We start from the raw sequence: 1074126 nt of genomic DNA on the forward strand, positions 1-1074126 counted from the left end.
CAAATTCCCTAATCACTAACTAAGTGTACATTTTCCCCTCTACCTATACAAGCCAGCAATAATAGCATAAGATTGTGCAATCCCCAGCAAACTTAACAATTGGCCAACCGGTTTTGAATTTCTTAAATCTTATTTGTCTATCTGTATGGTGCATATCTTTCACAACCAGGGGATCATAACAAATTTCAAAAAGACCATTCTGAGAGAAGGTAAGCTGGAGACGTATGATTAGCTAAGGAACGTTTTTGGGTTTGCTTCAACCCAGATAACATGTATTCACTACTAGTTCCACTTTTGCTTTCTTAAAGACATCTCGAACAAATACATGAATAAAAAGACATAGCGCTTAGCAGCTTGGCACTTAGAAATATACAACGGCAATTGGTGTTCTCAAGAACATTTCGTAAAGCGCTTGAAAGCCTTGGTGCTAGATCCACATTGCTCATCACAGTCTGCAGTTGCTTTGGCCTTCATTGTATCAATACTTCAACCACCAAGGTGGCACTTCATTTCAAGGTTCCCAACCAAGGATTCTTCAGAGATGTCCTTTACTTCAATCTGCACTCTCAATTTAAGGCTTGAACACCAGAGACCATGCCTATGTTCGGAGGCCAGGGGATTGTGATTTCACATGGCTTAACACCGGGGACACACTCAAGCCCTTCCAACTAGCCAGCAACAGCAAGCCTTGACATGCAAGGACTAATTTGACATTAGGAAAGGTACTGTTCAAAGACGAGATACTGATGGGAGAGTTGTTGAAATAAGTGTCACTCAATCAAGATCCTTCAGGAGTAGTGGGCAGGGAACTAGAATAGAACCTACCATTCCATTCACCGTACAAATGCAAACTGATTGGATTTGCACTGCACATTCTGACATAGTCCAACTGTACCAGTTTTAATAAGTAATTGAAGAACCTAGTTGCAGTAATTAGTTAGTTTACCAATTGAATTTCATATTCTTGTTCTTTGATTTAATGTATGGTATTTTGTTATGTGCTGATGAAAATGTATCCTATCGTGTAAAATAACACCACCGGACAATGGATTATTGGGTTCTGAAATATGTTGCATTGAGTTTGGATTATCCACTTCACACACCCTATCTGAGTAAGCCTTGGACTGCTAGTCTTCGCCACCATGAGTGCCAAGCACTATAGGGGTGTATTTGGTTCTTAGTTCAGAGTTCCTTAGTAACGTAAAGCCACAGGCCTGTTGCAGGGATTCTGCACATATACAGAACTACGCGCAAGAAACCAGGACCTCGGTGTGTAGTGGTGTGCCAACAGCCCACCTTAGTGTCCGGAACCCCAATCCGACTAGCTATAGTGTCTCATTCGTTCTCCGTACTACTGTGAAGCTACCAATGATTAGACATCCTAGAACATGTAACTCCGACTCTCTCAGTATTCGTGGGAGCCAGAACACTCTTTCGCCAACTCACTCATACTTGTCCACAACGTAAGTAATCAGAGACACAGTATATTTTAAAATGTTTATTTTAACTAACGTGCGCTATAATGCAGTACAAGAACCAATTCTAGCAGTATTATGCATAAACACAATATAGTGAGCATAGTTACAATTCCATAAAATATGAACAGGGATACCATTTTATAAAGCTAGTTGAAAAAAGGCCTACTGTGCCTTGTCACCCTCCCCGTGCTAGGAACTAGTTTATAATAATTATAGAAGACCTCTGGGCTTTGTCAGGGGGACCCCATCCCTCCAGATTTAGATGCAAAAATGTACATCTCTGGAGAAACAGAGCTCTTCCTTTCTGAAAGGTTTTCTTCGAGTGTCTAACATGCCTCCCAAGCCATATTAAAAAGCACTTGATTTTCAGTAGTACAGTTGTAGTGGTATTATGTCTAACATTCATGGGACTGACCAAAGCATATTAACAGAACACATAGTTTTTTGACCTTGAACACTCTGGGCAGACGAAGACCAAAGTGTACAGTATGAAACGTGACGGTTCCCATGTGAGCAAGCAGTAGCAGAGGTTTGGTTAAAACAAAGTCATGTAGAAAGGTGTGCAAAAGCGGCATCATTGCAGCCAAACTTCTACTAACTTAAGCTAACTTAGCAATGTACCCAATGATTCCCATATCCTCACTATACCCTCCCCTGTTAAGTCCATTGCATGTAGTTATAGGACGAACACAGAGTTCATGTAGTATGAACAGAGTTTAAAAGCATCTATGCATTATTTTATGCGGAGGGAGGGAATAAGAAAAAAAGCTGGAAAAAATAGAATGAATAAAGGCCGGTATCACACTAAACACTCTGGGCAGACCAAGACCAAAGTGTACAATATGAAACATGAAAGGCAGACGGTACCCATGTGAGCAAGCAGAAGCAGAGGTTTCATTAAAACAAAGTCATGTAGAAACGTGTGCAAAAGCGGCATCATTGCAGCCAAGCTTATACTAACTTAAGCTAACTTAGCAATGTACCCGATGATTCCCATATCCTCACTATACCCTCCCCTGTTAAGTCCATTGCATGTAGTCATAGGACAAACACAGAGTTCATGTAGTATGAACAGAGTTTAAAAGCCTCTATGCGTTATTTTATGGGGAGCGAGGGAATAAGAAAAAAAGCTGGAAAAAATAGAATGAATAAAGGCCGGTATCACACTAAATATAGTCTGAAAAGAAGTCCCAAGCCCAGAACCAAGTAATTTAATAAAATTAACCAGGCCATGTGTATCAGACACATTGAAGATACGGTGAATTAATTCATTGAAATGGAGTGGGAGATTGGTATTTAAAAGGGCCTGAAGTTCAGAATTAGTGCTCGCTATCTGCAGTCTCACATGCAGCAGTGAGCGGGACTTTCTGCTGAAAAAATTGCGATTTTATTCTGCTCAACTTATTGAAGTCTGCTTTCAAAGTTGGGATGCAAGGCCAAATCGAGGCTTTGAGCCTCCCCTGCGGAGGTGAGAAAAACACTTTTTTACAGCAAACTATGTGTTCTGAAACTGTTACAATATATGGTATGCCAGCCAGCAAACCACAACATTCTTCATTATTCAACAGGAGATAGCTACCATTAGCAAGCAGTGTGAAAGTGCAGGGGCGTGATTTGCGGCGATCCAGCATGGCCGCCTGTTAGAGCTTCTCCGTGACTCCCTCCCTACGCCACCAATCCTTCACACTAATCCGACCCTCCGGTGACAGATTCATAAACCGGAGGAGTAGTGGTGCTCAATACAGTTTGCCCGGGATTAAACGGACGTCTGGGGCCGAAGTTGTGGTGACCAGCGCTTGAGGCCTCCTGATCGCGCAAGCCGGGGCCTTGCGTAGTGCTTATACTGCCGCAGGCGAGACTCCCCTCCGAAACCACGGGGACCGAAAATCACTGGAATTAAATTTGCTGGTACCGCGCACAAACCCTGGATCTTAAAGCCCTGCACAACTGCGCTCCTTCCTGAAACGCAGACCCTGCGCACCGGTACTGACTTGATAGGGCCCAAACGCTGTGCGCGGGATGGAATTCTCAGACGCGCCATCACCAAATGCAGCGAGATGACCCAGGAAGGCCTGAGGCCGTGAGTTGAGAACAATTGCTCTAGGACTGCCGCAATCTTTTTATTCCCGAAGCTGGGGGCTCCATCTCTCCCACCCCTCTTCCCTCCTGCTCATTCACCTGCGCTGCTGCTGCTGGCCCTTCGCTGTATGCGGCTCCACCAGCTCTTGTGGCCCCACACTCTCAAACACTTCTAATGGGCATCTATCACACCGCAGAGTCGGCCCTGGGGTGAGGGGGCCCCTAGCATCCACAGATAGCGCTTGAAACAGCACAGGGGCCGGAAAAAGTGGCAATCATGCTGTCTCCAACCCAGACGCCCCTCCACAGGCTGCTCCTAATCGTGTAAAACGCTCACGCTCCGGCAAAGTAGGCCTGAACCCAGCGGACCTAACATTCTGTGCACCGTTGGACTGGGGTGTTGACACGATCCTCATCACGTCTGGTGCAAAGGGTGTGAAGTCAACCCAGCAGAGCAGGCTGGACCGCTACACCTGTCCAAAAGCGGATTTGCCCGAGCGGAGGGTAGCTGGTGACAAGCAACAGGGAGGAGTGGAACAAGACCCTGCAGGTCCCATGGTGAAGGACTTAATGGAAGCAATTAATGGAGTGCGCACCTCCATGGAACAACGAATGGACACTCGCTCCTCAGAAATGACACTGATCAAGCTGACCTTACCAAATAGAAGGAAAAAGTCAAGAAGCCAGAACTCAGCGCCACCAGCCTTGTGGAAGATACCTCGCATCTACAAACAGAAATTCTGGAGCTCCAGACATTCCGTAAGTTTGCAGAAGACAAGCTGGATGATTATGAGGGATGCACAAGGCGCAACAACATCCGCATTCTAGGTGTGAATGTAAAACGTAAATGTAAATGTATTTGAGCTTGTAAAGCACACTGCTACCCGTCCGTAGGTCTCCTGGCGCTGTATAACTCTGGGGAACCCGTCCTGGCTTTCCCTGTGGGATGGTCCCTGCTGGGAGTCCCCAAGGTGGAGACAGGCATCCCCGGAGTTGATGGGGCTGATGTGGAGATTAGGTAAGCTAATGCCCAAAGTTGCCGAGTGGAACCCTTGATTAGAGTAAGCACCGAAGCGAGAATTATCGAGTCCGCTGACCCAAGTCCACGACCTTGCCGCGTCGGGAATTGAACCCTGGTCCCAAGCCGACTTCTGCTCCCGGGTCTGCCGCCTCTAACCAGTGAGCCACACTACTCCACCAGAGAAATCGGAAGGTCCCGCCACTGATCTATTCATTGGAAACCTGATCACGATGAGACTGCAACCGAAGGGCCTGTCCAATCTGTTTGTAATTGAAAGAGCTCACATGGTACCCGGGGGGGTCGTCCGAGGCTGGGAGCCCCCCTCCCGATACTGGCCCGATTGTTAAATTATAGGGACAGAGACACAATCCTACAAGCCGCCAGGGTCGCTCCTCCAATCAAACTAGATAACTCAGAAATTGCCTTCTTTCCCGACTTTACCCAATCCATGCAGATGCGTCGACGCTCATTCCTGGATGTCAAACGGAGACTGCAAGAAAAGGGTCTTAAATACGCCATGCTCTTCCCAGCTCGTTTACGAGTCGAGACCAATGGAAAGACTCGCTTCTTCGACCTACCCAGAGGCGGCATCTGATTGGTTGGACGCATGGAAGATGTAAACAGAGAGGGGCTCCAGCGATCATTAAGGCGGACAGTCATACTCCACCGGTTAGACACTTAAGATCTCCTAGCTGACTGTGCATCCCGTAATCTGACTATCACTCACGGACTGTTGGAGACTGGGACGTCGACATGTAAGCTTGTGCACTGTAGTAATTGATAGATTTTACTTTGACTAAGTACGGCAAGAAGCACCTGTAGTTTGTAACAGTAGGGAAGGGGTTCGACTGGGCGCTTAGGCCACCCCCGGTATCTTCTTTTAATAAGTTGTTGGGCGACAGGCACTCTGCATTTGATATTAATGGGCAGTTCTGAGCCCAGAGTGCAGGGGAGCAGGGTGGGGGCTTGTTGGGAGGGGTTGCTTTTATTTGTTTGTTATTCTTTGTTTTGTCTCGACAGTACAGTCCCTATGTATGGTAACATTTATTACACTCCACTTAGTTATCAATGGGTGTAGAGTGGAACAAAGAAGTCAAAATCTTAAGCTGGAATGTTAACGGGCTGGGGACAAGATTAAGAAATGTGTGGTATTGCAATATATTAGGAGATTGGCGCCAGACATTGTATTGCTTCAGGAAACCCACTTGGTCGGTAACACATGCAAGGCTATGCATAGATGGGGCTACTCAATGGTCGCACACGCGGGTTTTAGATGTAACTGAAGGGGTGTAGGCGTCATGCAATAGAGATAATTTCTTCTGTCACTCACATCCACCTGGACGGATGACCGAGGCAGACATGTCGGGGTCACAGGCACTTGGGAGGGTCAAACCATTAACTTCATGTCAGTGTACGCGCCACCAGGCTTACAAGCCACAACATTTACTGACCTCAGCAATATACTGCTAGCACTACCTGATGGGCACCTAGTGCTGGGCAGAGACTTTAACTCTGTATTATCTGGCTCACTAGACAGACACCCCCCCCACATTACCTCACACTCTTTTTCCAGTTTCTTAGAGGCAATGGGTTTAGTGGATGGTTTGAGAACATACAACCCGACCAAAGTTCAACACACCTTTCACTCCGGAGCACATAATAGCCTTTCCCGTCTGGACTACATATTTGTCCCAGCTCCGCAGGTCACAAATATCCATGTGATCCGACATCTAGCTAGGGGTATTTCTGACCATTCTCCACTATGGGTCCACAGAGTCCTAGACCACACACAAGTAAGACGAATTGCCCCTATCAATCCGTGGTACCTCAAAAATTCAAAAATACGCAAAGACCTGATCAAGTCCATAGACAACTACTTCTTGGAGAACGAACACACCGTTGACTCTCCACAGACTCTATGGGAAGCCTTTAAAACAGTAGTCCCCCTCTCCCTAATAGCGGGATCCAAAAAAGACAAAACAAAAGACATCTCTGACCTCCACACGCCATCTACGTCAGGATGAATACCGAACGCTGGTCATTGACCATGCCAAAATAATGGGACAAGACAGACTGGGTCGGATCGACGACTGGGGAGACAAGGCTTAAAAACTAATTGTCTGACTAGATAAAAAGGAACACGCTAGTAGGCTCGTCCCGGAGCTTAGGGGCACAGATATGTCTCCCATGACAGACCCCCTAGACATAGTTAACCAGTTTGCAGAACACTTTCGCAATGTTTACACCTTTGTGGCACCGTACACTGAAGATGACTCCTCGGATCTCCTGAAAGACATTTCCCTTCCTACACTCTCTGATACTGACCGAGTATTTATGGACAGTGACCTCACCTCTGACAAAATAGCGCTTGCGATACGAGCACTACACCCAGGCAAGGCCCTTGGCCCAAACAGTATCCCAATCGAACTTTACAAGCTTCGACCACACAAATTAGCCCCATACCTAAAAGCTATGTACGAGGACAGCCTTGAACAGGGATCATTGCCCCTAGATCAGAGAATTGCAACCATTGTCACAATCTACAAGGAAGGGAAAACCAAAACGTACTGCGCCTCCTACTGCCCTATTTCACTGTTGAACGCAGAACCTAAAATCCTAGCTAAAGTACTCGCTAATCGGTTGATCAAAGTAATGGAGGACCTAATACATCCTGATCAATCAGGATTTATGGCAAAAAGGAACACTGCTTTAAATCTACGCAGAGTGCATGGGGTCCTGGCTAGGGCACAACCATACGGGAGGTGTCAGTCATAGTCTCTCTGGATGCCACTAAGGCATTTGATAAGATAGAGTGGCCTTATCTATTTGCCCTGCTCACTAAACTGGGATTTGGGCCAGGATTTATCCGCTGGGTGCTTCTTCTATATAGTGAACCTATGGCTCAAGTGGTCATCTAAAAAAAAACAATTTGAGGCTTTTGCACTCAGCCGAGGGACCTGTCAGGGCTGTCCCCTCTCCCTTACTATTCGCTCTAGCCCTTGAGCCCCTTGTAGCTTGGATCCATAGAGACCCAGTAATTCGTGGAATGCGATGGTCTCTTGACTGGGAAGACTGTATTTCTTTATACGCTGGCGATATCCTTTTGTACCTCACATCCCCCAAGAGATCCCTCATCCCTGTTTTCGATATTCTGGCCATTTTTGGCAGATATTCCGGGTTTCCTATCAATTGGCAATTATGTCCTTTATGGAGGTCCTCCTCCACTACCCCAAAACTACCCGATACCGATAGTCACAGAGGGCTTCATGTACCTGGGTATATTCATTTCCCTCGATCACTCCCTTCCCTTCAATATGCCCGAAATCTTGTTCCCCCACTGCAAAGGCTAGGACGGGACATCGCAAATTGGAAGTCACTCCCGCTCTCCCTATTGGGCAAGGCGGCCCTTTTTAAAATGATGTCACTACCCCACTTCCTATATGCATTGCAAAACTCAGCCGACCCTGTCCCAAACTCATATTGCAAAGAAATAGAAGGGCTCCAGCGGGATCTCCTATGGGGCGGGAAACCACGTATTGCTTTACAAAAACGTACGCTCGATTGGTATGACGGAGGGATAGGATTGCCCAACATTAAAAAATATTACTGGGCTGCACACCTTGCAGCTATAAACTATGGTACATACATCCCCCCCTGACGACCCAGGGTTCAACATGGATCGATGGCTTCTCCCAAATGGGACTTATAATCGAGCATTATACACCAAACCGGACCAGTATCCACTTACTGGTCATACCAACCACAAAGTTAAAATCTGGCATTCTGCGACCAAGTCACTCGGCTGGACCCATAGATTAACACTCACTACACCCCTGTGGGATTCACAAGACCTAGGAGACCTGGGGAACTCAAAGGGCTTTGACAAATGGGAATTAATAGGCATTTCACAAATTAAAGACCTCTGGGACACAGGGGGCGTGAAACCCTTTGACGCCCTCCAGCATCAATACCAATTGGCAGACTCAGAGCGTTTCCGATACCTGCAAATCCAACAAGCACTTCAATCAGTGTTGCCCCAACACTCCTCCCCTCCAGATGCATCCCCACTGGAAAACAGATGGCCATTTACCTGAAAAGGCCATTAATAAAATGGAAGATCCTCCATTAATAAAATGGAAGATCCTCTGCATTCACCACGAGAAAAGTGGGCCAGAGATGGTATTGAATTAGACGACGAAGACTGACAAATAGCAATCTCTTCCCCCAAAACTGTTGCAATCCCGGCGCTACTCCGCTTAGTGCAACTAAAGATCCTACACAGAATTTACATTACAGGTCCCCAATTGATACACACTGGTGGGCCAACGGATGGGTCTTGCATGTGGGGATGCACCCAAATGGGCACATTCATGCACATAATATGGCACTGTGAACCAATCCAGGAATATTGGCGGAAGATACACCAAGTAATGAGTGAAACGTTGGAGGTTGAGATTAAGCCAGAAGCGTGCAGATGCCTCCCTAACATCTGGGAGCCCACGGACCCCACCACTTACACTACACAGTAGGTCACACTCGGCTACATGGTTGCCAAGAGGAACATTGCTCAGCTCTGGGGGGCCTCACATGCACCCACGATCACAGACTGGAAGAAAGACCTTGATTGATGTATGCTGAGGGAAAAGACGGTATACATGGCCCGAGGCTGCCCCCGAAAATAGTCCAAGATATGGAACCCCTGGAATGAATACTGTGGCAATATTTGTGTCCCACCCCGTAATTTCGACTGTGATGATGCACCCTCTCCGTGATTTCCAATTAATTTTACTACTGTATCCGTATGAGTAATTGGCTCCACTGTAATTCCTTCTATTGTTTTCACGGAACTGTACTTTTATGTTGAATTTGTTAATAGAAAGAATTTGTTTTTTAAAAGCACTGTGAAAGTGGGTTTTATAGCCGGTACCCGAATACCTTTCAAAACACATGCAAGATTCGGGGCAGTAACACTACAAGCCCTGTGTAGCTGTATGTTTTTGCATTAAGTGAACGACCTATTGTAGAATCACAATATTCCCCCGTAAGGTATACCTCCTTGTCATCTCGCAGACATCTGTATGTGAAAGGCAAGAACCACACCTCATGCAAGAAAGCGCTGCCCAGAGGTTCATAGGAGCCTATTGGGTAATGCTTCATGCAGGAGCTAAATCTAAATAAGGAAAATGGTAAAGAAATAACCCAGTGGATGAGCCAGACAGCAGAGTCCATTTCCGCCATGGAGAAGGGCAAACCCTGCTGGACCGCAGTGTAGCGCTACAAAAGGGGGTGGTGATGGACGGAGCATCTGAATCAATCAAACACTCACACCCAGTCAAAAGATCTGGGTTTAATCCATCACCGTTCTTTAGCCCACTCCGCCACCCCAGTTCAAACATGGCTATATGCAAATCAGTCTGACCCTGTGCCTCATGGGAACAGTCCAGCCCGAACTGCCAAGCCATATCTTCCCTGGACCAGAATCAAGCTTCCGAGGACCGGTTTCTGGCATTCCAGCCGTCTTCGATCCGGCTTGCTTGAATCCAGTGGCAAAGTGAGCAAGGGACTCACGTGTGAGCATACCCTGCCACACTTATGGCAGCCAAAAGCGGTACAAAAGGGGGTGGTGATGGACGGAGCATCTGAATCAATCAAACACTCACACCCAGTCAAAATATCTGGGTTTAATCCATCACCGTTCTTTAGCCCACTCCCCCACCCCAGTTCAGACATGGCTATATGCAAATCAGTCTGACCCTGTGCCTCATGGGAACAGTCCAGCCCGAACTGCCAAGCCATGTCTTCCCTGGACCGGAATCAAGCTTCCGAGGACCGGTTTCTGGCATTCCAGCCGTCTTCAGCCCGGCTTGCTTGAATCCAGTGGCAAAGTGAGCAAGGGACTCACGTCTGAGCATAGCCTGCCACACTTATGGCAGCCAAAAGCGGTACAAAAGGGGGTGGTGATGGACGGAGCATCTGAATCAATCAAACACTCACACCCAGTCAAAAGATCTGGGTTTAATCCATCACCGTTCTTTAGCCCACTCCGCCACCCCAGTTCAGACATGGCTATATGCAAATCAGTCTGACCCTGTGCCTCATGGGAACAGTCCAGCCCGAACTGCCAAGCCATGTCTTTCCTGGACCGGAATCAAGCTTCCGAGGACCGGTTTCTGGCATTCCAGCCGTCTTCAGCCCGGCTTGCTTGAATCCAGTGGCAAAGTGAGCAAGGGACTCACGTCTGAGCATACCCTGCCACACTTATGGCAGCCAAAAGCGGTACAAAAGGGGGTGGTGATGGATGGAGCATCTGAATCAATCAAACACTCACACCCAGTCAAAAGATCTGGGTTGCATATGGCCATGTCTGACCTGGGGTGGTGTGGAGTGCAAAAAAACGATGGATTTAGGCCCAGATCTCTGTACTGGGGTTAATGTATGACAATGTTCTGCGTTCTGTCCATCACCTTTTGTTTTTGCCTTTGTCGCCCCAAGTGGGATGGGTATGCTCAGACGTGAGTCCCATGCTCTCCACACCACTGGAGTCAAGCTATCCAGGCTGATGACGGCTGATTACCAGCCAGAATAAAACGCATCTACTTTGAATATCCAAACTTTTTTTTAAAAAACGCACTCACTGCACCACTCATGATCTACACGCACATGGGCCACCCACCCCCCCTTCATCATATGGCAAAAGAACAAAAGATCTCCGATAAAGAGCCCCTTCGCGGGTGCCCGTTGAACAATGCAGCGCCGGCTCAACGAGGAGCAGGTCCATATGATGAAGCATGACACCTAGCTTGCTGGGTGTGTGAGGAACCTAGTTCCGCAAAAGCGGGATCCCCTATCCCACTACCTCCTTTATCCGTTTCCCATCTCACCACCACTAATCAGCTGGTAGGTGACATCCAGCCTAGAGGAACAGCTTCGACTTCTTTTGTAGAGCATGACTCAAGTGAGCATGGAGCCTGGACCTCTTTAAAAAGCCCCCCCCCCCCTCTGATCCCTCTTCTTTTTGTTAAAAGGATGGTGTGGAGGGTGCCATGTCCGCGGGCCCCGGGCTTGTAGCAGTATGTGGTGGAACAGCCTGTCTACACGCCAGTGTTGGAAGGTGAGCAGTGAGGCCTGGGTGTGCAGGGGCGGGCGTGCTTCGATGTGCTGCGGGACGGGTTGCGGGGCCTCTGCCTGGGTGTGCATGGGCGGGCAGGTAATGTTGTCTTGTGCAAGTGTGTGTGCTGTGCCAGTCATGTATCTGGACTCTGTTTCAGATGACCGCTCTGACTCAGATGTGTGACCTGGTGTACTGCTATACATACCGGCAAGTGTTTGGAGACACACCGGTGGCAGCAGTTGAGCAGTGTGGCCTGGGTGCGCAGGAGCGTCACTCTTTCTCTCTCTCTCTCTCCATCTCTTCTTCTTCTTTCTCTGTCTCTCCCTCTCTTCTCTCTGTCTCTCCCTCTCTTCTTCTCTCTCTTTCTCTCTCTCGCCCTCTCTTCTGCTCTCTTTCTCTCTCTCTCTCTCATCCTCTCTCTCCTTTGCTCTCTCTCTGTCCTTTGATGTACGCAGGGCACACCTTCTCATCATGTTTTTTGTCTTGCAGACTGTGACCTATGGATTGCCCCGAGGGGAGCCGCCATGTGTCTTCGTTTAATTTCAGTGTTCATTTTAATAAAATGTCATGTGTTGCTTCGAAAGTGAGTGTGTGATGCTCATTTCTGTGACGACACATGCATGTCACCAGTTGTGACTCTGCGACATCAAGTAGATTATTTTGTACATGTTTAGGTGTAGCTGATGTTTTTGTTCGGGGAAGTGCCAGGAAGGGATGTCGTGGGGGTTAAGCGGTGGGTGTTGTGGCCTTCTTGGGTGTTCGGACGCATGATGGGTGGCTCCATGGCATCTGTTACCCTTCTGATGTAGCCCTGGGCTGTGCTTCCTTTTGTGGGCAGGCTGACGTCTGACTTTACACAAGGTCAGAGCAGGTGTTATTTTTCTGCTGCTAACGACGCCTTATCGCCGGTTTTGTGTTCTTATCGCAGTTCTGGCTGGTCGTTGTGAATGTTGCGAAGTGATGTTGCCGCTGCTTTTTGCTCGGGAATGCCTACTCTGCATCTCATTAGCGATAGTTGCTGGGGTCATCTGTGGCAATGTTTGTTGCGGATGCTAACGCAGGAAATGTGGTGAGGTGGGCTGTTTGCATTGGCTTGTGAATGGGGGTACATTTATCACATCTTTGGCACGCTAAAGTGCAGTTAATTCGTCGATAGCTCCTTGTAAATATGAATGTTAGTCTTTTAGCATTTAAATCAATGTTGTCATCTATTCTGAAGGTGATTTCTGTAGCATCAGAAAACTTTAACTCTAATACAGGGATGGACAGGGACAGAAACTAGTCCTAAGCATAAAAAAAGTCAGGTGCAGGAGGGAATGTGTGTCCACAAAGCTTAATAATCGATTAAAAACAGCTTGTTACAACAGTTTTGATAGATATGGTAATTGAGAGACTGGCTGGTAATTTTCCAAAAGATCAGGGTCCAAAGTCCCTTTCCAGGAATCACTCTAGTATTCTTCAAATCGTTTGGTCCTTAGGGACCACCTCTGTCTCTAAGAAGCATTAAACATATATCATTAATACTTACAAGAGGATAATAACCGTTCTATGTGATTTCACAGAAAAAAGATTTCATGGCATATCATTACTGAGAAACCAGTTAATCTAAATGGTTTAATGGAAATCTTCAGAATTAATGACATTTACCATTTCATAGAAACCAATTTATAGAATGTTTTTTTTTCAAAACTGGTTTCTGCATACATATTTTTCATGGTGTAAATGAAATCGTTGCAGGTCTTTCGGAATGTTCTTTTGCCAAAGGTATTTATTTTAATCCTTTTCGTCAGGGGACATTATTTTGGATGTATATCTTTTACATTGTCAAACAATTCTTTTGGATGCTTTTAATTCACTGAACCCTCACCCTCACTCAAGAACACCCAACTCTTCCCCTTAAAAATGCCTCCCCACACATGAACTACTCTATCCCAGCCCCTAAACTCAACTTATCCCTGAACCCTAAAAGCCCTTTGTGACCCTAACCTTCACCTATCCCTAAGCGCTAATACCCCTCACCACACCTAAGCGCCACCATCTGACCCATACATTCCATGCTTTCTTGAAATATAAAAATCAGTTTTAACGCCTAAACCCCACCCATCTTTGAGCCTTTAAAATCAATCACCGCCATATAAAACACTCATCCCTGAATCCTGCATTCGAGATGGACCGGTGGTTGTTACCCGGGGGAGATTACTACAGGGCTCTCTACTCTCGGGGCGCTAGGAAGAATTTGACGGGACCCACTGAAGTGGCTGTGCGGGTGTGGGGCAGCGCGACCGCGGCTACTGGATGGGTAGATAAGCTGACTGTTTGCTGCGGAGAGGCTTGGTGAATTGTGGACGTCAAAGGGTTTCAATAGGTGGGACTTCATCGGAATCAGCAAGGTAGGTGACCTCTGGGTTAAGAATAGAGTCAAGACCTTTGCTGAATTGAAACAGGAATACAGTTTGAATGACTCGGAATATTTTTGATACCTCCAGGTTCGTCATGCCATTGGGTCGGTTTTTCCGGCCGGTTCTGACATTCCGGAGAGCTCCCCCCTGGAAGACAGGGTGCTGGACGGCCATATTCCAGACAGACTTGCTTGTTCAGCTTCGTGGTACCTGGACTGACGATGGGCTGGAACTGGATGATGAGGATTAGCAGGCTGCGATATCCTCTCCCAAAGAGGTCGCGATTCCGGCGCGTTTGCGACTCGTTCAGCTGAAGATTCTGCACCGCGTCTATGTCACGGGTCCGCGACTGATGCGTATGGGTTTTTCTGAGGATGGACTGTGTCGACGTGGCTGTGGTATGCTTGCTACCTTCCTCCACATCGTATGGGAATGTCCGGAAGTTGTGTCTTACTGGACTAGAGTGCATGCGGTGATGAGTGGGGTGACGAATGTTGAGTTGCTACCTGAAGCGAGGCGCTGTTTATTGAATATATGGGAACCGAATGATTGCACTTTTGCTCAGACTCGGTGGGTCACGCTGGGAAACATGGTTGCAAAAAGGGACATTGCACAGTTGTGGGGATCTCCGAGGGCACCATCAGTCTCCAAATGGGAAGAAAATATGGACTGGTGCATGTTTAGAGAGAAGATTGTTTATGTCTCCCGTGGCAGGCCCAAAACATGGGGTAGGATATGGGACCAATGGAATTCATACCGAGGGGAGATATGTGATCCCCCCTTTATTGATCCCCGACACTCCTTGTTCCCCTTGACTGTACGTTTCGGCTCCCTCCTGTATCACATTATTGATATGTTTCTGGCTCTGGATCCCCCTCTCCCCACCCCCTCCTTTATCTCCTGGAGGTTCTCCTGCTTTTCCATATTGCCTCTGATTGCCTCTCCCCGTATCGTATGGAACAGACACAACAATTTAGGACACAGCCTAGTTTTCCTCTTTTTCTTAGATGTTTTTGTTTGCTTGTTTTAAAAAATGAAACCTTTCCGTATCTTATCGTTATAGATTTGACCAATATAGTGTACCATTGCTGCCGGACCCTTGGTTGTCGGCTGATGAGCTGTGTAATGCTATACTGCTTTTCTGATATGTCACTGGCTGGCCCAGGGGGTTGTAGGCCTGTAATTGTATTTTCTTTATTGCTAAATAAAGGTTTAAAAAAAAAAAAAACACTCATCCCTGAAGCCAAAAAAAACCTCTTGAGCCCTGAAAATCACACTTTCGACCACATCTGATCATCACTAGACCCAAAAAAAGCTTTTCTACACACAAGCTTCACCTAGCCCTGAACCCTTAAAGTTCCACACCACCCTAAACTCCATTGATTCATTCAAATTCTTTATTTGGTTATTAAAACACAATAACCTTAAAAGTTCATATAAAATCACATTCAATTCATAAATTCATTATGAGCACCATTGTCGAATTATCATAAATACATAAGCATTTTGTCATAATACCAAAGAAATTTCTACATAGTTCCAGAGACAGTTCAGCATAATTTCATAGACAGTATATTATAATTCAGAATACCATTGTTTTTCGTAGTTTAAAAGAATTTTTTAAAAACGAGGAAATACATTCGACAGTCAACCCCTTCGCTGCTAGGCCTTTTCCCCTCCTGTGCTAAGCCTTTTTTTGGCGATTTGGGGTAGTGCGCACTTAGGCCCCTGTAACTTTTTGACCACATAAGGTATCCACGCCAAATTTGCGTCCTTTTCTTCCAACATCATGTGGATTCTAAAGATGCCCAGGTTTTGTGGATTCCCTTGGGGGTCCCAGAAATTAAGCAAAGTACAGTGTCATTTTAGTTTTTTTCAGAAAAATTGGAAAAACGGGCTGCAAATGAAAGCCTCTGGGTTTTTCCCTGCAAATGTTATCAAAAAAGGGTTTGTGGGGCTGAAATCTCCATTTTCTGAGCTTTTAGGGAATGGCAGTCTTTTGTCAGAGAACCAACGTTTTTCACACAGTTTTGACATTTTTCTGGACATAGCCTATTTTTGCTATTTTTAGAGCTTTCAACCTCCTTCCAGTTAATGGTAGAAATGAGTTTGAAAGCAATAATGGATCCTGGAAAGCTATAAATTTTCGAAAAGTAGACAACATTCTGAATTCAGAAAGGGGTCATTTGTCTAAATCCATGAAGGTTTCTTTATAGAAACTAGCAGTTAAATATTGGAATAATTGAAAATTAGTTGAAAAAAACAGCCTTTTGTCTCAACATTTTCACCTTTCATCCGTTTGACCTTCCTGGTTGTGGGGATATATAGGACTTGTAGTTTCACCAAGAACCCGACGAACCCAGAGCCAAAAACTGAGCAGCAACTTTCAATGGTATTTTATTATTTACTGGGTATAGAGCACTTATTTTTGGAAAATGTATACATGGAAAAATCGGTAGGAAAGACACCTATGTATTTCTGAATTGGGTACAAATTATAGAGTTTAGAAACAGTATATATTTGTACATTTTCAAAATTGGGAATACTCATACTAGCATGAGAATTATTGGTCATTTTTCAAAAAGATTTTTTTTTTTTTACACAAAGTCTTTCATTGGGAAGGGAGAAATGCATGACAACTCAATAGGTAATAACAAATCTGAATTACCCTAAGTTTCCCGATAAAAACGGTACCTCACTTGTGTGGGTCGGACTTGTGCCTGTGACAGGAAACGGCACAAAATGCAACGTGGTCACACCTCAATTTTGCAGTTAAAAATTGACCCTTTTATGGCAAAGTGCCTAGCTGTAGTTTTTGCACCCTAGCTCTGCCGACACCTAGGGAAACCTAGCAAACCTATACATTTTTAAAAACTAGACACCCAGGGGAATTCAGGATGGGGTGACTCAACTGCCTCCCACCAGGTTCTGTTACCCAGAATCCCTTGCAAACCTAAATAATTTGGGAAAAAATGCATTTTCCTCACATTTCTGTGGTGGAAAGTTCTGGAATCTGCGGGAATCTTTAGATTTCCACCCACCCCGTGTTCCTCAAAGTGTTATGAGAAAAATGATACCTCACTTGTCTGGGTCTGCCTAGTGCCTTTGACAGTAAATGGCACAAAATGCAACGTGGACGCACCTCAATTTCGTAGTCAATCCTGGCCCTTTTTTGGCTAAATGCCTACCTGTAGTTTTTTAACCCTAGCTCTGCCGGCACCTAGGGAAACCTAGCAAACCTATACATTTTTGAAACGTAGACACCCAGAGGAATTCAGGATGGGGTGACTCGACTGCCTCCCACCAGGTTCTGTTACCCAGAATCCCTTGCAAAGCTAAGAAATTGTAAAAAAAAACGCATTTTCCTCACATTTCTGTGGTGGAAAGTTCTGGAATCTGCGTGGATCAATAAATTTCCACCCACCCTATGTTCCCCCAGGTCTCCCAAAAACAATGGTACCTCACTTGCCTGGGTCTGCCTAGTGCCTGCGACAGGAAACAATGCAAAATGCAACGTGTTCGCACCGCAATTTCGCAGTGAAAACGGGCCTTTTTTGGCAAAGTGCCTACCTTTTGTTTTTGAACCCTAGCTCTGCCGGCACCAGGGAAACCTAGCAAACCTATACATTTCTGAAAACTAGACACTCAGGGGAATTCAGGATGGGGTGACTCAACTGCCTCCCACCAGGTTCTGTTACCCAGAATCCCTTGCAAATCTAAAACCCCCCCTTGCAAAAGCTTGTGGTTTTCTTATAGGCAAATTGCCTATGTCAAAACCATCCAGCTTTTGCAAGGGGTGTGACCTGGGTTTTTGGCCCCGTCCTAGACGGCCATGTAGGTAAACCTACCAAACACACACATTTCTGAAAATTAGACACCCGAGGGCTTCCAAGGAGGTATGGCTTGTGTGGATCCCTCATCGTCCCTTTACCCAGAATCCCTTGCAAACCTCAATTTAAGCTGAAAAAATCAGTTTATTCACACATTTTTGTGTGGGAAAGCGTGGCATCACTGGGCTCACACATATTTCCTCCCACACAGCGTTTCCCCAGGTCTCCCGAAAAAAATGGTACCTCCCATGTGTAGGTAGGCATAGTGGCTGCAAGAGGAAAAGTCCCAAATTGTACGGTGGAGACTTAAAAATTACATTTAGCAAAACTACCTTATGTTTTGGGGGGGGCACCTGAGTTTTTGGCCCGGGGCTCGGCGGCAAACTTGGGAAACCACCAAACCCAAACCGTGCTGAAAACTAGACACCCAGGGGAGTCCAGGGAGGTATGGCATGACTAGGTCCCCCAACGTTTTCCTACCCAGAATTCCCAGCAAACCTTAAATGTAGGTTAAAAAAACATTTTTCCATACATTTTTGCGTGGGATCTCTGTGCCGGCACAAATGTCCTACCACCCCGCGTTCCCCTTGTTCTCCCGAGTGACTGTGATGACCCCAAAACAGTAGAATCCTCTGTGCTTAATTTAAAGTGTGAAGAGGAGTGGGGCCAGCACGCAACCTTTAAATACAAAAGGTGGTTCTGTTGGGTAACGCCAATCTCTTTGAAAGTAGGCAAGGTGCGCTCTGTACACATTAGAAACAAACTCTCTGAAACAAGAACATATGGAGAGGAATCGGATATTTCAAAAAGTACTTTATATTCGTAGTGAAGTAAACATATTACATCTGAATTACTTCATCCCATGATGTGGTTATAAGACCGTCAAAAGGTGTGAGAAATAGTTACTGTAGGTGAAGAGTGATCAGTGCATCAAACACAGTGACACATATGTACAAAATTATTATATACAAGGGTTTTAGGGTGGCCAGAGTTTTGATTCTTCTCCAAGGAGACAAGGAGTTCCTGTACATGCTCCTGGAGTATCTGGACCAGTGGTAAAGCGTTGATGTTTCGACCCTGTAGCGCCCCAGTTGGTGGTCGCGGCGGGTCTTTATCAAGACTGGGTGGGACGGGGAGGGGGACAGTCTGAAAGGGAAAGCAATGTTTCAGAGAGGGAGTTGACTTAAGGTAGCGTCACTAATGACATGTGTGAGCTGTTATACTCACACGTAAGGCAGGAAGAATTCTCAGCCGAGTGGGTAGCCAATGGTCAAACCTGAAGGGGGGAGTGAGAAGGGACGGATCAAAAAAGTGACCTGGTTGTCTATGGCTAATGTGATCAAAATTGGCGTGACTGTGATGACCTAATTCATGCCATAAGCAGTACTGTGTTGCTCGTGTGAGTGGTGGTGTTATATTTGAGTGACTAAGTGACAACAAGCCTATGTGAAAACCAAACAAACCTAAGCTGCTGGTGCCAGTTACTGACCAAGCCAGATGCGAGGTGAAAGCCGTGCTTTATCTCCAGGTGAACGGTTAAATAATGGCAGCAATAATAAGGACAACGTGCGGTGAAAGGGCTCCGTTCATGCTAGACAGCTGCTCATCGGAGGTGCTATTAAAAGATTGATTATGTGCCCATCGGCAGTATTCCCAGGCAATTAACATCTCTACATGCTGTGACAATTGAGAACAACCTGCTAACGAGTGTGCCAGCACAAGCTTGTGAAGGAAACGCTCTGACTAAAACTCCAACAAGAACGTTGTACATAGGAGGGTTAATTTATGTATGAGAACTCAGCTGGGTGCTCGGTAGAGACGCAGCATTAACCATTCATGAAGGTTATAGTGCTACAGGACGCTTGCAATAATGGACAGAAACCAAGGTTCTTGAAGGCGCTCTGTCTGTGTGCCATTAAGTGCTGGTCGGCAGTATTCACAAGTAATTAACATCTCTATATGCCATGTCCAATATGAGTAAGCTGCTAACCCTAATGCCGGCTCAAGGTTATAAAACGCTCTGACTACAAATCCAACCACAACGCTGTACGTAAATAATATGCATGAAAACTCAACCGGGCGCTCGGTCGAAATGCAGCATGGACCATTCATCAAAATTAAAACACTACAGACAGCTTGAGAGTGAATGAGGCATAACGGACAATAAATGCACCATGAAACAAGGGCCCAGACCGAAAGGCACCCAATGCGGGAGAGGCAAAAAGCCCCGCCGTGCGTCTAAGTTAAAGTGAGGGTGAGGCTAAACCATGCACGCATTTTAAAAAGACTAGAGGCATCCTCTTACCCTGTATGAATCAAGGGAACGGTCCGGGGAAGACGGGAGTGAGAATCCGCCCGTGTTCATGAGAACGTGAGGGAGTGTGTGGATTCTCTGCTATATTTCAAGGGAAGCCCTCGTGTACGTTACGTTTGTTCGTTGCCTAGCAACCATGTCTAGGGCCATACTGTATAACATAGGCCACACAATGACGGGGGCGAGTAGGGCAGTTGCTGAGCAACGCTCAGCGGCCTCCAACATCTCATGCAAAAGGCGCGGTACGGGGGACCGATCTGAAAAGGAAAAGGTTTTACCAACCGGAGGGGCACGGCAAAATCTCCACTCGTAAGCAGACCTACAGATGGTAATCGAATACACTGACAGAAACACCACACCCGTGGAAGTCACTAAACGGATGGCATTGAGTTAGGAACAAGAGAAGACACGAACCTTCCAGGATTGAAGGAAGCAATGGATGTCGCCCTCATCGACCCACCTTTGCTAGACTCTGCCATTGAGTCAGCTGTCCCACCCGTGGAGGTCACCAGGATAACAACGGATGGCAATGAGTTAGGAGCCAGAGCAGATTTTGACACTCCAGTATTGGAAGAAGCAGCTGGTGTCGGCCTCATGGATCTACTTTTGTTGGACTCTGACAATGAGTCAGCTGCTCCAGTTGATGTGACCCTTTCACTGACTGATCCCATCATCAATCTTTCCAATCACGAGATATCTCAAGCTGAAACAAATATTCTCAGCAAAGGACTACCATTCGTCCCTACAAGCAGACCAGATGCAGTCACGACCAAATTGGAGTTGCAGAAATTCTTCCGCAAAATAAGACTTAAGTACTACTTTGGTAGAAACTAATACACTCCTAAGATGGCAGCAACACTGTTCAAATCTCCATCCTCATTCACCCCCGGGGCATACTGCATGAGCCAAAGTATACTAGCATTTGAACAGATAGTCATGCAAGAGGTCATGATGGGCTTGGAGGAAAAAAGCTACATCAAATACAACGCCTCTAAAGAGGAAAATGTGGCACTGAAAGAACTCAGCATGAACAGCTCGATCATTGTGAAAGCAGCAGACAAAGGTGGCGCAGTGGTGTTGCAAAACACAGAAGACTATGTCGCCGAAATCAAGAACCAACTGGGAGTGAGGGAAAGTTACCAACCCACTCCAAAGGATCCCACACTAGGAATCAAGGCACTGATCGAGGCCCTGACAGATGATGGCGTCAACATGGGGTTCCTTAGTCCCCCAGAAAGAGAATTCCTGATAAAGAATGAACCACGTATCCCAACGATCTACACTTTGCCAAAAGTGCAGAAGAGGCTAGTCAACCCTCCCGGGAGACCAATCATATCAGGTTGTGGCTCTGTGTTGGAACCGGTGATCCAGTTCATTGACCACTTTCTACAACCCATGGTAGCAGAGACCAAGTCATATGTAAGAGACTCAATGCACATTATCCAACTGCTGGAAGGACAACCATATGATGAAACCACGCAATTCATGGTTACACTGGATGTTGCCTCGCTTTATACCTCGATACCCCAGGATAAAGCCATCAATGTCATCCAAACTAGGTTGGATAGACGCCCTGCACCGCATTGGATACCCACCAACTTTCTCATCAATCTCCTGGAAATCGCTATGAAGCAAAATCACTTCATTTTTCAACAGCAAGTTTATTTTCAGTGCAAAGGAGTGGCCATGGGGGTGACCTATGCACCGAGCCTAGCAAATCTATACATGGATGACTATGAGGAACAGCACTTGGAACAGAAGCTGATTTGAAAGACTTCTTTGAATGGCTAAACACCAGAAGCAATGACATACAGTTCACTATAAACTATGACCGGAAAAACATCGCATTCTTGGATCTCAGGTTCCAAGTGGAGAACGGACTGATCTTCTGCGATCTATACAGAAAGCCCTCAGAAAGAAATACATTACTCGAGTACGACTCCCATCACCCGTGCAATCTACGTGATAACCTGCCATTCGGACAGTATTTACGCATGAGACGCAATTGTACCAGAAGGGCAGACTACTTCAAAGAAAGTGAGATTCTTACCAAACGCCTACGGGACCGTGGGTATCCCCTTGGTCTACTCAAATGAGCTAAGAAGAGGGCTTGGTACTGCCCAAGGGAGGAGCTGCTCATTCCCAAAGAGAAGAAACCAGCCATGAACAACTTGGTATGCGTAACCACCTTCCATTCAAAGAGCAATATGAGGAAGAGAATCGTCAAGAAATATTGGAATTTGGTTGCTCCTGAATTAGAGATGGAGGAAAGCCCACTCTTCGCATTTAAAAGAGGACGCAATGTCAAGGACAATGTTGTGAAAGCATTTCTGGACCATCCAAAACCACCAACCCTTCGAGACCATCTAGGCCTGCCACCTGTCACTGGACATTATAAATGCAGCACATGCAAGGCATGCCCCCTGAGCATTGAAGGACCAGGATTGGTGCACAACAAGAGGACACACACCTTGCCCTCGCTGACTAACTGCAACACTACCAACGTAATCTACGTGATCATCTGTCCGTGCAGGAAGCCATACGTGGGACAAACTACGCAGAAGGTCGAGACCAGAATACTTCAACACATGAGAAAAATCCGCTGCAAAGTGCAGGGAGCTCCCATGGTGGACCAGTTCATAAACCAAAATTACTGGAAAAGATCCATGCCAACCCTAGAGGTGGATCCATGACATCTGCACTCAACAGAAAAGAGTGCAAATGGATACATATCCTTAACTCTGTATCAGATGGCCTAAATGAGCATGAGGAAATATCCAAAGAGATGGGACTATTATAATCCGCTCACTTTCTTGGCTCTCCACATCATGTTTTGAACTATGTATATCCACGTCCTAACTGCTTGGCATACACTAAGCGCCCTGCGCTATTTGGATTGGTGCCTCAGTCAACCATGTGCTAAACACTATGCGGTTTGCGATAACTGAATAACTGTAATACATTGGTTCTGCATGCATAGAATATGGACAGTGGCCTAATTGCGTTAACTGAATGTAATACAATGGTTCTGCATGCTTATAAGATGGACAGTCACCGAAATGTAATTTAATGCCGAGTCATGATTAGGATCGTAATTCAATGTTGATTCATGTGCAGGATCACAGTCACTCAAATGTAATTAAAAATCTTACATAACACGTTATGGTCATGTCCCCAACATCACTCACTGACTGACATTTCCTTTTCAGATCGGTCCTCCGGACCGCGCCTTTTGCGTGAGATATTGGAGGCCGCTGAGCGTTGCTCAGCAACTGCCCTACTCGCCCCCGTCATCATGTGGCCCACGTTATACAGTATGGCCCTAGACATGGTTGCTAGGCAACGAACGAACGTAACGTACACAAGGGCTTCCCTTGAAATATAGCAGAGAATCCACACACTCCCTCACGTTCTCATGAACACGGGCGGATTCTCACTCCCGTCTTCCCCGGACCGTTCCCTTTATTCATACAGGGTAAGAGGATGCCTCTAGCCTTTTTAAAATGCGTGCATGGTTTAGCCTCACCCTCACTTTAACTTAGACGCACGGCGGGGTTTTTTGCCTTACCCGCATTTGGTGTTAGCTATCTTTTTTTCTAAAATGGCAAGCTCTACGAATAATGTGTGGCTCTTTTACTTTATTATTGAGACAGTATGCAAGACATTGGCTCCCTAAAGCTGGCATCTTGAACAGTTGCCTGAATGGAACCGATACCTTTTAGATCATATTTACTAAGATTTCAAGCAAAGCAGCACAGCAAGGGAAGTTGCTGCTCTGCTTAGCATGAAATGGAGAGAGCTGAACAGCGCCATATATACAAAGATATGAAACAGTTTACCTCTCTCCTAGTGCTGGCGCACTTGTGGCTGTATAGTGCCAAGGTAGGCACCCTTTGCCCTGTGGCACAAGAGTGCCTGTATCACAAGCAGGATTGTTTTTGTGCAGGAAGGAATACCTTACTGCACAAAAATAATACTTAGAGGTGTATCCCTTATTCCTTGTGTGCTGCAGAATGCAGCTTACAAGGAAAGAGGAGCTAAGAATGAGAATGGAGGTATTTCTCCTTGTTATGCTTCTCTTGGGTAGGCGCATCATTTTGGCACAAACATTGGTTTATTGTCTTAAATAGATCTAGCTTTGCATCAGAATGTAAGGGCTGATGCATGGAAAAACCCATGCTCCACACACGGTACGGCACTCTGACGCAAAGTGAATGTGTTACATTTTTTGTTTTTACTACTCAAAACCACAAAAATAGGGCATTCATGGCTTGGTACATTCTGAAATACATTTTGGGTCAGGCTCATCAAGGTATATAGAATTGTGGAGTCTTAGGGGCATATTATCAAGGGGGTTTATATCCGCTTTTTTGGCTTTAAAACCCAAGAAAGCAGAGATAAAACGATCTCCCTATTACCTAGCTGTCGCTAACACCAGTTAGCGACAGCTAGTAGGAGATAGCGACCATTTTGGGCCCCACTTTGCATGTCAGAGAAATGTATCACTAATGACATGCAAAGTGGGCGTGCGAAGATGTTAGCGACTGGAAACAGTTGCTACCATCGCTATCTCCTATGACCAACTTTTGGAGATATTCGCGCTAAGCGAACCTTTCGAGTGCATGCTCCATCAGCATCACGCTCATAGAGGCCCTTTTTTCCGGGTCATATCACTGTATTCAGATGAAATTACCCTCTTCAAACCTGACAGCTATTGGGGTGATTACATGTATTGACTCTGTATTTGAAGTGACGATCAATGGGTATAAATGTGCTGTGTCTTCTATAACAACTACACAGCCATGCCAATTGGACTCTCCACTAAACTTGTCCAGTTTCCCAGGGAATCTAGGCATACATATACTTTCAGACATCGCTGAAGTGCTAAAAGCGCTCGCCAGATTAACCGGCCAGTTGGATAGGTGGATCAATCTACACAGATAATAACTGGTAGGATCGCCTTAATAAAGATAGTGGTAATGCCCAGACTCAACTACCTTTTGAATAAATTCCCATACATCCATCTAGACATTTTTTCCATTCCCTTCAGATTAAACCGATTAAACTGATCTGGGCAGTCACACAGCCCCGTTTAAAATGGGACACGTTGACCCTTCCATATCATGTTGACGAGCTCGAACTACCATCTCTATATTATACTTGGGCACAGGCACAATTTGCTTAGTACTGTACTGCTTGACACTACCTCTGCAGCACATGGCTGGAGAACCTGATGCGACAGATTCAATGCCACTACCTGTCATAATTTGCCAGAGACTACCCCGCTCAACATAGGAAAAAAAACTGGTGCTCGCCACCGTCTGCGCATGGCACTATCTCGCTAAATCTTCTGGCTTTCCTTTATTCTACCCTCTATGTATACCACTCATAAACAACTCATAGAGAACCATTACATCTCTTACTGCTGAGCCCAAAGCCAAGTAACAATTCCTTGAAGCTCTTTTATAACACTGGAGGAGTCCTTGGGGTTGGAAAGAGGAACACCACTGGATGTATTAAGATGCTATAGATTAGAAGCAACACTTAAAACAAATATTACCCGACTTACCGTAGGACCAGCCTGGCCTTACTCCAATCTCATACCTAATATTGGCCCCTTGGACATAACAAAGAGCATCAATAGTAACAAATAGTATCAAAACAACACTCAAAGTTAAAATGAGATGGGAAGAAAGTCTTGCTAACGCGCTGACAAATGAGCACTGGAGATAAGTTGATATGTGCTCACGTGGATGGGAGAGATGGGCAATGAAATACAGCAAGCAATGTAAGAAGAAGAGAAAACAGTGGAAGAATGCTACTTCAAGACAAAGAAAACAGTAATGAAGGGAGAGATATATCCAGATAAGAGGGATAAGGAGATGGCGGAACTGAGGAAATGATAGCAGCAGAGTCCCATGCACTCTGCCAAGGAGTCTACTCCCACACTCAGAACTAGCCTTCGTGAAAATTAATCTAACAAAATGTTGTTTTATTTTTTCAATGAAAAGTGGACCTAGAGCTGCAGCTCATTGGTTTTCCATACCACCTCATCTCAAAACAGCAGACCTAATTGAGGGGCTCCCTATGTAATGAGGATATTCCCCCCACACCTGCACTGCGCGGACTCTGGGGTCTTCTGTTACACTCCTAGCAGCATGTTTAGGACCCTGTCCAATTCACACCCATGGATTGTATCATTCAGGAAGAGCACTGTCGTACATGCTGTAAAATTTGTCGAAATGTAATAAGGAATGTGTCATAATTTAAGGAACTGTCCAGGTCACTATGAAAACCAGGATGAATCTATGCAGAGTGACCCATTTTTTGAGTATGAATCTATCAGTTCTACCTTCCCAGTTAGCTGATGATCTTCCTCGGTTGACACCATGTCCATTGATGTCCATTTCAGGTATTTCTGAAACCTCTACAATGATTGGCAGTTCTGGAGCAAGAACCACAATATGCCCAAAAGAATTAAGTATTTGTTGGTAGATGTAGAGACTTAAAATGTGCATGTGTTTAAAAAACCCAAGGCTTTATCTCAAAAGCTTCAGCAAAGGGGTGTGCAGAAATGTCACCAAGGAAAGGATTAAGTGGCTCATTGGCCCACTTGTCAATTCTGTTCAATTGCAGACAAAAAGGATACAAGAATAACAGACAAACTCTAAGATCAGACTCAGCATCAGAACATGTTTTGTGCTGTGAACGCGGGGCTGTTATCTAAATGAAAGGTGTGCAGAGCTGTCATCCCTCCTAGGCAGTGCAAGTCATTTATGGCTGCACAAGCAGTCGTTTGGAGCCATACCCACATGAAACTATGACAAAAATCGAAAGAAACCAGTATGAATTTGTGCTGATTGATTAGGTTGAAGGCCTGATATGGTCAAGAAAACAATATCAAATGGTCAATCTGATACCATATGAGGCAAAGGAATGGGATTCACAGTGATAGAGAGTTTGATTTCTTGATAAATGGCATCCAGCTGCAAATAATTGTCTTTGGCACATATGGCCACCAATTTCATTGAAACACCACTGATGTTGTTGCACTAAAACCACATTTGTATATGGCATTCCCCGATAAATTGTTTTGATGCTGTCTAGTCTGACTGCCTCATTAAGCACTAGCCTATTGCCTATCCCTGGGATATAATAAATGACTGGGGCAATATCTTGAGTAAGCGTGTAGAAAATGTAACAAGGAATCTTTCAGAGGGTGTCTTCCTTTTTAATTTTGCCCTCATAGCCACCATAATATCTGCATCGATCCTAGACTGAGATTGAGTCACATCAGCAACATTACAGGTCTAAACTGTAGCCCTTTCAGCTACACTGGCCACTCTGTTTTCTTTAACATGAATCCCTTCACATTTATGAGTGATCATATGAATGAATGAATGAATGAATGGCATTTTTATACCGCACAAACTTAGCCCCAAGGGCATCAAGGCGCAATATAAACAAACATAAAAGTCCAAACTACCAGATAACTAGACCAAGAGGCCACTGGGAGAGCAAACCCTAATATACTTGAGAGAAAAGCCAGGTTTTCAGAAGTTTTTTTAAAGGTTGCTAAGGAAGATTGACTGGTGAGCTCCAGGGGGAGGGAGTGCCAAAGTTTGGGAGCCAAGGTGGAAAAGGCTCTACCTCCCCATCTTACCTTTGCAAACCTAGGAACCACAAGCCTATTCTTCGATGATGATCGAAGAGTTCTAATGGGGGTGTATGCACACAAAAGAGATCTAATACCTTCTGATCCTGAGCCATGAATAGCACCATGGGCTAGACAAAGAATCTTGAAGGAGATCCTAGATGGAATTGGAAGCCAGTGAAGGTCCCTTCTGGCCATTGTTGCAGAAGCTCGCCTAGGAAGGCTTAAGACCAACCTGGCTGTCGCATTCTGTACCATTTGGAGGCGGTAGATGGAGCCTTTATTAATGCCGCCATGAAGGGCATTACAGTAATCTAGCCTCAATAGTACTACGCCAGCTGTTGCTTGTTTCTGGGCTGCCAAGGACAGGTAGGGGGCAATTTTCTTTAAGATTCTAATAATGCCACAACAGGTTGACACTGTCCTATTTATCTGAGAATCGAAAGATAAGGCAGGGTCAATTTGTACGCAAAGGTTCTTAGCAATAGAAGTGGGGGTCGGACAGTCTCCCAGGGACGGTGGCCACCAGTCCTTCGACCAAAGATCTTGGCTCCCTCCAAAGACCATAATTTCGGTCTTTTCGCCATTTAGTTTTAAGAAATTACACGCCATCCATTGGGAGACTGCCTCCATACAAGCTCTAAACTTGGAGGCAGTCTCACAGGCTGGCTGGGTGATGGATACCAAAATCTGAGTGTCATTGGCATATGATAGCACATCCAGGCCAAAGGATCTTACCACCTTTGCAAGTGGGGTAACATAGATGTTAAATAATAGAGGGCTCAATGAGGAGCCCTGAGGAACCCCACATTGCACCTTTTGGGGGTCGGAGAGGAAGTTGCCCATTTTAACTCTCTGCTCCCTGTGATGGAGAAAGGAGGAGAGTAAACTAAGGGCAGAGCCTCCTAATCCGATGTCCTTGAGCCTGGAGATCAATATTGATGGGGACAAGGTGTCAAATGCTGCTGTGAGAGCTAATAACACAAGCAGCGAGGGGTGTCCCCTGTCAACCTCAGATCGGATTTTGTTAGTCACAACAGTGAGAGCAGACTCAGTGCTGTGAGCTGATCGAAAGCCGTGCTGGGAGCTATCTAGCATGTTGGAGTTTTCAATGAAAGCAGACAGATTTTGGTTTATATAAGATTCCAGAATCTTGGCTGGGGCCGGGAGCAAGGAGATGGGACGGTAATTCTTCAGGATTCCTGGATCTAGGGAGGGTTTTTTAAGCAAAGGCCTAACAATGGCAGTTTTCCAGGGGGAGGGAAAGATACCTGCTCAGATTGCCAGGTTCATGACCTCCAATAGAGGGGGAAGCACAGACCCTCTGCAAGTTTTCAAGATTTTTAATGAGCATGGGTCCAGAGGTGAGCAGGACTTGCTAGCATCAAGTAAAAGATTGAGATCTTCTAGAGACAACAGGGGGAAGCATGTGAGCGACGGTTTAAACAGAGCATCGGTCTTTTCATTAATAGCAGGAGTTGAAAAGGAAAGTCCTACTGCCTTAGCATTTAGCTCTTGATTGCTGATTTCAAGAGCACTGTAGATATCAGCAATCTTATTGTGGAAGAAGCTCGCTATGTTGTCACAAAGTTCCTGGGTTTCGATGGTAGGGTCGGCAGGTCTAGGTGCCGAAAGAGAATCGATAATGTTGAAAAGGTCTCTAGGAGATTTTAAAGAGGTCATCAGATTAGTAAAATTGTGCCTTTTTTTCTTCCATTATCGCCTTCTTATAGTCTCTAAGAAGAGATTTATGCAGAGCTTTCCCCCGTGAGTCAGGATGAGCAGTCCAGGACCTTTCTTGTTTCCAGCATTTCTGACGCATAGCTTTTAAGCGGTCTGAAAACCAGGGTTGAGAAGGGCTCTTTCGGGCTGAGTAATATCGTTTAAACGGAGCAAGAGAATCTATAGCACTGGCTAAGGCATTTGAGAGGTCAGAGGCAGCCCCATTTGGGTCCCCCGAGGAAGGGCACCTAAGAGCATACATAAAAGGTGACAGGGTGTTATCATTTATTGCTTTGTAGTTCCTTCTGGTGGACCATACGCTACTCTTCGGTTTATTACCTAGATTGAAATTTACTTTAAAGTAAAAGGGAACTGCCAGATGGTCGGACCAAGAGAGGGGAATAGGGGTGCCAGTCATAAGTCTAGCGTCATTTGAAAAAATGCCATCCAACGTATGGGAGGCCAGATGTGTCGGGCCGTTGACCAATTGGTCTAGTCCACATGCAGCTAGGCCATCTACAAGTGCTAGCATATCCTTAGTATTTGTGGCCTCTAAATGAAAATTAAAATCGCCCAGAATAGTAAATTGGGGCCTGTCAACATAGGGCACAATAAGTTTAAGAATTTCATAAGGAAAGGACGTTTTAGGGCCTGGGGGTCTATAACAGAGGATACCAGAAAAAGAATCAGAGGGAAGAAAGTTAATAGAAAAATACAGTGCCTCAAATGTATCTGAGGGCAGAGAGAGAGGCTTGGTACAACAAGTGAAGGTATCTCTAAACAAGATTCCCAGCCCACCACCCCTGCGCCCTGTCCTATCCAATCTGGACAGGGAATAGCCCTCAGGAACTGCCTCCACAAGATCTGGGCCAGAGGTTTCAGAGCCCCAAGTTTCAGTAATAAAGACCCAAGGGGGTTTATTTTGGGAGACGAAATCATTAAATGCAACATTGTTTCGTACCAGGGACCTAGCATTTAAAAGCAGGCCCGCCTCACTAAAAAAATTAAAAACGGGCGACTGGTTTCCAAGTAGGACAGGGTTTTTGTGATGAGGGTAACAAGGGCGTCTAGATTTTAGAGCCCCCTTACAGCAGTGGATATTAACCAGATCGTCAGGAAGTGAACTAAAATGACACAGTTTGGGCACAGGTCTGAGTGCCCGAAGAGTGAAGTAGGAGTACAACTGTTAATGTTAATGTTAATGTTAATGTTAAGCTGCATTTATAAAGCGCACTGACACCGGAGGTTTCCTGGCGCTGAGATTGAAATTGAGGCAGGAGGAAGAGCTAATGAGAGTTTGAGAAGAGCCAGGTCTTTAAGCCCTTTCTGAAGCTCAACAAGGTGTCAGAGGTTTTAATGTATAGGGGGAAGGAGTTCCACAGCTTGGGTGCCAGGAAGCTGAATCTCCGGCCGCCTAATTTTTTTAACTTGATCACTGGGGAGGTGAGAAGATGAAGGTGGGCCGAGCGGAGGTTACGTGTCGGACGGTGTGGGTTGATGAGGGATTTCAGGAAGGTCGGGCATTTGGTATGCTGAGCTTTGTAGATTAGGCATCCAATTTTGAAGGCAGCCCTTTGTTCGATGGGCAGCCAGTGCAGCTTGGCCAGGAGAGGTCTAGCAGATTGCCATTTGGGGACTTTACAGATAAGTCTTGCTGCCTGGTTCTGCACCATCTGGAGGCGGTGGAGCAGGGACCTGGAAAGGCCCCAGTAAAGGGAGTTGGAGAAGTCGAGACGGGAGAGAACGAGGGAAATGACAATTTGCACCAAGGCCTCGTGAGAGAGCAGGTGAGTAATTTTCCGAATTTTGCATACTAGCAGAGATAATGGCTCCGACGTGGGTTTTCAAGGAGAGGTCTTTATCAATGGTGACGCCCAGACTTTTTACTGAACTCGAGGGAGTGGGGGCAATGCCCAGTTCAGCTGGCCAGAATTGGGGTCCCCAGTGAGTAGAACTAGAGCAAGGCAGGAGGAGTTCAGTTTTTTCCGGATTCAGTTTAAGCCGATTAGATATCATCCATTGTTGGATGTGCAGCATTACAGCCTGGAAATTGGATATCGCATCCGGAATGTCTAAGGGAAAGATAATCTGCATATCATCTGCATAGTTGAGGACAGTGCAGTTCCAGTTGCTAAGTGACTGAATTAGTGGGCGAAGATACAGATTAAAAAGTAGAGGTGAAAGGGAGGATCCCTGAGGGACTCCGCAGGTGGTGGGTACCTGGGTTGCAGTGAAGGGGCCTAGGTGGACTGTCTGCACTCTGCCCGAAAGGAAGGACTTAATCCAATCCTGTGCAGGGCCCTGGATGCCTGCTTGTCCGACACGGTGGAGGAGGATGTCATGGTCCACCGTGTCGAACGCGGCCGAGAGGTCCAAAAGGATTAGTGCCTGGGAGGACCCTCTATCGGCATTCTCCCGAAGAGTATCGAAGACTTTGAGAATGACTGCCTCGGTAGAGTGGGCTGGCCTGAACCCTGCCTGGTTAGGTTCCAAAAAGCCTGAGATCTCAATGAACGCGGACAGACAGGTTGTAACATGGGCCTCCAGTAGTTTGGAAGAATAGGGTAAAAGAGAGATAGGCCTATAATTGGCTGGGTTGGCATGGGTCAGCTCCAGCTTTTTTTAGAAGAGGAACCAATATGGCCTGTTTGAACGCAGAGGGAACCGTGCCAGTGCTTAGGGAAGTGTTTAAGAGAGGGAGGATACTGTCTGGTAGAGCAGAGAAGACTGCCCTGAGGACCGAGGGGGGACAGCAGTCCTCGGGAGAACCGGATTTAATGCGGGTTGTGAGCTCAGTGAGAGTGCTGGGAGTAATAGCTGGGAACTGGGTGAAGGTGGAAGGGTTGAGGGAGGAAGAGTCAGAGGAACTAGGGGGGATGGACGAGGAAATGGCGTTCTTGATGTCAGCGATTTTCTGAACAAAATAGGTGTTGAGCGCATTACAAGTATCTTGGGTTGGAACCTGGGTGGGAAGAATTCTTTGGTCAGAGGAGAAGTCGTTCATGATTTTAAAGATTTCTTTAGATTTGTTAGAGGCTGAGTTGATTCTTTCGGAGATATGGGAGGCCTTAGCTTTTATGATAGCACTTTTGTATTCATTACGGGCTTTCACATACTCCGCGTGGTTCTCCGAGGAGTAACCCCGTCTCCATTTGCGTTCGAGGAGGTGCAGCTTCGATTTATGGGTTTTGAGTTCCTCAGAGAACCAGCGGTGGGAGTTGCCACACCTCGTGTGAGCGAAGCTGGTGAGAGGGGCGAATTTATCGCTGGCCGCTAACAGCCAGGTGGAGATTACGCCTTCCATAGAGTCGGTCCGGATGTAGGATAGATGGTAGGGCAGGTGTTGGCTGCAAAGTCGAGGAATCCCTGGGCGTCATAGGAATTCCATTTGCGGCATTGTCCACCAGGAAGGGTAGGGGCCTTTAGGCTCCCTTTAATTGTGATGGTGACCTCTATCAGATAATGATCTGACCAGAGACAGGGGGAAATGTTGGGGCGGGACAGGGCAAGGTTATGGGTCCAGACGTGATCTAGAATATGGCCTTTGGACTGTGTCGGTGAGGTAATGTGCTGGGTAAGGTTCAGGCTGGTCAAGGTTTCAAAAAGCTCCATAGCGTGAGGCCCCGCAAGATCGCTGTCGTACCAATAGTTAAAGTCCCCAAATATGGCGATTCTGGAGTTATGCGTGAGCAGGTCAGCTACCTGTTCACTCAAAGATAGAGGAAAAGATGGCATCGACAGAGGGGGCGATAGAGTAGTACTAGTGCGAGTGCACCACCAGCGGTTTCCAGTGTGATGACTATGTTATCAGTCCCAGGTAGGGTAAGTGAGGCAGAGGTGAGAAATCTGAACTCTTTACGGATAATGGCCGCTACTCCACCTCCAGGGCGGTTCAGAGGGCGGTTGACGTTAAGAATATAGTAGTCTGGAGGGAGGGCAGCTAAGATGTCAGGATGGGAGTCTGAGGTGAGCCATGTTTCGGTGAGTAGCAATACATCAGGGCTGTCCGTGGTGAGCAGGAGGAATAAGTCGAGCTGATGTTTCACCATAGAGCGAGTATTTAGATAAAGTACTCGGAGGTGGGTGTCAGAGCTTAATACCCGTGGGGGCACTGTAGGATGGGGGTGACTGGTACTATGGTCAGGTCGGGTATGAGGACGCGAGGGATGTTTAGAGATATCGAGGAGCGCTGTGCGTTCAGTCGCATCTGGTGGGGCCGGAGGGGTGGGAAACTGCAGTTCCCTGAGTGCAGTTGCGGAGTAGGTGATAAAATGGTCAGGGGTCCTGGCCCCTGGGCCCGGGCGGGCGCGGACGGGCGCAGACGGGCTTAACTTAGGCGCAACTTCGGCGCACATTCGCTGGGCGCGTCCGCTGGGCGCGGAGAAAGTTGTCCCTCTTAAGTATGGCTGCTTCACGAGCCTGGCGTCCCACCTGACCAGGATTCGACCAATGAGCTCGGGGAGCAGCTGTTCGCCTACGCGCCCTCCACACAAGCGGGAACACCCGTGGTGGACCGGGGCAAACGGCAAATAGAGTAACAGATGGCTAGGTAAGAAGCCTAATGTGCATAGAGTGCCGAAACACGATATTTTAAAATGCGGCGAAAAAGTATTAAATTAAATTTCTAAAATTACACAAAATCATGGGCAGTCATAAGCACGATTAGCACTACACATGCAATCCCAAGCGCGTATTAATCATGCACTGGGAGTAAGCGCCATCAGAACTATTCCAATTGCCCCTCTTAAGTATGGCCGCTTCACGAGCCTGGCGTCCCACCTGACCAGGATTCGACCAATGAGCTCCGGGAGCAGCTGTTCACCTACGCGCCCTCCACACAAGTGGGAACACCCGTGGTGGACCGGGGCACACGGCAAATAAAGTAACAGATGGCTAGGTAAGAAGCCTAATGTGCAATCATATGTCGTACATGGACCAATGGTAGATTATCCTATAGCATGGCCACCATTCCAAAGGCTGCTAAACCTTTTTTTTTGTTATTTATCCTTTGAATCTCTGAATCTGTTTAAGCACCAGTGAGTCAGGTCTATTTTGCAATTCTGCACTCAGAAATCAAAATCCAACACCATTAGTGTGGGAACGAACAAATCAGCTTTCTGAAATGCTAGAAGGTGGGCTTTGAGTCAGCTATTTAGTAGTAAAATCATGTACATTGTTAGTGTTAGTCTACATAGTCTACAATTCTCCAAATCGAGATGCTCCCTGAACTTTACCACACAAAGCGGGGCTTTTCTATTTAATACCCACTGCAGGCTGCGCAAGGCCGTCCATATAGATTACATTCTTTTACTAACGTGAGGATACTGTTTGAGGGGTTTTCAGTACTGTATGTTGATATTGGGAAAAAAATCTTGATTTCATAGTGTAGGGTTATGCTCAAATTGTACGTTTGTTAATGTTAGCATTAAGAAAAACTGTACACAGCACATGTGCAGGGCATAATCCTTAGGAATACTTGTTATTGTAATTGTTTCCAATTATGATATTGAGGAAACCACTACTATTTTTTCCTTAGTGAGAGAAGTTTTCTCTTCAGGATGGAAGTCAGTACTGCAGCGAGAATTTTTCTCAGTCAAAGTGGATTGCCCCTCAACAACAAATTATTGATTTTGGGGGTTATTTGTCTTTCATTGTATAATGCATACATGTAGCCTGAAGTGCTATAGACTACCTTAATTACTAGGTTTCTTTTTTTGCACTTTTTCCATACAAAATTCATACTATGCCTGGTACTGTCAGCATTTTCCACCATGTGTTCGAGTTCAAAGTTCTATAATCCAATAGTACATGGTATGATTTGTTGGATGGAACTACAGGAAACAGAGAGATATTCTTGGGTCCCGTGAAATAGTAGTATCACTCACTGATATTGTAGTGCATTTATATCACCCATAGTTGCTGGCTTTAATAGATAGTGTACTTGTGACTCACTCCTTTGAGGAACCACGTGTGGTATTCAGTCCTTATCACCCCCCATTAGACTGTTATACAATGTAGGGTCCTGTTTTAAAGTCTGTTCTTCTGCATGTTTTCCCTGAGATTCTCGGGTACTATGAGAATGAATGCTACCAGTATTACTTTCTACCCACATGGCCTATTCCTTACAAGGGGTGGAGATCAATCATTCTCGGATAGAATGATGTCATAGTCCTTTGATAAATATGACCAGAAAACCTCCTCTTTAGTGCTTAATATATCATCCTTTATTTGTATTCAACTTTGTATACTTGGTCCGGAGTATTTATGCTTCTTTCTGGTTTCTCTATCAGATTGCATTAATGAGTCACAATTGTGACCAGATGCACCTATCATTTTCTCGGCCACTCTCTTGAGAAGCTTTGGTGCCCATCACTTCCTACATAAAATGACCCTCTATTTCTGGCACCTGATGTTTCATTTTAGTGGACATTCCTATCACTTTCCTCTTTTTGAAGTGAGCCTTTGATTCCAAACCTTACTATTACTGAGCTGTGTCTCAATGCCAGGGCTGCTCTTTGCCAACTTTCTGAGTAGTGTTCCTGTCCCTCCTCCAATACTCTTTTTAGCCATGCCTTCCTTCTTCATAAAGCCCCTCTGAGCATCTGCTATTTCCAGAGTCCTGAGAATAATGTGGAATACGGTCATCAGTACACTTGTATTTGATAGGGCTTTTTTAATGTTTTTTACGTTCCCTCAATTTATAACCCTTCCAGACTTCTATCGCAGTGAAGATCCAGTCTGGAATTTCTATTTGCCTTTTTGAATATTTTTTATATTCAGAGCATTAGTTCTTGGTGTTACCTCTACCTCTGTTTTCAGCATCGAGTTGAGGTTTTGATCGGCAAGGACATGAAGTATTCCAACCTACGCTGGTATATTTCTCTGAAATAATTTTAGACAGCTCGTGCTATGGCTGGTTGGTTGGCATGGTGCCAGTATGGGCATTAACACTTCTTCACTCTGAATGTTACTAAAACACTTCAATTTAAATTTTGCATGTATTTGATATCCAAATCAATCACTGTAGTGGCACCATTCATTTTCTATATTCGTTCCAGAATCTTCAGTAATATCTCTTTGAAGGGAGTTCTGGGTGTAGTGATACAAACATTAGGAAATATATTATTACCCCATGTAGTACCCTCCCCCACCAGTGGTACACTCCCTTGCTAAGACAGGCAGTCAATGTTCTATGTGTTTTTTTGTGGTGTCGTCTGAGGGTTCTACAACTTAAGCTGGTTGGTTTTGCGTGTGATCTCTGAAGGGAGGTTTTTCTTATTACTGCATTTATATTCTGTAGGTTTATTGTAGGTGCAGCGAGTCCATGTGAAGCAACTGCTTTCACATTCAGTCCCATTGTTTCTAATAAAGTGTCAAAGGTACCAATATACCGTCACTAATTCTATTAGCAATTTTCTTAACCGATCGGCATTTAAAGGGTTTATGTTTGGGATACAGTGTGTTTCCAGCTAATACTGGCCATGTAGGCCCTGGAAGAAATTACCGTCCCATCCCAACTGACTCTTCTACATGTAGCTATTCGATTGAACCACTACAAGTGTTCCTAAAAGTGTACAGGAATCTCCTAATTCTCAAAAGGTGCACACTTAACAGGAAGTCCTATGATTTAAATTGGTATGTAGCGCGCTATTGCAGATTGGCGTATTAGCAATTTAGCACTAGAGCTGCCTTGGATGAACTATAACCCCTACCTAAACATTTTAATTTGAAAACATCCAGGTTTTTATCACTTTCATGAAATGCATATGATTGGTTCGACATTTAATATGAAAAGGAAGACTATTCCACAATTTTCCAGTGATAATAGTAAAACCTCTACCTCCCCACAGAATGCCTGTCTCACTTTGGGTATCAACAAACTGCTTGCAAATGAGGAACACACCACTGGAATCTATATTTAATCTATTCTGGTTTGCATTTGTATAGTGCCTTAAAACAACACAAAGATCCTTAAAAAGAATGCCTTGTTTACAGGAAGCCAGTGCAACTATGCCCTCCTCTCTGTAGGAAGGAGTGGTTCCTTTTTGCCCATTCCTAGTGAAAGTAGAGTCCATGGTTTTACCTTTTAAATTACTATAATTATGCAAAATGTATAAAATCAACTGGAAGCTCTATCCATTTGGACCCGCCCCTTTCTGCCTTAGTAGTATGCAAAGGTATTCCTGCCTTTTTCCAGGATGGTGGACCGTTTAACAAAATGAACCACAGTGCATTTCCCCATTGATTTGGGTGACACGTTCTTGATGCTGAGGTATATGTGGACACCTCCACCAAAAAAAAGAAGCACTTACTTCATGTAGTTAAGGGAAAGTACCCTTGTTTAGTGGAGTTTTACCTCTTTGTAGTCTTGTTGTCTTCTCTATAGGATGATTTGTGTTATCACAGATTTTTGGATGAAGATGCAGAAGTAAGAATCACATTGCGGAAAGCACACAGGGTCACTGGAGACATTTCCTTGTGGTTCGTTACACAGATGTAGTGTAGAATATGCGCTGGACTTTTACCCAACGAGGAAGCATTTAGTAATTAACCAGAAGAAAGTGCTCCAGTTGGGGAGATATTTTAAGTAAAACTGTGGGCTCTTGTTGGATAAAGGGGAAGGTGAGGTTCCATTCTGGCCCAGTCACTCACCGATACTGACACATCCACACACACACAACACCCACTCACACACCCATTCAGACACTTTCACATGCACTCACAGACCCACACAGCCACCAACACACCCACAAAACCACTAACATACCCACTCACAGACCCATACAGCCACACCCACACCCAGTCACATACCCACATAAACACTCACACCCACCCACTCATAGACCCATAAAACCATTCACACACTCACTTACAGATCCATACAGCCACTCACAAAACCAGTCACACACTCACACAGCAACTCATGTACACAGTCACAGAACCATACAGCCACTCACACACTCAGTCACTGACCCATACAACTACTCACACACCCACTCACAGACCCGTACAGACACTCACAAACTCACTAGCAGGCCCATACAGCCACTCATACATGCACTCACATACCTACAAAACACTCACACACTCCCTCACAGAGCCATACAACCACTCACTCACCCACTCACCGACCTAAACAGCCACTCACACACCCACTCTCCAAGGTTACAGGTTACAGTTAGGAAATAAAATTAGAAAACACTTTGAAATTCATTAAAAAAGCAAAGGTTACAGCAGCGTTATAGTTATGAAATAACTTTAAAAACTAAAAAAAAAAAAGGTTACAGGGACGTTATAGTTAGGAAATAGAATTTAGAAACCTTCGAAAATTACTGAAAAAAACCCAAATGTTACAGGGACATTATAGTTAGGAAACTGAATTAAAAAACCTTAGAAATTCACTGAAAGAACCAAGGGTTACAAGGATATTATAGTTAAGCTCAGTTGTAATTTATATCAAACCATTGAATTTCAGCAGGTATAGGTACCTGAGCTAACTGAGGGCCCGATTCACACAATTAACTTAAGACAAAATCCTAAACTTACTATTTTTGGTATTCGCAGAATGCACTTACTACTTTTGGTATTCACAGAATGGATTTACGACTACTAACTTTACGTCCACACTCCGGCCGGAGATTCCATCCCGGAGGCGGAGATTCTGGCCCGTACGTGGGACTTCAGGCCCAGAGGTCGAGATTTCGGCCATGGCTAAATCTCCGCTTTCAGCCGGAATGCCCACCTTTGGGCCGGAAGTCCCACCTATGGGCCGGAAGTCCCACCTACGGGCCGGAATCTCCGCCACCGGGATGGAATCTCCGGCCCGAGTCCGGATGTAAAGTTAGTAGTCATAAATCCATTCTGTGAATACCAAAAGTAGTAAGTCCATTCTGTGAATACCAAAAGTAGTAAGTGCATTCTGTGAATACCAAAAGTAGTAAGTTTAGTATTTTGTCATAAGTTAGTTCTGTGAATCGGGCCCTATAACTTTTGCCCCCGCAATGCACTGCTTATGACCCCACATATTATATCACTCATGATAAGATCAGTGATGACCATGGGGTTCGCATGGACACGGCCATCTTGTTTTCTACAATGGTGCTGGGCCTAATTTTCAGTTCCTCTGTAATTTTTGCAATCCTCCTCCCTCCTAATTAACTTATCTCTAATTTTTATTTATTGCATTAGTGCATGTTTTAATGCCTGTGTATTTATTTTGTGTTTTTCATAGTTTTTTGTATTTTTTTTTATTTTCCCCTTATTTCCATATTTTTTAATTTTCCTTCCTTTCCCTGTTTCTTTTCTACTCTTTACTCCACCCAGCACCATGGCAAAGCAGGATCGCCTACCTTGCAGATGGCGCTGCCACCCAGGTGTGCAGCCCAGTGTGATCTTTCACAAGGATGAGGTGGCAGCAATAGTTTTTTTATACAGAGCCATCTCCCCTCCAGCAGGCGGCATGCCTTGCTGTGAATAGCCCCTGCGGATGCATCCGCTGCACTGGGGAGGTTGGTGGTGGGTGCAGCGTACCAGCCAGGTGTGGCACATTGTTCAGCAGCAGAGACACCTTTGGAAGGATATTCTTGAACGGGAGTAGGATCTGCTCAATCTGCTCGGTGTCGAGATTCCGGGGCTTGTGAACATTATTTATTATTTTTTGTGCTTGTGTTCTACAATGCTAGAAACAAATCAGACTAGAAGCTTACACTCAGAGGTAAATTTACTTTATGTTAAGAATGTTATTATTATGTGATCCAGTTTCTGCTAGGCTGGTGCTCACCTTATCATACTCATCATTGGCCCTTGCTTTGGCTGATTAATTAAAAAGCCATTGAAGACTCTTGGGACTTTCTGGCACCATAGTGAATCAGTGATATCAGTGAGTTAGTCTTCTTTGTGACTTTGTTTATGTAGGTCGTACAGTTTCAAGCTATTTCACAGCTCTGTGTAGTATGGATCTATGCACTGCAAAAAAGGGAGACTGAGTTAGTCCATCGAGGGGGTTGAGAAATGAGAATAGAACCAAATATCATTCTCTACAATGCATTAATTCAAAATGTAATTTTTGTTAAGGAAATTTGGAATAGGGATTTTTGGGTTAGTATGGGCAATTCAATGATAGTCGATAGACCCCAACTAGTACTATAGGCGATCTGTTTTAGAGAAGTACAATGTGACTGTGTTTCTCTGTCATAATAATAATTTTCTGGAGATTAACTGAATCAATAATCTATTTTTTTAAATCTTTTTCATTTCCTTCATCAGCAACTAAGGGCAAAAAGAGGTACATTGCGGAGACGGGTTCAGGAGTAACTGATCAGCAGCGTGCACAGATCACCAACACCACTGCGAAGGGCTCTGCTAACCCCAGTATGTCTTAATATTTATTATTATCATTTCTGTAATGTTGGGTTTTTTGATTGTTGTGGGCTAAGGTTAGAATCTTGGAGTTTTAGAATGTTGGTGCTGGGTTCCAGGACGGGAGTTGCTGCTTGGAGGCTGGTGTTGCTGGCAAGAAATAAAGCTTCTCTAACACCCTTACGTTCCACCTTCCTTTCCCTCTCTCCTATATATGTTGTGGTACTGAAAGAATGAGAACATATTTTTGTTGCTCTACTGTCTACTGTGAAGATTGCAGGCCTAAGTAAGCTGGCATTATAAATAATATTCACCATGTATGTTTGTTGAAAAGGCTGTTTTCTTTTCTTCTCCTGCAGTTGAGTTAACGAGAGAATGGTCACGGTCATGGACCACCCACCTCCCCCAATGTTGTATGCTCTGTATATTAGTATAAAAGGGAGTGGTTGGTTCAGATGCTCCGTCCATCACCACCCCCTTTTGTACCGCTTTTGGCCGCCATAAGTGTGGCAGGGTATGCTCAGACGTGAGTCCCTTGCTCACTTTGCCTCTGGATTCAAGCAAGCCAGGCTGAAGACGGCTGGAATGCCAGAAACCGGTCCTCGGAAGCTTGTTTCCGGTCCAGGGAAGGCATGGCTTGGCAGTTCGGGCTGGACTGTTCACATGAGGCGCAGGGTCAGACTGATTTGCATATAGCCATGTCTGAACTGGGGTGGCAGAGTGGGCTAAAGAACGGTGATGGATCAAACCCAGATCTTTTGACTGGGTGTGAGTGTTTGATTGGTTCAGATGCTCCGTCCATCACCACCCCCTTTTGTACCGCTTTTGGCCACCATAAGTGTGGCAGGGTATGCTCAGACGTGAGTCCCTTGCTCACTTTGCCACTGGATTCAAGCAAGCCGGGCTGAAGACGGCTGGAATGCCAGAAACCGGTCCTCGGAAGCTTGTTTCCGGTCCAGGGAAGGCATGGCTTGGCAGTTCGGGCTGGACTGTTCCCATGAGGCGCAGGGTCAGACTGATTTGCATATAGCCATGTCTGAACTGGGGTGGCAGAGTGGGCTAAAGAACGGTGATGGATCAAACCCAGATCTTTTGACTGGCTGTGAGTGTTTGATTGGTTCAGATGCTCCGTCCATCACCACCCCCTTTTGTACCGCTTTTGGCCGCCATAAGTGTGGCAGGGTATGCTCATACGTGAGTCCCTTGCTCACTTTGCCACTGGATTCAAGCAAGCCGGGCTGAAGACGGCTGGAATGCCAGAAAACGGTCCTCGGAAGCTCGTTTCCGGTCCGGGGAAGGCATGGCTTGGCAGTTCGGGCTGGACTGTTCCCATGAGGCGCAGGGTCAGACTGATTTGCATATAGCCATGTCTGAACTGGGGTGGCAGAGTGGGCTAAAGAACGGTGATGGATCAAACCCAGATCTTTTGACTGGGTGTGAGTGTTCGATTGGTTCAGATGCTCCGTCCATCACCACCCCCTTTTGTACCGCTTTTGGCCGCCATAAGTGTGGCAGGGTATGCTCAGACGTGAGTCCCTTGCTCACTTTGCCACTGGATTCAAGCAAGCCGGGCTGAAGACGGCTGGAATGCCAGAAACCGGTCCTCGGAAGCTTGTTTCCAGTCCAGGGAAGGCATGGCTTGGCATTTCGGGCTGGACTGTTCCCATGCGGCGCAGGGTCAGACTGATTTGCATATAGCCATGTGTGAACTGGGGTGGCAGAGTGGGCTAAAGAACGGTGATGGATCAAACCCAGATCTTTTGACTGGGTGTGAGTGTTTGATTGGTTCAGATGCTCCGTCCATCACCACCCCCTTTTGTACCGCTGTATATTAGTATACCAGCAGTTTCCATGATAGGGCACCATGGCTGGAAAGAATGAGATCCTACTGCATTTGCCAACCAACACCGTATGCCTTTCCTTCACCATTATTTCACCCCTTCATTGTGATTCAATGATTGAGTCATTATGATGATCATAGGTTATAGCTCTGCCCGTTTTATTACAAAACGTTTTTGGCTGTCTTCAATACCTGGCTTGTCTAACATTGAGAACCAACCAAATTGCACAGAGTAATATTTTTGTTAGAAGATATTGCAATGCTCTCCGAACTGGAGTGATGCATTGTGGTTGTATTTTTTTGATTTAAAAAATAAAAGGGAGTCATATCTGGCATCTAAAAAATGTATGTTTTATTCTAGCCACACAGACCACTAGTGACGCCGGCTCAATTGCCGCTGCAGGAGGAGAGTAACGTGGAGGGGGAAAAGCAGCAGAAGGGATGGGTCCTGCATCTAGTCTGAGTCGACAATAATATTTTGTCCTTTGTCGACTATGGATACAAATTCAATTTTGTAAATCCCACTTTGCCTATTTGGCGGTACTCTTTTTGGGCTATGCGCTCAATAATAAAGGAAGGGGGCTCGCACCCCACTTCTTGGAGAAATATGCACGATTCCAACCCCCTTCTACACAGAAGAAACTTCAGGCCTTGCTGGGATTTTGAAATTTCAGGAGGTCATACATTTCCGATTAGGACCACTGTATCAAACTGCTTTTTGCATTGATACAACCTACATTTTCTTCTGCCAGCTGGCTTCCGGAACATCCCTCCATTCTACATTTTTTTAATTCTGTTTGCAATAAACTATTTGTTGACACGTGATAACACCACAAACCTGGTAATACGTATAGTTTCAGGGACAGTGGGTTTCACTTACTTGATGTTCAATGAGAGAGACACAATATCTATTGCATACAAATCACATTTATACACTGCAGCGGAAATGAGTTTTTCCACTGTTGACAGCGGTGCAGATGGCGATTCTGAAGGAACGCTCATGGGCACAAGGTAAACACATTATTATGTTCACACCCTTCCCTGCTTTGGAAGCCGTGACTAAGACGAGTGTACCTAAATCTAAAGCACTACACCCCCGTTGGATACAATGGGCTACTCCATTGACATCGGCTGATGTCAGGTTTATCTTTGATGCTGCACTTCAGACTCATGAGTTCTTACAGTATGAACACGTTCATCCTCCTCCCTTGTCTCTGCTTCCTCTACATGAGTTCGGCTGAATCCTTTATACCGATTGCTTGACCCAACCAGCCACGGATTCCAAACATGCTTATTCTGCAGCTTGCCCAATTGTTGCTGGCTCAATTGTTAGTGGAGACTTTAAGTCTTCGATTGTGAACACTCAGGCACTTGGAGACTGTACGTCACAATTGGCAGAGCTGCGAGCTCTTGTTCTTACTCTCGAGTTTGCCGATCCAAAACTTTTATTATGTGCGATTCCAATTACTGTGTCCAGTCTTTTAACGAAAACTTACTTTTTTGGTCTCGGAATGACTATCGAGACTCTAAAGGCAGTGCAATTAAGCATAAAATACTTTGGGCTGTAGTGGCAGATTTTAAACAATGTCTTCCCCTCACACATGTAATACATGCTCCTGGCCATCAGCGTGTAGGAGCACATGCTCTTGGTAAATCTTTGGCAGGTGAAGCTACCATGTCTGCAGTAGCCACGTGTTCCATAGCAGCAGTTACAAGATCTATGAGAAAAATAGATAATGATATCTTGGCAGTAGTAGCTGCAACGAGGGAGGGAACTGTTTATACTCAGGGTTTGCCTTCGAAATACGCTTATCATATAACTCCCAAACAGGTTCCTTATGCTATGATTCGTTCAATTGGGGATTGGATGATTCCCAACTTGGCCCGCAGACCTGCTTTCATCAAAGCCTCACACGAAGGCATGGCGTCTGCACATGCTGTTGTGTCTACGACAGTCTCCATTTCACAGCAACGTTACTGGTGGTGTGGTTTATACAAACACACCCGTAATTATGTACTTTCTTGTAACATTTATCAGCAAATCAAGCAGTCTATGGTCACACGCCCACTGCAAACACAACTGTGTATTTCTAATCAACCTTTTGGCTGCATCTATCTTGATCACTGTGGTCCTCTTCTCCTGATACTGCGTATAAATATATATCTGTTGCAGTTGATTTGTGCACTAGATTTCTTTGGGTTTGGCCACAATATAGTGCTGACGCTCGAAATGTCACCAGGGATTTCCGTGTCTTTTTCGGGATGTTTGTCTGTGGCACCTTCCATTCTTACCAAGGTCCAGCATTCGCCTCTAAGGAGTACAAGGATGGGATAAAGTCAGTGGGGGTGCTGGTGCAATTTTCTTCTCCATACGGCCTGAAGGCAATACAATTGTGGAGCGAATTAACCGTGACTTAAAGCAATGGTTGACAGCTAGAGTCTTAGGTATTAAAATGTTTGTGCCAGACCTTTATGGTCTAGACGTTGTGGCGGCTGCCGCAACCTTTGATGTATATAATCATTCTACTGTGTTACAGGATCGACAAAAGACACGTGACAGCTTTGCTACTGAACATTTACCTTCTTCCACCAATGTAGCACTGCTGAATCCAGTTACCAGTTGACTTCCAAATGTCAAGAGATCTGGTACGAGAAAAGCTGGAGAACAAAAAAGAATTTGGTACCTCTTATTTTGCACCAGTTCCAGTGCTTGGACTGAAGGGTACTCATACAGACATTTTGTCACAAAGACAACAGATATATTTCAATGGACAATGTCAAGTTAAACTATGTGGCCGATTCTGAATAGTGTCATGCCTGCAGTTTCGTGCAACGCAATTTCATTGGATCCACTGACTTCATCATCTTCTCTTGGCCTGCGTGTGACTAGGAAAATGATGGACACAGTAATTGATCTTTCACCAGTCTGACCTCTCTCTTCCACTATGAATGTCTAGTATACATAACATGCTGATGAGTCCATGAGTGAGGTGTCGAACCGTCCTCGAGAACATCAGGCGAACCTGGCGCTTCCACCTCTGATTTCTCAAGCTATGAGTGGCTACTATGGAGATCATGCCAGCCACTGTTCCAGCTCGTCCTCTTTGACATCCAGTTTGGCAGACCCACCGACTAAATTAAGTATTTTCTTCTTTTGGTTCAAAAAGTCTTAGCTGCTCCCTCCATGGACCTACATTTGGTTGGTCCTTATATTAATTTACCTCTTCATGTCAATTGGATTTGTAACAGTGTTCTTTTTGCTCATCAATGGTCATTACTTGCCAGAACTCTCTGCTGTGAATTTGGTAAATGGAATTCTGGCCCACACACATCGACCCATTTCATGAAACGCGACCAGACACTTGTAAACATTCGATCATTCCCAGTTGCAGATGGCATCATATGGGACAAGGTAGTCTTCGAAGTACGCGGTCTGACCAAGGTACTTAGAGTACCATACATCTTTTGCGTATCATTAGGAGATGTGGTTACATGGGGCATACAGTCTGACGATTGGTATGTACCGGCTGTGTATGCATTATTTTTAGATTTAAAATATTATGCTGCTTTTGATGTTGAAGATTTGTATTTACATTCTGCCAAATATGGGGATCTATTGTGTTACCACAATTATAGCATAATTGTTTACACAAACCAAACAGGGTAAGACCTGTTTTTAATTATACATAATGGGAACATTGCCCTACTCCTGTAGAGGGGAGTTCTAAAACTCTGAGATAAATTCACATATTTTACAGATTATGACATATCTAATCTAGCATCTTATTTTTTTAAACTTCAATCGTCCTCCCAATCCAAATTTATATTAACACACACTAAATTGATATACGCCAACATGTTAAGAACTAAATTGGCTACAGAGGGTTATGATCACTGGAAAGAGATCGTTGATTTAAAATCAATCTGGGGCGCAAAGCCTTGGCAGGTTCAGGGAACTGACACCTTACATTGTGCCTGTCTGATCCCAGCTAAAATTTTATTTTTAAATAATACAGTATACCAAACAACTTGTTTTGGCCTGGCAACTGTAAAAATAAAGTTGAACACTCCATCCACTCCGTCTTTAACGGAATACGACGATTGGTGCTCTCATACAAATTATACTATTGAGGCATTGCAAGCTTTGCTTCGAAATGACACTTTCAATGTCTCTGAAATTGATTCTTCCGGGTGGTTGGTGTGGCAAACAAATAAAAATGCATGCCAATTACGTTTTTATAATGTTACACCAGGTTATATTCAGACTAGACCTGATCCTCATTATCCCTTTTCACATTCGGTCACCACATACTCGGTGGGCAAATTATGCCAACAATGGTTGGAACATTCCACGTTGGCATCAGTGAAGCAACACCATTCACTCTTGTAGAGTGATATCAACCTGGCTGATTTCATCTTAATACCTAGGAATCCTAGATCTAAGACGTTTATCTATGCCGCTTATAATGACATTTGGAAACTTTCGCAGATTGAAGCTGCTCATCACCTACGCCAATTTGATCATGCCAATTTAGAGAAAGCCCTTGCAGTAGTAGACAATAGCATTAACACCGTTTCCTCTCGCATTTATACATTGGATAATATTGTTTAATCTGTTATTGATATTGTTCAAAGTGATGTATCTGTTTTATATCATGGTCAAAATCAGTTAAGATCGGTTATGCAATTTGCTTGGACAATGCAAACTCTTAAAATGGGAAAAGTGCCCTGGGATTATTTGAATGCCACTGCTTTGTTTCTGCTTTTTAATCTAACTGATAAACAGAGATTGATGTCCATGAAAGATGGTGCATTTACACTTTTGCATATTTAACAATAGCCCTTGCTGTTCTCTGTAGCGTAAACGGACTCTGCTGTTTGGTTAATTCATGGGGTTATGTCTCTTTCTTTTTCACTGTTTCAATTGAAATCATGCATGCAACATTTTCCGATTGGCCATTTTGAACCACTAGGTAGTGCATTTATATATGAATTGTGGTCCCTGACTTTCACTTACAGATTTCAGAGGGAGGGTAAGGAAGTTTTTCTTACAGGGGAGAACTGTGATTCCACAGTAGGACATTCCCTTGTTTGCAAACACGTTTAGTTGCTCGGCGCCTGTAATGTGTCGGCAGCCAATCTGGCTTGTTTTTTAAAAGGGACCCCAGTACAGTCAATAATTACCGCTTCTACGTTGCTTACAAATGGCAGCTATCTTATTTTGAACAACCAAGAGTGTGGTTTATGGGCAGGAGTCCCATATTTAGTATGGGTTTCCCAGCGCGTAACTTATTGTAGCCATGGGCTTTTTCCACCCTCGCATGGGAGTCTAGATAGTTCAATTTGGCCTTCCATTCTGACTTTGAAAACAGACTTCAACAAGTTGAGCAGGCTCAAAGCGCTACTATTCCGAAAAGAGGTGGCTCTCACTTCGGCCCGCAAGACCTTCGAGTTACAGGTGGCTAGGACTTCTAGTGAGATACAGTCCCTTCTGAACACAAACCTCCCACAGCATTTTGGGGAGCTTATTGTAGTAATCCATGTAATGCTTGTTCTGCATTCTCTGTTAGAATTGTTATCTTACATTTCCACTGTAACATTCTATGCACTGATGAGCCATTCTCTACTGGGCTCCTACTAAAGGTGGTTGTTCAAGCTGTCTGTCCCAATAAAGCTACAGACTTCTACTTGGCTTCTTGGCTCTATTTACTACATAAATTTGGCGACGACTGGGATCTTCAACCCTACATCAGAACTCATCAAAAAAAAAAAAAAAAAAGAAAGAAAATTCGCCATCAAAAAATTTTTTTACTTCAAGAAAAGAACCCAATCCTCAAGAGCCTTTCCAGTGAAGTTATGAGACATTGACAGCGTTCACCTGTACAGCTTTAAAGATATTAAGGTATTTCTCTTGTTTATATGTGTAAAGATTGCACCAGCGGCTGTGTTAGCTTTCTGTGCCTTGATTGCACCAGCGGCAGTTTGTGTTCATTCCCCTTACGTTTACCTCACTCTTTCTAGCGACATCTACATGTACAAAATCTGCCTAATGATTGACTACCGACTTAACGCGACTTTTGTGTCCCAAAACGCCACTTTTCTAGAGTTTTTCTCCTCTTATTGACTGTTGCCATATTTGTATTTTTTCAAACTCACTTAACGAGCGCTCCTGTCCCCTCGAGCGCTTCTGTCTACACGAGCGCTTCCATTCACACGAGCCTGCTTCCACACGAGCGCTCCTATCTACGCGAGCCTCCTTCTTCTATTCCAGCGCTCCTGTTCCTGTTTCGTCATCTCCACCTCGTCATCACACACGCATCACGTTCTCACGTATGCGTATGCGTTCCAGCAACCATTTTGTTTCGCGTCTCCATGGCAACCACCACGATCGTTTACAAACTATAAGTACGATCGTCTCTTCAATACTTCTCTGATTTAACGCGCTTCTAAACCACGTTTGTAGATAAAAACGGACTACTTTCCACAGCGATTCCTTTTCATTTTTCTCTACTTCATGAAAAAGAGAGACATTTGGAAGAAAAACTTTTAAACAACAAAATTCAGAATCGACTGGTACTAACATCTTCAGACAACGGTGACTACTTTTATTATTTTTATAATTAGTCATTTTACTTATTTGGACTGTTTTTCGTTTTTTTTGTGAAACTAGCTTTGAATTATTTACAATGTCTAACAACATTTCTACTCCTGCACATTTCTTACCTACAGCAGGTGATCCTAAAGTAGAATGGGATCTTTGGTTCCCTACATTTTTGGCTTACGTTGACGTTGTTGAAGAGGATGGTTGTTCTCCCAAAAGGAAGCTAGCATTGTTAAAAAATTGTCTGGGTGGTGCTGGTCTAAAAGAACTACAAAGCTTACCACCCATAGATAGTACTGGTGCTGGAGATTCAAACGTTTTTGATATTGTTATTAAACAACTAAGCACTAGGTTTGGCAGAAAAATTAACGTTGTATTGGAAAGATTTAAATTTTATTCAAGAATACAAAAAGAGGACGAGACAATTGAAAATTATGTAGCCGCTTTACGTACCCTGGCTGGGTCTTGTGCGTTTGAAACCATCAATTTTGAACAGGTTTTGAGGGACCAAATTATGATGCGTACTAAAAGTAAGAAAATCCAAGAACGCCTTTGGATGGGTACTGATTCCTCTCTTAGTGCTGTACTAAACATTGCCAAAGGCATTGAACAGTCTGAACTTTTTGTGAACGAGATTAGAGGCCAAGACACCAAACCTAAAGTTGTCATCCCTGAGGTTTCTTTAGTCAAAAATTTTAATAATTTTAAAAAGAGTTCTTTTCCTCCCAAAAAGGATTTCTCTGGTAGAGAAAATAAGTTTCCTGTTAAAAAATCCCAGATCATTTGCTATAGGTGTGGTGCCAATGATCACGTTGGCAATTACAGAGGTTGTCCAGCTTGGAACAAGGTTTGCATAAAGTGCAAAAAGTCTGGCCACTTTAGCAAAATGTGCAAATCCCCTCAAAAAGTAAATTTTTTGTCTTATGAAGAATGTGATGATACTGAACAACCTTCTGAAATTAACACTCTGTTATGTGTAGGTGATTCTGAATGCAAAGGTTTTCCCACTGATATCATCACCATTGATGGTAAGGAAATTTCAATGTTAATTGACTCCTGTGCCTGGTATACCATCATTGGGAAAGATATTTTTAATCGACATTGGAATTCAACCAAGTTGTTACCACCAGACATAAATCCTGGTGGGTACACTGGTAAGAGAATTAACATTGAGGGCTACATGTGGGCTGAGATCAAATTCAAGGATAGATCCATTAAAGGGAAGGTTTATGTATCTTCCAAAGGAGCTTCCATTTTATGTTGGCCCCATCAGTACGACCTAGGTATAAAACTTGACCCCAATGCTTCCCCTCCGGTATACGTAGTCTCCCCTGAAAACAATTTCATTACACACCAAATATTTGATGCATCTGACATCAAAGGCCTTTCACATTTTTTTAAACGTGTGTGCTCTGGCCTTTTGACTTCTTTTCAGACGATATTCGGAACAATACAGGCTTTTATTCATTCTATTTTTTCCAGCGTCTTCAAAAGGTTCCCCTCAGTTTTGGCATTAGGTGCTGGAATCCTGCTTCTCCTGTTCCTGCTGCGCAATTGCTGCTTATCTTGTTGTAATGCACTGACCAGGCCAGTTGCAGCTGTACTGTGATCATGTGCCAAGTTTTTTGATGCTTGCCATTAGCCACACTTGGCATTAGTTATGAACTAACTTTTCGCTTTGCCTACTTTACTTGCGTGCAACCAGTGTTTGACTGTTGGCGATGCCCCTTCTATCAGGCAATGGATATATGCCTCTCCAATACATCCCGTCCACTCCCGGATTTCAACCAGTAGATGGGTCCCTTAGAGACTCATGATCAGGCTTGTTCTGGGGGATGGCCGTATGGCGCGTGCGGCTGCGCTTGGTGTGTTGGCTGAATGAGATGTCTGTGAGTCTAAGAATGTCCTGCATCAGAGTTTCATTGAATATCATGCAAGTTGCCCACTTCTGCTTTTAGAGGCGTCTGATTATGAGGAGCACGTTGTTCCTTCAACCTACTTAATCAGGGATAATCTTTTGGAGGGAATTGCATTCCTCGGTTCACACACGTTGATGGATTGAACACTTCTGTCATTATAACATCTTCCTAATAAATGTGTTATCCTGGAGGCAGCTCTCATTCAATAAGCCCTATTGACAATATTGAATACATTTTTTTTGGGGGGTTGGGGAATTTCAAATTTTTTTCTGGTTTTCTTTTTTCAAACGCTTTGAACTCTGCTTTGTCCTTTGTCTATGTCCAATGACCTTGCCAATGGGAGGGTGTTATATGGCCATTAGGGACATTGTCGACATTGCTTAGTTAGCATGAGCTTCACTACCATGATGCTGCTTTTTGCGCACGCTACTACATGACTTTGTTTTTGAAAGAGTCTCTTTGTGCCTTTCACGAGAGAACTGGCTGCTTTTTGTGTTCTCTGCTTTTCCTGGAGTTTAGTCCGAACACAATGTGCAAGTTAGATAAACAATGCCATTTGTTATTCTGTTCTTGTCAGTGCCTAGCACCTAGACATAACATGCTACAAACAGCTGCAGTACTGAAGACTTGTGCTTTGATTTTACGTTGTTGCATGTTGTTTTAACACACTTGGAGAAAGCCGTTACATGGAGAAGAGCTCCGCTGTTCCTATGATGTAAACCTTACATTCAGGCTTTAAGGTATGAAGTCTGCTGTCAAAGCCCAGAGATCTTCCTTTATATAAAATAAACTTCTTCTAGTCAAGGGAAGGGTGGTTGGGCCTAATTATCCTTTTTCCGAGTCTTTATATAATGACTTCTCCCTTTGTATTCTCTGGACTTGTAACAATGCTAACTGTGCTGTGTTTATGCATTTTGCTGCTGGTAGTTGCTCGTATACTGTATTGTAGAGCACGATAGTTAAAATAAAACATTTGAACTATTTTCAGTGACTCTGCTAATTCCTATTGTGGACAAGTGTAAGTGAGTAAGCAATTCCTGAGAGAGTCGGGAGCATTGTGTTCTGTGTTGTCTAATCATTTGTAGCTTTGTGATATTTGGAGGAGAACAAATGAGACTCCATAGCTAGTCGGTATTAGGATTTTGAGCACTAATGTAGTAGGTTGGTACACCACTATACACTGAGGTCCTGTTTTCCTGTGCACAGTTCTGTGTATGTGTAGATCCCCGCAACAGTGCTTACATTCTAGAACCCAGTCCATAGCCCGGCTGCATCATAACATGGTAACAGTATCCCAGGGCAATACAGTACCAACTCATAACATTTAGCAATGCAATATTAGAATATAACATATCTCCCTTCTTTTAACAAACTGAAATTTGAAATAATACATGAACAATTACAAGCAATGCTAAAGATAACAAAAAATAAATTAGCATATGAACAAACACATATAATGCTGTATACATATAAATAAGATCTGCATGCACACCCAAAGAATTCACGAACGTAAGAAGAAATCCTTGTGCCACACAGGTTTTTGCCTTGCTCTTACACTCAACCTTTTCTCACCCTCCTTTCTATCTGCATTCCAAACTTCTTTCCTTCACTCCCCACTGTGCATTTCCACATCAGAACATTCCACCACACTTCTGGTATTTCACCATTTGCCATCCAACAATACCAACTGATTTCCTTGAACCTCCACCACCCTTCTTGGCTCTGACGATTTGGAAGTACACTTCAACACCAAATTATTTGCACAAACTCTCACCCACATATCCATCATAAATCTTTTCCTCTAATTATTATGTCATTATGTCTCTGCATGTATTGCTGTTGGCAATTTCTCATTTTATTATGTAGCACATCCGCTTGGAAGTTTTTTCTTCCATACATCATCATCCACAGAGGAACAGCCACCGTACATGCTACACTTCAATTCAATAAACTAATCAGAGTCTCTCCCTTAGCAGAATTTGAAGTAGTCCTGTATTTCCACATATCCTTAGCCTGTTTCTCCCAACAAATATTGTTAGAAATGGCTCATTGCACACTTTCGCCCAGTACACAGTTAAATCACTTGATAAGACTGTTCCTCCTGAATGATACACAGGAGTCCTAGTGTGTTTAATGCCCCAAAATTGTAAGACTTTTTTGGAATTCAACTGACACAAACTGGGGAACATTGTTTGTTACCATTTCAGCAGGACACCCTTCGATGCAAAAAAAATCTTCGCAAAATGGCATCAGGTTTGTAGATTTCACCTTGCTAATGAATGCCACTTCAGGCTATTTTGAGAGGTAATCCATCATTGCTACAGCATATTTGTCATTAATCCCTAAGCACCTAAACGGTCAACACATATCTATGGCAATCTTCTCCCAGGCCTTCTGGGGGCATTCGACTAAATTAATATTCGTCTCTTGCACAACATGTGGTTTATCGCTGCACATGCATAAAATAAAATCTCCTACATACCCTTCGATTTGTCTGTCAATTGCCGGACACCAGGAATCCATCCTTATTTTTCTTTTCATGGCAGACATACCTCCATGCCCTTTATGCATTATGCCAATCAGTCTACCACGTAGCCCCTCCGTTACCACTAACTTGTCACCTCTTCCATTCATTTCAGATAGTTCCTCCCATATGTTCTTATATATACCCAAGTGTTCATCTAGTTTCCAACCATAAAATACAGGTAGTTTACTTGTTACTTTCACCAACACAGGGTTTCTTTTAATCACTTCCCTCCATTAATTCTCACCAATTGCCCAGCACACCTCTGAAATGTCAGCCACCCTTCAATCATCCTCACCAACACCAACATCCAAGGGCAATATGGACATGCAATCGGCAATACTGTTATCTATACCTGGGACATATTGCACCACAAAATCATATTCTTGTAAAAATTGTAACATTTTAGTAACACGTGGTGTGGCCTTCGCTGCTCTGGCAGTAGAGAACAAATCTATCAAAGGTTTGTAAACTGTACATAATTCACACCTAGTGCCCCAGATGTAAATCTGAAAAGATTGCACCCCCAACATGCCAGTGCTTCTGTTTCAATGATTCAAAGATTTCTCTGCACCCTTTAGAGACCTAGAGGCAAAGACTACTACCCTTTCCTTCCCCTAATGTTTTTGCATTAGAATTGCTCCCAGACCATAGATAACTATCATCTGTAACAATAGTGGTTAGGTCAGCCGGGTCAAAAGGTTTTAGTGTCACTGTCATAGCAATTTCTTTCTTTATTGTGTAAAATGCTTTTTGACATTCTTGTGTCTATAAGTAAGTAACCCCTTTTTTCATGAGTAGCATGTGTACTTTGTCTGCAAAACGGTGCACAAATTTGGCATAATATTAAGCCAGACCCAAAAATGACCTAATCTACTGTTTGTCTTGAGGGTCAGGAGCACTCTCCATAGCCTCCACAAACGTATGTTTAGGCTTGACTCCACTGAATGGCAAGGTATGCCCCGAATATTCAAATTCCATCTGACCAAATTTACATTTTCCAACCCTATTGTTACGCCTGCTTTCTCTAACCAAGTTAGCACCTCTCTGAGAATATGATTGTGTTGAGTTATGTCTTTCCCCCTTACTAAGACATTGTCTTCAAATACTGCACATTCGTCATGTTACGCACAATACTCTGTATCACTATCTGAAATAACGAGGATGAAGACGCCAGACCAAATGGCTTGTGGACAACACTAAAAGCTCCTTCTGGAGTTATAAATGATGTTAGATGTTTTGACTTTTCATGGAGCTTTACCTTATGGAAGGCATTGGATAAATCCAAAGTGGTAAAGTATCTACCCCCAGAGATGCTCAACAGCATTACATTAATTCGGGGAAGGGGATGATGATCTACCCCTATGCACTTATTTAGATCTTCTAAGTCCACACACATGTGGATATTGCCATTGGGTTTCATCACGATCACTATGGGACTAAGCTACTCCGACGCTTTGATAGGCTCAACAACCCCATGATCACATAACCTTTGTAATTCCTTTCTTAAAACATACCTCATTGTCAATGGTAAATTTTGTACTTTATGTACAATTGGTTTCGCACTACTTTTAAGTACAATCTTGTGCTCAAATTTTTTTAGGCAGCCCAATTTGCCACTAAACAATGCCGGAAACTGGGTAACCCATTCACCTTTATCTTGAATCAATAAGACTTGTTGTGGATGATTTGGGTTTAAAATCATACTCAGTGCACATTGTTCTCTCCAACCTAATAACGATTTCCCTTTCTCAACTACGTACTCTTTGCTCCTTGCATGATTACCATCAAACATCAAATCTGCCATAAATATCCCATCACATGTAGCTTGTCCCCACAATAACCTTCTGGTTTTACATCTTTGGGGACTAATACCCAACTATTCAGATTGAACATGAATACGTCCAAAACTGTGTTAGAATGCCATTCACTATGACTTCACATTTTGGGGACAGTAATTCTCCGCAGAGACAAAAGACATGGTACATGTACAATGATTTTTGCCCTCATTAACACTTCAATCTCTTCATCCTCTCTCTGAATCATCAGATTTCCCAATGTGAATATTACCATCCATATTTTTGATAAAATTCACAGATTTGTTTCCACTTCCATATTCCCTCATTTTGCACATTCTAGCAAAATGCCCCACTTTGTTACATATAAAGCATTTGCACGCTGCTGCTGGACAGTATACATTTCACACACTTTTTCTACATCTAAATTGTTTTTGGATGCACCACCCCCCAGTTCTTTCACATAACTAGACTTATTTTCCATACATTTAGACACCTCTATTGTTTTATCCAATGTTGGGTCCTTTAAAGCAAGCAATTTTTCTTGGATTTTGAGATTGGTCAATCTGTTGATCATCTGATCTCCTATGATCTCTTCTCTAAGAACCTTAAATTTACATGTCACTGCTAATCATCTCAATATAGCTACATATTGCGCATGTGTCTCTCCTAGTTCTTGTGAGCTTGAAAAGTATTTGTCTCTCCACTACAATGCTGAGCGTTCTGCCATATTCTCTTCCAGAGCTGACAAAGCTTCCTCATATACATCAGCTTCGTCATCTCAACCATCAGCATCTCCATTTACAGGTTTGGGTAAACTTTAGAACTTTTCTGCCCTCAACACCTGAACAATTTTTTAATATGGGCAAATTTCTTTTTGCAATATACAAATCGCCCCAATAGCTTCAATATATGTAGTGAATAATTATTTCCAATCATCCCAATCCATACGCGGTGATCCAGGTTCCTCTAAGAAACAAGGAGGTGGAGGAATGTTTTGTAATGCTATTTCTCTCTTTCTGCACTTTTTTTCTTTTATATATATATGGCTTATAAGGCCTCTGGCAACAAGAAACTTTGCTTAATTAACTTCCTTGTACTCTCACATGTAGGGTAGGTTAGTCCGGTAACCCAGCAATGCCCTGTCCTGTCACCATGAGCAAATTTCCCAAACTTACTTCCAGGCAGTTTCTTGGAAGCCAACTCTGCAATCAAAACAATCAGCATAACTATGCTGGTACTTACAAAGAGCAAGTATGCTGGCTATTTCATTGAAGACAGCTGTGCAGTCTTCTCCCTCAACAAGAATACAGCCGATAGACCGCACTTCCTCAAAAATGGTGGCACGTCAGGGGACATTGACGGAATGATGCATGTTCTGACAAAGCTCTGTACTTGCCTTGTTACGTCAGGATTGGCTCTGACACTCACTACCGCACAATGGTTGAAGGAACAGTATCCTCAATTGAATCAAACATGTTACCATGAATGCCCCAACAGCACACCTGACTCCTTCAACACAACATCGTTCCACGCTGTGAGACTAATTTAAAAGAAAATGTTGCCAGCATTTCTACTTTTGTTCTTTATATTCTTGTCTCCCACCTTTACATATGGAGCCACTTTACCTTCAAATCGGGTACGCTGCACTTGCCGGTACCTAAAGCAGTATTCCAGTGGCTATAGTTTCCAAACAGATATTCTTATATATTCTGCAGTTAATTGTGAAGTCCCATCACCTGGTTGAGTCTTCTTGGATAGCATCCCACCTTCGTCACCATTTTTAAGATGGAGGGACACCTTCTAAAGTAGTAAATTCCTATATTTAAGATATCTGGGACAGCCCCTGGGAGCTCAGATGGTTCAGCTGCCAACCACGCTCTGGGCTTCTCTCTCTCTCTTCAGGTCCTTACATTCTAGAACCCAGTCCAGAGCCTGGCTGCATCATAACACGGTAACAGTATCCCAGGGAAATACAATTCCTGCACATAACACATAGAAATGCAATACTAGACTATAACAGTGAAGTTAGCATCAACCACTACTCCCAAAACGTAAGCACACCCAGAGCCCCGGGTTCATTGGTCATACCCTTACGCTGGACTGGCATGCTCAAGGCCGGCCCACTTTGCTTACGCTCACAGGGTGGGATGACAACGATGGTATGTAACGTTTACAACGAAACTTTTACAACGCACTACCATTACAACGCAGGCATTACCACGCATACCATCACAACGCATTGCGCTGGGGGGCGCTCTAGGATAGGGAATAAGTTTAATTTTCTATCCAACACCTTCCCTAGTGTCCACGGGGACTGGAGTTGGAATAGAAAATTATACTTACCACTATCCAGCACCTCTAAGCGCTATGCGTTGTAATGGTATGCGTGGTAAAAACCGCGTTGTAAAGGTATGCGTGGTAAAAGTATGCGATGCAACGTCATACATCCGACAACGATACATGTAGGGATCTGCTGATCACAGGTCTAGTTGTCAGCATACCACAGCCTCTCCCTTATGGCTGGTTCACACCCACACCACACCCATTCGGCACCAGTGTCACAGGACAGTGACCCTGCCAATAAAAATCACCTGGGGCACGTGCTGGATGCCATTTCCACTCTGTCACTGGGTTTCTTTGTGTGGGTATCCTTTCTGCCTGAGGGCCTGGGGCCCTGCCACAGCACATTGCACACTGCCGGCGGTGACATGATGGCATATGCAGCACGGGACTCAATCATAAAGGGTCAATGGCTTGCAGTGCACAGACTTGGTGGCACCGGATACACTGCGGCAGGCACAGGCACTCCGCCATGGGATGGTTGTCTTTTGGTGCACTGAGGTAGGGGCACTGTAAGTGCTGAGCGGGTGTACAGCCTGCGATGATGCGCCGTCCAGGCAGTCCGGAATAGTGGCATTGGTGTGAGCCCTGCTGGACTGCAGTGTAGGCCTGAGCTAGCGGGCAGTGTGGGGCAACTGCCATGTGGTGCTGCCTCGCAGTTCACAGAGTTAGTGGCACCTCTAGTGCTGAGCGGGTGTGCAACCTGTAATGAGGCCAGGTGCACTGATATGTTCTCTGCCATGGGGAAACCAAGACCCAGAATCAAGTGTGTGACCTGGAGGCTCGCGGTGTGGGGCTGCATGATGTGGAGGGTGCCATGGTCGCTGGCCCCAGGCGTTGTGCTCCCAGCGTCACATGGTGGCCCCTCTTGGAGACACGCTGGTGTCAGAAGGTGAGCATGGAGGCCTGGTTGCGCAGGGGTGGGTAATAACTGCTGGGCGGCAGGAGGGGCTGGGGAGCAGCAGCCTGTGTGCGCAGGGGTGGGCAAGCGAGGATGACGTGTGCTTTAGATGAGGGACCTGGGTGACTGCAGTGTGTACAGGTATGTGGTTGAAGACACACCGGTGGCTGCAGGTGAGCAGTGAGGCTTGGGTCTGCAGTGTCGGAACTCTCCCTCCCTCTCTTTCTCTCCGTCTCTTTCTCTGTCCCCCTCTACCTCCCTCTCTCTACCGCTTTCTCTCTTCCCATCTCCCTCCCTCTCTCTACTTTTCTCTCTCCCTCTCTCCCTTCCTCTATTTCTCCCCCTCTCTCTCTCCCTCTCTCTGCCTCTGTCTCTCTCCCCCTCCCTCTTTTGCTCTCTCTCTCTGTACTTTGATGGGCGCATGACACACCTTCTTATCTGTCTGTCTTCCAGGGTGTGACTTACAGAATGCCCAGAGAAGACCTGCCGTGCCTCTATGAGATTGTTGCTCTTTCTTTGTTCTGCAATAAAGTTTTTATTTGTATTATATGATTTGGATGTATAATTTCCATTAACATGTAATGCCTCTAGTTGGATTCTCCTTATTTCATGTGTTGAATACTCAATGATAACACACGATTGAATTGTATTGTAATTGGCTAGTTTAGTCCTCAAAAATGCCTTTTATTTTTAAAGTTTCTTCCTTTTGGTGGAAGCAGCACCCCCCTCACATCCCCCTCCTCAAGGGGCCTGGGATAGCCTTTGTGGGCTTTCATCAAGCCAGCATGACAAACGGAAACAGGAGAGCGGCAACAGCGGGGGCAGAGCAGAGGAATACCAAAGACAGCAGTAGGAAAAGGGTGAGTGTGACAATAAAGGGGGTGAGGGTAGCAACAGAGAGATGGTGAAAATGTAGCTAGTGCCATCAGCAGTAGAAAGCTGATTGTTTTAAATGAGCAAATCTTCCAGGGGGAATAAAGTATTCTGGGAAACATCTTCAGGTAAATGTTTGCAAATAAGAATGTGTGTGTGTGAGTGCATGTATGTTTGTGTGTGTGTCTGAGGGGTGAAAATCCAGGGCATGGTGGATGTGGAGGAAGGAGGGGCAGAGGCAACTTACTCACAAGTTCTGTGAAGAACCTACACACATGATTGGGAGTTTATACAACCCTGAGGGTTGGCATGTTTATATTCCCACCACTTCTGTTCAACAAACAAGTACAGTTATGACCAGAAGATTACAGGCTTGATTGTCTAAAGATGTATGTCCCAAAATGAACTGCTTCAATGTATCCTAAATGACAGAATTACCAACCTCATATTGTCCTCCATCAGTTCGTTACTATATGTGGGCCCAACGCTGCAAAGTCACAGATAATACACATTTGCTGCAGTTTGTACCTAATTTCTGGCATGTGTGAGGCCATCCATAGTTTCTTTTACTCTTTTCGTTACATCACTATTATGTTTCTTGCCTTTTTTACAGTACTAAGATACAGGTCTTAACCTTGAGGCAACTTAAGTACCGAGCAGTGTGAAACTCCATCATATTCTACATATGGTATCTTTTATGGTCCACGGGTCATGCACATGAATAGGAATCCTTTTATTGCGATTTTCACATTGTCTTGAACATTTAGACAACATTCCTAGGTGTTGTGCCAAGTGCTATCACACCAAACTGTGATCCTTAAACGGTTACAATTCAAATAAGCCCACATGAAGCTGTGATAGTAGTCGGTGAGCCTGATCACAAACTCCCTCCTTCGTGGGCTGGTGTTCTGGTTTTTTCACATTTTTTCCTCAAAAGTATTGCAAATATTTGCAGCTATTGTCTCCTGTTTGACAAATATGCTTGTCGTAGTCTATACCTTATTGCGTTTCTTGCACTGCAACTTTAACGTTCACTGTTGCCATGTTTTATTGCACTCTTTAATTGATATTCAGAATTAGTGGTCATCAGCTTTGGTGCCTTACTCACTTGATACATGAATGTCTATGAATAAAGCAAGCAGTAATCTTCAAACAGTTTTCTGGGTATTTACGGACTAATAATGGCCAGGTAAGATGTGTGGAGTGTTACTGCATATGTTTAAAAAATTTGACTAGCAGAGGACAATAATTTTGTTTTTATCTCCCATAATGGACCAATTTGAGTGTTGATGTATGTTTGCATGAAGCAAATTATATTGCCTGCTCAGGTCTATCCGCGTTAAAAGGAAGAGCATTGCTTACATGCCAAAGGAAGAGTGATCATGCAGTCTAAGAGCCTTTCACATCACAGTATCAAAATAATATTTTGGTCTCGGGAAAGCTTCTAAAAAAACACTGATGCAAGATGTTGTGTGCTCTAATAAAGAACGTAACTGGTAAAAGACTGTTCATAATGCAGCCAGAATCTATGTGATAATAAGGAAAATCAAAATATGAGTGCAGTGGAGGTATATTCTGAGGCACAGGAGGCTCCATCCGCATGTTAACTTTCTCATCAGTGTGTCTTCCATCCACCTTTTGGCTAACAGTACTTGAACAAAACATTAGGCAAGATTTTAATTTAAAAACTTAAAATGCCTTCGCCATGATATACATTTAAGCCAATAAATATGAAGCAAATTATATTGCCTGCTCCGGTTTATCCGCGTTCAAAGGAAGAGCATTGCTTACATGCCAAAGGAAGAGTGATCATTCAGTCTGAGAGCCTTTCACATCACAGTATCAAAATAATATTTTGGTCTCTGGAAAGCTTTTAAAAAACCACTGATGCAAGATGCGGTGTGCTCTAATTAGGAACATAACTAGTAAAAGATTGTTCATAATGCAGCCAGAATCTATGGTGATAATAAAGAAGATCAAAATATGAGTGCAGTGGAGGTATATTCTGAGGCACAGGAGGCTCCATCCACATGTTAACTTTCTCATCAGTGTGTCTTCCATCTACATACATACCTGTTGCAGGGATTCTGCACATCTACAGAACTATGCCCAAGAAAACTGGACCTCAGTGAATAGGGGTGTACCAACCTACCACATTAGAACCCAAAAACCCAAACAGACTAGCAATAGTGTCTCATTCGTCCTCCGACTAACAGCGAAGCTGCCAATGATTAGACCACGCAGAACATGACACTCCCGACTCTCTCAGGAATCACGGGAGCCAGACAACTCTTTCGCTCACTAACTCATACCTGTCCACAATAAGAGTAATCAGAGTTGCGGTATAGTTTAAAATGTTTATTTTAACTAACACGCTCTATTGTACAGTACACATGCCATTACTAGCAGCTAGCAGCAAAATGCATTGTCACAATTCCATAGAATATAAACGGGATATTAGTTTATAAAGACAGTGGAAAAGGCTAAAATACCTAACCACCCACCACGTGGTAAGAAATAATTTATTATAAAAAAGAAGACCTCTGGGCTTTGTCAGCAGACCCCAAACCTCAAGGCCTAGATGAAAGGTTTACATCTCAGGACAAGCACAGCTCTTCTCTCTGGAAAGATGTCTCTCCAAGTGTCTCAACCACATGCTTCGCTTGCAATATTAAAGCATACGATTTCCAGTAGTGCAGCTGTGTGTAGCATGTTATGGTCTAGGTGCGAGGGACTGACCAGAACAGAATAATAAGGGGCATTTTTGATCCACCTTGTACATCGCGTGCAGACTAAACCTCAGAGCACGGCAGAGAATGCAACACACATCAACAACCCCTGCAAGCCAGCCAACATCCAGGATGACCAGGATGAGAGCATTGATGCCTTGATGGACCTGCACCTGGAGCCTGAATGCCTTGCTGGACCTGCGCCTGGAGCCTAGATGCCTCGCTGGACCTGCACCTGGATGCCTCGCTTGACCTGCGCCTCGAGCTGGATGCCTCGCTGGACCTGGATCTGGAGCCTGGATGCCTCACTGGACCTGCACCTGGAGCCTGGAGTGGGATGCGGAGGAGCTGAGGAGTCCATAAGTTGTGGCGGTAGACATTGAGGCGCAACAATCGCCCGTACCTGGTGGTGAAGTCTGGCAGGTCGCATGGAGGCACGTTGCTGACCTGTGTGAGAAGATCACCTTGCGCTTCTTGGAACTGTTAATAGTAGAGGCGCTCCTGCGCCCCAACAAAGGGAGGTTTGCATCGCATACCACTGTCCACCACTTCGCCAGAGTACACAGAGGGGATTACCAACGGTGGGGCCGCCTCTCTGCATCACAGGCCATTTGATGTTGGGCTGGCCGGACGCTGTGGAGGGTGAGGCATGTGTGCTGCATCAAACTGTGTGGCAAGAGTGCTGCTACTACATGCCTGAAGGGGCCCTGCTGCATCAACTGCATTGGGAGGTTCACCAGCAGACCTGGCGGTGACTGCTGTACCCAGGTTTATGAAATCCCTTCTGGCTGAGGCTCCTGCTGGCTGAGTCACAGATTTGGAGAGAGTGCAGCGGATTGCGCCACGGTGTCAATGTTCAGGTAAGTAGAAAGTGGGATGCGTAGCGTAGGACGCCTGGGTGTCAAGTCCCCCAGGCCTAGCACACGTAGATGACGCACCCCCAGTGGCGGCTCATCCGCTATGGCGGAAGAGCGTCGCCCCACTGCTTTCAAGCAGTGCAGAAGAGGATCAATCATCACATGATGATAACTTACTGATGTAACCGTGCTATGTTTCCCTTACTAGGACTTCTCCAAGCACAGGGCAAGGCATGGGCGGATTGGAATGCCGACTCAAGTGTGCAATGACTGTTTGGTCGGACACTCAGGTCGGCCACGCTGGCTGCCCAAGGCAGTCATGTGCACTTCCCTGTTCGTAATGCATACTGCATTACAGCCTGCATGGAGAACATGCCCACCCCTCCAGCCCCTGACTGCATGCCTTGTCCAGTTGCCAATTACCAATCACCCTGCCGCATCGCAGCATTGTGATTGGCTCAGGGGAGGAAGCCTTCCTGTTGATGGAAGCAGATGCAGGAGCAATGAACTCAAGTTCCACCTGGACAACCCCTGTAACCAGGACACCACCCCCTCCTGGGGAAGGTCCCCTACATCAGACAAAAGCATTAAGTCACCTCAACAAGCCACATAGCAGGACACACGGTTGAGTACGTCACCTCTGCCAGCAGGGACTTCAACTACAGCACCCAACACCGGACTCTCCTTGACCGACCATCATTGGTAACATCACGTCTTCACCTTGCCCACCTGTCACCATCACCATCATCGCACCCCCTCGCAGCTGGATCAAGGCCACCGAAGTACGTCTTCACACTCTACCAATGCTTCCAAACGATGACACCGCAGCGCGCAACCACCACGGATTGATCTCCAACAGTGCCAACATTTGGGCAACCCTCATGAACGGCACTGCGTCAGTATCTTCCTCCTGCCTGATGGGAGGCGTGAGGGTGATGCAGTGCCTCAGGAATAGGCTGGCCCCATGCATTGCTGGAGTTGCATCATGACTGTGACATGACTGTAGCAATGAGTGACTTTAGCCCAGACAGATACATCAGGATTCCTGAAGTATGTCATCTATTGCGTCTTGGAGTGCTGTCCAGTGAATACAAGGCATCCATGCTGTTGCAAGTAGGGCGTAGTGAGAAGTGTTGGAAAGCTGTCTTGTCGCAGCGCTGCAACACTATTCATTACTGGGGCCCAGGAATGAGCACTATCTTATTTATGGTGCGCATTTCTGCACTGTAGTTTTGACGCTGGGCAGCTCTGCAACATTGCTTGCAGCCCTGTCCAGCACCCAAAACCTGCTGAGATGCGGCCCCAAGTGTTATCCCCGTTTTTAAGACCAGCTATATTCTGGTCTCAAGTAACTGGCTCTAGCTGCAGTTAGATCAGTTATTTTAGTCTTCAGAAGTTCAAGGATCCCTTTGTGTTTAATGATATACACAAGCAACCTCAACGCTTCTATTAACAGTATAACAGACATATTATCCGACTTTGGGAGCATATCTGGGTACCAAATAAATCATCAGAACACTGAGGTGTTACACTGGAAACCTATGTCACCAGTATTATTAGCAAACAGCAAAATTAAATACCTGGGTATAGAAATTTTAGAAGACATTGACGAAATAGCCCAAGCTGATCTGGTGACTAAAGCTAAGGAGATGAGGAAGTTATTAAAGGCATGGAACTGCTTATCTCTCACGTTTATAGGGAGAGCTAACATTATCAAAATGGCTGTTTTACCAAAATTTACATTTCTTTTTAATGCCATCCCCTTGGAATTTAAATTACAGACATTAAGAAAGATCCCGCAAGGTTCTACCCTAAGCCCCCTCCTTTTTAATGTATACCTCATTCCCCTCCTTAATCTGATAGAATCATTCGGCATACCTGTCACTTCGTATGCCGATGATACACAACTCATTGTGCCACTTGACAAACTATCTACCAAAGCTGAACTCAACCTTAAACACTGCCTGACCGAAGTATTCCGATGGATGGACAACAACCACTTGAAATGCAACTCAAGTAAAACAGAGATCCTCCCGATTGGCACAAATATCTCCTTCTGTCCAGCACTATGGTGGCCAGATAATTCTGTTGCCCCCCCCCCAGACGGTGTCGTCAGCCAGGAACCTCGGCGTAATCTTCGACTCTGAACTCTCCTTTGACCAGCATGCCAGAACCATCGCAGGCAAATGCTTCGGAACGATCAGATCCCTCAGAAAGTTCTTCGACTTTCTCCCCATCAATGCCAGAAAGACGGTGACAGTCGCACTCATAATCTCGCGACTGGACTACTGCAACGGCATGCTTGCAGGAGTTAAAAAGAGCACCCTCCTTAAATTGCAGAGTGTACTTCACACAGCTGCCCGTCTCGTTCTGGGCTTACCCCGCAGATCCTCCATCTCTGCAGTGCTTCATTCACTTCACTGGCTCCCCCTTCACAAAAGGATTCTCTTTAAAATCCTGATTATAGCCTTCCGCGCCTATAACAAGACAGGCCCCAAATACCTCACCAGGCGTTTTCCCCACTACGCGCCCAGCCGTCACCTTCGTTCAACCGATGACAACCTCATCTTTCTCCCGAAATACAATCTGAAAACGAAGGGTGAGAAAACCCTCAGCTTCCTTGCATCTAAAACCTGGAACAAACTGCCTAAAACTCTCAGACAACAAACCCAGGAAAAACCCTTTAGAAAGCTTCTAAAAACATGGATTTTTAATCTTCCGGACGAGTACTCCAAAGCTTCCATCTAACCCCCTGGACTGGTTCATTTAGGTTTCTTAGCGCCAAGATGCTCCCTCCGGAGCGAACGTTGCGCTCTACAAATACCCCTCAAATATCAAATATCAAATAAACACCTTTATCTGGGCTTCCAAAGGAGTCACGATAGCATGGAAAAAGTTATGCCAAAAGAAAAACCGAGGGGGGATTGCCAGGCCGGACCTTATGACATATTATAAAGCCTTTAACTTTAAAAATATTAGAATACTTTTTAAACCACGGACCGCCTACACTGCCTAATGGAAAGCTATAACCAATACTGATTTTTGTCTTTATAAGTTTAAACATCCCAAATTCTCTAAAAAAATTAAATTAAAAGTTCTTAAGTCAGCATACAATGTATGGTATGAAATAAGGAAATCTTGGAAACTTCCATACTACAGCAAGCAAGCTCCACTTTGGAACTCCCCGGGGACCCCAGAATGCATGAAAGACTACCTCACAGACCCCTTAAACAAAGCTGGGATACTGAGATGGGGGGAGCTAATGGAACATGGTAACTTAATAAGCTGAGCAACTTTATTGGAGAGGTCTAACCCAACCATTTCAAGGTTTAAATACTACCAGTTGACAAGTTGGTGTAAAGGACAAGAGAAAATCCCAGTCAACATGGAAGTAATAGATGAAGAAATACTAAAAGACCCAGCTCCAAAAGAAGTCTCCAAAAGGTATTGGTATCTGATTGAAAGGAACGAAGTTGACTTTAGTACGCCAGTCGATAATTGGAAGAAGATCTTCCCGGCTCAAGACTTGCAACAACAATGGCAAGTATCTTGCACTTTTTTATGGTTTGTTACTCTCTCTGCACAACTCAGGAGAAATCATCTTTTTACCCTACAAAGATCTTATTGGACGCCAGAGAGGCTATCTAAAATAAATAATCAGGTGACAAGAAAATTCCTCAAGTGCGGTGAAATAAAGGCAAATGATATTCACGTTTCATCAATGCCCACACCTTGACATTGAAGGAGATTGGTAAGATAACTAATAAAGCATTTAACGTAAATATGAAGGTAAGCTCTTTTAACATAATCTTTGGTATCTTAGAGGGTAATGATCACGATGTTGTTCTAAATAAAAATCAGAAATGTCTGCTATTCACCCTGATGTTACTAGCTAGACATGAAATATGTAGAAACTGGATCCTCCCATCTCCTCCTAAAATAGATCATTGGCTTATACAAGTCAATAGGTTTAGGAGCCTAGACACACTTTGAGTGGTAATCAAATGAACGGGATAGTGGGATTTATGGGACAAGAATATGGCATAGGATAGGAAGGGCTGTCCAATGATTTTACAAACTGCGATTAAGTGAGTCCAGAAGGATCCATCAGAGTGGCCTCGAGATGTCGGATCCAAACGAATTTGCTGGCAGTTTTAGACATGGTCTTGCCTCTTTCACCTTGGGCGGTTCACCTCACCAGAGGAGATCTGGCTTGCTAAAAACTGCAAGATCGCACAAATGAGGACAAAAAAAAAAGATCCCTTTGTGAATATGGAGTAGTGGTGTTTGTGTGCATTTTTGCACAGGAATGCCTCTCCTGCATATAATTATCGCTAACAGAAGTGGCGATCTTTACAACAGACGCTTTTGCCTAAAAACTGTTGCTAACGGCTGTTAGCGTCAGCTTGGTAATAGAGTGATAAAATTAGCGCTGCATTAACGACAGAAAAGTGCAGCTAACACCTTGAGAATATGCCCCACAGTATTTCTATCTCTGACATAAAACCCCAAATTTTCACTTGTACAAGCTATGCAGGATGTATCTCCATCAAAAGACAAGGACACTCTGAGATCATTATTTGGAATGAGTGAGTATTTTTTCAGGTTCACTGTGGTATGCTTTGTTTGTGCAACCACTTTGTAAGATTTTGCAGAAACGTTTACAGTTAATTTGAGATGATGCAGCTAACCAATCATTTTCTAAAATCACATCGCTGGCCATTAACGCACCAGCTTTGTCCTCTTTAAGGCCTAAAAGCAAATTCGGGCTTACTATTGATGCAAGCCAGGTGGAAGCAGGGGCTGTTCCCTCGCAATTTTATGACAACAGAGAACACACTGTGGCCTTTGCCTCCCACTAGTTGAAGACTTCTGAGTCACACTACAGCACATTTGAGAGGGAGGTGTTAGCCTGCCCATGGTCCATTGAAAAATGTAAATTTTTTCTTTGGGGAATCACAATCCTCTGATACATTTGTTTAATGATAATGGTTCAGGAAAAGCTTCAGCGTTGCTTGTCAGACTTATTTCTTTCTTGCAGGAATACAATTTTAAAATCGGCTACATTCCTGGGGGAAGAGCTCTAGAGCTGATTTATGGTCTAGAATGCCACTCCAGTGTGTTGAACAAAAGGAAGCTCATGGCGAGGCTGAGTCTGTGGTGGTCACGCACGATGAGATTTTGAGCTCTCCTGGTTTGGTCTCTTGTAAAGAATGACTGTCTGCTCTCAAAGATGAAAATGTGTTATCTGCTGTAATGGACTGTGTCAAGAAAGGCTGGCCCAAGGAAAGATTGTTACCTGCTCCACTCAGAGCTTTCTCACAGGTGAAAAGTGAACTTTCCATTGAAGACGTATCCTCTTATGTAATGAAGTCACTGTTCTTCCCTGTGCTGTTAGGACCAAACTCAGTGAGGCAGCTCACCAAGGCTATTTAGGGGTGGGAGCCACATGTAAAATCTTAAAACAATTCATTTGGTGGCCTTTGTTAGATTCATAAGTTACAAAGTGGATATCTGATTGCAGTACTTGTTTACTATCGGAAAAACACTGGATTACACACCAAACTTCCTGAAGAAGTTTGGTCTAAAGTTGCATTCGACTTTGCAGGACATTTAAAGTCTTTCCGGCAGACAAACAAATTCCATTGGTCTAGGTTCATTATTTATCCAAATGTTTATTATTTTCTGAATTTGTTCCCACTACTAGTACAGCTACTGTCATAAAATATATAAGCAAAATCTTTGAAACTGAGGGGACACTGATAACGGGTCACATTTTGTTTCTCCACAATTTGTGGAATTTATTCAAAACCATCACATCAGATATTTGAGGGTGGCTTTATACTTGCCTACCTCAAATGGTCTGGTGGAAAGGATGAGCATATTTCTGAAGGAAGGAACACAATCTGCTCTGGTGAGCAGGGTTCCAGTGGAAGATTAACTCAGGAAAAAGGTTATGGCATACCATCTGACTCCACACACTACCACTGGTGTTTCCTCCCTTTGTTTATTGAGAAAAAGAAAACCTAGATCTCAGGTTTTACCTGATTGGGTTTTTCTCCTCTAATGCAATCCCAGGTTTACAAACCTTTGTAAATCTTGGATTGCATGAAATGAAGGGGTGGATGCATGGGAATGCCCATGTTCCACCCATGGAATGCCTCCCAGAATGAAATGTAGTTCAATGCAGCGCAATTTGCTGCATTCCGTTACATTTAAAGTAGAGCAAAACGCCTCTTGCATTGTTTTGTAAATATCTATTAGCATCTTGCTACAAAGGTAGAGCAACCATGACACTGAATGTTAGTTAATATGGCCCTTAGTCTTGTGTTTTGTATGAGGGACATTCTGAGATATTAGCATTTACAGAAATACATAAATACAAAAAAAAGTATAGCTTTCGCCCTGAAACGGTTTATCTATAAATCGATAAAAACAAACACTATTATACTAATGTTTAGCAATAATTTACTTTCAAGGGCCACCTTCCATTTTCTTTGATTGCACCCACAGTCCACAATATCAACAATGCAGCATGAAGGAGGAGAGTTACCATTGTCAGAAGCAGGAATGCAGACTGTGAATTCCCTTTAACATACTTCCTAGTGAGATGAAATTCCTATCCATGGGCAAATCATAACATAGAAACAGTATAATATGAGAAAGCGAAGATTGTGTAAATATATATGACAACGAGAGTTCACATACAACTGACATGCTAAAACATGAAGAGCACATTTCACTGTCCCTGATTATTGTTTTCCTCCAAAATAGCACTGAGGGAAGCACAGAGATTCATAGCCATTCATTGATCTAGTAATCATTACTTCACTTTTTTGCAGAGGATCATCAATATTCTACTGCAAAGAAAGCAAACTGTTAATGAGATCGAGGCAGTATCAGTGGGTTCCTTGGGTCACCTACTACCATCACCAGGTCCTTCATGTCATCCAGCAAACTGCGTAGAGATGAATACCCATACTTGGCAAGTCTTAACTTGTAACCATGTGTCTGGCGGAAAACACCTGCAAACTCTCCAAATGTAATACCCTGCGGCCGAAGCAATAACATACCAAGGATCTCTTCCTTTAGAATAGGGTCCCGACATACGTCAGAGGTTTGCCTACAAGTTGAAATTGATGGAAATGGATCATATGAAGAATGATTTGTGCCTACAGGCTTTGGCAGTTTAACCAGAGAAGTAGTAGGAAGCACTTGATGCTGTCGTGGAAGAGAGCTGTTACAGTGTTCAGCAGAACGTTCACTTTCCATCTGATGAAGGTGGTTGGTAGTTTTAGATGCAGTTTCCCTTGAAAGTTGTTGTCCTCGACGATTAATGTTACCTGCGTAAGGAAATAATATTATTAAGATGCTCATTCACCTCATGTTAACATACATGAACCACACCTAGGCACATATTTACTAGAGAAGTGGCAGGCATGGCATTAGTGTTCTTGGCTTACCACCACGCTCTACCACTTCTGAAACGCTGGGCTGCACCATATTTACAACAATACGGTGCAGCCCTGCATTTACCACTGCGCTGGTGCTAAATTTTACAGTCTAGCGCCAAAGCAGGCACCCTTGCACAATAGTGTACGGGTGTATGCATTGAGGGGAAGATTCTTTATGTGCAGGAAGGTGTTCCTTCCTGCACATAAACAATCTTTAAATGGCGTTTTGAAACTTCTATGTGTGCTGCTTAATGCAGTACACATAGAAGTTGCCAATCGTCATTTTTTTTATTGATTGGTTAGGTTTAGGAAAGGACACTTCCCTGCACATGAATATTGAAAGACCTTTTACTGTTTCTATGTGTGTTGCACAACTCAGCACACATGGAAGCAGCAAAAAACGAGGAGACATTAAACATTTCTCCTCCTTGCCCCTGTTTAAGGCCAGGTTTTCCCTGATCTTAATTTTGGCGCTGCCCCACATTTACGTTGTCCTTTTAAATATGGGGCAGCGTAAAAATCAATTGGTGTTGTGGTGGAACGCCCACCGTAACACCCATTGACCACCCCTTTCACACCAAGTAAAGAGTGAAAGGGGGCCTTATTTACAAGGCAGCGTTAAGTGGCTTAATGCTGCCTTGTAAATAAGGCAAAGCTCATATCGCCAAAGGTCCTGTGGCGATAGGGGCTTGTAAATATGCCCTTAGAGTCAGACTCTTGTCATATTCTCACCCAGATTGCCAATTGTTGACAGTAGCAATTGGCCCAGTCTGAGCTACTCATGAGTACATAACATTTTATTAGAAAAGCAATGCCATATTTCAAGCATAAGGGTTGAAATTTTTAGCCTGGTGAGTTCTGATCCTGAGTTTAATGTTAAATCATGCTCACATTATTCTTCACTCTCTGCTGCTCATCTGAAAGAGGCCTTCTCTGGAAACTGGTATATGTGTTCTTCTCCTTGTGCCTGTTTAAGGCCAGGTTTTCCCTGATCTTAATTTTGGCGCCGCCCCACCTTTACGTTGTCCTTGTAAATATGGGGCAGCGTAAAAACCAATAGATGTTGTGGTGGGACGCCCACCGTAACACCCATTGCCCACCCCTTTCACACCAAGTAAACAGTGAAAGGGAGCCTTATTTACAAGCCAGCGTTAAGTGGCTTAAAGCTGACTTGTAAATAAGGCGAAGCTCATATTGCCAAAGGTCCTGTTGTGATAGGGGCTGGTAAATATGCGGTTAGAGTCAGACTCTTGTCATCTTCTCAACCGGATTGCCAATTGTTGACACTATCAATTGGCCCAGGCTGAGCTACTCATGAGTACATAACATATAGTGGAAAAATAATGCCTTATTTCAAGCATAAGGGGTGAAATGTTTAGCCTGGTGAGTTCTGATCCTGAGTTTGATGTTAAATCATCCTCACATTTCTCTTCACCCTCTGCTGCTTCATCTGGAAACTGGTATATGTTTATATGGAATGAAAGTGTAAATTACAAAAGAATATTCAAACTACTCTTCGGAAACTGTCACTGTCCCAGCAACTATCCTGGAATCCTCTGAGTACTAACTAAGGTTTTGATTACGATGTTGTTAGGAAAGGCTGAGAACGGCATTCCATTAGTCTGAATCCGAACTTGGAAACCGCCTTTCTGACTGACTCGGACACGTTTCCCATTGAGCAATTACGATGGCTGGTGTGGAATTTTAGTTTATGAGCGGAACATCATCTGCGCCATCTTGTCCATTCCTCAGACTCACGTATGAGCATACACGACAACCATTTTAGGTACCATGGTCTCCCTGTTCACGATCGGTCACCAGCACACTTCCATGACCCTGCAAGCCTCCCCCATGCACCCTGGCTGCTTCCGCTCTCACATGTACAAGTCATGACCTCTCCTTCCACATGACTCTGTCTCTGAGAATCACACCCCGCGCCTGACCAACACCTCCTTTCCTTCCATGAATGCCCCTCAGTCGATAAATCCTCCCTCAACGCGTGATTATCCACACTGACCCTTTCTTTCATAAATACCTCTCCTTTGATGACCCCTTCCTCTGAGCCCGATTGTCTGTACGGACCGCTGGTCATCCCTTGGCCTGAGGATACAGTTTATTGCCCACTACTGTATGCACTCGACCCTTTTCAAAGAAGCTACTATTGATCATGGCCTCCCCACCCCTTGGGATTCGATCAGGCGCACACATTCCAAAGGAATCGGCGGAACACTCAGCTGCGTGATAGCCTCCTCTTATTGTATGGGGGGTGAGAACCTCTACTGTAGCCACGTGTTGGAATAAGCCGGAACTGGGGGTGGGGGGGGTACCGGGGATGTCATCTTTCACTACTTCACAATGTCTTTATTGTAATAAAGAACGGTCTCATTCATAAACCAGTGTATAAAAGATCAGGCCTCAGAGAGGCTTACAGAGAGCACCTCGAGACGATACCTTGTTGTCCGATCTGATGTGTTCTGCTCCATCGGAATAAAACGTGTTTCCTGTCTTCCTGTCTCCAGCGCCTGCCTCTTTATTTTGATAAATCTTCATAAGGTATTAGAGGCGTTTAACGCCGGGCAAAATTACTTAAGAAACATCGACTAAATCGCCTGACCATTTTTGCTGACCTTCAACAATTGGCATCCCAACGTGTGGGGCCCATCAGCGACACGTGGATCCGGTGGGAGAGGTCCCAACGACAGAGTGAACGACTGCAACGATCGGAAGAGCTCCTGTCCGATAGACCCTCGTCTGACAGCCGATCATCTGAACTTCACTGGTTCCGAGCAGACCTCTCCCCGAGTGATCTTCGGTCCTGACTGGGAACCATCAGGAGTGCCACGGTAGTAACAGAGAGTGGAGGACGATCGGGCGCTGGAAGCGGAAGACGAGAAACTGTCCATACGGTCCGGGTAAGGTCGTGTAACACGACAAACTAATAAATATTTTGATTGATTGATTGAAAATACTAGTATTACTCTCCGAATTGTTGGTTCTCTTGGAGATTCTCTGTCTGCAAACTGAGAGGGATAAAAATATTCTCTCTTCCTTTGCATGCAGCGAGGGGTAGGTAACGCAGGCTTTTGCCCCCATTGTAATCCGTCGTGCCTATCTTTTCTCCCCCATTGATTGATTGTTTGCCCGAACATTGATTGTTCGAGGATTGTTTTCTCGAGAATTCTCTGTCTACAAACGGGGAAGGGTAAAAAAAAGTATTCTGTCCCCCTTTGCAGATAGTGAAGAATAGGTAACGCAGGCTTTTGCCCCCATTGTAACCCGTCGTGTCTATTTCTTTCTCGCCATTGATTGTTTGATTGAACGAACATTAATTGTTCGATATTGGTTCTCTCTTTGGGTATTCCCTATTTGCGAATACTGCAGAATAAAAATATTCTGTCTAGTCTTCGCGAAGTAGTGAAGGATAGGTAGTGCAGACCTTTGTCCCCGTTGTAACCCGTCATGCCTATCTTCTCCCCATTGGTCAGTAGTTGGATCAACCCGGACCGCTTATTAGAGATGAACCATCCAGCTCCATTGGAAGGCACCCCTAATAAGGACATGTTCACTAAACAAGGACTAGTCGCTATAGCTTATAGTAAGCTATGGCATAAATATACGAAAAGGGACCCCAAAAGTCAGTGGCCACTGATAGGTTCTTTTGATGATCATAAAATAAAAGCGCTAGAAGCAGCTGTTAGAATAAATAAGGCAACACCCACTATGCTCGATAGTATCGGCATGTGGCACAAAGAAGCAGAACAACGAAGAAAAAGAGAAGAAACAAAAATAGGGAAAGAATTACGAAAGGCAGCCCACCTGGCCGCGAAGGAACTAGATGAAGAGATAAAAAGGAGAGAGGAAGTTAGACAAACGCAAGAATCAGGGTCAACAGTCCAATGCCCTGTTAGGACCCCCTCTACGCTTTACCCAGAGATGCCCTCCAAACAACGGGCAAACGACGAGTTACTGCTAGGTCCTCCGATCATCTACATGCCCCCTCCTTATGCCCCCTGCCAGCCACTGGCACAGCACCTACCAGTCCTGAGTGCGGGCGAGGGTGACCCTAGCGCTAGTGCCCCGGCTCTTACGGCCTTTGCACCAGCCACATCGGGGACATCAGATGAACTCGAGACTAGCAAGCAGTTAACGGCAAGACCGAATACGTTGAGCAAAGATGAGCGGGATGGGATTGATAAGATAGCAAAGACACTGGTAGAACGGAAAGAGAGCGAAGAATATGCGATGGATAAGTACAATTCACATGCCGGTAGCCACAAACGGCATTTCATTTTACGGTTCAGCTTCCACACTCTGAACGCATATGAGGATAGGTATCAAACTAAGGGTCCTGCTAAGCTGACGACTCTATATAGAAAGATCGATGTTGGAGATGGGACTGAGCATGATGTGACGGACCTCTTCATGCAAACGCTTGAGGTCTTCCGCCACCTCACTGAACAGAAACCAGAGGTTAGGATCACAGTCTCTGAAACGGCTGAGCCCCCATCAGAAGTAACCAACACTATGATGCCTATCAGAGAAGCCGCCCCCTACTGGGTTCCCCCAAGAGGTCAGGGAACAAACGACAATATTAACCACGCAGATGCAAAAGGGAGGGTTGTGTACAACTGGGTTTATCAACCATGGGATCGACAAGATATTTTAACCTTTAGGCAAACCCTGCCCGATTTAAGAAAGAACCCGACAGCATTTTATACTGAACTAAATACAGCCTTGGGCTCAACCATAATGACTCTAGCGGACATTGATTTGTTTTTTGGGTTATGTCTGCCGGCTGACGTGTGGAAGCAAATCCGGAAGGCCAACCACACAGATCTGTTCGGACATACTTGGAATCAACTCAGTGAACTAGATAGGCAGCGAGAGCCCGGTAGGAAACCTGTAAAAGACATACTGGAACTCCCGGACAAAATAGTGCAGAAGCTAAAGACATTGATCCCAGAGAAAAAGGTAGACTGGTCAATAGTCACGGCTTGCCGCCAGAAACCCCAGGAAGACGTATCAGAATATTTCTCCCGATTTGAGACAGTGTTCTCCGACTACAGTGGCCAAGACATGACCACCGCAACCGGACAACACCTATTCGTGCAAAACTACGTAAAGGGGCTATTACAAGAGGTCTCCCAGAAGCTACAGACAAGCGAGAGTAGTTGGGGGGCCTCCAAACCTGCAGCTATCCTTCAGATGGCTCAGTATTACGAACACCAAAAGAACGAGAACGAGAGGGCGACTGAGAGAAAGAAAAAGGACTTAAAAGAACGAGTGATGATTGCTCAACTGCAGGGAGTGACTAGAGGAAGGGAACAGTATAGGGGAAACTACCAGTCGAATGCCCCTAGAAATTCACGCCCTAGAGACCGCACACCCACACCCGGTGCTCCACGAATAGACCTCGATGAGAACCAGTGTGCGTTTTGCAAAGGATTTGGCCACTGGAAGTCTCAATGCCCAGCCCTCCGAGAAATGCTTAAGAATAACGAGACAAGGGACATGACAAATGGCCCCAGGACTAGAGGGCAGGAACGAGGGCACACCCACGACACCAGCAATGACAGGCCTGGCAGACCGAACACATTTGACCGCCCCCGACAGAATCAGTGCCAACAGTCTGATTGCAACAATGCCCACGACTCTGCATAGGACTGCCAGGGGCAAGGGAGGGATCCAGTCGAGCTCTGTGTTGACCAGCAAGGTCCTTACGTCACCGCTAAGGTCCTGGGTACAAAGTCTCCATTCTTGGTAGACACTGGAGCGACACGTAGTGTATTATCAAAGCGACTGATTCCAAGGGCACCCTTGTCTGGCTCACACATTACATCGATAGGTTTCGATGGAACGCCCTCCACTAATCCCCTGTCTGTACCTATCTCCTTTGACCTAGGAAACAATCCCACGGACACAACATTTCTGCTTTCCTCCAACTCCCCTGACGCCTTTATGGGTATTGACTTGCTAAAACATTTCCGAGCTACTATTAGATGTTCCCCAGATGGAGTCCGAGTCATCCTGTACGACAACCCGAGCATGTCCAGATCCTGCCCCGCACGACATATGTACTCTATCACTGATGCTGACCTAACCTTGCTCGACACCCTACCCCCGTATCTATGGGCCAGAAACGATTCGGATGTAGGACGAATGATGATCGACCATGTGCACATAACTGTTCGACCAGACGCAATGCTCCCGAAACTCCCACAATACCGGATATCGCCCGAAGGCGAGAAGGCATTGGTAGCGATTATTCAGTCCTGGGTAGATGCAGGAGTGGTAGAGGAAGTGGTTAGTAATGTTTGCAACAGCCCTATCCTACCCATTGTTAAGAAGCAAGGTGAGGGAGATGAGAAAGCGTACCGCTTTATCATCGACCTGCGAGAAGTCAACAAAGTGGTGGTACCACAGTACCCCATAGTCTCAGACATCACCACCATTCTGACCCTCATCCCGTCCACTGCCACCACCTTCACCGTTATTGATCTCAAAAATGCCTTTTTCTCTATCCCCATCCATCCAGACAGCCGTTATCTCTTCGGCTTCACCTTAAAAAACCGTTCGTACCGATTTTGTAGAGCTCCTCAGGGCTACACAGAAAGTCCCAGCATTTACAGCCAGGCCCTCAAAAGACAGCTAGACGCCGTCCAGCTACCAGATGGAGTGGTGTTGATCCAATATGTCGATGATATCCTTTTGGCGGCCGACACCACTCCTCTTGCAATCGCAGCCACTATCCAACTATTGCACTTTCTTGCGGAGAATGGCCACAAAGTCTCCAAAAAGAAACTGCAGTTCTGCCAACCTCAAGTAACCTACCTAGGCCATCTCCTGTCCAAAGAAGGGAGGAAACTTACACCCGACCGAATCCAGACCATCCTAGACACCCCCATCCCAAAAACACAGAAGCAAGTCCGTTCATTGGTGGGCCTTACCTCTTTTTGCCGACAATGGTTACCAAATTTCAGTCTCATCATAAAACCCCTACTTTCCCTGTTGGCCAAAGATGTTCCTTTCCCACTCCCTTGGACCCCCGAATGCCAAGCGTCCTTTAAGGAGTTGCGAGATGCCCTTTGCTCGGCACCCGTCCTAGGAACACCAGATTACTCCAAGCCCTTCTCTCTCTTCACTCACGAAAGGGAGGGATGCGCGTTGTCTGTTCTAACTCAGCCCATTGGCTCCAAACAACGCCCTTGTGCCTACTTCTCTGCCACTCTTGACCCAGTCGCCAGAGCTTTACCTGCCTGCCTTCGAGCAGTAGCCGCCGCTGCTGTCTCTATCCGTCAGAGTGAGGGAATTGTACTTTCGAACTCTCTCACGGTGTTAGTACCCCACGCAGTTGACACCCTCTTGAACCAGACCAAGACCCAACACCTGACTAGTGCACGACTGATGGGATACGAATTGACTCTACTTGCACCCCACATCACTCTTAAGAAATGCACTACTTTGAATCCTGCTACACTGTTGCCCTTGCCTGAAAATGACCCCGATGTGCCCCCATACACGACTGTGTGACCCTCACGGACGAACAGACCAGAAGTAGAATTGACCTTAGAGACACTGCTTTTACAGACCCTGATGGAGAACTATGGGTAGACGGTTCTTGTATCAAACTCCCAGACGGCACCAGCTCAGCTGCCTATGCGGTGACGACAGCCCGAACAGTAGTTGAAACAGCCCGCATCACACAACGATCCGCACAGGCGGCAGAGCTAATCGCCCTCACACGAGCATGTATCATAGCGGCAGGAACCACAGCGAACATTTACATGGACAGCCAGTATGCCTTCGGGGTGGTTCATCATTTTGGGCTCTTGTGGAGGGAAAGGGGATTCCTGACGTCCCATGGCACACCCATTCTCCATGGAGATCTAGTCTCCGCCCTGATTGAAGCAGTTCTCCTCCCCAAGCGATTAGCAGTGATCAAATGTCAGGCACACAAGAAGGTGACAGACTTAGTTGGACAAGGAAATGCACTGGCCGACATCACTGCCCGAACCACAGCTGAGAATAGGACAACGACACGCGTGTATGTGACCAAGTCACAAGCAGAAAAATGGACTGACGCTAGGGAAACGATTAGGGACATCCAGTCGGCCAGCACACCTCACGAACTGACTGAGTGGGCACGGGTGGGTTTAAAGGACGACGAAGGCTGCTGGCGGACAAAAGACACAAACAAGTGGTTGCTGCCTGACTCATACTTGATCCCCATACTGACAATGGCACACTCCCCTGCACACATAGGTTCTGCCCCCATGATTGAACTCATTTCCAAAGTCTGGCACAACAACTAAATCCCCGACTCAGCCAAACGCCTGGTCCAGCAGGGCCTTATCTGCCTACAACACAACCCCGGGAAAGGAACTGTGGTACCCCGGGGAGGGTTTGGGACCCCCGATCGCCCCTTCGAAGTCCTTCAGATGGATTACATCCAGCTGGAGAGATGCCAAGGCTTGAAGTATGTACTAGTCATTGTATGTGCCTTCAGCAAATGGGTGGAAGCCTATCCAACCCGTGATAACACTGCCATGACTACTGCCAAAGTACTACTGAAAGAGTTTTTCCCTCGCTACGGCCTTTGTCGAATTTTATGGAGCGACAATGGCCCCCACTTCATAGCTGAAGTTATCCAACTAATCCTGAAGGGGCTGGGGGTAAAACAAAGGTTTCATGCGGTCTTCCACCCACAATCCGCTGGCCTGGTTGAGCGACACAATGCTACACTGAAATTGAAACTGTCAAAAATAGTGGCCACTACAGGACTTAAGTGGCCAGATGCCCTCCCACTGGCATTGCTATTGATGCGCTCCACTCCCACTAAGCACCACTTGACCCCCTACGAGGTGGTGTTTGGACGACCAATGAACCTCTGGACTGCCCCCAAACCAACCTCCATTCACGACGTCCCCGACGTCCTGTTGTCAGATTATTTGTGCAAATTAACTAAAACGTTGACTGTCATTCATCAACAGGTGCAGCAGGCTATCCCCGATGCTTCCAGGGGCCCCGGTCACGATATCCAACCGGGAGATTACGTCCTAGTCCGGAACTTTCAACGAGCGAAGAGTCTGGAACCCCGGTGGACGGGCCCCTGGCAAGTACTGATCACCACTCGGACTGCTCTTCGAGTGGAGGGAAAGAAGCACTGGCTGCACGCCCATCATTGCAAGAAAGTCTCCTCGACCCTGGCCACGACAGAAAACGTCGACACCCAAGAAGAGCTCCTGAACAAAGACCGACCATCACTGAACTGCTATCCTGATACAGAGGCACTTGAACTTGCAAAATTCTCTGATCCCACTGTGCCATCCCGGGAAGGGTATTTCCTGCGTCGAAAGGGGGGAGCTTCGGCTAAGTAGGCCACTGACTAAGTTAAAAATCTCAGAACGGTGACCCAAAACCAACCAAGGGTTACCCGGAGAGAAGCTAAACGAAGTCTGTGGTTCTGCCCACTACCGAGCACCTTGAAGATGAAGATGATGGAAGCGCCAGATCAGAAGATGATGGAAGCGCCAGATAAGAAGATAATGAAAGCAACAGGAAATACCCACTACAGGAACCCAAAGACAATCGCCTTCTTCATTGTCTTCCTCTTTTGCCTCCTCCTCATGACTTCCTTCTGGATCTTGGAAGACAGCACACCCGCTCACCAGACATTGCTGGCCACTGTACAGCCAACCACCATGAAAGAGCATCACTTGATTTCCCTTTCGCCTCAGCTCCGAGAAAGGCGTAGGGAGTTCTGGAACAATTCCTTCGTGCAAATGCTGCACCAGCACAACCTTGCTACAAATGCCACGAACTGCTGGATCTGCGGGTTGCTCCCGCATGCCACTGAAAACTCCATACCTTTCATTCCTTCTCCTTTCTCAGTTCATGGCTCCTGCCTCGCCTGGTTGATCCTCTTGCAGGAGAGCCACAAGGACAACGCCGCTTCTGGTCAGACAGTGTCACACTTCTACTATGGGTTCTGGCTGAACAAAACAGGAAAAACGTCTGCCCCCATTTGTCCTGCGGCCTCAGGTTCCGCCTTCCTTATGAACATCCCTGCCAAAGAAAGAGTCGAAAGGCAAGTGCTCCACAATCCAGCCAGACCCACCTTCTCCCACCTGCGGAAGCAAACGGCTGCCACCCTGACCGTGGCCCTGTCTGTCATCAATGTTACAGGACTCGTATGCCTCGAAGGCCAAGGAACGCAGCTGGTGGGTCACAGTTCCTGCCGCATCACCAGAACATTGGTCTCAGTTGATCCTCCTTCCTTTGTTGCTTCTCCGAATATGTACTTTGTTTGTGGCACCAAAGCTTACACCTGGCTCCCAAAAGGTTGGAGGGGCACTTGCTACATCGCCTTCATTCTTCCTCCCACGTATGTGGCCTCAGCCTACCATCACCGGCAAAAGCGCGCCGGAGACATTGAACAAGCCGACTCCACGGGAGCACAGTTCCTGGATGCAGCAAAGGGACTTGTTCCTCTGTGGGGACCAATGGCAAACAGCCGCGCTATCCGACACCTAACTCAGGCAGTAGAAACAACCATCAACATCACGGCTGGCATCCTCGCTAACAACACGGCTGAGCTTCAGGCAGTCCGCCTGGTGGCTCTCCAAAACCGCCTTGTCCTAGATGTGATTCAGGCCGACCGTGGAGGAGCATGCCGCATCATCGGCTCCAGCTGTTGCACCTACGTGCCAGATAACTCGCCTTCAGTCTACAAAGCAATTGAACACCTCCACAGACTATCCTCAGAGGTTCACCAAGAGCAAGAAGGCTGGTCGCTTGGAGGCTGGTTTTGGGACACTTTGAAGGACTGGGGATGGAGATTGTTTACGTTTATATTGATACCAATCATGATATTGTGTGGGTGTTGCTTAGGTATTCAATGTCTGCCACCTTTGTGTTCACTCATTTCTAACTGTCTGTGCCCTAAGACTTTGGACTTCAGACCTGAGCACATGAGTCCCCTCTATGAGGTAGAAATACGTGGTCTTATGGGGATAGACCCGAATTGACAAACTGGCGAGACATGTTAAAAGGGAGGACTGTGGAATTTTAGTTTATGAGCTGAACATCATCTGCGCCATCTTGTCCATTCCTCAGACTCACGTATGAGCATACACGACAACCATTTTAGGTACCATGGTCTCCCTGTTCACGATCGGTCACCAGCACACTTCCCTGACCCTGCAAGCCTCCCCCATGCACCCTGGCTGCCTCCGCTCTCACATGTACAAGTCATGACCTCTCCTTCCACATGACTCTGTCTCTGAGAATCACACCCCGCGCCTGACCAACACCTCCTTTCCTTCCATGAATGCCCCTCAGTCGATAAATCCTCCCTCAACGCGTGATTATCCACACTGACCCTTTCTTTCATAAATACCTCTCCTTTGATGACCCCTTCCTCTGAGCCCGATTGTCTGTACGGACCGCTGGTCATCCCTTGGCCTGAGGATACAGTTTATTGCCCACTACTGTATGCACTCGACCCTTTTCAAAGAAGCTACTATTGATCATGGCCTCCCCACCCCTTGGGATTCGATCAGGCGCACACATTCCAAAGGAATCGGCGGAACACTCAGCTGCGTGATAGCCTCCTCTTATTGTATGGGGGGTGAGAACCTCTACTGTAGCCACGTGTTGGAATAAGCCGGAACTGGGGGGGAGGGGGTACCGGGGATGTCATCTTTCACTACTTCACAATGTCTTTATTGTAATAAAGAACGGTCTCATTCATAAACCAGTGTATAAAAGATCAGGCCTCAGAGAGGCTTACAGAGAGCACCTCGAGACGATACCTTGTTGTCCGATCTGATGTGTTCTGCTCCGTCGGAATAAAACGTGTTTCCTGTCTTCCTGTCTCCAGCGCCTGCCTCTTTATTTTGATAAATCTTCATAAGGTATTAGAGGCGTTTAACGCGGGCAAAATTACTTAAGAAACATCGACTAAATCGCCTGACCATTTTTGCTGACCTTCAACACTGGGAAACGTTTGAACGGTCCGACTCGGTTCAGAAAGGCATTGGGAGTAACTGAGTCAGTCAGATCCGAATCGTAGCAGTCTACGAAGCGCGTTTCCAGCTGAGCAACTAGAATGTCAGATTCGGACAGCCTTTCCGAATCAGTTGTTCCAAAACGAATCGGCGGTTGGAATCTGACTTTGGGGGCCCATAGCAGGCCCCCCTTCAGCTGGAGCCATCTGAATCGGGCCCGTGGAAGTACCCATGGGACCCACCTTTTGAACTGTGCACAGTGTGGCAGGCAACATGTGGAACACAGGCTCCCATCTAAGTAAATGGGAGTCTGAACGAATTGTATCCAGAAGTATCCGTATGCATCCAAATCGCTCGGTCAGACTCCCCTAATCCGAGTCCTTTGGAAAGCATTCCGAAACCAAATCGGTCAGAATGCTTTCCTAACAACATTGTACTCGACCACAAAGAAGAAATGTACTCCAGTTGTTAGCTTGAACTTGTAGAGAACAAGGCCAAAAATTTCTTCGGAACTAGCTGTTAATCCCACGGCCTATTAAATTTGAGACAGAAACTGCCTTTGCAAGTGAGGACTTCCTACCACAACAAATTAGGCACAAGTGCAGACAATCTGCATAAAAAGCAAGTAAACTAAAGAAGACACCCAAAGCATAATATTAGAAAAACACGTTTACTTGCTTGAGTTTGTACAATACATATATTTCCCTTTTTAAGGTCCACAAATCTGATATTTGGAATGGCGTCCAAAAACCCAAGCTCATTCTTGTAACTGTGTGCCTCATATACTAATGTTCCGAATGAGAAATTGTAAATAATGAATAATAAGAATTTGCAATTTGCTAATTCTTATATGGAATGTACTAAAATGCGCTCAGTAGAAGCTGTTGCAAGTTGCACTCCGACTACTAATAAATACATTATTTTGTTAACTACCTTTATGGCAATAGATTGGTTCACAAAATAGTGAATCGCGGTGGGTCGCAATTCATCATACCAAATTTATATGCATGAGTTAGGGCGACAATTGCAACCCACGACAACTGGCTGGGATCAGCAGACCACCGTGTCTGGTATTGCTTCCAAATAAAGCAATTATTTTTTAATGCTACAAAATGGGATGCTTTTAAAAAATAATGATAACCATTTTATAGGACTTAAAAAAAATTGAAAGATTCAGAGAACCAAACCTTTTAATTATAATTAAACCATTTAACTATAATGAATTGTTCTGTCAATTATCAATACAGAGAACAGCCGACAACGAACTTCCGCCGATATCCGACAAAGAACTTCCATCGATAACTAAAAAGCATATATGTGGACGTAATATTTTCAATTATATGATGGAAACTGGTACTTACGGGCCATCAGCTGCATCTTGACAGGTTCAGATAACAACCACTCTCTTCTCAGAGCTAGAGAAATCCACCACATGAAGACTGTCTGTACAAAAGAACTACAGGTCTACTTAAACTAAGATTTAAATAAATATGTAACCACCTCTGGAATCTCTTGTGATAGAGCATGGGCAACGTATGCCGAGATCATGGCCACAGTGAATCTATTGAGTTGTTACATCGTCATGCACACAAAAGTCGGTGACTCCATGGATTGGTTGACTTATCCCGCAAGCTTCAATCTGCATTCAACAACAGAACATGCACTTTATCTTCAAGCAAACATGATCATTTCGATGTTGTTATCAATGTTGAACTTTGAACATTTACACTAGAGCATACATTATAGAGTGTTCGATATGTGCTTTTATTTCAATATGTTAACACTACTGAAATGTATGGTACTAATCTTTGTAGAAGTTTATTATTATTCTGATAAAGTTTTTCTGGGTGAAGCAATCAAATTTTACGTGTTTACAGTTTTAAATAAAATGTTGAAAAATATAGTAATTCATGTGTATATTGCTCAACACTTGATATCATGGGGGTATATTTTGGCCTAAAGGGTATGGTTTGGCCTAGGCCATAATATACCCCAGCGTATAATCTAGCGTAGGCCGTTTTAACCCCGGGTATACTCCGGCCTGGGGGTATACTACACCAGCATTTACTAAAAACCTACATTGTGATTCAGTAACATGTGCTACTAAATCGCTATTTAGGCTTTGTATATTGACATTTTGTGGTTGCAAATGCTCTGATTTAACCTTTGCGACCATAAAATTGCTCTGTGCATAGCGCTCTCCAACTCTATCTTCCATTATAGGTTAATGCTAAAATCTTTTCTTAAACATCCTCATAGGAAATGCACTACCTGTGCAAAGTGCAGAATTGCAAGCAGTATAAGGTAAAGTTATTTAGCAACATGCACATTATGATCAACTGGTGTAAATGATAGAGGAGTGGAGGGTGGCATTCTGGACTTCTATCCTAAAATTCTACCATATTGGCAAAATGGCCCTTAATCCAGACTTTCATCTCTATTTCAAACTGAATTGTACATTTCTAGATTTAATTTGTGGACTTTTCTGAAGATTATTAGAATTTCCTAGAAACTTGCCAGGCGTTTTAGCAAAGCGGAAAACGTACTTTCAGCAAATAACACACATTAGCTCCTTTAGGTTTCATGGCATAGTTGCATCTTAGTGTTTCTTATTCCAGATTTACACCACATGCTTGAAATCCATGCCCTGCTGAAGTAGTTAAAATATCCTTTGGAAACATGTATTAGGTATGCCCCATGCAGCTGTTATTGCTACCAGAGTTCAAAACAATTGATCCGCAGATAAACCATTAACCTCTTTAAAATTAAAAATAACAGAATAAAGTGTATGGACTATCCTTAAAGGATGCGTCGAAGCTGGAGAGTAAACAGTCAGTTGATGGTTTTGTATTAATAACAAAGGCCTTCCTCTAAATAGAATCAAGATTTACAGATGTACTGTATAGTGAGTCGTCAAAAAATTAACAAGTTTGATGCCATTTCTGCTCATAGCTTATGTGTGACACTGTTTAGGTCCCCTCTTTTTTTTAAATGTCTGGTAGAGAAGAAGAATTTCTAGAGGTGGGGTGCTTAGACAGGAGAGGGGACACCACAGGACCATAAGGCTTCACCAGTTCCAGCTGGACCAGGGCAAGTTTGCTGTACAAATCCATATAACATAACATAATAACAATATCTGCAGCATGGTAAGTTGTAAAAAACATGGTTTAGATGTTTCTGAATTCAGGACGCTATCTTCATGTAACAGCACATCCCTTATTGGGACACGTATGAAGGTGCAAGTACTCAGAGTGGCTCAGGCACTATAAAGTGACAACTACAGACACCCTCAGACTAATGGGTGTGCATCGGGACTGTGAAAGTTCGCAAGGGGTGGGGCACAAAAGTGCACTGCAGCTGAACCACATAGGTGGTGCGTTCTTTGTGTAGGGCAGCTTGGTGGCAGCCATCTTGTGAGAACAGGGAAAGTCTGTGTCTTCCACAGAGAATATTAACCGGGACATCTGAATGACTTCCAGGCACCCAAGGTTCAGCTTCTCTTCTCAGAGGACTGTGCTGTCCTTCACCATTCAAAAGAGTGACAAGAAATCTTTTCTATTATTCGAACGTATCCCAATCCTAAGAGAAGGCTGCCACAAGCATTGCTTGTTTCCTTAGTAATCAGTCTGCATTTAACTAATGTGTACGGTCTCCTCCACATAAAGTTGATGTTAAAGTTACTAGTTTGAGTTATTAGTTTGAGGAAGCCAGAGTTTAAACAGCTTTAAAGGCACAAGAAGAATGCCTAAGCTATCCAAGTTCTAGTTGCAATGTTCAAGATTTTTCTCAGTCACAGATAGGTGCAGCATGTCACTTTGTTCTGGATTCTTGTGAGCTTCAGGTATGACTGGTCATAGGTCAGGCCAGCTGAAACCTGTCAAAGTGTGGCTGTAGAATTTTTCCACACTGAGAGTTGAGTAAAGGAAAAAGCTACATTGTTAGGCGACAACAAGCAGGTGAAACATTTTTGTCCAGGAAGGTGTCTCTTCCTACACACACTTCCTACCCGGTCCGGTGGAGAGCGGGCGCCATATTGGGAGGAGCCTGAAGGACACTGGGACCAGAGTCAGCGGTCCAGTTGCCCGAGGCTCCCTCCCATAAAACACAATGTGTCTCAGGGAGCGCAGCGGACGAGCGCAGCGGGCGCGACGATGGCGCGCCGAAGGGGCGCCTAAGGTAAGCCCGTCTGCGCCCGTCCGCGAGCGTCCGGGACCCGGGGCCACAGACTCTGAACAAATTCTTACCTACTCTATTTCGGACCTTGTTGCACTCAGACCTGTTGGTAAGCTATGTCCGCCATTACCCCCGCATACACTAAAACGTACTTCCAACTAGGTATATCCAAAGTTACCGCGGCTATAGATCCCATATTTACGAATACATCATGTGCAAACCAGGGTACACTTAATAAACAGACTTCGGGGTTCCGTTGTATCTACCTTAACACCAGGTCGTTGATTAAACATCAGGTAGACATTTTTCTTTTATTGACCAATGAAAAGCCAGATATGCTTTTTCTGACTGAAACTTGGTGTACCCTTGACTCATTACCAGATATACTTGCATTGCTTCCCTCCGACTACTATATTCTCTCTGTCAAACGCCCACCAGGAAAAACAGGGGGGGGAGTCGCTGCCATTATCCGTAAAACCCATCAATTTAGAGAACTCTCACCTCTATCCCTTCCAGACTCGGAAAATATTGTTATTAAGCTAAATGCTGACAGTGGGGCGCTAATACTGGTTTTAGTATACCGCCCTCCGCAGTATATGGCCACTTTTCCTTCTCTTCTAGTAGAACAACTGGCTTCTTGCTCCTGTGCGGTATCGTTTCATTGAGCTGCATTGTTTTCTGATCTGCATTGTTTTCTGATTTGCCTACTACTCTGCTTAGCGCTGCAGTGCGAGTGCTACTACACTTAATTGGGACATTTTAAAAGCTTCTGGGGGACTGCTGACAAGGCGCTCATAGATCTATACATAAGAACGCTTTGAGAGCATTATATTTACGGCGCTTTATCTTGTTACGCTGATTTAAATAGCGCGATTCTGCTGCAAACGTAGTCAGTTACCTGAGCCCCAGCCTACCTCCAGTTTCGTTTTTCCCTACGCTGCCGCCATCTTACGTTTGTTGTTGTTGGTGGTGCCTCAGAGCCCGGCCCCCACAGCCCGCCCCGCCTCCCTGCTGACCCTCCCTCGCCCCTCCCCCTCCTCCATCCATATATGACAGATGCATTCTCGCGCAGCGTTCACGCGCAGCGGTCGCGCCCCAGTTGCGCCGAAGGTGCGCCAAAGGTAAGCCCGTCTACGCCTGTCCGCGCCTGGACCGCGCCCAGCGCCAGACCCCCTGGCCCCCGTACCACCCACCCCACCCGCATTACATACGACCCCTTCACCCTCGTAGCCCTAAACCCAGGTCGACTCCCCAACTGCGCCCAAGCCGCCCCAGGACACACCCATGGACCATTTACATGCAACTCCTGCAAGTATGACGGCACCAAGACCAACTCCCCATCCACTAACACCAAACAGAGATCTGACACCAACCACCTAAAATGCATCCTGCTCAACACCCGCTCGGTCCACAGACACGCCATCGACCTTTGGAATCTACTAGACACCATCTCTCCGGACGTCGCCTTCCTAACAGAAACATGGATGAACGCCTCCTCAGCCCCAGACATCACCATCGCCATCCCGGAAGGCTACAAGATCATCCGAAAAGACCGCACCAACCAAACAGGAGGAGGCATCGCTATCGTCCATAAGAATTCCATCCGCATCTCAACCAGCTCAGACGTCAACCTCGCTAGCGCCGAACACCTTCACTTCCAGATCCACACCAACCCCAAGACCACACTCAGAGGCACCCTCCTCTACAGGCCACCAGGACCCCGTGCACAATTCAGTGAAGACATCACCGACTTTATCACCCCACACGCCCTCCCCTCCGAGGACTACATTCTATTGGGAGACCTCAATTTTCACCTGGAGAAAAGCAACGACAACACCACCACCACCCTTCTGGACAATCTCGCCAACCTCGGACTCAAACAACTTGTTAATACCCCCACTCACTACGCAGGTCACACACTCGACCCTATCTTCACCTCCAGCAAACATATCTCCTTCAGTCACACCACAGCTCTCCATTGGACGGACCACAGCTGCGTTCACTTTATCTACAAAAAGACCACAACCCACAACCACCCTCAACCCACTCTGCGAAGAAACTGGAACAAAATCACCATCGACCAAATCTCCTCATCGCTTCTTCAAAACCCCCCTGTCCACTCTTCAAACCCCAACCAAGCAGCCATTAACCTCACTCAATGGCTAACCAACAGCGCCGACAACCTAGCACCCCTGAAAAAACGTCAAATCAAACTAGGCAGCAAAAACGCCCCCTGGTTCAACGATGATCTTAAGAAATCCAAGAAACTCTGCCGCTCCCTTGAGAAGGCCTGGAAAAAAGACCCAAACACCAGCACCAGAGACGCCTTCAAAAACGCCACCCGCAGACACCACCAACTGATCCGGACTGCCAAGAAAGCCGCTTTCAAAGACCGACTTGACAACAACGCCCACAACAGCAAGGAATTATTCAACATCGTCAAAGAGTTTACCAACCCCACTGCCAACTCCAACGATATCACTCCCTCTCAAGCCCTTTGCGACTCCCTAGCCTAGTTCTTCCACGACAAAATCGCAGACATCCACAACAGCTTTGACAACCAACCCGGAGACCAACCCACCCAACCTTCTGCAGTACCTTCACCCCCCTTGAACATCCTTAAGGACTGGAACCCAATCTCCACTGAGGACACCATCCGCCTGATGAACTCCATCCACTCAGGATCCCCCACAGACCCATGCCCTCACCACATCTTCAACAAAGCAGATTCCATCATAGCACCACACCTCCGAGACGTCATCAACTGCTCCCTCAACTCCACCACATTCCCGGAAAGCTGGAAACACGCCGAACTCAGCGCCCTTCTGAAAAAACCCACAGCTGACCCCACCGAACTCAAAAACTACCGCCCCATCTCGCTCCTTCCATTCCCGGCCAAAGTCATCGAGAAAGCTGTCAACAACCAGCTCGCCGCCTTCCTCGAAACCAACAAGTCCCTCGACTCCTCACAGTCCGGCTTCCGGGCCAAACACAGCACTGAGACCGCACTCATCGCAGCTACAGACGACATTCGAACTCTACTGGACAATGGTGACACAGTCGCCCTCATCCTCCTCGACCTCTCCGCAGCCTTCGACACAGTCTGTCATAGCACCCTGTTACAACGCCTCAGAAACATCGGAATCCAAGGAAAAGCACTGGAATGGATCACCTCGTACCTTGCCGGAAGAACTCAGAGAGTCCGCCTCCCACCATTCAAGTCAGAGGCCACTGAAGTCATTTGCGGCGTACCACAAGGATCTTCACTCATCCCCACCCTCTTCAACGTATACATGAGCCCACTAGCGGCCATCGCACGCCAACACAACCTCAACATCATCTCCTACGCTAATGACACTCAACTGATCCTCTCACTCACCAAAGACCCTAACACCGCCAAAACCAACCTACATGAAGGAATGAAAGAAGTAGCCGAGTGGATGAAGCACAGCCGTCTGAAGCTGAATTCAGACAAAACAGAAGTCCTTATCTTAGGTACCTTCCCCTCCGCCTGGGACGACTCTTGGTGGCCAGAGGCCCTTGGAAAAGCACCCATCCCGACGGACGACGCACGGAACCTGGGTGTCATCCTGGACTCCTCACTCTCGATGACCAGACAAGTCAACGCCGTTTCATCATCTTGCTTCAACATTCTTCGCATGCTCAAAAAAACATTTCGCTGGATCCCCACCGAAACTAGAAAAACGATCACCCATGCACTGGTTACAAGCCGCCTGGACTACGGAAACACCCTATACACCGGTACCACCGCAAAACTTCAGAAAAAACTCCAACGCATCCAGAACGCATCAGCCAGACTCATACTAGACATCCCGTGTAAAGACCACATTTCTGGCCACCTGAAAAACCTCCATTGGCTCCCCGTCAATAAGAGGATAACATTCCGCCTCCTAACCCATGCACACAAAGCACTTTACGAACTTGGACCCGAATGCCTCAACACACGACTTTCCTTCTACACCCCCTCCCGCCAGCTACGCTCCTCCAACCAAGCCCTTGCTGCTGTACCTCGCATCAACAAAACCACCATGGGAGGAAGATCCTTCTCCTACCTGGCGGCTAAAACCTGGAACTCACTTCCCACTCACCTTCGCCTCACTCAGAACCACCTAGCATTCAGAAAGCAACTTAAAACCTGGATATTCGACAAGTAATCCCCCACCCTTCTTCAAGGTCCTTGAGACCCTCTGGGTATGTAGCGCGCTATATAAATTAATTGAATTGAATTGAATCGAATTCTTGTGTTGTCAATTATTCTAAAGTTCTCCTAATTGGGGACCTGAATTATTGGTTTGACAACGTAACATCAGATCCCCAAGCAGCAGAACTTAAAGATCTACTATCGGATCTTAATCTGATGCAGCACATCCACTCTCTCACTCATCAGAAAGGCCATAGTCTGGATCAAATCTGGTCATACAATCTGTCTCTACCTCCGCCCTCTATACATCCTTGTAGTTGGTCAGACCATTTTTTTATTCATTTTTCTTTTTCTATAGAAGGGACTATCAAACCTAGGCCACAAGCGGGCAGACAAATTCGGAAATGGTGGTCTGCAGACTTACCTGCATTCCTCAAAACTCTGGCTACCACCCTTCCCCCTCAGGACAAGGACATAGAATCCAACGAAAAGGCACTCTCACAATGGCTATGCCAAGCGGCAAATCTTTATGCACCTCTGGTAAGCTTTCCCAAATCACGAGGGAAGGAGGCCCATAAATGGTTTACTCCAGAACTGAAGAAATTAAAACTTAGCATTAGACAGAAAGAAAGGAAATGGAGAGCAAATTACCTACCACAGGACAAGGAGACCTATTGCTTAGCTAGGAAACAGTATCAAAAAACGCTTTTAAAACACAAGACTGATTACTTTTCTGCAAAAATCATGAACTCCTCGAATAAATCAAAGGAGATATTTGAAATTGTAAATGATCTCTGCAATGATGACAGGACAGCCCCCCCTACAATCCCTACCCAAAAATTATGACTCCTTGAATGATTTTTTTAGGGATAAAATGACTAACATTAAACAGAACATAATCAGATCTCCCATTTCAACCCCATTAAATGACATATTTTGTAATCCTCATACACTGGATACCATCTCTCCTATTGAGCCTAAAACCTTTTTGGAACTCTTGGTACGTGTGAAATCGGGATCTCCTGATGATATTTGCCCCCCCACATTTTTAAAGAAATAGGACTTGCTATCCCTCAGAGTATTCTTTCTTTATTAAATGAATCAATTGCACAGGGTAAGGTACCCAGTAGTTTCAAGCACGCCCTGCTGATCCCTCTAACAAAAAAATCAGGCATTGATCCACATGACCTTACTAACTACAGGCCGATCTCCCTTTTACCCTACCTATCAAAAATTCTGGAGGCTCATGTTTCTAACTGCCTCTCGAATTTTATTGAACTAACCGAATATTTGGAACCGAATCAGGCAGGCTTTCGCCCATGCCATTCTACCGAGACAGTAATACTCGCGGTCCAGAATACCCTTAGATCCAACGCAGACAGAGACGCTCATCAGGCATTGGTGCTCCTTGATTTGTCGGCTGCGTTCGACACGGTTGACCATTCTATTCTTGTCAACCGTGTCGAGCAGGCCGGCCTCAGGGGCCCTGTCTTGAGCTGGCTGGAATCCTTCATCTCTGAACGTACTCAGTCAGTTAGACTGGGGTCATTCACAGCACCAAAAACTGTCTCTACCTGTGGTGTCCCCCAGGGATCATCCCTTTCCCCATTGCTTTTTAATTTATATTTACGTCCATTATTGTATTCTCTGAAAACTCATAGAGTTACAATCTTTAACTATGCAGATGACTTGCAATTGGTTTTCTCGCTGGACTCCCCTGATGCTGTGGTGGATTTTCAGGAAACTATGTCTCATATCCAGAGATGGATGAATTTGAATCACCTCAAACTTAAGACAGACAGAACTTATTGTGCCCGGGAAAAGTAAAATTAGTTGGGGTCCCCACTTCTGGCCGTCAGACATGGGAATCCCACCCATTAAATCCCACACAGTTAAGAGCTTAGGGGTGACTCTCAGTGAGGATCTTTTGCTAAAAAGTCATATAGGGATGGTAGTCTCATCCAGTTTCTTTCAACTGAGAAAGATGAAGAAAATATCCCATCTCTTAACTCATTCTGCCTTGATTCAGGCAATTACTGCGTTAATACTAGCGCGGCTTGATTTTTCAAGTAGCCTGTACCTTGGTCTCCCAGTAGGTCAGTTAAAGAGACTACAATATGTTCAAAACCAGGCAGCCAGGCTTATCTGTAAGCAACCTAAATGGCAATCCATTAGATCAGGATTAGAAAAACTTCACTGACTGCCAGTAGCTCAGAGAGTCACTTTCAAAGCTGGTTGTATCATTTTTAAAGCTTTGCAGGGTAAGGGCCCGAAATTCATTAGGAATTTGGTTGGCAAATATTTCCCTTCACGAAATCTTCGCTCGGCCCACCAAGAATTGCTAATGATTCCCTTATACAGGAAAAAGCGGCAGGGCGGTAGTAGTTTCCATTTTCTTGCCTCCTCTTTATGGAACTCCTTACCATTATCGCTGAGACTGAGTGACGATCTTCTTTCCTTCAGACAGGCTTTTAAAACCTTGCTTTTTAGACAAGCTTATTTTAGTATAAAGTGATGTGCAAACCACCTTTGCTCAAAGTACCTAGATGCTATGTTGTGTTCCAAAAAATTTCAATAGCGCCATGAAGCCTACGGGCGTACGAGCGCTGTATAAATAAAAATTTAACATAACATAACATAACATAACATAACAAAACAAAATAATCCTGCCTGTAATCAAGGCACCCTTGCACTACTGTGGGGTATATTCTCAAGAACGTGTGATAACTACTGCAAGAGTAGCTTAATGCAACTCTTAACATGGCAGCCTATCGCGGGAAAATTACTCCGTGTTAAGCAAGCATTCTCAACACTGCAGCAGCAGGCGATATTCCCCAGATAACGCATCAACTGACCACGTTAAAATCAACGCCACACGGCAAAAATGCAAACCGCGAACACATACAAAGCTGCAATGAGGCAAATTGCGATACAAAAATCGGCAAAAACCAGCTACAGGCCTGCAATTCACACGCGTCAGGTGGGAAAAATCACCATAAAAGTAGAAAAAAAACAGAAAAACAAATGCCAAACAACAGCCAAGCACAATGGATGTTGCCGGAGCAAGTACAGAGGAGAACAAGAACCCCACAAGCCCCGTAGAGGACCTGCCTGGGACCTCGGGGTCAGGGAAGGCCAAGGACAAGAAGAGAAGGAAGAAGCGCTTTAGTCAGCAGGAAAACAGGGTCCTGATAACTGAGGTGGTCAAACACCATGAACAACTGTTCGTCACATCCACTGTGTCATTGGCAACAAAAATGGACTATGGCTGTCCATCGTGGACAAGGTACATGCAGTTGGAGTGCTGAAGAGAACAATGGACGAGGTCAAGAGGTACTGGAATGATGTCAAGCGCAAAACCAAGCTGAAACTCGCCAACAACCGGAAGGCAGCAATGCAGACTGGAGGTAGGAGTCCTGCGCCACAGGAGGAGCTGGACGACATGGAGGAAATGGTGTCCACAGTTATCAGTGGTGAGACGGTGGCAGGAGTCGGGGGACCGGACACTGCTCAACAGGACCAGACACCACAGCACCAGGGTGAGTAATGACCAGGGACAGGGGGGACAGGGGTAGAGGGGCTCAATGGCACCCATGCACAAGTAAGCATACCACATCTGCGGACAAACCATGCCCCAGACCCCAACTCCCACCAGGAGAACAATGTACCCAAGTATGCTATATGTCAACACTGCACAAGCACAGAAGTTAAAGGCACACTGCATGAAAGGGACAAGGGGCAGCAAAACAGAGCAGCAGGGCCACCCCCCCAATGCAGCATACACACATAACATGCAGAGCACATAAACACAGACAAAAAAGTGGCACAAACCTCAACACATCCACAACAGAAAACAGGCCACAACTTGCGCCTACTGGGTGTAGACACTGGCTGATCACAAGTGGCATTGCAGGGAAATGTGAGTAGACAATGTACAAGTTGAAACACACATCCGTGATATTGTCGAAATGTCCACTGTCCCAGAGCAAATAGGCATCCGCTCAAAAACAGCCTCGATGTACACAGTCATGCAGTCTGTATGTGAACATGTACAAGCCGACAACACACATGTGTACACATTGTCAATCTGCATCTCCCCTTCACATTGCAGAGAGACAGTGAACAGCTCCTCTCTTCTCTGGTGACGAAGAGGACCACCACAGCTTCTACTCCGGCGCCCTCCGAGAGTTCCTTGACCGTCTCCCCAGCACACCTACAGTAGCAGGGCAGCCCAGCTGCAACAGGGACACCCGACCACCTGCACAGACCACTCAGCAGGCAGCACCCACCACCACAGCTGCCCCCAGGACCCACACGAAGAACACATGGCCTTCCAACGCTGTGTGTTGGGATGACAGAAGCAGCTGGCTGAACAGGGGTGGGTGGGCTTCAGCCGCATAGCAGAGAAACTAGATGCCATACGTGGGTGTCTAAGTCCCATCAGGGACCACTCACAGTCCCTAAGGGCACCATGCCCTCCAACAAACCATGGCTGACATCGTCAGAGTCCTGACTGTGCAACAAGAAGGACTGTCTAGTCAGGGTAGCTTCAGCGAGCTCGCCTGGGAGTTGGAACTCATGCAGAGGCTCATATAGACCATGGAGGGGACCAATGCGGAAAGAGCGGCTGCCATGGCTGCACACCAGCGAGAGGTAGCTGGGTTCCACAATGACCTCAAACCATCCTCATGGCATTGCTGCCACATGGTCCAGGGCAGATGCATGCTGCTGCTGCTACCGCTACATCCACATCTTCGCCCCTGAAGTGTCAATGCCACACAGTGCTGGAGAAAGGCCAGCACCACCCACACATGAGGTATATGAGACAGTAGGGAATGAAGATGCGGATGACACCACCTTACTGCTACGGAGAAAACTGTAGCATTAATCTCCCCCATATGGCCGGTTTCAGCTTGGTTCTGCCCTAAGCCATATCGCCTTCCACTGTCCCCCGATACACTCTGCAACACTCACCTTGGGCCATATTCTGTTTGATCGCCAATTACACAGCTAACAGGCTACGGACTGAACTGTTCCACTTCCTTTGGACTTGTCATTCCCTGAATGACTCTGGCTGGCCCTCCACGGGCCAACATTTGAAAGTGAGGTTTGCATGGCCCTGTACTGCTCCAGATGCAACACTCCATTGAATGTGCATTAAACATTATGAATCACACAGATGTGTCGTCTCCATGGTCTTTCAAGTGTGGTAGTATGGACGAATGTAGGGTCAGTGAGTTCCTCTTACATCCATGTGGCACATGTTGTTAGCCTTGGGTCACAGGGTGACAAGTTGCCGATTGTTGTCCAGGTGGCTCTGATGCAACAACAGCGACACACGCATTTGTTACTTCCTTGTCCAGGCCCATATGGAACCACCACCAGAGACCCAGGATCATTGTTCAAAGCCTTACGCTGGACTGGCATACGCCAGGCCAGCCTACTACGCTTACGCTCCAGGGGGGACAACAACGCCACATGAGCCAAGACTGCGCTGTAGTGATATGTTGCTCACAGGTCTAGTTGGCCACTCCCTCATGGCTGGTTTACACCCACACCACACCCATCCAGCACACGTGTCACAGCACATGTGACCCTGCCAATAAAACTGGCCGGTCGCACGTGCACAACGCCATTTCCAACCTCTCTCAGGGTGTATCCGTGTGGTGTGCATGTAGACATGGGGGCCCAGTGGCCTGCAATATCACATTCTGCAGGCCAGGAAGTGACAGGATGGCGTCCGCACCATGATACCCAATCATAGAGGGTCCATTACTTGCGGGGCACAGACTTGGTGGCACCGGATACACTGCGGCTGGCACTGGCACACCGCCATGGGACAATGACTTTCGGTGCACTGAGGTAGGGGCGCCTTAAGTGCTGAGTGGATGTGCAGCCTGCAATGATGCCCCGTCCCGGCGGTCCGGACGTCTCAGGTTTTGTGTGCCCTGCTAGAGTGCAGTGTAGGTCTGAACCAGCGGGCAGCGCAGGCCTACCGCCACAAGGTGTTGCCTCCTGGATCACAGAGTTAGTGGCACCTATGAGGCTGAGTGGGTGTGCAGTCTGTGTTGATGCCGGGTGCACTGGTATGTCCTCTGTCATGGAGTAATCTAAACCCAGCACCAAATGTGAGACCTGGTGGCCTGCGGAGCGGGGCTGCATGATGTCGAGGGTGCCATGTTCGCGGGTCCTGGACTTGTGGCTTGTAGCGGCACATGCTGTGTTCTCTTTTCTACACGCTGGTGGCGGAAGGTGAGCAGTGAGGCCTGTTTGTGCAGGGGCGGGCATGCTCCGCTGGTGCGGCGGTAGGGGCTGGTGTGCAGCTGCCTGGGTGCGCAAGGGTGGACAGATGATGATGTCGCTTGCAATTGAATGTACTTTGCCATTCAGGACTCTGTTTCAGATAACGGGTCTTACTCAGATATGTGAACTGGTGAACTGCACTACATACCGGCACGTGATTGGAGACACACCAGTGGCAGCAGGTGAGCAGTGTGGCCTGGGTGCGCTGTGCCGGCACTCTCTCTCCCTGTCCCTCTCTTCTTTTCTCTATCTCTCTCTCGCCCTCTCTGTCCGTCTGTCTCTCTCTCTATCCATCTATCTATATCTCTTTCCCCCTCTCTGTTCGTCTATCTCTCCCTCCCCCACTCTGTCCGTCTGTCTCTCTCTCCCCCTCTCTGTCCGTCTATCTCTCTCTCTGTCCATCTATCTCTCCCTCTCTTTTTCTCCCTCTCCTTTGCTCTCCCTCAGTCCCTTAATGTGCGCAGGACACACCTTCGCATCATGATATTTGTCTTGCAGGCTGTGATCTACGGATTGTCCAGAGGGGAGCCGCCATGTGTCTTCATTTCTGTCCTGTGTTTATTTTAATAAATTATCATTTGTTGCTTCGAAGGTGAATGTGTGATGCTAATTTTTTGTGACAACACATGCATGTCACCAGATGTGATAGTGCGACATCATTGCCAGTTATTTAGTACATGATTCATTGTAGTTATTCTGGGATGTCTTTGGCCGTTGTGTCATGTTCAAGGCTTGTTTAAAAGACAGGTGAACATGTTTTGCAACCTTGTTATTAGGCAACTTCTTCAGGGCCCGAAGACAAGATAGCTAAGTCTCCTCCTTGAAACAACCGCTACCAAAAGACATCTGAGCTGCGCTCACCCAGATGGAGAGTTCAGCGTTGGGACATTGCCATACTGTACTACTCTGTACCAAACTGTGATGTCACTCCTCAAGCAGGTACAGGTTGTTCCAAGGAGGACATTTGAAATAGGTCTTGAGAATGGCACATATTTGGTGAGCCAGCTCTACACAAAATGATTTTGGACTGACTCACGCACAGTTTCCCCTACCCTCATATCAGTATACATCTTTTTGACACTCCGCGTAAACATACAACAGTCACAAATGCACAAAATTACCTCAAAGGTTTATAATTGCCATTAAAAGATTAGTCTTCTTAACAGGGCAATGGGAATAGTTCACCCCAGTCGAACAAAATAAATGGCAAAATATTTCTGTATGCATATCCATACACATCACAATATATAAAGATCCACAATAGAAAGGGAACATCTTATTCTTCCTTGTAACTAGTACGTGCCTTTATAAATGAATCAGAACAAATTCATTCAGCACATATGGCCTTGAAGATGTTATCCTAACTAGGCAGATCACTCTGATGTGATTTCTGACACTTGTTCTTCTGTCTAGATCCACCATGCATGTAATTATGGTTATCATGGACACCAAAAAATGAAAACTGTCATCTAGGCACAACGTATTTGGAAAATAAAATGAAGCACCAACTCTTTTCACAATAGGTGCATGTTGCTGACCAAGCTGTTGACGTATGGCCCTCATTAGTGCTTGGAGGATTTGCCGAAAAATGTCTGGAGTAGCAGCAGCAAAGCCTCCTTGAGCCAAGTTGCAGCTGGCTTATAATATTCATAGATCTCCGACCATTTATCAAAATAAGTGTGACAGCTGGGCTTTTCATTATTTTCTTAAGATAAGAGGTGGAGGACATTACCTACCATCCACCAAATTTAGAGATGACAGCTGGCCCAGTGGTCATCTCTGTACATTGAAAGGAACCATTGTCACGGCGGCTCATTTTAAGGTACCAAAGGTTTGGTGAATGGATGCCTACGATTTTGATGGCTGCCCATAAAAATGTGAACACTTTTTGTTAAAAATTAAAAAACCTTCTGAAGTGGGTTTTTATTTGGAAAATCAGAAAATGACTGAATCCTACACTCTGGGAGAAAACGCTCAGGTTGTGGTGGTCTTTCTTTTTCTATCCTTCACCCCCAGGTTTTTTCTGGTCATTATCAACAGAAACGTACGACATCACACCATCCACTCTTAATAGGTCAAGTGATCTAATGCCCTTCGTCCAAAAGGCCCTACTCTGTCAGGACATCAAAGGAAGTTTTCCTTCGATGAAGTCAACAGAAGGTCCACTGTCTGAATTCCTTTGGTTCACCTGTCTCTGAATGAGGTGAACAGACTGAGAGTTTGGTGGACAGGGTATTCTGTTGCATTTTTGATGCAGTGCCCTGTCTGCCAAACTCTGAATCAGCCCCTTAGAAGGGCTTTAAGTGGAATTGTGTATGGGTTGGGGTGCCTGCTGACAACTTTAACCTTGTTATCATGTTAATGTGGCTGACAGGAGCCATTTCAAATCAGAGCAGGGGTAATACTTTAACTACATTATTAGGCATGGAGGTGGCCTGAAAATTCAAGGGAACCACTGGCACTCCCTACCCAACCATTCTCCTACATGAAGGTTCTGATCATGAATTGGGACAGCTGGGCAGGAATGTTAAGGTTGGTAACTGCTTTAAGAATCAGGCGCCTTTCAGTTTGTTTTCACAGCATGGATGTATGACATTACAACGCATGCTTTTACCACGCATGCCTTTACAACGCTGTTTTTACAACGCATGCCTTTACAACGCATAGTGCTTTGGGGCGCTGGATAGTGAATAGTTTAATTTACTATTGCAACTCCAGTCCCCGTGGATAGTAGGGAAGGTGTTGGATAGTAAATTAAACCTATTCCTTATCCTAGAGCGCCCCCCAGCGCAATGCGTTGTAATGGTTTGCGTTGTAAAAGTTGCGTCGTAAAGGCACTGCGTGGTAAAAGTTGCGTAGTAAAGGATGTTTCACGAAAAATTTGTCAGGCCCCCTACAAACATTTTGATATCTCTTTAATTAAGTTTAATAACTTGGGAGTAGCATGTAAACAAGACCCTTACAAAGATCAGCAATTGCCCCAACCTAGCCAATCAGGTTTTCGGGCCCATCATATTATGGAGTTGGTGATGCGCTCTGTACAGGACAAACTTTGATTGATGGCAGATAAGAACAAGTCCTCCGTGTTCATCTTGCTGAACCTAAGAGCAGCATTTGATACGGTGGACCATCAAGTGCTCATGTACCGGATAATAACGAGTGGGATCACAGGGTCACCACGTTAGTGTTTTGTTTCATTCTTCAATGGCCGGTCACAGAGTGTGCAAATAGGTGGTCATGTCTCCAGAGAAAGGGTGCTTTCCAGCGTGGTCCCTCAGGGAGGTGAGATGTCCCCATTGCTATTCAACATCTAATTATATCATTTGTTTGTAGCTCCAAATCTTTTTTCCACAACTATGCGAAGAGTGGTGGCTGCATTGATCATGTCACAGTTGGATTATTGCAATGCCATGTACATCGGCCTCCCCATTAAGTTGTTAGGTAAGCTCCAGGTGGTTATGAATGATGCAGTGAGACTACTGTTCAAGCTACCAAGATGTACGCATGCTACGCCACTGCTTCAACAATTGCTTTGGCTGCCACTCAAACAGAGGGCCATCAAAGGGTGTGCATTATGCACAAAACTGTAAAAGCCTATATTGAGGAACGGCTGAGGCACTACGTGCCTGCACGCAGTCTACACTCCTCTGTGGTGATCTTGCTGACCTGCAACCACTTTAATAAAACAACTTTGGGGGGGTGTGCATTTTCAGTTCTGATACCACAGAGATCCTTTCGGAAGAGATTGAAAATGTTCTGATTTGAACAACTTTTCAGAAGAAATTAACTTGCTCATTTTAATAATATTAGTTGCAACATACTATCATATCCCATAAGTAAGCTCCAAGAGACCTGTGGTATTTGTGTGCTATACAAGTGCTATACAAGTGTTATTAACATAACTTTCATATTGGGTTTATCTCGCCCTGGCCAGGCTAGGATCTTTGTGACCTCACAACTTTCGGTGATGTCACTCTAGATTCTGGTGTGGTCAGGGTCCAATGGTCAGATGGTGATCGTTGGCTGTGTCTGGATGGGGATGTTTGGATGCTGCCGGGTGATATCGACAGATGGTGATCGTTGTTGACATGCCTGACATGTCATATCGACATGTCAGGCATGTCGTGCTAAGGCGTGCACACTCCGGGGGATATTCTCAAGAACGTGTGCTAATCATCACAAATTTAGCTTAAACTAACTCTTCACATCATAGTCTATCGCGGAAAAATAGCACTGTGGTAACGTGGTATTCTCAACCCAGCGGTACCATGCGATAGGCTCACGATAACGCGTCAAATGTTGGCGATAACGTCAATGTGATGCCGCAAAAATGCGGAACACGAATGCAAAAAAAGCTGTGATGAGGCCAATAGCGATACAAAAACCTGAGAAAACCAGCGACAGGCCTGAAATTCCCATGCGCCATGCGTGAAAAGCACTATAAAAGCAACCAAAAAAAAAAGGGAGAAAAAAAGAAACTGCGTAGTACCATGGATGCACCTGGACTGATTGCAGAGGCCAACACTAACCCCACAAGCCTCACAGACCACCAGCAAGGAACCTCGTGGTTGTGGAAGGCCAAGTAGAAAAGGAAGAGGGAGACGGGGTGCAGTCCGCAGGAAAATCAGCTCTACATCACAGAGGTGATGAAACACTAACAACCACTGAATGTCAATATGACAAATGTGAATGCAGTTGAAGTGTCAAGGAGGTCAATGGAGGAGGACAAGAAGCGCTGGCATGATGTCAAAAGCCAAACCAAGCACCAACCCGCAGACAACAGCAAGGCAGCAATGGCAACTGGAGGTGGGAGTTCTGCGCCACAAGAGGAGCTGCAGGAAACTGAGGCCACAGTCATCAGGGCGGAGATGGCACAAGGATTTGGGTGTTCGGACACAGTTCGATAGGACCAGACGGATGTATGACATTACAAAGCATGCTTTTACATCGCATGCTTTTACAACGCGTTTTTTACAACGCATACCATTACAACGCATAGTGCTTTTAGGCGCTGGATAGTGAATTGTTTAATTTACTATTCCAACTCCAGTCCCCGTGGATAGTAGGGAAGGTGTTGGATAGTACATTAAGCATATTCCCTATCCTAGAGCGCCCCCCAGCGCAATGCGTTGTAATGGTTTGCGTTGTAAAAGTTGCGTTGTACAGGCACTGCGTGGTAAAAGTTGTGTTGTAAAGGTTGTTTACCGGACCAGACACAACATCAACAGAGTAAGTGACGACCAGGGACTGGGGGGATGGAGGAAGATGGGCACAATGGCACACATGCACAACGATGCGTAGAACACCGCACACCCACCATTACCCTGGATCATGTCCCTGATCCCCATGTCACACTGCAGCACACACACATAGTAATAACAGCACATCCAACGACAATGTGGAACAAAGTGCAACACCACTGCAGAACAGAGGACACAACTGGGTCTGCTCATGCGCAGAAACAGGCCAATCACATCTAACATAGCAGGAAACTGTGAGAGGGAAATGCATGTGTACAACCACACATCTGTCATGTAGTCCAAATGTCCACTGCCCCGCATCAAATATACAGCTCCTACCAAACAGTCACAATGTACACTGTCATACAGTCTGCATGCAACACAATGTCAACATGCATCTGCCCTTCATATTGCAGAGGGACAAACAACACCTCCAGCAGAGCAGACCAGACCACTCATCAATGATGCTGGAGAGGACCACCACACCTACAACACCGACGCCCTACATCAGGCCATGGACATCTCAGGCAACCCACCCCCAGCAAACAGGGGAGCCAAGCCACATAGAGGAGACCCCAGCCCCTGCACCGATCACACAGCAGGAAGCATCCGCCACCATGGCTGACTCCCAACACTTCACCTAGGCACACATTGCATTCCAATGCCATGTGTCAGAATGCCAAAAGGAGACACCTGAACAGGTGCGGCTGGGCTCAGAGCACATGGAAGCTGAAGTAGACCACATATCTGCTATGGTGTGGCTGATGTACCATGCCGTTGGGGGCTCCTGTACACGGCTAGCTTGCGTTGCCACAGTAGGTTGTGCTGTTGTGTCTGGTGGGTGGGCATGTTTTATGTGAGTTTGTAACGTGTGCATTCCTAGTGTTGTGAGTTGCATGGTTGTGGAGTAGAGGTGTGTGGTGTGTTCATTTGGTACTTACCGACGAGCAGTGCATTTCCATGGCTGCCATCCGGGTAGCGCTGGTTGATGATCGTCTGTCGATGGAAGTGGTATCATACACACAGCCTGGGTAGTTGGTGACGACGTTGGTGGAGATCTACCAGTGGTCAACTGTTGCCTGCACATTGATGTGATGCATGTGCCTTCTGGTGCGGAAATTGCCTTTTGTTTCACCATGGGGCACAAGTAGGACATGTGTGCTGTCAATTGCCACCTGACACATGCAGGAAGCCAGCTATGGCGTAGATGCCTTGCCTGGTCTCCAGCTGCTCCTGCGCAGTGTGGGGGGGGAGTATGGGTACTGGGGAACCAAGCTGATGATGGCATCCAAGACAGTTGTGATGAACTTTGATAGGGCTGGCTGTGAGACACCTCTGACTCTGGCAGTTGTTGGTTGGAGGGTCCCTGAGGCCCACATGTGCAGCACAGCCAGCAGCTTTGTCTGCAGAGGGATGTTGGTTGTCCCCTGTGTTGGTACCGTAAGACTGTGGGCAATGGTGGTCAGGATGCGTAGGATGGTTGTCCTTTTGTGCCTGTAGTGGGCAATGACATTCTCTGGTGTTGGGTCTGTGAGGTTGATGCATTTTTGGAAGGACTGCTGTCTTGGTCTGCACTGCCTCTGGGGTGGTCCGGGGGGGAGGGTGCGGGTATACGGGTGGTGGCGACCCTGGGTGTGGTGGCGAGGGGGTGTGTGTCCCTGTTGGGGCTCCAAGCTGCATGATCAGTGGCTCCATGGCATCTGTTGTTCTTCAGGTGTGGATGTGGTCCCTGGCTCCCTTTTCTGTTGCCGGTTGTCGGCTGGCTTTGCCCCAGGTCAGAGCAGGTGTTAATTTCCTGCTGCTGACGCGCCTTATCGCATGTTTTATGATCTTATTGCCGATCGGGCTGGTCGTCGAGAATGTTGAGGTGTGGTGTTGTCACGGCTTTTTGTTTGGGAACGCCTACTCTGCAAATCATTAGCGTTAGTTGCCGGGGTCATCTGTGGTGATGTTTTTGGAGGATGCTAACGCGGGAAAACTGGTGCTATCGGCTGTTAGCACCAGCTTGTGAATGGTGTGATGAATTTAACACCACTTTGGCTGCGATAAAGTGGCGGTAACTCAGCGATGAATCCCTGAGAATATGCCCCTCCTTGTAGTACAGTTGGACCCTTGACCCTGCTCCAGGGCAGGTCGCTCCACACACTGCGCGGATCCCCGTGTGTGTGCCCAAGGTCCACCGCTACTGCCACGAGTTCGCCGCTGCCCCGCAGCTGAGGATTCTGGGTCTGTAGTCCGTGTCTGTTTCTGCCCGTGATTCGCCGCTGCTCCTGCAGCTAAGGAGTCCTCGCTTTGTTTATTGTGTTTTGTGCCTGTATTTACTTTATCTACTTTTTCTGCTGCATGTGACTGTTTATTTATCATTGTTTTATTGCTGCCTCCTCGCCTCCGTTTTTCCCGCTCTTCGACCCCCGGTCCCCGCCGCTGCTCTCCTGCGGCCCGCCCCTTTCTTTTCTGTGACCCCTCCCCATTTGCCGCTCCGCTCCCGCCTCCCAGCTGCTCCTCCCTCCCACTTGGCCATTTATGGCGGACTCCACGCAGTGGTGAGCTGTGACCCTTGACCCTGCTCCAGGGCCGGTTGCTCCACACACTGCGCGGATCCCCGTGAGTGTGCCCAAGGTCCCCCGCTACTGCCGCGAGTTCGCCGCTGCCCCGCAGTTGAGGATTCTGGGTCTGGTAGTCCGTGTCTGTTCCTTCCCGTGATTCGCCGCTGCTCCTGCAGCTGAGGATTCCTCGCTTTGTTTATTGTGTTTTGTGCCTGTATTTACTTTATCTACTTTTTCTGCTACCTGTGACTGTTTATTTATCGTTGTTTTATTGCTGCCCCCTCGCCTCCGTTTTTCCCGCTCTTCCCGCTCTTCCCCCCCACTCCCTGCTCCCCGCCGCTGCTCCCCTGCGGCCCCGCACCTTTCTTTTCTGTGCCGCCTCCCCATTCACCCCCCCGCTCCCGCCTCTCAGCTGCTCCTCCCTCCCACTTCACCATTTATGGCGGAGTCCACGCGTACGCGCAGCGATTACGCGCAGCGGGCGTGCCGATTGCACACCGAAGGCGAGCCAAAGGCAAACCCGTCTATGCCCGTCCGTGCCTGGACCACGCCCAGCGCCAGGACCCCTGGCCCCCGACGTTGCCAGCCCACACGACGGACTTATGACACATCCACCCTCCACACACTCAACGCCGGCCGAAACCCCGCCTGCTACCAAGCCAACCCGAAAGGCACCCACGGACCCTTCACCTGCCAAGCCTCCAAATTCACCTGCCTCCAGACCTGCAACGCACCCGCCAGGCCAGGCACCAGAAACTATCACCTCATGTGCATCCTGCTCAACACCCGCTCCGTCCACAGGCACGCCGTCGAACTCTGGAACCTCCTCGACACAACAGCACCGGACGTCACCTTCCTCACGGAAACCTGGGTGAACACCTCCTCAGCCCCCAACATCGCCATAGCCATCCCATATGGCTACAAGATCACCCGGAAGGGCCGCGTCAACCAGACCGGAGGAGGCATCGCCATCGTCCACAAAAACGACACCCTCACCGCCGCCGAGCACCTTCACTTCCAGATACACACCGACCCCAAGACCACCCTCAGAGGCACTCTTATCTCCAGACCACTGGGACCGCGCACACAATTCAGCTAAGCCATCGCAGACTTCGTCAGCCAGCACGCCCTAACCTCCTCAGACTACATCCTCCTAGGGGACCTCAACTTCCACCTGGAGAACAACAATGACTGCAACACCACCACCCTGCTGGACAACCTCACCAATCTCGGACTCAAGCAACTGGTGGACACCCCCACCCACTACGCCGGCCACACACTAGACCCCATCTTCTCCTCCAGCAAGCACATCTCCTTCAGCCACTCCAGATCACAGCTGTGTCTACTTCAACTTCAGGAGAACCACGACCCACCACCACCCGCAACAGGCTCCCCGCAGAAGCTGGACCAAGATCACCACCGACCAACTCACCACCTCCCTCAGCCAGCACCCTCCCACCAACACGAGGGACCCCAATGAAGCAGCCCGCAACCTCACTCAGTGGCTCACCAACTGCGCCGATGAACTCGCACCATTGAAGAACCCTCCCAGCAGACTTGGCAGCAAGAAAACCTTGTGGTTCACCAACGACCTCAAAAACTCCAAGAAGACCTGTCGCACCCTCGAGAAAGCCTGGCGCCACGACCAGACAAGAGAAAATATGACAGTTCTCAAGAACGCCATCCACAAACACCACCAGCTGATCCGCACCACTTAGAGGACAACATTCAAAGAACGACTGAACAACAACACTCACAACAGCAAGGAACTCTTCTGCATTGTTAAAAGCTCTCCAACTCCAGCACCTGCAACAATGACATCGCACCCTCGCAAGATCTCTGTGACACACTCGCCTCGTTGTTTCACCGCAAGATCGCCGACATACACAACAGCTTCGGCGCACAGACCACGCACCCAACCACCGAACAAGCGCCCCCCACCAAGACCCTCTGCACCTGGACCCCGGTCAGCACCGAAGACACCACCCGCACGATGAACACCATCCACTCCGGCTCCCCTACCGACCCCTGTCCACACCACATCTTCAACAAAGCTGACTCCATCATCGCACCCCAACTCCGGGACATCATTAACATCTCCTTCGCATCCGCCACCTTCCCGGAGAGCTGGAAACATGCCGAGCTCAGCGCCCTCTTGAAGAAACCCACCGCGGACCCCACGGACCTCAAGAACTTCCGCCCCATCTTGCTCCTCCCTTTTCCTGCCAAAGTCATTGAGAAGACCGTCAACAAACAACTCGCCGCCTTACTCGAGACAAACAGATCCCTCGACCCCTCACAGTCCGGTTTCCGAGCAAACCACAGCTCCGAGACCGCCCTCATCGCAGCCACCGACGACATCAGGTCCCTGCTCGACAACGGGGAAACAGCTGCCCTCATCCTCCTGGACCTCTCAGCAGCCTTCGATACCGTATGCCACCGCACCCTAATACAGCGCCTCAGCAACACCGGAATCCAAGGAACGGCCCTGGAGTGGATTATCTCGTTCCTCACCGGAAGAACCCAGAGAGTCCGCCTCCCCCCGTTCCGATCCGCTGCCACCGTAGTCATCTGCGGCGTTCCGCAAGGTTCCTTGCTCAGCCCCACCCTCTTCAACGTCTACATGAGCCCCCTCACAGCCATCGCACGCCAACACAACCTAAACATCATCTCCTATGCTGACGACACCCAGCTGATCCTGTCCCTCACTAACGACCCCACCAACGCCCCCCACCAAGAACCTCTGCACCTGGACCCCGGTCAGCACCGAAGACACCACCCGCACGATGAACACCATCCACTCCGGCTCCCCTACCGACCCCTGTCCACACCACATCTTCAACAAAGCCGACTACATCATCGCACCCCAACTCCGGGACATCATTAACATCTCCTTCGCATCTGCCACCTTCCCGGAGAGCTGGAAACATGCCGAGCTCAGCGCCCACTTGAAGAAACTCACCGCGGACCCCACGGACCTCAAGAACTTCCGCCCCATCTTGCTCCTCCCTTTTCCTGCCAAAGTCATTGAGAAGACCGTCAACAAACAACTCGCCGCCTTCCTCGAGACAAACGGATCCCTCGACCCCTCACAGTCCGGTTTCCGAGCAAACCACAGCTCCGAGACCGCCCTCATCGCAGCCACCGACGACATCAGGTCCCTGCTCGACAACGGGGAAACAGCTGCCCTCATCCTCCTGGACCTCTCAGCAGCCTTCGATACCGTATGCCACCGCACCCTAATACAGCGCCTCAGCAACACCGGAATCCAAGGAACGGCCCTTGAGTGGATTATCTCGTTCCTCACCGGAAGAACCCAGAGAGTCCGCCTCCCCCCGTTCCGATCCGCTGCCACCGTAGTCATCTGCGGCGTTCCGCAAGGTTCCTTGCTCAGCCCCACCCTCTTCAACAGCCATCGCACGCCAACACAACCTAAACATCATCTCCTATGCTGACGACACCCAGCTGATCCTCTCCCTCACTAACGACCCCACCAACGCCATAGCCAGCCTCCAGGAAGGAATGAAAGACGTCTCGGAATGGATGAAGCTCAGCCGTCTGAAACTGAACTCAGACAAGACGGAAGTCCTCATCCTGGGACCATCCCCCTCGGCCTGGGACGACTCCTGGTGGCCCCCTGCCCTGGGCACCGCCCCCAAGCCAACAGACCATGCACACAACCTGGGCTTCATCCTGGACTCCTCCCTCATAATGACCAAGCAAGTCAACGCCGTCTTGTCATCCTGTTTCAACACCCTGGGCATGCTCCGAAAGATCTTCCGGTGGATCCCCACCGAAACCAGGAAGACGGTCACCCAGGCCCTCGTCACCAGCCGACTGGACTACGGGAACACCCTCTACACTGGCACCACAGCCAAACTCCCGAAAAGACTTCAATGGATACAGAACGCTTCTGCACGACTCATCCTGGACATCCCCCGTCACAGCCACATCTCTGCCCATCTGAGAGACCTGCACTGGCTCCCCGTCAGCAAGAGGATCACGTTCAGACTCCTCACCCACGCACACAAGGCTCTCCACGACATGGGCCCCAAATATCTCAACAGCCGCCTGACATTCTACACACCCACCCGCCAGCTCGGTTCCGCCAGCCTCGCCCTCGCCACCGTCCCATGAATTCGTAGAACAACCGCCGGAGGAAGATCCTTCTCCTACCTGGCGGCAAAGACATGGAACTCCCTCCCCACCCACCTACGGCGAACCCAGGGCCATCTCTCCTTCAGGAAACAACTCAAGACCTGGCTGTTCGAGCAGTAGCAACTCCCCCTCCCCCCAGCGCCTTGAGACCCTAGCGGGTGAGTAGCGCGCTATACAAATTCGCTGATTGATTGATTGACTTACTGTTTGACTGTAGCGGCCACGGCATCTCTCAGGTAATATGGTCTTGGTGCGGATGTGAGGGAAATTATGCAAGTTGAATTTGAGCAGTCCTGCCAAGTATCACGCATCACGTGTGACACTCACGCATTTCAGTGTGGAGTTCCGCAACACCACACTGAAATGCATTGTGACGCATTTTGCCACTCGCCATCGTGTGCCACTGGCGGCGCCTGTGCACGCACCTGTGAGCCGGCTCTGCTGTTCTGAGAGAGGTGTTGCCAGCCAGCAACTGCTTGCTGGGCTCCGAGTCAGAGTTCACAAATAGTTAAAGAAGATCCATTGTCTGCTCTACAATGTATCTGCCCAGGCAGCCTGTGCAGACTCGTACCTGGCTCAAGGCAGGCTGCATTGTAATTATATCCTGCGGCGCCGTGCGGTTAAATTGACACACACTGCACTGCCAATTACCGGGGGTGGGGCCTGCCCTCAGCAGTTGTTGCTCCTGGCTGTCACTCACACTGTTGCACTGTGGGGGGCCGGGATAATTATCCGGATGTGACCGCCGTAGTCCCAGTGGTTGCTCCTGCTGTGGCACCGCGTGGGGTGGAATATCCGGATGTGACATGCTCTCTGCCTCGGTTCCCTCATGTCCTGGGACACAGGAGGAAGAAAGTGAAGTTGGTCAGAAGTGGCGGGGGACTCGAATCTGAGTTGAGTGAATCCTGCAGTGTCAGCGCATATTTGTTTGCATTGGTAGGTGACTGTAGAGCCTAAGGAGGAATATACAGTTTTTTTTGGTCGGTGGCTGTATTACGTTCAAATAAGGTTGACTTGTTCTGACAGCTTGTAAGTGAACGCAGTGCACGGTCTCATACGTTTTTTGCAAACTACATTAGGACCAAGCATGGCAGTTATCGTGTGTTTTTTGCAGGTGTAGAAAGTATTGTTGCTTTTTATATTTGTATGGTACGGTGTTGTGATCGGTTGCACGTTGTTGGTAGTGTCTCACAGAGAGCAGTTAAAAAAAAGCTCTGCTGTATTTACCAAATAGACTTTGACCGTATTTAATCGCACTTACACGTCTATCAGTTAGCCTCACAGATCCCCGTTTTTCGTTGCATTCTTCCACTTCTCGAAACTAATGAGCATCACCGGGCTCTCTAGATGGGAGAGGGAGCAGGTGTGGCTCATTTGCTGCCCCATTCAACAGCGGTAGTTGTTGACCTATAGAATATAAACACACTGCACCCAAATACCTTAACTGTAAAGTAGTGTTTAGGATGTTTAAATCTGTGACGCACACTTGCTCTAATATGTATGAATACGAATTTAGCTTTAAGAGTTTAACCACACGGTGTATGTATGATTGTGTGTATATCTATCTCCTACAGGTGGTCGCAAATAAGTTAACTGTGTAACTTCGGTCCGCCGGACCATTACACTGTGGCTGCTCACTTCACTGGTGTGACATTCTAAAGTAATACAGCCTGCCTGGCTGTGATCACTGTGTGTGTCTCACAGCCTCTCCTGAGGCTTGCCCAGAAATCATGCCTCCTTGTCACTACTGACTGTGGCGGCCAGAGTCCAAAAGTCAGCTGACTAATTAATTTATGGTATAGGCCCAACGCAGCGGAGCACTGTGTTAGGGCCTCTCACATCCTGCTGTATAGTCCTGTGATTCTGCCGGCTAATTACAAGTCCTTGCTTGTTTTTACTGGTAATTCTTAGCACAGCCATGTGAGTCCTGCTTTCTAGATGTCCGCTTTTTATTGTTTTCTCGTGGTGATGTCTGAGGCTGGTATTAGTAGTTACTTCACAAGCCTTACATTAATCCGGCTTACAGCATTTGTTTATGTATAAGGTTGCCCTGGCAGCCTTACTAACTCTGTTATTCACCTCACTCCAAGTGACCTCGTCATGTACAACAATCAACACACGGTAAAAGTGATTTGTTTTATTCTCCTTGTTTCACCATGCTCCTTAACTTTTATTTTGCCATTTTTTCCGCCTTTTTATCCTTATTCGCCAATACATTGTGTCATCCAAAATTCACAAGTTTATTATATGATCAGCATTGTACAAGAGAAGCAATTAAATAGCAATAGAATACAACACATACTTCGTATCACGTTTATGAAATATGTAAGTCAAGAAGACTTGGTGTCAAGAACAGGAGAATGGGCACAGTCTTCAATGCTATGTCATGTGAAGTGATGCCCGCCCTCTTTCATAGCAGCCAAGCTTATGTGTGACATTTTGATAATTTCATTATAATTATGAGTCACCCACGCAGGCGTTTGCAGCAGTTTTAAGATCTTCTTAGAGTTACTCATAATAATATAATAATAATAATATAAATAGGTCTAATACAAATAGGTCTAATTTCTGATATTTATACGTTTCCCTCGTCTTCATTGCTTGATTTTTTTGCTCGCCAGAAAGTGCTACTCATAGTAGTTGAAATGTCACTCATAATTATCCTGAAATTATGAAAATGTCACACATAGAAATCTGAAACCTTGGAAGCTATGTTTGAGGCAGTTCTGAAAGCAGATGAATTACCTCCGGGTGGTTCTTCCAGCAATATTAATTCCTTGATTAAGGGCACTGTCTATTAAATGTCAGTTTGGGCAAATGATTGACGAGATGGTGAGATTCCAACTGATAGTTCAAAGCAACAGCAAATCAAAAGTGCTTGAGGAATCAGAGAGACATGTGAAAGAAATGGAAATCATTTAGCATGAAAAAGAAACAGAACTGGTACTCATGCAAGACGATACAATGCTGGTAAATATTGTGAAGGAAAAAACACAGTCAGGTCGACCAACCTTTATTTAAGACAAAAACACTAGAGGGATGGTCAACATCTCTGGAAGAGTTGAGGCATGTATATCACAGGTGTGGTAGCAAATTCAATTTGTCAGACTCAAAAGATTGTTTTGCACAGAGCAAAGAGTGTCACAAATTTGTGAGGAAAGGGCATTATGCAGCATTTGTGCAAAGCCAGTGAGAAAAAAATCTAGCTTGTGTAGAGGAGGAAGAGACTGAACATAGCGTATTGACCGTCAAAGAAGAGGTTCATTAGGAGGAAATAGAAAGGAAAAGAAACAACCCAATGTTTACTTTGACATTGATGAAAAGATAGTGTCCTTGATGTTTGACACTGGTTCTCTCCATACTATATTATTAAACTGGCTATATGTTGTGACGTGGCACGGGGGGGGGGACTAATACCATCTGATGTTGTGTTGAAAGGTTACCAAGGGTTGGATATTGGAGTGTTGGGGTACATCTGGACAGACATTAAGTTTGCAGGGAGGTGAATGAAAGAGGAGGTGAGCTAATGAGCAGCCTAAATACAAGCTGGCCGACTCGGCGGCGTCCGAATACTTGGACTCAGTCACACTCCCCTCTCTAGCACCTTCCCAATCGGAATATCTTGAAAGGGATATCTGCGGTGAAGAAGTGATTTCCGCCATTGCTAAACTTAAGCTGGGGAAAGTTCCGGGCCGGATGGCTTTACAGCCATCTGTTATAAAAATGTTTTGCGCTATGCTGCCACCGATTCTCACCCGCCTATTCAACACCTTTTCTGAACCCGGTGCCATCCCGCCTGACCTCCTACGTGCGTCCGTTACAGTCATTTCCAAGCCGGGGAAAGACAGGACTAAATGCGGCTCCTTCAGGCCGATATCGTTACTAAACATGGACCTTAAATTATACACGGGAATCCTGGCGGCCCGGTTGGCCCCCCTTACCAGGCCTTATAGACCCAGACCAAGCGGGCTTCATCCCAGAACGTCAGACGGTGGATAACACCTCATAGAAAAAGCCTCCCGAATTCCAGGGGAAAAAATGATGCTAGCGGTGGACGCCGAAAAGGCATTCAACTGGGTTTACTGGCCGTACATAGAGCGAGTCATGGCGAAGGTCGGAATTGGGGAAAAGTTCCGCACTCTCATTTTTAATTGTTACAAATTCCCCACGGCAGTAGTGCGAGTGAATGGTTATAGCTCAGAGAGTTTTGATATCGAGAGGGGCACGAGGCACGGGTGCCCGCTATCACCCCTATTATTTGCCCTGTATATGGAGCCATTCGCTTAGAGAATTCGCCAAAACCGAGAAGCAACAGGGATAGTGTTTGACAGCTTCACGCACACCATCAGTCTCTATGCAGACGATGTCCTGATCTCACTAGACAATCCGCGTGCGGCCCTGCCGGCCTGCATAGCGAAGTTAGATAACTTTGCTGGGGTGGCCGGGTTCAAAATGAATGCGGACAAGTCAATAGCTCTAGACTTGTCTTTGTCCCCCTCCACAAAAGCATAGCTACAGAATCTCTTCCCCATCCGATGGACATCCGGCACAGTGCCGTATCTGGGGATCCAGCTGGCCCCCACATTCACAACCATGACGGCGGCCAACTATACAGCACTTCAAGGGAGGATTCGTGAGGAGTTAGGCCGCTGGAAACATTTCCCCCTTTCTTGGCTGGGCAGGATCGCAGCGGTCAAAATGACCATATTGCCCCAAATCCTCTACCTCTTCAGGGCATTACTGCTGCAGCCGCCTGCAGGATGGATCCGGCAAGCACAAGCGGACCTCGCCCACTTTATTTGGCAAGGCCGGAAGCCGAGAATAAAAAAGGCACTGGCCATGTTGGCCCCAGAATCGGGGGCTTGGGGATACCGGATTTGCGCAAATACTACCAGGCGGCGCAATTGCGCTACTTGGTGGAATGGAGTAGGTGGGAGTCGGAGAAGCACTGGCTCTTTCAGGACCAGGCAGTAGCAGGGCGCCCGCTACAGGAAATCCCCTTTCTTCGAAAGGCCCACCGGCCCGCTAACCTTTATGCCTCGTTTGTCACACGGGTCCCCCTGAAGGTCTGGGATGCCACCAACGTTATTCACGAACTTACCACTTTCCCCTCTCCGCTGACGCCTCTGGTCGATAATCCCGACTTCACACCGGGCTCAGATAAAGGAGCCTTCACACACTGGCAGCCAACGGGGTGCCGTTTCCTATTCCACATCTACGGCCCCGACGGAGTACTTCCCTTCACACTCTTTAAACAAGAATATAATTTTCCTGAGACGGAACGGATGCACTACATGCAGGTACGCCACTGGGCACTCCAGCCACAAGTAAGGGAGACGGCGGATAGGAAATTCCAGCCGTATGAAAGGTGGCTCTATCCCGCACCTCTGACACCAAATTAATATCCGATCTCTACAAATTATTACAACCCCCACCAACACATCTATCTAACCCAGGCAGGGAACGCTGGGAACGTGAACTAGGCAGGGTCTTCAGCCATAAGGAATGGGACCAGATATCTTATAGAGCGCGCCACTCTGCGTACCACACTGGGTGTACGGAGACACTAACTAAAATATCCACATATTGGTATTACACCCCTGAACGGATACATGAGATGGATCGCAGTAAAGAAAAAAATTGTTGGCGGGGTTGTGGTCACACGGGCACCTTGCTACACCTCTTATGGGCCTGTCCTCTTCTCCATTCATACTGGACGCAGATAATAGACGAAATAGACACTCATTTTCAAACAGAACTACCCCGATTCCCTGCCTATATCTTGCTGGGGCTCCCTAATCCATTGACATACCCCTTACGCTCGCGCAGGGGGCGCTAGATGGCCATTGCCCTAGGTTCCCCAGTACAGAACATACTCACACACTGGTGCACCACTACGGTTCCCTCCACTACAGGCTGGTTACATAGGATGTGGTATGTACTAGGGATGGAAAAGCTGTCACTTACTTTAGCCTGTGATGTAGATCAATATGACGACCTCTGGCAGCCATTTCGCTCATTGTTGGTCACTGAATTTAGGAAACTCACCTGTCCGAGATACCTCCGGCTGTTGCAGCACACGGGGCCCAAAGATGCGGACTCCTAAGGAGGTTGCGAATGGAGAGTCCCTTACGGGCTAGAGGGGGGGGCAATGGAGGGTGGATTTGAGCTCTGGACGGGGGTTGAGGGGTGGGAGGGAAACAGAGGTTTGGGGGGCAGAGGACGGGGTTTCCTTTTGGAGGGTTTTTTGCAGCACTTCCTGTATATTTCTGCCTTCTTTGGCCGGGTTGGTTCTTGAATGCTATGCCGCCCTTTTTTGGGCTTTATTTGCCTCTCGAACGTCCCATACCAATGTCGGTTCGCATAGCATATGTAATGTATGTTTGTTTTCTATGTGCTGCTTCCAATAAAAAGATTTTTTTTTTTTTTTTTAATTATTTTTATTGTTGCATCAGGCGGAACATGGGTGCAGGAGACAAAAACAATTCGGGGGAGCGTCAACATTCCGCTCTTCCCGATATTCTGCAACTTTTCAATGTCAGGTACATAGCTTTCATCGTGACGAACTTGTTTTCATTTTCACCCCAAACTCCCTCCCCCCCCTTAACTCCTGATAAAGTCAGCAACTGAGAAGCCTCTATCAAAAGCCCCTCTTCCCGCCCTCCCACTCCCCTCCCTTTTCTGCAGCATACCCCCCTTTTCCGCCACCCCCCTCGACCCCCGAGTCTCTCGCATCCTCTAAGTCTTGACACAGTATATAGGTAATTCAACGACCCAAACCCTCCAGAAACAACTATGTTGGATTCAGTGACAAACGTGCCTCCCCGGCTGTCTCCCCTGCCACCCGCTCATTCTCCCCGGACAGTCCTACTCCAGTCCATGGTAGCGCCTCCACTTAGTCCATATTTTTCGAAATTTCCGAGGGCACCCTCTAGCTTTGTAGGTCACTCTTTCCGCCGCCATATACATATCTAAGCCTCTCCTCCATTCATCCAGGTTGGGTTTCCCAGGCGCCCCCCACATTCGTGCTATGTCTCTCTTTGCTACTACCAAAGCCAGCAGCAGGAAAATGAGCAGGTATCGTGTGATGTCTACTTCCGTCGACATGCCCAAAAGCGCCAGTTTGGGATCCCTAGGAATCTCCACCTCCAATATCATACTCAGTTCCCTGAATACCTCACCCCAATATTCCTGTATCACTACGCAGCCCCAGATGATGTGGAAGAAATCGCCTGTCTGACGCTGGCATCGTATGCAAGAGGTGTCGGTCACCCTCCCCATCCGGGCAAGCCTCACTCTATCGAAGTAGGCCCTGTGAAGGATCTTAAACTGTATGAGGCGAAGCCTCGATTTTATGGCCACTTCCCTCGGGTGCATGAGTGCTAGTTCCCAATCCAGGTCCTCCATCGTGCCCACATCTGCCTCCCACCTCTCCCTGAGTGCCCGCAAGTCTCCCAACATATTATTTGTCAGTGTTTTGTATGTCATAGATATTGCCCCCCTCTGTATCTGCTCCTGTAATAATCGGCCCTCAAGTGGTGCAAACTGGGGTATGTCTGTGAGCGATATGTGCTGAGCTCCCCAGGCATGTCTCAACTGCAAGTATTTATAGTATTGGGTGTTCTGGAGGCCAAAGTCCTGCTGTAGCGCCCGGAAAGTTTTAAGTTCCCCCTTTGCTATGACATCTCCCACCGTGGAGATGCCAATGTCATCCCACCTGTGGAATCCCTTCAGTTTATGTAGCTCTGTCAGCCATCTACACGACCATAGGGGTGTCTGTCGGGTGAGCCTTTCATGCCAGCCCATTCTGATTGTCGCTCTGCGCCACGCCGTCAGGGTGATCTTCGTCGCTGGTAGGAGCTGGTGGCCCCCTTTCCCACCATACAAGAAGTGTAATACCGTCTTGTTGCCCCATTTGGATCTCTCTAAAGCATAAGTGGGATGGTCCGCCGGGGCGTGTAACCAGGCATTGATCGGGGCAAGGTGTTCTGCCCAGTAATAGGCCTCCAGATTAGGCAGCGAGATACCCCCATTGTATTGGTGGCGCTGCAGGGTCGTGAGTGCCACCCGGGACTGCTTCCCCAGCCACAAGAAAGAGCGAAGGTCAGCATGGATTGTCCGCAGTGTCGCTTCTGGTAAGGGATAGTACTCATTTTGCAGGGCATATGAAAACTTTGGTAACAGGATCATTTTATACAGGGCGGCCCTGCCTAACATGGTGAGCGGTAGCGGTCTCCATCTATCCATCTCCGCCTTCGCTGCCACCACTACCCTATTTACGTTGTCGGCGTATGAGCGCCGCCTATCCCTGGTGATAAACACCCCCAAATACCGGAAGCCTTCCGTAGTGTGAATGAGCAACTCAGGCAGGCACTCCCCCCGCGGCTCACCTTGCGGGTCGTAGAGAATCGACTTATGCCAATTTATAGTGTGTCCGGCCACTGCCCCAAATTCGCCCAGTTCCTTGAAGAGGGCCGGGATCGTCCTAGCCGGGTCCGTCACATATAGCAGCACGTCATCGGCGTACAGGGAGATCTTCTCCTGGTCTGTTGCCGAGGCCCCCCAGTGAAAGCCAGTCACCTCCTGATTGAGCCGGATACGGATCGCCAGGATCTCAATCGTAAGGGTAAAGAGGAGTGGGGACAGCGGGCACCCCTGACGTGTCCCCCGCTCTATCGCGAATTCTCTCGACATTCGCCCATTAATCCGCACTCTCGCCCTCGGGTTCGAGTAAAGAAGACTCACCCACTGTCGGAACTTGGGTCCAAACCCAAAACGCTCAAGCGTTCCCATCAGAAAGGGCCAGTGGACCGCATCGAATGCCTTCTCCGCGTCCAATGAGAGAAACCAGTGTGGCTCCCTTTTGTCACAGACTTCCTGGAGCCAGTTATGGGTGCGCCGCAGGTTAAGTTTAGTGGCCCTGTCCGGCAGGAACCCGGACTGGTCCGGGTGCACTAGGTCCGCTATGACCTGTCGGAGTCGTCGTGCCAAGATGGTGGCGAGGATTTTATTCTCACTGTTCAGAAGGGAAATAGGGCGATATGAAGAACAGTCCTCCCTGGGCTTGCCCTCCTTATGGATCGGGATTATGGTGGCCAGGGCCAGGTCCGGCGGGAGACCTCCGGAGTCAAACGCCCCCACATAAAGTGATTTCAAATGACGTGCCAGGAGGTCCCCCGTCCGTTTGAAGAACTCCGCCGGGAAGCCGTTAGGTCCCGGGGTTTTCCCAGGTTTCAGGACTGCCACTGCCTCCGTAATTTCTTCCAGGGATAGGTCGGCGTCCAGAGCCTCGCTATTTTCGGGGGTCAACTGCGGCACTTCCATACTACCCAGGAACGACCTTACCACCTCGCAATCTCCGAGGTCCCTAGCCTTGTAGAATTCTTCAAAATAGTTCGCAAAGGCCTCCGCTATCGCGACATCTGTTGATGCTCGTGCCGAACCCGGGAGCCCAATCCAATCAACCCATCTGGCCGCTTGCTCCCGCCTGCTCAGCCATGCCATGAGTTTCCCGGATTTGTCGCCTACATCATACAGGCGATGAAGGGTGGCCAGCGCCTGCGTGCGCGCTTCGTCCGTGAGCAGTTCCCTGTATAGCCGTTGAGTGTCTAGCAGAATCCTTAGATGTCCCTCCCCCTTCGTCCTGTGGTATTCAGCTTCTTGAGTCAAGATGTTGGCCTCCTCCTGCGCTATTTCCTCAGTGCGTTTCCTTCTGGCCTCCCCCACCCTGGAGCTGAAGCGGTCTCTCAACACGGTTTTCATGGCTTCCCATAGCGTAACTCCCGATTGCACCGACCCCTCGTTTTCCGCCACAAAGACTTTGATATCCGCTCTAATTCCCCCTAGAATTCCAGGAGTCTGGAGATCCCACGGCGACATACGCCACTGTGCCTTTCCACTCCCCCTACCACGTCCTATATGTACAAACAGCGGGGAATGGTCCGAGACACCCCTCGCCCTATATTCTGCCAAGTCCCCCGTCGAGAGTTCCTGCCTCGTAGTGAATATATAGTCCAATCTAGAAAAAACCTTGTGGGCCCCTGAGTAAAAGGAGTAGGCTGCCTGCACAGGATGGAGCCACCGCCACACATCAGTGAGACCAATCGCGTCCATTCTACGGGCCAAAGCGGTCACTGCCGTCACTGCGTGAGAGTCCCCCGATCTATCACTGGTCGTGCACATCACATCGTTGAAGTCCCCTCCCATAATCTGTGTCGTGTCAGCAGTGGCTAGCAGTATGTTCGTGATCTCCTGCATCGTCCGGTTTTGTAATTTGGGTGGAGCATATACTGACAGCAGCGTGTACCTGCGCCTCCTCCATGTCCCCTGTACCCCTGCGAACGTGCCCTGCTGGTCCAGCCAAGTGTGTGTCACCGTGAATGGCGTCGTTTTCCTTATGAGTATTGCTGTGCCCCGTGAGCCCGTCGTGTATCCCGCGTGTGCTAAGACTGTGTACTGCCCACGTGCTAGAAAAGCACAATGGTTCCCCCTCAAATGTGTTTCCTGGAGGAATATGATGTCTGGTGCTATGCGTTTAATATAGGCATTGACCAAGCCCCTCTTAATTTTGGAACCCAGGCCGTTTACATTCCAGGTTAGCGCCTTTACCCCAGCGCCCTCCCGGCTAGGTTCAGCTAGTGTACCTGCCATTGCACTTCACACTGACCACCGAGTGACCGATCCCGGGTCCAGGGCAGTAGCAAGGGTAAGCTCTGCTGCTTCACTGACACCACCCCCCTCCCCCCCCCAACTCCCCAACTCCCCAACGTGAGGAAACAACAGTACCAACATGCCCCCCCCTCCCCCACCCCACCACCCTCCCCTTCTAGCTGCGCCCCAACATGGGACCAAACCATCCATGGGAGTAGGTCATTCGCCCTCCCGCACATCCCTCCCCAGATTAAACTGTGTTCAGTTCAGACACCCAAAAAAGAAACTGTAGGGGGTGTGTCAACTTGCGTGCTCCTTGACGCCGAGCTGCTATCACATCCGAGCTGCATGTTCCTGCCTTCAAGAATGAGAGTCCTGAGTATCTACGATCGGGTCTTGACCCGAGGAGCCTTGTTCTAACTGTCGGATCTCCTTAGCCAAGGGGTGTAGCGATTCGCCCAAGAGGTCCATATCCTCCTCGCCGGATGAGGGGCCTTCCGATCCCTCCACGTCATCCCCCTCGGAGCGTACCCCTCGCCTCAGACTGCTGAACCTTGATCCCGCCACTGGGTCTTTGCCTGGGGATTCCGATCTGCCTCCCCTGTTGTTGGCCGATCCTCGGGTCCTATATGGCGTCGCCGCGCTCGTGTGTTGGGTCCTCCGTAACCTCCGTCGTTGCGGCTTCGGCCGCTCCCAGCTCGATCTGTCCCTCACCTCTCTGTCCATTGCGTCCCGACTGGCCGCCTCCCTACTGTTCAAGATAGGGCGCTCCTCCAACCACTGCCAAGCGTCTTCCGGGTGGGCAAAAAAGATAGACTTGTCCTTATATATCACTTTCAGCTTGGCGGGGAAGAGGAGCATGTATTTAAGATTCAGGGACCTCAGTTTCGCCTTCACCGCGTCAAAGGAGCGGCGTTGTTTCGAAACCTCCTGGCTGTAGTCCGGGAAGATCATTATTGTAGTGTTCTCAAGGCGGATCTCTCCCAGGGCCCTGGCCTCCCTCAGAATAAGGTCCCGGTCGGCAAAGTTCAAGAAGCGCGCTATAACTGGCCTGGGTCTCGCGCCCTCAGGAGGCTTGGCCAGAAGCGCCCTATGTGCTCTTTCAATAATAAAGCATGTAGAAAATGGCGCCTCGGGGAAAGTAGCTTTCAGCCAGGTCAGGAGGAAGGCGGCCATGTCCTTTTTCTCAATCCCCTCCCTAAAACCTACAAAGCGGAGGTTATTGCGCCTGGACCTGTTCTCAGCATCGTCCACCTTCCATTGGAGGTGACGGTGCGCAACCTGTAGCTCTGCCATGTCTTTCTTGAGCGTAGTGATCGCCTCCCCGTCTTCCTTCACTTTGTCTTCCACTGCCGTTACTCTTTCGGTCAGGTTCCGGAAGTCCTGGCGCAGGAGCGTCACCTCGGCTCCAACCTCGCCAATCTTGGTCTCTAGGGCAGATCGCGATGCCTGGATGTCCGTTCTGGACGCTTGGATGGCCTCCAGTAGCATGGCCGTGTCGGTGTGGGGGCCTGGATGGTCTGCCATGGACCGTGGCGCTGCGAAATTGTCCATAGGTCCCTGGCGCGGGGGTTTGGGTGCCGGGTTATTCTTCCCCATCTCCTCACCGCACAGCCGCCCAGGAGAAGATGCCGGGATCCCCGCTTCCGTATGAGAGCGGCGCCCGTGGAAATGGGATGGTGCTCCGGCGAGGGTCGTCCCCCTCACTCCCTCCGCTCACCGTAGGTGTCTGGTCCACCGCCCTCAGTGGTGCGTCGCCGCAGGAGCCGGGTGTCTTCTCCCGTCGCTCTATCTCCCGCCGCCGGCCATCTTGGTGCAGGTCACCGATCACCGCACGTATATCTCCACCTGCCCACCGCAGGCTCTCGGTCTCCTCTGAATGTGTGTAGGTCTCCGGATTCACCTGGCGGAGGGCGTCGGCTGTGGACCCGCCGGTCGCGGCTCTAGTCAACCCGCGGTCCCTCTTCCCTCGCGGCCGCCATCATGGCCGCCGTCCCCTCGCCGTCAACTTCCTCAGACGCGATCCACCGGCTCCGGAGGGCCGAGACCTCTCAGGCAACTCGCTCCCGTTCTCAGAGTATGAGAGGTATGCTCTGGCAGCGCTGCAAGGTCGGTTTTGACGGATTACAGGTGAAATACGGGGCAGCTTGGCCGGAGTTCCGGTGTGGCACGTCTAGTCAGCCATACTGCCCGCCTGAATGTCACGTGGTTTGTGAGGGTCCCGTGGCCCCGCCGGTCTCCCTTACAGTGGCTGGAGTGTCATCACAGGCGAAACGGCGCCTGCCGTGCCTCTGCACGTACCTTGCTGCTCCACAGGGGTCAAAACCACGGTGCGACTCGACTGGTCCCCACCGTCATGCAGGTCGTGTCTCAACGTAGTGGGCGGGGCCAGTCCTCCGTTCCCCGGGTGTTCCCGCCGTCGGTGGAAGGGTGGCTCACAACGCGGCCCCCAGACTGCTGCAGCGCCCCACTGGGTCCACCACCGGAGTCAATCTCCTTATGCCAGGAGGTCGGGGGACCGAATCGTGGCTTTCAGCGCCACCGGCGATCCCTCACCACTCCGGGCGCCATCTTGGTGTAGGTCTCTCCGTGGTGGCTGCTCTCCGCCGGGGATGGGAGGCAGATGCAAGCGCCGGTCCGGGGTGTGCAGGCTCACAGCATTTCCACCCACCTTCCGCAGGTCCGAGCAGTGGGGCCAAGATCCAGCCTGTACTTCGCTCGGCTCGCTCAGTCGCCGGCGGCCGCCATATTGGTGTAGTCGGGCGCACGAGCGGATGATTTCGGAGTGATTTTTCCGTCCTGAGCGCCAATATATTGCTCGTTTCTCGCCCTCCGCTGGTGCAGGACACCATCAGGTTCCCAGCCGTCGTTTCGGTGATGATACAGTTTCGGGATTTTGTCGGATTTTGAGGCAGCTCGGCAGGAGCTCCGCTGTGGCACGTCCTAACCGCCCATGCTATTGGCCACGCCCCCCAACGTATCTCCAATAAAAAGATTTAAACCTAAAATGACCATACAACATATTGAAATTAATTGTCCAACTGCAAAGGAAATGTATCTACACCACAGGTATATCATATGATTAATGCTAATTAGTTCGAAGTTCCAAAATAATTTGTTGTTAACAAACAAATTACAGAAATTATTGCAAAATAAAAAGTCATATATATTAAAATAAATGTTTAAAAAGTAATATAACCAAACATATGAAAATGTATACCTTAGCAAAAATAAATCAATTTAATAACAAACAATGTATATTACAAAATATTACAAATATTTCAGGTACATAAGAAGAAATACACACAAATGCTAGCACTTTATGGATATTGCATTTACCATTGCCACTCAAAACGTAGCCACAGTGGCGTATGTGTTGTACTTTTGGAAAGGTCTGATTTACTATTTCCAATCCAAAATTAACCTCATTAGGGAAAGTGTTGGTGTTTGGGGGAGACAGATTTACCATTTCCACTTGAAACAAACAATTTGAGTAAAGTGTTGGACTTTGAGTGGATCAGATTTCATATTATTTATTCCAAACATAACCACATTGGGGAAAGTGTTGGACTTCTGGGGCCTAGATTTACTATTCCCAGTCAAAACATGAACGATTTGAGTAAATGTTGGACTTTCAGGGGATCATATTTCATATTTCTTTCTCAAAAATTAACGACATTGAGGAAAGTTTCTGATTTTAAAGGGGCAAGATTTACGCCTCCCATTCCAAATATAACCACATTAGAGAAAATATTGGACTTTGGTTTGGGGCGAAGGTAACATTTATTATTACCACTTCAAATTCAACTACATTGGGGAAAGTGTTGGAGTTTAGGGATACCATATTTACCAGTCCCACTATATGGTTAACCTCGCTGGGGAAAGTGTTGGCCTTTGTAGAAGATGTGAAATATACCATTACCGCTCCAAACTTCACCACATTAGGACGTTTTGGACTTGGATTTGGGAGTGGGTGGTTTATTTTTCTCACTCCAAAATTAACCACATTGGGCAAAGTGTGGGTTATCTTGGGATGGGCTGGAGTTCAGATTTACTATTCCCACTCCAAACTGAAACACATTGGAGAAAGTGTTTATCTTTGGAGGTTAGATTAATTATTCCCACTCCAGATTTACCCACAGTGGGGAAAGTATTGGACTTTTGAGGGGATGAAATTACTATTTCCAATTCAAACTCAACCAAATTGGGAAAGTTATTTTTAGTGCTGCTAAATATACTGTTCCAACTTCAAACTTAAGCACAATAGGGAAGGTGTTTGATTTTGAGGGGGACAGGTTTACCATTCTCCCTTCAAACGTGATTACGTTTTGTAAAGTGTTGGGCTTTGAGGGTTCCTAATTAAATTCTTCTACGAACTACAAATACACATTGTACTAAAAATAATACTTATATAAAAAAATAGAACAGTATAACAATAACACCATATTTTTAAACCAAATCTTATCTATAAATCTATTAAATAAATATAATTATTAGTACAATGTAATTACATTTATTTTTACTAATCCCACTCTAAATGGAACCATATTAGGGAAAGTGTTGGACTTTGAGGGGTTCAAATTAACTGTTCTCTTTCCAAACTTATTCACATTTGGGAAAGTATTGGACTTTCAGGATTCATAATTAACTACTTCTGCTGAAGAACCGGGTTATTTAGGACCCAGCGGCACCAGGGGCACGCCCAAAGTCTTCGGGTTCCACCTGTCTTAGAATACAGAGACACGGAACCTTCTTGGTGGCATCAAAGATCAAATTTATTGACTGCAGCCAGTAACAGAAGTCCTAGAAATCATCACGGTATGAGCTCTCAGGAGACTGCTCAATTTTACACAGCAAGTCATCCCTTTTTATGCCAAACATTATGCTTCAGGCAAACATTCCTTGTTTACAGTTTAACCAATCACATGTTTCCACAACAAAAGTATTGCATGACGGTAAAACCCACTTTTCAGTTGCCCAGCCCATGATCAATCATCGGTCAAACCCAACATTCTTCTTTAGACAGGCCGAACGAACCCATAATAAAAAAGGCCACAACCCAATCATAAATAGACCATAAAGGAAGGAGCAGAAACAGGTGAGAGTAGGATAAGGCATATTTGTGTGCAATAAAACTTTACGATGTCCTGTGCTCTGATCCTTAATCTTGATCAGCTAAAGGACAGGAACTGGTTTAACAAGGTCAGCTTCAGGCAACAGGGTCAGTTCACTCAGGTCAAACAGGAGTCAGCACAAACTGGAGCTAAGGTGTACATGTCCTTAAAAAGACTAGTTCAGCCACAGTCATCGGCCTATGTGAGGGCAACCACAAAATGGCTGCCATACACAAAATGGAACCCAAGGGTTCAGAACGAAATCCCTAAATACGTAGTGAATCCATCGGTCTAACGTGATGAAAACACTCATACTTGCCGCACTAACTAGTTACGGTTCGCTAATATCAAATTCTTAACGAAACCATGACCTTTATGAAACGGGTTCAGAATTCACGGAACCTCAGACCCTCCTTTTGCCCTTACATAGGCAATAACCTAAACTCACGTTAATCTGAGTCCAGGTCTATATTCATCAGATCATCAAGATGTTGCTGGAGCATAATCCTATTACTTAGTACCTCTCTTGGGACAGGTCTCCTTGCACACGTAGTAGCACTAAGGCCACATATAGATGGAGCGCACTGTACACAAAGACAGAACAGGAAAAGAATCGCTAAAGCCATCCCAATGATCATCAGAATCTTCCATCCCCAGGTCGATAACAGTTCCCAAAACCATCCAATCAACGACCAATCTCCTTTATCCACATTTATAGACTCAGAGATCTTATGTAACTTAGAAATGGCCTGGTATACTGTAGGAGCATTGTCTGGTATAAAAACGCAGCAACTCGATTGGATCACTTTACATACCCCTCCTCAATCTGCAAGTATGATGTCTACAACCATTCGATTCTGTAATGTCATAAGGCGATCCGCTTGAAGCTCAGCGGTCAGATTACTAAGGGCACCGGCAGTTTCATTTATGGTGGATTCAACCACTCTAGTCAATTGTCGTAGGTTTCTACTGTTTGCCATAGGTCCCCAAAACGGTAGGAAACCCTTGAAAAAGTCTCCCACTTCTTGTCCCGTGGTATCTTCCTCACTGAAGACACCCCTAACAACTCTCGTTCTGTGGTAATCTACAGCAGTAGTATACGTAGGAGTCAACAAATATGCAACATAACATGTTCCCGAAAAATCAGGGGGCAACCATGTATATGCTCTATCATGGCAGACAAAATACGTGCCCTTAGCTGCTAAAAACGGAGGGGAAGTTTGAGACGCAAAGACATACGTCTGAGTACAAACACTCTACCCTAACTGAGCTCTCAGATTCTTGCCCTTCCCTTGCAGACAAAAATGACCACGATGGGGTACAATCCAAATCGGAGGTGACCTTTTTCGTCTCTGCTTCTCACCCAGACTAATACTATATCCGGTTGCATTCCAACCAACATATGCCAATTAACTCATCTCTGGGAATAGTTCTATAAGTATCGATCTCTCTACTCATGTTTAAAACTCCTTTCACCAAAGCTTGGTTACTCGTGTTCTCTCTTCCAAAACGCGGAGGATAAACCTCAAGGGCATAAATGAACATAGTCTGAAAAGCCCACAAAGACCTGTTCTGACTAAACGGTAAAATCAAATAGGGAACACCTCTATCCGTAGTATGCGGCATAAGACCACACACCCAGCAATTAGTGATGTTCACCACCAACTGATGTTGATACAATAACTGTATGAATGAGTTATTTACAAATTCTGACCTTCTAATCTGTTCGTGTTCAGGTAAAGTATGAAAAGAATGCAAAGAAGTAGTAGCAGGTAAAGTCGTAGGTTGGAAAATGGGTGCAGAAATCAGTTGAAGAGAAAATACAAACCAACCCACCAAAGCTAACGTCATGCTAAAAAACATCAAAAGGCATGTGATCAGAAAACATTTGCTATGCATAATTTTACACAGTTTCTTCTTAAAGTTCATTTTCTCAACGGCTCTCTCAATCTCAAAAAACTCCATCCTCTAACCAATGCTGTTCACGGCGGTTGGTTTTCTTCTGCTAAGGAATGCTTCTGTCAGCCCAGGGTACTCCCTTAGACCAACCAGAACCGTCGACCTTGCGTCTTCGGCTTGCACTCTCTTGTCTTTACACCGTGACCCTACAGCTGAACCTGGATGGTGGTTCACAAAAATATACCAAAAAAGTTTCTTGGCTGAGAGAGTTCAATTCCTGTGAGAGTTCAGTTCCAAAAAAAAAAAAAAAAGGAATTCATTTATTTTATTAGACAATTGTTTCTAGGACGCAGATTATAACGCTCTTTTCCAGGCCTCGTTTGAGGCTGAAACAACAGTTCAGGTTCAGTAGTGTCTAATCTTTGAGACACAGGCACAGCTTCTTGAAGGACATCGTCATCTTCTTTCTCGGAGCCTCTCCACACCAACTCAGCGTCGCTGAACGGTGCAAACTTCGGCACCCTTTCAGTCTCTGAATCTGCAATACCTTCACGGACCCACCGGTCGTACGGCAGAGGCAACGGCGCCCTCTTACAATGTACGCTGTGGATCCAGTTTTTCTTCCCGAAAATCTTTACTGAAGTCCTCGTAGATAGCAGGACTTGGTACAGTCCATTCCAGCGGGGCTGATCATTCTTAGTCCGCTGAAAATTTTTCACCAGGACCCAGTCACCGGGATTGAGGATGTTACCTGGGTCCGCAGAAGCTGGCGGCAATTTATCATGAACCTGTTGATGTAAGACACGCAATTTAGTCATCAAGTCATACAAGTAGTCCACTAGCATAGGGTATTCGATGTCACTAAACTTTGTTGGCCTCAGCACTCCCCAAACATTTGCCAGACGGCCAAAGACAATCTCATACGGACTAAGGCCTATTCGGGAATGTACTGTAGTTCTAGTCGACAAAAGTGCCAACGGTAAAGCATCAGGCCATTGAAGACCAGTGCTCGCTTGAATCTTAGCCAGCTTTAACTTTAACGTGCCATTATAGCACTCAACTAAACCAGCTGATTGGGGATGATTCGCAGCGTGGAATTTCTGGTGAATTCCCAACCCTTCACACACTCTCTTCATCACCTTCCCCATGAATTCACTTCCGTTATCACTCCATACCATCCTTGGCAACCCAACCCTCGAGAAATATTCTTTGACCAGGACTTTAGCAGTGGACGAGGCAGTATTATCCTTTAGGGGGTATGCTTCTACCCATCTAGAAAAGGCGCAAACAACTACAAGGACATACTTTAAATTATTGCACCTTTCCATGTGGATGAAATCCAATTGCAAAACCTCGAACGGATACGTCGGAGGAGCAAACTGACCAGCTGGAGTTGGGGTTCCCTTGCCAGGATTATACATTAAACACACCATGCAATTCTTGACCACATTCTCCGCACACATGGGATTTCCAGCATTCAGCCATACTGGAGCCAACAACTTACAAATTCCTTTCACACTGATGTGAGACAAACCATGTGTCATAGTAACCACTGCAAGCACGTACGCATCTGGCAACATCCATCTTTAGTGTTCTGACAATTCAACCCAACAACCAGTTGAATCCAATCTACCCGTAGTTTCTCTCCAAACATTCATTTACTTTTCTGTAGCTTCAGCCTGAATCGTCTTCACACTTTCTATAGTGTCTTCACACATTCCACCAGCCATAACCCATCTTGCTGGTCCTTCAACATACATACGGCTCATCATATCCTTCGCTGTTTCCTTCGCAACTTCATCCGCAAATGCATTCCCTCGACCAACATCGTCCACAACACTCTTATGCGCACTACATTTCACAATTGCAATCTGCTTTGGGAGAGTGAGAGATTCCAAAAGTTCATTCACTAACTGCCCATGCTGGAATTTCGTTCCATGGGAAGTAAGGAACCCACGCTCTCTCCACAAATGCCCAAAACTGTGAGCAACACCAAACGCATACTGACTATCGGTATAAACATTCACTCGTATTCCTTCCGACAACACACACGCTCTAGTCAATGCAATCAACTCTGCTGCTTGCGCAGAATTCTGTGGTATGCGTGTTGTCTCAAAAACTGTATGTAAAGTTGTGATAGCATATGCTGCAGTCGTCTCACCATTCGAAGCTTAAAACACGAACCATCAACCCACTGCGTACCATCCACATTCTCAAAAGGAGTGTCTTTTAAATCAACTCTCGCTTTTGTTTCTTCCTCTGTGCGAAGAAAACATTCATGCTGTTCTTGGACATCCGTCTCTGTAGAGATCGGCAATAACGTAGCTCGATTCAATACGTTACATCTCTTGATGTGAACATGGCTAGCCAACAGTGTCAACTCATAGCCTGAAAGACGTGCACTAGTAAGGTGCTGTGTCTTAGTCCTGTTTAATAAGGTATCCACTGCATTTGGAACCATCACAATCAGCGTATTATCCAACACCAAACCAGCAGACTGTCGAATAGAAATGGCAGCTGCGGCTGTAGCTCTCAAACAACTCGGCAATGCTTTAGCAACTGGTTTTAACGTTGATGAGAAATACGCGCAAGGACGCTGCTTGTCCCCAAAAGATTGTGTCAACACTGACAACACACATCCTTCTCTCTCGTGCACATACAACGTAAAAGCTTGTTATAGTCTGGAGTACCCAACACAGGAGCCGAACACAATGCATCACATAATTCCAAAAAACGTTTCTGACATTCATCAGACCAAGGAAGAGGATACGGAGTATCTTTCACAGTCAATGCTAACAGAGGCTTCGCCAACAATGAAAAATGAGGGATCCATTGTCTACAATACGATGTAACACCCAAAAAAGCACGAACTTCTCTCTGTGTCGATGGCACACTCATTTGCGCAATCGCTTGAATTCTTTCTGGGGTCAATTTCCTTCCCTCCTTCGACAAGAGATGACCTAAGTAGGTTACCTCTTGGCGGCAACATTGCAGCTTTGAAGGCGATACTTTATAATGCAAGTCCGACAGTTGTCGCAACAAAGAAATAGTAGCTTCTTTACAACTTTTCTCATCATCAGCAGCCACTAACAGATCATACACATACTGAATAAGAGCAGCACCAGCAGGCAACACAAGAGCATCAAGTTGAGTTTTCAAAGCCTGACTATAGATAGAAGGACTTTCACAATAGCCTTGGGGAGCACTCTTAAACTGGAAGCTTCGGCCTCCTAAAGAGAAGCCAAAAATATCTCTACTCTCCTCAGCAATTGGAATACTGAAGAAAGCATTTTTCAAGTCTATGACTGAAAACCAGGCAGCTGAAGCAGGTATCATAATCAGCAAAGCAGTAATGTCCGGAACAACAGGAAACTGTGGCACGACAATCTTGTTAACCTCTCTAAGATCGATCACAAACCTATAAACAGGTGGCTGAGAAGAGTCAGTGCGCTTCAGGACAGGCAAAACAGGACTGTTACACACATTACCTCTTGTTTCTTCAATCACATCTTTCTCAATCAAATCATAGATGATCGCTAAAAGCGCTCTTTCACCATCGCTAGAAATCCGATATTGGGGAATACGCGGCATTTTAACATTCGCTTTGAGCATAACAACATAAGGTGGAATCTCCAAAAGACCCACATCATTAGGACCAGTAGCCCAAAGAGTATCAGGGAGAGAACGCAATTCCGGTGGAAGCCGATCTTTAGACAAATACATCGGAGAGATCACTTTCTTACCCAATGTAAGCTGTACTCCCGCAGGAGAACAACGTAATGTTGCATGCAACCTTTTCAACAAATCCAAACCGAACTAATTCTCACCACAACCTGTCGTTAAAATGAGAGGTGCTTCCAATTCACAAGGCCCTATAGAAAGAGACAAGGGACTAGAAACTGGGTTACGAACTGGGGCGCCAGAGAATCCTACTGAAACATTAGTTAAGCCAGACAAAGGTGCGCCAGGGAGTTTAGAGTGCATGATAGAACTCTTCGCTGCACCAGTATCCAAAAGAAAAGGCTCTACCACACCCGATGTGGCTACTGCAACATAAGGCCCACTCTGATCTACTGGAACCAACACTACTCCCTCTCTTTGTCCATGGCTGTCCTAGCAATCATTATAATCAGCATTCTCACTCTCAACATAATAGTCATCAGCATAGTACTGAGTCGACTGACCAGATGCAATTTTCTGTTGATCAAAACAATTCATAGAATTCTGTGGGGGAAAGGAACGTTCGTTCTGAGGAAACGCACCACGTCCTCTACCCCTAGACACTTGCTGAAAACCACCACGGCCTCTCGGCGCCGTCATACCACTCGCGCGCTGTCGCAACACAGGGCACTCATTTTTATAATGGCCTTCCTCCCTACAATACGCACACTGATTTAAACCCAAGGGTGGTCTTGGAGGAAAATACCCAGCGTTCTGTGGCGGTCTCTGAAATGGGGGAGGTTGCTGAAACTGTGGGTATTGCTGTGACTCTTGCTGATTCAAGCGAGGCGGATACGCCTGCTGCAAAAGAACCTTTGTCTTTAAGTCTTTAGTCTTTTTCTCTACTCTTTCTTTCTCGTCCTTGTCCCTATTCTCGTAGTACTGTGCAGTCGCTAATATCTGGGCCGACGAGGAAACAGCCCAAGAACTCTCAGAATCTTTCAACCTATTACACAGTTCAGGAAGTAAGTTAAAGACAAACTTATCTACGAACAATCTTTGCCCACCTTCCGTACTCATATCCTGACCGCTTTGATCTATAAATGTTTCTTCAAATCTAGTGAAGAAATCAGATACACTTTCGTCCTTCTTCTGCTTACATGCTGCTAACTTGTCCCAATTTACTCGTAACGCTGGCATCATCGTCTTCATTAAATTAATAATTCTACCTGGCAGTTCTGTCACCAAAGGTTCAGGTTTAGCACCTCCCTGTTGTCTACCATCCGCAGCAATAATATTTGCTCAAGTATCTCCTAATTCTACCGCATGATTCTCATGACGAATCTTTGCCCATAGAGGTTGAGGTACTACATTACCCAACAGCATATCTATGTCTGCCAAATTCATGATGCATGCGTCAACTGTCTGGGACAGTTCTTTGTAATAGCCAGCAGGATTCTTACGGGGATCAGTTAAGGTCTGCTTCAGAGCCAAGACCTCTGCTCTCTTCCATGGCACATGTACCCATACTCGCTGAAAATGAGCCGGTGCGGCAACAATACCCTGATTTACATTAGCCTGAACAGCTTCCTTCCATACAGGAGGAACTTCTCTCATGGGATACTGTCTCGCTTTTCTTCTAACAGAGTAATCAGGTTCGTACAATGTCTGAGGCGGAAGGCTAGATCTAAAAGGTAGTATAGTCTCTACGGCATGTGTAATATCAGATTCCACTATCATCCCTTTAGCAAATTCCGACTGAACATCAAGTAGTTCCTGCGGGATCAAACCCAAATCATTATCTTCCCATTTCTGACACAGAAACATAAACATTACATTAAAAACATACTTTTGCTTGGGCGGTTCCCACTGAAAGAAAACATCCATAACCGCTGGCAAACTATACCTTGAGGCATTTATAATCCATTTACGGGCCAACAAATCCAACACAGCCCGTTCCTCGGAACCAGGAAGCTGACTACGACTCTGCTTACGTTCCGAAACAGGGGTCATATTCAGTGACCCAAACAATGGAGACAATAAACTAGAAACAGTTTCTGTCATTCGTTTTCGAACAGAAGGAGAAGAAGCAGTCATAAGAACAGGAGAATAAGTGTTTTGAGGCAAAGAAGGTGTAGGAATAAGAACAGTAGGAGTCTCAGATGCAGAAGCGGAAGGCAAAAGAGTTTGAGGCAAAGCTGATAGCAAAGCTGGCAACCCTAGAGTGGGTTGCACAGGAGGAGGTAAAACCATCTGTGGAGTACCAGGTGGCTGAACAACAGCAGGAGGTTGAACAACAAAATGTGGAACAACCGGTGGTAATGGAGGCGCAGTAGCACCCTGCACATAAGGAGGTGGTAATCTCAGTAAATGAGACATCAAAGGATCTTTCTCAAGATCTTCAATCGCTTTCGGAGGAGTAGACGGCAAGGCCGGATAACATTTATCTATGGCCATGCAACGTTGCCTATCTGACACCTCAATTGCTTTATCTTCTTCGTTTTCTTTAAACTGCCTAGCAGCTTGCATTATTGATACATCCTTTTCTCTTTTATCTCTTTTAGCTTGTTTAATTTCTCGTTGACTGGCTTCTTTACGCCAAAGGCGAAAGGAGTCAAACATTGCCGGCTGGGCTTTCTTCCTGAATAATTTAGTTTCTATATTGTCTAAAATCTCTGTATTAAAGCTACCATGTTGGGGCCATTGTAAGACACCATGTTTTCTAGTTACTCATACTTCATTGAACGGAATGGGGCCCACGCCGTGTTTAGAATAGAGCTCATAAGTCAGAGTACCAACCGGAGGTATCGGACACGAATCCTCCAATCGGGAATCCCTGTTGCAACCACAACCAAACCAAGTACCAAATTTGCTACGATTAGGCATCTTCGCTCACTAATCGAGCTTCAAACTTCAAGGGATTATCTCTACCGATACACTCGTAAATATACAAGACCCTCGGCTTTGGAAATTGCAATTTTCAAATCAAAACTAAGGACCACAGAAACTAAGAACCAAAGAACCAAAAACTAAGGACTGGGAGCGACCCACTTATACTTAACTGAGGTATCAGTCACGCCACCAGAAGACCCGTCTATCGTCTCGCCGTACAAAGCATCACAAATGGGTCCAAGACAGGGCGACAGTCAGGGCAGCAGTCCTTCGTAGCCGTCAGGAAAGCGGGAAGCCTCGCAGAAAAGACCTTCAGTCCACATTCGACATGCCGGGGTCGATGAAGTGGTGGCCGTCCTCCAGAATTTCCTCACGAAGCTCCTCACGAACCTCAGGCTTGGACCAGCACCGCTGAAGTCGCCTCACGTTGGAAGCGCCAACTGAAGAACCGGGTTATTTAGGACCCAGCTACGCCAGGGGCACGCCCAAAGTCTTCGGGTTCCACCTGTCTTAGAATACAGAGACACGGAACCTTCTTGGTGACGTCAAAGATCAAATTTATTGACTGCAGCCAGTAACAGAAGTCCTAGAAATCATCACGGTATGAGTTCTCAGGAGACTGCTCAATTTTACACAGTAGGTCATCCCTTTTTATGTCAAACATTATGCTTCAGGCAAACATTCCTTGTTTACAGATTAACCAATCACATGTTTCCACAACAAAAGTATTGCATGACGGTAAAACCCACTTTTCAGTTGCCCAGCCCATGATCAATCATCGGTCAAACCCAACATTCTTCTTTAGACAGTTCGAACGAACCCATAATAAAAAAGGGCCACAGCCCAATCATAAATAGACCATAAAGAAAGGAGCAGAAACAGGTGAGAGTAGGATAAGGCATATTTGTGTGCAATAAAACTTTACGATGTCCTGTGCTCTGATCCTTAATTTTGATCAGCTAAAGGGCAGGAACTGGTTTAACAGGGTCAGCTTCAGGCAACAGGGTCAGTTCACTCATGTCAAACAGGAGTCCGCACAAACTGGAGCTAAGGTGTACATGTCCTTAAAAAGACTAGTTCAGCCACAGTCATCGGCCTATGTGAGGGCAACCACAAAATGGCTGCCATACACAAAATGGAACCCAAGGGTTCAGAACGGAATCCCTAAATACGTAGTGAATCCATCGGTCTAACGTGATGAAAACACTCATACTTGCCGCACTAACTAGTTACGGTTCGCTAATATCAAATTCGTAACGAAACCATGACCTTTATGAAACAGGTTCAGAATTCACGGAACCTCACTGCAAAATGTTAATCTTAACATTAACCTATGAATCCAATCTCCTTCTGCCTCTGATGTCTGTGGGGAAAAGTCAGGCATCCTCATCTGATACATTACAGTACTCCAGTAATCACTGAATTTTGTTGCTAGGTTGTGGAAGACTGGAGTAGGATGTCTCTCTTTTTTTGAAACAAAGTCCAGGGCACACATCCGGGTAATTGTACAGTATAATTGTATCAACATAGTTCGAGTAGATCATTGAACAAAAGTCAATTGTCCTGGTGAATGGAGAATATCTTTGTCTTTATTCCATTTCTTAATTGGGCACAATACGAGAAACCAGCCAACACGTGTTTCGTCGCATATGAAAATAATTCTGCAACTTCCTCAGGGCTGGGAAGGATACAAAGGGTATTATCAATAGTAGGTGTTGTTTAACAATTTATATGTGGGGGAAAATGCACTTCCATGTAATACATTGGTGACCTCACATCTTAAGAGTGGAAACCCTAATAAGCCATACATTATATACGAGTCCAACCGGTAATTGTGAGCACAGTGAATGTTGTGAAACAAAAAACTATCTAAGTAAATGCTAGGTGTACCGCACCCATCATTACACCAAATTACATCAGGTATAATTAGTATCGCCCCCACAGAAAATAAATTTACAAGGCAATAGTAGGCGTGGCTAAGCCGCAAAGTGCAATGGCCGCAGCCTAGCAATCTCCGCCGATTCCTCTCCTCCCTCACCTATCCGTTACACCTATCCATGACCCAATCTTTCAATCATCGCTGGAGAAAGTGACCGCTACACGCTGGTAGGGAAACGAGCATTGAAAAGTCATCAGCAGTGACGGATTGGCCGTGTGCCTGTGCAGCCTGATAGTCACGTGGAAACTGGCACCTCGCGTGGTGGCTGCAGCGGGAAGCGAGGCTTGTCCCAGAGATACCCCCGGCTGGGGGTTTGGCGCCGGAATAAGCCAGAGGCGGGTCCCTTCTTGTGGCTGGGGCGGAATACTTCTGTGAGTCCTGAAACAGATTTAGAGGCACCCGGGGTCTGGATGAAGCCCCAGCGCCGGGGCCTCGATTATCGCAGTGACTGATATAGGGCCGAGATACTCTCGGGACCCTGGGATCCTGCCGTATAGCCTGGTTGGAGTCTGCTAACAGCTGATTGGAATCCGCACGGCGCATAACCCTCCCTACCCCTCCTGTATCTTAGACGCTGTGACTGGAGCGGGTGATCTGGGCACTGCGGCGACAATTGGGAGACTGTGGAGAACCAGGTCCAGAGCGATGTCCTAGAGGGAGGCCACACTGTGCTCGCATTGACTGTCACCTGCTGAAGCAGAGCTACCACCTCATGGACAGCAGGCCCCTATCAATGTAGCCCTCACTTATGGCCCAGATATTCCGTTTGTGCAGGCCTTTTTCCCACAGGCTGAGACACTCGCAGAGCCCACCAACAACCGCAACTGCTAGAATATCGATTTGGCTGCCGCGGCACCTTCCGTCCATGTATAGTGGCATTCCCATGGAGTAATAGCTTCCTAACCGCCCTTATAGCTGTCTGGCGCGGTCCGCCCTGCGTTTGTCATGACTGGTGTTGTTCTGGACCCAGGCCCCCACCTGGAAGGGCCAGATACTGTACATTGTCATCTGATAGGCACAGCAGGCCTTTTATGAGTGTGGGTTGTAGCTGCCGAGCTGTGGTGGACATATACTCAGGCGGACAACGGGAGAGAATACAGGTGAGACATTGCCACTACTGGGACCTCCCTACCCAGTCGCTGCTCCATAGACCAGAACCCACGTGAATATCGGATGGGTTGGGTGAGGTGACGGACTGATCCACCATCTTGGGAAGCTATCACCCCACTGTTGTCGCACAGATGACAACCTAATGGTATCATGTCTACATCAAGAGGCAGTAAACCAGTGCAATAGTACCGGTTGGATAGATACACCCTCCCCAAGACCTCAATGCCTGACTCCTCCCCGGGTGGCAAGGGAAGCGCAGCAATAAGAGAAACAATGCCTGAGCCCACACTGAAGGAAGTCCTGGCAGCGATTGGAGATATCAAAACCTCCCTAGAGCACAAGATGGACACTGTCACAGTTGAAGTTAACTTACTCAGGGCTGATATGAATAAAAGCAATGAACGGGTGAAGCAAGAGGATACCTCCGAACTGCAGATAGAGAAGTTAAAGACCAACAATTATTCCAGAAATTTCGCAGAATCCAAGCTGGATGATTATGAAGGACGCCTGCGTTGCAACAACGTGCGAATTCTTGGTGTCCCGGAGAAATCAGAGGGGCAATCTACAGACCTCTATGTGGAAGATCGTATCCTGAAACACCAGCAACCCAAGGGGCCTGGGAAATATTTCGGGATTGAAAGAGCCCATAGAGTTCCCGGAGGTCGACTTAAGCCCGGGGTCCCTCCTCGTCCGATCCTTGCCAGGGTGCTCAACTTCCGCGACCGAGATGTCATACTCCAACGCGCCAGGGCTGAAACGTCCCTTAAGTATGAAAATGCAGATATTGCGTTCTTACCAGACTTCACCCAGCTAGTCCAGAGACAGAGACGATCCTTTCTGGGAGTCAAAAAGGCGTTGAGGGACAAAGGCTACAAATATGCCATGCTGTTCCCAGCCAGGCTTCTCGTTGAGGCTGATGGTTAGAGCCCGGTTTTTCAAACATCCTAAATCAGCGGCGGAGTGGCTGGAAAATCGTTAACCGGTGGAGCATTGGACACGGTGGTGAGACCGGGGAGTGGGGGGGTGTCTGGTGGGTGGGGAAAGTCCTGAAGTTGGCATCCATGTCGACTTACGTGAGTCGTGACTGGGTTCTGAAAGGATCAAATTTATTGACTGCAGCCAGTAACAGAAGTCCTAGAAATCATCACGGTATGAGTTCTCAGGAGACTGCTCAATTTTACACAGTAGGTCATCCCTTTTTATGTCAAACATTATGCTTCAGGCAAACATTCCTTGTTTACAGATTAACCAATCACATGTTTCCACAACAAAAGTATTGCATGACGGTAAAACCCACTTTTCAGTTGCCCAGCCCATGATCAATCATCGGTCAAACCCAACATTCTTCTTTAGACAGGTCGAACGAACCCATAATAAAAAAGGGCCACAGCCCAATCATAAATAGACCATAAAGAAAGGAGCAGAAACAGGTGAGAGTAGGATAAGGCATATTTGTGTGCAATAAAACTTTACGATGTCCTGTGCTCTGATCCTTAATTTTGATCAGCTAAAGGGCAGGAACTGGTTTAACAGGGTCAGCTTCAGGCAACAGGGTCAGTTCACTCATGTCAAACAGGAGTCCGCACAAACTGGAGCTAAGGTGTACATGTCCTTAAAAAGACTAGTTCAGCCACAGTCATCGGCCTATGTGAGGGCAACCACAAAATGGCTGCCATACACAAAATGGAACCCAAGGGTTCAGAACGGAATCCCTAAATACGTAGTGAATCCATCGGTCTAACGTGATGAAAACACTCATACTTGCCGCACTAACTAGTTACGGTTCGCTAATATCAAATTCGTAACGAAACCATGACCTTTATGAAACAGGTTCAGAATTCACGGAACCTCACTGCAAAATGTTAATCTTAACATTAACCTATGAATCCAATCTCCTTCTGCCTCTGATGTCTGTGGGGAAAAGTCAGGCATCCTCATCTGATACATTACAGTACTCCAGTAATCACTGAATTTTGTTGCTAGGTTGTGGAAGACTGGAGTAGGATGTCTCTCTTTTTTTGAAACAAAGTCCAGGGCACACATCCGGGTAATTGTACAGTATAATTGTATCAACATAGTTCGAGTAGATCATTGAACAAAAGTCAATTGTCCTGGTGAATGGAGAATATCTTTGTCTTTATTCCATTTCTTAATTGGGCACAATACGAGAAACCAGCCAACACGTGTTTCGTCGCATATGAAAATAATTCTGCAACTTCCTCAGGGCTGGGAAGGATACAAAGGGTATTATCAATAGTAGGTGTTGTTTAACAATTTATATGTGGGGGAAAATGCACTTCCATGTAATACATTGGTGACCTCACATCTTAAGAGTGGAAACCCTAATAAGCCATACATTATATACGAGTCCAACCGGTAATTGTGAGCACAGTGAATGTTGTGAAACAAAAAACTATCTAAGTAAATGCTAGGTGTACCGCACCCATCATTACACCAAATTACATCAGGTATAATTAGTATCGCCCCCACAGAAAATAAATTTACAAGGCAATAGTAGGCGTGGCTAAGCCGCAAAGTGCAATGGCCGCAGCCTAGCAATCTCCGCCGATTCCTCTCCTTCCTCACCTATCCGTTACACCTATCCATGACCCAATCTTTCAATCATCGCTGGAGAAAGTGACCGCTACACGCTGGTAGGGAAACGAGCATTGAAAAGTCATCAGCAGTGACGGATTGGCCGTGTGCCTGTGCAGCCTGATAGTCACGTGGAAACTGGCACCTCGCGTGGTGGCTGCAGCGGGAAGCGAGGCTTGTCCCAGAGATACCCCCGGCTGGGGGTTTGGCGCCGGAATAAGCCAGAGGCGGGTCCCTTCTTGTGGCTGGGGCGGAATACTTCTGTGAGTCCTGAAACAGATTTAGAGGCACCCGGGGTCTGGATGAAGCCCCAGCGCCGGGGCCTCGATTATCGCAGTGACTGATATAGGGCCGAGATACTCTCGGGACCCTGGGATCCTGCCGTATAGCCTGGTTGGAGTCTGCTGGTTGGAGTCTGCTAACAGCTGATTGGAATCCGCACGGCGCATAACCCTCCCTACCCCTCCTGTATCTTAGACGCTGTGACTGGAGCGGGTGATCTGGGCACTGCGGCGACAATTGGGAGACTGTGGAGAACCAGGTCCAGAGCGATGTCCTAGAGGGAGGCCACACTGTGCTCGCATTGACTGTCACCTGCTGAAGCAGAGCTACCACCTCATGGACAGCAGGCCCCTATCAATGTAGCCCTCACTTATGGCCCAGATATTCCGTTTGTGCAGGCCTTTTTCCCACAGGCTGAGACACTCGCAGAGCCCACCAACAACCGCAACTGCTAGAATATCGATTTGGCTGCCGCGGCACCTTCCGTCCATGTATAGTGGCATTCCCATGGAGTAATACCTTCCTAACCGCCCTTATAGCTGTCTGGCGCGGTCCGCCCTGCGTTTGTCATGACTGGTGTTGTTCTGGACCCAGGCCCCCACCTGGAAGGGCCAGATACTGTACATTGTCATCTGATAGGCACAGCAGGCCTTTTATGAGTGTGGGTTGTAGCTGCCGAGCTGTGGTGGACATATACTCAGGCGGACAACGGGAGAGAATACAGGTGAGACATTGCCACTACTGGGACCTCCCTACCCAGTCGCTGCTCCATAGACCAGAACCCACGTGAATATCGGATGGGTTGGGTGAGGTGACGGACTGATCCACCATCTTGGGAAGCTATCACCCCACTGTTGTCGCACAGATGACAACCTAATGGTATCATGTCTACATCAAGAGGCAGTAAACCAGTGCAATAGTACCGGTTGGATAGATACACCCTCCCCAAGACCTCAATGCCTGACTCCTCCCCGGGTGGCAAGGGAAGCGCAGCAATAAGAGAAACAATGCCTGAGCCCACACTGAAGGAAGTCCTGGCAGCGATTGGAGATATCAAAACCTCCCTAGAGCACAAGATGGACACTGTCACAGTTGAAGTTAACTTACTCCGGGCTGATATGAATAAAAGCAATGAACGGGTGAAGCAAGAGGATACCTCCGAACTGCAGATAGAGAAGTTAAAGACCAACAATTATTCCAGAAATTTCGCAGAATCCAAGCTGGATGATTATAAAGGACGCCTGCGTTGCAACAACGTGCGAATTCTTGGTGTCCCGGAGAAATCAGAGGGGCAATCTACAGACCTCTATGTGGAAGATCGTATCCTGAAACACCAGCAACCCAAGGGGCCTGGGAAATATTTCGGGATTGAAAGAGCCCATAGAGTTCCCGGAGGTCGACTTAAGCCCGGGGTCCCTCCTCGTCCGATCCTTGCCAGGGTGCTCAACTTCCGCGACCGAGATGTCATACTCCAACGCGCCAGGGCTGAAACGTCCCTTAAGTATGAAAATGCAGATATTGCGTTCTTACCAGACTTCACCCAGCTAGTCCAGAGACAGAGACGATCCTTTCTGGGAGTCAAAAAGGCGTTGAGGGACAAAGGCTACAAATATGCCATGCTGTTCCCAGCCAGGCTTCTCGTTGAGGCTGATGGTTAGAGCCCGGTTTTTCAAACATCCTAAATCAGCGGCGGAGTGGCTGGAAAATCGTTAACCGGTGGAGCATTGGACACGGTGGTGAGACCGGGGAGTGGGGGGGTGTCTGGTGGGTGGGGAAAGTCCTGAAGTTGGCATCCATGTCGACTTACGTGAGTCGAGACTGGGTTCTGAAAGGAAGACATGCCAACCAGTGACTTTGCTTCAAAAATTGGGATTGATGCACAGCTCCTGTTTTCGAGTTGATTTTATTTTTTATAATTCTTAGTTTAAGGTGCTGCTGGGTGACGCTCTCCACCCGTGGCGCCCTTAAAGAATCACTGAACGTGTAGCCAATGGGTCAGTGGTTACATCCCCTGCAGGCACTCTTATTTTGGTTCCTCTTAAAATGAAGACTCCGACTGTGTTAATCGATTTTATGCTTTTATTAGTTGTGCTTCAGCTTTTTAGTGATTATTCTCATCGCAATTCCTCTTGTTTCCATTTGATTTTTTTCAAATGTTTGTTGAAACATGATTCATTCATTCATACATTTTGCTTTGTGAGCTCCAATGCATTTCGGGCACTGTATGCCCTTCCTCAGGGAGCAAAATCTGTTGAGAACATAAATATAACCATAATCACAATTCACGATCATTGTTTACATGTGTCACACAATTTCATCATATGATGGGGTACATATCATGCATGGAACCTGTTAATGTGCTCGTGTTAATAGGAGTGAATACATCACGATGTGCAATGTGTTTAAACCGTGTTTAAACCGTGATTATACCCGTGTCGATTACGATAATAGTTCAACGGCGACGCACTTACGTCTACCCCGCTGATCGTACAAACTTCGAACGCTGTGCAAAGAAAAGAAAATATCTGTCAGTGTAATGTTCATACTGACTTCTAACACAAATCATTTCTCCCGATGCTCAGTTGGTGTTACTAACCTGGGACTCTGTTTGAATGTTCATTCGCACCGGGTAATCTTCGGTCGGTTAGCGGATCAAGCCGCCTTTGGCGTTTAGACGTTTAGACCCTGGTGTTGCCGGCAACAAAGAAATTACTTCCGTGTCGCTTGGACGCGGGCAATGGAGAATGAAAAAATACTTGTTCGGCTCGGGAGTTAAAAGAAAGACTAGCACGTCCGAACCGTGTTTACATCGAACCTGTCATATTGATTAGCGAATGTGTTATAACAATTTACAACTCCAAGAGATGAATATTTACCTATGCACATGTAAAAAAAATAATAATAATGAAACGAAAAATAATGGATAAAGCTATCGAATATCGAAAAAATGCTGATACCTGGATTTCACGAGTGATGGCTAGATAGTAATTGCATGATGGTAGATGTGAGGAAATTATGGTACCCCAGAGTTTACTGTGTGTTGTCTGTGTGGTCCTCAATAGATCTGAACATTATTTAGCACAATCATACACCATATCAAACCAAGGTGTGGGTGTTGTCACCCACGGGTCAGGATCAGTCCTAGAAAAATGCTATGTGCATATTTACAAGTAACAAGAGAGTTCAATGCGCTCATTGAGTCCGTTCGGTTTCAAGGACCCCAATTTATAGATCCAATGGTTCTCCCTTTGTAACAGGAACTGGTTGTTATCTCTTCCTTCTTTTTTTCTATGGTTTCAAGCACAAGAAATTTCAATTGCGAGATGTTATGATGGGCTTCCATAAAGTGACATGCAACCACAGACTTGCTATTTTTTTTTCGAATGTTAGACTTGTGTTCTACAATGCGTGTCTTAAGTTTTCTTTTGGTTTTGCCAATGTACACTTTTCCGCAGGGACATTTCAACAGATAAATTACATTGGAGGTGTCACAAGTGGCTGTGACCCTCAGTTTATTGTTGTGTCCCCTCATGGGATGTGTTATGACTTTGCCTGTAATAACGTTATTGCAATTGCTGCAATTGTGACAAGGCCGTGTTCCTTTATGCTGGATTGTGTCCGATCTTTTTTGTTTGAGAATTTCACCAAAGTTCTTTCCTCTTGTGTATGCGAATAATGGGATTGATTCAAAGATGTTGTTAAAATCAGGTTCCAAGTTCAACATTGGCCAATGTTTGACGATGATTCTCTTAAAATGCGTGCTGGAAGTGGAGAATTTGGATACTGCTACAATTCTTTGCTTGTCTGCTTTGTCTCTTGGGGTGAGCAGCTCTCCTCTTGTTTTTGTTAGTATGTATTTCTCGGCTTTCTTTATTGTGGATACTGGATATCCTCTGTGCTTGAAACGTTCCCCCATCTCTTTTATTCTAAGTGTCGCTGTTTGAGGGTCCGAGGTAATTCGCTTCACTCTAGCCATTTGAGAAAACGGCAGTTGGTCTTTCAAGGATGCTTGGTGAAAGCTTGAATGATGTAGCATATTGTTCCGATCAGTTGGTTTTCGGTATATGTCTGTCACAAAACCATTTGGTGTTGACTTAACCTCCACATCTAGAAACGTTACTCTTTGTTTGGAGATTTCCCATGTCAGTTGGATACGTTCATCCTCTGTGTTCAGTATGGATAGAGCTCCATTTAGTTGTTGTTCTGTCCCTCTCCATATGATGAAAATGTCATCTATGAAGCGTACTAGCATTTTGATGTTTTCTTGCCAAATTCTGTTTGAAAAGATGTGACGTTCTTCTTGTTAAACGGCGCCACGTACGGAGAGCGTCACCCAGCAGCAGCACCTTAAACTAAGAATTATAAAAAATAAAATCAACTCGAAAACAGGAGCTGTGCATCAATCCCAATTTTTGAAGTAACGTTCTACAGAGCCGCCTAAAGGGACCGATAGCACGCCATACAGTTTGCAGGAACATAATTCAAAATGTCGTATGAAGACATAGCAAAAAGCACGGATGCAAGAGCTGATACATTCGCCTTCAAGGAGGACAAGGCATCTAATATATACGCCCTAATTTGAGAGGAATTCAAACAATCAACCACCAATAGAACCAAGGAACAATACTTAAAGCAACTGATTTACTTATCAAAAAGGGAAGTCAACCAAAAACTGCATGCCAGCACGTTAATACGGTACCACAAATCACAGCGAATTCCACGCGGTCTCCGCATAGCCTTAAAACTATCACTATGCAAGAACTCAAAAAGCTTTGAAGATAAGTGGTTCGCTATCTTGAACAAATGTTCTCTAGATTTGATTTTATTAATCATCGAGGAACTCTCTGGTATCTTGGAAGAACTAACGAAAGAGATAGCAGAGGTATCAACTGAGTTGATGACAACAGAAGAGTGGTCGAAAACATTGGAGGAAATCAATGATCAAATAGCTAAACACTTCAGAGAAATAAATGAAAGAAAGATCAGAAAGAAGAGGGACACCTTAGACTATAAACTTGGGGAGGTGTACACCTGGGCAGAGGTGTACACCCAAAGGAGGAGGAGCCGTCCGTACACACAGTACACAGACACTTCATCATCAGGGAGTGACAGTTCCAATAGACCCCAACAAGGAAGATCGCAAAGACCAGGTACATCCCGGGTAATCCCCAGATCTGAGGAAGGACTAGTGACTACAGCAACAACAAGCACTTTTTTAGAGGAAGGACCACTTCAAACTGAAGATTCAGGAGGGGAAAAAACAAAAGAAAGAGAGCATCCCAATACCAGGAGCACGACGGTGCCCAAGAAGGACATGAAGAAGAAGACAGACGCCAAGAACAACTAGTGATTAACATATCAGATCACAATTTAACCACAGCAGAAAGGAAATTACTACAAAAAGGAACATCGTTTGTGCCTACCACCGACACAGACACACTAGAACTCGAAGCAAGCTTTTTTAAATTGATGAGAAAAATGAGGCTTAGACACTTTTTCGATAACATTCTACCTGACAAAACAAATGACCAGCCCGATCAACTGATGGGATTAAAACCGCATAGTACCTTTCAGGCACCTATCAGCCATAAGACTTTGGACCTCTTTGAAAAAATGGTTAAACAAGACCTGAGCAAAATAAAACACAATTAGAAACACAATAAAAACATAACACAAAAAGACATGGGCATCTTGAAGAGACTGGCCAACAACGAGAATATCACATGTGTCAAAGCAGACAAAGGTGGTGCATTGATTATTATGAACACCTCTATGTATGAAAGGAAGATAATGGAACAGATAAGGATACATACATGGTATTGGAGGTCAACCCCACCAATGAATTCATGAGTGAATTAAGGATCATCGTGGAGAGAGCAGCAGACAATGGTATAATTAACGACAGAACAAAAAGCTTCTTGATTAAACACAATCCTAAGAGCCCGAGCTTACACATGATTCCAAAAATACATAAGAACTTAATGGACCCTCCGATGAGACCGATAGTGTCTACTTGCAACAGCCTACATGAACCTATAGGTCAGTTCCTGGCCAAACACCTGCAACCCATGGTCATGAAGATGCGAACACACATCAAGGACACAACTGATTTTTTAAACAAACTTCAAACCATAAGTAAGGACGACAATGAAGAATTAATTCTGTGCACAGCAGATGTAAAGGCACTGTATACTTCTATCCCTCACGCCTCAGGAATAGATGCCATTGAACATGCATTGCTAAACTCAGAATTGAATCAACCTTTACAGTCCTTCCTCATGGAGCTTACTTTGTTTACCTTATATAGGAGTTACTTTAAATATGGTGACAGATGGTACCAACAACTTGTTCGCACTTCAATGGGCAACTGTGCCGCGCCGGCATATGCAAATATTTTCATGGAACAATATGAAGAACGTCACATCTTTTCAAACAGAATTTGGCAAGAAAACATCAAAATGCTAGTACGTTTCATAGATGACATTTTCATCATATGGAGAGGGACAGAACAACAACTAAATGGAGCTTAATCCATACTGAACACAGAGGATGAACGTATACAACTGACATGGGAAATCTCCAAACAAAGAGTAACGTTTCTAGATGTGGAGGTTAAGTCAACACCAAATGGTTTTGTGATAGACATATACCGAAAACAAACTGATCGGAACAATATGCTACATCATTCAAGCTTTCACCAAGCATCCTTGAAAGACCACCTGTCGTTTTCTCAAATGGCTAGAGTGAAGCGAATTACCTCGGACCCTCAAACAGCGACACTTAGAATAAAAGAGATGGGGGAATGTTTCAAGCACAGAGGATATCCAGTATCCACAATAAAGAAAGCCGAGAAACACATACTAACAAAAACAAGAGGAGAGCTGCTCACCCCAAGAGACAAAGCAGACAAGCAAAGAATTGTAGCAGTATCCAAATTCTCCACTTCCAGCATGCAGTTTAAGAGAATCATCGTCAAACATTGGCCAATGTTGAACTTGGAACCTGATTTTAACAACATCTTTGAATCAATCCCGTTATTCGCATACACAAGAGGAAAGAACTTTGGTGAAATTCTCAAACAAAAAAGATCGGACACAATCCAGCATAAAGGAACACGGCCTTGTCACAATTGCAGCAATTGCAATAACGCTATTACAGGCAAAGTCATAACACATCCCATGAGGGGACACAACATTAAACTGAGGGTCACAGCCACTTGTGACACCTCCAATGTAATTTATCTGTTGAAATGTCCCTGTGGAAAAGTGTACATTGGCAAAACCGAAAGAAAACTTAAGACACGCATCGTAGAACACAAGTCTAACATTCGAACAAAAAATAGCAAGTCTGTGGTTGCATGTCACTTCATGGAAGCCCATCATAACATCTCGCAATTGAAATTTCTTGTGCTTGAAACCATAGAAAAAAAAGAAGGAAGAGATAACAACCAGTTCCTGTTACAAAGGGAGAACCATTGGATCTATAAATTGGGGTCCTTGAAACCGAACTGACTCAATGAGCGCATTGAACTCTCTTGTTATTTGTAAATATGCACATAGCATTTTTCTAGGACTGATCCTGACCCGTGGGTGACAACACCCACACCTTGGTTTGATATGGTGTATGATTGTGCTAAATAATGTTCAGATCTATTGAGGACCACACAGACAGCACACAGTAAACTCTGGGGTACCATAATTTCCGCACATCTACCATCATGCAATTACTATTTAGCCATCACTCGTGAAATCCAGGTACCAGCATTTTTTCGATATTCGATAGCTTTATCCATTACTTTTCGTTTCATTATTATTATTTTTTTACATGTGCATAGGTAAATATACATCTCTTGAAGTTGTAAATTGTTACAACACATTCGTTATTCAATATGACAGGTTCGATGTAAATACGGTCGGACGTGCTAGTCCTTCTTTTAACTCCCGAGCCGAACAAGTATTTTTTCATTCTCCATTGCCCGCGTCCAAGCGACACAGAAGTAATTGTTTTGTTGCCGGCAACACCAGGGTCTAAACGTCTAAACGCCAAAGGCGGCTTGATACGCTAACCGACCGAAGATTACCCGGTGCGAATGAACATTCAAACAGAATCCCAGGTTAGTAACACCAACTGAGCATCGGGAGAAATGATTTGTGTTAGAAGTCAGTATGAACATTACACTGACAGATATTGTATTCTCTTTTGCACAGCGTTCGAAGTTTGTACGATCAGCGGGGTAGACGTAAGTGCGTCGCTGTTGAACTATTATCGTAATCGACACGGGTATAATCACGGTTTAAACACGGTTTAAGCACATTGCGCATCGTGATGTATTCACTCCTAGTAACACGAGCACATTAACAGGTTCCATGCATGATATGTACCCCATCATATGATGAAATTGTGTGACACATGTAAACAATGATCGTGAATTGTGATTATGGTTATATTTATGTTCTCAACAGATTTTGCTCCCTGAGGAAGGGCACACAATGCCCGAAATGCATTGGAGCTCACAAAGCAAAATGTATCAATGAATGAATCATGTTTAAACAAACATTTGAAAAAAAACATATGGAAACAAGAGGAATTGCGATGAGAATAATCGCTAAAAAGCTGAAGCACAACTAATAAAAGCATAAAATCGATTAACACAGTCGGAGTCTTCATTTTAAGAGGAATCAAAATAAGAGTGCCTGCAGGGGATGTAACCAATGACCCATTGGCTACACGTTCAACCAGTGACTTTGGACATTTTAGGCCCTCTTAGCGTAGTATATTGTGCAGTGATTTGTTTTATCAATATTATATTGTGAGATTGGGGATTATGGAGAGGGATGGTGGGGAGGGCACCAGGTACCCCACGTTTCTTCTTTTAGTTATTTGACGTGGCGACAGGCACTCTGCCAGTTTAATTATGGGCAGTTCATAGCCCAGAGTGCAGGGGAGCAGGGAGGGGGGTAGTTGGGAGGGAATTTTCATGTTGTTTGTGATTGTTTTTCTTGAATGTATGATTCACTCGATTACACAGGACTATGACATAGAGCGGGAGTGGGATGCACAAACAATCTCAGATGGGTACTCAGTGGGATGTAGGGGTTAGAGTCCTTAGCTGAAGCATCAATGGGCTGGGGGCTTAAAGAAAGCGTAGTATGGGAGATCAGAATCTCAAAAGGCAAGTCACAGATATTATCGTGTTACAAGAAACACATTTGATCGGCAATACATGGCAGGCTATGAATAGAGGGGGGTACAAATTATCAGAACACATCGGCTTTACCACAGGTTCCAGAGGGGTGGGTATATTGATCAGGAAATTGTTTCCCTTCATGGCACAGTCCACATAGTCCGATAACAGAGATAGATATGTGGGAATATCAGGGCAGTGGGAGGGTCGGACTATCACGTGCGTCTCAGTGTATGTTCCACCCGGCCTTCAGAGTGAGCCATTTAAAGACTTGGGGGCAGTACTGATGATGTTTTATTTTTATTCATTAATTAAATTTATATTGCGCACAGCTACCCTAACAGGGTTTCCCGGGGCAGGTAGATGCAGTACTGTAACTGAGTAACCAGACGACTCATTATTGAGAAAAGAGCCAGGTCTTAAGTTCTTGCCGGAACCTGAGATAACACTGTTCCTGCTTCATAGAACAAGGAAGAGAATTCCATAGTCTGGGTCCCAGGAACGCAAAAGAACGACCACCCATTCTAGATAGTCTACAACTAGATGTTCCCAAGTTGCCCTGAGTAGCTGAGCGTAAAGGACGGGAAGGGACATAGGGATGGACAATCTCCTTAAGATAAAGAGGGGCAGACCCTTGGATGATTTTAAAAATAAGACACGGTGTCTTAAATTTAATCCAACTCTTAATGCGGAGCCAGTGTAAATCCCGCAATACCGGAGAGATGGATGATCTCCTAGGGGTATGACATACCAGCCGAGCTGCGGAATTCTGGACTACCTGGAGTTTCTTCAGCACCTCCTGATTTCCTCCAAGGTACAATACGTTCCCATAGTCCAGGCGTGAGGTAATTAACGCCTGGACCACCATTCTTTTTGTGAAGTCACGGAGCATCCAGATAATCTTTTGTAGCCGTCTTATAATAGTAAAACATGTGGAAGCAACACTAACCACCTGTTGCCGCATTGAGAGGGTGTTATCAAGGATAAATCCCAGGTTACGGACTTTTTCAACCGGTTGAGGAAGGGCGCCCATTTCTGTTGGCCAATGTTGGGGCCCCCAAAGATGCTTATGTTTACCTAAGAAGCCCACCTCAGTTTTCTCTCTATTCAACTTCAACAAATTAGCACTCATCCATTCCGACACCCGCCGTAAACCATCTTGAAGGGGAGAAAAAGACCCTTCCTTGGTAGAGGACAGGGAAAAGATGATTTGCGTGTCATCGGCGTATGAAAAAAGGGACAAGCCTGCCTCCTCTACAATTGATGCCAGGGGTCTCACGTAGATGTTAAAGAGCACAGGGCTCAGCGTGGACCCCTGAGGCACTCCGTACGCGGATGACCTGAGGGTAGATGAAGATTTAGAAGAGAAAACTTGGAATGTACGGTCACGGAGAAAAGAGGACAGCCAGACTAATGCAGGCCCTACAACTCCTGCTGACTGGAGAGATTTTAACAGAATGGAATGTGACACCGTGTCAAATGCGGCGCTCAGATCAAGTAGAATGAGCGCCGTTGTCTCCCCTCTAAGGAGGCATGCAACTTCTCTGTGGCCCCCAACAGAGTAGTTTTGGTGGAAAAATGAGCCCTAAACCCCGACTGTGAAGGGTGCAAAAAGCCTGAACGTTCCACGTGGGCTGAAAGTTGGCAATTCACGTGCTTTTCCAGGATCTTAGAAAGGACTGGCAGCAGTGAAATAGGACGGAAAGTTTGACATGAGTGTGGGATCCGCTCCCAACAGGGGGACCACCATTGCACGTTTCCACTCAAGAGGAACACAAGATTCTCGTAAGGAAGCATTTAAAAGTGCTTTAAGAATGTCATGTGCTTCCTGGGAAAGTTGGTGCAAGATGTTTGCGGGAAGAGGATCTAAAGGAGAGCCAGATTTTACCCTGGTTAGACAGTCTAAGAAAGATTCATCATCGAGAGGCAACCACGTAGAAATCGTCGTCGCCGAAGGACGATGACTCCCACTTGCCACCTCAGTCAGGGAACTCATAGTATTCACAGGATTAGAATTTTTTAATGAGCAATATATTGTTTCCACCTTAGAGGTAAAATAATTTGCAATATCTTTGCATTGGAGATCATCTAAGGTTGGAAGCAGAGGAATCGTTTTGGATCCTGCCAGCGTCTTGACCATGGCAAATAAGGTCCGTGGCCGGTTTACTGAAGTGGAGATGGCGTTCGACCCAAAAGATGTTTTCGCCGACTTACATGCCAGATGATATTAATTTAAGGAGGCCTTGTATTCCAATTTGCTAGTCTAGGAATAAGTCTTACGCCATCTTCTTTCTAGATGTTTACATTTTGATTTCATATCCTTTAACTCATTATTGAACCATGGGGCAGGAGGATGATGAGTTCAATCACGTTTTACTGCAAAAGGCAAACATGTATCAATAGACTTAACTAGCCAATCAGATACTGCAGTATTCAAAGAGCAACAGGGTAGATTAGTGTCTGGGAGATTCGCCCTCAATAAATTGTTAAGGTAATCCAAGTCAAGATTTTTCCAGGGCCGCTTCTTACCTAAGTCATCGCTGCTAGTCCACCGAATATCCCCTAGAATTACTAGTTTGAATGAGATAGCATAATGATCGGACCAACTCAGGGGGAGTGCCGGTACGCCACAATCCCACGGCAGGTTAGAGATGAAAGGATCCAGCAAATTACCCGCCTGATGAGTGGGACCCTGATTATGTAGCAGCAGGTTGAGGGCTTCAAGATCAGCCAACAAAGTTGAACTCCCCATATCCAGGGGTTCCTCTAGATGAAAGTTGAGGTCCCCCAAGATAGTAAAATTTGCAGCCTTCATTACCAGTGGGGCGACTAAATCGGAGAATGTAGATAGCCAATTTCTAAAATTCCCTGGCGGACGATAGATAAGCAAGCCCGATAAAGTAATTTGGGGAGAGATGGCCAGTTTGAACAGAGCAGCTTCGCAATCTGGGAAATGTTGCGGCTCAAGTTTACAAGAGTAGATATCCTTAAAAATTACAGCGATCCCACCACCTTTCTTAGTTACTCGATCGCTTCTAGAGATGACATACCCTGGAGGCAGAGCACTAGCAACATCTGGACCTGACCTGGCATGAAGCCAGGTTTCCGTCAGGAACAGAGCATGTGGGCCTCCCACTTATGGGAGGAGACTTTCTAATTTCTTGAGGCAGTGGGACTTTCTAAGCCTGTCCCGCATAGATTACATCTTAGTTCCAGCGGCGCAGGCCGGGGATATCCGGTAGGTTCGCCATATAGGACGGGGCATATCAGATCACTCTCCGGTCTTGATGTGACTGGTTCTGGGTCTAGTTAACATAGGGAGAATTGCCCCCATTAACCGGTGGTATGTACGTGACCCTAACATTCATAAGAAATTGATCCAGACCACAGATCATTATTTCCTGGAAAATGAGGGATCGGTACATTCTGCCCAGTCACTGTGGGAAGCCTACAAATCTGTGGTCCATGGGGAAGCATTATCCCTCATCACGGGTAAGAAAAAAGACAAGCAAAAAGAGTTGAAGATGGTAGAAGAAGCAGTGCTCCAACTGGAAGAGGAAATTGAACATATGGTGACCCCTTAAAAGGTGTCATTTAGGCTTAAAGCAAGACAAATTTAGAATGATAGCAACAAATAGGGCCAGGGCACAGGGGAGAGAATTGCAGAGTAGAATCTATGAACAAGAGGACAAGGCGGGGAAATTGATATTATGGCTAGATAGGAAGGAATGGGCGTGGCGATTGGTACCTGAACTAACTGGTGAAGATTATGTACCCACAGACCCACAGCGCATAGCTGACCGGTTTGCTAATCATTATCAAGAAGTGTACAGAACAGAAGGGAGGTACACGGAGGGAGATAACGCTTCCCTACCCCGGGATATTGTGCTCCCCACCCTTGCTGACGAGAGTCGCGAATATTTGGAGTCCGCTTTTTCTATAGATGAGGTTGCTCAGGCTAAACGAATGATTAAATCCGGTAAAGCTTCAGGGCCCAATGGTATCCCAATCGAGTTGTACAAATTGAGACCAGACAGGATGGCTCCCTACCTGCTTTCAATGTTTCTGGACAGTAGAGACGCAGGGGCACTTCCTATAGACTAGAGAATTACCAATGTTGTCGTAATTTATAAAGAAGGCAAACTGATAACTCTTTGCACATCCTATAGACCGATATCACTTCCCAATGCTGAGCCTAAGAGTCTAGCTAAAATGCTGGCAACACTCCTTGTGAAGGTAATTGCTACCCTGGTGCACCCCGACCACTCCGGCTTCATGCCACAACGCAACATCGCTCTAAATCTACGTCGGCTCCATGGAGTGTTGGGTAGAGCGACAACTATCTTAGAACCTGCAGTCCTAGTGTAGCTAGACGCCACCATGGCATTTGACAAGGTGGAGTGACCATATCTATTTGCGGTTCTGGAGAAGATGGGAATCGGACCCCAATTTGTGACATGGATCCGGTTACTCTACTCTAAACCCATGGCTCAAGTGGTAGTGAATAAGCATAAATCAGGGTTTTTTGAGCTTGGTCGTGTGATGCGTCAGGGGTGTCCACTGTCACCACTCCTTTTTCTACGCTGGGCCCCAGATTTGGAAGACAGGATCTCGTTATATGAAGACGATGTACTGCTGTACTTGACCTCCCCGAGGGTTTCTTTGATACGCCTGCTTGATATCCTCACAATTTTTAGCAGATATTCTGGGTTCACTGTCAAATGGGCTAAGTCTGTGATTTTGTCTTGCACGGGGAACTGCTAACTCTTCAGAAAGGCTGCATGATACAGATTACAGTGGATGGCTTTCGATACCTCGGTATCTCTATTGCATTAAATGCTACGCTCCGATTCCCTCGGAATCTCCTGCCGCCTATGCAGAGTTTGAAGATTGACATTAGTCACTGGAAGTCCCTGCCCCTCTCCCTATTAGGTAAGGCCGTCCTTTTTAAAATGTTGGCTCTACCCGGTTTTCAATACGCGCTCCAGAATGCAATGGACCCAGTCTCCAAATCATATTTTAAAGAAATAGAAACTCTACAACGATCTCTTTTATGGGATGGGACACCGCGGATCGCATTAGAGAAACTGACCTTCAACTGGTATGACAGTGGCATCAGTCTTCCTGACATTCAGAAATATTATTGGGCTGCACATCTGGCCGCAATCAATCAGGGGATGTATGGTCATCCTGACGACTCAGGATATGCCATGGACAGATGGATCCTCCCAGGCGGGGACTACAATAGAGCACTTTACTCCAGACCCCGTAGATACCCCCTAATGGGTCCGACTGCTCACTCAGTTCAAGTTTGGCACGAAGGGACTAAACACCTGGGATGGGACACAGGCTCAAGCTGGTTACTCCCCTCTGGAGTTTTGAAAATTTGGGGTGCCTCTGGCAAACTAAGGGGTTTGAGTAGTGATATCTCATTAGTATCTCCCAGATTAAAGACCTCTGGGTCAAGGGTGCGGTCCTTTTGTTTGCTTCTCTCCAACAGCAATATGAACTGGCCAATACCGAGTACTTTAGATTTTTGCAGGTTCGACGCACTCCAGACTCATATTACTAGTGGTTGCCCCCTTCCTGAAGCATCCCCCCTTGAGGATAGGATACTAGACGGCCATCTTCCCGAGAGGTCTATCTCGTTGATTTACAAAAAATTCATAAACAACATGGAAAACCGTCTCCCGTCCCTCAAAGACAAATGGGTTAAGGATGGCATCGAACTAGATGATGAAGTCTGGCAAACTGCGGTCTCCTCCCCGAGGGAAGTGGCGGTCCAATCAAGGCTGCGGTTGGTGCAGCTAAAGATACTGCACAGAATATACATCACTGGGCCAGATTTGGTACGAATGCAGACGTAGATGTAAGGAGGTAGGTACATTCATCCACATACTATGGGAATGTGCGAATATACGACTGTACTGGCACGCCATACATCACACTCTCCGAGATGTGCTCACAGTTGACCTGCAACCAGAAGCCCCCAGGTGCCTCCTGAATATCTGGGAACCAACAGACCTCATTCTCCATACTAAACAATGGGTGATCCTGGCTCTTATGGTGGCTAAAATGAACATAACACAAAATTGGGGGGCCCACCAACCGCCAATGTTAGATAAATGGAAGGAGGATTTGGACTGGTGCATGTTCTGGGAGAAGTCAGTGTATGTGGCCAGAGGGTGTCCCAGGAAGTGGGGCAAAATATGTGTACCCTGGAACCTGTATAGAGGTAATATATGTATCCCACCAGTGTCTCCGACCAACGATGTGACTCTTGAAACCCCCTAACTGCTATTATTTGTATATTGATATTTGATTCACTGTAACTCAGATCAGAGAAATGGAGGATGTATAATCTCTTGCTCATGTAGTGCAATGGTGTGTAATGTCGAGTTGTTCATAATAAAAAGAATTGATACACATTTTTTTTACAAGGCAATGAAGAACCGGGCAGTGAAAGACGGATAACAATCTACTACTGTGAATCTACCTGTACGTTGACGAAATAAACTCTTGGTAGTCTGTAAAAGTAAACAAGAAAAGAGGAAAACCAAGGGGTAGTAAGTAAAATACAGGGTGTGTCACGGAGAAGGAAATGGAGAGTCAAATGTGTCAATAGTGGGAAAGATGGAGCGCTTACCGCTCCACCGGTGATCATTCAAAACCGGCTGGTCTAGGTAAAATCCAATAATAATGGACTGTTCAGTAAAAGATGCACCTATATCAGGTAAGGAATATGCTACTTACCAGTATGCATCTGTTCTTGGCATAGAGGGCTGCAGAGTGGTACATTTATGAATAGATCGCCATCTGGTGTTGGGCTCGGATGATTGCATTTGTTTTTCTCTTGGAGAAGTCTTTTGTCGTCACGAGACCGATGACTCCTCCTTTGGGTGCTAGTGCGCATGGGCATCGGCTCCATCCTTAGATTGTTTTGCCATAGTAGGGTTAGATGGAGTAGTGTAATAGAATACAAAAAGAGATGCCCATGTAAATGTATCTAAATAAGATAGTGTTGGAACAGACACAGGTTTCCGGGGAGGCAGGGAGGGCATGTACCACTCTGCAGCCCTCTATGCCAAGAACAGATGCATACTGGTAAGTAGCATATTCCGTTCGAATAATATGGGCTGCAGATGGTACATTTATGAATAGATTATACAGCAGTTACCTCCCTAGCGGTGGTCACCCGTGTCTGTTGCAACCGTTTGAAATAAAGTTTTTAATACAGCTTGGCCCACTCTGGCTTGTTGTGTTGCCTGCACATCAACACAGTAGTGTTTTGTGAAGGTATGTGGTGTAGACCAAGTTGCTGCTTTGCATATGTCATCTAGGGGAATGTTTCCTAAGAATGCCATAGATGCCGCTAGTTTATGTGTAGAATGAGCTCTAGGAGGAACAGTTAATGTTCTCTTTGCTTTTATGTGACATAGTTGTATACATTTTACAATCCATCTGGCAATTCCTGCTTTAGAGATTGGATTGCCCTTATGTGTTGGGGAAAACGCTACAAATAGTTGTTTAGTTTTCCTGAAATTTGGTGTTCTTTCTATGTAGTACAATATTGCCCTTTTGACATCTAATGTATGTAGGGCCCTTTCTGCTACCGTCTGTGGTTTTGGGAAAAAGACTGGTAGTTCCACTGGTTGATTGATGTGAAATGCTGAAATTACTTTAGGCAAGAACTTTTGGTTTGTTCTAAATGTGGAAAAGTAAATTTTGCCATGTTCTGTGTCCCTACGTGTCCTCCATCTTATGTTATGTGTGCATGATTAAATATGCATATGTATCCCCCATGTTTGATTAAAGACGCAATTACAGTTGTGTCCATCACTAGTATGCCAGTTTCCAGTTCTCGTGAAAGCTACGAGTATCAGGCCTATGTAAAGTTACGTTGCCACGTTTCTCAGTGTGCACGTTATTTTATTGTAAAGTCCCCGTTTCTAGGCCTCAAAAGGGCCCGGACACCAGATTCAGCTCCTGTCTCCTGAGCCTCGCTGAGGAGCGATACAGCCCCCACCTGTATCCTCGACCCTTCACTTACTTCCTGCCTCACAGTGCCCGGCTCAGCCTGGCTCTGCCTACGAGTCTGCCAAGAGTATGTTATGATTCTAGTTATCAGTCCAGCCCTCCTTCTCTGCATTCCTAAGCTACTGAATCGCATCAATAGTTTCCGTCATTGTCTAGCCTTTACGTCTCCATGTAAGAGAAATACTGCATTTAATGGTCATTTAATATTCTTCATCACGCACTACATGTAGAATAATGCATGCACCATTCTTAGAGTCTGTTAGCCTTTACCCCGATAACTTTTGGATTCTATCAACATGTTCTCTAAACATCAGATACTAGATACTGTTTAGGTACATGTCGCCCTGACTCTCCAGACTTCAGTCTCTGCTCCTAGCACAGAGTTCATAGCCCCCAGCTTCTCCTAGTAACACGTCATTGTCAGTTTTCGCGCACCATTAGGTTAGAGGTCCCGGCTCCTTAGGTAGCCCCCTCCATGTTTCCGCCCCATTTATGACATATTCTGTTACGTTTACATCACATGTCTATGTATACGCCCCTGTTACACCCATTTTCACCCTTATCTTTCGCGACTGCTATTGACCACACCCACTGCTCCGCCTACTGTAATTCATTGTAATGTAACTGTTTTAGTATATATATTTGTGCACTGTTATTAAAGATTATGCCGATTCTGATCCTGCCCCCGGCAGCGCTGCCATCCTGTTCCCGTGCAGGTTGTCCTGTTCCTGTCCTTTATGCTGTATTAAACCCGCAAACTCCTACTATCTCGAATCTTGACTCTTATTTATTGAGCTATCTGTTATTCATTTATCCATTCAAAAATAGAGGTATTATTTATTTATTTACCACATAATGGCGCCCGAACAGGGACTTGCCCTTTCCCCACGCGCCGGTGAAGCCACGCCGGCCCCCTGACCCTCTGCAGCCGTGACGGAACCATACCGTGCACGTGCAGATATTTCTGCTTCAAGTATCCCTCAGGCCCACGGAGGAGACGGAGGTGGCGGTCCAGCATCCAGACGAGGCGGTGGAGGAACGCGGCGAGTCCCGACCAGAGCCCAAGCCGAGAGTCCAAGGTCCGAGGTATCCGGACGCCCACCCGTAACAGAAGTCCGAAGTTCGTCCGTCCGGCGTCGAAGCAGTCCAGTCCAGTTCAAGGCCTTCCGTTCTTGCTGCCCGGTGAGTACCATTGCTGGGGTAGTATCTAGACAGGGTCAATCTAATTGACTCTGGTCCGTGGGTTGGTGGTACACAGACCCAAAACGAAGTGTCCACTTCGGTGGATGCGGGTCCTGACGTGTCTCTTTTTGAGACCGGTAAGTTTCGTACTGTTTCAGCAGTGCATCTAGTTTCTGTTCTAGTCAGTTCTGTTCTCGAGAAAATTCATGTATTCTGTTTTCAGTATTCCAGGTAGTATTCTGTTCGAACTGTTATTTTAAATATTCTTCATGTATTTTAATGTCGTGGTATGAATGTGAAGTAATTATCGTGTTCATTGTGTATTGTATTGTGTCTAGATTACAGTTCAGTCATGCCCTTATTCTCGAAATTACGTCAGTTAAAAACTAGAAAAGGTCTGCTAGAAGCAGCAGTTCCTGTCCCGCCTAGGGACAGTCCAGGTCATTTTATGTATCAGAAGCATGGCATAAGTGCCATATTATATCTAGATTTATGGGTAGAGTATACCAAAGAGTTAGAGGAAAAGTATAGATGGCCCGTATCAGGTACGTGGGATGCCGAGTGCATCATGAGAGTAGAAGAAGCATTATGGAAAAAGAAAGCCAGACAGTCACAGAAAGATGCCATCGAGTTATGGCGCAAAGAATCTCATAAAAGAACCGAAAAAGAAATCAGAAAGTCAGAACTAAGTAGAGAATCCTTGGAACGAGCCCAAGAAAGGGAACTAATCGAGATAGGTGAACGAGTTAAAACAGAACAGTCAGACAGACAGAGGAATGCCCTTATTAAGGGTATGTATCCTCTTCTTGCCGAGGGCTTGCCAAAAGCGACCCCGGAGGCATCCAGTAATTTTCCGCCACCACTAGTTCCGACCAAGCTACGTCACAAACCGACCGCAGCTGATATTTTCATCTCGTCCTATTTGGACGACACAGTCCCGGAATATGCAAATCCTGTTCCGCCAGTCCCTGTAAATCAGGCAATTCCTGCTCCCCCAGACACCGGGGCACCTCTTGCAGTACCTGCTACGGTACCCCCGGTCCAGCCTACATTACAATTTCCCGCCGCACTGGTACGAAGAGTATCAGTCGACGATTCCAGTTTAGGGGCCGCAGGAGGAGGTCCTCCTGGTACCCCGCCACCGCACCAACGTAGAACGTTGGCCGAGTTACATGAATGTGCGTTACAGCGTACGCCCAAATTTAAGTCCGTTGCAGAAATCCGACGAGCTCTCACTGAATGCCGCTATGATCCAGTTGCAGGTGATGATAGTACAGTAATATATTCCATCCGTGTAAGACGGGTGACCGGGTATTTAGACACCCTACCAGATATGAAAGGAGATCTAGACAGAATATATCGTTTCATCCGTACAGGGGATGATCCAGAAAGTATTGGCGAAGCCATGTCTCAAAGGAAAGCTTAGATCCAGCTCATGATATTAAAGTTTCTGATTAATTGTCTAATAAGAGAACAAGATTCCCCGACTAAAGATCAGGCCGAAATGAAAATCCTGACAAGGTGGAGTGATAATATAGCCGAGGGTAAACACAAGACTATCAGTAGTATAGAGAGTATGTACAAGAAAATTCGTAAGGAAATACTAAAGTTACACGAACAACGTAAAGCAGCACAAGTAAGCGAGAAAGAAAATGACTCTACTGAAGAGGTAGAGGACGAGAATCCCACTAGAATAGCGTATGTAGGAAAATCTAGATTTCCAGATCGCCATGTGCGCCTAGAACACAAGTCAGTTTTACATCATCCAGCACCAGAACAAGGTTCTCTGGAACAAGTATTTCAAGCTACCGATCACATTCTGAAATCACGAATCGGTTACAGTGAATTAAGTACTATGCATGAACAAGAACTAGCCCGATCAGCAGTCCGATGGATTACTGATTCTACCACTTTTCCAGACGAAATAGTGGCACAAATGTTCCTGAAATTGCCCCCAGCCGAGCAGCGACTGGTGGGTATGTATATGATCCAGCACCTCATCACATTGTATGAGGGTCAACATTCTGATCCAGGTCCGTTACACGATGTCCTGAACGAGTTACTCCAGTATAAATGGAAAGGTTTAGGTACCGATTTAATTAGTGTCATTCTAGAACAGCGCCACAAATATAGTATGTTTTTGAACCCGCATTTTGTTCATGTCTCACCTCCAGAAAGTAAACCGTTTTACATAGACAGACAGAATCCGTTACGAGAAGTACACCCAGTCAGGACAACAGATGGTGAAATGCAACGAGTGTTTGTTTACACTCCGATTACAAAGATGGAACTCTTAGAGATGAAAAAATTAATTCCCTGTCATGACAAAGATCCAGCAGGGTTCCACCGAGAATTAAAGGACATGCTCCGTATGGGAGAATACACGTATCCAGATATTATTAAAATGTTAAAAGTCCTGTTGCCCGCAGGGGTATACGAGAAACTCAAGGAAAAAGAATGGGAGGTGGGAGAGAAAAAGATCGATTGGGCAGTTCTCGAAGCTGAAGATAAGATACGAGTACCAGGTACCGGTCTAGGAGAGAAATGTAAAGAATTACCAGAACTGTTAATACAAGTTTTGCCAAGATTATTAGCCACTAAAAAGGAAGACTGGGATGCAATCTCAGCCTGTAAACAGAAACAAGACGAAGACACTAGTGATTTTTATTCTAGATTCGAGAAATGTTTTAGTATAAACAGTGGCCTCAAGACAAGTAGCGAGTCATACCCTCATCTTTTTGTTACTAAATTAGTCGAGAATTCAAGTCCACAAGTTAAGAATCGAGTTTTGAAAGTCGAAAGTACCTGGCAAGCTAATACCCCGTCCCAGATGTTACAGATGCTCCAATACCACCAGAATAGAATCAGAGAAGAGCAAGATCATGAAAGAAAACGTATGAAAGACACGAAAATGAAAGTACTAGTTGCACAATCTATTCCTCAAGACAGTCAGAAGAGGGGTCCGAGTCAAGCCAGTCATCCTACAGCTCCCGTTAAAGGGACATGCAATTATTGTAAACAGCCAGGTCATTTCATAAACGAGTGTGCAGTTCTGAAACACAACATAGCTACTGGTAAAACTAAAGAAAGACCACGTCCGCCTAGACAAGAGCAAGTTTCACAGACTTCTCAGCCACAGAATGCACAACAGACAGTTCCGGCACCGCAGCCTATTGCTGCAACACAGCATGTTACACAGCAGATGTACCAGTATGCACAGTCCGAGTATCCAGAGTATCAGCCATATTCATGAAACAGCCTAGAGAGGGAGGTAGGCTTGCCTCTCATCGAGATACCTGTAGATCAAGAGGGTCCCTATGTTCATAGTCAAGTATTAGGGAAAGACAGAAAGTTTTTGATTGATACAGGGGCAAGTAGGACCACCATTAGTCACGCCGAAGTTCCAGGGGCTCCGCTCTCAGGCTCAAGAAATGTTTCCCTTGGATTTTCAGGAAAGCCTATTGTAAATGAGATATCTCAGCCAGTTACTCTAGAAGTAGGTCCATTGTCCCGCACTACTGATCTGTTACTTACGAGGTCATGTCCAGAAAATCTGTTAGGCATTAAGACACTGAAAGAATTAGGTGCAGTTATTTGCTGCTCCCCCGAGGGAATACGATTGTTCCTACGTGACTTCAAGGGTCACTATGTATTACGAGATTTTGATCCGAGATTGTCCAATGTTCCGCAGCATCTATGGGCACAAGGTCCAACTGATGTTGGCTATATGCAAATCACACCCCATCGTGTGACTCTCAAGCCAGGTGTAGTGTTACCACGAATCAGGCAGTACAAATTGCCACCTGAGGCTGTAGCAGCCTTATCCAAAATTATTGACGAGCTCATCGCTCAAGGAGTAGTTGTAGAAACTGACTCCAATGTATGTAATTCTCCGATCATTCCAGTCATGAAACGTACTGATCCAAATGCACCCCCAGTATATCGATTAGTGATTGATCTCCGAGAGCTTAATAAATGTATTATTCCCCAGTACCCAGTTGTCCCAGATATCTCTTCCCTATTGACAGCCATTGATTCTGAAGCCTCATTTTTTTCAGTCATAGACCTCAAGAATGCGTTCTTCAGTGTCCCCATTCATCCAGACAGCCAGTTTCTTTTCGGATTTTGTTTAAATGGAAGGAGCTATATGTTCACACGCGCTCCTCAAGGTTTCACAGAAAGTCCAAGTATTTACAGTCAAGCACTTAAGAGACAACTAGACAATATTCACATGCCAACTGACACCGCCCTGCTCCAGCATGTCGATGATCTACTGATCACAGCCCGTTCTGAACGTGCTTGCGAGCGAGCATCCCTTACAGTCTTGTATTTCCTTGCCGAGATGGGGCACAAGGTGTCCCCTTCTAAGCTTCAATTCTGTGTCCAGCAAGTGATCTATTTAGGCCACTTACTGTCCAAGAGGGGTAGGCAATTGACACCTGACCGTATCCAGTTAATAGCGAGTCTTCCTCAGCCCAAGACCCAGAAGGAGGTACGTGCTTTTATTGGCCTCACTTCTTACTGCAGACAATGGATTCCTCAGTATGCATTTCTAGCTAAACCACTGATACAGTTAACGACACAGGAGGCAGCCGTATCGACTGTCCTCCCTTGGACATCTGAACATACACTTAGTGTTAATGAGTTAAAGAAGGCTCTATGCCAAGCTCCAGTTCTAGCAACACCGAACTACAGTAAGCCTTTTACACTTTTTGTCACTGAACGCGAAGGTACAGCATTATCTGTTCTCACACAAGATCAAGCAGGACAATACAAGCCCTGTGCTTATTTTTCGAGCACATTAGATCCTGTAGCCCAGGCTCTGCCTGCGTGCCTCAAGTCAGTTGCAGCCACAGCACTAGCTATCAGACAAAGTGATTCCATAGTATTAGGACATTCCTTGACAGTACAAGTCCCACACTCCGTGGAAGTTCTTTTAAACCGAACACAGACTCAGCACTTGACAATTGCACGTTTAACAGGTTATGAATTGACACTGTTCCAGCCACACATAGAAATCAGACGCTGCAACGTTTTAAATCCTGCTACACTGTTACCGTCAGTTACTTCAAATCCTGCCACACATGACTGTGTGGAAGTAGTTAACATTATGACTAAGCCAAGACAAGATCTGACAGATATTCCATTACCAGATCCCGACCTGACACTTTATGTGGATGGTTCATGTATGAGAACAAGTACAGGAGAACTAGTAGCCGCATATGCAGTGACTACTGACACTGAAGTTATTGAAACACACCGTATTGACACCCTGTCTGCTCAAGCAGCAGAGCTAGTTGCTCTGACTCAAGCCTGCATACACGCCAAGAACCTGAAAGTTAATGTTTACACAGATTCACGTTACGCATTTGGAGTCGTACACGACTTCGGAGTGCTCTGGCAGGAGAGAGGTTTCATGACTTCTCATGGAACCAAGATTCAGCATGGTCTCCTTATTCAAGCTCTGTTAGATGCCATACACTTACCGACATCCATTGCTATCATGAAATGCAAAGCACATACGAAAGTTACTGACACTATTTCTCAAGGTAATGATCTAGCAGATCGCACAGCCAAGCTTACAGCACAGACACCAGACATTCCAGTTAATAAGACACCGACATACACTCCAGATCTGACTACCTGTATGACAGTTAAGGACCCCACTCAAGATGTCATAGATATCCAGTTACATGCTACTCCCGATGAAATCAAGAAATGGTCCGAACAAGGAGGGGTCCAGACAGATCAGGGATGGGTAACGAAGGGTAAAGCCACATGGTTTCTCCCCGATTCTATGGTTCAAGTCATTATCAATACCGCACATAGTCCAGCACATTTAGGAGAAAAAGCTATGTTAGATAGTATCCAGAACATTTGGTTCAACAAGCATTTACGAGCTGCAGCCAAGCAGAAGGTCCGTACTTGTATGATATGTTGCCAGTTTAATCCAGGTAAAAGTGTCCCGGTGGAACAAGGTGGATTCCAGCCCCCTGACCACCCTTTTGAAGTCCTCCAGATTGATTATATTCAGATGGAGCGATGTCGAGGTTTCAAGTATGTTCTCGTAGTTGTATGCGCTTTGTCCAGGTGGACAGAAGCATATCCAGTATCAGATTACACAGCCGCGACCACTGCCAAGCAGTTGGTTCGTGAATTCTTCCCCCGCTACGGACTCCCTAGAGTCGTATATTCTGATAACGGCCAGCCATTCTCATCTGAGCTCATGAAACATATTTCCCTGTTGTTAGGGTACCAGTGGAAGTTCCATTGTGTACGCCATCCAGAAGCAGCCGGTCTCGTAGAGAGACATAATCAGACCCTGAAAATCCGAATCGCAAAAGTATGTAAAGAGAAAGGTGTGGACTGGCTAGTAGCTCTGCCAGTTGCCTTATTTTATATGCGCATGGTCGCACATTCCAGATCAGGTCTGTCCCCTTATGAGGTCGTATTCGGCCGCCCCCCTAATATGTGGGGTACACCTAGACCTCGAAGTATTACCGATGTTTCAAGTAATATGCTGACAGATTACCTAGCTTCCTTGATGTCTGCCCTCAACTCTTGTCGTTCACAGGTTGCTGCCGCATTTCCAGACAATACCGAGGTGGCACCGCATGAAATCGTTCCCGGATCCATGGTTCTGGTCAGGAATTTTGATCGTTCAAGTCCGCTGGAGCCTCGCTGGAAGGAACCCCGACAGGTCCTCCTGGCCACCCGTACTGCCGTCAAGCTGGAAGGCAGGAAGGGCTGGGTCCATTTGTCACATGTGAAAAGATTTTTTGGATTGAAACCTGTTTCAAAGAACATTTCCGAGGATCTTAAAGACTTCCAAAGTACTATTCTTAAGGACTGTCCCGCAAAAGACATTGCTACGAACCCTTCCCTGTTAGAGAAAACTCCGCAACAGGAGTATAAGCTTAAACTAAGGTCTAGTAAAATAAGTCAGCCAGTTTGATTGTCTAAGTCCTCCCCTAGGTGAAACGGTTAGACCGGTTTCTGACATGTATATAATAGACCCCCACAGAGAGAGAGTTAGTGAGAACTCTAGAAGTTGCACTATTATTTTATGTTTTCTGCTATATTTCAGCATTATAATTTCCTGCACCAGTTATGCATTTTATTTGTATTTTTCAGTTTCTCATGTAAATAAGTCTGCTAATGTTACAGTAGAGCACACGTTTAGTGATCTGCCTCCTCATGAACTCTCATATCGTCTTGCTATGCGTAATAACTCCTTTATCCGCATGTTACATTATTCACACCAGACCAGCAATGCCACAAATTGTTGGGTGCGTGGTCGACTCCCCCCTTTCCAGACACCGAAGGGAGTTCTGCCACTCTTTCCTTATCCATTTTCACATAATGGTTCGTGTGGAGCATGGTCCACGTTAACGTCATCCTCAACAGATATGTCCTTTCTGAACAGTACATGTTTCCCAGACAAGCAAGGTCTTCCCCACAGAACAGGGTTAGATCTAGAGAATGAAGTTTATAATCTAGGTAATTATTCTTCGAATTTCATGGTCCTGAATGTTCAGTCTGATTCTACTCCAGACTTACCGGCTATTTCAGTACTACCAGTCAAAGGTGAATTATGTGTCCGAAATATTGGTTCCGTACATGTAGGCCATAGTGATTGTACTACTATTGTCAAGTATAGTGACAGTGGGAAATCTATTTTCAAAGCTTCACGTCATTCTTATTTTGTTTGTGGTCAGACCGCATATGTTCGTCTGCCCCTCGATTGGGAGGGAACATGTTACATTGCCTTCCTACTGCCACCAGTTTTCCTAGCCCCACCTGACTATCATAGGAATTCCCACCTAGTACATACTAGACACAAGAGAAATTTCCCGATTGTCGATTATACTGAAACTGCTCTAGAACAATACATAGATATCAATAAAGGTGTCTTTCCCTACTTAGGTACTGTCGTGAATAGTAAACTGATACGTAGATTAACCAGAACACTTGAAGCAGTAGTGATTGAGACTACTTCTGCTCTAGGTAACTTAACCGAAGAACAATCCTTTATGAGAATTGTCGTGCTCCAGAATCGTCTCGTCCTTGACGTCATACTGGCCGATAGGGGCGGGGCTTGTAGAGTCATCGGATCTAGTTGCTGCATTTTCATTCCTAATAACGCACCGTCTGTTTATTCAGCTATTACCAGACTCCATAAAATTGCCCATATGTTACACCAAGATCCAGGCACCTGGACATGGTCCGGTTGGTTCTGGAATATAATTTCCGCCTGGGGATGGAAAGTATTGTCATTTCTGGGTATTGCAGTAGCGATCATATTCAGTTGCTGCCTCTGTTTACAATGTGGCCCTGCGATTTGCGGCATTTGTGCTACATCTTGTATTCCTAGTCCCAAGTCCCGTCCTAAATCCAGTTCCAAGAAAACTCGAGACGAGCAAATGATACTGTATGAAATGATAGATGGTATCATGAATATTGATGTTTCCTGATGGAAACGTAGTGACAAGGAGGGAATGTGGAAAAGTAAATTTTGCCATGTTCTGTGTCCCTACGTGTCCTCCATCTTATGTTATGTGTGCATGATTAAATATGCATATGTATCCCCCATGTTTGATTAAAGACGCAATTACAGTTGTGTCCATCACTAGTATGCCAGTTTCCAGTTCTCGTGAAAGCTACGAGTATCAGGCCTATGTAAAGTTACGTTGCCACGTTTCTCAGTGTGCACGTTATTTTATTGTAAAGTCCCCGTTTCTAGGCCTCAAAAGGGCCCGGACACCAGATTCAGCTCCTGTCTCCTGAGCCTCGCTGAGGAGCGATACAGCCCCCACCTGTATCCTCGACCCTTCACTTACTTCCTGCCTCACAGTGCCCGGCTCAGCCTGGCTCTGCCTACGAGTCTGCCAAGAGTATGTTATGATTCTAGTTATCAGTCCAGCCCTCCTTCTCTGCATTCTTAAGCTACTGAATCGCATCAATAGTTTCCATCATTGTCTAGCCTTTACGTCTCCATGTAAGAGAAATACTGCATTTAATGGTCATTTAATATTCTTCATCACGCACTACATGTAGAATAATGCATGCACCATTCTTAGAGTCTGTTAGCCTTTACCCCGATAACTTTTGGATTCTATCAACATGTTCTCTAAACATCAGATACTAGATACTGTTTAGGTACATGTCGCCCTGACTCTCCAGACTTCAGTCTCTGCTCCTAGCACAGAGTTCATAGCCCCCAGCTTCTCCTAGTAACACGTCATTGTCAGTTTGCGCGCACCATTAGGTTAGAGGTCCCGGCTCCTTAGGTAGCCCCCTCCATGTTTCCGCCCCATTTATGACATATTCTGTTACGTTTACATCACATGTCTATGTATACGCCCCTGTTACACCCATTTTCACCCTTATCTTTCGCGACTGCTATTGACCACACCCACTGCTCCGCCTACTGTAATTCATTGTAATGTAACTGTTTTAGTATATATATTTGTGCACTGTTATTAAAGATTATGCCGATTCTGATCCTGCCCCCGGCAGCGCTGCCATCCTGTTCCTGTGCAGGTTGTCCTGTTCCTGTCCTTTATGCTGTATTAAACCTGCAAACTCCTACTACCTCGAATCTTGACTCTTATTTATTGAGCTATCTGTTATTCATTTATCCATTCAAAAATAGAGGTATTATTTATTTATTTACCACATAAGAACCACTTTATTCTGGTGTAACTGTAGGAATAGTTCTTGTATTGTCAATGCCTGTAATTCACTCACTCTCCTGAGGGAGGTAATGGCTATAAGGCCACCTTCCATGTAAGGAATTGTATTTCACACCTATGCATAGATTCGAAAGGTGGTCCCATTAGTCTGGTGAGTACTATGTTAAGATTCCAGACCGGGGTAGGTGGCAATCTTGGTGGAATGACTCTTTTGAGGCCTTCCATGAAGGCTTTGATTGCTGGCACTCTAAACAGGGATAGATGTTGCCTGTTTTGTAGGTACGCTGCTATAGCTGCCAGATGTACTCTGATAGATGTGTAAGCAAGGTTACATTGCTGCAAGTGTAGTAAGTAGCAAATAATATTTTTTGTTGATGCGTCTAGAGGGTTGATGTTGTTACTGGTACAGTATACAGCAAACCTTTTCCACTTTGCTGCATAGCATGCTCTGGTGGTAGGACGTCTTGCTTGCTTAATGATCTCCATACAGTTTGGAGGTAGATCTAAGTATCCAAATTCTAAGATCTCAGGAGCCAGATCGCTAGGTTCAGTTTTTTGGGATCTGGGTGCATTATTTCTCCATGGTTCTGTGTAAGGTGCATGGGTGAAATTCTTAGTTTTTGGTGTGGCACTTGTGAGAGTTGCAGGAGCGTGGTGAACCACGGCTGCCGTGCCCACGTGGGTGCTACTAGTATCATGGTCATTGAGTGTTGTTGCAGTTTTCGAACCACTAATGGAATTAGTGGGAGAGGGGGAAAAGCGTATGCAAATTTGTTGGACCAATTTATCCATAACGCATTGCCCTGCGACAGGTGGTGTGGGTACCTGGATGCGAAGCTTTGGCGTTTGCGTTCTGATGCGTGGCAAAGAGATCTATCTCTGGTTGTCCCCATCATTGGAAGAATGGCTGCAGTATTTGGCCGTGCAGTTCCCATTCGTGTATTTGTTCTGACTGTCTGCTTAAGATGTCTGCTATCTGATTTTGAACTCCTGGTAGATGTTCGGCTAATAGATAGATGTTTTGAGGAATGGCCCATCTCCAAATTTCCTGCGCTAGTCTGGATAGTTGGAGAGAGTGCGTCCCCCCCTGTTTTTGAATATAATACATTGCTGTCATGTTGTCCGTTTTGATCAGGACTGCTTTGTTGAGAATGTGCATTTGAAAGGCTTTTAATGCTAGGAACACTGCTAGTAGTTCTAGATGGTTGATGTGCAGTCTTTTTTCCTGTACACTCCATCTTCCCTGTACTGTATATTTCGCCATATGCGCTCCCCATCCGGTGAGCGATGCATCCGCTGTTAGTATCACTTGTGGAATGGTTCTAGGAACGACCGCCCTTTGGAAATGTTTGTTGTGTTCCACCACTTCAGAGAGCGGTGTGTGCGGTCGTCTACCAACACCAGATCTGTAATCTGTCCTTGAGCCTGATTCCACTGTGTCGCTAAGCATTCGTGCAGCGGACGCATTTGTAGTCTGGCATATGGTATTAGCAGTATGCAGGATGACATCATCCCTAATAGCTGCATGAACACTCGCGCTGTTAGTGAGTGTTGTGGTTGAAATCTTTGAATCAATGTAAGCATTGTTTGAATCCTGACTGGATTGGGGTATACTTTGGCTTTCTCTGTGTCTATAGTAGCCCCTAGATATTGTTGAGCTTTGTTTGGTTGCAGGTGGGATTTTGTGTAGTTCACCGTAAACCCTAGCTGGTGCAGCAACTGAATTGTCTTTTGTGTGTTTTGATGACATTCTTCTTGTGACTTGGCCTTTATTAGCCAGTCGTCCAAGTAAGGGAAGACATGTATTTGTTGTCTTCTTAGGTGAGCTGCAACCACTGCTAGGCATTTTGTGAACACTCTTGGCGCTGTTGTAACCTCAAATGGAAGGACTTTGAATTGATAATTTTGTCCTTCTACAACAAATCTGAGGTATTTCCTGTGGGCTTTGTGAATTGGGATATGAAAGTAAGCGTCTTTTAGATCCAGTGTAGAAAGAAAGTCCCCTTTCTTTAGTAAAGGAAGTACTTGTTGGAGCGTGACCATGTGGAAATGTTCTGAATTTATGTATGCATTGAGAGGTCTGAGATCTAGTATTGGCCTTAGAGACCCGTCTTTCTTGGGAATTAGGAAGTATAGAGAGTATACTCCTGTTCCCTGTTGGTGTTTTGGAACCTTCTCTATGGCATGCTTTTGTAGTAGTGATAGTACTTCCTGTTTTAACAGTGTTAGGTGATCTTGACTCATTGGATGCTGTTTGGGGGGGATGTTTGGTGGAGTAGCTGTGAGTTCCAGGCAATAACCATGTTGGATAATTTGTCGCACCCACCTGTCTGATGTGATGTTTTCCCAGACGGGTAGGAACTGTGATAGGCGTCCCCCGACCGGTGTTATATGGTCTGGGGGGAGCTGTATGAAGTCACTGTTTTGGGGTTGGAGAGTTGCGGTTGTTGTTGTTTCTGCGACCTCTACCCTTGTTGTTGTTACCTCTGTAACTGCCTCTAGAATTACCTCTGGGTGATGTTGGTGTAAAAGAGGTTGATTGCTGGCTTGTACCTGTATTCTTGGATCCGCCTCTATAGGTGGACCTACGAAAGGAACCTCTTTGAGTTGGCTGCTGCAATGCTCCCATTGATTTAGTGGTGCCGCTCGTGTGGAGTATTTGCCCTGCTGACCTGCTCGCCATTGTCCTGGCTGGGAGCCAACGCCTGTTTGCCTGGGGAGACACCGCCTGAGAGTCCGGCCGCAGTGGAGGTGAGAGGCGCAGGCGAGCGGGACTGCGAGGACCAGCATTCCATTGGTCATCGTCAGCTGGTTCCTCTTCCCGCCGCGCCGCGCCCCCTCCCAGTGCCGCGCCCCCCCGCCTGAGCCCTTACTTAACTCCTCGCGGCCCCCGCTCCGCGGGTGCCGCTCGTGTGGAGTATTTGCCCTGCTGACCTGCTCGCCATTGTCCTGGCTGGGAGCCAACGCCTGTTTGCCTGGGGAGACACCGCCTGAGAGTCCGGCCGCAGTGGAGGTGAGAGGCGCAGGCGAGCGGGACTGCGAGGACCAGCATTCCATTGGTCATCGTCAGCTGGTTCCTCTTCCCGCCGCGCCGCGCCCCCTCCCAGTGCCACGCCCCCCTGTCATACTTAGGTGAACTCGCCCACGCGCATCGCGGGACGCGTGCGGGGCGGTCACCGGGGCGAAGACCGGGCAAAGAGCGGGCCGTTCTAGGCCGTTAGAGGCCGGCAGAGACCGGACCGGGCCACCCCTCTGACGCCCCGGGTTTACTTTGGCTTCCCTTACATACTCTATCATGGCGACCAGAACCTTACGAAGCAAGTCTGCCCAACAAGGTACAAGCACTCTGGATAAATTTTTCCCAAAGACTAGTAACCTAGCTAGTAAATGCTCGTCAATCCCTGAGGCCCACCTCGAGATGGGCCCGGAAAGTGTGTTTCTGGATGAGGGGGATACCTTTTCTACAGACACGAGTACACCGATCACACTGGATGCCACCCACATGTCACTACTGGACAGCATTGACCAGACGATTGAGTCGGTCCTTCAGCAGTTAAGAACTCCTTTGACGCAGAGGGACAGGAACTCATCCCGGCTATCTGGGATTTCTGACCATACTACCATTCCGGAAAGCAGGGGAACAGTCCTGCAAGATGCAGGTCAGGCTGACTCGCCCATAGATGATGTAGACAGCATAGTAGAACACCCCCCCAAAAGGAAAAGGTCCAGGAAAGCAAAGAAGGCTAAAAGGGCTAAAGTGGTCACAGTAGAGCTAAACCAGACTGACAGCATAGACATTTCTGCCTCTCCTGACCTCAACCTATCACGGTCCAGGCCAATTCGCACGGGCTCGCCAGCTCCTGCTTCCCTACCCTTGCACACAGGCCCTTTTATTTTTGGTGGGGCAACTTCCACTGCTACTAGCACTGATTCATTAGTTAACACACTCACTGATATTATGAGGAACTTGTTAACCCCCATTGCAGCTAAACTGGACGCCATAGAGTCCAGATTGAAGGCCCTGGAAAGCAGTCATCTAAGGAAAAGCCCTGGGTCAGACAGAAGTGTGACTAACCCCCCTCCAGTCCCCCGGGCCTCCCTGGTGAATAGCCTGCGGTCTGCTATACCGTCACAGGGCGCTAATGCGGTGCTGCCAGGGACGGACGGTGCGCCTGTTTCTCAGGCGCCCCCTTCGTTGCCCTCGGCTTCCAGGCCCCCTGTTCCGGCCCCAAGGAGATCAAAGCAACTTCCAGCGCCACAGACTGGGGGAACTGTGATCCCTACAAATGGCCCTACTGATGGTCCCGCTCCCCAAAGTGATAGGCGTAGGGTGGTCAACCTGCCCCCAGAAGCGGTCCCTTACACGGTAATCATGGTGGGAGTACCTGAGTTAACTGGTGATATGAGGGAGTCCCAAGACTCGCTACGCAACAAGGTGATAAGCTGGCTTAGCATCAACAGGCCGCTGCCTCCTAACCTGAAAGGTGAGGTCCTGATGGCTAGGAGGATCCCCTGGATCGGTCACACCCCAAAGAATAGAGCGGGGGATTGTATCATCATAAGTTTTAAAAGCCCCCACGTAGCTAACTACATTTCTAATTGGCTTGCTAGGCCAGACAAGTCCAATATAGAATTAGTCCCCCTCTCGTACTTCTACCCAAATGCAAGTAGCAAAGAGGCAAGGGGGGAGAAGGGGTGGACTAGAGTGGGCTTTGCTGTGGATGGTTCACGCTACAGACCAAGGCACCACATTCCACATGCCCAGGCAAACTTCATTCATCACAACAGATTCTCCTGCCTAGACCAGGTCGACTGACTACAAATCAGTGGCACCTCGTCTGGCTCGGGAAAGATGGTAGATGAGGTTCGCAGGGGGGTGGGAGAGAGCAGAGCCCCTGTAGCTGAACCTGGTTTCCAGGTGAATGCTAAAGTTAAAGCGCAAAGTCGGGTGGGAATGACTGTAGCCCCCGTAATAGATTTTGCCCCGCAGGTCAATGTTAGTGACCGACCACCGAACAGCGGTGGCAGTCTGGGCTTACAGGGGACTTCTCACAACACCGGGACTGGCCATATCCTGCAACCTGGGGGGGACGAGCGGGCTGGTCCACCTACCATCGTGCCAGGAATTCATCTACCCACCGTCCCTATGCAATCCCCCACTGTGGGTCAAGGCGCTCTTCCCACAGATCAGGGCCTGAGAATTGTTTCGTGGAATGTAGCGGGTATTGCAAACAAGGAAGGCACACCGGAGTGGGACCATTTATTGGCCAGTAGCGACATCCTCCTCCTTCAAGAAACGTGGGCGCGGGACACTGTAATCAGGAATGGGTTTGATGTATTTGAGATTCCTGCCAAATGGGGGGGGAGGGGGAGGCCGTCGGGCGGGCTGGCGATCTGGATTGCGAGTCACACTGGATGTCAGGCGGAACAGGTACTTACGTCCTCGCAGGACATCCAGTGTGTTCGGCTCACATGGCCTGGCAAACCATCATGGGCCATTGTGAATGTCTACTCTCGACCGGTTGCCACGCCTGACGAATCCCCCACCCTAAACGACCTTTCCTCCTTCTTGGGGCAGCTGCCGGGAGACCTCAAGGTGGTGCTTGGAGGAGACTTCAACTGCCACTTTGAACCCCTTGAGGGCATGTCGGAGGGTGCCCTTACGGCTGAAGATGACTACTGGGGAGTCCCACCCTCGTCCTCCCCACATCCTAAAGCCTGGTCCCCCCTTGTAATACAACTTATGTCCCTTACCCTGAACTACGCACTGAGGGCTTGTAATGGGCGCACCATCTCCGATACTCCCTCAGTGTGCACTTTTAATAGGAGGGGTCATGAGTCGAGGCTAGATTATATCATGGTGGATATCTCACTCTGGCCTAAAGTCCACGATTTCAGGGTAATAATCAGGTCAGATAGCGATCATAATGCCCTGTGTTTAAATATCCAGCGGCCTCCCCATGTAGCGGGAAAAGTGGTAGAAAACTCAGGGGGAGAGGAGGGGGATTTGGTTCTTACAACGAGTAGGCGACGGGTTAAGTGGGGAAAACTTGTGAGCTCAGAAGAGGCCATTAGCAAACTATACGGGTTGGCAATCCCAAGGTTTATGGAGGTGGATGCACTGCTAAACGCACCAAGAACCCCGGAATACTATGAGAAACTGGGTGATATCCACCAGGGTCTTGTAAGAGATTTGGCTGAGGTATTCCACCCGTTGGTGCCAAATAGAAAGAAAAAGACCCATGTTCCCACCTGGTATACCTCCTCTTGTAGGGCAGCAAAGTCTGAGCTCATTGCTGCAATAAAAGAGGGGTCAAACAAGGCCAAGGTGCGTGCCCATAGGAAACACTATAAAACAGTGATGGCGTCTGCCAGGACCGAGTGGGACTGGGTCCATTGGCATGATCTTTGTGATGCCCTAAAAGTTAGGGACTCCCGCAAATTTTGGGCCCTTGTTAATAATGGCACAGGGGAACTCAAAAATGCAGTAGAACCTAATATTGCCCCCGAGGTTTGGGAGGCCCATTTCGGGGAACTTTATCAAGATACCAATCCTTGTCCTGTCACAGCTCTGGATGCACCTTGTGGCACACAGGACCGTGAATTGGAACTATCCCTGGGGGAAGTGGAGGCAGCCCTGAAGCAACTACCAGCGGGGAAGGCGCCGGGTCTAGATAGGCTACCTGGGGATTTGTTTAGGCACCATCTGGACATCTGGGGTCCTTACCTCCTTATTCTTTTTAATGCCATCTTAGGAGGTATGTCAATCCCCGGGTCGTGGCTGGGGGCAGAGATTGTTCCGATCCACAAGAAGGGATCTACTCTGCTCCCCGCCAACTATAGGCCCATTAGCCTAATAGATGTCCCCCAAAAGCTCTTTGCGCGCCTCATCCTTAATCACCTCCTGGACTGGGTGGAGGAAAATGACATCTTGACCCCCCTCCAGGCTGGCTTCAGAAAGAACACGTCGACCATGGATCAGATCTTCCGCCTTCTTCTCCTATATTGGAAGACTGTCACCATAGAGGGTGGAAGACTGTACATGGTCTTCGTGGATCTGAGGTCAGCCTTTGACCTAGTCCCTAGAGGGAAACTTTGGGAGGTTTTGCAGAAGCTAGGAGTGCCCCCACACCTTCTCAGCACTATCATCAGGCTCCACGAGAACAACTATGCCCAAGTAAGGTGTGGGAGGGATGGTAAGCTCTCAGGCAAATTCCCTGTCCTTAGAGGAGTCAGACAGGGCTGTGTCCTGGCACCAACCCTCTTCTGCCTCTTCATTAACAGTGTCATTCAACACCTTGACACTGTCGAGGACAATGACGCCCCGGTTTTGGCAGGCAGGAGGGTTCCGGCAATCATGTTTGCTGATGATACCCTCCTGCTTTCCAAATCCCCCATGGGGATCCAGAGGATTGTAAATGGTTTTGGCCTTTTCTGTCGGCAACATGGGTTGGAGGTCAACACAGGAAAAACTAAGTTTATGATCTTCAATCCCCCTGCCAGAACCAGACCCAACCCAAAACTGGGGGAAGTTAGTCTTGAGAGGGTCTCGACCTTTGTCTATCTGGGGGTAACATTACAAGAAAACTTGGCCTGGGACTGCCAGATAGCGAGATCAAGGCTGAAGTTATCCCAGCTAGCGGGCGCGCTCCTGAAGGTGGCAAATAAATCCACCTTTAAGCCTGTAAGCCCGGCCCTTGAAACCTATAGAACTCAAGCGAAGGCAGCAGCCATGTATGGCAGCGAGCTGTGGGGTTACAAAGCAGGGAAGGCATTGTTAGCGGTGGAAAATACATTCTTGAGACGCCTACTTGCTCTCCCGCAGGGAACGCCACTCCTCCCCTTAAGATTGGATCTGGGCCTACACTCCATCGCTGAAGATCTTTTATCTAAACCCGTGAAGTTCTGGCATCGGATATGGTCCACTGAGGATCTACATCACTATAGACAGGACCTTATCCATGTACTGAGGTTGAATGGCAGCAACAAAATCCCCTGGCTAGCTTTTATTAAATCAGAATTGTCCAGTTTGAACTTGCCAGACCTCTGGGATGATCCAGTTCAGGGTTGTCAAAGGATCACACGCAAAACTCTTGCCCAGCTGTACAAAAACAAAAATTTGGCTAACATGGACAATGCTCATAGCACCGGTACCCTGACGAGTCGTTTTATGGAGTCCAAAAATTCTTACCTCTTTGAATCTTTTATGGATTTTATTTTTCCTCTTTTGGCGAGGAAATTGTTTCTGCAATGGAGGTTTGGCACACTCCCCACCAAAGTATTTACTCACAAATGGCTCACTGGGGGTGACAAACTCTGTCCTTGTTGTAAAACCAAGAACGAAGATGATCTGCACATAATGTTTGTTTGCCACGCATACCAGAATCCCAGGAAGCGCTGGATTGCACCGCTGTGCCGAAACCTGGGTTTTCGGGAATACCTACAAGCATACAGGGTTATGAAAACCAATACCCTAGGACACATTGTTTTTGCGGTATCAAAATTCCTAATAGCAGCTTGGTTAATAAGGAAGAAAATGTCCCCCTGAATTGGTGCCACTGTGTTTCCTTACCTCATGCAGACCCTCTAGTCTTTTTATATGTAATTTTCTGTAATATATGCATTCCATTTTACTGTGTATTTATGTACCGTATTTTACTGCATCTTTTATGGCCCAGGCGGCCGAAATAAAGAATTTTTGGAATTGGAATTGGAATTGGATTTAGCCGTTTCTGTGTGTTTTTTTTTTCATCTTTTCTAAGGCCTCATCTGTCCCTGAGCCGAAAAGTGTTTTCTCATCAAAAAGCTGGTTCAATAAGGATGTTTGTACCTCTTGTTTGAACCCTGAGATTCTGAGCCATGCATGTCTTCTTAGCATGATGCTTGTGTTTATGGATCTTGCTGCAGTGTCTGCTGCGTCTAGGGCGCACTTAATGGAAGTGTTAGTTATTATCTTCCCTTCTTGTATGAGCTGATTTTCCTTCTTTTGATGTTCTTTAGGGAGATGCGTAATGAGTTTTTCTTACTCATCGTAATGAGCTCTGTCATAACGTGCAAGTAGCGCTTGTGTATTAGCTATGCGCCAGCTGTTTGCCGCTTGGGATGCTACTCTTTTGCCAGAGGCATCTATTAACTTAGACTCCTTGTCAGGAGGAGGAGCTTCTCCTGTGGTTAATGAGTTTGCTCTCTTACGAGCGTTTGTGACCACTAGCGAGTCTAGAGGTATTTGTCCCTTGATAAATATTGGGTCCTTTGGGGCTGCCTTATATTTTTTTATTAATTCTTAGGTTTAATACCCTAGCCCTCACCGGGTCTTTGAATATTTCTGATGTGTGATTGAGGAGACCCTTAAGAATTGGTAGTGTTCCTGATGTTCTTTGTGCAGCAAGTAGTGTTTATAAAAGGAAATCCTCTATTTGAGGTTCTGCATGTAATTCTACCTTGTGGTATTTAGCTGCCCTATTAATTAACTGTGCAAAACCTGTATTATCATCAGGTGGTGAAGGTTTTGAGGGATACAGTTCAGGGTCATTATCATTATCTGACACTACATTATAATCTTCCCATGGGTCTGCATCCTCTGGGACAGTGTCTTCATCGTCCCTAGGATGTTCCCCCTCTCCTATGTCACTTTCTACATTCGTTAGAGGTGTAGATGGGCATGGTGTAACAGGAATAGTTGACAGAGTGTGAGGAAGAGGAGAAGAGGGTGTGTCTCTAGGTTGTGGAGAAAGGGGAGGAGTTGTATTCGTCCCCATTGTTCTCTTCTTAGGAGGAGGAGTCTTGTCGTCCAACTGTTCATTCTTCCTCTTTTTAGGTAGTTTTGTCACTACCTTGGCAGTTTTTTGGATCAATAAACAAAGTCTTTTGTTTGGGATCTGTTTGATGCTCCTGTGTCGGTACCGAAGTTTTTGGTTCCGAAAGGTGCTTTTGCTTCTGACTGTCAACTTGTGTTTTCGGCACCGAAAGTTTATTCGAATCCGATATTTTTGGTGTCGAGGAAGTCTTCGACGTCGAAGCATGTTTCGGTTTCGACATGGAATGTTTCGACTTCGAGCAATCCTTTGTATGGAGCTTCGTTGTCGATGTCGAGGTAGGCCGTTTCTCGGATCCAACATGGTGGGAAGCTGAGTGTTTCGGTTTCGGTTTCGTTGCCGAGCCTGAAGGCGGGGCGTCGGAAACTTTTTTCGGTTGTCTGACCGGGCTCGAAGGCGGGTTCGACACCGAGCGGGGTCGGTTTTTTGGTAAAGGGACGTCATCACTCACGGTTTGATGAACGTCGATTTCTTCGACATCAGACTCGTCCGCTTCCGACCCCGACTCGTCCTCATCTTCTTCTTCCTCTTCGGGGTGCTGGGCCTCGAACAGCTCCTGGATTGGCTCTGACTGCATTCTCGACGCCTCGTGTCTTCGGGCTCGACGGTTTCTAATCGTCGACTTGGAGGAGAATGCTGCGCAGGCTTCACAGTCCCTGGATTCGTGTTCAGGGGATAAGCAGAGGTTACACACCTCGTGGAGGTCCTTGTGTGGAAACTTAGCACCACACGTTGGACATTTTTTGAATGGAGTCCTTTCCATGGACTCCGGGCTGGACTACGTCGAGATGGGCCTCCCGGTCTCGTCGACGTAGAAGTTGGAAATCTTGTTGTTGCCGCCGAAGCGCAGCGAAATGGAAATGTACTCGCGCTCGATAACAATACCGTCGAATTGGAAAGGGAATACGCGCCGAAATATAACTTTTTTGTCGAAGTCGATCCAGAGCGCTTCGATCCTCATCCGAACCCGATGGAGGAAAAAAACAATCTAAGGATGGAGCCGATGCCCATGCGCACTAGCACCCAAAGGAGGAGTCATCGGTCTCGTGACGACAAAAGACTTCTCCAAGAGAAAAACAAGTGCAATCATCCGAGCCCAACACCAGATGGCGATCTATTCATAAATGTACCATCTGCAGCCCATATGCCTCGAACACATTCTTTACAACGCGGTGTTTACACCGAGCGTCCTTTACTACGCAGCCATTACAACGCAAGTCGTTACTACGACTTGCGCTGGTGGGCGCTCTTGTTAAAGGAATAGTTTGATTTTCTATTCCAACAAGTTCCCTACTGTTACGTGGGCTGGAGTTGGAATAGAAAATTAAACTAATCCACAATCCAGCACCCTCCAACGCAAGTCGTTGTAATGACTTGCGTTGTAATGGCTGCGTCGTAAAGTACCGCGATCATTTTGATCGCGTTGTACTGACGTACATCCCCTATATCAAAATGGGAGAATTCACGGGAATGAATATCTACTCTGACAAACCACTGTGTCAGACAGAATATTAAATAGCTAAAATAAATCACGGAAGAACGGGGTGTTAATAATAATAATAATAATAATAAACAATATTTATAAAGCGCTGGTCAGCTACATAGTAGAGGGTCGACATGAAATCCTGAGAGTTCCCTACTACCCCTCACAGAGAGGCATATCATATCCTGGGGAATAGCCAGGTCTTAATTTTCTTACGGAACATCATCAGGCCTTGCGTTCTCCTTATTTCTAAGGGGAGGCTGTTCCAGAGGCGCGCTGCTGCGACGCTGAAGGCTCTTCCTCCCAGGGTCACCCTTCTCACTTTAGGCACTCTCACGCAGTTTGTATTCGCAGACCGGAGATTCCGGGTGGGTTTGTACCATTGCAATCTAGCAATCAGATACAGCAAAGATTCCAGGAGTAGAGCATTGCAGTAGTCCAAGTGACTAAGGATCGTACTTCTAATCACCGTTGCTCTCACCTGGGTAGGCAGCAGTGGTAGCACTTTACGAAGCCCACAGATTATGGAGAAGCAAGTTCCCACCAATTTATTGACATGGGTTCCTGGGTTGAGATTCTCATTAAACCTGACCCCCAGATTGCGTACCATATCTACTCGGGTCATTGTACCATCTGAAGACAGGGGCCAAAAATCTATTGGCAGGCTATGGGAATCCCCCCCGTCCTACATTGTAGGATCTCAGTTTTCCCACTGTTAAACTGGAGAGAGTTTGTCTTCAGCCACTTTGTCATTTCATGCATACAATCATGAAAGCCCTCCAATGATACCATAATGGTGATCCTGTTATCAGGGCTGCCATAAGTCTGCAGAGTCGATGACAGGTTTTTGTCTCCAGTTACAATCTGAAATACAGATCTCTCGTTAAGTGACTGGGACTCGGTGTATTTTAGTTGCAAAAGGGAGGTGACAGCTTAAAGGCCAGTATACGCTTGTTGGGGTACAGCTCTTACCTAAGGCGTGTGCGCTTGGTCTTTTCACAGCAGTACTGGTGTTCCGAGTGTGGTCAAGCGAAAAGGAAACCGGAAGTGGTATTTATACTTCCGGGCTGTGGTTAAAGACTAGAGCGAGAACCTACCCTTATACTGAGGTGGAAACTTTATTGTTCATAGCCATGAAACGTTTGTGACACTGAACCCCTGTGTAACGAAGAAAAAAGGGTTTAGCAAGGAGGGCAGCAAGGACGGCATAATATTCAGATATTACTAAAGTAAAAATTTAAACGTGACCCGTACTAACTATTTGGAGCCTGGGTTACAAAAGATAATACATGTGACCCATCTGCGAGCCACCCTAAACACGTCCCACGGAATGCAAGGGCATGAGGTAAATTGGTGCCCTATGTGCTGGAGATGTGATGATCTTCCTTCAGCCCTCTGCCTCTTTATTAATTGTTCTCCTGCTTCACCAAGGACTTGCGCAGGTCTCTGCTTCTGCATATCCTGTCTTGGTACTAGGCCGGAAGAAGTGGGATAGGCTGGCAATGGACCTGAGCTCAGCTCTGAAAGATGACAATAATGCTCACATTGGATGCTGGACATCCCAACACTCAACAGCCAGGCAGTGGCGTTCATGGGAATCACTGGCATTTCTGTGCTGGCACACTCAATTGTGCTCACTTTAGAAGCACTGTTTTTTTCAGGTGCCTGTGTAGCCAACTTTAGTGAACCCAGAGGACAGGAAGGACTTATCTAATCAGACATGCATGACTTGAACCTCGTCTGAACAATTTCCTCAAGTGATGCTAGTATCTTAGCTAGCCTGTTTTCAGATGGACCGTCAGAAGGTTAGTGGCAAAAGGAATTCAACAATCTCACATCTCTTGTTGCCTCAGTGCTGCCAGCGTCTTTAGGACTATGGTGAGGGTGAGTAATCATTGTAATGATATCCCCTATGGTCAAATACTGCATCATAGGCCTGTATATATGAATTTATATTTTATGTGAAGCCTACATGAAGGAGGCATCACTACACTGCATGTTAAAACAGAAAACAAGCTACCTTATGGACCAAAGAAATCTGAAACCAATGGGACATTGTTGATCTAGTATTTACATGATGGTAGCCCTCACCGACCTATCTGCTGGCATGCTTCATAATAGGACTTCTCCTCATGCAAAGTTGCATGGGCTATGACCCTGCCAAAGGAGGGGAGATCTTGGATGTTTTTAGGAGACTTAAGGTGAGTGTTTGTTGAAAAATCTATCTAGCAGAGGGTGAGGTTACACTTGTATTGTGCATCTAGAGATAAGACCTGCCACAATATATCATGGTGGACTGACAACATCTTTATTATTGTCCCCATGTGGGTATATTTAAATATAAAAGGTGAATAATCCAACCCTTCGATTCATCAACATGTGTCAGCATGTAAGTAAGCATCCAATAAAGAAGTGTGTGGGACTTCTTCAGTACCATGTAAAAGTGCTTTCTTTATATATTAAGCCTCAGTGGGTGTAATGGTATGAAAATGTTGCCTAATACTTGACTCAAAGATCCTGCGGCACTACTCTCACCAAATGTAATAATGAGCAATCTGTAAACAAAGATAATTAGAGAGATATATGATTTTTCAAATATTTCTCAATAATAATTACTTTTGATTCGCATGTCACAGGTGAGACTGATCACAGCAATGTGTACATGATAGGAAAACCATAGAAAAATTACATGTATATTCTATAATGTGCTCATGCATCATTGAGCAAGGTGTTTTCATAAAAAATGAATGTCTTACCACGACCAAGTCCACGTTGGGCTTGCGCTCTAAGGATTAGTACTAGTCATTCACATTTAGCAAGAACTATCATCTACTGTGGAAAGCCGCTTCGAATACATCCTGGGATTCCTGCCTCCTTTTCACATGCCTATGTTTCTTAGGGCCAAATGTATGAAAGTTAGGAATAGCAATTTCCTAATTGTAATTTTTGTGAGTCGCAATTAGAAAATTGCTAACACTAATGTATGAAACTCTTTTAAGTTTCATTAGCGAGACTTAGTGGGTTGCAAATAGACCCACCTCATGAATATCAATTAGGTAGGTTGTAATTTGGGACCCACTTTGATTCGCTTCCATCACAGGGATGGTGGACTGTTAGGGTCAGCAGATCACCATGTCTGTGATTGCTTTTAAATAAACCAATTTTTTTTTTTTAATGGATCTTTAAATCCTTCCTTTTCTTAAAGAAGAACGGGTTATTTTACAACAAAAAAACATGAAACTTGGAAGATTCATTTTTAAGAGTAGGCAGTGGTCGCTTAGACCACTGCCTGCTATTAAAAAACATATTTTTCCCACCATTCTCAAAGGGGCCACCAATTGGCAGTAAATTGTGAGTGTTCTGCGACCACATTTCGGTTGCAAAACATTTGTACATAGCATTCCAATACGCTATTAGGAAGATATGCCCTCAACACGATCCTTTCTAATGCTGTAGGCCTTAATGTCAGTCTTTAAGTTCTCCCTAGACATTGTTTATCCATGTACCATGTATGCAAATGTCAAAAAATGTTTTTCTCAGCTTCTTTGTAAAGTGCCCTAATGTCCATTAAACTATATTGGAAAATATTATATAAACAAACGACTGCACTAATACAAATCGCACTACTAAAACCTAATACAAACACATGCAGCACATTATACAACAAGCATACACACATATACCTCATGGACCTGGAAGACACAACTGCTTGGAAGTATGTCCTTGGCTGTTCTTGTTACCATATTTTTTAGGGCTAGCAAGTTCGCAGTTTACTCTTGTTCTATTCAGAAGAACCCATATAAAAGACACTTTAGTGGTCGAGATATGTACAAACATGTATTTGTTCATGATTTTACATTTTTACTAGAAGAGATCACTTTCTTTCTTAGACACGCCATGGCCATCTTAGAATGAAATATGACTACCAGATGTTTACCTTATTGCGCTTGTTCCTAAGTGAAAGTCAGGTAGATTACTTTCCCGGTCCCCTGAGGTAGTTTGAGCTAATAACCAGGAACTACATCTTGTCTACATTTACATTTAGATGATTTGAGTCCACACATTCTTGTATTAGCCCAAATACCTATTCCATAATAATTTCCTTGGATGTCCTCAGCACACTGGTGAAATTTCATTTTCGAGCCTAGTGGCAAGCCATGTGAAGCTTTTAACAGAAATGTTAAATACTCTTGGTGATAGGAGCAAATCAGTGGCACTCCGACAGTAACCTTTTCAGGGAGAGGGAAGTCCTCGCTTGCCTACCACTCAGAAAAGACTGTAACCATTTCTTGGCTACGTCTAATACATGCCAACTCCACACTCTTTCAATCAGAATATTCTATGTGAGGGGGATCAAAAACAGCCAATGGGTCTAATATAAATAAGCATTCTGGTTTTCAATTTCAACTGATAACAATTGAGAAAACAACACTGACTGCACTAATTGTATTTGGTTGTAACCTAAAACACTGGCATGCTCTTGTGCCTAAATAGTATGAGTGCCCCCTGGAATGAAGACAGTTGTAAAGCAATTTCCAGCTCACGTTGAGTCCTAATTAGCTGCTGTCTAGATTCTGCAGTCACAAATGTCAGTTGTGGCTGCCTACAGGACATCTCTGCGACAAGTCTTGAATCTCTGTTGGCACTTGATCTGTGGAAAATGTGTTTGTGGGTCTCTGAGATGTTACCAGTGGCAGGGAGTTAATGGACACTGCGAACTGACAGACTAGGTCTAGGAGCTAGTCGAGTGTGTCTGTGGAATCAGCTATGGGAAGACGGCTGAGGCTCTGAGAAGAAACTGGAAGAAAGGCCATGCCAATGGGGGCTCCCAGGTGAGGTATGGGAGCGAGAGAGGCTTTGAAAGAGGTATTGTTTTCGATTTTAGATTCCGAATGAATTTCCCAATTTATGCCCTTATATAGGTATAATTCAACATTGCCCTTATATAGGCATAGAAATCCAGTCCTTATTTAGGCATAGCCCATGCTACCCAAATACAGGCATGGCTACTTCCATCCATTCATCTACATCTTGAAAAACCGGACTCTTAAGCAGAAGGGACTTCCCCTAGCATGGATATTGATTTCTCCAAGAAACTCATTATTATGCATGAACAACTATACCTTATGGTTTCATCCATGACGTTCATATGCCCGACTTTTACCAATACAAGCATTCCTAAACACCTTCAAGGTATAAATATGCCTTAACTTGCTATAACAAAGCACGGTGTGGTTCGGCGCAGTTCTACTACCTACTTGCAGGATGCAGCTCACTACAGCAAGTGCCGAAGGAAGTGAACTCTCTGACGCCCTGACCAGAAGCTGTCATCTTCCTGTCGAGAATCCACCTCCAGTGTTTCTGACTCCCTTAGCGGGGTGTATGGAAATCGCGTCCCGTGAAAGAGATTCCAACCTCTCTCATTCTAAGGTAAGGACCTGATTAGAACCTAGAGAAACCTTTGGCAATTCTTGGCAGAACTAAACTATAGCTATACAGCAGCTACTTCCTCCCTGGTACTAGACCTAGGTTAGGTACATTGGGGTATTTAAGAAGCACCAATTGAGTATTTTAGCCTGTGTTATTTATGTATGTATTTTTACATGTCATAGCAACAGACAATGCTATTACAATATTATTTTATATTACTGTTTACGCTGTATGCATTATACTTTGCATTCTGTCTAACGATTGTAGCAGTTCACCTCTCTTGCATGAGAAATAAGACTGTTAAATATACCCCTTTTATTGAAACGCCTGTCTCTCTATTTCTGTGCAACTCTGTATAAACGAAGCATGCACGATTGACTAGGAAAATTAGTTATCTATTGTTTCCACGACTCTGAAGATATATTTTGGTTTTAGGAGAAACAAAGTTGTCATGTTTATGCGGTTGTCAGAAACAAATCCCTTCTTGGTTATTCGAGAAAGTTTCTAGTGACCTTCGAGTTAGCTGGCACTCACAATTAAGTTTAGTATACTCGATAGAGACATACTGACCTCTGTCCTATGTCAAATCTATAGTGTATATTATTCCAATGCGCGGAGCCTATTGGGAATATAGGAACTACACTACAGAGGCACTGCAATAAAGACAACATTAGTTGTAAAATGAAAATGATATTTGTAAATGCATTTTGTAACCACGGGATAAACACAGTCACTGGCCAATTTTGTATGCACAAAAATGTACTAAACACTGGTAATCAAGAATTTGTGAAAACATTCACAGTAATGCTCAAAATATGAACTATGAAAATGGGAAATCACAAGCGTAAGGGAGCTGTATCTCCCCCATCCTGAATATTCACAATGGATGCTTGCACCTCCAGGAACAATTGTTCCATCCCTCTTTGGGGCTGAAAACCTGACTACCATCCTCTGCAACAATTCTTTACCTCAATGAAAGTTTGGAGCAAAGCTGTCCATATTCCCAGCTTGTGGAAGAAGGGAAAGTTTATCAGGCGGAAGGGTCCTTGTCTAACAAACATGCAGCATACTGATGTGACTATTGGGTAAAGTTCAAAGAAGTTCCACCCATTAACAGGATCCCAATCCGATGCCTTATCATCCCTGACTCACAGGACAGGATGTCGTCATAAAGTAAGGACGTTGATAGCCTCTGTGAATCCTACTGCTCGTGCCTCAAATTGAGCACGGCAGGCAGTCCAGACTTTGTATTCCTGGGGTCTGGTATTCCTTTCAGGGTAAGCTCCATCCCAGTAGACACTCGTCCTAAAGGTAGATCATTGCATGCCACATCCACCCCAATACCAGTGTGGAAGTGTTAAAATCTAGATTGCGGCATCAACATTATCGGCGCCACCTTGTCCCTTTTTCCGACTCATACGTGCGCGTAAGCAGCAGCCATTTTGTATGCCATGGCCTCTCTGCCCACTGCCGATAGCCAGCGCGTCTCTCCACCTCACTCCCCGGCCTCGCAAGCATCCCCCCCGCGCCCTGACAGCCCCCGGCCTCTCCTGCTTGGGCCATAAACGCACCTCCAGCGTGACCCTTCCTCCGAGCCACATTCCGTGCTGAACCCCCACACTCTTTCATCTCATTCATAGAAAAAGCTCCTTTGATAACCTCTTCCTCCCTGTTCGATTGTCCGACCTGTTTCCAGGCCACCACCTAGCCCAGCAGATACAGTTTACTGCCCCTACAGTAGGACCCCGCCTCACATCAAAGGAGCGGGGATTAATCAATGCCTTCACACCCCCAGATCCGACCGATCGTCCGCATTCCTGTTCCCAGCGGAATGTCCAGCTGCGTGATAGCCATCATGCTGAGAATTGGGGTGGGGACTCCTACTGTAGATATGTGTGGGAACGGGCCTGAACAGAGGATTCCAAAGATGCCATTTCCATGCTACAAAGCAATGCCACGGATGTCATAAATGTAAATAAAGCAATAAACCTGTGTATAAGAGGCCAGGCCTCAAGGATGCGTTTAGAGCACCTCGAGAAGATACCCTGTTGTCTGATTTGACGTGTTCTGCTCCGTCTGAATAAACTCCTGTTTCCTGCCTTCTGTCTCCAGCGCCTGCCTCTTTGTTTGGTAATCTCGAATGGTATGAGAGGCGGCTAACGCCGGGCAAATACTGAAGGGTTCTTGGTCGAATTCGGCCCTACCTTTCGACAAATTGGCGTCCCAAACGTGGGGCCCATCAGCGACACGTGGATCCAGTGGGAGAGGTCCCGACGACAGAGTGAACGACTGCAACGATCGGGAAGAGCTCCTGCCCGATAGACCCTTGTCTAGCAGCCGATCATCCGAACTTCACCGATTCCGAGCAGACCTCTCTCGAGTGATCTACGGTCCTGACTGGGAACCATCAGGAGTGCCACAGCAATTACAGAGAACGGAAAACGATCAGGCGCTGGAAGCGGAAGACGAGAAACTGTCCATGCGGTCCGGGTAAGGTCGTGTAACACGACGAATTGCGAATTGATTGTTTGATTGTTTGAAAATACTAGTATTACTCATTTGATTGTTTTTGAGAGATTCTCTATTTGCAAACAAGCACGGAGTCGCCATACTCTGTTTAGTCTTTGCAGATAGTGAAGGGTAGGTAACGCAGGCCTTTGCCCCCGTTGTAACCCGTCGTGCCTACTTCCCTCTCCATTTGATTGATTGTTATCCAAGCATTTACTGTTTTGGAATTGGTTCTTTTTGGATCATTCTCTATTTACAAAAAAGCACAGAGTCGCAATACTCTGTTTAGTCCTTGTGAATAGTGAAGGATAGGTAACGCAGGCTTTTGCCCCCGTTGTAATCCGTCGTACCTATTTTTATCCCTCATTTGATTGATTGTTTATCCGAACATTGATCGTTCGGAATTGGTTCTCTTTGGGTTATTCTCTATTCACAAATAAGCACAGGGTCGCAATACTCTGTTTAGTCTTTGCGGATAGTGAAGGATAGGTAGTGCAGACTTTTGTCCCCTTTGTAACCCGTCATGCCTGTCTTCGCCCCGTTTGTTGGTAGTTGGTTCAGCCCGGACCGCTTATTAGAGGTGAACCATCCAGCTCCACTGGAGGGCACCCCTAATAAGGATATGTTTACTAAATATGGACTAGTCGCCGTGGCTTACAGTAAGCTGTGGCATAAATACACGAGAAAGGATTGGGAAAATCAGTGGCCACTGATAGGATCCTTTGATAACGATAAAATAAACGCACTGGTAACAGCCCTTTATAACAATAAGACAACACCCACTATGCTCGATAGCTTCGGCGTGTGGCGCAAAAAAACAGAACAGCGGAAAAAGAGAAATGAGGTCAGATTAGAAAAGGAATTACGCAAAGCAGCTCACCTAGCCGCTAACAAATTGAAGGAAGAAATAAAAGAAAGAGAGGAAACCAAGCTAAAACAAGATTCCGAATCATCGGGCCAGTGTCCCGTCAGGACACCCTCTCCACTTTACCCCGAGCTACCTTCGAAACAGCGAACGAACGATGATTTACTACTAGGTCCCCCTATCATCTACATGCCCCCTCCATATGCCCCTTCCCAACCCTTAGCACAGCACCCGCTACCCCCAACGACAGGTGAGAGTAGTGCCGGAACCTCGGTCCTCACGGCCTCTGCGCTGACCGAACCAGTTGCACTCAGCGCAGCACAAGCAGCAACTTCAGGTGATCCCGAAGCGGGGAGGAAAGACCCAGCGAGATCGAATAGATTAAGTAAGGACGAACGAGCCGGGATCGATAAGATTGTAAAGACACTGGTGGTGCAAAAGGAAAGTGAGGATTATGTAACGGATATGTACAATACATATGCCAAAAGCCACAGACGACACTTTGTCGTACGCCTTTTTTACCACACCCTTAATGCCTACGAGGACCGATACCAAGGAAAAGGTCCTGAAAGTCTAACGACTCTGTATAGGAAAATTGATGTAGGAGACGGAGACGAGTGTGATGTGGCGAACCTCTTCGCGCGTACGCTTGAAGTTTTCCGCCACCTCACGGAACTGAAACCAGAGACTAACACCGCGACTCCTGCAACGACTGAAGCCAGAGTAGAAAAAATGGACACTATGATGCCCATAAAGGAGGCCGCTCCCTATTGGGTCCCCCCACGAGGACAGGGAACACACGACGATATTAACCACCAAGATGCGAGAGGGAGGGTAGTTTACAACTGGGTTTACCAACCATGGGATCGGCAAGACATCCTGACCTTCCGAAAGTCCTTGCCTGATCTGCGAAAGAACCCCACAGCCTTCTATACAGAATTAGCCACCGCTCTGGGTTCAACGATTATGACCCTAGCGGATATCGATTTGTTTTTCGGGTTATGTCTGCCAGCTGATGTGTGGAAGCAAATCCGGAAAGTCGACCACCTTGAGCTGTTCGGACATACCTGGGTACAACTCGTGATGTAGATAAACAGCGAGAGCCAGGACAGAAACCTATGAAAGCCATTCTAGACCTACCAGATAAGATCGTGCAGAAACTAAAAACCTTAGTCCCAGAAAGGAAAGTGGACTGGTCAGTAGTAACGGCCTGTCGCCAAAAGCCCCAGGAAGACGTATCAGAATACTTCTCCCAGTTTGAAACGGTGTTCTCCGATTACAGCGGCCAGGACATGACCACTGCAACCGGACATCACTTGTTTGTCCAGAACTATGTGAAAGGCCTGACACCAGAAGTCTCGCAGAAACTACAGACTAGTGAGAGTAGTTGGGCGGCCTCCAAGCCCGCAGCTATCCTTCAGATGGCTCAATACTATGAGCGACAAAAGAACGAGAACGATGAAGCGACTGAGAAAAAGAAAAAGGACTTGAAAGAGAGGGTAATGATTGCTCAGTTGCAAGGGGTGACTATAGGAAGGGAACAGTATAGAGGGAACTACCAGTCGAATGCTCCTAGAAATCCACCCCCTAGAGACCGCACACCCGCACTCGGCGCTCCACGAACAGACCTCGATGAGAATCAGTGTGCGTTTTGCAAAGGATATGGCCATTGGAAATCTCAATGTCCAGTTCTGCTAGAAGCACTCAGAAATAAAGACACGAGAGACGTAGCCGGCGGGCTGAGAAATAGAGGACAGGGACGAGGGCACCCAAACGACACCAACAATGACAGGCCTGGTAGACCGAACACATTTGACCGCCCCCGACAGAATCAGTGCCAACAGTCTGACTGCGACAATGCCCATGACTTTGCATAGGACTGCCAAGGGCAAGGAAGGGATCCAGTCGAGCTCTATGTTGACCAGCAAGGCCCTTATGTCACCGCTAAGGTCCTAGGTACGAAGTCTCCATTTCTGGTAGATACTGGTGCAACACGTAGTGCGTTGTCTAAGCGATTGATTCCCAGGGCACCCTTGTCTGGCTCACATGTGACATCAATAGGTTTTGATGGAACGCCCTCCACTAATCCCTTATCCACACCCATCTCTTTTAATTTGGACAATAACACCACTGACACAACGTTTTTGCTCTCCTCCAACACCCCAGACGCCATTATGGGACTTGACTTATTAAAACACTTTCGAGCTACTATTAGGTGTTCACAAGACGGAGTTCGAGTCATTCTGTACGACAACCCAACACTGCTCAGATCTTGCCGCACACAACGCATGTTCTCTATCACTGACACTGATTTGTCCTTGCTCGACACCCTACCTCTGTACCTATGGGCAAAGACTGACTCGGACGTAGGACGCATGATGATAGACCCTGTACACATAACTGTTCGACAGGACGCAGTACTCCCCAAACTCCCGCAGTATCGGATATCGCCCGAAGGCGAGAAGGCGTTGGTAAAAATCATCCAGTCCCTGGTAGATGCAGGAGTGGTAGAAGACGTAGTTAGCAATGTTTGCAACAGTCCTATCCTACCCATTGTGAAGAAGCAGGGTGAGGGAGATGAAAAAGCGTACCGCTTCATCATCGACCTACGAGAAGTCAACAAAGTGGTTGTACCCCAGTACCCTGTAGTCTCAGACATCACCACCATTCTGACCCTGATTCCTTCCACTGCCACCACCTTCACGGTAATCGACCTCAAGAACGCATTCTTCTCCATCCCCATTCACGCGGACAGCCGCTACCTTTTCGGCTTCACTTTAAAATCCCGCTCATACAGATTTTGCAGAGCACCCCAGGGCTACACCGAAAGTCCCAGCATCTACAGCCAGGCCCTCAAGAGACAGCTGGACGCAGTCCAATTGCCGGATGGAGTGGTGTTGATACAGTACGTCGATGATATCCTTTTGGCGGCCGACACCACTCCACTCGCAGTCACAGCCACCATCCAACTCCTGCACTTCCTCGCGGAAAATGGCCACAAGGTCTCCAAGAAGAAGTTGCAATTCTGCCAACCTCAAGTCACTTACCTAGGCCACCTCTTGTCCAAAGACGGGAGAAAGCTCACACCCGATCGAATACAGGCTATTCTAGAGACCCCTATCCCTAAAACCCCGAAGCAAGTCCGCTCTTTGGTGGGCCTCACCTCCTTCTGCCGACAATGGTTGCCAAATTTCAGCCTCATTGTGAAACCACTACTTTCCCTACTGGCTAAAGATGTCCCCATTCCGCTCCCGTGGACCCCTGAATGTCAATCCTCCTTCAAGGAACTGCGAGACACCCTTTGTTCAGCGCCCGTCCTAGGAACCCCTGATTATACAAAGCCCTTCTCTCTCTACACTCACGAAAGGGAGGGATGTGCTTTGTCTGTCCTGACTCAGTCCATTGGCCCCAAACAACGACCATGTGCCTATTTCTCTGCCACTCTTGACCCTGTAGCAAGAGCTTTGCCTGCCTGCCTTCGAGCAGTAGCCGCTGCTGCTGTCTCTATCCGACAAAGTGAGGGAATCGTACTCTCGAATTCCCTCACGGTACTAGTGCCTCATGCAGTTGACACCCTCCTAAACCAGACAAAGACACAACACCTGACCAGCGCGCGACTGACTGGGTACGAACTGACACTGCTCGCACCTCACATCACGCTGAAACGATGCACCACGCTGAACCCAGCCACCTTGTTGCCTCTGCCGGAAAATGACCCGAATGTCCCCCCATACATGACTGTGTGACCCTCACGGACAAACAGACTAGGAGTAGAGTTGACCTCCGAGACACTGCCTTCCCAAACCCTGACGGAGAGCTATGGGTAGACGGCTCTTGCATTAAACTCCCTGACGGCACCACCTCAGCTGCCTATGCAGTTACCACAGCCCGAACTGTAGTTGAAACCGCCCGCATCATGCAACGATCCGCCCAGGCGGCAGAACTGATTGCCCTCACACGAGCATGTATCCTAGCACAGGGGACGACAGCAAACATTTACACGGACAGCCAGTATGCCTTCGGGGTGGTTCATCATTTTGGGCTCTTATGGAAGGAGAGGGGATTTCTGACATCTCATGGTACACCCATCCTGCACGGAGATCTAGTCTCCGCTCTGACTGAAGCGGTTCTCATCCCCAAACAGCTTGCCGTAATCAAATGCCAAGCACACAGAAAAGTGACAGACATCATTGGGCAGGGAAATGCATTGGCCGACATCACTGCCCGAACCACAGCTGAGAACAGGACGACGACTTGCATGTACGTGACTAGGTCACAAACAGAAAAATGGACGGACGCTAGGGAAACTATTATGTGTGTGTGTGTGTGTGTGTGTAAATGTAAATGTGTTTCGATTTATATAGCGCACTAATCACCCAGGGTCTCAAGGCGCTTGCTTAGGGAACCCGTCCTGGTATTCCCCTGTGAGATACCCCGGCAGGGTATTCACAAGGTGAAAGCCAGGCATCCCGCCGCGAGGGGCCGTAGTGGAGATTAAGCAAGCTATTGCCCAGAGTCGCAGAGTGTGACCCCGTGAGTCGAGTAGGCACCGGAGCGAAAATTGTCGAGTCCGTGGAATTTTTGAGCCCGAGACCCGCCGAGGCGGGGAATCGAACCCTGGTCCACGGCTGATCTCAGCTTCCGGGTCTGCCGCCTCTAACCACTGAGCCACGCTTCTCCCCCACTGAGCCACGCTTCTCCACCACTGAGCCACGCTTCTCCAAATGGCCAGCTCACCGCAAGAATTGACTGAATGGGCACGGTTGGGATTAAAAGATGATGAAGGCTGCTGGCGGACAAAAGACACGAACAAATGGTCGCTACCCAACTCGTACCTAATCCCCATACTGATGATGGCCCATTCCCCTGCACACATAGGATCTGCCCCTATGGCCGAACTTGTCTCCCGAGTTTGGCATAACGACAGAATTACAGACTCGGCCAAACGATTAGTCCAACAATGTCTAGTCTGCCTGCAACACAACCCTGGGAAAGGAACTGTCGTACCCCGGGGAGGGTTTGGGGTCCCCAACCATCCATTTGAAGTCCTACAGATGGACTATATCCAGTTAGAGAGGTGTCAAGGACTGAAGTATGTACTTGTTGTTGTGTGCGCTTTTAGCAAATGGGTGGAAGCCTACCCAACGCGTGACAACACTGCTATTGCCACTGCAAAAATACTACTGAAAGAGTTCTTCCCTCGCTACGACCTTTGCCGTATTTCATGGAGTGACAATGGCCCCCATTTTGTAGCCGAGGTTATCCAGCTCATCCTGAAAGGACTGGGGGTACGACAGAAATTCCACGCAGTTTTCCACCCCCAATCTGCTGGACTGGTCGAGCGGCACAATGCCACATTGAAACTAAAACTGGCGAAAATAGTGGCTACCACAGGACTAAAATGGCCAGACGCTCTTCCCCTAGCATTGCTGTCAATGCATTCCACCCCCACCAAACACCACTTGACCCCTTACGAGGTCGTTTTCGGCCGACCCATGAGTATCTGGTCCGCACCCAAACCAACATCTATTCACAACGTCCGGGACGTCCTAATGTCTGACTACCTGTATAACCTAACTAAAACACTGTCTGTTATTCATCATCAGGTGCTGCAGGCCATCCCCGATGCTTCCAGGGGCCCCGGACATGCCATCCGGCCTGGAGATTTCATCCTGATTCGGAACTTCCAGCGGGAGAAGAGTCTGGAACCTCGCTGGACGGGCCCCTGGCAAGTCTTGATCACCACCCGAACAGCTCTTCGAGTGGAGGGGAAGCGAAATTGGCTGCATGCGCATCATTGCAAGAAAATCTCTCCGACCCTGACGTCGACCGAAGACGTGACCACCCAAGAAGAGCTCCTGAACAAAGACCGACCATCCCTGAGCTGCTACCCTGAGACAGAGACACTCGAACTGGCGAAATTCCCTGATCCCACTGTGCCATCCAGAGAAGGGTATAACCTGCGACGAAAGGAGGGAGCTTCGGCTAAGTAGACCACTGACTAAGTTATCATTCTCCGAGCGGCGGCCTAACACAACAAAGGTTGCCAGGAGAGAAGCCAAACGAAGTCTGTGGTTCTGCCCGCTACTGAGCCCCTTGAAGATGATGGAAGCGCCCGATACGAAGATGATGGAAGCAACCGGATACCCAAAGACCCACTACCGCAACCCACAGACTGACAAAATGCACAGCTCAAAGACTATTGCCTTCTTCGTTACCCTTCTCTTCTGCCTCCTCCTCATGACCACAATCTGGATCTTGGAAGAAGGTTCGCCAGCACATAAGACACTTCTAGCCACTGTACTACCTGTCACTGTGAAAGAACACCACTTGATCTCTCTTTCACCTCAACTCCGAGATAGACGTAAGGAGTTCTGGAACAACTCCTTCGTACAACTGTTACACCAACACAACCTTGCCGCCAATGCCACCAATTGCTGATCTGTGGGTTGCTGCCACACGCCACCGGACACTCCATCCCATTCATTCCTTCGCCATTCTCTGTTCACGGCTCCTGCCTCGCCTGGCTGATTCTCCTACAGGAGAGCTACAGAGATAGAGCAATCTCCAGCGAAACCATGTCTCACTTTTATCATGGGGCCTGGCCGAACGAAACAAAAAGAACAACTGCACCCTTTTGCCCTCTGACGTCCAACACCTCTGTTCACCTGGACATCCCAGCCAAAGAACGTGTTGAAATGCAGGTGTTCAACAACCCGGCCAGACCTACCTTCTCCTACCTCCGGAAACGAACAGCAGCCACCCTGACTGTGGCCCTATCTGTTGTCAATGTCTCGGGTCTCGTATGCATCGAAGGCCTCGGGACACAATTTGTAGGTCAGAGTGCCTGCAACATCACCAGAACCTTGGACACAACTGACCCACCCTCTTTTGTCGCTTCTCCAAACATGTACTTTGTCTGCGGTACGAAAGCCTACACCTGGCTCCCAAAGGGCTGGGGAGGTACCTGCTACATTGCCTTCATCCTTCCTCCGACCTATGTGGCATCTGCAAGCCACCACCGACAAAAACGAGAGAGAGACATTGACCAAGCCGACTCTACCGGAGCACAGTTCCTGGACGCAATGAAGGGACTTGTTCCACTCTGGGGTCCAATGACAAACAGCCGTGCCATCCGACATTTGACCCAGGCCGTTGAAACAACTATGAACATTACAGCTGGCATCCTCTCAAATAACACAGCCGAGCTTCAAGCGGTCCGCTTGGTGGCTCTTCAGAACCGCCTTGTTCTAGATGTGGTTCTAGCAGATCGTGGAGGAGCATGTCGCATCATTGGGTCCAGCTGCTGCACCTACGTACCGGACAATTCACACTCAGTGTACAAAGCCATCGAACATCTCCACAGACTTTCCTCCGAGGTTCATCAGGAACAAGAAGAATGGTCGCTTGGGAGTTGGTTCTGGAGTGCAATAAAAGACTGGGGGTGGAGGTTGTTTATGATTATCCTGATACCGATCATTGTAATTTGTGGTTTTTGCCTAGGCGTCCAATGTCTGCTACCTTTGTGTTCGCATATTGCAAATTGCATCTGCCGCAAGACTCTGGACTTTGAAGCCGAACGCATGAAAGCCTTGTATGATGTAAAAATCCGCAATATCATGGGGATTGACGTGAATTAAACAAGCTGGCTAGATATGTTGAAAAGGGAGGACTGTTAAAATCTAGATTGCGGCATCAACATTATCGGCGCCACCTTGTCCCTTTTTCCGACTCATACGTGCGCGTATGCAGCAGCCATTTTGTATGCCATGGCCTCCCTGCCCACTGCCGATAGCCAGCGCGTCTCTCCCCCTCACTCCCCGGCCTCGCAAGCATCCCCCCGCGCCCTGACAGCCCCCGGCCTCTCCTGCTTGGGCCATAAACGTACCGCCAGTGCGACCCTTCCTCCGAGCCACATCCCGTGCTGAACCCCCACACTCTTTCATCTCATTCATAGAACAAGCTCCTTTGATAACCTCTTCCTCCCTGTTCGATTGTCCGACCTGTACCCAGGCCACCACCTACCCCAGCAGATACAGTTTACTGCCCCTACAGTAGGACCCCGCCTCACATCAAAGGAGCGGGGATTAATCAATGCCTTCACACCCCCAGATCCGACCGATCGTCCGCATTCCTGTTCCCAGCGGAATGTCCAGCTGCGTGATAGCCATCATGCTGAGAATTGGGGTGGGGACTCCTACTGTATATATGTGTGGAAACGGGCCTGAACAGAGGATTCCAAAGATGCCATTTCCATGCTACAAAGCAATGCCACGGATGTCATAAATGTAAATAAAGCAATAAACCTGTGTATAAGAGGCCAGGCCTCAAGGATGCGTTTAGAGCACCTCGAGAAGATACCCTGTTGTCTGATTTGACGTGTTCTGCTCCGTCGGAATAAACTCCTGTTTCCTGCCTTCTGTCTCCAGCGCCTGCCTCTTTGTTTGGTAATCTCGAATGGTATGAGAGGCGGCTAACGCCGGGCAAATACTGAAGGGTTCTTGGTCGAATTCGGCCCTACCTTTCGACAAATGGAACAATGCAACTCAGAGTAGCCTTATGGGCAGTTCGCTTGCAAGATTCTTTCTCTCACTCTCTCAACTGCAGACTGCCTTTGGAAATTCCCTGAGCACTCAAACTCACACTCAGGAACCTCTACCTAGCATCTCATCTAAAGCGTGGCCTCTCCTTCTCTAGAGCCTCCAGGTGTAAACATGATTACATCATCCTTCCTTTCGTATACAAGATATATTGTTTGATCTTTTTCGGGGGCTCGTGAATGGTGGATCTCCAGAAGTCCTCAGAAACTGAGCACATGCTGAAAACTCTCTTAAGACACGTGGCACACTTGGCGGCAAAGACAATACTATATATAAAGGAATGGCTCCACAAGAAATTTAATTGCACATGTGCCAGTGGCAGCCCTCATGGCTGATATTGGTCACATGGGCTTTGGAGGCTTCGCAGAGAGCACCTTCTTCAGTAACACTTTATGGTATAAAAATGTAGATTGATGAAAAAAAGGAAACTGGTGCTTTCTTGTACAGTTACAAGTCCTAAAAATCCTATTGTGGAACATACAGAAAACATTTGCAAGGCCATGTCCTATGCATTCTATAACATAGGATCTGTGCCTGGGGTACAACTGATGACATTAATGCATCTTTACAACTGTTCATGGAGTAATTACTAGTACCTTTTTCCTGGGAAAGCAGTGTCGGTTCAGGTTTCTGCTTCTCTGTTGATATAGGTGTCATCAATGGTCCCTCCTGATTTATTTTCGTCGACTCGTCTGGTGAGGGATAAGTTATTTTACTTTTAGACATTTTAAAAATGTGGAAATATCACAGCATCTCTACTCTCTGGAAAACGACAGAAATGGATCAGGTTAAATGGTGAGTTAAAGGAAAATCAATTGTTAACACCTTGGTTTTTTGGTCTTACCTACAGACAGCTTTTGGTGCCTGGCAAGAGCTTGTGTTGTCACACAACACGCAACATACACAAACATACACAAACATACACAGCAACCAACCTAATAGTACATAGGCCAGTTTGCAAAATAATTGACTGATCACAAACATTTGGTGATCAATTTGCAACAGTTTTTTGCAACCAATACATTTGTCCTTCTGGCCCCCAGGTCTCTTGTTGGATAAAGTACAAATTTCATATCAAATGTGTCCTATCTGTAAAATATGGAAACATTTAATGGGTATGACATCATATTAATGGATTATGGGTTTAGAAAAGATTTCTTTTCATGCAATAAAATCAGTCATTAATGCAATAAAACATTAATTCACACCATGGGGGGTGGAGGAGGGGAGGAGCTGGTGAGCCCGGCAGCAAGATGATGAGGCTCTGAGGGCAGGATAGAAAATCTGTCTAAAATCTAACACCTGCAGCTGCTACTGACGCTCGTAACTGAACCGGGAGCACCTGATGGCATTGAAGACCTGAATGGCACCACTTCTGCGGAAAGCAGCACTCTAGAAAGGGCCTGAAGTCCAGATGACGGCTGTGTAGTGATGCGGCCCAGCCGAGATTTGAAATGTAGTAACGAATCCTGCAAGGGAAGGAACCGTCGTGCAGCACTCGCTATGAACTAAACCTAGAGGGCGGCCCACTTTGCTGAAGGCGCGACGAGCTGTGTTGAGGTTGCCGCCTGGCAGCACCACTGGAGCAGCATAGAGCAGCATAGAGGAGCACCCGTGGCCGCCGCTGGGGGCAGACCAAGTGTCCTGCACGAGAAGCCAGCCCGAATTGTTTAATGTCCGATGCAACTGTAGCAGAGGATGAGTGCTGCAGGGGCTGCTGTTGGCAAGCCAACACAGTACTAAGCTGTCCGGCTGGCCTGCACCGCCCGCACACCCGGTGAAGCGTAGGCTGAGCCGTGGCTCAGGGGAAACAGCCTGGAGTTGGAGACTGACTGCGGCGGCGGAGCACCGCCCCACCTGCTCCCACACTAGCTAGTGGGGTGCACCCCCATCGTGTCACCATGACGCGGCGGGCACGCCCCAACCTGGATTGGACCCCGGGTCCCCTGGTGACCCGGAAGTGATTGAGTCACTTCCGGGTCACGAGGGAATACAGGCCAGGCCTGTTAGATCTGGCCTGGCAGATGAGGGGTTAAAAGGCAGTGGAGCGCAAGAGTCTGCCTCTTTGACTCCTGCGCGCCACGGCCTGCCCATCCAGCCGCTAGGAGGCTGTAATTCTTTTTCTCTCTGTTTTCTCCTACTGCAGGGTACAGCTTCCGGTGGGGAAATGGACTTCTAGGGGCCGACGCATCAGGAGGAGCACTCTGAAAACCGCTGAGGAATCCCTGTGGGAGAATCTCTGTTGTTCTCTTCTCTGCAGGGCATGTGGCAGGGGGTGGCATTAGGGAGCCGGCAACTGCCGGGGGTTGCTGAGGCGATCGGCTTGTTTTTTCCGCGGAGTCAGCGGTGTGTGGAGTTAACCAACCAGGGACGGCGAGCCGTCAAAGGGAGCGGGGGAGCGATGTGGTGGATTCGTCACGAGATTTACGATGGCGATGACCTTTCCGGTCAAGGTGAGCGGGGGACACGTGTGCTGTGTACCCTGTAATAGGTAATCGGTAGCACAGTGTAAGCGTCAATACCGCTTCTGTTATTCGTTATGGGTCCACGGTCTGCCCTCCTTGGGCTTGTGGAGTTTGGTTTTAGGGACAAAACTTTGCGTAGGCGAAATAGTTGTCCTCACCTAACATGGCCGCCAATGGGAGCTTAACTCATTTATTTTAACATCACTTTTGTTAAGGTTACTAAATGACTTTGTGGCACCTAGGGCGCAGGGATAAACTCATGTGGCTCAATGTAGCGCCGTAGCGGATTCTGGGTTTCGTAGTCTTGTGGCATTTAATGGGTTTCATTTGCACGAATTCACCGGACTTTAGCGGGTTGAGGGTTGTTCAAGAAAAGCCTAGAAATGGAGCACTGGCTACTCCGTGACATGAAGCCATCTGGTGGCGTTGCATGAATTAAGAATGTCTGATTACAGTGACGTGTAAGACCTTTTCCTGTACATATGTGTTTGACAAACATTTTTGGCAAACATTTTTGGCTTTCCAGTTGTCTCAAAGTCTGCTACATGGACATCGGCCCCGCTGCTGGGGTGGTAGGAGTAGGGAGAGGCGGGGGCGTGCGCTGCGCTCATCCGCCTCCCTGCTTGTGGCATGCATGGCCTTATGCTGTGTTAGAAGTGAAAGGAGTTGGTTCTCTTCTAGTATACTTTTCATTATACAAATATTGAAAATTGTGCTTGAGATGGATGCATGCGAAATAGTGGTGGCTAGCTCAACCCTACCAAGGAGGTGGAGTTTGCCTTTACGATGTTTCATCTCTGTTTGCACATAGTTTCTAATTTGCGAGGTAATATATAGAGTTTTGTAGGTAGGTTTCAGCATAACTAGGTACAATTGTACTAGGTTCAATGTACAGACTGTCATGCTCATACGAAGGGGTTGTGTCAAACTCTCAGGTTGTTGTGGACAGGAGTGCTACTACAGTGCTCTGGGGTATTCGTAGAAGGGTTTAGTATCAGTTTCTCCGAAGAATGTGGACTATTAAAACAAGTGTAAAATATGCAACTTTAATGTCACGCAAAGGCACTTGTTTATGTTGTGAAACATTTGAGCTATCCAAGTGCATTCCCTAGAGACTCGCGTAATATACGTATGCTGTACTGGAACTCCTTTTTAGGTCGAGGACCGAGAAGACTGCGCTTGCGCAGTCTCCGAGAGGAGAATTAATGCTTCTTAGTAGCGCTTTGGTTCCCGCCTCCCTACACTGTCTCTCCTCCATTGGCTGGCTTCCTAAACAGAGGCCAGCCATTGGAGGAGAGAGACGTCCCTCCAAAGAAGCTCCGTCTTTTTCGGATTTGGGGGCGTAAGGTTTGCTGTTCTTTAGACAGTGACGTTGTCCGTCACTCAGGACAGCAAAACCACGCCCCTGATTCCGAAAAAATCGGAGCTTCGTGGCAGCCATTTTTTTGGGGGGTTGTTGTGGTGAGGATCAGCGCAGCTGCCACTCCAGGTAAGTTTTCATTTGTTTCTTGCTCACTTTGTGTCATAGTGTTTTCAATGTCCTTTCCTCCCGCTGTCCGTGTTTGTTCCCGCCCTCCTCCCGCTGATTAGGTCAGCCGTTGTATTCTTTCCCTGCCCCCCCCTCCCGCTGTCCGTGTTTGTTCCTGCCCTCCCCTCGGGTCGCAATTAAACTTCAGAAGCGGAGATATTAATGATCAGGCAGTGCGCTGTGCACGACCACATTACCAGGTGAACTTGGCCAGTATTGCCTTCTGAGGCAGGTGGCCAGTGGCATCCTCTGAATGCAGCCCTTGGAAAGAAAGACGGCCAGGCAGAGGATAAAGTGCGGACGGAGTTACTCCTTGCCCAGGAATCTGCCTGCAGAATGCCAGGTGCCTGGCAGGCTCGGCGCAGTGAGGGCCTCGTGATGAAAGAGACGAAAGTTGCCTTTTATCTGGCTTGAGCATCAGACCTGCTCCCTCCCCGGCCAGGCAGTTGGCATGCTCGGAAGGTGAAGGTGCGAGCTGAGGTATGTGCAGGCGAGCGTCACACCGCACACCTCAGCGCCTCTGTCCGGGCACTAAGGCGCTTTCTGGGGGGCTCGTTTCAAGGGGGCACGGGGAGGGCGAGCGGGTTATGAAAATGAGTTCAAAGACTTCAACGTAGGTTTTTTTCAGCTCACGGTTGCGAACTTTAAAGGTGAGTGGTCCGCCGTACTGTATATCGTGTTTCAGTGCTGTTAAATATTACGCGGTGTGTTTCTGGGTGGAAGTGGGTGGGGCGTCAGAGTCTGGAAAGGGCAGGCTGCAACGAAAATGCGGGGCAGGCTTTTCGCCTTTGTTGGGGCGGAATGGGGTAGTATACCACAGCATGACACCCTCCATGTTTGTGTGTTCATTGTGAAATGCGGGTAGAGGGCTCTGCGTCTGTGTGTGTGTGTTGGGGATCGGATCATGTATATGGGAGAAAGAGTTGTGAGAAAGGACGGGAGGTGGGGCTCTCGGCTCTCAGGCGAGGAAACTGACGGGAATACGTGGGCTGCAGCCTCGGAGACGTCCCAGCTCCGCGGAGTAAGTTCCCAGATCGCAGCCATCGTTCACTCCCCGCGCTCACAGCAGCAGTTGCTGCTGTCTGCAGCGGGAGAGCAAAATGGCAATTCGATCCCCTGGCAGATGACAGATTTTTTGCCCTGCTGTTGTTTTTTGGAGCAACCTTTAAAGGCCCTATCTATCACTGTGGGATCGATGACAAAAGTAGTGGGCTGCGAAGGGAGGGGGCGACTGGAGCAGACGGGCATGCAAAATGCAGGATGCTACTGTCAATATTGAGGTGACAGAGAAAGAATGATCGGCTGCCGAAAATCTGCTGAACTAACGCTCGCCATGTAGCCGCGGACACGTTTCCTCGATTTCAACATGGTGTCCGTTCCTGCACCCGGACTGGGTTTCAATAAAGGGGCAGAAGGCTTGCACTGCGAGTCTCCGGGGCTGGACGGGGGCAGGCGCGTCCTCACTGTAGGAAGACTCCTCCTGTATCCCACCCCGAGGACGAGGGACGCACATACAGGCACAAACACAGCCACAGACAGACACGACCAGAGATATAAGCACACACACTTGCGAACGCAGAGACACGCAGAAAAACTCATGCCCCCACAAATTCAATCGCGATTAAGCACATACACGACACATACACAAACACAGGCACACTCCCACAAACACATCCGTGATAGATACACACACAGTCTCACACAAACACCGGCGTTCACTCAATGCACGCACCGACAAACGCCCACACATACACAATCACGATACATATATAAACAGAGGCTTACACACAGGAACATACAACCACCAACAGGCACATACACTCTCTGGCAGGCACACGTTTACACATACAAACACATAGACCACACGCAGGCTTACATGCAAGAATAAACACACACATGCATTGCAACAGGTTTGCAAACCGGCAATTACAATCACACATATGCATCCATGATAAACAACTAACAGGCGACCTTAGCAGGGGCATTGTCAGCAGAAAAGACAAACTGTTCAAAAAGTAAACCGCACGACTTGTAGGGATACCATCACGGTATAGGTATACTGCGTAAAATGGAAAGGTTAAGTAGTACAAGTAGGTAAGGATTGTGGGGACCGGCTAAGGTTATTGGTAGCGACTGGAGTGGGTCGGAAGCAAGCATCCAAGAGCACCACGTCATGGGCTGCGCAGAACACCTTATATTTGCGTCTCTGCTAGCGCCATCATGGAGTTTGGCAAAACGTAATATATTAATGTAGATGGCTCGTCCGGTCTGCGACATGTAATACGTTCGAGGTTGCAGCTATACTTTAAAATCTTCTATCCACCGTTGAAGGAACTCAGTTCTGACCGTGCGTGCAACTGAAAAGTTAGTTGTGGCTACTAAAAAGTCGTTGCAGACGCAGTTGGCAGCCCAGGCCTGCGTTGGAGCGGACCGTGGAGAAAGTTTCGGCTCGCAGAAAGTTTTGCCTCTGCCTGCGCCGTCCTCCCTGGAGTCCCTGCCCTTCCACTGGCTGAGCCTCGCCCGACGGGAGGGGGCAGGGGACGCTTCCTCTTATCCCTGTTGTGCCTTTTGCATTTTTAAGGACCAGGAAGAGGGTTGCCCTCCCTGTGGTGCTGGGTGTGAGCTAACGGAGATTCCCGATAAGTAAAAAGGGATATTTATAGTGGGTTGTTACACGTGTCCCTTGCGACGAATTTTCGAATTACTGCCCCCCCCTCCCCGTGATGAGACATTGCTCTTTTATAACAAACTGTTAATAGTCCCAGAGAGTCCCTGGACGACTCCCGTGACTGCTGTTGGTATAGTGGAACCGCAGGTTAAATATTAAATGAAAAGCTGTGTGCGAGAGAGAAAACAGCATAATTAACAGCTGCTTGCACAGGCTCATTGCACCATCTGAAACACTTCACAACTCACTCTATTTTCGTACGAGGCGCCGCGGTTTATAACACCAGTTCATTTTGTTACAGTCTTTTCTGTCTTCACGGCATATATATAATGTCTCCTTGCACGTAATTGCAGTTGAAGGGTGGTCGAGTAGCTGAGGCTGAGAAACATTTCAGTGAGTCCTAAAATTCTTAGTGTTTAGAAGAGTAGTCTGAACACCGGACGTCTCTATTTTGCAATGTTTCAATGCAAACTCACCTACGAAAACAGGAACATTTATTAACATGTCTGAGGTTTTGATTATTGCTGAAGGTGTCAGTGCACACAGGGGCCGGCAGGTAGCTCAATTGTGCAGTGACAGCAACAGGTTCCCGGTGCCTTCCTTTCTTCCCTGGGGACATGACCTATACTACAGCATCATGTGGAAAAGCAATGAACACTGAGGGAGGCGCAGACAACAGCTCCTCGCCGGCAGCCAGGACCGCACTGCAGGGAACCCTCAGACACTAGATGCGAACAGGTGAGCGAGCAACAAAAGAAGGGTTTTTTCTTTTTGCAGGTGTTATCCATACCGCCCAGCTGCCTATGTTTAGGAAACGGATAGTCACTTTTGGTGAAGAAAATAAATGGCAAAATTGTGTTTCCCTTTGGTGTAATACATCTGTTGTGCACATTTCACTGCTGTTTGTTGGTGATTGCCTTTCCTGTATCCACAAAAAGTTAATTTGATCAATTTTTCGGAGTTCGATAATAATTTAAACCCGCCCCCCCCACCTCCTCAAATAGGAAAACGCTTACTGGTGCCGATGTCTTGGTGTTTTCACACCCCTTAATGGGCGTCCGCAGTTCAAAGCTAGGGAAAGCCACTATTCACAGTGGCACAGTGGTTCCCAGCTCGTTCTCCCCACTGTGTGATATCGGCTCCTCACCGGGAGACTGTGACACGATTTTGGCTCCCATCACTCTGGCACTGTGTGACACTTTTTTTGAGTCTGCATTTTAAAACAGCGCTTTTGTGTTACTGCATACTTCAAGTATACTATTATCAAAAAGTGCCTGAAACAGAGCATTGCTGGAGTATCTTTACTCACACTTGGTACTGTTTGTTTGTGTGAGTTTCTCTTAGGCCATCTAGCGCTTAAGAATGCATGTATTGTTTACTACCTGTAAGTGTGCCCACGTGTCCCAGCTCTCCCTGGTTTAGATTTTCGCGTGATATATTCTTTTAAATGAGCTGTAGGATGTAATATGTTTTTTTTTACAATTGGGGGTGGGGTCGCACACTACTCACACACCAGCGGGATCGCCCCTAAGGACTGTGGTAAGTGTAGTTCGTGTTCCGCGATGTATCTTCTTTCGATTCTCCGCTATCTTCTGCTGTCTTCGCCATCCCTGGACACGTGTTTCAGGGTATTTACCCCTCATCTAACGAGGGGTGATACCCCGAAACACGTGTCCAGGGATGGCGAAGACAGCAGAAGATCGAAAGATGATGCATCGCGGAACACGTAACAACATTAACCAGAGTCCTTAGGGGCGATACCGCCGGTGTGAGAGTAGTGTGCGACCCCACCCCCTTTTTGTAATTTTTTCTTTACAATTCCCTTTAAGTCCACGTGGTAGGATGCAACCTGTCACCGTAATGTCACTGATATATTTTCAATTAAATCGAAGTTGTTTGGGTAGGCATTAAAGAGTGCTAGTGAAAGTGTCATTCTTGGCAAATAAAATGCATGCTCGCCTGCCTGTGTGTGTGTGTGTGTGTGTGTGGCTCTGTCTGTCTGTGTGTGTGTGCGTGGCTCTGTCTGTCTGTGTGTGTGTGTGCGTGGCTCTGTCTGTGTGTGTGCGTGGCTCTGTCTGTGTGTGCGTGGCTCTGTGTGTGTGTGTGTGTGCGCCGCTCTGCCTGTGTGTGTGGGTGGCTTTGTGTTTGTGACTCTGTGTGTGGGTGCTAATGCAATAGGTCTTGCATATGCAATCGATTAAGCTATTGGCAATGTAAATGACAATGCCATTTATTTATGATTAAAAAAAATAATAATAATAAGCAATGCCTGTAGCTCTACCTTTAATAATGCCGAGACCATTGCATTGTAAATGCTTGTTTATATATGGGATAAAGAACCTCCACTGTACAATATATGGATCTTGAAAGTACCCGAGGAGTTCCATGATTCCGGGAGCATATAAAAGAATTAGGTAGAAGGCAGAGTTCCTAAGTAACGTTATGCATTTGTTGGCTCTCCAATTCCCGTCACACAGAGGAAAGGTGGCGAGCCTTGGCCCAACCTCCTGTGATTCTGAGCAAATCCGCAATCTCCCTGCGCCTCTCAAAGGATAAACTTCTACGTGTGACGCCTTTCACAAAAATAGGGGCGCCTGGACCCGGGCAGTTTAAATCCATGATGTAAAATCAGGAGTCTTTAAATACATAAACAGGAGAGATTATAAACCATGAGGGATTACTTACTTACTATGTGTTATTTACTGCTGATTTCGCTGTATTCTTTGACGAAAAAGTGAAATCACTTGTGGTTCAGGTCGCTCATCCTACCCCTCCAGAGGAGCGCAAATCACTAGCCATCTGGCAGAACTTTGACCCCATCTCTGAAGATGTCCTCCTCAAGTGCATCCTCGAAACAAAGCCCTCCAACCACTCGCTCGACCCCATCCCCAGTGCCATTGCCATTGACTTCTATACCCTTTCTCTTCCCTATTGGACCACTCTGGTCAACCTCTCCCTCTGTCAAGGCTCCCTCCCTGTTCCCTTCAAATCTGGGCAGGTCACCCCTCTGCTTAAAAAACCCACTGCGGATGCGGATGACCTCAACAACTTCCGCCCCATCACTAACCTACCCTTTCTTGCGCAGATCACAGAAAGATGTGTTGCGAAACAACTCTCACGTCATATCAAGGACAACGATCTTCTTGACAATTTTCAGTCCGGCTTCATCCAAAACTGCAGCACTGAAACTGCCCTGCTGCAAGTGATTGATGACGCGCTGAGAATACTAGACTCGGGGGGGTCTTGTCTTCTAATTCTCCTTGACCTTTCGGCAGCCTTTGACACTATCAACCACAACACCCTCCTTAACACCCTTCAACAGAGAATGGGCATGGAGGGCACCGTGCTTAAATGGTTTGCTTCTTTCCTTTCTGATAGATCCCAAATGATCAAAATAGCGGACAGTCTTTCACCTCCTTCGGCGGTGGGTCAAGGTGTTCCCCAAGGCTCTATTCTTGCACCCACATTGTTCAATCTCTATTTGGAACCTCTGGGAAATCTCCTAAGTAAATCTGGGGTCAACTATCACCTCTACGCTGACGACACTCAAATCTACCTAAAGGTTGCCTCCACTCAAGATCTCTCTGTCCTAAGCTCTACCCTCAACTCCATTCATAACTGGATGTCAACACATCAGCTGATCCTGAACCCCTCCAAAACTGAGTTTCTCCTCCTCTCCTCCTCACTTTCTCCTCCCCCGGTGCAATCATGGATGGACCAGATGAATCTGATGAACACTAATCCCATCATTGTCGACAGCGCAAAATCCCTTGGTGTCATACTCAACACAAAACTCAACCTACTCTCCCACATTAATTCAATTGCAAAGTCTGCCCGATACCAACTGCGCCTTCTTTGGGGGATTCGTCGCTTCTTCCCGGTGCATGACCTCAAAACCCTGGTCCAATCGCTGGTCCTCTCCAGACTTGACTACTGCAATTCTCTTCTGACTGGCCTCCCCAAATCCCACCTATCCCCCCTTAAGTCTGTTCTACATTCAGCAGCTCGTTTCATTTATGGGGCCAAAAGAAACGACCACATCACTCCCATGTTATCCTCCCTCCGCTGGCTCCCCATCGAGGCTAGAGCTATCTACAAGACTGCCTGCATCACCCATAAAGCCTTGCACTCCTCCTCTCCGCGCTACCTGGCGAATAAATTGAAACTCTCTGGAGGCTCTAGACCTTCACGAAACGCGGAAAATCTACTACTTGAACCTCCCACTTTCAAGAAGGAGAGATCGATGGCCCAATCCTTTTCAGGCAGCGCAGTGAGAATCTGGAACTCACTTCCGCCTCAGCTCCGGACCACCTCCTCCTCCCAAGCCTTCAAATCTGACCTCAAAGCTCTCCTTCTTCAAAGACATTTCCAAATGTAATTCATGCCCTCTCTGCTATCTGAAGGAAGCCCTTCAACTACTGAAAAATCTATTTTACTTGACTATGGAAGTGTCTTCCCAGTGTGTTCTTGTGGTTTGAGAGTCTGCCTCTTATGGCAGTATTGTCCTTCTTCCTGTGGCGGGGACTCGTGGGTGACTTGCATCCGTCACCTTCTCCTGTAACACACTGTTTACACTCCTACATTTGTTTGTGTCGACACCTGCACAAGTGCCACCAGTGCCTTCGTAACGTTTGTTCTTGTGCTGGAGTGTCCTCCATATATTGCAGTATTATACCTCTATATTTATTTTGTACGCTTTTTGTAACCTGCACACGTCACTTTTTCCTCCTGCAATGCACCATTTGCTACCTCTTGTATTTTGTTGATTCACGATTGTCACTTTTGTAATGCACCGTTTGTTACCTCTTATATTTTGTTGGCGCACAATTGTCATTTTGCTTCATTTAATGTAATGTTTGCTTTTGTATTTTTTTCACTTGTAATGTTCTCATGTATCAGTCCTGTTCCTATTGTGAAGCGCTCTGACACCTTCGGGTAAAGTCCGCGCTATATAAAAATGCATAAATAAATAAATAAATAAATTGGCCATAGCAGGACACGGTGCTGGGGAGCACCAGCAGCTGGGTTCAATATCAAACTTAACACTCTTTTGTAAGCCCTGTCCCAGATGTGTGCTGTAAAAGAAGGCACATGCCCACGTCTTCTTGTTCCTTTACTGGAAAATGAAATACCGTATTGTTATCTGTGCTAGGCGCTCTCAATAAATTGAGGGGATTTTCTAGGTACAGTGGCACTAGAATTGTTCCTGTACAGATTAATCTTTAGTGGGATGTTTTCCTGTGTGCCATAGCATTATTCAGAAAAAATTAGCATTGAACTACCAAGCGTGCCGCAAAATTAGCTGCAGGAAAGAGAGACATGTGTTCATATTTGCAGGTTGTGGAATTGGCTGTGTGTTTTTTTTAACTATACACACAAGATAATAGTTGCCAACGATTCACTTTATGTATTATAATTATATAGCGCTTTTTCCAGAGAGTAGCACACTACTCCCGAACCCTTAAAGGCTTTAGTGTTTTATTAGTATAGGGAAATATGAAAGTAAGTTGAGTGGTGGTAGGAAAACATGCGCTAGGTAACTCATCATTTGTGTGGGTGCTGCCTGGGTGTTGACCAAACGCGTTTAGCTTCAGCATTGTTTAAGTATAACTAAAGTGCTATTACGCTCAACTCTGCGCTCCCGGTAAATGCTTTTGAGATTCTGCTTTGAGTTTGACCAAACGTTTGTAGCATCAGCATTTCCCTAGGTAACCTGGAATGCGCTATTACGCTCAACATGGCACTCCAGGTCCATTCTTTAATTAGTGGGGGCGCACGCACATTTGGTGTACACCTGCAGGGGAGCCCTATGACAGAATGGTGGATAGCATCCCCATCTCATTGGTACAGAGAAAGGCTTGCCATGGGCATTTCACTTAGTGTACAGTTTCTCAGGGGGATCCAAGTATGTATGTATTTTAATGCTTATTAAGCGCAGCTGTCACCCAGCGGGTAAGATGGGAGATGACACTGGTACTTCACTTTCACTGGTTTCATTGAACAAGTCATATCCATAACCGATAACTCAGGTGAGGTTGGGCAAGTCAGTTAACCTCTGGCAGCGGTATATGGAGGAATCCCCATGTAGTCGGACTGGTACTTTACTAAGCACTTTCACTGTAGGCCTAATGTCAATGTTTCACGAGGCATGCGACTGGTGCAATGCTAAGCTTTCTCAGTTGAGAGTCTGAGGGTAATCTGAAGATAATGCAACAGGTACTAGGCTAGGTGCTCCCATTGAAAGTCTGATTTCAATCGGCCCCCATGTGTTGCAAGCACAATATAACCCATCATGTCTGACTTTTGCCTTGATTAGGATGAAGCCTTAGGAAATTTCGTGTGGGTTTAGATGCATTTATTATGCACAGGATTTGACAATGCCAATAGACCGGTTTGGCAAGGTAATATGCATTTCGAACATGGCATCAGCATTCCTTACATAACCATAAGTGCAGGGGTGGCCGCTGTTGCTCCCCACTCTCTACCCGTAACTAGGAATGCAATATTATTTTCCACTGTATTGTTCCACTCAGTAATTAAGGGGGGCACTAGGTTATTCAGCTTCTAACAGAGGACAGAGCTACACCACCTGGTTCAAATAGCCACATTTAGCCGGCAGGTCACACTTCCTACCTTTAGTTTAACCACTGAGAAACTCTTATCTGTATTCCATGCAATTGCAGACACAATGATAGGATTAGATCCCTCACTGTGGTACTCTGATTTATAATCTCAGGGACGATGTTGGGAAGAGAAATAGCGGACATGGGTTTACCAGTTGATTGATAATTAATTAACAGCACCAGGTTGTCATGCAACAATGTTCTTACTGGACAAAACGTCCCAACAATGTTCTTACTGGACTAAACGGCACACAATAGGCTAACTGGCGCTATGGTAAGCACTCATCAATGCATATGGCCGCTGTGGAAATTATGGCGGGGGGCCAGGTGTCTGATGGTTGACCTAGCTGATTTACTGATAAATCTCTTGGAACAACACATATGTGTGTCAGGGCCAGTAAGCTAAATGCTGCTAGTGGGCTTGCACCACCGGTTTGTTCCACCCTCAGGGGGAACCATGTAATTATGGCAGACCTACACTACAGGGTCTACACACACAATTGCTGAATTGCCAGGTTGGCCAAAACCTTCTTCTTTACATATGTTACCTCTAAGGTAGGCTCCAGGATTTCATATGGGGCCAAATTACTTAAGGGGGGAGTTATGATAGTTATTGCATGGTTTGGAAGTCAGGCTTACTTGGCACAATTCTCTGTGAGGATTCTCTCAGGTATCCCCTCAACACTTATGGCGTCACAGTACATCTCAGGCCTTCTTGTTTTACCCTCAACGGTATTCATGGGAATGGGCACTATCATGGAGAGAGCTTGGGCACTTATACCATGGATTTCCGTGTGGCATCGCAAGGTACCATCGCACCCATGTGCAGGCATAATGGGCCATTAGTTACCAAACGTTTTGTCACGCTGTGTCTCTGCACGCAGGTGCCTGTACACCTATACGTGTGGGTTCACGCAATTTGTTACATCCTTGGGCCTCTACAACTAGGCAGGTTATTCCTGGGCTATGTCGCATTAGGCCAAATCCTCCTGGGGCTGGTGCACTTTGGTTGCCTATGTTGTCAAACAGACTGGATTCGGGTCCAGTATCACCCAGGATTGCGGCATCCTTGTGGCATCATTCAGTACCGGCATAGAAGTAGCGCTGACTGGCGAATAGTGATGGGTCATCTACTGACAAAAAGGCACTAATCATTTGTTTGTTTTTTCACATATGTATGATTGGATCCATGGCGGATACCTGGGAAGTGCTCCACACCGCAACAACTACAAGAAGTGGACAACCAGGGGACCGTTTGATGCGGAACTTGAGTCGCAAGCCACGGCATCAAGGTGATGGGCGTTCAATCAAGGGCTCAAGAAGTGCCAGCAATGTATTGGTTGTTTATGGGTGTGTTAAGCATTGGTGGTGACAGCCACAGTAATATAGCAGTACGCTGCTTCATGTGCTTCAGTATTCTGCCGCTACGGTGCCTAGGCTTGCGTGTGCCATTGTAGCAGACACAAGAGGATAGTCCGTAGTAAGGAGGTAGGCATACGCAGAACATTTCCCTGAACATAGTGGGCAGGTGTAGGTGGTTTCCGGACTCCGTGATATGCTTATAGCAGATCCCGGGGCAGGTGGTTCCCTGGGTAACCTGCCAATTACACCGACAAGGAGTGTCAGTGGCCGGAGTGACGTGTCTTATCGGGCAAAGCGTGAGGCCAAATACCTAGTAACAAACTGCTGAGGCTAGCTAGGGCTTGACATTTTTATACAGCTCAGGGGTGCATCTGGGGGTAGTCCGCACCGAGGGGAGGGAACTGTCGCCGAGAATATTCTTGCCTAGTTAGTGGTATTTAGGGCTAAGGCATGACCTGCAGTGAGTTGGCTAGTTTCGTGAATTTCTTAAAGACAGAGCATGACCTTTCAGTGTAGGAGGGTAGGGGGGGCCAGATAGTCGGTCAACTACGCTGGCCTGTGGCGGTAAGGTCATGATTGGTGAGCAGTTAATTTAAGGTCCTTAGGGGGCGGTGCCATTCTAGAATGGAGTCGCCCAAAGGGAGGGACAAGTGGTCTCTCCTAGAACTCCAGGGGTAGTTACAGCCTACATGGGAGCGGGTGAGGGCAGAGTCACGCTTTCTCTAGGCTGGTTGGCCACCCCGCACTTGCACAATGACACCAGTAAATGGCACAGAGATGCAAGGGCCCCCTTTAATGGAGTTAATAGAGTGTACGGTGGTAACCGGGGTCAGAAGTACCCTCACGGTAAGCGGGCCCTCTGCGCATGTGAATTTTGACGGAATGGCGTGGTTAATAGGTAGGGCATACTGGGGTAACCGGGGAGGGGGTGTACCCCCACGGTAAACGGGCCCTCTGCGCATGTGCACTCTGACAGGAGGGCGAGGTTAAAAGGGCGTATGGGGGTAACCGGGCAAGGGGTGTACCCCCATGATAAACGGGCCCTGTGTGCATGCACACTCCGACAGGAGGGCCTGGTTTAAGTGATAAGGATCTGACACCAGTTAGTGACCCTGCCGTAGGCCCAAATAGGATACACAGAAAACAAAAATTGCATAATGTGACTGTTACGTTAGATTTGGATAGGAAATACCTTGTACTAGAAGTATGTTAAGGTGAGCCATCTGATATCTGTATATATCAATTGTAATAGAATGTCATGGAATGTTTTCTGCGTAATTCTGTAATTATTGTTTATTTAAATTTTTTGATTTATTTGTATGTTTTAATAAATACGGCCCCAGGGGTCGACTACCCCCCGCATCCAAAGAAATCCCTCTCATATCCTGTTTAATAATGTTGGTTAACAGAAGGGTGGGGTTCCTCTGGCAGTCCCTGGCCATACGGTGCAGCATAGTCTGAGCCGTGGCTCGGGGGAAACAGCCTGGAGTTGGAGACTGACTGCGGCGGCGGAGCAGGGCCGCAGCCTCGCTGAGATCTGAAAGACGAATGTACATTTCGAGAGGGAAGGCACCGGAGGCCCTTACTTTCACTCACAGTGAAGACGATGTGGATGGCGGCCCCTCTTTACTTTCTTTTGAGGAGTGGAGAGCTGTCCCCGGGCTGTGGAATTGCAGCCCTGCTGAGACTTGCATTGAGTCACGGGGGCGCCCAGGGCTGCCATCGAATGCTGCCCAGGTGCCACACTGGAAAGATCTCCCTAAACTGCCCGACAACCGCCTTGGACCACTGCGGAAGTTAGGAGTGCTGCGGGGGGGCTGCCACTGAGACGGGATCATAGACACTAAACAGCCAACATTACTTATATCTGCTGCATGCAGCGTGATGGGGGATGCTACACGAAGAGGGCACTGCGGGAGCCGCCTGCTCGGGTCCTCCGGCACACACATGGGTAAGGCCTAAGAGGCAACAAGGCAGTGCTTACTGGCTGCCCTGAAGAAGGATGAGTAGGTCCGCCAGATCATCTGGGAATGAGACCTGCTTAGCAGGAACCGCTGGGTGAAAAACGACACCGGGAGACTACCGCATGGTTCTTGGCCCATGAAGGCAGGGGTGAAGTCACCTCACCAGCTGCCTGGTGGTAAAAGTTGGAAAGCGAGCCAAGCCTACCAGCATAATGAGCTGACCACAACCCGAGACTCTGTCAGGAAACTGCTGTGGACTATTCCTCCTTAGAGGGGTTGGGGGTCCCTGTGAACAGAGCGCGGTCTCAGGGCATGTGCCCCACGTGTCTACCTAGGAGCCAAGGAGGACACAGACCAGACCTGTGGGTGGCTCTTCTGTCTGGAGCGCCTGTGTGACTATTTTGCAAATCCACCCCAAATCAGAAGCCTCCGAAAAGTCGGGAGCACAACCCCACTGAGGTCAGGAGTAAACCGGTCTTTGAAAAATGCAAGACCCCACAAGGTCCCCCAGCTATGGAGTACAATCAGCAAGACTCAGAACCAGGAGGCGCGAACACCCCTGAACGAGACATTTGAGAAATGTTTAGGGACCTCGAACAATCCCTCACCGCCGGTGATAAAATCGACTCACTCGCAGACAGTGCCTTAAAGAGAAAGTGAAGAACCATGAGGAATGTTTTCAACAGGTTGAACAACACACCTCCATGCTGGAGGATAAAAGTAGGGCTCAGGTTAGCGAAGAAGAATGCCGTGTGTCGGGGGACACCGGTGTCCTTCTACCCAAACTTAACTCTAGCAGTACAAACAGCCAGAAGAGAATTCCTAGCGGTTAAATATACCCTGCAGCAAATGGATGTCAAATATTCCCCATTATACCCGGAAATTTGTGAGTGTTCCACGCTGGAAGTACCTCGTATTTCAGAGACCCATAGAGTGCAACCAGGTTCGTGAAGGACCTCCACCCGGGCAAGAAGGCATCATGGTCAGGAAATGACTCGGAGGAGGGAGGCCGCACCAGCGACAATGATTAACCACAAATTGTGTTGCTGATTTCTGAGTAGCTGCAGACATTGACTCCTCCAGGGCATCAGGAGTTGCCCTACAGGACAGTGACTCTCCCAGTGTATCCTTACATTTGAATAACTGTTGATGCTTGCTGAAGCCGCTTGGTCTGCATAGAGGCAAGCTGCTGTGCAGTCTGTCCTGCCACCCAGCTCTCGCCGGCTGGGATGCCCCAGGTTCCTAGAAAGCTCTCCCCCAGGGATGATTCCCAGTGTTTGTCTAGTTCAGGAACTATGCTGGTTCTGTGGGGTATTTGAGTATAATTGTTAGGCTGTTTGGGGGCTAGAGTGAACGGGGGCATGTTCCTTGGGAGGTGTTTTTGTTGAATTTTAAAAGTGTTGCCCCTTCACTCCTTCTCTTTCCTTTTGCCCTACCAGACTCCAACCCATTCATTACACTGTGGGGGGCTCATAAGGCAGCAGGGAAGCACTTGACACTGCAAGAGCAGTTGCAAGGTAGAACGACATGACTAGAGTGAAGTGTATTACCTGGAATGTCCGTGTCCTGAATGATATGCACAAGGCGAGAATGGTCGCTGAGCAGCTGGATCACCATGGGGCAGACATTTGCTTTTTGCAAGATCTTCACCTCACAGAGCACACGGGCGAGTGACTGTGAGCAAAGTGGATGGGCGAAAGAGATGTTGCATGCTACTCCAATTATACGCCGTTGGGTGGCAATACTCTTTAGGAAGGGATTACACTGGCGCACTCACACATTCGACAAACTAGGACGATATGTGATGCTATCAGGTAGAGATATAGAGACTTGCAGACTCCCTCCGCCAAGCGCAATCCTGGAGGAGACTATACTGTGGTGCTTCATTCTAGAAAAAATAGATCCGGTGACTCTTGTCACCTCCACCTTAGGACCGCAGCACAACTGCAGACTATAACAACTGATGGGGATCTGTTAGATGTATGGCGGTGCAGACATCCAAACGTGACACAGGTTACTTGTGTGTCTTCTGCGGGACCCTCCTGGTCATGGATTGACCACTGGCTAGCTTCCCACGATGCAGCAGCCTGGGCCGCTGTGGCAATGCATATGCCCACACCCTTTCCAATCACACCCAAGTGATGCTCACACTAGATTTACCGGAGTTCAGCTGGAGGCTTCTGCCGAGAGCATTGTGTGATCAGGTGTTCTAGGGAACCATTAGGCAGGAAATATCAGAGTACTTTGCACTCAACAAGGGTACAGTCGACTCACCTCGACCCTATGGGAGGTGTTCAAAGCGAGAATGCATCACCAAACCAGCTGGGGTTCTCTGCTCGCTCCGGGAGAACCTTAAGCAACTAGAAAAAGAAAATACAGGTCTTAGAACAAGATTTTGATATCACTAAAAATAGAAATTTGCTATGTCAAATTAGAGAAAAAATAGGTGAATTCCAGGAGGATGCCACACATGAAACCCACTACCTTAGTTAGGAGACATGCGCATGACACTATGAAGAGGGAGACCATGCAGGAAACTGGCGGGCCTACTTAGGAAGCCCTTGTCCAGTGCATACATCTCAGAGCTATGCATAGCTGAGAATAAACTAGCAGTGGGTCAATCTGCCGTTCAATCTGAAATGATCTCCTTCTATTCGTACTTATATCGTACTCAACAATAGACGGCAATCCCTGAGCTGGCGTAGTTCTTTGACTCTATCCAACTACTTAGGCTGGGGGTAGGACTCAAAGCATATCTGGATGAACCGTTCACAGAGGAGAAGGTGGTCAGAAGCATTCAGTCCTTGCAAGGAGATAAAACCCCTGGCCTTGATGGCTTATCAGATGCATTTTACAAGGAATATGCCACATTACTTGCCCCACACCTCATCAATGTGTATGAGGAATCCATGGAGTATGAGGAGCTCCCCAGTCACTTCAAGAGGCACTCATCATCACAATTCTGACACAGGATAAAGATCCCTTGAGATACGACTCCTACTGACCGCTGTCCATGATCAATGTGGGCAATAAAATACTTTCCAAGCTCATTGCAGCATGACGTCTTCCATTGCTACCCCTGGTGTTACGAACAGACCAGTGCGGTTTTGTCCTGGGTAGAGCCACTGCCCAAAACATATGTACACTTTTGCCACAATGCAGGAGGTGGACCCGAAGCTGCAAGCAGAGTTGATTTTTCTAGATGCCACCAATGCATTTGATTACCTTGAGTGGCCTTGCTTCTTTGCACTATTTGCCCGTATATGGCTTAGCGCAAAATGCATTAAACTCATTGCTCTCTTGTACCCCCTCCCTTCTGTGTGGATCCGAGTTAATGGCGTGATATCACCTCCATTCCCAGTTTCCTGTAGCACGCGGCAGGGGTGCCCTTTGTCGCCCTTACTCTGACATAGCCATGGAGCTGCACGAGGCCCGTGTACAACAACACCATGCACACAGAGGCTTGGCGTTCACCCCTCAGGTGATACATTTCTCTCTAGATGCGGACACTGTCACACTATATGTAAAACGCCCCCATGACAGCCTGGATCCCGTTATCAGGGAGTTCCTTAGCTTTGTTTGGCTCTCGGGGATACTGATAAACTGGGCGAAGTCAATGATTTTCCCAATGATGGAGGTCACAACTAAATTCCATTTAGAGTTCCCATTGCAGTGGGCTGAGGGCCCAGAGAAGTACTTGGGTATCTGGAAAACTCGCAACACTGAGGAACTAAGGAACTCCAACTACGGACGACTGATGGATTGGCTTGAGAGTCTTCCACTATCTATGACCAGGCGTTTGGCCATTGCAAAAATGGTGGTCTTGTCTAAATTCCTCAACCTTTTCACCAATCTTCCCCTCTAACTTACCAAGGGATTCAAGGGAATATTATGCTCCAATAAGGTTACGCTGGTGTGGGCTGGTAAACAGCCCAGAATCACTTTGGAATCTTACATTACCATTTGAGCAGGGTGGCCTGTGTGCGCCTGACTTTGACCTATATTATTGCTGCACCCTGGTGCAGTTTGGCCTCCACTGGGTATACCCCACACAATTCATGATGCCCACTGCACACGAACACGACCAAGTAGCACTGCTCCCTCTACATAGGGCTATATGAATGCTCAAACACCAATCTAACAAACTGGATAAAACTTCCAAAGAAACCTAAAAAAATCCCTAATAACCCGTGAGATGTTCTCCTCCTTCTTTACTGCCAAAATGAACTCCCTAGGAAATAAACTGCTACCTACTTCTGACCCCCTCCTGACGGGTCCTATCCCCCCCCCCACCCACAGAAAACACCCAAAAACCAAGCGCACTGGTCCAACTTCAACTTATATGACAACCATTCCACCTCGAAAATGTGATACTCCTTAAATCCGAAAACCGCTTTAATGACCCACTCCTCCTCCAACTGTTTGGCTGCTACCTCCCAATTTAACATTCTTATTTGGACTGCAATAATCAGCACCTCCCTACTACAAGGGTCGATACCTGACTCTCTCTGAAAGCCGGTCAAGTCATCCCCATCTTAAAAAACCCAACGTTGAATCATGCCGCTCCAGACAACTTTAATTCAATATCCAATATCCCACTTCTAGTGAACGTTCTGTAGAAATGTGTGCAACTTAAATTGAGCCAACATATCACCAACTTCAATCTACTAGACGATTTCCAATCTGGGTTCAAGCCAGAGCACAGCACGGAAACTACTATTCTCCATATTGTGGATGATACTCTCCAAGCCTTGACCAATGCAGAACTTGTCTCCTAATTCTATCAAATCTATCCTCGGCATTCGACACAGTCAACCACGAGAAACTTCTTGAAGGCCTCAAACTCAGGATGGAACTAGGGGGATCCTTGCTCGAATAGTTTAGATTTTTTCTCAGGAACTGCTCCCAGACATTCTTAGTCAACAGTAATCTATCTGCTCCTTCCCCAATTATGATGGTAGTCTCCCAAGGATCAACTCTTTCCCCTATCCTCTTCAATCTCTACTTCAAATCATTAGCAGAATACCACCAATATCTCCTTCTACATGTATGCTGATGACACCCAGTACATCAAAATTTCATCTCCAGAGGAGACCTATTCCCTGAATGAGTCCCTGAAGTTGACTGTCCAATGGCTTTGTTTGCCCTATGTTGGCAGGGTAGGCCCAGACGTGGGTCCCTTGCTCACTTTGCCACTGGATTCAAGCTAGCCTGGCTGATGACGGCTGATTAGCCAGAAAACGGTCCCAGGATGCTTGTTTCTGGTCCAGGGAAAACATGGCTTGGCAGTTCGGGCTGGACTGTACCCATGAGGCACAAGGTCAGACTGATTTGCATATGGCCATGTCTGAACTGGGGTGGCGGAGTGAGCTAAAGAATGATGATGGATTAAACCCAGATCAGTTGACTGGGGGTGAGTGCTTGCATTGTTTAACACTCCGTCCATCATCCCCTTTGGTTTTGCTTTGCCTCCAATCAGCTCAAACTAAATGTACAAAAAAATGGAGTTCCTTCTAATCTCCCCTCCCAAAAGCAACTCTGACATTTAGGAATGGACTAAGTTGATCACAGCACTAAACTGCACACCGACCTTAGTGGACTCTGCCAAATCTCTCAGAATAATCCTAGACAGCAACCTGAATATGCGAGACCACATCGATGGCTAAAACTGCCAGGTTTCACCTGAGCTATCTGAGAAAACTAAATCATTTCCTTGACACCTCTGACATAAAAATGGCAATGCAGGCATTAATTATCTCCAGAATCAAATATGGATGTTCTACCCTTTGTGGCCTACCCAAGTTCTCCACAGTCCTTCTAAAAGCTTGCCTCAACGCCGCCGCCAGACTCTTTACAGGCTCAAAAAAATTCGACTACATTTCACCACATATGAAGGCACTGTACTGACTTCCTCTTGAAGCCAGAATCCAACTCATACTGGCATGTATCACCCACAAGGTCCTACACACAAAATTCCCTGCATATCTCTCCCAGAAAAATAGTTTCTGGAGGAGCCAGAAACTCCCACTCCGCCAGAGACCTTGTGCTCCAGCTATCCCACCTTCGAAAGAAAAAAAACTTACAATTGAGCCTTTAATGGGGTCACATCAAGAATCTGGAACACGCTGCCACCCTACATCAGAGGAATTCGCTCTCTGTCAATTTTTAAAAAGGGAGCCAAAACCTTCATAATTGGCAAGTTCCTGCCATAACTCATGCATTGCACACACCATTCAGTGGCTTTGATTTACTTTTGTTGCTGCTACACCTTGGACTGACCGGCTGCTATCAACTTAGTACTTACCCTGTACTCCCACATATGTAATTGTTGGATTTTTCTACATTTCAATCTGAAAATTGTATACATCATGTTTTTTTCCCAAGTGTTTCACTTCCTTTCATCCCTACTGTTCTTTTTGTCTATGTCATATGTGTATACAACTTGTTATCCCTGTGCAGCATTCTGGTGTGGATATGGTAGGATGCGCGGTGTGGGCGTGGCATGAGCAGCGCCGCCGAGTACAGTTGGAGGAGAATTACGCCCCTTCTGTCACCTGCCTCAGCACCCCGCATTGCCATTTCTGAAGAAAGCAGGCCCTTAAGCTCGATTGAGGAAACTCCAGCTTACCAAAATGGGATACATATTCCCAGAGGGAAACTTTATAGAGCTGCAACAGGTGCGGCAGGGAGGGGATCTGACTTCACTGGAACAGATGACATACTATCAGCTGTGTGCTTATCTCTCCTCCTTCCCAGCTGCGCCAGCCACGTTCTACACACTTGAGCAATTTTTTAAAAAACCCTCTCCACACAAGTTGATCACGCGATTATACTCTGATATGCAGCGCTCAGCGCCCCATGAACGCTGCAGGCTCGACCGGAGTGGGAAGCCTCGCTCGGCAGCACAATCATGCAGGAGCAGTGGACATTTTGCTGCATGCAGACGCAAGCCCTTTCCCTAAATTACTGGCTCCATCGCATCCATTTCAAATTTCTGCATAGATTGTACAGAATACTCTTGTGGCTCCACAAAATACGCCTGACAGATGAGAAACGCTGCCAGCGATGCTGTTCCCCCGCGGCATCCTTCTTCCTTCTCGTCTGGGACTGCCCCAGTACTCAACCCTATTGGGAGACTATTTGTGAGGCAATGGAGTAGATGCTTGACCTGTGAATCGAATGATTCTCCCATGACCGTGCTGCTTGGGTATGTGAAGGACCTACCAACGGAAGGTAAAAAACTAGCAGCCATGCTTCAGCTGCTTGCAAAAAGATGCATAGCGATGAACTGGGGTAGAAGCCGGGTCCCACACAGAGGGGAGTGGTTCAGGGATGCAGTGTTCTACCAGGAGCAACTTTCAACCTATCGGGACCTTATGACCCCTTAGGCCTGGCCTAGAGATATATGGGAATTGCTGCAACTATACCTGAGATCACACGCAGATTAGGAGGGGCCACCACAATCCCATACCACGGGCGATAAGGAGTAGCACAGAGATTACTGACTGGACAACCGTCCAGCTGGTCGTACCCTCCCTCCTGGCTCAATAGCTAGAGGCTGGTCACTGCTCCCCCTTTCCACCCATGTGTTCCCACCCTCTCCATTTCCTGCTATGCTTTGACATGTAATATGCTTCAGTTGAGCACCTTGCAAGCTCACACACCATTATCCTGTAGTGTAGTTCCTATATTCCCAATAGGCTCTGCGCATTGGAATAATATATCCTATAGATGTGACGTAGGACTTATGTCTACTAGGTCTCTATCGAATATATTAGACTTAATTGTGAGTGCCAGCTAGCTCAGAGGTCACTAGAAACTTTCTTGAGATCACAAGAAGGGATTAGTTTCTGACAACCGCATAAACATGACAACTTTGTTTCCCCAAGATAAAATGTATCTTCAGAGTCGTGGAAACAATAGTTTGATATTTTACTCAGTCATTCGTGCATGCTTCGTTTCACCAGAGGTGCAGAGAAATAGAGAGACGGGCGTTTTCAATAAAAAGTATTTATTGAACAGAGTTCTTTCTCATGCAGAAGAAATGAAGTGCAACAATCGTAATACTAGCTGTAGAGTATAATGCGTACAGCAAGAAGAGTATTATAAAATAATACTGTAAAAGCATGGTATGGTTTCTAAGCCATAAAATAAATACATAAATAAATAAAGACTAAAATTACTCACTGGTGCTTCTAAAATATGCCTACCCCGATGTACCTAACCTAAGTCTAGTACGAGGGAAGAAATAAGAGTGGTGTAGCATAAGTTTGGTATTCTTTTGCCAAGAATCTATCCAAGATTTCTCTTAGTGTCTAATCAGCTCCGTACCTTGGTTTAGAATGAAGGAGGTCTGTCTCAGGACTCGATTTCACAACACCCCGCAAGGGGAGCTTGGAAACACTGGAGCTGGATTTCTCGGCAAGAGAAAAGACAGCGTCTCTCTCAGTGCGTCTGCTGCCTTCGGCACTTGCTGTAGCAGGATGCATCGGGCAAGTAGATAGTCGAACTGCTTTCAACCACCGTGTGTTTGCTTGGGCAAGTGTGGGCATATTTACACCTTGAAGGTGCCGAGTTTGACGTAAAGGTGGACATAATAACGTCATCAAAGAGTCTCAGTTCTTTGAAAACTCCATGAGTTCTTGGACAAATCAATATTCAAGCAAGGGGAAGTCCCTAACTGCTGTAGCCGAGTTTTCCAAGAAATCGTTGTGGATTTTCAGAACTAGTAGAAGTAGCCATGCCGTATTTGGACTGCATGAGCTATGTCTAAATATGGTTATGGTTTCTATGCCTATATAAGGACAAGGTGATTTATACCTCTATATGGGCATGAATCGGGAAAATTACACTAGGGTCCTAAAATGCTATACAACACCCACTCCACTTTATTATGTTCGACGCTACTAAATTTAGGCACTAAAACATATCTTAAGGCATGTGTTTACAATCCCACCCAAATATACATAAAATGCATTTGAAAATGGTTTTACACAAAAAATTAGCATTTGTACTGTACGTATTTAAAAGCAATGATTTCATTTTAAGCATGTAGTATGATATTGGCAATGCTAACTGAATGAATCGTGAAAATTACATTTATGAAATGGCTCTTAAATACAGAAAAAAGTTGAGACCATCCCATAGCAGAATGTATCAACTGTTTTGGTTTCTGGATAAGGCCAGTTGTTGTTTCTAGGAGGTATTCAAAGAATTCTTGTTCTCTAAGAATAGTTCTACTTTAAGCAGATTACTTTGTGTCAAAGTTCAGTTTTGGAAAAAAGTCAAATCAAATCGTAGAAAAATAGAGTTCCAAAGTTAGGAGTTTTCATTTTGAAAAACGAAGATCAAATTCAAAGTTGATGGAACGCTGTGTGCTAATTCAAAAGTTATTCTCGGTGTCAGGAGAAAACATTAAATCTTCTAAGCTGGCAAAGAAATCGTCTACCACAGTAGGTGAAAGTTGAACCACTTCATTTAGTAGATCAATCGTACACAGATGAGAAGCATCGCCGTCAGCGTCAGTGGCATTAGCAATGTTCGCAGTAGATGGTACCTGTGTGCCTGTCGGTCCGCGTATCTTACGTCAGCTGGAATTGCCGGTAAGACCTCAATGAATGCCGTCATCAGGATAGGTTATTATTAAGAAACTACAGGGGCAGTCCAATAACCCTGAACCAGGGACTGACAATCGATATACCCAACAAAGGTTCAGGTAGAGAGGTCACACAAATTGTGCAACTTATTGTATAAAATTACAAAAATAAAGAACAAAAAGGTAAAGGGAGAGACACGCCTATAAAATTGTATTTTCAAAATAAATTTGTACAAATTTCAAAACAACATTATAATTTATTACATATTAGAAGAAATATTTAAAAGAACAGTTACGCTCAAGACAGAAGGTTAGCATACAAAAAACAAACCTATCATAAACCAAACCAGTGGCTTAACAAAATAACATTACATATACACAGAAACAGCACAAACAGAAATAGTGTGCCCTTCAAACAAATTATGGCCACAAAAGGCGTCAACGGCGTTTCGACCGCTATATTAATGTACGGTCATCATCAGAACTTGAATTTGCTTGAGCGTTACATAGCTTATGGTTAAAATTAGGGGACCAATCGATGGTCAATGGTTGTCAGTTCAATTCCAACTTGGAAACAAATTCCAAAAAGGATACCACGCATCCGTTGTCAAATCAATAATGGATATCCGGAATCCACTTGCGCCCAATGAATCAGCGATATTCACGTCTTCGGCGGGACGATATTACTCCGTCCACGCTTCATCAGGATAGGTAGTCGTTGGGGGCAACACAATGCATGAGCAGTTACTTAACCAAGCAAAGCGTCAACATCCATTGGCAGTGCTGATGGAAGTGTTAGACAGATATCTAACACGCATTCCTCTCCACAAAGCAGGCATCGTAGAACAGGTAAGATGCAATCTTGCCAGATTGGTCTGACTGATAGGAACCACATGGTTTTCAGATCTCTTAAACGAGCCAAGCCAAGAATCTGTGTTATGCGCTCACAATACTGCATTGCCAGAAGAGTGTTCTCCTTGGTAATCTGGGTATCGCTGGTGACTGGACTTGTCATAACAAAGCAGGAGGAATACAAATGGCATCCCTGCTTTGAGTCCCAAAACGAGAGGCAGGCCACCGAACACAGAGTGCACGAAGTTTGGAAAAATGCCTAGGACTGCTTCAAAGGGTGCTAACAGTCCCGAAAAAATTGTCTTAAATACTTGCACAATACCACTGGCATCAGACATGATTAAGATACGACCTAACATTTCTGCAAAATGTATGGGGCAGTTTGTTGATAATACGGCATGTATCTCCGCAGAGGACCTTGCAACTTGCAGATCATACGTCTCTCTGAACGAGGTCAGTGGCATAGTTTTTTGTAAAAGAATGGCTTTCATTCTGCTTAAAATATCAATTCGTATAGAAGAGATGTTCAGTGCAGGCCATAGTGGCGACTCCCCGTCTGTCTTAGTTTTCGGAAACAATACTTGCATACAGCAAGTGACCCTGGCTGACACACTAACGAGATAGGCTATTCCCGGCATCGTTCCACAACAGCTGTGATCATTCAACATTATGTTGCTCCCATTGGAAAGCTGCCTAAAAATTGGATCTATCACTGCTGCCGGGAGCCCTGCAGGTGGCATGATAAATTGTTTGAAGAACCATCACAGGCTCCATGTGAATTAATGCCCTGACATAGAAGCATACCGCTCAATGTGGTTTTGCAATTTTTACCACTAAGAAATACCTCCTTTTCCAACATTTGTGTGTGTATGGTAAATCCCAGGTTGACTTTATGTACTCTTTACCCAACCTTTCATACAGGCCTGCTGGTATGTGTTTTAAGCAATACTGAAACTGGAAAATCGTCACTGGTATCGTGATTGTACCATGTATTATCCATTCAACGGCTGGTTTCTCAGAAACGGTTACTGGTAATCTCTCCAGTTTTTCTATGCTCAGCACCATATAGTCTGCTCTCCTCTGTGCCAAAGAGATTTGTTTATCTATAAGGTTAAATCCAGTAAACAGTGACGTCGTGTTGATTAGACGCCAAGGCACATAGCCTGAACAAAGAATTTGTAACGTCCAGCCTAGCAGCATTATAGAACGCAATTGAGACTGTCCATTTTGTAACATGAGCAAGTCTCGTTCCATTATGTCTATGGCAGAGGATACAATGCTGTCCAAAGAATAAATTCTGGATGACAGAGTTGTTAACCCATTGTCAACTACAGAGAGAGCTTTCTCTAAAGTAATACGATCAATTTATCGTATTCGTTCTGCAGTTTCCATTTGCGTGACTTTCCATGCTTCATTATAAGCAGCGTAAATACTGGCATATATCAAACGTTTATGACATTGTTTTCAAGGTCCTAGTAAGAATTCTCTCAAAATCCATGCCATCTTTAAGTAAAGTTAAGTGCTGTTTTATATCTGAGAGTGGGGATTTTTGTAGCCACTCAAGGCACAGTTTTCCTACACTTTAAGTTGTTATTATCCCAGGATGTTGTCTCTGGATATATCTTGGATCTGGCCTTGTTACTGTAAACCCTTGTGTCTTGTTCAGGAACCTATCTTGACAGTTATTCGTGTCTGTGGGCCAGATGAACCACTTTTTCCAATCAGGATTAGTTCCGTTTTGTTGTAAAATATGATTTACGTCTACCTCCTCATCTGTAGTTCTATTACCATCAGGTGTGGGCTTAGGTATGGACGGTTTGTTTAAGTCTTTTATCTTAGCCAGGCCAAGACAAGATGTCTGTTGAACAGTTTGATTTAAAAACATTATTTGTTCTGGGATGATGCAGACTCTAAATAAGGCTTCTAAACCTTGTACCTGCCAGTCTTTTGTGCCCCAGACAGTTTTTGTCTCAATGTTGTCTTTCCAAAAGTCAAACCTTAATGTTGACAATCGAGCATAAAAGTCCGCAGAATAAATTTGCTTAGTATTGGTCAACATACTTTTCATTCCTGTCTTATTAACATTTTTAAAGTAAAATGTTTCTGGATTTGTGGCATTAAAACCTGAGAAGTATGGAAATTGTTCATAAAATGTTTTTGAGCTACCCTTTGATGGTGTTGGACAATGTTCTCATTGATTATAAGTTAAAACATTTCTAGGGTTTGCAGATTTGTGCAAATAATGATGACCAAAATTATTTTAGCAATACATTTGTTCATAATCTGATGAACCTTCTAAGTATTCATGTTTTGTAAATTTTGCTGACAATTCTATGTCTGCCATTATGTTATTAACAGTCTCAAAGTCCCAATCCTCAGAAAATGTACAGGGTGAAACAAAATCACTCAAGGAAACCTTAAATTGGTGTGGAATCTTCAACAGCTCGACAGGACCGTAAATGTCATAATCAGTTCTATCCCAAGCTATACCACCAGGTAGAGGAACGGCTGTGATGTTTACTGACGACAGGTCTCTTTGCTCATGATGAGATGATTTGTGTGGCTTCAGGGGCAAGATGATGTTCTTACTTGCTGTATCCATTTTACTATATTTTCCATCTATCAGCTTCCCCAAATTTAAAACAAGAATGAGCCATAATAGGTGAAAAAGTACACCTAACACAATCCAAAATTCAACCCATGGTGAAACCAGATATGTATTTGCAAGCTGGTGAAAAAGTTCTGTTATTTGTTTATTGAACGTTTTATTTGTTGGCGTTGTTTCAGGCTCACTGGGATCCTCAGAAAAGGTATCAAAGTTGATGAAATAGCCAGAGGCAGTTCTGTCAAGTGTTGGTATTGCATCCGGATTATTTGAAATCACTGGAGCTGCTTGTTCCCTTGACATATTAGTATAGTCAGATGCTACATCATTGTAGACGGGAATTTCTTGACAAACTGTTATTTGGGTTTCAAGAGGCACAAGTTCCATGGCTTTGTTGCATAGGCCTGCTTTTCTTACTACAGATTCTTCAAAGGTGATGAGTCTCTCAGTTTGAACCTCTTGGATAGTAGCGAGATTTGGTTGTCTGCTACATCTTTGGAGTCCACTGGGCCTACTACTTATTATCGGCCACATGATGTGGTTTTACCAGGTCGATGGATACGAACCATTTCTCTTTTCTTCCAGCAAGGGGCGGCAGTAACACTGTTCTTGATCCATGGATTGCTAAGACAGGTACAGGTTTTCTGTAAGAAGGCCCAAATTCCTTCTTATCCGCTATTTTCACTCTGACCAGATCACCAATCTTTGGAATCCAGACAGGTCTTGCTGGGACAGGTGGTTTTTCTTCAGTGGTCGTTGGCTTCTGTATAGTGTTGCTTAGACTTCTTCTTGTTTCATTTTAGTCCTGTAAAGCAGCCATACTGTCTTTGATATCGAAGGGTTTTTGTTCTACCACTGAAGTATGACGATCAAGGTCTTCGACCATCATTCTAGTACCAAAAAGGATTTCATATGGAGTGATTCCACCCAGACAATTTCTTGGCAGGTTATTAAGACTACGTTGGACACTTATTAGATGTTTGACCCACCCTTCACCCGAGCCGAATACCCTAGCTGATATAGATTGCTTTAAGTCACGTTTTTTTCCTTCCACAACCGAATTTCCCTCAGGATGGAATGGACTAGAGTACCGCAATGCAACGCCCAAGCTGGCCATGGCCTCCTTGTAAGCTCGAGAGCTAAACGCAGGACCCTGGTCAGAATGTAGCGTGCCGATTGCGTATGTGCCGATAAAGACTCGCAAATCTTTTATAACAGTTCTGGCATCAGCCGACCGCTGAGGCCACATCCAAATTAATCTTGTCCTAATAGTTGAGGGACCGCTTTTGTCCATAGGGACGCCTGAGCATGGATAGTCTAATGCTATCTAACAATGGTGTCTGTACTAGGCTGGCTACATTGTAGTCAGGAATCTGGTGGCACTCTAAGCTGTGATCTCTGTAACAGACATCGCAATTAATTCCAAATTAGTAAATGTGCAAATTCATCCCTGGCCACCAGTACATCTCTTTTAATTCTAGTAGAGATTTTGAGATCCCTTGATGGATCAGACCCTCTCCCATATGTACTTCTTGAATCAAAGCACCTCTACGATTCCTGTTTGTAATTACCCTATCCCCCACTTGGCATCAATTATGTATGACTATTCGAGGGGATAGTTTAGAGGTAACGCTGCACCGCTGCCTTCGCAGCTTCATCAGCCAATGAATTCCTTGCAACGTGAACGCCATCACGCTGATGACTCAGTGTATGGCTCACGTGAGTCTTTTGTAGTTCCTTATGTAATAGAACTACTTGTTCCCAAAGCAATTTATGCTTAATTGTGCCACCTTTTGCGTCTTTGAAACCATTTTAAAACCCAGTTTTGCAAGTATTCGTTGTAAGATTGGACGCAATAATACGAATCGCACACTATGAGTGTAGAGAATTCGCGATCGGTATTTTCAAGCGCCATCTTAAAAGCCTGTAGTTCAGGTCGCTGAGCTGTACAGTCTCAGAGAGATTGAGTTTTTGTGACCATAGCACTATAAGCTTGTTTAGCTTGTTTAGCTTGTTTACCTCCAATTGCGGCTGTGCTGATCTGTCTGTATAAATTATACATCCGTAATGTTCCAGAGGCAGAATCTCAGTGGGCAAAGGATATTCTTGTTCATATTGTAGAAATTCTTGAGTCTTCAAGTAGGGGTCAAAAACGTATTCAACGTCTGTTGCAGCAAGAGAATTAACCCATTGTATCCATCTTGGATGTAAAGCTTTTGCATTCGGAATGCTTGCTTTTGTCACTGCCTCTAAGGCAGGTACAGGAGTAATGACCTTTATGCATTTTCCCTATGCGAGGGCTCTCTCCTTTGCTACTGCAGTTTGTACTGCTGTTAGAATTGTTTCTGTTGACGTGAATTTCATTTCAGCTTGTGTGTACAAGTGTGATTTGTAAGCTATTGGTACCTTTTCACCTTCATTAAAGGTTAGGTATGTGAATCCGCATCTCCCTGGGATGATTTGGATTACAATGTTGCGTTCGTTTACGTGTGTCTGTAAATGGGTTGTTGCTAACATGTCTGTTTGCACTGAATGCAAAATTTCTGTGTGTTTTTGAGTCCAATTAGTTTGTTTAATTCATTGAGAGGTTTAACCCTTTCTGCGTAGTTCAGAAAGTAAGTTCTTCCGTAATTCAAGAATCCTAGAACTGACTGTACGTTTTTCAGCGTTTTTGGAGGTTGGAGCAGCACACATTTCTCTAAAAAGTTTGCTGCCAGGCTTTTGCCTTCACTTGGAAGTTTGTATCCCAAGAATAGGACGTTGAGGTGGGCAATTCTTGATTTTTAAAAATGTAATTTGTACCCTTACGAGGCGAAGCCGAGTATTATGGTGTTCACCCTGTTCAAGTGCCTGTCCAAATCATTGTCTGAAGATAGATGTCATCAACATACGATAATGCCTCATCATCATACGTTTGTAGTAACTCTGTTACTCTGGCTGAAAATAACCCTGCACTATTCTTGAATCCCTGAGGGAGATGACAGAAGTTACGCTGTGTCCCCATAATTGAGAAAGTAGTCAAGTACCTGCTTTCAGGTGCGATATTTTGACAGAAGAAACCGTTTGAAATATCTAATGTGGTTTCATATTTTTTGCGCACAATGTTGTTCATCAGTGCTGCACTGTGTGCATTTTGTACTGCAAAGGTTTTGCAACAAGAATTTAAATGTCTATAGTCCAAAACTAGACGATATGTACTGTCTGGTTTGGAGACTGGAAACAAAGGATTGTTCATGGACGATGTGCATGTTTCAATCACCCCTTGGTATTCAAGTTGATCTAGGATCTCCCTGACCTATTTTTTAGCTTCTTGCTTAACTGGATACTGCCTCTGAGCAGTAGGTTGATATTTTAACGGGATGTTATGGTGAGGAGAATCCTCATCCCATCCCACATGATTTTTATATAATGCTGGAGCCTGGGCTACAGCCCATTTTCTGGCATAGGTGTATTTTTTATGAATAGGAATATGGTTTGAGAAGGCTGGCATAATGAACTCTTCACCATGTGGGCACTCCCTGACAAATTCAGGTTGCCAGTCTTTTTCAGCCAGAAAGATGTCCTAACCCTTAGATATTTTTTCCCAAAAGAGTGCTTTTATTTTTCTCGTTATGTCCGCTCTATCCGGAGTGTTACTTCATATAACTTATGGGGTAGACTAACCCTGGTATTGGCAGTTTCAACCTGAATGCATTCATTCAGGTCCACTGTCTCCAGATGATCCTTCAGGATCTTACGAGCTATGGTAACTTCTGCTGCGCTGTCCAGCATTGTCTGGGCCCACTCCCCGTTCTTGAGTTGTGTCCTCAAGATCCTCGGCATGTCTTTTAGACTTGCTACCTTCTTCGTGGTGAATTGAGTTTTCTTATTTTTTGGAACGTGTTGATCGTCTTTGGACTTCACGCGTTCTTCCTTGTGTTCTGATCGTCCTCCTCTTTCTGATTTCTGCAAGGAAGTCTGAAAGGTACGAGTATCAGTTTTTCTCAAATTATCCCTATTATTGAGGTTATATCTCTTTCAGACTGCTCCTTTTGAGGAGACCTACCTCTGGATTGAGAACGCTTCTCTTTAGGAAGTGTCTGTCTAGTATTTTCCCACTTTTCCCACTTCTTTTTAGGAGCAGTGAGTGTGTTTTTGCTAAAAACTATTTCAGGATTTTCTGTCAGTTCGGGGTTTACTGGTTTCCCTCCCAAACTATCTCTACCAAGTTCCTCATAGGATTTTTCAATTATTCTGGCCAGTTCATATGGTTGCTCAGTTACATCTAGTTTTTGGCGGATTGCCACCGATGATGCACCACCTTTAATATTAGCTAATATTATAGCTGAGACATGTTTGAAATCCTTCCGTAACTTCATAACGAGATTTAAAGCAGGCTCTGCCCCGTATTCATTTTGAATCTGTTTCAGGACGTCTGGTATTACTGCCATAGACGGAATACCATGTGTTTTTGTGTAGATTGCAGCAAAGACTGTACTCCAAGTGTAACAGTCCTCCAGGTGAGGTGCGATCCCCATTGGTAAACAGATTGTTAGAATCCTGTGTTTCTCATGAGGTGTACTATCGGGAAATACTGCCTCGATTTGAGTAGTTTTTTGAGCTAACCAGATTAGAATTTGTTCCCTTTTTGTGGGTTATTTACCAATGACTGATTGTACAGTCTTTGGTGTAATTTTGTTTGTGTTCCCTTGATGAAGGGTTTGCTGTGGGATTCTGATAGTCGGATGGACTGTTAGAGTCCGCAAGACATATTAAACCAATTGTCTATGTATTTTGATTAATTGTTTTAGCTGAGCTAACAGTTCTATATCTGTCGTTCTTTCAATGTCAAGATGTGGTGTATAGCTAGCTAGTATTGGCCATGTTGCTCTTGGTCTACCTAGTGGACCGAGCCTGGTAATGTGATTTTGATGTTGTAGGACGCCTTTAAACCAGAGCTGATGCTCTTGGTAAGTTAGCGGAATTTCAATGTCCTCAAAAGGAATGTATTCCGCTGGAGGTTCCTCTATCTTGTAAAAGTGGAACACATGTGCTGTTGGATTTGCTTCTGGGAAGATAATCCATGAATACAATACCTCTGTCTGCCGATATTCATGTGCCTCTATGACAAATATCACCCTACCACCTCTTGATGATAGGCCATTTGCTATAAGCTTTATAGCTATTGTTTTCCTTACATTTTCCGGGATGATTATAGCATCTGCATCGTCTTGTTAGAAACCTGTAACGTCTAAACCTGGTTGGGCTGCAATTCTTGCAGCTCCACTGGCCCCGGGATTATCCTCATCGTCCATTTTGTTGACTCAAAGTTTAAAGGGCAAGTTTCAGGGAAACAAAGATAAGGTGCACAATATTTTGGAACACTGTATCTTTCAACGTTGAACAAAACCAATAAACTAATATATAGGATTTTTTGTCCTACTCAGTTATGGCGGATTTTATCCTTTAAACCACTCCAGACGTCTATTGGAGTATTTTACGGGAAAAAGGGGTCTCTGTGAAAAGTACGACTGAGTTACTCTAGTATCTAGCGGTAAATTAGTGCCTTACCAAACATTGGGCGCCATGTAGTGTAGTTCCTATATTCCTAATAGGCTCTGCGCATTGGAATAATATACCCTATAGATGACTTATGTCTACTAGGTCTCTATCGAATATATTAGACTTAATTGTGAGTGCCAGCTAGCTCAGAGGTCACTAGAAACGTTCTTGAGTTCACAAGAAGGGATTAGTTTCTGACAACAGCATAAACATGATAACTTTGTTTCCCCAAGATAAAACGTATCTCCAGAGTCGTGGAAACAATAGATAGATATTTTACTCAGTCATTCGTGCATGCTTTGTTTCACCAGAGGTGCAGAGAAATAGAGAGACAGGCGTTTTCAATAAAAAGTATTCATTGAACAGTCTTCTTTCTCATGGAGAAGAAATGAACTGCTACAATCGTAATACTAGCTGTAAAGTATAATGCGTACAGCAAAAAGAGTATTATAAAATAATACTGTAAAAGCATGGTATGGTTTCTAAGCCATAAAATACATACATAAATAAATAAAGACTAAAAGTACTCAACTGGTGCTTCTAAAATACGCCTACCCCGATGTACCTAACCTAAGTCTAGTACGAGGGAACAAGTAAGTGTGGTGTAGCATAAGTTTAGTATTCTTTTGCCAAGAACCTATCCAAGATTTCTCTTAGGGTCTAATCAGCTCCGTACCTAATGCTCAATAAATAGTTTTTTTTAAACATTCATTGACACCATAACCACATTAACACATGTTATTAACTATGCTTGTGAGAAAAGTTATTTTTCGAGAGAAGTCCACTAGTGGCTACGTTGCTAGTTAAGAACAACCGAGATCAGTACTTTTTTGTCTTCTCATGACCAGTTTGTGAAGTCCAACGAAAATCACTTTAGTTCTTGTAAACCAACTTAATTCAAAGCACATAGAAACCATACAACAAGCATTGATAATGCCAGAAGTATCATTATCATTTCATTTTTATGGTAACACCCACAAATCCAATTGTCCCTAGGCTTCTGTTAGTTACTAAACAAACGATTGTAATAGAGCACAATTGGGTACACATACATATGGGACCACTAAAAATAATTTAGTGAACAGAAAGGTCTGAAAGCACTTCGATAAAGTCATTAACATGCTTTATCTTTCTTGTGGTACATCTTTCCAGACCGTTAAAGCTGATCTCTGCTTTCCATTGTTGCTATATGTTACATGGATGTTATTTAGGGTTCACCAGGTTTCCAGGTGCAACCTTCGGCTTGCCTCTGGTGACCCCTGGCCCTGCCTATGCAACCCCTGGTTTCAGATATCGCAAAATCAATGCCAAGAACACAGGGGCACAGCAAAACCAAAGGCGGCTTTCCCTTCTGGGCGTCAGGACTCTACCCGCCTTGTTTTCTGACTATTTTTTACACAACTAACAGTGTATAATCTATTTTGCTCTGTTAGCATGATAATAAAATAGGGCACATAGAGGTGGAACTAAACCTTGGCTGGCAACATGAGGAATTGTTAAAGCGTGGGAGTATGAGTGTGAGTGAGAGAGAGTGACAGTTACTCTGTGTGAGAATGAGTGATTCAGAAAGAGAATAAATGAACGAGTGAATGAAAGTAGGAGTGAGTGCAAATAAGTGAAAAATCATGATTAAATCTGAGTGAAAGTGATTACAAATGAGAGAGACTGAGTGAGTGAAGGTAAGAATGAATGCAAGATACGGAATGGGAATGAATGAGTGTGAAAGAGTGCGAATGAATGTGAGTGAGGGAGAATGAGTGTGAGTGAGAGGATGCAACTGAGCATCAGCAATAAAATGGCTTTCTAAGTGCCAGTCTGCAGTTGACTGTGGCATACTAAAAGTAAATCTAGGCTTACAAAGGCACCCATGGCAAAATGCTGCTACTGGCATACTAGAGTTAATACTTGAAAAATGGGACATCCATGACAAAATGCTGATGTTGTCAAACTGCAAAGGGGATCTGTGTCATGGGGGCACCCATGGTAAAATGCTGCCACTGGGATTCTGGAGGAAATACTTGGGAAGAGAAAACCAATAGCAAACCACTTGTGCTGGAAATTTTGAGGTAATTCTTGGCATAAGGAAAAATAAACTTGGCATGCAGGACGCAGTTAACCATGTTGAAATGCTTATCCTGACATAATAGAGGCACTTTTAAACATAAAGGTCAGCCAGGTAGATGGCACTGGGATATGGTATAAAATAAATGACATAATTGGGCAGATACTATACAGTATGGAGTGCACCCAAGATCAAATGCTGTCTATTTTATTATTGAGGTATTTTTTTTTAAATATGGAGGTACCTATATCACGTTTTGGAAAAAAAAGGACCTGCTCCTGGGGAGCATAAGATTTCATTGGGGGATTTAGACAATGGAAACATTTGAATTTTGATTCCTATGGATATGTGTGGCTTCTTAACACAAAGATAACATGATTTGATAACAAATCGAAATAAATGAATTTTGCAATACAATTTACGACTACTTGTCGTTTGAATATACACTACCAAAAAGCGATTATTGAAAGGAGTCCAAAGTGGCGACGCTGATTTCTCAGGAGACAACGCATCTCATAATTTGTTTCATTAGCTAGTGATACCATAAGAGGACTGTAATATTTATTGAGTGCCATCTCAGGGCCTATGGTTAATCTACAAATTATGCTTTCAAATGTTTGACCCCATTTTGTTAAAAATGTACTTGTCGGAGAATCACCTAGAATCCTCTGCTTAACAGAGCCGAGTCACTCACTTCACTCACTTGCAATAATTAAGGACAAGCACTATGATCATCATTTTCAAAGATCACCAGCCACAACTGTACGAGCAGAAGGTAAACTGTGCTTTGATAAGCACTGATTACTTTCTTCAGCTTACACCTTGGGCCTGACATCATTGTAGGAAGCTGGATCTGTATATACTATATCAAAGTAAGGTATAGTGTACACAGAGTCCAGGTAGTCCCCACAGGTATAGCAGAGGCTAAATTAGGAAAGTACTAACAGCTCTCATTGTGGTACTGTGAGTAAGGAGTTAGGCTTATCCAGAGGGTTATGTTAAGCATTTATTGTACTCACTCTCTCAAGGACTGATTACACACACACTCAGAGACAGAGTCAAGACCAATTGGTAAGTATAAAAAAAAAGTATACTTGTATTTAAATTCCAGAACCAAGCAGGACTTGGTACAGGCGGGTTAAAATTTACTTTCAATGGTAATTAAATTAAATGGATTTGCAATTGTTACAGATTGGTATCACTTTAAAAAGCAGTTTGAATTACACAGTAATTAATTTTAGGATGCTTTTTGATTACTTTCAGATTACATTGAGTCCTGGGGGTGGTATGCCTAGATACCACACCTAAGGATCTTACAATGCACAGTAGGTAAGACCTTTTTACACTTTGTTGTTTAGTTATTTCTTCTCCATACAAACATCAGTTCAACAGAGAACATTTTAGGCCCAAAATCTCATAAAATGGGTTCCAATTTTGAGTAAAAATGTGAATGGTCTCTCAGGTAAGTGCACAACTTATGAGTGGTAGTTTTGGGGATTAGGACCAAGGTTCCCCAGGGTCTTGAATTGGCACTCGAGTTGCACCACCAGCGGCACTTGGGCGGCTGGGTGCAGATGCAGGGGCCCAACGTTAGCCAAAGGGGCTAAGGGGACCATCAGTTAGGGACTGCTCAGGAGCAGGCAGGCCACTCGGGTGTGGAAGCAAATATTCTGGGGTTAAGGTCAGCATTGCAGGGGCCAACAATTATTACAGGAGCTTCACCACCGATGGCACCGGGGCGGCCGGGTGCAGCTAGCCAAGAAGATGTCGGGGACCCTGTGCTTCCTAATGGAGACCTTTGGATCGGCAAAGTTGCTGCAGGTTCAGGCATGAAGACTTCCTGAAGGTGACCACCAGCTGGAGAGGTAATTTGGGATCTTGGGGAATGCCTGGACAGCATTGGTTTGGCCACCCAAGGCCAAGGGGCATTGGTTGCAGGGGTGTCATTTGGCACCAGCTCTGGTCACGGTCGGGGGCCCCTTCAGATTGAGGCTGCAGGTATTCTCTTGAGGCTTGAGGGAGGTCGGGGATCACCTGTCACTGGGGAGATCTCCTCGTGGTGTTGGGCCACTTGAACTCGGGCCGTGTGCGTCGGTTGCAGAGTGGTGCAGAATTGCGAAGTCGCTGGAATCCGGATTCTGGCTGTCTTTATTTGAACAAATACGGTGCTCACAGGAGACAGAATCTGTAAGCTGCTTACAGGGCAGGTTGTCTGGGCTCTGATGGTAGCTGGCTGTGGGGTTTGCCAGTGTTCTTGCTCTAGGCAAGTTGTAGATGGGACAGGCAGATAGGACTGGGGCCAAAGTTGGTGTTCTCTTCTCCTTCCTGGGTCAGCACAGCTCTTCAGTCTTCATTCTTTCTTCCTCCAACTCCAACTCTGAACCTTGCCTCTGTGGAGGCAAGGTTCAGAGTTTTCTCTAATACTAGAATTAAGGGTGTTTAAAGGGGTGTGCAGGTTGGGGCCAATGGGGCACTTCCTTAAACTAGTCTGATATCTGTATGAATAATACTCAATGTGTGAAAAAAACACGAAGATGAATCCCTTTTGAGGTAGTCTTTGAGCCCCACTTTAGGAGGGCAAACTAAAAAATGAGGCACAAAGATACCTCTAAAATTCCCATGGGTGACATCTTAATTAGTAGGGGAGAACTGGATATTGGAGGCGTTTCAAGAAACTGTATCATCCTTGGCCCCTCAAGGACCTGAATGGTAGGTTTGTCGAAAGAAGAAACACAAACAGAAGCTCTGTGACTGGGCTGAGAATCTTTGGACTCGCCTATCGAACCCAGAGAAAATCTGTTAGTGCCACATTCTGCAAACAGAAGAAAAACACAATGTTTTTGTTATATTTCCTTGTCTGTCAACAGGATGGTTAATGCACTTTTTAAAGGCCCAAAATTACTTACCCATGGAGTTGTTCTTAGAAAACAGCCACTCTGAGGGATTCAGTGGCTCGGTAGCGGCAGGAGTCATCAACATTTTTTCCTGATCTATTTTGGAAGGACCCCCTAGTGAGCAATAATAAATATAGTGTTACAAAGATCAAAAATACTCTAGTCTTCTATGAATGCTGCACATAAAAGAATGGTGCAGCCTCTTCCTGTGATCACTAATGCCGGCTGCTCTGTAGCCCACACAAACAGTACACCCACTGCAAGTATTCGCTGTGCACTGCACACACTTGGTAGTGATGACTCCAAAGAGGACATTGTATCGCTACCTTTGCCTAGTATCCTGCTTGATGGAGGAGCATTAGATTTCATATTCTTCACAGGAAACAGCTTCTTCTGTGGCTCATCGTGATACATAAGAGCAGGTTGATGAATAGAGGAAATGGATATTTTCTGGCAAAGTTTCAAGTCGTGAGACTCGTCTGTGAAACAGGTATAAAATGTTGCATTTGTAAGGTAACATCAAGCAAACAGAAGAAAATTAAGGGCCCGATTCATAATGATAACTTACACTTATATGTGAGTGTACTACTTTTCCGGATTCACAAAGGTAAACTTACACGAAAAGTCTAACTTTGCTACTTTTCGGTATTCGGTATTCACAAAGGTAAGTTACTACTTGTAACGCTAGACTTCTGGTCTAGGTTTACCTTTGGGAACACCAAAAAGTAGTATAGTTAGAGTTTTAGTCTAAGTTTACATTTGTGAATACCGAAAAGTAGTAAACTTACACAAAGTGTAAGTTCACCTTTGTAAATCAGGCCGTAAGAATTTTACAATTTAAATATGTATATCAGAAACGACCAATGAGAAATTAATTTAGCTTGGTAAAGGTTCTGGGATTACTTACCAGTGACTTTGTCTTGGTAAGGAAATGGCTGTGTGGGATTTAGTGGCGGTGTGGAATCAGTTGTCATCAGTGGCTCCTGTTGATCTTTTATGGCTGCTTTGGGGGTCTCTAGTTGGCAATGGCTGGCCACTGTCCAAGTGGGGACCCTTCTTCCTAACTCAGAGTAAGGAGGCTACACCCTTTGATAACCCCTGCTCAACCCTGTGGTAACGTAGTACGAGCAGCTAGGCTTATCCTAGAAGAGTTAAGGGAGGCTCAGGCTGCTGGCTGGCGCTTACTCACCCCAACTTCTACAATGTAGCACAATACATTTTTGCGATTCCCCGGGACACGGCTGTGTCATCCGGATGTCATCGAGGTCAGTGGTGCATCCATTAATGATTGTCTGTCATTGGAGCCCACTCCCTCCCCTGGGACTCACAGGAGTAAAGACAGCCCCTGCCTCAACAAATATCAGCAGAGGCGGGCTGGGCCGCAAACCTGTGAATTTCCGCGGCCCGCAGTGGCTCACGGCCTGAGTCTGCCTGCTGCAGTCAGCCCAGACTGATTAAATGAACTCCCTGCTCCAATGCCCGATTGGTAAATTCAGAACCCTGCCCCCCCAAAGATAAAGAGCCTTCCATGTGACATGTGCCACAGTGTTCTGTTCTCATACAATTTAATTTCGATCCAGCAGACAGTGCGTGCCCGCAAAGACCCTCGTGGATCCGGCGCCCTTCCTGTTATTTTTCCAGTATTTACCATTGGGAGAAGTGCACAGATTTCCCACCCATGAGCTATGATATTGAGCTGCTCCATGCTGGTTGCTCTAAGTGCCACAGACTATGCAAACGGTTTCAGGTAGGAGAGCTTTAACGATGCAAGCCATCTTGGAATAATCTTTGATAAAGGAGCTGGTGCCAATTGCCACTAGATCCGGTCTAGTCGTGTTGCAGAATCAGAAGTTTCCTTAATAATAAATTAGGTGGTTAGTGACCATTTCTTTTCATACGTTTTTCAGCAAAGAGGCACGTTTGAGATGTGTTTCTCTACATGAAAGTCATTGCTTGGTTTGTACTCTTGTTAAAGTGTCGCACAGTCTCCCTCTGATTAGTGCCCTTACATTCCTGGTGCTTTGCAGCAGCAGTTTTAAGCTAGAGTTTCTCATTGTTCAAATTTCCCATCATTAATTTGCTTATCGGACCCAGAAATCAGCTACCCCTCCATTTCATAAAACAACTCATAGTGCAATGCGCAGCATGTAAAGAATACTGTTTGAACAGGCCTCAGCGGCCGGAATGGGCCTCGGCCGTGCCTCCTCCAGTCAGTCAGTGAGAGTGCCGGCCAGCCCGTGCGTCCGCGGCCGCCTCAAAGAAGGTGCCGCCTGGGGCAGACGCCCCCCCTCCCCCACCCACCCCCCTAGCTACGCGGGTGCATAAAATTCATTACCCAAAGATCAAAAGCAAACTGTCCTTTTCAGATTGGTACAGAGAAAAATACATGGTTAGGTGATAGGTAAACATGAACATCAATTCTTAAAGATATGCGTTTTGATTAATATGCATAGCCCACACCTTCCCTTTCAACTATGAAAGGATATAGTGATGTGTGTGGAATAACAAGTTTGCAACCTATAGCTTGTCGAAGATACGTCTAAGTGAGATCTTTGATATCCTAGCAAGCAGTGCTTAACTTGTGAAAAAAAGAAGTGCCAGGGCCCTTGTAAAAAGGCCACTGGAGCTTGCACCACCCATTGCTCCCACTAGCGCGGCCAAATGATAGTACTGTCACGACCAACAATCACACTCATACAAGCGTGACAATTTCGACTTTCAATATACATTCAAATTATATTACATGTAGCCCAAGCTATTCATATATAGCTTTGGGTGATGGGTAAGAGTCATTTTATTCTATATTTAATTATTAAACAGCAGCTGTTGTGCTCCTAACAAAATACGACAAACAGCACTGCCATGTGGCAGGCTGTCATAAGAGCAGGTGTTGTCAATAAAGTGGCGGTGCTGATCACCGGAAACCACTGGCACAAATTAAGCTCTGATTCCGTGCATTACGGACAAAAATGTACTCAGACTAAATATATCAAAATAAGTATGAAGAAATAATATTAGTTCCCCAAATATCCAAAGCCGGTACTTCAGACACAGTCATAATCATCTAGTTAACCAAATAAAAACATATACAATTGATATAATATGAATAAAATAAACACTTTGATTACTATTGAATGCACAGACATTAGTTTACAAACAAGTCTTTGCAATAAATAATAAATATAAATACTGAAGTACCTACACACGCTTGAAAATTAAACCTTCGTTTTACCAATTGAGTTATAAAAACTCTTTGGAATTTATATATTAATAAATAACTAATTAAATAAGTAATCATTTAGTTTGTTAAATTAGGAAAAAAATCAATATGATCACTTTCAGTATTTCTTTTTGCTTGTCTCAAATGGCCAGATGTACCTTCCTTTTTTGCGGCCGCAAACGGGAGATCAGCCTATTTTCGACCACAAAAAAGGTTCCAGGGGCATCCCTTCCTAATAGCGAGTTACCATGCCATGTACTGTTGTTTTGCAACCTCATTTGTAGTTGCAAAACACTTGCAGTTTAATACCTACTTCAAGTAGGTGGTAAACCACTCACAAATTAGAAGGGATCCCCAGGGGACCCTTTCCCCTTTGTGAGTGTGTGCGTACATATTTTTTTAAGAGCAGGCAGTGGTCCCAGGGACCACTGCCTGGCTTTAAAAAATCAAACCGAAAAGTTTAATTGTTGTTTTTTAAATGCATCCCGTTTTCCTTTAAGGAAAATGGGCTGCATTAAAAAAAAACCTGCTCTATTTAAACTTGCAGTTTAATACCTACTTCAAGTAGGTGGTAAACCACTCGCAAATGAGAAGGGATCCCCAGGGGACCCTTTCCCCTTTGTGAGTGTATGCGTAAATATTTTTTTAAGAGCAGGCAGTGGTCCCAGGGACCACTGCCTGGCTTTAAAAAATCAAACCGAAAAGTTTAATTGTTGTTTTTTAAATGCATCCCGTTTTCCTTTAAGGAAAATGGTCTGCATTAAAAAAAACCTGCTCTATTTAAACTTGCAGTTTAATACCTACTTCAAGTAGGTGGTAAACCACTCGCAAATGAGAAGGGTTCCCCAGGGGACCCTTTCCCCTTTGTGAGTGTGTACGTAAATATTTTTTAGGAACAGGCAGTTGTTCCAGGGACCACTGCCTGTCCTTAAAGAATCAAACTGAAAAGTTTCATTTTGGTTTTTTAAATGCATCCAGTTTTCCTTTAAGCAAAATGGGCTGCACTTAAAAGAAATATCTTCTCTATTTAAAAACCAGTCCCAGACATGGTGGTCTGCTGACCACAGCAGGCAACCCTCCCTGGGAGTACAAGTCATTCCCAATGGGGTCGCAAATTGTGCTTGCCTCTTGAATATTGATGAGGCATGCAGTTTGCGACCCCATTGGGAGTTGCAAACAGTGTCTGAGACACTGGTGTGCATTACATTTTGCTACTCGCAAATTGCGAGTCGCAAACCGATGCAATTTGCAAGTCGCAAAATGCAATCGTCATTCATCTGGCCCTTAGTGAATTAATGAATGAATAATAAAAAAATATATAAAACACTTGTACCAAAAAGCATCTTTCCGTTTCCTGAAAGCTCAAGCAGGTTTTATCACGTTTCCTAAAGGTGGTGTGATGTTCTATGCGCTTAATGTTCAAGGGAAGAGAATTCCAAACTTTGATTGAGAGATAAGAAGACGATCTATCGCCCCACCAACTATGTTTAATGGTTGGAACCATCAGATCTTTCTTATGGCTAGATCTCAATTTGCACTGTGAAGTGTAGAATAAAAAAAAATTGCAATGAAACTAGGACATAAATTATTTATCACCTTGTGAACCAGACACAGAGCCTAAAATATGGCCATAGTGCAAACTGGAAGCCAACGCAGCTTATATTTCTTTAGTTACTGACTGATGACAAGCCCAGTCAAGAATCAAGCAGCTGCCACAAGCTGGGCCCCTTGAAGTCTGTTCAGCATTGCCCGATTAAGGCGTCAAAACAGGGCATTACAGTAATCTAATCTTGAAAAGATAAAAGCTAATACCATTGTTTTGTGAGATGAAATGAGAACAAAAGGGACATTTTTCTTCAGTAAGCAAAGGATGTTAAAACAGGTAGATATGACCTTATTAGCATGCAGAGCAGAAGGAAGTGAATGCCCAGATTTCTTGCCAAACTAGCAGGCAGTGGTAGAGCTCCTAGGGCATCTGGCTACCACATGTTGGACCAGAGGGATGAGTCTGATCGGTACAAAAGAACATCTGTCTATTCTTCTCCATTCAATTTAAGGCAGTTAACTCTCATCTGCGCGCTTACCCACTTGCAGTCTCTAAATTTGCCAACTGTTGACTGGTTGTCATTCATTATGTTAACAATACTCTGTGTGTTATCCACATACAAAAAGACCGAAAGTCCGAAAGAACGAGTGACAGTAGCCAGAGGAGACATACATAAATCTAGAAGTGGGGGGCTAAGGGAAGAACCCTGGAAAATCCAACAGGGGCGAGAAAATGATTTGAAACTAGAAGAATCTTCTACCTCTGCCTGAGGTATGTCAGATAAGAAGGAGTGGAGAAGCTTGAGTACCTTACACTTAAATTCCAGATGATCTTTGTGGATCACGTTGATAGTGAACCCCAGCAAATGCAGGAGGTCCGCCATAGTCTGGAGGTGGGAGACGACTGCCTGGGTGCTGGATCAAGAACACTGGGTTGACAGTAGCCGGGCGTGGTGGTGGGCAATCGCCCTATCCACAGGAGCCCCTGTGCTGGGCTTGGACCAAGAGCCCAGAAGTACGTCAGAGAGGGCTTCATTGAAGGGCAATAGGGGTTGAGATGAGGAAGTTGCAGGCTGAAGCAACTCCATCAGGAGGGTAATCATGACTGCCACCGAAAGGAGTCGAGGCCCATGGCGTCGGACACCCTTCTCACCACCACAGCATAGGAAGCTCCTTCCTTCTGTAGCCTTGGTAGGGGGCAAAAGCAACCCAGTGTCAGGAGAAATGCCCAGACCACTGGTGTCACCCAGGTCCTCTCGCCAGTCCAGTTATTCCAGCTGGTCAGCTAAAGGGTTCCTCACCCCTCCAAGTCCTCATCACCACCATCTGGTGGATAGGGAAACACCAGGGATGAACAGGAGAACAAACATACCCTCTGGCGTCGGAGCCGACGTCGACCGACATTGGACCGGCTCCATGTCCAAGTCGGGGATGAGGCTGGGGTCGACGTCAGACTGGGGACACACCCAGGGGCACTGGAGTCAGGATCGGCACCTAAAAAGGTTGAGCAAGATCCACCGGTGTCGATCAGGATCCAGGTCTGGATTCACGGGGAACCGTCCGAACCGCTGGCATCAAAGACCCATGGCCCCCTACTGTCTCCACGGTGCTCAAAGATGTGCTGGCGGAGTCAGGCTGCCCAAAAACGAGGAGTACAGCCTCGTAAAAGGTCTTGAGTTGGGCATGAGACACTCAGCATCCCAGAAAAGGAGGAAGGCGCAGAGCTGTTGCAGGAGTAGGGGCCAGAGAGGGTGCTTTAGAACGAGGACGCTCCAAGTACTGTGTCACATCGGCTAACCGACAGAAAGAAGGCGAAGAGCTCCGGTGCTTATTCGCCTTCTTCTTGTGTTTGAACTTATCCGAAGACCTAAACGACTTGAAGTGCGACGATGAGTGGAGGCTATGCGAGCAGCCTCGAGACCTTCCTCTCAAACAAGCCCGGGAGCAACGCAGAGCCGACCGCAGGGTTTCCTACAACTTTAGGGACCGCTTCCGCAGCATCTTCAGCGCCATGGCCCAGCAGTCAGAGCATGACTTTGGATCGTGGTTACGCTCCAAACACCACAATCACACGAGGTGCGGGCCCCTCACAGTCATGACCTTGTGACAGGCGCAACAAGGTTTGAAGCAGGTCTGATGTAGGAACATGCCTCGCGAACCAGGAGTCGAAGGACTCAGAAAAGATGTCGACAAAAAGTCACAAAAAGTTAGCCCAAAATAGGCTAAGGGGTAGCTCTCTCTGTATCTGTGCTACGCTGCTGCAGAAAAAGAAAGAACTGATGTCAGCGTGCAGGGACGCGTCTAAGTAGGCACCGCGATGTCATCCCGACGGCCACGATGCTGAAGACAGACACCACCTACTGATGTACAGGGGTGCTGCAAAAAAAATACCTCCCGATCCAGTCGGACATCTGGGGGAAATTTTATGGTAAGGAATCTATAACTAACAGTCTCTTTCAGATAAAAGTTTCCAAATAGCAATTTCTAGAAGAAGACTAAAGCTCTTTGTATTTGCTTGATGTTTGACCTGGCATCCTTGGTGTGGCCCCCCTGACTTTTTGCCTTCTGACCTCCTATATTGCTAACTTCACTGTTGCTGGATTTAGGATTTTGGGCACTTTACCACTGCAAAAGAGTGCTAAAGTACATGTGCTCTGTACTCTAAACAGTGGCTTATCCACAATTGGCTTATTTAATTTATATATAGTAAAGTGCACTACATGTGCCCAGGGCTTGTAAATGATATGCTACTTGTGGGCCTGCAGCTTGTGCCGCCCACCTCAGTAGCCCTCTAAACATGGCTCAGACCTGCCACTGCACAGCCTGTGTGTGCAGTTTAAACTGCCATTTCGACCTTGCAAGTTAACCCTCTTGCCAGGCCCAACCCCTCCTTTTTAGGTTTCGCCTGGCAATCCGCTGCGCAGCAGCGGTCGCGCAGACGAAATCTTTTGAGAATAGTATGTGGCTTTGTCCCGCCTCTGTCTTCCATTGGCTAGCTCCATAAATGGAGGCTAGCCATTGGAAGAGAGAGGCGTCCGTCATTGTGCGAGGCAATTCGTGGGCGTTCCGACTATTTTTTCCCTCTCCACCCATTTTCGTGAGTCATGCAGGCGGTGGGCGTTTGTTTTTTTTGTCTCGGCATGTTTGTTTCATTTCCAACGTGTGCTTTGCAGGGGTGGGCTGCGCAATTTCACTTTCCTTGATCTGCTAGCAGGTAAGCGGCATATTTTAATACTTTTATTTATCCCGTTCCCGCCCCACCTCCCGCTGTCTGTAAGCCCGTTCCCGCCCCCCCTCCCGCTGTCCGTGTGCTCGTTAACCCGCCCCCCTCCCGCTGTCCGTGTGCCCGTTAACCTGCCCCCCTCCCGCTGTCCGTGTGCCCGTTAACCCGCCCCCCCTCACGCTGTCCGTGTGCCCGTTAACCCGCCCCCCTCCCGCTGTCCGTGTGCCCGTTAACCCACCCCCTCCTGCTGTCTGTGAGCCCGTCCCCCTCCCGCTGTCCGTGAGCCCGTCCCCCCTCCCGCTGTCCGTGTGCCTGTCCTCCCTCCCGCTGTCCGTGTGCCCGTCCCCCCATCCCGCTGTCCGTGCTGAGCCACCTTCCCTCAATGCAGACTTTTCCCGGGGAGGGCAGTAAATTAACCCCATGCTGCCCTCAGTCCGGCATCTCTCACTGTCTGACCCCCAGTTGGTGCGTCTGTTGTTGTTCGTCCCGTTTGGGGTCAGTTCTGGGCTTTCCCAGGGCAGTCTGGCAATAGATGCTTGTGGGAGTCAGGAATCAGCTCGAACTTAGAGGTGGAGTCAGGAGATCGGTGGTACTAGCTAGCTCACTGGCACATGTTTTATCATCAATGGAAGGATAAAATGCTGAGCCACCTTCCCTCAATGCAGACTTTTCCCATGCATGTTACAGAACGGTGCTACATTACGAGCAGTTAACACCCCCAGAACTCCCCCCTGTGAGCGAGCCAAAGCTCAAGTGAACCCTGTCGTAACTAGCCTCTGGCTAACAATTTCAACCTAAAAGCACGGGGACACTTGGCAGGTGTGATATACTGCAAACGGTTGTGCTGACGTGCACATTGGTAATATATTATGGATATGTTATGTGTAATTTGCCTGCCCCCAATGAACCTCCCTGGGCAAGAGAGGCCGAAAGTGGGCAACCCAGGGGCAAGGGGTACACACGACAACATGTAGCCGGACGAGGCGCACAGTGTGTGGGGGGCTCTGTGTGGGTGTGTGGGGGGGGCTCTGTGTGGGTGTGTGTGGGGGGCTCTGTGTGGGTGTGTGGGGGGACTCTGTGTGGGTGTGTGTGGGGGCTCTGTGTGGGTGTGTGGGGGGCTCTGTGTGGGTGTGTTGGGGGCTCTGTGTGGGTGTGTGGGGGGCTCTGTGTGGGTGTGTGGGGGGCTCTATGTGGGTGTGGGGGGGCTCTGTGTGGGGGGCTCGGTGGGTAGCTATGTGGGGGGCTCTGTGTGGGTGTGTGGGGGCTCTGTGTGAGTGTGTGTGTGGGGGGCTCTGTGTGGGTGTGTGTGGGGGGACTCTGTGTGGGGGGCCTCTCTGTGGGTGTGTGGGTGTTGCATTTGCGAGAGATTAAGCTATTGGCATTGTAAATGACAATGCCATTTATTTATCTGTTTTCAAAACCAACACATAAATACAAATGTTGTCATTTACAATCCCAATAGCTCTAAATTTTGCAAAGGCGAAACCGTTGCATTGTAAATGCTTGTTAATACATGTAAGTCTCCCCTAAGTTAGGCCTTAAGCAGCCCCAAGGGCAGAGAAGAGTGTATTTAAAAAGTATGACCTGTACTTTTAAGTGTTACCTGTGCCTGTAGTGAAATACTCTTGAATACGTTATTCACTACTGCAGGGTCTATCTCTCCGATAGGTTAACATGGGGACTGTCTTATGTTAATGTTAATGTTAAGTTGTATTTATAAAGCGCTAATCACCAAAGGTCTCTAAGTGCAGCAACAAGGATCAGACAGTCCAAAATTCTTTTGCGCCACTGAGCTCAACATGAGATAGCATAAGAATGGCCAAACGCTTCAGTGAACAGCATTGTCTTGAGTCTCCTCTGGAACGAAAGCAATCTAGTTTGTAAATGTGGGTTTACTTGTAAAGCGCACTGCCGCCCTCCTGGCGCTGTATACGGCTGTGGAACCCTTCCTGGTTTTCCCTGTGAGATGCCCCCTACTGGGCACCCCCAAGGTGAAACCAGGCATCCCAGCGCCACCGGGGCCGTTGTGGAGATTAAGCAAGCTATTGCCCAGAGTTGCAGAGTGGGACCCATGATTAGAGTAGGCACCAATGCGAGAATTGTCGAGTCTGCGGACATTGAGCCCGATACCCTGCCGCGTCAGGAATTGAACCCTGGTCTCGGGCCAGACCTCTGCATCAGGGTCTGCCGCCTCTAACCAGTGAGCCATACGCATACCATCGGTAGCTTGTTCCAGATCTGAGGGATGGATACTGAAAAGCCCCAGCCTCCAAAAGTGGCCCTGTTGAAGCGAGGGGAAGCAAGGAGGCTGGCCTGTGATGAGCGAAGGTGACGGCCGGGCTCGTAGGGCTTCAGGCGATCTTTGATAAATTTGGGAGATTCACCAAACAGGGATTTATGTGCAATGCACAGACCCTTGAAGATTACCCTTTGCCTGATAAGTAACCAGCGCAACTGATGCAACAAGGGGGTGGCATGCGCTCTTCAAGGCAGTTTGTAGATTAGCCTCGCTGCTTCATTCATGACCACTTGGAGTTTCCCCAAGAGTTTACCCGGGAGACCAATATCGACTGCATTGCTATAATAAAGGTGAGATAAAATGAATGCAGTCACCGCCGCCTGCATGGTAGCGGGGGACAACAAGATTGAGAGTTTCCGGAGTTGTCGCATCAGTCCGAAGCAGCTACCCACTACAGCAGACACCTGGGTCTTTAGAGTCAGTCCAGTGTCCATCCTGATGCCCAGACTCTTCACAGCTGGCAAGGGTGTAGGGGTAGTGCCCAGCTCTTGAGGCTAGAAAAGGCTGGACCAGGCGGAAATTCCAGAGGAGAGAACCAAGACTTCGGTTTTGTCTTTGTTCAACTTCAAGGAGTTAGAAGTCATCCAGTTCTTGGTGTACCGCAGAATATTCTGGACATTGCGTTGTGAATCCAGGGAGTTGTCAATACGCACTATTAGCTGAGTGTCATCCGCGTGGTTGAACACCTGACGGTCTGCTTTTGCCAAAGCCTCAATCAGAGGTTGAAGGTAGATGTTGAAAAGCAAGGGGGACAGCGACGAACCCTGCGGGACCCCCTAGCACAGATTCCCCGGCCTGGACATGTGGTCTCTTAGTTGGACCTTCTTGGAGCTATTCTCCAAGAAGGAAGTGATCCACTGGAGGACTGTCCCTGTGACTCCCAGCCGCCGGATAAGGGCAAGTAGCTGCTCATGGTTAACCGTATCAAAGGCGGCTGAGAGATCCAGTAAGATTAACGCTGAAGGAGTCTTCTTATCGGCTGCTAGTCGCAGTACTGAGAGCATCACTAACAGTGCTGTTATGAGCCCTGAACTCCGCTTGTCGATTATGTAACAGTCAGTGTTGTTCAACATAAGACGAGAGAGCTCTAAATACATGTTGTTCAAGCACTTTGGCCGGGAACGGGAGCTGGAATATAGAACAAACGTTTTTCAGGTTCCTAATATCTGCCCCTGCTTTCTTCAACAGTGGGATCACTATAGCTTCCTTGAATCTCTGAGGTACCGTTCCTGTTGTCAAGGAGAGATTCAGTGCAGACAAAACCTCAGCCTCAACGAAGGGGATAATCGTTTTGAAAACTTCGGGGGACATGGGTCCTCGGGTGACCCAGATTTCACTTTAGCTATGATATGAGCTAAGTCCTGTAGTTCAAGCACAGGGAACCCGGAGAGAGAAATACCCTGTATGACAGAGGTGTCTTCCTCCGCTGACAGGTGGCAGGGGATAATATGCGTATTTTTGATAATAGAGATGATATCTTCGACCATAGTTAGGAAGAAATCCTGTATTTTATCACAGTCGGCTTGATTGATGACCAGCCTTTGTTCGGTCAGCCGACTCAGCTCCCTGAGTACAATGAAGGTCTCTTTCCGCGTATCTCTAGCCTCGTTAATCCTGGCTTCATAGTGTGCGGACTTTGTTTTAATAATGGAGGCTTTATAGAGAGCCAATTTTGTTTTATATATCTCATTGGACTCTAGAGCGAAGGATTTCCGCCATATTCGGTCAGATTGACGAAGAGCTTGTTTTTCCCCTCTGAGTTCTTGTGTGTATCAAGGTGCCCCTTCTGTACTATGCATTATCCTTACCTTCCGTGCAGGGATAACATTGTCCATAGCTAGCATCACCCGATAAGACAGTGCTTTGTATTCTAAGTCCGGGTCCATGGACAGGGATCTGGGAGCTAAGGTCCAATTCAGTGCGTCCTTTAGTTTGGCATCGTCTAGTTTGTACCAGTTCCGTGTTGTACCAGTTGTACCAGTTCCTGACGACGCATGTTTAGGACGGCTGTCAACTGGGAGTAGGAGGCTGACTAGGGAATGGTCAGACCAACAGCCCTGTGTGCAATCGGCATGGAGTTTAGCTGAGGACGTGGTCCAGACCAGGTCCAAGGTGTGACCCTTCTCGTGTGTGGAGACCTAACGTAGTCATAGTATCGTCAAACTTACAGGATGTGCAGTCTCTAGGGGTCTGATCCCAATGATAGTTAAAGTCCCCAAGGACCAGGATTTGTTGGGATCTTGAGCAGAGGTCGCTCATTACTTTAAGAGAAGGTCATTAAATAGAGGGGTGGACCGGGGAGGGCGGTAGACTACTACCATCTACCATCATCAGACAAGAGGAAGAAAGTAAGAGTTTAATCCCCACAACTTCTGACCCATCCAAACACTCCTCCAATATGCTCTCAGTGGCGAATGTCCTGAGACTGAGAATCGCGACACCCCCACCTCTTTTATTGCCTTGCCGATTGTAAGTCCAGGCATTATATTCAGGGGGAAGGAAGGCCACTAGGTCCGGCCCTGACATGTCGTCTAGCCATGTCTCTGAGAGTGTCAGAAAATCCAGCTCTGTCTCCTGCAGCAGTGTAAAAATATCAAGGCTATGCTTAGTGAGGGACCTGGTCTTTAGCGTGGCAACCCTCAGGCCAGGTGAGACCTCTGAACTGGCCTTATAACATTTGTAGTTGTAGTGTAGTGTAGTTTCTCACTGGGACAAGATAGGAAAATAAAATTTGGTGTCTCTAGACTTATGGTTTAAAAACATGACTTATGATTAAGTTGATTTTTAAATAGCAGTTCTGAAAATGCCAGTTTTGGAAAGTTGGTATTTTCTTACTTAACCCATTTGGTGCTTTCTGCCTGTCCCTGGAGTACACGTCTGGGGTGGGTGACAGCGGTCTTCATGCATTCTCTCTAGATCGCCACACACAAAGGCAGAGTAGGTGTAACGGAGCAACCATCTGCATGTTTATGGGTCACTCTGAGGCAGGATAAGAGGGAGGAGCTCACACTTGCATCTGAATAGGGCTATGGCCATCCCCACACAAAGGGTTGCATACGCCCCCGTAATGAGTCTGGGCCAGGGCAGGAAAGGCAGAGCCCTACAAACTTCAAAGCCTCTCTTTGAAGTCTCCATACTTCAAATCAAATTGGGTATAACTACTGGATCTCTGACACCATGAAATCAGAACACTGTTGGAACCAAGGACATTCTGCCAGGAAGAAGAGCTGCTGTGCTGCAGGGGGAACTGCCACTCTGCTAACTGGTTCGCTGTGTTGGCCTGCTTCTTCTTGTCTGGGAGTGAGAAGGACTGGATCTGCTTTCTACATCCTTGAACTCAAATTCTCCAAGGGCTTGCTGGCTTGCCTCCTGTTTTGATGTCTCAGGGCCATCAAAGACTTACTTCAACTCTGCTTCAGCTGCTGGACTCTGCCAACTGGGGAGTACTGCCCTGCAAAAAGGTGCCAATCCAGTCCTGGGCCTTGAAAGTGGATTCTTCAGTGGTTTTTCAACAATAATCAGTGCAATTACATCTTTGCGCCTATCAGAACTGACACAGTGCCCCTCAATGCCAAGCCACTTCGAGGACATCCCAGCGCAGCTAGACAATGATTCGAGACCCGACTGCGAGTTGGACACCGACGCAGCGCCTGCATCGTGAAGGGTTCAATAATTATGTGGGGTCTGAGTGAGAGGTTCAATGATGACACAGGACCTGAATCATAAAAGGTTAGATGACGATGCAGGAACTGACTGCAAGGCTTGACAACAACGCATCAGCCCAACTGCATGAATCAGAGTTGACGCATCGAGTATTTGGTGACAACACTTGCTTCATCCAAAGTACTTTTTCAGTGGCCCTGCATGGGACTTAAATCCAGCCTGCCCTCCATCACATTTTGGCCTGAACTTTGAATTTACCCCAGTCCAGCTCAACCTCAAGTAACCCCTAAGCACTATTGACTTCTAGGCAAAATAATCCAGTTTATTCTTTAAAAATTAATATGTAAAGTTCTACCTAATGTATTTTTGTTGTTTAGTTCTCATTTTACTCAGATAAATATTCTCTTGTTTTGAACTGGTGTGGGGGCTTTTTTTGGTGTTTTCCCTTTGTTACTGTAATTAAAGTGTTGCACAAATACAATACACAGTGCCTCTTAAGTTAAACCTGACTGGTCTGTGCCAACCTACCAGAGGGTGAGCAAAGGTTAATTTAGGTTGTGTATCTGACTTACCCTGATGAGAATTGGGGTCCCTACTTCAACAGGGTGCAAACCTCTGCAACTAGAAATCCAGTTTCTAACACTTGCTAATATTGCATGTAGAAATGTAAGTCTTGTTTTCAGTAGGGCTTTGGTGTGACATACATTCTGGCACCTAAGAAGCATCTGGTGTTTTCTTGGTCTGGGATGTTACCTAATAAGTCTATACAACTACTGAAATACTTTCCAGCTCTGGTAGTAAAGTTTTAATATGTATATTTATTATGGGACCTGTATCTGTTATTCCTAAAAGATAGATTGTATTATGGCACCAAAGCACTATCCGTATATGACTATGAGAAAGTCATCCTTTTTGCTCTGATAACTGACTCTGATTTTGCCCTGGGCTCTGCTTACCAGACCCAGGGCCAGTGCTCTGATTAAAGGGTATATTGTAAATATGTTTAATTATAAATGGTATAAACGGCCTAGCTGTAAGTCCCAAGTATACACTAGAGCATGTAGGTCTAGAGGCCCAGTAATCTTAATGCATGTACAAGAGTACTGCTGTGTTGCCTGCTTTCATGTTAAAGGCAGCCCTGCTTTTCAGGCTGCCTTTGCATTAAAAAAATGTGCAAATTCGACTTTGGAATTAATGGTTCTTCCAAAGTCTCAAACTACCTTATTTTTACATATAAGTCTCTAGATTCCCTAGGGATAGGATGTCTTGTAACTATAAGCAGGGACATTATAAGGAAAAAACTGCCAATTTTGTTTTACCTCATTGTAGCACAATGGCTTCATTGGCTAACATGGGGATAATTTATTAAAATAAAACTATTGAAAGAAAAGAGTTACAAATATATTTCAAAGTATCAAAATGCTAGTTAGAATAAATCCAACAACTTGCCACTGTTATATGTATTATAACTATCACAGAAAAGAAGTTATGGAACTTTCTTTTCTGTAAGCCAAAATCCAGCCTTTCAGCAGTCCTCTACTGATTGGTCAGTCTCTGCCAGGTGAGCCAAGCTGTCTTAGGTGTGAAGTGGCCTGACTAGAGACAAAGGATTTCTTATGAGTGAGAGCTGCAAGCTGCAGAGAAAAAGGAAGAATGGGGCGGAGTAGCACAGCTGGTCTTCAAAGGGCAGCACAGGCTCTCCCCCACATTCAGTAACACCTGCCAAACAGAAGCCCTAGTACTTAAATTAGCAGAGGGGCTGGAAGGGGAGTGTTGGGGAAACTAACCAAGTACTGAGCACAGGAATAATGTATTGAGACCTTGACTGAAACTTTTACTGTGTTTGTGGCATTATTATTAAAGGTAGGTTCCTACTTATCACTACTTATAAACCACGTTCCAACAGTGACCATCTCAGTGTCTCTGTATTTAGCTCTCTCGTTCTCTCCTCACTCATCAGTGACACTAGTATGGTCATTGAGAGTTTGGTAGATACTGGCATCCTCTAAAATGTGGCAGATGCTGGGACCATTTACCATGCTATTCCCCTAACCCATTTAGAGGCTGAGTATCCAATGGTGGAGACTCTGCCAGCACCAGCAGTGTTAACCCCTGAAACGTTGGTCGGTTCACCAAATGCCCACTCACACTGTCACAGTGGTGGTAGCCTCGACCTATTAGGGTAGATGACCATCAGTAGATGTCTCTGTCTGCAAATGCCATGCAAGAAATGCACACCTTGGGAGGAAGTAGATGGCTCAATTACCTTGTTAGGTCGAAAGGGAGTTCTTCATTGTTCAATATCCATCCTTCTGCAATGGGAGTAGGGGGTGGGTGACTGCCACAGATGGGGAAAAGAGATTTTTTCTTTTGATTGGAGTAGAATGACTTGAGAAGTTTGGCATTATGACTGAGTTTCCGACTGGGATATCCCCCGCACAGCCTTGCACACTTTGGACGGACTGCATGAAGTTTTTGCATTACCAATCCTCACAATGTACAGGTCTGTATGAATGACATATCACTTGGCCTTATGAAGGCAAAGTTGTGTAATGTTCTGGGGTGTTATGAGAGCAGGTACTGGGGCATGGAATACATCAAGGAATAGGGATGCAGTGCAACGGTCTCTCCGAAGATGCTAACAAATCATCTGCCATTTTCTTGGAAGGAGATAGCCTGGAAGTCCATGTTAGAGGCCAGAGGTGCTGTTGCTGGCTGCCGGGAGACGTGTAGTGAAGTTGTCACATGCTGAGAAATCAGGAGCTTGGAATGCTGGGACCAAGAGGATATTGCTCAACCTGCCAGGACGTACATTTCTATTTTTGAGGAGTGGGATGGCAGCCAGATAAAGGAGGAGGATTGAAATGATATGGTGAAAAAGGAGATGGGATAGATGGAAGCTAAACCAAATGGAATGTGTGACCCGCTATCCCTGCAAGAGTGTAAAAAGATGGTTGGAAGAGGACGGATAGTTCACACATTTGCACTCTTTTGTACTTCTACTAATTGCAGGGAATGAATGCAAGGAAAATAGATGGTGCTTGCTGGACTTTCTGTAGTTTGCTGGCTCTTTACCATGGTACCCAGAGAAATTCAGTACCCCATTTCGCCCTCTTCACCTCCCATGGCTTCCAAAGACTCCTCCTACCACACTCTTCAGTGTTCAACTCACACTTCCTTCCATATTTCAAGACCCCGTCTCCTGGTTTCCCTACTCTTTAACATGTTCAACACTCAAAGCCTGAAACTTCATTTTCTTGGGCTATAAGACAAGATTGCATTTACCACAATTCCTGAGCTTTGCCATAGGATACTACTGGCTAGGATTGTACCATATCCAGGGTTCAATTAACCGGAGTGGGTTAACTGCATTTAGAGCCTGGCATGATAGACCACCAGAGTGCCAAGTGGTGATGAATATGTGCATCATTTCTAGCAGTGCCATGATGCCTGTGGTAGCTCAAAGCGTGCCAAGATTACCTGCCTCGCAGTAACTCCACAGGGCCTCTCCTCCTCTTGCTGCTAGAGGCAGAAGTAAAGCTGTCTTTGAGTTAGTGATCAGGTTAGCACCCTTTCATCCAGGTACGAGGTGATACTGTCTGCATCAGTTAGGCCTGTTCCCAAATCCAAATATGACCTCTGCTATGGTGTGTTCAGCCTGCCTCAATGTTCCGATTCAAGTTAGAACTAGGTCTTTAGACTGGGTGTAGCTTCAGTGGGGGTGCTTGGGGTGTTACACCTGGCAAAACATTTATTTTCTGATAAATAGTTGGGTACAGGTGCTTTCAGTCATGTATGGTGAGGTGTCTGTCGGATTTCACCAGGAATTTTTGCATGCACACACTGACAAAACACGCACACACTCTCTTATCTCTGTTTTGAAAGTCCTAACATTTTTTAGTAACTTTATTAGTATTGTGTTTCTCTCACTTAGTACTTCTAATAATCCGTATTATTCTCCCTTTCCACTGGCCTTAAGGCCTGCTTGTTGTATAATATATTTTAACATTATATGCCAGCGTGATTGTTGGGAAATCTGAAGCTCACACCCCCCTGATCATACTGACCAAGCTACACCCTTCTCCTTAGAACGTCACTTTTTATTATTTTTTCAATTCCTACTGGCTTCCTTGTGATATTTTAGTTTACTTTGAATTGTGCCATTTAAACATAATGGAAACAACGTGACAGTGGGGTGGCCAGCTGGAATTCAAAACAGAGCTGAGTCAAGCAAACATAGGCATATGTTGTTACAAGTGTTAAAAGTAACAGCAACCAAGGTCTTGCATTGAAACAGATCTCGCCTTTGGGACCTTATAAGTGTTTAGGAAGTCAGTTCTAGGGTGAAGAGCATCATTAAAACTTGCTTCTCTCTTGGTTAGTTTGATGTCTGAGGGTAATCGAGGTATACATAGCATCACCTAGTTCTGTACACTATACAAGCGCTTTAATGCCAAATAGTGAAAATGTCCGTGTGTATTTATGACTGACGACTGAGCGTCTTCCAAAACGAAACTAAGATATTCCGCTTAATCTGGTAAACCTAGCTATGGAAATTCGCACTTCTCACGAAGAAATAGATAAGGTAACATCTAGCGTTGGCCACTTAAAGGGATGACTTCGTAGATGATCGAACATGCATGCAATTGACTATTATCAGTTCTCTAATCTTCTACTTTCATTTGGAAAATACATTTCTTTGCGAGACAAACGAATACATATTATGACCAGCAGATGGCACTGTGCATCTGTTTGTTAACTCTCCGTGATTTGCTAGGGTCGGGCCTTGTGCAGTATGAAGGGTGCGGCGCAGCCAGTGGTGCCCCCAAAAGTACTTGGATACAAGTGATGACGTTAATGAGGGGCGGAGTGGGCAGCAGGTACGACACTGACAGGCAGAGCTCATGCATACACTTAGATGTTACCGCAGCTTCATTATTGGGCAACGTGGCCAGTCGCTGCTCACAGGTGCGCCGCGGTGCAAGAGCTGCACAGATAGCAGTGGGGGGAGGATGAATTTGCACCGTGCACACTGGGGTTGCGGAGACGTGAGTGCTTTACAACACAGTCTCCAAAACGAAATGCATTACGTTTGTAAAACCGTAATAAAGGCCCACATAGGCATTACAGTATATAACATAACCCATCCATGTGGGCGATGGACCCGGGCGAAGAGCCTGCTGGTGGACAGCCACTCACAAGAGCGAGGTGGGAGAAAGGCGACTTATCTGCAAGTCCACACATTGAAAGGCTATTAGCAAAATACAAATGTTTTAATGCTTTACAGAAGGCCAAATGACACAGCCTCCAGAGTGACTGTAACTCACTCAGGTTGTAGCATTGCTGTGATTTCACGGGGAAAGCAGGAGAAAAGAAGGGGAACACAATTGAAGTGTCGCGCACTCTATTAAAAAAAGAACTGCTGCGGGTTTACAAAGTGGGAGGGTTGAGGGGAGTGCGACTGCGAATCAACAAAGCATTTCCCTTGCGAGAGCGAGCCAGGGGCACCATGTGTTTGCAAGTTAATTACAAACATATGGTGTCAAAGCTCACTGCTGCAAGGGAATAACCAAACGTGCACGTGTTGCCAATGAAAGCAATGCAACACGTGCACGTTTTTAGGGCGAAAAGTGAATCGATTCCAAATATTTTTTTCCCTATGCAACGCATGCGCACTGCGTAGGCGAGACCTAAAGAGGAAATAAGTATGGGTACTGTTAAAAAATCTGGATTCAACCTGCTGTGTGCTGTAATCATACAGACACACCCCTCACCCTAAGCTCACACAGACACACTCCTCACATTGTGCTCACAGAGGCACACCCATCGGCTTGCACTCACACAGGCACAGCACTTTCACAGAACTTATACAGCCACGCCTCACATCCTCTGCTAACAGAAACATCACCCCTTGCAGTCACAAACACACTCTTCCACCAGCAATTACACAGGCAACTGCTCACCCTGAACCCATACAAGCACAATGCTGGCTCACACAGACTCAACTATCACCCTCCATTCATACAATCCCCGTTGTTCCCTTGCACTCAGAGACACACTCCTCCCCCACATTCCTTGAAATAATTATGGAGTAGGGTGACCATCCATCCAGTATTTTCAATGGCTTTCTGTAGCTGGATATCCGTTGTCCGTTATTGTTCGCATAATGGATGCCTTTTGTCCATAATCTGCTCACAGTGCTTTCTCTATCAGCCATGCATGTCAAGGATAAACAACATGAAAGATCCTTGTCAGCACTGGGACTCCTACCATGAATTATTGGTGGGGCCCAGGCACGGGCGCAACTAGACCTTAACTTTGGGGGGACTAGCACTCCCAGCCAGGGCTGGCCTTAGCACTGGTCGCAAATGGTGCAACAGTCTTTTTTGGCCCCCCTCCCCCATTTCCTCCTTCTCCATGAATTTCCCCTCTACCACTCACCAACAATGCACCTCATCTCTCTATAGCACATTTCTGACAAATATTTCACAGTTTTGTGATCTGCATGGTGCACGTTCTTTATAGCAGGCACATTAACTCTCTGCGCTGTGTGGGTGGCAGGAGTGCTCGTGTGAGTGCACGGTGAGTGATGCAACAGTGTGAGAGTAGGGTAAGAGGAGTGACTGCAGGGTGAGTTAGGTGACCATATGAATTTGGGTGCAGATGTAAGTGCAGAGTGTGATGAATGAATACATCGCTAGTGATGGGCTTGTTTGAGTGAAATTGCAGATTGAGCAGTGAGGGGGACATGTGAGTGAAATTTCACATGAGTGCAGGGTGAGTAGTGTGCTCGTGTGTGCAGAGTGAGTAACAGGGTGAACAGCAAAAGTGCATTGTGAGTGCAGAGTGATCACTAAGAGTGCAGGGTGAGCGGTGAATGGTGTGAGTGCAAGGTGATCAGTGTGAGTGCATTGTGATCGCTGTAATTGAAGGGTGAGCATGAAAGTGAAGGGTACAAATGAGGAGTGAGTTGTCTGAATGCAGGATGCATTCCCAGACACTTGAAGTAACTCAACATGTTATTGATGGCAGCATAGGGTTTCAGATATCAGTTAAACTATTTCTCTAATGGCAGGGATTGAGTGTGGAGGAAATAATTAATGTGCTGATCCTGCAACAAACTTCCAGTCTTATGATTAGGGTTGTCAGATCATTATTTTGATGTCCTAGACATACAACCTAAAGCTGTATTATCAGCACTTATTTGTGTATACTTCGAGCAGCAAATATAAATAGAAAGCACTTTTTATTGTATTCTAGGGCTGCATGAATGATCCATGACTGATTATTAAAGGGAACAAAGACAGAGTTGTCACTTTACAAATGAATACATACGATATCTTTGCAGGCTCTTTAAACAACACATGACTGGCATTTTTCTTTTGGCAACCCTACTTTATATTCCTTTTCATGAAATGCATTCTCACTCCAAGGCAGTAACTGTAAATTACAAATGTAAGGAATAGGCAGAGTGGGGGCCCAGGGGGTACTGGAACCAGAAAAAAAACGAAGTCTCGGTAAGCAGTTTAGAAAGGTAGGTAAATATGAAAATGGTCTTTAAAGACCTGTGAAGAACTCGGGCGTGCCAGAGTTAAGACTGCAGACACTGCCCAGCCGAGCCCACACCAGAAGCCTTTGCTGAAACACACGACGGGGGGTGGGGTGGGATTAGGTGAGAGCTGGCCCTTTTAGCCCCATAGGCATTGCGCACCTGGACCCAAGCTCCTAAGCCCTTACATCCTAGCGCCTGTAAATGGAAAGTCGTCACCTGCAGCCTGACGCCAAAACCGACATTAGTGTCATGTGACAGGCATTGCCAATCGGCAATGTGCAGCTAGTCACAGATTAAAATAACGCTAAATACAGCACCTCTAAGCACTGTATGTAAGAGATACTGTCATTATCAATTTACGTATTTTGTTTGATAGTGTGCCCACAAAAAAAATCTGCTAAGCACATTTGTCTTTGGCGAACAATCTTTTAAATGAGTCTCTTGGCTCAAACATCTGTGAGAGCGCGCTTCACCTTCCAGCTAGAGAGAAACATAACTTGAACCAAGCTGGCATGAAGAGCGTGGCTACTTAGGTAAAGCTGTACCTATGGCATGAACCATTAGCTTAAAAACAATAAAAGCCCTCACACCTTGCCGCAAAAAACAATTCCATAACATCCAACCTAATTCCCATGGGAGCCCCACGTGTGGAGGAGGAAGTAAGTAGTAGAAAGATTCACGGTCTTTGTGGTATGTCACTATATTCACCCATATGAAAGCTAGGCACATGACCCACCATGCTGCCAACCCCCAGAATCCTTAACTATTGTTATGAGCTGGCAAGAACAGGAGAGTGGACATCAGTATCAGTGGTGAAGAACCACAAGAAAACTTCTCTTCCAGGGACTATAGACAGGGTGGGAATTACCGGGTCATATGAGAGGGCCAGCCAAACAGTCATTGCACACTTAGGAGGGCTGTACCCTCCTCCCCTGCTCTTCAGCCCCACCCTCTCATGCAAGCTGCCACAGCATGAGGACAAAAAAAATTATAATAACATTTGTTATTATCATTTTATCTTTTCCTTTCTTTTGCTGCTCTGTGGTTGTGGGGTGACGCTCTTCCACCTTAGTGTAGGAGCCGCCACTGACCAGCATGCATGTTGGATATGGTGCGGAGTGCATCAAATACAACTTACGTATGCCCCAGCACCATAGACCAAATAGTCCTGTGTAAAATCTGAATAAGAAGCCTCATAGGCCAACATTCAGCTAAAAAAATGAAAAGACTAGGATTACACTATACAAATAAATGGTGGCATTCTACATGAACATCAAATGAAAGCAATGCTCTACAACACTGGGGGGCAGACTTATGAAAACGTCAGGCAGTGCAGCGCACTAAGTCACCTTCCTGCATGAAAAGGATAGGGCAGGAATGGGCTGTATTTAAGGCAAAGCAGCGCATTCCTGCCTTTTACCTCTGTGCTGGTGCCCTTTTACTGCCTAGCACAAACACAGGCAACCTTGTATTATGGTGCAAGGGTGCCTGTGTTGCATGCAGGATTGTTTTTGTGCAGAAAGGGGCACCTTCCTGTACAAAAACAATTCTGAGAGGCATTTTCATCTTTCTATGTGTGCTGCAAAATGAAAATAAAGATATTTCTCCTCGTTATGCCTCTCTGTATATCTGGGATTGCATCAAAAACCATGGGACACCTCCATAGAGCAGAGTAAGGCAATGCAACGATTTGCACTGCATTGCTTTACTCCACATTTATGGAGACACTCAGGGCCACGGGAAGAGGCCGTGCATGGCTTCATAAATCTAACTTAGGACTTGCGTCGCTCTTGCACCACCTTGTGTGGTGCAATAGTGAGGGCAATAATGCCTGTAAATATGCTCCTTAGACACTAAATAATTACCACTTCTTCTTGAGGGTTTGGGCACTGGCATGGGAGTAAATGAACAGCCCAGTAATGATGCTGGTACAGTCACAGGTAGCTGGATTTAAGGAATACAGTGACAATGCTCCAAAAGGTACAGTGCCAGTAGCGATATGTACAGGATACCTGTGTGGAGAAGTGTGGCTCAATGGTTAGAGCAGCAGACCCTGATGCAGAGGTCTGGCCCGGGACCAGGGTTCTATTCCCGCCTCGGCGGGTCTTGGGCTCAAAATTCCACAGACCTGATAATTCTCGCCTCGGTGCCTAGTCTAATCATGGGTCCCACTCTGTGACTCTGGGCAATAACTTGCTTAATCTCCACAACGGCCCCAACAGCGCTAGGATCCCTGGCTGCACCTTGGGGGTGCCCAGGAATGGGCGCCTCACAGGGAAAAAGCCAGGAAGGGTTCCACAGCGGTATGCGTACAAGCGCCGGAGAGACCCCATGTGGGGTGATTCGGGCGCTATACAAGTACTACAACATTTACATTTACATGTGCTATCCAGAAAATGGTGAAGCATGGTCAGAGACAGACAAAATAAAATGCTCATTAAACCACATCCATCTAGACAAGCAAGCGGCAATGCCTCAGAACCAATCACACATCTGAATATCTAAAATCTAATACAAGACATTCAAAAAGGCTGACAAATATGGATAGCACAACACATTTACAAATAGACCAAATGAAGAAATAGCTAGCTAGAAGGGGCACACACAGACTGCAGAGAGAGGCAGATCAGACAAAGCCAACAGCAGAAATTAGAAATATTTTCATATAGTATAAGTCCTTGAACTAATCAAGTAAAAAAACAAAGACATGGAAATGAGCACACAATGAATCAACTTGCGAATTTTAGCATACCGAAGTCAGTAGCAACTGTAAACTTTGAAGAATGTGTGTCCCTTCCTCCACAAAAAGAATCATGCCCGCAATGCAGGAACCCATACAACATGAGGCAAGGGAGGACAGAAATGCGCCATATCGTGTAGATACAGTGCATTCCTGCCCTTTCATTTGATGCACGGCAGTTCAGCAGGAAGGCCTGCTGCACTGTCATGTGCCTAAGTTTGTAAATGAGGTCCCTAGTTCACCAGCAATTACTGGGCAACTAATGATTACTCCTTGATCCCATGTGGTTCCCTACCACTGCACATGGGGCCACTTAGTCATTCCGCCTGCCGCTACTCTGAGAAGGAGTACTGTTGAGTGGCGTGCATGTTTATGAGAGGCTTGTGTCACGTTTGCACCACGTAAAGTGGTGCATATGTGACACAAGCCACTTAGTCAGATTTATGATGCCACACAGAGCCACATTGAGTGGCTTTGAATTGCTTCATAAATCTGGAGTAAGGCAAAGCGGCTTAAATTGCTGGGTTGCCTTATCTGCCCAAGGGAGCTGTTCCATGAGAATTGCGATGGGTGTTCCCATGCAAATCCCATGTTATAGGACATATTTCCAGATTTTCAACACCTGGTAAACCTGGGAATGTGCCAAAAAGCTATGCCTCCCCAGGCATCCTGAGAGGCATTTTCATCTTTCTATGTGTGCTGCAAAATGAAAATAAAGATATTTCTCCTCGTTATGCCTCTCTGTATATCTGGGATTGCATCAAAAACCATGGGACACCTCCATAGAGCAGAGTAAGGCAATGCAACGATTTGCACTGCGTTGCTTTACTCCAAATTTATGGAGCCACTCAGGGCCACGGGAAGAGGCCTTGTATGGCTTCATAAATCTAACTTAGGACTTGCGTCGCTCTTGCACCACCTTGTGTGGTGCAAGAGTGAGGGCAATAATGCCCGTAAATATGCTCCTTAGACACTAAATAGTTACCACTTCTTCTTGAGGGTTTGGGCACTGGCATGGGAGTAAATGAACAGCCCAGTAATGATGCTGGTACAGTCACAGGTAGCTGCATTTGAGGAATACAGTGACAATGCTCCAAAAGGTACAGTGCCAGTAGCGATATGTACAGGATACCTGTGTGGAGAAGTGTGGCTCAATGGTTAGAGCGGCAGACCCTGATGAAGAGGTCTGGCCCGGGACCAGGGTTCAATTCCCGCCTCGGCATGTCTTGGGCTCAAAATTCCATGGACCTGATCATTCTCGCCTCGGTGCCTAGTCTAATCATGGGTCCCACTCTGTGACTCTGGGCAATAGCTTGCTTAATCTCCACAACGGCCCCAACAGCGCTAGGATGCCTGGCTGCACCTTGGGGGTGCCCAGGAGTGGGCGCCTCACAGGGAAAAAGCCAGGAAGGGTTCCACAGCGGTATGCGTACAAGCGCCGGAGAGACCCCATGTGGGGTGATTCGGGCGCTATACAAGTACTACAACATTTACATTTACATGTGCTATCCAGAAAATGGTGAAGCATGGTCAGAGACAGACAAAATAAAATGCTCATTAAACCACATCCATCTAGACAAGCAAGCGGCAATGCCTCAGAACCAATCACACATCTGAATATCTAAAATCTAATACAAGGCATTCAAAAAGGCTGACAAATATGGATAGCACAACACATTTACAAATAGACCAAATGAAGAAATAGCTAGCTAGAAGGGGCACACACAGACTGCAGAGAGAGGCAGATCAGACAAAGCCAACAGCAGAAATTAGAAATATTTTCATATAGTATAAGTCCTTGAACTAATCAAGAAAAAAAACAAAGACATGGAAATGAGCACACAATGAATCAACTTGCGAATTTTAGCATACCGAAGTCAGTAGCAACTGTAAACTTCGAAGAATGTGTGTCCCTTCCTCCACAAAAAGAATTATGCCCGCAATGCAGGAACCCATACAAAATGAGGCAAGGGAGGACAGAAATGCGCCATATCGTGTAGATACAGTGCATTCCTGCCCTTTCATTTGATGCACGGCAGTTCAGCAGGAAGGCCTGCTGCACTGCCATGTGCCTAAGTTTGTAAATGAGGTCCCTAGTTCACCAGTAATTACTGGGCAACTAATGATTACCCCTTGATTCCATGTGGTTCCCTACCACTGCACATGGGGCCACTTAGTCATTCCGCCTGCCGCTACTCTGAGAAGGAGTACTGTTGAGTGGCGTGCATGTTTATGAGAGGCTTGTGTCACGTTTGCACCACGCAAAGTGGTGCATATGTGACACAAGCCTCTTAGTCAGATTTATGATGCCACACAGAGCCACATTGAGTGGCTTTAAATTGCTTCATAAATCTGGAGTAAGGCAAAGCAGCTTAAATTGCTGGGTTGCCTTATCTGCCCAAGGGAGCTGTTCCATGAGAATTGCGATGGGTGTTCCCATGCAAATCCCATGTTATTGGACATATTTCCAGATTTTCACCACCTGGTAAACCTGGGAATGTGCCAAAAAGCTATGCCTCCCCAGGCGAGGCGTAACGAGGAGAAATATCTTTATTTCCCCACGTTTTTCCTCATTCTATGTGTGCTCTATTCTGCAGCACACATAGAAAGAGGAAAAGGCCTCTCAAGATTGTTTTTGTACAGGAAGGATCCCCTCCATGCACAAAAACAATCCTGCGTACAACATAGGCACCTAGGGGGAAGAACTGGAATGCGCAGTATTGCTTAAATAAGGCACATTCTTGGCCTTTCCCAGTGACGCAAGCGGAGCAGCAAGATGACTTGCTGTGCTGCCTTATACCACTATTTTGATAAATATGCCCCTGCATCTCTGTGCCTCCATTGCATGAAGTTATTTTGTATTTTTCAACATACCCAGATGACAGAAATTATACTAACATATTTGCTGGCAGGATGGCTCAAATGGGGTAGGCAAAATGAAGCCATTGGCATGTAGAAGGTCAGTGTAGGAAGAGGCTGGATTGTAATGGGGGTTACATCTCAGTCATGTGTTCATGGTCTGCACTTTCTGGTCGTGTTACTGGGAATGCATGCTAAAAGTAAACATCTAGCACTACGTTCCATGACAGGGAATGTCAGGGTACTAAACAACTATCATAAAGCTCGGCAGGTCATGTCCTGCTCAAATTGACACAATATTGTTATACCTATATGCCAAGAAATGCACCTGATAAGAAGCTCTGACAAATATTTTGCTGATAAACGGAGTGCATATCGCTATTGAGCTTCATACATCTGTTAAGCCAAGGAAGTAGACCTTTTGTTTATAAAGGTCTCCAGTTGCACCCACTGCAGATGATCATTGAGGTGGAGAGACCATACATTGTAGAGGTGGGTACATTAGAATCAGTGCATACATTTCCTAATAAAGTTCTATAGTCCAAATTTCAACTGCCCCCCCTTCTTTCATTTGGTCTCAGCTGCGAGTCTTCACTTACTGGGTTAATTCAATGTCACCTAAGACCCCCACCTCTTTCATGATTCCCTGTTCCATAGTGCCAATCTTATCTGACCCACCATCTCCCTGACCATGAACTCAGGCCCCATTGACCAGCATTTATTTCTGGGATCGAAGACACCTTTGATGTGTACGGAGAATGCTCTGCTTCACTTCCTCCCTTGTGTGTATTTCCACCACAACTCTCAGGAATGACTGCAATGCACATCTCCTGTTGGGGGTTACAGTTCTCACCTACACTAGGCTTTCCATGCCCTGTGTTTCCAAAATGAAATTTGCAGGTCTCTATTTTATGTACCATAAAAGATAGGAGGGAGCACACTGCCTCCAAGTTTTATGATTGGCTGATTAGCTGTTGAGCTGACAGGCACTGGGATGCACCTACAGAAACCTAATTAGTTTGTGACCAACACTGTCAGCACCCTAAAATTGAAGTTGTTACTCTCTACTCAAGAAGGACAAATATCCTGAAACATGTCTAGAGATACACAGCAATAGTGAACACTAAAGACTTTCAATTAAAGCATCTGGGCAAATTGTGTGCTGGTATGCCAGGCAGTGGGTTCCCTCCCTCTTTTTGTGATTGGCCCCTTGTTGAGTTTTTTTTTTACTGACTGGATGCACCTGCACTATTGGAGCGATAAAGAAAACTGGGAAGACCATGAGCAGTATTGCCAGCACCCCCATTTGAAGTAGTTACTTCCTGCTGAAACACTTGTCTAAAGATACAAATCACTGTCTGCACCAAGAATGGGGAACATTAAATACTTACAAATAAAGTGAGTGTTATTATGCAGTGCATTTATCATAATGCATCTGGGAGAATTGTGTGCTGGTATTGCATACAGTGTGCTCCCTTCTCCCTTATATGTTATGTACCATACACAGGCACACATATATCTCAGGATGCACACAAAGGTATCGCACATTGTCAGATACTACACACAATCCATGCAGGCCAATTGTGAGTTAAGCACACAGCTGTGGAACTTTACAGGAATGGGCCAGTGACACAGGTAAAAAGGTGTGCTCACACTACTGATTACTGTTGAACACAAAGTGGGTATGCTGCTATCACCACGCTTGTGTAACTTTACACTAACTAAGGGCAGTAGCTCTCTCCCACTATGATGTTAGTGCTAGGTGTGCTGCTCCTAATCTAAACAGACTTCAATTACCATGAAACAAGCCTAGGTTATGGAGTACACGCATGACTGGTGCTCACCATTAACCAAAAATCATTACCGGGGGTCCAGATATCCATGCAGCTGGGGCACTCAGGGCAGGGGTGTACATCTGTCACCAGGTATGAGACTATTTGGTCCCAACACCAATATTCCAATTGTATTCCTTCTGTTTATCTCCCTTTGTCATTTTTAATATTTTACCCACAAAGAGTGGAAGTAATACCTTTATAGACCTTTTGTTACGGGGATCTGTAACTCTAGTCTATAACTCGAGTTTGGGACATTTAACAATCGTTATTGCCCACAGAAGCTGTCTATAATGCTTGCAAAAAATTGTGTTATTAGTTGCAAAGCATGTGAGTGCTTCACAAGTAACAGATCCACAATTGTCTCTTTACTGGGACCCAAGTGTCCCATTGTAGCATTTGACTCTCTCAGGTCAGGGGAAGTGGTATCAGATGCAATAAATTATTGTCCTGCCAGTGATTTTCTATTAAAAGGTAAGGTACTTTTATTCAGCAGTGACAACCAGGTACAAAAGCAGAAACATACTTATCTGCACACGCAAGTTAAGTGCTATACGACCTCAAAATCAGACAAGACCAACAGGCCCAAGCAACGGGGGTGTTGGGTGGAGAGGTTGCTGATCCCACTGGGCATGGAAATACTGTCTAGACAGCACATGCTCTCAATGGCGACAGAAGGGAGTGCAGCTACCTTCCTGAAGCCACCACCTTGTTTTCACATGGCAAAGCAACTAAACATTGGTACCAGGTGGGCTGCCTGGATCAAAACATTTGATGACTTCATAGAGGCGCTTGAAAGAAACGATGATAGGAAAATCATTAAATATCTAAAAGCCTTGCCGTTGATGGAGTGAAGGAAGTGCTAAAGAAAATTTCACCAACTGATGCAATGTCATACTAAAAGATAAAAGAAGCATTGAAAGCCAAGTTCCATCCGATGCTAATGTAATTTTCCCGATTCATGCCCTTATATAGGTATAAAATATCATATTCTTATATAGGCATAGAAATCATAACCATATTAAGACATAGCTCAAGTAGTCCTAATACGACTTGGCTACTTCCACTAGTTCCGAAAATCTACAACGATTTCTTGGAAAAACCCGCCTTCAGCAGTCAGGGACTTCCTCCTGCATGAATATTAGGTTATCCAAGAAATCATGGAGTTTTCAGAGAATTAAGTCTCTGATGACATTATTATGTTCAATCTTACATCAAACTCAGCACCTTCAAGGTATAAATATCCCACACTTGTCCAAACAAACACACAGTGGTTTGGAGCACTCGACTATCTACTTGCCCCACGTGCCCTGCTGCAGCAATTGCTGAAGGAACCCGACCCTCCAGCTGACGCACCGAGAGACGCTGAACTTCCTCCTGCCGCAAAATCCAGCTCCAGTCTTTCCAGGCTACCCTTGCGGGTTGCTGGGAAATCGAATCCTGAGAGAGAGATACAAGACCTCCTACATTCTAAAACCAAGATACGGAGCTGATTAGACCCTAAGAGAATTCTTGGAATAGATTCTAGGCAAATAATACTAAAGTACTAAAACTAGGCTACACCTTACTTACTTCTTCCCTTGTACTAGACCTAGGTTAGGTACACCGGGGTAGGCGTATTTTAGAAGCACCAGTTGAGTACTTTTAGTCATTATTTATCACTGTATGTATTTTATGCATTTTAGGTATCTTATGGCTTAGAAACCATATCATGCTTTTACAATATTATTTTATAATACTCTTCGTATTATACGCTCTGTACTTTACAGCAAGTATTACGATTGCAACAGTTCATTTCTTATGCTTGAGAAAGAAGACTGCTCAATAAATACCCTTTTAATGAAAACGCCTGTCTCTCTATTTCTATGCACCTCTGGTGAAACAAAGCATGCACGATTGACTGAGTGAAAAAACTATCTATTGTTTCCGCGACTCTAGAGAAAAGCCAATTTCCAAAAAAGAAAGTAGCAAGTCTAAAGATCAGACATGCCGAGGATCTTGAGGACACAACTAAACAACGAGGAGTGGGCCCAAACAATGCTAGACAGCGCAGCAGAGGTAGCCATAGCTCGCAAGAACCTGAAGGATCACCTGAAGACAGTGGACTTGAATGAAAGCATTCAAGTTGAAACTGCAGATACCAGGGATAGTGTACCACATAAGTTATTTGAAGTAACACTCCGGATGGAGGGTGACAAATCAAGAAAAATTAGTGCACTCTTTTGGGAGAATCTCTCAAAGGGTTATGACATCCTACTAGCTGAACAAGACTGGCCACCTGAATTTGTCAGGAAGTGCCCACATGGCGAAGATATAATTATGCCAGCCTTCTCAAATCATATTGCAATGCATAAAAAATACACATATGCTAGGAAATGGGCTGTAGCTCAGGTCCCAGCACTATACAAAAATCATGTAGGATATGATGAGGATTCCCCTCACCATAAAATCCAGTTGAAAACTCAACCAAAAATGCAAAGGCAATATCCTGTAAAACAGGAAGCTAAAAAACAGGTCAGGGAGATTTTAAATCAACTTGAATACCACGGGGTGATTGAAACATGCACCTCATCAGTGAACAATCCTTTGTTTCCTGTCTCCAAACCAGTCAATTCATATCGTCTTATTTTCGATTACAGACATCTAAATTCCTGTTGCAAAACTTTTGCAGTAAAAAACGCACATAGTGCAGCACCGATGAATAACATTGTGCGCAACAAATATAAAACTACATTAGATATCTCAAATGGTTTCTATTGTCAAAACATTGCACCAGAAAGCAGGTATTTGACCACTTTCTCCATAATGGGTACATGGCGATTTTGTCGTCTCCCCCAGGGATTCAAGAATAGTCCAGGGTTATTTTCAGCCAGAGTAACGGAGTTACTACAAATGTACGATGATGAGGCATTGTCCTATGTCGATGACATCTATCTTACAGATGAGGATTTGGACATGCACTTGAAAAGAGTGAACACCATAATACTTGGGTTTGCTTCTGAAGGGTATAAATTCAATTTCAAGAAATCACGAATTGCCCATCTCAACGTCCTATTTTTGGGATATGAGTTATCAAGTAAAGGCAAAAGCCTGGCAGCAAACTTTTTAGAGAAATTTGCGCTGCTCCAGCCTCCAAAAACGCTGAAAAACTTACAGTCAATTCTAGGTTTCCTGCATTTTGGAAGAACTTATGTTCTAAATTACGCAGAAATGGTTAAACCTCTCTATATACTAATCAAACCTGATTTCAAATCTATTAATTGGACAATAATACACACAGAAATTTTGCGTTCAGTGCAAACAGACATGTTAGCAAAAACACAATTACAAACATGCGACAACGTGCGCAACCTAGTGATCCTAATCATCCCAGGAAGATGCGGATTCACATACCTAACCTTTAACGAAGGTGAGACGGTACCAATAGCATACAAATCACACTTGTACACACAAGCTGAAATGAAATTCACTTCAACAGAAAAGATACTGACAGCGGTTCAGACTGCTGTGGCAAAAGAGAGAGCCCTCGCACTGGGTAAACGCATTAAAATCGTTACACCTGTACCTGCCTTAGAGACAGTAACAAAAGCAAGCATTCCAAATGCTAAAGCTCTACATCCGAGATGGATACAATGGGTTAATTCTCTTGCTGCAACAGACGTTGAATACATTTTTGACCCGTACTTAAAAACACAAGAATTCCTACAATATGAATTAGAATGTCCTCTGCCAACTGAAATTCTACCACTTGAACATTACGGCTGTATAATATATAGAGACGGCTCAGCACAACCCGCGATTGGGGGTAAACAAGCTTATAGTGCTGCATGCGCGATTGTTAAAGGTCGCAGGTGCGAAAAAAAAATTAGACCTACGGTCACTAAAACTCAATCTCTCGGAGACTGTACAGCTCAGCGAGCTGAACTACAGGCTTTCAAGGTGGCGCTTGAAAATTCAGATCGCAAATCCCCCACACTGATAGTGTGCAATTCATATTACTGCGACCAATCTTACAATGAATATTTGCAGAACTGGGTTCAAAACGGTTTCTGAGACGCTAAAGGTGGCACAATTAAGCATAAACTACTATGGGAACAAGTAGTTCTTTTGCAAAAAGAACTACAAAAGACTCACGTGATTCATACACTGAGTCATCAGCGTGATGGCGTTCACTTTGAAGGGAATTAATTGGCTGATGAGGCCGCGAAAGCAGCTGTGCAAACGGCTTCCGTAGGTGCAATCACTCATTCAAAAACGAAAATAGACAGCGAAATAATGCAAGCTGTCAATGCTTCAGTAAATGACAGTGCAAGGAGCAAGTATGAAGAAAAAAAAGTGGAGAATATAAGAAAAAGAAGATAGTATAATGAGAGAGGAAGGAGTAAGACGAGAGAGAATGGAGTATGACAAGAGAGTGTAGAAAATATGGAAAAGGGGTGAATATAATTGCTTAATGTACACAGATGCACAGTGTGATATTAGACATAAAAATATAAGACCATGCATTTTACCAAAACACATTTACTACTGTAAAACGTGTAAAAAGGGGCGAATATAATTCCTTAATGTACACACATGCACAGTGTGATATTAGACAAAAAAAATGAGACCATGCATTTGAATATTTACTACTGAAAAACGTTTAAGTGACTATACATATTCCATGCATATAATTACTACATTTCAGTGAACAACCCTGACTCATTTTCCAAATACATATGCAATTTACTACATTATTTCTGCCAACATTACATCAAAATAATTGACACAATAAAATAGCAAAGACGCACAAGGGGCTTGTAAATCTGCCCAGAGTGTATACAGAGGGAGAGAAAGGAGAACGAGGACAGAACAGGGAGTATCAAGAAAAAATGAAATATGAACAGAGAGGAAAGAAAATGAGGACACAGAAGGAATAAGAGGAGAGACAGGGAAATATAAAGACAGAGAAGGGCAATATGAGTACAGAGGACAATATAAGAAAAAGAGGGTATTACCAGGAGAGAGGAAGGAGTAAGAGGAGAGAGAGGGGAGTATAACAAGAGAGGGTAGAAATTATGGAAAAAGGGGCAAATATAATCCCTTAATGTACACAGACGCTCAGTGTGATATTAGACAAAAAAAATGACACCACGCATTATACCAAAACACATTTACGAATGTAAAACGTTTAAGTAACTATACACATTCCATGTATATAATGACTACATTTCAGTAAACAACCCTGACTCATTTTGCAAATACATATGCAATTTACAACATTATTTTTGCCAACATTACATAAAAAAAAAGTGAGACAATAAAACAACCAAAATGCACATGGGGCTTGTAAATCTACCCAGAGTATATATATATAGAGAGAGAGAGAAAGGAGAAAGAGGAGAGAACAGAGAGTATGAACAGAAAAATTAAGTATGAAGAGAGAGGTAAGAAAATGAGGAGACAGCTGGAATATGACGAGAGACAGGGAAATATAAACACAAAGAAGGGCAGTATGAAGACAGAGGAGAATATAAGAAAAAGAGGGTAGTACCAGAAGAGAGAAAGGAGTACGAGGAGAGAGGGGGAAGTATGACAAGAGAGGGTAGAAAATATGGAAAAAGGGACAAATATAATGCCTTAATGTACACAGACGCACAATGTGATATTAAACAAAAAAAATAACACCATGCATTATACCAAAACACATTTACTACAATAAAATGTTTAAAAAGGGGCGAATATAATTCCTTAATGTACACAGATGCACAGTGTGATATTAGACAAAAAAATATGAGACCATGCATTTTGCCAAAAAACACATTTACTACTGTAAAACGTTTAAGTGACTGTGCACATTACATGTGTATAATTACTACATTTCAGTGAACAACCCTGACTCAAATTTGAAAATACATATACAATTTACAACATTATTTTTGCCAACATTACATCAAAGAAAAGTGACACAATAAAACAACAAAAACGCACAAGGGGCTTGTAAATCTTCCGAGAGTGTATACTGAGAGAGAGAAAAGAGAAAGAGGAAAGAACAGAGAGTATAAACAGAAAAATGAAGTATAAACAGAGAGGGGAGAAAATGAGAAGACAGCTGGCATATGAAGAGACACAGGGAAATATAAACACAAAGAAGGGGAGTATGAGAACAGAGGAGAATATAAGAAAAAGAGGGTAGTACCAGAGAGAGGAAGGAGTAAGAGTAGAGAGGGGGAAGTATGACAAGACAGGTTAGGAAATATGGAAAAAGGGGCAAATATAATTCCTTAATGTGCACAGACGAACAGTGTGATATTAGACAAAAAAATATGAGACCATGCATTATACCAAAACACATTTACGGATGTAAAACGTTTAAGTAACTATAGACATTCCATGTATATAACTACTACCTTTCAGTGAACAACCCTGACTCATTTTGCAAATACATATGCAATTTACAACATTATTTTTGCCAACATTACATCAAAAAAAAGTGACACAATAAAACAACCAAAATGCACAAGGAGCTTGTAAATCTGCCCAGAGTATATATGGAGAGAGAGAAATGAGAAAGAGGAGAGAACAGAGAGTATGAACAGAAAAATGAAGTATGAAGAGAGAGGTAAGAAAATGAGGAGACAGCTGGAATATGACGAGAGACAGGAAAATATAAACACAAAGAAGGGCAGTATGAGGACAGAGGAGAATCTAAGAAAAAGAGGGTAGTACCAGGAGAGAGAAAGGAGTAAGAGGATAGAGGGGGAAGTATGACAAGAGAGGGTAGACAATATGGACAAGCATTTGCAATGCAATAGGTCTCGCATTAGGAAAGTTTGAGCTATTGGTATTGCAAATGACACATTTTTTATTTATGTGTTGGTATTGAAAATAGCTAAATTAATAGCTTTGTCATTTACAATGCCAATAGTTATAACTTTCGCAAATGTGCCACCTATAGCATTTGTAATGAAACATGTTTTGTATTTAAGTGACGTAGATATATGGATATTACAAATAAGAATGGATTTTCATTTTTAAAATAATTAATACTTAATTAAAAGTGTCAGGCTTGTACTTGTCCTTTAGTGAGGTAGGATAACCAATCTAGCACTGCCCAATGCAATTGCCAATCATGTTACATCATTTGTTAGTGCAGGTAAAAATGAAACATCATGCATCATCTGTTTAAAATTATTCGAGGTCATCAGGGCAAGAATCTATGCAGAACAGAGCTGGCTCTATCAGGGGCCCCCTGAAAAGCTGGGGCGCAGGGCCATAGCCCTATTTGCCTATGCATTAAAACGTATCCGGGGGGACGCTCTGTCTCAGATCGAGCTTTCCCTGGGTTCTCAGGCCCAAAGCGAGCCGAGCCGTCAACCCGGCTATTCAGAAATTGAGGGCATGACCAGCAGCACTGTCCCGGAAGTCTTTCTCTATTTTTATTGCACCCTATGGGACTGAGATGGGCTGGTCCGGAAGATGTCATGGGGTGCTGTGAACAGGCTGCACTCTACGGCCTCTTCATGATCAGCCAATCAGCGGCCGCTCTGACCCCAGCAGAGGCTCTGTTTATCTGTCTGCACTTCACCTGTGTCCAAGAGATGACCTTTGAATCTACCGAGTAGACCTAAGCCTTATAATAGCCCTTACTGAGGTGTTTCCCTTTTCCTGATGTCAGGGCGAAGGAGAAGTCAGTGACAGCAAAGTAAACCAGTTTAAGCTATTGGCATTGTAAATGACAATGCCTTTTATTTAGGTTTAAAAAACGAAAACATAAATAAAAGACATTGTCATTTACAATGCCAATAAGTTAAACTTGCGTAAATGCGAGACTTACTGCATTCCAAATGCTTGTTTAGGACTTGTACCCTGGTATACACATAGGCAATTCAAACATAGAGAGGTCTGATTCATGGCTCAGCAAGATGAACGCTCCTCACTGAAATTTGCAGATCACAAGATGAAATCTCAGCAAGGCCGCTCTGCCTGTTATCGTTCCGAGGCTGCAATACTGAGGCCTATTAAAGTTGCTAATATTAGCACCAGTTACCTCACTTTGAAACGGCAGTACAGAATCAAACGCCATAATATGTATAAAGATCACAATCAGTGCATGCACTCCAATCCACTCGTATGCAATCTTACTTGCAGTTCCTAAATTCCTACATGTGTTTTATGCCTCTGCTTCTTGGGGAGCCCCTGGAGACTGACAGCCTCGTTCCGCCTCACTGATGATGATCCCTCAGCCTTTGAGGAACGCACTCTCTCCATGGTCTCCAACTTGTGCTCTCCTACCCTCTTTTCAGACATCTTTCCAAGACCTAAGGTGGTTGCACCTAGTGCCTCTCCATGCGGGTGCAAACTTGTCCTCCCATCACTAGCTGTCAGAGCTCAGCGTTTCTCTTCAGAATACTGAAATCCTTCGGCTGATGCCACACTGGTACGTGATGGACTACTGTATGTGGGGCTCTGTTGAGAAGTGCCTTTACTCTGAAATGAAAAAAAAATACAGGAGCCCTTCTGCCCCATTAAACTAACAGGAACGCTGCCGAAAACGCTGCTCTCCTATTAAAAAACACTGACCATGCTGAGAAGGCACACGGGTATGGTCCCTCCAAAAAGAAATGCACCCTGCTGAGAAGTGCCGGTACTGCCCCACAAAACTAGAGGGAAATGTGTACATTTGCAACAAATAAGGCACGGACAACATCATTTCCTTGTTGTTCATCTTGCACAAAATATCCCAGGAGAAGCTAAAAGTTTAGTATGAAATAAATAAACCCAGAAAGATATTTGCTTGGTAAATCTAGAACCTTTTGAATCATCAGCTAATTGGGTGCCATCTAATTAATGCAAGACGCGGAAAGAGTGATCGAGGGTAAGAGGGGAAATAAAGTGGTAAAAGAGAATAAGAGAAAAGAGAGAGAGCAAGGAGTAAGCCGACAAGAAATGAGTCCTTACCTGCCGCACAGTCTCAGAGGCCATGTCTGTGTCCAGGGGAAAGCAAAAGCACGACATGCATACGTTAAGGGAGCCGAGCCATATGCATGCACATCTTCTGTCCTGCGCGAGATGAGGGTGCCGATGCTGTTGAATATTGGACCAGTTCTTTGTTTTGGTCAGTGTAGTTCAGCACAAGATCTAATGAGCCCTCCACTTAGAGAGTGATTGTAATGCTCACTTGTAGTTTCTCTAGTAAGAAGGGGCTCATTTTCACACTCTGCATACTTGCAGCTGAAACGTATTTTTACCGTGTGCGGTTTCCTGTTCTTTCCACCTTTGGGTTTTGCAGCGGGTGCGGTTATTAAATTCAAACCACTGATTCGAGATTCAGTGCTGCCGTAATTACTTTCTCTGTAAAAAATGGTTCTTGTGTGTCCTTGTTTATCTTTCTGATACTGAAGCCTTTGTTGTTTAAACAATGTACTAAATTGCAGGATTTCAGCCTGTAGGACTGGCTTGCAAAGCAGGCTTTAAAGCTGAGAGTTCAGCAAACAGAACAGAGCCTGAACAATTAATACTTTATTAAACCAGCCCTGCGCTACCATCAGCTTTTCGCCGGCCGTGGAGGAGTGGGAGGGCGGGGGCTGCCTGCGCATGCGCACCACGCCTCAGTTAAGTTTCGTTTTCAGGTTGGAGCGCGAGCGCGATCCCGGAGAAGAGAAGTGCCGCATGAAGTCCCGGGTCCCAGGAGGGGGCCCGGGTGAAGACCAGCGTGGAGACTGCGGGGCCCCCATGCCTATGGGGAGAGCTCCGCTTTTTGGGAGAGTGCCAGAGGACCTCGAGTGCTCTGCGGGGCTCCCTGAACAGATGGTGCGACGAGTCCGTCTCCGGTGAGTTAAAGGGAGGGGAGGGAGGGGCTGTGTGCCGTGTGCCTGTATGTGTGCTGTGTGCCGTGTGCCGTGTGCCTGTATGTGTGTGCCTGCGTGGGCATGCGCTCGCCTGTGTGTGTGTGCGCGTGCATGCAGAGGGGTGGGGGCTGCCTGTGTCTGTGTGAGGGCTGTGAGTTACTCTGCGCATGCGCAGCTCAGACGCGCGTTCACGCGGTGAAAACTGTAAAGCGCGTGTCAGATTGGTGTCCTCAAAACGATATACGGGCAGCATTAGGTCTGAAGCAGACACCTCAATGCTCACGCATTGAGAGTACGTCTGCTCGACCTAAAAAAGGGACAAATATAATTCCTTAATGTACACAGACGCACAATGTGATATTACACAAAAAATATAACACCATGCATTATACCAAAACACATTTACTACCATAAAACGTTTAAAAAGGGGTAAATATAATTCCTTAATGTACACAGATGCACAGTGTGATATTAGACAAAAAAATATTGCAAATACATATGCAATTTACAACATAATTTTTTCCAACATTACATAAAAAAAGTGACACAATAGAACAACAAAGACGCATAAGGGGCTTGTAAATCTGCCCCAAAGAATATGAAGGGAGAGAGTTAAGAGTAAGAGGAAAAATCAGGGAGTATGAAGAGAAAGATGAAGTATGAACAGAGAGGTGGGAAAATGAGGAGATAGAAGGAATATGAGGAGACAAAGAAGAATACAACAAAAAGTGAAAAGGGGCTTATAAATCTGCCATAAGTGTATGCAGCAGTGTATGTATACTGACTGCAAAACTGTAGATTTAGAACACAAGCCTAATTCTAAAGAAGCAACACTATTAACTACTCTACAACTGAAAAAGTGACTGTACACATTCTACATTTTTTAGTACTGCACTTTATTCCACAAAGGTGACTCACTAAGCAAATTAACTTACCAAATGATTTTATCACAATAGTTATCCAAATGCAGAGAATACATGAATGAACCACATACATTCCCATACAACTTATCAACTCACCTTTGAAATTGATTCCTAAATTAAGAAGAATGCCACCCACACAGTAGATATTCTTATACAGAATCTCTCTAGTTCAGTGTTTGCAGTAGAACCAAGAAATGGCACATTTTCCCTCTCAATTTACACACATATACATGTAAATAACAAATTAAAATCCTTCACACATAATTCAAAATGAAACACACATTTCTATTGGTTCAACATTTCAAACCTTTCCAACTGAGATAACTTTCCACCCTGCCCCCAACAGATCATGCAAAAGTCAACTATCAACAAAGGTCAAAAGTTCAGCACTCTATGAAACACTGCTCCTCAACAAATTTAGACTATGCATAAGCACTTACTTATAAGTACCAATAAAGAGAAAAGGTCTCATTAGAACCAACCAACATATAAACACATAAACTTGATAGATTTCTGTAAAATATATATTTTTAATAGATTTTTTCTTGCTTACGTACGCTTATGGAACGACTTACAGAATTCGCACTGTACGTCATCCGTACGTGCATGATACGCGTACGGTAAATCTACCGTAAAAAAATAATAGCCTCTATTTCTACAATCCCTGGGGACCCCATCTCCTGGGGCTCAAATATAACGTTCAGGACCGTGGGGTGAGCCCCAAAACCCCCACGATCCCAGCCAGTTCACTGCGTCTTTCGGGAGCCGGCATTGTTTTTTGTCAGAGAGAGCAGTTTACATGCTGTTCTCTCTGATGAAAAGCAATCTGCTTTCCTACTTGATAGAGAGCTCTTGCCCTACCATAGCAAACAGCAGTGTCCCGGGGATAGGCACCCCGTAACACTACAGGAGCCGGCCCTGGGAGGTGGTGGTCCCCAGGGCCATCAAAGGCTCAACAAAGGCCATCAAAGATTTTGACCTTGGGGATCATTGTAAAACCCCTTAGGCAGTCCAAGGGGGTCAGGAAGTCCTATAGCAAATAGCAAACTTTTCCTGTCAATCTACACATTCAATCTACACACTTATACAAATAAATAAAATATCACATTTACTCCCACATTAAATTAAAACGAAACACACTTATATATTGCTTGAACTTTTGAACCCTTTCCAACTGACAAAACTTTCAACCCTTCCCCATTCCACATTCTGCCAGTTACCAAGAAACACTTCAAGGAACACCTAACTGAGCACACAGGTGAAAAGTTCATCATACATTGTTGCAAATTAAAACAGAAAATGTGCCAGCTTATCTTATGTAACGTTCTTTTCTATCAGTTTTTCTTAACCAATAAAAATCAGGCTTTTAAAAAACAGAAACATGCATCCTATTTTTGTGTAGAATGTTGTCAAACAACCAATCATTTCCTTTTCTTTTTTCAAAACTGCATGTTGTCCACCAATTTAGAAAAATCTTACTTTTCAAACTGCCATTTAATTTACAGAGACCATCTGAGTGCATCCAGACCTCTCTTCAAGATGTTTAAAGTGTGGATTGTGGGACACAACTATATTTTCTGGAGCCAAAGGTACGCAGAACAGAAAGAAATTCACAAAGACCTAGATTTACCAAATGTAGACATTAAATGGATTGGACAGAGAGGATTAAAGTGGCACCAATTGATGCCATTGGTGAAATCCTTTTTACATCTCCAACACCCTGACCTCATAATTGTGCACTGTGGTGGCAATGACCTAGGCAGTTTGACAGGGGTAGGTCTGGAAATGCTTATGAAGGACACCTTTGGACAATTGATGACACTTTTCCCCAAAAATGCCTTTGTCTATTCTAATATATACCCAAGGCAGAAATGGAACTGGTCCAACCACTATTGTCCACAGATTGAAAAAGCTAGGAAATATGTGAATAAATCTGTTTCTGCCTTTCTCCGAGACTATAGAATGGGGTCCATCTACCACAACAATCTGCGTTTCAATATGCATGACATCTATAGGAGAGACGGTGTACATTTTACAGATGAGGGAAACAGAGTCTTCCTCTTGTACTTTAGACTCTGCATTGGTATTTACTTGTAGGTACTAAAATCTCCCAATAAACACAAGGGCTCTTTTTAGAGCCACCCAACATCTAAATACATCCACTTCATAAATATCTGAAAAATATTTTTCTTTTTCTTCCTTCAGTACGCTTAATGGACGACTTCCAATCTTCGCACAGTACGTCGTCCATACGTGCATGGTACGCGTACGATAAATCTACCATAAAAAAAGAACCTCTATCACTAATTTTTTATAATCCCCAAGGACCCCATCCCCAGGGCTCAAATATAACGTTGGGGCCCATGGGAGGAGACCCAAGGCCCCCACGGTCCCAGCCGGCTCCCCACTTCCTTCGGGAGCCGGCATTGCTTTCCGTAACAGAGATGATTTCAAGAAATATACATTTTATAAAATAATATAGTACTGCACGCTAAAGGAAAATAGTCAGCACAATTATGATAGAATGGAAAATAGAAAAAAAATACTTCTACACTCAACAAACTCGTAAGCAGAGTACACAGTTTAAGTTGAAAGCACCCTACCACAACTAGTTTTTGAAACGCATTGTACAATAAAATGCGTCACAAAATAGGCTACATACGTGGTGACTGTATCGTAACGTCACATAGAAAAAAGAAAGCCAATCAAAATTAGCATGAAGAACATAGACGTAAGTAGACAACAGTAAATCGCATTTTTTTCAAAATCTGCAGAAGGAAAGGGATTGGTCGCTAACACGTTTTCCTATAATCCTTCACAACCAATCAAAAACAGGTGTCAAAAGTTTTTGTTTTTAACATACGAGTAAATCAGATATTTTGGCATGTACACGAAGCGAGAGGGAATTATTAAAGATGACTTGCTTTCGCAAGACCCCAAAAGGCTTGTTCCAAAAAAAGTATGCACTTCACTGCCAGACCCCATTTAATGATTATCCAGACTCTCAACTTAAACACGTCAGAAATCATCTCTCATCACTTGGTCTTCTTTTTTAGTGTATTGTATGAAGTAGAGTGCGTGACCCTATGCCCAGAGCCCTCGAAGGTTCTATAGACTGCCACGCCCCACGGCCAGCTCCTGCAGTGTCCCGGAGCTGCACGGCCCCTCTCCCAACATTTAAAAGACCCGGGGGGAGATGATAAATTAATACTGAATACATTAGCACACGCCACTCTTACACTACCAGGAAAACACAACAACAGTATAAGGCCCAAATTTCCATGGTAGTGATTTCTTAGTTGCAGGTCTAGTTGTCATATCGACACACACACTCCCTCATGGCTGGTATACACCCACAACACACCCATTTAGCGCATCCGTCACTACACACGTGACCCTATGTATAAAAAAGATGGAGCGCACGCGTTGTACGCCATTTTAGAGTTGTTCCCAAAGTACCGAACAAGGGGCCCACTACTACATGCGTGGCCTCTTTGGTCACTGAGTTAGTGGTGCCCAAAGCACTGAGTGGGTGAAGAACCTGCGATAATGATGATAGGAACACGAGTATATTGTTAGCCATAGATATATCAAGACTCAACACCATATATGAGACTTCTTTGTTGGAGATCGGGACTACATCATGCAGAAGGTGTCTTATCCACGAAAAGTTGAGCAGTGAGACTTGAGTACGCATCGGAGGGAGTCAGGGTTGTAGCAGACTAGATACAAAAAGGCGACTTAGTATTTAAGACGTACGCACTCCTATATAGTGTATTCATTTGCATGTATACATTTTTTTCCCAATATCAGGAACATTTTTATAATCGCTGAAATGTCCAGAATATTACCAATGCAAACAGTTCGTAGAAATGTGAGAAGGAATGTGTATAAAAGCTCGATGTTATCTAACTCCAAATTAATATAGTAACAATTACCAATCATAATATCGTTCTTTTAATATCTTTTAGATGTAGAGCTTCATGATGTATTATGTAACAAGGACGACGGCAAGGGCACAAGGTGAGCAAAGAAGCATGTTTCTGAAAGAACGACAAGTTATTTGTGAAACGAGAGAATGTGTAGTATGCAGCAGGCACGCAAAACACACATTGGGCTAATGGGGCTTCAGCTAGGAGGAGATAGCTTCCTGTGCCCACACACTGTCGCACCAGAGTGCTTCACAGATCTTTTAAAGACATTTTGCTTGTTAATGAGGCTTTGATGTCCCCCCCGCTTACAGCCCCTGCAGCTCCACTCTAGCCCCCCCTGATAATTTTAATTGTGGTTGTGCCTCTGGCTTCAGGCACCCCTCCCCCCCTGTCGTGTGTGTCTCTCCCATATTTTAATGTCCTTTTTTCTCTCTTTCTCTTTCTTACTCTCTCACATCGTTTCTCTTTCTTTTTTAAAGATTTGGACACTGCTATCTCCAGTCTGCTATATACAACCTTATCTGAGTTGAAGTGGTGAACTCTCTTGATTACAGTGAAGGCTTCTTCGACACGTAGAGCACCCTCTTTCAATCACGTCAATGGCACTAGGTGAGCAAAAGAATTTTGTTTCCAAAATGACAACAAATTATTTGTGAAAGGAGAGAGTGCGTAGTGTGCAGCAGCTTGACTGTGTAGAAATGTATAATTACCTCCGAGCAGTGACAACAGATAGGTTACAACAGTATGAGAAACATATCTACAAGCTTATTGCGCCACTTTTGTGTCACTTTTAACATGGCAAAAGTGGCGCAAGGAGCTTGTAAATCTGTATCTGACTTTTCAAGAAAAAATCTCAACTCCAGACTCTGCAAGACAGTTTTAATGTTGTTTTCTCTCTCTTTCTCTCTCTCACTCTCTGTCACATCATTTCTCTTTCTCTTTTAAAGTTATAGACACTGCTGTCTACTTTGACGTGTAGAAGCAGAGTTGAATTGAAGTTGTGAACTCCGGTGGCCGCAGTGTTTGGCCACAGTGTTTATACAAGGTAAGCACAGCGGTCTAGATATACAATGCCTCCATTGCAATGCATTAGAAATAAGTCGGCGTATTTACAATCCCGTTGTGCCACTTTTGTGTCAGTAACGCAGTAGGCACTTCCATGTAGACACCACTTGAACGCGGGACTATAACAGAAGTGAAATGTACTAGGCACACTGCACACGTAAAATCGTAGTGTTACCTTCACTTGTAATGCTTCACCTTATTTAATCACATCTACATAACTTTAAACTCTTTTTTTCTTTTTTGTTTTGCAGATTATCTACCCAACGTCTTTTGGAGTCCACATCACAATTTGTTTATAATACTGTTTTATTAAAGTTATTTTTCTAGTTGTTTATTATATTATCTTTAAGTTACGTTTACAGTTATTGTTGTTTTAATAAAAGTTAATAAAAAAAGTATATATTTGTTTTTTTTTGGGGGGGGGCGGTCCACAACAAAAATAATATTTATGATTTGAAGTACTATAGTAACATGTTTGACAGTAGGGAAAAGTACTGGCTGTACAATAAGTTATATTTTCTCTGGATGGACTACAACATAGAAAGGAAATCAAAGTAAAACAAAACAATGTGTAGCGCATTTACAAACCTCTTGCGACATTTTCGCGTGCAAACCTACCCCCCTAAAAAATTAACTGTGTGGGCCTCAATGACGCCCCTCAAACCACGAAAACTACACCCCCCCGGAGATTTCTATATTGTGTGAGGGAGGCTGCGTGGCCCACCGCCTGATGCCCTGGAGCCCGCCACACCCAGATCCGGTTCCTGCAGTGTCCTGAGGGAAACAGCCATTACAACGCGGTCATAACCACATGTGACCGTCACCACAAATTCATTAGCACGCATATGGCTTTACCACGCATGCTTTTACAACTACTATACATTTACCACGCATGATAAAGGCATAAGCACAGTAATGGCTTTGTGGGAACGGTCACGCATTGTAATGGATGTGCCTTACGTGCTTCAAATTAGTTTTTAGGTATGCGTGTGACCAAGTCTGATAAGATCGGAGGCCAACGACAAACACCGTGGTGTCTGTGGCAGGAAATCTCATGGATCAGAGTGATGTCATTTGAGATGTCATCAGTGATGTCATCAGTGATGTCACTGACCATGTCATGAATGATGTAATATGTGACGTCATCAGCAGTGCATTTCTTAGCGCGAGTTATAGTTAGCTGAACTAACTATAACGGCCAAATTTCTCTGGTTTTGTACAAGTGAAATGTCCAACTAACTATAAAGTCCCTGAAACCTGTGGTTTTTTCAGTGAATTTTCAAGGTTTTTTAAATGCTAATTTCTAACTATAACGTCATTGAAACCTATGGTTTTTTCAGTGAATTTCAAAGGTTTTTTAAATGCTTATTTCTAACTATGCCTACAAAGGTAGGACATGTGAAGAAAGAGGAAGAAAAGCGCAGAAAGAAGCAAGACAAATGCAGAAAGTGGCAATAGAAGTCAGGAAAGACAACGAAAAGTGCAGGAAGAAGCAAGAGATGCGCAGAAAGAACCAACGGAGGAGCAGAAAGTCCTCCTGTACCCCCGACTTTTTGCTGATCGGTACTGTGGTAACTGACTCTGACTAACCAGGCCTAGAGCCAGTGCTATGCTAAAAGACACTTAGAATACAGTGAAAACACCTACATACACTAGGGAACACTAAGCGTTGGGGTACCCCTGTGATTAGCATGACCTTCTCTGTATTTGCCATGAGTTAGTGCCTGGGTCATTGCATGAGTACATGGGTAGTGACTGGATGATTAGAGTACCACAATGAGCGTGCATGGTGATTTTATAACTGCTTGGGTTTTGGCGGAGTGATTGGATAAGTACATGGTGCTGGCTGGGGAGATTGGAGGAATGCATGGGTAGTGACAATGAGATGGCTGGACTGCATTAGTGGTGCTCAGGGGATTGTAGAAGTGCATGTGTTAGTGCCTGGGTCATTGCATGAGTACATGGGTAGTGACTGGAGAATTAAAGTACTGCAAGGACAATCCATAGTGAATTTATAAGTGTTTGTGTTTTGGCGCAGTGATTAGATAAGGACATGGAACTGGCTGGATGATTGGAGGAGTGCATGCTTAGCGACAAGGAGATGGCTGGACTGCATCAGTAGTGCTTAGGTGATTGTAGAAGTGTATGTGTTAGTGCCTGGGTCATTGCAGGAGTACTTGGGTAGTGACGGGATGATTAGAGTACTGCAATGAGAGTGCATGGTGAATTTAAAAGTTCTTTTGTTTTGGCGCAGTGATTAGATAAGGACATGGAACTGGCTGGGTGGTTGGAGGAGTGCATGAGTAGTGACAAGGAGATGGCTGTACTGCATCATAGTGCTCAGGGGATTGCAGCAGTGCATGTGTTAGTGCCTGGGTCATTGCATGAGTACATGGGTAGTGACTGGATGATAAGAGTACTGCAAGGAGAGTGCATGGTGAATTTATAAGGGCTTGTGTTTTGGCGCAGTGATTAGATAAGGATATGGAGCTGGCTGGGTGATTGGAGGAGTGCATTGGTAGTGACAAGGAGATGGCTGGACTGCATCAATAGTGCTCAGGGGATTGTAGCAGTGCATATGTTAGTGCCTGGATCATTGCATGAGTACATGGGTACTGATTGGATGATTAGAGTACGGCAAGGAGAGTGCATGGCAAATTTATAAGTGCTTGGGGTTTACCAGAATGATTGGATAAGTACATTGTGCTCGCTGGGTGATTGGAGGAGTGTATGGGTAGTGACAGGGAGATGGCTGGACAGCATTGGTTGAGTGCAGGGTATTGTAGCAGTGTATGAATTAGTGCATGGGTCATTGCATGAGTGCATGGGTACTGACTGGATGATTAGAGTACTGAGAGTGCTGGGGTTTTGGCGGAGTGATTGGATAAGTACACACATGTCACATCAGGCCCACACCCCACTCTTCACCACTGTGCAAGCACGCCCCTGGTAGGTTTAAATTGCGGGATTATTTCCCCTTGAATCCTGATGGTCCCTTGGGGCCAACTAGCCCACCAGGTATTTCCAGTAAGCGCCACAGAGCTGCGTTGCAGAGAGGTGGTCCAAGGCCACGTCCCTTTTTACAACTATCTGCAACCCAGCTCTGTGGTGCTTATTGGAGGTACCTGGTGGGCTACTTGGACCTAAGGGACCCTCAGGTCATTTGAGATGTCATCAGTGATGTCACTGACCATTTCATGAATGATGTAATATGTGACGTCATCAGCAGTGCATTGCAGGGGCGCAAGTTATAGTTAGTTCAACTAACTATAACAGGGGAATTTCTACCATTTGTAAGAGTGAAATGTCCAACTAACTATAACGTCCCTGAACCATATGGTTTTTTAAATGCTAATTCCTAACTATAACGTCTGTAAAATTTATGGTTTTCTCAGGGAATTTCTAAGGTTTTTTAAATGTTAATTTTATATCTTAATATTTATAAAACCTATATTTTTTCAAAATTTTTACAATATTTTTTGAAGTCTATTATCCTTTTTTTAACTTTTAAAATTGTGTAATATTTTATATCTTCCCAACAAAATATGTATATAATTTTTTCTTTTTTTTAGAGAAAACTAAAGTCCTGTACCGGTAGTCTACCAAGCTCCATCAGCACATGCGAATCCTATCAACCATTTTGAAATAATGCTCATTTCGTATCCAACGCGTTTGTGGCACCGCGTCCCGCGTAACAACAGATATGGATGAGGTCGTGCAAGCTGCTTGTTTGGTATGCGACGGGTACGCAGTACCAAGCCGCGCATTTCGTCATGTACGTATGGGATCGCGCCCGCTGCGTATTGCTTATGTGACGAGTGCACGCTGCCAGGCCCTGTCTTACATCATAGATGTATGGTGTCGCACCGGGTACGCCATACCCTCATTTTTTTATGTCTCAAAAGTATATGTAAATAACTTTAAAGTGCATATGAGTGCAAGCAATAATTTTAAATATTTCAAACATTTATATATTTCTAACTGTAATAAACTTATAGTAAATATATTGTCTCAAAATTGCGTTAGGTGCGGTCTCCGCGCTGAGTGCGCAATAGCTATGTGACTGTAAAAAAAGGAGCCACGCGCGATACCAAGATGGCCGCGTGAGCTCTTAGCTCCCGAGACACTAGCCGCCTCCGGAACTATCCTGCAACTTACCCTGTGTCCCTTGTTGATTATTCAGCGGCGGAGGGGAGCGAAGCCAGACGCTGTGTTCCGCGTCTTGCTCCGGTGCTGCATTTCGGAGGAATGCCGCCTTCGAGTTTGGGGCCTGCAATCTGCCAAGCCGGGGTCTAAAGTAAATCTCGAGCCCCGCAAGTGGTCCGCACCTCCATTGGCCTAGCGGCGGCCCTGATTTCGGTGGAACCCACCTGGCAATAGAAGTAGGTGGCAACAGACAACTCCGCCTAGCAGGGACGGGAATCGGATGCGCAACTGTGGGACATTCAGAGAGGGGGAAGAATCGGGGTGATCTGCCGCGACTCGGACCCGGTGGGCGGCGGACTGCAGCTGAGTCTCTGGGGGCAAGAGGATATGTTAGGTCGCCCTAGGACCCTTGAGGCCACAAATTGCAGTGAGTGCCATAGATTGCGTCACTTGCTTGCCGGGGCCTCGCCATGAGTAGCAATTGAGGCAAATATGCAGGACATGTTTGTATGGCACTCGGCAAGGAATAAGGCCCGGCTGGGGTATTTGGGAGCGCCGGAGTGAGAAGGCAGAGCTGGAGACTTGCGCAACCACTGTGGGAGAGAAGCAGCCTGATTTTTGTGCAGACTGAGGTATTGGCGGTGATAGCTGAAGTGTGGCATGTGGTCACATAGCTATAGCACCGGAAGTTAGGAGCACCATCAGCGTCGGTATTGGACACAGCCCAGGGGGTACGATCTGCTGGGAGTCGTGGTCTGCGTCGCCTGCTGCATTGACCATGGCTGTTTATGGAAGAGTGAGGTGCAGTTGCTACTATAACAGACTCCTGTTGATGCGCCCAGAGAGTGACTTGATGCGCGGAATGACACATGGGGGAAAGGCCACTGACTGAGGCACCTATGGGGACTGAGTACTCCTGTATAGGTCCTGTGATAGTGGACCATTACTAATCTCTGACGTAGGGTGCCCAGTTGGAGCCACCAGCTCTACGCGCGAGAGTGGAGATTGAGGTGATGGCGACGAAGCCTGACTCAGACAAGCCAATGCCCAGGTCCTCGAAGGAGGCGAAGCATGTGCAATCTAACAAACGGGATCACTACACGATGCCCAAGGGATCTCCGGCGGAGCCCAGGAAGACCTAGTCGATTGGGGGGGACGCACAAGGTGTTCTAACTGAGCCAATGCTGACAGACGTCATGGCGGCTATAAACGGAGTCCAGTCTTCACTTGCCGGTAAAATGGAGTCCTTGGACAATAAGTTGGATGCAGTCACTATAGAGGTGAATATGATACGTGCAGATCTCACTAAGGCCAACGAGAAGGTAAAATCGCTAGACATCAAGACGGCGAGCCTGATAGATGATGTAGCGGAACTGCAGCAGGAGGTGCGCGCCCTCAAAACATCTCGAGAAGCCACGGACCGGAAGCTGGATGATTATGAAGGGAGAGCCAGGCGCAACAACGTGCGCATTCTGGGAGTGCCTGAGAGGTCGGAAGGTCAGATGCCGGATTTATTTGTGGAGGATATTGTCCTAAACCATCTCAAGCCGAGTGCTTAATTTTTGTGATCGAGATGCCATCCTGCAGGTGGCGAGGGCAGGGACCCCACTACGGTACGAAAACGCGACGCTTTCCTTCTTCCTGAACTTCACCCAGACAGTACAGAAATTAAGACAAAGTTTCCTTCCAGTGAAAAAGAAGCTTAAGGATAAAGGATAAAAGGCTGCGGTATGCGATGATATATCCGGCTTGTCCGCGAGTGGAAATGGAAGGAAAATAATGGTTCTTCGATAACCCGAAAGTGGCAGCGGACTGGATCGATAGTAGGCCTGTGGTTGGGGCTGCGAAACACGAATCCAGAAATGAAAAAGCGAGACTTGAACAGTAAAACTGGTGGCCAAGGGTCTATTAACGCTGGCGGAGAGGCTCGAATGTTGGGACGAATAAGCAGCCATCTCTGTTGATCTGGATAGATATAATTAAGGTGGTGTACAAATATAGGGCACAAGATGCTCCCTTGGAGGCGGGGGGAGGGGCGGGGCTATGGTTAAGTCCCCGTTACTACTTTTAGTTAATTAATCAGGGGAGATATTGGGCAACAGGCACACTGCGAGTTGGGGATGGGGATGGGCATTTGCCATATGCAGGGGTGCAGGGAAGGGGGGACATTGGGATGAGTCCTGTGGTTTGGTTTTGTGATTCTATCCTATGTAGTAATAACTGCATTCTTTGGATTTTCTTTGCACTTTTCCTTTTTTTTCTACATCAGGTGACAATGTTGCAGCTGGACGTTATTTGTGTTGGTTAAATGTTGCATGTTAGTCAGGGATCGGGGATAAGGGTGCTTAACTGGAATGTGAATGGCCTGGGAGACAGGATCAAGAGAGGGATGGTAAACCAGCTTGTTATTGGGCACTCCCCAGATGTTGTACTATTGCAGGAGATGCATCTCATTGGCAACCGCTGCATGGCCCTCCATAAATGGGGGTATAAATTGGTGGCACATGCCGGGTTTACAACGGGGTCCTGGGGAGTCGTCATTTTGACGAAAAACTCCTTTCCCTTAGCAATCCAGGCCACATGGTCGGATCAGAGGGGCAGATATGTTGGTGTCTCGGGGCAGTTGGGGGGAGGATGGTTACCTTTTTGTCAATATATATACTGCCTGGCCTTCAATCTGACACTTTCTGGGACCTGAGTGCTGTTTTTCTTACCCTGCCCCTGGGCCTCTTGGTATTAGGGGGCGATTTTAATGGGGTGCTTGATGGGGAGATTGACAGACATCCGGAGCGGATACTTAGGCCATCGCAGAGGTGGTTCTCAGACTTCCCTGAAACGTTAGAGCTGGTAAATAGTTGGCGGTACGTAATCCGACACAGACACACTTCACTCATATATCCGCCGCGCACAATAGCATGTCCAGATTATATTACATATTGATACCGGCGGTCATGGCAGGTACAGTTAAAGAGGCATGTTACCTCGGTAGGGGCATTTCTGACCATTCTCCAATGTGGTGGCAGGTGGAGTTAGGACAGCCAGCGGTAGGTAGAGTAGCCCCTATTAGTGCGTGGCATTTGAAAGACCTTGGAACCAAAAAAGAGGTAGTCCGGGTTTCGGAACGTTATTTTCAGAAAAATGTGGGCACTGTTGCTTCAGTGCAGTCTTTGTGGGATGCATATAAAGTAGTGGTGGGGGGTGAGGTCCTGTCTTTGGTGGCGGGTAGGAAAAGGAAATGCCAGGCGGAGGTGGTCGGGGTAGAGCCTGATATGATAAGGGTGGAGGAAAGGGTGGCTAGATCTGTCACTCCAGAGGACCTCCACCTTTTGACGTTACGACAAGATGAATATAAATCCTTGCCAGGGAGAGAGCGATTGTCCAGGATAATGCCATACAGAGTCGAATATATGAACTTGGAGACAAGGCTTGTAAACTGATTGCGTGGCTTGAGCATGAGGAATGGGCTTCGAGGCTGGTGCCTGAGTTGGAGGGAATAGAATCTGGCATAGTTACAGACCCACAGGCGGTGGCTGATGAGTTCTCTGATTATTATAAAGGGGTATACACCACGGTTGGTGGGTATACGGAGGCAGAAAATAGTGAAATGATCAAGGATATTTGCATGCCTGGATTGTCTGAAGACGATAGGAGATATCTGGACTCCCCTTTCACCGACGATGAAGTCGCACAGACTAATTAGAGGGATAAAATCTGGAAGGCAAATGGTCCCTATGGGATACCAATACAATTGTACAAATTGAATGCCCACAAACTCGCCCCGTATATCCGGGCTATGTTCCTAGAAAGTAAAGAAAAGGGTCAACTTGCGTACAACCAGCGGGTGGCAAATATTGCGGTTATCCATAAGGCAGGCAAGCCTAAGACACTATGTTCCTCGTACAGGCCCATTTCGCTGCTTAATGCTGAGCCTAAAATCTTGGCGAAATTACTCGCCACCAGGTTGGTCAAGGTAGTCACAACTTTGATACACCCCGATAAGTCAGGCTTCATGACGCGCTGGAACACGGCTCTAAACCTGCGGAGGCTACACGGGATCCTAGGTGGTTCCCCGAAGATACAGGAGCCGGCGGTCCTGGTGTCCTTGGGTGCCACTATGGCATTCGATAGGGTCGAGTGGACTTATTTGTTTGTAACTGGGTTTTGGAGCGGAGTTTATTGGGTGGGTACGATTATTGTACGCTAATCCCTTGGCCAGGGAAGTTGTGAACAATTGTAAATCGTTCGACTTTTCTCTTGGGAGAGGCACAAGAGAAGTGGAGAAGTGTGGCTCACCGGTTAGAAGCTGCAGACCCTGAAGCAGAGGTCGACCCGGGACCAGGGTTCAATTCCCGACGCGGCAGGGTCTTGGGTCAATGTCCGCGGACTCGATAATTCTCGCTTAGGTGCCTACGCTAACCATGGGTCCCACTCTGCAACTCTGGGCAATAGCTTGCTTAATCTCCACAACGGCCCCAGCAACGCAGGGGATGCCTGGCTTCACCTTGGGGTGCCCTCTCACAGGGAAAGCCAGGACGGGTTCCCTAGCGGTATACAGCACCAGGACACCACGTAACGAGGTAACAGTGTGCTTTACAAGTATACATACATTACGTTACATTACATTACATTACATTACAAGACAGGTATGCCCTCTGCCTCCGCTTCTCTTCCCTCTTGCACTGGAGCCTCTGGCGGCATGGGTCAGATGGGATCGGTCGATACGTGGCTTGCGGTGGATGCCGGAGTGGGAGGATAAAATTTCATTATATGCTGATGATATCCTGCTTTATCTCACAAATCCCAGGGCGTCTTAGTTTTCTGGATGTGCTAGCCATATTTGGTAGGTACTCTGGATTTGCTATAAACTGGTTGAAATCGGTGCTTTTCGTCATAGCTGGCGAGCCACCGGTATTTCCGCAGTCATGCCCTATACAGATTGAGCCAGTAGGGTTTAAATATCAAGGTATTTACATAACACTTGACCTGAAGCTGAGAAAAAGACAACAATTTAGCTCCCCCCTTGAGCCGGTTTAAACAAGACGTGGAGCGCTGGAGAGCTCTTCCGCTATCATTGCTTGGGAGGGCGGTGCTGTTTAAGATGATGGCCCTACCCCAATTTTTGTATGTACTCCAGAATGCAATGGACCCGGTACCGGTATCCTATTTTTATAGAAATAGAAACACTTGAGAGGCAGCTTCTCTGGGACGGTAGACCCCGAATAGCATTTGTTAAACTCATTCTCCCATGGTATGATGGGGTATCGGACTGCCAGATTTAAGGAAATAATATTGGGTTTCACAGCTAGCAGCGGTGAATCATGTTGTGTATGGTCCCCCAGGGGACCCAGGCTTTGCCATGGACCGTGGGAAGGCGCCGGGTGGGGATATCATCAGGGCTTTATATGCCAGGTCTAGGTGGTTCTCGCTGTCGGGCCCAACTGTGCATGCAGTGCACGTGTGGCATGCTGTTAATAGATATCTGGGTTGGGAAGGAAGGTTAACATTGGCCACCCCCCTGTTAAACTCTGAGAGACTCGGGAACTTGTGGAAATCTAAGGGATTTGACAAGTGGAATCTCATAGGGATCACCCAGATCAAGGATGTGTAGGGAGGAGACGAAATACATGCATTCGACTTTCTTAAACAACAGTACAGTTTGCATGATAATGAGCACTACCGATATTGTCAGGTTAGACATGCCCTCCTCGCTCACATACCTAGGGACACCATGCTTCCAGAGGCCTCTCCTCTTGAGGATCGAGTGTTAGATGGACACCTCCCCAAGAAAACGATCTCCTTAATATATAAAAAGCGCGCTAATAATATGGAGGACCCGCTGGGACGTATCAGAACACAGTGGAGTGTAGATGGGTTAGAGTTGGATGACAAAGACTGGGTGGAGGCGTTTTCCTGCCCGAAGGTGGTGGCGATTCAGATGAGGCTTAGTCTGATGCAGCTAAAGATCTTACATAGGTCGTATATTACAGGGCCTCGACTGGTGCTTATGGGGCGAATGGTGAGCAGAGAGTGCAGAAGGGGATGTGAAGAACTTGGCACTTTTATACATATTTTGTGGCACTGTGTGGAAATACAGGAATTCTGGACAAAGGTTCATGACGAGATGAGAGAAGTATTGGGGAGGAAATACGACCAGAAGCCCGGAGATGCATACTGAATGTGTGGGAACCCACGGATTTGAATGTGTATCGGAGGCAATGGGTGACACCGGCGTGCATGATGGCGAAACGATATGTAACTCAGCTGTGGGGAGCAAGCCAGCCACCCCGAGTTTCCAAGTAGGCAGAGGATTTGGACTGGTGTATATTTAGGGAGAAATCTGAATACATGGCCAGGGGTTGCCCGGAAAAATGGGAGAAGATCTGGGGGGCATGGAATAGTCATTGTGGTGATATCTGTGCGCCTCCGGCGCGGCGAGTGGAAGCAGAAGCGCAGGAATCCTCGTGATCTGGTCAATCATATACTGTTTCATGTGATTCTGTACAAGCGGTATTTTGACCTCTACAATGAGAAGACTGTTGTTTCACCTGATGTTTCTTTTCCTTTTTGTTAATTTGTTAATAAAAAGAATAATAAAAAAAAGCATTTGATTAGTTCATTGTAGCAGTTAAAGAATGCCCCCCATTTTAGTCATTCTCACTACAGCATTTGATGAGACACACCTCTTCAGCTTAGAGAGCTTTTTTGAAACGTTTTGCTAAATACACATATCTTAGTCTACACACAACATGCAACCACCATCTTTATCAATATTCATAGTCTGTAAAGTAGCCTTCCACCTGTGATAGCCATACCTAAAAGTTACATAACCAAAGTGTTCCCCGCTACCAGAGGTAACATGGTTGCATACGCTGTCCACATCACAATGTAATGTAATACGGCCCAGGGGCCGTATCATGCATAGATAATGAACACACGGACACAGATAGATAGTGGAAGTGGGTATGGGGACGTGCGCTCGACACCTTTTTATTACCAGGGTCACATATCCAGTGATGTCTGTGGTGGATGCGTGTGGAGTCAGTCTAAACCAGCCCTCTGGAATAGTTGCTGCTATCATCAACTACAACAGTAATCATTGGATCACACACAGACATTCAATTATAACAGAATCAATAGTTTGTACTGTAGTAAGGTAGGGACAGTAAATGTGAAATAATACAGAAAAATATTCTATCGTAATACTGAGACACAATTAATAGATATAAAATAATACACAAAAAGATTGTATCATAAAGGGTCCTTCAGTTCTAGTGCACTCAGATAGCCACATCAAAAACATTCAGCATGTCAACAACCAGCGATGATGCATGCTGAGGGCGGGCCGTACTAGGAGTAATATCTGTTGCCATCAACACAGCATCATCTGCAATAGCGACTCAATCTAAATTGTGAACACTGGTGTCTGCAGTGTGGGCCAGAGAGAGGGGTCAGCAAGGGCCCACAGCTACGTACGGTAGAATTGAGCTATACAGTTTGTCATACTCGAAGCAACAGAAAGCATGTGCGGAGCCTGTAATAATACGTATGCATGGTGTAGACAAAGCGCACTGGAGCAATGTCTTTTCCAACAGGACTGCGTCATCTACAAGAGCAACTCAATCTGAATTGTGAACACTGCTGTCTGCAATGTTAATTGAAGGCAGTATTCACAAAGACAACCATGAAAACTTTTTCTAACTTCCTCTTCACAAAATATAACAACATAAATTACAGAAAACTGCAATAAATAAATCAAAACAATTCCAATTGCGATTTCTGCTTTCCACAGTGTAGAGTATTCAGTGTTCCTTTGAACTTGCAGGATAAATGTTGGCATTGAAGTAAACCTATAAGTCTCTAAGTAAGTAAGTAAAATTTTATTGCATGATTAATTAAATTCTTTGCAAAATAACACATTTAAATCAAGTCACAAATACCAATACATTTGTTAAAAGAAACCTCAATATACATTACACTAAACATTATTTTAAGAACAATTAATTAAAAATCACATATTTTATCTAAATAATTGACTGGGGAAAAAAACCTGAAAAAAACTCCTGATTTAACTATTATAATCATTGTCTACGTCCGATGTGCAGTGCCCTGCGTTGTACTCCGTTGGTATCTGGTTATGATATCCAGTTAGAAACAGTATATTACAGTTTGAGACTTGCAGCTTCTGCTTTTTAAAAATGTCCCTCTGTGTTTAATCTATTATGTTACAGTTGAATTTGACATAGCTTATACAATGTTTATAAATTTGACTAATCTGCATGCTAACTGGATGTCTCTTCCATCAAAACAGGCTTTTAATGCTTGCCTGCGAGTTTGGATTCCTCTCAGGTTCCTGAATGGTTTCAATAGCAATTTACGCTCATTTTCTAGGACTCTGCAGCTGCACAACAAGTGGAGGATATCATCTTTGACTTTATAAGTCTCTAAAAAACATTCTTCAAGCAAGTATACTAAAAGGATGTTGTGTATATTTCAATAGAAGTTCTAGTTACTTGACTATTGGATTCTGTAATTAAACAATCACCACTCGATCTCAATTGCGAACACTTCTGTCTGCAGTGTAGGCCAGAGAGAACAGTCAGCATGGGCCCACAGCTATGTAACGTGGACTTGAGCTGCCCAGTTTGTCGTAACCGAAGCAACAAAAAAGCAAGCGCGGAGCCTGTAATAATACGTATGCATGGTGCAAACAGTGCACACTAGAGCAATGTCTTTACCTACAGGACTGCGTCATCTACAATAGCGACTCAATCTGAATTGTGAACACTGCTGTCTGTAGTGTTAATTGAAGGCAGTACTCACACAACCATTAATATTTTTTCTCACTTCTTCTTCACAAAATACAACAACATAAATTACAGAAAAGTGCAATAAATAAATAAATAAATCAAAACATTTCGAGCTGCCATATCTGATGTCCACTGTGTAGACTATTCAGTGTTCCTTTAGACTTGCAATATGAATTTGATCATTGTAGTAAACCTATAAGTCATCTAAAAAAATTCTTCAAGCAAGTATACTAAAAAGATATTGTGTATATTTCAATAGATGTTGTAGTTACTTTACTACTGAATTCTGTAATTAAACAATCACCACTCGATCTAAATTGTGAGCCCTGCTGACCGCAGTGTAGGCCAGAGGCAGTATTCATTAACGCCTCACAGTCACGTACCGTTGAAATCGAAAGCATGGAGTCGGTTACACCACATCGGAGGGGGTACACAGAAATCATCACAGACTTTAACTCTGACATCCTCAATCATAGAATCAAGAGCCCATTTCACTGTTCGAACCTGCTGTACCGCGGTGTACTCCACCGACTGGTGTCAACCAAGCACAATAATATTGTGCACTAGTTAGCCACGCAAGCACAGAGTCTGTTGCACCTCAACAGAGGGAGTTCTATGAGAACCCAGCAGAATGTAATATCGGACATCGTCTATTGGAGGATCAAGACTTCGTTCCACTGTTGGGACCTAGACTTGGTTGCACCTGTTCGGAGGTGGTACACAGAAATAATCACCAATTTTACCTTCTGACATCCTCAATCATAGACTCAAGAACCCGTTTCACTGTTTGGACATGCTGTATCTCGGTGTAGTCCATCGACTACAGTCAACCAAGCCCAATAATCCTGTACAGCAGTTAGCTACGGAAGCACAGAGTGTGATGCACCTCAACAGAGGGAGTTCTGTGAAAAGCAAGCAGCAGGTAATATTGGACATTGTCCATTGTGGGATCAAGACACCGTTCCACTGTTGAGACCTAGAGTTGGTTGCACCTGGTAGAAGGGAGTACCTTAATCTCCACTGTCAGACGCAGTTCAAACATCGTCCATTGTGAGATCAAGACACTGTTCCACTATTGGGACCAAGAGTTGGTTGCATCTGGTCGGAGGGAGTACACAGAAATCATCACAGACTTTAACTTCTGACATCCTCAATCATAGAATCAAGACCTCATTTCACTGTTCGGACCTGCTGCACCGCATTGCAATTTCAACTTCATGCATAGCAATCTCTGCTTCATTTTCCAATATTGGTTGTCCAAGAGGATCTTAACTACATGAACCACTAGTTTGACTAGCTTGAGAACTTTCATTAGCTATTTCAGCTGTAATAGACTTTTCCTGTTCAACTTCATCATTCCACATTTTTAAATATGTAGGAAAAAGTGTACGTGCAATGATACCTTTACATGCATTAAACTAATCTGTGTAGCAGTCAAAGTCTCCAAGTCATTCACTTTTGCTACGCCATGGTTTAAACAGTTGCAAAAGTGCTAAATAGTAAAAATCTTGCTTATCTGAAGTTTCACAACTAAGTTTCTTGTGCTTTATGAGATTACCCTTTGCATGTTTTACTAAACAACCATGACAATCAACTACTGCATATTTTCCTTCTTTTAATTTCTATTTATCTTTTCTTTGGAAGCTGTAATGTTGAAGCACTTCATACAGACATAGCAGTTCCACATGTCGACTCCTTTTCAGATAGTATGTGTCCAACATATGTTTTAAGAATGTCTGTACTGTCTGGTTCATTTGCTGCTATTTCTTCAATTTCTTCAAATGATTTCAACACTCTATTTCGTTTGCAGGCAAGACCTAAATTTACCCAAATGATTCCTCGTGACTTTGAATATAAACTTGAATGAACATTCATACAATCCAATTTCTCGGTGGGAAAGCATTTTCAAAGTAAAGCTGTACAATTTTTTAACTAAGGCTTTTCTCTTGTGCAACTTCTTCCCACATTTGTTTCATCTATCTTTTTTTCTGATTTTGTTATGTACGATGTAACCCAACAGCAATTGAGTTATCTGCAACATACTGAATGTCCATGTTCGCATTCCACATTTTTAAAATGACTGGATTGTAATAATTTTTTTCTTTTACTTTATTTTTCAATTTACTTAACATATACAAGAACACCCAATTGGCATCACTACAATGAATGTATACAGTTCGACAACCTCACTGAGGAACGTAGGCAGCATCCAGAGAGGTAAGGACTCATTTAAAAAAAAAAATGTATATATATATTTGTATTATTTTCCATACACAACAAGCGTACAAGATGACCAATCCAGGTTACAAATGGGCAAGGCCATAACATGGTGCGTGCAACAATATATTCCATACAGCGGCACATTCCAATCAGAGCAACCAAGCAAGCAGCAGAGAACCGAAGAAAGCTAATCGTGAGCAACTTGCTCAGTCTGTGAAGCCTTCAACTTAAACTCCAGGGTACTTGTGCCAGCACTGTACGTTGCAGCATAAGGCATTATCAGTAATAGGTCAGCTTGTACTGCCCTCCCTCGACCCTCCCACCACCCACCCCGACTCACAGGCGTGTCTATTAAACCAAAACAATGTAGTAAATCTATAAGTTACAATAACTGAGCATAGGCCTGGTACTATATACACAGCAATGTGGGACACTATGACTATAGTAGAGGCGCGGGGGCAACCTATTCCGTGTGTCTCCCCATCGTTACCATATGGAAGCCACACTACGAGTCACCACTCCCAGTGGGTGTGCTCAATTCCGACCCAGAGTCCGCATCATGTGTCCTCAGCTCTGCAACCAAGGCCTCCCATGCCCGCGCCGCTTCTAGCGCTTTATCATTGTAGGATCTGTGAGCCTGCTGCAGGCGGTCCACACTCTCGCTTCCCGCCCATGTAAGCAGCGCAGCCGTCCATCTGTTAAAATTGGTACCCGCCGGGTTCTTCCAGTGGGACGTAATCTCTCGTTTGGCCAACACCAATCCCAAGTCTAGAAACTTGTTCATTAATTTTGTCTTGCTAGCGTGGGGGAACCAATGCAAGAGACAGGTTCCTTTGTCTGGATTAATCTGTCATTCCGTAATATCACTTAATAATGTAATGATATCCTCCCAGTAAGTACCCAACTGTGGACAATCCCATAGCATATGCAAAAAGCCCACATCTCTCAGCCTACAGCGGGGGCACTGTGCGTTATCTACATGAAAATACTGATTAATCTTCTCCGGAGTAAGGTAAGCCCTATGCAATATGAAGAAATGAACTAATTGAAATCTAGCATTTCTAGTGCCCTTCCATGCCCTCTTAACTATTTGCTTCCAGGCCGAGTCAGGAATTTTCCTATCCATGTCCACCTCCCAGTGGGATTGAAGCCTCTTCAGCGGTAACAACACCTCCTCAAGCATACGTCCATATAAACAGGTGACAGCTTTATAGGTGCCCGCCGACATCGTAACATATTGGCACACCGCACTCACTGGGGGTTCTGATAGGCCCATTCCCCAGTATTTCTGAATGGCAGTAATCAAGGCCACATGGATTAAATAGTGACCCCGTGGAAGTCCAAATCTCTCCTGCAGTTCATCATGAGGTAATAAGTCGCCATCTCCGTACAAGTCTCCCATAATCTGCAGCCCAAGGGTTTCCCACTCCGCCAGGGCCGACCAATCACCACCATGCGGGAGTGCTGTACACATGCCCAGTGGTATCTCTGGGGCATAAGGGCGCTGCACTCCTATTCTGCTGTGGTACCGTTTCCAACAAAGCCTCAGAGTATGTTGCTCTACTGTTAATGAATCCGCATGCAGTTTATGCTATAATACCACAAAGGACAGGACATGCCGTTGCACGTCCGGTTCAAATTCTCGTTCAGGCCCCCTAAACTCCTGTGCTACTGCCTGGGTGAGGCCCTGGAACTGCGCAGCCAGATAATTAAGTTCGAAAACAGGGTCCCCCCTCCGCCCTGGGATGCATCAGTATATCTAACACTACCCGTCTTCTCCCATTCCCCCACATAAAACTGCTCACCATAGAACGAAGCTGCAGGAAAAGGGCGACAGGTATCCACACCGGTAATGTGCGTAAAAAATAAACTAGTCGGGGGAGTGCCACCATCTTCAAGAGCGCCACCCGGCCCGCCACTGATAACGGCAATGTTCCCCAAAATTGCATACTGCCCTTAAGCCCTCTCATAGCCCTCCCAATATTACTGTCAAGCAGATCATCCAGATTATGGTAAATATGCGTCCAAGGTAAGGGAGGCAACGAGGTTCCCACGTGACGCCGTGTGCAGACGTGGGCGGGCCACATGCTTGAGCCAACGGAAAGACACAGGTTTTCCCCCAATTTACTTTCAAACCGGAGAAGTCCACGAACCTGCGAAGGAGGGCTCACGCTCCCTCCAATGCCTCCCCAACATTCTCTAAGAACATCAAGAGGTCATCCGCATACAGCGATATAAACTGCGTCCTGCCTCGGAGGCGCAGGCCCCGAAATGCTCGTCCCAATCGGGCACAAGTTGCCAATGGCCCTATGGCCAGGGCAAATAATAACGGGGAGAGCGGGCAACCCTGTCGGGTGCCTCGCCCCAGCGGGTACGAAGAGGAGATGACCGTTCCCACCTTCACTCTAGCACTTACCGACAAGTACAATATTTCAGTCCAGCGGACATATCCCTCCCCAAGCCCAAAGGCTCTCATAATCGAGAACAGGTAGGGCCACTCCAAGCTATCAAATGCTTTTGCAGTATCCACCAATAGGACCACTGCCTGGCTGTCCGCACCATGGTCTCCGCTCAAAATGCATATCAACCTGGGTATACTACTGTCGGTATTGCGAGTAGGGATGAAGCCAGCCTGATCGGGATGAACCAAGCGTAGCATGTGTGGGAGTAGACGGGTGGCCAGAATACGACTCAGAATTTTATAGTCAGTGGTGAGCATGGATAGGGGTCGATACGCAGAAGGGTCCGTTGGGACCTTCCCTGGTTTGAGTAGAGGAATGATAATGGCTTCCCTAGTCGAGGACAGTAGTACACCCAATCGTTTAGCTTCCGTAAACACCGATAGCAATCCAGGGGCAACGATGTCAACATAAGTCGAATAAAACTCAATGGGCAGGCCATCAATTCCTGCAGTTTTGTTACGGGCCAGATATTTAATAGCACATCATACCTCAGCAAGCGTAATATCCCAGCCGAGAGAATCTGCCTGCTCCACATCAACAGTAGGCAGCTCCAAATCTTCCAAGAAAGCCTGCACATCTGCGTCCCTGGCCTGCAGCAGGCTACTATATAAATCAGCATAGTATTCCCGAAATCGAGCATTTATTTGCTGCTGGGTGTACTCCAACTGTCCCGATGGGGATGCCAGCACCAATATAGGAGCACACCTAGGGAGGGGGTTGGCCAGCCATGCGAGTAAAGTACCCACCTTGTCCCTCTCAGCGTGTGCTCGGGCCAAATAGGCTCTATGGTCAAAGCATCACAAGCGCTTCACGATCGCCGCCACTGCGTCCTTCAAATTCAAAACCTCGTCTTGCGTCTCCAAGTCAGTAGAGTGCCTCCGTTCGACACTCCTAATATTTTCCTCTGCAGTGTCTATCTCACGCAACAGCGTGAGATAGGCACTCCCACCCAATTAGCTATACAGAATCCACGGACCACCACCTTGAAAGCGTCCCATTCAAAAGCAGTTGTCGTAGCGGTGCCCTCATTATCACTAAAGTACCGCCCTATCCCTGTCTCTAGGTCAGTCCGAAAGGCCGGGTCCTCCAGCAGCCCCGGTCGCAAACGCCAGGTCGGGATCGCTGGGGGCTCCCTGGTCCAGCAGAAACTCACCAGCAACGGGTTATGATCCAAGATGGTGCGTGATAAATATTCGCTATTAATTACTAGGGGAGCAAGGTCAGAGCTACATAAAACCGCATCAAGCCTCACATGCAAATCATGCAGAGCCTAGAAGTAGGAGTAATCACGTTCACCGGGATGTTGCGCACGCCCTATATCAATAAGTCCCCACCTATCCTGCCATTGGGTTCTAACCTTTGAGAGTTTATGGATCGGAGCAGCTGGCAACGGTGGATGGGATCTATCCATGGTCACATCTGCAATGGAGTTGAAGTCCCCTCCCAACAATACCGGGTTCGTGAGATAGTCAACCAGGGCATCGGACATGTGTGCTGTTAGGATTTGGGTCTAGTCCCCTTTCAGTGACCATGGACTGTCATCACATGACCTACCAGGATAGGGATATAGGCCAGTCCTACCTTTTATTCCTTGCTTGATATTGCTAGTGTGTGGGTTCCTGGTTGCTAGTTCCTGGTTCCTGTGACTATTGGGGTTCGATTCCGTTTTTCTCACGGGCTCGTGAGGAATGTTGGAACCCCTTTGTAATTCATTCCTTCTGTTTCCTTAAATTCCTTGTTTCCTGTTGTAGTTAGTTAGTTCCCCTTTGCCCATTTCCTTCCCGTTTATTGCCAATTCCCGTCACTTATTGTACTCGGGGGATTGTAGGGGCTCCTGTTCCCCCTTGGAAAGCCCTTGTTTTATTTTGTAAACTGCCTCGAAGTAAAGCGGAGCATAGGAGACGCAGTGTTAACCAAACAACTTGGTTTGTTTCCTTTTTCGCGTCGTTTCTTTAACCGCTCCATGCTGTTATGTGCGGAAATGACGTTTTAGGTCATTCCGCGAGTTTGTTTTGGATCCGAGTGCTGGGATAGCCGGCTTTCCTGGTGATTCACGCCCTGTCCCTTTCCTTTTTGGTAACGATAACGAATAGGGTTTTTTTTCAATGCCGGTAATGAGGCATGTTTTTTCCCCCAATGCCCTAATGACCCGAGAGACACTTTAGTCGCACTGTTGAGTGCCTAGTAAATTTCTGTATCCGAGAGGAGTTATCTTGGATCAGTATTGTCTGCTGCCCGAAGTCTCCACGAACCAAAGCCTGCATCCTTGACTGGTAAGAGAAACGTGATTGTTTTGACAGGACATGGTCACTGGTTCTGGAGCAATTGGAAAGGTACATGAAGTGTATTTTTGTTTGTTTAGGTGCAGAAGCGTGGAGGAGGGAGCAGTGATTTCATCATTCTAACAAGGGTGGAAGGCTTGGTGTCTCCTTATATTGTATTCCACCCTCTTTCCTGGTCCATCGGCACACTCATAGTTATAACCTTGTGAGTGGCATATGGGCAGGGGAAGTGGACTGGCTCATACTTCGTTCCTGCAGTGTGCGGGCTGAGTGGACGGAATCCAACAGAATATCAAGCCCACGATTTATCACACTGCCCGGACGAGTATGGAGGAGGACTCAAGGGATCCCTCGGGTGGGGCCACTAGCATTCCTACCATGCAAGATGTAATGGGAGCTCTAGCGGCTTTACAAGCTCAGGGGCTGGACCTACGACAGGAGAATGCGGGCCTAAAACAAGAACTAGGGGCTGTGAGGGCCAGGGAACAGTCACAACATAGGGGGCAAGGACCTGTTATACAGCCTGCAACATTCCAGTATGGCGGTGGGTCGGGACAGAGCACCGGTGGAGGCGGGGTTCCTATAGCTGTTACCGTTACATCCCCTGTTGCTGTACCGTTGGCTCCCCCTGAGAGGTTTTCTGGGGACAGTGATAAGTTTGGTACATTTATGAACCAGTGCCAATTACACTTCATGTGCAAGCCTGGTGCCTTTCCCGATGACTCTGCCAAAGTAGCTTTCACAATATCATATTTGGCTGGCACAGCTGCTCAGTGGTTTATTCCCTTAGTAGACAGCGATGACCGCGTGCTGTATAACTATCCGGCTTTTAAGGAGTTGATGCGGGGATTATTCGCTAAGCATGCTTTTATGCAAGCTAGCGATGCGGAGCTTCCGAAGCTACGGCAGGGCAGGCAGGACTTATTAACATATATAGCCTCGTTTAACCGGTTGGTGTCCGAGACTCATTGGCCGATGGACAAGAGGACTTCCTTGTTCTATCAGGGTCTTTGTGAGGACCTCAAGGATGTGGTATCTCAGGTGGTGGATCCACCTGATGATTGCGCTGCATTTATTGACCTCGTAGTAAAATTGAACCATCGTTTGTCAGAAAGGCGTGGAGAACGCAATTGTTTCCAAGTATCTCGGGGAAGTTACGTTAAACCTGAAGTAAAGCATAAGACAGCGCATGAACCCATGGAAATAGGTGGGGTAAGAGGGCCATTGACACCGGAAGAGAAGAAAAGAAGGAGGGATTTGAATTTATGTTTGTATTGTGGTCAGGGAGGCCATTTTGCCAGGGAATGTCCTGTAAAGCCCTCAGGTGTTGGGTATGGTAAGAAGGCAGCGTATGTCAAGGTGGATGGACGCTCGGCTAAGAAGGAGGTATTCCGGGGAAAGTATGATGTCCTGGGGGTAATAGATCAGGTGCCTAGGCATTTTATTATTTCTGCCCATCTTTTGCTTTCTGTGCACAATCGAGTACCTGTGTCAGTTTTGCTGGATTCCAGTGCTACCGGAAATTTCATTGATATTTCTTTGGCGGATAAACTTCGGATTCCCTGCCGCTATAAAGAACAGCCGGAGCCAGTGAGAGCCATAGATGGGACGGAACTGACGTCAGGTTTTATAACCCGTCAGACTGTTCCTTTACGGTTACTATGTGAGAATGGGCATTCCGAAACTGTGGTCTTTGATCTAATTGATGCCCCTTCCTTTGGGTTGGTGTTGGGGTTTCCTTGGCTGCAGGAACACAATCCTAAGATCGATTGGGTGCAGTGTTTGGTGACATTGGACTCCCCTCATTGTCTTAAGCACTGTTATAATGTGGCTAGCGAACGGGTCTCCCCTTTGTCTTGTGCGGTGGCTGAGGTGGGTTCTGTTCCGCTGCAGTATTCTGCTTTTAAGGACGTTTTTGATAACGGTCAGGCTCAGGGTCTTCCTCCCCACCGGTCTTTTGACTGCAAGATTGATTTGGTGCCTGGTATTCCTTTACCGTGTAGCCGCATATATGCGTTTTCAGAACCTGAGGAGCTGCACCTCAAGTAATATCTAGACGAGATGTTAAAGTTGTGTTTCATACATCCCTCCTGTTCACCTGTGTCATCAGCAATCTTCTTCATACCGAAGAAGGAGGGGTCGTTAAGGGCCTGTGTGGACTACAGGGCCTTGAATAAGGCCACGGTGAAGAACAAGTACCCTCTTCCACTCATCCCTGTGTGTTTGGACCAGCTCCGCAAAGCCACGGTGTTTACCAAATTGGATTTGCGGGGCGCTTACCATCTTATACGTGTTCGCCCCGGGGATGAATGGAAGACGGCTTTTAAGACCAAACATGGTTTGTTTGAGTTCTGCGTAATGCCGTTTGGCTTATGTAATGCGCCAGCGGCGTTTCAGTTCTTCATCAATGAGGTCCTCCATGAGTATTTGGATAGAACTGTCATCGTCTATCTGGATGACATTCTCATGTTTTCGGAGACTAGTGCTGTACATCATGAACACGTGACACAAGTGCTACAGAAATTACAAGACCATCATCTATATGCCAAATTAGAAAAGTGTCAGTTCAGAACCTCTGAGGTAGAGTTCTTGGGTTTCATTATCTCAGCGGAAGGCATTCGGATGGACCCAAAAAAGATACAGGCTATTGTGACCTGGCCCATACCATCCACAGTTAAGCACATCCAGGTACTTTTGGGGTTTGCCAATTTTTATGGGCGTTTTATCTCTCATTTTTCCGATATAGTGGCACCCATGACCCGATTGTTGAAAAAAGGGGTTCCCTTTGTTTGGTCTACTGAGGCTCAGGATGCTTTCCAATTGTTACTCAGGAAATTTACATCAGCGCCTGTGTTGGTGCATCCTGATCCTGCCCTGCCGCTCTTCGTGGAAACGGACGCTTCGTTGTGTGCGGTGGGTGGGGTGTTATCCCAGCGGGAGGAGGAGACCGGTCATATGCACCCCATCGCCTTTTTCTCCAAGACTTTGTTGCCGGCAGAACGCAACTACACTGTGGCGGAAAGGGAACTATTGGCGGTGAAGCTGTCTTTTGAGGAATGGCGCCATTATTTATGGGGCGCTCGGCATACTATCACGATTTATACCGACCATAAAAACCTGGAGTTCTTCCGGTCTGCTCGTGCTTTGACTCCGCGTCAAATGCGGTGGGTCCTATTCTTTAATGAATATGACTTCGTTATCACTTACAGACCCGCAGCACAGCAGATTCAATCTGATGCTCTTTCCCGGATTTATGTAGATCTTAGGGAAGTGAGTCAACCGAAAGACGATAGACCTATGATTGAGGGCAAGAGGATCATAGGAGTTACAACAGCTGATGACTTCCCTTCTCTGGTGAAACAGCGGTTACGTCAGATGGATTTGGCTCCTTGGTTAGCACTGCCCCAGGTTGTGACTCAGGATGGGTTGTTGTACCATGAGAGCCGGTTGTTCGTTCCACCAGTCTTGAGAGAGATGGTTCTGCAGTGGTGTCATTCTTCTGCATTGGTGGCACATCCTGGGATGCAGAAGACAAAGGAGTTGTGTTTGAGATGGTTTTGGTGGGAGACTTTGGCAAGAGACATCCAGGGTTATGTGGCCACTTGCCCTGTTGGTTTTATTAATAAGCCCTCTCCTAGTAAGCCCTCTGGTCTTTTGCAGCCCTTAGAGGTCCCTCCTACTCCTTGCCACACCATCAGTATGGATTTTGTGACTGATCTTCCATCTGTGTCTGGATTTACCGCCATCTTTGTGGTGGTAGATTTATTCACAAAAATGGCGCATTTCATCCCGCTATCCAAGATCCCTACGGCTAAAGAGATGGCCTTAGTGTTTATGACCTCGGTTGTGAGGATACATGGATTACCATCGGCGATCATATCTGACCGGGGGGCTCAGTTTGTGTCCCATTTCTGGACGGAGCTTTGTTTGGTGCTCCAGATGGATATACGGTTGTCATCAGCGTATCATCCGCAGTCCGATGGGCAGACCGAGCGTACCAACCAGACTATGGAACAGTACCTGAGGTGCCTTGTTTCGTCTTTATCGTGTGATTGGGTGACTGCTCTTCCTATAGCGGAATTTACCTATAATAACAGTCTGCATTCCGCCTTGGGTATGACTCCTTCTTATTGTTCAATGGGGTATCATCCTAGAGCATTAGCCATCCAACCCACTGGGCATGTGCCAGCCATAGATGACGTGTGCAAGAGGTTAAGTGACATCTGGGGTGTGGCAGGGGGGCCGTTGCAGTAAGCTATGGCTGCTATGAAACTACAGGCGGACAGGCATCGGGCCCCTGCCCCCTCTTATCAGGTGGGGGATCAGGTATGGTTGGCTTCTCGTAATCTGAGAATGCAGGGGTCCCGCAAATTGCAACCTAGGTTTGTGGGCCCTTTTCCGGTCATTCAAGTGATCAATCCGGTGGCTATGAAGCTCCAGCTGCCAGATGAATATAAGGTTCATCCTGTGTTTTACACGTCATTACTGAAACCCTATGTACCCTCTGCTCAGGTGCTGCCCCCTCCCCCTCCTTTGATAGTCGATGGACAGGATGAGTTTGAGGTTCAGGCTATACTCGATTCCAGGCGCAGGAGGGGCCGTCTCTACTATTTGATGGATTGGAAGGGATACGCCCCTGAGGATAGGACGTGGGAGCTGGCTGGGGGGGTACATGCGCCACGTTTGGTTAGGTTGTTCCATAGACAGCATCCCATGAAACCCCGTCCGGTGGGGAGGATCGTTGGGGGGGTACTGTTAGGATATGGGTCTAGTCCCCTTTCAGTGACCATGGACTGTCATCACATGACCTACCAGGATAGGGATATAGGCCAGTCCTACCTTTCATTCCTTGCTTGATATTGCTAGTGTGTGGGTTCCTGGTTGCTGGTTCCTGGTTTCGGTGACTGTTGGGGTTCGATTCCGTTTTGCTCACGGGCTCGTGAGGAATCTTGGAACCCCTTTGAAGTTCATTCCTTCTGTTTCCTTAAATTCCTTCCCTATTCCTTGTTTCCTGTTGTAGTTAGTTAGTTCCCCTTTGCCCATTTCCTTCCCGTTTATTGCCAGTTCCAGTCACTAATTGTACTCGGGGGATTGTAGGGGCTCCTGTTCCCCCTTGGAAAGCCCTTGTTTTATTTTGTAAACCGCCTCGAAGTAATGCGGAGCATAGGAGACGCAGTGTTAACCAAACGACTTGGTTCGTTTCCTTTTTGGCGCCGTTTCTTTAACCGCTCCATGCTGTTATGTGCGGAAATGACGTTTTAGGTCATTCCGCGAGTTTGTTTTGGATCAGAGTGCTGGGATAGCCGGCTTTCCTGGTGATTCACGCCCTGTCCCTTTCCTTTTTGGTAATGATAACGATTAAGGTTTTTTCAATGCCGGTAACGAGGCATGTTTTTTCCCCCAATGCCCTAATGACCCGAGAGACACTTTAGTCGCACTGTTGAGTGCCTAGTAAATTTCTGTATCCGAGAGGAGTTATCTTGGATCAGTATTGTCTGCTGCCCGAAGTCTGCACGAAGCAAAGCCTGCATCCTTGACTGGTAAGAGAAACATGATTGTTTTGACAGGACATGGTCACTGGTTCTGGAGCAATTGGAAAGGAACGTGAAGTGTATTTTTGTTTGTTTAGGTGCAGAAGCGTGGAGGAGGGAGCAGTGATTTCATCATTCTAACAAGGGTGGAAGGCTTGGTGTCTCCTTATATTGTATCCCACCCTCTTTCCTGGTCCATCGGCACACTCATAGTTATAACCTTGTAAGTGGCATATGGGCAGGGGAAGTGGACTGGCTCATACTTCATTCCTGCAGTGTGCGGGCTGAGTGAACGGAATCCAACATGTGCAAAGAAAGTTGCTTGCTCTTTATTAGGGGCATAAACACTACAGAGGGTCATATCTCTCCCATACAGGTGTCCCCTAACAGCTACATAACGGCCCTCCGGGTCTATCAACTGGTCTGTCAACTGGAAGGGGATCCTGGCCCTGACCCAGATCCGCACCCCCTTCTCAAAAGCTGAGTAGGTAGTATAATAGAGCTGTCCCCGCAACCTTCGCTGCAATGCCAGTCCCTTAGCTCTAGTCAGGTGGGTTTCTTGCAAGAAAACTATTTGGGCACCCCTAAGCACTAGATACGAGTAAACTTTATATCTACGTTGAATAGAGTGTAACCCCGCACATTCCAAGTCATGCATTTTACATCAGGCAATAGACTCATTGTTTCGTAGCCTAAAGCACCAAAAAACGCTATTCCTCCCTAACCAAGCCGGTGAGTCCCAGTGCCCAACTCTAACATCCCTTTGTCCCAACAGTCCCAAACCACCCTCTGCATCACCCTCCCTCCCTAGAACAGGCACTAACGTAGCAATCCCGTCCAAACTAACCCAACGAACGCCCTTAAGGTATTAAAGGTGTACTAACTGGGGACCATCCGGTGGGGGCTAGATAGAGCCTAGCAATCAATTAATCAGGTAAAGCAACCCCCAAGTAGCAACACGAAGGTCCCATGAAACTTAACATCGCCAGCCCCGCTCCTGCATATGATTAGTGCCCCCAACAGTTAGCCATTATCCCACTGCGTCATCATAGCATCAAGTCAGGAGCTCCCCCCATCCACCGCCACATGGAGCAGCCCATTAAGATCGGAGTGCCGTCCGCTCGCTCGTTCCCAGTTACAACAGCCCCGCAATATCCACACAAATTGCAAAAGTTACTCATCCAGGAGTTCTTCTGCCGTGCCAGGGGTGACCAGCGGCAAGTGTACACTGTCGGATGCCATCGATTCAGCTTCCGATCGCTCCTTGTCCTTCTCCAGGTCTGATTCCAGCAGCTGAGTCGCCACCAAGTCGCCAGTTATGGCCGATACCGCCTCCAAAGCACCTCTGCGCTCCACTTCGGTCTGTGAAGTAGATGGCTTCTGTAGGCCCCACCGCCGACGCCGTATCCTTTGTGACTTCCGGAGCTGTGAAGGTTCATCGAGGTTCTGTGAGTGTTGCTCCTCCGACCCATCTTTACCAGCCCTATAGGATTCCAGCTATGTCCACGCATCTTCCGGCGTTTCATGGAAGCAAGTCCTCCCGTCCAGGACTTTCCGGAGTTTGGCAGGAACCAACAGGGAGTACTGGAGCCCCTCTGCCCGCAGTTCCTTCTTGACCGCCTGGAAGGATGCACGGCGCCGCTGTGTCTCACGATGGCCTTCAGAATCCTATCTGGCTGCCACTGCAGTCCAGGGTCTTGTGAAAGTTTGTGTGTTTCCTGTTCTAGTTGAGGCGAGGGTTCTGTGTCAAACAGTTGTTGCGCCCCATCCTTCTTCCCTTTGGTTTTACCCATATCGAAGAACTCCAGGTCGCACCCGCAGGGTTCAAGGTGCATGATCCCACTATCCGTTACCTAGGCGCAACTGCAGTGCGTTCCCAAGGGACCAGCACCCCCCCAATGCACCACTAGATCAGCACCTCACTGTCGACATGTCCCAAAGATTTTCTGCTAAAGTGCGCCGCAGTCTAGCTCCACCAGCAGCGCGGGTCAGGGCCACGTAAGTCCCTCTGAGCCCAGTTCTAGGCCTTGTGCTTCTCCCCGTTATAATCGCGTACACTTGCAGCTCCCCGATACCTCCGGGCCGTCACAGTGTTCCCCGCTCCAGGGAGTGCAGTGTCAGCGAGTTTCGTCGCTCCAGACCCCAGCAGCGTGCCTCCTCTGCCAGAAATGCACCAGCCTTTCTGATCCATACTGGTTCGTCATTCAACACAGCTCCGGAAGTGGCCCTCCTCTCCCCGCTCTCAGGCCTCCTAGCGCGCTGGTGCTCTCCCGGGGACTGTCCTCGAGTATTTTGGGGTAAAACCCCAGCGTTTGGACTCCTCAGACTATGCGCTATCTGCCAACTCCCCGGCTGTCGCTGATCAGCCCCCAGCTCGTCCCTCTGGGCTCCCGCTCCCGCCTGCATGCTGGCTCACAGCGCCCGGCGGTCCCAACGCCACACACCCACCTCCGCAGCTGGTAGCCCCAGGGCCCACCCAGCCCCACTCACCAGCACAGGGTCGAGCAGCTCAGACCCGCCCTGTCGCCGTTCTCCTGCAACGTTCTCTTCAAGGGCAGGGGGGGAGCGAGGGAAGGGCATTCAGATCACCCCCTCCGCAATTCTAGGCAAAGTTGCAGGAATCTCCCAGGCTGTTGTTGATAGGGGCCGCTGTCTCCCCACCACACTCCATGGCCTCTCGCGGCAGTGTACCGCCTCTCCTTCAGCGCGGTCCAGGAGCCGCCGACCACCGTTTCGCCGCCATTTTGTTTTCGCCACTAGTTACAAGCGCGGCCAGGGAGTCGCCAAAACGACTCAAAACGCACCATTTGGGGGGCCAAGTTTCTCCACTGTAGAGACCCCTCGGTCTCCGATCGTAGAGGACCGTAGGGGGGGTCAAAGCAACCCCTGTGCAGGATAATTATGGGACCCTCATAGCGGAGCCTGGCGCTCACGCTGCTGCTCGCATTGGCCTCCAACCAACGCCCCCGAGAGGTACGGACTCATGTGGAAGAAACACAACAGCAGACAAATAAAACATTATGAGGGAGCAGCCAAGCACATCACAACTATAGGTGGCATACAACTCTAGGGGTCACCCCTACCCTCCCCATCAGACCCCTACATACCCCGCTACTCGCACTGTCAGACTCGCCATGGGAGGACTAAACCCTCTCCGCTAGTCCTGAGGCACACATGATTTGCCAGGCGAGTAAGTCGTCCTGCAGTTTCTCGTCCCTCCGAGTAAGTTGCATGTGGGATTCCTCAGCCAGGGACCACTCCCTAACATCCCTAAGCCAAATGGGCACCTCCAGAACCCTCTGTCCCATCCAAGTGATCGCCACCCTGCACCTGGCAAGCACCAACATTAATTGTAATAGTTTATATAAGAGCTTCCTTTTCTTGGGTCTGGGGACTAACGCAAGCAAACAATGCAAGGGGTCCATCGCTATCTGAAGGCCTGTAGTGGTGACTATATGATCCACCACCCCCACCCAGAACGCCTAACCGAAGGACAGTCCCAGGGTAAGTGTTAGAAGCCCGCTCCTTCTGTGCTACATCTGGGGCAGCTGTCTCCTCTATCCCAGAGATGCGCTTCAAGGAAACTGGCTTGGTGAGCAAAATAACGATGAATTAAACCCAGATCTGTGACTGGGGGTGAATGTTTAGCCATTATGCAACATTCCGTCCATCATCTTGTGTGTTTTGCTGTTCCCCCTATGTGGGAAGGGTATGCCCAGACGTGGGTCCCTTGCTCACTAAGCCACTGGAGTCAAGCTATCCTGGCTGAAGACGGTTGATAGCCAGAAACCGTTCCTAGGATGCTTGATTCCAGTCCAGGAAAGACATGGCTTGGCAGTTCGGTCTGGACTGTTCCCATGAGGCACAGGGTCAAGACTGATTTGCATATGGCCATGTTTGTACTGGGGTGGCTTAGTGAGCAAAATAACGATGGGTTAAACCCAGATCTGTGACTGGGGGTGAATGTTTAGCCATTGTGCAACATTCCGTCCATCATCTTGGGTGTTTTGCTGCTCACCCTATGTGGGAAGGGTATGCCCAGAAGTGGGTCCCTTGCTCACTAGGCCACTGGAGTCAAGCTATCCTGGCTGAAGACGGCTGATAGCCAGAAACCGGTCCTAGGATGCTTGATTCCAGTCCAGGAAAGACATGGCTTGGCAGTTCGGTCTGGACTGTTCCCATGAGGCACAGGGTCAAGACTGATTTGTATATGGCCATGTTTGAACTGGGGTGGCTTGGTGAGCAAAAAACGATGGATTAAACCCAGATCTGTGACTGGGGGTGAATGTTTAGCCATTGTGCAACATTCCGTCCATCATCTTGTGTGTTTTGCTGTCAGGGAAACTGGAGTCAGGTAGGTGCGGTGTAAAAAATGAAAGTGTATCAGTTTGAACCATGCATTGCACGAGACCTTGCGCGTGAGGGAACCTATAGGCTGTAACTGCGCTGCATAGTAATATAAGTTGAAGCGTGGCGCTTCCAGACCCCCCTCATCGTAGCTGCGGACAACAGTGTGGAGTGCCACTCTGCTGCGCCGGCCCACCCAAAGCAGGGACGTGAGCAGCATGTTAAGAGTGCGAAAAACTCGTGGGGGAAGAGGACACATTGAGTTCTGGAGGACATATAACGTCCTAGGAAGCATTACCATCTTGGTGACGGCCAGCCGTCGCATCAGAGAAAGTAGCAAAGATTTCCAAAAGGACACTGACTGCTGTAAGGACGTGAGTATCCGAGACATATTCCGGGCCAGCAGCTATGAATCCGTCGGGACACCTGTATTCCCAGATAACGGAACTCCTCTCGTTCCCATTGCAGCCCAAGGTCTGGTAAGTCTCCCAGGGGCGCCGACTCAAGACCTGCAAGCGGAAAGATCAAAGACTTACTGCGGTTAAGTCACAGCCCCAACGCCTCGCCAAACCGATCCAGGCGGCGCAGCAATATCGCAGTGCTTCCCTTGGAGCAGTCAAATAGAACATGGCATCGTCTGCATATAAAGAGATGATGTTGCATGTGTCCCCCACCGTAATACCCCATTGTGCCATATCCGTTTTGACTCGGACAGCAAAGGGCTCCATGGCCAGGTCAAACAGGAGCTGCGAGAGGGGACACCCCTGGCGTGTACCCCGTCCCAGTCGACCACTCCTCGGACCGCGCAGCCCCAAGTCTCACCCTGGCGTGAGGGGCCATATACAGGAGGCGAATCCAGAGACAAAAGTTGGGGCCCAACCCCACAGCACGAAGGACCTCTAGCAGATACCCCCAGTCGACTGTGTCAAACGCTTTAGCGAGGTCAACAGACACCAGTACCATCTGCTCCTCCCGACCACGTACCTCATGAACAATGTGATTCAACCACCGCAGGTTCATGGCCGTATTGCGCCCCGGAATAAACCGGCACTGGTCTCCGTGGACCAGGTGAGACATATACAGTGCCATGCGCGAGGCAAGTAACTTGGACAAAATCTTCACGTTCGTGTTGATCATTGTAATCGGGCGGTACAACGAAGGGTCATGAGTGTCCCCCCGCCCGGTTTCAGGCTCATACATATTTCCCCCAGCTTCATACTCGGTGGGAGAGTCCCGCTCTCAAAATCCTCGAGGAATACCTGCAAGAGGAGGCGGGAAAGTGTACCCTCGAATGCCTGATAAAATTCAGGAGGGAACCTGGCGCTTCCCGGGGACTTAGCTCGTGGCAGGCGCTGCAGTGCGAAACGCACCTCACCCAGCGTCAGGGCTTCATCTAAATCCTCCTGTGCTGCTTTGCAAAGAGACTGCAGGGTCAACCCTTGAATGTAAGGGAGATAAGAGGCCTCGGAAATGGCAGGGTCCGTGGTATACACCCGCTGTAGGTGAGACTGGAGAACCCGTAGGATGCCCACTTCTGCATGGACCACTCCTCCTGCAGGCCACAATTCTCTCCGGGACCTGCTCCCAACGAAGAATCCAGGCCAATAGGCGACCTGATTTATGTCCCTTCCTGTGAAGGCGCTGTCTATATTGGGTGAGGGTGTATTTGTCAAGCCGTTCCAGGATATCATGAATGCGAGTTCGAGAGTCCTGCTCTTCCTCTTGCGATAGAGCATCAGGAGTCTCTGAGGTTTTCAGGTCTAAGAGGCTGCTCTCCGCATCTTGTAATTCCCGGCGGAGCTGTTCCGAACCCCGTAGGTGAGGCCCATGCACGCCCCTCTCACCACCAACTTTAAGGCGTCCCATCTTGTGGCCAATGTGAGCTCCCCCCCAATTGAGATCCACGTAGTCGTTGATATCTGTTTCTATATGATGTTTCCCGACCTGGTCCTGAAGGATCTCGTTGGTAACCTCCAGGTCCGGGGGCGATAGAATGGAGCCCCCCAATTCAACACACATGCCACCGGAGAGTGATCAGATAGGAAACACGCCTGAGGTGTAACCTCAAGTGACATGTTTGACCCCGTGTTTGCAACTAGGACCCTATCTAAGCGACTATGTGTATTGTGACTGGTAGAAAAACAGGTATACACCTTATGAGTCGGGTTTCTCTGACGCCAAAAATCAAGAGCTCCTATATTCCTCATGACCTCCCTAAGTTTCGCTGTCATGCGTGGTTTTGTGCCAGCTCGGGGCGGGAACCTGTCGAGAGTGGGGTCCAGGACACAGTTAAAATCCCCAAACCAAAGAACCGGTGCCTCCAGGTCTGGAATCAGAACCTCCTGGAGGGACTGGAAAAAGACCAGGTCATGCGTGTTGAGCACATACGAGTTCAGTATGGTGATGTCCCTGCCATCTAGCTTCGCCCGGAGGAGCAGGTACCTCCAGTGAATGTCTCCTTCCACATATTGGGCAGCAAACGGGACCCCAGGTGCAACCCATACTAGGACGCCCCTGGCATATGTAGAAAACGAGAAGTGGAACACCTGACCCCGCCACTTTCTCCCTAATTTTTGGGCCCTATCGTCAGTGAGGTGAGTTTCCTGGAGGCACGCAATTAATAACTTGTGCCTGCGAAAGGAGGACAGACCCTATGTCTTTTGATGCATGTTCCAGCTCAGGAACTTATACCCCATGTCTGGTGATGTGTCTGAACAAGCCATAGTCCTCTACCCATATAGCCACCCCAATCCCGTGCCCGAAATGCAATACATACGATGCCTGCAACATACCCCCCAACAACCCCTCCCAAAACATCAACCACTCCCCTCCCATGGGCAATATACTGGCCACAACAAAACATGCAGATATGCCTTTCCCATGCTGGTGCTAGGACGTGCACAGCCACCCCTTACGCCCAACCGGGCTGAACAGCCCAACAAGTGGAGAAGATAACTTCCCTCCCCCCACCCAGCTCCCGACACAACCAGCTGTCTAATCACCAGATGTAGGGACTCGAACCATCAGAAGATGTATATGCGCAACTCTCAGAACACCCGCACCCCTAGTATCAGCGCGCCCCCCCCCTAATCAATTCACCCCCAAAATACTCTCACTATCGTGAATGGCTCCAGATAGGCCGGCCAAAGCCCACGGTTTATTGCAGTCCAGAACACAGCAGGACACGTCCTTCAGGGCGGAACTGTGGAGGTAGCAACCGAGCCCCTGACTGTTTCAGGGACCGTATCAGTGGTAGGCGGAAGAGTGTCATTGGTGGGCTGAAGAGTTTCCAGGACCAGTCCGTCATCCCAAAGAGAAGGCACCGACAGCGCAGGAAGGCCATCGGCCCCCAACGACTCCAGTCGAAGGGCCCCATCATCTCCCACTGTGATTCGCTGTCTCTCCTCGTAAACAGCAGCCGCTGATGAATTTCTGCGCCTGTTACTGCGCCTCCTCGATGGCCGTGTCCCCCACGAACTCCAGGCTCCTCCCCGTTGGCCCGGTGGGAGGGCATCCCCCCTAATCTCCAGCCACTCCCATACCTCCTCAGGGGCTTCAAAGAAGTATGCTTTTCCTTGGGATATGACCTTAAGCTTAGCAGGGTATAGTAGCATGTACTGCAAGTGCAACTCACGGAGTTTCTGCTTAACTGCTAGGAAGGATTTCCGCTGTTCCTGTTCTTGGTGGGTATAATCCGGGTAGATAGAAACCCTGGCGTTTTCAAAGGTGAGGTTCGCCGTTTTCCCCAGGCGCTCTCAGGATGCAGTCTCTATCCCGATAGTTCTGGACCTCAGCGATGAGGGCTCGTGGTGGAGCACCCGGTCTCGGCGGCGCGACCAGCGTCCTGTGGGCCCGCTCAATCACAAAGACCTCAGACAGGCACGCGGGGCAGAGTGTTGTACGGATCCAGTGCTCCAGGAAGCGCTCCGCATTGCCCATCTCCGAGCGTTCCGGAATGCCAAGGACCCTGATGTTACTGCGGCATGCCCTCCCTTCTGCATCTTCTGCCCTACGTTCCAGCGTCCTTGTCGTGGCGGTGAGCTTGGAGACTGTCTTCTTTAGGGAAGCCACCTCCCCCTGCAGCTGGACGATATCCCCCTCCGCAGTAGAGACCTTATCCGCCACTTTCCGCAGATCCGCCCATAGCAAGTTCACATCAATGGAGACTGTTTCTATTTGCTTCTCCAGGGCGGAACGGGACCCCTGTATCGCCTGCAATAGTTCTGCCTGGGAGGGCTAGTAAACCACATCACTCTCCCCATCCTGTCCCGACTGACACGTGACCTGCTGCGAAGGGAGTCGCTGAGTGGTGTATTGCGTTATGGTGTTAGGCTGAGAGGCGTGGGGCAACCTATCTTTACCCATCGCAGTAGCTTGAAGGGACCGCACCGGGGCCCGCAAGCGTCAGAGGTGTCTCTAGGCAGTCCTACCCAATGGCTCGGGGAAATGTGAAGAGCCCGGGGCTGTTCCCCTGGTCCTGTGCAGCTGTAGCCTCAAGCGCCACCACTCCCCACTCACCACAGCATCTTCAGTAGAATCCCCGGTGCATGCAGGAGATGACCCCTGGCTCCGGGTCGCAGAGTCCAAGCTGCCAGGCCCCAAAGGCTCCGCGGAGGCCGAATGCGACGCAGGGGCTCAGCTCCCCGTAGGGAACCCCCAAGGATAGTGGGCATCGCGCTAGGACAGCAGATAAGCTGAATTCAGCGTCCAGTCCTGGGACGCCTCCACTCACGTTCTGTAGTCCAAAGGCAAACATCAAGGATCAAGCAGGGGTCTAAACGTCCGCCCCCTCCGCGAATAGGCCGGTACCGGCCCCCAGGTCTCCCGCAGCTTCCCGTCTCCTCCTTTGCTTACTTGCAGGTGCCGGGAGCAGGACGAGGGCGCAGCCCCTCAAGGGATGTCCCCGATGTCAGTGGGCACCTTCCGCGCCACCATCACACGCCCAGCGCAGCCTGCAGCAGGCCCCAGCTCCAGGCCTCCTCAGGGCAAGGCAGGCAGCATTCCCGGCCTCGCGTAGGTCCAGTACTCCAGCCGCAGGGGCCCAGCACCGCAGCAGCCGTCCGCCGGCCTCTGGCCAGATCCACCACTGCCTAGGGCACTCCCCCTGCCCCCAGAGACCTGGGCACACCTCCAGGGCCTGCCCGGACGCCACAGCAGATGGGCTCAGCCCCCACGGCTACCCTCGAGGTTCTCGCCACACTCCACTTCACCAGCCATACACCCGCAGGGTCAGGGCGCGTCACAGGAGTCCGGTTCTTCCTGGGAGGCCCCCGATGGCAATGGGAGCCTCCCTCGCCAAAACGCTTCACCCAGGACAGGCCGCGACGGGCACCAGGATCTCGTTCCGCCTCCGCCCACGCTGACATAGGCCGCAGCCCCGGCCTCGCATCGATCCGGCCCACCAGTCCCGTGGCCCCAAGTCGTGACAGCCGTCGACAGAGCACCAGGTAGGTGAACCACCGATCAGGATATGCCCCTCGGTTGCAGGGACTCCTAGACCTCCGCAAACCCGGTCCGAGCACCCTACTTAAGGATTAGTTACAGGATTTCAGTGCTGGCCTGTTGGGAGCCAAAGGAGCTCACGTCCTGTTGGCCATGCTGCTTGGCCACGCCCCCCCTGGATTGTAATCATTGATATACTTTGACACTTCTGTTCTTTTTAAGTTGTAGGTATTCTTTGGAGATTTTTGAGTTATTGTGTGCCTTACAGAAGAAAAAAAGATTGTACTCTTCCTTTACAAATGACTGGACGGGGAAAACTAAACCGACATTTGGTGTAACATTTTCCTTTAGGCTTGTATTTTCTTCTGCAATACTTTCCGCAACAGTGACTTTGGACTAGTAGCGCCACTATACCCATACACAGGGTTAATTTTAACAGGTGTGTGCACGAACACTTATCAGCAAAAAGTATTCAAACATGCAAATTGGCTGGTAAAACAAACCATCCCATAGCACGGTTTATAAATGGGCCCAGAGGAACTACATAACCTTAACTAGCTACACATGTCCACATTACAAATGTATGTGTTATAATCACCAACATACCCACCTCCCCACCCATGCCCTTGCATCAAACAACTAGCCCCAGCACTTCCGTTACCACCACTATAGCCATACATAGACTTAATGTCAACAGGTGTCTGCCGGAACGCTCATCAGCAAAATCTATTAAAACCTGCAATTTTGCAACTAAAACATACACCATACCATAACACAGATTATAAATAGTCACAGTACCACTAAACCACCTCCACACCCGCCCTTTCTTAACTTTAAGCAATAAAAGAAAGAGCCCCAGCAAACAAAGATGCGCCACTATAGCCATACAGAGGCTTAATTTCAACAGATGTCTCCCAAAACGCTCTTCAGCAAAACGTACTAAAACATCAAATTTGCGGGTAAAACATATACCATGCCATAGGGCGCTTTATAAGTGCTCCCAGTGATACTACATCACCTTTAGAAGCTCCACATCTGCACGTTACTAAATTCTGTGTTTTAATCACCAATATACCCACCTCCCCCACACCCACGCCGCCCTTGGTTTACCATATGAAATCAAACAGAAACCCCACCATTCCTAGTAGCACCACTATACCCATACACAGGGTTATTTTTAAGCAGGTGTCTGCCCGAACTCTTATCAGCAAAAAGTATTCAAACATGCAAATTGGCAGCAAAAATGTAAACCATCCCATAGCACGGTTTATAAATGGGCCCAGTGGAACTACATTACCTTTTCTAGCTACACATGTCCACATTACAAATATCCGTGTTATAATCAGCAACATACCCACCTCCCCCAACCATGCCCTTGCTTAACATTAAGAAATCAAACAACGAGCCCCAGCACTCCTGTTACCGCCACTGTAGCCATACATAGACTTAATGTCAACAGGTGTCTGCTGGAACACTCATCAGCAAAAGCTATTAAAACCTGCAATTTTGCAACTAAAACATACACTCTACCATAAGACAGTTTATAAATAGTCGCAGTACCACTACACTACCTCCACACCCGCCCTTGCTTAACTTTAAGCAATAAAAGAAAGAGCCCCAGCAAACGTAGAAGCGCCACTATAGCCATACTGAGGCGTAATTTCAACAAATGTCTCCCGAAACGCACATCAGCAAAACGTATTAAAAGATGCAAATTTGCGGGTAAAGCATATACCATGCAATAGGACGCTTTATAAGTAGCTCGACATCTGCACGTTACTAAATTCTGTGTTTTAATCACCAACATACCCACATCCCCCACACCCGCCCTTGCTTAACCATACGAAATCAAACAGAAACCCCCACCATTCCCAGTAGTGCCACTATACCCAAGTACCACGTTAATGTTAACAGGTGTCTGCTGGAACACTTATCAGCAAAAAGTATTCAAACATGCAAATTGGCGGGTAAAACACACCATCCCATAGCACAGTTTTTGAATGGGCCCAGTGGAACTACACCACCTTGACTAGCTAGACATCTATATGTTTCTAACGTTGTTTAAACACTCTGTAGAGTTTATAACAGGGGATGGGAAGAGTAAACAAAGTTCTAATTCCTAAGCTTTTGATATACCGTCCCTTCACTGCATCTATATTAAAGATATTAAATGGAATGAAACAATTGACGAGTGTCTTAAAAGGGATAGTGAAGCTGAGCACCGATAACACCCGAACCACTTCAACACTTATGTATATTCACCACAGGGACAGAGCCTAACAAATAGTATCACTTATAATCACATGTAGTTCTCTAATGTCAACAAAGTCATAGAGAAAATATACTGCACATTTTCAATTCTTTTTTATCTCTCACACATTTATAAAACATCTCTTCTAAAGAAGCACTCCCTAACCACTTCTATTCCATAAGAACAGACAGTCATCAATACGTTTACTACCATTTATTTTAGTATATCTACCTTTTTATTATTCACTAGTCAGAAACTACGAAAACTATTAACTATACCCAAATGCAAACCAGAAACTATGTTCATAATATATCTCAACCTATGATCAAATGATTCAAACTATGCTTACATATAAAGGGAATACATCACTTTTACTATCGCCATCTCCTCTCCATGTAATCTCCAAACACTGTAGACGGCCTCACAGTACAACAACCTACCTCGACTTACATTCAAATCTACCTCTCAGTTTAAAAAATGAGAGCACATCCTGCCCACATAATATTTCTGGGTTTCGTTTTATCGCTTTTAACTTAATAACACATACACCTCCTACCACCACCCCCACCCCACTATTTTCACAAAAAGTATAATTTGCAAACGTACGACATTTTATCTCGCCCGAATACATTAGAAACCCAAATTAACGCTGTACCTCATTTTCAAAACCATACATTCCTTTAAAGATGACAAACTACACTTATTCTTTGTGAAAAATTCCTAAACATATACAAAGTACTTATTTAACAACAGGTCAAAATGTATGCATATTTTATAACCAATATCGAACACCACACTTTACTAACACTATATTATTTTAAAATAAAAAATACTTTCAAACTTAAATACATCACCTCAAATACTTAATCACTACTATAGAACACCTACCACACCTTGTTCATTTCTAACTCACCTTTTTAGTTGGTATGTAGATTTGAAATGTCACACACGCATACAATTCTTTCTTTGTCACATAGTATATGTAAAGCACCGATTTCATCAAGAATGGAACCAGTAATGGCACAATTTCTCTGTCGCTCCACACATAAATACATGTAAAGAACAAATCAGAATACTTCATTCCTTCAACGACATTCCAAAACTTATCTCCATTGGTTAATTTAGAATTTTCCATACGAAAAGCTACTTAATATTCTGCGCCACATACAGGTCACAAGTTCAACCTATTTTATCACCACACTTTCCGGAACATTCTACGACGCCTGAAGGTTTAAAGTTCATCGATTTTTTTTTAACCTAACGATAAAGTTTTGCAACATTTTATCGAACATTTAAAGGCATGTGCAGGTTAAAAGTTCACAATAGGGGTCAGTAGTTCATCAGCTTTATCACCAACTCCAGTAGCAACTCAACTTACGCCTCCAGCGCCATCAGACCCGTCGGAGTCAGTGCTTTCCACTTTAGAAATATCGAATTCATTTGATACGAGCGAATTTATCTTCGCACTCCCTATACAACACCCCATAAGCACCATACACAAGTTACACTGTTCAATACAAAAGTTCCTCCGATTAGGTATAACTACATGCTGACACTACTTGGACAGATGTGGCACAGCGGCTAGAGAACATGACTTCACAGCATATGACACACAGTTTGGGCTCGCGCTTTCATCCCCGAGTCTGGAAACACCTCACCTTAGCAGCATGAGACTCTAGACAGTACCTCACATATTTTCCATACCCCAGGACTTTTAGACCAGTAGGGGTCAGTAGTTTGTCCTAGTAGGTCTAAACACATGCTGACACTAGTTCTGCAGATGTAGTGCAGCGGCCACTGCACATGACTTCACAGCATAAGACACACAGTTTGGGCTCACGCTTTAATCCCCGAGTAAAGCACCACCTCACCTTACCAGCATCAGACTCTACGCAATACCTCATTAATTTCCGTAGCCCAGCACTTTCACACTGGTAGGGGTGAATACTTTGCTTCGCACCCCCTCTATACAACACCTTAAATGCTCCACAGAGGTTACAGTGCTCCTACCTTCCTCTTTCCCACTTTTTTCGCCCTTTTTTCCCTTTACTCGCTTCAACAGAATCACAAAATGGCAGCCAACACTTCCTAGTTGCATGAGACTCTAGACAGTACCTCACATATTTTCCATACCCCAGGACTTTCAGACCAGTACGGGTCAGTAGTTAATCCTAGTAGGTATAAACACATGCTGACACTACTTCCACAGCTGTAGTGCAGAGGCCACGGCACATGACTTCACAGCATAAGACACACAGTTTGGGCTCACACTTTAACCCCCCGAGTCCTGCACCACCTCACCTTACCAGCATCAGACTCTACGCAATACCTCACTAAATTTCCGTAGCCCAGCACTTTCACACCAGTAGGGGTGAATACTTGCTTTGCACCCCCTCTATATGACACCCTAAACACGCCACAGAGGTTACAGTGCTCCTACCCTCCTCTTTCCCACTTTCTTTGCCCTTTTTTCCCCTTACTCGCTTCAACGGAATCACAAAAATGGCGGCCAACACTTTCTAGTTGTAACCATTCGCAGCGCTCGCAGCCAATCAGCAGCAAGCTCGTTCTCGTAACGCCTCAGCCAATCAGATGGCAGAATTCCCAAATATCGATATCTGTAAATTTCAATATTTCTAAACAACTACTGAGCGGATTTACACCAAATAAACAAAAGTGTGCTTTCTAGACAAAGACCCTTCTCCCTGCCAAATTTGGAATCAAGCATCTAAGGACCGGTTTCTGGCTATCAGCCTTCATCAGCCTGGATAGCTTGACTCCAGTGGTGTGGAGAGCCTGGGACTCACGTCTGAGCATACCCAGCCCACTCGGGGTGGAAATTGCAAAAAACACAGTTGATGGACAGAATGTAGAACAATGTCATACATTCATCCCAGTACAAAGATCTGGGCCTAAATCCATCGTTTTTTTGCACTCCACACCACCCTGTGTTAGACACTGGCTATATGCAAATCAGCTCTGACCCTGTGCCTCATGGGAACAGTCCAGTCCGAACTACCAAGCCATGTCTTTACCAGACCGGAATCAAGCATCCAAGGACCGGTTTCTGGCTATCAGCCTTCATCAGCCTGGATAGCTTGACTCCAGTGGTGTGGAGACCTGGGACTCACGTCTGAGCATACCCAGCCCACTCCGGGTGAAAATTGCAAAAAACACAGTTGATGGACAGAATGTAGAACATTGTCATACATTCACCCCAGTACAAAGATCTGGGCCTAAATCCATCGTTTTTTTGCACTCCACACCACCCTGGGTTAGACATTGGCTATATGCAAATCAGCTCTGACCCTGTGCCTCATGAGAACAGTCCAGTCCGAACTACCAAGCCATGTCTTTACCAGACCGGAATCAAGCATCCAAGGACCGGTTTCTGGCTATCAGCCTTCATCAGCCTGGATAGCTTGACTCCAGTGGTGTGGAGAACCTGGGACTCACGTCTGAGCATACCCAGCCCACTCGGGGTGAAAATTGCAAAAAACACAGTTGATGGACAGAATGTAGAACAGTGTCTAACCCAGGGTGGTGTGGAGTGCAAAAAAACGATGGATTTAGGCCCAGATCCTTGTACTGGGGTGAATGTATGACATTGTTCTACATTCTGTCCATCAACTGTGTTTTTTGCCATATAAGTGGGCAGTTCAGGCAATGGGTATATGGTACAAAAAAGACTCACTTGTACATTGCTACATACAGTGTCGTAATCCTCGGGTGAAGATGCTGCTATGAATAAATAGGATGAAGACTGGGGGCAGCTGGGCTCTGTCGCAGACGCGATCTGCTGACGAGTGAGCTCGCCGGAATCCCACAGGCTCAGCAGGGTGGCCACCTGGTGATACGTGGATTAAACTACTCGAATACGAAAGTGAGAAGCCTTGTGAACATGCGTGGCCTGGGTTGAACCATATTTCGACTCCAGATACAGCATGACCGAGGGGAATGGCATCATTAGTGCAGAGATCTTAACACCGCTAATAATTAGTATGCGTCACACTCTAAACACTGGCATTTAGCTGTAGTGGGCCAAGGCGCACAGCACAAACGAGGTATCAATACACCATAACATGAGCACTTGGGCCTAGCGGCAAGGCTATACTGGGGCCTTGAAATCTCCCGGCCATCACAGAAGCCCTCAAAAATAAATGCATGCCCCCAGACTGGAGACACGCTGAAATCGTAGTCTTCCTTAAACCGTGGCGTCCACATGAACTTTGCTAATCCTATCGGCCAATTTCCCTTTTAAATATCGAAGCTAAACTGCTGGCCAAGGTGCTAGCGAATAGACTGATCCCACATCTCAGTGACCTGATCAAGCAGGCTTCATGCCGCAAAGAGCAACCCAGCATAATATACGCCGAGCCCACAATGTGATTGCTGCCATTGATCGACTAAGTAGATCAGCAGCTCTTCTTTATGTGGACCTAGACAAGGCCGTTGATTCTGTCAACTGGACTTATATGTTCATACTGCTGAAACATTTAAATATGGGCCCCCAATTTATAGCACATGTGGCAGGAGACATATCAACCCAATTCCCAATCAAGTGGGAACCAGACAAATATGTTCCCTCTCCCCCTTTTTATCTGCCCTTGCTATTGAGCCTCTAGCTACCTGGGTGAGACGAGACACGTTATTTCACAGCTTTGAATGGACTACGGAGATATCTGAACGATTAGCATCCTACGCAGATGATGTCCTAGCCTTCCTCACTGACCCCCACAGGTATGGTCCCAGAATTCTTCAGACAAGACGTCAGGCCTCCACATGAATAGTACAATATCGTTGGTCTAGCCGTTTAGAGGTTCCTTAGGGAGCAGCTGCTGGGCAGATGTCCTTTCAATGGTTCGACATGGCTTCACTTACCTGGGCATCTTCGTGTGGGATAGCCAAGCAGTCTCATGGACATGAAAACTAGAAGCAATGACAAAAGGAGCCAAAACCGAGGTGAAGACCTGGTGTACATTCAGCCATTTTCAAAATGGTTTCTCTAACTCGACTATTATATCAACTACAGTCCCAACCTTACTCAATTATTTTGTCCGGGTTCCATCAAGTCAACGTTATACTAGGACATTTCCTATGGGGAGGCAGCACGGCCCAGTTGCCTTACGCACTTGCTTTCATTCGACATACTGTGATGGTATAGCTGCTCCGACATACAATCCTACCATGCAGCAGCACAACTGCAGATTCTGAATGAATGGTGGTACATGCCCAGGGACAACTCTGCAAATAAAGGTAAACAAAAGATCATGGAAGAACCCTCCTTACGCACATTCCTATACATTAGATCCGACCTGAAAGACCTTCCCCCAGAGACATAGGTAGTGATCATAACCTGGCAACAGTCCCTTCGGTACAAATGGGTTTGTTGGGGTCATATTACAAGGGAGACCCGCTGTGATGTAATAGATTGCTCCCACAGGTTGCAGACCTTCAGGGATTCTGCGGCTGGGATCAAATCAGAATCTCAACCCTAGGCAATGTAATGAAGGGGCATTTCCTCAAACCCTTCCAAGACATCCAAAAATAATTTTTGTATGCCACACAAACAATTCTATAACTACGTACAACTTAGACATGCCCTTCAAACACATTTTAAAGACCTAACCAACCTTCTGTAATTCAGCCCACTGGAAGGCAAACCTCTGATGGGGGACTTTGGAGACCACAAAATATAAAAAATCTACCAAACCCTGATTACTAATAGCCCCACTAACGTGGCTACCCAAAGAGAAACATGAGCTACCGATTTAGGACCTATCAATGACGATAACTGGGCTAAAGCACTCCAATCACCACGAGAGGCGGGAATCTCTACCTGACTCATACATTTCAAATATCTATACAGGGTATATAATACCCAACATTGATAATAGATGGCAGGGTTAATTGCTTCCCCACAATGCCTACGGTGTCACTCAGATGTAGGCACACTCATACATACGACCTGGTCATGTCCGTCCCTAGTTTGGTTCTGGCGAGGCATCTTAAATGACCTGACAGAGGTGCTGGCGTGGGACTTACCTAGTTCCCCAACACTCACACTCCTACATTGTACAGAAGGATTCTGGGAAAATAAGTACAAAAGGCACCTGCTAATATTAGGCCACACATTAGCAAAACAAGACATTGCCAGACAATGGAAGGTGGATACCACACCTCATGTAACACTATGGAAAAAAAGGCATGGATTTTACTATGGAGTTGGAACTTCCTGTCTGTATCACATGTGGATGCTCGTAGAAACACATAAAAATATGGCAGAGGTGGGGCAGTTACGGATATCTTCCCCTGGAGTAACACACTACAGTAGATTGTCAAATAGAAAGAGAGATAATGACATATGAGCATGAATAGTTTGATAACAGCCGTCTACACTGGAGACATGAGGGACCAAGACAATAAATGTACCATGACATGGCGCATAGTTTGATATAGTGTTGATCCCTTTGTTAATGTATCATTTTTATTTACATAATGTTTACACAGCAACTGGAACAAATGGCATTTTTCATATATACTACAGGTGAAGTGTATGGCTCATATTGTCCAGATATTCTGGGTCTGCAATTATAAATGCTAATAAAATTTGTTAATACAAACTCATAATAAGTCCCAAACTCTCTGTATATTTTCTATAGACTTCTTTAAGATGTGCTACAGCAAAAACTGCTGAACGGAATTACACCACATTTAAGTGGACGCTAAATCATGGTCCGCAGTTTGTGTTTATTGTAGGCCTGGGCGGGAAATTCCGTTCTGCTCGTGGAATTTGCTGAATTTGGGTAATTTCGCGTTCCGCGTAGAACGCGGAATCGCCAAACATTATGTGATCCGCTGCTTTGCAGAATGTTTTGCTTGTTTGCGCTTTCAAAATGCGCGTTCGCAAGATTTTTCTCTTCGAGCACGCAAACAGCGTTCGCGAACAGGAAAAAAGCATCGCGAACGGGCGGAACAAGCAAGTCCGCCTGTTCCCTGAACTTTTGCGTGCTCGCGGGGATTTTATACCATTTCCCGGAGCTTTGCGTAGCGCGACTACGCAAATACCGCCCACCCCAAGCTTTTTGTAATTTGGTGCAAATCTCTTCAGTAATTTTTGATGTATGGAGGGGTGGGTCCTGGAGAGGTGGGTCAGCAAGAGGCTCTAGAAGGTCTCACTGGAGCACCAGTTTAAAATTAGAGCACTCTGAATGCTCCAGGGTGCTTTTTTTCCCTTGGGCCATCTGGGTCCTATGGGGGTCAGACTCCCACAGGAGCAAGTGCTCTGATTGGCTGCAAGTAACTTGAGAAAAATGTTGCTGGCAGCCAGTGCAGACTTAGTCCCCTGTCCTGAATTAAACAAAATAAAACATAAGGGGCAAGGCAGGGATACCAGCCCCGTAGGCCCCATCGGGGGGACCCTAAAGGGACTCCCCATGGGGCCAGCGGGCAAAAATAAAAATTGGCAATGTGTGCCGCGATCTCGTGAGACTCCCACAGGATTGCAACAAAAAAAGAAAACCAAATGGCAGCCAGGGCCGCATTCTTCAACTATAGGCCCTGAATAGCTCAACCCTGGACCCCCCTCAAAAAAAGCGTGCAGAGTGGGGTTGGCTGAAAGTGGGGGGCCAACCCCTGTCATGCACGACCAAAGGCCTTGTGCAGTGTGGGGTTGGCTGCCTTTATGGGAATTGGCAACAGGGCCTGGCCACAGGCCAGACCTTTTGCCAAACCCCATACTGTGCACAGCCAAATGCAATGCCCAGCGTGGGACTGGCTGCATGCAGGTGTTTCGGCCACAGGGCCTGGGGGGGTTGAGTTTATCTATGGGAATAAATTATTACTTTACGGTTAAAGAAAAAACGAGAAATTCACAGAAAAAGCCAAAGGTTAAAGTAATGCTAAATGTAGGTACAATGTTCTGTAACAATATCAAATTTCAAACTCTAAAAACCACCTACATTCACTAGTTCTAGTTATCTCAAGTAACTATAACTAAAGCCCTAAAGTAACTATAACTCACGCCCTTGCCATGCACTGCTAATTACCCCATATATTACATCTTCTATGACTTCACTGATAACATCACTGCAACATTTGCAGTGCAATTATTGATGAGAAAACTGTGCATGGGGGGCATGAGTTATAGTTACCTTAGGGCACGGAGCATGGCTATTAGCAAATTAACACTATTTTGCCCTACCCCCTTTTAAAGTTTCCTACTTGACACAACTTCACATATTTTAAAATATCAAGAGTAGTCTAAACATAGTAAACATTTTCCAAACTTTTTGCAAATTCATCAAACAGCATGAACATATAGGCAAATCAAAAATACACCTTTAAGTGCTGTCTGGATAGCTCTAAAATGTGAACTCTTCATGGCCAGAATGGAGCACTTTTGAAATGCAATTGTTTAGAAAGATACTGAATGAATTCACGCCAAACCAAGTGAAGCCAGTTCCTTGTGTAAAGTTCTCCTTAGATGGAGAGTTTTTTGTATTTACGATCAGCCATTTTTTCCGTAACGAGGAGCAAAGAGTATATAGGTGAGAAAATCACTTTTGAAACCCCCGTTTCCCTATTTTTGTGGACCCTACTTGACAGATCTGCACTGCATGAAATTGCCGTTAGGAACCCAACTTATATGTACTTTTCATTAAGGTTTGTTGAATGGTGCCAAAATGTGTGAGACAAAAAAAACTGCTTATTCTACTGAACCCTTAACCTAACCATAACCACAACTATGTATATTTAGTAGTTACTTCCTCCTACTGAGCCGATGCCCAGGTTGCAGGTTCCATCCATTATCGATGCAAGACACATCACACAAAGAAAATGCTGCCACTCCCAGATGCTTGATTAAATCCTTTACTGAACAGCCCAATAGTGCAACTGAAGTCACTAGAATCCAAACGTAAGTTAGTGGAATGGGCTAGCCTGAAGCACATTGATTGACTGGGAGCAAGGGAGTCAGCATACGAAGAGCAGCGGGTACCTGTAGAGCAACAGTAGTTTGGGGAATTCAGAATGGTATTGGTTATGTGGTCACTGACAAGGCTTCTAGGGTAGCCTTGCCAGAGCACCATGCCCTCATGTCAAAAGATAAGTAGACAAAAATACAAGTAATCCCACAGAGAGCCATGAATTGGTGGCCCTTCTGTTGCAAGATATAACGGTAGAGGGTGTCAAAGAGAGTTAGAAATAAAAGAAGAAACTGGAAAAATCAATAAGGTGTACAAACTAAGAGGGACTCCCTCAAAGGAAAAAAAAGGAAAAAGCACAAAGGCAGCAACAGTGATAGGGATAGGGCCAGAAGTAGTTATGGAAGCTGAAAGAAAAATCATTATGAAGAGAAAGCCATCTATAAGAAGAGCACGCACCTCACCAAAGGAGTAGCATTAACGAAGCCTACTAGCTAGTGCTGACGTCTTTTATTACATTACAGTACAGAAATATCATATTCTTCCTTTGTTGCTAGTGAGGGCCTAACACATGCAGCAACGAACCGCTGCAATAAAACGGTATATGGGCTGCTGCTAAGTAATTTTACATGACAACACTTGAATGGCATAATATTAATTGCTGCTGAGGGTTCATTAAAGAGGCTGCATATACCGTCTGCCCCCTTATTTTGTCTTTAAACAATCAGTTTTCACAAAGGTCATGCTTACCTGTGTTTTCTCGTTTAGGATGACGTTTCTTTTTCTTCTTTCTAGTATTTTTTGACCCCGGTGGAACCGGGACACTTGGCTTTGGTTTGCTGAGGGGCTGTTTGGTGTCTTTTGGTTGTGCTTCTGTGAAGCAAAGATGTCGTCTCACTTTTCGATGCACTGGACTGGGCTTCACAAAACCCGATTCCAGGAATTTTGATCTTCGATTTCTAAAACCTAAAATACCAAGCCATAGCATGAGGAAAGCCACCTTTGTCACTGCATTAATTGACACTGAGTAATGCCTGCAAAAATCTGAAAATGACATACACCTTTGGAATGATGCACAACATATACTGGCATGAGGAGCTATAGTAAACACATTCACAAGGTATACAGGAATAGGGCCACTTTCAATCGAAAACACTGCAATTCACGAATTTACAGGATTTACAGCCGCAGAATGATTTGTTGGTACGTTTGAAACACTCTGTGTGAGTCACAAGTGCTTTCTAACTTGCAAAATGGGTATACTGACCTGTGGTAGCAATGGGCATTGCTTCCTAATTCTCATTTGTATTGTATGTATCAATCGTGAGAAAGCAAATGAACTAACATGAAAATAAATTAATCAAGTAATTGAATGTGCACTGATAAACGTAAACTTTAATGCAGGAAAGGAACTTATTTGAATTGTGCTGATTTACAATAACTGCACAATGTTATGGTTTAACAAATATCTTATAAGCAACATGTTATTAATCAAATGTCATGAACTTCCTATTTTCTCGAGTTTTATATAACGTTTGAATAGAATAACTTGTGCAAGTTAAACCATAATGCTTGATTCCATTGTTCTCACAGTAAAAGAAATTGAGATGTAGAAGGTCGATCTATGTTTTAACCAAGTCTAATGTTTCCAGAATAAAACTACACAAAACTGTAGCTAACCTTGTGATACAGTGTGTAAGCCGCATGTATTTTCGTGGGAACAGCGAAGCTGAACCTGCTTTCCAAAAAATGTTGCCACCTTATTGGCCCATGGAAGAAGAAGCCTGATATGTTTTAACATGTTTTCTAGACTTTTATATTAGTGTTTGTTCCTAGGCAGAGGCAGGTTTTCTATGCTTTTCCCTTTTTCCTTGCCAGAACCCTGACAATCTTGGCTACTGCTACTACTTGGTTTCCCTTTTACCTCACTTTGCTATTTGATTTTTAACAGATTGCTACTGCAACAGTATGCTGATTTACTTGGATTTATTGAGACTTAGCTGAGTCCTATGAACTAACCTTTAAGGGAAATTTGGCTGTTCTAGTTTGTCTTTGAAGCTTTATGCTCCTCTGATCTCACTATTTTGTTTGAACCAGAGCTCTTCATGGTTTCTACAAATCAAAAAATTCTGATCCTGATCTTAGAACAGGGAATTATTCCTTTATGGAACATGCTTAATGCACTATATATTTGATTCTATGTTCTAGCCATTCTTTTCATGAGATTTCTGTAAATGTATCTGATTTATGAACTAATCGAAATAAAAAAAATAAAAACAATGTACTAATTTCTTAATGAGAATAAATGTTTTAGAAAAGTATAGAGAATAGCGTAGAAAATGGGGCATTATTTTGTGGATTATGGTAAACGGCATAGTACTGAACTAAAAATGTAAAAAGATTTGAGCCCAGTCATGCTATCAATGGTGTGTGAGCAATAATTGCTCCCTCGAAGTTTTCCCAAATGTGAAACTTTTTTTACTAAGCATCATCGGTTCCTTTAACGAGCATAGCTGTTAAAAAAAAAAGAAGACTTTTGTTGTACTACTGCCACAATTCATATTGCTTTTACTAGTGCTAAAATTACTACAAGCACTACTTCCCACAGTAGTGCTAATCGTACTACAATAGATACTAGAACCGGTATGAATGCTAGTACCAGCTACCAGCTAGTCAACTGATACTCCTCTTACTAATAATCCAAGCCCTATTGCTAAAACTTGCTAGTATTGGCGATGTAGCATATACCCACTGTCACTACAAGATAGTTGCTGCAGCTTGTACAACTACTTTACGTTACTTTACTAATAGTAGTGTACAAATAGTCCTGATACCACTAGTACTTCTAAAACTACACTATGACTACCTCTTTTACTACTACTGTTCACTACTAGTGATTGTACTACAAGCACCTGTGCAGATGTTGGTATTGCTCAAACTGCTCTTAGTACAATTTATGATTAATAATGCTTATTAATAATGTCTAATGTTAAAATAGCGTACACAATCTCATCAATTGATCATACTTCATTATTTTAATTCTGATAATTTTTTCAGACGATTTATGAAAATGTAACTCTTTCATAAAGCAATACTGTGTTTAGCTCAGTCTATTAAAGTGACACAATGAAAGTGCATGGGCCCGATTAACAAAAGTAATCTGAGACAAAATCCTAACTTTATGAATTTCGGTATTCACAAAGGGCATTAGAAGTACTAAAGTTAGGATTCCTAACTTTACTATTCCTAAATGCAGTTTGTGAATACCGAAAGTTGTAAAGTTAGGATTTTGTCTCAGATTACTTTTGTGAATCTGGCCTTACCTCATTATATTTTGGCATTTTCATAGTTAGAAAGTAGCTAGGAATCAAAAGATGATGCTTAAGTATGGAATGCTTTGAGAGACGATGAAAAGTTGTTTTCAAGAATGGAGAATTTACATATTTCTGATGCATAATTACACTACAAGTCACACATTTCCAATTGCACCCCATTACACACATATTTAGAATTTTGGAAACAGGGAGACTTAGGCCCTCATTGCCTGTTGGCTCAAATTTCTGATTTAGTTAGTATATCCAGTTATCGAGTGCATTATGAATTACAAATTATGTTGTAAAATTTTATTCATACTTTGTCCCATGGACTATTCATTATCTAATAGTTGATAAGATGTCTGTATGGGAACAACCAAAAATATGGAATTGAAGTGGGAATTCAGGGCTGTAACTTTGATTCCTGCTCCCTCAAGTACAATAAAACAGTATTCCTTCTTATCAAAATTAGCAATACCCATGGTATCTGTAACTGGAGGAATGGAAGTACCTCACTGATATTCCCTACCCACTTGAAATAGGGCCCAAGTGACCTCCCTTACCACACTGTTCAATCAGTAACCCGCATCTCAATAAGTTTGAACCCTGACCTAATTCAAGCACTGCAGCAGACTCACCTGCCCCACTAAAAGCTCTTTTTGTTAAGTCTTGAGGCCCCAACCTTGCTAGAAAAAGGTGTTCGCCCTGACAAAGAGACAAGAAAATATGTCCAATGCTACACAAGAACAATGGACAAAACCTGAACAATTGTCAGGTTTGCCCTGCTTTTTTGCAAACAGTGCCGCTCTTGTAATCCTGCCCCACAAGATTATATTGGTGTGATAGTTACTCTGTGTAAGATTCTGGCCTGCTCCATTAATTGGTGTGGCATTATTCATCTGATGCGCTTGTTCTTCAAGAATGCTCAGGTTATTTGCCTTAGGGAGCTCTTAAGCTTTCTGTGTATGGACATAGTATTCCTGTTCAAGATATAACTGAATTCATTTGGTGACAGGCCTGGTATCTGTGCTTATTTTACTAGAAATACCTGATCTTTCTTCTTTCTGGTCAGAGCCCTGTTTCTTGGGTGTGGGGCAATTTACTGGAGTTCGTTTCTCTTTACTACAGTACTCCTACAAATAGGTTTCATCCTATGTATTTCCTATGTCCATTCTCTTCTCCTTCCTATTCTTTTTCTCCTTTGGCTATGTGAACAGTTCTATTTCTTCTTCAGGGCATTAATATCGTTGCACTGTCCTGGAGGTTATGTACTTCCGGATTTGAAAGTAATCAGAGTTGACTCCTGCTTCTCTGATTTTTAAACTTTCCCAGCTCAATATCTAAGGGATGTGTCGACTATTCTATTAGACTCGATGGCATCTTACACCATCACTCATCATGACTTTTTTTTTAAAAGAGTGACATAACAGGGTATCAAATGTAGTTGCTTCAGTGTCAACTAATTTTATCTCCCATATAGTTTATGACCAAGATTGATACAATGAATTTCAGGGAAAAAAGTATTTGCCACTGAGTTACTCCCCATGCACTCATAAAAGGCATGTTTTTATTTACCTTGTTTTATTTTGGTAAGACTACTAGGTGGGGCCGAACGACAATGGCCACTTAGCGAGAGAGCACCGGCGGGCAGACGGTCCGTAGTTAAAAATCTGTAGCTCTATCCAATCCCCACAACACACAAAGTGCGGGTGCCGGAGGCCCTACTTGGAGGGATCACTCGGAGTCAACAGCCGGGTTCCATGGAAACCGGGCTAACCCTGAATTGATCGAGTGTACCGGCGAGAGGAGGTACGTCACAGCCTGACTGAGGCAAATCCAGTGAAGCACGACCGGCAGGGAAGAAGAGGCAGGGCCGGGAATGCCAACGGCAGGGATGAAGGTGACCGGCGGAATCAAGATCCGGAAACGGCGATAAAATCCACCGAGACATGCAAGGGAAAGCTGAGTCGCTTTGGAGCACTGTGGATAGCGACCATTTTTGGTGAACTTCACTGAATGAGCCCGAAACTTCGCAGCGGAAGCTGTAAGACCCGTTATTGAGGACGGCACCAAGGGGCCGAAACTTTAAAAAAGGGACATAGCTGAAAGGGTTGGGGTGATCGATGTCCCCCTAACTTGCCCCGAGCGGCCTGCACGGACAATCCTGGGTAGCCTGGGAAAAGAGAGCCTGGGCGCACCGAGAGACAAGCGCAAAGAGAACAACGGGGCCATCCCCACTAAGAGAACTGCAACTTCAGGTCCAAGGCGCCTGGAACCTGATAATTTGCAAGAAAGAGCCATCGATCCGGCAGGCTGGGGGGCCAAGATGAACCACAGAATGGTACAGGGGTGAGGAGATGGTCTGGGAGTGCACTCCGCAGGGTGTGAGAGAACTGTCAAACACAAGTAGGCAGACATCGAGAGCCCAGTTGACTGACTTGGGGAGCTCGAGGGGACAGGCCCAAAGAGACTAGGGCTTATCAGCATCTACCTGAAGAAGAGATTATGAGAAGCAGCCCCCCTCCTCGGTGCAGCAGGAGGGCACCGGGTGGAGACAGTGGGTAGCGGCCAGGGAGTCCCAATGGAGACCAGCCCCTGGAGAAGGGGCTGGGCAACAACTGTGTTTGGAAGCTGAATGGAATTTGAAAATATCGAACCCCCTCCATACCCGTGAGGGATCACTAGATGGGGGATTCAACAGGAAAGAGAAGATGAAGAACAAAGGGAACCCACCATCGCAATCTTACAGGATGATATTTGATATTTATTAGAATTTGTAAAGCGCAACTATCGCTCCGGAAGGAGCATCTTGGCGCTAAGCACAACAGAGACCCAGCAGTGGGGAGAAAGGATCAGATGGCTGCAAGTACCGATGAGTCAGACTGAGAAAAAATCCAGGTCTTCAGGAGTTTCCTAAAAAGGCTTTCTGAGGGGGCATGCCTAAGGTTGGGAGGGAGACAGTTCCATGCTTTGGCTGCCAAAAAAACAAAAGTTTTCCCACCTTTGGTTTTTAGTTTAATTTTGGGTACAGAGATTAAATTCGCTCCTGAGGACCTTAAACAACGAGTTGGGGTATAAAGCGGAAATCGCTTGGACAGGTAGGATGGGCCGGTGTTCCTGGTAGATTTGAACACCGTAACAAGGAGCTTAAAGAGAATTCTCTTATGGAGGGGCAGCCAATGGAGGGTGCTGAGAGCCGCGGAGGCCGAAGACCTGCGAGGGAGTTTCAGGACGAGCCTGGCAGCCGCGTGTTGCACACTTTGCAATTTCTTTAGGGAGGATTTCTTGATGCCTGCTAGAAGGCCATTGCAGTAATCTAGCCGGGAGAGAATGAGCGCCACCGCGACTGATTTCCTGGCGGAGATGGGCAGAAAGTCAAAGAATTTCCTAAGCTGCCTGATCAGGCTAAAACAGCGACCCGCAGTGATGCGCACATGCTCGTCGAAGCTAAGGGACGAGTCGAATTGGACTCCGAGATTGCGGGCTGAAGTGACCGTACTCGGCGGTGCTTCAGAGTTAGGAGGCCACCAATCTTTAGGGGAAAAGAGGGTGCCTTTGCCGAGGGGTATTATTTCAGTTTTGGAACTGTTACATTTAAGATGATTCAGGTTAAGCCAGGAGAAGACTTGGGAGAGGCAGTTTTGAAATCTAAGGGCAACGTCAGGGTGTCTTTTATCAATGGTGACGACAAGCTGAGTGTCGTCGGCATAGGAAGTCACGAGGATCCCATGGGATTCGATCAGCGTGAGAAGGGGGGCCATATATATATTAAAGAAGAGAGGGCTCAGTATTGATCCTTGGGGTACACCAGAGGTGGTGGATTTTTCGTCAGAGAGAAAGGGGCCTAAGGAGACAGTTTGAGATCGATTGGTTAGAAATGAACTAATCCAGGCCAGGGCGGAACCAGCGACACCAATCTCACGCATCCTATTAATGAGAATGGCATGAGAGATGGTGTCGAAAGCCGCGGTTAAGTCGAGCAGGATGAGGACGGCTTGTTTGCCCTCATCCTGCAAGAACTTGATGGTATCTGACAATTCAATTAGTGCAGTTTCCGTTGAGTGGCCTGGGCGGAAGCCAGATTGCTGTGGATGCAAAATGCGTTTGCTTTCCACAAAGATTTTGAGTTCTTCATGAACTAACTGTTCAGTGATTTTGCCAAGTGCTGGGAGGAGGGAAATTGGGCGCATGTTGGATAGGTCGGTTGGGGATTTATTTGGCTTCTTCATAAGGGGCTTGACTGTGGCCTTCTTCCATTCAGTCGGGACAGTACCAGAATCAAGAGATTCGTTAATGATGGCATTGATTGATGGGGTAACAACCTCGATGAGGTGCTGTAAAATAATCGGGGGACAGGAATCCGTGGGGGCTCCGGATCTACAGGTCAGGATGGCCTTTTGAGTTTGTGCCAGGGAGACAGTGGTAAAGTTGTTCAGGGAAGGGATAGTTGTAACGGAATCGTGTGCGATGGGCGGAGGGGGGGGGAAGTCGTGATGAATGTTCTTAATTTTGTTAATGAAGAAGTCGGCTATTTGATCGCAGAGGGCTTGGGAAGGGGGAATTTCGGTTGCCAGTGCCTTCGGGTGGGTAAAGGATTTAACTATGTCAAAAATTGTTTGTTGTTTCTGATTGGCTGCGTCTATGGCTGAAGTGAAGAATGCCTTTTTTGCTTTTTTTATGTTAAGAAGGTATTGCTTCCTCTGGGAAATGTATGTGGATCTGGAGGAGGGATCATAAGTCTTCCTCCACACTCTTTCCAGGACCCTACACTTTAGGTGACAATCACTGAGGGCCTGGGTGTACCAGGGGGCATTAGGCTTCCTTTTGCCTTCCCCTAATTTTGGGTTGGGGGGGTTGGAGTTGGCGGAAACCACTCCATCCATCCATAAATGAAAGTTTATAGAGTCCTGTGATGCCTCACCCACGATAGGAGGGGGGGGACAGGGGGCTGGGGGTTCAACTTAATGCGCTCGGCTACTTTCTTCCAGTTAACGGGAAAGGGGGTGGGAGAGTGTTTGATATGCGAGGACAAGGGGGGTGAAGTCATGATGGAGAAGGGAATGAAACAGTGGTCTGTCCATATTTGCGGTAATGGGGGAGAGGTATTTAAGGACTCCAGGTTTGTACAGATGCCGTCAAGTGTATGTCCGGCCTGGTGGGTAGGGGAGGAGACCAATTGGGAAAGACCAAAGATCTCAAGTGAGTTTAAAAAGTTGACGGTGGGACGGTCTGTGCAAGATTCCAAGTGAAGATTGAAGTCCCCGAGGAGGGTGAAAGTGGGGTAGTGGGTCATGAGTGATCCCAAAGTCTCGTCGAGGGAGTCTAGGAATGATGTGGCGTTCCCAGGGGGACGGTAGACAAATCCTCCTGATAGAGAGGAGGAGGGGTTGATGTGGATCACAAAGCCAATGCTCTCACAGTCCTTAAGGGAGGCTAGATCGAAAGTGTGGCACCTGAAGAGCTTCTTAATAATGATGGCCAACCCGCCTCCTCGGCCGCTGGGCCTATCACGCCTGAGGATGGTGAAATCAGGAGGGAGGGCAGTTGCCAGGTCGGGGTTAGAAGCATCATGTAGCCAGGATTCTGTGATAAATAGTGTGTCAAGATCGTGAGACAGGATAAGGTCATGGATGTCTTGTGCATGGCAGGCTAAGGATCTGGCATTAATGAGACCGCATCTAAAAGAGACCGACTTTTGCCAGGGAGGGAAAGAAATGGCGGGTGTGGGGCGTGCGGGGCCCATGGAGGACCATCCACATGTACGGCAGGAGAAAGGGCCCCAAAAGGGGTCAACGGGGGGGTGCGCTTTACAAATCAGGCTGGCTATATCCGGGCGCATGGAAAGCAGCGCATTGGAGTCATACCTGAGAGTAGGGGGGAATGGGGCAGCGTGGCCCGCGCCCGGCGCAATCCTGGCACGGACGGGCGCAGACGGGCTTGGCTTAGGCGCGGCTTCGGCGCGCATCCGACGCGCCCGCTGCGCCAGCCCGCTGCGCCGTCTGGGAGGATGACACATGATATAGGGAGGGGGGAGGGCGGGAGGCCGGCCCGACTTGAGCGCTGACCTCGCCCTCCTCACTCAAGATGGCGCCCACCGCCGAGTGATGTAATTAAAAAGCGGCTGGGCTAAAAGAAGAGGTACAGAGGGTGTAAGGAGTGTCAGAGTGCCTGATTTTCACAATTCCCATTAATATAATAGCCCCCAATGTAAGAAAAAGTTAAAAAGCGGCGGTTTCATAAAACGTTAAAAACGCTCCAAATGTCTGGCAGAAAATGAAACAATCAATGCGCCAAAGATCGCAATTAATCCCAGCTCCTCAGCAGCTCGCAGCCCCAGTTCCCCTCACCAGGGAGAGCTTCTGTAGGGCGGGGAGCGCTGGGGAGGACACACCTAAATACAGTGGGAGGGCGGGAGGCCGGCCCGACTTGAGCGCTGACCTCGCCCTCCTCACTCAAGATGGCGCCCACCGCCGAGTGATGTAATTAAAAAGCGGCTGGGCTAAAAGAAGAGGTACAGAGGGTGTAAGGAGTGTCAGAGTGCCTGATTTTCACAATTCCCATTAATATAATAGCCCCCAATGTAAGAAAAAGTTAAAAAGCGGCGGTTTCATAAAACGTTAAAAACGCTCCAAATGTCTGGCAGAAAATGAAACAATCAATGCGCCAAAGATCGCAATTAATCCCAGCTCCTCAGCAGCTCGCAGCCCCAGTTCCCCTCACCAGGGAGAGCTTCTGTAGGGCGGGGAGCGCTGGGGAGGACACACCTAAATACAGTGGGAGGGCGGGAGGCCGGCCCGACTTGAGCGCTGACCTCGCCCTCCTCACTCAAGATGGCGCCCACCGCCGAGTGATGTAATTAAAAAGCGGCTGGGCTAAAAGAAGAGGTACAGAGGGTGTAAGGAGTGTCAGAGTGCCTGATTTTCACAATTCCCATTAATATAATAGCCCCCAATGTAAGAAAAAGTTAAAAAGCGGCGGTTTCATAAAACGTTAAAAACGCTCCAAATGTCTGGCAGAAAATGAAACAATCAATGCGCCAAAGATCGCAATTAATCCCAGCTCCTCAGCAGCTCGCAGCCCCAGTTCCCCTCACCAGGGAGAGCTTCTGTAGGGCGGGGAGCGCTGGGGAGGACACACCTAAATACAGGATGGACAAATACGCGCTCCCAAGGTGACCGCTCAGCCCTCCACAGGGCTTGGTCGCCCCACTCACTGCTGCCGCTCCTGCCTGCCTTTGCCGCCTCCTGCCTGCAGATTCCTTCGCTCGCTGCCCGCTGCTCCTGGGAATTTCCCGCTGCCCGCTGCGTCTTGGAATTTCCCGCCGCTGCCTCCCTGCGGCCCCGCCCCCTGTGATTCCATTCGCCGCCCCGCTCCCGCCACCCTGCTGCTCCTCCCTCCCGGCTCCTTACTTAAGACGCCCCCAGAGCGACCGCGCAGCGGACGCGCGCAGCGGGAGCGCCGATTGAGCGCCGAAGGTGCGCCAAAGGTAAGCCCGTCTGCGCCCGTCTGCGCCTGGCCCACGCCCAGCGCCAGGACACCTGGCCCTCCCCGCCGAGGCAAGACGACCCGACTGACCTACGACTCCACCACTCTCAACGCACTCAATGCCGGCCGGACCCACGCCTGCTGCCGAGCCATCCCGAGACGCACCCACGGACCCTTCACCTGCTGCACCTGCAAGTTTACCTGCCTCCGAACCTGCCCCGCACCCGCCAAGACAAACACCAGCAGCAACCACCTCAAGTGCATCCATATCAACACCCGCTCCGTCCACAGACACGCCGTAGAACTCTGGAACCTCCTCGACGCTACATCACCAGACGTCGCCTTCCTCACGGAAACCTGGATGAACGCCTCCTCTGCACCCGACATCGCCATCGCCATCCCGGACGGGTACAAGATCATCAGGAGGGACCGCATCAACCAGACCGGAGGTGGCATCGCCATCGTCCACAGGAACACCATCCGCATCACGACCGACGCCAACGACTCCTTCGCCGCAGCCGAACATCTCCACTTCCAGATTCACACCGACCCTAAGACGACCCTCAGAGGCACCCTCGTCTACAGACCCCCGGGACCACGCACACAATTCAGCGAAGACATCACAGACTTCATCAGCCCGCACGCCCTCCCCTCCACTGACTACATCCTCCTCGGGGACCTCAACTTCCACCTGGAGAACAACAAGGACCGCAACACCACCGCCCTGCTGGAAAACCTCGCCAACCTCGGACTCAAACCACTGGTCAACACCCCCACCCACTACGCCAGCCACACGCTTGATCCCGTCTTCTCTTCCAGCAAGTACATCACCTTCAGCCACGCCACCGGACTCCACTGGACCGACCACAGCTGCGTCCACTTCAGCTTCAAAAGATCCACGACCCACCACCACCCGCAACAGGTACCTCACAGGAATTGGAGCAAGATCACCGCAGACCAGCTCACCACCTCCCTCAGCCAGAGCCCACCCGCCAACACAACGGACCCCAACGAAGCAGCCCGCAACTTCACACAGTGGCTGACCGCCTGCGTCGACGACCTCGCGCCACTAAAGAACCCTCCCAGCAGACCCAGAAGCAAGAAGGCATCCTGGTTCACCGACGACCTCAAGGACTCCAAGAAGACCTGCCGCACCCTCGAGAAAGCCTGGCTCCTCGACCGGACCACCGACAACATGACCGCCCTCAAACACGCTACCCGCAAGCACCACCAGCTCATCCGCACCACCAAGAAGAAATCCCTGAAGGAACGACTGGACAACAACGCCCACGACAGCAAAGAGCTCTTCACTATCGTCAAGGAGTTCTCCAACCCCAGCACCGGCACCAACGACATCACTCCGTCACAAGACCTCTGCGACTCCCTTGCCTCGTTCTTCCACCGCAAGATCGCCGACATCCACAACAGCTTCGGTGCCCCACCCACGCACCCAACCGTCGAACCAACACACCCCACCGCCACCCTTCGCACCTGGACCACAGTGACCACCGAAGACACAGCCCGCACGATGAACACCATCCACTCCGGATCACCGACCGACCCCTGCCCACACCACGTCTTCAACAAGGCCGACTCCACCATCGCACCCCAACTCCGGAACATCATCAACGCCTCCTTCAAAACCGCCACCTTCCCGGAGAGCTGGAAGCACGCCGAGATCAGCGCCCTCCTGAAGAAACCTACAGCGGACCCCACCGATCTCAAAAACTTCCGCCCCATCTCGCTCCTCCCTTTTCCTGCTAAAGTCATCGAGAAGATCGTCAACAGACAGCTGACCGCCTTCCTCGAGACGAACGGATCCCTCGACTCCTCGCAGTCCGGCTTCAGAGCCAACCACAGCACCGAGACCGCCCTCATCGCAGCCACCGACGACATCCGGACCCTGCTCATCGGGGGAAACAGTGGCCCTCATCCTCCTGGACCTCTCCGCTGCGTTCGACACGGTCTGCCACCGCACCCTAGTCCAGCGCATCAGCAACATCGGTATCCAAGAGAAGGCACTGGAGTGGATCATCTCGTTCCTCGCCGGAAGAACACAAAGAGTCCGCCTCCTCCCGTTTCGCTCCGAGGCCACCGAAGTCATCTGCGGCGTCCCGCAAGGATCTTCACTCAGCCCCACCCTCTTCAACATCTACATGAACACTAGGGCTGCGAGCGTTTTTGTACCAGAACTGATTTGCTGCATTTTACATTTGTGATTCTGTATTTTAACAGCCAAATAGATCGTTTTTATCAATTTTACTGGGGGGCTTCTAATTAATGAATTTTAACTGGGAATTTACTGAGGCACACTGACACTTCTTCTCACGACTATATTCTCTTTCCCTGCCTCGCCCAGCCGTGTTGTTTGATCAGGTGCTGGTGGCGGCAGGCGCCATTTTAGGTGTGGCTGGGGGCTGCACTCTAGTCGCGCCGGACTCCCGCCCTCCCAGGCTACTTAGGGCTGCTCTGTAAAGCCCTCACTGCCTTTCTTGTGCTCTCCCTAGTGAGAGACACTAGGGCTGCGAGCGTTTTTGTACCAGAACTGATTTGCTGCATTTTACATTTGTGATTCTGTATTTTAACAGCCAAATAGATCGTTTTTATCAATTTTACTGGGGGGCTTCTAATTAATGAATTTTAACTGGGAATTTACTGAGGCACACTGACACTTCTTCTCACGACTATATTCTCTTTCCCTGCCTCGCCCAGCCGTGTTGTTTGATCAGGTGCTGGTGGCGGCAGGCGCCATTTTAGGTGTGGCTGGGGGCTGCGCTCTAGTCGCGCCGGACCCCCGCCCTCCTCACACCCTATATAATGTGTCACACGGCCAGACGGCGCAGCGGGCTGGCGCAGCGGGCGCGCCGGATGCGCGCCGAAGCCGCGCCAAAGCCAAGCCCGTCTGCGCCCGTCCGCGACCGGACACGGCCTAGGGCCACACCCCCTGTCCCCGATGGCAGAATTACCTGGAGCAAGAGCGATTTAGTAAGTTTCTCCTCGTTCACATGTACCCCGGGCCTCCATAGCATAAGGGTGGGGGAGACCGAAGGATGTAAACACTGCCAATTTTGTTTTAGCACTATGCTCGCTAACTCCAGGGCTAGCGCCTCTCTGTTGTCCTGCGGCCTGATCAATGCCAGATCGCTTAGCTGCCATAGACATGATGTATATGACCTTCTTATTGATAAACATCTCGATCTGTTGTTTATCACGGAAACCTGGCTAGAGGCCAACTCTGATCCTGATGTGGTCCAGGCTCTACCAGATGACTATCAAATGGTGCGCCTGGACAGACCCTTAGGCAGAGGAGGAGGAATTGCGATTGCCTTTAAACAGCAATGGGCCTGCAAACTCGAACGAGTCAACCTAGCAGGTTGCGAGGCAGGTATCTTTAGCATAAACATTGATGAGAGCACGACGATCAAGGGTCTGCTAGTCTATCGCCCTCCAGGACCTATGTCCAGATTCAAAGGGAATCTTTTAGAGTGTGTGACTGAATCAGCGATCAGGAGGGATAAGTTTCTATTGTTAGGAGACCTAAACACACATCTTGACGACCCAGCAGATAAAGGAGCGGTGGAGTTCCGGGATGAACTTCACACCCTACAGCTGGAACTAAAGGGGCTGCTTCCCACACATAATCGCGGGCATCTGCTTGATCCTATATTTGCAAACTGGGAGGATGTTTCAGTTGCTCCTCCAGTGCCCCTGCCTTGGACAGACCATTTTTTGGTCCCATTTGCCATCTTCCTGCCCAAATATAAAGCCAGCGCCCCCACCCCTCTCAATTATCCTCGGCGTAGGTGGGCAAGATTTTCCCTACAAAACTTTAATACGGCCCTCACGGCGGAAGGTCCTCCAGGAGGCAATGATGTGAATACAGCGAATAGGTTGCTTAACGACCGTATTACTGCTGCTTTGGACTGCACAGCCCCGCTGGGACGTCCAACCAAAGGGGCACAGAGACAAAGAACGGCCCCCTGGTTTGGCGAGGTGCTGCGCTATGCCAAAAGGGACTGTAAACGTGCAGAAAGGCAGTGGAGAGTGGCATACGACGACCGGATGAAAGAGGCCTATCTCGTTAAGAGACGTGCCTATCACAACAAGATACGGATAGAGAAGGCCACATACTATGCTGACAGAATCCACGAGGCAGAGAACTCGTCCAGGGAACTGTTCAGCATATATAAAACCCTGGCTACCCCTAAAACCTCTACCTAAGAGGATGACCACTCAGTAGCAGCATGTAATCGCATTGCGAACTACTTCGGAGATAAAGTCTCCAAGATTTACTCCGCTTTTCCCCTTATACCTCCTGCAGCGGAAATGTCAGCAGACTTATTGAGTGATGACGCCGATCACAATCTACTACTTAATTTTACCACCCCTCCACCGGTGGATTTAGTTGGGATTTGCAGATCTGTTAAATCTGGCTCTCCTCGGGATCCCGCCTCTCCAAAGAGGCTGGGAGACAGTCTGGAAACATTAGAACCCTCTATCAGACATCTGCTAGACATCTCCTTTTCATCCAGTTCCATACCAGAGGACTGGAAACAGGCTGTGGTGCTCCCCTTACGTAAGAAGCCCAACATTAGCGCCGAGAAGCTAGAGAATCTTCGTCCCATCTCCTTGCTGCCTTATTTTTCTAAGATCGCGGAGAAAGTGGCAAATAAGCAGCTAATGAAATTTGTGGAAGAAAGTAACCTCCTTCACCCTACGCAATTCGGGTTTCGGCCGCGTCACTCTACGGAGTCTGCCCTTCTTAGGGCTACCGAAACCCTCAGGCAAGGTGCTGATGAGGGACAAACCATGGCCTTAATCCTCCTGGACCTCAGCGCCGCGTTCGACACTGTAGCACATTCCATCTTGCTACAGTGTCTGAGCAAAGGCGGGGTGAGAGGGGCAGCATTGAAGTGGATTTATTCATTTCTTACAGGCCGGGGTTTCCAAGTGAGGCAGGGTGACCATTACTCTGAGCGCATCTCTCTGGATCAGGGGGTGCCGCAGGGCTCGTCACTGAGCCCTACTCTTTTTAATCTTTATGTCGCCCCGATTGCTACCTTGGTAGAGAGCTACGGCCTCCAAATGGTATCATATGCCGACGACACGCAGTTGGTCATCTCCCTATCACGTACCCCCGGTCCCTCGGCGGACATCTTCAGAGCTTGCATGCAAGATCTCGCGGCCTGGATGTCCGCCAATTGCCTCAAACTCAACGGAGGCAAGACTGAGGTACTGGTAGTGGGGGGAGGCCAATCAGCATGGACGTCGGCGTGGTGGCCACCGTGCTTGGGCCCACTACCTGCCCCTTGCCAGAAAGCAAAGAACCTGGGCATTTGGTTTGATTCTGACCTTGCCTTCGGTCCTCAGATCAATCAGGTGGTTGGATCATGTTTTGGGACCCTTAAAAGTCTCAGGAAGGTATTAAAATTCTTACCTATCAGAGCCCGCCAAACTCTGGTGCATGCACTAGTCACGTCAAAGATGGATTACGGCAATCTTCTCTACTTGGGAACCTTGGAAAAGAACCTGAGCCGTCTCCAGGTTCTCCAGAATGCCGCTGCTAGACTAGTGCTTAGACTACCTAGAAGAGCGGGCTCCGCAGCAGCCCTCCGGTCTCTGCACTGGCTCCCGATTCGCAGCAGGGTGGAATTCAAAGCCCTGTGCACGTGCCACCGGATCATCAACGGGAGAGCTCCGCTCCCTTTGAAAGGATTGCTGACACCCTATGAGCCATCTCGCTCTCTGAGATCTTCCGGTTCAGGACTCCTGTCAATTCCCAAGGTGTCCAGAGCCCGGATGGGTGGAAGATCTTTTAGGCTGCTTGCAGCATCCAGATGGAACAAGCTACCAATGGCACTGCGACTAGAACCCTCAGAAACACTCTTCAGAGCCAAGCTGAAGACTGCTCTATTTTCACAGTAATTTTCTGCATTTATCAGTCTGGTAGACATTAGCTCATTAGAGCGGGGACACGCCGCTGTGCGTCACCAAGCGCTCTACAAAACCCCCTAAATAGAAATAGAAATAGAAACCTCTCGCAGCCATCGCACGCCAGCACAACCTCAACATCATCTCTTATGCCGATGACACCCAGCTGATCCTCACCAGAGACCCCGACACCGCCAGAACCTGCCTACATGAAGGGATGAAAGACGTCGCCGAGTGGATGAAGGACAGCCGTCTGAAACTGAACTCGGACAAGACGGAAGTCCTCATCCTGGGATCTTCGCCCTCCGCCTGGGATGACTCCTGGTGGCCCCCAGCCCTAGGCACCGCACCCAAGCCAACCGACCACGCACGCAACCTGGGCTTCATCCTGGACCCCTCCCTCTCGATGACCAGACAAGTCAACGCCGTCTCCTCATCGTGCTTTAACACCCTGCGTATGCTTCGCAAGATCTTCCGCTGGATCCCGACCGAGACCAGGAAGACTGTCACCCAGGCACTCGTCACCAGCCGACTGGACTACGGAAACGCCCTCTATGCCGGAACCACAGCCAAGCTACAGAAAAGACTCCAGCGCATCCAGAACGCCTCCGCCCGACTCATCCTGGATGTCCCCCGACGCAGCCACATCTCCAGCCACCTGAGGAACCTGCACTGGCTCCCCGTCGACAAGAGGATCACGTTCCGGCTCCTCACCCACGCACACAAGTCTCTCCACGACCTGGGCCCCAAGTACCTCAACGACCGCCTGACCTTCTACACGCCCACCCGCCAGCTACGGTCCACCAGCCTCACCCTCGCAGCCGTACACGCATCTGAAGAGCCACCGCCGGAGGAAGATCCTTCTCTTACCTGGCTGCCAAGACTTGGAACTCCCTCCCCATCCACCTTCGGCTGACCCAGGACCATCTCGCCTTCAGGAAACAACTCAAGACCTGGCTGTTCGAGCAGTAGCATACCCCTCCCCCCAAGCGCCTTGAGACCCTCCCGGGTGAGTAGTGCGCTATACAAATGGCATGATTGATTGATTGATCTAGAAGAGGGTGCAGGGCTACGGGACCAGCACCTGTTGAATAGCCCTCCCAGGGAGGCAGAATGGCGGTGATTAAAACCCTCCAGTCCTCCCTAGAGCTTAAAATAAACCCAATAACTAAAGAGGTGGGCCTCCTTCACGTAGATTTACAAAAAATGTCCGAATAAGTGCTTAAGGCAGGGGTAGATATCTGGGAGATCCAGTCTTCTTCTAAATCAGTGGAAGAACAGCTGCGTAAGTTAACTAAAGGGCAGGAAGCGCTGGATACAAGAGTGGAGGATCAAGAAGGGAGATCCACGAGAAACAACCTGCATGTCGTGGGAGTCCCTGAGGGAGCAAAATCCCAAAATGTGGACTTCTTTGTGGAAGACTTGATCGTCAATCAACTGAAACCCAAATGCTTGTCAAAGTTTTTCTCAGTTGAACGGGCCCCCACGTCCAAGACCGGGGGCCCCACCATGCACCATTATAGCCCAGATGCTGAACTTTAGAGACCGAGATGTCATCCTGCATGTAGCAAGGTCCCAGGGAGATCTTAAATATGAGAACTCTACAATCTGTTTCTTTCCTGACTTCACATATCAGGTCTAAAAACAAAAGAGGGGATTCGAGGATGTAAAGAGGACCCTAAGGGAGAAGACATCAAATATATGATGCTGTTCCCAGCCAAGCTAAAAATCAAAGCAGGTGGGAAATCCTGGTTCTTTACCATATCGGAGGAAGCAAGGGATTGGCTGGAAGGGTGGCGAGTGAAAGGATCCAAACAGCAGAGACGCCCAATGAGGACCTAGCCAAACGTCCTAGCCGAGGGAGGCTCTCAGGCGAGTGACAATGACCTGAGAAATAGAGATAGGTTTCCACCCGGGTCTCAGACCAGGAATGTAACAATAGGGAGTGGACCGTTGCTTGAAGTGCAAAAACAACAGTTGATGGACAGAATGCAGAACAATGTCATACATTCACCCCAGTACAGAGATCTGGGCCTAACTCCATTGTTTTTTTGCACTCCACACCACCCCAGTTCAGACATGGCCATATGCAAATCAGCCTTGACCCTGTGCCTCATGGGAACAGTCCAGCCCGACCTGCCAAGCCATGTCTTTCCTGGCCCAGAATCAAGCATCCTAGGACTCGTTTCTGGCTATCAGCCGTCATCAGCCAGGATAGCTTGAGTCCAGTGGTGTGGAGAGCATGGGACTCACGTCTGAGCATACCCATCCCACTTGGGGTGACAAATGCAAAAACAACAGTTGATGGACAGAATGCAGAACAATGTCATACATTCACCCCAGTACAGAGATCTGGGCCTAAATCCATTGTTTTTTTGCACTCCACACCACCCCAGTTCAGACATGGCCAAATGCAAATCAGCCTTGACCCTGTGCCTCATGGGAACAGTCCAGCCCGAACTGCCAAGCCATTTCTTTCCTGGACCGGAATCAAGCATCCTAGGACCCGTTTCTGGCTATCAGCCTTCATCAGCCAGGATAGCTTGACTCCAGTGGTGTGGAGAGCATGGGACTCACGTCTGAACATACCCATCCCACTCGGGGTGACAAATGCAAAAACAACAGTTGATGGACAGAATTCAGAACAATGTCATACATTCACCCCAGTACGGTGATCTGGGCCTAAATCCATTGTTTTTTTGCACTCCACAGCACCCCAGTTCAGACATGGCCATATGCAAATCAGCCTTGACCCTGTGCCTCATGGGAACAGTCCAGCCCGAACTGCCAAGACATGTCTTTCCTGGACCGGAATCAAGCATCCTAGGACCCGTTTCTGGCTATCAGCCATCATCAGCCAGGATAGCTTGACTCCAGTGGTGTGGAGAGCATGGACCCATTCCACTCGGGGTGACAAATGCAAAAACAACAGTTGATGGACAGAATGCAGAACAATGTCATAAATTCACCCCAGTACAGAGATCTGGGCCTAAATCCATTGTTTTTTTGCACTCCACACCACCCCAGTTCAGACATGGCCATATGCAAATCAGCCTTGACCCTGTGCCTCATGGGAACAGTCCAGCCCGAACTGCCAAGCCATGTCTTTCCTGGACCTGAATCAAGCATCCTAGGACCCGTTTCTGGCTATCAGCCACTTTGTTCGCCATAAGTTGGCAGGGTATGCTCAGACGTGAGTCCCTTGCTCACTTTGCCACTGGATTCAAGCAAGCCGGGCTGAAGACGGCTGAAATGCCAGAAACCGGTCCTCGGAAGCTTTTTTCCGGTCCAGGGAAGGCATGGCTTGGCAGTTCGGGCTGGACTGTTCCCATGAGGCACAGGGTCAGACTGATTTGCATATGGCCATGTCTGAACTGGGGTGGCAGAGTGGGCTAAAGAATGGTGATGGATTAAACCCAGATCTGTTGACTGGGTGTGAGTGTTTGATTGGTTCAGATGCTCCGTCCATCACCACCCCCTTTTGTACCTCTTTGTTCGCCATAAGTTGCCAGGGTATGCTCAGATGTGAGTCCCTTGCTCACTTTGCCACTGGATTCAAGCAAGCCGGGCTGAAGACGGCTGAAATGCCAGAAACCGGTCTTCGGAAGCTTGTTTCTGGTCCAGGGAAGGCATGGCCTGGCAGTTCGGGCTGGACTGTTCCCATGAGGCACAGGGTCAGACTGATTTGCATATGGCCATGTCTGAACTGAGGTGGCAGAGTGGGCTAAAGAACGGTGATGGATTAAACCCAGATCTGTTGACTGGGTGTGAGTGTTTGATTGGTTCTGATGCTCCGTCCATCACTACCCCCTTTTGTACCGTTGCTTGAAGTCACACACCCCAAAACAGACAAGATTGCCGACGACATAGAGAGATGGTCGGGGCAGTCGTGAGAGGAAGTAATGATGCAGGACGGATGGTAGGATTACAGTGACAATTGGGAGCATAGAGACACTTGATGGAGCTATCGGTCCTGAACTGACTGCCAAATGTGGGTATCGAGCATTGGGTTGGAGTTGTGGTGGGGAGAAATGTGAGTTGTGGGGAGGTAATAAAAAAGAGACAGGCAGTGATTGTGTGCCGGACGAGCGCACGGAGCAAGTACACCGGTTAGCCACCCCCCCCCCCCCCCACCCGGCAGATGTTTGCTTTGCAGTTCTGGGCAACAGGCGCTCTGCAAATTGGGGGAGTGGGAAGTTCAAGTTCCACAGTGCAGGATGGCAGGGAGGGGTAGTTAAGGGAGTTAAGCTTTGATTAGTTACAGTGATGGTAGTTGAACATGATATAAAAACTGAGAATGTGACAGGTAATGAGCGACAGGGAGTAGTATGCCGGGGACGCCCTTAGAAATCCAAGAGGAGCAGGAGCGACGAGGTACACCTAACAAAGGAAGAGATGCAAGATCAGCGCAGGCTTAAAATTATGTCATGGGACATAAAAGGCTTGGGATCCAAAATAAAGCACACACTGGTTCTTCAATTTCTCAAGCGGCACAAACCGGATGTGGTCTTGCTGCAGGAAATGCACCTGCAATGGTGTAATTATAAAGCATTGAACAGGTGGGGAGATAAATTAGTAGCACATGCTGGGTATATGTCAGGTTCACGGGTGTGGGAATCGTCCTCAGAGCCACGGTAACATATGTCCCGGAAAGGACATGCCGAGATCCATTAGGTAGAATGGTAGTTCAGTCCGGGAGCTGGGATGGTAGAACTGTGAACCTGGGCTCAGTATACGTCCCGCCAATGTTACAGAGTGAAACAAGAAAAGCTCTAGGGGCGCAACTGCTGGAATTACCAATAGGCACACTAGTTATGGGGGGGGGGTGGACATGAACAGTGTCATGTCCCTGTCGGAAGAGAGGTGGCCAGGGAGGGCAGCCACAAACACCGGAACTCCTCTAGGAGGCTTTGCGGAGGCAATGGGTTGGGCTGACCTTTGGAGATGAGAGCCCAAAATGGGAAGATGCACAAATACACACACCAGACGGCGACACATGGAGTTTATCATGGATAGACTATTTGTTTACTCTGGGGCGGGACGTGGGGAGATTCCGAGACACACATAAACTTGCACGAGGCATCTCAGATCACTTGCCGGTGGTCAACTGGTTCAAGGAGCAAACAATTGGTGTCCTGCCGCCTACGTTGGGTGCTTGGCATTTGATAGACAAGGAATTTGTAGAGCAGATGCGGGAGGGCACTGAGGACTATTTTCAACAAAACGAGGGATCAGTGGACTCAAGCTGTGTTCTCTGGGAAGCATATACGAAGGTTATAAGAGGACAATATCAGGCATTGGCAGGTGTATAAAAAGAAAATGGACAGACAAAAATATGCTTGAACGAAAAATAGTAAACATAGAATCTGAGCTGTTGGGAGGGGAAGACCAGGAGGGGGCCCTAACACACCAACTAAAGCTAGCACAGCAAGAACTACAGAAAGTAGCAGAGGGAGCGGCTGTGGCTCATCACTGTTACTACTGTGGAGGGTCTATGAGGTTTGGAAAAGGCTACGAAGCTCATCGCCTTGCTGGAGAGAAGAGATAGCGAGAGAAACTGGGTAACGGGAATCCTTGATCAGGAAGGGGTGGGGAGATGAGACGATAGCTGCAATATTTGCAGATTTTTATGAGGTATATAACGCTAGGTCCACTAGGTCTAGTGTAGAATATGCGGGCTTCTAGCAACAGTGAACCTAAACACGTTATCGAAAGACGACTCAGAGATGCTAGACAGTGACATTAAGGTAGAAGAAATAACGGGAGCCCTAGGGGATCTCCAATCGGGTAAAGCCTCGGGCCCAAATGGGCTCCCCCTTGAGTTGTTCAAGAAATCTGCCCAGATGTTGGCATTCCAGCTACCAAACATGTTTTTAGTGGCTAAGGATAAGGGACAATTGCCAGAAGACCAAAGAACCACCACTATAGCGGTGATCCCAAAAAAGGTAAGCCGCAAATGGGGTGTACATTGTACCTTCAGAGCAGTCAGGCTTGATGTCAAAGCGCAGTACACGTCTAAACCTAAGAAGATTATATGGGGTACTACACCTGACATGGGAGTATGGGGCAAAGGATGTGGCAGTCCTGTCCCTTAACCCCCGAATGGCCTTTGACAGTGTGGAATAGAATTACCTATTGTTCTTACTACCTCGATTGGGCTTCGGCCCAAATTGTTGCACATGGGTGTTTTTGCTATATGAGGGACCAAGAGCCAGAGTGAAGGTGAATGGGCTGTGTCTCATGAGCAATAGAACTGCGATGGGCACGAGACAGGGACGTCCCCTGTGCCCCATGAACTTTGCTTTGACTCTGGAGCCGTTAGCGACTTGGGTTCACAGAGATCTGCTTATCTGAGGAATAGAAGTGGATGATAACTGGGAGGAAAATATATCGCTGTACACAGAAGATATCCTGCTGCATGTAAGCAAGCCCCGTACCTCCATTTCGAGAATTCTACACATCTTCAATATTATTGGGAGCTATGCAGGATACCAAATCAATTGGGACAAATCCCTGATATCCCACTGGTCCAGGGCTCCCGGTCATTACCGAATAGGCATCCAGCCCCAATAGCAACAGATGGGTTCAAATACCTAGGAATTGAAATAACTAGAGATGAAAACCTATTCCTGGCACACAATATTGTTCCCCAGATAGATCACTTCCAGGCGGATGCGGGCCATTGGCATACACTCCCCCTCTCGCTGATGGGAAGAGCGGTCCTCTTTAAAATGATGACCCTCCTGGGGATCCAATATATTGTCCAAAATACGCCACTCAAATCCCTGAATCTCATATGAGAAGAATTAATGGCATCTTGAGGTCCCTATTATGGGACGGTGGGGCGGCACGAATCTCTCTGGCAAAACTACAGCCCCTGCTGTAGTCTACGATGGGGGCCTGATGGTCCCAGACCTCAGAACCTATTACTGGGCCGCCCAATTAGCGGTAGTGAACGAATGGGTATTTGGGATAGACAGGAACCAGCGTACAGAGTGGATCACCTGGCCATGGGAAGTAGAGATTACCCAGCGCTCCTCTATGGCAAGAAAAGCCACAACTGGCTTCCACCTCACACGTTAGCGGTACTATGAGCTTGGAAAACAGCCAACAGATGCCTGGGATGGGAAGGGAAACTTATGGCAGAATCCCCATTATGGGACAGTGACGTGCTAAGCGAAGTCAAGAAATTGAGAACATACACGAAGTGGCACATGATAGGAATTGAGAATCTGGGGGATATATGGAGGTCGGGCACACTAGTTACTTTCGAGACACTAAAGACTGAATTTGACATAGCACAGACAAATGTTCCGTTACCGACAGCTACAACAGGCCCTAAAAAGCCATCTTCCTGAGGGGGAAATGATTCCAGGATACTCTCCCCTAGAAGACAGGATGCTGTTGGATCCGATGCCCTTTAAGGCAGTATTCCCAACATATAAAAAGATTATGAATACTATGCCTGACAATCTTGGCCCGCTACAAGAGGCATGATCTGGGAGACACAGACGACGAAGAATGGAGTGACGCGCTTCAGTGCCCAAGAGAGATAGCGATAAGGGCTAGGTTCTGACTAGTGCGGCTAAGGATACTACATAGATCCTACCTGTCCAGGATTAGAGTGTTTAAAATGGGTTGGATAGATTCTGCAGCTGCCCTTGGGGGTGGGGGAGATGGGCAAATTCTTTTACACACTTTGGTCCTGCCCTGCCATACAAAATTATTGGTCCTGAATAATAGCAACATTGAGAGAGGTGACAAGTGTGCAAGTACTGTTAGATGCTAAGTGGCTAATGATGGGAATGTCAGTAGAGGAAAAATGGCCTAGACATGTTAATACCTGGCTAGGGGTGGCGGCAGTAGTGGCAAAGCACAACCTAGCTAGGCTATGGGGAGCAGGTAGGTTTCCAGCCATAAAAGATTGGAAGGAGTACCGGGACTGGTGCCAACAAGCGGAACAGTTTATTGTGCCAAAGGTTGCCTACGCAAATTTTAAAAAAATGGGTCATTGGATGCAGTATCGAGGGGTGCTTAGCCAAATAGGTGAGGGGGCCGGAAATGTATTTGATGCCCTGTGCGGGAGATAAAGGTGAGGGAGTAGCCGGGCATCAACATGGATTCCGCAGAGGTTTAAAACAAGCCAGAACTGGCATTGTAAAGTAGATCTAGCCCCCCTGCGAGGGGCCTAAGTATGGGAATTTGATCCGTATAACTGTTGTGTGTCATGAATCAACTGCTAAATATAAAGATGTTTTAAAAAAAAGACTACTAGGTGGCATTCCGAAAGTTGCTGCCTTCCCTTAAATTATAAGAGCACTGACCCTGTTAATTCTCTATCTACTTGGCAGGTTTTTGTCTTGGTATTAAGCCTTGAATCCATCTGTAATCCTCATCATTGATTTAAGGCTGTTGCTTCTGATTGTACTATCCGGGAGTCCTATCCCTCTATAATTCATGACTTTCGTGCATAAGACTTTTTCCCCCTTTACTTTCTGTGGTAGGTAGTTTCACTCATCAGACAGCATCTCTTCTCTTAAATCATATACACATTAGGTACACAGTTAATACCAATAACTTTTCATGTGTAGGCAGAGGTCTCTGACATAGGGCAGTAAATTATTGGGATACTGTAAAACGTTTGGTAAAATAATTGTAAAAATATTTTCTGTTAAACATTAATGTGAAATAATTGTATATTTTTATTTAAAATGAATACCAACATACAAATGAAACAGCCCTATTAACTTCATTTTGCATTAAATATTGCATTAATTAAAATAAATGACATTAAAGTTATCTTACAAAATCTGCTAAATAATTCACCTAAATAGAATGTTTATATATATATATATATATATATATATATATATATATATATATATATATATATATATATATATATATATATATATATATATATATATATATATATATATATATATATATATATTAACCAAAGACCCTCTACTCCCCATTAGGAAAAAGAGCACGCACTTGAGGGCTATTCAGGTAAAGGCTTCTTTATTGAATTATGCCTCCTCCGACCCAGCAAAGAGAGACGCGTTTCGCCTGTCACAGCAGGCTTTCTCAATCTAATGAGCGCCATTTTAATGGTGGCCTTTATACTCAAACATAGTCATAGACATAAAAGAGTTCATTGTTAACTAATGTTAGTCAATCAATTAAAATGTGGTGACCACTGAACTAAAAATACATTTCATTTCAAATATGTACAATGTGGCTATTTACATCGTAAAATGATAACGCACATCGTCACAAACAGTTTGTCAGTTTGCTTTAAATGCAACAAATACCACTATAGTAACAAAAGTTAAATGTAAATGAGCACCAACATAATAAAAAACACTTTCATGTTGCTGTAAAACAACTGAAAAACGAGGCCGTATATTAAACCATCGTGCTGGTCACATAGTTACATAAAATACTGAATATGCATCGCGCTGCAATTAATGCAAAACAGGGGAGACATGCTGACATAATATCACTCCTTTCTACCACGGGCCTGCCCCAGTTGAAGCTGCTTGTGAAATCACGTTGGGCTCCTAGAACAGTCTCAGGCATAATGTAAATGCAAAGCACGAACGGGGTTACATTTCCACTGCATAACACAGAATATGTCCTTCAAAATAAAGGTCAAATAGCAGGTCCGCCTAAGTGTGTTTCAGGACTCATAGTTGATTCAAATGTTGTGTCTGGCAACTCCTTACAGGACTACTGCTCCCACAGTGCATCGGTAATGTTACATTTAAACACCAAAATCCACGTAATGGAGAGCGATTCAAGGCTGGAAATGTGGACAAGCTCAATTCCGTGGTGACATGGTGTGACACAGTGGTGTTGATTGATTTCCCATTTGGCAGCACAAGCCTGACATTGATGAGTTCGAGCCTGGACTCCCTGGGGCTATATTAACACATTTCTCCCATAAACACTGAAGTATAAAACAGCCAAGTCTCCTCTCGTGGCGGCATATATCCTATGCGTCCAAACATACAAGCGAGGTCAGGGAGACCAAGTGTACAAAAATTAATTAGCCCTATAGTCCTCACCGCTTGCCACAGTGCCCAGTCACCATGAGTTGCGCCGGCATTCCGAATAGGGCATTTCTAGACAGGACAGGATTCGACCCTGAGCTGAATGCCAAATGGCTTCCTCGCAGCAGAGATACTGCCTCCCTAACTGCTGTCATCCGCAAATCCTCATCCCAGAGAACATCATGGAGGCCATCAGTATAGCATTACCATGCTTGCTTCCTCCAAATTGCGGCTGGATCTGGTGGCCCAAGACGACTAGTGTAGCGTGAACAGCGTCAACCGCCAGCGCTGAAAATATTAACCAAAGAATGTATATATACATATAAAAATAACTCACCTAAATAGGATGGTGTATATATATATATATATATATTACCTACTGGCGGTCGCCAGTAGGTAGTTATAGTTAGGACCTAGCTACCATAGGAAGTCCGCAACATTCTATTGGGAATAACTCTGGCGCCGATTGAGGAATTTGCGTGTAAATTTCCAACATTTTGGCCAGCTCCGCTCCGCTCCTTTCCTGAACGTTTCGGGGGGATTCGTGAAGTGGGGGCTGAGAAAAAAGGGGGGTCCCAAAACATGTTTTCTCCATGTTAATTTCCATAGGACGTTCTGACACGGCTACAGCCCGAACCGCTGAACGGAATTACGCCAAACTTTGCAAAATTGTAGGGACTGGTACGCAGATGTGCCTTTGCTATATTTGGTGAAAATTGCTCCAGTGTTTTTTTTTTAAATTAACATAAAAAACACATATATATCTATAGGCGCGCTACGAGAGCTCACCGGTGCACGTACCGGGGAGCGCACCCGGCGCACTACGGGAGTGCGGGAGCGGAAAGCTGATTGGCTTTCGGGTGTCTGTCAACATTCTAAACAGTCCAGAGAGTCCGCCATCTTGTGTCTCGGTAGAATCGAGACACAAGAGGTGAAAATAAAAAGGGGGAAATGATTAAAAGGGGGCAGGGTAGACACCCCCTGACCCCCTAGGTTTTCTGAGGGGGGCCTAGAAGGGCCCTGAAGGGTAAAAAAACTATTTTTTTTTTTTTAAATTTTCGCGGGGTAAGCGCTGGGTGCGTTCCCATGTGCGCTCTCCGGTACGCGCACCCTGAGCGCACCACGGGAAAAAACAGTGTAAAAAAATAGAGTAAAAAAATAATTTAGAGTGCTTAGCGTTAAGTTATCTCTGAAAAGAGCTGTTGTGTTAGGTGGGTGTTTTTTCTCTCCTATAGATGCCTTGCATGTTGTAACTCAAGTTGTTGTGGTATATGGAACCCATACCATAGTCTCTGAGGAAAGCAGAAACAGATTTAATCTCATGTTTCCTTGCTTTCTCAATCTGTGGACAAAATTGGTTGGACCAGTTCCATTTTTGCCTTTGGCATATATTAGAAAATACCAAGGCAGTTTTTGGGAAAAGTGACATCAATTGCCCAAAGGTGTCCTTTAAAAGCATTTCCAGACCTACCCCAGTCAAAGTGCCCAGGTCATTTCCACCACAGTGCACAATTATGAGGTCAGGGTGTGGTAGATGCATAAAGGATTTTACCAATGGTATCAATTGGTGACATCTCATTTCTCTCTGTCCAATCCACACAATGTCCACATTTGGTAAATCAAGGTTGTGAATACCTCTGGTAGGTGCATATTTTTCACTCCAGTGAACAAAGCTATGACCCACAATCCAGACATTAGGCATCTTCAAGGTAGATGTGGTTGTATTCAGATGAGTTGTGGAAATGAAATGGCAGTTTGAAAGTAGGAGTTATGAAAAAAAGTGGTTGAGATTCAGTGCACTTGAAAAACAAGAAATGATTGGTGCTTTCTTAACATTCTCCACTGAAAATTAGGGTGCATGCTTTTGTTTTTTGAAAGATGTAATTCTAATGGTTAAGAAAAAGTCATTGAAAGAATCATTGCACAGGATAAGCTGCTATATTGAGAATTCAAACACCCTTGCTGGATTCAACGTTTCACCTGTGTGCTCAGTTAGGTGGGAGTTACCATGGTAACAGGCTGAATGAGCACTGGAGGGATGGGTGAATATTATGTGAGTTTCAAAGTGTTGAAATGTACAACCAATTAAAATGTGCTGTTTGGTTTTGAAATAAGAAAAAAACATAGGTTTCAGGGGAGTTATAGTTAGCTGGAAATTTCTCACTCCCTATAACTCAGCCACACTCCCACACTCACTTTCTTTCAGCTCTCCTGTTTTACTTCCCTTCCTCTCTCTTCCCTTCCTTCGCTCCATCACTCTTTTCCCTTCCCTTACTCTCCTTACGCCACTTCACTAACTCTTTCTCTTACTCTCTCTGTCCTCTTACTTCTACACTCCCCTTCCCTCATTCTCTCTCTGTTAGACTCATTCTCTCCATCCTCTTAGTCTCTCACTCCTCTTCTGTCACGCTCACTCCCTATAACTCAGCCATACTCCCACACTCACCTTCTTTCAGACCTTCTCCTTTACTTTCCTTCCTCTCTCTTCCCTTCCTTCACTCCTTCACTCTTTTTCCTTCCTGTTAGAAATGGGATCCCTGGCTGGCCAGGGCTTTCGCCAAAGTCAGTCAGAGACCACCACTCCTAAGTCAGGGCAAGGGAGTTACACGCCAAGATAACCCCTGCTCACCCTCTAGGTAACGTGGCGCGAGCAGCAAGGCTAAACTCGGAGGCGATGTGAGTTAATTGTTTGCGCACGCACCCCCAGCAACAACACCCAGGGCCCACCACAAAGGTCACTCCACACAAGGTTATGTATAAAAATAGCGCTTGTATTACACCAAAACACATTAGATGAAAACACACACTTTACGTTGTGCCAGACGAATCAGCACTTTTATAAGTAATACTTTTAGAAATAGCCCTTAGAATATAAAACATAGAAGATAAAATCACTGTAGTACAAAATAGCACACAACCAGTAACCACTGGTAACCAAGACCTCACTAGCACCACCTGCACTAGGAGAAAAACAACCACCTAAGTATTTTTATACAATCTGTGAACAGGTTTTTTAAGTGTTCAGAAATGTGGCGCTCAGCTTATCACGGTAAGTATTACAATGTCATGGTATAGAATTAGGTGCTTCTTGGCAGAGGAAAACCTTAACCTCTGTAAGAGAAAAGGATCAAGGACCTCTCTCTAATGTAATTGGACAAGAATCCAGAGCACACTTAGTATATCAAATCAAATTTCAATCTTCAAGTGGTCAAATGGCCAAACCAATGGGATAGATCAAACAGACATAAGTTTTCAAAAAGTTTTATTGTTCAACAGTGTTCTTTTCTCAGAATCACTGTGCCTGTCACTCTAGCCTACACGTGTTTCATCACAGCATGTGGCTGTGAATCTTCAGGGCTGATCTAAATGATCGAGGCGCTTTATCGGGAGACCGGTGATAATTCCGTCCCGGTCCTAATCGGGATGTTTCTGTATACACGAGAGCGGTACCGAAAATAATCGGTTTCCGTTCCGTCAGAATGGGGGTAGTGTGCGAGTTTACACAGCGTCGGTATTTTCGGGCCGTTTGTTGCCCGTGGGTTGAGCTAGGTGCAGCTCCTGTTTCCAAGTGCGGGAACCTAAGTATCACAATACCTGTAGGGGTGTAAGCACATAACACATGATTCATAAACATACATTCAGCGGTGTAAGGAAGGAAAACACATGATGCATCAGCAATACAATCAGAGGTGTAAGAACAAGGCACATGACACATAAAAACACATTCAGAGGTGCAGGAGCACACAATTGCGCAAAAATCTCATAAGCCACCACCTGTGGCAGTCCCTAGGCCAACTGGCCTCTCTAGGGCTAGGACGCCCTGTGTCCCACAGTCAGTGGCCTAAACGTCGCAGTTGCCCACAAAGTGCTGGGCAACTGGTGCAGACAATGGGGAGGGCCAACGCTGGAGCCTCGCAGGCTCTGGCCACAAGAAATGCCCCTAGAGCCTCTCTGGGCTCTCAAAACACAGATGCAGCCTCACTGGGCGGTGGGGCCCCTCACGGGGGACCCAGGAACACTTAGGGCGCCATGAGCCCCTCTCAGGGCTTGAGGAACAACTGGGGGCCAAGAGCCTCTCAGGGCTCAGAACCAAATGGGCCCGTGGAGCCTCTCAGGGCTCAGAGCATCAAGCAATGCCCCAAGAGCCTCGTGGGCTCGCAAACAGAAATGCCCCATAGCCTCTGTGGCTCGTAGAAATAAATAGGTCCCACGAGCCTCTCTGGACTCTCTACAAGAATGCGGGGTCGCTGGAGCCCCCCTCTGGGGCTCGAGATCACCAAAAATGCCCCCGGAGCCTTCTCAGGGCTCTCAGTAACTCAAAATGCCCCCTTGAGCCTCTCTCAGGGTTCTAAACACGAATGTGGCACCTTTGAGCCTCGCTGGGCTCTAAATTACAAATGCGGGCGTCGTTGGAGTCCCTCACGGGGGACTCAGAACAAAGGAATGCCCCAAGAGCCTCTCTGGGCTCGAAACAACAAAAATGCCCCCGTGGCCCTCGTGGGCCAAACCAGAATGCGGCCTTTGCTCTGGAGGGGAGGGGCGGGCACCGGCAATGTGCCCCGACGCCCACCTCTCCTCTGCGATCACCTGCACTCATGGGCTCGCTGCAGGACTCCTCTCTGGGGTTGCGGGCCTCACCCCTCGGCACAGGAGCTCCTCTCCTTCTGCTGGGCTCGTCTCTGTGTGTAGGGCTCGCCTTCCCACACCGTGCGGGGAGCCGCGCTGACGGTCACACGCAGGAGCACGGGGTCGGCTCCCGCTGCTTCCTGCTTCCTCTGCTCTGGGTAGTACGTGCATCCGGCGCCCCAGCCGCAATTAGGCCGCCATTCCCTGACGTCCTGGAGGACGCTTCTTCAGTCGCCGGGCAACTCCAGGCGAGCACCAATCACGGCGCGGCTTGGGGGAGCAGCGTCACAGGGGTATCCCGGGCCGGCAGCCAATCAGAGCGCGGCCCGGGGAATGAGGTCACGGGATGTCCTGCAGTCCCGCCCGCCGCCTGCCTGACTTCCTGGTCGCGGGCCGGCGGCGATGTTCGGTTTGTCCCGGGCTGCGGTGGTGAGGCGAGGGGACACACGAGGGGTAGGCTCCCTCCCGAATTTAAATATAAAGGGAGGTGACACTCGCTACAAATGGAAAATCAGCGGCAATTTGGGGCAAATGCCGGGTGGGCACCGGCTTGGAGCACCAAGCGCTCCCAAGCACTTAGCAGCACAGGAAAAGCGCCCCCAGGTGCTATGGGGACAAAATAAAGCGTTCCTTGCGCTAAAAAGGTGACCACAGCGCTCCCAAGCGCCAGCAGGCTGCAGATGTCCCAAAAGTCCAGGGACAAGGTAGAGAAATGCAGAAAGGAAGATAGGGGGGCAAGGCTGGGCCCAGAGCCTACTCACTGGGTCTCCAGGCAGGGAGACAGTCCAAGTGGCGGTCCTCTGGCCCAGCAACAGCAGCAGCCCCCTCAGGATCCTGGCAGAGAACAACTTCTGTGGGGACACAGCCCCATTTTTATACATCACATTCCTTTGTCTTTGTGCAGGGTGGGGGAGAAACCAGTCGCAGCTGGTTTTGGAGCACCCTGGATGTGCTCATCACTTCACTCTATTCACTGGCAGGGCTAGGGTCGTTAGACGCACCACAGGGGGGCGGAGCCAGCATTGTGTGGGGGAAAGCCCAGCCCCATTCAAGACACAGGGGCACTTCTCCCCAGCCATCAGCATGCTGATCTCAGCACTCACCACTGGGCAGACCCATCCAGACATCCTGGAGCCTGGCATCCCAGCCAGCTCCAGCCAATCACACTCCAGCACCCTCACAGCACACGGACATCAATGTCTAGAAGTGGCACTTCCCCACTAGACACATTCATGCCGTATACATCATCTTGCAGCATTCAATCACACAAGTCCACACATACCAGACTCGAGCCTGTACACCCCACGCATCAGGAACTGCCAGGGACACATACATTCCCCATGCATTCCTATGGGAGGGCAGGCCTATCTCACCACATGCACTCAAAGTGCGCACGCACTTTCCACTGGGACACAGTGAAAGTGCGCAGAACCCAAAAATCAGCATCACCAGGTCACCATTACAAGCAAAAAGTTTAGGGGTGAACCTGCCAGAAGGGCAAAGTCCAACACAACCCCCTTCCAGCCAAAACGCAGGGGAGACCAATCACCACCGTAATGGACTTCCCTGCTTGGGGCGATAGAACACAGACGCGGGCCCTCAACTGCAGGGACACCCTCCTGTTCTACGCCACAGTGAACCCATGGGATTCCTTCTAAAACCACTGTCTGGACCAACTGGGCTACCCCACTGGTACTCCCAAGCTGTCCGCGGCCAGGACCAGGCCCTGGGCCACCCAGGTGCCACCGGTCCTTGCCTATTCGCAGAGCGGGGGGTAGTAACCCCTGGCACATAGGAGCCATTCTCCACTCTTCCTGTCTGCAAGACAGGACTAGACTGCCACTGGTTCTCCAGCCTAGGGTCTACAACCTCAGGCGGACCAGGAGTCTCGGGGAAGGCTCTCCTCCCCCTACCTCTTCTTCTAGGGTTCCTCCACCTCCGACGAGGGGTACACCTAGAGCGCGATTCCAACACAGGGCTTATCCACTCAGGTTGCACCGGGGTCCGAGGTGGGCTCTCCCACCCTCTGCACCCCCTTCCAGAGGCCTGCCCTCTCCCAACTGGAGAAGTTCCTCTGGAAGAAGAACCGGTCAGGACACTGGTTAGAGTCGTCCTACCCTTCAGGTCAGGCTGATCCTGAACCTGGCCTCCCAACCTCTGGTCTAAAACCTTTGGTGGAATAATTGCCTGGCACTCCAGGACTTCTGGGGATTCACACGCCATCCCCCTGAGGCTGTAACATGACCCATGTGTCGTGTGACTGTCTGTCTGGCGCAGATCTCCCGTCCCCTGTCCACCTGACAAGGCGCGAAGATCCCCCAGAACAGAAGTGGTGTCACCATGGTCACTACACGGGAACCTAGCCCAACTGGGTAGTCCCTGACCCACTGGTCCTTCCACTGGGGAACTCCCCCAATCACTCCTCACTCTGGACTCCTGTACCCTCCCTACCGGAGCGGTACTGCCAGACTCTAGAGCCACAGGAGCTCTGGTTACAGACGCTCCAGGTCCTCTACTCACTAGGAGATCCTCCTCAAATGGACTACCAGGACAGCCTAGGTCCCCAACCTGGTGTTCCCTAAAGAAACCATCCAAGTCCTGAGGCAGGGCTTCGGGCGTCTGGGGACCCTCGGTCTCCCTCTCACTCCTGCTCCACTGAGCCAGGCAGTAAGCCCCTACACCCTCCTCGCTATCCTGGGACCTAGCTGGGCTACACTGAGCCTCTTCCACCACGCTGGGCTGGAAGATCCCTGAACCACTACTTTTGGAATCACTCCCTAATGACTCTAGAGAACCTCTGGCCCTCTCCCAGCAGTCTGCTTCCTCTGCAAGCTGCTCTGAAGAAGGAGACCCATATTCCAACAGGTGTTGGCGCAACTCTGGACAACAACAACTGAGCACCTGCTCTTTGACAATCATATCAAACAGTTTCTCAAAGTCAGAGTCAGTGTCAACCTCTACCCAAGCCCACAGTGCTCCATGACATTCATTCTCAAACTTTTCCCAAGACTGGTGAGACAGTTTCTTACTGTCCCTGAACTTCACCCTTAACTCCTCCTCTGGGGAAACAGGTACCAGACTGGGGGAACTGGGACTGGGATTTCCTACACTGAAATCTATATAGCTGCCACCACTTGACTCAACCCGCCCTGGGGAGTCCAGAAAATTAAAACTGCGCGCAGGGGATAGTCTACCCTCCAGAGCTACTTTGCCTCTGGTGGAGGCCCTCTCAGCCTCCTCTATCCGCTACTGCGCCAAGACCCTCTGAGGCTCTAGCTGTTGCTTTCTAACGCCCAGCTGTGCCATAGCCTGGGCATGCTCTAACCTGAGCTTCTCTAAAGCCAGCTGGTGCTCCCTTTCTCTCCTCCTATCTTCCAGCTCCTCTGGGGACAGGAAAAGGGATGAGGCGCTGCCTCCTACGCTGGACCCAGCAAGGGACTCCCTATCTATGGGGTCTTCACTCTCTACTGGCATCCAGGTACTGACATCTTCTCCCTCCTCTTCTGAATCTTCAGGGCTCCCCACAGACCCAGAACCCTCCTGGTGTGAGGCCCGGGCCCTTTCCTTATTGCGCTCAAGATCCGACTGACCCTTTTGCCATAGGATCAGGCTGCTCCTAAGTTCGGACTGAGTGTCTGACTCATCCACCCCTATGTCTCTCTCTTCACATAACCTTACCAACTCTCCCATACTGTATCTAAACAGATCACAGAAATCAAAAGCAGGCTCCATTCTGGCGGACGTTCTAGAGAAAAGATTACACGGGGAACCTAGGGGTCTGAGCTTAACACAGGAGTACACAATTCACAAAGGATTCAGCAAGCTCTCTACCCCAGAGAACTCACCCTCACTTGTCTAGTGCCACACACCATTCATCCACACACAACCCTCCCCTCGGACTCGTAAGGCAGTTTCTACCACCCCTGACTCCTCAACCTGACCACACGTGACACAGGTACCAAACTCTGGGCGCAGGGCGGGGGACAAATGTACTGGACACAATTACACAATGATACCTTCAGGAGAAGAAAATAATGCAACTTCAAAAACACAATAATCCCCAAAATGTGATTTATCTAAAATGCAGAGTTTTGTAGTGCGGCCAGTTGCCACTGTGGTACAACGCAAACACAAATCCTTATCCTCACCGCTGCGTCCAATGTTAGAAATGGGATCCCTGGCTGGCCAGGACTTTCGCCAAAGTCAGTCAGAGACCACCACTCCTAAGTCAGGGCAAGGGAGTTACACGCCAAGATAACCCCTGCTCACCCTCTAGGTAACGTGGCGCGAGCAGCAAGGCTAAACTCGGAGGCGATGTGAGTTAAGTGTTTGCGCACGCACCCCCAGCAACAACACCCAGGGCCCACCACAAAGGAAACTCCACCCAAGGTTATGTATAAAAATAGCCTTTGTATTACACCAAAACACATTAGATGAAAACACACACTTTACAATGTGCCAGAGGCACGGGCAGAATTTACAGGGGATATGTACAAGACAGGGCCACCTGGACCACTGTCAGGAATCAGCACTTTTAGAAGTAATACTTTTAGAAATAGCACTTAGAATATAAAACATAGAAGATAAAATCACTGTAGTACAAAATAGCACACAACCAGTAATCACTGGTAACCAGGACCTCACTAGCACCACCTGCACTAGGAGAAAAACAACCACCTAAGTATCACAATACCTGTAAGCACATAACACATGATGCATAAACATACATTCAGCGGTGTAAGGAAGGAAAACACATGATGCATCAGCAATACATTCAGAGGTGTAAGAACAAGGCACATGGCGCATAAAAACACATTCAGAGGTGCAGGAGCACACAATTGCGCAAAAATCTCATAAGCCACCACCTGTGGCAGTCCCTAGGCCAACTGGCCTCTCTAGGGCTAGGACGCCCTGAGTCCCACAGTCAGGGGCCTAAACGTAGCAGTTGCCCACAAAGTGCTGGGCAACTGGTGCAGACAATGGGGAGGGCCAACGCTGGAGCCTCGCAGGCTCTGGCCACAAGAAATGCCCCCTAGAGCCTCTCTGGGCTCTCAAAACACAGATGCAGCCTCACTGGTTCGGTGGGGCCCCTCACGGGGGACCCAGGAACACTTAGGGCGCCGTGAGCCCCTCTCAGGGCTTGAGGAACAACTGGGGGCCAAGAGCCTCTCAGGGCTCAAAACCAAATGGGACCGTGGAGCCTCTCAGGGCTCAGAACATCAAGCAATGCCCCAAGAGCCTCGTGGGCTCGTAAACAGAAATGCCCCTGAGCCTCTGTGGCTCGTAGAAATAAATAGGTCCCACGAGCCTCTCTGGACTCTCTACAAGAATGCGGGGTCGCTGGAGCCCCCCTCTGGGGCTCGAGATCACCAAAAATGCCCCCGGAGCCTTCTCAGGGCTCTCAGTAACTCAAAATGCCCCCTTGAGCCTCTCTCAGGGCTCTAAACACGAATGTGGCACCTTTGAGCCTCGCTGGGCTCTAAATTACAAATGCGGACGTCGTTGGAGTCCCTCACAGGGGACTCAGAACAAAGGAATGCCCCAGGAGCCTCTCTGGGCTCGAAACAACAAAAATGCCCCCGGGGCCCTCGTGGGCCATACCAGAATGCGGCCTTTGCTCTGGAGGGGAGGGGCGGGCACCGGCAATGTGCCCTGACGCCCCCCTCTCCTCTGCGATCACCTGCACTCACCGGCTTGCTGCAGGACTCCTCTCTGGGGTTGCGGGCCTCACCCCTCGGCACAGGAGCTCCTCTCCTTCTGCTGGGCTCGTCTCTGTGTGTAGGGCTCTCCTTCCCACACCGCGCGACGAGCCGGGCTGACGGTCACACGCAGGAGCACGGGGTCGGCTCCCGCTGCTTCCTGCTTCCTCTACTCTGGGCAGTACGTGCAGCCGGCGCCCCAGCCGCAATTAGGCCGGCATTTCCCGATGTCCTCGAGGACGCTTCTTCAGTCGCCGGGCAACTCCCGGCGAGCACCAATCACGGCGCGGCTTGGGGGAGCAACGTCACAGGGGTATCCTGGGCCGGCAGCCAATCAGAGCGCGACCCGGGGAATGAGGTCACGGGATGTCCTGCAGTCCCGCCCCCGGTCTGCCTGACTTCCTGGTCGCGGGCCGGCGGCGATGTTCGGTTTGTTCTGGGCTGCGGCGGTGAGGCGGGGGGACACACGAGGGGTAGGCTCCCTCCCGAATTTAAATATAAAGCGAGGTGACACTCGCTACAAATGGAAAATCCGCGGCAATTTGGGGCAAATGCCGGGTGGGCACCGGCTTGGAGCACCAAGCGCTCCCAAGCGCTCCCAAGCACTTAGCAGCACAGGAAGAGCACCCCAGGCACTATGGAGACAAAATAAGCAATCCTTCAGTGATGTGATTTGAGATGTCATCAGTGATGTCATCAGTGATGTCACTGACCATGTCATGAATGATGTAATATGTGACGTCATCAGCAGTGCATTGCGGGCGCGTGAGTTATAGTGAGTCCAACTAACTATAAAGTGGGAATTTCAATGGTTTTGTATGAGTAAAATGTTCAGCTAACTACAACTGGTGTGAAACTTATGGTTTTTTCAGTGAATTTCAAAGGTTTTTTAAATGCTAATTCCTAACTATAACGAGTGTGAAACCTATGGGTTTTTTAGTGAAAAAAAAATATATATATATATACCGCCAGTAGATAGTTATAGTTAGGACCTATTTTCCATAGGAAATCCGCAACATTCTGTTTCCAATAACTTTGGCACCGGTTGACGAATGTTCGTGAAATTTTCAAAACTTGTGGGGCACTCCGGTCCACTCCTATCCTGAACGTTTCGGAGTGATTCGCCAAGCAGGGGCAGCGAAAAAGGGGGGGTCCCAAAACGTGTTTTCTCTATGCAATTTGCCATAGGAAACTTTAGCCACGGCTACAGCCCGAACTGCTGAACGGAATGACACCAATTTGGCAAAGAGGTAGCCCTTGGTTCAGCAAGGTGCCTTTTTGTTAAATGGTTTAAATCCGTTCAGTAGTTGCTGAGCAATCCAAAATTAAAAACACATATATATATCTAGGGCCGCGGATCCTCCCGAGCAGAAGCTTTCTGCTAATTGGCTGTCAACACTCCAAACCAGGAAGTGTTTGCAGACATCTTGTGCCTTCGTAGAATCGAGGCACAAGAAACCACTCAAAAAAGTGTGCAAAACGCAAAAAGGGGGCAGCATAGAAACACCCTGACCCCCTAGACCTGCTTAGGGGGTCCCACAAGGACCCCAGGGCTCAAAAAACATATATCTTTTTTTTAAATCGCAAGATGCATGTAGGATCTGCTCATCCCAACGAGGAAAAAAAAACGATGCGCGGGCTCCCACGCTTCGTTGCTAATTTGCCCCTGAGGGGGCCAAGTCCCAGGGGCAATATGTTTAATGTAATGGTGGCCAAGAGGGGCCCCCCAGTCCCGGGGACCGCCACCCCCGGGGCTTCAATCCAATATATGTGGGGGGCTCACAGGCCCCCCAAGCTCCAGGGACCACCACCCCCGGGGATTTCTCAATATATGTGCGGGGGGCTCACAGCCCCCCCAGCCCCGGGGACCGCCACTTCCCGGGGCTTGTAGGAAGAGGGCTCTCATACAGAAGTGGAGAGAGTGCGTGAAGTGAAAATGACAGGAGCATGGATAGCGTATGAAACCCCAGACGCAAAACGAGAGGGTGCACAGCAGAGTGACAGCTGCAGCAGGAAAGAGAAGTCTCAACTGCACGAGGAAACAGGGCACGGTGTCTCACCTCCAGGGGTAAACAGAGTGCACAGAGAAACACCTGCAAAAGAGAAGGAGAGAACAGAGGCTCACTCATGCGTGCAAGAGGTTAGAGGTGGGCACATTGTCGACAGCTGCAGGAGAAAAAGGGAAAGTCATTCGTGCAGGAGGAGACGTTGCACGGAGCCACACCTGTAAAGTGGGGGGCAGGAACTAACTGACACCTCCGGGGTCCACACCTACAGGAGGAAGCAGGGGTTATACCTGTAGGAGACCCGAGGGGCACCTTACACGTGGAAGTGAGAACAGGAAAGTGACATCCGCTGGAGAACATGTGAGTGACGCCTGCAAGTGGATGGACATCTAGTGGAACACAGAGAGACCACCTCAGGGAGAGTAGAAGGGGCTCTCTGCGGGTGTGGAAAGAGACTGCGAGGGTGAAGAGAGCTCTATGCGGGGGTGTACCGAGGAATGAGCGGCACCTCCCGCTGCAGCGCCTAGAGCCAGAAGGTAGCAGAAAAAGACTGTGCAGCAGGAGTGCCACAAGGCACAAAGTCACCCCAGCAGGGTACCAGCACCTACTGCGCAGGATTGTCGAGAGGCACACAGTCACCCAAACAGAATGGCCCTCCGCAGGAAAGCTTAAAGGTGGAATTCAGGGATTCTGTGAGTCGCCGCAGGAGGGAAGGTGCCCTCCACAGTGGCGCACAGAGTCACCTGAGGAGAGGGAGTCAAGCAGAGACAGTCACCCGTGAAGGCAAGCCAGATGGCAGTGCGCATGAACTAGAGCCACCTCTGGGGTAGGGAGACACGGAGACAGGGAGTCGCCACTGGAGGGGAGACAGCCTCCACAGTAGCGCACAGAGGCAGTCACCTCTGCTGGGGAAGGCAATCCCTGCAGAAGTGCATTGAGGCAGTCATCCCAGACTGGGAGAGTCACCCCCACACGACTGCACTGAGGAATAGACGCCTCAGTCAGAGGGACCTGCCGCGGAAGTGCACAGGAGCAGGAAAAGACACCACAGAGGTGTTGCAAAATTAGAAGCAGCAAAACGTTGCTAGTGGACGGCCTCTGGGGATCATCCTTCAGCTCCAGAATTTCGGAGTATGAGCCACAGGAGGGCTGGTGTCCATCAAATCGAGACACTTCATTGTTAGACTCAGAAGAGGTGTGTCTTCAGTTTACGGCACGTGTGTCTCCCTGCCTGTGTCAATGTGTGTCAGAGCCTGACTGTGGAATCCGCAGCTGTCACTTTTCACCTGGACCCTCTCCAGGCATGGACGGCTATGCACCAAAATGGCAGCACTGGGAGATGTGACATCACCGGACGTGACGCTATGTGGCCGTTGACAAAGGTGGCATCAAATGAAGCCATGTCATGAGAGGTTTGATGCAGTGACAGGAAGTGATAGATAGTGGGGCCTCTGCAGGTGCATCCAGGGAAGGTTTCTTTAATGCAAGCATAGTTTGTGCAGATTACTAAAGAGAAACATTGTAGGGATGGGTATGATCTCCGTGGAAGTACATTTCTTGATCATGCGATCCTGGTACATTTCGCACCGTGCTTCTGGTAGAACAATCTGGAGACGGAGATTCTTTGTGTAGTAAGACAAACCTACACATGCCATTGACCCAGAATATAGTGCAAATGTGGAGCAGGAAGGATCTTTGGTGGATTCAAAGGCAGGCGTGTTATGGTTTGCAATCGAAATCTAGCACATATGTGTGGTGGTAGTACAGCAGTTTATTCCATCGGAATTGTCATTATGTGCAATAACTCTGTATCTGCATGAGTGAAACGAGGACTTGCTGCTCCTTCCTGCCCGGGTCACCCCTCTCGGCTCCAGTGAACTTGTGCCTATGCCGAGCTCCAGCCCACCTGTGGAGTGGGATGGACGGCTCGTGCTGCTGTCCTGGCTGAAACCCTGCAAGTAGGGTAAGTCTCCTCGCACTACACTGTCTCTTGGGTCAGTCCTTCCTAACAATGGGCGTGGGCACTGCAGCGAGGATGTTCGAGAAGTGTAGGAATCTGCCTCCTCTTGTAACCCTAGAGAGAAAAAGGGACTCTTGGATCTAAAAAAGTGTACTGGCCGTACATGGAGGGTTAACAGGCTAGAAACCTACCAAGTGCCTTGACTCCCACCCTTGCATGTGCAGGGTCCAGTCCAGCTAAGTTCTGTACCACTATCCAACCACAGCTCGTCCACCTGCGGAAGCAGGGGCTGGGTTTGCTGCCTGAACCTCTACATAACAATGCTGGCCTGTTTGGCTTATGGGAGAATGTAAAATCTGGGTTGTGAAAGATGGAGTCATTTCTGCTCACGTTTCCACTGCTTTCTTTTCCCGTGAGGTGTATTTGTACAGCAGGAGGCAGTTTCCAGGCCTTTAGAAAGATACAGTACTGCTGCTCATCTCATTGCTTCCCACCTCGCCCATTTCATCTCATTTACCTATTTGTCAGCATCTCTGCCTTGGAATGTCTCCGTCACTCCCCTTTTCTGGTTATTCCCCCTCCCACCACCACCACCACTGGTTTGGCGCACACCGCTCCCCTCTGCCTCTGGGTACGGTGATGCTGTCTGTGTCACTGTCTATATATTTTAGTTACGACTACAGTTATAACTTGCACTCCCATCGCTAACACCTCTGCCTCCATCACACTGCTAGGCGCTGCCTCAGAGACAAGGTGAGAACACCTCTCTGGTCCCTCACACACCACACCAACTCTTCCCACACAGGATCATAGCAGACACGAAATCCTATTAACGGCGCACTCCTCCCAGCAAAGCATGCTCACTGTCCAATGATGTGCTTCGGGGCCCGCACAGGGCTATGAATGCTCTATAAATGCCATAATACTAGTCCTTTCTGCGTTTGAATGCATATTATATAAAGAATTATAATTTGTTGTTTTTTTTGGTCACAATTATTGTAATTTAAATGATGCATACGAGGAATCATTGTGAATTGAAACAGAGTGTTACATATACCGTTCCATAGAAATCACTGTGCAGCACAAAGAAAAGATGGGCAGAACAATCACCCACAGAGGAACCCACTGAGTGTTTGTCTTAACACCTGAACTTTGAACGAAATACAGTAATCAACGAATGAAAGAACAGTGCACATGTTCATCTACTTTGAAAGGAGTCTTCATTTGCCCCAGGATTACTATAGAGGAATGATTTTCCACCCCACTCTGGAATCTTGCCCGTAAAGTACACATGTTGCAACCCTTATTAGGATGCACATATTCCAGACATGATCCCTCACTGGGGAACAGTGAACCAAGGAAAGAATCCCAGATTTAATTAAATGATCTCTTCATTTTTCAATCTGTATAATCCTTTCCTCACAGGCAGGTGATCTTGACGTTTACAAGAATATACCACTTGCAAAAAATGTATCCCCAAGATTGTCCTCTTTTTCTTATGATGTACATTGATACATATGATGTACTTTTTGTAAATATATATATATACTTTAGAAATTTGAGCTCTTGTGATAAACTATTTAGGGGTAACTTCATAATTACATGAACACTGTGAAGCACAGAGTTAATTCCTGAAGAGTATTTAAAGAAAGACTAATGTTGATGGTCTCTATCTTTTAGCAACTAGCAATTTTTCTAAGGTTATGCCTTTTATTATAATTTCAGAAAGTCGACTTTTATTTTTTTTATTAGATTTTACAAGACAAAAACATAAAAAGCATTCAGACATACACACAATGTCATCCAAGGACTGCAAGCAATGCTCCTATCGATCAGAAAGTACACAGCCTTAGTGCCAACAACCTAACACGGGGCAGGCGGCGTATTGCGTGTGCATCACATTTGCTCCTACCCAGTGGGCCTCACCTCCCAGGTCATTTCCATATCCCCGAAGCACATTCTGCCAGCGGGATATTTCCCACAGTACCCACATAGAACTTTCCGAAACCCTCAATACCCAGTCCCCTCAGGGCGTTCCGCTATGGCACATTTCAGCCCCATCCCGGTGATCCTTCCCCGCCACCGCGTATCTGTGACATGAACAAACCCCAGACGTTTTTTGGGCGGCTACGTGGTGGAAGCAGCTCCTTGTAATTTTCTGACTGCATGCAGCAACACAGCACATCGTGCGACCAGCGCTTAACAGTGGGTATCGGCCCTCTCATCCAACACTGTGCCACCACCCGTTTTGCTATGAGCGTGCCCAAGTCCACCAGTCTATGAACCGCCTTAGGTAGCTATTCTACTCAGTTCCCTGAACATTTCTACCCAGTTTGTGTAAATATCCGGGCATAGCCATGCCAAATGCAGGAAGTCTGCTGTGGGAGCATGGCATCTTTCGCATGTCGCCTCTTCCCGCAGCCCATACTGACATAGGCGCTCTGGGATGTAATATGCCCTGTTTATGTACTTAAAGTGTATAAGGCGGTGCCTACCATGGAGAAAAATCTTTCTGGTATTCGTGCAGCAGTACCTCCACATGCCATCATCTATCGCTATTTGCAAATCCCTCCGCCATGCCAACCGTGCTGTTGTATACCAGTTTTCCTTGTGCAACATTGCTAGTTTGTAGAGATTGGTGACAGCCTTACGTGGCGATTCTGCCTTAATCACATAGGAGAGTTCCGGTACCTCCGGCGGCTCGTCTAAATCATCCCCAAGCTGCTCCGACAGGGCCCTTCGCACTCTGTTCTACTGGAATTGTTGTAACATGGTGCTTGCTTCGACCTTACTTGATGCCTGTTCCCAGGTTTTTACCTTCCCGTCTTGGAACATGTCCCCTGCTGTCAGAATGTTCATATTGGGAAGTGCGTTTATCACACCCTTCTCTCTACAGGGGGTCAACCAGAGGGTCCACTCCACTGGCTTGGATGGCGAGTACAGCAGCGCACCCCCCTGGTGTTGCAGTATGCAATCCCATGCATGGTAGGTGGTAGTTAAAGAATCTATTATCCCAGTCCGACGTTCGACTGGTTTAAATACCGTAGCTGCCAATGGGAGAGGGTCTGCAAACAATCGTTCCATTCTGACATGTGGCATGTTCGGGTGGTCATGGATCCAGGTATGCAAGTGTGCCCCCTGCGCGGCTCTGCAGTACAGCTCAAAATCTGGGGCGCCCAGGCCTCCCATACTGTATGGACTTGCCATTTAACCCGTGCCTGCTTGCCCGCCCAGGCAAGCTTTAGCATAGAATGTTTCAGTCTCTGAAAAAAGACACGCGGCAACACTAGTGGGTTATTTGTAAACAGAAACAACAGCCTGGGAAACACCACCATCTTCATAATTAAGATGCGTCCCAGTAAGGAAAGCGGTAGTCGGCACCAGGCCTCCACGTCATCCTCCAATTTACTAATGGCTACGCCATAATTTTCTCGGAGCACTATCTCCGAGTCTGTATGTAATTGGATTCCCAAATATCTAACTGAGCCCTCAGACCACTGCAGAGGGAACTCCATCACGAATTCCTTCGTGGTCGGCACGAGTGGAAAAGCAATTGATTTCGTCCATTTCACCCTCAAGCCAGAAAGTGCACCAAAGTGTACCACCTCTCTAAGTACCGCAGACAGGTTGTTCTCAGGATTGCGAACATATAACAGCGTATCGTCCGCATAGGTGGACACTACTATTTTATATGTCGGGAATCCAATGCCTTCGTTCCCATGGTATTCCCTAAGCACGCATGCCAGTGGTTCTGCCACTAGGGGGTACAACAAGGGCGACAGTGGGCAGCCCTGTCTAGTCCCTCTAGATATGGCAAAGGGTTCGGTAACTAGATTGTCCAAACGGACCCTCGCTCTGGGTTTGTTATTCAATGCGCCAATCATTTGAAAGAATACTGGCCATAATCCTATTCTCGTCAGTACCTGTCGCATGAAAGGCCACTCGATGGAGTCAAAGGCCTTCTCAATATCTAAGAATACCGCCACTGCCTTAATGTCCTGCCTCACATGCTGCATTGTTCCACACACTGTGCCTATGTTATATGTAAGGTTTCTACTTTGAATAAATCCCGCCTGTTCCGGGGCCACCAGCTGCGGGGCCAGAAGTGCCAGGCTTGTTGCTAGAATTTTCGGAAATAACTTGGTGTCCACTTTTAAGAGGGAAAGTGGGCAGTACGAGCTACACTCCTCCGGAGGTTTACCCTGTTTGGGGATAGCCACCAAGAGTGCCTCTCTCATCGTCTGTGGCATACAGCCTGTTGTACACAGGTCATCAAAAAGAGTCGCCAGGTGTGGGAGAATAAGGTCTATAAATGCCTTGTAAAAACCCACCGGGCGCTACCAGACGTCATGCCTGCCAGGTCCTCCATTATCTCATCCTTCTCTATGGGGAGCATTAGAAATTCCCTGTGGGTGTTTGTGAGTGTCGGGAGGTCAATGTGTTTTAAATAATCTAGGATCTCTTTATCTAGGTCCCCTACTCTTGTTGTGTATAAGTCTGCGTAATATTGTCAGAACCGCTTCGCAATGTCAGCTTCGTCAGTTAATATCTCACCCTCCTCTGACTTCACTGCCGTGATTAGCGTCCTCCCTCGTTTTGTACTCAGCACTCTTGCAAGTACCGATCCTGGTCTGTCTCCCTCCCCATACATACGCGCGGACGCATATTTCCCCATGTGCTTGACTTCCCTGTCTGCCTCCTCGTGGAATTCTTCTAATAACACCTTTATCTCCTCCTCAAGCTCCTTTCCTCTGTCCGATATCAGTCGCAGTTCCAATTGCCCCAATTTCTGTTCCAGGCCGCTCAGTCTGTGTGTTAAGGATTTGAGGACCGCCGAGTGTTTCGCCATCGTAATGTCGCAAACGTATACCTTAAACGCTTCCCAGATTGTTTGAAATCTGTCAACTGAGCCTATATTTGCCTCAAAGTACGTGTCTATTGCCTCCGGGAGCTCCCCCTTGAAGAGCGGATCCAGCAGCGAATAGGGTGGGAAGCGCCAAGTAAATGGTTGTATTGTTTTCTTTGGGGTAGAGAGGACCAGCAATAACGGTGAGTGGTCCGATAGTGTGCGCGTCAGGATTCTGCAATCTCTAATGTGCTCCAGAAGCGACGTGGAGGCTAGCCAGTAATCTATACGGGTATGTAAGTTATGAAAGGCTGAATATTGTGTATATCCTCCCCGTTCCGAATATCGTGTTCTCCACACATCATTGAGGTCCATACAGACCATTACACTGTCCAGCATTTGCGCAGCCTAGGCCGGTCTCCTATTGTAGTGTAGTTCCTATATTCCCAATAGGCTCTGCGCATTGGAATAATATATTCAGCAGTGTAGACGTAGGACTGTGGTTATCTAGGTCTCTACTGACTATATTAGACTTAAGGTTTGCCAGCTAGCTCAGAGGTCACTAGAAACTTTCTCGAATAAACGAGGAGGAGTTTAACCTCCCTGGATAGACAAGAAGGGATTAGCTTCTGACAACCGTACAAGATGACAACTTTGCTCTCCCTGAATAAGAGTATATCTCTAGAGTCGTGTGAAAACAAAAGACAGCTATTTCACTCAGCCAAATGTGCGTACTTAGTTTCACCAGAATGCAGAGAAAAGAGAGACGGCCGTTTTCAATAAAAGGTGTTATTTATTGAGCAGTCTTCTTCCTCATACAAGAGAAATGAATTGCCACGATTGTAATGCTCATGGTAAAGTAAAGTGCGTACAGTAAAAGGAGGATTATAAAATAATACTGTAAAAGCATTGATATGGTTTCTGAGCCATATGATACTTTAAAATAGATAACATATATACATTGACTAATCGTACTCAACTGGTGCTTCTAAATACGCCTACCCCGGTGTACCTGACCTAAGCCTAATACGTGGGAGGGAGTAAGTACGTAGCAGTTTAAGTTAAGTTTGCTTTCCCAAGAATCTGACTCAAGAATTCTCTGTAAGGGTTTAGTCAGCTCCGTACCTGGGTAATAGAAAGCAGGAGGTCTGGTATCTCTCTCTCAGGACTCGATATCCCAGCAACCCGCAACGGTAGACTGGAAACGCCGGAGCTGGATTTCTCGGCAGGAGAAAAGACAGCGTCTTTCTCAGCGCGTCAAGGAGGAGGGGCAGCGTCCGTGGGCTCTCACATCAGCTGGGCTCCCGGGCAAATAGATTGCTGCTCTGCTCCAGAATCACCACCGTGTGTTTGCTTAAGGCAACGTTGGTATATTTATACCTGAAAGGTGCTGGGTTTGACGTAAGGTTGGACATAAGACGTCAATAAAGATGTCACTAAGAACTGGCCGTTCTTACAGTGCTTTACAGGAGTTCTAGGACGAAATCAAAACAATAGCAAGGGGATTTCCCAGGTTGCTGGAGGCTTGGTTTTGTTTAGAGAACTCGGTGTGCTTTACAAGGGGGCCGGAGAAGTAGCCTTGCTTAATGTGACAGCATGTGCTACGACTGAATTATGGATATGAATATTATGCCGTTGTATGGATATTATTGATTATATCCGGACAAGGGCATAAAATAGGAATATCGATTCAGGTTTCCTAGATAAAACACTACACCCACTCCACGAATTAATGTCCATCATTACTAAAAACTAAGCAATAGTAAACATAAAAGGTGCATGTGTATACAAACCCACCCCAAAATACATTTTGCATTTGAAATGGTGTATGCGGAATACATGAAAATGGTTATAGGTACTGTACGCTTTTCAAGCAGTGTAATCATTCATTAAAAAGGATGCATATATATATCGGCATGAATGATTTGCGAAATTTACACATGAAATGGCTCTTAATACAGAAAAAAGGGTCGAGACCATTCCATCACATATAAATACAGTTGCTGTAAATGTGCTAGAGGCTGACGTGATATTTTGTCTTTAGAATTCCTAAAATAGAAGCTCTGTTCTCTAAGAATAGTTTTACTTCAAGCAGAGTACATGTGCCAAAAAAAAGGTAAATATTTTGGAATCGGAAAAAAAATAATTTTGCTTTCAGGGGAGAGAGAAAAAATATAGTTCCAAATATGTTCAGTAGCTTTTGTTTATCAAAGCCGAAGGCCGAATTCAGAGTTCCCGGAACGCTGTGTACTAGTTTGCTTAAAAGTTATTCTTTTTGCATCTGGGGAAAACATAATTTCAGACAGACTCGCAAAAAAGTTGTCTACGGCTTCAGGTGAAAGTTCCACCAAGTTGGAAAATGCCGCAACTGTGCAGTCGTGAGCATGATTGCTATCATCGATGACAGGATCAGCAGTGCTCACAGAAGGTCGTACATGGGTGATGTTGCTCTCATCTCGTACTTCACTACCCTTTAATCGCAGTGGTGAAGTCTCAACGAATGCCGTCATCAGGATGGGTAACCGCTGGGGACAACACGATGCATGAGCCGTTACAGGACTTAGCAAAGTATCTGTATCCAATGGTACTGCTGATTGTAGTGTAAGACAGACGTCCAACACGCATTCTTCTCCGCATAGCATACATCGAAGCACAGGTAAGATAAAAAATTCTGGCAGATGGGTCTGAATGAAGGAAACCAGGTCATATTCAGATCTCTTAGCTGGGCTAATCCAAGGACTTTAGTTATGCGGTCCCGATAGCGTATAGCTAGGATCGTTTCTTCCATTGTTGCTGGAGTCTAGTCTGCGTTTTGGCTTGCCATAACGAAGCAGGAGAATCAAAAATAAAATGCCTGCTACGAGTCCCAACAAGAGTGGTAGGCCACCAAAGACAGAATGGACAAAATTAGGAAAAATGCCCAGAACTGTTGTGAAGGGTGTTAACAGTCCCGAAAAAATTGTCTTAAATACATGTGGGATACCTCCAGTATCGGACATATTTAGGATTTGGCTTGATATTTCCGCAAAATGTAGGGGGCAATTTGCTGATAAAAGGCTATGTATCTCTGCCGTTGTCCTTGCGACTTGCAGATCATATGTTTCTTTTGATGATGTCAAGGGCACAGTTGTCTGCAAAAGGACAGACTTTATTCTGCTTAAAGTATCAATTCGAATAGAAGAGATATTCAAAAATGGCCAAATGTTTGCCTCCCTGTCTGGAGTGCTGTTTGGAAACAATACTTGCATACAGCAAGTGACCATGGAACTAACGCTAACTAGATAAGCTTTTCCTGGCACCATGCCACAACATCTGTGGTCCACTATTAGAATATAGCTCCCCTTAGAAAGCCGTCTAAAGAATGGCTCTATTCGAGTTGTAGGTGTGCCATGCTGGTGACATGAAAGGTTATTTGAAGTCCCCTCACAGGCCCCATGCAGGTCAATACCTTGACACAGAAGTATACCACTTAGTGATCTTTTACAATTATTGCCACTAAGAAATACATTCTGTTCCTTTTCACTATAACATGTGTGTGTGTAAGGTAATTTCCATGATGACTTAATGTACCCTTTACCCAACCTTTCATACTGGCCTGCTGGTATATATTCTTGACAGAATTTAAATTTGAAAGTTGTTATCGGAATAGTTATTATTCCGTGTATTATCCATTCAATGACAGGTCGTTCTGACATTGTCAATGGTAATCTCTCAAGTTTTTCAATGCTCAGAATTGTATATTCTGCTCCTTTCTGTGCCAAGCTGATTTGTGTATCAGTAAGGTTAAAGATAGAGAATAATGACGTTGTGTTGATTAAACGCCAAGGCACGTAGCCTGAACGCAGATTTTGTAACGTCCAGCCAAGCTGTACAATAGAACGTAATTGGGACTGACCGTGTTGTAACATTAGCAAGTCTTTTTCTATTATATCTATAGCAGATGATACAATACTGCCCAGTGAATATATTCTGGAAGACAGAGTCATTAACCCATTGTCCACAACAGAAAGTGATTTTTCCAAATTAATACGGTCAATTTCCCGTATTTTTTCTGCTGTTTCAATTTGCGTTTCTTTCCAAGCTTCGTTGTAAGCTGCATATATACCGGCCGCTATGAAACGTTTTTGGCGCTGTTTGCGCGGTCCCATTATGAAATCACGCAAGTCAGCACCGTCTTTAAGTAAAGTCAAGTGTTGATTAATTTCTGCCAGTGTGGATTTCTGTAGCCATTCGAGGCAGAGTTTTCCTACACTGTATGTAGTAACTATCCCTGGATGTTGTCTCTGGGAGTATCTAGGGTCTGGCCTGGTCAATTTGAACCCCTGTATTTTGTTCAGGAATCTATCTTGACAGTTATTTGTGTCTGTGGGCCAGATCAACCATTTCTTCCAATCAGGATGTGTTCTGTTTTGGTTAAAAATATGGGATACGTCTATCTCAACATCTGTAGTGCTATTACTGTCAGGTGTTGGCTTTGGAATAGACGGTTTGTTTAAGTCTTTAATTTTGGCTAGGCCAAGACAGGTTGTCTGTTGAATGGTATCATTCAAGAATATAATTTGTTCTGGGATCATGCAGGCTCTAAATAATGATTCTATACCTTGGACCTGCCAATCTTTGGTACCCCAGATGGTTTTTGTTTCAATATTGTTTTTCCAAAAATCAAAACCAAATGTAGTCATTTTTCCATAAAATGCTTCTGAATAGATTAGTTTAGTGTTTGTCAGCATTGTTTTCATTCCTGTCTTATTTAACATTTTGAAATAAAAGGCTTCTGCTTCACTTGTGTTAAAACCTGAGAAGTATGGGAATTTCTCATAAAATGTTTTTGAACTACCTTTTGGTGGAGTTGCACAATGTTCCCATTGGTTATAGTTTAAAACATTTCTAGGTTGAGCAGATTTATGCAAATAGTGATGTGCAAAGTGGTTGTAGCAATACATTTGTTCATAATTAGATGAACCCTGCAAGTAATCATGTTCTGTAAATTTTGCTGACATTACTAAATCTGACATCATATCATTAATACTTTCAAAGTCCCAATCATCCGAGAATGTGCTCGGTTTTACAAAGTCACTCAATGAAATCTTGAACTGGTGTGGATACTTCAAGAGCTCGACCGGGCCATAAATATCGTAATCTGTTTTGTCCCAAGCTACCCCACCGGGTATTGGATTGGCTGTGACATTCACGGAAGATAGTTCTCTTTTCTCGATGTGAGATGACTTGTGTGGCTTTAGGACCAAGTTGATGTTCTGACTTGCTGTGTCCATTGTACTGTATTTTCCCTCAATGAAATTTCCCAAACAAATAACCATGATGAGCCAAAGCAGGAGGAAAAGTACACCTAACACAATCCAAAATTCAATCCATGGAGAAATCAGATAGGTTTCTTTGAGTTGATGAAAGAGTTCTTTTGTTTTGTCTTTACAAGATTTTGTTGTTGGCTGTTCTTAAGGCTCGCTTGGATCCTCAGAAAAGTCATCGAAGTTGATGAAGTAGCCAGATGCAGTTCTATCAATTGTTGGAATCGCTTCCGGATTTCTATTTGCTTTTAGAATTTTCTTTGTTTCATTAGCATAGTCCGTGGCTACATCGTTGTAGACAGGTGTTTCTTGATGAACTGTTTCAATTTGGGCTTCAAGAGGCACAAGTTCCATGGCATTATTGCATAGACCCTTTTTAATCACTGCAGGTTTATCAAATGTGATTAGTCTCTCAGTTTGAACCTCTTGGATTGTAGCAAGATTTGGTCTTCTGCTATTTCTTGGGAGTCCACTGGGCCTACTACTTATTATTGGCCACATGATTGTGGTTTTACCAGGTCGATGGATACAACTCGGTTCTCCTTTTTACCAGCAAGGGGCGGTAGTACAACTGATCTTGTTCCGTTTACAGCTAAGACAGGTACTGCTTTTCTGTAAGAAGGCCCAAATTCCTTCTTCACCGCGATCTTCTCTCTGACCAGATCCCCAATCTTTAGAAACCAGACAGGCCTTGCTGGGACAGGTGGTTTCTCTTCAGTGGCTGGTGGCTGCTGTTTTAGCTTTACGTTGCTCAGGTCTTTTCTTGTTTCATTTAAATCCTGTAAAATAGCCAAACGATCTTTGATATCAAAGCATTTTTCTTCTACCACTGAAGTCTGACTATCGAGGTCCTGAATATGCATTCTAGTTCCGAACAATAGTTCATACGGACTGAAACCTTTTAGAGAATTTCTTGGCAGATTGTTAAGACTACGTTGGACACTTGTTAAATGTTGGACCCACCCAGTACGCGTACCTAATACCCTTGCCGTTATAGATTGCTTTATGTCTCGGTTTTTTCTTTCCACAATCCCGTTTCCCTCAGGATAGATGTGACAAGAGTACCGCAATGCAATGCCCATGCTGGTCATGGCCTCCTTATAAGCTCGAGAGCTAAAAGCAGGACCCTGGTCATAATGTAGCATGCCAATTGCGTATGTGCCGATATAGACTCGCAAATCTTTTATAACAGTTCTGGCGTCAGCCGAGCGCTGGGGTCTACATTTTAAGTGAATCTAGTCTTAAATAATATACATAGGGACGCATGTTTCCTGTTTAATCATGCAAATAGATCGCTTTATGCTTTCTACTAGGTGTTCTGGCACTACTTCGGCCGGTTCGCCACTGCGATCTCTGTTGCAGTTCTCACAATTTTTTGCAAATTTGTGATTATCCACGCTCATTCTGGGCCACCAGTATTCTAATTGTAATTCTGTCAGAGATTCCTTGATCCTTCGGTGCCCTAGACCTTCACCCATGTGTGCGTCTGCTGTTAGCAAGACTCTCCTGTTCGTGTTTGGAATCCCTCTATCCCCCACTCCAGGGATTCGAGCAAAAGGAACGGAGTTTGCATCGATTATGCATGTATAATTGAGTGGATAGTTCACGGGTAATGCTGCACAGTCGCCTTTTGAAGACGTTTTTACCGCCAGCATGGTTTCCCCGTCTATGCATTTTTCTGAACGCTTTTTTGTGGCTACGGAAGCCGGTTTAGTTGCTTCCGCTGCGGCTGTCTCAGCCAATGAATTCCCTGCAGCGTGAACGCCATCACGCTGATGACTCGGTGTATGTATCACGTGAGTCTTTTGTAGTTCTTTCTTTACAAGAACTACTTGTTCCCAAAGCGATTTTTGCTTAATTGTGGCACCTGTTTCATCTTTGTAACCGTTTTCAACCCATGTCTGCAAGTCTTCGTTGTATGATTTGACGCAGGAATGCGAATCGCACACTATTAGTGTCGGGAATTCGCGATCGGCAATGTCGAGCGCCATTTTTAAAGCTATTAATTCAGTTTGTTGACATGAATTGTTTTTTACAGATTGTGACATTGTGACCAGTGGCATCAATTTACCTCCGCGCCACCGGCATTTGACAACCTCGCACGTAGTGTTATAGGCTTGTTTTCCCCAAACTGAGGGTTCTGCATAGCTGTTTGTGTATATTAAGCAGGCGTAAAGTTGTATGGGCAGAATGTCATTAGGCAGAGGATATTCTTTTTCATATGTTAAATATTTTAATTTTTTCATTTCCGGGTCAAAATAGTATTTTACTTTTTCTGTAGCAAGAGAATTTTCCCATTGTATCCATTTTGGATCTAATGCCATGGTAGTTAAATTACATGGGCTTGTTAATGCCTCGAAGGCTGATTCTGCTGTTAAAACAGTAATCCGTCTGCCTTGGGCCTGGGCTCTTTCTTTTGCTACAGCTGTTTGAACCGCATTTACAACATTTTTCGCAAGACTGAATGTTTTTTCAGCTTGTGAGTACAAGTGTGATTTGCATGCTATTGGTACATTTTCTCCCTCATTTGAGGTCAGGTACGTGAATCCGCATCTTCCTGGGATGACTCGGATTACAAGGTTGCGTGTATTATCGCGAGTTTGCAATTTTGTTTTTGCTAACATGTCTGTTTGCAATGATCTCAAAATTTCTGTGTGTTTTTGAGTCCAATTGATTGGTTTAAAATCAGGTTTTATTAATTCATAGAGAGGTTTAACCCTCTCTGCATAATTTAGAATGTATGTTCTTCCGAAATTCTGAAATTATTGATTGGAAGTTCCTCAGCGTTTTTGGTGCTTGGAGTACAGCACATTTCTCTAAGAAATGGTCTGCTAGACTTTTGCCTTCACTTGATAATTCATATCTAAAAACAGGACAGTCAGATGGGCAATTTGTGACTTTTTAAAGTTGAATTTGTAACCCTCTGCTGCGAACCCAAGTATTATGGTGTTCACTCTTTTCAAGTGAGTATCCAAGTCATCATCTGTTAGATAGATGTCATCGACATATGATAATGCCTCATCATCATACATTTGTAGTAACTCTGTTACTCTTGCTGAGAATAATCCTGGGCTATTCTTGAACCCCTGTGGGAGTCGACAGAAATTTTCTGCGAGCCCATTATTGAGAAAGCGGTCAAATACCTGCTTTCAGGTGCAATGTTTTGACAAAAGAATCCATTAGAGATGTCTAATGTTGTTTTGTATTTTTTGCGCACGATGTTATTCATTAGTGCTGCACTGTGTGAGTTTAGTACTGCAAATGTCTTGCAACATGAGTTAAGGTGTCTGTAGTCCAAAACTAGACGATATGAATCGTCTGGCTTGGAGACAGGAAACAAAGGATTGTTCATTTGTGAGGTGCATGTTTCAATCACCCCCTGGTATTCAAGTTGATCTAAGAGCTCCCTGACCTGTTTTTTAGCTTCTTGCCTAATTGGGTACTGCCTTTGTGCAGTTGGTTGACATTTTAATTGGATTTTGTGAGGAGGAGAGTCCTCATCCCATCCTACATGATTTTTATATAAGCAGGAGCTTGGGCCATTGCCCACTTTCTTGCAAGTGCATATTTTTTATGAATTGGAATGTGATTTGAGAAGGCAGGCATAATCATTTCTTCGCCATGAGGGCACTCCCTGACAAACTCTGGTGGCCAGTCCTTTTCAGCTAAAAGGATGTCATAGCCTTTGGAAAGGTTATCCCAAAATAGACCCCCTACTTTCCTAGTCTTATCTTCCTCTATACGTAATGTTATCTCGTATATTTTATGAGGTTTGCTAACTCTGCTGTCTGCAGTTTCCACTTGAATGTATTCATTCGTGTCCACTGTCTCCAGATGATTCATCAGGATCTTGCGAGCTATGGTCACTTCTGCTGCGCTGTCTAGCATTGTCAGGGCCCACTCTCCGTTTTTCAGCTGTGTCCTCAGTATGCTCGGCATGTTTGACTATTTTAATGCTGGCTACCTTCTTTCTTAGAAATTGTAATTTTTTACTTTGATGAGCAGGTTCTTTGTTTTTGGACTTGACGTGCTCTTCCCTTTGTTCTGACCGTACTCTTCTTTCTGATTTCTGCGAGGAAGTCTGAAAAGATCGAGAGGGACATGTAGCAATATCTTGATATCTATCAGGTTTCTTTAAATTATCCCTATTTCTAAGGTTGTATCTTTTCTCAGAGGGCTCCCTCTGAGGAGACTTGTGTCCTTGGTCCGGAGATCTTTCTCTCCTCCGAGGAGACCTTCCTCTCGGCTGGAATCTTTTTTCTTTGTGAGTGGATTGTTTATTTCCATCCCAGCTCTTTTTTGGAGTGTTTAGATTATTTTTAATAAATATTTTTTCAGGATTTTCAGTTAGTTGGGGTTTTACGGGTTTCCCACCCAAACTATCTCTTCCTAGTTCTTCATAGGATTTTTCTATGATTCTGGCAAGTTCAAATGGTTGTTCTGCTATATCTGTTTCTTTCAATTTCTGGCGGATCGCCACAGATGCTGCTTCCCCTTTTATGTTGGCTAATAATATAGCCGCGACCTGCTTGAAGTCTTTTAGTAATTTCATACCCAGAGTTAAAGCAGGTTCTGGACCGTATTCATTTTGAATCTGTCTTAGTACATCGGGTATTACCGCCATGGACGGAACACCATGTGTTTTTGTGTAAATGGAAGCAAAGACTGTGCCCCAAGTGTCACAGTCCTCCACATGTGGTGCGATCCCCATTGGAAGGCAGATAGTCAGAATTCTGTGTTTCTCAGTAGGGGTAGTATCCGGAAATACCGCCTCTATTTGAGTGATTTTTTGTGCTAACCAAAATGGAATTTGTTCCCGTTTTATGGGTACTTTACCCAGACATGATTGTATGTTCTGTGGTGTTATTTTATTTGTATTCCCCTGATGAGGGGTCAGCTGTGGAATGTTAATAGCTGGTTGGACTGTTGAAGTCCGCATTACATATTGGACTAATTGTCTTTGAATTTTAATCAGTTGTTTTAGCTGTGCTAAAAGTTCTGGTATTGAAATTTTTTCAATGTCTGGATGTGGTGTGTAGCTGGCTAGAACCGGCCACGTTGCTCCTGGTCTGCCTAGTGGACCGAGCCTGGTGATGTGATTATTATGTTTTAGGGCGCCATTAAACCAGAGCAGGTGCTCTTGGTAATTTAATGAGATTTCCACCTCCTCGAAAGGGGTGTATTCATCCGGAGGTTCCTCTATTTTGTAATAGTGGAATTCGTGTGTGACAGCGTTTGCTGCTGGAAAGTTTATCCATGAATAGAATACCTCTGTCTGCCGATATTCATGTGCCTCAATTACGAATACGACTATACCACCTCTCGATGTTAGTCCATTCTCTATTAGTTTAAGAATTATAGTTTTTCTTATGTTGACCGGAATGAGTATAGCATTCGGGTCGGTTTGCAGGAGACTATTGTCATCCTCTAGGAGTCGAGCTGCTATTCTAGCTCTTTCCCTTTCTTCTTCACTTTCTGTCATTTTTACTGACAGAAAGGTTTTTGTTGCAGATCAAGTTTCAAGGAAACAAAGATTAGGTGCACAATATTTTTGAAACACTGTATCCTTCAACGTTGAATAAACCAAAAACTATACATAGAAATCTCTTCCTACTAAGTTCTGGCGGATTTTTAACCTTTTACCCACTCCAGACGTCTTTTGGAGTATTTACGGGGAAAAGGGTCTGTGTGAAAAAGCACGACTGAGTTACTCTAACGTCTTGCGTTAGATTTATCGCTTTACCAAACGTTGGGCGCCATGTAGTGTAGTTCCTATATTCCCAATAGGCTCTGCGCATTGGAATAATATATTCAGCAGAGTAGACGTAGGACTGAGGTTATCTAGGTCTCTACTGACTATATTAGACTTAAGGTTTGCCAGCTAGCTCAGAGGTCACTAGAAACTTTCTCGAATAAACGAGGAGGAGTTTAACCTCCCTGGATAGACAAGAAGGGATTAGCTTCTGACAACCGTACAACATGGAAAATACAAAATGTGGAGAGGGTCTGGAAGGGGTGCAAGATTAAAGACCTAACAGCACCCTACCCCTAAGGACTAATGAAAAACACACAAGGGGTGCTAAGGTCAATGGTGGCCTCAAATGTCTAACGTGTACTTTAGAGCGTGGAGGTATAGGCTGTAAGAATGAAAAGAAAGAGCAGACGTGAACCCATCAGCCCACCCATTGGCGGAACTTCATCATCTGGGTTGGAAGAGCACCAGCCTGGTGTCTACTAGGTGTCTCACTAGAGAAGGAGATGTGAGTACAACAACTAGTATGTAGTTCGCCAGTGATGTAAAGTTGGGTAATAGTATCTCAAGGGCTGTGGAGAGAAAAAGAGTTGCAGTGTAGAAAGCAAGTGTGCTATAAAGAGAGTGGTGAAGTAAAATTGACTAGCATGGTGCCAGAAAAAACCTTTATTGAGACGGTCACCATGGTGCCAAAATTAAAAGCAGAGTGTAAAATGGATGTAAACATATATTACCATTATGGAGTAGATCAATCGGTCGACATGTTTCAGCCTGGGAAGGCTTTCTACAGGACCTAATGGAACACTACTGCAACAGTGATTGTAAGAATCAAAATATATACCATGCCAGAAACAAAAACCTACCAGTTTTTTGTAGATAAATAGGTAGGAGATGAAGTCATGGTGATTAAATTTATTCTGCTCCCGCACATTGGCTAGGAGATGGCCTCACCTCGCCTGGCGCTCGCTCAGGACAATGAGGCCCCGCTCTGTCCGTTGGTACCTCGAAGCCCTACTGAGTCGAGGGGAACCTTCCCGCACATTGGCTAGGAGATGGCCTCACCTCGCCTGGCGCTCGCTCAGGACAATGAGGCCCGCTCTGTCCGTCGGTACCTCGAAGCCCTACTGAGTCGAGGGGAACCTTCCCCTCGACTCAGTAGGGCTTCGAGGTACCGACGGACAGAGCGGGGCCTCATTGTCCTGAGCGCGAGCGCCAGGCGAGGTGAGGCCATCTCCTAGCCAATGTGCGGGAGCAGAATAAATGTAATCACCATGACTTCATCTCCTACCTATTTACCTACAAAAAACTGGTAGGTTTATGTTTCTGGCATGGTATATATTTTGATTCTTACAATCACTGTTGCAGTAGTGTTCCATTAGGTCCTGAAGAAAGCCTTCCCAGGCTGAAACATGTCGACCGATTGATCTACTCCATAATGGTAATATATGTTTACATCCATTTTACACTCTGCTTTTAATTTTGGCACCATGGTGACCGTCTCAATAAAGGTTTTTTCTGGCACCATGATAGTCAATTTTACTTCACCACTCTCTTTATAGCACACTTGCTTTCTACACTGCAACTCTTTTTCTCTCCACAGCCCTTGAGATACTATTACCCAACTTTACATCACTGGCGAACTACATACTAGTTGTTGTACTCACATCTCCTTCTCTAGTGAGACACCTAGTAGACACCAGGCTGGTGCTCTTCCAACCCAGATGATGAAGTTCCGCCAATGGGTGGGCTGATGGGTTCACGTCTGCTCTTTCTTTTCATTCTTACAGCCTATACCTCCACGCTCTAAAGTACACGTTAGACATTTGAGGCCACCATTGACCTTAGCACCCCTTGTGTGTTTTTCAACCGTACAACATGACAACTTTGCTCTCCCTGAATAAGAGTATATCTCTAGAGTCGTGTGAAAACAAAAGACAGCTATTTCACTCAGCCAAATGTGCGTACTTAGTTTCACCAGAATGCAGAGAAAAGAGAGACAGGCGTTTTCAATAAAAGGTGTTATTTATTGAGCAGTCTTCTTCCTCATACAAGAGAAATGAATTGCCACGATTGTAATGCTCATGGTAAAGTAAAGTGCGTACAGTAAAAGGAGGATTATAAAATAATACTGTAAGAGCATTGATATGGTTTCTGAGCCATATGATACTTTAAAATAGATAAAATATATACATACATATATACATTGACTAATCGTACTCAACTGGTGCTTCTAAATACGCCTACCCTGGTGTACCTGACCTAAGCCTAATACGTGGGAGGGAGTAAGTAAGTAGCAGTCTAAGTTAAGTTTGCTTTCCCAAGAATCTGACTCAAGAATTCTCTGTAAGGGTTTAGTCAGCTCCGTACCTGGGTAATAGAAAGCAGGAGGTCTGGTATCTCTCTCTCAGGACTCGATATCCCAGCAACCCGCAAGGGTAGGCTGGAACCGCCGGAGCTGGATTTCTCGCCAAGAGAAAAGACAGCGTCTTTCTCAGCGCGTCAAGGAGGAGGGGCAGCGTCCGTGGGCTCTCACATCAGCTGGGCTCCCGGGCATGTAGATTGCTGCTCTGCTCCAGAATCACCACTGTGTGTTTGCTTAAGGCAACGTTGGTATATTTATACCTGAAAGGTGCCTGGTTTGACGTAAGGTTGCACATAAGACGTCAATAAAGATGTCACTAAGAACTGGCCATTCTTACAGTGCTTTACAGGAGTTCTAGGACAAAATCAAAACAATAGCAAGGGGGATTTCCCAGGTTGCTGGAGGCTTGGTTTTGTTTAGAGAACTCGGTGTGCTTTACTAGGGGGCCGGAGAAGTAGCCTTGCTTAATGTGACAGCATGTGCTACGACTGAATTATGGATATGATTATTATGCCTTTGTATGGATATTATTGATTATAGCCGGACAAGGGCATAAAATAGGAATATCGATTCAGGTTTCCTAGATAAAACACTACACTATTGGGACATGCTGATCTGTCCCTGTTTGGGTCCCTCACAAGGTTGAAATCCCCACCCCATAAAAATTGCGCTGAGTGGTACCTACGTGCGGACGTTGCCACCGTTGTGTAAAACTCTGGGAAATCATAGTTAGGGCCATATATGTTTACTAACACTAAGTCCATACCTCGTCCCCGACATCTGGATATCACAAACCTCCCCTCTGTGTCCACTCTCAGCAGTTCTAACGTGAATTCTGAGCTAGGGTTTACCCATGTTAGCACCCCCCTGGCATGTGTTGTGAAGCCCACCAATGTGATATTGCCTGCAAGACCCTGTCTGCGCAGCATCGCACTCGTCTGCGGGAGGTGGGTCTCCTGGAGTATAGCTACATCAACATTTTGCCTGTGTGGGTGGCTCAAAACTTTATGCAGCTTGCGGTGGTCATAAAGCCCCCTGACATTCCACGACAGCACTGCAAAACTATCAATTTGGCGTGCACTATTTGCCTCAGTCTGTCTTGCTGTCAGTGTAGTTGCTTTAGATAGTAGCTCTTAGCTTGACTTGTGTACTCATATTGCATTCTGTATGCAAAAACCAAACACATCACTCCAAACTCTCCCCAATACAACCCTCCAAACAACCAATATGCAGTATCCACCACCCTTTCCTCCCAACCCTCCTCCCACAGCAGACCTCCCCCAACTTGGTCATGCAGCGTCCCCAAGAACTCCCACTCAGCCCCCCCACAACCCCCCCATAGAGCCACCTCCCATAACAACACTGGTGTGTAACACTCGTGGGAGGAGGTCACTCAATTCATAGGAAAAATCTAAAATAAGCATATTCTCTTCTGCCCAGACTCATGTGCGTCGTCTTAAGAGTGTACAGTATTCTTACAAAGCATACACTGATTGTTTATACGAATGCCATATCACCTATGTAGTACCCCAGCCCTGAACGGAGCCCGGTGCACTAAGGTGCTATCGCCGTGGCAGGCCTCTATACTGGGTCAGAAGTCGCTTGTAACACGTAGATACCCACCTCACCTTCACATCTCAAGCTCCCCAGTGTCTCCGGTTGTGTTCTAACGGTATCTGCCAGTCTGCGTACAACTCAGGGAGCACCCCATGATAGTCAAAGTCCCCTACCGACCTCCCTGGATCCCAAAACCCCATTCAGACTTGTCGTACTCATCGTGCCTGAGGCACCCATCCATGTTAGTCCTGTTTCTCCAGCGACCCTCCAGCAGCTTCGTCCAATAGTTGTCACTCCGGGCTCCTCCTCGGTTCTTTGGACCAACCCTTCAATGCCTGCTGGAGGGCCTTTGGGTCGGTGAAAATATGGGATCTACCTTGCGTGTTAACACGCAACTTTGCAGGGTACAGCATGGCGTAGTCTACGCCCATGTCCCGTAGCTGTTTCTTCAACGGAACAAAGTATCTGCGCACCTCCTGCACTCTAACGGTGAAGTTTGGATATAATGATATAGTAGAGCCTTCGTATCTCAGATCTTGTTTCTCTCGCGCCAGATGGAGCGCAACATCCCTGTCCCTGTAATTGAGTAGTTTCGCAATAATTGGTCACGGTGTGGCCCCCGGAGGAGGTCGTGGACCCAAGGCTCGATGCGCCCGCTCCACCACAAACATTGTAGAGAAAACACCGTCTCCCAGGAGAGTGACTAGTAGCTTTTCTATGAATTGTTCCATATTCCCAGTGGGAGTCATCTCCGGCAGGCCAGTAATCCTCAAATTGCAGCGTCACGAACGGGCTTCTAAATCTTCCGTTTTATCTTGCAGGAGGCGGAGAACCTTGCCAAGCTGTTTATGCTCCCAGTCCAGGGAGGTGTGCGCCTCTTCTACCTCCGTTAGTCTCCTCTCTGACATGTCTAGGCATTCCGCATGTTTATCCAGTCGCTCTGCCATTCTATCCATTCTGTAGGAGAGGGCTTCCATCCACGTGCCCAGTGCAGAGATGCCACTTTGCAAGCTCTTTTCCATGGACAGAAGCAGGCTGCGGATGTCCATGCCTGTGTCATCGCCCTTGGGAGCGTGCATTCTTGAGGCCTCTTCCGTAACGGCGTCATGTGATTTAGAGCATTTTTGTTCGAAGGAAAGTTTAGTTTGCGTTTTATACCCTCTGCCCATGTTCGCTATCGGTCAGTATCTGCCACCGTTCCCTGGCAGCAATGCTGTCTAGGGAATATATGACGCTACTTAGCATGCCATTACTTCGCCTGCTTTTAGTGCGATGTTTTTACATCGCATCTACCATTACACCGCATATTTTTAATTAGCAAACGATTACTCCGCAAATGCATTTGTAAAATTAGAAACTGCTTTTACTGCGCAGTTAATTAAATCGCAGACCACTACTCCGAAAATATGTACCTTTTTTTTTAAAAATAAAGTAACCTAACCCCTGAGACGGGATTACAGGGAAATAGGGCTTTTCAGTGGGTATTTTTAAATATATATTTAATAATAATAGTTGGTTATTAAATGTAATGAACATCTTTTTTCACATTGTTTTTTTTCTCATTTAATAAACACCCAAACACTTTGAAAGGTTTTAAAATCATTTTTCTAACTTTTAATAAATAAATAAACACCCCTGCACTACGCAAAATACAAAGTACAAATTCACTACACCACACAAACTTTTCAACACTACTCTAATCCCTTCAACACCACCTTTAGCATGACCCTACCCTGTGCCACAGTCCTGCCCCTACACACAAAACACTACCCTACATGACCCGCTGACACGACCCTAGACCCTAGAACACTACACTACACTACAAAACACTACAACACTACCCTAAACCCTATAACACTACCCCCAGTACGACCCTACCCCTAGCCCCAGTCTGTCCCCTACACTGATACACTACCCTACACGACCCCCTTACACTACGAGTCCGTCCCCTACACTGAAACACTACCCTACACAACCCACTGAAACGACCCTAAACGCAAAAAAACTACCCTACACTACACAAACACTACAACACTACCCTAAACCCTAAATCACTACCCCCAGCACGACCCTACCCCTACTACCAGTCCGCCCCCTACATTCAAACACTACCCTACACGACCCCCTGACACTACCATAAGCCCTAAAACACTACCCTACACTACACAAACACTACAACACTACCCTAACCCCTATAACACTACCCCCAGCACAACCCTAACCCAACTCCCAGTCCATTCCCTACATTCAAACACTACCCTACACGACCCCCTGACACTACCATAAGCCCTAAAACACTACCCTGCACTACACAAACACTACAACACTACCCTAAACCCTATAACTCTACCACAGTATGACCCTACCCCTACCCTCAGTCCATCGCCTACACTGATACACTACCCTACACAACCCCCTTACATTACCCTAAACCCTAAAACACTACACTACAGTACCCAAACACTACAACACTACCCTAAACCCTAAATCACTACCCCCAGCACGACCCTAAATCTAAAAAATCTACTACTCAAACACCCTTAAAAAAATACACACTCCCACTTACCTCTCGCCTATTTACACGTCCCGTCGTAGTAAAATAATGCAGAGTAATATCATTTGCGAAGTAACAGAATGCTATGTAAAAACATGTGAAGTAAAGGTAAACGTGAACTAAAAATGCGTAGTAATAGCACTTCGTAGTAATGCTCGCGTAGTAATGGTGTGTTACCCTGTCTAGGCGCTCACTGCGCCCTTCCAATGGTCACCGCACCCGTGCTTCAGTTATCTTCACGGACGTCCCTCGTAGAGTCTGTCCTATCTGTATGGGGCCCTTCCTGTCTCCAGGCGCAGCCCCTCAGATGCCTCGGCCGCGTGGTCGCGTGTGGGATCCCAAGAAGTCACGAAGAACACGTTTGGGTTTTGAGGCCACCCAGGAAGTGTTCGATATCCCTCCGCAGCTGTTGCGTCCCGCAGTGTGCTTGAAATAACACCACTCCAAAGCAATCCACCCAATATGATGTCACCTCACCAGTATCCATGCACTGTCTAGGGCTGTTAGCTTATTGCTTTAGAAAGAGCTCTGTCTCCCAGATCCACTCCTGCTATTGGCACAGCAATGTATCACTTTCACATTCTGCAGCGTACAGGGGGACTGAGTAAGCACTGCAGAGGTCAGCGCGACTGGGAACGCTGCAGCCTCTGGTCTCACCGGTCACACCGCCACCGTCTCTCCACAGCCTCTCCTGACCTCAGCAGTGGCTGCCCATCACACTCCGCTCACAAACCACAGGCACTGCAGCAATTGTGTATGCCGACCGCAAGCTCCACAGTCTTCCGTAGCTTCAGAGCTGAAGCAGGCTGGGTCGAACTCCGATTGGCGCAGCCCCACCCCCAGTTACTCGAGCCCAGGGATTGCCGGCCTGAGTGCCGCGCTGCCCCGCCACGTCTCTCCACAGCATCTCCCGACCTCAGCAGTGGCTGCCCATCACGCTCCGCTCACAAACCACAGGCACCGCAGCAATTGTGTATGCCGACCGCAAGTTCCACAGTCTTCCGTAGCCTCAGAGCTGAAGCAGGCCGAGTCAAACTCCGATTGGTGCAGCCCCACCCCAACAGTCACTCGAGCCCGGGGACTGCCGGGTTGAGTGCCGCACCGCTTCCAACAGCAATTCCGTCGGCAAGGAGAGTCTGATGTTGGTCAAAGTCGGGGCTCTCACGTACTTTCCGACGGTCGATTCCCAGGTCAGAGGAGATTAAGATAAAAAATACTGTCAGATAATTGCAGGATAGTTTGACGACTAGACCGAGCACTGGGCTCAAGCGGCCATCACAGTCACAAGCAAGCTCCGCCCCCCATAAAGAATTATGATTACTTTCTGCCAGAAGTCAGTAGACTGATCCGCGCACCTTTGGTGCTGCAAATATCTTCACCAGGGCCCTTGGTTGTGTTTGGAGTATATTTAACATGCACAGCAGGAGGCGCAAGCAGGCCCCAGGCTCGGTGTGTGCAAGGAAGTGACAGTGGATACATGTTGTGCAGACCGCGCTGTGCATCAATGTGTATGTGCAAGGTGAAAGGGTGTAAAAAGCAAGCAGCTGCGGAGGAGTACAGAACTTCCTCACCACGGTCCTTTCATACCTCATGCCTCTCTTTCTCTGAGGGTGCAAACTCCTTTCCTTTCCTCAGAGGTGTAGTTAACAGTAGTGCAACAGGTGCAGTGACACCCAAGCCGGGGGCGAAGAACTCAACCCAATTCATTGCTGTTTATTGAAAAAAACAGGGCCTAGAAACAAACTCTTTTAATATATTATGGCTTTGTCACCCTTGCTCCGCCGCAGCCCCTTCTCTGTGTGCCTGCAACCGACCGCATTTTCAACCACACCCTCTCCAGCCGGAAGCCGAAGTGCTTTCATTGTGTGGGACTTTGAAAGGGCCCCAGCTAGCGCGGGTTGTGGCTGCTGTCTGCGCCCTCTCTGTGCTGCCTGACAACGGGTGGCATTTGGATGAACCCTCAGTACACAGAATCACACAATCAATCAATCATTTGTAAAGAGGGTCTCAAGGTGCTGGGGAGGGGGACTGCTACTGATCAAACAGCCAGGTCTTGAGTATCCTCCTGAGGTCAGCAGGTCTTGGGTCTGTCGTAGGCTCCGTGGGAGGGTGTTCCATGTTTTGCCAACGAGGGTGGAGAAGGATCTCCCGCCGGTGGTTGTTCTTTGGATGCACGGGAAGGTGGCAAGTGAGAGGTCGGCGGAGCGGAGCTGGCAGTTGGGGATGTAGAAGGAGAGCTGTCTGTTGAGGTAGGCTGGGCCGGTCTCATGGAGTGCTTTGTGTGCGTGGATGAGGAGCTTGAAGGACATCCTCTTGTTGATGGGGAGCCAGTGCAGGTTTCTCAAGTGGGGGTGATGTGGCCGTGTCGTGGTATGTCGAGGATCAGTCATGCAGAGGCGTTTTGGATGCATTGTAATCATTTGATGAGCTTGGTTGGGGCTTCCGCTTCAGGGGGCGTGTCCGTAGTCGAGTCTGCTGCCGACGAGGACCTGGGTGACTGTCTTTCTTATATCTGTCAGGATCCATCTGTAGATCTTGCGGAGCATGCAGAGGGTGTTGAAGCAGGAGGAGGAAACCGCATTGACTTGCTTGGCCATTGAGAGTGTTGAGTCGAGGATGATTCCCAGGTTGCGTGGGTGGTCGGTGGGTGTCAGGGCTGCCCCCAGTACCGTGGGCCACCAGGAGTCGTCCCAGGCTGAAGGGTTGGAGCCGAAGATGAGGACCTCCGTCTTGTCCGAGTTCAGCTTCAGATGGCTGATCTTCATCCAGTCGGCGATGGACTTCATTCCTTCGTGGAGGTTGGCTATGGAATGATGGATTCCTTGGTGAGGGAGAGGATCAGTTGAGTGTCGTCGGCGTAGAAGATTATGTTGAGGTCATGCTGTCGGGGAACATGTGCGAGCAGGCCATGTAAATGTTGAACAGTGTCGGGCTGAGGGAGGATCCCTGGGGTACGCCACAGATGATCTCTGAGGCTTTAGAACAGAATGGGGGGAGGCGGATGCTCTGGGTTCTGCCGAGAGGAAGTAGGTGGTTCATTCCAGAGCCTTGTCTCGGATCCCTGCAGTGTGGAGGCGTGCGCGTAGAGTGCGGTGGCAGACGGTGTCGAAGGCGGAGGAGAGCTCTAGGAGGATGAGTGCTGCGGTCTCATCGTTGTCCAGCAAGGTCCTGATGTCGTCGGTGGTGGCAATGAGGGCAGTCTCGGTGATGTGGTTGCTGTGGAACCCTGACTGGGAAGGGTCCAGGATTCTGTTTTCTTCGAGGTATCGGGTTAGCTTTCTGTTGACGATTTTCTCAATGACCTTGGCCGGGAAGGGGAGCAGAGAGATGGGCCGGATGTTCTTGAGGTCTCTTGGGTCGGCCTTAGATTTTCGAGTAGGGCGTTGATCTAGGCGTGTTTCAGCTCTCTGGAAAGGTCACGGTCTCAAGGGAGAGATTGATGACGTTGTGCAGGTGGGGTGCGATGGAGCTGCTTGCTTTGTTGAAGACGTGGTGCGGGAATGGGTCTGACGGAGAGCCGGAGTGGATTGTGCTCATGGTTTTGATGACGTCATCGACGCTCACGCTGGCCCAGGCTAGCAGGGGGTCGTGGTCGATGGTGTGCGGAGGTTCTGTTGTGTTGCTGTCTGTTGGGACTGTCTGGGTGTTGAAGCTGTCGTGGATGTCTGCTATCTTGCAGTGGAAGAAGGTGGTAAGGGAGTCGCACAGGGCTTGCGACGGCGGGATGTTATTGGTGTTGGAGCTGGGGTTGGAGAGTTCCTTCACGATGTTGAAGAACTCCTTGCTATTGTGTGCGTTGTTTTCGAGGCGGTCTTTGAAGAAGGTCCTCTTGGCCGCCCTGATGAGGTGGTGGTGGTTGCGGATGGAGTCCTTGTGTGCTGCGTTGCTGTCCGGAGTTTGTTCACTGTGCCATTCCTTCTCTAATTTCCAGCAGGCTTGTTTGGAGGCAAGGAGTTCTGGTGTCTCTGTGGGGGGGTTTCTTCAGCGGGGCGCGGGTGTTGGCGCAGTCCTCGATCCAGCGTCTGAGGCTGTGGGCAGCGGCATCAGTGCTGGAGGGTTCGGTAGGTCGGCTGAGAGCGAGGTTTGCATGTAGTTGGTCTTCGTGATTGTGCTCCAGCAGCGGCGGGGGATCTGTTGGGTGCGGTAGTGTGTGGTGGGTTTTGGGAAGGTGAAGTGGATGCAGCGGTGGTCAGTACAGAGGAGTTCGGTGGTGTGGCTGATGGAGACGTGCGGGCTTGAGAAGACGGGGACGAGCGTGTATCCGGCGGAGTGGGTGGCGTTGTGACGAGTTCCTTCAGCCTGAGGTTGGCGAGGTTATCGATCAGGGTTGTGGAGTTGTTGTCGTTGTTCTCAAGGTGAAAGTTTAGGTCTCCGAGGAGGATGTAGTCAGTGGAGATCAGGGCGTGCGTGCTGATGAAGTCGGCGATAGAGTCGCTGAACTGGGGTCCTGGGAGTCGGTAGATAAGGGTGCCTCTGAGGGTGGAGTTAGGGTCTGTGTGGATCTGGAAGTGCATGTGTTCAGTGGTGCTGAGCTCGTCGTCGGTGCTAGTCGAGACCCTGATGCTGTTCTTGTGGACGATGGCGATTCCTGCTCCGACTCCGTTGGTGCGGTCTCTGCGGGTGATCTTGTAGCCGTCTGGGATGGCTATGGCGATGTCGGGTGCGGAGGTCTTTCTTTTGGATTCATAAAATCCTTAGCAATCTTAAAGATTTCTTTTTGTCCCTGGCCCACCGTAGAAAGGGCCTGTAGATAGTAAGTTTTCTTAGCAGATTTTATTCCAGCATGGTACTTCCGTCTCGCTGACCTATAGGTATTACGGGTGGTGGCATCATAATTTCTACGCCACCTCCGTTCCAGTGTTCTTACCTCTCCCAGTTCTAATTTGAAGGCCAATGAAAACCAAGGGGCACTTTTTTTGGTCTTAACAGTTTTTGAACTATTGTTGCTGGTTAAGCTTAACAAGGCCCCCGCTCTGGCAATCCAGTCGCAGAAGATCTGGTTATCTGCAGAAGTATGGTCAGATAAAGCCGGTATGGTGGCTTTTAGTTGTTCTACCACATCAGGTCTACTGGGTAGTGCTTTCCAGTTAGGAGTGGGTTTAACTTTGGAATTTTTTGTACTCATTATAGGAGTGGCGATGAATGTAGGGTTGAGTACAATGTGGAAAGGGATGAAAAAGTGATCGGTCCAAGTCTGGGGGCTGGGGGGTTTGACTCTCAGGATAGTAGAATTGGAACAAATACAGTCCAATAGGTGTCCCGCCAGGTGAGTGGGTTCCCGATTCAGGAGTGTGAGACCTAGCACATCAATGATGTCCATGAAGCAACCCACTCTAGGATCTTTAGGGGATTCTAGGTGCAAGTTTAGGTCGCCCAGTACCGTAAAATGGGAAAGTCTAAGTACTAGTTCACTCAGTGCATTGCCCACAGTTTCCAGGAACTTTGTTGGAGGTCCCGGGGGGCGATAGATAAGGGCACCAGAAAAAGTAAAGGAGTCATGGATACACAAAGAGAATGCTAGTGCCTCTGCCCCTTTAATATCCACCAATTCTTGAGTGGAGCACTTAAGAGAATTGTGGTAGATAATAGCGAGGCCCCCTCCCCGTAATTCAGGTCTATCTAAACGTTGGATTAGAAAGTTTTGCGGGAGGGCTATTGCTAAGTCTGGATTACACCAGGGTTTTAGCCACGTTTCTGTGACCAGAAGCCAGTCCAGGTTAGTCTCCACGATAAGATCGTGGATATTCTGGGCATTCTTAGAAAGGGATCGTGCGTTGATTAATCCACCCCGTAAAGCAGGGGGATGCATAGGTATGTTCATGGAGGGCTCAGGGGTAAGCATGAGCTGACACCGGATACAACAAACAGGGCCATGCCAACTATCGGGATGTAATACATCATGGCAATGGACATGACGCCCTCTACGGGACAGCAGGAAATCCCTAGACATACCTGTAACAGAATAGGCGGAGGACAATGATGATCACACAGAGACTCCCTCCTCCCACGCCTCCTCAGCGCCGACGGGCGCAGACGGGCAAGACTCCGGCTCGACTCAGGCACGAGTCGGGCACGCCCAGTGCGCGTCACCGCTGCGCGAGAGGTGGGAGGATTAAATAGAGACTCAGCTGAGCGTCTGCCTGAGCACTATAGCGCTCAGCCCGACGGCACCACGAGAGCTACCCGGCTACCCCCGAAGATGGCGGCAAAACGCCACAAATGACAAGCACAGCCACAATTCTGTCCGTTCAGAAAGAACGGTGAGGACACAATTATACTGCGTGTGTGTGGGCAAAGTCAAGTATTAAAATCAGGGGTTAAATAAACAATTTTTAAACGAGATACAAAAATGCGGTCAATATATTTTAAAAGCACAAATGAGTCCTGTTGCACGCTCGCTGAAGCGCTAGTGGATAAATTACACCGCGGGTACAAAATAAAACCTTTCCCTGGGCACTGCACTCCCACTGCACTCCCAGTGGGTGGGGTGGGTCAGTAGTTCTGGGGTAAGTTCACCGCCTCTGCCAGACTACACACACTGAATGCCACAGCGAGTCCAAGGCCAGTGCCCTGCGCAGGCAGCTATCCCCCTCGTGAAGGAACACACACCGCTGCTCGAATACGGTGGGGGGTGCGGGACCCGCCTGGCGACAAACTCTGATGGAGCACTGCTTTAATAAAGCACCGCTTTGATTTGTGCGCCTAAATGCAGAGCTTTCAGCACAGCGGTACATGCTATGCGGTTTCTGCATTCTATAGATCGGTTGTCTGGTGAACCAGTGAGCACACACAAGCGCTGTAAAACTGGAAACAGTGACATGCTTTAGGGAAGTGGGAACGGGTTAAAACATTCCAGCGATTAATGGCGCTGTAAGGCCATGTGGAAGGCTTTGGCGGAATATGGGTAAAGCGCCTTTCTTTAAGACAGCAGGTGCAGGGCTTGCGGCGCTTCACCACAAAGGGCATATATAGGGACACTAGAGCTAGAAGAGGAGAGCAGGATTCAGAGAGGGGGCTTGAACCATAGGCAGGGCATATGGATACTCACTATTTGACACATTTAACAGGGTGAGGCGAAAAAACAGACCAAATGTTCATTTTATGTATAGCTCCTCCTCCGGCATAAAGGACCGCGAGGAAATTGGTACCATGGAGTCCGAATCTCTAAACTTAAAGACAACCACAATGCATCATCCCATGGATATCCCTGAAAGAAAACCCCGATTTAATTTTTTATTTTTTTAAATAGAAGTTTACACAAAAGGGACACATTCAAGATTTGCGACTAGGAATCATTCACTGGCGTTTCCACAAAATCACCTTCATCCGCAAGAAAAAAAGTTGACAGGTTTGGAGAAAGACAGGCAGAAACACCCAGAAGCATGCTTTTGGGTTGCCTTTGGGAGTGGAGGTTCCTAGTGCAGAAGGACTCTTGTTAGCAGGGTTATTGTGAGAAATGTGATATGGTGAGAGGGAATGGCTGCACACGAGTGAGTATAATATGAGTGAGTGTGAAGGGCTACTTGTGAATGAGGATTGGTTGCCTGTGAGTGAGGGTAGATAAGTAGTATTAGTGAGTTCACCTGCAAGTGAGTGGGGTGAGCTGACCGTGAGTGAAGACAATGTGAGGGTGGGTGAAGTACAGTGCACGCAAGTCAGAATAGAGTGAGGACAAAAGGGGCAGGCTAATTGTAGGGAGGATGTCAGAATGAGCGGGATGGATTGCCCATGAGTGGAAAGTGTAAGGGGTTAAGTGTTGAGTGAGGTGAGAGAGATAGAGTGAGTGAAGGCAGGGGGAGGGGGCTGCCTCTGAGTGAAGACGGTGGGCGCAAGAGGTGGCTGGGATATATGTGAATGAAAATAGGGAATGGGGAGTTGGGTAAGGACTGTGTGAGGGAGAGTTTGAGTCCAACTTTGAGTATAGATGGTGTGAGGATGAGTGGGGTGTGTTGTGAGTGCGTGTAATATAAGAGTGCTGGGTTCCCACCATACTAGTGTGTGAGTGGGCTGTAAGTGGGTTGAGTGTGCTACCTGTGAGTGAGTCTGTGCATGAGCATAGTGTAAGAGTTAGAGGGGTAAGCTACTTTGACTGAGAACAGGGTGAGGAGTGAGCTGTCTACTAATGGGTGGCGGAAGAGCTGCCTGAAAACGAGTGAAATGTGATGGAGCAGGGTGTCAGTTGCCTATGAGTGAAAAGAGTGTGAGGTTAAAGAGTGAGGTGAGTGGCCCACGCTAGGGTGAAAGTGGACTGCTGCTGCGTGAGGATTTTAGAGTGAGCTGCCTGTGAGTGGAAGAAGTGTTGGGGGTGACCACCACCAGGAACAGTGTGCCAGCACCGTAAGAATGAGATGGGAGACAGACTAATGTGATGGACAGCAATATGAAAAGGACTCGGTAACCTATCTACTACTGAGGATAGAGAAGTGAACTTACTATGATCTGTGCGCCAGGGAAAGCCAGCCCACCCCGCCCTCCGACCCTTACCTGCTTGTCACCCGCTCCCACGGGCCTTGGGGTCGGTGCCGGGACCCGCTCGCAGCTGGTGCCCGCCAGCAGGTAGAGCTCAGCCGGGCGGCCGCTCTGCTCGCTCTCGAAGTAGAAAAGCACATTCTGGAAGAGGGAGAACCACTTGTCGTGCCAGAGGCCGCCCTCTGCCATGGGGCGCATTTACACAGTGGTAAAGAGAGCGGACGGGGCCTGAGGTGAGTGTGCAAACATGCCCTGTGGTACGTTTTAAGTTGGGGAAATAATTCCCCTTCAATCCTGAGGGACCCTGGGTGCCAACTAGCCCACCAGGTGCTTCCAGTAAGCGCCACTGCGCTGCGTTGCAGAGATGTGGTCCAGGCAGTGCCCATTTTTACACCTCTCTGTAACGCAGTTCTGTGGCGCTAACTGGAGATACCTGGTGGGTTAGTTGTACCCAAGGGACACTCAGGATTCAAGGGGACTTTATCCACCAAATGAAAACGGCCACAGGGCGTGTTTACACAGTGGGGAGGGAGGGGACGGGGCCTGAGGTGAGGTGTGCAAACATGCCCTATGGCGCGTTTTAAGTTCGGGAAATAATTCCCTTTCAATCCTGAGGGCCCCTGGGGCTAACTATCCCACCAGGTGCTTCCAGTAAGCGCCACTGCGCTGCAGAGAGGTGGTCCAGGCCGTGCCACTTTTTACACCTCTCTGCAACGCAGCTCTGTGGTGCTTACTGCAGGTACCTAGTGGGCTAGTTGGACCCTCAGGATTCAAATGAACTTAATCTCCCAACTTGAAACAGCCACAGGATGTGTTTACACACTGGAGAAGGGAGAGGACGGGGCCTGATGTGACGTGTGCAGACACAGTGGTAAAGAGAGCGGACGGGGCCTGAGGTGAGTGTGCAAACATGCCCTGTGGTACGTTTTAAGTTGGGGAAATAATTCCCCTTCAATCCTGAGGGACCCTGGGTGCCAACTAGCCCACCAGGTGCTTCCAGTAAGCGCCACTGCGCTGCGTTGCAGAGATGTGGTCCAGGCAGTGCCCATTTTTACACCTCTCTGTAACGCAGTTCTGTGGCGCTAACTGGAGATACCTGGTGGGTTAGTTGTACCCAAGGGACACTCAGGATTCAAGGGGACTTTATCCACCAAATGAAAACGGCCACAGGGCGTGTTTACACAGTGGGGAGGGAGGGGACGGGGCCTGAGGTGAGGTGTGCAAACATGCCCTATGGCGCGTTTTAAGTTCGGGAAATAATTCCCTTTCAATCCTGAGGGCCCCTGGGGCTAACTATCCCACCAGGTGCTTCCAGTAAGCGCCACTGCGCTGCAGAGAGGTGGTCCAGGCCGTGCCACTTTTTACACCTCTCTGCAACGCAGCTCTGTGGTGCTTACTGCAGGTACCTAGTGGGCTAGTTGGACCCTAGGGACCCTCAGGATTCAAATGAACTTAATCTCCCAACTTGAAACAGCCACAGGATGTGTTTACACACTGGAGAAGGGAGAGGACGGGGCCTGATGTGACGTGTGCAAACACGCCCTGTGACGCGTTTTAAGTTGGGGAAATAATTTCCCTTCAATCCTGAGGACCCATGGGGGCCAAGTAGTCCACCAGGTGCTTCCAGTAAGCGTCACTGTGCTGCATTGCAGAGAGGTGGTCCAGGCCGTGCCCATTTTTACACCTCTCAGCAACGCAGCTCTGTGGCACTAACTGGAGATACCTGGTGGGCTAGTTGTACACAAGGGACACTCAGGATTCAAGGGGACTTCATCCACCGAATTAAAACGGCCACAGAGCGTGTTTGCACACGTCAGCTCAGTCCCTCCTCCCTTCACCAGTATGCAAACGGGCCATGTGGCGCATATTAAGAGGTAGTTTTAATCCCTCTGCCCTATTATATACTAGGGGTTTACAGAGGAGGTCATGCTAATAACAGGGGTACTCCAACACATAGTGTTGCCTAGTGTATATAGGTGTTTTAACTCTATTCTAAGTGTCTTTTAGCATAGCACTGGCTCTAGGACTGGTTAGTCAGAGTAAGTTACCACAAGTACCCATCTGAAAAAGTTGAGGGTACAGGATGATTTTGCAACAAAGCTTCTTTCTGCTTCTCTGTTTGTTCTTTCTCCATGTCTTCCTTCTTCCTGCACTTTTCTTTGTCTTTGAGGACTTCTGTTGCTTCTTTCTGCATTTTTTTTCTTCTTTCTGTGTGTTTTTTCTTCTTTCTTCACATTTCCTACCTCTGTAAGCATACTTAGAAACTAGCATTTATAACACCTTACAAATTAACTGAAAAAAACATAGGTTTCAGGAACGTTATAGTTAGGAATTAGCATTTAAAAAACCTTAGAAATTCACTGAAAAAAAACATAGGATTCAGGGACGTCATAGATAGTTGGACATTTCACTGATAGAAAACTATTGAAATTCCCCCATTATAGTTAGTTCAGCTAACTATAACATGCGTGCCCGCAATGCATTGCTGATGACGTCACATATAACATCACTCATCACATGGACAGTGACATCACTCATGACATCACTGATGACATCTCAAATGAAATCACTGATGACATCACTGATGACATCATCCTTATGATAGAGTTGCAGACCTCTTCTCACCCTAATATAACCTTTGATACACACACTCAAAAATACAAACTAACATTTCCAAAACAATTGACATACCAATACCAGTAACACCACACCTATTCAGTAATTCGAAGATCTACACACACATCCACTCATTCACCAACATTCCCAATACAGTCACTCATACATGTACTCACTCATTATATGTACTCATATATCTATACATCCTGTCACACACCGCCATTCATCCATAGAGTTACTCACACACATAGTCACACATGCAAAGTATCAAACATCCATTTACAAGCATATACACACACTACCACACTTACTTCTACAAAAACATACACATACTTACTCTCTTAAACAATCACTTATAGAAACACCTACTTATTTGTACAGAAACTCTTCCAATCTCCCACTCTCACATATACTCACTTATATACACTAATAATCACATATACTAGTTTAAAACATATGTAGTTACTCATAAAGACACTATTGAGACAGTCATTCTCTCACTAACACACCCATACACACACTCATCCACCTATCCAGTCCTGCACACATGCTGTCTTCAACACATATAAACAGTGAGTCACTCATTAATGCATCTATGTACTAAGTAATACCCCCCACCGAACCATACAGACACTAAGACACTCATACTGATTCTCAAAAAAAACAACCAATACGCCATATAGAGACTCATGTAGCTACTCATCAACCCATGCAGTCAGTTATACACAAAGTGATAGACTGATAGAGATATTTACTTATTTAAACATTACTCACTAACCCATGTATTCACTAATATACACTTAATCAATCAGTTATACAATCAATTTTACAAAAAACAAATAACGATTTAGATACTTATATACCCATTTATTCTTCCATCGACCTAGAGATATACATATATAAAACATATTTAATTTAAAAAAAAACACACATTCACTGGATGATGTCATCAGTGATGTCATTTGAGATGTCATCAGTGATGTCATGAGTGATGTCACTGACCTTGTCATGAGTAATGTAATATGAGACGTCATCAGCAGTGCATTGCGGGTGCGTGAGTTATAGTTAGCTGAACTAACTATAACTGGGGAATTTCAATGGTTTTGTATGAGTGAAATGTCCAACTAACTATGACGTCCCTGAAACCTATGGTTTTTTCAGTGAATTTCTAAGGTTTTTTTGAATGCTAATTCCTAACTATAACGTGCCTGAAAGCTATGGTTTTTTAAGTGAAAAAAATAAATAAATTATATTTATATATATATATATATATATATGCTAATAAAATGTGTGTATAGAATTTAGTTAAATTAATTTAATATTCTTGTAAAAAAATTATATATATTTTTTAATTTAATTGATTATCATTTTTCTGGGGGATGGTGTTGCAGTACCAGTGGTTTCACATGTGTGATACTGGACTTACTCTAGATCTGACCTGGAGTACCTTTACGGCTGTTTTAGAACCTTTTCGGCTGAACTACTTTTAGAAGTTCAAGTTGAAGTTCAAGTTCAAGAATTTGTATAGCGCACTACTCACCCAGAGGGTCTCAAGGCGCTTGGGGAGGGGGTTCATTATTTATCGAATAGCCAGGTTTTAAGTTCTTTTCTGAAGGAGATGTGGTTCTGTGTAAGGCGGAGGTGAGTGGGGAGTGAGTTCCAGGTCTTGGCCGCCAAGTAGGAGAAGGATCTCATGGATCTCATGGATCCCATGGTGGATCTTTGGATACGCGGAACTGCGGCGAGGCCTTGATTGGAGGATCTTAGTTGGCGGGTGGGTGTGTAGAAGGATAGTCGAGTGTTGAGGCATTCGGGTCCTAGTTTGTAGAGGGCCTTGTGAGCGTGGGTGAGGAGACGGAATGTTATTCTCTTGTTGACGGGAAGCCAGTGGAGGTCTTTCAGGTGGCCGGTAATGTGATCTTGGCGAGGGATGTCCAAAATGAGTCTCGCTGATGCGTTTTGGATGCGTTGGAGTTGTTTCTGTAATTTGGTTGTAATTCCGGCATAGAGGGTGTTTCCGTAGTCTAGTCGACTCGTAACCAGTGCGTGGGTGACAGTTTTTTCTTGTCTCGGTGGGGATCCAATGGAAGATTTTTTTGAGCATACGAAGTACGTTGAAGCAGGAGGATGAGACGGCGTTGACTTGTCTGGTCATCGAGAGTGAGGAGTCTAGGATGAAGCCTAGGTTACGTGCGTGTTCTGTGGGTATGGGTGCAGAGCCCAGATCCGAAGGCCACCATGAGTCGTCCCAGGCAGAGGGGGATGATCCTAGGATGAGCACTTCCGTTTTGTCTGAGTTAAGTTTTAGGTGGCTGTTTTTCATCCATATGGCTACTTCTTTCATGCCATCGTGAAGATTGGTTTTGGCGGTGTTGGGGTCTTTGGTGAGGGAAAGGATCAGCTGGGTGTCTTCAGCGTAGGAGATGATGTTGAGGTTGTGTTGACGCGCGATGGAAGCGAGTGGACTCATGTAAACGTTGAAGAGGGTGGGACTGAGTGATGATCCTTGTGGTACACCGCAGATGACTTCGGTGGCCTCTGATTTGAATGGGGGAAGTTGGACTTTCTGAGTTCTCCCAGCTAGGAACGAGATGATCCAGTCCAAGGCTTTTCCTTTTATGCCGATGTTGCTGAGGCGTTGTATGAGGGTGCTGTGACAGACAGTGTTGAAGGCGGCGGAGAGGTCGAGTAGAATGAGGGCCACTGTTTCTCCGTTGTCAAGAAGTGTTCGGATGTCGTCTGTTGCTGCGATGAGGGCGGTTTCGGTGCTGTGTTTGGCTCGAAAGCCGGACTGTGAGGGATCGAGGGAGTTGTTGGATAATAGGAACAGGCATACGCATTTTTAGATGGGTACATGTCCCTTCATACACCACTCCTTAGTACTCCCTAAACCCCTCCTTAATCCTCAGTAATCCCAACCTATTTAGTCATAAGTATTACCCATTTTCCAGCGACTCCTCCCGTCCACCCCGCATTTACTACAAAAACATGTACGCATGTTGGGGCAGATATCTCTGCATAACAGATAGGAGAGTTTGCAGAGGAGACTTTTGTGCATGGGTTTGTGAAGAGTGTTTTGAAGTACTATTGTATTAATAATAAATGCACTACAATATTACGTTTGTGAATAGATCACAGTACGTCTACACCATTTTAGAAAAATACAAAACTGGTTTAAAAATTCTCATTCTTATATAAATGTCAGATCATAGGCTAACCTTTCCAATAATTCTGAACCTCCAACCAGGCAAGCCTACAAATGTGGACTAATGAGGGACAAGAAGGCAACCACTAAATCAGGGTGAGAATTACTATTGTTGGAGCACACAAACAATGCAGAATGTACACTCTGAGTAACTTCAAAGATCCACAAAAATGCTCACTGACCTGTACGGATTGTCTTGGCTTTTTGATGGCACATTGAAACTGGGTAGTTGGGGATTCTATTCTTAGAGACTTTTTTTATTTTTTGTGGATTCAGTGTTCTGCGGCGCCTGCACAATGGCATATCCTGGCATAATCCACTGCACCCCAGTTCAACGTGGTAACCTAAACATAAGCAATGTCTCAAATTTTACTATTTATTTTAATAAACTATTCACAATGATTTCACAATAAATAACACACACAACCCAGAACAAACAGTACCAAAATAACATTAGCAGCAATAACAATGCAGCAGAGCAATGCTCTCATAGGTTTATATTTGGCAAGATGGCTGCCAAAATAGGTAGTCTGCATTTTTTATTGAGTTACGCTCCTCTAGATGAAACATTTGAGCCGTGCTATTAAGACCAATAAAAAACGACCTTTAACAGAGGCAGCCTTAGACTAAGTGCTAGCAGTTGGTGCCATTTACAAACCATAGAATCGTGGCCCCACCATTTTTTTAAATTATCATTAATAAATGTCCTCACCACTGGATCCTGCTGCACTTAGTACCACAGGCACGACACTATTCCACTTATAAGGTTCGGCCGCTCCCCTTTAGTGGTTTGTAAATGAAAATTGTAAGCTGAATCTCTACCTTGTGCAGTTCAAAGACATACCACATAAAACTCAAGAGATGGAGACATGCCCCATATGACTCAAGAAATGGACAACAAACTTGACACGCAGGCAAATTTGTGTTGTCTGCTAATTTTCCCAGTCTTAGACATGCAATATTATTTGGAGGCGTCAGAGTGCAGGATGGCAATCACAGAAGGCTTTGTAAGAATTTCATTCAGTAAATGTAGCTAATGATACATGGCATTCCCAAATTAGCTAAAAAGAAGGACTGCAAACATAAGTATTTTGAAACATCTACATGAAATAAAATTACAAAACATTTTTTATGTTCTGAAATTGATTGAAATAGATAAACGTTAAGAGTTTTATCAATCCGACCAAGAGCCTCATTAGGATGTCGGTGGGACCACCACTGATAGGCCATCCGTGACAGTCCCACCGAAATCCAACAGAGCGGTCCAACCGCCGCATTATTATGGTCGGATTGTATTCCCTACAATAGAGTCGGAGCCTGCTCAGGCACCGCCATAGGGATTACGATGTCCCTTTCCGACAGCCTTTCCATGGAAGTCCTACCGTCCCCTGTGGGCCTCCGATGTGAGGCCCGGGGGGCACCTGTGGTGCCACCCCAAATGTCGATGCCTCATGTGCCAGGCACCACATGTTTCAAAACACATTTTTCCGTTGCGGCCTGTGCTTCGGCCCTTTTTGGATGGAACAGCCTACCATCCCACAAGGACAGCGGTTGGACGCTCCTCCGACCACCATTGTAATCAGGCCCAAAGTGTTCTCTACAAAGTGGGTCATTAACTGTCACCATTGAGGAACGTGGAAAGAAATTTTCCAAACACATATAAGTTCACAAAGTGTGTAAAGAGTGACAGCATGTCAAGCAACAGCACATTACATCAACTTCCAACACTGCATCAACAATCACCTGCTGAGCAGAGGACTTGGGGAGGAGAGAACAGCTGTGTAAACAAGGAAAATCAAAAGCGAATGCCTGAATAGAGAATATTGAAGTAGTAGGGAAAAGATGCAGTACTTTACGTTATGTATTAAAGGATAGGCCAACCTCTGTGATAAATAATAATGATAGAGGAGTAATTGAGCTACAAATCCATCCATGCACTCCCTCAACTATCGATTCACCTACCCTTTGTCTTTTTTTCAAATCACCCACTAAACAATTCAAGCAACCACATACAAAAAAATCACCATTTCATGAAAATGCCATTTTAGTGAACACACTTGGCTTGCCAATGATAATCGCAATGATAAAAGAGGGTGGTCAGTACATAAATACAAACAACATATATCAAGAAGGTGATGTTTCGAAAAAACAAATTCATGCCATTGCTGTAAGGAGTTTAAATGGTGCCCCTTGTGCTTTGATTGGGGAAAGCTGGTTTAGGGTGGTGTTTTGGTATCCTTTACCTTTGTGGTTCCCTTTCAATAACAGCAGAAGGGGAGGAGGAGCTTGGCGGGCATCCGAGATGGCCGCGTGAGCACAGCGCTCCCCGGACCCCCGCCACTCCCGGCATGATATCCTGAACATATCCTGACTCTTTACGAGGATTTGTGTAGAGGACGCTGAGCTGCTTGCCCTGGAACTTTTGAAATTTGATTTGGACCCGGGGTGCCGGAGTTACGGTGATTCGAACTTTCGGGCTCCGCCCTCGAGGTATGCCCGGGACTGGGTGAGGCTCTGTGGCCGTCTTGGAGTTGAACAACAGCGGCAGGGGGATTTGACTTGTGGGTCCCCCTCTTGAGTTTCGGTTTCGTTTCTGCCTCAGACTGAGACCTCTGGCAGGGGAGCCTGGCCTGGGCTGGATCCGGGGCGTGGGACGGCTGTCGGGCCTTTGGCTGGTTTATTCTCCTATCGGCTGGCCCTATCCTAGTGGTACCCTGGCAGCGGCTCTTTGGTCCCGAAGCCCTACTTTCCTGTGGCCATTCCATCGAGCCTGGTGACTCTCCTGGTGACGCAGTTCTAGCATGGCAGGCAGAGGGGACCGAGAGACTCGGAAGACCAAGACGCCCCTGCGTGGGGGCCTGGTCCAGTCTAACGTTATGGACCGCTACACCCATTCAAAGGGGTCCCCCGGAGCCGCCCTGCCCGGATCAAGTACTGCTGACCACATTGTGGATGCGTCAACGGAGCCATCCTTGCAAGACATCATGGGCGCCATTTCTGGCATGAAGGAAATGATAGGCCAACAATATGAAGCTTTGGCCCACAAAATCGACACCGTGGCCATTGATGTGAACTTGATTCGAGCCGACCTGTCGAAAACCAATGAGACGGTGAAGTCATTGGATCTCAAGTCGTCCAGCCTCACGGAAGACGTCTCGGAGATACAGACGGAGATCGGCAACCTCCGTAGGGTGAACGATTTCATGACCCGGCGCTTGGAGGACTTTGAGAACAGGGCACGTCGCTGTAATGTGCGCGTGGTCGGAGTTCCGGAGAATCCAGAACCTCACTCTGTTGATCTCCTTGTTGAGGACTTGATCCAGAACTACCTCTCTCCGTCTGGTCTCAGTAAATTTTTCGCAGTGGAGCGTGCCCACCGTGTTCCGGGGGGGCCAGGGTAAGCCAGGTGCCCCGCCGAGGCCTATTGTTGCGAAACTCTTCCATTATAGGGATCGGGACGCTATCCTGCAAGCATCACGTGTGAAGGGCCCGGTGGCCTTTGAGAACGCCACGGTGAACTTTTATCCGGACTTTTCTCAACAGGTCCAGAAACAGCGTATGGGCTTCCGTGGTGTCAAGAAACGTCTCCGAGATATGGGGTTACGCTACGCTATGCTTTTTCCGACCAGGCTGCGCGTTGAGTACAGTGACCGTGCCTTCTTCTTTGATCGGCCTGATTCTGTGAATGACTGGCTAGACTCTCTGCCTGACCGACCTCCTGCGACTGAGTCCGCCGCCCACCCGGGTGGTGCTGAGGGTGGTGTGGAGAGCTGAACGATTCGTCTGCACCTGGGCCCTCGTATAGAGTAACTTTTCAGGGATTCTATGCCTCAGTGTGGAAAAATACAAACTGGGGGGGCACTACCAACCAGAATATAAGATCCTTAATTATTGCCCGGCGATGTCGCCTCTTGAACCCACCAAGAAGTTAAACCATTGAAGAGGCAGGCGCTGGAGACTGGAAGGCAGGAAACAAGGTTTTTATTCTCTCCGGAGGAGAACACAACGAAACGGACAGAAGGTATCGTTCAGAGGTGCTCTAACTGCATCCCGGAGGCCTGGCCTCTTATACATGAGTTTATCTCTTTATTACATGTAACACATTCTCGTCGATACTTTGATGTACGGAAAGACATCCTCAGAATCCCCCCTTCCCAGCCCGTTCCCATGCAAGGCTACAGTGGAAGTCCCCGCCCCGTTCACAACAGGTGATGATCATTGCGCAGCTGGGTATTCCGCCGATTCACGGAGTGTGCGGGTTTCGATCGGATCTCGTGGGATGGGGGGGGGCTTTGATCATCTCGGGGGTCCTTTGAGGAGGGAAGCTTCCTATTGTATGGGGAGGGGCAAGAGAATGGTATCGGCAGAGCTAGGTGTCGGCCTGGGAACGGGGAAGACAGACGGGCACACGGGAAAAAGGGGTTTGCATCAAAAGGGCCGGAGGTCATGACGGGGAAGCAGGGAGATGTCGCGCTGGGAACAGGATGAGAGCCTGGGGCAGAGCAGTGCCGAGGAGGGGTTTATGACTCAAGGCAGGTGCAAGCAGGGGGGGGGGGGGGGGGGTTGCCAGCGAAGTTAGGAGAGAGAGAGAGAGAGAGAGACGCGCTAGCTCTCGGCGAGAGCGGGGAAGCCATGGTGTCCAAAATGGCGGCTGTTTTACGCGCACAAAAGGTTTAAGGAGAGCAAGAGGGCGCCGATAATGTTGACGGTTTTCAGCCTAACTTTTAACAGTCCTCCCTTTTCAACATATCTAGCCAACTTGCTTACTCAATGTCAATTTTCATCAAATTCCTAACTTCGGCATCATATAATGCCCTCATGTGTTCGCTTCCAATGTCCACAGTTTTGGGAAAAATACAACTCGCACATAAAGAACACATAGGTGGCAAACATTGAATTCCTAAGCATAGGCCACATATTACAACTACGGGAATCAGGATAATGGTGAGCAGTCTCCAGCCCCAACTTTTGATGGTGTCCCAGAACCAACCACCAAGCGACCATTCTTCTTGCTCTTGGTGAACTTCCGAGGAGAGTCTGTGAAGATGTTCGATGGCTTTGTACACTGAGGGTGAGTTGTCCGGTATGTATGTACAACAGCTGGCCCCAATAATGCGGCATGCTCCTCCACGGTCCGCCAGAACTACATCTAGAACGAGGCGGTTCTGAAGGGCCACCAAACGGACCGCTTGGAGCTCGGCAGTGTTGTTGGCAAAGATGCCCGCTGTGATGTTCATGGTTGTCTCGACTGCCTGAGTCAAATGTCGGATGGCACGGCTGTTTGCCATCGGGCCCCAGAGGGGGACGAGTCCTTTCATAGCATCGAGGAACTGTGCTCCTGTTGAGTCGGCTTGCTCAACGTCTTTTGCTCGTTTTTGCCTGTGGTGATTCGCTGGGGCCACATAAGTTGGAGGAAGGACGAAGGAGATGTAGCAAGTGCCCCCCCAGCCTTTGGGGAGCCAGGTGTAGGCCTTCGTGCCACAGATGAAATACATGTTTGGGGAGGACACAAAGGAAGGTGGATCCGTGGAGTCCAAAGTTCTGGTAAAGCGGCAAGCGCTGTGACCCACCAGCTGTGTCCCAAGTCCTTCTACACACATGTGGCCTGTGACGTTGATGACCGTCAGGGCTACAGTCAGAGTGGCAGCCGTTCGTTTCCGCAGATAGGAGAAGGTGGGTCTGGTTGGATTGTGGAACACCTGCATTTCGATTCGTTCTTTGGCCGGAATGTCCATTTGGATTGAGTCGCTGGGTGTCAGCGGGCAGAAGTGTGTCTTTGTCTTGTTTCGCCCGGCCCCATGAGAAGAATGTGCTGCAGCTCTGCTGGAGGTGGCATTTTCCGTATAGCTCTCTTGCAGGAGGATCAGCCAGGCAAGGCAGGAGCCGTGGACGGAGAAGGGTGAAGGGATGAATGGTATTGAATGTCCAGTGGCATGGGGTAGCAACCCACAGATCCAGCAGTTGGTGGCGTTGGTGGCAAGATTGTGCTGGTGAAGTAGCTGCACGAAAGAGTTGTTCCAAAACTCCTTTCGCCTCTCTCTTAGTTGAGGAGAGAGTGAAATTAGATAATGTTCCTTCGTGGTGGTAGGCTGAGCAGTGGTTAGGAATGTTTCGTGCGCAGGTGCGTGTTCTTCCATAATCCAGAGCGTAGTCATGAGGAGAAAACAGAGGAGGATTACGATGAAGAGTGCAATTGTCTTTGAGCTATGGAGCCTGTCTGTTCTCGGATTTCTGTAGTGGGTATTTCCCGTTGTCTCAGTCGGCTTCTTGTTTGGCGCTTCCATCATCTTCTTATCTGGCGCTTCCATCATCTTCGTCTTCAAGGTGCTCGGTAGTGGGCAGGACCACAGACTCAGTTTTAGCTTCTCTCCAGGTAACCCTTGGTAGTTTGGGTCACCGTTCTGAGATTCTTAAGCTTAGTCCGTGGCCTACTTAGCCGAAGCTCCCTCCTTTCGACGCAGGAAATACCCTTCTCGAGATGGCACAGTGGGGTCAGGATGTTTTGAAAGTTCAAGTGTCTCTGTATCAGGGTAGCAGCTCAACGATGGTCGGTCCCGGTTCAGGAGCTCTTCTTGGGTGTTGACGGTGTCTGTCGTGGCCAGGGCTGGAGAGATCTTTTTGCAGTGATGAGCGTGCAGCCAGTGTTTCTTCCCCTCCACTCGAAGTGCGGTCCGAGTGGTGATCAGCACTTGCCAGGGGCCCGTCCACCGGGGTTCCAAACTCTTTGATCGCTGAAAGTTTCGGATCAGCACGAAGTCCCCCGGCTGGATGGCGTGACCCGGACCCCTGGAAGCATCGGGGATGGCCTGCCGCACCTGCTGATGAAGGACAGACAAAGTTTCAGTCAATTTGTACAGATAATCAGACATTAGGACATCCGGAACGTCATGAATGGACGTTGGTTTCGGGGCAGACCAGACGCTCATGGGTCGGCCGAAGACAACTTCATAAGGGGTTAAGTGATGTCGGGTGGGGGTAGAGCGCATCGATAGCAATGCCAATGGGAGGGCGTCTGGCCATTTCAGGCCCGTCGTAGCCACTATTTTGGCCAGTTTAAGCTTTAGCGTGGCGTTGTGTCGTTCGACCAGCCCAGCAGATTGAGGGTGGAAGACTGCGTGGAATTTCTGTTTGATACCCAGCCCATTTAGGATGAGCTGGATAACGTTGGCTACAAAGTGGGGGCCATTATCACTCCATAAAACACGACAGAGGCCATAACGGGGGAAAAACTCTTTTAACAGGACCTTTGCAGTGGCCATAGCGGTGTTGTCACGGGTCGGATATGCTTCCACCCATTTGCTAAATGCGCACACCACGACAAGTACATATTTCAGGCCTTGGCATCTGTCTAGCTGGATGTAGTCCATCTGCAGGACTTCAAATGGGTGGTTTGGGACCCCAAATCCCCCCCGGGGTACTACAGTTCCCTTCCCGGGGTTGTGTTGCAGGCATATTAAGCATTGTTGGACCAGGCGTTTGGCGGAATCTGGGATCTTGTCATTGTGCCAAACCCTGGAGACAAGTTCGATCATGGGGGCTGATCCTATGTGGGCTGGGGAGTGTGCCATGGATAATATGGGAATCAAGTATGAATCAGGTAGCAACCATCTGTTCGTGTCTTTTGTCCGCCAGCAGCCTTCATCGTCTTTCAATCCCACCCGTGCCCATTCAGTCAATTCATGTTGTGTGCTAGCCATTTGTATGTCTCTAATTGTGTCCTTGGTGTCAGTCCAGTTTTCTGCTTGTGACCTGGTCACGTACATACGTGTTGTCGTTCTATTTTCTGCTGTCGTTCGGGCGGTGATGTCGGCTAGTGCGTTTCCCTGTCCAATAATGTCTGTCACCTTCTTGTGTGCCTGGCATTTGATAACGGCAAGTTTGTTGGGGAGGAGGACAGCTTCGATTAAGGCGGAGACTAAATCCCCGTGCAGGATGGGTGTGCCGTGTGAGGTCAAGTATCCTCTCTCCCTCCAGAGGAGCCCAAAATGGTGAACCACCCCGAAGGCATACTGGCTGTCGGTGTAAATGTTCGCCGTGGTTCCTGTTGCCAGGATGCAGGCTCTCGTCAAAGCAATCAGTTCCGCTGCCTGAGCAGATCGCTGGGTGATGCGGGCTGTTTCTACTACAGTTCGAGCTGTGGTGACTGCATAGGCAGCGGAAGTGGTACCATCGGAGAGTTTGATGCAAGAACCGTCCACCCACAACTCCCCGTCGGGGTCAGGGAAAGCTGTGTCTCTGAGATCGACCCTACTCCTGGTCTGTTCGTCCGTAAGAGTCACGCAGTCATGTACGGGGTGCACATTGGGGTCGTTCTCTGGCAGGGGTAACAGAGTTGCTGGGTTCAGTGTGGTGCATCTTTTCAGGGTGATATGGGGGGCAAGCAAGGTTAGTTCGTATCCAGTCAGTCGTGCACTCGTCAGATGTTGCGTCTTGGTTTGGTTCAGGAGGGTGTCGACTGCATGGGGTACCAGTACCGTGAGGGAATTCGAGAGTACAATCCCCTCACTCTGTCGGATAGAGACTGCAGCAGCAGCTACAGCTCGAAGGCAGGCAGGCAAGGCTCTGGCGACAGGGTCAAGAGTGGCAGAGAAGTAAGCGCACGGTCGTTGCTTAGGACCGATGGCCTGGTTCAGGACAGATAAAGCGCACCCCTCCCTTTCGTGAGTGTAAAGGGAGAAGGGCTTTCTGTAATCAGGGGTACCCAGGACAGGGGCTGAGCAAAGGGCATCTCGTAGTTCTGTGAAGGAGGTTTGACACTCAGGAGTCCAAGGGAGTGGGAAAGGGACGTCTTTGTTCAAGAGAGAGAGCAGTGGTTTTACAACGAGGCTGAAGTTTGGCAACCATTGTCGGCAGAAGGAGGTGAGGCCTAATAGGGAGCGAACCTGCTTCTGGGTTTTAGGGACAGGGGTGTCTAGAATGGTCTGGATTCGATCAGGGGTGAGTTTCCTTCCATCTTTGGACAGAAGGTGGCCTAGGTAAGTGACCTGGGGTAGGCAGAATTGCAACTTCTTCTTGGAGACCTTGTGGCCATTTTCCGCAAGGAAGTGCAAGAGTTGAATGGTGGCGGTAACCGCTAGAGGGGTGGTGTCGGCTGCCAAGAGGATGTCATCGACATATTGTACCAACACCACCCCGTCGGGTAACCGGACTTGGTCTAGTTGCCTTTTGAGGGCCTGGCTGTAGATGCTAGGGCTCTCCGTGTAGCCTTGAGGGGCTCGGCAAAACCTATATGAGCGGGATTTTAGGGTAAAGCCGAAGAGATATCGGCTGTCTGGGTGGATGGGGATGGAGAAGAATGCGTTCTTGAGGTCGATGACGGAAAAGGTGGTTGCAGTGGATGGAATCAAGGTCAGGATGGTGGTGATGTCTGAGACCACAGGGTACTGGGGTACTACCACTTTGTTGATCTCTCGGAGGTCGATGATGAAACGGTATGCTTTCTCATCTCCCTCTCCCTGCTTCTTGATAATGGGCAAGATAGGGCTGTTGCAAACGTTGCTAACCACTTCCTCTACCACCCCTGCGTCTATCAGTGACTGGATAATCATTACCAATGCCTTCTCGCCCTCTGGCGATATCCGATATTGTGGGAGTTTTGGGAGTGTTGCATCTGGTCGGACAGTAATGTGCACTGGGTCAATTAACATACGCCCTACGTCCGAATCCGCTTTGGCCCACAGATACGGAGGCAGGGTGTCAAGTAGGGACGCGTCGACGTCGGTGATGGAAAACATGTGTCGGGGGGAACAATGTTTAAGCAGAACGGGGTTGTCGTAAAGAAACACTCGAACTCCATCTTGAGAACATCTAATCGTCGCTCGGAAGTGTTTCAGTAAGTCAAGTCCCATAATGGCGTCAGGGCTATTGGAGGAGAGCAAGAACGTGGTGTCGGTGGTGTTGTTTTCTACGTCAAAGAGAATCGGGGCAGACAAAGGGTTGGTGGAGGGCGTTCCATCGAAACCTGTCGATGTTATGAGTGAGCCAGACAAGGGTGCCCTTGGAATCAGTCGTTTAGATAACGCACTACGTGTTGCGCCAGTGTCTACCAGAAATGGAGACTTGGTACCCAGGACCTTAGCAGTGACATAAGGGCCCTGCTGGTCAACATAGAGCTCGACTGGATCCCTCCCTCGCCCTTGGCTGTCCTATGCAAAGGTGTGAGTGTCGTCATAGTCAGATTGTTGATATTGGTTCTGTCTGGGTCGATCGAACGTATTCGGTCTGCTTGATCTGTCATTAGTCGCGTCATTTGGGGGCCCTCGTTGTGTTCCCCTAGGTCTCGGTCCGTTTGCTACCTCCCTGGGGTCTCTGTTCCTGATCATTTCCAGGAGAACTGGGCACTGGGATTTCCAATGGCCAGTCCCTTTGCAGAAAGCGCACTGGTCATCTCTAAGGTCTGTGCGTCCACTGTAGGGAGTCAGAGTGCGGTCCTGGGGAAATGCAGTCTTAGGGGCGTTTGTCTGGTAGTTTCCCCGGTATTGGTCTCGTCCTATAGTCACCCCTTGCAGTTTGGCAATCATCACCCTCTCCTTTAAGTCTTTCTTCTTTTTCTCTGTCGCCCTATCGTTTTCATTTTTCTGATGCTCATAATATTGGGCCATTTGAAGAATCGCTGTAGGTTTGGAGGCTGCCCAACTACTCTCGCTGGCCTGTAGTTTCTGGGAGATGTCCAATGATAGGCCCTTAACATAATTCTGGACAAACAGATGGTGTCCGGTTGCAGTGGTCATGTCCTGGCCGCTGTAATCGGAGAACACCGTTTCAAACCGGGAGAAGTATTCCGATACATCCTCCTGGGGTTTTTGGCGACAGGCTGTTACTATCGACCAGTCCACTTTCTTTTCTGGGATTAGGGTTTTTAATTTCTCTACAATTTTATCTGGGAGGTCTAGAATGGATTTCAACGGCTTTTGTCCTGGTCCCCGTTGTTTGTCCAAGTCATCGAGTTGTGGCCAGGTATGTCCGAACAGCTCAAGGTGGTCGACTTTCCGGATTTGCTTCCACACATCAGCTGGTAGACATAACCCGAAGAACAAGTCGATGTCAGCCAGGGTCATGATAGTCGAACCCAGGGCTGTACCTAATTCAGTATAGAAGGCAGTGGGGTTTTTACGTAGGTCGGGTAGAGATTTCCGGAATGTCAGTATCTCTTGCCGGTCCCATGGCTGGTAGACCCAGTTGTATACTACCCTTCCCTTCGCATCTTGGTTGTTTGCATCATCGTGAGTCCCCGTACCCCGAGGAGGAACCCAGTAAGGGGCAGCCTCACGTATCGGCATCATGGTGTTAGATTGCTCGGTTGGCGGTTCGGTCACTATGGGGGCCGCGGATTTAGCTCCCGGCTTTCGTTCAGTGAGGTGGCGGAAAACCTCAAGCGTACGCGTAAGGAGGTCCGACACATCACACTCGCCCTCATCCCCGATATCGACCTTCCGGTACAGAGTCCTTAGGCTCTCGGGACCTTTGTCTCGATATCGGTCCTCGTATGCATTCAAGACATGATAACACAGTCGTACGGTAAAATGTCGTCTGTGACTCCCTGTATACGAGCTGAACATATCTGTGATGTACTCTTCATCATCCTTCCTTTCTACCAGTGTCCTTGCTATTTTGTCGATCCCCGCTCGCTCATCTTTGTCTAGCCTGTTTATTCTTGCAAGGCCAGCCCCTCGAGTCTCATGCTCGTCTAACGTTGTCGTTGATGCGGGTTTTAATACCAGGGGTTCGGCTGGCACAGAGGCCATTGGGGCCGACGCTGCGGCGGTACCTTCGCTTGTACCTGGGGGTGGCGCGTGCTGCGCCAAGGGCCGAGAAGGGGCGTATGGAGGGGGCATGTAGATGATAGGAGGACCTAACAGCAGGTCCTCATTGGCTTGTCGTTTCGAGGGCAAGTCAGGGTAGAGCATGGAGGGGGTTCTAACCGGACACTGGCTTGGCGTTTCCCTTTCTAGTTTCTGTTTAGCTTTCTCTCTTTCCTCTATCTCCTTTTTTAGCTTCTGAGCAGCTAGGTGGGCTGCTTTTTGCAGCTCTTTTTCCAACCTACTCTCAGTTTTCTTTTTACGCTGTTCAGTTTCTTTTCGCCACATGCCGAAGCTATCAAGCATAGTGGGTGTTGTCTTGTTTTTACCCAGGGCAGTTTCTAGCATTTTTATTTTATCATCATCGAAGGATCCTGTCAGGGGCCATTGACTTTCTTGACCCTGTTTTGTATATTTATGCCATAGTTTACTATAGGCAATAGCGGTCAATCCATGCTTCATGAACATGTCCTTATTAGGGGTGCCTTCCAGTGGGGCTGGATGGTCCATCTCTAATAAGCGGTCCGGGCTAAACAGGCTACCAATCAGTGGGGAGAAGACAGACATGACGGCTCGTAACGAGGGACTAAAAAGTCAGCACTGCCTATCTTATCACTAGGTGCAAAGACTGGACAGAATATTTCTATTCTACGTTGTTTGCAGGCAGTGAATACCTCATGGATCACAATAACCAAAGACCAACAAATAACAATGGGGAGAATGAGTAGGTCCGCAAAGATCTGCGTTACCTACCTTTTTCGCTATCTGCAAAAAGGGTGGTCTCTTCCCTGTTTGCAGACAGGGAATCTCCAGGAAACAATAATTTTGCGAACAACAGTTCAGTTTCAAGCAATTATAGGGTGAGGGAGAAAAAAATAAGCACGGCTGCTACCCTACCTATCCTCCACTGCTTGCAAAGAGAGAGACCTTTGTTTCTCCGTTTGCAGACAGTGAATCCCTCGTGGATCAAGATAACAAAAGACCGACAAATAACAATGGGGAGAGTGAGTAGGTCCGCAAAGATTTGCGTTACCTACCTTTTTCACTATCTGCAAAAAGGGTGGTCTCTTCCCTGTTTGCAGACAGGGAATCTCCAGGAAACAATAGTTTGTGAACAACAGCTCAGTTTCAGGTGACTATTGAGTGGGGGAGAAAAATAAGCACGGTTGTCTGCCCTACCTATCCTCCACTGCTTGCAAAGGGAGAGCCTGTTGTTTCTCCGTTTGCAGACAGTGAATCTCCAATTAAACAAAAAAAAAGGAGCAATACTAGTATTTAACAATCAAGCAAATTTTTCGCAATTTGTCGTGGTAACACGACCTTACCCGGACCGCATGGACAGTTTCCTGACTTCCGAATCCAGCGCCCGATCGTCCTCTCTTCTTCGTTATCCTCGCGGCACTCCTGATGGTTCCCAGTCAGGACCGTAGATCACTCGAGAGAGGTCTGTTCGGAACCAGTGAAGTTCGGATGATCGGCTGTCAGACGAGGGTCTATCGGACAGACGCGTTCCCGATCGTTGCAGTCGTTCACTTTGTCGTCAGGACCTCTCCCACTGGATCCATGGGTCGCTGATGGGCCCCACGCTTGGGACGCCAATTGTGGAAAAATACAAACTGGGGGGGCACTACCAACCAGAATATAAGATCCTTAATTATTGCCCGGCGATGTCGCCTCTTGAACCCACCAAGAAGTTAAACCATTGAAGAGGCAGGCGCTGGAGACTGGAAGGCAGGAAACAAGGTTTTTATTCTCTCCGGAGGAGAACACAACGAAACGGACAGAAGGTATCGTTCAGAGGTGCTCTAACTGCATCCCGGAGGCCTGGCCTCTTATACATGAGTTTATCTCTTTATTACATGTAACACATTCTCGTCGATACTTTGATGTACGGAAAGACATCCTCAGAATCCCCCCTTCCCAGCCCGTTCCCATGCAAGGCTACAGTGGAAGTCCCCGCCCCGTTCACAACAGGTGATGATCATTGCGCAGCTGGGTATTCCGCCGATTCACGGAGTGTGCGGGTTTCGATCGGATCTCGTGGGATGGGGGGGGGCTTTGATCATCTCGGGGGTCCTTTGAGGAGGGAAGCTTCCTATTGTATGGGGAGGGGCAAGAGAATGGTATCGGCAGAGCTAGGTGTCGGCCTGGGAACGGGGAAGACAGACGGGCACACGGGAAAAAGGGGTTTGCATCAAAAGGGCCGGAGGTCATGACGGGGAAGCAGGGAGATGTCGCGCTGGGAACAGGATGAGAGCCTGGGGCAGAGCAGTGCCGAGGAGGGGTTTATGACTCAAGGCAGGTGCAAGCAGGGGGGAGGGGGGGGGTTGCCAGCGAAGTTAGGAGAGAGAGAGAGAGAGAGAGACGCGCTAGCTCTCGGCGAGAGCGGGGAAGCCATGGTGTCCAAAATGGCGGCTGTTTTACGCGCACAAAAGGTTTAAGGAGAGCAAGAGGGCGCCGATAATGTTGACGGTTTTCAGCCTAACTTTTAACATCAGTGCCTCTACTGTTTGTGTGTTCTCCTCATTATCTGCTTGCTCGGGGTGGCGGGTGGGCCAGAGCCTTTCCTCCTCCGGGGTTCTTTTTGTAGAATGGGGGTTCTTGGGCGACAGGCACACTGCATGTTGGGGTGGCTTTTTAGCATTTTGCAGGGGTGCAGGGTGGGGGGTGTTTTCTTGATTGTTGGGGGGTGGGCGGTTGGGATGTTCAATGTTTGTGTGTTATGTTCTCAAGGCGACTCAATCTTGCTTCTGATGTTTCTTGCGTCATGCTCATTGCAGAGGGGTTTCGGCGTTTCTGTGTGGGATGGGGGTAGCGGGTTGAGGTTTGTTTCGTGGAATGTTAATGGTCTGGGGGATCGCATTAAGCGGAGTGTGGTGTTAAAATGTCTACGCCGTTTATCTCCAGATATTGTTTTTCTACAGGAAACTCATTTGGTGGGCAATACTTGTCGTGCGATGAATAGGTGGGGATATCGCCTTGCTGCACATTCAGGGTTTACCACGGGTTCCAGGGGGGTGGGTATCCTTGTTCGGGCTTCCCTCCCCCTAGCTATTGATGATGTGATCCTTGATGATCGGGGGCGTTATGCTGTCCTCGTGGGTCGTTATGAGGGTCGTACCCTTTCCCTTTTTACTGTTTATGTGCCCCCCGGCCTACAGACTTCTACCTTTTCCGATTTGGGCCGTGTGTTGTTGAACCTCCCTGATAGTACTCTCTTTGTTGCAGGCGACTTTAATTCTGTGATCTCCGGTCTACACGATCGTTACCCCCCTAGAGATACTCCTTCAGCCCAACAGTGGCTGGGTGGGTTTTTGGACACGTTTGGCTTGGTGGATTGCTGGAGGCTTCTGCATCCTACCCAGCTTCAATACACTTTCCATTCCGGGGCCCATGGGAGTCTGTCTAGACTGGATTATTTCCTGATGCCCGCGGCGCAGACGCCGGCGGTGCGTGAGATCAGACACCTCCCCCGGGGCATCTCCGATCATTCTCCGCTCTGGCTTTGTTTTGAATTTGGGGTGGAGGCGGCGGGCCGAGTGGCGCCTATTAACCCCTGGTACCTTGCCTCCCCCGAGACCCGCAACCTTTTGACTAAGTCTTTGGATGCCTATTTTTTAGACAACGAGGGGTCCGATTCCTCTGCGGTATCCCTGTGGGAGGCCTTTAAGACAGTGATTCGTGGGCAGGCCCTTTCCCTTATTGTTGAATCCAAGAAGGCTAGGAATCGGGAGGTGGTGGACCTTGAGAGAGAGATTGCGGAGAGGGAGGCCGACTTAGAGTCAGATGTCACCTCTGATAAACTCCACGTCCTGGGTCTGAAACAGTTTGCCTATAAGTCCTTGGTCACGGATGCGGCTAAACTGGTGTTCCGGGAACAGCAGGGTCGTCTGTATGATGTGGGGGACAAAGCGGGTAAATTGTTGGCGTGGTTGGATAAGAAAGAGAGGGCGAATCGTGTGGTGCCTGTGATTCAGTCGTCGAATGGTGTCGAAGTGACAGACCCGGTTGGAATAGTTGAATGTTTTGCGGAGTATTTTCGTGTGGTTTATACCCCTGTGTCTGGACGGGATGTGGCTGACTCTCGCCTTTTGTTGCGCGATATAGCTTTGCCCAGTGTTTCCGATCTAGATCGTGTCTCGTTGGAGTCCCCTTTTACTACGGATGAGATAGCGACTGCCATTCGTTCGCTCCGTTCGGGCAAGGCCTTGGGCCCGAATGGGTTGCCAATTGAGCTGTACAAGCTACGCCCTGACAGGGTAGCGCCCTATCTTCGTGCCATGTTTTTGGAGTCCCGGGAACGGGGTATTCTCCCGTATGACCAGCGTCTGGCTACGATAGTCGTAATTCCCAAAGACGGGAAACCGCGGGACCTTTGTTCGTCTTATAGGCCCATTTCCCTGTTAAATGTTGAGCCTAAGGTCCTGGCTAAGCTCCTGGCGACCCGCCTACTGACGGTCATTAGTGGCTTGGTTCATCCGGATCAATCCGGATTTATCCCACATCGCAACACGGCTCTTAACCTACGTCGTCTCCACGGTGCTGTTGCGAGGGCGGGGCTTCTGACGGAGCCGGCCATTTTGGCCTCGTTAGACGCCTCGATGGCCTGTGACACTGTCGAGTGGCCCTATCTTTGGGCGGCTCTCAAAAAATTTGGTTTTGGACCTGAGTTTATTGGTTGGGTGAAGTTGTTGTACGTTGAACCCTTAGCGCAAGTAGTGGTGAACGGTAGAGTTTCAGTCCCCTTCTGCCTTGGTAGGGGGACCCGTCAGGGTTGCCCCTTGTCTCCATTGCTTTTCGCGCTTGCCTTGGAACCGTTAGCTGCGTGGCTTCGATGGGAGCCTTCACTCAAAGGGATCCGTTGGTCACCGGACTTTGAGGACCGCGTCTCTCTTTACGCGGACGACATTCTTCTATATCTTACCTCCCCGCGTAACTCTTTAAATGTCTTATTTGATGTTCTTACTTCGTTCGGTGCTAACTCGGGCCTTGTTATTAACTGGGCTAAGTCCTGTGTGTATGTTCTTTCGGGTGTTTTGCCCCCTTTGCCGGACAGATTTCCTATCCAGGTGGTCCAGTCTGGCTTCAAGTATTTGGGGATTTTTATTACCCTGGACTCCTCACTCCGGTTTGAGCGTAATCTCCTCCCCCCGCTTCTTAGACTGCGACTGGATGTGGCCCGTTGGCGTAAGCTACCCCTATCTCCTTTGGGTAGGGCAGCTCTTTTTAAAATGATGTCCTTGCCGCGGTTCCTCTACGCACTTCAAAATTCTTATGACGACATTCCCGCGACCTATTTCAGGGAGATCGAGAGTCTGCAAAGACAACTGATTTGGGACGGGCGTCCACGTATAGCCCTTGCGAAACTTACCATCCCTTGGTACGACGGGGGCATGGCGCTCCCCGACATCAAGAGATATTACTGGGCTGCCCAGCTATCTGCTATTAACCACGCGATGTATTCGCCGGGTCGCGATCCGGCCTTTGAGATGTATAGGTTCCAGCTGCCGGGAGGGGACTTTAATAGAGCGCTTTATTCTAGATCGGCCGGGCGCCATCTTACGGGCCCGTCCAGGACCGCAGTCAACGTGTGGCGCACCGCGAATGTGAGTTTGGGATGGGAGAATCGACTGACGCTGGCGACTCCGCTTTATGCTTCTGAACGTTTGGGGTGTCTCTGGTCTACTAAGGGCTTTGACCGCTGGGATATGATTGGGATTTGTAAGGTGGGTGATGTTTGTGTGAATGGTAGCGTGAAGTCATTCCAGGCCCTTAAGGCAGAATACGGCTTGAGTGATAGAGAGTTTTTCCGGTATCTGCAGGTCCGGCATGCCCTGGCCTCAGTTCTGACTCCTGATGTGGACCTGCCCGAGTCCTCCCCCCTTGAAGATCGTATACTAGATGGACACCTGCCCGACAGCACTATCTCCCTTATTTACAAAAAATTGATTAATAATCGCGCTGATTTGTTGGTCCGACTCAGGGAGATGTGGGTCGGTGACAGATTAGAATTAGATGACGAGGATTGGCAGTCGGCACTCTCCTCTCCGAAAGAGGTCGCCATTCCCGCCCGTCTTCGTTTGGTGCAGCTTAAGATCCTCCACCGGGTGTATGTGACTGGCCCGCGTCTGGTTGTAATGGGTTTTTCCCCGGATGGCTTATGTAAGCGTGGCTGCGGGATGAGCGCTACCTTTATGCATATACTCTGGGAGTGCCCTGTGGTGGCAGCCTACTGGGTGGATGTGCTTGCGGTAATGACTGTTGTGACTGGTGTTGCCCTGCGGCCTGAGGCCCGACGATGCCTGCTGAACGTGTGGGAACCCTCCGATTACTCTGTGGCCCAGACTAGATGGGCGACCTTGGGTTACATGGTCGCGAAGCGTGACATTGCGCAACTTTGGGGCGCATCCCGACCTCCAGACGTTTCGGTGTGGGAGGATAACATGGACTGGTCCATGTTCCGAGAGAAGACCGTCTATGTGGCTAGGGGCAGACCCAGGGCGTGGACGAAAATTTGGGGTCAATGGAATGCATATCGTGGAGACATTTGTACCCCTCCCTTGGTTGCCACCTCCGATGTTACCTTGTCTCCCTAGGCTGACGTTCCCGAAATTTTTCATTCTGTTCTAGGATTTTCCTGTCCTCCCTGCTTCCCCCCCCCCCGGCCTTGCCAAGTCTCATTGACTTACCTTTGTTTTCCTGATTAGTGGCCTTCCCCTCTGACATCCGGGCTGACTTGATTGCTGCATTCGCCTTGTTTGGTGTTCGTTATTTTAATGTTTAATATAGAAAATTGCTGTGTCCTGTCCTATGTCTGGAGCAATTTTACTCTATGATTACGGCCTGACCACGGAAATGATTGTTTACTTCATGTGTCGTGCATTGCGACTTAGCGGCCAGCCCGTGTGGTTGTAGGCCCATCTTTGTATTTGTATCTGATTGCTCAATAAAAGTTTTTAACCAAAAAAAAAAAAAAAAAAAAAATTTATGTTGAGCTGAAACGAAGGTTCGCACGGCATTCAACTGATGTACTCCTTGCTTGCCAGTGGCGCTCCCGTGTAATGCTGATTAACTTGGATTAAACTTCATATTGGATTAAAAAAATAAAATAAAAAAAAATAACAGCAGAAGGCCCCCCTTCATAGAGGAGCCTGCTACAGCAGTAATCATGCTTCAAAGCTAAAAGCAGATATAACCTCATGCCTCCACCTTGTTAAATTTCCCTCCTAAGTCAAAGGATGTTGTATTCTTTTTGCTGAATGGATGAAAAATGAAACATGGAACTTATGATGGTGCCAGTGAGGTTGTGTTACTAAAGAAGAGGAGGGACCGTGTACGAGAGATTTAGCATCCTGACATCACCATGGAGGCTGCCTGCCTCTTGATCAATGTCACCATCAGTAATCACCGTCTGTAAACAAATAAAAAACAGGAAGCACTGCTATTTTCAATTTTAGAATGATAAGCCTAAACACGTTTTGTTCCGTGAGTCTCCTGGACATCATTGGGTTTCCCTACTACTGCATCAGTAGTGGTTGGCCTTTCCTGTTTCAGTCAACATTTTTAGGGTAAACTTCAAACATACCTGGGGCTCCTTCTGATGGAGTTTGCCTCTCTCTTCACTCTGTTAAGTAAGAAGCATGGTCAATCGGGTTTGCCCTACCTTAATCAATCATGTTTAATGATTTATTAGAGCCCAAAATGTCACCCATAACCTTGATGGGCTGAAGGGCTGTAGTATTCAGAGATTAGCCTATGTTGACCTGCCCATTAGTTTGCAGGGAACCCACACTAAAATAACAGTAACTTGGAAAGTGACAGAGGAAATGGATAAGCATAGAAAGGGAGAGTCTCTGAACGAATTCAAGTAGCACCACATCTATTACTCATAAACTCATTACTTCATTCAGTCTTCCATTCACATACTTATGTTGTTATACAGTGAGCACATCTTTCAAAATAAGCACACCTTACCCACCTATATCAATGCTTACTCCAGGAAACAGCCTCTGTTAAGCACCTGCTCTTTTCAGACCCCCAGGACATCACAGCCTGGTTTGCTAAATTTTGTGGCCACCATACGAAAACAATATCCTTAAAACAGCAAAACTTGCTATATTTTTTGACAGCCACAATATGTGCCTGTCACAAAGAAGTCGTGGCTCCTACGCAAAGCCAGTAAACTAGCCAGTAACCCTGGAAACTCTGTCTCTTACACCTTTATGTTCTAAAGTAGAAACTGGAATATTAATTGAAGTAAAACAATCTTCTTTATTTCACTGGTAAAGTTCCTCAGGAACACATTGCTCAGAAATGTGCCCCAGGAGAACTTGCCAGTCATACAGTACTTCAGCGCTGGGTCACTATGCCTTCAAATATGTCATAGCCACCTCCTTTCCTAAATGATTGTGGCGTACCTGCACTACAATGAAAACCATGGGTAAGGAATATGCTACTTACCAGTATGTATCTGTTCTTGGCATGTAGAGCTGCAGAGTTGTACACTTGGCAATAGATCGCCACCTGTTGTTGGGCTCGGATGATTGCATGTTGTTGTCTTCTTGGAAGAAGTCTTTGTAGTCACGAGATAGGTGACTCCTCCCTTGGACAATACTGCGCCTGGTCATCGACTCCATCCTCAGATTGTTTTTCGCCATGATGGGAAATGATGGAGTCAGTAGAAGTAAAGAGAAAGGATGTCCATGCATGTGCATCTAAGTAAGATGAGTACTGGAACGGATACAAGTCCCGGGGAGGCGGGAGGGCGTGTACAACTCTGCAGCTCTACATGCCAAGAACAGATGCATACTGGTAAGTAGCATATTCCATTTGAGGCATATGAGCTGCAGATTGTACACTTAGCAACGATTGTGTAGCAGTGTCTCCCCTGGCAGTGGTCGCTTGTATCCGTTGCAGCATACTGAAGTAGTGTTTTAAGGACAGCTTGGCCTGCTGCAGCTTGCTGCTTGGCTTGCACGTCAACACAATAGTGTTTAGTGAAGGTGTGTATGGTAGACCATGTTGCTGCCTTACATATGTCGTCTAGTGGTATGTTTCCTAAGAAAGCCATAGAGGCTGCTAGTTTGCGAGTGGAGTGTGCTCGAGGAGGAACTGTTAGTGTATGTTTAGCTTTTTGATAGCATATTTGAATACACTTTACAATCCATCTGGCAATTCCTCCTTTAGAGATGGGATTACCTTTGTGTGGGGAAGAGAAAGATACAAATAGTTGTTTTGTCTTTCTGAAGGATTTAGTCCTGTCTGTGTAGTATAAAAGAGCTCTTCTAACATCTACGGTGTGTAAAGCTCTTTCCGAAACATAGTCTGGTTTTTGAAAAAACACTGGTAACTCTACTGATTGGTTATGGTGAAAAGGAGTAATCACCTTTGGCAGGAATTTTGGATTGGGTCTAAGAACCACTTTGTTAGGATGTATCTGAAAGAATGGTTCTTCTATTGTTAATGCTTGTATTTCACTAACTCTTCTGAGAGAGGTGATAGCAACAAGGAAGGCAGTCTTCCATGTTAGCAATTGTAGTTCACACTTGTGTAAAAGCTCAAAAGGGGGACCCATAAGTCTTGTAAGGACCACGTTTAGGTTCCATACTGGTGCAGGTGGTAACCTAGGTGGGATTAATCGTTTTAATCCTTCCATAAATGCTTTTATCGCAGGTACTCTAAAGAGAGTCTATTTTGTAAATAGGATGCAATTGCTGCTAGGTGCAGTCGTAGGGAAGAATAAGCCAAGTTGGACCTTTGCAGGTGTAGAAGGTAACAAATAATATTTTGGATGGAAACATCCAATGGATCAATGTGATTGTTGTTAGAGTATATTGCAAATCTTTTCCACTTAGCAGCATAACATGCTCTAGTGGTGGGTCTTCTAGCTTCTTTAATTATATTCATACAGTCTGGTGGTAGGTTTAAGTAACCAAACTCTAAGACCTCAGGAGCCAGATCGCCAAATTCAGTTGGCTTGGTTCTGGGTGCCTTATTTCTCCATGGTTCTGTGTTAACAGGGATGGCGTGAGCCGTAATTTCTGATGTGGAACCAGTGAGAGATCTAGTAGCATGGTGAACCACGGCTGACGTGCCCATGTGGGGGCCACTAGTATTAATTTGAGAGACTGTGGTCTGAGCTTGCGTACTACTAGTGGAATGAGTGGGAGAGGCGGAAAAGCGTACGCAAATCTGCCTGACCAGTTCATCCATATTGCATTCCCCTCCGACTGTGGGTGTTGAAACCTGGCGGCGAAGGTTGGGCATTTTGCGTTTTCGTGGGTGGCCAACAGATCTATTTGTGGCTGCCCCCACCTTTGGAAAAATGGTTGGAGAACCTGTGGGTGCAACTCCCATTCGTGAATCTGTTGTGACTGACGACTTAACAGATCTCCTATCTGATTGTAAATTCCTGGAAGGTGTTCTACAGTCAGGTGTATGTTTTGAGAGATGGCCCATCTCCAAAGGTTCTGTGCAAGCTGGGACACTTGCAGAGAGTGTGTCCCCCCCTGTTTTTGTATATAATACATAGCTGTCATATTGTCCGTCCGGATTAGAACAGCTTTGTTTTGTACTAGTACTTGAAAAGTTTTGAGTGCTAGGAAAATCGCTAGCAACTCTAGATGATTGATGTGGAACAGTTTTTTTGGCTGTTCCATTGGCCTTGAGTGGTATAGTGCAGGAGATGGGCTCCCCATCCTGTGAGGAATGCATCTGTTGTGAGCACTATCTGTGGAACAGGGTCTAGGAACGGCCGTCCCTTTGTCAAGTTTTTGGTGTTCCACCATTGCAGAGAGCGATATGTACGGCTGTCCACCAACACCAGGCCTGTGAGCTGACCTTGAGCCTGATTCCACTGTTGTGCTAGACATTCTTGTAGTGGGCGCATTTGCAGTCTTGCGTGAGGAACTATGAAGATGCAAGATGCAATCATGCCTATTAATTTCATGAACACTCTGGCTTGAAGAGAGTGCTGTCATTGAAAAAGGGAGACTAAGCCCTGAATGCTTTGAATCCTGGCTTGACTGGGATACGCTAGAGCTGCGATGTGTTTATGGTAGCTCCTAGATATTAGTGAACGTGCGAAGGCTCTAGGTGCGACTTGGTGTAGTTTATTGTAAACCCTAAGTCGTGTAATGTTTGTATTGTTTGTTTTGTGTGTTGTACACACTGGTCGAACGATCTTGCTTTTATGAGCCAGTCGTCGAGGTAAGGGAAGACATGTATTTGTTGTCTCCTGAGATGTGCTGCTACTACTGCTAAGCACTTTGTAAACACTTGTGGTGCTGTTGTGACCCCGAATGGAAGGACTTTGAACTGATAGTGTTGTCCTTGTATGACAAATCTTAGATACTTCCTGTGCGCAGGATGTATAGGAACATGAAAATAGGCGTCCTTTAGGTCTAGTGTTGTAAGAAAGTCTCCCTGTTCTAATAATGGGAGTACTTGTTGTAAAGTGATCATGTGAAAATGATCCGATTGTATGTGGTGATTTAGGGGCCTGAGGTCGAGAATCGATCTTACTGTCCCGTCCTTTTTGGGTATTAGGAAATACAGGGAGTAGACTCCTGTTCCTTGTTCCTGTAAGGGGACCACTTGAATAGCATCTTTTTGTAGAAGTGCTAGAACTTCCTGCCTGTTGAAGCAGGGTTATGTGTTCTGTGGGCATTGGACGCTGCCTGGGCGGTAAGTTTGGGGGGGTTGCTGTGAGTTCTAGGCAGTAACCATGTTGGATAATTTGTCTTACCCACTTGTCTGTTGTGATGGAATTCCAGACAGGTAGGAACTGTGATAATCTGCCCCCCATAGGAGTGGAATGCTGTAGGGGAGGCAGAGGGAAGTCACTGTTTGGGAGTGGAAGAGGAGCAGTTGTTGTTATTACCTCTACCTCTTCCCTTGTTATTATTGCCTCTGTACCCTCCTCTAAAGTAGCCTTTATTAGAGGGGGTTTGTGTATGTGTTTTAAAAGATGATGGGTTATCTGCGCCGGTCTGCCTGGAGCCTCCTCTCTAAGAGGAGCGACGAAAAGAACTTCTAGTCTGGGTGGATTGTAATGCACCCATAGACTTAGCAGTGTCTGTGTCCTTCTTCATCTTCTCTAGTGTGTTATCTACTTCTGGCCCGAACAACTGGTTCTGATTGAAGGGCTGGTTCAGGATGGTAGTTTGTACTTCTGGTTTGAAACCTGAAATGCGTAACCATGCATGACGTCTGAGGATAACACTAGTTTTAACTGCTCTGGATGCTGTGTCAGCTACATCTAGTGCGCATTTAATTGAGGCATTAGATATTAGTTTGCCTTCTTGTAAAAGCTCTGCTGCCTGATCTTTGTATTGATCTGGTAGGTGTTCCATTAATTTCTCTAGTTGGTCGTAGTGAGCCCTGTTGTAGCGTGAAAGTAAGGCTTGTGTGTTTGCTATGCGCCATATGTTTGTTGCTTGCGCAGCAATCCGTTTCCCTGACGCATCAATAATCTTTGATTCTTTGTCAGGCGGGGGTGTGTCACCAGAAGTCTGAAAATTGGCTCTTTTTTTACGTGCATTTGACACTACCAAAGAGTCTAATGGCAGATGTCCCTTAATGTAGACTGGATCAGCTGGTGCTGGTCTATACTTTTTCTCTTTTCTCTATTCTGGGATTTAGTACCCTACACCTTACTGGATCTTTAAAAATCTCTGGAGCATGTTTAATGACCCCTTTGATCATAGGTAGTATTTGAGTAGACCTTTGTGACTGCTCAAAAGTGTCTAATAAGAAATCCTCCTCAATGGCATCAGAGTGCATTGGAACCCCGTGGTAAAGTGCAGCTCTGTTTAATAGATGATTGAACCCAACACTATCCTCTGGAGGGGAAGGTTTTGTTGGGTAGTACTGAGGATCAGGGATGTCTGGTGCATTATTTGGTGTGAAACTATATGCATCATCCTCTTTAGGATATTCTGGGTTGACATCTTCATCCTCATCTAAAGGGTATGTATGTGTCTCTGGTACATCATCCCCCCCACCTAAGTCATACTCTTCGTCAGTGTGGTGTGATGATGCAGGAGATTGCGTAGGAGAATTTATAGGTGCAATATAGGGAGTGATAGGAGAGGAAGAAGGTTAAGGAGAGGAAGGGTGCATTGGAGAAGTTGCACAATCCTTTTTGGCAGGAACCACAGTTGGAAGTGGTGTGTCTGCTGGTCTTTTCTTATGAGGAATTGCTTCCACATGTCCAGTTTTTGAATTTATATAGACTTTTTTCTGTTTAGGATCTGGTCTAAACAGATCTTCCTCTTGTATAATCTTCCTCGGCATCGATTTCTTCGGTGTCGATAGTGGTTGTGTAGTGTCTTTTGCCTTGGGAGGAGTGATTGAGTCTTGTGGCAATTTCTTCGGTGCCGAAGGTGGATTAGGCTTGTCTGTATCAGGCCTTGGAGTCTTTGGTACCGTTATCGAAGATTTCGGCATGGAGACAGGTTTTGTTGGGCCTGCAGCGCTGGAATCTAGTTTCACTTCTTTATTTTCGGAACCGGATGGTTTCGGAGTCGAAGCTTTTTTGTCCGTTACAGTTTTTGGCTTCGGCACCGATGTCTGTTCAGGTTTGGGTCCTGAAGAGTCTTTGGGCGCCGAAGGGGGTGTTAGCTTCGGTGCCGAAGAGTCCTTTGGTGTCGAAGGATGTTTCGGTGCCAATGGAGGAGGTGGGTCGGAGGCTAAATTTCAGTCTCGACTGGGCCCCATGGGCGGAGTGCTGACCGTTGCCTTTGGTTTGGGCAGTGTCTGTTGTGCAGGGGTAGAGGTACTCACGGGTTGTCGAGATGGAATTGAATCGTGCGCGTCCTCTGCTCCCGATATGATCTGGAGATCAGGCGAGTCTTCCTCAGCGACGAGTGGAGCCTCGTCCTCGGAGATATCTTCGAGTGGGTTCTCGTCCTCGGAGACGTCTTCTTCGACGATCTCCTCCTCAAAGATGGCCTCCGGTGCTGGCGCTGATATCCTCATCTCGTGTCGACGGGCCCTCTGATCCTGAATGGTCTTCTTCGATCGGAAGGAGGCACAGGCTGTGCAGGTCGACTCGTCGTGTTCCGGCGAAAGACAGAGGTTGCAAACCTCGTGATGGTTGCTATGAGGGAATTTTGCTCGACATACCGGGCATCTCTTGAATGGAGTTCTGTCCATGAGGCGGAGGCCGTACGGCGCCGATAGGCCCAACGGCCCGCGTCGACGCACCGGGATGTATCTGGTGATGTCGAAAAGTTTATTCGATGTCGAAAGTTGTTTGTCTAAAGTTCACGCTTTGAAAATGCCGAAAAGAGTTTTTTCTAGCCGGAGCGGAAAACTTTCATCCGAACCCAGTGGCGGAAAAAAACAATCTGAGGATGGAGTCGATGACCATGCGCAGTATTGTCCAAGGGAGGAGTCACCTATCTCGTGACTACAAAGACTTCTTCCAAGAAGACAACAACCTGCAATCTTCCGAGCCCAACACCAGGTGGCAATCTATTGCTAAGTGTACAATCTGCAGCTCATATGCCTCGAACATATTTTTTAACCTTATTTCATCACCTTAAGAGTTGAAACAAACAACCTGTTTTGCTTCAGAGTCAGGTTAACCAAGGACAAATAATTTTTGACAATTTACCTGACGTTTGATGAAGAAGGAGCGGAGGAAGGTGATTTTTTCCAGAGTGTTTTAGAGAAACTAGAGGGCTATTTTGGGGAGCTAATTAATATAATCCCAGAACGTCACAAACTTATTGTTGAGCTCAAGTAAAACATTAAAGTGTAACAACTTATGTTGTTGTTCTCAGAGGTCTAACTAACACTTGTGAATTTGGAGATCTCTACGACTCACTTATTTGTGACCAATTGTACTAACAATCCTGATATTCAAGAGACATTGTTGACTAAAACCCCTAATCTTAAATACTCATCAGCCTACCACCAAGAAGAGCTCATTTACCTCACTTATTACTCCTTTAGGTACCTATATGTTCAGATGCATTCCTTTTGGGCTGAAGTTGACTTCCTCTATATTTCAACCAATAATGCAACATGTTCTATAATGCATTAATGCTTTCAGTATGATATTTTAATTATTGGAGAAGATGACACCAAACACGATCCCGCATGCGCTCTTCTCAGCACACGTTCACTATTCAAGTGTCCAACATCTTCTTCTTCAATGAGGCCTAGCTAAACCCCACATCCGCACCAGAAATTTCCACAGCGATCCCCGAAGGATATAAAATCACTCAGCAGGACCACACCAACAAGCTATGAGGAGGAACAGTCATGATCCACAGAGATCATACAGTGTACTACAACAACCGACAATACCACTACCCCCATGGAATATATCAACTTCAAGCTCAACATGGAGAAGAATACCTTCAGAGGCACCCTCGCATACCGACCCCCAAGCCTATACCCCCACCACATCTTCAACACCGGAAACCAAAGAATAGGCCAGGAATTCATTCCCATATGCAACACCTTTATCACCACTGCAACATTCCATGAGGCCTGAAAACACACTGAAGTCAGACCACTACTCAAAAAATCTCTGCCAACCCCAGTGAGCCCAAAAACTTCTGGCCAATCTCCCTGCTCCCATTCCCAGCGAAGGTACTGGAAAAGATTAAAAAAACATCAACAATCAACTCATGAAACACCTGGAGCTGAGCCAGGTACTGGACGTCTCCCAATCTTGCTTCCGCAACAATCACAGCATCAAAACCGCCCTGATCGCAGCCAACGGCAACATCCAGACTCTCCTTGATCAAAGAGGAATGGCAGCTTTATCCTTCCCGACCTCTCGGCAGCCTTCAATGCCATATCCCACCACACGCTGATCGAAAGACTCCACCACATCGACATTTAAAGGGATGCACTCAGATGGATCACCTCCTTCATCACCGGAAAAACCCAGAGGATCCACTTCCCACCTTTCACCTGTGAATCCAAGGAGATCACCTGTGATGTCTCCCAAGGCTCATTCCTAAGCCCCACACTCTTCAACGAATATATGACCCCTCTGGCCAACATCGTCAGATCCCACGGTCTCAACAAAGTTTCCTATGCAGTTGACACCCAACTCATTCTCTCACTCACCGATGAACCCACCACCACCAGAACTAACTTCCACTTGCCTGAAGCTAAACACAGACAAGACGGAAGTACTGATCTTTGGCAACTACAGGAACACATGGAACGACTCCTGGTGGCCATAAGACCTAGGTTCAGCACCCACTCCCTCCAACCATGCCAGAAACCTCAGAATCATCATTGAAAACAAGCTCACCATGCAATCACAGATCAACACCATCTCCTCTGCCTGCTTCCTCGCTCTGTGCATGCTACGTAAGATCTTCAAGTGGGTCCCCTAACACACGAGACGCATCGTGACACTGACCCTCATCACCAGCCGATTGGACTACGGTCAATGCCCTCTTTGTAGGAATTGTGGCACACCTCCTACAGAGACTTCTGCCCACACAGAATGCAGCAGCCAGACTCCTCCTTGGCCTTCCTCGATAAACCCAAATCACACTCCCCATCAGACACCTCCACTGGCTCCCCATACAGAAGAGATACCAATTCAAGCTGCATACTCACGGACACAAGGCTGTACACAACCAAGGGCCTGCATACATTGACCACCGCCTGAACTTCCACCAACTGTCAAGAAGACTACGCTCTGCCTTCCTTTCCGTTGCCCATACTTCCCGCATCTACCGAAGCAGAAGTGGAGGACGCTCCTTCCCCCAAATCACAGCAAAGACCTGAAACAGCCTCCACATGCCCCTCTGGACCATCATCTCAATTCCGTAATTCTGAAAGGCCCTCTAGACCTGGAGGTTTGAATAAGCCTCCCAGACCTGCAAGAGCCTGGATACCCTATCGGGTGATTAGCCACGCTTTATAAATTGATTGTTTGATTGATGTCAGTGTGCATGACACTATATTAGGTCTGTTCTTGAGAAGTTGAGAGAGACAGAATTAAATTTCAAAAGGTACTAGTGTCAGAATGGTGTGGGCTCAGTGACATACCTTAAATACACCATAATTAAAGATTAAATTAAACCCAAACATGACCAGGTAGATGCTGTGAATAAAGGGCTTGTCTCAATGACAAAGATGGCTTCAAATCTTTCCTTGGCCTTGCAGAATACTACTCTCGTGTGATCAAGTGTCCAGTGCTTCTGCTCCTTGACACTATATCATGCTACTTGAAGCTGCATTGTACCTGGTTGTCACTGTTGCCACAGCGGGGAGACATCACCATTAGTGCTGACATTGTGAAGGGGAGAGCAGCTGCAATCTTCAGCTGCTTGAGACTCCAAGTCCCAGAATCACCTGCAGACAGCAAGCTATTTTTAAGTGCATTGCAGTTCCGATGAACCGGGGTTGCGCTGGACACTTCATCACGCCACTTGACCCTGTGTCTGGGGTTAAAGCCTGCATTGTACCTTGTTGTCACTGTTGCCACCATGGGAAGACACAGCTATTAGTGCTGACATTACGAAGGGGAGAGCTGCCACATACTACAGCTGCTGGGGATTCCGAGTCCAAGAATCCACACCTATCACAACACCTGCGGCCACTAAGCGCTATTTAAGCATGTCACAGTCCCGCTGCGTGGAACACGCACAGTTCGTGCCAGGGACCATCCGCACCCATCTGAGACTGGAAGAGGCTGGGCTGTGCCTACTCTCTTGGCTGGACAATTTACATAAGGACTTTTAAGGTATAAACATTTGACGTAACAATTGTTATTGCCTAATCACAAGTCTAGTCCATAGTTAATTTAAATGCTGGCTTAGGGAGATACACGTTAATTTTTCCATACTCCAGCTCATCTTTTTCCAGTGTGTTTGGCTCAAGAGAGAAGGGTTTTAAAATGTTTAGATAAATTGATAGCATATTCTACGTGTGCCAGTTTAGAAATTGTACCACAGCGATTAATGAATTACCCATGGTGACTGCACTTAGTTACATATGGAGTGTGTGGGTCTACTTGGGGCCTACATTGTTTACTCTGTCATAGCATGGGCAAATAAAAAGGCATCTGGTCTGGGGCAGGGCACTGCCAAACATCTAAAGAGTTCCACCAAGCCAGGTTATTGTACATTCCAAGTGACTGACCTTTTAATTGAGGAGGTTGAGTCTCTAATCAGCTCAGACTCACCGTCCCAAGGGGAACCTAGGGAAACCTAAAAAAAACAAGCTCGCTGTAGAGGCTCATGGCAACCAGGGAGTTATTCCCAAGAAAACCAAGCCTTCTGGAAAGTCAAATGGGATACTGCCCAGGGATAAAAAAGACATGCAGTCAATAACCATTTACTTTAAGGGCCAGTTTGATAACACAAACACTCATCAACTGCCCCCGTTCCCAGACCAAGCTATCAAATAACTTGCTCCTGCAAGTTCTGGACACTTACTTCAGGTCTATTACTTGTAGCAATCATTTCCTTTCTCTAGCAGAGTAGGTCGAGACTCGGGCACTGCCTATTGTAAGTAGTGGCCCGCTTTAATTAGAGATTCACTACCCACTTCATTGGGAACACTGCTTATCTAGCGCAAATTGCTGAACTTAAGCAGGAAAGGGGTGATTTAAAAACAATGGTTTCACAGCTGCTCACACTGTTCAAACAGAAAAATATGAGAAACACCATTATTGCCAACAAGGCTAATGATTTCACAGACCCTCAAGATAAGCAGCCCTAGAGGGAGTATTCTAGGGTCCCTACAGTGGGAAAGATGCCTCCAACTGAAGATCCTACACCCATAAACGAACTGCCTGCAGGAGAGAGAGAAGGCCCCAGGCATCCCTCGTTAGAGCTCAAAGAGAAGCAAGCTCACTATAACATCCACTGAAATGGTTAATTCTCGCTGGGGCATGATAGACTTTAAATGCAACCACTCAAAATTGTTGATAAACATTCCAAAACTCTAAAATGTTAACCCTAAGGAAGAAGAGGATACATAAATATAGGCTATACATTGTCATCAGTCCGGTGAGAGGGTGCTGATCACTCATAAGGGAGGACATCCTAGAAGCCGTGAGTTATACCCATCCTGGCACTAACTTTGACTATTTTGAGGTAACTTTCCTAAATAGCAAGCTAGTTCACAATGTAGTGGTATTCATTCGATGTGTGGACATCTTCCCTGTTTAACCCTAACATCAGCTTTAAATATAGGTGCCTAGAGTATCACTACCATGATGATAGGTGTATTCCTAGTACCCACATCTCTGGAGAATCTCCTCATGCGGTTGACTGACTTTCAATGCCCATTTATCATCACCACATCCCTGACGAATCTCGAAGCTCAGAAAATCAAGAGCGATATTTTTCTGATGATTCTCCGGACGCCCAGAGCACCTTACTTGACTACACGATACGAGGTGACAATGGTGGTTGACTGTAGGGTTTTACATCACGTAGTTAAGGGTCTCATTGACCATTGTTTGAATGTTACTACTGATCCGGCCGTAGATGTCTTAGATGCCTTATCTATAATTTCCTGGAACGTGGCCGATTTAAAATCTAAAATTGTTCATCTATGGTAATCATGTTATCGAACTTTACCGCAAATGCCTGTTCCAGGAAACTTAGTGCATGGAACCGGTTTTTAAGCCTGGCTACCTTAACTTTTTGAATCCTGCTACATGTGGTTTAGCTGAGCAGTCATCGGGAGGACTAGTAATTTGGATCAGATGAGACTTGGCCTGCAAGGTACAAGTGATGGTTTGGATATTCCAGCAGTTCGCCTAGTGACAAATGTCCTGTCGATATTTATAATATATATATACCAGAGGAATCAAGGGTGGCCTGAGGTCACAAACGATTGCGATCATAAAAGAAAATCTGGGAAAAGGCAGTAGCAATTCACGCCTGATAGTAGCAGGGTATCTAAATACTACTTTCGAGCCCATAGATATTGACAATGTTATTTCACGGAAACAACCACCTAAAGCCAGTGCTTTGTTTAATGGGGAATATAGGCAATAACGTAGGAATCTGGGTCGGGCACGTATATCCCTTTCATTCGCCTAGCAAGGAAGTCCTATAAACTGGCACAGATATGAGTGAGAACGGCTTGGGATGAGGGATGGTGGTTAGACTTGAAACTGGCCTCTACCTCAAAAGATTCTACCAGATTCTGGGCCATAGTTAAATGGGGAAGTTAAGGCTGTGTGCCCAACCCATAATCATTTTGCCCAGATGTTTGGGTTGAATATTTCATTGCTTTATGTTCTTCAACCCCGCTACCATCATAATGGAAGAAGACCCAGGCACACCTTGCATAGCAAATCCCTCTCCTTTTTCGACCGTCACTTTTGAGCTAGCTTATGTTTTCCTCGCTGTGAGTGCAGAAGCTAGGAGTAGAGCCCCTTGCCCCGATAGTATTCCAGCAGATATCGGTTTACAGGACAGAGATGAATGGGCTAGGTACATACTGATCCTGGCAAATGCCATTGCGAGTGGAGACTCTCTACCGGACTCCTGGAAGGGAGCTGAAGTCATCCCAGTTTATAAAATAGGTGATAAATCTTTACCATCAAATTATATGCTGATTAGTTGAATCGACGGTGTGGGATAGAATTGCATATCAGATCCACACCAAAGCTCTCATAGGGTTCCTATAAATGTATGTGTCTTGTCACACAAAAAACACTAGAGCAAAGGATTTGCAGCGTTTATTGGGGAAACTAATTGAGAGAAGGCGGAGTCTTGTATGGTTCTCCTGGCAGTGTGAGGGAGAAGTAAAGCATAGACAAATAATGTGATTGTTTCCTCATAAATACTCGAAAGTATGAAAGGAATGCTGCTCTTGTCAGGAAAGTGGGGAAAGACAGTACGGGCGCAGCGAGGATAGCTTGCTCTCTGAATAAATGTAAGGAGAGGAGAGCTTTGTTCTGAGGTGCTCCCGCCCTTAACGTCTTGAAGGCAACAATTCGAAGGAGCAGGGGAAAGGTTTTTTTCTAACATGGAGCGCTGGCAGTACATAGCAAAGCTGGGAGACAGTGCCTGCAAGGTGCCACAGTCCATTATGCTCTCGCATGCTCTTCATGGCCTCAGGCAATGATCATAAAAGCATTTCTCATTCTGCGGTACTCAAACGAAACGCTAGATTGAAATTTCGAATAGGGCGCAGAGGGTGTCAGTTTCACAATGCTACTTCTAGATCCTCCTAGGAGGACCATATGAGCACTACCAAGATTCTCAATATTTGCATAGCAGCTCAGGGTGAGGGGTTGGGGGGGGTACAGAATTGAGCAGTGTGACATAGTCTGTAATGTAAACTGTATGATACCTGAGTCAGAAAACCATGGATCCACTTCCTGGAACAAGGGAGACGGCGAACTGCTGTCCCATGCACAGCCTAGATGCTGTTTGTTGTTGCTCATCGCCTGCGTTGTAAAGTACACACTGAAATAATAACTGAAGTAAGACACTCTTCTTTATTTCACAGTTGAACTACCTCACGAACACATTGCTCCGAAATGTTCCACCGGAGAGGTTTCACATCACCAACTGTCAACCTTCTCTAACATTCTCCTCTAGTCAGGAGGACTGAACCATGGGGTGAAAGAAAAGGTCAGGAAGACTGAACCATGGGGTGAAAGAAAAGGTCAGGAAGACTGAACCATGGGGTGAAAGAAAAGGTCAGGAAGACTGAACCATGGGGTGAAAGAAAATGGGGAGAGGCAAGGAAAAAGGGAAAGTCAGAAGATAGTCATGGGTAAAATGGGCAACACTTCAACAACAAATGGCACTGCAACCAAATCTCCTTGTGAACAAACAGATAAATCCAAATCTGAACTCCAAGAAGAAAGGTGTTTCAGAAGGAACATCAGCAAGGAATATTGAAACTGTGCCATCAGAATACCAGTAAGCAAATAGTTAATCGACTTAATTCTTGGTCCTAGTCCTTACTCAATTCATGAAGGTGTAAACAAGCAATCTAATGGTTGCATGTACTGATCATGAAATCCGAACTGCTGATAAACATTTAATATATTAAGCGAGTCCTAGTACCCAACGTGTTTATAAGAGCAGACTCTGTGCTATTTGAACATTGTGCAAGAAATAGCCTCTCCTACATTCCCAGCCCTGAATATCATCTGAAAAATGACCAGTCTATAACGCAATTAAAGTGTTCTGCCCTCTGTTTCTTTATAGCCAAATACCCCCTACATAAAAATAACGCATAATTTATAACCAAATACCTGCGTCTGAGTCTGCCCCAAGCAGTAATGGAAACCGACTTAGATGAAGATGTCCTTGACTCCGTTTTGCACTCCTCAGCCCAGGAAACCACAGTTCACTGAGAGGAATCAGTATAAATAGTTCACCTTTCCACTGCACTCACTCTACTTGTAACCCAGTGTCATACTTCCTTCCATGGGTAGTGTCCGTGTAGTACCTGACTCGGTCCTGCTACTTTAGAATGACACAGTGAGTCTAGCAAAATAGAATTGAACACAGGGAAAGTCCCAGGTTTTCCAGCAACAAGACTTACCTGAATTTTAATGTGGTACTGTCCAAGGTGGATACATGGAGTGAGTGCAAGCTTTTTTAAAAGTAGGTATAGTAGCGATACCTTCACAAACAGAACACAGTGAGAACTTAGCCTAAGTAAAAATGGATCTTGAGGATCCTCATGAAAGCTTGGTGACCCACTGGGCAATAGTTAACTGGCTGAAACATGCTTACGAAGTGGATGTATGTGAAAATTAACCCTAGGCAGCCAACTACGCTACGCTTGCGTAGTTTGTGCTACTTCGCGATACGCGAATTGCACGGAGCACAGTGCAAAAACATGTAGCGTAGTTGGCATTTTTTGCTCGCTCATGGTCCTCAACGACAAGTTGCCGACCGCGAGCGAGCAAAATGACATCCCAGCGACATCCAGTACGCGATCGCGAGCGTGGAAAATAAACCTCCCGGCAAAATTCTCAAAGCGGGGAGGTCAGGTTTCTTGTTGCGAGTGGTCGCGTATGCTCGCGACCCCTATGATGAGAAACTACCTGTCCACGTTGAGAAAGCTGCAGCTCGAGTAAAAGTCTACTCGAGCGGCAGAAAACGACAGCTCGCACTGTGCGAGATGCAGTTTTCAATAATAGCACAGTGCGAACAAGCATCCAGCACTGTGCAATCAACCCAAACAGCACACTACGCAGTTCGCGTAGCGCTATGTGTATCTCGCGTAGTGCGAAGTGCACTTTGCGTAGCTACGCGTAGCGCTACTACGCAAACTACGCGCAGGGTTAGTGTAAATAACACTCCAATGCTTTCACTCTCCTGTTTTTGACCTGTCAAGGGTGCCCTCAGACTAAAAGGCTAATAACATGGGTACAGCCTCAGGCCTTAAAATTTGATCAGGATTCCAAATTAGAGGAGAGTACCTACATCAAAGTGCTCCCTCAAAAAGTGGGTTTGAGCTTGCTCGATATTCATTTTCTCTAATAGAAGAGGACTTTGTGAGAAATATAGGGGTGGGAATCATCCTTTAAAAAGGGAATGCCTTCCTCCATTGAATTAGGAAATAGAATTGGATAAGTGTAAATTGGGATGTGTCCTCTTGATTTTTTAGTACAGTTACCCTGGGGAAGAGGAGGTGACCTACCAATATATATTTTCTGACTCCTTAATTTCTGTTCTATTTCTCTGGTTGTATCAGCAGATGGAGACCAGCATGGCATGGAGGCAGTCGCACAGCTCCAAAAGCTCTGCCAAAGTACCCAGATGCGTTCTCCTGTCCAGTGGTCCTACTCCCATCAATGTAAACAAGCATTGGCATAACTAATATGTATCGCCTTTGGGACCTTATAAGTGTTTAGCCATGCAACAGTTAATGTTGTTGCAGTAAGGATATTGTGCTGCATAACTAAATACTTATAAGGTCCCAAAGGCGAGACCTATTGGCTATGCCAATGCTTGTTTTGTGATTATTGCCTGTATATAGTATTGATATATGGAAGCCATTTTTCATCCAAGCTGTGAGAAGCTATTGTTGACTTGATTATGGATAGGCTACTCATTGGCAAACCACTTTCTTAAATCTGCCCACTGCCTTAGTGGACTGTCAATTGCCTAGGAGTGTTCTTTGCACCACCATGCATTCCTGAAGGAGGTGATGGGCGGCCTGGTCACGGCTAGTATATATCAGCCCACTGGATCCCACTTCTCTAGATCAGGACCTTACACAAACGATAGCTCCTTACGGGAAAAGGTGTCGCACAGCAAGAGAGGCAAAGTGTACAGCACAAGATGACAGCTGTCACTGTAACCCTGCCTGCCACCTTGCCCAGGTACACAGTGGCATCTTCTCTGACACGATGTCAGGCCCAGCAGTGCAGAGGTAGGGATGGATGTAAAACAACATAAGCTGGTCGTAGGCATACCCAACTTCCGACTTGTGATTAGGGACACGGGCTCCACCAAAGTAGCAGAAGTACTGCTGTCCCGGTGAAGCTCACGTCCTACATACCTTGTGTAATGTTATTTGATCCCACAGTGATTTGAAGTAACCAATAGGAAGTATAACAGTGATAAAAAAACAATAATGATGCCAACTGAAACTGCTGACTGGATACACATGGTCAGCGACTAGCTGCCGCCCCCCCCCCTAACCGGCACCCAACACCCAGAAACGTGGACACGAGACTTCTTTACTTTTTGGAAGGCGGGCGCTAGTCGCCCGGCCGTATTTATTAAGATATGAAATTAAAAAAGGTTTTAATTGCATGATCAACAATTTATACAAAAATCAGCAGGACATTAGATACAAATTCTTGTCAACAAGTTTGAGAGCCTGACCTTAACAAAAACTCTAATACATGTTGTTTCCTAACCGAGTCTAACATCCTCATCTTGATTTTTGTACATTTCTGGCCATATGGCAAGGTCACTACCGGTGTCAGGTCCTACAAGCTGCGCCTCCCCTAGAGACGTGCGCATGCGCAGTGTTACCCCGGGAATTGCCCGGTCTACGCCCTGAACTCCATTTACCCACATAGGATGATGCCCGCCCCCTCAGACCTCAAATATGTGCTCACCGATAATGACCTTACCGCCACAGGCCAGCATTGTTAACCGACGATCTGGCCTCCCCCTACCTTGACCTACCCTAGAAAGTTCTCACTTTAGGAAAACCCCCCAACCAGGCCCTGACATTATCAGACCCCAGGACCTTCCCTTCCTCCGTCTAATGGACTCCCCTCACCAAGTAGAATTATGCACCCCAAATACACCCATGTTGGATCGTCTGCAACCGGTGGGGCTTGAAATAATTTGTCCCACTGTGTGTTGATCCTCTTTATCGAGTGATTCAACGCCCTGACCCAGTCCGCCCCACGCCCCTGCCACCGCGGGATAGGTTGAGACCCTACTACTGTGCCACCCGGGCACGTCCTGAAGACCCACCCGCAGTGGAGATGAACTCATCAATGAGTATTCGCCTCCCAAGTTTGGCCAAGTCATTCCCCCCTAGGTGAAGTATCACCACTGACGGGGGGTCGGGTTGCTGAGCTAAGAGTCCCAGAAAGAAGTTCCTGAACTGACCAAGGCACAGACCCCCAAACCAAATCTTCCCTGTCCCGCATCCAGCCCGTTGCTTGTGCTGGGACGTTGTAGCTCCTCCACTTCTAGTGATGAGTTCCTCCCCTGCGTCACAGGTTTGAGAAACTGCAAGAACCAGAAAAAGACCAGAAAACCTGGGTGACAATCCCACTTCCACCTTAGGGAATGGGTAGCACTTACACCTGCCAGCACTACTTGGGCCCTTGGGTGTCCGCTTTCTCGACGTATGCTTCCCTTTTGACGTCCACCCGCTGCTGATGTTGCGGTGTGGAGCACCCCTCTGATATCCGCCATGGACCCAGCCGTGATTGACGTAAGCATCCCTTGGGCTGTCCACCTGTTGCAGCTGTTGTGATGTGGATCACTCCAGGTATCCACCATGGACCCAGCCATATACATAAATGAAAAAAGGATAAACACAAACCATTAGTGTTTCTGGTGATAACTGCTGTACACGAGCTAGTCTTATATTACCATCACTTGCTAAGTTTTAGATAACATTAGCGCCAGATGACTACTCATTCGTGTGCAGTACAGTGACAGCTTGTGCAACTTGCGGACGTTCACGTTAGGGCTACCCAAGGGTGCCTGGTAGTAAGCCCTTCATGAAAGCTTAAACCTGTGGTCCATAGTGAATGCAGTAGCCCATCCATTGTTCCTTCAGGACCATACACAGTGTGCAATGCCGTATGTACTGTTCCTAACTTCATACCCCAAGTTGATCCACACATGCCTGCATTCTACGTACTCAGATGCTAGGCTTTATGCCACTTGCTGACATTTACCCTAGGGCTACCTAAGGGTGCCTGGTAGTATAACCTTCTTGAAAGCTACCACCTGTATTCCCCCGTGAATGCAATAGCCCATCCATTGTTACTTCAGGACAATACACATTGTGAAATGCCGTGCAATAATATTGTATATTCAGGTAATGATTCTGGCTTCTTAACGAAAGCTGCCCCACCCGTCTGCATTCAATGCCCTCCGATGCTAGGCTTTAGCTGAGATGAACCCCCCGGTGCACTCCCCACCTTACTCTCCGTTGCGAGTGGTCAGCAGCATCAGTTTGTGACACCCGTAGCGCATTCAACTTCTTGCTACCGTGTGGTGCCTATTAATATAACCCTGGCTAAGAATAAGCCTGTAGGCTCCAGTGGATGTCATAGCTCCCCCCCCCCCCATGTGTACCTACTGTCAATACCAACACCCTACCAGCACAGTGAGGGAACTAATCCTATCATTGCTAAAAACAAACAGAGCGCGGGGCACACGGTGCTGTGAGGGAGCGTCCAGGGACAAGGGGGTCTCCTGGGCGCTCCCCACCTCTTTATTCACAAGGGGCGAGGCGGGGTGGGCACGCCCCCTCCCGGCCCGCCCCTCCTGTAGCCCGCCCCCCCTGACCCGGACCTTCTTCCTGGTATCCGGGTCAGGGAGGCCGCCGGCCAATCGGTGGTGGGTCGCGCCCACCAGGGCCTGCCCCCACCACCGAGAGACACTACAGGGGGAAAGGGGGGGGAGACGGTCGCCGCGCCGCCATGCGTGCGGGGGGGCCGAGGGCCCCCCTTTTCATTTGTACTCTTTCTAATCGAAGAATGAACAGATATAGGAGAAAAATGGATAGTGTAATCTCAGAATCACAGAAAACAGCTGAGTAGAAACACATAGCAAATATCTGTAAACATGGGGGCATGGCGATCAGTTTATAAGTTACTAACATACTGTTTCATGGGTAAGGGTAAGCAGGTTGCCTAGAAAAAGAAATTCCCAGTTCACTTCGCATTAAAACACAGTTAATACATAGAACGTGTTTACTTTATCTGTGTAAAACAACTAAGTATATAGAAAGGGACTATAATGGGATATCTACTTAACCAGTTACCTTATTAAAGAGAAAAGTGAAAATCCCTCTGATATTTCACATACTTAACTGGGTGCAACAGAAAGTAACACATTCATTACTATAACAAATTCTGCTTGTAACAAACAAATACCAACTGAAAGCGGCAGACACCAAGGAACAGCTACAAGATGCAACGAAAATTTTCTCTGCTAGTTCCAGATATATCCAAAATGCCGCATGCCTGGAAGTGGATCCGGTAAAATCCATTTGGAACTGGAATTTGATTTTTTTTGTATAACTCAAAACAGTTGTCAACCTGTAAAATGCGGCCTGTACATGCTTTATCATCGATATATTTTGGTGGCTTCAGGACTAGATGCCAGGTGTCCTGCGCCGCATCTTCTGATGGAGGGGCTGCTCTCTGCCCACTTCAGTGAACTGCACTCCTTGTTGTTGGCTCTGACTAGATTTTTAGAGCACTCACTAACTGACTTGAGCCTGTTCTTTAACACTCCAATGTTTTTCAGATATGGGACCATAAGACAGATAGAGACTCTGCCGCATTTCTCTGGGTCCACGGGCACCGAGTGGTTACAGGGCAATATCCGCGGTGAAGGTTCTTTTCATTGATGTCTCATGGCCTAAAAATTATACTATTTAATTCCAGTCAAAGAATAAAGTTATCCCCCTTCACACGTGACTCTAATGGTACCAGTAGCGAGTGGTCAATGAGCTGCTTACTTTTAAATTGAACTAGTCAAATTTCTTATTGTTTACAGCCCAGGTTAATTGTGTTCTGTCAACTTTTTAATATCTGGTTGCAGTCTGATTTCGTTTTTTTTTTATCGAGCAAGACTTCATTTTCGCTATTTATAAAAGACACGTGCATTTTATTATTTTTCTTCTAAATATGCGGATGAAGATTGACTAATGTTTTAATTAAGTATTGAATAAAAGTGTTTGATTTGATTGATTGGCATCATTGGGTTTGCGTATGGGCTCCGTATTCCCTCACATTAGTGCTTTTGAAATGCTAAATGCCCAATATAGTCTGGAAGAGACTCGCCGAGATGGTTTAACTCCCTAACAACTCTACCGGAGATCACACAACTTTTTAAATTACTAAACACACACATTATTTAGATGTTTTCTCTTCCGAATCGATGGAAACTACCCTCCAGGCCAGCGCAGGAGGAGTTGTCCAATACCGTTTCACCAGTAGGTGCCTTGTCTCCCCATCCTATTTGTGAGCTGCTGCTGCTGTTACAATATTGAAAACACACGTCACTATCCCTGAATATTACATGTAACAACTTTAGACGAGTGTGCATGTGCACTCTCAAGTGACCTGGCCAACGACGGCATGAATGAAGTCAGAGCATAAATTCAAAGCTTTTCCAAAAAGGGGCCCCAAATACGTTCGGCCCCGGCCCCCAAAATCTTTAAATTGTTCCTTCGTGCATAACAGAAGAACACGTCCACCACTTAGTTAGAAGACTTTTGTTCCAATGAGTGTACGATATTTTATTGAATAACTTGCCATGCATGTCGTAGGCTGCACACACTGACACTCCCTGTGCCAACCTTCCAGTCTTCACACGTCAGGCTGCGCCTCTAAGGATCAATCCCCTGGCACCCGCCTGATGGCTTGCTGTGCTTCGTGTCTAGGCTGGAGGGGGCATCATGGGATGTGGGAGGTGAGATCAGCACAGATGAGTGTTTCAAGTGCCCACAGTGATCCCCTACTGCCACTCCAATGCCACCAGTGCACACCAACTCTAGCCATCACCAGACTACAAGCACTCTCTATCCTATGGGCGCGATGCCACCACACACAGCACCGGTGCCCCTCTTCACATCAGAATGGAAGCGAACTCCAGCTGTCTGCTCTCTAATTTGCATTCAAAGTGCTTGTTGAATTTTTCACCGGTTATAAGTCCAGGTCCTGAAAATTTGTGATTTTAAGCACTTTAAGGACACTCGTTATTAGTCCCACGACCAGCATGCGTCTTGGAAACTTTATTTTTGTTAAAAGACCCTCAAAAGCGGGCATGGAATTTTTCGCGGCAACGACTTATACCCACATCCAGGCACTGCTGCAAGCAACAAGCTACACTGCCAGAGGGGGGCACCTGAAATCAGATAGTAGCACTGGAGAACAAGCATGTGCACCTCACGCAAGTAGGTTGTGGGGGGAGTGCGGCCGAGAGCAGGCAGCTTTTACCTTGCGGGAGCGAACGTGATAATTACTAACAAATGGCGCCGCTTGCTCCCACAAGGTAATCGCCAAACGTGCACGCTTTGCCATTCAAAGTAATGCGTGCACGTTTTTGCCTGCAAAACCAGATCGATTTCAAAAGGTCTTTTTCCTATGCAGCGCATGCGCGCTGCGTTGGCAAGACCTAAACATCAAACAGCACTGTTGCCTCTAAGAAGAGCATCCCAGCTATGCGTGGTTGCAGCAGCACCCAGCTCCTGTGCAGAGAGCATTGGAAATGATGCAGTGCTGTGGTTAATAAATTCTAGAGTTATCAGGAGATGTGCTCCTTATCCATGCTGCCTCCTTCCACTTGCAGTACCTCTCTCAATTCCTAGGCAATGACAAAGACCTTCAAGTCTGACACTTGCTGGGGTGCCCCAACACTAACAATAATGCAATGATCGAAGAGGATTGACCCATTACCTCTATCCAGTATACTGCCTAGTGGGCTGGTGCAGCATGCAAATGATTCTCCAACAAAGCAATTGCTGAGTACTAACCCAGAATAAAATTGTTATTATAATTATGTAATTAATTCAAAGGTGCCGACAGCTCACTGTGCATAGCACTGACATTATGGGATTTATATTTAAAGAACAATTCGTGTTTACATTGCCATTGTCTCAAGAAGCATTTTCTCTGGTTTTCAGCTACGTAAATGGGCTAAAAACAAGCTTGAGAAAGACACTTTATTTCCAGGCCATCCAGAGATGGAGAAATGGTACAGAGGGGCGCTCAGTACTGGGAAGTACCTCAGATGAGCACTCAGAGAGTGTCATCCCTGATGCTACATGGACCTTCAGTATGCTGAGACTACACTGATATCTCTAACCTCACTACCTGTGATTCACAAAACAACTCTGTGGAAGATTTTTGTGTGATGTACAGTTTTGATAGCTTAGGATTGAACTCAGAGAATAATTCTTGTGCCTCATACCAGTGCTTCCCAAACTTTTTAGAACCACAACCAACGTTTTAGAACAATGAACTTTCAGGAGCCACCTAGCTTTAATTGTCATGAGACGGGCCATTTAAATTTAACTAAAGCAATCTGCGGTAGAGCTCTGCTGTTTTCAGGCAGTACAGAGAGTAATTTTTTTATTGAAATGACAACTAAATTTGCACAGGCATACACTTTTATGGATAATACTATAACGCACACATTATAGTGTGTGGAAATCTGGTTTCAGTGATATTTATAATTTGTGCATCACCAAGTAAAGCATCTAGCTTTATTTTGATTGTAATAAAATCTTTATTTCCATCACACTTAAAAATTATGAAAAATGTGCTTCATTTTTACTTTCCTAACTGCTGAAAGTGTACAGTTCACTTACAGGTATTTACATTTTTGCTGTGTGTTACGAAAATAATATTCTACAGCATTTCCTTTCACAATCTCTGTACTCAGAAAGATTGCCATATAATTCACTTTAATTTTCTTCCGATGACTCCAAACTGAGGGTAGTTTCTAAAAAACAATTCCCATGTTAAAAGATAAATAATCAGCAATTTGTCAGAAGACATAGTCTGACATTTGGTCTCTGTCTTTGAAAGGCAATTTTGAAAGGCAGCAAATGTGACAAGATAAATACCGACTTTAAAGGCATCTTTATTAATTCCTTGAACCTTCATGACACACAAAAACTTGGTTTGTGACCCACCAGTGGGATACGACCCACATTTTTGGAAACACTGATCAAGGTTCTCGCCCCTTCCTGATGCAGACTAAGCGCCTGATTCTGATGCGGTTAGGAAGGCCTCCCATCTGCATTTGCTATGTCAAATCAAATCAAATCAGGTGTTTGTTAAGCGCGACTTCTCACCCATAAGGGTCTCAAGGTGCTGAGGGTGAGGGGGGGTGTGGGGGTGTTCGCTGGTTCCAGTCAATCAAGAAGAGTGTCTTTCGAAGAGCCAGGTTTTGAGGTTTCTTGCGAAGATGGGGAGCGATGTTATCTGTCTGAGGTAGAGCGGAAGGTCGTTCCCGGCACTGGCCGTGCAGAAGGAGAAGGAGCGGCCTCCCGATCTGTTCTTTCTGGTGCGGGGAACCACGGCATAGGAGAGCTGGGCTGATCGTAGGGTCCTTTGGGGTGCGTGGAATTTGAGTTGGCTGGTCAGGTATGCAGTTCCGGTGTCGTGGAGGGCCTTGTGAGCGTTTCTTAGCATCTTGTAGGGGACTCTAGCTTCGATGGGGAGCCAGTGGAGTGTGCGCAGGTGCTGGGAGATGTGGCAGTGGCTTAGCAGGTTGAGGACCAGTCTTGCGGCAGCGTTTTGAATGTTCTGTAGCTTGCGGCTGAGGTTTTTGTTTATTCCGGCATAGAGTGTGTTGCGGTAGTCAAGCCTGCTGGTGACCAGGATGTAAGTGACAGTCTTTCTGTGTTCGAGGGGGATCCATTTGAAGGTCTTACGTAGGAGGCGGAGGTTGTGGAAGCAGGTGGACGAGACGGAGTTGATCTGGCGGTTCATTTTGAACTCTGAGTCCAGGATGATTCCCAGGTTGCGTGCGTGGTCCAAGGGAGTGGGCGGGCTTCCGAGGGTGGGGGGCCACCAGGTGTCATTCCAGGCATCTGGGTTTGGGCCCATGATGAGTACTTCCGTTTTGTTTGTGTTTAGTTGTAGGCCGCGGTTTTTCATCCATTTGGCGACAGCTTCCATGCCTTCTCGAAAGTTGTGTCTGGCGGTGTTGGGTCAATCAATCAATCAATCACAGCATTTATATAGCGCACTACTCCCCCGGAGGGTCTCAAGGCGCTAGGGGAGGGGGGGTCCGCTACTGTTCGAACAGCCAGGTCTTGAGCTGTTTCCTGAAGGCGAGGTGGTCCTGGGTCAGGCGGAGGTGGTTCGGGAGGGAGTTCCAAGTCTTGGCGGCCAGGTAGGAGAAGGACCTTCCTCCTGTGGTGGCTCTTCGGATGCGGGGGACGGCGGCAAGGGCGTGGCCGGTCGATCGAAGTTGGCATGTGGGAGCGTAGAAGTTGAGGCAGCTGTTGAGGTATCCTCGGCCTTGGTTGTGTAGGGCCTTGTGTGCGTGGGTGAGGAGACGGAAGGTGATTCTCTTGTTGACCGGTAGCCAGTGCAGATCTCTCAGGTGTCCGGAGATGTGGCTGCGACGGGGGATGTCCAGGATGAGTCGTGCTGAGGCGTTCTGGATCCGCTGGAGTCTCTTCTGGAGTTTGGCGGTGGTTCCGGCGTAGAGGGAGTTGCCGTAGTCCAGGCGGCTGGTGACGAGGGCCTGGGTGACCGTCTTCGTGGTCTCGGTGGGGATCCACCGGAAGATCTTACGTAGCATGCGCAGGATGTTGAAGCATGACGAGGAGACGGCGTTGACTTGTCTGGTCATGGAGAGGGAGGAGTCCAGGATGAAGCCCAGGTTACGTGCGTGGTCTGTAGGTTTGGGTGCGCTGCCCAGGGCGGGGGACCACCAGGAGTCGTCCCAGGCGGAGGGTGAGGATCCCAGGATGAGGACTTCCGTCTTGTCCGAGTTCAGTTGGATAGGGAGAGGATGAGTTGGGTGTCGTCTGCGTATGACACAATGTTGAGTCCGTAGGTTCTGACGATGGGGGCGAGCGGAGCCATATAGACCTTGAAGAGCGTAGGGCTGAGGGAGGACCCCTGGGGGACTCCACAGGAGGTAGGTGTAGGGTCTGAGAGGAAAGGGGGGTCTGACCCGCTGCGTTCTGCCAGAGAGGAAGGAGGGGATCCAGTCGAGGGCCTTGTCTTGGATCCCTGCGTCGTGGAGTCTGCGTATTAGGGTGTGGTGAGAGACTGTGTCGAACGCCGCTGAGAGGTCGAGGAGGATGAGGGCTGCTGTTTCTCCTTTGTCCAGTAAGGTACGGGTGTCGTCTGTTGCGGCAAGGAGGGCGGTTTCCGTACTGTGGTTTTTTCTGAAGCCGGATTGGAAGGAGTCGAGGATGTTGTGCTCTTCGATGAATGTGGCGAGTTGGCTGTTGATGGCTTTCTCGATGACTTTCGCTGGGAACGGGAGCAGGGAGATGGGTCTGTAGTTTTTGAGGTCGGTGGGGTCCGCCGAGGGTTTCTTCTGGAGGGGGTTGATCTTAGCGTGTTTCCAGTCGTCAGGGAACGAGGGAGTTGCCAGGGAGCGGTTGATGGTATGGCAGAGCATGGGTGCGATGGTGTCGGCGGCTCTGTTGAAAATGTGGTGGGGGAAGGGGTCCGTGGGGGCCCCGGAGTGGATTGCCTTCATCGCCTTCATCGTCTTCAGTGTGTCTTCGGTGGGGAGGGCTGTCGAGTGGACGATCGCTGGCTTCAGGGTGTCGGGGGTGGTTGGTGAGGGTTCACTGTGTTGGTTGTCTTCGTCGAAGTTTTCGTAGATGCTCTTGATTTTGTGGTGGAAAAAGGTGCTGAGTTTGTTGCAGAGGTCTTGTGAGCGAGGGGGATGTATGACGTTACAACGCATACTTTTACAACGCATACCGTTACAACGAATTTTTTACAACGCAAAAACTTTTACAACGCATACCATTACAACGCATGTTTTTACAACGCAAGTACTTTTACAACGCATGCCATTACAACGTAAGTATTGGTAAGTATATAATATTTTTTTTTTAAATTAATTGTAATTAATATAATTTAATTTAATTTAATTTAATTAATTTAATTTTTTTTACCCTGTACCCCTGTACCCCAAAAACCCAAATTAACCCAGAAACCTAAAAATACCCCTGTACCCCAAAAACCCAAAACTGTCCCTGAACCCTAAAAATACCCCTGTACCCCATAAACCCAAAACTGTCCCTGAACCTTAAAAATACCCCTGTACCCAAAAACTGAACACTGACCCTGAACCCTAAAAATACCCCTGTACCCCATAAACCCAAAACTGTCCCTGAACCTTAAAAATACCCCTGTACCCAAAAACTGAAAACTGACCCTGAACCCTAAAAATACCCCTGTACCCAAAAACTGAAAACTGACCCTAAACCCTAAAAATACCCCTTTACCCAAAAACTGAAAACTGACCCTGAACCCTAAAAATACCCCTTTACCCAAAAACTGAAAACTGACCCTGAACCCTAAAAATACCCCTTTACCCAAAAACTGAAAACTGACCCTGAACCCTAAAAATACCCCTGTACCCAAAAACTGAAAACTGACCCTGAACCCTAAAAATACCCCTTTACCCAAAAACTGAAAACTGACCCTGAACCCTAAAAATACCCCTTTACCCAAAAACTGAAAACTGACCCTGAACCCTAAAAATACCCCTTTACCCAAAAACTGAAAACTGACCCTGAACCCTAAAAATACCCCTTTACCCAAAAACTGAAAACTGACCCTGAACCCTAAAAATACCCCTTTACCCATAAACTTAAAACTGACCCTAAACCCTAAAAATACCCCTTTACCCAAAAACTGAAAACATAAAAAAAAAACAAACATATAAAATATTAAATATAATTATATACTTACCAATACTTACGTTGTAATGGCATGCGTTGTAAAAGTACTTGCGTTGTAAAAACATGCGTTGTAATGGTATGCGTTGTAAAAGTTTTTGCGTTGTAAAAGTTTCGTTGTAATGGTAGTGCGTTGTAAAAGTTGCGTTGTAAAGGTTGTTTACCGAGCGAGGGATGTCGGTGGACTTGCTGGTGGGTTGGCCAAAAATCTTGATGATGTTAGAGTGTTCTTTGCTGTTGTGTGCATGAGTGGAGATTCTCTCTTCAATCACTTTTTTCCTCGTTTTTCTGATGTGTTGGTGGTGGGCGTTGGAGGCGGCTCTGAAGTGTTTGTGGGCTTCTGTGGATTTGGTGTTCCTCCATGCCTTTTCGAGGTGGCGGTAAGTGCGTCTGGACTCTCGAAGTTCAGTGGTGAACCATCTAGCTTTCTTGGTGTGGGTGTGGTTGTTTTTCTTGAGGGAGGCTATGGTGTCGCTGTCGGAGATCCATCTGTGCAGGGTTCGGGCTGTGGTGTTGGCGTAGTCATTTTCCACAATGGTTGGGGTGGAGTTGCTGAGTGATGAGGGTAGCTGGTCGTCGGTGATTCTGGTACAGTTTCTTCATGGGAGCAGGTGCTGATGTCTGTGGATGGTGGGTGTTCTGAACGTGAAATGGACGCATCAATGGTCAGTCCATGGGAGTTCGGTGATGTGGCAGAAGGTGATGGAATTTCCTGTTGTGAAGAGGGGGTCAAGGGTGTGTCCTGCTGAGTGCGTGGGCTCGGTCACGATCTAGCGGAGTCCAATGTTGTGGAGGTTGTCCAGGAGGGATATGGTGCTGGGGTTCAGATGGTTGTTGAGGTGGAAGTTGAGGTCTCCCAGTAGGGCGTAGTTGGTGGACACAATAGCATGCGGGGAGATGATGTCCGTGATGGAGTTGGCAAAAGGTCCGCAGGGTCCAGGGGGCCAGTTGATGAGGGTTCCATGGAGGGTGGCGGTAGGGCTGGCCAGTATCTTGAAGTGAAGGTGTTCCATCAGGTCTGTGGGCTTGTCGGTGAGTCTGCTCAGGTGGAGGGTGGATTTGTGGACAATGGCGATTCCTCCTCCAGGGCGGTTGGGGCGGTCGTTCCTGTAGATCTTGTATCCTTGGGGAATGGCGATGGTGATGTCCGGTCCCGAGGTGGTGTTTGTCCATGTTTCAGTAAAGAATGCTACGTCCGGGGTAGTGCTGTCGAGGAGGTCCCAGATTTCGGTGGCATGTTTGTGGAGTGATCGGACGTTGAGGAGGATGCATTGCAGGGTCTTCGGTTTGGTTGTGTTCTTGCGGGCGGATTGCGCTGGTACAGTGGTCTTGGCGGTGCTGCAGGTGTGCCGGCAGCGGTGACAGCTGAAGGGTCCATGGGTGTCGGCTGGTGATGCTAGCTTGCAGTTGTTGTTGCGGCCTGGGATGAGAGCGTGGAGTGCCGCTGGGTCGTAGCGTTGGTGGTGCAGAGATCCAGGGTTCCAGGCGCTGGTCGCAGTTGGGGCGCAGATGGGCTTGCCTTTGGCGCACCGGCGGCGTGGCCGCGTAGTGGCTGCCATTAAATAGGGGTTGGGGAGGGCTGGACAGCTGGGAGGCGGGAGCGGGGAGGGGAGCTGGATTGGTCGTGCTGGGGGAGGGGCCACGGGAGCAGCAGTGGCAGGAAAAAACGGGCTAAAAAAGGCAATAGGAAAAAGGCAAAAAGAGAGAGAAAAGTGCAAATAAGGCAGCAAAAGTGCAAGAAAGAGTGGAGGAAAGACACAGAGGACACAGGAGAGTGAAAGGGGGAGATTGAGATGAGGATAAAAACCGAGTGAAAAACAGACGAAAGACATAGGAGAGTGAAGGGGGTAGCTTGAAATGAGGTGAAAGTGACAGAAAATGGAGGTTAAGACCCAGAAGGAGAGTGAAGAGGGAGATAGTAGTGAGGAAAAAAACAAGCGAAAAAGCGGAGAAAGAGAGTGGAGACAGAGGTCGACTGGACCACCAGGGATGAGGGGCAGGTGAAACCTGCAAGTAGAGGAGGGCCTCGAACACCAACACTCGAGAGCGCAGGGGTTCAGGGGAAGGCCTCACTTAATGTTGAACATGGCTGACCTAAACCTTCCTCTATGTATTGTTACATTCCCGTGAATATGTAGTGAATTCAAAAGTGCTGACTGGCAGCTACAGCTGTCATGTCAGACCTAAAAACAAAACTCCTATGGAACGGAGAAAGTGGCCTGAGATATAGTAAAGGAGAATGGGGCAGTGTGGCTGGCCCACATCTAAACTGAAAATGTGAAAGAAACAAATTAAAAAAACATTCACAAGAAAATATCACAATCATGATAACCTTACTAATTCTGGTGCAGTGCTGTCCTATAAATTGGTTGAAACAGCTTTCTTTTCATGTGAGGTGTTACTCAAATGTGCAAACTATGAGAAGGACACACACTCTCAGCAAAATGTATTTGGACATCAAGATCACAAATTGAAGATAATCTACATACATAATGTTGCTCTAGCTATAGAGCCCTTTGCCGTTCGGATCCGCTCTGAGATGTCCCTATGGGGCATCCTGGTCGGAGACACATGTAATGTCATCTCTTTGTACGCAGACGACGCCTTGTTTTATTTGAAAGCCCCGAAGGAGGCGCTTCCGATATTGTTATACCATCTGGATCAGTTCGGTGAGGCGTCAGGACGGAGGCTTAACCGAAACAAGTCCCTGATCTTCCCGCTATCGAGTCTTGAGTCAGTGACCCAGGAGGATTTGCCAGAGCTTGGACTACGCTGGGAAATGGAAGGTTTTCCCTATTTGGGTATCCAAGTGGCCTCAACGGATGCACAATTATTGGCCCGCAATATTGATCGGGTGATTAAGTCCCTGCAGCAATCTGTGTCCTTTTGGAATAACCTGCCACTATCCCTTATGTGTCGGCTAGCCGTCGCTAAGATGGTGATGCTGCCGAGGACGCTTTACGTCCTCCAAAATATATTGTATCCTCTGCCCCCCATGGTCTTCCGCACCCTGAACATGCTACTTACGTCCCTGCTTTGGGGCTCTTCATACGGTGGTGCGCTCCTATGAAGAGGGTGGCCTAGAAGCCCCGCGCTTTGACTTATATTATTACGCGGCGCAGCTGCAACCGGCGGCCAGATGGTTTGCTGATGCGGATCTTTGGGAGACGCGTCTATTAGCGGGTAGAGCAACGGTACAGGAGTTACAGGTGGCTTTGATGCACGGCAGGGGGGCAAATGACACATTGCCCTACGTTGTAAGACACACGGCGAGCGTTTGGCAACGCTTTATTGAGAGAGTCCTGCGGTCAGCACCCTTACATAGGGATCTGCCAATCTGGATCCTGGCCCCCATGGTAACAATGGAACAACATATGTCCTTTTGTACCTGGCGAGAGGGGGGTTGTGAATTCATGGCAGATCTATACCCTTCTGAGACCTTCCTCACCTCTGAACAGGCGGAGGAGACCTTTGGCCTCAGCAGAGGACAATATTTACACTAACAGGGCATGCGAGATATCGTGCGGTCAATCTGGCCTCAGTGCCCGGAGGCGCCCCCAATGACTCACACCTTACATTATCTCCTGTCTTGTGGCAGGGGACGAGGACTTATCTCCTTACTATATGCAGCTATGCGGCGTGACTCAGCCCCGCCGGTGCCACCAGCCTAGGCGGCCTGGGAATCTGGATTTGGGTACTATGCTGGACCAAGGGCAGCACAAGCGAATAGGGACTCTCACACGGAGGGTCTCATGTAATGCACGCTTTAAATTAATACACTTGAACTTCCTACACCGCGCCTACCTCACTCTGCTCCGATTGGCGCGTTACTCAGTAGACAGAGCGGATGGTTGCCCCAGATGTGGCGCAGAGAGAGCAGGCTTCCTACACTTAGCCTGGGACTGTCCGCTGGTTGGGTGCTTTTGGATGAGCGTTGTGTAACACATCACTGCCACTACAGGCCTTCCCATCACACTCACGCCCTTGCAGTGCCTACTAGCGCTGGTCCCTAGGACGAGAAAACGGAAGCTTTCCTATAGGTTACTGCAATCGATGTCAGTGCTGGGTAGGCGCCGGGTAGCCATTACTTGGATGGGACAGAGGGCCTCAGAGATACCCCAATGGCTTAGAGATGTGAGAAAATGGTCCCTAGCCGAAGAAACACATATGTAGCGCAGTAGGTGAGATGAGAAATTGCAATAGGACCTACTTGCCTGGAGAGCCATGTGTGGTTCGGGGTTGGCACGGAGAGGGCAATCTTCCCAAAGTGATTCTGAAGGGATGAGTAGCGAGCTATTTTCGCCGCAGGGATCGGGATCTGATGAGGAGGCCGGGGGAGTTTCCTAAGGGGTGGTTAGTACACTGTATGGTGCAGAGCCTGGTTATTTCCCCACGACGTTACCTGTTTATTTATATGTTATTCTGCCATGCCATATGGGTCCATGTAGCTCCGGGAGAAGCTTATATTCAGGACGAACAAAGTGCCATAATGAGTCTGTCGATATGTATACATGTATTGTACTGATGCCATTGGGGGGGTTGTGGGGGGGGGGTTGTTAATGGTTATCTTGCAAAACTGAAAAATAAAGTAAAAAAAAAAAAATCTACATACATAATGTATGTGAGTAGACACAATAGTACAGATATGTGATTTACAGGCTCCATTCTTTCTGATGATGTTTCATTATTAACTAAGATGCATCTTTTAGACGTGCTATTGACTATGGACTTTTTATGACCTAACATATTAAATCACTGATGACGTGAAATAACATAATTTATATCAATACTGCTATTGGCAGGGGTGTGATTTATAGTTCATTGAGTTAACCATATCTTGTGAATTTTTTTATATAGATTTTTTCGAAAATGGAACCCTGCAAGGCTCCCATCGGCAGACCAGATTCTCCACAGCACAGACGGAGTCCACGAAGATTTCTTCTGTTTAAAGGTACTTTATTATAACAACACCATTAGTGCAACGTGTAAGGACGGTCAACGCGTTTCACTGGATGCCTTCAACTGGACCATAGAGTCCTGCCGTCTAAACTGTCCATTTAAAGTGACATAGTGAATCCCTTGTTTATTTGTAAAAAAATAGACTAGACTTTTAACCCGTTTTTCCTATTCATTTGCAGTGGCCTAAGATGTTTACCATTTTTACTACTACAAAAAGCATTACTGGTGAAGTACCATAAAAAGATTTGCTCTAACACTGATTTGTCTGATTAAAATCAATTCTGTAAAACTATAATACAACAGGAAGAAAAGGGGATCGCAAGGAGCAGGGAATTAGACAAGAAGTATACAAGTAGATGAAAAATAAAAAATAAAACAGAGAGAGGGAGAAATATTTTTGAGAGAAAATGAGATATGTTTAAAGGAAAAAGAGAGAGATGTTTGAGAGAAAGAACATATCTATTCGGGAGGGGGAACCGATAGGAATCATCAAATGCATTTTAAAATATTAATCATGGGAGGAGCCTAGACGGGAACCGAGATGGCCGCCTAGGCACTCGGCTCCGCGGACTTTGCTTCTGTGTGCACTGATCCTGCATCTTATCCTGTCCCCGAGCCGCATTCTTGTTGAGGGGAAGTGAGGCGGTCCTCGGTGCTGTGCTCCCGGCCTCTCCATCGGCCGTGGATCCGGAGATATGCTCTCGCCTTTTGTCCGGCCCTCCATGGCTGCTGATCCGGGGTCTTGCGTGCGCAGAACGGCCGGCCCCCGCTATCCTGGTGGTGATCGTCTGTGACGGGGCAGAGCTGGCCGTCCGAAATGATCTACCCGACACGTTTGCCTCTTGCTGCGCTCTCCGGTCCACTTTGAGGGTTCCGGGCCGGTGGCGCTTTGAGGTATCCGGGGGGGTAGACTCCCTTTGGGACTTCTCGTCATTTTATGATTCGGCCGTTCCCCGCATCTCTCCCGAGGTACGTCTGAGCGCCATTTTGTACACCAGGAGGTCGGTGATTTGAAACTTGTGCGCACTGGTACATGACTGTGACTTTCCCACCGCTGACACTGCCCTCGTCTCCTTTTCTGCTCGCATCTTGCAGTTTCCCACCTTTGCATTGATGACTTATTTGGGCTCTGGTGAGGCGCGAGAGGGTGCCCGATTTGGTGTGTGGGTCAGCGACGCCCAGACTAACATGGGGGAACCTGCTGTGGAACCTATGGAGGGGGTGACGCCCTGGACCGTGCTCCTGAGACATCGCTTGGGGTCCGGGATGTTCTGATTGCCCTCGGTGCCCTTCGTGGCGTCATGATCCGCAGTGCTCGCGATCTGAGGCGCAAATTGGAGGCCATTACTCCCGCGTCCGGACACACTTTGCTGGACTGTCCGTGCGCTCGGGCCGTTATGCCATACCCTGGACTGGAGCGGTCTGCCGATTTCTTCCTGGTGGATGTGGCAGCTTTCAAGGGCCAGTCTACCGCGACGACCACGGAACTATCTGATCTCGCTCGGTACTTGGGACTGGTGCTGTTTGTGAAACTTTAATTTGTCGCCCTTCACGATACACTGTCGCTGACGGCGGACGTCGGACAACGACCCACTGGCCTCTCTTTGTCGTCTACTATCCTCATCATGCTGGCTGGTTGGATGTACTTGACTGGTGCGCTCGAGCGCACGGGACAGGGCTGAATCTGCCTTACGGATTGATGGTGTTGGTTTACCTGGTGACTAAGATGGACGCGCTCTGTTTTGCCTGCTAATGCTCTCGCTTCTGTGTTTCCTCTGTGATCCTGGGCTCTGGGGATGGATGATCGGGTGCTGTCCTATTGATTTTGTCTCCTCCTCCGCTCTCTCTTTTTCCCCTTTTTTATATTAACTTTTCTTCTATATTTCGGGTTTAGGTACTGGGCGACAGGCACGCTGCTAAAGGGGGGTAGGCCATAGCCATCTACAGTTGTGCAGGGTGGGGGGTTGGGGGAAGGGTTTTCCTTTTTTCTTTCTACTTTGTTTCTATGGCCTTTTTTCTTCGTTCTTTTGGCTTTCCTTTTATTCTTCCTTCTCTGGGTTGGGGGTCGCCGGATGGGTTATTCTTTGCTTTTTTCATTGGATTTTCGTAAACTGTGTCCTAGCGGTTGTTGCATTGTTGGTGTAACTGGGCCGGAGCTTAATTGATATTTGTGATAATTGTAAGCATAGGTCTCTTGTATCTTTGCTGCATTGCCCAGTTCTTCCTAGTGGTTACCTTCATTCTGCGGGACTTCTTGTTTGGATTGTTCAAGATATGCTTGTTACTCATGGCTAGACTCCTGATTCCCGTTTCCTTTTCGCTATACTGGAGCTTTCCGTTATAGACGGCATCCTGTGTTTAACATAAAATTAAACCTCATTTATCCGGTATTGTGATTGATGTATGCCGTGATTCCATGTCATTGAAATGCTGCCGTGCCTCTGGGATGTTCGGCTAAATAGCGGTGTACCTTCTTGCGTAAATAAAGGTTTTACAAAAAAAAAATATATATATTAATCATGGTCGCCAAATTAAATAGTATTCATATCGAGGAGTTTTTTAGGAAAGTGTACTTTTTTCATATGAGAGTGAAGTCCAAATATTTCAATATTATATTAGTAATCCCAAGATGAAATACTATCATAGTCATGTTCTGTAATTTACAGTTCTTAAGGAGAAGAAAAAAGTGACATGTGCATTGTGCAAATATTCTTTGCAAATATTTCATGTGCAAAGTCGCATTACAATTGTCTCTCTCCATGATTTCTAACTGGGGAGATAAAGTGACAAGTGCTTTGTGCAGTTCTTCCATATTCCTTTCCCAAGATCATAACTTTTCTGAAGGGTGGACTAGATTACCTCAGTACCTTTTCATTTGCTTGTTTCCGTTTCAAGATTTTACAAGATGTTCTAATTACTCTCCTGTCCTCAATTGTTCTTTGTTATCGACCATTTTCTTATTTCTCACCCCTCTCCTATGTATGAAGTTAGTTATTAATTCTTCTCTCATCACACTATGTTCCAATATACACTTACTTGGTTTTCTCCCTCCAATGTTCATATACTTGTAACCTATTATCTAATTGGTGAATCCACAGGGAGCTGTAGGTGATGTTCTTGATTCTAGTTTTTCTGTTCTCTCAAATGAACATGTAGTTCAGCATCCAAATTATGCCCAAAGGGATTTTCCGTTCCAAGCGCTAAGATGAACCTCGATTCAACTCTTCTTAGGTCCAAAGTTCTGTCCCCTCCTCTTTCATTTTGTTTTACCAATTTAGCACCGAAAAACTTCAGTTCTTGGTTATTGCTTGAATGTTTCTCCAAGAAGCGATTTGCCATTGGGTAGGAGAGATCTTTATTCTTTATTGCTCTCAGATGCTGTAAAATACGTAGTTTCAATTTGTTGATTGTGCTCCCAACATATAGTTTTTGACATGGGCATTGTAAAACGTATACCACAAATTTGGATTCACAGGTTATATGCTCAACAATCTTTTCCCTTCTTCCATTTTGTAATTGGTACGATTGAGTGTTACATCCGTGTTCGCAGGCTTTACATTTCGAACATTTCCAGAAGCCAGGTGGTTGTGAGCCGTGATGCTTTGCCTTTCTCATTTTTTGTGTTACAGATTGCCAGATGACTGTGTGTGAGGAGGTCACCCAATGAGGCTGTCTTCCTGTATGTTATTTTGGGGATAGCTGGTAATGTTCGCCTTAAAGATTCATCAAGCATTAAGATATTCCAATTTTTCTTTATGATGTTTCTTAGACTTTTGTTTTCTGTATTGAAATCCATGTTAATGCGAGTTACATCTTCCTCTTCCAATCGTTCAGATTGTTCCAATAATTCTGATCTTGCTCTTCCTGTTGTTTTAATCTTCGCACACTCAATGACTTCCATGGGGTATTCCCTAGCCAGGAATCTCAAACCTGTTTGTTCTAGATTTTGCTCGATGTCATTGATCTCAGAGCAGTTCCTTTTGGCGCGGAGCATCTCTCCGTACGGAATGCTCCACTTTAGATGTTCAGGGTGTCCGCTGTTGGCGTGGAGGATGCTATTAGTAGCAGTCGGTTTTCTATGTATTCTGGTACAGAGCTGTTTGTCTTGTACAAATACCTCTACATCCAGGTATATCACTTGTGTTCTGCTACTCGTGTATGTAAATGATAAATTCTGATTGTTTTGGTGCAAGTTGGTGATAAATACTTCCAGACTGGATGAGTCTCCTTCCCATATGATGAATAAATCATCAATATATCTCATCCAGTTTTTTATATTTGACTTGTACCCGCTCTGTAGTATGCCTTCCTCCCGTACCGCCATGAAAAGATTTGCGTAAGTTGTAGCAACTGATGTCCCCATTGCTGTGCCTTATTTTTGGAGATAAATATCCCCATTGAAAAGAAAAACATTGTGTGTGAGGCAGTAATTCAACATTTCCATTAAAATCTCAGAATGCTCTAAGAAACTCAGTGATCTTGTGTCCAGGAATTTCCTAACAGCTGAAAGACCATTTTCGTGGAGAATTGACGTATACAACGAGTTGAAATCTATCATGACCATGATTTGATTGGTATTCCAATTGATGTCTCTCACTCTGTTGAGGAAGGCCGTTGTATCCTTGAGATATGATGGGAGGAGTTTCACATATTCCATTAAAAACACATCTACATAGTGGGAGGTCTTCTCAAGTAGGGAGCCCATGGAACTCACTATGGGCCTGCCTGGGGGATCAATAAGCGACTTATGCACTTTTGGTAGAAAATATGTTGTTGCTGTTACCGGATTTTCTACTTTCAAATACATTTATTCTTCAAAGTCAATTAATCCTCTTTGCTTCCAGGTTAATAGTTGGGAGTGATACTCTTTGGTCCACAGTTCCATTGGGTTGGTTTCCAACTTTTGGTAGTGCTCTTGTTTCTTTAATTGTCTGTAGGCCTCGGAAATATATTGTTCTCGATCTTGTATAACAATATTTCTGCCTTTATCGGCGGCCTTTACGACAATTGTTTGGTTCTCTCTTAGATCTTTCAATGCCTTTTGTTCTTTTAGCGTGAGATTCCATGACCCTTTATTGTATGTTTTTTTCATTTTTGGTTAACTGATTCATCTCTTCCACAACAATTTCCTGAAATAGATCAATTTTGTTACCAGAAGGTAACTGTGCGCAATATTTCGACTGGGATCTCAGTCCACTTTCTCCACCTTTGTGTGTGATGATGCCTTCCCTCTGGCAGATTGGTATATCATTTTCGATGCCTGTAGTTGAAATATACTCAGTCTCTGAGGTACTAGTTCTCAAGGTTGACATTGCTCTTAGAGTAGGTAGATCATTTTTAGTCAGTAGAGATGTTTCCACTGATGCTGTGTGTGCATTAGGTTTTTTGACAGATTTTTCCTCGAAGTATTTCTTTACTTTGGCTTTGGGACAGAATTTATATAGATCTATACGGTAGTTTGGAATATCCATTTTGGTATTCGGGCAGAAGGTAAGTCCTTTATTCAGGAGACTGGTATGATCACTGTTCAAGACCATTCTAGAGAGATTGATCACCAAATCTTTATGGAGTGTCATCTTTTTTATTTTTGCTTTTTCTTTTCTTCTCCTCTTTTGGGTCTTGCTCCTTCTTTTACTGCGTCTGGTTGGGGTGGGTTTTGTCCCCTTCCCCTTCCCCATGTTGTTCCTCTCGCTCTTCCCCGCAGTCGCGTCTCCATTTGGGCCAGTCTCATCTCCCCGCAAAAATCCAATTTGGAGATATTGGCATCTTCGTCTGCCGAACTTAGATCAGAGCTGTCATATGCACCCTGTGTGTCATAGCTGATGCACCTATCCATAGCTGCTCTATTTCTTAATGAGTCATATTTTCTCGCTAAAGTATATATCCTGCCATTCGCATAATCAATGCGATCGCGGTTAAATTTGCTAGCCTTGTTGGGAAATTTATCCAGCTCTTTTTCCAATTCTTTCATTTTTTCCAATATTTCCTCAACCTTCCGTTCCGCGTGCATAATCAAAGTTTTCATTAGCTTCAGCGAGCATTCATTTGTGTCCATTTGCCATTGTTTGATCAGATCCATGTCTAAATCATTTAATGTGGGCATAATTAAAATTCTCAGGCCCCTTGGTACACTTTTGAATTCAATATATTTTTCTACGGTCGTTTTCTCCCACCATTTATTGATTTCTACAATTTTGGCTTGTTGTAACTCTTTCATGGTGCTCTGAATTGTTTTCCTCCTTCCATCTGTTGCTGTAGATACGCTCGCAGAACTCTAGGGATCCTTGGTCATCATATTGTCATCAAGCAATTCAATGGCTCTCTGTGCTCGGTTTGTGCTTCTTTCGGCCATATTTTTGTGTTAGTTTCACTTTGCGTGGTTATTTTTACTATCCGTTGTTGCACTCGGTGTTTAGTTTTAATTCATATATTTAATCGTATTGTCCTTTAGATGCAGATTCCGTCCCCTTGGTATACTTAATTATTTTTGTGTAGTATACCGGTCCACTGCAATGCCACTTAAAAGCCTCTCACTTTCAACGTTTAGATTTTGTGAAAACGGGACGTTACACAGAAGGCGGTTTCGTTATTCAAACTTCCAAAAACACTCCCGGGCGGCTACTAGCTATGGCGGGTTTTCGGAAGGGACGGGTTCAGCCTAAGAGACACACCTCCCCCGCCACCCAGTCCCCCTGTACTCACCGCCCAGCTTTCGCTGCTGCAGCTCACAGTCTCCGCTTTGTTCTATTGTTCGATTTGTCTTTTTCTTTCTTCTCCCATGGCAGAGGTGTCAGCTCCAAGGATTCCCTGACACAAAAACGGGGCTGGGTCGAGGGTATGGAACTGCTTCGTCTCGATGGTGGAGTGCGCGTGGTGTGCAGATCAGCCGCTGCACCAAATATTTTCGAAAAAAGAACCCTGCAAGGCTCCCATCGGGAGACCAGATTCTCCACAGCACAGACGGAGTCCACGAAGATTTCTTCTGTTTAAAGGTACTTTATTATAACAACACCATTAGTGCAACGTGTAAGGACGGTCAACGCGTTTCGGCGGATGTCTTCAACTGGACCATAGAGTCCTGCCGTCTAAACTGTCCATTTAAAGTGACATAGTGCATGAATCCCTTGTTTATTTGTAAAAAAATAGACTAGACTGTTAACCCGTTTTTCTGATTTATTTGCAGTGGCCTAAGATGCTTACCATTTTTACTACTACAAGTATTCACTGAAAAAAACATAGGTTTCATGGGGTTTATAGTTAGTTGGACATTTCCCTCGTACAAAACTATAGAAATTCCCCCGTTATAGTTAGTTCAGCTAACTATAACTCGCCCGCCCGCAATGCACTGCTTATGACGTCCCATATTACATCATTCAAGACATGGTCAGTGACATCACTAATGACATCATTGATGACATCTCAAATGACATCACTGATGACATCGTCTAGTGAATGTGTGTTTTTCTGAAAATTAAATATGTTTTATATATGTATAACTCAAGGTCGATAGAAGAATAAATAGGTATATAAGTGTCTACATGGTTATTTTTTTGTAAAATTGATTGTATAACTGACTAAGTATATCTTAGTGAATACAAGGGTTAGTGAGTAATGTTTAAATATGTAAATATCTGTATCAGTCTCTCACTTTGTGTATAAGTCAATCATATCATTTGTAAAGCGCACTACTCACCCGTGAGTGTCTCAAGGCGCTGGGGTGGGGAATGCTGCCACTGCTCGAAAAGCCAGGTCTTGAGGAGTTTTCTGAAGGTCAGCAGGTCTTGGGGAGGGTGTTCCAGGTCTTGGCGGCGAGGTGGGAGAACGATCTGCCGCTGGAGGTCGCTCCCCGGAAGCGGGGGACTGTGGCGAGGGCGAGGTAGGCGGAGTGGAGCTGGTGAGTGGGGGTGTAGAAGCTGAGTCGTATTTTGAGGTATATTGGTCCGGTGTTGTGGAGTGACTTGTGTGCGTGGGTGAGGAGCTTGAAGGTTATCCTCTTGTTGACCGGGAGCCAGTGCAGGTCTCTCAGGTGGGGTGTGATGTGGCTGCGGCGAGGGATGTCGAGGATCAGGCGTGCAGAGTCGTTCTGGATGCGTTGGAGCCGTCTCAGGATTTTGGCCGGGGATCCTCTGTAGAGGGCGTTTCTGTAGTGCAACCAGCTGCTGACGAGGGCCTGGGTGACCATTCTTCTCGTTTCAGTGGGGATCCATTTGTAGATCCTGCGGAGCATGCGGAGGGTGTTGAAGCAGGAGGAGGAGACGGCGTTGACCTGTTTAGTCATGGAGAGGGTGGAGTCGAGGATGACCCATGGGTTGCGTTTGTGGTCGGTGGGTGTTGGGTGTTGGAGCGGTTCCCAGTGCGGTCGGCCACCAGGAGTCCTCACAGGCTGAAGGGGTGGATCCGAGGATGAGTACCTCCATCTTATCCGAGTTCAGCTTTGGTCGGCTGTTCCTCATTCATTCAGCGACGGCCTTCATTCCTTCATGAAGGTTGGTTTTGGCGTGTAGGGGTCCTTGGTGAGGGAGAGGATCAGCTGGGTGTCTTCGGTGTAGGAGATGATGTTGAGCGTGCGGTGCCATGTAGATGTTAAAGAGAGTTGGGCTGAGGGATGAGCCCTGCGGTACGCCGCAGATGATCTTGGTGGCTTCGGAGCGGAAGGGGGGACGGTGGACGCTCTGTGTTCTGCCGAAGAGGAAGGAGGTGGTCCAGTCCAGGGCCTTCTCTTGGATTCCGGCATTGTGGAAGTATGTTCGTAGTGTGTGGTGGCAGACTGTGTCGTAGGCGGCTCACATGTCCAGGAGGATGAGGGCCGCCGTTTCTCTGTTGTCCGGCAGGGACTTGATGTCATCGGTGGCGGCGATGAGGGCAGTCTTGGTGCTGTGGTTGCTGTGGAACCCGAACTGGGGAGGGTCCAGGATGTTGTTCTCCTCGAGGTAGTGGATCAGTTGTTCGTTTACGGTCTCCTCAATGACCTTTGCCGGGAACGGGAGCAGGGCGATTGGCCGGAAGTTCTTGAGGACCTTGGGGTCTGCCTTGGGTTTCTTGAGTAAGGCAGTGATCTCGGCGTGCTTCCAGCTCTCTGGGAAGGCTGCTGTCTCGAAGAAGGTGTTGATGACTTTCCGGAGATGGGTGTTATGGATGTGCTGGCTTTGTTGAAGATGTGGTGTGGGCATGGGTCTGACGGTGATCCGAAGTGGATGGTGTTTATGATCTTGATGGTGTCGTCATCCTTGATGTTGGTACAGGAGAGGAGGCAGTTGGTGCGGATGGTGGTCATGGGGGAGGAGGTCTCAGGGGTTGTCGGGCGGTCGTGGCGTTGAAGATGTCGTAGATGTCTGCGATCTTTTGGTGGAAGAAGGTGGCCAGCGAGTCGCACAGGTCTTGCGAGGGTGGGATGTCGTTGGTTTTGGAGCTGGGGTTGGAGAGTTCCTTCACGATGTTGAAGAGCTCTTTGCTGTTGTGTGCGTTGTTGTCTAGGCGGTCTTTGAAGGAGGCCCTTTTGGCGGCTCTGATGAGGTAATGGTGTCTGCAGGTGGCTTTCTTGTGGGCTGCGTGGCTGTCCGGTGTTCGTTCACGGAGCCAGGTCTTCTCCAGCTTTCGGCAGGTTTGCTTGGAGGCCCGGAGGTCTTCGGTGAACCAGCTGGCTTTCTTGTTGGTGTGGCTGTTGGAGGGTTTCTTGATCGGGGCGAGGGTGTTGGCGCAGTAGTTGATCCACTGTCTGAGGTTGCGAGTGGCGGCGTCAGGGTCGGTGGGGTCAGTGGCTGGGCTCTGGGCGAGGGTGGTGGTTGGCTGGTCTTGGGTGACTTTGCTCCAGCAGGGGCGAAGCATCTGTTGGGTGCAGTGGTGCGTGGTGGGTTTCTTGAAGGTGAAGTGGATGCAGCGATGGTCGGTCCAGTGGAGTTTGGTGGTGTGGTTGAAGGAGACGTGGGGGCTTGCGGAGAAGATGGGGTCAAGCGTGTGACCGGCAGACTGGGTGGGTGTTGTGACAAGGTATCTGAGTTCAAGGTTGGCTAGGTAGTCGATCAGGGTGGTGGAGTTGGTGTCGTTGTAAGTAGCTCCATGGGTTAGTGAGTAGCTATATGAGTGTCTATATGGGTTATTAATTGGTTTTTTGAGTATCAGGAGGAGTGTCTGAGTGTCTGTATGGTTCGGTGGGGGGTATTACTTAGTGCATAGATGCATTACTGAGTAACTCACTGTTTGTATGTGTTGAAGACAGCATGTGTGTGTGCAGGACTGTATGGGTGGATGACTGTGGGTATGGTTGTGTTAGTGAGTAAATGACTGTCTCAATAGTGTCTTCATGAGTAAGTACATATGTTTTAAACTAGTATATGTGAGTATTGGTGTATATAAGTGAGTATATGTGAGAGTGAGAGATTGGAAGAGTTCCTGTATAAATAAGTATGCGTTTCTTTAAATGATTGTTTAAGAGAGTATGTATCTGTAAGTTTCTGTAGAAGTAAGTGTGGGGGTATGTGTATAACTGTATATGCAAGTTAATGGATGTTTGATAGTTTGTTTGCATGTATGACTATGTGTGTGAGTAACTATGAATGAGTGGCGGTATGTAACAGGATGTATAGGTGTATGAGTACATATGATGAGTAAGTACATGTGTGAGTGACTGTAAAGGACTATTGGTGAATGAGTGGATGTGTGTGTAGATCTTGGAATTACCGAATAGGTGTTTTGTAACTGGTATTGGTATGTCCATTGTTTTGAAAATGTTTGTTTGTATTTTTGAGTGTGTATCAAAGGTAAGATTAGGGTGAGCGGAGGTCTGCCACTCTATCACAAGATTGATGTCATTTGAGGTGTCATCAGTGATGTCATGAGTGATGTCACTGACGATGTCATGAGTGATGTAATATGTGACGTCATCAGCAGTGCATTGCGGGTGCGCGAGTAAAAAGTTAGCTGAACTAACTATAACGGGGGAATTTCTACGGTTTTGTACGAGTGAAATGCCCAACTAACTATAACCCCCATGAAACCTATGTTTTTTTCAGTGAATTTCTAAGGTTTTTTAAATGCTAATTTCTAACTATATCTTGCCTGAAACCTATGTTTTTTTCAGTGAATTTCTAAGGTTTTTTAAATGCTAGTTTCAAACTATGCCTACAGAGGTAGGATATGTGAAGAAAGAAGACAAAACCCACAGAAAGAAGCAAAAGAAATGCATAAAGAAGCAACAGAAGTCCTCAAAGATGAAGAAAACTGCAGGAAGAAGCAAGACGTGCAGAAAGGACAAACAGAGGAGCAGAAAGAGGCCTTGTTGCAAAATCATCCTGTGCCCTAAACTTTTTCAGACGGGTACTGGTGGTAACTGACTCTGACTAACCAGGCCTAGAGCCAGTGCTTTGCTAAAAGACACTTAGTATACAGTGAAAACACCTACATACACTAGGGAACACTATGCGTTGGGGTACCCCTGTGATTAGCATGCCCTCCTCTGTAAGGCCCTAGTACATAATAGGGCAGGGGGATTAAAACTACCTCTAAGTCAGAGGTGCAGAAAGGCCCCGGCCCCTCCTTTCACCACTGTGCAAATGCGCCCTGTGGCGCGTTTTAAGTTGGGGGATTAAGTCCCCATGAATCCTGAGTGTCCCTGGGGTCCAACTAGCCCACCAAGTACCTCCAGTAAGCGCCACAGAGCTGCGTTGCAGAGAGGTGTAAAAGGTGTGTGGCCTGGACCACCTCTCTGCAACGTAGGCCTCTGGTGGTTTTTGGAGGTACCTGATGGGCTAGTTGGCCTCCAGGGGCCCTCAGGATTGAAGGGTATTTCATTCCCTAACTTAAAAAGCGCCATAGGGCGTGTTTGCACACATGTCACCTCAGGCCCCTCCCCCTCCCTTCACCACTGTGCAAACATGCCCTGTGGCGCGTTTTAAGTTGGGGGATTAAGTCCCATTGAATCCTGAGGGTCCCTGGAGTCCAACTAGACCACCAGGTACCTCCAGTAAAGGCCACAGAGCTGCATTGCAGAGAGGTGTAAAAAGGGGCGCGGCCTGGACCACCTCTCTGCAACGCAGGCCTCTGAGGCTTTTTGGAGGTACCTGATGGGCTAGTTGGCCCCCAGGGGTCCTCAGGATTGAAGGGGAATTCATTCACCAACTTAAAGCGCGCCACAGGGCGTGTTTGCAGAGTGTTGCTTGAAGAGGGCGGGGCCTAGGTATGATTGCGTGTATTTTGATTTTTCTTTTTTTGAAAGGGGGGCTATGTGGCCCCCCTTTTTACTTTTTTGAGGCCCTGGGTACCCCATCCCCCAGGGCCTGACCCCCATTTAAAAAAATATATATATATATTAACGGAAGGGGGACGTGTGGGCCCCCCTCCGGTGGCCAATTCCGGGCCCCGGGGACCCCATTCCCTGGGGCATGGGCATATTTTTTGTAATTATTATGGAGGGGGCAGCGTGGCCCCCCTCCTCAGGCCATTTATGGCCTTGGGGGCCCCATCCCCCAGGGCCAGCCTTTTTTCACCAATTTTAAATTTTTTTATTATTTCAAAAAATGATTATTAGGGAGGGGGGCCGCATGGCCCCCCTCCCCGGCCACTTCTGGCCATGGGGACCCCATCCCCCTGGGGCCTGACCACCTCGCTGGAGACCGTGGGGGGAGCCCCAATTCCCCCACGGTCCCTGCCGGCTCCCGGCGTCCTGCGGGAGCCAGCATTGCTTTCGCACATGGGGAGCTGCTGACATGCAGCTCCCGTGTAGGAAAAGAAATGTGGTTTGGATTTTGGAAGAGAGAGCAGGTTTCCAGCTCTCTCTTCCCAAACCCAAACACCAGTTTGCTATGACATGGCAGGAGCCACAAGACCATGTCATGAATGATGTAATATGTGACATCATCAGCAGTGGATTGCGGGCGGGCGAGTTATAGTTAGCCGAACTAACTATAACGGAGGAATTTTAATGGTTTTGTACGAGTGAAAGGTCCGGCTAACTATAACAGCCCTGAAACCTATGTTTTTTTCAGTGAATTTGTAAGGTTTTTCAAATGCTAATTCCTAACTATAACATTTCTGAAACCTATGGTTTTTTCATTGATTTTCGAAGGTTTTTTAAATGATAATTTTTTAATGTAATAATAGTTATATGTATTTTTTATACTGATTTTCTACAGATTTTTAACTGTTTATGTTTACATATTTTATTTTTTAAATTACATTATATATTTTTTATATAAATGGAAATAAAAATGTTTTTTAAAATATTGAAACTGAAATATTGTTTTTTGTTGTTGAATGTATAAGTGCAGAACTGTAAGTGTGTTGGTTAGTTAGGGGACTGCATGCATAGTGGATAGGGGGTTTGAAGCAGCAAGGGGAGTGACACAGTGTTTGCTGGAGTGTATGTATACTGACTAGGGAATTGAAGGTGTGAAAGACAAGTGTGTAGGTGTTAGAGGACTGCATGCATAGTGGATAGGGCCTTAAAGCAGTCCATGTGCTAAGGCCTGGCTCAGTGCATGAGTACTTGGGTACTGACTGAATGATTAGAGTACTGCAAGGAGAGTGCCTGAGTGAATTTATAAGTGTTTGGGTTTTGGCGCAGTGAATGGATTAGTACAAGGTGCTGAATGGGTCACTGGAGGAGTGCAAGGGGAGTGACAGCGTGTTTACTGGAGCGTATGGATACTGACTGGGGAATTGAAGGTGTGAAAGACAAGAGTGTAGGTGGTTGGAGGACTGCATGCATAGTGGATAGGGTTTTGAAGCAGTCCATGTGCTAAGGTCTAGCTCAGTACATGAGTACTTGGGTACTGACTGAATGATTATAGAGTACTGCAAGGAGAGTGCCTGGGTGAATTTATAAGTGGTTGGCTTTTGGCGCAGTGTATGGATTAGTACATGGTACTGAATGGGTCACAGGAGGAGTGCAAGGGGAGTGACACAGTGTTTGCTGGAGTGTATGTATACTGACAGGGGAATTGTAGGTGTGAAACACAAGTGTTATTGGTTAGAGGACTGCATGCATAGTGGATAGGGGTTTGAAGCAGTCCATGTGCTAAGGTCTAGCTCAGTACATGAGTACTTGGGTACTGACTGAATGATTAGAGTACTGCAAGGAGAGTGCCTGGGTCAATTTATAAGTGGTTGGCTTTTGGCGCGGTGAATGGATTAGTACATAGTACTGAATGGGTCACTAGAGGAGTGCAAGTGGAGTGACAGGGTGTTTGCTGGAAGTGTATGGATACTGACTGGAGAATTGAAGGTGTGAAAGACAAGTGTGTAGGTTGTTAGAGGACTGCATGCATAAAGGATAGTCGTTTGAAGCAGTCCATGTGCTAAGGCCTGGCTCACTACATAAGTACTTGGGTACTGACTGAATGTTTAGAGTACTGCAAGAAGAGTGCCTGGGTGAATTTATAAGTGTTTGGGTTTTGGCGCAGTGAATAGATTAGTACATGCTGCTGAATGGGTCACTAGAGGAGTCCAAGGGCAGTGATATGGCGTTTGCTGGAAGTGTATGGATACTGACTGGGGAATTGAAGGTGTGAAAGACAAGTGTGTAGGTGGTTGGAGGACTGCATGCATAGTGCATAGGGGTTTGAAGCAGTCCATGTGCTAAGGCCAGTCTCACTGCATGAATACTTGGGTACTGACTGAATGATTAGAGTACTGCAAGGAGAGTGCCTGGGTGAATTTATAATTGGCTGGGTTTTGATGCAGTGAATGGATTAGTACATGGTGCTGAATGGGTCACTAGAGGAGTGCAAGGGGAGTGGCAGGGTATTTGCTGGAAGTGTATGTATACTGACTGGGGAATTGAAGGTGTGAAAGACAAGTGTGTAGGTGGTTAGAGGACTGCATGCATAGTGGATAGGCGTTTGAAGCAGTCCATGTGCTAAGGCCTGACTCACTGCATGATTACTTGGGTACTGACTGAATGATTAGAGTACTGAAAGGAGAGTGCCTGAGAGAATGTATAAGTGTTTGGGTTTTGGCGCAGTGAATGGATTAGTACATGGTGCTGAATGGGTCACTAGAGGAGTGCAAGGGGAGTGACAGGGTGTTTGCTGGAAGTGTATGGATACTCATTGGAGAATTGAAGGTGTGAAAGACAAGAGTGTAGGTGGTTAGAGGACTGCATACATAGCGGATAGGAGTTTCAAGCAGTCCATGTGCTAAGGCCTGGCTAATTGCATAAGTACTTGGGTACTGACTGAATGATTAAAGTACTGCAAGGAGAGTGCCTGGGTGAATTTATAAGTGTTTGGGTTTTGGCGCAGTGAATGGATTAGTACATGGTGCGGAATGGGTCACTAGAGGAGTGCAAGAGGAGTGACAGGGTGTTTGCTGGAGTGTATGGATACTGGCTGAGGAATTGAAGGAGTGAAAAACAAGTGTGTAGGTGGTTAGAGGACTGCATTCATAGTGGATCGGAGTTTGAAGCAGTCCATGTGCTAAGGCCTGGCTCGCTGCATGAGTACTTGGATACTGACTGAATGATTAAAGTACTGCAAGGAGAGTGCCTGGTTGAATTTATAAGTGTTTGGGTTTTGGCGCAGTGAATGGATTAGTACATGGTGCTGAATGGGTCACTAGAGGAGTGCAAGGGGAGTGGCAGGGTGTTTGCTGGAAGTGTATGGATACTCATTGGAGAATTAAAGGTTTGAAAGACAAGTGTGTATGTGGTTAGAGGACTGCATACATAGCGGATAGGAGTTTGAAGCAGTCCATGTGCTAAGGCCTGGCTCACTGCATAAGTACTTGGGTACTAACTGGATGATTAGAGTACTGCAAGGAGAGTGCATGGGTGAATTTATAAGTGTTTGGGTTTTGGAGCAGTGAATGAATTAGTATATAGTACTGAATGGGTCACTAGAGGAGTGCAAGGGGAGTGACAGGGTGTTTGTTGGAAGTGTATGGATACTGACTGGAGAATTGAAGGTGTGAAAGACAAGTGAGTAGGTTGTTAGAGGACTGCATGCATAGTGGATAGTCGTTTGAAGCAGTCCATGTGCTAAGGCCTGGCTCACTACATAAGTACTTGGGTACTGACTGAATGTTTAGAGTACTGCAAGGAGAGTGCCTGGGTGAATTTATAAGTGTTTGGGTTTTGGCGCAGTGAATGGATTAGTACATGGTGCTGGATGGGTCACTAGAGGAGTCCAAGGGGAGTGATATGGCGTTTGCTGGAAGTGTATGGATACTGACTGGGGAATTCAAGGTGTGAAAGACAAGTGTGTAGGTGGTTAGAGGACTGCATGCATAGTGGATAGGGGTTTAAAGGAGTCCATGTGCTAAGGCCTGGCTCAATGCATGAGTACTTGGATACTGACTGAATGATTAGAGTACTGCAAGGAGAGTGCCTGCTTGAATGTATAAGTGGTTGGGTTTTGGCACAGTGAATGGATTAGTACAAGGTGCTGAATGGGTCACTGGAGGAGTGCAAGGGGAGTGACAGGGTGTTTGCTGGAGTGTATAGATACTGACTGGGGAATTGAAGGTGTGAAAGACAATTGTGTAGGTGGTTAGAGGACTGCATGCATAGTGGATAGGGGTTTGAAGCAGTCCATGTGCTAAGGCCTGGGTCGCTGCATGAGTACTTGGATACTGACTGAATGATTAAAGTACTGCAAGGAGAGTGCCTGGATGAATTTATGAGTGTTTGGGTTTAGGTGCAGTGAATGGATTAATACATGGTGCTGAATGGCTCACTAGAGAAGTGCAAGAGGAATGACAGGGTGTTTCCTGGAAGTGTATGGATACTAACTGGGGAATTGAAGGTGTGAAAGACAAGTGTGTATGTGGTTCAGGACTGCATGCATTGTGGATAGGCGTTTGAGGCAGTCCATGTGCTAAGGCCTGGCTCAGTGCATGAGAACTTGGGTAGTGACTGAATGATTAGACTACTGCTAGGAGAGTGCCTGTGGCGCGTTTTACGTTGGAAAATTAACTCCTCCTCAATCCTGAGGGATCCTGGGGGACAGCTAGCCCATCAGGTACCTCCAGTATGCGCCAAAGAGTTGCGTTGCAGAGAGGTGTTCAGAGGCCGTGCCCCTTTTTATAATACTATGCAACGCAGCTCCGAGGCGCTTACTGAAGGTACCTGGTGGGCTAGTTGGTCCCCAGGGACCCTAAGGAGTGAAGAGGTATTAATCCCTTAACTTAAAATGTGCCACAGGGCGTGTTTTTACACATGTCACCTCAGGCCTCGCCCCCTCCCTTCACCACTGTGCAAACGCGCGCCGTGGTGCGTTTTAAGTTGGGGGATTAACTCCCCTTGAATCCTGAGGGTCCCTGGGGGGCACCTAGCCCACCAGCTACCTCCATTAAGCGCCACAGAGCTGCTTTGCAGAGAGGTGTAAAAAGGGGCGTGGCCTCAGAACACCTCTCTGCAACGCAGCCCCATGGCGCATACTGGAGGTTCCTGGTGGGTTAGTTGACCCCCAGTGTTCAAAGGGAATTCGTTCCCCCTCTGCAAACGCACAAGGGGGCGTGTTTGCAGAGTGATGCATGAAGGGGGCGTGGCCTCCGGCGCAATGCTGGTCTTTTTCTTTTTTTCGTTTTAAGAAGGGGGGCTGTGTGCCCCCCCCCTTCTTTTTGTAATATTTTGACCCTGGGGCCCCCATCCCCGAGGGCTTGACACCTTTTTTTTAAATATTATTTTTGAAGGGGGCTGTGTGGCCCCCCTCCTGAGGCCATAATTGGCCCCGGGGACCCCATCCCTCGGGCCTAGCCTTTTTACAAATGTTCTTTTAATTTTAGGAGGGGGGCTGCTTTGCCCCCCTCCTTAGGCCATTTATGGCCCCGGGGACCCCATCCACCGGGGCCGGCATTTTCTCCCCAATTTTTATAGTATTTCTAAGGAGGGGGGACGTGTGGCCCCCCTCCCGGGCCACTAATAGCCCAGGGGACCCCATCCCCAGGGGCTGGCCCTCTCCGTTGGGGACCGTGGGGGGTCCCCAATCCCCCCACGGTCCTGCCGGCTCCCCGCGTCCTTCAGAAGTCAGCATTGCTTTTCCACATGGGGAGCTGCGAAGATGCAGCTCCCCATGTGGATAAGCAATCGTCTTTGGTATTTGGAAGCAAGAGCAGATTCCCTCCTTTCCCTTCCAAATACCAAAGCAGATTGCTATGACAGGGCCGGAGCCGAGAGGCTCCCGCCCTGCCGTAGCAAACTACAGTGGCCCGGGGTGGGCACCCCGGGACACTGCAGGAGCCGACCCTGGGGGGTGGCAGTCCCCAGGGCCATCACAGGCTCCAGGAGGGGGGCCATGTGGCCCCCTTCCACCATTTCTAAAGCCCCGCGGAGGCGGTGGTCCCCGGGGCTGGGGTGTCCGTCACGGACCCCCCAGTTTGAATATTTAGAGCCCCGGGGAGGTGGCGGTCCCCGGGGCATGTGGGGTGATTGAGCCCCCTCACACAGGTTTAAAAATTTTTTTTTAAACTAACGCCGGGGGTGGAGGTCCCCGGGGCTGCAGGGGGGCATGAGCTCCCTGCATATATTACCATAAAGCCCAAGGGGTGGCGGTCCCCGGGGCTGGGTGGGTCTGAGAGCCCCCCCACATATTTCAGAAAGCCCTGGGAGGTGGCGGTCCCCGGGGCTGGGGGGCCCCTCTGAGCCCACAATACTATAATATATTGCCCCCAGGACTTGGCCCCCCCGGTGGCTAATTAGGAACGAAGCGTGGGAGCCCGTGCTTCATTTTTTTTTCTGAGGCGGGATGCGCGGATCCTACGCGCATCCCACGATTTAAAAAAAAAAAACATTTTTTGAGCAGGCCTAGAGGGTCAGGGTGTTTCTACCCTGCCCCCTTTGCATGTTTTGCGAGTTTGTTTTTCTGCTTTCTTGTGCCTCGGTGTTACCAAGGCACAAGATGCCTGCCAACACTTCCTGGTTTGAAGTGTTGACAGCCAATTAGCAGAAAGCTTGTGCTCAGGAGGATCCGTGGCCCTAGATATATATATATGATTTAACTTTTGATTTTCTTAGCAACTACTAAACGGATTTACATCATTTAACAAAAAGGCACGACTCTGAACCAACGGCTACCTTTTTGCCAAACTTGGTGTATTTCCGTTCAGCAGTTCGGGCTGTAGCTGCGGCTAAAGGCTCCTATGGGAAATTGCATAGGGAAAACAAGTTTTGGGACCCCCCCTTTTTTCTCAGCCCCCACTTGACGAATCTCCGTGAAACTTTCAGGAGAGGAACGGTCGGAGCGGGCCATAACTTTTGAAAATTGCGCGAAGATTCGTCAATCAGCGCCAAAGTTGTTGGGAATAGAATGTTGCGGATTTCCTATGGAAAATAGGTCCTAACTATAACTACCTAATGGCAACCGCCAGTAGGCAATATATATATATATTACCTACTGGCGGTCGCCAGTAGGTATATATAGTTAGGATTTTTTCTCTATGGGATTTTTGAAAATTCTATGTCTAATAACTTTGGCGTTTGTGGACGGAATTGGCTGAAATTTTCTGGAAAATGGCACATTTTGTTTCTGAGCAGCCCTTGAAAATTTGGGGGGATTTGTCAAGGGGGGGCCGAGAAAAAAGGGGGGTCCCAAAACGTGTTTTTAACATTGAGTTTTCCATAGGGCGGTTGGCCTCACTTTTAGCCCGAACGGCTGAATGGATTTGCACGAAACTTGGCAAAATTGTAGGGACTGGTAGCCCGATGTGCCTTTTGTAGGTCTCAATATATGTGCTACAGTGGATTTTGAGAAATTAACGTTTAAAAAAAGATATATATCTGTAACAGCGGACCGGGCAGCGCTCCAGGACGCGTACTTTTCGCGCAACGGAGCTTTGTGAAGCGAAGCTGATTGGTTCTCCGGCGTCTGTCAACATTCCAAACAGTCCGTAGCGGCCGCCATCTTGTCTCTCGGTAGGATCGAGAGACAAGAGGAGGCGAAAGCGAAGGGGCAAATGACCATAAGGGGGAATAGTAGATCCTCGCTGACCCCCTAGATTTGATGTGGAGGTTTTAAAAGGGCCCCGCGGGGCAAAAAAAAAAAATAATAATAATAATCGAACGGCTGAATGGATTTGCACGAAACTTGGTAAAATATTAGGGACTGGTAGCCCGATGTGCCTTTGCTAGGTCTCAATATATGTGCTCCAGTGGATTTTGAGAAATTAACGTTCAAAAAAAGATATATATCTGTAACAGCGCTCCGCTTCGCGTAACGGAGGTTTGCGAAGCTGATTGGTCATTCTGTCACTGGGCTATAGTTGGGCTACATCTGGCTGATATTTGGGCTACATTTGTTTTTTTTCGTCTCTGGCGGCCATCTTTGGGCTACATTGGGCTACATTGGGCTTCATTGGGCTTCATTGGGCTACATTGGGCTACATTTGGGCTCCATATATAAGAGAAAATTCTTCTGACATAGATTGAGATTTATGCGCGTCTTTTTAAAAAAATCGTCCAGGTCAATTGAAGAAACCAATACATAGGAAGACGGTGGCTCCCCCTGGCAGTCCAAGACAAAGCTAACTCAACACAAACATAAGGTACTGAATAAATAAACCTTTGTTGATCCTTAATGTCGATACAAGGTCACAATCCAAGTGGGGTTTCCAAATATAACAGCATCCTCTTCTTCTTTATTTACCTCAACCAGTGGGATCAAAAATCAAAAATTGAAGATTTTTTTCCTGAGTGTGTCATAATCCGATGACTACAGGGTGCAGAATTCAATTAAACTGCATCCAGTGGGCGGGCTGCCCTATCTAATTTAAAGGTATGCCTAACCTATAAAAATAATAGTTTGGAATATTATGTCCTGGTCTAATAAGCATTGGACCATTAGGTCCAAGGGAAAGGTAAACACTATTAGTTTTGTCACAGTATAGGAATGCACATCAACTAAGGGAGATGTATTTTAAGGATAAGGGGTTCAAGTGAACATGGTTGGTTAATGACAATTTTTTTATGAGATAAGATCGGAACACAGTGACCAGGAATTGTGACTAATTAGAGTACTGGTTGAAGAGATGCCAAGACCAATGCAAAAAATGTAACTCTGTTTTTAAATCTTTTTAAATCTGTTTAGAATCAGTCCTGAAGAAGGTCCAAATACAGAAAACCGAAACGCCGCGTCGACTTGTGATTCTTGTTTTTAAAAAAATCTTTTTATGAAATGTATAATAATGTGTTTTTTAAAAATCTTGTATATTGTATTGTGATCATATAATAAATGTATAACAGAGTCTTATTGCAATTCTTGGTGTGGAAAATAATTTTTAATACCTCTTTGAACCACCTTTTACTGTGTTTTCTATGTAATTCATTCTGGTGAAAAAACAATGCTTAGATTTTAACTCAAACTGTTTACGGTCAAAATGTGTTTAAGAAATGCTCCTCTATTTACATAATTCACCAAAAATCTAGCCACTACAGAAATATAGCTGAGCTGAACCATAGACCTTGTCTCCCTGATTGAAGCCTGCCTTTAGAGATTGGTATTTTAAACTTTGTAACTTTACCTTTCCCGCCGAATTAACGGCATGCTATTTTTTGGGTAGAATACTCAACCTGTGTGGTTTTTGTTTGAGGGGACGCCCAAGTTTGTTTAAAAGATTCTATTTCCCCCCAGTCCCTAATCAACTGTTGCGGGGTCCTCCTTTTATTTCCCAACTACATTTGGGCTCCAACATATATATAGGCCAATGTAGCCCAATATATATTTTTCAAAGTTAATTTTCGTAAAAACCACTGGAGCATATATCTTGAGACATAGCAAAGGCACATTGGGCTACCAGTCCCTACAATTTTGCCAAGTTTCGTGGAAATCCATTCAGCCGTTCGAGCTAAAAGTGAGTCCAACCGCCCTATGGAAATGAAGGAAATGAATGGGTAATTTGTAATTAGCAAATAGCTCATCGCAAACTAGGAATGGTAAAGAATCGCTATTTATTCCTTAAAGTTCGCTATTTAGGAAATGCAAAAAACTTTGATGATACATATGGCGGTTCATCTCTAACAAGATAAGAAGCATAGGGATAGATTTATGATGACTGGCGCATCACCAGGGATGTGTTCCGTCACCTATGGTGTGCTGCATTTACAATGCGGCGCATCATGGGGCAAAAACAGCACAGATGCGTGATGTATCTGTGCCGTAAAGGTGGCGCATTGCTGGAGTTGTATCGCAAGTGTGATGAAGCTCCAGCAAGGGTCGGGGGTGCCCCTGTCGCAGGGTTTCTGTTCTCACACAGAACTGTGGACAGAGGATTGGAACCTCGGCGAATTAGGGTGTCCCAAAACTCACCTTAGTAATCAAAAACCCCTTAGCAAGCTAGGTACAGTGTCACATTGGATATAACAAACTCTCAATGTTTAGACAATCCAGAATATGAACTTATAGTACCTCAGGATACGTGGAACTCATGAACAGTCGGTCGTTATATATTTCTTAGAAACCAGAACATGGAGTTAAGAAGAACACATAAGTATTTGAAATGTTTATTTACTAATGCCGTCTTCTCAGGCGTAGTATCTTAGATAATACAAGTACACATATTATCAGTAGCAAAATTACCAGCATAGTTACTAGTACATAAAAAGCGAATGGTGACAGTATGTTAACATGCTGTAAATGAATAAGAGTTAGCAACACTTATAAGCAGCCGCGGGCCGTGGAGGGAGTTACGGTGGGGCAGGGAGGCGGGGAGGGGGAGGGGCAGGGTGGAGAGGGCTCCACCCTGCTTCTCCCCCTCCCCGCCTCCCTGCCTCACCGTAACTCCCTCCACTGCCCGCGGCTGCTTATATCTCACCCTCCCTAATACACATATTATATTATTTGCTAAGAAGGTCTCTTTGTGTTGGTTTAGGGCGTGCCCATACTTTAGTGTCTTAGATTTGAAGGAATCACATCAGCATACACCAGCTCTCTCTTCATGTGAACCGCATCAAGTGTTGTGTATGTGTGTTCGGCAAAGCAATATAAAACCTGCCTCATGCCCAGAATTGGCAGAAGTTGCACTTATGTTATGAGTATGAAGTCGTGGAGATCAGACCTCATAACAATTATGTATCGTGTTGTTCTTGAAACTTTAGCACTCGCTGTACAGATATAGTTTAACAAGCAAAGCAGATAGTAGAGCAATAACATATTATTCTCATGTAAACCACGATGAACTACTAGGTTGAAAGCTAAAGCAACAACTAAGTGTCGTGTGCAGAAGTTGCAAAAAAGGAAAAATGGCGTTTAAACCGGTAATGAGCCCATGCTAACTTAACACGGTGTAAAGATATCCAGGACCTAGATGACACCTCCCCATGATCCGGAAACGAACTGAATAAGATAATAGAAGTGCCATCTCATGAGAGCAGATTGCAAGTTTATATGTGGACGGTCCGCAAGGTAAAGCATTAAAAACTAGGAAAATTTAATGCTAAAGAAAAATAAAACAGCCAAGTACTTTATCGAGTCTTAAGCCAATAGGCAAGGTAAATAATAAAAACTTGACAAATAAGTCAATGAATTGTCAATGAAATGCTAGTACTCAGCATATCAAACATGAAAAAGGTCTATGACATAACTGTGTATGCAAAATAAGCTGCAACAGCCTCCAATAGGAAGTCACCGTCTTCATCCGAAAACAGTTCAGCCATCCAATTTAAAAGCGGAAAAGAACATACGTGCTCTCCCAGCACCGGATCCTCTATCACCATCAGAGGACAGCTCGGTGGGTTTTCAAGAAAGCTCTGTTCCAAGAAAGACTGTGTTGCCGCCAGTAAATTCCAGGGACCAATTAGTCCATGCATCAATGCCACAGCCATAATCCTTTCGCCAGGACAAACCAACTCGTGAGTAATGATAGGAGTCATCAGCTGATTAAAGTCGACGTCAGGAGAAACCGGTCCGCAGAGACACAAATCAATGGCCCAATCGAAATCACAGGTCAGGCAGTGAAATACAGGCTGGACACAGGTGAAGTAGGAGAATCGAAAAGATAATCCATATGCCGTGCTTAATATCGCCAACGGCATTGTGCCATAATATTCTAGCATGCGATTGCGGAACAGTGTCAGCAGCTGCAGGACGGGAGGTTGCATAGGAGGGACATCCATATTTAAAAATGTAAAAAAGCACAAGAGCGTCCGCTGGTAATGCAAGTAAAAATGGCAATCCACGAAGCAGAGTGGAAAAAATAGAATGAAAGAAAGCAGGGATGACTCCAAAGATTTTCTCAAATGAAGTCACGAGACCACTGGTAACAACTTTAAAAAAGTGCGCCAGGGCCTTTGTGGAGGATGCGTTAAAGATAGTCCGAACCATCTTGCTGAAATGGAAAGGCAAATCTGAATTGAAAAGGGTCTGCACCTCTGTACGGGTGTTCGCTATGTGAAGCACGAAAGTTTCACGGGCCGAACTCAAGGCCACCTCTCTCTGAGACAAAAGAGCTCTTATTCTTGCCATGCCGTTGAAATCTGCTCCCAAGGTTGGTATTTGTGGCGAGATTGAAAACTCCCTATGTTCATGTGTGGGAGGAAATAGAACATTTCTGCAGCAAATAACCCGTTCACTTACTGTTACGATAAAAGGAATACCTTTAATTAACCCAGAACAATCTTCATTATTGAGCATCAAATAACTACCATTTTCCAACAACTTGAACGTGGGGATGATAGCAGGAACTGGCGTGCCTTGCAACACGCAAGCCATATTTGGTCGGTGTTTGTTGCATGAACCGTGTAACTGTATGTGCCTACACATTAGTGAATGATCTGGCGTCTCAGTGCATTCCTCTCCATTCAGATAAACTTCTTGATCATCTTTGAAACATCTGTATGTGTATGGAAGCGACCAGACCTCATGAAGAAAAGCACTACCTAAAGGTTCATAACGACCTATTGGTATATATTTCATACAATTTGAAAACTTATATAAAGCAAAAGGCAGCGTTATTAAACCGTGGATAAGGCACGTTGCCAAAAAACCCGCAATCCTCTGCTGATGATGTCACTGAGCATGTCATGAATGATGTAATATGTGACATCATCAGTAGTGGATTACGGGTAATAGTATCTCTAGTTTACTCCCCTAGAGCTGTCTTTCTTTTAACATAAGTGTCTGTTTCCTTCCCTTATACTTACTGTTTTTGGTTCGCTTCCGGTTCGCGTACCGGCGAGCGAACTGGGAAGCGAACTAAGAGAAATAGAGGTTGGCACAGTTCCAAATATTGTACCAATTTTTTAATAACGGGGAGGTAGTTCTGAAAAGAACTTTTTTTTTTATTGTTTTTGTTGTTTTATATTTTTTTTATTATTTTTCGGAACATTTTTTTACTTTTTTGAATTTTTCTGAACAGTTTTATATTTTTTGGGGTTTTTCTTGGAGGGGGCAATGAAAACGATTCATTGTAAAGGGCTCAACAGGAGCAACAAAACAAAAAAAAGTATTTATTATTTTGGGCGTTTCGTACAAACTTGCATATGATAGTCAATAGCTCTGTTGATCAGAGTGATGCTTCTTTCTCCGTAGCAAATGAATCCATCGCAAAATACGCAGATGTGTTTTACTTCACCAAATCTCATTTGTATATTTGGCACCATCTCCCTGCCCTCTGGTCCCGTTACTTCCGGTACAACAGATCTTCTGGCCATAATAGGGAGATTATCTAGGTCGTTCCGAAACTGTGCAGCACTGTAGTTGTTAGGATGCCACCTAGTCATATGGCGATGCATTGTGTAGTTTCCGAAACTGTATTTTTTCTCGGTTCCTCTGGACAGTCTATCTTGACATATAAGGCAAGTTACGTATCTTGCATTTACTTTTTTCTGACCTTTGGGAATTTTAAAAAATTGCCAAATGAAGTTTTCTTTCCGGTGAGACGTCCTGGGCTCCTCAGGCAAAAACTGCCTCTCTTCGTGCTCGTCGTCCTGTTCCTCTTCTTCCTCTTCTTGTTGAATTATAACTTGAGCAGGTGGTCCACTCTTCCTTGGATGTGGTGGAGGTGGTGGGGAAGCACCAGCTGAAGCTACTAAAGAAGCCATTGCTCAGTGATCACAAAGGGTCTTTCTCTCACAATGATGAAAGTCAGAGTGAGGAAAGAAGGAGGGATTTTCATCATTTGGGAAAAACAAGAGTTCTCAACCAATGAAAAGTGTTCATTTTAGAATATATGACCTAGTCTTACATCATTAGGAAACCAAAAGTGAAATGAACCAATGAAAAGTGTTATTACCAAGTCACATGACCTGCTGTGTTTACGTTAAGCGCTTTGCAGGGCCTCCCGGTTTGCTTCCAGAAACCTGCGCTTTGCGACTCGCTTCGCGTACCAGTTCGCTAACGTAGCACGTCATATGACGTATCACGCGACAACGTGAAACGTCATGCGGACGGGAGGCGTCACGATGTTGTTTTGTAACGCGGCAGTTGCGGTAAAGAAACGTTTACCGGCTCGCGGTCTATTTCGCGGCATCAAGGTCAGCTAACGGGAAGCTTCCCGATTCGCGAAGCGGGAACGAAGAAAAAAAAATATTTTTAAAAAAAATTATTCATAAACATATAAAATATATTTTTGAATTTAAAGAAGAATACATTTTACAGCTACAGATATTAGCTGTTAAAAAACCAATGAAATTCACTGAAAAAACCATAGGTTATAGACCATATATAGTTAGGAATTAGCATTTACAAAACCTTGAAAATTCACTGAAAAAACCATAGGTTATAGACCATATATAGTTAGGAATTAGCATTTACAAAACCTTATTTTACTCACACAAAACCATTGAAATTCCATATATAGTTAGTTGCACTAACTATATATCGCGCACCCGCAATCCACTGCTGATGATGTCACATATTACATCATTCATGACATGGTCAGTGACATCACTGATGACATCACTGATGACATCTCAAATGACATCACTGATGACATCACTGATGACATGTGATTTGACATCAATGACCACATCACTGATGATATCATTCATGTGACAATACAATGCATCTCCTCACATTTTAATATAACCTCTGTTTCACCCAGTGTTAAATACAGAGTATAATTTTTGAAACCATTGACACACCAATACTAGTTACTACATACGCACTCACTGATTCCTATGTCTACACACACATTCACTCATTCACCCATACAATCATTCATACATACAATCACTCATCTTTACAACACTATCATATGCACTCATACACCTATACAGACACTCACAGTCTGCCACTCATCCATGGAGTTCCTCACACACGTAGTCAGTCCTGTTAAAGAATCAATGACACTTCCATTTTCTTGTCTATACAGTTAAACATAGAGCACCTTACATTTTCAAACATATACTAACACATACTTACCTTCTTATAGAATCATTGATACAAGTACACATTGATCTGCACAGAGTCACACACCTCCCAGCCAGCCAGCCACACACACACTCAGTCTCCCATACACATACTTGGACAATCAATCAGTAACCCATATAGTTAATCATATAGCTACTGATCAACACGTGCAGCAGTTTACAGAACAACAGACATAATGATGCTCAAATTAAGATAGTTTAGTCACTAACCCATGCACTCAGTGAGACACATTTAATCACTCACTCATACATTCAGTCATGCACCTACTAAATCCTTTGTCCAGACACTTATACTTCCACTCATTCTTCAATATGTAAGACACATTTTAACTTTACAGAAACACACAGTCACTGGATGATGTCATCAGTGATGTCATCAGTGATGTCATTTGAGATGTCATCAGTGATGTCATCAGTGATGTCATTTGAGATGTTATCAGTGATGTCATTTGAGATGTCGTCAGTGATGTCATCAGTGATGTCATTTGAGATGTCATCAGTGATGTCACTGACCATGTCATGAATGATGTAATATGTGACATCATCAGCAGTGGATTGCGGGTGCGCGATATATAGTTAGTGCAACTAACTATATATGGAATTTCAATGGTTTCGTGTGAGTAAAATAAGGTTTTGTAAATGCTAATTCCTAACTATATATGGTCTATAACCTATGGTTTTTTCAGTGAATTTTCAAGGTTTTGTAAATGCTAATTCCTAACTATATATGGTCTATAACCTATGGTTTTTTCAGTGAATATATATATGTATACATAACCAACACATGCGTCATCTCCTCGGTGAAACAATATGCCACGGCCCCAAATGTTTTTTAGCAGGTTTATTTGACAAAGCAACACAATGTGTTTCGGAAAACAAGTCTCCTTGATCACGAGTAACAAAGTTGGACCGCGCTTTGGTTTAAATAAACATCACATGACATATCGGTGTGATAGACAGTGTAAACAGACTTCCCAATTCACAAAAACTATAACATAGTTTTCATTTACAAACTCAATATTATTGTGATATTGCTTGCAATTTGTAGTAATTGGGCGAGTGTGGCAGGTATAGGTATACAAATAAAATACACACATTTTATCAATCTTGAGTCGACTTTTTACCTCATTCGCCTGCCCAATAAAGCTTTCAATTTAACCGCGGTGCAACTTTAGTGCTACCGGTCATAAACACCACAATGCCGTCTAAGCATAGTTACACTGTGATTTAATATTGCGCAAGCTCACTCGATGAACCAGCCAACTGCCCATAGTTCTTATTGCATTGTGGACTTGGGATTTAGTATTTAAACAAGCCCCCTGTTAGGTTTATTGTGCCCTGCTTGTAACAGGTGCAGCACGTGCCTGTGAGGGCAGCATGTGCTGCGGGTAGTGCCTGTGAGACCTCTAGGTGTACTCTGTGCAGCGCCTCAGTGACGCGCCCTGCTTGGACCAGGTGCAACACGTGCTGCTTGTGATGCCTGTTAGGGCCTCTTGGCGCCCTCTGTGCAGCGCCTCAGTGACGCACCCTGCTTGGAACAGGTGTAGCACAAGCAGCGGGTGGTGCCTGTGAGGCCTCTAGGTGTCCTCTGTGCAGCACCTCAGTGACACGCCCTGATTGAACCAGGCGCAACACGTGCTTCGGGTGATACCTGTGAGGCCTCTAGGTGTACTCTGTGCAGCGCCTCAGTGACGCGCCCTGATTGGACCAGGTGCAACTCATGCTGCTTGTGATGCCTGTGAGGGCCTCTAGTCGCCCTCTGTGCAGCGCCTCAGTGACGCACCCAGCTTGGAACAGGTGTAGCACGTGCTGCCTGTGAGGGCCTCTAGGTGTCCTCTGTAGTGCTGCGGTGTCTTCCCTACACCAGTGCAGTGAGAGCTGCTCTGTGCAATGCTTTAGTCAAGTGAGAGACACTGAGCAGTGCTTTAATGAGTGTCACAGTGCAGTGCCCTCGTGGGAGACACAGCTACTGTACAGTGCTTTAGTAGGTGATGCGATGCAGTGCTTTCGAAAAAGTTACAATTTCGCTTCGAAAAAGTTACAATTTCGCATCAAGTTTATGTATTAAGTGTGGTTTTGTGTGACTGACAATGTGTTAGAATCGCCGCCCCCTCAGCTGAACCCTGCATAGGTTTAATAACAAAGACATTTAAATGCGCGGCAGGATTGTAGATTTCATAAATTGTCCTTTCTATAATTGCTGAAAAAATAACCTCGACCACAAAGGGACTCAAACGCTCAATCTTCTGATTCGAAGTCAGACGCCTTATCCATTAGGCCACGCATCACATCTAGACGTAATGAACAATTCACCATCAGTTGGAGCATAGCTGTCCGCTGCTGACAGTCCACGGAGTAGGGAGAGAGGACCATACGGGAACTGCATTAGAGAGAGCCTGTGCCTTCTATACTCACAGGTATGTGTCCACAGCCGCTATATGTGTCTGCTTCACACCATTGCTTGCTTTCCAGCGCTCCCTAGAGGATTGAGAGACTATGTTTTGGAAAGACGTTTTTAGCATCTAAAGGTTTGAGTCCGTACAAAATTGTCCTCCTGCTCGCGTGAACAAGATCACAAGTGTAGTTTGTTGACTTGCGCCCGCCTCTGTTTACCCGTTTTGTTTCTATTCATTCAGGCTGAGCATATCTTTTTCTCATCCTTTTCTCTGATAGTCTTATTCTCCCTTCAGTCTCAGTAGTTTGTTTTCTCGTCCCCTCTGTGTAGACTCCTCCCTCGCTGACCCTCTCTGTGGTGTCTTTGCTGCGCTGTTTCCTGCCTCCAAGGCGCATGTTCCTCAGCAGTCTGTGTGTGTTTTATCCCTGTACAGACCGGTAATTGCCAGCCTCCTCCCACACACTCTGACTCATACCAGCTGAGTTTGTCTCTTTATTTATTGTTTTTCTCTTTATGAAGAAACTCAGGATTTACTCCACCCTGGAAGGCAAATGACGTGCCTCGTCACTAATAACTCTCACATTAAGCCCCGGGGAATGCGTTCCCCGGGGCTGGGGGGCCCCTATGAGCCCCCATTAGAATATGCCTATTGCCCCCGGGATTTGGCCATCCGGGGGATAATTAACAACTAAGCGCGGGAGTCCGCACTTTTTTGTTTTCGGCAGCGCGATGTGTGGATCCTACGCGCATAACGCTATTTAAAATGTTTTATTAATTTTCTTTTGGGCCTTGGGGGTCCTTATGGGACCCCCTGAGCAAGCCTAGGGGGTAAGGGTGTTTCTACTCTGCCACTTTTGCGTGTTTTGCGCATTTCTTTCACTGCTTTCTTGTGCCTCGGTCTACCGGGGCACAAGATGACTGCCAACACTTCCTGGTTTGAAGTGTTGACAGCCAATTAACATAAAGCTCGTGCTCGGGAAGATCTGCAGCCCTAGATATATATATGATTTAACTTTTGATTTTCTCAGCAACTACTGAACGATTTACACCATTTAACAAAAAGGCACGCCTCTGAACCAAGGGCTACCTTTTTGCCAAATTTGGTGTAATTCCGTTCAGCAGTTCGGGCTGTAGCTGCGGCTAAAGTTTCCTATGGGAAATTGCATGGGAAAACACGTTCTGGGACCCCCCTTTTTTCTCGGCCCTCGCTTGACGAATGACAGTGAAACTTTCAGGACAGGAGCGGGCCATAAGTTCTGAAAGTTTGATGAAGAGTCGTCAATCGGCGCCAAAGTTATTGGGAATAGAATGATGCAGATTTCCTATGGAAAATAGGTCCTAACTAGAACTATCTACTGGCGACCGCCAGTAGGTAATTTATATAATAAGTTGCAGCATCGAACAAGCGAGTAACAATGAACTTTAATTGCATCTAGACTCGCTGGTTAAATGAGAGAACAGCTTTGAGCAAACGCATATATTATAGAGTGCATATTCACGATTGTTTATTTATTTATTTATCCTATGTAATGAATTTAATGGCCATAGATGCCAGGCATCAGCAGTATTGAGAGTCAGTTTACTTTGTGCTTTATGTCCTTTGATGATATGCGACTTTTATGGGGATGGAGGAGCACACCTAGTTTAACTATTTATTTCTCAATATTAGTGGTGCTACAGTGCAACACGTGCTGTCTGACCAAGTGTCTAATCAAAAGAGTGCTATTACAAGTACGATAACTTGCGTGCACTGTGCACAGTTCACTGGGTTAATAAACCCTACCTGTTTGTTCAAAGTAAACCTGATAATGATAATAATTCTCAACACCGTACCACTTGTTCAAAATAAACTATTAATCAGTTAGTCATTTGAAATAGCATAAACAAAACAGCAATATAAGCTTAATCAAGACGTACAATGTTTACTTTAATTGTTTCTTCAATATTAATATACAATATACAACGCATCATGATAATTGTACAACAATCTTGTGAATGCCCAATGCATTTCAGGACGTAGTAGTCCCTTCTTCAGGGGACGTCCTCATAGATGCAATGCTCCTGTTTAAAAGTGCAATGTGGATAGAACTTCCCTGCATATGCAAAATGCAGGTCTTGATGATACGCCAAATACCTAAGAGTCAGAACACTAAGTGCTGCATGTGGGGCTATAAGAACCTGCAACGTGACCCAGACTAAACGAACAAGACGCAAAACGTTCTATTGTTCGACCAATATGTACATTGGGATTCCTATGTTAGTGGTTTACCGCGGCGTTTAACCGGAAAATGATAAGCACCCTGCATTTTTAGTAGCGGAGCTCCGATGAGCTTTTGTTGTGTGAGCAAGGCAGGAAGTGCCGAAACCCGTAACAGCAGAAATTGCAATAAAGCAGAAAATATCGTTTGATCCAGCGCCTGTGTCCTTTTCTCAATTGAAGGAATTAGAGTTGGAGTGGATATATATCTATATATATATATCTATATATATATATATATATATATAGATATATAGATATATATATATATATGGGGGTTTCACTATATATTTTAATGCATGACTCTTGGCAAACCTCACATGAGGAATACTATGTATGATGCTACTACATGAACCAGAAGGCTGCAGGAGCGGCTATGCTCACTGGGGGTGGTTCATGAGATGTAATGAGCAGCACACTTGCCAGGACTCATTTGCTAATCTGCATGCCAATGACTAAGAGGACACTCGAAACGCGTCTGGCAGAAGGTGTTATTTGCTTAAAGCTTGTTTCCTGTTTAAATGCTCTGCAGTCTCCCAGTAAAGAATGTGCAGTTATGACCTACTTGGCGGCTCTTCCTAAAGGATAACCTATTGTTGGTTGAATTAAGTGCGGCTAACCCAGTCGCGGAAGGAGCCCCTCTGTTGTGACGGACCCGCGATGAGCTTGCATCATCGAACGGGAAGCGGGTGCCTAGACTGTTGCTTTTACCCACTGGGGATTTCAGTATATATTTTAATGCATGACTCTTGGCAAACCTCACATGAGGAATACTATGTATGCTACTACATGAACCAGAAGGCTGCAGGAGCGGCGACGCCCACTGGGGGTGGTTCACGAGATGTAATGAGCAGCACACTTGCCAGGACTAATTTGCTACTCTGCATGCCAATGACTAAGAGGACACTCGAAACGCGTCTGGCAGAGGGTGTTATTTGCTTAAAGCTTGTTTCCTGTTTGAATGCTCTGCAGTTTCCCAGTAAAGAATGTGCAGTTATGACCTACTTGGACATATTATTAAGAATAGTAATGCGCTTGCCCCCTCCCACACTTTCTACCACCAGCACCATGGCTTTCTTTGTGATGTTCTTGATCTGGTGCTTACATTTCAACCTTGTTCATTTACTTTGAACTTAGCATTCTTTGGGCTTTGGCCTTTCCTTGTCCCTCACCCTTTTCCCCATCTACTACTTTCAAGTGGTGGTGGGAATTGTGATGATGTATCACATCCTTGGAATGTCATAGCATGGAATATGCTAATGTTATTTTAATGTAACAATGCCCAAAGAATTGCTGGATTACATGATGTTTTCTGTATTTCTTTCCCAGCCCTGAGGAAGTCGTGGGTCCTACCCCATAAGACAAAACATGTGTTGGCTAGATTGAGAGCAAGATACTAACATTAAAAGCATCTTGTCAAACGATTGCACTCATTCTGTAACTTGAAAGTAATTTTTTGGCCTGAAAAAATCTATACTTTGGTGTGATAGGGTCTTACATAAATCAGGGCAACACTTTCTAAGTGAAGTACTTTTATGTATGTGACCCCAATCCTCCTATTTCTACACCAATTCTGGGACAGATTAAAAATAATTTAAAGTAAAATTAAAATTAAACAGGAGACAAACTGGAAATGGGACAAAACCAACAGTTCATAAAAATATGCGGTAAGTAAATTTCCCCTGTGCATTTAATTTTTCCAAATTATCATTATTGTATGGAGAAAGGACATGTGCTGAGTGCAAATTACGCATCATCTAGATATCAAATTAGATCAGTTCTCAATTCACATGACATATCTCCAAGGATAGTGCAGGGAAGTTGTAATAAATACGTAGATAAAGTATTTTGTGCAAAACAGAACTTCAGATGCCTATGTTATAAAAATTGACAACCTCACAAGACATATTGTAGAACCAAAAAGTCAAAGTGACAAGTGCATAGTGCAAATATGTTGTGCAAATTCTCAAATTTCAAAACATTGTCTTTCTCCAGGAAATGTTTTTCTTCTTTTTTCTTCCTCAACTTTGGGATAGAGTCAGGAAATATACATAATGTTCGCTTGGGCTGTTTTACAGTTTTTGATGTTCAACTTCGGTGGTTCTGTTACTAGTTCCAGAGACAGTCTTGTCACCTATGGCATGATTCTTGCTTAGTTCGCCTATCCTTAAAAGCCCAGCTGTAGCAGTTTAAAAACCCATAGCTCACTTTTCATTCTCTGCAAGTTTTGTTAAAATTGATGGTTTTCTTCAAGTTCAGTTATTGTCCGATCATTCAGTTGGGCACCATCATGGAGAATTGATATTCATCTTTTTATTTATTTATTTTTTCTTTTTCTTGCTTATCTCTCCTCTCTCTTTCTTAGCACTCATCTTTCTTGGTCTCTTTCTGGCAATTTGATTCCAAAATTTAAATTCCATGATTTTTATAGGTGAACATGTAATTCAGCATCCAAATTGTGGCCAAAAGGTTTTTCTGTTCCAAGAGCTAGTTTGAACTTAGACTCTGCTCTTCTGAGTTCCAGGGTCTTGTCCCCCCCTCTTTCATTTTGTTTTATCACTTTAGCTCCGAACTATCGTAGTCCTTTAATGTTCCCTTGATGTTTTTCAGAGAAATGCTTGGCCATCGGGTATGCCAAATCCTTATTTTCAATTGCTCGGAGATGCTGTAGAATGCGTAATTTGCGTTTGTTGATGGTGCCCCAAACATACAGTTGTTTGCAGGGACATTCTAAAACATATACCATGTATTTTGTTTCACACGTGATATGTGCAGTTATCCACTCCTTTTTTCCATTCTACAATAGACACGATTGTGTATTCATTCCATGATCACATGCTTTGCACTTGGAACACTTCCAAAATCCAGGAGTTGTCAGCCATTATGCTTTTTCCTTTCCGGGTGTGTCCAAGTGGCTCTGAGTCAGGATATCGCCTAACAAGGCAGAGTTTCTATATGTTATTTTTGGGAGTAGGTGGTAACTTCCTCTTCAATGAGTCATCAAGCAGTGGTATATTCAAATGCTTTTTAATAATTTTTCGTAGGCATTTATTTTCTACGTTGAAATCCAGGATGATCCGAATTGTGTCATCATCTTCCTTACGTACCTGCTCATTCAGCAATTCTCATCTTGGCTTCTCCATTACTCTAGTTTGGGCATTTCTATGACATTGAGAGGATAATCTCTTGCCAAGAATATAGCACCTGTTTCTTCTAGATTTTTCTCAATGTCAATGGTTTCTGAACAGTTCCTCTTGATGCGGAGCATCTCGCCATATGGAATGCTTCATTTCAGATGTTGTGGATGTCCACTGTTGGCATGGAGGATACTGTTAGTAGCCATTGGTTTCCGGTGAATTCTAGTACAGAGCATCTGATTTTGTGTGAACACCTCAACATCCAAGTAGGTTACTTGTGTCTTGCTCCAAGTGTACGTGAAGGATAAGTTATAGTTGTTTTGGTTCAAGCTCAGGATGAATTCTTCAAGTATCAACACATCTCCTTCCCACACTAGAAATAAATCGTCGATATATCTCATCCACGATTTGATGTTATGCTTGTAGTCTCTCTGCAGAATGCCCTCTTCCCAGACCGCCATGAATAGATTAGCATACGTTGGGGCAAAGGAAGTACCCATTGCTATGCCTTGCCTTTGGAGAAATGTCTCCCCATTGAAGAAAAAGGCATTATGTGATAAGCAATGGTTCAACATGTCCACAATCATTTGTGAGTGTTCCAGATGGCTCAATGATCTTGTTTCTAGGAATTTACTCACTGCTTCTAGGCCGTCCTTGTGGCAGATCGAAGTGTATAATGAAGTCACATCGATTGTGATCATAGACTGCTGGTTATTCCAATTGATGGTTTTCAATCTGTTCAAGAAGGCCGTAGTGTCCTTTAAATATGTCGGTAACTTCACATACTTCATCCGGAACACATCAATGTAGTGAGATGTCCTTTCCAAGAGGGAGCCCATGGAACTGACTATATATTCATATATATATATATATATATAACGTTTAACAGGAATAGCATTTGTGCTGTTGCACTAAGTGGACCTATGTAAATATGTAGTCAAATAATCTTGAATAATCAAATGGAGGAGGAAACTATTTCAACTACAATATGTAGGAGGGCTCTACCTTTCAGTCACAGACATTATGGACATAGTAAAAATGTCACATTTGGTTTAAAATAAATGCCTGAATAAACATTTTTAACCCCCGATTTATATGGATTAATATGGATTTGAGAGATATACATTTTGCTTGGCTTGTCAAGGAGCAGATGAGCCCATGGATGAGAATGTACTTCAAAAGGCTCACACTGACGCCTGAGCAGGGACTCATACAAATGACAAATACATTATAAACTCACAAACATGAACGTTAAGGGAAAACCCAAAGGAGGCACAAAAATGAGAACTGATAAAGAAAACTAATTATGTTTTAGATGTGGCATGACATTTCCATATTCAGGAATTTTTCTGCCACAGGACAAAAAAAAGGAAAGTGTGCCAAGAACAATCGCTTTTCTAATGTATACAAGGCTGAAAATCAGTTTACAAAATCAGGAAATCTCATAACACAATGTCTGCGTCAGATGGAAGGACAAGATGGTAACTGACATGCCTACAAGAAGTAGAATTAATAGGTCCTATTTAATAAAAGTAACAATAACATGTAAATCAACAGTGTTGCAAACAAGTAAATTGTCTGGATCGTAAACACATACAACTAAACTAACAACAACTCAACATGTGGCCACATGTGTATTGGATAGAGCTGTAACGTGCAACAAAATGTGTGTGTCTGAATATGAAAAGATGGCTAATAAACGAATCCGTGCACCTTCAAACGTGAATGAATTTCAGTGAGGAGTAAGAAAACTAGGAGTGAATTTACCAAATTCTTAAGATATTATTACTTATGTAAGTACTTTCGTTAAAGAAGAAATATCAATTTTGAAGGGAGATGTTGCTGCTGCACACTTATTAACTAAAATGAGCCTTTCATACACCCTGTGGTAACTTTGCCTTTTGCGTCCAAACTCTTACCTGCAGCCACCGGAGGAGACCCTGGAGTCCTGAGGGGGCCGCCGCAATCGAGAAGATCCGCGAGCGCCTCCGAGAGCCGCCATTGTTTGCTGGCGTGTGGGGACTTCAAATCCCAGCGTCCCGCACGCTAGCTCCACACGGGGTCACATGCACCTGGAGGTGCTTAAAACCACGAAGGGGCTACCGCAGCGTGGGAGCCTTTCATACACCCTGTGGTAACTTTGCCTTTTGCGTCCAAACTCCTACCTGCAGCCACCGGAGGAGAGCCTGGAGTCCTGAGGGGGCCGCCGTGCTCGAGAATATCCGCGAGCGCCGCCGAGAGCAGCCATTGTTTGCTGGCGCGTGGGGACTACAAATCCCAGTGTCCCGCGCGCTACCTCCACGCGGGGTCACGTGCACCAGGAGGTGCTTAAAACCACGAAGGGGCTACCGCAGCGGGGACGCGCGCGGGCCAAGAGCGGGCCCGTCCGCGCCCATCATTGCCTGACAGAGACTGGACTGGGCCACCCCCCTTATATTTGGACCTTGAAAAGACTTAGACTATTGGTAAAACGGAACTAGAAGAAGTAGTTGGTCTTCTTCTCCCTTTCCACTGCCTTATTTTGTTAATTGTGTGTTCTTTATTATTATTTTTACCTATATACAATTGTATTAAGTAAAGGAATTATGAGCAAGCATAAGGGAACGGTGGGTACTCTGGATGCATTTATCCTCAGGGCAGACTCTCTCTTAAACCATGAGATTCAAATTACTGAAAAGAGATTGTCCCTAGATCCTATTTATAAGCAGGATAATCCACCAAGACTCTTAGGGACTCCACTAATTCCACCACAGGTGTCCCTGGATACAGAAATAGAGGATGATCTCCCTTTTGATTGTTCAAATCTGTCTATTTCAATTGAATCTAACGACATCTCTAGTTTACCAATGGGGACTAGATTAAGGAATCAAAAACAGTTACTGGTAAAAAAAAGTGGTCACTAAAAATGCAAAAAAGAAAACAGTACCCCCTAGGAAGGCTAGGACCAGGGCTGTCGGGGCTGTGGTACAAAGAGGTAAACCAAAAACTAATTCTGTACCAAATAGAACTGTTGGAAAGAGTGTGTCCACCCAGACAGAGCCCTATAATAATGAGAATCATACTGACCTTGCTGATTACAATAGGGTTCTTGAGTTGATTGTAAAAAGATCCTTAGATGCCGCCAAGGAAGGTATCTTATCTGGACTAGCTGCGCACATTAGTGAGGTGCTAAGACCCTTGGAAGAGAAGTTGGTTCACCTTCAAAACTCTTTGGGGCAGCAGAATACTAGTAGCTGCACCACCGAGGACCATCGCAAGGAGAAAGGAAATTCATTAGGAGCCAGGCCCATTCCACTTGAACCTGAGATAAATACTTGTCGCAATCAGACTGGGAGCAGTTCTAGTTCAAAAGGTAAGTATCCAGCAGGGAATAGAATAGCAACAACGGTGGGTGAACTAGGAGCTAATACCCACCAGATATCAGAAGGTTACCTATCCAGTAATACAGGAAACAACAGACAAAGCCCCCAGGTGGATAAATTACCACTATACAGCCCAAAAGATACAGATCTAATTTCGAACGAAGATGTTCTTAGGCTCCCACCGGCATCATGCCCATATACTCTAATATTAGCAGGGGTACCTGTGCTTAGGAGAGGTCAGAAAGAGAATTGGTTAAGCCTGAAAAATAAAGTGATTAACTGGTTAGCAAAGTTCAGGCAATTTAATCCAATGAGAGAAGCTGATATTTTGATGGTACGTACGGTAGGTTGGGTAGGCGAATCTAAGAAGAATATAAGCGGGGATTGTGTGGTAGTAAATTTTAGGCGGCCACAAATGACTAGGGCAATTTTAGACATCAAAGATATGACTGATCGGGGGCACACAAGTATTAGTGCCTTACCACTGGGATATTTTTATAGACCGATGGACAGAGGCTATGCAACTAACTTCAATCCAGTGGTTCGGTTGAATAACTGTTTTGAGGTCCTACCTACTCTTGAAGAACTAGATTGACTTCCATGAATATATAGAGGTTTATGATATTATACTCCTGCAAGAGACTTGGTTACTAGATATTCCCCATAGAGTTGGTTGCAAAACCTATTGGGTGGGGGCGACTACCTCTGTAAAAGGTAGACCATCAGGTGGATTGGTGACCTGGATAAGAGTCTCTTTATAAATTACTATTGTCCCTCTGTATGTTTCTACCCAAGATATATTGGGATTAAAATTAATGGCTAAGGATGGCAAGACTGTATATCTTTGTAATATTTACAATAGGCCCCGCCCTGTAAACAGCGAATCATCTGTAATTACCCAGTTGGATCTTACTCTTGAATCACTGGGGCATAGCCCGAATATCCTAGTAGGGGTTGATTTCAATTGTAATTTCGAGCCTGTAGTGGGATTTGGTGAATTATTGGAGGCTGAAGATCAAGCGTATAATATCCCAGAGTTGGCCAGCAAACAAGCAGTTAAATGCACAGTAGCAGCGACAAAACTCTTAAGACTCACAATGGCCCATAGTCTTAGAGCCTGTAATGGGAGACTTCCATCCGATAGACCTAAAGCCCATACATTCAAAAGAGGCAATTCATGTAGTTACATAGATTATATATTAGTAACACTGGGATTTTGGAACCATTTGCGTGACCTTAGAATAGACCTTAGAATGGAGAACGACCATCGACCCCTGAGCCTGTCAGTTTCACCAGAAATATTTTCTATAACCTTGCCTGATGATGGCGACACTGCTAGATTAGATGCTGAAATCATACTAAAGAGGAACAATAGAGCGGTTAAATAGCCATTTATTCTTGGGGACAAAAAAGCAATGGCCAGTATGTATTCAATCTTTGCAGACCTCATTTCCTTATATTTAGAAAATGTCACAGATCAAATACGGGTGTCAGACCTGCATGGTAGGTTGGTAGATGCCCTAGGTCCTTTATTAAGTAAAATCCACAAAGAAAGGAAGCTAGATAAATTTGAAAAGACCGGCAATGGTGAACCTTGGTATAATGATTGCCGAGGTGCGAAGTATGAGCTAATTAAAGCCATCAAGGGCAATGATATAGAACATACAAGGGTGAAAAGGCGCATATATAAACAGACACTTGAGAATGCGAAAAGAGTATGGGATGAGGAGGTTTGGGCAGACCTATTGCGGGCAGCTAAGGGAAAGGACCAGGCTGGATTCTGGAATTTAATAGCCAAAGGTATCAGGTCAGGTAGAGTCCAAAGGGATCGTTTTTTAGATGAAGACACCTGGGTGAATCATTTTTCGGCCCTTTATTCCGAATCTAATTGTAATAGTTTCAAAGTAACAGAGGATATGATTATTACAGCAAAGGCAGCTAACTTGAATTTCACACTAAAGGAAACAAACTTAGTTTTAGAAACAGTCAAATCGGGTAAAGCATCAGGCCCGCAAAAAAACGGAAGCATCGGGGTTCTATTCGGTAAAGACAGTAGCTTACGCATATAAAATTCAGCATCCCCTTCAGTTGTGAACGCCAGACATTTCTGGACGTTGAGGTCTTTCCACAAGAACACAAGTTGACAACGACCCTGTACAGAAAACAGACTGACAAAAATACAATACTCCATTATCGGATCTTTCACCCTCAAAGTCTGAAAGCTAACTTACCATAAAGTCAACTACTACGAATAAGACGCAATTGTTCTAGAAAAGAAGACTTTATGGCACACACTGAAATGCTATGCAACCAACTGAGAACTAGGGGTTACCCTAAAAAAATGTTTAAGCACGCCACAGAACGTGCATGGTACACACCCAGGGAGGAATTATTATCTAAGAGAAACAAACAACCTCTAGAGAAATTGGTATGTATGTCAACATATGGTCCACACACGAACAAATTCAGAGCAATAATTTTAAGGAATTGGCACCTTATTTCTAATTTAGAGATGCCTATGGAAAAACCAGTGTTTGCTCTCAAAAAGAACAAAAGTATAGGCCAATAAGTCATATGAGCAGACTTGGGGATACCTAAAGCCAAAAGAGACCTACACTCCTTATGGAATCTGAAACCTGTGGAAGGGCATCACAAGTGTGGTACCTGCACATCATGTGCCAGTACAGTTGAAGGATCAGTGTTTGAATTTAACTCCATCAAATGGACCCATAAAGAGTTTACAAATTGTAAAAGCCAACACGTAGCATATGCCATAATATTTCCATTCCCCAAACTATATATTGGAAAGACTAGTCAACAAGTCAATCAAAGACTATCACAACATCGTTCTAGAATCAAACAAAAGGTGCTGACTGCTCCAATGGTGCAACATTTTGTAGAAAAGAACCATACAGAAAAATATTTAAAGTGGACAGTGCTTTCTGGCATCAAAATTCCCCTGCGGGTAGGAGATGCAGAGACTATCTTGCTGAAAAGAGAGGCATATTTAATTTTGAGATTCAATTGTGTGACCGAAGGATTGAAAGAAATGCCTGAATTACAACAAATAATCAGATGAGTCCCGTGTCCTGATTTCCCATTCTGACCAATAATGACTCTCAGCAGACAACCAAAATTACGGCATTAACTTACTGCTCCAAACCATGAACTATATTTCAAGTGCGTCTTGCTTCCCTCCTTTCTGCCTACAATTATGAGCAGAATAGATGCATTCTAGAGTTTTTCACATCACGCGGCACCAACGTAGATGCGACTACAAGTCCCACAGTTCATGCACACACATGCATCACATCAAACAATAGGTGACTACATCCATCATTTCCTGAATACGCGTTTGAAATCACACAGCGTTGCAGAACATTCACTGAGTTCACAGGAGACGGGTGAAGTAAAGCATTGGTTGCAATTACATGGAGAAATAAAAGGTAGGACCGTTGAGAAATAGCTATGTTAACACGTGCTCGGTGAGATGACGTTAAAATCAGAAACCCACTATTCATTTATCCCACATAGATTGAACCAGCACACGAAGCCATAACGCAGATGCGAACCGGCTCGGAAACAAACATGAAATATTGAAGATTGACAAAAACACTGTCTATCTGCATTTTCAAGTAAGTCTCAGAAATTATAGCAACTCCGAAACGCAGAAATGTGATACCAAAATACCTAATGAAGTCATTTATCTCGCACAATAGATAACGTCATCCTTACTCGACCAACACTTAAAAACCTGTAGAATAAACACTACCCAGGAATAAACGTGACTGCTTCAAACCAGAATGGAACACAGTAAGTTCCTTATTGCCATATTATATAATTCAACCACAATGACATGTAAATACAGCCGACCCTCATAATTTGAGACAATTGTTTTGTCTCGTTTCAACATTTAGGACTACAAGGTGTTATGGGATAATGCCCAAGTACTGGATAACGATACAAAGAGTCTACAAAAGATAAAGGTAACCATACTTAATGGTACAGATAGAGTGAGACAGATAGAAAAAAGAAGGTCCCCCCATTTATTTCATTTTGCACTTCTTTCTGGCAGGTACACAGTCCAGCCCTGATTATAAAACCCCGTCAAATCAACACCGGGTTTTAGAATCGCGTCGGCTTTCTCCCATTAAATAATATATGGCACAGACTCACAAAGGGTTATCAAACCAATAGTGTGCATTCTAGTGGTGCACACTTAATGTAAAGCGATATTCCCCGGAAGGTATCCCTTGTGAGCACAGTCCTATCACACACAAAAAAGAACTGGTGTACTGTTGTTATGAAATGTCATATATATTGTTTATTATATTATTGTTTTGAATTTCTTTCACACTTTTTGTATATCAATTGTCATTATTCATTGAAAATGTGTTTATCAAACTAAATGTTATGTAGTGTGTCAAACTTGGATATATTGAATATTCAAAATGTGCAAAAAATATATGGTGTAATATATATAAACAAAATAAGTGCCTAAGAATTGGTTTAATTTAGGCACTGAGTCTGCCAAAATAAAATTAGCAAGACGAAACCGAGACCAGGTATTTGCTTTTTTGATTAATAGATGATGTCCTACCTGGTCCCGTAAGGACAAGACCCCCCCTTGATTTAAAGAAAGATTAATTATGTCATGTCTTCCTGCTGCTATTTGGGACACTGAACACTGAAGCAATAAACGTTATAGTCCAATGGACTATGGGAAGTATCTACTTCTTGGAATAGATGAATGTTCCCATTTTCCAGCTGTACAACTGGTATTATCTATGTCTGTGTTGGACTTGGCCCTCTCTGCAGGGTCATCCCCAAAGTTATTGCCTTCACCCTCCTGTTTTTCTAAACCACTTTTGTTGGCTTTTAGGACAATGCACTTTACCACTATTAACCAGTGCTAAAGTGCTTGTGCTCTCCCCTTTAAGCATGGTAAAATTGGCTTACATCCAATTGGTACATTTAATTCACTTGTAAGTGTCTAGTAAAGTTGTACTACATGTATCCAGGGCCTGTAAATTAAATGCTACTTGTGGGCCTTCAGCACTAACTGTGTCACCCACTTAGGTAACCTCTAACCATGTCCCAGGTCTGCCATCACAGCCTGTGTGTTCAGTTTAAGCTGCAATTTCGACCTGGTAAAATAATCATTTTGGCAGGCCTAAAGCTTCCTTTTCAATACATATGGGCCACCCTCTAGGGTAAGCCCTAAACAGCACATAGTGCATTGTATTTAAAAAGTAGGACATGTACCTTTCAGTTTTAGAAGTCCTGGTAGTGAAAATCTCTTCATTTTGTTTTCATTCCTGCAAGTCTTACCTCTCCTTCAGGGTAACCTTTGGTTTCCTTATCACATTTAATAAGTGCTAACTTTCAATTAGGAACAGGTCGGAATGCTGAGTTTGGCGTCAAAATAATTATAATTAAAGCCCCTCTATAATGAAAAAGTGGTATTTTAAGTCACAAATCTGAAAATGCCACTTTTAGAAAGTTGCCATTTTCTTGCCCCGCGCATTTGGCGACTCCTTCCTGTATCCTGGGTCACATGACTAGAGGTAGCAACCAGCTGTGCTTTGTTTATTGCTCCCAGACAGTGAGACAAAGGAGAATATGTGGTAGCAGGGTGGACAATCCCTGACTTGATAACGAGGAGGTGCTGTCACCTACCACACTTGCACATCACAAAGGTTCTGCTCAGCACACTAACAAAGAGTTTTGACAATAGTCATTTGTGATCCTAGCCAATCTGGGGCCAGGGCAGGAGGCAGGAAATTCCAAGCATCTCTGGGTAAACGTCCAAAATGTTCTCCTACCCTAATGTGGGTACCAGGTACAACTATTTGACTCTCAGCCCCAACTCTTCAGTACAATTCTGGACCTATGGATAGTACAGAAGAAGGCCCACTGTGCTGCTTTGCTGTCAGAAGGACTGCCGCTCTGCTGCCCTTCTGATCTGCTGCCTGCTGTTCCTTTCCCTGTTAGCTGAGAAGGAAGACTGGACCTACACTCTTCATCCCAAACTGAAGTGACTAGAAGTGTCAGCCAGCGACCTCCTGGTCTGAGCTACAAGACCTAGCCTGGCAGTTTGGGCTGGGCTGCTCCTAGTGGAGCAGGTTCAACACTGATTTACATTTGGCTGGAGCCATACTGAGGTGGCATTTTGTGCAAAATAACAATGTACTGGGATGCAGAAAGGCTAATTACCAGAGGCTAAGATTAATTTGAGCATTCCATCCATTCCTTTATTTGTATATTTCAGGCAAGCCCAAACCGACAAGTGAAAGGAACCTATTGCCATGGGACTCTGTTGTAACCTCAATGGTATTTCCCCTTGTTCACCCCTCCCCTTCCCTCCTGCCCATTTGGTATGCCCCTTTGGAATGTTGGTGTGAAGGCAGTGATAGAACGTTGGCAGCTTCTATGTGAACCCAGGCACAGCCAGCTTAGGGTGCGTCTTTCATACTTAATAAAGAAGTTAATATTAAAGCAGACTGCGTTGGTCTACTTACTTCACGTGGCGACGAGGACGAAATAGCTGTGGTAGGGACAGCGGCGCACTCCTCCCTGTGGCTTTCCTGCTGGCTGGTGACCTGTGGCGTAGTTTGGTCAATTGGGTGCTCACAAACGGTGAGGTCTTCACACCTTGAAAGTCAAGTTTCCATGGACGACATCAGGGCGAGAATTCTGTTCCACTTCAGACGTCTTCTCTAGCCTACAAAGGTGGTGGCGGAGGATGGAGGTGTCTTGAGGTCGATCAGGAGGCATCACGCCTCGAGCGTGAGGTGGTGGCAGTTCCCGCTGGACATCCACGTAGTCTCCGGGCGCTATCAGATCCTGACTACGGGCAGCTGAAGAGGTGAGACGTCTGGTTGAGAGGCGTTCTGCAGGTGATTTCTGTCACACAGCTTTCGCGCTCTCAGTGTCAACGGAGGTGTGTGGAAACGTGATTGTGGTCGGAGGCCCCAAATGTTTGACCAGCGTATGAGGGACATTCATTGCTTCAGCGAGGTGTGAGAATGCCTGAAGAGTGGAATTCGCACGCTCCGAGGAAGTCTCTGCCGGCGCGCTGACTGACTTTGTGATCTGTACTTCAGTCAGCTGTTTTCCTGAAGCGACGAAGGGTATTTGGAGTTGGAGTGTCCAAAGGTCGTCTCCTCTTCAGAGCGTTATCTGGAGAGGGTGATGATTTGTAATTTGTGCACTCTGGGGCATCTTTGCCAGCACGCTGACTGACTTTGGGTTCGTGTTTCCAGTCAGCTGTGTTCGCTCCAGTGGATACAGGTGCAATAGCGTGTTTGGATCACAAGAGGGCAGTCTTGCTCTACTCAGACGCCCGTGCTCATTAATGTATGACTGAAACTCATCGTTTCCTTTGAGGCCCCACGAGCATGAACTATCGTTTTGTCAAGTATAAGTTGTGGTGCAAAGAAGCAGTTATGGAATGTAACGATACTCACGCTGATGGGCACAGCTCTTCCTTATTTACAGCCTGTCAAATGTATTAACAGTTTGTGAGTGCCTTGCACAAAAGAAGATTACCAGGGTGTCAATGGGCACGGATTTTACATTTGCAAGTTGCTGACAGGCACAGCTTTATATTTAAAAAAAAAAATTAGTACTTATATAGCATGTCTTCAGATTTAACTTCCAGTATTTAATTATCAGGTTGTCATCAGTTTAGTGCGTAAGTCACGCAGTGTTCCTTCTAGTTGTAACCCTGTGTTTCTGGTCTACCACTTTCAGCATATTTATTTGCTGACTTATCAAGATTTCCCTCAGGTTATTGTTCCTGGTTTCCTCTCATTTGATATATTTTCCACCTGACATGGCAGGGGCAGGCATGAATCAACCACACCCATTTTTGAATGATCAAGGGGAGCCAGATATACCATGGAAGAGGTGGGAAGGTATTTTTAAATCGTACCTTATAGCTATAGGAGGAGGGAATTTTTCTAACGTAAGGAAACAACACATCTTATTGCATAATTTAGGTATAGAGGGAAGGAAATTTTTTGAAGATATCACAGGAAGGTCAGTGGAGGATGAAGTGCCTGTGGAAGAAGGTGGGGGTGATGTATATGAGTACACATTGAGAAAACTTGAAAATCATTTCAAGATTAAAGTTAACGTGGTACTAGAGAGACATACGTTTTATAAAAGAGTGCAAAAGAAAGAGGAAAAAGTGTCATCCTATATTGCTGTTCTTAGAGGTATGTCTGCAACTTGCGAATTCGGAGGTCTTACAGATTCCATGATAAGGGACCAGTTAGTCAGGTGTACCAATGACCAGAAGGTACAAGAGGAGCTCCTTACGAGTAATCCTGACTTGGAAGAGGCTATTAGCATAGCTAAAGGTCTGGAGCACACAGCTATGTGTGTGAAAGAAATGAGAATCTCTGATACTGTTAAGGATAAAGGAGAGTCTAAAGGGTCCATTAGTGAAGAGGTTGTGTGCAAGGTGGGAGTGAAAAACAAGCAGGAAAATAAGAAGAAAAGTGAAAGTTTCCAGTGCTTCAGGTGCGGCAGCGGAAATCATTTAGCCAATAGTTGGAAATGTCCTGCTAGAAACATGTTGTGTAGGAAGTGTAACAGAAGGGGACATTTCTCCAAAGTATGCAATGTCTTTGGTCCAAAAGTACATTGGGTGGAGAGTCCTGAGGAAGAGATTGAAGAAGGTAAAAGCTTCATTTTTCAGATCAAGGAGTCAGAGGCTGAAGAAGAAACTCAATACCCCACATGTGATGTGAGCTTAGATGGTCAAAGTATTACTATGTACGCGGATTCTTGCTCACCATTCACGTTAGTTGATGAGGGGGATTTTGGAAAAATATTTCCCAGTGGGTTCGCGGAGATAGAAAAGCCAGACATTAATCCTGCAGGGTGCAATAAGGGGAGCATACCTTTAGTGGGCATGGCAAGAATGAGAATAACATTCAAAGACAGACACACGGTGGGGAAAGTCTATATAACAAAACAAGGTTCGTGTTTACTGGGGTGGAGACACCAGAGGGAATTAGGTATTATTTTAGATCCTAACCACAAGGAGCAAGTGTTATTGATTGAACCATCTGTGATAGGTACCAGCTTATTAGACGAATTTGCAGATGTATTTAATGACAAATTGGGGTTGTTAAAGAAGTACATGCATAGAAATGTTCTTAAGGAAGGGGCTGTACCAGTGGTTCACAAAACCTGTTCCATTCCCTTGATGATGAGGGAGCCATTAAGAAAGGAAATTGAGAAGTTGAAAGGGCAGGGTGTCATTGAAGAAATAGAGAGCTCAGCATGGTTGGCGCCCATTGTCATCACGACTAAGGATGGGGGGGGCGGAGCATAAGATCATGTGTGGATTTGAGATCCCTTAACTCAAACATTCAAGTTGATAGACATCCTGTTCCGAGGATAAATGAAATGTTGAGCACTATTGAGGGAGCAAAATTTTTCAGTGTACTAGATTTATCCTCAGCATATTACCAGATAAAATTGCATCCAGATTCACAACATCTTACTGCGTTCACTACTCCTTTTTGAAACTTTAAATTTCTGAGGATGCCGTTCGGACTCACATCGGCAGCCTCAGCCTTTCAGAGGGTGATGCAGCATGTGTTACAGGATTGTAAGAAAACTCTATGTTTTCAGGATGACATCCTGGTTAATGATTCAAGTGAAAGTGAACACAACCTGAATGCGAGGAATGTACTTAAAGAACTAAGAAAGGTTGGATTCACGACAAAAAGGAGTAAATGTAAGATAGGGGTATCCTCAGAGGATTATCTCGGACATACAATTTCTGAAGAGGGAATAAAGCCTAAAATAGACTTGGTGGAGGCAGTAAAAAGAGCTCCTGTCCCAACTAACAAGGAGGAAATCCTAGCGTTCCTGGGTCTTGCAGAGTTCATGTCAAAGTACATTAAGGATTTTGCTATGATTTCTCAACCACTAAGAGATCACATAAAGAAAGATGTGGAATTTACATGGGGAGAGAACCAAGAGAAGGCTCTGGGAATGATAAAGGAATCCATCATTTTGGCGCCTTATATTGGCAAGTTTAAAGCAGAAAAAGACACTATAATAACAACCGATGCAAGTGCGAAAGGTATTGGTGCCACCCTGGCACAAAGGCAAGGGACGAAAACAAACATTGTGGCTTTCGCGTCTAGAGCACTCACAGGCGCTGAACTGAATTATTCCACAGTGGAAAAAGAAGCTCTAGCAGTGTATTGAGCTGTTAAACCTTTCAGTTTTTATGTATGGGGTATTCCTTTTGAAATTCACACTGATCACAAACCCCTCCTGTCAATGCTCAGTAAAAAAGAGGTAGAAAACATGACGCCCAGGATTGCTAGGTGGTCAATTGGTCTTCAAGGCTATAATTATGTGATGGTACACGTTCCGGGACAACCAGAATAGAGTTGCAGATTTTTTATCGAGGGCTCCTATCCAAGCGGGAGCTAAGGGGAACGAAGTAGTGGACCAAATATTAGAAATAGTTGCACCTGCCATCGATAGAGAACTTTGGAAAGAGAGTGTGGGTAAAGACAATGTAATTAATGAAGATAAGAAATGCATAATCGAAGGATGGCCTGACAATTGTAAAGATCTCTCAGGGATTGTGCAACCGTTCAGGAATGTGAAAGATGAACTGTCTATTGTGGGGGATAATTTGTATAAAGTAGGGAGAATTGTTCCTCCAGAATGTTTGCAAGATAAAATAATTGACATCACTCATGAGGGACATTTAGGCAGAAGTCTATGCAAGGCGAGACTGAGATCCGAATATTGGTTTCCGAGAATGGACCAGATGATGGAAGAGAAGGTCAAGGAGTGCTATGCTTGTAGCCTGAGTGACAAAACCAAAATTGTTAGAAAGTCCCCTCTAAGCCCAGTGCAGGTCCCCGAGACACCCTGGGACAAGCTAGGATTTGACATTACAGGACCTATACATGTTATGGGATCATTTGATTGGTATCTTTTGGTGATGGTAGACTATTATTCCAACTGGGTCTACTGCAAATTTGTACGTAACATCAACACCAAGGCCATCATAGAGTTCCTTAAGGACATTTTCACAAAGGAAGGCATTCCATCTACTATGGTGACAGATAATGGGGTACAGTTAGTATCTGAGGAAATGAGAGAATTTCTTAAAGACTTGGCTGTAAACCACATACGCACACCTCTTTACTGTCCTAAGGCCAAAGGGAAAGTAGAAAGGGTTAACAGAATGTTGAAGGAGTGTATACAATTGGCTGTCAGGTCTGGGAAAAGAGTGGAAGTGGCCATTAGAGACATGCTATGGGCATATCACACCACTCCCTGTCTCAGTACTGGTTATTCCCCTTTTGAACTGTTAAGAGGAAGGAAAGCAAGCTCTAAAGTCTCTCCCAACTGGCTGTGTCCTAAAGAGCCGGTAGTGGTAGACGGGGAGGAGTTTGAGAGGAAGGTCAGGACTCGTCAAGAGAAATACAAAAAGTGGTATGATCAAAAGTGGGGCACCAAGGAGAAGGAATTCAGACCGGGCCAGATGGTTCACATAAGGAAACCTGTAGGTCTAGGTAGAAAATGAGACAAGTTCTTTGCCCCAGGAAGGATTAAAGAGGTTGGAAAAAAAGTGGTCACTATGGAGGATGGAAAAAGGTGGAGTATGGACAGAGTGAGCTCTGGGGTCTCTGGAGTCACAGATGACAGCAGAGGGGTTACTAGAAGAGATGTCAGAGAGAGGTTGCATGAGGGGCAAGTAGAGGAGTCATCCTTGAGAAGAGGGTTTAGGATACGACAAACCCCACGTTGGCATAGAGAATATTATACAGAGTAACTTGTTTGCCTCTTCTTCATATGTGTTCTTTATTTCTGAACAATGCGTTCTCTTTTCCCTTAGGAAGGAAGAGGTGTTGTAACCTCAATGGTATTTCCCCTTGTTCACCCCTCCCCTTCCCGCCTGCCCATTTGGTATGCCCCTTTGGAATGTTGGTGTGAAGGCAGTGATAGAACGTTGGCAGCTTCTATGTGAACCCAGGCACAGCCAGCTTAGGGTGCGTCTTTCATACTTAATAAAGAAGTTAATATTAAAGCAGTCTGCGTTGGTCTACTTACTTCAGACTCCAACTGCTGACCAGCTGATCTAAGACTCCCATCACGCACACCAAGATCCTTGTGATCATCATCGGTGGCAAGCTCAACATGACCACACAGGTCAATGCTGTGACAGCCTCATGTCTCCTCACCCTACAGATGCTGAGGTAAACCTTCAAATGGAATTACTGAGGGCAATAATTGGATTAGAATATTTTATTTATTTATTTATTTTGTTTCATTTTAGGTATTTGAAATAGTTCCAAATGAAGCTACAGGGAGCTCCAGAGAACTTAAAGGAGAACATTGTATTGCAGAAGGGGCACATCATACATGAGATGCTACATACAGAACAAAACTGCATGTGTTGTACAGTTGATCCAGATAATGCAAAGCAGGAAGTATTGTGATGGCAACATATATTTGATACAGTGTTTGACTGTAGCCTGTGTAGCTAATTTCACACATATTTGCAATTAGGACATAGAGAGATAAATCTATTTGCCCAAGATCACATTTTATTTAGTAGTGAACCAATGCCAGATTTACAACCCAGATCGTCAGGATGCAGCATAAGGGGCAGGTTTACAAGCTCCATGAGAGACTTTTGCACCGCCGTTGTGTCACTTTTGTGATGCAGGGCAGACAAAAGAATGCAGGCAATTTACAACATGATGCATCTAGTGAGATGTGTCACGTTGTAAAGCTCTACGTCACATTATACCTGCGTCAGGAATAATGTATGCGGGGTGGGCGTTCCCACGCAGGAAAGCCTTGTAGAAGTGACACAGTGAAATCTCACTTTCACTACGCCACTTCTAGGGTGCCACTGCGTCAAAACCTTCTGCCTGCTTGAGGCAGGCGTCAGGAGTGACGCAGCACAATGAGTATATGCCTCCCCATGTATTGCTGGAGTTGTGTTGTGCTTGCGACACAATTCCAGCAATGTGTGACTTTTGGGCCAACAGATGCGTCAGAAATTCTGACGCATCTGTCAATCCTTACGCCATGGTGCGCCATACTGTAAATATGGTGCATCCATGGTGCGCAAGGGTATCGCAGTCTGGCACAGGGAAACTGCTGCATCCCTACAGATGCGTCAGTTTCTTGTAAATCTGCCCTTAGGATGTTGTAAATTGGCTGCATTGTTTCCGCCGCCGCTGACACAACAGCGGCGCAAAAGTATTGCAAGGTGCTTGCAAATCGGCCCCTAAGAGTTCAGTCTTCTCCATGACAATATATATAATACCAAAAGCAAATGACGAAGCGCCCCATTTAGAAGCTGGTGGTAATTGGGATTGCCTGTCTATCAACCTCTCAGTTCCCTTGACTCACTTAAAATCTGTGAAACGGCCTAGGTACTGATGGCTGAGCCTCTGCTAGCAATGTCATTGATAATTTCTAGCTGGTGGCTCATCTGCTACAGAGTACCTGGCTGTTCAGTGACTGACAGCGTGGCATTTTTAGCAAACGCCTTTCAATGCTTATTTTCTTGTCCTCGAACCCAATACAAACCACAGCGGATGAGAAAAGAATGCACTATAGAAATTCCACCCACCTCTTCAGCGATATTTATTTCTTTGTGATTAAAAAACAAACTCTTGCATTTGGACTTGCACGTGAAAAAAATATAGAGCAGCTGCTGTTACATGACAGCCCGCTGGCACAGAATCCAGGCAGTAAAGGTAAGTATCTCTAAAAAATGTTGGGCGGGGCCTCCACCCACCAATTAGATTGGTGGGCTGTCCACTAAGGGCAAAATGAGCTACTAAGCCCATTTAAGTGAGCATTGTCGATATAGGTGTCCACTAGACAACTCTAGTGATAATGCTCTACAGCAATGGCAGGTACTTGAACAGTTTGCAGAAAAACACCCAGAAACTTAGGATACCAAAATTGAAGCTTTTTATACTACCTTTCCTCATGTAGAGGAGGCACCTTGTTGGGTCCTCAGGATTCGTAGCTCCAATGTTCCGTGCTTGTTGTAAAAAGTTCCAGCAGTTTTTGTGGCCAAGGTTTCTGCTGATCTCATCCAGATTAATTCCATGTTCAAGTCTCATTTTTGTTTTTAATGTTCTTAGCTTCATTGTGCGATACCAGAGGGTTCCGAGATAAGAGGACAGTAGCTTGCAGAGTTCAAGACGCACTGCAGAGCAAATAGAGAGTGACATATTTTAGTTGGCTATTTTTTGCAGCACATTGAGAAGCTGCAAATCAAATACTCAGGGCCTGATTCACAAAGGTACTTATGACTCAAAGTTATGAGTGAGTAGTTTCCACACTCAGGGCAGGATCTCCGTATTCGGGGCGGAATCTCCGCACTTCAGTGCTCAGTGCTGTGGTACTCATACTCCCGGCCGTCATAAATCCTAGTGGGCGTGTGCTCATGACGGCCGGGAGCCGTCAGAACTCCACCCTCTGATTAATTCTCCCGCACAGGTAGGGAATTAACAGCGCGTGGGCGGAGCGGCAACGTTCTGACGGCTCCCGGTCGTCATGAGCACACGCCTACCGTGACTCATGAGCACCGAAGGAGTTAAATTACACGTTTTCTTCTTATTTTTGTGGACAATGATGAAAACATTATTTACATTTTTTCAACCACAATTTAACCAGAATGCATTAAGACTGTGGTCTGATGTTTGAACTGCATTATATTTACCAGAGAAAGTTAGCAGGAAGGCATGAAGTGCATGAATGCAATTTCACTTTGGACAAATATCTTTTTGGGCTGATGAAGCAAGAGGAAAAATGTGTTAATGCACAAGCAAAATTATTGGTTGTTTGCTAATGAGTGGAAAAAAACAAATGCATGTGTATGTATTCAGTTTTGTGCAGTACGAGCTTTTAAACTGTAAAAAATATATTTTTGGTATCTAATTTCAGTTCCATGAGCTTGATTTAAAAATTGCTATTGTTTGACAAAGCACAGTAAATGTAAAATTTAAGAGACTTCTATCTTGGATGTAATTGGGTGTTCCATAGGGAGGTATACCAAAGTGCTCTACAATGAAAACATTTACGGCCACATGCATCATTGTTGGTATTTGCGATTCCTATATTGCGAAAATTAAGGAAAACGCAATTTAGAAATCGCAAATACCTATACATTAAAAATTCACGGGTTTTTTTTTGCGATTCTTTATTTTTCCTTATTTGCGATTCCCAATTTTGCGAATCGCAAATAAGGAATCCCTTTACATTGATTCCTATGGGCCTAAAGGCCCATAGGAATCAATTGGAAGGCATTCTCATTTTGTGATTCGCAATTCAGGAATCGCAAAATGAGAATGCAATTTCTAGGGTGCAGGGGGCGGTCCAAAGGACCCCCCCCTGCACCCTTGAAATGTAACATACATTCCATTTTTCACACATACATGCCCAAGGGCATGTGTGAGTGTAAAATGAAAGTTTTAAAAATGCACTTTTGTGCATTTTTGAAACTTTTCTAAAATTACCATGAAGGTTAACTTCATGTTAATTTAACACTTCTAATGTTCGTATTTGCAATGTTTTTAAGATGATGCATTGCATTTAAGAAAATGTGACGTAAAGTCCTTATACACCTCAATACCCCACAGAGCTGGAATTGAAGCGATGGAGGAAGCAATTTTGTCAACTGACCACAAAGAACCCATGCAAATTTTCTTGATGGAACTGCTAATCTTTACGCTGTATCATAGTTATTTTAAGGTCAACAACAAATGGTACCAACAATTGGTCGGAACCTCAATGGGCAATTACGCCGCCCCTGTATATGAAATTTATACATGAAGGCATATGAGGAACAATACATCTTGAAAAACGCAACTTGGACTAACAACTTGAAAATGCTAGTTCGTTATATTGATGATGTATTCATCATATGGAAAACAGTGAAGAATCACTTCAAGAGGCACTAACTGAATTGAATTCTAAAAATGACAGGATAGAACTTACCTGGGAAATTTCTAAGTCTTCAATCACTTTTTTGGATGTTCGAGTGAATTTGCACCAAGGCAAGATAGAAACGGAAATGTATAGAAAGTCTACTGACAGAAACAACACTGTTCATTTCCAAAGTTTCCATCAGGATTCGCTAAAAACTCACCTACCCACATCTCAGATGATGAGAGCAAAAAGAATTACCTCGGAATCCAACAAAATAAAAAGCACATTAGAAACCATGGGCGAAAGATTTCGCAAGAGAGGATATCCAACTAGCCTGATTGAACAATCAATTGAGAAGGTGAAAGGCATCTCGAGATCAGAATTAATGAAGTCACGAGTCAAAGCAAAGCAAGAAAGAATGACTGTAGTATCTAAATACTCAACGATGAGCCACAAATTCAAGAAGATAATACGAACTCATTGGAACATCTTACGAGCCGAAAGTGACTTCGATAAGAGTTTTGAACATCTTCCTATCTTTGCTTTCGCTAGAGGCAAAAATCTCGGCGAATTATTAAAACAAAAGAAACTGAAAGAAGAAACGTATCGAGGTACCAGACCTTGCCTACAATGTGGGCACTGTAACAACATCATCAGAGGAAGTGTAATCACACATCCAATGAAAGGACACAGTATCAAACTCCGTGTAAAGGCGACTTGCGACACGGCCAATGCTATCTACATGCTGAAATGTCCTTGCGGGAAGGTTTATGTAGGGAAAACCACCCGCAAGTTGAAGACACGACTAAATGAACACAAGTCAAACATCAGGACTGGCAATGTTAAGTCATCCGTAGCAGCCCATTTTAAGGAAGAAAAGCACAACGTGTCTCAGTTACAATTTACAGTTTTAGAAGTGATCGAAAAAATTGAAGGACGGTACAATAACAGATTTCTCCTTCAGAGGGAGAACAGTTGGATGTATATGTTGATCTCACATAAGCCTTTCTGGGCTTAATGATCGCGTGGAATTTACCTGTTACTTATAGACATTTTTCACAAATACAAAGAAGCACAAGTGCGCTCAGCCTTACCTACGTTAATGGACGTTGGAGCCATCTGTCGTAAATACAGTTAATTTAATTGAGTTTGTTCAATTATGTTGTTATGTTTTACCACTCTTGTGGAAGCACATCCCTCATTGATAACTCAGTTTATCTCATCTTGTGGTAAATTGTGTGGTTTAGAGTAAAGATCTTCCTATATGCCACCACAATGACAGCTTTATTGTACCCTTCCCTCGAACGCTTACACAGCATCAGAAGGGATAGATTGGCTCCCATTGGCTATAGTCCCGATCACATGATCGGACGTATAACCAATGAGAGCGAAGGGTATGAAAGAGCGTGTGTAACGTTCAGTTAAAGCACTAGCAATTGGACCGGCATCGTGCTAATGCCGGAACCTTTCGTTTTGTTGGAAGAGCGAACAGGATAGAGAAGACGTTTTCCTTACGTCAATTAAGTGAGTAACACAGTTATGTGAAAAGGACAAAAGAGAGATAGAAACGGCACGTTTTGGACAAGCGTTTTTCCATTCTTTGATTTCGTTCGTTTTTCTTGTCAATTTCCCATATAGTGCTGTGTTCAATGCGAGCAGCACATACAGAAAAAAGTGAGTGCCTGACAGGCTTTTTTTGTCACTATAGAGCACCAGAGCATGTTTACACTCGGGTGTCATCACAGATGGTCACAGTTTTGTTTTAATTAGCATTATGAACATGCATGAATGTTTCTTGTCTATATATTAATATTTCACCACTGATATATAGCATTGTTATGCCTTGTTTCAGCTCAAATGGTCCCAGATGAAGGTCACAACGACCGAAATGCATTGGACTGACATAAGAACAGAAATGTATATATAAGATGTTTAAACGATGAATACAAAAGAATGAATTTTGTGTGAAAAAATAAAAAACATGAACAGTTAAAACTCAGTGTGGAGTAAATCATAGAGGAACTCTAGGTGGTCCCCAGTAGGATCTTACAGCAGTGCATCAAGGGACGCTCTCACCTTTTTAGTGGAAAGCACGACTTTGGATTTAAGAAAATGCAAAATTGCGATTTCTTAAATGCAATCGCAATTTAAGAAATCGCAAAAAAAGTGCAATTTCTTAATTGCGAAAAAATAAAAATACTTGATGCATCTCAAAAATTGGATTTGCATTCGCAAACGGCATATTTTTGCGATTCGCACCGTTTGCGATTGCAAAAACCAATGATGCATGTGCCCGTTAAGAACATACTGCGGTTCATGCTGGAAGATGTATTCATGTGGAAAAATAAGAAGAACTTTTCTGAACGGCTATGTGAAATGACTGTTCATAACAGTGATTATTTAAATGTGGACTTGGAATTTATTAACATAATTTCACCTAAATTACAGTTCCATAGAAAAAAGGTTTCGCGAACACGGCCCATTATCGTTGTTAGGCACAGATGTACTACTCTATCTAGGGTCCCTGTTCTGCACATCAAAATAGGACTAACTACTGTTGCTATAATCCACACAAAATGTATGGTAGTACGACCGCAATTCCACTCTAGTCCTGGTCCCATATTTAGATTTGATACATTCTGCCAATTATTCAATAGCCCTCCCACACAGGCATCGTCCCATTTTCAGGTTCTGTCAAGCACTCTAATTTCTGCATAGGCCAGTGATGAGCTAGCAACAAGAGATTTTTTAATTGGTATTTGCTGCCCCACTTCTCAGGTGGTGGTAAATTGTCATAGCTTTGAAGTAATATTTGTCCTTCACAGTTTGCCGATGTGCTGTCTATTCTTGTATCTGTCCTCTGGTGTGGACAATCATATCTGGAGAAGACAAAACTTTAGGTTTTTGGAGGATCATGGGGCTATAGGGATTTGCTGTGTTTTATTTTTGTGACCGGAGTGATCTCATACTAATAGTCAATTAGGAGAGTGCTTGAAAGCAAGCGGCTTATATCTGTTTGACATGTAGCGCAGGTGTATCATATGCCAGCATCAAGCAAGTACAGCTTGCAGTAACTTTATCAAGACCACTGCTACCAGGTTCCTGTTGCTCTTAACAGATGACATCCATTTCCATTCAACAATACTAGATCGCTCAAAATCACACATATTAGGAACAAGCTGGAATATTTCAGCAGCATGCTCGCCGGCCTCCTGAAACATTTCTTCTTCCTCTTTCACAAAGTACTTTTTAGACTGCTTGACAATGTTCCCACTACAGGTAATAGACTACCTTGATATCTTCCAGCAAAATGCTCAGTTGACGTTTCTCACTTGGGTTTACAACACAGACTATTGTACCATATCACATGGGTTCCTTATTCAGTTATAATACCCATTTGTGATGTTGGTGTTTACCCCTTAAAAGAAGCAACTTGAATCGTTGTGTGGGCTGGAGATACTTTTATTAAATATATATGCAATTACTGGAAGAGCGCCGGGCGTCTGAGCTCCGATGCGCTCCGTGCCGCTCTGTCCCGTTCTGTGGCGCGAACAGCCGCTCGCGCATGCGCATATCCATCGCGTTCTATTTCGTACGTGCTACGTCATCCGCACGCTACGAACTAGAACGCTAACACTACATATCTCCCCTTTTTTATACAATAATGAAATACGAAGAAAGTCCGATAATGCTCTCATTCAAAGTCTCTGAGATGGGCAGGTCTAACGACTACCCTTCAAGCACGCGTGCGTCTTACCGGTGTGGAGGGTTCAGGGGCACCAGGCGAGGGACTCGCTACCTCCTCTCTCCCTGGACCTGGTTCATTTCTCTTGGGCGGCATCTCCTTTCCTGCTGTTGCCTCCTCCACACTTGGCCTTTCTGGGTCTTCTCTTTCCACGTGCACTCCTTCCTCTCCTAGATCTTCACCCTCTACTGTCCTTCCTGCTGCATCACTCCTCTGTCTCCGATCTTGCAGTTCACTCTCTTTTTCCGCTGGTCATTGTACAATTTTATTGATCTTCGCCATGCGATCATGGGACCACACTCTGCCGTCACTGAGCAACGCTGCTCTATGCTATACTTCTTCTACTTGCAGGGGTGGGCTGTACTTGCTTTCTCCTTTCTTTCTAAGTACAGCCTGCTTAACTCTCACCCACTCCCCTCTTTCCAGCGCTGTTTCAGTTACATTTCTTCTCCTATTGTAATGTTCGGTGTACACTTTCTGGGCCTTCTCCAGATTGTGCTGGACCACGGCTGGGGACCACTTACTGGTGATGTTTTTTTCTCTCCACACTACATTGTCTTTTGTAAACGGGTGTCTGCCTCTTAAAATTTGGAAGGGGCTGTACCCCGTCGCAGAGGGAGTGATCCTGTACACCCACAGCATTCTCTGGATTTCTGCTTCCCAGTCTTTGCCTTGCATAATGGCAGCTTGTATGGAACTCGGTTGAATCTTTCCACCTGTCCGTTGCTTGCAGGGTGATACACCGAGGTGTGCTTGGATTTGATAGCATTTCTCTCCATGTAATGCTGCCACTTATCCGATGTAAATTGCTGGCCGTTGTCAGTCAAAATGGTTCGAAGGATTCCTTCTCTCAAGAACACTGAGGTGAGGAACTTGATCACTACATCAGAGTCCATTTCCTCTTGCACCCTCACCTCCGGCCACTTGGAGTATTTGTCTACCAACACACATAAGTATTTTGCTGTACCTTGGTTGTCCAATACTGGCCCTAGGATGTCAATTGCGACTTCTTCCCAGGGGTTGCAGGACAGCTCTAATCTTCCCAACGCTGGTCTCAACGGTTTGAGTACTTTGTCGGCACATTGGCACTGGATGCAGTCTCTCACGTGCCTCTGCACCTGGACGTCCATTCCCGGCCACCAGTACATTTGTTTCACTCTCGATTTGGTCTTCACAATACCGAGATGACCTTCGTGCAGTTGGCTCAGGAGGGTGGAGATTAATTTCTCTGGGGGCACTACTTTGTCACCGCGATACAAGAAGGTGCATGTATCACTTATTGATAACTCCTCTCGCACTTCATAAAATTTCTTGAGTGTCTCTCTCAGTCTTTTCTTGTCCGGCCATCCTTTGATGAGGCAGTTCTTGACCTCCTGGATGTCTTCGTCCTCTTTATACGCCAGTGTCCACTCTTGTTTGCTGATGGCTCTTTCTGTGTCCTCCATCACCACCACCATCTCTTCATTCTCTGTTATGTGTATGGGCGCATCCTCCATGGCTGAGGCCCTGCTCAGATAGTCAGCTACCTTGTTGCGCGTACCTGGTATGTACACTACGTCATACGTGTACTCCAGCAGTTTAAGCGTCATTTTGGCTATACGCGGGGTGGCTGTGGCATGCCCACTTGAGGTGAGCACCTTGACTAAAGGCTTGTGGTCAGTCTGTAAACGAAACCTCATGCCCCACAGGAACTGCCTGAACTTTCCCATGGCCCATGTGGAAGCCAGCATTTCCTTCTCAATCACGCTGAACTTTTGTTCCGTGGGGGATAACGCTCTGGAAGCAAAGCTGAGGGTTTCCACAGTGTTGTCTTCACGTTCCTGCTCAAGGACGGCTCCTAAGCCTCTCTCGCTGGCATCGGTGGTCAGGATTGTTTTTCCTGTGGGGTCATATCCATGCAAAGGCACCGTCTGGCTGATGTTTCTCTTCAACTCATCAAACTCTCCCTGTGCTTCATCATCCCAGAGGAACTCTGTTTTGTCGCTTATTATCTGTCTCAATTTGTAGGTTTTTGTGGCAAAATGCTGGACAAACTTACTATAGTACTCGGCCATCCCCAGAAATGATCGCACTTCATCCTTGGAGACCGGAGCCCTGGCATCACGTTCTCACTTTTGAGAGTGATCCCTTGTCCACCTATTTCGTGTCCCAGGTTAGGTGACGGACATCATTCCTAATCTGCATTTCTCCCATTCAGCCGTGAGACCCTTCTCCTGCAGCACACTTAGTACTTTGTTCAGTTTATTGTCATGGTCCGCACGATCTGTTCCCATTATTAAGATGTCGTCTTGGAAATACTGGATGCCTTCAACGTCCTTGAATAAACAGTGCATTAGCTTTTGAAACACCGCTGCAGCCAACGCCAATCCGAAGGGCATCCTGCGGAATTGATAGCATCCATATGGCGTTATGAAGGACGTGAGTTTCCTGCTAAACGGATGCAAGTCAATTTGATGATAGGCGGACGTGAGGTCCACAGTTGAGAACCACTTCACTCCTCTCATTTTGGCCTCAATACGGGGCAGTGGAAATTTCTCGACTATCAGGCACTTGTTCAGCTCGCGGAGGTCCACACACAAGCGTACCTTGCCGTTCGGTTTCCTGGCTACCACTAGGGGGGCCAACCATTCTGAGCTGTCAATGGGTTCGATTATTCCCTGTTCTTCCAGCCTGCGTAGTTCTTGTTGCACTGCTTCTTTTACCGCTATGGGCACATTGCGGACTTTGTGGGATACCGGCCGGGAGTTCTCCTTTAGTATGATTTTGTGCATGAACTTCTCCAGCTTCCCCACCGTCCCTCCGAACACTTTGGGAAAGTTCCTTTCTACTCTCTCCAGGTCCGGCCAATTGTCGCTGTCCGTCAACAGCACTTGCTCTTTGCCTCCTGGGTCTAGTTTGATCCCTAGGTCCCCCTGATCTCTCCATCCCAAAACTGAGGGGCCTTTCTCCGCCACGTACAGTTTGCATGTCGCGGTCCTTCCTCTGAATTCAAATTTCAGGCTCCTGTATCCTACCATGGGGATCAGGTTGTTTGTGTATGAGATTGGTCTAATATCCGGTGGCTCTAATTTGGGACCCAGGTGGGGCATGAATTCTTCCTCCCACACTGACCGTTGAACAATGGTGGATGGGGATCCGGAGTCTATTGTAATCGTGATCTTCACTTCCCCTATTAGCATGTCCGCACATGGTTTATCGGAGCGTTTGACGTCTATGCCCAACACCTGTTTTTCAATGCATAGTACCTGGTCATCCTCGTCTGTTTCCTCGTCCTCTTCATCTGCTGGCTGCGATTGTGCTATGTATTTTACCACCGACTTCTTCTCCTTCCTGCGGCAAACCTTCTCATAATGTCCTATCAGCCCGCAGAACAAGCATTTGGCACGGAATGCTGGGCAGTGCCTGTCCTGGGCTGTGTGGGATGTGCTACCGCACCTGTAGCGCATGGACCTGCTGTCGGCAATTGGCTTCCTCGCTTGGCTTGGCTTTCCCGCCCATTTGTTGGTTCCTCTACCGTCCCTGGGCGCCATTTTGTGTCTCCCGGAGGGCTGAGCGTTGTCCACTTTGTTGACCATGATCCTCTGTGCATTTTCTCTTTTTGCTGCCTCAGCACAACACTTCGAAAGCTCCGCTTTCTTTACCATCGCGCTCACCTCCTTTAGCGTTGCTTCTCCGTGCGCCCACAAATTGTCCTGTACAGTCTTATTGGTGGTGTGCATCACGATTTGGTCTTTGATAAAATCGTCCTGTGAAGCTCCATACTTGCACGTGATCGCCAGTCTACGTAAGGCCGCGACGTAGTCGTCTATGGACTCTCCTTCGCCTTGTTTCCTCTGTTGAAAGTTGAAACGATCAATGGAGACACATACTGCCGGGCGGTAGTGAGTGTCTAGGTCCTCCAAGGCATGCTTAAAGACATCTACGTCTGCCGCTTGTCGAGTTGCGGGTACTATGTTCGTGAACAATCTTATCCCTTCAGGGCCCAAGTTGTGTAGGAGTATCCGTTTTCTCCTCGCACTAGAGAATTCCTCTCCGTTTTCATCTTCCAATGCTTTAGGTAATTCTTGAAATACTCCCTCCAGTCCTCCCATTTCATTTGGTGTTCACCTGGCTTGGGCAGAAACGGAATCGGCGCCGTGAGTGAGGAAGCCTGATTGCTCATCTTGGGTTGTTCTTCTGGTTCGCCCCCTTGGTTCGTGGGGCTGCCTGGCGCACTAGCGTCCCCTCCCTGGTTCCTGGGGCTGCCTGGTGCGTTGGTGTTTCTTTCCTGCCACGTGCCGGTGCGGGGTTCTCTTCCTCCCCCTTCACCCCGTCCACTTTGTTTAGCCAGGGCCTAGCTGTGGTTCTGCCCCTCTCCTACCGTGTTTCTGCGCACGATGTGGCGCAGTTTGGCTCCTGGGCATGTGGTGAACACTGCTCCCTTGCCTCTTCCTTTTCTTATTTGCTTGCCACTGCCGCGCTCTTCCAGTGCTTTTCTGCTGTCTGTGTCCACCTGTATGGGTGGCAGATTGGATCTCTTAGCGCTCACCAGGTTCCTCCTGCACCTCCGCACATCGAAGAAATTTTGCTCTCTTATTTTCAGGGGTTGGTGTGTGGGAGATCCCACTCCTCGTCGCCACTGTGATGTTGGTGTTTACCCCTTAAAAGAAGCAACTTGAATCGTTGTGTGGGCTGGAGATACTTTTATTAATTATATATGCAATTACTGGAAGAGCGCCGAGCGTCTGAGCTTCGAAGCGCTCCGTGCCGCTCTGTCCCGTTCTGTGGCGCGAACAGCCGCTCGCGCATGCGCATATCCATCACGTTCTAGTTCGTACGTGCTACATCATCCGCAGTCTACGAACTAGAACGCTAACACTACACCATTTATTGCCGAATTTGGGTAATCTTCTCCCGTCTGTAGCCAAGCCTCTCTTTGCTCTGTTCCCTTTCCATTCAGCCCTCCTCACATGCACTTCCTTCCCAACTGATGCCATATCACTCCATCATTATTATCTTTCAATAATGTTCTCAAATCACACACAATCAACTTAATGCAGCCTTAACAAAATCCACAAGGTGTAACACTACCAAAAAGTAAGTAAACATCTGCAGGGACGAAGAACTCATGAAAACTTGAATTACCTCCTAAAAGATCCCTCAAAATATGAAAATGTGAACGACCACTTGCTGACGTGTAAAAAGTTTGTTTGAAATTAGCTTCTTCGCCACACGATACATATTGGTTGTCGCAATTCCTGACTATACAAAAATTATTTAACTTCTCGCAATGTTGCATAAAGGTATGTTCAGTTTTGCCCAGCCCACAATATATCTGAGATCAATAAACTGAAGATAATGTTTCAACTGTGTGAATGAAATTCTCTGCCTTATGTAGTTACAAATAGGAGTTCTACTCACCTATCAGTGGGCAGTTTATTTTGCGATATTGGTTGGTTGTTGTTCCCTGACTCCCACTTTCATAAAAACGTTGACTCCAGTTTTCATCAGCACTTTGACACCCATTTTCATCAGTACCATAACTCCCATTTTCATCCAGGTTTGGAGAACCAAATTCAGTCCCTTCATTTGAATTGAGACTTACTGAAGTATTTGGTGGCATGCTATTGTTGGGAGGTGTCGACTTTGGTGATACAGCTGTGCAAAGACTGTGATGAGCCAGTCTCTGACGTTCATTAGTAACATCTGTAGCAAACAATTTATTTAACATTAATTTAATCGAAAAAATTGATGAAGCAGTACTTTATAGTAAAATGAATACAGATAAGATAAAAAATAAAAAAAGTTATTACTGAAGGAAAGGAAAGCTGAACAATTCTCCAGTAAAGGGTTTATTCCCAAAGGCGTTTTGGAGTACATAAAGCATACACCAATAACAGTGTTTTAAATACTCTTACTTGCCTTTTTGAATTAGCACCAGAAGCATCTAAAATTGGAATACTAAAGGAATAGTCATTTACAATTATTATAAGTAGAAAGGCCTGTGCCCTCTTGGCACTTTTACTACTAGAGTGTTGAATGTTTCAAGACCAAATCACAAACGCTTATAAGAGTATGTAAAAGAGTACTGCATAAGTACACACACTTCAAAATGCCTTTGTGTATTTATTCCCTAATTTATATGCCTAACCATGTTCTTATTGCCTCATGGATGTTGATCATTTGCATATGTCTTCGAGAACTCTGTGCCTAAAGTTATTCTGAGAGGCCGTGGGGGGTTCGATGAGTTAAGGAGTTATAATGTGCTGGAGGTGAAGTCTCATACAACCAAAGAGCACCTCTTTTGAAGTTACTCTTTTCTCCTGTGCTACTATGGCAATGAAAGACAACCAGAATTGGAGTGCAGTATTAAATTCCTATGCGTGGACAGCCCTCCATAAGATCGTCCATGAGGTTTTTTCAAATGTGTTATGCATCCTAGATTAATGGCATTGCCCTGATGAGCCACACCCTTACGTGGCACACATTTGACCTGATGCGGCTGAATGATGGCAATAGTGTCCATTTTGGATGCAGGTTTTGACTCACATTGATTAAGTTAGCCACATATTTGACTGCCAATTTATGACTTTTTTCATTACTTATATGATCCATTAGAGATTGTAAGATAATTCCTCTTTGTGTATGGTCACCCCGTGTTGTTTTCAGACTGATTCTGCTAGTTTGTTCACTCTGCGCACTAGGGTTTAGCTAACCAGACCCCAGTGCATGTGCACTGGCTCCTAAAACATGAGGAATTTGCTACACTCCTTTTTGGCATACTTAATTTACCTATAAATCCCTAGTATATGGTGCAAAAGAATAGCAAGGGCATGTAAGCTAAATGTCAGTAGTGAACTGCAGCACCTATTGTACGACCCCTATAGTGACAATGCAAAGCATATCTTCAGACCAGCCCCTGTAGCCTAAGTATGCAGTGTTGAAACTGGCAATTTGACATAGCAAAATAAACCTTTTGTCAGGCCTAATCCTTCCTTTTTGATACTTATAAGACATCCCTAAAGTAGGCCGTACAAGCCCATAGGGCAGGGTGCATGAGGGAAAGCTGGCCCTCCCATAGGAAGACACAAGGTTACATTTTAACACTTTATAAAGCATAACTTCAGGTTGAGGATAGCTAGAAAAATGATTCAAGGGATTATTTTATTAGTAATTTAAAATTTACATTTTTTACAGCCTGCTGGGCAGAAAATCTGCATTTTATTAAGGACACGAAGGCCACGATTATGCAAATTTCCTTTATTGTGCTGCTAACAGCAGCAACAATGAAGAGATCTAGAACTTCAAAAACATTCTAACATAGTATACAATCCATGCACACATAGTCTTTGTGAAGCGAACAAGATAACTTTAACATTGAATCTTCGAAACTCCAGTGAATTCATTCATAAATTCTTTTAAGTAATTAATCTGCAAAGAAAAAACAACATCCACTTTAGTTATATTCCCAGAGTGGGATTATTAGTAGAGGGATAATCTTAGCCTCAGTGTCCTTAATAAAATCCAGATTTTCTGCCCAGCAGGCTGTGAAAAATCTAACTTTGATGGCATGACACAAAGGCTAACATTATGCAAGTTTAAAGTGTGTTCAACACATTATCAATAACATTTGTTACTGGTTTAAAATAACAGCTTTTGAAAATACATTCATTTGACCAGTCCGCAGCCCTAAGGATGTCTTGAAGGCCACCACCTAGAATAAAAGCTTTGGAAGCTGAGGCTCCTCTAAGAGAGTGTGCACCAAAAACGGAAATATCAATTCCAGCTTCTTTCATAACATCCTTTACCCATCTTGCTAAGGTGGGAGAGGAAACCACTCTAGGGGGAGTCCTATGAGATATTAATAGTTGCTCAGCAATTCCTCTTAACCTTAAGGTTCTTCTTTCATACTCCAACAAACACTTCACTACACACAAGCTTTCATTATGTGGAAAAAATGGATAGAAAACAGAAGTTGACATTGTTTTAGTTCATTTTTTGAAGAAGAAACAGACTCCCTCATGTTGGAAAGCCCTACAGGGGATATCTAAGGCTTAAACATCTGACGTTCGTTCGAAGGAGACAAAGGCACAATAAAACAGTGAGTTTATAAGATAGTTTCTTTTATGAGAGTGTAAAATTCTCTCCCCAATTAGTAATTACTTTAAATACACACCTCACATTCCATAAGGCAGAATATTTTGGCAAAGATGGATTTAAAACACGCATACCTCTCATGAATTTTTTGGTTAATAAGTTTTGACCTACCGAGGTACCGTCTACCAAGCAGTGCCCGGCTGCAACGGCAGATCTGTAGACATTAACAGTTCGATATGCCAGACCAGATGCAAAAATTTCAGATAAGAAGTTGATAACTTGAACTAGATCAACTGAAATGGGATTGTTGTTCCATCGAAGGCACTAACAAACCCATTTACTCCAAGCCAATCTATAACCTTACCTTGTGCCATGCACCCAGGATTCTGATATGAGTCTGAAAGCGTTATCCAAAAGTCCTGAGAGCTGCCACTGTCTCCTGAAATCCTCCATGCCATCAGTGACAGAAGGCCCTGAAGTACAAGGGGGTGATAATCTCCCTGAGGATCTGTGATTAGTTCCCTGAAGGTCGGTACAAGGATTGGAAAAGTTATACTCAGTTCCATCAGGATTGGAAACCAAGCCTGTGATCTCCAGAGGGGAGTTATTACTACTACTATTTCCATGTTCCTCCGAACTTGTCGCAGAAGTCGAGGGAGCATGGCAAGAGTAGGGAATGCACAGGGTCTTAAACCGTGCCAATTATGAAGGAACGCATCAACCCCCAAGGCCTGAGGGTCTGGCATCCAGCTGAAAAATTTAGGTAGTTGAGTGTTGACTGTCTGCAAACAGATCTATTCCAACGGGTCCACATATCGACTGAATGTTCAGAAAAACTTCCCTGTCAAGTTTCCATTTGCTTGAATCTTTGAAATTCCTGGAGAACCATCCTGCTACCCCATTGTTCAAACCCGGAATATGTTCGGCAATCACTGAGATGCCCTTGCTGAGGCAATATGCCCAAAATGTCTTGCCTAGATCTGAGAGTCCCTTGGAATGAGGGCCTCCCATCTTGTTCATTTATCTCACTGCAGATACGTTGTCCATGAGAAGCATGAATGAACACTTCATCAAACCCTTGGCAAAGCTCCAAATTGCAAAGGATCCTGCCAGTAGTTCTAGGTAGTTGATATGTAACTCCTTCTTCTGAACTGTCCAGAGTCCCCCTGTCGATGAGTCGCCACATGTGGCACCTGTGGCCACATGTGGCACATGTGGAGAAGTGTGGCTCAATGGTTAGAGCAGGCAGACCTCGATGCAGAGCTCTGGCCAGGGACCAGGGTTCGATTCCCGCCTCAGCGGGTCTCGGGCTCGTTAATTCCCCTGACCGGATATTCTCGCCTCAGTGCCTATTCTGATCATGGGTCCCACGCTGCAACTCTGGGCAATAGCTTGCTTAGTCTCCACAACGGCCCCCACAACGCGAGGGATGCCTGGTCTGCACCATGGGGGTGCCCAGGAGGGGACACTTCACAGGGAAAGCCAGGAAGGGTTCCCTTGCGGTATTCGTACAAGCGCCGGGAAACCCACTGCGGGTAGCTGTGCGCTATACAAGTACAAAAATATTTACATTTACATTTACATTCATCTAAGCTCTGAGTCTATTATTATGTCTGGTTCTTCCCCAAAAATGGCCCTGCCATTCCACGCCTCTGCATTCCTCAACCACTAAAATATCTCAATCCTGGAGTCTGAGTCCATGTGGACTGTCTGAGAACAGGATTGACTCAATTTCAAAGCTTTGGCTTTGAGTCTCTGAAGAGGCCTGTAATACAGGGGTCCCGGATATATGGCTTGGATAGTCGAGGATAATAGGCCCAGAACCCTTGCTAATGTCCTTAGCGGAAAACCCTGTTTCTTTAGAATTTTTCTTAACTCCTTTTGGAGTTTTCTGAGCTTTTCCCTTGGCAGGAACTAGGTGGCCTGGCTTGGAGTTGTGGACGATTTTTTGGTGTTTACAACAAACCCCAGGTGTTCCAAGAGTTTTATTGTGAAGTCTGTGTGTTGTGATGCTACCTCTTTGGATTAAGCCATTATTAAAATATCGTTTAGGTACAGGATTAGTCTTACTCCTTCGCTTCTTAACCAACCTGCTATTGGGCGTAGTACCTTGGTGAAACACAAAGGGGCTGATGAGAGACCGAACGGGAGGCTGCAAAACTGCCATAGTTTGCCCTCCCAAAAGAATTGGAGAGATTTTTGATGTGGGGGCCTGATAGGGATGGTCAGGTTTGCATCTTTCAGATCTAGTCGAGTTAGCAAATCTCCTTTCCTTAGAACATCTCTGAGGAGGTGGATTCCCTCCATTTTGAAATGGTGGTAAACCACCCATTGGATTAGCTCTTTTAAATTTATAACAGATCTCATATTTTTGTCTTTCTTTTCTACTAGGAAGACATTGCTGATGAAGCCTAGTTCTTTTCCCTCTCGAATTGCTCCTTTGGCAAATAGATCTATTACCTCTTGTGTCAACAAGACAAAGTCTTTTTGGGAGAATAGTATTTCTCGGGGAAGTCTGTCCTGTATAGGTAAATCTATGAATTCTATCTTGTAACCTTTGTAACCTTTGACCGTATCTAGTACCCAAGGTTCTTGGCTCATCATGTTCCAGTTCCCACAAAAATGGGCTAGTCTTTCTCTCACCTCTATAGGGATATCAGAAAGGTCTTTTGTTAGTCTTACCTGCTGAAAAGCATCTTTGACTTCTTTCACCTCTGAAGTCCTCTTCCCTAAAATCTTTGTTTTTGGGGTTAGAAGGTTGATTGACCTGCAAAGCCAGATTGGGAGGATCTTCCTCCTCGTCCCATGTAGGGTCTTGTTGAAAAATATCCACGGCCGGGGCTCCGACCCCATGTTTTCCCGGCCCTTCCAAAAACCCTGTTGTTGAAAACTCTTTTAATATCTTTTTGTGATTTTTGAATGGACTTAAACTCCTACATATTTGGCCATCTCCTTGATAAATTTCTCCCCAAAAAGGAGGCTTTGTTAGCTAGTTCAACGAGCTTTGGGTCTATATTTAAAAGGACACTCTTTCTCCTCTTGTTTGAGAGTGCAGTATTTGCATTGCTGAGTAGGCAAATTGCAATTTGGGCCCACTGGCGCAGCTCTCTTGAGTCTATGGGTGTGCTATCCAGGTATGCTTTTTCGGCTAGCTCGAACATTTTAATCAGAGGGCCTTTGATATCCAAGCGTCTTTCTTGGCAAGATTTTAAACCCTTGTCAATGCCTTTTCTTGGATCTCTCCTACTCTTGGCGATGAACGCTACTACCTTATTATCCAGATCGGGTGTTGCGTCTACCTTATCGGGGAGAGAAGGACGAGGGCACTCATATCTCAGGCGGGATCTGACTTATTTGGGAATCTCTTTACTCAGCCAGAAAGAAAGGTATTCACCTATATGCTGAGAGGGGACCCACTTGGGGGAGAGGGGATGTTTGATAAGGAGGGGGTCAAACATATACTCCCCAAAGGGGTCTACGATCCCCATTTTAGACCCCAAGGACCTTGATGCCTCACCTGAAGTGTCCACATTTCTTATTTCACCTTCCTGTTCAGAATCGAAGTCAGAGGAATAGGAGAGGTTCATCTCATCCTCCTGGCCATCTCACTGTCGATGAAGAACTGGGCCACTTTCTTGCCCATCTATTGTGCCCAGGGCACTGTCATTGTCACCACCACAGCGTGAAGTCACAGTGTTAGGGAGTGAGCTTGTAGCTTTTTTAGCAACTTTAGAAGTGTTGTTGCTCGTTGGTCTTTTCCTTTGTCAGGTTCCTCCTCGTGAGGTCTTGAGGATGGCCATCCTTTTTTTGATACTGCTTTCAATTTTTTATTAACCCCTTGGCCGCGGCGGTAAATCCGCTACGGCGCTGGGGGGGAGTGGGTGCCGCGCGGCGCCGCCATGCTCGTGACGGAACCACTCCATCACGAGCTATGGGCGCGCTGTGCTTGTGACGGAGTGGTTCCGTCATGGCCCCGTCCGCTCATTAGAACGGCCGTGCAGGCACGGAATTCCTGCAGCGTGGGCGGGGTGCCGCGCCGTGACGGAACCACTCCGTCACCAGCACAGCGCGTCCGTGGCTCATGACGGTGTGGTTCCGTCATGAGCACGGAAGGGGTTAACTGTGTCATCAAGTGACCCCATTACCCTTACTAGGGCTTTATTAATTAATCCTTCTAAATTATCCTCCATGGAGCTGGTTGAAGGTTCTGAAGACATTACTAAAATAAGTTAGGACACAGTAACTACTTAAGGGTAAGTGAAGTTTCAACTGTCAAAAGATAAGAATGTTAGGCATATAAAAGGGCTGTATTAATTGTTATAGCAACCAAATTGTGTTAAACAAAATGGTTGCCATGCATTACCAAGGTGTTTTCCTTTATTTGAGGTGTATAGGGCTTAATGTGTGAGCCCTTCCTCTATTTCCATGGCCCTTGACCTGTATCTGACCTCTTGACTCTTTCCCTTTTAAAAGAAATTTTTATTGACAACAGACAGTGAAGCAATAGCTGTGTGGCCCAGCTGGAAACCAAGGTAGATGAATGGTTAACAGGCGCAGTTAATGAAAGGGCGTTTGGTAAGTGAACTTGTCTCTCAGCACTGGATCGGCATTTGAAAGACACCAATCCCGTGTTGCAGAAGTCCTCCTTGGCCTGAATGGAGCCGAGGAAGTTGAAAAGGAGGTTCGGAGGGAGGCAAAAGCGTCTCTGTCCTGTTCCTCAATCAAGCGGCGTCATGGGGTGAGACAGGAGTTCTCCGCCTCAGTATCAGTAATGTAGCGAGGGTAAAATATAAATTGCGGGCATACAAAAGAAGCCGCAAATCGTAAAAGCCCTAACCCCTAGTGTAGAAAACCGTGAATAAAATACACTTGAATTGGTATAACAATTTGAATAGTGCTTAAGGGGAAAGGGGTCAAGCCATCCCAATCAGCCACCCAGTCTGTTCGAACAACATACTCAACAGGTAGACCCAATTGGGTAAAAAGTACTTGAGTACATATCTTGTGAGCAGCAGCAACAAAGAAGGAAGAAGACTATGTGCGGATGGACTATATACTATGTTAGAATGTTTTTGAAGTTTTAGATCTCTTCATTGTTGCTGCTGTTAGCTGCGCAGTAAAGGAGATTTGCATAATGTTAGCCTCTGTGTCATGCCATAAAATCCAAATTAATGGTCAAGTCAGATTTTTTATTATTATTTTGAAATTGAAACTTTCAGAAAGTAGTGATTTTCCTTTCTGAGCCAAATGTCTCTTACTGGCCGTGTTCAGGGTCACCTAAATGTTGATGGTTCACTGGTGCTGAGATGTGTATTTCTCCAGACAGTGAACAAAGTTCATGGATGTGGGGAGATGTTTTTCTCCCTGAGCAGAATGGCCTCAGGGGCTCTTACTTCGCCGGGCTATTGGAGAAGGTTGTCCATGGCAGATATGGAGTAGTCGCCACCACTGCCAACCAATGGTCTATCTGTATCTAAATTCGGTGAGCATATCATAATGTTGGTGGTAAGGATACTCCATCACCTTCATAAAGAGTATGCTTAGCGCCAACCTGTAAATCGGGCCATAAGTTGACTGGACAGCATGCAGGGTCTGATTGATGTAGATGGCTTAATCAGCACAAAATTCAGACTCTTCCTGCTCAGAACTTTCACGGTCGTTGTCAACAGTTAACCGAGTCCTAATTCTTTGCAAATCCATCATCAAGGACCTTGTCCTTGGATCCAGCCTGCCGCCTTGACCCCCCGGAGAACTCTAGCTTCTTAGAAAAATCCTTAGTCGGGTGCCTTAAACTTTACCTTTGTCCCCATCCTGCGTGAGTAGCTACCCAAGGCTGGTGGTTTGTGCTTTTTGGTGCTAAAATATATTCCAAACTTTAGAAACTCCTATCTCTGTTTCTCCCTTTTGAATTTTTTTCATTTGGTGTAGTTTTGTTCAATAAAATATTCTTTTTGTATAAATTGGAGTGGAGTTCTTACTTTGTTGAGTATTTGACATTTCAACTGTTTTGGTATTTCTAACTATTTTACACATTTTCCAAAGTTAACCTGGTCTACTCTGTGCCATAGGCAACAGGGGCAACAGGGGCAACAGGGGTTGAGCTCAGATTTAAATGACTTAGGGCCAGATGTAGGTAAATTTTATTTTACCACCTCTTAAATACCGCATCATACCGACTCGGTATTTAAGAAGTGGTAAAATAAAAGTACCGAGACGTAGGTAAATGCAGATGTGCATTTACCGATTCGGAAACAATCGGTATTTACCGATGCGGTAAATACCGACCGGTAAATGCCCATGCATTCCTATGGGCTTTGAAGCCCATAGGAATGATTGGGCATTTACCGGTCGGTATTTACCGCATCGGTAAATACCGATTTACACAAGGGTGCAGGGGGTGTCACTTTGACACCCTCTAGCACCCCCAAAACGGGTTTGGGTGCCATGTGGCAGGCATACCTGCCCTAAGGGCAGGTCTGCCTGTCATATGGCACAGGTGTGCATGCACACATGTGCATGCACACCAGAATCGGTATTTTACCATCAAATAGTATTTGATGGTAAAATACCGATTTTTTAATGCTTGTGGGACTCAGAAGAGTCCCACCTACATATCAATTGTCCCTATTCCTCAAAAATACCGACTCGGTATTTTACATAATCGGTAAATTTACCTATCGGTAAATTTACCGAGTCTGTAAAATACAGGGCCCTACATCTCAAATTGCATTTACCGGTCGGTAACGGCCGAATTCGGCCGTTACCGACCGGTAAATGCCTACCTACATCTGGCCCTAAAACTTTTAATTTACTTAATAAAATTTGTGCGGCTATTACTTCTGATGGATTATCATCAATGCCAACTATTAATCCGAGACCATTGCTCACAGAGATATTCAAGTGTATTTTATGTATGGTGGCCATCTTGGATCTTTAGTCCAATAGGAGTAGATTAGATTTTGGTCTATGGAGAGGAAGCAAGAAAGCATATATTGAAAGTAAAAACAAAACGCTTTTCAAGCCATCATCCAAGCACTTCAACTTGTTGCTGTGAAATGAGTTTTGTCCTCAAATATGTCACTCCACCTCAATAAACAAATGAATAGACATATTATCCCACTATTAATCTACACAATATTGTTAATCTTGCTCATGGGAAACAAGGTGCATCCTTTACCCAGTGACACCATCTGGCTCATGCCAGCTAACTGTCATCCCTTCCCACTACCACCTCTAGTCTCTATTCATCCCCTTCTTTAAATTGTGTAATACTAAACCATAGCATGTACTGAACTTAGAAATGAAAGTGTGATAAGTGGTATTATAGAGATCTATGTCATCACTATCATATTGCTTGTTGAGGGACTCTGATTAGTGGAGCTCCCTGGTTGCAGTGAGAATGTATGTGCTCAATGTTCAGAGCCTTGAACAGAGCATACCCAGCCCACTCGGGGTGAAAATTGCAAAAAACACAGTTGATGGACAGAATGTAGAACAATGTCATACAATCACCCCAGTAGAAGGATCTGGTCCTAAATCCATCGTTTTTTTGCACTCCACACCACCCTGGGTTAGACACTGGCTATATGCAAATCAGCTCTGACCCTGTGCCTCATGGGAACAGTCCAGTCCGAACTACCAAGCCATGTCTTTCCCAGACCGGAATCAAGCATCCAAGGACCGGTTTCTGGCTATCAGCCTTCATCAGCCTGGATAGCTTGACTCCAGTGGTGTGGAGAGCCTGGGACTCACGTCTGACATACCCAGCCCACTCAGGGTGAAAATTGCAAAAAACACAGTTGATGGACAGAATGTAGAACAATGTCATACATTCACCCCAGTACAAGGATCTGGGCCTAAATCCATCGTTTTTTTGCACTCCACACCACCCTGGGTTAGACACTGGCTATATGCAAATAAGCTCTGACCCTGTGCCTCATGGGAACAGTCCAGTCCGAACTACCAAGCCATGTCTTTCCCAGACCGGAATCAAGCATCCAAGGACCGGTTTCTGGCTATCAGCCTTCATCAGCCTGGATAGCTTGACTCCAGTGGTGTGGAGAGCCTGGGACTCACGTCTGAGCATACCCAGCCCACTCGGGGTGAAAATTGCAAAAAACACAGTTGATGGACAGAATGTAGAACAATGTCATACATTCACCCCAGTACAAGGATCTGGGCCTAAATCCATCGTTTTTTTGCACTCCACACCACCCTAGGTTAGACACTGGCTATATGCAAATCAGCTCTGACCCTGTGCCTCATGGGAACAGATCAGTCCGAACTACCAAGCCATGTCTTTCCCAGACCGGAATCAAGCATCCAAGGACCGGTTTCTGGCTATCAGCCTTCATCAGCCTGGATAGCTTGACTCCAGTGGTGTGGAGAGCCTGGGACTCACGTCTGAGCATACCCAGCCCACTCGGGGTGAAAATTGCAAAAAACACAGTTGATGGACAGAATGTAGAACAATGTCATACATTCACCCCAGTACAAGGATCTGGGCCTAAATCCATCGTTTTTTTTTCACTCCACACCACCCTGGGTTAGACACTGGCTATATGCAAATCAGCTCTGACCCTGTGCCTCATGGGAACAGTCCAGTCCGAACTACCAAGCCATGTCTTTCCCAGACCGGAATCAAGCATCCAAGAACCGGTTTCTGGCTATCAGCCTTCATCAGCCTGGATAGCTTGACTCCAGTGGTGTGGAGAGCCTGGGACTCACGTCTGAGCATACCCAGCCCACTCGGGGTGAAAATTGCAAAAAACACAGTTGATGGACAGAATGTAGAACAATGTCAAATCCGGTCCTTGGATGCTTGATTCCGGTCTGGGAAAGACATGGCTTGGTAGTTCGGACTGGACTGTTCCCATGAGGCACAGGGTCAGAGCTGATTTGCATATAGCCAGTGTCTAACCCAGGGTGGTGTGGAGTGCAAAAAAACGATGGATTTAGGCCCAGATCCTTGTACTGGGGTGAATGTATGACATTGTTCTACATTCTGTCCATCAACTGTGTTTTTTGCAATTTTCACCCCGAGTGGGCTGGGTATGCTCAGACGTGAGTCCCAGGCTCTCCACACCACTGGAGTCAAGCTATCCAGGCTGATGAAGGCTGATAGCCAGAAACCGGTCCTTGGATGCTTGATTCCGGTCTGGGAAAGACATGGCTTGGTAGTTCGGACTGGACTGTTCCCATGAGGCACAGGGTCAGAGCTGATTTGCATCACAAAGAAATTACAAATACTTATTGTTTTGAAATATTTTACAAACCTGTAACAAAAGGCATTTTCATCCAACTTGCTTGTTGATCAATCTGTCTGAAAAGTACAATTATACTTTCCTGTACCAATTCCTGCTTGGTTCTATAAATAAAATACAACTAAAGAAATATTTTTTATACAAACAATTGGTCTGAGTTCAGTCTTTGAGAGTGTGACATAATTTCTTGACTGAGTGTGTACAAGTAATGCTTAACACCATTCTCTGAAGCCTTACTGCTCACTCACAGTACCACAAATAGAGGGTAAGGTATGATCTACTTGTACCTCTTGTACCTCTGTAAGCCTCTGGGGATCCTCTGTGCACATTACACCTTACATTGGTATAGTATATGCAGAGCCGGCTTCCTACACTGATGACAAAGCATTATCAGGTGGAATGGAAATTAAGATTCTGTGATCCCCATTGACTTGTGGATGACAAACAGGCTTGATTGTTCGATTGGGTCCATTCTGAGCCCCACCCTCAACACACTGACAACACATGCAGACATCACCAGATATCCCCTTTGAATTCATGTCTTTGTGTCACATTTCAGTCAACTCAGAAATGCCTACTATGCAGGCAACTATCAATGTCTGTTGTTTTAACCCTAATGATTTACTGGGTCAATCTCAGCATTCTCCAGGCATACTCTAGAGGAAATTAATGTTCTTTACTCTAAAATTAATTTCTAAATCATTCAGTTCATACCTGGCAGAAGTTTGATGAAGCAACGAGTTTGTTTTTCTGGATTCAAAAGGGCGATTCCTGGAATAAGCTTGAACATGTCCACAGTATTCCTATATCCTAGGTCTTTGCTGTACTTTTTTAAGTCTAACGCATATTTCAGCTTAAAATGTGTTGTTAGTGTACAAATCCTTACTCCAGATTTAAATTTTCTGAGACTTGCAATTATCAATTCGCAGACAGACTGAGCAGCACCTGCATGCAAAAATAAGACAATTAATTGCAAATTAGTGAAAGTGTAAGATTATTGCATCTTTTAACTGAAAGAAAATGATCACTACTTATAAGCTTTGTTCTAGTACCCTATGAGGAAACCACAGTTTAAAGTTCAGGATACAACAAATTAACTCAGCAATCAGACTATCAGTTATTCCTACTTCCTAACAGTAAATGGAAGACAGTTGTATGGCACGTCGTGAAGAATATCATACGTTCTGCAGCATGGCTAGTAGGAGGCAGATGAAACTTGATAATATCAGCCCCTTCTGAGGGTGCTCCTGTGTCTCCCTCTAGAAGCCAGAAACTACTTCAAACATGCATCACCCGCAGACACTTCACCTTGGCTTCCTACTTGTCATAAGTGGCAAATCGTGCCCCACAGGAGAAATGAGGGATGCAAATTACAACTACTCCCTAAAATCCCACATATAAAAAATATAAAACACACATCCAAGCCTTCCCTTCTCAAACTCCAAGTCGATGGAAGTGCTTAACTGATCTGTAGCTCAACACCATCCTGCTCTATTTCTGCAGAAGCACGAACACTCACCTATTTATGATCTACATGAAAGACTAACTCCACACCCCCACTCACTGTAACCAAGGATAGTATACTGTAGTTTAACAATCTGGGAATCTCATGGGAATCTCATGAATTATCCTTGCTTTCAGAAGGAGTCGTATTGTCAAGGAGGTGAATTAGATACTTTTGTAAATATACACAAAATTATTTTTGTTATTTGGAGATTGGAAATTGAGCACCGCATTGTGAGGATGAATTAATAAGAATCAGGCAACAGTGAATAATATGGATAAAAAAGACTTAGGCACAGCGGTAAAACAACCTTTGTGTCCACAAAGACAAATTTAGAGTGCTAGTAAATTTCACCTTTAAACCCCTGGAAAATGTTCAGTCTTCAATGAGAAAAGTCTTTAGACGAGACGTTTAAGGATGGTCCCAAACAAGGCAATGGTGACATGATCATTAACCTAAATCATGCCTTTTTAGGGGATGTATGACGTTACAACGCCTACCTTTACAACGCCTACCTTTACATCGTAAGTTTTACAACGCATACATTACAACGCATAATGCTTTTGGGCGCTGGATAGTGAATAGTTTAATTTACTATTCCAACTCCAGTCCCCGTGGATAGTAGGGAAGGTTATTGGATAGTAAATTAACCTATTCCCTATCCTAGAGCGCCCCCGAGCAATGCGTTGTAATAGTTTGCGTTGTGAAAGTTGCGTTGTAATGGTAGTTCGTTGTAAAAGTTTCGTTGTAAAGGTTGTATACCCTTTTTAGGAAGTACACCTAGGGCCCGATGTAGGTATTCTAAATACCGAATTTTACCGATTCGGTATTTAGAAATCAGTACTTCAGATGTAGGTAAGAATTCTGAAAAAAATACAGAATCCTTAATATTCGTTATTACCGAATCGGTAATTGAGATTCAGTAATAACGAATACCTACCCATTCATTCCTATGGGCTTGGAGGCTCATTAGAATGAATGTGAAAACATTTGGTACTACCGATTTGGTATTACCGAATCGGTAATACCGGGAGTTATTTCAAGGGTGCCAGGGTGCACCCCTGAAATGTGCATGTGTGCACACGTGGCACACATGCATGCCCTAAGGGCATGGATGTGTGCCACATGGCACTTCAAAAAAAGCAAGAAAGTGCCTTTTTAAAGGAATTCGGTAATTACCACCAACTTGAAGTTGGTGGTAATTACCGATTCTTTAAGGCCCAAAAGCACTCTTTAATGTGCTTTCTACATTTCATTTAAGGAATCGGTATTACCGATTCCTTAAATGCATGGCCAATAAGGAATCGGTATTAAGGAATCGGTATTTACCAATTGCTTTTTACCGAATCCTTCCCTACATTACAAATGCCTAAATACCGGTCGATAACGGTGGAATTTACCGAATTTTACCGTTACCGACCGGTATTTGGGCCACCTACATCAGGCCCCTAGTCTCTAAAACTCCAATCCCCAAGTCATCAGACTAAACCAACAGAAATGAATGTCAGGCAAAGGCAAATTTAAGAAAATGTGACATCGTGTTAAGAAATCGCAGTGCAAACAGCCAAATATAACAATCATAAATATGCCATAAAGGCATTCTAAAATAGGAGCTGGACTGTACTTATGGTTTGCAATCTCTTCCATTTGGAGGCGTGCAATTGCAGCTATATGCTGGAGTCATAACATCTTTCAGGTCCACACAACAGGACATTAATTCTTCTAGTTGATGCCAATGCATTCTGCACTTAACTTTGTGGATGTTACATCTGTGGCCAAGTCTTGACTAACTGGTAGTCCCAGGAGCAATCTAATACATTTGTTCTCAGCCGTTTTTAAGATTTGAATACTCGCAAACCCCACGTTTCACAGCCAAATAAGGCTGCACTTAGTATGCACAAAAGGTTAGCGGGATGTCCATTTCTTCAAGAAGCTTCCAGAGCGTGGCTCTTGGAACCAGGTCAAAGGGAGTTCATAAATTCTCAAATCAAAGTTTTCCCTTGCTGATTACAGAGGTTTTCCAATGAATGTATGAAAAGCAAAATACCTGTTCTACAGTGCTTACTTTATTCCTAAAACCCACCTGATATTCGGAAAATACATCTTTGTCTAGTATCTACTCTTGGAGATGAGCAAGCACTTGTTTGCAAAATATTTTTTGTATAGCAGCAATCAGTCTAATGGGCCTATAATCGCCAGGGTCACTATGTTGCCCTTTTTTAAAAATAGGTATTATTTCTGCCATTTTCCAGAAGGGTGGGATCTCCATACCTAGAAACATAACATTTCACACGAGGTTAATATATGATCCCCAAATCTCCATGTTGGCCAAATAAAGGCCATTGGGGATCTTATCGTCCCAAGGTCTCTAGCAGCCAAGCAGGGATTAGAAGCTGTGACTGTTTCATCAAGCCCAAATTCCAGGATAGTGGAATCACTACACCTAGTGAGGTCATACTCTAAGGACGGGTCAAGGCCATCCTGGACATGACCACTGTCACCCATATCAAGGTTGCTTGTTTGGTGACCCACTGTAGGGGTTGCACACAGATTTCTAAGTACCTTTTAGGTCCCCGGGTACACACTGAAGCAGTTTTCCAAAAAGCTTTATTATCTTTGGATGACAGAGCGACATTCAGGTTATCCCACAGTGAACTCTCCCATTCTTTTTTTTCCATCACTAGTTCACTCCTATAGCGCAACCTAAACTTCACAAGGGTGTCTCTAGAGTTCGCCTTAGCAGCTTTGAGGAGCTTGGTTTTAGCTTCCTTACATGATTTAATCTACCAAGCTTTCTCCTTAAATTCATTATTCTCTGCTCTCTTCTTGATAGCTAGAGATCCTCTAATCCAAGTGTAGAGCTGGTCACACTCTTCCTGCAGTACCATCTTTCTTTCTTCAGGGACACAAAATCAGCCAATTTCTCTATTACCTCCGTGACCTAAGCAGTGACTCCCTGGGGCACTTCCGGGTTCCTAACCACCCAGTCCCACCAGATATATTTTCCATTGTTAGATTGTGATACCTCCCCCATAACCTGAGAGACTAGGCTCAGAGGCTTAAGGGTCATGCTGCCCTCCAATGTTAGCGACAATGAGTTATGGATACTATTGTTCCTATCCAAACGTCTATATGATGAACGAATAGTCACAGTCTAACATTAATTAGGAAGTAATCTATTCTACTTGAGTGACCTACTTTTTTAAGGTAGCCTTACCCTATCTGTCAGATGGGTTCTTCCATTAGCTGCTCTGCGATCGTGATTGAGCATCTGTGCCATTGCTTGTGCTGTTCTAGCTGTCCACCTAATATGGGAGTTTAATTTGTTGGATCTTCCATTTGGAATCAAATTGTGCGGTCTGCTCTGGGACAAATGCAAGTAAAGGCCCCATTGTGGTGTTGAGATTCCTGACCACTATTGTAATAGGATCCCATTGTGTGTCCCCATCCTCCTTTGCCACCCTCTTGGTAGTCACTTCTTGGGTAGCCCTGCTGGTGGGTTTTTGGGTGGACTCTTCTTTGGCGTGGCACCTTCTCTAGCATATTTACCAAAGAAGGGGGAAAACTTGACGAAAGATGTTCTGATTCAGAAATATGACCAAACACATTAGGGATGGGATTTTAGGGCATATATCTCACACTACTAATAGCCCCTTCTACCTCCCACTGTTGCCCTTCCCTTACAAACGTGCACACTTCGTGGGTGTTGCTTTCCCAGTCTTTTTTTCAAAGTTTTCAACTATGTTTTTGAGGGAGAAAATGTCCTCTTTCAAGCCATTTATACGGTCTAGGAGGATTTCAATAGTTTTCAGACCCCCTCAGTTGGCACCCTCTTTCACTGTAGTACTCTACCAACTGGGAAGCTTCATCATCACAGAGTGCCGAAAAGCAATTTAGGCACTCCACTGTGTGCTTATCATGTTCCTTAGTCGGGATTCCTAAATCTACAACCTCGATGTTGGTCTTCTGCTGGGTACTCTTTTGATTAGCTGGGTCTGCCAGCGATGTAAACAAAAGGGGTATCTCACATAAGGGAGCTCAGGATGGCGGGCGGACTTTGTCTGCCCGCCATCCTTTTGGGGATTGGGACAGCCCGCCGATGCTGCGGGGGTCCCGTCGTTGTCATTAGGATGCGCCCACCACACTGGCGGGCGCATCCTGCATTCCTGACATTGTGGCAGGCGGTGCACTCAGCACCGCCCGCCACAATGCCAGGAAGGCATGTTGTGCACTTCCATGCACAACATGGCAGGCACCGAGCGGTGCCTGCCGTGTTGTGCATGGAACTGCAGGGGAGTACCATAGGTACCCTCCATGTGCACTCTCCACCCCCCTCCCGAATCCCAGGGGGCCCGCTACGGGCCCCCAATTGCGAAAACTGCCTGCCTTTCCATGGCGGAATTTCCGCCACGGAAAGGCACAACCCTGCAGACATGCTAATATGGATGGCAGTGTCATCAAGACACCGCCACCATGTTAGCAGCTTTTCCGCCCGGTCGACTCTTCAACTGGGCGGAAAACCGGTGGACGGTCTTTTCGTCCGCTGGGGTTCCCTCCGCCACGGTAATGTGGCGGGGGGTAATTGCAGAGCGGTCGGAGGTTTTTCGCAGGCGGATTGCCACTGCCAAATGGGCGGTGGTGATCTGCCCGCAATCCTAATGGACCCCTTAGTCCCTAGTTCTAACCTGATGTGGAATCTTTTTTAAGTGGTTTCACTGTTTGAAGTGTTGCACAAATACTTTTATACATTGCCTCTAAAGTAAAGAATGACTGCTCTTTCCAAGCGACAAGAGGGTGAGCACAGGTTATTTTAGGGTGTTCTTGTGCCTAACCCTGACTCGGATTGTGGTTACTGCTTGACCAGGGCTTATACCCTAGTCAACGAGGAACCTAATTTCTAACACTCTTCCTGGTAATTGTAAGCATATTTTCATATTGGTAATTCATTTGCACACCAGGCAAGCTGCAGAGAGAATGACTTACCCTCCAAACTTTGCCTTTCCAGCTCGCCTGGGTCATGCTCATCCTCTTATAGAACAGCAGAACCCAACAGGGGTAGACTTGTAAAAAAAGACCTGGAAAGTTTTGTAAGTTCAGCACCATGTTACACAAAGGGAATAAGCAAGACCAACCTAGAAGAGGTTTAGGTATTCTCCCCTCAAGAACTATTTCAAAACATGGAGTTAAAGCTGAGTTTTTTGCAAATTCTTATAACTGTACCAACTTAGATCATATATTTCAGTGCATGTTCCATATCATAGATGAGTTATCATGATTTGTTTTTCAATTCAATCATTCATTTCTTTCCTTTATTTCGGCTTGATTGAATCATTTGTTTTTCACATCACACTTCATATCACACCTTCCTATTCAATAGGCTATATATAAAATGTCAGTATTATCCAATTTAATAGTTTTCAAATTACTTACCTCAGATATATGGAGGGCCGAGTCAGCCTTGTATGATGAGTTCAAACTTGTGATGTGCAGATTCCGGATTTTTCAGGTACAAGCATTCTAGAACAATGCACGCATCTTCGCATGCAAAGAACAGCAATCATAGGCATGGCGTTGCATTCGGGGCTATTATAAGCAACTGACGTAGTCCTAGTGCTGGGTTGCATAAATCTTGTCAGCCGTTATAAGAGCTACGGTTCCAAATTTGAGACTTTGTAAGAATGCGTCGCAAAATAAGTGGTGGTAACTTTTTCGGAACATCTGTACACATTTTTAGGTCTCGGGTGGCATACTGCGCACATGCGCAGCAAGCTTGCGAGATTTTATGTTTTAAGGAGAACTTCACTAGCGTGGGTTAAGCCCAGCCCCTCTTCTCCATTGGCTGGCCTCCTAAACGGTGGCCAGCTATTGGAGAGGAGGTCCTAGTGACGTTCTCCTTTCTCTTTTAGCCCTGTCCTTTTCAGATTGGGTTCCTTGACTTACTGCTGAAGTAAAAACTTTCTCATCTTCTTTATGGGTCCAGATGGCCCCATAAAGAAGATAAAGAACCTTTTATGCCAGCAGGAAGTCGGGGTGTCCAGTTTGAAAGGGACAGGGCTAAAAGATTAAAGGCTGTGCTTTCCCTCGCTCCGCCGCCCTCTTCCCTCTCCCCCGCCCGTCTTCTCGCCCCCCCCTTCTCTCGGTGCACAGTTTCTGCAGTCCAGTTTCCCCTTTCCTGTGGGTTCTGGCTCTACTCACACACAGCGCTGCCTCTCTTGTCTTTCTGCACCTAGATGTGTTCTTATCTCTGCCCCTTCGCATCAAACATACCCGGTGTGTTTCGTTTGGGCCTGTTTCTGCGCGGTTTTACATACTGTGTTTGAAGCACTGTGCTCCGAACCGGGTGGGTTTCACTGTCAAATGTTAAGAGAAACGCATGAGGGCTCCCCTGGGACAAGGCACGCCTCATTCATTCCAAAACTGTGATCCATCACCCGGTGCAGGGCAGGCGCATTGACCACATGAACCCCGTTACCATATGCTTATTTTATTTTGGAAAATCGAAACACAAAAATGTTAATGCAGTGTTTCAAACCGAGTATGTAACTGACGAAACACCCAGGGCCTCCCCAAGGGAACCGTGAAGCATGTGGACATCACAGAACGCAGGCGAGAGCTCAGTGCGCACAAGCCCTACAACCCTATGCTCCTTCACCTTTGAAAAATCGAAATTAACAATTACACTCACCCTCACACCCTCACACCCCCTCACCCTCACCCTCACACCCCCAACCCTAACACCCCCTCACCCTCACACCCCCTTACCCTCACCCTCACACACCCTCACCCTCACACACCCTCAACCCCCTCACCCTCACACACCCTCACTCACCCTCACACACCCTCACTCACCCTCACACACCCTCACACCCCTCACCCTCACACCCCGTTCACCCTCACACACCCTCACTCACCCTCACACCCTCACACACCCTCTCACCCTTACCCTCACACACCCTCACACACCCTCACTCATCCTCACACACCTTCACTCATCCTCACACACCCTCACACACCCTCATACCCTGACCCTCACACCCCCTCAACCTCACACATCCCTCACACTCACACCACCTCACACTCACACCCCCTCACCCTCACACCTCTTAACCCTCACCCTCACACCCCCATACCCTCACACACCTTCACCCTCACACACCCTGACCCTCATACACCACCTCACCCTCACACCGCCCTCACCCTCAACACCTCACCATCACACCCTCACCCTCACTCACCCTCACACACCCTGACCCTCACACCCTCACCCTCACCCTCAACCTCACACCCCTCTCCCTCACACACCCTCACCAAACACCCTCACACCACCTAACCCTAACCAACCCTCACACCCCTCACCCTCACACACCCTCATCCTCACACCCCCTCACCCTCACACCACCTCACCCACCCTCACACCCTCTCACCCTCACTCACCCTCACACCCTCAACCTCACACCCCTTCACCCTCAAACACCCTAAGCCTCACACACCCTCACACACCCTCACACACCCTCTCACCCTCACACATGCTCACTCACGCTCACCCCCTCACCCTCACACACCCTCACCCTCACACCCCCTCACCCTCACACCCACACCCTTACACCCCTCACCCTCACATACCCTCACCCTCACAACCCTCTCACCCTCACACAACCTCACTAACCCTCACCCTCACATACCCTCTCACCCTCACCCATCCTCTAACCCTCACACAACCTAATACACCCTCACTCACCCTCACACACCCTCTCACCCTCACTCACACTCACCCCCTCACCCTCACACCCACACCCTTATACCCCTCACCCTCACATACCCTCACCCTCACACCCCCTCACCCTCACCCCCCTCACCCTCACTCTCACTCACCCTCACACCCGCTAACCCTCACTCTCTCACTCACCCTTTCACCGTCACACACCCTCACACACCGTCACCCTCACTCCCTCTCACCCTCACACCCTCACACACCCTCACCCTCACCCTCACCCCCCTCACCCTCACTCTCACTCACCCTCACACCCGCTCACCCTCACACACCCTCTCACCCTCACACACCATCACCCTCACACCCTCTCACCCTCACCCTCACATCCCTTCACCCTCTCACCCTCACACACTGTCACACCCCCTCACCCTCTCACCCTCACACCCCCTCAGCCTCTCACCCTCACACCCCCTCACCCTCACCCACCCTCTCACCCTCATACCTTCTCACCCTCACACACACCCTCTCACACCCTCACTCACCCTCACACACCCTCACCCTCACACACCCTCTCACACCCTCTCACACCCTCACACCATCTCACACCCACACACTCCCTCTCACACCCTCACCTACCTTCACACACCCTCTCACCCCCTCACCCTCACACACCCTCACCCTCACACCCTCACTCTAACACCTCCTCACCGTCACACCCCCTCACACCCTCACACACCCTTCCACCCTCACACATCCTCTCCCTCACACACCCTCACCCTCACACACCCTCTCAACAACACACACCCTCACACTCCCTCACCCTCACACCCACCCCTCACCCTCACACACCTACACCCTCACACCCTCACCATCACACCTCCTCATCCTTACCCCCTCACCCTCACCCCCCTCACCCTCACACCCTCATATACCCTCACACACTCATACCCCACTCACCCTTACCCTCACACCCTCACCCTCATGCCCCCTCACACCCTCACCCTCAGACCCCCTCACCCTCACACCCTCACACACTCACACACCCTCACACCCCCTCACCCTCACACCCCCTCACCCCATCCCCCTCACCCTCACACCTCCTCACCCTCACACCCTGTCACCCTCACACCCTCACACACCTTCACCCTCACACCCCGTCAGCCTCTCACCCTCACACCCCCTCACCCTCACACACCTTCATACCCCCTCACCCTCACACACCCTCTCACACCCTCTCACACCCTCACTCACCCTTACACACGCTCACCCTCACACACTCTCTCACCCCACACACCCTCACACCCTCTCACACCCACACACACCCTCTCACACCCTCACCCACCTTCACACACCCTCTCACCCCTCACCCTCACACACCCCCACCCTCACACCCTCTCACCCTCAGACCATCACCCTCACACACCCTCTCACCCTCACTCACCCTCACACACCCTCACTCACCCTCACACACCCTCACTCACCCTCACACACCCTCACACACCCTCACACACTCTCTCACCTTCACACACCCTCTCACCCTCACCCTCATACACACCCTCACCCTCACACACCTACACCCTCACACCCTCTCACCCTAACCCTCACACCCTCATCCTCACACACCCTCACACCCCCCTCACCCTTACCCTCACCCTCATGCCCCCTCTCACCCTCACCCTTACCCTCACCCTCACATCCTCACCCTCACACACTCACACACCCTCACACACCCCCACCCTCAAACCCCCTCACCCTCACCCCCCCTCACCCCCAGCCCCCTCACCCCATCCCCCTCACCCTCACACCCCCTCACACCCCATCACCCTCACACCCTCACACACCTTCACCCTCACACCCCCTCAGCCTCTCACCCTCACACCCCCTCACCCTCACACACCCTCTCACCCTCATACCCTCTCACCCTCGCACACCCTCACACACCCTCTCACACCCTCACTCACCCTTACACACCCTTACCCTCACACACCCGCTCACCCTCACACACCCTCACACCCTCACACACCCTCTCACCCTCACACCCTCTCACACCCACACACCCTCTCACACCCTCACCCACCTTCACACACCCCCTCACCCTCTCACCCTCACCCCTTCTCACCCTAAGACCCTCACCCTCGCACACTCTCTCACCCTCACACCATCTCACCCTCACACACCCTCACTCACCCTCACCCTCACACTCTCTCACCCTCACACACCCTCTCAGACTCACCCTCACACACCCTCTCTCCCTCACGCACCCTCATCCCCCTCACCCACCCTCATTCACCCTCACACACCCTCACTCACCCTCACACACCATCTCACCCTCACCCTCACGGACATGGCCTGCATGGGTTGACGACTTCCCTTGTAAACTCCTGGCTCGTGAGGGGAGAGTTGGGCTAGCAAAACAGTTTTACCGCTCTCTGAAAATGCTGCATATTTCACTTGGAGAGCGCGGGGTGTGTTTCGTTCCCACGGTCTCTGAAGTCGTATCTAGGCGATGCAGCTGGTCCATTCTGCTGGGCTGTAGGGGGCGCTGTATTGCGTGCCTTCACTGTTTGCTGTCCCGCCTTCTCGAGGATTATCTCTCTCCATCCAGACATATGTCCCGGATAGCACCCCCTCCTGTTGTCAAACGCTGATTGATCCAAAGTCTAATGGTCCCAATTTACACCTTTGCCTTCACATGTACTGACTAATTTGTGCCCCCCTCTCACTGCTAAATGGAGTACAGCCCCCTCTTACCCTGCAGTGGACGCCTCTCGCCAGTGACCCGGTCACACCCACTTCCTAATCTGCCACAAGGCTTTCTCCCACTGAAGCGTGTGCTCTTCATTTAACACCCCACCCCCACTCTCATATGTTCCAAGTCTTCACCCCTCCCCCCAAAAGAGCAAAGGGATCACTATTCACAGAGTCGCAAATATGCAGAAGGTGGTCGGCACCTTGTCCCCTCCAAGGTGACCCTGTGGGGTCTCAGCCCCAGACTTATAGGGTCTCCTTCAGTGTAGGGACCACAATATCCCAAGAGGGTAGCGGAGGATGCCGGGGTATACCCAGAGAATGTAACCAGTGATGCTCCCTACCAAGGGGGTGTAACCGTAGATGTCTGCCCGCACGGGTGACAGTGCCGCCTGTCTGTGAAGGGAATGTAACTAGAGCCTGCCTACAAAGGGAATGTAAGCCTAGATGGTTGCCTGCTAAAGCATAGTTGCTGTAGACGCCTGGATGCCCTGAAAGTACCGTCCCAGATGTTTGAATACAAGGGAATGACTGTAGAATTTAACCATACATGTGTACCCACTGGAATTACTAGATGATGCAACCTCCACAGCCAGGAAACGTAGGTGTGTAAATGTCCCTGTAGTATGTAGCTGTATATATTCTGTTACGCTTGCAGTGTGACTACCAATGTCAAAGGTTACAAGGAAGCCTAACCGCATATTTCTAGATTCTTTACGATTGTGGAAATGTCATTAAAGACTGTTACATACCCAGGGAATGTAATTGCAGATGCTTTTTTGAGCAGCTATTGTACATTTCTGGCGACCCATGGGGTGTTAGCGCAGCTGTTTGGGAATGTGCAGTGCTGCTGTGTTATTCAGTAGATGTGCAGAGGCGCGGCAGCTGTGGGAACCAGGTTAGACAACTCGGGCAATGAGTAGGTAAGTAGGTGATCGGCCTAAATTGGCGAATGACTGCCCGAATGCTGACTGACCAGCTTTGGAAATCTCACTGATCATTGACTCAAAGTGCAGAAAATGCTGCCGAGAGGAGGGAAAAGGGAATACTGCGTAACTTGGTTCCTATGTTTCAAGCCTTTGCTGGCTCTTGGAATTATGCTCTGGGGCTCTGTGTATGTGTGTGTGGCTGTGTGTGGCACTCTGTGTGTGTGGGGCTCTGTGTGTGTGGCACTCTGTGTGAGTGTGGCGCTCTGTGTGTGTGTGTGTGGCGCTCTGTGTGTGTGTGTCTTCCGATGGATCCCGACCAAAACCAGGAAGACAGGCACTCGTCACCAGCCGGCTGGACTACGGGAACACCCTCTACGCCGGAACCACAGCCAAGCTACACAAAAGACTCCAACGCATCCAGAACGCCTCCGCCTGACTCATCCTGGACATCCCCCGACGCAGCCACATCTCCGGCCACCAGAGGGACCTGCACTGGCTACCCGTCAGCAAGAGGATCACGTTCAGGCTCCTCACCCACGCACACAAGTCTCTCCATGACCTGGGTCCCAAGTACCTCAACGACCGCCTGACCTTCTACACGCCCACCCGCCAGCTACGTTCTACAAGCCTCGCCCTCGCCGCCGTACCACGCATCCGAAGAGCCACCGCCGGAGGTAGATCCTTCTCCTACCTGGCGACCAAGACATGGAATTCCCTCCCCATCCACCTCCGGCTGACCCAGGACCATCTCGCCTTCAGGAAACAACTCAAGACCTGGCTGTTCGAGCAATAGCAGACCCCTTCCCCCAAGCACCTTGAGACCCTTCCGGGTGAGTAGTGCACTATACAAATGTTATGATTGATTGATTGATTGATTGTGTGTGTGGCTCTGTGTGTGTGTGTGGCTCTGTGTGTGTGTGTGTGTGTGTGTGTGTGTGGCTCTGTATGTGTGTGTGGCTCTTTGTGTGTGGCTCTGTGTCTGTGGCTCTGTGTGTGTGTGGCTGTGTGTGTGGCTCTGTGTGTGTCTCTGTGGCTCTGTGTGTGTGTGTGTGCGTGTGGCTCTGTGTGTGTGTGTGTGTGTGTGGCTCTGTGTGTGTGTGGCTCTGTGTGTGTGGGTGCAAATGCTATAGGTCTCGCATTTGCGAGAGATTAAGCTATTGGCATTGTAATTGAAAATGCCATTAATTTATCCGTTTAAAAAACCAACACATAAATAACAATTTTGTCATTTACAATGCCAATAGCTTGAACTTTTGCAAAGGCGAGACTGTTGTATTGTAAATGCTTGTTTTACTTTAAAGTGTACACTTGGGTTACAGTAAACAATTGGTCCTGCTCAACACTTGGTGTTAGACTGGACAGTGAAATAGTTGAAGGTTATGTGCATAGACTTATGCCTATTAGCTTCAGGTTCAACAGTGTACAATGCTACACATAGTGGTGGCCAAAAGTGGAACGTGTATTCTGCGTGTGCTCACTCACAAGTAAAACTTTCCTACTGCTGACTACCACATACTTGTTTAGACAATTTTTTACTATTCAGAGCTCCGTACACTCTGTGGTGTCCGTAATATGCTTTACACTAAATGCAGCCTAGTATTGGGATCTGCAAAATCATCAGTGTTAGACCTGGCATCCTTGGCGTGGGTCTTCCTTCTCCTCTTTTATACCTGCCTCCTTATATGACCTATTTTTATGCTGGACTAGAGACTCTCCCGTGACCATTACTGAAAGGCTACCTGTCACCAATAGGCAAGCATTTGCATCTGTGATTATTACCTTCTATAACCTATCTGACCCAGGGAACATGGTGAAATTAGGTGACTAGTGTCCCTGAACTCAGGATTTAGTAATACATCCTGCATGATGGATGATTCCTACATTCAGAGTCGGGAAATGGCATGTGTAGGAAAGTGACTGTGTCCTCATCCAAACCTCGCCATATGCTGCCGCTGGGACGTGTATTAACTGTCTGGGACTAGTGACAGGGTCTGGGGAAACTCCCTTAGCCGGGTGTTAGTTAGCTGCATTCTAGATTAGGGGCCGTGTCCTGCCCAAGAACAAGGCTGGCCCCACTTCCTGTTGAGCGTCTGGGACCCTGCCGCATCACTTCAAAGAACCAAGGGGTCATCCAACCCGAAACCCCTCCAATCGAGACCGGAATTAGGGGAACTCCCTGCCGGATTCAAAGACTTCAAAGACCTCTGGTCCTATAACAACTGAACCCCTTTTCCCAGTGGAGCAGATGGTTTCAGACCAGGAGAGAGCGAAAAGGACTGCCCGTTGGAACACGCCGTGAACAGACAACCGCAGAGCCCAGCAGATTTAATCGCGGTTGCACCAGCTCAAGCGTACAGAAGTACTCGTCGTACCTTCATCTCCACGAGCCCAGCAGATTTAATCGCGGCTCGCACCAGCTCGACCGTACAGAAGTATGTGTCGTACCTTTATTGCCACAAGCCCAGCAGATTTCTTCGCGGCTCGCACCAGCTCGACCGTACCGAAGTACATGTCGTACCTTCATTGCCACGAGCCCAGCAGATTTTATCGTGGCTCGCACCTGCTCGACCGTACATAAGTACGTGTCGTACCTTCATTGCCACCACGAGCCCAGCAGATTTCATCGCGGCTCGCACCAGCTGACCGTACCGAAGTACGCGTCGCACCTTCACCACCACGAGCCCGGAGTACCTTTATTGCCACGAGCCCAGCAATTTTAATTGCGGCTTGCCCCAGCTCGACCGTACAGAAGTACGCGTTGTACCTTCATTGCCACGAGCCCAGCAGATTTCATCGCGGCTCGCACTAGCTCGACCATACAGAAGTACGCGTCATACCTTCATTGCCATGAGCCCAGCAGATTTAATCGCGGCTCGCACCAGCTCGACCGTACAGAAGTACACGTCGTACCTTCATTGCCACGAGCCCAGCTGAGTTCATTGCGGCTCGTACCGTACATCTCGCAAGCACGTGCGCATCGTACCATCTGGGGGGTACCCCTCTCGCCTTGGCCACTGTGAGTATCGGAGCCACACCTGCACTCCTTCTGAACTGAACTGACCCCTTTGAAAGAATACTTACAGTCGCTGCTTAATCGAATCATTGTGGATTTTTGCCGTTATGTGGTCTTGTGATAAATATATATAAAAAGAGTACCTATTTTTCCATACAACCGGTGTGGTGTCTATTTGTAGGGGACCAGGGGGGTTACTGGGCACCGTCATAAACGCTTTACACACTGCCGCGAATATAAGTCTGACTGCTCGCGCCACGTTACCAGAAGGGCGAGTGCATGTTATCTAAGGGGTAACCCCGTTCTTGACTGGAGGAGGTAGGTCCCTACTTGGTCAGAGGCTCTCCCCCTGCCAACTAGAGACTGCCAACTCTAACAATCAATCTCTGTATTTAGCTTTGCAAAATCTGTAGTCACCATTCTTTTCTGTGTATAGCCTGCACAGAAAAGACTGTTTGCAATCTGCTGTCCTCTATGTGCTGTGCCAAATCTGTCACCTCATTCTGCCCTCCCGGGCCTAGCTCAAACAGTGGTGAACCGCTTGGGCAGTGGTTGACAGCCACTTTGACTTGCCTCATCTCATTTTTTGTTCTCGTTGTTTCAGTGAGCTACCGTTAGAAACAGCTACCAGTACCCCCCCTACACACACACACACACTCAGAGGACCTCAGGTTGGGATTCTAATAAACTCTGTTTACAGATTGTCAAAATATCCTTATTCGGGAGGAGCCAAGATGGCGATCGGGACGGCTGCTTAAACGCTTGGCTCCGTGCACCCTCCCGCCCCGCACGTATATCCTGGCGATTACCCTGAGCAGCATTTGCTAATTTGAGTAGGTGAAGGGAAGCATTCACTTACCGTCTACTTCTGAGGCTCCTCCGTGCAGTGGACCCGAAGAAATGTCCCCGATTGTTAGGCGGCCTTCAAGGTGTTGAGACCGGGATCTCGGGTGAGGAGAGTGTCCGGCCGGAAGTGATATGCCAACGGCCTCCTGCTACGCTGGGAAGCCGATCGGAGAGAACCTGGGATCCGAGAGCTGAAATAGATGAGATCCACCCACTCCCCATAGTGGGTTGCCTTGCGGAAGGTGATCTATAGCCGGGCCGGAGTGAGATTCGTGATGCCCGGCTCCCCTTCGGAGAGACGCCCGATCACGATCACGACCCGCCCCGGGAACCTGTGGAGGGCTCTCGAGGAGCGACGGGGGCTGATATAGCCTTTTGGTGCCTCTCCTTTCTGTCGCCTGCCCCGACTACTGAGATCCCGCTGTGGATCTTGCAGTGTCCGGTTGTTGGGCCCGATCCCATGGTGAGGTGGAGGGACGAGGAACCGGAACAGCTGTTATGGCGGATGGTGCCTTCCTGCGTGCCCCTCACCCGAGTAGGGAAGCTGATGCACGAGAGACTCCCGGGGTTTGGCACCATGAGCAACCACCCACTCCCAGTGCTGTCCTGGCTGCTTTAACATGCCTGCAGACTGCCCTGATCCGGGAGGCTCGAGAATTGGGGAACAAGATGGCCGCAATTGTTGCTCCGCCGTTGTGTGACGGCGCGGATCGCTCTCAAGGAGGCGCCGCTGTGTCTGCCTTTGCTACATTGACGTGTTCCCCGGATGAATCTGCACTCCTGGAGACGAGGATGGCTTTGGTTCACGAACTGGCTGTGGATGACCCTGTTACATGTGTGATTGTCTCCTTGGGGCCTATCCCTGAACTGCGAGTTGGGGAACAGCATTGGTCCATGGTTTGGACGACGCCGGCGGGGTTTCAGCGCTTCCCGCTCCGTGTGATTCCTTTTTCATGGCTGGCGGGACTGTCTTCGGACTCGAGACTGTTGGCGCTGTTAATTCTGTTTCGATCCGTCTTCTGCCGTGCCTCCTTGGCGAGACTCCTGTGGCTAATGTTCAATGGCATGATGGCACTGCTGGATCCTCCCGGTGTATTCGGACCTTTTGTGCTACTTTGTGTCCTGTCTGACCTGGTTTAACGTTGGTACTATCGACAGAAGAGGCCAGGGGTGACTTTGTTTGGGGCATGGAGGGAATTGTAGCTGGTTTATGGTGATTTAGGGGCGCTTCGCTGCACTGTAATTGATTGCGTTACACATGATTGCTGTTATCTGTATCTTTCTACTGTGGCTGTTTAGACGTTTTTTGCCTGCGGAGGTGGGAGAGATCCGGACCACTAGACCGAGGGCCCTTCTCCTGTGTTTTTTCTTTTCCTTTTTCTCTTTTTCTTTTCTGTATTTCGGGTTTCTTATTTAGGGCGACAGGCACGCTGCTGGGGGGGTAGGCCGTAGCCTTCTGCAGGGGTGCAGGGTTGGGGGTTGGGGGATGGGTTTGTTGTTTTGTTCCTTTTCTGTTTCTATGGCCCTTTGCCCTTTCCTTTTTCGATGTCGTCGTCTTCATGTCTCCCATAGTGTGTTTTGCCTTGAGGGGTGGGACTAGTTCGCCATGATTGCTTAGTGTTTATTGCGTCTCTCCTTACCCTGATGCCCCTCCCCCGTCATTCTCAATCTATGTACGTCGCTGGCGTAACTTTTGCTTTTCGTTGGCTGTGCTGGGGGACTGTATGACTGTGCGACGTTGATTCTATTTTATTTTCTGTTATTGCAAAATGAACCGACTCCGATCCTTTTCACTGTGTGATATTTTAACTGTATGTCGTATCCTGTATGCTCGTCAGCCCTCGACCACCGGACCGCTGTATTTTGTACACTATGGGCCAGATGTAGGTAGGGTTTTACCGGTCGGTAACGGCCGAATTCGGCCGTTACCGACCAGTAAAAGGATATTGAGATGTAGGGGGCAGAATCGGTAAATTTACAGTTCGGTAAATTTACCGATCGGTAATTTTACCGAATCTGTAAATATACCGGTCGGTAAATTTACCGACCGGTATTTTTACAGATTCGGTAAAATTGATATGTAGGTGGGACTCTTATGAGTCCCACAAGGCCTAAGAAATCGGTATTTTACCATCAAATTCAATTTGATGGTGAAATACCGATTCAGGTGTGCATGCACATGTGTGCATGCACACCTGTGCCATATGACAGGCAGACCTGCCCTTAGGGCAGGTATGCCTGCCATATGTGCCCCGACCCTTTTTTGGGGGTGCTAGAGGGTGTCAAAGGGACACCCCATGCACCCTTGTCAAAATCGGTATTTACCGATTCGGTAAATACCGACCGGTAATGCCCCATTCATTCCTATGGGCTTCAAAGCCCATAGGAATGAATGGAGCATTACCGGTCGGTATTTACCGAATCGGTAAATACCGATTCTTAACGATTCGGTAAATGGAACATCTGGATGTTCCTACATACCCCCACTTCTTATTTACCGATTCTTAATTACCGAATCGGTAAAATTCGGTAATTAAGAATCGGTAAATATTTTTTACCTACATCTGGGCCTATATTGCTTCTTTTTGTACTTTTTCCTGATTTGCATAGCGGCCGGCCGGCTTGGTTGTAGGCCTATGGGTGTATTTCTATGTTGAAACAAATAAAGGTTCTTTAAAAAATATATATATATATCCTTATTCCTGGCAATTCTCTTTTCCTCAGCATTGTACCTATTAGATTGGGAAGCCTACATCTGTTACACAGCTTCACTACTCCGTAAAGAGAAACTTTACTGCAATCGTCTATGGGTTAATTTTACACAAGCTAGAACGCTGCTGAAGGGAATTCATTATTGTAATACCCGCGGATACTTACACTGAAACATTTATGCAACTATTTTACAGAGTTTTCTTCACAAACATTCCCTTGCAGTGGTAAATTAAAACAGACATCTTTAAATGTAAACACGTCTACCATGCTCTCTGAACGTTATACACATGCCAAATGTTATACACAAACCAACAACAGCTAAAGTGAAGCCTTGTTCATGCAGTGGGTCAAAGGGGGCTGTCACCGAGGGTTGCCAGGCGACGGGCAAGGTTGTAACAGTTTCCAACTACAATTGTTTATAGTGTCTGACGAACCCAGCCAGAGGCGGGTTCATTTACAAAGAACTAAATACATTTAAAAACAAGGTCGTCTTTCTCATGCTCAGCCCTTGCAAACACAGGACCCATGGGCCGCAAGGGCAGTGCCTGGGGTAGCAGGTGACAAGCACCTGACAATCCCTAAATCACGCCAGAGGGAAGCTCGAATTGTCAATGATCTTATTCAGTAGCCCAAGGTGAAAAGTTTCCCCATAATTAATTTTTCACCCATCCATTATTTTATGTTATGCATGGCTAAAATCATCTCCCTCTGCTTTCAACTACTGTGCAGGGGCAGCACAGTAAAGGGGGGGGGGGGCATATATAACATGGCTGCCCCTCCCCATCCCAAATGAAAATAAATAAAAATACATGGCCTTTGCCACACATTCCTACCAGGGACCACTACCTGCCCTTAAAATATTAAACAAAAACATTTCATTTTTTTTGTTGTGTTAAATGCATCCCGTTTTCCTTTAAGGAAAACGGGCTGCATTCAACAACAAGCATTGGAAATGCAATAGGTCTCGGATTTATTTGAGTTAGAGCTAATGGCATTGTAAATGGCAATGTCTTTTAGCCATGTGTTATGGAGTGTATGCATGTGGTGTGTAGTGGAATTATGTGGGTTGGATTGGAATTGTAGCAATGGTGGCATCCTGCGTTTTAGATGAATATGTTTAAAAGTAAAGTGCACCATACTGCGACTGCTACAATAGTTAATTGTGGATGCGTTAACAATTGATGTGTGCACTGATGGCTGGTGGTGTGTGTGCCTGGTGGAAGCGTGCACTGCCGGCTGGAGGTGTGTGTGCCTGGTGGAAGCGTGCACTGACGGCTGGTGGTGTGTGTGCCTGGTAAAAGCGTGCACAGACGTCGGGTGGTGTGTGTGCCTGGTGAAAGCGTGCACTGACGGCTGGTGTTATGTGTGCCTGGTGAAAGTGTGCACTGATGGCTTGGGGTGTGTGTGTTTGGTGAAAGCGTGCACTGACGTCTGGTGGTGTGTGCCTGGTGGAAGCCTGCACTGACGGCTGGTGGTGTTTGTGCCCGGTGAAAGCGTGCACTGACGGTTGGTGGTGTTTGTGCCCGGTGAAAGCGTGCACTGAAGGTGTGGTTGTGTGTGTGTGGTTGTGTGTGTGTGTGGTTGCGTGTGTGGTGGTGAGTGTGTAGTGGTGACTGTGTGGTGGTGACTTTGTGGTGGTGAGTGTGTGGTGTTGTGTGTGTGGCGGTGTGTGTGTGTGGTGGTGTGTGTGTGTGGTGTTGTGTGTGTGTGGTGTTATGTGTGTGGTGTTATGTGTGTGGTGTTATGTGTGTGTGTGTGTGTGTGTGGTGGGCTTAGTTCGAGTTTTTGTACCCTGCACACTCACACACTGCCCCTACACACTCACACACTGCTCACCCTACACACTCACACAATGTTCACCCTGCCCACTCACACACTGCTCACCCTGCACACTCACATTCTGTTCACCCTGAACACTCACACACTGCTCACCCTGCACACACACACACTGCTCACCCTACACACTGCTCACCCTGCACACTCACACACTGCTCACCCTACACACACACACTGCCCCTACACACTCACACACTGCTCACCCTACACACTCACACAATGTTCATCCTGCACACTCACACACTGCTCACCCTGCACACTCACACACTGCTCACCCTACACACTCACATACTGTTCACCCTGCACACTCACACACTGCTCACCCTGCATGTTCACACACTGCTCACCCTGCACACTCACACACTGCTCACCCTACACACTCACACACTGCTCACCCTGCGTAATGCGAAAAGACCTAGCTCTGCCCTTTGGCCTGTGTTGTAATCGTACAGTAGGTTGTGAGTAGTTGCGCTTGATTGGTTGGGGCGTCCCCTCCTTGCTGCTCCCATCACAGAGGGCCGGCTGCCTCCATGAAGCTCCAAAGACACATGTTCAGCTGTTCTTTGTTTTAGCTCCTGTGTGTCAGTGCACCATGTAAGCGCACAAGCATACCCTGCTCTCTCTGGAACACTCACTCTACTGTGTCTCTCACTCTGCTGTCTCTCTCACTCTGCTGTCTCTCTCACTCTGCTGTCTCACTCTGCTGTCACTGTCACTCTGCTGTCTCTCTCACTCTGATTACTGTATCCGTGTCTCGGCGAATACAGGCCCTATGAATATAGCTATTCTGCAGGACCATTGGATTTCTACTTGGTCTCTACTTTTATCGGTGCCAATACCTGTCCACTACACTTCCTAATAATTTTCGAATTTTGATTGAACTCTTGCTTTGAAATTGCCCTGAGGAAGCTCCCAGTGAGGGAGAGAAACGCGTTGGCTGATCTGTTTGACAAAAATGATCTTTTCTATCCAAAATAACTTTAAAGAATAAAGAAGAGTTATTTTCATATACTTTTGCCTCTCTGGACTTCTTTTGAAATTGTGCACCCCCATAAGTATTTAGAGGGAAGAAATATTACTTGCCATGTCCAGCATGAGGGCAGGGAGCGCGCCTGGGGGGGATGGCCTCACGGTCGCCTTTTATAAGGCGTTTCGTGACCTACTGTTACCGCAACTGCTTACGCTTTATGAGGATATGTGCGTCAAGGGGACATTGCCCCCATCTATGAGGGAAGCAATTATAGTTGCCATCCTAAAACCAGGTAAACAACCGGACAGGTACCATCCACTTTCCTTACTGAACGTAGGTACAAAAATGTTTGCGAAAATATTAGCGAACAGGCTGATCCCATTGGTGCCTACTCTAGTAGCACCGGAGCAAGCTGGTTTTGTTCCAGGCAGGAATTTGACGTATGATTTACGGACGTTTTTTGTAGCAATGCAGCATACTAAGCCAGAACTCCCGGCAATAGCGCTTTCTTTAGATATGGAGATGGTCGAATGGCCCTTCTTAAAGCAGGTCCTCATCAGAATGGGTGTGGGAATGTTTTTTTTACAGCTCCTTGGAATACTATATTATTCCCCCTCGGCAGGTATCAAAATTGGCGATATAGTCACAAAGCCTATTCCTATCTCTCGGGGTATGAGACAGGGCTGCTCCCTGTCCCCATCCTATTTGCGCTTGCTGCTGAGCCTTTAGCCTGCGCACTCCGTGAGTATCATTATCATAGAGGCATACAATTCTCGGGATACGGACTGATGGTTTCCACCCACGCGGATGATAGTTTATTATATGTCCGTCAACCTGATACTAATCTATCCCCTGTGCTGCCTGAGGTAGTACTGTTTGGCGCTATGTTTGGTTTGCGCGTTAATTGGGACAAGTCCATTATGTTCCCGCTAACTCCAGCCAATAACCCCTATTGAGCCTGATTACCCACTACAGTGGACCACATATGCAGTGCGATACTTAGGTGTCCGGATACACACGGACTTGGAAGTGGTGTCTTGAGAAAATTATGGAGTGGCCATTGATAAACGAGAAGAAGATATAGATAGGTGGATCCACCTTCCACTGTCCCTAACAGGCAGGGTGTCCATTATGAAAATTATTGTTTTACCACGTTTTCTTTTTCTGTTCACAAATATCCCCATGGTACTACCACGTGTGTTTTTTCATAGATTACAGACTCTCTTGACATGCCTTGCATGGATGGGAAAGCAGGCCCGTGCTAGCTAGAAGATGCACACCCTCCTGTACTCTATGGGGGGATTGGGCGCCCCTGATATGGACTAGCATTATCGAACTGCGCAGGGTGCGCTTGCGTACCAATGGATACACGGCCCATTTGACATACCGCATGTACGCATAGAATCAGTGGTGGCAGTTCCTAGACCCTTGGCAGCATTGCTGTTTACTGCGCCGGATAGACGTAAGGGGCTACTTGATTCACTAAATACAGCGATACATGCTTGGCATTATTTAACACAACAACAAGCGGGAGCGATCATGTATTCTTCAGCTGCCAAACTTGAATGGTGTGAATAGCTCCCACAGTGTAAATATAGAGGGGTGCTGAGGGCGCTTGGTATACTAGGAGTGCAGCACGTAGGTGACCTATTTGAAGGAAGAGTGGCCAAGAGTTGGGGGATATGGCAGGAAATGAGTCGCCACCGCCCCTTTTGACCCAATTCCAATTTCATAGAGTACGACATGCGCTTATTGAACTCCTAGGGGAGGATATGGCTGAACCCCCAGAATTAACATCTCTGACCACACTTATTATATCACAGACCCCCAAGAAAATGATTACTAGGATATACCAAAGTGCGATGGCTAATAAACTGAACACCTATACTAAAGCCAGATTAGCTTGGCAGCGCGACCTACAGAGGGATATCACGGATGACATATGGACATATTGTTGCACAAACACTAAACGCATCTCTCTCAATGGGTGACACCGATTAATACACTTTAAGTTTTTAAACAGGGTTTATTATACCCCAGTGCGTCTACACAGATACGGCTTCAGAGAGGAACCCTCCTGCGATAGATGTAATGCTCAAAGCGCTGTTTCTATCACTTAGCCTGGATCTACCCTGGGATTGCCAACTTTTGGGAGAAGATCTTTGGAGAACTAAACTGAATAGTGGAACTAGCCATGATCCCTGATCCCATATTAGCATTGTTAGGGTACTCCAAGATACTCCCTAAACCAAATTGTAGACTGATAGAATGGGCCTCCTGTTAGCAAAAAGATGTGCGGCCATTTGCTGGATGCGAGGGCCTCTCCCACGATAACACAATGGTTAAAAGATATGTTATTCTGTAGCACTCAGCCGGAAACCTAGAGTGACTTGCTACCACCCGGTAATCGACCCAGAGATTTCTGGGCAATGTACAAAGCATCTGTAGAGAATAAGAGCATGGTTGAACCAGAGGGAGAAAAGACAATCATAGCCGCTGACCCGGTAGATTTGTAAACCACTGAGTAGTGTTATACAGGATAGATATATGTCATTGATTTACTAGCTGTATCTTGATCATGTTGAATTGATGACAGAGAATGCAGTTAAACTGGGCAACAACGTCAATGGTGCTGGTGTCAGGTGTGCGTTGTTAGAAGCTTTACTGATGTGCTTAATTGACAGTGTGTAAAAAACAGATGTATTTAAGGGTTGATCGGCATTTGTGTAAGAGTCTCGACTTTTGTGTTACGAAGCCATAATCAATAAAGAAATTAGTATAAAAAAAACTCTGACCAATCAGGGAACACTGCAAGAAAGCTGTATTTTGGTTTACAGACAAGAAAGCCTTATAACTTATTTTCTGTACAATTTAGGAAAAGTTCAGCAATGGCATGTTGCTGGATTTATCAATACCATTCTTATAAGTCTTTTAATGATATGTATTCAATTCCTAGCAATATTTATGCATCCATAAACTACTGCAAAGGTATGCTATGTAGCAAGGTATCTACAAGGGGGAAAATTAAATGTGCAACATCTTCATCACCAGGGCATACAAAACATCTTTTATAAAGGCCATGCGTATACTTACATGACCTCCTACCCCTGGGATACTAAAGTGAGACATTGGGGGTCTTGAATATGTAACTATAATGTTGATTCTCATCCTACAGTCCTCATAGCACCAAGGTCCATTTTCGGAGGGACCGTACTACAATGGGGTAAGTGAAATGTGCAATTTCTCTATCCCTAGGGCATATAAAACATATTTTATAAAGGCCCTGCTTATGATTACATGACCCTTATTTATCTATCTATCTATCTATCTATCTATCTATCTATCTATCTATCTATCTATCTATCTATCTATCTATCTATCTATCTATCTATCTATCTATCTATCTATCTATCTATCTGTCTTATCTGTTGTATCTGTCTGTCTGTCTGTATATATGTGGAGGAGTGTGGCTCAATGGTTAGAGCGGCAGACCCTGATGCAGAGTTATGGCCAGGGACCAGGGTTCGATTTCCGCCTCGGCGGGGTCTCGGGCTCAATTTCCTCGGACCTGTTAATTCTCGCCTCGGTGCCTATTCTAATCACGGGCCCCACGCAACTCTGGGCAATAGCTTGCTTAGCCTCCACAACGGCCCCAACAGCGCTAAGGATCCCTGGCTTCACCCTGGGGGTGCCCAGGAGTGGACACTTCACAGGGAAAGCCAGGAGGGGTTCCACAGCGGTATGACCGTCTGGTGACAGTGCGCTCTATAAGTACCATGACATTTACATTTACATGTATCTGTCTATCTATCTCTATCTATCTATCGCCCACACTCTATCTATCTATCAACCTCACTCTATCGCCCTCACTCTCTCTAACTCACTCTATCTATCGCCCTCACTCTATCTATCTTTCGCACTCTATCTATCGCCCTCACTCTATCTATTCATCGCCCTCACTCTATCTATCGCCCTCACTCTATCTATCTCCCTCACTCTATCTATCTATCTATCTCCCTCACTCTATCTATCTGCCTCACTCTATCTATCTCCCTCACTCTATCTATCTCCATCACTCTATCTATCGCCCTCACTCTAGCTATCTATCTCCCTCACTCTAGCTATCTATCGCCCTCACTCTAGCTATCTATCGCCCTCACTGTCTATCGCCCTCACTCTGTCTATCGCCCTCACTCTGTCTATCTATCGCCATCACTCTATCGCTCTCACTCCCTCTATCGCCCTCATTCAGTCTATCTATCGCCATCACTCTATCTATTGATCGCCCTCACTCTATCTATCTATCGCCTTCACTCTATCTATCTATCTATCTATCTACCTATCGCCCTCAATCTATCTATCTATCTATCTATCTATCTATCTATCTATCTATCTATATATCGCCCTCACTCTATCTATCGCCCTCCCTCTATCTATCTATCTATCGGCCTCCCTCTATCTATCTATCGCCCTCCCTCTATCTATTTATCGCATCACTCAGCACCACCACATCATCAATCTGTGCAACCATTCAACAACAACTGGTTGAAGTATGCTCTCTCAATGTTTCAAGCTTTATTACAAATGTCACAAAAAGATGTTAATATTTCACTTTTGTTCTTGGATTTTCGTCACAATAAAATACACTGAACATAATCTTCACAAAAGTAGTTTAAGGTATTGCCATTATAAATTACAATAACTTTCATTTAAGTATTAACTATTTAAAAAAATTGAAAGCCATTATTATTTGTAATATCAATACATCGAAGTCACGTAAATACAACACATATTGTAGTACAAATTCTATAGGTGTCACATTTGCGAAAGATAAAACTATTGGCATTGTCAATGACAAAGCTATTAATTTCGCTATTTTCAAAACCAACAAATTAATTAAAAAATTGTCCATTTTCGGAGGGACCTTACTACAATGGGGTAAGTGAAATGTGCAATTTCTCTATCCTTAGGGCATATAAAACATATTTTATAAAGGCCCTGCTTATGATTACCTGACCTCTATCTATCTATCTATCTATCTATCTATCTATCTATCTATCTATCTATCTATCTATCTATCTATCTATCTATCTATCTATCTATCTATCTATCTATCTATCTATCTATCTATCTATCTATCTATCTATCTATCTATCTATCTATCTATCTATCTATCTATCTATCTATCTATCTATCTATCTATCTATCTATCTATCTATCTATCTATCTATCTATCTATCTATCCATCCATCCATCCATCCATCCATCCATCTATCTATCTATCTATCTATCTATCTATCTGTCTTATCTGTTTTATCTGTCTGTCTGTCTGTATATATGTGGAGGAGTGTGGCTCACTGGTTAGAGCGGCAGACCCTGATACAGAGTTATGGCCAGGGACCAGGGTTCGATTTCCGCCTCGGCGGGGTCTCGGGCTCAATTTCCTCGGACCTGTTAATTCTCGCCTCGGTGCCTATTCTAATCACGGGCCCCACGCAACTCTGGGCAATAGCTTGCTTAGCCTCCACACCGGCCCCAACAGCGCTAAGGATCCCTGGCTTCACCCTGGGGTGCCCAGGAGTGGACACTTCACAGGGAAAGCCAGGAGGGGTTCCACAGCGGTATGAGTATCAGCGCCAGGAAGCCGAATAGGCGACACCGCAAGGTGACCATCTGGTGACAGTGCGCTCTATAAGTACCATGACATTTACATTTACATTTATCTGTCTATCTATCTATCTATCTATCTATCTCTATCTATCTATCGCCCACACTCTATCTATCTATCAACCTCACTCTATCGCCCTCACTCTATCTATCTATCGCCCTCACTCTCTCTATCCCACTCACTCTATCTATCGCCCTCACTCTATCTATCGCCCTCACTCTATCTATCTTTCGCCCTCACTCTATCTATCGCCCTCACTCTATCTATTCATCGCCCTCACTCTATCTATCTATCGCCCTCACTGTATCTATCTCCCTCACTCTATCTATCTATCTCCCTCACTCTATCTATCTGTCTCACTCTATCTATCTCCATCACTCTATCTATCTATCGCCCTCACTCTAGCTATCTATCTCCCTCACTCTAGCTATCTATCGCCCTCACTCTAGCTATCTATCGCCCTCACTCTATCTATCGCCCTCACTCTGTCTATCTATCGCCCTCACTCTATCGCTCTCACTCCCTCTATCGCCCTCATTCAGTCTATCTATCGCCATCACTCTATCTATCGATCGCCCTCACTCTATCTATCTATCGCCCTCACTCTATCTATCTATCTATCTATCTATCTATCTATCTATCTATCTATCTATCTATCTATCTATCTATCTACCTATCGCCCTCAATCTATCTACCTATCTATCTATCTATCTATCTATCTATCTATCTATCTATCTATCTATCTATCTATCTATCTATCTATCTATCTATCTATCTATCTATCTATCTATCTATCTATCTATATATCGCCCTCACTCTATCTATCTATCGCCCTCCCTCTATCTATCTATCGGCATCCCTCTATCTATCTATCGGCCTCCCTCTATCTATCTATCGCCCTCCCTCTATCTATCTATCGCATCACTCAGCACCACCACAGCATCAATCTGTGCAACCATTCAACAACAACTGGTTGAAGTATGCTCTCTCAATGTTTCAAGCTTTATTACAAATGTCACAAAAAGATGTTAATATTTCACTTCTGTTCTTGGATTTTCGTCACAATAAAATACACTGAACATAATCTTCACAAACGTAGTTTAAGCTATTGCCATTATAAATTACAATAACTTTCATTTAAGTATTAACTATTTAAAAAAATTAAAAGCCATTATTATTTGTAATATCAATACATCGAAGTCACGTAAATACAACACATATTGTAGTACAAACGCTATAGGTGTCACATTTGCGAAAGTTAAAACTATTGGCATTGTCAATGACAAAGCTATTAATTTCGCTATTTTCAAAACCAACAAATTAATTAAAAAATTGTCATTTACAATACCAATAGCTCAAACTTTCCTAATGCGAGACCTATTGCATTGCAAATGCTTGTTTGAATGTTATTTCCTAACAATACCATCTCTGTTACCTTTGTTTTTTTTGTGAATTTGAAAAGTTTTTTAAAATTTTTATTTCCTAACTGTAACTTGTAACCTTTGAGAGTGGGTGTGCGAGTGGCTGTGTGTGTCTGTGAGTGGGTGTGTGATTGGCTGTATGGGTGCATGAGTGGGTGTGTAAGTGGCTGTATGGAACTGTAAGTGGGCATGGGAGTGGCTGTATGGGTGTGTGAATTGCTTATGGATCTGTAAGTGGGTGTGCAAGTGGCTGTATGGGTGAGTGAGTGGTTCTGTGTGGCTGTATGGGTGAGTGAGTGACTCTGGATAAGTAAGTAGGTGTGTGATTAGTTGTATGGGTCTCTGAATGGTTATGAGAGTGATTGTGTGAGTGGGTGTATGAGAGGCTGTATGGGTTGTGAGTGGGTGTATGAGTGGTTCTATGTGCGTTATCATTGATGTAATTTGAGATATCATTAGTGATGTCACTGACCATGTCATGAGTGATGCAATATCTGAGATCATAAGCAGTGCATTACAGGGGTGTAAGTGACAGTTAGCTCAGGGTTCAATAACTGTTGAATTTCAGTGGTGCTCTAAGTGTGAAATCAGAGCATAACTATAACATTTGTAACCTTTGTTTTTTCAGTGAATTCCTAGCTTGTTTTCATTTCTATTTCCTAACTATACCATCCCTGTAACCTTTGTTTTTTGTGAATTCCTATGGTTTTGTTTAATGTTATTTCCTAACTATAACATCCCTGTAACCTTTTTTTGTTTTGTGAATTTTAAAGGTTTTTTCAATTTTATTTCCTAACTGTAACCTGTAACCTTTGAGAGTCGGTATGTGGGTGGCTGTATGGGTATATGAGTGGGTGTGTGAGCAGGTTTGGGAGTGTGTGAGTGGGTGTGTGAGTAGCTGTGTGAGTCTATGAGTCAGTTTGTCAGAGGCTATATGGGTCTGTGAGTAGGTATGTGATTGACTGAATGGGTATGCTTGTGGCTGTATGGGTGTGTAACTGGGTCTGTGAGTTGCTGTATGGGTGTAAGAATAAGTTTTTAAATGGGTTTGTGGGTATGAGAGTGGGTGTGTGAGTGACTGGGTCTGTGAGAGGATGTGTGAGTGGTTATTTGGGTGTGTGTGTATGTGTATGAGTGGCTGCATGGCTCTGTGGCTGGGTGTGCGAGTGACTGAGTGTGAATGGGAGTGTGAATTGCAGTGTGGATGTGAGAGTGGCTGATTGGGTGTGTGAGTGTGTGTCTGAGTGTCTGTGTAGGTGTGTCAGCAGCTGTGTGAGTGACTGCACTAGAACAGAACCTCACCTGTTACTTTATCCAACAAGAGTCCACAGTTTTGCACACAATGTCTCCTACTGGAATCGTTTCTACTGGTTCATTAGTAAGTGCTACCTCGTTGAATAAATGTCTAGTGTGTATGTTACAATACACCTGCATAATGGAACACAAGGAAATGTCTCTAGTGACCTTATGTGACTGTCAGCAATGTGATTGCTCTTTGTGTGCCTTCGTCCAGCATTCTGTGATAACATGAATCCTCCTACAGAAGACAACAAGACTACAAAGAGGTAAATCTGCTCCAAATTAGTGTCCTTCCTCCTAACTATATGAAGTAAGTGCTTCTTTGTTTACTAGAGATAATTTCATATTCCTTGGCATCAAGAACGCGTCACCAAAATCTGCAGGAAACACGCTGGGCAGCCTTTTGTTGAGCTGTCCATCATCCTGACAAAAGACGGAAAGACCTTTGCACACTACTAAGGAACACAGGATGGGGCTAAAAGGGCAGAGCGTCCAGGTGATTTGTGCATTTGCATACTCAGATTTATTTAAAGGGAGAGCCATGGACTTTTCTCTCACCAGGACAGAACAAGAAAGAAGCAACTCCTCCATTAATGGGGAAGGGGGCTGATTTTGGCCCCAGAGACACCATCCCCCGGGTCCTGGCCTCTTGATGCTGGGTGCCCTGGAACCAACCCAGGGCATCCATTGTGCAGTGTTTTGGACTGAGGTTCCTTAATGCCTCTGCAGTGCCTGCCAGCTCCCTGCCTCCTGCGGGAGCCAGCATTTCCCTTGCACACAGACAGCAGCAAAAATGCTTCTCCCTGCTAGCAGGACTAATCCTTACATCTCTTTTCCTGCACAGAAAAACAGATGTAAAGTTCATTCCCAGCAAGAGGGAACAGTTTTCCTGCTCCAGCTAGCTGGAAGCAGACTTACTGTTTCCTCTTGCCTGGTGGGAGCTGTCAAAGCTCCTTCCAAGCCAGAGTAAACAGCCATGTGCCGAGGATGGGCACTCCGGGACATAGGAAGCTGGCCCTGTGGGGGTGGCAGTCTCCAGATCCACTAACAGCTCCAGGATGCAGCCCACGCAGTCCCCCTACTTTGCTATTCTGGGGCCTGCCCCGGGGAGGTAGTGGTCCATGGGGCCGTAAAATGGCCCAGGAGGAGGGCTGCGCAACACACCTTCCCCTTTGTCTGCAATCAGCCTGGCCTTGGGGAGGTGGTGGTCCCCGGGGTCATTAAAGGCCTTTGTGGGGTGTCTGCATGGCCCCCCTCACAAATGTTAAAATTCTTGGCCTTGTCCTCAGGAGGTGGCCGTCCCTAGGGGCTTAAAAGCCCTAAGAGAGAGGACTGAATGGCAAAACCCTTCCTAATAATTGCCTATTGGCCTGGCCCTCGGAGGTGGCAGTCCCCAGGGCCGATATCGCCCTTGGAGAGTGGGCTCTCACCACATGCCAAACACAAGGAGATGATGGACGGAGGGCTGAAACTTTTCAGACACTCACCACGAGTCACAAATCTGGGTTGAATCCATCATCATTCTTTAGCTCACTTCGCCACCTCGGTTCACCACATACCCTCAACAGAATATAAATTTAAATATGCCTCCAGGACCTCGCCAACCGAGGGACTAAATAAAATGAAGGGCAGGTGTTTTTTTTTTAATTTTGCCACGAATTTGCAGATCCACCCACGATTTTTCAGCAACTTGTAAAATAAAATGCTTTTTGGCCCTGGCTGGGTACCTGGAGGACCCCACCACCAGGCCTAGGGAGTCAGGATATTCCTGAAGCTAGAGTTCTCTCTGATGTCATTGAAAATCTGTAGTTGCACAACATCACCTTTAATCACAGTCTCATTAATTGTATGTCATCTATGGCCCATCCATTTCATATCCCACTACTGGTATTAGCTGTGTACAAGAAGAAGTCTCATGGTGAAGCCATGCATAACATGGCCTCACCTGTGCATCCTCCTGCCCCATATTAAACCTGCTGTCCTGCGACTCACACTCAGCACCCTTGGACTATCTTTCTCCTTCACCACTCACATTGTAAAAACAGTACGAGGCAGCCTACCTCCCTCACACACCACTGTTAGCATGACCTTCTCTTCCCTGCCAGAAATATTAAAAAACACACTTTTTGTCTGGCCACCCACCACCCTTTGCTGCATTTACCCTACTATTCTCAACAAAAGTTTTTTTTAAATCTGGTGTTTTACCTCCCCTCACACCACCCTCTCTTCAATTCACCTCCTTACCTCGCAAACATTAAATGAAAAATAATACTTGGCCTACTGCCACCCACACCTACCACACTGTGCATCTTCACTCCCACCAGAAAAAATTACATCCTGACACCCACCTACGCACCCCTACTCTTAATGTACATTTTCCTCTGGACACAAATACAAAAATAAGGCCTTCTCTCCTGCCATCTACCTTCATCACCCTCTGTGTGTTCCCTCCCCCTCCATTCCCCCTATGCACACACTTCTGTGCTCTCTGCTCATCATCTCTACAGATCGACAGTGCTGCACTCCCTGGATTTCTGATAGCCCTTTTAAAAAAGACTGGAATTCCATGTAACATCACAACAGTAAGAAAATACTTTTGTTTCCTATTGCTGTGAACCAGTAGCAGCAAATTACTGGTATGGAAACGATACTCACAATGCAGTCTTCCAGTAAAGGCTATATATATATTACACAGAATTATAGATATGTAAGTGAATTACAAGGATGTTTCTCACTGAGTTGGTCGAAGAGACGTAAAATAGACATCGAGAGCGAAGCTCAAATTGTGAATGATCTCACTGAGAAACCTGCCATGAAAAACATCCCCCTAATTTACTTTTTACCCATCCATACATTTATGTTATGCATGGACAAAATCGAATGCCTCTGCTTTTAACTGCTTCACAGGGACAAAGCTGTATGGGGGAGACATACATAACATGGCCTATCCTCCCTGTCCCAGATTAAAATAAGGAAAATACATGGCCTCATGCCACCCATACTATGTGTTCCCTTCCCTTTTAATCCAGAAGCTGTACTTCCTGCTTTCCAGCACCACCCCGAGAGGCTGTCATAGAGCTCAACCAGAGCATCCTTTATGACCTTGCAACCATGGCTAACAAATTCTGTTACCCACTGTTGCTATGTCAAAGCATTTAGTTACTGAAGTTAGAATCCAGTTGTTCACACTATTGGTGCTCATGACAGCCTTGCATACCATATAGAATGATAGGTGATAACAATAAATTACAGTGATGTTTTTCACCGAGAGAATCTCAAGGTGAAAAACATCCCTGTAATTCACTTTTTACCCAACTATAATTTTATGTTATATATGGCTCCCAAAATTACCTGGCCCTGTTTTTAACTGCTATGCAGAGGCAGGGGAGTATTGGGTGATCCTTATACAAAATCACATCTCCAAAAACAACTGACCTTCTGCCACCCAACTCAACACCCAATGTGCCTTCTCTCTCCTTCCCTTTCACTCTCAAATGTTTTTATCTGCACTCCATAAGAGCCTGTACTGGGGTCACAGGCTCTGTGAGAGCCCTGGTCATAAACGAAGTCTGGAATTCTTCTATGAATCAACAACATTGGTTAGCAAGATTTGCTAACCACTGTTGTCACCCCAAAGCAGTGAATAAACAGGTTCAAAATCTGGTAATTTGTGATAGTACCTCTCAGTGAGAGCTATACATACCAATGATGATGAATGTGGCTTGGGTGCCTAAATGAACATGTCTTGTGAATTGAGGAAATCAGATTGCTTGAGGCTAAGTGTTTCTCAATTCATTTAAACCTTTACAGTGTCCTGAATTTCCACGAACATTATGAGATGGACACAGAAAGTCATGCAGGCAGAAGGATCAAAATCACCATATGGTACAAGGATGCATGATGAAAACTTGGCATGATCAACGAGGAAGGTTCCTAATTTCAGAGAGGATGGTCCTAACATAGAAGTGGTAGGGAGAAATGGGGACCTAGGTGTAGTCGGTAGAGGAGAGAGCAAGGGGGTGTCAGTCTAGTCTAGGGTTTTGTGATAACCTAGATCTACAAATATACCATGGGATCCTTGGTTGTGTGCCCTAAGTACTTGGAACTGATATCAGCAGGTTTCTATGATTGTTGTGTCCAGGCACCTAAAGTAAAGGGGACACCTATTGTAGCATATCTATTAATCTCAGGAAGTCACCCCAGACATGAGTGAAGATTTTGGTATTAAGTGTATATGTAATTTCCTCATCTCCAGCTACTCTGTATAGTTCAGGCACCCATTCCTGAACAGTTGGGACTGAGGGCTGAGGGCTTCTGTCAATAGCACAAAATAGACTACATGCCAGAATACAGGTAAGTTAGGGAGATGGGAATATCTGCACCAAATGGTGGAGGTGCAAGGATGCCCATACCTCCACCCAGTATTGTACCAAGGCTGAGCAAGTCGAAATGATTTGATAAATCACCCAGTGAAGTAATCACATCTTGAGCGCAATCATGGGGTAAGAGCTTGGCTCTTTCAAACTTCAAAGGGGACCAGTGCTGGTCATTCAGTAACTTGAAGTACAAGAATTTCAAATTGGACTGTCTCAAGGCCCCTGTCATGGTCAAGAAGTAGCATTTCCAGTTTTCCGGGGTGTAATCTTTGCCTAAGATATCCTGCCAGTGCAACCAGGTTGTGCTAATGGTTGGACCAGAGCGTATGGACTTCATAAGAATGCCATAAATTCCAGAGAACACCCCTTAGTATTGGCTTCATAATTAAAGGTATTGAAGTATCAGAGAATTAGGGAGTTTTTAATTGGGGGTTCTAGTGCAACATGTTGGCAGTAAGATATCTGGTGGTACAGTCAGTGATGTACTTTTTCGCTAACCATATTCAAGCTGCAAAGCAGGGAATGTTTTGAGAGAGTCTTTCTTGAGCATCTGATCTAACCTTGTTAGACCAGTTCCATGCCCGGGTACCTAGAAAATCAGATTGGGATCCATTTGTACCACTGCATTATGCCACAGCAGGCCTTGTGGTACTGGAGGCGATGAACATTCATGAGTTTGTGTGCCTCCTGCCATGTTGTCGCCATGGCAATCAAGTTTGGGTTGGTGGTGACCACATGGTCAAAGTTGTTTAAGTGCACAGATAGGTACACATTCGGGTGGCACAAGAAATGTCTTTCCAGTCAAGCCCACAGTAGGACTCACTCAGGGCCTGCAGGAAAGGTGCCAGTTGAGAGAGCTGGAAGGACTGAGGCCAATGTAGTAGCGCGTGGAAACTGTAAACTGTAGGCTGGGGTATTGGCCCAGGGTCTAGATGGCTGTAGGCCAAGCTTTCACCCGCTTCAAATAAAAGACCTAATGTCCATCCCCATTCTGCCCAAGAGCTGCCTCGGTATCCATGGGACAGCTTGTTAAAGAGATCATTGTATTTGGGGGCCACTGACATCTTGTTTGCACCTTACTCCAAAAAGACAGGCCAAAGTGCACCCACTTTATGAAGTCAAGTTTAATTTTATCAATAAGATAAGAGGAAGGAGGTTGTCCTCTGCCATATGGCCTAGCGCTCTATTGATGCATAACCCCAAGTTGTGAAGACCTTTGGGCACCCAAATCATATTATAACATTGCATACTATCACTAGCAGTGCCATTGGATTTGTGTAGAATTTTGTCCATTTGATTTTATATCTCAATAGTCAGCAATGTTGTGCTATGTTATGTTCATTTATCAATCAATCAATCAATCAGGGGTTTATAAAGGGTGCTACTCACCCTTTGAGTCTCTCAAGGCGCCGGTCTTGAGCCAGGTCTTGAAGATTTTCCTGAAAGTGTGCAGAGTGGGGAGTGTATGATGCTGACTGGGAGCTCATTCTAGGTCTTTGCTGTGACGTAGGAGAAGGTTCTTCTGCCTGCTCTGATTCTGTGGATGTGTGGGGTACTTGCCAGGGCGAGGTCGGTTGAGCGGTGGTTCCTTTTGGGTACGTGGAAGGACACTTCTTAGTTGAGGTATTTGGGTCTGATGTGGAGGGGTTTGTAGGCGTGGGTGAGTAGCTTGAAGGTTACTCTCTTCTTGAAGGGGAGCCAGTGGAGGTCTCGTAGGTAATGGGTCATGTGCTTGTGTCGTGGGGTTCGGAGGACGAATCTGGCCACGGTGTTCTGGATGGTTTGGAGCTTATATAGCATAGCTTATGTTGATTTCGGCATAGAGAGCGTTGCCGTAGTCCAGTCTGCTGGTTAGGAGTGTGTGTGTGAGGGTTTTTCTGCAGTCGGGGGGAATCCACTTGAAGGTCTTGCGGAGGGAGTTGAAGCAGGTGGAGGTGACAGCGTTCATCTGGTGCGTCAAGGTGAGGGAGGAGTCTAGGATGATGCTGAGGTTCCGGGCATGGTCTATCGGATGGGTTTCTGAGGGCAGGAGCTGTACAACGCAGAGGGGGAGGGTTCAAGGGCGAGGACCTCTGTCTTCTCTGAGTTCAGTATTAGGCAGCTGTCACTCATCCAGGCTGCCATGTCTTTCATTCTTTCTTGGATGTTGAGTCTGGTGCCTTCGGGGTTCTTTGTGAGAGAGGATGAGCTGGGTATCGTCGGCATAAGACACTATACTTAGCCCATGCTGTCTGATGATAGTGGCGAGGGGGGCCATGTAGATGTTGAAGAGCGTGGGGCTGAACAAGGATCCTAGGGGTACTCCAGAGTTGCTCTCTGTGGGTTCGGAGAGGAAGCGAGGGAGTCTGATCCTTTGGATTCTGCCGGAGAGAAAGGAGCGGATCCAATCGAGGGCAGTTCCTCGTATACCGGCATCGTGGAGTCTAGTTGCGAGAGTGCAGTGAGAGATGGTGTCAAAGGCTGTGGAGAGGTCTAGTAGGAGAGGGCCGCAGTGTGGCCCTGGTCGAGTAGCATGCGGATGTCATCGGTTGCAGCGAGGAGGGCAGTCCTGAGAGGGTATCCAGTTGCTAGGGCAAGGTGTGTAGGTGTGGTCCCAAGGAACTTATATAAAAAGCCAGGTCTTCAGCATCTTACAGAACTCAAGAAGTGAGGAGGAGGCTCTGATGTGTTGAGGGAGGTGATGGACATGACCACAGCGAAGCATCTCCGTAGGTGAGAGACGAGGAGCAATAAGTCTTCTGTATATTGCTGGGCTTTTACTTCATCAGTTGCCAGGGTATACCCTTTACATCTCGAGAAAGGCAATGTGCTGAAACGAAGGGCTCCGGCGCCAATGGAAATAGGAGCGAGGAGAAAGGGCTGTTTAGTGCCCCAGCCAATCTGGATGGAGGCTGACAGGAAGCCCCACACAAGATCTCCGCTGATTTCTAATTATAAAGGAACCTCACTTTACGCATGAAATCATCCCCATGTCCCGTTTAGGACAAGCTGTGAAACCGGTATGGCTACTCCAATCGATCAAATGCCGTCTCCGTCTCTAGTGCTAGTGCTATCATCTCCTCAGGTTTATCCTTTGTCTGCCACAGACGATGTTCAAATGTCCGCAGGTGATTGCAGGTGAAACTACTCGGGAAAAGCCTACCTGAGACTCATGTACGAGCTGTTGAACTACCTTGCTCTGTCTTGTTGTCAGTATGTTTGCCATAAATTTGAGATCCACACTAAGCAACAATACCAGCGGTAAGTGGTACATTCAAGCCGGTGTTGATGCTCCTTAAGGAGGAGGGTAAATCTGGCTTTATTTGATATCGCCCCCAATGAATCCACAGCTGTTGCCTCTCAAGAGTGGGTACCAGGAGGAGTACACCAGTCTTGTCAAATTCTACTGGAAATCAATCCTCACCCAGGGACTTGCATGTAAGGAGTGCAGCAATGGCATCAGCAGCCTCCTCCTCTGTGAACTGCTAAGAGGCCATGACCCTCTTCTGATAAGAATGGAAACAAAATGGGGCAAGTAATGTATCTTCTTGATCTGGTGTGGAAGGAGGGTCCATCTAGTAGAGGGAAATGTAGTAGGAGGGCAAAGAGGTCTACAATATTTATGATATCTATGGGGTGGACAAGCTGCAATACCCTTTGCCAAAGCTGCACCACAAGGGGTGTTTCAGCCTTTTCCGCAAAGCAAAGTAGTATCTGCTCCAACACAGCTTAAACAAGGTCTTTTCCACTGCTGACATGATGAAAGAGTTTAAGCGTACAAGGATTGGGAGTGGTCACGTATTTTTCAGTGAGATCTGGTACAGTCGCCTCAAGATGGGGAAGATCCAAGCAGGCCCTCTGTTTTGCAATTGCAGAGTCTCTCATCAGCTTTCCCCTGAGAGGTCGCTTTACCAGAACTTGACACTTTAATGTCAAACAGAATGCTCACAGCCCCACACAAGTAATCAATCTAAACGAGTTCCAGGGCCGCTCACTCTCCCTCTAGGTTGGTGCATGGCTGACTAGAAGGATAAAAGGGGAGGCAGTCCTGGTGTGAGCTACATCCTCACTTTGCAGTGCATCTAGTGCCTAGTCACAGCCTTCGGGCCATTCTGTCAAGGGCACGACAGTTCATCTCTACAACCAAGGTCCATTGTACCTATCCTGGGAGCAGTTCACAACACATCACAGGGAAGCCATCAAACTGCCACGTTACAGTTGAAAACTTACAGAAAGGCCTCTAGAGGCTTAAGGCAGGTAGAAGACAATGTTCACCCTTTCTGTAATAGGTAATATTTGACTCACCAGTAATTGGATTTTGTGTAACTATTAAAAAGAGTCCTTGAAATACTTTTCTTGCTGTTTTCTGGGTAGAGATAACATTTATTGAAGTTTATATTGTATCCAAATGCTTTCCTATGGGACAATCAAACTCTGCTACAGTAAAAATAGTCACTCTAAGGACATTTTCATTATTTTCAACATTAAACGTTGTACGTCTTTAAATATCATGCACCCTGGATTGATGGGCAGAAACCTCTCCTTTTCAATGCAATTAAGTTACCCCTAAGTAACTTTACTTAGGGGTGTTTTAATAACATTGAAAAGGAGAGTTTCAGGGCTGTCAAAAGGGGGTATTTTTACTGTTTGAATTTGCAGTATAAGCCTACATAGCATGGTTACTGACTGTAGACCCGCAGTCATGTCTGCATTGCCACTGTAGTGGGAGGCAAAACGAGTGTTGTAATCTACTGGTAACTTCTAACTTACGGGCCGTGGGTACCCTGTGGGTATCATATACTAGGGACATGTAGGTAAGTTAAATATTCCAATCAAGATATACCAATTCCAGCATGTTGAAGGGAGGAGCCCAAGCACTGTTTAGCAGGGGTAAAATGCATATAATTTTATAGCCAGCAAAAATAGGGTTTGGAAAAAGGCATAAAATCTAGGGGAATAGTGAGCAAAAGATTGTTGTCTCAGAATGCCAATCATTTTAAGTTGTCTTTTCTTTTCTCTTCATGCTTGCCATATATTAAATGTTCATACTGTTGTGTTGAGATGGTTCTAAGCAAATGCAGATGGGCTCGGAGTGCTATGTATCAGATAACAATAGGAATAAATAGAACTTTACATTTTAGCAAGGGACCTCAAATGTATTGGATAATATGAAATTAAGATGTAAAAGCCTAATGAAGAATCCAAGTTTGGGCCTTATATGGAGTGGCTGGTTTTAGGGGGTTCACAAACTGGCCCAGATCAAAGATTTTCTAGCAGCCAATTGCAGGGGTGTCAAATGGTGGCAGCCTATGGGCCTTACGAAAAAGATGGTTTTTTACGTGCTTCCTGAATCTCAGAAAATCATTTTCTAGGCTTAGATGCGATGGGAATGTATTTTAGATGGAAGATCCCAGGGTGTCAAGGTGTCTATTTTCAAATGTCTTGAGGTGGGACAGGCAGATCAAGAGTAGTTTCTGGTTCATGGATCTTAGATTCTGTAGGGGTGGTACTTGGGAGATTTGGACATATGGACAGGCACCCTGACATTCGTCACTTTATGGATGAAGCAACGTGCTTTTCCTTTACAGTGGTGGGCTTTTAGGTTGGGAGTGATATGGTCAAGCGAATCAGGCAAAGAAGAAGTCGGTTTGCATGGCTTTGGGCACTGTGGAGTTTAGCAACTGATTTAAAATTGGTGATAGTCAAGTGGGAAGATCACAACAGCAAAGATAATAGCAATATTGTTGAGGTAAGTGCAAGAGAGGAAGGACGCAACAAGGTGATGGAAGGCAGATTTGGTGGCAATATTAATCTGCAGGTTCTTCACATATCTAGGTGTGCACCTAGATGAATGAGGTGGCAAAGGGGCACAAGATGCAGGACTCAAGACAATGGTTAAACATCTGATGTGTACATCGGGGTGCCTAAAAAATAACTTGACTTGTGAAAACACAAGAGCATTGCTGTTGGTTGTAGGATGTAAAGTGATGCCTATTATCTCTTATGGAGCAACCATGTTTAAAGACCAACTATTCACCTAGTTAGATAGTCGGCAATATGTGCTGAAGCTGCCTATTTGCCCTTCCAGACTTTACCAGCAAATCCCAATCAGCATGGAGTTCAATGTGGTGGATTCTCTGCCGGTGATGGAGCGAGATTCAGAAATGTTTTCATTTCAGCTCGTGAAGTCACATTTCCATAACTGAATTAATTATGCTAACGATTTGTGCTATGTGTGTATTAATTCAACTTAGTTTTAAGAGTTGCATACACGAGAAAACACGAGGGTTACTAACATTTGTGCTCATAAACGTGCATTATGTTGCATTTTCATGTATGTGGAAAATAATAAATTAATCTTGTCTATTGTGTCATGACTAATAGCGGCTGGATTAAATGAAGAATGGTAGATATAAATGCTGCTTTATTTGTGTGCTTCAGCTAGGTAATTTAGACTAATGGGTTAATCATTAGCAATGGTGGGTGGCAACAGAACGAACTGTATTTCTCGCATTAATTATTCTCTTGTGTTTGTTTATATAATAGTTTTCGTAAAAAGTGATTCTGGGCCTAGCGCATTCGTGTTTGCCAAAATTCTGCTCGGAGCAAGAGAGAGTCCATGATGGAAAAACTCCTTCTGCTGAAACATTTTGTTGTGATGTAAATTGAAACTTGATGAGCTGACTGCTCTTTAGTCAAGCTAGGCCAAGGCCAGGAACCGGCAGAGGAGTGTGTGACAATTTCATATCCGAGGAAGTTATGACTCTCTTTCGGTTAATGTTGCAAACTGGAGGAAGCCTCGTTGTTCGAAAACTAGAGACAATGGACTCTAAGAAAGTGACGGAACTGATATAAAAAAAAAATGTGGTGACATGATGCCTGTCACTTAACAGCCAATGGGACTCCGAATTTAGCAGAAAAATATACTTTTACTTAGATTAGTTTAGTGTAGAAAGGTATAAAAACTCTTCCCCGTGAAAGAGAGCGCTGCTTCTTGCTGACCTTTAGATGGGTGTGTCGCGCAGACAGACTTCTCTTGGAGCACATAAGAAACCCAAAAAGACTATTATTCTTTATTCTTTAATATAGCAAGTGTAGTTAGGGACATTAGAATATGATGATGCTAAAAATGTCATTTACTATCTGAATAAATGTTTTGCTTTTCCTTAAAAATCGTTTTTACCATTTACAAATACTTTAATAAAATGCTTTAAAAAAGATTTCTAATGCATTTTCTAAACAAATAGTTAATAAATCTTTACTTTGGAAAACAAGCTGGCCTTGTTATTTCATGAGTTTAGGTTACCATTAGCAAGATCTTATTGCCATAGTGGCTTAATTAATTTGTAGGATCGTTAAAGTGTGATGAAATTCATTTACCGCGGTTGTATATAAATGTATATATTTGTGAATAGGTTAATTAGGTCACATGATTCAGTTGGTCAAAATATGTCATGTTAGTTTATGGGCCTTGAGATTGATTTATGATTAATGGTGAATATTGTGAAGTTGGGTAGCGTAGCTTATGACATATTTCCTATAGGCCGCTGGATCAATTTCCTGGTAGCAGACTTGATGGTTGCTATGGTAACCAACATGCTACATGGTAGTTACATAAGATCGATGATTAACATATGTTGAGTTCGTTCTCTTGTTACATGTAGTCAAAAGGTTTTTTCCTGCAGTGTGAAAAATCCTAGTTGTACCGGTACAGAGTAGTGTGACAAGAGTGAAGTCACACAGTGCATTTGATCTGTTTCAGAATAGTGGTATTAAGATATATCACAAGTGTTGTGGTCGTACAACAGGCGTTAGGGATATAGGTGTGTTAGATAGAATGTATGCATAGTGAGGATTGTCTATGAAATCGAAGCTTTGAGTATAGGGACAAAGAGCCCGTTCTAAAACTCACTGTGGGAAAAGTAATAGAATATATTCGAGCTTGTGTGAAGGGTAAAGTAACGTTGTTTATCTTACTGACAGTTCAGGTTATCTGTGGCTGGTAAGAGTCCTGCCAGGTTTCGTGTATGTATGATTAGGGATACTTTCCGTTTGAAAGTGCGTAAATGATTCTGTAATTTCGTTCGAGTCAACCTTTGAATTGCTACTATATGTGCATTCAGAGGGAAATGCGTTCACTATTACTTATTTGAAGGGTAGAGTAAAAATTTGCTTTATCGGCGAATGTATATTCTGTGAGAATAGCGTCGTCTATTCCACGCAAAGAATTTCTTGCATGACTGTAAACTGTCACCTTATTTTAGAGAAACAGACAAATGGTTTGTTCTTTTTGTTGTTATTAAATCGAATTTCATTGAAAAAGCGTTCTTAAAATGGCGCTGTGAAAAGTTTTTGTGAAGGAGGGGTGAGCGTTGAGAGTGAGACGCGAGAAACCGCAGCGGCTGTGTACGTCACACGGTGCGCGCAGTGATTGGGTACCATACGTCACAGCTTGTACTCTGATTGGCTTACGTGACTTTGACGAGCTATACTCTGATTGGCTTTTGCGAAAGGCTTCGTTTTTACTGGTCGAGCAAGGTGGTGACGTAGCTTGAACCTGATTGGCTTGTTGGTGTGTTTCGCGCACGGATTGGCTGGTGTTGCGGAACAACCAGGAAATATTTACGATCATTTCCGACTAAGCGGATTTGGTTTTAAAATGAGTTATTTTTACAAAAATGTTGAGAAAAAGCTTACAATGCTTCAGAAATTTAAATTTTTTATTTCACCTGACAAGAAAATTGAAACGCTAGGTGGTAAATTACTTCATAAATACAAGACACCTGCAGCGTATATGGAAGGCGAATATGGTTATCATACTGTTCTGTGGTTTGATGTTTAGAAAAATTACACTAAGGATGACGGTGTATTAGTTTGGCCAGATGATGGTTCATTTAATATGAACATTTTAAGAAACTTGAGAGAAAAGATGTCAGCTCTTGTACCAAAGCCTAGACCAACACAATTTGAAGCTTTAGTTGAATGGGAGGATGAGATGTTTCAACTACAGAAAGAAGCGAGTGGGATAAAAAGACCTCCAAAAATACCGAGTTATAGACGGGAAACGCATGAAGATAAAATGCGTATGTGGAGACAGGCAGATAAGTGCGATGGTCTCTATTTAATAAGAGAAATGGTTTTAGGGTCTCCAGGTGAAAAAAGAATTGAAAAGAAAAATAATGTTGTTGTAGAAAGTGAATCAGAAGATGCAGTCTTAGAAGAAATTTACAGCACGAATAAAAAGCAAACTCCACTTAGACAGCCTTGTTCATGGTCTACCCGATGGTTTCTTCAGGAACCACACCAAGTGCACCTCCATTAAAGGAATCACCCAAATTGTACCCAAATAATTCTGAATCCTTTGAAACTCCGGAAAGATATGAGACAAGAACAAATTCTAGTGTTTTTAATGAAAACAGAAATTTTTCTGGGTTTCCAACGGAAAGGGAAGCCCCATGAAATTTAACGAGAGCTGCTAGAGATGAGGAAGTTGCAAATAGTTCAGAATATTTATGATCAAAAGAGGAATTAATTCGGCAGTTAACAAAAGGGATGGAAGCAGTGACAGTTCCAGTAACTATTGGTCCTGTTCAGCCTGTTTTTGATCAAAAGGAAATTAAACAGCCAGGTTTGACAATTCCATTAAATGCAGAAATTCAAAAAGTAGCTGAAAAATTTTATTCGGATTTATCTGAAATTCATCGTGAGAAAACAAAAATGCCTGATTTGACTTTTAATCAAGGTTCTTTTAACCAGTCACCAATGGGTGCAGAATCAGATGCTGAGACTCCTGAGAAAAGAGAGTCAAATTCAAAACTTGATGTTGCAAAATTAAAAGCAGACTTGGAAGAGTTAATAATTGGCACAATTGGTCCTGACAGTTTGAAGTATTATCGAGATGATGAACTCCTGTTCATCAGCAAAAGCATTCAATGGAAAACAAAAAATAAATATGATCAATTGGAAGAACTGGCTGCAGAATTGGAAATCGATTTGAGCAGGCAGAAAAATCTGGGAAAGCATTACAGATTAGACTTTACTGAGAAGGACATTGGGAACTTCAACACAATGGGAAGAATTATGCACATAAAGGAATTGATTGTATACATCAAAAAATTGGGTGACTTGAGTAAATGGAGAGTGAATTGGACCAAAAAGAAGGAAGACGAAAGGTTGGATAAACTGTCTAAACAGTTTCCAATGAGAGAAATTGCAGGTGGAGGATATGTTCATGTCCCGTGGTCAAGACAGGATATTTTGCTTTTCACAAATGACTTTCCTCGGCTGAGAGAGAAACCTGTGGAATGGTATTGACAGGTAGACAGGTTCATCAAGGTCTCAAAAGTTCTGTGGATTGATCTGGATGGATTCTTTGACATAGTTGTCCCATCAGATCTTTGGACAGAATGCAAAATTGCTGTGAGTTGGCCCAAAGCAGAGCCGGATCGTATTAAGGAGACAGGTGCTCCAGCACCGGAGGTCATGGATCTGTATGACAAAGTGATTTACTGGTTGAAAAAGAAAATTGCCCCAAAAGAAGTTGATTGGGTAAAAATTGACAGAACAAATCAGGAACCAAAGGAGTCAGTTCATTCATTTTATGAAAGGTTATTACTAGTTTTTAAACAGTACAGTGGCTATGAAAAATTAGATGAAAAAGATATGAGTCACTTTACCTACAGATTTGTTTATGGTCTTAGACCAGAAATTGGAGAAATTATCAGGAATAATATTGTCGGATGGCAATCGAATTCAGTTGACGATATTTTGAGAAAGGCAAAATACTGCAGTGATGAATTGGAAGTAAAACTGAAAAATTAAAAGAAAAGGCAATGTGGGCGCAGGTGAAGGTGGCTGAGCAACAGATTGCAAGCCTTGAGAATAAAAATGTGAATTTTGGTCAGAATCAGAACCAGACTCAGGGTCAGGGAAAGTTCAAAAATAATTTCAACAAGCCAAAGTTTAATGTTAATGTTGAAGAGTTAAAACAGAAATTGCCTTGTTTTAATTGCGGCGAAATCGGTCACTGGAAAAACGAGTGTAAGAACCCGCCCAGAAAATTTAAAAATACATCATTAAACCCACAGATGCAGAACGATGTTGATCTGCAGCAACAGCTACAGCTACAGCGTCAATTGAATGACCTGAGTCTTCAGCAACAGCTACAGCGACAATTAGTGCAACAACAGATTCAGATTCCACTGCCTCCATTTCCTAGTTGTGGGGGAGGTCAAAAATATAATCCAGGTACTGGATTCAGCGGAGGTGATCAGGTAATAAGAGCTCAAAGACAAAATGTGCACAATACATCAGGACAATTTTTGTTGACAGGGAACCAAGGAATCGATTCCGATGACTGCTTCTGACGGTGCCCGAGAGAGGGGGAAGAGTGTGTAATTGGAGCCACTCTTGAGGTTGACCAGTCTGGTCCATTTGTAAATGGAAAAGTAAATGATGTAGAAATTACTTTTCTTGTGGACACTGGTGCTACCCGTTCTACTGTTAGATCAGTGGAAATTGAAAACCTACCTCTCTCTAGGGATACCAATCAAAGTAGTCGGAGTAAGTAATCAGCAAATTAAAACAGATCTAACTGAGCATGTGAAAGTTGAAATTGGCAATTTTAAAGACAAACATAGGTTTGTAGTTTGCAACAGCAGTCCAGTGAACTTGCTGGGGAGAGATATATTGTGCAAGATGAATTGCAGAATATATTGCTCACCTGATGGAATTGAGTTACAAACCATGGAGGAAGATGGGTTGTACAGATTGACAATGTTGATGGTTGAGGCAGAAGAAACAAAATTATTTCCTGCATTTGATAAAGAAAATTTACCAGAATAATTAAAAGAGACAGTCAAAACTGAAATTTGGGATTTAACAGGTAATGAAATGGGTTTGATGAAACATGTCGATCCAATCAAAATTACAGTGAAGCAGGGAATAGATTTTCCAAACATTCCTCAGTACAAAATGAAAACTGAAACAATTGAAGGTGTTATTCCTGTGATTGAGAAATTCATTAAACAAGGTGTTTTGAAAGAAATTGAGAGCCGTCCTTGTAACTCACCGATTATGGGGATTAAAAAGCCAAATGGAACGTACAGAATTGTTCAAGATTTGAGAAAGGTTAAGCAAATTGTTGTTCCTTGTTGTCCAGTTGTTCCAAACCCAGCAGTCATTCTTTACCAGATTCCGCATGATGCAGAATGGTATACTGTTATTGACCTTTGTAATGCGTTCTTTACTGTTCCATTGAATCCAGAGAGCCAGGAAATCTTTGCCTTCAGGTTCCAGAGTAGGACCCTCGCATGGTGTAGAATTCCTCAAGGGTATACAGAGAGTCCTTCTATCTTTAATGAGTTGTTAAATAAATCTTTGGAGGATCTAAGTCTACCTAGCAGATCGACATTAGTCCAATATATTGACGATCTGTTGATAGCAGCAAAAACAAGAGACAACTGTGTGACAGATACGATTACTCTTTTGAATCATCTGGCAGATGAGGGACATAAAGTGTCTCCTGCAAAATTGCAGTTTTGTAAACAGGAGGTGAAATATCTTGGCCATAGAATTGCAAAGGGAATGAGACAAGTGACAATTGAGAGAATTAAAATGATTCAGGGAATGCATCCTCCAAAAACACAAAGACAGGTCAGAATGTTTTTAGGAATGGTCGGTTACTGTCGTCAATGGATTAGTGGGTTTTCAGTCATTGCGAAACCACTACAGAGACTGACAAATTCAGACATAAAAGATCCAATTGTCCTTACTGAAACTGAGTTGGAAGCCTTTGAAAAGCTAAAAAGAAGTTTGTGTGAAGCTCCAGCTCTGGGCATGCCAGATTACGAGAAGGTTTTGAGCTGTATTGCAGTGAAAGGGAAGGATGTGCATTGTCTGTGTTAATTCAGAGACATGGAAACATGAAACAACCTATTGCTTACTTCTCAGCAGTTCTTGATCCAGTTGCAAAAGCCTTACCAGGTTGCTTAAAAGCAGTTGCAGCAACAAGTGTTAGCCTTGAGCAAAGTGAAGGAATCATAATGGGATTTCCTGTAAAAGTCTATGTTCCCCATTCAGTTGAAATTCTCCTTACAAGGAGCAAAACGCAACACATGACAAGCAATAGATTGACAAAATATGAAAAAATCATTCTGGGATCAGACAATGTATCAATAGCAAGGTGTGTGAATTTAAATCCTTCCACACTGTTACCTGATACTGAAATTAGTGATGAAAATGATGTGGAGCATGAATGCTTGGATGTTATGGAATACTGTACCAAGCCAAGACAGGACATTAAAGATGTACCATTGCCTGAGTCAGATTATGTCTACTTTGTAGATGGCTCCTGTCTGAGATCAGAGGGAGGTATTTTGAGAGCAGCATACTCCGTCTGCACAGTGGCAGATGTTGTAGAAGCATTATGTCTTGAAGGAATTCGTTCAGCACAGGTGGCTGAATTAATTGCTTTAATTCGTGCTTGTGAATTGGCAAAAGATTTAAGGGTCACCATAATTACAGATAGCCAATATGGGTATGGAGTTGTGCATGATTATGGACAGCTCTGGTCTCAGAGAGGCTACATGACATCAGCAGGTTCACCAATTAAAAATGCGGAGTTCATTAAAAGATTGATTGATGGCATACAGTTGCCAAAAGAAATTGCCATAGTGAAGTGTGCGGCTCACAGGAAAGGTGAGGATTTTATCACCAAAGGGAATGCTTACGCAGACGAAATTACAAAGTACTGCGCAAGGAACAATTATGCGCTTAATCGGGAGAAAAACAAAGAGTATGTTTAGAGTTCACTGATGCTAACATCAATTGTTGAGACATGGCAGGAACTCAGGGATTTGCAAAATGAAGCTGATGATGATGAGAAAAATACATGGTTGAAGACAGAATGTAGACAGCGAGATGAGGATGGAATTTGGACTTACAAAGATGGCAGGGTAGTTTTACCAAATTGCATGATTGCTGATATGGCCAGAATGTATCATGGTCCTGGTCATATTGGAAGGGATTCGATGATTAGGCTTTTCAAGGAGACTTGGTTTAACACCAAGTTCAGAACAACTGCAGAGTCTCTCTGCCAAAGGTGTTTGATCTGTCAACAAATGAACCCAAACAGGAAATCAGTTGTGGGAACGGGGACCATAGGACGGGAGGAAGGTCCTTTCACCAGATTACAGATGGATTTCATTGAGATGCCCAAACACAACAGACTGCAATATGTTTTGGTGATTGTCTGTTAGTTTTCAAGATGGGTAGAAGCATTCCCCACACGTCACAGTGATTCAATTACTGTAGCAAAGTTGCTTTTAAGAGAGATTATTCCGAGATATGGATTCCCTGTGACTATTGAGAGTGATAGAGGAGGTCATTTTGATAACAGACTGTTGAAATTGATCTGTGAAGCATTACACATTGAGCAGAAGTTACACTGTGCATACAGACCAGGGGCATCTGGAGTTGTAGAGCAAATAAATGGAACGATTAAAAACAGAATAGGGAAAATGTGTCTAGCTACAGGTATAAAGTGGACAGATGCTCCTCCACTTGTTCTGATGACCCTGAGAAGTACACCAGATAAAAAGACAGGTCTAAGTCCTCATGAAATTCTTATGGGCAGAGTCATGAGACAAGCTTTTGTTCCAGTAGGAAAACTGTTGAGCATTAATGACAGTGCAATTTTGGAATACTGTAAGAAGCTTTCTGACGTCGTGACTTCTGTGTCTAATCAGGTGGGAACTAAAGTACAGTCAAAAGACAAAGTGCAAACGCATGATCTGAGACTCGGAGACTGGGTCAGAACAAAAGTTCACCGAAGAAGAAACTGTCTGGTACCGAGGTGGCAGAAACCGAGGCAGGTGATACTGGTGACTACGAATGCTGTAAAGTGTAGAGGCATGAAAAGGTGGATTCATCCGAGTCACACTATTCCTATACCTACACCTGAAAACTCTGATGAAGAGAGTGATACAACAGCTGATTCAGATTCTGAAGAAGAAGCTGAAGAAAATCCAGATTCTGAAGATCGACAGAGAGGTCGACATCTGGAAAAACCATCTGTGAATGGAGATTTGATTGGAAAAGACTTGAAAATAATTGTAGCAGATTCTGAAGATGATGAAGATCTGCTAGAAAAAGAATCAGCAGAAGAATCTGTCAAGGAAGCGGGAGAGACAAAAGAATCTGATCAAAATAAAGAAAAAGAACCAGAAACAGCAGAAGAATCTGAGCAGGTTCAGAAGCAAGACCAGGAAAGTATCGAAAAGCAGAAAACAAGCTCTGAATGCAGGAACAAAGAATCCGTAACTGGGAAGTTAAAGGTGATTGAAGAAGCGGAGGAAGACGAATTGCCGAGTACCAGTAATGGGAGAAGAAGTAATGTTCATAACGGAGTGAAGTTGCCTATTAGAGAAGATCCTGAGTCAAGAATTGAAATTTCTGACAGTGATTCTGGAGAAAGTGATGAAGATTGTCAGAGGGAAAGAGTGAGGAAAAGATCCTGGAAAACAGAATCTAACGTGACTGAGCCAAAAAGAAAATTACTAAGAAGAGGTGATACCTGGCCGAATGAAAACGGAGGGCTGAGAGTCAGGTTAATAAAAAGATCAAAGGAGCAGGTAAATGAGATTACAAGTCAGGAGGATCCTGAAAAGAAAGCAGAGAAAGGAAAGAAAATAGAAGTTCTCTCTAGAAAAACAAAGAGAGTTTTGAGGCCAAATCAAAAGTATAAGTCTCCTGAGTGGGCTTATATTATAATCCCACCTGTAATTGAGATAAATAGTAGCAGTCAGGAGGAAGTTGAAGACAATAGTGACACTGATTGAAGTACTAATCTGTTAGAATTTAGGTTTCTGTTTTTGGCATAAGGCTGAAGAAATTGTGTTAGGTGACACAAGGTCGAAGAAATTGTGTTTAGTTGGAAACTAACTTGTGACGCAAGGTCGAAGAAAAGTTGTTAGAAGGTTTTAAAAAAAAAAAAAATTAAAAAAGGGGGGTGTTTTAAAATTTAGGTTTTTATTTAGACATAATTTTAAAATTTTGTTTTCTTTTTTCTGAGATAAGGCTAGCTAAAATGCCTGTTGTTTTAAAGCGTAGTACCTCAAAATGTTCCATTCTTAAAAATTGCTGTAAGATGACTCTGATGTGTATGCTCATATTAATTCTGCTCTGGTTAGTTTTAGCTGTCATCTTTCCTTTCGGGATCGATAAGGAGATGTACAAGGTCAATATGACATGCAAAGCTTTAGTTAGACAAGAAAAACATAGTGCAACAAACAAAGCTAACAAAGTTATTGATCAGAGACCAGAGGCTCATCAAGATAGGTCTGTTAGTGATTTTTCTAGCAATACATTTTCGAGGCTTTTGGGAGAGTATGTTAAGGTTATGAGTGTCAAAGATTGCTACATTTGTGTAAAGTTACCTGCTTCTGTTTCTGAGGGAGTGACATACAATATGCTTCCTCTTACTTATGGCATAACCTGCAGTGTGATAGCTAGTTTATTTTACCAAACTGGCCGCTTAGAGTACTATTATTCAAACTATGATGAGATTTTTGCTAACCTGAAAATTGAGAATGCTTTAAATAAACACAAGCAAGCCAAACAGATGAGGGAATTCTTTTTAGTTACTAATGAACTCACCTATGAGTATGCTTACAGAAATAATTTAACCTGCAAATTGAGAGCTGAGGAAAATACTTTCCTGAATCTTGTTGAGGAGAGAAGGGCAATCTATAAAAGAAATGAGATGGTCAAACAGACCAAATCCATATTCTGGCAGAAGGAGGATGAAAAGATTAATGGCAAGTCTTTTGACAATGTTGCAATTCACATAGACAAACCAATTAGTGGCAAGCTTTGCATTAGGAGGGATAATACTCTTTTTGATAATTACTTTGTAGGTGCTAGTAATTGTGAGGACACTTACCAAATCATGGGGGGTTGGGAATTCAAAGGTGGCAGAGATCCAATTTTTCCTGGGATCTATTTTATCTGTGGAGATAAAGCTTATTATAATCTCCCAGACCACTGGTACGGGACATGTTTTGTTGGTCTTGTTTTTCCAAAAATATTTCATGTTGACAGAAATGCAGAGGGTTCATTTGAAATCAGTAATCATGCAAATAGATATAAGAGAGAAAGTTTTTCAGAAATTCTGGGAGACATTTTTGAGGCTGCGATACCCTTAGTAGGTATAACCCTAAATGCAGGAAGAATCAGAAAATTGTCCACAATTGTTGACAGATTGTCCATTGACACAGCAGGTGGTTTCCAATTAGTGGATACTGAGGTGATTGCGGTTAGGTCAATGGTGATGCAAAATCGCCTTGCCCTGGATATATTCCTAGCAAAAGAGGGAGGAGTCTGTGGCATTTTACATGTCCAGCACTGCTGTACTTATATCCCAGACGAGAGCAAGAATATTGAAATGTACATTAAAAACATCACAGAAATGCATTCAGAAATAGTTCCCTTAGAAGAGGATGATTTTTCAGACCGTCTTTCAAAAAGATTTCAAGATATCAAAACCTGGTTTCAAGAGATTGGTGGTTCAGTTCTTGGCAAGATTCTAACACCTTTGTTTGCGATAATTTTTGTGATAGTTTTGACGAAGATCAGTTGCATGTTACACAAGAGGAAGAAGCACATGAAGGAAAAGAGAAGAATTTTCAAAATCAGAAAGGAACAGGAGAGGGAGGTAGAGCTAGAAGAGTTACGCAGAGCTCAATATGATAGTTGCAAAGATTTTGCTGAAACAAGTCTTTAGAAATACTAACACAGTGAAATCGAACCATATTCGTTTAAGATAAAAATTTGCTAAATTTTGGGTGTGGTGTGGTGATTTGGAAATCACCAGATGAGGGAGTTGATGGAGCGAGATTCAGAAATGTTTTCATTTCAGCTCGTGAAGTCACATTTCCATAACTGAATTAATTATGCTAACGATTTGTGCTATGTGTGTATTAATTCAACTTAGTTTTAAGAGTTGCATACACGAGAAAACACGAGGGTTACTAACATTTGTGCTCATAAACGTGCATTATGTTGCATTTTCATGTATGTGGAAAATAATAAATTAATCTTGTCTATTGTGTCATGACTAATAGCGGCTGGATTAAATGAAGAATGGTAGATATAAATGCTGCTTTATTTGTGTGCTTCAGCTAGGTAATTTAGACTAATGGGTTAATCATTAGCAATGGTGGGTGGCAACAGAACGAACTGTATTTCTCGCATTAATTATTCTCTTGTGTTTGTTTATATAATAGTTTTCGTAAAAAGTGATTCTGGGCCTAGCGCATTCGTGTTTGCCAAAATTCTGCTCGGAGCAAGAGAGAGTCCATGATGGAAAAACTCCTTCTGCTGAAACATTTTGTCGTGATGTAAATTGAAACTTGATGAGCTGACTGCTCTTTAGTCAAGCTAGGCCAAGGCCAGGAACCGGCAGAGGAGTGTGTGACAATTTCATATCCGAGGAAGTTATGACTCTCTTTCGGTTAATGTTGCAAACTGGAGGAAGCCTCGTTGTTCGAAAACTAGAGACAATGGACTCTAAGAAAGTGACGGAACTGATATAAAAAAAAAATGTGGTGACATGATGCCTGTCACTTAACAGCCAATGGGACTCCGAATTTAGCAGAAAAATATACTTTTACTTAGATTAGTTTAGTGTAGAAAGGTATAAAAACTCTTCCCCGTGAAAGAGAGCGCTGCTTCTTGCTGACCTTTAGATGGGTGTGTCGTGCAGACGGACTTCTCTTGGAGCACGTAAGAAACCCAAAAAGACTTTTATTCTTTATTCTTTAATATAGCAAGTGTAGTTAGGGACATTAGAATATGATGATGCTAAAAATGTCATTTACTATCTGAATTAATGTTTTGCTTTTCCTTAAAAATCGTTTTTACCATTTACAAATACTTTAATAAAATGCTTTAATAAAGATTTCTAATGCATTTTCTAAACAAATAGTTAATAAATCTTTACTTTGGAAAACAAGCTGGCCTTGCTATTTCATGAGTTTAGGTTACCATTAGCAAGATCTTATCGCCATAGTGGCTTATTTAATTTGTAGGATCTGTAAAGTGTGATGAAATCCATTTACCGCGGTTGTATATAAATGTATATGTTTGTGAATAGGTTATTTAGGTCACATGATTCAGTTGGTCAAAATATGTCATGTTAGTTTATGGGCCTTGTGATTGATTTATGATTAATGGTGAATATTGTGAAGTTGGGTAGCGTAGCTTATGACATATTTCCTATAGGCCGCTGGATCACCGGTGCATACCGCATGTCTTTGTTTTTAAAATATTGAATTACGTAACACGGAAAATATTGAAACCTGTGACTATGTCTTTTTAGCTCCTTAGCTCCTGGCAATACTTTGCTTTGGGTCTTGTGCTGTTTGCTGTGACTACTAGTTAGTTTTATCCTGTGCCATCATTATTCTTTTAATTTGCGCCGTATTTACTTAAACATTTTATTTTTCTGACCTGATCTGACTCGCCTTGGTCCGCCACAGCTTGTGCCGATTGTGCAGAGGGACGGGGAGGCGTTAGTCGCACTTCCGGTTTGTCAATTTGCCAACGGAAGTGCAGTTAGCGTTCCAGCTCTCCATTACCAGCCTTTCATTCCTAAAAAAGCGGGGCTGGGCAGCGGACACGTGTGGTGGATTCTCTGCCGGTGCATTCCGCATGTCTTTGTTTTTAAAATATTGAATTACTTAACACTGAAAATATTGAAACCTGTGACTATGTCTTTTTAGCTCCTTAGCTCCTGGCAATACTTTGCTTTGGGTCTTGTGTTGTTTGCTGTGACTAATAGTTAGTTTTATCCTGCGCCGTCATTATTCTTTTAATTTGTGCCGTATTTACTTAAACATTTTATTTTTCTGACCTGATCTGACTCGCCTCTGTCCTCGGTCCGCCACGGCTTGTGCCGATTGTGCGGAGGGATGGGGAGGCGTTAGTCGCACTTCCGGTTTGTCAATTTGCCTACCGGAAGTGCAGATAGCATTCCAGCTCTCCATTACCAGCCTTTCATCCCTACAAAAGCGGGGCTGGCAGCGGATGCGCGCAGCGGCGCGCCAAAGGCCGCCAATCTGCGCCCGTCCGCGCCAGTTCGCTGCCAGCTGCCTGGACCCCTGCTCGTTTCTTTTTATTTATTTCATTTTTTTTTTTAAATAGTTGTTACTAATATGTCTCTGATCAAATATTCTAGCCAGGAGCTAAAAGATCTCAATCCTTTATAACCTAAAAAGTTAGCCGGACTTGGAGCTGGTTTAACTAGTGGGGTACATACGACTGCCAGTCTTAACCTACCAGTTCTTCCCTGTGAAGCTCAAGTTTCTTTTACATCTACGCATATTAAACCCTCTAGACCGCTAAAAGCATTATACATTAATGCACGTTCCATCTCTAAACATGCTGTGGAAGTATGGAGTCTTATTGACTCTGAATTACCAGACATATGTTTTATAACGGAAACCTGATTACTTGAGAATGCCTCTTCGGCTGTGGCCATTGCGTTTCCTCCACAATATAACATAATAATAGTGGATAGGGAAAACAGTAGGGGAGGTGGCCTACTCATAGCCACAGCACAGGAAGTAAATATCACTTCCCTTGAATCCATAAGAACAAACATAATGGAACTATGTATTTTTAAGATGGAAGGTCTGTATGGGGGGAACATGGAGAGGAGCATTAGTGTACAGACCTCCAGGTCCCAAAAATGACTTTCCTTATAAGTTATTGGAGCTTATTGATCCACATGTATTAGCCTGTGACTCTTTCCTTCTGCTAGGTGATTTTAATTATCATGCAAAATTATTACATGACCCTGACACCGATCAGTTAATCACGAGTCTCAGTATTTTGGAAATAGCCCAGTTGGTAAATGGGCCTATGCATATTGCGGCCATACGCTTGACTTATTGTGAACAAATTCTACTGTGATCTAGGTTGAGTCTCCACTACCTTTACTGTGGACGGACAATTTTTTATTAAAATTTGCAATTCTAGATCGTACGATCAATGCGGGCCCCTGAAGGGAAGTGGTCTGGAGACGATCTTGGTGTAAAGTCACCCTACCTCTCTATTTACTACTACTTTCAGGTCAGCTCTACCCAATACAATTGATAACATTGATCAATGTGCGATTTCTTTAGATAGAACTATAACAAAAGCTTTGGATAAAATTGCTCCTCTCACTAAAGTCACAATTAAAGCCTGAGCCGCTCCATGGTTTACTGAACAACTAAAGTTAGTGAAGCTCTCCTGCAGGACTGTGGAGCGAAAATGGAGGAAAACTAAAGACCCAATTGATCGTAAATCATATAAAGATTTTCTGACGGATTTCTCTACCCCACCTGTTCAGACACAATCTTCTATCTCTCAGGACTGGGTAGACTCTCTCTCAAAATTCTTTGATGATAAGATCATGGCTATCCACAATTCTTTCCCTGCACAAGATTTTAATAATGACATGGGATATTGTTCTGTAACTATTCTTGATCCCCCTCACATTTTGGAAGAATTTACTCAATGTGGCTGGGATGAAGTGATTAAAGCATTTATAAAACTAAAATCTGGTTCTCCTATAGACCCTTTGCCACCGAGAATTTTTCCTATTGTAGCTCCAGCTCTCTTGGACAGTCTCACGGATTTATTCAACAAATCACGGTCAGAATCAGAATTTCCCAACATATGGAAAACTGCCAGAGTTAGGCCTATACTAAATAAATCTACTACAGACCCAAAACTTTTTTCCAGCTATCGTCCTATATCTTTGCTCCCTCATTTCGGTAAGATGCTTGAGTCACTGGTTAACAAACATCTTGAGAGCTGTGGATTGCTTGACCCTTCTCAATCTGGCTATAGGGCAGCCCACAGTACCGAAATAGCTTTGCTGGAGGTATCTCATAACATCAGGCTTGCACTAGACAGGGGACAGTCATCTATCCTCGTGCTGCTAGATTTATCTGCAGCGTTTGACACCATCTCCCACAGCATTCTTTAACATCGGCTTTGGGAGATTGGTGTCAGAGGTAAGGCTTTATAGTGGCTCAAAAATTATCTAAAAGATAGAACTACAATAGCACAGGTAGGAAAGACCAGCTTCTGTAGTAGACCAGTCAGGATGGGAGTACCACAGGGCTCTATCTTGGGTCCCACACTCTTTAATCTTTATGTGACCCCTCTGGCCAAAGTGATCAGGTCATATGGTTTTGATGTTGTGTCATACGCTGACGACACTCAGATCCTGGTCACTCTTGGTCCAGACCCATCGGAAACCAAGTCCCGGTTTAAAGACTGCATGTCCCAAATTGATAAGTGGATGTGCACAAACCATTTACAGCAGAATGGAGGAAAAACGGAGATAGCGCTCCATGGCAAGGCTCATGAGCATTGGTCTCCCGATTGGTGGACTTCAAGCCTTGGCCCTTGTCCTATTCCTACTCAGTCAGTGCGTAATCTGGGCTTTCAAATGGATAATAAGCTGTCAATGAAAGACCATGTTAATAAGACAGTTGGCTCCTGCTTTGGTGTTATGCGTAGCCTGCGTAAGGATTTTAAGTGGATTTCGACTGAGGCAAGAAAACCCCTAGTCCAGGGACTTATTATTCATCGTATGGACTATGGGAATGCCCTGCTAGCTTCTACCAATGAAAGCCTTCTTTCTAGGATGCAGGTTCTGCAGAATACAGCTGCAAGGCTGGTAATTAATCTCCCACCAAGATCTCCTTCGGCACCTAATTTGAAGCTTTTACACTGGCTGCCTGTAAGAAAACGTATACACTTTAAGATTCTTTGCTTGACGCATAAAAATATGTATGTAAAAGGTCCTGATTTTTGGGGCAAAAAGTTAAGCTGGTATCAACCAGGTAGGACCTTGAGATCCTGCAACCAAGCATTCCTCTCATCTCCCAAAATTCGAACCACTATGTGTGGAGGGAAATCTTTCTCATTCCTTGCTCCGTCCTTTTGGAACATACTGCCTTTATCTCTTTGCACCACTTGTGATCACACCTGTTTTCGTAAGAACTTAAAGACATGGCTGTTTGACATCTAATGCACTATATCAAGTCCATGATTTGATAACCAAACAGGAGCTGGTGTTACGCATAACATATGTATCATATGGCTTAAAATTACAATCAGCTAACACCAGTACAATAAAACCATTACTCGGGAACTAATTTCAGGAGCCAAACTCAGTGTGGGGTACTTACCTATCTGACTCTATGAGAATCTTGTAGGCTGAAGCCATTATCAGAGCAACCCTTTCTAGCAAAGTGAGAACAAAACTTCTAATGAATAATGCATACTCCATGTTATCTGAGCAAGATTTGAGGCTCTCTAAATCTAAGCCCCATTGTAGCTGGGTGATAGACCTATATACCACAGGAGTCCTACTAGCTGAGTATCCCTCACTGTACTGCATGAGATTGCAGTTCAGTCTGATCCCATTAAGATGTTACTGGTACAGCCGTATCAATGGAGAAGTCAGTAAACATTGCAAATTGTGTGCCCAATCAGACAAATAATTAACCCATGTAATATGAATTTGCAATAGACAAATGTTCTGCAGGGATACCGTCTTATGCACTTTAAAAGGGGAATCATGCCAACTCTCTGGGTGTTTCTTAAAATGTATGAAAGCGGTGGCAGCAGAACAGCAAAATAAATTAAAACAGATACAAAACAATGAATGTCCGCCCAAACAGAAGTTGGATTAAGATACTTGCCTTAGGGGGAACTAGTTTGGACTCATTAATGGCCATTGAATTCCTATGACAACCAAGCATGGAGCACTTTAAACACTAATCAACATTGTTACTGGCACTCCCATGTTATCTTGGATGCGAGTGAGGGCCTTTAATAATAAGAGAAATGTATCATTTAACCCCCTGTACCCAGGGGTTTAATGGGTGTAAGGACCTCTTATGCAAACATGAATGCCAGTTACGATCTTGATTAATAAGTGAAATGTGCAAGTTAATGGACTCCTTCAGTGATGCCTGCCAGGGTTTTTAACTAATAAGGGAAATGTGCAATGTAACTCTATTCACCTAAGGAGATTACTGGATAACTGATATGATGAGATATAAGGTATTGTCTCTAGGAATTATCTACATTAAGCACTTAGAAATTCTTGTATAATAGCTGGGTTGATACTTTTTATCTTGTTCAATGATTCATAAATCAACACATCAAGGTTACCTTGGATGCCACCAAGGGTTTTAATAAACAAGGGAAAGGGGTCAGGAGCCTAGCTCGCGACCGAGGTGGCCGCGTTTTAGCTCGGCTCCGTTCAATCGCCTGTTTTCTTCGATTATCCTGTATTTCTCCTGCCCCGGGAAGCCCTCCTTGCTGTGTCTCGGTATTGCGGACACTTTGCGGACACTTACCCGTTGCTCCGGTGCTCCTGGGTGCTGTCGATCCTGTGTGGAGGTCCCGCTCGGAGCCTTCGGGGCGGACTGGCCTGGACCTCCTTGCAGCGGCGGGACGTGACGGAGCGCGATGGTCGGCCCTTGCTGGCGCTGTGGATCTGGCTGTGGAGGCTGATGTGCGAATAGACCTGCTGTGCCCGCTGGCGGACCCGACTGGCCTGGGCCTTGGGGTGCGGCCGCTGCCTCCTACGGGAGAGCCTCCTCATTTATCCGGCTTGGTCCCCCCCTTTGTTCCCCGGCCCGGCCATTTTGGATTTTCCGCCCGGGCTCGGAGAACGGGGCCGGCGGCACGAGGGGGCTGACGGAAATCCTTCTTCTGGTGGGTCTCCTTCCTGCCTTGGGGCGCCCTGCCGCGGTTTGGCTGACCTCCTTTTGCTTTGGTGTTGCTCCGGCCGGGGCCCCCGACGACCGAGGGCTTGCTGGGCTCCTAAGATGGCGGCCGACCCTGGGAGTCTCTGCCGGGCCTGGGCGAGCACTGGGGGCCCGCCACACGGCCCGAATGTCGGATCCTATGAAGGGTTCCCTGCACTTCAAGCTGTCCTGGAAGCACTATACTCCTGGCGGACTTCCGTTGCTGTGCCTGTTTCCCCTGTGAAGGCGGACCCACTTTTCGAATTATACGGGGCCCCGTCGTTGGATTTGGCTTCCTCGTCGCAGGGTACGGCTTGTGTGCTCCTGGTCTCTGTGCCTCCGGCGGAGACCACATCCTTGGGTTGGAGACTCTCCGACGCCCTTCGTCGTCCTGCTTTGTTGCCTCGGCCGCTGGTCTGCGGTCCGTCTGCATCCTGTTCAAGCCTCGATGATCCTTTCTGTTTCTCATCGCGTCGGCTCCCCGGCCGGGGCGCCTATGCCGCCCCAGATGGGCTTGCCTCGTGGGACCTGTCCTTGGAACTGTGCCTGCGGTGCGAAGGTTGTACCGTAACTTTTTTGTGTCCTCCGTATTCTCTTTCACGTTTCTTCTCAGGACTGCCGCTGGATTTACTCCTGAACCCTGTGTCCCTCGTCGTTTGGACTTTGTTTGTTTGGATGATTACAACCTTGGACAAAAGCGGACAGGGCTGAAATGTCTTATTATATGCGGTAGTCTTGTTTTTGATTTAAGACCGACATGTGCTGTTGTTATGTTGCGTAATTTCATGGGACTCCTGAAACTTATCCTGATATCGTTCACTTCCCGTGGGCTCTGCCTCTCCCCTTTTCACAGGTGGTGGGATGGTTGCAGATAATACTGTTTTTTCGCCCTCTCCCGTGTGTAACGTTCCCCCCTTTCCCTGGCCCTTTCCTTTGTCTTTGTTTCTATCTTGTTTCTTTCTTCTATATTTCGGGTTCTATTTAGGGCGACAGGCACGCTGCTGGGGGGTTGGCCGTAGCCTTCTGCAGGGGTGTAGGGTGGGCTTGTGGGGTGGGTGGGGGGGTCTGTTCCTGTTTTTGGGGGGTCTTTTCCTCCCTTTTTCTCCCTTTTTGGTTCTATGGCCCTTGTGTATCCCCTCTTTCGGGGCTCTGTCTCGTCGTCTGTCCCCCTGGTGTCTTTCTGGGGTGTTTTTCCGGTATCACGATGATTGTGATTTGCTGGGCGTGTTTTCTTTATTTTTAATGTCTATTCTGTATCGGGTTATTATTTTCCTGTTTTGTCGCCCGGGGGCGGGTGTTTGGGTAAGAGTCCCTTCCTTTTCCTTCTTCCCCTTTTCCTTCCCCCTCCCCCCTTATGTGGGGTTCTCTTCCTTTATTGGGGGTACGTTTCGTATTGTTTTTTTGTATTTGGGTCCTTTTCTGTGCTGTTCGGTGGTACGGGTGGTGGCTGCGGTGGGCCGGCATTGGACGACGTGTGCAGAGGCCTTTCCTCATGTTCGTTGTTTTGACCGGTGCTTATTGGTATGCCCGTTTCGTATTTGTTTCTCCTGTTTTTACGATCGTTGTGTTGCTGCACGCCGCGGCCCCACCCCTCTGGTTTGTGTCTTGACCCGCCATACTCCTGAACTCCCTAACCCGTCCTTTAAAAATAAGAAAACTGCCTTTCTCATCCTGTTCTCCTGTGACTGCTCTAAGATGCTCTTTATTTCTCCTGTTTCTTTGCCTTTGTATACTGTGATACTCTGTGCATTGCTCCTGACTTTCGGCTCTGTGGTGGCCAGCCCGGTGGGTTGTAGGCCCGTATTTGTGAGCTCTCTCTGTACAATAAAGGTTTTCGGAAAAAAAATAAAAATAAAAAAAAAAATAAACAAGGGAAAGGTGCAAGTTTAACTCTATGTATCTGAGGGATTTTCGCTTAATGGACCCATGGGAGATTCATGGGTAACAAGGAATGTTTTTTGGAATTGGGCATAGGGTCCCCCGGTTATCATGGATTTCAGTGAGGGCTCTATTTTATAATGGACACAACAGAGGCATATTGAATTGTATTCCATCATTGATCCAGTGAGGGTCTTAATCAATAGGTAAATGTGCAATTTAACATCATGTACATAGGAGATTATTACATAATGGACAAAAAGGAGATTTATGAGTAGTAAGGGAATGTTTTTTAAGAGTGGTTTATATTAAGCATTTTGTAGATCCTGTTTAATAGTTGTTTATTTTCATGCAATGTTCCATAAATCTCTGTGCTCGTTTTTTATGTCAGTAAGGGTCTTATCTATCAAAGGACATCTGCAAACAAAATATGTAACTAGGGGATTTTCTTGTATCAGACTTAAATGAGATTTGTAACAATGGAATGCAATTTAGGATTTACTCATTATATTAAGGCCTTTTAATGTCTTGTATGACAGATAGGTCAAAACCTTTCTATGTAGGGGTTTTGACAAATTGAAGATAAATAAACTTACTTACTTACTAATATGTGGTAGAAAGGAAAGCTCACAGTCAAACAGAACACCTAGGGGCCTAAAATGATGTCGGTCGGAGTTTCCTCAGCCATCATCAGCCAGGCTAGCTTGAATCCAGTGGAAAAGTGAGAAGGAGACCCACGTCTGGGCATACCCTGCGAACGTAGGGTGAACAAATCAAACATAAGGATATGATGGACGGAGGGCGGAAACTTTTCAGATACTCACCCCAGTAACAGATTTGGATAGAATCAATCATTGTTCTTTAGCTCACTTCACAGAATAGGCAGAAAGCTCTGGCACACATCACAAATAAGGCACTTTTACAGGTATTCAGTCAGTGAAAGTCATGCTCATGACATGGTGTGAAATGAAGTAAAAATTACAACAAGTAATATATTTTCCTAAACACATGATACATTACCTGCAACTGTGCTAGAAAACCCTTCAGAATGAAAAATTAATACTAACTCTCAACCTAAAATAGTAGAATAACACTACAGCTTTGCTCCTATTTAGTATTCTTGAACCCTAAGAGTTATCAGCAAGAAAAGGAAAAGTCCTTCATTCGTTGCAACGATGTTTTGGCTTAATTAAAACCCGAAAAAATTATTTGACCTGATTCCGCTTGGCGCAAGGGAAACGGTGGCAGTGGCTCTAATACTCTCGCGGTTATACTACTGTAATAGTCTTCTGGCAGGGAATAATAAAGCAACCCTGAGGAGACTACAGGTAGTACAACATGCAGTGGCCAGATTGGTTTTAGGGCTCCCTCGTAGAACGTCTGCTTCTGCCGCCCTGAAAACTCTTCATTGGCTCCCGGTACATAAAAGAATTTTGTTTAAACTTCTGCTGACGACTTTTAGAGCAATTCGCCGGCTAGGACCTGTCTATCTTTCAACAAGATTTATGCCATACACAACAATGAGGACACTTAGATCCACCTCAGCAAATCTGCTCAAACTGCCAAGCTTCAAACTTAAAACCAGGACAGGAAATCAGCCACGGTGATAGGGGCAAGGACGTGGAACGTTATGCCAAAAAAACTCAGAGCAATGAAATCTGAAGTGCAGTTTAGAAAGGCCCTAAAGACATAGATCTACGGAACATCTGACGTCTCATGCTTTGCCCTAATCTTGGCTCTAATTCTTTACTGCTGAAGCTCGTTATCTGATATGTTAGACCTGGCACCTTGGCGTGAGTTTCCCTTCCACTTTTTGCTGATGTGCCTCAGATGTTTTTGCTGGTGTTCGCTGCTCAGGGCACTGCGCCACGGCCAATCCGTGCCGCAGTGCAAGTGCTCCCTAGGTAAAGTGCAACTGTGATTGATGTTCATGATTGGTTCATTGGATTTACTGTCAGTCCCCAGTAAAGTGCACCAGGAGTGCCAGGGCTTGTAAATGCCAATACTGCTAGTGGGCCTGCAGCGCTGGTTGCGCCACCCACAGAAGCAGCCTTTTAAAATGTGTCTAGGGTCTGCCACTGCAGAACCTGCGTGCAGTCTGGTACTGTCATGCTGGCTGGGCAAGTGAACACACCTGCCAGCCCCTAAACCTTCCCTTAACTTCATATTAGTCACCCCTATGGTAGGCCCAAGGGCAGGGTGCATTGTAAGTGTAAGGTAGGACATGCTCTGATGAGTGTGGCGTGTCCTAATAGTGAATTACAGCCAAATTCGTTTTTCACTATTGTAAGGCTACCTGTTGTCTTAGGCCAAGATGGGCTGCTGGAATTATTACACTCTATAATCCTAGCAGGCTCAGGGAACATGGTAGAGAATAAAGTTTAGTATGCGTGAACTCAGAATAATAAAATACTTCTTTTAGTAAAGTTCATTTTAATATCCTGTGTTTGCAAATGCTACTTTTAGAAAGTTAGCATTTGCTTGCCTAACCATTTCAGCCCGCCTCTGCTTGGATGTGTATCTGACTGTCTGTGTTATGTGAGTGACAGGGCTGGGGGATGACAGGTGGTGAATGCCAGGATTACACCTTGGTGGGAGGTGGGAGTGGCCCTGGACTCTGAATAGGGCTGTGCTCTGCCACCACAATGCTGGCTCCGCCCCCTGGGGAGCGACTGGTGACTCAGCCGACACCTGGCCCAGGAGAGGCGAAGCACTGTCAACAAGGTACTCCTGGCTGCCCCTGTCCACACAATGCTGGCCCCACCTCCTGTGGATCGTCTGATGTGCCTGCCCCTCACACTGAAAGCAGAAACCAGAGTACACCCAACAAAGTGCTCAGAGACTGAAAGAAGTTATGCAGACGCCCCCCTGGCCTGTGAGAACAAAGAAAATGCTGTATACAAGTAGGAGCCCTGCTCCTTGTAAATCAGAATCCTGTTTCCCACAAAGAACCTCTGCCCAACTAGAAGGAGAAGAAGATGCTGGAAGGACTGGCCTGCTGCTTGCCTTGCTGAGGAAGGAGAGGAAAAGACTTGCTGAAAAGACTTTGCTGATTTGTGCTAGAAACTTTCTCCAAGGGCTTGACTGAGCTTGCCCCCTGACCTGAGCCACAGGACCATCTGGCTCAACCTGCTCTCTGCTCATCTGCCGATAATTGCGAAGACTTCTGCCCCGCCGGAGCTGTGATCCTGGTGCCCCCCAGCCCCTCCCCGAGGCCGTGACCCACTGTGTTTCCCCGTCCCCGCCGAGGAAGAGCCCCGCTCCGTCGAGCCGCTCTCCCCCCGCTGAGGGAAATCGCCGTGTCACCTCGCCTTGGGAGGCTCGCTGCCGTGACCTTTTGTGCCCCCAGCCCCTCCTCGAGGCCGTGATCAAACTGTGTTTCCCCGTCCCGCCGAGGGAGAGCCCCGCTCCGCCGAGCGGCTCCCCCCCCCGCTGTGGGAAATCGCTGCATCACCTCGCCGTCAGAGGCTCACTGGTGTGCCCCCCACGCTCCCGCCTGACGTCCGCACCGGATCCCAAAGACCCAGAGAACAGACCCACCGAAGCCCGGACGCCTCGGGTGCCAGCCCCGCTCTGACCGGGAGCCGCTGTGCGCCTCGCATCTGCCTTCGCAAGGATCAACGCCAAGACAATCGTCACCGTGCTCGGGGCCCGCAATGTTTTATTTCCCCGTTCGCATCACCCGCTCCGTGTGGCCATGAGTAAACTGTGCGCTTTGAGCTCTGTACGCTTCACATTGCCATAAGCGTTAAATCAACTGTGCGCATCGTAGATCTTACTGACTGCCTTGTACGCCCCGCATGTGAGGAAGTGAGCGGGGCGCGTCTGTGCTGAAGAGAGAACTGTGTGCCTCGTCAAACCATAAGAGACTGCGCTGTACGCTCCATCTCCGGTGAAGAGACCTGTGCGCCTCGCACCCGAGGCTTACAGCGGTACGCTTCACTCTTCTCTCGCCGAAGTGTACGCCGCGTACGGGTGCTCACGCCCGATGCATGACCTTGACAAGCTGTGCCGATTCCTCCCGTTCTGAGTGCACGGGAGCGCTGCGGAGCGTTTAGCAGGCCTGAGACTGACCGTGCACTCCTAAAAAGTCCAGAAAGAGCATTTGCAAGAGGAGTATCACGTGTTGGCCAAAGAGGCTAACAAGAAATATTTGAACTGCAACAAAGAGAAGACTGCCTATTTTCAACCTTGTGGCTAAGAAACACGTTATTATTGGTCTTGTGATAAGTCTTACCTGAATATATATATTTTTACACACAGAAGACGTATTTTTATATATCTACAGCCTGGTGTCCATTTGTGGGGGGATTGGTATTTTTTCTGTGTGTGTTATTACAAATGCTTAACTATCAACGCCTGGAGAATAGCCTTGGCTGCTCACGCCACGCACCTAGAGGGTGAGCAAGGGTAATTCTAAGGGGTCATCCTTCGCCCTGACTTAGAGAAGAGGGTCCCTGCTTGTCACAAGTGAATACTTGCGCCAACCAGAGACCCTCAATTCTAACATGATAGCACCAGGAGGCTCCTGTGGGAGTGGCAGTTTGTGCTTTATAAGCACTGCATTACATTACATTACACTATCCTAATGAGGCACTAGGGACCCCACATATAAAAGAACCAATGTATGATAGTGAGGTCTTGGCGGGTAGCCAGTGCAACTCTTAAAGATGATGAAAGATGTGCACCCTCTGAGGGATGTCAAAGATAAGATTTTGAACCAATATGAGTTTCCTGGTCAATGTGTCATGGGGGCCCAAATACAAACTGTTGGCACAGTTACGTCGCGAAGTTATTAGAGCATGAACCCAATCCTAACCGTCTTTAGAGGCAGAAGATCCAAAAACATCCTAAGGGATCTGAGTAAATTAAAACAAGTGACAGCCACAGAGATGATCGGAGGTGAAAAAGCCAGCTTGTCACTATTTTACACCCAGATTTCTGGCTTTTGAAGATGCACCAGAAAGGAGAGGCAAGTCCTTGGACCAGCAGCTTTACAAACATTGCTCCCTCACCTGGCCAAATAGAAGTTTATTCAGCATTACATAGCAGGTGGTTCTCTCTAAACGAGTGCAGAAAAGCAGTCCTTTGAAGGACCTCAGCTATGTTGGAGGAAGAGGGATTGACTGTCAGGAGCAGGTGAGTGTTGCCAGCATAAGAGAGGGTCTTAAAGCCATGAGGTTTGAATTATTTAGTCAGGGGTGCCAAGTAGATGTTGAATAGCTTTGGGCTCGGAGAAGAACACTAGGGCACTGATATGTAGGAGGTAAGCCACACTTCTTGTTCCAACTCTTCTAGAAATGATTTTAACCATCTCCAAGCTGTCCCGCAGATACCTACCTCAGAGAGATGCTGTAGTGAAATGTGGAGTGTTACCCTATTAAATGCCGCATATAAATCCAGTAAAATAAGGAAAACACTTTCCCCTTTGTCCAGGGTGGATTTGATCGTCTCTATGATCTCTAAAAGATCTGTTTCCATGCTATGATGTTGACAGGTTCACTGACAGAATATCGATCCACAAAACATCTCCTTACCAAACTACTGTGACCAAAATATTGTGACCAAAATTATCATCATCCTGTACTTATAAAGGTAAGTACAAAAACATCAGGGGGAAAATATCATTATAATAGATATCGTTGTAGCAAATATTGTTTTTAAATATCTATATACTAGAATATTAAATATATTGAATAGTAACATTAATAATAAAAATAAAATAGAATTAAAATATATTTTAACAAATGTAATAAACAAACTTATTTGAAACCAAAGTGCAGGGTTCTTGTGTTTGAGGGAGTAATTGCGCTCTGCTGGTTGATTGGCAAATTTACTAACCAGTATCTGTGATTGTGGTGCTACACCAAATCAGTTGCAAACGTCTGCGGTGACCCACTAAGATCTGCTAGCAGGTACGATTTCTTTAACTTAATCCAGATGGATGCAGCAGTTTTCCCTCACTCATCCAGAAGAGTGTTGCCTGACCCTAAGATGGCGACTCTTCCGTCTAGTTTGTGTTCCTGTAGTTCGTTCCCCATCACGCTGACCCATCATTCCCATACACAAGCGTCCCTCTCTATTGCTCTACCGCTATCAAGGGAATCCCACACAATTCCAACATCCCTGAGTGCATCAAGCTTTTGAAACTGCCTGACAGCATATTAGTGACTGCTTATCTGGTTCCAGGAATTTCTCCAACCAAACAACCCACCAGCAAGACTCTGCCTGCATCCATTTTATACAGGTTGGAATAAGAGCTGCGCACGTAAGGTCAGATCCGCTCAGCAACCCTTATGATACCAAAAAGTATCCAACAAGGTTGCAAACTGACATCGCGTCAGCCAATTAGGGCCAAGCACATGACGAAGGGGAACAATATACTCAAAGACTCAAAGACTTACCTGTCATGACCGAAATGGCAAAGACTTTTAAAAGAAACTGTGCTCGGAGACTGAGCAATATGGCCCAAGCCCGGTGGAGCTGCCTAGACATCTATAGAGGAGATCAGCCATGGTTCACCCCCTTGGCCGTCACCTACCCAGCCGGACTTTGGACACTGTTTCTGCCTGTCTCCCTCCTGTGTCCCCCTCCTCCCCCTTCTTCTGACTAATTACTGTCACATTGCTTCTTTTTTCCTTATGTCTTACTATGCTCTTGTAACGTATGTAATTTGAAACTTGTAACTCGCTCGGAGATTGAGCAATATGGCCGAAGCCCGGTGGAGCTGCCTAGACAGCTATAGAGGAGATCAGCCCTGGTTCACCCCCTTGGCCGTCACCTACCGAGCCGGAATTTGGACACTGTTTCTCCCTGTCTCCCCACTGTGTCCCCCTCCTCCCCCTTCTTCTGACTAATTACTGTCACAATGCTTCTTTTTTCCTTATGTCTTACTATGCTCTTGTAACGTAGGTAATTTGAAACTTGTAACTCGCTCGGAGATTGAGCAATATGGCCGAAGCCCGGTGGAGCTGCCTAGACAGCTTTAGAGGAGATCAGCCCTGGTTCACCCCCTTGGCCGTCACCTACCCAGCCGGACTTTGGACACTGTTTCTCCCTGTCTCCCTGCTGTGTCCGCCTCCTCCCCCTTCCCCTTATGTCTTACTGTGCTCTTGTAACGTATGTAATTTGAAACTTGTAACTCGCATATCCTCATGTAAAGCGCTCTGATACCTCCGGGTCTAGCCAGCGCTATATAAAACTCTTTAAATAAATAAAACAAGGAAAAGGGTGACCCTAACAACCCCTTGGATGATGTTGCTCATGACAAACATCTGCATAAGAGAAAAAAGACATGTGCACACACATGAGAATCAAACATATATTATGACAGTTTGTGAACATGAAAAAAAGCAGTTGATGCCTATTGTTCTTGTTGTTTTAATGTTCGCTTTGGAAAACGCCAGCCGACACGTGTTTCGTTGGAGTACAATACACTCCGACTCTTCTAAGGGAGGACGCCGGTACTGGGGTCGGAACAGGTCTCCAGGCTTTCATCGAGGAGCCATCGTGAGGCCACACATAGAAGACATGTATTTTGTCATTCAAGATTTGTAGACGTACCGATTTTCCCAGACCCCTTATCCGGCGACCGGTCATTGAACACTTTGCCATAGCGGAGCCATAGGACTGTTTTTTCAACTCATCGAACGGTCTTCCGATACCCTAACCGAGTTGGAATTATCACCGGTTGTGGGGGACTGATAGTTCAGTATCCATTAGGAATTAGCCCTGAAGAGTCGGAGTGTATTGTACTCCAACGAAATACGTGTAGGCTGGCGTTTTCCAAAGCGAACATTAAAACAACGAGAACAATAGGCGTCAACTGCTTTTTTTCATGTTCACAAACTGTCATAATATATGCTTGATTCTCATGTGTGTGCACAGGTCTTTTTTCTCTAATAAACAAACTTAATTAAAACAAATTAAATACACATATATATTTAATATATAAAAATACAAAATTACTTTAAAAACAACATTCATACACCAATAATATAAAATCTTTAACGAACAAACAAATATAATTAAATTAAAAAAGTTAACAACTTCAAATTCAATAAAAAAATCTACCCATTAAAAAATGAATAATGAAAAATATGATTTTGACAAAAATATAATAATATACATTTATAAAAATACAAAATAAAATATACAATTTAATACCGGCGTCCTCCTTCTTAGAAGGAGGACGCCGGTACTGGGGTCGGAACAGGTCTCAAGGCTTTCATCGAGGAGCCGTCGTGAGTCCACACATAGAAGACATATTTTTTCATTCAAGATTTGTCGACGTACCGGTTTTTCCCAGACCCCTTATCCGGCGACCGGTCATTGAACACTTCGCCATAGCGGAGCCATAGGACTGTTTTTTCAACTCATCGAACGGTCTTCCGATACCCTAACCGGGTTGCAATTATCACCGGTTGTGGGGGACTGATAGTTCAGTATCCATTAGTAATTAGCCCTGAAGAGTCGGAGTGTATTGTACTCCAACGAAACACGTGTCGGCTGGCGTTTTCCAAAGCGAACATTAAAACAACGAGAACAATAGGCCTCAACTGCTTTTTTTCATCTTCACAAACTGTCATAATATATGTTTGATTCTCATGTGTGTGCACAGGTCTTTTTCCTCAAATAAACAAACTTAATTAAAACAAATTAAACACACATATATAATTTATATATAAAAATACAAAATTACTTTAAAAACAACATTCATACACCAATAATATAAAATCTTTAAAGAACAAACAATTATAATTAAATTAAAAAGTAAACAACTTCAAATTCAGTCAAACAAAATCTACCCATTAAAAAATGAATAATGAAAAATATGATTGACAAAAATATAATAATATACATTTATAAAAATACAAAATAAAATATACAATTTAATACATATATTATTCCCATTACAATTTATTCAAAACCACCCAAACAAATATGTTAAATATATAAAACATTTACTACTCCCCCTTCATAAAAAGTAAAAATAATCAAACTGGTCAAAATTTACAAATCTCCCTCCAGTAAATGCAACAATAGGGAAAGTGATGGATTGCGAAGGGGTAACATTTAATATTCCCACTCCAGTCAATATAACAGTAGGGAAAGTGTTGAGATAGCAGAGGGGTCAAATGTACTATTCCCACTCCAGTCAATACAACAGTAGGGAAAGTGTTGGATAGCGGATGGATAACATTTACTATTCCCACTCCAGTCAGTACACCAGAATGGAAAGTGTTGGATTACGAAGGGGTTAAATGTGCTATTCCCACTCGAGTCAGTACACAGTAGGGAAAGTGTTGGATTGGGGAGGGGTACAATGTACTATTCCCACTCCAGTCAGTAAAACAGTAGACAAAGTGTTGGATTGCTGTGGGGTAAAATGTACTATTCCCACCCCAATCAGTACAACAGTAGGGAAAGTGTTGGATTGCAGAGGGGTAAAATGTACTATTCCCACTGCAGTCAGAACAATGGTATGGAAAGTGTTGGATTGCAGCAGGGTAACATTTACTATTCCCACTCCAGTCAATGCAGCAATAAAAACAAAAAAAGGGGCTGATTACGATGTCGGTTTTAATTCAGACCGACTGATTACGACACAGCTGGTCAGAATTGAAACCGCCTGGTCATTCCGTCAGCCAGTCGGAACTGGCCCGTAATCCATAAGGACGGAGGTTTATGCCGTCTGGATTGCGATGCACGCTTTCCGTAAGGGTTTCCATGGAAACCCTGTCGGAAAGCGTGTTTGGGAGCCCCTAGGATGGTCCCCTTTCCCTTGAGTATCCAATTGGGGGCCAAGGGGGCACCTATGGTGCCCCCCTGTTAATCCCTGCATCTTGTGGCAGGCACCTTGAGGTGCCTGCCACGGAGTGCAGGGATTGACATAATCTGCCATTTGTCTATGGGAGCTTGTGTTACGGCCGGTTTACATCCGTAACACAAGCTCCCACAGCGAAATGGACGAAAGCGAACGCACCATGTGCGGTCACATCATAATTAGGCAGTTGGGACCGCCGACCGGAGGTTGGTCGGTCCCGTTTCTGCCACGTTGTTGGTCGCAGGAAACTCTGACCAACATCGTAATAGGCCCCAAAATATCTTGAACAAAATAAAATTAAGTACATAAAGAAATATATTAAACAAAACTACAAATATTATAAAAAAATACAAAAATAATTTTCATACAAATAACTTATTCATTGAGGAAATTGTTTGTTATTTTCCTCACAACCAGCATCTAAAACATAACTTTAAAAAGCAAAATATTTACACTATGAATATAAATATTTATCAAACTAATTATCATTAATTAAATAATAATTATCATTAATTACAATGAATTCACTTTCCATATTATACCCCCATAAAACACACAACACACTCCTAATATTTAACAGAAAATTATCTACACATTAACATATTTGATTATCATTTAATATTTCATATTAATAAAAAAGTAATTATGAATTACTTAAAATGTATTTACTTCCCACCTCTCACCACTAACAAACCGACCATCCAAATTTAAAATCCTAAATAAAAAAATGTATTGAATAATTAACGTACAACAATTAATTATCAAGTAAACAAATTAATTAATTAAAAAACAAATATGAATTCATTAAAATTAATTAACTTTAGACCCTTTGCTCCTACAAACCCCACAACTCGCAGCTAAAATAAAACATAAAAAATTTAATTGCACAATTAAAATAATTAACAGTATTTAACTAATTAATAATTAGTTTTAATTAATTTTCTCCCCAACCTTTACCCCTATAAACACCACAACCCACACCTAAAATAATAAAACAACATAATTATCAATTAATTAATATTAATTTACCATTAATTATTAATTGATTAAAGAATAAAATACTTCTCACCCTATACTCCTATAAACCCCAAAACCAGTACCTAAAAAATGTAATTACACAATTAACATAATAATCAATTAATAATAATTAACAAATATTTATTAATTAAAAATAAATAATGTCCCACCCTTCACCCCTATAAGCCCTACAACCCGCACCTAAAAAATTATCAATTGATTAATAACAACTAATTATTACTTAAGTAAAAATAAATTACTCCCAACCTTTACCGCTAGTTTACCCCCATAAATCCCACAACCCACACATAAAATGTAAATGAAAAAGAATAGCACAGTTAACATAATTAAATATCAATTAAATCAATATTTATAAATAAAAAATGATTCTATGGTAATGATTAATGTATCATAATTAAACTACTTCCCACCATATCCCCCTAAAAACCCACAACCCACTACAGCACTAAAAAGCCCAACAATTAATTAAATGTAATTTAATAACTACTAAAAATGTAACAAACAAAAATTTAACAAACATATTAAAAACCATGAACAACAATTGTACAAATAAATTACATCATTTGATTTAAAATACAAAACAATAATTAAAATACAATATTTTAAACAACTACATTTTTACAAACGATATTAATAACTTTGATAAAGTTAAAATATCGATATGACTTACCCTAATATTAATATTCTTGACAACGGCATTCTTGCTAACAATATTTCCATATCACAATATTTTGTACACAATATTTTGGCATGTTGAAATGAAATGAAATGAAGTGAAAAAGAATTTGCAAAGCGCTTTGCTACCCATGGGCGTCCCAGCGCTAATGAGTCAGGCTCACCAAGGAAGAGGAGGGGATTCAGGGAACCTTTGGAAAGAGGAAAGTTTTAAGTGCCTTTTGAAACTTCTGTAGGCTGGGTTCAGTGCGAAGTTTAAAGGGAAGGGAGTTCCATGCTGTTGCAGCGTTGACGGCAAAGCGCCGTCCGCCTGTTCGAGCTTTCTTTATTCTGGGGACATTAGCCAAGTACAGATGATCAGATCTGAGAGCTCTGTTGGCTTTGTAGGGACCAACCAGACTTCTCATGATGGGAGGGCCCTTGCCCTGAAGGGATTTGTGCATAATGCACATGGATTTAAATATGATTCTCTCCCTTATTGGCAACCAATGTAGTGCTCTAAGGGCGGGTTTAGAGCAATCTCGCCGCTGAATTCTGAGCTAGTTGTAGTCTATTTATGGTAGCCTCTGGGGCCCCTAGGTATAGGTCATTACTAATGTCCAGCCTGGAGAGGACTAGGCCATGAACGAGGAGCTTCCTGGAGTGGGGAGGGATTAGGGGAAGGATTTTCCGCGCCGTACGGAGTAGGCCAAAACACACGCCTGCAGTTTTCTTAGCCTGGGTTCTGAGCGAGAGATCTTGGTCCAGCCAGATTCCGAGGATTTTAATTTCATTTTTTTGCGATGGGAGTCGTTCCCATGCATGTGGACCACATGGAATTGGAGATAGGTATGGTCTTATGTCCTAGGAGCATAAGCTCCGTCTTATCTCCATTTAACTTAAGCAGGGAATCACTCATCCAGCCAAAGATCTCTGACAGACAGGATCGAAGATTCTCGGAGCAATGATCAGATTGATTAAGTGAGACGACTAATTGTGTGTCGTCTGCGTAGGTGACTAATTTAATCCCGAAAGGGGAGACCATGTCTTCCAGTGGGGACAAATGCACATTAAAAAGTGTCGGGCTCAGGGATGAGCCCTGTGGCACACCACACTGGAGAGGAATAGCTTTGGAGCAAGTAGTGCCTTCCGAGACCTGGAAAGTTCTATTGTTTAGAAAGGATTGTAACCAATCCAGAGCAGAGCCCGTAACTCTTCAATTACTAAGGCGGCGAATGAGGATGCGGTGATCAACCGTGTCGAATGCCGCACTTAGGTCTAGGAGGATCAGCGCTGCTTATCCTCCTGAATCCAAAATCTGTCTTGCCTCTTCAACCACCACGATAAGGGCGGTCTCTGTGCCCTGCCCAGGGCGGATGCCTGTCTGGGAACTGCGCAGCAATTCGCTTCCTTCCAGAAAAGCAGAGAGTTGCTGATTAGCAAACTTCTCCGCAATCGTACTGATCCCTGGCAGAAGCGAGATGGGTCGATAGTTGGCCATCTCAGCAGGATCCAGTTGTGGCTTCTTTAATAGGGCCCTTACAATTGCCTTTTTCCAACTGGGCGGGACAATGCCCTGGGAAAAGGAAGAGGTAATAAGGTCAGTCGCAAGCGGGGCGATGGTTGACGCCGCCAGTTTCATGACGTACATCAGGGCAGGATCGCCCGAGGAGCCGCTTTTTATTATACCCAACATTTTTTTAAATCCCTCCCTAGAAATTGGGGAAAAAGAACTCAGGACTGGTCCCTTCCGTGGGACACTGGGAGTGCTAGGCTCAGGCAGATGGTCATGGCATGGTAGACTTTTTAATATGTTTTGGATTTTACTTGCGAAAAATTGCGCAAGTAAGTTACATCTTGACCTAAGATGTCAGATGCAGAGGGGGGATCAGGGAGTTTCAAGAGTTCCTTCACTATCCGGAAAGTCTCTCTCGAGGAGATTGAAGAGGCTCGAGTTTTCTCCTCAAAGAATGCGGCCTGAGCAGCTTTAAGTGAGGCTTTGTAAGACCTGATGGCTGATCTATATGCTGATTTATTATTCTTGGCCCAATCTGCTCGCCACACTCGTTCTAATTTTTTGCACACTTTTCTCTGGTCTCTGAGTTCTGCCGTGTACCATGGAGATTTAAATGGTCTACTTTTTTTCTCTAGTCTTTTCCTAGGTAGGGTACGGTCAAGGGAGCTTTCAATCCAGGATGTAAAATTATTGTCTGCCACCAGCAGATCTGGGTCATGTTTAGGGGTGGATTGCTCCAGTAGGCTTAACCATTCATCAAGTGAAAGTTTGGACCATGGCCTTTCTTGGTTTCGTATCACCTGGACTCGCGGTATGTCCGCGGTAATTTGCCAGCTAATTGGGACTAGGAAGTGGTCTGACCAGGGGATGGGTAGGGGTTCCCTAGGTTCCATAGATAAGATATTCGTAAATATAGGGTCAAGAAGATGCCCTTTAATATGCGTGGCAAGTGAACTTTTAAGCTGAAGGCCATAAGCTTTAAGATCAAGTGCTAATTCGCATGCCCCTTTATCAAGCGGGTCTTCAAAGTGAAGATTTAGGTCTCCTAGGAGTACAAAGTTGGTCGTGGTAGAGGCTAAAGAAAAGACTGTCTCTAAAAGTGAATTGCCTAATTGTCCCAGGGCGCCCGGAGGTCGATAAACAAGTAGGCCTGTGAAAGTTGTTGTGGGGGAGATTTGAATCGTGAAATGAACGTTTTCAGCGTCTAAAATGCCGCCATCCACCAGCCTGCAGGAGAGATGGTCTTTATACACAATGGCGACTCCACCCCCTTTGCCAATGGACCTATTCTGGAATTGGATAAGGTATCCTGGGGGGAGAGCTTGGACTATGTCTGAATCTGAATTTGAGGACAGCCAAGTTTCCGTTAAAAACATTACATCAAGATTATAATCCTGAATGAGAAGATTAATTTCTAGCGAATGTTTAGGTAGTAACCTACAGTTTAATAGAGCCAAGTTTACAAGCACTGCAGCATGGGTAGTCAACTTTCCTTCTGACATGGAATAATGGCAGAAGTTACATTGACTGTGAGGTCTCTCTGGGATAAGCGAGTTGGTACACGCCGGGTTTCTGTCTTGGCTCCATTGGAGGTGTGCCTCGTGCGGATAAGTAATGATGAGGTGAGGGGGCCCGGCCAGGGTTCCTGGCCCTAGGCACAGACTGGCGCGGACGGGCTTGCCTCTGGCGCACCTCCGGCGCGCCATCATGTTGATATCTTTACTTCAACATTTTGTCTGAATACCACGTTGACGGAAACCTGACTGAGTGTAATGGAGGAGAGATTTGTCTTCGAGATACGAAGACAGCTCTGCATTGATTACTTTTTCCAGGAATCTGGAGGCTGCAGGTAGAAAGTATATGGGACAGAAATTGTGCAAGACTGCAGGATTGGCCGACGGATTTGTTAGGAGAGAGACCACTTTGGCCCTTTTCCAGCAGAGAGATACTCTTGCTGAGTAAAATGAATAAATCAAAAGTTGCCAGAATAGCTAGTAGACACAGGAACTCCAGATCACCCGGATTTGCATTGTGAGAGGCCATGAATGATTTGTTCTAGGAAGAAATTTTGACAAAAACCAGGAAATTACGTTGGTTAGCCGGTCCTCACTGCCATTCATTTTAGGAGCTATCGCTGTTGGGTCCAGCTAGGACAGCACAGATTATTTTGATCATTTCCTCAAAAAGTTCTGAAAGCTTATCTCTAAGGTCAGAGGAGGAAGACATTGTGGGGCGGCAAGCTGTAGAATTAAAAAAACATTTAGCAATTTTGATGATTTGTTACCCAACAAAGGGGCTCATTAGGATGGCGGACGGAAGAGCCACCGCGGCCCTGGAGTAGGCGGAAAAAGCCCTTTCCGTGTCCGCCAGCCGCGGATACTCCGTCCGCCATATCAGGATAGGAAAACGTGTCAAGTTTCCGTCCGCGACGGAAAAGGACGCACCGCCGCCGAACTACACACGACCACGTGGCGGACGGAACAATCCCGGAGGCCCCGCCGTACGTACTGACGTCTAAGACCGTCCCCCAAATCAAGATGGCGGAAACTCCACATAAAACCGCAGCGGAAAAACAACCTGACTGAACACGGCGGAATCCACACAGCGAACATAGGTGACAAAGCAGAGATACCCACCGCAAGCTGACCACCACCATGGACCCAGCGCTACACGCTTTCCCGATGCTCTTCGCGATCCACCACGTCCTAGTCATGGCCCACTATGGACGACGACGCAGGTAAGGCACAAACCATTGGCTGTCTGGAGGGGAATACCAGCAAGGGACGTGACGTAGGTAGGGGGAGTGTCATGTTACCGAAACCACTGATGAGAAGCATATACGAATACACATTTGTAGTACGCAAGCAGGAATGACAACGACAGACCACGAGACTTGATAGACTACCTTTATTGTACAAAATAGGGGAATAATCACAGTGTATGCGTGAGCATGTGCAAAGTGGGCACCAGAGCAGCGACATCATAGGCAGGTAACGAGAGGGCAGAATGCAGTATCAGAGCACCAACAGGGCAGTGTGGCCAACAGAGCAGGTACATCATAGGCAGGTAACGAGAGGGCAGTATGCAGTATCAGAGCACCAACAGGGCATTGTAGAGTACAGAGCAGGTACATCATAGGCAGGTAACGAGAGGGCAGAATGCAGTATCAGAGCATCAACAGGGCATTGTAGAGTACAGAGCAGGTACATCATAGGCAGGTAACGAGAGGGCAGAATGCAGTATCAGAGCATCAACAGGGCATTGTAGAGTACAGAGCAGGTACATCATAGGCAGGTAACGAGAGGGCAGAATGCAGTAACAGAGCACCAACAGGGCAGTGTGGCCAACAGAGCAGGTACATCATAGGCAGGTAACGAGAGGGCAGTATGCAGTATCAGAGCATCAACAGGGCATTGTAGAGTACAGAGCAGGTACATCATAGGCAGGTAACGAGAGGGCAGAATGCAGTATCAGAGCACCAACAGGGCAGTGTGGTCAACAGAGCAGGTACATCAGAGGCAACATATGAGAGGGGCCAAGTGCATCAACAGTACATTGCACAGAACAGCTCCATCAGAGGCAGCACGTGAGAGGGGCCAAGTGCATCAACAGTCCATTGCACAGAACAGCTCCATCAGAGGCAGCACGTGAGAGGGGCCAAGTGCATCAACAGTCCATTGCACAGAACAGCTCCATCAGAGGCAGCACGTGAGAGGGGCCAAGTGCATCAACAGTCCATTGCACAGAACAGCTCCATCAGAGGCAGCACGTGAGAGGGGCCAAGTGCATCAACAGTCCATTGCACAGAACAGCTCCATCAGAGGCAGCACGTGAGAGTGCAGAATGCAGTAACAGAGCATCAACAGGGCATTGTAGAGTACAGAGCAGGTACATCATAGGCAGGTAACGAGAGGGCAGAATGCAGTATCAGAGCATCAACAGGGCATTGTAGAGTACAGAGCAGGAACATCATAGGCTGCACAAGTACGTGTCCCTACCAACCCGTCACAGGAACCACAAGAGTGCCACGCAGTTCTCAATTGACACACCATGTGAAATAACATTTGAGTGAAGTGTTCAGCACCTCACATCACAGAATCAGGGGGACTGCGTGAACTACCTGCCTCGGACACACTGGCAGCACCAGCAACAGGAGTGTGAGACACAGCCACAGCCCGAGTGACACACACATGGGCCACGGACCCAGACACACTGGCAGCACCAGCAACAGGAGTGTGAGACACAGCCACAGCCCGAGTGACACACACATGGGCCACGGACCCAGACACACTGGCAGCACCAGCAACAGGAGTGTGAGACACAGCCACAGCCCGAGTGACACACACATGGGCCACGGACCCAGACACACTGGCAGCACCAGCAACAGGAGTGTGAGACACAGCCACAGATGTAGTCACTGACACGTGAGCCACTGACCCAGACAGACTGCCAGCACCAAAAACAGGAGTGTGCAACACAGCCACAGATCTTCTAACTGACACGTGAGCCATAGACCCAGATACACTGCCAGGACCTGCAACAGGAGAGGGCACAACTGACACTGTGCCACCATCTGATACATGAGAGTCAACTGCACCAGCGCCACTGTGACAACTGAAATGATGAGCCACAGGGCTGTATGGGCCTGGAGGCAGTGTGGGCCTGGGAGCTGGGGATAGCTGACCTAGAGCCAAATCGGGGTTGGCAGGTGTCAATGGTGTGTGTCTGCGTTTCTTAGGGATGTGTGTGTGCACCCTGGACAGGACAGGACTGCCAAGTGGTGGGGACGCCAAACAATCACCACCCACCATAGGTGGAGCATCTGCTGCCGGGGATCTGGTTTCTGGGGACGTGCTGGAGCCTGCTTGTCGTTTGCTCTGTGCCTGCCGCCTGGACTCGGAATCATGTGTAATGGGGGATGCAACAACAGGGGACACCCTCCTCTGCTTCTGACTGGCCTGGATGGGAGTGGAGGTATGGGGGGACTCCGCGGCGGAGACATCAGTTTGGCGTGTAGTAGAAAACATCAGCCTCAGTGCAGCCAGGGGTGAAGTATGCCTGTCCTTGATTGCGCCATTGTCCATGCTAGATGCCTTGTCCGTAGGATGTGCCTTATCCTTAGGTGGAGTGTTGTCTCTGGATGTAGCCTGTGCCCTGGTCGCCGCCCTGTTCCTGCCAGCAGACTTGTCGTCTGTGGTGCACCTGTCTCCAGTAGACACCTGCTCTCTGTGTGTGTCCCTGCCCTTGGGAGATGGACCTTGCTTTGCTGTGGGCCTGCCCTTGGGAGTCTCCCTGCTCTTAGGAGGTGCCTTAGTCTTGTCACTGTCCCTGGGAGCGTCCCTTTCCTCTGCTGTGGGCCTGCCCTTGGGAGTCTCCCTGCTCTTAGGAGGTGCCTTAGTCTTGTCACTGTCCCTGGGAGCGTCCCTTTCCTCTGCTGTGGGCCTGCCCTTGGGAGTCTCCCTGCTCTTAGGAGGTGCCTTAGTCTTGTCACTGTCCCTGGGAGTGTCCCTTTCCTCTGCTGTGGGCCTGCCCTTGGGAGTCTCCCTGCTCTTAGGAGGTGCCTTTGTCTTGTCACTGTCCCTGGGAGTGTCCCTTTCCTCTGCTGTGGGCCTGCCCTTGGGAGTCTCCCTGCTCTTAGTAGGTGCCTTTGTCTTGTCACTGTCCCTGGGAGTGTCCCATTCCTCTGCTGTGGGCCTGCCCTTGGGAGTCTCCCTGCTCTTAGTAGGTGCCTTTGTCTTGTCACTGTCCCTGGGAGTGTCCCTTTCCTCTGCTGTGGGCCTGCCCTTGGGAGTCTCCCTGCTCCTAGTAGGTGCCTTTGTCTTCTGACTGGCCTTGTCCAAGGTACAGTCCATGGACATGTGAGTATCCCTTGCCTTGGGAGTACCTTTTGTGTTGAATGCCTGTGTAGCTCCTGAAGGCATGTCCCCCAACAACAATTGCGGATCCTGTGTGTGTACTCCAGTGTATCTGACGTTGTCTAATTGAACAGATTTAGCTGATCTAGGGGATGGGGTCTGTGCCCTGCGTGCCCTGACGTGCTGTCTGACGCTGCTTCTAGTGCAATAACCTGTATTTGAGTCCTGCTCAGAATATTCACTACCCCCTGAGACATCCAGTGGTGTAGATGGGGAAACCGAAGTAGCACCCTGTTCATGTGACTGTACTATTGCAGACGACACACTGCTTGCCAATGACTGCACTGTCCTGTGTAGACCTGCAAGATCGCCATGCATCCCTTCCATGAAAGCCACCACCTGCCCCAACTTCCTATCATGGTCCTGGAAAGCATTTGTCATATTGGTCTGCCCCACACACAGCTGTCGCAGCAGATCAACGGCCTCAGCACACAGTGCATTTTGGCTCACCGTGGCAGGGGCAGCGGTGCCTGCACCGAACGCCACTCTGCTCCCCCTACTCCTCCGGCCACGAACAGTACATGGTGCAGTTTGTGGAAGTGTGGGCCCTGTGTGCTTACTTCCGACAGAAGGTGAAGAGTGCCCACTCCCAGTCTGTGACAACAGTGCAGGCTCACCAAGAGTGTCCGACGAGGAGGACGATGGTGTCTCCACATGCGAGTCCTCAGGGACGGTCCTGTCCCCCTCTCCGGCGCTGGCCTCCTCTGTGTCAGTCTGCGTGTGTGCGAAGTCTGAGCCGGACTCATTTCCTCGACTACTCTCCGCCGTCTGTGGCTGAGTGTCCTCTGTCATACCTGAAATGCACATAAAAGATGTGTGAGTCATGGGCAGACTGACGTACAGAAGGAACAGGATTCGCAAATTACATAGCTGACAAAGATTTTGTAGCCCTCATCCTGCACATGGCCCACCTCTACCAGTCATCCTCACATTTCCTGCCATGGGGCCATGGACCACTAGGGGATGTGCCTCAACACTCAACTACTAAGCAAGTGGCGTGTCAACATGGCGGACCTGGATGTCAAATGAGAACCACCCAATGGGACCAAAATGGCATCACAGACATACATACGCAACACGGTACTCAATAGTGTGTCTGTGCACCAATACATGCATAGCACTCACAGGTTTCCTACACAGACAGTTTGCTCACCGCTAGTTTGCTGTTGATCGGCACTCAGACGTTCGGCCAGTTCAGGATGCGTCACTGCAATGATACGGTGCATGAGAGGGGTCATGGAGCGTCGGGCCAGACGGGGCGTCCTTGGAATCAGGCCCAGTGTTACTTCCGCTACATTCTTGCTTAGCCTGGAAATGTCGTCCCAGCGTTTGTGGCAGTGTGTATGTCGTCTGTTGCACACCCCCAATGCCCGTACTTCCCGTGCTATGCTCCTCCACAGGTCCTTGCGAAGGTGCAGCTTGACCTACCATGATGGGAGACAAAAGGGTTTCAGTCAGTGGACAGGTGGCCTGTCACACACATAGGGGCAAGACGTAACTGTCAGCAGCCATGCACAATCAGGAACATATGTCTAGCCCACACTACACAGCTAAGATAGAAATAGGCCAGATTATTTGGCCCCCTCATGCACACCAACATGTCCCACACTGCACTTACCACCCGTCCTGGTGCGCCGTAGAGGCGTCCATAGTTGCGGAGTACACCGTCCACGAGGACATCAAGCTCCGCGGCGGTGAAGGGTCGAGACCGGATCTCTTTGCCTCTCGACAAGATCACGGAGTATGGCACTACAGCAGCAGTCGGTGGTCAGCTCAGCAGCAGCAGCAGGTCGAGGTGATGGTCACAGGCAGCAGTCGGTGGTCAGCTCAGCAGCAGCAGCAGGTCGAGGTGAACAGGCAGCACTGGTCCCCAGGGTAGGAAGTGTCATTTTGCCCAACACACATATATAGGGCCCTCAGCACGTGTCAGTGGCATACGTCGCCAGCAATTGGTCAGCCCTGGAAGCGTGATCGTGAGATGGGCCAATTACTGGCCCTGTTGTTGCGGTGCCCAGCTTCCGCTACTTGCGATTGGCCATATGCGGCCAGCGTCCCTCTTCCCATTGGCTGCATGTGCGGGGACCGTCACGGGCACACATCGGCAACCGCACGTGCAAGCCTCAGGCACGGATGCTTCAGTTGCAACAATGTTCTATCACTGGCGCCTCCATGGCGGTGCACGTACTCAGCGGGGGAGGTGCAGGCCTATACACCCTTTAGATGTACTCAATGGACATGCCAGTTCATGACCCCCCTTACAGTCACATTGCATCATCCACCGTACACCGGCCGGAGCGGCCGGGCCTAGGACGGCCGTGGCCGGCCATGAACACTACCGCCGTGCCCGGCCATGAACACAACCGCCGTGCCCGGCCATGAACACAACCGCATGCCGGGCACGGCGGTTGTGTACATGGCCGGGCACGGCGGTAGTGTTCATGGCCGGCCACGGCGGTTGTGTACATGGCCGGGCACGGCGGTTGTGTACATGGCCGGGCACGGCGGTAGTGTTCATGGCCGGCCACGGCGGTAGTGTTCATGGCCGGGCACGGCGGTTGTGTACATGGCCGGACACGGCGGTAGTGTTCATGGCCGGCCACGGCGGTAGTGTTCATGGCCGGGCACGGCGGTAGTGTTCATGGCCGGGCACGGCGGTTGTGTACATGGCCGGGCACGGCGGTAGTGTTCACGGCCGGCCACGGCGGTAGTGTTCATGGCCGGGCACGGCGGTAGTGTTCATGGCCGGGCACGGCGGTTGTGTACATGGCCGGGCACGGCGGTAGTGTTCATGGCCGGGCACGGCGGTAGTGTTCATGGCCGGGCACGGCGGTAGTGTTCATGGCCGGGCACGGCGGTTGTGTACATGGCCGGGCACGGCGGTAGTGTTCATGGCCGGGCACGGCGGTTGTGTACATGGCCGGACACGGCGGTAGTGTTCATGGCCGGCCACGGCGGTAGTGTTCATGGCCGGGCACGGCGGTAGTGTTCATGGCCGGGCACGGCGGTTGTGTACATGGCCGGGCACGGCGGTAGTGTTCATGGCCGGCCACGGCGGTAGTGTTCATGGCCGGGCACGGCGGTAGTGTTCATGGCCGGGCACGGCGGTTGTGTACATGGCCGGGCACGGCGGTAGTGTTCATGGCCGGGCACGGCGGTAGTGTTCATGGCCGGGCACGGCGGTAGTGTTCATGGCCGGCCACGGGCCGTCCTAGGCCCGGCCGCTCCGGCCGGTGTACGGTGGATGATGCAATGTGACTGTAAGGGGGGTCATGAACTGGCATGTCCATTGAGTACATCTAAAGGGTGTATAGGCCTGCACCTCCCCCGCTGAGTACGTGCACCGCCATGGAGGCGCCAGTGATAGAACATTGTTGCAACTGAAGCATCCGTGCCTGAGGCTTGCACGTGCGGTTGCCGATGTGTGCCCGTGACGGTCCCCGCACATGCAGCCAATGGGAAGAGGGACGCTGGCCGCGTCTGGCCTTTGGGAAGTAGCGGAAGTTGAGCACCGCCATGGCGGCGCCAATTATGTTATCTTGTCAGACGCTGCACCGTGATGTGTTGTGTGCAGTAGCGTCATGAGGGATGTGAGCGTGATAGGGAAAGGTCATATGTCATACAATGTAGCATGTGTGTCCATGCAATGCCCATCGGTGGGCACACAATGGGCAACAGATGTGCATTTGTACGTGTTGACGTCGGGTGTGACCCTACATACGTTCTTACATCTTCACAACTACACAGTACATCACGGCTGTGTGCCCAAATTATGCATCTGTTGTCTGTGTCTTGTTCTGGCGAGGTGACTACAGTGGTGGTGGTACACATGCATTCCGTGTATGTGTTTTGTACGTTGTGTCACCATGCATGTAATTACCGTATGTACATCATTCTTGGTGTTGGCATGTGTGCTTGATGACATGGCGTGTGTATAATTATCGTTTGTGTGCATGCAGTTGCATGTGTGTCTGATGTGGCTACTAAACATTAGGGTGCAGACTGAAGTATTGTCAGTAAGGTTCACATGTGATGGAGTTGTACACGTATGCGTCGTTTGCAAGTTGACCTAAGTTACATCTCTCTCCCACACAGGAGGGCTACAAATGTGCATCGGCCATACACTGTGCTGGAGGATATGGTTGACGAGGAGGTGATTCGGAAATTCCGGCTGGATCGACGTCGGTTGCTGGAGCTTGTGGCTCAATTGTCTCCTCATCTGCAGCCACGTAGGACGTATCCTGGGTCGATTACACCCACTGCAAAGGTCATGGCGGTACTCCATTTCTTTGCTACTGGCACATTTCAGTATACAGTTGGACATGCCGGGGGGATGTCACAGGCCATGTTCAGCACGGTTCTTCGGGATGTCTTAACAGCTATGATGCTGTACAAGGATGACTACATCCATTTCCCACGTCCGGAAGAGTTGCCAGCTGTCAAAGCTGATTTCTATGCCCTGGGCCACATACCTCACGTTGTGGGCTCAATTGATGGCACACACATCGCAATCATTCCACCACGGGCACGGGAACAAGTGTTCAGGAATCGCAAACATTTCCATTCGCTGAACGTGCAGGTGGTGTGCCTGGCAAACAACATCATCTCACATGTGTGTGCAAGATTTCCTGGATCTGCACATGACGCCCACATCATGCGGAGCAGCAATGTCCCACGACTCATGGCTAATCTGCTACCCGGTCAAGCGTGGCTTGTTGGTGAGTGTGCAGTGGGGACTCTTGTGATCTCTGTGTTGCATGGGGTACCCACCATATCTTGTTGTGATGTTTGTCTCTGTCATCCCCCTACATAGGCGACTCGGCTTACCCAAACCGGCCCTGGCTCCTCAGTCCCCTACGTAATCCGAGAACAGCGGGTGAAATGCGGTACAATGATGCACATGGAAGGACACGGAGAGTCATCGAACGTACCTTTGGACTGCTAAAGTCTCGGTTTCGGTGCCTCGATAAGACCGGAGGGGCCCTGCCTTACTCACCAGGAAAAGTATGCAGGATCGTGATTGCCTGCTGCATGCTCCACAACCTGGCAGTACGCAATGACATAGAACTGCTGTTGGACCCTGAAGACGAAGGAGTTCCTCGGCCTCCCATCCCACCCATGTCGACTGATGAGGATAGTGGTGAGGAGGAAGGTGTGGACCAGAGGCGCCAGCTCATAGATCGCTACTTCCCTTGAATGAGTTACTACCTCCAGTGGCGGTTGACAATGCCTCATGTATGTTTGCTGGTGTTGTGTGGATGTGGGGTTAATCAGCTGGGTGTTCTTGTTTGTGATGGTTGCTTATGTGTGTCTTCATTTCTTTGGACATACAAGTCTCCATGATGTGTGTGCTCTCATCCCATGCTTTTGTGATGGTTGTCGTTTGTGTAATGTTGCTGTGCATTGTGTTGTGATGTGTGTGAATCTGTTTCCTGACGTGTGTTTGCTGTCTCTGATTTTCTCTAGGTCACTCCCGCAGCGCCATGATCATGTACGACTGTCATCCCTGAACCTGTTTACGTCTGTTTCTGAAGGCAATCATGTGAATAAACATGGAGGCAAAACATCATTGTGTGAGTAAGTGCTATTTATTTACAGGTTGTGCTTCTGTGCTGGTGAATATTTACAAGTAAGTGGGGTGGAGGGAGTTGGAGTTGAAGGTAATGGCAGATGAAATGTCTGTGCTGACACCACATTGGGGGGTGTCAGGGTAGTCCAGCAGACCAGTGGGAATGATTGTCTGTGGGACAGGATACTTAGCTGGGTGAATGTCTGGCACAGGCGGTGACATTGTCATGGTCGTCCCCTCTTGGAGCGTGTGGATGGCGCTCCAACACTGCTCTCAGCCACTTCCTGCCTCGGCCGGCCCCTCCGTCTCTGAGGTGGTACAGAGTCAGCTGGGAGGGCAGGTTGTTGAAGGGCCACATCCGTCGCCAGGGGCACAGGTGGTGGTGGCGGCGGTGGAGGCGGAGGTGACGGTGGCGGTGGAGGCGGAGGTGGCGGTGGAGGCGGAGGTGACGGTGGCGGTGGCGCTACGACACTTGGTGGAGGGGGGGGGGTTGTTCCGGGCAACCCATTCGCTCCACATCGTTGCCTGCTGGCCCATGATCTGCAACATCTGGCCAAGGATGCCACAGATTTCGCGCTGGATGTTGTTGTTGTCCACCGAGTCCTGGTGCGCACGATCTGCGTTTGCCTGGGACCGGTCGTATGACGCCTGGCACCTGGCAAGGGCTTGTAGGGACTGTGCCACTGGCTGGGGTAGCTGTCCTTCCTCTGCACGGCGGTGTGTGGCTCGCCTGATTGGCTGATGTCCCGTTGCCTGTGGCCCACTCACCCTGCTTGTGTGTGGGGCCGATGGACCAGCGTTGTGCGCTGGGTTAGGCTGGGTGGCACCGGCAGGAGTGGTGGTGCTGGTGGTGCTGGTGGTACTGGTGGTACTGGTGGTACTGGTGGTACTGGTGGTGGTGGGGACTGTGCAGATCACAGAGACAGGTGTCGCTGGTGTGACACTTGCGACGTTGGTCGGTCCCGGGAGTCCCTGTGAGCCAGATGGCCCTGGCTGCGTGCTTGGTCCCGCTCCATCCTCCGCACCGGAGCTGCCTGTGTCCTCGTCAGCAGAGAGTCCTGTAGGTGTGGGAGGCGAGGCTGGCGGCCGGGTACTGGTTTCCCCAGTCAGTTGACGATCACCTGAGGGACAAGATAGAGCTGGTCAGTGATGTGCACATTACATGGTTATGTAGATTTGTAGACATTTCTGTTTCCTGTCGCACACACCCCACCCTCCACCACCACCACCACCACCACCCTCCCCGTGTGCATGGGGGCCTGTTGGGAGTTGTAGTTTGGGCCTCTCACACACCCCGCCCTCCACCACCACCACCACCACCCTCCCCGTGTGCATGGGGGCCTGTTGGGAGTTGTAGTTTGGGCCTCTCACACACCCCGCCCTCCACCACCACCACCACCACCCTCCCTGTGAGCATGGGGGCCTGTTGGGAGTTGTAGTTTGGGCCTCTCACACACCCCGCCCTCCACCACCACCACCACCACCCTCCCTGTGAGCATGGGGGCCTGTTGGGAGCCATGGACATGTTAGTGAGTTGGTGTCCAACGTGCATGGGTTGGGGCATAGGAGATGTTTCTTCTCAGTTGTGTGAGCCTGACCATGTCGTGCTGATCGTGGTGCTTGGTTTGTACTCACCAGTCTCTTCTCCTTCGTCAAGTCCGTCTAGGCTCTCTGGGTGTAGTATCACCAGCACCTTCTCCTCCCAATCGGTGTAGGGTATGGGCTCCGGGGGTGTGCCACCGCCAGTATGATTGGCTCGGGCAAAGTTTTTGGCTCGGATGCCCTTGACCCTGGTCTTCAGGTCATGCCACCGCCTCTGGATGTCATGCTTCGTCCTCGGCACAGTCCCCGAGGCATTCACCCGAGTGACGATCCTGTCCCACATGTGGTTCTTTTGCGCCACGGACGTCTGCTGGACTTGGGCCCCGAAGATGTGGGGCTCAACACGGAGTATTTCATCTACCATTACCCTCAACTCTGTCTCCGTGAATTTGGGGTTTTTTTTGGGTGCCATGGTGTGTGGTGCTCAGTGTGTGAGTTGAGTGAGTTGGGGGGTGCAGGTGTGTGGTGTGTGATGTGTTGGATTTGTGTGGTGGGTGTTTGTGTGGTGGGTGTGGTAGGGTGGTGGTTGTGTGTCTTCTATGTGAGTTTGCAGTATCTCGATGTTGGCCTCTTGCTAGCAGCAATGCTGTGATGCAAAGGATTGTGGTAGCGTGTGTGTGTCATTTTATAGTCGTGTCTCAATGGTTGTTGGCAGTCAGGTGGTAGGTGGGCGTGTTGACTAGTGTGCATTATTGGATAATTGGGACGTGTCATGGCGGCTTGTGCTTGATGTTGGGGGGGGGGGTTGCTTGTCAATGTTGGTATGTTTGCTTTGGACTAGCGGTAGGCTTCCTGACATTTGTTTGCCGCTAGGGATGTTGTGCGTGTTGGCCTTCCGCAGTGATGCTGTGGTTATCGTAGCATTCTTTCCGCCGCGGACGTGGATGGCTGTGAGTTCCGTGGACCGGGCGGATTAATCCTAATTGCGGTCACGGAGTATTCACAGGTATGGCAGTACATGTGTTATTTTCCGCGGTCATTTCCGTCCGCGGCAGTGGTTGTTCATAGGACTCCGTCCGCCGCGGACGGAGTTGGATGTGTTCCGTCCACCGCGGACGGTGTTGGTTATGATCCGTCCGCCGCGGTCGGAGTTTCGTTACATGAATATCCTAATCCCAAACGCGGAATCTCCGCGGCGCGGCCGGGAGTTAAATTTCCCCCACCATGGCGGACAGTAGCCATTTCCGTCCGCCATCCTAATCGACCCCTAAATTTGTCCTGCAAAGAATGCGCACTGAGCGGTTTTAATTGTCTTGTGGTAAAGCTTCAGCAATGTTTTGTACGATTCTTTGGCCTTCATGTTATAGCTGGAGTCACTCCAAGTTTTTACACCCCTTCTATAGAGAAATAAGTTCCAAGGAAAACCATGAGGTAGAAGGGCCTCATTTTTTGGGTGAGAGGACTTTGATGGGTGCAAGGCTATAATCAATCAATCAATCAATCAATCATTCATTTGTAAAGCGCGCTACATACCCGTGAGGGTCTCAAGGCGCTAGGGGGAGGTAGGAGGGGGGGCTGCTACTGATCGAAAAGCCAGGTCTTGAGAAGTCTTCTGAAGGCCAGCAGGTCCTGGGTCTGTCGTAGGCTGGTAGGGAGAGTGTTCCAGGTCTTGGCGGCGAGGTAGGAGAAGGATCTGCCGCCGGCGGTTGTTTTCCGGATACGTGGGACTGTGGCGAGGGCGAGGTTGGTAGAGCGGAGGCTGCGGGTGGGGGTGTAGTAGCTGAGTCGGTCGTTAAGGTATGCTGGTCCGGCGTTGTTTAGGGTTTTGTGTGCGTGAATGAGGAGCTTGAAGGTGATCCTGTTGTTGACGGGGAGCCAATGCAGGCCTCTCAGGTGTGGTGTGATGTGGCTGCGTCGGGGGTCGTCGAGGATCAGTCGTGCCGAGGTGTTCTGGATGCGTTGCAGCCATCTCAGGAGCTTGGTTGTTGTTCCTGCGTAGAGGGCGTTCACGTAGTCCAGTCTTCTGGTGACGAGGGCCTGGGTAACTGTTTTTCTTATGTCGGAGGGGATCCATTTGAAGATCCTGCAGAGCATTCGGAGGGTGTTGAAGCAGGAAGCGGAGACGGTGTTGACCTGCTTGTCCATGGAGAGGGCGGAGTCAAGGATGACCCCCAGGTTGCGTGCGTGGTCGGTGGGTTCTGGGGCTGTTCCTAGCAATGTTGGCCACCAGAAGTCGTCCCAGGCTGAGGGGGTGGGGCCGAGGATGAGGACCTCTGTCTTGTCAGAATTCAGCTTCAGCCTGCTGTCCTTCATCCATTTGGCGACGGCCTTCATTCCTCTGTGGAGGTTGGCTTAGGTGGTGTGGGGGTCTTCGATGAGGGACATGATCAGCTGGGTGTCGTCGGCGTAGGTGATGATGTTGAGGCTATGTTGTCGTGCGACATGGGCGAGTGGTGCCATGTAGATATTGAACAGCGTCGGGCTGACGGATGATCCCTGTGGAACGCCGCAGATGATCTCGGTGGTCTTGGAGCGGAAGGGTGGGAGGCGGACGCTCTGGGTTCTGCCGGAGAGGGAGGATGTGCTCCAGGACAGGGCCTTCTCTTGGATTCCGGCGTCAAGGAGGCGTGCTGTTAGGGTGCGGTGGCAGACCGTGACGAAAGCTGCTGATAGGTCCAGAAGGATGAGGGCGGCTGTTTCTCCTTTGTCCATAAGGATCCTGATGTCGTTGGTGGCGGCGATGAGGGCGGTCTCGGTGCTGTGGTTGCTGTGGAAGCCGGACTGGGATGGGTCCAGGATGTTGTTGTCTTCGAGGTAGCAGGTCAGCTGTCTGTTGACGATGTACTCCGTGACCTTCGCCGGGAAAGGGAGCAGGGAGATGGGCCAGAAGTTCTTGAGGTCGTTGGGGTCCGCCTTGGGTTTTTTCAGTAGGGCGTTGATCTCGGCGTGCTTCCAGCTCTCTGGGAAGGTTGCTGTCTCGAAGGAGATGTTGATTGTTTTTCGGAGATGGGGTGCGATGTGGCTGTGCTGGCTTTGTTGAAAATGTGGTGAGGGCATGGGTCAGATGGGGATCCAGAGTGGATGGAGTTCATGGTCTTGATGGTGTCTTCGTTGCTGACGTTGGACCAAGCGGTCAGGCAACTGGTGCAGGTGGCCATCACAGGGGGGGTGGCCTCGGCAGTGGATGTGGGGGCGGTGGTGTCAAAGCAGTCGTGGATGTCGGTGATCTTGCGGTGAAAGAAGGTGGCCAGTGAGTTGCACAGGTCTTATGATGGTGGAATGTCGTTGGTGTTGGAGCTGGGGTTGGAGAATTATTTCACGATGTTGAAGAGCTATTTGCTGTTGTGTGCGTTGCTGTCTAGGTGGTCCTTGAAGGCGGTCCTCTTGGCGGTCCTGATGAGTTGGTGGTGTCTGCGGGTGGCGTTCTTGTGGGCTGTGTAGCTGTCTGGTGTTCGGTCGCGGAGCCAGCTCTTCTCCAGCTTCCACAGGTGCTCTTGGAGGTCCGGAGGTCTTCGGTGAACCAGGCGGCTTTTCTTGTTGGTGTGATTGGTGGCGGAGGTCTTGAGTGGGGCGAGGATGTCAGGGCAGTCGTTGATCCACTGTTTGAGGTTGATGGCGGCGGTGTCGGGTCGGTGGGGTCAGCGGGTGGTCCCAGGGTGAGGGTGGTGGTCAGTTGATCCTCAGTGACCTTGCCCCAGAAGCGGCGTGGCATCTGTTGGGTGCGGTGGTGTGTGGTGGGTTTCCTGAAGGTGAAGTGGACGCATCTGTGGTCTGTCCAGTGGGGTTCGGTTGAAGGAGACATGGGGACTTGCGGAGAAGATGAGGTCCAGTGTGTGACCAGCGGCGTGGGTGGGTGTCGTCACAAGTTGTTTGAGTCCGAGGTTGGCGAGATTGTCGATCAGGGCGGTGGAGTTTGCATTGTTGTTGTTCTCGAGGTGGAAGTTCAGGTCCCGAGGAGGATGTAGTCTATGGAGGCGAGGGCGTGCGTGCTGATGAGGTCGGCGATGGAGTCGCTGAACTGTGGTCGGGGTCCGGGTGGTCTGTAGACGAGTGTTGCTCTGAGGGTGGTGTTGGGGTCGGTGTGGATCTGGAAGTGCATGTGCTCGGCGGTGGTGAGGGTGTCGTCAGTGTTGGTCGAGACTCTGAGGGTGTCCTTGTGGATGATGGTGATTCCCCCTCCTACTCCATTGGTGCGGTCTCTGCGGGAGATCTTGTAGCCTTCTGGGATGGCTATGGCGATATCTGGTGCCGAGGTGATGTTCAGCCAGGTCTCAGTCAGGAAGGCGACGTCGGGGGTGGTTGAGTATAGGAGGTCCCAGAATTTGATGGCGTGCTTGCGAGCAGAGCGAGTGTTGAGGAGGATGCATCAGAGGTGGTTGGGTTCTCTTGCTGATGGCTTGGCGGGCCGGATGTTGCTGAAGCTGCAGTTCCGGCAGGTGAAGGGCCCTTGGGTGCGCTTCGGGGTGGCCCGGTAGCAGGAGTGATCTCGTCCGGGGTTGAGTGCGTGGAGGGTGCTGGAGTCGTAGTGCAGTCTGGTGTTGTGGTGGCTTCGGGGTCCAGGGGTTGTGGCGCTGGGCGCGGTCCAGGGATTTTGGCGCTGGGCGCGGTCCAGGCGCGGAATGGGCGCAGACGGGCTTGCCTCTGGCGCGCCTCCGGTGCGCCAGCAGCGCGCCCGCTGCGCGGTCGCACAGCGACCGCCATTAAGAAGGGAGGAGGGAGGGAGGAGCAGCTGGGAGGTGGGAGGGGAAAGCGAATGGAGGCGCTAGGGGGGAGGGGCCGCAGGGACGCAGCAGCGGGAAGGCTGAGAGCGGCTCAGGGAGAGCCGGCAAGGGGAGCGCACAAGAGGCGAAAATGGCACAAAATGATAAATTATCGCAATAGCAGCACAGTAAAAGCAAGGCACAATAAAACAAGGCACAAATACACGAGTCTAGGATCGCTTACCAGCAGCCCACTAGACACCAGGGATGAGGCGCAGGCGGGTGCCTGCGGGTGGAGGAGGGCCTCGAACACGCGAACAGCAGCGTGGACGGGGGTCAGAGACACGGGCACAGCTAGGTGGTGCTGCACGCGTGGGGGAGCGAGCTCCTGACTAAAGGCAGGTCAGAGGTCACTCACCAAAGATGCGCAGCGACCGCCATTAAGAAGGAAGGAGGGAGGGAGGAGCAGCTGGGAGGCGGGAGGGGAAAGCGAATGGGGGCGCTAGAGGAGCGGGGCCGCAGGGACACAGCGGCAGAAGGCTGAGAGCAGCTCAGGGAGAGCCGGCAAGGGGAGCGCACAAGGGGCGAAAATGGCACAAAAAAAGCACAAAATGAAAAACGATCGCAATAGCAGCACAGTAAAAGCAAGGCACAATAAAACAAGGCACAAATACACGAGTCTAGGAACGCTTACCAGCAGCCCACTAGACACCAGGGATGAGACGCAGGCGGGTGCCTGAGGGTGGAGGAGGGCATCGAACATGCGAACAGCAGCGTGGGCGGGGGTCAGGGACACTGGCACAGCTAGGTGGGGCTGCGCATGTGGGGGAGCGAGCTCCTCACAAAAGGCAGGTCAGAGGTCATAAGTGGCCTCATTATTCCAAGGCTCACAGTGGCCATCTTGGGTGTAAGGAAACCCTTCTGGAGCAATAGGAGTGGAACAAGCACTTTTTCTTAGGACAAGCATACAATTTCTGCCCAATCAAATGTACTCAATAAAAACGATATCTGAGTGGACCTAAAGCCCCTTTCAACTCAGTGCTTTTTTTTTTTTAAAACACTTTTTATTCATTTTTATTCCCGCAATACAGGAAAACAATCCAGAACATAAATCAGCAGTAAATCACTTCATATCATCATTGTAATCATACTCAAGTATTATAAAAGTCAGCGTTATGTAGCTTTATATCATTCGGGATCCAACTCTCTACAGTTACTCCTGGGTCGTCAGTCCCCTTCCGAATCGGAATCACTTTCATCTCGGTCCGGTGGCAGATCATAAATATCCCCTCTGTAAGTGTTCCATGCCCCCCATATTTTACTCCACTTTTTTGGGCACCCCCTCCTACCAAACACTGCCCTCACAACTATCATGGCTGCATCCAAGTCCCTACTCCAAGCTGCTAGAGTAGGCACCTCAGCTCCCCCCCATTTTTGTGCTATATTCCTCTTGGCCACCATTATGCCCAGTGTTACCCAACCTTGTCCATGTCATGTTAGGTCGTTCGGCTCCCATATATTTAACAGGCATCGCCTGGGTTCCGGAAGAAGCGAGACCCCTTCTGACTGCGATATGGTTCTCAACACTTGTATCCAGTATTGCGCTATTCTGGGACAATTCCATATTATGTGATAAAAGGTTCCTTCGTCTGCAACCTCGTAGGCAAAATGGATGGTCTGCCCTCCCTATCTTGTGCAACATATGCCTAGTGACGGTGTCACTGAGCATGGTGTATTCTCCAAAATACATAAGAACCGAGGTAGGGCCGTCATTTTAAACAGAGCTGCCTTTCCCAGTAAGGTCAGTGGCAGTGTTTCCTAGTGTTGTATGTCTCTTTCGAGACGGGTTAGTGGTGGCTGCATGTTCTTGCTATAAAATTCTCCTGGGTCTGCTGTGATGTAAACCCCCAAGTACTTGAACGTGCTTTCTGCAGTTTTGAGCGGGCAGTTGGCAGGAAGATGTGGCGGTGGGCCGTGTAGCACATACATTATGGATTTGGACCAGCTGAGGGTGTACCCTGATGCCTTACCATAAGCCGTACATATATCTGGAGGCTTATTATGGAGTGCCTCGGGGAGGTCAAATATAACAGGATGTCTTCAGCATATAGCGAGATTCGATCTTCCCAACTATCCGCCCATTTGAGACCTCGCATCATTGGATCCCAGCGTATCCATGCCGCCAGCGGCTCTAGTACCAAAGCAAAGAGTAGCGGTGACAATGGGCAGCCTTGACGCGTGCCCCTGGCCAGGGGAAAATCATCAGAGATGTAACCATTAGCGGTACCATGCAACATTGGTTTAGTGTAGAGCAGCTGAACCCAGGAACAGAATTTAGGACCGAACCCCAGGTGGCGTATTACTGCGAAAAGGAAGTGCCAGTGGACCATGTCAAACTCCATATGTGCGTCCAGTGAGAGCACTACCGCCGGTTCCTGTAAGTATTCTGCGTGTGCGAGCACCCCATGTAATCTTCTCGGATTGAGCGCCGTGTTCCTGCCTGGCATAAAGACCGACTGGTCCAGGTGTATGAGTTTTGTTAGGTGCGGGCTGAGTCGAGTCGCCAGCAGTTTTGCTAGGATTTTAGCCTCTGCATTTATGAGGGAAATAGGTCGGTATGACATACAGTTATCCGCAGGTTTCTCAGGTTTTAAAATAGCTACTATAGTGACTGTCCGCTGGTCCGGTGGGAGCTCTCCCGCTTGTAAACTGTCATTGAACATATTCAATAAGTGAGGTGCAATGGTATGAGCCATCCTCTTATAGAGTTCGACCGGTATACCATTTGGTCCTACCGCTTTACCCGATTGTAGAGCCCTAATGGCTGCTTGTAACTCATCTGTTGTGAGGTCGGCCTCTAGCTCCTGGGCTTCTTCAGGAGTTAACTTGGGCATGGCGAGGTCTTTTATATAAGTTAGCGCCTCTTCTACGGACAATACCGAATCCGAGGAGTATACTGTCTGAAAGTGTCGTGCCAGTGTGTGTACTATTGTGCAGGGGTCTGTTAAGGGTTGATCCTCCCCGTACCGAGCCACGCTATCCATCTATCACTTTTCTCCCGCTTATCTAGCCATGCCAATAACCTTATCGCCAATTTCATATATTTTGTGTTGCGTGTCTGCTAACTGCTGTCTGGTGAGTTCCGTTAGGCGCTCTTTGTGGCGCCGCTGCATGAGGTGCAAGGTGTGGGCTGTGGCAGGGGTTGGGTCTCTAGTGTGGTGTGCCTCTGCAGTACTCAATTCAGACTCTAGGTTCTGTAATTCTAACTGTCCCACCCGTTTGTAGGCTGTGATGGACGCTATGGCATGTCCCCTGACGACTGTCTTGAACGCTTCCCAGAGAGTGATGGAGGAAGCAACAGATCCCATATTGTCTTCAAAATAATGGCGAGATGCCTTCTGGAGTGCTCTCCTAATCTTGGGAACCAGCAAATAACCTGGGCGTATCGGATAGACTTGGCACCGTTTCTGATGATGATGGGTATATCTGAGCAGTATTGGGGAGTGATCAGAGATGCCCGGTGGCCTAATTTCTATATTTTCTACTTTTTGGAGGCTGCCCAGCGAACCCATAAAGTAGTCTATTCTTGTAAGGCTATTATGGACACTTGAGTGATATGTGAATTGTCGTTCCTTGGGGGGGGGTGCCTTCTCCATATATCTATAAGACCCATTGCATCCATGAAACTCTCAAGGCGTGACACCCCAGCGGTACCCTGCCTCCGAGGGAACCTATCTATGGAGTTGTTCGAGACTGTGTTAAAGTCTCCACCTATAAGAAGTTCCCCTACTGGTAGTCCGAGTAGGAACTTACATAGATCTGGGAAGGCCACTGCGTGTAACGCCGGGGGGATGTAGACCAATACTATATTTAAAGGCCTTCCCTCCCACTGTGTAACTATGGCAGCGAATCTCCCAAGCCATCCACTTTAACTTCCGTTATTATCAAGGGAACCTGCTTCTTCACTAATATTCCAACCCCCTGAAGCTGGACGTAAAATCAGAATGTACCACCATTTTGTATCCCCATCTGTCCATCGCTTTGCTGGCCGTACCTGTGAGATGTCTCTCTTGCAAAAGTACCACTGCCGGGCCCTCCCTCTTAATGCATTGCAGGACTAGGCCCCGCTTAATTTTATCACCCAGCCCGCGCACATTCCATGTGAGCACGGAGAGGAATGGCACCATCATGTTGAAATCTCCCATAGGGTCAACTTGCGCTTTGTCTCCCATTGCTATGTCTGACTGACCTACAAATGCTAGTGACTAGTATCTTAATTGAAAGTGTAGTGTAGTTCCTATCATCCCAATAGGCTCTGCGCATTGGAATAATACCTACAGCAGTAAAGGCCTAGGCCAGACGTTAACTAGGTCTACTACTGTCGATACTAGACTTAAAGTTTTGGGTTTGCCAGCTTAGCTCAGAGTTCACTAGAAACTTTCTCGAATGTTCAAGGAGGACTTAACTTCCCTGATTAGACAAGAAGGGATTTAGTTTCTGACAACCATAGAACATGACAACTTTGCTCTCCCCTAATCAAGAGTATATCTCGAGAGTCGTGTGAACAAAAGGCAATTTATTTTACTCAGTCAGTACGTGCATTCTTAGTCTCATCAGAATGTAGAGAAAAGGAAGAGACGGGCGTGTTCAATAAAAAGGTGTTATTTATTGATCAGTCTCTTTTCTCATACAAGAGAAATGGATCGATATTATTGCAATACTTATAGCTAAGTAAAGTGCATACATTAAAAGCAATAGTATAAAATAATACTGTAAAAACATTGATATGGTTTCTAAGCCATAAGATGTTTTAAAATGAATAAAATATATTACATACACATATACATTTGACTAAACGTGTTCAACTGGTGTTTCTAGATACGCCTACCCCGTGTACCTGACCTAAGCCTAATACGAGGGCGGGAATAGAAAGTTACAGTTTAAGTTAAGTTTGTTTTTGCCAAGTGAATAACTAAAGAATTCTCTGTGAGGGGTTATTCAGTTCTGTACCTGGAAGTTAGGATGAATGAGGAATGGTATCTCTTTCTCTGGTCTCGATATTCCAGGCTGCCTGCGAGGGCTACCCAGAAACGCCGGTGCTGGATTCTCGGCAGGAGAAAGCAGCGCGTCTCTCAGCGCGTCAGGAAGGCGGGGCTGCTGCCAGCGGGGTCTGCTCTGCTCTTGGCTTCGGCAAGTATGGCTGCTCCGTCTCGTCACCACGCGTGTGTTTGCATAGGGCAAGATCGGTAATATTTATACCTTTAAGGTGCCGAGATTGACGTAAGGATGGACATAGATACGTCAATAAGGATGTCATACGACTTGCTTGTTAGCACATTCTTTTACTGAAGTTCTCGGTGAAATCAAAACAATGGCCGCAGGGTTTTGCCCAGGTTGTCATAGGTTTGATTTGTTATGAGAACTCCGTATGCCTTATCAGGGGCTGGAGGAATATCGCTTGTCTAATTAGATCGCAAGCGTTATGACCTAATCAGATAACACGTTCCTGTGCCGTAGTGTGACTGCGTCAGATAACGGTATCTGCATCATGGGGGTTTTCTGCCTCATGGGCTGACTGCTAGTTAACTTGTTGGTTTGTTTAACTAGAATAGGGTCAGGAATAGGGGGATCGATTCAGAACCTATAGGAATACATGACACCCACTCCACGCTAACTATGGACATATTTACTAATCTAGGCATAGTATAACATAGTACAACATACTATAGAGTAGTGTGTATACCTTACCACCCCAAAATACATAAATGCATTTTGAAATTCTTCACATATACGGAAAATTTGCAGACATATATATCGTATGTACTCAAGCTATGGAATAATGCTAAAGTTAGCACGCATTTGTATACATTATTGCTTATTTGGTATATGAGAATTACACATGAAATGGTTTCTTAAATACAGAAAAAAGTTTCGAGACCATTCCATCACAGAATAAAATATTTGTGAACATACCAGCGGGCAGCTAAAGTCTATAAAGTATCTAAACATAGAAATCTTAGTTCTTTAGGAATAGTTTCTTACTTTAAGCAGAAGATAAGTGTCCCGAAAAACCGAAAAAATGAATTGGGGCTTCTGAAAGAGTTGCTGTCCGTGAACTGGAGTGAAAAATAGTTCATGTGACTTTATTATTTTAAAGTTGAAGGCCGAATTCAGGGAACGCCGTGTGCGAGCTTGCTCAAAAGTCTCTATTTCTGTTCGGGTGAGAACATCATATCATTTAGGCTTTCGAAAAAACTGTCAACAGCTTCCTGGGAAAGTTCTACTAACTCGGAAATAGGTGTAATCATGCATTCTTGTGCATGATTGTCTCCATTGACATTCTGATTCGCATTGCTGACAGAAGGTCGTACCTGTTCGATGCTGCTTTCATCTTGAACTTCACTACCCATCAATCGCAGTGGTGAAGCTTCCACGAATGCCGTCATCAGGATTGGTAGCCTTTGAGGGCAGCACAAAGCATGAACCTTGATCGGGCTCAACAATGTTTCTGCATCCATTGGCGCATCCGATTGTAGCGTCAGACAGGTGTCTAACACGCATTCTTCTCCGCATAGCAGACACCTTAATACAGGTAAAACACATCTTTGCCACATTGGTCGAAATGATAGAAACCAAGTCATGTTCAGGTCTCTAAGCCGGGAGAGTCCCAGGATTTTTGATATCCGGTCCCGGTATCCAATGGCTAGGATTGTTTCTTCTCTTGTCGCCAGAGTTTTGTCTGTGACATGGGTTGCCATAACGAAAAATAAGGACTAAGAATAGGATTCCTGCAATTAGTCCCAAGATCAGGGGAAGTCCGCCAAAAATCGAATGGACGAAATCTGGAAAAATACCCAGTATGGCTTTGAATGGTGTTAATGCCATTGAAAATACTGTCTTAAATACCTTTGAGACCCCATTGGTATCAGAAATATTTAAGATTTCATTCAGGATTTCCGCGAAATGTACGGGGGAATTAGTTGATAATAATGTATGTATCACCGCAGTCGTCCTTGCGACTTGTAGATCATACGTTTCTTTTGATGACGAGAGCCTGGTAGGCGTCTGAAGAAGCACTGTTTTCATTCTGCTTAAAGTATCTATTCGAATAGAAGTAATTTTCAAATCGGGCCATGCCCTTGCCTCCCTGTCTGGGAAGGAGCTGGGGAACAACGAGCGTCCACAGCACTTGACCTTCGCAGTGGTAGTTACTAGATAAGGAGTCCCGGGCATAAGACTACAACATCTGCGGTCTACAATTAGAATGTAACTCCCATTATAGAGTCTTTGAAAGAATGGTTCTATTTCTGTTGCAGGTACGCCTTGCTGGTGACATGAAAGGTTGTATGAATTCCCTTCACAGGCTCCATGCAAACTAATTCCGTTACACAGAAGTGTGCCACTTAGTGACATCGCACAATTGTTGCCACTAAGAAACACTTTCTGTCCTTTATTACTGACACATGCATGTGAATAGGGCAGGTTCCATGTTGTTTTAAGGTACCCCTTTCCCAATTTCTCGTACATGCCAGCCTGTATATATTTTTGGCAGTATTGAAACCTGAAGGTTGACATTGGAATATTTATTATCCCATGTATTATCCATTCACTGACAGGTCGTTCTGACATTGTCACTGGTAATCTTTCGAGTTTTTCAATGCTCAAGATTGTATAATCAGCACCCTTTTGTGCCATACTGATTTGTCTATCAGTAAGGTTAAAGATTTGGAATAATGACGTTGTGTTGATTAGACGCCAAGGCACATAGCCTGAACGCAGATTTTGTAACGTCCAGCCAAGCTGTACAATAGAACGCAATTGTGACTGACCGTGTTGTAATAACAGTAAGTCTTGCGATAATATATCGATTGCTGAAGACACAATGCTGTCCAAAGAAAAAATTCTGGAGGACAGAGTCATTAACCCATTGTCCACTACAGAAAGTGATTTTTCCAAATTAATACGGTCAATTTCCCGTATTCTCTCTGCTGTTTCAATTTGAGTAACCTTCCAGGCCTCATTGTATGCTGCATATACAGAGGCTGCTATGAAACGCTTTTGACGCTGTTTGCGTGGTCCCATAGTGAAATCACGCAAGTCAGCACCATCAGTAAGTAAAGTTAGGTGTTGCTTAATTTCTGCCAGTGTGGATGTTTGTAGCCATTGAAGGCATAATTTGCCCACACTGTAGGTGGTTATTATCCCTGGGTGATGTCTTTGAGGATATCTAGGGTCTGGCCTGGTCATTTTGAACCCCTGCGTTTTGTTCAGGAATCTGTCTTGACAGTTATTAGTATCTGTGGGCCAGATCAACCACTGTTTCCAATCAGGATGTGTTCTGTTTTGGTTTAATATATGGTTTACGTCTATCTCTTCATCTGTATCAGAGTTATTGCTAAACATTGTTGGCTTTGGAATAGACGGTTTATTTAAGTCTTTGATTTTGGCTAAGCCAAGACAGGTGGTCTGTTGAACAGTGTCATTTAAAAATATCATTTGTTCTGGGATCATGCAGGCTCTAAACAAAGCTTCTATACCCTGTACTTGCCAATCTTTTGTACCCCAAACACTTTTCGATTCAACATTTTTGTCCCAATAATCAAAACCAAAAGTATTCACTTGTTCAAAGAATGAGTCTGAATATATCAATTTTGTGTTGGTTATCATGGTCTTTGTCCCTGTCTTGTTTGACAATTTAAAATAGAATGCTTCAGCATTACTTGTGTTAAAACCTGAAAAATATGAATATTTGTCGTAAACGGTTCTTGAGCTCCCTTTTGGAGGTGTTGCACAATGTTCCCATTGATTATAGTTTAAAACATTTCTAGGTTGTGCAGATCTATGTAAAAAATGGTTACCATAGTGGTTATAACAGTACATACTATCATAATTGGTAGAACCCTGCAAATAATCATGTTTAGTAAATTTAGCAGACATTACTAAATCAGACATCATATTATTAATGCTTTCAAAGTCCCAATCATCAGCAAATGAGTTTGGTTTTACAAAGTCACTCAAGGAGATCTTAATTTGGTGTGGATATTTCAGGATCTCGACAGGACCATAAATTTCATAGTCAGTGTTGTCCCAGGCTACCCCTCCAGGTATCGGATTGGCTGTGAAGTTGGCTGAAGAAAGTTCTCTTTTCTCGACGTGTGAAGATGTGTGTGGTTTGAGGATCAAGTTGATTTTCTGACTTGCTGTGTCCATTTTTGCATATTTTCCCTCAATAAAGCGTCCCAATGTTAGTATCATGATGAGCCAAAGTATGAGGATAAATGCACCAAAACCTACCCAAAATTCAATCCATGGAGAAATCAGATATGTTTCTTTCAGTTGTTTCAAAAGTTCTTTGGCTTTATCTTTAAAGGTTTTTGATGATGGCTGTGTCTTTGATTCACTGAAGCCTTCAGAGGAATCATCGAAGTTTATGAAGTAGCCAGATGCTGTTCTGTCAATTGTTCCAATTGGTTCAGGATTTCTGTTTCTTGCATTTTCACTTGGTACTTCATTATAGATTGATGTGTCTCTGCTAAATGTTTTTATTTGGGTTTTCAGAGGTCTGAGTTCTATTGCATTGTTGCATAGTCCTTGTTGTTCTTCTGTAGGCGTTTCGAATGTGATGAGCCTCTTCGTTAGGACCTCTGTACTGGTAGCAAACCTTGGTGTTCTGCTACTTATTGGGAGTCCACTTGGCCTACTGTTTGTTATCGGCCACATGTTGTGGTTTTACCAGGTCGATGGATACAACTCGGTTCTCCTTTTTACCAGCAAGTGGCGGTAGTACAACTGATCTTGTCCCGTTGACAGACAAGACAGGAACTGCTTTTCTGTAAGAAGGCCCAAATTCCTTCTTTACCGCGATCTTCTCCCTGACTAGATCCCCGACTTTAGGAATCCAGACAGGTCTTGCTGGGACAGGTGGTGGTTCTTCAGTGGTTGTTGGCTGTTGTTTCAACTTTATGTTGCTCAGGTCTTTTCTTGTTTTGTTTAAGTCCTGCAAAATAGCCAAACGGTCTTTGATATCAAAGCTTTTTTCTTTCACCACTGAAGTCTGACTGTCAAGGTCAGAGATAATCATCCTAGTTCCGAATAATAATTCGTACGGACTGAATCCCTTCAGAGAATTTCTTGGCAAGTTATTGAGACTACGTTGGACACTTATTAGATGTTTGACCCACCCTGCTCCCGTACCTAATATCCTTTCCGTTATAGATTGCTTTATGCCTTGGTTTTTTCTTTACACCATCCCGTACCCTCAGGAAGGAAGTGAGAAGATTCCCGCTGGGCTATGCTCATTTGGCCATGTTTCCCCCCATGCTTGAGGGCTAGAGTGGAGACAATGGTCAAACATAGCATGCTCTTAGCGTATATGCCATTTAGACTCGCAAATCTTTGTATAACAGTCCGGACGTCAGCCGAGTGCTGGTGATCTACATTATAAGTGGAACTAGCCTGTATATGTTAATCGCAACCCTTCCTTTTTACTCCTGATTTTTTCTGGAGTAGAACGACGAGGTATTAAACTGTTTCTCTCCCCACTGCGATCTCTGTTGCAGTTTGGGCAGTTTTTTACAAATATGGTGTGACGCAGGCTCATGCCTGGCCACCAGTACCTTGATTGTAATTCTTCCAGAGAATCTTTTAGTTTGAGGTGTCTGAGACCCTCGCCCATATGTGCGTCTGCGATTAACAAGTTTCTCCTGTCCATGTTTGGAATCACTCTATTCCCCACTCCAGGGATTCGAGCAAAAGGGACGGAGTTTGCATCGATTATGTATGTACAATTGAGTGGATAGTTGATCGGTAACGCTGAGCAGTCGCCTTTTGATGACGTTTTTACTGCCAGCACTGTTTCACCGTCAATGTATTTTAATGTACGCTTTTTTCGATCTACGGGAGCCGATTTAGTGGCTGCCGCTGTGGCTGTCTCAGCCAATGAATTCCCTGCAACGTGAACGCCATCACGCTGATGACTCAGTGAGTGTGTCACGTGAGTCTTTGGTAGTTCTTTCTGTAAAAGAGCTATTTGTTCCCAGAGCAGTTTCTGCTTTATTGGTGCATCTGTGTCATCTTTGTAACCTTTTTGAATCCATGTCTGCAAATCCTTGTTATATGATTTGACGCAGTAATATGAATCTGACACTATAAGTGTCGGGAATTCGCGATCCGCATTATCTAGCGCCATTTTCAATGCTATTATTTCTGTTTGTTGTTCAGAATTAGTTTCTACTGAGTGTGTTTTTGTTAATAGAGGTTTTAGTTTACCTCCGCGCCACACTTCTTTTGTAATCCCACATGTGGGGTTGTATGCTTGTTCTCCCCAAACGGGAGGTTGAGCATGTCCGTCTGTATAAATTACACAGGCGTAATGTCGTAAAGGCAGAATATCGATTGGCAGAGGGTATGTTTCTTCATATTCTAGATTTTTCAACTCTTCTAGATCTTAGAAAATTGTCAACCAGGCTATACTTGATAATTCATATCCTACGTACAAGACTGTTAGATGGGCAATTCTGGATTTTTTTAAATTGAATTTGTAACCCTCTGCTGCGAATCCAAGTATTATGGTGTTCACTCTCTTCAAGTGAGTCTCCAAGTCATCATCTGTTAAGTAAATGTCATCGACATAAGATAATGCTTCATCATCATATAGTTGTAGTAATTCTGTTACTCTCGCTGAGAATACCCCCGGGCTGTTCTTGTACCCCTGGGCTAACCGACAGAATTGTTTTTGAGTGCCATTTATTGAGAATGCAGTTAAATATCTGCTCTCTGGTGCTATGTTTTGACAAAAGAATCCATTAGAGATGTCCAAGGTTGTTTTGTATTTTTTGCGCACTATGTTATTCATTAGTGCAGCACTGTGTGAGTTTTGCACTGCAAAAGTTTTGCAACATGTGTTAAGGTGTCGGTAATCCAAAACTAGACGATATGAATTGTCTGGTTTGGAGACCGGAAACAAAGGGTTGTTCATTTGTGAGGTGCAAGTTTCAATCACCCCCTGGTATTCTAGCTGATCTAGTATTTCATTTACCTGTTTTTTAGCTTCTTGCTTAATTGGGTACTGCCTTTGTGCAGTTGGTTGTGATTTTAACTGGATTTTGTGAGGGGGAGAATCCTCATCCCATCCTACATGATTTTTATATAAGGCAGGAGCTAGAGCCACTGCCCACTTTCTAGCAAGTGTGTATTTTTTATGAATTGGAATTTGATTTGAGAAGGCAGGCATAATTACTTCTTCGCCATGAGGGCACTCCCTGACAAACTCTGGTGGCCAGTCTTTTTCAGCTAGAAGGATATCATAGCCCTTGGAGAGATTATCCCAAAATAGTCCCCTTATTTTCCTAGTCTTATCCCCCTCTATACGCAATGTTATTTCGTATATTTTGTGAGGTTTGCTAACTCTGGTGTCCGCAGTTTCCACTTGAAGATATTCATTCGTGTCCACTGTCTCCAGATGATTCATAAGGACTTTGCGAGCTATGCTCACTTCTGCTGCGCTGTCTAGCATTGTCTGAGCCCACTCTCCGTTTTTCAGTTGTGTCCTCAGTATTCTCGGCATTGGTAACTACCTTGATACTGGCTACCTTCTTTTTTGGAAATTGTAATTTCTTTTTTAGCTGAGCAGGTTCCTTGTCTTTGGACTTGGTGTGCTCTTCTCTTTGTTCTGATCGTCCTCTTCTTTCCGATTTCTGCGAGGAAGTCTGAAAAGATTGAGAGGGACGTGTATCAATGTCTTGATATCTATCAGGCTTTTTAATATTATCCCTATTTCTAAGGTTATATCTTTTCCCAGAGGGGTCACTCTGGGGTGACCTGTGTCTTTGGTTTGGAGATTTCTCTCTTCGCCTAGGAGACCTTCCTCTGGACTGGAATTTCTTTTCTTTAGGATTGGATTGTTTGTTTCCATCCCAGTTCTTTTTTGGTGAATTATTATTAAAAAATATTTTTTCTGGACTTTCAGTCAGTTGTGGTTTTACTGGTAGTCCACCTAAACTATCTCTACCTAGTTCCTCATAGGATTTTTCTATGATTCTGGCAATTTCAGCTGGTTGGTCTGCTATATCTGTCTCTTTTAACCTCTGGCGGATCGCCACGTTTGCTGCTTCACCTTTTCTGTTGGCTAATAATATAGCCGAGACCTGCTTGAAGTCTTTCAGTAATTTCATACCAAGAGTTAAAGCGGGTTCAGGTCCATATTCATCTTGAATTTGTTTTAGCACATCTGGTATTACCGAAATGGATGGAACACCGTGCGTTTTTGTGTAGATGGAAGCAAAGACTGTACCCCAAGTGTCACAGTCCTCAATGTGTGGTGCGATTCCCATTGGAAGGCAGATAGTCAGAATCCTGTGCTTTTCTAGCGGGGTGGTGTCAGGAAACACCGCCTCTATTTGGGTGATTTTTTGCGCTAGCCAGAATGGTATTTGTTCCCGTTTAGCCGGTACTTTACCTAGGCAGGATTGGATGTTCTGTGGTGTAATTTTATTTGTGTTCCCCTGGTGAGGGGTCAGCTGTGGAAGTTTAATCGCTGGCTGAATTGTTGATGTCCGCATCACATACTGAACTAATTGTCTATGAATTTTTATTAATTGTTTTAGCTGTGTTAACAGCTCTGCTGCAGACATCCCATTGATGTCTGGATGTGGTGTGTATCCGGCTAGGACCGGCCACGTTGCTCCTGGTCTACCTAAAGGACCGAGCCTGGTGATGTGATTGTTATGTTTTAGGGCGCCATCAAATAAGAGCAAATGCTCTTGAAATTTGAGTGGTACTTCCACCTCCTCGAAAGGAGTGTACTCATTAGGAGGTTCCTCTATTTTGTAATAGTGGAAGTACTTTGTTACAGCATTTGCAGCTGGAAAATGTATCCATGAATAGTATACCTCTGTCTGCCGATATTCGTGTGCCTCAATTACGAATATGACTGTGCCACCTCTAGGTGTCAGTCCATTTTCTATAAGTTTTAGAGTTATAGATCTCCTTTTGATGACCGGGATGAGTATTATATCCTGGTCTGCTGCCTGCATGGTAGCATCAGCTGCTGCGAGTTCAGTTGCTAATCTAACTGCCTCTCTTTCTTCTTCATTGTCTGACATTTTACTGTCCTGAAGGTTATTTCTTTTGTTTGCAGATCAGGTTTCTTATGGAAACAAAGGTTAGATGCACAATATTTTGGAACTGTTTATCCTTCAACGTTGACTTGTACCAAGAACCATACATAGGAGTTCCCTCCTGCGAGGTCTGGCGGATATAACCTTTCACCCACTCCAGACGTCTTTGGAGTATTTGGGAAAAGGGGTCTGAGTGAGAAAGCACGACTGAGTTACTCTAAATGTCTTACGTTAGTTTTATCGCCCTTTCCAAACACGTTGGGCGCCATGTAGTGTAGTTCCTATCATCCCAATAGGCTCTGCGCATTGGAATAATACCTACAGCAGTAAAGGCCTAGGCCAGACGTTAACTAGGTCTACTACTGTCGATACTAGACTTAAAGTTTTGGGTTTGCCAGCTTAGCTCAGAGTTCACTAGAAACTTTCTCGAATGTTCAAGGAGGACTTAACTTCCCTGATTAGACAAGAAGGGATTTAGTTTCTGACAACCATAGAACATGACAACTTTGCTCTCCCCTAATCAAGAGTATATCTCGAGAGTCGTGTGAACAAAAGGCAATTTATTTTACTCAGTCAGTACGTGCATTCTTAGTCTCATCAGAATGTAGAGAAAAGGAAGAGACGGGCGTGTTCAATAAAAAGGTGTTATTTATTGATCAGTCTCTTTTCTCATACAAGAGAAATGGATCGATATTATTGCAATACTTATAGCTAAGTAAAGTGCATACATTAAAAGCAATAGTATAAAATAATACTGTAAAAACATTGATATGGTTTCTAAGCCATAAGATGTTTTAAAATGAATAAAATATATTACATACACATATACATTTGACTAAACGTGCTCAACTGGTGTTTCTAGATACGCCTACCCCGTGTACCTGACCTAAGCCTAATACGAGGGCGGGAATAGAAAGTTACAGTTTAAGTTAAGTTTGTTTTTGCCAAGTGAATAACTAAAGAATTCTCTGTGAGGGGTTATTCAGTTCTGTACCTGGAAGTTAGGATGAATGAGGAATGGTATCTCTTTCTCTGGTCTCGATATTCCAGGCTGCCTGCGAGGGCTACCCAGAAACGCCGGTGCTGGATTCTCGGCAGGAGAAAGCAGCGCGTCTCTCAGCGCGTCAGGAAGGCGGGGCTGCTGCCAGCGGGGTCTGCTCTGCTCTTGGCTTCGGCAAGTATGGCTGCTCCGTCTCGTCACCACGCGTGTGCTTGCATAGGGCAAGATCGGTAATATTTATACCTTTAAGGTGCCGAGATTGACGTAAGGATGGACATAGATACGTCAATAAGGATGTCATACGACTTGCTCGTTAGCACATTCTTTTACTGAAGTTCTCGGTGAAATCAAAACAATGGCCGCAGGGTTTTGCCCAGGTTGTCATAGGTTTGATTTGTTATGAGAACTCCGTATGCCTTATCAGGGGCTGGAGGAATATCGCTTGTCTAATTAGATCGCAAGCGTTATGACCTAATCAGATAACACGTTCCTGTGCCGTAGTGTGACTGCGTCAGATAACGGTATCTGCATCATGGGGGTTTTCTGCCTCATGGGCTGACTGCTAGTTAACTTGTTGGTTTGTTTAACTAGAATAGGGTCAGGAATAGGGGGATCGATTCAGAACCTATAGGAATACATGACAAAAGTGAGTGTTTTCCTGTGCGTGCTAGTACTGCCAAATAACTTTCATACATACCAAAAACATGTCTGATATACCAAGAACTTAGAAAAAATCCCTGCCCCCCAGTACCCTGCCTCCCTGCCATGCGGACTCAGAACTGCCCGCCACCCCAACTCAGCAGAGTGCTTAGAACCCAATCCCCAAAACTTTACTTGCATGTATGGAGGCGGGAAGTCCGAGGAAGACCATTCCATCCCCCTGCCCCAGAGTCCATAGTCGTCTATTATTCCACCGCAGTCTTTAAATCAAGGTGGGCCACAACATCTATCTGCATGTTTCCCTCATGTGATGGTGGGCAGTTCCTGTCGATTTTACTTTCCAGGGCCTTTGTCCAGTTGCTCTGTCTCCACCTCTGGTCAAGGGAATCACAGGGGGGCGCCTGTCCATGGCGTTTCCCTTCAGTGGGAAGTTGACGCACAAAGTCTTACTCTCCGGATTCCTTCCGCAACTGCCCAGCTTCTTCCTCCTCGTGCCGAGGGTCATCGAAATCTGCCCCTTGTCCGCAATGCCGTCGGTGCCTGTTCGTTCGTCCGGAGTTCTTCACCTTCCTCCAGCCTTCGAGCCAGTTGTGAGCCTCCTCCGGTGTCTCGAAGAACCAGGTCTTCCCACCTGCCACTACTCGGAGCCTCGCTGGAAACAGCATGCAGTAGGGCAACTCACTTGCTCGCAGCTCCTTCTTGACTTCTATGAAACTTCTGCGGCGTGCTGAAACCACGGCAGTGAAGTCCGGAAAAAAGGAGACCACGTAGGGGAGGCGCCACCTTGGCCGTTTGTAAAATGGCATCCCTATCTCGAAAGTTGAAGATTCGCGCCAACATCGGTTGCGGGGGGCCCCAGGTTTGGGCCTACCCCCTGGCACCCTATGCGCTCGTTCCACCGAGAAAAAAGTTGAAAGACCCTTAGGCTGCAATCTTGGCTTGATTAATTCCTCGTTGTAGAGGTCCATGGCGGGGCCCCCTTCATTTTCCGGAAGGACCGTAATTCTTACATTATTGCGCCGGAAACGCCCTTCCTGGTCGTCGAGTTTCGCCGCCATGCGTTTGTTTTCGGCTTCTAACTGCGTCACCTTTTTTTGTACTTTGTTGTCACCTGCTCCACCTCCGTAACTCTGGCGGACTTTTTTTGAAAGTCTGCCCTTAGGAACGTTACATCCGCAGAGATAGAGCCCACTGTAATTGCACGCTGTGGAGTGCTGCCATGATATCTTCTAATGTTACTGTGGGGGACTCCCCTTCCTTCGCTGTCTTGTCTATGTTTCCAGTACGGTAAGGCAAAGGGGGGAAATTCTTTGTATATGCGAATTTGTCCAGCTTCCCCTGCTGCGATGCACGTGTGCCCCTGCCACTTATTTTCAGCCAGGCAGTCACTCTCTTTCACTATCGTGTATCTTTGGGAATCGTGCAACTTTTAAGGGCCCACCAACAGCCCTGGGCAAAAGACTTTCTCCCAGCACACCACAGTATGGTTATCTAGATGCTCCTCACACATTTCATAGGCAGTCACTTGGGGTCAGTTGTGCCGTATTATACACTGGTCTCATCCCCCGCCACTTTTCTTCGAACGGGATCACTGCCACTAATCCAGCACGTGCCTCACTATCGCCCATCAAGCAGACACCCCAGGTTTCCAGCAATGTCCACGCCAGCCGCAGCAGGCACCAACATGGTCTCTAGCTCATAGCCGGCCCTTCATATACCATGCGAGTCTGGCTTCCAGCCCCCTCCAACACAGGCAGTTAAATGTCAGGCAGGCAGGTTCCCCCCTCGGCGGCTCCACACCCTTGATCGGGCTCGTCGCTCCAGGCTTTCAGTGAGGCGTCGCAGCAGGAGCACCACGCGCTTCTCAGGGCACGGTCTGCCCCTCCTCTGCTCGGGTCCAGACAGCAGACGCTGATCGAGGCCTCTTTTCCGATCCCCTTCAGCAACGCCCGGCAGATTCTATCAGCAAGCCGCAGCCGCGGTCCGCCCCCTCTCAGGCCCGTTATGCCTATCAGCTGCAAGTCTGGGGAGTGTCTCTGGTGTCTGTTGGTCCGGTAGCGCCCAAGTTCACCGCCAGCCGCTTTGCGGAGCTCCCACAGCCGATCGAGCACACAGTTAGCAGGCTGCAGGTCGAAATTCAGTCCCCGGCTTGAAGTATCCGCTCAGGCCTCCACCAGCAATGCCGTCCACACAGCGTAATATACGGCGGAATCACACCGGAGGCAGATCGGTCCGGTCTGCTCCTCCTATCTAGCCTGTAGATAAGCTCTGGGTATAACTTTAATTGAGGATAACTGAGCGGATTAATGGGGAGACAGCCTCACCCCCGGAGCTACCCTAGGCTGCGGCCATCTTGCTCGGCAGCTAGCCACGCCCCCAACTCAGTGCTTTTTGATGCTCTTTCTATGGTGATCACATGACATCGGGTGACACGTGCACTTTCAAGCCAGACCTAATGATTACCAAAAACTTTCATATTTTTGAACTACTTTGTACTGCATTTTAATCTTTTGGGGGGAAAAGGGAATTGTGCCACTCATATACCCTGCTACTTTTTTCGAGGAAAAAATGTGAGACCTGAATGATTAAGTCTGTGTACTTCGTATTAGGGTGTTGCAGCAAACGTTTTTCTTTTTGTTTTAACACAGCAAGACTTATTCAGCTTAGCTAACAGGCAGAGCCTGGTTGGTTTGTTTGTGAACAGCCAGATGTCCGACAGTAGAAAATATGTCTCGGGCAATCATATTTAACATTGGAAATCCAGTTTCTCTTAGCTGTTCATAAATTAGATGAAAAGAACAAAGAATATCAGAGGGTCTAAGGAAAAAAGTGTACATAAGGTGTAAACTATCAAGGACGACTAGATGCCCCTACCATGTACATAACTATTCGCAGTCATACCTTAGGCAGACCCATATGGTGGTCAAGTAAGGATGCCCATCAGTCACCACACGGAACCGCCCTTCATCATTTAGGATTCCTTCAAGACCAACAGTAGGAATGCCATTAGGCTTTCACGGAAGAGGGTCCAGATGGTAATGGGAACCTCATCCGGTCAGCCAGGTCTTTCTATGGTCTTGCTACTCGATTGTGAAGATATTAACACAAGAGAAAGGGGGACTGATGTTGCAGTGCAAAGAAACTAGTGTGAATGGGGAGTGAGAGAACTTTGTCCCCAATTCTTGGTATCGCTTCTTGGGGCTTTCCGTGATACAAATTCATTCTATTTCATGTCTTTTAAACTGTTAGTATTGGACTAGTGTTGTCAAAAAAGTTATTTCAACTTTTTTTCAACCTTTTTTCAACCTCTTTTCAACCTCTGTAAAAGACTCACTCGAGGAGCGACAGTCTTTTTTAATAAATGAGCTCCTAAACCAACCACATTGCTGGGCACTCGACTTTACTACGCTCAGATTGGCTGTTGCTTCGTGCCTTCAGCCAATCAGCTGCCCGCTATTGGACGAGTACGAGTGTCAGGAGCCACGTGATCGGCTGCCTGGCCAATGACGTAGTGTCTTATACCGGAGCCCCGTCCGTAGTCGGTACCTCCCCAATCAGCTCGGACGCCGTTTCCCGAGGTACCGACGGACAGGTAACTCCGTTTTTCCTAATGGGATTTGTTTTGATTTATCGGGAGCATATAGGTTTCCAACAACAATACCGATTACTTTTGACAGTCTTTAGTTAGTCAATGTTGGTGAACATACGGCAGTATATCACTATCGATACAGCCATGTATGGTTCATGTTAGGTGGTGTCTGACTCAATTGGTGCAGAGTGGTTTTTCTATGCAATAGCAAAGTACTTGCTTCTTCACAGCGTGCTGTGTTCTTGTCTTCCTTCTAGAGCGGTGCTCCCCCTTTTCCTGAACCGTGGCCAGGTGGGGTGAGGTCTGTACCTCTTACGATTCTGGTAAGATGTTTTTTTTCTTCTTTGGCATTTTTTAACTTGATCCAATGTTAAGACATCAGCACTCATTGATAGAGTAATACATGTGGACATAATCATGACACTTGATATTAGGATTAATGCATTAATCTTTTATGTGATAAGTGTACACGGTGTATATTGATAGGGCACTGATGTTGACCTTCATGCTCTCACTGTTTTTAGAATACTTACACGATTCAGAAGAGGAGAGGAACGATACGGACACCTAGTGGACTCAGGTGATTTCTGTATCAGTTTGATTGTTGGTTTTGAGCACTTTTATTGTTTCATTATCACTTTGTTGCAGTAGCCATTATTATATTTGGTCCTGAAGAAAGCAATGACAGAAAACGTCGACAATTGCTGAAACATGTTGACCACATAGTACATCCAGGCAGTCCCATCTATTTGACTGTTACTGACTACTTTTTAATGTTGGATAAGTGGGTAGCATCAGAATAAATTCATTTTTAGTACCCCCTCATCCAATTTTACTACACATGTTTATATTATTATTTTTTCACACTAGTTTCTTTGCACTGCAACATCAGTCCCCCTTTCTCTTGTGTTAATATCTTCACAATCGAGTATCAAGACCATAGAAAGACCTGGCTGACCGGATGAGGTTCCCATTACCATCTGGACCCTCTTCCGTGAAAGCCTAATGGCATTCCTACTGTTGGTCTTGAAGGAATCCTAAATGATGAAGGGCGGTTCCGTGTGGTGACTGATGGGCATCCTTACTTGACCACCATATGGGTCTGCCTAAGGTATGACCGCGAATAGTTATATACATGGTAGGGGCATCTAGTCGTCCTTGATAGTTTACACCTTATGTACACTTTTTTCCTTAGACCCGCTGATATTCTTTGTGGTGTTCAAGTATATGTAGGGAACATATCAGAGCCCGGTCTTAAAAATTCCCTCTGGTCCTAATCAATAGTTGTTATTTGCATAAATTAGAGGAGTCATATATAAATATATTTTATATTTTTCTGATACAATTCTCTCAAACATACCTTAATGATTTACATGAACACATCAAATGGTACAACAAGATGGACAAGACACTTGCCCCAATCCTCAAAGCTGCTTGCCACAGTTTTACCTGTTTACCTTTACTTCTTCAGGACATAAACTATAGAGTACTTGCATTTTAAGAAGAGCCAAGTGCATAGATGCTAACTGGTAAACACCAGTTGTTTTTTTCTTTGTCAGTACTTTTATTTTCCACATGTTCTGTCCTTTCGGTTTTCCAGAACACTGACATAGTGTAAAATTGCTGTACAACCAATGTTTGTATGCTACATCAACATTCTGAAATTATTTAGAAAATAATTGTCCCGTTACATATCATCATCAGATAACTTATTTTGACCTAGGAAGATAAGCACATTCTGAGTTGACAGTTGTACTGGACCTAATATATGCACAGTTCCACTTTTGTTTGATGTAGTAACAAGGTTAACAATAAAATCACAAGTTGTCGCTGAAGTCTACCCACTCTAACTTTGTTTTACAAACAACAGGTATTATTCATTGCTCAGACTTTAGTACAGTTTTGTATTTTGTACAAAGCGTGTTGCAAGTCATAATGCAAACGATGCATACGATCCATCTACACACTACATCTACACACTCGTATAGATTTTTGATGATGCTGATTTGATGAACTTCTTTCTTGTGTTTTGCAAAAAAACTAAATCAAGGCTAATAAAACTACTAGGTTTTGTGCAACACACACCAAAAAGACAAAAGTTGTTGATCACGTGCTCATTGGAGGTTATTTATAGAAGGTCATATCACAGAAGATCGTCATCATTCTTGTAAGCATATGTACCTGAGAGAAGCTTGATGATACTTTTTTCAGATGCTTGTGATTTTGAAATTGCAATGTTCGGCACTTGCTTCAATATGTCAAGCGCGTTCTCGAAAAAGTAGTCCTGGCACAGTTTCTCCATATTCACCTGATACTTGTCCTGCATGATCTTTATTAGCATCAAAGCTTTCATGCGACCCCCGCAGTTTCTTAACTCGCTGTGTACCACACCAGCAATTGCCATCAATCCTAGGGTAGAATATACAGGATATTAGCAGAATTAGTAGGAAAAACTCTGAGCTACTGGAGGAGTCCAAGTTCTCTATTAACTATGTAGAATAACGCTTCTTGTTCAGTACAGAATTTACGTTAAAGAGAACACATATTAAAGGCAAGTTTTTTAGTTTGTGGTAAAACCTGGTCAAATGGTAGCTAAATAAGTCATCTGAGGTTGTGGAGTCCTCGGTAGCAGGGATTTGCCATAGAACCGTTGTCTGGTATAGTCTCTTCCCTTGTCCTTGATGTATACCCCTATCCTCACAAGTCTACTAATACCTTTTCCCCACGTATTTGAAGGGGGACCATAATTTTGCAATCGCATTTTCAAAAGTGTATCATTCACATCAAAAGTAATGTGCTTTATCTCATTTGGGAAGGGTGATGCATGGAATGCTTATGAGACAATTTTACGTTTCAGCACTGTCGGAACCCCTTTCAGAGGCCACGGAGCACGCAGGGGCTACTGGCCCAACTGTGGTGGTTTAGACCTTTTATTCCTGATGTCCTGGGGCCCGGCCTACTATGGGTCCCGAGCAACTGGGCCAAGTACTTCTGCACTTGACTCTCAGTGGTAGCTATGGACGAGCAGTCAAGGCTCCCTTCCGCGGGATGTAAATGCAGGTCAAGGAACACAACTCATAACTCTAAGTGTAAACAGTATGAACAATAAATCAAAATCCAGCCAAACACTTGATTTTTAAAAAAAAACTAATATTTTGTTTCTTACTCTACACATGCAATAAAGTACAACATTTAGAAGCAACAACACAATCCTCCTTGAGGTCTGGGCTCTAGCTGTTATTAGGCGAATCCCTTTCCCACACTCCTTTATCGCAAATTAGGAATCAGTGGAAATCGCAAATAATATTGCGATTCCTACATGCATCCCGTTTTGCGAGTCTTTAATAGCGAATCCTTAAAATTCGCTATTAAGGACTCGGAAAACATGACTTTGATGAATCTGGGGGATAGACTTCAGTAGGATCTGTCCTCGTTGCTGAAAACCAAGAGATTGTACTTGTGTTAAAGACTTCCAGAGTGCTGTCTTTATAGCAATCCAAACGCTCTCTAAGTGGTTTGTTTGTATGCTGAAGGTCAAATGAATGTGACCCAGGTTCAGTATTATTCGAGGTGGATTGTTTATCTGTTCCCTTTCAGTTGCACATGAAAGCATATCAGCGCGTGTTTGTCTGAGCGCATTCTTTTCAGTTTGAAGGTTAGACTGAAAGGAATATTCTACTTACCAGTATGCATCTGTTTTTGGCATAGAGGGCTGCAGAGTAGTACATTTATGAATAGATCGCCATCTGGTGTTGGGCTCGGATGATTGCACTTGTTTTTCTCTTGGAGAAGTCTTTTGTAGTCACGAGGCTGGTGACTCCTCCCTTGGGTGATAGTGCGCATGGGCATCGGCTCCATCCTTAGATTGTTTTGCCATAGTAGGGTTAGATGGAGTAGTATGATAGAATACAGAAAGAGATGCCCATGTAAGTGTATCTAAATAAGATAATGTTGGAACAGACACAGGTTTCCGGGGAGGCAGGGAGGGCATGTACCACTCTGCAGCCCTCTATGCCAAGAACAGATGCATATTGGTAAGTAGCATATTCCGTTCGAGGCATATGGGCTGCAGATGGTACCTTTATGAATAGATTACACAGCAGTTACCTCCCTAGCGGTGGTCACCAGTGTCTGTTGCAACAATTTGAAATAACGCTTTTAATACAGCCTGGCCCACTCTTGCTTGTTGTGTTGCTTGCACATCAACACAGTAGTGTTTTGTGAAGGTATGCGTTGTAGACCAAGTTGCTGCTTCGCATATGTCATCTAGGGGAATGTTCCCTAAGAATGCCATAGATGCCCCTAGTTTGCGTGTAGAATGAGCTCTAGGGGAAACAGTTAATGCTCTCTTTGCTTTTATGTAACATATTTGTATACATTTTACAATCCACCTGGCAATGCCTGCTTTAGAGATAGGGTTGCCTTTATGTGTTGGGGAAAACGCTACAAATAGTTGTTTGGTTTTTCTGAAAGTTTGTGTTCTTTCTATGTAATATAATATTGCCCTTTTGACATCTAGTGTATGTAGGGCCCTCTCTGCTACCGTCTGTGGCTTTGGAAAAAAGACTGGTAGTTCCACTGGTTGATTGATGTGGAATGCTGAAATTACTTTAGGCAAGAACTTTGGGTTTGTTCTAAGAACCACTTTATTCTGGTGTAACTGTAGAAATGGTTCTTGTATTGTCAATGCCTTTAACTCACTCACTCTCCTGAGGGAGGTAATGGCTATAAGGAAGGCCACCTTCCATGTAAGAAATTGTATTTCACACCTATGCATAGGTTCAAAAGGGGGTCCCAGTAGTCTGGTGAGTACTATGTTGAGGTTCCAGACTGGAGAAGGTGGTAGTCTTGGTGGAATAACTCTTTTGAGGCCTTCCATGAAAGCCTTAATTGCGGGTACTCTAAACAGGGATAGATGTTGCCTGTTTTGCAGGTACGCTGCTATAGCTGCAAGATGTACTCTAATGGATGTGTAAGCAAGGTTACATTGCTGTAAGTGTAGTAAGTAGCAAATAATATTTTGTGTAGATGCGTCCAGAGGGTTGATGTTGTTACTGTTACAGTATGCAACAAACCTTTTCCACTTTGCTGCATAGCAGGCTCTGGTGGTGGGACGTCTTGCTTGCTTAATAATTTCCATACAGTTTGGAGGTAAATTTAAGTATCCAAATTCTAAGATCTCAGGAGCCAGATCACTAGGTTCAGTTGTTTGGTATCTGGGTGCATTATTTCGCCATGGTTCTGTGTAAGGTGCATGGGTGAGATTCTTAATTTTTGATGTGGCACCTGTGAGAGTTGTAGGAGCGTGGTGAACCACGGCTGCCATGCCCAAGTGGGTGCTACTAGAATCATGGTCATTGAATGCTGTTGCAGTTTTCTAACCACTAATGGAATTAGTGGGAGAGGGGGAAAAGCGTATGCAAATTTGTTGGACCAATTTATCCATAATGCATTACCCTGCGACAGGTGGTGTGGGTACCTGGATGAGAAGCTTTGGCATTTTGCGTTCTGATGAGTGGCAAAGAGATCTATCTCCAGCTGTCCCCATCTTTGAAAGAATGGCTGCAGTATTTGGTTGTGCAGTTCCCATTCGTGTATTTGTTCTGACTCTCTGCTTAAGATGTCTGCTATCTGATTTTGAACTTCTGGTAGGTGTTCGGCTAACAGATAGATGTTTTGAGGAATGGCCCATCTCCAAATTTCCTGCGCTAGTCTGGATAGTTGGAGAGAGTGTGTCCCCCCCTGTTTTTGAATATAACACATTGCTGTCATGTTGTCTGTTCTGATCAGGACTGCTTTGTTGAGAATATGCATTTGAAAAGCTTTTAATGCTAGGAACACTGCTAGTAGTTCTAGATGATTTATGTGCAATCGTTTTTGCTGTACACTCCATCTTCCTTGAACTGTGTATCTGTCCATATGAGCTCCCCATCCGGTGAGCGATGCATTCGCTGTTAGCACCACTTGTGGAATTGGTTCTAGGAACGACCGCCCTTTGAAAATGTTTGTTGTATTCCACCACTTCAGAGAGCGATACGTGCGGTCGTCTACCAACACCAGATCTGTAATCTGACCTTGAGCCTGATTCCACTGTGTTGCTAGACATTCTTGAAGCAGACGCATTTGTAGTCTGGCATATGGGATTAGCAGTATGCAAGAGGACATCATCCCTAATAACTGCATGAACACTCGAGCTGTTAATGAGTGTTGCGGTTGAAATCTTTGAATCAATGTGAGCATTGTCTGAATCCTGACTGGATTGGGGTATACTTTGGCTTTTTCTGTATTTATAGTAGCCCCTAGATATTGTTGAACCTTGTTTGGTTGCAGGTGGGATTTTGTGTAGTTCACCGTAAACCCTAGCTGGTGCAGCAGTTGAATTGTCTTTTGTGTGTTTTGAAGACATTCCTTTTGTGACCTGGCCTTTATTAGCCAGTCGTCCAAGTAAGGGAAGACATGTATTTGCTGTATTCTAAGGTGTGCTGCAACCACTGCTAGACATTTTGTGAACACCCTTGGTGCTGTTGTGACTCCAAACGGAAGGACTTTGAACTGATAATGTTGTCCGTCTACTACAAACCTGAGGTATTTTCTGTGGGCTTTGTGAATTGGGATATGAAAGTAGGCGTCTTTTAGATCCAGTGTAGAAAGAAAGTCCCCTTTCTTCAGTAAAGGAAGTACTTGTTGGAGCGTGACCATGTGGAAATGTTCCGAATTTATGTATGCATTGAGAGGTCTGAGGTCTAGTATTGGCCTTAGAGATCCGTCTTTTTTGGGGATTAGAAAGTATAGAGAGTATACTCCTGTTCCCTGTTGATGTTGTGGAACCCTCTCTATGGCATGCTTTTGTAGCAGTGACAGTACTTCCTGTTTTAATAATGTCAGCTGATCCTGACTCATTGGACGCTGTTTGGGGGGGATGTTTGGTGGGGTAGCCGTGAGTTCTAGGCAATAACCATGTTGGATAATTTGTCTCACCCACCTGTCTGATGTGATGTTTTCCCAGACAGGTAGGAACTGTGATAGGCGTCCCCGACCGGTGTTGCATGGTCTGGGGGGAGCTGTATGAAGTCACTGTTTTGGGGTAGGAGAGTTGCGGTTGTTGTTGTTTCCACGACCTCTACCCTTGTTGTTGTTACCTCTGTAACTGCCTCTAGAATTCCCTCTGGGTGATTTTGGTTTAAAGGAGGTTGATTGCTGGCTTGTGCCTGTATTCTTTGATCCGCCTCTATAGGTGGACCTACGAAAGGAACCCCTGTGAACTGGCTGTTGCAATGCTCCCATTGACTTAGCCGTTTCTGTGTCCTGTTTCATTTTTTTTACGCCTCATCTGTACTTGAGCCGAAGAGTGTTTTCCCATCAAAAGGCTGGTTCAATAAAGAAGTTTGTACCTCCTGTTTGAACCCTGAGACCCTGAGCCATGCATGTCTTCTTAACATGATACTGGTGTTTATGGATCATGCCGCAGTGTCTGCTGCGTCTAAGGCGCACTTGATGGAAGTGTTAGTTATTATCTTCCCTTCTTGTATCAGCTCATCTGCCCTTTTTTTATGTTCCTTAGGGAGATGTGTAATGAGTTTTTCTAACTCATCATAATGAGCTCTATCATAACGTGCAAGTAGCGCTTGAGTATTTGCTATGCGCCAGCTGTTTGCTGCTTGGGATGCTACTCTTTTGCCAGAGGCATCGTTTAATTTGGACTCCTTGTCAGGAGGAGGAGCTTCTCCTGCTGTTAGTGAGTTTGCCCTCTTATGAGCGTTTGAGACTACTAACGAGTCCAGAGGTATTTGCCCCTTAATAAATACTGGGTCTTTTGGGGCTGCCTTATACTTTTTGTCAATTATTGGGTTTAACACTCTAGCCCTCACAGGGTCTTTAAATATGTCTGATGTGTGAGTGAGGACACCCTTAAGCATTGGTAGGGTCCCTGAAGATTTTTGTGCAGCAGGTAGTGTTTCTAAAAGGAAATCCTCTATTTGAGGTTCCGCATGTAAATCTACCTTGTGGTACTTTGCTGCCCTATTAATCAATTGTGCAAAACCCGAATTATCATCAGGGGGAGAGGGTTTTGAGGGATATAGGTCAGGGTCATTATCATTATCTGACACTGCGTCATAATCTTCCCATGGATCTGCGTCTTCTGGGATGGTATTGTTTTCATCCCTAGGAAGGTCACCATCCCCTGTGTCACTTTCCACATCTGTTTGAGGTGTAGATGGGCGTGGTGTAGAAGGTGGAGGAATAGATGGCAGAGTATGAGGAAGGCTGTCCATAGGCTGTGGAGAAAGGGGAGGAGTTGTATTTGTCCCCATTGTTCTCTTCTTAGGAGTAGGAGCTTTGTCCTCCAACGGTTGAGTCTTCCTCTTTTTAGGTAGTTTTGTCACCACCTTGCCAGTTTGTGGATCAATGAACAAAGTCTTTTGTTTTGGATCTGTTTGTTGCTCCTGTGTCGGTACCGAAGTCTTTGGTTCCGAAAGGTGCTTTTGCTTCTGTGTCTCGGTGTTATGTGTTTTCGGCACCGAGAGTTTGCTCGAGTCTGATTTTTTCGGTGTCGAGGGAGTCTTCGACGTCGAAGCATGTTTCGGTTTCGACATGGAATGTTTCGACTGCAAGCTCTCTTTGGTATGGAGCTTCGGTGTCGATGTCGATGTTGACTGTTCTCGGATCCGACATAGTGGGAGGCCGAGTGTTTCAGTTTTGGTTTCGTTGCCGAGCCCGAAGGCGGGGCGTCGGAAACTTTTTTCGGTTGTCTGACCGGGCTCGAAGGCGGAGTCGACACCAATCGGGGTCGGTTTTTTGGTAAAGGGACGTCGTCACTCACGGTTTGATGAATGTCGACTGCTTCAACGTCAGACTTGTCCGCTTCTTACCCCGACCCGTCCTCATCTTCTTCTTCCTCTTTGGGGTGTTGTACCTCGAACAGCTCTGGGATTGCATCTGACTCCATCCTCGACATCTCGTGTCTTCGGGCTCGACGGTTTCTAATCGTCGACTTGGAGGAGAAAGCCGCGCAGGCTTCACAGTCCCTGGATTCGTGGTCAGGTGATAATCAGAGGTTGCACACCTCGTGTATGTCCTTGTGTGGGAATTTAGCACCACACGTTGGACATTTTTTGAATGGAGTCCTTTCCATGGACTCCGGTCTGGACTACGTCGAGATAGGCCTCCCGGTCTCGTCGACGTAGAGTTGGAAATCTTTGTTGTTGACGTCGAAGCGCGTCAAAATGGGAATGAACTCGCGCTCGATAAACAATACCGTCGAATTGGAAAGGGAATACGCGCCGAAATATAACTTTTTTCTCGAAGTCGATCCGGAGCGCTTTGATCCTCATCCGAACCCGATGGCGGAAAAAAACAATCTAAGGATGGAGCCGATGCCCATGCACACTATCACCCAAGGGAGGAGTCACCAGCCTCGTGACTACAAAAGACTTCTCCAAGAGAAAAACAAGTGCAATCTTCCGAGCCCAACACCAGATGGCGATCTATTCATAAATGTACCATCTGCAGCCCATATGCCTCGAACACATACTTCTGCCTGTCTCAGCACATAATTGCTGCATGCAATTTCATGGACCCCACGTAGTTTCCAATCTCTAGCCTTTCGGAATCTTAGCATGAATCTCCTTCAGCCCACCAGTGCTCGCTCGGTCGGCTCCAACAGATGAACTTCAGTTACGCTGTTTTTTTTAAAAATCCAGTCAGCATTTGGCAAAGCCCGGAGTGGATCTAAAAGCAGGCAACTTGATTCATTGTATTCTGGGTATTGTGGTCCACAAAGTGATAAAGTCTGCCGGGTGTCTTACAGCCTCGCTATTGCTGATAGTTCATTCAGCTCTCTTATCGCAGTGTCAAATTTCAAAATCAGAAATGCTTCTCTTTGAGTCAGAAGTGTGTCGTAGTCACCTCTTGACTTTGAATTAATAGAACTTAGGACTGTCCATTTGAAGTCATTCTCAGTGTGATTGTTCGAAATGAAGTGATTCACCATAGGCGCAGTTAAGACCGTGTTCTTTAGTCTAGAACGGTGCTATATAATCCTTTGTCGCACTTCCTGACTAGTTTTGCCTATATACAGCTTCTCACACAGGCAAAGTATTGCATGTATATAACATTTCTAGTGTTGCAGTTGGTGAAATCATTATGACTCCAGTGTCTACGACGTCACTGAAGATGTTTCCTTCTATTGTAGTGCTACACACAGAACAGCTGCCGTATTTATGGTGCCCCTGTACCGGCAACCACGGCCGGCAGTCGGAGTTCCTGCCGGGTGGGGAGGGGGTGGGGCATTGTTGGGGGTAAAAATGTATGGATTACGGAGTTTTACAGGTAAGTAAACATTTAAATAAATAAAACAAATTTCGTTGAGCGCACTGCATCAAATTTGGGGATGCAGTGCACTCAACGAAATTTGTTTTATTTATTTAAATGTTTACTTACCTGGGAAGCTCTGTAATCCATACATTACTACCCCCCACCCTGCCCCTCCCCCTCGCCACGTCACCGCCCTGCCGGTACTCTCACTGCCGGCCGCGGCTGTGTACCTAGGGTGAACAACCGTCTGTAAATTTCACAGACAGTCCGTAATTTGGACCTCACGTCCGGTGTCCGTGAGGATCCCTTTTACGGACGCCTTTTGTCCGTAATTTTAGGCATTGCAGGGAACAGCACTCTTCCCTGCATGAAGCCTCAACTCCCTGATGGGGCTGCCTTGTACTCCTCCTCAGAGCACAAGAGCAGCCCCACCCGCCCTTTGTCATTCGGAATGGGGCTGATTGCCACATACAGAATGACAATGGAGCAGTTTGGGTCACAAAGGATGTGGTAGTGTGATGGCCTCCCCCTGCCTCGGTCTAGGGCAGGGCATTCTGTCAGTTGGAAGACGGCTGAATACTGGAGAGGGGGGGAGGGAGGAGGCTTCTTTTACTTCTGGGAAGACAGAGGAATTCTGAAATACAGCGCTCTTGTCCTGCAGTACACTGTGTACTGTGTTCATTTTTAATGCAGTGTCCTTGAATGTCTCTCCCCTATGCAATGAGGGCTGGTAAGGTCCTCCCCACCTCCCCCCCCGACCCTCGCAGCCAGTGCGTCTGTAACTGGGGTTCTCCGGTTCTACTCAGATGCTGAAGGGAGAGAAAGTTGGACGGTATTCCTGAATTCTCTTTTGAAGGTGTAAGGAGCCTGTTTTCTGTCCTCCTTGATGCACAAGTTGTCAAAGCTTAAACTTGATTCTTTTTTCTTCTGGTGGCCAGTGGGGTTTCTGCGTGTAGAATAAGATGTGTGCATATCTTTTCAGCTTGAAAATCAAGCAAACTGCTTAGTTGAGAACGGTTTGGACCATCTTAATCTCAGACCTAGTAAGTCCTAGCCATTTTACAATGGTCCCTCAGAAGATGAAAGCGCAATTCGAACGTTTACGACCCTCTAAAGGGCGAAAGAGGAATATTCTCACTCTGAGATTGAAAAAGCAGGAAGATACTTCCTGATTCATTTAGTGATGTAAAGACAGCTTGTCATCTAGGTAAACTTCCAAGTCCTTGACTACTGCTTTGGGGGAATTGGAGCTAAAGATGGAACCAAGGTCTGTTGGCCTCACATGCCCAACCAGATGTTTATCCAGGCCTAGAACCTTGACTTCTGTTCCATCTTTGTTTGTTGGCTCACCTGCTATTGGCCTTTGCGTGCGTCTTTCTAAGAAAGACAGCAGGCAATTGGCCAAAGGCGGGTGCATGTCCCGCTTCTCTCTCCCCTGGCCTAGGGAGCTCGAGAGCGAGCAGCAGCGCAGCCGGGTGGCAGCTGCATACCTCACATTCCTTAATGGCCGCGCTTGTCATTAATTGTGTGGTGAGGGTTGGCTCCGTATATGGCATGATTAATAAATAGCTCCCTCTGCAGCCGTGCTCTATTGTGTGGCACATCGCGCCCGCGGTACAATCCTGCTGGAGACTCCCCCTGCGCACATATCCTCTCGAGCCAATTGAGTACATAAACAATCTGTGATAAACAAGCTCGCGAGCAGCAAAAAGCTGGGTTTAATGCTGTGTGTACGTAAGGTGGTATTGTTAAATAAAAAATATGTCCGGTTTTAAGGTCGCTAAGAAGGCGGAACGCCGCGATTGGCAGGGGTAATAGAATTCACGGCGTAGGAGATACTGCCAGCGTAATGGACTACGTGTCATTTCAATTTTATATTTCCTCTATTTGACGGCACCAGCCTGCATTTTGCTGAGCTTTTTATATGCTAGTTATAGAAATACATTAGATTAGCCGGTTTCTGTATGTATAGAAGGGGTTTACGGTACGAGACCTATTGGCTATGCCAATGCTTGTTTAGATTGCCTATGTGGAGGGGCATAGTGAACCCTACCCCACCCCTTGCTTTAGGAACTACAGCAAGGGGGAAATTCTTGATGGGCCTCTACTGTCTGCAACTCTGCAGACAAAGGCTCAGCTCATAATCAATATGAAAAGGTGAGCGAGTGAGTAAGTGAAGGGATGGATGGATGGCTGGATGGATTAGTGAAAGAGTGAATGGATGAATGAAAGGGTCAATGGATGGATGAGGGAGTGGAAGGATGGATGAGGGAAAAGGTAAATAGATGGATGTTTGCGTGGAAGGATAGATGGAAGGGTAAAAGGGTGGGTGGATAAGTGAAAGGGTGGATGATGGGCGATTGAATGGGTGGATGGATGAGTGAAATGAAGGATGGATTGATGAATTGATAAGCGAAAAGGTGAAAATATGAGTGAAAGGGTAGATGTAAGGATGAATGAGTGAGTGAAAGGGAGAGTAGTTGGACAAAAGGATGGATAGATGAGTGAAAGAGTGGATTGATGAGAGAAAGGATGGATGAGTGATAGGGTAAATGGATGGATTCATGAGTGGATGAGTAGCTGGGTGGGTGGGTGGATGGCTAAGTGAAAGGGTCAATTGAGAGAGAAAGGGAGGATGAATGGATGACTGAAAGGGTGAATGAATGGAAGGATGAGTGCCCGGGTGGATGGATGAGTAAGTGAAAGGATGGCTGGATGGATGAATGTGTAAATAGATGGATGGGTGGAAGAGTGGATGGATGAGTGTATGGATGGATAGGGTAAAAGGGTGGATGGATGAGTGAAAGGGTGGATGGAGGGATGGAAGAGTGAAAAGATGGATGGAAGAATACATGATAGATAGGTTTGCAAATGGTTGAATAGGTTTGGATATGGATAGGCTTACTTATATACTATTCCGCGACCTCCTCTGAAGTGTCTGTAAAATTTACCCTTTGTCCTGAATTTTGACCTCCTTTCCTGAATTTTTGTCCTGAATTTCGACCCTTTGTCCTGAATTTTTACACTCACCGTCCTGAATTTGCACCCATTCCAGTTAGTCACACTATGTGTACCGGTTGCAGGTTGAGCATTGTCCTCAATGTATTGCGTCTTTCTTGAGGGGGAGAGGTACATATTACTTGCTGTCCAATACTCCGATTTATCTTTAAGCAAATAGCTGTAGGCCTACACCGGGTATCGAGCCTTCAATCAGATACCAGTAGTTCCAGACTATCTTCTTAACAGACGGATCGCATTGTATGCATATCCTCTGGTAAGAAGATAGTCAGCCCCGCTGGGCCTTAAACAAGTGGCACACAGATCTCTGCAGCAGGTGTGCAACCTACTGACTCACCTTCCTTGGAGGCGACCTCGATGGCTACAGAAAGGAGGCAGTCGTGCTTTTGTGCAAAATCCTCATCTAAATAAAGGTGCCCCTCTCCGCAAAGTTATCACTCTGCCTCCATAGAGGGGTGGTCCCTCCAGTGGCCCCAGCCTCCAGGAGGTCCTGCGCCTCTATTTCCTAATTTCAGAGTCTTACGCAGTAGATATAGTCGGGTGTCCCGCAAGGAAACCTTTTCGACCTCTAGGGTCTCAAAGCCTACCACCGTTCTAGTCCGGTCAAGGACGGGACGGGCCTTCCCTCTAACCTCCACCTTCTACAACTAAGGTCAGTGAGTGGCTGTTTACACCCGTTTGTGAATTATTAACTATCTGTTAAATTTTCTTGGAAAACCATATCTGCCTCTCCATCTACTGGCGGGAACACTAGAAAATCAACGAGAGGGTCACTAATGGGGCCCTTTGGACAACTTTCTTGTAAGAGTGTCCACAGCTTTAGCCCGGGATATTGAACTAACGGAAAGAAGACTATCCCTGGACATTGCCTTTGATAAAAGATCTTCAATGGGCGGTTTAGCTGAAGCACGGTCTCCAGAACTACTACAAACTAACACCCATGACCCGATATTATCTCTGGGGGAGGGAGAGATGAGCCGGTCATCAGAGTCTGCTGGGCCCTTTATATGTCAGCCAGTCTGTCCCACCACTTTGACAGACATGAGACTGGTCAAAAATTCAGGCACCATGGCAGGGGCTATGCGCTCGCCTAATATTAAGACCCGGTCAACTAGTAATGCCAAGGCGGGGTTGTCCCAACTATCACAAGGTCTGACAACTAAACGGAAACGCACTGGTGCACAAGCACAAACAAATGGGAAGAAGTCAAAAACTGGGAAAGCAACTTTGCCTAATAACTCCTTGATCCAAAGCCCTCCTCATAACTCTGTCAGAACACAACTAGTCAACGAGGGAGATATCCTTCAACCATGTGACGGAGATAAAGTACTGAGCGAGATGGGACCATCATTTTGGGCAAAGCTGGAACGCCTCCTTAAGAAGGTTTGCATCCCACTATGTGATAGACTGGACTCAATTGTAACTAGACTCGTGTGCCTTGAACTGTCATTTGCCTCATCACAGGCTAGGGAGGGAAAGCGAGCCACTGGGCTAATTAGCAAGCAAACAGGTGACCCAGGGCCAATTGCAATCGCAGCAGATACTGACTCTAATGTATTGCATAAAGGGAGTGACAGTGGTAACCTGACAGGTCCCCATGCACATTGCCCTGTGCCTGCCCCCATTAACCTGATAATGGCAGAACGACCCCTAGAAAAGGATAGGACACAGCAAAGAGAGACCAGTAGGTCTGTAACTCACCAGCAGGTTTTGCAAAAAAAACCCTCTGCCCACAGTGTAGCTAGTCTACCGACTATAGAACTCCCTCCAGAGTCATCCCCTTATGTGGTGGTTCTGGCGGGGGTTCCTCTACTAAGCCAAGGCATGGGGGAAACGTACATGGAGTTAAAGAACAAGTGTATTTTCTGGCTCAACAACAATCGTCCTTTGCCATCCCATGTATGTGCAGAAATCCTCTTTGCCAGAAGAGTGGGTTGGGTGGGGAAAAAGCCAAAGTCTGTGGTGGGGGACTGCATAGTTATCAACTTTAGGAGGGCTGTCGAATATATTTGTGACTGGCCCCAAAGGGATTCATCATCTGCAATACAATCACTACCCCTGTCTTATTTTTATGTGACAGCACTTTCTTGGTGTGGGGAAACATTCCCAAATGGGGGGCTAAAGAAATGGTGCGTACCAGGGAACATAATGCTATCTAATAGGTTCGATGGGCTATCTGGCTTGGAAGATTGCGATTGGCAGCAAGCATACGATTGCGATCTGAGCTAGTAAAATAGTTCATAATGAGGGTTACGAAGTTAAGAGCATAGATATATCAGTAAGAGCAGACGTAAATATTGAGTTTCAAGTACAAACATGCAGAATGATGAGCTGGAATATAGCTGGATTGAGAAGTAAATGTAGGGATATGATCTGGCTGGGGGTAATAAAGTCATATGACATAATGGCATTCCAAGAAACCTGGGACATACTAAATAATTTTAATATAGACGGGTATTCGCACTTTTGCATTCCTGCTAAACAGGGCCTGGCAGGCAGAGCTAAGGGAGGTCTAGCAATATTTTTTTCCCTTAAATTGAACGGCTCACTAAAACAGCTTGACGCGGGGTGTCATAACTGCCTGATATTGGAGTTATCACTGCCACAAACAGCAAAATTGTTATTTCTTAATTTTTATAATTCATTTGAGAGGAATTTTTTTAATCAATTTTTAACCTGCTTAGAGGATTTTTTAGTATCATATGGAGCTAAATATCCGAGCTCCGAGGTCATTCTCATGGGTGATTTTAACATTCACCCATGTGGTCAAGCGTGTGTTTTTGATAATTTTGAAGGACCCCCATGTTCAGTTCACACGCATTTTGAACACACCAAGCAAGGGGAGGCCCTGGAGAATCTTTTGGCCACCAGGAATCTCTTCTAATCTGGGTGTGCCCTGGGAGGCCCAAGGGCTCCTACTTTTAAAGGAAAGGATTCGGGTACAGTTATAGATACATATTCATGTCAGTTCAAGTAATATATAAGGTGGGGACCTCTGCTTTCAGCGATCATAACCCCGTGATACTAGAGGTGGCCCTGGGGGCCCTCCTAAGTTTTAAAGAAACAAAGATCGCGGGTGTGAGGTGTGAGGTGATACCAAAAGACCAGGGCAGGAGACTAAAATGGACAAAAGTTGTCCCAGAAACCTTTATGGTGGAAGTCCTGTCTAAAGTAGAAAGTGAGGTTGCTATTTGTATGGATACTGCTGCGCCAAGTACAATGATAGTGGGGGCTTTTGATGCTATCTGTAATCAAATTAACATCAATCTGACGACTAAAAATCGCCCTATAATTAATAAAGAAAAAAGATGGTTTGACAGCTCCTGTTCAGTGGCGTAACGAAACTTCAGGGGCCCCCCCTGCAAGGTAAGTGGAGGGGCCCCCTCTGAACTCTATCAGGAACTCTCCAGCCAAAATGCTGTGCTGAGGGGGCCCCCTGGAACTTTGGGCCCCCCTGCCTTCCGGGGGCTTTGGCAGCCTGTGTCACCCCCTGCTATTCAGGTGCAGGTGACAGCTCCTCCCACTACTTTAGCTCAGGAAGGCCCATCAGTTGGGCTATCAGGATATGCGGGGTGCACCTCAACTCCAATTGCGTGACTGTCAAGAATGAATACACATACAAGCCCCTGTATGTCTAAACCAGATGTTGATTCCACAGGCAGGCAGAGGCACAGGATGGTTACATAAGAAAAATGCCCACATTTTTTAAAAGTGAAAATGATACCTAAGATTTGCGTCTTAGACACGGAGTGCAATACTATGGTCCACTGCAATAGTGGAAACAATTTGAACACTACAAAGTGAATTAATTCAACAGTTGATACAACAAGTTAAAGTATGTATATGATCAATATTTAAACAAAGTGTCCGTTGAGGAAATAAAAAGATTGTAGGCTTATCTTGCTCAGGTCTATTTAATATTCAAATAAAGTGAGTCATGAAAAGAAACATTCTTCATGGAGAGGAATTCAAAGTCAACATATAAACAGCTGACAATGTAGCTAATCCCAATGCATTTTGGGCATTCACAGTCGCCCTTTGTCAGGGGAATCTACAAATGAAAACATCTTCAATCAATATCACAACATCAATGGGTGTTATTGTTTCTTCAAAAACTAGTCTCTAAGTGAGCAGGACATACAGTGGAGAAGTGTGGCTCACTGGCTAGAAGCGGCAGACCCTGAAGCACAGGTCAGGCCCGGGACCAGGGTTCAATTCCCGACGCTGCAGGGTCTAGGGCTCAATGTCCGCGGACTCGATAATTCTCGCCTCGGTGCCTACTCTAATCATGGGTCCCACTCAGCAACGCTGGGCAATAGCATGCTTAATCTTCACAATGGCCCCAACAACGCTGGGATGCCTGGCTTCACCTTGGGGGTGTCCTGGAGGGGGCATCTCAAAGGGAAAGCCAGGAAGGGTTCCACAGTGGTATACAGCGCCAGGATGCCCCGAGATGGGGCGGCAGTGCGCTTAACAAGTATACACACATTTACATTTACATACATGAGGCTGAACACATGAAAATGGTACGTCACTGTGTGCAATTAAAGGGAAAGTCGATACCTGGAGCCGTGCCCTCCAAAGTTTTAAAATAATCCAAACAGAGGTGGAATGCGAAACACACCAGAAACTTTGAGAATAGAGATGCACGAGCACCTCAGGTGAACAATCAGAAACCAAAGTGCGAGATAGTGATACACAGGCATCATAAGTATACGAAAGGAAGCCAGAGGGTCATGAAGATCAGCTGCTGGTTCAATGGCGTGATGGACATCATTTCTATGCCAGAAAACATGCTGTGCTGCATTTGTATATTAACTGGGAGATGACCCAAGTGACCAACAAACCCATACTGCAAATCAAATACCTCCAAACAACATGGCCAGCTAAAAAAGATTGTAAAGTGAAAGAAAAGAGGTCCTCGGAATCCCTACAACATATCAATGTTTTATAGAAAACAAACAGCGCTGGTCGGTAAATGAGTGAAAAAACAAGCAGAGTTACGCGATTCCCCCAAAGGGAAACCAGTGCGATCAACTCACCGTGGTGAAATCCAGAAACTGGCATAATACTGGAACAATACGTAACAACTGCGATGCCCCAGAAACACTTTCTAAAAGTGGCATTTTCAAACACACAATTTAAATCCCACCGCCACTAAAAGATGTGTTATTAACTTCTGAGCTTAGAGAGCCCAAACTCCAAATCTCCAGCTGCTCCCAATTGAAAGTTACACTTGTAAAATTATACAAGGCAGCTCCAATAATATCCTATTGGCGAGCTAGTCCTGACAATAGTGAAAAACGAAATTGGCAGTTTTTCACTATCATGACATGTAATACATACCTGCACATGTCCTACCTTTTTACATACACTGCACCCTGCCCCTGGGAGTGTCTTGGGCCTACCTTAGGGTGTCTAACATGTTGTAAAAGGGAGGCTTAGGGCCTGGCAAGAGGCTGCACTTGTCAGGTCGACTTGGCAGTTTAAAACTGTGCTCAAAGGCTGGAGACGTTTACAGGGGTGCTTATATGGTTCGCACAATCACTGCTGCAGGCGCACTAGATGCATTTGATTTACAGGCCTTGGGCACACAGTATACTTTACTAGGGACTTACCAGTAAATCAAATATGCAAATTATGGAGAACCCAGCAGAATTAAAAATTACGGAGGTAGCATTTGCACTTGAGCACTGATTAGCAGTGCAAAGAGTACATAAAACAGCAAAAAATAAGTCCAGCATAACATCAAAAATACAGGCGGTAGAGCAAAAAGACAGCAGAACACGTCAAGGATGCCAGGTCTTGCAACTGCTAAGAGATCTTTGAGTGATGACAGGTCACATTGCCTCTCTCTCATCGTCTCATGACCCCAAAAGACAGAGGTCAGTCGCAGGTGTCTAGGGATAATTGGTGTACCTGAGCCCACTACAAGAGAGCGCCTCGATCCACGAGAATCCACTGCAACAATCAATCTAAATTACACCGCGCTGAGTTTGTTTACACTTCGTCTCTCCGGTGGGCTCTTGTTAGATGTGATCCCATTTGTAGCTCAGCAGACAGCAGCTTACCCTGACAGAGCAAGAGAAGGATGATCTGCACTCTGCTGCTTTTGGTCCAGCTCACTCATTTATGTGCATTTTGTTGCCTGTGAGTGTTGTTTTTGTTATCACGAGAAGGGGCTTGGCCTGATTCTACTCCCCACTACGAGCAAGGAGCCACGTGAATATCACCTGTGTATGTCCATTACGAAGTGACGCTAGAACACGTTTTATTTTAAAAATGGATTAGGCCCCAGAAGGCGTTCTAACATGGTGCTCATCCTATCAGCGTGAGAAGGATGAAATGTTGAGCCGAACTTGCTCTGATTCCAAATTAGTGGCCATTAGGTTGCAGGTGTATCATTGCAACAGGTGCATCAACCAACTGAGCTAGCTTGAAAAATTCCGGAGTGCAATAATATTAGATTAATAATGTAAGGTTCCTTTTGTAATGCCTGCTTAGGACAGCTGCTAATCACCAAACATCTGAGGCAGAGTGATAGAGACGGGACCCCCGGCCGGCCAAGGCTCACGCCAAAGTCAGTCAGGGATCACCATTTCTAAAGTCAGGGCAAGGGAGTTAAACACCAAGATAACCCCTGCTCACCCTCCAGGTAACGTGACGCGAGCAGCAAGGCTAATCTCGGAGGCGATGTGTAAAGCGTTTGCGCGCGCACCCAGCAACAACACCCAAGGCCCACCACAAAGGAAACTCCACACAAGGTTATATCAAAAATAGCCTTTGTATTATAATAAAAACACATTAGATAAAACACTCACTTTACAATGTGCCAACAGGCACGGGCAGAATTTACAAGGGATTATGTACAGGACAGGGCCACCTGGACCACTGTCAGGGGTATGCACTTTTAGAATTAGCACTTGTTGTAGGTATAACACTTAGCACATAAAACATATAATGACTGTAGCACCAAAATAGTAAATGTAGCACACAACCAGTAATTACTGGTAAAGGGTAAATACCTCCTACGCCACCCTAACCACTGTAGGGAAATCACGCAGGGAACTAGGACCTTATTATCAGGACCTATAGGAACATAAACAATCACCTAAGCAAGTCACATTTAGCAAAGGTAATAAAACATAAACAATCCTCAAAGCAGGTCACTTTTATCAAAGGGGAAGAAACATAAACAATCACCTAAGCAAGTCACATTTAGCAAAGGTAATAAAACATAAACTAATCCTCTAAGCAGGTCACTTTTAGCAAAGGGGAAGAAACATAAAACACAGTGCACATGAGGTATAAAAACACATTCAGAGGTGCAGGTAGAACATTTGCGCAGGAATCACATAAGCAAGTAAATCACAAATGCGCAGGGTGCACATAGCACAACTCTAGAACTGTCCCCCAGGCCAACTGGCCTCGCAAGGGCTGAAATGCCCTTAGTCCAAAATGTCAGGGCAGGCTGCGCAGGCAGCAAAGAACAAACCTAAACGTGGCAACTGTCCACTAAGTGCTGGACAGTTGTAAACAATGATGATGCCAGCGTTGGAGCCTTGTGGGCTCAAGAACAATGGTGGGGCGAAACACAGCGTGGCAGCCTCGGGGCTCTAATCAACTGACTGTGCCCCCCAAGAGCCTTTCAGGGCTCGCAAAGCAAATAGACTGGCCCTTAAGAGCTTCAGCGCTCTAAAACAATGAAATGCCCCCAGAGCCTCTCTGGGCTCTAAATCAACTATGGGCTAGAGCCTCTCGGGGCTCGAAGAACAACTGGGACCCAAGAGCCTTTCAGGGCTCGAAGAACAATGGCGCTGTGAGCCTCGTGGCTCTTCCCACAGCTGTGGCGCCTTGAGGAGCCTCTGCGGCTCTGAACAACAAATGCGGGCGGGTGGTGCCTCTAGGGCTCAAAATGGTACTGCCTCCGGAGCCCTCGTGGCTCCAAACAAGAATGCCCCTGGGCCTCTCGTGGGCTCTCAAGAACTGCCTCGATGCTCGTCGGAGCGGCCCTCTGCCAACTGGGGCCACTCGAGGCGAAAGGAAACTGCCCCCGGATGTGGGCAGACTGGAGCAACACTCACCGGGTCTCCGTGGGTCTGCGGGGGCGGGGAAGCACTACTGCCGGTCTCCTCCTCACCCGGTCCCGCTCCTGGGGGCCGGGTCCTCACACGGGCGGCGGCGAGGCTCCTCTTCCACCACGGAGCCCTGCCGGTCTCCTCAGCTGCTTCTCCCCTCCTCACGCTGCGGCGCCGAGGGCGGGACTTCCAGTCCTTCTCTCGGGGCCGCGCTGATATTGGCCAGCCCGCAAGCTGCTTCTAGGTTGCCGTGGGCAGCGCGGCGGCCCTTTCCAGGCACTAGTAGGCTGGGGGATAATTACCGAGGTGTAGGCTCCCTCGTTAAAGATAATAACACGGGCAGCAAGGACGCGGGGCAAATGCGGCGTGGCAGCCGCTTGGCAAAAATATCGGCGCTCTGAGCGCTAAGTCAATTTCAGTGATCCGAGGCGCCAGAAGGCAAAGTAAAGCGCTATTGAGCACCGGGACCAAAATAAAGCACTCCTAGCACTATAAGTCAAATGAAAGCGCTTCCAAGTGCAATAAGTAAAATAAAGCGCTCCCCAGCGCTAGGGACAAGGACAAAGCTCCAGCAAGGTCTGGAGGCAGGCAGGGGGGCAAGGCTGGGCCCAGAGCCAGCTCACTGGGTCTCCAGGCAGGGAGACAATCCAAGTGGCGGTCCTCCTGGCCCCAGCAACAGCAGCAGCCCCCTCTGGCAGGATCCTGGAACAGAACAGAGAACAGAACCAAATTGTAAGGGGACACAGCCCCTTCTTATACTACTAAATCCTTTGTCTGTAGGTGCAGGGTGGGGGGGAACCAGTCGCAGCTGGTTTTGGAGCACTCTTGATGGCTCAACCACCCCTTTCATTCACTAGGGAGGCTAGGGTCGTTAGACGCACCACAGGTGGCGGAGCCAGCATTGTGTGGGGAAAGCCCAGCCCCATCAGGAACCAGGTGCAGCCCTCCCTCACATCACTCATGCTGATCTCTCCACTCACTCCTGGGCAGACCCATCCAGACTTCCTGGAGCCAGGCTTGCCTGCCAGCTCCAGCCAATCACGCTCCAGCACCCTCACGGCACACACACATCAATGTCTAGAAGTGGCACTTCCCCACTAGACACATACAAGCCGCACATACCATCGCGCAGCATTCACTCTCACGAGTTCGCACATACCAAACTCGAGCCTGCACTCCCCAAACATCAGGAACTAACATGGACACACACATTCCTCATGCATTCCTATGGGAGGGCAGGCCAGCCTCATTACATGCACGCACTTTACTCTGGGACACAGGGTAAAAGTGCGCAGAGACCCAAAAATCACTAACACAGATCACATACTAAAAGCAAAAAGATTAGGGGTGAACCTGCCAGAAGGGCCAAGTCCAACACAACCCCCTTCCAGCCAAAACGCAGGTCAGACCAATCACCACCGTGATGGACTTCCCTGCTTGGGGCGATAAAAAACGGACGCGGGCCCGCAACTGCAGGGACACCCTCCTGTTTTACGCCACGGTGAACCCCTGGGGTTCCTTCTAAAACTACTGTAGGGACTAACTGGGCTACCCCACTGGTACTCTCCAGCTGTCCTCTGCCAGCACCAGGCCCTAGGCCACCCAGGTGCCACTGGTACCTGCCTACTCACAGAGTGGGGGGTAGTAACCCTTGGCACATAGTAGCCATTCTCCACCCTTCCTGTCTGCAAGACAGGGCTAGACTGCCACTGGTTCTCCAGCCTAGGGTCTACAACCTCAGGTGGACCAAGAGTCTCAGGGAAGGCTCTCCTCCCCTTACCTCTTCTTCTAGGGTTCCTCCTCCTCCTGCGAGGGGTACCCTCAAAACACCATTCTCCCAACCTAGGGTTTAACTCCTCAGGTTGCACCGGGGTCAGAGGTGGGCTCTCCCACCCTCTGCACCCCCTTCCAGAGTTCTGCTCCCTCCCAACCGGGGCAGTACCTCTGGAAGAAGAACTGGTCAGGACACTGATTACAGTAGTCCCACCCTTCAGGTCAGGCTGATCCTGAACCTGGCCTTCCAACCTCTGGTCTAAAACCTTCGGTGGAACAATTGCCTGGCACTCCAGGACTTCTGGGGACTCACATACTCTTCCCCAATCACTCCTTTCGCTGGACTCCTGTACCCTCCCTATCGGAGCGGTACTGTCAGACTCTAGAACCATAGAAGCTCCGCTTACAGATGCTCCAGGTCCTCTACACACGAGGAGATCTCCCTCAAGTGAACTAACAGGAAAGCTTAGGTTCCCATCCTGGTGTTCCCTAAAGAAGCCATCCAGGCTCTGCGGCAGGGCTTCGGGCGCTTGGGGACTCTGAGTCACACACCCACTCCCGCTCCACTGAGACAGGTAGTAAGCCCCTACACCCTCCTCACTGTACTGGGACCTAGCTGGGCTACTCTCACCCTCCTCCACCACGCTGGGCTGGAGGACACCTGACCCACTATTGTTGGAATCACTCACTAGTGACTCTAAAGGACCTCTCGCACTGTCCCAGCGATCTGCTTCTTCTGCAAGTTCACATGGCGAAGACAATCCACACCCCAACAGGTGCTGGCGCAACTCTGGTGAACAACAATTGAGCAGGTGCTCTTTGACAAACATTTCGAACAATTCGCCCCAATCACACTTCGTGGGACCCAGTACCCAATCAGACAGTGCCCCACAACAGTCATCCTCAAAATCTTCCCAAGACTGGTGAGACAGTTTCCTAAGTCTCCTGAACTTCAACCTGAACTCCTCTTCTGGGGAAACAGGTACCATACTTGGGGAACTGGGAGTGGGACTTTCTGCACCAAAATTTAAATAGCTGCCACCACTGGACTCAACCCTCCTTGGGGAATCCAGAAAATTAAAACTGCACTCAGGGGATAACCTACCCTCTAGGGTTATCTTCTCCCTGAACAAGGCCCTTTCAGCCTCTAGCTTGGCATGCTCTAACCTGAGCTGTTCCATCACTAGCTGGTGCTCCCTCTCTTCCCTCCTATCCAACCACTCCTCTGGGGACAGGACAAGGGATGGGGCGCTGGTACTGACACTGGACCCAGCAAGGGACTCCCTATCTATGGGGTCCTCACTATCTGCTGGTGCCCATTCACTGTCATCCTCATCAACTTCACATTCTTCAGGGCTCCCCACAGATTCACCACCCTCATGGCGTGCGGCCCGGGCCCTATCTCTCTCACTGTGCTCCAGATCCCATTGATCCTTCTGCCATTGGATCAGGCTGTCCCTAACCTGGGACTGAGTATCCGACTCACTCACCTCCATGCCTCCCTCTTCACAGAATCTGACCACCTCTAACCTACTGTATCTAAAGAGACCACAGAGATCAAAAACAGGCTCCATTTTGGCGGACGTTCTCAAGAAGAGTTTGACACAGGGAACCTGGGGGTCTGACCTTAACAGGAGTACACAATTACAACAATTCAGCAAGATTCCTATCTCAGAGAACTTGCACTCATCTGTCCAGTGTAACACACCACTCATTCACACCCCCCCCCCTTGGTAAGGCAGTTTCTACCACCCCTGATTTCTCAACCTGACCATAAGCGACACAGGTACCAATCTGGGAGCAGGGCGGGGAACAAATGTACTGGACAGAATTACAAAATGGCACCTTTCAGGAGAAGAAATACTTGAACTTCACCAAAAAACAATAATCCCCAAAATGTGGTTATCTAAAAATGCAGAGTTTTGTAGTGCGGCCTGTCGCCACTGTGGTACAGCGCAAACGCAAGTCCAATCCCACCGCTTGCCACCAATGTTAGAGACGGGACCCCCGGCCGGCCAAGGCTCATGCCAAAGTCAGTCAGGGATCACCATTTCTATAGTCAGGGCAAGGGAGTTACACACCAAGATAACCCCTGCTCACCCTCTAGGTAACGTGACGCGAGCAGCAAGGCTAATCTCGGAGGCGATGTGTAAAGCGTTTGCGCGCACACCCAGCAACAACACCCAAGGCCCACCACAAACGAAACTCCACACAAGGTTATATCAAAAATAGCCTTTGTATTATAATAAAAACACATTAGATAAAACACACACTTTACAATGTGCCAACAGGCAAGGGCAGAATTTACAAGGGATTATGTACAGGACAGGGCCACCTGGACCACTGTCAGGGGTATGCACTTTTAGAATTAGCACTTGTTGTAGGTATAACACTTAGCACATAAAACATATAATGACTGTAGCACCAAAATAGTAAATGTAGCACACAACCAGTAATTACTGGTAAAGGGTAAATACCTCCTACGCCACCCTAACCACTGTAGGAAAATCACGCAGGGAACTAGGACCTTATTATCAGGACCTATAGGAACATAAACAATCACCTAAGCAAGTCACATTTAGCAAAGGTAATAAAACATAAACAATCCTCTAAGCGGTCACTTTTAGCAAACGGGAAGAAACAAACAATCACCTGAGCAAGTCACATTTAGCAAAGGTAATAAAACATAAACAATCCTCTAAGCAGGTCACTTTTAGCAAAGGGGAAGAAACATAAAACACAGTGCACATGAGGTATAAAAACACATTCAGAGGTGCAGGTAGAACATTTGCGCAGGAATCACATAAGCAAGTAAATCACAAATGCACAGGGTGCACATAGCACAACACTAGAACTGTCCCCCAGGCCAACTGGCCTCGCAAGGGCTGAAATGCCCTTAGTCCAAAATGTCAGGGCAGGCTGCGCAGGCAGCAAAGAACAAACCTAAACGTGGCAACTGTCCACTAAGTGCTGGACAGTTGTAAATAATGATGATGCCAGCGTTGGAGCCTTGTGGGCTCAAGAACAATGGTGGGGCGAAACACAGCGTGGGAGCCTCGGGGCTCTAATCAACTGACTGTGCCCCCCAAGAGCCTTTCGGGGCTCGAAGAACAACTGGGGCACAAGAGCCTTTCAGGGCTCGAAGAACAATGGCGCTGTGAGCCTCGTGGCTATTCCCACAGCTGTGGCGCCTTGAGGAGCCTCTGCGGCTCTGAACAACAAATGCGAGCGGGTGGAGCCTCTTGGGCTCAAAATGGTACTGCCTCCGGAGCCCTCGTGGCTCCAAACAAGAATGCCCCTGAGCCTCTCGTGGGCTCTCAAGAACTGCCTCGATGCTCGTCGGAGCGGCCCTCTGCCAACTGGGGCCGCTCGAGGCGAAAGGAAACTGCCCCCGGAGGTGGGCAGACTGGAGCAACACTCACCGGGTCTCCGTGGGTCTGCGGGGGTGGGGAAGCACTACTGCCGGTCTCCTCCTCACCCGGTCCCGCTCCTGGGGGCCGGGACCTCACACGGGCGGCGGCGGGGCTCCTCTTTCACCACGGAGCCTTGCCGGTCTCCTCAGCTGCTTCTCCCCTCCTCGCGCTGCGGCGCCGAGGGCGGGATTTCCGGTCCTTCTCTCGGGGCCGCGCTGGTATTGGCCAGCCCGCAAGCTGCTTCCGGGTCGCCGTGGGCAGCGCGGCGGCACTTTCCAGGCACTAGTAGGCTGGGGGATAATTACCGAGGGGTAGGCTCCCTCGTTAAAGATAATAACAAGGGACGGCTGGAATGCCAGAAACCGGTCCTCGGAAGCTTATTTCCGGTCCAGGGAAGACATGGCTTGGCAGTTTGGGCTGGACTGTTCCCATGAGGCACAGGGTCAGACTGATTTGCATATAGTCACGTCTGAACTGGGGTGGCAGAGTGGGCTAAAGAACGGTGATGGATTAAACCCAGATCTTTTGACTGGGTGTGAGTGTTTGATTGATTCAGATGCTCCGTCCATCACCACCCCCTTTTGTACCGCGTTTGGCCGCAATAAGTGTGGCAGGGTATTCTCAGACGTGAGGCCCTTGCTCACTTTGCCACTGGATTCAAGCAAGCCGGGCTGAAGACGGCTGGAATGCCAGAAACCTGTCCTCGTAAGCTTGTTTTCGGTCCAGGGAAGACATGGCTTGGCAGTTCGGGCTGGACTGTTCCCATGAGGCACAGGGTCAGACTGATTTGCATATAGCCATGTCTGAACTGGGGTGGCAGAGTGGGCTAAAGAACGGTGATGGATTAAACCCAGATCTTTTGACTGGGTGTGAGTGTTTGATTGATTCAGATGCTCCGTCCATCACCACCCCCTTTTGTACTGCTTTTGGCCGCAATAAGTGTGGCAGGGTATGCTCAGACGTGAGTTCCTTGCTCACTTTGCCACTGGATTCAAGCAAGCCAGGCTGAAGACGGCTGGAATGCCAGAAACCGGTCCTCGGAAGCTTGTTTCCGGTCCAGGGAAGACATGGCTTGGCACTTTGGGCTGGACTGTTCCCATGAGGCACAGGGTCAGATTGATTTGCATATAGCCATGTCGGAACTGGGGTGGCAGAGTGGGCTAAAGAACGGTGATGGATTAAACCCCGATCTTTTGACTGGGTGTGAGTGTTTGATTGATTCAGATGCTCCGTCCATCACCACCCCCTTTTGTACCGTTAGCAAGGACGCGGGCCAAATGCGGCGTGGCAGCCGCTTGGCAAAAATATTGGCGCTCTGAGCGCTAAGTCAATTTCAGCGCTCCGAGGCGCCAGAAGGCAAAGTAAAGCGCTATTGAGCGCTGGGACCGAAATAAAGCGCTCCTAGCGCTATAAGTCAAATAAAAGCGCTTCCAAGCGCAATAAGTAAAATAAAGCGCTCCCCAGCGCTAGGGACAAGAACAAAGCTCCAGCAAGGTCTGGAGGCAGGCAGGAGGGCAAGGCTGGGCCCAGAGCCAGCTCACTGGGTCTCCAGGCAAGGAGACAATCCAAGTGGCGGTCCTCCTGGCCCCAGCAACAGCAGCAGCCCCCTCTGGCAGGATCCTGGAACAGAACAGAGAACAGAACCAAATTGTAAGGGGACACAGCCCCTTCTTATACTACTATATCCTTTGTCTGTAGGTGCAGGGTGGGGGGGAACCAGTCGCAGCTGGTTTTGGAGCACCCTTGATGGCTCAACCACCCCTTTCATTCACTAGGGAGGCTAGGGTCGTTAGACGCACCACAGGGGGCGGAGCCAGCATTGTGTGGGGAAAGCCCAGCCCCATCAGGAACCAGGTGCAGCCCTCCCTCACATCACTCATGCTGATCTCTCCACTCACTCCTGGGCAGACCCATCCAGACTTCCTGGAGCCAGGCTTGCCTGCCAGCTCCAGCCAATCACGCTCCCGCACCCTCACTGCACACACACATCAATGTCTAGAAGTGGCACTTCCCCACTAGACACATACAAGCCGCACATACCATAGCTCAGCATTCACTCTCACGAGTTCGCACATACCAAACTCGAGCCTGCACTCCCCACACATCAGGAACTAACATGGACACACACATTCCCCATGCATTCCTATGGGAGGGCAGGCCAGCCTCACTACACGCACGCACTTTACTCTGGGACACATGGTAAAAGTGCGCGGAGACCCAAAAATCACTAACACAGATCACATACTCAAAGCAAAAAGATTAGGGGTGAACCTGCCAGAAGGGCCAAGTCCAACACAGAGCCACACATTTTTTCCTTGAATGAAGCAACTATAACGATGATGCATATGTCATAAGTACATAGAAAGCTCACGAAAGTAAGCATGTGATGCTATACATTTAAAAACATGATGAAATAACAATCTAGTATTTTAGCGTTTCATCTTAACAAGACCAATGCATTGAACACCATTACGTTGGCTGATAAAAGCGCATTTTATTTACAGTAGTCTAAAAGAGCAAAACTGCAGGAAAATGTCCCCTATACAAAATAAAAATAGCACTACTCTGCGCGCCGCCACTCCCACGCACCATTTTAATTATGGGCGTACTGCGCAGTGCGTACCACTACCAACTATTTAATTAATTTAAAGAAAGCCTCAGGCAGGCCAGGCCGGCAGGGCGTGTGCATCACGGCACCATAGTTAATGTTTATAGGCCGAGGCCCGTTACTGTCCGTCCCTGGCGTGCGCAGCTGCTGCGCACTGTAACTATTATAATATAGGCTTGCCTGCTTCAACCTTCAGCAGCAGCTTACTGCGTCTTCCTCAGTCCTCTGGTGAGAGTGAGGGGGCCCTGCCGAGAAGCGTGGGGGGCCCTCTGCGGAGGCGGGGCCTATGTTAATACGCCCCTAAATAATTAATAGTTAAATAGCCTGTGACCGTCACGTCACCGTCCGTGGCGTACTGTGCGTGAACTGTTTTAATAGGCCTGGTAAGGGTTTTGCTGTCTTCCTCTGCCGAGAGTGAGCGAGGGGGCCCCTGGAGGCTGGAGCGAGGGGGCCCCATGCGGAGGCCTGTGTTATTACCCCCTGTAATTTAATGTTTAAATAGATCCCGTCACCGTCCGTGGCGACGTCCGAGCACACTGATTAATTTAGGTTTGCTGCCTTGCTTGCAGCGGCAGCCGTCTTCCTCTGCTGAGGGGCCCCTGGAGCGTGAGGGCCCCCACGCACCGCGGGGGTTGCAGGGGCCTGTGTTACGCCCCTGCTCCTGTTCTAGGGCACACTCAGCTCTGCTTAAAGCCCTGAAAGTGTGCCCTAGAAATAGGGAGCAGATTACAAAATTAAGGAAGACCTATAAACAGGCCATTAGGGTTAGGAAAATCCAGATCAAAGAAGATGCCTGGGATAAACTTCTGTCCCCGGAGGTTCTGAGGGATAGTGGGAAATTTTGGCTGACTATTAATGAGTCCTTTTTTTCTGGTGAGGAGAATTCCCCACTTGATTGTAATATCCCTGATGACCGGTGGATAGCTCACTTTGAGAACATTTATGGGCATCAGATGGTAGAGAGATCGCAAGAGGCAATTTTGAACTTAGATTTAGCCCCTGCAGCGGTGTTTCAAGAGACAGAAGTGGGAAGAGCAATTGAGGAGACTAGGAAGAATAAGGCACCGGGCCCGGATGGGGTCCCAGCAGACCTTTTTAAAAGTTTCCTTAAATTCTGGGCCAGGATATTGACACATGTTTTTAATGCCTCAAGCGCAAATTTATCCCCGGCATCCTGGTCTAAATCAATTATTATTCCGGTTTTTAAAAAGGGACAAAGAGGAGATCCATCATGTTACAGGCCTATCTCCCTGATAGACTCCGCTGTGAAAATCTTAGGCAGAGTAATCCTAGTGAAAATGACAGAGTGGTTAGAGGGGAGAGGGGTCTTGTCTAATGCCTAGTACGGTTTTAGATCTAAAAGAAGTACATTAAATCAATGTCTTAATTTGCAGCTTCTTATTAGCAAATAAAAAGGGATCCCTCTAAATGGGGTTTATGGATCTCTCAACAGCTTCAGACCTGGTAAACATGTCGAAGCTGTGGCAAATTTTACTGAATATAAGCATTGACCCTGCTTTAGTTAAATTTTTAGCTGACCTTCACTGCGGCCTATTAGCCACTGTTAGACTCACCTAGGAAGGGAGATGCACTAGTTATTTTAAATCAGAAAGAGGGGTCAGGCAGGGGTGCATATTGGCACCCCTCCTTTTTACGCTTTACATAAATGCATTAGAACCCGCCCTGAAGGGAGCAACACTAGACGTCCCGCGTGTAGGAGAAACTGTTATCCCAGTTCTTCTTTACGCGGATGACGCTGTTTTATTGGCTCCCACTGGTGTTAGATTAAATAAATTGCTGGATATGTTCGGCAAATTTATGGAGTCATTAGATCTGAAAATAAATGCTAAAAAATCCCATGTAATGATAGTGGGGGAACAAAGCAGAAAGAAAAAAATGAAAACCTTTTTCTGTGGTAGAGATGAGGTTAAAAGGGTCCCCATTTTTACCTATCTAGGGCTCCTATTTGATGATAAAGGGTCCTGGGGTCCACATCTGAAACACAAAAGAAATGTATTTCCTAGATCTACCTCCGCCCTCATGGGCTTTACAAAACGACTAGGGGCCAGACCCATGGAAGCTATCTTGAAGGTGTACAAGGCCAAGTGTCTAGCAATAGCGACGTATGGCTCAGAGATCTGGGGGTATAGCTCACAAGATCATCATATTGAAGTGGAAGAAAATAAATTCCTAAGAACTTTATTATCTGTACCACAGTCTACCCCTACTTTTTCGATCCACGCGGAGATGAGACTGGGTTATGTCTCTGACACACTGAAAATAGCCCCGCTGACATGTTGGCTCAAGACCTGGCTAAACCAGGAGATCTCATTGAACCATATGATCCTAAAAGATTGTCTAGCTCTAGATACTGCTGGTAAAATTCCGTGGCTGGCATATATTGAAACTACATTTAAAAAACTTGGACGACCTGGGCTTTTTCTGGCCCCTGAAACTGTAAAGAAAGAAGACGTAGATCTGATTAAAACCGCCATGGTAAACCTTCTTACAACTGAAAGGGAGGAACTAGAGTTGAGAAAACCTATGGTAAGAGTGAACTTTGGTTTAGTGAGCTCACCTGGTATTGAGCCTTATCTGAAGTTAGTAACACGCCCTTTCCATCGGTATTTGCTAACAAGATTTCGATTTAATATAATTCACCTCACCCTAGGAGATTTCCCTAAATGGGGAACACCAGATAACGCCGACCCCTGTAAGTGCGACAATTTGTCCATACAAGATACTCTACATTTTGTTATGTTTTGCGAGTATTACGCAGGCATCAGGAAAAAGTACATGTTACCTGTGTTAAGGGAAGCAGGGTTTGTGCAGGTTAGACCTGCACTTCTTCATTTGCAATTATTGAGTAGTGCACGGATTACATTTCATGTCGCAAATTTTCTAGTGGCAGCAGAGCGGATCAATAAGATTAAGAAAAGAGTAGGTTATACGGGGCTGTAGTTTGTTTATTTGAAGCTGATTATATATAGAATTGTTAAGCTACTTTTATACACAGTATTAAGAAGGATCTATAAGGGAATTTTAATGTACATATATGAGTGGAATTTTTTTGTGTGTAATAACCGTTATGTAACGTATGCTGGATTTGCACAAATGTGTAATAATTGTACCTGTGTCTTTTTATGATCTTAAGTTATCGAATAAAAGTATCTGACTGACTGACTGCCTACCACCAGGGGCCTCCTGAGAAGTAGGCCCGGAATGATATGGCCATGGGGAGGGGATGGATTGGTGAAAAGTGTCTTTGTTCCATCAACCTATCCCAGGTCTCCTCTAGGATGTCAAAAAAATATGACTTGCCATTGTGAACCACTTGGAGCCATGCCGGGAGTAAGAGCATATATTTCAGTTCCACAGCTTTCATCTTTTCTTTTATCTGCTCATCTGATTTCCGTTGGGCTTCAACTTGATGGGTGTAGTCATCACCCAGCCAGCCTGGCACAGACGCTGCCTCTTTGCCCTTGCACCTCTTAAGATAGCGTCCCAGACACAGTAATTAAGGAACTTGGCAATCATGGACTGGGGAGGGGGGTTTCTGGGACTTCGATGGTGAGGCAGGCTGAGAGAGAATTGTTGTTCCATGATTTCACCCATAAGGTTGCTCCTGTGTGCCCTATTTTCGGCGTCTTCAACTTTGTGTCTTGGAAATCAAGGACAAGTGGGTCACCAACATTTTAAGATTGTGGACCACTTACTCCACCTCAGATATGCACACCTTTGCCTCAGTAACTCTGGCTGCAATGCTGCAGATGTGTTGATGCTGCAAACCCACATCCACCCGCATTTCACAAATCTTAGCTTCAAGGGCGGTGTGAGAGCCCTTGCAATATCACAGTAGTGTCCCAGCTCTCTTGCAAGCAATTGCCTTGGGGGGTCTCCCACACCAACACCCTTAAGCCCTCCAGCCGGTGCTGTGAAGTTATCAATTTTGGTTTGGGCCGGGGTTGTTGAGGGCTTGGCATTTCACATCTAGGTGCCCGGGGCTGCCGCAATGTGGTGGTAGAGGGACCAGTTTGTAGGCAGCACAGCTCCCGGTCAGCCTGCTCCATTGTACTACAACTGCCGGCGGCACGAGCAAGCGCAGGTCTCAAACCAGGGGGGCCATGGGGGGAAAGATTTCCCTCACTGCAATGGTCAATGGTGGCAGATGTCCCTCCTGTCTCAAGAACCTGCTCACTGAATGCACTGGTGAAATGTATCCATTGAAATTGTTTTATCTTTTTCCAGTGAGAATATAAGCTGTATATCATCAGCATAGTTGACCAATTCCACTCCAAAGGATTTAATGAAGGGGATAAGTGGACGCTGGTAGATGTTAAAAAAGATCGGACTAATAGCGGAGCCCTGCGGGACCCCATGAAGGACAGCTGGTGTAAAAGGTTGAATGCTCACTGCCTGTGTCCTGTCCAATAGATAGGACTGAAGCCATTTTAATGCTTGGCCTATAACTCCAATATTTCCAAGTCTTTCTAGCAAGATGCTATGGTTCACCGTATCAAATGCTGCTGACATGTCTAGCAGCACCAATGCGACCGATTGTCCATTGTCATCTCACATTCTCATGTTATCGAACATGGTCAATAGGGCTGTTTCTGTTCCGTGCTCAGGATGGAATCCAAATTGCAGTTCATCCAGTAAATAATTGGCATCTAGGTAGTCCGCCTAAAAAAATTTCCACACCCTCTGAGGGAGGGGATGCAGTGGTGACACTGAGACGGTCAACGCTGCTTTATTAAACGTCTCCACCAAAGGGAATTGGAAACACTCCAGAGTAGGCTGATGGTTACTATCTAGGCTCTTGTTCTGTGTCTCCAGCACAGTTGGCCCTAGTAAATCATTCTCCGCCTTCATAGGTGCATTATTATAACGTTGACTCCAGTCTGATACTTTGAATTAAGGCCGTCGATAATTTTATTAATCTTTTCATTAAAATAAATTGCCAAATCATCACATAACTTTTGTGTGCCTACGATCTTATTACTGACGCAGGCTGGCTTAGAAAGGTCCCTTACTATATTAAAAATAGTTTGAGCCTTATTCGATGCTTGCAAGATGGTATTTGCAAAGTATTCCGCCTTTGATCTGGCAATTGCCACTCTGTACTTATGCAGTTGAGTTTTATACTTTTTTTGTCTATTTCAGCATATATCCGCATCCGCATCCATTTTCTGTCAGCCTATTTGCTTTCCTTCCGCTGTAGCCTCAAGTCCTCGCTGTACCAAGGGGAAGACGGTTTATCTCTGTTTTTCAGCCTCTTTATTGGGATTCTTTGATATAGAGTTTGAAGCCGATTGTCCACTTGTCCACAACACAATTCATGGGAGTGGCCAGAGGTCACACCCAGATGTTAGCCACAGTGATATGAGCATCAAAAGGTTAATTTATTTATTTATTTATTTATTTATATGCTTCTATAGCGCCTGAATAGACCCCCGAAGGGGTATCTCCGCGCTTTGCCATACAAAAGAAAAACCAGCTACTCTGCCCAGAGACATTTCTAGTGGGTGGTGGGAGGGGAATTAATTAAATGCTGGAAAAAAGGTACGTTTTCAGGGTTTTTCGGAAAGACAGGTGGTCAGTACTAAGTTTTAGTGCGAGGGGCAGGGTGTTCCAGAGAACAGGCCCTGTGTATGCTAAGGCCTTGCCTCCTTGCCGAGTTTTTTTAATTTTTGGAACCTTAAGGAGCTGGAGGTTGCTTGATCGTAGTGAGCGTCCAGGAACATAAGGAAGGAAGGCTGAGGTGAGATATTTCGGCCCTTTCCCCATCAGGCACTTGTGAATTGTACACAAGATTTTGAATTTGGTCCGCAGTCGCACTGGCAACCAGTGAAGTTCCATCAGTAGTGGCCGGGAGGGAGTCCTAGATGGAGCCTTCATGACTAACCTCGCGCCCGTATTCTGGACCACCTGTAGTTTGTTAAATTGGCCTTCATTAGCTGACAAAAGAAGGCCATTACAGTAGTCCAGTCTACTGACGACCAGAGCCTGGACCAAGGTCTTTCTGTGGTGATCTGGGAGGAAAGGAAATACCCTTCTCAGCAGAGAAATAACCCCGAAACAGGTACCAGCAACCTGGTTGACGTGTTCTTTGAAGGTCAGTGACTGATCAAATTGCACTCCCAGATTTCTTATGGTCTGTTTAGGAATAGGGGCAGGTCCTAGTTCAAGCGGCCACCACTCATTGGACCATAGTGTTGCTGCTTCCCCATAAAGTACAACCTCTGTTTTGGTCACGTTGCACTGTAAGCAGTTATTGGCCATCCATTTGGAAACTGCCCTCATGCCTTCTGCGAAAGTTCTTTGTAAAGCAGGAGAGAAGGTCTTAAAAGGGAACAGAAGTTGGGTGTCGTCGGCGTAGGACACCGGTATAAACCCAAAGGATCTCACTAAGTCAGCCAGGGGGGCCACGTACACATTGAACAATGTGGGGCTTAGGCATGAGCCCTGTGGCACACCCCTGGTGAGCTCCCTAGCGATGGATTTATGGGAGCCCAATCTGACTTCCTGAGAGCGGCCCGAAAGAAAGCTCTCCATCCAGGACAGGGCTGTACCTCCCAGTCCTATCTCTCTCAGCCGACAGAGAAGCAAATCGTGAGACACCGTATCGAAGGCAGCGGATAAGTCCAGCCGCCCAGCCCTGAGATGTGTCCATGCCCCTTCTTTGTGATCTATCACTGAATCAAAGAACAGTATTTGGAAATGCAAAGGGAGTCTATTCCTTTTCCCTCCAGTGCGTCCCCACCCAGCTCACAGCTATGCAGCAATATACACATCTACCAGGGGGGATTCTTCACCTCCTAATGCATTTCCCAGACAGTCCTGGCCTATCCAAAATGCAACCCACGGAATCCATGGTCCTCCCTACAAGGCACGGTTGGAGGCATATTTAGTTAGGGGCTCATTACGATGTCGGACGGAAAGCCTCCGCCTGAGATTCAACATCTTCCGGACTGTGTCCGAGCCCTTCCGACCGACTTGGTCTGTTTACAATCCAACCGCCCAATTGCGATGTTCATGGTCAGAGGGTAAACGGTTCTGACCGACTCACGGAGTATTCATGTCGGTCGGAACCCCATTATACACCCCTATGGACAGCGTTTCTGCCATCGGGATTACAATGCCAATTCCCAGCAGCCTTTCTGGGTTGGCCTGTCCGACAGAGTAAGGCTGATGAAAAGTGACTTTACCCCCGCAGCCAACGGTTGATAGCTGAGGGGGTACCTGAGGGACCCCCCTGTAAAACCCATTACTGTGTAGTAGGCACCGTGGGGTTTTCCGCACACACCTCATTTCCCCATAGGAGCTTATGTTACGGCTGGTTGTCGGGCAGAACACAAGCTTCTATATGGAACAATGGGACTTCAACCGAACAGTGTTTGGTCAGATCGTAATCAGGCGATCGGAACTGCCAACCGCGTTTTGGTCGGTCCCGAGTCTGAGATGGTGTCGCTCAGAGGAAATTCCACCCGACATCATAATGAGCCCCCAAGAGAACACTCACAGCACACTTACTGTCCAGCACTAATACCTCTATACATTGTACTATTACATTTGCACATCCATTCAACACACAGTATGTGCACACTGTTCAGCACTGAAGCTTTTCTATTTTGAACCAGGGTATGGTATTTCAAAACACGCACTGCCAACACACACTCAGCACTATGTGAATGCTGCATAGCACTTCACTCATCATATATGGTACTCCACGCTAGCACACATACGCTCAGCACATACTTTATCGATATATGTACTGTTCCGCTCTACACCTGTTGTGAAATGTATTCTTCTCAGGCATGCATACACCCAGTACAGGTATTAACCACACATGCACCGCACAGTACTGCTCCATCCTTGTACTGTAGACTTCACAGGCATACATACAACTAATGTAGAGTCACTATTCCTGTGTGCACATCACTCCACATCTTTCCTGATGAAGGCTAAGGGTGCATTAAGCACACAGCAGCAGAACTCCTGAAACTGTGAGTGAGCCTGTAGGCCTCATTCCAGAAACACAGGGTAAAAAGTTCTGTTAACTACTACTGATCAATATACGGTATGCTGCCACCACCACGCTCATGCTGCTTAACTACTGGTGAAGGGGGTAGCCTTCCAGCACTTTGAGGGTAGCGCTTTGGGTGCCACTCCCGGTCCAACGAAAACTGCAATCCGTGAGATAGGCCTATGTCATGGCCCACACCACACATAAACTGTATTTGTCTACAACAAAAAATCTGTATTAGGGGTCCAGACAAGAGTACAGTAGGGCACTCAGTGGAGGGATACACATCTCTTATCATGTAGAAGACATTTACGTCTCAACAGAACCTTACAGAAAATATTTCAGAATGTATCAGATTTAGGCTCTGAAGAGACAATTATGCTTTCACTAAACACACATAGTAGTTTCATAATAAAAAATATATATATTGAATTGTTGATTTTGAGACTTCACTGATTATTTTCTACTAGTAAAGTGCTCAGTCACCACCACCAATACTACATTGAGCCTCTGGGATTCAAATGTGACTTCTCATACTGTCTGAAAATAAGCCAATTAGAAGACAGAATTATATGTTACCTGGTATTGGCAGAGGATGAATGGAACACTGTTTTGACTTCCTGGATCCCAAAAGTACAGATCTTGGCACTTTCTCCAAAAATTCAACAACTTCCTTAAAACCTTTATCTCTGCTGTACTCTTTCAAGTCAATCCCATACGTCTGATTTATGTCCTTTATTAGTTGCCTAACATGAATACCGCTTTGATGCTTCCTCAAAGTAGTAAGTATCATTTTGTTGATTGCATTCAGACCTGCAAAGAAAGAAGCCCATACATGCATTACTTTAGCCATCCTTACCAATCACATAGTATAACATGTGTATTTATAAAGGTAATGACATCAGTGTGCTTTGCCATAAGGGAAGAGGTAGCTGTAAGAAGATGTGAGTTTTACTTCTTGTGTCAGTACATCCAGTCGAGCAAATAAAGGATTTTCTTCCCACAATAAAAGTCTTACAAAAACCTTTTAGGGTGGAGACTTCTACTGTATAGTGAGAGAATACTCAGAATATTGAAAAAGCATGTGAAGACTTCCTCTTAAGCAATTAATTCAGGTACATGCACCTCATTTAAATCTTGGTGGGTGGCCCGTACTTCGACAGGGCAACGGAGTAAATTACTCTGTCGCCCTGATGGAGATGCTGACTGCCACATTTAAAAACGTTCACTGGCCCACCCAACGCAATTTAAGTTTAACGGACTGCTTCTTCCACATGATGGAGCCATCCGTCAAACGTACACCTTTTTTTTTATTTTGAAAAAGAAAATCCTAAAGCGGGATTTTCTTTTTGAAAAAAAAAACAGTGCCCCTTTCAACATGGTGCACTTTTTAATGCTTTTTCCTGGCTGTGACAGGCACTGAAAAACAGCTCTATGCCCATCAATCTAAATTAGGCAGGCGGACATATAGCCAAACCACTCCAATCAAACTATGGTCTATCTGAATTTAAATTGGGTGTACAGAGCATAATGTTGGTGGGGAAGGAACTCTGTCACTGTTGACTTGCCCTTAGTAAAGAACTAGCTCCACCAAAATGGTTAAACAATAACCAGAGGACAAAAACTGCCTCCGAATGCTTCAACATGCTGAAGGCATGATTTATAAAGTCATCTTAAAAAGCATCAATTCTATGCCATACTGTGCAATGCCTGAACAAAGCCGGTGGCCCTCTGGGCACCCTTTTCTACAATATGACATTCTGTCATCAGCCAGTCCAGGAAACAAAAGGAGAAAAATCCTTAACAACGGTCCAACCTAGTCTCATGCTCAAAGTAGGCAAATCAATAGTAAAGCAACATTGAACCAACTTGGACTCTTATCCGACCATTGATGGAGCAGAAGAGAGACAAAAATGTGTGTGTACCCTTTGTAAAGTCAATATCTCTTAATAATAACATGTATTAACCGTGTGGAGCATGAGAATTAATCAACCAAGCATACACAGAATAAAATTACATGTGGGAAAACTACCTTGCTGATTTGCAAAAACTAATTTATTAATAAAATAAAGAAGTCATACTAACATAGGGCATTGATTTTTATATAAATAAAAGTGTGTATTTGTGCTTTTTTATCGGTTGTCTGTGTGGCAAAACAATAAACTTGGTAAGTAAAACGCACATATATGTTGCTTTTTGCTAGGTAACCTCCAACAAGGGAAATTAGAATGGTGGAAGGTAAACAGAAGGGCTAAAGTTCTAAATCTAACGTCTATTGAGTTTGTTTTCATGTTAGTTCCCATTGAAGCCTGTGCGTCCTGGTTCAAAAATGGCTGTTTATGCAAGACTTCGAGAAATATGGCCCTATGCATGCGCGACTGTGCCAGAGATGTTTGAGCGGCCTGTGCTCAGAGTTAATGAAGTCAAGGTCGGCTTGGCCTCGGACACCAGAGATGTGCCAAAGGATGCTTGAATTTGAAAGCCTGGGAAAATTGTGTGCTGTAACTTTGTGATGTTTAAACGATACAAGGACAGGATGACAAATTGCAAAATGGACAATTATGGCCGTGAGAGCCTATGCAAGGATGACATAGCAAATTAGAAACTGGTTTGGACAAGGAGGACATGAGGTGATCTTCACCACCCCTCTAATGGACCAATGAGAAATGAGTATGGACCGTGAAGTTTCAATTTTGAGTCAGATAGTTAGGGAAAAAGGGTATAAAAGAGCCTGTATGGAAGAGGGAATAAAGTTGGTTCCGTGAATTTTATTGCGCACCACGACATGCTGTTGGTTTAAACGATTTTGGTGCAAAAAGAATTTTAATTATTTTTGGACTTTAAATTTTGATGGGGCAAAGAATTGAATGCGATGTCCGTTTGGGAGGTAGACATCGAGGAGGTTAGAAAGACAGTCAGCTTGGGAACCTGTTTCGTTGCAATTCTGTCATCGTCTATGGCAGACCGGTGATATGTTTTCTAAATTTTCTATTTCTTGAATGAATTAATATATGCAAAAAAAAATATTTTCGAAATGCTATTTTTTCAATAACTGAATTTAGATAAACGCTTTTATAAAACTTATCGGAGTCTGTGTTCCTTTAAATTAAAGTCATGACAAGGTAAACTAATTAAATAATGGGAATATTGTGATTGAGCTGCTCTTAATCTCCATCAACTAACTTCTACTAGCTGGTCCATCGACCAAAACAGTGGGGTGCCTTGATTTTAGATCCCTAATAAATTTAGAAAAAGAGAATATGTACCTATGGGCCAGATGTAGGTAATTCTTATTTACCGACTCTTAAATACCGAATCATACCGATTCGGTATTTAAGAGTAGGTAAATAGGAAGGAGACATATGTAGGTAAATCTTATTTCCATTTACCGATTTGGTAAGATTCGGTATTTACCGATTCTGTAAATACCGAATCTGTATTTCACATTGATTCCTATGGGCCTTGAAGCCCATAGGAATCAATGGGAAATACAGATTCGGTATTTACAGAATCGGTAAATACCGAATCCTGCAAGGGTGCAGGGGGTGTCACTTTGACACCCTCTAGCACCCCAAGTACAGGCTTGTGTGACATGTGGCACACATACATGCCCTAAGGGCATGTCTGTGTGTCACATTGCACAGGTGTGCATGCACAGATGTGAATGCACACCTGAATTCGGTATTTTACCACACAATAGGATTGTGTGGTAAAATACCGACTCTTAAGGGCCTGTGGCACTCTTTGGAGTGTCAGCTACATATGGATTTACAGAATCGGTATATTTACCGATTCGGTAAAATACCGAAGTGGTAAATTTACCGAATCGGTAAATATACCGATTCTGTAATTAACGACCCACCTACATCTCAAAAGCCAAATACCGGTCGGTAACGGCCGAAATCGTCCATTACCGACCGGTATTTGGCTACCTACATCTGGCCCTATATGTATATAATGTATAAGATTTTTGATTTAGATTAATAAGGTACTCCGCTGTCTAGCAGCTCGCCTTCTGTTCTCACTGATTCGGGAGCAGTGTGATGTGTGAATGTGTGACTCGCGTTGCTATGGGCCACACCGATGAGTGAAATAAGTCAGCTCCTGGGTTAAATGTGATGAGTTGGGAGGGTTGTTTGAGAGCCGTGCTGGGTCAACATCCACTTTAGTTTCAGTGGAACCCAGAAATGCGAAGCAAGATAATGATGAGCAAGGCATGATCACTATGTTTTCATTTGTGTCTATTTGTTTTCTGGAGCATCCATTAGAAATTGTATATATGTTTGTCAATAATATACAAATACGCAATTGTCTAGATATCAAGTCCAGTCAAAGATCCAATAAGTTAATCCGACTATATTTAGGTAATGTGAACAGAGCATCATCCAGTCAACGCGTTTCGTTCATCAGTGGATTGACCTTCTTCAGGCCATAAATTCAGAAACGTCCATAGTTAGGTTTGACGTTTCCTGAAACCCTGTGAAATATGAATAACCTCAAGAAAGTGGTGATGATGCAGCACACATCTGGCATCAAAGGAGGGTCGGACACATGATAATGTCCACGGTCTAATAACCAACATGTAAACACCGTCCAGGTGCAGTAGTGTCCCGGAGTTTAGACTCAGGAAACCTGAAACCTTGTACGCCTCAACTATACCTAACCATGGACCTTCCTGCACATAAACAATCATCCCTGCAATGCAGGTACCCTTGCATCATGGTGCAAGAGTGCCTGCATTGGCTCTATGCTGCTGTTTGAGCATTAATGTTAATTTGCTTCTTCCTATGGGTGTAGAAAGAGCAAAAAACAAGGAGAAATAAAAGTAGTAGTTCTTTATGTTGTGTTATTTTATTTGCATCTTGTCTCTTTTAGCTTCACTGTTAAATGGTTTTCTTCTGTTCTATTTAGAATGTTCCTTGTTGCTTGGGAATATTAGAATGTATATGTGTTCACTCTTGCCGCTGTTTCTGTTGGAGCTGGCTGTTTCCATGTAGGCTGGCAATAAACGTCTTTAAGGCATTGCTAGTTTCCTGTGCTTTTACTACATTTTATTGGCGACGATCTTGGCTGCATGGACCTTCCCAGCGTGCACTTTCAAGTCTATCTAGGCATCTACAACTTCAAACTCTCAAGATCTAAGCAGATTGGTTAACCTTCTTGCCAGCTGCATACCTGCCTGATACTCAAGATACTGCAAGTCTACTAAGGTACTGAGTTTTTGTTCTTCTTTATAATTTAATCGTTACTTGTGCAATCCTTCTAACTGCCACTCGCGTGCTAGTCTCATGCACCCCATCCTCACTCAATTCCATAGTTCCATTCTCCAGGCACCACGCGTTGAGACCTCATGCACACACTGCTTGCTCTGTGTCTTCATTCGCAGCTCCATTGTCCATTGTTCCTGTCCTGTGTATGGCAGAAGACTTCATCGTGGCTGGTAACTCTCTCGCGCGCACACTCAACACAATATCTTACCTTGCGCGCAGCTTCATTGTTCCTGGCGGCAGTAGAGACTCGATCTTCTTGTTTCAGAGGTCCCGCTTCATATTCACCTGCCACGTGATACCGGAATAGTGTATCGCGTCATCACGTCAGCGGCCTTACTGTTTGGGATCACTTTCATTAACGTTTGGCAGCAATCATCCTCACTCATCAGCCAGTTTATTATTTTTGTTCTTTGTTTGTGCCAATCACGGTGATGTGCACACCTTGACTCTTTTACAATTACAACCACTTTGGATTTTTCCTTGTGCCCATCACGCGGTGATGGGCACACCAAGACTTTTTTGTTGTCTTATCACGACAGTGACCTTGACTTTTATTTTGTCTTATCAGTACAGTGGGCATTTTGTTACATTATTGACAACTCCTTGAATTATGCTGATGCTCATCATGTGGTGATGTGCAAACCTTCACTATTTCACACTTACACGTTTTTGGATTCTTTTTCCTTGTGCCCTTCACACTGTGATGTGCACACCTTATTTTGTTTTTGTCTTATCATTACAGTGGTCATTTTGCTAAATAATTGACAGATGTGCACACCTTGACTTCCATTGTGTTTCGCTAGTACTGTGTACTTTTCAGCGTACTCACATTTCTGTGTACTCACAAAAAAACAACACGACCACTGTGTTACATAATTTCATTCTTTATTTTTTTTATTTTATTTGCTTACTTTTTCTTGCCTTTGTACTGTTTATTTCCATCATGTGCACCTTACAATCTGTTAATCCTCCTCCAGCGTTTCAACAGAACGAGCTGGGATTTTATGTTTGCTTCTCTTAAATGGTTTGCTTTGGTCCTAAGATTCTAAAGTTAATATTGTTTTATACTCAGCCACCAAAGTAGCTCTTTTTATTAATGGATCTTCCTTGGGTTCCTTTTAATTACATAGAGGTGTTAGACAAGGTTGCATATTATCTCCACATATTCATTCTAGCGCATAAACCTTTTTTGACAAAAACATTTCAAATAAAGACATACAGTTTTCCCTTAGGAGACACAAATTGTAAAATATCAGTTCATTCCTTGGAGTCTTAACACATTCAAATATTTGTGTTGATGGTTTCCTACTTCTATTAAAGACATAATTATACATAACTTTGAAGTGTACTCCAAAAAAAGGTTGATACTCTGACTTTTTGGTGTAATCCTCTATTCGCTTATGGCGGGGCAGAGTAGGCTCAAAATAATTATGTTGCTTCTCATTATTTTACATACTTTTGCTATGTTTGCTTTACAATTTCAGGTTTCTTATAGCAGAACGTATGAATCCCAACTTGTCAGTTTCTAATGAAAAAATAAAGGAGCGTGTATCTCACTCTTCAGATTCAAATTTTCCAAAAATGAAGGAGCCAGTTATTTTTCTGGATTTTAAACTATATCATCAAGCCTTTTGCCTTAAACTATGAGCTATTTGGCTTTTAGCTACCAGCACTCCTTGTTTTCCTCCGTGGAAGAATATTGAAAAATCATTTAAAGCCCTATTCTCCTTTAAGGATTTTTTACAGTTTAATAAACTACCACCTAATTTATCTTCATGTATTTTTTATTACACCTCCCTACTTCAAACTTTATTTTTATTCTCTCGAAAATTACAAATTCACCTTTCTAAATTCTAATATTTGGTACAATGTACTAATTAGATTTAAGCAAAAACCTATGCATAGCCCTGGAGAAAAAAAAGTCTAATATGGGTTAATCAACTTGTTTCAGATGGCAATATAATCCTTTTTTCGTATACCCACACATCATTTACTTTTCCTTCCCATTATAGGAACAAATATAATTTATCATCAGAGTCTCTATTGGATCTCACTTTACACAAATATAACAACTTAAATGTTCTTTCTCCACTAAATATATCAGACCTTACGTATTATAGTTGCTTTTCCAAAAGCCTCATTAATTTACAAAGTATTAAAATCCTCCACTTTTGTGGAACAACCATAATCTAATATAGAGCTCCTATGCATACAAGACTTAAATATCTATTGGCCTACCCTGTTGCAGAATGCAGTCTGGAGGAAACTACATACATCACCTCATACCGCTATTGCCACAAAAAAGCAAAATGCTACTTACCCAGTATCTCCCAAAGTGGTGGATAACCTATAGCTATTACAGTTGTCTGAAATAGTGTACGTAAAACTGCTTGGCCCACAGTAGCTTGCTGCCTTGCTAACACATCTACACAATAGTGTTTTGTGAATATGTGAGGTGTAGACCATGTTGAAGCTTTGCAGATATCATCTATGGGTATATTTCTTAAGAATGCCATTGAAGCCCCTAGTTTGCATGTAGTGCGCTCTAGAGGGAATTGGTAGCGTTCTTTTCACTTTTGCATAGCATATTTGAATGCACTTGACTATCCACCTTGCAATGCCAGATTTTGATATAGGATTGCCGTAATGTGGTGGAGCAAAAGCGCCAAATAGTTGTTTTGTGTTGCTGAACAGTTTGTCCTTTCTGCATAGTAAAGAATTGCTCTTTTCACATCTAAAGTGTGTAAAGCATGTTCTGCCACAGAATTTGGTTGAGGGACGAACACAGATTTCTTGATATGAAAGGCAGAAATTACCTTTGGTAGAAATTTAGGGTTGGTCCGAAGAACCACTTTGTTTTGGTGTATTTGTAAGAGTAGTTCTTCTATGGTTAGTGCCTGAAGCTCACCCACTCTCCTTAGAGCTGTGATAGCTATGAGGAAAGCTACCTTCAGTGAGAAATTGTATTTCACATCTTTACAATGGCTCAAAGGGTGGACCCATTAGCCTGGTGAGGACAATGTTGAGATTCCACACTGGAGCAGGTGCAAGTCCTGGAGGAATGATTCTTTTAGGTCCCTCTAAAAAGAGACAGATGATGTCTGTTCTGTAGATATGAAGCTATTGCAGCAAGATGTATGTGCATGGAAGAATACGCTAAATTGGAATGCTGCAAATGTAGTAAATAGCAAATTATGTTTTGAACTTAAGTGTCAAGTGGATCTATTTGATTCTTATTGCAGTATATCACAATTTGCTTCCACTTTGCTGCATAGCATGCCCTTGTGGTAGGACGTCTAGCCTATTTGATCATATTCGTGCAGTCTGGCGGAAGATTAAGGAAGCCAAACTCTAAGATTTCAGGTGCCAGACCACAAGGTTGAGATGGCTGGGATGTCGTATTTCTCCTTGGTTATGAGTGAAAAGATTGGGAGTGAGGTGTAGTTTTTGCTGAGGAACTACTGAGTTCACAACCCAACAGGGTTGTGAACCAGGGTTGTAGGGCCCATGTGGGTGAAACTAGGATTAATGTCAGGGATGCCTGTCTGATCTTCCGAACCACTAATGGAATGATTGGGAGAGGCGGAAAAGAAGAAGGCAAATATCCCAGACCAATTCATCCATAGTGCATTGTCCTTGGGCAATGGGTGTGGATGTCTGGATGCGAAGCTTGGGCATTATGTTTTGCGGTGAACAGATCTATGGCACCAAGTTGGCTGCTGGGCTGGACCTCTTCAATGTAGCTCCGTGGCTAAGGATCACTTTTTTGTGAATATCCCTGTTTATGCCCGCATGTCCCTCTGTAGGCATGTCACCGCAGCAGAGAGGAATGTTTCTGCTTTGCTGTGGTCTGCTTCACTTCCCCGAAAGGAAGAATTGGCCGTGGTGGCTGCTGGTCTTCCTGGCAATCTACCCGGTACCAGACTACGACGACGAGGCTCCCCCTGAACTGCTACAGACCAGGGAGAGGATTGCCACATCGTTGGAAGGAAGCTTTGGATGTATGTGCTACCGCTCTCCCTGCAACTGACCTATATACTCGACAAAGATGCTGATGATCCTCGGGGACTACGTCGGTCCAGTGAGTGGATTGGAGAAGACCGAGTCCCGACGCGCAGCTGCTGGTGAGTCCCACGGATGCATTGAGGCAGTCTAGGCTCCCTGAGACTGATTGTCCCCGGGCCACTGACAACCTACCCCTGCTGGCCGCCCTCATCAAAATCACTCCCTTGGGACCCCCTATGGTACAGGAGCTGTGCTACGTCTGCCGAATCCCGACTCCCCAGCTGCTGGGTGAGTCGGTTTCCCTCGCAGCGCGCCCTGGGCTCTGAGTGTTACAGAGGCTGATCGCAGGGCTCTCAGGGTGTTCCCGCCCCTCCGCCGCCTGGTCCTGATGGGGGACCTTGCTTGAAGATTCAGGCCGCATCAAAAGCATGCCCCGTTATTGTGGCTTTCCATTCCCTTGTCTGCCAACCACCACAAAGCCTTGCTTCCCTGACTTCCCGAGAGCAGTCGTGCCTTGACCTCAGGTGCTTCTACACCCCCGCCCCACCGATCCACTTCCGCCCCGCCTGACCCCAAAATGGCAGAAAATCGTGGCAGATTTGCTTGAATGTGGACCAGGCAAGGGCTGTGCCTGTTCCTAAAATGGCACCCGGGTGTGATTTTGTTGCTCATATCAGGGTCTCCACAGCGCAAAAAACTTGCAATGGGACTGTTTTTTACACTTTAGGGCCTTAGGGTGAACAAATCGAAACCAAAGGGGATGATAGACGAAGTGTTGAACATTGCAAGCACTCACCCCTGGCCTTTTTAATACATGGAGTACTGGCTAGGAAGATTCGAGAAACAGATATTTCTCTGTGGGGCATAAAACGAGATCCTGTTTTTTAGGTAGCCAGGGCTCATTCCGTATAACGCCAAGTAGCGTCTTAATGATACTTCTTTTCCTTACTGGAAGCCAGTGGAGACTCCTCAAAGGCTTGACACATGAGCATCATGGGGGAGCTCGAAGATAGTTCAGGAAGCAGCATTCTGGACCAGCTGAAGCCTGTCCATCAGATACCTGGGTATGCTGAAGTTAAGGCCGTTCCCATAATCAAGACGAGATATGATCAGGGAACGCTCTTCCTGCTGTTTGTTTTGGGGCCAGGGTTATGGGTCCCAGCTTTCCTTGAGGCCGCTGCCGCCAACGAGCTACAGCTGCACCGGGAGGAGGTTTAAAAGCCAGATAGCACTCCTGCAGCGCAGATCGCTCTTCCTGCTGTTTGTTTTGGGACCAGGACTACGGGTCCCAGCATTCCTTGCGGCTTCTGCCGCCAACAAGCTACAGCTGTGCCTGGATGCGCTTTAAAAGCCAGCTAGCACTCCTGCAGCACGGGAAGAGACAGGAAGAGACGGGGCAGGGCCACCCCTCTTGGCTTTAAACTGTGAGTACTGTTCCTTAACTTGGTGTGCTGTGCCTTATTTAATTCACTAAGTCTCCCTTTCCTTGAACTAACCAGGGCTTGGTGTCATACTAAGGTGTCAAAACGTCATTAAGTTATGGGTAAAAGAAAGGCTTCTGACAAAAACCAGGGAGCGTGTAAGGCCAAAAAAATCCAAAGACATGCTGCTGATAATTGCACCCTTGCTGAAATTAATGAACTTATTGAGGAAGTAAGGACTTGCTTGCCCCCCAACTAAAGCCCAAAGCGCCTACCCAGCAAAGGAAGCACTCCAATGGGCTTGGGAAGGGCAAGGGGGGAGACCCGAAACACAAGAAAAGCATTGTTACCTATCTTGATAAAGTGCCAGTAACCTCTCCAGTTATTACATCAATCACAAACCCGAGTGCCTTGGGCATGCCACCTGCTTCTGTCCCCCTCCTAATGTTAACAGCAGCTCAGCCAAAGGGGAATGAGGAGCGTATAATTGCAAGTGTGGAATGCTCGAATCATTACACCGTGCTAGGAAATATCGAGACTACGAGAATCTCCCCCTGCAATCCATAGGGGATCACGTTTCTGGGAAAGCCTGTATTTCCAAAGGAACTGTGGTCACAAATGATCATCTAGTAGCATTGAGGAATGAAATTAATTCACTAAGGGAGACTATGGAAAAGATGGCCAGACTACTAACTGTGAAGCTGGAGACTCTTACGAATCTAATCTCACAGGAACAATGTATGGAGTCTGGGCCTTGGTTTGGTCCCCCTTCAATGTCTAAGACAATGACTGATAATCTAATTGGAGAGAGACCTCCTTGTGGAGAAGTGTGGCTCACTGGTTAGAAGCCGCAGACCCTGAAGCAGAGGTCGGCCCAGGACCAGGGTTCAATTCCCGTCGCGGAAGGGTCTTGGGTCAATGTCCGCGGACTCGATAATTCTCGCCTAGGTGCCTAAGTTAACCATGGGTCCCACTCTGCAACTCTGGGCAATAGCTTGCTTAATCTCCACAACGGCCCCATCAGCCCTGGGGATGCCTGGCTTCACCTTGGGGGTGCCCAGGAGGGACCATCTCACAGGGAAAGCCAGGACGGGTTCCCCAGCGGTATACAGTGCCAGGACACTCCGAGATGGGGTAACAGTGCGCTTTACAAGTATACATTTACCTAACCGTGCTAACCATAACCCACATAACTTGACTAACTGGGAAAGACTGCTGGGTCGTCTACTCTTCAGTCCAGCTGGTTCTTTGTTTTATGAACCATACCTTGATCTAACCAAAGTGGCTGATACCACTCCAGTTTAATATTTAACATCAACATGTTTCTATAAACATCATGTGGGTAACCATATTTATAGTAACCAAAAGGGGCACAACGCAGAAGAGTGGTGGCTGGTTCCTAATACCATTAGGCCAGAAATACCATCTGGAGTGAGCGGCCGTATGCAAACTCTAATTTGGCATATGCAAACCCTAGCCTTTTGTTAATAACTTAGAAAAGCGTATCTAACAAGGTACACATTGATGCGAGGCGCAATAAATCCTTTGACCTCTTTATGAGTTATACCCCCAAAAATCAAAGTTCAACCCAGGAAAGTTATTAGTCACTGGTTAACAAGGTTACACATTGGTTCCAGGTTTGAAGATGTTGCAGATCCATTATTAGGGAGGATGTTAAACTGTTTAGTACTGACAATGAACAATGGGATCACATTGGTGTTACCTTTAATGACAAGGACTTAGCAGATGGGCTTATTGCATTTGAACTACAATTTAATAACCCATCCAATTCTTGTATAAGGCTTAAACTCAAACCCCAAAAACAACTGTAGTTCAACTAATAGGAGAGATTCGAAACACAACCACAAATGAGGGGCAGCCCAAGCATAGGAAATTTAGCAACTTCATGAACACCTCTGATATTGATTGACTCAGAAATGATACCCAAGATTCCCCTCTAGACTTAGAAGTGCAGCATTCATTTATTGATGAAAGGATTTGTTGTACTACATCTCTTATTGATAATCCTGCACAAAGAGTAGGGGATATTGCTACTAAAACACAAGAGCCATCTCAATCAAATTGCAGGGTGAACAATCTGGGTTCATTTCGAGGTCAATTATAAGTTCTGATGCATGTAGCTTAAATCTGCTTTCCTGGAATATTGCGGGGATCAAATCCAAACTTGATGATCCAAAGTGGAACACTTTTATTGACATGCATCACATCATACATCTCCAAGAGACATGGGCCACCAATGTTCTTTCTCGACCAGGTTTCCAAACTTTTAGTTATAATGCAATCCCTTACCAGGCTGGTCGCACATCATGTGCATTACTAATATGGCTATGTCTTGACCTGTTTTCCACTGTGAGACTAGTACCAGCTAGCTGTAGCTATATACTAGCAATTGAAATTGAACTTCCGACTAAAACAGATCTGAGATATATAGCCTTGGTCAGTTTTTATATTAGGTCTGTTCCCCTAAATGTCCAATCTCCTATAGTGGATAAGATAGATGCCTTGATGGGTCAGTTGAATAGGAAAGGTCTAGTGACTGTAGCAGGTGACATTAACACCCGAATACCAACAAATGTTGGACAGAATCCTACAGAAACCCAGAGTGGGATTGACTCAAGAACATCCACATCACCTCTGCCTGGTTTTAATAAAGGTATTAATATTACTAAAGAAGGAGCCCAAGTTTTTGATTTGTTATTAGACCATGGCCTAAGAGTGGTTAATGGGAACACTAAGTCAGTTTATCCGTTGTGTACAACCTTTAAAAGATGTTTTAGCATTTCACGAATAGATTATATCTTTTTGGACACCGAGTTATGGGCAAATCTAAATGATATGAAGGTGATCCCAAGACCAGATAGCGACCACCAAGCTCTAAGTGCATCCTTTGCCATGGCTGTGTTACCCGATGTAAAACTTGATCAAGTAGTGACCTCTTCATCTAAGGTCCCTACATCTAATCTAAGAAACCTCAAATGGGCAGTCATGGAGATAGGCATAAAGCGAATGACACACTTGTATAATATTTTTGTGTGGAACCTCTCCCAGCTAGATCTAGCAGATATGGATAGCATTGACTTTGCCCTTAACTTTGCCCTTATACACTCAGAACTGACGGGCACATTGAGTTTGTGTTTTGTCATGCGCCATAAAAGAGGGGCTTTCCATAAGAAAACACCTTCCTGGTATACTAAATCTTGCTGCTTGGATAAATCTCGCTTATTACCTGCGATTAAAAAGGGACAAAGAGCTGAAATCATAAAGGCCAGAAAAAACTACAAATCTACACAAGAAAAGGCCAAAAGAGATTGGGAGAAGGAACACTGGTCACTTATGGCTGAAGCCCTAGAGATGGGGGACCATAAGACGTTCTGGAAATTGATCTCTGGTAACTCCTCTAGTGCTAATCACCTGGAGTTAACTATACAACCTGAGTTTAGTGGCTTGTATAAAGGCAAGCTGAACCAGAATAATCTTACAATTCTCCCGCCAGGAGCCACGAGTGACATGATGGAAAACCCAAAACCATGACAAGTATAATAACCCTGATACCTTAAAATGTAATCTTACCTTTACCATTGATGAAACTCACCTAGCAGTCAAGCTAATGAAAAAAGAAAAGGCGCCAGGAATGGTTTGTATTCCAGGTGGTCTCTATTTGTCGCAACCCGACATCTGGGTACCATACTTGAACACTGTATGCAATAGCATATTAAAAGGTAATTCTATACCGCCCTCTTGGCATGGAGCAATTATTATATCTGTCTTCAAGAAGGGGAACAGAGAGAACCCCTCAAATTACAGACCCATCAGTCTCCTGGACCTCACCCTGAAAACCTTCTGTAGGCAGGTGTTGTTTAAACTCAATGACTGGATGGATGAGAATAACATCCTAGAGGAGGCACAAGCTGGGTTTAGACCCAAGATTAGTACATGGGACCAGGCCCTCCGCTTCAAGGGGATAACCTGGAAATATGTCACCTTGAAGCGTGACCATCTATATGTCGCCTTTATGGATTTAAGGGCACCATTTGACCTAGTCCCAAGAGATACACTATGGGAGGTATTGGATGGCTATGGTATTCCCCCAGACCTACTTAGGATCTTCAGAGTTTTACACACAAGCATCGATGGAAAGGTTAGATGGAATAATGCTGGGGATTTTTCAGACAAAATCAAAATTAATCAAGGGGTTAGAAAAGGGTGTGTCCTCGCTCCGACCCTCTTTATTCTCTACATCAATGGAGCAGTAAGTAGACTGAAAAATGGCATGCATGACACCCCAAATTAGCAGGTGTGTCAACACCTATTTTGATGTTTGTGGATGACACCCTGCTAATTTCACGCACTCCAATGGGGCTGCAAGCCAAATAAACACCTTTCATTCCTTTTGTGAAGAAAGTGGGCTTGAGCTCAACTCCACAAAGTCAAACGTCATGAATATCAACCCCCATAGAACTATGTTTCCCTATTACCCCCTTAAGATTTGATCTTGCCCTCAATCCTATATACTTAGTGGTTGAACTCAAACCCTTACTATTCTGGGTAAGATTTTGGTCTACCAGGGAGTTAGCAACGTACAGAGATGGTGTAAAAGGGCTAATATTCCTGCATAAGGACGTAAGTACACCCTGGTTGAAGGTGATAAAAGCGTTATCCCACAGAACAGGCATGGAAAATTGATTGAACATGGCAGAGCAGATCACCAAAAGTTACGCCCGTGGAATGAAAACCCGGTACTGGGAGGAAATTGTAATGCAAATGTGGAAAATAAATCAGAAAAATTCTATTACTGGCCAGTTTCTTCAACATAAATGTTCTCCCTGCCCGGAGCCTTATATGGATCGAATGTATCCACGCTATTCAAAGAGCCTGTAGGTCCAATTGAGATGCTGCATACTGCCCTGAGAACTCCAACTATTAAATGGGACAGGGCATTCACAAACAATAAGTTCTGCCCAAATTGCCCTAATATCGTGGAAACTATTGAACATTTCATGTTCTTCTGTCCACAATAGAGAAATGTGCGTAAGGAATGGCTAAAAGCAGCATTAAACTCGAAAGGTGTGAGACACTGTGGGGAAGCATTAAGGCTCCTTAAGAGTGACACTCAGAAATGATTCACACTGGCAGTATCACGTTATCTTCTCTGTGCGTGGAGCCAGAGAAAGAAGGTCATGGATAGCCAGCCTGTAGCACAAGCCTCAGTATGTTTATGTAGCATCCCATCTCCCCATATGCGTAATACAATTAATATCGACATTGGGGATGTGCATTTTTTTTATGGCTCATTCACATCATTTATTTAAATGTACATTAATTTTTACTTCAATGGAGAACTCATTTAATAAGACTATTCTTATGGTGTCAGGTCTAGTAGGCCTGTTCTTTTTATTATCTACTCATTTTAACCATTGACGTTTCAATTGTAAATAGGACATTGTATGACGTTTTTACTGTCATTGATCTGAATTGTACATTTCTGTGATTGTAACTTTTTATGGCTTTTAGCCGAAATAAAAGGTTTTGATGATGATGATGATCAGGGCTTGAATAACCTGTGCTTGGGCACCAAAGACAGAAGGAACAAAGTCTTCTGAAGAAGACGCAAGAGGGCAGAGCAAGTGCCCACTACCAAATTTACTTGGGTATGGAATAGTAGCTGATTATCAAATCTAAAGCCTACATTTTTCACCATCTGATATTTGATGAATGGGGTGGGGGCATCTGGTGGCCAGAAGGACTGCAACTGTGTTTCTCCATCCTAACCAAAGAAAAGCAGCTCCATCTTTGCTGCAATACATTTCAGCTGGTTCACGACCAGCCACCCAAATCCCGCGGAAACGCAAGTACTAATTAACTTGACTGGGCAGGGCTTGTTGTTCTTAGCAGCAGCTAGGTGTCATCTGTGTAAGACACAATTTTTGCCCCTAAGGATTCTACTTAAGTAGCCTGAGGTGTGAGGTACATATGTAACAAGGTCGGCTCAGGGCAGAGCCCTGCGGGACACCAACCTTCTGTTTGTTGGACGTGGTCGATTAGGGATGGATGGCACCATACCTTCGATGGCTGCCTGTTGGCAAATTGCACCTCATCTATGTTATCTGCCTTATGTAGCTTGTCAAGTTCCACCTGAAGGTGTGTCTTCACAGATTTCACATTTTCTACCCATTGCCTCGCCCCAGGCCAGTGTAACCCAATCTGAAACCCCATGTGAAGTCCTCTGCAATAAGGGAGCGTCCACCCTATTCAGGAAGGAGCCTGGCCAAAATGTAAGTCTATCCAACTTAACCAGTATAAGAGCTTTTTCCTTGAGGGACCTGAGCTCCACTTCCCCCTCTATATCCTCCTGACGGAGCTGCTCCTGCTCCTCCAGAGTTCTGGTGCCATTGTGAACAGGGGGCATTCTGCTGTGACTCAGATGCCCCTCCTGAATTTCCAAAGCAGTTGACCAGGGAGTGCTTCTCTGCACACTTGGAGTATTGGTGTCGGAATTAACAATATTCCCTGCGATGCGTCGCATGAGAGAGTCCTACGAAGGATGGTAAGTGGGTTACACTGCACTGTGCGCTTGCCCATTACCACTGAATCCAAGGAAAAGACATCTGTTGTTTTGTTTTTCTTTTCTTTTCCAGGTGTGCCGGGTTCAAAGAGGAAAACCAATGAAGTGTGAAGACATTAAAGGCCTCAGGAGCTAAAGTGTAAAATGTAGGAGTCTGTTGCCAAGCTGGAGAAGGTGTAATAATCCAACCACACCCGCAGATAAGTTGTAATGTAAGCGTCTGCTGCTAAATTGAAGAAGGTAAGAGGATCGAACCACACCCACAGGTAAGTTCTAATAATAGGCAATAGTCACATGGGCGTGGCCCTATTATAGGTGGGCAGTCTTGTGAGAGTTCAGCTCTTGCGAGAACATGCTTCCACACATGGAAAGTGCACTAAAGAGCCAGTCTCTGCTGTATGAGGCGTGCACTAGACACCTGTCACTTGCAATGAGTAAATGAGGACATCTGAATCTATCACTTCTCTACAGGTTCCATGCATGCAGAGTAACCCAGTCTGCTTTTACCATTAACAGGTTTGAGTTCCAGTAGTCCTTGAGTCTTCCTTAATTTATTTTGTGTGCTTTAAGAGACCCTGTAGCTCCCTCATTGCTGTTGAGTGCTTCTAATGCTATCTGTATTTCTGATGTTATGTGTGTTTCTGGTGTTCCTGGGTAGCTGTGACAAACACACGACAATTACAATAGTCAATGATTAACAGGCATTTCATTAAGAGCAGAGTCCAGCAAGTATGCAGCACATGTGGCGGGATAAAAGTTTGATTGCTAACCGGGCTGTTTGTTTAACAAGTATTACATTTGTACAAGGAGTATATCAGAGGTATGAGATTGCTTGCATCCCTGGTCTTCACTCCCAGTGTGTGGTGGCATAGCATGTCTCTGAGGTCAAAGCACAGGAAGGCATTTCTCCCTTCGCTACCCAGACAGTGTTCATATTTCGGTAGTTGGGCTCGCGTGAAGTGTCAATCAAGAAGAAATACGATTGGGGCTTGGAATCTCTTCTCATACCTCAAAGACACCATATCTCAGAAGATGTAGGAAAGGTTAGCCTTGCATGTGATCCTTCCCAAGATAGTGGATTTTCCAGTGATAGTTGCCTGAAGTTCCAAATTCATGACAGGGTAACCTTTTTCCTGCAATGTAGTGTCCTGTTTAGACCACATTTAAGGTGACACTCATAAGTTAAAGATATGTTGCAAGGCATTTCATTCACTTACATTTCATTGCATTTATTGCCCACTTGCTATCATTTTTTACCATGATTTTTAGTTCCATTTTGTTGCTGTATTCTGGCCTTGATTTCTAGTTCAGGAAGTTCTATACTTGGCTCTTTCTTTACCCTGATTTATGGTGGTTTTGGTGTCTATCTTATCTACATCTGCACGTATTCCTTATTATCAATCAAGAACTATATTGATTTCCGAAGAGTTGTCTCTGAGCAGTTCAAAAAGGAAAAAATAAAATGATAACGCAATTTTATTATCATTTTATTTTTCTGTACTGGCTCAGTTGGTTTACATTCTAGGTGCGGGTTGGGCTGGGCAATTCAGAGCAGGGGGAGGAGTGGTGTGCAAGTCAAACAGTCAAGTGCACTTAGCATTTCTCCGCCTGGCTATAGTGCAGAGCCTGCTGGAGAAAATGTACAGGCTCCAACTCCCTGTCTGTGCGCCAAACTAGGCCACTCAGACCAATCATGCTGGTGACCACAGCGTAGCGATTGGCTAGAGAGCCTATGTGCTTCCGGACGGAGGAGAGATAGCGGCAGTACCCAGGAAAGTGCTATCTTTTTTTTCCATTCCTCCCACCCCACCCCCCAAACGTAACAGCCAAAACAGGTATATTAAGTGCAGGGTTTCAGAGTGGCTACTGGGAGGAGTCACCATTTCATCCGAAAATGAAGACAGAAACTTGATAAACATTCATGGCATCCAGCCCCTGAAATCAAAAATTAGGTTTCTAAATAAGGATCATGCATTCCAATGAGCTGTGTCTTGATAGGTATATGGAATGTAGTCAGGAAGGTGAGAAATCTTAGAACTAGCAAGGCATGATAAAATACACGCAATGGACGGATACGATTACTGAAGTAAGGATGGTTCTCTCTTTTACAATTTACCCATCGAATCCAGCCTTTTTCAGCCTTAACTATTATTACTACTACTTCGTACACACTTGCTGCACCCAAACGCTACTTTGCCCAATTTCTGCCTACATTTGTTCAGCAAGGAGTGGGACTTTTAATGATCTGTCAATGTTAAAGCATCGATGTGGGGGTTGAAAAACTTTGGTTCAACTTTGGGGACTATTTTACCAGGATTACTGTTGATTTGTCTTCCTTCCGAGTGCACTATCAGACCTGTAGAACAATGCTTAGGTCTTGTCTGCACCAGCGCATGAGCTCCTAGTGCATGAACGTTCGCTTACAAGAGAAATTGTAAATAAAAGGTGCTTGCAGCCTGCGCATTGCTTACCATTGTTTTGCTTGATAGTCACTCTCATTTGCACACATTGTACTGCTCTTCCTCCTACCATGTTTGTTGCTTCATTTTGCTGTCCCTTGTCCCGTCTCCCTTTCATCCCTTTACTGTGTCGTGTCATTTGCTACATTGTCTGTTTTGTCACAGCAAAGTATCACTTGGCACCCTTTATGGTTTGAGTCTTTTTTTTCAGCAACGAATCCTTTCGGCACACCATACCTCACCCTGTCTGATATTTTTCTTGTTCCTCATTGTGCTCTAATGAATCAGTTTGCTTTCTCCTGAATTCTTTGCTTTTTATTAGCCTCTGTTATTTTGTTTATTGTTGTACAAACCTCCCACTCTTTACCTTCTACACCTTATGCTTTACCCTCCCTCCCTTATTATCACTCTGATTTTTCCAGTATGTGTTTCAGCACCGTCTACATCCAACCGTGCAACACTTTATTTCAGTTTAGAGTTGGTCAAATGTTTAAGCAGCGGCGGTCCCTACATTAGGGCAGAGGACCGTCGCCCTCATGCTGCTAGCGCCACAAACGGTGAAATATAAAATGGTAAATAAATGTATTCATTACCATTTTATCTGAGCTATGTTTGGGGGCAGGGCCACTGCTGCTGACTGGCAGCAGGGAAGTGGTGCTCACACCACCGGTTTACACTGCACATGTCACTTTGGCCGGACCTCTTGCGATGGCTGGCCTCACATGAGCAGTGTAAACCTCTCCACCCAGTTGTCTAAGACAGCCAGGTGGAGGGCAGGCACAGACCCCGGTGCCTGCCGGAGGCAGCGCACTCCAGCCAATCCTGGTGTTGCTCTCATGCTGCTAACATTCTTAGCAGCATGAACACATTGTTCGGATTAGAATGAAGAACTGCTGCAGCCTACATACCAGACCAGCGCTGAGGGACTGAAGAAGGAGGACCTGAGGTGAGCCAACACATGCAGTGGGTTAGTACATCTTTAGTTTATTATTCTTAACCCACTAATGCACTGTAAGACTTACACTATCTTCACCCTCAACGTCAGATTTCTCGGTCATGGCTCGCTAGAAACTCTGTTGATAATGAGCCATGACAGCTTTGGCGTTGACCAGGCATTGCTGGTCAGTGGTTGCCACACCAAAAATGTAGGTTGCTATCTGCCACTATGTTTATGGCCAGCAGCAACCGTTGTTTTTAATACCACTTGCTATACTACTAATATGTGACACTATCGTATAATACCTTTGTTGTTTTAATGGTGTCTGTCCATTAAGGGCCTGATTATGAGTCTTGCAGTCCGAGGACTTTCAGACTCGTGGTGGTGCAGTGTTGGCGGTCTTGCGGCTGCCACATTATGGCCACAGTGGTACTGAGGTGCTGGTGGGCGGTCAAGGGGCATTAATATACTTGACGGGATCGCCGCAGTCCGTCTAAACATATTACAACTTTCATCACTTTCATCACTGCCACTGACTTCGTGGAGGTCTTTCCTCCATGAAAACAGTGGTGATGAGGAAGGGCCACTTGTGCCTCACGCCTTGTTGATGCACACAGGGGCACAACATGTTCCCCCCCTATGTGTATGTACAGAAGTTCCAACACAGCAAGGACTTTTTAGTCCATGCCGTGCTGGAACTTCCTTTAACATTCCCATTGTGGTGCCTATTTCATAGGCACCACCGTGGGAACAGCAAAGGAAATGCCCGGCAATGACTAAAAAAGTAATTATAGGTGGGGCAGTCCTCACACGTATTTGGCAGCGTGGTCCTGCCGCTGCACCGTCAAACTCGTAATTGGCCCCTAAGTGTCCACTTTGTCTATTAAACTATTCACTTGTGTTTTATATTCCTCACTATGGTCTTTTTGAACAAATATATGCATCAAGTTCTTGGCAAACTTTATTACTATAGTGCATAGAGCATATTACATTCAAGACTGTATCTTCAGCTAAGGCACCATCTTCTTAAACAATTCGGATAACAAAGTGTACTTCCTGTAACTGGTGCTCTTCATCTACTTTTCATCCCTCTGCCCTTATACAATCTTCCAAACATTCCCACTTACACACCTGTGTTCCGAGTTCCTATGATCCTTATGCTGCTGCGACTCTTCTTAAAGATCACTCACATGCTTTTTATCGCTGCATAACTCTATATCCCAGCCCCTGCCGTCCATATTGTTATTTCATTCATATGATTTTTGTCCCCAATGCCAAACCAACCACCTCCTTCCATTTTACTTATAGTCTGCGCTACAGAACTGTCTCCCTCGCTGCATGTTACTTTTTCACTCAAGTGCTAGTTGTCCCCCCAAGGCCATTAAAAGATATTTCAAAACATTGTGCATATTTGGAATTATAAATTTCAACCAATACAGTACACTAATTTAAACAAAACATTTTTACAAGAATTTAACACGTTAATTTTTAAATACATGTAAACATATGGAGATTTCTGACGTTTTGCAACTTCGTAAATTAAAAATGTATACCAATAATTTTTAAAATAAAGTTTTATTTCTTTGGTCTGTCTACATATTACATATATACAGCACACTATCTTTACAGCCCACACACAACACACATACAATAAAACAATTATTCTAACATTCCATACTGCAAACATACATTCCCTCACATACATCCATAGATACATCATTACCTTAACATTAAGTTATAAACATTCCACAAACTATAAAAACAGTTACAAAAACCCATAAGCACCCAAAATGGGAACAAGACCTTGCTTGTTAGCAAGAAGAAATTAAGTGAATTGTTCAATTTGATTCCCCAGTTCCAAAGTATGCTGCTCCGGTCGTAATGTCACATGCTCTTCTGCCAAAGTGTTTCCAAGTTTATATACACCCAGAGGAAATGCCTCTCAAAGTCCATTGCCTCACAGTCTTAGCATACATTATTTTGGGTTTCAGGAAATCTGTTTCTCCTGTTTTTCAGCAGAACACTCCAATATCTTCTTTGCTCAGCTCTATGGTGCTGATTTCGATGTGTGTGTTAATGTAGAGTGAAATTAATTGTATTAGGCCGAAGTATTTCCTCTAGAATCTATATTTGCATGCTATTTTGTTACTTAGGAAAATGTCTTTAAATTGCACATTCCACTCAAAACACTGGAGGTAATTACATTTTCTCCACATACAGTTTATCTCCATAAATTGGAGATACTTCATGGTTACCACTGCTGTTGGTTTTTAACCCCAAATGAGTTGATATGAAGCTACTTTTGATCCCACTTACCTACAGTTTTCTAGTGCTATTTTTTTTTGAAAATTCTTTTTATTAACTTTACTCACAGGTACAGAAAATACATAGCAGCAGGAGATAGTTAGCGGTCTCTTGTACATACGTTGGGCAGGCCTAAACATTTCCAAAGACCACCACCCGCATCACACCCCACCCACCTCCCCCCCCGATCCTCGGTATTTCCGCCAGGGGCCCCAGACCTTCCTCCACTTCTTCATACAACCCCAGGCCTTGTAAATCGTCTCCTCCGCCCTCTGGCACCAATCCAAATCCTTCCGCCACTGGTCCCATTGTGGGGCCTCCTGCAACCCCCAACCTCGGGCAATATTTCTTTTCGCCACCCCGGCTGCCAAGGCCAGCCAGATCTCCTTGTACATTGACCAGTCAGTCGTCCCTTTAATCATTAATAAAAGCCATCTTGGCTCCACCGGACCTGGCGACCCCAATGCTATCTCCATGGTGCAAGCCACTTTAGACCAAAAGGGTGCCACGCTCGGACAGTCCCAAAGGATACGGAAAAAGGTACCCTCTTCATGGCAACCTCTCGCGCACAAGGGAGATTGTGTCCTGCCTCATGAGAATAAGTGAGTGCGCAGGTAATAGACCCGATGCAAAGTTTTTAGTTGGACCAGACGAAACCGGACCCGTATCGCTATCTCACGCGGGCTCTGCAGGGCGTCCTGCCAATCATCGTCCTCTAGGGTACCAATGTCCTCCTCCCACTTCGCCCACAGTGACAGCAGGGGGTCAGGCATGTTATTGATCAGTTTGCGATAAATAGTGGCCGTGGGGTTTTCTAAAATGGGGTCAAGTAAGAGCCTGTCCTCCATTGGCGAGTACTCCGGGATTGAGGTCCCCGCCGGAATATGAGAGCACAGAGCATGTGTAATACGCAAGTAGTGAAAGTGTTGTCAGGCATGCATCTTGTATTCCTTCCCCAAGAACTCAAAAGACCTAGGAGCATCGCCCTTCCAAACATCCCCCAGGTATTCGAGGCCAATCAACTTCCAGCCCTTAAAGCCGGTGAGTCTCTTCACCTCCGGTAACTGGTCACCACACCAAAGCGGGGTCCTACCGGTTACGGTGTTAGCCCAGCCCAGGAACTTGTTAGCCTCCTTCCAGCACTGCAGCACTACCCCTGTGTGCGAGGGCAAATCCCTCCGGTGCTTCCTTGAATAGAGAAGAGGCTCACAACCACCCTCCAGCATGACGTATCTATCCACCCTGTAAGCCGGTTCCGAGTCCGCCGCGTAGACCCAATCGTTAATGACCTGAAGCTGAGGTGCCCAATAACACAGTCGAACGTCCGGTAGGGCCAGCCCCCCATCATACACCCCCTTGTAAGTTTGGTCAGCGCGATTCTCGGGTTGCCTCCGTCCCAAAGCAATGTCCTCATGGCCTGGGATATGCGCCGGAACACTCCGTCTGGCACCGCATGAGGCGAGTTTTGTAGGATGTACAGGAGGCGCGGCAATGCCAACATCTTAAAAAGGTACAAAAGGGGGTGGTGATGGACAGAGCATCTGAACCAATCAAACACTCACACGCAGTCAAAAGATCTGGGTTTGATCCATCACCATTCTTTAGCCCACTCTGCCACCCCAGTTCAGACATGGCTATATGCAAATCAGTCTGAGCCTGTGCCTCATGGGAACAGACCAGCCCGAACTGCCAAGCCATGCCTTCCCTGGACCGGAAACAAGCTTCCGAAGACCAGTTTCTGGCATTCCAGCCGCCTTCAGCCCGGCTTGCTTGAATCCAGTGGCAAAGTGAGCAAGGGACTCACGTCTGAGCATACCCTGCCACACGTATGGCGGCCAAAGCAGTACAAAAGGGGGTGGTGATGGACGGAGCATCTGAACCAATCAAACACTCACACCCAGTCAAAAGATCTGGGTTTGATCCATCACCGTTCTTTAGCCCACTCTGCCACCGCAGTTCAGACATGGCTATATGCAAATCAGTCTGACCCTGTGCCTCATGGGAACAGTCCAGCCCGAACTGCCAAGCCATGCCTTCCCTGGACCGGAAACAAGCTTCCGAGGACCGGTTTCTGGCATTCCAGCCGTCTTCAGCCCGGCTTGCTTGAATCCAGTGGCAAAGTGAGCAAGGAACTCACGTCTGAGCATACCCTGCCACACTTATGGCGGCCAAAGCGGAACAACATCTTAAAAAGAGCGGCGCGCCCCATCAAAGTGAGAGGCAGGGAACGCCAATGACCAACGTCAGGCGCCAATCTTGCCAGATGCAGCTCTAGATTTTTGGTGAAAAACTCCGCCCTGTCCCTAGTAATGTACACTCCGAGGTATTTAAAGCCCTCGGTGAAAACCAAGTCCGGACATTGCGACGGGACCCACAGGGGGGGCCCCGAGAGGGGGTAAAGCAAGGATTGGGACCTATTGATCCTGTAGCCAGAGTAGCTGCCAAATAATTCAAAAAGGTGAAGCGCCTGCGCCATGGAGTGGTATGGTCTAGCCGTGTAGAGGACTATATCGTCAGCGTATAAAGATATACGCTCTTCCCAATCGTCCGTAAGCGCCAAGCCCCAGAATGACCGTTCTCTCCTAATCCAATGGGCCAATGGTTCTAGCGCCAGGGCGAATAGGAGAGGGGACAGTGGGCACCCCTGTCTCATACCACGCAGCAGGGGGAACACCCGGGACAGTACTCCGTTGACCCTCACCCTCGCCACCGGCCTTTCATACAACAGGCGCACCCAGCCACAGAAGAACGGCCCAAATCCCAGACGCTGCAGGACCATAAATAAATATGGGCATTCGATACTGTCAAAGGCCATTGAGGCGTCCAGCGCCATCAATGCCGTTTGAGTGTCACCCACGTCCTGCGTCATATACATTACTCCATAAAGCCTATGTAAATTGTGTCGCGTACTCATATGAGGAATAAATCCCGACTGATCAACATGTACCAGGTCCGGCAGGACTGTGAGTAGGCGCATCGCCAAAGCTTTATCCAAGACCTTGGCCTCCACGTTGATAAGTGATATAGGTCGATATGAGGAGCAACAGTCCGCCGGTTTCCCGGGCTTATGAATTACCACTATCGTGGCCTACCGCTGGTCCGGTGGCAGTATCTCAGCCTGCTGTGCCTCAAGGAACATGCGCCTCATGGGTTCAGTCACTACATTGGCCTGTTTGGAAATTTCCACTCGGAGCCCGTTCGGCCCCTGCGCTTCACCTAATTCCAGGACTGTGAGGTCCTTTTCCAGGCTATCAGTCTGCTCCCTCGAGAGCATGGGAAGCGCGAAGTCCCGCAAAACTCCTCGCACTGGGATTCAGTTCGGGTGCACCCCGGGGTGTACACCACCTCATAATACGAGGCGAAGGCCTCCGCTATCCACTCCCGCCGATACCAGGGTTCCCGACTCATCGCGCTCCTCCGCGACCCAGGATCTCTCCTGATCCCGGCATTCCAACCATGCCAGCAGCTTCATACTCTTGTCGCCGGCATCACATATCCGGCGCTGCACAGCAAGGGAGTAGGCCCGCGCCTCACCCTCCACCAGTGAACAGAGCTCCCGCTGCTTGAAGGCCCACTCGTGACTATGGGGCCCCCCCAACACCTTTCTCCAGCGCCTCCACCTCCCGCTCCAACTGCGCCATCTGGAGCGCCTCTTCCTTCTTTTTCTCACCGATCAACTCCTGGGCCTGACCCCTCAGAACGGCCCTAAATGCTTTCCATATGATCACCTGGGAGTCGACCGAGCCCTGGTTTTCCTCGAAGTAGAGCTGGGAGCCCTCCCGCAGTTTGTCCACTAATGAGTCGTCTTTGAGGCGCCATGTGTCTATCCGCGGGTAGGCTGCTCTTGTCGTTACCGTCCCCCTGAGAGTGACCCCCACCGGTGAGTGACCCGATATCCCCCTGGCCATAATACACAAGTCTACAAAGTCTCCCACTTGGTTCACTCTGGCAAAGAGATGGTCTATTCTGGAGAAGGATCCATACCTGGCCGAGTAAAAAGTATACTGCCTTTGTGTGGGGTGGTGTACTCGCCAGATGTCACTGAGGCCCAGCGCAGAGGTAAAACTACTCAAACCCGCCTCCCCCCTGTGTCCCTGTCTCTCCCCCGAGCGGTCCAGACCTGACAACATCACCGCATTAGTGTCGCCACCTAATGTCAAAGTACCCCATGGAAGCTCCGCCAAATGGGACCCCAATTTCGTCTAGGAGGAGGCATGCAGCCCCGGTGGAATGAGCAGGAGCTAAACAGTAGTGCCCGCTAGTGACACCAAACAGCCCGAATCCTCCTCCCATTTACCCGTGACAATCAGTGGAAGGGCTGTGCGGATTAAAATTCCCACCCCCTTAGAGCCTAACGAAAACCCGGAGTGGGCTAGTAGCTTGTAACCGAACCTGTCCAGCGCCCTACAATTATTCCCTCTCAAGTGAGTCTCCTGTAGGAGAACTATATCCAGGCTGTGGCGTTTCAGATGCTGCAGAACTAGCGTGCGCTTTATTTTATTACCCAACCCATTAACATTCCATGACCAAATCCTTAACCTTGACTGATCACCCATTGAAGAACAGGACTCTAGAATGCGCCGGACCCCCTACGATCTCCTTCTGGAACCCGAGGACCACCCTGTATAGCTGCCATACGAACACACCTGGAGCCAAACATAAACATTCCCCCAACACCCCTCCCCTCAACCATACCCCTCACTCTGCCTCCCTGCTCAGTCGGCCCCCAACCACCCACCATCATAATACGCAGAGTGGCTGTCGCCCCATAACCCCACAAACAATCAAATCAGGGAACGCGAGGCTGCAGCTGCCGAAGAAGTCATAATGTAGAAACAGAGTACACACCCCCCATAGGAAATTCTGCAAAACAACCCCCACCACCCCCCTACATCTTTAAACCTAGTGCCGAATTCTCTGGGAGGCAATCATATGGCTCAGCAACAGTCTGAGGCTTCCAGGTTCGCAGACCTCCACGGATTTCCGGCCCCACACCCTCCAGACATTGAGAGGCTGGGACCCCCGAGGCAAGCCGCCCCAGTCACCATCGACGACCAGGCCCCTCTCACACAATGCTGCTCAGTTCTGTCACTTCAGAGGAGACTGTCCTGCCAGAGGAGGTTCCGGTGACGGGGTGGCGTCAGTCCAGGTCCCCTGGCCCATGTTGTGCTGAGACGGGGGCTGCGATCAACCTCGGCGGTCCACGGTCTGCCATCCTTCCACCCAGTGGCTCGCTTTCTCCGGTAAGTCGAAGAAGTACGCCTTTCCTCCGTCAATGACTTTTAGACTTGCAGGAAACAGCATCATGTACTTCAGTCCATGATCCCTCAGGGCCCGCTTCATTCCCCAAAATGACCTGCAGCGTGAAGTCCGGGAAGAAGCGGACGGTGCCATTCTCGAGTTGCAGATCGCCGGATACCCTTGAAGCCTGCAAAATGGCATCGCGGTCGCGATAGTTCAGGATCCGCGCTATGATGGTGCGTGGGGAAGCCCCCAGCTTTGGCTTCCCCCCAGCGCGCGGTGGGGTCGCTCAACCGAGAAGAAATTGGAAAGGCGTTTCGGTTTGAGGTGGTCGAGTATCAAGTCCTCCACAAAGTACTCCATAGAGGGGCCCTCCAGTACCTCCGGGACCCCCACGATTCGGATATTGTTGCGCCTCGCCCGGCCTTCCTGATCTTCAAGGCGGGCAGCGATGTCGGCCTGATTCCTCGTAAGCACGGCAACTTGCTCCTCGAGCCTCTTTGTCTTTGATTGTAGGCTGCCTATACCGCTCTCCGCCTCAGCTCGCAGCAGGTTGACCTCTTCTGTTACCGAGTCAAGCTTGGGCTCCATGGTGCCCCGCATGTCTTTTAGAGCTCCGCGCATCTCCTGAATGGCGGACATAATGTCCTTAAGCAAAGGATCCGGCCCGCTTCCTGCCGTCTCACCCTGCGTTCGTTCACTTTGCGGGACCTCCTCTCTGCCCACACTGACGGTATAGTTATCCATTGACTTCGTTTGGCTCTGGGTTAAAGGTCGGTTGCGGCCCATAATGCAATCACCCACCACTCCACTCACTGTCTCTGGCTGGGCTCCACTCCACGACCTGTACACTGGACTCTACGCAAGGCCGACACGCCAATGCCAGTAGGACACCCTGTGGAAAATTAGTGCGTTTTGGTGAACATTATCTGCGCCATCTTGCCTCTTCCCCTGATGCCACACTTTTGTCGTGCGCGCCCGCCATTTTAAGATGCCCCGATCAGAACAAACCCTTTTGCATGCCGCTGGCCCCTGACATAGCCCTTTGCCTTCGCTAAGCCTGCACGCTGACCACCCCCTGCTTGCACCTGCCTTGAGTCATAAACCCCTCTTCGGCGCTGCTCTGCCCCAGGCCCTCATCCTGTTCCCAGCGCGACACCTCCCTGCTTTCCTTTCATGATCTCCGGCCCTTAGATGCCAAACCCTTTTTCCCCGTGTGCCCGTTTTGTCCTCCCCTTTCCCAAGCCGACACCCAGCTCTGCCGATACCATCCTTGCCCCTCCCCGTACAATAGAAAGCTTCCCCCATCAAAGAATCCCCGGGTTGATCAAAGCCCCCACCCCATGAGACCCGATCAAACCCCCCCCATTCCGTGAATCGGCGGATTATCCAGCTGCGCGATGCTCATCACCTGTTGTGACTAGGGTGGGGACTTCAACTGTAAATGTGTGTGGGAACGGGCCCCAAAGGGGGATTCCGGGCATGTCTTTCCGTATATCAAAGCTTTGTCACATGTATGTAAACTGTAATAAAAACCATAAACACTGTATATAAGGGGCCAGGCCTCAAACGTAAGGTAGAGCACCTCAGAACGATACCTTCTGTCCGTTTCGTTGTGTTCTCCTCCGGAGAGAATAAAAAACCTTGTTTCCTGCTTTCCAGTCTCCAGCGCCTGCCTCTTCATTGATTTAAATAACTAGAGGGTCACAGAGGCAATACCGCCGGGCAAATATCGATTGACCCCGACCCGATTGAACTTTTTACAATTGGCGCCCAACGTGGGGCCCATCAGCGACTCGTGGATCCAGTGGGAGAGGTCCCGACGACAGAGTGAACGACTGCAACGATCGGGAGAGCTCTTGCCCAATAGACCCTCGTCTGGCAGCCGATCATCCGAACTTCACTAGTTCCGAACAGACCTCTCTCGAGTGATCTACGGTCCTGACTGGGAACCATCAGGAGTGCCGTGAGAAATACGAGAAAAAGAGGACGATCGGGCGCTGGATTCGGAAGACAAGAAACTGTCCACATGGTCCGGGTAAGGTCGTGTTGCCACGACAAATCGAAATTTGTTTTGATTGCTTGATTGTTCAAAATACTAGTATTGCTTTGTTTATTTTTATTTAGAGATTCACTGTCTGCAAACGGAGAAGCAACAGGCTCTCTCTCCCTTTGCAAGCAGTGGAGGATAAGTAGGGTAGCAGCCGTGCTTGTTCTTTTTCTCCCCCACTCAATAATTGCTTGAAACTGAACTGTTGTTCACAAACTATTGTTTCCTGGAGATTCCCTGTCTGCAAGCAGGGAAGAGACCACCCTTTTTGCAGATAGTGAAAAGGGTAGGTAACGCAGATCTTTGCGGTCCTACTCATTCTCCCCATTGTTATTTTGTTGGTCTTTTGGTTTTTTTTTTGGATCCATGAGGTATTCACTACCTGCAAACAACGTAGAATAGAAATATTCTGTCTAGTCTTTGCACCTAGTGATAAGATAGGCAGTGCTGACTTTTTAGTCCCTCGTTACGAGCCGTCATGTCTGTCTTCTCCCCATTGATAAATAGCCTGTTTAGCCCGGACCGGGTGTTAGAGGTGGACCATATGGCTCCACTAGAAGGCACCCCTAATAAGGACATGTTCATAAACTATGGGTTAGTCACCATAGCTTATAATAAATTATGGCACAGGTATACCGAAGATAGCCAAGACAAACAGTGGCCACTGGCAGGATCCTTTGACCTTGATAAAATAGAAACGTTAGAAATAGCCCTTCGAAATAATAAGACGACGCCAATTATGCTCGACAGTCTCGGTATGTGGCGCAGAGAGGCTACGAAACGACAGAGAAAAGACGAGGATAAACCAAGTAGGGAAATATACCGACAGGACAACCCCAGGACACCGCTACCCACAACTTATCCCCCGACACTATGCAAAGGACGACCAGACTTAGGGTCAGACCAATGCGCTTTTTGTAGGTATGTCGGACACTGGAAAGCCCAATGCCCGACTCTACTGAGCGTGAGTAAAGGCAAAGGGCCGACAAGAACGACAGACCGACAGTATGAGAAAAGGCGCGAGACAGAGAAGAACCCGACTTACATAGACAGACCAGACAGAACCACCGCGTTTGATTATGCCCGATGGCACAGATTTCGCCAGGAAAATCTCAGCGGCGTGCTCAAGTTCTCCTAGGTCGGGCAATGTCAAGACGGGAACCCAGCCTCGTTTAAAATTCACAGACGGAAAGAGATAATTATGACCAATAACTGTTTTTTATATTTGTCTTGGGTCTTTTTTGTATGTCGTACTTGTACTGTCCCCCGTCTGAGTTTGTGTGTATGTAATGTACAAATCTGCGTCATCCCTCTACACGTGTTTCCGTGTTACTCGACCTCTGTTAGCAGAAACTTAGCATAAAAGCAACCTGGAAAGAAAGAAATGATAAAACAAAATCCGTAGACCATTAATAAACTTGAACTTTTAATTTAACACAACAAACAAGGAATAATAACGATAAACTGTAGAAAATGAAAGTCAAACAGAACATTCGCCCCCCCCCCCATTCTGGAACCTTCCAAAGTAGGGCAGGGTTACGGCTACGCCCAACCAACGGCAACCCATATAAGGCGAGCCCCGCCGCCAACTCTTGGTCAGGAAATCTTAACGTATGGGGGAGCCGGAGGAGAGGCAGGAGCCCGCAGCCTGGGCATTTGCAGGTAGTACCGCCACATGTCTCCTTGGCCGGCCGCAACGGGCCTGGAAAGACTAAGGTAGTCCCGCCACATGTCAAAAGGAGAGCGAGGCACCTCTTCCTTTTCTCTTCCGTCACAGCCGCAGCAGTCCTGGACGGCGGGATGTCCTGCACGTACCTCCACAACAATTTGTCCAAGTTGGGCTGGGAGGGAGAGGCGACGCGGACGAGCCTCTCCCACCTCCACCGGTAGGAGGTTTCCCAGCCCCCAGCCCGACGTCGAACACCCCCAGTCAGGCGATGGTGCCCATACTTCCACAGCACCGGACATACAATGGTGGCACCCCAGTACTTGCGCAGCACCGAACGTACAATGGTGGCACCCCAGTATTTGCGCAGCACCGAACGTACAATGGTGGCGCTTGGGGAACACCGGATGTGGAGAGGCCTTCATGCGGGGCGATGAAAAGGAGCGGCATGGAGTGCACCGGGAGAAGGAGACGATGTGAACGAGTCTCCCTCGCCCCCCAGGTGGGGGCATCACAGCTGCACCCCAGCTGAACGTCCCGCTCTCACAAAACGGGGACCTCTTCCTTTCACTCCGAAGGGTCTCTTCCATTCTTGCAAACTCGACGAGAGTGGCCCCTGTAGGGCCTCAAAATGGCGTCTGGATCCGCTGGAAGGCGGGCCCCGGCCACTAGAGTAACTTTGGCCAGCCATACAACTCGAACATTTGTCCCATGGAGCACGAGCCCCCATCTCCGACAGCATCTCCGCAGCCTTGAAGATCATACAAAGGTCCCCGGCGGAGCCTTCGGCCTTTGCAGGTTTCCGGTAAGGGACGGCTGCCTTGATCGCCAACGAAACAAACATGACATTGCCACACCTTCTGTTAGCGGGAATTCTAGAACTGCCGAAAAGGACTCTGGTCCAAACTGCCAGTAATGGAAACATTTCCCCCTGATGCTGCTTCCGGACTGAGCCGGCCCCGCCCAAAATGGCGCTGGTATCAATCGGAACTTACGAACACCTCGTGGTGTTCCTTCGCACTAATATAAACTTGATGTTCTGAGATTTTATATGATCCTTTGTACACTTGGCTAGAAAAGACAAAGAGAACTCACTCGACGAACAGTATGAAAAGATCCCCGTTACAAATGTTGATTACAAATGTACAGTGTATTATATTTTTATAACTGATGTAAACCTCATTTACGACGCACACGTACGGTATGCATATAGGAAATCTGATTACAACTGTTATGATTATGCTTCTAAATTATGAAAATATATGCCCCCGAACCCCCAGCCAATTAATAGACGTTTTAGTCTCTTACAAATGAATGAGTAAAACTTTCCGATGTTTTTATTGTTGCAAACGACACCCCCCACTGTACGCACTTTAGCCATTGCCACGACCGACCAAATACGACCACACCCTCCTAATCCATATGCTGAAATGAATTTGCAAAATAAAGTCTTTGAAACTATGGACGGGTATTGCATGCTTTATTTTAAAACAATATGGGATGGGTAGGAAAGTTCTTTTTTCTGTGCACCCTACTCTGCTCTCTCTTTAAGGTTAAAGGAAGATGGTTGCCCAGCCCTGGAGGACGGATCGGATCGACAACACGACACTCCGCCTTAAAAGTACGCGACTGACTCATGAACTCTCGCGTAGAGGAAGACCGTGACTTCCAAGGATGGGTAAAACGAATGGTGTAAATGAGGGAATGTAAAAGGAGGGTGAAATGAAATAATGTAAATATTGTAAAGTACAACGTTCCAAAGTAGCAGGGACCCAAGAACCGAAGAACTTTAGAACGCCACGGCGTTGAAAGAGGTTTAAGGATCCCGATAGTGAGATATATCCTTTGACTAGATACCTCGCACTAGGCACCTCTGGTTTCCTTTTTATGTTTCCCCGCACACGCCCTACATGAACACACTACCCCCCCTCGACTCCGAAAACCATATCCCCGGGGACCCTGCCCCAAGGAGGAAAGACGAGTAAGAGGTAAGTAAAGGACTTATGAATCCATGTATTTGAATGCGCGCGAATGCTGTCTTCCCCACCCCCCCCCCTTTTTTTCCTCCCTCTGCAGGTTACATCAGAGATTACAGCCAAGGTGTGGCGAAGATCTGAGACCTTGCCATGTCTAAATACACGAAACGGACTAGCGCCGCAGGGTGGTGTCTAAACACGCCTGCAAACTACTCACGTATCGAACAAACCCGAAAAATTAGCACAACCTGATAAAAAGTGATCACCCTTAAACCAGACCGGACGAATGAACCCACGTCACGTATGATGCGAAGCTGTGAGGGAATGTGTGTGTGTGTGACTGAGGCGTTGACCCAACTGGTCAAAGGACCGAGAACGCGAGAAAGTGCGACAAAATGGTACCTCCTTTTTTCTTCTTTCCTTTTCTCAAAGCACGTCCCCTCTACCCTGTCTAATGCTCAAACTGCATGATTACAAGATTCTAACGCGGACTCGTGAATACCCTTTACTGTGTAATGCACTAAATAGCCTTTCTTGAATGCACTGCCGCCCTCTCTGTTGCACGTGTACTATTTAGCCTGCCGTTGCACTTTCTCTCTCTCTCTCTCTCTCTCTCTCTCTCTCTCTCTCTCACTTTCTCTCTCTCTCTCTCTCTCTCTCTCTCACTCTCTCTCTCTCTCTCTCTCGCTCTCTCTCTCTCTCTCTCTCTATTTTTGCACTACCACTCTTCCGAGTGGTTAGCCCCGAAATTGGCAGATTGCCACCCCTAGCACACCACCTAATTGGCTTCAAATACCGTCAGTATTTGCACAAACGCTTGTCTTTAATGCAATCACCCTGAGGCCGCGTCATTACCTCTCCTTTTCCGCTAGAAGTCAATGAACCCAGGTTGGGCCGTAAGGGAAAGGACAGATAAGACGACAAAGGTTCCCTAATCTGGCCCGAAATAAGGGAACTACATGTCAACGGCTCCTATAGTATAAAACAAGGACCTCAGAATACGCGACCCTCCCCTCCCCGAATTGTCGCAATACCCAAACCAGAAAAACGATCACCCCCGTTACCTCCCCTGTCTATGTCCCTGGTTGTTTCCCATAAAACCCCTGTCCTTCCTAGTTAAGTAACCGGGCTGTAAAAGGTTACGTAGGACCCAGAATGATGTTTTACAAGGTTAACAGACTAGACCAAGGTAAAGAAATCATCAAAATGTACCCCGCAGTAGTTGAAAAACAGGATGCACCGATAGAAAGGAAATGTTTAGCCATGTTCGTCTCTCAGCAAAATACCTGTGTAGTACCATGTTGACGACTCACTGTACCCTTTTGTAAATGTGAAACTCTAGAGAACGGCATATCTTTGCCAGATTTGTCTCCCGAAGGTGGGTTACCATCAGATGAACTGTCATGCCTGTAATAAATGATTATGAAGGAAAGTCATAGTAAATCCAACAGGTCCGCCACCGGTCATTCATATGCCAGTTGTGAACGTTAAATAACGGACATTTTCATTCTTTGCCTGGAGCTGGGAGAGAAATAGACTTTTTGATTATCTTCATCTGCAAATTTTCTAAAGACTGTCTTTTCAAACTTGTTTAAGGGTACTGCTGTTGGAGGAGAGAAGGACCGGATGTGGGAGCACGAGGCCCGACTGCAGACTAAGGGACACCTGCGACATTAGCCAAGGCGAGACCACGACTGAAAGGAGCTGCAGGACGAGGCACTGTTTTCGACAGCATGAAAAGAAAGGGTCGACCTGATGCCCCTGCTCGACGTCCAGTGCCTTTCGACAAGTCCCCGCTCTCTGAATTCCGTCGCACGCCCGCCCATTTGAAGTCTCTCGTTCCCCTAGTTTGTTCCCAATTTGGCCTTGCTCCATCCCCCTTTTTTTCCTCTGACCTACCCTATGGACTGTTTTGAACGCTCTTCTTCCATCGGAACTTTCTGACAATCACCTCAAAGGACACAGGGCGAAAAGGGCCTTTCCGACCAGAAACGCGAGGAAAGGGTCGTGCCCTGCAACGCAGAACTTAGAACAGAGCTGGACTCGTAGCTCCACCGCCGGTGCTCAACAGCGCCAACGAAAGACCACAAAGAACAATGAGAACTCGTAAACTTCGAACATTTGACATCCTCAATCACCGTTTTTATGCCTCATTTCTCTCCCAGCCGCCATTGTATTGATCCTGCTCCAAACCGAAACTGAAATATGTATTAACCTGCCAGTTCACGTTATGATATGTACTTGCTGCTCGCCGTTTTTGTATTTCATTCCTATGACTTTCCTGCTGAACAAATTTATCAAAGTTTATCAAATAGGTGCACCTCCTAAAAACTAGAAACCTCAAAATGTATTGTTTACAACTCCTTTTTCTAGGGTTCCTACCGTTTTCTTTCTCATGCCCACCACAATAGACCCGAGTAGAAAATGAACCAGCAAGATGTCTTGAATATGTTAAAGGGAGGACTGTGGAAAATTAGTGCGTTTTGGTGAACATTATCTGCGCCATCTTGCCTCTTCCCCTGATGCCACACTTTTGTCGTGCGCGCCCGCCATTTTAAGATGCCCCGATCAGAACAAACCCTTTTGCATGCCGCTGGCCCCTGACATAGCCCTTTGCCTTCGCTAAGCCTGCACGCTGACCACCCCCTGCTTGCACCTGCCTTGAGTCATAAACCCCTCTTCGGCGCTGCTCTGCCCCAGGCCCTCATCCTGTTCCCAGCGCGACACCTCCCTGCTTTCCTTTCATGATCTCCGGCCCTTAGATGCCAAACCCTTTTTCCCCGTGTGCCCGTTTTGTCCTCCCCTTTCCCAAGCCGACACCCAGCTCTGCCGATACCATCCTTGCCCCTCCCTGTACAATAGAAAGCTTCCCCCATCAAAGAATCCCCGGGTTGATCAAAGCCCCCACCCCATGAGACCCGATCAAACCCCCCCCATTCCGTGAATCGGCGGATTATCCAGCTGCGCGATGCTCATCACCTGTTGTGACTAGGGTGGGGACTTCAACTGTAAATGTGTGTGGGAACGGGCCCCAAAGGGGGATTCCGGGCATGTCTTTCCGTATATCAAAGCTTTGTCACATGTATGTAAACTGTAATAAAAACCATAAACACTGTATATAAGGGGCCAGGCCTCAAACGTAAGGTAGAGCACCTCAGAACGATACCTTCTGTCCGTTTCGTTGTGTTCTCCTCCGGAGAGAATAAAAAACCTTGTTTCCTGCTTTCCAGTCTCCAGCGCCTGCCTCTTCATTGATTTAAATAACTAGAGGGTCACAGAGGCAATACCGCCGGGCAAATATCGATTGACCCCGACCCGATTGAACTTTTTACAACCCACCGCGGGCCCTCACTGCACTTTTGGAGCCCGTGTATCCGGCTCTGTCTGCCGGGCCCCGACTAGGCTGCACCACCACGCTCTCTCAGGATCCTACTGGGGCCCCAGGCTCGACCGTCCGGCACTCCACGGTCAGCAAGCCATTGTTCACGTGTTCCAGGCCCCACTCTCACCGCCGCAGCCTCCGCTTGCCCAGTCCCACTGTCAGCCATTGGCCCATTGGCGTAGCTCACGAGGCCCTGCCAAACCACTAGCCACAAGTCTTCAAACCACCAGCCTCAAGTCTTTCCCGGCCAGCCCGGTCTCCTCTAGCCCAATGCTGTCTGGCACTATATCCACGTGTGCTGGATCCTGGTGGGGAGGGGGGGGACGTTGCCTCCAATCGAAGCCAGGGCCCTCCTGGCTCCCACACTCAGCCCGGCTATATCTCTGCATGGCCTACCACGAAGGCCTTGACTTAAGCAGCCTGTCTGCGCCCCAGTGCGGGAGTGAAGTCAGCGCAGCCCCAAGAATCACCGCCGCTGCCGGGGCCCGTGCGGGAGCAGCCGCTACTCTCTAGCCGGCTTAGTGTCTAATGTGCCGCTGCCCCCCACCGTCTCACCGCCTCTATCGCGGTCCCCCAGCCGGACGTCAGATCTTCAACGCAGATGCCGTCGCCGTGCTCACAGTGTCCGGAAGGGGAAGAGCAGGCGCACTCCTGCCAGCTTCCGCCACCTCCCTGCTCTCCAGCGACGCGGGCTTTCAGACTCCGAGCTCCGCCGCCGCGGCCGCCATCTTATCTCCACCAAGCTCCCAAGCCGCTTACGCCCGCAACCTCCACCGGAGCACAAATAGAGGGTCTCGCTGCCAATAGACACCACCCACCACTGCACTGCTTCTTCCGACAGTGGTAGGTGCCACCAGGATCTACGAATTATGCCGGATTAAGGGTGTATAGGAAGGATATGGCTCGCTGCTCACTTAATGTGCGGCCATCTTCCTTGGCTGCAGGCCACGTCCCCTCTAGGCTATTTTTGACAGCATTTTCCTTCAGGGAAAAGCTGAAGTTAGCACCTTCATTTTACTTCACTGACAAGGATTGTGGTTGTTTCATCTTTGGAAACAAGTTATATCCAGCTGCAGCCCGTCTTAATTGTCCAAAAAGGCCACGCCCCTCACCTTTTGCCCATTAAGAAGAGTGGCTGTCGGACTAGTCAAAGGTCAGTCATGCAGACACACTTTATATTCAGGTCAGGCAGCCAAGAGCTAGACATCGGCTACATCCGCTAAATGTGCAGGATCTTGGCTGCCTGATCTGACGTTTGTTGGTCTGGAGATGGCACAGCTCCCGTGGCTGTGACCTCTTCAGTCTGACAAAGCACCTCAAGGCCTTCCTCCTAGTGACTAAGGGGAGAATCGCTGATTTCCTCAGACCTGGACGCTTCAGTTCTAAGCTGTTAAGTGACCAAGGCCAAGTGTCAATCACTGCCACCTCTTCACAGAGTGGGGTGGGGCCAGCAACTCTCACTGACCCCATCCCACTTTGTGATGAGTAGGCTGCCCTAAGATCAGCCAATGAGCAAAGGCAGCTTCTGAGGCAGCGCTGTGCAGGTAAGTATGATTTTATTTAATGTTTGGAGTGTGCATGCATGCATATATGGGAGTGAGTGGATGGATGTCTGTTTGCACATGTAAGTGTGAATGAAAGGGTATGAGTGAGTGTGTATGTGTGCATGTGTGTCCGTCCTCCTCCATCTCTGCTAAATGTACTTACCGCCACTGGTTATATCATTGTGTATTTTTTCAAAGAATACACATTTCTCAAAATGGTAGGCATAGGAGCCTTTTTTGGAATACATCAAGTGCCCATTCATTCTGCTGTTCATCATTGGCAGGATGCCCTACAAACTGGAAGAAGGTACAAGCAGTGCATCTACAGATTTAGAGTTGTCCTTTTTGCAATATTAGATGAACACATTTGAAAGAATTCCAGACTAGATTATCACTCAGTATTATTCATACTTTCTTTCAAATTATCTGTCAAACATTCTTCTGAAAAGAAAAGAAATTCTGCTATCTTTTTCAGCCGCAGCCCGTGCAGGTAAGAACGGTGGGAGGACAGGGATTTCGACAGAGGACGATTAGGGAAAATCAATTATTTACTTAAATTTCCCTCATCGTCCGTCAAAATCCCCCCCTCCCCCGGTCCCACTGCTCACTTGAACGGGCTGCGGCTGATCTTCTTTCCCAATAAGGCTTTTCCAGCAGCAGTTAAATTTAGAATGCATTATTTACAGCAAAGTTCACAGGCCTGATTATCTATCAGGATAGAAAAATGTAAACCCCTGTGACACAAATCCAACTCCAACACATTTGCGACTATACTTAGTAGTTGCTAGGCAAGCCTCTGTAAATTATTGACGGAACAGCAACTCCCTACCAAACTTAGGGGTCGATTAGGATGGCGGACGGATCGCCACTGCCATGCAGGCGGTGGCGATCCGTGCGCCATCCGTGCCCGTCCGCCACCTATTTCCCCCCGCCATATTACAACGGCGGGGGGGACCGCGACGGACGGGAAGACCGTCCAACGCTTTTCCACCGCCGTCGCCTTGCGACCGCGGCCGAAAAGGTCTAATATGGTGGCGGTGTCTATCAGACACCGCCAGCCATATTAGGATGTGCTGTGGGCAATGCCTTTCCGTGGTGGCAATGCCGCCACGAAAAGGCATACGGTCTTTGCTTTGGGGCCCGTTACGGGCCCCCAGGGTGAAGGGGGTGGGTGGTGCACATGGGGGGTACCTATGGTACCCCCCTTCATTTCAAAATACAACATGGCAGGCACCGCGCGGTGCCTGTCATGTTGTGCTTTGAAACGCACAACATGCTTTTTTAGCATTGCGGTGGGAGGTGCTTTCAGCACCGCCCGCCGCAATGTTAAAAATGCGGGAAACACGCGCCACTGTGGCGGGTGCATCCTAATTCGAGGCACGGGATCTCCGCCCCTGTGGTGGAAGGTCCCGTCCTCCGACAGGATGGCGGAAGGACTTTGTCCGTCCGCCATCCTAATTGACCCGAAAATTGGAGCCTTTAAAATACCTTCATAAATAACATTACACTTCAGATGCAATACTATCGAAGGAGAAATGGAGATAATAAATTGCAGTTCACATTGAACACAATCGGCCTCTAAAGGTCTTTCTAGTTCAGAAATTCCTTCAGTTGCGATAGAAGGTTTTTTGGTAAACATGCATAGACTCATGAGATTAAATGGCAAAGGCGTTTCCCTTTCTTATCATTCACGAGATGGAAATACCTCTTATGTACACAGCTCTGGAATCTGTGAGTCACTGCCCTCTTGTTTTTCTGCTCCATACCGATCAGGCTACTTTTTCCTTGTCGGCAGGTATGTCTCTGACTCCATTAGGATGGTATTGGGTAAATTCATGCTCTTTTCTAGCTGCTTCCCTATAAGAGGTAAATGAAAGCCTTCTTCCGCCTGGAATTATCTAAAGTTCCGTAGCACTGGCCACATGTTTCTTTCATTCTTAACCACGGCTAGTAGGCATCCATCCTAGTCCTGTACGCCGGGCTTTGCTTTCATGTTTGCGGGGAATTACATGCTTGTTGACTTTCTGCACCATTAAGCAAAGTAAAATGAAAGCAGAACAGTTGCTACAAGGTTGATTTTTGTAATGTTATGTTAAGAGTAACTGAGAGTAACAAGGCGTTCATTTTAAAGATGTATTTTGCATAAGTTTAATTGGTATTTAATGACACCCTACTGGCATTTAGATAATTTCTCTATCTCTCTCCACTGAAAACAACTGACTACTTTAGGAGCCACTGTACAGTTGGGTAAATTGCTTTACAATATATATATAAGCAGCAAGGGTAAATTACAGCCGCACAGCCCAAATAGTCACTATGGTTAAACCAGAAAATCCACAGGTAATGCTATTGCCCACTTCCAACATCTGCTGCTTATGGAGCTTTCAATAAGATTATACACAATACAAGGTAAAGAGAGGCAACAAAAAAAGCAATTTGGACAATCAAAAGAAATTTCTCTTGAGTCTTCGGTAATGCGAGTTCTTCTTTTAATGATTTAAAACACTGTCGGACACACTCCTGCCTCACACTGGCAGTATTTGCTTCTTATGTAAGTTGATTCCACATGACCACGTATTTCAGTACGCAGCTGGATGACGTTAAGGTTTGGTTCTTACCGGAACCTACATACTCAAACCCCAAGACTCCTTTCTGGAAGTGAAACATATCTTTTGAAGTGGTATCAGGCACCACACCATACCATTCAGTCGCGTGAATATTGCCCTGATGAAGCCCTGTTTAGGGAGAAACGCATTGGCTGCAGTTGCAGTTGTTTGAAATCATTAAAAGAAGAACTCACATTACAGAAGACTCAAGAGAAATTTCTTTTGATTGTCCAAATTGCTTTTTTTTGTTGCCTCTCTTTGCCTTGTATTGTGTGTAAATTGCTTTCTTTCAGTAGCTATTATCAAAAGGACCCAGTCAGCTTTTTATGCCCTGACGCCTTATCCCGTGAAAGTTCATTAATTGGCCATAAAGCCCACTTACATGCCGGTTCTGCCGCGTAACGTATCACCAAGTAATCGAAAGCTATCCAAAGTAAAAGCGAATAAACAAAACGTTAATAATGAAGCTCTGACATCTAAAACCTTAATATTCTCCAACACATCTATTTCGTGGCAATCCTTTATGTCCAAACACTAACCTGGTGTAATGTCGCTTGTCAAAATGCCTTTTCGAGTTTAAACCAAACTTTCATCAGGAATGGTATGGAGGCCATCTTGATTATATCCCTAGTGCTGCTCATTGGTCAATGATCCGATCACGTGGTATAGAAATGAAAGAGCCACTCGCTATACTATCTTACTTTAAGGGTATAGACTCTACGCTCGCAAATTCTTCATTAATGAACTTTCACGGGATATAAGGTTAGATTAGGTGGCAAGTAAAAGACACGGAATTGACATATTAGAAGGCGCGAAACACACACCTTTTTGTGTTTATAATCAACACATTGGTTTTAGGTGATAACTCAAGATTTATAACAGTACCACATATTGTAAATTACATTTAGATCGTACAACGTTTGTGAGTTCCTTCTGTTTATTTTTTCTTTGTAGTATTGTTCCCTGATAAAGGGCAGTTTGTAAATGCCCGAAATGCATTGTATCAAAAAATAATGCCGCATTTCAAAAATGAATTGAATGGATTATAATCTGATTGATTACCAAAAGTGATTCAAAAAAAGAGTTAAAAAAGAAAATTATAAGAAAACATGTGAATAAAACATGAAGAACATATAACATTAACATGATGTCAGGAACCTTCTTTTCACACTGAGGGGTATAAGGTGTGCCCATGGGGATGCTTCTAATGTACCATTAGAAGCACGCTCATTTCTACATTCAGTACAAGCGCCTTAGGACGTAAGACGCCTCTTGTGGAGCACCCAAAGAAGTCAAAACATTTCCAAAACAGGATAAAATATAGCGGTGCACTTGCCTCAAACACTTATAGTGAGTCCAGGGTGAATCATGTGGATGGGTGAATGCAGGCTTAGTGATGTGTCAGGGAAGGGTGAGTAATGGGTCTATGAGTGCAGGGTGAGTAGTGTGCCTATGTGAATGCAGGGAGAGTGATGTATCTGTGCAAGTACAAAGAGACTTGTCTGGCTACTCTCTGAGATGTGTTCGCAAACAACCTCTTTCTCAAATTTCCCTGGTGGTTGGGGCTTGCTCGCTACGCTCGCAAGCCACAGTGCAGTATTTACGCCTCACCACTTACAAATGTCAGCAGCCGCCACCGGGTACTGAGCCCTTTTCTTTGTGAAAGAAATGTCTTTGCTTATTATGCTACTGCTAGCATAATATAAACCGGAATAAAACTATTAGCATCTGCAATGCCAATAGCTCACATTTAGAATAATACGAGATCTATTGCATTGCAAATGCTTGTGTCTTTTCAAGCTGTTTAGCGGGAGCGCAGATGAGTCCCTTGCCAATTCACAAGACATAATGCAATCAGAAGAATACACGTGTGAGCAGTTTCTGTCCTTAATCAAAGTTTATCCTTTCTGGATTTTGATTGGGCTGTGGGTGTTGAAATAACCAGAATAATGGGCTTGGTCCCAACAGACGGGAAGCACAATTGAAGTGTTGTTAAAAGCTATATAGCATACATTTCAGTGTTTGCAGTAGGCTAAATCCTGTTGTTTTATTTTGAATAGTTTCCCAGAAATGGAATGCAGGGCTGCGCAAATCACTAAATTAATTTAGGCTTAGATTATTGCCCTGTGTATAGGTCCTAAGGAGACATCTTATTTGCTTGCAAACAGCCTGGTGAATGTGTCTTTATCCCTCCGCTCGGTATATATAATGACCAGTGTCATGGATTAATCAGGAAGCACCAGAATGTGTTGTGTCTGAACTATTTATTTATTTATTAGGCTTTTTTGTTTGTCTCGCACAAAGCATAAGGGGCAGATTTACAAAAAACTGACACAATTGCATAGATGCGTCAGATTCCTTGCCCCAGCGTCAAATATCCTTGTGCCTCCATGGATGCACAGTATTTACAAATCAGTGCTCCATGGCACCAGGATAAGCAGATGCGTCAGCAATTCTGACGTATCTATTGGCCAAAAAGTCAAGCATTGCTGGAGTTGTGTCGCAAGCATTACGCAACTCCAGCAATGTTTTTTGAGTTTGAGGCCTATACTTACAGCACTTGCGCCTGCTTCAAGCAGGCGTAAGGTTTTGACGCAGTGGCATCCTAAAAGAGGCACAGTGAAAACTTATAGATTTCACTGCGTCACTTTTACGAGACCTTCCTTTGTGGCAACGCCCACCCTGTGACGCAGGGCTTTACAACGTGACGCATCTCCCTAGATGCGTCACATTGTAAATAGGCCGTATTGTTTGTGCTGCTGTTGAGTCAAAAAAAGTGATGCAATGGTGGCGCAAGGGGCTTGTAAATCTGGCCCTAAGTTTTTCCAGAGCCCTGTACGTAAGATAAAAAAAGAGCATGTTAGATGAAACTATCAAATTAAAACCGTTGATTGCCTCACTGTCATCTTGATACCAGTGGGTCTTAGTTTAATTAGCCCTACTATGCTTTTTGGGACTAAGTGCAGTTAAGTATATGTTAGGACAAGTGAAAAAATAATGTTTGAGGCGTGGCATGGGTTTGGACGCAGCCTGTGAAAAGGCTTATTTACCTAGGAAGCACATGATAAAAGAATTTACGAGTCTGACTCTCCTACATACCTTTTATGGGGTGATTGATGCTCAGTGTCCTAGGCAGTTGTGATTTGTTTTGTCCTGCAGTGTTGCACGCTCCATTAGAGGCACACTATACCCTTGCACACTGTACTTGCTTGCAGGTGCATTTTCTTACCACAAAATGTTTTCTTGCTCAATGTTGCAGTTAGAATGGAAGCAGGGGATGTATGACGTTACAACGCATACTTTTACAACGCATACCGTTACAACGAATTTTTTACAACGCAAAAACTTTTACAAGGCATACCATTACAACGCATGTTTTTACAACGCAAGTACCTTTACAACGCATACCATTACAACGTAAGTATTGGTAAGTATATATTCAGTATTCGAAAGATTATGAGGGCCCTGGGAGGCCGATATTTTAAAACATTTTATAGCAGAAACCTTCGCGGGAGTGTACTCAACAACTTCCCAAAGTTTCATGGCGATCGGATGAATGGTGTTTTAATTCTATTTATTTATTCGAGTGCTTGTGGATACATGATTTGTTGTTTTTCCGTCTTGTGCGTACATCAGTATTCGAAAGATTAAGAGGGCCCTGGGGGGCCGATATTTAAAAAAATGTTATGCCAGAAACCTTCGCGGGAGTGTACTCAACAACTTCCCAAGTTTAATGGTGATCGGATGAATGGTGTAGTAATGCATAAAGGACAAACAGACAGACAGACATACTTTGGTTTTTATATATATAGATAAAGCACTCAATTGGAGTGCATCTGCAGGCTGTTTCCCCTCCTCCCCAGCACTCTTCCCACATCAGTGGCGTAGTAAGGAGTGTCAGGGGGCGGATCACCCTGGGCAATATGAGTTTTGGTGGTGGAGGCCTACCCCCACCCCACCTACCTGCTGCTGTCGCGGGCCACCCCACCTACTTGCTGCTGTCGCGGGCCAGAAGCCGCATGGGAATCACCCCCCTGGCAGTTGCGGGAATCCGTCAGCATCTCTCCTAACATGCCGCCACCGGCGTCAAAATCCAGGGCCGCACTGGGCTGCCAAAGGTCTAGCTATGCTACTGTCCCACATCGTTGCCAGCACTTTCCCTCCTCCCATGCCAACCTCATGTTGCTTAGCCTCCATTGTTGCTTCTCCCAACAAGTCGAGGGGACCATCCTTCTGCGCACCATAACGTCCAACTTCACACAGCCCTACTTTATCCAGTTAGAAAAACTGGAAAACTGCTTGTCAGAATCTAAGTAAGTTGCTTTTATTCATACTATACAATCTGAGTTCGTTTTTCTAGCTGGGTTTTTTCTGTTTCTTTAAACTGACCAAATAACCTCCGGTCTCATGTCACTTAAGGTATATAAACCCGAAATAGAGTCAAGATCGGCATTCATGTGCTTGCTTCAAATCAAACAAACAAACACCAAGATAATTGGATACACAGCAATCACAAGGTTGAGGAGGGCCGGCAGAAGAGTAGAAGACACTTGAAATTACACAGTGTATGCTCACGTCTTATTAATCAAGGCATCGCTGCCTAGCATAATTACCCTTGGGTGCAAACATCTTAGTTTTGCTGCCAACACAGAAAATACCATGTAATGCGCTCCCGCCTCTGAAGAGCTGGGCATGGGCATACCTGCCTTAGGCAACCTGTCATGTTTTCACTAATGCATATGCGTCGAGACAGTTATGGTGATTCTAGAGTCCCTGTCAGCATGTCAAATATTTAATTGATATATAACATTATAACCAAAGAACAACTCATAGAAATACCAGGAACGCCCAGCAGAGTTACTTAAGAATTGCATGCCTTCCAAAGTCTTCCATTGTATGTTAAATTAAATTGGATACTTTGGCAGGGCCCTTTGTGTCACTGTTTATCTTCTGCCCTCTCTATATGCGTGATATAGATAGGAAAAGCCTGCATCATCTTACAGCTCATAATGAGCAGCTGGGATGTAGAGTCATGTAAAAAGAGATTGACATACCCAATAGATTTCACTTAGGCGAAACCTATTGGCTTTGCCAACGGTTAGTTTTCTTTACTTTCAGTCCTGATGCACAGCAGCCGCCCTGTTGTAAAGAATGGCTAAAACACATTAACAAAGCCAATGGCTCTTGATAGGGCAGACCTATTGGCTTTGCCAGTGCTTGCTTCTACTTGAGACTTAGGTCGAGGGTCCAGCTCGGGAGCTATTTCTCTGACCATTTGCCAGGACATGAGGCCTGATAAAAATACACCTGAAGCACAAATAAGCAGTGGCCGCGTGCAGTGGGTGCACCGCTTGCAAGCTAAATGCAAGCATATCTGAACCCATCGGTAGCAAGTCAAAGAAGTCTGGTTGGAAATGCTGGCAGTCAAACTAAAGTCCACAGTGACTTAGAAACTTTATGTCACATGTACTCCCCTTGGATTCCATGCTGCTGATCCAAACCCTCAAGTTAGGAACATCCCAAATTGTTCCATTTTAACGGCCTTCTGATGGTTAAGGTAGGGCTCTTAAAGTCCGCTCACTCAATAAACATAAACGTGTAGAATAGCTGCTGCTGCAAGATAATAATTTTGATATATTTTTATGACTGCAACCTAATTACATAACAGAACTAGACTTGAATGATGCCACTTCTACTGGCTATGATCTAGCGCATAAGAATAGGGTAGCCAGGCAAGCAGTGGCAGTGGCTTACAGAGAGTCGTTAGATGCAATGGTTGAAGACTCTCTGCACCAACGTGTCACCTGAGTAGGTTTATTGGGTTAGGCTACTTGTTTTCCTATTTTTCCCATCTACTCTCTGATTGTTTACCTGACTCCAATTTGCATTTTTTAGGCACGTTTGTTGAATCTATTGGTCTGTTGGTCATAATGTATTCTCGAGTGCTAGCTATAGGTGACGTTAACTTGTGGCATAATGCACCTCAGAATGACACAGACTCATTCCTCTAGTCCTTAGTAAACGTAGGCCTTTCTCAGTTAGTGAATCAGCCCACCCATCAGAAATGGAATAAATATGATATTGTCTTTACCTACTGTTGGAGATTTCTGCTTAACACCATATGCCCAATGAGTTGGATTAACCATTTTTGATATCTTTTACATGTCATATCCTGAAAATACTGAAACCAATTCTCTCACTGCATAATATAGCGCCTGCTCAACCATGGCATAGGCTGAGAAAAGCTGAAGCACTATTCAAGCAGCACTGCAATGGGTTACCCGACCTTTTCAAATCCCGAATCCTTACCCTCACTTTTACTAAAGGCTTGATTTGAGCCCTCGAGTACACATTATCTAATCCATCTAATCAAAAGCTTGAAAAACGTTCTCATTCTTAGTTTTCCATGGACCTTGAAGCTGAAAGACTTGCTTTTTGGCAGGCAGAGAGTAAATTCCATCTTAACTATGCCACGGATCAGTTGGCAACACTTAGAACTTTTCTCAAATGGAATAAAAACCACATTCATCAGAACAATTCCATTTATTATGGAGGAATAACTCAGGAATCTCCTAACTGTCCTTGTACTCTTTTCCGGATGGTTATACAAATTGACAATCCCCCCCATCCCACTTATAGTTATAGATTTATATAGCGCTGAATCACCCATTAGGGTATCTCAGCGCTAAGGCTGTGGAACCCTTCCTGGCTCTCCTTGTGAGGGGCGGAGCCAGGCATCCCAGCACTGGTGGGGCCGTTGTGGAGATTAAGCAAGCTATTGCCCAGTGTTGCAGCGTGGGGCCCATGATTAGAGAAGGCGCCGAAGCGAGAATTATCGAGTCCACGGACATTGATCCTAGACCCTGCCGCGTCGGGAATTGAACCCTGGTCCCGGGCCTGATCTCTGCTTCAGGGTCTGCTGCCTCTAACCACTGAGCCACACTTAATCTGTGTGACAGTCTGCTTCTGTATTTTACTGACCAACTTCAAACTTTGTATGATTCATGTCACCTAGAAGAGGATTCTGTTTCATCTGCATGTAATCACATTAGTCATATTTTGGGCATTAAGCCTAATCTTCGCGAAGGCCAAACACAAAAGTTATTGATGTCCACTAAATCTGGATCCCCAGACGATTTTTGTCCCATGAGCATGACTCATGCTTTGGCAGAATCTTTACTGCCCACCATATCTGTATTTTGAACTCTTCTTTTGAGACAGGTACCCTTTCAATTGATGGGAAAAATGTAGGGTGAAACCTATTCTAAAAAAGCCACACCATGATCCAAAGCTAGAAGACAATTACTGCCCCATATCATGTTCACTGTTTATGACCAAAATAGCTGAATAATACCTCATGAAGTGACTCTGCATATATCTTGAGGACGACAAACTTTTGGATCCCTCTTCAAACAATTTTAAGACTGGGAATGGGAACTGATGCAGCCTTAATCTTAGTATTAAATTACAATAGTCTCAAACTAGTGAGAGATGAGGGAAAACAGATCAGACTAATTTCACTGGACCTCCCAGCAGCCTTCAACATTGTTGATCACGGTATTCTAATCCACTATCTAGCGGAGGTCAGCATTAGAGTTTCAACACTCTCTTGTCTTCCTTCTTTCTTGGCCAACTGCAATCAATCCCTCATTATTCCACCTAGTGCTTAGTTTGTAAAACAGTAAGTGACAATGCCCGAATCTTTGTTGAGAAGCCCATGGCTGGAGCTATCACAAGTGCAGAATACCAGAGCTGTGTAGTCTTGATTTTACCTCATGCAACTGTTATCCACCACCAGACACCACTACATTTGTCACTGTTTTTCATATTTCTCTTCCTCCTTTTGTGCTTTTCTCTCTCCTGGTGTGCATCGAAGTCTGATGAGGAAAAATAAGTGGCGGTCCCTCAAAATGAGCGCCCATGCTCCCGACATGCAACTACTGGCTTAAATTAAGCACTGTTTCCCCCTTTTAGATCTGCAACAAGGCCGGTGACATATGTAATTCTTCATGGATGTTCTATGTCGTCAGTACTGTTCATTATCAATATGCGTCTCCTTGGCAACACTTTTCGTGCCTTCAGGATAGACTGTGTGTAATATGCTGATGATACACATCTTCTCTTCAGGTTAGATCCATCAGTGAGTGCCAACTCCATTCCTTTATGAGAATGTATGGTAGCTATCCAGAATTGGATAAACAGAAGTCTACTAAAACTAAATGCAGATAAGATGTAGGTGATCATTTTTGGCCCCAACTCCGCTTGCAATGCTGGGCTGTGGTCTAGTGCCTTGGGTGACACTCCAATTCAACACTAAATTAAATGTGGGTTTTAGTTTGACAAGCATCTGTCTCTAAAGCCCCAAACAAATGTCTGGCTGTTTTGTATATCTCAAGGTATGCATAAAAAACCTGGAAATAATTCCTCAAATATACTGGCCTGCGGTCGAAGCAGCTTGTGTCTCTTCCAGGCTGCATTATGCCAATGCCTGCTGCTTGGGCATTTCTGCCAAATTGATATTCAGGATCCAGATGGTGCAGAATATACTAATTTGTCTGATCTGTGCAAATTTGATCAGGTAACTGAAGCCAGGAAGAAGCAGCACTGACTCCCTGTCATTCACCAAGTTTAATTCAAGGCACTCTGTTGCACCAAGCGGTTTCTTACACAGGACCGTGTAGAATCCAGACTCAAATCAAGAGGTATATCTCTGAATGTAATCTCTGCTCAGCTCAGTTGGTCCTTGCTGTAATTTCTAGGTACAAGTATGCAAGGCATTTTCCATTATGACTTCTTAGCTGTGGAATCATCTGCCCTCCTTTGGACTGTACCGGAACATTCTCTCTTTCCAGTTTTTTATTTTTATTCCATTGACTTGATAGATTTCTGAATTCTCTAAGGCTCTCTTTTAGGTTTCTTTAGTATTTTCCCTGTACCAGATTTCAGTAGCTCCGAGATGCCATTAAGGTGAACGCTGCATTCAACAAATACTATGTTAGTTAATTTGTCATTTATTCAAAAGTAAGACAGGATGTCCTGTGCGAGATGCACTGGTTGCTAGCCATGGATTCACTTGAAGACAAGAGTGAGAAATGAATACTTAGCATTATTTTATTACATGTGCCCAGTGATTGATCTAAACAATATGGCATGTGTGAGTTGTGAAGTTGCACACAGTGCCGTTGGTTACGTTTAGGACTCAAACAACAGGGAGTCAGGCATCTTTGACCAGGAGCCCTGCTGTAAATCAGCAGGGCTCCTGCCCCACCAAACCTGTTGTTTGTCCCCCTTGTTTAAATGTGAGATAAGTGCTAGATTTCAGGTTGCAGGACCCTAGCTAGCTCTGTCATTGGACACCTTTGATGAAGAACCCATATACCCTAGGGCAGATGGTCAAAAGAATGTCAGAAGGCTTTCCCTATATGAGGGTGGTGCTTCAAACATACATTGTATCCTCTTAGGGCAGCATTAAATAGAACCATCCGGATGCGGATATAATATTGCAGAATGTATCTCTCTTACAACATGGGGACTGGGTAGGGAGAAATATACTAGACTTTCCCTGTTTGTTTTAAACGCATCCTCCTACCCTGTGAAACGAACCATTAGATATTCTATCCATTCTGGAATAGGTCACTACAATTCCCTTCTTTTATAAATTCAGCTATATTATCTAAAATGTAACATGTAGAACTAATTCCTTAATATGACCACTTTCAAATAGTTTTTTCCTGGAAAGTGCAACATAACAAACAACATCAAAACGGGAAGTCTAAAGATTTGAGGGGAATTGATAGTGTTTTTTCGCTCAATAATGAGCAGGGAATTATATTTAAATACAAACATCAATAATCAACAACCACGAGTGTAAAGGAGGCATTTCCGGCCATATGTGTTCCTACGTGGCGGCATTAGTATAAAAGAAAAACGAACCCAACCCCGGTAAAGTTTCCCGTTTAGGGAGGGCATTACTAACATCGCACAGCGAGGACCATAGTGTAACCCATTTAACACACCGAACAGATACTCCCATTGGAGAATCCCAGGACCAACAGGGTTTCATAGATAACAAGCGCATTATGTAAAATACGCTACCTTCAGATAAACGGGTCTGATTGGACGTCACACAAATGCGCCACTAACCAATCAGAGCATTTTGCTCTATATTTAAAAACAACCCGCTGCGCGTTTGGACTCCATTCGTACCTGAAACCCTGAAGCAGCGCGATTGATCCGCTTGAACAGGTAAGCCCGCTTCCAGCCCATACTTTCATGTTAGGAGGTAGAGAAGACAAACAAAGGTCTCCCAAGCAGGAGACTGCGGTTCTTACAACAATAATTATTTCTGATTTTTTCTTGTTTAACTTTACCAGGAGAGAATACTTCTCCACTCGAGGACGTTGCCCAGACGCTCGAATTTTTATAATAATTCCAACTTGATTGCGATAAGGACCAGTAGTTCCACGCTTTTCAACCAATTTATAAATCTTAATATATTAAACGACACCAACCAATCTAAAAGGTACGTGATCCAACCAAATTATATAAAGGCAACAATCTGACAAAAATATCAGGACCAATTTTTAACTTGGGGTTTTTATGTTTTTTTGAATAGATGGAACATTATCGACAGCTCTGAGAATCACTTCAACTGTCTACCGTCGTTGTTTTTAATAAATTTCCATTACAACATCCCTAAACACAGGTATATTCAGTATAAATTGCTGTACCCTTCATCAAAACAAGTATAGAAATCCATTAAGTTCTGGGCTATTGTGTAGCTTAAAGGGTTTTTGTCCTGTTACCAGATGTATAGGTGTAGGTTATGGTTTAGGGTTCCATACTCCATCTCAACCTTTAATCCAACCATCATGTTATGGTTATTTACAAATAGATGCTTTTACACCGAATTCCTTTAATACAAACTATCTTCAATTACATGTACCTGTCTTTACCCCGATATCAGTTCTATATTCTAGTATTTTTAGAGAACTTAAAAAGGGTAAAATAATTACAACAAATAGTTATCTATAAAGACACCAGGTTTTTATAGTACCCATAGTGGCAACATTATTGAGATTAAGTCTTGCTAGACTCCTAGGAAGTCAGGCACGACAAGGTGCCATTGCACCAACCTAGGGGTGAAGTGCACATAGAATAACAATAAAATGACATAGGATCTAATGAATGCACCATGCGATATATTTGAGTTTTTGTATAGTAGAAAATGTGGAAACCCAGGACCATCTACTGTGGAATGTATTCTATAACAATACATCTGGACTCAAATAACGATGTACCCATAGTGTTAACAGTATCGAGATTAAGTCTTGCTAGACTCCCAGTAAGTCAATCCTGTACCAGGTGCCATTGCACTAACCTAGGGGTGATGTGCACATAGAATAACAACAAAATTACATAGGATCAAATGAATGCAACATGTGATATATTTTAGTTTTTGTAGAGTAGAAAATGTGGAAACCCAGGACCATCTACTATGGAATGTATTCTATAACAATGCATCTGTACTGAAATAACGATGTAAACTGAATAGTAATTGTATGTACATCTATTATAGGATAATTGCAAAGACCCTGAAACAAGACAGACACCGAACTTTTAGTCTTGAAAAAGGTGGAACATCAATACGTCATAACCACCGAAACGCGTCGACGCCTAAACCTAGTACAATTCAAACCCTTTCCTCCCTTGTTGATATACAAGTCTCAGTCTACAAGACCAGGGAGTGATCAAATTGCAGTATTGAATGTACACCTCGTATTTTACAACTTTTATGTTTTGCAACTTCTGTCTGTCCGTCAGATTGTGCAGGTCACAAGAAGTTGTCTAACTGTCTTATTAGTTTATAAATAATTTTAATTGTCTTTTATGAAATATATGATGTACAATTGTGAATTGGTTTTATTTCTGTTATTCTAATAAATGTATTTGTACCTTAAGAGTAGAACTGTATGAGTCTGTGATTCTATCAATGAATGCTTTATAGCTAGATCTTAGCTTGATTCAGTATATGTCTCAAGGGAATTGTCTTATCTCCTCTTAGGGAGCGCCAGAAAACGCCTGGTGGCCTTGATCTAAAAAATACAAATTACCCCCAAACATAGGGCCCTTTTTTTAGTTTTTCAAAAAGAAACTCCCACTTCAGCGGTCTGTGTCTGGGAAACAAACAAGTTTGCCGAGCAGCGTCAAGTTCCCAAAAAGTATTGCATGTGCTTGAAAAACTTCCTCACAGCAGTATATGTCCCGAATGCAAGCATGAATCCCCTCCACTAGGGGAGCATAGGCTCCAACCTCTACTGATCACCACACACACACACACACACACACACACTCGCGCGCGCGCACACACACACACACACACACACACACATGTCACATTTCATACTTCACACACAAATTGACCTTAATCACAGGCATTGAAAGACAATCTTGCCATTGAAAAGTTAGGAAGAAATACATAAACAAGTGTCGCACAACAACCTTTAAAGGAAATGTAAACTAAATTACTGGCCTCTATGGGTAAGCAGTGAACAAAGACTAGAGACACCTACACTAAAACACAGAAGTCGGAAAGAAGGAGGAAGAGAAAGCTGACAATGGGAGAAAGCAGAAACCTGGAACAGTGAGATACAGAGGCATGGATTCCCCAATGTTTGATTAAAGAGGCATGAGGTCGAATCAAATCTCCGCAGAGTTCGTATTGGCACGCCAACACTCAACCGTGCCTGCCACGGGTTTCTGAGCAACACTTTAGGCCCTGGAACATCTTGTTTTACAATATATGCACTGTTGTGCAGCAAGATAAACAAAATATTCAATCAACATTCATAAACAAGCACTGTCAATGCCAATAGGTGTGACGTATGCAAAGCCAGACCAGAAAATCCATATATGTTAATGACTGCCCTCATCCCACTTGTGCTCTTGCCAGAGAAAAACACCATAAATATTCTAGTTATCTGAGACACATGAAATAGTATTGCAATGACATGTGTGTGTGTCCCTAAATGTTCAAGCACAGGCACCTGGATAAATAAACAAAATGATCACAGCTGTGCGGAGGGAAAACACTTTTTTGTGGAAGCGCACAGCTTCTGCCAATCAAAACTTGTACTTCTAGCTCCCAGCATGTGGGCGGAGCCAAGGCTCCTCTCCTGGTGATACTCATGTAACTGTTTGGCAACAGTTTTGCTGACAAACCAGGCCATAACAAACAAGCACTGGCGTTGCCAATAGGTCTCGCAGTAGGAAAGTTGGAGCTATTGGTTTTGTAAATGACACATTTTATATTTATGTGTTGGTTTTGAAAATCGCGAAATTAATAGTTTTGTCATTTTGTGCAGGTCACAAGAAATTGTCTAACTGTCTTATTAGTTTATAAATAATTTTAATTGTCTTTTATGAAATATATGATGTACAATTGTGAATTGGTTTTATTTCTGTTATTCTAATAAATGTATTTGTACCTTAAGAGTAGAACTGTATGAGTCTGTGATTCTATCAATGAATGCTTTATAGCTAGATCTTAGCTTGATTCAGTATATGTCTCAAGGGAATTGTCTTATCTCCTCTTAGGGAGCGCCAGAAAACGCCTGGTGGCCTTGATCTAAAAAATACAAATTACCCCCAAACATAGGGCCCTTTTTTTAGTTTTTCAAAAAGAAACTCCCACTTCAGCGGTCTGTGTCTGGGAAACAAACAAGTTTGCCGAGCAGCGTCAAGTTCCCAAAAAGTATTGCATGTGCTTGAAAAACTTCCTCACAGCAGTATATGTCCCGAATGCAAGCATGAATCCCCTCCACTAGGGGAGCATAGGCTCCAACCTCTACTGATCACCACACACACACACACACACTCGCGCGCGCAGCACACACACACACACACACACACACACATGTCACATTTCATACATCACACACAAATTGACCTTAATCACAGGCATTGAAAGACAATCTTGCCATTGAAAAGTTAGGAAGAAATACATAAACAAGTGTCACACAACAACCTTTAAAGGAAATGTAAACTAAATTACTGGCCTCTATGGGTAAGCAGTGAACAAAGACTAGAGACACCTACACTAAAACACAGAAGTCGGAAAGAAGGAGGAAGAGAAAGCTGACAATGGGAGAAAGCAGAAACCTGGAACAGTGAGATACAGAGGCATGGATTCCCCAATGTTTGATTAAAGAGGCATGAGGTCGAATCAAATCTCCGCAGAGTTCGTATTGGCACGCCAACACTCAACCGTGCCTGCCACGGGTTTCTGAGCAACACTTTAGGCCCTGGAACATCTTGTTTTACAATATATGCACTGTTGTGCAGCAAGATAAACAAAATATTCAATCAACATTCATAAACAAGGACTGTCAATGCCAATAGGTGTGACGTATGCCAAGCCAGACCAGAAAATCCATGTATGTTAATGACTGCCCTCATCCCACTTGTGCTCTTGCCAGAGAAAAACACCATAAATATTCTAGTTATCTGAGACACATGAAATAGTATTGCAATGACATGTGTGTGTGTCCCTAAATGTTCAAGCACAGGCACCTGGATAAATAAACAAAATGATCACAGCTGTGCGGAGGGAAAACACTTTTTTGTGGAAGCGCACAGCTTCTGCCAATCAAAACTTGTACTTCTAGCTCCCAACATGTGGGCGGAGCCAAGGCTCCTCTCCTGGTGATACTCATGTAACTGTTTGGCAACAGTTTTGCTGACAAACCAGGCCATAACAAACAAGCACTGGCGTTGCCAATAGGTCTCGCAGTAGGAAAGTTGGAGCTATTGGTTTTGTAAATGACACATTTTATATTTATGTGTTGGTTTTGAAAATCGCGAAATTAATAGTTTTGTCATTTACAATGGCAATACTTTTAACTTTTGCAAATGTGACACTCATAGTATTTGTAATGCAAATGTTTTGTATTTACGTGACTTCGATGTATTGATATTACAAATAACAATGGTTATGAAATTTCTTAAATAATTAATACTTAAATAAAAGTTATAGTAATTTACAATGGCAATAGCTTAAACTGTTGTAAATACGTTTTGTGAAGATTATGTTCAGTGTATTTTATTGTGAGGAAAATAAAAGAACAGAAGTGAAATATTAACGTCTTTTTGTGACATTTGTGTAATGTGAGAGAGTGAGTGAGTTTGAAAAGGGTGATTGATTGTGCTATGATGTGTGATGCTGATAGGGTGTGTGAGTGTGTTAGTGTGTGTGATTTTTGAGAATGTTATTGAGGGTGTGTAAGGGTCTTTGAGTGAATTGTGTGTGAGGGTGAGTGTGTTTGAGGTGGTGTGAGGGGGAGGGTGTGTGTATTCCGATGGTGTGTGGTGTTGTGAGGATGAAGGTGTGTGCGTGTGCCTTTGTATGATGTAGAGGGTGTTATGGTGACGGTGTGTGTGTGTGAGGTGAATTTCCGTTTAAAATCATGATTTGAATGTTTGTGAAAAAACACTTCTGGTTTCAGCACTGGCATAACAGTTTCAAACCATGAGATAAGATGATGTCCCTGTGTCTTATGTTGCTTAGTAGTGAAATGACAGTGTTTATAAACGTCCTCTCGTAGTAGGAAAGAAAGGGTTAAAGAAAGGTTAAACAGTTCAGTACCCACGGTGCGCATTGACGTCGAATCGCAGTGGAATATCCAAGGTGTGTATTTGTCATTGACGTAGGCACAATGTATTATTTGAGTCGGTTCTTTGTAGGTGTAATTTTACACCAGAATTTAATTGCATATTTACAAGAGAAATTGTGCCCACTGCATCGAGAGAGAGAGTGTGTGTGTTGGGGGGCGGGGGAGGTGGGTGTGTGTTTTTCTCAAATCTGTCTGCTGGTTTGGTTGTCTATCAGTGAATATGCTTTGTGATGTTATCAGTGGCCATCAACGCTGCACCTTGAAACAAAGAAGGTGCGGTGTTCTGAAGTATGTCTGTTCCACCATTAAGAAGGATGTTGGGATAACTGTGGCCAGAAACAGATGGGGAAGCCTTTCAGAAGTGGTGATAATATTTAAATGGTCCAATTCCAGAGGTGGACACCGACTGTGGGACAGGGCAGACTGAGCACTCTCACCGCCATTCACACCACTTAAGCATCGGACTGAACAAGGCAGGCCTGGCTGCATGGGCATCGGTGAATGTGTCTGGGTGCCATCAAAGCAGAGCTCTGTCTGCAGATGCAAAACTCCCCGCCAGTAGTTTGCAGAACAATTGGCCCCGTTTTGATGTCGGCACCTTGATAAGAGAGGCTGCAGTGGGAGGTGGAGTCTGATGGGTGTTGGATGGATGGGTTTCTGATGGATGATGAGGGGTAATTGGCACTCACTCACCCTTTGTTGAGGCTCCCCGCAGGGCTGCAGCTTGCCTCCACTTAGGGCCAATGTTTATGCAAAAGTCCCAGGGGGCGCTGTAGGGGGCAGAGACCGAGAGTGACTGTCGGCATTGCAGGCTGTCTCGCGAGTCCTGCTCGGATCCCTCGAGTGGCCCGAGTGCAAAATGAAGTTATGGGGCCCAGCAGCAGGTGAAGTGAACGAAGAGCTGTACGGAAGCAGGGCTCCGTGCATCAGAGGTGGGCAGTTTATTTTCAGCGACCCCTGACGTCATGGTGTGGGGTGGGGGTTTGTTTACGAAGCCTTCCTCTCCAGTTGAAGTACCTGTTTGCTGGCCATGGGGTGAAGCGAGTGGAGCACGGCGATCCCGAGCTATTTACTTACAACGTAGGAACCTAGGTGCATGCAAAATAAATTAGCATACTTTTGCATACTGAGTAATATTGTTGCTGCTGGTGCGATGGGAAGTGTTACAGCGCCTAAATATTTCAAGTTCCTTATACGTACTAAGACAGCTTGTTTTTGTTCCGCAGAGAGCCAAAGGGCGCTGCTGACTCGGGAATGCACGATATGTCTCTCATTGAAGACGTGGGCTTGGATGAAAAAGCTGTTAAAACAGGCTGGGGTCCAATTTTACCTTTGCGATTTCAGCAAGAAATCGGAATTTAAAGCCTCTACTCCCGAGAGAAGGCAGATGCCTGTTGGTAACTCATTATTACAATCTTGCCGTTTTTCTTTAATGTGTGAGTTCGGGTCGAGTGCATGCAAAATTCATGCGTTTATAAAAGTATGTGCATTAGCAATAGAATCAATAAACAAGGGCAAAAAGAAATAGCAATCCGTGGGGGAGAGAGCGGAGGGGATGGTGTGTGGGGGCCGGCCTGCCGGCCGGCCAGCCGACCATGATTAATTAGGGGAGGAGAAGCCTTAGGGGAGGAGAAGCCGCAGAGCACACGCTGGGCGAAGCCCTTTGATGTGCTGTGCGGCCGTGAATGCGCGTGCTTGTTTGTTCACGTCATTCACGTGAACTGTAAGAAAACCGCAGTGCAAGAAGCCCTTAGTTTGACGAGCATTTCGAGCACTTGAATTCTCAATCCCTCAATGCGCTTGCGCGCATTGTAGGTCACGAGACCTAAAAATCAGGCAAGGGACTACAGGTTGATAAAATACCTGCTGATTTTGACATGAAGCTCCTTGTATGGTCCTCTCTAACCTCAGTTGAAGTACGACTATCAATCAATGACATCAAAAACCACTTCACCCTTCTCTCTTTCTAAAGGACATGCTGGCACATATCCTACAGTTATGCCTCTGTTCATGGTTTCCTAGTGGCAAGTTAGAAAGGCAGATGTTAAACTAACATGGTTGTGCGATGTAACTATGGGCTCATCCCTGTGTGCTTGCTCTTTAATGTCAGTGCACACTGACTGGCAGAGGTAATAGAAAGAATCAGCTGCAGATTCATGTTCATGTCAATGCATCCACAACTGTTGGCAAAAACTAAAAAAGGAGACAGGCAAATATGATCAAATGCATGGATAAAAAACGATGCTTCTGGCTGATGGAAGGTTTTACAGAGTTCACAAATCTGGGAGACAGAGACTCTCACATTCGGGTGGGACTTAGGATCACTCCCATTCTCAACTCAGAAAGAAATGAAGGTACTCTGCTTAGGTTTGTAGTTCAGGCAGTAACATTGCAATAATTAGTGGTTTATAGTTTAAGGCATGGGCAAAGTGGGTTGTGGCCTTTCAAGGGGCCGGGGGGTGGCTGATACAGCTGTGTTCTGTATAGTCTTGCCCTGATGACCTTGAATAATTCTTAAACAGATCGTTTCAAACACCGTTTTCCTTAATTTTATTTTTAGTATGGGTGAAGTGTGAGAGTCTATTACAGACATTTTGCAGAGAAAAGGTGAATTTATGTTTCATGCAACATTCATAAAACATTTTTTGTTATAGGTCAAAACAGGACCTCACATATGAGAAATGGGAAGGTGTCACAGAGATTATTTTCAGTAATATTAGTGAGCTGCTACCGCAGTGCTTTATTTGAGCCGGTGCTTTCCGGTGCTCAGCACCGGCACTTAGTTATCAGAACAGGGGCTTGGGACAGCCTGCCACAAGGTGGCACTGTCTTAGTACTTTAGAGATGACAACAACTACAGTTAATTATTAAAGCTATAGCCATTAAAAATTACTATTACCCACCGCCCAAGCCATTCTTATAGCTTTTGGGGCCTGAAATAGTCCGAAATGTCACACTTGTAGGAGTGTGATGGTTAGTAGTGGTGTTGTTACTATCATTGGTAGCATGACAGGGGCATTGTGTGGTGAAAGCTGCAGTAGCCGCCTGACGAGAGCCCTGGCACTTATGTTTTTTTACAAATTAAGCACTGTCTACCGTGTTACAATATTGGAAACATACGTTACTATCTCCAAATATAAAGATGTGTACACATTTAGAAATTGAACGTGTGCCTGTGAACTGGCAAAAGAGGACCTGAAAGAGCAGAAACTGGATCATAAATTCAAAGTTCTTCCAAACAGGGGCCCTCAAAATCCTTTTGGCCCAAGGTCCCCAAAATCCTTAAAATCAAAATCCTACCGGCTGAGGGTACGAGTGTGTGCCGCGCTGTCTGAGATCTAGTCATTCATTGCGCTTGCTTGTTTGCAGGGAGCACGAGTTAGGTGCTCGCACTGCTGTGTAACTTTTTAATTTTAATCTGAGCAGTGTACTTCTTGCCCTTGAATTCTGACGCTGCTGTAAGAGAGCAGGGGGCACGATTTCAGGTGCTTGCACTGCGCTTCGTTTTTAACTACGTTTTTTACTTCACTTACCTAATATTGTGCTTACTGTGTCTGCCTCACACTCCCCGGTCCACCCCGAGCCTAGCTCGTGGTTGTGGAGGGAGTTCCTTCCTATCACTTTGCTCGACTTTCATACACTTCTGGCGGAAGGGGGGAGCGGTCTAGTTGCCATACCGCCGACTCCCTTCATAACGCAGGACTGAGCTCGTGTAGCGGACCTACCGGCTGAGGGTACGAGTGTGTGCCGCGCTGTCTGAGATCTAGTCATTCATTGCGCTTGCTTGTTTGCAGGGAGCACGAGTTAGGTGCTCGCACTGCTGTGTAACTTTTTAATTTTAATCTGAGCAATGTACTTCTTGTCCTTGAATTCTGACGCTGCTGTGAGAGAGCAGTGGGCACGATTTCAGGTGCTTGCACTGCGCTTCGTGTTTAACTATGTTTTTTACTTCACTTACCTAATATTGTGCTTACTGTGTCTGCCTCACACTCTCCGGTCCACCCCGAGCCTAGCTCGTGGTTGTGGAGGGAGTTGAATTTGAATTTGAATTTAAAAGGCTTGTATAGCGCAACGTACACCATTACGGTTTCTTGGCGCTTTAGCGGCATGCAATAAAACAGGGATGGGAACAATTAGAGTGGGAAGGCCTGAGTAAACAGAAAAGTTTTCAGTCCCTTACGAAAAAGGGAATATTGTTTTAAATTTCGGAGGTGATCCGGCAGGGAGTTCCAGAATACCGGAGCCAGATAGGAGAAGTTGGAACCTCCCCATTTTTTCCTGGTAAAACGGGGGACTTGCAGTAGGGCCTGATCCGACGAACGAAGGTGTCTGACAGGAACGTAGTTGGTTAGAAGAGAGGAAATGAAGGCCGGGGCCATTCCTAGTCGTGCCTGAAAGACCATGCACCCCATCTTAAAAAGCGAACGCTGCCGGACTGGCAGCCAGTGCAGTTCCTTCAACAGAGGTGTAGCATGATGGAACCGGGGAAGGCCATACACCAGCCGAGCTGCTTGGTTCTGCACAAGCTGGAGTTTACGGAGGCTGTATGCCGGAATGCCGTTGTAGAGGGCATTGGCATAGTCTAGCCGGGAGATGACCAAGGCAGACATAATGAGTTTAAGTGCCAGAGGGGAAAAGAAACGGGAAACAGTGCGGATAGTTCGAAGCATAAGAAAACAAGAAGAGACAACAGCACCAACCTGTGAGTGAAGAGTGAGCTGGTGGTTAATTTTTATGCCCAATGTTTTTACCGTAGAAGAAGGAAGGGGGGAGGTACCGAGAGTGAGGGGCCAAAAAGAAGAGTTCCAGGGACTGGGGGAGCCACCAGTAAGCACCAGCTCGGTTTTATCCGGATTGAGCTTCAGATGATTGTGGCTCATCCAGTCCCTGATAAAAATCATAATAGACTGAAAATTGGAGATAGCGTGAGGGGAAGAAGAAAGGTCAAAGACCAGCTGGAGGTCGTCCGCATAGTTATACACCGCGACCTCCCGCTGTTGGAGTGCAAAGATCAGAGGATAGATGTAAAGATTAAACAATAAAGGGGAAAGAGAGGAACCTTGGGGAACACCACAAGTGATCTTAACAGGGTCTGCCGTGAACTCTCCCAACCGGACCGCCTGTGTGCGATCCCGCAGGAAGGACGAGAGCCACACTAGTGCTGACCCTCCGATTCCCGCCGCTCCGATACGTGAAAGCAAGATGGAATGGTCCACCGTATCGAAAGCGGCGGAGAGGTCGAGGAGCACCAGGGCTTGATGTTTATTTTGGTCCCGACCCTCCCTGAGGGTGTTTAGGACCGACACCACCACAGACTCGGTAGAGTGTTTAGGGCGGAAACCAGCCTGGCAGGATGCCAGGCCTCCCGTAGTCTCAACATGGGAGCTAAGCACCTTGCCCAGGTACGGCAGCAAAGAGATGGGCCGGTAGTTGGAAGAAATAGCTGAGTCGGCCCCTGGTTTTTTTAAGATGGGCACAATAGAAGCTACTTTAAGGGAAGGAGTTCCTTCCTATCACTTTGCTCGACTTTCATACACTTCCGGCGGAAGGGGGGAGCGGTCTAGTTGCCACACCGCCGACTCCCTTCATAACCGATGTGCTGGCCGACGCGCAGCGGACGCGCGCAGCGGGCACGCCGATGGCGCGCCGAAGTCGCGCCAAAGTCTAGCCCGTCTGCGACCGGACGTGGCCTGGGGCCATTCCTTCTGTCACCACAACCCCTATAGAAATCCGCACATACTCCAGAGATGCTCTTCTTAACCTCAGGTCTACTCAATGCTCACAGACCGCGCCCCTGAGCTGTCATCAAGCTCCATCCAAATGTTTAGGCTGTAATCTCTCCCTTCTATCCCTTCCCACTACACTCAATATGGCAATCTCTGATTTTCCGTCCCCCCTGCCCAGGCAAAAACACATAGAATCCTCTCACGAGCTTAACTTTATGAGCCTAAATTACAGATCATTACCTAAGCACAAAAGAGATGTTTTTGACCTACTTACTTCTTCTCAACCAGCTGCTCTATTTCTCACTGAGACTTGGTTAAACGACAGCTCCGGCCTCGACATAGCGGCCGCCCTCCCTGATAACTACACCTATATCGGAAGAAACAGAGTTGGAAGAGACGGAGGAGGGGTAGCAATTATTTTCAAAAAAATCTACCTCTGTAAATGGGAGGATCTTGATATACAGAATTGTGAAGCTGGCCTTTTCAAGCTCCTGCTATCACCTAACTTCACTCTCTCTGGTGCCCTCATTTATCTCCCCCCAGGCCCAGCCAGCCCGTGGGCTACCTCCCTTCCCGAGCACATTTCACCGCTTTTGCTGGATGCCACTAACTTTCTGCTCATTGGAGATCTCAACATTCACTTGAACAACACATGCTGCCCCACCAGTACCAACCTCATTCTGGATCTAGCAGCTTTAAATATCACTCTACATAACTCGGGCCCCACTCACAAGGCAGGGAACTTACTTGACCCTATTTTTTCTAACCTGGACACCATAACATGTAAGCCTTCCTTACCCATCCCCTGGTCAGATCATTGCATGGTGGAATTTTCTATAACAAGAGATCGGTCCTCCAAGACGCCAGCTATTCCCACAGGACCCAGGGTGACCAGAAACTGGAATAATCTGGATTCCAATAAATGTAATTCTTGTCTTGAAAACACCAGACCCTTCGTTACCATTACGAACATTGAGGATGAAGCGGCCATTCATGGCTGGCTCACTTCTGCCATCAATGAGTGCCTCCATCAAAGTCAGAAGAAGTATAATCTGCACCACCCACCCGCCCCGTGGTTTACCGACTCATTAAAAAGGGAAAAAACATTTGCAAAAACCTTGAGAGGAGATGGCGCACCCACTACGATCCCTGCGTTAGCAATTGTATAAATCTGCCTTAAACAAATATCACTCACTCTGCACCACAGCCAGGGCAGAATACGTCAACCGGACGATTCTAAATGCCCAAAATTGCCCCAAAGCACTTTTTAAAGTCGTACAGGAACTCTCGGGCGCTTCGTGCCAGCCGAAAGCTCCTTGTTTAGACGCCACTCAATGCAATACTCTGGCAGACTTTTTCATCTCCAAAATCGATAGCATCTATGCCGATTTTGGAAACCCTACCCCTACCCATCTTCCTTTTGAACAGCCCGCACTGGCTATCCCCAGTGAACCCGTGGCACTGGACCAAACACCTAGCAGTCCCGCTCTGCAGTTAACAACCTGGGACCCTCTTACTATCGCTACAGTGTATGATATTATTGGGAACATCAAATCAGGCTGTCCTAGGGATCCCATACCCCCACAAATTCTACGCGTCCTGGAACCCTCGGCCCTTAACCTGATTCTAGAACTACTCAATACATCCCTTGAAGAAGCTAAGGACCCCAAAACATGGAAACACGCAATCATAGTACCTCTGCTGAAAAAGGTGAATGCAGACCCAAAAAATCCATCTAATTTTCGTCCCATCTCACTCTTTCCGGTCTTCTCAAAAATTCTCGAAAAATATATCAATACGCAACTCACCAAATACACTGAATCTAGGAATATCCTCCATCCATCTCAGTCTGGTTTAAGATCAGGTTTTTCCACAGAATCTACACTCCTTGGTGTCTCTGAGACCATTCGATGCCAGGTTGACAAAGGGGAAACCGTGGCACTTATTTTACTCAACCTAAGTGCCGCATTTGATATGGTTTCCCATTCCATCCTTCTTAACACTCTCCAGTCATATGGCATCACTGGCTCAGCTCTGAAGTGGCTTGCTAGCTTTCTTTCGGATCGAACATTTCAAGTCTTTTCCACCACATCTGCTTCCAATACTCACAAATCTAAATATGGTGTCCCTCAGGGCTCCATCTTGAGTCCCCTACTTTTTAATCTGTATATTATACCTTTGGCCAAAATTGCGGAACTAGCTGGGCTTACCATTTATTCTTACGCTGATGACACTCAGATCATCTACTCACTCTCCGCGAACTCTCACTCTACTCCATCTTCCCTATGCTCAGGACTTAACAACATTGCCAAATGGATGCATGAAAACAAATTAAAACTTAACGGGGGGAAGACAGAACTCCTTCTGTTCGGCAACAACTTACCTTTGTGGAGATCCCATCACTGGCCGCCTCAAATGGGCCCTCTTCCCGCCCCTTCTAAAACTGCCCGCAACCTTGGCATTATCTTCGATGACCAGATGTCTATGAAGCAACATGCGGTCAGAGTTGCCTCCACTTGTGTAACCATCCTCAAGTGGCTCAAGAAGATAATATGGATGCTTCCTCAGGATACACAAAAAACCGTTGTCCAGGCCCTAATAACATCCAGACTGGACTATGGTAATATTCTTTACCTAGGTGCCTGTAAAGAGGTAACTCGTAAATTACAGATGGTGCAGAACATTGCGGTCAGGTTACTCTGAAAACTCCCTAAGAAATCTTCTACATCCATCCCTTTACGCAACTTTCATTGGCTCCGTATTGAGAGTCGCATAAAGTTCAAGGCCCTATGCTTTATGCACAGAATTAAAACAGGCAGGGCCCCACTGTATCTTCAAAAACGAGTCCAACAATACTGCCCTTCTCGCGTCCTCTGCTCTTCTTACCAGCACAAGTTTCAGGTACCCAGGATCAAAAAAGCCAGAATGGGCGGACCGTCCTTTGCGTACCTGGCCCCTTCCCTTTGGAACTCTCTTCCCCTTCACCTGCGCACAGAACCTAGCTATCTCAATTTCCACAAGGACGTAAAGACATGGTTATTTAATCAATAGGCTGTCTTTCTCAGTCCTGAGTCTCAAACCTGTTCGGTCCTCGGCCCTCATCCTGTTCCTAGCACCGGGAAACCTTCGGGTAGCTGTGCGCTCTACAAATTTAAATATAATAATAATAATAATAATAATAATAATAATAATAAAGATCAGAAACTGGATCATAAATTCAAAGTTCTTCCAAACCGGGGCCCCCAAAATTCTTTTGGCCCAAGGCCCCCAAAATCCTTAAGATGTCCCAGCTTATAGTGTGGTGTTCCGCATACATCATCAAATGCTATGTGCTCTCCAGGTTTAGCCTCTTAACCAGGAAAGTGTAAAGAAGGGAATGTTTTCCATGTCAAGTCAGTGTGAAATATGCAGAGACGTGTTTCATTCAGGCCTTAGGGCCTCTTGGCTTTTCAAGGTCGTCGAAATAATACAAAAAAGAGAAAGCGAATGGTCAGTACTAGGTTAGCCCAATACATCTTGGGTACCATGGAATGCTGTGCAGTGCCCTTGAACTATTGGGGTACTCTACTAACTGTCATTACACCATGTCTCTTATGTTGTCTTAATCAGAGTGCAGCTCATTCTAAGTTAAAAAACAAAAATGATTACCAGGACATAAGTAAGCAGACCGTAAGCTTGTTGACTTGTTAAACCCAATGGTCAAGGGTACCAGCTTCCATCTGCCCTTGCTCTTAAAGATCCACATCTAAAATCCAACTATCAGCTGACCTTAACATAAGCCGTGGTTATGGTGTGATTAGACACATAGACTGAGATCAATACCAATTTCCCCAAAATGATGAATGAGTGTGAACAGCTAGACTTTGTTCTACTTCATGCAACTCTAACCTCTCTATTACCCCTTTTCTGTTAATACAGTTGTGTAATCAAATACTCTGATGTGACTGTAATGCATCACTTCTGATGTTAACCAAAAATATCTGAAATAAATAATACGTAAATGCATCACTTCTGGTGTTAACCAAAACATCTGAAAGAAATAATACATATTATCCCTTTCCTACAATAATATCCACAAGTATAATGACATTATTTAAAGTTTGGTGGTCAATATTTAAAGTTGTCTGCTAGTTAGCATATATTTTACCCCAACACACCTACCACATGCCTCCTCCATGCCAAGTTGGAATTGAAGAACTGTCACCACTTACATGAGCTCTGAAAACTCCTACATCTTCAGATCTCAAAAATAACAAATTTATCAAATAAAAATTACAAATATTTCCCACATGAGACTTATTTCAGAGCCTGGGGTACACTTACATACTTACATTTTTTTTTGTCCAAATCCACCAGGTTTTGAATGGTGGTCTCAGGCACAAGGGCCGCTGGCCGGAATACCATTGGAGTAGCTGCCCAAGTGGGGCGCAAATTATAGTTACACTATGGAATGAGTAATTGTTACTTCAGATAACTATAACTGAAGAATTTCGGTGGTTTTGTTAATTTAAAACTATGTTTTAACTCACCTTTTCACCTAACTATAACATACTTTTAACCTTTGTTTTTTTCAGTGAATTAGTTTATACATAACATTGTAACAGAACAAATGTTTATTTGACAAGTAGCTGAATGCCATTAATTAGAACGAACCAGTGTCTTGGAAAGTTGCTTTTCTGTCTAGTACCTTACCTGATTTTTCAGACACTAGTAGAAGATGTGGTATCCTAGGTGGCTCATCGGAACGCAGTCTACATCTGAAGAGTGACGCCTCTGTTGCGTTTTTGATCTCAAACACCAGGTTCCTCATTTCAAACAGTAAGTTTAAAATAAGTTTGGAATCAGTCTTTATGGCCCTATAGTCAGATAATGGTTGCAGAATCCTGAATTGTTCACTTTCCAAGACAACCTGAGAAAGCTTTTGCAAAGTGATGCCATCTGGGTTTTCTTGTAGAGTCTTCAAAATTTCTTCTTTTAGAGCTTCACATTGGCCCCTTTAAAACATAGGAGAATTCATCACCTACTGATCTCACTGTATATATACACTGTAAAGACTATGTTAAGTAGAACAAAGTAGATGTTAGTCATTTCCTGTGTTACCTGTACTCTTAGTTATGTGCCTTCATTTCAAACTTAAAAGCTAGGCGCCACTTTGTTACAATACTTGGAATTCTGTCACTATTATGTATAGAGTGATCAAACATTCACGAGCCCCTGGATCTTCCTCTAAGGTTTCCTTGCACTTCCACCCTTAGTTGTTAAAGAGTAGGTTACCAATAGGGTGGCATTTTACATCGGTCAAATGTGAGAGGAAGAGGGTGAGCAATTGAGTAGTATGTGGCCACATATCCAAAAAGTGCAATGGTTATGATACCCAGTAGATAGTGATTCCTTACTTTTATGAACATCTTTCTACATCAGCAATAAGCAAGTACAATTGAAGGAATTACAGAAATAGATGGGTGGGGGGAGCAATAATGGCAACCATGGAAATAAATAGACCTGTGAACTACCTATCTAAACTCTTATAACTCACCTTAAGCATGTATCCAAGAAGAGGTGTTTTCAGACTGCATGTGTTATAGCCTCACAATTTCCCTACATGCCTGTATAATGACCCTTCAGCTTCACCACATTCCTTTTGTATTTATCGAAAGGCCATAGCTTTCCCCAGCTTAGAAATGGGCAACATGTTCTAATTGAATCGTCCTCGCCTCAAATATATATGAAACTCAGTTTAACAAGCCTGAGTTTGTCCTATTAAACAGAGACAAACTGAGTGCATCGCGCAGTAGGGATTCAACCGTATGAACTTAGATGGCATATACAACAGCCTTCCATCCTCTGATAACTTCCTGGTTTACCCAAAGACTGCTCTGTCTCCTTTAAGGACTATACAAACAATATACACAAGCAATAGGAATCCAGCTTCAATGCCTGTGCCAAATCAAGTCCTTCCTCCCGTCATTTAATTTGCAATCACCATGTCATGCCTTTATTCGTATTCAAATTTACAGAGGGCACACACAAGTCACTGGACTCCCAGAGTCCTTATTGATGCAAAATGGCTGTACATGCTTCAACTTGACTAATCAATATCTAAAGAAATTTGAAGTACATCTTCCCTTCCTAGAAGGATATGCATTTTCTAGATTGGGATTGCCAAAAACAGTTCCTGCATGGTATGGACTCAAAAGTCCATGCCGTGCAGGAACTGGGGTACATGCACACATGTACCCCATGGCCCTGTAGTGCCTCCTTTGTTTCCTTTCCACCTCGGCTTTAATTAAGGAGGAGCTGGCTATGAAAACCATGGCGGAGAGGAAACTTGCAATATGCTTGGCTGGACTATGGCGGTCCTCTCAAGCTTATTGCTGCCTCTACTCCACCATGCCACTGCCGGGGAAGGGCAGTTCCCTGGCGGCTGTGGGGGTGCAATGGCGGTCCGACCACCCTAGTTGTAATAGGGTGGGCGAATCGCCGGTGAAGAGGTGGTTGGACCACTACCACTGAGCCCCCGCAAGTCTAGCGGTCCTCAGACTGTCCGACTCATAATCAGACCATAAGTGTAAAGTACGCAACAAAAAGACAATTTTCCTTTCAGTCAGTGAACTACTTCATTCGACTTATTAAAATAAAGCCATAGAAGCACACAATAAAAAAGTAATAATTCATAAGCATATATCATAAAACTTTACAATAACCTGGAATATCTTGAAAACAGATCTTAAAAATGTTTGACAGCAGAATGTATAAAACACCAAGAGAATGAAATAGAAAATAATTTACATTGTCGCATATCTGTTTCTATCTCCAAGGCACTCTGAACAAAATTTGCCACAGCAACACATAGATCCATATTACACAATTGTTGCAAGAAGAGTAAGGCCACCTTATGAGATCTGATTTTAGATGAGTGTAAGATTGGGATCAGAAAACGTTTCTGTGCATGGGAATATAAGCAACAAAAAAATAATAAAGTGCATTGTGCTTTGTAAACCGGCATTATCACAAGTGCATCTTGGCAATGCCGAGCTCCAATCAACTTTCCTAGGAAATGCCACTAAAAGATGTAGCATATCAAAATGAAATCTTGTGAGATAAAGACAAAATTTCACATTAACAACCGACGTCATGTAAAATTTACAGCCCAAAGACGATGTGATTAATTTATAGTTAACACTGGAGCAAAGTTTGTCAAAATACGCCTGTTGAAGTCTACCTTGCCTTTCCTTGAACCACTTTTTCACCTGCAACACAGCATTTGCTTTTATATTCTCAGGATTAGAATAGCGCTTCGGGAAGCCTAAATTCGTGAAGCTAGATTTGATATAGTTGTTCCAGGGAATTCTCATAGCATTATCCAGGGAAAGGCAGTCACCAACACCTCCCTTGATAAGAGTGCTCCCGGATTTCCCCAGATTCTGAGCCAGTGAAATAAGGGTTCCAACTGTATTCTGTCCACTACGTGGGCCAGACCTGCCTCAGAATGGTACATAAAAGATGGAGTAGATTGAGGGACTGCCAAGACACCAGCTCTGTAGGTCACCAAAGAGATATACTTGCTTTTATAAATATTGATTGTGTCTTGCACTGACTCCACAGCTCTTTGACATTGAGTAGCCCTGATATTATATAACCTGTGCAAATTTAGATTAATATTCCAAAGGAAAACCTAGATTTTAACCCTAAGAATTTCCGACTCACCCAAAATAAAATGCTTGTTTTGGTATTTTTGGGACCAATAGTCATTGTAGGAAGGTAGATCCCTGACTATGGTTGCCCCCAACTTTTTGCCTGGTGTTTTGCTGGTTTTCTGACTTAGTTGACCTGGGGCCCTGCTATTCAGGACCCCAGGCCTACTGCTCTCTCTGTAAAATGGATTCCATGTACCTTAGGTGCATATCTAATTGGATACTGAGTCACCTTATCAGTCCCTGTACAGTGTACCTTAGGTACCCAGGGCATAGGTGTACCCTGGGCCTACCAGGGGCTGCAGCATGTATTATGCCACCCCTGGCTGGCCATCCAGATCTGACACAACTGGCTGCACGACAGCTGGGGCAAGGTGGTGTAATCACCCTTTGCTTTAGATATAGTATACCTATATCTAACCCTAAAATGGACACATGTATTCCTATCAGTCACTCCTATGGCAGGCCTTATCAATCCTGAAGGCAGAGTGCTTGGAATAATGTGAGATGGTGCTCTGGCATGAGCTGAGCCCGTTTGCAGCTTGCGGAACCAAGTCCTAATAGCTGTTCCATGATAACGCATACCATATACTCTTAAGTGCATTATAATCCTCGCGGTTATATGCCAACTCTGGTATCGCTTTATCAAAACATGTCGAGTAAGGTGTCATACGAATTGGAATACTAACCCCTCGCCAATTCTGGCGACGGGGTTAGCATTCCACCCTTCTAGAGGGACACGACATGTATGTAGGTGTAACCCCGGTTAAAGTTAACTCAAGCCTCAGCTCCACAAAATGGATGCTGCCACCGAGACACAAGTCTGCCCTCCTGCTGCTGGGAGTCCTTCCAGCAACGGAGGCCTGGACAAAGGGTTTCCTGTCAGGGGCGGTGCCAGCACCATCCCAGACAGGGTTTTGTGTATCCCAGGTAGGCAGGGCTTTAGAGGAAGGTGACTGCAAGTGGCACCCCGGTGCTCACTGTGCATAGGCCGGCTTGAACCAGTTCCAGGGGCACTCCAGCCCTGATCTGGGGAAAAGCCCGCCAAAGGAGAGGGGTGTAACCACCCCCCTCCTAGTACCACCCATAGGGCAGGACTTAGTCGCGTGCCAGCCCCCTTTCCCAGGATAAAGGTAGGAGCAGGCCCCCTTCCAAATTAGATCATCTTTGAATCCTGAACCGACTTTCCACGAAAGGAACTCAAGACTCTTCTCAAGATTTCTCCATTGTGACTAAGGAGTAGTCACCCTGCAGCAGCAGGCACCATCCAAGCATCGCGGTCTGCTGTAAGTCTCTCCTCCGGATCAAGACTGCCCAGCTCGACGAGAACCGGCTTCCCTGGCACCTCTGACCTCTACCTGCATCTTCAGCCCAGCTGAGACCCGTGGGTGTGACCTCGAGGGACCGGCCATCTTCAAGACTGCACGACGCTTGCCCAGCACGACTCCCGAGTGACCCTCGACCGAGTGCTTTGGGGTAAGAGAAGCCCCAACCCTGAGCAGCTCCAGCACCGAAGTTCAGCCCCCTTGCATCCACGAGATCTGCGTGGGGCCCTTCTGCTCTTTGCTGCTCACCGCGTTGTCCAGGTCACTTGCCCGTTGGCTAGTGGCCCCCTGACGACGAACTTCGACGACAAACACCGCTGGTCTGGTTGCTCCAGACTGGCCCTTGCTTCCCTCCAACAGAGGAGCACCCTGGAACCTCCTGGTCCACTCCAGACGCCATTTTAAGTCCACCGCGTGGGCTTGCATTTGCCAAGACTTGTTGCCCCAATCCTGGGTCAGCGACGTCGACAGCAGATATCTTCGTGGGACAGCTCGCACCTCCATCCTGGTCGCCGACAACGCCTCCTGGTCCGAGAGACTGCAGAGTCCAGCAGCGCCCACTCACCTGGTCGAGGTGACTTCGTCCGGTGCCACTCTGGTGCCCACCTAAATCACTGGCTAGTGATTCAGAACTTGGTCCCCTCTGCTTACAGGTCTTCCTCTTCCCCGATCCAGGCTTGGATCCCCAAGAACTTCTTCACTGGTCGCCTGCCAGCAACTTCTTCCTTCAGGCTCCTGGTTCATCAACGAAGAAACCCGACGACATTTGAACCCTATGCAGCCGCAGCCCCTGGGCTAGGTAAACCGAGTACTCCGGTGCTCCAGCGTAGACCAACTCTCTAAGTGTCTAGATCCACTTTTGTTTTTGACCTACCTTGTCGAGTTCTCCCGAAAACACTAACTTTGCTTTTACTAGCCTCCATAGACTTTTTCCCGCCTTACGCGTGAGAGTTCCCACTCTGCACACGATGTCCCTAGGCCTCCTGCTTGTAATCTAAAGGTTCAGTAGTCCAGTCCTAGCGATCCTAAAGCCTATGAGAATAGTTACTTACCTGCTAGTAATTCGCATTCCACTTTTGTAGTATATGGTTTTTCGTGCCCCTCGGGCATTTGTGTAAATTGTGCGACTTTAAGTATTTCTTTAAGAGTTTTGTTGTGTGTTTAGCTCCCTGTCTCATAAAGAGCCAGGGTAGTCTTGTTATAAATAAATATACTTTATTTTTCATAACAACTTGTGTGGTGTCCTTTCACTTGGTGTTCAAAGGGTAAATGTGATGGTAAAACAGCTGGCTTAACACGCCCTCTAGAGTTTAGCCTAAAGACTGCACGTGTCCATGCTACTAGGATAGCTGGTCTATCAGGTTGACTTACAACCAATCATCAATAAGGGTCGTTTGGAATGATACATAGTGATCACTAGAACAGTGAGCACTGCATATCAGGCCAACTTCTCACAGTCATTACAAAAGATTTGTTAAGATCAGGATTAAGGTCCACCCTCCCAAAAAATTATAAAAGGCATCTAGGAGGATTTGCAGACCATTTGCTGTTCTCAAAATTAGCACCGCATCATCCATGTACATTAACACTGGTAAAATACTGGATTTCATTTTGATGAATTATTTCCCTATTTTGCCTAGATGATATTCTAGGTCATGGGTACTCACAAACTTTCTCTCGGGCGCCAAATTTACAGTGTGGTTTGTGTCCGAGGGCCGCACCAGTGGGGGTGGGGTCAGTGGGGGAGGTGGCGGGGCTAGAGCAACAAAAAAAACTGACAATGAGGTTGATCACTGGTCCCTGCAGCGGACGCCCTCGTCCACTGAGCCACGAGACCCGGCATACACACAACTCTCTCTTGCTCTGTTTCTCTCTTTCTCGCTCTCCCTCACTGTCTCCCTCACTCTGTCTCCCTTTCCCTCACTCTCCCTCTGTCTCCCTCTCCCTCCCTCACTCTCCCTCTCTCCACCCCACCCTCACATTCTCTCTCTCCCTCCCTCTACCACTCCCCCTCCCGCCTCCCTCTCCCTCCCTCCCTCCCTCTCCATCTGTCTCCCTTTCCCTCCTTCCCTCTCCGTCATCTCACCCTGCCTGTGTGTGTCCGGGCTGAGACAGCTTCCGATTTGCGTGTTAATGAGGCTGTGCTGTAATTCACCTTTTAGCGCCGCAGCTCCTCTCTGACTATGGCTGGCCCCCACAGAGCAGCAGAGTCTCCGAGTCACACTGGTAGATGTCTGAAAGGTCCGTGGGCCACCAGGGAAGGCTTGCCGGGCCGCTGGCGGACCTGCGGGCCGTACTATGAGTACCCATGTTCTAGGTCGTTAATGTAAATAAGAAACACTAAAGGGGCCACCACAAAGCCTTGCCTGACCCCTGATTATTGGGGAGAGTTCACCATCTGTTGCATATCTGACCCTAGCTATGGTATCCCAATATATCCTTTGGACTAAACCAATTACAGTCTGATCGATTCCCATCCTTGCCATAATGTCCCATAGCTTTACTCTGTTTACCAAGTCAAAGATGTAGGAGAGGTAAATGAAACCCTTCCTGGCCTTGACATATTTACCAATAATCAGCTTGACATCTAGGCGGTGTTCCCATGTCTACCCCTGGGCAAAACCCGTACAGCACTCTCGACAGGGCCTAGTTTTCATCCAACTAAACCTCCAGTTTGGCTGCGAGGATCCTTCCTAGTTTTGTGAGGGAGCTGTCCAGAAGGGAAATAGGGCGATAACAAGATGGTGAATGTTTGTCCCCTTTTTCAAAGATGATGACAACTACCACTTCCCTCCCCAATGGAATGAGTTCGCGCTTTATGATAGCCTGCGGGCCGTACTATGAGTACCCATGTTCTAGGTCGTTAATGTAAATAAGAAACACTAAAGGGGCCACCACAAAGCCTTGCCTGACCCCTAGTAAGGATTTGATTATTGGGGAGAGTTCACCATCTGTTGCATATCTGACCCTAGCTATGGTATCCCAATATATCCTTTGGACTAAACCAATTACAGTCTGATCGATTCCCATCCTTACCATAATGTCCCATAGCTTTACTCTGTTTACCAACTCAAAGATGTAGGAGAGGTAAATGAAACCCTTCCTGGCCTTGACATATTTACCAATAATCAGCTTGACATCTAGGCGGTGTTCCCATGTCTACCCCTGGGCAAAACCCGTACAGCACTCTCGACAGGGCCTAGTTTTCGTCCAACTAAACCTCCAGTTTGGCTGCGAGGATCCTTCCTAGTTTTGTGAGGGAGCTGTCCAGAAGGGAAATAGGGCGATAACAAGATGGTGAATGTTTGTCCCCTTTTTCAAAGATGATGACAACTACCACTTCCCTCCCCGATGGAATGAGTTCGCGCTTTATGATAGCCTTAAAAACATTTGTCAAATTTGGAGCCCAAAGTGCAACGTTATCGTTAAAAAGATCGAAAGGCACTCCATCTGTTTCAGTAAAGTTGGTATACATCTCCAAAGTACAGCCTCCTTCTATATTAGCGGTACAAAAGGGGGTGGTGATGGACGGAGCATCTGAACCAATCAAACACTCACACCCAGTCAAAAGATCTGGGTTTGATCCATCACCGTTCTTTAGCCCACTCTGCCACCCCAGTTCAGACATGGCTATATGCAAATCAGTCTGACCCTGTGCCTCATGGGAACAGTCCAGCCCGAACTGCCAAGCCATGCCTTCCCTGGACCGGAAAAAAGCTTCCGAGGACCGGTTTCTGGCATTACAGCCGTCTTCAGCCTGGCTTGCTTGAATCCAGTGGCAAAGTGAGCAAGGGACTCACGTCTGAGCATACCCTGCCACACTTATGGCGGCCAAAGCGGTACAAAGGGGGTGGTGATGGACAGGGCATCTGAACCAATCAAACACTCACACCCAGTTAAAAGATCTGGGTTTGATCCATCACCGTTCTTTAGCCCACTCTGCCACCCCAGTTCAGACATGGCTATATGCAAATCAGTCTGACCCTGTGCCTCATGGGAACAGTCCAGCCCGAACTGCCAAGTCATACTTTCCCTGGACCGGAAACAAGCTTCCGAGGACCGGTTTCTGGCATTACAGCCGTCTTCAGCCCGGCTTGCTTGAATCCAGTGGCAAAGTGAGCAAAGGACTCACGTCTGAGCATACCCTGCCACACTTATGGAGGCCAAAGCGGTACAAAAGGGGGTGGTGATGGACGGAGCATCTGAACCAATCAAACACTCACACCCAGTCAAAAGATCTGGGTTTGATCCAACACCGTTCTTTAGCCCACTCTGCCACCCCAGTTCAGACATGGCTATATGCAAATCAGTCTGACCCTGTGCCTCATGGGAACAGTCCAGCCCGAACTGCCAAGCCATGCCTTCCCTGGACCGGAAACAAGATTCCGAGGACCGGTTTCTGGCATTACAGCCGTCTTCAGCCCGGCTTGCTTGAATCCAGTGGCAAAGTGAGCAAGGGACTCACGTCTGAGCATACCCTGCCACACTTATGGCGGCCAAAGTAGTACAAAAGGGGGTGGTGATGGACGGAGCATCTGAACCAATCAAACACTCACACCCAGTGAAAAGATCTGGGTTTGATCCATCACCGTTCTTTAGCCCACTGTGCCACCCCAGTTCAGACATGGCTATATGCAAATCAGTCTGACTTCTGTCCATCAACTGTGTTTTTTGCAATTTTCACCCCGAGTGGGCTGGGTATGCTCAGACGTGAGTCCCAGGCTCTCCACACCACTGGAGTCAAGCTATCCAGGCTGATGAAGGCTGATAGCCAGAAACCGGTCCTTGGATGCTTGATTCCGGTCTGGGAAAGACATGGCTTGGTATTTCGGACTGGACTGTTCCCATGAGGCACAGGGTCAGAGCTGATTTGCATATAGCCAGTGTCTAACCCAGGGTGGTGTGGAGTGCAAAAAAAACGATGGATTTAGGCCCAGATCCTTGTACTGGGGTGAATGTATGACATTGTTCTACATTCTGTCCATCAACTGTGTTTTTTGCAATTTTCACCCCGAGTAGGCTGGGTATGCTCAGACGTGAGTCCCAGGCTCTCCACACCACTGGAGTCAAGCTATCCAGGCTGATGAAGGCTGATAGCTAGAAACCGGTCCTTGGATGCTTGATTCTGGTCTGGGAAAGACATGGCTTGGTAGTTCGGACTGGACTGTTCCCAAGAGGCACAGGGTCAGAGCTGATTTGCATATAGCCAGTGTCTAACCCAGGGTGGTGTGGAGTGCAAAAAAAGATGGATTTAGGCCCAGATCCTTGTACTGGGTGAATGTATGACATTGTTCTACATTCTGTCCATCAACTGTGTTTTTTGCAATTTTCACCCCGAGTGGGCTGGGTATGCTCAGACGTGAGTCCCAGGCTCTCCACACCACTGGAGTCAAGCTATCCAGGCTGTTGAAGGCTGATAGCCAGAAACCCGTCCTTGGATGCTTGATTCCGGTCTGGGAAAGACATGGCTTGGTAGTTCGGACTGGACTGTTCCCATGAGGCACAGGGTCAGAGCTGATTTGCATATAGCCAGTGTCTAACCCAGGGTGGTGTAGAGTTTAAAAAAATGATGGATTCAGGCCCAGATCCTTGTACTGGGGTGAATGTATGACCTTGTTCTACATTCTGTCCATCAACTGTGTTTTTTGCAATTTTCACCCCGAGTGGGCTGGGTATGCACAGACGTGAGTCCCAGGCTCTCCACACCACTGGAGTCAAGCTATCCAGGCTGATGAAGGCTGATAGCCAGAAACCGGTCCTTGGATGCTTGGTTCCGGTCTGGGAAAGACATGACTTGGTAGTTCGGACTGGACTGTTCCCATGAGGCACAGGGTCAGAGCTGATTTGCATATAGCCAGTGTCTAACCCAGGGTGGTGTGGAGTGCAAAAAAACGATGGATTTAGGCCCAGATCATTGTACTGGGGTGAATGTATGACATTGTTCTACATTCTGTCCATCAACTGTGTTTTTTGCAATTTTCACCCCGAGTGGGCTGGGTATGCTCAGACGTGAGTCCCAGGCTCTCCACACCACTGGAATCAAGCTATCCAGGCTTATGAAGGCTGATAGCCAGAAACCGGTCCTTGGATGCTTGATTCCGGTCTGGGAAAGACATGGCTTGGTAGTTCGGACTGGACTGTTCCCAAGAGGCACAGGGTCAGAGCTGATTTGCATATAGCCAGTGTCTAACCCAGGGTGGTGTGGAGTGCAAACAAATGATGGATTTAGGCCCAGATCCTTGTACTGGGGTGAATGTATGACATTTTTCTACATTCTGTCATTCAACTGTGTTTTTTGCAATTTTCACCCCGAGTGGGCTGGGTATGCTCAGACGTGAGTCCCAGGCTTTCCACACCACTGGAGTCAAGCTATCCAGGCTGATGAAGGCTGATAGCCAGAAACCGGTCCTTGGATGCTTGATTCCGGTTTGGGAAAGACATGGCTTGGTAGTTCGGACTGGACTGTTCCCATGAGGCACAGGGTCAGAGCTGATTTGCATATAGCCAGTGTCTAACCCAGGGTGGTGTGGATTGCAAAAAAAGCGATGGATTTAGGCCCAGATACTTGTACTGGGGTAAGTGTATGACATTGTTCTACATTCTGTCCATCAACTGTGTTTTTTGCAATTTTCACCCCGAGTGGGCTGGGTATGCTCAGACGTGAGTCCCAGGCTCTCCACTCCACTGGAGTCAAGCTATCCAGGCTGATGAAGGCTGATAGCCAGAAACCCGTCCTTGGATGCTTGATTCCGGTCTGGGAAATACATGACTTGGTAGTTCGGACTGGACTGTTCCCATGAGGTACAGGGTCAAAGCTGATTTGCATATAGCCAGTGTCTAACCCAGGGTGGTGTGGAGTGCAAAAAAACGATGGATTTAGGCCCAGATCCTTGTACTGGGGTGAATGTATGGCATTGTTCTACATTTTGTCCATCAACTGTGTTTTTTGCCATTTTCACCCCGAGTGGGCTGGGTGTGCTCAGACGTGAGTCCCAGGCTCTCAACACCACTGGAGTCAAGCTATCCAGGCTGATGAAGGCTGATAGCCAGAAACCGGTCCTTGGATGCTTGATTCTGGTCTGGGAAAGACATGGCTTGGTAGTTCGGACTGGACTGTTCCCATGAGGCACAGGGTCAGAGCTGATTTGCATATAGCCAGTGTCTAACCCAGGGTGGTGTGGAGTGCAAAAAAATGATGGATTTAGGCCCAGATTCTTGTACTGGGGTGAATGTATGACATTGTTCTAGATTCTGTCCATCAACTGTGTTTTTTGCAATTTTCACCCCGAGTGGGCTGGGTATGCTCAGACGTGAGTCCCAGGCTCTCGACACCACTGGAGTCAAGCTATCCAGGCTGATGAAGGCTGATAGCCAGAAACCGGTCCTTGGATGCTTGATTCCGGTCTGGGAAAGACATGGCTTGGTGGTTTGGACTGCACTGTTCCCATGAGGCACAGGGTCAGAGCTGATTTGCATATAGCCAGTGTCTAACCCAGGATGGTGTGGAGTGCAAAAAAACGATGTATTTAGGGCCCAGATCCTTGTACTGGGGTGAATGTATGACATTCTTCTACATTCTGACCATCAACTGTGTTTTTTGCAATTTTCACCCAGAGTGGGCTGGGTATGCTCAGACGTGAGTCCCAGGCTCTCCTCACCACTGGAGTCAAGCTATCCAGACTGATGAAGGCTGATAGCCAGAAACCCGTCTTTGGATGCTTGATTCCGGTCTGGGAAAGACATGGCTTGGTAGTTCGGCTGGACTGTTCCCATGAGGCACAAGGTCAGAGCTGATTTGCATATAGCCAGTATCTAACCCAGGGTGGTGTGGAGTGCAAAGAAACGATGGATTTAGGCCCAGATCCTTGTACTGGGGTGAATGTATGACATTCTTCTACATTCTGACCATCAACTGTGTTTTTTGCAATTTTCACCCAGAGTGGGCTGGGTATGCTCAGACGTGAGTCCCAGGCTCTCCACACCACTGGAGTCAAGCTATCCAGACTGATGAAGGCTGATAGCCAGAAACCCGTCTTTGGATGCTTGATTCCGATCTGGGAAAGACATGACTTGGTAGTTCGGACTGTACTGTTCCCATGAGGCACAGAGTCAGAGCTGATTTGCATATAGCCAGTGTCTAACCCAGGGTGGTGTGGAGTGCAAAAAAACGATGGATTTAGGCCCAGATCCTTGTACTGGGGTGAATGTATGACATTCTTCTACATTCTGTCCATCAACTGTGTTTTTTGCAATTTTCACCCCGAGTGGGCTGGGTATGCTCAGACGTGAGTCCCAGGCTCTCCACACCACTGGAGTCAAGCTTTCCAGGCTGATGAAGGCTGATAGCCAGAAACCCGTCCTTGGATACTTGATTCCGGTCTGGGAAAGACATGGCTTGGTAGTTCGGACTGGACTGTTCCCATGAGGCACAGGGTCAGAGCTGATTTGCATATAGCCAGTGTCTAACCCAGGGTGGTGTGGAGTGCAAAAAAACGATGGATTTAGGCCCAGATCCTTGTACTGGGGTGAATGTATGACATTGTTCTACATTCTGTCCATCAACTGTGTTTTTTGCAATTTTCACCCCGAGTGGGCTGGGTATGCTCAGACGTGAGTCCCAGGCTCTCCACACCACTGGAGTCAAGCTATCCAGGCTGATGAAGGCTGATAGCCAGAAACCGGTCCTTGGATGCTTGATTCCGGTGTGCGAAAGACATGGCTTGGTAGTTCGGCTGGACTGTTCCCATGAGGCACAAGTTCAGAGCTGATTTGCATATAGCCAGTGTCTAACCCAGGGTGGTGTGGAGTGCAAAGAAACGATGAATTTAGGCCCAGATCCTTGTACTGGGGTGAATGTATGACATTCTTCTACATTCTGTCCATCAACTGTGTTTTTTGCAATTTTCACCCAGAGTGGGCTGGGTATGCTCAGACGTGAGTCCCAGGCTCTCCACACCACTGGAGTCAAGCTATCCAGGCTAATGAAGGCTGATAGCCAGAAACCCGTCTTTGGATGCTTGATTCCGATCTGGGAAAGACATGACTTGGTAGTTCGGACTGGACTGTTCCCATGAGGCACAGAGTCAGAGCTGATTTGCATATAGCCAGTGTCTAACCCAGGGTGGTGTGGAGGGCAATAAAACGATGGATTTAGGCCCAGATCCTTGTACTGGGGTGAATGTATGACATTCTTCTACTTTCTGTCCATCAACTGTGTTTTTTGCAATTTTCACCCCGAGTGGGCTGGGTATGCTCAGACGTGAGTCCCAGGCTCTCCACACCACTGGAGTCAAGCTTTCCAGGCTGATGAAGGCTGATAGCCAGAAACCCGTCCTTGGATACTTGATTCCGGTCTGGGAAAGACATGGCTTGGTAGTGCGGACTGGACTGTTCCCATGAGGCACAGGGTCAGAGCTGATTTGCATATAGCCAGTGTCTAACCCAGGGTGGTGTGGAGTGCAAAAAAACTATGGATTTAGGCCCAGATCCTTGTACTGGGGTGAATGTATGACATTGTTCTACATTCTGTCCATCAACTGTGTTTTTTGCAATTTTCACCCCGAGTGGGCTGGGTATGCTCAGACGTGAGTCCCAGGCTCTCCACACCACAGGAGTCAAGCTATCCTGGCTGATGAAGGCTGATAGCCAGAAACCCGTCCTTGGATGCTTGATTCCGATCTGGGAAAGACATGACTTGGTAGTTCGGACTGGACTGTTCCCATGAGGCACAGAGTCAGAGCTGATTTGCATATAGCCAGTGTCTAACCCAGGGTGGTGTGGAGTGCAAAAAAATGATGGATTTAGGCCCAGATCCTTGTACTGGGGTGAATGTATGACATTCTTCTACATTCTGTCCATCAACTGTGTTTTTTGCAATTTTCACCCCGAGTGGGCTGGGTATGCTCAGACGTGAGCCCCAGGCTCTCCACACCACTGGAGTCAAGCTATCCAGGCTGATGAAGGCTGATAGCCAGAAACCCGTCCTTGGATACTTGATTCCGGTCTGGGAAAGACATGGCTTGGTAGTTCGGACTGGACTGTTCCCATGAGGCACAGGGTCAGAGCTGATTTGCATATAGCCAGTGTCTAACCCAGGGTGGTGTGGAGTGCAAAAAAACGATGGATTTAGGCCCAGATCCTTGTACTGGGGTGAATGTATGACATTGTTCTACATTCTGTCCATCAACTGTGTTTTTTGCAAGTTTCACCCTGAGTGGGCTGGGTATGCTCAGACGTGAGTCCCAGGCTCTCCACACCACTGGAGTCAAGCTATCCAGGCTGATGAAGGCTGATAGCCAGAAACCGGTCCTTGGATGCTTGATTCCGGTCTGGGAAAGACATGGCTTGGTAGTTCGGACTGGACTGTTCCCATGAGGCACAGGGTCAGAGCTGATTTGCATATAGCCTGTGTCTAACCCAGGGTGGTGTGGAGTGCAAATAAACGATGGATTTAGGCCCAGATCCTTGTACTGGGGTGAATGTATGACCTTGTTCGACATTCTGTCCATCAACTGTGTTTTTTGCAATGTTCACCCCGAGTGGGCTGGGTATGCACAGATGTGAGTCCCAGGCTCTCCACACCACTGGAGTCAAGCTATCCAGGCTGATGAAGGCTGATAGCCAGAAACCGGTCCTTGGATGCTTGATTCCGGTCTGAGAAAGACATGGCTTGGTAGTTCGGCTGGACTGTTCCCATGAGGCACAGGGTCAGAGCTGATTTGCATATAGCCAGTGTCTAACCCAGGGTGGTGTGGAGGGCAATAAAACGATGGATTTAGGCCCAGATCCTTGTACTGGGGTGAATGTATGCATTGTTCTACATTCTGTCCATCAACTGTGTTTTTTACAATTTTCACCCCGAGTGGGCTGGGTATGCTCAGACGTGAGTCCCAGGCTCTCCACACCACTGGAGTCAAGCTATCCAGGCTGATGAAGGCTGATAGCCAGAAACCGGTCCTTGGATGCTTGATTCCGGTGTGCGAAAGACATGGCTTGGTAGTTCGGCTGGACTGTTCCCATGAGGCACAAGTTCAGAGCTGATTTGCATATAGCCAGTGTCTAACCCAGGGTGGTGTGGAGTGCAAAGAAATGATGAATTTAGGCCCAGATCCTTGTACTGGGGTGAATGTATGACATTCTTCTACATTCTGTCCATCAACTGTGTTTTTTGCAATTTTCACCCAGAGTGGGCTGGGTATGCTCAGACGTGAGTCCCAGGCTCTCCACACCACTGGAGTCAAGCTATCCAGGCTAATGAAGGCTGATAGCCAGAAACCCGTCTTTGGATGCTTGATTCCGATCTGGGAAAGACATGACTTGGTAGTTCGGACTGGACTGTTCCCATGAGGCACAGAGTCAGAGCTGATTTGCATATAGCCAGTGTCTAACCCAGGGTGGTGTGGAGGGCAATAAAACGATGGATTTAGGCCCAGATCCTTGTACTGGGGTGAATGTATGACATTCTTCTACTTTCTGTCCATCAACTGTGTTTTTTGCAATTTTCACCCCGAGTGGGCTGGGTATGCTCAGACGTGAGTCCCAGGCTCTCCACACCACTGGAGTCAAGCTTTCCAGGCTGATGAAGGCTGATAGCCAGAAACCCGTCCTTGGATACTTGATTCCGGTCTGGGAAAGACATGGCTTGGTAGTGCGGACTGGACTGTTCCCATGAGGCACAGGGTCAGAGCTGATTTGCATATAGCCAGTGTCTAACCCAGGGTGGTGTGGAGTGCAAAAAAACTATGGATTTAGGCCCAGATCCTTGTACTGGGGTGAATGTATGACATTGTTCTACATTCTGTCCATCAACTGTGTTTTTTGCAATTTTCACCCCGAGTGGGCTGGGTATGCTCAGACGTGAGTCCCAGGCTCTCCACACCACAGGAGTCAAGCTATCCTGGCTGATGAAGGCTGATAGCCAGAAACCCGTCCTTGGATGCTTGATTCCGATCTGGGAAAGACATGACTTGGTAGTTCGGACTGGACTGTTCCCATGAGGCACAGAGTCAGAGCTGATTTGCATATAGCCAGTGTCTAACCCAGGGTGGTGTGGAGTGCAAAAAAATGATGGATTTAGGCCCAGATCCTTGTACTGGGGTGAATGTATGACATTCTTCTACATTCTGTCCATCAACTGTGTTTTTTGCAATTTTCACCCCGAGTGGGCTGGGTATGCTCAGACGTGAGCCCCAGGCTCTCCACACCACTGGAGTCAAGCTGTCCAGGCTGATGAAGGCTGATAGCCAGAAACCCGTCCTTGGATACTTGATTCCGGTCTGGGAAAGACATGGCTTGGTAGTTCGGACTGGACTGTTCCCATGAGGCACAGGGTCAGAGCTGATTTGCATATAGCCAGTGTCTAACCCAGGGTGGTGTGGAGTGCAAAAAAACGATGGATTTAGGCCCAGATCCTTGTACTGGGGTGAATGTATGACATTGTTCTACATTCTGTCCATCAACTGTGTTTTTTGCAAGTTTCACCCTGAGTGGGCTGGGTATGCTCAGACGTGAGTCCCAGGCTCTCCACACCACTGGAGTCAAGCTATCCAGGCTGATGAAGGCTGATAGCCAGAAACCGGTCCTTGGATGCTTGATTCCGGTCTGGGAAAGACATGGCTTGGTAGTTCGGACTGGACTGTTCCCATGAGGCACAGGGTCAGAGCTGATTTGCATATAGCCTGTGTCTAACCCAGGGTGGTGTGGAGTGCAATAAAACGATGGATTTAGGCCCAGATCCTTGTACTGGGGTGAATGTATGACATTGTTCTACATTCTGTCCATCAACTGTGTTTTTTGCAATTTTCACCCCGAGTGGGCTGGGTATGCTCAGACGTGAGTCCCAGGCTCTCCACACCACTGGAGTCAAGCTATCCAGGCTGATGAAGGCTGATAGCCAGAAACCCGTCCTTGGATGCTTGATTCCGGTCTGGGAAAGACATGACTTGGTAGTTCGGACTGCACTGTTCCCATGAGGCACAGGGTCAGAGCTGATTTGCATATAGCCAGTGTCAAACCCAGGGTGGTGTGGAGTTCAAACAAATGATGGATTTAGGTCCAGATTCTTGTACTATGGTGAATGTATGACATTGTTCTACCTTCTGTCCATCAACTGTGTTTTTTGCAATTTTCACCCGAGTTGGCTGGGTATGCTCAGACGTGAGTCCCAGGCTCTCCACACCACTGGAGTCAAGCTATCCAGGCTGATGAAGGCTAATAGCCAGAAACCGGTCCTTGGATGCTTGATTCCGGTCTGGGAAAGACATGGCTTGGTAGTTCGGCTGGACTGTTCCCATGAGGCACAGGGTCAGAGCTGATTTGCATATACTTAGTGTCTAACCCAGAGTGGTGTGGAGTGCAAAAAAACGATGTATTTAGGCCCAGATCCTTGTACTGGGGTGAATGTATGACATTGTTCTACATTCTGTCCATCAACTGTGTTTTTTGCAATTTTCACCCGAGTGGGCTGGGTATGCTCAGACGTGAGTCCCAGGCTCTCCACACCACTGGAGTCAAGCTATCCAGGCTGATGAAGGCTGATAGCCAGAAACCCGTCCTTGGATGCTTGATTCTGGTCTGGGAAAGACATGACTTGGTAGTTCGAACTGAACTGTTCCCATGAGGCACAGGGTCAGAGCTGATTTGCATATAGCCAGTGTCTAACCCAGGGTGGTGTGGAGTGCAAAAAAACGATGTATTTAGGGCCCAGATCCTTGTACTGGGGTGAATGTATGACATTCTTCTACATTCTGACCATCAACTGTGTTTTTTGCAATTTTCACCCAGAGTGGGCTGGGTATGCTCAGACGTGAGTCCCAGGCTCTCCACACCACTGGAGTCAAGCTATCCAGACTGATGAAGGCTGATAGCCAGAAACCCGTCTTTGGATGCTTGATTCCGGTCTGGGAAAGACATGGCTTGGTAGTTCGGCTGGACTGTTCCCATGAGGCACAAGGTCAGAGCTGATTTGCATATAGCCAGTATCTAACCCAGGGTGGTGTGGAGTGCAAAGAAACGATGGATTTAGGCCCAGATCCTTGTACTGGGGTGAATGTATGACATTCTTCTACATTCTGACCATCAACTGTGTTTTTTGCAATTTTCACCCAGAGTGGGCTGGGTATGCTCAGACGTGAGTCCCAGGCTCTCCACACCACTGGAGTCAAGCTATCCAGACTGATGAAGGCTGATAGCCAGAAACCCGTCTTTGGATGCTTGATTCCGATCTGGGAAAGACATGACTTGGTAGTTCGGACTGTACTGTTCCCATGAGGCACAGAGTCAGAGCTGATTTGCATATAGCCAGTGTCTAACCCAGGGTGGTGTGGAGTGCAAAAAAACGATGGATTTAGGCCCAGATCCTTGTACTGGGGTGAATGTATGACATTCTTCTACATTCTGTCCATCAACTGTGTTTTTTGCAATTTTCACCCCGAGTGGGCTGGGTATGCTCAGACGTGAGTCCCAGGCTCTCCACACCACTGGAGTCAAGCTTTCCAGGCTGATGAAGGCTGATAGCCAGAAACCCGTCCTTGGATACTTGATTCCGGTCTGGGAAAGACATGGCTTGGTAGTTCGGACTGGACTGTTCCCATGAGGCACAGGGTCAGAGCTGATTTGCATATAGCCAGTGTCTAACCCAGGGTGGTGTGGAGTGCAAAAAAACGATGGATTTAGGCCCAGATCCTTGTACTGGGGTGAATGTATGACATTGTTCTACATTCTGTCCATCAACTGTGTTTTTTGCAATTTTCACCCCGAGTGGGCTGGGTATGCTCAGACGTGAGTCCCAGGCTCTCCACACCACTGGAGTCAAGCTATCCAGGCTGATGAAGGCTGATAGCCAGAAACCGGTCCTTGGATGCTTGATTCCGGTCTGAGAAAGACATGGCTTGGTAGTTCGGCTGGACTGTTCCCATGAGGCACAGGGTCAGAGCTGATTTGCATATAGCCAGTGTCTAACCCAGGGTGGTGTGGAGGGCAATAAAACGATGGATTTAGGCCCAGATCCTTGTACTGGGGTGAATGTATGACATTGTTCTACATTCTGTCCATCAACTGTGTTTTTTGCAATTTTCACCCCGAGTGGGCTGGGTATGCTCAGACGTGAGTCCCAGGCTCTCCACACCACTGGAGTCAAGCTATCCAGGCTGATGAAGGCTGATAGCCAGAAACCCGTCCTTGGATGCTTGATTCCGGTCTGGGAAAGACCTGACTTGGTAGTTCGGACTGCACTGTTCCCATGAGGCACAGGGTCAGAGCTGATTTGCATATAGCCAGTGTCAAACCCAGGGTGGTGTGGAGTTCAAACAAATGATGGATTTAGGTCCAGATTCTTGTACTATGGTGAATGTATGACATTGTTCTACCTTCTGTCCATCAACTGTGTTTTTTGCAATTTTCACCCGAGTTGGCTGGGTATGCTCAGACGTGAGTCCCAGGCTCTCCACACCACTGGAGTCAAGCTATCCAGGCTGATGAAGGCTAATAGCCAGAAACCGGTCCTTGGATGCTTGATTCCGGTCTGGGAAAGACATGGCTTGGTAGTTCGGCTGGACTGTTCCCATGAGGCACAGGGTCAGAGCTGATTTGCATATACTTAGTGTCTAACCCAGGGTGGTGTGGAGTGCAAAAAAACGATGTATTTAGGCCCAGATCCTTGTACTGGGGTGAATGTATGACATTGTTCTACATTCTGTCCATCAACTGTGTTTTTTGCAATTTTCACCCGAGTGGGCTGGGTATGCTCAGACGTGAGTCCCAGGCTCTCCACACCACTGGAGTCAAGCTATCCAGGCTGATGAAGGCTGATAGCCAGAAACCCGTCCTTGGATGCTTGATTCTGGTCTGGGAAAGACATGACTTGGTAGTTCGGACTGAACTGTTCCCATGAGGCACAGGGTCAGAGCTGATTTGCATATAGCCAGTGTCTAATCCAGGGTGGTGTGGAGTGCAAAAAAACGATGGATTTAGGCCCAGATCCTTGTACTGGGGTGAATGTATGACATTGTTCTACATTCTGTCCATCAACTGTGTTTTTTGCAATTTTCACCCCGAGTGGGCTGGGTGTGCTCAGACGTGAGTCCCAGGCTCTCCACACCACTGGAGTCAAGCTATCCAGGCTGATGAAGGCTGATAGCCAAAAACCGGTCCTTGGATGCTTGATTCCGGTCTGGGAAAGACATGGCTTGGTAGTTCGGACTGGACTGTTCCCATGAGGCACAGGGTCAGAGCTGATTTGCATATAGCCAGTGTCTAACCCAGGGTGGTGTGGAGTGCAAAAAAACGATTGATTTAGGTCCATATCCTTGTACTGGGGTGAATGTATGACATTGTTCTACATTCTGTCCATCAACTGTGTTTTTTGCAATGTTCACCCCGAGTGGGCTGGATATGCTCAGACGTGAGTCCCAGGCTCTCCACACCACTGGAGTCAAGCTATCCAGGCTGATGAAGGCTGATAGCAAGAAACCGGTCCTTGGATGCTTGATTCCGGTCTGGGAAAGACATGGCTTGGTAGTTCGGACTGGACTGTTCCCATGAGGCACAGGGTCAGAGCTGATTTGCATATAGCCAGTGTCTAACCCAGGGTGGTGTGGAGTGCAAAAAAACGATGGATTTAGGCCCAGATCCTTGTACTTGGGTGAAGGTATGACATTGTTCTACATTCTGTCCATCAACTGAGTTTTTTGCAATTTTCACCCCGAGTGGGCTGGGTATGCTCAGACGTGAGTCCCAGGCTCTCCACACCACTGGAGTCAAGCTATCCAGGCTGATGAAGGTTGATAGCCAGAAACCGGTCTTTGGATGCTTGATTCCGGTCTGGGAAAGACATGGCTTAGTAGTTCGGACTGGACTGTTCCCATGAGGTACAGGGTCAGAGCTGATTTGCATATAGCCAGTGTCTAACCCAGGGTGGTGTGGAGTGCAAAAAAACGATGGATTTAGGCCCAGATCCTTGTACTGGGGTGAATGTATGACATTGTTCTACATTCTGTGCATCAACTGTGTTTTTTGCAATCCTCCTATATTAAGCACACTGTTTTCTGTAGTAAAAATATTATTAAAATGATCTACCCAAACTTTGACATGTATGACAGTATCCAATGAGGGTTTCTCATACCCAGAGAAAAAGGGTTCATTAAAAACCTTCCAGGACACTGCGCTATCCCTCAATCTGGCAGCCTTTTCAAACTCCGCATAAACTGCCTCAGTTCTTCTGGCTCCGGGGTAGAATATAATTTCTCCTTGTGCGTAAAATGTCTTCCCTGGAGCGCAAAGTATTGGGTAGTGTTAATTTCAGCTTCTTATGGGTTGATCTGCAGGCATGATTAAACTAACCTAATGGTGGTTAATTTCTAAAGGCTTGCTTTAGTTTCAGCCCCTTATCCACTTTAGTGCACAAGGCACTGAAGACTACTAAAATGTTAGCTGGGGATTCCTCCACAGAGGTCAATAGAAAATAGCTTGGTAATTATCTATAATAATATTGTGCAAAAAAAGCCTCCTTAACCCATTTTATCCTGATACCACTGTTACGTGAGTGGGTTAGTGACAAATTCTCCAACTGCCTCACAACCCCCGTAAGATTCAAATCAAGAACCAGAGCAAGGGGTTTATGGTGGGTAATACAAGAGGTGATTACATTATATTCCAATATTAATTCAATCAAATCCAGGGACAAAATAAATCAACTTCACTACTGTTATTAGACCCATTGAAAGTAGTGAGTAGAGGTGCCCCATCTGCCATCTATTCTTTGGAAATGTTTTCGAAACCAACATCCTGTTCAGTGACTACCCAAAAGGGGTGTGTTGAAAGTGTAAGATATATGCCCCCTCTATTGCCCTAATTGCACAGAACGAGAATTCACTGTTTCCACATAATCTTGTGTTGAAGTCTCATGCTCAAACTATTAAAGTCTCATTATTATAACTATCCAGAAAATCCAATAAATTGTTCTCAATATCATCAATTACAGTTGTAACCAGTTTATCAAAGATATTATACAGATTAACCAAAATGACATCAAAAGAATATAGGATCTGGAATAACACCAACTGAAAATTGGACCTAAAACTAATTCTTCTGGTAGAGATACCAGTACGTTTTACAGAGAACAAAATAGCTTCCTGCACGGGATGGCAGAGCTGTACAACAAAGTGTGTAAAAAAACATTAACAATAAAATCCTCTGTATAAGAGAATTCTTGCAATACAACAATGTCTGCATTAATAATGACAGAGAGACAGTTAGAATTTAATAACTTCATTACGATGGCGGTCGGTCCGCATACCGACCGGCTGTCGGTCCTACCACCGAATTACAATGCTGGCAGTAGGACCCTATTAAGTCGGACGAATGACTGCCACCTCTGCAAGCATCATAGATCTTGACGGGGCAGCTGTCACACCAGCGCCAAGCAATGGCGGCGGTGCCAAGGAAGGCACCGCCATCTGTATGTTGATAACCCTTTTCAACAGCATTTAAAAAGGTTGTCGGAAAGGGATATCCAAACAGGGCCCTCTCCGGACATAGGCCACTGAAAATTGCCAATGGGGCACATCTAGTGCCCCCACTCACCTCCGTGTGCCATGTACCACATGGTACATGGCACACAGTGCATGGACGTGCAGGTGGTGCTGCACGGCGGCTGCATTTGCTTTTCCAAAGCCTCAGCATGCCACCGCAGTAGTTCCAACACCTTTGCGACCGCCAGCCCGGCAGTTGCATCGAAATGCGGTGGCTGGGCCATCGCTTGCTTGTCGGATGGTCTCCTGACTGCCGCAATAGTGGGAGGCGCTCTGACCACCGGGGCCTTAGTGTAGATACAGACAATATTCCATGACATGATTCTATGGCCTCGTCAATCAGCCATTGTGCTCCTTAAAGTTTCTCTAGATTCAGCTAAAACCCACCTTCCACATTACATCAGTACTAGAATAGTTCATGGCTTGCAATCCAGTTTTGGGGCATTGTCAGTCCTGGTCTTCAAGAGAGGCAAGAACTTCAAAGGAATTCCGCACTTCCACGTTATAAGAAGGCTTATCAACCCCAGGGTGAATAGCATTTACTATTGCAAACTTAGTTGAGAGCAAATCAGGCCTATAAAAATAGCCCTGAGGGTCGGACGTGGATAGATCAATGGATTAAAGGCCAGTTATAGAGACAATGTAGCAGTATTTTGACCATATTAGGTTACTTAAAGTTAATGATTACACAGTCACCATATGCTTCTTTTTTACCAGGCCTTATCCAGGGAGTAAGTACTTACTTACTTACTTACTATCCAGGGAGTTCTTCTTACCGTTAAAACATCATTTAAGAAATCTTGAAGCTACCAAGAGTTTTTCCTTTATTCTCTAACAAATGGGTTACTTTATTTTTCAGGGCTGAAGGATCTTCCTTCATGAATGGCGTTAAAGCAGGGACATTTTTCAGGACTAGCACATATGGAGTACACTATGATGGGGGAAGATATTTCAGAGTCTTGGTCCACTTCACCAGAATCTCTTTCTTTTCCTCTTCCCCAGGGGTCTTTCCTGTAACCTATTATCCATTCCCGCGTGAAGACGGGCCTACTCTTGGCCCGGCCTTTATGCCTGGGCACGCCTCGTATAAGTCCTATTTCCACAGACGTCCGAATTACGAAATAGGGAGAGATAGGATACTTTTCATAACGGCAGAAATGGGATTTTAGTGCTGCAGGGGGACCCTATATTGTGGAGCAAGCAACCGACTAGCCTGCATGTCGATAAAGTTTATTGAAAAAAAAGTCCGCCAGTTCGGGTCGGTGGTACAGTGCTGAATAAACTTTTGTAATTGGGAAGGGTGTAATTGGCAAGCAGGTAAACACTTGCGCAGTACTGATGCACTTAGTGGAGTTATAATTAAATCATCATTCTAGTAGGTGAAATGGGGTTTTGTAAACAAACTACCAAAATGGCGGTAGAAATCACCGCGCGTCTTTAAAGGTAAGGAGGGAGTGCCACACTTCAGGACTTTGGGCGTTCATGTGAGTGTTTAGAAAGCATGTAGGATATGCTCATAACGGCGGCTATAATTGCTGTCTGTTTCTATACCGGGCTGCTTAGTTGACTCGAGCGGTGGCTTTAAGTGCTGCCTCACTATAGGAAGGACAAAGGCGGCTTCCAAGCATTAAGGCATCATAGCTGCCAAGGTTTCAGATTGGTATGTGTGACATTTTTATAATGTCAGTGTAATTATGAGTGACTTTCCTACAAATATGAGGGACACTTTCTCCCGAACAAAATCAAGCAATGAAGAGGAGGGAAACATAAATATTATGACATTACACCCATTTGAGCAACAAGAAACTCTAAGAAGATGTTATAATTGCCGGAAAACACTAGAAATTGAACGGCACAATTCGGCCACAAAGTGTAATTTTTTTTCAAAAAGACACATTGAACAATTTAATAAAAATCAATTCGCTGATTAATGGGGCTTTGCGGGGGGCGGCCGACCGGAGGGAGGCTTGCCCCCCCCCCCGGGGTGTTTTGGGGCCCCGGGAGGGGGGGGGGTAGTAATCAGGAGACAGGAGCGAGGCTGGTTTGGGCTGGTCGGGCTGGTTGGGCGGCATTGGGCTCCCCTTGGGCTGGGTTTGGGCTCCTTGGGCTGGGTGTGGTATTTAGCTGGCCATGTCATGTCACTGTCCACCATTTTAGGCACAGTAGCACTGCAGCCGGAGGATAGGCAGGAGCGTTTTGTCCCTCCCTCCCTCCCTATAAAGAGGCTCTGGGGGGGGGGGGAGGTCCAAGGGTTTTTCTGGGGCTGTTTTGGCAGGGGGACATCCGGGGGGCCTGGCTTCTGGGGGAAGGGCACTGTTGGGAGTTTTCTTGGGAGCAGGTGCGTCAAGGGCTGTGTTGCAGGGTTTGTTTCGTGTCGCTGGAACAGGTGCTGATGTGAGGGTGGCTTCAGGGGCGCTTTTCCTAGTCCAGGGGCGTCAGGATAGGAGGACTGAGGTGTTTATGGACAGAGGGGGGGAGTGTACATATGAGAAGTATTTAATCAGTTAGTCAGGCATTGTGCAGTTGGCATTTATGTGTATGTTGTTCTTCGGGGGAACCATTTTAGGGGTGGGGGTGTGTTAGGTAGTGCATATTTAGTTAGGCCTAGTTTTGTACGGCACAGGTCAAGGGTTTTTTGGTATTTGTTAGGTGCACCTGCTTCCAATAAAGCGGCCTTTGTCACACCTTATACTGTGTCTCCGGTTGGTCTGTCTCCCCCCTCTCCCGATGCGCCCCAAAGTACCCCGCCACCAGCTAATATTAACCTAGTCATAGTCATAGTCATAAGTTCTTATATAGCGCACGATTCACCAAAAAGGTTTCAAGGCGCTTAGCAGAAACAGACGACAACCACGAGTTAAAGAGAATGACACTAGTTAATTGGGGAAGAACCTGTCTGTTTCTATACCGGGCTGCTTAGTTGACTCGAGCGGTGGCTTTAAGTGCTGCCTCACTATAGGAAGGACAAAGGCGGCTTCCAATTATTAAGGCAATGCATCACGCCACTTTTATCGGTTCATGCGGAGTCCCTACTGGCATAATTGTTATTAGACAATTGAGTTATAGGCGATGAGGAGAAATGTGATTATCTCTGAGCGTATGTGGTAAACCGCGGTTAACCAGCAACTGTGTACATTATGAATACTATGGAGAAGGGCAGCGAATTTGGAATCTCTTAAAAAGGCTACGTTATATTAAACCAAAAGGCGAGCATAAGCAGTACTTAATGCAACACTGCGGGCCCTCGCACACAGAATGAATTTTACTTTAGCTACGGATTTTGGCAAAATGTGCCAGTGGGGGACTATACTTAGGATTGATAAATCCCCACATAGCAGGGTACATGGAAGAAAATATTTCTCCAAAAGTAGAAATAGCTACCTTGTTAAATAATGCATAACACCGCTTAGAATCCTTATTTTGAATTAGCATTGTTTATTCTCATTATACAGGATTGAGCATCACCCTCAATTGTACAAAGAGGTGGATGTATGACCTTAGAGATCAAACAAGCCCCCAGTTCTACTTAAGACTACCTCTGAGAGGGATATTGCGTGAAGGACATCTTTTTCGCAAAGGGTAAGTGCTCTAAGCCAAATAGGGTTGCACTTAGACAGACTAGTGTCAGGATTTGAGTCATTAAAATAATTTGTTTATGAATTTACACTGCAGGGTAAAAACCACCGACAGCTTTCAAAATCAAAAGGGTGAAGTTGTAAACACCAGCATTGCTGAAAACTAGAGTGGGCACAAAGAAAAGACCTGATGTGAGTATGTCTAGAAGCATACGATTAAACTGCTACAATAAAACAATTCGAGTCTGACATTTGAATGAGGGATTGGAATTAAATATTTCCTATTGATATTTCCAACAGATTTTAATAGACTTTTTGACCTAAAATTAATGGAGGCATAAAAGATCACAACAAAATTAATTCTTTCTGGAATCAGAGCGATATGTGCTGATCAATGATTTAGGGTAAGAGATTAGGTCATTTTAGCTTCCACAAAGGGATATCAGGGATTATTTATAGGATTGACTATATAGACCCTTAGTTAATATAAGATAAGGTTGAGCTATATAGGAGGCGAGCAAGATTACATATATGTATATTGCTAATCTTGTCTTTAGATCAATAAATCTGTTCTGACTCCAGCCAATAGCCTTGCTTTAAATGACACCTAGCAATAAGTAGTAGGACTATGGTGGGCTGGTGATTTCTATAGTTCTTGAGGTTTGAATTTTACCCCCGACCTCATAGTCGTATTATGCTGTAGACCAATACACTGAACCAAAGAAAGCACTTTATACATGTTAAATGAGTGCCTAATTGTATGTATTTATTTTTAGATATGTTGGTTGGCACTGTGGAGATTAGGTGTTTTTAAACTTATTGAGTCCTGAAGGTGTTTTTCAAATCAACAAGACACACCGAAACGCGTCGACATAAGGACACAGTTATTTGTTTTTAATGTATTGGTTTTTATATAGAGCAATGTAATAAGTTTCCATATGTGAGGTATCAGAGTCTGTGTTTTGCATCATTGAAAGAATTATTGTAAAATGATCCTATTCAAGTGAAAAACTTGTTATTGTATATGTTTTTAATTGCATCAAGAAATGTATATCTATTTTTGCTGCTCTGAATAGAATAATAAATGAAGTGTACTAATTTACGTGTTGCTATATTTTATAAATAAGATTTCCTTTGGTTCACTGTATATTGGATGTGATTTGTCATATTAACACTGAGAAACACAGAAAGGAACACTTTTGTTGCCAAAAGCAAGAAAGTCAGGTCCGTTCAGGTTCTCCTCATGAAGTCGGCGGGGGATGACTCGGGCTCTAACACACCACCAGCCGGGGACAGCACAGACGTTGCGTTCACGAGGGAGTTCCTAGAGACCTTGTTCATTTCCCAGAGAGAGGACATCCTTGCCATTTAGACAGACTTACAGACAGATCTGTTCTAGGTACGAAGAGACGTGGATGGTCTGGGGGAACGGGTAGCCTACCTGGAGGACTCAGCAACTGCCAGGGATGAAGAGATCGCAGCACTTCAGCAAGAAATCCTGCGGCTGCGAAACCAACACCTGGACCTCCATTCACACTCTGAAGATCTGGAGAATAGGTCATCCGTATTCGTGCAGTCCCAACCGGGGCAGAAGGAGAAGACCTCGTGTGTTACATACAGGACCTCTTCTGAGCCGTTCGGAGCGCAAAAGCGGACTTCTCTGTCAAGATCGACCGATGTCACTGTGTTGGTCCACCGCGTCAACCGACCTGCCCTCCTGCAGACATTCTAGTGTGTGTGTACGACTTCACAGTAAAAGAGGAGATCTTCAAACAGCCCGTACAAGTCAACTTCTATGCTTCCAGGACCACTGCCCCCAGCTGTTTCAGGACCTGGAAGCCAGTACCCTGCAGAAGAGAAGAAACTTCCACCCCATCACTTACCACTTGCATTCGCAGAACATATCATATGCCTGTGGACACCCATTCCACCTAATTTTTCATACTGGTGGGAAGTTGCACCAAGTCTATTCCATGACTGCAGCATGCAAAGTGCTAAACCTAGTACTTGACAATCTGTCTTCCCAAACAGAAGCCCCGAGGCGGGCCCCGGGGAGATCGGGGTTTAGGTCACCTCCGCCCTGACCCAGTCACAATCATTAAGGAGAGGTCTGCAGTCCTACGGGCCCTGGCTGGTGCAGAGGAGGACACCCTGGACTCTAATGACTGAGGGTAAAGTGCTTTTGGGTTTGCTATATCTTCTTTGGGTCCCCATGGGTTGGGGTGGGTCCTCTCTCCATTGAGCTTTTTCATCACTGCTTCTCTATCAGAATTTGTCTGTCTGAATGTGTCCATGAGGTCCCTTCCGAGCTATGTTCCTCAGCACAGGTCCCAGAACTTTAACCACAGCTTCTGATGGTATTTCCTTCACCGATGGAGATCAAGGTAGTTAGCTTTAACGTCAGAGGCCTTAACAACCCCAGTAAGTGGAAGTCAGTGCTTTCATTGCTCGACCATATGGGAGGGGATGTGTACCTTATCCAGGAAAACCACTTTCGCCATAGCAATACTCACGGCATGCAGCACAGTGGATTCCCTTCGCAGTTTTGGTCCTCGGGGAAAAGTAACAAGCATTTACAATGCAATGGTCTTGTCTTTGTTAAAGTTAGAGCTATTGTCATTGCTCATGACGTTATTTTTGTTTTTAAAACATATAAATAATGGCACTGTCATTTACAATCCCAATAGCTTAATCTCTCGCAAATTCGAGAACTATTGCATTTGCACCCACACACAGAGCCACACACAGAGCCACAGGCACCCACAGAAAGAGCCACACACACACACAGAGACAGAGCCACACACACACAGACAGAGCCACACACACACACAGACAGATCAACACACACACAGACAGAGCCACACACACACAGAGCCACACACACAGACAGAGCCATACACACACACAGAAAGAAACACACACACAGACAGAGCCACACACAGACAGAGCCACACACACACAGACAGAGCCACACACACACACACAGACATAGCCACACACACAGACAGGGCCACACACACAGACAGAGCCACACACACACAGACAGAGCCACACACACACACAGACAGAGCCACACACACAGACCGAGCCACACACACAGACCGAGCCACACACACAGACAGAGCCACACACAGACGGAGCCACACACACAGACAGAGTCACACACACAGACAGCCACACACACAGACAGAGCCACACACACAGAGCAACACACACACACACAGCCACACACACACACACAGAGCCACACATACACACACAGAGTCACACACACACACACACAGACACACACACACACACACAGAGCCACACAAACACAGAGCCACACACACACAGAGAGCCACACACACACACAGAGAGCCACGCACACACAGAGAGCCACGCACACACACAGAGCCACACACACACAGAGAGCCACACACACACACACACACACAGTCACACACACACACACACACAGAGCCACACACAAGCAGGGAACAGAGGCACTAAAAACGAACACAACTAGGGAACAGAGGCACTAAAAACGATCACAAGCAGGGAACAGAGGCACTAAAAATGATCACAAGCAGGAAACAGAGGCAAGAAAACTGTCACAAGCAGGGAACAGAGGCACTAAAAACGATCACAAGCAGGGAACAGAGGCACTAAAAACAATCACAACTAGGGAACAGAGGCACTAAAAACGATCACAAGCAGGGAACAGAAGCACTAAAAACAATCACAAGCAGGGAACAAAGGCACTAAAAACGATCACAAGCAGGGAACAGAGGCAAGAAAACAACACAAGCAGGGAACAGAGGCACTAAAAACGATCAAAAGCAAGGAACAGAGGCACTAAAAACGATCACAACTAGGGAACACAGGCACTAAAAACGATCACAAGCAGGGAACAGAGGCACTAAAAACGATCACAAGCAGGGAGCAGAGGCACGGGAACAGAGGCACTAAAAACAATCACAAGCAAGGAACAGAGGCACTAAAAACGATCACAAGCAGGGAACAGAGGCGTTGGACTTGGCCCTTCTGGCAGGTTCACCCCTGAACTTTTTGCTTTTTGTATGTGACCTGGGGATGGTGATTTTTGGTTTCTGCGCACTTTCACTGTGTCCCAATGGAAAGTGCGTGCACACTCTGAGTGCGTATGGTGAGATAGGCCTGCCCTCCCATAGGAATGCATGGGGAATGGATGTGTCCCTGGAAGTTCCTGATGTGTGGGGAGTGCAGGCTCGAGCTTGGTATGTGCGGACTCGTGTGATTAAATGCTGCGCAATGATGTGTGCGGCGTGATTGTGTCTAGTGTGAAAGTGCCACTTCTAGAAGTTGGCATGTTTGTGTTATTTGTGTCTGGCTTGTGATTGGCTGGAGCTGGCTGGTGAGCCTGGCTCCATGAGTCATGATGGGTCTGCCCCGGTGGTGAGTGTTGAGATTAGCATGAGTGATGTGAGGGAGGAGTACACCTGGGACCTGAATAAGGCTGGGCTTTTCCCACACAATGCTGGCTCCGCCCCCTGTGGTGCGTCTAATGACCCTAGCCTGCCTAGTGAATGGAAAGGGTGGTTACGCTCCCCAAAATAGGGTAGGCCCATGGCTACCAAACCAACACAATATTTTTCAAAACACTACTTTAGGGCAAAATTGGAATCAAATGGGCAGACGAGGGCCGGGTATAATATCCAACAATTGTGGGCCTACAGGAAATGTTAAACATAATGGAGGATGGCCAGGTATGCAGCAGAATTTACTGTATCCTAATACCCCAGTATCTATAGGTCATACTGACTTTAGTGGAGGATGGCTGGGCTCTTATCAGAACCCACCCTTTCCCATTACCCCTGCACCTAGATGGAATGCCCCCACAAATGGTTGGGGCTTCGGGGCCCCATCTTACAACTGGGGAGTTAGCACTTCAAATAGGTTTGAAGCCTTAGCTGGCTTAGCTGACTGCGACTGACTTGAGGGAAGGGCCCTGACAACGCCATGTAGTACAAACTACACATATCCTAGGTTGTATCTCAAAGTCGAATCAAACCAGATTGCACCTACTAAAATCTTACAACAGCCATTACATCCTGCTGAAACAATAGCACAACAACTGCATTTAGAGACATCTAGGGTAACCGCACCATGTCAGGTAGTAGAAACACGAGGGGTTTTAGGAAGTAAAAAAATCATCTGCTGGAACATAGCGGGTCTGAAAAAAAACCTTTCGGACCCGTCTTGGCATGATTACCTGACGAGTGGGGATCTAATCATGTTCCAGGAGACATGGGGGCTTGAAAACTACTTTAAGGTGGACTATAGATCTTTTTTCATACCCGCAGTAAATACAAATGGAGGGAGACCCTCTGGCGGATTAACGATCTGGGTGAAAATCACAGGAGGCCTGTTCTTTGAGCAAATTGATATAAATAATCCCGACATTCTATTACTCAAGCTAAAAAATACTAAGGGTTGTAGCACTTATGTGATCAATATCTATAATAGACCACATCGATCATGTAAAGAATCAACAGTTGTAACCCACCTGAATAGTCTTTTGGCGGGATTCGATCAAAATGCACAAATAATTATAGGCGGTGATTTTAACAGAGGCTTTGAACCTATAATAGGTCTAGAAGACATCTACAAGGATGAGGATAGTGCCAACAATACTCCCTTAGTAGATACAACTTACAAAGCACCTTGCTCAGTGAGCGCCTTACAATTACTGAATTTGACATTAGAATCAGGCTTACGTGCATGTAATGGGCGGTTGCCATCAGACTGTCCCAGTAGACCAACGTTTACCAGAGGGGCACACTCCAGCCACTTAGATTATTTACTAGTCTCTCTGAACTTGTGGCCTATGATCATCGATCTAATAGTGGACGATCGCATGGAAAGCGACCACTATCCTCTGATCTTATCTGTCCAAACCCAGATTTTTAAAACCCTCGACAAAAGTGCTAATAGCACAATGTCCTTGCCACAAAATCCCCTAGTGGCAAATAACCGCAGATCCCTGAAATGGCCAGTAGTACTAGACAACTCTAAAATCATTAGTCAAATCTATAATGTATTTGTGAGTCATATGTCTTCTCTCTTAGGTAACAGTACTGACATCCAAAATCCTAGTTTGATAGAATCCCATGAACATTTAACTAACCAACTTGGCGGGATCCTGACCAGGGCAATAAAAAGATCACATAATGCCCAAAAGAGTAAACAAACCGGGAGTACCTGGTATAACCAGGATTGCCGGAAAGCCAAGACAGATCTAATTATAGCGGTCAGGGGGGGTTCAATGGATATTGTGAGAACTAAGAGAGTACAGTATAAAATAATTTTATCAAAGGCCAAGAAAGAGTGGGACGAAAGGGTTTGGTCCGATTTACTGGATGCATGTAAGTGCAAAGATCAGACCACTTTTTGGAGCCTCATTGCTAGAGGCACCAGGGGGATGACAGAATGTAAAGATAAATTTCTAGAGGAAAAGACATGGGTCGAGTACTTTACTATGTTATACTCTTGTACAAGTTCAGATGAGAGTGGAGGTTGGGATAGTTTGCAGGCCCCTTTGGCAGCGTATGATGAACCTCTTGTTTTTTCTCTAACAGAAATTATCTCTGCAATTGAGGCAGTTAAGTCAGGGAAAGCACCAGGCCCTGACAGAATACCAGGTGACCTTTGGAAACATGAAAATTACATCTGGGCTCCTTATATCAACTTATTATCCAATGAAATTGCTCAAGGAGCTCCTATTCCGGAAACCTGGAAGGGGGCAGAGATTGTAGCTCTGTTCAAGAAGGGTGATAGGTCAAATCCTTCGCATTACCGACCTATCAGCCTTATTGACGTGTTACAAAACATTTTTGCACGGCAGGTTCTTGGTCGGCTGACCTCTTGGATTGAAGAGCACTCTATTTATACAAAATATCAGGCAGGTTTTAGATGTAAGATAAGCACTGTAGACCAGGTTTTTAGATTTTTATGTTTAGTCTGGAAATATACCATTATAAGGAGTTCCCATATATACGTGGCCTTTGTTGATTTGAAGGCAGCTTTTGATATGATCCCCAGGGCAGCCCTATGGAAGACATTAAACAAAATGGGTGTCCCTGGTAATATCCTTCAAATTTTAACTAGACTCCATGAGAACAATTATGCACGTGTTAGATGGGGACCGAATGGAGAAGTCACTGAGAAAATAAAAATAGCAAAAGGGGTAAGGCAAGGGTGCGTAATGGCACCTACCCTATTCTCTTTATACGTCAATGACATCCCCGATACTCTTTTGGGCTGCGAGCATGACTCTCCCAAATTGAGTGGGCAAGCCGTTCCGGCATTATTATTTGCAGACGACACAATTTTAATCTCTCAGACACCTAGGGGGCTCCAAAATCTTTTAAACACATTTAGTTTGTATTGTCGTGACAAGCAATTAGAAATTAACTCCTCAAAAACAAAAGTTATGACAATCAACCCCCATAAAGGTTTTAATAAGGTTTTTAAAATAAACAATGAACCTATTGAAGAAGTTCCTAATTTTAAATACCTGGGCATTATTTTAGACAGTGATGTAACATGGAAAACACAACTGGAGAATTCAAAACTAAGGCTAACCCAAAATCAGGTACCAATCTTAAAGAAGCACAAGAATAGCCATTTCAAAGCGGTCTCACCAGCCATCGAATTATTTAAATATAAAGTGCAATCTTCTTCACTTTATGGTGCGGACCTTTGGGCCTATGCTTTAAAGGATACCTTCCGAGTGAGGGAAAATTCCTTCATCAGGCAACTTCTAGGGATACCTGGGTCAACACCACTGACACCCGTATTATGGGACCTTAATTTTAGGCGTACTGATGACTATGCTTCTCTTCGCCCGCTACTCTATTGGGTCCGCTTGTGGTCCACTGAAGAGCTGGTCGATTATAGAGAAGCTTTGCAAGAGATATTGGCTATAAAGAATACTACGCACTTGCCATGGCTAGAATATGTTAAAAAATGGCTTGAAAAATTAGGGTTAAGTGACTTTTGGTTTGACCCTGATTCCCTTACAAATAGTTCAAAAAACATCTTGAAGCAAAGGTACTGGGACTATATTAGAGACTCAGTGCTTGCAAATCCCAGAACAGGGACTCTGACTTCGAAATTTTTTGAAATCAAAATGAATATGCAACTAGAGCCCCTCATGGATGAAATTCACCCTCCACTGGCTAAAAGCCTATATTTAAAGTTCCGGTATAGCATTCTGCTATTAAAGGATAGAACAACTAGCTGGAACCGTAATAAGGGGTTGACCGGGGTCGTTGGCTCTAACATATGCGAGTTCTGTGAAATGGGGATGAAAGAAGATGAGTCTCATGTTTTATTCATATGCCCAGCATACCTTAAAGCAAGGAAAAAATGGCTTAAACCAATTTGCAACAGGTTAGGCCTTAGACAAATTAAGGTTGGACTTAGAATATTCAAAGGAGACACTGCACAACCGATTGTGTTTAGCCTAAGTCGTTTTCTCCTGTGTGTCGCCTTGATTAGGAGAAAGAAAAATCAGAAAATCTGAATGTAATGGGCTATTTTACCATGTTATTGACTGTTTATTAGTTATAGTGCTGCCTGTCTTATTGTTATGGTGTATACCGCTTTTTAAACAAAACAGAAATTTAATTTATTATTTTACCATTGTGTATATCTATTTAGTGTTCTTTATAGAAGGGGGACCGACCAGGATCTAGCTAATCCCAGTTTAGATGATTTCTGCGTACTTTGCACAAATAAGATGTGATGATATTTTTTACCCACTACTGTTATTTGCTATGTACTATAATGATGTGTTATGATTTTTATGTATTGTATCTTACAAGGTTTTTTAAACCGAATAAAGATTGAAATGAAATGAAATGAAAGGGTGGCTGAGAAAAACAAAGTGCTCCAAAACCACCTGCGACTGGTTTTTCCCCCACCCTACACCCTGAGGCAAAGGGATTTACTGTATAAAAAGAGGTTGTGACCTCTTACAAAATGTTCTTGCTGATAATGTCTTGAGGGGGGGGGGGCCTGCTGCTGAAGCTGGGCACCAGGAGGACCGCCACTGGGGATTGCCTCCCTGCCTAGGAGGACCCTGTGAGCTGGCTCTGGGCCCAGCCTTGCCCCCCCCACCTCCTGAAAGACTCTTGCTGGACTTTGGGGGCACTAGCGCTTGGGAGCGCTTTATTTGGCCACTAGCGCTTGGGAGCGCTGTAAATATGCCCCTAGCGCTTGGGAGCGCTTTCTTGTTACTCCAGCAGGAGCCCACCCTGCATTTGGCCCGTATTTTTATTATAATTCCAAGCAGGTGCCACCCTGCGCTTTGTGCCTTGAGGGAGCCTACCCCTCCTTTGTGGCCGATTCACCGCCGCCGGCCAGGATATCATCAAGGAGGTGCTGTGCCTGCCTCCACACACCCGGGCCGCGCTGCCATTGGCTGCCGCAGCCGTGACCCGGAAGTACTGCCTCCCAAACAGGAAGGCAGGCACAAGACGCCCGTACGAGGGCGGGACCGACGAATTTCCCTTCCGCTTCCCCTGGTCTGGGGAAGCCTAGGAGTGCCTCCTAGGAAGACAGAGGTTTGCCGGCGCTGGCGGGGCTCCCGTAGTGTGGGGAGAGCCCCGCAGGTAGCAAGAGTCCGGCCGCGAGAGCCGCGAGGCTCCTCAGGTGAAGGGAGAGCCCCGCAGCCAGTATAGAGAGCCACCCCAGCAGCCGAATAGCAGGAGTAGCCCCCCGCCACAGGACCGGGTGAGTGGGGCCGTTGTATCTGTTTGAGGAAGAGGGGGAGGCGTCGGGGCACATTGCCGGTGCCCGCCCCACCCCCAGTGTTACTTGCTGCAGTCGGGGAAATTTCTCCAGAGCCTGAGGGGCTCCGACCTGGGGCATTGTTGATTGAGCCCACGAAGCTCCACTGGGTCATTTGGTTCTCTCGAGTCCCCCAAGAAGGAATCCAATGTCTGGCTGCATTTTCTTTTGAGCCCTGAGAGGCTCCTGGGCAGTTTCTTTCCACATAGAGCAGCCCCGGTTGACAGCGGGCCGCTCCACGAGTCATTGGGGCATTTCTCCAGAGCCTGAGAGGCTCCGACCTGGGCATATTTGTTTATGAGCCCTGAGAGGCTCCAGGGCATCATAGTAATTTCGAGTCCCCCGGGAGGGACTCCTACATTTCAGAGGCATTCAGATCTAGAGCCCACAAGGCTCCTTGGGGGCATTTTGGGCGGTAGAGCGGCCCAGGCAGGCAGCGGGCCGCTCCCCCCCACACTGGGCACAATTCTTTAGAGCCTGGAGGCTCCCCGCCCGCATTGTTGTTGAGCCCACGAGGCCCCATCGGGGGCATTTTACCTACAGAGCCTGCCAGGCTCCCTGCTACAGCTGCCCAGCACTTAGTGGGCCACTGCTCCGTTTAGGCCCTCTGACATTGCGGACACAGGGCGTATTAGCCCCAGAGGGGTCAGTTGGCCTGGGGACAGTCACAGGTTGTGGCATATGTAATTTCCGCGCAATTGTTCTTTGCTGCACCTCTGAATGTGTTGTTATGCGTCATGTGCTTTTCCCTACACCGCTGAATGTATGTTTAAGCATCATGTGTTTTCTTCCCTACACCACTGAATGTGTTGTGATGCATCATGTGAAATGTGTTCATGCCTCTACCCCTAAATGTATAGTGATACTTAGGTGGTTGTCCTTCCTAGTACAGGTGTTGCTAGTGAGGTCCTGGTTCCCTGCGTAATATCCTCCTAAGGTGGTTAGGGTTCCGTAGGTGGTACTTACCTGTTACCAGTGATTACTGGTTGTGTGCTCCATTTCCTATTTTGTGCTACAGTGATTTTATATTCTATGTTCTAAGTGCTATTTCCAACAAGTATTCTAAACCTAAAAGTGCTTATTCCTGGCAGTGGTCCATGTGGCCCTGTCCTGTACATACATCCCCTGTAAATTCTGCACGTGCCTGTTGGCACATTGTAAAGTGTGTGTTTTTATCTAATGTGTTTTGGTATAATACAAAGGCTATTTTTATATATAACCTTTTGTGGAGTTTCCTTTGTGGTGGGCCTTGGGTGTTGTTGCTGGGTGCACGCGCAAACTCTTAACTCACATTGCCTCCGAGTTTAGCTTTACTGCTCGTGTCACGTTACCAAGGGGGCAGGGGTTATCTTGGCGTGTAACTCCCTTGCCCTGACTTAGAGTGGTGGTCTCTGACTGGTTTTGGCACGAGCCCTAGTCAGCCAGAGATCCCATTTCTAACAAGAGGCAATAAAAATGATCACAAGCAGGGAACGGAGGCACGGGAACAGAGGCACTAAAAACGATCACAAGCAGGGATAAGGGCCCATTACGAGCTCCGGTCCGACCGACCTCCCTGAATGACTCGAGCAGGTGCCGGGCCGTGGGTCGGCTCTCCCCCAGGCCTCTGTCCCCTGCCCTGGGGTAGGGATTGCTCGAGTCCCCGGGCGGCATCCTCTGGTTCCTTGTCTCCCCCGGTGAGGATGGGTTCATTGGACTCCCTCCCTCGGGCGCTGCCTTTCCTGGGACTCCTGCCCCGCCATTGCCTCGTTACACCTACCTGCGGTTGGTCCTTAGAAAATCCTCTCCTCCCACTACCGGCCAGGTCCCCTTGTGCAGGCCTCTCCGTGACCAGGCCTACCCTCAAAAGTTTCTGTCTTGGTATCCCCAGTTTGTAAAGTGTACTCGCACCGATTGAGAATTCCCCGCTTGGTATTTTTTTCTTCCGTTGGGCGGAGGGGAGCGTAGGGTGGGGGGGAGAGCCCAGGAGAAGGGAGGGGCCAAGAGTATGCAGCAGCACTGAGGCGAGAGAGCGGGGGGGGGGGACAAATCACCCAAGCGGCAGGCCGCAGATTCTCCCGGAGGGGCCGAGAGTATGCAGCAGCGCTGAGGCGAGAGAGGGCAGGGTGACAAATCACCCAAGCGGCAGGCCGCAGATTCTCCCAGAGGGGCCGTGAGTAAAATGTAAATGTAAATGTGGAATACTTGTAAAGCGCACTGTTACTCTACCCGAGTGTCCTGGCGCTATAGACCGCTGGGGAACCCGTCCTGGTTTTCCCTGTGAGATGGTCCCTTTCTGGGTATCTCCAGGGTGAAACCAGGCATCCCCGGCGGGCCGTTGTAGAGATTAGGCAAGCTTAATGCCCAGAGTTACCAAGTGTGTTCCCTGGTTAGAGTAGGCACTGAGGCGAGAATTATCGAGTCCGTTGACCCTGGTCCAAGACCCTGCCGCGTCGGGAATTGAACCCTGGTCCCGGGCCGTTCTCTGCTTACAGGTCTGCCGCCTCTAACCAGTGAGCCACACCTCTCCACCAGAGTATGCAGCAGCGCTGAGGCAAGAGAGAGCGGGGGGGACAAATAACCCAAGCGGCAGGCCGCAGATTCTCCCAGAGCAGGTCCATCCGTCAGAGCTGCGCGTGACGTCACGGGGTAGCTTCGGCCCCCCGGCGTTAGAGCCCACAGGCCGATTTCGAGGTCGCCTACATCTCTGGAAGGCAAGAGAGGAGCGCTCCAAACCACCATGTTTCTCCGAGGTCCAGCAGAAATGCCTCGGAGAAACGCACCGTCATTTTCGGACTGGGGGCGTGTTTTTCTTTCTCTCCTCTTCCCATTGGCTGGAATGTAACATTTCAGCCAATGGGAAGAGGAGAGGAAGAAACTAAAAAACACACCCCTCAATCTGAAAAATACGGGGCTTAAATGGAAGCACGCCCGTCTTCTCCAATGGCTGGCCTCCGTTTAGTAAGCCAGCCAATGGAGAAGAGGGGCAGGTTTAAGCCCCCTACTCTAAAACATATAATCTCGCCAGCGAGGCTGCGCAAGCGCAGCCTACGCAGGCCAAGACCTAAAAAGGACAGGGTAGCTATTTTGCTTTCCAAACACTTTAAAGGGTCCGTGGTGGGTCCGGTGTCAGAGATTAAGGGGCAGGGTCACATAGGGCCCTCCCACATCACAATAGCCTCCATCTATTCCCCAAATGAGCACCAAGAGAGTTATGGAAGCGGGGCTGGACCGTTCTGGCTCGAGATCAGGCGGGGCTGGAGTTATATCAAGGAGCGGTAGCGAATGGCTGGATGATTGTGGGATCAAAGACGGCTGGTGTTGCTTACACCCCGATGTACAAGATTATTCCTACTATTCGGCGGCCCATAAGACATATGCCCGTCTGGACCACTTCCACGTAACCCAGGCCGCATGGGCATGCATCAGCAATTCTACCATTGAGGCCCGATCCTTCTCAGACCATGCACACATTACACTGACACTGCGCCTACCGCCCACACATTCACCCCAACGCAATGGCGCCTGAGAGACTCCCTGCTACCGTCTCCGCAGATAGTGGACGACCTGCGACATACACTGACTATTTATCTAGCAATTAACGATGATGGCTCCACACCTCTGGCCTGTGTCTGGGAGGCTCTTAAACTGGTTGCGAGAGGGGTCTTCATCACCAAAACAGCTTATGATAACACAACTAGTCAGGCTAAACAACAGGATCTGGAAGCCAAAGTGAAAGAACTCTAGGCAATTCACAAACTAACTGGTGCCCCTCCGAATCTGGCGCCAGGTGGAGAAAGAACGGCTCCAGCTGAAGCGTTTAGACCTCGATAGGGCCTAATATGTGATGCTTCGGTTGAAGCATAAATATTAGGTGGGCTCAAACAGTGACAGTCGCATGTTAGCCCATTGTCTCTGCAGTCAATGAGCGGCCCAGGCTGTTAAAGCGGTGCGGAGAGAGCGTGGGCCTGAGGTCACGGACGATGCTGGGATAGCGGCGGTCTTTCGGACCTTTTACGAGAATCTATACTCCGCTGAGTCCCCTAACCTTGCTGACCCCAGTGGGTACCTATCTGGCGTGGCGGTCACCCCACTCCCGCCCCTCAAGGCCAAAGGGCTGGAGGCCCCATACAGATAAAAGAGGTGATCTCTGCTATCGCCGTCTGAAACCCCTGTAAGCGCTGGGCCCTGATGGCATCAGGGCTCTTTTTACATCTCGCGCCTAGTGTTGCAGTGCGGGATCTCTTGTACGGAGTTCTGAAAGCTGACCACACACTCGTGCGTGTGGGTTTGCTTTCGCCGGCTGCCATTGGCTTTAGCGTGGTGTTTTTCAAAAATAAGGCACGCAATTGGGCAAAGGACGGTGCATATCCCGCCTTTGCTCCGCTCAGTCTCATCGGTGTCTATTGCACACAGCAGCACGCGTTCGCCTCGCTGCCGTGCTCCCTCGCCCCCCCTCCTTTGTGGTGTGCACGCACCACTGGTTTCGATTCCCGCTCCTGCTCCTCTGTGGTGTGCGCACACCACTGGTTTCGATTCCGTGCTTAGTTTTCTCGCTGTTGCATGCATGCTTGTGTCATCTGCCTTCGGTTTTGTAATCTATCATACACATGGGATCCTTTCAAACAGTAAGAGGGGGCTAGATTTAAATATGTACACGCCAAAAAGATGTGTGGCATACATCAGTGTAGGGGAGACTTCTAGCCAATCAGGTTGTTCGGATGAGGCCCGTGAAGACTTGGGATACTTGCATGTGGCACCTTTGCTGAGCTCAGCTGTGCAGGGTCAGGGTGAGACCTGCCCGATCTCAACATCCATACATGCATCTGTCTTCTTTGAACTCTCTGTTTCTTGTATTGGCACTGTCTTTTGTTTTTATCTGAGCACTTTGGTTGTCACATAACGATCATTTACTTGTTTGATAACTCGTTCTCTTGCAAAGCGCTCCAATGTCCGTTGGCTAGGTTTGCTCTGTGCAAAAGACCATAAATAGATCAATAAATTATAGCCCAGATTTGACAGATGGTTGTTTTCCAGCTGACACACATAGAGTAAGCTCGTTTAAAGGAAGGGGGTTGGTATAACTCTCATGGTTGGCACCGCTTTGCCTACCCTGTACATCTAGAAGATGTAATTAGTCCAACGGCGGTATTTAAGGAACAACAGAAGATTTTACCTATCTATCAAAAGTAAACAAACAGAACAGATTTAACCATGGAAGATACCGCCAGTGTTGACCCTTCCCCGCTCTGGACATCGCGCACCCCCTGACGCCTCCTGACTTCCCTGCCGGCCGCCGCCAGAGCGCCCCACGCTGCTCGTTCCCTCACCCTCTGACGGGCAGGTCACGAGGGCGGGGACGGGCGTGCCCACCATCTCGGGCTGCTCTGTGGTTGGCGGGGCTGCTCCTCTGTCCCTCCACCCCCTGCCACGCCCCCTCTTAGTCCCCCTCCCATGTGTCCCTATATTACAACTTCCCCTCTTAGACGGCGCAGCGGGCGGGCGCAGTGGGCGCGACGAAGGCGCGCCGAAGTTGCGCCTAAGTTAAGCCCATCTGCGCCCGTCCGCGGCTGACCGGGGCTAGGGGCGCGTTACTCTGCCCCGCTCATCACTTATACCCCGGCTCACCTACGCCGCCTCCAGGGACCCTGGCCCATCGCAGCCTCCATTTGCTCTCACATTTCCTCTCTAGGTCTACTCCATGAGGTTCCCCCGCACATCCCCCTTCCTATGGCTGGCCCTCCTCTCTCACCCCCATGCACCACTCATCCTACAACCTCCAAGCCACTAACAGCTTTTTATCTTAACACTCGGTCCGCTGTTGCCCATGCGCACAAACTTTCGGTCCTGCTGGACCTTCATACCCCAGATCTCCTTTTTTTAACGGAGACCTGGTTCGGCGATGACTCCCTTCCCGCCCTACTGGCCACCTTACCAGCTACTTACTATGCCATTCGGGCAGATCGCCCTTCTGGCAGAGCCGGGGGTGGCGTGGCGGTCATCGCACGCACCGATCTCCCTTTTCAAACCCTGTCTTTGCCTGACATTGCAACCTCTGAATACCTGGTTATCCGCACTACCGCCATCTCTCCCCCTTTGACCTGCTTTCTTACCTACCGCCCCCCTCAATCCTCTTCACAGTTTCTTTCTGATTTCTTGGAAGTCCTGGCTACCATTACAGTCAATAATTCCTCTATTTTACTCCTTGGCGACTTCAACTACTGGCCTTTTGACCCAGCTGAATGTTCGTCTTCAAAGGAATTTTCCGAAACCCTTCAATCCCTTAATTTCACTTCCTCTGTTCACTCTCCCACCCACATCAAAGGTCATACGCTTGACCAGATCTGGTCCCTGAACTGTCCCGTGGAATCTCTTTCTATTTCGCCTTGCACATGGTCTGATCACCATTTGATTTCATTTTCTTTGCCTATTCACCCCCCAGCCAAGCCCCCTCGCCCCAAGAACATCTGGGTCCGAGCTTGGGGCCGAGCTAACCTGGATGAATTTTCTTCCGTTCTTACCACTTCCCTCCCTCCCCTGCAGGGCCTTTCCACCCTCTCCCAGGTCGAGGCTATAGATCAGTGGCTCTCCGCTGGTAGTGACTCTGCTGCCCCGCTCAAATGCATTACGTCCAAGCGCGACAAGGATGCCAATCGGTGGTTCAATGTAGAGCTTAAGGCCACCAAACTTACAGTACGCCGCGCGGAGCGGGCTTGGAGGAGAAGTTATTGCCCCACTTTACGACTGGAGTATACCAACATCCTTACCCAGTATAAAAAAGACATCTTGGAGGCCAAAACCATCTACTTCTCCTCTAAAATCCTTGCTGCAGCAAACCAGTCTAAGGAGATATTTATGATTGTTCAGAATCTGGCGCTTTCAGACAGAACAACCCTTAAGCCCGCCCCGTCCGAAGAACTCTGCCAATCCCTCAATAACTATTTTATTCACAAAATCATTACCATTAAAGCCAACATCCCGCCCCCTTCTCCCTCCTTTGTTGATCCCCAACGTCCCCTTCCCAAGGGAAAACTCACCATTTTTCCTCCTATATCCAAGGAAGCTTTTACTTCCCTAGTACCCTTGGTCAAATCTGGCTCTCCACTTGACCCCTGTCCTGCTCATATCCTTCGTCATATTTTTGTTACCTGCCCAGATCCCCCCCTTCATCTCCTCAACAGCTCCCTGGCCCAAGGGGTAGTACCCAACCCCTTGAAGTCAGCGGTTATTGTGCCAATTCTTAAAAAACCTGGGGCCGACCCCTCGGTCCCTGCCAATTTCCGCCCCATCTCCCTTCTGCCATTTTTGGCAAAGGTGCTCGAGCGCCATGTCACCTGCGCTCTGAGCTCCTTTGTGGAGACGCATGGAGCTCTTGCTCCCCGCCAGGCCGGCTTCCGCCCCGCACACTCTACGGAGTCCGTTGTTATCTCGGTCTTGGACAACATCAGGGAGGGTATGGATACCAACCAGCGCCAGGCCCTTGTGCTCCTCGACCTCTCAGCCGCCTTCCACACGGTGGATCATACCATCTTACTTTCCCGTGTCGAGGCGGCGGGGATCGGGGGCACTGCTCTGGTCTGGTTATCCTCCTTCCTGAGTGACCGCACCCAGGCCGTTCGCCTTGGTGACTTCACAGCGGACGTCCGGAAAGTTCTGTGCGGGGTTCCCCAGGGTTCCTCCCTTTCCCCCCTCCTGTTTAATCTTTATGTTGCCCGTCTTATTTTTTCTCTTCAACAAATGGAGGTCGCCGTGTTTAATTATGCGGATGACCTCCAGCTTGTTTTCAATCTGTCCTCTTCCCCTTCTTCTGTTCTTAACTTCCAAACTATTATGCTTTATATCCGGGACTGGATGAACCACAATCATTTGAAACTCAACCCCGATAAAACCGAGCTGGTGTTGACGGGTGGTTCATCCAGCCCCTGGTCCCCCCTTTTCTGGCCCCCTGCACTGGGCCCCTCTCCTGTACCCACTACCTCTGTTAAAACTCTTGGTATAAAACTTAATTCTCAACTCACCCTTCATTCCCAGGTTAGTTCCGTGGTATCTTCTTCTTTTCTTTCACTGCGCACTATTCGCAAGGTGTCCCGTTTTTTTACTTTTTCTGCTCTCAAACTTATCATCTTGGCCATGGTGGTGTCCCGCCTGGATTATGGCAACGCCCTATATGCAGGTATTCCTGCATATAGTCTACGGCGTTTGCAGCAGATACAAAACCAGGCGGCCCGCCTGGTCTTCAATCTTCCGAAATTTCACCATTCCTCCCCCCTCTTGAAATCTCTACACTGGCTCCGTGTGCGAGCTCGGGTTCAATTCAAGCTCGCCTCGATCACCTTCTTGGCTCGATTGGGCTTGGCACCCGCATTTATCTCTTCTGAGATTACCCCCTATGTCCCCACCAGGGAACTACGCTCTTCCTCTCAGTCCCTCCTCACCATCCCTCGTTATCGGAGAAAGAAGTGGGGAGGCTCGAAATTTGCCACCCTTGCCCCGATTTTATGGAATTCCCTCCCTCTTGAACTCCGCTCCCTCACGGTGTATTCACAATTTCGCAAACACCTCAAGGCTCACCTGTTCACTAAGGCCTTTGATTAAACTCTCATTAGCTTCCCTTGTTTCCTAGCCCCGGATCTTATCAGTTTAGCGCCAAGAAACCGCTGGTGTATGTGCGCTGTATAAGTAATTTTAAACTCAAACTTAAACTCAAACCCTTCTACAGCAGCAAGACCTCTGATGGACCTGGCTGGCAAGAGAATCAGTCTTACCTCTAGGACCAGCGACAGAAGGCACAGTACCACAAGCTGTAAACTGTCCATGTCTTCCCTCTCAGAGGACGTCTTAGAGACACACACGGCCCATCAGAGTGAAATAGCGGACATCCCTCCCTTGACAGACCACAGCACCCCCAGCTTGACGTCGTAGTCGCTTCTGGCCTCAACTAGTCTCGGTGCTCATGGGTCAGCAGCCTGGACTGAAACCCCCGAACAAGCGGTCTTCCCTTTGCAATCTCCCGTCTCTGGAATCGAGCGCTTCATATGGTTCTGGAGTATGTCTCGAGTGGCTAAGATCACCTGGCTGCTTCCCGGTGTCTTTCAGCGCTCGTTTGTTTCTGTTTGTGCTTTTTTTTTTTTACTTTTATGGTCATTTCACCGAATAAAGATACTTTGGCAACCAACGGGTTATCAACAGCAACACTCGATAATTACAGGGTTAGGATGTCACAGTCAGAGGCAGAAAGTGCTGTTTAAAGGAAAAGTGCATGCTGTGCAGAGGTGCCATTTCTGCCACTATTGTCCTTCACCTCAGAGAGCTACCCTGTGTTTTCATGTTTCCTCTTTGGCAGAAGTCTGTGAGGCACAGAAAGTGGCAACTTCACTTTTCTATTTTTGGGCAACTAAGTAATGTTGATGAATATTATGGGCAGCCATTGCTGTCGCATCATTGCAAGCATTAGAACATAAGCTGATGGGCTCAGTGGATGACGAATGTTTACTTTCGGATAAGAATGGCGTCTGGGAGATGGAGGTTGGACACTGAGCACAGGAAGAAATCTTGAACCCACTGCTATCCTTAGTGTGCTTTGTTTGAGGGCCTGCGTTGAGGGAATCCACATAATTTTGCAAGAAGGCAGATCCCCGGAAGTGGTTATCTGTGCAAATACATGTAGGGAGAGGCTTGTGTATTACCTTCTGTAAAGATCATATTCTCTCGTTCCTCTTTCAACAAGCATTTGCAATGCAATAGGTCTCGCATTTGCGAGAGTTTAAGCTATTCCATTGTTAAATGCCTTTTATTTATGTTTTAAAAATCAACACATAAATAAAAGGCATCGCCATTTCCAATGCCAATAGCTCAAACTCTTGTAAATGTGAGACCTATTGCATTGCAAATGCTTGTTTATAAGACCTATTGTACTGAACTGGCTCCACTGCTCACTCAATTGTTCATCTCCTTTGCAGACACGGGCACAAAAGGAACTAACAAACGACTATCTCAGTTATCCCCAAACCAGGGAAGGACCCGGTGTGCTGCAGCTCAAATCGTCCGATTTCTTTGCTGAGTACTGACGCGAAACTGTTCTCTAGCATTTAGGCCCATAGACTAAACCCTCTAATGCCTGGCCTGGTTGACCTAGACCAATCCGGTTTCATTCCGTATAGGCAGTGAGGGGACAATACCAAAATGATTTGTCACTTAATTGACAAGGTACACTGGATTAGAGAGGAGGCTTTACTACTGGCGGTCGATGCTGAGAAAGATTTTGACCACGTGCATTGGCTGTATCTATTTTCCCCTCTGGAGCGCTTCGGTTTGGGTATCAAATTTCGCAAATGGATGGCAAGCATCTACCTCTCTCCATCTGTTGCAGTTTGGGTATACTCTTGAGCAACTTTGCGGTGTAGAGGGGGAGCATACAGGGCTGCCCTCTCACCCCCTTGTTCCGCCCTGTTTATGGAGCCCTTCGCTCAGCAACTCCAGGACAATCCATAGGCGCAGGGTGTCCTGTTCGGACTGACCGCCATTTAACTAGCCTTTACGCCGACAATGTCATTTTCTCTGTAGCTCATCCCTTGATATCCATGCCGGTGATTGTGCCATACCTGAAGGTCTTTAGCCATGTCTCTGGATTTAAAATAAATTTGCAGAAGTCTCAAGTACTGAATCTTACTGCAACACAGAGGACAGTAGATGCCTTTCATGCCCAATTTCGACTGGATGATGGATGTTATAAAATATCTAGGGCTGGTTCTTCATAAAACTCTGGCCAAGACGGTGGAAGTGAACTATAATGCCCTGCTCTCTCGCATCCAAAAAGATCTAGCTCAATGGCGATGCCCTTCTGTCGTGGCTTGGGAGGCTGGCTGCCGTTAAAATTAATGTTCTACCTCGGGCCCTATATCTCTTCCAAACGCTTCCATTACAGCCCCCACCGAACTCACTCTTACACATATAAACTGAGATTTAGCGTTGTATTTAGGGACCAATCTCTCCCAGGCTGCAAAAGGCTTTGCTACAGTGCCCTAAGAAGGAGGCGGCCTGGCCTTGCCCAACATCACATGCTACTTTCAGGCCTCACTACTGCGCTACCTTTGTGGAATGGAACCGTCCCATGGCGGAGAAGTACTTTGTTTTCATGGACCAGACGGTGGCAGGCCACCATATCTGGAAAGAGGCCTGGTTACCTAAGTCTTTGCGTTCTTGGGGACTATACTCTTTGCCAGTCACACGCCCCACTATGCTAACTTGGGACATAGTGTCTTCGTGGGCTAACCTTACCACCTTCCCGTCTCCCATGTCTCCAATCTTTTTCAAACCCTGATTTCCAGCCTAGGATGGATAAAAGGGCAGGCATGCGGTGGCTAGGGAGTGGGTGCAAGCACTTGGGGCATCTGTTCGACCTAAAGGGTCATATTCCCTTCAAGCAGCTCAAGGAGGATTATGGCCTTGCAGGCTCGGACTTCTTCCTACATACAGAAATGTTGCACTGGGTAACTGGTCCCAAAATCCGATCCATGGCTGGTAGACCAATGCTGCAGTTTAAAAAGAGTCTCTTCTTATAAAAAGACGACCGCAAGCTCATTTCCAAAATATACTTGTTCTTCACTCAGGGCACCAAAAATTCATGAACCGCGGTACAGAGGATGTGGGAGGCGGAAATAGGTCGCACCCTGTCAGACAAAGAATGGGAGAATGTCTTCTACAGGACCCACCACACCACACATTCCATGGGCCACACCAAAACTGCATTTAAAATTGTATCTTATTGGTACCACACCCCGGCTCGCCTAATCAAGTGGAACTCTCAATGTGATGGCCTCTGCTGGCGTGGCTATGGTATCCCTGGTACCCTCCTTCATTTGCTGTGGCACTGCCCAAAGCTCACGAGATATTGGGAAAAGATCCTCGATGAAATCAATAAGGCCTTTGACACTACCATCCCGAGGCTCCATGCTTATAGTATCCTGGGATTGCCCAACGCGCTGACCTTCCTCTTGCACATCTCAAAAGGCAGGCAGTTTGCACTGGCACTGAATGCCGCACACCGGGTACCTTTGGTGGGGTGGAAGACAGACAGGATCCCAGAACATACACAATGGTTGCATCAGTTGTGGTATCTTTAGGGCATGGAGAGGCTTTCTATGGCCACTATAGGGGCCAAATCCGACTACACTAAAATCTGATCCCCCTTTATCTCAATTCTATCCACGGAATTCCGGGAATTGTCTGGTCCCATCTATCTCCGGATTCTGAAACTGATTCCTGAAGGGCACGAGAGTGGCTAACGCACTCGATCCCAGATGGGTTCTTTGGGTCCTCATGACCCTGACAACTAGCGCATCGGACTGTATCCATACACCAAAGTGCACTTTTTCCTGGTTTATTGCTCACCTGGTGAGGAGTGGGCATCGGGTTTTTCTGGATTGTGTTCCTGTTTGGTCTGTGTCCTTTATTCCTTCTCTTAAAAGGCAAACTCTATAGCCTTTAGTTGTCAAAGATAGGTCCATGGCTCATTGTCACACGCATTCTAGCAGCTCATCAGACTTTTCTTTTAATTACATTTTGTAGAGCTAGGACAGTTTTTTGTCTCTCCTTCACAAACACGGCAGGCCCTCAATGGGTTGTAGGCAGCATGCTGTGTCAACTAACTACATAAGACAACCTCTCACCCATAGGCTCGCCTTTCTTTTCTGAATGTGATGTAGCCGGCCCGTAGGATTGTAGGCCACAATGTAATGTATTTTCATGTTCTGTGTTCTGCTAATAAAAATTGATTTAATTCTAAAATCTATAACAACAAAGAGGGAGAGAGGCACTCTTGAACCCCCTAGTAATATATTAGGAAAACAACGAAAGAGTGACTATGCATGTATGCATAGTCACTCTTTCGTTAATTCTAAAATCATCAAACAAACCTGTAGAATAGATGCCGTGCTACAATGTACAGTTAGAACCTTTATAAAAAATAAAGGAGTACACTATCTAGAAACAGTAGCAAAACCCCTACCTTAAAATCCCAACCCCCTACACAGAAATCAGCAAACCTTAACAAAGGTACACAAAGCATTTGCATAAATCAGTCAACATAGCATATAAACAATAAATTGGAAAATATAAAAAAGACTGATACATAAAATAATACATTTTCTAACTGATTAAAAATCAATACATCACCAACCACAAAGCACAACATTCAAAATAACTAAACATGAAACCAAGTAAATGTAACAAATAGAAATGTAAAATAAGACATTGCAATTACAGCAAATATACATGCATAACAAAATATAGCATTTCCCCCACAAACAATCAACTAAATTAACATACAATTCTATAGCTGCAACTCTTTCATTTTGTCAAAATATAATCGAACAAACCCAAAAAATGGAAAGAAGAAATAGCTCCAAATTAAATTCAATTTAGCAATCCAAAATCATAAGGAACCATAAAAACCCCCAAAAATTAGAAAAATAAATAATGCTCCAGGAAACCCAAAGAATTAAAGGAAGTCCAAAATAAAAATATTGGTTTATTAGAAACCAAAATAATTTCCTTTAGAATTCAACGCCAAATCCGCACAACCGCAGAATAACTTTGGATCCGTAAACCTATAAAAAAGATACAGAACCCACCCATAAAAAACGACATATAAATACAACAAACATTCCATTACCACTATCATATGCAAAATATAACATAACATCGACTAACTTAACTCAAAACTACTACTAAACTTTAAGTAGGCCTAACACAGAACACTACTATAGAAAATAACACAAACTCTCAATAAAGAAATCCTAGAACTATGAATCCACAATATAACTATCATTAATAACTAGCTCCATGTACATCCACCACCCTCAAACCCTCATAAAGAGACGTAAAAAAGGTCTTACCTTATCCGATGATCTGCAGCAGATAACTGCAATGCATGACCAGGAAATTGGACCTAAAAATGACAGGAACGGACTACAAAAATACACTTAGCGATAATAAAAAAGGCTGCTAAATAAAGCTAACGAAAGACTATCTTCCTATTGAAAACAATGAAACTTTAAAGAAAAATAGTGAAAAAAAAGTTATTAAAATGTTTTTTAAAGTTATCAAAAATATCAAGAATGTAAATAAATGTGTAATGAAAATATAACAAGTTATGGAATGTATACAATAACTAATGCTATAAAACAAATATAAAAATATATTATTATTCATAATATATTTTAAAAAATTATATAAAATACATTATTAAACAAAATATACCTTCATCAAAGGTACATGTTTATAAAACAATTGTTCAATATTTGCAAAAAAAGTTACAAAAATTGAAAATATCAATGTTTAAAAACATATATAACACACTTTGTATTTCAAAAAATGTATAGAAAATGGTAAAAATATTTGTTTAAAAAATATAACCTTACAAATACCATAAAATATATACATTAAAATAAAATAAACTGCCTTGTACTTTTCTTTGTAAAATAATTGTTAATATTAATAATGCAAGTTAAAATTGCAATACTTTAATCCAAAATGCTATAGAACTCCCACTTCCATTCAAACCATTTTAGCCATTATGTTCCACACAGAAAACACCAAAATCACTACTCCCACTCCAATCTAAACCATTTTGAGGAAGGTGTGGGACACTAAAGGATGCACATTTATTATTCCCACTCAAATGAAAGCCATTTAGGGGTATGTGTTGAACACTAAAGGAGTGGCATTTACTATTCCCACTTCAATATAAGCCATTTTGAGGAAGGTGTTGGGCACTAAATGGGTGACATTTACAATTCCTACTCCAATCTAAACCATTTAGGGGAAGGTGTTAGAGACTAAAGGAGTGGCATTTACTATTTCCACTCATATCTAAGCCATTTTAGGAATGTTATGGACACTAAAATGTTTACATGTACTATTCACACTGCAATCTAAGCCATTTTTAATATTTCCACTCCAATCTAAGCCATTTTGGGGAAGGTCCTGCATACTAAAGGACTTACATTTACTATTCCCACTCCAATGTAAGCCATGTCGGGAAAGGTGTTGGACACTAAAGGAGTGACATTGGGCCAGATTCACAGAACTAACTTCAGACAAAATCCTAAACTTACTACCATTTTGGTATTCACAGAAGGCACTTACTCACTTACTCATTTTGGTATTCACAGAAGACACTTGCTCATATCCGTATTCACAGAAGTTAGGACTCCTAACTTTAGAACTCCTAAATGCCTTCTGTGAATACCGGAAGTCTTAAAGTTAGGGTTTTTATCAGTTTAGGAGTAGTAAATTTAGGACTCCTAACTTTAGGACTCCTAAATGCCTTCTGTGAATACCGTTAGTCTCAAAGTTAGGATTTTTCTCAGTTTAGGAGTTAGGACTCCTAACTTTAGGACCCCTAAATGCCTTCTGTGAATACCAAAAGTCTTAAAGTTAGGATTTTTCTCAGTTTACGAGTAGTAAAGTTAGGACTCCTAACTTTAGGACTCCTAAACTGAGATCAATCCTAACTTTAAGACTTTCGGTATTCACAGAAAGCATTTAGGAGTCCTAAAGTTAGGACTCCTAACTTCTGTGAATACTGAAATGAGTAAGTGCCTTCTGTGAATACCAATGTGAGTAAGTGCCTTCTGTGAATACCAAAATGGTAGTAAGTTTAGGATTTTATCTTAAGTTAGTTCTGTGAATCTGGCCCATTGACATTCACATAAAATATTTAAAGATTGTCCATAACGCATGGAAATAATTTAAAATAAAAACACCAAGAATAACTTAAGATAAAACATTATACAAACGTAATCATTTCTAAACAATATGAAGACAAAAGACCTAATTAAGAGTCTGTCGCAAATGTGCCGGCTCAATGCTGGCTCTACGGCGCCAAACCCACGCAAGGACCACCGACCATATCACAAGTAGAGCAGTCGGCGGTCCTTTGGCTTTTTCCACGGCGGTACCTAGAAAACAGGCACCACAATGGGAAGGGCAAAAAAGTTCCAGCAGGGCATGGCCGTGAATGCCATGCTGTGCTGGAACTTTGTGGGAATAAAGAATGGGAGGCACATGTTGTGCACCCCTGAATGTTTCCTCATGGCAGGGGGGGCCAGGGCCCCCTTTGTTCCTAAACTGTCAGCATTTTCATGGCGGAGCACTTACCATGAAATGCTGGTGAACAAAATCATAATATGCTGAGTGGGACTGCGTCAGACCTCGTTCAGCATATTGAGTTGTGGCGCCGCAGCATCAGCCAGGGAACAACCGTTCCTTTGGGCATCCAGTGGTCCACCGCCGATGCGACTTTAAGAGTCGTAATAAGGTGGAATGTGGACCACCTGCATGAGTCTGGAGGTTGCAAGATGTTTTAATTTGAAATAAATAACTATGGAAAAAAATATAATACACTATATTTTTAATAATTTTAATATACATTTATTCTTGTACATCTTATAAACAAAATCAATCAAGTAAACATACTAAAAAACTATAATAAATATATATGATAGAAAATGTAATTAAATATTTAAATCTAATGAATGATAAATTAATATCACAAAATATGATGTTATTGGCATAGTCCTAAATCCTATATTATTGTATAATATTTTAATTTATAAATGAAATTTAAAAAAATTCTAACTTTAAAACAAAAAGACAAAAAATGTATACATGGAAATTTACAAAATTTAGGAATAAATATTTAGCTTAAAAACATTTATTAAATATATATTAAAATTTGCTTACAAAATACATCTTTGTAAAACTTATTTATTTAAAACAAATCTAAAAAGTTGCTTAGAACTATAAAAACTTACATTTTGATCATTTTGAAATAAAATATTTGAAAAGTATTTTTTAAAATATTACATGCTAAATAAAAATTATTAAAACAAATAAAACTAATGTTTTATAAAAAAGAACTCACAAAATGTAAAGAAATATAGTTAAAAACAATACATTTAAATGAAAAAAACATATCATGTTATTATTCATACACCCAACTTTACAAACCAATTAATCTAAACATATTTTACAAATCTCCCCACCCTTTTCCCCTCTAAACCCAACACCCTGCTCTTATAACATGATAACATCTATACCATTTATTACATTATTCTCAATAACACAAATAAATATTTAAAATATGTACAAATAATGATGTTACCTTAAATATTCCTGTCCATGATATTTGTGACATCACAATATTCTAGGCATGATATTTTTGCATCACAATATTTTAATTTGATATTTTGTCCAAACAGCAGTACTACATGTAACCAGTGCCTGTATATTAAATTGTACTAGTGGCTAGAGCACTCATTGTGCCACCCATTAAAGTAGCACTGTAACCCATGCCTTGTGGGTGCAGCTATAAACTGCCACTTCGACCTGCTTTTGCCAAGCTTAAACCTACCTTTTAAATACTTATAAGTCACCCCTAAGTTAGGCCCTTTATGCCTTTTAGGGCAGGGTGCACTGTATTTAAACAGTAGAACATGTGTACTTAAGTTTTACATGTCCTGGCAATGATAGATCTCAGATTGTCACTGTGACAAGGATGTCTCTCCAATAGAAAAGCACTGGGTTAATCTATAACTTTGTATAGAGCATTTATTATGTTTGGCGTTAGCTAGAAAAATGATTCAAAGACTCTCTGTAATAGGAATTTAAAATCCATCCTACCGTAGAATTTAAATGACTGTTTTGGAAATTCCACTTTTAGAAAGTTCATGCACACAAAAGGTGATGGGAGGATACTTACAATAAGTCTAACCCCTGGCTGTTGCTCAGGTAGCATTCCAAACCATTGTATTTTTGTCTGACACGCTACCTCAGATTAGACCCATTTTCATGCAGATCAGTCTTTACCCTGCTCCAGTATGAACATTCTTAGGCCCTCTCTTAACCGGAACACAAACAACTCAAGACCGGTTTTGCCTTGATTAGGACAGTTCGTCGGGTGTAGCTTGATTCCAGTGCCACAGTGAAAAGGGACCCACATCAGGGCATACCCTGGCCACTTAGAGTGGTACATCAAATACACAAAAGGTGATGGGAGGATGCTTGCGATAAGTCTAACAACTGGCAATCACATGAGTTAGCTTTCTAACCCATTGTTCTTTTGCTCAGCATGCTTCATCAGATTAGACCCACCTTTATGCAAAGCAGTCTTGACCCTGCTCCAATAGGAAGAAGCTAGCCAGAACTGCCAAACCAGGCCATCTCTAAACCAAAACACTAGCAAATCAAGACCAATTTCACCCTGCTATACCTGGTTCACAGATCCTGTTCTAGATTGCTTGTGTTCCGATTCAGGGAATACCTGGCCTGGCAGTTCGGGATGGAATGTTTCCATTGGAGCAGCATCTAGACTGATTTGCAAATAGCTGGGTCCAAACTGAGGTGGCATGGTGGGCACAAACTGATGGACTGGGATGCGGCCCAAGCGATTTCAGTGACTGATATGAATTCAAACATTCCATTCATCACCTAGTTGTTACTTTCAGAAAGTTGGGATGTTCTTGTCTAAGTAAAATGTGCCTTTATGCCAGGGTCACCTGATAGTTAATGGCTTTTCTGCAGTATGATGTGATCCTCCCGTACATTGGACAATGGTCCTGGCTGTGAATATTAGATCTGCCTCATCTGCCTCATGTGCAGTGTGCTTTGCTGCATGTGGCACCATTTAGTCGTGTGTGCTCAAAATATTTTTCCACAAGGCATTCACATATGGGAGTATATATTGTGGCAGAGGTTTGTTTTCACCATTGCCCTGGAGTTAGTTATTATGAGATAAACACCATTTTTATGTTAGAATCATTCCTCAGGTGTTCTCGTAAGACTTGGGAGAATCACGTTATCTGGCAGCCATCTTGGCTGGGGTGGGTATGAATACCATGACCAAGTCATGAGAGCCACAATTGGCATTGTTTGCCTTGCACGGGCTGGAGGTCCAGCTTGTGCTCCCCTTCACATCTGTGACAGCGAAGGGTAAATGCTTGAAGAAATTTACCTTAGGAGAGATTCACTCTCATCACCATCTTTGATCCCGTTGGCCACACCTGGAGACAAAATTCTCAACGACTCCTTGATCTCGTTGGCCATGCCCAGAGAAAGAGCTCTTGAGTATTGCCTGAAACAAAAGCAAGAAGCAAGTGTTAGAAGAACTTGACTGCCCTTTACAAAGATTATAAGGTTAGTGCATGATCTGAGAAATTGACAGTAATCAAAGCAAATAAACTTGGGTAAACAGAGACTACCATTGCGTTATCTAAAGAACTTTTGAAACTTTGATTTTTCTAAAGCCATAAGACAGAATATTTCTCTAAGACTCCTAAGAATAACTTGTCCATAAAACTCTAGCAACCAACTCCAAGACCGCAAATAATTTACTGTAATATAAACTGGAAAAAAAATTCATCAAAGAGGCTACTCATGCTTTTTCAAGAGAGTGTTTAAGGTGTTTTTCTCTGCAAGTAAAGCAAGTACATGATTGAAATGATTGTACAATGTTGTCAATAACTATTAGACTTAATGCTTGTTTATTGTACTCTGGTAGACACATAACCTGAGAATCACACTTAGGGCCTTATTGCGAGTTTTGCGGTCCATGAACCACAATACCCGTGGTCCAACCACCACGAGATTTACGGTCCAACTGCCGTATTACGAGATGGGTGGATTGCTATTGAAAAGACTGTGGCTGAACTGCAGACACCACCAGCACACCGAAGACTGATGGTTTTGTGGTAGGGTAAAAACAGCTACCGTAGGACGGTACAGAGGAGTTTCGGCACCATCCATATGATAAGTAGGCTTTCCAAAGAGCCGACCGGGGTTTGGGAATGCCGGATTCTAGTCAGTGGAAACAAAGGCTTTGGGGTGCCTACTCAGCCCACTCGTGTTCTACCAGTCAGAGTTCAACGTGAATCCCTTTCTCTAGGTCCCCCCTTCAGAGCAGCATCTTCAGCCGCAGAATACAACCCTGTTTGTGGAGAAATACAGGTAAGTCCATTTTGTACCATATACCCATTGTCTGGACTGGCAACATATGGGCCAGACTCTGGCAATGGGTAGGTGGTATTTTTCCACATGTATCATGCATATGTGTACATTTGAAAAATGTGTAGACAAAATATACACACAAGAATTGATAGATATGGTAAACCATTGACCAACGACGGAAGACCGCTGCAGCAACACCGCAAGCCCCATGGTCAGTTTCTATTATGGTGGTCAGATGACTGCCAGAGCTGCGGGCTTCTAGCCACAGCGGTGTTCAGGCATTCGGACTGCCAAATGCATTATAACGCCCTAAGCGTCTCTTGAAAAAGTGATAGCATTAACGTTAGATCAACAGAAGAGACCCAGCAAGGTTTAGGAGACAAAAGTCACTGAGACAGTCAACTCTCTTGTTCATATCTGCAACCCCCTTTCTGCTTGGCAACAGCTGACAGCGCATGCTACTAATAGACTCCCGGGGGTACACACAGGGTAACACTAGACTCGTAAGACATTGGTCCTACCTACTGCTAAATATGTGTTTGTGTTCTCCTGCACTACTGCATGTTGCAGGGTGCAGGAGTTTTATGTTTTAAACTGTGTATTCAGAATTTTAAAACCATTTGATATTTTTAAATGCTCCTCACCTGATCTGGCCGAGGTCTTCTGCTGTGACCTGCTGCCATTAGGCATGCTTTTCCTCCTCATTGCACACACCCAGGTGCCATTTTTAAATGGTCAGGTCTAGTCTTGCAACCGGCTGAACCTTCCCTCTACTTATTGGGAGCCACAGCGCAGACGAACGCAGCAGGCGCACCGCTGCCGAAGGTGCACCGAAGGCAAGCCGGTCTGCGCCCGTCCGCACTTAGGTCGTGCTGAGCACCAGCCCCCCTGTCGGTTTTGCTCCCCAGCGCTGCGATGGCTTGAGGTACAGTAGGGAAGGACTACTCATTCTTAATTCTGAAGCCCGGTTCTATACAGGCCCTGCGCTGTCCCCTGAAGATGCACCAATATGCCAAACCTGCCCGGTCTGCTCTCTCAGACGCAATTGCTATAAGATAAACTCACTTAGCCATTCTGTGGCCAGTACTCAGAAGTGCATGGCAGAAATGATAAAATGCACTTTGTTGAATGCTCATTCACTCGTAGAACATGCAATGGTAAAGTCTGATTTTCTAGACAGTGCTAATATCGATATCGCTTTTGTAACTGAGACATGGGCAGACACCGCTTCGGGCCAGACCTGGTCATTGTCACCCCACCTGGCTACTCGTTATTCAGGCTAGATCGCATTGGGAATAGAGGTGGCAGCCTAGCAATTGTCTTTAAAGACAAATTCAAGGTTAGGTTTGAACCCCTAACCTATCCTGGCTGTGAAGCCATGGCTTTCAAAATTGGTCTTTCAAATCACTACTCCATTAATGGTGCTTTGATTTACAGACCCCCAGCCCTAGAAATCTCTTTTTAAATATGGATTAGTCGCCATGGGACATTAAGGCCAACTCCTCTGACTTTACAATCCTGGGTGATTTTAACTTTCATCTGGAGAATAAGGAGGACCCAGATACTCAGGATCTTATAGCCTCTCTATCTCTTTTAGGTTTGTCGCAATTAGTTTGCGATCCAACGCATTCTGGTGGCCACACCCTCAATGCATTTTTTTCAGATTGTCATTTAATTCAGGCTTCTACCTCTTTACTGCTAATATGGTCAGACCATAAGGCAGTGATGTTCCAACTGAATTTAGTGGGCCATAGATCGGAGCAGCATATGATTCTACCTACTTCTAGCTATCAACATTGCCACTTAATTTTGGAAGGCCAGCTCACGAGGGCCCTAACTCTATCCAATAAACCAGTACCTCCTGATCTTGATCTAGCAACTGATGATTATCATCAATGGATTAGTGATTCCATTAGCAGTATAGCTCCAGCCAAATGCGGAAATAATAACCAAACTGTACCATCTGAACCCTGGTTCAATGAAGAGCTTAGACTGGCCAAAGAATCATGTAGAAGGCTAGAGAGAAAGTGGAAGTCGAATTATAGTACAGAGGACAAAGATCTTCATAAGCCAAAATTGTTACTATACAAAATACGTCTGACCAAAGCCAAATCCAACTTTTTTATAAATAAAATTAATTCAGCATTGAACACTCCCAAAGAGTTATTCTCCACAGTGGTCAAACTAAGCACTCCCTCACCAGCCAGAAATTCTAATGCCAATGCCTCTTTCTGTAAAAAACTTTCTACATTCTTTACAATCAAGGCAGAGGTTATCTTTAACCCTTTAACGTCTAGCCTTAGCTCGAGGGGAACTGCACGACTAATAACCCTCACCCAGAGGCTTCCAATGGGTCCAAATTAGGGACTGTCATCAGTGAAGCTAACAATTTGGAGACCGATTTATTAAAAAAAAAAACATTTTAGTGCCATCTCAATCTAGGAGTACCACCCTTTCGGCTTTCTTCCCCCTTACTATTGGTCAAGCAACAGATCTGTTTAATCAAATCATATAAGGGTCGCCTTTTGACCCTTGCACCCCTAGAGTTTTACAACTAGCCTCTGCCATAGTACCTGGACACCTATTAGTGATTTTCAATCAAATGCTCCATCTTGGCTACTTCCCCAAAAGTTGGAAAATAGCATCAATTCTTCCGCTTTTAAAAACAAAAAATTTGGATGCTGATAACCCTAACAATTATAGGACTATTTCTCGACAAGTTGATAGAGAAACCCATAAACACCAGGTTTCCTTATTCATCCAGGAACATAAATTAATGGATTCCTCCCAGTTTGGCTTTAGAAGCCAACACAACATGGAGACAGCCCTGATTACAGCTGCTGAATATGTCAGAACAACTTTAGACAAAGGAGGGAACGCTGCCCTAATTTTGTTTGAATTTCTGTCTGAGATAGGAGTTAGGGGTACCGCTCTTAAGCTCCTCAGAACCTTTCTCACAGACAGAACACAGTTCGTGGAATGTAACGGTCACAGATCTACATCTTTTACTCCACCCTGTGGGGTACCACCAGGGTCGACATTGAGTCCCACTCTCTCTGATTAAAATCCTGGGCTTCTCAGTTGTCCCTTATGCCGACGACATCCAAATTGTAGTGTCAGTCACAGAAAATCCTTACAGCATTGCACAATGTTATCACAACTGCATGTCACAGATCGGTAGTCGGATGTCCAATAATTGTCTGAAATTGAACTCAGATAAAACTGAGGTGCTACATTTTGGCAATCACGCATCTTTTTGGTTCGCTAACAGGTGGCCTCAATAAATGGGTGTGCTCCCAATTCCTGTTCCCAAGGTGAAAATTCTGGGATTCCAATTTGATGAAAAACTTTCCTTTGTGGGACATGCCAATACCATCACTTTGTTGTGTTTCTTTATGTTTATATCACTTAGGAAAGTTCTCCCATTCATCCCTCTGGACCTACGCAAAGCAGTGATCACTGCACTGGTCTTTTCTAGGATAGACTACTGCAATGGGCTTTTTTGATTGCCCACAAGAAAGCCCTGGACAAGCTCCAAATGGTTCAAAATGGGTCTGCCAGATTGCTTCTAGAAATACCAAAACATCAATCGGTTTCCAAGTTTCTCCCCTTACTTCATTGGCTCCCGATTTGAAAGCAGGTTATGTTCAAGTCTCTTTGCATAGCCTTTAAGGCTCTTCATCCTGATGGTACAGAATCCATTAAACAGCTCTTTCAACAATACATCCCTTCTAGGACTTTAAGATCCTCCTCCCAGGACAATTTAGTTGTACATAAATTCAAAAGAGCTACCTGGGGAGGCAAGAGCTTTGCAGTGGCCACTGCCAAACTCACAAATTCAATGCCTCTGAAACTAAAAACCACAAAAAATCTGTTATTTTTCGCAAGGCTATTAAAACTTGGTTGTTTAACAACTAGCTCGTACTGCTATCTACTCTTCTGTTCTTCGCTGTTGTCTGGTCCTAGCTTTACCTTGGTCCACCCTCTAGAAGTCAGCGCCTAGACACCTACGGGCAGTAGTGTGCTTTAGAAATCCTAATTTAATTTCATTTCATTTCAAGGTACTCACTGAGAGTTCTTCCTGAGGGGGCTCGGAGGACTAATGTCACCCCTACAGATGGCCTGGACGTTAGGTGAGTGGCAACAGCTATCAGTGGAGATTTGGGGGTCTTCCTGACAGGATGGCTGGGGAGAAGATGGACCCTAGCCTGACTGCACTTCAAAGGGTAGTTTTGGGGCTGTACCCAGCCATTCTTTACTTGCAAAGAAGCCTACCCCATCACCGAATGGCAGATGCAGTGCACACATGAGCCTGCCTGCCCTTTGCTTCACTTGCTAGACTGGGGCCAAACCCAGGGTAAAGGGAAGAACAGACTAAAACCAGGTTGAGAGTTAGACAACTAGGTGCCCCCTCCCACAGGCTTGCACCGGCCATACAACTGCTTTGAGAAATGAAGCTGTTGTTTGAGCGGAGGGTGAAGCCCTACTTAAGCAAAAGCCTCTAGTCTTGTCAGGGCTAGCCACAGAAAGTCACTAAATTAACATGTGCTTAACCATCTGGTAGGTTGGAACAAAAGCAGTTAGACTTAACTTAAAGGCAATGTGAAAGTATTTATGCAGCACTTAAACAGTAATAAAGTGAAAACTCAACCCAAAACAAATCCCACACCAATATACAAAAACACAAGTAAAATTGAATACATTATTTGACACAAAAATAACAAAAATCCAATCAGTACAACCTGAGTTATGCAAGTTTGTAAATTTATGGTAAGTATAGTGTCCAAAGGCACAACGCGACACTTGCGATTATCTGGTTGTGCGAGACCAGGTAAAAGTCACAAGTTCTGGCTAACCCAGATGGAATGTGGGCTGGACACAGGATCAGGTTAGTTCTTCTAAAAGTATTACCATCTAAAGTCCAACGCAAAGGGCTCCGTTCACAGCGGACAAAGCTGAGAGGAGCAGGGATACAGTTGTGGATCGTCGTCGCTGTAACCTGAAGAGCAGACGATTGTTGCTGTAGCGCGAAGATCCTGTTATGCATCGCAGACAGTCATTGCTGGAGGTTCGCCCTGGCGGTCACCACAGGTTGTTGATGTTGTAGCTCAAAGTGCAGACCTTGCAGTGCAGGTCATCTCTGGCGGGCACCCTAGCGTGAAGAGTCAAGCTCACCAGAGCTTCAGATTGGTGGTCAATGCGAGTGGCAAGTTCATGTCGCGACTGGGCCCATTCACAGCAGTAAAGAGCCCAGAACTTCACGGTTTCTCCTTTTCTTCAAAGAGCAGTTCAACTGATGTCAGAGCAATGTCCAGGACCCGGAAGACACATCTTTGGGGCACAAAATCTCACTCCAGCAGAGGCCAGCAGGGCTCAGATAGGTCCTGGTGCAGTCCAGCAGGGTCAGTTGCAGCAGGTCAGTTGGACAGTTGCAGGGACGCCTCTGGAGCTTGTTATGTCCCTTTAGCTCAGAACTGGAGTTTAGTCAGCTGGAGGTCAATTGCTTCAGCTCTGGGTTGAATCCATCATTGTTCTTTAGCTCACTTCACCAGCCCATTTCAGACCCAGCCTAATGCAAATCAGTTTTGACACTGTGCCTCATGGGTAAAGTCCAGCGAGAACTGCCAAGCCAGGTCTTCCATGGACTAAAAACAAGCATCCTGGAACCAGTTTCGGGGTAACACCCCTCATCAGCCAGACTAGCTTGAATCCAATGGCAAAGTGAGCAGGAGACCCACGTCTAGGCATACCCTGCCAACTTAGGGCGAACAAAGCAAACATAAAGAGGTAATGGACCGAGCACTGAAACTTTTTAGACACTCGCCCCCAGTCACAGATCTAGGTTGAATCCATCATCGTTCTTTAGCTCACTTCTCCACCCCAGTTCAGACTCAGCCAAATGCAAATCAGTCTTCACCCTGTGCCTCATGGGAACAGTCCAGACCAAACTGTCAAGCCAGGTCTTCCCTGGACCAGACACAAGCATCCTGGGACCAGTTTCAGGGTAACACCCCTCATCAGCCAGGCTAGCTTGAATCCAGTGGCAAAATGAGCAAGGGACCCACGTCTGGGCATTTCCTGCCAAATTAGGGCTAGCAAAGCAAACACAAAGAGATGATTGGCGGAGCACTGAAACTTTTCAGACACTCACCCTCAATCACACATCTGGGTTGAATCCATCATCGTTTTTTTTAGCTCACTTCGCTACCCAGTTCAGACCCAGCCATATGCAATTTTGTCTTGACCCTGTGCCTCATGAGAACAATCCAGACCGAACTGCCAAGACAGGTCTTCCCTGGACTGGAAACAAGCATTCTGGGACCAGTTTCGGGGTAACACCCCATATCAGCCAGGCTAGCTTGAATCCAATGGCAAAGTGAGCAAGGGACCCACGTCTGGGCATACCTTGCCAACTTAAGGCGAACAAAGCAAACATAAAGATATGATGGACGGAGCACTGAAACTTCCATCATCGTTATTTGGCTCACTTCGCCACCCTAGTTCAGACCCAGCCATATGCAAATCAGTCTTGACCCTGTGCCTCAGGGGAACAGTCCAGACCGAACTGCCAAGCCAGGTTTTCCCTCGACTGGAAACTAGAATCCTGGGACAATTTTTGGGGTAACACCCCTCATCAGGCAGGCTAGCTTGAATCCAGTGGCAAAGTGAGCAAGGGCCCAACGTCTGGACATACCCTGCCATTGGGGTGGCGAAGTGAGCTAAAGAACGGGGATGGATTCAACTCAGATCTGTGACTGGGGGTGAGTGTCTAAAAAGTTTTAGAACTCCTTCCATCATCTCTTTGTGTTTCCTTTGTTTGCCCTATGTTAGGAGGGTATGCCCAGACGTGGATCCCTTCCTCTCTTTGCCACTGTATTCAAGCTACCGTGACTGATGAGGCGTGTTTCCCCGAAACCGGTAACAGGATGCTTGTTTCCGGTCCCCCTCAAAAGCAGTCATACCAGAAGTATGAAAATAAATACAGAATGAGTGATGGGCAGAACCTGCCCTGGACTTGGGGATGAAATTGATAGGCAATTTTGCCCAGGTATCTACAATTATGTTAGTAAACATAAAAGGGGGGGAGCAGCCGTGGTGCCTCTATACCAATGCCTGAGTGAATGCACTCCTGCACAACAGGAGCGGGAGTTACCTAAAATTATCACAGAGACCTATACTTCGCTGGGAAGAGATCATTTGGGAGCTAGACCTGTGAAACCACAATTAATGGGTGTTAGACCTGTCAGCCCTAGGGTGGTCTTTCCCTGTGTTTTTTTTGCCCTTGCCTCATTTTTCCCACCTTCTTTTTGTTGGCCCTTAGGTTTTCGGGCACCTTTTCATGGCTAATCTATGTTAAGGTGCAGGTGCTCTCTACTTCAAACATGGCTGCCACTGGCCCCTGCTACTGCAGCGTGGTCTTTTTAGTGTAGCACCCTAGCTGCCAGGAGCAGGCTGGATCCCCATACAATGTTGCAATGCCAGCCACCCATCCCCTGTCCATAGGTAGAGTGGGGAAGCTCCGGGAACCTTCCAGAAGAAAGGCGAAATTGATTGTTGCCGCCTTAGAGAGTGGTCACCTGACCTGGGCATACTTAAGTAAGGGAGGGAACTTTTTTTAGTCAGTTGGGGCATCACTGACCTGGGGAACCCACGCAGGAGTTTTAGGCGGGAGGGCCTAGTTAGGAACCTATGCTACTGGGAGTGACAGGATTTAGGTGCTGCCTCTTAAGCTGGGTGAGGTGTCGTAGACTAGCCCCCTGATCTGGCCCAGCGCAGGGAACCCCAGGGTCCATCTGCAGTGACTGAGGAAAACCCATCAGGCCTTCAACTCAGCCCCCCCCCCCACTTCAAGAAACCAACATCTAAGGGCGCAGAACCATCCAAGCGCCAAGAAGACTACTTTCCTGTGACCAGAGACTGCTGGGGGATCGACCAGGTACTGGACTGTGCTGCCCTGCGCACCCCCTGCCTGCAGTGGGCCCTCCTTGCCCCACGTGTCTCCCCCTGACTGAACTGTTTTGCTACCCATCCTGCCTGCATTCCTTGCCAAGCTGTGTGGAAAGCGCTATATTCTGCTCCCTCTGTGCCCCAGCGCTGTTCTGGCTGAGCAAGTGGCATTCCTGACTGGAATTCTTCACCAGCGCTGTAGCCTGACCCCCCCTCACTGTCAAGCGCTGGTTCATAACTGCCTAGAATACCAAGCGCTCTCCTGAGCTGAATGAGCTGGCCCCCATGAGTAGCGCTGCGGCGCCTGGATACCACCTCCACGAGGCGCTATTGATTCCCCCACTCACCGCCGCAGCCCGGAGCTGTTTGTGCCATCCGAGGCACCTGAGGAAGCCTTGTCCCCATCGCGGCATCGGCGCCGCCCACGCAACACCCCTGAGGCGTTGCCGTCGCGCGGTGACCTGCGCCAGCCTCGATCTCCCCCTCGGCGGCCCCCGTATGTGAGGAGAGGGCCGCCGTATCCCGTAAATCAGGCCGCGGTAGGCCCGAAGCCAGAGCGGGCCCCACGTGACCAGGCAGCTCCTCCGCCCCGCCCCCTGGCGCCGCGCTGCCATTGGCTAAGGCAGGCGCACCCTCGAGGCGGGCAACGTGGTTGGCTGGAGCAGCCCCGGCCCCGGTCCTGATTGGCCCCAGTCCGGAGCTTTGCCTGTGGGCCCTGAGAAGGCCCGGAATCATCGCGGAGGGGGTCGTGGAGCCCAGAAGCCCCCTCCGTTCAGCCCCACCTGTTGGTCTCGCCCCGGCCCCGGCGCTGGTGCCGGGAAGACGCACCTGCACCGCGCCCGGCCGAGTGAGGCCCCGGAAGGGTCGAAAACCCCTCCCCTCCACCAGCGTCTGCGCAAGGGCCCCGAAGGGCCGAAAACACAAGGTAACCCCCAGGGAGGAGGGCGGTAGGCCGGGTAAGGCCCCAAGGTCGCCCCTCCCCTGGGGAGAACTGAGACTGGGCCCCGTTGCCCCCCCCTAATGTGCCTCGAGAGTTGAGAGGCTTGGGGACACACTCTTTTCCTACTGCATTGTTCTGCCTAATTACCAGTTTTAGGCCTGAAGCCTGTCAATTGAACTGTGGATTTATATTTGGCAATCAGATAACCCTCTTCCATGACTGCTGGTGTTTAGTGCCTGCAGTGTTCATGCCTGCTAAGGGAAGGGTGATCTTTTTCACTGTGCTGAATTTCTTGCAGGGGCGGGCTTCTACAGTTCCTGATGGAGCCGAACTGTGACACTTATTGATTCACACCAGTATTATTTTGATGGTCTGATTTTGGTTGTAAGACTGTTGATATTTACAAGAGGAAATGCTTATGATTGCTTCCTACAGGTTAATCCATGGTTTATGAAACTACCTTTTAGCCTGCTTAATAGTATAACGCGTCAGGCTGTGTTATTTGGAGTTTTCTGCTGTACGGAAAGTACTTAATGAAATGTTTACCATTTTACAGGAAATGCATTTTGAAAGGCGTTCATGAAATGTTTTAATGAGGTACTTTAATGAAATGCTAATGATTTGCTAATGCATTATTTGCTTTGATCTAAAGCCTACATAAAAGATCTTGATTTCCAAAGACAACTACCGGTGTGGTCTCCATTATTGCACCCACTTCGTGTCTCATTGGATGCGTGTGTTGAGTAGCTGATTTACACGTAAGCCCCTGGCCGCCTTCCTGCTCGAGCCAAGCTACCCCCCGGAGAACTGGTGGTCCCAGTTCATACAATGGGTAATACTGAAAAGGAAAATCTCAGTCAAACACCCACTTTTCTCACAATCATGGGGTGGGTCTCTTCAACAGGAGCACTCTGACAGGCACTATAACCTGGGAAATCCTAATAATATTTAAAAACCTAGCAGGTATCAGGATACTGGTATGGGTCCCTCTCGTTACTTTCAGGGTTCATCTAAAAACTCTGAGAGGGAAGGACAGTCAGAACACAGATCAGAAAAGTGATCAAAGCCAAAAGACACACATCGCACTTCAGACTACATTATCAAAAAAGAAGATAAACAGAAAAGTAAACCTGATTTTAAAAAGAAGAAAGTTGCTGGTCTTAAAATAAGAAATGCCTAGGCTGCTGAGTACTCAACTTCTGAATAGAGAATGGGCTCTGACGATGTTAGTAAATGAATTGATTAGGTGCACGCCTCAACATGCAATATGATGAAATCTCGAAAACTACGGAGGCTAGAGCTAACACCCTTGCATTTGGGAGTGATGAGACAGAGCGAATATACGCTCTAATAAATGAAGATATAGCCCAAGACACTTCAGGCCGCACAAAAGAACAGAGCATTAGACAACTTCTTTACCTTTCTAAACGCCAAGGGAACCAAAAACTGCACGCGAACACCTTAATAAAATACCATAGAGCCTTAAGAATTCCTCATGGACTGAGGATAGCGCTTAAACCATCCTTATGTAAAAATTCCAAGATATTCCTAGACAAATGGAATGCAATACTCAATAAATGCAGTTTGGATCTAATCCTACTCATTATAGAGGAATTATCTAACATACTTAAGGACCTGGAAACAGATATTCAAGAAATACAAAAAGAATTACAAGAAACCGAGACACCAGAGGATTGGTCTAACATCTTAGAAGACATAAAAACTCAACTGGATAAACACACCAAAGAGATTAATGAAAGAAAGATCTGTAAATTCAGGAGAGATACCCTGGACTATAAGTTGGGAGAGGTCTACACCTGGGCGGAAGTGTACGCCCAGAGACGTAGGAACAAGCCGTACAGTCAGCAGACTGACACATCGTCATCTGGTAGTGAAACATCGAGCCGACCATCAAGAAAAACGGGTGCACCCACAACTGAGACACCAAGAAACGCCAATGATAGACCTAGCACTAGTGACAACAGTTTATCCACCACAGTGCCTTTTTTTAGAGACTGGCCCAAACGACAGAGAAGACCCCGGAGGAGTCAAAGAAAAAGAAAAGAAAAAAGGTCCTCCCAATACAAGGAGTACGATCCAGAAAAAAGACAACAAGAAACGCAACACCTAGTAATTAACATTTCAGACACCATTTTAACACCCTATGAAATGAAATTATTAGAAAAAGGGACATCATTTATTCCTACCACAAGAACGAATTTGCTAGAACTGGAAGTCAGCATATTCAAATTCACGAGCAAGTTACGATAACGCCACTTTTTTGACAACGTAACCACACGCAGCACCGACAAAAAAACAGATCAACTGATGGGCTTAAGGCCCCCTAGCTCGTTTTTGGCTCCTTGTAGCCACAAATGTATCGACACATTCGAAACGCTGGTCAAACAAGACCTGATGAAATTGAATTTCAACAAAAAAATAACAAAAAACATCACCCAAAAGGACCAAGATGCACTGAAAAAGATTGCTAATAACAAAGACATTAAGTGCATTAAAGCAGACAAAGGGGGAGCGCTGGTGATCTTAAACACACCAATGTATCAACGGAAGATGTTTGAACACATCTCAGATCCAGAAACATATATGCAACTGGATAACAATCCAACTACGCAATATAAAACGACACTCAATGAAATCCTAATGAGAGCCCATACAATAGGAACCATTGATGAAAGAACTTTTAAATACCTAGTGGTACAACATCCTAGAAGCCCATCGATCCACATGACACCAAAATTCACAAATGTATCAAAGACCCCCCATTCCGACCAATAGTATCTACCAGGGGTTCCCTACACGAACCAGTAGGGAAATTTCTTGATAGGTACCTCCAGCCACTTGTGAAACAAATGAGAAGCTATGTGAAAGACACCACTGAATTCCTAGTTAAACTATCTGAAGTTAACATACTGGAAGGAGAGAAGCTGATTCTGGGTACAGCTGACGTGAAAGCCCTATACACATCCATCCCCCATGGTGGAGGGATTGACGCCATTGAAAAGGCCATCATGAATAGTGACATTGACACACCAATGCAGCAATTCTTAATGGAACTTATGATGTTCACACTTTATCATAGCTATTTTGAACATGAAAAAGTATGGTATATGCAACTATCTGGAATGTCCATGGGCAACTGCACAGCGCCTTCATATGCGAATATTTACATGAAGGAATTTGAGGAAACATACATCTACGACAACTCTACCTGGTCTGACAATCTCAAACTATATGTCAGATACATCGACGATTTATTTTTCATATGGAAGGGTACAGAAGAAAATCTACTACAAGCATTAACTGAATTAAACACTCGAGATGAGCGAATACAACTCACTTGGCAGACGAGCGAACATAAGATCACATTCCTATATGTACTTATCTCAAGAACCTCCACAGGTTTTGAAACTGATCTTTTCCGTAAATCAACGGATCGCAACAACACACTTCATTTCTCCAGCTTCCACCAGGGTTCCTTAAAACACCACCTATCATACTCTCAGATGCTTCGTGCCAAACGCATTGCATCCAATATTGAAGTGGGGAAAATACGCATCAAAGAGATGGGCAAGAGATTCACAGAAAGAGGTTACCCTCAAGGCATCATAACAGAAGCCGAAAACCGGGTATCTCTGATCTCAAGAGAACAAACGTTGAAAAAAACAGTTCAATTGAAAGACAACAGAATAGTACTGGTGTCAAAATTTCCAACGCTAAGTAATATGTATGAAAAAATAATCATGAAACATTGGCCTATACTAACGGCGGAACCTGAATTTAAAAATTAATTCACATGCCCTCCGATTTTTGCGTATACACGCAACAATAACATTAAGGAGATATTGTCTAAAGAATAACCTAAACGTGGAGAGTCAAAAGGTACACGCCCATGCTTGAATTGTAATAATTGCAATAACGTAATCAAAGGCAATACTATCGCTCACCCTATGAAGGGTCACAACATCAAACTCAACGTCAACGCTACATGTGAGTCATCGAATTTAATATACATTAAAGTGCCCATGTGGGAAAATTTACATCGGAAAAACTGAAAGAAAAATCTGATTAAATGAACACAAATCGAACATTCGAACCAGGAATGAGAAATCCAATATTGCTGTACACTTTTTGGAACACAAGCACAACATCGCGCAATTGAAATACCTGGTTCATGAAATAATTGAGAAACGCGAGGGTAAAGACAATAACAAGACCTTGCTACAACGAGAGATATCATGGATATATCGTCTTCAAGCAATGAAACCCTTCGGGCTCAATGACAGAACTGAATTTAGTTGTTTTCTTTAGCCACCCCGTGGTGGTTTACTAATGACAATGCTTTTTTGTAGTGGCCTGTATTGTAATTTTTAGTTTGAGTATACACCCAGTGACATTTTGTGCCCGTATAACTTTATTGACAACACAGGTTTTCGTTGCACTTTTTTCGCTCCTAAGATGGCTGCGAGTTTAGTCCAACCTTCATGTTTAGTTAATCACGTGACACCTCGTTCACTTTCTCATCTTAATCGCTCACGATAACTCCACCGTATCACCACCACTATAGCTGACAGCCGCATAACGGTCTGACCGGAAAGCGCAGCAGAACCCATCCATCACACTCGGTAAGTCGGCGTTTACTGCCGCCCTGTTATCATCACTTCACTTGGTCGAACTCACTCGAGTTCTGACAGCGCTTTTTCATTCTTTTCGTTACAGCTACGTTTGAGCTGATTGAAATTCTGTTACGTAAGTGTTTTTAAACATCGTTAAGCACATGCTGCCCTTCACTTGACGATTAGTGTTCACGAGCACTTTTTATAGACACATCGTATTCACCCTGATTGATAAGTCGGCGACTACGGCCGCCCTGTCATCATCACTTCACCTGGTCGAACTCATTTGAGGCCTGATAGCGCCTTAGTATTTTTATTTTTGTCACAGCTACCTTTGTGCTGCTTGAAATTGTGTCACGTCAGCGTTCTTAAGCACATGTCGCTCCTCAATATGCCGGTTAGTTTTTCACGAGCACTTTTCAAAGACACGTCGCATTCACCCTGATCTACAGACACGTCGGTCACTGGCACACCGAGAACATGACCTTATGTCACCTGTGAAGACTCATGTGTATGCCTATTTATATAGTAATTAGCTATATCTCATTTTTTCAAATCATAGGTCTCCTTGATAAAGGGCTAGGAAGCCCGAAATACATTGGAGTAATTAACGGAATGATTTATAAACAATGTTCATGGCTTAAATACAAAGCTGATGGAATTGATATGATGTGAAATATCGCAAATGAACTTTTGCTAACTGTTTTTAAATAACAACATTCAAATAGCACGAAAAGGAGTCTGTTATGTAGAACCCACGGAGTGCCCTGAATCAGGGATGCATTCACAGTTGATGTATGCACTTATAACAACTCTGACAATGTTAGACAGTGCAGCAAAAGTAACAATAGCTCTCCAGAACCTGCTGGAATTTCTGGTGACAGTAGCATTGAATGAGCATATCACGGTGGAAATACCTGCTACTAGGGTAAGTGTCCCACATCAGTTATATGAAATAACACTCCAAATGGAGGGGTACTTCTCCAGAAAAGTGAAAGGTCTCATGTGGGAGAACCTAATTTTTGGATAATATCCTATTAGCTGAAAAAGATTGGCCACTGAATTTTTTATGGACTGCTCAAAAGGAGAAGCCATAATATTACCAGCCTTCTCTGACCTTGTTTGGGAATCACTTAAACATTTATATGTGCAGGAGTGAGCGGTAGCACTAGCTGCCGCATTATACCACAATCATGTAGGGTGGGATGCTGAATAACCTCACCATGAAATACCAGTAAAATTACTCCAACCCCACAGGGCATCCACAGAAAAAATACTAACAGCAGTACAGACGGCTGTAGTTAGAGAAAGGGCACTAGCAGAGAGGAAATGAATAATCGTCGTGACTCCAGTACCAACCTTAGAGATGTTACAAAAGCAAGCGTTCCAAACACGAAAGCACTGTATCCAAGATAGATACAATGTGCTAATTCTCTCACTGCAACAGATGTAGACTACAAATTTGATTCTACATTAAAAACACACGCATTCCTGCAGTACAAACAAGAATATCCTTTCCCAAATTAAATAATGCCTCTAGATCAGTCTGAATACATTATTTACACTGACAGATCTGCTCAGCCTTACGAAGGAAGTAAACGGCAATACAGAGCTGCATGTGCGATTGATTGTAAAAGGATGTTTGCAGGGCAGCAAGTTCCGTCCTAGCAATATGCGGATGCAGCCTCTAGGAGATTGCAAGGCACAGGTGGCAGAGCTAAAAGCCCTAATACTGGCACTAAAAAATACGGATCGAGAATTCCCCAAACTAATTGTGTGCAGTTCATTTTACTGTGTCCAGTCATACAATGAATATCTTCACTATTGAGGCCAGAATGGGTTTAGAGATTCAAAAGGTTACACAATAAAGCACAAGTTGCTTTGGGAACAAGTGGCAAAGCTAAAGAAAGGCTTGTCACAGGCTTGCGTGATTCATACGCTGAGTCATCAGCATGTTGGTGTGCATACTGAATGGAATTCATTGGCTGATGAAGCCACCAAGGCGAGCAAGGATAAAAAAAATGTAAATCCGTATTTGTAAAGCGCGAACTACTCAGCCTTACGGATCTCAAGGGGCTGGGGGCTGTCGTGGAAATTAAGTCAGCTATTGCCCAGAGTCACATGGTGCTGAGCTGTCTCAGATGGGGATCGAACCGTGAAACCTGTGCTCTGAAGTCAGCAGCCCTGGCCGCTGCACCACACCTCTCCACTTACTGATAAACAGACAGATAATGGTAGCTGTTATCGCTACACGTAATAACAGCTCAGCCTTGCCAAAAGTTTTTCTACGCAAGTAGTCCTACAAGTTAGATGCACAGAATATTCAGTATGCTCAAATTCCAGGAGTGGGGGATAAAGTAATCCCAAACACGGATCACAGAGTAGATTTAATTCTAAATGCACACAAGGGTCTGGGTTCAGCTCTAGCAGGTATTACTGCACCAGTTTCACGTCTGAAACAGCATTATTTGTAGCCAGGTCTTACAAAGCAGACCAAAGGCGTTGTCTTTAAGTGCGACATCTGTCAACAAGTGAAGGGTTTCACCGTAGCACGTACACCTCAGACACCACTTCTGATAGCAGACAGACGACTCACATGTGCCTATTTGGGTCACTGCACCCCCTTACAATCTATCGGGGCTTACAATTACATCTTTGTGGCAGTGGATTCATGCTCTGGATTTCTGTGGGTTTAGCCCCAGCGCTCAGCTGATGCTCAAACTGTTATAAAGGATTTGCGAGTGGACAGTGGCGGCTGCCAGTAGAGGGCGCCAGAGCACCGCCCACCTAGATTTCGGAAGTTTGTGGATGGTAATTGGCATGAGCCATTACCATCCACATAAATTGCTTTTTAATTATATTAGCGCTTTAAGCCCATGCTGGGTGCTGCCCTCAATAATGCCTGGCTGCCTCTTGTCATCCTTGCGGAGATGAGTCAGGAAGCCAGGCACACTCAAGAGGGACACCACACAGCGAAGATTTCTTTTCTTTTGTTTATTTCTAAACAGGCTAAGGGCTCATCTAGATCCCGCCCTGGCTTGCAATTTTCGGGGGCCTAAAGAGACCTCCCATTTATGACGCGCAGCAGCGTCAGATTTTCAGGCAATCCCGGGCGTCCAGGGTTTAAGCCCTGTATTCCTAGGGCTGCCTGTCAATCACTTCAAAGGCAGCAAGCAACACCCCTTGTGACGAGTTGGAAATGGGTGTTGCTTTCAGCCTCTGAAGGGAATGTGAGCGAGCATGTGACCTGACGTCAGAATCCTAACTCCGAGTAGACACACAGACGTCATGCACAGTGAAGTAGAGAAGGCCGAATTCCAGGCAGGCTTTTCAAAAAGAAGATGGTAAGTGAAATGCAATGTTACTAAAAATATCAAAGCTAAACTTAATACTGTATACCGAAATGAAGTGCAAAAGTATGGTAAATGAGCATTAGACGTTGATATTCCGGTGGCACGCATTCCCTCGTTTCCTCTTTCCAACTTTTGTTCAAGGGCAGGCTGCTGTATGCTACTCTCTTCAAACATATTATGCCATCCCATCCGAAAACGGGCTTCTCAAATCCTGTACATTGTGGGATGGCTGCTCGTGTTTTTTCTAGTTACTGCAGCAAAAGGTTAAAGTTTCAAAGACAGGGTTAGATATTTCAGGTCACATTGGGGGCCCTGCACTGGTGGAGACACTAGCGCTCTGTGGTTCCCATCAAAGTGTATCATCAGGCACGCAGTGCAAACAACATTAATTAGGAACATAACAAGCTTTAGCAAAGCCAACAAGTACGACTTTCCATAATTGAAAGAGTTTTTTTATTGATGGGCACATTTACATGTGTGTTCGAAGAGGTTGCAGGGATGGGTAAGTCGGTGAAGGAGGAAGCAGAGCGGGTGGGTGTATATAAATTGGTGGGTGAATATCAGTAGCAATACCTAATATCGGTGGGTGAATGTGAGTGGATGTGGTGATGGTTGGGAGGTGGGTGATGGAAAATGCATGAATGTGTAAATATAAAGAAACTGGGTTTGTGTGTTTCTGGTGGCTGGAGGAGCAGACAGCTCTGTTTACATACCACCGTTGTTTTCATTCTGTGGAGCTGCTAAGGGCATGGTTGACTGCCGGCGCAAGAGTCCCAGAGAGCCAAATAGCTACTGTAGAGGGTTCAGTTCAGACCTTCTCTTAGAGACACCAACCTCATTTCTTCATTAGAATGAAACCCTTGTTCAGGTGCCACATAGGGCTGAGTTGAAAAGTAGTATTTTTAACACCTGAAGGAACCTGAAAGCAAATGCCGCCACGCAAAGTAGCATATAAAAACATTTTTTAAACATACATTTTCGCAAGGTCCACAAAAAACATTTTCTTCCATTCATATTCAGAATGAAATTCCTCGTCTAATTCTTCAGTGTTATTAGTGCCTGGAGCGTGCCGTTGTACATAACTACAGGGGCTGTGACCAACGCTAATAGGTGACTGGACCATAAATGATAAGGTCAGCTGCGGGCTTTGGTCTTGTGGCAGGTTATCCGCACAAACTCCCCTGAGTTGTCGATTTTCTTGATTCGATCGCTGCCACTTCTCTCCCTGCCTGTAATGTCTGTGGTGGCGGATAGGCACAGGATAAGTCTGCTGAAAAGCGAAATAGGGTTGTGAACGACAAGTGCAAGATTTGCTTTTGGTTGGTGTTGAAGGCTCGTATTCATTGAGAGGAATGGACACTAGCAAAGAACAAATGGGACACAAATAGTGTATGGCACACATCCCTAGCTCTTGACTACTCTGTCTGTGATTGGTAAACATTCCAGAGTGAGATACGTGCTTTTTCTAGTGTGTGAATGTGTGTGTAGGGGCTGGTGATTGATGTATCTGTTTGTTGTGTCTGTGTGACGTGTCTACATGTGTGAGTCTCCCAGCTAGTCTTTGCCGACCATGTAAATCATTGACTTCCTCCTGTTTCTTTACACTAAAAGTCTTGAAAATTCACCATTTTCTTCCTTTAAAGTATTGATAAGTTTGTTTGAGTAAGATGTGTATAGTGTTAACACTGACCTGTGCAACAAAGAACACAGTGGTTGTGAGTGCAAGTGAGTAAATACACTTGTATAGTGCACTGCACAGCTGAGGCTATAGCCGCCATCATGTGGTTCTGAGCCGCTGTTTTTCTGTGAGATCGTGTTTGTGTTTCTTTTAGCACTGCAGAGAATATATTCTTGGAATCTTTAGCCCTAATACAGAACTGGTGCTTATATAAAGTGCTCCAATGAAATAGAGCCGAGTTCACGGTATGTAAACCTGCAAACAGGAACCTGGCATTCTGCCATCTCTTCGAACACCTATTGCCATGAATTCTTTTCAATGCTTAACCAGGCCACAAGAGAATGGTGCATGCGCTCCAAGACACTGCTTCTCCCATTGTTTTATTAAAGGAAGGGATGTGCGACTATCTACAATGCAGGGCTGATGGTTTAGTTCCAGGCCTGCTGTATGTTAGGACTTGGCACGCAGAGTTGCAGCCATTTCACAGCATCCATAACTTTTCAGTGGGGCCTGAGTGATAAATAATATTAGCACATGTAATTTCAGTGTGTGTCTTAATGTGTTCTGTTGTGGTGCAGGTTAATTTCTTCCTTCAGCTTTGAGAGCAAAGTGAATAATGCACACAGGATGAACACTGCCACCTTAATCACATAATATTTAGAAATTAATCCTTCAACTGGCTTCACTGGCCTTCCTTGCCTTCAGGTTCATCAGATCAGGCCCCCAAACTTAGTCAGGAAGACCTTCCTTCCCACAGTCATTCAGCTTCCAGATCCTGACGACAAATTAGCAGATTTTGTTTACCATCATTAAAATCTGAGGGAACACAGTCTACAAATCAGCTGCACATTCACAATTGTACATCTCAGCCCTAATAATGAGTTGATAAGCTAAGAAGACCGCTGCTGTTCTTGCACGATAAACCTGTACACCTGTGCTCATACCTGCCACCTCAAGAGAATGTCCATGTGTCAGTGCCAGGCTTGTGTAATGTATGTACCTGGTGCTCATGTGAAATGCTCCAATGCCCTTGGGCCGAGTTTGCTCTATATAAAACTGCAATACAATAATCTCAACGTCGGCTGTCTCTTTTGGACTTCAGCCACGCTATATTTTAGATGTTCAACCAGTCTGGAACAGAATGGAGAAGGGGCACCGCCAAGGCACTGCTTCACCTCCTACCTTATTTTTCACAATGTGCCACCCTCACTTATTTGCATTACGTACTGATTCCTCCTGGGTCTGTTTTATTCCTCAAATCTCTTTAAAAACGAAACTAGGACACAAAAGCATTACACTGCCCAGTATACAGAATTGTTTATAAAAAAAGAACTGTTAGCATCTACAATGCTTTACTTGTCGCTCTGTACAATTTGCACACTCCAGTTAGTGTTCAACATATTTAATGCAGCAACATATGGGGCAGTTCCCAAGTTTAAATATTTGAGGACTATATATCAAAATTGCCTCATTAACTACCTTGCTTCTCACCATATTCTTTATGAAAATTTGCTTTAACAGTGCACCATTTTCCACTATTTTTTCTCAAACTTTTCTCAGGGATGGGGGATGAACCTCCAGTAATGTCTAAAAAGTCTTTAATCAGCACTGTACATTTAAAGTGCTGAATCACTGAAGTTGAGTGATTTCAAATTATAGCATGAATGGAGGCAGTATATAATTTAAATTTAAACCCCTGGAGGGCTTTTCCATTGGCAGAACTTTTAGGGACACATTTTCTTTCCAGTGAATTCTTCGTCTTCCCCTGCACTTTCAAGAAAATTGGCTAAAATGTGATGTTGGCAATGACCTTTCCCTATAGAAAATAATTGTAGTTTTGCCCAACCAGAATTCGATGGGTCTCTTTTGCCATCTAATTTTTAAAGCATTTACAATGTACGGTGTTACCAATGGTGTGAGCCTTGATGACTTTATCAACCAATACAGTAAAGAGGCAGTGATGTGGTACAGGCAGAAAACACTTAGAGGGCCTGTTTCCATTGGTTGTGTACTTGGCTTCAGGGTCATTTTGCAAGCTGACCAGATAGAGGATTGGGCACATTTTTTATATGTTTCTAAGGTTTTCTTCACACTTGTGCTTTAAAATGCTATATTTGGATCCCGTTTTTGCAACAGTTTGCAGTAAATATGTAGTGTAAAAGCCACCATTTTAATCAATTTTTTGCAAAATTTTCTTGCGGGGGGAATAACCCCCGCACCCTCATTTTGCAGTTCGGGCTCACTTGCTTCGCTCACTCACTCTTTATACTGGCTTACAATTTTTAGCATCACCACTTTCAAAATCCACCAGCCACCACTGCGGGTGGACATGCGGAATTGGGACAATGCATTCTGACAGTGACCCTGCATTTAGCTCTCGGGTTTACAAATAAGCTATGGTCTACGTATCATCCCAAGGGAAATTCAATTGTGAAGAGGAAGAGCCTGGACTGAAACCAATTCTTAACAGCGAGGGTATTAGGATCTGGTGGCAGTTGGGTCAATCACCTATATGGGGTCCAGAAGGCACTTAATAACATGCCATGAAGTTCCCTAGGAGGCTATACTCCATATGACGTCCGGTTTGAGACTACAATGTGGTTATCCAACCTTGATTGTGGCAGATGAAAAAGCACTTGCATCAAAGATCGTTTGGTTGTTTTACAGGAACTCAATGAATTCCGGGCATTACAAAGCAACATCCAAGTAAAACGCACTGCCACTGGGGTAGTGAAAGCTGTTCGGCAAGTCCTCCCTGGGTCCCAAAGATTGGGGACCTGGTCTGAGAAATGATTGATGTCAGAAAAGAATTTGGGCCATCTTACAAGGCGCCTGTACCTGTCCTGGCTGTCGAAGGAACAAAAATAGTACTTCTTCTGCCTTTTGCCAGGAAGAAAGACAAGAGATTTGTCTCCATTGATCTGATCAAACCACACTATGTGGCCGAAACTGAATAGCAGGCTGCGTGGGATCCTGGGGGCCATCGATCTCCGCTCGCTACCATACAGGAAGTTCAGACAGAAAGACTAATAACGTTTGAGTCTACTGTACAAAGTAATGGAGTTACCTATTGAAATTGAGCAGCAACAAAGCACAAATGAAACACAAATCTCAATTCGGCCTAATCACGACATCTATGTGAACATGTCTTGAAATGAGTCATCAGCCAGTTCAACTAAACCTGCTGAGCTACCAAAGATAGATTGAACTGCGTCTGGCTACTTCATCGATGTTGATACCTTTTCTCTGGATCCAAATGAACCTAAGTCACTGCCAGCTTCTGTTTCCCACAAAGAAAGAACATTTCATTTCTATCTTTGGCTGAAAAAACTTACTTTCTTTCTCCCTGGCTACAGCTCTGGATTGCAATTGGTCTACTTTTCCTAGTCCTTTGGATAGGTGTAGTGACGGTCTTTCCTGCTCATGAATGGATATTATCTCCCAGAACGCTCTGCAGTACCACATGTGAACATGGTCCTGAAACCACATACATCATCTCATCATGAACAAAGAGACCTGTCCTTCGTGAACATTACGGCAATTCCTGTTCCTGAAGGAATAGTTTGGGATAGGGTTTCAGATGATGTATTTGGTCCGACTAAACTTTTCAAAATACCACATTTGTTTAAAATTACTTTGAATGATATCATCACCTTCAGTACTTTCTATAATTATTGGGATTTCGAAACTGTAAATTCTATGCTGTCTGATTTAGAATGATCTGCTGCATTCTCCACTAATGAATTGTATGATGATACATCTGATTTTGACACCATGCATGTATTGTTACATCATCATTTCTTGCGCAAAGCAAGTATCCAACTTAATGGTATTACTTATTATCAATGGGAACATTGCTCAACACCACCGAAAGATAGTTCACAAACGTTTGCACAGAGGTTTGCTTATTTTTCTGGGTTTAACACTTCAGACCCAACATCTTATACGTTGCACCTACAGCTGCAAAGAAAACAAGCATTTGCAATGCAATAGGTCTCGCATTAGGTAAGTTTGAGCTATTGGTATTGTAACTGACACATTTTTTATTTATGTGTTGGTTTTGAAAATAGCAAAATTAATAGCTTTGTCATTTACAATGCCAATAGTTATACCTTTCGCAAATGTGACACCTATAGCATTTGTAATGCAATATGTGTTGTATTTACGTGAGTTAGATGTATTGATATCACAAATAACAATGGTTTTTATTTTTTTTAAATAATTAATACTTAAATTAAAGTTATTGTAATTTATAATGGCAATAGCTTAACCTTTGTAAATAACTTTTGTGAAGATTATGTTCAGTGTATTTTATTGTGACGAAAATCCAAGAACAGAAGTGAAATATTAACTTTTTTTGTGACATTTGTTATAAAGCTTTTAAAAATTGAGAGAACATATTTGAACCAGTTGTTGTTGAATGGTTGCACAGATTGATGCTGTGGTGGCGCTGAGTGATGTTGTTGTGGTGACGAGTGGGGGCTAATGTGTGAGGAGGCAGTGTGTGAGGGTGCAGTGTGTGAGGGTGCGGGGTGTGATTGTGCTGTGTGTGTGCCCTAAAGTAGTGTGAGTGAGCAATGTGTGAGGGGGCAGTGTGTGAGGGGTGTGATTGTGCAGTGTGTGTGCTCTAAAGTAGTGTGAGTGAGTAATGTGTGAGGGGTCAGTGTGTGAGGGGTCAGTGTGTGAGGGGGCAGTGTGTGAGGGGGCAGTGTGTGAGGGGGCAGTGTGTGGGGGGGCTGTGTGAGTGGTCTGTGTGTGAGTGGGCAGTGTGTGAGGGGGCAGTGTGTGAGGGCACAGTGTAATGAGAGTGTGTGAGGGTGCGAGGTGTGCGAGGGTGCGGGGTGTGAGGGTGCAGTGTGTGTGGCCAAAAGTAGTGTGAGTGTGCAATGTGTGAGGGGACAGTGTGTGTGAGGGTGCAGTATGTGTGGACTACATTACTGTGAGTGAGCAATGTGTGTGTGCGCAGTGTGTGAGTGGGCAGAGTGTGAGTGGGCAGAGTGTGAGTGGGCAGAGTGTGAGTGGGCAGAGTGTGAGTGGGCAGAGTGTGAGGGGGCAGTGTGTGAGGGGGCAGTGTGTGAGTGGGCAGAGTGTGAGTGGGAAGAGTGTGAGGGGGCAGTTTGGAGTGGGCAGTGTGTAAGGGGGCAGCCCTATAATACTGAGGTCTAAAGTAACTATTGTTTAGATGTACTACAGTTTATTTATAGTAGTAATTATTAGTTATTTATATTATCAAATACTTAACATTATGTTAGGACTGTCCAAAATAATATTTCTGCCCAATACTTTTCTATAGCGAGTTTTAGTGGAGCCTCTTTACAACGTTGGCAGGTTTAGCTATCAACAGTGCCCGACCCCCGTCTCTTGTGCAGTGATCTCACCAGCATGCCAATTATTGAAAAGTAAGCCTCGTCAACACCGCAAACATCCGACAATTTCTATGCCAACTACCATCCAAGAGACATGTGACGCATCACAGACTTGCAGTAGAGGCTAGCATTCAGCTACTCCAGAAGAGGGAACCGCTGTATCCGATTAACGTGACAGCAGGACCTCGGGACACTTAATGACAGCTGTGGAATCTTACATCCGATTACAAAAGAGGAAGTAGTTGTGGTGCTTTAGACCCACTTCAGTTACATTTGTTCTTATTAAGGACCGAATGCATGTGTAACATCGTAAGCCAGGTCTGCTATGCATTGCATTTTGAGTTGTTTAAAACCATCCCACATTTTACAATAGACCTACATAGCTGACAACGTTTCAGATCAGAGCGTGTGACATTTTCATAATTTTAGTGCAATTGTAAGTGACATTTGAGACATTATGAGTGACACTTTCTCAAAAGTAAAATAAAGCATTAAAGATTAGTATAGAATTATCAGAATATACACTGAGTTCGACAACGAGAAACTTTAAAAGGATCTTCAAATAACTGCACAGCACTAGAAATGAAAGTGCACCACTAACCTGGTACACTACTCGGGTGGGGGTGGCAAGTGGTAACTAATTTACTTTCTAAATATTTTTGGTGATCAGATCTTTGGCCAGGCAGCCCCAGGGCAGCGCCTGACTCTGAGCTTAGGATGCCTTGAACCATCCTCCACAGCAATCATTCTTGGTTTAATGCCGCGGTGTTCAGTTAGTTCAGGCAGCGTGTCCGGAGTCCCAGAGTCCTCTCCTGGCAGCCGCTGCAATGCATCGGACAGTCCTTTAGTGTGGTGGTCATGACTCCGACAACGCTCTGCACTGCACTCTCCCCACTGGGCTCAGTTGCTATATTGAACTGTCGGCGGGCGGTCCGGCCTGTGCTAGCAGTAGTCATTCAGCACTGCTCGAGACAGCACCATGCCGCTGTGAGAAGAGCCGGGAGCACCATAATGATTGCGGCCGGCTGCCTTCATACTCTTGGACACCGCAGGCACTGTCTATTTAGGAGGCAGGACATGACGTCTCTACGCGGTTCCACGGCCAATGAAACAACCAGCCAGTCTCGCCGGTAGTACAAGTAGTGATTGGCATTAGTAGATTAGAGTGTTTAGGCGGCACTGAGAAAGGCGTCAGGCCGTGCAGAGTAAGCAGCCCTGCAGATGACATGCCATTTTGTGAATTAATGTATTTTTCAGATGAGGCCTCATTGATGTATTAGTATAATTATAAACTTACTTGAACTAGTCGAGTTTAGAGATGTTTCCCGGTCTGTCCGGAGGCCGCTCTGCAGCATGATGCACTCTGCCGGACTGCATCAGTCTTCTTCTCCGACCCTGTGGCTGCTGACACAGTTGTCCCACCCACTTGGCCGCAGTTTAGTTTGCGCCCCCGGTGCTGCCCGCGATCATCGTGACCAATGCCTCTTCTTGCGCGGCGGGCGCGGCGGCGAGTGAGCGAGTCATGGGGGTCACTGACTGAGTCCCCGCCTGCCTTGGGGTCTCTCTGACACGTACAAATACTTTATATAATGTGCAATGCTCGCCCATTAAAAAAGCCAGAACTGCCACTGAAGATATTGGGTAGAAAGAGGTCGTTCTCGCCCATTCAACGCCTTACCCGCCTTGGACACGCCTCTAGCAAACCCGCAAATCTGTTATGGAACGACTGGGTCAGAGGCACATGCGGATTCCACAACCAATCAGCACGTGTACATTTTGTGCGGCGTACTACGATTGGCTAACATGCTGCATTCCATGTTACCTTATACGTCAGACTTTATCGCCCGTTCACGGACGTCTCGGAGAATATGATGAGCCGTGCGGTGGGCTTGGTCCCGTAAGAGTCCTGGAAGGGCTGAATTTTACCGACACTGACACTCGTAAATTAGATGATGCAGAGATGCGCAGCGACAACAGCCCGGTGAGGTAAGGGGGCGGGTGGGTGTGCGCGTGTGTGGGTGTAGCTGTGTGTGTGCGTGCGTGTAGCTGTGCGTGTGGATGTATGTATATGTGTGACTGTGTGTCTGTTAGCTGTGCTTGTGTATATGTGGGTCTGTGTGTGTGCGCCCTGATGCATTGTGCCTGCGTGGGTGTATGTGTGTGTGTGTGCGCATACGTGAGTGTGGCTATGTGTGCACGTGATTGAGAGAGGCGAGAGGCTAGCAGGCTGTGAATCTGACACAGGAGATGTGCACGGCGCCGGCCTGGGCGTGCACGCCCACGAAGTGAAATCGCCGCGTGCACATCCCCTGTCTCAGATTCCTAGGAGACGGGTAACATTAGTTGTCGAGCTGGACAATGCTTCGCATTGTTCTCCAGCTCGACCTAAAAATGCTCACCGATACAAAACAGATATACTATGCTTCCTTTATTTCCCAGATGTCTTTACAGGGTTTCTACTTTTGGAAAGACAATATAGACACAAAAGCAGTCCTGGGGGGATAAAGATTGGCTGAGGCATTAATTAGAGCGTATCTAATTCCACAACAGATTATCTTTCTAAACAACACAGTGCAACAGACTTCTTGTCTTGGACTAGCCAAGATTAAGGACTTGAACTCACCTTGGATTCCCTCTCTCACACACTTGGAGGCGTGGCATAACTATACACAACATAGTGAGGATACACTAGATGACATTATACATGAGGGTTCTTAAGACCCCAATTGGAGGGGATGGTTGGTTTGGCCTATCAACACAAATAGGTCTCTGTCAAGATTCAGGGGTACCACCGACAAGTTTAGTATCAATAGGATTGACCAGCTCTACATACAGCAAGAAGACTTGGGTGGTGACATCTTACAGAAGTTATGCCTAGAGTGGCAGTGCTGGCGTAGTGTCATTACGCGGAGTTCCACAGAATTGGGAAACAACTCAGCTCTGCTTCGCTTGCCACCTCCACCCCCTTATCAAAAATATTAAAACACAAATTAAAAAAGAAAAAAGGCACTTACCTGTACTGAGGCGTCTCTGGGCTGCCCTCCTCCCCGTGGTCTCTCCCCCGCAAACCCCTACATCCGATGTATGTCTTGCAACAGCCTTTTTTTGTCTGGGGGGCTGGCTAACTCCGCTCCGCTTCAGAGTCGGAGTTTTGCCTGAACTTTGCATTCTCAGTGGAGCGCGGAGTGGACAAAACTCCACACATTCTGCTGGCAGAGCAGAGTTCTCTGCCCGCCCTTACTAAAAACCTCAACACTGTCCCAAGTGAAACAACACTTGTCCTTACTATTAGATTACATGAATCTTAGTGATTTTTTGTTAGGTCCCCAGAAACCACATCAGAAACACTTCTTATTTGCTATATATAATGAAGTATGAAAGATGTTGCAACAGGTGGCTGCCGAGAGATTGCGTGAGATTGATAAGATTAATCTAGAAAAGGCTTTGACAGTGGTCGATAATGGGCAGTATTGTAATAGATATATTAGAACTAGATTTGTCTATTCTTCAGCATGGGCAATCGCAATTACGGCCTATTCTATTATTGATCTGGACACTAGACTCATTGCGCTCTGGTCAGACAATATTCTGAGTTATTCCATCATTTATACACTCCGTATTAGGAAGCATTTTTGAAGGGCTTCCACTGGTCCTACTACTTATAGTGGGTATCCAGTTTTAATTTTCCTGCTTCGCAATGGATGTCCCAGTTTCCAAAGAGATGGACAAAAGCACTCCTGGTGAGACGTTGCCGAGAATGCATGGCACTCCATCTTGGCGCACCTAGGCTTCAGGAGCTAAGCGAGCATTTGTGCTATTGTTTAGATCAGTCTGGGTTGACTGCATCTTGCCTGTGCTCGGCTGTCTTTCTTCGGATACAAATATGTGGTGGACATATGTCTAAGACTTCCATTGGTTGCGCCTCCGGACGTGGAAGTTCTACTGGACTCATTAAAGGCCCATGTATCGCAGTGTCCTCTGTGTATTCCAATGTTGATGACAGCATTCTTAGAGCTCCCACAGGATGCCTCTGCTCCAGTTGGAATGGACACCGGCTCTACCACAGGCTCACAGGATTTGAGTACTTCCTCAGCAACAGCTGTGGGAACTGGAGAAGATCACCTTTGCTCTATTAACCTGATCCAAGAAGTGTTACAGGGACCATCGTCTATAGAACAAGCAGCAGTGATGTTGTGTCTCCCACACAGGACACATAAACATGTCAGCTATCCTTTTGCAGGGAACAATTCGGCCTTTTTCCAAAACAACCCAAATTGGAATTCAACAAAATCATTTTTGTTTTATTTTCCTCTCTTGCTCGCACTAGGCAGTATAGCTTTTGGTGTGCTCAGTTGGTCTAACAGTATATTGACTATTTAGAGGACTTATAGAGTTTTTTTAACTTTTGCATAATTTTTAACATATACCATGTTTTTAGATGTTTTCTACTCATATTTTAGCAAATGTCTTTTATGATTTTAAACTAGGCATATTTCAGCATTTGTTAATTTGGTCCTCCAGTCAGATGAGGATTGGGTGTTATGAGCCCCAATGTCCCCAATATAGGCCTAGGTAGTTGCACAATCTTGTACCTACATTTGTCCTAACCTGTTCTACATAACAGCTCTGGTTCTGACCTTTTACCTTGTTAGGTGCTGAATAAATGTTGTGTGGCTTTCCTCGAAAGCAAGCCTCATTTATTATGCATAGTCCTATACAGGCCACCTAGCCCCAAAAAAGATTTCCCGCAGGAAATAGCTTGTGTTTTGGAAAATGTTATCCTGCAAACAAACTATACAGTCATGGGAGATTTTAATTATCATTTAGAGGTGAACTCTGATCCTGATACTGCCGCACTTTTGCAAGCTTTCTCAGCGCTAGGCCTAGAACAAATCATTAAAGAACCAACATATCAGGCAGGTCACACCTTGGTGAGATTTTTACTAATAATCCCAACCTAGTCAATATAAATACTTCTCAGATAGCATGATCCAACCATAGAGCAGTCGTCTTGGACCTGTTTCTCCTGCAACCTAAATCCAACAGGGACAACTACAATCTACAATCCTTTCAAGAAATTGGCGGAATGTGAAATCAGATCATCTTAATAAAATACTTGAGAACACAACTCTAGTATCGGCAAACAATGAGTAGGTCGCAGACAAACAATATAATAACTGGCTGGAAACTGCATCAAATCAAGTAGCTCCCATTAAAATAGTGAAAATAAAATGACAATGTCCTTCAGCCCCTTGGTTCTCATCAGAACTAAGGAAATGCAAGCAAAACTGCAGGCAACAGGAAAGAAGGTGGAGAACGACCTACAAAAAGGAAGAGAAAGAAAAATATAAACAATTTATAGCTCTATATAAAAATCTTATCCGGAAAAATATTTCACAAAGAAGATCCAGGAAGCAAAAGATTCCAAAAAAAGAGCTATTTCAGACAGTCACAAAGCTAACAAGTAATTGCAACAAAAAATCTTTGACAGCAAATAAATCCTTCTGTGATTCATTAGCAGATCTATTTTTAGAAAAAGTAGAGTCAATCTTTAAAAAATGATCCAACTCTAAATTATCACCTACTCTAGTATCTGCTAATATGAGCAAATAGCCTCTGGAGGCAATAAACCAATGGCTGAATATGGTGCCCCATCAGCTGAATACATAAAAAACCTATTAGAAACTACCACCTCGGGTTCACTGTATGACCCATGTCTGCCTAATATAACTAAGCTAGTAGCAGAAATCATTGCATCTAAATTAACACCCGTTTACAGAACAATGTCTGAAACAGACACCTTCCCAAACATCTGGAAAAAGCAGCCTTGATATCTCTTCTAAAAAAGGTCTCACTGGATGAGAATGACCCTTGTAAATATCGTTCAATCTCCTGTCTCCCACTACCAGCCAAAATAGCTGAACATTTTGTAAATGAACAACTGGTGTTCTTTGTTGAAGCTAACAAACTCTGTGATACCACCCAGTTTGGATTTTGGAAGGGGCGTAGTACAGAGACAGCTTTGCTCAAGGCAACCGAAGAGATCGGCAGGCTTTAGATCAGGGAAAAGGGGCTGCCCTTATCCTGCTAGATCTCTCAGCGTTTGACACGGTAAATCATAAACTACTGCTTAGTCGATTAACAGCCTGTGGGGTCACAGGTCAGCCCTGAAATCTGCTAAAATCCTATTTAAAGGATCAGGAGCAAATAGTAAAGTTAGAGAAATGTAGGGGCATATTATCAAGAACTGTGATAAAATTATTGCCGCTTTAGCGGCAGGAAACTGCCACTAAAACGGCGATAATGGGCTTGATAATATGCCCTTGTGAATTCCAATAGCAGGCAAGGTTAACACCAGAACTTGGGATGCTATGAGAATTCACAAGGACAATATCATCAAGTCCATTATCGCCGTTTTAGCTGCAGATTCCTGCCGCTAAAGCGGCGATAATTTTATCACCGTTCTTGATAATATGCCCCATACTTCCCAGACATTTTCCCTTCCATGTGGAGTCCCACAGGGATCCTCGTTAAGTCCCACCCTTTTTAACATTTAGTTAGCCCATGTCTGGCATTCCTACGAAGAGCACAGTGACATGTGCAGGTGAGAAAGGTTATATTTCACTACTCTACAGTTCTGGGTGTGTAGACCTTGGGTGAGAATACAAGCCTAGGACCGCTGGATTGAATGCTTGTCTCTGTCGTTGCTTCGTGAGCCACTCAGCTACTTATGATCTGATTTTGTTCATTTGTCCAAGCAGTGGAAGAAGGAATAGCCCTTTCTTACAGTTTGCAAATTTCATTTGATCCGTTTGCGTGTATAACAAACTCGATGCTATCTTTTTTAACTTTAGACTGGGCTTTAAGTGGGCCAGGTCTTGCCGGTACTTAGAACCGGCAGTTCTAAAAAGCAGGTGCTGAGACAGGTCCCTATCGGGCTCTCCAGTTTTGCCCTCACCCTCAGTATGAAAAAACATTAATCTTAACTCTGTAGCAGTACCACTCTTCACTGCTTTTGAGATAACTTCAAAAAGACTTGTTATATTTCTTTTACAGCCTCATCCTTTCAAAGCTGAACCATTTTCAATATGCTATACAACAAAGCCATAGTTGTTGCTTATTTATTGTATGCAACTAACAAACAATGATAAAGCCAATAGTACTGGCTTGTTGTAGGTGTAATGTTACTTGTTGTATTATATATCTGGACTCAATAACAGAAGTAGCAAAATATCAGTTGGGCGGCACACTAAGTCTAAGCACAGTTTCTGAGCATACACGTTTTAAGCCACTTCTGAATTACATCGGGCACGCCCCTTTGAGAGAACACCCCCCCCGCCCCCCCACCATTTTATGTTTCTGTACTGCAAGAAAGCAGAAGGGTTTGGTTGTGGGTGGGCGGGACTTCTCTGCGAGCAAACCAGTGATGCCCACCCTTAGGGCACATCACTGGTTTGGTCAGCCCAATGGGGCCAACCAAACCAGTCATGCGCACCCTGCCCTTCTCCAAGCAGGCTGCAATGCAGCCTACATGGAGAACATGACCAGGTCATTAGCCCTTGGCTGGGCGGCGTCCTTTCAATCACAACGCTGCTTGCAGCATTGTGATTGGCTTAGGGGTGGGACTGGGAGCCTGGCTGCCTGCTTCCTGTTCCTGCCGGAGGCAGGACAGCAGGAGAGGAGCAGAGAGGACGCGGGACCAGGCCAGCGGGAAGGTACATTTAATTTTTTTTTTTAATTAAATTAAATCTGTTCCCCCCATCCACCTCCACGTGCGACTCCTCGCTCCCCCAGCCGCAAATCATGCCGGCAGCAACTGATTAAATATGAAAGGGGTGTCAAAGTATTGAAAAAAAAAATCATGGTTGTTCCACGCTCTCGTTCCTCCCTCCATGTGCTTCAGTCCACCCACAGTTTCCCTTTGTGGTTGTGATCCAGCTGGTTAGATCTGGGTATCTCTAGTTGGCAATGGTATACACCTTTGTCCAAATAGAGACCCTTGCTTCTAAGTCAGGATAAGGGGATTACACTCCTGAATAACCCCTGCTCACCCCCTTGGTAGCTTGGCATGAGCAGACAGGCTTATCTCAGAGGCAGTGTGTAAAGCATTTGTGAATATACACAGCAATACAGTGGAGTGGTGTGGCTCACTGGTTAGAGGCGGCAGACCCGGAAGCAGAGAATGGCCCGGGACCAGGGTTCAATTCCTGACGCGGCAGGGTCGTGGACCAGGGTCAGCGGACTCAATAATTCTTGCCTCGGTGCCTACTCTAACCAGGGATCACACTCGGCAACTCTGGGCATTAGCTTGCCTCATCTCTACAATGGCCCCCCACATTCGCCGGGGATGCCTGGTTTCACCTTGGAGATACCCAGTAGGGACCATCTCACAGGGATAGCCAGGACGGGTTCCCCAGCGGTCTACAGCGCCACGACGCCTCAGGGCAGCAGTGCGCTTTACAAGACACATACATTACATACATTACAAAACACTGCAGATGGACACAACACAGGTTTTATAAAAATACGTAGGGGCCAATTCACAGAACTAACTTAAGACAAAATCCTAAACTTACTACTTTTGGTATTCACAGAAGGCATTTGTCTTAAGTCTGTCTTAAGTCTGTCTTAAGTCTGTGTCTTAAGTCTGTCTTAAGTCTGCATTAAGTCTGTCTTAAGTCAAACTTAAGACAAAATCCTAACTTTACTACTACTACTAAATGCCTTCTGTGAATACCAAAAGTAGTACGTTTAGGATTTTGTCTTCAGTTAGTTCTGTGAATCGGGCCCGTATTCTTTATATAGACTTAACACAAGACCACACACAACAAAAATCCACAATACTGTACTTAAGATTGACTTAAAGATGGTAAAAGTTACTTAGTTCAAGTTGATGATAAATGCGACAAAGTTCTCAACAAAGTACCTGGATGCGTAACGCAAAGCGAACAAAAGGCTCGCAAAAGGGGAGATGCTTCGGTTCCGTGATCTGGGGGAAATGATGCGTTGTGCCTCAATGCTTGCGCAGAGTAGGGGATGCGTCGTGATCCTTACCGATGCGGGGTTGATGCGTAGGTTCTCGGCTTGCGGTCCGGTTGCGATGCGCAAGATGGCGCCGCGATGATTCTGGTGCGATGCGAGAAGATGGCGCCCTTGATGTGATGATGCGATGAAGCTGCGATGACGATGCGTAGGCGCCCTGGCAGCCTTGCGACGACTCTGTACTTTGGAGCTACGACAGTACCTGCGACACGCTTCTCCGGGGATGCGATGGCAACTCTCTCGATGGCGTCACGCTTCTCCAGTGACAGCAGGCAGCTTTCGATGAAGACACACTTTCTGGGAGATGTGGTGGTGGCACGCTTCTCCGGAGGTGCGATGATTTCAGCTGCGGCGGCGACGCGCTTCTTCTCGTTGCATCGCGCTTCCAGCTCCCAGCGACATGCAGGCTTCTGCAGTTAGAATCCCCAGCAAGGAAATTCAGAGGGGAGCTGGAGATGAAGTCTTTTGTCCCTGAGACTTCAGCAGAAAGCAAGCACAAATTCAAGCCCTTGAGGAATATTCTGTAGATGATGAAAATCCTTAAAAAGTTCCTTCTCCTTTCCCTTGGCAATAAAGAACCCACTGCAGGCCAGCCCAGCAAACAGCACACTGGCAGAGGGGCAGTCCAAACGCCTGCAGCTTCCTTGGTTCTTCTCCTTGGAGAAAGGTTTCTTGTTCCCAGAAGTGATCTAAAATTCTTGGGTCTGAGTCCCAATATTTATACTGCTTTTCTCTTTGTTCTCTGAAGGCAGATGGGCCTTTGCCCAGTCCAAACCAGTTCCTGAGCACTTTGTTTACAGAACTCCTTCTTTCCTTTCACAGTACAGGGTAGAAACATCAGACGCCCCACAGGAGGTGGAGCCAGCATTGTGGAGGGAAAGCACAGCCCTGGAGCACTTTGTTGACATTATTCCTTCTCTTTTTTCACAGTGCAGGGCAGAGACGTCAGCTGCACCCCAGAAGGTGGAGCCAACATTGTGAAGGGAAGGCCCAGCCCTATTCAGGTCCCAGGTGCAACTCCTCCCTCCCATCTAGATGAAGATCTCCCTATTCACCACTGAACTGACTCATTCTGTCTCTTGGAATCCCCCACCCCTGTCACTCAAACTCCAGACGAAGAATACACAACCTAGCAGAGGCAGGCTTTTGATAGTTAGACAAGAAAATAACTACTTTCTAAAAGTGGTATTTTCAAACACAGAATGTTAAAACCAACTTCACTAAAAGATGTATTTCATCATTCTGAATTCAGGCATACTAATTCGAATTTCTACCATGTTCCCTGGGTCAGTTAGGATTATAAGATGTAATAATCTAACTGCCCATTCTGGCATTTGGAGAACAGGTAGCCTTGCAATAGTGAAAAATGAAAATGGCTGTAATTCACTATTAGGACATGCTACACACATCAGGGCATTTCCTACCTTATACTTACAATGCACCCTGCCCTTGAGCCTACCATAGGGGTCTCTAACATGAAGAAAAGGGAAGGTTTAGGGACTGGGATGTGGGTGCACTTGCCAAGTCGACATGGCAGTCACAGACTGCACACAGGCCTTGCAATGGCAGGCCTGAGACACATTTTACAAGCTGCTTCTGTGGGTGGCACAACCAGTGCTGCAAGTCCACCAGCAGCATTTGATTTACAAGCCCTGGGCTCACAGGGTGCACTGTACTAGAGTCTGACAAGTAAATCAAATAACCCAATCATGGAGTCACTAATTAGTACATCAATTTAACATAGGGAACACTTGCACTGTGGCACTGAATAGCAGCGGCAGAGTGCCCAAAGCATATACCCAGCAAAAACATATAAAAAACAGAGGAGGCAATCTGAAAAAATGGAAGGGAGACTCACACCAATAATGCCAGGTCTAACACAGCCCCAAACAACCTTCATAAGACTGATGATTTTTTTTTAAGTGAGGCCGATTGGCTTTGCCAATGCTTATTACAAGCTTGCAAAGTGTGAAATTGTGCAGTGCTGAATCCTCCTCAGCAGGGCCGGACTGGCTACCGGGCAGTTGTGTGTGCTGCCGAGCAGGGGGGTGAATTCTCCGTGGTGTGGACTTATTTCGTTGATGGGGACCTGCGTGCGCTTTGAAATAAAAAAAGCAAAACGAATTTCGTTTTGCACACACAGGTCCCCATCAACGAAATCACCCCCCTGCTCGGCAGCACACACAACTGCCCGGTAGCCAGTATGGCCCTGCTCCTCAGGCCTTTAAGCCTCTTTTATCCACTGCCAGACACTCACTGGCCCATCATCTCAATCTTGCACGTTCCTGATTTCTCCCTTGGTGACGATTTACCCATCTTTCTGTTCCTCCTTTCCCGTTTGTCTGTTTTTCCATCTCTCTCTCTTTAGGGAAATGTCTGATGAGGAAATAAATATAAGTGCCGGTCCCAAAAAATGAGTGTGGCTGGTCCCTACCGGTTAACCCCGTACTTGAATTAAACACTGACAGAACACCCTAAACGCAGCACAGCCACCTTCGGAAACTTGGAAGGACGTGAACTGCGCCAAGACCACCGTGAGCAACAAAGGGGCAGTCAATACAAGATCGGACCGCAAATCACGGGCCACGAACCTCACACGTTTAGAGATCAGACTGGGCTCTCATTCCCGGCAGGTTACGTGCTGCACCCAACCTAATTAAAGGGTTACGACAGAACTCTAAATGTGACACTCTTCAGAGTTTTGCTTTGTGCAGGACAACTTTTGGAAGCTATAGAGCACGGGTACTCATAGTACGGCCCGCGGGCCGCCAGCGGCCCGGAAAGCCTTCCCTGGTGGCCCACGGACCTTGCAGACATCGTACCCGTGTTTTAATTGTATTTTTTTTAAAAGAGTGTCAGCAAACACCCCTGCGGCAGTGGGACTCAGAGACTCTGCTGCTATGTGGGGGCCAGGCGATTCCCGCCATAGTCAGAGTGGGGCTGCAGGGGCGCTAAGAGGTGAAGAAAGCCTCATTAACAAATCAATGGTCTTTTAACCCCTTGGGCGCGGGCGCGATTCTGCGCCTGTGCGGCCGTTTTAATGAGTGGGCGGGTTCATGACGGCCCCCAGCCATCATCAGCACAGCCCCACTGTGATGCATGACGGACGGGAGCCGTCATCAGCATGGAAGGGGTTAAAGACCTGTGAAGTGCTCGAGTGCGACTCTGTGTGCCCAGGAAGCTGTCTCAGCCCGGGCTGAGACACAGACAGGGTGAGATGAAGAGGGTGCAAGAGGGAGGTAGAGGGAGGCAGACAGAGGTAGAGGGAGGGAAACAGAGGGAGAGGGAGGGAGGGAAAGGGAGGCAGACAGAGGGGGAGGGAGGGAAAGGGAGGGGGAGGTAGAGGGAGGGAGGGAGGGGGAGGGAGAGAAAGGGAGGGAGGGAGGGAAAGGGAGGGAGAGCGAGGGAGGGAGGGAGGGAAAGGGAGGGAGAGGGAGGGTGAGTGAGGGATGGAGGGAAAGGGAGGGAGAGGGAGGGAGAGCGAGGGAGGGAAAGGGCGGGGAAGGGAGGGAAAGGTAGGGAGAGCGAGGGAGGGAAAGGGAGGGAGAGGAGGGAGTGCGGGAAAGGGAGGCAGACAGAGGGAGAGGGAGGGATGGAGACGGAGGGAGGGAGGGAGAGGAACAGAGAGCGAGGGAGGGAAAGGGAGGGAGAGGGAGGGAGAGCAAAGGAGGGAGGGAAAGGGAGGGAGAGGGAGGGAGAGGGAGGGAGAGCGAGGGAGGGAAAGGGAGGGAGAGGAGGGAGAGTGAGGGATAGAGGGAAAAGGAGGGAAAGGGAGAGAGAGCGAGGGAAGGATGGAAAGGGGGGCAGACAGAGGGAGTGCGAGGGAGGGAGGGAAAGGGAGGGAAAGGGAGGGAGAGCGAGGGAGGGAAAGGGAGAGAGAGGGAGAGCGAGGGAGGGAAAGGGAGACAGACAGAGGGAGAGCGAGGGAGGGAGGGAAAGGGAGGGAGAGGGACGGAGAGCGAGGTAGGGAGGGAAAGGGAGGGAGACAGAGGGAGAGGGAGGGAGATAGAAGGAGGGAAAGGGAGGGAGGGAAAGGGAAGGAGACAGAGGGAGGGAAAGGGAGGGAGAGGGAGACAGAGGGAGGGGGGAGACGGAGGGAGGGAGAGGGAAGGAGGGAAAGGGAGGGAGACTGAGGGAGGAAAAGGGAGAGAGAAGGAGACAGAGGGAGGGAGAGGGAGAAGGAGGGGGGAAGGGAGGGAGACAGAGGGAAGGCGAGAGAGAGAGACAGGTAAGGAGACAGAGGGAGACAGAGAGGAGGAGAGAGAGGGAAAGAGACAGAGTGAAGGAGACAGAGTGAGGGAGACAGATTGAGGGAGACAGAGTGAGGGAGACAGAGTGAGTGAGGGAGACCTCAGATTCAGGGAGAGGGAAGGAGAGAGGGAGACAGAGGGAAGGAGGGAGAGGGAAGGAGAGAGAGGGAGACTGAAGGAAAGAGGGAGAGGGAAGGAGGGGGAGGGAAGGAGAGAGAGGGAGACAGAGTGAGGGAGAGGGAAATAGAGTGAGGGAGAGGGAAACAGAGCAAGGGAGAGGGAAACAGAGAGGGAGAGGGAAACAGAGAGAGAGAGGGAGACAGAGAGAGAGTGACAGTCAGAGGGAGTGAGACAGAGGGAGAGAGGGAGTGAGACAGTCAGAGTGAGTGAGACAGACGGAAAGAGGGAGTGAGACAGTCAGAGTGAGTGAGACAGAGGGAGACAGAGAGACAGAGGGAGAGAGAGAGGGAGAGAGAGGGAGAGAAAGAGGGAGAGAGAGAGAGAAAGAGAAAGAACGAGAGAGAGAGAGAGAGAGAGAGAGAGAGAGAGAGAGAGAGAGAGAGAGATGTATGTATGCCGGGTCTGGTGACTCAGTGGACGAAGGCGTCTGCTGCAGGGTCCTGTGATCAACCTCATGGTCACAGTTTTTTTTTTGTTGCTCTAGCCCCGCCCCCTCCCCCCACTGACCCGGCCCCCACCGGTTCGTCCTCGGACACAAACCACACTGTAAAGTTGGCCCCGAGAGAAAGTTTGTGAGTACCCATGCTATAGAGCAGGGGTACTCATAGTACGGCCCGCGGGCCCCTGGCAGCCCGGCAAGCCTTCCCTGGTGGCCCGCGGACCTTGCAGACATCGTCCCCAAGGTTTTTTTTTTAAAGAGTGTCTGCAACCAGAGCGCGACTCAGAGACTCAACTGCTCTGTTGGGGCCGGGCGATTCCCGCCATAGTCAGAGTGGGGCTGCAAGGGCGCTGAGAGGTGAACAAAGCCTCATTAACATGCGAATGGTCTTTTAAAGACCTGTGAAGTGCACGGGTGCGGCTGTGTATGTGCGCCTGGAAGCGGTCACAGTCCTGGCACACACAGGCAGGGTGAGGTGACAGAGGGAGGTAGAGGGAGGGAGACAGAGGGAGGGAGGGAAAGCAAGGGAGGGAGGGAAAGGGAGGGGGAGGGAGGAAAAGGGAGGCAGACAGAGGGAGGGAGACAGAGGGATGGAAAGGGAGGTAGAGGGAGACAGAGGGAGGGAGAGCGAGAGGGAGGGAAAGGGAGGGAGAGCGAGGGAGGGAGGGAAAGGGAGGGAGAGCGAGGGAGAGCGAGGGAGGGAAAGCAAGGGAGGCAGGAAAAGGGAGGGAGAGGGAGGGAGGGAAAGGGAGGCAGACAGAGAGAGGGAGGGAAAGGGAGGAAGAGGGAGACAGAGGGAGGGAGAGCGAGAGAGGGAGGGAGAGGGAGGGAGGGAGGGAGGGAGGGAAGGGAGGGAGAGCGAGGGAGAGCGAGGGAGGGAAAGCAAGGGAGGCAGGAAAAGGGAGGTAGAGGGAGGGAGGGAAAGGGAGGCAGTCAGAGGGAGGGAGACAGAGGGAGGGAAAGGGAGGTAGAGGGAGACAGAGGGAGGGAGAGTGAGAGGGAGGGAAAGGGAGGGAGGGAAAGGGAGGAAAAGGGAGGGAGAGCGAGGGAGAGCGAGGGAGGGAGGGAAAGGGAGGGAAGGAGAGGGAGGGAGGGAAAGGGAGGGGGAGGGAGAGGGAGACATAGGGAGGGAGAGCGAGAGGGAGGGAGGGAAAGGGAGGCAGACAGAAGGAGGGAGACAAAGGGAGGGAAAGGGAGGGAGAGGGAGGGAGGGAGAGCGAGAAGGAGGGAGGGAAAGGCAGGGAGAGGGAGGGAGAGCAAGGGTGGGAGGGAAAGGGAGGAAGAGGGAGACCGAGGGAGGGAAAGGGAGGGAGAGGGAGACAGAGGGAGGGGGAGAGGGAGACAGAGGGAGAGGGAGGGAGGGAGGGAGTGGGAGGTAAAGGGAGGGAGAGGGAGGGAGACAGAGAAAGGGAGACAGAGTGAGGGAGACAGAGTGAGGGAGACCTCAGAGTGAGGGAGAGGGAAGGAGAGAGAGGGAGACCTCAGAGAGAGGGAGACCTCAGAGTGAGGGGGAGGGTCTGGTGGCTCAGTGGACGAAGGCATCCTCTGCAGGGACCTGTGATCAACCTCATGGTCACAGTTTTTTTTGTTGCTCTAGCCCCGCCCCCTTCCCCACTGACCCCGCCCACACCGGTGCGGCCCTCGGACACAAACCACACTGTAAATTTGGCCCCCCAGAGAAAGTTTGTGAGTACCCATGCTATTATGAGGCTTCATGAAGCCATCCCACCAGAGAGAGGCACTCTGAGGACTCTCCAGGTGACAACACGGTGCACTTTGTATCCCCCTTGGAGCGGTGCTCCTACACTTTTAGGGGCGAGAGGGGTATTTTATTCACATAACATTTATTTTTATTGTTTTGTCATTTTACGTGGATCATGGCTGAACATCACCAAACGTGCGAATTAGTTCTCACTTCTCACGTCTAAGACTGTTCAAACGTCTACCTTCTTTGCCCGACTCTATCCCTAGCTTTTTATATTTTTATCGCTCTTGCTATATCTAACCCACGAATGTATGACATTATATTATCCCGCTTTATTTTTCCCCGCAGGGAATCACAACGTAAACGTTGTTTACCATTACAAACTAATTTTACTATAACTCCTTTATCTCGATCCTCGACTTTTCGCGCTCCTCTCTAATGATAAGAGTTTTGAGAACTTTTTAACTCTTTCCTCATCAGTGTTCTTTATTTTCAATTAGTTTTTTTCAGTTTTCTATAGCGCGAACTTGACCCGAAGGTTTTGGAGCGCTTTACATGAACACAAGTCACATTACACAAGGACAGATTCTTATTTTTTGGAAATTAAGAGATGATTCATGGATTTACCCACAATCGCAGGATAATGAGCCGACATAGACATTCGAACCTGCTTACCCAGCTACAAATTAGCAACTCTAGCTGTTACGCCACATCTGTGTTAAAATGAAAGTTAGCTGCGCGCTGGTAAACATTATGAGAGGCATTTCCATTACCCTCATAATGTGACTGGGGGTGATACGGCATTTCCCGGTGACTCCGTGAGTAAAACGGTTGTCGCATAAAGTGCAGTATTAAAGCGTTTCGTACAAAAAAACAAACAAACATGTAAAGAGCACTGTACCTTACAGGCATCTTCAAGCCATTCGCCTCGAGACCGATCTCCAACAAATGCTTCCCCTGCAGCAGGGTTTGAGTGGACATCAAAGTTTCAGTTTCATTTCATCATTCACTGCTCGCCAGATCACATGTTCAAGGCACTCGATAAGCGAGGTGGAAACCGATGCATGTTTGTTAGCAACTGTAAGCATAATACCCACTAGTGCCATGCTCAATCAACATTGATCGCACAGGTCCTGATAAAAACACTTAATCTCCACGAAAGTGATCAATTGGGCCATCTCGAGAAACGAATGAAAAGTGAACTCTAAACGACTAACTAATTTAAGGCGCCATCTACACCCCAACTAGGGCGACCACCTGTTCGTATTTTTCACGGACTATCCTCAATTTGTGTACCTTGTCGTTACGTATGCGCAGGGCCACTAGAATTATGTGGCAGGAGAGAGACACATTTTGCGGCAGGTTGAGTAAATCACGCAGTAATAAAAGGCAAAAAATATGTGGTATATTTTGTAACAGTATTCATTATTTCATCATTTTTGAACTTGGTAACTGTCTGAGTATTGGTTGGTGGCAGCCGCAGTCCGTGCAGGTAACAGTGTGGGGTAGTGGGGCTTGTTATGGGGGGATTTCGAGGAACGATGCAGAGGGAAAATTAAATAAATAATTAATTTTTCCCTCAGCATCATCCCTCAAAATCCCCCCTTACCCAGCCCCACCGCCCCACCACTGTTACCTGCACGGACAGGGGCTGGTTGGTGGACTCCTGATGGACTCAGTGCCATGTGATGGTTTTTGCATGCCATGGACTTTAAGGGGTCTTCATCATGCCAAGTGCGTGGGAGCCCTGACTCCCAATACTGGAAAATTGCCTCATTTTAGAACAGACAAGGTGCCTCCATTGGCCTGGAGGCTACTGGCTGCGGTTGGGACCAACGCCAAGAAGAAATTTGGGTCCCAGGCCAAAAGCCAGGAAATGTGGTCTGTTTAATCTGTGTTAGACCTGGCATCATTAACGTGGGTTTCCCCTGTATTTTTGCCTTTGCCTCCTGTTCTTTTGCTGTGTGTTGGACTTTGGTTTTGTTGGTCTAGATGCTTTGGGCACTTTGCCACTGCTCTTCAGTGCCAAAGTACAAGTGATCCCTGTAAATTGTTGCTATGGATTTGTGATTCCATGATTGGCATATTTGATTTACTAGTCAGCCCCTATTACAGTGCACTGTGTGTGCCCAGGGCCTGTAAATAAAATGCTGCTATTGGGTCTGCAGCATTGATTGTGTCACCCACACAAGCAGCCTGTAAATGTAACCCAGACCTCTGCATTTGCAGTGTCTGTGTGCAGTTTGGTACTGCCAATTCGACCTGGCAAATGCACCCACTTGCCAGGCCCTAACCTTCCCTTTTCCCACATGCGAGTCATCCCTAAGATAGGCCCATGGTATCCCTGTGGGCAGGGTGCTGTGTATGTGAAAGGTAGGACATGCCCTGATCTGTGTGGCATGTCCTGATAGTAAACTATTGCCAATTTTGTTTTTCAGTATTGAAAGGCTACCTGCCCCCAAAGGATCGAATGGGAGTTCATTTTAACGGGATGTATGACATTACAACGCATGCTTTTACATCGCATGCCTTTAAAACGCAGTTTTTACAACGCAAACCTTCACAACGCATAGCGCTTTGGGGTGCTGGATAGTGAATAGTTTAATTTACTATTCCAACTCCAGTCCCCGTGGACACTAGGGAAGGTGTTGGATAGTAAATTAAACTTATTCCCTATCCTAGAGCGCCCCCCAGCGCAATGCGTTGTAATGGTTTGCGTTGTAAAAGTTGCGTTGTAAAGGCACTGCGTGGTAAAAGTTGCGTTGTAAAGGATGTTTCCCATTTTAACGTGTTATAAATATAACTTCCCAAGATAGTAAAGTTTTGTATGCCTGAACTCAGAATATAAAGAGGCATCTTTTAGTGAGGATGATTTTTACATTCTGTGTTTGAAAATACCACTTTTAGAAAGTGGGTATTTTCTTGTTTAGCCATCTTGTGTGCGTCTGCTGGGCTGTGTATTGACATTCTAGTTTTGGAGTGACAGGGACTGGGGATGTGCATTCTGTTCAGACAGCCACTGGGGGGGGGAGCGCGAGGTGTGTCCTGGCTTTACAAGGTGAGTCACGGCTGGGCTAAATAGACCTGGGCTGCATTTAGAATAGGGGGTGGAGATTTCCTGAATTATCCTGGTCTGCCTTACACATTGCTGTTTACACCGGATCACTGAAATAATATCGACTGACAAAATATCGACTACCCAAAATATCGAGGAAAAAATATCTACAGACAAAATATCGAGTTTGTATGTACAAACAGGTAAGTACAAAAATATCGAGTACAAAATATCGTTTACAAAAATATAGTTTTAAAAAATATCGACTTTATTAAAAACAGTGTTAAATTAAATTAAATTTTAAAATTAATTACTAAAATATACTTAAAAATACTTACATTAAATTTTAATAATTAAATATTTAATTAAAGTTATAAAAAATATTAACAATCATATTTGTTAAAACATATATATATATATATATATGTATTTCAAGGGCTCTGCAGCGAAGAAAGCACACGGCAGCAGAGAGGTCGAAAAACCTTCATTTATTGCGTGAGAATGTCCCAGTTCCCGTCTTTCATCCTTGTAAGCCCGACGCGTTTCAGTGCTTCCTGCACTTTCCTCTGGGGCGATGACAGTGCGTTTGAATTATGAAAGGCTTTTGCAATTACCAGTCCCTGCTGGCTTAAGTAGTACAGCTTTGGGAGGCGCTATCGTAGCACGTGACTTTATTTGTTGTCTTCTGGGAATTGTAGTAATTATCGCCTTAATTTATTATCCATCGTGGATTTCACACTGACATTATATTGTTCCAAGTTGTAATGGTTTTGTAACACTCCATTACAATGTGTAGGCATTTCAGTATGCCCCGGTCAACTCGAACATCCTCATTAGTGTTACAAAACCATTACAACTTGGAACAATATAATGCCAGTGTGAAATCCACGATGGATAATAAATTAAGGCGATAATTACTACAATTCCCAGAAGACAACAAATAAAGTCACGTGCTACGATAGCGCTTCCCAAAGCTGTACTACTTAAGCCAGCAGGGACTGGTAATTGCAAAAGCCTTTCATAATTCAAACGCACTGTCATCGCCCCAGAGGAAAGTGCAGGAAGCACTGAAACGCGTCGGGCTTACAAGGATGAAAGACGGGAACTGGGACATTCTCACGCAATAAATGAAGGGTTTTCGACCTCTCTGCTGCCGTGTGCTTTCTTCGCTGCAGAGCCCTTGAAATACAAACATTTAACTCGACAGCTTCGTCGAGGAAGAGATGCACCACCTGGACACATAGGAAGGAGCCGTGGAGAAAGGGGCCGTTGTGCGGGGACCTGCCCTGACAGTATCGGCGCAGCAGAGTGCAACACTAATGAGGATGTTCGAGTTGACCGGGGCATACTGAAATGCCTACACATTGTAATGGAGTGTTACAAAACCATTACAACTTGGAACAATATAATGCCAGTGTGAAATCCACGATGGATAATAAATTAAGGCGATAATTACTACAATTCCCAGAAGACAACAAATAAAGTCACGTGCTACGATAGCGCTTCCCAAAGCTGTACTACTTAAGCCAGCAGGGACTGGTAATTGCAAAAGCCTTTCATAATTCAAACGCACTGTCATCGCCCCAGAGGAAAGTGCAGGAAGCACTGAAACGCGTCGGGCTTACAAGGATGAAAGACGGGAACTGGGACATTCTCACGCAATAAATGAAGGGTTTTCGACCTCTCTGCTGCCGTGTGCTTTCTTCGCTGCAGAGCCCTTGAAATACAAACATTTAACTCGACAGCTTCGTCGAGGAAGAGATGCACCACCTGGACACATAGGAAGGAGCCGTGGAGAAAGGGGCCGTTGTGCGGGGACCTGCCCTGACAGTATCGGCGCAGCAGAGTGCAACACTAATGAGGATGTTCGAGTTGACCGGGGCATACTGAAATGCCTACACATTGTAATGGAGTGTTACAAAACCATTACAACTTGGAACAATATAATGCCAGTGTGAAATCCACGATGGATAATAAATTAAGGCGATAATTACTACAATTCCCAGAAGACAACAAATAAAGTCACGTGCTACGATAGCGCTTCCCAAAGCTGTACTACTTAAGCCAGCAGGGACTGGTAATTGCAAAAGCCTTTCATAATTCAAACGCACTGTCATCGCCCCAGAGGAAAGTGCAGGAAGCACTGAAACGCGTCGGGCTTACAAGGATGAAAGACGGGAACTGGGACATTCTCACGCAATAAATGAAGGGTTTTCGACCTCTCTGCTGCCGTGTGCTTTCTTCGCTGCAGAGCCCTTGAAATATATATATATATATTAACATAATATAATTAAATAATATCCAATATTATTAACGTACAATAGCAAAATGTAAAAAATACTATTCCCACTCCAGTGGGTGCAACAGTGAGGAAAGCGTTGGATAGCGTAGGGGTAAAAAATACTATTCCCACTCCAGTGGGTTCAACAGTAGGGAAAGCGTTGGATAGCGTTGGATAGCGTAGGGGTACAATTTATTATTCCCACTCCAGTGGGTGCAACAGTAGGGAAAGCGTTGGATAGCGTAGGGGTTAAAATTACTATTTCCACTCCAAATAGTGCAACAGTAGGGAAAGCGTTGGATAGCGTAGGGGTTTAAATTACTATTCCCACTCCAAAGAGTGCAACAGTAGGGAAAGCGTTGGATAGCGTAGGGGTTTAAATTACTATTCCCACTCCAAAGAGTGCAACAGTAGGGAAAGCGTTGGATAGCGTAGGGGTAAAAATTACTATTCCCACTCCAGTGGGTGCAACAGTAGGGAAAGCGTTGGATAGCGTAGGGGTTTAAATTACTATTCCCACTCCAAAGAGTGCAACAGTAGGGAAAGCGTTGGATAGCGTAGGGGTTTAAATTACTATTCCCACTCCAAAGAGTGCAGCAGTAGGGAAAGCATTGGATAGCGTAGAGGTAAAAATTACTAGTCCCACTCCAGTGGGTGCAACAGTAGGGAAAGCGTTGGATAGCGTAGGGGTAAAAATTACTATTCCCACTCCAGTGGGTGCTACAGTAGGGAAAGCGTTGGATAGCGTAGGGGTAAAAATTACTATTCCCACTCCAGTGGGTGCAACAGTAGGGAAAGCGTTGGATAGCGTAGGGGTTAAAATTACTATTCCCACTCCAGTGAGTGCAACAGTAGGGAAAGTGTTGGATAGCATAGGGGTAAAAATTACTATTCCCACTCCAAAGAGTGCAACAGTAGGGAATGCGTTGGATAGCATAGGGGTTTAAATTACTATTCCCACTCCAAAGAGTGCAGCAGTAGGGAAAGCATTGGATAGCGTAGAGGTAAAAATTACTATTCCCACTCCAGTGGGTGCAACAGTAGGGAAAGCGTTGGATAGCGTAGGGGTAAAAATTACTATTCCCACTCCAGTGGGTGCAACAGTAGGGAAAGCATTGGATAGCGTAGGGGTAAAAATTACTATTCCCACTCCAGTGGGTGCAACAGTAGGGAAAGCGTTGGATAGCGTAGGGGTTTAAATTACTATTCCCACTCCAAAGAGTGCAACAGTAGGGAAAGCGTTGGATAGCGTAGGGGTTTAAATTACTATTCCCACTCCAAAGAGTGCAACAGTAGGGACAGCGTTGGATTGCGTAGGGGTGAAAATTACTATTCCCACTCCAAAGAGTGCAACAGTAGGGAAAGCGTTGGATAGCGTAGGGGTTTAAATTACTATTCCCACTCCAAAGAGTGCAACAGTAGGGAAAGCATTGGATAGCGTAGGGGTTTAAATTACTATTCCCACTCCAAAGAGTGCAGCAGTAGGGAAAGCATTGGATAGCGTAGAGGTAAAAATTACTATTCCCACTCCAGTGGGTGCAACAGTAGGGAAAGCGTTGGATAGTGTAGGGGTAAAAATTACTATTCCCACTCCAGTGGGTGCTACAGTAGGGAAAGCGTTGGATAGCGTAGGGGTAAAAATTACTATTCCCACTCCAGTGGGTGCAACAGTAGGGAAAGCGTTGGATAGCGTAGGGGTTAAAATTACTATTCCCACTCCAGTGAGTGCAACAGTAGGGAAAGTGTTGGATAGCATAGGGGTAAAAATTACTATTCCCACTCCAAAGAGTGCAACAGTAGGGAATGCGTTGGATAGCATAGGGGTTTAAATCACTATTCCCACTCCAAAGAGTGCAGCAGTAGGGAAAGCATTGGATAGCGTAGAGGTAAAAATTACTATTCCCACTCCAGTGGGTGCAACAGTAGGGAAAGCGTTGGATAGCGTAGGGGTAAAAATTACTATTCCCACTCCAGTGGGTGCAACAGTAGGGAAAGCATTGGATAGCGTAGGGGTAAAAATTACTATTCCCACTCCAGTGGGTGCAACAGTAGGGAAAGCGTTGGATAGCGTAGGGGTTAAAATTACTATTCCCACTCCAGTGAGTGCAACAGTAGGGAAAGTGTTGGATAGCGTAGGGGTAAAAATTACTATACCCACTCCAGTGGGTGCAACAGTAGGGAAAGTGTTGGATAGCGTAGGGGTAAAAATTACTATTCCCACTCGAGTGGGTGCAACAGTAGGGAAAGCGTTGGATAGCGTAGGGGTAAAAATTACTATTCCCACTCCAGAGAGTGCAACAGTAGCAAAATTAAATACTTCATATATTAGATCAATAAATATAAATTAATATGTATCAAAAATTAATTAAAAGTAATTACGAATTTAATATAATATAATAATTAATGAATTAAAATTACAAATTAATTTTAATTATTACAATTATTTAACTATTAATACAAATTAATTACAAATTAACAAATACTAATTTAACATTTAAAAATTAATTTACAGTAAATTCAAATTAAATTCAATAAATTGATTTTGATTTATTTAATTAATTATAAATACATTACTTCCCATCCTATTCCCCTATAAACCCACAACTCACTACAGAAAATAAATTATTAAATTGACATAATTAGCAATTAATCAATTAAATAAAATTAATTAGCAATTCTAATTTAATTAATTACCCATAAAATAATTAATTAACAATTAATTCTACAACAATACCAATAAATATGTTTGCATATTTAATTAATTATAAATAAATTACTTCCCACCCAATTCCCCTATAAACCCACAACCCGCTACAGAAAATAAATTAGAAAAATTAACATAATTAACAATTAATCAATTAATTTAAATTAATTGCCAATGAAAGTTTAATTAATTACCAAATAAAAATGAATTAACAAATAATAAAAAATTAATAACAATAAATACATTTACATATTTAATTAATTATTAAATTACTTCCCACCCTATTCCCCTATAAACCCACAACCCGCTACAGAATTAAATAACGCAAAAATAAAAAAATACAAATTTCATTAATTATTATTATTTATAACATAAATACACACTTTTCACACATATAATAACATAAAAAACACTATAAAAATTCAATATTATTAAAAATTAGATCATTTTAATAACCTATATTATATACTTTGATATTTTAACTGTCTATATTTTTAACAGTAGATTTTTGCTGTCTATATTCTGTCCAGTCGATATTTTGTCCAGTCGATATTTAAAACTCGATATTATGTCCAGTCGATATTTTGAAGTCGATATTTTGACTGTGTACCGTTTACACTTCCTGTAGCTGCACCAGAGGACATAATTGGTTTGACTGAGCACAGGGCTTCTCTGCCACCAGAGAACAAATGATTTTGTGTTAGAAAAAGTGGGGCCCAGACCCTAGTCTTTTAGATTACTTCTGGAATTCAAGAGTAACCTTGCCAAGGAGAAGAGCTGAAGAAACTGAGGAGGAGTACTGCCCCTTTGCTGTGTGCTGTCTGGGGTTGGCCTGCAGTGGCTATTTCTGCCAAAGGAAGGACACTGACTTTGCTGTGTGCTGTTTCCCCTGCTTGAGAAAGATCTCCAAGAGCTTGAACTAGAGTTTGCCTCCTTTTTTTGAAGTTTCAGGGATCCAAAGATTACACCCCATCTCCCCTGAACTCCCTTGCTGAGAGTTCTGACCTGCCAAGTGGTGCCTGCTGCTGTTCCGGGGCTCTGGATGTTGTTCCTGCTGTTAGGAGCTGGAAAAGTAACACAACGAGAAGCGCAACCCATTTGTACTTGTTTCCGATGCATTGCCGACAAAACCGACACAGCGCCTGCCCGTGGCTCAAGAAATCACTGCACGCTGCATTGAGTGCACTGTTCTACGAAAGCCGAGATCAGCATACCGATTCCGACACAGGCCCAGCTGTTTGGCTGCAAGAACCAACGCATCTTGGGACCACGGTTGAAGAAATCAACACAGCCCAGTTGCCAGTGCCGCATAGAAAACCGCCGCATCTCCGATCCTCACGCATCGCACCTGGGCACCATGTCTATAGGGATGCTGGGGCCGCAGTAAGAAACGCATCACCTGCCTGCATAGTCAGGAACCGACGCATCACCTCCCCTGGGTGGCAGTAAGGAACCAACACATCACTCCCCCCCGGAGTAAGGAACCGACGCATCACCTTCCTTACGCGTAAGGTACCGATGCATCACCTTGCCTGGGGCTGTTCTTGCTTTTGATTTTGACACATCCATGGTACTTTGTATTGAAAGTGTCGCATCTATAGTTTGCTATGGATAGAACTGTTTCTACCTCTTAAAAGTCATATTTGTATTAAGGATTTTTGTCATTTTGGTCTTGTTTGGTTTAGATAAAGTTTACTTATTTTTTTTAACTGGAGTGGTGTCCATTTGTAGTGTTTTCACTGTATTACTTTATGTGTGCACACATGCTTTACACACTGCCTCTGAGATAAGCCTGTATGCTCGTGCCAAGCTACCAAGGGGGTGAGCAGGGGTTATTTTACTGACTAGGAAGAAGGGTCCCTACTTGGACAATGGTGCAAACCATGGCCAACTAAAGATTTCTTACTAACTGGTCATAGGAACCCATTTCAATTTGGACTTGGATGAGGGGACCTTGGTAACTGCTTTTAATGTACTGTATGTGGAGCCACCCTGTTCCCTCATCAGACTGCCCTTCCCGAAAGCGTGGCCAGCCAACCTCGCCCTGGAGGATCAGCAGCAGAGTGGGGCCGAGGCTCCTGCAGGCACCAGAATGGCGGGGGAGCCAGCCAACCCCACCCTGAGGGATTGAACCCTGGGGGACTCCTTCACCCACTGCAATCAGTCAGGAGAGATGGTCATCAAATTTTACTCCCTGAGACTTACAAATGAGGAATGAGGCAAGGCATTTAAGGGCCATGCCTTCAGTGCCCATTGTATATATATATATTTTTTGGACCTCTTTTTATTAACATTGCTCACAACATCATACAATTCCGGACAATATTCATATAGCATATGGTGGGATGACATTTTATAATATAATGGAAGACTGACATTGACACAGTTCTGATTGCCAACACTCATAGATCTAGCCCTGGTCCCCCCCTCAATGCCCTGTATTTCTTCCAAGGCCCCCAGACGTTTTTCAATTTCTTTATGCAACCCCTGGACTTATTAATAGTTTCTTCAGCTCTCTGGCACCAATCCAGATCTTGCACCCACTGGTCCCACTGTGGGGGCGCCTGTGTCCCCAGCCACTTGCAATGTTTCATTTTGCCACCCCTGCTACCATTGCCACCCAGAGCCCATTGTGTCTGGACCAGTCCGTGGCCCCTTTGATCATCAATTAAAGCCACCTAGGCTCTAGAGGGACTGGAGAACCCACTATCGCTGCCATTGTGTCCACAACTTTAGCCCAGAATGAAACTATCTCTGGGCATTCCCACAGGATATGGAAGAATGTGCCTTCTCCTCTACATCCCCTCACACATCGGGCCGATTGGCTTCTTCCCCAGAAATATAGATGGGTACGGGGTTAATACACCTGGTGTAGAATTTTTAGCTGCACCAATCGGAACCTGATACAAATTGCAATTTCTCGTTGGCTCTGTAGTGCATCCTGCCAGTCGTCGTCTTCCAGGGCTCCTATGTCTTCCTCCCATCTTTCCCGCAGGGACACTAAGGGGTCAGGCATGTTGTTAATAAGTTTACAATAGATTATGGAGGTGGGTTTTTCCACCATGGCATCGAGGAGAAGCCTGTCCTCCATATTGGAATACTCCAGGATTGACGTGACACTCCGCATGTGTCAACCTAGAGCATGAGTGAGACGTACATAGCGGTAATGTTGTGTGTCATGTTGGTCATATTCTTTTTGAAGATAGTCGAAAGGTCAGGGGCGTCTCCTTTCCATATGTCCCCTAAGTACTCAATGCCTATTAGTTTCCATCCCCTAAAGCCAGTCAGTCGGGTCACCTTTGTCAACTGGTCCCCAAACCATAACTGGGCTCCGCCTGTCATGGAGTCTTTCCAGCCCAGGAATTGATTTGCCTCCCTCCAGCATTGGATCACCACCCCTGTGTGTGATGGCAGGTCCCTTCGTGGTCTCTTCGCGTAAAGGAGAGGCTTGTAGTTTCCCCCTGGCATGACCCATCTGTCAACTCTATAAGCCGGCTCTGACCCTGCCACATTTACCCAGTAGTTAACCACTTGCAGCTGTGACGCCCAGTAGTATAATTGTACATCTGGGAGGGCCAGCCCCCCATCGTAACCCCCCCTCGTCAACTTGTGTAGCGCTATCGTTGGGTTGCCTCCCTCCCAGAGCAACGTTCATAGTGCCTGAGAGATCCGCTTGAATACTCCATTGGAAACCGGGTACGGCGTATTCTGTAAGTTATACAGGAGCCTCGGCAGAGCCAGCATTTTAAACATTGCAGCCCGCCCTATGAGGGAAAGCGGTAGTGACCTCCAGTGGCTTACGTCTGTGCCCAAATGCCTTAGTTGGGGTTCCAGGTTTCTAGTGAATAACTCTGCTCTATCTCTGGTGATGTAGACTCCAGGTATTTAAACCCGTTTTCACGATTGAGGCGGGACACTTAGTCGGTATCCTCAGAGGGGACCACAGAGCTGGTAGATCACTGATTGTGTCCAGTTGATCGTGTAGCCTGAGTAACAACCGAACAGTTCAAAGAGATGGAGCGCCTACGCTATCGAATGATAAGGTCTGGCATATGCAAAACAACATCATCCGCGTATAAGGAGATACGCAAACGGCTCTAAGGCCAGGGCGAACAGGAGAGGGGACAGAAGACACCCCTGTCTAGTTCCCCTCTGCAAGGGAAAGGCCAGAGACACCGTCCCATTAACTCTCACTCTCGCCATCGGCTGCTCATACATCAATCGTACCCAGCTGCAGAATCTCGGTCCAAAGCCCAGTCGTTGAAGTACCATAAATAATTATGGCCATTCAATACTGCCGGAGGCCATTGAGGCGTCCAGCCCCATCAATGCTGTCTGAGTATTGCCTATGTCTTCTGTCATAGATAGGACCCCATATAAGCAGCGTAGATTATGATGAGTACTCCTGTGTGGCGTAAACCCTGACTGATCCACGTGTACTAAATCTGGCAAAACCGAGAGCAGCCGCGTCGCCAGTGCCTTGGCTAAAACCTTGGCGTCAACCTTTACTAGTGAGATTGGCCAGTATGATGAGCATTGATCAACCGGCTTCCCTGCTTTGTGGATAACAACAATCCTGGCCTCCCTTTGATCCGGCGTCAGCGTCCCCACCTTTCGCACATCTAAATACATCTGGAGGAGGAGATTGACGATAATGTTCACCTGCCATTTGTATATTTCCACCCGGAGACCAGTTGGCCCCTGTGCCTTTCCAGACTTAAGTGCGTTGAGAGTAGGGGTGGGCGGAAGTCGCGGAAGGGACTATCGCGGAGAGGCACAGAGATTGAACAAATCTCCGTGCCTCTCCCCGATATTTCCGTTTCGCGAGCCGCCCGCCTCCCGCCCGCCTCCCACCCGCCTCCCGCTTCCCGCCCGCCTTTTTAAATTAGATTTACAGGCTACAAATAAAGTTAAATAAAACTTACCTTATTGACCTGCAAACTTCGCACTGTCGCGTTGGCCATCCCTGGACACGTGTTTCGAGGTTGTTACCGCTCGTCAGCAGGGAATAGGTATATATGTAGGGGTGCTGTGTAGACTGCCAAAAAATATTTTCAGGTTCGATACCACTCGTGGCACGCAGGTGAGTAACCCGGGCTCATCAGCCCCATCAGCTCAAGGGAGCATGAATATAAAAGAAAGTCCAATTGGTCGCACGCTGCTTGTCGTACCAGCGTGTTGCCCCAAAGCATTGTGGTCCATGAAGTAAGCATCAGCGGGTGCGCCTCTGCCAGAGTCTTGAGCAAAAATCACTGTCGCGTGTGCCATCCCCGGACACGTGTTTTGAGGTTGTTACCTCTCGTCAGCAGGGAATAGGCATATATGTAGGGGTGCTGCGTAGGCTGGCAAAAAATATTTTCATGTCCGGTACCACTCGTGGCACGCAGGTGCGTAACCCGGGCTCGTCAGCCCCACCAGCTCAAGGGAGCTTGAATATAAAAGAAAGTCCAATTGGTCGCACGCTGCTTGTCCTACCAGCGTGTTGCCCCAAAGCATTGTGGTCCATGAAGTAAGCATCAGCGGGTGCGCCTCTGCCAGAGTCTTGAGCAAAAATCACTGTCGCGTGTGCCATCCCCGGACACGTGTTTTGAGGTTGTTACCTCTCGTCAGCAGGGAATAGGCATATATGTAGGGGTGCTGCGTAGGCTGGCAAAAAATATTTTCATGTCCGGTACCGCTCGTGGCACGCAGGTGCGTAACCCGGGCTCGTCAGCCCCACCAGCTCAAGGGAGCTTGAATATAAAAGAAAGTCCAATTGGTCGCACACTGCTTGTCCTACCAGCGTGTTGCCCCAAAGCATTGTGGTCCATGAAGTAAGCATCAGCGGGTGCGCCTCTGCCAGAGTCTTGAGCAAAAATCACTGTCGCGTTGGCCATCCCTGGACACGTGTTTCGAGGTTGTTACCTCTCGTCAGCAGGGAATAGGCATATATGTAGGGGTGCTGCGTAGGCTGCCAAAAAATATTTTCAGGTCCGGTACCGCTCGTGGCACGCAGGTGCATAACCCGGGCTCGTCAGCCCCACCAGCTCAAGGGAGCTTGAATATAAAAGAAAGTCCAATTGGTCGCACACTGCTTGTCCTACCAGCGTGTTGCCCCAAAGCATTGTTGTCCATAAAGTAAGCATCAGCGGGTGCGCCTCTGCCAGAGTCTTGAGCAAAAATCACTGTCGCGTTGGCCATCCCTGGACACGTGTTTCGAGGTTGTTACCTCTCGTCAGCAGGGAATAGGCATATATGTAGGGGTGCTTCGTAGGCCGGTTCACCGACTTTGTGGCCAGCTCGCGGGCAGCCTTTGCTCACCGATTCCGGGCAGGCGCCATTTTCTCGTGAAGCGAGCTGGGAATGGTGCTCCATTTTACTGCTTTCCCAGGCGCTCAACGTTGCTGCCAGACACCGTTGCTGACCGCCATCACTTAACCACGACTGTGGGCGTCCTCAGTGTCCGCTTCGGTGATCGGATTTTGCCGTATGTAAGGTGAATATCTTAGGCTGTTAATGCAGCTAGAGAACTACACCGCCATCTTCCGCTGCTGTAGACCACAACCCTGCCCGTTGTATTTTTGAGTGAGTCTAGGAGCATATGGTGGTTGACGGTGTTAAAGGCTGATGATAGGTCATGATGAATCCAGAGGCAGGGCTTGTCTGAGTCTAGAATTTGAAAAGCTTCATCAACTACTTGTAGCAGAGCAGTTTTTGTGCTGAAGGCCTGGTTGAGACCAGACTAGACAACGTCTAGTAGATCATTCTTTGTGATGTGTTGGGAGAGTTGAGCCGTTATAATCAAAACAGGATTTGTAGAGAGCTGATTATCACCCATGAGAGTATCCAGGTGCTGGGGTGAGAGTGCTGCTGCTGATGTCTTTTGTTACAAACCCAGGTTTTTAAGCCTTTCATGAATTCCTATATGGTGGGGGCTGTTCGGGCGTGGTACGCCAAGACATGGCTGTCGCTCCTGCTCCTGTTTCTGTAAATGCTGGGGATGTGGGAGAGGGAGAGGGATCCAGGTTGGTGGAAGTTCAACCTCTATTTGAGGTATGCTGGTCCCTTGTTGTGTAGTACCATGTGGGCTTGGGTGAGCAGTTTGGACCGGCACTGTTTGTTGCTGGGAAGCCAATGCAGAGATTTGAGGTGAGGGGTGATGTAGGTCCATCTCAAGAGATCGATGATGAGCCTGGCTGCTGCATTCTGGATGGCCTGGAGTCTGTTAAGTAGTTGAGAGGAAATCCCAACATACAGGGAGTTTCCATAGTACAGGAGGCTTGTGATGACAATCTGGTTGATGGTGCGTCTGGTACAGATGGGGAGCCACTTGAAGATTTACCCGAGCATGCGTGGGTGAGGAAGCAGAAGGATGAGACAGCAATTATCTGCTTCTTCATCTTGAAGTTGCAGTTGAATATGATGCAGAGGTTCCATGCGTGTTCTGTTGGTGAGGGTGAGCGGCCAAGTGCAATTGGCTACCAGGAGTCGTCTCATGGGGAGGTGCTGCTCCCAAAGATGAGTATCTCTCTTACACTTCTATCAGTGATTTTTGAGAGGAAAAACAGGTTGGAAATCAGGCGATAGTTGGTTGTTCAGGACATTAGTGTCTGCAGAGATGTTGTGGTTAAAATATACCATAAATGGTGACATCAATATACAGAAATACACAGTACATGGTGACAGCAATATAAAGATATTTGTGTTCCATGATGAAGTTCTTGTCGAAGGGTGACTGGAATATTTTAACCTCCTAACATCTTTCAAGCAGAAAACCGTACATGGTGACATCAATTCAAAGAAATATACTGTGCATGGTGACATCAATATAAAGATACTTGTGTTTCCTGATGAAGTCCTTGTTGAAGGGTGACTGCAATAATTTAAACTCCTAACATCTTACAGGCAGAATAACATACACGGTGACATCAATATAAAGATATTTGTGTTCCCAGATGAAGTCCTTGTTGAGAATAAACTTTTTTGAAGACTCACCTCTAAGTCTTTTCATGTGGTTATGGACTAATTGAATACATTCTTTACCCACCTGGATGAAGAACTCCGTTATGATGGAAATTTCTTTTTGTTCTTAATATGGATACTATCTCAATGCCCCAGTGATTATTTTGGTAGTGCTCCTTATTGTGATCTTTTTGTATATTATTGGGCTTGTGAGCAGTGGGACCTTTCTGGAGGTGTAGCGCTGAATAGTAAATTTAGAGTATCAAAACTTGTGCGGTCATAGATGGCCTACTACTGCTCTGTTTGGATTGTTTGTTGTGAAAGATGTTGTACCAAGATGTTGTGTTATGTTTGAAGGAGATTAGGTCTGTTTAGGCTTACCTTATCTTTCACTATGATACTGATCAGCAAAGAGGGCATCTCTAAAATCTTCTAAGGTGTTGTGTTTAAATCATTTTGCTGAGATTTTGGAGAGATTAGGAGGGTACATGATCTTGAAAGAGTCGATTCAAGCCTTTTCCATCTTGGTCGACATTATGAGTGATTTTGAGAGTTTTCGTCTTTTCTCTCCATGGATCCAGGCTGTGAGTATTCTGCTATATTGTTTACCAAAACTAGGTTCATCAATGTGATGTAGTGAGGGTACAGCGGTAAGGAAGGTGCATGTTCTCACCAGAGAGGAGAATATTCTGAGACTTCGAGGGCTACTAGATACATAAACAAAGAAATTTCCATTGATTACTGCCAAAGGTCATGTAGCCTGGTTGCTTATCCAGCACTCTGGGCTCATTCAACCTGCAGTTTATTGCTCCTAACAGGTCACCAATACTTCACATGGGTAAACAACCAGATATAGAACTAGGTAGTTACAATAGTTGAAGATCTGGCCCAGGTGCAACACTATTCAGTGGTTAATGCGTATATTTCCTGGGTTGTAAAAAAGGTAGGCCTGCAACTCTAAATGTATGAAATAACCTGGAGGTGTGCCCCCAAATTGTGTATCTCGCATAAAAAGAGTCTTGGTCCCAAAAGTAATCCCCACTCAAGCAAAATAGTGGTGCCTGCGTTGGCGACTGTGAGCGTAGAGGAACAAAGCACCCATTTGATGCATAACTTTCTATTAAATATTCTTTTAATTGAATATATTCTCTGCAATATACCACCTAAAATGTCCTAAGATTTAATGCTCAGAAATTACGGGTATCATGAGAGATTCAGTAAACCTTTTTGAAGAAAAAGTTAGCAATTTTTATGCTTAAATACTGAAGGAGCTGGGATTCTTATCTAGATTTTTACCTTATCAATTCTTCAGAATCCCCGGACAGGTCGACTGAACCTTTTTGCCTGCTAAGAAGTGTAGAGGGGAGGTTTCCAAACTCATAATCAAAACAGCTTTGCAAATCAGCAATTAAATCCAAATGAAAGAACCTCTGACTACGAACTGAAGTTTAAGAATTTATTACAAAGCCAAAAATAATTGGACATACAGACACCTCATCAAGAGGTTCAACAGGTAAACGGGCACTAATACAAACATAATCCTACAAGGGAGTCTAAGACGACTCAGAATAAAAAGCAATGTTAATTCAAGAAACATCAGGCATCCAATAACAGTCTCTACTTGAAGTCTGGACTGCATTTACAAAAAGAAAAGGAAAAGGTTAATCTGTCCCTACACTAACTCTGGTGTTGCGGCGCTTCCAGCTGGACCGAGCGGAATGAAGCTTAGTCCCGTGATGGTTAATGCAGTTATGGGAAAGCGTCCCAGGATAAGGATGATTTGCCTTTTTGGCTTGCCGAGAAATTTGACTAGATGGAGGCAGTTTTTCCTAATTCGACTCCTGTAGAAAAACACAGGATTCTTGCAATTAGTTTACCCAAGGACTTGGTACCAGAAGCCGGTGACTGCGAGTCATGGGGTAGAATTTTTGCGGCAGTGTATACGAGGTGCTTTGGCACTCCGTCAATGGCTGTCCTTCCGACGGTCATTAAGCGTGTTCAGGATGGGGGCGCTAGAGGGCGCACGGCAAGATGGCCGCACCTGAGTGAGGCTCTGCCCGGCTAAGCCATAATCCGTGCATTATCCGTTTTAAATCCTTATCATCTGCGGTCCCAGGAGGGCGGATTTAAAAAGAAAAAGTGTCCTGATTGCATTGCTGGGCTTGGGGGACTGATCCCTGCGAGCTTTAGAGTAGAAGAAGCCTGACACCTGAGTGGCGCGAAATGGCGGTGCCAGAGGAGCTGTGACAATGACGTCCTGCTGATCCTGTGGTGGAGCGACGGAGGCGCACTTGGTGTCTGAGGTGCAATTAAAGCTCTAATGCTGGGAGTTGCTGGCTGGTAACCGGGAAGCGGCGGCAGATGATGTGAGCTTCCCTGCCCTTGCTGTAACGGAGCGGCACCCTGCTATCCGCCGGAGACTGAGGAGGCAGTGCCTGGGCCCCGGATGGTGGTGAGTGGGGCGCGGCGGGCGCTGGGCCTGTTCTCGTGGAGGCGGGGGCGGCCCTAGTGTGAGCTGTGTCTGGGTCTCGCTGCTGGGTGCAGGGGCTTGCGGCTGCTGTGTGGCGAGGTTACGCGAGGTCGGGGATTGAGGAGCGGACTGGGCCCCAAGGCCTGACTGGACGGTCCGAGTTGTGTCCTAACTCTCTGCGGCGACCCTGCTAGATCGGAGATCGTGCCCCTGTGTGGTGCTGGACGATTTCTTGGGCCGGATACTGCTGCATCTAAAAGACACCTGGGCCCTGGGACTGTGGGCGCTGCCATACTATAATGCCTTCCTGATTTTAGAGCGTTGCTGACACTGGTGTGGCCCTTCGGGTCTGCACCTTGGACAGTGCTGTTGCCACGAACTGCAGTGGGGTGCCCCATCCCGCTTAAGCAGCGCTGCAGAGTTGGCTTCTGAGGATCGGGGCTGTGTGATTTGAAACGCTGAACCTTGTGGGGAGGTGTTCCCGGGGGCGCTTTGGTGCTGCATAATCCCAAAGAGTGACCAGTTGATTACTTATCTTGGAGGGCTGTTGCTTGACTCACACGCGTCTGACCTTGCCTACCAGTGTTACGGGGGGGCGCCATTTTGAGGCCTACACCTCTGTGAGGACTGTGTGAAATCCTGGCCACTGGGCGGGGAGCGGGGACCTAGATATCGCGCCCATAACTCACCGACCTCGGAGGCCCCCACTGCAGTGAATAGAAGGTGCGGTAGTTTCTTGTGCGAGAAACTCTGGAGGGCGGCACCATGGGCAGAAATGAAAAATTTCAAACGCGCCTCACGTTTGAGGCACGAAAAACACTAAAGCCCTCCAAAAAAGCAGCCTCGGACTCGGAGGCAGAGGCCCCTGTGACAGAACAATCCACCCTGGAGACCACGCTCCTTGCCATGCAACGCAGCCTCCAGTCCATAGAAGGCGCGATGGCTGCAGTGAACCATCGTTTAGACCATATGTCCTCCCAGCTTGAAAAACAAAATGCCTGCATGGGAGAGGTCGAGCAACGGGTATCCGCTACTGAAGATGGTCTCAGTGATGTTGTGGGGAAGACTTATGAAATATGGAGAAGGTCCTCACCCTCATTCAAGCAAAGAATGAGGATTTGGAGGCCCACTCCCGGAGGAACAATATACGCATTATTGGGCTGCCGGAGTCCACGAATGTGGGGAACATGGAGACCTTCATTGAATGGGTAATTATGGAGATCTTTGGGACCACCCACCTGTCGCCTATGTTTGTTATTGAATGTGCGCACCGCTCTTTGGCTCCTAAGCCGGTCCCCGGTGCGCCCCTGTGCCCGGTGATCGCTAGGGTGCTAAATTATAGGGACCGCAACTCCATCCTGAGAATGGCCAGGGAGAAGGGGACTATCGAGCATCAAGGGAACACTCTTACTTTTATCCCGGATTTCACTATAGCAGTGCAGGCGGCTCGCAGAGAGTTTGGAGCTGTCAAGAAATGTCTGCAAATGGAAGGGGTCCCTTATGCAATGTTCTACCCGGCTCGCTTGCGGATAGGGCCAGAAAATGCATCGAACATTTTTACAACTCCAAAGGCAGCCATGGAACATGCAAAAAAGTTGAAGAAGCGACGGCGCGTATCTCAAACGATCTCTGAGACTGAAGACTGAAGTAGGCGCTATCACCATCAGCCAGTTCTAGATTGCATTGTTGTGTATGCGGTGGGAGGGCGTGGGTCTCATTGAATGTTGAACTGTTTTCTTTTACACGTAATAGTTTGGGGGTAACGCTTCATTCCACAGACAATGCATCTATATCAAGTAATCTGTGGCCGCCCTGGGACTGCAGGCTATATTGTGTAGACCAGAATTTTTCTTTGACACAAATGCTGTTTGCTTAGCCACCTCCTATCTGCTAGGAGGACAGTAGCTCTCAACGCCCCCTAATGGGAGTACCCCATGTTTCCGCGTTATTTTACATGTTGGGTTGGGGTGGGGTTGTTCAGGTTTGGGATGGCTTTGGCGAGTTGGGGGTGCTGAAGTGGGCGGGGGGATGCGGATTTGGGTGGTTGGGGGGATATCAAGGTTGGGGAGAAACTCCTGAAATGGTACGGTACTGTGTGGTTGGTACTTTGGTCCTATGCTTACAATGGCTTGATCTTAATTGAGTGGCCTGGAGTTTATGAAGTCGCTGTGGAGCACCTAGCTGCCTTACTGAACACTAATGGGTGTGCATAACATTGTTTGTTTTCTCACCTGGAACGTGCGTGGGCTGAATTCCCCGAAAAAGATTAGATCAGTCTTTGCCTATTTAGATCATATGGGGGTGCAAGTGGCATTGCTGCAGGAGACCCACCTCACTGTGGACTCGGCTAGAGGTATGGGAGCACGCTGTGTGAGTATCAGGGTGGCTTCTTCCTACTCCTCTTATTCTAGTGGGGTATTGGTGCTAGTAAAAAAGGGCGTCCCTTTCACTGTGTTTCGGGAGGAGATGAATGCCCAAGGTAGAGTGGTGCTCCTCCATGGCCGTTTGGGTGGTATGAGTGTGTTGATTGTGAATATCTACGGCCCGAATGTGGACGACCCATCCTTCTATTCAGATGTGTGGCATAGGATTTCTGAGTTCCCCCTGCAGCGATCATTTAGAGCGACCCCTGACCCTCCTGGTAGGTCGCTCCCCCTCCACGCAGCTCCGACTGTGTGCTCCTGCTGCCACTGCCGCTGGTGTCCTCCGTCCTTTTTGCTTTCTGTGCCACTGTCTCCCCCATTGTGCCTCGTTTTCTGCCCTCTGTTCCACCCGTTTTTCCCTCGTTTTTTGTGCCTTTCTGCTCTCTGTTCCACCCGTTTTTCCCTCGTTTTTTGCACCTTTGTGCCCTCTGTTCCACCTGTTTTTCCCTCGTTTTTTGTGCCTTTCTGCCCTCTGTTCCACTCGTTTTTCCTTCGTTTTTTGTGCCTTTCTGCCCTCTGTTCCACTCGTTTTTCCTTCGTTTTTTGTGCCCTTCTGCCCACTGCTCCACTCGTTTTTTGTGCCCTTCTGCCCTCTGTTCCACTCGTTTTTTGTGCCCTTCTGCCCTCTGTGCCACTCGTTTTTACCTCATTTTTTGTGCCCTTGTGCCCTCTGTTCCATTCGCTTTTTTGTGCCCCTCTTGTCTTCTGTTGCACTCGTTTCCCACTCCGCTGTGCCCCCTACAGCCCTGCCCCCCTGACTGCCCAATGCCCAATCGCTGCTCCCGCCTCCCAGCTGCTCCTACCTCCCACCTCCCCATATATGCCGGATGCTGCGCGGTGAGGTGAGCGACCCCTGATCCTCCTGGTAGGTCGCTCCCCCTCCACGCAACTCCGACTGTGTGCCCCTGCTGCCGCTGCCACTGCCGCTGGTAAGTGTCCTCCGTCCTTTTTGCTTTCTGTGCCACTGTCTCCCTCTCTTGTGCCTCGTTTTCTGCTCTGTGCCACTCGTCCCCCCCTTGTGCCTCATTTTGCCTTCTGTATCATTGTTTCCCCCTCTTCGTGCCTCGTTTTCTGCTCTGTGCAACTCGTTTCCCCCCTTGTGCCCCATTTTGCTTTTTGTACCACTGTTTCCCCGCCGCAGTGCCCCCTGCGGCCCCGCCCCCTGCCCACTCACTGCTCCCGCCGCCCAGCTGCTCCTCCCTCCCACCTCCCCATATATGCCGGACGCTGCACAGCCGCACAGCGGACGCGCGCAGCGGGTGTGCCGCTGGCATGCCGAATGCGCACCTAAGGCAAGCCCGTTTACGCCCGTCCGCGCCTGGACCGCGCCCAGCGCCAGAACCCTTGGACCCCGCGAACGCCACAACACCAGAATCCACTACGACGCCAACACCCTCCACGCACTCAACGCCGGCCGAAATCACACCTGCTTCCAGGCCCCCCCGAAACAGACCCACGGACCCTTCCCCTGCCGCACCTGCAGCTTCACCTGCGACAGAGCCACCAAACCTCCAAGGACTGGACCCAACCACCTCCGCTGCATACTCCTCAACACCCGCTCCGCACGCAAACACACCGTCGAGCTCTGGGATCTGCTCAACACCTCCGTCCCAGACGTGGCCTTCCTGACTGAGACCTGGTGGAATGACTCCTCGGCGCCCGACATCACCATAGCCATTCCAGACGGCTTCAAGATCACCCGCAGGGATCACGCCAACGGAATCGGAGGAGGAATAGCCATTGTCCACAAGTCCACCCTAGGTCACCACCCACGCAGACGACACCCTGAACACCGCCGAACACCTCCACTTCCGGATCCACATGGACCCCAACATCACCCTCAGAGGAACACTCATCTACAGACCCCCCCCAGACCCCGGGCTCAGTTCAGCGACTCCATCGCCGACCTCGCCAGCACTCACGCACTCGCCTCCATGGACTACATCCTCCTCGGGGACCTGAACTTCCACCTCGAGAACAACAAAGACGCCAACTCCGCCACCCTAATCGACAACCTCGCCAACCTTGGCCTCAGGCAACTCGTCACCGCACCACCCACGCCGCCGGCCACACGCTGGACCCCGTCTTCTCCACAGGCACCCACGTCGCCTTCGACCACAACACCGAACTCCACTGGACCGACCACCGCTGCATCCATTTCACCTTCAAGAAACCAACCACGCATCACCGCACCCAACAGCTGCCTCGCCGCTGCTGGAGCAAAGTCACCGAAGACCAGCTTATCACCACCCTCGCCCAGAACCCACCCGCCGACCCCAACAACCCAGACGCTGCAGCCTGCAACCTCAGACAGTGGATCGACGACTGCGCCAACACCCTCGCCCTGCTCAAGAAACCCTCCAACAGCCACGCCAGCAAGAGAGCCACCTGGTTCACCGATGAGCTTCAGACCTCCAAACGCGCATGCCGGAAACTGGAGAAGATATGGCTGCACGAACGCACACCGGACAACCACGCAGCCCACAAGGACACCACCCGCAGATATCACCACCTCATCAGATTAGCCAAGAGATCCTACTTCAAAGACTGCTTGGATAACAATGCACACGACAGCAAGGAGCTCTTCAGCATTGTAAAGGAACTCTCCAACCCCAGCACCAATGCCATCGACCTCCCGCCCTCACAAGAACTGTACGACTCACTAGCTATCTTCTTCCACCGCAAGATCGAAGACATCCACGACCGATTCAACACCACGACCACCGCGACTACGTCAGACTCCACCTCCCCTGTGAACTCTACCAGCGCCAACCGCCTGACCTCCTGGTCCAACGTCAATGACGACGAGACACGCAAGGTCATGAACTCCATCCACTCAGGATCTCCGTCAGACACGTGCCCGCACCACGTATTCAACAAAGCAGATGCAGCCATTACACCCCAACTACGGAAGCTCATCAACATCTCCTTCGAAACAGCAACATTCCCGGAAAGCTGGAAGCACGCCGAAATCAACGCCCTCCTCAAGAAGCCCAAGGCGGACCCCAAGGACCTCAAGATCTTCTGGCCCATCTCCCTGCTCCCATTCCCGGCAAAGGTCATCGAGAAAATCGTCAACATGCAATTGGCCCGCCACCTGGAAGACAACAACATCTTGGACCCGTCCCAGTCCGGATTCAGACGAAACCACAGCACCGAGACAGCCCTCATCGCCGCCACAGACGGCATCAGGCGCCAACTAGACAATGGCGAAACATCAGCCCTCATCCTCCTGGACCTGTCAGCCGCCTTCGACATGGTCTGCCATCTCACTCTAAAGACACGCCTCCTAGAAGCCAGAATCCAAGAGAAGGCCCTTGACTGGACCACGTCCTTCCTCTCCGGCAGAACCCACAGCTTCAGCCTCCCACCCTTCCGATCTGAAGCCACCGACATCATCTGCAGCGTCCCCCAGGGCTCATCTCTCAGCCCGACGCTGTTCAACGTCTACATGGCCCCCCTCGCACAAGTGGCCCGCCATCACAACCTCAACATCATCTCCTGCGCCGATGACACCCAGCTCATCCTCTCTCTCACCAAGGACCCACACACTGCCAAAACCAACCTCCACGAGGGAATGAAGGCCGTCGCCAACTGGATGAGGAGCAGCCGTCTGAAGCTGAACTCGGACAAGACGGAGGTCCTCATCCTCGGACCCACCCCGTCAGCCTTGGATGACTCCTGGTGGCCGACCACACTGGGAACTACACCAACACCCACTGACCAGGCACGCAACCTAGGATTCATCCTCGACTCCTCCCACTCCATGTCTAAGCAGGTCAACGCTGTCTCCTCCTCCTGCTACAACACCCTCTGCATGCTCCACAGGATCTACAAGTGGATCCCGACCAAAACTAGAAGAACGGTGACACAGACCCTCATCAGCATAAGACTGGACTACGGCAACGCACTCTACGCTGGAATCCCAGCCAAACACCTACGACGACTACAACGCATCCAAAACGCCTCCGCCCGACTGATCGTCAACTTCCCCCACCACAGCCACATCACCCCTCACCTGAGAGACCTATACTGGCTCCCCATCGACAAGAGGATCACTCTCAAGCTCCTCACCCACGCCCACTCCTCACCCACGCACACAAAGCACTCCACAACGCCGGACCAGCCTACCTGAACAGCAAACTCAGCTTCTACACCCCCACCCGCCAGCTCCGCTCCGCCAGCCTCGTCCTCGCCGCTGTCCCCCGCATCCAACGAATGACCTCCGGTGGCAGATCCTTCTCCTACTTCGCAGCCAAGACCTGGAACACCCTCTCTACCCACATACGGCAGACCCAAGACCTACTCGCCTTCAGAAGACTCCTCAAGATCTGGCTCTTCGAGCAGTAGCAGCACCCCTCACCATAGCGCCTTAAGACCCTCACGGGTAAGTAGCGTGCTTTATAAGTACTCTGATTGATTGATTGATTGATTGATTGATTTCAATGTGTGTCTGATCCACTGTTGGATAGAACAGGTAGTAGTGAGACGTGCCTTAAGCAAGCTTCTGAGGCGTTGCAGGGAATCTATGACACAGGAAACCTCTACGATGTGTGGCGGTCCCGTCATTCTGATAGCAGGGAAAGCACGTTTATATCCACTGCACACGGATCCTGGTCACGTCTAGACTTTTGGCTACTTTCTGAGACTGCCTGCATGTGTGTGACGGGGGTGAAGCACAATGCGCGAACATTTTCGGACCATTCCCCGGTAACTTTGGACATGCAGGTTCCCACGTGCGTGCGTCCACCTTATTCGTGGCGTTTGCAGCCTATGGAGCTGGCTGACCCGGTCTTTAAACAGACCGTTATGGACGCGATAGGCAACTATTTTCGCAAAAACAAGGGCACGGTCGACAGCGCAGGAGTGCTCTGGGAAGGCTTTAAGGTGACTATTAGAGGGGTGTGCATTGGAGCGCAGGCAGGAGTGCTGAGAGATATCCGGCGCCATATTAAAAAGCTGGCATCCGATATCTCCGCACTCGAGCGGGAATATGAGGTCAAACCATCTCCGAAGACATTGGCAGATATACAGTCCCTCGTCACTAAACATGACGAAACGGTGGATCAAGAGCTGCTTCACTGTGCTCGTTGAAAGATAGCTCGCTATTATGGTGAGTAGATCCTTGGCACAGAAACTTGCCGCGCCTAGGACCCAGGAACACATTGCGGAAATGCTAGACCACAGTGGTGCACCACACTACTCCACTCCTGAAATTAGTGAGACAATTGTGCAATTCTATACCCGCTTATATGCTGCCAAACATGATATCTCTCCTGAGGAGATTGGCACATACCTGGACGATGTAGCGCTGGGCTGGCGCTCCAATGCGCACAGGGAATATGTTGTGATGCCGAGAGCTGAGCGCGTGACAGTGACGTGCTGCATCGACGCCCCTGGCGCGCGCCGTTTCGCCCCATCCTTCTACCTGTTTGTGTTTCTGCTGCTGCGTTCAGCTGAAAGGAGGTTCAAATCATCGAAATTGCTTAAGCCGGGGAAACTGTCAAAAAGCTTACCTGCTGACGACGCGCCCGCACCAGGAGGTGCATAAAGCAGGCGCAGAGACCGGTGGAGAGGGGGAAACTGTCAAAAAGCTTACCTGCACGGGACGCCGCCACCGCCAAGAGTCCAGAGGGCCACATTGCACGCCGTCACCGGCCAAGAGTCAGCAAACACCATTCTCCGCGCAGCCGCCCCGGGACCCCAACTCCCGGCAGGCACAGCGGCGGCGCGCACCGCTGACGACGCGCCCGCACCAGGAGGTGCAAAAAGCAGGCGCAGAGACCGGTGGAGAGGGGGAAACTGTCAAAAAGCTCACCTGCACGGGACGTCGCCACTGCCAAGAGTCCAGAGGGCCACTTGCACGCCGTCACCGGCCAAGAGTCAGCAAACACCATTCTCCACGCTGCCGCCCCCGGACCACAACTCCTGGCAGGCACAGCGGCGGTGCGCACCGCTGATGACACACCCGCACCAGGAGGTGCATAAAGCAGGCGCAGAGACCGGCGGAGAGGGGGAAACTGTCAAAAAGCTTACCTGCACGGGACGCCGCCACCTCCAAGAGTCCAGAGGGCCACATTGCAAGCTGTCACCGGCCAAGAGTCAGCAAACACCATTCTCCGTGCCGCCGCCCCGGGACCACAACTCCCGGCAGGGACAGCGGCGGCGCGCACCGCTGACGACGCGCCCGCACCAGGAGGTGCATAAAGCAGGCGCAGAGGCCCGCTCCGCGGGACGCGCCGGGCGAAGCCCGGGCCAGGGGCGGGCCCATTTAAGACCGTTCAAGACCAGACAAGGCCGGGTCGGGCCACCCCCCTTACATCCATCATACGGCCTATCCTTCTGAGTACTCTGCTTATGTACATAGTGTAGTTGTCTGGGATTTTTGCATAGACTGCTGCTCCATCCCTTAAATAATGTCTACCCGAGAGACCAGAAGTAAAAAAGCTGCAGGAGGGACTCTAACAACGGGTAGCTTGGACAATTTTATTATTAGGGCTAATACCTTTATTGATCAAGGGATCACACTAATGGAGCGCAGGGTGTCCAAGACCTTGCCCTGGCAAAGAAAAGATCATCTATGGGTCCATTTGCGACGGCCAAAACTCCCGTCCAATCTAAGGCTGTGGGTCTTATAGATGTCCAGTCAGAGGTACACGCTGCTAGATGTAGCTTACCCAATACGGTAGACCTCTCAGTCTCTCACTTATCATGTGCCTCCAAACTAAGTACTGATCTGGAAAACACCCCGGACCTAGTTATTAATACCACCCAGGAAGACACAAGTGTTACTACACTGAGAGGCAGGAAGGAGGGTGCCATCCCCAAACGTCACAAACAAAATAAAGTGAAGGGAAGGGGACGACACCAGAAAAAGACCACTGAGGCCGCTACCCCAAAACAAAATGCAAATCATGACCCTCAGGCCAGCGACGTTATAACAGAGCTCGGGAATACAAGGAATGTAGAGGGCGCAACTAGCCCGGTTGGGAACAGTGGAGAAATGGCTGACACCCAATTCTTATTGAAGGTAGAGGATCTCTTCAAACGCTACCTCTCTCCCATCGAGAAAAGATTTACTCATATTGAAAAGAAACTAGCTGATCTTTGTATTAAGCCTCATAACCAAAAAACATCTGGGGCTCAAAAAGCGGGGAGTAATAAACCAAACCCTAATATGGCTATAACACAAGTCCTCAAAAACCCTGCACCACTAGCAATGAACATCAATACCAACCAGGCCCCTGTTGTTGAGAAAAAAGCCAAAAAAGAAGATACAACTAATATAGGTCCCGTCCCTCCCCGTGCAGGAGCCACACCATCCAGGGAACACTCCACACAGTCAAAGGGGAAAAAAATTGGTGAAGTAGCCAACAGAGGAAGAGTGGTGAACCTCCCCCCGGAGGCCACTCCATATGTGGTGGTCATGACAGGGGTTCCAGAACTGGAGGATTACCATGAGGAATCCAACTGGTCGCTATTTAATAAGGTTCGACATTGGCTTAACCAAAATCGACCTCTGCCCCCACACTGTATAAGTAAGATCCTGACAGTGCGGAGGGTGGCATGGCTGGGGCACAAGAGGAAAACTATACAGGGAGTCTGTGTGTTGATTAACTTTGCGGATCCACACACTGCCGCCCAAGTCTGTTCAAGAGACACACAAGACAGGTTTGAGGGCATAGCCACCAGGCGACTCTCCTTTTTCTACCCTTTAATGAGACGGCCCACTCGGGATCCTAGAGAAAATAACAATTGGCACAAGGTAGGGAATCAAGACTGGGGCAGGAATTGGGAGCCTTGGGGGGAGCAGCCATCCTCAGAGCCAGTTTTTAGGGATAATTGGGGTGGCTTCCCGATCATGAATAGGTATAGCTGCCTGGATATGGTGGATTAAAAGGGGGTGGTGATGGACGGAGCATCCGAACCAATCAAACACTCACACCCAGTCAAAAGATCTGTTCCCATGAGGCACAGGGTCAGACTGATTTGCATATAGCCATGTCTGAACTGGGGTGGCAGAGTGGGCTAAAGAACGGTGATGGATTAAACCCAGATCTTTTGACTGGGTGTGAGTGTTTGATTGGTTCAAATGCTCCGTCCATTACCACCCCCTTTTGTACCGCTTTTGACCGCCTAAGTGTGGCAGGGTATGCTCAGACGTGAGCCCCTTGCTCACTTTATCACTGGATTCAAGCAAGCCGGGCTGAAGACGGCTGTAATGCCAGAAACCGGTCCTCGGAAGCTTGTTTCCGGTCCAGGGAAGGCATGGCTTAGCAGTTCGGGCTGGACTGTTCCCATGAGGCACAGGGTCAGACTGATTTGCATATAGCCATGTCTGAACTGGGGTGGCAGAGTGGGCTAAAGAACGGTGATGGATTAAACCCAGATCTTTTGACTGGGTGTGAGTGTTTGATTGGTTCAAATGCTCCGTCCATTACCACCCCCTTTTGTACCGCTTTTGGCCGCCTAAGTGTGGCAGGGTATGCTCAGACGTGAGTCCCTTGCTCACTTTGCCACTGGATTCAAGCAAGCCGGGCTGAAGACGGCTGTAATGCCAGAAACCGGTCCTCGGAAGCTTGTTTCCGGTCCAGGGAAGGCATGGCTTAGCAGTTCGGGCTGGACTGTTCCCATGAGGCACAGGATCAGACTGATTTGCATATAGCCATGTCTGAACTGGGGTGGCAGAGTGGGCTAAAGAACGGTGATGGATTAAACCCAGATCTTTTGACTGGGTGTGAGTGTTTGATTGGTTCAAATGCTCCGTCCATTACCACCCCCTTTTGTACTGGATATGGTGGATTGACATGCAATATCACCAAGTATTTTAAATTGGGAAAACATGGTTCCTACAGCTGCGACAAATTGTGGGACTGGACAAGAGAACCTTATAGGTGCCAACTGCCATGACAGCAGTAGAAATGTAGTTATAACACAATTAAAGCCTCTGGGGGATATTGGTGACATCATTCTACCCCGAGAATTAGCTAACCCCTTAGAAGAAGTTAGTGACCCAATTCCCTGTGTGCAGGCGGGAGAAAAGGGAGTAACCACTGACATATCTGTTACAGGTCACAAGGTGATTAATCTGCTATCTTGGAACCAGGCCGGGCTACAAAAAAAGATGGCCTTACCCGATTGGAACGCGTTCATCGAGAAGTACGATGTATGCTTGTTCCAAGAAACTTAGAGCTTACTCCCAGTGTATAAATCTGGCTATGCTACTTTTTTTGTGCCCGCATCAAGCAGTGGCAGGGGCAGACCGGCGGGTGGACTTCATATCTGGGTAAAAATCGGATTGAATTGGGACATTACCACCCATGAAGTAGCGACTAGCGATATCCTACATATTTCATTCGCAGGGCATACTAAGGGGAGTAGGATACACCTATTTAACATCTATTCTAGATGGATCACGGGGGATACAAATCCATGTACATTGGCGATCCTAGAGCAGGTTTTAGCCAAATGCCCCCCAAACTCTAAAATCATAGTGGGAGAGGATTTTAATTGTACATTCGAACCCCTATCTAGGGAGGATCCCCTGGGCATAGAGGAGGAAGACTCTAGATGGTCTATCCCAACCCTCTCATTAGCGCCAATTAGAAACTGGTCATCAAGGGCAATACAGATCAATGCCCTGACCATGGAATTTAATTTAAGAGCATTAAACGGCAGGACAATCCCTGATCGCGCTGGAGCAATGACCTTTAACCGGCTTAATGGCCCGTCCAGAATAGATTACATATTACTGGACGTTACATTGTGGCGCGACCTAATAGATATGGAGGTCGTACCTTCGCAGGATAGTGACCACAACCCGTTATGCGCGAAATTAAGGTGGGGCAAATTAAAGGGAAGTGGGCATAAAGCCCCGGTGAGGACAACCAACGAAGTCATCCCTTATAATGGTAACCGCAGGTTGAAATGGGATAAGGTCCAGTGCCAGGAAGGGAACCTGGTGAGGATTAGGGACCATGTAGCAGAATTAACATTAGAGCTGGAGAATCTTGAACTAGGAAGTGTTAGTGACCCGGGGTTGGCCTTCTCCTCGGCTTATAAGAACACGATAGAGGATGTAGGACAATACTTTGTAGTTCAGGTTAAAAGGGGTAGTGTGAACAATAAACCAGCTACAACCAGTAACCCGTGGTATTCAGATGAATGCAAGGCGAAACGGAAGGAGCTAACAGTCGCCCTGCTCCAAAAGGATCCCTCACTAGTTAGAGCAGCTAGGAAGGATTATGCGAGGGTGCTAGTGTTGGCTAAACGAGAGTGGGAGGAACAACATTGGCAGGATCTTAAATCTGCAGCCAATATGAAGAATGCCATGCTGTTCTGGGATTTGATCAATAAGGCTAGGCAGCAAAGTATACCATCTATTGCTAACCATATAACGGAACACCAATGGCACTCCCACTTCTCTGCCTTATATGGTGGGAGAGAAGTACTAGATTCATCTCACCATGATTCAGACACCAGGATCCAATCTCCACTGGGGTTTGAAGAACCATTTCTGCCCTCCGAAGTAATTCTGGCCATTAAACATCTGACCCCCAGGAAGGCAGCTGGCCAGGATAGGATACCGGAAGATTTACTCCTGAATGATCCTGATGCCTGGGCCAGACTTATTGCCTTAGTAATGAATTTGATCTCCAAGGGTTACCCTGTGCCAGACTCTTGGAAGGGAGCAGAGGTGGTAACAGTGTACAAAAAGGGCCCCAGAGATGACCCTGCCAATTACTGACCGATCAGTCTGATTGATGTGATCCAGAAGGTGGGTGGCAGGGTCATTATTTATAGGGTGGGTGTCTGGATGGAAGAGGAGCACGTTCTCTCCCACTTCCAAGCAGGGTTTCGCCAGAAGGTGGGCACAATGGACCAGGTCTTCCGTTTTTTTGCGATCTATTGGAAGGCCGTGACCATTAACAACGGTAGCCTTTATTTAGCATTCATAGATCTCAAAACGGCGTTCGACCTGGTCCCCCGAGCAAGGCTCTGGGATATCCTGGGAAGATGGGTTTTCCAAAGCCTCTTTTGGGTTTCATTGTAAAGCTACATGAGGGGAATTATGCGAGGATCAGATGGGGCACCCAGGGGCAACTGACAGAGAGGGTGCCCGTGAGGAGTGGAGTCCGCCATGGATGTGTTATGGCACCGACCCTGTTCTCCCTCTTTGTGAATGATGTGTGGATTATCTGAGGGAGGAAGCGGCAGATGCGCCATCCCTGTCGGGGGGAAAAACACCTACTCTTCTCTTCGCGGATGATACCATCTTGATCTCTAAATCCCCCATAGGTCTCCAAAAACTCTTGGACCGCTTTAGTGAGTTTTGCATTGACAGAGGCCTTACCATCAACACCTCTAAAACAAAGCTTATGGCCATTTCACCCTCCAAGAGATTTAGGAACAACTTTTTACTTAATGGCGTCCCCTTGGAGTTGGTTGACTCCTTTGTTTACCTGGGTGTCAGGGTAAACAGCCGGATGAAATAGAAAGATCACCTGGCCAAAATGTTATTAAACCACAAAAGAGTTGCAGGGGTGGTATTAAGGGGACAGCGGGAGTCGATGAGTAAACCTGTGGCACCGACTCTCGCAATATATGATGGCCAAGTATTACCGGCAGCACTATACGGTTCTGAGCTATGGGGGTTTGAGAACATAACGGAGTTAGCCACATCGGAAAATAAGTTTATGCGAGATCTGGTGGCCCTCCCAGTCTCCACCCCGTTGATCCCTCTACGGCTAGATCTGGGTAGGTGCACCCTTAAAGACATAGTACGTTTGCGCCCACTACTTTTTTGGGTGCGACTAAGAAGGCCCCAGGAGCTACATAATTATGCTGCTGCCCTAGATGAACTTATCTTGCTCAACACAGCTAACAAAATCAAGTGGTTGTGCAACCTGAGACAGCTAGTTGTGCAACTGGGCCTAAGCGAATCATGGCTGAGCCAAGCTCCGCCTCCCAAGGCAGTGATCAAGAAGCTCTATTGGGACTGGGTACAGGAGACGGCCATATGCAGGAGTGAAGGGGGGCCCATCTCCCAGCGATTTCTGGAGATCAAATGGACAAGAAAATTGGAACCCTTCCTCGACTTTATAGAGAAACCCCTGGACAGAGCACTTTACCTGAAATTCAGGCATGGGACCTTGCCGGCGAATGACTTTTCTTCTGGGTGGAAAAGTAAAGGTGTTCTTACTAAATCCTGCCCTGGCTGTGCAGCCCCTAATGAGTCAGTAGCGCACTTTGTTTTTGCTTGCCCGGCTTATAGGGTCGCTAGGAAAATATGGCTAAAACCACTATGCATGGGGCTGGGCCTTAGATGTCACAAAATGGCCCTACGGGTTCTCCGCACTGACGCATCTTCTACTGCTATGGTGTGTGGGGTAGCCAAATTTCTGGGTAGTGCATGGCAGACCCGTACAAGGAGGGCCAAGCCTACCCCCCATTTAGCCTAACCGCCGGACAGCCCTATGGCAGGAAGTGTCTTTTATGAATTTTATGTAACAGTTTTGAGTTGATTTTAGATAGTTTAAACTGAGTAGTACATGAGGATGGTTGAATATACATGAGTGTTGTGCCTCTACTCTTTTATCTTTTTAATGTACTGTATAAACTGTATACTTTTATGATGAATTTTCTATCGAATAAAGTTTGTACCACCGATATCCGGCGCCATAATAAAAAGCTGGCATCCGATATCTCCGCACTCGAGCGGGAATATGAGGTCAATCCATCTCCGAAGACATTGGCAGATATATAGTCCCTCGTCACTAAACATGACGAAACGGTGGATCAAGAGCTGCTTCACTGTGCTCGTTGAAAGATAGCTCGCTATTATGGTGAGTAGATCCTTGGCACAGAAACTTGCCGCGCCTAGGACCCAGGAACACATTGCGGAAATGCTAGACCACAGTGGTGCACCACCCTACTCCACTCCTGAAATTAGTGAGACAATTGTGCAATTCTATACCCGCTTATATGCTGCCAAACATGATATCTCTCCTGAGGAGATTGGCACATACCTGGACGGTGTAGCGCTGGGTTGGCTCTCCAATGCGCACAGGGAATATGTTGTGATGCCGTTTGATGAGAAGGATGTCAAAATGGCTATCATGTCGCTTCCAACATGCAAGGCAGCCGGCATGGACGGATTGCCTTTTGAATTCTATAAGGCCCCACGCTTACTGGAAGTCTTTGCGGAAGCGTACGACACCGGGAAATTGCCCCCGACCCTTTGGGAGGCCTTAATAGTGACTCTACTGAAACCTGACAAGGCCACAACAGCATGTGAATCGTACCGGCCACTTTCCATAATGAATATCGATGTAAAAATCCTTGCCAAAATGATCGCAACTGGGCTGCAACCACTGGTCCCCTTGCTGGTCCTACCAAATCAGTCTGTCTTAGTTACCACGCGCTCTCCGACACATAATCTCCGCACCATTTTCTCTACTTTACATTATTTTTACCCTGGTTTCCAGGCAGTTGCTGCACTTTTAGATGCAAAAACAACAATTGATGAACAGAATGCAGAACAATGTCATACATTCACCCCAGTACAGAGATCTGGGCCTAATTCTATCCTTTTTTTGCACTCCACACCACCCCAGTTCAGACATGGCCATATGCAAATCAGCCTTGACCTTGTGCCTCATGGGAACAGTCCAGCCCGAACTGCCACGCCATGTCTGAACTGGGGTGGCTTGGTGAGCAAAATAACAATGGATTAAACCCAGATCTGTGACTGGGGGTGAATGTTTTGCCATTGTGCAACATCCGGTCCATCATCTTGTGTGTTTTGCTGTTCACCCTTTGTGGGAAGGGTATGCCCAGATGTGGGTCCCGTGCTCACTGAGCCACTGGAGTCAAGCTATCCTGGCTGAAGACGGCTGATAGCCAGAAACCGGTCCTAGGATGCTTTATTCCGGTCCAAGGAAGACATGGCTTGGCAGTTCGGGCTGGACTGTTCCCATGAGGCATAGGGTCAAGACTGATTTGCATATGGCCATGTGTGAACTGGGGTGGCTTGGTGAGCAAAATAACGATGGATTAAACCCAGATCTGTGACTGGGGGTGAATGTTTTGCCATTGTGCAACATTCCGTCCATCATCTTGTGTGTTTTGCTGTACTTTTAGATGCAAAGGCCTTCGATTCCATACAATGGTCCTACATGTTTCAGGTTTTGCTACGGATGGGTTTCCCCCCATTTTTTCTGCAATGGATCAGGGTGCTATATGACGATCCTGTTGCCAGAGTGCGTGTAAATGGGTGGGTCTCTTCACAGATCCCGATCAGAGGTGGCACCTGCCAGGGATGCCCGCTGTCACCCATACTTTTTTCGCTCGCCCTCGAACCTCTCGCCTGTAAACTTAGGCAATTACATGGTGCGGCTGCGTTACGATTCCATCAGCGTCCGCTGATGGTGTACCTTTACGTGGACGATATGTTGCTCTATGTGCACGACCCCGAGGTACACCTGCCTGCGTTGCTGCGGGAATATATCAAATTTGAGCGTTTCTCTGGTTTGTGGATCAATTGGTCGAAATCAATGGTCTTCCCTCTTACGGCGCACACAAAAGAGATAGTGCTGGACTTCCCGTTGCCTTGGACTTCAGACCCTTTCAAATATCTGGGAGTCTGGATCCACAGGAACCCAGAAGTGGTGATTTCGGAGAACTATGGGCGGCCGATCATGAACATTACAGAGAGGCCCAAAAGGTGGGCACACTTGCGCCTCTCATTGGCAGACAGATTGGCAATCGTCAAAATGACTTTTCTCCCCAAATTATTAAACTTCTTTATCAATATCCCTATTAAACTGAATGTGGCATTTTTTAAAACTCTCCAGTCTGTGCTCTTAACATTCGTCTGGGGGGGTAAGAAGTCCAGATACAGATGGGACCTTCTAGAGCAGCCATTCAAACGGGGGGGCTTTGAGGCTCCGGATTTCAGACTATAATATTTGTGTGCTCAAGTGCAGTTCGCTCATTACTGGCACTACCCACAACGCTATCAGCCCCACGTGGCCGTAGAGGCAGACGCGGTACTTCCAATGGCGGTCCAGGCGGCGACGCTATCATGTAGCACTGGTGGCCCCTGGACCGAGATTAACCCCGTGCAATGTGGGGCTTGGGCTTGGCGACAGCTGGCAGATAGAGCTCAATTATCGTACTTATATGCCCCGCTATTGCCACTGGCGTCCCATCCGGATATCTCGGCTGCGTGTGAACAGCGAGCTCCTTGCGAATTGGCCAAGGTGGGAGTTAAGCGGATAGGGGATCTTTACGAAGACGGTCGCTTCAAATCCCTGCAGGAGGTGCAAAAAGGGACAGACAGGGGTTTCATTTTGGGATTCATGTTTGTGCGAGTGAGGCAGGCCATCAGGGCGGCATACCCGGACTTCCTGGAGGAGACCAGGGCTTGCAAGTGCTGCTGGCAAGCACGGAACACCAGGGACTGATCACCAAACTCTATAATGCATCGTTACGTGATAGAGAGCACCAGGAGAGCCCCTCCTTTGTAAAGTGGCAGACGGTGTTAGGAGCCGCTTTCACTCCAGAAATGTGGATAGCATGCTGTACGCTTACTGGCCACCTGACGGCTAATTGTAACTTAAGAATTATACATTTTACGTTTTTGCACCAAATATATTATACCCTGATACAGCTCTTTAAATATGGTTTGAGAGAAAATGCTAATTGTGTGCGGTGTGGAGGAGCAGACGCAGACTTTGTGCACGTGGCATGGCAATGTGGGCGTGTGTTTGCTTTCTGGGAGGAAGTGACAAAGATGCTAACGGATATCACACAGGAGCCAGTACGTTGCACTCCCGAACTCTGTTTACTTGGATATGTCAAATGTTTTAAGCCCTGTAACAGGCGAATAATCGCTATATCAACCCTATTTGCAAAAAGAGCCGTGGCACAGTGCTGGGGGGCGAAGGCGGCACCGACCAAGAAAAGATGGCTCCGAGATCTGCTATACTGTAAGGCTCAGCTACAAACGTATGAGGAGGAACTTCCTGAGGCGTCACTCCCAAAAGATTTTTGGGGCCCGAGTCCAGACTCAGAGTAATCATCTGTATATGGGCCTGAGCTGACTCCCTGTTCGGACTCCTTTTTTATCCCTAAAATGTTCCATGGTGGGAAAGTACGGATGCTCTATTGTATTGGATGGGAGTTCTGTTCTACGATTGCGACATAATTGACTCCAGGTCTTTAAAATGGCCGTTTCTACTCTATTGCTCTTATTCAGCTACATGTGTGTCTGTGCCACTTTGAATTTCTGTAGGTACCAGCCTTGGGTTGGGTGCGAGGGACAAGGGTCTTGTTTACCTTATTCTGTTGTTGATATAGATCATAATGCAATGTCAGGAATATGTGCTGATGTATATTTCCTGGATGAAAATCAATAAACATATATTTTTTTTAAAAAGCGTGTTCAGTATGAACATGGACCAGAGACTGTGGTTGAGTTGGGAATGAGACTCGTAGGCTCATTTGACGAAGTTTCTAATCTTGTCCTTTCTAATATAAAGGGAGATGCGGTGAACTTTCAAGCGGCTAACTCCTTGCGCGATGTCCCCGATGCCGACAATCCCCGACAGTTACCGAGAACTATTATGGCGGCTTATAAAACCATTGGCCACAATAGTTCAGGTGTCAAGCCCTTTTCTGCTAAAGACAAAAAACAACCTCAGGGTTCGAAGTCTGAAACAGACGTTCAACCCAAAGCTCCAAAGCAAAATTGGAACAGGAATAAAAAACAGGGAAAACAACATCAGAAACAGGAGTCCCGTCCCGCGTCACTCGTGCCTGCGTCTACTGAGCGCGTTTATGATTTGAGAGACCGCACTACGATTAAGTCACCTGATCGATTTCAGGTTCCTGATCAACGCTCTCCTCGTTCTTTACAGGACACATCGGCCTCTTCCGATGTTGTACATATGCAGACATTAGGGGACTGTACCGCCCAATTGGCAGAGCTCCGTACTCTGATGCTTGCATTGGAGTATGCTGATCCTTGTGTGACGGCTCCTATTATGAGTGACTCCAGCTACTGTGTCCAGTCTTACAATGAAAACCTATTCTTTTGGACTCAGAATGATTTTCGTGATTCCAAGGGTAGCACAATACAACATAAAATGATCTGGGTTTAAGTGGCTGAACTTAAAGAGCAGCTGCCACTCGTGTATGTAATTCATACTCTTGGTCATCAACGTGTGGGATTTCACGCAATAGTTTGGCAGATGAGGCAGCGAAAATAGCAGTTTCGACATATTTGGTTGCAGCAGTACACGTTCCAAAAGTAAGATTGATGATGACATATTGGCAGCAATTGCCGCTACTGAGAAGGGAAATAAATGTCCTACAGGATTTCCTTCAAAGTATTCTTATCATTTAAATCCTGATAAAGTTCCCTATGTGAAAATACCGGACGTTGGTGACAGATTGATTCCTAACACGGACCGCAGGTCCGCACTGATTACAGCTGCCCACGAGGGTGTTGCGTCCGTGCATGCAGGCGTTTCGGCTACTGTATCTCAGTTATAACAACGTTTCTGGTGGCAGGGGCTGTACAAACAGACGCGTGATTATGTCCTTCAATGTGACATTTGTCTGCAGATAAAGCCTTCGACTGCTACGCGTCCGCCCCAGACACAGTTTTACATTTCTAATAGACCACTTGGTTGTGTTTATTTAGATCACTGCGGTCCTTTTTCCTCTGATACTGCGTATAAGTACATCTTAGTTGCAGTTGATTCTTGCACACGCTTTGTTTGGGTCTGGCCACACCGCAGCGCTGATTCGCGAAGTGTCATGAGAGACTTGCGTGTCTTTGTAGGGATTTTTGCCTGTGGTACCTTCCATTCGGATCAGGGTCCGGCGTACGCCTCTAGGGCGTATAAGGATGCCATGACTTCGTTGGGGGTCCAAGTCAAGTTTTCGTCTCCATACAGACCTGAGGGTAATAGTGTTGTGGAGCGAATTAATCGAGATTTAAAGCAGTCTTTGACAGCCAGGTTTATAGGTACTGGCAGGAACTGGCTAACCCATCTCAATAGCGTACAACGTGCACTTAATAATCTCACTAGAAGGTCTCTGGGTGGGTGGAGCCCATACGAAATGCTCTTTGGTATCAAAATGTTCACCCCGGACCTTGAAGGTCTAGACCAGGGGGCGGCAGCTGCTCCCTTTGACGTAGATGAACATTGTCATGTTTCACAGAATCTACAAGAGACGAGAGACAGTCTTGCAAAGGAACACTTGCCCTCCACATCAGAAGCTGTGTTGCAGATTCCGGTAGTTGGCTGGCTACCCCTAGTTGGAGAACTGGTTCGAGAGAAGATCGAAAACAAGAATGAATTTGGTCCCTCATATCGAGCTCCGGTTCCTGTACTTGGTGTGCAGGGCACAAGAAAAGTTATGTTGCCTCCACTTCCAGGTCGTAAGGAAAAAAGTAAGGGTGGGCGTAGTGGGCGTAGTGGGGCTTCGTGAAGCTACGCAAAGTGGGCAAAACACTACGCCCACCCACGCACTTCGCGTAGCCCCACTACGCGCCACCCGCCTCCCTCCCGCCCTCCCTAAATGCTTACAATAATTTATGAAATAATTATAAAACCACTTACCTTATCCTGCCGCGTCCCCGGGGCTCCCGCTTGTCATTTCGCCACCGGCGCGCGCGTCCTGGATGCTAATGCGCATTTCTTGTGAGAAATGCGCATGCGCGGCCGCCCGCGCATGCGCATTAGCATCCAGGACGCGCGCGCCGGCGGCGCAATGACGAGCGGGAGCCCCGGGGACGCGGCAGGACAAGGTAAGTGGTTTTATAGTTATTTCATAAATTATTGTAAGCATTTAGGGAGGGCGGGAGGGAGGCGGGTGGCGGGCAACTTCGCTACGCCCACAAAGTGGGCGTAGTGTTACCTGCTTCGCCTACTTTGCAAAGGGCGAAGTAGGCAACACTACGCCCACTTCGTGGGCGTAGCAAAGTTGCCCGCCCACCCTTAGAAAAAAGGTACATCTCCATTGACAATGTCAAATTACACAGAGTGGCCGATTTTTCTTAGTATGACACCTGCAGTCTCCTGTCCATCTATACTGAGACATTCTGTTTTGGCTCCGGATCCTAACACCAGGCCTGACGTTGCCATCGAGATGCCTGCTATTTCCAGTCCTTTATTGAGTACTCCACCTGATGATCATCTTGATGATACTGAATATACTTACCCCACAGACTTATCGATGCCTGATCTACAAACTTGTTTGGCAACTGAGTCCAGATTTTCATTTGACACTAAGTCTACCACGTCAAAGTCCCCTTCTAAAATCTCTGTTTTTGCAACATGGTTTAAAAAACATTTTTTGATTCCCCCTTGGACTTACATCTGGTTGGTTCTTTTAAAAAAAAATTTGTTCATGTCAAATAGATTTGTGGTGTATATTTTCCGTCTTGTCAATGGACACTATGTTGAAGAGAGAACATCTATTCAACACATTAATGGAACATTGGCACCCCATTCCTCATCACACAGATTGAAGAGGGACCTGGCTTTTTGTAAACATTACTGCTTGGCCCGTCTTAGATGGGATTGTATGGGATGCTGTTATAAATGTCCCGAATGTCCTAAAGGTTTCTATGGGAGATGTGATTAAACAAAATATACGTTCTGATGATTGGGATGTTCAAGACGTAGAGGCTTTGTTTTCTGATTTGAAATATTATGCTGCTTTTGATGCTGAAGATTTATATTTAGATTCAACAAATTATGGTGATTTGTTTTGTTATCAACACTTTGGCAATCACTACCTGCATAAGGCAAACACCAGGAGGAATATGGTTAATTATACACAATGGGAACATTGTCCCACTCCTGTTGAAGGCAGCTCCAGTTCTCTTTTAAATAGGTTCACCTATTTCACTGATTTTAATCAGTCAAATCCCAATGCATTTTATTTTAAAATGACCGAGAAGTCCACTTCCAAAGTTAGACTTACCCATACGAAGTTACTATATTCCAAGTCTTTTCTTGACCAATTGGCTATTGGGGGCTATAAGCTGTGGAAGGATACTATTGATCTTAAATCTGTTTGGGGTTCTAAAAGTTGGCAAGTGCATGTCACTGAAGCTTTGCATTGCGCATGTTTCATCCCGAATCATATGTTGTTTTTGAATTCTACTATTTCACAAACCACCTGCTTTGGAATGGCTACTACTGACAAATTAAATGCTCCTTTTCCTGAATTAAAAGAATACCCCGGTTGGGATAATAATAACAGTTTTTCTATTAGAGTATTACAGACCCTGTTGCTGAATTCTACTTTTAACATATCCAGTTTGGATCTTAATGGTTGGTTGTTGTGGCACAAAAGTGCAGATTCTTGCCAACATCGTTTTCTGGGTTTAGCCCAAGGCTACACACAGGTTAGAGTGGATCCCCGCTTTCAGAGTGGCCATTCTGTGACTACCTATTCAGTAGGCAAATTATGTCAGAGTTGGCTCAAACATTCCACTTTAGCGTCAGTTCAGCTTCATTTATCTAAATTGACTGACGATGTTGATCTAAATGATTTTGTCAAGGGCCCTGCTTCCGGCAGATCCAAAAGGTGGATATATGCTATTTACAACGAAGTTTGGAAACTGTCCCAGATTGAGGCTGCTTCCCGCTTAAGAGCTATAGATCAAGCGAATTTAGAAAAAGTGCTGGCAGTTGTAGATAACAGCATTAACACACTTTCTTCCCGCATTTACACTTTAGATAACATTATTTCATCTGTTGTTAATATTGTGCAAGATGATGTCTCTGTGTGGTACCATGGTCAAAATCAATTGCGTTCCATTATGCAATTCGCATGGACTTTGCAAACGTTAAAAGCAGGAAAAGTGTCTTGGCGCTACATGAACATATCATCTTTGTTTGCCCCTTTTAATTTGACTGAAAAGCAACGTTTTATGTCTATGAAGGATGCAACCTTTTCTATGTTACATATTGAAAAGTTGGAACCTTTACCATTTTTTGTGGCCGAAACAAATTCTGCTGTGTGGCTCGTCAATGGGTTAATAACATTACTTTTTCCTTTGTTCAAATTCGAAGCTTGCATGAAGTACTACGCAATTGGCAGATATGAACCACTGGGCACCGCTTATCTCCATGAAGCTTGGTAGCTTCCTTTTACCTATAGGAGCCTGAGGGAGGGAAAATAGGTTTATTTGAATGGTGAGGATTGCACAACAACACCAGATCACTCATTAGTGTGTAGGAATATCCAATTGCATGGCTCATGCAACCAGGATGCGCCTAATCTAGCCTGTGTTTTGAAAGGTACACCGACGCCTGCTATCATATTCACAGTCACATTACTAGCAAACGGTAGTTATTTACTTTTAAATAATGAGGATTGTTGTGGGATTTAAGCTGGAATTCATTTACATGGTTATGGTCTCTGAACGTGTGGTCTGTTGCAAAAACGTAATGTTTCCTCCTCCACATGGGAAGCTGGATGTTTACATCTGGCCGTCGATTCCGACCTTGAAAGCAGAGTTCAACAAGATGAGTCGCATAAGAGCGCTTTTGTCTCAAAAAGAAGTCGCCCTCACATCTGCTCGTGAAACATTTGTCCTTCACTTGGCAAGCACCCGCACAGAAGTGCATGCTTTATTAAATACGGATTTGCCCTTGCATTTCAATGAATTAATTCACACTATCTTTAATGCTTCCTCCACCACAGGGCTGGCTCATTTTTTAAAAATTGTTAGTAGTGGCCTTATGACTTCTTTTCAAACTATATTTGGTGTGTTCCCAGCATTTTTTCATTCAATGTTTTCCAGCCTATTTGGTGTATTTCCCTTGATGCTCGCTCTGGTTGCAGGAGTGCTTCTGTTGCTTCGTTTATTTCAAAATGGATGCACGTCCTGTGTTACAAGACGATCTGCCACGGCTTTTGCTGCTCCGTAACCGAATGCTTGATTATTATGGAGTGCTGCCTCTTGCTACATTGAGTGCAGCTTATGGATTATCGTTTAGATTTTCCTTTTTCACATGTGTCCAGCCTGTCTTTCATTGCCTGAGCTGCGATTTCGACTGGGCCCTGGATCTGTGTCTCTGCAATATGGTGTTTCCCAACGCGGATTATGATCAACTGATAAGCCCCTTAGTTGCTCATGAATTGCTTTGTTCTGGCGGAGGGATTATGGCCTTTGCAGCGATGCATGGAGTCCTGGGCAATGGAATGTTTTTGCAGCGGCGCATGATTTCTTGGAACGCAGTTATATTGAAGAGAACACGAGTTGTCTTCTGATGGTGCTAGAGGGTCCGGTTATTGAGGAACATGTATGTTCCTTCCCATTGCTGAATTGGATGGCTGAAATGTTTTCAGATGAGAACAATGACTTCCTGTTGGAGGCTGTTGCAACATATTGTGGACATACATTGTTGGAGTGAGATGTGTTTCCTCTCCTCTCTCTTGCATGACCGAGGTCACATGTTGAACATTGGACTTTTTAAAAAAAAATTGACCTCTTTAATTTTTCCCCAGGCCTATTGACTTCCCTATGCCCGTGGAACTGAAATTTGATTTGAAGTATTTATAGATATTTGGAGTTTTGCTCCCGTTTTTCTACTGTGGCAATTTGAACTTGGTTCTGACTCTTGTTCTCGAACTCTGCTTTCCAAATTTGCCTCCCTTCTTATCCGTGCTCAGATCAAGGGAGGGTGTCATGGGGCTGAGCCTTGCATTCACACAGTGTTAAGTTGACATGAGCTTATTAGAAGTTTAAACGCCATTTTTCCTTTCTGCTGCCTCTTGCACACGGCACACACTTTATTAAATGTTTAGAGTTTAGCAGAGTGTTTTGCTTCACACGAGAATAACATGTTTTTTCTATATTAGTAAGCTTGCTTGGTAAGCTTAGTCTGAACAGTGAGTGCCGAGGTCTTCAAGGTTACTTCAACACTGTGGTTGTTCTTCAGACTGATCAGCGAATGTTCTAGACATAACATATATGCAGCTGTGGCCGCCTCTGAGATTGGCGCGTTTAATAATGCACTGCGTAGGCATGATCACAGACACTTGGAGAACATTCGTATACTGAGAGCTTGTGCAGAATTTGATGTGATCCATTTCTGCTAATACCAGAGGTATGGGGCCGCCTATGTAATCCCAAGAGACCTTCTGTAGATATAAAATAACCTACTAGCAAGGGATGGTGAAATGTAGGTATATTTTAAACCTGTTTCCATTTAGCATTATAACATGCTTTCTCCCTATGTATTTTTTTGTAATAGTAACTATGCTGGAGTAGTGTGGCTCACTGGTTAGAGGCGGCAGGCCTGAGAGCAGAAGTCAGCCTGGGACCAGGGTTCAATTCCCGACGCGGCAGGGTCGTGGACCTTGGTCAGCGGACTCGATAATTCTCGCTTCAGTGCTTACTCTAATCAGGGGTTCCACTCGGCAACTCTGGGCTTTAGCTTGCCTAATCTCCACAACGGCCCCACCAATTCCGGGGATGCTTGGCTCCACCTTGGGGACTCCCAGCAAGGGACCATCCCACAGGGAAAGCCAGGACGGGTTCCCCAGAGTTATACAGCGCCGGGACGTCCCGTTGCTGGGGCAGCTGTGCGCTTTACAAGTATACTACATTTACATTTATGCTGACAATCTTGTTTCTAATAATATGTCTGCTTGTATTAGCTAAGATGCTGCGCATGAGAACACGGCGTTAGAAATAAATATTTCAAACTTGCACGTGTCTTCTTTTACTCCCTGTTTTGGACTGGTATGAGAGTATAACGAAAGAGTGTTCATGTTTTCCACATTGCCTGAGATAACCTAAGTCGCATGTTCTGGGTTGTCTAATCATTGGTATTTTGGAAGAGCCAATGTGACACTGATGCTATTCTGGTAGGGGATTTTGGGTACTAAGGTAAGTTTTGACACACCCTAATTCACTGAGGTCCCAAGTCTCTGTGCGCAGTTCTGTGTAGGAGCAGAATTCCTGCAACAACCCCAGTAAAGCCGCCTGGTTCACCACCACTCTCCAAGAAGCCAGACGCACCTGCAGACGCCTGAAGAAGAACTGGAGAAACACCAAGACAACCGAAAACCACACCACCTACAAGGACGCTATGATGTACTACCACAACCAGATCAGAGCCACCAATAGGAACTTCATCCACAACAAAATCCTGGCCAACTTCAGCAACTCCAAGGAACTTTTCAGTGTCATTCAAGAATTCACTAACCCATGCAGTGAAACCAAAGACATCACCCCATCCTAAGACCTCTGCAACAAGCTTGGAACCTATTTCTGCCTTTAGATCAAAAACCTCTACGACAACTTCATCGACCATCCACCAGGCACCACAGAAGGCCCCCCAACGCCCAGAAACATCAGCCAGCCCACCATCTCCAACTGGACACAGATCACGGCCAAAGACACCGCCTTGACCATGAAAAGCATCATCTCTGGGGCCACCACCAACCCCTGCCTCCTCACATCTACCACAGAGCCGCCGCCGCCATCGCATCCGAACTACAACGCACCATCAACACCACCTTCAAAACAGGCACCTTCCCAGACGACTGGAAGTGCGCAGAAGTCAGACCTCTGCCCAAGAAATCCACAGCTGACCCCACCGACCTCAAGAACTTTCGGTCTATCTCGCTCCTCCCCTTCACAGCCAAAGATGAAGAGAAAACAGTCAACAAGACACTGACATAATTCATTGAAGAGAACGCCGTCCCAATCCGGATTCCGAAGCAACCACAGTACAGAGACTGCCCTACTCGCGCCACAGATGACATCCACACCCTCCTGGACCAATGCCACTCCGCAGCCCTCATCCTACTCTACCTATCAGCAGCCTTTAACACTGTCTCCCACCGCACACTAATCGCCAGACTACATGACGCAGGCATACAAGCAATAGCCCTGGACTGGATCGGATTATTCCCCACCAGAAGAAGCCAAAGGATCAGACTCCCACCCTTCCTCTCCGACCCCACAAAAATCACCTGCGGAGTCCCACAGGGTTCATCCCCGAGCCCCAGCCTCTTCAACACCTACATGGACCCCCTAGCAGCCATGGTCCGACAACATGGCCTCAACATTGTATCCTATGCCAATGACACCCAGCTCATCCTCTCCCTTACCAAAGACCCCACCATTGCCAAACTCAACTTCCAGAAAGGAATGCAAGACGTCGCAGTCTAGATGACCAACAGCTGCCTGAAGCTCAGCGCTGAGAAGACAGAAGTCCTCGTCCTCAGTACCATCCCTTCTGCATGGGATAGCACCTGGTTGCTGACCGCCCTCAGAAGCCCACCTACCCCCTCAGACCACGCCAAGAACCTCTGCATCGTACTCGACTCATCACTCACCATGAACCGACAGGTCAACGCCATCACCTCCAGCTGCTTCAACGCCCTCTGCATCCTCCGCAAGACATTCAAGTCCATCCCCCCTGAGTCAAGGAAGACAGTCATCCATGCACTCATCACCAGCAGACTGGACTATGGAAACGCACTTACGCCAGCATCAACAAGTCACTACTCTGCAAACTCCAGACAATACAGAACACCGTCGCCAGACTTGTCCTTGGCATCCCCTGACACAAACACATCAGTCAAAACCTACGAAGTCTCCACTGGCTCCCGGTGGAGAAAAGAGTCACTTTTAAAATCCTCACTCATGCCTACAAATGCATACACAACAACGGACCCAAATACCTCAATGACAGAATCAACTTCCACGTACCCAAAAGAAACCTTCGATCTTCCAACCTCGCTCTGGCCGGAACCCCACACATCCACAGAGCCAGAGCAGGTGGAAAATCCTTCTCTCACATTGCAACCAAGACCTGGAAAGAGCTACCGGCAGACATCAGACGTGCCCCCTCTCTGAACACCTTCAAGAAGACCCTCAAGACCTGGCTCTTCGGCTAAACCGATCCGGAGACTCCCACCCTCATCGCCTTGGGACCCTCACGGGTGAGTAGCGCACTTACAATTCCCTGATTGATTGATTGAAAATGTAAAACAATGCATTTTGTTCTAAGGTGTGCGTCCCTGGTACTAATGTGAAGACTACAGGGCGACTATTCCTTTCAGAAATAAATGTGTGAATGGCACATTCACGCGCTAGGGAAAATATGTGCAAACCATCATTAGAAGAGAATGCTAAGTTAAAAAAGGAGGCTAAACGTAAGCTTAACAACAGTTGAAAACTTTGCGGTTTCCTAGTTAAATGCACCAGCAGAACCCCAGCAAAAAATACAGAAAACAGTTACACTCTCAAGCTCAATCTTCAGCTTACAACTCACAAATCAACTCACTCAAACAACAAACTGCTTTTGTTATGCAGATAAGTAAAAATGGACTGATCTATGGTTCGTCATTACATTATATAGTTATGTACTCCCATATATAACAGTTATTGCTCCTAATAAGAATAAAACCATAAGACGCTTTGTCAGCAACAGATTGCAACTTTTACCAGATAAGGGCACATATCTGCTATGAGAGTTGTCCATTGCCAGCACCGTACAGCCTAAAATCAAACATCACGAAATGAACATGCATGGAATAACTAAAGAGATCTGTCACAGATTACTGGACAATTTGGAGGACTTTGATATAGTCCATTCACTGTAAGTCTCAGACATCTCTACAATCTGACAGTTTCTTTACATCTCACAAAGACACTCAGGTACAGGATAATAATAACAATGGCCATCCTAACAGATCTCTCCACCTCTCTCTCTCTGCAACCATGCCAGCTCAGGACCAAGTCTATACACAAAATATCAGATTGGGCAACCTAGTGCAGTAACCAGCTAAGCAAACCAAATCATAAGAAATACCATAAAGAGACCTGAAGAGCTGTTCAAAGATACAAGCATATTGAAAACTATAAAACTGTGGGGCATATGTACAAGCCTCTATCGCCACAGGAACGTAACTTTTTGTGACTTTCCCGTGGCGATAGGGGCCTTGCCTTATGTACAAGGCAGCGTTAGGCCACTTAACGTGCCTTAGCGCTGCCTTGTACATAATGTACCCTTTCATACTATGTTTAGTGTGAAAGGGGCATGCAGTGGGTTTTGTGGTGGGCGTTCCAATGCAATACCCATTGTATTTAACGCTGCCCCGTATGGACAAGGGTGGCATACATTGGAGGCAGCACCAAATTTAAGGCCAGGAAAACCCTGGCCTTAAGGTGGCAAAATTAGGAGAAATGCATTATTTCTCCTCGTTTTTTTCAACACAGTAGTAAAGGAATACATCTGCAGCATTTCAGCAATGTGCTTCATAATTAATTTTTAAAGGTAAAAGAACTACACTCTTTTGTTTTCAATTTGATGATTCGTTACATAGTTTCACTTTTTTTAAGCGAATTCTATTGCATTGTTGCCATCTAGTGGTGGAGATGTATAATCAATTCGGGCAATCGAAAGGGTTGCACAATTTGGATTAATGGGGAATGTACTTCATTAACCACATGGTTGAAGATCGGCCGGTCCTTTCAATCTTTTATACGCACGAGGTTGTCAAGAGGCGTCATAGGTTGAATGAGCACCTTTCAAAGTATGCCTGCAATGTTATATGCTCAACAGTGATAATCTTCTGCTGACAGAGACGGTGGGGTTGGTGTCTCTGGCTGTCGTCCAATGCACATTGAAAGGCCTCACAGGAGAGAGGGGTTAGCAGTGAAAGTATGCTATGACATTTTGAAATGACACTGTTAGGTGTTTGCAGTGAATGCTGGCAGTTACCGAATGTTTTTGATCACATTTACTTTTGTTCATGAGTGGTTGGTTTAGCAGTTTTTCTAATTTATTCACAGTGACCCCTGACGAAGAACTGTTGGGTTCGAAATGCATTGGGTTTTCAAAGAGGCTGTTACGAAATCGATTGACCGCACTGCCAATGTTAAAGCTTATATTGGCAACAGAAGGCATTTGAAAATGCGAATAAAGTATTTTGGTCCAATATAGATGTCTCCCGAGTGATTCTATAAGCAGTGAAGTAATGTATTACAAAAGGAAGATGCTTTGAATGGTACATTATGGAAGAACTTGGGTAACTTGGATTATGAGGTTTACTTTATAGGATCGTTTTCGTTACTCTTGCGGTGCAGCAGCTGTGTGCACAACAGTTCTTTGATATGCTGTGCAGTTGGACGATTCGCAGCGCTGTTTTGCACGCACTTACCTTGCAGTAAAAAGCAAAAGTTAATATTTTAATTAAGGGAAGGAGTGCATTCGCCAAACATACACTTTCTTATGCCCACATACACAGCATTCCTGTATTCCAACCTGCTCCTAATCAATGCCTGAACGATATTCCTTCTCCATAACACAGGGATCCATCGAAATAGTTTCCGAAGGGGTCGTAAAAGAATAAAACAAGTTCCACATACCTTAGTTACTTGTTCTTGCAATGAAAGGGAATCATCAATAACAAAGACTAAATTCTTTACCACTTTCTTAGGTTTTGTTGTAGGGCAAAACAACATTGACCACCAAGAATCATTCCAGGCCTTACCAGCACCCCCAAACAGCAAGACCTCTGTTATATCAGCATTAAGTTGTAAACAATGAAATCGCAGGGATTCTGCTACCTCTAAAAGGCAATCACCCAAGTTTCCCTTCATCTCATTATACTTGTCATCAATACAGATAATCAGCCGAGTGTCATCAGCCTACATAACAATTTAAAAACCTCTTTTTAACACAACACTTGCCAAAGGTGCCAAATAAACCTTCAACAAAGTGGGGCTAAAGGAGGAGCTCTGAGGAATTCCACAGTGCAAGTTTTTAGAACTAGATTTAAAAGGAGATAGCTGCACCGATTGGGATCTATTACTTAATAATTATTGGTAAATGCATTAGGTTTCGCCCATGTGTTTAATAAGAAGCAGTTTTTTGTTGTAAGTTGTAGCTGGCTGAGCAGTTGTACAATATAAGTTACAGAAAGTTTGTTAAAGTGTTATGACTTGTTTATGTACAAAAAGGCAACATCTTGTGCTTTTACCAGTGGTTTAGTGCGGATAAGTAATAGTATAATTTTGAAAAATAAAAAGAATGAAAGGAGAAATAATAGAATTTATTGTTGTAATAGGAATATTATGGGGCCGATTACCATCTGGGTCGGAAAGCACTCCGACCGAGCCGGACTCAGGGTGTTTTCCGATCGATCTGGACTCCTGCAGTCCGACCGAGCGAGTACGATGCGGCCGTATGCCGTCGGATTCGGTTCGGTCAGACTCCCATAGAAGTCAATAGGAGCCGGTCGTATGACGTCGCGGATAAGTGCGCCCCCTACAGTGGGTACACGTTGGTGCCATCTGCACCGTACATGCCTGTGTTGGGGAGACCCATGGGTTTCCCCTTGTGTCCGAGTCGTAAGGCTGCAGGTAACAGGGGGTCCGACGCGGAACCCTGAAGTCCGACTCTGGGAGCTATTGTGAGCCTGACGCTCCGACTTGATCCGGCTGTTTGAATCGAGCATCGTACTAGCTGGGTCGTGAAACATCTCAATTGTGTGCCACGGTTTGCTTGTGACCGAGTCGTACAGTTCGGATCCGGAAACGATTTGGACGGAGATTTCGTGCTTGTTCGCATAGTACTTCGACGTCCGGACCCGTGTACGACTCGGACAGAAATTCAGCCTCCGAATCGGATCCGCTAATTCCGAACCCAATTCGGTGCCCTATCGACGGAGATCGGAATCGGCCCCTAAGTGCTTAGAGGAGTTCTAACAACTTTTGGGCCCGATGCCACTGCACCTGCTGCACCATTCAAATAATGGCCCTAGTGCATGCAAGAGAACTGCATTTGTGACTACCTGTTTAGTGGTAAAATATAGCAACATTTAGTGTTTAGAGGCAATATGACAACTTTTGGCCCCAGTGAAACTGCACCTGCTGCACCATTCAAATCATGACACTATTGCCTGTAAGGTAATTGCACTTGTGACTGCCTGATTATTAGTAAAATACTGCAATATTTGGTGTTTGGAGGAGTTCCTAGAGCTTTGTGTCCTGGTGTCACGGCACCTGCTGCACCATTGAAATCATGATCCTGGTCGCTGCAAGGTAACCACATTTGTGACTGCCTGTTTAGTAGTTAAATATAGCAATATTCAGGATTTAGAGGAGTTCTGGCAACTTTTAGCCCCAGTGCCATTGCACCTGCAGCACCATTAAAATCATATGCCTGCTGGATAACTGCACTTGTGACTTCCTGTTTAGTAGCAAAGTTTAGCAATATTCTACATTTAGTGGGGTTCCTAGAGCTTTTGGCACGGAGCCACTGCACCTGCTGCGCCATTCAAATTATGACCCTGTTTTCTGCAAGGTAACTACACTTGTGACTGTATGTTTAGAACTAACTTGGTTAAACAATCCATGAAACGGGCTATGAACAACAACCGCTCAGCTCTCTTGGAGCCCTCGACCCCGAAAGCGCCTTTGGAACGGATGACGTTTGTGCAGACATTTGGAACCATGTCGAATAGGATCCAGAAATTGGTCAAAAAACATTGGCCCATTCTGAATTCCGGACGTTTGATTCTGCAACAACCTTTGTTTTCATTCAAGAGAGGTTCAAACTTGAGAGATAGACTAGTGCATACTAGACTCCTTGAAGATCAACCCAGGGCTGTTGGATCACTATGGAACCTCCCTCCGGTTGCAGGACATCATCCCTGCGGTACATGTCAAGCTAGTCCACAAACCAAGAAAACATCAGAGTTGGATATAGGAACATCAAGACCTTGGAGGCAATTGAAATTCACAAACTGTAACAGCGACCGTTTGGTTTATCTGATCACATGTCCGTGTGGACTCAAGTACGTAGGGATGACCACTCGTAAGATACGCATAAGAATATCGGAACACAAAAGCACCATCCGGTGTAAAAGACAGGCTACCAAACTTGCTGCACATTTCCTGGAAGTCAATCATTTGTCCACTGAATTTCAATGGACTGTGCTAGAGCAACCTTTTATTCCATCTCACACTGCAGATGTAGCCAAATTTCTTCTGATAAAGGAACAAAAGTGGGTCCTAAAATTAAATACCCATAAGCAGGGACTAAATGATGACATTCCGTGGTCTACCTTGAGCTAGAGCACATTTTGGGCTGAGCACTGATTTACTACTCTTTGCTATTGAGTGCTTGTAGTGGTTATTCATACTCCAGTATCCATCTCGATGTGTCATTTAGCATATCGGCTAACCACTACCACAGTGTCTCACACAGTGACTAGATCTCATACTTATGGTGGGAGGGATGTGTACTGATCCCCATATGGTCCTATTAACATCGATATGAGTTATCATCTTCCACTACCTAGGCACCGTTTCTTATTTTTATTTTTATTTTATTTTCCTTTAGGACAAGTTTGTTTAATATTTCAGAATCTGTCCGCCTTTGTTATGATGACATCTGTCACCCGGGCGATGTTAAAAACAACCTTAAAAACAACCAATAGCGAGCGCCTGCACAAATGCCGGTCTAGCCAATTATATCTTGAAAGGTGCCGATAACGTGAGCATGAAACCAATCGGCATTCTCCTTTAAACTCTGCACTCCCTAGCCGTCTGTCACCCGGGCGATTTTAGAAACATTACAAACAACCAATAGCGAGCGCCCGCAATAATGCCGGCTGAGCCAATCATATCCTGGAAGGTGCCGGTCACGTGAACACTAGACCAATCGGCATTCTCCTTTTAACTATGCACTCACTAACCGTCCGGTGCCTCCCCAGTCGGTTCAGACGCCGGCAACGGAGTACCGACGGTTAGGTGAGTTTCCTCTGTGCTTTTTCTGCCGTGCCTTTAGCATGCACGTTTACTTGGGCACTCTTGTTGCTACTTCGCAAGGTTTTCCTGCTTCCTTGGTAAAAATAACTTTTTGGCGATGGGAAGACGATTGTCTATTTATCATTAAGAAAGGTATCAGTTTGTTCCTATACTCCATCAGAGAAACATTAGCTGTTGAACACGCTAGATCGGAAAGGGTCTTTACTGTTCCTTAGTGGGTTCTAAGAACACCCCTTTTTATTCGCTCCACGAACGGTTAGTTTTGGAAGGCTTTTGATGAAAGGTTATTTGCACATTATGGCAAACATGTTCTTTTCTGTTTTACATGTTTCATAGAGCGGTGCTCCACTCTACTCCTGAGCCACTGCCAGGTGGGGTGAGGCTTTCATGTCTCGCAGACTATGGTAAGATGTGATTTCTTTTCTATTGGGCATATAAATTCTGTAGTGTAGCTCCTATTTTCCCAATAGGCTCTGCGCATTGGAATAGTACCTACAGCAGTAAAGGCCTAGGCCAGACGTTAACTAGGTCTACTACTGTCGATACTAGACTTCATTTTTGGGTTTGCCAGCTAAGCTCAGAGTTCGCTAGAAACTTTCTCGAATGTTCAAGGAAGGAATTAACTCCCCTGATTAGACAAGAAGGGATTTAGTTTCTGACAACCATAGAACATGACAACTTTGCTCTCCCCTAATCAAGAGTCAATCTCGAGAGTCGTGTGAGCACAAGGCAATTATTTTACTCAGTCAGTACGTGCATTCTTAGTCTCATCAGAATGTAGAGAAAAGGAAGAGACGGGCGTGTTCAATAAAAAGGTGTTATTTATTGATCAGTCTCTTTTCTCATACATGAGAAATGGATCGATATTATTGCAATACTTATAGTTAAGTAAAGTGCATACATTAAAAGCAATAGTATAAAATAATACTGTAAAAACATTGATATGGTTTCTGAGCCATATGATGTTAAAAATGATTAAAATATATTTACATACACATATACATTTTGACTAAACGTGCTCAACTGGTGTTTCTAAATACGCCTACCCCGTGTACCTGACCTAAGTCTAATGCGTGGGCGGGAATAGAAAGTTACAGTTTAAGTTAAGTTTGTTTTTGCCAAGTGAATAACTAAAGAATTCTCTGTGAGGGGTTATTCAGTTCTGTACCTGGAATTTAGGATGGATGAGGAATAGTATCTCTTTCTCTGCTCTCGATATTCCAGGCTGCCTGCGAGGGCTGCCCGAAAGCGCCGGTGCTGGGTCTCTCGGCTTGAGATAGCAGCGCGTCTCTCGGCGCGTCAGGAAGGCGGGGCTGCTGCCAGCGGGGTCTGCTTCTGCTCTCGGCTTCGGCAAGTATGGCTGCTCCGTCTTGTCACCACGCGTGTCTTTACATAGGGCAAGGTCGGCAATATTTATACCTTAAAGGTGCCGAGATTGACGTAAGGATGGACATAGATACGTCAATAAAGATGTCATACGACTTGCTCGTTAGCACATTCTTTACTAAAGTTCTCTGTGAAATCAAAACAATGGCCGCACGGATTATCCAGGTTGTCATAGGTTTGATTTGTTATGAGAACGTCGTATGCCTTATCAGGGGCTGGAGGAATGTCGCTTGTCTAATTAGATCTCAAGCGTTATGACCTAATCAGATAACACGTTCCTGTGCCGTAGTGTGACTGCGTCAGATAACGGTACCTGCATCATGGGGGTTTTCTTGCCTCATGGGCTGACTGTTAGTTAACTTGATAGTTAGTTTAACCAGAATAGGGTCAGGAATAGGGGGACTGATTCAGAACCTATAGAAATACACGACACCCACTCCACGCTAACTATGGTCATATCTACTAATCTATGCATAGTATAACATAGTACAACATACTATAGAGTATAGTGTATACCTTACCACCCCAAAATACATAAATGCATTTCGAAATTTTTCAAATATACTGAAAAATTGCAGTCATATATATTGTATGCACTTAAGCTATGAATTAAATGCAAAAGTAAACACGCATTTTTATGCATTATTGCTTATTGGTATATGAGAAATACACATGAAATGGCTCTTAATATTGCTATACAGAAAGGAAGTTCGAGACCATTTCATCACATAATAAAATATTCGTGAACATCCCAGCGAGCAGCTAAAGTCTATAAAGTATCTAAAAATAGAAATTTTAGTTCTCTAGGAATAGTTTCTTACTTTAAGCAGAAGATCAGTGTCCCGGAAAAAAATATGTAGAAAAATATTTTAAGGGGCTTGCTGAAAAATATTGCTGTCCGTGAGCTGGAGTGAAATTGTTCATGTGACTTTATTTTTAAAGTTGAAGGCCGAATTCAGGGAACGCCGTGTGCGAGTTTACTCAAAAGTCTCTATTTCTGTTCTGGAGAGAACATCATATCATTCAGGCTTTTGAAAAAACTGTCAACAGCTTCATGGGAAAGTTCCACTAAGTCGGAAATAGGGGTAACCATGCATTCGTGCGCATGATTGTCTCCATTGACATTCTGATTCGCATTGCTGACAGAAGGTCGTACCTGTTCGATGCTGCTTTCATCTTGAACTTCACTACTCTTCAATCGTAGTGGTGAAGATTCCAGGAATGCCGTCATCCGGATTGGCAGCCTTTGAGGGCAGCACAAAGCGTGAACCTTGGTAGGAACCAACAGTGTATCTGCATCCACTGGCGCATCCGATTGTAGCGTCAGACAGGTGTCTAACACGCATTCTTCTCCGCATAGCAGACACCTTAGTACAGGTAAAACACACCTTTGCCACATTGGTCGAAATGATAGAAACCAAGTCATGTTCAGGTCTCTAAGCCGGGAGAGTCCCAGGATTTTTGATATCCGGTCCCGGTATCCAATGGCTAGGATCGTATCTTCCATTGTCGCGAGAGTTTGATCTGTGATATGGGTTGCCATAACGGAAAATAAGGACTAGGAATAGGATTCCTGCAATTAGTCCCAGGATCAGGGGAAGTCCGCCAAAAATCGAATGGACGGAATCTGGAAAAATACCCAGTATGGCTTTGAATGGTGTTAATGCCATCGAAAATACTGTCTTAAATACCTTTGAGACCCCAGTGGTATCAGAAATATTTAAGATTTCGCTTAGGATTTCCGCGAAATGTACGGGGGAATTAGTTGATAATAATGTATGTATCTCTGCAGTCGTCCTTGCGACTTGTAGATCATATGTTTCTTTTGATGACGTGAGCCTTGTAGGCGTCTGAAGAAGCACTGTTTTCATTCTGCTTAAAGTATCTATTCGAATAGAAGTAATTTTCAAACTGGGCCATGCCCTTGCCTCCCTGTCTGGAAAGGAGCTGGGGAATAAAGAGCGTCCACAGCACTTGACCTTCGCCATTGTAGTGACTAGATAAGGAGTCCCGGGCATAAGACTGCAACATCTGCGGTCTACAATAAGAATGTAACTCCCATTATAGAGTCTTTGAAAGAATGGTTCTATTTCAGTTGCAGGTGCGCCTTGCTGGTGACATGAAAGGTTGTATGAATTCCCTTCACAGGCTCCATGCAAACTAATTCCGTTACACAGAAGCGTGCCGCTTAGTGACATAGCACAATTGTTGCCACTAAGAAACACTTTCTGTCCTTTATTACTGACACATGCATGTGAATAGGGCAGGTTCCAAGTTGTTTTAAGGTACCCCTTTCCCAATTTCTCGTACATGCCAGCCTGTATATATTTTTGGCAGTATTGAAACCTGAAGGTTGAGATTGGAATATTTATGATTCCGTGGATTATCCATTCACTGACAGGTCGTTCTGACATTGTCAACGGTAATCTTTCTAGTTTTTCAATGCTCAAGATTGTATAATCAGCACCCTTTTGCGCCATACCAATTTGTCTATCAGTAAGGTTAAAGATTTGGAATAGTGACGTTGTGTTGATTAAACGCCAAGGCACATAGCCTGAACGCAGATTTTGTAACGTCCAGCCAAGCTGTACAATGGAACGCAATTGTGACTGACCATGTTGTAATAACAGTAAGTCTTGCGATAATATATCGATTGCTGAAGACACAATGCTGTCCAATGAAAAAATTCTGGAGGACAGAGTCATTAACCCATTGTCCACTACAGAAAGTGATTTTTCCAAATTGATACGGTCAATTTCCCGTATTCTTTCTGCTGTTTCAATTTGAGTAACCTTCCAGGCCTCATTGTATGCTGCATATACAGAGGCTGCTATGAAACGCTTTTGACGCTGTTTGCGTGGTCCCATTATGAAATCACGCAAGTCAGCACCATCAGTAAGTAAAGTTAGGTGTTGCTTAATTTCAGGCAGTGTGGAAGTCTGTAGCCATTGAAGGCATCATTTGCCCACACTGTAGGTTGTTATTATCCCTGGGTGATGTCTTTGGGGATATCTAGGGTCTGGCCTGGTCATTTTGAAACCCTGTGTTTTATTCAGGAATCTATCTTGACAGTGATTTGTATCTGTGGGCCAGATCAACCATTGTTTCCAATCAGGATGTGTTCTGTTTTGGTTTAATATATGGTTTACGTCTATCTCTTCATCTGTATCAGAGCTATTGCTAAACATTGTTGGCTTTGGAATAGACGGTTTATTTAAATCTTTGATTTTGGCTAAGCCAAGACAGGTGGTTTGTTGAACAGTGTCATTTAAAAATATCATTTGTTCTGGGATCATGCAGGCTCTAAACAAAGCTTCTATACCCTGTACTTGCCATTCTTTTGTACCCCAAACACTTTTCAAATCAACATTTTTGTCCCAATAATCAAATCCAAAAGTATTCATTTGTTCAAAGAATGAGTCTGAATAAATCAATTTTGTGTTGGTTATCATGGTTTTCATCCCTGTCTTGTTTGACAATTTAAAATAAAATGTTTCAGCATTACTTGTGTTAAAACCTGAAAAATATGAATATTTGTCATAAACGGTTCTTGAGCTCCCTTTTGGAGGTGTAGCACAATGTTCCCATTGATTATAATTTAAAACATTTCTAGGTTGTGCAGATTTATGCAAAAAATGGTTACCATAATGGTTATAGCAATACATACTATCATAATTTGTAGAACCTTGCAAATAATCATGTTTTGTAAATTTAGCAGACATTACTAAGTCAGACATCATGTTGTTAATACTTTCGAAGTCCCAATCATCAGCAAATGAGTTTGGTTTTGCAAAGTCACTCAAGGAGATCTTGATTTGGTGTGGATATTTCAGGATCTCGACCGGACCATAAATTTCATAGTCAGTGTTGTCCCAGGCTACCCCACCAGGTATCGGATTGGCTGTGAAGTTGGCTGAAGAAAGTTCTGAAGAAAGTTCTCTTTTCTTGACGTGTGAAGATGTGTGTGGTTTGAGGACCAAGTTGATGTTCTGACTTGCTGTGTCCATTTTAGCATATTTTCCCTCAATGAAGCGTCCCAAAGTAAATACCATGATGAGCCAAAGTAATGAGGATAAATGCGCCAAAACCCACCCAAAATTCAATCCATGGAGAAACCAGATATGTTTCTTTCAGTTGTTTCAAAAGTTCCTTAGCTTTGTCTTTAAAGGATTTTGATGATGGCTGTGTCTTTGATTCACTGAAGCCGTCAGAGGAATCATCGAAGTTGATGAAGTAACCGGATGCAGTTCTGTCAATTGTTCCAATTGGTTCAGGATTTTTGTTTCTTGCATTGTCACTTGGTACTTCAGTATAGATTGGTGTGTCTCTGCTAAATGTCTTTATTTGGGTTTTCAGAGGTCTGAGTTCTATTGCATTGTTGCATAGTCCTTCTTGTTCTTCTTTAGGCGTTTCGAATGTGATGAGCCTTTTTGTTAGGACCTCTGTGCTGGTAGCAAACCTTGGTGTTCTGCTACTTACTGGGAGTCCACTTGGCCTACTGTTTGTTATCGGCCACATGTTGTGGTTTTACCAGGTCGATGGATACAACTCGGTTCTCCTTTTTACCAGCAAGTGGCGGTAGTACAACTGATCTTGTCCCGTTGACAGACAAGACAGGAACTGCTTTTCTGTAGGAAGGCCCAAATTCCTTCTTTACCGCGATCTTTTCCCTGACTAGATCCCCGACTTTTGGAATCCAGACAGGTCTTGCTGGGACAGGTGGTGATTCTTCAGTGGTCGTTGGCTGTTGTTTCAACTGTATGTTGCTCAGGTCTTTTCTTGTTTTGTTTAAGTCCTGCAAAATAGCCAAACGGTCTTTGACATCAAAGGTTTTTTCTATTACCACTGAAGTCTGACTATCAAGGTCAGAGATCAACATCCTAGTTCCGAATAATAATTCGTACGGACTGAATCCCTTCAGAGAATTTCTTGGCAAGTTATTTAGACTACGTTGGACACTTATTAGATGTTTGACCCACCCAGCTCCCGAACCTAATATCCTTTCTATTATAGATTGCTTTCTGCCTTGGTTTTTTCTTTACACCATCCCGTACCCTCAGGAAGGAAGTGAGAAGATTCCCGCTGGGCTGTGCTCATTTGGCCATGTTTCCCCCCAGGCTGGATTGCCTGAGTGAAAACAATGGTCAAACGTAACATGCTCTTAGCGTATATGCCAATTAGACTCGCAAATCTTGTATAATAGTCCGGACGTCAGCCGAGTGCTGGTGATCTACATTATAAGTGGAAACTAGCCTGTATATGTTAATCGCAAGCCATTCTTTTTGCTGGTAATATTATCTGCCTTGATACGACGAGGTATTAAACTGCTTCTCTCCCCACTGCGATCTCTGTTGCAGTTTGGGCAGTTTTTTACAAACATGGTGTAGTGCAGGCTCATGCCTGGCCACCAGTACCGTGATTGTAATTCTTCCAGAGAATCTTTTAATTTAAGGTGTCTGTGACCCTCGCCCATGTGTGCGTCTGCGATTAACAAGTTTCTCCTGTCCATGTTTGGAATCACTCTATCCCCCACTCCAGGGATTCGAGCAAAAGGGACGGAGTTTGCATCGATTATGTATGTATAATTGAGTGGATAGTTGATCGGTAATGCTGAGCAGTCGCCTTTTGATGACGTTTTCACCGCCAGCATTGTTTCACCGTCAATGTATTTTAATGTACGCTTTTTTCGATCTACGGGAGCCGGTTTAGTGGCTGCCGCTGCGGCTGTTTCAGCCAATGAATTCCCTACAACGTGAACGCCATCACGCTGATGACTCAGTGAGTGAGTCACGTGAGTCTTTGGTAGTTCTTTTTGTAAAAGAGCTATTTGTTCCCAGAGCAGTTTCTGTTTTATTTGTGCATCTGTGTCATCTTTGTAACCGTTTTGAATCCATGTCTGCAAATCGCTGTTATATGATTTGACGCAGTAATATGAATCTGACACTATAAGTGTCGGGAATTCGCGATCCGCATTATCTAGCGCCATTTTCAAAGCTATTATTTCAGTTTGTAGTTCTGAATTAGTTTCTACTGAGTGTGATTTTGTTAATAGAGGTCTTAGTTTACCTCCGCGCCACACTTCTTTTGTAATCTCACATGTGGGGTTGTATGCATGTTCTCCCCAAACGGAGGGTTGAGCATGTCCGTCTGTATAGATTACACAGGCGTAATGTCGTAGAGGAAGAATGTCGATTGGCAGAGGATACGTCTTTTCATATTTTAGATTTTTTAATTCTTCTAGGTCTTAGAAAATTGTCAACCAGGCTATACTTGATAATTCATATCCTACATATAAGACTGTCAGATGGGCAATTCTTGACTTTTTAAAGTTGAATTTGTAACCCTCTGCAGCGAACCCAAGTATTATGGTGTTCACCCTTTTCAAGTGAGTCTCCAAGTCATCATCTGTTAAGTAAATGTCATCGACATAAGATAATGCTTCATCATCATATAGTTGTAGTAATTCTGTTACTCTCGCTGAGAATACCCCCGGGCTGTTCTTGTACCCCTGGGCTAACCGACAGAATTGTTTTTGAGTGCCATTTACTGAGAATGCAGTTAAATATCTGCTCTCTGGTGCTATGTTTTGACAAAAGAATCCATTGGAGATGTCCAGGGTTGTTTTGTATTTTTTGCGCACTATGTTATTCATTAGTGCAGCACTGTGTGAGTTTTGCACTGCAAAAGTTTTGCAACATGTGTTAAGGTGTCGGTAATCCAAAACTAGACGATATGAATTGTCTGGTTTGGAGACCGGAAACAAAGGATTGTTCATTTGTGAGGTGCAAGTTTCAATCACCCCCTGGTATTCTAGCTGATCTAGTATCTCATTTACTTGTTTTTTAGCTTCTTGCTTAATTGGGTACTGCCTTTGTGCAGTAGGTTGTGATTTTAACTGGATTTTGTGAGGAGGAGAATCCTCATCCCATCCTACATGATTTTTATATAAAGCAGGTGCTAAGGCCACTGCCCACTTTCTAGCAAGTGTGTATTTTTTATGAATCGGTATTTGATTCGAGAAGGCAGGCATAATTACTTCTTCGCCATGAGGGCACTCCCTGACAAACTCTGGTGGCCAGTCTTTTTCAGCTAGAAGGATGTCATAACCCTTTGAGAGGTTACCCAAAATAGTCCCCTTATTTTCCTAGTCTTATCTCCCTCTATACGTAATGTTATCTCGTATATCTTGTGGGGCTTGCTAACTCTGGTGTCTGCAGTTTCCACTTGAAGGTATTCATTCGTGTCCACTGTCTCCAGATGATTCATAAGGACTTTGCGAGCTATGCTCACCTCTGCTGCGCTGTCTAGCATTGTCTGAGCCCACTCTCCGTTTTTCAGTTGTGTCCTCAGTATTCTCGGCATTGTTAACTACCTTGATACTGGCTACCTTCTTTTTTGGAAATTGTAATTTCTTTTTTAGCTGAGCAGGTTCCTTGTCTTTGGACTTGGCGTGCTCTTCTGATCGTCCTCTTCTTTCCGATTTCTGCGAGGAAGTCTGAAAAGATTGAGAGGGACGTGTATCAATGTCTTGATATCTATCCGGTTTTTTAATATTATCCCTATTTCTAAGGTTATATCTATTCACCGAGGGGTCACTCTGCGGTGACCTCTGTCTTTGGTTTGGAGATTTCTCTCATCGCCTAGGAGACCTTCCTCGGGACTGGAATTTCTTTTCTTTAGGATTGGATTGTTTGTTTCCATCCCAGTTCTTTTTTGGTGAATTATTATTATTAAAAAATATTTTTTCTGGACTTGTAGTCAGTTGCGGTTTTACTGGTATTCCACCTAGACTATCTCTGCCTAGTTCTTCATAGGATTTTTCTATGATTCTGGCAATTTCAGCTGGTTGGTCTGCTATATCTGTCTCTTTTAACCTCTGGCGGATCGCCACGTTTGCTGCTTCACCTTTTATGTTGGCTAGTAATATAGCCGAGACCTGCTTGAAGTCTTTCAGTAATTTCATACCAAGAGTTAAAGCAGGTTCTGGACCGTATTCATCTTGAATTTGTTTTAGCACATCTGGTATTACCGAAATGGATGGAACACCGTGCGTTTTTGTGTAGATGGAAGCAAAGACTGTACCCCAAGTGTCACAGTCCTCAATGTGTGGTGCGATTCCCATTGGGAGACAAATAGTTAGAATCCTGTGTTTTTCTAATGGGGTGGTGTCAGGAAACACCGCCTCTATTTGGGTAATTTTCTGTGCCAACCAGAATGGTATCTGTTCCCGTTTAGCTGGAACTTTACCTAGGCAGGATTGGATGTTCTGTGGTGTAATTTTATTTGTGTTCCCCTGGTGAGGGGTCAGCTGTGGAAGTTTAATCGCTGGCTGAATTGTTGAAGTCCGCATTACATACTGAACTAATTGTCTATGAATTTTTAGTAGTTGTTTTAGCTGTATTAACAGCTCCGCTGCAGGCATTCTATCGATGTCTGGATGTGGTGTGTATCCGGCTAAGACCGGCCACGTTGCTCCTGGTCTTCCTAAAGGACCGAGCCTTGTAATGTGATTGTTATGTATTAGGGCGCCATCAAATAAGAGCAAATGCTCTTGGAATTTGAGTGGTACTTCCACCTCCTCGAAAGGAGTGTATGTTTCAGGAGGTTCCTCTACTTTGTAATAGTGGAAGTACTTTGTTACAGCATTTGCTGCCGGAAAATGTATCCATGAATAGTATACCTCTGTCTGCCGATATTCGTGTGCCTCAATTACGAATATGACTGTGCCACCTCTAGGTGTCAGTCCATTTTCTATAAGTTTTAAGGTTATATATCTCCTTTTAATGACCGGAATGAGTGTTATATTCGGGTCTGCTGCTTGCATGGTAGCATCAGCATCTGCGAGTTCAGTAGCTAATCTAACTGCCTCTCTTTCTTCATCACTGTCTCCCATTTTACAGACAGGATGGTATTATGTCTATTTGCAGATCAGGTTTCTTTATGGAACAAAGATTAGATGCACAATATTTTGGAACTGTTTATCCTTCAACGTTGACTTGACCAAGAACCATACATAGGAGTTCCCTCCTGCGAGGTTTTGGAGGATATAACCTTTCACCCACTCCAGACGTCTTTGGAGTTTTTGGGAAAAGGGGTCTGAGTGAGAAAGCACGACTGAGTTACTCTAAATGTCTTACGTTAGTTTTATCGCCCTTTCCAAACGCGTTGGGCGCCATGTAGTGTAGCTCCTATTTTCCCAATAGGCTCTGCGCATTGGAATAGTACCTACAGCAGTAAAGGCCTAGGCCAGACGTTAACTAGGTCTACTACTGTCGATACTAGACTTAATTTTTGGGTTTGCCAGCTAAGCTCAGAGTTCGCTAGAAACTTTCTCGAATGTTCAAGGAAGGAATTAACTCCCCTGATTAGACAAGAAGGGATTTAGTTTCTGACAACCATAGAACATGACAACTTTGCTCTCCCCTAATCAAGAGTCAATCTCGAGAGTCGTGTGAGCACAAGGCAATTATTTTACTCAGTCAGTACGTGCATTCTTAGTCTCATCAGAATGTAGAGAAAAGGAAGAGACGGGCGTGTTCAATAAAAAGGTGTTATTTATTGATCAGTCTCTTTTCTCATACATGAGAAATGGATCGATATTATTGCAATACTTATAGTTAAGTAAAGTGCATACATTAAAAGCAATAGTATAAAATAATACTGTAAAAACATTGATATGGTTTCTGAGCCATATGATGTTTAAAATGATTAAAATATATTTACATACACATATACATTTTGACTAAACGTGCTCAACTGGTGTTTCTAAATACGCCTACCCCGTGTACCTGACCTAAGTCTAATGCGTGGGCGGGAATAAAAAGTTACAGTTTAAGTTAAGTTTGTTTTTGCCAAGTGAATAACTAAAGAATTCTCTGTGAGGGGTTATTCAGTTCTGTACCTGGAATTTAGGATGGATGAGGAATAGTATCTCTTTCTCTGCTCTCGATATTCCAGGCTGCCTGCGAGGGCTGCCCGAAAGCGCCGGTGCTGGGTCTCTCGGCTTGAGATAGCAGCGCGTCTCTCAGCGTGTCAGGAAGGCGGGGCTGCTGCCAGCGGGGTCTGCTTCTGCTCTCGGCTTCGGCAAGTATGGCTGCTCCGTCTTGTCACCACGCGTGTCTTTGCATAGGGCAAGGTCGGCAATATTTATACCTTAAAGGTGCCGAGATTGACGTAAGGATGGACATGGATACGTCAATAAAGATGTCATACGACTTGCTCGTTAGCACATTCTTTACTAAAGTTCTCTGTGAAATCAAAACAATGGCCGCACGGATTATCCAGGTTGTCATAGGTTTGATTTGTTATGAGAACGTCGTATGCCTTATCAGGGGCTGGAGGAATGTCGCTTGTCTAATTAGATCTCAAGCGTTATGACCTAATAAGATAACACGTTCCTGTGCCGTAGTGTGACTGCGTCAGATAACGGTATCTGCATCATGGGGGTTTTCTTGCCTCATGGGCTGACTGTTAGTTAACTTGATAGTTAGTTTAACCAGAATAGGGTCAGGAATAGGGGGACTGATTCAGAACCTATAGAAATACACGACAATTCTATATCCTGATATTGATCATTCAACTATACCACTTTTGGGTATACCTTAGTCATTATGTTTGACTTGCTCTAAGGTTTATACTATGTGTACCTAGTTCTTGTGTGAGTCATGGGGGGCACTAAATTAGTCTAATGCTTGACCCTTGTTTGTTCTGACCTTACAGTGAACGACACAAGCTGTGAGCTAGGACAAGACTCTTTACCTGGAGACTGCAGGTGATTTAAAGCACTTGTCTTTTTAGTATCACTTATGAATTGATATTTCTTTGCAGTAGCAATTTATTGTTATGAGGTCCTGAAGAAAGCAAAGATAATTATGTCCATAAATTGCTGAAACATGTTGACCTGGTTCCACCTCTAGACAACGCATTTTTCAAACTGTCTTTACATAATAATTTTTAGGCTAGGCAAAGCGAGCATCATCTCAATAAAATTTGTTCTATGCTCCTTTATCCAATTTTAGACACTTTTTTCTAATAATTTTTCACGTTATTTTTGGTTTCTTGCACTGCACTCCCTCAGTCACACCACGCCTTCACCACTTATCAGTCTCAGAAAGTGGTAAACCATACTATTGCTACTCAGCAAGGGAGAACTATTTACCATCTAGTCTCCCTACGCTTGTGCACCACCAACTTGCATTGATGGTTTCAAAAAATCCCAAATGATGAAGGGCGGTCTCGAATGGTGACTGATGGGTACTTTTGACCATCCATTGAGTTGTCATTGTGTACCCTTTAATAGTCAGTCCATGGTCTTTTGTTTGATTATTTTTTGCTTACCGCTGACTCACACCTTCTTCTAGACCCTCTGGAACCCTGTTGTTTGTCATATATTCTTGGGGACTGTTCACATAGTGTGGTCTTTAAACATTCCCCTGGGTCCTACCTCACCGTATTGTTTATGTTGTTAGAACTAAAATACAGCAATATTAGGTGTTTAGTGGGGTGCCTAGAACTTTTGGTCCAGGTGCTACTGCACCTGCTGTACCATTCAAATCATGCCCCTATTGTCTGCTAGATAAATGCACTTCTGAATGCCTTGTTTAGTAGTAAAACTTAGCAATAATCTGGGTTTAGTGGGGTCCCTAGAGGTTTGGGCCCCAGTGCCACTGCACCTGCTGCACCATTCAAATAAAGTCCCTTTTCACTGCAACTGTGACTGCCCGTTTAGTAGTCAACTATAGCAATATTATGAGTTTAAAGGAGTTCTGACAACTTTTGGTCCCAGTGCCCCTGCACCTCCTGCGCTCTTAAAATCATCACCCTAGTGTTTGTTAGATAACTGCCCTTATGACTGCCTGTTTAGTTGTAAAATATAGCAATATTAGGTGTTTAGAGGAGTTCTGACAACTGTTGGACCCGGTTCCACTGCACCTTCTGCACCATTCAAATAATTACCCTTTTGCCTGCAAGAATACTGCACTTGTGACTGCATGTTTAGTAGTAAATATACCAATATTTGGTGATTAGTGGTGTTATGACATCTTTGTGCCCCAGTGCCACTGCACCTGCTGCACCATTTAAATCAAGCCCCTTTTAAGTGCAAGATAACTTCAATTGTGCCTGTTTAGTAGTAAAATATAGCAATATTAGGTGTTATATCAAACTTCTGACAACTTTATGGCCCAATGGCACTACACCTGCTGCACCATTCAAATCATGACTCTACTGCCTGAAAGATAACTGCACCTGTGACTGCCTGTTTAGTTGTAAAATATAGCAATAATCAGTGTTTAGTGGGGTGCCTGAAGCTTCTGGTCCTGGTTCCACTGCACCTGCTGCACTATTGAAATCATGACCCTTTGAACTGCCAGGTAACTGCAATTGTGTCTGCCTGTATAGTAGTAAAATATAGCAATATTATGTGTTTAGAGGAGTTCTATCATCTTTTGGGCCTCTTGCATCTTCCTGCTGCACCATTCAAATCATGACCCTGTTGTCTGCAAGGTAACTGCATTTGTGGCTGCCTGCTTATTAGTAAAATACAGCATAGCTCATGTATGCAAACTTTGTTTTTTGCATGCGATATTTATTACAACATTTAGAATTTGATCATAACGACCAAATAGATTATGTTGATAAAATCAATCCAATAATGCCTACAAAGTGCAAAGAAAGGTACATGGATTGGAAATGTCACAAACGCTCTAAGGCTATAGCATCTGCCTTACAGATTAAGTAATAACAAGCATTTGAAATCCAGTAGGTCTCACATTTATGAGAGTTTGAGCTATTGGCATTGTAAATTACAATAGCTTAAAGTCTCGCAAATACTTTATTTTGTAAACGCCCGCCATGCCGTGCTTTCACATTAATGGTAGCCGCTCCCCTTTCTTTAGACGAGCCATCAGCTAAAAAAAAGGGGTACGGCCACTATTAAAGTGAAGCTTTTTTTTGTAAAAGTGCCCCTTGTGCAGTTTCACTTTAATGGCGGCCAATTCCCTTTATTTTGACATGGCTCATCTCACATTAATGTGAAAGCATGGCACGGGGTGCCTGTAAACAAAAGAAAAGTGAATAAATAGAAAAAAAAACATGCAGCCACGTTCGGCACTGCAAATAAACCAACAGAGCGGCTGCCACTGTGGTGTGCCGTGCTATTAAAAAAAATTAATCGTTAAGAGAGAGTGTGTCTTGCCTGAAACAGTAGGGAGGTGAAAACCAATTAATGAAATAGTGCTCACAGGCTGTAATTAAAGTCTACAGAGTAACAACACATGTAAGAGGGCCAGTCCTTATGGGAGGCTACAAGATGAGACAAGGTGGTACTAATAAGGGACTACTAAGCCTATTGACCAATGAAAAGCCACAGTTTACAAAGGACAATGACACAAGCCAAAGAAAATGTGGGCGGAGAGTGGGTGGAGCTTTAAGTCCATACCTGAATACAACATGCCTAGCAGAGCAGCGCATGCGCTGCCCAGGCTCGACCTAAAAAGGAAGCATTCTAGCATACTGTTAGGAGCTGTCTGCCTTTTCCTTTGGAAGAGATCTTATCTTGGCAGTGAATGGGGCTGAAACAGTGAGAACAACTTTAGTAGAGTATCATAAATGCTGCATCGAGGGGAAGTAAACAAAAATAAAATCTCCACACAAAAGCGAATAAACACAATAATTTGGGGATGTGGACTGATAAGAATTCCCTTTTAAGATATATTAAATACAATAGATTTCATAAGCACAGCGCAAGTGCCGTGCAGGCAAACTTAAAAATGAATAAAACCCACTGTAATGTAACCAAGTGCAAACTGATTTCGTGCAGCTTTTGATGTAGACATTGATGAGGCATGGTGCCAAAAGCTGCTGACAAATCTATGAGGATTATTGCTGCTGATTTGCCTTCACCCACCAGCGACCTAACTCTGTCCAACACTGCTAGTAAAGTAGTTTCTGTACTGCTTTTCACCCTAAATGCTGTTTGAGAAGTGTCTTATGAGTTATTACTCTCCAAGTAATGGATTAATTGAATATTTACCAATCTTGCCAGTACTTTTGCCAAATAGGGTGTCATTGAAATGGGACAGTAATTAGATAGGGTACAAGTATTCACTGCTTCTCTCTTTGCCAATGGCGAAGCCATGCACTTCACCAAACAGACACCAGACACCGAATTCACACCTACCTCCAGCAAAGCCAGCAAGCCTACCATCTCCGCTGGACCCTGGTCACCAGCGAAGACACCACCACAACCATGAAGAGCACCCGAGCTATGACGCACCATCAACTTCACCTTAGAATCTGGCACATTCCCCAATTACCGGAAGCCCGCAGAAGTCAAGCCCCTCCTTAAGAAGCCCTCTGCAGACCCGACGGACCTCAAAAACTACAGACCCATCTCTCTCCTCCCCATCACTGCTAAATTCAGAGAGAAGACCGTCAACATCAAGCTAACTGACTTAATTGAAGCCAACTCCATCCTCGACTCTTCCCAATCCGGATTCTGCTGCAACCACATCATCGACACCACCCTCCACGCCGCCACAGACGACACTCGCCCGCTCCTTGACCAGTGACACACCGTGGCCCTCATCCTACTAGACCTCTTTGCAGCCTTCAACACCATCTCACACCACACTCTCACCGCCAGACCCCACAACGCCAGCATACAGGGAACCACTCTCGACTGGATCCACTCTTTCCTCACCAGCAACCCGGAAGAATCAGACTCCCACCTTTCCTCTCCGAACCCACAGAGATCAACTGCGGAGTACCCCAAGGATCATCGCTCAGCCCAGCGCTCTTCAACATCTACATGGCCCCCCTCACCACCATCGTCAGACAGCATGGACTCAGCATAGTATTGAGGTTCTTCGATTTCCGACTTCGTCCCGTATTCGGTCGCCATTTTGTGGCCTGCCGCCATTTTGTGTTGCCTTCACTCAGGCGACACGGCGAACAGAGTGTTTTTGTCCTTTCCAGCTGCTGCGTATCTCTTCTGTTAAAAAGTAACCCTCTGCCCTTGTTTACGAAACCGATGTCAGGGTCTGGCCGAGTCTACTAATCCATGTCTGGGCTGATTGATCCCTGTCTCGACTGACTATTTGGCTCTCCTATTCTTTCCTTACTTTATCTTATCCGACTGGCTTTCGCTATTCTCTTCTTGTATTCTCTCGTTACACAACTATCCTTTGAGGCACACAAATACGTCCTGCCACCTGCGAATTAGATTATGGCACTAGCATTGATTAACTTGTGGGAAGGGGTGACACAAAGAGACTGAAAGAAGGGCGTATTTGGGACATTCAATAGCTTGTTTTCCAACTTTTCCTATTGGTTAGCTTTGTATGTGTTGAGAATACATGTCGTAAATATGTGTGTTATAAAAGATTGTGCGCCACGGAATTGAAGTGGCAGTCTCCTGAGAACCTACTCTGTACTTCTGGGACAACTGTGCTTAGCTGCAGCTAATAAACCTGATTTTCTACGCCCAACAGAGTGTCTCGTGTCTCTGTACGACAAGGTAGGTGAACTCGGAGATTAAGGCGTACCCTGCGCCGCCAGGCCCATAAGGCCCGGTTCTTCAACTGGCGCCCAATGTGGGGCGGGATCAGTGGTAGCGGTTCAGCCCGAGGGTCGTGAGGAGCCCCGCAGGAAAATTCTGGAGGATTCGCGAACCACGTCAAGCGACCCCTGCATGTCGAAGTGGACCGAAGGTCTTTTACAGCGCGGCTACTCCTTCTCGACGGCTGCTGATGACTGCTGCCCTGACTTCCGCCCTGCCTTGGCCCCTTTTGGTGATGATTGGTATTGCGAGACATTAGACAGACCTCTGTTGGCGTGAGAAAACATCTAGTTAAGTATTCGTGGGTATCACCCATTTCTTTGTTTTTCTTTGGGTTTATTATTAGACTATTACAATAGCCGAAGCCAAGGGGTAAGTACGTTTGTGCTGTGTAAATTGCTCTAAATCCCCTTGAAGTTTGCAAATAGACCAGTGACTTTGAAAATGCCTGGTTTTAGTAAGTTTAGGAAGTTCTGTTGTTTCGGTTGTAATAGGGATTCCCGGTTGGAGGATTCTTGTCCAATTCCTCTGGTTGGAACTCCCACTTATGAGCTCTATTCGAAACATGGTGTTGGTCCTATCGTCTTTAATGATGCATGGATTCAATACACAAACAAAGATGGTGTTCTGCAGTGGCCACAAAATGGTAGTTTTGAGCCTGACATACTAGATAATCTAGAAGCAATTTTGTTCAAAAGAAAAGCCCGGCCGGCAATGTTTGACTCTTTCCGCCTCTGGCGTAAGGAAGCCAAACAGAGTGAAATTAAACAGGCGAAAAGAGACATGAAAAAGAAAGATATGACGATTATACAAGCTGCTCAGCAGTTTAAAAATAATGAGATTGATCAGGCGATTGAAGTCTCTGACAGACAGCATTGTATGGCAATAGATAAATGTTACCCTGTGTTGCCTACTTCCCCACAGAACAAGGATCTTGACGAAGATCCTTTATTGTGCCATTTGTTGCGATTGCCTCCGCCCTATGTACACTGTTGCCACTTGTCCAGCCACCTGTCGGTCTGCCACAGGTCCCGGCTCTTCCACAATTACCTCTTCCAGTATTGCCACCCCCGCCTCCTTTGCCGACGACTCCCGTTCCTGGGATTCCTACACCTCAGTCTCCTTAATCCTCGGTTCCTCTTATAACTATCAGCCCTCCTCCTGCTCTGCCTAATGCCTTGTCTCCCGTTCTACTGTCAGATTCCCCTACAGCTGGAAGACGATTGGTCAATACTGTTTCTGACCTTTTCTCCCCCCTTTTTGGATCTTTTAACTTGACTCCTGCTCTTTCTCGAAGACAATCCCGTAGTCAACTTCCAGGTACTGACGAGTGAACTGTGTTGGATAATCTTGCCCGTAAATGGATCACGAGTGGTCCTCAGTATAGTGTGCCCGATATCATGAGCACCTTTTCCCAGTGGGATGAGCCCAGGCAGTGATATGCTTTTAATGTCATGTGTGATACTCTTGTTAAAGGTTGGGAGGATATGGACTTGGGGCTCGCTCCCCAGGGTCTGTTAGATATACAGGCTACGTTTGATAAGGGACTTATTGTGGGTTCTGAGGTTGAGAACGCCGCAGGGACCCTTGTCACCTTTAGGTCTTTATTTTCTTCTCAGGCTTCTCTTGAACCTGATCCTGCAGTAAGACAAAAAGTGAAACGTTATCCTATGAGAGAAGTTCCTCCAATATGGAAAGATGCAGTTCCACAGGCAGGTGCTAATCCGCCTGTCCCTGCTCATTTTCAGCATATATGGGTACATGTCCCTTGGAAACGGTCTGAAGTTTTGGCGCTTAAACAGTCTTTACCTGACCCTCGTAAAAATCCTGCTGGGTATTATAAAGAACTGTCCCAGACTGTTGATGCGTGCGTTATGAATTTGGCCGGTATTGATATGTTGATGGGAAATGTAGTCCCACAAGCATTATGGGCTCGGATTCGTAAGGAGGACCATGAACAAGCTTTAGGTGGTGCGTGGGCTGCTATAACTGCCGCAGATGCAGCACAAGTAGGTGGTGCTAAACCCGATGCTTTGTTTACAGAATTGCCCGGTAGGATCATTACCTTAATGAAAACGATGATGCCTGCCTTACGTGTTAACTGGGATAAATTAGCTGCGTGTAAACAGAAGAAAGATGAGAGTGTCTCCGATTTTTTTACCCGTTTTGAGGAAACGTTTATCGACCACAGTGGTCAAGACATGAGTACTGATGGTGGACAACGATTATTTGTGGACAAATTCGTATTTAATCTACTTCCAGAATTGTCGCATGAATTAAAAGACTCCGAGAGTTCGTGGGCTGTTTCTTCGTCTGCCCAAATATTAGCCACTGCTCAGTATTACGAGAATAGGGAGAAGGAGGAGAAGGATAAACTCGAAAAAAAGACTAAAGAATTGAAAACGAAGGTTCTTTTGCAACAGGCATATCCCCCTCGTTCTGCTCAGCGCCAATTTCAACAGCCTCCCCAGTTTCAGAGGTTATTACAGAAACCTGAACCTTTACTCGGTCCTAATCAATGTGCCTATTGTAAAGAGGAAGGTCATTTTAAGAATAGCTGTCCGGTTTTATTGCAGCGTAATGGTGGATTGCCAGGGCCACGAGGCCGTGGTAGTTTTCAGTCAAGCCCCAGGGGTAGAGGGCGAGGTGCGTTGTCACAGACACAGCGTCCCTCTCCCACTCAGTTTTCCACGAATTATTTTGACCAACAGAATACTCAGTCTGCACAATATTACAATGACGACTATTGTGTTGAAGGTGAGAATCAGGATTTCCATTCTAGCTAGGACAGCCATGGACAAAGCAAGGGAGTTGTATCAGTTCCAGTGGATCAGAATGGGCCTTATGTTATTAACGTTGTTGCATTGGGTGTTTCAGAGCCATTTCTTTTGGATACTGATGCAATGAGAAGTTCTATCATTCACTCTAAACTCCCTGGGGCACATTTTTCTGGCTTAACAAACGTTTCTGTAGGTTTGTCTGGCACCCCAGTTCATAACCCGGTTTCTTGTCCTTTGCCTCCTTCCATTGGTCCTTATGATTTAGAGGCCCCGCTCATTTTAACGACTGGTTGCGGTGAGAATTTGTTGGGTTTGGACTTATTAAAACGTCTTCATGCAACATTGTATTGTTCTCCCTCTGGTGTGCATCTTACTTTAGGTAAGAACTTGGTTTCTCCTATGTATTTGTCTAAGGACAACCTTCCACCCGAATTAAATTCCCTTCCAGCTACGCTTTGGGCTACAGGGCCGCATGATGTTGTTTTGCTCCAAATTCCACCTTACGTGGTTACTGTCAAGCCTAATGTTAAGTTACCACGCATTCCTCAGTATAAAATTTCCAGCGATGGTGAAAGAGCTTTGTTGGCTATTACTCATGATTTAGTTAAGAAGGGTGTGGTGGAAGAAACTAGAGGAAATGTTTGCAATAGTCCTGTTCTGCCTGTTCTTAAACAAACTGATTCTTCTCAGCCTCCTGTCTATCGATTTGTAATTGATCTTCGGTAGGTTAACAAGATTGTTATACCCCAGTTTCCTGTTGTCCCAGATATAACTGCTTTGCTCACAATGATACCTGCTTCGGCTGCCTGGTTCTCGGTCATTGATCTCAAGAACGCTTTTTTCAGTATTCCTATTGCTGAGGAGAGCTGAGATCTTTTTGGTTTCTCTCTTGGGAGCCAAAGCTTTCAATTTAAACATGCACTCCAAGGCTATTGTGAGATTCCCTCCATTTATAGCCAGGCTTTGAAATCTCAGCTTGATGCTTTTACTTTGCCCCCAGGTGCCACTCTTATTCAGTATGTGGATGATTTGTTGATTCCTGCTGATTCGGAGGATGTTTGCAAAAGTGTGACTGTCTCATTGTTGCGCTATTTGTCTGATCTACATCATAAAGTGTCTCCCGCTAAATTACAGTATTGTCGCCAAGAGGTTACCTATTTAGGTCATCTCTTGTCGAAGGAGGGAAGGCGATTGACCCCAGAACGCATTAAAGCAATTGCACAAATGTCTGTACCATCCACACAAAGGGAAGTGCGTGCCTTTTTGGCATTACTTCCTATTGTAGGCAGTGGATTCCAAATTTTTCTTTGTTGGCTAAACCTCTGCTGGCACTTACTTTGAAAGATATGCCCCAACCTCTTCCCTGGACTGACGAATGTCAGAAGAGCTTTTCTGACTTACGTACTGCCCTGTGTTCTGCCCCTGTGTTAGGTACTCCAGATTACAGTAAACCTTTTACACTCTATGTTCATGAACGAGAAGGTTGTGCGTTGTCAGTTTTAACACAACAATTTGGGGGTAAACAGCGGCCATGTGCCTATTTTTCGGCTACATTGGATCCAAAAGCCAAGGCATTGCCTAGTTGTCTTAGAGCTACAGCAGCAGCAGCGATCTCCATTCGTCGATCTGCTGGGTTGGTACTGGATAACATTCTTGTTGTTATGGTACCACATGCAGTGGATACTCTTTTGAACAGAACGAAAACACAACATCTCACGAGTGCTCGTTTGTCTGGGTATGAGCTGACGCTTTTGGCTAGTCACATACACATCAAGCGATGTAATACTTTGAATCCAGCAACACTGCTACCCATTACAGAAGAGAAAGATACCCAAAAATGACATGATTGTTTTCTCCGTACAGAGGAGGAAACGAAAGTCAGAATAGATTTAAAAGATACACCACTCGTGGACCCGCATGGGATCTTATGGGTGGACGGGTCGTGTTTTAAGCTCCGTAATGGTGAAACCACTGCAGCCTATGCTGTTACTACTTTGTTTGCGGTTGTTGAGACAGCACGTATCAGGCAGAATTCAGCCCAAGCAGCTGAATTGATAGCCTTGACCAGAGCTTGTGTATTGGCTGAGGGAAAAAGAGTGAATGTGTTCACTGACAGCCAATATGCATTCGGGGTGGCCCATAGTTTTGGCCGCCTTTGGAAAGAAAGAGGATTCTTTAATTCACAGGGGACTAAAATACAGCATGGTCAGTTAGTGAATGATCTTTTGGAATCGCTTACCTTGCCTACCCAGATAGCAATTGTGATGTGTAGTGCACATAAAAGGATCACTAATGATGTGGGTCACGGGAATGCTTTTGCAGACGAGGTAGCGAAAGAAACAGCGAGAGATGCTACAAGTCGCATGTATGTTGCAGGCCCTGCAAGCTGGGTCAGAGAAGCAGGAATGTGTGAGGACACGATAGAAAGTGTGAGAATGATTCAAGAAGAGGCTACAGAAAAGGAATTGAGTAAGTGGAGAGAAAGTACGGGAATGTTGGACGCAACAGGGTGTTGGACGGAATAGTCAGAACACCAACGTTGGCTGTTACCAGATGCTTATGTATTGCCAGTTGTTACTATGGCGCATGGTCCAGCTCACATCAGTGCGATATGGACATGCAAACGTTTGGCTGGAGTATGGCAAAATGAAGGAATCCCTAAATGTGAGGAAAATGTGGTGAAACATTGTATCGTTTGCTTGATGCATAATCCAGGAAAGGGAATCCCAACTCTGGCAGGTCATTTTGCTCCCCCTACGTATCCTTTTGAGGTATTGCAAGTTGATTACATTCATATGGAACATTGCAATAATTTAAAGTATGTTCGGGTGGTGGTGTGTGCCTTTCCAGATGGATAGAGGCCTACCCCCTGCTTTGTCCACTGCCAAAGTCCTCTTGAAGGAATTCTTCCCGAGGTTTGGTTTGCCGCGAGTTGTCTGGAGTGACAACGGAAGTGAATTTGTAGGCCAAATTATGCATAAGGTGTGTGCAGGCCTTGGTATCAAGCAGAAATTCCATGCGGCAAACCGCCCTCAGTCAGCGGGTTTGGTAGAATGCTATAATGGCACTCTCAAGCTCAAACTGGCAAAGATTCAGGCCAGCACGGGTCTTCCTTGGCCCGATGCTTTACCTTTGGCACTCCTATTTACGAGAACCACTGTACATTCTCGCCTGGGACTCAGCCCATACGAGGTTGTTTTTGGACGCCCAGCTAACGTCTAGGGAGTCCCACGTCCTAAAAAGTACTCTGATATTCCGTATCCTATGTTAATTGACTACTTGCATGACCTCACCACTAAATTGCGTGTTCTTCATCAGCAGGTACAAACGCTTTACCAGAGGTTTCCACCAACCCAGGGCACTCCATCCAACCTGGAGACTGGGTCTGTCTGAAGAATTTTCAGCGGAAGAAGAATTTGGAACCTCGTTGGGGGCCACCTCGTCAAGTCATTTTGGTGACACGTACAGCAGTGAAAGTCGTCGGAAGAAGAATTGGATCCACGGTGTGCACTGCAAAAGGGTACCTTTGCCTTTTGATCAGTGGGTTTGCGAGGGTATAGGTGATAGTTAAGGCGAAAGGGTCACTCGGTTTCTACCTTTCAGTAGTGCACATCTGGATTGGACAAAATCTGAGAAAGAAGACGACGACGTGTTGCAAGAAGCTGTACCACCACATCTGCGGTTGAACACGACAAATCCAGAGACTTTGTTTCAAGAACAAACAGTACCTGATAAGACTCGGTACAATCTGAGACCGAGATTGACAAAAAACAATTTAACTTTTTTTAAGAAACATTTTTTTTACTATCCATCAAGTTGCAGGGTCACGGTAGGAGTCTTAGGCTGTGACCTGAGTAGTGACATAGGTCTGCAGGACTTGCAGTGTCATAGGACGGCTAATAACCACAACTAAGTGATCTAGGAAGATTACCATGAGCAACGCCTTAGAGAATGGATATTGAATTTGGAAAGAATGATAAAAATAAAAAAATGAACAGTAAATGTAAGAAGTTGTTGTTTAGCCCATGTGGCATAATTTTGTGTACTTTAATATGTATATGTATTTTATTGGCTTGTGTGGGTTGGGTTGTTCATACTATGCAGCAAGCACCTGTTCCTACTTCTGTTACTTTGTCTTCTTCCACTACTGTCTTTCCGCATCAGTTTCATACACTGCCAGAACACGAACAAACTAGGGGAACAGAATATTTTAACAATTCATTTATTCAGCTGTTGCACCAGCATCAACTAGCAGTCAATACAACTGACTGTTGGGCTTGTGGACTCATGCCCCATAATACAGAGAAAGGGATGCCATGTCTAGTCCTTCCATTCTCTTATGAAGGTTCTGCTTGGGCCTATTTGGCTATGTTTTCTAATGCACACCTGAATCAACTTCGACATCCTCTTGCTGGTCCATATGTTAGTGGAGCAGATTTTAGTCATAGTTCTGTGATAAAGGGAATAGTGGCTATGGCTAGGGTCTCCGAAAGTGGTAAGATTCCCGTCGATGAGAAACGAGCATATGATGGCTGGAATGTGACTCGTTATGTTACTAGCCTCACAGATAAGGCTAAGCAAGGAATATCACCACCAATTTGGACCGTACCTCATCGAGGAAATTTGTGTTTGCAGATCAATGGTAGAAATATTAAAAACCAACCGGAAAAGAGTGTTTGTTCCCGTACATAAATCTATTCATCACAGATTCCTTCACCATTAGTACCATCTCAAGGCACATATTTTTTCTGCCATGACAGTGCCTACACATGGCTCCCCACCAATTTTTCAGGAACATGTTATGTGGCTTTTCTTCTCCCTCCAACATACACTGCTCCCTCAGGTTATCATAGAAATAGATATGGCAGAGGGGTTCTTGATACTAAAGACACCGCAGGACAAGAGGGAGGGGACTTTTTCAAAGGACTCCTTCCTTTCTGGGGCCCAATGGTCAATAGCAGAAATATTAGACAACTAGTTCGTGTTGTTGAGGCTACCATAAATGTGACTTCTGGAGCCTTGAGTAATTTAACAGCTGAACTTCAGGCGGACCGCCTCATGACTTTGCAGAACCGGATGGTTCTAGACATTATTTTAGCAGACTGCAGAAGAGTCTGTAAATTGATCGGGTCTAGTTGCTGCATTTATATTCCTGATAATGCCTCTACAGTATACCAAGCCATCTCTAAACTGCACGTAATTTCCGAGTCAATTCATCAGGATGCAGGAGATTGGTCGGTGATGGGATGGTTTTGGGGACTACTGTCCACATGGGGATGGAAAGTGTTAACATTCCTTGGAATGGTTTTGGCCATCATTTTCTTTTGCTGTCTGTGTGTACAATGTGGTCTTGCCATCTGTGGTCTTTGTACCACCATGTGCGTCCCAAGACCTGTGTCGCAGAGAACAGAGCACATTAAGATGATGGTGCAGCAACAGCTCGATGACCTCATGGACATTGACATCGATTCAGATTAACTTGAGTCTTTTGTGTTTTGCCTGAGTAATGGCAAAAGGAGGGGCTGAGGTTCTTTGATTTCCGACTTCGTCCCGTATTCGGCCGCCATTTTGTGGCCTGCCGCCATTTTGTGTTGCCTTCACTCAGGCGACACGGCGAACGGAGTGTTTTTGTCCTTTCCAGCTGCTGCGTATCTCTTCTGTTAAAAAGTAACCCTCTGCCCTTGTTTACGAAACCGATGTCAGGGTCTGGCCGAGTCTACTAATCCATGTCTGGGCCGATTGATCCCTGTCTCGACTGACTATTTGGCTCTCCTATTCTTTCCTTACTTTATCTTATTTGACTGGCCTTCGCTATTCTCTTCTTGTATTCTCTCGTTACACAACTATCCTTTGAGGCACATAAATACGTCCTGCCACCTGCGAATTAGATTATGGCACTAGCATTGATTAACTTGTGGGTAGGGGTAACACACAGAGTCTGAAAGAAGGGCGTATTTGAGACATTCGATAGCTTGTTTTCCAACTTTTCCTATTGGTTAGCTTTGTATGTGTTGAGAATACATGTCGTAAATATGTGTGTTATAAAAGATTGTGCGCCACGCAATTGAAGTGGCAGTCTCCTGAGAACCTACTCTGTACTTCTGGGACAACTGTGCTTAGCTGCAGCTAATAAACCTGATTTTCTACGCCCAACAGAGTGTCTCGTGTCTCTGTACAACAAGGCAGGTGAACTCGGAGATTAAGGTGTACCCTGCGCCGCCAGGCCCATAAGGCCCGGTTCTTCAACATCCTACGCCAACGACACCAAGGTCATTCTCTTCCTCACAAAGGAACCCATCACCACCAGACTCAGCTTCCAGGAAGGAATGAAAGATGGGCATGGATCATGGATCATGGATGGGCAGCAGCTGTCTGAAGCTCATCTCGAATAAGGCAGAAGTCCTCGTCCTCAGCCCCCCCATGGGACAACACCTGGTGGCCCACTGCCTTCGGCAACCCCCCAGTCCCACATACCACGCCTGGAACCTTGGCATCATACTCGACTCCTCCCTCACCATGACCCGACAGATCAACGTCGTCTCCTCCACGTGCTTCAACAACCTCCACATCCTTCGCAAAACATTCAAGTGGATCCCACTAAATCCAGAAAGACCATCACCCACGCACTCATTACAAGCAGAATGGACTACAGAAATGCCCTTTAAGCCGGAATCAACAAATCCCGGTACCGTAAACTCCAGACCATCCAGAACACCGCTGCCAGACTCGTCCTTGGCCTTCCACGACATGAACACATCACCCAGCACCAACAAGACCTCCACTGGCTCCCCGTCGAGAAGAGAGTAACCTTCAAGCTACTCACTCATGCCTACAAATCTCTCCACAACACCGGACCTCAATGCCTCAACGAAAGAGACACCTTCCACGTACCCAAGAGAGACCTCCTCTTGGTCGACCTCGCTGAAACCCTACGCATCTGCAGAGTGGGTAGAAAAGCTGCCTACTACATCGCAGCAAAGACCTGGAGGGAGCTCCCACTCAACAACAGACGTTCCCCCACTCTGCACACCTTCAGAACGAGCCTCAAGACCTGGCTCTTTGGCTGATTCGGAGCTGCACACCCCTCCCCTCCACCTCAGTGCTTTGAGACCCTCCTGGGAGAGTAGCGGGCTTCACTAATCCCTGATTGATTGATTGATTGATTGATGGTCTGCTTCCAGGCTACGAGAAACTCTGCCTCCTTTAAGGATTTATTCAGGAGTAGTGTTACACATGGAACAAGTATGGGAGTTAGGAGTAACTCTGGGCGTAGATTGCAAAGTAGCGTTACGCATAGCTACGCGAAGTGCACTTCGCGAGCTACTTGTAGCGCTACACGAACTGCGTAGTGCGCTGTTTGCGATGATTGCACAGTGCCGGATTCTTGTTCGCACTGTGCAATCATTGAAAACGGCATCTTGCACAGTGCGAGCTGTCTTTTACTGCAGCTCGAGTAGATTTTTACTCGAGCAGCAGCTTTCTCAAAGTGGACTGGTAGTTTCTCATCCCGAGCGGTCGCAAACATTCGCGACCACTCGCAATGAGAAACATGACCTCCCCGCGTTGAGAAGCTTGCCGGGAGGTTTGTTTTCCACACTCGCGATCGGCAACTTGATGTTGCTGATCGCGAACGAGGAAAAAGTCTCACCAGGATGTAATTTTGCTTGCTCGCGGTCACCAACTTGACGTTGAGGACTGCCAGCAAGCAAAAAATGTCCGCTGAACTACGCTACCCATGTTTGAACTGTGCTACGTGCAATTCACGTAGTGTGGAGTAGCGCAAACTTTGCAAAGTACGCGAGCGTAGCGTAGGACTTTGCCCATGCTTAGTTAGGAGAGAATAGACATAGGGCCAGATTCATCAAGCTTAAATCCGCTCGCAAAGGGCCAGATTCTGTGAATCTGGCCCTTTGCGAGCGGTATTTTTGCATTTGGGATGCATCATCCCAAATGCAAAAATCGCTAATTAAGAATTCGCTAAATTGCGATTCTTTGCATTTAAGGATTCTCAAATTGAGATTCCTTAAATGCAATGCATGAAAGTGAAAAAAATAGCGAATTCGCTATTAGGGCACGCAAATGAAGTACATCTTCGTGGTAATTTGCAAAAACTTTGAAAAATGCACTAAAGTGCATTTTTCAAAGTTTCATGTTGCGCACACACATGCCCAAAGAGCATGTGTGTGCGCAACATATGTGCACGCATCAATTTCAGGAGTGCAACAGGGTGTCCTTTGGACACCCCTGCACCCTTGAAATCGCAATCTCAATTTGCGAATCGCTAATTGCGATTAGCAAAATGAGATTGTCTTCCCATTCATTCCTATGGGCCTCTAGGCCCATAGGAATGAATGGGGAGATATTCCTTAATTGCGACTCGCAATTTGCGAGTCGCAATTAAAGAATTCTTAGAAATCGCTATTTTTGTAGTGATTTCATGATGCATAGCATTTTGCTATTCCTTAATAGCGAATCGGTATTTTTCGCTATTAAGGAATAGCAAAATGTGTTCTTGATGAATCTGGGGGTTAGTGAGTACAGGGATCTAATGCAGACCCTGACCTCACCTTTCCCATCACCCCCACCTCACCATTTTCACTGTTAATTCCGCAAACTTCCTCCATTTAGAGGTGGATTCTGGGTGTAATCATGCATCCTTAAACAGTTCCTCCTCAATAGGTGGTTGATCTCCAAATGCAGAATAAGTGTTCATACTCTTTTTGTTGACAAATGTATCAAATTCCTCACTAAAGGATACAGATGCTTTGTTTCATTCAGCACTGTTGAATGAGCCAGTTCTTTAACAATTTTAAACAGTTCTCTAGATGAGCTACTGTTTTCTTCCAATCTTTTAACAAAAGACTGCCTTCTCTTGCCGTATCTCAGTTGTTTATAGTAGGTCTTAAAAGTATTTTTAAAGACCACTCTATCCTGTAACCCTTTGGTGCACTGCCACTCCCATTCGAAGACTTTGCAATCCCTTTTGATTGCCCTTAATTAACTCCACTGTATAGCATTTCCCAGATTGTTCTCCATTTCCATTAGTGGTCTTTCTTACGAGGGCCCAAACATCTAGAGATGCAGACGTCGCATTTGATAGCTCTGTAACTGCTTGCCTCGTCATCCGAGGACTGAAAGTATTGGTAAAAGGGGCAGGGCTAACTTTTCTCCAAAATCTCCTGACAACAGGAGTAGAATTAAAATGATCCATTATATTATTCACTAAACAATCGGAGAATTGCACTGTGAACTGGTCTGAACATGTGATGAGCTCCCCTGATTGGATTGTCACTGAATTTAAATTGGTAAAGAGTGGGTTGTAGGAGTAGTAAGAGTTAAGTACATGCAGATCAAGTTGCCCACACGTTGAAATGTGAACCCAGTTCACTCTTTGTTCTTTCCACCAGTTTTGGAGTGGGTATAGAAGAGTATAATGTTCTCACATAAGAGATCCATTGTCTTTGTGTGCTTGCTGAGTGGTGGTCGCAGTGAAGGTCGGGCGCAGTCCACATCTTCAGCCTGCCCAGCCTCCCGAGAAAGCAGAAAGGAACCACTTAATGAACCTCTGGAGTCCTCAGCAATAATTGCCTGCTTCTGGGCTGACACTGATAAACAGCATCACAGTAGACGTAGCCCAGAAAGCCCCATTGCAGCATTCATGCAGCAAAGCAGTTGTAGTTCAACACCTGCTGGTGCAGCATTGACACAGTATGGCAGTTGCAGTCCAACATGTGCCAGGAATCATGCACCAAAGCAGTTGCAACCAAGCACGGGCCAGTGTGGTTCTTAAGGGCAACCACTGAGAGACTGGGAGATTCCTTGCAGTATGGATGGCTCCTTGCTTTACTCTTTTAGCTCTCTCGGGCAGTTGGCTTTCTCTGGTTGATCCTCAACTGTAACCACACTCAGATTCTCATCCTTGACAGTTTCTCCTCTGTCTGGACCAGGCAGACGTCTTGCTGCTCTCAGCCTGCATGCATGCAGGCTCCTGCTCACTAGGAAGATACTCAGTTCTTCCAGCAGGACATGCAGACTGCAGGTGATGTCCACTCAGCATTGGAAGACTGTCTATTAGACAACCATCAGGCCTGGTAACACAACAATCAATAGTGTACGCTCTATGGATCTTTCCCTTCATTGGTCATGAAGAAAGCTAAACAGTTGGCAGGGTCCACATCTGGATGGTAGCGAGTATTCTTGTCATTCCTTGACCCACAATACCTATAGTCAGCTGGATCGTGTATTGGTGGGTGGAGTTGCCATGCATAACTTGTTGGGGGTGGTGCACATGGGGTGGTTTCTATCCGAACATGAGCCAGTGCTGCTTCAGTTGCAATGGGGCACTGATGTGGGCTGTGTGCGCAGTTGGTGCATGCCCACTGACCTTTTGCTGGACGCTGAATGTTGTGACTCAGTGGCGACTTCCCTTGCTGATATCTGGAAGGAAACTGGAGGTCTGCTGCTTCTAGAACCATGGATTGGGAGGCTCTTAAGGTGGTCATGCTTGGGGGCTGCATAGGTATCACCTCTGGAGTCCGACATCAACTGGAAGCTGAGCTGGGGAACAGGAACGACAATTGGCAGATCTTCAGGGCTCTGAGGTGTTTTCGCTGGATATACGGGATAGGGTGCTCCAAGCTCAGCGGGGGGGTGCTGTCGATCTGTAAAACCTTAGATAAATGCACTCCCAGGGTTAATCCTTAATGTCTCCACAGGGAGGGGGACAAGTCCGGTAGACTATTGGCATGGATATTGAGGAGGGAGTTTGAGGTTTTTCCTATCCTACATGTTTGTGCTGCCAGTGGGGGATTGGTGACTAGTTGCTGTGATATCCTGGGCTCCCGGTAGTGATGGCTACCTCGTTGGTTCTACCAGTCCTACTCTATTACACTTTGGAAAAGTTTTTGGAAGTCCTCCTGCACGCTTGCGTAAACATGATACTTCTGCACACTATGATGGAGGTTGTTAACTTCCTTCTGCTGAAGCCTTGGGGTGATGCGGGTAACCCCTCGTCATATAGGCCGCTCATGATGCTCAACACAGATGTCCAAATTCTATGCAGGCTGACAAACTTGGGGGGGTGATTCATAAATTGGTACACAAAGATCAACGCGGCTTAATGCTGACCCATAGTACGACCTTTAATATCCGGAGGTTTACGCATTACCGCATGCGATGGTGGATGATAATTGTGAATTTGCCTCCGTTTCCCTCGATCTGGAAAAGGCATTCGATAAGGTGGAGTGGCCTTATTTGATGGAAGTGGTGAGAGGTGTGGAGCCGCGCGGCCAGGGCGTCTGATGCTGGAATCTGGGGATCATGGTTCGTCCCCGGCACCGGTGGCAGATTAGCCCAGCACCATGTGACAATAGCTTGATTAATCTTCCCAACGGCCCCCTGCGCCTAGAGACTCTTACGGGTAATTGTTCGCGCTTTACAAATTAGGATTATTATTAAGTGCGTGGGGATGGAGTTTAGCTCCATCTGTTGTGGTTGTGTGCAGGTCCTTTACACCAGCCCCAGGAACCACACCAGGACTGGCGGCGAACTCTCTGAGGAGTGGGAGGTTGGGAGTTGCACCAGGCAGAGTTATCCCCTCTTGCCTCTCATGTTTGCTCTCACCATTGAGCCTTTTTGTGTTTCTCCTGCATAGGGAATTGGAGCAGTGGGGAATTTGTGTTGGGGGTTTCCACACATGTAATCTCCCTCTACGCAGTTGATGCACTAGCATATGTCTGCTCCACCTATCAGGTAGCACTGAAATTAATGGGGCTCCTCAGTGTCTTTGATAGGGTCTCGGGCCTTCAGGTTAATTTCAGAAAATCACTCTTATTCCCAATTTGCGATCTGATTGGGGTCCCCGCTGACCGATTGCCGGGGATTGGCTTCTGCTGGGAAACGGAAGGCTCTCAATGCTTGAATATATGGGTAGCCCATACCGAGGATGTTGACTGGCGTGTGAATAAAGACAGAGTTGTGGTGGACCTCAAGGGGCTCTGTGGCACTCTGAAATAGGCTCCCCTTGTTGGCAATAGGTGGGGCTGAAATGGCCAAGATAGTTTTTATTCCTCGCTGCCTTTACTTGGTTCAAAATGCAATGTTTCCGCTTCAGCCACATTTTATTTGCAAGCTGGATAGCTCATTTATTTCTCTAATCTGGGCCTGGAGGTGCACCAGAGTGGTACTATCGGTACTCAAGCATGATATAGAGGACGGGAGCCCTGCTATACTTGCCATACAGCACTATCATCAATCATGCGGCCAATTATAGCATGCGATACAGAGGTTGGCAGTCCCAGATAACTGGGATAAGAGACTGTTACTTGACATGCTGGGGGATGAGACACTGGAGCGCTTGTTGATGAGGGGTCGGTCTGCGCAGTACCTTTCATGGTGCGGCAGACTGCGGCGATTTGGCTGGCAGTGGAGAGGATGGTGCTGCACAGGGCCTCCTTTGACAGGGAGCTCCATCTTTGGAATCTCACCCTGTTTAGAGCAATTGATGGGGATATGTCTATGGATCTCTGAAGGGCTGGGGTTGTCAAGTGGTGGGGGACTTATACACAGAGGAGGTCTTCCTCACGGTCCAGGAAGCTCGAAACACCTTTGTAGTGGGCCCAGGACATTTCCCCCATTAGGCCAGGTTGAAAAGTATTGTGCCAGGTTGGGAGCTGGGGGCGTCCTTTTTACACTTGCCCTGGGCGTGTGATCTGGGTCAGCTGTACTGCAGGGAGGTGGTACCTAAAATAGTAGAAGCAACAGACATTGTGATCCCTCTGACTCCGCTGGCGTGCCGCTTGGGGGTAGTGGTGCATCTCAGGGGACGAAAGATTCCCTATAGAATGGCCCAGCTTGATTTGTTACTGGCCAAACAGAGGGTGGTCATCTGTTGGATGAGCACTCGGGCAAGGTTGCTATCTTCATGGCAGCGGGATCTCCTTGAATAGGGTGTGCTGGTGAAGATGCACAAGCATAGTGCACGTACAGATGAGGGCGCTTTTGAGGCTATCATGTAGGGGGGATTTCTTCTTCATATGTTTGCAATGTGCTCTTGCCCTCTGGTCATTCTATGTAAGTGGTGTCTCAGTTCAGTCGTTTCTTTCATTATGTCTAAACGTATTGTAATATCGTGTAACTAGAGTTTTCCCCCCTTTCAGAAAGGCTTCACTCATTGCCTGATTGTTTATTACTTGTTGTTTTTGTTGCATGAACTCAATAAAAAGAATTTGAAAAAAGGTGAAGGTGTGGCTGCTAGGAGGAGTGCTCCTTTCCTCAAGCAATCATGAAGCCAACTAAACAAACGTTCACTGCATCCATGTGTTTGATATCACTCACCAATGGTATACTAGTCCACCTTTTAAAAACACTTAGCGCTGAAACAATTCTAAAATTACTTGCAATGTGCTGGTAAGAAAGGAGAAGACGTGTACTCCCGTCTATTTTGACAAGAGGGCTGAGGACTGTTGAACTTGCATTGTAGTGTCTGAGGATTGCAACAACTTTAAAAAAATTTGAAGTATTTCTACAACTTTGCCACCAGTGTAGAAGTTCCATTAGAGAAAGTAAACTGACTATTCATTAGCCATTTATACTTGAAAGAATCATCTGCGTGATTGGTTAATTTCTTTAGGATGGATCATCTCAGTCTAATAATGCTCCCTGCTGATGTTGAAAGTAATTTCTTCTTGTTACTTTTCACTGTTTCTATTTTGTTTCGTTTTTTAATTAATTACTTTTAGCTCATCTACAAGACAGGTTATAGATGTCTATATGCAAACTCCTATTGTGTTACATACTAACAACGTACAGTGAGTTTAGATGCTGCCCATTGCTTATCACTGGTTGGCTTTAGTGTCACTTTCACTTGCTTGCTTAGTATTCAATTACTCGCCTTCCTTTTCTTGTGTTTCTTCCTCCCCTGAAGGATTCCTCCATTTTCATCATTATGTTTGCATGGCTTTCCTCCTTTTTCATCATTATGTTTGCATGGCTTGTATCCTTCCACTGCTCACATTTAGAGAATTACTTTTTTCTTTTTCATTTAGCACTTCATGTCAGTACATGTGCTTTTTTTGCTCTCTCCCTTTTGTGATACTTCTCCAGTCGGATGCCCACCCCACGGTGCTCTGTGTTGCACCCACAACCACCGCACCTGACTTGTCTGTAAAAGTAAAGCAAGAGATATACTTTTGCTAGGGCATCACATAAGAAAGACTATAAGGTTTTTTTATTTTATCTCATACATTCATATTCCACAAAAGTTAAGGCCTTACACGCAAATGCTTTGATGGTACTAGAAGAGGGGTCAGTTGCTGCTCAGCTGACTCCCTCAGTCGAGTGTTAGAGGCAGAAGGGGTAATTAGCATGGCTGAAAAGGAGATGTCTCTTATCCTGGAGGCCCATAAATCTGATGTGTGGGCTACTGCAGAGGACCAAATGGTTGGAAAGTAAATTAAGCCTTGGGAAGCATTTTCCTTTACTTGCCTATTACTTTTAAAACTCTAGTATTTGAAAAATACACCATACCATTTAAAAAGATTGAACATATTAATTTCAGTGTACAGTTTTGAGATACCTTAAGATATGTGTTTGCCTTGCCTCCAGTTTTTGGAATTAGTTTGTTTTAATTTTGTGTACTTTGTTTAAACAATGCTTTACAAAAAGTATTGACAAAACCAATATTTTGGCACTGATGTAAAGGCTAGGCCAATTCGCTTTGCCAATCCTTGTTACTATGACTCTCATTCCCCGAATATTTTTTTTGCAATTTGGTTAGTAAAATCTAGTAATTTCATTTTAACTAAATGTGGCTTGAATTTATTAGCTATTTACTACATAGGTGTTTGATTGTGCTGTTATCTGTAATACAAAAAGAACAATTGATGGACAGACTGTTGACCAATGGCAAACATTCACCCCAGTATAGAGATCTGGGCCTAAATCCATCATATTTTTGCTCTCCATGCCGTTCCAGTTTAAACCCAGTTATATGCAAATCAGTCTTGACCCCGCTACCCATGGGAACAGTCCAGCCCGAACTGCCAGGCCAGGTCCTATTTGAATTGGAAACAAGCCTCCTGGGACCCGTTTTGCGGTTTCACCCATCATCAGCTAGGGTAGCTTAGCTCCAGTGGTATGGAGAGCACCCGACCACGTCTGGGCATACCCGTGCCACTCAGGGTGACAAATGCAAAAAGAACAATTGAGAGACAGAATGTTGAACAATGTCAAATATTCACCCGAGTACAGAGATGTGGATCTAAATCCCTCATATTTTTTCAGGGAGGACCTGGCTTGGCAGATCGGGCTGGACTGTTCCCATAAGGAGCATGTTCAAGACTGATTTTCATATGGCTGGGTGCAAAGTGGGGTGGCATAGTCACTGGCGTAACAGAAATTGAGGGCACCCCCTGTAATGTAGGTGGCGGGCCCTCGTCGGACTCAATCAGGAGCTCTTTGGCCAGAGTGCTGTGATGAGGGGGCCCTTGGAGCTTGGAAGGCCCCTGGAGCTTGGAGGCTCCTCACACCATAGGGTCTGGGGAGTGCCTGTGTTACGCCACTGGGCATAGTGAGCAAAGAAACAATGGATTAAAGGATGTAGCCTTATGGTTAGAGCGGGTGACGTCGAAGCTGGGGAACCAGGTTTGGGTCTTGTCAACAACGCTCAGCATCGTGTGATTCTGGACAAATCACTTAATCTACCCGTGCCTAACAAACAATGAATGTTTCCTCATGTAACAAAACTGGTGCTATGTAAACTACTCTAATACCCAATATCTTCTTGTCTAGTTCGCGCTATATAAAACTCTAAATAAAAAAAATGAAAAGATCTCTCGCCTGGGACTGAGTGGCTGAAAAGTTTCAGCACTCCATCCATCATCTTGTTGTGTTTGCTACGTTCGCCCTAAGTGGACAAGGATATGCCCAGACATGAGTCTCTTGCTCGCTGTGCAGCTGGATTCAAGATAGCCTGGCTGATGAGGTGTGATACCCCGAAACTGGTACGAGGATGCTTGTTTTCAGTCCAGGGATGACCTGTTTTGGCAGTTTGGGCTGGACTGTTCCCATGTGGAGCAGGGTCAAGAGTGATTTGCATGTAGCTGGGTCTAAACTGGGGTGGCCTAGAGAGCAAAAGAACGATGGATTAAAACCAGATCTCTTGACTTGGGATGAGTGGTTTAAAAGCAGCACTCCATCCATCGTCATATTGTGTTTGTTATCTATAATACAACACACATTTTCTCTACTGATTGTCTTTGTGAGATAGATTATATACAATATAATAGATGCAGAACATACCAGATGAAATCAGATGCCCTGTACACATTTAATACAGTAAATTACTGCATGCAAAGTATACTATACTACATGCAAATTATAGAACTATTATTGAAAAAAATGGTTCAAGTTGCATAGGCAATCCCATTGGAAGTGTTAGTCTGGAATAACGTAAACTTAAAAGCAAGGAAATGTATTATAGTATAATTTTAAGGATACATTTTACTTGAATGGAAAAGGAAGGTTATATGGTAGTGATGCAAAATGCCAATCTTTTGAAAGGCAACTAGATTTCAAGTCACTGACCAGGGTGAGCATTATTCATGTTACTATGAGACACTCACATATGTCATCCAGTGCTTAATTTGGAAAAAAGGAATTGCCAGGGTCCGTCTCAGGAGGCTGCTGCAGCCTGCATCACCCATTTTTCCTGACAGCACTGCCAATCACAGTACCAACACAAATCCTAACCATCACTCTCCTACAAATGTGACAATTCAGACTATTCCAAGCCCCCCAAATATATGAGTGGCATGGAATAGTCTGAAGTGTCATATTTCATTTATATGAAATTATTAAACACTATTGTTGTGGTCATCTCAAAATTAGAAAGACAGTGCTGCCATGTGGTACACTGTGATTAGTGCAGGTGTTGATAATTACGTGCCTGTATCCAGCACTGACAACAACTACTCAAATTAAGCGCTACTTGATTCACCCACATTCCCAATCAAACACCCTCCCAAAGGTGATCAGGCACTTGCACGCTCAATCATATACTGTACAGGCGTTTAAACACCTTTACATGCTATAGAACGATATCATCAGACACTAGCGCAAATAATTAGAAATCCATGCATGCCACTTCACATCAAAAATGCACAAGACTGCCAAACATGCCATCATACACACAAACATGCCATAAGAAAAACTACAGACTACCACACACAGACACGCATCACTCACTAACACTCAAAATCCACACCATGACTAGACACCAACACACATTAGATGGACATACACAAAAATTGCAGTCTCTACCTTGTTAGTGTATGGAGGTGACAACTTTTCAAGTTTTTACTTTGCATACTTGGAATTTGGAGATGTGCAATCTGGGAGAGTCAAATAGTCTGCATCTCATAGACGTCAATAAATCGGCAATAATTGTAGCTGTATGGGAGGTGCATTGAGCTAGTTGCCAGCTTTCTTGGTAAGTTCATAAGTGCAGGCTCGATTCACAAAGAGTCTCCGCACTCGTGGCAGAGGCTCCACATTCATGGCGGGATCTCTGCACTTGTGACCAGATCTCCGCATGGAGAACTGTAGTGTGGAGATCTCGTCTCGAGGCTGGAGATCCTGCTAGGACTGCGGGGCCTACGCCAGGAGCGCAGAGGCTCTTTCATGTATCGTGCCCTAAGTAGGCAGCCTGTGCTTACTACAGTGGGGACTTTCCAGGATCTGAGGGTGGCAAGTGGCTATCCCTGGAGGCAGTGCTTAATTTGAACCCCTGGTTTCCGATGCTCGGCACTGGCATTTAATTGCCAACACTGGAACATATGACAGTCTGCCACATGGTGGCGCTGTTTGTCTAAGTTAAAGATGAGCACACAATAGTTATTAATCAAATAAACATTCAAAAGGACTCATAACTACTGTCCAAGCTATAGTACGCACACAATGTGACATTCACTCCTCCCAATTGCTCAAGAACTCTCAGAATCAGAGCGTGTTGTTCATGGCGTAGCCTTTTTATTCACAAACCAGGTAATTCACCAGTGACCAACACAGATTAACAGTATCCTTTTGGATATAAAATTATTACAGCTTCACTCTTTAGTGGCATCAACATGACGAAGCCTGCAAGGCAATTAGGCACGACATTACACTTGAACTTGAGATTGGCCGTACACTTTAGTGGCCTTGACTTGTCAAAGGCAGTAAAGAAGGTATGCATCACATTACACTTGAACTCTAGAACTTGGCCATACCCTTGAACTTGGCCTTCTCGGCCCACCAAGCCTACATTCTGCTGCGCACATTGTGCCAGCAGGCCCCAACGCGCTACAGCGAACCGTTGCACTAGTTGAACCAGGCCCCCGCATGGCACACTGGCCCCCGCACCAGAGGGCCTGCACTCAGGCAGTCTCCCCAAGGTTCACTCAGTCCATACGTTGTGGGTTAGGGCAGAAGAGTCCAGGACCACCAGCAGGTCGGTTCCTCCTTCCGCCTACCCTCTGCACAAGTGAATCCTACCCCTTCCTGGGGCCATCCAGTCGCTGAACCGCCACAGGGTGAGAAGCTCCCTGGCGCACTCACCCTCCCCCGTGCGCTAACTGTGCTCCACCATTGCCCCATGTATTGTTTGTATAAAGACCTACTGCCCTTCTACCAACGTATGCCCTCCATCCTGATGCCACCGCTCCCTTTTATTATCTGGGTAGTCCTATGATAAATTTCCTGCACCCTCTCGTGACAAGCTGTATTTCCACCATCCTTTATCCCAGATGTTAAAAGGTAGGGCCGAATTCGACCAAGAACCCTTCAGTATTTGCCCGGCGTTAGCCGCCTTTCATACCATTCGAGATTACCAAACAAAGAGGCAGGCGCTGGAGACAGAAGGCAGGAAACAGGAGTTTATTCCGACGGAGCAGAACACGTCAAATCAGACAACAGGGTATCTTCTCGAGGTGCTCTAACCGCATCTCTGAGGCCTGGCCTCTTATACACAGGTTTATGGCTTTATTACATACACTGCATCCGTAATGTTTCTTTGAAGGACAGAAAAGACATCCTCGGAATCCCCGGTCCAGGCCCGTTCCCACACACATCTACAGTAGAGTTCCCACCCCGATCTCAGCATGTGGTGGTTATCGAGCAGCAGGACATTCCGCTGGGAACGGGGGTGTGTGTGATCAGTCAGATCTTCGGGGTGCGAAAGCATTGATTAATCCCCGCTCCTTTGATGTGAGGCGAGGTCCTATTGTAAGGGGGCAATAAACTGCATCTGTTGGGCTAGGTGATGGCCTGGGATCAGGCCGGACAATCGGGCAGGGAGGAAGAGGTTATCAAAAGGGCCTGTTCTTTGAATGAGATGAAAGAGTGAGGGGGTTCAGCACGGGATGTGGCTCGGAGACAGGGTTGCGTTAGAGGTGCGCTTATGGCCCAAGCAGGAGAGACCGGGGGCTGTCGGGGCGCGGGGGAATGCTTGCGAGGCCGGGGAGTGAGGGGGAGAGACGCGCAGGCTATTGGCAGTGGGTAGAGAGGCCACGACACACAAAATGGCTGCCACTTACGTGCATGATGGGGCCTAAAAGGGACAAGATGGCGTGGCCACTGTTTCACGATTCTCACTTTACTTTCAACAGTGGCTGTGGTGAACATGAATGAACGCCGCTTATATATACCTAATTTTAGTCATTTTCCACAGTCCCCAGTTTTTATCATAAGTTAGTTCATTCCTGTTCATGTCATAGGTGAGGATGTACAAGCTGACATTAGTTATACAATTCGCTTTGGAAGCCCATATCCATTACAGACAGATGGAAATAATTCCGCTATCAATGAAGACAGAACCGTGCATAACCATATGTAGTCAATGTGGTGGGCGGGGAGACAGTACATACAAGATTACATTTAGCTGCGTCATACGTTAGACCTTGGGGGCGGGGACATTACATTAGACGATGTAGGAGATTCGTTCGAATACAAACATGATGTCATACAAAAATGTTCTGGCAGGATAAGGGTTATTATCACTTGAGGTCTGGACTCCATGGGGGTCAAAACTAGACAGCATGTTCATGTGCATAACTGGTGTTCTACAATCATCAAGATACAGAGTTAACGCTTTCTTAGTTATCCATGTACAGTTGAAAGTGACCGATGTAAGGTTTCAAAAGCTCAATTGGGTGATAATCAATACAAAGCGGTTGGGAGAGGAATTCAACTTAATATAAGGGACAGTCAAGGGGTGGCAATGTTCAAAAAAGGTTCGTCTTTCCAGTGTCTTATTACAGCGAGCCATCACTGGTAGGCTCTCATTGCTTTTCTTCTTTCGTTGGCACTGTTGAGCACCGGCGGTGGAGCTATGCGTCCAGCTCGGATTCAGATTTCGCGTTGCAGGGTGTGGCCACTCTTTGCTCTCGGACCACAGTCCTGTTTGTCCTGTAACCTAACTAATCTACCATAGGTACTTTAGTCGGGGTACCCGTATTCCGTTCTTCTTTCGGGACAAACCCTATTCTATCTTTTGTGCTGTGTTTCTACTTTAAGTCAAGTTCAAAAACTCCATATGGAAAAAGGGGTGATGGGAGCGTGCTTTGGGAGGCCGAGGGAAAAGAGGGTGGAGTGGGATCGGGTCTGAAATGGACCAAGGAGGGCAGAAATTTCAAGCAAGTGGGCCCATCGATCGGGCACAATGGGCTGAGACTTTCGGCACGAGCTCATCAACGATGCAGGGGCTTCCGGAGAGCCATTCTTTCCTTCACTTTCCACGTTGAGAATGTTGCCTTGTCCCGCAACTCTTTGCTCTGTGGCTCCACCTTGGTCGAGGTCATAGATATTCCCCGATCTGTAGCCAGGCTGTGCGTCACATCCGGCCCCTCTCCTCCGACGACCGCACGTTATCTTTAAATGAGTACAAAAAAACAAGTCTTAAAGAACTGGCAGGGGAAAATCTTTACACACTTTAATTTCTCTCCCAACCCCAAGTAGTCGGGGAAACGTTTATTGGTCACGGTAGGGTGGATGCTTAGTAACCCTTACATCGGTGTATGCTGTTAACTCATGCATCGTGACTGTGGTGCAGGTCTGTAAGTATCTTTCTATTTTCAAACATCATGTCTGTCTGGTGTCTATTCCTGTCATATTCGCATCGGATTCAAACCGGCTCCTCCAGTAGAGACTTGTGTTTTTCTAAAACTAATCCTGTTGAGCTATATCTTTCTTCAAGGTCTGCTAGTAAAGTGCTTATTATCATGGGCTTACAGCTACCTTTTCCAGGGAAGGACATACGTTAAGCATTTTTTTTCTTTCAGCAACGGCTAACTTTTATCAGTTTTTGGACTATTTATCTTTAAAAACAAGGTCATCAGCTACAGTCTTTAACATTTTCTGGGACGGCTAGTTACAGAACTGGGACCATTCTGGAAAACGGGGACGTTTCGGACATTCTACTTAAGTGCAATGGGCGGTGGTAATCCGAATGAATGAGGGTGGAGTTACTAGAGCACTAAAAACAAAAGCCACTGACATATAGTTCCCTTTTAAGGGTCAGATTAGGGGACATTAGTCGTCTTACCTGTCCTTTCTTTCTCAGCCAATTAAGTTCCATCATTTTACAGAAAGGAGAGGTAGTAACATGGCAAAATACGATCGTTTTGTTTCTGTCAATTTGTTCAAACACTGCCGTGTCTAAAGCCAATTATACCTGTGCCGGCGAGGCACAGTGTCGTCGTTTATTCAAAAGGGAGCAAGGGAGCCCTCAGAGAGAGAGAGCGTCGTGTGCACCAAATAGGCTTATTAGTATACGTACAGCATAAAGAGTGAGAGAGAGAGAGAAACGTGTACAATAATATGTTATTCAGTGCACACACATATAGAACAGTACGGGTCGGTTTCACGTATAAAAACACAAACTGAGAGAAAACATAAATTCATAGTTTACGTACACACAAATACCGGATAGGGTGCGACAGTACATACATCAAGTGCGAAAACCTAAGACATAACACAGAGCTATTTTGGGCAAAAGGACTTTTTCATGCGTGTTGCGCATTCTCAGTATTCCATTTAATTAATTTGGGGGTCGAGCTCTTTATTCTCCTTCCTTCCTAATAGTGGACAATTTTTGTTGGTAACCTCGTTTTTGAAAATACTTACTCCTTCTTAGTTGGTCGGACACTAGTCCAGTCGTGCTTATACTCACGGTGGGGCCTTCCAACATCTAGCAAATGATGATCCAAGCTGAGGTAAAGGAGGGGTGTCAGTCGGACGTGTAAGGGTACAATTCTGATTTTCCTACGAGGATGGAAGAAGAAGGGGTAAATCTAAAACATAACAATATCCCCAATTTCTGGGCTGAGGGCGATTTGGGATGAACCCCAACCAGGGGTACTCTTGACTTCTCTTATTTAGTCAGCACGTAAATTGACTCACTGGTGCGCATTATTTTGGGTGTACATTTGGGATATCGGTTCGGGTCCGAGGTACTACAATAACCCTTCAAGTTTCTGGTGTAGGCCACTCTCCCATTCACTAGCTCCAGAGAGGGAGAGAGTCGTTCCTAGGCAAGGTAAGTGCTATATTCCTTTTCGTCCTTCACATGCAGGTACCATGTTCGGGCTTATTTTTCTTATTCCATTAACCGCTCGATCAACACTTCCGTCATACAAAAAGCATTCTTTTATCGACCCAGACGTGCGCCACACATACACATTCATACCGTACACATCGGGGCCCATGCGCACATTCATACCATACAATTTTCATGCTCTCAGAGATAGCTCCTGCATATAATGTACCATCTCCCAGAGCTGGCCTATTTTCCTCGCGTGGAGCATGGTGCCTTTTAGGTCCTCTCCAACCTGCAGAAAAAGAAAAGAGGGGGGGGCAGTGTTCAAAGCACATCAGCGCGCATAAACATAAAAAATGTTTTTACCTACCACGTACCTGACTTATCTCTGTGGGATGCAGTCCCTTTTATCTCGGCATTGAAGCCCAAAGGAACCGGTAGTGCGGAAAAGATAACCAATGACAGGCTGTTCATTACATAGGTCGCCCGAGGGCGGTAGTACAGACCTCGTGTAGGGAGGGGTCAAAAGCCAGGGGCATTCGATATAAGGTGTGGGGGGGTGACGGATTCATGTTTTCATTCGAGGGAAAGAAAAGGTTTACGGTGGTATAGGGTCGTTCCTGTTCGCAGAGCATGGTATTTCAAAAACAACCCTATCAATCTAAATGACTGTTACGATGCTAGCTCCATATATTTTTCTTTTAAAACCTTGGTTGTAAAAATGTCAGTATTCAAGTACGGGCCCCCAACCATACAGGCCGGCCACGGGGCAGACGGGAAACACATGAGGTAAGGAGATATTACACCGTAGTACAGGAGTACGTAACGAGCGAGCCATTTAATTGGAAAAACTAAACGTGACAAACGGTTGCAGGATCAGTGAAGGTTGATTTTATAATTGAAAGTAAAGCAGGATCAGTTACAATAAAATCGTTCATACGCATACCATGGGCGAGTATCATGAGTAACATTTACTTCGGAGCTTAAATAATACAATAATTAATAGTAAATAAACCCGACATCAATAGGGTTGTCCGCATGCTCAGTCAGTACACTTCCCCACCCGCCATGTGCACAAAGACCGCATACATCCCCCATAACATCAGGGCTAAGTAACTAGAATCGTCATAAGGAGTTGCAAGTCCCGCCCATACTGGCACCATTTTGGTCGAGGCCAGGCGGGTCCAGAGTATAGTTCAAATGCCTCCAATAACTAGTGGCTGGACCAGAATCCCTTTCGGCAGTTCAAAAAATTCCATAAACGCCAGCAGAAAGGACAGGCGGCATAAACCGCGACTTAAAGGCGAGGAAGGCAAAATCTTCCCTACCGGGTCACGCTGAGGTCCCACCGGAGCTGATCGATTTGGCAGTCTACAGTGTCTTTTAGTAATTCGGACAAAGGCTGGCGTCATCATGAGAGCACCATCCTCTCGCGGCAACGTCACGGCCACTCCGGGGAGCGGGACAGCAGGCATATCCCTCCACCGATGCGCTGAATCAGCCTCTCTCACGGCACCAGATGGGGATAAGGCGGTGGTCACCCGGGGCAGTGGCATATCCATGGGGGATAGTCGAGCAACAGTGGCGGTTGCCCCCACCGGAAGCCCGTGGGAGTCGAGGGCCAACGACTCTCGTAGAATCTCTAAAGCTTGGACAACGTCTTCAAGAGTGTGGCTCATGCCCGAGCAGGCAAGCATTCGAGTTCCGGAGTAGTCCAGAGCCGTTCTAGTGGACCAGGCCCAAATCCAGGAAGCCGGCCGCCATTTTGAGCGTTCCGCAGCAGCAGCCGCTCATTACCCCGGCCACCGGAGCGGGTCCCCCGGCCATCCAACCGAGTGGAACGCCAATGGCAGTCCTGGTGCAGCCGTCCGGCAGGTGAAACGCTAATGGTTGTCCTGCTGCAGCTGACCGGCGAGTGAAGCGCTAAGGGTCGCCCTGCTGCAGCTGACCGGCGAGTGAAGCGCTAAGGGTCGCCCTGCTGCAGCTGACCGGCGAGTGAAGCGCTAAGGGTCGCCCTGCTGCAGCTGAGGAGGTGGGGGATGCCCGTTCGCGTCGCCTCCCCCCAGGGCACCCCACGCCATCTCTTGGCGCAGCATTATAGGATGGCTGGACCAGGCAACAAAAAAGGGGGGGGGCCATCAGCAAGGCATCCCCCGCACACAACTTGCTGGACATCACCTCTGGATGGTCCGGGGACAGGTCTTGGCGCGTTGGGTAGCCTCCGGCCTATTTGCACAACGGGCCGCCACCGACGCTACCTCGCCGGCTGATGGCTTTTGTAGACTTTTTTATAGCCCAAAGCCTACTAAAAAGTAGCTCAAAGTAGCCCAATCAGGAACAGCATCAAGCAGATGGCAAATGCATTTGGGTTTGTTGTTGCAGCCGGCTGCCATGTAAATAGTTGTTCAATAAAAAGTTTTAAATGGTTGTTTAATAAAAAGTTTTAAATAGTTGTTTAATAAAAAGTTTTAACATGTTACTTTGCTGGAGTGTTGTATATATTTATAATATTTGCATAGGGTTTGTCGTTATTTGGGCGGGGTGGGCGATGGATCCGAGCTGTCTTGCGGCCATCATGGCGTCGAGCTCGGTTCTTCTCACTAGTTTCATATTTCTCATGAGGGGTTGTTCCTAATGTTTCTATTTTAGCGGGGTCAAAAAGATCCCATCAGTGGCCTACTGATTTTGCTCGATTCCTTTTGTTTTCCCTAACGATTTTTATGTTATAGTTTGCTAGCATGATACAACGGCCAATCCGTATTTTTATATATATGTCCTTTTTATTAGGGGTGTCCTCCGGTGGAGCTGGGTGATCTACCTCTAATAAACGGTCCGGGCTGAACCAACTACTGAACAATGGGGAGAAGATAGGCATGACGGGTTGCAATGGGGACAAAAGTCTGCACTACCTATCCTTCACTGCTTTGCGAAGACTAGACAGAATATTTCTATTCTACAGTATTCGCAAATAGGGAGTACCCAAAGAGAGAACCAATTCCAAACAGTCAATGTTCGGACAAACAATCAATCAATCAAATGAGGAATAAAATAGGCACGACGGATTACAATGGGGGCAAAAGCCTGCGTTACCTATCCTTCACTATCTGCAAAGACTAAACAGAGTATTGCGACTCTGTGCTTGTTTGCAAATAGAGAATGATCCAAAGAGAACCAATTCCAAAACAGTAAATGCTTGGATAACAATCAATCAAATGGAGAGGGAAGCAGGCACGACGGATTACAATGGGGGCAAAGGCCTGCGTTACCTACCCTTCACTATCTGCAAAGACTAAACAGAGTATTGCGACTCTGTGCTTGTTTGCAAATAGAGAATCTCTCAGAAACAATCAAATGAGTAATACTAGTATTTTCAAACAATCAAACAATCAATTCGCAATTTGTCGTGTTACACGACCTTACCCGGACCGCATGGACAGTTTCTCGTCTTCCGCTTCCAGCACCTGATCGTCCTCTATTCTCCGTAATTGCTGTGGCACTCCTGATGGTTCCCAGTCAGGACCGTAGATCACTCGAGAGAGGTCTGCTCGGAACCAGTGAAGTTCGGATGATCGGCTGCCAGACGAGGGTCTATCGGGCAGGTGCACTTCCCGATCGTTGCAGTCGTTCACTATATCGTTGGGACCTCTCCCACTGGATCCACGTGTCACTGATGGGCCCCACGTTTGGGACGCCAATTGTTAAAAGGTAGGGCCGAATTCGACCAAGAACCCTTCAGTATTTGCCCGGCATTAGCCGCCTTTCATACCATTCGAGATTACCAAACAAAGAGGCAGGCGCTGGAGACAGAAGGCAGGAAACAGGAGTTTATTCCGATGGAGCAGAACACGTCAAATCAGACAACAGGGTATCTTCTCGAGGTGCTCTAACCGCATCTCTGAGGCCTGGCCTCTTATACACAGGTTTATGGCTTTATTACATACACTGCATCCGTAATGTTTCTTTGAAGGACAGAAAAGACATCCTCGGAATCCCCGGTCCAGGCCTGTTCCCACACACATCTACAGTATAGTTCCCACCCCGATCTCAGCATGTGGTGGTTATCGAGCAGCAGGACATTCCGCTGGGAACGGGGGTGTGTGTGATCAGTCGGATCTTCGGGGTGCGAAAGCATTGATTAATCCCCGCTCCTTTGATGTGAGGCGAGGTCCTATTGTAAGGGGGCAATAAACTGCATCTGTTGGGCTAGGTGATGGCCTGGGATCAGGCCGGACAATCGGGCAGGGAGGAAGAGGTTATCAAAAGGGCCTGTTCTTTGAATGAGATGAAAGAGTGAGGGGGTTCAGCACGGGATGTGGCTCGGAGACAGGGTTGCGTTAGAGGTGCGCTTATGGCCCAAGCAGGAGAGACCGGGGGCTGTCGGGGCGCGTGGGAATGCTTGCGAGGCCGGGGAGTGAGGGGGAGAGACGGGCAGGCTATTGGCAGTGGGTAGAGAGGCCACGACACACAAAATGGCTACCACTTACGTGCATGATGGGGCCTAAAAGGGACAAGATGGCGTGGCCACTGTTTCACGATTCTCACTTTACTTTCAACAGTGGCTGTGGTGAACATGAATGAACGCCGCTTATATATACCTAATTTTAGTCTTTTTCCACACAGAGAGAATCACAACCTCAGGACCTCTGATAAATTTCTGGTAGCACAACCCTAAATAGTTGACCCTCTGCATCTGGAGTATTAGTGATCTCCTGGATCCGCTACTTCACCAACTTGTCCACGGCCTTAACTGGAGCCCCCTTAACCTATTCTGCCTGCGGTATTACTACCGCCCGCTTCTAGAAACTTCCCTTCGGACCATTGGTTCTTAAGCGGTGGCTCTTTCCGCCTTGTGAGAAATTTTTTGTGCCAAGAATGCTTTATACAATTACATTTTGGCAACCACCCTCAGGAACTGGCACCTTGTCCAGAAGCCCATCCTAGTGCCCATCAAGTTGGGAAGGACCCAATTACACTATCTTCCGGTTTCACTTAAGACTTTCACCACCATCCCCAAGGAAACTAGTACACTAGGAACTCCAATTGATCCAGCAGCTCAAAACCCAAAGAAGAACTACAGGTGACCACCGGTAGGGCTACGAAGTCTATGCCCCCAGCAGGACAATCCACTTTTACTTCAGCCTATCCCCGGGCTCCATATACCCTTACCTGCTGACATCAGCCATAGTCCCCTTACCAACCTGGCACCCCCTTGTGCATAGAATGACTCAGGTATGCTGCATATTTTGTGTCCTACAAAAGACCCTCTTGTGGCAAACTTTTATTGGCCTGTACTTCTGCACTCTGCCCACTGAATGTTAATTGTGTTGCACACAACTAGTACTCAGAAGAACTGTAGACACGTAAAAGAAAAGGAAAACAGTGGCCATTAAGTAAAGCAACCGTAATGATGGTTGATTTGGTAGCAATTCCCATTGCCCAGGGATTATGCCACAAATATATTGCCACCCATTATTGGGATGCACTTTTAAAATGCAATTTCTTTGCAAGGCCCTCTCCATGATTATTGTGTTGCACACCACCCGTCCTCCCCAATGACTGCTGAAACGTAAAGGGAAATGAGAAACTCTGCATATTAATGTTTGGCCATTGTGCATTTCCTTCCACAAGTCTACTCCGTTAATTGTGTTGTACACCATAATTCCTCACTATGCTCTTCTGACACAAATCCCCATATTAACTGTGGATTACCGCACAAATAAATTGCCACCTTTTATAGGGATTAGTTTAACAATGCATTTCATTCCCAAGGTCTACTCTTCGTGACTTGTATTGTACATCATAGTCCCTTACGAAAGACTACTGTAGTTGAAAGGAAACTAGGAACTCTGCATAGAAATATTTGGCAATTAAGCAAGACCCAATGAATCTCCACATTTTCTTGGGATGAGCTTTTAAAATGGAGTTACTTGAAAGGAAAGAGAAGTTCTGCATAGAAATATTTGGCCATTAAGCAAGACCCAATGAATCTCTGCATTTTATTGGGATGAACTTTTAAAATGGAGTTCCTTCCCCTGGCTCACTCCATGTAAATTGTGTTGCCTTAGTCCTCTCTAAAGACTACCTGCACAATTCCCTGAATTGCCTGCAGGTTACGTCACAAATGAATCCTAGGGCTTATATCACCAATATATTCCTACACGCTGTGGGGATAAGCTTTTATCATAAAGTTGTAACCTCCTTACTACTTCCACTGGATAATGAAATGCATAGGTATTTGGAATGTACCCAGGGGAGATGATCTAGTCATTTTTCTACCACTTACCCCTTTCCCTAGAAAAAAATGGAGGGGAGTGGTTCATCTGTCCCCCTGCCACCGAAGTGACACTGGTAGCGTCCAGGGCACACCTTGCCACAACAGCTATAAGTGTGGTTTTGCGATGTTCTGTGACAGTATTAAAGCTGTGGTTCTGACCATCTGCTTGCGGCTATAGTGCTCTTATATATACTGGTAATTTACAACGAGAGAGGGCATCAGTAATTGTCTTGTCTACGCTTTCTTCCAAACCTCCAAACCATGTAAATGGTAAGTGCCCCTGAGAGCCAGGCACACCAGCTCCCTTAATGACACACACCAGAACGGGGATGCCCCTGTGCCACCAACCGTTGGCTACCTCCGCGCCATTGATAACTGTAATTATAATGTAATTAAGGCCTCAGATGGTAAGTGCAACTGAGAGCTAAGTACGCAAACTCCCTAATGCCGCACTCTAAAACCGGGACCCCCTGTGCCACTAACCATTGGTTAACTTGAGCCATAGGTAAATATAATTAAGGTTGGGCATGCGTTCTATCGTTGTATCCTGGGCATAAAGATTTGTAACCAATGCCTATGTGAACAGTTCAAACTTACTGTACCCCTTAGTTATTTAAGTTGCTTAATACAGATTACCCTACTAACCTCATACGATCACCACTAGACCGTCACTAATCTGACATCCAATAACATATATTAGCTCAAAGCCGAGCAGTAGCAAAGGGTGTAGATCCCCGCTTTATTCCCCAATAGTTGCTCAAACACTCGCACTGTATAACATGCAAATTGCCCACCAGCACAAAGGGTGCTTGTGATGCAGGGAAATCATGGTTGGCCATTTTTCAATAAATGAATCATACCCTACTGTAAATCTGTGAACAGGAACCCCTGCACATATCAGCAAGGAAATGTTGTACCTCAGGGCTGCAACCCCGTTCAAAACCCCATCCCAATTGGCAAATGGTTACTACAGCCCATCCTATTTTGATATATAGCATGACTTCCCCAAGATGCAATGCTAAGTGTATCCGCCGGGAATGGCACCTGCACTGGATGTGTTAATCCCTTAATCTACCAGGCCTGACACTTACTAAAGACGACATAGAGGAATTATAATTCCCCTGCATGTTGAAAAATATAAATATGACTTTCAATTGTTATATTACACATGTCGTTTTTTTTTGTTTTTTTTGCTTTACTTCAAAGGCCTTAGGGTATTGAGTTCATTTATTTCCCTTTTTAAAAAAGTAGGAAGCAATAATCTGTCTTTTTTTTTTTTTTTTTTTTTTTTATTTAGAAATTTTTTTATTGGCATACAAAAGAAGGTCGTACAAAAATATATATATACAGGTCTGAGTACTATGGTGGCGGTCATATCTATTGTTCTCCCTCCACTGGAGAAGAAAAAAAGAAAGGAGAGGAGGAGAAAAGAGGGGGGGTGCGCACGCACGTTATTGTCCTTAATTGTTCTTTATTGGGTCTTCCTCAGGAGCTCGTCGAGCGGGTCCCACATGTGCAGCTTGGCTTTATGTTCTTTTGAGAAAGTGCCTGTAATGTTGTCGGCTCCTCTCAGGAAGGTGACCCAGTTGATCCATGTTTTGAAGTTTGCTTTGGCTGTGTTTTTCCAGTTCGTTAGGATTATTTTAAGGGCTGCTGTGAGTAGTAGGTCTAGGAGTTCTCTCTCTTCTCTACTTTTTAGGTTCGCTGTTAGGTGCTCAGTCGCCAGGCTGACGAAGCTGATTTCCAGATTTGTTTTGAGCATATCGTTCAAGAAAGTGTTGATTTGTGCCCAGAACTTCTTGACTTTCACGCAGGTGAAGATGAGGTGTTCGAGGGTGCCTTCCTCTTTCAGGCAGTTCCAGCATTTGTCTGAGTCTGCGATGCCGACCTTGTGGAGTTTGGATGGCGTCCAGTAGGCGTTGTGGAGTAGCCAGTATTTTGTTTGCGCTAGCTGTGGGGTGATTTTGTTTGTTGTCGCTGAGCTCCACATTTTTGCTCGCTCTGTTTCATTCAGTTGTCTGCCCAGGAGCGTCTCCCATGTGTTGGTTGCTTTTTTGTTCTGCGCCAGCTTGGATGGGCTGAGGAGCTTATAGATCTTTGCCGTTTGGTGACCTGCTGAGTTGATGAGCTGCAGGTACTTGATGATTCCCGGCTCTCCTCCGCACAGGTTGGCCTTTGTTATTGCTGTCTTAATTTTTAGGAAGTTATAGAACTCTTGGTTCGGGAGGTCATGTAGCTGCTGTAGGTTCTGGAACGTCAGCGGTCTTTGCCTGGTCTCCATTTGGCTGGGCGTGCTGATGCCTTTCCCGATCCACGTGTCGTTGTGCAGTGTCGCCCCCTGGTAGGTCACTTTAGTGTTGAACCAGATGGATTCCCAAGCAGTGCCTTTCAGTTTCTGCGCCATGTGCCTGTCCACTTTCAGCAGGGCGTCCCTCGTGTGTTTTAGTATGGCGCTGGCTTTCAGTGGGTGCCGGTTCGCTGTTAGGAGTGCTATTGGCTTGAGCCCTCCCAGGATGTCCTGCTCGACCTCCAGCCATACTGGCATGTACGTTTGTGTGGCATCTACCCAGGCGATACCCTGTCTCGCCAGACATGCCGTCTGGTATGTCTTGAAATTCGCCAGGTTAAGGCCTCCGAGGTCTCTTGACAGTCTTAGTTTTTGTAGGCTTATCCTTGGTTTCTTGTTTTTCCATAGAAAGATGTTTATGAGTTGGTCCAATTTTTTGTGGAATATCTCTGTCATTGGGAGTGGTAGCATTGTTAGCGTGTAGTTTATTACCGGTGTTATCATCATTTTGATCGTTTCAATGCGTCCCCACCAGCTGATGTACTTTGGTGACCATAACTCCAGTCTCTCTTTTATCTTCTTCAGCGTGAGGTCTTCGTTGTGTTGCAGCGTTGACGTGAGGTCTCTCCCAAAGTGGAGCCCTAGATATTTCAGTGGTTTCGTCTGCCATGCCAGGCCGGATTCGCCTAGGACTTCTCTTGTGGTGTGGACATTCATTGGCTTACACTCCGATTTCTCCTTATTGAGTTTGTAGCCTGAGGCTTCTGCGTATTCACCTATTGTGGCCATCAGAGCTTTTATTGACGTGGAGGGGTTTGCTGTTGTGATTAGGATGTCGTCGGCGTATGCCGCTAGTTTGACGGTCTTCCTCTTGAGCTTTACGCCCGTTATCTCAGTGTTGTCCCTGATTCTGGCTAGCAGGGGTTCTAGAGCGAGCAGGAAGAGTCCGGGGGAGAGGGGGCATCCTTGTCTGGTGCCTCTGCCCAGCGTGAGCGTTTCGGATGCGCTCCCGTTGACCACTATTTTTGCCTTTGGTTTGTTGTAGAGGGCCATGACCATCGCCGTGTACTTCCTGCCTAGGCCAAAGGCTCCCAAGCAGTTACCCAGGAAGGGCCACGAAACTCTGTCGAAGGCTTTCTCTGCATCCAGCGCTATCATGACCGCCTGTTCGTTGCTGCTTGCTGTGTGGTTGATCAGGTGGCACAGTAGCCTTGTGTTGTCCTGCGACAGTCTGTTTTTTATATATCCCACTTGTGAGGAGTGGATGATGTTCGGCAGGATCCTGTTTAGTCTGTTGGCTAAGACCTTTGCGTAGATCTTGCAGTCGACGTTTATTAGCGATATTGGTCTGTAGTTCTGGGGATATTGTGGGTCTTTCCCCTCCTTGGGAATTATGGTGATGTTGGCCTCGCACATGGACTCCGTCATCCTCCCGTTCTGGATGCATGTGGAGTATGTTTGTGCCATCAGTGTCTTGATGTGTTCGCTGAAGGTTTTGTAGAATGTCGCGGAGTAGCCATCCGGTCCTGGCGCCTTGTTCCGTTTCAGTTGGCATATGGCTGTTTCAATCTCTTCCTCCGAGATGTCGGCTTCGAGCGACTCCCTCTCCGCCTCCTCTAGCTTCGGCAGATTGGTTTTACTGAGTAGATCTCGTCCTGCGTCTTTGCTTAGGTTTTGATCTTCAGTGTACAGTTCTTGGTAAAATTGTCTGAAGACCTCCAGTATTCCTTTGTTCGTTGTTTGGGATGTGTTTGTGCGATCAGTTATCGCTGCTATCGTGTGTTGCTTTGTTTTGCCTTTAAGTAGGACGCCAGCTGCTTCCCTGCTTTGTTTGCTGCGCATAGGTTGACTGACTTGAACTTCGTCAGCCAGGAACCCGCTCTTTCGCTTAGGATCTTGTTCAGCTCGTATTTCCTTTTTGTGAGCAAGGTGAGCGTGTTTTTGTCCGTTATGTTAGCACAGTGACCTCTCTCCAGTGCTGTTATTTCCTCCTCGAGCTCACGGATTTTCTTGCTCCTTCCTCTGTTCATCCTGGCCTTGATGTTTATCAGTTTCCCCCTTATTGTCGCTTTGAGGGCGTCCCATACGGTGTCTTTCCCTACTTCGCCATTGTCGTTGTGTTCGAGGTATTCCTTGATTGTAGCTTCGATTTCTTTGACGTTCTCTCTGTTCTGGAGGATGTCATCGTTCAGTCTCCACCTCCTCGTTGGGTTTTCATTGTGTTTCCCACTTAGAGTGAGTGTTATGTGAGCATGGTCCGAGACGGTGATTGTGGCTATCTCCGTTTCTTCTATGAGGTGCGTGTGTGTGTTGGACATCAGTATGTAGTCAATCCTGCTGTAGGAGTTATGTGGGTGTGAGTAGAAGGTTACTCTCGCGCTGTCGGGTGTTGGAGCCTCCACGGGTCTGCCAGTTGTTGTTTAGCGCATAAGTCTTTCAGGGTGTTGTTGTTGTTGTTGGAGTTATGACTTGGTCTGTTTGGGTGTCTGTCTGTTGCCTGGTCCATTGTCTTGTTCATGTCCCCAGCTGTGATCAGGAGGTCCTCTTGGGGGAGGTCTGATAGCTTGCTGTCCACTCCCTGCCAGAATTGCTTGTCTTCCGAGTTGGGACCATAGATATTGACCATGTGGATTGTGTCGCTTCCTCTCTGGACGCTTGCTATGAGCATGCGGCCATCTTCGTCAGTGTCCACTGCTAGTGTTGTTAGGTTGGCCTTCTTGCTCAGGATGGTTATGACTCCTCTTTTTTTCCCTTTTGCCGGTGAGCAGAGTACCTCCCCTATCCATCTAGCTTTGAGTAGTTTCGCCTCCTCTTTGGAGAGCTTGGTCTCTTGGAGCATGTATACATCTCCCTTTAGTTTGGACAAATAGTCCAGGATTTTCCTGCGTTTGACCGGGTGGTTCAGTCCTTTAACATTCATGGACACTATCTTCAAGTCAGTGGACAGGCCCGCTATTGTTGGGTCTGTCATGGTGGTTTCGTTGCGTCGCTTGTGCTTTGCGTTCTGCGGCCCCCCCGGGGTGTTGGATGGGAAAAAAGAGATAGGAAAAGTATAGGGTGCCTGTGGAGAAAGGCAACATTCTAGGTCCTTTGTTCATAACACAACCGGCGGCTCTGCCATGTACTGTCATATCCGCCGACTTCACTCCCCCCCCTGGCCCGACCCCCTCCCCCCCTCCCCCCTCCCCCCCATCAGTAGTAAACCGGGTGTGCGACAGCAAGGGTCCTCACACTCCCCCCTCCCCCAAGTTCTTCCTGAGTCTTTAGTCTTTAGTGTGTTGGCCAACCCTCCGCCCCTCGTGGTTGCTTTTAAAAAAAAAAGGATATGGTCGTCGGTGTCTTGCCTGTTCTTCCCGTGGCCACGGTGGCCTTGCTGAGGTAGGTATGGTTGTTCTTGCTGTGCGGTAGCTCACGGCATATTTCCGTGTCTCGGTGGCTGTGGTCTATCTTGTTCTGTGACTGTCTGAGGTAGAATGTTGTTGTTGTTTGAGGTAGGTTGTTTGAGGTAGGTTGTTGTTAATGTCAGAGTGTCCGTGCATGGCTGCGCATGCTTGTTACTCCAAGCCTATTGTTCGTTGTAATCAGAGTCTCGGTGGCTGCGGTTGCTCCTGTACATGGTTGTCTGAGACAGCTTGTTACGTTCAGAGTCTCGGAGCTTAGTTGCACATGCGTGCTACTTCAAACATTCCTTCTTATTCACCTCCTTCGTGTGTTTCGTCAGAGGATGCCCTTCTCTTTGCCCCAGGGCTCGGCAGCTCCATCTCTTCTGGTTCCGGGTCTTGTAGGTATCGGTGCAGGTCGTTGGGGTCATCGAAGATTCTGCTTCCGTGTCTATCTGTCACTCTCATCCTGGATGGGCCTGCAAATGTAAATGCAATGTTCTTTTTCCGCAGATGTTCCCTTTGGGCTAGGAAGCCTTTCCTCACCTCGACTGTTAGTTTGGAGAAGTCTTGGGTGATGGTTACTTTGCTTCCGTTTATCATCATCGGACGGCCTTTCCTGGCTACCGCAAATATCGCCTCTGTTTGATTTTCTCTTAGTGGTTTGCATATTATGGGTCTGGGGGCGTTGCTGTTCATTTGCTTCCTGGCCGGTATGCGGTACGCTTTGGTGATCTCCAGCGGTTTGTCGAAGGTGAGTCCCGTTATTTTAGGTATTAGGGCCTCCAGCATCAGGGCGCATGCTCCCGGTGTATCTTCTTCCTCCTCGGGCACTCCCAAGAGTCTTATGTTCCCCTTGCGGCTCCTGTCCTCTTGCTCCGCCACGGCCTTTTGTAGTGCCGTTGTTCTCTTTATCACCAGCCCCATGTCCTTATGTGTTATGTTTGCGTTGTCTTCTAGCGCACCTATTCGCTTCTCTGCCTCGTCAATTCTGCCATTGGCTCTGCTTTGCTCGGCTCTGATTGCTATTAGCTCCATCTGAATGCTGTCTACTGTTTTTTTCGTGGCTTTTGCCAGCTCGTTCCCTTCCGTTATTTTCTTCAGGAGCATGTCCAGCGTTATTGTGCCATCCCCATGGTTGTTTCGCTCTTTGCCCGGTGAGGGCGGTGTCTCATTCTTGCTTTTCTTCAAGTCGTTGGCCCCTTGTTTCCCTTCCCTGCCTGCCATGGCTTCGGTCCCTCTTTTGGCCTGGTTGAACTTGAGCCTCCCTTCTGTTTGCGGCTGTCCTTTTGCGGCTTTGTCTCCTCTTTTTCCCTCCTTGCCCCTCGGGGTGCTAATCGACGTTATGGGGTCGTCTCTGAACCTGGGTGGCCACCTGACCACTCTGGTTTTAGTCCTAAGCTCCGCCAGCCTCTGCGCTGTACTTTGCTCTGGTGGTGCACCCTTACTGTTTATGCTCCAGCACTCGCCGTCGTCTGCTCGGGCTTGTTTCTCACAACGCCGCTTACTGTTCCCTCAGGATGGCCACCTAGAGCTTCACTTCTGTCTTGAGATGTCTCAAATGGCCGCTGTTGTTGTTGTTGTGGAGCCCACTGCCTGTGTCTGCCACTTCCTAGTTCCCGTGGTTACGTCCTCCGCCTGCCTCTTATTGCATCGGCCAGCTGCTGGGTGGTCGCCCTCTAGACAGCCGCTCTGCGGCGGTATTGTCTGAAAGCTCACCGTTTGCTCCGCGGCGATATTGTCTGAGACCACGATTTGCCCCACGAGCTTGCGCCCTGCTCCTTGCTGCTGCCTCCGTCTGCCCTGCTTTGGCCGCTGTCCCGCTTCAGGGATGCTACAGCAAGATGGCTGCCCCGTGTTTCTCCTCCTCTACCAAGATGGCCGTCTTATCGATGGCCTCCCTGCCGCCGCCGCCTGTGGTGTGCGTCACTGGTGCGTGACTGATTGCCCCTTAGTTCTCCGCTGCGTCGGAAAATGCGAGTTTGCCGCACTGACCTGCTTGCACTGTGTTGTCGGGCCGTCTATCGCCAGGAGTGTTCCGCCGTGAGGTGCTTTTAGCTTTAGCAAGATGGCCGCCCCTGCTCACTCCCCCTCTACCAAGATGGCCGCCTTGTTGTTGTTGTTGTCTTCCCTGCTACCGCAGCAGCTGCCGCTCCCCGGGCCGCGGTTTGTTACTGCCGTCTTGGCCCCTCGTCAGAATTGTGAGACCGTGAGAGAAGCGGCCAGCTCGTTCCTTGCGCTGACCTGCGCGCGCTGTTCCGCTAAGCTGGCACTCACTTGCTCGGTCACCGCACGCCGTGACTGCCTCTCTCTCCCTCCTTCCTAGGACGGGGGGGGGGTGCCAGGGCGGTCGGGTATTGCGTTCTGGGTGGATCTGCCCGCCTGTCTTTTGTGCGGCTCGCTGTCTTCCCGGTCTTCTGACTCACGCCGCCATCTTGGGATCGCTCCTCTCCCCCCTGGCCGTTCGCCTTCTCCCCCGCCGCCGCCTCGTTCTTGGTTCTTTTTGGTCGCGGAGCCTCTCGTAGGGTGCCGGTTTGGTTCCCTCACACCTTTTTTTGATTTTGGCTCAGTTTCTCTCCGTTGGACTATGATGCGCGCCGCTCGTTGAAACTTGGGGGTCGGGAGCTCCGGACTTAGGTCTCCTGCCTCCTTGCCATCCATGCCACGCCCCCCCCCTGCCTCCTTGCCATCCAAGCCACGCCCCCCCCCAATAATCTGTCTTTTGATAGAGCAAACAATCTTATCCCGCAAAATTGTAAACCAAGGGCTGAACTTGGACTACAGGACAGATTTGTAAATGCCACAGAATATAAATATTCTAATCTCCTTACACAACAATTGCTTCTTCTGAGATAGATTTATAGAAAATGTGCTAACTATAAGCCAGCTGTATCATCCAATCAGATGGCAGACAGTTAAAGAATGATGGTCCCATCACCTACTATGAAAGTCTGGTCAATTTTACCAGTTAGTTGTTGCTTTGCCGCGTAGTAACATCATTGGATTACTTGCAGCTGCATATGTTTCACTCCACCCACACCGCTCTAGTGATAATACCAGCTGAATGACATAAGCAGTCATTGGCCACAAGAGGGCGCTCTACTGCTGTTGCTGCTGATCTGAAAAGGGACGTTAAGGTGCAAAACACACCTTTTAATGCACCCAAATTTCCCACAACTAATAATGCACCACCAGTTACTTAAATGCACAATGAGGCTCTTTTGCTCTTAATATTTGGTGAAAAATATAGCTTTATATTTCCAGCTACACGACTGATCGAGCATTTCCTTCTCTCAGAATACCACCCTTTATATAATATTGTTGTAATGTAAAATCTTGGGCCCACTTCCACCGATTTTCCTATTCTAGTGATGCTGCTAACAGCCGTTAAATGTTCTATGCAGCCTCAGAAACCAAGGAGCAAAATGGACCAGCTCGTAACACATCTTGTGAGGACTAATGCTCCACGATATGTCTGATTACGCTTATAGTCATCAGCACTTGAAAGTGGCATGTACACTGAGAGAATGTACAAGGCGACACTGTTTAATCATTTCATCGGCCCTTTAACTCAGCTCGTCATGAGCCACGGTGCTCATGGCGACCTGAGCTCGTCATGACCGTTGGAACGCTTGCACGCTGGGCTAATTTCCCTGCTGTGCAAGCGTTCTACATAAATGGGTGTGGTCATGACGAGTTCAGCTCATCATGAGCACACGACCACCGTGGCTCACGATGAGCTGAGCTCGTCATGAACCCCTCCCCCACAGCGGGGGAATCCGCCCCGCATGCAAGGGGTTAATGGACTTCAGTGTCTACATAACAATACTCTGTGCCACCTGCCTCTTCCTGTGCCCTTTATGTCCGCTTACTGCGTTATTCTGAATGCGGCAGAATCAGCACGCGGGACAGATGCATGCACTGCTAATCCCTCCAACGCCATCCTGTGCACTCCGAAACCCCGGGAGTGCAGAGACTAGCGACTCCAAACGATTCCCCTATCATTCTCCTACCACGACACAGACATACAACCATCCGAGAAGGGTGACACCGCTCAGGCCCTGCAGGCCAGCCAATTACATCTCTTCAATCGAATAACACAGAAACCGGGACTAATGTACACCCCTCAAACACAAACCTGGCAGTCAACCGGGGTCTCCGCCCAAAAAACGGCAGAGAGAGACACCCGATTATACACCTTGCCGAATCACTGTGTGTAGGTAACGTTGTGTACAAATCCACGCTGTGAAACAATACGTAACAGGCGTGACCCCCACTGTGGCGCGGCCCCCCCAGTCCTTATCCGCGCGCTCTTAATAACACCCTCCCGACGTGAGCAGTGAACGTTGATATGCCGGTAACTACCCCGACCTCCCGCCTAAACGCCTCGTGAACTGTTGACTCTCACCGCACAACTAGAATGAAGGAGCGCCCCCCGCATATAGCAGCGGGACGCCTCGCGAGAAGGGGTTGGAGCCCAAGTCTGGCATGTGGCATATGCCATGACATATGCCACAGTATGCCACATTTTGTTTTTATGTTGTTTGAGGTATAATTATGTTATAAACCCCCTTAAGTGCTAGTGGAATATTTTTAAGATATATCTTCCATCTGGATTAAATAAAAAAAAAAACATAATTTAAAAATCGATTTTCCCCAGCTGGGGATTGAACCCTGGTCTAAAGGCACTCATAGAGGCTGTGCGCTGCCCCTGTACCAACTGTTCTGCCTACATAATCTCAGCCCAAAGCCTTTGTGTCTTTCAGAAAGGTGGATGTCCTTTTTCTCTTTCCATGCTGGTTGTTTTAGAGCATGGCACCAATTTACACTTGATTTTTGTTATTTATAAACAAAGAGCCCTTCCTTCCTCCCATTCTGGCACTTGGCCCATGCATTTAGCTTTCTTACACAACCATTCCCAAAGTCTCATTCCACAAATTAAGGGATTTATTTCATAGCAAACCTGCCCCCCCCTTCCACGTGCCAGTGCATGTCACAAATCTTTGACATGCACTGGCTTGACTTAAAAGGACACAAATCTCACAGACACTGCTAGGGGTGATTTACAAAAGGTAATCTTTCATTTGTGGAATTTAGAAAATAAATTAAAAAAATAAATAAAAATCGATTTTCCCCAGCTGGGGATTGAACCCTGGTCTAAAAGCACTCATAGAGGCTGTGAGCTAACCCTGTACCAACTGTTCTGCTTACATAATCTCAGCCCAAAGCCTTTGTGTCTTTCAGAAAGGTGGATGTCCTTTTTAGGTCTCGCGACCTATCGATGCGCGCATGCGCATCGAGCGGAGCGAGAATTCAAGCGGCGAAAACATCATGAAACCACCAGCTTTTTGCTGGCGTTTTCATGGCGTTTTCATGCAGTTCATGTGAACCACGTGTTCAAACATGAACGCGCATCAGCCTCCCTCCATTTGCCGCAGAGCACATCAAAGGGCTTCGCCCAGCGTGCGCTCTGCGGCTTCTCGGCTTCTCCTCCCCTAATTAGTCATTTTCGCCGCTCCCCTGCCCGCCGTGTCGCATTTCTCCTCCCCCCTCCCCTTCTCTGCCTTCTGCCTTCCTTTCCCGGCACACGCATTTTTTTTTTTACTCCCCCCTCCCCTTCTCTGCCTTCTGCCTTCCTTTCCCGGCGCACGCATTATTTTTTTTTTTTTACAAGGCAAGCCGCCGGTAAACTGAGGTTTTTTTTTTGCCGAGTTTTATATAGCGCGAACTAGACCCGAACGGAATCAGGTATCAGAGCGCTTTACATATATTCCTTCTTTGCTTTCCTTTCTTTAGAGTCCCCTCCTTGCAGCTCTGGAGCAGTTTAGGGTTAAACATCATCCAAGCAAGCAGTTTGACGTAGCATCATGTTCCCTCTTTCCCTCACTCCAATTCCCTAAAGTATTCCCCCCCCCCATGCCCTGTCATTCCCTCTTCAATTGTGTTGCAGCGCTTTAAACGTCTTAAACGCAATAAGCACTATACAAGCCAATACATTACATAAAGTGACATCCTCCCCTCGCCACTTCTGTGTACCTTTCCCCTTCAGATGCAGCGCTTTGACTCTATCTGCCTTGGCGGTAAACTGAGGTTTTTTTTATGCCGAGTTTTATATAGCGCGAACTAGACCCGAACGGAATCAGGTATCAGAGCGCTTTACATATTTTCCTTCTTTGCTTTCCTTTCATTAGAGTCCCCTCCTTGCAGCTCTGGAGCAGTTTAGGGTTAAACATCATCCAAGCAAGCAGTGTGACGTAGCATCATGTTCCCTCTTTCCCTCACTCCAATTCCCTAAAGTATTCCCCCCCCCCATGCCCTGTCATTCCCTCTTCAATTGTGTTGCAGCGCTTTAAACGTCTTAAACGCAATAAGCACTATACAAGCCAATACATTACATAAAGTGACATCCTCCCCTCGCCACTTCTGTGTACCTTTCCCCTTCAGATGCAGCGCTTTGACTCTATCTGCCTTGGCGGTAAACTGAGGTTTTTTTTTGGCCAAGTTTTATATAGCGCGAACTAGACCCGAACGGAATCAGGTATCAGAGCGCTTTACATATTTTCCTTCTTTGCTTTCCTTTCTTTAGAGTCCCCTCCTTGCAGCTCTGGAGCAGTTTAGGGTTAAACATCATCCAAGCAAGCAGTGTGACGTAGCATCATGTTCCCTCTTTCCCTCACTCCAATTCAATAAAGTATTCCCCCCCCATGCCCTGTCATTCCCTCTTCAATTGTGTTGCAGCGCTTTAAACGTCTTAAACGCAATAAGCACTATACAAGCCAATACATTACATAAAGTGACATCCTCCCCTCGCCACTTCTGTGTACCTTTCCCCTTCAGATGCAGCGCTTTGACTCTATCTGCCTTGGCGGTAAACTGAGGGTTTTTTTTTGCCGAGTTTTATATAGCGCGAACTAGACCCGAACGGAATCAGGTATCAGAGCGCTTTACATATTTTCCTTCTTTGCTTTCCTTTCTTTAGAGTCCCCTCCTTGCAGCTCTGGAGCAGTTTAGGGTTAAACATCATCCAAGCAAGCAGTGTGACGTAGCATCATGTTCCCTCTTTCCCTCACTCCAATTCCCTAAAGTATTCCCCCCATGCCCTGTGATTCCCTCTTCAATTGTGTTGCAGCGCTTTAAACGTCTTAAACGCAATAAGCACTATACAAGCCAATACATTACATAAAGTGACATCCTCCCCTCGCCACTTTTGTGTACCTTTCCCCTTCAGATGCAGCGCTTTGACCCTATCTGCATGTGGCATAAGCACTATCTATGCAAACTGCTGACATATTACATCGGGTTTTCCTGTTCCCTCTCTCTAATTCCTTTTCTCCTTCCACTTGTTTCTCCTCACCTTTACTGCTTCCTTAAAGTACTAAGTTGCACTATAAATGTAGGGCAACTTTACTGTCGTATAATAAGCAGCCAACGTGACATAACTTCCAGGTTCCTTTCTTCTCTCTCTCCGGCTCCCTCCTGTGTCCACTCCTTCCCTTGCTTGCCCCCGCTCTGCGCATGCGCCAGCTGGTTGCAAGCGTTTATTAACAAAAGGAAAACATAGTCTGGGAATCACAGAGACGGGTAACAGGGGGTCCTCAAGCATTGGCATTGCCAATAGGTCTCGCTTGTGGGACCTTATAAGTATTTAGTTTTGCAGCACAATATCCGATTATGCAACAAGGATATTGTGCTGCAAAACTAAATACTTATAAGGTCCCACAAATTCGAGACCTATTGACAATGCCAATGCTTGTTCTCTTTCCATGCTGGTTGTCTTAGAGCATGGCACCAATTTACACTTGATTTTCGTTATTTATATACAAAGAGCCCTTCCTTCCTCCCATTCTGGCACTTGGCCCATGCATTTAGCTTTCTTACACAACCATTCCCAAAGACTCATTCCACAAATTAAGGGATTTATTTCATAGCAAACCTGCCCCCCCCCCTTCCACGTGCCAGTGCATGTCACAAATCTTTGACATGCACTGGCTTGACTTAAAAGGACAAAAATCTCACAGACACTGCTAGGGGTGATCTACAAAAGGTAATCTTTCATTTGTGGAATTTAGAAAATAAATTTAAAAAATAAATAAAAATCGATTTTCCCCAGCTGGGGATTGAACCCTGGTCTAAAAGCACTCATAGAGGCTGTGAACTGCCCCTGTACCAACTGTTCTGCTTGTATAATCTTAGCCCAAAGCCTATGTGTCTTTCAGAAAGGTGGATGTCCTTTTTCTCTTTCCATGCTGGTTGTCTTAGAGCATGGCACCAATTTACACTTGATTTTCGTTATTTATAAACAAAGAGCCCTTCCTTCCTCCCATTCTGGCACTTGGCCCATGCATTTAGCTTTCTTACACAACCATTCCCAAAGTCTCATTCCACAAATTAAGGGATTTATTTCATAGCAAACCTGCCCCCCCCCTTCCACGTGCCAGTGCATGTCACAAATCTTTGACATGCACTGGCTTGACTTAAAAGGACACAAATCTCACAGACACTGCTAGGGGTGATTTACAAAAGGTAATCTTTCATTTGTGGAATTTAGAAAATAAATTTAAAAAATAAATAAAAATCAATTTTCCCCAGATGAGGATTGAACCCTGGTCTAGAAGCTCTCACAGCTGCTGTGAACTGCCAGTGAGCCATTTGTGTTGCTAGAACAGTCACCAGCCAAAAGCTTAATTCTATGGCAGGACGGAGGCTCCGATTATGCTTTCTCAATTTCTTTACTGATACACAGCAGCCAATCAAAACGCAGTAAAGAAAAACAAACTACATTACCCAGAAACACAGGGTAACCATAGAGTATGAGAATATATAAATAGGGTCATAGAGGTGAACACTTCCTCTTTCTTTGCTGCTACGCAGCCAGTTAAGTGCTTTTTGCATTCTCCTTACTTGTTATTGTGTTTGGCTTACCGCTTTCATTGTTTGAATAATTGCCTCTTGCTGGTATAATTATTGCGCTGTGTGCGTCTTTTTTCGCTTGGTTGCCGCTTTGTTCTGCGTGCATTTCACCTGCTTCAGCGCTGTGCGGCACGTCTTCATTACTGAACCGGCTCCTGTGCCGGTGCTTGGGGAGCGTGTGCGACACCTCCCGACAGGGTTATTTGCTTAACCCGGTCTTCTTGTGGAGCGGGAGCGGAGCTGGGAGGACGCGCGTGTCTCGCGCATCCTCCCTAGACGGCAGCGGCTGTTCGCGCATGCGCGACGGTTTGTTTAGACGTCTCTTCGAGCGTGTTTCTCTCAGACGCCGCCTGTGCCTCAGCCTGTCTCACAATGACTGCTATTTTTAGCGCGCCCTACCTGCTGCCGTTTGAGCTCGCTGACGCCCTCGAAGGAGATAAAAGTTTGAGGGTTGTATAAATTTGAATAGGCTCTGCCTAGAGTGGGGAAAATAATTATTTTTTCTTCTATGGTTAGTGCAAGTCTGCTCCCTCCACATTCAATTTATTTTTTCAAAGGGTCTCCCTGAATTCATCAGACTTGCGCTAGGGGTCCACTCCCCCAATTATTTGGCTTTGCCTCCTTAATTGTTAACCTTCACTGGGCATTTTCTTGGTTGACATTGTCGCCATGGCAGATTACTGCGACGACGAAGGTTATGATTATTATGAGGAGGAGGAATCCTCTACTTCATTTGATGACTTTATGGGCCAAGCGCTTTGCCAGGCAATTAAGCCTCTGAAGAAACATCTGGCAGATTATGCTGCGCAGCACGGCTGGGTACCTCCTGCCTCTGGGCGTTCCAAAAAGTCGCCAAAAACTCCACATTCCAGCCATTTTGCTAAACTTGCTAAAACCCTTTCTGCTCCCTCTGCGAAGAAGCGCAAGGTGCCCTCTCGTTCAGATCCTCCTTCTGATACGGATGATGGCACGTCCTCGTCTTCTTCCTCCGAGCCTTCTAAGCCTCCTCCCTCCAAAAAACAGCGGAAAGAACATTATGTGGATGCTCCTACTTCTCCACAATTGTTGACTTTCAACCCCTCTGACATTATCCATCCTCATTCTTCTTCTTGGTTGCCTTCCCCCGAGGTTGCTCAATACATTCAGTCCCACATCTGTCATCCCTTTGATAAGGATGTGAGAGCGCGTTTGCGCTCCGAGTGCCCACGTCCTGACTTGCCAGACAAGTTAGCATCAACTCCTGATGTTGATCCTACAATGATCACTTACATGAGGAAATATTCGAAAGACCCTACCAAAGGTTTGGATAGATCGTGGCGTTTATGCCAGGATAAGCTTTTAGATCTCTTGGGCCCTCTAACCAAAATTCTGGACTTGGCATACCACGCCAAAGAATCTGGTACCCTAATTGATCCCGATGAGTTGGTCGGCTGGTCTCAACGGGCTGTCTGTATGCTTGGCAACGCCAACTGTGCCTTGTCCACTGAGCGCCGGCGCTCCATCCTAATGAAACTGGATCCAAGACTTACGGATTTGGCCTCCTCGGAATCGGGCTCTCTGGCCCAGGGTTTACTTTTCGGTGCACCTTTTCTGAAGGAACTGACCAACTTTGTTTCCACCTTTAGCGGCCTTGACAAGGCCCAGTCTAATTTGAAACGGGCTTTCCGTCCGGTTTTTGGCAGGGCCGGACGAAGGGGGCGTTCGTCCGGCCGTGGTTCCGACAATGCTCCCCAGCGAGGGAACAAGTCCCAACGAGGCGGTCAACAGCAATACTCCTCAAACAAGTCTTCTTTCTACCCCTCTAAGAGAAATAGAGGGCAACCTGGCAAACGTGGATACTCCGGAGGTCATGGAGGACGTCAAGACTCTTCCCCATCAGGTAAGCTTGATTTCAGCTTCAACAGTAATTTTGGGGGGCAGAATTCAATTTTTTCAAGACAATTGGCGTTTGATCTCAAACGATGCCTGGATACTGGAGACGGTGCAAGGGTACAAAATAGAATTTTACTCTCACCCTCACCAAGATCTTTGGCCTCGCCCCCTTGTTTTTTCCCGACAAGATCAGGAGTTCATCTCCGCGGAAGTCTTCTCTCTTTTGACAAAGGGAGCCATCGTTAGCACTTCTCCTCATCCCCAGGGTTTCGTCAGCAATGTTTTTCTCGTGGAGAAAAAAGGGGGAGCATCTCGTTTAGTCCTCAATTTGAAGGATTTCAACGGCGGAGTAGTTTACCGCCATTTCAAGATGGAGGGCATTCATCTTCTGCGAGACCTTCTTCAAGAAGGAGATTGGATGGTTCGTCTAGACCTGAAGGATGCTTATCTGTCGATCCCGATTTACACTCCTCATCGCAGATACCTTCAGTTTCAGTGGTTAGGCGAGTGGTACGAGTACAAGGTTCTTCCTTTTGGCCTGTCCTCCGCTCCGTGGTGCTTCACGAAACTCCTTCGTCCAGTGATGGAGTCTTTGAGGTCACGCGGAGTGCGTCTTATAGTCTATCTAGACGACATTCTCCTTTTAGCTCAATGCCCGGTTCTTCTGCAATCTCACTTGCACTGGTCCATAGACCTTTTGCAATCCTTGGGGTTTCTTATCAATCCCCTGAAGTCCGACTTTTCTCCATCCCGGTCGATGTCTTTCCTGGGGTTTCAAATAGACTCTGTTTCTTGTCAACTCCTACTTCCAGGTCAGAAGATACGGTCCATCAAGAGGGACTTGAGATCGTTTCTTGCTCAACAGACTGTCTCGCTGAGGTCAGTAGCCAGGATTGTAGGTCTCTTATCGTCTTCCATCCAGGCGATCTTTCCGGGTCCTCTGCACTATGGGGCTCTTCAGTGCCTCAAAATACGTCATTTGCAGAAGGGTCTTCGGTATTCAGATCACATCCTCCTCTCGGAGGATGCCAGGACGGAAATGATGTGGTGGTTGGACCACATGGAATCCTGGAACGGCCGGGCTCTGTTTGGGAGGACTCCCGATGTGGTGATAGAGTCCGATGCCAGCCTTTGGGGCTGGGGAGCCCGTTGCGGCTCAGTGTCGACTGGGGGTCGTTGGTCCCCGGAGGAATTGAACCTGCACATCAATTGCCTGGAGCTGCTGGCGGGCTCCTTCGCGATTCGGTGTCTCACCCCTCAGAAAACGAATTGTTGCATTCTTCTCCGAATGGACAATGTTTCGGCGGTTCGTTATGTGAACAAACTGGGGGGTACCAGATCCAAGCTTCTCTCGGAGATTGCGAAGGACTTTTGGCACCTTTGTCTGGAGCGCAAGATCACGATTATTGCAGAATACCTGCTGGGTTCTCGCAATCTGATCGCGGATTGGAACTCTCGTCACCTGAAAGACTTCAGCGATTGGAGGCTCCATCCTCGTGTGTTCCACAAGCTGTCCCGCTTTTGGGGGTCTTGTCATCTGGATCTCTTTGCCTCCCTGCTCAATACCCAGCTTCCCCGATTCTACAGCTGGCGTCCGGATCCGGAGGCTCTGGCCACGGACGCATTTCTCCAAACCTGGCCTCGCCATCTGTGCTATGCATTCCCGCCGTTCCTCATGATTCCCCGGGTTCTGGCCCGAGCACGTCTATTCTTGTCGGAACTGATTCTAATCTCCCCTCTTTGGAGGGCTCAAGCGTGGTTTCCAGTTCTTCTGGAGATGAGCTGCTCGACGCCGCTTCTACTTCCTCACATGTGGAATCTGCTGTTGGATCCGCTTTGCGAGCCTCACCCACTGGTGCTGTCCGGTCAACTCCTTCTGGTAGCATGGAGAATTTCGGGGGACGCTGGCAGATCCAGGGCTTATCGGGAGACGCTACCAGATTTATCAATGAGGCTTGGGCACCCAACACACACAAGCGTTATGCATCAAGTTGGAAGCGCTGGTGTGATTGGTGCTCACAGCGGTCGGTGGATCCCGTTTCAGCGGATCTTTCTTTAATACTTAATTTTCTGGCGTCCCTAGCATCCTCTGGGCTAGCTTACAGAACAGTGAATAACTTTCGTTCTGCAATTTCTGCAGGCCATGTGCCTCTTGATGGTAAACCAGCGGGAGAACATCCCTTGATCTCTAAATTGTTGAGGGGCATCTGGATGGTAAAACCTCCTTGTCCCAAATATGTTGCCCTTTGGGATGTCTCAGTTGTTTTGCGTTTCTTGTCAGCCTGGCCTTCTAACTCTCTTTTGACACGCAAACAACTTTCAGCCAAGCTCACTATGCTTTTGTGCTTGGTTTCTTGCAAAAGGGTTTCTGATGTGCGGGCCTTGGATCTTGCTGGTCGATCTTTCTCTCCTGAGGTGTTACCTTTATTATCTCAAGGAGGACTAAGTGTAATACGCCCTCAGTCTCTTACCCTTCTTTTCCCCACAATCCTCAATTGTGTGTAGTTCAATGTATTAAAGATTATGAGGTAAGCACTGCACCTTTTCGGCATGATTTACAAGGTCAATTACTTATTGCATTGCAGAAACCTTTCAAGCCGGTAACCCCGGCCACTTTGGCACGTTGGTTACGTTGGCTCATGCATGAAGCGGGCATTGACATTTCTCTGTTTCGTGCTCACTCTGCTAGAGGCGCCATGGCTTCTAAGGCTTTTTCCATGGGTGCCAGTCTTCAGGACATCATGAAGGCTGCGGATTGGTCATCCGAAACTGTGTTTAAGACTTTTTACTTTAAGCCTATTATTGATGTTGCATCTGTTGTGGTGGCGAAGCTTTAAACAAGCATAATCGGAGCCTCCGTCCTGCCATAGAATGGAAAATTTGCTAATATTCGTGCCAAGAATTTTCAATTCTATTAAGGACAGGAGGCGAGGATTATCCCACCCTTATTTCATGATTGTCTGTATATGATGCATATTAATTTATACTGTACAACTCTGGTTCTTCTTTATGACATGTTTCCCTCCCTGTACTGTTTACTATGTTCAACTTTTGGGGAACAGTCTTTACGGCCTCTGTCTCTTTTCCTCAGGCTCCGACCTTAAATGAGGTGTGCCGGGATTTTCTTCTCCTGATTGGTCTCTTGCTGTTCCTGTGGTTCTTTGAAGTTCCTGCTCCACGTCGGCCGGATGAGGACCTCTCCGGGGGAATCCTTTGATGGATTGTTAAATTTTATGTTGGATTCGTTATTTATGGACTATGGACAAAGAAAGAGGAAGTGTTCACCTCTATGACCCTATTTATATATTCTCATACTCTATGGTTACCCTGTGTTTCTGGGTAATGTAGTTTGTTTTTCTTTACTGCATTTTGATTGGCTGCTGTGTATCAGTAAAGAAATTGAGAAAGCATAATCCTCGCCTCCTGTCCTTAATAGAATTGAAAATTCTTGGCACGAATGTTAGCAAATTTTCCATTGTCATTCGAAAACGATGTCAGTCCCTTCTCTATTTCTATGGTGTTTTGTTTAGATGCTGGAAATGCACTGTGACTAAGGAGGCCATAGTTCTCCCATATACTGCTAGGGGGTGATTTACAAAGCCACAGCTTTCATTTGTGGAATTTAGGAAAAAAATAAAAATAAAAATAAATAAAAACGATTTTCCCCAGCTGGGGATTGAACCCTGGTCTAAAAGCACTGACAGCTGCTGTGAACTGCCAGTGAGCCATCTGTATTGCTGGAACAATTCCCAGCCAAAAGCTTGATTGTCATTCGAAAATGATGTCAGTCCCTTCTCTATTTCTATGGTGTTTTGTTTAGATGCCACAAATCCTCTCTCAATTTATATGCTTTAAATACAAATAGCCCTTCCTTTTTAGTCTGCCACTAGCCCCATGCATCTCTTATTTTTACACAATCATCCCCAAATTCTCATTCCACTAAATAAGTGATTTCTTTCATAGCAAACCTGCCCCCCCCGTTCCACATGCCACACTGCATGCCTTTAATGCCTGACATGCACTATGACTAAGGAGGCCATATTCTCCCATACACTGCTATGGGGTGATTTACAAAGGCACAGCTTTCATTTGTTGAATTTAGAAAACAAATAAAAGAAAAATTTTAAAACAATTTTCCCTAGCTGTGGTTTGAACCCTGGTCAAAAAGCACTCACTGACCCTGTGATCTGTAAATGAGCCATCTATTTTGCTGACAATACCTATAAATCCTTAACGTTAAGAGTGTAGTCTCAACCTTTAGAATAATTATTTTTTTTCTGAAGGTGGCACTTCGCTCACGCGTGTCAATGAGCACTCCTTAAAAACATCATATTTCACATGATTACATTTAGCTGTTACATGTTGTGAACCATAATTTCTAATGTTATGTGGCATCTTGTAGAAATCTGTGCCCTGCATATTATGGTTTATCAAATATAGCTAATACCTGTATGCACTTTAATATAATATATTCATGCTGCTATTTTCTTACTGTATTTTAACATATTACTCAGGGCTGTTATTTGTCTGTTTCTGATTGCCCGCATTTTTGCACTTATTTCTCTATGCTGTTATAGTCAAGAAAAACTGACCAATTTTAAGGAGTGGTCGTCTTATATATTTGCCGCTCTTTTATAATATGAATTTTTATAATTCCGTTTATGCTATATATACAAGTCCTTGTTATTTATTGTCATTTATTGATTTTTTTATCGAAAAAGTTTTTAACGTGACCTGTGTATTTATTGATATTAAGTATCCAAAAAAGACTATTTTAATTGAATTGAATTGGAATATAACATAAACGCATTGAACCACTACTGCATTTCATTTCCCACCACATCGTCCACCCCAACAAATAGATTCCATCACCATATAGCTGGTCCCTTAACTAAGAGGCCCGTATAACAACATTGATACATATGCATCCACTGGTGGCACCGGGTCCAAATTTAGTCCTCGGCTGTCTGCCCATATTTTCCAGATTTTGGGCTGCTTTTGTGGGCAACCCCTGCCCTTGAATATTGGGATATCTAAACCCATGCAAAAAGTCCAGCCCATTTTTCCATGACGAGAGAGAACATGGGGCTGTTGCCTTCCACAGCCTTACTACATTCCTTTTACCCAATGTCATCCCCAACAATAACAGGTGCTTCTTCTATACTTTACCTCCTATGCCTTCCGTGATATGTAAAATTGCCAATCTATTGTGCTAGGCGATTTCAATTTACATGTGGATAATCCACTATGTATGCAGGCCACCCAGTTTCTCGATACTATGAAGGGTCTGAATTTATGTCAATTAGTGCAGGGCCCAACGCATGTAGCAGGCCATACTCTGGACCTTATTTTTACAAGGCATTTGGATATCATGCTTCACCCTTCCCTCCCCCTCACCTGGTCGGATCATTATCTTCTCCCTTTTGATCTTGCCCTTACCATGGCTCCCATGCCCACTGCACTCAATAAGGAGTACGGGAGAAAATGGCACAAAGTTACCTGTGCCACCCTGAGTCCCTTGCTCTCCGACTTCGTTGAACCCATGTCCAATAATATCGATGAAAGGGTATCTAAGTTTAACTCATCCTTGCTGCTTGCCATAGACTCTATTGCGCCTCTCCAACCTATTACTTCCGCTAGATCCCATCCTTCGGCTCCCTGGTTTTCCTCGATTCTCCGGGCGGAAAAGAGCCAATGTAAAAAATTAGTACGTCAATGGCGAAAAAATTATGACCTAGAGGCCAAATTTATTTACAAATCCGCTTTAAGAAATTTTTTGACACTAAAACGGTCTACAATGAGAGATTTTTTCTCTCTACAAATTGAGAAGTCTAAAAATTCTTCTAAATCTCTTTTTAAAATTGTGAAGGATTTTTCTCATCCTACCCCTTTGTCCCCCCAGATCGTGGCCAGCCAGGCCTTATGTAATGGTCTGTCTGACTACTTTCAGGAGAAAATCTTGACCATTAGATCCGCCTTCCCCTTGGAGGGAACTCTACCGACCCCCAGAGAGGTAGATCGGGGTATTTCCTCTTTCGAGTCTTTTAAGGAGATGACCATTGAGTCTTCATTGAGATTAATTACCCAATGTAAATCTGGCTCCCCTCTTGACCTTATCCCGGCTAAAATGATGGGAAATGTAGCCCCTGTATTGATTAATCCTCTCCTCTCCGTTTGGAACTCCTCTCTTGATTTAGGCCAATTTCCTTCGATGTGGAAGGAGGCGATGCTAGTCCCTATTCTGAAAAAGGCGAACACTGACTCTGCTCAATTTAACAACTATCGCCCTATCTCCCTTCTCCCCAATTCAGCTAAGATTTTGGAGAAAGCTGTACAACTGCAACTGGCAGAATACCTGGAGACTAACTTGCTACTTCATGATTCCCAGTCGGGATTTAGAACGGGCTTTAGTACGGAGACAGCTCTTCTGGAGGTCTCCGAGACTATCAGAGAGTGTGTGGATAGGGGCGAGGAGGCTATGTTAGTCCTCCTCGACCTATCCGCCGCCTTTGATACGGTTTCCCATGCTATATTACTGGACCGCCTGAGTCAGGTGGGAATAGGGGGCACAGTGTTGACATGGATTAGCTCTTTTTTGAAAGATCGTTCCCAGAGGGTTCTTCTAAGGCCTTTTAAATCTGCTGCTAAACACCTCCTTTGTGGTGTCCCCCAGGGTTCGGCCTTGAGCCCTTTGTTGTTTAATGTTTACCTTGCCCCGCTGGCCAAAGTGGTAGAATCTTGGGGAGTCAGGGTGATCTCCTATGCTGATGACACTCAGCTGGTGTTTTCATTTAGGGATCACTCTGACCCCTGCTTTGCCAACTTCCGCCAGTGTCTAAATAACATATGCGCCTGGATGACCACCAACCATCTCAGGCTTAACACTGATAAAACGGAGGTAATGTTTTTTAATCAGAAAACTGCTATCCCCTCTAGCCTTTGGTGGCCGACTGTGCTTGACCCCCCGCCCATTCCAGCTCTAACGGTTCGCAATTTGGGTTTCCAGTTTGATAACACCCTTTCCTGCACTCCCCACATTAACAAAACCACCTCTGCATGCTTTGGGAAACTGAGTATGATTAGAAAGATTCTTCCTTACCTCCCTTTAAATGCTCGTAGAACTGTGGTCCAGGCGTTAATCACGTCTCATTTGGACTATGCTAACAGTCTCTACGCTGGTGCTCCTCTGTACCAGATTGAACGTTTGCAGATAGTGCAGAATGCTGCGGCAAGACTGATTGGTAATATTCCTTATCGTCAGTCTGTAGCATCTTACCGCGAAAAGCTACACTGGCTCCCTGTTGCACGTCGTATCCATTTTAAGATTCTTACTCTCGCTTTTCGAGCTCTGAATGATTCCGGTCCAGGTTATTTGAAAAAAAGGATTGTCCTTTCACACTCCGTCAGATCTTTACGATCTAATAGTCTACGCCTCCTGATCGTTCCACGTTTCCGTCTTTCCAGGATGGGCGGTAGAGCATTCGGAGTCCTGACTGCCAGACTCTGGAACAAACTCCCTTTGGATTTAAGATTCGCTCCCACTGAATCCATTTTCCGCCGCAAACTGAAGATTTGGCTGTTCTCCGCTCAATAAACTGTTTCTGTCACTATTTTCTGAGTTTTTAGTCGCTAGCGCCGGGACACCCCCCTGGGGGTAGCCGTGTGCTCTATAAATTTCTTAAATAAATAAATCTTGTTGAAGAGGGGAGCTCCCATCCCAACACTTCTGCAAAACTGGCCAGAACCAGTCTCTAAACTTTTGTGAGCACTGTACACTGCCAAATTTTCTGCATTGGGGAACCTCCTCCTCCCGACTACACCACCGGCATATAGGGGATGACTCTAGGCCTTCCCTCCATAGCCAGATCCTGGTATACTACACCCGCATGGAGGTATTTAAATTGATTAATACGCAACTGTATTGCTATCACTGCTCCCCTAGGGAAGGACAGTCTTTCCATCCAATCATCTCCATCTATTTATCGAAGATCAACAGCCCATGCTTCTCTAAGTTTATCCAATGTAATGAAGCTATTCGTCACCAGTGACTGATAGATCTTTGAGATGTTATGGTTCTGCAAGTGGCCCATGAAGACCTTGGCTTCAATCAGACTGAATTTGTGAATAGCCTCTAACCCTGACATACTAGGATAAATCGCAATGCTAAAATTGAAGTCATTTATAAAATGTACTTTTTGCCATCTGGTACTCTTGTTGAAAATTTTGGAATTATTTCAGAACCAAGCTTCGCAATACGTCTCCTAATGTGTAGACTCCTATATTATCCCACCCTCCATGTCCGGATAATGCAGCTAGCTGCGGCAAATGACCTTTGTGGCACAGTGGGGTTTCCCCAGTAAATTTATTCCACCACCCCATCCTGCGGAGAGACTGTTTCCACACCTAGAATACCACCTGAGTGGCCGGCGTTAAAGAATTCTGTAGAGGCGCCAAATACAGTATGCTAGGTGACTCTTGTATACACCTTCGCTCCACTGCATGAGCGGTGCCCTTCCTGTCCCCATACCACCATTCATTCGGCACCAAAAGATGCAATGCCATATAGTACGATTGCACATCCGACATGGCCAGCCCCGAATACGTCGATTGACATCAAGTTCTCAGCGCCACTCTGGAGGCCCCTCCTGTCAACATAAATTGACCAAACGCTGCCTTCACCTGGCAAAACCACATAGGGAGTATCTTATATGGATGGTTCTGCAATTGGTAGAGCAGGCCCGCCAATGACACCATTTTAAAACAAGCACTGGCATAGCCATTAGGTCTAGCCTTTTTGGACCTTATAAGTGTTTATCAATGCAGTACATTATCCCTCACTGGCATGCCCACACACTCTTAACATCTTTTAATAACCGTACAAGTATTTTTTTTTAATTTAAAGTCGATATGACAAAGGAGAAGGTGTGGCGTAACGGCCAAAGCAGACAACTCCTCGTTGGCTCAACAACCTTTGATTCTGAGCAAATCACTTTTCTCCCCATGCCTCCGTCTAAAACAAGTTGAGCTATTTACATATACATGTAAAGTAAAAGTGGGCTGTTCATAAGTGATTAAAGGCACGCTGTCATGCTCTGTCGGGAGATGGGAAGGGTCTGCTGTAGAGCAAATCCAACAAAAAACATTGCAAGTAGTCAAATTCAAAGTGAAAATGTAGCTGTGCGTGCCCATGCTCTGTTGGAGGTGGGAGAGGTGTGATTTGGAGGCAAGTCATGAAAAAAATTTAACATACAGGCGTCATTAATAAAATAACGGTGCACAATAGCGCTGCTCGATGTTGTGTATTAGGTAGGAGGGGTCTGCTTTTGAGCCAAAGAGCAGTTAAAACAATGATACTGGAGCTCAGACAGAGCTTGTCCTGTGTTTGTGGAGGATTGAGCACCATCCAGGTGCTGGTAGCGCGTGCAGCCACCATGCTTTTAATAAACATCATGATAGTGGCTTACAGTGGAGAGCACACAAAGCGAACAGGGAGGCATTTGTTGCAGGCACACATCCATGACCGCAGTCAAAAAATAAAGTCGCACAGCAAGCGCTGCTCAATGCTGTGTATAAAAAAACATGTGGTTCCTGATAATAAATAAATGAAGATGCGTCATGAGCGCTGCTCGATGCTTTGTTGGGGGTTGGTTCTGCTTTTGAAGCAATGCAAGACAAGCCACGCTGCGAAAGTGAACTCGACCGTTCTATGTTTAATGACCAATGACGAGGAATTCAGATGCTACCCTGCGTGCCGCTGCTTGCTCCTGACAGGTGGATGCCGTGGGAGTGAACATTTACATAAAATGTTGGACATGCACCCGCCTTTGGCCAATTGCGTGCTTATATTTTTCAAAGCCACATGCAAGGATGTTATCTGAAGCTGCCTCGAGTTCGGCTGTCTTTGACACTAATATAGGTTTTGGTCCTCTTCTGCGACCTTGGGCCATCTTCGACGCCTACCACAATTAGAGAGAATTAACTCCTTTGTGGAGATGAGGTAATTCCCAATGGTATTATATTTTTTGTTGTGACGGGCCCATTTATTCTTTAATTTTAACATTAGAGTGTTGTGGTCACTGTGAATAGTTAGGCCCACTTCCATGTCAATGACATCGGCCCAGAGGCGCAAGTCGACCAAGATTTAATCATTTCTGTTAGAGCATGCAATTTTATTGTAAGTATTTTTCCCCCTGATGTCGGATAGGGTTCTGCCATTTGTTGCTTTTATGCCATATTCTAGTATTATAGCACTAACTTGGATTACAATCTCAGACCATCTTTTTACTGGTGGTAAAATGCAGCAGATCTTCAATGCTAAGTGGCTCCAATGTGCAGTTAAACTCGCTGGCCACAATGATTTTCGCAGACGGGGGGCACTTGTTTATTTGATTTTCTAACTGTGTTAAGATGGTCGAGGACTTGCCATTTACTGTCCCTCTTATATAGACATTAAAGAGCTCCAATAGATCTCCTTGTAAGCCACATAATGTCGGAACGTCCGGTGTCATGTAGGAAGGCTGAGCAGCCCAGATCTAATCTGATCCAAGCTGTTAGTCCTCCGGAAGGCCTGCCCTTTCCCGTAGACACTGCCGGGATATGGAATGTACTGTAGCCGGATTTATACAGTGCAGTTACACACCAGGTCTCCTGGAATAAACATATACCATGAGTTTCTACAAACTTGTTCCACAAGGGAACTGTCAAATTTTTCTTTAACCCAGCTATGTTCCAGGAGAGGATGTTTAAGTGGGTTTGATCAACGGAAGTGAGCCTTGAGGTTTCCTTATGTGTAACATTTTCTTGTGGAATAAGAATGGGAGGCGCTAAAGGTAGCCCTTGGTTGGTCAGAGAAGGGGTGCTGCGACAGAAGGATTTGCGACTCCTCTCCCCTTCTTCAGGTGGATTCTGATAGAGTCAATCATTAGCGTCCAAGTTTGACCTAGGACCTTCAATTCCTACAGCATGTTCCTTTACCCCACCATTTACAGTTGCAGTTAGAATCGGACGGCGCCTTAATTGTATACAGGACGAATCAGGGGAGGACGTTCTATACTCTAATGCTACCAGGTTTTCAGCCAGACTAGCATCTGCCAGTGTTATTTCAATACTATCTAATGTTGTATTGGGGATTATACATCTTCTTGCTTTAGTTATGTCCTCCCTAATGATGGAACGACACCCTCGTACATGAGGAATCTAGTGGATTGATTTATTAATCAGTGATTCGCCATTTTCAGGGCTTCTAGTCTCAGTGAGTTTGGGGACATTAACTATGAAAACTATGGGGCTCATTAGGATGGCGGACGGAAGAGCCACCGCGGCCCTGGAGTAGGCGGAAAAAGCCTTTTCCGTGTCCGCCTGCCGCGGATACTCCGTCCGCCATATCAGGATAGGAAAACGTGTCAAATTTCCGTCCGCGACGGAAAAGCACGCACCGCCGCCGAACTACACACGACCACGTGGCGGACGGAACACTTCCGGAGGCCCCGCCGTGCGTACTGACGTCTAAGACCGTCCCCCAAATCAAGATGGCGGAAAATACACATAAAACCGCAGCGGAAAAACAACCTGTCTGAACACGGCGGAATCCCCACAGCGAACATAGGTGACATAGCAGAGATACCCACCGCAAGCTGACCACCACCATGGACCCAGCGCTAAACGCTTTCCCGATGCTCTTCGCGATCCACCACGTCCTAGTCATGGCCCACTATCGACGACGACGCAGGTAAGGCACAAACCATTGGCTGTCTGGAGGGGAATACCAGCAAGGGACGTGACGTAGGGAGGGGGAGTGTCATGTTACCGAAACCACTGATGAGAAGCAAATACGAATACACATTTGTAGTACGCAAGCAGGAATGACAACGACAGACCACGAGACTTGATAGACTACCTTTATTGTACATAATAGGGGTATAATCACAGTGTATGCGTGAGCATGGGCAAAGTGGGCACCAGAGCAGCTACATCATTGGCAGTTAACGAGAGGGCAGAATGCAGTATCAGAGCATCAACAGGGCATTGTGGAGTACAGAGCAGGTACATCATAGGCAGTAAACGAGAGGGCAGAATGCAGTATCAGAGCATCAACAGGGCATTGTGGAGTACAGAGCAGGTACATCATAGGAAGTAAACGAGAGGGCAGAATGCAGTATCAGAGCATCAACAGGGCATTGTGCAGTACAGAGCAGGTACATCATAGGCAGTAAACGAGAGGGCAGAATGCAGTATCGGAGCATCAACAGGGCATTGTGGAGTACAGAGCAGGTACATCATAGGCAGTAAACGAGAGGGCAGAATGCAGTATCAGAGCATCAACAGGGCATTGTGCAGTACAGAGCAGGTACATCATAGGCAGTTAACGAGAGGGCAGAATGCAGTATCAGAGCATCAACAGGGCATTGTGCAGTACAGAGCAGGTCCATCAGAGGCAGCACGTGAGAGGGGCTAAGTGCATCAACAGTCCATTGCACAGAACATGTCCATCAGAGGCAGCACGTGAGAGGGGCTAAGTGCATCAACAGTCCATTGCACTGAACAGGTTGATCAAAGGCAGCACATGAGAGTGCAGAATGCAGTATCAGAGCATCAACAGGGCATTGTGGAGTACAGAGCAGGTACATCATAGGCAGTAAACGAGAGGGCAGAATGCAGTATCAGAGCATCAACAGGGCATTGTGCAGTACAGAGCAGGTACATCATAGGCAGTAAACGAGAGGGCAGAATGCAGTATCAGAGCATCAACAGGGCATTGTGGAGTACAGAGCAGGTACATCATAGGCAGTAAACGAGAGGGCAGAATGCAGTATCAGAGCATCAACAGGGCATTGTGCAGTACAGAGTAGGTACATCATAGGCAGTAAACGAGAGGGCAGAATGCAGTATCAGAGCATCAACAGGGCATTGTGCAGTACAGAGCAGGTACATCATAGGCAGTTAACGAGAGGGCAGAATGCAGTATCAGAGCATCAACAGGGCATTGTGCAGTACAGAGCAGGTCCATCAGAGGCAGCACGTGAGAGGGGCTAAGTGCATCAACAGTCCATTGCACAGAACATGTCCATCAGAGGCAGCACGTGAGAGGGGCTAAGTGCATCAACAGTCCATTGCACTGAACAGGTTGATCAAAGGCAGCACATGAGAGTGCAGAATGCAGTATCAGAGCATCAACAGGGCATTGTGCAGTACAGAGCAGGTACATCGTAGGCAGTTAACGAGAGGGCAGAATGCAGTATCAGAGCATCAACAGGGCATTGTGCAGTACAGAGCAGGTCCATCAGAGGCAGCACGTGAGAGGGGCTAAGTGCATCAACAGTCCATTGCACAGAACATGTCCATCAGAGGCAGCACGTGAGAGGGGCTAAGTGCATCAACAGTCCATTGCACTGAACAGGTTGATCAAAGGCAGCACATGAGAGTGCAGAATGCAGTATCAGAGCATCAACAGGGCATTGTGGAGTACAGAGCAGGTACATCATAGGCAGTAAACGAGAGGGCAGAATGCAGTATCAGAGCATCAACAGGGCATTGTGCAGTACAGAGCAGGTACATCATAGGCAGTAAACGAGAGGGCAGAATGCAGTATCAGAGCATCAACAGGGCATTGTGGAGTACAGAGCAGGTACATCATAGGCAGTAAACGAGAGGGCAGAATGCAGTATCAGATCATCAACAGGGCATTGTGCAGTACAGAGTAGGTACATCATAGGCAGTAAACGAGAGGGCAGAATGCAGTATCAGAGCATCAACAGGGCATTGTGCAGTACAGAGCAGGTACATCATAGGCAGTTAATGAGAGGGCAGAATGCAGTATCAGAGCATCAACAGGGCATTGTGGAGTACAGAGCAGATACATCAGAGGCAGCACAAGTACGTGTCCCTACCAACCCATCACAGGAACCACAAGAGTGCCACGCAGTTCTCAATGGACACACCATGTGAAATAACATTTGAGTGAAGTGTTCAGCACCTCACATCACAGAATCAGGGGGACTGCGTGAACTACCTGCCTCGGACACACTGGAAGCACCAGCAACAGGAGTGTGAGACACAGCCACAGCCCGAGTGACACACACATGGGCCACGGACCCAGACACACTGGCAGCACCAGCAACAGGAGTGTGAGACACAGCCACAGCCCGAGTGACACACACATGGGCCACGGACCCAGACACACTGGCAGCACCAGCAACAGGAGTGTGAGACACAGCCACAGCCCGAGTGACACACACATGGGCCACGGACCCAGACACACTGTCAGCACCAGAAACAGGAGTGTGCAACACAGCCACAGATGTAGTCACTGACACGTGACCCACTGATCCAGACAGACTGCCAGCACCAGAAACAGGAGTGTGCAACACAGCCACAGATGTAGTCACTGACACGTGACCCACTGACCCAGACAGACTGCCAGCACCAGAAACAGGAGTGTGCAACACAGCCACAGATCTTCTAACTGACACGTGAGCCATAGACCCAGATACACTGCCAGGACCTGCAACAGGAGAGGGCACAACTGAGACTGTGCCACTACATGATGCATGACAGCCAACAACAGACACAGTGCCACCATCTGATACATGAGAGTCAACTGCACCAGCGCCACTGGGACAACTGAAATGATGAGCCACAGGGCTGTATGGGCCAGGAGGCAGGGTGGGCCTGGGAGCTGGGGATAGCTGACCTTGAGCCAAATCGGGGTTGGCAGGTGTCAATGGTGTGTGTCTGCGTTTCTTAGGGATGTGTGAGTGCACCCTGGACAGGACAGGACTGCCAAGTGGTGGGGACTCTAAAGAATCACCACCCACCATAGGTGGAGCATCTGCAGCCGGGGATCTGGTTTCTGGGGACGTGCTGGAGCCTGCTTGTCGTTTGCTCTGTGCCTGCCGCCTGGACTCGGAATCATGTGTAATGGGGGATGCAACAACAGGGGACACCCTCCTCTGCTTCTGACTGGCCTGGATGGGAGTGGAGGTATGGGGGGACTCCGCCGCGGAGACATCTGTTTGGCGTTCAGTAGAAAACATCAGCCTCAGTGCAGCCAGGGGTGAAGTATGCCTGTCCTTGATTGCGCCATTGTCCATGCTAGATGCCTTGTCCGTAGGATGTGCCTTATCCTTAGGTGGAGTGTTGTCTCTGGATGTAGCCTGTGCCCTGGTCGCCGCCCTGTTCCTGCCAGCAGACTTGTCGTCTGTGGTGTACCTGTCTCCAGTAGACACCTGCTCTCTGTGTGTGTCCCTGCCCTTGGGAGATGGACCTTGCTCTGCTGTGGGCCTGCCCTTGGGAGTCTCCCTACTCCTAGGAGGTGCCTTTGTCTTTTCACTGTCCTTGGGAGATGGACCTTGCTCTGCTGTGGGCCTGCCCTTGGGAGTCTCCCTGCTCCTAGGAGGTGCCTTTGTCTTTTCACTGTCCTTGGGAGTGTCCCTTTCCTCTGCTGTGGGCCTGCCCTTGGGAGTCTCCCTGCTCCTAGGAGGTGCCTTTGTCTTTTCACTGTCCTTGGGAGTGTCCCTTTCCTCTGCTGTGGGCCTGCCCTTGGGAGTCTCCCTGCTCCTAGGAGGTGCCTTTGTCTTTTCACTGTCCTTGAGAGTGTCCCTTTCCTCTGCTGTGGGCCTGCCCTTGGGAGTCTCCCTGCTCCTAGGAGGTGCCTTTGTCTTTTCACTGTCCTTGGGAGTGTCCCTTTCCTCTGCTGTGGGCCTGCCCTTGGGAGTCTCCCTGCTCCTAGGAGGTGCCTTTGTCTTGTCACTGTGCTTGGGAGTGTCCCTTTCCTCTGCTGTGGGCCTGCCCTTGGGAGTCTCCCTGCTCCTAGGAGGTGCCTTTGTCTTTTCACTGTCCTTGGGAGTGTCCCTTTCCTCTGCTGTGGGCCTGCCCTTGGGAGTCTCCCTGCTCCTAGGAGGTGCCTTTGTCTTTTCACTGTCCTTGGGAGTGTCCCTTTCCTCTGCTGTGGGCCTGCCCTTGGGAGTCTCCCTGCTCTTAGGAGGTGCCTTTGTCTTCTGACTGGCCTTGTCCAAGGTACAGTCCATGGACATGTGAGTATCCCTTGCCTTGGGAGTACCTTTTGTGTTGAATGCCTGTGTAGCTCCTGAAGGCATGTCCCCCAACAACACTTGTGGATCCTGTGTGTGTACTCCAGTGTATCTGACGTTGTCTACGTGAACAGATTTAGCTGATCTAGGGAATGGGGTCTGTGCCCTGCGTGCCCTGACGTGCTGTCTGACGCTGCTTCTAGTGCAATAACCTGTATTTGAGTCCTGCTCAGAATAATCACTACCCCCTGAGACATCCAGTGGTGTAGATGGGGAAACAGAAGTAGCACCCTGTTCATGCGACTGTACTATTGCAGACGACACACTGCTTACCAATGACTGCACTGTCCTGTGTAGACCTGCAAGATCGCCATGCATCCCTTCCATGAATGCCACCACCTGCCCCAACTTCCTATCATGGTCCTGGAAAGCATTTGTCATATTGGTCTGCCCCACACACAGCTCTCGCAGCAGATCAACGGCCTCAGCACACAGTGCATTTTGGCTCACCGTGGCAGGGGCAGCGGTGCCTGCACCGAACGCCACTCTGCTCCCCCTACTCCTCCGGCCACGAACAGTACATGGTGCAGTTGGCGGAAGTGTGGGCCCTGTGTGCTGTCTTCCGACAGAAGGTGATGAGTGCCCACTCCCAGTCTGTGACAACAGTGCAGGCTCACCAAGAGTGTCCGACGAGGAGGACGATGGTGTCTCCACATGCGAGTCCTCAGGGACGGTCCTGTCCCCCTCTCCGGCGCTGGCCTCCTCTGTGTCAGTCTGCGTGTGTGCGAAGTCTGAGCCGGACTCATTTCCTCGACTACTCTCCACCGTCTGCGGCTGAGTGTCCTCTGTCATAGCTGAAATGCACATAAAAGATGTGTGAGTCATGGACAGACTGACGTACAGAAGGACCAGGATTGCCAAATTACATAGCTGACAAAGATTTTGTAGCCCTCATCCTGCACACGGCCCACCTCTACCAGTCATCCTCACATTTCCTGCCATGGGGCCATGGACCACTAGGGGATGTGCTTCAACACTCAACTACTAAGCAAGTGGCATGTCAACATGGCGGACCTGGATGTCAAATGAGAACCACCCAATGGGACCAAAATGGCATCACAGAGATACATACGCAACACGGAACTCAATACTGTGTCTGTGCACCAATACATGCATAGCACTCACAGGTTTCCTACACAGACAGTATGCTCACCGCTAGTTTGCTGTTGATCGGCACTCAGACGTTCGGCCAGTTCAGGATGCGTCACTGCAATGATACGGTGCATGAGAGGGGTCATGGAGCGTCGGGCCAGACGGGGCGTCCTTGGAATCATGCCCAGTGTTACTTCCGCTACATTCTTGCTCAGCCTGGAAATGTCGTCCCAGCGTTTGTGGCAGTGTGTATGTCGTCTGTTGCACACCCCCAATGCCCGTACTTCCCGTGCTATGCTCCTCCACAGGTCCTTGCGAAGGTGCAGCTTGACCTACCATGATGGGAGACAAAAGGGTTTAAGTCAGTGGACAGTTGGCCTGTCACACACATAGGGGCAATACGTAACTGTCAGCAGCCATGCACAATCAGGAACATATGTCTAGCCCACACTACACAGCTAAGATAGAAATAGGCCTGATTATTTGGCCCCCTCATGCACACCAACATGTCCCACACTGCACTTACCACCCGTCCTGGTGCGCCGTAGAGGCGTCCATAGTTGCGGAGTACACCGTCCACGAGGACATCAAGCTCCGCGGCGGTGAAGGGTCGAGACCGGATCTCTTTGCCTCTCGACATGGCAAGATCACGGAGTATGGCACTAGAGCAGCAGTCGGTGGTCAGCTCAGCAGCAGCAGCAGGTCGAGGTGATGGTCACAGGCAGCAGTCGGTGGTCAGCTCAGCAGCAGCAGCAGGTCGAGGTGATGGTCACAGGCAGCAGTCGGTGGTCAGCTCAGCAGCAGCAGCAGGTCGAGGTGATGGTCACAGGCAGCAGTCGGTGGTCAGCTCAGCAGCAGCAGCAGGTCGAGGTGAACAGGCAGCACTGGTCCCCAGGGTAGGAAGTGTCATTTTGGCCAACACACATATATAGGGCCCTCAGCACGTGTCAGTGGCATACGTCGCCAGCAATTGGTCAGCCCTGGAAGCGTGTTCGTGAAATGGGCCAATGACTGGCCCTGTTGTTGCGGTGCACTGCTTCCGCTACTTGCGATTGGCCATATGCGGCCAGCGTCCCTCTTCCCATGTGCCCGGCCATGTACACAACCGCCGTGGCTGGCCATGTACACAACCGCCGTGCCCGGCCATGTACACAACCACCGTGGCCGGCCATGTACACAACCGCCGTGCCCGGCCATGTACACAACCGCCGTGGCCGGCCATGTCCACAACCACCGTGCCAGGCCCGGCGGTTGTGTACATGGCCGGGCACGGCGGTTGTGTACATGGCCGGCCACGGCGGTTGTGTACATGGCCGGGCACGGCCGTCCTAGGCCCGGCCGCTCCGGCCGGTGTACGGTGGATGATGCAATGTGACTGTAAGGGCGGTCATGAACTGGCATGTCCATTTAGTACATCTACAGGGTGTATAGGCCTGCACCTCCCCCGCTGAGTACGTGCACCGCCATGGAGGCGCCAGTGATAGAACATTGTTGCAACTGAAGCATCCGTGCCTGAAGCTTGCACGTGCGGTTGCCGATGTGTGCCCGTGACGGTCCCTGCACATGCAGCCAATGGGAAGAGGGACGCTGGCCACGTATGGCCTTTGGGAAGTAGCGGAAGTTGTGCACCGCCATGGCGGCGCCAATTATGTTATCTTGTCAGACGCTGCACCGTGATGTGTTGTGTGCAGTTGCGTCATGAGGGATGTGAGCGTGATAGGGAAAGGTCATATGTCATACAATATAGCATGTGTGTCCATACTATGCCCATCGGTCGGCACACAATGGGCAACAGATGTGCATTTGTACGTGTTGACGTCGGGTGTGACCCTACAGACGTTCTTACATCTTCACAACTACACAGTACATCACGGCTGTATGGCCAAATTATGCATCTGTTGTCAGTGTCTTGTTCTGGCGAGGTGACTACAGTGGTGGTGGTACACATGCATTCCGTGTATGTGTTTTGGACGTTGTGTCACCATGCATGTAATTACCGTATGCACAACATTATTGGTGTTGGCATTTGTGCTTGATGACATGGCGTGTGTATAATTATCGTTTGTGTGCATGCAGTTGCATGTGTGTCTGTGATGTGGCTACTAAACATTAGGGTGAAGACTGAAGTTTTGTCAGTAAGGTTCACATGTGATGGAGTTGTACACGTTTGCGTCGTTTGTAAGTTGACCTAAGTTACATCTCTCTCCCACACAGGAGGGCTCCAAATGTGCATCGCCCATACACTGTGCTGGAGGATATGGTTGACGAGGAGGTGATTCAGAAATTCCGGCTGGATCGACGTCGGTTGCTGGAGCTTGTGGCTCAATTGTCTCCTCATCTGCAGCCACGTAGGACGTATCCTGGGTCGATTACACCCACTGCAAAGGTCATGGCGGTACTACATTTCTTTGCTACTGGCACATTTCAGTACACAGTTGGACATGCCGGGGGGATGTCACAGGCCATGTTCAGCACGGTTCTTCGGGATGTCTTAACAGCTATGATGCTGTACAAGAATGACTACATACATTTCCCACGGCCGGAAGAGTTGGCAGCAGTCAAAGCTGACTTCTATGCACTGGGCCACATACCTCACGTTGTGGGTTCAATTGATGGCACACACATTGCTATCATTCCACCACGGGCACGGGAGCAAGTTTTCAGGAATCGCAAACACTTCCATTCGCTGAACGTGCAGGTGGTGTGCCTGGCAAACAACATCATCTCCCATGTGTGTGCAAGATTTCCTGGCTCCGCACATGACGCCCACATCATGCGGAGCAGCATTGTCCCACGACTCATGGCAAATCTGCGACCCGGTCAAGCGTGGCTTGTTGGTGAGTGTGCAGTGGGGACTCTTGTGATCTCTGTGTTGCATGGGGTACCCACCATATCTTGTTGTGATGTTTGTGTCTGTCATCCCCCTACATAGGCGACTCGGCGTACCCAAACCGGCCCTGGCTCCTCAGTCCCCTACGTAATCCTACAACAGCGGGTGAAATGCGGTACAATGATGCACATGGAAGGACACGGAGAGTCATCGAACGTACCTTTGGACTGCTAAAGTCTAGGTTTCGGTGCCTCGATAAGACCGGAGGGGCCCTGCCTTACTCACCAGGAAAAGTATGCAGGATCGTGATTGCCTGCTGCATGCTCCACAACCTGGCAGTACGCAATGACATTGAACTGCTGTTGGACCCTGAAGACGAAGAAGATCCTCGGCCTCCCATCCCACCCATGTCGACTGATGAGGATAGTGGTGAGGAGGAAGGTGTGGACCAGAGGCGCCAGCTCATAGATCGCTACTTCCCTTGAATGTGAGTAACTACCTCTAGTGGCGGTTGACAATGCCTCATGTATGTTTGCTGGTGTTGTGTGGATGTGGGGTTCATCAGCTGGGTGTTGTTTGTGATGGTTGCATATGTGTGTCTTCATGTCTTTGGACATACAAGTCTCCATGATGTGTGTGCTCTCATCCCATGCTTTTGTGATGGTTGTCGTTTGTGTAATGTTGCTGTGCATTGTGTTGTGATGTGTGTGAATCTGTTTCCTGACGTGTGTTTTGTCTCTGATTTTCCCTAGGTCACTCCCGCAGCGCCATGATCATGTACGACTATGATCCCTGAACCTGTTTACATCTGTTTCTGAAGGCAATCATGTGAATAAACATGGAGGCAAAACATCATTGTGTGTGTAAGTGCAATTTATTTACAGGTTGTGCTTTTGTGCTGGTGAATATTTACAAGTAAGTGGGGTGGAGGGAGTTGGAGTTGAAGGTAATGGCAGATGAAATGTCCGTGCTGACACCACATTGGGGGGTGTCAGGGTAGTCCAGCAGACCAGTGGGAATGATTGTCTGTGGGACAGGATACTTAGCAGGGTGAATGTCTTGCACAGGCAGTGACATTGTCTTTGGCGTCCCCTCTTGGAGCGTGTGGATGGCGCTCCAACACTGCTCTCAGCCACTTCCTGCCTCGGCCGGCCCCTCCATCTCTGAGGTGGAACAGAGTCAGCTGGGAGGGCAGGTTGTTGATGGGCCACATCCGTCGCCAGGGGCACAGGTGGTGGTGGCGGCGGTGGAGGCGGAGGTGACGGTGGCGGTGGAGGCGGAGGTGACGGTGGCGGTGGAGGCGGAGGTGATGGTGGCGGTGGCGCTACGACAATTGGTGGAGGGGGGGGGTTGTTCCGGCCAACCCATTCCCTCCACATCGTTGCCTGCTGGCCCATGATGTGCACCATCTGGCCAAGGAAGCCAGAGATTTCGCGCAGGATGTTGGTGTTGTCCACTGAGTCCTGGTGTGCACCATCAGCGTTTGCCTGGGACCGGTCGTTTGACGCCTGACACCTGGCAAGGGCTTGTAGGGACTCTGCCACTGGATGGGGTAGCTGTCCTTCCTCTGCACGGCGGTGTGTGGCTCGCCTGATTGGCTGATGTCCCGTTGCCTGTGTTTGTGGCCCACTCACCCTGCTTGTGTGTGAGGCCGATGGACCAGCGTCGTGCGCTGGGTTATGCTGGGTGAAAATTGCAAAAAACACAGTTGATGGACAGAATGTAGAACAATGTCATACATTCACCCCAGTACAAGGATCTGGGCCTAAATCCATCGTTTTTTTGCACTCCACACCACCCTGGGTTAGACACTGGCTATATGCAAATCAGCTCTGACCCTGTGCCTCATGGGAACAGTCCAGTCCGAACTACCAAGCCATGTCTTTCCCAGACCGGAATCAAGCATCCAAGGACCGGTTTCTGGCTATCAGCCTGCATCAGCCTGGATAGCTTGACTCCAGTGGTGTGGAGAGCCTGGGACTCACGTCTGAGCATACCCAGCACACTCAGGGTGAAAATTGCAAAAAACACAGTTGATGGACAGAATGTAGAACAATGTCATACATTCACCCCAGTACAAGGATCTGGGCCTAAATCCATCGTTTTTTTGCACTCCACACCACCCTGGGTTAGACACTTGCTATATGCAAATCAGCTCTGACCCTGTGCCTCATGGGAACAGTCCAGTCCGAACTACCAAGCCATGTCTTTCCCAGACCGGAATCAAGCATCCAAGGACCGGTTTCTGGCTATCAGCCTTCATCAGCCTGGATAGCTTGACTCCAGTGGTGTGGAGAGCCTGGGACTCACGTCTGAGCATACCCAGCACACTCAGGGTGAAAATTGCAAAAAACACAGTTGATGGACAGAATGTAGAACAATGTCATACATTCACCCCAGTACAAGGATCTGGGCCTAAATCCATCGTTTTTTTGCACTCCACACCACCCTGGGTTAGACACTGGCTATATGCAAATCAGCTCTGACCCTGTGCCTCATGGGAACAGTCCAGTCCGAACTACCAAGCCATGTCTTTCCCAGACCGGAATCAAGCATCCAAGGACCGGTTTCTGGCTATCAGCCTTCATCAGCCTGGATAGCTTGACTCCAGTGGTGTGGAGAGCCTGGGACTCACGTCTGAGCATACCCAGCACACTCAGGGTGAAAATTGCAAAAAACACAGTTGATGGACAGAATGTAGAACAATGTCATACATTCACCCCAGTACAAGGATCTGGGCCTAAATCCATCGTTTTTTTTGCACTCCACACCACCCTGGGTTAGACACTGGCTATATGCAAATCAGCTCTGACCCTGTGCCTCATGGGAACAGTCCAGTCCGAACTACCAAGCCATGTCTTTCCCAGACCGGAATCAAGCATCCAAGGACCGGTTTCTGGCTATCAGCCTTCATCAGCCTGGATAGCTTGACTCCAATGGTGTGGAGAGCCTGGGACTCACGTCTGAGCATACCCAGCACACTCAGGGTGAAAATTGCAAAAAACACAGTTGATGGACAGAATGTAGAACAATGTCATACATTCACCCCAGTACAAGGATCTGGGCCTAAATCCATCGTTTTTTTGCACTCCACACCACCCTGGGTTAGACACTGGCTATATGCAAATCAGCTCTGACCCTGTGCCTCATGGGAACAGTCCAGTCCGAACTACCAAGCCATGTCTTTCCCAGACCGGAATCAAGCATCCAAGGACCGGTTTCTGGCTATCAGCCTTCATCAGCCTGGATAGCTTGACTCCAGTGGTGTGGAGAGCCTGGGACTCACGTCTGAGCATACCCAGCACACTCAGGGTGAAAATTGCAAAAAACACAGTTGATGGACAGAATGTAGAACAATGTCATACATTCACCCCAGTACAAGGATCTGGGCCTAAATCCATCGTTTTTTTGCACTCCACACCACCCTGGGTTAGACACTGGCTATATGCAAATCAGCTCTGACCCTGTGCCTCATGGGAACAGTCCAGTCCGAACTACCAAGCCATGTCTTTCCCAGACCGGAATCAAGCATCCAAGGACCGGTTTCTGGCTATCAGCCTTCATCAGCCTGGATAGCATGACTCCAGTGGTGTGGAGAGCCTGGGACTCACGTCTGAGCATACCCAGCACACTCAGGGTGAAAATTGCAAAAAACACAGTTGATGGACAGAATGTAGAACAATGTCATACATTCACCCCAGTACAAGGATCTGGGCCTAAATCCATCGTTTTTTTGCACTCCACACCACCCTGGGTTAGACACTGGCTATATGCAAATCAGCTCTGACCCTGTGCCTCATGGGAACAGTCCAGTCCGAACTACCAAGCCATGTCTTTCCCAGACCGGAATCAAGCATCCAAGGACCGGTTTCTGGCTATCAGCCTTCATCAGCCTGGATAGCTTGACTCCAGTGGTGTGGAGAGCCTGGGACTCACGTCTGAGCATACCCAGCACACTCAGGGTGAAAATTGCAAAAAACACAGTTGATGGACAGAATGTAGAACAATGTCATACATTCACCCCAGTACAAGGATCTGGGCCTAAATCCATCGTTATTTTGCACTCCACACCACCCTGGGTTAGACACTGGCTATATGCAAATCAGCTCTGACCCTGTGCCTCATGGGAACAGTCCAGTCCGAACTACCAAGCCATGTCTTTCCCAGACCGGAATCAAGCATCCAAGGACCGGTTTCTGGCTATCAGCCTTCATCAGCCTGGATAGCTTGACTCCAGTGGTGTGGAGAGCCTGGGACTCACGTCTGAGCATACCCAGCACACTCAGGGTGAAAATTGCAAAAAACACAGTTGATGGACAGAATGTAGAACAATGTCATACATTCACCCCAGTACAAGGATCTGGGCCTAAATCCATCGTTTTTTTGCACTCCACACCACCCTGGGTTAGACACTGGCTATATGCAAATCAGCTCTGACCCTGTGCCTCATGGGAACAGTCCAGTCCGAACTACCAAGCCATGTCTTTCCCAGACCGGAATCAAGCATCCAAGGACCGGTTTCTGGCTATCAGCCTTCATCAGCCTGGATAGCTTGACTCCAGTGGTGTGGAGAGCCTGGGACTCACGTCTGAGCATACCCAGCACACTCAGGGTGAAAATTGCAAAAAACACAGTTGATGGACAGAATGTAGAACAATGTCATACATTCACCCCAGTACAAGGATCTGGGCCTAAATCCATCGTTTTTTTGCACTCCACACCACCCTGGGTTAGACACTGGCTATATGCAAATCAGCTCTGACCCTGTGCCTCATGGGAACAGTCCAGTCCGAACTACCAAGCCATGTCTTTCCCAGACCGGAATCAAGCATCTAAGGACCGGTTTCTGGCTATCAGCCTTCATCAGCCTGGATAGCTTGACTCCAGTGGTGTGGAGAGCCTGGGACTCACGTCTGAGCATACCCAGCACACTCAGGGTGAAAATTGCAAAAAACACAGTTGATGGACAGAATGTAGAACAATGTCATACATTCACCCCAGTACAAGGATCTGGGCCTAAATCCATCGTTTTTTTGCACTCCACACCACCCTGGGTTAGACACTGGCTATAGGCAAATCAGCTCTGACCCTGTGCCTCATGGGAACAGTCCAGTCCGAACTACCAAGCCATGTCTTTCCCAGACCGGAATCAAGCATCCAAGGACCGGTTTCTGGCTATCAGCCTTCATCAGCCTGGATAGCTTGACTCCAGTGGTGTGGAGAGCCTGGGACTCACGTCTGAGCATACCCAGCACACTCAGGGTGAAAATTGCAAAAAACACAGTTGATGGACAGAATGTAGAACAATGTCATACATTCACCCCAGTACAAGGATCTGGGCCTAAATCCATCGTTTTTTTGCACTCCACACCACCCTGGGTTAGACACTGGCTATATGCAAATCAGCTCTGACCCTGTGCCTCATGGGAACAGTCCAGTCCGAACTACCAAGCCATGTCTTTCCCAGACCGGAATCAAGCATCCAAGGACCGGTTTCTGGCTATCAGCCTTCATCAGCCTGGATAGCTTGACTCCAGTCGTGTGGAGAGCCTGGGACTCACGTCTGAGCATACCCAGCACACTCAGGGTGAAAATTGCAAAAAACACAGTTGATGGACAGAATGTAGAACAATGTCATACATTCACCCCAGTACAAGGATCTGGGCCTAAATCCATCGTTTTTTTGCACTCCACACCACCCTGGGTTAGACACTGGCTATATGCAAATCAGCTCTGACCCTGTGCCTCATGGGAACAGTCCAGTCCGAACTACCAAGCCATGTCTTTCCTAGACCGGAATCAAGCATCCAAGGACCGGTTTCTGGCTATCAGCCTTCATCAGCCTGGATAGCTTGACTCCAGTGGTGTGGAGAGCCTGGGACTCACGTCTGAGCATACCCAGCACACTCAGGGTGAAAATTGCAAAAAACACAGTTGATGGACAGAATGTAGAATAATGTCATACATTCACCCAAGTACAAGGATCTGGGCCTAAATCCATCGTTTTTTTGCACTCCACACCACCCTGAGTTAGACACTGGCTATATGCAAATCAGCTCTGACCCTGTGCCTCATGGGAACAGTCCAGTCCGAACTACCAAGCCATGTCTTTCCCAGACCGGAATCAAGCATCCAAGGACCGGTTTCTGGCTATCAGCCTTCATCAGCCTGGATAGCTTGACTCCAGTGGTGTGGAGAGCCTGGGACTCACGTCTGAGCATACCCAGCACACTCAGGGTGAAAATTGCAAAAAACACAGTTGATGGACAGAATGTAGAACAATGTCATACATTCACCCCAGTACAAGGATCTGGGCCTAAATCCATCGTTTTTTTGCACTCCACACCACCCTGGGTTAGACACTGGCTATATGCAAATCAGCTCTGACCCTGTGCCTCATGGGAACAGTCTAGTCCGAACTACCAAGCCATGTCTTTCCCAGACCGGAATCAAGCATCCAAGGACCGGTTTCTGGCTATCAGCCTTCATCAGCCTGGGTGGCACAGGCAGGAGTCGTGGTACTGGTGGTACTGGTGGTACTGGTGGTACTGGTGGTACTGGTGGTGGTGGGGACTGTGCAGATCACAGAGACAGGTGTCGCTGGAGTCACACATGCGACGTTGGTCGGTCCCGGGAGTCCCTGTGAGCCAGATGGCCCTGGCTGCGTGCTTGGTCCCGCTCCATCCTCCGCACCGGAGCTGCCTGTGTCCTCGTCACCAGAGAGTCCTGTATGTGTGGGAGGCGAGGCTGGCGGCCGGGTACTGGTTTCCCCAGTCAGTTGACGATCACCTGAGGGACAAGATAGAGCTGGTCAGTAATGTGGACATTACATGGTCATATAGATTTGTAGACATTTCTGTTTCCTGTCGCACACACCCCACCCTCCACCACCACCACCCTCCCCGTGAACATGGGGGCCTGTTGGGAGTTGTAGTTTGGGCCTCTCACACACCCCACCCTCCACCACCACCACCCTCCCCGTGAACATGGGGGCCTGTTGGGAGTTGTAGTTTGGGCCTCTCACACACCCCACCCTCCACCACCACCACCCTCCCCGTGTACATGGGGGCCTGTTGGGAGTTGTAGTTTGGGCCTCTCACACACCCATCCCTCCACCACCACCACCCTCCCCGTGTACATGGGGGCCTGTTGGGAGTTGTAGTTTGGGCCTCTCACACACCCCCACCCTCCACCACCACCACCCTCCCCGTGTACATGGGGGCCTGTTGGGAGTTGTAGTTTGGGCCTCTCACACACCCCACCCTCCACCACCACCACCCTCCCCGTGTACATGGGGGCCTGTTGGGAGTTGTAGTTTGGGCCTCTCACACACCCCACCCTCCACCACCACCACCCTCCCCGTGAACATGGGGGCCTGTTGGGAGTTGTAGTTTGGGCCTCTCACACACCCCCCCCTCCACCACCACCACCCTCCCCGTGTACATGGGGGCCTGTTGGGAGTTGTAGTTTGGGCCTCTCACACACCCCACCCTCCACCACCACCACCCTCCCCGTGAACATGGGGGCCTGTTGGGAGTTGTAGTTTGGGCCTCTCACACACCCCACCCTCCACCACCACCACCCTCCCCGTGTACATGGGGGCCTGTTGGGAGTTGTAGTTTGGGCCTCTCACACACCCCACCCTCCACCACCACCACCCTCCCCATGAACATGGGGGCCTGTTGGGAGCCATGTACATGTTTGTGAGTTGGTGTCCAACGTGCATGGGTTGGGGCGTAGGAGATGTTTCTTCTCAGTTGTGTGAGCCTGACCATGTCGTGCTGATCGTGGTGCTTGGTTTGTACTCACCAGTCTCTTCTCCTTCGTCAAGTCCGACTAGGCTCTCTGGGTGTAGTATCACCAGCACCTTCTCCTCCCAATCGGTGTAGGGTATGGGCTCCGGGGGTGTGCCACCGCCAGTATGATTGGCTCTAGCAAAGTTTTTAGCTCGGATGCCCTTCACCCTGGTCTTCAGGTCATGCCACCGCCTCTGAATGTCATGCTTCATCCTCGGCACAGTCCCCGACGCATTCACCCGAGTGACGATCCTGTCCCACATGTGGTTCTTTTGCGCCACGGACGTCTGCTGGACTTGGGCCCCGAAGATGTGGGGCTCAACACGGATTATTTCATCTACCATTACCCTCAACTCTGTCTCCGTGAATTTAGGTTTTTTTTTGGGTGCCATGGTGTGTGGTGCTCAGTGTGTGAGTTGAGTGAGTTGGGGGGTGCAGGTGTGTGGTGTGTGATGTGTAGGATTTGTGTGGTGGGTGTTTGTGTGGTGGGTGTGGTAGGGTGGTGGTTGTGTGTCTTCTATGTGAGTTAGCAGTATCTCGAATAGGGCCTCTTGCTAGCAGCAATGCTGTGATGCAAAGGATTGTGGTAGTGTGTGGGTGTCATTTTATAGTCGTGTCTCAATGGTTGTTGGCAGTCAGGTGGTAGGTGGGCGTGTTGACTAGTGTGCATTATTGGATACTTGGGACGTGTTATGGTGGCTTGTGCTTGGTGTTGGTGTATGGGGGGGGCGTTGTCAATGTTCGTATGTTTGCTTTGGACTTGCGGTACACTTTCTAACATTTGTTTGCCGCTAGGGATGTTGTGCGTGTTGGCCTTCCGCAGTGATGCTGTGGTTATCGTTGCATTCTTTCCGCCGCGGACGTGGATGGCTGTGCGTTCCGTGGTACGGGCGGATTTATCCTAATTGCGGCCACGGAGTATTCACAGGTATGGCAGTACATGTGTTATTTTCCGCGGTCATTTCCGTCCGCGGCAGTGGTTGTTCATTGGACTCCGTCCGCCGCGGACGGAGTTGGATGTGTTCCGTCCACCGCGGACGGTGTTGGTTATGATCCGTCCGCCGCGGTCGGAGTTTCGTGACATGATTATCCTAATCCCAACCGCGGAATCTCCGCGGCGCAGCCGGGAGTAAAATTTCCCCCACCATGGCGGACAGTACCTATTTCCGTCCGCCATCCTAATCGACCCCATATATTTGTAGGTGTGTTTTGGTTCTCACAATTTCTAAGGCCTGAGTTTGTTAGAGGAACTGACAGAGTATGAGTTCTATTGTGTATGCCCGGTGGTACTTGTTTGTTTACTAGGAGATAGGATCTATCTGCACTGTCTTTGGTATAAACGTGTCTATTAAGTATGTGCTGTAGTGAGCCTCCTTTCCCCCTGAGTGATTCGGACATAAACCTCGCAGCATCTGTAATGTTTGTGCTTGGGCCCACTTGGCTGCGTGTGCTTTCCTGAGCTGCATGGGGGACCAATCCCACTTGACTTATATTTGTTTTAAGGTTAAGTGTAGAGTTGACTGTTACACAGAGCTCGGTGAACATGCTTTTCATCTGTTCGATCTCCCCTCCAAGTGCCTTTATAACTGCTACTGGGTCCCCAATATATTTATTACATGTGAAACTTTGCACCTTGTCGGGTGTATCAGGCAATAATGGTGTTAATATCGAGTGAGAGTGTACACTTATCGTATCAAGGGAGGCAAATCTGTTGGAACATTGGGCAATAAAGCCCACCTGATTTGGCAGCCTACTCTCTTCTTGGGCGATCAAAGACTCATGCTCAGGGGGATTCGCTTCAGGCTGGGACAGACTCAAAGCCTCCCTCTTTTTTCCCCGATTTGATGTATTAAAAATTGATGGAAATACCGCTTTTTTGGGGGGGGGGGGACTACAGGGCTCTTAATGGGGGTGTTTATTGACAGGAGTACTAGGCTCATTAACTAGGATTTTTTCACATTCTCGTATTAAGTTGTCTATCCTATTCATCACACAGTTAGCACCAGCATTTATTAGGAGTTTCCTCTGTCTCTTTTTCTTCCTTTGTTCTATTGACATCCCATTACATCCCCCAGCTCCCTCCATTGCTTTCCTTTTGCCCATTTTTGGTTTGGTTAGACCTTATAGTTTTTTTTTATCACACAATGTACTAAGAATAAAAGTCAAAGCGCGCTGTGGCACAAGCGCAAGGTAGCATTTCGAATCAAATATAGATGGCAACCAAGGAACATATATCAGTCACTAGATTGAAACAGACATTACCTCGTGGGTTGTGCTCCAAGGAAAACGAAAGATGAAAGGGACCAGGCCCAGCCCTGCCTCTTCCTGGCTCGAATGGGCGCAGACAGGCCCGCCCTGCGGGAGAGCAACTCTGGCTTTCAGCCCCTTCGGCGCCCTCTGCTGACGCGCTCAAACAGCGACCAGCAGGGCACCCTGTGAGCAGTACTCCTGGTGACGGCCGGCTCCCTTTTCGATGATGGCAACAGCAGGGGTCCGGCGAGCAGGGCAGGGTGCGATGAATGAAGCCGTTTCCCTCACGGCAGCGGCGAGCTGGCTTGGTGAGTCCCCCATTCACATTCTTTGTGGAATCCCACAAAGCTTTGGTTTTTACTCCTAGCCCTGCCCTCCGTGTCTTTCACCCACGAGGGCAGACCCCTGGTGATCGCGACGCAACTTTTTTCTGCAAGGTAGCGATCAAATCCTCTACTCTCTGGACCCTGATCTCGGTCTCAGTAATGCGCTCCACCGCATTCCACAGATCCTGTCTTAGAAGCATGACATCGGAGCCCACCTCTCCAATCTTCTCTTCCAATGTGTCCCTGGACTGTGTGATGGCCTCCATGAGTGCGGCATTGTCCGGAATGCCTCCCTGTGCACCTCCCTGGTCGGTTGTCGAGGCCCATGTTACGGTGTAGTGGTCCAACATGCTCTGCTTAGCAGTTCCTGCTGCCGTTTTATCTTTTGTCATGGTGCAATCTTGACGCTCATCCTTCATGATGGCGGTTCTATAACCACCCAGACTAGCCTCCTGTACGAACCACACCTGCACAGCCTTTGGCACATACATCTTCCCCCTGGCGGTAATGGTTGTCGATATCTGTCGCTACTTTTAACCTCTTGAATATCGGGACTTGGGTGGATACCTCCTGCCCACAAGCCGCAGTGAGTGCTAACCCGCCTGCTTCCGCAGATAGTAGTGTTCCCCCTACTCGGTTACACCCTGCAAACTCAAGCGTTGCCTCCAGCCGACCTGGGCAGTATATCTCACACCCCGCATTGGGTTCCACATTGTGCATGAAGCCTTGGCTTGGCTCCTTGCCTGGTAAAAGTCAGTAGCATATATGGTGTCCAGCAATCACAAGCCGGCCTTCATGCCGTAGGTACACTATTTGCCACTGCCACAAGAACCACAAATGTCCATGTAGGGCTGTTCACTGCTGCACAGGGCTCTTTTTACCTCACATCAGCTAAGGGCCCTGTGCTCGGCTCCACTCCCCAGTGCTTCCAATGGCACTCTTCCCCTGCAATCATGGGCAATACATACCAGGGCTCAAGCCGTAACACTATTGTACATAAAAAGGGTCACAGTGTCCCTCCACTGAGTATATATATATGCCTTGTGGATCCCAACACCTCCCGTGCCAGTCCCTATGCTACAGGCCCCAATGCTACATCTGCAGGTAAGCAGAGTAACGTGAGCCGGCCCACAGCCCTTCAATTGGGCCCGGCGCAGTCCCAATGGCCCCCCACAGGCTGTTCGGACCCCAGCAGGCAATTCACTTGACTCCGACCCCCGGTTAGTCTGCGGTACACCACATCCCTGTGTCCTGATCTGACCTCTAGAATCAATGTAGAAGCTGGGTGGAGGGGAGATGATCAACAACAATCATCGGGTCACCACTGGGGACCTCCCGGTCACATATACACCGTTGCTGCCACAACACGCACGCCAGGCCATCGACCAGGTGTCAGTTCTGCACTCGGCCAGCGCTTCCGCCCTCGGAGCACACTGGCGGTGCCGCGCCCATCATTCTCTGCTCCGGCTGCCGTCCAGAAGGCTCCACTAGCATCTTGCCCACTAGGCCTCCGATGCCGCACACCACCTCAGCCACTGCAAACTCTCCTGTCATGGCTGTCTATGGGTGAGAAACACTGCAACAAGGTTCACAACATCTATGGTAGACTTGGAAATGTAGGTTATCCAATGAAACAGGATAAATCACATATTAGTATCTTTGTTATTGTAGTGTTCTGCTGAACACAGAACTTAGCTACCGTTCCTTAGTGGCTTTATTGACACCCTCACCCATCTATCACATGCATCACCAGTTAGGTGACACTGCTATCAAAACGTTTTGGGTGCACAAGTTTGTGTCAAGTTCCACAATGTAATATGTGTCACTTTATTCACTAGCATATAGTCTGAGGGTCAATAACACCATAGGCATGACACTAAGGGGCACATTACGATATGGCTCGGAAAGCGAGCCGCATCATAATGGGTCGGTTCGATTTCTTTCCGATCGCCTCATTTTGATGGAGGAGTTCGGAATGCAATATGCCCGTTTATTCCGGATCGCTTCCTACTGGCTTGGAGAGTTTGTCTGCCAGTCAGAATGCAGCCTGTAAACTAAAGTTTAGCTCTTTTTGCCCTTGAGATTACGATTGTGGTTTCCGACATCGTTTCCATGCTGGTCTGTCCAAGATGGAAACCATGTTGAAAAGCGTGTTAGGGTGCCCCAGCTGGGCCACCTTTGGTTTACAACCTCCCGTTTGAGGCTCAGAAAACACCTTTAGGTACCTATGGGAGCATGTATTATGTCCGTTTTTTGGCCAGAAGGCATGCTCCCATAGTAAATTATAACAATGCAACACAACAAGGTCTGTTCGCATCGTAATAGGGCAGTCGGTAGGTCCTATGACTGAGTCAGTATCTGGCAGAAGTGATTCTGTACAACATCGTCATGAGCCCCAAAAGCTTTTCGGAGTTTGGTAGCTGTCTGTCAAAAATTATGTCTGCTGTTCACAAAGCTTTTTGTACCTTCAGGGGTCACATTGTTACAGCTTTCCCTCTGAAGGCGCAGAGATCATTGCTGGACTTGAGGGTAACTCTAAATCTGTTGTGCTGTAGTACATCATAGTGGTGTTAAAAATTTCTTCCGCCACCCTGACAGACAGACTGCTGCCTATCAAACTATAAATTGCGCCCTTAAAGTTTTGGGATCTCAGGCAATTTTATTCTGACATCATGCCACATGTTATTTATAATTTTGCTCTGCACTGAAAGTCACAGACACTAAATGAATGCAATATAATATTTTTAGACTGGATACTAATACTTCTTTCCAGGTGTAAGCCCTGAACTCTGAGGAGCTTGTAATGTGCTCTTACTTAAGTATTGAAGCTTCTATCTTCTTTGTTGTTTCACAGAAGAGTTTAAAGTTGCTATGCACTGGTGTGTGTTTAGGCATTATTTATAACAGTCCATTTGAAACTTTTATAAACTCTGAGATTGTGTGCATGTCTGAGAATCCAGCAGCTGTATAGCAGGTTGAGGGAATGTAGTATAGAAAAGAACTCCATAGGGTACCTGTAAGAAAATGAATTAATACTTTCAGGGGGTTATTAGGTTAGCAAAGTAATAAAGTCACAAACCTTTTTGGTCCAAGCTTACATTTTATTAATTTAAACATAAACTAAGCTCCTGATAGATATAGCACAGAGCAAACACTGTTAAATTACAGAAAATGTGCAAAGCATTTCAAATATCCCAAAAACTTAAAAGTTTAAAACACAACACACTAATAATCTAACTTCAATTTGAAAAAATAATTTAACATTGAATAAATAGATTTACTTCAAATTAATGAAATACCAATAAGGGGAACCTGAGATATTATATTTTCAAAAGAAAGTGTGTCAAGAATAATTCACTGTTCTTGGAGGACCTGGACCTAGGTGTAATTTGAGGTTTACTGAGATAAAATGCAGTCAGATATATCAATAGGTTAAGTCAGGTTGAAGGTTTTACCTCATGACTTAGAAATGAAAGTGGAGATCCTTGACTGTGCTAAGGTTGCAGACCATACCTGATAAAGTTTTCCTGAAGCCTGATTGTTTTTAGTACGCGGTCCTGCTGAAGCTCTTGGTTTTGGAGGGAAACGGCCCAGGTAGGAGCTATTCGAATTTTGCGTGCAAGAAAGTAATTTTGTTAGGCGGTTCAAGATTTATAAGTTTCATACTTAGTGCCTGATTATGAGTTTGATGGTGTGAGAGCACGACACCACACCACCTCCCCCTTCCACACTGCCATACCTTACAGCCGGCCACACGCAAGATTAAGAGTTATTGTGTAGTCTGGCAGGTGGTCCTTTGGCATTGCCACGGTGGTGCCTATAAAAAAGACCTAGCAATGTCAATGCTAAAGCCCATTCATTCACGGCATATACTGTAAAGTCGATGGTTTGCAGTAAAGGGGGTGCATGCACACATGGGTGCACACCATGTGCCCCCCTGGATGCTGCTCATGGCCCTGTTGAACAGGGTGCCCAGTAAGGCCCCCTAGGTGTTCTCACTGCCACCCTTTTTATTGGGGACTCACCTCCATTAAAAGGTTGGATGTTAGGAAACTAGTAACATGCTTGGCGGTGCTGCAGTGGTACTTTCAGCTTATTGCGGCCCTCAGACTACTGATCAACCCCCAGGGATTGCAGAGCCCTGGTGGTTGTGGTATCCTATGGTGATCTGAATGCTATACTTGTAATACAGCAGTCGGACCACTGTTGTGGCGGTTACTGCACTACCACTGTGTGTTTGGTGGTCCACAAATCTTCCAAACTCAACATCATCCATAAGTCTTTTTTTTCCTCAGAGGTCACAATCATCCATCTGACAAGGCTAAAGGTTCTATCTGATGATGAGTCTGGAAACATGGAGTGCATAACTTCTTACAGAGGACCAGATGAAATAGATTTGCTGCTGCAGAGAAGCTCCTTGCACAAGAAACCTTTTTCTTCAGCCCAGTCAACACGCAATATTGTGGGATTGGCTCGGATGGAATGGTCTTAGTTCTCCAGATCTTTGGACTGGGGTGAATGTGTGACATTGATCCACATTCTGTCCATCATTGTTGTGTTTGCAGGTACCGCTCTAAGTGTACTGGGGATGCTCAGACGTGAGTCCCAGGCACTCCACACCACTGGAATCAAGCTAGCCGGGCTGATGAGAGGTGTTACCTCGAAACCGGGCCGGTCCTCGGATGCTTGTTTCCGTTCTGGGAAGGACATGGCTTTTGTAGTTCGGACTGGACTGTTCCCATGGGGCACAGGGTCAGCGCTGATTTGCATATCGCCATTGTCTAACCCAGGGTGGTGTGGAGTGGAAAAACGATGGATTTGGGCCCAGATCTTTGGACTGGGGTGAATGTGTGACATTGATCCACATTCTGTCCATCATTGTTGTGTTTGCAGGTACCGCTCTAAGTGTACTGGGGATGCTCAGACGTGAGTCCCAGGCACTCCACACCACTGGAATCAAGCTAGCCGGGCTGATGAGAGGTGTTACCTCGAAACCGGGCCGGTCCTCGGATGCTTGTTTCCGTTCTGGGAAGGACATGGCTTTTGTAGTTCGGACTGGACTGTTCCCATGGGGCACAGGGTCAGCGCTGATTTGCATATCGCCATTGTCTAACCCAGGGTGGTGTGGAGTGGAAAAACGATGGATTTGGGCCCAGATCTTTGGACTGGGGTGAATGTGTGACATTGATCCACATTCTGTCCATCATTGTTGTGTTTGCAGGTACCGCTCTAAGTGTACTGGGGATGCTCAGACGTGAGTCCCAGGCACTCCACACCACTGGAATCAAGCTAGCCGGGCTGATGAGAGGTGTTACCTCAAACCGGGCCGGTCCTCGGATGCTTGTTTCCGTTCTGGGAAGGACATGGCTTTTGTAGTTCGGACTGGACTGTTCCCATGGGGCACAGGGTCAGCGCTGATTTGCATATCGCCATTGTCTAACCCAGGGTGGTGTGGAGTGGAAAAACGATGGATTTGGGCCCATATCTTTGGACTGGGGTGAATGTGTGACATTGATCCACATTCTGTCCATCATTGTTGTGTTTGCAGGTACCGCTCTAAGTGTACTGGGGATGCTCAGACGTGAGTCCCAGGCACTCCACACCACTGGAATCAAGCTAGCCGGGCTGATGAGAGGTGTTACCTCGAAACCGGGCCGGTCCTCGGATGCTTGTTTCCGTTCTGGGAAGGACATGGCTTTTGTAGTTCGGACTGGACTGTTCCCATGGGGCACAGGGTCAGCGCTGATTTGCATATCGCCATTGTCTAACCCAGGGTGGTGTGGAGTGGCAAAACGATGGATTTGGGCCCAGATCTTTGGACTGGGGTGAATGTGTGACATTGATCCACATTCTGTCCATCATTGTTGTGTTTGCAGGTACCGCTCTAAGTGTACTGGGGATGCTCAGACGTGAGTCCCAGGCACTCCACACCACTGGAATCAAGCTAGCCGGGCTGATGAGAGGTGTTACCTCGAAACCGGGCCGGTCCTCGGATGCTTGTTTCCGTTCTGGGAAGGACATGGCTTTTGTAGTTCGGACTGGACTGTTCCCATGGGGCACAGGGTCAGCGCTGATTTGCATATCGCCATTGTCTAACCCAGGGTGGTGTGGAGTGGAAAAACGATGGATTTGGGCCCAGATCTTTGGACTGGGGTGAATGTGTGACATTGATCCACATTCTGTCCATCATTGTTGTGTTTGCAGGTACCGCTCTAAGTGTACTGGGGATGCTCAGACGTGAGTCCCAGGCACTCCACACCACTGGAATCAAGCTAGCCGGGCTGATGAGAGGTGTTACCTCGAAACCGGGCCGGTCCTCGGATGCTTGTTTCCGTTCTGGGAAGGACATGGCTTTTGTAGTTCGGACTGGACTGTTCCCATGGGGCACAGGGTCAGCGCTGATTTGCATATCGCCATTGTCTAACCCAGGGTGGTGTGGAGTGGAAAAACGATGGATTTGGGCCCAGATCTTTGGACTGGGGTGAATGTGTGACATTGATCCACATTCTGTCCATCATTGTTGTGTTTGCAGGTACCGCTCTAAGTGTACTGGGGATGCTCAGACGTGAGTCCCAGGCACTCCACACCACTGGAATCAAGCTAGCCGGGCTGATGAGAGGTGTTACCTCGAAACCGGGCCGGTCCTCGGATGCTTGTTTCCGTTCTGGGAAGGACATGGCTTTTGTAGTTCGGACTGGACTGTTCCCATGGGGCACAGGGTCAGCGCTGATTTGCATATCGCCATTGTCTAACCCAGGGTGGTGTGGAGTGGAAAAACGATGGATTTGGGCCCAGATCTTTGGACTGGGGTGAATGTGTGACATTGATCCACATTCTGTCCATCATTGTTGTGTTTGCAGGTACCGCTCTAAGTGTACTGGGGATGCTCAGACGTGAGTCCCAGGCACTCCACACCACTGGAATCAAGCTAGCCGGGCTGATGAGAGGTGTTACCTCGAAACCGGGCCGGTCCTCGGATGCTTGTTTCCGTTCTGGGAAGGACATGGCTTTTGTAGTTCGGACTGGACTGTTCCCATGGGGCACAGGGTCAGCGCTGATTTGCATATCGCCATTGTCTAACCCAGGGTGGTGTGGAGTGGAAAAACGATGGATTTGGGCCCAGATCTTTGGACTGGGGTGAATGTGTGACATTGATCCACATTCTGTCCATCATTGTTGTGTTTGCAGGTACCGCTCTAAGTGTACTGGGGATGCTCAGACGTGAGTCCCAGGCACTCCACACCACTGGAATCAAGCTAGCCGGGCTGATGAGAGGTGTTACCTCGAAACCGGGCCGGTCCTCGGATGCTTGTTTCCGTTCTGGGAAGGACATGGCTTTTGTAGTTCGGACTGGACTGTTCCCATGGGGCACAGGGTCAGCGCTGATTTGCATATCGCCATTGTCTAACCCAGGGTGGTGTGGAGTGGAAAAACGATGGATTTGGGCCCAGATCTTTGGACTGGGGTGAATGTGTGACATTGATCCACATTCTGTCCATCATTGTTGTGTTTGCAGGTACCGCTCTAAGTGTACTGGGGATGCTCAGACGTGAGTCCCAGGCACTCCACACCACTGGAATCAAGCTAGCCGGGCTGATGAGAGGTGTTACCTCGAAACCGGGCCGGTCCTCGGATGCTTGTTTCCGTTCTGGGAAGGACATGGCTTTTGTAGTTCGGACTGGACTGTTCCCATGGGGCACAGGGTCAGCGCTGATTTGCATATCGCCATTGTCTAACCCAGGGTGGTGTGGAGTGGAAAAACGATGGATTTGGGCCCAGATCTTTGGACTGGGGTGAATGTGTGACATTGATCCACATTCTGTCCATCATTGTTGTGTTTGTTAGTTCTCCTATGGCAGGAAGTTCAAAGCCATTTTCTGTACACACTTTTCAGAGATTGCAGCAGAATTCATCCAAGTGTCTCATGATCTCGCGGACAGCATTTAGAAGTTTAGGTTCAGACTTCAAAATCCAATTTAGGCTTGGAAAGCCACTTGAGGACCAATTTGCCTCACCTTGTGTGACTCTGTATATTAACACAAAAAAATAACATTGGGTACACTGTGAAGGGTTGACCTTACAATGGGTGGACCGTGAGCATTCCCATACACCCACCCTTGTATTTTAATGCATTCCTAAATTATTGAAGGTAGTGAACTTTTTTTAATGTGGCAATCGTGCACCTGCCAGGTAGAGCAGTAATAGTGAGAAAAACCTTAATGTTGCTTTGTTACTCCCTTTTTGAATATGTGCTTTATTCTGTAGCACACATATTACAAGGAATATGCCTCTAAGTATTTTTTTCTGCTGGTTGTATGTCTTCCGATAGAAAAATAATAACTGCCCATATTATATTCACCTTTGTGTGGTAAATAAATAAATAATACCTCTATTTTTGAATGAATATATGAATAACAGATAGCTCAATAAATAAGAGTCAAGATTCGAGGTAGTAGGAGTTTGCAGGTTTAATACAGCATAAAGGACAGGAACAGGACAACCTGCACGGACAAGATCTGGGATGGCTAGCTAGCACGGGACAGGATTGGACTGGCGTAACATTTAATAACAGTACACAAGCATATATACTAAAACAGTTGCATTGCAGTGAATTACAGTAGGCGGAGCAGTGGGTGTGGTCAATAGCAGTCGCGAAAGATAAGGGTGAAAGTGGGTGTAACAAGAGGCGTATACATAGACATGTGATGTAAACGTAACAGAATATGTCATAAATGGGGCGGAAACATGGAGGGGGCTACCTAAGGAGCCGGGACCTCTAACCTAATGGTGCGCGCAAACTGACAATGACGTGTTACTAGGAGAAGCTGAGGGCTATGAACTCTGTGCTAGGAGTAGAGACTGAAGTCTGGAGAGTCAGGGCGACATGTACCTAAATCCTATCTAGTATCTAATGTTTAGAGGACATGTTGATATAAACTAAAAGTCAGGAGGGGAGAGGCTAACAGACTCTAAGACTGGAGCATGCATTATTCTACATGTAGTGCGTGATGAAGAATATTAAATGACCATTAAATGCAGTATTTCTCTTACATGGAGACGTAAAGGCTAGACAATGACGGAAACTATTGATGCGATTCAGTAGCTTAGGAATGCAGAGAAGGAGGGCTGGACTGATAACTAGAATCATAACATACTCTTGGCAGACTCGTAGGCAGAGCCAGGCCGAGCCGGGCACTGTGAGGCGTGAAGTAAGTGAAGGGTCGAGGATACAGGTGGGGGCTGTATCGCTCCTCAGCGAGGGTTCAGGAGACAGGAGCTGAATCTGGTGTCCGGGCCCTTTTGAGGCCTAGAAACGGGGACTTTTCAATGAAATAACGTGCACACTGAGAAACGTGGCAACGTAACTTTACATAGGCCTAATACTCGTAGTTTTCACGAGAACTGGAAACTGGCATACTAGAGATGGACACAACTGTAATTGCGTCTTTAATCGAACATGGGGGATACATATGCATATTAATCATGCACACATAACATAAGATGGAGGACACGTAGGGACACAGAACATGGCAAAATTTACTTTTCCACATTCCCTCCTTGTCACTACGTTTCCATCAGGAAACATCAATATTCATGATACCATCTATCATTTCATACAGTATCATTTGCTCGTCTCGAATTGTCTTGGAACGGGATTTAGAACGGGACTTGGGACTAGGAATACAAGAGGTAGTACAAATGCCGCAAATCGCAGGGCCACATTGTAAACAGAGGCAGCAACTGAATATGATCGCTACTGCAATACCCAGAAATGACAATACTTTCCATCCCCAGGCGGAAATTGTATTCCAGAACCAACCGGACCATGTCCAGGTGCCTGGATTTTGGTGTAACATATGGGCAATATTATGGAGTCTGGTAATAGCTGAATAAACAGACGGCGCGTTATTAGGAATGAAAATGCAGCAACTAGATCCGATGACTCTACATGCCCCGCCCCTATCGGCCAGTATGACGTCAAGGACGAGACGATTCTGGAGCACGACAATTCTCATAAAGGATTGCTCCTTGGTTAAATTACCTAGAGCAGAAGTAGTCTCAATCACTACTGCTTCGAGGGTTCTGGTTAATCTACGTATCAGTTTACTATTTACAACAGTACCTAAGTAGGGGAAGACACCTTTATTGATATCTATGTATTGTTCTAGAGCAGTTTCAGTATAATCGACAATCGGGAGGTCTCTCTTGTGTCTCGTATGTACTAGGTGAGAATTCCTATGGTAGTCAGGTGGGGCTAGAAAAACTGGTGGCAGTAGGAAGGCAATGTAACAGGTTCCCTCCCAATCGAGGGGCAGACGAACATATGCGGTCTGACCACAAACAAAATAAGAATGACGTGAAGCTTTGAAAGTAGATTTCCTACTGTCACTATACTTGACAATAGTAGTACAATCACTATGGCCTACATGTACGGAACCATTCTTTCGGACACATAATTCACCTTTTCCTGGTAGTACTGATATAGCAGGTAAGTCTGGAGTAGAATCAGACTGAACATTCAGGACCATAAAATTCGAAGAATAATTACCCAAATTATAAATTTCATTTTCTAGATCTAACCCTGTTCTGTGGGGAAGACCTTGCTTGTCTGGAAAACATGTACTGTTAAGAAAAGACATATCTGTTGAGGATGACGTTAACGTGGACCATGCTCCACACGAACCATTATGTGAAAATGGATAAGGAAAGAGTGGCAGAACTCCCTTCGGAGTCTGGAAAGGGGGGAGTCGACCACACACCCAACAATTAGTGGCATTGCTGGTCTGGTGTGAATGATGTAACATGCGGATGAAGGAATTATTACGCATAGCAAGACGATATGAGAGTTCATGAGGAGGCAGATCACTAAACGTGTGCTCTACTGTAACATTAGCAGACTTATTTACATGAGGAACTGGAGAATACAAATAAAAGGCATAACTTGTGCAGGAAATCATAATGCTAAAATATAGCAGAAAACATAAAATAATAATGCAACTTTTAGAGTTCTCACTAACTCTCTCTCTGTGGGGGTCTATTATATACATGTCAGAAACCGGTCTAACCGTTTCACCTAGGGGAGGACTTAGACAATCAAACTGGCTGACTTATTTTACTAGACCTTAATTTAAGCTTATACTCCTGCTGCGGAGTTTTCTCTAACGGGGAGGAATCTGTATCATAGTCTTTTGCGGGACAGTCCTTAAGAATAGTACTTTGGCAGTCTTTACAATCCTCGGAAATGTTCTTGGTAACAGGTTTTAGTCCAAAAAATCTTTTCACATGTGACAGGTGGACCCAGCCCTTCCTGCCTTCCAGCTTGACGGCAGTACGGGTGGCCAGGAGGACCTGTTTGGGTTCTTTCCAGCGAGGCTCCAGCGGACTTGAACGATCAAAGTTCCTCACAAGAACCATGCATCCGGGAACGATTTCATGCGGTGCCACCTCGGTATTGTCTGGAAATGCGGCGGCAACCTGTGAACGACAAGAGTGTAGGGCAGACATCAAGGAAGCTAGGTAATCTGTCAGCATATTACTTGAAACATCGGTAATACTTCGGGGTCTAGGTGTACCCCACATGTTAGGGGGGCGGCCGAATACGACCTCGTACGGGGACAGACCTGATCTGGAATGTGCGACCATGCGCATATAAAACAGAGCAACTGGCAGAGCTACTAGCCAGTCCACACCTTTCTCTTTACATACTTTTGCAACTCGAATTTTCAGGGTCTGGTTATGTCTCTCTACTAGACCGGCTGCTTCAGGATGGCGTACACAATGGAACTTCCACTGGTACCCTAACAGAAGGGAAACATGTTTCATGAGTTCAGATGAAAATGGCTGGCCGTTGTCAGAATATACGACTCTAGGGAGTCCGTAGCGGGGGAAGAATTCACGAACCAACTGCTTGGCAGTGGTCGCGGCTGTGTAATCTGGAACTGGATATGCTTCTGTCCATCTGGACAAAGCGCATACAACTACAAGGACATACTTGAAACCTCGACATCGCTCCATCTGAATATAATCCATTTGGAGGACTTCAAAAGGGTGGTCAGGGGGCTGGAATCCACCTTGTTCCACCGGGACACTTTTACCTGGATTAAACTGGCAACATATCATACAAGTACGGACCTTCTGCTTGGCTGCAGCTCGTAAATGCTTGTTGGACCAAATGTTCTGGATACTGTCTAACATAGCTTTTTCTCCTAAATGTGCTGGACTATGTGCGGTATTGATAATGACTTGAACCATAGAGTCGGGGAGAAACCATGTGGCTTTTCCCTTCGTTACCCATCCCTGATCTGTCTGGACCCCTCCTTGTTCGGACCATTTCTTGATTTCATCAGGAGTAGCATGTAACTGGATATCTATGACATCTTGAGTGGGGTCCTTAACTGTCATACAAGTAGTCGGATCTGGAGTATGTGTCTGTGTCGGATTAACTGGAATGTCTGGAGTCTGTGCTGTAAGCTTGGCTGTGCGATCTGCTAGATCGTTACCTTGAGAAATAGTATCAGTAACTTTCGTATGTGCTTTGCACTTCATGATAGCAATAGATGTCGGTAAGTGTATGGCATCTAACAGAGCTTGAATAAGGAGACCATGCTGAATCTTGGTTCCATGAGAAGTCATGAAACCTCTCTCCTGCCAGAGTACTCCAAAGTCGTGTACCACTCCAAATGCGTAGCGTGAATCTGTGTAAACATTAACTTTCAGGTTCTTGGCGTGTATGCAGGCTTGTGTCAGAGCAACTAGCTCTGCTGCTTGAGCAGACAGGGTGTCAATACGGTGTGTTTCTATAACTTCAGTGTCAGTAGTCACTGCATACGCGGCTACTAGTTCTCCTGTACTTGTTCTCATACATGAACCATCCACATAAAGTGTCAGGTCGGGATCTGGTAATGGAATATCTGTCAGATCTTGTCTTGGCTTAGTCATAATGTTAACTACTTCCACACAGTCGTGTGTGGCAGGATTCAAATTAACTGACGGTAACAGTGTAGCAGGATTTAGAACGTTGCAGCGTCTGATTTCTATGTGTGGCTGGAACAGTGTCAGTTCATAACCTGTTAAACGTGCAATTGTCAAGTGCTGAGTTTGTGTTCGATTTAAAAGAACTTCCACAGAGTGTGGAACTTGTACTGTCAAGGAATGTCCTAATACTATGGAATCACTTTGTCTGATAGCTAGTGCTGTGGCTGCAACTGACTTGAGGCACGCAGGCAGAGCCTGGGCTACAGGATCTAGTGTGCTCGAAAAATAAGCACAGGGCTTGTATTGTCCTGCTTGATCTTGTGTAAGAACAGATAATGCTGTACCTTCGCGTTCAGTGACGAAAAGTGTAAAAGGCTTACTGTAGTTCGGTGTAGCTAGAACTGGAGCTTGGCATAGAGCTTTCTTTAATTCATTGAAACTAAGTGTATGTTCAGATGTCCAAGGGAGGACAGTCAATACGGCTGCCTCCTGTGTCGTTAACTGTATCAGTGGCTTGGCTAGAAATGCATACTGAGGAATCCATTGTCTGCAGTAAGAAGTGAGGCCGATAAAAGCACGTACCTCCTTCTGGGTCTTGGGCTGAGGAAGACTCGCTATTAGCTGGATACGGTCAGGTGTCAACTGCCTACCCCTCTTGGACAGTAAGTGGCCTAAATAGATCACTTGCTGGACACAGAATTGAAGCTTCGAAGGGGACACCTTGTGCCCCATCTCCGCTAGGAAATACAAGACTGTAAGGGATGCTCGCTCGCAAGCACGTTCAGAATGGGCTGTGATCAGTAGATCATCGACATACTGGAGCAGGGCAGTGTCAGTTGGCATGTGAATATTGTCTAGTTGTCTCTTAAGTGCTTGACTGTAAATACTAGGACTTTCTGTGAAACCTTGAGGAGCGCGTGTGAACATATAGCTCCTTCCATTTAAACAAAATCCGAAAAGAAACTGGCTGTCTGGATGAATGGGGACACTGAAAAACGCGTTCTTGAGGTCTATGACTGTAAAAAATGAGGCTTCGGAATCAATGGCTGTCAATAGGGAAGAGATATCTGGGACAACTGGGTACTGGGGAATAATACATTTATTGAGTTCTCGAAGATCAATCACTAATCGATATACTGGGGGTGCATTTGGATCAGTACGTTTCATGACTGGAATGATCGGAGAATTACATACATTGGAGTCAGTTTCTACAACTACTCCTTGAGCCATGAGCTCATCAATAATTTTGGATAAGGCTGTTACAGCCTCAGGTGGCAATCTGTACTGTCTGATTCGTGGCAACACTACACCTGGTTTGAGAGTCACACGATGGGGTGTGATTTGCATATAACCTACATCAGTTGGACCTTGCGCCCATAGATGCTGCGGAACATTGGACAATCTCGGATCAAAATCTCGTAATACATAGTGACCCTTGAAGTCACGTAGGAACAAGCGTATTCCCTCTGGGGAGCAGCATATAACTGCACCTAATTCTTTCAGTGTTTTAATGCCTAACAGATTTTCTGGACATGACTTCGTAAGTAACAGATCAGTAGTGCGGGACAATGGACCTACTTCTAGAGTAACTGGCTTAGATATCTCGTTTACAATAGGCTTTCCTGAAAATCCAAGGGAAACATTTCTAGAGCCTGAGAGCGGAGCCCCTGGAACTTCGGCGTGACTTATAGTGGTCCTACTTGCCCCTGTATCAATCAAAAACTTTCTGTCTTTCCTTAATACTTGACTGTGAACATAGGGACCCTCTTGATCTACAGGAATCTCGATGAGAGGCAAGCCTACCTCCCTCTCTAGGCTGTTTCATGAATATGGCTGATACTCTGGATACTCGGACTGTGCATACTGGTACATCTGCTGTGTAACATGCTGTGTTGCAGCAATAGGCTGCGGTGCTGGAACTGTCTGTTGTGCATTCTGTGGCTGAGAAGTCTGTGAAACTTGTTCTTGTCTAGGCGGACGTGGTCTTTCTTTAGTCTTACCGGTAGCTATGTTGTGTTTCAGAACTGCACACTCGTTTATAAAATGACCTGGCTGTTTACAATAATTGCAGGTCCCTTTAACGGGAACTGCAGGATGACTGGCTTGATTCGTACCCCTCTTCTGACTGTCTTGAGGAACAGATTGTGCAACTAGTACTTTCATTTTCGTGTCTTTCATACGTTTTCTCTCATGATCTTGCTCTTCTCTGATTCTATTCTGGTGGTATTGAAGCATCTGTAACATTTGGGACGGGGTATTAGCTTGCCAGGTACTTTCGACTTTCAAAACTCGATTCTTAACTAGTGGACTTGAATTCTCGACTAGTTTAGTAACAAAAAGATGAGGGTATGACTCGCTACTTGTCTTGAGGCCACTGTTAATACTAAAGCATTTCTCAAATCTAGAATAAATATCACTAGTGTCTTCATCTTGTTTCTGTTTACAGGCTGAGATTGCATCCCAGTCTTCCTTTTTAGTGGCTAATAATCTGGGCAAAACTTGTATTAACAGTTCTGGTAATTCTTTACATTTCTCTCCAAGACCGGTACCTGGTACTCGTATCTTATCTTCAGCTTCTAGAACTGCCCAATCGATCTTTTTCTCTCCCACCTCCCATTCTTTTTCCTTGAGTTTTTCATATACCCCTGCGGGCAACAGGACTTTTAACATTTTAATAATATCTGGATACGTGTATTCTCCCATACGGAGCATGTCCTTTAATTCTCGGTGGAACCCTGCTGGATCTTTGTCATGACAGGGAATTAATTTCTTCATCTCTAAGAGTTCCATCTTTGTAATCGGGGTGTAAACAAACACTCGTTGCATTTCACCATCCGTTGTCTTAACTGGGTGTACTTCTCGTAACGGATTCTGTCTATCTATGTAAAAGGGTTTACTTTCTGGGGGTGAGACATAAACAAAATGCGGGTTCAGGAACGTTCTATATTTGTGGCGCTGTTCTAGGATGACACTAATTAAATCGGTACCTAGACCTTTCCATCTATACTGGAGTAACTCGTTCAGGACATCGTGTAACGGACCTGGATCAGAGTGTTGACCCTCATACAGAGTAATGAGGTGCTGGATCATATACATACCCACCAGTCATTGCTCGGCTGGGGGCAGTTTCAGAAACATTTGTGCCACTATTTCATCTGGAAAAGTGGTAGAATCAGTAATCCATCGGACTGCTGATCGGGCTAGTTCTTGTTCATGCATAGTACTTAATTCACTGTAACCGATTCGTGATTTCAGAATGTGATCGGTAGCTTGAAATACTTGTTCTAGAGAACCTTGTTCTGGTGCTGGATGATGAAAGACTGACTTGTGTTCTAGGCGTAAATGGCGGTCTGGAAATCTCGATTTTCCTACATACGCTATTCTGGCGGGATTCTCGTCCTCTACCTCTTCAGTAGAAGAGTCATTTTCTTTCTCGCTTACTTGTGCTTCTTTGCGTTTCTCGTGTAACCTTATTATTTCTTTACGGATTTTCTTGTACATACTCTCTATACTACTGATGGTTCTGTGCTTACCCTCGGCTATATTATCACTCCACCTTGTCAGGATTCTCATTTCGGCCGGATCTTTAGTCGGGTAATCTTGTTCTCTTATTAAACAATTAATCAGAAACTTTAATAACATGAGCTGGATCTCAGCTTTCCTTTGAGACATGGCTTCGCCAATACTTTCTGGATCATCCCCTGTACGGATGAAACGATATATTCTGTCTAGATCTCCTTTCATATCCGGTAGGGTATCCAAATACCCGGTCACCCGTCTTACACGGATGGAATATATAACTGTACTATCATCACCTGCAACTGGATCATAGCGGCATTCAGTAAGAGCTCGTCGGATATCTGCAACGGACTTATATTTGGGCGTACGCTGTAACGCACATTCATGTAACTCGGCCAACGTTCTACGTTGGTGTGGTGGCGGGGTACCAGGAGGACCTCCTCCTGCGGCCCCTAAACTGGAATCGTCGACTGATACTCTTCGTGCTGGCAGAGTGGGAAATTGTAATGTAGGCTGAACCGGGGGTACCGTGGCAGGTACTCCGGTGACTGGAGGAGTAGGATTTACATTATTTACAGGGACTGGCGGAACAGGATTCGCATATTCTGGAACTGTGTCGTCCAAATAGGACGAGATGAATATATCAGCTGCGGTCGGTTTGTGACGTAGCTTGGTCGGAACTAATGGTGGCGGAAAATTACTGGATGCCTCCGGGGTTGCTTTTGGCAAGCCCTCGGCAAGAAGAGGGTACATACCCTTAATAAGGGCATTCCTCTGTCGGTCTGACTGTTCGGTTTTAACTCGTTCACCTATCTCGATTAGTTCCCTTTCTTGGGCTCGTTCTAAGGATTCTCTACTTAGTTCTGACTTTCTGATTTCTTTTTCGGTTCTTTTATGAGATTCTTTGCGCCATAACTCGATGGCATCTTTCTGTGACTGTCTGGCTTTCTTTTTCCATAATGCTTCTTCTACTCGCATGATGCACTCGGCATCCCATGTGCCTGATACGGGCCATCTATACTTTTCCTCTAACTGTTTGGTATACTCTACCCATAAATCTAGATATAATATGGCACTTATGCCATGCTTCTGATACATAAAATGACCTGGACTGTCCCTAGGCGGGACAGGAACTGCTGCTTCTAGCAGACCTTTTCTGGTTTTTAACTGACGTAATTTCGAGAATAAAGGCATGACTGAACTGTAATCTAGACACAATACAATACACAATGAACACGATAATTACTCCACTCTCATACCACGACATTGAAATACATGAAGAACATTTAAAATAACAGTTCGAACAGAATACTACCTGGAATACTGAAAACAGAATACATGAATCTTCTCGAGAACAGAACTGACTAGAACAGAAACTAGATGCACTGCTAAAACAGTACGAAACTTACCGGTCTCATAAAGAGACACGTCAGGACCCGCATCCACCGAAGTGGACACTTCGTTTTGGGTCTGTGTACCACCAAAACCCACGGACCAGAGTCAATTAGATTGACCCTGTCTAGATACTACCCCAGCAACGGTACTCACCGGGCAGCAAGAACGGAAGGCCTCGGACTGGACTGGACTGCTTCGACGCCGGACGGACGAACTTCGGACTTCTGTTACGGGTGGGCCTCCGGATACCTCGGACCTTGTACTCTCGGCTTGGGCTCTGGTCGGGACTCGCCGCGTTCCTCCACCGCCTCGTCTGGATGCTGGACCGCCACCTCCGTCTCCTCCGTGGGCCTGAGGGATACTTGAAGCAGAAATATCTGCACGTGCACGGTATGGTTCCGTCACGGCTGCAGAGGGTCAGGGGGCCGGCGTGGCTTCACCGGCGCGTGGGGAAAGGGCAAGTCCCTGTTCGGGCGCCATTATGTGGTAAATAAATAAATAATACCTCTATTTTTGAATGAATATATGAATAACAGATAGCTCAATAAATAAGAGTCAAGATTCGAGGTAGTAGGAGTTTGCAGGTTTAATACAGCATAAAGGACAGGAACAGGACAACCTGCACGGACAAGATCTGGGATGGCTAGCTAGCACGGGACAGGATTGGACTGGCGTAACATTTAATAACAGTACACAAGCATATATACTAAAACAGTTGCATTGCAGTGAATTACAGTAGGCGGAGCAGTGGGTGTGGTCAATAGCAGTCGCGAAAGATAAGGGTGAAAGTGGGTGTAACAAGAGGCGTATACATAGACATGTGATGTAAACGTAACAGAATATGTCATAAATGGGGCGGAAACATGGAGGGGGCTACCTAAGGAGCCGGGACCTCTAACCTAATGGTGCGCGCAAACTGACAATGACGTGTTACTAGGAGAAGCTGGGGGCTATGAACTCTGTGCTAGGAGTAGAGACTGAAGTCTGGAGAGTCAGGGCGACATGTACCTAAATCCTATCTAGTATCTAATGTTTAGAGGACATGTTGATATAAACTAAAAGTCAGGAGGGGAGAGGCTAACAGACTCTAAGACTGGAGCATGCATTATTCTACATGTAGTGCGTGATGAAGAATATTAAATGACCATTAAATGCAGTATTTCTCTTACATGGAGACGTAAAGGCTAGACAATGACGGAAACTATTGATGCGATTCAGTAGCTTAGGAATGCAGAGAAGGAGGGCTGGACTGATAACTAGAATCATAACATACTCTTGGCAGACTCGTAGGCAGAGCCAGGCCGAGCCGGGCACTGTGAGGCAGGAAGTAAGTGAAGGGTCGAGGATACAGGTGGGGGCTGTATCGCTCCTCAGCGAGGGTTCAGGAGACAGGAGCTGAATCTGGTGTCCGGGCCCTTTTGAGGCCTAGAAACGGGGACTTTTCAATGAAATAACGTGCACACTGAGAAACGTGGCAACGTAACTTTACATAGGCCTAATACTCGTAGTTTTCACGAGAACTGGAAACTGGCATACTAGAGATGGACACAACTGTAATTGCGTCTTTAATCGAACATGGGGGATACATATGCATATTAATCATGCACACATAACATAAGATGGAGGACACGTAGGGACACAGAACATGGCAAAATTTACTTTTCCACATTTGCATCCTGGTGCAAGTCTGCATGACTTGGTGCAACTTCACCTGCGTAGTTAGAGAGCTGAAATGCGCCATATGTTTGTAAGGTGGCACTGTTCTGTTCTTTTCCATTCTTGTATCACAGTACAACAACTTCTCTTGCTGCATTATTTTGTGTGCATTTTGTATGGAAATCTGCCAATATACTTTGAAATGTCCTACTTTTAAAAACATTGTATTCTTCTTTATGGGTAGAATGGCCTTTCATAGGCGGGATGTGTTAATATTTAGAAATAAAGTTCTGACCATTGAAAAGGTGTTACTTTGATAGTTTGAATTGTAATATTTAAACTGCCATATTCATGCTATAATCCTAGTGTAGGGAAGTGCCGCTTTCTGTATAGTCACCCCAACCTCATTGCTCTAAAGGCTGACGGATATGACAAGTGAACATGAGTCTGGTGCCTATACACCAGTGCATGTCCTCTCTCCTACAACTGCTATCTTCCACTTGGTAATCCAAAATTGGCAAACATTTTACCACCTTATGACTTTGAAGCATATGGTACCCAGAGTACCCAGGGCATTGGTAGTAGAGGAGTCACCAGGGCTTCAGCACATTTTATGCCACCCTGGGTGACCTATGTAAACTAAAGACAGCAGGCCTGGTATTGTAGAAGCAGTACAAAGTACACAAATTCTTCTGTGCCCTCAAAATGTGTGGCACAGACACCTACACAGCCTTTACTTTATCACAGACACTCCTTAATGTAGGGCCCCTCAGGCCAGGCATCAGGGTTCATTGCATTAAAGGTGTGAATAAATAAGGGCAAGCCTACATCTCCCTATAGTAGCATTCCCCATTGAAAATTAGTATATATGTTAGCGGTCAATAGCATAATATGGGCTGCCAACCGGACACTATCGAGATTGGCTGTTCCATTATTTGTGCCACTAGAATAAGTAATGTTTGGTAGCAAACAAAGTGCCTTCTCACTGCGGACACAATTCTTGTGCCCAGGGTAATGTGGCAAGCACCTATTTTGCACCTTAGAGTTTACCCATAGCTCTACTGTGTTTGGCTTACCCTGCCTGATGTAGCCAAGACAGGAGGTGACACCTCTCCCATCCCAAGCATCCTAGTGAATTGGCACATCAGAACTGTGAGCTTCAAAGGCTGCCCCATCTCTGATATGGAGCTGGGAGGAAAGAACACTCCCCATGCCCCAGGCGCACTTGCAATGGGGAAAGCTTGGAAATTAGCTATGCAGGAGTCACTCACACAGAGGAAAGCTGGCCATACCTCTAATTTGGGAAAGCTGTTCTGCCCCCCTAAAATTAAATTCTTTTATCTTTAGGTGGGCAGAAATAGTGTTTTCTAGGTAGAAAAGGCGGCCTCCACCACCAGATGAGGTCACTTCAAGGGCAGACTAGCTGCAGAGGCTTGCAACGCATTGGCTCCTAGCTCCCACATCCCTACATTCCCTAAATGTAGGATTTCAGGGACCCCCATGACACCAGAATCTTGTATCTGTACACATATCTTTTAAAATAGTCCAAGAGGAGACCTGTGTTGCCAATAACAGAACTCTGCCCACCAGCAAAATCAAATGGCAACAAACTTGGAACTTATTGGAAGACCCCCGTCCTTGGCTAGAACGCAACACCCCTCAAAATGGGTGCCCCTGGTGAAGCCAGACACACCCTCCGTCTACCCTGGATTAGAAAAACTATTCCCCTACAAACTGCATTTAAAAACAATCACTGAATCCAAATAATTCTTTGCTATTGGGCCTTCTGAGGGATTGTCCAAATCAAGGTGGTCCAGTCCATAATGGGATATGTAGTCTCACCTGCCCCAAAGTTTCACACCACTATGTTACTGACCCAATGAGGTTCCTGAGGCTTTTCATTGTGTTTACTGCAGCCGACACATGTTAGTCACCAATCTGCAAATCAACGCAGAAAGCTTACGCTGTATCTACAGAGAACGGTGAGCAACCAACATCCAACATCAGCTGTGTGTGCCTGTTGTGCTTTCGCATTTTCCTTCTTGCCGCTCTGCTTGAGCGGTAAAATAAGGGGTAACACAGTGTGTCCTGTTCTGCATTCAGAAAGCGCCAGGACAACTATGCACCTGGGGCTATGTAAAAAGTATTTGACTGTTATGGCCTGGTCCCAGTCCTGGGGCCCGATACTTCTTACATTTTACTTTGTTCCAAGGAATTAGACCCAGTGGCGGCTGCTGCAGAACTGGGGTTTTGTGGGATGAAAAAAATACTTACCTGTGTACGGCTATTGCCTCTCCTCCATCCTCTTCTCTTCTTGTCTTCTTGCCTTCATGGAACAGAAACACTCAGGCTTCCACACTCCCCTAAGCCAATCACAACTCTGCTGTCACCAGCAACACAGCAGTATCGAGATTAGTCTAAGCTTCCTGTTTGTCTGCTCAGGCAGTGCCTGGAAAGCTAGGGCTGTTCTTCACCTGGCTGGCAGGCCAAACTGACATGTGCACTAATGTAAGACTTATTTTCTCCTCCCACTGGCTCAGATAGCCCAGCCCCGCCCCACCCTAACCTAGCTCTGAGTTCACACTGAAAAATTACTGATAATAACATTGAGTTATTACTATTTATTTTTGCGCTGCTCAAACAGCAGTGGGGTGACTCTGTTCCACTTTGCTTGAGGAGCCGCTGCAGACTCGACCTGCAAGTGATCTATTGTCACTAGAGGATTTTGCAATTTACTTCAATGTTATTTTGTCTATGTATTTTCCAGCACTGATTTACTATTGCTTTAAAAATCTATAACTCTTATTATAGGTATGTGTAAAGGGGGGTCAGTGAGGGTCTGGACACGAGGTTTGGGCAAAGCGGGTTTTATTTTGGTGTACAGCTTTTTCTTTCTCAAAGTTAGTCTTTCTCTGGCAAAGTCTGCGGGGTCCGTGGTGCCTACTGACGTGGCTGCTTCTCCTTGGCAGCTTCTTGCTCGGGGTCAGGATTGGACGCCGCTCTCAGGAGGACCAAAAACAAAACACAAAGAAAGGACCAATTACTTTCCGTCCTCTTATCGTTACAAAGGGGCACCGGGCAAGTGAGGGACACCTTTAGTGCTCAGCCAGGCTATCGGTTTGTGAGGCTTAGTGAGGGTAGGGTCGTTTACAGGGTTCAGGGAGGTGCGGGAACACTAGGCAGCTGAGGGTATTTAACGCGGGGATCGCCCCCTTAGCCCCACCCAGCTCGTAAACTTTTCCCGTACCTGTCGGAGCCACACTCCTCCCTCGGGAGTGTGGCAGGGCGCAGCGCGGTCTCGTTGGCCTCCTGGCTCGTCTGCTTCTTCTGGTGGGCCGTCTGCTTCTCGTCCTCGCTCTATATCCTGTGCTCCGTCCTCTTGCTCGACCTCCTCCGTCTTCCTTCCGCGTCCGGTGACGTCACACACCTCTGCCTGGATCTCCGGCGTCGTCTTATCCAATGCCCCGTAGTACGCGTCATGGTGGGAGGGGCCTTCGTCTGGGACACTCAGCCAGTTAAAGGGGCCAGACTGTTTTTCTTCCTCCAGTGCGTGCCACGAGTTTTGTGCTTCCTGTGGAGAAGGACGAAGGGAAGCCGGGTCAGTACCCTTCCACCATTCTTTGTCATCGCGGTTCCCCGGGGTACATGCCGACTCGGGTGCCGACACGGGCGCCGTGTTACACTCCTCCCCCCTTGGATTCTCCCGATCGGGGAGAAGAGGTGCTCGGGACAGAAAGTCGGCGTTGCCATTGTCACGTCCCTTGCGATGTTTCACAACAAAGGAGAATGGCTGGAGGAACAGGAACCATCGGAGAACTCTAGGATTCTGGGAGTAGTTTCTTTGCATCCATTGTAACGGGGCGTGGTCTGTGAACAATACAAACGGACGTCCTTCCAAATAATAGCGCAGTTTATCAATAGCCCATCTAAGAGCTAGGCATTCCCGCTCTATCGTGGGGTATTTCCTTTCTCGGGGATGCAATTTGCGGCTAAGGAACAAAATAGGATGTTCCTTTCCATCCTCTCCTTCCTGTGATAATACGGCCCCAACTCCGATATCCGAGGCATCCGTAGCCAATGAAAATGGTTTGTCAAAGTCGGGAGGTATGAGAACCGGACTTGTTGTGATAGCCCTTTTCAGGGATTCAAACGCCCCCTGTGCTTCCATTGACGGGTGACTCAAGTGTGAGGGTTTTGAGGTTTTACTCAGTAGGTCAGTCAAGGGGCTTGCAGTGGCTGCAAAGTTCGCAATAAATCGTCTGTAGTACCCTATTAAACCCAGGAAACCCCGTAGTTCTCTTTTATTGGTTGGAAAAGGAGTTTGTACAATGGCTTTTACTTTGTCTTCCTGAGGGGCTATGACACCCTCCCCTAACAGGAAACCGAGATATTTCACCCTGTAAAAGGCCGCTCTTGATTTTTTTGCATTTATATGCAGGCCGGCGGTATCGAGTTCCTGTATAACATTCTGTACATGGGATAGATGCTCTTCCCATGTTTTACTGAAAATGACTATATCGTCCAAATAAACCGAACAATATTTGGTGTGTGAGGCAAGGACGTTATTCATTAACCTTTGAAATGTGGCTGGGGCCCCATGCAGTCCAAAGGGTAGAACATTAAACTCATAGAGACCTTCTTCTGTGGCAAACGCTGTTTTTTTTCTATCCTCCTCTCTTAATGGCACCTGCCAATAGCCCTTTGTGAGGTCTAATGTAGTTATGTATTTCGCCTCCCCTATTCTTTCTACTAGCTCATCCACCCTTGGTATAGGATAAGCATCAAAGGCTGAAATGGCATTCAAGGCTCTAAAATCCATGCAAAAACGGGTAGACCCGTCTGGCTTCGGGATCATTACTATAGGGGAAGACCATTGGCTGTGCGAGGGTCGGATTACCCCTAACTCTAGCATGTCCTGCACTTCCTTTTTTATGTCACCTCTTCTAGCTGCAGGAACCCTGTAGGGACGTAGCTTGACTAATTTACCTTCCTCAGTCTGTATTCGGTGTTCGGTTAAATGGGTCAGACCGGGGGTATCAGAAAATACATGAGCATAAGGACTTAATGCCTTCCTCAAGTCTTCCTTCTCTTGTACCGTCAACTCTGGGTTTAAAGGTAACAGCTCTAGGGTGCTTGTTTTTTTATTTACTGGCAGCCCGAAGTGTGTTGATTTAGGAGGGGGTCCTATCCACTTTTTAAGCAGATTGATATGAAACGTTTGACATCTGGACGGGGATAATCTTACTCGGTAGGTGGTATTGCCTATCGTTTCTACTACAGGATAGGGACCTAACCACTCGCTTTTGAATTTTTGAGATGAAGAGGGAAGCAAGACCAATACCCAGTCTCCTTTGTCTAGTCTTCGCCATCTTTTTCCTTTGTCGTATTGACACTTCTGTCTACGTTGGCTCTGTTCTAAGTGGGAATACGCGAGATCTCTTAGTTTTCCCAACTTGGATTTAAGTTGTTGGGTATAGTCCAGCATAGACTGTTGCTCTTCAGCGTCCTCATGTTCCCATGCATCTTTGGTAATCTCCAGGAGGGACCGGGGTTGTCTACCATACAATAACTCAAAAGGAGAACAACCGAGGCTACTCTGTACTTGGGCCCTTAGTACATAAAGGGCCGAGGGTAGAACTTTATCCCAATCTTTGCTTTCAACCGTTAGCATTTTCTTTAGTATTGTTTTTAGGGTACGATTGTACCTCTCTACGAGGCCATCTGTTTGGGGATGGTATGCTGATGTTCTAATCTGGTGCACATCCAACGTCTTACAGACTTCCCTCATTAGCTTTGACACAAAAGGAGTGCCTTGATCGGTAAGGATCTCCTTTGGGAACCCTACTCTGGAAAACAACTCGACCATTTTGTCGGCTACGTTTTTAGTGGTGGGAGCCTTCAGGGCAAAAGCCTCTGGAAATCGAGTATGATAATCCACTATGACCAGGGCATAGTTATTTCCCCTCGAGGAACGAGGTAAGGGTCCTATAAGATCCATCCCGACTCTTTCGAAGGGTTTCCCTATGAGGGGCATGGATTGTAGCGGTACAGCTTGGGGACGGGTCATGTTTCTCTTTTGACATACGTCACATTTCTTACAATACATCTCAGCCTCTTTATAGATGCCAGGCCAATAAAAGTGTCTGGTTATATTTTGGGTGGTTTTTTCTGCCCCTGAGTGTCCCGCGGTTATATGAGAATGGGCATAATATAAGATCTGTTCCCTAAAAACCGAAGGTACTACCAGCTGGGGGGGTCTCCTGCCTTACCTTCCCTATAAAGGAGGTCGTTGTTGATCACAAACCTGGGATACGTCAGGGAGGTAGATGTCTTATTCACATGGGCTGATTCCCATGCATTAAAGAGAGATGTGTCATTAGCCTGTGCAAATCGAAAGTTCCTATCCAGGGCCCAAGGTTCCTTTGCTAAGAAGGCCGAGCCCTGTGTAGAGGTGTTAGGGAAGCGGTCTTTGAACAGGGACAAAAAGTCAGGGTTATCCACGCCTAGTATGATATCCTCTGGTAGTGTGTCTATTACTCCTACTTTGATGGCTACAGGGGCTCGATTTTGAGGAGTTATGACCATCTGGGCCACCGGATATGGCTTTACATCCCCATGTACACATCGTATATGTACCTGTTCTTTGGGAATAATTTGAGAAGGCAGTACTAGCTTTGTTTGTACTACTGACTGGCGGCAACCAGAGTCAAGTAAGCCCATGATATGGTTATCATTTAGCAGTATACGTACATAGAAGGATGGTCCCATCTCTGCAGTGTACATGACAGCCCGGGGGATGTATCCAACTTCCATTGGTTCATCAGGAGGCTTCCGTTTAGGGCACATCCGGGCAATATGTCCCTACTCCCCACAATCAAAACACTGGGGTCCCTTAAGCTGCACACTGTCCATCCGAAAGGGTCGTGGTTTCAGGGGTGGTAGAGGTTCTGGTTTCTTTTTCTCGACTTTGTGGGTTACGTTAGGCTTGGGGTTTTTTTCTGACTCCCAGGCGAAAGTTCTGGGTTGGGCTCGTGAGTAGTTGGTGGCCATTTCTATGGCTTGGGCCACTGTCAAACCAGAATGCTGGCGGAGCCACCGTTGCGTTCCATATGGCAAAGCCTCCATGAATTGCTCAAGGATGATATTGTCCATAATTTCCTCCTTACTTCTTTGAGTGGGTTTTAACCACTTTTCAGCCGCCATTTTCAGTCTCAAATATAAGGTTTTGGGGTTTTCCCCTGCTACCCCTCTTTCCTTTCTAAACCTTACCCGGTACGCCTCCGGGTCCAATCCGAGATGGTCAAGGATAACTTCTTTAATCTCGGCATAAGGTGTGTTTCCGGCATGATTAGCGACTTGGTAGGCAGCCTGAGCCTCTCCGCTCAACAACGGTGCCAGAAAGAACGGCCACTTTTCTATTGGCCAGCCACAGGCCTGGGCCGCTCTTTCAAAATTAGAGAGGAACGCGTCGGGGTCTTCTCCCGCCACATATTTTTGTAGGGAGACCCCCGAGGGATGGGGAACGCCTACTCTGCGGTCGAGGCTGGGAGCGGGCACTTGGGCTACCTTCTGTAGACTCTCTATTTGAGCGCTGATGGCGTTTTTAAAGAGTTCTCTGTCAGCGTCCACTATGGAAATCTGGTTTTTTATCGCCCATTCTAGTTTATCTTGTCCGTCTATCAAGTGCTGGATCACTTGTTCCATCAGAGATTGCTGTTGGGGGTCAGGCGATCCCACTTCTGACACCACTTGTAAAGGGGGGTCAGTGAGGGTCTGGACACGAGGTTTGGGCAAAGCGGGTTTTATTTTGGTGTACAGCTTTTTCTTTCTCAAAGTTAGTCTTTCTCTGGCAAAGTCTGCGGGGTCCGTGGTGCCTACTGACGTGGCTGCTTCTCCTTGGCAGCTTCTTGCTCGGGGTCAGGACTGGACGCCGCTCTCAGGAGGACCAAAAACAAAACACAAAGAAAGGACCAATTACTTTCCGTCCTCTTATCGTTACAAAGGGGCACCGGGGAAGTGAGGGACACCTTTAGTGCTCAGCCAGGCTATCGGTTTGTGAGGCTTAGTGAGGGTAGGGTCGTTTACAGGGTTCAGGGAGGTGCGGGAACACTAGGCAGCTGAGGGTATTTAACGCGGGGATCGCCCCCTTAGCCCCACCCAGCTCGTAAACTTTTCCCGTACCTGTCGGAGCCACACTCCTCCCTCGGGAGTGTGGCAGGGCGCAGCGCGGTCTCGTTGGCCTCCTGGCTCGTCTGCTTCTTCTGGTGGGCCGTCTGCTTCTCGTCCTCGCTCTATATCCTGTGCTCCGTCCTCTTGCTCGACCTCCTCCGTCTTCCTTCCGCGTCCGGTGACGTCACACACCTCTGCCTGGATCTCCGGCGTCGTCTTATCCAATGCCCCGTAGTACGCGTCATGGTGGGAGGGGCCTTCGTCTGGGACACTCAGCCAGTTAAAGGGGCCAGACTGTTTTTCTTCCTCCAGTGCGTGCCACGAGTTTTGTGCTTCCTGTGGAGAAGGACGAAGGGAAGCCGGGTCAGTACCCTTCCACCATTCTTTGTCATCGCGGTTCCCCGGGGTACATGCCGACTCGGGTGCCGACACGGGCGCCGTGTTACACTATGCTATTCTGATATTTTTTGTCTCTACATTAAGATAATATTACCCTTACTTTATATAGATTGATGTTGGATTTCTTACAAATTGTGTTAATTACATGTTCCTCTAGTTAAGCCTGATTTATTTTAGCCACTCTACTTACTAGGACCGAAAAAAAGAAGTATTACTGTAAATTCAAGGATCATCTTTGGGGTATAAATATAACATTACAAGGTAAGCCTCCCCAGCCACAATATTTTCTATTGCCCTTTTCTACAGGTAGTCCCAAAGCTTTGTTTTACACCATAAGGTTAGTGGATGGGACACTCGGTGCTACAGTCCAACAGTGACATTTAACTTGGAGGCCTTAGGTACACTTTGTGCACAAGATTAGGGGCTTAGACGTAACATTAAATATGACAAATTACAATGAACTAATTTCATCATATTGAAAGGAGGAGCACAGGCCCATCATAACTGGGAGGCAGGTTTAACGTATAGAGAGTAGTACACCCAGTAGTAACTGATATGGTAAGACTTTGGGTATATGTAATGCAAAAGATGTTCATTTCCTAAAGATAAATTCAAGTTCTTTTTCTTAAACTGAACTGTTTCTTTCCATAAAGTCCACTACATTTTTTGTCCTTTTTAATTTTGACAGACATTAGGTTTATTTTCCAGCCTTTTGAAAAAATCTACACAGCAATTAAGGGCATTCTATATTAATAGCATTTTCAATTAGTAATAACATGAAATTGTAGTTGATGTAGAATCCGAATGTTAAAATTGCACTATATGTTAGTCATTTTGATTTCTATGTTCAGCTAACCAAAAAATATGTACAATACTATTCTTATTGTTTCTGAATACAATTTTTTTGTGTGAATTGTTTAATAATATTCTATGTTGAAATGAAGCATAATCAAAATAGGCATGACAACGAATATCTTCATTGTATTTTTATCTCATTACTAAAAATAACTCCATTTATTTAGCTTTTATTTTTAATTCAACCACAGTAAACAGTTATACATTTTATATTTTAGTTAATAAATAGTTTTCACAACAATTCTTTTAGTAAAGTTACATGTAATACTAAACACCATTTGACATAAACATACAATTTAATTTTTCAATGTAATGAACAAGACAATCTTTTCAAAAAGTTATTTCCGTGCGCCCATTTTCACTTTTTTCAATGTTTGTACTTCATCTACTTCATCATCATTGGAGTCTAGGAAGTACCCTCTCATCAGTACAAGTTCTGCTTCATATCTATTTAACTCTTCATGTTTTTGGAGAATTTTGATTGTCATCTGCAATAAGAAAATTAAGAATTACAGTCCTCTGTTATTTCATTTTTCAGTAATGTACATTAATAAGATGGATTTATTGTCAGGTGTGAAGTGTGTACACTTATTTTATATTTTCAAAACTTTGATACAAAATCGATGTTTTAAATTAGCATTTTCCAATATGATAAGCTGCCTACGTTTTAGTCTTTCCATGCAAACATTTTTATTTCATATTCTACTAAAAGACACAGTTAAATGGACAACTGTTTCAGATTTTAAGTCTGGCTTATCTTTTGTTGTCTTTCATCATTTTTATATTTAGTATTACACTTGCTACCTACATTTGTGAACATGTTACAAGTTGTCTGTTTACACCCAATTTAAACATACAAGGATATCCGTTTGCCTATTGTGTGGATTAATGTTTCTGGATCTAAGATTCAATAAAGCTGTGTGTTTCATGGCATTGTAGGGCTTAAGACCCATCGATGACGGATCCAGTTAAGCCCTCAGGCAGGAGTGGGGCATCTCTGTGGGACCTTGCATCGGTTTCCAATTGATGTGGTCCAGCTTTCCGATTATTATTTATTTATTTATTTATTTAACTTATAGAGCGCACTATCACCACAAAAGGCATCCTGGCGCTTTTGAATCAACACAAAGAGGGACGTGGTAATGAAGAAACAGGAGACCAGACGATCGACTAAGTTTTAGGAAACAGCCAAGTTTTAAGTCTTCTTCTAAAGGAACACAAGTCATTAAGTTGTCTTAGTTCCAAGGGGAGTTGGTTCCAAAGCTTAGCAGCAGCGTACCCAAAGGTTCGCCCAAATGACTTGACTTTCCTAACTCTCGGCGTTACCACCAGTCTAGCCGCCGAAGAGCGGAGACATCTCACAGGCGCATACCACTTGAACTTACGCTGCATAGACACAGGACCCTCTCTGTGTAAGGCTTTAAACATTATGCAGAGAGACTTAAATGGTCTCTCTGTGCAAGAGGAAGCCAGTGTAGTTCCGCCATCGCCACTGAGGAGGCAGATCTTCTAGGCCACCCCAGGGCCAGTTTGGCAGCTGTCGACTGGATCCTCTGCAGCCTTTTAAGCAAAAACTTAGGTGAGTCAAGAAACCGGGCGTTACAATAGTCAAGCCTGCTGAGAATGGTGCTACGGACTATCATGGCCCGAGCATAAGATGGAAGCAGATGGAGGATCTTCCGCAGGGACCTAATAATGGCCAGACAGCAGGTCACGGTTTTCCTGACCTGTGATTCAAGAGTAAGTTTCAAATCAAACAAGATGCCCAGATTACGCACCAGCTTTACCGGTTGAACCGTGGTCATGGTACTTGCTGGCCAAAAATTACAAGATACGGCACTAGGTAAGGCAGAGGGAATTCTGTCCCTCGGACAGTAAAGCACCTCTGTGTTATCTGCATTAAATTGCAGCGAATTGTCCTTCAGCCAAGAGGTCGTATCACGCAGGCAGTCATGAAACAGTTTTTGTTGATATTGATTGATCACCCTCAAGGGAGAAGATCAACTGCGTGTCATCGGCATAGTTGATGATGTTAATGTTATGCTTTTTGATGACAGCAATCAGAGGTTTCATGTAGATGTTAAATAAAATAGGGCTGATAGCCGAGCCCTGTGGAACGCCATGTGAGATAGGAGAGTAGGTAGATAGAAAAGGGGGAAGGGATATTGCTTGCTGTCTACCCCCTAGGAATGACCCCAGCCACCTCAGGGCGGTTCCCCTCACCCCAACCTCCCTCAGCCTTTTCAGCAAGATCCCGTTGTTGATCGTGTCAAACGCGGCAGACAGGTCAAGCAGTACCAGCACTGCTGACTGTGCCCTGTCTGCCCACGTCCGAAGTTCGTCCATCACGGTCACCAGAGCCGTTTCACTTCCATGAGATAGTCGAAACCCAAACTGCACATCCTCTAGCAAGTCGTGTTGCTCCAAGTACTTGGAGAGAGTGCTACTCACCACTCTTTCCACGACTTTGGCTGGAAAAGGCAGGAGGGAGATGGGCCTGACGTTCTTAAGGCACTCCGGGTCAAGCGAGGGCTTCTTTAGCAGAGGTGTTACCCTTGCTTGTTTCCACTGTGCTGGAACCATCCCACTGGCCAATGACTGATTACAAATCCGTCGAAGAGTGGGGAGCAACTCTGCCTTAAATTCACTCCAGATTTTAAAGGGCAGAGGATCTAATGGAGACCCTGAGTGGACACCACCGGCCACCCCCTCAAAGTCAGCCAGTCCCAGGGACACAAACTCAGAAAGGCAGTGAGGGACCTCATCATCTAAACAGACGGCGTTGTCGCCACTACCCATCTCCAAGTCTACTGTTCCCAAGGAAAACTGACCCCCTCCCAAATCGTTAATAATGGTATTCATTTTTTCTTTGAAGAACCTTGCTAGGTCTTCACAGAGTTCTTGGGAGGGAGGTATCACGTTCTTCACACACTCCGGGCTAGTCAGGCTGTTTAAGATGTTAAAGATACTCCTTGAGCTATTGGGTGCCTTAAGTATCAGGGAAGAGTAGTGATCCGCCTTAGCCATGTTTATCGCTTTCTTGTAGCTCGAGATTTTAGATTTCCACATAGTTTTATCGGAGTCAAGATAACTACGTCTCCATCTCCTTTCGGCCTGCTTAGAGTCCAATTTCATACTTTTTATGTTTTCATTGAACCACGCAGCCGAAGGTCTACCCCTAAAACAATGATTTTTTAGGGGGCTACTACGTCCAAGGTAGATTTGATCTCACTGAAAAAGAAGCATAGTTCTCAGCAGCAGACTGAGATGGAGAAAAACTATCATCCACCCTAAACATAGGGACAACACCCTTCGATCGCACGAGGGACTTCCAGTCTCTGCTCACATAGTCAAGGGCCACATTAGTGCCCTGACCATGGTAGGAAGCATCGTTAACAAAAAACTTACTCAACAAAAATTGGTAAAATTTCCCCTATCAAAAGATGATTAGCCTCTGAGAAAATCAAGTCCAACATGTGCCAGCCTGTATGAGTGGCCCTGGGCACTTGCTGAAAAAGACCCAGGCCCTCACAGGACTGAAGGACATTAGTGTAGGCGGAGTCAAGTGATCCATTAAACCAGAGGTTAAAGTCCCCTAGGATAACTAGTCGGTGGTGACTAACCACAATATCTGTCAGCATCTCCATCAAGAGTTGTTGCTGCAGAACATTAAACTCCCCAGGAGGGCGGTAACAAATAATCCCAGTTAGAGCTTGGCCGTCGTTATTTTTAATGGTAACGCCAAGTAATTCAAATCCTGCAATCACATCCACATCAAAAATGGTCAGGTTCAAACTCTCTTTAAAGATCACCCCCACTCCTCCACCTTTACCATGCAAGCGGGATGCGATGGGAAGGAATGGCATGGCGCAGCCAGGCTTTGCATCTCTTGGAGTACAAGCTAATGCACTTTCAGCTGTGCAGTGGGGCTCTACAGGGCTCTGCACCACTTGGGGTCAAATGTGTTGAATTCTTCAAGTGGAAGCTGAACAACTCAGCTATGCGCTACAATGCTTCACTTTTATTCTGATAAATCTTTTGTTTAGACAGGGAAGATCCCTCTCTAATGCTAGCAAATGCTCCAGAACCTGGAAGGAACCTCTTGAGGATCTTGACTGACTCCTGCAGATGCCAGCAACAGGGCTCAGGCAGGTCTATTTGGAGTTTGTCATCTCGGTGGGTGTAAGAAGGCCTCTGAAAACGTTTTATGTTTATGTAGGTCAAATACACGGTCACCTATCAAACCCTTGTAGTCATTCTGGGTAGCTTGGTTTAAAGGCAAGCAAGATCAATCTTCCAAGTTCAGTCAGCGGGGCAGTAGTAATTCCTCAAAAAGCAAAGCAGTCCTTTTTCTGAATCTTCAAACAGGTGCATGAAGTTTCTGATGAGATGTTATAAATGTCATATTTTCATACCTAGTTCCAACACTTTTGTTGGGCATTTCCCTGACCGACACTCAAAACTGGTTCTGGTATGTTATTAACCTTAACTAGGGTTTGATCCTAAACTGTCTAGGTTGCAGGATGCAGGGTAGGCTTTGTGTCAGGTTCATTTGTGTGTGTTGCAGACTGAGCCCTTTTCAAATTATTCATTGCATGATCCATTCCTCACCAGCCATCCTGTTAGAAGGACACACTCTTGATACAAAGGCCACTTTGTTCTCAGGTCTGGAAGAAATACACAAACCACAACAGCAGATCCATTCACAGTAATGTGACACATAACACTTGCAAAAAGGCACAGTTAATTTTGGCATGAAAATGCCAACTTTCTATCAATGAAAATTGCAAAATTGAAACTTAAAAACAGGTTTGTAAATTACATTTCAATTGAATAAAACAGTATATCAATCAGTCCCCATTCTGAAGTTAGCACTTATATTTAGTTTATCCAATGGTAGTCTATGGAAGTGATAGGCCTTTCACCATTGAAATATAACGTTAGGCTTTTTTAAATGGATGGACATATAAACCTTGACCACACATACCATACTTTTTAAATAGCACTTCACCTACTGTATCAGCATTTAGGGACTAAATTAGGTGACAGCATATAAGTATTAAAAAGGAAGGTTTAGGACTGGCACAAGTTTATTTTGCTAAGGAGAAATTTAACTTCAACATTGCAGTACAGGCTGCAGTGCCAAGCCTGAGCCATGTTTAAAGAAGGCTATAATTTATTGGGGGCTACAATGAGTACTGCAAACGAACAGTAGAATTAAACTGAAAGGTACAGGTACATATAGAACCATATACTCATAACGACTGCCATTGCATCTGTGGCATGGCTAGGTGGCGAGGGCTCCACTCCCAAGAAACTGCATGCTGCACGCCATTGCCCCCCGCACCAGGGGACATCAACATATTGAGTGTGTGGGCGGCACTGGTGGGTATGCTAATGCAGTGAGCCCCAGCTGCGATCGCCCCAGGTGAGATGCCCTGCTGTTGCCCCCCGGGAGCCAACAAGTTGCCATCCTGGACCCATCCGACCTTGTTGCACCTGCCACAGGAAGACTACAAGGCTGATGACCGTACGGAGCTGTTATCGTGCAGGAGCCAAGGGACGATATTGAAGCCGAGTCTGCTGCACCCTGGAGCAGCAGTAAGTTTGTTGTGTAGGATTTCAGGACCCTAGTGTAATTTTCTCGATTCATGCCCATATTTAGGTATAAATCACCCTATCCTTATATAGGCATAGAAATCATAACCATATTTAGATTTAGCCTATGCAGTCCAAATTCGGCAAGGCTACTTCCACTAGTTCCGAGAATCCACAACGATTTCTTGGAGAAACCCGCCTTCAGCAGTCAGGGACTTCCCCCTGCTTGAATATTGATTTATACAAGAAATCCTGGAGTTTTCAAAGAACTGAGTCATTGATGATGTTATTATGTCCAACCTTACGTCAAACTCGGCACCTTCAAGGTATAAATATGCTCACACTTGCCCAGACAAACACACGGTGTTTTGGAGAAGTTTGACTATCTACTTGTCCGACACGCCCTGCAGGAGCAAGGGCCGAAGGAAGCAGACCCTCCAGCTGACACACTGAGAGACGCTGTCTTTTCTCCTGCAGAGAAATCCAGCTCCAGTGTTTCCACGCTACCCTTGAGGGTTGCTGGGAAATCGTGTCCTGAGCGAGAGATACAAGACCTCCTTTATTCTAAAACCAAGGTACGGAGCTGATTAGACCCTTAGAGAATTCTTGAAATAGATTCTTGGCAAAAGAATACTAAACTTAAGGTACACCTCACTTACTTCTTCCCTTGTACTAGACCTAGGTTAGGTACACCCGTTCGGCGTATATTAGAAGCACCAGTTGAGTACTTTTAGTCATTATTTATTAATGTATGTATTATATGTTATTTTATATGGCTTACAAACCATACCATGCTTTTACAGTATTATTTCATAATACTCTTTGTACTTTATGGATTGTAGTTTATAACCAGTATTACGATTGTAGCAGTACATTTCTTATGCTTGAGAAAAAAGACTGTTCAATATAATACTTTTTATTGAAAACGCCCGTCTCTCTATTTTCTCAGAACCTCTGGTGAAACGAAGCATGCACGATTGACTGAGTAAAATAGCTATGTATTGTTTCCGCAACTCTAGAGATTGATTTCTTATTCTTGGGAAACAAAGTTGTCATGTTTATGCGGTTGTCAGAAACTAATCCCTTCTTGTGAATTCAAGAACGTTTCTAGTGACCTCTGAGCTAACTAGCACTCACAATTAAGTTTGATATATTCGATAGAGACCTAGTCGACCTCAGTCCTATGTCTAAACTATAGTATATATTATTACAATGCGCAGACCCTATTGGGAATATAGGAACTATACTACAAGTTCTCTGCCGTTGTCCTGGCATCCACTACAAAGTCAAAGCATGCACACTGCTGCCCAGTCAGGACACGTCTGCACGCCCAGCATGCTCTACCTGAGTGGCCTTCTGAGGGGTGAGTTCGTTGATGTACACAGATAGATGCGTCACCAATCTTAGCCTGGCGTGGTCTCTCGCCAGGGAGCACACAATGGCGCCTCTACATGAATAGACGTGAGTGGCTGGGAGAAAATGGTTGACGACGGAGCTGCGGAAAGAATACGAGGAAATAGTGAACGTCTTAGCTGGGAGACGTGGAGTGTCTGCTGGTTGCGAGCGGTCGTAGCTGAGGAGGGGACGATAGCGATAACGGAGACCTGGTGGCGCCGTGCTGAGTTCTCCCTGAGCGAAAAGGCAATTTAGGTGAATAGGTCCTGCACCTGATTTCGGGGGGGGTGGGGGGAGAGGGTAGTAAAGTGAGGATTGTACTGGTGGGGCTCAAGCCATGCCGCCGCTGTGAAAGGCCAAATTGGACAAGATAGCGAAGCATGGGTCGGCGGATCAGACCGCAAGCAAGTTGGATGTGGTACTTGCTGCAATGGACCGTCTGGAGGAAACCATCAATCAAACCCACATTTCCCTGGAATACAAAATACACAAGGTGGCCATCAACCTCACTGATCTACACGCAGACCATCAGAAATTAACGGACCGCACCACTGCATTGGAATCCACGCTTGCTGACACCAAACCACAGGTAACTGCAAACACAACAATGATGGACAGAATGTGGATCAATGTCACACATTCACCCCAGTCCAAAGATCTGGGCCCAAATCCATCGTTTTTCCACTCCACACCACCCTGGGTTAGACAATGGCAATATGCAAATCAGCGCTGACCCTGTGCCCCATGGGAACAGTCCAGTCCGAACTACAAAAGCCATGTCCTTCCCAGAACGGAAACAAGCATCCGAGTACCGGCCCGGTTTCGAGGTAACACCTCTCATCAGCCCGGCTAGCTTGATTCCAGTGGTGTGGAGTAACTGGGACTCACGTCTGAGCATCCCCAGTACACTTAGAGCGGTAACTGCAAACACAACAATGATGGACAGAATGTGGATCAATGTCACACATTCACCCCAGTCCAAAGATCTGGGCCCAAATCCATCGTTTTTCCACTCCACACCACCCTGGGTTAGACAATGGCAATATGCAAATCAGCGCTGACCCTGTGCCCCATGGGAACAGTCCAGTCCGAACTACAAAAGCCATGTCCTTCCCAGAATGGAAACAAGCATCCGAGGACCGGCCCGGTTTCGAAGGACATGGCTTTTGTAGTTCGGACTGGACTGTTCCCATGGGGCACAGGGTCAGCGCTGATTTGCATATCGCCATTGTCTAACCCAGGGTGGTGTGAAGTGGAAAAACGATCTTTGGACTGGGGTGAATGTGTGACATTGATCCACATTCTGTCCATCATTGTTGTGTTTGCACCAAACCACAGGTGACGCAAACGGATAAACATGTACAAGAATAGCTAAACCGTGTAGAATTCCTGGAAGACAGAGCCGAGGATGACGAAGGGAGGGAACGACGAAACAATGTCCACATAGTAGGTGTACCGGAACGATGGGAAGGGGCACAGCATGCATTAAACATGGAGAATTTTTTTAAGAGATGTACTGCCAGAAGGGTCCCTATCACCACACTTCGTAATAGAGCATGCCCATCGGGTCCCGACGAGGCCACCTACTATGGGATTGAATCCGCTGCCCTGGCTGCTTCGGATCCTTAACTCCAGAGATCGAGACTCCATCTTAAAGAAAACCAGGAAGCTCCAGGATATCGACATTGATAATAACAAGATAATGTTTTTCCTAGACTATACCATCCTGGTACAGCTCCAGAGGCTTGCGTTCATGGCAGTAAAGAAACGTCTTTGACAAAATAACCTGAAATATTCTCTGTTATTACCTGCGCGGCTGTGTGTGGTTGCCAGCAAAAACACTTCTTTAACACATCGGAGGAGGCGGAGGACTGGCTGGACACCATCACCAATGTGGGACCTCGGAACAGGGCCGCAACGCAAGGCTACCGAAACCGAAAGGCCCTTTTCGACACCAGCAGAGAGAGAGCAGGTCTACGAGACTAGGGACACCGCCTTTGCCACTTGTGAGTCATCGCTCAGAGCTGATCCTGAGCGGACAGCAAGACACCATACAGGCAGTGGCAGAGATCAGCGGTTCCCCGAGGACGAAAATGTATCTAACTCCAGCCAACGAGACATGTCGAGTGATGACGAACAGATATATGGCCTCCAGAATTCTCAGGACTCAAAAGGACAACAGGATGTCACCCCGCAGACGGCAGACTTGATTGCGTAAACGCTGAAAGCTCCTGTATTTGTATGGACTACGAATTGAGGTATTGGGGTGTATGTCTGGGGGCATGCTGTTGCTGGACGCGTAGACACCTGGGATGTACGCTGTTATGATTCTACAGTATTTGCTCCCTACTGTTTTCAATACTGAAATACACGAGGGAGGCGGTAGGACTCAAACGTATATTTTATTGCTGATTTGTGGCATGTTCCTGAGTTAACATATGCAGTTTTCTCCAACTATATTGTATGTTGCCTGCGCATGGGGAGCCCCTGTGACGCTAGACACGAGGACTGTACTCTAAAGTATAGCAGTTTGTAGCGCAACACCCAGGATTGTTTTGACTGTTATCTAGGATTGGGAGTTTGGACGATTGCTGGTTGCATTATCACCCTTTTGGTATTATTCATGCATATATCGTTTTCTGCGTTTTTTTTGGAGTCATCATCTGTTACGAGTAGATTCATACAGCGTCCCACGCTGCGAATCAGCGAGCTAGGTGGAGTATGTAATAATGAGCTGTGTTTAATGCACATGGTTGTTGGGCTGCCACGTACACATTTTTACCCGATGCGTTGGAGGGTTAATGTCTTAGGTTAAGATTGTTACATGGAATGTGAGGGGTATACATTCGCCGTCACGTAGGTATCAGATCTACTCCTACCTCAAGCAACATCATATAGAAATCGCCCTACTGCAAGAGACCCACGTAACCAAAATAGAGATACAACGTTTACAACGTCGCTGGCGCAGCCAATTGTTTGCCACAGGGTATTCTGCTTTTGCACGAGGTGTGCTGATATGGGTGAGGGCAGGTGTTCCGTTGACAATTACACAGTCGCTGGTAGACACAGAGGGGAGGTATGTGATAGCTAGGGGCACGCTGGATGGCCGACAAACAGTACTTGCATAGATATACGCTCCTAACAGAGAGCATGCTGCATTTGTCGACAAGATATCACACATTCTTGCGCCATGGCTCGACATACCCATGTCATTAGGGGTGATTACAACAGCATCCTTAACGTGTCATTGGACGGGTCCTTTCCAACACTTCTGGATACACACACACACCATGCTATGAAGGCGTTAACGAATTGGGAAACAGAATGGCATTTGAAGGATGCCTGGAGACACCGTCATCCCAATGATAGAGTACACTCTTATTATTCAGGGGCTCATGACCTGAATGTGTGGTTAGATCGCTATATGCTCTAAGACGCACTGCTCCCCCACATAGCGGCGGTTCATTATTTAGGTCGGACGCACTCTGACCACAACCCGCATGTCTTGGAAATGTTGTGGGCGCGCCCCTGTCCGACAATCCCCAACATGGCGGCTACAGCCGGATCTCCTATTGGACACACCCTTCCGTACCCTACTGGCTGCAAATGTCACTCAGTATTTTAAAGATAATGTCGGGACGGCCACGACGCCTCAGGTGGAGTGTGACATGTTCAAGGTTGTGATGAGGGGTGCCTGCCTCGGTGCCCAGGCGGGCATGCGGTGACAGTTGGAGGCAGATCTTACACACCTTGAAACTGAGCTGCTCCAAAGGGAGGGAGAGGCGCTGGAGGCAGATAATGAGGATTTGGAACGCTCGAGGGAGGAACACTCTAGATTATTAGACCGACTCCATAATGTAAACTACGCCGCACACTCAGCGCGCACCAATCTGGCAAAAAACAAGCTGATGAAACCTTTAAGAAACAACTTGAGGATACGAATAAAAACAATACTGAGTTAAAGGACTCAATCTTAGCAACTAAAATCATAAAATTCAAGAAAGATCGAGACAAGTTCGCTATTGATAAGGTATATCCCTACACAAGCGACGAATATGTCCCGCCACAAATCAATCGAAAAGGTGGCAGGTATGGATCAAACTACTCTACATCATCGAGTGAAGAGGACTCAAGTGGTGAAGACAATTTAAATTCTGGAGGCCAAAGTGGGAGACCAGCAAACCGACGAGGAAAAGGCAGAGGCCCAAGACGAGGGAACTTCTATGCACAGGGTCCTGACCCATGGTGGCCGCCGGTACCTTTCGGGCTTCAACCTGGACATCCACAACAGCCACAATTTTTTCCGTACCCACCCTATAACCATATGATGCTACAACAGCCTTTTTAGGGTTTGGTCCAACAAATCAAAGAGGAAGAAGAAGAAGGCCAAGAACAAAGGTGAGTTGGAATTCACCGGTAGCAACCACAATGACAGCACAAGCACCGGGGACAGCAACAACGAACGGCACAAACAAATGATTGTGAATCTCAGTTCCTATGTTCCTACAACCATGGAGCTACAAGTCCTGGAAAAAGGGCTTGGTTATGTACCTACCTACAAGGGAGATGCCTTTCAAACACGCCAAGAATTGGCAGCCTTTTTTAGGAAGATTCGCCTGAATGCGTTCTTCAAAGAAAGGACCACTGAAGAAAATCAAAATTTAAATACGGGGTTACGTCCAAAATCTACATTTAACCCACCAACACATTTGGTTCCAGCACGGATCATAGCCTTTGAGGAAGCAGTGCTCTTCGATCTTGAGAGAATTACTACCAGCAATTCGAGTCAATTTCAGAATCTCACAAGATTGGAAACAGAACCTGGCAGCAAATCCAGAAATAGTTATCAAACCCGCGGACAAAGGGGGCGCGGTGGTTCTTCTGGACTGTCATGTATTCCTATAGGTCCTGAATCGATCCCCCTATTCCTGACCCTATTCTAGTTAAACAAACCAACAAGTTAACTAGCAGTCAGCCCATGAGGCAGAAAACCCCCATGATGCAGATACCGTTATCTGACGCAGTCACACTACGGCACAGGAACGTGTTATCTGATTAGGTCATAACACTTGCGATCTAATTAGACAAGCGATATTCCTCCAGCCCCTGATAAGGCATACGGAGTTCTCATAACAAATCAAACCTATGACAACCTGGGCAAAACCCTGCGGCCATTGTTTTGATTTCACCGAGAACTTTAGTAAAAGAATGTGCTAACGAGCAAGTCGTATGACATCTTTATTGACGTATCTATGTCCATCCTTACGTCAATCTCGGCACCTTAAAGGTATAAATATTACCGATCTTGCCATATGCAAACACACGCGTGGTGACGAGACAGAGCAGCCATACTTGCCGAAGCGAAGAGCAGAGCAGACCCCGCTGGCAGCAGCCCCACCTTCCTGACGCGCTGAGAGACGCGCTGCTTTCTCCTGCCGAGAATCCAGCACCGGCGTTTCCGGGTAGCCCTCGCAGGCAGCCTGGAATATCGAGACCAGAGAGAGAGATACCATTCCTCATTCATCCTAAATTCCAGGTACAGAACTGAATAACCCCTCACAGAGAATTCTTTAGTTATTCACTTGGCAAAAACAAACTTAACTTAAACTGTAACTTTCTATTCCCGCCCACGTATTAGGCTTAGGTCAGGTACACGGGGTAGGCGTATATAGAAACACCAGTTGAGTACGTTTAGTCAAATGTATATGTGTATATAATATATTTTATTCATTTTAAAACATCTTATGGCTTAGAAACCATATCAATGTTTTTACAGTATTCTTTTACACTATTGCTTTTAATGTATGCACTTTACTTAACTATAAGTATTGCAATAATATCGATCCATTTCTCTTGTATGAGAAAAGAGACTGATCAATAAATAACACCTTTTTATTGAACACGCCCGTCTCTTCCTTTTCTCTACATTCTGATGAGACTAAGAATGCACGTACTGACTGAGTAAAATAATTTGCCTTTTGTTCACACGACTCTCGAGATTGACTCTTGATTAGGGGAGAGCAAAGTTGTCATGTTCTATGGTTGTCAGAAACTAAATCCCTTCTTGTCTAATCAGGGAAGTTAATTCCTCCTTGAACATTCGAGAAAGTTTCTAGTGAACTCCGAGCTACGCTGGCAAACCCAAAACTTTAAGTCTAGTATCGACAGTAGTAGACCTAGTTAACGTCTGGCCTAGGCCTTTACTGCTGTAGGTATTATTCCAATGCGCAGAGCCTATTGGGAAGATAGGAACTACACTACATGGCGCCCAACGCGTTTGGAAAGGGCGATAAAACTAACGTAAGACATTTAGAGTAACTCAGTCGTGCTTTCTCACTCAGACCCCTTTTCCCAAATACTCCAAAGACGTCTGGAGTGGGTGAAAGGTTATATCCGCCAGACCTCGCAGGAGGGAACTCCTATGTATGGTTCTTGGTAAAGTCAACGTTGAAGGATAAACAGTTCCAAAATATTGTGCATCTAATCTTTGTTTCCATAAGAAACCTGATCTGCAAACAAACAAAATAACCATCCTGTCAGTAAAATGACAGACAGTGATGAAGAAAGAGAGGCAGTTAGATTAGCAGCTGACATAGCAGAAGCTGATACTGCACTTCAAAATGCAGACCCGGATATAATACTCATCCCGGTCATTAAAAGAAAATCTATAACCTTGAAACTTATAGAAAATGGACTGACACCTAGAGGTGGCACAGTCATATTCGTAATTGAGGCACACGAATATCGGCAGACAGAGGTATATTATTCATGGATACATTTTCCAGCAGCAAATGCTGTAACAAAGTACTTCCACTATTACAAAATAGAGGAACCTCCTAATGAGTACACTCCTTTCGAGGAGGTGGAAGTACCACTCAAATTCCAAGAGCATTTGCTCTTATTTGATGGCGCCCTAAAACATAATAATCACATCACCAGGCTCGGTCCTTTAGGTAGACCAGGAGCAACGTGGCCGGTCCTAGCCGGATACACACCACATCCAGACATCAATGGGATGTCTGCAGCAGAGCTGTTAACACAGCTAAAACAATTAATAAAAATTCATAGACAATTAGTTCAGTATGTGATGCGGACTTCAACAATTCAGCCAGCGATTAAACTTCCACAGCTGACCCCTCACCAGGGGAACACAAATAAAATTACACCACAGAACATCCAATCCTGCCTAGGTAAAGTACCGGCTAAACGGGAACAAATACCATTCTGGTTGGCACAGAAAATTACCCAAATAGAGGCGGTGTTTCCTGACACCACCCTGCTAGAAAAACACAGGATTCTGACTATCTGTCTCCCAATGGGAATCGCACCACACATAGAGGACTGTGACACTTGGGGTACAGTCTTTGCTTCCATCTACACAAAAACGCACGGTGTTCCATCCATTTCGGTGATACCAGATGTGCTAAAACAAATTCAAGACGAATACGGTCCAGAACCCGCTTTAACTCTTGGTATGAAATAACTGAAAGACTTCAAGCAGGTCTCGGCTATATTATTAGCCAACATAAAAGGTGAAGCAGCCAATGTGGCGATCCGCCAGAGGTTAAAAGAGACAGATATAGCAGACCAACCAGCTGAAATTGCCAGAATCATAGAAAAATCCTATGAGGAACTAGGTAGAGATAGTTTAGGTGGAATACCAGTAAAACCGCAACTGACTGAAAGTCCAGAAAAAATATTTTTTAATAATAATTCACCAAAAAAGAACTGGGATGGAAACAAACAATCCAATCCTAAAGAAAAGAAATTCCAGTCCAGAGGAAGGTCTCCTAGGCGAAGAGAGAAATCTCCGAACCAAAGACACAGGTCACCCCAGAGTGACCCCTCTGGGAAAAGATATAACCTTAGAAATAGGGATAATATTAAAAAGCCTGATAGATATCAAGACATTGATACACGTCCCTCTCAATCTTTTCAGACTTCCTCGCAGAAATCGGAAAGAAGAGGACGATCAGAAAAAAGAGAAGAGCACGCCAAGTCCAAAGACAAGGAACCTGCTCAACTAAAAAAGAAATTACAATTTCCAAAAAAGAAGGTAGCCAGTATCAAGGTAGTTAACAATGCCGAGAATACTGAGGACACAACTGAAAAACGGAGAGTGGGCTCAGACAATGCTAGACAGCGCAGCAGAAGTGAGCATAGCTCGCAAAGTCCTTATGAATCATCTGGAGACAGTGGACACGAATGAATATCTTCAAGTGGAAACTGCAGACACCAGGGTTAGCAAACCTCACAAGATATACGAGATAACATTACGTATAGAGGGAGATAAGACTAGGAAAATAAGGGGACTATTTTGGGATAACCTCTCCAAGGGTTATGACATCCTTCTAGCTCAAAAAGACTGGCCACCAGAGTTTGTCAGGGAGTGCCCTCATGGCGAAGAAGTAATTATGCCTGCCTTCTCAAATCAAATTCCAATTCATAAAAAATACACACTTGCTAGAAAGTGGGCAGTGGCTCTAGCACCTGCTTTACATAAAAACCATGTAGGATGGGATGAGGACTCCCCTCCTCACAAAATCCAGTTAAAATCACAACCTACTGCACAAAGGCAGTACCCAATTAAGCAAGAAGCTAAAAAACAGGTAAATGAAATACTAGATCAGCTAGAATACCAGGGGGTGATTGAAACTTGCACCTCACAAATGAACAATCCTTTGTTTCCGGTCTCCAAACCAGACAATTCATACCGTCTAGTTTTGGATTACCGACACCTTAACACATGTTGCAAAACTTTTGCAGTGCAAAACTCACACAGTGCTGCACTAATGAATAACATAGTGCGCAAAAAATACAAAACAACCTTAGACATCTCTAATGGATTCTTTTGTCAAAACATAGCACCAGAGAGCAGACATTTAACTGCATTCTCAGTAAATGGCACTCAAAAACAATTCTGTCGGTTAGCCCAGGGGTACAAGAACAGTCCGGGGGTATTCTCAGCGAGAGTAACAGAATTACTACAACTATATGATGATGAAGCATTATCTTATGTCGATGACATTTACTTAACAGATGATGACTTGGAGACTCACTTGAAAAGAGTGAACACCATAATACTTGGGTTCGCTGCAGAGGGTTACAAATTCAACTTTAAAAAGTCCAGAATTGCCCATCTAACAGTCTTGTACGTAGGATATGAATTATCAAGTATAGCCTGGTTGACAATTTTCTAAAGAACTAGAAGAATTGAAAAATCTAGCATATGAAGAAACATATCCTCTGCCAATCGACATTCTGCCTTTACGACATTACGCCTGTGTAATCTATACAGACGGACATGCTCAACCCTCCGTTTGGGGAGAACAAGCATACAACCCCACATGTGAGATTACAAAAGAAGTGTGGCGCGGAGGTAAACTAAAACCTCTATTAACAAAGACACACTCAGTAGAAACTAATTCAGAACAACAAACTGAAATATTAGCTTTGAAAATGGCGCTAGATAATGCGGATCGCGAATTCCCGACACTTATAGTGTCAGATTCATATTACTGCGTCAAATCATATAACAGCGATTTGCAGACATGGATTCAAAAAGGTTACAAAGATGACACAGATGCACCAATAAAGCAGAAACTGCTCTGGGAACAAATAGCTCTTTTACAAAAAGAACTACCAAAGACTCACGTGACTCACTCACTGAGTCATCAGCGTGATGGCGTTCACGTTGAAGGGAATTCATTGGCTGAAACAGCCGCAGCGGCAGCCACTAAATCGGCTCCCGTAGTTCGAAAAAAGCATACATTAAAATACATTGACGGTGAAACAGTGCTGGCAGTGAAAACGTCATCAAAAGGCGACTGCTCAGCGTTACCGATCAACTATCCACTCAATTATACATACATAATCGATGCAAACTCCGTCCCTTTTGCTCGAATCCCTGGAGTGGGGGATAGGGTGATTCCAAACATGGACAGGAGAAACTTGTTAATCGCAGACGCACATATGGGCGAGGGTCTCAGACACCTTAAACTAAAAGATTCTCTGGAAGAATTACAATCAAGGTACTGGTGGCCAGGCATGAGCCTGCGTCATACCATGTTTGTAAAAAACTGCCCAAACTGCAACAGAGATCGCAGTGGGGAAAGAAACAGTTTAATACCTCGTCGTTCTACTCCAGAAAAAATCAGGAGTAAAAAGGAAGGGTTGCGATTAACATATACAGGCTAGTTCCACTTATAATGTAGATCACCAGCACTCGGCTGACGTCCGGACTGTTATACAAAGATTTGCGAGTCTAAATGGCATATACGCTAAGAGCATGCTACGTTTGACCATTGTCTCCACTCTAGCCCTCAAGCCTGAGGGGAAACATGACCAAATGAGCATAGCCCAGCGGGAATCTTCTCACTTCCTTCCTGAGGGTACGGGATGGTGTAAAGAAAAAACCAAGGCATAAAGCAATCTATAGCGGAAAGGATATTAGGTTCGGGAGCTGGGTGGGTCAAACATCTAATAAGTGTCCAACGTAGTCTCAATAACTTGCCAAGAAATTCTCTGAAGGGATTCAGTGCGTACGAATTATTATTTGGAACTAGGATGATGATCTCTGACATTGATAGTCAGACTTCAGTGGTGAAAGAAAAAACCTTTGATATCAAAGACCGTTTGGCTATTTTGCAGGACTTAAACAAAACAAGAAAAGACCTGAGCAACATAAAGTTGAAACAACAGCCAACAACCACTGAAGAACCACCACCTGTCCCAGCAAGACCTGTCTGGATTCCAAAAGTCGGGGATCTAGTCAGGGAAAATATCGCGGTAAAGAAGGAATTTGGGCCTTCTTACAGAAAAGCAGTTCCTGTCTTGTCTGACAAGATCAGTTGAACTACCGCCACTTGCTGGTAAAAAGGAGAACCGAGTTGTATCCATCGACCTGGTAAAACCACAACATGTGGCCGATAACAAACAATAGGCCAAGTGGACTCCCAATAAGTAGCAGAACACCAAGGTTTGCTACCAGTACAGAGGTCCTAACGAAGAGGCTCATCACATTCGAAACGCCTACAGAAGAACAACAAGGACTATGCAACAATGCAATAGAACTAAGACCTCTGAATACCCAAATAAAAACATTTAGCAGAGACACACCAATCTATAATGAAGTACCAAGTGAAAATGCAAGAAACAGAAATCCTGAACCAATTGGAACAATTGACAGAACTGCATCCGGCTACTTCATAAACTTCGATGATTCCTCTGAGGGCTTCAGCGAATCAAAGACACAGCCATCATCAAAAACCTTTAAAGACAAAGCTAAGGAACTGAAAGAAACATATATGATTTCCCCATGGATTGAATTTTGGGTGGGTTTTGGTGCATTTATCCTCATACTTTGGCTCATCATGGTACTTACTTTGGGACGCTTCATTGAGGGAAAATATGCTAAAATGGACACAGCAAGTCAGAAAATCAACTTGATCCTCAAACCACACACATCTTCACACGTCGAGAAAAGAGAACTTTCTTCAGCCAACTTCACAGCCAATCCGATACCTGGTGGGGTAGCCTGGGACAACACTGACTATGAAATTTATGGTCCGGTCGAGATCCTGAAATATCCACACCAAATTAAGATCTCATTGAGTGACTTTGCAAAACCAAACTCATTTGCTGATGATTGGGACTTCGAAAGCATTAATAATATGATGTCTGACTTAGTAATGTCTGCTAAATTTACCAAACATGATTATTTGCAGGGTTCTACAAATTATGACAGTATGTATTGCTATAACCACTATGGTAACCACTTTTTACATAGATCTGCACAACCTAGAAATGTTTTAAATTATAATCAATGGGAACATTGTGCAACACCTCCAAAAGGGAGCTCAAGAACCGTTTACGACAAATATTCATATTTTGCAGGTTTTAACACAAGTAATGCTGAAACATTTTATTTTAAATTGTCGAACAAGACAGGAACCAAAACCATGATAACCAACACAAAATTGTTATATTCAGACTCATTTTTTGAACAAATGAATACTTTTGGATTTGATTATTGGGACAAAAATGTTGAATTGAAAAGTGTTTGGGGTACAAAAGAATGGCAAGTACAGGGTATAGAAGCTTTGTTTAGAGCCTGCATGATCCCAGAACAAATGATATTTTTAAATGACACTGTTCAACAGACCACCTGTCTTGGCCTAGCCAAAATCAAAGATTTAAATAAACCGTCTATTCCAAAGCCAACAATGTTTAGCAATAACTCTGATACAGATGAAGAGATAGACGTAAACCATATATTAAACCAAAACAGAACACATCCTGATTGGAAACAGTGGTTGATCTGGCCCACAGATACTAATAACTGTCAAGACAGATTCCTGAACAAAACACAGGGGTTCAAAATGACCAGGCCAGACCCTAGATATCCTCAAAGACATCACCCAGGGATAATAACCACCTACAGTGTGGGCAAATTATGCCTTCAATGGCTACAAACTTCCACACTGGCAGAAATTAAGCAACACCTAACTCTACTTACTGATGGTGCTGACTTGCGTGATTTCACTTTGGGACCACGCAAACAGCGTCAAAAGCGTTTCATAGCAGCCTCTGTATATGCAGCATACAATGAGGCCTGGAAGGTTACTCAAATTGAAACAGCAGAGAGAATACGGGAAATTGACCGTATTAATTTGGAAAAATCACTTTCTGTAGTGGACAATGGGTTAATGACTCTGTCCTCCAGAATTTTTTCTTTGGACAGCATTGTGTCGTCAGCAATCGATATATTATCGCAAGACTTACTGCTATTACAACACGGTCAGTCACAATTGCGTTCTATTGTACAGCTTGGCTGGACGTTACAAAATCTGCGTTCAGGCTATGTGCCTTGGCGTTTAATCAACACAACGTCACTATTCCAAATCTTTAACCTTACTGATAGACAAATCAGTATGGTGCAAAAGGGTGCTGATTATACAATCTTGAGCATTGAAAAACTAGAAAGATTACCAATGACAATGTCAGAACGACCTGTCAATGAATGGATAATACATGGGATAATAAATATTCCAATCTCAACCTTCAGGTTTCAATACTGCCAAAAATATATACAGGCTGGCATGTACGAGAAATTGGGAAAGGGGTACCTTAAAACAACATGGAACCTGCCCTATTCACATGCATGTGTCAGTAATAAAGGACAGAAAGTGTTTCTTAGTGGCAACAATTGTGCGATGTCACTGAGTGGCACACTTCTGTGTAACGGAATTAGTTTGCATGGAGCCTGTGAAGGGAATTCATACAACCTTTCATGTCACCAGCAAGGCGCACCTGCAACAGAAATAGAACCATTCTTTCAAAGACTCTATAATGGGAGTTACATTCTTATTGTAGACCGCAGATGTTGTAGTCTTATGCCCGGGACTCCTTATCTAGTAACTACTACTGCGAAGGTCAAGTGCTGTGGACGCACATTGTTCCCCAGCTCCTTCCCAGACAGGGAGGCAAGGGCATGGCCCGATTTGAAAATTACTTCTATTCGAATAGATACTTTAAGCAGAATGAAAACAGTCCTTCTTCAGACGCCTACCAGGCTCTCGTCATCAAAAGAAACGTATGATCTACAAGTCGCAAGGACGACTGCAGAGATACATACATTATTATCAACTAATTCCCCCGTACATTTCGCGGAAATCCTGAATGAAATCTTAAATATTTCTGATACCAATGGGGTCTCAAAGGTATTTAAGACAGTATTTTCGATGGCATTAACACCATTCAAAGTCATACTGGGTATTTTTCCAGATTTTGTCCATTCGATTTTTGGCGGACTTCCCCTGATCCTGGGACTAATTGCAGGAATCCTATTCTTAGTCCTTATTTTTCGTTATGGCAACCCATGTCACAGACAAAACTCTTGCGATAAGGGAAGAAACAATCCTAGCCATTGGATACCGGGACCGGATATCAAAAATCCTGGGACTCTCCCGGCTTAGAGACCTGAACATGACTTGGTTTCTATCATTTCGACCAATGTGGCAAAGATGTGTTTTACCTGTATTGAGGTGTCTGCTATGCGGAGAAGAATGCGTGTTAGACACCTGTCTGACGCTACAATCGGATGCGCCGATGGATGCAGAAACATTGTTGAGCCCGATCAAGGTTCATGCTTTGTGCTGCCCTCAAAGGCTACCAATCCTGATGACGGCATTCGTGGAAGCTTCACCACTGCGATTGATGGGTAGTGAAGTTCAAGATGAAAGCAGCATCGAACAGGTACGACCTTCTGTCAGTAATGCAAATCAGAATGTCAATGAAGACAATCATGCGCAAGAATGCATGATTACACCTATTTCCGAGTTAGTGGAACTTTCCCAGGAAGCTGTTGACAGTTTTTTCGAAAGCCTAAATGATATGATGTTCTCACCCGAACAGAAATAGAGACTTTTGAGCAAGCTCGCACACGGCGTTCCCTGAATTCGGCCTTCAACTTTAAAAATAAAGTCACATGAACATTTTCGCTCCAGTTCACGGACAGCAGTTTTTCCAGCAGCCCCAAATATTTTTGCATATTTTTCGGGACACTATCTTCTGCTTAAAGTAAGAACTATTCTTAGAGAACTAAGGTTTCTAAATTTTAGATAGCTTATAGACATTAGCTGCCCGCTGGCATGTTCATAAAGATATTTTATTCTGTGATGGAATGGTCTCGAAACTTTTTTCTGTAAGAAACCATTTCATGTGTAATTCTCATATACCAAATAAGCAATAATGTATACAAATGCGATTACTTTGGCATTTTTCTACAGCTTGAGGGCATACTATATATATATGTCTGCAATTTTTTTCAGTATATTTGAAAATTTCAAAATGCATTTATGTATTTTGGGGTGGTAAGGTATACACACTACTCTATAGTATGTTGTACTATGTTATACTATGCCTAGATTAGTAAATATGTCCATAGTTAGCGTGGAGTGGGTGTCATGTATTCCTATAGGTCCTGAATCGATCCCCCTATTCCTGACCCTATTCTAGTTAAACAAACCAACAAGTTAACTAGCAGTCAGCCCATGAGGCAGAAAACCCCCATGATGCAGATACCGTTATCTGACGCAGTCACACTACGGCACAGGAACGTGTTATCTGATTAGGTCATAACACTTGCGATCTAATTAGACAAGCGATATTCCTCCAGCCCCTGATAAGGCATACGGAGTTCTCATAACAAATCAAACCTATGACAACCTGGGCAAAACCCTGCGGCCATTGTTTTGATTTCACCGAGAACTTTAGTAAAAGAATGTGCTAACGAGCAAGTCGTATGACATCTTTATTGACGTATCTATGTCCATCCTTACGTCAATCTCGGCACCTTAAAGGTATAAATATTACCGATCTTGCCATATGCAAACACACGCGTGGTGACGAGACGGAGCAGCCATACTTGCCGAAGCGAAGAGCAGAGCAGACCCCGCTGGCAGCAGCCCCGCCTTCCTGATGCGCTGAGAGACGCGCTGCTTTCTCCTGCCGAGAATCCAGCACCGGCGTTTCCGGGTAGCCCTCGCAGGCAGCCTGGAATATCGAGACCAGAGAGAGAGATACCATTCCTCATTCATCCTAAATTCCAGGTACAGAACTGAATAACCCCTCACAGAGAATTCTTTAGTTATTCACTTGGCAAAAACAAACTTAACTTAAACTGTAACTTTCTATTCCCGCCCACGTATTAGGCTTAGGTCAGGTACACGGGGTAGGCGTATATAGAAACACCAGTTGAGTACGTTTAGTCAAATGTATATGTGTATATAATATATTTTATTCATTTTAAAACATCTTATGGCTTAGAAACCATATCAATGTTTTTACAGTATTATTTTATACTATTGCTTTTAATGTATGCACTTTACTTAACTATAAGTATTGCAATAATATCGATCCATTTCTCTTGTATGAGAAAAGAGACTGATCAATAAATAACACCTTTTTATTGAACACGCCCGTCTCTTCCTTTTCTCTACATTCTGATGAGACTAAGAATGCACGCACTGACTGAGTAAAATAATTTGCCTTTTGTTCACACGACTCTCGAGATTGACTCTTGATTAGGGGAGAGCAAAGTTGTCATGTTCTATGGTTGTCAGAAACTAAATCCCTTCTTGTCTAATCAGGGAAGTTAATTCCTCCTTGAACATTCGAGAAAGTTTCTAGTGAACTCTGAGCTACGCTGGCAAACCCAAAACTTTAAGTCTAGTATCGACAGTAGTAGACCTAGTTAACGTCTGGCCTAGGCCTTTACTGCTGTAGGTATTATTCCAATGCCTATTGGGAAGATAGGAACTACACTACAGGACAAAGAGACCTATAGAAACAAGTGTCTCCGACAACTGAATGATTCAAAGTCATACCAGAGACTGCAATTAGATCCCTCCACTCGCTTAAAAAGTGTGATCACCAAAAAAGTGGAAGAGGCAAAAGAAAAGAAGTGGATCACGGAGAATGAAGCTAAATATCTAGTGGCAACAACACCAATAGTACCCTACTTTTATGTATTACCCAAAATACATAAAGCCACTAGACCTCCACCAGGTAGACCGATTGTTTCGGGGATCGGTTCTCCGCTGGAACCACTATCCAGCTTCGTAGATGTATTCCTTCGTCCTTTGGTATCAAAGATGCCTACATTTATCCAGGATACCAAGCATCTACTTACAGTGATCCAAGATGTACCTTTTGACACAGAACAAGACTGGTTAGTGTCCTTCGATGTAGAATCACTATATACGTGTATTCCGCAAGAAGAGACTTTGACAACAATAAAAGGAATTTTGGAATCATCCATTTGGGAAAGTATTACACCTATTGAGTTCGTTATGTTTTGTGCCAGGAAGGTATTGAATTAGAACTTCTTCAAATTCGAAGACCTACTGTACCTGCAGATATCAGGAACGTGTATGGGAAGTGTTTGTGCTCCCAGTTTGGCCAATTTGTACGTCCATCAAGTCGAACAGGAGATGATTTTGGCCTTGGGCAACCCATTCTTGAATCATCTACGTACCTGGAAAAGGTACATAGATGATATTTTCGTCATCTGGAGAGGGGATGAAAAGACATTGATAATGTTTCACGAATGGTTAAATAACCAAAATGAGTTTCTGAGGTTTACTTTGGAGTCTTCAAAAATCAGCCTTCCGTTCCTGGATCTGTTGGTAAAACCAAGAGATGGACTACTGATAACAGAACTTTATAGAAAACCATCGGCGTGCAATTCCCTACTGTCGTTCCAAAGCTATCATCCACGAGCCCTTCGTGAAAACTTACCATTTGGGCAGTTTTTACGCATTAGGCGTAATTGCACAGAGATGGCAGGATATGAAGAGCACACAAAGGCTTCGACATTAGACCTCAAACAAAAGAAATATCCTAATCATGTGATTCGTAAGTCCAAGAAAAGAGCTGCCAATAATAATAGAGAAGCGTTACTTGAAAGATCAGAAACAAAGGAGGTGAATCCAAGATTAACCTTTGTCAATACCTTCTCTAGTTTCTCAAACTCTGTCAAGAAAAGTATAAATAAACACTGGCAGTTCCTAAATCAAACAGATAATGTGCTCCCACGACCGTTGTTCGCGTATAAACGGAGCTCGAATCTGAAAGACAAGCTTGTCCATACCCGTCCACAAGTGACAAAAGACACAAGGGCCCAAGCTACACTTTGGAATCTCCCTCCAGTGAAAGGACACTTTCCGTGCGGAACATGTAAAGTTTGCCCACAAACTAAAAAAAAACAAGATATTGATATAGGTACTTCAAGACCGTGGGAAATTGACCAGCACACGAATTGTAACAGCGATGGATTGATCTATTTAATATGGTGCCCTTGCCAGTTGCGGTACGTGGGAATGACCACTAGAAAGATCAAAACTCGTATTCAGGAACATAAGAGTACAATCAGATGTGGAAAACGCTCAACTAAATTGACCAATCATTTTTTAGACAAAGGCCATCTGGATACTGATTTACAATGGGTGGTTCTAGAGAAACCTTGGATCCCACCACATTTGACAGACCCGTCGTGGTTTCTATTCCGCAAAGAACAACAGTGGGTGTACCGACTCAAAACAGACACAATAGGCCTGAATGATGAGATTCCCTGGTCTGCTATCTGAGAACTAATATATACTGTACATATCGAGACGGGCAAAGAATGAGCCAAGAGTCTATATCCTTATAAATAATCATGAGTTTAGGGATAAAAGTAATGGTCACCTATACAAGTACCTAATAGTACTGTCCCTTTTGCATCAATGAATATATATACCCAGATGGATGAGAGAATGAGTAGAATGTCTCAACCCTTTACAATAATATCCATCTAGTCTAAGTAACCAAACCCACTATCCAAGATCTACAATATAATTACACTCGAGGTACTTACAAGATGATATGATTCATTAAGGAGAACATGAATATTATTATTAGGGGTCTCACATATCACTGTATGGGTTTATAACAAATCAAGTGTTCCATCTAAATTATGATAAACTGAGGGAATGCCATGGGCTAACAGTGCATGCGCAAAAAAACAGCATAAATTATAAGCTTATGCTGATCATAAAGTACCTATTTTAAATAGGACGAGATGTGGCACTGAGTTTTTGGTAAACTATGACTATGACGGCGCGGTATCCACAGTGTTACCGTAGGTACAATTAGAATTACGTAGAGAAAGTCGGCATGAAATAAAAAGAAGTAGCGTGCGCATGCGCGGAGCATAGTGCCACCAGTGGTCACGCATGCGCAGCTTTTAAAATATCGTCAAGTACCACTTATAAATAGGATGATATGTGACATCATTATCCGATCAGTAAACCATGACAGGGATGATGCGTTATCGATAGTGTTACCATGGGTGTAACTTTATGTATATTGAAATAGTAGACACGGATCAACAATAATCAGGGGCGCATGCGTGGAGTTTAGTGTCACCAGTCAACACGCATGCACAGTTTCTAAAAAACAGGCAGAGGGGAGGCCAACTAACAATGACAGAACCCCGAGTAAACACAGCGGCAAGTAATCATGCCGTGTGGATATAAATACGATCACTCCCTGCCGTTAGGTACCTCCCGGGGCGAGCTCTTTTCAAGCAACGAGGTACCGACGGACAGGTGAGTGAACTAGATGGCAGCATACAAGTAAAGTAATTTTAATTTTGATCGCCATCATCTTTGAAAATGGACTTTTTCGAAGTGAAATTTATAACTTTTTCATGAGGGCTGTTTTGAATCTTAATTCATAAAATACCCGTTGTTCTGCTTGTAGATCAATGCCAATACCTTAAATGTGCTCAGTCAATGGTGTGGACAGCATAAACTGCTAGCGTAATGTTGGTTGTGGGCACAAGTTATATAAAGGAAGATTCTTAAATGATCTGCAAACAGCAACTCTGTAGTAGGTTTGAGTTAGTTGATAAATCTCCCTTCTGGGAAGTATTCTTTTCTACTACTCCGCCTCCAAGAGGAACACTTTGGTTGTTTGGCGTAAGGTAGCTGTGATTGCTTCACTACGATGCGTTGATTCAAGCTCTTGATTTTTAAGTAACTAGGAATGTAGTAGAAAGGGTATACATAGATTGACACCCTTTCCGCTATTTATCAATTTTTCTCCGGCAGCGCGGGGCCTCCCTCCAGAGCAGCCTGGCTGGTAGAGGTGAGGCAGGACCATCCTACAGATGAGGGTAAGTCCTGATTTATGACTGAGAAAAGCATAAGATGTTTATAACATAGTGACTAAATAGCACAATGTGTAACAACCATGTGATTTATTACTTTATTTTGCCTTTTTGTTTCTCTCTTGAATTTTCTCTTAGATAACCTGGGTATAACCTGATAAAGAAAGACAAACAGGAATACCGGTGTTGTATAAATTTATTATTTTTCACTTTTTACAGCAGCAATTACACAATTACATTCTGGTCCTGAAGAAAGCCGCTGATACAAAGGTTTTTTTGATCATTAGGCTGAAACATGTTGACCACATAAGTGACAGGGGTTATACTGTTATACCACTGAGCTATTTTTTTTAATCCTGTCAGGTAACACACTAGAATAAAGTGAATAACAGTGGAGTCTACCTAGGCAGTTTTAATTCACCTTCTATTTTCCCACACAGCGCTGCTAATCTCACTACACCTATCATCTCACATATGGGATTACTATCCTTCTCTAAAAAACATCTCTGAGCTCCTTCCTTAAACACTTGAAGTAGTAGCTCCCACTTTTGACTAGGTTTTCAATTCTGGTAAGGAGGCCCCATATGATGAAGCATGTCACCTTCGGGTGAGTGAGGGGTCTTATCCTTAAGGGATGCCTTTTCCCCCTTTTGGGTGATATGTATCACTGTATTTAGTTTTGAGAGAGCTAAGGCACAATTTGAAAAACTGATTTAATACACATGGACATGACTAAAGGTGTGTTGTTTGTTATTTAGATGCTAGGGATGCCCCCAACTTATCTCCCCCGCAAATAATTTCTGTTTGAGTGACATAAGTGTCTGTTCTGCTCTCTTAGTATGATACAGCCTCAGCTGACCCCGTAACATGGTGAGGCACTTCTTGTGCTCTTTTGAGGGTGTTGCGTGGGCCTACACTAACTCTAAGGTGACATCCCTACTTAACAATTCCCTTCAGTCAAGAGTAAAGGTGTCAGCCGTGAAGACTCCCTAAGAAGTACATTCACGTTTCTTAGGTACGTAACCTAAACTACTGAGCTCGTTCTAAGATGCTCCTTCCTACACCCCACTCTGCCCTAAGTCCCTTCAAGTGCTATCTAGGATTGCCTACATCCTGTCCTGGCAACCTCCTAACCAAAATATGCTCTCCACCCTCGGATACTGTCCCTAATACAAAACTCCCAAAATCGTAGGTACGCCCCAAGGCACACCCCTCTGGGCAGGTATCGCTTTTCAGATTTTTCCAGCATGGCATTCTTCCATCCAGCGTCCGTTGAGGTGTCCTTGGATCCCAGACACCTTCTCCGCCAAATGTTGCAGATGGACATTCCTCTGGCAGTTACTCGTCCTCACTCCTACCGGCCTAACTTCTAAACAATGGATCTTTCTACCTAACAAGCTCTGTGGCCTTGCACCTGCAACTGAAATACGTGAGAAGCAACCTTGTGCACATTCGAAGTTACAATTCAATATTCTCTGAGAACAGCACCCTTCCCAGCAAGAGTCATTTTCAAGATTTTAACCAATGCTTACAAAAGAATTACAATTAGGCCTCTACTGGCTTCTATCTGTCCCAGACCTTTATACTTTTAAATTAATTTCTAATTCTACATGATAGGCAATACGTTCAACATCATTATAAAAGCATTATTACATTTTCGATTCTGCAGCCAAGATTCTACTCACGTTAAAGCATTACAATTTATTTCTCTACACGTGCAACTCTTACTATGGCACGTCTATTCTAATGCAGCATTCAACACGATAAACACTTCTTCTGTGTTATTCATAGCATCACATTCCTTTTAAAAGCTCTACATTAGTTTGCAAACGTTATGAATACACTTTTACATATTGCACTGATCCCCGGCCTACTGTTACATTTCTAAAAGCGTACATTAGTATGTCCTCTAAATATGTGGGTGCTGACTACAGGAGATTATAATGCACCCCTACAATTTTGTAAAGTAACATGACGCGCTCTCAGTTCCCCCCTTTGATGACCTGTGTCATCAAACAATACAGCACCCTTAAGGAAAGAACCAAGTTAAACAGAGCTTGTTGCCACTTTCCCTCTCTTGAGCAACTCCATGTTCTTAAGGTTCCGATATTGACTGTCCTGCAGTCTCTCTATTCGTCTTTCTTGCACTCTCAATGATCTCTCCAGTCTGCTTGATCTGTACCATTTGTAAGCTCGTACCAGACCCCACAATCCAATCACACAGGCCCCAACAATAATAAGCGGTTTCAACACAAAACCAAGGAAACCCTTTCCAAGGTTTGCAAACCAAGTCCCTACTTTGCAAAATCCTTTGCCAACCTTATCCCACACAGTTTCCTCAGTCAGATCCTCAATCTTACTATGGATCGTAGTAATGTTACTTATATATTTCTCTCGATCTTTGCTGTTGTCTGGTATATAAGTACAACATTCTTGGACCTTCAAAAGTTTCCAACTCCTCCCTCTTTCGCTAGAAGGACGTCTAAAGCAAGACGATTTTGTAAAACCATAGTTCTTATCGATAACATCTCACCTTCAATCAACACCAACGACTTAGCTGTATTCATTGACACCTCATCCACAACGGTTGCCAATCTCCTAATTTTCACATCATTCAAGATCACTCCCAAAGTTGGTATCATTGCTCCAAAAATGTCTCCAACTATGGCTCCTGCACTTTCACCTCGCTTCACTCTCACATGTTGTCCTTCCTCAAAAAGTTCAAAATCTTCCATATGGTAAATAATGGGAAAAATGATTGCTAAATATCACGTTCCATATCATTTCTCAGGCACTCGCATATATGCATTCCTCCCGCAAACAAAATACACAGTCGGAATAATCTGCGCCACACCTTGCAAAAAGTCCTTTGAATAATATTCCAAAGTGAAAGTATGCTCACATGGGTTATGACCTACGTACACATTCTCATAGTATGTCTGTGGCCTATGAATGCACAACTTCCCTTTCTGCACTTCATCTAGAGCTATTGGACCATAACTTCGCTTTGACTTGTGCAGCTTTTCTTCATCTGTCCAATCGACTTTACCCTATCCTGAATCTCTCAACTGCTTTTGTTTCGGTACCTATCTTCTATAAATTTCTTCTCTGTATCCGACAACAAACATGTCAGATTATGGCGATGAGCATAAGATGTATCCAACTCTTGAGTCGGAATAAAATACGTCCCAAGCCTGTCTTCTGATTTGTAATAATCATACGTATTCAAATGCTTGTAGGCAGGTACTTCAGGAAGTACAGCATCATAATTCGAAAAGAAATACTCAAAATGATATGTCCATAGAAAATGCTAAGCAACAAACTACATGAAATTCCATAAGTCAATGGAAGGTGATGCTATCTAATACCCTCATCTACAGAAGCAGGCAATTGCATACACACATAACAATCTTTCGGATCCATGGCCTCAATATACTCATACAACAGCTTCGCATACGCATTAAGCTTGAAATTGCCTCTAGACAGATCTGCATGTAACCTACAACTCTCCTCTAGTAGCAAAGCTCTTTCATCTCCTATTTTGACCTATTTTTCGCTAGGAGTAGTCGGTGTAGGTGTTCCCTTTACCTCCACTACCTGCTCATGTGGTACTAAATACGAAACTGCAACTACTAGGATAATGAAGAGTATCACGCCTCCTACAAGTGTGCCTACAATGCACCTAGCTCTACTATTCGGGTTTCCAGCCTCCATGGTCTCGGGACAATTGACAGCTTTTCTCGTTCAGCAACAATATTCACGGTCTCTTCTCTCCTACTTCAGTTGCTCGAACCAATTCGAACCACACCTTACAAAGCTGGAAGCCCCCTTCGAATTTTTGTTCCTTATTTACAGTTTTCAAAGACAACCCTAACCCTTCTCTGTCCTCTATGAGAAGCCCCTAAATTTCTTCTTCTTCCACTCGGACCTAGGTTGTCAAACGCAATTTATTTACAAAAAAGTCTCATTCATCCACAATAACATTTGTTCCAACCGCCTCTAGCACATATTCCAAAAGTTCAAGACGAATAACAATAGATTCATGAGATGGTATTTCAGGACCAAACGTAGGAAAAATTAGTCTACTCAAAATCAGATGGCGAATTCAACTCAGTATCGGTGGATTCGGGACTGTGATGGTCAGTACACCTTCAATTTCAAGTCCTGGCACCAACAAAAGCACATCCAACCTGAGGCTAGGACTGGTACTGATCACTGTCACTGCCCTCACCCTCCCCGATCTCAAAACTCCTGTCATCAGTCACAAGGTAAGTCCACTCCGGCAAGGCACCCTCGTTTGTCTTGATCTCCTTAGACCTCCACGAGCTTGCCCTTCTTCGCCTTTGTCCAATTCAGATTCCTCAGACACAAGAGCAAGATCTCTTTCAGAAACCAGTCTCAAGTTCAGTCGCCTTTGTCTCTCCGGCCACTGTTCTTCTGCTCTGCTGGCTCTCGCACCTTCTGCTTGCTCACCCTGCTCACGACTTTCTTCTGCTGAGGGTGACTCTGGACCACTTTCACAGCAATTTCCCATTTCGGAGTCAGTTTCGGAGTCAATGCCGTTGTGACCCTCCTCAGCTTGGTCTAGTGAGCAAACAGCTGCATCAGACACCCTCACAGCTTGGCTTGTCCCCTCCTGTGGCCCTGCCACATCAGTTGGATTTTCATTCGGGAGAGTAGCTGTTTCTTCCAAGGGTGCAGAAACTCGACGGGTATGGGAAGCATGCATCCAGTTCGGCAGCCCCCACACTTCACAGCAGTGTTTGTGACTGGGATGACTTGGTAAGGGGCTCTCCACCAAACATCCAAGCAGCTCTTTCGCACATGCTTCCGAACCAACACCCAGTCCCCTGGATCAGGTTGTGACAGAGATCACTGAATGCCGGGACCACAGCAGCCTGCACCTGATGAGACACAGAACGGACGACATCAGCGAGTCCCTTGCAATAATCGAGGATCAGATCATCTGTGATATTAATCTGGGCCGCTGCTGGAACCGCTGGCAACCTCATAACCCTTTCCACCAGCACTTCATGAGGGGAAAGACCTGTTCTCCTGTCTGGGGTACTGCGCATACTCATCAACACCAAGGGCAAAGCATCCGGCCACTTCAGAGACGTAGATGAACACACCTACGCCATTTGAGCTTTCAGAGTCCCATTGATCTGCTCCACTATTCCAGAAGCCTCTGGACGATAACTACAATGGAGTCTCTGATCAATGTTCAGTGCTGTGCAAAGCATCTTCATGATTTCACTATGAAAATGCATTCCTCTGTCCGATTCCAAAGAGGTCGGAATCCCGAATTGAGGGACAAGCTCCCTCAGCAACAGCTTAGCTACTGTAAGTGTGTCCCACCAGCGGGTCAGGTATGCCTCCACCCTATCTTGAAAACACATACACCACTACCAAGATGTACCTCAAGTGGTTGTACCTAGGCATCTCAATGAAGTCCAATTGCAATCTGTTGAAGGGCCCCCCTGACCTCCCAATGTGACTCATGGTAAATGCAGTCCTCTTTCCGACATTCATTTGTTGACACGTAACACATCTCTGACACACAGCTTCTGCCACCGCACGAAACCTTGGATTGTACTATGTTTGTCGGAACACTCGAACCATCGAATCTCTTCCTAAATGCACTGCACCATAAATCTGTCTTGCCATTGGACTCAGCAACTCATCCAGCAACACCGCTCTTCCATCACCAGAGACCCAAATGTCCACATCCCCTTTCACGCAGCCTGAATTGATTGACACATTCTTTTTGTGGTCTGACACCTGTTCTTGCAAACACTTGAGCTCATCCCAAGTATCTGCCATGGCCAGCATCATGTTAAAATCGGTTCTCTCTTCGCCCCCTACCACATGGTTCTCAGTGAAGATATAACCTTGTTCGGCACAGAATCGTGCAACTTCGTCCGCATAGCAGATTCCAAGTGATACGAAATCTGTCCCTTTTCCATGAGCCGTGCACTTCACAACAGCGATTTCTTTGGGATGTTGTAAGGCCTCTAGAAGCAACCGTACGAACTCCCCATTGCGAATGGGTGATCCTGACGATGTCATGTAATCTCTCTGGGACCATAACTGTCCGAAGTCATGAACCACACCAAACCCATATTGGCTATCAATGTAGATGGTAATCCGAATCTGATCTGCTGCTATGCAGGCAAGAGTCAAAGCAATAATCTCAGCCACCTGAGCGGAGTATACTCCTTCCAGGCACGCAGCTTCAACTACTCTAGTAATGGTACACACGGCAAATGCTGCTCTCAATTGACCAACACTGTCCCTTAAGCATGAACCATCAACGGAGAAAATTTCATCAGGGTCGACCAATGGTTCATCAACAATGTGAGGTCTCGGTTTGGTGCAAAGTTCAGTCACATCAAGACAATTGTGGTCTGCACAATCTTCATCAAGTGTGATTGGCAACGGCATCAAGGTAGCAGGAATCAAAACAGAACACCTCTTAAGGGTCACATTCTCCGCAGCAACATGACTTGCTCATAATGTTGAGAGCCTATTGTTTGTCAGGTGCTGTGTCTTGGTCCTGGCCATTAAAAGTTCAACAGAATGTGGTACATAAACAGTAAGCTGATGACCCATTACAATGCTTTCACATCTTTCAATGCTGACACCTGATGCAGCAACGGATTTGAGACATCCGGGCAACGCTGAAGCTACTGGATCTAAAGTAGCTGAGAATTAGGCAACTGGTCTACAGACAACTCCATGATCTTGTACTAGTACTGCTAAAGCGTAACCTTCTCGTTCACAGCAGAATAGTGAAAAAGGCTTATTGTAATTGGGAATTCCCAGTGCCAGAGCACTGTCGTGTATTTCTATAGGTTCTGAATCGATCCCCCTATTCCTGACCCTATTCTGGTTAAACTACCTAGCTAGTTAACTAACAGTCAGCCCATGAGGCAAGAAAACCCCCATGATGCAGATACCGTTATCTGACGCAGTCACACTACGGCACAGGAACGTGTTATCTGATTAGGTCATAACGCTTGAGATCTAATTAGACAAGCGACATTCCTCCAGCCCCTGATAAGGCATACGACGTTCTCATAACAAATCAAACCTATGACAACCTGGATAATCCGTGCGGCCATTGTTTTGATTTCACAGAGAACTTTAGTAAAGAATGTGCTAACGAGCAAGTCGTATGACATCTTTATTGACGTACCTATGTCCATCCTTACGTCAATCCCGGCACCTTTAAGGTATAAATATTGCCGACCTTGCCCTATGCAAACACACGCGTGGTGACAAGACGGAGCAGCCATACTTGCCGAAGCCGAGAGCAGAAGCAGACCCCGCCGGCAACAGCCCCGCCTTCCTGACGCGCTGAGAGACGCGCTGCTATCTCAAGCCGAGAGACCCAGCACCGGCGCTTCCGGGTAGCCCTCGCAGGCAGCCTGGAATATCGAGAGCAGAGAAAGAGATACCATTCCTCATTCATCCTAAATTCCAGGTACAGAACTGAATAACCCCTCACAGAGAATTCTTTAGTTATTCACTTGGCAAAAACAAACTTAACTTAAACTGTAACTTTCTATTCCCGCCCACGCATTAGACTTAGGTCAGGTACACGGGGTAGGCATATTTAGAAACACCAGTTGAGTACGTTTAGTCAAATGTATATGTGTATGTAAATATATTTTAATCATTTTAAACATCATATGGCTCAGAAACCATATCAATGTTTTTACAGTATTATTTTATACTATTGCTTCTAATGTATGCACTTTACTTAACTATAAGTATTGCAATAATATCGATCCATTTCTCTTGTACGAGAAAAGAGACTGATCAATAAATAACATCTTTTATTGAACACGCCCGTCTCTTCCTTTTCTCTACATTCTGATGAGACTAAGAATGCACGTACTGACTGAGTAAAATAATTGCCTTGTGCTCACACGACTCTTGAGATTGACTCTTGATTAGGGGAGAGCAAAGTTGTCATGTTCTATGGTTGTCAGAAACTAAATCCCTTCTTGTCTAATCAGGGGAGGTAATTCTTTCCTGAACATTCGAGAAAGTTTCTAGCGAACTCTGAGCTTAGCTGGCAAACCCAAAAATTAAGTCTAGTATCGACAGTAGTAGACCTAGTTAACGTCTGGCCTAGGCCTTTACTGCTGTAGGTATTATTCCAATGCGCAGAGCCTATTGGGAAGATAGGAACTACACTACATGGCGCCCAACGCGTTTGGAAAGGGCGATAAAACTAACGTAAGACATTTAGAGTAACTCAGTCGTGCTTTCTCACTCAGACCCCTTTTCCCAAATACTCCAAAGACGTCTGGAGTGGGTGAAAGGTTATTATATCCTCCAAAACCTCGCAGGAGGGAACTCCTATGTATGGTTCTTGGTCTAGTCAACGTTGAAGGATAAAACAGTTCCAGAATATTGTGCATCTAATCTCTGTTTCCATAAGAAACCTGATCTGCAAACAAAAATAATACCATCCTGTCAGTAAAATGGGAGACAGTGATGGAGAAAGAGAGGCAATTAGATTAGCTACTGAAATAGCAGATGCTGATGCTACCATGCAAGCAGCAGACGCGGATATAATACTCATTCCGGTCATTAAAAGGAGATCTATAACCTTAAAACTTATAGAAAATGGACTGACACCTAGAGGTGGCACAGTCATATTCGTAATTGAGGCACACGAATATCGGCAGACAGAGGTATACTATACATGGATACATTTTCCAGCAGCAAATGCTGTAACAAAGTACTTCCACTATTACAAAGTAGAGGAACCTCCTGAAACGTACACTCCTTTCGAGGAGGTGGAAGTACCACTCAAATTCCAAGAGCATTTGCTCTTATGTGATGGCGCCCTAATACATAACAATCACATTACAAGGCTCGGTCCTTTAGGAAGACCAGGAGCAACGTGGCCGGTCTTAGCCGGATACACACCACATCCAGACATCGAAAGAATGCCTGCAGCAGAGCTGTTAATACAGCTAAAACAACTACTAAAAATTCACAGACAATTAGTTCAGTATGTAATGCGGACTTCAACAATTCAGCCAGCGATTAAACTTCCACAGCTGACCCCTCACCAGGGGAACACAAATAAAATTACACCACAGAACATCCAATCCTGCCTAGGTAAAGTTCCAGCTAAACGGGAACAGATACCATTCTGGTTGGCACAGAAAATTACCCAAATAGAGGCGGTGTTTCCTGACACCACCCCGCTGGAAAAACACAGGATTCTGACTATATGTCTCCCAATGGGAATCGCACCACACATTGAGGACTGTGACACTTGGGGTACAGTCTTTGCTTCCATCTATACAAAAACGCACGGTGTTCCATCCATTTCGGTAATACCAGATGTGCTAAAACAAATTCAAGATGAATACGGTCCAGAACCTGCTTTAACTCTTGGTATGAAACTACTGAAAGACTTCAAGCAGGTCTCGGCTATATTATTAGCCAACATAAAAGGTGAAGCAGCAAACGTGGCGATCCGCCAGAGGTTAAAAGAGACAGATATAGCAGACCAACCAGCTGAAATTGCCAGAATCATAGAAAAATCCTATGAAGAACTAGGCAGAGATAGTCTAGGTGGAATACCAGTAAAACCGCAACTGACTACAAGTCCAGAAAAAATGTTTTTTAATAATAATAATAATTCACCAAAAAAGAACTGGGATGGAAATAAACAATCCAATCCTAAAGAAAAGAAATTCCAGTCCAGAGGAAGGTCTCCTAGGCGAAGAGAGAAATCTCCAAACCCGAGACAAAGGTCACCCCAGAGTGACCCCTCTGGGAATAGATATAACCTTAGAAATAGGGATAATATTAAAAAACCTGATAGATATCAAGACATTGATACACGTCCCTCTCAATCTTTTCAGAATTCCTCGCAGAAATCGGAAAGAAGAGGACGATCAGAAGAGCACGCCAAGTCCAAAGACAAGGAACCTGCTCAACTGAAAAAGAAATCACAATTTCCAAAAAAGAAGGTAGCCAGTATCAAGGTAGTTAACAATGCCGAGAATACTGAGGACACAACTGAAAAACGGAGAGTGGGCTCAGACAATGCTAGACAGCGCAGCAGAGGTGAGCATAGCTCGCAAAGTCCTTATGAATCATCTGGAGACAGTGGACACGAATGAATACCTTCAAGTGGAAACTGCAGATACCAGAGTTAGCAAGCCCCACAAAATATACGAGATAACATTACGTATAGAGGGAGATAAGACTAGGAAAATTAGGGGACTATTTTGGGATAACCTCTCCAAAGGCTATGACATCCTTCTAGCTGAAAAAGACTGGCCCCCAGAGTTTGTCAGGGAGTGCCCTCATGGCGAAGAAGTAATTATGCCTGCCTTCTCGAATCAAATACCGATTCATAAAAAATATACACTTGCTAGAAAGTGGGCAGTGGCCTTAGTACCTGCTTTATATAAAAATCATGTAGGATGGGATGAGGATTCTCCTCCTCACAAAGTCCAGTTAAAATCACAACCAACTGCACAAAGGCAGTACCCAATTAAGCAAGAAGCTAAAAAACAAGTAAATGAAATACTAGATCAGCTAGAATACCAGGGGGTGATTGAAACTTGCACCTCACAAATGAACAATCCTTTGTTTCCGGTCGCCAAACCAGACAACTCATATCGTCTAGTTTTGGATTACCGACACCTTAACACATGCTGCAAAACCTTTGCAGTGCAAAACTCACACAGTGCTGCACTAATGAATAACATAGTGCGCAAAAAATACAAAACAACCTTGGACATCTCCAATGGATTCTTTTGTCAAAACATAGCACCAGAGAGCAGATATTTAACAGCTTTCTCAGTAAATGGCACTCAAAAACAATTCTGTCGTTTAGCCCAGGGGTACAAGAACAGCCCGGGGGTATTCTCAGCGAGAGTAACAGAATTACTACAACTATATGATGATGAAGCATTATCTTATGTCGATGACATTTACTTAACAGATGATGACTTGGAAACTCACTTGAAAAGAGTGAACACCATAATACTTGGTTTCGCTGCAGAGGGTTACAAATTCAACTTCAAAAAATCCAGAGTTGCCCATCTGAAAATCCAGTACGGAGGATATGAATTATCAAGTATTGCCTGGTTGACAGTCTTTTAAGAACTAGAAGAATTGAAAAATCTAAAATATGAAAAGACGTATCCTCTGCCAATCGACATTCTGCCTCTACGACATTACGCCTGTGTAATCTATACAGACGGACATGCTCAACCCTCCGTTTGGGGAGAACAAGCATACAACCCCACATGTGAGATTACAAAAGAAGTGTGGCGCGGAGGTAAACTAAGACCTCTATTAACAAAGACATACTCAGTAGAAACCAATTCAGAACAACAAACTGAAATATTAGCTTTGAAAATGGCGCTAGATAATGCGGATCGCGAATTCCCGACACTTATAGTGTCAGATTCATATTACTGCGTCAAAGCATATAACAAGGATTTGCAGACATGGATTCAGAACGGTTACAAAGATGACACAGATGCACCAATAAAGCAGAGACTGCTCTGGGAACAAGTAGCTCTTTTGAAAAAAGAACTACCAAAGACTCACGTGACACACTCACTGAGTCACCAGCGTGATGGCGTTCACGTTGTAGGGAATTCATTGGCTGAAACAGCCGCAGCGGCAGCCAGTAAACCGGCTCCCGTAGATCGAAAAAAGCGTACATTAAAATACATTGACGGCGAAACATTGCTGGCGGTGAAAACGTCATCAAAAGGCGACTGCTCAGCGTTACCGATCAATTATCCACTCAATTATACATACATAATCGATGCAAACTCCGTCCCTTTTGCTCGAATCCCTGGAGTGGGGGATAGAGTGATTCCAAACATGGACAGGAGAAACTTGTTAATCGCAGACGCACACATGGGCGAGGGTCACAGACACCTTAAATTAAAAGATTCTCTGGAAGAATTACAATCACGGTACTGGTGGCCAGGCATGAGCCTGCAGTACACCATGTTTGTAAAAAACTGCCCAAACTGCAACAGAGATCGCAGTGGGGAGAGAAGCAGTTTAATACCTCGTCGTATCAAGGCAGATAATATTACCAGCAAAAAGAATGGCTTGCGATTAACATATACAGGCTAGTTTCCACTTATAATGTAGATCACCAGCACTTGGCTGACGTCCGGACTATTATACAAGATTTGCGAGTCTAAATGGCATATACGCTAAGAGCATGCTACGTTCGACCATTTCTTTCACTCAAGCAAACCAGCCTGGGGGGGAAACATGGCCAAATGAGCACAGCCCAGCGGGAATCTTCTCGCTTCCTTCCTGAGGGTATGGGACGGTGTAAAGAAAAAACCAAGGCAGAAAGCAATCTATAATAGAAAGGATATTAGGTTCGGGAGCTGGGTGGGTCAAACATCTAACGTCCAACGTAGTCTAAATAACTTGCCAAGAAATTCTCTGAAGGGATTCAGTCCGTACGAATTATTATTCGGAACTAGGATGTTGATCTCTGACCTTGATAGTCAGACTTCAGTGGTAATAGAAAAAACCTTTGATGTCAAAGACCGTTTGGCTATTTTGCAGGACTTAAACAAAACAAGAAAAGACCTGAGCAACATACAGTTGAAACAACAGCCAACGACCACTGAAGATTCACCACCTGTCCCAGCAAGACCTGTCTGGATTCCAAAAGTCGGGGATCTAGTCAGGGAGAAGATCGCGGTAAAGAAGGAATTTGGGCCTTCTTACAGAAAAGCAGTTCCTGTCTTGTCTGTCAACGGGACAAGATCAGTTGTACTACCGCCACTTGCTGGAAAAAAGGAGAACCGAGTTGTATCCATCGACCTGGTAAAACCACAACATGTGGCCGATAACAAACAGTAGGCCAAGTGGACTCCCAATAAGTAGCAGAACACCAAGGTTTGCTACCAGTACAGAGGTCCTATCAAAGAGGCTCATCACATTCGAAACGCCTACAGAAGAACAACAAGGACTATGCAACAATGCAATAGAACTAAGACCTCTGAAAACCCAAATAAAAACATTTAGCAGAGACACACCAATCTATACTGAAGTACCAAGTGAAAATGCAAAAAACAAAAATCCTGAACCAATTGGAACAATTGACAGAACTGCATCTGGTTACTTCATCAACTTCGATGATTCCTTTGAAGGTTTCAGGGAACAAAAGACACAGCCATCATCAAAATCCTTTAAAGACAAAGCTAAGGAACTTTTGAAACAACTGAAAGAAACATATCTGGTTTCTCCATGGATTGAATTTTGGGTGGGTTTTGGTGCATTTATCCTCATACTTTGGCTCATCATGGTATTTACTTTGGGACGCTTCATTGAGGGAAAATATGCTAAAATGGACACAGCAAGTCAGAACATCAACTTGGTCCTCAAACCACACACATCTTCACACATCGAGAAAAGAGAACTTTCTTCAGAACTTTCTTCAGCCAACTTCACAGCAATTCCAATACCTGGTGGGGTAGCCTGGGACAACACTGACTATGAAATTTATTGTCCGGTCGAGATCCTGAAATATCCACACCAAATCAAGATCTCCTTGAGTGATTTTGCAAAACCAAACTCATTTGCTGATGATTGGGACTTTGAAAGTATAAATAATATGATGTCTGACTTAGTAATGTCTGCTAAATTTACAAAACATGATTATTTGCAGGGTTCTACAAATTATGATAGTATGTATTGCTATAACCATTATGGTAACCATTTCTTGCATAAATCTGCACAACCTAGAAATGTTTTAAATTATAATCAATGGGAACATTGTGCTACACCTCCAAAAGGGAGCTCTAGAACCGTTTATGACAAATATTCATATTTTTCAGGTTTTAACATAACTAATGCTGAAACATTTTATTACAAATTGTCAAACAAGACAGGGATGAAAACCATGATAACCAACACAAAATTGATTTATTCTGATTCGTTCTTTGAAAAAATGAATACTTTTGGATTTGATTATTGGGACAAAAATGTTGATTTGAAAAGTGTTTGGGGTACAAAAGAATGGCAAGTACAGGGTTTAGAAGCTTTGTTTAGAGCCTGCATGATCCCAGAACAAATGATATTTTTAAATGACACTGTTCAACAAACCACCTGTCTTGGCTTAGCCAAAATCAAAGATTTAAATAACCCGTCTATTCCAAAGCCAACAATGTTTAGCAATAACTCTGATACAGATGAAGAAATAGACATAAACCATATACTTAACCAAAACAGAACACATCCTGATTGGAAACAATGGTTAATCTGGCCCACAGATACAAATCACTGTCAAGATAGATTCCTGAATTAAACACAGGGTTTCAAAATGACCAGGCCAGACCCTAGATATCCTCAAAGACATCACCCAGGGATAATAACAACCTACAGTGTGGGCAAATTATGCCTTCAATGGCTACAGACTTCCACACTGCCTGAAATTAAGCAACACCTAACTTTACTTACTGATGGTGCTGACTTGCGTGATTTCATACTGGGACCACGCAAACAGCGTCAAAAGCGTTTCATAGCAGCCTCTGTATATGCAGCATACAATGAGGCCTGGAAGGTTACTCAAATTGAAACAGCAGAGAGAATACGGGAAATTGACCGTATTAATTTGGAAAAATCACTTTCTGTAGTGGACAATGGGTTAATGACTCTGTCCTCCAGAATTTTTTCTTTGGACAGCATTGTGTCTTCAGCAATCGATATATTATCGCAAGACTTACTGTTATTACAACACGGTCAGTCACAATTGCGTTCTATTGTACAGCTTGGCTGGACGTTACAAAATCTGCGTTCAGGCTATGTGCCTTGGCGTTTAATCAACACAACGTCACTATTCCAAATCTTTAACCTTACTGATAGACAAATCGGTATGGCGCAAAAGGGTGCCGATTATACAATCTTGAGCATTGAAAAACTAGAAAGATTACCAATGACAATGTCAGAACGACCTGTCAGTGAATGGATAATACACGGAATCATAAATATTCCAATCTCAACCTTCAGGTTTCAATACTGCCAAAAATATATACAGGCTGGCATGTACGAGAAATTGGGAAAGGGGTACCTTAAAACAACTTGGAACCTGCCCTATTCACATGCATGTGTCAGTAACAAAGGACAGAAAGTGTTTCTTAGTGGCAACAATTGTGCTATGTCACTAAGCGGCACGCTTCTGTGTAACGGTATTAGTTTGCACGGAGCCTGTGAAGGGAATTCATACAACCTTTCATGTCACCAGCAAGGCGCACCTGCAACTGAAATAGAACCATTCTTTCAAAGACTCTATAATGGGAGTTACATTCTTATTGTAGACCGCAGATGTTGTAGTCTTATGCCCGGGACTCCTTATCTCGTCACTACGACGGCGAAGGTCAAGTGCTGTGGACGTTCTTTATTCCCCAGCTCCTTTCCAGACAGGGAGGCAAGGGCATGGCCCGGTTTGAAAATTACTTCTATTCGAATAGATACTTTAAGCAGAATGAAAACAGTGCTTCTTCAGACGCCTACAAGGCTCACGTCATCAAAAGAAACGTATGATCTACAAGTCGCAAGGACGACTGCAGAGATACATACATTATTATCGACTAATTCCCCCGTACATTTCGCGGAAATCCTGAGCGAAATCTTAAATATTTCTGATACCACTGGGGTCTCAAAGGTATTTAAGACAGTATTTTCGATGGCATTAACACCATTCAAAGCCATACTGGGTATTTTTCCAGATTTCGTCCATTCGATTTTTGGCGGACTTCCCCTGATCCTGGGACTAATTGCAGGAATCCTTTTCCTAGTCCTTATTTTTCGTTATGGCAACCCATGTCACAGATCAAACTCTCGCGACAATGGAAGATACGATCCTAGCCATTGGATACCGGGACCGGATATCAAAAATCCTGGGACTCTCCCGGCTTAGAGACCTAAACATGACTTGGTTTCTATCATTTCGACCAATGTGGCAAAGGTGTGTTTTACCTGTACTAAGGTGTCTGCTATGCGGAGAAGAATGCGTGTTAGACACCTGTCTGACGCTACAATCGGATGCGCCGGTGGATGCAGATACACTGTTGGTTCCTACCAAGGTTCACGCACTGTGCTGCCCTCAAAGGCTGCCAATTCTGATGACGGCATTCCTGGAATCTTCACCACTACGATTGAAGAGTAGTGAAGTTCAAGATGAAAGCAACATCGAACAGGTACGACCTTCTGTCAGCAATGCAAATCAGAATGTCAATGGAGACAATCATGCGCACGAATGCATGGTTACCCCTATTTCCGACTTAGAGGAACTTTCCCATGAAGCTGTTGACAGTTTTTTCGAAAGCCTGAATGATATGATGTTCTCTCCGGAACAGAAATAGAGACTTTTGAGTAAACTCGCACACGGCGTTCCCTGAATTCGGCCTTCAACTTTAAAAATAAAGTCACATGAACAATTTCACTCCAGTTCACGGACAGCAATTTTTTTCAGCAAGCCCCTTAAAATATTTTTCTACATATTTTTCCCGGGACACTGATCTTCTGCTTAAAGTAAGAAAACTATTCCTAGAGAACTAAGATTTCTATTTTTAGATACTTTATAGACTTTATATAGACTTTAGCTGCCCGCTGGTATGTTCACAAATATTTTATTATGTGATGAAATGGTTTCGACTTTTCTTTCTGTATAGCCATATTAAGAGCCATTTCATGTGTATTTCTCATATACCAACAAGCAATAATGCATAAAATGCGTGCTTACTTTTGCATTTAATTCATAGCTTAAGTGCATACAATATATGACTGCAATTTTTCAGTATATTTGAAAATTTCAAAATGCATTTATGTATTTTGGGGTGGTAAGGTATACACTATACTCTATAGTATGTTGTACTATGTTATACTATGCATAGATTAGTAGATATGACCATAGTTAGCGTGGAGTGGGTGTCGTGTATTTCTATAGGTTCTGAATCGATCCCCCTATTCCTGACCCTATTCTGGTTAAACTACCTAGCTAGTTAACTAACAGTCAGCCCATGAGGCAAGAAAACCCCCATGATGCAGATACCGTTATCTGACGCAGTCACACTACGGCACAGGAACGTGTTATCTGATTAGGTCATAACGCTTGAGATCTAATTAGACAAGCGACATTCCTCCAGCCCCTGATAAGGCATACGACGTTCTCATAACAAATCAAACCTATGACAACCTGGATAATCCGTGCGGCCATTGTTTTGATTTCACAGAGAACTTTAGTAAAGAATGTGCTAACGAGCAAGTCGTATGACATCTTTATTGACGTACCTATGTCCATCCTTACGTCAATCCCGGCACCTTTAAGGTATAAATATTGCCGACCTTGCCCTATGCAAACACACGCGTGGTGACAAGACGGAGCAGCCATACTTGCCGAAGCCGAGAGCAGAAGCAGACCCCGCCGGCAACAGCCCCGCCTTCCTGACGCGCTGAGAGGCGCGCTGCTATCTCAAGCCGAGAGACCCAGCACCGGCGCTTCCGGGTAGCCCTCGCAGGCAGCCTGGAATATCGAGAGCAGAGAAAGAGATACCATTCCTCATTCATCCTAAATTCCAGGTACAGAACTGAATAACCCCTCACAGAGAATTCTTTAGTTATTCACTTGGCAAAAACAAACTTAACTTAAACTGTAACTTTCTATTCCCGCCCACGCATTAGACTTAGGTCAGGTACACGGGGTAGGCGTATTTAGAAACACCAGTTGAGTACGTTTAGTCAAATGTATATGTGTATGTAAATATATTTTAATCATTTTAAACATCATATGGCTCAGAAACCATATCAATGTTTTTACAGTATTATTTTATACTATTGCTTCTAATGTATGCACTTTACTTAACTATAAGTATTGCAATAATATCGATCCATTTCTCTTGTACGAGAAAAGAGACTGATCAATAAATAACATCTTTTATTGAACACGCCCGTCTCTTCCTTTTCTCTACATTCTGATGAGACTAAGAATGCACGTACTGACTGAGTAAAATAATTGCCTTGTGCTCACACGACTCTTGAGATTGACTCTTGATTAGGGGAGAGCAAAGTTGTCATGTTCTATGGTTGTCAGAAACTAAATCCCTTCTTGTCTAATCAGGGGAGGTAATTCTTTCCTGAACATTCGAGAAAGTTTCTAGCGAACTCTGAGCTTAGCTGGCAAACCCAAAAATTAAGTCTAGTATCGACAGTAGTAGACCTAGTTAACGTCTGGCCTAGGCCTTTACTGCTGTAGGTATTATTCCAATGCGCAGAGCCTATTGGGAAGATAGGAACTACACTACAGCACGACAAAGGTCCTCTCGCAACTCAAGGAAAGCCTTCATACATTCGTTGTCCCATGGTACCGGATCACTCACATCCTTGTGCGTCAGTCTCTGCAAAGGCTTTGCCTTCAAGGAGAAGTTGGCAATCCACTGTCGGCAGTAGCCAACCATCCCTAAGAACATCCTAACCTCTCTCTGAGTGGAAGGCACCATCATACCCATGATCGCCTCTATCCTGTCAGGTGACACCTTCCTCTTGCCTTTTTCTATTCGGTGACCCAAGTACTGCACCTCATTCAAATAGTACTGTAACTTGTTTGTCGACTCCTTGTGTCCATTCTCTGCCAAATGATTCAGTAAGGCAATGGTATCGATCCTGCATGGATCTTCATTCTCTGACGCTACAAGGAGGTTGTCAATGTACTGTACGAGAACAGAGTTATGCGGCAGTACAAGACTCTCAAGATTCTTCTTCAAGATCTGATTAAATATCAATGGACTCTCTGTGTACCCCTGAGGGATACGACACCATGTTAAGATACGATTTTCCAGCTTAAAAGCAAAAAGAAATTGTCTCTCTTCATGCAGAGGAATCGAAAAGAAAGCCTGACACAGATCAATCACGGTAAACCACTCAGCTTGACACGGAATCTGAAACAGTATCACAGATGGATTCGGTACCAATGGACAACAGGAAAAAAACGATTTTATTAATCCGGCGCAAGTCCTGTACAATCCTGAACTTCCCACTCGGTTTCTGCAATCCCATAATAGGCGAGTTACATGGACTGTCCATTACCTCTTTCATAATTCCCTGCTTAATCATGGACTCAATCACAGGCTTTATCCCTGCAATTGTTTCTGGAGTCAAATTATATTGAGGTGTTATTGGGAATTCAGCATTCTGCTTAACCTGAGTCTTAACTGGTTCAACTCCTTTGATCAATCCTATGTCCACTCCATTAAAGTCCCACACTTCCTGCGAGACTGAATCTCTCAAGTCAAGTGGAAGCTCCTCCACTATCAAAACAGGATACATCTCTATACACACATGCTGATTCGCTGCCTTAAAGGTAGCATCATCATCATTCATTTGCAATTCCACTCCTTTGGTGGTACAATAGATGGTACAATTAAGCTTACACAGGAGATTCCTCCCTAGTAAACAAACAGGACTTGAATCGCACACCAAAAACTGATGTCTGTCACAAAACAATTTTCACAGGAATCGGTTCTGTCAAGGTATTCGTCATCTTCCTATTTGCAACTCCTACAACTTGGATTGTCTGTCACGAGAGGGGTAGGTTGGGGACTACTGCAGATCTCACAGTAGAACGGCTAGCACCAGTATCAACCAGAAAAGTGGTGGGGTGAACATCAACATCCGCTTCCACAAATGGTCCCCTCTGGTCTACCTCCAAGACTGCCCCAAGAATGCAGTCTTCCTCCCCTCTCAGGCACCGTGATGCCAACGGGTCTTAGTAACAATCATCGCTCTCATCAAAAAGAGGCATCTGCTGGTAAGTCCGAGTCCCTGACGGGATCCTCGATGGCTGGGGAACCTGCACTTGCGGAGCCAAAGTCCCCCCTTTGACTGTTTTTGGCTTTGACACAGTCGTTGTCACCTGAGGCACCTGTACCTGCTCTACCTCTTCCTCCTGCTGGACCTGATTTGCAGGATTCAAAGGACACTCGCGTCTCCTGTGACCAATCTGATGACACTGGTGGCAGGCAGTAGTCCTTTTCAACATGGCTAGGTCTACTCTCAGCCCGGACTCTTCTGTATTTCCCTTTGTCTTGTTCTGACCATTCTGCTTCCTTCCCAGTGTACCTCCTTCCGACTGTACCTGACCTTTGTCCGCCGCCTGCATCTGGACCAGCATCAGCTTGTCCTTAAGCTTTTTATTTTTTTAGTCTATTTCATCACTACAGTACCTAACATACCTCAAGATTTCATCCAACGGCTTGTTCTGCCAACAAATCAAATGCTGCTGGATCAAAAGGCAGATATCGGCCCTCAACCCCAAAACAAACTTCAAAACAAACTGTCCCCTATCCATAGGATCCATTACATCCAACCCACTGCACTGCTTAAAGACTTGCAATAGTCTTTCGTAATATTCATGCACTGTTTCCTTTGGTTCCTGAACCGTCTGATCTATCTTCACCCAGTCAACATCCTGTGGGGATACCTTAGATGTTAGCCATTTGATCACCTGTTCATATTTTTTCATAACCAAAGGCGATGGACCGTTTGTGGCCATGTCTCGGTCTGATTCAGCAGTGGGCCACTCGATCGCAACCTTCCATTCAACCCACAAATCTCCTAGAACCACAATGTCGAACAAGGTGTTCAAATCGATCCACAACACCTTAGAGATCTTAACAAACCTCTCAACCTGCTTGTACCACTCAACTGGGTTCTCTCTCAATTTTGGAAAATCGTTTGTGAATGCTGCCAAATCTCCTCGACTCCAAGACACATGCACATATCCTCCATTGGCCACTTCCCGTAAAGGGTATGCCCCAATTCCTGCCATTCCCCCTCCTGGACTGGGTGTCTCTACCACACTCCTTCTGACACTCTTTTTCTTTGACCACCATTCTTCCCATTTGTCAAGTCTGCTCCAGGCTCGTATTCCTGTTATCAGCTCTTTAATGTGGGTTTTTAAGCCAATTACCCTCTTCTCCTCTAGATCTTGATCCGTGTATTGCAACCTATGATTTCCCTGCAACATTTTCGTCCTGGACAAGTCCACATCATATTTGTTTGCCACATCATATTTGTTTGCCAATTCAGTCAGTTTCTCATGTGTTGACCTCGCTTTGTGAGTCACATCCTTCGCTACAAACAGCAGCTCATCTGGCTCATAGAGTTCCACTCTCTCTAAGGGTAGATTTCCCTCAATTACCTCATCCACTTCTGCTTTTAGTCGCATCACGTCCAGCCTTTTTGCTATAACTGCTGCTGACAGGGTACCTCTACTAGATACACCACTCAACTCCCTGCAAGCACTGTCCTGTTCTCAGCATCCATTCGCTTCAGGTGCTTCTCTAAAACCCGTCCTGTTGTCCGCACTCCCATGTTCCCAATCCTCCCTCGCTCTGAGCCCCTTCGACAGCCTCCTGTGTTCTCAAATCTGGCCTCAGTTCGCCAAGAGATTTTGGTCTTGGCCCCCTCAGATCTATCAGTCCTCTGGACGAATCTGCAGTAGCCGGCAATGGAGTACTCGATTCCACAGGTCTTGGCATTTGGCTCAACCCACCCACTACACTATTCCTTACATCGCTGATGCTCCCTTCCATTCCCATCTGTGATGGGATTCCATTTCTCACCGGCAATGGTAACCGGTACCTTAAGGGCATCCGGCAACCTCTGAGGACTAATGCCTCCTCCATTCTACATCTCCCCCATCGAGAGCTTTCCCACTACTTCCATACTATGTGGAACTTGTTGTTCTCCAACTCGTTCCATTGGAGCTGACTTCTCTCCTTCTGACTCTGGATTGTATGGAGGGGGTCTCTCTGATAACATCCTTTCTATCAAGCTATCATCTGTGTCACTGTCGTCTTCTTCAGCATCCTTTTTCTTGCCGTCCCCTGTCTTTACCAACAGCGGATACAACCTGTCCCCCTCTATAGTTTGTACTCTCCATCTCTTCACCAATGCATCCTACCTGGCATCCTGAAATGTTCTGACTGACCGTTTTACTCTTTCCTGTCTCCTGTCCCTGTTTCTCTTGTGTGCCGCCCTAATTCACGCATTCAGTGCCTCAAACTGTGTTGGTCTAGCCAAAGGATGCAAAGAAGCCATAATCGATTTCAACTGATATAACACTTCTAATCTAAAAGTTCTGTATCTGGGAACAGGCAATTCTTCATTTCCGTCAGTCATCCTAGCCCAATTTTCAAGCCACATTATAGTATGCAACCCTACATTCGGAGCCATATAATGAGCTGGAGTATACTCGGGTGGAGCCTCTGCTCCCCCCGGGATTCTAATTTCTTTTCTCTTTGAACATTTCTCGCAACACTCTAAAACATTTCATGATGAAACCAACTTTTCTCTTTTCGCAGTGCTCCTCTACTTCCTGATGACAATCCACCAATCCCAGCGCGGCTTTACACCAGCTGCCCTATCACAGCGCGGCACCTCCTGACGTCACTTGCCTCCGCTTCATAGCAGTTCCCCTCCTTTTCAACTCAGCTCTCATTCACGCATACGTCCCAATCACACACTGGAATGTCCATTTACGACCAAGCAATCACTTTGCTGACTGTAGGTCCACAATCTGACTATACGTCCATAGTTTCGTAATTGTCATCGAACTGGAAACTGTCTGTCCACGAAATGACCGGACAATCACCTCAACTGATAGGTTACAAACACTCAGCAACCCACGACCAGCGTCAGTTAATCACGCACTCACACACTCATTTCCCCAATCTCGGTCCAGCGGGCGATCGATGGTACCTCACGATCCCCTTAACAATGGTCGACAAATACTCTGGGTGTACGGTACACCCGACCCATTTAAGCTACTCCTTGAACCTAAGATTTTCCCGGGCTGCGCGCGCTCACAGCCTGATACAGTTTCATACAACAGGCATTCCAACTCCGCAAGACATCACAACACAACACAAACACCGCAATCTAACAACGTAAAACCCTATTCATACTCACTCTCCCATAAACTGCTGCTTTTGCCGCAACGTCACTCTCCGTCGCTTTCCATGAAACGCTGTCTTCCGTTAACAATCCAATGGGCAATCATCACCTAATTTCTATGGGCCTTGGAAAACTCTTATCCTAATCTAGATCTCCCCTCGCTCTAGAGACAGCCATCCTACTCTGCTACCAACTGAAGGAGCTGGGATTCTTATCTAGAGTTTTTACCTTATAAATTCTCCGGAATCCCCGAACAGGTCGACTGAACCTTTTTGTCTGCTAAGAAGTGTAGAGGGGAGGTTTCCAAACTCATAATCAAAACAGCTTTGTAAATCAGCAATTAAATCCCAATTAAAGAACCTCTGACTACAAACTGAAGTTTAAGAATTTATTACAAACCAAAAAATAATTGGACATACAAACACCTCAGCAAGAGGTTGAACAGGTAAACGGGTACTAATACAAACATAATTCTACGAAGCAGTCTCAGACGACTGAGAATAAAAAGCAATGTTAGTTCAAGAAACATCAGGCATCCAATATTAGTCCCTACTTGAAGCCTGGACTGCATTTACAAAAAGAAAAGGAAAATGTTAATTTGTCCCTACACTAACTCTAAGGTGACATCCCTACTTAACAATTCCCTTCAGACAAGAGTAAAGGTGTTAGCCGTGAAGACTCCCTAAGAAGTACTTTCACGTTTCTTAGGTACGTAGCCTAAACTACTGAGCTCGTTCTAAGATGCTCCTTCCTACACCCCACTCTGCCCTAAGTTCCTTCAAGTGCTATCTAGGATTGCCTACATCCTGTCCTGGCAACCTCCTAACCAAAATCTGCTCTCCACCCTCGGGTACTCTCCCTAATACAAAACTCCCCAAATCGTTGGTACGCCCCGAGGCACACCCCTCTAGGCAGGTGTCGGTTTTCTGATTTTTTCAGCATGGCATTCTTCCATCCAGCGTCCGTTGAGGTGTCCTTGGATCCCAGGCACCTTCTCCACCAAATGCTGCAGATGGACATTCCTCTGGCAGTTACTCATCCTCACTCCTACCTGTCTAACTTCTAAACAATGGATCTTTCTACCTAACAAGCTCTGTGGCCTTGCACCTGCAACTGAAATACGTGAGAAGCAACCTTGTGCACATTCACAGTTACAATTCAATATTTTCTCAGCACCCTTCCCAGCAAGAGTCATTTTCAAGATTTTAATCAATGCTAGCTAAAGAATTACAACTAGGCTTCTACTGGCTTCTGCATGTCCCAGGCCTTTACACGTTTAAATGCATTTCTAATTCTACATGATAGGCAATACGTTCAACATCATTATAAAAGCATCATTACATTTTCGATTCTGCAGCCAAGATTCTACTCACGTTAATGCATTACAATTTATTTCTCTACACGTGCAACTCTTACTAAGGCACGTCTATTCTAATGCAGCATTCAACAAGATAAACACTTCTTCTGTGTTATTCATAGCATCACATTCCTGTTAAAAGCTCTACATTCCAAGGTATACGTAGATTTTAACCTCGTCAATTCTGTTTCCCTTAATGATCCATTTTTGATTTTTCTTAGAAGAACGATTACATACCATCACACTTGTTTACGAAGGATTTATTTCCAGGCCATTCTTTTCAGTGTAAGCTCCAAGAGAACTAAGCAGCCTTTGAAGGCCTATTCGAGTGTTGCTAAACAGTACCAGGTTGTCAGCATAGAGGACATGCGACATTTGTTGTCGTCCAATGCTCGGTGCATGAGCCTTCTGTTCTTCGAGCTCTATAGAGAGAACTGAAAAAAATTAGTTAAAAAGCATTGGGCTAGAACACAGCCCTGTTTTAAACCAGATGTTGTTTGCACCTTCTTTGATACGCACAAGCCATCTCCAATTTTGATCTCGACCCAAGTATCTGAGTATACCAACCTAATTGCTCATAAGATATTGGGTGGGATACCCCATTGCGGGAGTTTGGCCCATAGTTTGTCCCGAGTGCTTTGTTGACTTTAAAGCTGCTTTAAAGTCAACAAAGCACATATAAAGAGGTGTCCCAGTTGCTTTTGCTCTATTCCTAATCAGGCTCAGGGTCATAAGATTGGTTAAAGTGCCTTGGCCCCTTAAAAAGGCAGTTTGATTCAAGGGGAGCCTTCCTTTGTCGTGTGACCAGGATTCCAATGCAATAACACAGTTGAAAAATATTTTAACTCAACACCCATCAGTGCTATTAATCTATAGTTCATTTTGTAGAATGAAGTTAAACATTGACGTTAGAAAGCCCGCCCATTGTGGAGTGAGGTGTTTAAATAATGCCTGTGGTAGCCCATTTGGGCCGGGG

At 46.2% G+C, this 1074126-nt stretch overlaps 1 protein-coding gene across 8 annotated transcripts; it reads right to left on the minus strand.

Moving 5' to 3' along the window:
• Window positions 1-69004: 69004 nt before the first annotated feature.
• LOC144770438 (uncharacterized) lies at window positions 69005-845997 on the minus strand. 8 transcript variants are annotated; one of them, XM_078654949.1, is made up of 14 exons: window positions 845926-845997; window positions 804499-804618; window positions 749260-749561; window positions 682306-682539; window positions 646678-646905; window positions 533377-533607; window positions 520724-521008; window positions 509624-509854; window positions 405516-405677; window positions 328338-328553; window positions 236819-236971; window positions 236505-236606; window positions 196930-197025; window positions 69005-70692 (listed from the first exon to the last, which is right to left on the minus strand). In XM_078654949.1, exons 1-14 carry the CDS (start codon window positions 845934-845936, stop codon window positions 70229-70231), a joined length of 2835 nt encoding a protein of 944 aa, XP_078511075.1. In that variant the 5' UTR covers window positions 845937-845997; the 3' UTR covers window positions 69005-70228. The 8 variants fall into 8 exon arrangements, with proteins under 8 accessions (XP_078511075.1, XP_078511076.1, XP_078511078.1 ...); XM_078654950.1 differs by having other exon boundaries at window positions 845931-845968; XM_078654952.1 differs by lacking the exon at window positions 405516-405677.
• Between the last annotated feature and the right edge of the window lie 228129 nt (window positions 845998-1074126).

The sequence above is a fragment of the Lissotriton helveticus genome, chromosome 7 (genome assembly GCF_964261635.1).
Source record: "Lissotriton helveticus chromosome 7, aLisHel1.1, whole genome shotgun sequence".
NCBI classification, from domain to species: domain Eukaryota; kingdom Metazoa; phylum Chordata; class Amphibia; order Caudata; family Salamandridae; genus Lissotriton; species Lissotriton helveticus.

Coding starts and splice junctions, on each gene's coding strand:
- LOC144770438 (XM_078654949.1), bottom strand. Junction 328,554..405,515: donor AGCCAAGACAATCCGTACAG/GTCAGTGAGCAT, acceptor TTGGTATTTTAG/GTTTTAGAAATCGAAGATCA. Junction 236,972..328,337: donor TCCTAAACGAGAAAACACAG/GTAAGCATGACC, acceptor CCTGTTTCACAG/ACGAGTCTCACGACTTGAAA.